This window comes from Heteronotia binoei, chromosome 4, assembly GCF_032191835.1.
Source record: "Heteronotia binoei isolate CCM8104 ecotype False Entrance Well chromosome 4, APGP_CSIRO_Hbin_v1, whole genome shotgun sequence".
NCBI classification, from domain to species: domain Eukaryota; kingdom Metazoa; phylum Chordata; class Lepidosauria; order Squamata; family Gekkonidae; genus Heteronotia; species Heteronotia binoei.
Window position 1 is genome coordinate 140,187,206 of NC_083226.1, and position 1,153,433 is coordinate 141,340,638.

Below are 1,153,433 nucleotides of genomic sequence, written 5' to 3' on the forward strand. Positions count from 1 at the left end.
CACTTACAGACAAGCCAAAGTCCTCCCTCTTTCCCAAAACACAAACGTCTATGAAACTATAAATCAGCGGGTATTGTTTCTTAACTCTACCACTGCTTAACAGTCTATATTAAGACAGCAGTTGTGCACAAGGCTGATTGAAATGGCAAGCCAGAAGTGTAAGCTATGCAAAAAGTGGGATATTGGAGTGAATAGAGTCTCTCCTTCTCCTTACCCCCAGTGTCAATCAAGGGATGCAGAAACAGTGATCTAAGGCATATGCCTGCCCTATATGAGGGGCCATGGCTCAGTGGGAGAGTATCTGTTTTGCATACAGGAGATCCCAGGTTCAAGTCTAGGCAAGTCCAGGTAACAGACAGCCTGAGACCCTGAAGAGTCACTGAAAGAGTGGACAATAATGGTAGACCAACAATCTGACTCAGTATTTATTGATTTACATTATTTGTCGTCTCCCTTTCTCACTGGGACTCAAGGCAGATTACACAGAGGGAGTAAATGCAATCAATGAGATGGAGCATTCAATAAACAATGAAAACAGAACTAAAGCCCAGCATAAGTGTCAATATGATAAACTGAATGATACAGAATTACACAACAGGAGCCAACCCACAGCAAACTATACACAGTAGTACAAACCATTGTCCCCAGTAATTTTTCCAAGTAACCCAAGAGAGTGGGAGTCTTTCTGGCCTCCTCAGGCAGGCCATTCCACATGGGGGGGGGGGGGGGACAACAAAGAAGGCACATGTATGGGCAGTTGTTGACTGCTCATTTATACATTGGCATTTGCAGAAGACTTTGCTCAGATGAGCAAAGGTCTCATGGAGGAACATGAGGGAGAGACAGTGTTGCAGATATGAGCGTCCAAGGCCATGAAGGGCTTTGCATTTGATAGCAAATACTTGACATTGAGCCTGGTAACTGATTGGCAGCCAGTGGAGTGATTATAGAATATGGATAACATGTATTCTCCATCTAGCTCTCAGTAATAGCTGAGATGCAGCACTCTGCACCGACCAGAGTTGTTGAATTGATTTTGAAGAGAGACCAATGAACAGCACATTACAGCAGTCTAGTCCCAATGTCACCACCGCATGGATCCAGGTGGCCATATCAAGGTAAGGAGACATTTTTTGAGTCAGGCTGAGTTGGAAGAAAGCCTTTTTTACAACGTTATTGACTTGCTTCTCCAGTGATAATGTTGGACTTGGGTCAAGGGGATATAGTAGAGGGGTGTCATGTATAGAGGCACAAAAATATGGGTCTGAAGTGAAATATATGTTGTGCATCTGCACATGTAATCAGTCTCCTACATCCCTCCCAAGTGATCATGAACACATTTCAGACGTGATGTTCTTCATGCAAAGGCAGTGTGTGTGTGTGTGCAAACTGGAGGATGATATGACCCAAGTCCCACTTCCTTTACACTGTAGAATAGAAGTATGGTTGATAGGAAAAAGGGATGCACAGCAGCAGATGCTATTTACTTTGCCTTAATTTCCTGTGCAGAAGACTTGCACGAGCGGTAATCTTACCTAAACTCTGGAGAACAATGAGTTCGTGCCCTTGCAAAGACTGCTTCGAAAGGAGTGACTGGTGTGTCTTTCAGATGTACACAGAGCTTGAAATATTGCTGTAAATGAATTATTGTACTCTGGATAAAATCCACAAGAATTAATTTACAATTAGCATTTTTTTGAAAGGGCCACAGCACCTGTCAGTTTGGTACGCAATCTCCCCTGCAGGCAGCTGAGTGGCCCTGTGGATTGCTTGCTTTCAACAAAAAAAAGATATGAACACAGGCACTCCCATGGAAGTCTGGCCAAGGAGAACATGCAGAACTGTCAGAACATGATCTGTCTGTGCAGTTATTCTCATTCACCACAAAGCCAACGTACGTGAAAATAATTAGCTGCCCCTACATTATAAGTGGAATGGGTAGATGGAGAACCTGACACAATGGACATTATTTGTTACAGGTTGTAAGCTGAGGCGTTCTGAATGATGGAGGAAGACGGCAGTGGGCAGCCCTCTTCTTTCATAGCTGAGAGAAGCATAAAGAATCTCCTATTGAACTACATACATTTATCTGAACACAGGTGAAATTCAAAGTTGATTGGAATTGGAACAGACACACATCCCCATGCCCACTACACTACTAGACTGGTGCTGTCACGCCCCACAATTACCTTTTCAGTGGTGTGAGTTGAAGGGGATGGATGTGTGGGCCATGTAGCCTGGATGGAAAACAGTGCCATGAGATCAGAGAGGAGGAAGGAGGTGGCTATTGAGCCCTGGGACATGAGCAAGGAGGAAGACCTCACCTGCATCAACACCAAAACGAAGCCCAGGGAAAAACATTAGCCAATCTGCAATCACCTGTAAGTGGGGTGAATGAAAGGTACTGAAACTGTCTGAAAGGGAGACCCAGAGAGTCCTGGATGTAAAATGTCATGTCTCCCCCACCGCATCTTCTTTCATTTGCCAGCCAACAAAAGAAGGACACAGTTTATCAGATGTGGAACCAACACTGAACATTTAACCCCTTGGAACTGGATTCACCCTGCACTGCAGTCACCTTGCCAGCGGTGAGAGTGAAAGATGATGGCTCAGAGCAGAGCCATCTAACAAATTAGATGCCACCCCAGCAAAGCTGTTTATCTCTTCGCAAGTACACCCCTCTCTGTCCAAAACCACCACCAAAAAAGGGAACATGCTCTTGTCCTACACTTACAAAGGTATGAGTCCCATTGCAATGAATGGGAACTCTGTATTGGCCAGCAGCAGTTGCCTGTCAAGATTTGGAGGGCCCCTATTTGTGTTTCCAAGACTGGAAGACACCACCCCCACCACTGTCTTGCATTCCTACACCGGAGTTTCTGGGTGGGTTTCGTTTTTCAAGCTTCCCTAAGCCATTCCCAGAAGCACAGAGATTTCTTCAGAGATCATGTGTTTGCCAAATGTTGACTTCCAAACCCCAGTCTAGCCAGAATTTGGCACAAATTTTGACTCTTCACAGTTTGTGCTCATCCCTAGAGTTAATCCATCTCATACAATCAATCCATCTCACACTGAGTTTTCTCTTTTCCTTTTCTCATGTTTTCTCTTTTCCTTTTCTCTTTTCCCTACCATTATTGTCTTTCCCAGTAAGTCTCATTTTCTTACCGTGTGACCTAAGTACAGTAGCCTCAGTTTGGTCATTTTAGTCTCTAAGGAGAGTTGAAGCTTGAATTGATCTAGAACCCACTTACTTGTCTCTTTGGCAGTCAACGGTATCCATAAAGCTCTCCTTCAACACCATATTTCAAATGAACCAACTTTCTTCCTCTCTGCTTTCTTCATTGTCTGACTTTCACATCCCTACATAGTAACGGGGAATACCATGGCACGAATTAATTTGATCTTGGCCACCAGTCCCACATCCCTACACTTAAGAATCGCTTCTAATGCCTTCATGGCTGCCCTTCCCAGTCTGTCTTCTTCTGATTTCTTGATTTCAGTCCCCCTTTGGTTTGATGATGCAGCCAAGAAACAGAAAATTTTGAACAATTTCCATTTCTTCATCATCAGATTCAGCCTTTAAGTTGAATAATTCACAATTAGTCATTACTTTTGCCTTCTTTATGTTCAGCTGTAATGCTGCTTTGGCACTTTATGAGTTATCTCAAATTGTTAAAGCCACCAGTTTTCACTCCACTTTTATCTCAACTCAATCCAATCCAGCTCTCCTTATGATATGTTCTGCTAGATTGAAGAGATAGGGAGGGGGAAATACATCCTTGTCTGACACCTTTGCCAATTGGAAACCATTCTATTTCTCCATACTCTGTTCTAACTAGCCTCTTGTCTGGAGTACAGGTTGCACATCAAAAACAATCAGATGCTGTGACACACCCATTTCTATTAAAACTAACCATAGATTTTCATGATCCAAACAGTCAAAAAGCTTTGCTGACTCTAGAAATACTGTGGTATTTGGGCAGGCTTGAGGAAGGAGCCTTCTGGTTCTCTGGAAACTAAATCACATCTGGAAATGGAACTAGGAGGCTAGAACCAAGACATCCAGTAGCAGACATCAGTATACAGCTTTTAAAAACAGCTGTCAGAGTTACACTCCTGGCAATAAGCCCACTATTACTGGTTGGTTGGCAAGAAAGCTCTGTTAAGTAATGACACACACTGGAAGAGTACACTCACACCCAGGAATTTTATATCATTTTTATACACAAAACAGTACAAAACAAATATTTTTGCAATTGGTTATACAATTTAAAGGAACTAATATCTATCACAGAACATGTAGGAGGCCAAAACACAATGAAGTCCATGCTAAGGTCACCTTGGCTGGTTCTCCAGGTCAGAAAGAGGCCATTGTCCTCCAAGTAAAGAGCAGATTAAAAAACAAACAACAAATCCAAGACTGAGATTTGCATAACCCTGATTCAATTGTCTGTCAACATTAACAGCAGTATAAAACTGGTGATACTTTTTAATACACTTGAACTAGAAGTTTGCATTTGTACTTATTCAAGAGAACTTTTCTACGCAGGCAATAGACTTACACTACACTAAATGATTCACAGTTACTTAGGAAAATTATTAAGGAACTGTAATCTATACTACTGTGTGTAGCTTGTTGAAATTAATTTTATATAATGGAATTTTGCATAATTTAATGTATAATGCTACTAACGCTTTGCTTCACTTCTGTTTTTAGACTTCTGGTTGATTCTACACAACCCTAATCCTATTGCATTGTTTACAGAATGTCCCATCTGTCGATTGTATTGACTCACTCTGTGTAATCTGCCTTGAATCCAAGTGAGAAAGGTGGACTATAAACAGTGTAAATAAATAAATGTTCTGGACTATAGTACTAATAAACTGTATAAGGGATTGTGTTTTTGATTCAGCACAACAATAGATAATCTGTGCTTAAATTATAAACTATTTCTTGCAAAAAACAAATCTTATGTAATATTGTCAAAAACTTTGGGAAGTGTAAAAGAAAACAGACACTTATCTCTACCATTCCACTTGGGAGAGTTTCTCTGCAAAGTAGTTTTCAGTATTGTGGCAAACTGGCTGCAAAAAGGCCAGCCAGCTCCTGCAACAGCTCGAAAGCTACCATTCTGGCCCTGCTCAGTCATTCTGAACTCATAGACTGGCATCTCACGCTCTGGCTTCATCCTGGATGTCTGCATCAGATAACTGCCCTGGTGCTTTTCAGACACTGCAGCCATGTGCACCAGAAATCCTTATTTGCATTGGAAATCTCTGCATTGCCCTATGTACCAAAAATGGTGATTATCTATACTGAGACTACTGTGGATGGTGTACTCTCCCTTTGGTAGACTCCCAGGGCATGGGACTATGTCTCAAAAGGAATAAAACGCTTTGTGCCAGTGATTAGGATCCTGCTTTTTGCAGTGTGCCCAATTGAGGCTGGGTGAGTGGGCGTCAATGTGGCAGATGCGGTTCAATGTGGCCAAGTGCAAAGTAATGCACATTGGGGCCAAGAATCCCAGCTACAAATACAAGTTGATGGGGTGTGAACTGGCAGAGACTGACCAAGAGAGAGATCTTGGGGTCGTGGTAGATAACTCACTGAAAATGTCAAGACAGTGTGCATTTGCAATAAAAAAGGCCAACGCCATGCTGGGAATTATTAGGAAGGGAATTGAAAACAAATCAGCCAGTATCATAATGCCCCTGTAAAAATCGATGGTGTGGTCTCATTTGGAGTCCTGTGTGCAGTTCCGGTCGCCGCACCTCAAAAAGGATATTATAGCATTGGAGAAAGTCCAGAGACGGGCAACTAGAATGATTAAAGGGCTGGAGCACTTTCCCTATGAAGAAAGGCTGAAACGCTTGGGACTCTTTAGCTTGGAGAAACGTCGACTGCGGGGTGACATGATAGAAGTTTACAAGATAATGCATGGGATGGAGAAAGTAGAGAAAGAAGTACTTTTCTCCCTTTCTCACAATACAAGAACTCGTGGGCATTCGATGAAATTGCTGAGCAGACAGGTTAAAACGGATAAAAGGAAGAACTTCTTCACCCAAAGGGTGATTAACATGTGGAATTCACTGCCACAGGAGGTAGTGGTGGCCACAAGTATAGCCACCTTCAAGAGGGGTTTAGATAAAAATATGGAGCACAGGTCCATCAGTGGCTATTAGCCACAGTGTGTGTATATATAAAATTTTTTGCCACTGTGTGACACAGAGTGTTGGACTGGATGGGCCGTTGGCCTGATCCAACATGGCTTCTCTTATGTTCTTATTGTGTTATGGCTCCCTGCACATGTTTGCACAGACAAATATCTGGGGTCAGGGCACAAGACCATTCTTTCTATGTACATAGAATTGTATGTGTTTTGGACAACCAAACAGGGCTAATGCTACTGCTGAAATGGCAGCAAGACATCACAAAAGTAGCTGGGCACCATTTAAGAGAACAGAAAAATAAAACCTTTATTGGACATTTGCAGTGGGGGGGGGGAGTGGCCACAGTTCTAATCATAAGGCACGATCCCCTTTCATTTTCCCTCTTGACACAATGGATTGAATGACTCTCCAGTGTAACCCAAGTGGGTTGGATTGAATTTCATCAAGAATAAATTGTCCCCCTAAGTGTTTGCTACTCAAGGACACAGTACGTATGCTTTCCAAAGATGCATAGCACTGTTGAACGTTTTCAAAAACATATCAGTGACATATACTTGCCAGAGCAAAAAAAGATTCCAAAGCCAAAAAATTGTTTTAAAACAACACAGTTTTGCCTCAGGGGGCTCACACTCACATGCAGCCACAGTTCTAAAACACTTTCTGCTTGCTGTCTTTACAGGCCTGAGTGATGAAGGAGGAATCAATCTGAATCGCTTGCTCTGAAGGAGGAGCTTGGTACATCGTTCCATCACCCACTCTACACATGGCAACATTCTGAGATAATGACTGGGAATGGGGTAAACAAGTGGATGTGCACTTCACTAGACTTATTGTTAACATCCTGCCTTTTCTTCTGGCTGGCATGTATTCCATGGTCCCCTTCCAGGCACTAACCAGGCCCACCTGGAAAGTTCAAGTATGCCAGCCTAAGCTGTCTGGAGGAAAAATGCCTGGCCTGGCTTAGCTTCAGGCAGGACTCCAAATACAGAAGTCAATATAAGCAAACTTTATATAGCCCTCCCCCACACATTTTTTGAAACGAATGTCAACAGTAGAGTGCTTGACAGGCTGAGGGATAGGGGGCTTTCCTCTCCAGGGCACCCTTTATATGATGGCGTCTGTTTCCAATCTTTTTCTTTCTTTTTAAAAATAAAAGATGGGGAGAGCCAGGAGCAAAAAAAAAAGTATCAGCAGATTGTTTATCTGGACAGTTGCAGTCCGTAAAGCTGGAATTAATTCAAGCTCTCCTGCAGAAGGAGAACACCCTTTGAACAGATGTGGGTATTCTGGGTGGTTAGAATCTGGGGAGGGGGATAATATGTTTTCTTGTTTCCTGAGATCCAAATTTCACTTGTGGATCTGGGAGGAAAAAACTGCTGTGTCGTTGACAAGCCATTTTTGATTCCTGGAATTGTCCTCATTAAAGCTGAAGGGAAATATCAAATATCTGATACCTTTTCAGACCCAGCTATAAGCCAAAAAGCTAGCATTGACTGCATATGTCACTCCTTGGATCAACAAAGGAATCCTGCCAAATGTAAGATTATATATATGCATGTGTATGCGTGTACGTGTACGTATGTATGTATGTATCCACTGCCAAAGTGTTTGGATAACTTTTCAGTGGCTACCATTTTAAAAAGAAAACCAACTATGGGTCTTGCTCAAGAAAAGGAAAAAAAGAGAGAGAAACTGATTCCCCCAACTTGACACGTTCATCATGTACTGCCAGCAATCATTTTGTACTTGGACAGCAAAGTTACTGCTATCTTCTCTTGCCTGAAGTACACAAAAGCAAGTTGAGACGAGCACTAGTGTGCTGCATAGAACAGGCCTTTCATCACATCCCTTTGAGTTAGTCTGAAATCAAGCTTCTTCATCGTTTAACCCTATGAACGCAAAGCAACCGCTTCAGAATGTGCAAGGGGAGATAGACTCTATTGTTCTCGCAGTCAAATTTGACACAGATAAATAAACAGAAGTGCCACCAAGAAGTCTGACTGGCTTGCAGACAATTACATACACAGCTGAATGGGTTTTCTTTTCAAGACCAATAATTAATTTACCATATTAGCTATAATGGGGTTTAAATCATGGTACCTTGTTTAAAAGACAAGAAATTCTAATGGGTCATGTATAATGCCCGCTTTTCTCTATTTGCAGAACATAATTCAATAAGCATTAAACATTTTTTCCCTTAAAAGTGCATGGAATGAGGAAAAAACAAAGGCTTTTTTTAACCTATTACATTTCTGTCCCTCCCTTTCCCTCTTGCTGACCACAGGTGTGCTAAGAAAGGATACTGGCTGTCCAAAACTGACCATGTCTCCTTTGTCCTGCTGAATGGTATTTGTTGTTTATTATCTGGCTGTCTCTTTTCTAACCAGAGAAAGATTTCGGTTGGAGTTCTGCTTGCCATCACCTAAGTAAACCCCAAACAAGTGCCTCTGGGAAGCAGAGCCAGACCCAACACACAAAAAGTCCTGTGGAGAAGATCTCCATGCAGATGCTATCAGATTGTTTTAGGAATAAGAAAACCCTCTCCTCAGTTATGTTCTCCACTTCTGACTCCTTGTCCTTGTTCTAGAGGACAGAGTTTCTGATGAATAGGAATCATTTTTATCTTCTTCACAGAGATCTACAGTGCTCAGTCCATGCTGACTATACCACACCCTACTGAGCATGAAAGTGTAACTGTAGACACACCCACAGTAGAGTTTACTTATCTCTGCTAGAGGAACTTAAGAAACCCATTTTCAAATTTGTTTCTCCCTTGTGCAAACCAGATCTATGGATTCTTAATTTTCACACTATTTTCCTCCCTCCTTATGAATTCTTCTCCTAAAATATATTTATGGCATAAAAAATATTAATGGATCAACAATAGTGGTCACAATGGCAGCATATCAAAACAAACACACACAAAAAGTATATTCCACTATCCCTGTTGCAAACACTGGAGACAGCTTCCATGCTCCTGTTTGTTAGCTTAGTCACTACTCTCAGTTTAACAGATATAAAAGACTGTTGACAGCTTATCATATGTCATCAAAAGTTTTAAACGTTGGGCCATCTTTCCCCATTTGCTTCTGATTGTTTCTACTCCCCAGAGAGCTTAGGAGGAAAGATAGATTGCTGGGAAAATTGTCAATCTTTGAGAATGCCAAAACATTTAAAATGCTCATCTGTGAAAAGTGGGATTGTGCTACTATAATCTTTACAGGGTTGTCCCATCCCATCTTTCAGACAGAGATGATGAACCTGATTATGATTTCTCGTCTGACGAGGAATCTGGAGAGGACGAAGATGTTGAGTTTCACAACATAGAAGAGGCAGCCCCAATCCGTCCAGTGGTTACTCGGAAAACTACCATTAGGAAAGAGGATGGATCTGAGTCTGTAAAAGTGGTGATGTCTACAGGAGCACCCTGGGTTTGCTGGCGGACTGCGCTTAAGTCTGGGTACAGATTTGGCTGTGGTCCAGGTTGATTGCTTCCTTCCTGGAGGGTTTTTGGGGTCCCTTGGCTTGGTATTGCTATGCCTTGGGGTGCATCGCCATTGTTCACAAAGGGATTATTGCGCAGAACGTTGGCATGCTGCTTGCATTTCCCGGATTTCCCTCCTTGTTTTGCTTGCCCCCCTCCACTCTTATGCGGTGGAGCCTCTCCAGTGTTTGGCACGGGGTTTTGAATGTTGGCTTGCCTCTTTTGATACTGGGAATGAGGTCCATTATTGGCATACATCACAGTATGGACGGCCTCTTTTCCTTTCTCTTTCTTCCCAGCTTTACTGTATCTTCTCAATTTGTTCATGAACTTGCTAACATGTACCCGGGCATTTCAATATCTAACATTTCCTAGACCTAGTAGCTGCTGCGTGGGCATGTTAAGACCCATAATGACATCACTGACAAAACCTTTGTTATGGTAGTCAGGGTCTGCACTTTCAGAAGGGAATATAACATCCGCTGCCGCTGCTAAGAACTTTTTCTTTGTTAGATAGTCAACTGGATCCTCATCATGACTCTGTACAGTGTGATGGTAGAGGTATTTTATAGTATCTCCATCCCACGTGGCAGATATTATTTCAGCCATCCACTCCAGAGTGGTGAAGACGTTAGCATCTCTGCAATCTATGGTTTGTTCTATGGCAGGCAATTCCTGACCTGTTGCAGCTATTTTTAGGACCTGGTTCAATTCATTAAATGAAATGCCCGGATATTGCTTCCGAGCCCGAGCCTTCCACATGATTGATGTGTCTCGGTTGTATGGACCTAGAAACTGGTGTGCCATTTTGATATCTTCCAGTCGCCATGCTCTAGTTTCCTTCACCACTTTTACAGACTCAGATTCATCCTCCTTCCTAGTGGTAGTTTTCCGAGTAACCACTGGACAGACTGGGGCTGCCTCTTCTATGTTGTGAAACTCAACATCTTCGTCCTCTCCAGATTCCACGTCAGACGAGAAATCATTAAGTGCAGAGGGTTAAATTGCTGAGATCAGAGCTCCCTTTACTTCCATTTTCTTTTTGAGTTCTGCTATCTCCTTTGACAGGCCTCGTGACTGAATGCATCTCGTGTCTTCTTGTTTTTCTCTGCCAAATACTCAGCAGCATGCTGTAGCTTGCTGACTTGAGCTTGGCTATCTTCAAATTTGTGCTCAAATTTAGCTACTTGTTGCTGTGCCTGTTTTAATGCCAGCAACGTGTCTTGTTGAGCAATGGTTAAGATGCGGTTTTCCAATTTAAGCTGGGACACCTCTTCCTTTAAGTCCTGATTCTCTATCTCCAAGCTATTATTCTCCTGCATAATTTCTTGGATGTACATATCATGGGCCCTTTCCAGGTCGGGGATCTTATTCTGGGCTTGGGCCACTTCTCTCATACGTTTTACGCATGTCCTCTTTCTCAGCTTCATGGCTTTTACACATCTGTTCTGCCTCTTGGTCCTTTTGCTCCAGCTGTTTCTGCAGCTGTTTAATAACAGTGGAGCTATCCTTTAAGGCTGTGAACAGTCCCCATGATGCAAAAAGGTCTCGCTTGTTGGGACTAAGCTTTGTCTTGAAACGTATCTCGGAAGAGTTGGTAGGGATCAGTACTTGTAAACGATCCCTTTAACCATGGGTTACTCCCCTTCTTCACGAGCCATTTTTCTAGCTTTAAAAGTTCTTTTTCTTCTTTTGCAAAGAATGCCATGGTAAACATGTGGGTTGGTTTCTTGGGGGAAATCAATGCCCTGCACTAAGATCGCTTGCAGTAGCAAGAGCGGACCCCAGGACTTTTGAGGGAATCAACGCTCTACACTAAGGTCACTTGCGGTAGCCAAGCGGACCCCGGGACTTTTGGGGGAATCAATGCCTTACACTAAGGTTGCTTGCGGTAGCAAAGGGGACCCTGGGACTTTTGGGGGAAGATGCCTAGAAAAAGCTGATCCATTTCACTTGCCCAGCCCTAGGACTTTTTTCAGTGTGTGGATGCATGTGTAATGTGCATGTGAGTGTGTATAAGATACACAGTGCTCAAAGTAAAAGAGGAAATTGGGGGAAGGGGGCCCTATCCATTCTTAAATAATCCTGACCTATCTTCACGTTCCCTCCCCAGACAGACGCGTTCAGAAAGGCCTCGGGAAGCGGCCAGACTTTACGTGATTCTCCCCTTGCGTTCCAGGCAGACTCAGCCCCTGTACAGGCGGTATCTGGCCCTCTGGGTGTGGCTAGAGAATCAGCGCTGAATGATAGAGCGGGAGCAGCCCAACCCACAATATAGAAATGCTCTCTAGAGCCGTTCACACAAGTCAAAACTCACTCATTCATTCACACAACAGCCTAGCTAGCAAGATTTTCTGGATGGTGTATTACCATGTCTGGCTGTCTGAAGACACGTGTGTTGACTCACATGTGTTCATACAGTCAGGATTCTGCCCAATGCTTTCTCCACCAATATCTGTAAGCCAAAATGCCCTCAAAACAAGGATGGGGAATTGACAGGTGGGTACCTGGCTTAAAAAGGACCTTGAATCTATGTATACAGGATACACATCCAGAAATTTTTGCTTAAATTTGCCAAGGACACTAATTAAGTAAAACAATTAAAATTTATTCCAGAAAAATATAGAACACACATACAAGGTAATGAATACATACAACACACATACAGTCCTAATGAAAATGGAAAGCAATGCAGAGATAACACAAGGATGGACAAACAGGGTGATAATTACCGATCATAGTCTTCAAGGAAAAGCCCAATGGCGACAAATGAGGACTAGGGGGAAGGGACCCTCAACTGGCTAAGAATCGGGGATGTATCTAAACAGCAGGGTAGAGATACTGCTAGATGCACACCTGTGGGGAGCTGGACCATAGATTATAAGGACTACCTTGAGCCCTTAGGAGATGGGAGGTACAGGGGCAGATGATAGTGGTCAGCTGGTACATGACCTCAGAAAAAGGGGAGGCTCCACAATGACCATAAGGGCTGGACTTATGAGGTAGCCAATAGCCAGTTTATTGGTGGCACCTGATTGGATGCCCATACCTGGCCAATGGGCTGCCTTGGCCCTGGTTACCTGATTGGACTTCCATGTAACAATGAGCCAAGGGGGAAGCTCCAGGATGACCATTAAGGGAAAGAATGGGAGAAATGATTGGGATGGGGGGATTAAAACTATCAAACTTATCTAAAAAGGTGACAATAGATGGCCAAATTGCTACCTAAGGTAACACCCGGTCTAGACAAAGACACTTGGCTCTAGGTGAAGATGTTCTTCCTCCTCTTCATCCTTCTACTGGCACCAGTCTTTGTCTTGGGTTCCGTTGGACAAAGGCTTAGGCGGTCTGACAGGATCCATGCCTGAGATAAGCTTGATGGCTTTATGCATAGGTGACATCTGTTGAGTGAGCCTCCCTCTTTGCTGTTATGGAGTCTGGCACTGCAGGAAGATAGCTGCTGGTGGTGTTAGCCTTCCAAGATGGAGTCTCTGGTCAAGGCTAGAAACCTGGACAGTTCCTGGCGGCACAACGTCTTCTGCTACAACGGCCGAAATGGGGATCGCATGGAGTGACTAGAAACCATCTGTTCTCCTGGTTAGCACTCCTCGGGAGACACGGAGTGCTGCTGCAACGTTGTGGCTGTTAGTACTCATAAGTCCTTTCCAGTCTGGTAGACAAAACCCACGTTCTCCTGGCAGATGTGTGTGAGTTGAGTCTCCAGGCACCCTGGCAACCAAACGGGTGACTACAATGTTCTGGAATTAGGGGTATTTTTCTCACAACCCACCTTCCCACAGAGAACCTTTTCTTACTGCTCTGAGCTTAATTGAGATTGCAGGGAACTGGTTTCTGGATTTATTAAGAGACTTCTTTCCCCATTGCAAAGTGCTCATGATGTGAGGTCTTTGGATCAGATGTTTAGTGGGATTTTGTGCCTCAAACTCTCAAAACCCTTTTCTCAGCACAAGTGTGTGGGCAGAAGAGTCAGCTGCCTTTGCCTCCATGCAGCTCTCTTTTTCTTAAACCTTCCTGAGGGGCAGTTGTTGGCTGTGTTTGTGAAAGGACCTCTAGTATGAGCTCCCATGTCCTGTGGGAAGCATGGCCAATGAAGCAGCAGAGTGCTGCTCTTTCTTGTTCTGTTTCATCTGCTGGTGGTGCTGATGGAGCTTTAAGAAGTAGGAAGGGGCCCCACTCCGTTCCCTTCTCCAGGATGGAGTGCGTATGCACAAGAGGGTGCAGTGGAGATTCAACTTGCACAAAGTTCCCCCTCCCCCCAAAAAAATCTGGATGGCTTGAACAATTCCTTGCATCATTTATGCTGCACAACTACAGAGTCTCATAAAAGAGAGTCATGAGAACACTCAAAATTGGAGCAACTTCTGCAGGAATGAAAATAAATACTTTTATGTGGCTGCAGGCACCAATTAAATCTGCCTATGTAAAATCCTGCTGAGTGATGCAATTTATTTTGACCCCATATATCAACCAGTTTTATTTTCATTATCACAGTGGGATCCTATACAAACTGCAAGAAGGCTCCTCACCTAAATTTGTACATTAGGACATGAAAGACCCACATTCAAAATGGAGTTCTTCTATCCATCTATCAGGCATCATTATGCCAAGCCTTTGGAAGCCTCTTGTCATTCCAACAATTGATTGGCCTACCTTTTTTTTCTTTTGTTATTATGCACTGCCATATTGTGTGTTAATGTGAAAAATCCCCTTTCCTAAACTATATGTTTCATTGAGTTTCCTTTATATGTCATAACTATGTCTCTCCTACGGTTTACATTTATGGGCTCTAAATGGAACCATCTCTACAGCTGCTCCTCAGGGAAGCTGAAGAAGAAAGCGGCATGGAGGGGATTTTTGTGAGACTCAAATGGAAAGACAGGAAAATAATGCAAGCGACTTTGAGTTCCCCTTGTTGAGAATGGTGGGATAATAATGATGTAACTAACACGAAAAACAAAAGCTTATGTTCTGAATACAATTTGGTTGGTCTTAAAGGTGTACTTGACTCCTGCTTTGTTGAACTACTTCAGACCAACACGGCTGCCCTACTTGGATCTAACTAAATAATAAATACAGATGAAAATGGTGGAGTAAATAAAAGGTTGGCGGGTGGGAGTTTGCTAATGAAACATGGGAAAGTGGGGATATGGGAATTGCCAGAAGGAGTAAAAGAGGAAATAGTAGACAGGGGAAAGTCCCTGCAGGTTCTTCCATGGCAGACGGTAGCATGCAACTGGGCCTGTGGCTGGGCCTGTGAAGTGGCTGGAGCTGCACAGAGTTTTCATGGGGAGAGGCTGCTAGTGTGAGGGAGGGAGGGAGGACAAGCTGATGATGCAGGGGTAGATAAGGGTAGGTTGGCTGGTTGGTGGGAAGGAAAGAAGGAAGCAGGAAGAGAGATAGGCTATGGAGGCTTTCAGAGAAAGGAAAGTGGATATAGTGGAAGCGGAGAAAATGAGATGTCCCCTGCAAGATCTTGTGGGTCCCCATTTGTTATTAATACAACATTCTTTTCATATAGATATCTTTGAAATGTTGCAAGACCATTGGTGGGACACAGGAACCAAACAGCCTTCCAGGTTTAAATATGTGGAAGTGAGGAAAGTGAAAATAAATTGCTATGAAAGAAAATGCAGTGGATTCTTAAATGCTCATGAAAGGTACCTTACTGCACTTTCAGAGGCTCACAAAAGTAGAAGGTAGAGCTTCTGTTCCCATCAAAGGACCCTGAAATGTTTCATTTTAAAAGCAGGACTCTGATTATATCATTGACATTTGCATTACAAACTGAACACACTGAACTCTTGTGCCAAACATGTAAGGCATTCTAGCTTTATTCAGAAGGGTTCAATGCTATATAATTTAAGTAAAACCATAATCACTGAAAGAATGTAGAGCAGATTAAGGTTGACTAGTACTCAGCATGGTAAGTAGTCCTTCAAAGTCAGGGCACAAATAATTGGGGGAGGAGTAGGTAACTGCCTACAAAGCTACCATTAAATTTTACTGCTCTTTCTCTAGAAGAGCAGTACAATAAGAGATTCTCAGATTGTATGTCCTGGCTTTGAAGGGACAGAAGGCTGTGATGCCACGATTGTAATGGGATGGGGACTGAGGAGGTATGTATCAGGATAAAGCAGACGAGAAGCCAAGAGGAGGCAGGAGGGACTCTCTCCAGCACCCACCTGTACTAACTAGGGTTGTCAGAGACACAGAAGGAAACAGGGAGAACTGCAGAGAAGATGGAATTTTGGCAGGTACATTTATCACAATTTTATCTCACTTTTTGGCTTGCAAGCAGAATTCAAATCAACCATTAATTACAGAGAAGTTGCTTTGCCTCCAGTCAAAAATCCAAATATCATTGCTGTTCACACACTTACTGAATAGGGAATACAGCATTCTGAATGCCATATTGAAAGTTGGCCTCCCATCAAACATGTACCGTGCAACGCAGTCAGAATGTACACATGGCACAAAGAGCCATATGACTATATCCTATGGGGGGGGAGGAGAATCAAGAATTAGAATGTTCCAGTTTCTTTATTGGTCACCAATGGCAAGTTATAAGGTAAGAATTATGAGGGGTTCAGTTTCGGTGGCTTTTTTGGTTGAGGGTTTGGATTGGGACTGCCCAGTTCGGGGCCATTCAGTTTACAAGCCCCTAACTGGGCTTTCCCACTCTGTGCCCATGCTTACTATATAGCACAATAGTATGTTTCAGGTACAACAGAAGGTTAATAGTTTTAGGCATAATACTCCCAGCCTCCCTGATGCATCCAGGCTGGAACAACAACAACAACAACAACAAATTTTATTTGTATCCCGCCCTCCCCGCTGGAGCAGGCTCAGGGCGGCTAACAACATGGTTCAGAGTTAAATTATACAAGTAAATAAAACTACATTAAACATTATCAGCATTTAATTAAAATCTGGTTAAGCTTTAAAATTAAATTAATTAATTTTTAAAAGTGCTAGTGCTATGTTTACTTTTTCTGATGGCGGTTTCCTTCGCAGTTTCCATTTTCATCAGGGAAAGCCAGTCTGAAGAGGAAGGTCTTGCAGGCCCTGCGGAACTGTTCTAGGTCCCGCAGGGCCCGCATTTCCTCTGGAAGTTGGTTCCATAGGCTCGGGGCTATAGAGGAGAAGGCCCAGTTACGGGTGCTTTGCAGCTTCACCTCTCTCGGTCCGGGGATAGTCAGCAGGTTTTTCCCGGCTGACCTCAGTGCTCTCTGGGGTTCATATGAGGAGAGACGGTCCCTAAGGTAGACAGGTCCTCGACCATATAGGGCTTTAAAGGTAATGACCAGCACTTTGTAACGAACCCGGTATGTAACTGGCAGCCAGTGCAGTTCGCGCAGCCCAGGCTGTATGTGCTCCCATTTAGGGAGTCCCAGCAACAGTCTAGCCGCTGCGTTCTGCACCAGCTGCAGCTTCCGGGTTCGGTACAGAGGCAGCCCCATGTAGAGGGCATTACAGTAATCCAGTCTCAAGGTGACCGTTGCATGAAGCACCATTGCCAGATCTTGGCGCTCTAGGAAGGGAGCCAACTGCTTTGCCCGCCTTAGATGGAAAAAGGCTGACTTGGCAGTGGCTGCAATCTGGGCCTCCATTGATAATGCAGGCTCCAGTAAAACTCCCAGGCTCTTAACTCGGTGCGCTGCTTTCAACGGCGCCCCGTCGAAGACCGGGAGAGGTATTTCCCCTCCCCGAGCACCCCGACCCAGACAAAGGACTTCTGTCTTCGCTGGATTCAGTTTCAGCCCGCTCTTCCTCAACCAGGTTGCCAAATCCTGCAGGGCCCGGTCTAAATTCTCTGGGACGCAGTCAGGCCGGCCGTCCATTAGCAGATAGAGTTGGGTGTCATCTGCATATTGATGGCACCCAAGTCCATGTCTCCTGGCAATCTGGGCAAGGGGGCACATGTAGATATTAAATAGCATTGGTGAGAGAACTGCCCCCTGAGGCACTCCACAATCCAGTGTGCGCCTCTGGGACAGCTCGCCCCCAATTGCCACCCTTTGTCCCCGATCCTCGAGGAAGGAGGCAAGCCATTGTAAGGCAGACCCCCTCACCCCTACATTGGCGAGGCGGCGGGTCAGTAGCCGATGGTCAACCGTGTCGAACGCAGCCGACAGGTCCAACAACATCAGCACCGCCACACCGCCCCGATCCAGGTGCCGTTGGAGATCATCTACCAGGGCGACCAGTACTGTCTCCGTCCCGTAACCCGGGCAAAAGCCGGACTGGCAAGGGTCTAGGATGGAAGCGTCATCCAGAAAGCTCTGCAACTGTGACGCCACTGCCCTCTCTATAATTTTACCTAAAAATGGTAAATTAGAGACCGGTCGGTAGTTTGCCAATTCGGCCGGATCCGCTGTACTTTTTTTCAAGAGGGGACGGACCAAAGCCTCTTTTAGAGATGATGGAAAGCGCCCCTCTGAGAGGGATCTATTTATGATGTCCCGTAAAGGACATTCAAGCTCCCTCAGGCAGGATTTAATTAGCCAGGAGGGGCATGGGTCCAAATCGCAAGTTGTAGGGCGTGCAAAGGAGAGAATTCCGTCAACTTCCTCCAGGCTGAGCGGGCTGAAGTGATCCAGGATTAAATCCGAAGACAGACACGGGGCCTCGGGCTCACATACTGTATCCAAGGTGATGGGCAGGTCCTGGCGGAGCGACGTGATTTTGTCTGCAAAAAATTTCGCAAAAGCCTCACAGCCTATTTCCAATTCTCTAACATTTGGTCTGCCTTGGGGCAGTGTGGTTAACTGTCCAATTATTTTAAACAATTGTGCTGGGCGCGAATTTGCAGACGCAATCTTGGCCGCGAAGTACTTCTTCTTCGCGGCCTTGACTGCCACCTCATAAGACCTCATAAACGTTCTATAGGATGTTCTCGCCGCTTCGTCACGAGTGCGCCGCCACTGCCTCTCTAGTCGTCGGAGTCCTTGTTTCAACCGGCGTAGCTCCAAGGTATACCAAGGAGCCAGCCTTGAGCGAGGGCGCAGAGGACGTCGGGGTGCGATCTCGTTGATTGCCCCGGATAGCCGATCTTGCCAGGCATCAACCAGGGCATCAAGGGAATCGCCAGGGGGCCAAGGATCCCGAAGAGCCATTTGGAACCATTCCGGGTCCATCAGGCTCCGCGGGCGAGCCAAAATAGGCTCTCCGCCCTTACAGGGTTGTGGTAGCGTCTCCATACGAGCCTTGAGGGCTAAGTGATCCGACCATGGTATCGTCTCCGTTGCGATTTCGTTCACTTGAATCCCGGTCGCAAAGATCAGATCTAATGTGTGCCCAGCCTGATGCGTGGGAGTCGTAACAAATTGGGAGAGTCCCAGTGTCGCCATGGAAGACACTAGGTCCATCGCCTGAGTGGAGGCCGCGTCATCGACATGGACATTGAAGTCGCCCAGGACCAGAAGCCCTGGGTACTCCAGCGCCCAGCCGGACACCGCCTCCATCAGGGATGGTAAGGCGCTGGCCGGTGCGTTAGGCGGACGGTACACCAGCCAGATCGCCAACCTCTCCCCGACATCCCACGCAAGGCCAACACACTCAATACCGTCGATCTTTGGGGCCGGGAGAGCCCGGAAGGAGTAACCCTCCCGTATGAGTACCGCCACCCCGCCCCCCTGCCCGCTAATCCGGGACTGGTGAAAGACCGAGTAACCTGGGGGGGTCATCTGGGAGAGTGCCGTCGTCTCCCCCTCTTGTACCCAGGTCTCGGTCACGCAAGCCAGGTCTGCGTCCTGTCGAAGCAGGAAGTCCCTAATGGTTTCGGTCTTATTATTTATAGACCTGGCGTTGCATAACACCAGTGTCGGACGCGGGCAATTTCTCTTGGTCCCACTACTTGTCACCGTCGGGATGGGAAGTAGACTAGAAGGGGGCCGAGCACTGTTTTGTCTCAGCCTCCTTCTCTCACATCTCCGTCTATTCCCACCGTCATATCTTCCCCTCCCCAGGAGCACTGGGATCCCCTGACCGGACATCCCGACCTATTCTCCCAATGATTGTATTCCACTGACTAGTTAGTATTGATACACAGCATAGATCTCCTGCCCACCTTCGTCCTCTGTTCCCAGTTACACATGAATACCTGAAGGCATCACTGGGTGTGCCGCAGGATTTCTGAAACACACACATCCATGCAATCTGCAGATATGTCGTAAGTCCCAACCAAATTGGTTCTGCTGCATGGAAGCCAATGGTGGTGGCAGACAGTGACAAAGAATACATGGCACCCTTGGGAAACAAGAGCACCTCAGTCTGTCATGCTGTGGGCCTGAGCAGGATCAAGCTTTTGCAGCATTTTTAAATCACTTTAAAGCAAGAGGGAAGGCAGTATAGCACAGTATCATCAGATGCTGGAAGCTAAGCAAGGTAGGGCTGCCAAGCCCCCAATCCGGGCAGGGGTTCTCAACCCGCCAGCCCACATTGCACCAGTAGTGACATCATCATGCCAGCGACTTCATGCAACGTCTACTCTAGGCGTTTCCAAGAAAACTCAATGGTTTTCCCAGAAGCTCTATCCATTTGGGAGGAAAAACTCTATGGTACAATATGTACCATAGAGTTCCCCCCTCCCAGATGGCTAGAGCATCAAGGAAAATCATAGAGTTTTCGCAGAAACGCCTACAGTGGATGCTGTGCAATATCGCTGGTGTGATGTCGTCACTTTCAGGTGACATCATCGTGCCATGCATGCAATACGCATGTGAAGATAGTTGCCCGCTGAAGGCACAAAGGTACTTGGCAACCCTAAAGCAAGGTCAGTATTTGAAAAGGAGACCACCAAGAAAGACACTAAAGAGGAAAGCACTGCAAAACCACCTCTGCTTCTTAATTGCCTTGAAAGGCCCTTACTGGGGTCGTATGTGACTTGACACTGCTTTACATACACACACACACACACACACACACACACACAAAATGGTGGTCACAGGTCAAATCCATGGATGTAGGTTTTCCAGACTCCAGATCTCCATGAATTACTGCTGATATCCAGACAATGGAGATAAATTCCCCTGGAAAAAATGGCTGCTTTGGAGGGTGGACTCCATGGCATTATGCCCCGCTGAGGGTGGACTCCATGGCATTATGCCCCGCTGAGATCTCTCCTCATGCTACACCCATAACATCTCCAGGAATTTCCTAATTGGCAGCTGGCAACCCTACATGGTTGCCATCATGTGTACATTGGCCTACGTGCTCTCTCTCTCTCTCTCTCTCTCTGTCTTCAGCCCACTTGGACAAGATTTCTTTATATGGCTAGTACAACTTCCAACCTCTGTCAAAGCTTTTCTCAGCAAGATCTCATAGGCACCAGCTCTGCATCCAAGCAGTGTCATATTTTAACCCTTCTCAGCTCAGATCTGAACACATCCCACTTTATGCTCCCACCACCCAACTTTGGCTGGTTCTGTTCTGTTTTCTGCTCATTAGCTTCTGCTAGGCCACATTCATGATAAATGGCCCCAGATGGCTTTACAATCTTGTATTCCTCAAACCAACACAAAAGACATTTCATTATATGGGAAGTATAACTTCCAACCTCGTTAGAGTATGCAGTTAGCTTCAATGGAGATAGTGTTCTCCTAGAATCAAGTTATTATCTAAATAGATACTACATTCTCTGAAAAGTGATATTGTTTCCATTCATCTACTTTATCATCTCTCTCCTCAAGACAGCAATCCTAGTGTTTAGTGTGTTAATCTCCCCAAAGCCTGAGTGCAGGTAGGGTTGCCAACCTCCAGGTGGTAGTAAGCAACCCGGTAAGTAGCCCAGTGTAGTGGAGAAAGAGCAAGCCTGCAGGCTCCATGCAAATAGGTTCTCAAGACACAAAATATGAAATTTCTCTAATTCTATAAATAATTTTAAAAGTTCATAAATAATCTGAGTAGTCATGTTTGATGGACTTTTCAAATAACATTAAAGAAATTTCGTATTTTGTGTGTTTTGAAACACTATTTGCACAGAGCCTGCTGGCTTGCTCTTTCTCCAACCTCCAGAGAGTGGCTGGTGATCTCCTGGAATTATAACTGGTCTCCAAACAACAGAGATCAGTTCCCCTGGAGAAAACAGCTGCTTTGGAAGATGGATTGTATGGCATTCTACCCTGCTGAAGTCACTCCTCTGTTCACCCTCTCCTGACTCCACCCCCTAAATCTTCAGGTCTGGTTCTCCATTAGAGTGGCCAGCCTTCGGGTGGGTTCTGGAGATCTCCTGCAATTACAATTGATCTCCAGAACACAGAAATCAGTTCCCCAGGGGAAAATGGAGGATACGGGGAAGACTCTGTGGCATTTAGCCTCACTGAGGTCTCACCCTTCCCCCTCTCCCCCCTCCCAGTTTCCCCCCTCCCAGGCTTCACCCTCAAAACTCCAGGAATTTCCCAACCCAGAGTTGGAAACCCTGTTCTCCATGCAACTTCTGGGTGTCCTGAAGCACTGCTGTGAGAGGTCAAATAATAAACAAGAGCATTTTGAGAGGCAACCTACCTGCAAGAGCCTGGGGATAAACAACAGGTGATAGCTATTGCTTTCATGTCCTCCTTGTGCTGTGCCCACAATCCGGTTCCTGTTGAAACTGAATGCCAAATAACAATCTGAGGTTTGGTGTAATGCACAAAGACAATTCTTACATCAGTTTTTCCTAACCCATTATGATTCAGGAATGCATAATCTGGTTGTCCTGTATTAGTCATAGAATCATAGTGTTGGAAGGGACCTCTAGGGTCATCTAGTCCAGCCCGCTACACAATACCTCTGGTGACATCTGTCTCAGGCCCAGAAGATGGCAAAAAAAAAACCTCCAGGATTCCTGGAGAAAAATTGTTTCCTGCCCCAAAAATTGTTTCCTGCCCCAAAGCATTTCTCTGGCCGTGTAAGAAAGGGCCATGAGAACTAAGCACTGATGCAACCCTTCCTGTACTCCTTCAATGATCAATGAAAAAGAAAATAAATAGACCATGAAGTGTAAAGTAAAGCTGCTCAGGAAGGGGCTACACTCACCCTGGAAAAGCAACCTGGCTGCTGCATTTTGTTGTAACTGAAGTTTAGTTAGACCAAAATTCAGCAGCCAGTTTGTATGACTAAAATTCAGCAGCCAGCAGTCAGACTATATCATTGCTCTGCTGAAAGATAGCTATGTGCACTGGCTGCCTATCAATTTCTGGGCACAATTCAGATTAAAGATTCTCATTTGTAAGGCCATAAACAATTTAGAATCAGTGTTCCTGGAGAATCATTTCCTCATGTACTGTCCAGATCAACAGTTCAGATTCTCATCTCAAGCACTTCACCTACAGAAGTTAGGGACTAGAAAAGCAATTCCTTGCAATTCCTTTCCCTTTGAAGTTTGCCTGACACTGACATTTCTAGCTTTAAGATACCAAGGCAACCATGTTTTGTGCATCAGGCTCTGGGCTGAAATGGATCACCTAGCCCTGTTCTTTCCCTAGTTTTATGCAGATGCTTTTACTGGCTGCTGTTTTAAATTAGGCATCTATAAAGTGATAGAATAAGTTATCCATTTCAGACATCAAAATGGAAGGCAGGGGAAGTAACTATATAGACATGTCCTATGCTCAAATTTCAGATTGTTCATCCAGTATCCTGAAAGTTCCTATTGCATGGTCTGAATCAAACAGCAACAACAAAGTGCTAAATCTTTTGTACTTTCTTACTACAGAATATTCCCCAGTTCTATTTACCTCTGGCTGCAACAGTATTGATTTATCTGGGAGCCAGTATCCATTGGGGTCTGCCCAGAAGTCATTTTGTAGAAAAAGAGATGGTGGAGCTCATCCAGGGATTGTTAAGCAGCTGCACCTACTATTTAATGGACAAGGAGGTGGAACTCTCAGGAAGAGGTGGAACTTTCTGAAAGATTCAGGAGCTGTGCTCCTGTGAGCTCCCACTGAATCCGAGACCTGGGTCTGCCTGAGCCCTGAGGAAGCTGAGTAAGGGCATGTTTGCTGGGCTGTTCATGCTGCAGCTGGCTCTTTCCCACTTCTAATGGTTTAACTTTCCCAACTTGGATAGCCCATCTAGCACAATCTCATCAGATCTCCAAAAGTAAGCAGCCCTGGCTAGTATTTGGCTGGGAGACCACCAGGGTCATGCTTTAGAGGCAGGCAATGGCAAGCAACCTCTGGTCATCCCTTGCCTTGAAAATCCTACAGGGTCACCATAAATCAGCTGTGACTTGATGGCACTTCCCACCACCAGTGCTTTTGCTTACCTAGCCCAAACCAAGGCGTTATAAACATACAGCTCTGTTGTCCTAGTGCCTGTAAGAGAGAAATGAGTAACCTACCCCCATTTTATCCAGAACTCTACTTTCCCCACTTCCTTATCAGGAGAGCCCCCTAGATAATGCAAGGTGAGGGATGGTCTCTGATAATAGTTACTACAGGCAAAGCATCAATAACCAACACTCTCTGTGGTCTTTGTGATACATGTTGTCCAGTGGTGCTCTCACTGACACTGGATCTCCACTCATTGTACTGTAAGAATCCAAACTTTACACGTAAAAGACCGTTCGCATCAATTGGCTGTCTCCTGTAAAGTGCAGGCAGAAGTAGTTTCATGTCAGGGAGCATGGAGTTCATAGCTCCTACATCCAGCTCAGCTTGCTGGATTGGACTGAGCGTTCTTCCGTGAGTTAATTATACTGTAGTCTTTTGATCTTTTTGTTGAAACTTCCAGCTAATATTAAAGATCACTGTGAATAAAGATTTTGATGATATAAATCTCTACCTCCCTCCTTGTTAATATGAAATTACTTTCAAAGTCACAATATAATTGCAGGGACTTAAGTTACTGAGGAATGGGGGGAAATTGCTGGCACTCCTTGGGGTGTCAGTTCTTTGCACCCTCTGAATTTAGACATATGTTTCTCCCTCTGCTTCTTTGTGAAGTTCGCCCTGACTGTTTGTGTGGGAACAGGTCAAAAGTGTCGGATGACACGCTTCCCTTTTGTAGAAGCTGGACTCCTGAGCATAATGAGAAGAACACATGAGGCCAGCCAATCATGTGTTGTGTTGACACCCCTTTCATGGCTGATTAATGTGGCTCACCATGCTCTCTGACACCAGTGGGTTTCTGGGCAACAGGTAACTTGTATTACATTCTTTTTAATTTTTAACATGATGTGTCTCAATGGCAGTTTAGCTGTGGCATAGTAATCCTTTCTTTAGATACCACAAATGCATTTTGCTCACAGAGCCCTGATAGGATTAGAGAAGGCATTAGAGTAATTAAGGTCAGAGGGACTGCCATTTACTAAATCCCTAAGCCCAACTCTAAACTTCAATATTATTCAGGAATATTACAGGTCACGGGGTCAATGGCTATGGTATATTGCTCTCTGACTGTAGCATATGGGTACATCTTTATGCAGACAACTCTGAATTTACAATAGGCAGGGTGCTTTATGTGCCAAGAACTGAAATGGAAACTAATAAGTGTGGGTAGAGCTCATCAGCAACAGCACCTGCATATTATGCTCCTCCTGGCAAAACATCTGAGGAAAATTGCCTGTGTGGGATCAAGGTATGGATCTCTGCACATCTCATTTCAAAATGAGCTTGAGGTCAGATTATTTTGTGCACCTCATCCAAAAAACAAAACAGCCAAAAAACCCACAACAACCAAGGGTTTGGTTTTGGCAAAAAATTAAAATCTGATCTCCAGATATGAAGGTCTTTAATCCTCCCCCCCCCCCCACCGGTGAAAGTTCCCTGAAGCATTTATGAAACTAAGCTTAATATCGATGTCTTTAACAACTGGATGTTTCTGAATTCATTCTGATAGGAATTCTCCTTGGTTGATGCTGTTCCAATATGAGTTTTCCAGATCATGGAATGGAGCTGTGTACATGCTGACCCATTTTCAGTTGGTGCCCAAATTTGCAGGAGGGTGGTAGGGTATCCATTTGAATACATTATGGAAGTGTGGATTGCTGAAAAGGCTGCTGCCAGATTCCTGAGCAGCCACACAGTACTTTTAATTCAAAGGAGTGCTAAATCTTACCAGGCTGTCTGGGGGGGGGGGGGGGGGGGGAGGTAAACCAAAGGTGATGGGTCATATGAAAGGAGAGCAGCAGACTCGAAACAATAGTTAATGTCTGGATAGCAGATGGGGTTGTCATGATGGTGCATTGTAATCATGTGCAAATTTGCATCTATGAACATACGAATGAGCATATGTAAATGTTGTGCAAAATTATTTGCCTTTTTTTTTTTTTTGGCAGAGCCCTTGTTCTCATTTATGGTATTCCATAGATGGCCAGGCCACCATACTGATGACTGAGACATCATATATGTAAAATCTGATGCATATGTACATGGCACAATTGTATGTTTTAAGTTCAAACACCAGCGTGAGTTTGTCCCCTTCTCCTTTCACATGTCTTTGCAGAGAAAAATCCAAAATATGTTACAAATGCAAAACATGCTGTCGTGAAAACGTATCTGACACATAAAAACAAAAAGAAACTCAAAAGGGAGAAAGAGCATCCCCTGGGGAAGCATTCTTGTCACAGTAATTGGAGACAATCCTGCCCCTTGTCTTAAGTCTGAAATGCCAGCAAATGCTCATGCCTACAGAATCAGGCTTGCTCAAATATTTATTTAGATCTCCAAGACACCCTATCCTTTTGGTTCAATTGAGTTGCCATTTAAAAATATAAAAACATGCTAAAAATACACAAAACATATCATTAAATATATATGAAGCATACAATTAAAATCACCTCATACTAAAATAACCCCCCATTCCACCCCCACCCCCACCCCCTGGCTGCTGAATGCCTGCATTCAGAGCCAGGGTCGGTATGAAGGTGAACAATTTGCTGTGGAATATCAGGGCTGGGGAAAAGTTGCATCTTATCTGTAAATCTGCTGCCTTAGAAATCTGCTGCTGCAACTGAAGGTGCCTCCAAGCACATGGGTGACATTTGGACCTTGCTGGACTGGGTTATTTCCAGTGAGATGACTCTCCATTATTAGTATCTTCTACCCAGAATACAAGTGTCGTAATCTAACACCTGTAGCAAGAAAAATGTGAGACTGTCAGCATCCAGCATCAAAGGATGACATGACAGGGTCTTAAAAATCTGGACCTGAGAAATTTTGCTTCTTTTTCTCCATTGCTCTTTAATCTTTGTAACCCCAGAAGGGTTCTATATAACTTGAGATTTTACACAATGTTTTGTGTTAATTTAGAGTGGTCACGTCTGACACAAGAAATATCTGGGGACTTTGGGGGTGGAGCCAGAAGCAAGGGTGTGACAAGCACAACTGAACACCAAAGGGAGTTCTGGCCTTCACATTTAAAGGGACCGCACACCTTTAAAATGCCTTCCCTCCATTTGGAAAGAATTAAAGACAAGGACACCTTTTGAGGGGACTCATAGAATTGGACTCCCTGGTCCAATCTTTTTGAAACTTGGGATAAGTTTTGAAAAGAAGCACCAGATGCTATGCTGAAAGTTTTGTGCCTCTATCTCAAAAAACAGCCCTCCTGGAGCCCCATATACCCATGAATCAATTCTCCATTATATCCTATGGGAATTGGTCTCCATAGGGTATAATGGAATGCCCAGCAGACATTTCCCTCCTCTCCTACCCCCAGCTTTCTAATAACCGTGAAGCAGGGAGAGGGTCTCCAAACTGGGAGATCCCCTGCCCCCACCTGGGGATTGGCAACCCTATTGGGCGGCCTTGATAAAAGGCATTACATGATTTTGTTAATTTCTCTGGGTTTTGTGTGGGCCAATTTGGCTGTTTACAACTTTTGTCTCCAAGACCAATCTGAAGATTTTGTTATCCAGAGTCTTTGGATACTTTTGAGGCGGGACAGGGTGCTTTCAGAAGACACATTAGTGACTTGTTTCTCAAGTTTGTTTCAAACCAGTATTTATTAGTCTAAATTTTTGATGTGGGTCTTTGGGATTGCTATGATATGTCTGTGTGATAGGAGCATACATAAGAATTGCCTCTCTGGATAGTGAGGATATACTGGGCTTTGTGCCTTTAAGACAACATGGCCAAGAAGGCGTGGGGAAGGAGGAAGAGCTCAGGCACTATTGTTGAAAAGCAGCCAAGACAGCTGAGATCCACCTCTGCCTCTGTTCCTTGATTGTCCAGCCTGCCTGCCTTCAGATAGTACAAGTCAAACTCCCCTTTGTTAAGTAACGAAGTGGCAGAGCAGAGAACAGGATCACAAGCAAACTGGACCCAGCTCTGCTTATAAAGAATCAAGATTTCCCTAGACCACAAAGACAGTATAATACTTGGTGGAAAGTGGACATTCTGTGCAGAGAAAACCTTCCAGAGCAATCCACTTTGGTGGAAATATGTCAACTCTTTTGTTTGGAGGACATATCTGTCATTTAGAATGTCTGCCAAGTCATTCTGTTTCTTCTACTGCATGTATGAAAAAGAGACAGAAAGGAACGAGAATAAGGGATATTCCCAGAGATTTCTAGAGAGTACTGACATCATTATGAGTGTTTGGATACAAACCCTGAAGAATTAAGGGAATTAACTCAGTTTAGATTTTGATTCGCTAATTTCCAAAGGCACACCTCTGCTTCTTCTCACCTAGGAATGCCAGCCTCTAGGTGGGACCTGGGGATCCCCCGAAATTACAGCTAATCTCCAGATGACAGAGATCTGTTCAACTGGAGAAAATAGGTGCTTTGGAGGGTGGAGCTTATGGCATAATACCCCACTGAAGTCCTTGTCCTTTTCAGACTCCAGTCCGAATTCTCCAGGAGTTTCCCAACACAGAGCTGCAAACCTTCCCTTCAACCCCCGCCAGGAGGAACTGGCAACCCTGTCCTCACTTTTCTGTCCATGGCAGTAGGCAACTTTTTCAGGACAGTCTAGACCAGGGGTGTCAAACTCATTTGTTATGAGGGCTGGATCTGACATAACTGAAACCTTGTTAGGCTAGGTCATGTTGGGTTGGGCTGAGCCATGTCGAGCCAGGCCATGTGTGTACCCATTTAAGATTAGGTAGCAGAAATATAAACTTTATAAAGGACACAGACAAACACAAATATATATATTTTAAACTTAAAACATGCTTAAAACATTAGCACTCATTGGTCTTAAAATTGCTTTCTTTGTATTTCTCCCATGAGATCCAGGGAACTGGGCAAAGGATGTTGTGGCTCTTTCCTTCCTTCCCCAGGGGACCAGGAGGGGGAGGAGCCTCAGCCAATAGAAGGAAGAGAGGCTTGGCTCAGTAGCTCTGCTGTGCGATTGAGAGAGCCTGGAAAAACAAGCTGTGCCTCTCCCTCTTCCTCCCCAAGGGAGGAGCCTCAGCCAATGGAGAAAATAGAGGTTTTGCTCTGTAGCTCCTATGCAATTGAACAAGCCTTGCAAAGCAAACTGTTGTGCAAGATATAAAGAGGAGAAAGCAGATGACTGCCACTTGCTCAGGGGCCTGATAGGAGCCCACTGGGGGCCTGATTTGGCCCCCGGACCGCATGTTTAAAACCCCTGGTCTAGACAGCTCAGAGAGGAAGGCAATAATCTGCTAGAAGTATTGGGAAAGTATTATTGCAGGTTGGCCCCCTCATGAGCAAAGAAAGGTGGCTCCTTGACCTAGCACATATGAGTTGCTGATGCCCAATCAGAAACAGAAGTTGAAGACAGTGGTATAGGGAGGGGGGGAGGGGGGCGGGTCGCCCCAGGTCTGGGGGGTCCCCGCATTGCCAAGGGGGGTCCCGAACAATGGCCGTGTTGCTGCGCTGCGTCATTTTCGAACAGGGAGCAAAAGAGCGGGGCTGCCTTACCGCGCCGCAAGCCCGACGAATACGGAGAAGGCTCAGGCAGGCCTACCTTCGCTAAGGCTCAAAGGCCTGGCAAAAAGAAAGGAAACCCCTCTGCAACGTCCCGTATTTATCTAGTCCACCCATTGCTTCACCTCTTCCGTGTTTTCTGCGCGTGTCCGTCGTAATGACATAGTACAGGTCCCCAGACAAGGCAAAGCGATGATCGCGGAAGCCTCTTTCTTGGTCGCGGGAAATAAAAAGATATCCCGCTGCTGGCTAGTTGGTGCATTTCTGTTCCCTCGACGCTCTAACGGGAACAGGGGTCTTCAGCTGTAATCGCAATAGCTTATTCGTATACTTCAACCTGTGACCACCATTCAGACGTCTGCATTATTCGAATTGCTTAGAACTGCGATGTTCTGCTTCTATTTGTTTCTGTATTTGCTGCAAATTTATTGTTTGTTTTCTTATTTGTAGCCTTCCTTTCTCCCTGAGACCCAAGGTAGATTACATGGTATAGTAAAGGCATTTCATATCTAGCATGAGCTTCATATACTCAGTGTTACTTAATATGAGCTTGTAACAAATAACTATGCTTTTATAAAGGCAACAGGACTGCAGCCTATGCCACTTTGGAATGATGGTATGTATTAAAAGTTCATTGTATTATCCTATTTTTACTGCATCATTTTATACTTTTGTAATATTTATTTATTTATTTTGTACATTTATAGTCCACCCTTTCCCATAGAGGGCTCAGGGTGGATTCCAACATGCTGAAACATTAAAACCAGGGGTCACTTTGTAGAAAAATAGGTGGTGGAGCTCATCCAGGGATGTTATGCAGCTGCACCTACTATTCAGTGGACAAGGTGGGAAGGAGGAGGTGGAACTATCAGAAAGGTTCAGGAGCTGTGCTCCTGTGAGCTCCCGCTGAATCCGAGGCCTGATTAAAACCAACAGTAAAACATCAGAATAGTTAAAACAATTAAGGCAATAAATTAAAATTAATTATGTAAGACAGCATGAATGGTATGAACACATGTAATAGTCTTTACTGCAGCATTTGATGTCTCTTCATTTCATTATGGTCATATATTAAGAGTAATATAACTGGCATTGTTTAATATTCTTTGCTTTTGGTGCTAGTTTGGTGTAGTGGTTAAGTGTGCAGACTCTTATCTGGGAGAACAGCTGGGCCAGCAGGCTGCTTGTGGCATTTCTCCCTGTCACATGGTGTGGCAGGGTAATCAGGTTATCAATCACATGACCTAGATCGCACCAGCAGTGCCATCTTGGGGGGGGTGCCGCCCCCAAAGTGACACCACTTCCTGTTCCCCCCCACACAAGTGGTGGCCATTTTGGGGAAGTTACATCACTTCCTGTTTCCAGCAGGGCTCCCTCGCAAGTGGTGGCCATCTTGCGGAAGTGACATCACCGGAAGTGACATCATATCCTGTTTCTGGCAGCGTGCACACACATAGGCGGGCCCACATAAATCTTGGGCCCCAGGCCCCCAAAGCCCTAGCTACGCCCCTGGTTGAAGACACATAATTCCAATTCTGTCCTCCCAATGAACATTATTCAAAGGCAGGATGTGCTTTATATACACAGGAAAAGGAAAGGTCCCCTGTGCAAGCACCAATCGTTTCCGACTCTGGGGTGACGTTGCTTTCACAACGTTTTCACAGCAGACTTTTTACGGGGTGGTTTGCCATTGCCTTCCCCAGCCATCTACATTTTCCCCCCAGCAAGCTGGGTCCTCATTTTACCAACCTCAGAAGGATGGAAGGCTGAGTCAACCTTGAGCCAGCTACCTGAAAACCAGCTACCGCTGGGGATCGAACTCAGGTCGTGAGCAGAGCTTAGGACTGCAGTACTGCAGCTTTAACACTCTGCAACACGGGGCTCTTTTTATACACACAGACCCAACTGCAAAAATATATACCCTGGAGTCTCTCACAGCCATGGTAATAGCAGAAAGCAGAGTTCATAGGAATCCAGTGTAATTACACCCCAACCAACCTGGGTCCCTGCCCAGCACACCACTGCCCAGGCAGCAACTTCACAACTGTTTGCTTTAAATCGAGGCCCTCCTGTGTGTCACCAAGAAAATCCAAGGCCCACTTCCCCCCCTCCCACTTTGTTCCTCCCGCCATTGAGATTGGTATGGTTGTGGGGACTTGGAACAAAAGCCAATGGCAATTTCAGCGAGGTGCAGAATTGCAATATTTCTGGCAGGGCAGCAAAACACTGGTTACTAAAAGGCAACGCAGTGAGGCACATTGTGCAGGGAACTGGATCGCAACCCAAGGGCTGTGCATGGCCAAAGAATGAACTTGTGGGCTTTAAACAGCCAGAATTTAATAACACTTTCTCCACTAAGTAAACAAACAAAAAAAAGCTCTCTCAATAAATAATTGTGGAAGAATTTTAAGTTAAGTACCAAGAAACCTGTGTGACAACAATAAGTGCTGATGGATAAAACACAGAGCAGGAAAGTTTGGATATTTTTGTATTGTTTGGGAAGAGAGACAGAGAGAGAAAGAAGTCCCTGTTGTCTTCACTGACTGCTCTCCGGCTAGGCTAAAGATTAGTTACGAATTCCATTTTAAGTAACCAGCATCCATCTGTCACCTTTTTGGCCTGGCAGAAAGTGCTGAACAGCCAGTAAAAAGATTACCCTAGTCTGACTCCCACACTAATAATCTTTACTCAGACTTGTCTGTGGATTGCAATTGTCAGTAAATAGTTTTTGGCATTCCTGTATATCATTGCTCCAGAACAAGTTGTTTTATTAGTGCTGTACATTTATTTTAAACATGCAGATTCTGCAAAATTTAATTGCATTACTTCTGTAAAACAATATCCAAAGAGAGGGAAAGAACAAATTACATTACATCGTATTACAAATTGATCCAGGTAGGTAGCCATGTTGGTCTGAAGCAACAGAATAAAGTTTGAGTCCACTGGCACCTTTAAGCCCAACAAAGTTTTATTCAAGGTATGAGCTTTTGTGTTTATACACACACACTTCTTCAGAAGTTCAGGTATCTGAAGAAGTGTGTGTGTGCTCACGAAAGTTTATATCTTGAATATTAAAAACTGATGCCAAGATAGGCTTGCAAACCTCCAGGATACTGCCTGAGACTGAATTATGTGAAGCTGTGTTGCTGTGAAAAATTTTCAATCGGAATCTCGAAAAGAAATAGATTGTATGAGTGTAGGGTTGCCAAGTCCAATTAAAGAAAAATCTGGGGACTTTGGGGGCGGAGCCAGGAGACATTGGGGGTGGAGCCAGGAACAAGGGTGTGACAAGCATAATTGAACTCCAAGGGAGTTCTGGCCATCACATTTAAAGGGACAGCACACCTTTTTAAATGCCTTTCTTCCATAGGAAATAATTAAGGATAGGGGCACCATCTTTTGGGGCTCATAGAATTGGATCCTCTGGACCAATCGTTTTGAAACTTGGGGGGGTATTTTGGGGAGAGGCACTAGATGCTACACTAAAAATTTGGTACCTCTACCTCAAAAAATAGCCCCCTGCAGAGCCCCCAATACCCACGGATCAATTCCCTATTATTCCCTATGGGAATCGTTCTCCATAGAGAATAATAGAGTGCCCAGTAGACATTTCCCTCCCCCCCACGCTTTCTAAAGAGGGGGGAGGGCCTCCAAACCAGGGAATTCCCTGCCTCCTCCCTCTCTCACACACACACAAATACTTACTAGATCTTCTTCCTGCAGAACTCTACTTGCTGTGAAAACAAAAGCAAAAGAAAGGGAGGGGCCGTTCTCCATGGAAACTATTACTGACCCTTTCCAATGAAGACCTTCCTGTTTCCTGCGCAGCCTTAAAGGCACACATTTTATAAATGGATCAGGAGCTCTACAACTACATGATGCCTAAATGCATGTCCCCCCCCCCCGCTTCCGGATTTTTGGAGAGCGGGGGAGGACGCCGCAAATTCGAGGGAGGTTGGGAAGCCCATATGAGTGTGATAAATTTGGATTTGGAGAGTTGCCCCTGACTGGAACAGAGTTACCTGATGAAGCATGTCAGACATCTGGAAATTGCATTGTATATACTAAGGCTTTGATATATTTGCATGGAATTCTGAAACTTTGACTTTTATAGAAGGCTGCCTTACCATCTCTTCAAGGACACTGCTTGGGCTATATAGTTTCTTTTGCAAACGTAATACCTACAGAAAAGGACATCTAGCCTTTGGGACTCTTGCAATTTGTAATATTTATATTATTTGAGTTTGAAATATATTTCCATGCATTAGTTTGAATGTAGTGCGCTTTATGACACAGTTTCTCCTGTATTTGTGACTTGCAAAACCTCCAGGTGGCTGCTGGAGATCACCCACCGTTACAACTGATTTCCAGGCGACAGAGATCGGTTCACTTAGATAAAAAGGCTGCCCAATTGAAGTCCCTCCTCTTCCCAACTCCAGCCCTTCTCAGGCTCTACTCCCTCAAATCTCTAGGTATTTCCTAACTCAGAGCTGGCAACCCTGTGCCACACAAGTCCTCCACAGTTTCTTTGTAAGTCTGGCAAGAAGTTCCCAATGTTTCTTCTTCTTAATTGTGATTTCATAATCAGAAATGATGATCCTTGCAAACTGAATATGAGGCTGAGACCTAATAAGAATTATATAATTGTAGACTTTAATTCTTGTACTTGTCCTGAAGAAAAATCTGAGTTCTTTTTAAAAAACAAGTCATTTAGAAAAGGACTCATACATTTGCTAAATTACTTTCCTTGTTTCATTAGCCTTTCACCCCATGTTCTGGAGGCCATTTTTATAAAAGGAACAGAAATGTGATGAAACAGAATTATGCAGGAGAACAGGCTTTGTAAAGAGAATAGGGTTGTAGTATGAATTGTCTTAAAACTTTTAGGTAGTTCTTCTCTCCCACTCCCCATACTGCATTGGTCATTGACTGTATTATATCATCTTGATTTCATTGTTCTCAAACAGTGTGATCCAGTTTTAATGCATTGTATATTGTATGTATTGTAGTGGTATGTATTGCATTATTTTATAAAGTTGTAATTTGCCTTGAGTCTCGTTAGGAAAGGTGGGTAATAAATGAAGTTAAATATAGGAATATTCATATGTGTATATGAAATGGATATAATAACTTCTGACGAGAGCCATGTTGTTGTTTCACTCCCAGTACTAGTAATATATATGTATATATATTTTTAAAAAGAAGTCACCTTCACAAGTTAAACTACCTCCTCAACATGGAGACTGTCATATTTTGCCAGCCATGAGATTTGCTCATTTTGTTTTCTGGGTCTTAAATATAGCCCTTTAATGGCTTTCCACCCCACCTGTTTAACATTTACGGGCAGGGGAACAGTGGCCTCCTTGCCTGCATTTTCATCATTGTATACTACTCATAACGTTCAACTGATGTAAACTGTAAATGGTTCAGTGGGCCCTAGGGTTACCAGCCTCCATGTGGGGTTTGGGGATCTCCCACTTTTACAACTGATCTCCAGCTGGCAGAGATTTCCATCCTGGAGAAAATGGCTGCTTTGAAGGGTGGACTCTGAGGCACTGTACCATGCTACGGCCCCTCCCTTCCTCAAGCCCTGCCCTCTCCCAGATCCACCTCCAAAGTCTCCAGGTATTTTCCAGTATAGACCTGGCAACCCTATATCTACTCTGGCCCTTTGCTCCCCTTAAGGCATCCGTTCAAGTGCTGATCTTTTGTTTTAAAAGACAGTATGTCTCAGGTTCAATTCATGCTGTGTTTTGTCAGCCCAAGGAAGGGACATCCAGTTGTTGCCTCCCTCATGCACAGCAACAACATAAGGGCTGACTTAACTGGCAGCAGGGCATATCTACCAGGTTATGCCTTCTAGTGACCAGGAAACAAGTTAAGCCTCTGCACAGCCTCATTGTGCTCCTCAAGATATTACCTGACTCAGAAGAGGCTGCTAGGTTGCCCACGAAGTGCCCACTCACAAGGTTAATTAATTAATATCCCACCCTCCCCACAAATGGGCTCAGAGTGGGTTACAACATGAAATTATAACAATAATAGTATTAAAACTTTTAAAACATCAATTTCAGCCACAAAACAATAAAGATAGCAAACTGTGGAGTGGCAGGAGCAAAATGGGGATGAGGGATCAGCAAAATCAAAAAAACTATTGAGGTTTAGGAAATTTCTAGAATGCTGGCAACACTGTGATATCACTTTTGGGTCCAAAATTGGAAGTGACAAAATGGCATCATCTGGAAAAAAAAATTAAAGTCTCCACCTCCTAATTGCTCCCTACTTGAGTGGCTCAACTGGAGAACCAGTTCTAGCTTAACATATCCATAAGAACATGAGAGAAGCCATGTTGGATCAGGCGAATGGCTCATCCAATCCAACACTGTGTCACACAGTGACAAAAAAAAAAAAAAACAGGTGCCATCAGGAGATCCACCAGTGGGGCCAGGACACTAGAAGCTCTCCCACTGCCCACCCCCCCAAGCACCAGATATCCAGACAGCTCCCTTCTCTTCTGTCCCATTGTATTCTCGTAAACTTAGAAATAGTATCCTTGAAAGCAATATCTTCCACACACTGAGTCAGCATATGAATTGCATGTCTTCCCAGAATGGTGTAGTGGTTGGAGTGTCAGGGAGATCAAAATCTGAATCCTTGCTATGCCATGGAAGTTCTCTGGGTGACCTTGGGCCCATCACTGTCTCTCAGCTTAACCTACTACTTCACAGATCCAGCTTGAAGTAGCAGTTAAGAGAGGTGGACTCTAGTCTGGAGAACTGGGTTTGATTCACCACTCCTCCACTTGAAGCCAGCTGGGTGACCTTATTTATTTATTTATTTATTTATTTATTTATTTAATTACTTACTTATATCCCGCCCTTCCCAACAAGTGGCTCAGGGCGGCTCACAACACAAGAATCTGACATAAAATACATTTTAAGCATAAAAACATTTAAATTTTAAACATTAAACCATTTAGAACATTAAAACATTTAGAACATTGGGGATAGCAGACATCTAATGTAACTACGCTCAGTATCTTGTATCAGCTAGTCATAGGCCAGCCGGAAGAGGGTTGTCTTACAGGACCTGCGGAACTGGGCAAGGTCCCGCAGGGCCCTCACTTCTTCCGGCAGCTGGTTCCACCAGGAGGCCTGGTCCCTTGTAGATTTTAAGCGGGCTTCCTTTGGCCCGGGGATAACCAGGAGATTTTGAGTTCCTGATCTCAGTACTCTCTGGGGAACATGTGGGGAGAGACGGTCCTTCAGGTAGGCAGGTCCTAGGCCATATAGGGCTTTAAAGGTAATAACCAGCACCTTGTATCGGACTCGGTAAGCTATCGGCAGCCAGTGCAGATCCCGGAGTCCCGGGCGGATGTGCTCCCTTCTTGGGAGCCCTAGCAACAGCCGGGCCGCAGCATTCTGCACCAGCTGCAGCTTTCGGGTTTGGCACAAAGGCAGCCCCATGTAGAGAGCATTACAGTAGTCCAACCTCGAGGTGACCGTGGCATGGATCACTGTTGCTGGATCGTCGCGCTCCAGGAAGGGGGCCAACTGCCTTGCCCGCCTAAGATGAAAGAATGCGGACTTGGCAGTGGCTGCTATCTGAGCCTCCATCGTTAAGGAGGACTCCAATAGTACCCCCAGGCTCTTGACCTTGTCTGCCGCTATTAGCGGCGCACCCTCAAAAGCTGGTAGGGGGATTTCCCTCCCTGGGCCCCGACGACCCAAGCAAAGGACCTCTGTCTTCGCCTCTGACCTTGGGTCAGTCACAGTTCTCTCAGCCCCCAAATAAACCTACCTTGCCACAAAAAAGAGCTAGAGTTTTAGGCTGCCAGACAATCTTCAGATCTCCTGGCTATACTACACTCACTGCCATACAATGATTATTAATTATTATTACCCCACAGGGCTGTAGTGAATATAACAATGGAAGGTAGATGTAGGGTTGCCAGATCCAATTCAAGAAATATATGTGGACTTTGGGGGTCGAGCCAGGATCAAGGTTGTGACAAGCACAACTGAATTCCAAAGGGAGTTCTGGCCATCACATTTAATGGGACCACACACCCTTTAAAATTTGGAAATAGTGAAGGATAGGGGCACCATCTTTTGGGGCTCATAGAATTGGACCCCATGGTCCAATCTTTTTGAAACTTGGGAGTGTGTTTTGAGGAGAGGCATCAGATGCTATGCTGAAAATTTGATGCCTCTACCTCAAAAAACAGCCCTCCAGGGCCCCAGATACCCACAGATCAATTCTCCATTATACCCTAAGGGAGTTGGTCTCCATAGAGTATAAATGGAGTGCCCAGCATACATTTCCCTCCCTCCCCCCACTTTCTGATAACCCTGAAGTAGGGGGGAGGGCCACCGAACCAGGGGATCCCCTGCCCCCAGCTGGGGATGGCAACCCTAGGTAGATGTCATATAAATAAATAAATTATCCAGGCCCGTCATAAAAATTGCCAGTGCAGAACTGTTCTGAGATTTAACTCTCCTGATTCACTGTCCCGATCAGCAGTTCTTGGTTCATACACAGTCCAGTGTCATATTTAAGGCTCCATTTCTGAACCTAGCAGCAGTTCCCACCCCACTGTTCACCTCCCTCTGACTTGGAGAATAAACCATTTCAGCTTGCCATCTGTTTTCTGTCTTTTACCAGTTTACCAGTTACTGATCTACAAATGAATATTTCCAAAGAAATGGTTAATGTAGGATTTTAGCAGTTTTCCAAGATCTATGAAGACAGCTTCACAGTAATAGCACTCCTCTCAGCCAAGAGAGATAAGAAACATCTGTTTCTAGTGGCCTCTGCAACGACTTGGCCAGGGACGGATTCAAATTATTTACCATGTTGGCTCCAGGGTCTGCAGAAGAGTCTAGATGGCTTTAGTCAAACAAATCTGCATGGCTGGGAGCCAGAGAGCTACTTTAGGTTAGCCCCAGAGTTGCATTTAGCTATTTGGATCTAGGGCCGCCTTCCTTTGAATACCCCTCCTCCATCTCAGAAACTGTTCTTATCTTTGAGTGTCTTTTGCCATGCAGTTGTGACCAAGAGCCACAACTTTACAGAAGGAAACCAGAACTTTCCCTGATTGGCTCTTTGGTTCTTGCGTATGGGCTTTCTTATGGCAGCACTTTGCAGTGATATCATTTTCTCATCAGTTTTCTGGAAAATTCCATTTAATGCCAAAGGCTCCATACACTTTTGTTTAGCTGAGGTCACGGAAGACAAAGGGGAGAAATATTATTCGGGTTTGATCTTTCAGATACTTAGTAGTGATCCAAATTTAATTTGCATGTCTTTAATTAGGCCTGAGATGAGTCATTTAATTATTCTGACAAGTTGTCAAGGCTGTTTTGAAATCCAAAAATAAAAGCCAGGACAGAACATTTCTGTTTTCCTCTATCTTCATCCATTGCTATTGTGCTTTTTTCCCCTTTAATATAAAGTTTTGAGGGTAGCAAGAGTGGCTTTGATTGTTCCCCAAAGCTGCATTCTCTTCAAGCCATAGTATTTTTTCACAAATGATTCTTCCACCTATAGAAACACATGGGTGAAATTTGTCCCAGGTTAATCACTAAATTAAGCCTTCCAACCTAATACCAGGACCCCCAATTATGAGCACAGATTTTATTTATTTAATTCATTTAGACCCTGCTTTTCTTCCAATAGGGACCCAAAGTGGATGAAAGGGAATTAATGAAGTGGACCACCGCCACTTTAAACAACAAAGGCAGCAGGCCTGACCACACCAAAAATGGACAGTGTGATTGGCCATATCCTTCCCCCACAGCCAAACCGTGACTAAAATAGGAAAGAACTCGAGAAACATAAGATCCCGGTTCACACCAACCTTTACCCAGGAGTCAGGCCAATTATCCGCGCACCAATGTCCATGGAAATAGACTCCAAAACCCAAGGAACCAGCAGCATCAGACATGACCTGAAGCTCAGCTTCGAGCCTCATGTCGTCCTTCCAAAAAGAGACTCCAAAAATTCCTGCCAAACCCTCAAATCATCCCTCACGCTGCAGGTGACCCTAGTTCTATGCTGAGGCAAGCGTAACCCTGCCATAGCATCGCACAGCCTTCTAAGAAAAGCCCTCCCAGGAGCAACCCTTTGCAAGCAAAGTTGAGGTGCCCAGCTAGCTGCTGCAACTCCAACAAAGTAACCTTCCTTTTAAGAAGAAAGGTAGAAATCCTAGCCCTCAGCTCCACTATTTTCTGAAGAGGCACCCTAGACAACTGCACAATAGTGTCAATCTCAATCCCCAAAAAGGTCAACCTCTGGGTCAGACCTTCATTTTTCTCAGGCGCTAAAGAAACCCCAAGCTCCACCACCAGCTCAACAAAGCCAGACAGCAACTGCCCACAACGCCCAGCCCCCTCGGGACCCACAAAAAGGTAGTCATCCAAATAATGAACGACATCCTGCAAACCCACTTTCTCACGCACAGCCCATTCCAAAAATGTGCTGAAACGCTCAAAAGCCGAACATGACACAGAGCAGCCCATTGGCAATGCTCTATCCATGTAAAATTGACCCTCAAAAGAAAAACCTAGAAGTTCAAAATCATCGGGATGGACAGGTAAAAGGTGAAACGCAGACTTAATGTCGCATTTTGCTAATTCTGCCCCCACCCCGCAACGCCTCACCACGACAATAGCCTGGTCAAAGCTGGTGTACCTAACAGAGCATAAGTGCTCTGGGATCCCATCATTCATGGACTTCCCCTTAGGGCCAAGACAAATTAAACTACAGAATACTCGCTCTCGGGCCTTTTCGGCCGCAGCCCCATACCTCTGAAACCAACTCCCAGAGGAGGTGCGGGCCCTGCGGAACCTTGATCAGTTCCACAGGGCCTGCAAGACCACCCTTTTTAAATTAGCTTTTATGAATAACTGAATTATACCGACAACGAAGAAAATCCGCCATCAGTACTAACTAGAAGAGCGTCAAGGATAGTGTTATAATATGTTTTAGTTAATTGTTTTAACAGGTTTTTAAGGTTAACTAATGTTTAATTTAATGTTTCTAATGTAACTGTTTTATTGTTTGGTGCACCATTGGTCATCGTATTGTTAGCCGCCCTGAGCCTGCTTCGGCAGGGGAGGGCGGGGTACAAATAAAATTTATTATTATTATATTATTATTATATGGTGAATCAAACGAAATCCACCAGGCGCCTTTTTAGGCACCACACCCAAAGATGAGACTCTGTGGGCGTTTTCCCACTGACCTTACTCCGGAGCGACGTCCCTCTTCACTGCGCAGCGTCTGCGCGGATTTCGCACCAACTGCTCTGCAGAACCCGGAAGAGCCGCAAAGTCCCGCAACTTTTGCGTCGCAAATGTAAACTGGTTTTTGGCGGTTTACATTTGCGACGCAAAAGGTCGGGAACTTCCTGGTTCCTCGGAGCAGTTGGTGGGAAATCTGCGCAGACACTGCGGAGTGAAGAGGGCCGTCGCTCCAAGGTAAGCTCAATGGGAAAACGGCCTAAGAGTACTCACTGGAGGATGTGAAAAAGGACCCAGTATCCTTCCCTCAGCCAGCTCTTTTGCAATCTTGTCCCTAACGACCTGCTCCAAGCCCTGAACTAACTTAAGGTTTCCTGACATAAACGGGACTCAAGGACCCTGAAAAGGGATCCTAAACCCAACTTTAAAACCTTCTAACAAATACAAGCTATCAACGCTTCGAGGATACCTCGACAGCCACTGCTCAAGAGGTCCCACCCTTATCGGGCTGGAAAGGCACCTCCGCTCCCACCAGGCTTCTTCGTATTTTTACACCCACGGCTCTAGGGCAGTTGTCAAATGAGTGGGAACCACCACACATGGGGCACTCGTGCTTGAACTGGCACGCCTTCCTATTACATACCCCAAGGGATCCAAATTCTCAGCAGAGCATGCGGGGTTGAACCGCTTGCCCCACTGCACCGCGGGGAGAGCCTGATGAACCAGCAGCGGATGTGGATGATGTAGTCACCAAGTGACCACTATCAGAGTGATCACCCAGATTAGGCCTAGCCGGGGACATAACCTGCAGCCAAAGCTGCTGATGGATCTGATCCCACTGAAGGGACGGATACAGGGCAGCCCTCATCCTAAATTCCTGCTCATATTGTAACCAGGCTGGTCCACTAAAGGCCATATAGCCTTTATAAATTATGTCCGAATACTGGAACAGGGATGCTGCCCACCACGGCTGTGCTCTCGCAATCACCCCGGCATAAATACAGAACCCAGGAAGCCAATTAGGCCAGGTCCTGTCCACCTTCCGTTTTTTCAATTTTTCCTTCTCTTTCTCATCCAATTCTTCCTTGTCTTTTTTCTCAACCTCCCGAAAGAGAAGAGAAAAAATATCCATGTACTCCCTTTTTAATATTTTTTCCCTAATAGCGGGAAGCAAGTGGTCCCCCAGCAGCAAGGCAACCTCCCCAAATGACAAAGCAGCAAAAGGCACCATCCTATATGTTGAGGGTGCCCCCATAAAGGAGCCAGCCATGCCAGGATGCCCTGCATTCAGGTACACACTAGGAACGCCTTGCCCACATGGCCAAGCCCAATTCTGAAACGCACCCAATGCAGAGGAGGCAGGTGCCCCCGCGCTTGACATGGAAGCGCCCTGCCCGGCCACCGAAGCAGGCTCCCTTGCTCCCCATGGCCAAACCTGCCCAGGCCCCGCCTGTAAATTATCACCCGACCTACCTCCAAATCCAGCAGGAACCAATGGCAAACTGACCCCCAATGCTCCAGCCGCCATCAAACCCACATCCGGACCGCAAAGGCCAGCGTCCCTGCCAGGCACAACTCCACCAGACCTGCCCTCAAGTATAGACAGCCTGGTGAGAATACTCGCCTGTTTACCCTTCTTAGATTGCCTCACACCATCCTCCCCACCTGGAGAAAGGATGCCCGCTGCCTGTTCCAATGCTCTCAATCTACAAGCAATATTGGAATCAACCACCATATCACCCTCCTCATCAGAAGAGGATAACAGTGGTGGTGGCCTTTTCGCAGGAGCCTTGGGCGCCTTAGGTGCTGGCTTTTTTCCTTTGGGTTTGCCTGACCCTTTTCCACCAGCCATCTAAATAGCAAGCACAAGACCACAAAATGGCCTCCTGCAGCTCGACTCTAAAATGGCTTTCCCCTGGAAGAAAAAAGGGAACTCAAATGCCCACAAAAGCCTCTGCTGCACACCAATGTCCCCAGTAGGAGAAAAATGGGGGGGGGGAGGGGAGGCTCTCCAAAATGGTCACCTGCCAACCTCAGGGGCAATAATAAAAAACCCAGGTTGCCCCACAGGCCCACACCTTCAAAAATTAAAAGGGGAAAGACCAACCTGGGCTCCACAACCCCTGCCCCAGCAGACCCCAAACCCAAGGCAGACTCAGCCAACAAGAAGGACAATGCCACTTCCTCCACCACCTCCGATGCCACCGCCAGCCTGCAGCACTGCAGCTGATGCTCCAGCCGACACTTCACCCGCTGCTGCCCAGTCGACTGCCCCAACAAACCACGACGTCCAACCAAAAACAAAAGAAAAGCCTCAGCCGATCGTCTGCCAAGACGAAGGAGCCGACAAGGAGCCTTTTTCTCTGCGTGCCAAAATGGGCGCCCCCTGACTCTCTCCATCCAGGGAAGCAAACTCTGCTCATGCAGCCTAGCAGCTACGCTGCAATCTGCAAGCATAAGATTGTCTTGTAGAAAGGGGGTCCTTTGGATTTCATTTTCCACTCCATAGAGTTGCATTTTGTGCTGTTTTAGGAGCAGAATGCATCTGATGGAAAGATACACATTTTCCCAGATATTTAAGAAGGAAATCTTCCACACAAGTTTGATTCTAATTGCATTGGCAAAAATACTTTTCATAACTAATTAAGACAAGATCCATGATTAGATCTTCCAGCATTATTAAAATTGCTTGAGAATCATGCAGAACCCTGATACAGATCAGGGATGCTACTATGCAAACAGAAGGGGTTCTACCCTTCTGTCCTCGCACGGTTTTGCTAATATTATAATCATGAAAGTAAAAGGTAAAGGTAATCCCATGTGCAAGCACCAGTTGTTTCCGACTCTGGGGTGACATTGCTTTCAATGGAACACTTTCCCTGCGAAGAAAGGTTAAAACGCTTGGTGCTCTTTAGCTTGGAGAAACGTCGATTGCGAGGTGACATGACAGAGGTTTACAAGATTTTGCATGGGATGGAGAAAGTAGAGGAAAAAGTACTTTTCTCCCTTTCTCACAATACAAGAACTCGTGGGCATTCAATGAAATTGCTGAGCAGTCAGGTTAGAAAGGATAAAAGGAAGTACTTCTTCACCCAAGGGGTGATTAACATGTGGAAATCATTGCCACAGGCGGTGATGGCGGCTACAAGCATAGACAGCTTCAAGAGGGGATTGGATAAATATATGGAGCAGAGGTCCTTCAGTGGCTATTAGCCACAGTGTATTGTTGGAACTCTCTGTCTGGGGCAGTGGTGCTCTGTATTCTTGGTGCTTGGGGGGGCGGGGGCAAAGTGGAAGGGCTTCTAGCCCCACTTGTGAACCTCCTGATGGCACTTGGGTTTTTTTTTTGTTTGTTTGGTTTTGGCCACTGTGTGACACAGAGTGTTGGACTGCATGGGCCATTGGACTGATCCAACATTGCTTCTCTTATGTTTATGTTCTTATGTTTCACAATGTTTTATGGAATGGTTTGCCATTGCCTTCCCCAGTCAATTATAACCTTAGAAAGGAACAAAAGAAGAAAAGAGAGGAGAATTCCTGGAGATTTGGAGGGGGGGGCAGTGCCTAGGAAGGACAAAATATGAAGAAGGGAGGGAGCTCAGTGGAGATGTGATTCCATCATGTTCACTCTCCAAATTTGCCACTGTCTCCAGGGAAACTGATCTCTGTGATCTGGAGATCAACTGTAAGTTGGATTGACAGTCCCTAGGTCCAAGTGGGGGATCCCCTGGTTTCAGATGCTTCTTCCTGCTGTGGACCAGCTGGCTGGTGGGGAAACCCTGCCCCTAAACAGAGATATCACTGTGCAACATCCCCAATGTAATAACATCATCCATAAGTGATGACATCATGTTGGGTACATCATACAGGGATGCTCTGTTTTTTTAGCAAAACTCTATAGTTTGAGAGCAAATTTACCATAGAGTTGTGCACAAAACCCAGAGCATTGTCCATGATGATGTAACTTTTGGGTGATGTCAGTGCATCCCCGCCCCTACCCTGGAAAACCCCCAAGTCTCTCTGCCGGAGTGCCAAAGGGACCTGGCAACTCTAGTTGTAAGTCTGGGAAAACTCCAGGCCCTGACATGAAGCTGGAAATCCTAGTGGTAGCCAAATAAAGGGTATCATTTATATGGCTTCCGAGTGGCAGAACATTTACTCCATCTTGAAGCCCACCCAAAGTAACAGACTAAGGAAATAGTGAGATTAGGAGAGTTTTCAACTAAAGCTAAACTATTATTTAGCCTCAGCATCTCTAAGTGGCAGGAACTTAAATAACCGGAGACAAGCTACTATAAATAAAGTCATTCCAATGAGGCCAAAGCAAAATTGTCATAAAGCGATTGAAACGAGTGTCTATGGAAAGAAGACACAAGTGTCCTCAGGCTGAGGGTGGGGGAAAGGTCTGTCTTACTTGATCTGTTTATAAATGAATGTCTACTTCCAATGAAGCCACTTCCTGTTGGTTCCTGAAAACGCCTCAGAGGTCCACTGTCTTGTAATGTTTGGAGGGCTGGTGTTCTGTTTGTCATTTATCCAAATCTAAACAGTTTAACCTCAGCAATGTTCAGTTTAAGGCTACGCACAAGATGTGTATAAACAGTGGTTATAGTAACAAGCTGCAAAACTTTGTCCAAGCGAGGGTGCATTTAAAAACACAGAATGCTCTGGTTAAACAGAATTTAAGACAACTAGAAGGCTTCTAAGTATTCAACAGAAGACAGAAGGGGAATATTGAGACTAAATACAAAATAGACGGTGGTAGTATCTTTTAGTTCATACCCTAGTAAAATAAAATGGATTCTCCTCCTCTATTGCCCTCCCTAAAATGGCAGGATTAAAATATTTTACATAAATATAATGGTGCATTTGTCTTTATTTTTAATTAGAAATAAATCAATGGTTTTGCACAGAACAAAGAATGTTTAAAAATATGTTTCTCTGTGCCAGCAGTCTGCCACATGTCAAGGCCAAACACAATCCACATGTCTACCCTGAATCTGCCTGCTGCATCAACTGTCAAAACAACAGGAATCGAGGCCAGCATGGGCTTACTATGCTGTAGCTACACATGCGCACGGATCCTTTTTAAAGAACTGGGTGTGAGACTACCCACGCATCTATGTGTTGCCCAGATATGCTACTGGGGTAGGGAGGGATAAATCACAGGTTAGCATTGGTGATCAAGTCCACATGAGCGAAAGGAAAAAAAATTGTTCTGGAATTCCCTTTCTATGGAAGTTTTTGTTTGTTTGTTTTCTGTTGTGTGCTTCTCGTTTAATGGTAAAGCAGAAACTATCTATATGATAAATTGATCTGCCTTGGCCAAATATATGAATGTATGTATGTATGAATGAATGTATTTATACTCTGGTTTTCCCCAATGGGGATCAAAGCCACTTACTACACTGTTTTCCCCTCCTCTTCAATTTTATCCACACAACAACCACCTTGTAGGTAGGTTAGGCTTAAAGAGAGTAACTGGACAAAGGAGCCCTCGCCCCATCCAGATCCAAAGTCTGATACTCTATCCATTATATCAGGCTGTCTCTTTTTAAAGGGAAGAATGCACAAGCCAAATTCTTAGTGTCTACCTAAATGGCTCACTTTTTTATATTCTTCCCAGTTGCTATAATGCATGAAATGAACAGACAAGGCATCAAAAATTTTGGGGGGGACCCAACATATATACTCCCTCAACGCAGAACACAGGCCTTATTCTCATAGATGAACCTGTCCCTGGAATGACTGGGAAGACTCACAACAATTCCCCCAAATAGAAAAGTAACATTAGAGATGGTCCTTTCATGATGAAATTGTATATTTCAGGTCTGGATATCAGAAAAATATTGGTATTCTTGGTTATTCAGATCCCAAATACCAGTTTGGTGGTTGGATCCAGGGTTTTTTGTTTGTTTGTTTCAGGGAGAGGGGAAATTCTAATATTATTAAGCTCTGTTATTCTCTATGGGGGAGTAATGGAGGGGGTGGAGAGCTGTTCTTTAAGCAAGTGGCATTCAAAGTTGCAGTGGAGCTAATAGTGCCTCTCAGGGCTTTGTTTGTATAACAAGCCCAGCAGGAGCAATTTTGCATATTAGGCCACATACCCCTGATATCACCATTGTTTTACACAGGGCTTTTTTGTAGAAAAGCCCAGCTGTGGGCCAATTTGCATATTAGGCCACACCCCCTTACACCAGGCCAGCCGGAACTACGTTCCTGTGCATTCCTGCTCAAAAAAAGCCCTGGTGGCTCTCCAATTAATAAGTGACTGGGACCATAAGGTCTAGTTATATGGACCCCTAAATAAGGTGTCCCCAGCCCGCCTCCATTGGGGGAATTTCTCCAGGGCAAAGAATAACCAATGGCACAAGAGCAAATAAAGTAAACACTGGCCAAAAGCTTAGCAATGCAAACAGAACCAGCCAGTCCAACAGAACTAATGCAGAATCTCAGCAGAACCCTGAGGCAGGCCTAACCAACCAATGTCAACATAGCGAATCCAAGCCAAACTCATTTAACAATGATGGATGTACTAAAATAAATTACAGGATTGCCCATTGGGAATAATGGGAGATGCTAGAATGCTGATCGGCTATAATGGGAGCCTGGAATGCCAGTTGACTTGCATGAACTCTATTGAAATACATTACAGCAGAAAAGTTGTAAAGAAAAAACAGAATGGCTTTTGAATTAGGGTCTCTAGGCACAGATAGGCTGCTCTGGGAGTGGAATGACAGCCCCTGGGGGGCAACATGTGTGCTCTAGGACTAGAATGGCAGGTCCCAGGGTGGAATCACTGTCCCTGGAACTAGACAAACTGCTCTGAGACAGGAGTAATGCCTTTCTTATGTGGAATGATGGTCCCTGGAAGTAACATAAATGTTCTGAGCCTAGAAAGTCAAAGAGTAATTAACACATGGAAATCACTGCCTCAGGAAGTAATGGTGGCTACAAGCCTAAGCTTCAAGAGGGTATTGGATGAACATATGGAGCACAGGTCCATCAGTGGCTGTTAGCTGCAATGAATAGATGGAATACTATGTCTGAGGCAGTGATGCTCTGTATTTTTGGTGCTTGGGGGAGGGGGCAACAGTGGGAGTGCTTCTGGAGTTTTGGCCCTGTTGCTGGACCTCCCAATGGCATGGTTTTTGGCAGTTGTTTGACACAAAGTGTTGGACTGGATGGGCCATTAGTCTGATTCAACATGGCTTCTCTTATTGTTGTGTCCTAGGCTTAAATGGGAGAACTGTTACTTTTGGAGGGAAGCTGAACAAGCCAAAGCTTGTACTCCACACCAGGGTTCCAGAGAAGGCCTAAGCGTGCCCAATCAGGGGAAGGATTGAAACATAAGTAGCCAATCAACATCTAGGCTCATACTGTACCCTGATAGGCCCTTAGGGCCCTGTAAATAGTCAATCCATGTAGATAGTTAAGGACCAATCAGAAGGGGGCAAGAATTGTATAAAAGAGCGGGAAGTTTGAATAGAGGTCAGTGTGTGTGTGTTTGTGTTCCTGAAGTAAAGCTTGCTGAAATCATTCTCCGACTCTGGTCTCTTACTGCGCCAACCCCAGTACTTTACACTTATGTTCTTAATTACAGACCCCAGAGTAGAAGGACAGAACCAGAAGACTTCTGCTGCTTCCAGGAGCCACCATTCCACTCCAGGGGCTGCCATTCCATGCCCAGAGCAGTTTATCTGGTTCCACCATTCCACTCTGAAGGCTGTCGTTCCAGTCCCAGTGCACTGATTCCAGTCCTCAAGGCCTATTTCACTCTGAGGGCTGTCATTTCAAAGCAGTCTATCTGGGCCCAAAGACCGTCATTCTAAATCTGTTCTACATTTTCATTGCAACTTTTGTGTGGGGTAATGCCCCAATTGCAAACCAATGCAAAGCAGCTTGAGCAAAGAACATAATGTTGAAAGAGCAACAGAACCAACTTCAAAGCACAGAATCCAAGCCAAACCAACCTGGCAAGCCAATGCCAATCCCTAGCAAGAAAAGACCAACACAGTGAAATTAAAGAAAAACAGTCCTGGGGCCTTAAAATGAAGGTTGCTAGCCTCGGGTGGGGCCTGGCGATCTCCTGCTTTTACAACTGATCTCCAGCTGGCAGAGAACAGCTCACCTGAAGAAAATAATGGAAACAAACTTCACCGAAAGACAATGCAAAATGTACAGTTTATATATACTATGTGAGACAATGTAATATCAATAATATAAATTCATCTTATCATTTTTAGCTCAATAGTACACAAATCACAATGGTCAAATTTCCAGGATTCTGTGTAGACAATGTCTCTTTAAATTCACATGCTGCAAAAATCTTTTCTATAAACACATCCAACTTCAATACAAATGGCCCAAAGTCCACAAAAATGACTGACAAGTGTTCTGGAGCTGTGCACTTTAAAGGAATTCCACAGAAGCCCAAAAATAAGAGAGAAAGAGAACTCGTCCTTTCTGGAACTTCAAGATGGTTTCGATGACCTTTCACAATCATAAATTCACAATCATACCAAACAGAGCAGTTGTAACATAAAAATAAAAACATAAAAATACCTTTATTTTTATTTGTTATGTTACAATAGCTCTGTTTGGAATGATTGTGAAGTTGAAGTTGGATGCGTTTATAGAAAAGAGCTTCACAGCATGTGAATTTAAAGAGACATTGTCTATACAGAGTCCTGGAAATCTGGTGATTGTGATTTGTATACTATTATGCTAAAAATTATAAGATGAAATTATATTATTGATATTACATTGTCTCACATACTATATATAAATTGTATATTTTGCATTGTCTTTTGATGAAGTTTGTTTCCATTACTATCTACACCAAAACTTGTCAGAGTTCATCCCTGAAGAAATGGCTGCTTTGGAGGGTGGACTCTATGACATTGTACCATTCTGAGGCTTCTCCCCTCCCCAAACCCTGCCCTCCCCTGGATCCACCTCCAAAATCTTCAGGAACTTTCCAACACAGACCCGGCAACCCTAATTAAAATGCTGTCCCCTATGTTCCCAAATATTTCCCAAATTTTTTGGGACCCATTTACTGGTATCCCAGAAAATCCTAGATACTATTTGGACACCCAAGTATACCTGGAAAACACCAATAAGGTATTTTTGGATATCTATTCAGAAAAGGAATTTCTGAACACACATCCCTGAGTAGCACTTCAGACAGACAACCAGGATAGAAGACTGACACTTAGTTTTCTATGGGTAGCTCTTTTGGGGTTTACAGCTACGTGTTGAGAAATTCCTGGAGATTTCAGAATGGAACTTGAGGAGAATCTACTTTGGGGAGGAGAAGGACCTTAGCAAGGTGCACTGCTGTGCAGTCCACCCTTCAAAGCAACCATTTTCTCAAAGGGAAGTGATCTATGTAATCTGGAGATTTGTTGTAGTTCTTGGAGAACTCCAGGCTCTACTTGGAGGCTGGCAACCCCAGAGCATTCTATCATGTGAACCTCTCTGCTTTAGAATCTAAAGTAGTACAGTCCAAACAAACAGAGCAATCCTATATACATTAATTCACTTATATTATCCTTTAGCTGGAAACTGTCAGAATTCTTACCATTGTGTGTGTGGAGGAACGCCATCTTAGTTAATGTTGGTGCTTCGTTGGAAGGAAACATTAAACTACTAAAGCAGGCTTTGGCCTAGCCTCCCTTCATCCCCTCCTCCCTTCCAGAGGTAAACCAGCGCCTCTAGGGGGAAAGCCTCCTAGAGGGGCAGGAAGTTTTTTAGCCTTCCCCTCATTGCCTCCCCCCTTCTGGAGTTAAACCAGCAACTCTAGGGGGAAAGCCTCCTAGAGGGGCAGGAAGTTCTTTTGTTTTATTTATTTGAGTTAGGCAGGAAAAGGCCAGTTCTCAGCTGGCGCTCAGGGAGAGAGGTTGCCAGCCTGTGGGCTCCTGCCCGTGGGAGAGGCGGAGTGGCCCCCAGGCAGTAATTCACAAGGTAGGGCTAGTTTACACCAGGGACGAGAGAATGCGTTTAAATCCACCTTTTATTTGTCCTTCTTGTTGCTGTTCAGGTGCTGTGCTAAACTTTTACATGTAACTGTTTTTGTTTTTATTTTTTTCTTTCTCTTCTTATTAAACATTTTTACTGTTTTGAATGCTGGCAGTCAAACTCTGCACCACATAGATCCCCAACCGCTTAGACCATGCTGCTTTATGAAGGGGGCCCTGAGGAAGGGGGGAGGCATGCAGTTGGATAAGGTGCCAATCCTCCAGGAGTTCCCCGAAGAAGTGCTGTGGTCTCTGTGATACCCAAGTACAGGGTGGCAGAGGACCTTGAGGCCTGGCCTCATAGCTGGAGAGGGGGATTGGGAGTCCTGTTCCTCTCAATCTGAACCCTTAAACTGAGCAGGCGGTGGCAGCGAGCCCAGGTGGCCGGAGGAGAAATAGCTCCCTCCAGGAGTTGGCGACTCAATAGGGAGTTGACAAGACCGGGTCTGAAGGCAGAATCAGGCCGGTTCCGTCACAGTGTGCAAGAACTGAATATACAGAATTCTCTTTCTTTATAATCAGATCCATAAATCATCTAGTCAGATTCTGAAAATAGCACTGTGTTACCAGTGTACCTAAATGAACACTTCACATGGATATATTCTTTGAAGACAAAAAAATTATTCACAGCAAATTTGCTAGTATTAGTAGTTGAACAACTTCAAATTATCACTGCAAGTTGCAGGGGAGGGGCGGGGGAGAACAATTGATCAATTGCAAATAATTCATTCAACACTCATGTCTGCCCTCTTATCTATTGTGTTTCCCCTCATGGCTTTCTTTAGCAGATTAAGCTTCAGAAACTGCATTTGCCTTCCATTCTCATGCAACTAATTAGGTTTTCTCATACTGTGAGCAAATAAATTCTAAGAACATTTTTTTCCCAATGCGCTTCCAACTCTTGCCAAAAAAGAAAAAAAAATGCTTTTCATCTGTTTTTTGCCCTCTGAGTCAATTGTGTTTGCTCAAGATGCTCTTTTACGAGAACCTTATTGCAAAGAGAGACTTACACTGTATACAGGAAGCAGTCTGTGATCACTACAGGCATACATTTTATCCCTGCTTACAAGATTTGTGTGGGACTTGCTGAATGACAAATATTCTCCACTCTTCTGTGGCAAGTTGCAACTGAGCACACTTCTTATTGGTGTAGTTCAAAACAAACAATGCATAATGGTATGCTTTTATCAAAGGGCAAACCTATCAATTACAAATCTGGAGGTCCTGTTTAATCAGTTATTCATTTAGAAACCAGGTATGCCTAACTGCACTACAGCTGTACTACTACAGTTATAATAGCTCAGCATTAGGTTGCCAGCTCTGAGTTGGCAAATACCTAGAGATCTAGGAGGTGAAGCCTAGGATAGAGTGATTTGGGGACAGGTGGGATCTCAGTGGGCTATAATGCCATAGAGTCCACCTTCTAAGCCAGCCATTTTCTCCAGGGGTGATAACCACAACTGGAACCGATGTACTCAATGGATAATAAAAGGGACTCACCGGAAACAATGTAACTTTCACAAAACAGTGTACAAATATATTTAGTGAAAACTGAATTGAACAAAAAGAACAGAACACTGAGTTTACAGTATGAATAATGTTCCCACAGAGTCTTTCCATAGCCTGAAAGTTGGCTTCTTCTAATAGACACAGGGGTAAGCAAAATCCTTTGAACTCAGCGTTCAACTCCAAATGGCACGGAGGAGGTAAGGAGGAACCACTTATTGCAGGACTCCTCGCGATTTCGACAGAATATACTTCATCAGCCTCCTTCTCTCGACATTATGCAGAGCCGGTAGCACCTGTAGAAGAGCATGTGTTAATCCATGTGTAAAGAACATTTAGTTAAGGCTCCGCATAACATTGAGAGAAGGAGGCTGATGAATGTGTGGACATATTGAGCTGTAGCCAATGTGAAATTGCTGCTGGAGACACTCTGCGTCCCTCTTTTTTGAAAATTGTGTAAAGAATCTATATAATTGAATCAATATTGGTCGCAGGCCTGATGAAGACTGGAAAGAAACAAGTACTTAATCGATTGGCTTGTCACCACAGTACTTTGGGACTTGAATATACATGTTTTGGACATTTGGACTGGTTTCTATATACTTCTTAGTAAATTGGTCACTAGCTTGCATTTTTTGTTGTTATCCATTATAGTGACCTCTCTCGGATTGTATTTTTTTCACACTTTGAGGCTGGCAACCCTAGCTGCAGCAGAAGACATCTAGGCCACCATCCAATTTTTTAAATATTTCACTGAAATGCAAATTCCTACCTAAAAAAAAAGTAGTCCCTTGTGTAAGCACCAGTCATTTCCAACTCTGGGGTGATGTCGCATCTGAATGTTTTCATGGCAGTTTTTTTTTTTTTTTAACAGCATGGTTTGCCATTGCCTTCCCCAGTCATCTACACTTTATCCCCAGCAAGCTGGGTACTCATTTTACCGACCTTGGAAGGATGGAAGGCTGAGTCAACCTTGAGCTGGCTACCTGAACCCATCTTCTGCCAGGAGTGAACTCAAGTCGTGAGCAGAGTTTGGACTGTAGTACCTAAGGAACTACTAATCAACAGTCATAGATGTTTATATAACAGGATGACCTTCTTCCACTCTCTAGCCCCACTGTTGCCCTGCTCTGTAAAATGCATAATCCCCTGATAAAATGCACAATCCCCTAGCACAATAGATCATATAGCCAGATTATTCCACCTGCAACATCTCTGAGGTATGAGCATGAAACTGGCCACAGGGACATGTAGTGGCAAAAGTGGCATTTTCCCAGGGTTTTTGGCAGCACATTGAGCAAGGAGATGAGAATAAGGAACTCTGCCCTACTGAGCACAAGCAGCAGCACAGTGGCAGCTGTAGCTGAAGATCTGAGAGGGACAGAGTTGGCAGAACTGATGACAGCAGAAGCAGTGATGGATCCAGGAGATCTTGTCCTATTCTAATTAGAGTTGCCAACCTCTAGTGAAGCCTGGACTCTCTGGAGATCTTTTGGTATTTCAGTTGATCTCCAGATGACAGAGATCAGTTCACATGGAGAAAATGGCTGCTTTGGAGGGTGGACTCTATGGCATTGTACTGTGCTGAGGTCCCTCCCCTTCCCAAACCCCATCATTTCTGGGTTCCATCCCCAAAAATTCCAGATACTTCCTACCCTAAAGTTGGCAGCCCTTCCACATTCGATTTCCAAGGTGCAGAAAGACAATTCAGCCAACCAAACTCCCTTAAATCCTCTTCCCCAAGAGATAGCAAATGGGGTAGGAAACCAAGGGACCAGAGCAGCCCTTGAAAAAAGTTGGCTGAACTACTCAGAGGGGAGACATTATAACTGGAACAGCACCATGGGATAAATTTCCCTTCCCTCTGTCCACTGTTGTCCTGGCCCTAGCTCCGTGTATTATACCACCTTCTGCCTTGGTATGACCCCTTTGTCCGCTTCTCTCCTCAGAGGTAAGTTTTCCCCTCTGTTTTTCTTTCCCTTTCTCATTGAGTCACCCTAGGTATCTGTTTTCTCCTTTCCTGTCACAGTGTGATATTATGGTGGTTGGCTCAACTCAGAAACCTGAGGGAAGGGTCAAGAGCTATCTTTAACTTATGCAACTGCAGTGGCACCCAAGGCATTTTGAAATTCCAAATTAACAAAATATTCTATTCAACATAGACAGGAAAGGTCATGTGAAATAAGGGGTAAAGTTTCTGAGGTAAATCAATATAGAACTTTGATGTAAATCAGTATATGCACAGACTTTAGTTCATAAGTTTCAGGCTATTATGAGTTTTATAAGCTTTTCACAGTGAAGATCTCTTTTTTTCTCTAAACACACCAATACTTTCCTTGAGTTTTATCTAATTCTTAATACCTCACAAGGTAGTTTCTAATTTCATCAGACCAGGGATCTCTCCACTCTTCAGCGCTATCTTCCTGCTTTGACTGGATTGGGAAAGAAGATCTATCCCCTTTTCTGGCCTGAATGAGGGTCTTCTCTGCTGTACCCACTTTTCCTACCAACCACCCGCAGCTCAATTCTGACTAAATTTTCCTCAGCATCCAGTTTAAAAGTATTTCTCTGCTCAGCTGATGGTAACCAATTAACTCTCTTGGAACAGGCTTGATGGCCTGTGAAGAGTTAACCCTTCACAGTCCTTCATCTGTTTATAGCACTTCTAAGCTTTTAAAAAGTGCAGTCCATCACATTTGACCTTTGGCATTCTAGGGGACCATACTCTGCAACAAAGAGGGAATTAAAAAAACTAGTATCTTTGGGCAATGGAGTTTCACAGTGGTTCTTGCTGCACAGAAAGAAAAGTATATGCCTTAATGTTTTCTTATAGGATACATCTAGGCCATTCTGTAAGATAGTTAGCTGAGGATGGAAATCCTGGATTTTGGATATATCTGCCAGTGGAGTACCAAGGGCAGATCAGTAGGTATGGTTCATCCCAGATGCAGGAGATAAGGATGTGCCTACCCTAGATTAACGCAGCGGGGGGATAGTGACCTAAAAAAATTACTCCTTTCCCCAGTGAGAAGCTGGCAAGGCACTCTGGTACCAGGGACTTGCCCATTTAGAAAACACAAACAGTTGCTCCTCTTTTGGTCCAGTTTCCTATTCCCTTGATTTTTTACAATGCCCCCCCTCCCCACCTTTCTTTGGGGAAGCTCCCAAGGCTGTATAGGGCCAACTCTCTAGCCTGTTCCTGTTAGCTTTCCACTTCCAGGTTTTTTTAGAGGGAAAGTTAACGCCACATTAAAGAGGAAAGATCTTCCACAGAAAAGCACATCACAAGCTCCTTTAGCCTATCCTTCCCTCTGTTTACTGTTGTCCTGGCCCTATCTCTGTGTATTATGCTGTGCTGCTTCTCCATTTTAAAATTTTCTTCCAAGAGTGTTGAGTTTACATTTTTCTAACTGTTCATGGTGGATGACACTTTAGTATCACAGTGGCCTGTAGTTACTAGAGGGCTCACACCAGGCAAAGCCCCCTCCTCAATTTGTCCAGCTTGGCCAGAAGATTGATTGTGTCTTGTCTGAAAAACCCTTTTGTGGATAAAAGCTGTTTTCATTTCCCCACTAACTGTGTGGAGGTGTGAACTGACCAGGATTGTCTAGCCAAGGAGGTCATTAGCATTTTTAAAATGTTGGGCTGAAAAGAATTCACTATCTCGAGACGTGAATTAACCATTAGTGTTTCTAAAGGGTTGTTAGGTGAAGCTGGAGACTATGAGAAAACCTTTTTTAAAAAATGAAGGTGACAGTTTTGAACAATCCAAACCTCCAAAGTATTCCACAAGTAAATATGAAGTTTCCTATAAATGTTTGTTTGCAAGCCCTGACCTGAAATAGACACACCAGCTGTTCTGTCAAGACAAAACAAGAGCAGCTTCTCCATTACTCTGCACAGTCTGATCTACTTAGCAGGTTTCCTCAGAAGTAAGCTCCACTGTGCTAAATTGCCCCCTGCCTGCCCCCCGCCCGAGAAAAAAATCCTGGCTACGGTCTTGGTAGCACGGTTTATGTGGGATTTGTTTTTATTTATATAGTCCAGCCTGCTGCTGAAGCCCACAAAAACAGAAATTCTGCTCTGATCTCTTCTTGCACCCTGACAAAAAAACTGCTTATGTGCATATTATGTGTATAAAGATTCATAGCTATCTATGCACATCTCATGCAGGATTTTTTTTAAAAATCCTTCCAAGCAATCTGGGTTTATTTGAAATTGCTGAGCAGACAGGTTAAAACGGATAAAAGGAAGTACTTCTTCACCCAAAGGGTGATTAACATGTGGAATTCACTGCCACAGGAGGTAGTGGCAGCCACAAGTATAGCCACCTTCAAGAAGGGTTTAGATAAAAATGAGCACAGGTCCATCAGTGGCTATTAGCCACAGTGTATGTGTGTATATAAAATTTTTTGCCACTGTGTGACACAGAGTGTTGGACTTGATGGGCCTTTGGCCTGATCCAACATGGCTTCTCTTATGTTCTTATGATCCAGGAAGTCATGGGGAAAAGATTAGTTTACCCATTTAAAGCTTTCTATAGGCACCTCAATGAACTGCAGTGCTCTGAAGTCCCTCTCTCCCCTCTCCACTGCCTTTTTTTAAATTTTGAGTTTTCTCAAAATGGTAAATGGGGTCCATCTGGCCCCCAATAGACTTGGCTAGATATGAAAGCACTATGCATAATCGTTACTGGGGTTTCTATTTACCCCCCAAAATACTGAAAACATATCCCCATGTTTAAAAAGATGGACCAACACCTATTATCTCCATTTTATTGAAAGGTGGAGCAAACAGTGAAAACAATTCTCCCCCTCCCCCCAAATATATATTTGTAGGCATTTTTTGGCTTTGAGGTTTTACATCACTTTTGGAATTGGGGGTTGCAATGACCCCCAGGGAAACCTGTCTTTACAACCTGAGTTGTTGAAAGCCCTGTGTTTGTGCTCTGACAAAGCTTCCCTCACACCCATAGCCATATGGAAAAGCTCAGATTGAACTGTACTTCAGACTTCCGGGGTTGGATCATGGAGAGTTAAGACACTTCTCCAAAGAGGAGTGGACCGGAGCCTTTGTTTTTGGGCAGAGAAGGTGATTTCAATGCCAACTGCCTACTTTTCTCAGACAGGGAAAAGACCAAGACATGCCTTGGAAATTCTGAGGGGATTTACTTTGGCTGACGAGGAGCTCCAGTGAGGCTTCTCCGAGGCTTTGAAGGATCCCCAGCGAAGGATTGCATTCCAGCATCTACAGAGGTTTCCGTGGTCATTAAATTGACTTAAACCCATCATGATTCAAGCCTTCTTTGGACTATTTTAGTATCCATTCATTTATCTTCAGCAAGGATGGTGTTAAAGAGGATGTATTTGATCCCAAGGTAAGAAGGTCATTATCTATCACTCTGGGACTAATACAAGCTATTTGGGAAATAAGGACTAAAATTTGGAACTAACTACAACTTTCTAAAGTTAAGAAGAAGGGAAGGGGGTAATTTTGGGACTATTAGGATCTAAGTAGCCAAGTTAAAAGTAAAAAAAACCCCTTATGTTTGGAATACTTGCAGTTTCTGTAAAAACCCCATCGTCACAGAGTTGCTGCACTGGAAGACTTCACAGGAAGTGGCGTAAACATCGCGAGAATACCTGATCATAGAGAACAGGACTTCATGGCAAGAAAAGCAGGAAGTAAAACAGGAAGAAAAGCAGGAGGGAGCCATTGAAAGAAGGTCAAGTTTTCAATTTCCTGGATCCTCTAGGACTAATCAATAGAAAAACTTTGGTGGCCATTAAAGAAAGGTCAAAAATTGAAAAAAAATTGAAAAAAGAATGGGACTTTAAAACTTAGTAGAGCCGGCAGATATTGTTATAATGTGAGACACATTGGACTATATAATTAGAATTAATTTTGGTGGCCCAAAGAGAAAAGGAAAAAAAGTTTTAAAAAGGAGCCTGAAAAAAATCGCGGACGCCATTTTGAATAAATTAAAACTTTAAACATTAATATCTGGGGTTAGGAAGCTCCTAGAATGGCGATTTTGGGCTCATTGGAAAGGGCGTGTTTCAAGCTATCAGAATTGAATTGAAGAGACCAGCTTTGGAGCCTATATTTATAATGGGAGGACAGTAATGTCTGAACATAAGGGGGGACCAAAGCTTCGTCCGATGGCCAGGTCTTTGGAGGAGATAAAGATGGCCAAAGTTAATGAACAACTTGAAGCCATGGAGGCCAGATTGGTCAAAGTGATGAAAGAATTAATAACTGAAAATATTAAAGAATTAAGAAAAGACATTAAATCAAGTGCAGAAGCGGTGTAGACAGAAATTAAAAAAGAAATTGAGGATCTCTGTAAAGACTCACAAGCAACGTTAAATAAAGTGCATATAGTTGAAAATAAAGTAAAAGATCAAGATTCCATGATTTCTAAGTTGCAGGAGATAGTAGTTCTACAAGACTGTAAGATAATGGAGAACCAGGTAAGTCTGAGAGGAGTTCTTGAAAATGAAGAATTTGAGTTGAAGACATATATAATAGGTATAATTGCTGAATTTTTGGAGATGGACCCTGATCAATCTAGCTATGCCTATGACTATATATATAGGGTCAATTCAATGTATGCAAAAAAAAAAAAAAGCTACCAAGAGATGTGGTAGTAAGATTTGTATCAAGAGACATGGTTGGAAAACTTTTAAGTAAACAATTTGAAAAAGCAATGGAGGTAGAAGGAAGCAGAGTAAGAATTATGAAAGAGCTGCCAAGAAAGGTCATAAATGACAGAAGACTGTACAATAAATTAACTGATAAACTACGTGACAAAGGTTTGAGATACAGATGGATATTACCAGAAGGTCTAAGCTTTGAATTGGAAGGAAAGAGGATTACAATTAACAATATACAAGACCAGAGGAGATTTTTTGAGGAACATAGGGATTTTGGAGGTACAGAATAAGTGAGAAATCATTATGGATTACAAATTATTATCTTGGAATGTAAATGGACTAATTTCACTGCAAAAAAGAAAGGCTACATTTCATTGGATTAAAAAGCAAAAATGTAATATGATTTGTTTACAAGAAGTGCATATTAAACAAATGGATTACAATTTTTTATGGAACAAGCAATTGGGTACAGAATTTTTTTCATTGGCTAAAGAAAAAAAGGGGGAGTGATTTTTTACATAAAACAGGAACTTAGCCCAAAACTGGTTTTTGAAGATGATGATGGAAGAGATGTAGCAGTGGAAGTGTCATTAAATGACAAAAAGACATTGTAAGTTGCATTGTATGCCCCAGATGGGGCAAAGGACTCTTTTTTTAAAGAAATTGTACAGCAATTGGACCAAGTGGTATATGAACAAATAATGGTCTTTAAAACAATTTTATTGGTAACATATGGTAATAAAACTATATCTTACATCTTTAAAAAAACCCTTCTTTTATCTACCCCATATATTACTTTCTACCCACCCCTCCCCCCGTTACTTGACCCCCGCCGGTGTTATTTACTTAAAATACAAATATTTAAAGGTACCCTTAACTATTAAAACAAAAATTTATATTCTTCTTCTTTTTAAAACTTAATCATTATCAAAGATTGTCCAATGTCCTTTTATTTTCCACTCTTTTTCTACATATCTTCTAAACTTTTTCCATTCCATCTTAAAAACTTCTAAATTATAGTCTCTTAATATTCTTGTTAATTTTTCCATTTCACTCCATGTCATAACTAATCCAATCCCATTTCTCTGGTATTTTTTCTTGTTTCCACAACTGCGCATACAATGTCCTAGCAGCTGAGAACAAGTACCAGATTAAAGTTCTATCTTCTTTTGGAAATTTTTCCATTTGTAGTCCCAACAGAAAAGTCTCTGCAACTTTGTTAAACTCATATCCCAAGATCTTAGAAATCTCTTGCTGAATCATCTGCCAAAACATTTTAGCTCTTTCACAAGTCCACAACATATGGTAGAAAGAACCTTCATGCTTTTTACATTTCCAACATCTGTCTGGCATCTTATTATTCATCTTTGCCAATTTTTTAGGAGTTATATACTATCTATATATCATCTTAAAACAGTTTTCTTTAATACTTTGACATGTTGAAAGTTTCATAGAGTTCTTCCACAAATATTCCCAAGTTTCCATCTGTATTTCTCTATTTACATTAATTGCCCATTTAATCATTTGCGATTTCACTACTTCATCTTCTGTAGACCATTGTAGAAGTAATTTATATACTTTTGAAATTAATTTATCATTGCCTCCAAGCAGAATTTTTCCAATTCTGTTTGCTCTTTCCTTATTCCTTCAGTTTTAATATCGTTCTCCACCAAGCTCTTTATTTGTTGCATTTGAAACCAATCATATTTATGATTCAACTCTTCAGCAGTTTGTAGTTCTATTTTGTCACTTTGTATTTTTAATAATTGATTATATAACCATTTTTCTTCGCCTATCTCAGCTGTTATTTTTATTACTTCAGCTGGCACTATCCATAACGGTCTTCTCTCATCTCCATATTTCTTGTATTTAATCCATGTATTTAGCAAATTATTTCTTATATAATGGTAAGAGAAAAAAGTCCATCTTCTTTTTTCCATAATACAAATACGTGTGCCAGCCAAATTTATTTCCGTGACCTTCCAACACTAAAAGTTTTTTGTTTAACAACGTTATCCATTCTTTCATCCACACTAAACAAACTGCTTCCTGATATAATTTTAAATTCGGCAGTTGAAACCCACCTCTTTCTTTTGCATCTGTCAAAATTTTCATTTTAATCCTTGGTTTCTTCCCAGCCCACACAAATTCTGAGATTTTCCTTTGCCATTTATCAAATTGTTTGCCATCCTTCACAATAGGAATAGTTTGAAACAAATACATTATTCTTGGTAAGATATACATTTTGATTGCAGCTATTCTACCCAACAATGACAAATTAAGCTTATTCCATTTTAACATGTCTTCATCCATTTTATGCCATAACTTCTCATAATTATTTTTAAAATTGAAAATTTTGTGTAAAAATATAACAAAGAATCAACAGGAAGAATTACAACGTGTAGCTGAGTGTGAAGTTGTTTCAAAAGTAAAGTATCTGGGTGTGGAAATTACTATGAAAAATATAGATTTGTATAAAAACAACTATGAGAAACTTTGGTGCAAGATTGATGGAGATTTGTTAAAATGGAACCAATTGAGCATGTCTTTACTGGGTAGAATTTCTGCAATCAAAATTAATGTTCTACCAAAAATTATGTTTTTATTTCAGACAATCCCAATTGTGAAGGATTACAAACAATTTAGTAAATGGCAAAGAAAGATTTCAGAATTTGTGTGGGCTGGAAAAAAACCAAGAATTAAAATGAAAATTTTGACTGATGCAAAGGAAAGGGGAGGTTTCCAATTACCTGATTTAAAGTTATATCACGATGCAGTATGCTTGGTGTGGATTAAAGAATGGATGACGTTATTAAATAGAAAACTACTGACATTAGAATGTCATGGAAATATTTTTGGTTGGCATGCCTATATGTATTATGGGAAAAATAAGAGGGACGGGGGTTTTTCACATCACTACATAAGAAGAAACTTGTTGAATACATGGTTAATACAAAAGATATAGGGATGAGAGAAAACCGCTCTGGATTGTGCCAACGGAAGTTATTAATTTATATTCAGATACCTCCGAAGTAAAGTGGTTGTCATATAAACAATTGTTAAAGATGCATGGTGAAAAAGTTGAACTAAAATCAATAGAAGAATTGGACTACAAATATAATTGGTTTCAAATGCAACAAATTAAGAGCTTGGTGGAACAGGACATTAAAAATGAAGGTATAAGACAAGAACAAACAGAATTGGAAAGAATGATGTTTGGTGATAATGACAAATTGATATCAAGAATTTATAAACTGTTATTGAAATGGTCTACGAAAGATGAAGTAGTTAAATCTCAAATGATAAAATGGGCAATTAATATAAACAAAGAAATACGAATGGAGTCATGGGAACACTTGTGGAAAAACTCTATGAAGATATCTACATGTTATAACATTAAAGAGAACTGTTTTAAAATGTTATATAGATGATATATGACACCTAAGAAATTGGCAAAAAATGAGCAATCAGATGTCAGAAAGATGTTGGAAATGTAAAAAGCATGAAGGTTCTTTTTACCACATGTGATGGACATGTGAAAAGGCAAGACAATATTGGCAAATGATTCAGAAAGAAATATCAAAAATTTTAGGTTATGATGTTAAGAGATCTCCAGACGTATTTTTGTTGGGATTACAAATGGAAAGTTTTCCGAAATCAGATAGAACTATTGTGTGGTATCTACTTTCAGCTGCAAGGATATTATATGCGCAGCTAAGGAAGCAAAATAAAATACCAGAAAAATGGGACTGGATTTTAAAAGTTATGTCTTGGAGTGAAATGGACAAACTTACAAGAATCTTAAAGGACTATGGTTTGGAGAAGTTTAAAATGGATTGGGAGAAATTTCAAATATATGTTGAAAAATATTGGAAAGCAAAGGGACATTTAGTGATGTTTGAAAACAGCTGAATGGTTATAAAGAAAAGAAGAAATGTTTTTTGTTTTTTTACTGGATTAATAGTATCTTTTTTATAAAGGTTAAGAGATTAAAGTATAATGTTTTTTTAAAAGTTATTACCTTGTATTTTTAGCAATTTAAGTAAACACCAGCGGGAGTCAGAAAAAGGGAGATGGAAGGGGTGAAAAGTAATGTATTGGTATCATTCTTGTATTAGTGCTTTCTTTGATGGGTTTTTTATATATATAAATATTATTACAATACATTGCAATAATAAAAGTGATTTTGACAAAAAAAAATTGAACTGTACTGCAGTTCTGGAAATGGGGTTGTTCTGTCCCCCAGAAGGATAAGCCTGAACTTGTTTGTAGACATTCTCTGAACCTCACATTTTCCAGACTTGAGGGAGCAATGAAGCCTGGAACTCTAAATCAGGGGTCCCCAATCCCCAGCCCATGAACCAGTACCAGTCCATGACCTGTTAGCGGCTGGGCTGTGGAGTGAGGCAGAGACCTTCACCTACTCCACATTTAAAGACCCCCATGGGGAGCAGGGACAAGGTGTGGGCATGTGGGCAGACTGGGGCAGCAAAAAAACCAGCACCCCCATCCCCACCGGTCCATGGAAAAACTGTTGTCCACAAAACCAGTCCCTGGTGCCAAAAAGGTTGGGGGTACCTGCTCTAAATGACTCCTAGCCACCTGTTTTCTGAAATAATTGCTTCCTCTTGTCCTTCAAATTTTGCAAGCCTAAGTGATCTTCTTAACTTTACATATCTGGGATGGGGGAGTACTTCAGATGATCCCAGCTAACTGAGCTGACCTTTGCACTGAACTGTTCACCTTCAGATTTTCCAAACCTCTGATTTTATCATATTTACAGTGGGAAGCTACTCTAGATGACCCTTACCCACCTGTGTACTGAACTGTTCACCTGTGACTCCCTAGCCACCTGTTTTCTGAGCTAATTGCTTCCCTTTGTCCTTATTTGTTGTTCCACTATTATCACATTAAGCTTCAATGCTGTAACAGTTAAAAATGACTTTTTTCTTAAAAATAAACAGTTTTATAGATTCCCAACTATGTCTTCTGCTTTAAAAATGGCAGATTCAATTTGACCCCATTTATGTTTTTGTGTGGTTTTGCCCTTTTCATTGAGGGGATGTTTTTGACCCCAATTCCAAATTTTATTCAACAATCTCCTTCATTTCTGAAGGAAGTTATTCTTGAGGCCTGATTGTTTTTCTTAGTAGCTAATGCCATGACTGAGAGAGCTATCGGTTTTCTGTTGCTTTTTGCTGTAATGCAGGGTCATTTTGACCCCTATGCCAAAGTAGTATAGTTGTCAAGGCTTTTTTTGAGCAGAAACACAGTTCCAGCTGGCTTCGCATCAGGGAATGTGGCCTAATAGGAAAATGAGTTCCTTCTGGGGGGTTTTCTACAAAAAAAGGCTCTGCGTGGAACAATGGTGATGTCAGGGGTGTGGCTTAATATGCAAATGAGTTCCTGCTGGGTTTTTTCTACAAAAAATGGCCCTGATTGTTGGGGGGGTGTCTGTGGGAGGGTTAAAGGCAAGAACAGCCACAGTCCAAAGCTGAATGGCCTGGAAACCCACGAAGAGCAGTAGATATACACTGAGTGACAAGCACACATACACAGCACACAAACTAAGACAAGCACACATACATAGTACACAAATTCAGAAATGTGGTGGTGAGTTGACACAGCCATACCATGCCTAATGATCCGTATGACATTCTGCACTGGGCATTACTCGGGTGTGTAAGACATCTCGAAGGTCTCTCTGGCGCACCAGAATGTAGTCGATAAGGTTCCAGTGCTTGGACCGTGGGTGCATCCAGGTTGTCTTCAGACTGTTCTTCTGCTGGAAGATAGTGTTAGTGATGGTGAGCTGGTGCTCCATGCAGAATTCTAGCAGGAGGCGCCCGTTGTCCTTGCATCGTCTTGTATGCTGCAATCTCCATCTTCACTTTAAACCCACACCCAGGAGAGGAGGTATCCCTCGGAGGAAGTTTCAGGTTGGCAGTCTCCAGTCAGCCGAAGTTAAAGCTGCCTTCCAGGCAAAACTCCAGTCAAGAATTGAGGACCCCAGGTGCCCCACAGACCCTTCTCCAGAAGCACTCTGGGAACACCTAAAAACTACCGTCCTGCAGATCTCTGAAGAAGTCCTCGGGTTCTCCACAAGGAAGAACAAGGACTGGTTTGATTAGAACAATCAACAGATCCAAGATTTACTGGCGAAGAAGAGATCTGCCTACCAAGCACATCTTGCTCAGCCCTCCTGTCCTGGGAAAAAAGCAACCTTTTGCGCTGTATGTAGCAACCTCCAGTGCAAACTTCGAGACATTCAGAACGAGTGGTGGACCAAGCTTGCTGAGAGAACCCAGCTGTGTGCAGACACTGGTGATTTAAGAGGGTTCTACGAAGCCCTGAAGGCAGTATATGGTCCATCATATCAGACTCAGAGTCCCTTGCGTAGTGCAGACGGCCAAGTGCTCCTCACAGACAAGGCATCCATATTGAACCGGTGGTCGGAGTATTTTCAGGTTCTCTTCAGTGCCAACCGCGTAGTTCAAGATTCAGCAATTCACCTCACCCCACTTCAACCAGTGAAAACAGAGTTAGATGAGATCCCCACTCTAGAAGAGACTGTTAAAGCCATCAAGCAACTGAAAAGTGGCAAGGCAGCAGGAGTTGATGGAATTCCACCAGAGATCTGGAAGCATGGGGGCACAGTACTACATAGCTCACTTCACGAAGTACTTGTCACCTGCTGGGAACAAGGCAAATTACCACAGGACTTTCGCGATGCAATCATCATCACCCTATACAAGAACAAAGGGGAAAAGTCAGACTGCTCCAACTACCGGGGGATAACCCTGCTCTCCATCGCAGGCAAAATCCTTGCCAGAATACTCCTGAACAGAGTGGCGCCCGCCATTGCAGAAGAACTCCTCCCAGAGAGCCAGTGCGGCTTCAGAGCTAACAGGAGCACCACCGACATGGTATTTGTTCTCAGGCAGCTCCAAGAGAAATGCAGGGAACAGAACAAGGCTCTGTATGTGACTTTTGTCGACCTTACCAAAGTTTTCGATACCGTTAGCAGGAAAGGCCTGTGGCAAATCTTGGAACGTGTAGGATGTCCCCCAAGGTTCCTCAGCATGATCATCCAGCTACACGAAGACCAACGAGGCCAAGTCAGACACTCTCGGAGACCTTCCCAATAGGCACAGGTGTAAAGCAAGGCTGCGTTCTCGCGCCAACTCTCTTTACGATCTTCTTTAGCATGATGCTTCAAAGAGCCGCAGTAGATCTAGATGATGACGATGGTGTCTACATCCGCTATCGCACCGATGGCAGCCTGTTCAACCTGAGGCGACTAAAGGCCCACTCCAAGACAATGGAAAAACTCATCCGAGAGCTACTGTTTGCTGATGATGCTGCACTCATCTCCCACTCGGTATCAGCTCTGCAGCATATGACGTCCTGCTTTGCAGAGGCTGCCAAGCTATTCGGCCTAGAAGTTAGTCTGAAGAAGACAGAAGTTCTCCACCAGCCTGCACCCCAGGAAGATTATCACCCTCCCTGCATCACTGTGGGTGAATCAGTTCTGAAGACAGTCCAGCAGTTCAGCTACCTGGGGTGCATCATCTCCTCAGATGCTAAGATCGACAAGGAGATTGACAACAGGCTGGCAAAGGCAAACCGTGCCTTTGGCCGACTGCACAAAAGAGTGTGGAGCAACAAGCATCTGAAAAAAGGCACAAAGATCAATGTTTACAAAGCGGTTGTGATGACAACCCTCATCTACGGCTCCGAATCGTGGGTTTTATACCGTCATCACCTGCGACTCCTTGAGCGCTTTCATCAGCGCTGCCTTCGCACCATCCTCAACATCCACTGGAGTGACTTTGTGACCAACACTGAAGTTCTCAAGCGGGCGGAGGTTACCAGCATCGAGGCACTGCTGTTGAAGACGCAGCTGCGCTGGGCAGGGCATATTTCTAGGATGGAAAACCACCTCCTTCCCAAGATTGCCCTGTATGGCGAACTCTCCACCGGCCATCGAAATAGAGGGGCACCAAAGAAGAGGTACAAGGACTCCTTGAAGAAATCCCTTGGCACCTGTCGCATCAACCATCACCACTGGTCTGACCTAGCCTCAGATCGCAAAGCATGGAGGCACACCATCCACCAGGCTGTCTCTTCTTTTGAGAACGCACGCATAGCTGGTCTTGAGGACAAAAGGAGATTGAGGAAGAATCGCACTGCTACAGCACCAACCCTAAATCAGACTTTTCCCTGCAGCCACTGTGGCCGGACCTGCCTGTCCCGCATTGGTCTTGTCAGCCACCAGCGAGCCTGCAGCAGACGTGGACTATTGCACCCTTCTTAAATCTTCGTTCGCGAAGCCAAGCCGAGAGAGAGAGACCATGCCTAATAATTTTTTTCTAAAGGAAAGGCAAGTCTTCTGATATACACAGTTATAATGAGATCATTTCTGATAAACATCTGGGAAGAAGCTGGAAATCCCTTCAGCAGAACACAACATTGATTAGACACAACTGTGAATTCTGCCCCAGCCTTTTCTGGGGATATAGACCTCATGAGGCCTGCAGCTGTCCCAGAGATCACAGGCAAGAAAAGAAGGGGGCCCTGCTGTCTTTTGGGAAAGGCAGTGAGGAGTCCAGAAGGCCCCCAAGGCCGCAGTCCAATTTAATCAATTGAAAAAAGAGGCTGTCAATAGTGTCTCAGATATGATGGAAACAGTATGTTCTTTGAAGCTCATCCTGCCTCCTGCCAGCATCACCACCAGTTTCTTTTAGTTCATTTCAATCAGCAGCTTTTCATCCAGGTGCTAATTGTATCCAGGCTGGAGAGTGAGAAAACCGGGGACGTGCCAGACATCTACAAACCAGACCTAGGTCACCGTCAGAGAGAGAAACTAGAGTGGAGCTGGACTGTTGTGAGCCTCAGTTTTTATGTCAAAATTTGCCTGGTCAGTGAGGCAGAACCTTTCTTCGGAAAGCCTAGGACGGTGTAGGACAATCAAAGCAGGGGCCCTTTAGCATGGACTTCAAGCTCAAATAACCCTCAGATTTAATAATTGTTTGGCATTTTGATAACTTTAACAACTCGTCTCATGCTTTTCGATGTCTTATTTTGTTTTCATATGTCATCATTTTAAAAAATGGTATGGTTAGGGCCCTCGAATGCTGGGAGTTGTCTAATCTTCTCTGTACCATCGAGAGAGCCTGTAGATAGCTGAACAAATACAGTGTGTATACTCATTAGGATGAAAACATATTATCTATGCAGGGCCCTTTCCCCAAGATTCTGAACTGAAGTCTACCTTGCATGTATCTGTTTGCCTGGGATATATATTAAAGATACATTTGACATAATTTTTCAAGAACAAACTGTTTACTGGTATACTCTGGCTTCTCTTCAGATCACATCAATCTTTTGCCTTCTGCTAGAGATTTCGAGAACATCTGGGCCCTGTGGAATATGTTACCTTTCTATAGGGCTTGCAAGGCAGAGCTGTTCCACCAGGCATTTTATAGATTATAAAAAAAATCCAGCAACTGTCTGGCAGTCTCACATCCCCACCCCACCCCCCTTTCCCTCCATATTCCCTCCACTCAGGAGGCTGGCAGATATTGAGATTATTGAGATTTAGTACTGTCTGATAGAGGAACTGTTTTAATGTATTTATATTATTTTAATCCAATGTTGTATGTATTTGATGTCATTGTAAGCTGCCCTAAACCCTGCTTGAAGGGAAGGGTGGCATTGCAAATTGAATGAATGAATGAATGAATGAAATGACAATAATTTTTTTTTGGGGGGGGGGGCGGAATCATCAAGTGGGGGTCCCTTTCCCAATTCTGAGTGGCAGTGCAATCTAGTGTAATTTTCCATTGAGAGTCTGACATGGGGCACATGAACAAAACAGACTTTATGGTCTATTTTTTAAAAGAAAAGTTTATTTTTTTATTTATAATTTCAATTTATAAACTGCCCTTCTCTGAGATCACAGAACTCAGGGTGGTTAACAACAGAAAATCTATACAATTTAAAATCCAAATAATTACAATAGCTAAAAAAACATTTTCAGATGGTGCTAAAATCAATTTACAAGTTGCATTACCATCTCACAAATAAATGGAGGGAAAAAAGCAGGATGGGGGAGGGGAAGGGAGTGCCGGATAGGATGGTACCTATTGCTGCCCTCAACCAACAGCCTGACAAGCATCACTGCCTTGCAAGTTCTGCAAAACTGCACCAGGTCCCACAAGGCATGGATGTTATGGATGTCAGTTTGGTGTAGTGGTTAAGTGCAAGGACTCTTATTTGGGAGAACCGGGTTTGATTCCCCACTCCTCCACTTGCAAATGCTGGAATGGCCTTGGGTCAGCCATAGCTCTGGCAGAGGTTGTCCTTGAAAGGGCAGCTGCTGTGAGAGCCCTCTCAGCCCCACCCACCTCACAGGGTATCTGTTGTGGGGAAGGAAGGTAAAGGAGATTGTGAGCTGCTCTGAGACTCTTTGGAGTGGATGGCGGGATATAAATCCAATCATCTTCTTTTACACACTGCTTTTTCACCTGTTCAGGTCAAGCCTGGCTGATGTTATGGACAAACGCTGGCTCAAATTAACATCAATTCAGATTCAGATTCAGAATCTGAATATGACATCATCAACTAATCTGGGTTGGTATGGTACTTTTTTTTTAGGCTTTAAATTTTCTAGATTTTTCTTTGAACTGGAGAATGGGTGTGGAGATGGAAATCGAAAACCCAATTGTATAAAACACTGTTGAGTTAGATAAGGGAAGCTATCCAACTTTTACAAGCACCAGCTGGATCCAGCCACAATGCAACAAGGAGAAACATGTCAGAAATGTTAACTGATTAGCAGATTCCCATGTTAATTAATTAGGCTGCCGAATTAGCCCAACTGTGGGATTCCATTAGCACTGGTATTTATCAGCAAATCAATAGATTCAATTGAAATAATGCCACTGAAAACCTGTTAGTGAAATTTTCCAACCCTTACCCAGACAGCAATACTTTTTGCCTGGGAGAGCATTATGTCTTGCTACATCTGATTGCAAATAGAAGGGGGGAATGTTAGCCAAAGCAGGAAGGACTCTCTTCCCAAGCAAATCAACATGCTGGTATTATTATTAGTTTATCTTTATCTCTCTATTTTGCCTTTCTTTCCAGTATCAGTCATACATTGAAATACATGGATATTTATAGAATTGCCACCAGCATATTTATATATAGTAATTATCTCTAGTTCTTTGATCAGAGATAATTTCCCACTTTTGGCTGCTTCTTTAGAATCAGAGCAGAGGAAATGACTTTGGACCCCAGCTAAGAGCATCTTGTGCTTCTATGTGAGTTCTGCTGCATCACTTGAGAATAACATGGACCTTGAATGAATCCAGATGATGGAGCAAATATGGATTTGGAGGGTAGGGGCTGAGGCCTAGAAATAAGGGGTTTGTTTAATGCCACCTCAGGATTTCACAGTTTATTGGAAACTGGACTAGAGGCTTCTCAGTGGAAAGTAATTAGACATTATCTACATACCATCAAACAACCTCAGAATTGCATCACCAAACATCTTAATCAAAAGTCTGTAAGGTCAGATTCTTATGTTTGCCCAGCTTATGTTCTTTAACCATTCAGTCATGAAAAGTGGCTTATGGTAACAACATAACTGCTTAAACAGTGTTCCCCCAAATTGAGTGCTAAATTTTTGCAAATTCCACAGATATTATTTTAGCTATACTTCTTTAACTTCCTGTTGTATCTACATACTTCAACTCATTAGGTCTTACATTTTGCCTATCTAAGAACAGCAGGAAAGTCTTACGCCCACTGAGAGTGAACTGATTATTCTTCAGATTGGTTCTTTTTTTGAACTGGTCTCTTTTTGTAATATCCTGCCCCTTTTGCTCTGTGTGTGTGTGTGTGTGTGTGTGTGTGTGTGTGTGTGTGTGTGTAGGGCTAAAGAACTCTCCAAGAACTGCTGTTGAGTAGAACAGCTCTGAGAGAGTTATGACTGACCCAAGGTCTCCCAGCAGGTGCATGTGGAGGAGTGGAGAATCAAATCCAGTTCTCACAGGTAAGAGTCCACACACTTGATCACTAGACCAAACTGGCTCTCCAGAAGAATGTTTTCATGAAGGAAAAGAAACTGCAGAGAATCCTACTATATACCTCAGGGATCTCCAGCCAGCCAGTTTGGTGTAGTGGTTAAGTGCGCAGACTCTTATCTGGGAGAACTGGGTTTAATTCCCCACTTCTTCACTTGCAACTGCTGGAATGGCCTTGGGCCAGCTGTAGCTCTCATAGGAGTTGTCCTTGAAAGTGCAGCTTCTGGGAGAATTCTCTCAGCCCCACCCACCACACAGGATGTCTCTGAGGGCGGGGGGGAAGGTAAAGGAGATTGTGACCGCTCTGAGACTCTGAGATTCAGAGTATAGGACGGGATATTAATCCAGTATCTTCTTTTTGAGCCAGTGAACACCTTTGGAATGCTGACACTGTGTGATGGGCAGCCACAAAATGGCTTCTGCTATGTAAGGTGAAGCCATCACAAAAATGGCTGCTGCAGCTTGCCTTCAGTCACATACTGAAGATCCTTGTGCTGTATGGAGAAATGCCATTTTGTTTGTGTTTAACTGTGGGGTGGATGGGGAGAGACGATCAAACTTGAGGCAGATGTTGTCCTAGTCTCCTCCTCATTCCTCCCTCCCCTCCTATATGTAACCCCTAATCTGAAAGCAGCTCCCTAGAAAGGACAGGAAGTCCATCATAGGTCTGTCCAGTTGGAGGTGGGCCAGGAGGGTGGGCCAGTTCTGTGGTATAAACTGCAATTTATATTAGTGTTTTTTGGGTGAGAAAAGTGGAGTTCAAGGCAGTCATCAGTTGGAGCTTGCCACTGAAGAAGGCAGACAGAACTCTGGACCAGAGACCCAGAGTATGTTCAACCATCTATTCCTGAGTAACTAAGTAAGGTGCCTGCCCTGCATACCATCTAGTTAGGGCATTAGTTTAAACAGGGAGAGAGAGGAAGTGTTTTTGCCAACTTTGATTTAATTCTTCTGTTCAGTTATGTATATGCCTGTATAATCTTTAAATAAATCTTTTGAATGTTAAGAGATTGAGTCCTTCTATACCACATAGTTCCCCCAACTGTGTGGAAACACTAGGAGAGGGTCAGAGACTCCCTAGGGTGGGGGAAAATGGCAAAATAGCCAGTTGCCATCTCTCCAGGGGAGCACCAAAGATCCCTGGGAAGTTCCAAGGTGGGTTCTTAGTGACACTGGAGGGAGGTTAGGATGCTGTGCCACCTAACCAGATCCCAAGACAGGTACAGTGATGGCAGCAATACCTGAAGGTAGTGGAGTGGAACCAGGTTAGGAAACCAGAAAGGGATAGGCAGAGTTGGGGTCCACCCACTGACGCAGGCCTGGTCTACCACATGCTGTGGTGGCAAGTGCTGTCCAAGCAACAGGCATCATGTTGGGTATCCCTGGTTCTGGGTACATACTATCTGTTGCTGTATGTATTCTTCTTCTTTGTAATCTCCATGCCACGTTAATACTTATGCTTTGTTTCAGCATTTTTTCAGATGTCTGCTACATTTCAAATTTCTGCAGTCCTAATTTTATTACATTGTTTATTGCATGTCCCATTGTGGTAAATTGATTTATTTGTTATTTATTTATTAGTTGGATTTGTATCTCACCATTCTCGCAAGAGGGCTCAGGGTAGGTAATATTAAAAAAGTAAATAAACATTAAAAACCGGTTAATACCATAAATTCTTTAAAAAACAATCCAGATAATCATAACCATATGCCCCCATAGACCCGACAGATGATAGCTAGAGTCAGACCAAGCTGATATAATTCGGCTTGCCAATCCCCAGGTCCCAGCGGGGGTTCTTCCGCTTTCCCATGCTGCTTCCCGCCCCCAGTCAGCTGGCTGCCGTGGGGGAAGCCCCAGCCCCAGAGGACCATGTGCCTTTCCACCTCCGGAGGCTTCAGTCTCCGATTGAAAGGCTTCCTCTTGGGATGGTGTGTCTGTTTTACCTTGAAGAAGTTGGCAGCAACTCATGAGTAGAGAGGCCAATCCCTCGCTTCAGAGTCACCAGAAAGGAGGAGGGGAGGGAAACGTCTGCTGAGCACTGCATTATTCCCTATGTGGAGATCGATTCTCATAGAGTATAATGGGGAATTGATCTGGAGGTTTTGGGGGCTCTGGGGAAGCTGTTTATTGAGGTAGAGGCACCAAATTTTCAGTATAGTATCTAGTGCCTCTCCCCAAAGTACCCCCCAAGTTTCAAAACAATTGGATCAGGGGGTCCAATTCTATGAGCCCCAAAAGAAGGTGCCCCTATCCATTATTTCTTATGGAAGGAAGACATTTAAAAAGGTGTGCTGCTCCTTTAAATGTGATGGCCAGAACTCCCTTGGAGTTCAATTATGCTTGTCACACCCTTGTTCCTGGCTGCACCCCCAATGTCTCCTGGCTCCACCCCCAAAGTCCCCAGATATTTCTTGAATTGGACTTGGCAACCCTAGATATAATACCAGTACTCCATATGGCAGATGGACAGAATAACTTTCACAATTAAAGCCTTTTTGCAGCATTTTTGTGGGGAGGCCTAGTTGGGTGTCCTCTGCCTCAAAGTCTGACAGAACAGCTCCATTTTGGAGGCCCTGTGGAACTGCAATATATTCTGCAAGGCCCTGATCTCAAGAGGCAGCTTGTTCCACCCAGTAGGGAGGCCAGAACAGCCCTGGTTGAAGCTAAGTGGATGTCCTTTAGGCCAGGGATAACCAGTAGGTGCTGATCAGTGGAACACAAGGCTCTCCAGAGGATATTTGGGGAGAGACAATCCCTTAGTTCCACTGTGTAATCTGCCTTGAGTCTCAGTGAGAGTCAGACCATAAATAAGACAAATAAATAAATATACTATAAACAGTATTCAAAAAGGATCAGGGGTCATTTTGTAAAAAAAATAGGTGGTGGAGCTCATGCAGGGATTGTTATGTAGCTGCACATACTATTCAATGGACAAGGAGGTGAAACTCTCAGGAAGAGGTGGAACTCTCAGAAAGGTTCAGAAGCTGTGCTCCTGTGGGCTCCCACTGAATCCGAGGCCTGAAAAAGATTAAGGTATATGAAAATGCAGTAAAAGGAAGCCGATACCTACAATAATGGTTGCAGTAATGATAATAGAAAGTGTCATCAAGTTGCAGCCAATTTATGGTGGCTCCTGAGGGTTTTCAAGGCGAGCAATGTATAGAGGCTGTTCATCATTGCCTGTCTCTGTGTAGCAACCTCAGATTTCCTTGGTGGTCTCCCATCCAAGCATTAACTAGGGCTGACCCTGCTTAGCAGCTGAGCTCTGACAAGATCAGGCTAGCCTGGGCCATCCAGGTCAGGGCTTGCAATAGACAACAATCTCTTCTCAGAGCTTTCCTGAACAATGCTGTCTCAGAGCTTACACTACACTTTGCTGGACCTGATCCGCTATATAAATTCACTGCCACAGGAGGTGGTGGCGGCTACAAGCATAGCCAGCTTCAAGAGGGGGTTAGATAAAAATATGGAGCAGAGGTCCATCAGTGGCTATTAGCCACAGTGTGTGTATATATATATGTATATGTATGTATATAAAAAAAATTTGGCCACTGTGTGACACAGAGTGTTGGACTGGATGGGCCATTGGCCTGATCCAACATGGCTTCTCTTATGTTCTTATTAGCCAAAGCCCAACAAATTCCAGAAGAGTAAAGATGGCATACAAACACTACCTTTGTAAAGCCTCACATGCATCATGTTTAGCAAAACAACTTTAGGGGACCTGACTGATGTCTCTTCCTCAAAGAGCAAAAAGGATGCACACCCATTAAAGCAACTGGAGAAAACAAATTAAATCCAACTGGAAAAACTCTCTGGTGTTCTGCTAGGATATTGTATAAAAACACTGGAATAAACACAGCGGAATCTGGCTTTACTGCCAGTGCTGGCATATTTTGCCAGTCTCCGCTGGCTGAACTTTATCCCTAGTTACACTGGCATGTAACTATGGAAATCAAAATCAGTATTTTACATTCCAGTAACAGCAGGTCACAGAATAAAAGGCAGAGTTTCCTACTTCCACCCTCCTGTAAAATTGCCTTGATTTGTAGGGTTGCAAGAAATATGTTAAAATGGAATGAATGGTACATCCTATTAGCCATCTCAGTCCCCAAATTGCCCTCCCAATTGCCGATTTCTGTAACTGAAATATTTTGTGTGTGACCTTCTGGCCTATGAAAACATTACATGGGATATTCTGACCAGCACACCCAACAGTAAATGAAGTGGAACATTTACAGTCCTGGCATAACACTGGCTGATTGGGTTCAAGGATGCTCATATCTCTATGGAGATGCATGAACCAAACTGGCTGCTCTTTGTGCCAGGGACTATTCCCAATTGTACTCTAAACACACTCCCTGACTGTGTGAACACGAGCTGCTGCCAAAGGTGAGTGGAAGAAATACATTCTGTTTGCATATTGGTGGTTTTTAAGCAAAACAGTATTTTGTAAAAGATATACCTTTTTGGAACATATTAATGAAGCTGCCTCACTGAAACAGACTGTTGGTTTGTCAATATCATTGTTGACTATGCTGACCAGCAGTGGCTATGCAGGGTCTCAGGTTGAGGACTTTTGTATTACCTGATGATTTTTTTACTGGAGATGCTGAGGGTTGATTCTAGGCTCTTCTGCATGCAAAGTCCCTCATGGTATTTGGCATATCCAGTTAAAGAAGCCTCAAATAGCAGGGCTGAGAAAGACCTCTGCATGAGGCCTTAAAGTTGGAGTAAGCCCTACTGAGCCAGCAGTGACTTCGTGGTAATTCATAGTATCATTATTTGTTATTATTACAGGTTGCAGGTTCAGCTTGCATGACAAGGATACTCTTTTACTCAAGTCCACTGCAGACAAGGAAACTCTTTTACCACTGCAGAGTGTAAGAAATTATTATATTTACTGTAAACAATTACATATTCCATATATTTCTTCTGACCCCTGAAAAACAGTCTGATACATATATGTACCAACATTATGTGTTCAAATAACATTCAGTCATTTAAATTTTAAAAAGAATATTTAAAATAAATTAGCACAATCAGTTTGTGCTGTTGTTAGCAGTGGTTCAGGTCCTCATTGATTAGGCTATGAAGCCATTTTTCTCTTCACAATGAAGATAAACAAAGTTCAGCTGAAAAGGAATGAATCAGAAACAAATGAATATGCAATGACAAATGCAATTCACCAGAAGATTGGAAATAGACAATGCATTTGTGCCATCCTGTAGCGTTTACACTGCAAGTCTTCCAAGCTGTCTTAAGTTTCATCTGTTCCCATCTCAAACAGTTATGTAAAACTGAATTCTCATCAGCAACATCAGAGAGAGCAGATGGAAAGGCCCCGAGGGGAGCTGGCATTCAGAAAATCTCTTGTGTGCTGATCATTTTAGGAGATATGGCTATGTTCAGTTCCCATGGTCTTACCCTGCTGGAATGATTGCCTCGGTATATATAGAGAAGTGCACTGCTCAGGGCTGGGTGAAGTTCTCAAATGCTTCATCGAGAGATGTGAGGAAGCCCTTAAGAAATGTCACTCATCTTACAGAAACCGTTGACATTCCTGGGATGGCTCACTCGAGGAGGAATCTTCCAACTTTTGCTATGGGGAAACTCTGGATTCATCCAAGTAGCTTTTCAGGAACACTGCCACGGTACAGTAATCCCTAAACGATGTCTTGGCTTCAGAAAAGATTAGAGCCATTATTCATTGCTTTGGTTAGGACAACTTTCCGCCTCCCTTTCAAAAAATGCTTGGATCTAGAAAACTATGGGTGGAGCTTCATCTACAGAACAGAGTTCCACTGCTTGTGGTGAAAAGGGGGAATTGGCAGTGTGGAAGAAATTGTGAAAATAATACCTCCCCTTATAAAAGCAGAAATGACCTACTGGTTAAACAAAGTAGGGCTCAAAGCAAATAAAAATACTTCTATTTATTTAATTTATTAATTCAATTTATGACTTGCCCTCCCCTGCTACCGCAGGGCTTAGGGCAAGTTACAACATATTATAATAACAACCATAATTTAATTAAAACCATACTTTAAAACTAATCATAGTCATGAATAAAACTAATCATAACAATTGTAATTAAATAGATGGCACATAGCAATACAAATTGATTGTATCCAAACTGGGGAGAAGCCAGAGAGAGAGGGAGCAGAGGGTCATTCAGATGAAGCTATCATTCCTATCTGTCAGAAGCTTCGACCAAAGGCCTGATGGAACAGCTCCATTTTGCAGGTCCTGCAAAACTATAACAGTTAATTTGAATGCTTCTTGGTCCAGGTCTTTGTCCAGGAAACATAATGCTCTTGGGGGATATACCAGTGAGATAATAATAATAATATAATAATAATAAATTTTATTTATATCCCGCCCTCCCCGCCTAGGCAGGCTCAGGGCGGCTGACAACAGTTTGATAAAATTATACAATATAAAATATACAATATAAGGTAATTTAAAACAACATTTAAGTTATACATTGATTTAAAACAACATGGTCACAAAGGTATGGTGATCCCAGACCATGCAGGGCTTTAAAAACCAACATCTTGAACCTGATTTAGTATTCATTCAGGAGCCAGTGCAGCTGATGAAGCACCAGTTAGATATGGGTTCTAGCTGTAATTCCAGTAAAAACTCACACTACTGCGTTCAGGTCCAGCTGAAGCTTCTGGTTCAGTCTCAAGGGTAGCCCTGCATAGAGCAACTTACAGCAGTCTATCTGGCAGTGACTTTTGCATGGAACACTGTAGCTAAGTCGGAGCAAGACAGGAAGGTAGCTAGTTGCCTAGCCTGGCCAGTCTGGTAACATTTGTGATCTGGGCCTCCATTTTAAGGGAGGAATCCAAAATCACACCCAGACACGTGACTGTTGGTGTCATCATCATGAGTTGGGAGTTGGCACCTTAACACCATGTCTCCCCAGCTCAGCCGCAGGACCTTCGTCTTCAATGGATTTAATTTCAGCCAGCTCTGCTTCAACCACAACCCCCAACTCTGCCAGATTTTCAGGGGCAGTGCCCTGCCAGCCGGCCATCAACAGATATAGCTGGGTATCATTTGCATACTGATGGCAACCCAAATCTCTGCACCAACTGGGCGATGGGGTGCATGTAGATGTTGAATAACACTGGGGAGAGAATAGCCCCTTGGGGGACACCACATACCAGAGGGTGTTGTGATGAAACTCTCTCCCCTAGCACCACCCTCTGTCCTCAACCTCGGAGAAATGGGAGAAACCATTTCAAGGTTGTCCCTTGAATCCCCATACAGTGAGTCAATAGATCTTTATTGACTCTGTCAAATGCTGCTGTCAGATCAAGCAGTAACAGCAGCACTGACTTGCCTCAAACCAGATGTAAGCAGAGATTATCTGTGAGGGCAACCAGTGCTGTCTCCATCCCATGATCAGGGCAGAAACTAGACTGAAATGGGTCTAGGGACTCACATCCAGGAAATTCTGGAGCAGTTCTGCTGCTGCTCTCTCAACCACCTTACCCAGGAACAAAAGATTTGATACTGTGGGACAGTTAGCCAGATCAGAAGGATCTAGAGATTTTTTAAGCGCAGCCATAACACTGCCTCCTTTAAACCCTCTGGAAAGACCTCTGTACCCAGGGACAGATTTATAATGTCTGCCAGGGGGACTCATATTCCATCTCTGCTGGCTTTTACCGGCCATGATGGACATGGGTCTAGGAGGCAAATGATGGGCTTCACCACTCCAGGATCCTGTCAACATCATCCTGGTAGAGCTGGCTGAATCGATCCAAGGTTGAACCTAAAGACAGTCTTCACATACTGTATCTAAGTTGGTTGGCAGGTCCTGGCAGAGCAATTAGATTTACCTGCAGAAAAGCTTGCAGAAGCCTCACAGCTAATTGTCAATTTACTTATATTTTGGGTTATCTTGGAGAGAGGTTAGAGATCTAATCACCCTAAATTATTGTGCTAGGCATGAACTTGCAAATGCAATGGAAGCTCAACAGTACTCTTTCTTTGTTGCCTTCATTGGTGTTTTGTGGGATTTCATAAATGTCCTGTAATATATTCTTGTAGCTTCTTCACAGGTCCATCACCATGCTCACTCTAGCTGTCTAAGCTCCTGCTTCAGATTCCGAAACTCTGGAGTATACCACAGTGGGGACGAAGAGGGCATCAGGGAACAATCTCATTGATGGCTTCAGACAGATGTCTATGCCAGTCTACTGTCAGCGCATCCAATACTGGAGGAATCAGGTCCCATAGAGCATCCTAGAAACCAATTGGATCCATTAGTCTCTGCAGGTTCTTCTTGCCACTTAAGCAGGATGGGGCTGGGGTACTCAAAGGCCGTTTTCCCACTTACCTTACCCCGGAGCGACGTCCCTCTTCACCGCGCTGCGTCTGCGCGGATTTCGCACAAACTGCTGCGCAGCACCAGGAAGAGCCGCGTAGTCCCGGGGCTTTTGCATCGCAAATGTAAACCGCCAAAAAGCAGGTTTACATTTGCGACGCAAAAGCCCCGGGACTACGCGGCTCTTCCTGGTGCTGCGCAGCAGTTTGTGCGAAATCCGCGCAGATGCAGCGTGGTGAAGAGGGACGTCGCTCTGGGGTAAGGTAAGTGGGAAAACGGCCAAACAGACCTTGAAAACAAAGTGGTCTGAGCATGGCACTGCATTAGTAACAATTAGATCCACGTTTATCCCCACTGCAAATATCAAATCTAGTGTGTGGCCTGCTTGGTGCATGGAACCTGATACAAACTGACAGAGTCCCAGTGCTGCCATGGAAGATCACTGCCTGTAAGGAGGTGGCCTCATCAGCATGGATGTTGAAGTCCCCCAGAATTATTAGGCCCAACCTGACACTGCCTCCAACAGACTTGGCAGGGTATTTGCTGGTATAGCAGGCGGCCTGTACTGTTACCGGCAATGCTTTGAGTCTCTTATTTTTAATGGGGAAATTAGCTAAGAGACTTGGTAGAGCGAATTAGGAGTGAAGGATCTTTGCTTTCAATGATATGGAGTTTGGGTTTTCAGTCAAGAATAGCAAGCAATTGTACTTTATAACGTTTTACTCAGATATGTAATAAAAGGATTTACACTCACAGGTACACAAAACAAGCACTCAAGAAACTAGGAAAAATAGAGGTTATCAATAGTGGAATTAAAGGGTCGTTAAAGTGGGTAATATTTACCTGATCCAGAAGAGGAGACATCCGTTCAGTGAAAAATACAGAGAGAGGGACGAGTACAGCCAGCGTGACACACCCTATAGACCCAATTACAGGAGTAACAGGGGGTACAGACTGCAAATGGCGCCCTACAGAATGCACACCAAAATGGGTTTTTGACCCATATTATATAGGGATCCTGTTGAGGTTTAGATATACTATTAGCAGAGCAGCGTGGAGAGAACCACAAATAACAGCCAGGCCCACGGTTTAGCTAAAGAAACAAAGTAGTTTACTAATGAGGAAAAGGTATGACTGGGATTTCTAGAAAACAAAGAAGGATTTAATATCCTGTCTAGCTTCTAGGCTACATCTTGACTCTCTCAAGTCCTAACTTCAACTGCATGGAGATCTAAGGGCTTAACACAAAGGGCAATAAAACTGACCAAATGGTTTCCCCTAGACCACCACCCAAATATATGGATTAGCCTATTAGGGCTCTCCCTCAGTCGTCACTATGCATATTGACACCTAGCCTTGGCAGGAAGTACGTGCACACATTCTCATTGGCTCTGCCTACTCACTGGCTAAACATCAGCATGCATATACAAACACTTAATTAACTCATGACAACAGGAAGTGAAATTGCATCAGAAACCCAACAGATTCAAAGGATGGGGATCGTTGGTTACTAAGGAGTCCTTGATGGCCAGGTGATGGCTTTCTTGAATAGATACTTAATTAAAACAATAGATCGGGAATTCCATGCATTTACTGGAACAATGGACTAAGATGTGACTGAATGATTTGTTACTGGTTTTGGCCGACACTCAAGAAGGGACTTTTTAGGAAAGACAAAGACCTTGAGTGATAGGATGAGTCTAATCATGCTTTTGAATAAAGTGGCAGAGTGAGATGATGGTCGAAGGAAGAGGCTATCGACAGGTAGCAAAAGATCACAGTGAGAATAACACTTACCAGCAGTTCCCATGTTATTATGCATCCTGTCTGGGTGGAGGTGTTGTGGGGGGATAGGTGAGACTACACTGAGAGGCGGATTTCAGGTGCCAATCAGAAATAGCTCTCTACGGGGTCCACTCCACCTTTTGATGGAGTGTTTTCTTGGCCTGTTTCTGGCCAGACTCGATTTTGTTTCTGCTCTCTCCATACATGCACTGGGGTACTCCATTTTATCAGGCAGCGCCTCTCAGTAACAGTACACCAGCTAGGTAGCCAAACTCTCTTCAGCCTCCCATGCTAAACCAACATAGTCAATATCTGGTTGCTGGATAAATAAGTAAATAAATATCTGAGATCTTTGGGGCAAGGAGTGGCCTGAAGGGAAAAGATTCTCGAATGTATATTGCCACAGACACACCATTCTTTTGTCTGGAACTGATGAAAGACCAAGAAACGGAGGCAGGGGAGCTCTTATAAGGTGACCATCTTGCCCTCCCTCACCTAGGTCTTGGTCACGCATGCCAGATCCACTTTTTGTATTGCAAAATAATGTTGCAGTATTGCTGTTTTATTATTAATTGACCTGGCACTGCACAACATCCATGCCAGAGAAAGGTCACCATTCCTAGCTCCCCAACCAGCATATCTTGGAATGGGACAAAGGTTGGAAGAAGACTAAGCATATCCATATCTCAGACTCTTTGTTTTCCAATACCTATGACACTTTAGACTTATAAATTTATGTATTTATTTATATATAACAACAGACCTGAGGTGGGTTTGGCTGAGACAAAATGACTCACTGCCCCAAAGTCAATTAGCAGGCATCCATGGCAGGGTGGGGGTTCCATCCTGAGTCTCCCATATCTTAGTTTAACACACTAACCAATTTTCATTTGGGCATAGGTTTTTATGGGCTACAGCTGACTACATCAGATGGTTAGTTTTCTGCCCAAATCCTTTCACTTTGTGAGGTTACCACTTCAATTGTGTCACTGTGGAGAGCTGCTTAATATGCTTGTACAGTGCAACCAATCCAGATCCAAGAAGATAAGAAGATAAGAATAGCCCTACTGGATCAGACAAATGGTCCATCTGGTCTAGCATCCTGTCTCACACAGCGGCCAAACCAGTTCTTCTGGAAGCCCAACTACAGGGCATAGAGAACCGGCTACATGTCCAGAGGACCTTCCCCAGAAGGTTGTTTCAAGGGCTTGCCAGGACTTTGCAAGAGCTTGGAGTGTGAAACCCCATTACCTTTTGCATTACCGGATGAAGCATGCATAGTGCAACCCCTCTGAGCCTCCTCCTGAGTTATTTTTAGAGAGCAGTGTCTTACAGGAACAGCTTTTGATGTAATACAGCTGTGCTCTTGCTAAAAAAAAAAAATGCAAGAAACAGCCTCGTCTTTCACACAACCTGGTGTATGTCAAGGCTTATGGCAGGTAGCTGGACGCTGAACTGAAAGAGGTTTTACTGGTGAAGAAATGTTTTCACAGCAGAATGCCAAGGGTCTTTGGAGAGTTTGGCTCATCAGCATTTGCTAACTGAAGAAGAGAGATGCTATGGACTATTTTTAAGTAGAGATGAAATTGTTCTCAAATTTTGCGGGGGTGGGGGAGTATGCTTAGTAATTAGCGTACATGTGTTGAGGAGAGCTGTTCTGCAACAAGTGTAGTATGCATGCAGTCAGAGATGGTACCTATTTGTCCCCATGTGAAAGAATAAACTTCTGATGATAAACCAATATAGAACATAAACATATTAGCTCATCCAGAAAGATGCAAATTTTTAAGCACTGCAGTGGCCGTCTCAAGTGGCGAAAAGATCCAGGTTCATGGAGCCAGGGTCCCAAGGGTGCACTTGTCTGTGCTATCCTCCAAGCTTTTGCAGTATGAAAGTGTGCTCTATCCCCAAAACAGTGTCCTACTCAAGCTAATCTGAATGTTTATATCATTCTCATAGCAGCAGTCAGGGGGAGGGGGGGAGACAGAGAAATAAGTGAGCTGAATACACAGACCGGCAAAACTCCTGCCTCTGTTTACACCATAATCTCACTTGGAATGTATTTCATACAGTTTAGTCACTAAGATTTAAAGTTATTTTTCACAATTCAGGATGTGACCAAAGCAGCCACCTGTTTCCACTCCAAACGCAGATCTTTCCAGTCTCCCCTCTAATGATTTATTGGGCAAATGCATAATTATAGAGGGAACAAGCTTGTAGTCTTTGCCACTGTGTTTGGTGCATGTTATCTATTTGTTTTATGCATTATCATGCTCTTACCACATTGTGTTTTACTTTTGTAGTTTCATCTTCTGCATTGCTTGACATATCACCTGATTTTGTTTGCACAGTTTTTGATTTTTGTAATTCTTGTCCTACTACATTGCTTACTAGGTGTCTCATGCTATTTTATTGCATTGTTTGTATAATTCACCAGGAGTATCAATGAGAAGGGGGGATTATAAACAAATACATACATTCTTAATTTCAAACTATGTGCACTAATATAATTAATTTCTTTGTATATCAGATCCCTCATTTTTTAAATATTTCACAAAATACTGCTGCAGATCCTCAAGAGTCTCTGAGAGTTACTTTGAATCTGCAGCATGTCGTAGCTAAGTGATAGAGCACATGTGTTGCATATATAAGATCCTCAAGTTTAATTCCTGGAGTCTCTTGTAAAAGATCTCAAGTGTTAGGAAACCAAGGCTGCCTGCTTGTCTGAGATAGTCAACATTTACACGTGAATGTCAGTATCCACCACATGTAGATTGTGCATTGTAATTTATACTTTTACATGGTAAAATGATAGATTAAAAAAAATTAAACTCTGGGAATGAAGGAAAGAAATGACAGGCTGCATCCTGGGAGAAGTTATCCCCCTTGAGCACCCTTTAAAAGGCTATACTAGGAACGATGGCCACTGCATGAACAAAAGCTATGTGGGACAGAGAGAAATGGGTGACACTGAGCCATAAAGTTGAATGGATTCAACCCAACTTCACCATGCGTGCTTAAATTCACTGTTCATGTAGCTGAGCCACATTGTAAGAATGCAAGCACAGTTCTGTGTCTTGGCTCACATTTCTCCATAAGAGCCTCTCCACAGGACTGCTGAGTGTGACACAGTGGCTAAGGAAAAATGCTCTAAAATCATGCCAATCTCCAGCCCATGGCCTATCAATGCTCTTGTTGATGGAGCACAAAATGTACTTTGGACCAAGACAAGAAACTGCTTCATAGGATCAACAGTGCACAGCAAAACTGCTCCATTGTTTCAACCCAAAAGTGGGGAGAGGTGTCCGCCCTTCCCTTGTGTGCCATTTCATATGGAGGATATGGGATGAAGCCTTTATATAAGAGGATGTTTAAATCTTGCTTCTCATCAACACACACCAACAAAATATATTCTTAAGTAACCACTAAATGTGAGCCAAGTGTATTGCTTTGCAGTTTTGCACAAATAATGACTTGCTTCCAAACTGAGATTTTCTATGCCAAATTCAAGCCTGGAGCAAGCCAAGTTAGAACTTCCTGCAAATGAAAAGTTATTATGAAATGCATCAACATAAATTATCTAGAGCATGGTGCATGGTACAGAGAAATGAAATGGGGCTTCCTGAGCTATAGCAATTCAGATCCAGACCAGAATTATTATGGAATTGCTTTTTATCCTTTTTGTAGCTGAGTATTGTTCTAATGTTGGTGAAGATCCATTTATATATATATATATATATATATATATATATATATATATATATATATATATATATATATATATATATATATATATATATATATATATATATCCATTCACCAGTTCATCAAATGTATTTTCCATCTATCTACAAAAAAGCAGGCCCTCGTGATTATCCTTATACTAAAATCTAACGCAATCCACTGCAAATAAAGTAAAAACTTATGAATATTAAATAGTAAAAACTGCCTGAACATTTGCAAGCAGAAGCCACCAAAAGAGCATAAAAAACAAATTCCCAATTTGCCCCAGACATGCTTTTCTTTAATGTGCATTCTCCAAGCCACAAACAAGCACACCTGCCAAGCCTTGAGGTTTTTCTTTTTTTAAAAAAACACACATATGGAAATGTTGAGCAGCCAATCGCTTTCTTGCTCTAGGTTTTGAAGTACATGCCCACTTCCCAGCACCCCAGCTTTCTTGATGTGCTTAAAGTCATAAATCAAACCAGCTCAGTCATTTAGCAACTTTCCCAAGGTTTCAAGTAAGCAATCAGAGTGAAATCATTTATAGGTTTTAGCGTAAGAATTAGCTTAAGAAACTAATTGTTGGAACAAAAAAAATCATGTGAATCAAATCTAACATTATTCAAAGAAGGGGGGAGATGTAAGAAAATTAAATGACAAAACATACAATGAAAACTCAGTTAAAATATGGCTGCCTGAGCCCAAATAAACAGTTCTGTGGTTAGAGTTGCCAGATGTCCCGTTTTGACCCAAAAAGCCCAGTATTTCTGCCAGCCGTCCAGGTAATACACTGAGAAAACACCAAACATATAAATGTCCAGTATTTCTAATTAAATTTTCTAAGTAAGTAAGGGCTGACAGGGCAGCATGGGTAATGAAAGCCAGGTTGTGTAGATGAGGAATAAATGGGGGCATGCCATCATACTTAGCCACTGGGGCCAGAATGTAGGTGGCAGAATTCAGGCAGCAGTTGTCGGCCGCCATTGCACCTGAAATGTCAGATGAAAAGACATGGGCCATGGCATTCTGAGGGAACAGAGATGACCCACATGGCTGCAGCATTGCCCTCTGCTGCAAATTTGGGTGGTGAGGCCCAGGCAGAGGAAACCCACTTCCTACTGATGTAGGGTTGCTAGCGTTGGTTTGGGAAATACCTGGAGATCTGAAGGGTGGAGCCTGAGGAGGCAGGGACTTTAGTGGCATATACTGTCTTAGAGTCCACCTTCCAAAGTGGCCATTTTCCCCAGGAGAAATGGTATAAATGTTTTAAATAAATAAGAGATTTGTGGAGTTGAGATTGGTTGTAATTCCAGATCTCCAGCTTCCACCTGGAGGTTAGCAACTACCTGAGGGGCTCCCTTTCGCTGCTTTTCCTCCTTTGGCCGTAGGAATGGGTTTCCCATGACTGAATTTTGTGTAAATTTGAATTAAGCATAGGTGTGGGGGGGAGAAAGAGATGGGAAAAAACCAAATGGCACAAGTTCTTTCTGCCTCTTCTCAAAATCAGACAGCTGGGATAGGGATTGGAGCACTTTTCTTAGGAAGAAAGGCTTTTTTTTTTCAAATTGACTTTTATTTAAAGATTTATTTTATTTATTTAAACTCAGGGTACTTTGGCTGGTGGAGGGTTATACAATTACGCTTTGTATAGGGAGACGGAACTTCTTTTCACGAAATACTAGTGCTTGCTCGTAGCCTAAACTTCCTAACAGGAGTGTTGTTGTGAGATTAAAATGCCAAAGGAGGGGAATGATATTTTAAGGCGCTTTGAGAATATGCATTTTCTCAGAAAAGGATTAGGGCCTCTACATATCTCTAAGGAGAGTTATTAAATCCTCCTTTTTTACTGATTTTTTTAATTGATAAAAGCCACACATTCTAATGTAAAGTATAAAATGTAATGTGCAGTATTTTTGTTGAAACCATCTTGCAACCCTATCTGTGATTAAAATATTCCTACTAGTGTGATACTAGCAATTAAAACAGATTACTGCAACAAAGTTTCAGAAATTCATATCACAGCTAAAGGAACTAAATAGTTAACAGCTGTTTGGTTTTGTCCAAGTTCAAAAGAAACCACAGCCATTGCTTACCCACTCTTCATCAGTCAAAAGCCTCAGACTGATTACTTAGACTTTAATATGCAAAACTACTACAGCCTGCTCAAAATATGTCAAAATTGGTTTGATTCTTGGATCTACCATAGAACTAGAACTGTAATTGTCAGCAATATACCATAACCATAGGTGAGTTATATCACTCTGAGAAATAATTATCCAAAGTACTGCTGAAGCAGGCGTGTTTGTGACTTGAAGGGATATTACAGATACCATTTGAGTAAACAGAAATAACATTTCTAATGACCAAGGTATGAACAAATGTTAATTTATATGAATGAATTATTTTATCTTTGATCATCATCTTACTTTGGAGGTGAAGCCAACATTAAAATCACAAAAATTTAGTTATTTTGAGTACTGTTAAATGTCTGAAATATCTGCCAAACACACCAGCTTGGATTCCCTTCAGTCCATATGGAGATACCTATTAGGTAATGGAATTAGTGAAGAATTGGAATGCCACTTTAGCGCTAATCAATTTTTGAGCATACAAACAGATAACAATATGGCATCTTGGAAACTAGTCATCCATTATCAGATAGGACATGGCTGTGTACTTTTGCATACAAACACACAAAGCATAACAACTAAGTTTTTGTTATAAATTTACATAAGAATTTAAGAAAACTGTATGTTATTAGTGTGACAGATAGTTATAAATGTCACAACAATTAAGCAACAAATGTGCAAAAAATATATTTTACTTTTCTCACCAGCAAAAATCCAAAGTGGCTTACAAAACATAAAAATGCTGTTAACTGTATCACAATATACCACATCCTGGGCTGGTTCTGAATCTACTAGAGGGGGTCAGTCAGCACTGTAATCCAAGACATGATCTAGAAGCCAAGAGAGAAGACTCCACAAGCTGCAGTTTTGAATAATTGGCTGTACAGATAAACAGGACATTTACTATGATTTTGAGTAGGGTTCCAATTCCAATTCAAGAAATATCTGGGGACTTTGGGGGTGGAGCCAGGAGCAAGGTTGTGACAAGCATAACTGAACTCTAAAGGGAGTTCTGGCTATCACATTTAAAGGAACTGCAAACCTTTTAAATGCCTTCCCTCCATTGGAAATAATGGATAGGGGCACATTCTTTTGGGGCTCATAAAATTGTACCCCCTGGCCCAATCCTTTTGAAACTTGGAGGGTATGTTGGGGAGAGGCATTGGTGCCTCTTCCTCAAAAAAAAAACACTCCCCCCAGAGCCCCAGCTATTCGCAGATCAATTCTCAATTATACCCTATGGCAGGGGTGTCAAACATACAGCCTGGGGCCGAATCAGGCCCCTGTAGGCTTCCCAACCCTCCTGCCCTGGCAGGGGACCCCAGAATTTCCACCCTCTTCCCCCGCTCCCCAAAAAAACGGAAGCGGGGGGAGGGGGAAACAGCACCGGGGAGCATGGAGAGCCGCCCCATCCCGGAGCGGGTGAGGCCGCCGTGCCGCTGCCACCCCCTTCCCGCCCACCGCAGCTGCTCCTCCGAGATGGGCTCAGGCTGAGCCCATCTCGGAGGAGCAGCCACGAGGCGGCAGCCGCTCAGCGGCCTCACCCGCTCCGAGACGGGGCGGCTCGCCATGCTCCCCGGCGCCGTTTCCCCCCTCCCCCTAGCTCCACCCAGTGTCTCCTGGCTCCACCCCCAAAGTCTCCTGGCTCCACCCCCCAAAGTCCTCAGATATTTCTGGGGTTGGACTTGGCAACCCTAGGCCCTCGGAGGGCTCCTATCAGGCCCCCGAGCAACTGGCTGTCTTCTGCTTTCTTCTTCCTCACTCTTGCTTCCTTCTGCATCTCAGTTTGCTTTGCAAGGCTTGCTCAATCACACAGGAGCAACAGAGCAAAACCTCTATTTTCTCCATTGGTTGAGGCTCCTCTGCCTCCTGGTCTCCTGGGGAGGGAGGGAAAGAGCCAGAGTTTACTTTGCCCAGTTCCCTAAATCCCATGGGAGAAATACAAAGAAAGCACCTTTAAGACCAACAAGTGCTAATGTTTAAGCATGTTTTTAAGCCTTTTTTAAAAAACCTTTTGTCGTGTTTGTGTCCTTTAAAAAGTTTATATCTCTGCTACCTAATCTTAAATAGGTACACACATGGCCCGGCCCAACATAGCCCAGCCTGGCCCGACAAGGTCTCATTTATGTCAGATTCAGCCCTCATAACAAATGAATTCAACACCCCTGCCCCTATGGGAATTGGTCTCCATAGGGAATAATGGAGTGCCCAGCAGACATTGCCCTCCCCCCACCCCCGCTTTCTGATAACCCTGAAGTGGGGGGAAGGCCTCCAAACCAGGAGATGCCCTGCCTCCACCTGGGGATTGGCAACCCTAGTTTTGAGCAGTTTTTCTAACACTTCAAATGTAGACCAGCCGGAAATCACCTAATGAGCAGAATTCAAATTTGGCTCCTTTATTTAAACCATATTTAAATTTGGCTCCTTTATTTAAACCATAGGTTATAACTACATTAAAACAAAACATATTTACAGTGAAACCAAAGGGAAAAGGCAAAAGTCAATTGTCATACAAATGGTCAACAGCATGCACAACCACATCCCTTCCCCCTCCCAACACACACAAATACAAAACAGACAGGTTTTAGCTACATATAGCAATAAATAATTATTTCAAACGAACTATCCCAATTTTCAGTTCTTTATTCAATGGACTTTGAAAAAGGTAATGTGACAGGTCTCAACAATCTGATGGAATACAACAGGTTGGATCCTATGATCCCCTCCACTCGGCTGAATCCTATTACTTCCTTCCACCATGTTTAATCCAACAGAGAAAGATTTCCTTCAACAGACTTTTCTCTATAAGAATAACGCTTTCTCCATCAGAAGAAGTCATTTTCCACTGGAAGCTCTCCTAGAAGAAGAAAGTCATAGGCTTTGGCTTAGTGGAAGGGAGTCTTCAGGTCCAACTCAATATCTAAAAGTATAAAACTTTGTCCTGTATCTACCATCTTGGATGCATCAACTTAAATTGTAATAGGGTCAGGATTATCCTGACTGGAAAAGAAAAAGCCCAGCAGGAACTCATTTAGATATTAGGCCACACACCTCGACATCACCATTGTTTCACACAAGGCTCATTTGCATATTAGGCCACAGCCCCTGTTGCCAAGCCAGCCGGAACTGCATTCCTGGGCATTCCTGCTCAAAAAAAGCCCTGCTGGATAGTAAGTAAAATCAACAAGTAAATTTCATACTCAAAAACATGGACTATGAATACCACCTTAACCATACTTAATGTTGACGTCTTGTAGTTGTAAACACATGTTTTGCATGTAGTTTAAACTGAGCTTTGCTGCTTAAAATTCTGGTTCTTCTTATGCTTTCAATCTATGCCAATAAAGGGTGTTTTTACATTCAGTTTGATCCAGAGTTTTAGAGTTTTCAAATCGCCTGCCACCGTACCGAACTGAACAGAGAAAGCGATCTCAGAAACATAATGACAGAAGAAACCTTAAACTGAATGGAGGAGGGTTCATAGCTCAGTGGTAGATCATCTGCTTGGCATCCAGAAGGTCCCACGTACAAACCCCACCATCTCCAGTTAAAAGATCTCTGCCTGAGATCCTGAAGAGCTGTTGCCAGTCAGAGAAGATGGACTATTGGTCTGATCCAGTATAAAGCAGCCTTATGTGTCCATAAGGTCTTTTGTAAGAAAGATGCCCTTTCAGATAATTTTGAAAACTTTGCTTTTAAACACGAAGTTAGACCAGCTTAATGTCTGACGCTGAATATCTGTGAGTCTGCCTCTGATACAAAAGTGAATACCAACTTTGCAAAGAACTATTTGAGGTGTGGTTGCATGCTTCTTGGTCTGGTCTCCAGCACTGCTGCTACTCTTCCCACTCCCTGCTGCCAGACGTCACCATTGTTCTTTCTGCACTGAATGTGATTCCATTTCTTTCTTTGAACCTTGAGGCTAAAAGTGGAGGGAAAGTGAACATTCCTGAGATACAGAAGGTGAAGTTTGTCTCTGAAGAGTTCTCCTGAAGGCAATTGCTACACTCTACAGGTAAAGGAACAAGCTGCAATTTAAAAGCTGTTCCATCCCACCCCATTTAACAACTTATTCAGTAACTGTGGGGGGTGTCCCCCCACCACATTTTTAAAATTTTGGGTATGTTATAGACCCATGAGCCATCTTGGTATGTTAAATTATTGAACTACAGCATTTTTAAAAATTGTTTTATTTATCATTTTAATCTGTTGAGAGCTATCCTGAACCTTGCATGCAGGGAAGGGCGGGATAAAAATCTAAACAATGAATGAATGAAAGTTTGGATGATACATAACCCTACACAGTGGCTTAAGGTGGAGAGTACATATTATCTGTCAGCCTGCTTATAGTGCCAGTCCCTCTCTGCCCCCCCCCCCCCCCCCCAGGATTCATAACATGGCACAATGTGCAGATTTGATCCTACAGGATTGGATCCAGACTAAATTTTCCACTAATAGAAGTGGTAGAAATTCCCATCAATATATCTCTTCCACTGCAAAGCCCAAGTTTGCCCTCATGATGTTTCTGAGGATTGTCTCTCCCACAGGACTAGCATTCTAAAGAGATCAGTGGGCTGCCTCAGAAGGGGGGGATAGCAGATTTCCATTTTGCTGACATAAGGGCCAAGGAGAGAAGGAGATAGGGCACTTTCTTTCCATTTCCCATCCCGCTTTGAACCATTCATGAGCCCAACTGACCCTGCTGTACACGTGTTTATATATATACACACATACATATATACATACATATAGAAACAATAATTTAAGAAGTCTGATATCATTCTGCAGTTTTCAGTCTTCATATATAATCATTATATAGTTCAATAAAGCTCTCAATAACATTGGCATTTTGTTTCAACACTTCTTCCATTGTTCCTATTGATTTTCATGCTAACAAATGATTATTTTCACATTTGTATTGTGTTATCTGAGAGGAAACCTGGCAGTTCCCTTTGCAAAGAATCTCGCTTGCCTTCCTAAGCTTTCTTTTATTTTCTTGCTGTTTAAATGAGGTGCTTCAGGCACACAAGTAAAGATGAAATAATGGAACAGCAGAAGACATTTGACAGCTTTCCTCTGCACTGGGCACGCCTAGTGCGAAAGATTTGCTTCAACAAAACGATGCTTCCAAACCATTCGTTCACAACCTCGAGGAAAGATTTGCACAGTACAGACTTTTAAAAAGGCAGTCTGCAGCCAAGGTCAAACTGACCTGGGGTGCAATTCCCAAACCCCTCAGGGGGGTCATTGATGCTGAACTCATTTCTCTGCTGTTTCCAAAGGCTACAGCTGATCTAAATTAACAAGTAGAAGGGGATGCTATTCTGTCCAGATCATTCTGGCTGGCCTGGAAAAGATTCTAGTTAGTCAGTGGCATGGCAGGCGGTACATTAGTATGCGCGGTGGAGAGAGGGAACTCTGCAAGCAGCCGTGGTAGATGTTGTTTCCCTCTAGGACTTTTCCTTGTGCATCGTTACTGGATGTTGAATCAGGCAGGTGTTCCAAAAAGAAAAAACAGAAGGGGGGGGGGGGAGAAACATTCTGTGCTCCTATAATCAAAACCTATTATATTCATCTGCCATGTTCAGAGCTTTACAAATAAGAGACCAGAGTTGCCTGGAGATTATAAAAGCGAGGGAAGCAGTCGGAACATCAGATTCCCATTCATGCCATCCAAATCAGTTGCCTGGCTTTAAAAGGAAAGTGGTGTTGGGGGACGGGGAGTGTAAAGCACTTAAAATGTTTGGGAAATGAGTCTTTGGCTGTGGGTTTTGTAAACTAGCTTTTGATAAGAGGAAAAACATTCTGCTTGCCTATGACTACTCCTCATGGGTTGTTTTATTTTGTGTTAAATTGTTAACTGAACTGCGGTCTGTGTTGCTTTAAAACCACCAGAACTCACAGGAGCCAAGCCCTCTGTGCAATTTATGGTGGGCTGTTTTGTTGTTGTTCCTGGGGAGTGATAAATAAAGATCTCCCAAGATCAACTGTTTATGTTCTGAGATGGATATTTTTGGCTCATTATTATTTAAATGCAATCGCTGTGAATAATCTCAGTTATGCAAGCACAGTGGGGCACACAAAGCTGTTTCAGACAGAACTAGTGGCACTTTGTTCAAATGGATGGTCATCCATGAATAGTTCTATGAATGACAGTTATTAGTGGCCAGGTCAGATTTGCTGAGGCACAAGTTGAGGCTCTGCAAGGAGTTGTTAAATAATTGGGCAATTCATCATAGCATGAGACTGCTAAAGTCCAAAATCAGAGAGTAGCTGTGGGCCCACCTAGCCCTTAACTTTAGCAGTCTAGCCCTGAAGCACTAGGGTCAGGAAAGCAGCAATATGCTGGCCTACCCCTGAAACTGCAGCACAAGGCAAGAGGGAGGCATTTTTAACTCTTTCTCCCGTGATTGGGAAATGCACGCATCATGGCAGACATTGCCTGACCTTAATGTACCTGTTCCGGGGGTGATTCCACACACACGGACACATCCATAAGTGGCACACAGGTGCTCTTACAGTACAGTTGGTAGTGAAAAGTGACATCAAGTCATGACCAATTTTTGGCAATCCCACAGGGTTTTCAAGGCAAGAGTGGCTTGCCATGGTCTGTCTCTTTTTTAACAATTCTGGTCTTCCTTGGTGGTCTCCCAACCAAGTATTAACTGTTAGATTCACTGGTATGGTACAGCCAAGAATCTGTCTTATGCAGCAGAGTGCACATGGCTTACATGCAGAAGCAGCTTGTTGGTACTGTGTGCTAGCAAAAGAAAGAAGGTTGCACTGTCAGTTTCAAACTAATAAGAGTTCTTTATTAGGGAACTCCATTCTAGATAGTATAGGTTAAGTGATAGGGATAGGATTTATATAACTAGTTGGATGGATGGATGGATGGATGGATGGATGGATGGATGGATGGATGGATGGATGGATGGATGGATGCAGATGCAAAATGTGTGTCCTGCTTCCATGGTGCCAAAGATGGAGACTGTGCTCCTTCTTGAGGGGTGGGGTGGGGGAGGAAGTCTTGTCCCTAACAATAGCATTCTACTTCAAAAGGATAGTATCAGATAACAGGAAGGAGGATGCCCTGTGTCCTGAATTTCTCTGTTTATCTAAATCTATAGAGCTGCACTGCATCAGGACATAATCTTTGAAAAACAACTAACAGTTGAAACTACAACCATAAAGCAATCGATTAAACTTCGCTGAAATAATTGCATTTTGATTTTTAAAAAAAATCTGATTGGAATAATTTGGATACCTTGAACATCAAACTGCAAAATAACTGAAAATTTTTGTGTCTACATCCCTATTTCAAACCAATATAGCATCTTGAGTATCTCTTGGTTATAACAAAACCTGTCCTTTGTCCTCTTTCACTCCCTTTCTGCCAGCCACAGAACTGTTCAATTTCTCTATTAGAGGTACTTATCCAGAGGAGCTCTTAATAGCTGCAGTTCAAGGATGCCCGTATCTGCTGTGCTTGAGTACATCACATTTATAAGAGTTTAGTGCACAGGTCACAGCCATGTTTAAAACATACGACTGACCTATGACGTTAATAGCAAGTGCCTTAGTGGGAGACTACATTTATGAAGCCAGGATTTAATGGATTTTAACTACCCCCAGAGTAGCCTAGAGCAAAACAATCAAAGCTGTTGAAGGCCACTTTGCAATGGCAGAGTCACCATGTTAAGGGCTCTTAAACTGTAAGCCAAATTTGTGGAATGGTTTGTTATGTTACTGCAAAAGCTTATTCCGCACCACAGCAAATATCCGCAAAGAAACACTACATATGCTTTAATACATAGCAAGCAAATAAAAAAGCAAGGAGCAAAGCAAGTGATTGACACAAACAGCAGCAAAAACCAATCAAGTAAGAAGCTCCAGTGTTCTCATAAAGACAGTGGTCTTTACTTAAGATGCTTTTTACCTAATAATGAAATATATGGAGCAGAGGTCCATCAGTGGCTATTAGCCACAGTGTGTGTTTATATATAACATTTTTTGCCACTGTGTGACACAGAGTGTTGGACTGGATAGTTGGCCTGATCCAACATGGCTTCTCTTATGTTCTTAAATGCCACCAAGAAAAACACAGTTGGGGCAGATTTCCTTGGTCAGGGAGTCCTGCGATTTTGGTGGTGCTGTTGAGAAGACTTTACCCAAATGTACTCAATTGATTTTTACTGAAAGGAGTATTCAGGGAAGAGCCTCAGGTAGATTTTAGCATGCTCGGTAGGTTCATATGGCAATCGGTCCTGAAAGTATCTTGTCCACAGACTATTTAAGGAATTAAAGGCAAAAAGAGAAAAAAAGGTAATCATAGGGTAAGTCACTCCATTTGAATGGCTTAATAACAGTTCCTACATAGAGGAACTGCAAGTGATACCTGTGTGATCTTTGGGACATATGGTTGACTGTCAATTCCTTCTCAATACTTCCAATGTATGCTTTGTTGGTGCAAAAACAGTGTGCCAACCGGCTGTGCCCTAGCCCTTACAATCACCATTGTGCTGGAAGATTTGGATACCTTTGGGCAGATTTTCAGCAGCAACCAAGAAAACATTGTGCAGCATCTGCTTTTTAAATTTTTGGTAGGCATTTTGCTCCCACATATTCCTTCAAAGCCATTTTGTTTTCAAACACCCACTGAAGTAATGCTGCCATCTTCCTAGAGAGGAGACTCTACCAGCACACACAGGGCAGCAGTTTTATCAAAACTTACCTTGGAGAAAGGGGATTGCTGTACTATTCGTGCCTTTATATATAGTAATGGATGGAGGACCACATTAGTTGTACTACTTTTCTTGATTGGTAAAACTTACTTTAATTGCTTTTTGAACTGTTCATAGCATGACTAAAGATATATCAGTGTTGCAGAGACTGTAGCATAGATTCCAGAGAAAGGAAAGGGGCTTTTCATTGACGAGACTTTAAAAAACAACAACACATATTTGACAAAGCAGAATCAATATGTGTCTTGTTATATAGCAGAAGTGATTTTCCAGCTTCACCCAGAATAAATACAAAGAAAAGCTTCAACTAAAAAACCCACTACAGTTTTAAATTACAGTCAATTTGATTGATTAAGATGTGTTACAACTTGCAAAGAGTAGGGAAAGCAAAAATTCTGCATTTCCAGGTTGACATTGTTAGCATGCAGTCAATACGTAGAGTTGATATTAAGGTTATCTCTGTTCCATCAACATACTATCAAATGAAGAAAGTCTCTTAACTGGGGTCTGGAGAAAGCCTTACTCTCTCTTTCTCTCTCTGTTTGAGTGTGTGTGTGTGTGTGTGTGTGTGTGTGTGTGTGAGAGAGAGAGAGAGAGAGAGAGAGAGAGAGTAAGGCTTTCTCCAGACCCCAGTTAAGAGACTTTCTTCAGACCCCAGTTAAGAGACTCTGTTTGAGTGTGTGTGTTTGTGTGTGTGTGTGTGTGAGAGAGAGAGAGAGAGAGAGATCAAGTTGTAGCCAACTTTGGTAATCTCAGAGACTAGGGGCGTCAAACTCATATGTTATGAGGGCTGGATCAGACATAAATGAGACCTTGCCGGGCCATGTGTGTACATGTTTAAGATTAGGCAGGAGAGATATAAACTTTATAAAGGACACAGACAAACAAAATTAAAGATTTTTTGAAAAAAGCTTAAAATAAAACATGCTTAGAATGTTGGAACTCATTGGTCTTAAAGGTGCTTTCTTTATATTTCGCCATGGGATCCAGGGAACTGGACAAAGGAAGCTCTGGCTCTTTCCTTCCTTACCCAGGGGGCTAGGAGGGAAAGGAGCCTCAACCAATAGAAGGAAGAGAGGCTTGGCATAGTAGCTCTGGTGTATGATTGAGAGAACCTGGTAAAGCTAGCTATCCCTCCCACCCTTCCTCCCCAAGGGAGGAGCTTCAGCAAATGGAGAAAATAGAGGTTTTGCTCTGTAGCTCCTGTGGAGCAATCCTGGCAAAGCAAGTTGTTATACAGAAGGAAGCAAGAGAGAGGGAGAAAGAAGTAGACGACACCCAGTTGCTCAGGGGCCTGCTAGAAGCCCTCTGGGGGCTTGTCTCGGCCCCTGGGCCACATGTTTGACACCCCTGCCATAGACTGTTCAAGGCAAGAGATTTCAGTGGTGTTTTGCCAATGCCTGCCTCTGTGTAGCAATCCTGAAGTTCTTCAGTGCTTTCCCATCTGAATACTAATTAGGTCTGACCCTGCTTAACTTCCAAGATCTGATGATATCAGGCTAGCCTTACTTATCTCCATAAAACAAATTTCTTTTCAGAAAGCCATGGACAATCCCATGTGGTTTAGTTGAAGAAGAAATTGTACAGGGGAACGCTTCCTTTCCTTTTTGAGGGTCATACCAGAAACCACCACCCTACCAGTTCCCTGGAGCTCTTAAAGCAACATGAGCTAGCATTTAGTATCTCCTCACTTTACAGTTCGAGCCCCGTGACGCAGAGTGGTAAAGCTGAAGTACTGCAGTCCAAACTCTGTTAACGACCTGAGTTTGATCCCAGCAGAAGCTGGGTTCAGGTAGCCAACTCAAGGTTGACCCAGCCTTCCATCCTTCCAAGGTTGGTAAAATGAGTACTCAGCTTGCGGGGGAGTAAAGTGTAGATGACTGGGAAAGGCAATGGCAAACCACCCCGTAAAAAGTAAAATTTGTTTTCAATACCCTTCCTAATAATTCCCAGAAGTGGCACCAAGAAAAAAAGGGTGGTATCTTGAATTTGCACAAGTTACAGTTATTTATGGTAATACAAATAAAAGTTTTTGTGTATAACTTTTTTGGGGGGTCAGTTTCCTTTAAAGTAAATATTTATTTTAAACATGTATATGCCTGCTTTTCTCTGAGGCATCCCAGGACCCTGGGTTGCCTTATGTTTTCCACAAGGAAATAAATCAAGGTGGAGGGGGGGGGGAGGCACTGGAGGTCAGGGAAATAGTGAAGGTCCTAGCTCTCTTCCCACCAAACCAAAGCCCTGATTCAAATTGAGGCTCCTGTTGCTGCTACTTACTAATAATCAGTTTTTAAAAATCAGGAGATCCATTTAAGTATCTTCCAGAGTGTCTCCTCTAGTTTGGCCCCTGATCAAACCAAAATACGAGAAGTAGTTTAAGAATGGAGGTTTGATAGGTAATTACACCAATCTCATTTTTTTTTAAATTTTCAAACATTTTAATATCTTTTTAAGAACTTCCCAGTAGCTGGTGTTTGCAGCTTTTTAAACCTACGCTATTAAGATCAGTATAATACCTACCCATAAAGACTGTCTTTTACCATTTGGGGAGATAGTCTGACATTAGCACCTTGAACATATGAAGTGCCTTTATTCCCAGTCTAACCAATGGTCCCTGTGGATCAGTTCTTTCTGTTGTGACTGGAATGACACCTACCCATAAGCTGGATACAGATGGGCGGTTTAAGCTGTCCCAGGAACGGCAGGTGAGTAGATCTAAAAAGCGTGTCCAAACATGCACATCTGCCTGATGTCCCCATCCTGTACTCACCCCATCTTGGTCTGGCTGGGAGCCGACTCAGAAAAGTACCACGTCCAAAGTGGTACCTACTATGTGAGGCAGCTCCAAGGTGCCTCCCTGGCCATCTGGATGGCCAGGAAGCGCCTAGGGAGGGTCTGGGAAGCAGTAGACTGGTGCATGAGTGCTCTGGATGCTCCATTTTCCTGTCGGCTCACTTCCAGGTCAGCTTGATGCTGCCCTGAGCTAGCGGTCTGTAAGCAGCCATAAAGACTGTTTGAGTGCACTTGGTGAGGCAGTCTGAAATGGGTGGGAATACATTACCTTGAGCAGATGGAGCTGCTTTGTGTCAAGTCCATCCAAAAGTCTGTGTAGATCATCTCTTTCTGTTGTGACTGGCAGCCTCTCGCTGAGATCTCAGGCGGAGGCCCAGCCATGTGCTCTCTGCCCTGGTATTGGAAGGTACCAGGCATGGGGCCCATTTAATAATATGTCTCTGTGTTGCTTTAAAATACAAAACTATCATTGTGTAGTTTCAATAAAGAAGGGGGAAAGCTTAGCCCTCCTTCCCTCAAGCTGTTATAAACATTCCAAATGCATAGTTTGTCATTGAACTTGACTTTTTGGCTGCCCACATGATGACTTGCAAACCACACTTCGGTTTAATTTTTAAAGTCAGCTTTGCCTAGATCCTATTTAGCTAGTACAAACAGTTTGTGGTTAGGGGGTGCGGCCTTATTTTAGTACTTAATAATTCCTCATCAAGATTTACACATCTTTGGGGGCTGTTGGGCTCCTCCCTTTTCATTTCCTCTGTGAAACGCTGCAGAAAGCACCCATCTTTCTCTTTTTTTCCTGTTTAGCAACATCCTAATACTACTAGTCAGTGCAGCACTACTACATATTTATTTGGCACTCACAGCTTTTTGGGTGCTGTACACAACTCAGAGCCAAGTTTAATGGGGCACTGGCAGGACAAAAGGTCTCCCCTCGTAACTTTGCATAGGCTCAGCCCTCTGTATCGTGCTGCAAACCATTCTTTAACACCTCATCACAATACCTGCAAGGGCTACAGATCTCTGGCATACAACTGGATTTTGTGTGGCTTCAGGGACAGACCAAGGTTTTTTGGTGCCCTAGACAAACTGGCACCCTAGGCAAACTACAGGCTTGGTGCCCATCTAATTCTGCATTCTATGACTTAACCAGCGCGTGCAGCCCCTCTCTTCCTTCTCCCTCTTCTCCTCCCCCCACCCCTCAGCAAGACCTTGGCCTCACACAGGCAGGCAGGCAGTAACAGGGGACCCAATCTGGTGTGTGTTGCACCAACAGAGGCCAGGGAGGGAGACGGTTCTTTCCAGCATCAACTGTGGGGGCTCTGTCCAGACCCAGTGCTGCTTGGGCCACTGTGTGCATGTGCATCACAGCCACACATAGATTTGGGGTGGCGGGAGTTTCCCAAAGGCAGGAAGTATGGTGACTCTAGAGCACAGCACTGCCCCCCCTGGTTGCCTGCCCAGCTGTCCTCCAGCTCCCTCATGGGAATGCGCCAGAGCACTCCCCACCCCAGAGCATAAAGGCATCACAGCTTCCCGGGGTAGGTTGGGGGGCAGCTGGGTGGGTGGGTGGGAGTCTGGTGCTGGAATGGAGTCCAATGGAGCAGTGTTCTGCGTGGGTGCAGGGGCTGCCTTACCTGTGAGATGGTGAGCAGCTATTCAAAGTCCTTGCCACTCATCAGGTGGAAGCCCCACCAGATCCTCCGCCCAGCTGCTGCAAGTCATGCTGCTGCCACCTGCTAGCCCCTTTCTCAGCCTTCCTCCCTTCCACTGCCACATATAGCCTGGAAAAAAGGCTTTCTGGTGTGGGGGTGGGGGGGAAGCCTCTCAGATTAAGATTGGGGCAGAGGGAGGCAGGTGGTGCTGAAAAACAAAAAGCCAAAGTGAGGAAAGCAGCTACAGTGGGAAGGGAACATGTGCTTTCTGACCTCATATAGTCATGTGGGGGCATCCAGTTCAACTCCCCCCCCAAAAGGCTGGTGCCCTATGCAGTTGCTTGATTTGCCTAATGGGTGGGCCAGCCCTGTGCGTCCATTATTTGAAGCTGCCTTGTACTGACTCAGTTACTTGAGGTGCAGTCACATATGCTAAATAACGCAGTTTCAATGTACTCCAGAAACTCTTCAAAAGTGGATTTTGTCATTTCATACAGCAAAACCCAATTGGAAACTTTTTTGACAGTGGATTGAAACTGCTTAGTGTGTGTGAGCACACCCTTGGTCTGTCAAGATCAATATTATCTTACTCTGACTGGCAGTGAACATAAGAAGAGACCTGCCGGATCAGACCAGTGGTCCATCTAAAGAAGCACCGTGTCTCACACAGTTCCTCTGGAGGCCCAACAGCAGGGCATAGAGGCTGAGGCCTTCCCCTGAGGTTGCCTCCTAACATTAGTAATCAGTGCCTCTGAATGTGGAGGATCCTTTCAGTCACGGTGACTAGCCACTGGTAGACCCATCCTACATTAATCTGTTCCTTTTAAAACTGTCTGTGCCTCGATTCTCTGGCAGTGAATTCCACACTTTAATCACTCATTGTGATTAAAAAATTGATTAAATGAGGGGCTGCCCAGTGTCTCAGTGGAGGTCTTCACCAGTGGACATCACCAGCTACCTGGTCAGTTGAAATGGAGATGTCAGGCATTTAAATTGGGCTCTTCTGCATGGAAACCTGGTGTTCTATCACTGTCACAGCCCCTCCCAGTATCCCAGTTGAATGAGATCCTCCTGAGCCCAAGCAAAGGCACAAGACAAGTTTTTTGATTTGCCAGTGTCCCATTTAAATTGGGTCATAAAAGACCATGCTAGAGGACAAAAAGCAGTATTAAATGGACAGGCTTGGATAAAGGCAGATCAGTTTTGTCTTGGCTCATGCTTGGATTATGAGGAACAATTGCCCTCGATATGGTCTTTTTCTCCAGCATTTTTGCAAAAGGAGTGCCAACAGCATTTTGGAGGTTCATTTTCAGCTCTTCCATCTAGGATTGCCAGGTCTGACTCAAGAAACATCTGGGGATGAGTTCTGACCATCACATTTAAAGGGACCACACTCCTTTTAAACGCCTTCACTTCATTTGGAATAATGAAGGATAGCGGCAAAGAATTGGACCTCTTAGTCCAATTTTTTGGGGGATCATAGAATTTGTGGGATCGTAGAATTGGACCTTCTGGTCCAATCTTTTTGAAACCTGGGGAGTGTTTTGAAGAGAAGCACAAGATACTATGCTTAAATTTTGGTGCCTCTACCTCAAAAAACAGCCCCACTGGAGTTCCAGATACTGATGGATTAATTGTCCATTATATCCAATAAGAATCGATCTCTATAGGTTATAATGGAGTGCCCAGCAGATATTTCCCCCTCCCCCTCCTTCAGTTTCTGATAATGCTGAAGTGGGGGGGAGGGCCTCCCAACCAGGGAATCCCCTGCCCCCAGCTGGGGATTGGCAACCCTACCCCTGTACCCCACTAACGCTACATAAGTACTCCATGGATTTTAAAAAGGTAGGTTTAAATTCATTTTTGTAATGATATTTAAAGATCACAGCATTCTTTTAAAAGTTTTCACAGGTTGGTCAGAAGCTAACTAACTGCCAGTGGCTCAATGAAAGAGGGCTTTTGTGTCTTTTTGGAAAGAATACTTATAAAACTCAAGAGAGCTTTCAAAGCAAAAAAGTTAGAGTATTAGTCATCTAACATGCCCTCTGTGGCTGACCTTTTTATGACTTCAAACCTTTAACCACAATAAAGTTTGTTTTTTTTCTTTTTCATAATGTTTCTACTAAAGTCTAAAGGACGTGTCATTAATATTTTTTAAATTACAAGTATAGTGTGGTACAGCAACAGTATCTTTTATTATTAATTATGTTTGTATACTACTCTCAGAATTTATTGCAGCAGTTTTTTAAAAAATATGTGTCTGTCCTCAAGGACCTCATGATTTGCTGGACATGTGTGTGTAAAGTGCTATCAAGTTGCAACAGACTTATGACCTCCTGCACAAAGTTTTCAAGGCAAGCTAGAATCAGTGGTGGTTTGCCATTGCCTTCCTCTGCAAAGTCTTCCTTGGTGGTCTTCCATCCAAGTACTGGTCTTCTGTAGCTTCCAAGATTTGGCAAGATTGGGCATTCCACATCTCAATTTGTTGGATACAAAAGGCAAAATAAAGTAAAAATTACTTTAAAATAAAGTAAATAAATAAAAAATAAAGTAAAAATTTATTAAGCTGCACCTTGCCAGAGGCTGAGAACATTTCAGAGAGCTCTGAGAGAGAGCAGAGAAGAAGTGCTACAAGGGTGAGGTTTGGCTTTCTAAGCAGCTGGGGAAGTTGCTGAGAATTTCTGAGTTTGTGTGACTGTGTGATTGCTGAAAATTCTGAGTTTGTGATTGCTGGGGAACTGCTGTTTGTTTGGTTTGAGTGGGCTGAAGGTGATGGTTGCTGATTGATTAGGAGTGGCTGTGTTCCCCAACCTCTTTGCATTTTTAAGCTGCGTCTTGCCAGAGGCACGAGCCTTTGGCGCGAGTCGAAGGGCAAGAGCTAAAGGGCGAGAGCTAAAGGACTCTTGGCCTGTGGCTCTTAGCCTGGGGGCTCTGTAATAAGGTAAGTAGACTCTCCAGAAGGAGAGCCACATAAACAAACAGGATTTAAAAGGAGACTGCATATTTTTGAAAAAAGATATCATGAAGGTAGAATGCCAGCAGGGGGGTGGGGGCTTTCCAGTGTTTTGCACTGAGTGTCACATGTATGACTATCTGCCCACAGGACAGAAGTCTTGGGTGTGTGCTCGATGCAAGGAGCTCCTGGTCCTCAGGGAACAAGTTTGTACCCTTGAGGCCAGGGTGACTGACCTGGAGAAGCAGAGACAATCAGTTAGGCACTCGGAGAAGACTCTCGGGGATGTATTAAATGAGTCCCACTCTAAATGTGGCAGCCCCGTTGCTGCCAGGGAGCATGAGTGTTGAGAGGGAACAGGGCACCAGGCTGAGGATAAGGGGAATGCGCCCTCAGTAGGGACCTCTTCTTCACTTGGTGAGCAGGTATCCTTTCGTGCCAAGGAACCATCCCTGGGCAGGGAGAGGGGGGAGGTCTTGATAGTTGGTGATTTGATCCTTAAGCAAGTAGACAGCTGGGTGGCAAAACCACGTACTGACCGTATGGTGACTTGCCTGCTTGGTGCAAAGGTAGTGAACATTACGTGTGTTGTAGATAGGCTGATAGACAGTGCTGGGGAGGAGCCAGTGGTCGTGGTGCATGTTGGCACCAACAATGTGAGGAAATGCAGTCGTGAGGTCCTGGAGGAAACATTTAGGCTGCTAGGCAGGAGACTTAAGGCCAGGACCTCCAAGGTAGCCTTCTCAGAAGTGCTACCTCTTCCACGTGCAGGGCTGGAGAGACAGGCACAAATTAGAAGTCTCAATGTGTGGATGAGACGATGGTGGAGGGAGGGAGGGTTTAAGTTTGTTAAGCACTGGGATGCTTTCTGGAACAAGTGGGAGCTGTACAAAAGAGATGGTCTCCACTTGTCCCCAGATGGAACCAAGCTGCTGGCGCTTAAAATCAAAAAGGTGGCAGAGCAGTTTTTAAACTAAATCTTGGGGGAAAGCCGACAGGAGATGAAATGTCTCTGGTTTGGGAGGACTCATCTCAAAGAGATGAAGGGTTAGCTGTTACTTTTCTACCAGGTAATGGATCAGAGTTGTCCACTGAGGTGGTGACAAATAGTATGGGCTGCCTGCCAAAGTCTCGAGGCAGCAGGAGGAAGCTTGCGGGCCTGACTTGCCTGGGAAATTATAGATGTTTGTATACAAATGCTAGAAGTGTTCGAAGTAAAATTGGTGAGTTGGAATGTTTAGTTTTGGGGGGAAACATAGACACTGTGGGAATTTCAGAAACTTGGTGGAATGAGGAGAATCAGTGGGACGCGGTGATTCCTGGATTTAAGTTATATCGGGAGGGAAGGGTTGGAGGTGGGGCAGCTCTGTATGTCAGAGAGGGTATACAGTCCAATAAGACTGGGGTCAAAGAATTAGATTCCCTTCTAGAAATGCTTTGGGTCGAAATAGAGGGCCCAAAAGAAAATTTAACTATGGGAGTTTGTTATCGCCCACCAAATCAAAGATAGAGGACGATTATAATATGATGGAAGGATTAAAGATAGCGGCTAAACATAAAAACTGTGTCATAATAGGTGATTTTAACTACCCGCAGATTGATTGGGTCAATATGTGTTCAGGTCGAGAGAAAGAGATTGAGTTTCTAGATGCTCTCAATGACTGTGCTATGGAGCAGATGGTCACAGAACCTACCAGGGGTGGAGCGATCCTGGATTTGGTCCTAAGTGATGCCCAAGACTTGGTGAGAGATGTAAAAGTGATCGCACCACTTGGGAGCAGTGACCATAACGTTATTGATCTCACCATTTGTATAAATAGTGAGTTGCCCCAAAAGACCAGCACAACCACGTTTAACTTTAAAAGGGGTAAATTCTCTGAGATGAGGAGGCATGTGAAGAGGAAACTGAAAGGAAAGGTAAATATGGTCAAAACCCTTGGGGAAGCTTGGAGGCTATTAAAAACTACAATCCTAGACGCTCAGATAAAATATATACCACAAGTTAGGAAAGGCATGGACAGGTATAAGAAAAGGCCTGCATGGTTAACAAACAAAGTAATGGAAGCTGTAAAAGTTAAGAAGGACTCCTTTAAGTGGTGGAAAGCTAGTCCAAGTGAGATTAATAAAAGGGAACACAGGCTGTGACAAATCAAATGCAAGACTGTGATCAGGCAGGCAAAATGGGACTATGAGGAGCATATTGCAAAAAACATAAAGACCAACAATAAAAATTTCTTCAAATATATTAGAAGCAGGAAACCAGCCAGGGAGGCAGTGGGGCCCTTGGATGACCAACGGGTCAAAGATTTACTGAAGGAGGAAAGGGAAATGGCTGAGAAGCTGAATACATTTTTTGCTTCCGTCTTCACTGTGGAAGACGAGAAGTGTTTGCCCGCTCCAGAACAACTAATTTTGGAAGGGGTGTTGAAAGAGCTGAGTCAGATTGAGGTGACAAGAGAGGAGGTCCTACAACTGATTGACGAATTAAAAACAAAGTCACCAGGTCCGGATGGCATACATCCAAGAACTCAAAGTTGAACTTGTGGATCTCCTGACAAAAATACATAATCTTTCATTGAAATCTGCCTCCGTTCCTGAGGACTGGAAGGTAGCAAATATCACCCCCGTCTTTTAAAATGGTTCCAGAGGAGATCCGGGAAATTACAGGCCAGTCATCTGACTTCAATACCGGGAAAGTTGGTAGAAACCATTATCAAGGACAGAATGAGTAGGCACATTGATGAACACAAGTTATTGAGGAAGACTCAGCATGGGTTCTGTACGGGAAGATCTTGCCTCACTAATGTGTTAAAGTTCTTTGAGGGGGTGAACAAGAATGTGGACAAATGGGACCCAATAGATGTTGTTTCCCTTGACTTCCAGAAAGCTTTTGATAAAGTTCCTCATCAAAGGCTCCTTAGTAAGCTCAAGAGTCATGGAGTAAAAGGACATGTCCTCTTGTGAATCAAAAACTGGCTAATTAATAGTGAGTATAAATGGGCAATCTTTGCAGTGGAAGACGGTAAGCAGTGGGGTGCTGCAGGACTCAGTACTGGATCCCATGCTCTTTAACTTGTTCATTAATGATTTGCAGATGACACTAAATTGTTCAGGGTGGTGAGAACCAGAGAGGATTATGAGGTACTCCAAAGGGATCTGTTGAGGCTGGGTGAGTGGGCGCCAACATGGCAGATGAGGTTCAATGTGGCCAAGTGCAAAGTAATGCACATTGGGGCCAAGAATCCCAGCTACAAATACAAGTTGATAGGTTGTGAACTGGCAGAGACTGACCAAGAGAGAGATCTTGGGGGCATGGCAGATAACTCACTGAAAATGTCAAGACAGTGTGCGATTGCAATAAAAAAGGCCAACGCCATGCTGGGAATTATTAGGAAGGGAATTGAAAACAAATCAGCCAGTATCATAATGTCCCTGTATAAATCGATGGTGCAGTCTCATTTGGAGTACAGTGTGCAATTCTGGTCACCGCACCTCAAAAAGGATATTATAGCATTGGGAAAAGTGTAGAAAAGGGCAACTAGAATGATAACAGGTTTGGAACTCTTTCCCTATGAAGAAAGGTTAAAACGCTTGGGGCTCTTTAGCTTGGAGAAACGTCGACTGCGGGGTGATATGATAGAGGTTTACAAGATTATGCATGGGATGGAGAAGGTAGAGAAAGAAGTACTTTTCTCCCTTTCTCACAATACAAGAACTCATGGGCATTCAATGAAATTGCTGAGCAGTCAGGTTAGAACGGATAAAAGGAAGTACTTCTTCATCCAAAGGGTGATTAACATGTGGAATTCACTGCCACAGGAGGTGGTGGCGGCTACAAGCATAGCCAGCTTCAAGAGGGGATTGGATAAAAATATGGAGCAGAGGTCCATCAGTGGCTGTTAGGCACTGTGTGTGTGTTTGTGTATTGGCCACTGTGTGATACAGAGTATTGGACTGGATGGGCCATTGGAGAACTTGGCTTCTCTTATGTTCTTACACTGGCTTGGACCAGGGCTTTTCTTGACCAGGAGTGGCACAGGAATGCAGTTCTGGCTGGCTTGGTGTCAGCGGGTGTAACCTAATATGAAAATGAGTTCCTGCTGCGCTTTTTCTACAAAAAAAGGCCTGTGCTTAGACCCTATCCTTCATTTGGTGTGCACCTCTCTCTGGCCATTATGGAGACTGCCCACTGCTATGTAATGCACCTCCTGTGGCACTAGGTACTCCCTCTTGTGCACAACCAATTGTTTTTAGCATGAGAGGAACATGCTCTGCAGTAGAGGGTCATCTCTGCAACATCCAGAATGATGCACACCTGGAACAAAGACATATGACCCAACAAAGGCAATGTCATTCAGAACCAGTCCCAAGATTCTTAAAAGAAGCAGTGTTTTCTTGATCCAGACACCTGACCAACCATTATTTGTAGAGAAGATGCTGCAGGATAGACTGGTCAGGGAACAGAACTCAGCCCTAGTATGCTGAATGTAAGAACATAAGAAGTCCCCTGGTGGATCAGATTACGCTTCCAACATATTGTTGGTGAGAGTATTCCCTTTGTGCTGAGCAGCATTGTTTGAAAGATAATGGTAACTACCACTGGGTTCCATTGATGCGGCTTCCTTCCATATTTGTTGTGGAGGCAAGGAAAAGGGAAGATATGATGCTGAAGCTTGAGCCTGGCTGAGTTTTACCACAGTTTTCCCCACATTAGGGTTGCCAAGTCCAGTTCAAGAAATATCTGGGGACTTTGGGGGTGGAGCCAGAAGACTTTGGAGGTAGACCCAGGAAACATTGGGGGTGGAGCCATAAGCAAAGTTGTGACAAGCACAACTGAACTCCAAACAGAGTTCTGGCCATCACATTTAAAGGAACCACACACCTTTTAAATGCCTTCCCTACATTAGAAATAATGAAGGATAGGGGCACCTCCTTTTGGGGTTCATAGAACTGGACCCCCTGGTCCAATCTATTTGAAACTTGGAGCGCATTTTAAGGAGAGTCATTAGATGTTATGCTGAAACTTTGGTGCCTCTAATTCAAAAAACAGCCCCTTCAGAGCTCCAGATACCCCCAGATGAACTCTCCATTATTCCCTATGGGAATCAATCTCCATAGGGAATAATGAATTGCCCAGCAGACATTTCCTCCCCCCCCCCTTTTTCTGATGACTCTGAAGCAGGGCAGGGCCTGCTCCCACCTGGTATTGGTATCTCTACTCACAAGTTGCTGAACTTCCAGCTTCTTCAAAGTAACACAGAGCAACCAACCTCTGAAAAGATTATGCAACCAATGAAGCGTCTGGGCTGCAAATGACCTCTGCAAAGATTGTGCAACCAGCAGAGGGTCTGGGCTGCTTTCACAGCCATGTTATTCTGCCTGCTCCCCCGCTCCCTTTCAGCCTTAAAGACGCAGACGCACCACCTCAAGAGGAAGCCTTTCCAGTGGAGTCTGAAGCCTCCAGAGGTGGAAAGGCACATGGGGGCTGTGAGGATGGGGCTTCCCCTGCTGGCCAGCTGACTGGGAGTGGGAAGGAGTCTGGGGAAGTGGGAGAATCCCTGCTGGGACCTGGGGATTGGCAAGCCTACCCCACATGCTTGCAGCCTGCATAGACTGTCCTTTAGATGAGGCAACCCACACTAAAAGGGAAGGGAAGGGAAGTGCCCATCAGCTGTTAAGTGAAGCTCCAGTTTATTACAGAACAGAATCTTGGTGTTTTCATTCTGGGGCATGGTAGTAATCCAAACAACATAAACCAGAACATAACCTAAAATCGCAAGATGAGTTCCACAAATTAATTAGGCACTTTGTGAAGAAATGCTTCCAGAGGCCAGTTCTGAGTCTACTGGTCCATTAACTAGGATGCCCTCTTAGTAGTCTGGAAGTTGAGGGGAAGACCAACTTTCAGCTTTCTCCAAGCCATGCCTTATTGAATAATCATGTAAATTCGCATCAACAATTCCAAGTGCAGTTCTACTAGAACTGAGAGTTAATGCGTTAAGGTAATACATCCAATGTGAATTAGATCTTAAATGAATCTAAGTGCATTGCTCCACTGATCTTTTCAAATTTCTTTTACAATGATCTAGTGTGAATATGGAACCCACTAAAATGTGAATGAGGGATAACTGAGTGTCCCATATAAGATCAGAATATATTTTAAATATATACATTTAAGACTGACCATGTGTAATTTTAGCCATGAATTACACCAGGTTAATTTGTATTATGCATTTGTTTCTTGCTCTACAGACTATCAGCCCAGAATAAAATTCTTTGAATAATTGAGCATTCCAATCTTGCAGATTTCATTTCTGGACCATTTGCTTCCTATTTCTGGTATGTCAACAATCACTCAGGATTGGCACCTTAACAATTGCTGTAATTTCAAAACATTTGTTTGAAGTATTACAAAAGCAGTGAGATTTTTGGTTAGATAATTAAGCCATCAAGACCTGAAATGTTTCATACAATCTGTGTTTTTCTTGGGTTATGAACAAAGCCCTAAACTAAGTTATGATCACTATAAAATGGAAAAAATGAACCTTAAAAAACAAGTTGCAGAGCACAGAGTGTTCCAAAAATCAAGCCAAGGCCCCAATTATAACCTGAATAGAACACATAATTTGCACATGTGGGAAGGAACTCCTGCCCCAAAATCTTATGCACTGCCAGTGAGTGTCACATGACACACAAAAAGGAAGCACTTTTTAAGGAGCATATCAGTGAAAAACCAAATGACAAGAGTCAGGGATTGCCCATGAAAACAAAGGCCATAAAACATTTTAATTCTTTTTATAAAATCAAAGGTCAATGCTTTTCATGTGCAGCAGCAGTAACTATATGCAAAGTGTGAGGCTGGCGCCCTGTTAGCATACCATACAAGCTGATATAACACAGTAGCTAAAACGCCCAGTTCAAATCTCAGAAATCACTAGACACCTTTAGACAAACCTCTGGATTCACAGCTCAGTCTCTCAACTGTCATGTGCAAATAATTATAATACTGGCCTCCCTTATAGGGCTGTACTGAGAAATGGTTTGAGCATGTAAATTATGAACAGTTAATCTGTAATAATAGATTCTTCATGAAGCCATTTGGGAGAGTGCACAGTGTTGGGGCATTAGTATAATTAGAAGAATTCTGCTATAAATATTAATCAGAACAAGAAAACAACATTTTTTATTATAATGTTTTATGAAACTATAGTCTGCATTCAGCTTAAACTGTGCATAGTGCAGCAAATTCTGGTTAGTCTGTAGGCATGGCTTTTTTTCTCCCTCCCCCCTCTTTTTTTTGCAGAAAAAGCCCAGCAGGAACTTGTTTTCATATTAGGCCACACTCCCTGATGCCAAGCCAGATGGAACTGCATTCCTGTGCATGCCTGCTTAAAAAAAAAAAAAAGTCCTATCTGTAGATAACAAATCTCAGGCCTCAACTAGACATGTCAGCAGCATCCCAGTATCCACCACATGGACACTGCCCCCATTTTAAACCTTGCATATTCTTATTTCAAAACACTGCAGAACCCAATCTGGACAATCCTACCTGAAGGTGCCCCAACTTGGTGAAGACTCAGGCTGTCTTACCCTGACTGAGGAGGCTTGATAATGTCATGGGGAAAGAGGAGTTCTGACAACAGTAGCAGTGAAAGAAGGAGGAACTACAAGCTTGCTGAGCTAAGAGGAAGGAACCAGGGATGGAGATGGAGGCATAGAATGCCTCATCTCCCTTTCTCTTGAACTGCTGTTCAGTGTGTGGATTGCCCACCCACCTCAAGCAAGTGTTCAGTTTGCCATGGGGGGAGCTCTACCATTGTCATGACCAAGCCCATCTTGCTGGTGGCTGCAAGAATGAGGCCCTGACTTGCGAGCATCCAGAATTAGAGACAAGGACACCATCCCTCATGTCCACTGCTTCCAGATCTCCTGCCTGCCCCCGCCCCCCACCATCCCATCATGCTGAAGAAAGCGTAGTTCAGACACCACAACAAAACAGTCAGTACAAACTGGCTAATAAACCATCTACAAAACTTAATCTGAAAACACAGTTCTCAAACCAGCAAACCTTTGTTTGTTAGAGACATCTTCATTGGTTCAGTTGGTTCATTTGATGAAACCACTGTCTGCCATGATGTATGAATGAATGCAGTCTACATACTTTTATCAAATGGCAAGCATTCTTTACCACCTTTAGGGCAATAAGGCACATTATTGGTATAATTTTTTTAAAAAAAATCTGTTGTGCCACAATCAAGAGAGGCTAAATTTACAGTTATTTATCTGAATTAAAAATAGGAAACCAGAACTGGTCAACCAGTGAAACCACTCTTTTTTTCTGCTGTGGATTATAGCTCTTTGTTAAACACCGTTCTCTACATTTAGAAATCTGAAATGGTCTACAACAGCTTCTCCACAGATGGTATGTGTCAAATCTCATTAAAACGTTACTTGAGAAAACGTTTTTCTCTGCTGTCCTTTGGATAACTTGTAAACAAGGTAATAGCCATAATGAAGAAAGACAAAACCCCAGGCTCCCTATTTTTCTTTTTTTTAAAAAAAATACCCCAATAATAATTAAGAAAGTGTTTCTGCTTAATGGACATACATTCCTGTCTCCTTGACAGTTGCCCAGGTGTCATATGAGACGCACTCTCACCTTTCCCTTGTAGTGGTATATCAGCTGAAATAGGACACTGTGTCCTTCCTGGTTCACTTAGGTGAAAGGATGCTGGGAAGGCAGTCACTGGTAGCAGTAAAAGCCAGCTGAAGCAGTAAATCAATTTAATCTGGTAAGCATATCATCATAAAGGAAGATGCTCTTAACATTTTTACTATGACAATCATGCCTGCCGGGTAAGAAGAAGCCTTGAACTATTTTTGTTCTGTCAGCCCTCTTTACACTCAAGTACCTTAATAATGTTTCTGCTTGTTTAATTGCCAAGTACAGTTTTGACTCCCTTTACCACATAGTAGGAGGTTTACAATACAAACCTACACAGAAATATTCTGGGCTAAGCCCATTGAGCCTCTGCACGTGATCGCACTGTTAGAACAACCATAGTAGGGTGGGTTTCTTCAGGGAAGGAGGAGTGCTGGAGTCTAGCTGGATTGTGAAGAGATTTCCACCAAAAGGCAAACACTTTCCCAGTCTCTTTGATCTGAACTGAGGGCAAAGGATTGACGTCAGTAGGACCAAGAAGTCCTACTTCCAAATGGGATTTGTGCCCTTATAAACTGAAGAGAAATGGCAGAGATGCAGCAACAAGCAGAGACGTGGCTATATTTATGTTGGAAATACAGACAGGCTTTAAATGGATGTAACTGTTCTGGCCTTTTCATTGGACACAGACTTCAGAAGACAATTAGATACGTGCATGGAGGGAAATGAAATTATTTAACCATGATGGTTAAATCAATTGTAGATTATTTATTTACTTATTTAATATTTATTTATTTATTTATTCAATAATACAAAGTTAAAATCAGATTCATATAATAAAATAATATAACAGTCTAAAAACAATCTCTAATTCTGCAGTTGGTGGTACCAGTTGCCTCCACTCCTCCCATACATCTCCCAGCTGGTATAAGATGAATGACTCGATAGAGTTATTTCATTGGGGCCCCTGCAGCAGGGAGGCCACAGAATAACAAAATGTCCACCGACTCAGTTGAATGCCTGGTGGAACAGTTCTGTTTTACAGGCCCCGAGGAACTTCTACAGTCCCTGCAGGGCCCTAATCTCCAATGGGAGTTTGTTCCACCAGATAGGGGCCAGGACAGAAAATGTCCTGGTCCAGGTTGAGGCTAAGTGGACTTCTTTGGTGCCAGGGATTACCAGCAGATGTTGATCCATGGAACGTAAAGCTCTCCGGGGGGGAGCGTACACGGGAAAAGGTGGTCTCACAGATATGCTGGTCCCAGACTGTTTAGGGTCAGAACCAAAACCTTGAACTGGATCCAGTACTCAATTGGTAACCAATGCAGCTGCCAGAGCACTGGTTGCATATGCGCCCGTATAGACTCTGCAGCAAGCAGGCATGCTGCCGTATTCTGAACCAGTTGGAGCTTCTGGATCAGATTCAAGGGCAAGCCTGAGTAGAGCAAATTGCAGTAATCTAGCCTGGAAGTGACCATTGCATGGATCACTGTGGCCAGATCCTGGACGAAAAGGTAGGGAGTCAGTTGTTTTGCCTGCCGTAGATAATAAAAGGCAGACCTGACTACTGTGGTGACCTAGGCCTCCATAGATTGTGAGACATCCAGGATCACCCAAGGCTCCAGACCCTTGGCGCCAGCAACAGAGGTGCCTTGCCAATGGTTGGGAGCCTTATTCCCATACCTCTTCCACCCTGGGACACAGGACCTCCGTCTTAGATGGATTTAGTTTCAGTTGGCTCTGTTGCAACCACCCCGTCATGGCCTCAAGAGCATGGCCAAGATTTTTGAGGGCAGAATCTGGGTGGCCATCCATCAACAGATAGAGCTGGGTGTCATCGACATACTGACGGCAACCCACCCTATACCTCCATACTAACTGGGCAAGGGGGCGCATATAGATGTTAAACAACATTGGTGACAGGATCACTCCCTGCAGCACTCCACATTCTAATGGGTACCACTGGGAGACCATGTTGCCAATTGCCACTCTCTGTCCAGAACCCAAGAAGAAGTAGGAAAACCATTTTAAGGCATTCCCTTTCACTCCTATGTTGAGGTGGTAGGTCAAAAGATCATAATCTACCATGTCAAACACTGCTGTCAGATCTAACAATAACAACAACAACACCGATTCACCTTGATCCAGATGCCTCTGGAGGTCATCTGTGAGAGTGACAACACTGTCTCCACCCCATGGCCAGGTCAAAAACCAGACTGGAATGGATCCAGGACAAATGCTTCATTCAGGAAGACCTGGAGTTGTTTGGCAACCGCTCTCTCAACTACCTTACTCAGGAACAATAAATTTGATACTGGGCAATAGTTGGATAGAACCAACAGGTCCAATGATGGTTTCTTCAAGAGCAGCCATACCACTGCCTCTTTCTATCCCCCTGGAAAAAAACTTGATAAAAGGGACAAATTGACAATCTCTTCTGGGGACATGCTCAAGTCCCAATTCTAGCCCTATAATCTCCAATTATAAGGAATTAGGCGGCAGGAAAGAAAGGCCTCTCTCTGCCTGAGACCTCGGAGGGCTGCTGCCCATCAGAATATATCATGCTATGCTAGATGACCCATGGCTCTGCTTTAATATTTCATTCATTTATTTATTTTAGTATATTTCTATTCCGCCTAGCTGTCTCACATCATGATATCTCATAGAGATGGCAGTTTTTATTCCATTTCCTAGCACAGATGACAGTGCTGGCCGGGAAGGCCAACCTGATCAAGAATAGACGCCCGCAGCCTCAGCTAAAAACCTGGTGGAACAGCTCTGTTTTACAGGACCTATGGAAGGCTAATAAGCCATGTAAGGCCCGGATCGCAATAGGGAGCTGATTCCACCAGGTCGGGGCCAGGACTGAAAAAGCCCTGGCCCTAGTTGAGGCGAGGTGGGCATCTCTTGGGCTGGGGATCACTACCTCTATTACTCTGGTCAAGAGTCACATAGAAGAAATAGTGTGGCCTTTATAGTTAACAAGAGAGTGAGGAAGGCAGTAATGGGATACAATCTCAAAAATGACAGAATGATCTCGGTCCATATCCAAGGCAAACCATTCAACATCAAAGTAATCAAAGTCTATGTCCCAACCATTGATGCAGAAGAGGCTGAAGTGGACCAGTTCTATGAAGATCTACAACACTTTCTAGAATTAACACCAAAAAAAGATGTCCTCCTCATCATAGGGGATTGGAATGCCAAAGTAGGAAGTCAAAAGGTAACCAGAACAACTGACAAGTTTGGCCTTGGAGAACATATGAAGCTGCCTTATACTGAATCAGACCCTCGGTCCATCAAAGTCAGTATTGTCTACTCAGACTGGCAGCGGTTCTCCACGGTCTCAAGCTGAGGTTTTTCATGCCTATTTGCCTGGACCCTTTTTAGTTGGAGATGCCAGGGATTGAACCTGGGACCTTCTGATTACCAAGCAGATGCTCTACCACTGAGCCACCGTCCCTCCCCAAATCCCACATCTTACAAATGACAGTGAATATGAATCTCTAAGGCAGCATAAAGTTTACAACCTATATTAGAAAATTGTATGCTAAAATGAACAATACAGCTTTCTTTTGCAGAAACTCCAGGAATTAAACAGGACCTCTCTAGAGGCTGAATCAGCAGCAGGTTTGTTTGAATGAAAAAGGCAAAAAGGGAAGTACTGCAAATTTTGAAACATTAAACATATTTTTTGCCCCAAAGATCCACTGCAGAACCCAATGGCACATTCTCCTTACGAAGATTAAAATGAAGCCGGGCAAAGGCTAATAGAGTTTTGCCAAGAGAATAAGCTGGACATAGCGAACACCCTCTTCCAACAACCTAAAAGGCGACTCTACATGTGGACATCACCTGATGGGCAACACAGAAATCAGATTGATTATATACTCTGCAGTCAAAGACGGAGAAGCTCCTTACAGTCAGCAAAAAGAAGACCTGGAGCTGACTGTGGCTCAGATCATGAGCTACTCACTGCAAAATTCAGGCTTAAACTGAAGAAAACTGGGGAAGCCATTAGGCCATTCAGGTTTGACCTTGATCACATCCCTTATGAATATACAGTGGAGGCGAAGAATAGGTTTAAGGAACTAGAGTTGATAGACAGAGTGCCTGAAGAACTATGGACGGAGGTTCATGACAATGTACAGAAGGCAGCAATCAGCACCATCCCAAAGAAAAAGAAATTCAAGAAAGCAAAGTGCCTGTCTGATGAGGCTTTACAAATAGCTGAGGAAAGAAGGAAAGTGAAAGGCAAAGGTGAAAAAGAAAGATTCACCCAACTGAATGCAGATTTCCAGAGAACAGCAAGGAGAGATAAGGAGGCCTTCCTGAAGGAACAATGCAAAGCAATAGAGGAAAATAATAGCAGGGGAAGGACAAGAGATCTCTTCAAGAAAATTGGAGAAATCAAGGGAACGTTTCGTGCGAAGATGGCCATGATAAAGGACAAAAACGGTAGGGACCTAACAAAAGCAGAAGAGATCAGGAAGAGGTGGCAAGAATACACAGAAGAATTACACAAGAAGGATCTCAATGTCCCGGACAACAATGAAAGTGAAATTGATAACCCTGAGCCAGACATCCTGGAGTGTGAAGTCAAATGGGCTTTAGAAAGCATTACTAACAACAAAGCTGCCTGATCTGCTGAAGATAACAAAAGGCAGACCTGGCAACCATCATGATCTGGGCCTCCATGGAAAGGGAGGCATCCAAGGTCACTCCTAAGTTCTTCACCTGTTGGGCTGGCACCAATGTGGCACCACCCAAAGCTGGGAGCTTGATGCCCATACCCACCCTACTGCGACAGGTACAGGACCTCCGTCTTAACTGGATTCAATTTCAGCCGGCTCTGTTGTAACCACCCAGCCATAGGACAGCTTCATACAATAATATCCACAGTCATAGGAACAGGGTTAGACATGTTTAAAGAAGGTAGATCCATCATAGCTACTGTCCATGAAGACTAAAAGGAACCTCCACATCCAGATGAAGTAAACTTCTACATGTCATTGCTGGGAGGCAACATCAGGAGGAAGAGCAGGCCTCTATGCCTGTACTGTCTTGCAGGCTTCAAGTATCAGGTGTCAGGAGTCAGGCAAGGCAGGGTCATTCAGTCCAAGGTCAGGATTCCAGAAGTCAGGCAAGACACAGTTGGTCAGTCCAATATCTGGTTCCAAGAATCAGACAAGCCAGAGTTGGTGGCTTAGCATCTAACATACATGTTTTGTCCATGTCTAACAGCCTTTCTTGGCTGGTTTTATAGCCACCCACATAAGTAGGGTTGCCAGGTCCAACTCAGGAAATATCTGGGGACTTTGGGGGAAGAATCAGGAGCCTTTGGTGGGAAAGCCAAGAGCAAGAGTGTGACAAGCACAATTGACCTCTGAAGGGTGTTCTGGCCATCACATTTAAATGGACCACACTCCTTTAAAATGCCTTCCCTTCATTGGAAATAATGGAGGATGGGGCACTTTGTTTTGAGGCTCATAGATTTGGACGCCCTCATTCATTTTTTTTGAAACTTTGGGGGATTTTGTAGGAGGGGCGCCAGATGCTATCTGAAAACCAGTCTCCATAGGGTATATTGGAATGCCCAGCAGACATTCAACCCCCACCCCCCCACACACACACACACACACATACACCCTGAAACATGGGGAGGGTCTCCAAACCTGTTCTCAGACTCCATCTGAAGTGTGTAGGTAACAATGGTGGACTGGAACATCCAACTGAGGTTCACCGGCTGAACGAAGGCTGAAGGGTGTTGGTGGCTCTGCACCAGCTGTTGGCTGTGAATCTTGACACCATGAATCCTGACAAGTCTGAAGCTCAGTTTCTTTCTGGTCAGCTTCTGTTGACTCAAGCTTGGTTGTACATGGGTCATCTTCTCACAAGGGCAGCTGCTGTGAGATCCCTCTCAGCCCCACCCACCTCACAGGGTGTCTGTTGTGGGGGGAGAAGCTATAGGAGATTGTAAACCGCTCTGAGTCTCTGATTCAGAGAGAAGGGTGGGGTATAAATCTGCAGTCTTCTTCTTCTTCTCCTGAGGAGTCCTCACTATTGCTGAGCCCTGGCTGACTCATGACAATGTCATTTGTTGGCCTTCCGGGGCAACTGGTGGGCTGTTATGTGATATAGTATGCTGGACGAAATCAGGAGTTCTAAATATGGTGCTTGTGGGTGCCGTGGTGCCTACTGACACCTTTTCTAGAGCGTGCCAAGTGTTGTTTAGGAAGTGAGTGGGACCAGGTAGGACTTTTGACCAGCAAGGCTTCTAGTTGACGGCTGGAGATTTGATTGGTTGTGCAGATTTTTTAAATGTTGCTTTGGCAGCAGATTTTGCTTTGCCACCACAACACAAGGATCTGCACTATGTTACTGAAGTTATGCTGTGGCAGTCATTTTGTGGCTGGCTCTGCTTCCTGCATTTTATGGCAGCCATTGTGTTGTTGCATCCACTATGTTGTGTCAGAATTCCAAATATGTCCATAGGCACAAAAAAGTTGAGACCCTTGGCCTAGAAGGACCAGTGGTCTGCTTCATCAGGGCTCTTATATTCTGTACATCAGCATACCAGTTCTGGAGGGCAACATCAGGGAAGGCCTCTATTGTCTCTCTTTGCAGGACATCTAGTTGATCACTGTGGTCAACAGAATGCTGGACTAGATGGACATTTGTACTGGTAGTCCAGGATGGCCCTTGTTTTTGTTTGTTTGTTTTAAACCGGCAATTTCTCTTGTTCCTTGGGTAAAACCACTTTCAAACCAGCGTAACATTTGAAAATGTGCCCTGTCAACACAGAATGCTTGTGGTCTCCAGAAATATTTTCACTTAACTTATCTATTTTGAAACATCGCTGTGCTACTATAGCAACAGCTAGGAGGAAAAGAAGAATAATGTACTGGTGTGATTCAGAGAAATGTAAGTGCTTCTAATGGTTCAATTAGATGAGAAAATGGGAATCCGTTACTGAATCTTCAGTTGTTTAACTTTCCTTTAATAGCATTATAAAAGGAGTTTAGATTGGGACTGAAGAGCTGCAGAAGGATTTTTAACCCTGCACTTTTTCACTTTTAAAATTCCTTACACCCTCCTTGGATAGATACAAGACTTGATATTTTGCATTATCTTCCCCTTCTTCCAGAGAGCTCAGGGGCTGCTATCCCTCCCATTTACCCTAACAAAATCACTAGGAAGCAGGTTCAAGAGAGAAGGACAAGTCTACAGTCACTCCATGAGTTGGATCATTGAAGGGCTGAACTCCAGTCTTGTAGGTCTAATCTAACGATCTAATCATAAAATCATACTAGCTCTCATGTTTATTTTCCTTGTGAACTACTATTTTCAAAATACTTTGCAGTGAGGAGAACTCAGTAACTCAGAAGAGAAAGGAGTGGACTGTTATTAATGGACAAAGCTTCTCCGCAGATAACCATGGGTAGTGGCAGAGGTAGGGTAAACAGGTCCCCTTGATCACCAGTGGGGGTTGGGGGGTACGGTTTCCAGATCCAGATTGAGGAACTCTTAGGTATTTGGGGATAGGGTCTCAGTTGGATACGCCATAGTATACACCCTCCAAAGTATCCATTTTCTCCAGAGGAACTGTAGTTTGGAGATGTTACCTGGAGGTTGGCAACCCTAGCAGAGGGACTCAAACCAAGGGCTACCAGCTCTAGAGCCTTGTTCTGTGTACTACCTGAATTACCAATTCAGAGACAGCTACTGGCCCAGTCGCCTCTGTACCACATTACCCTCCTTCTTGGGAAAGCCAGCAGAAGATGCACAACGTGCCTTGAATGATCCAGCGAGAGCCGCTAGTGCCAGCTATCTATGAAGTTTAAGTTCTGCTGATCCTGGTTTCTGACTTCTGCCTGTTTTGACTTCATGTCTCTTGAATTCCTAACCCAACTATTGCCAATCTCTGACACTCTTGGCTACCAGACCTTTTGCTTGATTGTTGTCTTTTCCATGGTGCCTGACCACCACCTGCCTCTGCACCAAAAAGTAACAAAGCAAAAATAATAATGTCAAGTTATTCCCACTTGCAAGATGTACCTCCATCAACAACCTGTTCAAGATTTCAGGGAGCATCAAGATTCAAAGCACAAATAAAAGGCTGATCTAGGATGTATTCAGGATAAAATAACAGAAACTCAGTAAGTTGAATCCAACCTTTTATGTGAACAGAGTGAGACCATTGTAGGGATCTTTGCTGACATCCCTTTACCAGTGTAGCCCCCTGAATCCCTCAAAAAGCAGTTCCCTGGAGACCCTTGTGATTGGTATGGAATGTGGAGCAGACAGCTATAGTCAGATGGGACACCAGAACAAATCCTCTCCTCTTGGACAAATTGAGAAGCTGTTCTGTTCAAATTGGGGGATACTTGTACCAATCCCCCTTTCTGGTTATTGCATAGAAAGATAGGTTTAAAAATCTCTCCTACAGCTCTTTGGTCCCAATACAAATTCCCAAAGTGGTGAACTGTAACTCTCGCATGTTCCAGAGGAAGCTCCACCAAATAGTAAAAATTCATGTCAGATGGGTGTATATGAGGATTTCTGCTGATTCAACCTTCAGATTCCACTTTCCTGAGCTACAACCCACACTGTTGTTAGTTGTCTCTTGGCCGAGTGCAGGGGGCTGCACTGGGAAGAAAATATTTGATTTAATTGATATGTTTGCATAAAAGCCGGTTCTGATTCAATGAATTTTAGGACTATTTCCATAACTGGGAATATGTAACTCTGAAGTGTAATTGCATGTAATCTGAGGCATATGAAAAGTGAAGCAAATCTACTCAGAAGGAAACCCTCTGTTATTCACTGGGTCCTTCTCCCAGGAAAATGTCCTCAGGACTGCAGCCATAATGTGTGGAGTCTAATTCTCCCTCCACCCAGGCAAATGGAATCCATGACTTCTATAGGAATGGTGGTAGCCCTTAGAATAATGGGTTGTTAGCACAAAGATGAAGCTGATTCCTCAGGGCAAAGTAATCTACAAGAATATAAACTCTCTCTCTCTCTCTCTCTCTCTCTCTCTCTCTCTCTCTCTCTCTCTCTCTCTCTCTGTTTCTTGACATTATCCTGGAAAGTTCAGACAATATAAATTTGGTTTGGATGCTTTATAAATTCTCTGTGTTGGATACTTAAGAAAAATATCTGTACACATCAGCCTGGAAAGTTCAAGGCAAAGCAAATTGGATGCTTTTTGACATTCTGCTTATTGGATTCTGAGTTTCTTTTAAATATCCCTGGCACTCCATTTTATGGTCTTACACAGGCATGTAAGTGGAAAAGTATAGGAAATGGGAATAGATACCATCTTTTGGTTTTGTTTTGTACTGAGGTTTAAGAAAAAGGTCAGTTTAATTTATAGTGAAACAGATGTCCAACCCCTAATTTACAAGCAAGAGCCTTGTTTTAATGATGGAATGATGAGGGGGAAGGAAGCTATTGTCACATAACAACTTTCTTTCAGACCTTTTCCTTAGTCTGAAATGTAATTGCAAAAAGAAAAAAAATCATTTTAAATGCCAGCACCAGTATGGAGAATGAAATATTTTGCATTTGAATTTTCACTGCTAAATGCAAGGTCAGGAAAGTGCAATCTCAAGCTTCAGGTATGATTTACCAAGTGACAAACCATGGGTATAAGGAAATGTTGAGCAAGAGGCCATGGGCAGTTCTGAAGTGCAGTCAAACAGGAGCAGCAGAACCCTGAAGTAAAGACAGGAAGCACTAATGTAGTAGCCAAGGATGTTCAGAAATGATGAGCAGACGTTGAGTTGAGTGGAAGATACAGAGACTTTCAACATGCTGCTTTTTAACAGCTATATACATTATGGCTAGGAAAGCCTGGACAATTGTCTTCGGTGGTGGGATAAGGATGGATCTAGGACTGGTTCAAGCAAAAGAGCATTCTTCATGAATGCATCCTACAGCATCAAAAAGCAACCTTTCCTCTTGAGGACTACAGCACCATCACACAAACTATCCATGTTCTGTCCACTTCACTGTAAGGAGAGTGGCATTTAATTCTTCTAAGAGGCTGTCCCATGATTTCCAGCAGCTTTTTCCATTCAAACTGCAGACCAGCAGAATTCTGGAGGGGAAATCTTTTACATGAACAAGTTAACACACTGAAATGATGCAACTGAGTTTACAACATACATTCGTGAAACAAGTTTTGCTGCTGTCACTTAATTAAAATTAATTAAGGGTCTTAATTAAAATTAAATATATCTTTAGCCTGGACATGAACAACATGCAGAGTTTTGTTTTTTTAAGATGTGCAACTTCCTGTTGAGCACTGGTCACCAGAAGTATCTGGTTTATTAACATGTCTCCAGTTCCATTGAGAAAACACAAAAAGTCTATTTAAAAAAAAACCAAAAACCGTCAAGCACAGATAAGATAACCTCAGAAAGAGACTGAAAAATAAATTCATTGCTAGAGTAGAGCAAGGAAATGAAGGTGCACAAATGGCCAAGAACTCAGAGCAGATAAATATCCCTCTGGGTCTCGACTTATTTATGCAACGGACATCTGGGTTGGGTCAGGTTACAGACAGTGATTCTAATCAAGTTGTAATTTATTTGCCATATGTAGGGGAAATAGCTATTATAGTCCTACATGTGAATGAATTGTAAACTCATCCCAGACAATCCATGACAAGAGAATGAACACATTAAAGCAACAGAAGTAGTAAAATAATATACCGTATCAGGTCCTTTCTGAGAAACAGAGCACTTGCTGCAATGATTAATGTTCAGAAACTTTGCTCCTTGCAATCAACAGGCACTCCAGGTGTCTTCCAGGCACCTGGACATATAAAATGAATGCACTGCATTTCAAGTCTGAAAGATCAATATAGCAAATTGCTATAATTGGAGGCTGAGAAGGTACTGTAGCCAGCCACCAGTCAGTCTGCAAGTTGATGGAGAAATTTTACTGATCATCTCATTCTTGATGAAGCCACAAGTACAATTTACTGCCTGGGACTTGTTTATACTAAACACTGCCCCACAAGCAGTATCAGTATTTTGTATCAGTATTTCCTGGACCCCAATTTCCTTTCATTCAGGTATACCAGCTTGCCTAGATCCCTAGTCCTTTCCCCCCATTCTATATATTAAACTGTTGGAAATTTGCTTGAGATTGATTCTGCCTCAACACGAAAGAACTGGCAACATGACCTTCTGGGCCCTCCCCTGCAAAAGGTCACCTCTGCCACTGCAGAAGCTTGCAAACCCCTTAGGGAGCACCGTGATTGCCTTGCCAATCCCCTCATTTCTCAAGCTGACGAGCCCTGTCCCCAGCACCCAATCGCAGTCTCCCCTCTCCTAGAAATACTTCCGCTTTGGCCTCGCACAACTCAGTTGTTAGGGAGAGGCGCGCATGGCAGGAAGTTCTGCCAGCGAGCTCCCAGTCATACAGACTTAGAGTGAGGGACAGGCAGGCACGTTGGTGATGGGTTTTGCACTGCATGGTCGATTTGACAGTATCTTTGACTTGCAAAGGGGAGAGAGAGGTCTCTCCCCTGGGGCTAACTGCTCTTGTTTCCAGGTCTCCACAGGTTCTGGGCTCCCAGAGGCTCTGCATGCGAGGACTGTTGCCCTCCCAGCCTCCCCCTCCCCTCGTTCATAAGAACATAAGAGAAGCCATGTTGGATCAGGCCAATGGCCCATCCAGTCCAAACTCTGTGTCACACAGTGGCAAAAAAAAATTATATATATATACACACATACACACACACACACACACACACACACTGTGGCTAATAGCCACTGATGGACCTCTGCTCCATATTTTTATCTAAACCCCTCTTGAAGGTGGCCATGCTTGTGGCTGCCACCACCTCCTGTGGCAGTGAATTCCACATGTTAATCACCCTTTGGGTGAAGAAGTACTTCCTTTTATCCATTTTAACCTGTCTGCTCAGCAATTTCATTGAATGCCCACGAGTTCTTGTATTGTGAGAAAGGGAGAAAAGTACCTCTTTCTCTACTTTCTCCATCCCATGCATTATCTTGTAAACCTTTATCATGTCACCCCGCAGTCAACGTTTCTCCAAGCTAAAGAGTCCCAAGCGTTTCAACCTTTCTTCATAGGGATAGTGTTCCAGCCCTTTAATCATTCTAGTTGCCCTTTTCTGGACATTCTCCAATGCTATAATATCCTTTTTGAGGTGTGGCGACCAGAACTGCACACAGTACTCCAAATGAGACCGCACCATCGATTTATACAGAGGTATTATGATACTGGCTGATTTGTTTTCAATTCCCTTCCTAATAATTCCCAGCATGGCGTTGGCCTTTTTTATTGCAAACGCACACTGTCTTGTCATTTTCGGTGAGTTATCTACCACGACCCCAAGATCTTTCTCTTGGTCAGTCTCTGCCAGTTCACACCCCATCAACTTGTATTTGTAGCTGGGATTCTTGGCCCAAATGTGCATTACTTTGCACTTGGCCACATTGAACCGCATCTGCCACGTTGACGCCCACTCACCCAGCCTCAACAGGTCCCTTTGGAGTTCCTCACAATCCTCTCTGCTTCTCACCACCCTGAACAATTTAGTGTCATCCACAAACTTGGCCACTTCACTGCTCACTCCCAACTCTAAATCATTTATGAACAAGTTAAAGAGCATGGGACCCAGTACCGAGCCCTGCGGCAACCCACTGCTTACTGTCCTCCACTGCGAAGACTGCCCATTTATACTCACTCTCTGCTTCCTATTACTCAGCCAGTTTTTGATCCACAAGAGGACCTGTCCTTTTACTCCTTTACTCTCAAGCTTTCTAAGGAGCCTTTGATAAGGAACTTTATCAAAAGCTTTCTGAAAGTCAAGTTAAACAACATCTATCAGGTCTCCTTTGTCCACATGCTTGTTCACCCCCTCAAAGAAATGTAACAGGTTAGTGAGGCAAGATCTTCCCTTGCAGAACCCATGCTGAGTCTTCCTCAATAACCCGTGTTCATCAATGTGCCTACTCATTCTGTCCTTGATAATGCTTTCTACCAACTTTCCCGGTATTGAAGTCAGACTGACTGGCCTGTAATTTTCCGGATCTCCTCTGGAACCCTTTTTAAAGATGGGGGTGACATTTGCTACCTTCCAGTCCTCAGGCTCAGGAATGGAGGCAGATTTCAATGAAAGATTACAGATTTTTGTTAGAAGATCCACAAGTTCAACTTTGAGTTCTTTCAAAACTCTTGGATTTATGCCATCCGGACCCAGTGACTTATTAGTTTTTAATTTGTCTATCAGTTGTAGGACCTCCTCTCTTGTCACCTCAATCTGACTCAGGTCTTTCAACACCCCTTCCAAAATTAGTGGTGCTGGGGCGGGCAAAAAGTTCTCATCTTCCACAGTGAAGACGGAGGCAAAAAATGCATTCAGCTTCTCAGCCATTTCCCTATCCTCCTTCAGTAATCCTTTTACCCGATGGTCATCCAAGGGCCCCACTGCCTCCCTGGCTGGTTTCCTACTTCTAATATATTTGAAGAAATTTTTATTGTTGGTCTTTATGTTTTTTGCAATATGCTCCTCATAGTCCCTTTTTGCCTGCTTGATCACAGTCTTGCATTTGATTTGCCACAGCCTGTGTTCCCTTTTACTAATCTCACTTGGACTGGTTTTCCACCGCTTACCTTTTACAGCTTCCATTACTTTGTTAACCATGCAGGCCTTTTCTTATGCCTGTTTGTGTCTTCCCTAACTTGTGGTATGTATTTTATCTGAGCTTCTAGGATTATAGTTTTAAATAGTCTCCAAGCTTCCCCAAGGGTTTTGACTGTATTTACCTTTCATTTCAGTTTCCTCCTCACATGCCTCCTCATCTCAGAGAATTTACCCCTTTTAAAGTTAAACATGGTTGTGGCGGTCTTTTTGGGCAACTCTCTATTTATACAAACAGTGAAATCAATAACATTAGGGTCACTGCTCCCAAGCGGCGCAATCATTTTTACATCTCTCACCAAGTCTTGGACATTACTTAGGACCAAATCCAGGATCGCCCCACCCCTGGTAGGTTCTGTTACCATCTACTCCATAGCACAGTCATTGAGAGCATCAAGAAACTCAATCTCTTTCTCTCAACCAGAACACATATTGACCCAATCAATCAAGCGCTCTTGACCGCTTGGTGTGCGAGCATCTCTGGCAGTGGGCTCCAGCAGGGGCCATTTGCTGACCCCGCTCCCCTGTGCTGCCGCCTGCTCCCTCCCCTTGGTCTGCCCTCTGCCATGTTCCCAACCCCTGGGAGAGCACGGGGTGTGTGTGTGTGGCAGCTGCCCCATTGTGCAGAGGTGGGTCAGAGACTGTCCCTTTAAGAGAGCTCCCGGCTGATATGCAGCCTGCTCTTCCAGCCACCTCCCCTGCACGTGCTCTTGATCTTTATCTTCGTTTTGCAGGTGGGACTCCAACACAGAGGCTTCCGCGTGTGTCGCTCCACCTCCCCCCCACTCTCTCAGTGTCAGAACTTGTAACTTTATTATTGCTAGCTTAATGTAGAACCAGTATAATTGATGGTTGGCAAGTATGCATAGAGTGGACCTGAGCGTTGAACCAGACCGACCCCATATTGTAACCTTTCTTAACCTGAAGTGCCTGAGTAGTAGTTAACCCTGCCCCGATGGTATCCAAAGTATTTGGGGGCTGTAGACTGAATAATGTTGTATCTCTGTACTTTCTCACACTGACACCCTTTGAAGCCGAATCGTGTGGCCTTCAGAGTAAGGAGGCAACGTCTTTGCTGATAGCACTGGTGGGAAGACAGATGTGCCTGTAACGGTGTGAATTAAAGCTTTGTGGGTTGTTTGTTTTACTATATAAAACTGGGCCAGTGCTGGCTCTCGCCATCACTGTTATCTTGTACCTTGTATCTAACAGTTCTTAGTTCTCTCTAATAAAATCCTAGCTTGGAAACTAAGTATGGGATCTGCCTGGAGTTCTTAAGTTCTGACATTATAACAGTGATCCCATTGTTTCGGAGCTTATCTGAACTGGAAACCCGGCCCGATGGCTGCAAAGGTTCCAGACAACGGAGAGCCCACCACTCCAACGGAGGACCCGCCGCTCGACCCGAAGGTGACGGGGGTGAGGCGCAAGATTAAGGTGCCCGCACCTTTCTCGGTGGACGCGTTCGCCGCACCCCGATCCTGGAGCCCGCGGAAGTCCACGGCGGCGATCGACGCGGCGGAGCAGCGGTACAGAAGTATGCTGGGCGACGGGGCAAGCGGAGACGGAGACGACGACCAGGGCGAAGGTCCAGAACCGCGAGGCGGGGACGACCCGGTCCGGAGCCTCCGCAACGACCTGTTCGACTATGTACGGGAAATTCACAACGACGTACACGCCTCCCGAGTTATGATGGCCGAGGAGATGCAACAGAACTTAGGCGCGATCTACGACCAGCTCCGCACCTTGCAGACGGCGGTCCTGGGGATCCCCGTGGGAGGGCTGCCGCTGGGGCAACCGCCCGTGGCTCCACCGGCCCCGCTGGCTCCCGCGCCGCCGGTGGTGCCCGCTCCAGCCCCACCGGCCCCACAACCAGTGGCGCCTCCGGCCCCGGGGGCCCCCGCGCCGCCGGTCCCAGCGCCTCCGGCGCCGCCAGTTCCGGCGCCCCCGGCGGTCCCCGTGCCCGCACCGCCAGCGCCGCCGGCCCCAGCTGCACCAGCCCTACCGGCCCTGCCGGCCCCGGTGCCCCAACCCGCGGCACCCCCGGTCGCAGGGGGGGGGAGAGAGCTGAAAATTACATTCGACGGGAGCCCAGAGGACGTGGAGTACTTCACCATACAGTGCGACACGTTCTTTACCCACTGGGGTGCGGACTACCCGACCGAAGCCAGCCGAGTGTACCACATTACGTCCCGACTGAGAGGTCCAGCCCGCAAATGGTACGTCGGGCTGTTCACCGCGAGGAAGCCCGAGCTAGCAACCGTAGCGGGGTTCCTGCACGCCATGCTCCGCCAGTACGGCGACCCGCTCCGCGAGGAGAAAGCCATCGCAGCCCTCCAGCGCATCGAACAAGGCAACCGATCCATTCGCGAGTATGCCACGGAGTTCCTGGGCTACTGCGCGGCAGTGAGAGGGTGGAACGAGATTATGAAATATACTGCTTTTTGTAACGGGCTGAACCCGAACGTCCTCGACCGCTGCTACAGCCACGGGCGACCCGACACCTTGGTCGGGTGGATCCAGCTAGCCGGAGAGGTCGAGACCAATATCCAGCACGTGGGGCTTCGCCGACAGCAACTGGCGAAGAAGGGGTTGAAATCCACACCCACCATCATGTTACCCCTTACGGAGCTCCTTAAAACAAAGGGGAAGGGGGCAGAGGCAAAAAAGCCGGGCGCGCGCCTAACGTGGACGCCCGAGTGTCAAAAAGCCTTTACAGAATTGAAACGCCTCTTCACCTCGGAGCCCGTGTTGGCCCACCCTGACGAGTTAAAACCTTTCGTGGTTCAATGTGATGCTTCCGACGCCGCCGTCGGAGCCATATTAATGCAAAGGGGGGACAACGGGGTTCTGCGCCCCTGCGCCTACATTTCACGAAAGTTCTCGACCGAGCAGAAAAACTGGTCAGTGTGGGACAAGGAGGCTTTTGCAGTCATGTTTGCCTTGAAAACCTGGCGCTCCTGGCTTGAAGGGGCCAGAGTCCCATTTGAAATCTGGACTGACCACAAAAATCTCGAGGCATTGACCGGGCGCCGCAAAATGACTGCAAAACAAATCCGGTGGGCTGGGTTTTTCGCCAAATTCGACTTTGTACTGAAACACATCCCAGGTACCAAGAATTTCTTGGCGGACGCCCTCTCCCGCCTGCCACAGCACGAGAGCCTCCGCGAGGAGGTGGTGGACTCCCTTATCCCCCCTTCGGCCATCGCGGGGGGGGTCACCACCCGCTCCGGGAAGAGGATCGGCCCCCCGGAGCCAGACCTCTTGTCTCAGTTAGTTGCGGAGACTGCTCGGGAAGCAGACCAACCACCGAACCTCCGTAAAAGCGAGGACGGCCTCCTGCTGCACAACGAAAAGATCTATGTGCCCTCCTCCCTCCGCAAGCAGATTTTAGAGCATTGTCATTCCAGCCGCCTGGCGGGCCATTTCGGCTATGTCAAAACCCTCAACCTCCTTACCCGACAGTTTTGGTGGCCTAGGCTCAAAAGAGACGTCTCCGAATTCGTCCTCTCATGTCCCACCTGTCTGATGGCTAAACGAAGAGGGGGTAAACCTCCCGGCCACCTAGTGCCCCTCCCAACAGCCACCCGGCCTTGGTCGGTAGTGTCTATGGATTTCATTGTGGAGCTCCCGCCGTCGCAGGGCAAAACTGTTGTTTTGGTAGTGGTCGATACATTCTCCAAACAAGCCCACTTCATCCCCTGCAAGCAGCTCCCCACGGCTAAAAAACTTGCCCAACTTTTCTTTACACACATTGTACGCCTACACTCGTTCCCAGACAAGGTCATTAGCGACCGCGGGACGCAGTTCGTTGCCAACTTCTGGCGGGAGTTTTGCAAACTTGCGGGTATTGAGCAGGGCCTCAGCTCAGCCTACCACCCCCAGTCGGACGGACAGACGGAGAGGGTTAATAGCCTTCTAGAACAGTACCTCCGCTGTTTCATTAATTTCCAACAGTCCAACTGGGTGGACCTACTCCCATTCGCTGAATACGGCTACAACAACAGCCTTCACAGCTCTACTAAAACCTCTCCTTTCCAAATCATAAATGGCTATGAGGGCAAGCCTTTCCCAACGCTTCCCCTCCCTGCCACCCCCTCAGAACCCACATCGTGCCAACAATGGTGGGAAGGCCTTCGGGAGAGCTGGAAGGGAATTCAGGAGAACCTGGAGGAAGCGAAAAAGGCTTACAAAAAACAGTTTGATAAAAAACACTCTCCTGAATGGGAATTGAGAGTGGGAGACACTGTCTTTTTGTCCACAAAAAACCTCCCCCTTCCTCAGCCCTGCCGCAAACTTGCGTTGAAGTTTCTTGGGCCTTTTAGGATCAAACGAGTAATCAATAAGGTGACTGCAGAACTCGAACTGCCCAAGTCTCTAAGCAAAATCCATCCTGTTTTTCATTGCAGCTTACTCCGGAAAGACCCTGGTGCCACGTCCTTCCATCCCAGGGCTCCGCCGCCCCCTCCGACGACAGTGAGGGGTCAGAGTCACCATGAAGTCCACGAAATCCTGGACTCCAAAGTCAAACGGGGGAAACTGTATTACTTAATCAGGTGGAAGCACTTCCCCCCGAGCTGTGATGAATGGGTCGAGTCTCAGAACGTAGCTGCGCCGCAATTGTTAAAAAAGTTTCACCTACTGTACCCGCACAAGCCCAAGCCGCCACCCCCCGGGGGAGGGCGCTTAGGGGGGGCAGTATGTCAGAACTTGTAACTTTATTATTGCTAGCTTAATGTAGAACCAGTATAATTGATGGTTGGCAAGTATGCATAGAGTGGACCTGAGCGTTGAACCAGACCGACCCCATATTGTAACCTTTCTTAACCTGAAGTGCCTGAGTAGTAGTTAACCCTGCCCCGATGGTATCCAAAGTATTTGGGGGCTGTAGACTGAATAATGTTGTATCTCTGTACTTTCTCACACTGACACCCTTTGAAGCCGAATCGTGTGGCCTTCAGAGTAAGGAGGCAACGTCTTTGCTGATAGCACTGGTGGGAAGACAGATGTGCCTGTAACGGTGTGAATTAAAGCTTTGTGGGTTGTTTGTTTTACTATATAAAACTGGGCCAGTGCTGGCTCTCGCCATCACTGTTATCTTGTACCTTGTATCTAACAGTTCTTAGTTCTCTCTAATAAAATCCTAGCTTGGAAACTAAGTATGGGATCTGCCTGGAGTTCTTAAGTTCTGACACTCAGCTGTTTCTGCTCGCCGCTCTGAAAGGAGCCCCACCCATGGCGAAACTGCTCAGCATGTGCCAGAGAGACTGTTGCACTCTGTTCTGGAAAAATAAATTCTGAGCTGTGCCCCCTGTTGTCTCTCCTGCTTGGCATCTGCTGCACGTTCTCTGAGCAAACCCCCCCCCCCCATCAATGGCCTCTCCGAGGGAATGCCTGGGAGGGTGGGCAGACTTGGTTTCTGCCCCCCGTGTGGCTGGACGGGGGGGAGTATCTCCCTTCAGCCTGACCAGGCTGACAGCCTATCCAACCTCACAGGGCTGTTGTGCACAGGGCACTAAGAGGGGGCTGATGAAGTGGACTCAGAGTTCTGTGGCTGATGCACTCGCACTCTGAGTTCTGTGGCCCCCAGGGGAGGTGTTCTGTGCACATGGCAGGAGGCATCAGGGCAACACAGGGGGTCTCTGTGTGGGGAGATGTCTGCTGCTGGACTGCTCACTCCCAGACACACATTCCAACCGCTGTCTATGGCAGCGAACTCCTGCACTTGGTACTCCCTGCTTGTCTGCCTGCCATTGGCAGAGTCTCTGACAACGGGAGGGTGTGAGGGGATTGACGGCTTCTCCATGGTCCCGTGCAGGCCTGTCTCTCCCCCACCCCCGCCTCAACCACCAAGCCAGGCTTCACGTTCGTGCATGCTCAGCCTCAATCCCATTCCCTCCCCATGTTGGTGGGACGTTTCTCCTTTGCCTTTGATGGTCTGCCCATCATTGGCTCTGTTCTGTGTTTGGGAGCAGGTTGGGGATGGCTATCAGTCTCTCTGGGGCCACCTCGCCCCATCCCTGACTGTCATGAGCTGTGGCGCATGCGCCAGGACTGGCCAATGGGGGGGGTGCGCTGGCCCTCCCCTCTGGCTGCCTCTGCCTCCCTTGCGTGCCTATGCCAGCAGCATTGCTATCGTGACCGTCTCCCTCACAGCAAGCTACGCCTCTCCCCTCCCCATGCTCCAGCGTGCCGAAGTCCTCAGGAAGTCCATTAGCAGTGCGGCAGCTACGCCATGGCCAGCCGCCACTTATGTCTGGATTGGGCTGCCCATTTTACAAACTATTTCTTATGTAATAAATGTGCCTTCATTCCTCATATCTCATATGCAATATAGACATCTACCCTCAAAAGTAGTGCTTCCATTGGATCCTGTTATACCTCAGCAGAATATGCTGCTGGCCATGGGACTTCCTGGCTTTCTCCTTCCCACCCCCCACTTCCATTGCCAGCCATTTCCAGACCTGTGAAAGTATTCACAATTCCACACTTCTACCCAACTGTATACCATGAAAATAATGGATGATTTAACTTCTCTTCTCTGGCTTACAATAGCAGTGTAGCTATTGGTGTAGTGGTGAAGTGGTAGCTATTGGTGTAGTGGTGAAGTGTGCGGACTCTTATATGGGAGAACCATGTTTGATTCCCCACTCCTCCACTTGCACCTGCTAGCATGGCCTTTGGTCAGCCATAACTCTGGCAGAGGTTGTCCTTGAAAGGGCAGCTGCTGTGAGAGCCCTCTCAGCCCCACCCACCTCACAGGGTGTCTGTTGTGGGGGAATAAGGTAAAGGAGATTGTGAGCCACTCTGAGACTCTTCGGAGTGGAGGGTGGGATATAAATCCAATATCTTCTTCTTCATCATCATCATCTAGTCCTATGTGGGAAATCACTTCTTGGCATTTCTACATCTCCATTTTTTAACTGGGACATGTGAATATGTCATGAAAAGGTTAGTCTGAAAAACCTTTAAAGGACTGTAGGGAATGGAAAGAGACATTAAACAATGTGAGCAGGTTTTTTTAATGTAGGAAATAGAAGATGTCCTCATTACCAAAATGGTAGGGACCAATAATACAAACCAGCTGCTTCACGTTAAAATTAAATTATTTTAAAATATACATTAGTCACGATCATCTACGAATCATGGACCCCCCTCACATTAATTAATTTGAACACCAAAATGAATGTTTTGCAATGTTAATGCAGCCAAGCATCTCAAATTCTAATGCTCACCAAAATATTTCATTCGTGATGCCTTTTCTAACATGATGCTCCAAATTAGTTTTGTTGTTTTTTTAAAAACATGCTTATACTGAAGTGAGCAAAAGAAAACCTTACTTGTCAAGTGTCAGTCTCCTCCCCTACACTTTAAACCCTTGAATCAGAAAGAAATCTTCAACTTTTTTTAGAAAAGTAAGTATCCATATTTTTGAAATGTTCACAGTAACTGCAGATTCTTTTTTTGTTTGTGTGTGTGTGTGTGTGCTGGAAGGAGTCCCCACAGGGCACATTGGAGTCTTCTGGGAATCCCCTCCTGAGTGCAACAGAAGGGATGAATCATGCCGCGTGTTTTTCATTTAAAAACCATTCATCCAGCAGAGTCTGCTGCCATTAAATTCATTAATAATGACTGGGAAATAAACCTACTGAAAACATTACAGACATTTTTGTAAACAGGAAAGAAACCTATCATTTGCTGTACATTGAAGCTGAATTTAACCTTGGCAAGGGCTATGAACACAATTCATTATTTAATTGGCATTCCCTGGCCTAATACTCATTATATAAGAAACTGAAATATTTTTAAATTGTCTAATCTAGACTTGAATCCTATTGGGAGGGGGCAGTATTGTTCTGCATTTGCATTTTATAATTTGCCAAGAATGGAAAAGGGATTTTTTAGATACCTTTTCTGCCTTTCCTTGTTTGTAAGATTCGGGTTCATTTTTATGTACCATATAAAAAAAAGAAACGTGTTTATAACTCATGTCATGTCTGGACAAGTCAGTTCTTTATAACGTAATAAAGTAAATAATAATTTACTTTGGCTGTGAACAAGGGAGGTAACAGTAAAACAAGAGGACACGGTTCTTCCTGTAATGGCAATGGTATTCCATAAGTGCACCCTTAGTGCCAGTTAACAGAATCAGCAGAAGCAACACTGCAGATTTTCTCAGACTGCACCATTTCAGGCTTCTGGATGAAGAAATGTCTATATTTTAATACTGCCCCTATATGAAATCTTCCAGCACACAGAAGTAAGAGCTGCTAGTTTTCTTCTCCAGATGATAGATAGATAGATAGATAGATAGATAGATAGATAGATAGATAGATAGATAGATAGATAGATAGATAGATAGATAGATAGATAGATAGATAGATAGATAGATAGATAGATAGATAGATAGATATGTAGGAAATGGTTTTAATTGGAGAGAATTCACATAAGCAATACTCCTACTGTATCTCATACTGGTACAAAAGTCTAAAGATATCTTTGTTGTTTGATTATGGCAATAGTATAAACTGACCTTTAGTTTTCTGAGGATAGCAAAAATATAGATTGTGGTATTTTTGGTCCACTCTCAGTAGATCCACCATCAATGGATACTAACAGTAACTAAAGGGAACCTCTCCATCCAGAGGTAGTAAATCTCTGAATACCAGTCCTAAGACACAACATCAGTGGAAGGCCATGGCCTCTGTCCCCATCTCTTGGCCCTCTGGGGCACCTAGTTAGACACTCTGCGATACAGGATGCTAGACAAGTGGAATGCTGGTATGATTCAGCAGGGTCTTTCTTATGTTCTTATATCCTGTTCCAGAACTCTGTGTATAGGTTGTCCTGTTGTTTTCCATGGATGGGGTAACTCAAGAGCACAAAGTTTTATGTATGTATAGAGATGCCCTGTTCATTGAAATAAAGCAGCTCTTTGGAGTGTGAGAGCTGCCTATATGCCCAAGCAAATTCTGGGTTGGACAGCCTATACTGAATCAGGTCTTCACCCCATTTTCAAATTACCTTAAAGTAATAGTGGCATATTTTGATGGCCATGAGGACACTATCACATCTAGTTTGGTCCTTATCCTGCACAGATTAGATGCAGCTCTGAGCCAAACATTTGCTGACCCACATTGTTGAAAGGAAAGGGTACTTTGTGACAGTCTTAATCAGACATTTGCAAGTCAGTGACAGGTCCATCTGGCTATGGCCCCAAGTGTGGAGGTAGCATAGAAGGAAATAACTTTTAATATTGCAGGTGGTGAGCGAAAGGAGGCATGTTTTTGCCCTTGGGAAAGAAGGAACTCAGGAAACTTTGAAAAAGGCCATGATGAGGCAAGGCCAGAAGGAGCTAGAGGGGCAGAGAAGAAAAAAAAGGAGGGGACTGTTTCTTACAGTAAATATTTTATTTATGTCCTGTGAAGCTGGCTCTTCAGAAAATCTGCTTGGCATATATTCTCACCTGGAAGTGGATTCTTCAACCCAGGGCTTTTTTTGTAGGAAAAGCCCAGCAGGAACTCATTTGCATATTAGGACACACCCACTGACATCACCATTGTTTCACATAGGACTTTTTAAAGAAAAAGCCCAGCAGGAATTTATTTGCATATTAGACCACACCCCCTGATGCCAAGCCAGCCGGAACTGCGTTCCTGTGCATTCCTGCTCAAAAAAAATCCCTGCTTCAACCATTGCTAATTCATCTATTTGCTCCTCTCTTCACCATTTTAACATCCTCGAATTCTCTCCTTCATTCTCCTGCTGCTTTTTCTAAGCAACAGACACACAAGGATGGTATAGCTTTACTCTGCTCTTGTTAGACCTCACATATAGTATTGTATTCAGGTTTGGGCACCACAATTTAAGATGGCTATAATAGGATGGAGCATGTCCAGAGGAAGGCAATGAAGATGGTGAGGGGTCTGGAGACCAAGTCCTACAAGGAAAGGCTGAAGGAGCTGGATGCGTTTAGCCTGGAGACTGCCCCAGAAATTCAGGCTGGAACTTAAAAGAGTTTTTTACTAAGCATTAGGAAGAACTTCCTCACAGTTAGAGTGGTTCCTTGGTGGAACAGGTTTCCTCGGGTGGTGGGGGTTCCCCTTTTGGAGGTTTAGAGGATAGATGGCCATCTGACAGCCATGTTGATTCTGTGAACTTAGGCAGATCATGAGAAGGAGGGTAGGAAGCGCTGCATCAGTGCTTCGCTCTCATGGCCCCTTTTTATATGCCCAGAGAAATGCTGTTCACCACTTTGGGGTCAGGCAGCAATTTTTTCTCCAGGCCAGTTTGGCAGGGATCCTGGAGATTTTATTTTATTTTATTTTGCCATCTTCTGGGCTTGGAGCAGGGGTCACTGGGTGTGTCTGAGGGGGTACTTGTGGGTTTCCTGCATTGTGCAGAGGGTTGGACTAGATGACCTTGGAGGTCCTTTCCAACTCTATGATTCTAGGAAATGTTTTGTATCTGCAGCTTCAGCTACTGCACTGTCCCCTACAAAATGTTGTCCCAGACAGCCACCATGGATCTCTTCATGGCAAGACTGGTCCCAGAATGAAAAAAATTGAAGAGGGCAGTGCAGAGAATTTAAGTAGGAGAAATAGCTATGCAACAGACAGGTGTGAAGTCTCTGTGCCATTGTTTACATTCTATCAACTATTACAGGAAATATATTCAGAAATTCACCCTCCTGTAGCAAATTTATGCTGACTGAACACACCACACTGGCAATCTGGGCCCTTTAAAGCTTTCAAATGTGATTTAAACTTCCACGCAATCTATATAGGTCAGGGAAGAAAGACTGTTTTTCACGTTTTCCTTGGGATGAAGCTGCCTTTTTTGGCATTTAATTAATGGCCCCTATGGCAGGACTGTAAAGCCCTGATGTTTCTAAGCCCTAATGCACTGCCAAACTTAATATTTCCACTTTTCTGTCTGCTTTGGAAAGGGGAAACTTCTATGTATGTTTTACTAATAAAAAGGAAAAATATTTTACTGACTTCAGAAAAAATATATATTTATAGCGCTACGCTTACCTTGGTCTCATATGTCTCTATGAAACAGTAAATAATAAATATAAAAAGCTAAGTATGCTTTTTAAGAACATGTTACAGGAGTTTACTTATGGAGTTTTTTTAAAAAAAATACACAGACTCCAAGGCTTGTCTTTGTTTGAAGACTAGGTTGATGGAATTAGTTTAAGCTTTTGAACTTCTGTGGACAAACCAGTTGGGGCTTAGTTTAGTTCAATAGGCTTCACTGTTGCCCATTTTTACTAGGGATGTCTATGTCCTTGCAAAATTACCCATGAAGTTGTCAGTATGTCACCAACATCTCTGCTGATTCTAAAAAAGAAAAGAAAAAACAACTAAAAACCCTGACATAGGCCCTTTGCAAGATCCTACAAATCAGGACAAGAAAATTGATCTATCCACATTTCATGGTTAGTGTATTATTATTTTTTGTAAAAACAATTTTATTATTCTACAACATATTATATCACTATTTCATTTACTTCTCTCAAATAAAAGTCAATATGTTGCATCACATTTCCACCTCCCCTCCTTCCTTTCAAGACTTCCCCAGTGTTACTTACAATATAAAAGCAATAAAGGTAATTTAACATTTTAAAAAGAAAACCATTTAAAAAGAAAAAAGGAACTTATACTTCTTTATGGTTATTACCTCATTCGATTAATGATCCAATATATTACTAAATTAAGTCATATTATCTATCTTATTATAATCTTTTAAGAAAGAACAAAATATTTTCTCATACTCTCATTTTAACTTTCATTCTTGTCTCAGTAAATTAAAAACAGCTGATAAACAAGTTATCCATTATTAAATATCACCAAGGGTGCGGTCACACATACCATTAGTGGCGACACAGCTCCTTCTCGCTGACGGATTAAATATGTTCGTCCAGACATCCACATCTGGCAATCGAGCGTCATCCAGGGTCATTCCGACTTGCTGCGGATCAGTGCCACATTAATTTGACAGCGCGGAAAGTTTGGCCCTTTTTCAAAAAAGCAGCACAAGATTGGCTTTTTCCTGTTTGGACAGCTTACACGCGATACTGTCCCTTGGAATGTTTACCGCTCCTCCCAACTTTTTTTTTAAAAAAAGGCCCCAGCAGACATGCGCATTGCCAGATCATTCGGGAATCTGAGGTGATGCTTCTGCTTCTCCAATCAACACAGGATCGGATGGGGGGGTGGGGGTGGGGGGACGTTATCCCACTATTCAGAACAGGAAAAATATCTTTTTTTCAATGTGGAGGATTTCCAGATATCATTGTCACTGCCAATTTCTAGGAAAGTAATTCCTGGCAGTTCCTTGGTTTGAATCGGCAACGTTAATTCCGGAAACTTTCCCCCTTCCCCCCTGCCTCTGAAGCAACGTTTGATTTCCCACCTCCAAACAGTTGGATGCATGTTCAATGGACCCCTCCCCTCCCAGAAATCACCATCTGATCACGCATGCTCCAAGAAAAGAGCGTGATAGTATTGGATGTCTGATTGCTCAACAACAGAATGAGTCGCGTTCTTGGATGCTTGTCTGAACAACCCTGCATCGAATCAATATTCAGCGGTTCAAATTTGAGTGCTACACACCCACTTTTAATGTGACGTGTGACAGCACCCCAAGTGTCCTTTCACTCTCCAATGTTCTTCCACATAGTTCTGAAACTTTCGCCATTCATTATTAAATTTTTCCATATCAAGTTCCTTTAGAGTTCTTGTTAATTTGTCCATTTCACTCCAGTGCATAGTTTTCATAACCCAGTCCCATTTTTCTGGAATTTTATTTTGCTTCCACAACTGCGCATACAATGTCCGTGCAGCTGAAAGCATGTACCAAAGTAATGTTCTGTCTTGCTTCGGAAAATTTTCTATTTGTAATCCCAACAAAAAGATTTCTGGTGCCTTCTTCACTTTGTATCCCAAAATCTTTGACATTTCTTGCTGGATCATTTGCCAATATTGTACAGCCCTTTCACAAGTCCAGCACATATGGTAGAAGGACCCTTCATGTTTTTTTACATTTCCAACATCGATCAAACATCTGATTAGTTGTTTTCAACAGTTTTTTTGGTGTCATATACCATCTATACAACATTTTGTAACAATTTTCTTTTATGTTATTACATATCGATATTTTCATAGAGTTCTTCCACAAATATTCCCATTGTTCCATCTGAATTTCCTTGTTTATATTAATTGCCCACTTTATCATTTGAGATTTTACCACTTCTTCCTCTGTAGACCATTTCAGTAACAGTTTATATACTCTTGAGATCAATTTTACGTCCTCACCAAACAGCATTTTCTCCATTTCTGTTTGTTCTTGTCTTATTCCTTCATTCCTAATATCCTGCTTCAGCAGACTTTTAATTTGTAACTATTAAATTTATAATCCAGTTCTTCCACTAATTTTAATTCTGCTTTGCCTCCTTGTATTTTTAACAATTGCTTATATGGTAACCATTTCTCTTCCTCAATATCCGAATATAACTTTATTACTTCCGTTGGCACAATCCACAACGGTTTCCTCTCATCTCCATATTTTTGGTATTTCAACCAAGTTTTAAGCAAACTACTTCTTACATAATGATGTGAGAAAAAACCATCCATTTAACCTTTCCCATAGCACAAATATGCATGCCAACCAAAAACCTTTCCATGGCCTTCTAATGTTAATAATTTTCTGTTTAATAACACTATCCAATCCTTAATCCATACCAAATAAACTGCATCATGATATAGTCTTAAATCCAGTACTTGGAAGCCTCCCCTTTCTTTAGCGTCTGTGAGGATCTTCATCTTAATTCTTGGTTTCTTGCCAGCTCATATAAATTCCGAAAGTTTCCTCTGCCATTTATGAAATTGTTTATCTTCTTTCACTATTGGTATAGTTTGAAACAAGAACTTTATTCTTGGTAATACATTCATTTTTATTGCCGATATTCTACCCAGGATAGACAAATTCAACTTATTCCATTTTTGTAAGTCCACCTCAATTTTCCGCCAAAGCTTTTCATAGTTGTTTTTAAATGTCGATATTCTTTGCTGTAATTTCTACTCCTAAATACTTTACTTTAGAGGCCACTTCACAGTTTGTTAAATTTTGTAATTCCATCTGCTTAGATTTTGACATATTTTTACACATTTTTTTTGTTTTCTCTTTATTTACATAAAAGCCTGCCAGATCACCATATTAATAATAAACTTTTATTTATATCCTGCCCTCCCCGCCAAGGCAGGCTCATAATATTCTTTTATTTTTTGGAGCATCAACGGTGTAACTTGAGTTGGGTTTTCATTTATAAACATTACATCATCTGCAAATGCTCTGTATTTGTAAGAAAAGCCTTTTAATTTCAAACCCTCTATCTCCTTATCTTCTTGAACTTGCATAAGCAGTATTTCCAGCGTCATTATAAATATCAAAGGGGATAGAGGGCACCCTTGTCTTGTTCCTTTACAAATTGCTATTTTCTCTGTCAAATCTGCATTTATACAAAGTCTTGCTTGTTGGTCAGTATATATTGCCTTTACCATTCTAACAAAGTCTCCACCCAATCCCAATTTCTCCATTACTGCAAACATAAAGTCCCAATGTCAAAAGCTTTCTCTGCATCAGCGAAAAGCAAAGCTACTTCTTTTTCAGGATGTTTTTCATAATATTCTATTATATCTGATATACAGTTCTGATATTTTCTCTTAATTGCCTTATGGGGAGAAACCGTGTTTGTTCCTTTTTAACAAAACTATTCAAATGCTGCTTCAGGCGTTCCGCTAAAATTCTAGCATATATTTTGTAGTCATTATTTAGCAATGAAATTGGTCTATAGTTTTTTGCATTAGTCACATCTCTGTCTTCTTTTGGTATCAACAAAATTACTGCTTCCTTCCAAGTATTACGTATCTTCCCATCTATTCTTATAATGTTCATCAATTTCTGGAGTTTTGGAAGTAGAGTTTCTTTAAGAACTTTATAATATCTTGCTGTAAAACCGTCAGGACCCGGAGCCTTCCCTGGCTTCATTGAATTAATTGCCGCTTCAATTTCTTCCTTACCAATTGGGTCGTTTAAGATCTTTTTCATATTGTCCGTTAGGGGTTTAACATTAATTTCCTGTAAATAGGCATCTATTTTCTCCTTTTCCCCCACATGACTTTTATACAAATTTGCATAATACTTATAAAACTCTCTTTTGATTCCTTCCTGGTCAACAATTTCTTTGTTGCCCAAAATAATTTTATTAACAATTTTATTTTCCCTTTTTCTTTTCATTTGCCAGGCCAAGTATTTTCCAGCTTTATTTGCACTCTCAAAAGATTTTTGTTGATGCCTTTTTAAGTTCCATTCTACTTCTTTATTTAACAAGTGTCTTAGTTGGTCCTATAGAATTCCAATTTCTTTTAAAATCTTCTTTTTCCCCGGTCTCTTTATAAGCTCTCTCTCCTTCTTCTTAATCTCCTTCTGTATGTCTGTCATTTGTTTCTCTTTAGCTTTTCTGTCTTTATTATTCAATGTGATTAAAATACCTCTCATCACCGCTTTATAAGCATTCCACACCGTTTGATATTGAATGTCCTCATTTTCATTTACTTGAAAAAAGGCTTTAGTCTCTTTGCAGAGATTCTGCTACCCCATCTTTCTGCAGTAAATCTTCATTTATTCGCCATCTCAAAGTCTTTTTGGTAGGTTTCGCAGACCACATTATTGGATTATGATCTGTTCTTATTTTTGGAAGAATCTCTATTTTTTTTGTTGTAAGTCCCAAATTTTTTGTACTCCATAACATATCAATTCTTGAGAAAGAGTTATGTCGAGCTGAGAAGAAGGTATAGTCTCTAACTGTAGGATTTTTCTCCCTCCAAATGTCTACAAGATTTTCTTGCTTGGCTAATTCAAAAAAAGACTTTGGTAGTTTACCTTCATTATTCTTCTTCTCAGATCTGTCCAAAATATTTTTAACTGTACCATTAAAGTCTCCCATTAACATGATTTCCTCATATGTCTCCTGATCAAGTTGCTGCATAATGTCCTTTAAAAAAGAATCTTTTGCTCTATTAGGTGCATACAGTCCCAATAGCAAAGTCTTCTTGTGGTTCATCATCACTTACACTGCAATATATCTACCATCATCGTCCTTAAAAATCAATTTTGGTTCCAATTCCTGTTTTACATAAAAAACCACGCCTCTTTTTTTCTCTTTAGCCAATAAAAGAATTCTTACCAAATTGCTTATTCCACAGATATTTGTAATCCAATTGTTTAATATGTACTTTTTGTACAAAAGACTTTCTACCACCCCCCTCTCTAGATTGTGCTGTTAAAGTATTAAATGGATCAACTAATATATATTAATTTATGTAATTGATTGTATTTAAAATTGTTGTCTACATTGTTTTATTTAAATCATGGTATTCCATGTCTGTGAGCCGCCCTGAGCCCGCCTTTGGCGGGGGAGGGCGGGATACAAAAATAAATTTATTATTATTATTATTATTATTATTATTATTATTATTATTATTATTATTATTATTATTATTATTATTATTAATTGTCCTTTAAAGCATGGCTTTCATTTTTGTGTTTAGATCAGTGGAGGCAGAAATGGGCACCTCCCCACACAAACGCTTGCACCTACCAATATATCTACTCCAAGAGTCATTTGAAGTCCCCCCCCCCTCTAAGCTATGTGCAGACATCAAAAAATGTGAGATGAATCTAATCATATTTGCATAGATGACTGAAGCGGATGAGATGTATCGCCACCTGTCTTTTTTTCTCTCTATAAATCTATCTGTGGATTCTAGCTTGTCTAAGCAATGTTTGAACTTCATCTGCCTTGCCTTTTACTTGCCTTTAAAAAGGCTATTAAACTTTGGTGATTTTTTCATCAATGGCTTGACAAGCTGAGCTGTCAGCTGGTAAAAACACTATATGAATATTCTTTAGAACACTGTTACCTGTGTGAGAAGATGTTGTTAGGAGAAATCAGAGCCAGTTCTTCACCTCTGATTGCTGCAAACAATGTGGGATAAACTCTGAGGTTAACAGAAGATTGTGAGACAAGATCAAGGAAATGGCTGAAAGAAATCCTATTACGGGATTAATTACAAAATGTAAAATGCCTTATGAACTCTGTGAACAGTGGAATTCAACAGCATTTTTAATATCTTCTCATAGTACAGTGTAAAGGACACAAGGATTTTTTAAATGTGTACTGTCGGATTATGTTTGTGTGTTCAGTTTGTAAGTGGAGGTAAAGGAATGCTCATTCTCAGTAAATAAGGGGTTTTCCAGCAGACAAATGGAACCTTATAAAACTGCAGCACTGCCAGCCATTATCAAATGTAGATGCTGAAATTAGTTGTATACTTTTGCAGAAAAAGGCGAGAAATAGCCACTTTATTTAAAAGTTTATGATGGTAAAATATACACAACTGCCTTAAAGAAGGTAACACAGAGAGAAAGGACAACTGCTAACTGTTACAAGAAGAGCAGGGCACCAAGCCACTGGTAAGTATTTTCAGAAAGAAACAGAGAATTTCTATGAACCTACAATGTCCTTCCAGTGCCCGCCAAAACTTAATTTATTTCTACTGCTTTACTCCTGTTTGCTACCCCTTAGAAACTTTATTAGTGTTAAGATGGGTAGCTGTGTAGTCTGTAGCAATACAAAAGAGTAAGAGTCCAGTAGCACCTTAAAGAACTTTGTTAGTCTTTAAGGTGCTACTGGCCTCTTTTCTACTGTTTTAGAGTTGTGTTGTTGTTGTTGTTGTTGTTGTTGTTGTTGTTGTTTTAAAGTAGTATGTATTGCTAGCTAGGCCTTCCAGCCATTTAGGGAGCATATAGGCATTGTGATGACACCATGGCAACCTATAGCTCACCATATTTGGCTATGTGAAAACATCATGAAACTAAGTGAGAGTGAGCAACAATGTTCCCTGTCCTCATTTGGAATGGAAGAACTGGCCCTCTGGATTATTGTCAGAAGGAGAAGATTGTGTGTCACAGAAAGCAAAATGTGTCATACTCTACAAAAGGAGGAGAGAATCAAATAATAAGTGCAAAATTGAATGTATTAGACAACCAGAAATGTTTTTTTAAGTCAGGTAAGTAGATTTATAACTGTCAGGCGATGGAATCTCAAGGCAATGTTCATTTGAAACAAAATGACATTTTATTGGAAACTCATAGCTGGATACAAAGATTGAGACTAATACCGATGCCTAGGCATGGGTCACTCTTAAGAGATTCTACATCAAAGCAATTGTAAACAAAGCTCTCTTTCCCAAGACATCAAGGAGTTGGAGGTGCAAACTTTCACACAGGCTTCAGCTTATCTCTTTCCCCTGAGAAGTTGCCTTGCGGCCAAGCTATCTTTTAACAGCCACATTCTTTTGTGTCCTGGGAGCATCAACAATGTTTACACATTAATGGCTGTCTCTTTGATATGCATAGAGACTACATAGTAGTAAAGATATATGGGTTAGAATCAGAAGTCCATATGGTTAGTATGTTGCAGTTAATATTCTTTAAACCTTACAGAGCCTGACAATAACCTTCATTTTCTGTGTAAAACTGCATGACTTATTGGGGAGGTGTTGTTTTTTTTAGGAATTTCAGATCACATTGGGTTTCCTGTTTTTTGTTTTGTTGTTTGAGTGAAGCTTCTCTGATGTGCACAGAAGGAAGAGAAGAAAACACCTAGTGCATAGAGGCTAAAGAATATGAGGGCGCTGCCATGGGGCGTTATGGGTATTTGCTGCAGTAGGTAGAGATGGCCTTCCTTACAGAAGGTCATCTCTTTCTCTTATAAAGGGCAGCATGTATACTCCTACCCATGTGTCACAATGAGAAAAACCTCATCCTCTACGTATTTGAATGATTAAACGTAAAACAAACATATGCTTTTGTTCCCTTCCTAGTTATCCAGGTTGCATCACCACTGGTAGTTAAGAGTCAAGGTACTGAAAAAAGGTGCAGCTGTCCAGCAGGGCCAGCACAACTGGTAAGGGCCAGCTGCCCAAAGGATTCAAAACTGCTGAATTGCCATTCAAGCAGTGTCAAGGTCAGCTAGGACTGAGCCCAACTAAACCAAACTCACTGGGCAGGGGGGAGAGCTGGAGGTGGTAGATAGCCCAAAGATCAAGTCCAGTACAACAACCAGTAATTCCCAAGAGTCAGAGGAAGAGATTGTAGATGTAGGCAGGCAGGAGGGTCGGAATTGCGGAATTGTTCTAGATACCGCAGGGCCCGCATTTCCTCTGGAAGTTGGTTCCATAGGCTCGGGGCTATAGAGGAGAAGGCCCGGTTACACACCCTAAGGACTGCTCTCGGATGGGTGACTTCACTCTTCCTGGCAAGCACTGTAGCTTTCATTCTGTGTTCATCTTGGGCCAGTTGTCATTTCTGTGCTTGAAGTTCCAGGACTGGTCTCAAAGTGGGCAGGTCCATTTGGGGTACAGTTTGGACCCTGGGTTTCCTGGATGGGACTGTTTATTTTGCAACCAGTTCTTTGCTTCCCTGTAAAGGTGCTCCAACTCCCCAAGATCCTGGAGGGTGGTGAAGTATATGTAGGCCTTCTGATCAGAGGAATGGATCACCCTGCAACTCCATCACACAAGGAGTTCTGAGAAAGGTGCTTCTCGTTCTGTTTCAGGACATTGATGGTCCTCCTGAGCCTTTCATAGTCCCCCAAACAGCACTGAGAAGTGTGCAGGGAGCTGGGTCACCATAGACACTACCCAATGTGTAATTATGTATTGATCCACATAATAATGACATTCTGCACTGCAATCACTTACAACAGAGCACTATCAAGAGAGAAAAGAACATTTCCCCAGCAACTCTGAGCCTTGGTAAATGGATTGCTTGCAGCCTGCAGCAAAGTTGCTAGGCTGCCTCAGCAAGTTTTGCTCCCCTGGAGAGGGAAGCGCAGATTTATGCCCTGTTTGGGCGCAAATCTGAGGGGGCGGGACTTGACTGGGTTAACAGCCAAGCCTTCGCTTCTCCTGGCAGTCGCTTGATGGATTGGCCCTCCCGCCCACCCTGTTTTTTATGTAAGCAATTGCTGGTCGTCTCTGTTGAGGGGCCGGATAGGATTTTTTTGCTCCCCAGCTGATTGGCTGTTGCTGGGGTATGTTTTTCACCTACCCTACATAGCAAAGCAGTGAATTGTGGAATTGGCTATCAGGAGGTGCGGTTTAGGAATTGTTCACTTTGGCTTGGCAGGTTTTACTGGGTAGGGTATGTTGCGGCTAGGGGAGGACCACGAAGCATCCCCCTTTTGGGGAATTTGGGGTCTGGCATTATTGACCTTGGGGTTTGATGACCCGGGGTGAGGAAAATGCAGACTGTCCTGGAGGCTCGACTAGAGACGTGCGTCTGGTGGTTGGGTCCTCTGGGGCGGGCCTGCCTGCTGGGCTGGCCTGGCGGGAGCTGTGTCTCACAGCTCCAGCTGGGGGCTAGGTCTCTTACCCGTTAATGGCAGGGGAGCGGTCTGTTGAGACCACTAGCCCTGACCAGGCCGCACTTTTGGGTGCCCTTGCCGTTCTGATTATTATAATTAATAAAGTGGCTTTCAGTTATACCAAAACCTTGTGTCTGACTCTTCATTCCGATCTTGGGGGGCAACTACAATTTCCATGCAACAGAAAGGGAAGATATCTGAATTTCTCCTGTCCCCCACCCGCCCCGATAAACTCCACACTTAAAACAATCATTTGGGGAAATGCTAAATTGCTGAAAAAGAACAGAATAAAGCAAGCTGCTTAACTGACAATGCAGAGTACAGATGACTGATAACATCTGAGCACAAGGTATTATCTTTGGCAGGCGCTCAGCTAAGGCTAGCAATAAATGTCAGGCTGTACTTTTGCAAGCTCTGCTGTCTCTTTACAAACGTTCTGGCACTGTTTTGACTGAAACTTGCTCCCAGTCAAATCACGGAATGCCAGACCTGATTCATGGAAAATAGGAACCATTGGGGGGGGGGCGTTATTTATTTTGTATTCAAGGCAAATGGGGTCTCTGATCCACTGGTTGGTTGCAAGGCAGTATGTAAACAGATGCAAAGAAGCTACATTGTAGTGCGCCTCATGAAAAGGGGCCCGTTGCCTCCTGATTTCATTCTGAGGTGAAGATCCGGGCTGCGTACCCAGTCAGGGCAGAAAAGAGAGCAGGAACAGCTAAGGTGTGTATACAAGGGGCACAAAGCTGAAGCTTCTTCTATCCCAGCACAGGCACATCAGTTGCAGGAAACCCTGGCTGGCCTTAGTCAAAGGCTGCTGTTTAGTGCTGTTGATTTTGCACAGAAAACCACTTGAAAGACTCAAAAGGAGAATCCTGCAGACAAGTTTTTGAAAATCTCAAAGGACAAAGTTTCCAGGACATCAGTCTGACAGCTACCTAACCGTTTGTATAAGTAAGACGTGTTTCCAAAGTGTCCAGCATAAATGTATGTTGTTTAACTTAAAACGTGTTACTTTTGCCAGTGTTCTTCCAAACCCTTGAACTCCTCACCACTATTCCTTGTTCATTTCTTCATGTAAGCATCTGTGTTTTGAAGAATAATACAGACACATCCTTGTACGAAGTACCTAGTTTCCACCTCACTGGAAGTCGGGGGGGGGGCGGGGAGGAACAGCAAAATTGTGGTAAGAATGGCGTGTGCATGTCAGCATCCGGGTCCAAATTCAGGGTTCATCACAATACTTTGTATTAGGTTCCTGTTGAGTTGCACCACTCTCTTAACTGATGCAGGGAGACAGATGCTCAAAGCAGCTTGCAAAGGAGGATTAATAAGGTGCTATGAGAGAACTCTGAGTGCAAAGTGTACTAGCCATTCATGAAGATGTGCCATCAGAACTATAAATCAGAGACAGGCAGGAAAAAGAGCTGGGAGGGATTGCAATGAGCTAGTCTTGGAAAAACTAGTTCTCTCTTTGAAGTCCAAAATTTCCATCATTCTTCCCAGAGACTGTTTGCAAAATGGCTTGTCATTAGACTACTTACAGTTTTTTTAAATTGAAAACCAATCCAGAAAAAACATGCAATGCTTTTTTCCAGATTTTTGTCACTATTTATTTATTTTACTAAATGTTTTTGGCCTGTCAAATATAACTTTGCATTTACATAGCTCTTTGGGGTCTCTGTGTGTGTGTATAAAGTGCCACATCACAGCAGCCTTACAGCTACCCCAGCAGTGTGCTTTCAAGACAGGTGAGAAGCAAAGGTGTTTTGCCATTGCCATCCTCTGCAGATTCTTCCTTAGTAGTCTCCCTTCCAGAAACTGATCCTGCTTAGCTTCCAAGATCTCATGAGATGGGGCTATACCAGACCACGTTCCCTCCCTTGGAATATTTATAGCACTTTGCATAAAAGGTCTGCTTGGACACTTTTATGTGTTCAGCAGAAAGTCTCAATTATAGCCCTATGTGCATTCCAAGGAATACATGCAGTTGCCTCCATATAAGTGTGAACACTTCAAAAAAGCAACATCCTTGATCATATATTCAGAATCTAACTCCATAGAACCTTATGCAGACAATCTATCGAACCTATGGAGATTGAGGGTGAGGCTAATGGATTCCCACTCCTCTATACATGTGGCCGAACATTTGAATCATGCTAAATTCTCAGTAATCCTTATCCACCTTTGTAGGGAAGGTCCATATTACTCCCATATTACAGACCGGAGGAAGGAGAAGTTTAATATCTACTTTGTTTAAGGCTATCTAGTGAATGCATAGCAGAGGTGACATTTGACACAGGGACTTTCTGACAGATTTGCCCTTAGGCATGGATACATTTGTACGTAAATGACCACCATCTATTGACAGTGCAAACATATTGATTCTCTAAAAAGGAACTGGTACATCTATTTAATGGTTTTGGAGTAGATGAGAAAAGCAGATGAAGTACAGATGTTCACAGAGGAGCAGATCTCTGCAAATATTTGCGTTTCTGAAATAATACACATTTTCCCTACTGTTATTGGGTCGTGATTACTTGCCAAATAATTAGCCAAAACACATGTTCAGGTATAACTTGATAACCTGAACAGCTGCAATCATCTCATGATGGCTTTAGAAACTGTTGTCTCTTATATTTCATGACAGATTCCAAAACACAAACCAACCTAAGAAGAGAGAAGAAGTAATGCTTGAAACTGAAAGGCGTGCACAGATTCAGATATGCTCCCCCAGACAGTTCTAGGAATTCATTTTTTAAAGTGTCCATATTTCTACAGTAACAATTTGCAGTTGTTACTGTGGACCATTCACACACATTTTCTCAACACATCTCAGCCTCAGATTTAATAGCAGAAACAAATCTAGAATCTCAAACCTCCTCCATGTCCAGGCTTGGCATACAAGTTATAACTGAAAACAAAGTACTCATAAAAGAAAACCTCCTGGGAATTTACCCTGCAGTCTTCTGGGGTTACAGCAGGACAATCTGCTATGGGGATTAAAAGATTTAATGCATATATGTATTTTGTGTGTGTATGTACACAAAGGCTAGAGTTGAAGTCAGTAACTGTCTGAAGCAGACCACAAAATAATTGGCTGCTGGCAACAGTAAAGACTGGATAGAAAAAAAAAAGCAGAAAGATCCAGTTATCAAAAGCTGCCAAGGGACAGAAAAAAAGGCTTAGAATATTTTAGACTGCAGTGGGAAAGTGCTGTCTGCATACTGCCTGAATAAGTACATCACGTATAACCTAGTTTCCTTCCTTCTTCATTTTGCACAGTGGCAAATGCTAGATGTAAAGTTTACAGAACAGAGCTGCATTTGCAGTCTAAACAGGGAAATTATAGTAATAATTGGACACTATTACCTTTTTTGCACAGCAAAAAAAGTTTTTGAATGTAGGATAAATATATACAAAAATTGTAGTAAAACATATACCGATTCCCATTAGTATATTTTGACATGGGAAATGGCTGAATTTTAATAGTTAGGAAAATATATTGGTATTTGCTTGTTAAATGCTAGATCAGTGATCAAGGATATTCATGGTTTGGTGGTAAAGCACGTACATTGCCTGAACTAATTCTGGTTTCATTTTCCGGTGTCTCCAATGTTATGTTCTCAAATAGCCAAGACAGATCTCTGCCTGAGGGCCTAACTAAACATTATACAGAACCAAGATGGCCACTTTAGTGCTTAGTCATTTCAAGAGGTATCAATTAGTAACAGACAAACAGTAGGGGTAACGGGCTGATCAGCCACACTGCTAGACTCCAAATGAATGCTTATTCTTGTAAATACATACTTGGAAACCATGCAGAAGAAAGCAGTTTGGTAGGAAACCTGAAGCAGAAAAAAGAAAAGCAAAGGAAGGGCTAAGCATCCTCTTTTCTGTTTCTCTGACTGAAACCATCCTCCTTTTTCTCTTAAAGGAGACGCCTAAATTTTGGTGCATTTATTTTTATGTAATATTTAATTAAGCCTCAAGACACTGGAAAATGAGAATCAGAATAAACAGTACTTGCGCTAGATGGATCAACAGTAAGACATAACATAACATTTTGTATATTCAGCATATTTGAAAGCTCACAGAAGAGCTTGAATACTGAAGCAATAATGTATTGAAATGAGCATGGGTGGATGTAAGAAGGTCCATGAAATCCAAGATGCTTGCCTCCATGACCATAACCCCACAAGCAGAGCATGAAAGCAATACTCCTCCATCATTATTCCATAGCAAATGGTTTTTGTGACATGGCTGCTGGTCCTCCCATGACCTTCCTACTTTCAGCCCAAATAGGGGTGTATGAATATAACCTTTTCATTTCGCTTTGGTTTTGTATGTCATTGTGACCCTTTTTGTTTGGCCCATCCTTTTCACTGGGACCACACCAGTAGTCTGATACAGCAGGGCTCTTCTTATGTTCTTATGAACACACATGCATGCACATGAAATGGTGCTTTCTATTTCATGTCAAGGAACTGCTCTTCCAACATTGTAAGATGATTTATACTTTCCTGGGATATCTTAATTTTAAAAAAACACTTTCTTAAAAATACTACAGTAGATCTATTGCATAGAAAAATTAATGCAGCAGGTTGAGTCGAACTTTTGGCAATGTATAAAGGAGGGAAGTAGGCTCAAACAATGATCCTGGGTGTAAGGGAAAAATGAATTTACCAACTCATTTAAAATTTTGCAAAGGTGTATTCATAAGAACATAAGAAGAGCCCTGCTGCATCAGTCAAGTGATTTAACTGCCCCAGAAAACTGCCACAAAGCAGCCAAACAGTTGCCCTGGAAGACTAACAAACAGGACATGAAGTCCAAGGCTTTTCCCTGCATCCCACCACTGGTATTCAGAAATTATTTGCCTTTGTGGAGGTTCCCTTTAGTCACCATAGTTACTAGCCTTTGATGGACCTGACCATTAATCTGCCTAACCCTCTTTTAAAGCCATCAGTGCTTGCAGCAATCATCATCTCCTCTGAAGGTAAGGAGTTCTGGTCTTCCCCTACAACAGGAGACTTGCCCTGTTTGCCCTGTTTCCTGCAGCCACCTGAAAAGTTGGCGGCAGTGGGTGGGATGCAATGAAATTCACAAAATGGTACAAAACTAGAAGTGATGTTGTCACATCAGGTCTTTAACATAGACATTAGTGTTACTCACAAACCATATCCCATCCTCCCCACCAGGGCTTTTTTTGTAGAAAAAGCCCAGCAGGAACTAATTTGCATATTAGGCTATACCCTATGGCATCACCATGAGTTCACACAGGATTTTTGTGTAGAAAAAGCACAGCAGGAACTCATTTGCATATTAAACCATGCCTCCTCACACCAAGCCAGCTGGAACTGCATTCCTGTGTGTTCCTGCTCAAAAAAAAGCCCTGCTCTTCACACAGCATCCTCCCTAGGCATAACCCTCAAAAACTCCTAGCATTTGCTGAGGCAGTGCTATATATAACTTATATAACCACATCATAATATATAACCCTATATAACCACATCTTAATTCTGTACCAGGGCATTACAGTTTTGGTCATTTTATGGTTTGTGTGAGATATGCAATTATATAATATAAACCACCCGCTTCCCTCAGGGCATAGCATCACAGTACCCTGTCATCACATCAGGTCCAGGCCCACCATGAGCAATGTCAGTATGACATGTAGGGCCTGATTTAGACTGACACTGTGATACTCAAGGAAAAAAGGATCCGCCTCCTTCTCCCTATGTCGTTGTCCTGACCTGAAACAACTGTGCAGAGCACTGGTTGATATGTTTTTGAAAGTTTTGTGCATCCCATAGCAGTACATGTAGAAGCCCCCAACAAAGTGGTATCCCCCAGGGCCATTTCAAGTTGAGAAAATGGCTCAGAGTGAAAGGCTGAAGCCCCTTTTTCCTCTGTGCTACAATCCCAATCTGAATCAGTCTTCTCTTCACACGTCTAGGAATCGAGTTCCCAGTGGGAAACTTGCACTTGGATGTATCATAGCATGGACCCAGGGGAAATTTTAACGTGTTGTTAGGGCCTCAAAATTTAACCTTTCAGAAATTGTGATGAGGAATTTGCAGAATATCATGTCTAGTGATCCACACCAGCAACATGTTAATAAAGCATCCCAAAAGGTACAATCATGGACAAAGCAGGGACACAGATGAATTCAAGATAACTACTAACAAGCTGGTATTATCCCTGGTAAACAGGCACAGCTGAAGTGTATAGTTATCAAATGGATAGGAAAAAAATCAGCCCATACAGAATCCCAGTGTTTCTAATTTTCTATGTGAGAGAGTCCCCCCCCCCCTTTTGGTATGGAAGATTATTCAATAACGTGAAGTAGTACTGCTCAGACACAGGTTTACCCCTACAGTGAGAACTGGGCTACAGCTGCTCTTGAGGACTAATCTCATGTGATCTGCAACACAAGTGGATGGTAATTCCTCCATATTCCAAATGGCTCCCCTGTAAAGAGATGCTTCAGCATGCCAATATAATATGGTGTGTAGGAGCAAAAATACACTTGTGCAGCAAAGATAAAAGAAGGAACAAATTCTACTAAGAGAAACATTGGGTGCAAATGCACACTGTACAGAAATGGCTATCTCCACAGAGAACAAATACGGAAATCAATTCACGTTCCAAGGTAACACATCTGTGCAAACACTGCTGGCAAGTCAAATCTCCATTTCTAATAATACACTAAGAAGAGGTCATGTTCCAGATCGTATCACAGCAGTTGGGAGCTACAACTGAGACCTGGAGAGCAACAAGTCATAAAGCTATTCAGAATTTGGAGAGTAGACATAGCATGTCAGAGAGACTTTTTTGTTTCTTATGAGAAAGTCTTTAACAACCTTGAAAAGCTAAGAGGGGAAGGTACATCTTGTAGCTTTTTGCAAACAAAAAATAAGAAACTTTGAGAACACAGGCTCTTTTCTATGGTTGCTGCTGTCATCGTGCCATTCTTTTTTAATACCCGTCATAAATAATGCTATGCATATATATTTCACTTTTGGAAATTCGTTCATGAGTGTAAAATTTATTATTATTATTTATTGAATTTATTAATTGCCTCATCCCAGCCAACGCCAGACTCTAGGCAATGTACAACAGTAAAATACAAATAATCAACAATAAAATCAGTTAAGAATGATTTCAGCCCAATGACCTATGTTATAACTTGCTACCAATGTGTTTTCTAGATTCTGTATCAGGAGCAGGGTGACCCTCCCCCTCAGGGGGAAAGAGTGCCAGCCCGGCAACCATAGCTGTCCTCAAGCAAAAGCCTGGTGGAACAGCTCTGCTTTACAGACTGAGGGCTCTGGTGTCTTCTGGGACAGAGTTCCACCAGGTTGGGGTCAGAACTGAAAAAGTCCTGACCCTTGTTGAGGATAGCTGGACCTACAATTTAGTGAAGTGACACTCATCTACACTCACTGCATATACTGTGCTACTGCACATTAGCATACCGTTATTCCCAGTAACTTTGTTTATATTAGTAGAAATATTTTACATGCTTGCCCCCTCTTCCATAAGTGAAAACAATGAGTAGAATCAAGCCAGCCAAAGTAAAGCACTGACAAGTCTCTCTGATTCCAAGGGCATGAATTCAGTATGTGTTTAGACATTTCCCATGAAAATCAATGCTCCTCAAATGAATGGTTATGAATGGTGACTTGGGAAATTCCTGGATTTGGCAGGAAGGGTGGTGGCTCATGTCTTCTTTGAATGCATGCTGGTGGCCCCTTTGAGAGATTTTTGGTTTCATCCAATGATTGCTTCTGGCGTTTCTTCCACTTTCCCCAGCCTATTTGCTAGTTGGTATTGATTCTGGAATAATGCATGTTGTGGTAAAATTTTGGTTGCAGTGGCTTCAATACAAGGGTGGAATTTAATAGTGTGATTTATGATCTCCAAGACTGTTGGGTCATTGGATTGTTTGAAATAAATTACTGGAAGTAGTCTGTAGATCGGTTGTGATCCTAGGACAACTCCAGACCCCACCTGGAGGTTGTTAACCATACTCAAATGAGACTGGATCATACCCAATATTTATTTATGAAACCACTGAGACCCTGCCTTTCCCATGGCTCAAGATGCAACTAAACAGCAGGAACACCCCAAAGGTGGTAATCCAAAAACCATAGCTGGTATACAAGGGTACGTAGGAAGATATAGTCCAGGTAAAAATATTAATTTGGTTGTCTGCCCATGTTTTTGTCAAATTGTTCAAAAAGTAAGCAACTGCTTACAAAATATAGGAGACTGCAGTCTTTTCCAAAGCTTTAATCGCTTCCTTTTTTAACAGCAAAGGAACAAAGCCGGATTCCATTGTCCTGTGGATGGGTACCATTCCATTAGCCATAATGGTGATGCACAAAATCAGATCTCAAAAGTAATGAATGGAACAAAAACAGCAGGTTTCCAGCTGTCTCTGGTTAAGAACATAATTCTGTGGGATTCCTAATAAATAAGTCTTTCACTTGCCGAGCAGTAGGCTTTTTGGATAAAATCTAATGCCAGGAAGGTCTTAAACAAAAATCTACATGTGCTTGTGTGTGCAGCTTGCAATTCTATCACTAAAAGCATCCTGAACTGCTTTACTATAGTCCTGACATCTGTTATGTGCATGTTCTCCTGCTGGAAGTGGTCCCTTTAGTGATGAGCATTTAAAAATCGCAGGCTAGATGAAAATATTGAAAGAGGCTTTAAAGCATATGCTGGAATTACAGCACAAATGCAGGCCAAGCCTAAGTAACAGGTAATGTTTCTTAATTAGACATGCTAATCCTTCTTTTCAGAGAGAAAGATCCAGACAAGTATGTAGTGCATTCATAGCTTGTCCTTCAGCTTAGTCAGTAGCAATCTTCTTACGGAGTGCAGCTGAGACAACCCAGCTGGGCATGGCCTAAAGAGATTCCAGGTACAAAATGAAAAGCAAGTCATACAGAGAGATTATTCATAGGCAAGCCAAGTTATTTATAAAGAGAGGAAAATATTAGAACCCAGTCCAAAATAGGATTTGCTGGTATTTGGGATTTAAAATGAAGGCAATCCCCCCTTCCCCATTTACTATTGTCCTTTGGAAAGATACTAATGAACAAACTGGGAATTAAGTGAAAAGCCAGCAACTGGTTTTAATATCAAATCTAGAACATTAAAAGCAACTTTAAAACATGTTCTGAAAGGCATACCCCCACAGGTTCTTATGGAACTCAAGGGTGAAATAACATGCAATTTGTCACTAAAACTGGCCTCCATACTAAAGAGACTATACCTGCTCAGTGTATGCTGGAAATTGACTTCTCAGGGGGGGTGGGGGAAGAGAAATGAGAGGAGACAGGATAGGGGTTTACAAATTTATTCATGTGGTAGAGAAAATGGATAGACGCCTTTTTTTCTCCCTATCCCATATTACTAAAACTCACAAGCATCCAGTGATGTTGATGGGCTGCCTGCTCAGGAAAGACAAATAGAGATAGGCACGAACTGGTGCATGAACTAAAGTTCATGACAAATTTTGGCTGGTTCATGGTTTGTGAACTGAAGTTTGTGGAAGATCAACCAGCACAACCTTTGCACGAACTTTCAACCAGTTTGTGGAGGTTCATGTCAGATTGTGAATGGATACATTTCTAGACAGACTGCCTCCACTCATACAAAATATTTACCACACTTCAAAGCAATGGGAAGTGGAGAACACTCTCGTCAGTTTCAAACAAAGCTTCAAACTGTCAAAGCGCCTCTCCTCAATCTACCCAGACACTGTGCTCAGCCTCTGGGGCCTTCCTCTAGGTGCCAACTCCTCAAGTGACTCAGAGGGTGGCAACTAGGAGAAAGGCCTTTTCAGTGGTGCCCCCTCATCATTAGAACAACCTCTCTGCTATGGCCCGCCTGACAACTAATCTGCCATCTTTGCAGTGCCAAAGATCTCCTTTGTCATTCAGGGGCCTGTTATGATTAGCCTGGTGTCTCTGTTAATTGTTCTTTACCTTTTCTACTGTTTTAATGTTCTCATGTTATATTAATTTTTAATTTTAATGTTTCCTTTTATATTTATTTATGTTACTGTTTTATACTTTTTGTAAACCATCCAGAGAGCTTTGGCTATGGGTGGTATAGCAATTAAAGTAGTAAGTAAGTAACTAATAAACTGTCAGTTGCAAGAGGGGGTTCTCCCCCAGTGCCAGGTTTCCTTTGTGTTACCATTTTCTTGTACAGAGCTTACAAAATCCCACCCCTCTTGCTTGGATTTGTGACTCTGCGTTTTGAGATCAGTCCTTTTAACCATACAATGCCAGTGACACTGGGTTCTGCAGGGACCTCTTTGATTGCACTGGTACTGCTGGGCACTCTCTAAATTGAACTTGTTCTGCTGGGCTTGCAAAACTGCCCCCCCATTCAGTTTCTACTGCAGAAATTCTCTGGGAGTTTTACTCTCTTCTGTTGGACTTCTATTGTCCTTGTGTTCTGTTCTGTTTTTCTGTCCCCCCCCCCCATCAGAAATAATGGATGATGGGGCACCTTCTTTGGGGAGGCCATAACTCAGAGCCTGTAAATCCAGTCCTCACCAAACTTGGCAGGCAGATAGAGGAGAGTCAGCCAGAGATCCCCTGTGAGTTTGGTGTCTCTAGCATGTCAGGGGGGGGGGGGTGTTCTACTGCATCATGCACCTCATGAATTGAACTGATTTGCTTAGCCCCTACAAGTTTGTGACAGTTTGTGGTTTGTGAACTGGGCAAGCCATGAACTACAGACCATTATGAATTGCATTTTCCCACATATGAAAGAACATACTTTTTCACATAACTTGTGGAACTCACAGCTATGGGATATGGAGATGACTGATATCTCAGACAGTTTTTGAACATGGATTAGAAAAATCCCTGGATTAGGAAAAAAAAATCTATCAATGGCTATGAGACATGATGACTTAATAGGGCCTCTGTGTTTGGATGAAGTGTTTGCAATCAGCCATTGTGGGAAACAGGAAGCTGGCCCAAAATAATTTTGGTGTACTGTAGCAAGGGGATGTGAAATTGTATGGTATAGCCTGAGCTCTTCGTAAATTGAAAGCTAAACAGGGTCAATACTTGGATTTGATGGTTATCAAAGAAGACTCTGCAGTAGAAGGCAATGGCACACTACCTCTGTTTCTCACATACCTTGAAAACTCCTTGGTGAGGTCACCCTAAGTCAGTTTTGACTTGATGACACATACGTGCATAGCCTAACAGGGCTCTTCTTGCATATATGTGGCAAACCCCGCCCCTCCCCCCACACACACACACACTGTTTCTGCTCAAGACAATGCTGTGGTTGGGTTCTGCAGCATTTGGGGAAGTAAAGTTAGAAAAAGAGTTGGGTTTTATACCCCACTTTTCTCTACCCTGAGGAGTCTCAAAGCAGCTTACAATCTTCTTCCCTTTCTCTTCCGCAACATGCACCTTGTGAGCTAGGTGGGGCTGAGAGAGTTCTGATAGAATGGTAACTGACCCAAGGTCACCCAGCAGGGTTCATGTGGAAAAGTGGGGAAGAATCAAACCTGGTTCTCCAGATTAGAGGCTGCCACTCACAACCATTATACCAGACTGGTTAAAAAGTTCAATTAGAAATATGTGTTCAAATTAATTTGAGTATCCAATGAAAATGCATATAATCATGTTAGAGCTTCAGTCCAGTATAGAAGCAAACCAATACAAACCAGGGTAGAATTGAGCTTGGAAGCAAGAATGCAGGCAAGTGGGTAAATCAGGTCCAAACAGACAGGGAGGGAATATCACCGTCAGCTGGCTTCGGTGCCACCTTTGGTCTTCTGCAGCTGTAGTCCTGAAAAGCAGAAGAGTACAAGTCAGTCATTCACTACTGTGGCAAATTACTGTAGTGGTGCAAAAAATAATGTGCCTGAGACCCTCTGGCAGAGTTTGCATTTTAAAACCCATGGTAACGCACTATCTCTTGCAACTTCCTTGTAATATACAAAGCTGCTCCAATGAAATTATCACATGCATGAGTTTTTCATTGTTCTTTTAGGTCCATTAACATTTTTTAACTCCCAATAACTATTCCAGGAGGGGACAGCTGTTTTTCTCTCTTTTGATGCTTAAAATGGGTCATTTATTGTATCACTTTCTGAACATCTTTTTAAAAACATTCCCTGCATTCTTTTGAAACATCTGTTTTGAAACACAGGGTATCCTGTTTTGTTTATTGTCCCTACAATGCACAGTCTTTGATGGAAAGAGAGTGTACTCACTTGCCAATCACCCCCAAACACAGTCTCCAATGAAATCAAAAATAGTCTGCAACAGCTACAACTGCTAATTTGGGTTTAGATTTTATGTCATTTTAAAGCCTTGACTGGCAGTGCAATCCTATGAAGAGTTAGTCCTGTCTAATTCCATGGGATTAGACTGGAGTAATTCTGAACAGGATTACACCATTATATTCTTAACATCACAATTAAAGATAATAGTATTAGTACAGCCATCTTATTTCAATGGGAAACAGGTTTCTGGCTGTAATTTCACCACCACCACTTAAATGGCAAAAAAAGTTTCAAAGACTGAATGCCTCATTCATGGGCTTCTTCCTACCAAATTTCAGATGGATTGGAGAAAGCATCTTTGTCCTATATAAAATGTTCGCTTGCAAAGTAGACAGGGGAAAGGGCAAAGTGGCATTTTCTTTCATGTGAAGCAGCCTCAAGAGAGGAATGAAGGTTTAAGATTTTTTTAATTACAAAAATAACAAAACCCTGCTCTTGTTTGTGTCTCATCCTACTCTTCTGAATTTCTCTCTGCATTTTATCCCCCACTCCCACCCCCCATCTGGCTGACTTCCGATATCATAGACTGGTCAGGTGAAAATGTGCTTCAAACACCAAGACATAGCCAGGTTAAGGTGAAATGAATTTAGCTTTCCTAGACAACATGCTCCAGAAAATGGATGTTATATGTGGGAACTGACGGTTTTAAACACATTCATTCTTCCCAGTGGTTTTCACTATACTAAAGTGATCTCAGACCCTGAATCAGCATAAAGGGATTCATGGGGCGTTTTCGCACTGACCTTCAAGTGGTGCGACCACCCTCCTCACACCGGCGGATCTGCAGGGATTTCGCACCAGAAGCGCCGGCGCACCCAAAAGAGCCGGCGACTTCCGTCGCGAAACCAGCTCAAACGGAAACCGCCAAGAAGCAGGAAAACGTTTGAGCTGGTTTCGCGACGGAAGTCGCCGGCTCTTTTGGGTGCGCCGGCGCTTCTGGTGCGAAATCCCTGCAGATCCGCCAGCGTGAGGAGGGTGGTCGCACCACTTGAAGGTGAGTGCGAAAACACCCATGGATATCTGTCATGTCCCAGAAGTCTATGTGTGCAGGTTTGCCCTGTATTCTTTTTTTGGGGGGGTGGTGGTGGTGGTGGTAGAATCTTATTCCCCGATGAGCTACCCATTACCAGGATGTGTGACTTGTCAAGTTATGTTCTTATATGTTATGTTCTCCTGTGCTAGGTTAAGAACACTCTCTGTTATTCCCTTTGTTTGTGAAATTGGCTTCCTGAGGAGGTCCATAGATCTCCCTCCCCCATCTTTACAAAACTTATGTAGGTCTTCTTTCAGATGGCATTTGCCTGTTAAGCTATGGCATTTCTGATGGTATTTGCACATAAAGCTCATTTAATGCTGTATATACTGTAAGAAACAATAGATGTATCATTTAATACTTTTAAATTTTTTATATCTCTAGGATAGTTTATTATCCACTTCAAGTGCACAGAAAGGTAAAAGGTGTATTTCTATAGAATTGCATTGATTTATTATTTATTAAAATATTTTATCCTGTTTTATTCTGAAAAGTCAAGGTAAATAATGAAAGGCAAATTGAAAGAATACAATAAAATCACAAAATATAAAACAATATATTTTGTTTTAATTGATTAAATAATTGAATTACTTTTTCAGTCTTATGGACACACCGAAGCAGAAATTGCAGAATCATCTCAGTTAAAATCCCTGTGAAATAGAATCACTTTGGATTATTTCCCCCAAAATACTAATTATGATATCCTCCAGCCCCCCACTATCAAACTATTCCACAGGACTGGTCCAATGACCAAGAATGCTTCAGAGCAGGGCTGTGGTTCAGTGGCAGAGCATCTGCTTTGCATGGAGAATGTCCCAAGTTTGATCCCCAGCTCCTTCAGCAAAGCGGTCAAGTAGTAGGTGATGAGAACCACTGCCAGTCAGAGAAGACTACAGTGATTTGGGTTGACCAGTGGTCTGATTCAGTAGCCCTGTGCAGATAATCCATCCATATGTTGACTCACCACACAAAAAGGGAGATCAGGCACAAACATACTGCCACTTCCTCTGTGGAGTCACTGAGTCCTCTGTATGATGTGAATGAACAGAGGAAGTTCTTGCATGTCTTCCCCTGCTCCTTGATCAGCAAGGGCTATTAGTGATCATGGAAAGAGGGCATGTTCTCTGCAATTGTGCATAGGGGGAGCCAGTGTGCTCATGTCCACTTTCCCTCCCCATGCAGTGAGTCAACACAACAGATGGGTCATCTGTGCAGGGTAAGTATTCATGTGTTCAAAGCTGTGGACCAAAGAGAAGAGGTATGGAGATGGGCACAGTAAGTGGTAGATGGATGGGATTGATCAATGGGAGGGCACAGCAAGTGACACCTGATCAGAAGAGCACAAGTGGTGCATGAATTCCTACAAGGAGATGTAATTGTAGGGCCAAACCATGTTAATTTTTTTTAATAGATGGGTCCAGGTTCCCTTACACATAGCGAAATAGCATACGAAGTTGATTCATGCATGATGGTGAGCTCTCTTACACTGTGATACATATAACAACTACCAGTAATGAGAATAAAGTTTTCTGATCTTTTGCTAGTTTTCTAATCTTTTGCTATTATCATTCTTATCCTTATAGTAGCCATTAGTCTGTCTTCAAAGGGTCAGCCTGCTCCTCTAGGATGGATCATTTAGCCTGCCGGTTACCTGGATCTGCCTGTTGCTCAGTCCCTCTCTCATGCATTTTGCTCTTTAAAAGGGCAATTGAATCTAAAATTAGTGCTTTGCCTGCATGTACCTTGTTGACATTTCCTCCCATTATATCATTATAGTCTCTTATTCTATTTCCAGTCCCCAAAGCTTGAGGGAGAAAAGCAGAGGAAAAGGTTTAGGTCCCATTCATGCTAACCCGTCCACTTAGCATCTGCCTTCATTAAGCTCTATTGTCTGAGCTGGTAATGCACCAATATAAAATTTATACTTATTTGAAGCTGATTTTTAACCTGCATGGATTTCACAGAATTAGTCATTAGCATAAAGGGGGAAAGTCTTAAAAGTCAAGGCACAGTGAACATGTAAATTAACTACATGCCTCCAAAAAGTATGCTTTTCACTATTTAAAATGTGAAATAGTCTAAGTTTCTTTTTTAAAGCAGTTTGGAGACAAAATTAAGTTCATGGAATCATTATTTTACTATACTAAGGTCATTTGCTTGGAATCACTTTAAAAAACCTTTCAGTAACATTTAGTTACTCTCCCACCCATTTTCCATTGGCTTCTTTCAGAGCCATTTAGTCTATGATGATAGAAAATTGTCCTACTAACTAGAGAAGTCATTTTATTATGGAAAAATGCAGCGCTACAAACAGGGCTGTAACTCTTTATTTCCTTACTGTATCAAATGAGCAGCTGCAATTATACAAATGTGGCAAGGATTATATAAATGATTGCCTAAGGTACCAAAAGGTTGTACTCCTTTCGTGCAACAGAATGAACAATTTCCTTCATCTAGACACCAATCTACCCTTCCTCTATGGAAGTAGGAGCAGACTATTTGGAGGTCCCTACAGGAACTGGGTAGGACCAAGCAAGCTCATCATCATTAAGGACCTTAAGACCATTCTCTCAGTACCATATGGAATGACAGGGAGGATCTTGGAAAGGCAGGGGCTTGTACATATTGCACACAATCAGTCAATGGCACTACATATGCAGCTTTGCTTAACATTGCACAGGCAGTTGCAATGGATTCCAGTTTGCTTCTGAGTCCAACTCAAGCCCCATGCTTCTGCAAGATCATCTTCTTCATCAACCCAACTGCTTCTGTTTCCAGCGCTTAGGCATCCAACTGCTTTCTCATCCTTTCGGCATTGCAGGTGAATATTTCCTGAGTCTCTTTCCCCACCTGCCAACTCACCCGCCTCCCTTCACAGCTGTTTTTTTTTTAAAGGGAAATGTTTTCAGCTGTTTACCTCTTGCTAAGACTGCCAAGGCTTTGAAACATGATACAAATAAAATAATGAGGACACGCTGCTTAACAAGAACAATGACCGCACCTTTGGGGAGGGGGAGTGTGTTGTGTTTTCTTTTTGAAGCGAATCCACAAGGAAAACATAAAATCCACACAGACAAGGAGATTTTGGGATAGCAAAACACCAATAAACCTCAAACATTTCATCTGGCGATATACATAGTACTACAAAGGTCTCTCTCCCTCCCACCACTACATTCTTACCGTATTAGTCAGGTAGCCTCATCTTTGAGCTGTACACACACAGCAAGAATTCTCCATTACTGCATCCTCACTGACACAAATGCAGAGGCACCGGCAACAGAGTATTTATTTATTTATTTATATTTAGACTTATATCCCGCCCTTCCCACCGAAGTGGCTCAGGGCGGTATTTATTTATATTTAGACTTTAGAGTAGCCATTCAGGAGTCTTGGTTGCCCTTTCCTCCACCAATCACCATTTCCCTTATATCTCCTCTGTTAGCAACCCCAAGTCTTAAAAAAACCCAACAACTGGTAATTGCTGTAGTGCAATAAAAGCACTAATATATCTAATTCGCAATATGCCCCATCTGTGGATACTTAAACCCAAAGACTGTAATCATGAAAATACAAAGATAGGTCTTTCTACAAATCTGAGAAAAGATCCAGGTTTTCATAACAATCTGAAATCTAAAAACAAACAAAAACAAATATTTGGGGGTTAACCCCCTGAATAGAAATAGCAATGCCTGTACCTTTAGGAAATTAATGTCCTCTGAGATCTTGACAGCCATAGTGGGGCTGCTAGGGCACCACAATAATATTGCTAGCCTTCAAAACTTGATTTCTGTCAGTAAAAGGCAAAGGAACATGACCTTTCCAGGCTTTTTTTGGCCTCCCAGTCCACCCCTGCTCCCCTTCCTCTAGTCTTGGTGGGAGACACATTGGTGCCAGGCCAAGCAGCAACCACTGGGACCTTGCTGCCATCCCATTTGTGCAACTCACCCAGGTGTACTGGTGGCTATAACTTCATGCTACACTGCTTGCTTGGGCCCAGCATATGGTTGCCAATCCCCAGGTGGGGGCAGGGGATCCCCCGGATTGGAGGCTCTCCCCCCGCTTCAGGTCATCAGAAAGCGGGGGGAGGGGAGGGGGAGGTCTGCTGGGTACTCTGTTGTTCCCTATGGAGATGTATTCCCATAGGAAATAATGGAGAATGGGTCTGCGGGTATCTGGGGCTCTGGGGGGGGGCTGTCTTTTGAGGTAGAGGCCCCAAATTCGCAGTGTAGCATCTGGTGCCTCTCCCCAAAATACCCTCCAAGTTTCAAAAAGATTGGACCAGGGGGTTCAATTCTATGTGCCCCAAAAGAAGGTGCCCCTATCCTTCATTATTTCCTATGGAAGGAAGGCACTTAAAAGGTGTGCGGTCCCTTTAAATGTGATGGCCAGAACTCTCTTCAGAGTTCAGTTATGCTTGTCGCACCCTTGCTCCTGGCTCCACCCCCAACTTCTCCTGGCTCCACCCCCAAAGTCCCCTGCTATTTCTTGAATTGGACTTCGCAACCCTAGCCCAGCAGCAGGTTCCACACAATATGTACAACTTGACTGGGCTTTGCAGTGGCTATCACACAAGTCACCTGAGCAACTTGCTGACACGTAAATTTTTGCAACTTGGCCAGACTTTTCCCAAGGAGAAGGTGCCAGGGGGAGGGAAAGACGGAAAACTGAAAGCCAGTGTGGTGTAGTGATTAAAGTGGCAGACTAGGATCTGGGATACTCAGGTTCAAATCTCCACTCCAACATGGAATGTTGCAGGGCCAGATATCCCTTTTCAGCCTGATTTACCTCACAGGGTTGTTGTGAGAATAAAATAAAAGAGAGGAGAATAATGTCAGCTGCTTTGGGCCCCGACTGGGAAGAAATGAAGGGTATAAATGAATAATAAAGCTGAAGACTAGTAGGCGGATAAAGGAAAGGTTGGATTGTGAGTAGGAAGGAGACAAGGAAACAGGGAAAGCGGAGAGGATATGGAAACTCCTGGGAAGAGAGAAAGAGCAAATAATAGCATGGAAGGAAATCCTCTCCTGATGCCAAATCCTCCTCCCAAATCTTCTCCTGATGCCTTAAGGGCAACAAGAACTTTCCCCTGGTCTCTAGCGTCTTGTCTGATTTGGCTCTAACTCTGGTGGTTTGTCTCATGCCATATTGTTACTGATTGTAGTGCCAATCCACTGTTGTCAGAAGATGGCATGGCAGACATTCTCTGGTGTATCTGGAAGCTCTAGCATATGATTCTGCTCATGGCTGGCAGCACTGGCAGCACCACAGAGAACAGAGTAACAAGCACACAACAAAAATTGTTTTTGTAGGCTCAGATCAAAACCCTTCCAAATCCAGTAATATTCCAAATCCAGTAATCCACCAACAATATTCCACCACTTTGGAAAGAGAGACTTACCAGCACAATACCCTTTCAGGGCAAGGTCTGTGTGTAATTCTGATGGAAAGTTAAGTAGTTACATATTTGCTGACTCTTTTTGTCCTCTTCCTCTCCACCCTGAAATTCTAGGACTTTAAACCTAACAGCAAGGCACTTGAATAATGGTCAGATCCAAACATACCTGAATATTATCAACTGAAATAAACATTTAATTATGATAACTGTGAGACAGTTTTGGTCATGTTTTGATTAGTTAATTTCCAAATGCACATTCCTACTGTGATGGAAGTCTCCTACTATGACTTTCCCATGTCAAAACGCAGGATCTGTCAGGTGTTAACAGCCCTAATTAATCCCACTTATACTTTGTCCTCCGCAGGGGTCATTTTGTAGAAAAATAGGTGGTGGAGTTCATCCAGGGATTGTTATGCAGCTGCACCTACTATTCAATGGACAAGGTGGGAAGGAGGAGGTGGAACTCTCAGAAAGGTTCAGGAGCTGTGCTCCTGTGCAGTCCCGCTGAATCTGAGGCCTGGTCCTCCCAAAGAGCCAGCGCTTCCTTTGCCCAGTTCCCTGGATTCCATGGGAGAAATACAAAGAAAGCACCTTTAAAACCGAGTGCTAATGTTTCAAGTATGTTTTTAGTTTTTTAAAAAATATATTTAATTGTATCCTTTATGAAATTTATATCTCTGCTACCTAATCTTAAATAGGTACACATGTGGCCCAGCCCAACATGGCCCAGCCCAACATGGTCTCATTTATGTCAGATTTGTCCCTCATAACAAATGAGTTCAACACCCCTGCTTCAGGCATTGTGTTTTTATGGTCTATTAGTACCATATGAAGGAAGTTGAGTGGTGTGCAGCAAGGGAGGGCAGGCCAAGTCACCAGAATGGTGGGAGCAAATGGCAGTTATGTTGCAATCTTAAGCAGGTCTACTTGGAAGTGTCCCATTTTATTCAGTGGGGCTTACTCCCAGGTAAATATTCTTAGTATTGCAGCCTTAATCTTGTGAACAAATAAATGTAGAACCCCAAAGGGATCTATGGAATCATCAGTTCTTACCTTGTTTTTTGCCCAGTTGTTAAATGTTATAGTATAGCATGCACACACAATAGTTGTGACTTTCTGGGTGGAGCAAATATTACCATTTTGGAAGGATGTGCAGCAGTAAACGTGTTCATGTGTGAAGGAAAAGGAACAGTCCCTCTCAGATTATGGATAGGGGTTGGTGACTGAAGGACTGGAAGACACAATGATACTTTGGTTATTGGCAGGGGGAAGTCAGCTATCTATGAGAAACAATTGAGAGATTCTCTAAAAATAGGGTGCCAAAAACTTCTGTCTGGGAACCATCTATTGCTTGCTCAAATCAAATATTATTGCTTTTCTTACACTAGGATTGTTTGAAAAATGTGTGCTTTCCCAGGACTGCAAGTCCAATCATTAAAAAAAAAATCATGAGTCCCAAGAGCAGCAATATTCACTTTAAAATATTGCTGCAGACTAGTATAATTTAAAATATGAGAAAGTAGAGTCTTTTTATTTGCTATTGTTACCTGAAGCTGCTAGCTTTTCTTCAAAACCATGAGATCTAGAAACCTGGGTATGTTTTACTGTTTTAAGTGAAATTGGAGATTCTTCTGTTATTTCCATAGTTCCAGGAATGAAACTTTTGAGAAATACATTTGGCAGTAATGCTTTCCAAATATTAGTTTTCCCTTGTAAGCAAATGATGTAGTTACTATGGGAATTTTAATTTATTGAGTTTCAAACTCTGTGGAACTCTGACAAAGAGGAGATGATTCATAGAACAATGTATTAATATGGGCTGCAATCTACGCATGTGGACAATTTCTGCTCCATGATCCAATAGGAGGAACCCAAGTTTTCCCAAGAGGGTGGTACTAAAGTATCCAGTTTATTTCATCTATTTCTAATTATTACTAATAAGTATTGATCAGCCTTGAGAAATGTGGATTAAAATATTCCTACACATGTAAAAGCAATCAGATGAATCCATCACAAAATTAAGTGTTCAGATCAGGGGAAATCAGGAGGAATGGTCTTATGTCTATCAGCATTTACCTGCATGCTTTTTGCAGGCAAATGCATACCAGGCACCAAAAAGCAAACTCAAATACCCTGACCATCATCTTATCCTAGAAGCAGCTTCTTGATTTCCATTTACAATCATGTCTGCAGCTTGCTTTATTGACATCCAAGTGGTAGTGTCCTGCTAACCATCCCACACTCAATGGGACTGAACTGAAAGACTCAACATTAGGTATTAATATCTTTTAGATATTGTCAGTGTATTGATCTTTTTCTTTTTAAGAAATACAAGTAATCTGCTGATTCTGTCCTACAAGAAATTCCAGATCTTTGAATTAGTGTTAAAGGATGAGTGTGTGGCTATGCCTTTAAATTCACATTTAATGTATATGCATGGATTTTATGGCCCCATGCCATGCACCACCTGGCCAGTTACATGCTGAGGAACTTCATCCTGAATAGCTGGCAACTATTGCCAATCAGCTGCATGGACTAATGGTCTGACACCATGGAAGGCAGATTCAAGGTATTTCAGGAGTAAATGGCATGTTACACACAAATGTGTGCAACAGAACCTGACAATTTTAAAAAAATAAAACCCAGAGGTTTTTCATGTTAAAACAACAACCACAGCCAGCAGAAATTTGGGAGTGAAATGCATTTAAACCCCTGCTTTCTGCTTCCCACTGCTTTTCTCAGGGAGCAGAAAAAATGGTTCAATTCATGAACCAACCTCCTGGTTCATATGGGTCCATGGTTCAGTTCATGGATCACACCCATCCCTAATAGCAAACCATTGCAAATTTTTTCTGAGCAGGATTGTGTGTTGGGACAGTTGAAGAAAAAATTTCATTAAAATTTGAGAAAATAATTTCTGTGTTTTGGGACCAGTTAATGAAGTAGAAAATCACAAAACCGATATGCAGCTATTTCAAGAGCCTTCTGTAGCCTAGACCCTGGGATGGAACATGCTGGATGTTTGCAAATTTAGAACAAATTGTTCCACAGTCAGGATATAAGTAATTTTTGCCTGAGACAGCCTGGCCTTTAAACATTATTATTATACTCCAGAAGAATGGTTTTATTCTAAACCATATCATGAAAGGCCACTGATTGTCAGCTTTTATGACTTTAGAAGCATATAAAAAGGGATAAAAACAACTAAAATAGATTAATTCATGCAAGATTTCATAGAAGATCTCATCTGATAAGTGGTGGGAGGAGTTGTTCATTTAGCCTAATGTCTACTCTGGGCCTAATCCAATCCCCTCGTAAAATCAGATCCCTGAGATAAGAGCTTAATTAGAAAGACGAGCTCCCTCCTATCAGACATTTAGTATTTTCCAGCAATTCTTATTTCCCACAATTCCCTGTGTGCTATCAAAGAGACCCTCCACAGACTGAATAGCCAGGATAAAGAATTCCCTGTCAGTGTGTTATTCTTACATTAAAATGCTTGCTAGTCTGTGTTCCAGAAAGTCCAGCTCAGAGAAAATAATCCTTTCCCACCCATTAAAATAAACCACATCAAATGCCACATGCAGTGGGTGGGGGTGGGGCATGGAGAGAAGAGGTACAAGAAGATCAAAAGATAGTCTTTATTGCAAGGCCAGATTCTGCCATCAGGATCCAGTACATCTTTCCCACCAAAGCTTAACCGCATCATGGATCAACTTCAAAAGGGGTCTGGATTTAGTAAAAAGGTACCAACTGCAGTAGAAAATAAAGAGATCAATGTATTTAAATGTTTAGGAATATTATTTTACTTGCCCGACTCTCCTTATTTAAGAAATATAGTGGAGGAGGTGAGAGAATGCTGGATCAGTGCTGTGCTAGTCTGTGCCCAATGTTATAAAGAGTATGATTAAAAGTTGGACTAATGTTCTGGAATTTTATCATGATGTTCCATTCCCACAAAAAGAGTACAAAAAATTGCACGTTAAATTGTGCCTGAAGGATAAGGGTTTGTAATGAGTCACTATAAATAGTGTGTCTGTTTTTTTTAAAAAAAAATGTGGTAGAAAAGGTTAAACTACTGCGAGATTAAAGTTCTGTCTCCTGCAAAGCCAACTACAGCATCATTATTTTTAAAACAAGTCCAGACTCTTGGTGAAAAAGATGACTTCAATCTTCAATACAATTTTAAAGCTACATTATCATAAAGATCTATGAAGCTATATAATAAATTTATACATCCCGAAAACCAGGCCTATAGCCAGGAAATGTTTGGTGAAGGAAGCATGAATACACTGGGGAGAGTAACGTTTTTTACTTCCCACCATCCTAAACTCAGGTGTTCATTAGGCAGAGCTGATGCTATCATGGGTGGGGAGCCATTGGTCTGATGGTCCTTGATGATCCACACATGGTTAGATATGTACCAAGTGGCTTCTATGTGTAGTCACAATCCCACAGCTTTGAAAAAAATGGGCTATTTAGCAGACCAACACTAAATGTTAACTTCAATTGACCTCTTAGTGCCAATTATTCCCTCCCTTCTCAATTTTACATGTGCAGTAGTTGCCATAAGCATATTTGCATAGAAATCTTAGAGGAAGTCATATAGCCATAATGTGGTACACTATCAGCTATCCAGGGGAAAGTGATGTGTTTGTAATCATACCAGGAGTCCTTTGTGAATTTTGTTAGTGTACCTTTTTTCTCTCAAGAGGCATTATAAGAGACAATACTATAGAGCAGGGATGGGGAACCTTTTTTCTGCCAAGGGCAATATGGATATTTATAACATCATTTGCGGGCCATAAAAAATTATCAACTTAAAAACCAGTGCTCCGCCACAGGAGAATGATTCAGGACAACAAAATTAATGCAAATAATTGCTTGGTATTCAGGTTTGGGAATATTCCTGGCTCAGATTTACTTAGATTGTTTGAAAAACTTTATTTTTTCTGCAATGAGGGATGGTGAGACTTCAAACCTCCTAAATATTATGTCTCCTCAGATTCTCATCTTCAGCAGTCAACTACTTCTTTTTTGAAAGTGAGAGGTTTAAACTTGCCTGAGCATTAATGTTCAGCAGTGTTTCAGATGACTCTAGTAAAGCCAAATTCAAAAACAGGAGTGCACGTAAGAAGCCCAAAGCATTTAGCTTCCCTGTACCAGACCTTTAATCTCCCAGAAGAGATACACCTCAACAACATTTTTTTTTGTTCATATTGGGTATAGCATACAAGTAAAAATGTTACTAAGACAATTCCTGAAGATTTGGAGCAAGCGTGGCCAAACTATGGCTCAGAAGCCACCTGCGGCTCTTTCACACATATTGTGCCATTCCCAGAGGTCAAAGAGGAACTTAATGCAGGCATACTCTCAAGCAGGGCTTTTTTTTTTTTTTTTTTGAGCAGGAATGCACAGGAATGCAGTTCCAGCTGGCTTGGCATCAAGGGGTGTGGCTTAATATGCAAATGAGCTTCTGCTGGGTATTTTCTACAGAAAAGCCCTATACTAAACAATGGTGATGTCAGGGGGTGTGGCCTAATGTGAAAATGCAGTAGAAGCAGGCAGAATGGCATTTCCTTTCATTCAAACACAAAGCAAACCTTTGCTTCCAGTTACAAGAAAAAAATCATCCCAACACAACAGTGCCATGCTAGATTTTTTTTTTCCAGATTAGGAAAAAGCAGTGTTTTTGCTGGAATACCTGGAGTGTTCAGCATTTGTGCAGGACTGGAGGACAATGACACAGGAAAACAAAGTCATGATTAGAGTTGCTGAAATGGAGAAAAAAACTCTGTATGGAATCAGTCCTCCTAATCTCCATGTTGCAAAATTCTAAAATGTGCTGTAATTTCAATATAAATGTACATGCTTTCCAAGTGATAAATTAGCATAGATTTTGTGGCCAAACCTTTTCCAAAATACTTTCACGAAAGCAAATCAACCAGATTCCCTGGAAGCAGCAGCGGCAGCTTGCCAAGTGTCCCACTATGATAATGCTAAATTCTCACTGAATGTAAATCAAGTTTATCTGTTCCATCTGACCAGCACTGGACCCTATGCTTCTGAGGATCCTTCTAACTTTGCAGGAAAACACTAACTAATTATCTCAGTGCCTTTCACATCTACACTTTTTCATGGACCCTGGCCAACTGGCAGCAACCAGATATACACTTAATATTTTATAGCAATTGCCTGGAGCTTGAGACAAGAGTATTCAGAACCTTCATTAACTGGTAGTTATAAAACTTTTTGACTTCTCATAACAAAGGGACTTCCAGGAGATTTCAGTGCCACCTCAGGCAGTCAGTAGTCCTATGTAGCTGTACTGAGTAAAGCAGAGGTAAAGTACTGTACTGAGTAAAGCAAAGTCAAACCCCACTCCTTTTATCATCTTTTTTTAAAATTCCGTGAAATTTAAAACTCAGTTTAAAATGGTCAGTGTTTTTTGTTTTAAATGCCTAAGCTCCCTAGAGAGGTGGCATAAATATTATCTAGATAAATGAATAAACCAACAAACTGATCACACAAAATCTTTAACAACACGCCTAGCTGGAAATTTAAAGTCTTGACTTTATTAGAGGTGTAGTCTGGTTTCCTTTGGAATAACTGTAATGACAGACAGGTTCTGCTCTTTTCTCTCCCCACCCACCCAATTCTAAGGTGCAAAGAACTGACAACCCTTTCTTATATCTGTCCATAATTTTCAATCATTGCAGATTCTTTTAAAAAAAAAACATAGCATCTGTAGAACATGTTAAATTGTTTATTCCATATTAAAAGGAATTTCTCCAGTAGGAATAAGTTGATATCTCATAGCTTCTCCTCTAGGAGTTGCAATTGCTCAAAGAAAATTGAGTTGAAAAAAAACAAATAATCCCAGGGGGGTCTTGGAAAATTAGTTAAATTTAAAACTGGCTTCAGTTTGGAATACACTGGCAAAGAAACTGAAGCCAGGGCTGGGGTCCTATCAGCACAGACACCCTATCAAAAGTGGAATCAATGGGAACTGTGCAAGAGCTGTTATGGTGTCCAGCTGTCATTATTTTGCACAAAAGAACATTCCACTGGATTATGCCTGTCACTCTTTCTCTGGTTCTGTCCAAGGTGTATTTATTCAGAGTGGGCTACTTCACAGAGTTCTTAAGAGTACACAATGTATTTTCCCAGAAAGCCTCCGTATACCTCTCTCATCAATTATGGCTATGGATTCTACGACAGTTTTATGAATAGTTGTCCTTATCCTCTACTATCAGTCTTCCTCTACTATCAGTCTTCCTCGTATTCCAATACCATCTTCAACTGAATGCCTACATTTTTTGCACCTATTAGGCAATTGGAATTGCAGAAGTGTATTCAGCCCTAACCAGACTGTATTCCAGTCATTTTGACTAATATATTAAGAGGCCTTTTTATAAGAGTCCTTCTGACTTGAAAACTGCTTTGAATTTGATTATGGAACTGGAAGCCCCAAGATTTGTAGGTGCATTTTTTTATCAATGGTTTGGAGCTGATCCAGATTGTTGTCTGCATGTAGGAGCCTTTCATACATATAATTTATTACTGGAGAAGCAAGTTATTGCACTTACAAAAAAAACTTTCTTCCAGTTCAGCCTAGCCTGAAAGATGGCACCTTACCTGGATATGGGTGATCTGGCCAGTGGCCACCTCATTCCACATCACAGTAACATTGACACTAAACTACTGCAATGTAGTGTACATTGGTCTCCCCTCAAAATCAATTTGGAAATTCCAGTTGATGCAGAAAACTGTGACTTGGGAGCTAGATGGAGCACACTTATTATTACTCCCATCATGTAGGCACTCCATTGGCTGCCCATCAGTTACCGGGCTCAATTTAAGATATTAGCTATTACATACAAAGCCCTTCATGGCCCTGGACCTTCATATCTGCAAGACCACTTCTTCCCCTGTGCAGCTCTGCTTATCAGAGCAGGGTCTTCTACAGGTGCCATCCTGGAAATGGGCAAAATCAACAACCACTTGTACAGGTGTCTTCTCTGTTGTGGCCCCCACTTTGCAGTACAGCCTGCTTGAGGAGGTCAAGAAGATTCCCACTCTCCTGGCTTTCTGCAAACTATGTGAAACTGAATAATTCAAGAGGGCTTTTGTATACAGGCAATAGAGTTTCAGTGTACTAAATGATTTCTGAAGTTACTCAGAAAAATAATTAGTGACTGTCTGTACTACTGAGGCTCAGTGGCAGAGCATCTGCTTAGCATTCAGAAGGCCCCAGGTTCAATCCCCGGCATCTCTACTTAAAATAATGAGGTAAGAGGTGATATGAAAGACCTCAGCCTGAGACCCTAGAGAGCTGCTGCAAGGCTGAGTAGACAATACTGAGCCAGTTTGGTGTAGTGCTTAAGTGTGTGGACTCTTATCTGGGAGAACCAGGTTTGATTCCCCACTTCTCCACTTGCTGGAATGGCCTTGGGTCAGCCATAGCTCCTGTAGGAGTTGTCCTTGAAAGGGCAGCTTCTGGGAGAGCTCTCTCAGTCCCACCTACCTCGCAAGGTGTCTGTTGTGGGTGAGGGGAAAGGTAAAGGAGATTGTAAGCAGCTCTGAGACTGATTCAGAGAGAAGGGCAGGGTATAAATCTATGGTCTCTTCTTCTTCTTCTTCCTCTTCTTCTTCTTCTTCTTCTATGAACTGATGGTCTGATTCAGTATAAGGCAGCTTCATGTGTTCATGTTGTGGAACACAGCTTTAGTTGGGAAGGTCACAAGCATGCTTAAGTTTAACCCAACTTCTTGGGTTAATACACAGCTAGACCTGACTAAAAAGAAGAAAAGACAGAAGAATTACCAACATTCCAGTCTTCTCTGTAACAGAAACACAACTTACAGTATGCCTTATGCATTTCTACTGTGTTTCTAACTAACAATAGAGGTAGCAGATTCTTAGAGCTCAAACTGGGTTTATGTGATCAAGGCACATGCAAAGTACAATTTCTTTCTGCAACATAAATCCTGACCAATTAACTGATGCCAACCTGGCAAAATGTATCAGTAGTGTGTAGTTGGCTCTCCCGATGAAATTATGCTGGATGTTGCTATTTAGTTAGCCAATTAGTATGTGTATATGCCAATGTCATCAAGGCTATATAAAGTACTGTCCACCCTAAAAGAGGGTAGAGCAGCATAGTATGCAGGCTTTGGCTTAGCTCTGCTCTCTGTTTGTTGCAATAAACCTTTTCCCCCTTCTTCCTCCATCAGACTTTGCTGAGTGTTTCTGTTGATCAGGAACACTTAGAGCACAGATTTGTTTAACAACGTGTTTAGCAACATTTAATATGTCATGTTAATACTTGTGCTTTTCTTCAGTTCTGTTTTCAGACTTTTGGTTGGTTCTACAACTCTAATCCTATTGCATTGTTCACTAAATGTCCTCTTCTGTTGATTATATTGACTCAATCCACCTTGAGTCCAAGTAAGAAAGGCAGACTATAAATAAGGTGAATAATCATGCATACATCCAGACACAGGAGAAATGATCCAGCCAAAAAATCCTTCCTCATTCCTATGCAGAATTTTCTTCCACCAACCTGCTAGCCTTCCTATGATATATGGAGAGTTTATACACACAGAACTTAGTGGTAGAATGTCTGTTTTGCACATAAAAGATCCTAGGTTCAGTCCCCAGCATCTCCAGGTCAAAAATAAGATATTAGATTATGTGAAAGTTCTCTGCTGAAGACCCCTGAAAAACCACTGCCAGTCAGAATAGACAACACTATCTTGTCAAACCAATGTTTTGATAATATAAGGCTTCTTCCTGTATTCAGATGTAGTATAAAGCCTATTTTGTAACTTGCATGTACAATAAAGCCACATTTCTAGTCTTCCAATATTACTATTCTGATGTAAATATGTACATCCAATAAACATGGCCAAAGAAATAATTGCATCCATTTTGTTTTCAGCTCCAAATTGGCAGTCACTTGTTTACATCATTGCATTCCTCCTCAATCTATAAACAGCAAGTTTAGTTACAAATCTAAATTTGCTTCATCGAACCCACTCTGTGTAAGAAGATGATAGTTAACAACACAGGGAGTTGAGGCTAGCTGAAAGCATAGCACAAATGCCCCAAAAAGCCATAGAAACAAATGAATGCTAAGGAGTCGCATCAATTACCCCCTCTCTGTTAAATGGAAATGAATTTTTCCATTCTTAACACATTGCTGAAATGAAGCTGCAAATCTGTCATTGCAATGCTGATCAGCATTACTCCATTAATTAAAACTGACTCACCGTTTCCACAATACACCCAGTTTCCTAATACATTGCTATGATTAAACTGTAGCAAGTGAAGTCTCCAAGATTACCATGCAGTAGACATTTCAGTTCCAGATCACATATCTTGAGCAAAGATAAAATGCGGATTTGTGTGAAGGGTGTTGTTTGTTTAGGAGGAAAAAAATCAGCTATGGGGAACATGGTTTGTCACAATGTTTGTCACAATGTGAGCATCATGAAGAAAATGGTCAGAGGGAACTTTTCCTTCCCCTTTCAGTAAATATTGGGCAGTCTTCGCAGTGGAGGACGGTAAGCAGTGGAGTGCCGCAGGGCTCAGTACTGGGTCCCATGCTCATTAACTTGTTCATAAATGATTTGGAGTTGAGAGTAAGCAGTGAAGTGGCCAAGTTTGCGGATGACACTACATTGTTCAGGGTGGTAAGAACCAGAGAGGATTGTGAGGAACTCCAAAGGGATCTGTTGAGGCTGGGTGAGTAGGCGTCAACGTGGCAGATGAGGTTCAGTGTGGCCAAGTACAAAGTAATGCACATTGGGGCCAAGAATCCCAGCCACAAATACAAGTTGATGGGGTGTGAACTGGCAGAGACTAACCAAGAGAGAGATCTTGGGGTCATGGTAGATAACTCACTGAAAATGTCAAGACAGTGTGCAATTGCAATAAAAAAGGCCAACGCCATGCTGGGAATTATTAGGAAGGGAATTGAAAACAAATCAGCCAGTATCATAATGCCCCTGTATAAATCGATGGTGCGGTCTCATTTGGAATACTGTGTGCAATTCTGGTCACTGCACCTCAAAAAGGATATCATAGCATTGGAAAAGGTGCAGAAAAGGGCAACTAGAATGATTAAAGGTTTGGAACACTTTCCCTATGAAGAAAGGTTAAAACACTTGGGGCTCTTTAGCTTGGAGAAACATCGACTGCAGGGTGACATGATAGAGGTTTACAAGATTATGCATGGGATGGAGAAGGTAGAGAAAGAAGTCCTTTTCTCCCTTATTCACAATACAAAACTCATGGGCATTCAATGAAATTGCTGAGCAGTCGGGTTAGAACGGATAAAAGTAGGTACTTCTTCACCCAAAGGGTGATTAACATGTGGAATTCACTGCCACAGGAGGTGGTGGTGGCTACAAGCATAGCCAGCTTCAAGAGGGGGTTAGATAAAAATATGGAGCAGAGGTCCATCAGTGGCTATTAGCCACAGTGTGTGTGTGTGTGTGTGTGTGTGTGTGTATACACATATATATATATAATTTTTTTGGCCACTGTGTGACACAGAGTGTTGGACTGGATGGGCCATTGGCCTGATCCAACATGGCTTCTGTTATGTTCTTATTGAAGTCACCCTGCACCCTGTTATGTTCTTATTGAAGTCACCCTGCAGATCTAGGGCAGAAAGAAGTCAGTTCATATAGCATAGGTCTATCAGTAGTTACACTAACCATGGTTACTAAAGGGAACTTCTATGTTCAGAGGCAATAAAGAGGAAACAATAGCAGAAGGCCTTGGCCTCTATGCCTTTTTGTTGGACCCCAGAGGAACTGGTTGATCATTGTGCAAGGCACGGTGCTGGACTAAATAAGAACATAAGAGAAGCCATATTGGATTAGGCCAATTTGCCCTTCTGGTCCAACACTCTGTGGCACACAGTGGCAAAAAAACCAGGCACCATCAGGAGGTCAATCAGTGGGGCCAGGAAAATAGAAGCCCTCCCACTGTGGCCCCCTCCAAGCACCAAGAATACAGAGCATCACTGCCCCAGACAGAGAGTTCCAACAATACACTGTGTCTAATAGCCACTGATTGACCTCTGCTCCATATATTTATCCAATCCCCTCTTGAAGCTGTCTAGAAATAGACCACTAGTCTGATCCCACAGTGCTCTTCTTACGTTCTTCTTAAAGAAGAAAATACCAAATGCCTTTTCACACATTGCATAAAACTAACTCGAAGGATTTGCTGCCACAGAATGTAGTGGACGCTAGCTTAAATGACTTTTAAAAGAAATTACCTTGGAATTAAAAAAAAGAAAAGAAATTAAGGTAAATAAATTACTTTAAAATAATGACTTTGGAAAGAAATTAGTCATAGTTGGCTGGTCTATCAACTTCAAAACCTGAATAGAATTTCCCATGTCCAGACATTTATACCTCTTAATACTCTTCAAATGAGGAACAAATAATGGACAGGTCCTGATTGTCTGAGAACATCTTATTGGCTACTATTAGAAATGTCAAGTCTACTAGGGCTGTTCTTATTTAGTTCTGTAGCATTCTTTATAGTCCATATCTCACCCATCTTTGCTACTATTCTGTTAAAGACAACATTCTTATTTCCAGCATTTGGAGCTGAGAGTGAAGGTGAAAGCTGAGTTGATTTTGGAGCAGAGTCTCAGATATCTTTCAGTTCAACCACATGTCATGCTGTCTGTATGACAAAGACCAGAAATCATGATCTAATTCTCACATAAGGAAATAGTGTAGACTACTTACTTGTCTTCTTGAAGCTGTGCCACTTCAAATAGGTAAGACTTGCTGCTTCTGTATATTTCAGTTGGTCTTAAGAACACTTGAGTCAGACCTGGACCATAGTAAACACTTTCTGGGTCACCATAGCCAATGGCCTACAATTGTTGCTGATAGGAAACTGAAGCTAAAATCCCCCGTGTAGCTCAAAACATTCCAAGTAAAAGGTCCGGAACTGGAAAATGGATGTTGTACGTAGTCATCCCTAGGTAATCTTGCCTATCACTTTATATGGATGGACTTTATAATGGGACATGTTCTCCCTATTGTAGTCCCCTCACTCAAACAATATCCCTTTGCAGATGTCATTTGCAGCTGTCATTAAGCCTAACAGATGCACAGAACATACCCTTGTATACACAATATGTCTTGCTACCCTGCCTTTCCTCTGGCTCAAGGAGGCTTTGTACACACCTCTGAAGATTCTACAATCTCTCAGTCATATGGACAGAGGGAGTCTGTGATAGTCTGCCTGCAGCCAGAGATTATGCTGAATGCATATGCCAGGGAGGGGGGCAGAGCAGGCATGCACTCCAATCATAACATAGGGCTGCCAAGCCCCCAGGCCGGGCAGGAATTCTCCTGCCCTGGCAGGCCAGCGAGAGGAACCTCCCCTGACTTAGCTGGAACAATGTCACTTGTAGGTGACATAATCGCTCCAGCAACGTCACGCACCAGCCATTCTAGGCATTTCCAGGAAAACTCTATGGTTTTCCTGGATGCTTTAGCAATTTGGGAGGGAAAACTCTATGGTACAATAGGTACCATAGAGTTTTTTCCTCCCAAATTGCTAGAGCATCCAGGAAAACTATAGAGTATTCCCAGAAACACCTACAGCAGCCAGCGCATAATGTTGCTGGCACAATGATGTCACTTGTGGGTGATATCATCGTGTTGCGCCCAAAGTTCAAAGTTTATTAAAAACAGTCATAAGACCAGCATACAAGATAATATAAGATAATACAGTATAAGAACGTGGCATAGACAGTTACAGCCATAATTCCTAAAATTCCAGACCGAACTAATCCTTCACTAATAACTCAACTTACAGTATGATCTACGCTTTTTAATTACCAGATAACAATACCTAGCAACCTTGTGTGAGACGGATTCATAATTGTCAGCCAATAAAAACTTCATCACTTGTTCCTCAGCATATTTACAATAATTTGCCAATGGTTTGAAATGTGGGAGAAGGGATATCAGCAGCTGCTGTCTCTCTTCATCATACATAGTGTTGCGTGCACTTCAATCCCCCATCAGAGGACTCGGGGCACTTGGCAACTCTATCATAACATGTTTTGTTGTTTTTTAAGTAGATTTTGTAAGCTTCCTCAAAATGCAGTTTATAGATATTTTAAATGAATAATTCATGTTAGTCCACCCAGAAGTAAAATTTGCACAATTTAACCAGGCTATCAATGTGGATTGTGGTCATCATATGGATGACATTCACACAAAGAAAAACAAAGGAACTGTAGTCAAGTCATGGTGCAAGAAACAAGCACCAGGGCCCATCACTAGTTTCTGAAACAAATTTTGAGAGGCCACATCAGTAAAAATAATCACACACCGATCACTGAAACTGCCTCATCTACTGACTAGGATGCTCAAACACCCATCAGTTTGACTGGCATTCTGCTTGTCATGAACAGATTTCTGATTTGTGTGGCACAGTTTGACTAAGTAGTTTGAGTCTGTCCAGCAGGTTACTTTTCACATACAATAGAATGCAAACAACAGCATTTCACACACTTGTGTTCTCCCATATGAGAGTCTTCCCTCTACCACAAGGCTGTCCTCTCTGTGTTTCCACCAACCCATGACAAGATAAAGAGGATTTGAAACTATTATGTAGGAAAACCAACATTGAAAGAGAGAGGCTATGCTCCCTCCCCCCACACCTGTAGCTGTATTCTCTTGAATTGCTCAGTGAAGAAGAGATGTATTATCTTTTGTTTGAACTGATAATAATCAGGAAAATAACAAATTAACCTTACATCAAGATGTACTGCATGCTGTAATGTGTGTGGGATATTAGTAGCAATGTCAGTTGCAAGAAGAGTTGATTGACAAGTAAGTTACATATTTTAATTACAGTTGCAACATTAAGTTGATTACTCAAATTAATTGATGATAAACACCTTGATAGATTAAAAAAGATGTTCCCAATTAATAGACGAGGGATTTTTTTTTAAAGATTACTGTTTTTAGTACAGCATTCTTACTTTCGCAGCACGAGCCTGTTCAGCGACTCCACTTACCAACCAGCCATAATTACACACTCCTCATAAATCCTTGCCTCAAGCAAGGATTGTATTTAATATCAGGGTAGAAAGAGGACAACTGGAGATGGGATATCCAGTGAATCATACTTGCACTAAACTGCTAAGAAAATAATCTCATTGACTATTTCCATTTCAATGTCAGGGCTGTCTTTTCATTATTATTTGGAGACAAGGAAGAATTTTTCCTGTAGGTCAAATAGGCAGGGGCCTCAATTTTTTCAGTATCTTCTGTCACATTTGTCACCGCTGTCCATTTATACTTTTTCACCAAATGTGGCATTTCTTGTCCTTTAGTCATGAAGCCAATTTCTTACTCCTCATCTTTCTCTGAGACATACTTATCACTGAGGTGTGGTCTAATTGGTCAAGATTGTTCTCAGTCTGGAATCGCCTTGGTGTGTGAGGCCAGTATGGCTTTAAGTATTGTTGTTGTTCACTGAGAGTTCCAGATGTCTGTGAGCTTGTCGGTCAGGAACCAGAATGATATATGTGATGTTCATTATCTTTAATGAGGTCTTTACTTATTAATGAGCTATTTTGATGTTATTCAAAGCCAGTAGTGTAATATTTCCAATGGTAGGCAGCAACTGCTACACCACAAGAATTACTCCAAAGGGGTTACTGATTGGGTTGATACTTAGGTTTAGTTAGGGCTTTCTTTCTGGAAAAAGTGGCGCAGGAACTGTCAAGAGGGAAATAAAGGAGAAGCACATGGGTGCCCCTCATGAACTTTTAAACATATTTTGAGAATTTTGTTTCCACAAAGAAGCTCTGGAACTCTGTTCCACCATGTTACCCTGGGAAAAAAGCTCTGTGCTTAGTCATGCCAGCATTCTCTGTTCACATGATATAATAGTTCATCTAAGAGACTTACCACATGTATTTGCCACCTCAGGAATCAACCTTAAAAATTCCATGATGGTTTCCCCACAATCTTTTTTTAAACAGTGGCAATTGAAACATTTGTATTATCTTCCCAGTAAAGGAAATTTTCAGGATCAGCTGTCCAGCTGTGTGAAAGAATGGGAACTATTCAACCATGATTCTGTTAATGACTTCTGCAATCTCCTTTAGATAGATTACAATGATTTATTGCATAAATCTTCCAGAGCTGCTGGGAATTGTGGTGTTGTTTTTAATCTTGTACACCATTCTATGGAAATTAACATTTGCAGGGATCAACACTCATGGAAAAACTCTTGCCAGACATCACCTCCCCAGTCAGGAATATGGTGAGTGTGTTGTCTAGCCTTAGCATTAATTTCATTGATTTGGTACATAAAACTGTGCCACTTGATCTTGTTAATATGTGTGAATTGGCATTAGAATTGGCACTAGGATCTGATTCCAAGCACCAGTCAACTGAAAAGATTGTATATGAACTGGAATTACTTCTTGTCTGAGATTTCTTCTATGATTCTGTAATAACATTGAGTAAACCTTTATTCTTAACCTGTATATTGATTGGTAGTTAAAATAAGCCTACCAAGTCAATAAGTAAAGGTATTGATTAAAGAATTAAGGGATACAAAGACGTTTAAATTGCTAAACCAGCTACCAGTCATCTTATCTTCCACATTTACAGTATTAAAATTAAAATAAAGTGGTGGTATTGAATTTTAGAATGTCTCGAAAGTCCAGAAGGCTGTCAGTTCCTTCCTGATGAAAAGTTTATAATGCTATTAGGATCTAATTCTATTATTTTAAATTTAATTAGAGATACTGATGAGAGAAATATCTGTCTAAACAGAAATATGGAATGTTGTAACATGGAATATATAAAATTGAGAAGAGAGGAGATTCAAAGAGAGGGCTAGTAAGAAATCAATAAATAAAGGGTAGCTAAAACAAGTCTGCAGCTTGGACTTCCATCCTTAATTACCATTCAAAAAATGGTGCTATTTTGTAAATATTGTAAACTCCAAATTCAAGTGAAATTATTCCAGTCAGAAACATTCTAATATATCCTTTTGTCTCGTGTTTGACTGCATTTTTCTAGATAGTGAGAAGCAGGAGAGCTGTGAGTAAAGCAGATATATAACTGATAGAAATGTTGTCCAGCCAACATTTTTGGCCATTCTTTCCACACAATAGGTGTGTGGAAAGCATTACCACCTTCTGTCAATTATTAATTTAGAACACTGGCTAAATTAGCTGTTAGAGGATGTATTGATGGCCACAGGAATAAACAGCTTTAAAGGGGAATTAGATAGATTTATAGAAGAGGGGGTCTATTAGTGGCTTCTAGCCATGGTGATGGAGGGGAGCCTCCACATTCAGAGGCATTAAACCTCTGAATCCCAGAACCAGGAGGCAAATCAGGGTCTCTATGCCCTTTTGTTGGGCCTCCAGAGGAACCGGTTGGCCACTGTGTGAGACAAAATGATTGACTAGATGGACTGATCCAGCAGGGTTCTTCTTATGTTCTTACTGGCACTCAGCAGCCAGTGGGAGAAAAAAAAATTGCTGTCAGTGACAATGTGATATCTGTTCCAGGAAAAACTTCCAGGTTTTTCCCAGAAGACATATCAGTCCTTTACAGGAATCACCAGAAAGTGACATCACACCATCACTGACATCCAGTGATTCCTACAGGGTACTGACATAACTTCTAAAATTTTCCTGGGAGTGATGTCACATCACCATGTCCCCATCCCCATGGCAAGTGGAACAAGTGGGGAGCTGGAAAGTAGTTCCACTGTCCATAATCTTCTATAAACGAAACAAAGGATAGGACTCTGTGCTCCTGCTATGAGTACTAATTTCTGGCTTAAGGAATCAAGTGGCTTTCCTTATAAAGTCCAGTTCTTAACTGAAATGAATCCGAGGGAACTCAATGACACATATTTCGAAGTTTACTCCATCACTAATTCACATATTCCTGTTCCTCAAGAAGTTTACTGCAGAAGGTTATAGGACCTGACATCATTGGATGCTCTAAATTGCAACAGCCAGACTTCAAGGAATAGCTTCACCAAACAGCGCTGAGAGCAAAGATTGTGTACAATTTGGCAAGCATAAGGCACATGCGACCCTGGAGGTCCCTTCCAACTCTATGATTCTAAGCATTGTCAAGTCAGCTGAGGCTTACAGAAACATGGAGCAACTGTGAGCTAAAGGTATGGGGAGCTGAAGGGGTTTCCATTGAAAGAGTGAAAGGAAACTTGTAATAATAATAATAATACATTTTATTATATCCCGCCCTCCCCGCCGAGGCAGGCTCAGGGTGGCTAACAGCATCGGTCAATATAACAAATTATACAATGATTAAACAGTAGGTAACAGTTAATTAAAATTCTAAAAACAGTAAAACAATAAAATTAACATCTTGGTGCTATTCCGGCAGATGACAAAATCATTTAAGCAGTCTCTCAGTTTTTAGTCGGTGAAGGCTTCACCAAAGAGGATGGTCTTGCAGGCCCTCCAGAATCGGTCAAAGTCCCGCAGGGCCCGCACTTCCTCCGGGAGCTGGTTCCATAGGTGTGGAGCCACGACGGAGAAAGCTCGAGTACGGGTACTCTGCAGCTTTGCTTCCTTCAGCTCGGGAATAGTCAGCAGGTCCTTCCCTGCTGACCTCAGTGCTCTCTGGGGTTCATATGGGGAAAGACAGCCCCTCAGGTAGGCAGGTCCTCGACCATATAGGGCTTTAAAGGTAATGACCAGCACTTTGTAACAAATCCGGTATGTATCTGGTAGCCAGCGCAGTCCGCGCAGCCCTGTTTGTATGTGCTCCCATTTTGGGAGCCCCAATAGCAGCCTAGCCGCCGCGTTCTGCACCAGGACATTTCAGGTTCTGTGGAAAGAGAAGAAATGGAAAATGTTGTTATCACAGTATCTCAGTTTAGAATACCAGATACTTACTGTAATAGCCCTTAGGTGTGTCTGTATGCATTTCCATTTATCAAAAAGATTACAAACATTGCATAACCCAGCATCATTATAATTGACAGCACCCAATTTCAGTCTCTGACTGAGAGGTAACTAATATAAATTAAACTGGTGCCATTACGGTAGCCATGAGTTTACTGCTCCATATTTTAAAATGTTTTGGCAAGTAACCAGATCTGGAATTTAAAGATCCAGTAAACTTTAGCGCTGGCCAATAAGATGCCTGTCTGTCCCAGGCTACATTTCCAACTTGCCAGGTGCCCACCACAGTTCTGTCCCACTGAGTCCACCCAAGGATCCGAATGGTTTTTTTCCCCTCTCTCAAAATCACTGGGAGACTGAACATTTTAAAATAAAGGGATAAAAACTTAATGAAGTGGAAGAAAAATAAAGATGAAGATATACTTCCCTGGACTCCACATGATGATCAAAAACTGTTTGTGTGTGAACAATCAGAGTGTGCAATCAGCACCTACATCCATGGGACCTTTGTTTGTATGTCCCAGTGCTCTGGAGAGGCCGTAGCTTAGTCCACAAGGACTGGTGCTGATGCTAGTGCTAGTGCTGTCTATATGATCATAAATGATCTGGAATTAGGAGTGAGCAGTGTAGTGGGCAAATTCGCTGATGAGAAAAATGAAAATCAATGTCGAATGTTAAGAGCTCAAAGAGGATCTCTCTAAATTGAGTGAGTATTTGGATGGGAGACTGCTAAGGAATACCAGGGTTATGGTGCAAAGGCAGGCAATGGCAAACCACCTCTGAATGTCTCTTGCCTTGAAAACCCTCAGGGTCAGCATGTCAGCTGTGACTCGACAGCAAAAAAAAAAAAAGAAGTCCACTAGTGGATACTAGCCCTGGTGGTTGCAACCTCCACATTCAGATGCTGTAACCTTCTTAATATAAGTGCTAGTAGGTGGTATGCTTTCCAGGGCAACTGGATGGCCCCTCTCTGAGACAGGATGCTGGACTAGATGGACCAGTGGCCTGATCAAGCAAGGCTCTTCTTGTGTTCTTATTCTTAGTGATAGAATACCAAATTCCATAATATAAACCTTCCCTAAAACAGACAAACTGTGGTATATTCCAGCAGTGGAAAGAGCATTTTTGTTTACCTTTTAAATGTTCATTTTCATCTCTCATGCAGAAATGTAGCCTCTCTCACACACATGGTTTCATAAAACCAATTTCATGCCAACATTGATTATAATGGACCAGAATACAAATGTCCTGTAAGGCAACTGAAGTCAGTTTTTTTCTATCTGCCATGAAAAGTTAAACCCCAGGTATCAACATGGTAAGTGGATGGGTTTAATGATAGCCTTCATATCCTCATAAAAGGTATGACAGAATAGTAGCATTGCATTTGATATAGCAAGACAAAAAGATATTGCAAAAAGACTGGGAATCAAGACAATGACAACAGGGCAACATCTGCTTTTGCTAATCTAGTTAACAGTCAGGTTATAACTTGGAAGATTTCCTGGTCTGGTACAGAGGCAGGGAAAGTGACAGAATTAGACACCATTTGCTCAGCCAGTTCATTGCAAATTTTGAAGACAGTAGCCTTATTTGGGTGGTCCAATTCCACACAGAATGAATATGAAAGAACATATGGCCCAGGGTTCCTTCCTCCAGCTTCTACCTATTCATTGGCTTTGGGTACAGGTACCAGCTGTATGCTTTCTGCAGGGTCCAGTTTTGTGTATACAGAGCTTTTGCATATGTACTAGGGGTGGCCAAACTTGCTTAATGTAAAAGTCATATAGAATAAATGTCAAATATTTGAGATCTGCTAGACGTGAACAAATATTACATATTTGTCTTTATTAAAACTTGTAATACTTTCTTTGCACAGAAAGATTAAATACATATGCATGCATTTTTGTTGTTGCTGTTCAGTCGCACAGTCAAGTCTGACTCTTTGTGACCCCATTGGCAAAGTCACGCCAGGCCCTCCTGTTTTCTCCTGTCCCTGTCTCCTGTCCCTCCTGGAGAGCCAGTTTGGTGTAGTGGTTAAGTGTGCGGACTCTTATCTGGGAGAACCGGGTTTAATTCCCCACTCCTCCACTTGCACCTGCTATCATGGCCTTGGGTCAGCCAGCTCTGGCAGAGGTTGTCCTTGAAAGGGCAGCTTCTGTGAGAGCCCTCTCCAGCCCCACCCACCTCACAGGGTGTCTGTTGTGGGGGAGGAAGGTAAAGGAAATTGTGAGCCGCTCTGAGACTCTTCGGAGTGGAGGGCGGGATATAAATCCAATATCTTCTTCTTCTTCTTCTTCTTCTTCTTCTTCTTCTTCTTCTTCCATCCTCCAAAGTCTGCTCAAATTTGTGTTTGTTACATCAGTAACACTGTCCAGCCATCTCATCTTTTGCTGTCCACTTCTTCTTTTACCTTCTGCTTTTTCCAGCATCAGGATTTTCTCCAGTGAGTGCTCCCTTCTCATTTGGTGACCAAAGTATTTGAGCTTCAGCTTCAGCATCTGACCTTCCAGGGAACAGTCTGGGTTGATTTCCCTTAGGACTGACTGATTTGATCTTCTTGCAGTCCAAAGGACTCTCAAGATTCTTCTCCAGCACCACAGCTCAAAAGCATCTATTCTTCTGTGCTCGGCCTTCCTTATGGTCCAGCTCTCACAGCCAGACATTACTACTGGAAATACCATCGCTTTGACTATACGGATGTTTGTTGGCAGGGTGATGTCTGTACTTTTTATTATTCTGCCCAGGTTCGCCATAGCTGTCCTCCCAAAGAGCAAACATCTTTTAATTTCATGACTACAGTCACCATTTGCAGTGAACTTGGATCCCAGAAATGTGAAGTCTGTCACTACTTTCATGTCTTCCCCTTCTGTTTGTCTTGGTGTGATGGGGCTGGATGCCATGATCGTAGGGTTTTTTTATGTTGAGTTTCAAGCCTACTTTTGTGCTCTCCTCTTTCACCTTCAACAAGAGGTTCTTTAGGTCCTCCTCACTTTCTGCCATTAAAGTGGTATCATCTGCATATCTGAGGTTGTTGATGTTTTTCCCGGCAATTCGGCTGCCATCCAGAGGCAGGCTTGCGTCTGGGGGCCGTTTTTCCTTCTTGCAAGGAGGAGGAGAGGGCAGGGCATCATCAGAGGTGGGGGCGGAGCAGGCACGCCCTAGAGGCAGGCTCCGCTCCATCCTCTCATTCTTCGCCTCATGCTCAGGGAAGGCAGAGTGCAGCTTGTGTGCTCTTTCCCTGCATGAGGCCTGTTGCCAGTCACCGCGACTTTTGGGGCCGCGGTGGTTGGCACGTCGGACTTTGCCGCGGCTGCTTGTGGTGAGCCGTGGTGGTCTTCAGGAGGAGTCTCATTGTATCAGGAGCATCTTCAGGAGCGTCTTTGACGCGGCATTTTGTCACTGGCCGTGGTGTTTATACATGGCCGGTGTTTTTGTGCTTCCCCTTTTTGTTTTAGGGTATCTTGTGGTGCCTCTCCCCTTCTGAGGGTGCTGTTCACCCCCCCTTTCCCCCCCCTTGCTCGTCTCTGTTAAGCTGGCTGGGAACCAACTCCCCCCACCCACCCACCCTCCGTTTATATAATCTTCTGGGGGAGTGCATGGTTACTTCACAGTGTGTGGGGCTGTTCTTCCAGACATTGCAGTTTGGAAAGAGGCCTTAGCTAATCGTGGGTTTAATTGGGTAGCCATTTTATTGGAGCTGTTCGATTCTTCCTCCCTGTTGCTGGGCAGAAGAGTGGCCATTTTGTGGATAGCTCGGGGCGGCCATTTCAAGGACAGCCTTTTTATTGGGATTCTTCCTCCCTGTTGCAGGGGAAAAGAGAGGCCATTTTGTGGATAGCTTGGGGCAGCCATTTTGAGGATAGCTTTAACGTTCATCACCTGCCTCCAGTAGGGCGGGGGCCACATCAGTGAGGGCAGTAGACAGGCTTGTCATTGTTATTGGGTACATTATCATGCCTAAGGGACAGGGCAAATCCAAGGGCAAATGCCCTGCACCGAGACCGCAGCGACCTGTTCCTAAGCAGTCAGCACCTTTGCCTTAATCGTCTGATGAGGATGGCGCTTTCGAGCAGTCTGTGTTAGCCAGAATAGCCGCTTTGGAGGGGTCGAGTAGTAGGCAGCCAGTCGTATTGGGTGTAACGGGCCTGGCTTCCAAGGCAGACAAGCGGGTTGCTAAGAAGTGCTTCCAGGAAGAAATCCTTAATTGTTTGTCTTCCCCTGAAAGCAGGTCTTCTATGGACGAAATGGAGGGTGTGTCTCCTCTTCCAGCGGAGGTGCCCGATGCGGATGCTTCACAGAGTTTGCAGTTGGGTAGGGGTGAGTTTGCACAACACACTACCACAGCTTGGCCCTGGGGGGCGTGGGGGCAGTCTGCCACCTTCGGGCCGGTTGCCAATAGCCAGCCTGCAGCTTTTAATAATTCCCAGCCTTGGGCTTGGGGCTTTAACCTGGCTAACCCTTGGGGTCCTTGGGGAGGCCTGCCCAGCCAGTTCCCGGGAGCGTCCGTGGCACCCTATGGTGGCTGGGGTGTTTCTTATCCTTGGGGTCCATCATACTCTGCTGTGCCAGCTAAGGCTTTACCTTTTGGTGATCTGGCCTTACCTCTTGGGGATCACTTGTTGCCGGCCACCAAGGATAAGATACTGAAAGGGGAATTCATGGACCTATTCTCTCTGCTCTGTAGGGAGCTGGAGAAAAAGGATAAAGAGGATTTGGATGATAACGGAAAGGAGAAAATCAAGAAGTGGAAAGTTGACAGGACATGGGTGAACTGGGTGCCTGGGTTCATTATTTATGCCGGAATTATTGCCAGGTCACAATCATGGAGGGCCACGTCCCTTTTTCAGTATTTCGACATCATTTATAAAAGCTATACTAGCTTTACCAACCCGGCCTGGCTTCAATATGATGAGGAGTTCAGAATGAGGGTGACTTTGAACCTCGCCCTTCAATGGGATCTGATTCAGCCACAGCTGTGGCTGCAGGTTATGTCTCCAGCACGACCTAACCTGGGTGATAGGTCAGACAGTGGACATGTTGTTCAGCGCACAGCCACTGCTTCTGGTGCCCACAGTAGTGCAGGGCAGGTGGTTCAACCCCGCCTGCTTTGTTGGGAGTTTGGGTCCCAGGGGATGCGTGGTAAAAAGAACTGCCCATACAAACATGAGTGCCCTCTTTGGGGGGGGGGTCTCATTTCTTCACGAATTGTTCCAGGGGTAGATTCAGGCGGGGACAGAGCAAGCAGAGCCCGGAGGCACAGATAAGCCATTTGGTAAAGGGTCCCAGCCCAATAAGGGCGACAGTGCTTGAGGCGTGGCTCCGTGATTATCCAAGGGATGAAGATCAGCTTTATTTGTTAAATGGTTTTAAGTTTGGGTTTAGAATTCCTTTTCAGGGCCCCAGAAAGCCGTTTATGGTCAATAATTTAAAGTCGGTTGTAGGAATGGAGCACATAGTTCATTGGGAGAGCCAGTTTGGTGTAGTGGTTAAGTGTGTGGACTCTTATCTGGGAGAACCGGGTTTGATTCCCCACTCCTCCACTTGCACCTGCTGGAATGGCCTTGGGTTAGCCATAGCCCTGGCAGAGGTTGTCCTTGAAAGGGCAGCTGCTGTAAGAGCTCTCTTAGCCCCACCCACCTCACAGGGTGTCTGTTGTGGGGGAGGAAGGTAAAGGAGATTGTGAGCCGCTCTGAGACTCATCGGAGTGGAGGGCGGGATATAAATCCAATATCTTCATCTTCTTCATCTTCATTATCCATGGGTAGGGTGATTGGCCCATTTTCCGCACCCCCTGTGAGTACCTTGAGGTTCTCCCCGTTGGGTCTGGTGCCTAAAAAGGCCCCAGGTGAGTTCAGATTGATTCATCATTTATCTTACCCCCATGGGGAATCGGTGAATGACGCCATACCAGAAAATTTGTGTACTATGCAGTACATATCTTTTGACCAAGCGGTGCAGATGGTAAGGCATTGTGGGGTAGGGATTGAGTTGGCAAAGTGCGACATAAAGTCTGCCTTTTGCCTCCTACCAGTTCACCCTTTGGATTTTGAATTGCTGGCTTTTCATTTTGAAGGGCAGTTTTATATGGACAGGGCCCTGCCCATGGGGTTCTCAGTTTCTTGTGCGGTTTTTGAGCGCTTTAGCTCCTTTTTAGAATGGGCAGTGCGCTGCCGGGCTCGTTTGAGCAATGTGATGCATTATCTAGATGACCCCTGTTTGCAGGCCCCTTAGGCTCCGGCCAGTGCACCCATTTGATGGCAGCCTTTGCAGCGCAGTCGGCGGAGCTGGGCATTCCTCTAGCCCATGAGAAGACGGAGGGCCCTACCCAGCGATTGACATTCCTGGGGGTTGAACTTGATTCATTCCAACAAACTTCACGCCTCCCAAGGGACAAAATTCTAGGTCTGAAGGAAATGGTTGCTCAGTTTTTGCCGCTCAAAAGGCGACCTTGAGGGAGCTGCAGCAGTTGGTGGGTCACTTAAATTTTGCATGTAAGGTGGTAGCTCCTGGTCGCCCCTTTTTGAGGATGGCTGGATTACGCCAGTCACATCACCAAATCAGGATTTCACGCAGCATGTGGGAGGACCTTTTACTATGGAAGGAGTTTTTAACCTCCTTTAATGGTGTCTCCTTTTGCAGGGCTGAGTTACAGCTGGAAGCTGAGCTGCAAATTACATCAGACGCAGCGGGGTCCCTTGGGTTTGGCATCTACTTTCGCAGACACTGGTGCACAGAGGAATGGCCCCAGGAATGGGTAGATGCGGAGTGGAACAGAGATTTGACTTTCTTGGAGTTCTTCCCGATCTTGGTAGCCGTTTGGTTGTGGGGGAATGAGTTGGCAGACCACACAGTCCACTTTTGGTACGACAACTTAGCCATGGTGTATGTTATCAATTCCCTCACTTCCAAATCCCCGAGGCTGATGAGGCTGGTGCGGGCCTTCACTCTCCGTTGCCTGAGGCTTACTATTTTATATTTCGCCAGGCATGTGCCTGGGGTGGCTAATGGGGTGGCTGATGCTGTCTCCCACAAACAGATGCAGAGGTTTCGCCAGCTGGCCCCGGTCGCAGATCTTCTGACAATGATGCCCCCCGGGATATGGATGATTGGAGGGTCAAGGCCGGCAGAGCAATACGTCTCACCATTGCTCCTAGTACCAGAAAATCGTACAACAGGGCAGTATGCCAGTTCAAAAGTTTTAGGAGCAACGTTGGTTAGCAAAGGGGATGGCCACTTCCGGTGGAGCAATTACTCCACTATAGTGTATCTTTAAGGTGCAGGGGATTAGCGGTTCAATCTATTTGGGGCCGGTTGTCTGCGTTGGCCTTTGCTAGTAAGGCTTTGGGTTTCCAGGAGAATACTGGTGACTTCCGCATTAAGAAAATGTTGGAAGGCTGGTCTAGAGAAGTTGGGCCCAGGCGGGATCCTAGGCAACCAATTTCCCCTGCAGTTCTTAGGGGTTTATGATTGGTCTGGGGCGAGGTGTGCATGTCGAAGAACGAAACGCTGCTCTTTCACACCGCCTCTCTCATGGCATTCTTCACGGCTCTCCGGGTGAGTAAGCTGGTGGCTCAGTCCAAACGGGACGTTTCATGGAGGGCCTTGATGGGCCAAGACATTCGTCTGGCTGGCAGATCCAAGACCGATCAACTGCAACTATTAGTTTGGGTTCCTGTTCTGATGTCAAGATCTGTCCTGTAGTGGCTTTAACGTGATACATGGTTACTCGTGGTTTGGGTGTTGGCCTGTTGTTCCGTCACGGGGACTGCAGTCCCCTGATGAAGCATCAGTTTTGGGCAGTGACGTGCAAGGCCCTTGCTATGCTGGGCCTGTTGGGAGTTAAATTTGGCACCCATTCCTTCTGTATTAGAGCAGCATTTATGGCTGCTGCCCTGGGGTACTCCCCGCCTTCCATTCGGAAGCTTGGTAGGTAGCGTTCCTCGGCCTATAATGGCTATGTTCACCCTCTTGCACTCTAGTAATTGGCATCACGTTATTAGGGGGCTGTGTTATTCATTGTTTCTTCTTTTCTCAGGTGCTGTGGTCCGTGGAGAGAGACGACGCCTCCTCATATGCGGACACAGCTTCATGTTTTGGGACGCCCATCGGGCCAGGAGGACTTCAGCCAGGTCACAGCTGGGGCTCAGCAAGTGGGCCACCATTGAATAGCGTGAATGGCGGGGTCTCCATTGGTTGAGCCTGTTGCCCCTCTTGTTCAAAGATATTCACGTGTTGCCGCCACATGTTGTGGTGGTACATCTGGGTGGTAATGATTTTGGCCTGCTCAAGGGAAAAGCCCTTGCGTTGCAGGACAAAGATGACTTTAGAGTCATCAAGAGGCGTTGGCCGCAGGCTTTGATCATATGGGCGGCCATGATTCGATGCCGGGTATGGCGTGCGGCTTGGGACTCACGGGCGATTGAGAAAGCTTGCCACAAAGCCAATTTAGAACTTAAAAGAGCCCTCGAGGGGGGTTTGGGCCACTTTCTTCCTCACCCTGGGATCCGGGCTGATTGCGCGGATTCATACATCTTTCAGACAAGGGTAATGACGCCTTTTTAGAGGACTTGAAACTTGGGCTTAAGGAAGTGTTGGGTGTATAGTGGGCACAGCTGCCTAAGCAGAGGCTTGGCCTCGCGGTGACTGGGTTTTGGCCTAAACTTTCGTTAAGTAGCTCAGTGAGCACCTGTAGCACCCCAGTTTTGGGGCACAGGGTCTCGCTAAATCTTTCCTGGACCATGCAGGATGGTTGAGTGATGAAGCGGACTGCCTTGGGTTTGCATGGATTGATTCGCCCATTAGCCGTGCGGCTGGGGGTTGGAACTCCAGGGCATAACCTTTGCTAGGCCGCCCTGGTACGAATCATGTATTTTGGCTATACCTAGGGGCAGTGTGGCTCGCCCATCATGTGGCAGGGGAGGGGTATTTTGTCCCCTGGCCCTGCCATGCTACCTGCTATGTTATAGCCCTTGTGTTAATGTAATAAATAAAGAAAGTGGCCCTTTAGTTACTCAAACCCTTGTGTCCGTCTCTTCCTTTCGTTTGGGGGGAGGGGCAATCTTAATTCCGTCTTCTGCTTCATCCTGGCCAGCATTCTCTGCATATAAATATGCAGATGTACTCTGCATATAAATTAAATAAGCAGGGTGACAATATAGATCCTTGTCAAACTCCTTTTCTATTCTAAACCAATTAGTTGTTCCGTATCCCATTCTGACCACTGCTTCTTGAGCCTTATACAGGTTTTTCAGGAGACATATGAGGTGGTCTGGTACTCTTTAAGGACACATCACAGTTTATTGTGATCCACACTATCAAAGGCTTTAGCATAGTCAATGAAACAGAAATAGACTTTTTCTGATACTCCCGTGCTTTCTCCATAATGCAGCAAATGTTGGCAAATTGATATCTAGTTCCTCTACCTCTCCAAAACCCAGCTTGAACTTCTGGTAGTTCCCAATCTACATACTGCTGAAGCCTAGCTTGTAGGATCTTTAACATGACCTTGCTGGCATGTGAAATGAGTGCAATGGTGCAATAGTTTGAACATTCCTTGGCATTACCCTTCTTTGGGATTGACAAAAGTTGGGAATAACAGCCTTCATAAAACCAGCATAGGTCTTGCACCATTATGCATCTCTCTCTGCCTTGACACCAAGGTTAGTAAATACAGCTCCTACAAGAGGAACCCTGTGCTGCCTCTTTAATTCCATCCCATCTTCCAGTGGCTCCCTTGGGTCTTGAACTCTCTTCCCTCATTCTAGGGTTCCATGCAACCTCTGCGGTGGAGGAGAAGAACTTGCAAGCTTGCCTATTTCCCCCTCCTTCCCTGCTTCACACTTGGCAGAAATAGTCACCTAACCTTGGGGAAGGCTTTTTAATTAAGGAGCCAATGGACGTATTAATTTAATCATTGTTAGCTAAGGAATTAGAGGTTGATTGGGGGAGGGATTTAAATTAAATAACTATTAGCTATGGTAGTTGGCAGTTTATTAGTTGGAGACGGGAGGGGTGAAGAGGGAATAGGTACAGTTGAAGAGCCGGTGGCCACCAGTAGGAAATGACTGGCCTGGGATTCCTGTACTCCTGGGGAGGGGAAGGTATGATGGTGGGAACAGGCAGAATTATAAGGGAAGGAGGCTGAGACATGACAGTGCTTGACCACCTTCCAGCCTGCGTCCCATCCTGACGGTGACAGGTAGTGGGGCCAGGCAAAATTACTCGCCTCCGCCACTGGTGTTATGTAATGCCAGGTCCATCAATAATAAGACCGCTATCCTTCGGGAATTCCTGCTGGAGCAGGATGTGGACCTGGCATGCGTGACCGAGACCTGGGTGCACGATGAGGAGACCGTAGCTCTCTCCCAAATGGCCCCCTCAGGATACTCGGTCTTTCACCAATCGCAGACTAGCAGGCGGGGGGAAGGAGTGGCACTATTCATATGAGAGGCTTACTCCTTTCGGGCAGTCCCGGCCCCGAAGATCAAGGGCACTGAATGTGCCAGTCTGATGTGGGATGTTGGGGAAGGGTTGGTGATCTGGCAGGTGTACTGTCCGCCTAACGCACCGGCTGGTGCCTTATTATCCCTGGTGGAGACCGCGGCAGGCTGGGCATTGGAGTACCCAAGGCTATTGATCTTGGGCGACTTCAATGTTCATGCCGATGATGCGGCCTCCAACCGGGCGATGGACCTGGTGTCATCCATGGCAGCACTGGGACTCTCCCAAATTGTTACAACGCCCACCCATCAGGCGGGGCACATGTTAGACTTGGTCTTCGTGGCGGGAGTTTTAGTGAACAATATTACTGCTAAAGCAGTGACATGGTCGGATCACTATGCCCTCAAGGCTCGAGTGGATGTGCCACCCCAAGCCTGTTTAGGTGGAGAGCATATTTTAGCTTGCCCGCAGAGCCTGATGGACCCGGAACAGTTCCTGACGGCCCTGCAGGATCCCTGGCCCCTGGCGATTCCTTAGATGATCTGGTGGAGTCTTGGAATGATAGGCTCTCCAGAGCCATCAATGAGATCACACCTAGGTGTCCTCTGCGCCCTCGTTTAAAGTCGACACCTTGGTATAACCAAGAGTTGCGGCAATTAAAACGGGGACTCAGACGACTAGAGAGGCAATGGTGGCGTACTCAAGATGAAGCGACTCTAACATCTTATAGAAAGATTATGAAGTCCTATGAGATGGCAGTCAAAACAGCAAAGAAAACATACTTTCCGGCTAAGATTGCATTCGCAATCTTGCACCCGGCACAACTGTTTAATATAATTCGGAGTCTTACAATGCTGCCACAAGGCAGACCAAATTCTAATAAATTGGAGATTGGCTGTGAGGCCTTTGCAAATTTTTTTGCGGATAAGATCGCGTTGCTCCACCGCGACCTCCTTGCCATATTAGAGACAGTTAGCGAACCCGAGGCACTGTGCCTGTCTTCGGATCGTGTTCTGGATGGTTTCAGTGCTCTCAGCCTGGAGGAAGTTGACAGGATCCTCTTATCTGCACGCCCAACAACTTGCAAATTGGACCCATGCCCCTCCTGGCTTATTAAATCCTGCCAGAGGGAGCTTAGATATCCTGTGCGGGATATCATAAATAGATCCCTGATGGAAGGGCATTTCCCAACACCACTTAAAGAGGCGGTGGTCTATCCCCTCTTGAAAAAGACAACGTTAGACCCGGCCGAATTGGCACACTACCGGCCGGTCTCGAATTTGCCCTTTTGGGGCAAACTCATTGAGAGGGCAGTGGTGATGCAGCTACAAAGCTTCCTGGAGGATGCTTCCGTCCTTGATCCCCTTCAGTCCGGCTTTCGCCCGGGCCACGGGACGGAGACGGTGTTAGTTGCCCTGGTAGATGACCTTCAACGGCATCTGGATCGGGGCAGCTCAGCAGTGCTGATGTCATTGGACCTATCGGCAGCGTTCGATATGGTCGACCATCGGTTACTGACCTTCCGCCTCGCCGACGTGGGGATCCAGGGGTTGGCCTTACAATGGCTTTCCTCTTTCCTTGAGGGTTGGGGACAAAGGGTCGCGATTGAGGATGAACTGTCCCGGAGACACATGCTTGATTGCGGAGTGCCTCAAGGGTCCTCTCCCCGATGTTATTTAACATCTATATGCGCCCCCTTGCCCAGATTGCCCAAAGGTATGGGCTGGGTTGTCACCAGTATGCTGATGACTCCCAGCTCTATCTGCTTATGGACAGCCAGCCGGCCTGCACCCCAGAAAATTTGGACCAGGTGTTACAGGCCGTGGCTGGGTGGCTCAGGCTGAGCGGGCTGAGGCTAAATCCAGCGAAGACAGAGGTCCTTTGCTTGGGTCGTCGAGGTCCAGGAAGGGAAATCCCCCTGCCAGTTTTTGATGGTGCATTGGAAACTGAGTGTAGTTTTAAATAGACCGCTGTTATATGTTTTATTTTACTGTTTTAACTGTGTAAGATGTTTTAAATTCAATAATTTTATGTTAGATTTTATGTGCTGTGAGCCACCCTGAGCCACTTTGGTGGGAAGGGCGGGATATAAATCGAAATAAACTCAAAACTATCGGTCAGCACTCAGAGGCTGACTGAGGTCCCCATACTAAACATGCTTACTTGAGAGTAAGTCTGCATTAAGTTCCTCCTTGACCTCTGGGAGTTACACAATATGTGTTAAAAAGCCACATGTGGCTCCACCTTTTGGCTACCCCTGAGTATTTGAATATAGGGTGAGCATGTGATATGGCGTTGTGGGTGAATATGGGGATAAGGACAGTGGAATGATGTCACTCTCCTCTCCATATTCATTCTACATGGGGTTCAGCCATCTGAAAAGGACAAGTAACAGACCTGCTTATGGTGGGTACTATCCCTGCATAGAGGTTTACCTGCATTCCTCTCCACTGCTAAAGTCCCCTCCAATTCCAGTGGGGGGTACATTGCTGGGGTCATGGAATCCATGCAGAGGAACAATCATGCAGGATGATAGGTTAGAGTGAAGGGGGAGAAGGGGATTAAATTGACCCTTGTGCTTACTGAAGTGGACTCTGTAAAAGAGAGAGGAGAAGAAACTTCACCCTCTTGTCCTTCTGTACTCCAAATTCATGCAACTATTCTTCTACCTGAGTCCAGCAGCCCCTGGAAAATATTTTTTCTAGGGTCAGAAGGGGCTGCAGGAATAGAGAGGAACATGGAGAATCTTTGTGTTCTATGCATGGTGTGGTAGGATACTCCCAGTTACTTGCCCTTTTTATCAAATGACTTATTTCAAACCATTCACTGAGTGTAGAACAGTCCTGAACACACCATGCAGTCCCAATAGGGTTTGGATTATAGGTTCAGGGAAAGCCCATAAGAAAGTAGGCATAGTATCTCCCAGTTCAAGCATTACGTGGGAGGCAAGTATTGTCTAATACCTGCCTCCATATCACAAAAAGCAGTTCACACAAGGGTAAGTATGCTCTGAACAGGACCTCAGTATACAAGTTGCTAGTGTATACCAGCCACATAGCTAATATTAGGTTTTATCTGCCAGGATGCTTTTTGGTATTCTGAGCATGGCATAATTTTAGTTTATTTATTTTAAAAATATCCCTCCTTACTTTTCTACTAGTAGTGTTATGTTTGCACTGCTTAACAAAAATAGTAATACAAAAGGTGAATAAAGCAGAACATAAGAGAATGATCAGTGCTCAAAGATAATATGTCTTTGCTTTACCTTCTGTGCATTCCAGGAGGCTCATGACAGCTTGTGCACAGTTTCCTTCCAAAAAAATCACTGGAGATAAAGATGAGTTTAAGAAATCGATAAGGTATGAATTATGCCACTGCATAGGAAATGCCACCCTGAGTGGGTTATCAATACAATCTCAAGATGCAGAGAGTCTCCCAGCCAGCCCCTACTTCCAGAGAAAAACAATTACTGCTTAGTAGATGCAGACCTAAATCCATACAAAATAGACAGTTATAGAGTCGTTTGACATATTTTGCTGGAAAAGCCATCAACATGTTAATTACATGGTTTGGATCTGACCTGTTCATGACCCAAAGGCAAGATTATTTGCTGCCTGTTTCAAAACCAGATGCTAAATCCTGTTGCCCACACTTTATTTATTTGTTCTGCAGATTACATTCTGAATAACATGGCTCTATTGCCTGCACTGCACACGTGACAATCATCAGTAAATCCTTTTGTGGGGAGCACTGAACATAATAAGGGTGAAAGGGTTTGGAAATGAAATTTCATTAAGGTTTTCCCCCCTGTTCCAAACTGCTGCTTTCAATTTAAAAGGATCATGAATAAGTAAAAGTATACTATCCAAACCTAAGAAAGAATATCAAGTGCTTCTAAGGAAAAGACTTGATATGTGTTTTAGAGTAATGACTGTAAATGCAGAAATTGAATCTTTGTTTCTGCAAATCAGATTGACACCACCTTAAAATATCAGAGCACAGTTTGGTTTCAGGCCTAACTGCTGTCATTTGGGATTTTAAAAAGTAATCTCTTCTAATCTGAAAGTATTACTATGCAATAATGCTGGGAATATTTTAGCAAATGATTTAATACCTCAGACCATAATTACATGCACAGAAAGGTCAGTGGCAGGGATTTACTCAACATATGCCGATAGATGTAAACTAGTCATGCAGAAATTTATCCCCAAACAATGCACCAAACTCAGTTTCTTCTTGTGTAGATGACACCGCATTAGCCTCCTCTTTCACTGATGAATGCTCCATGGATTTAAAAAAATTATTAAAAAATTACCAAAGACAAGCGAGAGAAAAAAAACACAAATCAACATATGGAAAAGGGAATATGAAAAATACAATATAAAAAAAACTACACTGACAAAAGGGGAAAAGTGGGCTAAATTCTAAAAAAAGAGACAATTTCACAGAAGGGTGGGGGGTTTTTTTACTTCTTGACAGCTGTTAGACTAAAATGATGGTCCGTGGACTTTGAATAATTGCTCTTCCAGGGCCATTTTGGCTTTCCAGTCCATGCTTAAGTAAGCCTACTCTGTTGCAAGTTCCCTTTTATTTAGTCAGTTTCCTGAATCTGCATCCTCAATCTTGTTGCAGAGACTACTTTAGCTCATTCCCCTGTTATTTCTTGGTCTCAAGTAAACATGCATGGATTGTTATTATAAATGTGAAGCACTTGTTTAAAAAGGTTGTTAATATTATGTATAGAACAGAAAATTACAAAATTAAGAGAGAAGGCTAACTGGATGGCGTTAGCTAATGGTTGGAAGGTTGGTACCTTTTCCATTTCTTCCCAAACCAAGGCAGGTGGATTGTGGTTTTGGGATTTTTCGGGAGGTATTTTGGTTTCCCAGTCCATCTTTAAACATGTTTACTCCAATGAAGGACCGAACCTCATTCTTCTTGTAGAGACCATATTAAACCCATTCCATTGTTCTTCCAAACCTATTTCTTATTTTATGGGTAACTATAACCTCTATGCCAAACTTATTTGCAAAACAGCTTAGCTGTAAGCACTAATTCCATGCTAGCCAATGAGAACAACAAAAGAAATAATCTGCTTTAGAACAAACTTGTTTTGGCAGACAGGTTTAAACATGAAGCTCTTCTGCATTCTCATTTTCCTCATTTATGTGTTCTCCATGTGTTTTTCTCCCTCTGGTTATTGATTCAATATTACATTGTTTTATGTCTGGCATTAAAACCTGCAGTTTAAATCTGCAGGAAGGTATGCCAAACATAAAGCAATGTAATATCAAATCAACAACTAGAGGGAGAAAAACACATGAGGAGCAGGAGGGAAAAAACCCCAAAGCAACAGGAACACACAAACAAGGAAAATGAGAATGAGGACAAATCCATGGTTGCAGTAAAAACAATTATCCTTAGCACCTGGGAAATAAACAACATGCATGCTTTAAAGTTGAGTGTGTGATAGTGTTGCAGTTATGCTGGGATCCCAAGGAGAGGTTCAAAACTTTTCAAAGCCAGATTCCCTGCCATTGTTTTATGGCGTTGTGCTAGCCATAGGCTGGAATTATCAGTACATGATGTTGTAAAAGAAGAAGATATTGGATTTATATCCCGCCCTCCACTCCGAAGAGCCGAAGAGCGGCTCACAATCTCCTTTACCTACCTCCCCCACAACAGACACCCTGTGAGGTACGTGCGTGCCAGAGCTATGGCTGACCCAAGGCCATGCTAGCAGGTGCAAGTGGAGGAGTGGAGAATCAAACCTGGTTCTCCCAGATAAGAGTCCACACACTTAACCACTACACAAAACCAGCTCTTGAAGTTTCTAGCATCAACAGATTTAAGAGTTTGGGGGGGCAAGTTGCATGTTATGTATCATTCATCTCCAAAAAATACAAGGCAGCTCAAATCATGTGCAGTTATGTTAGAAATGGAGATTTTAATAACTCAAAGGATCCTATCTACAAGATGGGTTGCATCTAGCTACAGAACTGTTTTGGTTGTTTGACAGGATTATGAAGCCGTAGTGCTTCATTTTGAAAAAGGTAAATCAGAAAATGTTCCAGTCAGAAATGAGAAGTGCATCTTCGTAGAAAGATCAGTTGAATTTATTTTGGATCTTGGATTAATTTGTGATGCTTTGCAAGAATTGTTAGATATTTAGAGTTTTGTGGAAAGAAAAGTGCTGTTCAAGGTCCTTACTATAAGAAAGCACTCGAGGCAACAGAAAACCTGCAATTTAAGGGTGTTCCATTGCATAGAAAAACAGAATTGATGACCCACCAATCTCCCCAGTTGCATTCTACGATCAACTTAAAACTGATCTTCAGAAAAGACTGCTTTCAAAAGAAGATACAGAACTGTCAAAGTGTAGAATAGTTCTGGATTCTAAGAATTGGCCAGCAAACTCAAGGGACAACATTCTCTATTGGGAAGGAGAAATATGCACATCAGCAAGAAGATTTCCGCTCAGTGAAAAAGAAGCCATTCAAGCCTTGAGAGAACATCTAACATTCGGAGAAGAAATGCCCAAGGAACTGTCTTGGATTTGGTGCACTCTCAATACAATAGCTATTTCCTCCCGACAGTGTGAAAGGGTTCCAGATAAAGGATCCCAGATGAACCTGATTGTCACCCCAGATAGGTCCTCCTTGTCAGTCAAAACCATAATATATTTACTGTTTATTTTTAAAATATTACACTTTCCTTAACAGGGTTGTAACTGTCTACCTTGGGGAGTAAGGGAAAGGGGTATGTCACCAAATGGAGACTCAGGACAGCTGCAGAGTTCTTTCAATCTCCTGGGGTCCAAATCAGAAAGACTGCAAGCCCATTCCTTCACAGATGTGCTGGAATCAGAGGCAGGGCTTGGGCTGTAGAGAGTTGACTAAGCCCCACTCTACTAGGGTTGCCAAGTCCAATTCAAGAAATATCTGGGGACTTTGGGGGTGGAGCCAGGAGACATTAGGGGTGCAGCCAAGATCAAGGCTGTGACAAGCATAATTGAACTCCAAAGGGAGTTCTGGCCATCACATTTAAAGGGACGGCACACCTTTTCAATTCCTTCCTTCCATAGGAAATCTTGAAGGATAGGGGCACCTTCTTTTGGGGCTCATAGAATTGGACCTCCTGGTCCAATCTTTTTGAAACTTTAGAGGTATTTTGGGGAGAGGCATTAGATGCTATACTGAAAATTTGGTGCCTCTACCTCAAAAAACAGCCCCCTCAGAGCCCCAGAAACCCATGGATCAATTCTCCATGATTTTCTAAGGGAATAAATCTCCATAGGGAATAATAGAGTTTTCAGCAGACATTTTCCTCCCCACCCCCCCGCTTTCTGATGACCCTGAAGTGGGGGGAGGGCCCCCAAACCAGGGGATCCCCTGCCCCCACCTGGGGATTGGCAACCCTACACTCTACTGATGACACAATCATGATGCTGCCTGGTTTTGTAGAGACAGCAGTATTATTACACTAGTGCAGCTCCAGCAGGGCTTTTCAACAGCATATCTCCTGATAAACCCTAGGAGTTAGCTGCCATTTTAGGCCCTTTGGGAGAAGGGGTTGTGAACTTTTATTCTCCATTAACTAGCAGTATTTGGTATGAAGCAGTAGTATATGGGTAAATTTCTGGTATGCATACTTCATGAGGAGTTGCTTGTACTAGCTTGTGCTATAATGAACATGTAAGAGCCGATGCTTCCAAACACACAACATAATAAGCCCTTTTCCTCTGACAGCCTTCTTGTGTGGCTGCTCTTTCCGGCCGGTGAGGGAACCTGCGGACCTGCCTACTAGATGGTTCTGTTCTGCTATCTGCACTAAATCTAGTGTCATAGTGACACCTATTGAGAGATTACAAGCATTGCTAGCATTAAAAAGCAAATTGTTTGAAACATGTTCCAAAGGAAAATGAGGGTTGGAGATACATCCAGATATTCCAAGTAAGAAAGGTTGTACATATAAACACATGTCAAATCTATAGTCCTAACTCATTATAACTTTGAAAGGATAATGTACTCATTGCATGTGGCTATTGCACATCTATGTATCATGCAGTTTTGCACAGTATAAACTTCCTATAGAAATCAATACACTGAACTGGGCAGATTAAAAACTCTGATCTAGTTAGATAATTCATGGATCATTCCTGTAATACTCACTGTATTTAATTGCCCCACTTTGAAAATCTGTTTTCATTTATTAATGCCATAAAGTAAACAGTGAACATCAAATGAATTCACTTTGAGGGAGGTCATGTGGTTGCCTTAATTAATATTTGCTTTCAAAGTAATTTATTTTAACTCTTCCAGATAATCAAATCAGAACCCAAAGAAAGGAGAGTTTTCTCCAGCCAAAACTCTGTCCCACATGAAGAAATGTTTCTTGGAAACTGAAAGTGCTGCATGCTTTTTCAAAGAAATAAAATTTCAAACTGAATGCCACTATTTATGCACATTATCTGGCATGAGTTGATCAATTGCATTGTTGCAAACAGACTCCCAGTGAGGCTACCTATTAGCATTTCTTAGAAATAGACAGAAAATTCAAAGTGAAAGATGGAATGTGCAATTCTTGGAATTTAAAATAATGGCTCTACTGGGAAAAGGTCAAAGGCTTAATAGATTTAAAAATGCAACTGAAGTGTTTTTTCCAACTGCAAACATTTCCTTTGGAATAAATCTGTCTTTTGATCCATATGTATACATGTGTGCATGTATAGATACATACTTAAGAGCATTTATATACAATTTGTTTTAATGGAGTTTTCAAAAGTTATATTCCTGGGGATTATATCCTGTGCCCCCCCCCCCACACACACACACACTGTGGGTATGTGCCAAGATTTTCCCAAAAATTTTACAATTGTTTCAGTTGTGCTAGATTACAGCTGTGGTCTCTCTAGCCGTGCATACCCAGTCAAATGTATGGAGGCCAAAACCTCTCCCCCAAAAATGGTATTCAGAGGGTGCCACTGAGGTTCCATTCATTATGGTGGCTAAAAGCCGGAGATGGACCTGTCTTCCATGAAAGCTGTCTAATCCCTTTTGATACCAACTAAAACAACTATCACTACAAGCCTAGGACTACAAATCCCAAATTCTGCTCTTTGACAGGAAAAGTTTTTTTCTTTTTCTGTTGTCCTGAATCTACTGGTCAGCAGCTTCGCTGGGTGCCTGAGAAAGTTTCTACACCCCACACATCATTTAATATACCTCAAGAGACAAAGTTACCACTGAATTTTTACAAAAGACTGCTGGCTGTTCTCTGTAGCCAAACTCTACTGCTTTCACAATTTTGCTATGGACTCTGAGCTCTCAGACATGACAGCAGTTTCCCAATGAACAGAAACATTCTTAAAAGACTAACATGACTTCCATTTGTCTACAGAGAATTAGCCACGAATAAACATTGCAGGAAACTAGCAGTGCTATCCTAAGCAGAAGTATACCCTTCTAAGCCCCTTGACTCCAGTGAGCAAGAGTGTAACTCTGTTTAGTTTGGGACTCTGAGAAGCCTTGATGTTTGTTGCAAGAAGATCCAACAAAAGTTGTCACACCTTCCCACACACTTCTCTTGCAACCTCAATTTAATACCTTGCTCCCCTTATCTCCTGAGCGGTACACCACGTGTAGCATGCATGTACAAACTTGAATGTGCATGTTTGCTATATAGTAATTTAGTTAATCGTGTCTTCAGAATAGACAGATCATTCCTTTACACAGTCCGTTAAATAGGCTCATTGTGATTGTGAAGAAATTAGAGTAACTGTACAACAAATAGTAATACAACAGAAGCCTTGGCAGGTAATCTGCACAATAAACTCTTCATACAGACTATGAACTGCTCTCCCTTTGGGTGCAGGGTGCACGCTAATATTTTTCCCATCAAGTCGCAGCTGACTTATGGTGACCTGATAGGGTTTTCAAGGCAAGAGATGAACAGAGGTGGTTTGCCATTCCCTGCATGCAACCATAGAATTCCTTGGTGGTTTCCCATCCAACTACTAATCAGGGCTGACCCTGCTTAGCTTCTGAGATCTGATGAGATTGTGCTAGCCTGGCCTATCCAGATAAGGGCTGTACACTGAATATAAAAGCTTATCAAGTGAGTGCAATTGCTGTCTGAATGCCTTGCAAAGGGCCAAGGGTAGGTTGACCTGAAACTTAATTGCTGTACCACAGCTGGACAGATGTATTCTGGTCATAGCATCAGAATATAATACAAGACAAGTGCAATATTGGTTCAAAACCTCTGCCATTATCAGTTACCAAAATAGAAGATCCATGCATGCACAAGGTGCATCAGTCCTTAGCATTTCTAGTGGAAAAATCCTAGAGAGCAGGTGTTGCAAGAACCAGGGCTTTTTTTTTTAGCAGGAATGCACAGAAACACAGTTCCAGATGTCTTGGTGTCAGGGATGTGGCCTAATATGCAAATGAGTTCCTGCTGGGCTTTTTCTACAAAAAGCCCTGTGTGAAACAATGGCGTTGTCAGGGTGTGTGGCATAATATGCAAATGAGTGATGGTGGCTCGGTGGTAGGGCATCTGCTCGGTAAGCAGAAGGTCCCAGGTTCAATCCCCAGCATCTCCAACTAAAAAGGGTCCAAGCAAATAGGTGTGAAAAACAACAGTTCGAGACCCTGGAGAGCTGCTGCCAGTCTGAGTAGACTGTACTGACTTTGATGAACCAAGGGTCTGATTCAGTAGAAGGCAGCTTCATGTGTTCACATGTTCCTGTTGGGCTTTCTCTGCCTAACACTCTGAGGAACTGTTGCCAATTAGAATGAACAATCAGAAACGGTAAGTACTGCTAGCATTTTTTTCTTTACACTGTAGATGTGCATGGTCTCAATTTGTATTAGACCACAGTGCAAGGAGAGGGAGCAGGAAATAAACCTACATGTATTCCATTTCCCTTGTCCAATGGACCTACTATTTGCCCCATTTGGAAAACAGGCAGGTAGTGATACTTGTTCCTATATGTTTGCCAGAATGAGGCAAACAGCAGTTTTGCAGGGCTCTTCCAGATTGGAAAAATAATATGGGAGAGATTTAAGCCCATCCTTCCTTCTCTTGCCCTTTTGACCTAACTCAAACTGGGGAAACACCCACTTGCTATTTAAAGAAGAAATACCAGCAGCTCCATCTACAGAGCTCCACTCCCAGCCTCACATCAGGTTGGGCCCTCAGTTTAAGTCAGCTTCACATGCTCCTAATTTATTGTGAAGCAAAACTTTTTTATGCCAAACACTTTCTGAATTATTCAAGGCAAAATCCTTTGCAGAATAAGCTTACTCATACCGTTCCTCATCCTCAAGATGCTTCAGGGAATTCCATCAGATCCAGAGCTGAGTTTTGCATTTCTAGTCTGTTTGTTCAAAGGGGTTTAACTGTTTCTTCATGAAAAGGAGCAGAAAGTAAAAATAATGCATATTCTTAAAATTAGAAGAGTATCTTATTTGATAAATCAGTAAAATAAGTCTCAGTAAAAGTAAAAATAATGCATATTCTTAAAATTAGGAGAGTGTCTTATTTGATAAAGCAAAATTAGGATACACTGATGTCTCAATAGAATTTTTACATGTCACAGCTACAACTTGTATGCTCAAACGCTGCACTTTCTGGTTATATTCTTTTGAATAAAAATATTATAATTTCCTAAACTAACATTAATTGCCACCTTTGTTGCTCTGGGAAATCAAGTCAAGAAGAGCAGGTTGATTAACTGAACAAAAATACAGAATTTTGGCTTCAAAATCTACATAAATAAATCAGACAAGGTATACATTTTGATAGTCTGTTTGCACCATTAAAGTGAATCAAATTTAGGTGCAGTGTTAAGGAGTAACAAATATTTATTTCTTGAAAAGAAGCCTTGCACATAGCAGTTACACAGGTAATGACCAACTCCATTTCATTAAAAGCTTTACCTGCAGAATTTTTGCCTATTTGTTAGAGGTGCAAGATCAAAGCCTGCTGAAAACAAAGAGAGCAGCTCTAATTCCATCCTACTATTTTGGCTTGCAAAGCATTTTCTTCTAAATTCTTTCTTTTCTTCCTCTCCACTCTTGATACCACCAGCACTGGCATACTTGTTTTCTCAGCCTTTTTTTTTTTTTAAACACTTTGCCTATAACTGAAATCTCTGCTGAATTTTTCACCACTTTCACAGATTAATCTCCTAATGATATGGTCTGGAATAAAACCAATAGACTCAGCAGCTTTCAAAGAGTAGCCAAGAGGAAGAAAAAGAACAACTTTCAATGAACTCATTGAAGTCCAACTGACCACACTAAGCTTTGCTTTAAAAAAATAATAATAACTTTGGTGCAAATACCTATTAACTTGTTGACTGGTGATGGACCCACCTTTTTGGCTCTCTTACCATCAAGAAGCCAGTCTAGACAGGGGGTACATTTACCTCTGACTTCCCACGAGATGAGGCAATCAAATTATGATGCACTAATCATGTGTCAAGTCTTGTCAGGGGTGGGCAGGAAACATAACTAAAATAATTTCACTTTGCACTTGTTTTTCACTTTCCAACTACATATCTCATAGCATAAGCAGCAATAATACCATTCTTGTTCAAATAGTACTTGTTTAAGAACCTGGAAACTGTTTTGTCCTATGAGCAGATTGCAAATATTTACTGAGACTGAATTTATTCTGGCTGAATGAATACTGCCTCTCATTCAGGTATGCTGAGAACTTTACAAAAACCACAACTGGTACTTGAACTGACTTTGTTCCAATTGCTCAGTTTTTAGCAAGTGGATTGTGACAGACTGTCAGGGGTTAAGCTTAAAAGAGTCATAGAACCTTTGAGTGAGTGACAGGCTGCTCAAATGAAATTCGGAGGAGAGTGTCAGTTAAGAAATGACAGTTGGGAGCTGACAGTTGAAGAAGGGTCAGCTCAGCACTGACTGAGAACTGGGAAGAAGGCAAAAGAAGACTGGGAGGATGACAGAAGACCTACATTCAAGCCAAAAAAGGAACACAGCTTCTAGTCTAGAGAAGTAATCCCTGCCCAGTGAAAGGGGAGATATTGCTTAAAAGAGAAGAGATCACTTGTCTGTGTATAGAGAAGAGGTTTGGGAACTTGGTTATGTGTCCTTGCCTTCTAAAACTTGAAGAGTCAGTGAAACTCAGGAACCTATATTTGAGTATTTATGCAGACACTCAAAAGAAAGCCTCTCTCCTCATAATTTCAATGACCTTGCTAAAAAGTTGACTGGTAGGCCATCTAGCCTACTTGTTGGTAACAATTAATCTTGAATTTGTGTAATTATAAAGTTACATCAGTTTTTATCATCTGTTCGCCTCAAGTATTCAACTCCTGATTCTACCTGATCTGTTTCCCCTCCAAGTTAAATAAAATGTTTTGCTTATTTTGAACTTTCAAAAGCCTCTTATGTGTCATTTCAAAAGTATAAGATAAAAAGTGATTATGTCTCTTCCCTCAGTTCTCTGTGCTGTAACAGCATCTAAATATATAATAACATGACTAAGTGAACAGCAATTGATAAAAAAGAAGGGAATAGATATAGGGGCAGCTCAGCAAGAAAGAACGAAGAAACAAAGAGAAAATCCTAGTGTGAGAAAGGGAAGAGGGAGAGATTACTTTATGGATCCACTCCTTTAATTGCATGCCACTCTATCATGGTCTATAGTTCTGTCTCCAATAAACTAGTAACGTTGTTTCAACCAAAGACTCGTTATTGAATTCAGCCGACTTGACACAGTGGACAGAGAGAAGCTGTGAATACAGTGTGAGAATGTACATGCACAGTCAGCATTTCTGCAAGCTCAAGCACGCGCAGGCTGTTCAAATACAAAGAAATAACAGCCCCATGTTAAACTATGCTGATTGTAACTTGAGGAGAATTTGCAGAATGAATAATCTGGGTGACCAATCATATCTGCTCTCATCTCATCTTTCTATTATACTAAAGCTCAACTCTGGATGGCAATCACAAAGGAAACCAAGACAGGTCTCTCACAAAAAATACATAGGCATTTCTTCATACGCAGAGGACTTATTAAATATGCAAAAGAATGTGAATCTATACATTAGCAAATAGCCTAATGAGGATTAGGCATGTTCTTTGGAAGTGCTGAATGTTGGAATAGTTGAAAGTCTGTTAAATGGGAAGGGGGAAAGGAGGAGATGGAGAATTACGTGTTTTATCCCACCCATTCTCCAAAGAGCTTAGGTCTTTCTCTGGTTTATTCTCACAGTAAATTTGTAAGGTAGGACAGAAAAAGGGAGAGAGACACTAACCGGTCAAAGATGACTCGATGTGTTTCACAATAATAAATTAGAACCTGGTTCGTTCCATGTCTAATGCAATATTCTGACCACTACACCATTGTGACTCTGCTCAAGCTCCCAATAGAATCCTGGAGGGGAAATTTCCAGACTGCTCATCTTTCACCTATAAGAGCCCCGTGGCGCAGAGTGTTAAAGCTGCAGTGCTGCAGTCCTAAGCTCTGCTCACGACCTGAGTTTGATCCCCGGTAGAAGCTGGGTTTTCAGGTAGCCGGCTCCAGGTTGACTCAGCCTTCCATCCTTCCGAGGTCGGTAAAATGAGTACCCAGCTTGCTGGGGGGAAAGAGTAGATGACTGGGGAAGGCAATGGCAAACCACCCCGTAAAAAGTCTGTCGTGAAACGTTGTGAAAGCAATATCACCCCAGAGTCGGAAACGACTGGTGCTTGCACAGGGGACCTTTCCTTTCCATCTTTCACCTATGATATGTCATGATTCCTCACAAGCCTGGAATTCATTTCAGCTAACAACTACATGGCTGAGTGCCTATCACAGCAAAAGAGACCCAGCCACAGGGAAGATCTCTTGTGGAACATAGGACAATAATAATTTGTAAATCAAAATAAGAATCCCAGTAGGAATACCTGAAAAGGACTCAGCATGTTTACGGTCTTTGGAATGTTGAGAACAGTAGAGTCTATTAAACAGAGAGAGGAAGGAGAATCGACCTGATAAAACTGTATATAACTTTCACTCCAAAAAGTCTGTCGTGAAACGTTGTGATCCGACGTCACCCCAGAGTCAGAAACGACTGGTGCTTGCACGGGGGACTACCTTTACCTTTTTAAACTTTCACTCCAGAGGTACTGAAGCAAGATTTTTTGGTTCACAGACAGAAATTACAAATTATCTATGTTCCCCATTTCTTTTTAGAAACAAATGTTATGACTGAAATAGTGGAGTATTTTCTACTACGTTTTGAGAAAACATTTGGAGGCGGTTTCAGCAACTCAAAAAACTTGCTGGGGAGTTGGAGGCAGGCATGTCTGGTTTGTGAGCCTCCAAATTGCTCATTCCTGGCTTAGATGACCACCAAACGTCCCTTCTGCTCTAAGGTTTTTATGAATGCTATAATTGTAAGTTTCAAATAAAATATATGTGTATGCCAATTCCCATTGTTGCACTGAAGAATTAACTACAGCATGGCTATGGAGACTGTTCAGGTAAATGGCACCTAACTTTCAGTAGCAAACTTAAATTTGTTTTAATGGCCTTTTTCTAAGAAAAAGGCCTTGATTGCAGATGGCAGAGCTAATCCTCTTGATTATTAGATTCCAACCACTACATAAATTGCCAAGAGTTTTGATGCAGCTATTAAATAAAATGATCTATACTTTGCAATTTTTGCTGTTTAGAAACTAGGGCTACCCTATTATCTTATAGTAAACAGTAGACTGTTAAACTGCAGACATATAATTAAGGCATCTAGACATTTTGAATGGGGGAGAAAAGCCCAAAGATTCCTTTGTCTATTCACCACTCCCGCAAGAGAATTATCTCTCAGACAATCTGACAGGCCATTCGCTCCCCTCTCAAACCTCTAGTTAACCCAGCTGAAAGCAAAGTCTGGTCTTGCAAATAGGGCACCAAGATTAAAGGCTGTGGTGTTGTATGCATATTGTGGTTATATTAAAGTAATTTATAGAAAATTAAGATTTCAAATCAAGCATTCTCATAAAAACTACACAGCATACTCATCACTAAACTGCTGCAAAAACACACTATTTATTCATGGGGTATAATTTTAAACAATAAGAAGTATCCATTTCTGATAAGTTAAACTATTACCAGTATTTAGTTTTCTAAAAATAAAGGTTCAATATTGCTGTAGTCACAAGAAGCAAAAGCACCTGGTTATCATCATTTGTACTCCAGTATTATTCTCTAAAATGGAAAAAAAAATCAGATGTATTAAAAGTGGATGTTGGGTTTGGCATCAAAGTACAAACTATCCTTGATTATATACTTGATCTTTCTACATGCAGTAAACAAGATGTAGATCAATTTCTTCACAGCACAAAATAACTTTTGTTGCACAAATACAGGAATATTAGAATTGCAGATACACATAGTTATTTCTTGTCTTTTAGTATCAATTGTAGTGCCATGTATACACATGTACACTTGTATGGAAGCTCCATTTCACTAAACAAATGTGCATCAGATCAACTTGCAGGATAAATTGCATTCTTCCCACAGTAGAAAACTGAAAATGGGATAGAAATATGGAAGTTATGTCCGATATAGAAACGCTATAGACACAATCCAGTATAGTGTTACGCATGTTTAAGCCCACTGGAATTAATTCATAGAATCATAAAATTGGAAGGGAACCCCAGGGTCATCTAGTCCAACCCCCTGCATAATGCAGGAAATTTACAAATTTGTTGTTGTTCAGTCGCACAGTCGAGTCTGACTCTTTGTGACCCCATTGACAAAGTCACACCAGGCCCTCCTGTCTTCCACCATCCTCCGAAGTCTGCTCAAATTTGTGTTAATTACATCAGTAATAGTCCAGCCATCACATCTTTTGCTGTCCCCTTCTTCTCTTGCCTTCTGTCTTTCCCAGCATCAGGATCTTCTCCAGTGAGTGTTCCCTTCTCATTTGGTGGCCAAAGTTCAGCTTCAGCATCTGACCTTCCAGGGAACAGTCTGGGTTGATTTCCCTTAGGGTTAACTGATTTTATCTTCTTGCAGTCCAAGGGACTCTCAAGATTCTTCTTCAGCACCACAGCTCAAAAGCATCTATTCTTCTGCGCTTGGCCTTTCTTATGGTCCAGCTCTCACAGCCATGCATTACTACTGGGAATACCATAGCTTTGACTATATGGACTTTTGTTGGCAGGGTGATGTCTCTACTTTTTATTATATTGACCAAGTTTGCCATAGCTGTCCTCCCAAGGAGCAAACGTCTTTTAATTTCATGGCTACAGTCACCATCTGCAGTGATCTTGGATCCCAGAAATGTGAAGTCTTTTACTACTTCCACATCTTCCCCTTCTATTTGCCATGCTGTGATGGGCCCAGATGCCATGATCTTATTTTTTTTTATGTTGAGTTTCAAGCCTACTTTTGTGCTCTCCTCTTTCACCCTCAATAAGAGGTTCTTTAGGTCCTCTTCACTTTCTGCCATTAGAGTGGTATCATCTGCAAATCTGAGGCTGTTGATGTTCTTCCCGGCAATCTTAATTCCAGTTTGTGCTTCATCCAAACCAGCATTCCGTATGATGTACTCTGCATATAAATTAAATAAGCAGGGTGACAATATAAATCCTTGTCAAATTCCTTTTCCTAATCTAAACCAATCAGTTCTTGCATATCCTGTTCTGACATTTGCTTCTTGACCCTTATACAAGTTTCTCAGGAGACAGGTGAGGTGGGCTGGTACTCCCATCTCTTTAAGGACTTGCCACAGTTTGTTGATATCCACACAATCAAAGGCTTTATCATAGTCAATGAAGCAGAAATAGACAAATACCTCCCCTTAAGTTCACAGGATCAGCATAGATGTCAGATGGCCATCTAGCCTTTGTTTAAAAACCTCCAAGGAAGGAGAGCCCACCACCTCCTGAGGAAGCCTATTCCACTGAGGAACAACTCTACTGTCAGGAAGTTCTTTCTAATGTTGAACTGGAAACTCTTCTGATTTAATTTCAACCCATTGGTTCTGGTCTTACCTTCTGGGGCAACAGAAAACAATTCTGCACCATCCTCTATATGACAGCCCTTCAAGTACTTGAAAATGGTAATCATATCACCTCTCAGACACCTCCTCCCCAAGTTAAACATACCCAGCTCCTTCAACCTTTCTTCACAGGACTTGGTCTCCAGATCCCTCACCATCTTTGTCAACCTTCTCTGGACCTATTCCAGCTTGTCTATATCCTTAAAATGTGGTGCCCAAAATGAACACAATACTCCAGGTGAGATTCAAAGCCATTTTATTCTGGGATGGACTGTAGCCTATAAGACTATAAACAGAATGACAGTCTAAATCCCAAGGAATGTTTCTGGCATACTTTGAGCCTACTATATAAGGTATTTGGGGATCTGTCCTGCAGTCTGCAGCTAGGCCCCCTGAAGCGGTACCAGACTCTTGGCTCTGGGGGTGACCAGGGTAGGGCTGTAGGTGCTGGAAACACAAGGCTTAGACTGATGGATCCAGCAAGTCTGTGTTCCCAAGCTCAGTTTAAGTAGGCTAGGAAGTAATTGGACCCAGCTGCACTTCTGGAGGGTACTGGAATTCCTGAGGCTGGCCTGTGTTGGTCAGCATCCTGTGAGGAAGTACTATCCTTGGCACTCTGTTCCACATAGATTTGCCAGCCTACCACCAGAAGAAAGCACCCCTGGCCTAGATCCTTCTCCTTGCCACTGATCAGCTGGCTGAAGAAGAGACTTGCCAAGAGCAATGGATGCCTAGGTCAATGTCACCAGTAATGAAACTTCTGGCACACACCAGAAGTGTGTCATTAAATTGTCAGTGACATGGGGATGCTCTGTTATTTGGGGGAAAACTCTATGGTAAAAATGACTTCTACCAGAGAGGTTTTGCCCAAATACCAAAGGATTTCCCATGTCATGAGCAATATGATGACATCACTTCTGGCACACACCAGGGGTGCGGTCACACTCACCATTAAATCCATCTGCAACGCGCCTCTATTATAATCCGCACAACCAATTTCCCGATCAGACAACAGCCAGGCTACTGTTCTATCCCATGCGGGTCCTATCACTAGTTGATCAGAGTGCTCAACCAGACCTCATTTTTTGAGATGGCATTCCACGCTTGCGCAAGCACAGTACCATGGGATATCGTGCTTGGCTTTTTTTAAAAAAAGGTGCCAGAAAAGGTGGGCGATCTCCCCCCCCCCCATTTAAACACCCGGAAAGGGAAGCCCAGGAGTTCTCTTTGCTGTCTCTCCGCCTGGCGGGGAGATAACAAAGGTGTGGGATCTTCCTCCCCCCCCCCCATTTAAACACCCTGCTGTGGTGTTTAAATGGGGGGGGCACGGCAACTCTCTTTGCTGTCTCTCTGCCTGGCGGGGAGATAGCAAAGGTGCAGGATCTCCCCCCCCCATTTAAACATTCCGCCATGGTGTTTAAATGGGGGGGGGGGCACGGCAACTCTCTTTTCTATCTCTCCGCCTGGTGGGAAGACGGCAAAGGTGGGTCATCCTCCTCCCCTGGCAGGGAGACAGCAAATGTGGGTGATCTTCCCCTTCCCCATTTAGGAAAGGTCCCCTGTGCAAGCACCAGTCGTTTTCAACTCTGGGGTGATGCTGCTTTCACAAAGTTTTCACGGCAGATCTTTTACAGGGTGGTTTGCCATTGCCTTCCCTGGTCATTACACTTCCCCCCCCCCCCCCCAGCAAGCTGGGTACTCATTTTATCGACCTCGGAAGGATGGAAGGCTGAGTCAACAATTGCTGGCGCAATGATATCATTTGGAGTGGGCTCTCGCAGGGAAGCGGATGTGCACTTGCGATGAGTCGGCTACAATGGAGCGTTCAAACATAGAAAGTACGTGCAGGAGTCATCAGAAGCATTCTTATTCCGAATTTAATGTACAATCAAAAAAGTCCGCGTCTCAGTCGTGGCAGTTCGGGACACAAACGAGCCAACGACCATTGCCAGATGCTGATGTTTGGACAACCGCATAAAATCCGACATTCATCTGGCTTTCATCCATGCCCATATCGTCAGTTTATGTGAGTCTGACCCCCGCCCAGATGTAACAAATTGCTGGCAATGCTGGCCTTAGACTTCCTTTCAATCCCAGTAAGTACCCTCATCCCATCACCCCTGCCAATTGCCAGGAGCAGGGGTCATTTTGTAGAGAAATAGGTGGTGGGGCTCATCCAGGGATTGTTATTCAACTGCAATACTATTCAATGGACAAGGAGGTAGAACTCTCAGAAAGAGGAGGTGGAACTCTCAGAAAGGTTCAGGAATTGTGCTACTGTGAGCTCCCACTGAATCTGAGGCCTGGCCAGGAGTACCTGGTAACTCTAGTTCTAGATCTACAGGGAAGCTCTGTGTAGTCTGGAATTTTATCTCCTTTGTGCCTGTCAGAGTCTAGGTATAATTCATGTCAGAATACAAAATCAGAGTCAAGATTCAGTCCAGCAAGTCAGTTACTAGAGAACAGAATCCAGTTCAGAGCATGATCCAGAAAGCAAGGTCTAGCAGTCCAAGGTCATATACAAGAGCACATAGGTCCATTATCCAAGTCCAAAGGTCACTGGAGTGACGCACAGAGTCTACCAGATGGTAACTTGTTGATTCCACACCAAGCAGTCTCCCTTGACAGGCTTTTATAAGCATCTGCTGCAAGATCTTATTTGCAGCCAACTGCTTGGCAGTAACCCTGCAGCTACTCTTCATCAGCAAGTAGGGCTGCCAAGCTCCTGGGCAGGGCAGGGGTTCTCCCACCTTGGAGTTCCCCAACCTGCCAGCCCACAGTGGGCAGGTGGGGGGATCCCCTTCGGACATCACGAACATGATGACATCACTCGCAAGTGATATCATCGCACTGGTGATTTCACATGCCAGCTGCTCTAGGAGCTTCTGGGAAAACTCTATGGTTTTCCCGGAAGCTCTAGCAATTTGGGAGGGAAACTCTATAGTTCTTTCAAACCTATTCTTTTGGCATTTATTTTGCTCATAACGGTTAGATCATGACAATGATCAATATTGTAAAAATAAGTTATCTTTAAACAGGGAGATGATGCTGATGTTGCGTTGTCATTAGACATCACTTAGACCTGGAAGTATAATTGGGAACCAGTTACTTCTGCTGGATCTCTCAGCAACTTCTGCTACCATTGACCACAGTGCTATTCTATTGACTACATCTGGAAGGGATGTGACCAGGAGACAGTGTCAGATTCTAGAATGTGGGGTTGATCAGCTTAAGGGCCTTTAATCTATGGGATCTTAATGGATGGGCCATTGGCCTGATCCAACATGGCTTCTCTTATGTTCTTATCTTGCAACATTCCATGTATTCCATAAATCCTATTCTATTTAATACCTACATGGAAGAAGGTGTCCAGAAACACAGACTGTAGCAGCATTAGTATACAGGTGACACACAGCTTTTCCATGTGTTGTGATCCTAGACAGTGTTTGAAGCTAGATTAGACTCAGAAAGAATTACTAGGCCCAAAGCCCCACATTGAGCTGCATGGCCAAAGAAGGACTTGAAACTTGGTTTTCCCAATCTTAGTCTGGAACCTTAATAATTAAGCCACACTGGATGTCTAAGAGTTATGAAGACCTTTCCGAAAGGGCTTGTGACTTCTATGCTGAATCTAAGAAGCCCCTGTTGAAAATTTGGCGCAAAATGGATGCTTGGGTCTTCTTCTTGTCCTCTCCTCTCCTCTCCTCTCCTCTCCTCTCCTCTCCTCTCCTCTATGGCAGAAGTTACAGGCTATTCTCTGCATTGCATTGTTTAATGCACTTCTGGGTTATATTTTTCTTTTAAAAATAGCATTTTGTGGTTCTATAGGCTGTGCACTAGATGTGGTGCCTCTGCAATATTCCTCTAAAGCTCAATATGTTTAGCAAAACTAACTTTGCCTTAGTTTAAAAGTGACAATTGTTTTCATCATTAAAAACCGCTACAGATTCTTTCATCATGTTGACAACGGGGATATGTCATGACTGAACTACGATCCCCATACAAATTAAAATTAGAAGCTAGATCACCATAGAACACACACTGATATGTAAATTAACACAACAACCTCACATTTAAATGCAAACTATGGAGGTTTGGGGAGAAGTCTGAAAACCCAAAGGAAAAGTTCTACAATTAAGACTTAGATCTGGATCTGGAGAAAGCTTCAGGTCAAAACAGGTTTTGAGAGCTGTGAGGCAACAGCAGAGTGGAAGTGCTGTTGATACACATTCACACAAAACAAATGTAGAAGCTGGAAAAAATGTGAGGCAAGACAGAACTGAAGGTGATATGTAATGTAGAAGATAGCTTTGAAATGCACACAATGAAAGGAGTAAAATGGCTAATGTAGAAAGGGCTTTGGCTAATTACTTCCAATAACCACAGCAAGCAGTACTATAGACTGAGTTGAATTCTTGTTCAACTTCACCAAGACTTAGAGCCCACTAGCTGCTTGAAGTCCAGCTTTTTGTGAGCGAGACTGAAGATACGCCATAGACAGATGCATTCTTGATATGTGTTCATTGGACTTTGGACAATTATAGATAAGAGCAATGAATCTGGTGAATCAATCTGAAAATGGATAAAGACTGAAGGTAGCATCATTACACTGCCAAAAAATTCAGAATGCAAGAGTAATATAATGTGATTTATTAGGGTATTCATGACTTATTAAGGTAGCAAAACAGTGTGAAAGTTTGGGTGTTCTCCAGAATTCTTCTTCAGGCTAAATGTTCAATATAAAAGAAGGGAGGAGAAAAACATGTATTGCCTTGAGGCACAGTGAAAGATTGAAGATTGTAGTCTGAAAATGCAGTACAAGATGTGTCACAGACTTCATTGCATTAGATGGGTACAAAGGAGGCTTTCAAGTTGTGCAATAACTGCTGGAAGTCAGAAAAATAGAAACTAATTGTGTTCTTCCTTTGTGAATGAATATTAAAAAGTTAATAAAGAGTCTCCTTAGCATTAAATGAAGCACACAGGTCCCTTGTAAGTAGACACAAACAATGGATAGTTATTTAGAATGGAGAACAATTTAAAAAATTATATTAGGTGGAGAGCCAATGAAAGCCAAATTGGATAATACTGTGGTTGGAGGGCAAACAAGCCCCATAAGCAAAGTTCCATTAGAAGATCTATCTTCTTCCCAAGAAAGCACTCCTCCATCGTTGACTAAAGTCCACTCATAAAACTCAGAATAGGAGACCACATATGATGGAAAACAAACCCTTTCTCCTTATACACTGGCCTTTAGAAGTTACAGCAGCATTATGACATTAAAGTAGGCCTAGGCTTCCCAACCCCCACCCCACCCTGCCGGGGGACCCCTGGATTAGCAGCCTAATCCCCCGCTCCCTAAAAATCTGCCTGGCTTCTCCCTTTCTCCGAGTCACAAAGACCCGCCCACCGCTGGCCTGCTATTCGCTCCATTCTGGCCTCCCTTCGCAAGGTGCATGCTGGGACTTGTAGTCCTTGCATCCTCTCACGTCTGCTGAGCATTATTTTCTATGTGGAGATTGATTCTCATAGGGTATAATGGGGAATTGATCTGGAGGATTCGGGGGCTCTGGGGGAACTGTTTTTTGAGGTAGAGGCACCAAATTTTCAGTATAGTATCTAGTGACTCTCCCCAAAGTATCTCCCAAGTTTCAAAATGACTGGACCAGGGGGTCCCATTCTATGAGCCCCAAAAGAAGGCGCCCCTATCCTTCATTATTTCCTATGGAAGGAAGACATTTAAAAAGGTGTGCGGTTCTTTTAAATGGAAGTAAGTGGGAGTAGACAGAAATATAAAGGAAGGAGACAGAGACAAAATGGGGCTCGGCCACCTTCCAGTCTACTTCCCATCCCAACGGTGGCAGGTAGTGGGACCAAGAGGAATTGCTCGCCTCTGTCATTGGTGTTATGCAACGCCAGGTCCATAAACAACAAGACCGCGACCCTGAGGGAGTTTTTGTTTCAGCAGGATGTGGACCTGGCTTGTGTGACTGAGACCTGGGTGAGGGACGGGGAGACAGTAGCTCTCTCCCAAATGGCCCCCCGGGATACTCGGTCTTTCACCAATCACGGATTAGCGGGCGGGGGGGAGGGGTGGCGCTACTCATACGGGAGGGTTACTCCTTTCGGGCCCTCCCAGACCCAAAGATTGATGGTATTGAATGTACCGGCCTAGTGTGGGATGTTGGAGAGGGGTTGGCAGTTTGGCTGGTGTACCGTCCGCCTAACGCACCAGCCAACGCCTTACCATCACTATTGGAGGCAGTGGCGGGTTGGGCGTTGAGGTTCCCGGGGCTTATGGTCCTGGGTGACTTCAACGTCCATGCTGACGACACGGCCTCCACTTAGGCGATGGACCTAGTGTCTTCCATGGCGACACTGGGGCTCTCTCAATTTGTCACGACTCCGACGCATCAGGCCGGGCACACACTAGACCTGATCTTTGTGTCCGGGATTTTGGTGAATGATATCGCTGTAGAAGCGGTACCATGGTCGGATCACCTAGCCCTTAAGGCCTGTGTGAGGATGCCACCCCAACCCTGTATGGGCGGAGAGCCTATTTTGGCTCGCCCCCGGGGCCTGATGGACCCGGAACGGTTCCAAATGGCCCTGAGGGATCCTTAGCCCACTAGCAATTCCCTCGATGGCCTTGTGGAGACCTGGCAAGACCAGCTAACCAGGGCCATCGACGAAATAGCACCCCGGCGCCCTCTGCGCCCTCATGTGAGGCTGGCCCCATGGTACACCTTGGAATTGCGCCAGCTGAAACAAGGGCTCAGACGGCTAGAGAGGCAGCGGAGACATACTCGGGACGAAGCAATGAGAACATCCTACAGAACGTTTATGAAGTCTTATGAGATGGCAGTCAAGGCTGCAAAGAAGAACTACTTTGCAACCAAGATTGCATCTGCAAATTCGCGCCCAGCACAATTGTTTAGAATAATTGGGGACCTTATAACATTGCCACAAGGCAAACCAAATATTAGAGAATTGGAGATCGGCTGTGAGGCATTTGCGAAATATTTTGCAGATAAAATCTCATTGCTCCGCCAAGACCTGCCTACCACCTTGGAAACAATGAGCAAAATTGAGGCTTCGTGCCTGTCTTCGGGTTTTGTACTGGATCACTTCGACCCACTCAACCTGGAGGAAGTCGATGGGATCCTCTCCGCTGCTCGCCCAACAACATGCGATTTGGATCCTTGCCCCTCTTGGCTGATTAAATCTTGCCAGAGGGAGCTTAGATGTCCTTTACGGGACATCATAAATAGATCCCTCACAGAGGGGCATTTCCCAACGCCTCTGAAAGAAGCGTTGGTCCGCCCTCTCTTTAAAAAATGTACAGCAGACCCGGCCGAATTGGCGAATTACCGTCCGGTGTCTAATTTACCATTTTTAGGTAAAATCATTGAGAGGGCAGTGGCGTCGCAGCTACAGAGGTTTCTAGATGATGCTTCCGTTCTAGACCTGTGCCAGTCTGGTTTCCGACCGGGCCATGGGACGGAGACGGTGCTGGTCGCCTTGGTAGATGACCTTCAGCGGCAACTGGATCGGGGCGGCGCTGCGGTACTGATGCTATTAGACCTGTCGGTGGCATTTGATACAGTCGACCATCAGCTGCTAAAGCGCCGCCTCACCGACATTGGGGTTGGGGGGTTGGCCTTGCAATGGCTTTCCTCCTTCCTTTCAGGTCGGGGACAAAGGGTGGCTATTGGGGGTGAGCGATCCCAGAGACACACACTAAATTGTGGGGTGCCTCAGGGAGCAGTTCTCTCCCCAATGCTGTTTAACATTTATATGCGCCCCCTTGCCCAGATTGTCCGGAGGTTTGGGCTGGGTTGCCATCAATATGCAGATGACACCCTGCTCTATCTGCTAATGGCCAGCCAGCCCGGCTCCGCCCCGTGGAATCTGGATCGGGTTTTACAGGCTGTTGAGATGTGGCTCAGATTGAGTGGGCTGAAGCTGAACCCAGCGAAGACAGAGGTCCTTTGTGCGGGTCGCGGCACCCCGGGAGGGGAAATAGCTCTCCCAACCTTCGACGGCGCGCCATTGAAACCAGCGCGCCAGGTAAAGAGTTTGGGTGTTTTACTGGAGCCTTCATTATCAATGGAGGCCCAGATAGCAGCCACTGCCAAGTCAGCATTCTTCCATCTGAAGCGGGCAAGGCAGTTGGCCCCCTTCCTGGAGCGTCGTGACCTCGCAACAGTGATGCATGCAACGGTCACCTCAAGATTGGACTACTGTAATGCCCTCTACTTGGGGCTACCTTTGTGCCGGACCCGGAAGTTGCAGCTGGTGCAGAACGCGTCGGCCAGGCTACTGTTGGGGCTCCCAAAATGGGAGCACATACGGCCGGGGCTGCGCGGACTGCACTGGCTGCCAATTACATACCGAGTCCAGTACAAAGTGTTGGTCATTACCTTTAAAGCCCTATATGGCCGAGGACCAGTCTACCTGAGGGACCATCTCTCCCCATATGAACCCCAGAGGGCACTGAGATCAGTTGGAAAAAATAAAATGACCATCCCTGGGCCGAGAGAGATCAGGCTCCAGAACACCAGAGCACGGGCCTTTTCAGCTGCGGCCCCTGCACTGTGGAATCAGCTTCCGGAGGAAGTGTGGGCCCTGCGGAACCTTGACCAGTTCCGCAGGGCCTGCAAGACCGTCCTTTTTAAACAAGCATACACCGACATCGACTGCTGAATTGCTGTGAATGAGGGATCCGCCATCTACATCATTATGGAACTATTTAAACTGGCAGAACCAGCGTCAGAATATCACTATCGCTGCCAGATAAAGTTAAATTTAAATTAATTTAAATTATGTATTTTAAATATACTAACTGGTTTTTATATGTTTAATCTTTTAATTGTTAAATTTAAAGTTTTTATCCATTAATGTAAATGTATAGAATGCTGTTAGCCGCCCTGAGCCGCTTATGCAGGGAGGGCGGGATACAAATAAAATCTATTATTATTATTATTATTATTATTATTATTAAAAAATGTGATGGCCAGAACTCCCTTGGAGTTCAATTATGCTTGTCACACCTTGTCACACCCTTGTTCCTGGCTCTGCCCTGATGTCTCCTGGCTCCACCCCCAAAGTCCCCAGATATTTCTTGAATTGGACTTGGCAACCCTAAGTAGGCCCCATGTCTCTCCCAGACGTGTTCTTGGAATTATGCAGGGAGGGGGCTCAGGTCTCATTCTCATTCTGAACATATCTTCCCCCTTTTCTTCCAAGTTGGCAACAATTAAAACTACATTTGAAAAGAAGAGGTATGATCCAATAATGCACCTATAGCCCATGCAGTTCTTTCAGAACAGTATTGTTAAAGTGATTAGGATGTCTTGGTTCCAGTTCTAAGGAAGTTTTTTTCGGAGCCAAATCTACTGAAGTCCCTGGAATTTAACAAATGTGTTTAGGATCAACAGCTTCACTTTTAACATGAAGTTCCTGTTTATCATGTTTGCATCAGTTCTCATTCTGAGCATAATGGCCAGTCTGTCAATTCCTATCAATTCTCCACCCATTCAAAGGCACTGTTGCACCACACAGCTCATAAAGAATGTGGAGCTTTGCTTGCTTATGCCATTGAAGAATTATTTCCAAAAACTAAAAATTACCTTAGGATATGAACAGATAGTTCTTACCATCAGCCTTCAGTCATCTTAGCAGGACTCCCTGCATAAACAACAGCCAGTATGTTTCAAGTCCTTTCCAGGCAACCAGCAGCTGGTGCTAAATGCAGCTTCTCTTTCCTGGTGTACCTCTTGCAATTTACTTTTAACTCAAAGGGTACTGAGTTCACATTGCGCTCCCATCACTATTTCAGTCCACAGTTACTTCAGGAGCAATAAAGTAGTGGGGATTTGGGGGAAGGATACAGCAGCAAACTGCAAATTGGTCTGCACTGCATATCACAATTGCAGCTAAGTACTGTTCCAGCCTGGAAGTTAACACCAGCCTATCAAAACAAAATATTTGTTAATGTTTGTTACATAAAATATTTACTTGTGACATGATTCGTGAGTTCCTGCAGACATGAATGAGCATTAGAGCAGAATGTTACTGTTTTATCAGTCTGTCTCAATAATCAGTAAGCCTGGTGCCAAATAATTTAAGATCTATTTGAAACTTGGGGAAAATCTTCATGAATTAAACTTCCCTATCAGTTCCAAATGGGCTGGAGACTTCAAGCAACACCTAACTAGTTAAGCTCATTTTAAGCAATTGGTTGAGGACTTGGCCACAATTTTTGCTGGATTATACTCTACACCTTTAAGAATTAGAAGAGCGTAATATAAACACTGTTAGATCAGACCAGTGGTCTATCTAGTCCAGGCCAACATTCTTCTTTCCATTGTAGCCAACTAGAAGGCCTGCAACCAAGGCACAGAGGCCAAAGTGTCATTCTGCTGTTGACTCCACCAACTAGAATCCACAGAATGTGGAAACTTTATCATAGGTATCATCATGAGACTGTTCGGCTTTGCCAGTGTCTTTTCCCTCAATCATAAAACAGGTACTTTGTCAGTAAGAGATCCATATTTCCTTTTTTTTTTTTACAGAATGCATCCACTTCAGCTTGTTCACGCTCCACAGTCCAAAATAGTTCTTTTTGTTCCATTCATTATTCTCTTATGTAACACTCTCTACTCCTTTTACTTTTGAAAAGAACATTGTGGTTTGAAGTGAATATTTGTGAGGATGGCTTATTTCCTTACTCCTGTTCAGGTGCAGCCTTTGCATTCATTTTGGTAAAAAGATCTCATTTATGCTCAGACTCTAACCTGTATTATAAATGTTTCAATTTTATCTTTTTCGAGGGGGGGAATACTCCAACAAATTATTTGCCATTTTTATAATTCATTCCTAGATATCCTCAGAGCCTTGTATTCAGCTTCCCTCCTCATCCACAATCCATGGATGCCTGATGTTACTTGAAGGATTTTAAGTCTACAGCAGCTGATGCAGTTCATCTGAACATCTTTTTTGATTACCAGCAATCATATTCCATCTTTTTTATTTAAGCAGTTATGTTGCCTTTGATAGCATCATTTTTTTTTCCTTTGGCTGATAGAAAATGAAAAAAAAAACCCTGTTCACATTCATCTCAAGTCACTTTAAAATATACATTGCAAGTAAAGGAAAACTTCAGAACATCTTCACCTCAAGGTACTATATTTGCTAATTTAGGATGACATTTTGGTGGAATTTCTAAATGCCTTGTAGCACCCAAGTCCACTTCCTTCCTGTATGTGCCGACTCCAAATCAGAGGTCTGCTGGATTCTTTGCATGCCACCTTCTGCTGCCATGGTGATCTAGCTCATTCTTCATTGCCACAGGATCTGTTCCTGTGCGGCACATACCAGGCAAGAACAAAGTGTCTCTCCTCTGCTGTGACAACAAAAAAGTGCTATTCTTCCAAGACACACTGATCTAGACAGCCACCTACAATGAAAGAGGTATGGGCAACTGTGTGCTGGAAAAGCTGACAGTGTACCTGCAAAATATCAGGAAGTTATTACAGCTAGGACTGGATTATCCATTTATGCCAAGCACATAATAGAACAGGCCTAAGCAAAACTGGTATGCTTGCTGCTATATAACTACTGAAGAGTACCTATCATTGGAGAAGGTGAATGGGCTGTCACCCATCTGGTTGCTGCATTGTGTGTATTTAAACTCATAAGCGGTTTGGCAATTGGCTTACCGTGTACTTAAATCAAATATGAATGGCAGGAAATGTACTGCTGCTGTATGCTCCTAGATGAAGCATTGTTTCCTCTTACCAGTACTCAGCTGGTAAACTGTGAGAGGGCAATTATCAGTAGAAAAGAGCAAGAGTCCAGGAGCACCTTAAAGACTAACAAAATTTGTGGCAAAGTATAAGCTTTCAGGTTTCACCCCTCACTTCTTCAGATACCAATTATCACTCACCTTAAGGACTTCATGTCTTCTATCAGAAGGCAGCTGGTCAATTTTCTACACAACTTGCACAAATGTGAACTTCAGTACAGAGTAATTTATTAGGTTTCCATACACTGTTATACAGGTTTAAAGCACATTTGGCACCATACAACACAGGCCCAACTAAAGTCTCAGTGCTGTGACATCCACACAGACATCCAATATGCCTTATGAACCCCAGACATGTTCCCTGCCCCTTAGTTAGGTGCCATCTGAGTGACTCCATGCTCTAGAGAGTGTATAGGAGGGGACTGCTGCAATGCAAACTCACAGAGTTGTTTAAAAGCAACACTGACATCCAGTTAAAGCAAATTGCATTCAATGATCTGTGTCTGGAAATACGGAAACAAGAGCTGGGGTTGGAGATACCCCACTGGGGATGTGCATACTATAATTTTAAATGTGGAAAACCGCTTGCTGCTGAGATCTAGGTCAAACATAAAAACAAAACCAAAAAAAAAATGAAACTATGCCTTAAATGGAAACAAGCTGCAAGACCCTGAAAAAGAAAATGATCTGGCAATCAGGGTAGATATATGTTTTAAACCATCAGCCAATGTCTGGCAGCAATCAGGAAGAGCTAATGGATTACTGGCTTCCGTCACTGGAAGAACCAGATCGTAAATCAAAGGACATCATTAAGATGGGTGGGTGATACGTTGGATGATGTATGACTCTATAAACTGAAATGCATACACATACAGGAGCTACACTGTGCCCTTTTAAAGCAATTAGGGATGGACAAGATTCCCCTTCTCTCTGTTCACAGCAAGTTCTCTTTAAATGCACTACTTTGGACTCAGTACTGCTCAGCCAGTCCCAGTATGAAACAGGAATATGTGTTGGCCTGAAGGGCTTCAAAGCTGTTGCAAGCCACCTCCTATCTTCCATCTTCCTTTCCAGCAGCAGTGATGGTAGGGCATCCAGTACCATGGCAGTTCCTTCCCAGCATCTTTGTGAGGTTCAAGGTTTGTAATTCCCAGGATCTTTGTAAGGTGTAGTGGGGCAGCAGGCCCCACAAAGTCCTATTAGTAGATGAGGACAGCCAACAATCCAGGTGGAAGCAGAAGCACACAGGCTGAAGGCAACGATCGCTACCAGAGGAAGGGCAGGACTGACCTTGCCCATGGGAATGGATAATAGGAGAACAGACAGCCAGATGAAAGGGGGAGGAGGAATAGGAAGTGTCAGAGCTGGTAAGGGGAGGTGAAGGACTTACCATGCCAGGGCTGGATTAAAGCCAGTGGAGGCCCCTGGGCAGTCAACATCTCAGGGGCCCCTTCACAAATTATCTCAGAGTTTGAGCATCCACCCCACTGCCTGCAGCCCCTGCTGCAGCCTGCAGGAACCTCCGCAAAAGCCCCTTTGACAAAGCTGCAGGGGAGAGGCAGAGAGAGGCAAACTTGACAATGACGCCAGCATCAGCCGCACCAGGCAAGTCAGGCAAAGAGTGGTTCAGTTGCTGGCTGCACATGCAGTTGGGAGCGGGGAGAAGCCAGTCCGGGGCCTCTAAAGGCATGAGGGCCCATAGGGCAGTCCCTACTTGGCCTAATCGTTAATCTGGCCCTGAACCATGCCACTGATACTGGAGGTCTGGCTGGAGGATGCAGGGAATTTTGAGGCTGTCAAAGACACTGAGAAGCAAGGATGCTTTGGGAGGAGCCAGCCAAGAGTCTGAGCATTACAATCAGGAGCAATATGGGAACCCTTGTGGTCCAGCCCTTGTGGTGGAGAAAGACATCAGGATGAGCCCAACTCTCACAATGAAGGAGGACATTGGGGAGGCCCCGCCTCACACTCAGGCCTGAGAGGAGCCACTGGGCAGGTTGAGAGCAGAAGGAAGGTGAGTGAGGGAAGCTGCTGGAAGGACAACAATGACTAAGGGACTCTACCCTTAAGAGAGTGGGACTTTGAACTAGGCAGCCCAACCCGCAGCTGGCTATAGGGCTGCCAAAAACTGCAAGGACCTTCCTGGGGTGACCTGGCTGGGTGAGGGGAAATAGATGAGCTGGGAAACAGGACAATAGATATTGTAATGACTGTAAGTTCTGTGTTGATGCATGGTCTCAGGCCAATGAGGATCCAGAGAGGGTGACTCCAAGCAAGTAATTTGGGGGAACCCTGGTCCGAGGCTCTTTGATCTGTAACATAAGGTTTTAAAAAGGTAAAGGTAGTCCCCTGTGCAAGCACCTGTCATTTCCGACTCTGGGGTGACATTGCACCATGACATTTTCACAGCAGATTTTTTTACGGGGTGGTTTGCCATTGCCCTCCCCAGTCATCTACATAAGGCTTTAGGTCCTAATGAAGACCAAGCAGCAGTTCTCTCTTATTCCACACTGCATTGCTGCTACTAGAAAGAAAGTTTAAGGAAAAAAAGAAGAGAAAGTGGATGGTGGAAATTTAGAATTGAGGAGGGGGCTCAATAACAGTGAGGCAAGGTTCCCAGCCCTGTGCCAGCAAATGGGAGCAGTGGTTAAGAGAGGAGGAGATTCAGAAGAATATGACCTCACTTCCAGGTGATGCTCTAGGACAGAAGTGGCCAAACTGCGGCTTGAGAGCCACATGTGGCTCTTTCATACATACTGTGTGGCTCTCAAAGCCCCCACCACCCCATCAGCTGGCTTGGAGAAGGCATTTGTCTCTTTAAATCACTTCTCCAAGCCAAGCAGCTTGGAGAATGCATTTTAAATTGAAGTTGCTTTCTTTCCCTTCCCCATCCACCCCATCTATTTGTCTTCCTTCCTTCCTTGCGGTTCTCAAACATCTGATGTTTATTTTATGTGACTCTTACATTAAGCAAGTTTGGCCATCCTTGCTCTAGGGATTTCCTCAACTGTCTATGGCAAAGACCATAAAGACCAGGGTAAGTTCCTAAAGTGTTACTATTGACATCATTTTCTCATTTTTTATCCCATTCCTCAAATTATCAGAGGTTGGGGATTGTTTACTACTAGCAGGCAAATAGCAAACCATCAATGAAGACAAGTAAAGGCAATGTAAACAAAGAAGCAATTTGGACAAGCAGTAGTGGAATAAAAATATAATTTTTGACACTACAAAAAGTTTACAAAACGCTATGAGTAGTTTTGATTTTTCTCTGCAACAGATCAACTTAAGCATGCTTTTGCTATACCATTAGATCAAACCTTGTGATGAATATTTTAGAACTAAACAAGAGACAGAATTCAGTTAAATCTTGTTATGGCCTAATCTACAAAAGAACAAAGCCACAGATATGCCATGCTCTAACTCAGGGGTGGCCAAACTTGCTTAATGTAAGAGCCATATAGAATAAATATCAGATGTTTGAGAACCGCAAAGAAGGAAGGTAGATAAATTAAGAGGGAGAGAGAAGTGGGGGGGAAAGCAACTTTAACTTCAAATGCATTCTCCAAGCCACTGGCTGGCTTGGCAAAGCAATTTAAAGAGAGAAATGCCTTCTCCAAGCCAGCCAACAGGGCAATGGTGGGCTTTGAGAGCCACACAAAATGTGTGAAAGAGCCACATGTGTCTCCCAAGCAGTGTTCCCTCTAGTGTGAGCTAGCTCACAGATTTTACTCTCCAGCTCACACATTTTTGTCTTAGCTCAGGAAGGATGACCCCAGAGCACACTAATTTATGTAGTAACTCACAACTTTAATACCAGTAGCTCACAACTTCAATGCCAGTAGCTCACAAAGTAGAATTTTTGCTCACAAGATTCTGCAGCTCAGAGGGAACATTGTTCCCAAGCCACAGTTTGGCCACCGCAGCATCTAACTCAAATCAACCAAAACAGAGCATTTGTCCTTCTTTCACTATATATTACTCTTCATCTACTGAAACAATGGATACTGTGGCTTGTTAGGATCTCTACCTGGTCTCTGAGAGCATTATTAGTTTTCATGCCCATCATTTTTGTTACGCAAGTCACAATATTTTGAAACTCAGTTTGTTGACACTCAATGCACAGCAGCCAAGAAGGTCAGAGCGCCTGCTCTGGCTGCAACGCCACTGAGGATGTTCTCCGCAGCTGAGAATGAAACGTCTGGAAGGAAAACTTTCTCCAATAGATCACGGCACTTGAGCCCGAAAGATTCTACAAACCCTAATGTTGACACATGGTTGCAGGAGCCAATGGAAAGTCATGATTTGCCATAATTTATCAGCAGAGTTGCCACATGTTCCCACAGCTGTTGTAAACACTTTAGTTCAGGGATCCCTAACCTTTTTGAGCCTGTGTGCACTTTTGGAATGCTGACAAAGGGTGAGAGCGCAACTACAAAATGGCTGCCACAGGAGGCAGAGTCAACCCCAAAATATCAGGGAGTGAGATTAGGCATAAGTCTATTATAAGTCTTCAACACGGCTTCAACTTGTCAGATAGAAGTTCTGTTTAAAGGGGCACTTTTAAAATGAACATATTATTTTAAAACATTTTCTTCCATGAACACAGTTTACCTTTAGTAACACAGTGAAGTGCCTTGTGCTATGGTGACAGCCACAGCCAAATCAATTTAAAAAAAAATCTGCACAACCAACAACTCAACTATACAAAAGCCCCCTTGGCCCCACCCATGTTTTAAAGAGACTTGGTAGGCACCAGGAAAGGTGTTGGTGGGGAAAACGGCACTCACAGGAACCACATTGGGGACCCCTGCATTAGTGCTTGCTGAAAAGCAGCCTGTCTATTGATCAGTTGGTACAACCAGCAACCAAATGATATAAATCTAAACAAAAATCCCCACAAAAGCCAGTCATTCCTATGTTAGTACCAGAAAACCTGCAAGAAGACTTTTCTAGGGTAAAATCTGGCAACACACCAAGAAATGAAGTTGCTTAATACTATAACCCCAGGCCAGTAGTAGCTGCTCCATAGAGAAAGGGCATTCCCAGTCCTGTTAATCGAAACCCTTCTAACTGGAGATGTTGGGCACTGGACACAGGAAAACCAAACACATAGAAAGCAACAGGCAACACTTAAAAGAAAGGGTGTCAAAACAGGGTCTTAATTCTAGACCCTTATGCTTCTTTAACTGAGCTATCCAAACTGAATTCTCCTTTGCCCATCTTGCTGGGTTTGTTTTTTTTCTCTCTCCATCCTGCTCTTGTATGCCATTCTTTTCTGTAAGCCACCAACCTTATAAGTCTTGAAGCTTGTTTTAAAAAAAAAGCTCTGCAAAAATTGGGACGTTCTGCTTCGAAAGCCAATTGGCCTCCTACTAATACTTTATATATCACGGGAGGCCCATATTTTGAATTCCAGGCCAAGTGCAGGAGGCTGGTTGCATAGCAGCCCTTGCCAGAGACCGATCTCCTTCTCCTTCTGCAAAACTCTTTTTAATAAATGTGACATCTAATGAAGAATTCTCCCAGGTCATTAGAAGTGCCCTCCGCATTCTCATTTTAATACAAAGAGCAAGCTGTGGTAGGTTTCAGTAAGAAGCGAAAAGGGGTTCCAGCGGTGACCCTCCATGTAACCCTGAAGCAAAGACCTCATTTTTCTTTCTTTCTGTGCTCTGAATGGTTTGCTTTGCACTCAAGTTAACTCATGTACTGGACTTTGTCCAAGTACATTTTGTCTTTTGATAGAAGGCCAGCCTTCACTCAGCTGTGGTGCCGTTTTCTTCTCCTTCTTCTCCCTCCTCCCTCCTGGACTCTGCATTATTATTCCCATTTCTTAGAACAGCTGAGGGGAGAGAGAAGAAAGTGGGACAACGAAAAGGCATACCTCTGATAAGCACTTAAATGATCTGCTCAGAAACTACTTGGGACCCCCTCTGCCCCTCCCCCTGTGTTAATGAAGTCTATGCATTGAACTGTCCCAAGCTGAGCTCCAGCAATGAGAAGGTATGCCTGAAACCAGCTGAGGCAGAAAGCATTTGAACTCTACACCCTGCCAAATAGCTTCCAGATGTGTAAGATATAGCCTCACTCTGTGCTCCGACTGAGGCTCTGCCAGCATACGTCTGCACATTTCTGGTACACGGGAACATGAAAGATCTTTTACAACATCTGCTGTCTTTTCCCAATGCTCTCTTTGTGTCACTCTATTTCTCCCCCTGTTCCCAAGAAAAATTCATCCATTCTCTTTCCCTTTTTTCCCCATGTCTTCCCGCTGATTCATTAAACCTTCTTAATTTGTGTTGCACTTCCTTAGACTGGACAGAGCGTAAACCAGGGATGTCTCACGAGAGTGACGAAGGACCAGTCCTTCCACAAACTCCCATGCAAGGCACTGAGTTATGCCCTTTATGAGCCATGTCAAAATATAACCTATTAAGATAAGTCAAAAGTACAAAAACATGTTGTTTTACAATCCCTAGGCAATGAGAGCCAAAGCATGGTTTGACCACTGAGTAAGTGTCCTGTTGCACTTGATTACCTTATAATGGACTCCATTGGCTGGCTTGGAAAAGGCATTTCTCTCTTTGAATCACTTCTCCGAGCCAAGCCAGCCAGTGACTTGGAGAATGTATTTAAAGTTAAAGTTGCTTTATTTCCATCTCTCCCTCCCCCATCTATCTATCTATCTATCTATCTATCTATCTATCTATCTATCTATCTATCTATCTATCTATCTATCTATCTATCTATCTATCTATCTATCTTCCTTCCTTCCTTCCTTCCTTCCTTCCTTCCTTCCTTCCTTCCTTCCTTCCTTCCCTCAAACATCTGACGTTCAAGTCTTGCAGCTCTTGAACATCTGACATTTCTTCTATGTAGCTCTTACATTAAACAAGTTTGACCACACCTGATCTAGAATGACCAATGGATGGTGTGCAAGTATTTATAAATATATAAAACAATGGGAACCTGCAAGGGCTTGTGGGAGATCTCATTTCCCTCTCCCCCACTATTTCCTCTTCCCCTTTCCTGAAAGGTCTCATAGCCTTTCCCCTTTTCCTGCTTCCTTCTCTCATACTAGGGTTGCCAAACTCCAGGTAGGGCCTGGAGACATCCTGGAATCACAACAGATCCCCCAGCTACAGAGATCTCCCCATTAAGTTTGCCAGCTGCAGCTTGGGAAATTCCTAGAGATTGGGAGGGTGAGGTTTGAGGATGTTAGAGACATCAATAGGATATAATGACATAGAGTTCACCCTCCAAAGCAGCCATTTTCTCTGGGGGAACTGATCTCTATTTTCTGGAAAGCAGTTGTAATTCCAGCAAGATGGGGGTTTGAACCTGGTTCTCCCAGACTCTACTTTGAAACCCTAATGGTCACATCACACTTGTTTTCATAGGATGGCTACTGGTGAATAGTAGCAAGTAGCCAGGCCTAGTTGAGTCATGCAAGTTGGGTGCTTTCAAGTCACCCAGAAGTTGTTTCCAGGCCTAGGGTTTCCAACCGCCAGATGGGACTTGGAGATCACCCAGAATTACAACAGAATTCCAGATGACAGAGATCTGCCCCCCTAGAGGAAATCTGCTTTTGAGGGTTGACTCTGTAGCATTATATTTGGCTGAGGCCTCTCCCCTCCTCAGACCCTGCCCTCCCTCAGACTACCACAAAATCTCCAGGAATTTCCCAACTGGCAATTCTAGTTGGACCTGGAGCTAATGTGTCTTCCTTCAAAGGCCAAAATAGGCCTGGAAACGACCCTGCCCTCTTTCCCTGCCTTTTTACTCAGAGAAACTCAGCCTGGAATACTGTTGTTGCCTAGCAACAGCTCCAAGGGATTTTGTTAAAGCTACAGGCACTCCTTTTGACATTTTGGGTTTTAAAAAAAAAAAAACCAGTTTTGCGTTATTTTCTGCAAACCTTTGTTTTGTCTTGCCCATTCACAGCTCCAGCCACTGGATTCAAGTATCCAAAGACTTAGCCAACTTCAGTGTTCATATATAGACTGCCTTATACTGAAATATGTAACCGTCACTCCTCCCCACCCCATCTATCCCAGTACTGACTACCATAATTAGCAGAAATTCTATTGAGGACAAGGTTGGCTTTTGGAAATTGTTTTACCAAAGAACTTGTGTACTCAATCGGATACATTGTGCATTCAACGTAAAAACTATATCACTCTTCCATAGCCCTCTGTAACTTCTGATTTGTGGAAATGCTCCCTATGTTCACTATACATTGCAACAGTAACATATTGTAATGGACCTAGGCCTGTGGCCAGAAATTCTTTGCATGTGGGGCAGTCTAAGAGAGAGGCCTAAGAGAGAGACTTTGGCAGACATTTTCAGAAGTACCTTAGTGTCAACTGAAATACTTTTCTCATTCATTTCTGACTGTTTTTAAAATTAGTAGACCAAACTCCTGTCACCTTTCTCTGACTTTTCCTCTCACTGCCACATGGCTGATCTATCCCCCCACAAAAAAAATCTTTGGCATTCTACTAACTGAAATATGTAACCATCGCTTCTCCCTGTCCCATCTTATCCTCACTACTCTGCCTTCTCAATGCTCTGCTCACCCCCATCCCAGTTGCTCTGCTCACCCACCCTACCCTCTTCTGCTCTGCTCACCCTCTACCCTCTCCTGCTCTGCCCCCCTTACCTGCTCCAAGATGGTTCCACCACTTTCCCAGCACTGCCCTCCTCTCCTCCCGTGGCTTAGGCATCCTGACTAGTCCCTGTTGCCTGATGCAAGATGGGGCTGAGCAGGTCAGGTTTCTGCTGGCTCCAAGGCAGTGCTGCAGGCCCTTATGGCATCATCACCCCACTCCCATTCTTTTTTTAAACGCTCACATGGCAAGCTGACTGGAGGCGCAGGACTGGATGAAGCAGCAGCAGGAAGTTCTGGCTGTTGATTCTGATGGTCTTTCTGTCTTCCTGCTCCCCAAACTAGAGAGGCGAGCAGAGGTGGCTGGAAGGAGCAGGCAGCAGTGGCGTTGAAGGCATTTCAGCTGGCTGCTCTTGTTTGCAAACCAAATCACTGGCTGGAGAGGCACAGGACTGGGCAAAAAAGCCAACAAAGCCACAATGGACAGGGGAAGGAACACTGTGTACTGGGGTAGGTGGGGCTGGCTTCCTCCCAGCATCACCCTCGAAAGCCCCACTGTGGCTATGGGCCTGAATGGACCACTCAGTCTATGCAAAATGTTGGTAGTAACTGGAGTCATAATTATTCACATACAGAGCATTTAAAGCAAAGGTCCAGGGAAAACAAACCATGACAGGAAAGTGACAGGTTTTGATTTTTTTTGTGTGTGTGTGACAAATTTACTACCCAGTATTGCAAATGTATGGACATAGACCAAAAATGTATGGAGTCATTCCATTTTTCCAAAGCATTTTCCCAGTGATGTTAGGATGCAACTGAAGACGTTGGACAGAGTTTATTCAACTGAGCCCAGTTAAATTTAAAAGACCAGCCCCCTAATTGCATTCTGTATCATATGGAAGAACAGAGAAGCAATATTTAAATCCGGGGTGTCAAACATATGCTCCGGGGGCTGGAACCAGCCTGTCCAGGGCTTTTATCTGGCCTGCAAGGAATGGGAGGCAGGAGGCTGGGGGGGGGGGCAGGGGGAGATTGGGAAGCAGGTGTACACAGTGAGGTGTATCTGGTCAAAGCTGTCAAGAAATAGAAAGGAAACTGCTAGGGGGAATGGCAGCAAAGATGGAGAAAGAGGAAGTGTGATGTTTTTTCCCCTCCTGCCTCTTCCAACCACAGCTCAGCGAGGATTGGCAAAGCCACTACATGAAGGGACAGAGCCAAGCAGCCAGTGCTGCCACCACCACACCAAAGGGTGAGTGTGGGGAGGGGTGAGAGTGGGTTTATGGAGTGGTGGTTAGCCAATGGTGTTGGTAATGGAGAGAGGAGGAGAGCTGGCATGTGGGCTGGGAGGCAACTGGGCTATCTCGTGCATGCCACTCTGAGGGGAAAGATGTCTCAGCCTCAAAAGCAAGTGAAGGAGTGAAGGGTAAAATGTCACAGCACATATGAACAGCCACAGAACCAGCAGGCAGAGTGAATGTCAGGGAAGGTGGGGGATGGTGGCCTCCTTTCTCCTCCATACCTGTTCTCATACCATGAAGGAAAAAGTGTAATGAGAAGACAAAAAAATAGCCCTTAGAGGTTTAGAGACTCTCCTAGGTGTCTTCCTCTCAGCACTGCTGTGCCTTTGGGAAATGCAAGAGGGATGAGAACAGGGGGAGGGGATTGTGGGGAGCCAGGTTCAGAACACACACCCCCATCCTGAGCCAGGAACCTGTCATCTGGGTCACCCAGTGCCTGTTGTTCAGCCTGGACCTCTTCACAGGGTTGGTAGTGGTGGTGGGGATAGGGCGGTGGAGGGAGACGTCTGGTGTGCCTCCTCAAGGTCCTCTGGGGTAGGAGAGGGGAAAAGAGGAAACAAGGAATGGGTCACCAGTCATAGCTGATCTTGATTGCTGAGGCTGGGCGTATGGGGGGGAGGGTGCTGAAAAACTACCATATTTACTTGCAAGGAAGATGACTTGCCTCTTAAAAGTGCTATATACACAATAAGTAACTAATTGGTATGGAAATGCAAGATATTCCCCTTTTATGATATTCCCTTGGAGAAAGCCTAGTCTTGCTTATGATTAATTGATTAGGGGAGGGACAGTGGCTCAGTGGTAGAGCATCTGCTTGGTAAGCAGAAGGTCCCAGGTTCAATCCCCGGCATCTCCAACTAGAAAGGGTCCAGGCAAATAGGTGTGAAAAACCTCAGCTTGAGACCCTGGAGAGCCGCTGCCAGTCTGAGTGGACAATACTGACTTTGATGGACCGGGGGTCTGATTCAGTATAAGGCAGCTTCATATGTTCATGTTCAAATACATGTATAGGGGCTTTTATGGATTCCTCAGTAAATTTATTGCTTTCACTCCTAGGAATCAATTGCTTTTGTTTATATTTTGAGTTTTAAATAACATTATTTGTGTTTGTCTGCTGTGTCATTTATAAAAGTTTATATCTTTGGTACCTGGCATTACATTTTATGGCACACATGGCTCAGACTAACAAAGTAACATTTATGTCAGATCTGGCCCTCGTAACAAATGAGTTTGACACCTCTGATGGATCTATTCCCAAACATCTGGGGAATGGTGAAATATTCACAAGGGCGTGTATTCTCCCAATGCTCCTCATCCTTGCCTTGTACAAAATCAAAAGTGTGCATACATGGTGAAAAGAAGCAAACACAACAGAAAAATAAAGATTCTGGGGATATGCCAGGTTTGGGGAGCTGACTCCCCATGGATTCTTTTTTGGACCAGACTTGCTTGTGGACTGCATGTCACTGAACTGACATGCAAAGAGAACACCCATACCAAGAATCTTGCACAACTCATAAATACAAATAAATATGAAGTTAATTAGGATTTATATATCTAACAGCTAATGGCCTACAGTTCTCTTGTCAAATTCTGAGACAACAGCAGATATAAAGATAGCACCTTCCTGTTCCATGTTCCTTGTTAAAAAAAAAAAAAAAGATTTTGTCCCAGGATGATACAATAGCAACCTCAGAGCAGTTTGGGATACTCTCTAACATGGAGCACAGACCCAGAAACCCACGTGACTCACATTTTTCTCTTCTGCATTCATTATCTTAATGCATGAAGTAAAATTTGTTTCTGCTACTATGGTTAGATATACAAGCTCCAACAGCATGGAACAACCTGAACATCTGACATGGGAGGAAGGGATTGTGATTCCCAAAATGAATGTTACAAAGACTTGCAGAGAAGAAGAAGCATGAGCCAGAGATACTTCCTATTCTTTTTCCACTACATCAACAGTCTTGTTCAACATGGAAACTATGAATTGGAATCTTTTATTCCAATGGCCTTAGACTTGAGTAATTCTGCATAGGATTGAACTGTATCATTTCCCAATAAAAATGAAAACACATGTTTGTTTTCCGAAGACATCTCACCCTGAAGGATCAGCAATTACATATTTAATATAGGGCACTGAGAAGGCTGTAATTAGTACTGCCTAGCCTAACTCATGTGCATTGCACCACACTTCAAAATCTAGCAGTGTTAAATAGTGAGTTCGATGCAGCGGAGTTCAACACAAGTCATGCAAGACAGTTCATCCAGGTGACCCACAGTTTCCCGCGGTTCAGTGTAAGCGTGCAAACTCGCGTGAAGCAAGAATTCAGTACATAACAAGCAGCGTCTCCAAATATTCTGCTCTTCATCCTTTGACTAAAGGTCTGCTCGCCATTAAGGGGGAAAAAAACATTATGCCCTTTTTTCCAAAAGGAAGTCCACTGGAAAGAAGTCCACAAAAGAAGACTTTCCAAAAGGAAGCCCACTGGAAGGAAGTCCACAAAGGAAGACTTTCCATGATGGTATGAAAGGCAGATCTAGAACCTTCACCTTGCATTTCCCAAGGACAAGCAAAAATACCTCTATACCCCTGTACCATAAGACTCCTTTTGTTTCCAGGGAAGGCCCCCAAAGCACTGAAAAGCAGAAAGTCCTGGGTGCACTCTGGAAACGCTTTGCCTCTGTTTTTAGGCCAGCTTGGGTTCTGATAGGTCAGATTCTACTCCATCTGGGGATGCATCTCCCCCTCTTCCCTGCCAGGGCTTCAAAGGCTAATGGAGAAAAAATGGTGGGAGTGATATCATGATGCCAGGGGAACCACCCTTGACATCATGATGTCACTTGTGGATTTTTACTAGAAATGACATCATATGCTGGCTCAATGCCAGCATACCTGCCATGCCCCCAAATCCTCCCACCCCAAAACTCCATCCCCAGCCAGAACAAAGGGTCACAAAATACTCTGGCTTGTGAAAAGTAAAATAGCAACAAGAGAAGTCTAGAGCATGGTTGTCAAACATGTGGCCTGAATCAGGCCCCTAAGCAACTGGCTGCCATCTGCTTCCTTTTCCCTCTGCATTTGCTTCCCTTGCTTTGCAAGGCTTGCTCAGTCACATAGGAGCTACAGAGCAAAACCTCTATTTTCTCTAGTGGCTGAGGCTCCTCCCTTGGAGAGGAAGAGGGGACAACAGAGCTTGTTTTTCCAGTCTCTCTCCGAATCACACAACAGAGCTACTGAGCCAAGCCTCTCTTCCTTCCCCTTTCTGATCCCCTGGGTAAAGAAGGAACGAAGGAAAGAGCCAGAGTTTCCTTTGCCCAGTTCCCTGGGTCCCATGGGAGAGATACAAAGACCTTTAAGACCAACAAGTGCTAACGTTTAAACATGTTTTAAGGATTTTTTTAAAAAAATATATTCAATTGTGTTTGTCTGTGTCCTTTATAAAGTTCTCTGCTACCTAATCTTAAATAGGTACACACACGGCCTGGCCCAACATGGCCCAGCCCAACCTGATATGGCCCAGCCCAACAAGGTCTCGTTTATATCAGATCTGGCCCTCATAACAAATGAGTTTGACACCCCCTAGTCTAGAGAGTGAGTGTGATGTAGTTATTAGCGTTCCAAACCAAGACTGATGGTACCTTGGTTTAACCCCTCACCTATCTATGAATCAGATTGGGTGACCTTTGGCCAGTCTCTCACATCCTAATCTAATTTACTCATTTGGGAGGATGGCAGATGGGATAGTAGTATAACATACATTGAACTTCCTGCTCGGTTCTTTTCCCTGTACTGATCCATTCCATGAGAGCTGCTGTTTGTTCTTCAAGATTTAGATTTGTGAGTTTGTTTGCTTTGTAGGACAGATACTTGCTTAAACTAGAAAAGAACACTAAGAAACTGCTGTGTACTTTTTACTGGAGGTGTTTGTTGCAGACTGATTTGCATGCCGAATGGTTTGTATGATTTTTTCTACAAGGGAGCTGGTAAGTTCTGAATCAAAATGAGACCTGCAATGCCTATATATATATTTTGGAACATAATCCTTACTATCCTAATTAGTATATTGATCAGAGGATTTTAGGAACAGCAGGATTTTTTCTCTTGCTTTGGATATTTCTACAGCTATTGCAAACATAGTAGCTAAGGGACAGGCTGTGTTAGGCTGGCATCTGCATAGAAATCAGTATTCCTTGTTCATTGCCAGGGCTTTTTTTAGCAGGAACTCCTTTGCATATTAGACCACTCCCCATGATGTAGCCAATCCTCCTGGAGTTTACAGTAGGCCCTGTACTAAGAGCCCTGTAAGCTCTTGGAGAATTGGCTACATCAGGGGATGTGGCCTAATATGCAAAGGAGCTCCTGCTACAAAAAGAAATGTTCATTGCAATTGTAGAAATGTTTCTAGAATGTTCTCTGCTTGCAGGACAGTGGTGTACTAAAGGGATGATGGTGCAGTCTTAAAGAAGGCCCAAGGGGCACTTGAATCCAGCATCATCCTGGCTGCCTCCAGCAGAACGTCTTCCTTTTTATTTTTATGATGCAGTTCTGATTGCAATTACAAGGAGTCTGAGCATAGCAAAAAGCTCCTCAACTGGCTAAGCTTCCCTTTTCTCTAAGACTCAAGCAAAAAGATGGGGGTTGTTAAAAAAATTATCTGCCCTGCATATAGGCTAAGTACACCACTGATTCAGTTGACTTCTTCTGCAGCGATGTAAGGGAGGATGGTGGGACAAAACCAGCTAGCTCTGCCTTCTAGGGTTGCCAGTGGGGGTGGGTGGAGTTTTCCAGTTGGGAAACTTCTGCAGATTTGGGGGTGGAGTCAGGGGAGGACAGGGAACTCAGTGGGATACAATGCTATCAAGTCCACACTCCAAAGCATCTATTTTCTCCAAAGGAACTGATCTCTGTAGTCTGGAGGTGAGCTGTAATCCCAAGGGATCCCTTGGTCCCACATGGAGTCTGGCATCTGTACTGCCTTCCATCAGGCAGTCTGCCCTCTGTCCCGTCAGCCGCCACTCCATGGAACCTCAACAAAGATGATTCCCTGATTATAAACATGGCCATTCTAATGAAAAAATGCAGCTATCTCACCCATTCTTTCTAGGCCTGTTTCAGAGATGATAATCCCCTCCTGTAATGTACTGAGAACCAAGACGGTTTGAAGGCAACATAGTTTATTCAGTAGCACATTACAAGAGAGGGAACACGCGGGCCGGGCCCTGCTTATATGCAGTACCCGGAACAGCCCCCCTCCTCTGACCAGGCCAATCCTGGTCGGTCAAACTTCCCGCCACAGATCTTGATGGGCGGGGCGAATGGCGAGCTCCATCCGGGGACCCAGGGGGTCGCCTTTAGTAGCAATCGCCATGCGGCCGGGTAACTTATGTTCAATACATAACACTCCTCCCCCCTAGCTCAGGACACATAGTCCCGCAAGTATGCGGGGGCCGTGCGCTCCCGGGTAGACCGCCTTGGGAGGACTGGTGGAGTCGGGATTAATTTGTTTTCACCTCGTTCTTCCCTTTCCTAAGGGAGTTACAACAAGATGGATATATAGTTTCTAGTTGTGTTACACAGGGAGCAATGAGAGTGAGTGACTGGGTTTTATGGAGCCTTCTGGAACATCTTATCTTTGGATAACAACCTCTGCATCATAATTGTGTAAAACCAGCCTTTGCTTCCCACACATTCTCACACCAAGAACACCATTCTCCAATCCCAGGTGATTAAATCTTCAGCAGCACCTACAATCTCAAGTTATTACGAGATATAAAAGAGCCACAACAAGGACTTGTAAAAGGCATTGCTTTTTCACAATTTACATCACAGATAAGGCTTCTGGGCCTTGCAACAAATTCGGCAAGTCTGTTGTTGAAACCTCTTTGCCCTACGAAAAGCTGAAATGGTGCTCCTGGCATATGCAAAGAGAACAAGATGATACATATATACAAACATTTTGATTTGTTCGCTTTATAGCCATCGGTTTAACATGCTGGATCTCGCCAGGCTCTTGTCTACTGGGGAAAAAATCCTACCAAGCCCACATTCTTTCAGCTAACTATTTTCAGCTTTCGTTCTGGCCTGCTCCTCAGAGGATCATGTTATATTTTTATTATGGAACACGGTGACTGAACGCTTATTATTTTACCAATTAAATAAAAACACATACCAGGTTGTCACCAGAAATGATTTCTGCCAAACTATCAAATGGAATACACTACATTGGTTCTCACATACAAAGCCCTTCATGGCCATGGGCTCCTGTATGTGCAGGACCACCTCTCTACCTATGTCTCACCATGACAACCTGGGCCTTCTGGCAGGTGCCACTCTGTGGAAGAGCAGGATGCTCATGCCTTCTCTTCAGTGACCCTCCTGCTCTGTGTTCCCCCTTCCTATCTGAGGAGGTTGGGAGGACATTTTTGTAAAGGAAAAAGGTTACATCACAACAGATTGACCCAGGGAAATGCACTGTGTTTCTACTCATGGAAATGTTTTGCATTGTTTAACATGTCAATAATTACGCTTTGTTGAGAAGCTATCATTAAAATTTCTACAATTCATAGTCTTATTACATTGCTTTTTAGATGCTTTTTAGATGCTTTTTAGATTCATTGCATTGATTTACACTGTGTAATCCACGCTAAGTCTCAGTGAGAGAGACTACAAATAAAACAAATGCATGCAAACTGATTTGATACAGCAGTCTCTAACAGTCAAACCAAATATGAAGTCGTACTGAATGAAGGAGCAGTGGAGTCCCCCTGCGTGTAAGAAAAACAAGCTTCAAGCATGCAAACCACATTACCTTGTTGGATTGAGTGACTCAGCATGCCTGGAGGGGGGGACAGGTGCTACATCACACAAAGTGTGTCTAAGTCAGGGGTGGCCAAACTGCAGCTTGGGAGCCACATGCAGCTCTTTTACACATATTGTGTGGATCTTGAAGCTCTCACCACTCTGTCAAATGGCTTGAAGAAGGTATTTCTCTCTTTAAATAACTTCACTAAGCCAGCCAGCAGCTGGAGAATGCATTTAAAGTTAAAGTTGCTTTCTTTCCACCTCCACCTCCCCATCTATTTTCCTTCCTTCTTTTCTTCCTTCCTTGCGGCTCTCAAACATCTGACATTCATTTCTTGCGACTCTCAAACATCTGGCATTTATTCTGTGTGTCTCTTGCATTCAGCAAGTTTGGCCGTCCCTGATATAAGTGTTCTCTCTTGAATGGGATTCCTCTCTTTGTCTGGCCTCTGACCCCTCCTCTCTGTTTGTTGTTCTTCCCATTCTCTTTGTGGCTTTTCATGGAGTCACATATCTCTACAGGTCTCTCCCATAGAAACAATGTTATTTATACTCCCATACACATCACACCAGAACAGCTGGCCACTTGTGACAGGGAAAGTATTCTTAAGATTAGGCTTCTCTCCCTCCTTCCGACTGCAGCCTGAATGTGAACTGAATCAACTTGAATAAAATGTAAGTTTCACTTTTTGCAATTTACCTTTTGGGAAATTTATTTGCTGCACTCAGTGTCACACTCCTATGACTGGGCAAACTCTGCTATATTAACCAAATATCCCAATATACCTCCCCAGTGGATGTGGATCAGAGCTTCCCCTTCTGATTCTACGGACTCAGGGAATGGTAGTGGGCAAGCCACCTTGATTTGGTCACAGTTTGTCTGATGCTTTTGCAAGCCACTTTGCACACAGTGCTGCTGAAAATCATTACTAAGAAATAAATACAGATGCCCAGGGAATGAGCTAACCTCCATGCAGCAGAGTCTGCATGATTCTACAAGTTCAAAGTGATTTTTGCTCCCACTTGCTTGATATTATTCATGATATGGGAGGCTGGAGAAGTCTTACTCTGAAAAGAAATGCCCTGTTTATTGTGGCAGTGCAGCCCGCAGGCCCCTTCCCACTTATCTTCCTTTCTTAGCTTGAATAGAAGAGCTCGAGAGGAGGGTAATCTCTCATACAGCAACAGTGGAGCAGTATATCAAACTCTCAGGTGTTGCCTGTGCTTGGTTTAAATGGCCGCTCTGTGTTGTTGGAGGATTAAGCAATGGATATCTAGCTTCAGCATCTCCACTGAGTGCCTTAGAATCAGATCAGAATCTCCACTTCAGCCCACAGATATGAGAGGCACTCAAACAGCTCATCAGCCCTTCACGCTCAGAGGCACTTCATCTCTGGTCACCTCAATTTGGCTCACTTCTTCAGACTCCCTTCCTGAAAACTGGGGCTTTGGCATGGGTAGGTGGCCCGCACTTTCCACAGTCAACACAGAAGCAGGAAAGTCACTGAGCTGCTCTCTGCCCTCTCCCCATATTCTTTTTGCAATCCCTTTATTCCTCTGTCATTCAAAGGCCCCACTACTTCTCTGGCTGATTTCCTGCTCTGGATGTATTTTCAAAAATGCTTATTGTTTAAAAGAATTGTTTTGTTGGTGCCTAAAAGAGAGTAGGATATGTGCTGGGGAAACCTCAGGGTGAAGGGCATTCCACAGGTCCGGTGCCACCACACAGAGAGCCCTGCCTGCAGTCACCATTCATTTGAGCTCTGAAAGCTGAAGCGTAGAGAACAGGGCTTGTGAGGAAGATCTCAGCTGGCAGAATGGACTGTATGAGTGGAGGTGGTCCTTCACATATCCTGGGCCCAAGCCGTTCAGGGCCTTGAAATGGATGGCCAAAGCAGGTATTTCACTACAGGGGTGATGCTATCCTTGCATCTCACCTTTCATAGTAGCCTGAATCACCTGACATTTCTGGACAGTTTTCAAAGGCAACCTTCATGTACAGTGCATTACAGTAATATAACCTGGATGTAATCAGAGCACAGCTCACCATGGTCAGATCACCCAAGCTGGTATATCAGCCAAAGCTGATGAAAAGCTCTAGGTGCCACATTGGAGGCCTGAGCCTCCAGTTCTGGCAGCACCTCCAAGCTACTAACCTGCCCCTTTGTGGGTTCTAATCCCTTCCAGGATGGGCCCTTAATCTTTGGACAGCTTTGATGAGCAACACTTCAGTCTTGTCTGGACAGAGCTTCACATGACAAAGAGAAATAGTTCTCTCTAGATGCATAGAATGTGGCAACCCAACCCATTCTGGAGATAAGATAACAAGAATATATAAGAGCTGTATATTCAAGTCCAGTAGCACATTAAAGACTAACCATATTTCCAGAGTATAAGTTTTTGAGAGTCAAAGCTCCCTTTGTTAGATGCAGGGACAAAGGGATCCTGGAAATCAGATTGGTCTTTAAGGCGCTACTGGTTTTGAATGTTGCTCTTCTTCTGTGGACCACACAACAACCCACTAAGTGCTGTACATAAGTGCTGTATAATTTACATGTTTCTCTGCCCCCTCCCAACCCTTAGTAAAATTCTAGCTGCTGGCTTTGCCTTGAGGTCTAAATTTCTGTCCTTGTACATTACTTAAATCCATTTCCTTTTGATTTCTCCTTCTGATATTACTGAGCATGGCTTGGTACTATGAAGGCAACTGGTGCTTTATCCATCTTAGTTAGGGAAATCCAGACATGAAAAGTTGCTGAGGCCCACTGCTAAGGTTGTTCCATTTCTCATTCAGGTTGCTGGATGATGTTAACTCTACAGCAGTTTAGCTCTCACCTTGGAAGTGCCCCATTGACCATCCTGTCCTGTAACTATAATTCAAACAATTGCAAGGCCCACCTATTTAGGCCGGAGTTTGAGACTTAAGGGGCCAATAAGACAAGGGTATGAAAATGCCACAGAATTAGGGTTGCCATGTCCAACTCAGGAAATATCTGGGGACTTTGGGGGTTGGAGCCAGGAGATTTTGGAGGTGGAGCCAGGAGCAAGGGTGTGACAAGAACAAATGAATTCTGAAGGGAGTTCAGGCCATCACATTTAAAGAGTCCACACTTCTTTTAAATGCTTTCCCTCCTTTGGAAATAATGGGGGATAGGGGCACCTTCTTTTGGGGCTCATAGAATTGGATCTCCTGGTCCAATCTTTTTGAAACTTGGGGAGTGGTGATTGAGGAGAGGCACCAGATGCTGTGCTGAAAACAGCCTCCACAAAGCCCTAGATACCCACAGGTCAATTCTGCATCATACCCTATGGGGACCGGTCTCCATAGGGTATAATGCAGTGCCCAACGGACATTCTCTGCCCTTCCATTTCTGATAAGAGGCAGGGAAAGCCTCCAAATCCTACGTGACATAATTCAATTCCATTTTGCTTTTGTTGTCTACCCCAAGCCTTCAAGATGGGGCAGGATACAAATATAAATAAGCACACAGATGGTTGCTACAGGCTCAAGGCTGCTCCTCCCCTGTTTTCTGGGCTGGGCTTTTAGATTTGCCAAGAGTGCCTGTTTGACCCACAACTAAGCTAAGTCTTTTTCCTTGTGCCAACTGGTCTCTAATGTTGGTATTTGTTTTGAAAAGAACAAATTCAATGCAGCTGAAAAAAGGACTTAAAGAAGTACTTGCTGCCAAACATTTGCATTGTTTCTGTGCCTTCTCTTCTCCTGGTGGTGGCTAATTTTTGTTCCAAGTTTCTCTCTGTCTTTTGCCCACATTGCTCTTTAATCTGATTGGCTGCGGCAATCCATGTGACTTTGCTTGCAAGCATTTGGGATGTTGTTAGGTCAGACCTGGCCGAGTGAAGGCTCATCACAGCCAATGGTAGGTCACTGGTACTGCAAGCAAACATGGTGGATAACTGTAAGGGTGCGGAAGGACAAAAATGCTCAAAAGAAGAATACTGAAATGATTAAAACATGTTTGCAATGAGGTCAGAACACTGCCGAAAATGTGACACACTTTTGACATGAAAGCACACGTGAAACTAGTTAATTCAACCCAAACACAAAAGAAGTTAAGTCATTTCAGTTCCATCCAACTTTTTTATTCTGTTTTTTTCCAAATGTATTCACCAACCTTGAGTACTAGGGCTGGGGAGGAAAAGGAGGTTGACATTTAAATAACCGATCAACCAACCCATGGCTGACCTGGGAATGGAACCAAAATCTCTCACGCTTAAGCTCAATAGTCTTTTCACTCCCCCACACAGTCTGTTTTCACCTTGGAACTTAGAAGCAGGGATGGGAGGCCAAGGGAGGGCATAGGTGCAAGCCATTGTTTACTAGCATTGGTTCAATATTCAATTACACGCGAGGATAAAGTAAAGTTGTCAATGCAGAGTACAGCCAGAATCGAGTTCTAGAAATACTGTGGCTGGCATCCAGGGATTAATTAGACTTCACAAAGCAATGCTTCTTTCCATTTCCATGGATTTTTTCCCACTGCCATATTCAAAAGGGTGCTATTGCTTATTCACAATGCAAGTTAAAATCCAGCTCCCTGATACCCTAACTGCTTATGATTGTTTCTTGCTTAGCAAGGGATGTTTGATTCCCACAGACATTAAAAAATAAACTCTTTTAGGAGGAGAACAGCCAACCAACCTTTATCCAGCATCTCTGTTAGCGTTTCTACATAAATAATTCCATATGAGAGAGAGAGAGAGAGAGAGAAATATTCAAAATATTGTGCTAAACGTTATGCAGAGAGCAGAAACACCTGTTATGCTCACTAAGAAACTGAATCACTGCCTGAAGGCAGGAGGGAAACCAGTTGTATACTACACGTGCAGGGCTATGCAATGAGACCCAGAACAGTGCCTGCAAGCCTGCGGTTATTCCACATACAGGTTTGTCCACTCACTCACCACCTCCTCCACTGCCTTTAATATAGAATGGTGGGGGGGGGGGTTACCCTGCTCCCTAAGAGTCAAACAGGTGCCTTGTATGCAGACGCAGTCTTCCACTGCACTTTCAAAAGGGGAGAGAAGAGAAGGTCAGTAGGGACAGACACAAGCAATGGAAGGAGCAGCAAGAGAATTAGACTTCTGCCCAGTTCCTGTAGATTTTCTCCTCTTCTTTTACAAAGAGATGAGCAAAAGAAAAAGAGACAGAGAAAAAGCCACAGACATTCTGCAAGAGCCACCGCCTGCAGCATATTTCAAGGGGAGCCTGCTGGCTATGTGAACTCCTTCTAGGGCAGGAATGGCCCAGAAGTGTTCTGTGAATGAAAAGCCAGATGTTTGGGGAAGTAACAGAAGACTTCACAGAAGGACAAGGAGGCATCTAGGTGAGTGGGAGCAGATTTAACGACTGGGTAGGGAAGGGAGGCAGGAGCCCAGGGTTTGAGAAGTCCATCATCAGCTCACCAGCTCTTCTGAACCTTTTGTTACCATATCTTTACATGGAATTACAGGGATGGAAGCAGGACCAGGGCTTTTTTTGTAGCAGAAATCCCTTTGCATATTAGGACACACACCCCTGATGTAGCCAATCCTCCAAGAGCTTAAACAGCTCTTCTTACAGGGCCTACTGGAAGCTCCAGGAGGATTGGCTACATCAGGGGGGTGCAGCCTAATATACAAATTAGTTCCTGCTACAAAAAATAGTCCTGGTGAGGAAGGTATACTATACCTGGCCTGGAAATCCTTGGGACCTGGCTGGCCCAAACTGCAACCCTATTGCCATAAGGGGAAGGGGATGAAGCTAAACTGTAGATCATGCTTAGAGAGGTTTATGAAAACTTATTTTCTTATATTAATTGACCTGTACGTATATGAGGGTTCAAGTTCTAAAGAGATTTACTGGAGGCAATGATAACTAGCCTTAGAAGAGACCAAGCAACACTCTGAACTGCAAGTTGGTGACCCAGCTCAGGTCCTTGTCACCTGTACTTCAGACTCTCTGATAACCACCTCCCTTACTGAGCTATTAGCAAGCTACTCTGAATTTTCACCTGGTCTCACCCAATTCCCCGTCATGCTGCAGCCCCCACCCCACGTCTTTTGTATACATAGGTAGGGTTAAAAGTCTCCCAAGAAGACATCATGATGTGATGTCACCCAATGGATCGGTAATGATTCGGTGCTTTCACAGGGAACTCTTTTAATGATTCCCAGCAAAACCTTAATCCTCCCTCTTTCAGTAGATGCAGCCCAGTGTTCCTATAGCTAATTTTTCCACCATTCCAGTTTTTCATACTGTTCCAAATACTATAAAAATGAAACCACACAATAAAATCTTTGATAACTGAAATTATCTTCTGTATATATTTCCTTGTTCATGATGAATCGCTGGCCTTCATAAATAGGTTTTGGTGCATCTTTGAGCTTTTCCTTTCCTCTTTATTTCCTGTACTGGTGCCTGTCCCCATTTTGGCACAATACACAACCCAAACAAGCTTTCTGGTTCAGTCCACTGATTCTGGAACTAGTTACACCTTTGTAGGACCACTGACTTCAGTAGACTTAGAAGGATGTAAATCTTCTCAGGAGTTCAGTCTGGCAGAACATCAGTTCATTTGTACCCCCATTAAAACACACACACACACACCCTTGTAATATAACTTGAAAACAAAACAGAGACAGTTTAAAATACAAATGTAAAATCCACTGCTGGAGTAGTAATACAAAGAGTGCTAAGAGCAGAGCCACAATGCTATCTGATAGAGAAGGGCAGATGCTAAAGAAAGATAGAGGTAAAAATGTGGAATTTTGCTTTGCAGCAGACAAAAAGTAGAAGAGGGACAGCAATATCAAAACCTGAGTGTCTATAAAATAATTCTAGCAAAGATTAAAGGAACTGGAATTAGACATGAATACTTCAGTGTCAGGGGCAACAACATAATGCCCCCTTTCATTCCCTCACAGGGCCAAGTTTGACATCCACCAGGTGCAGCTTGATGAACTTCTTAAAGAGCCACACACCAGCCTGCTGATCAATGGGAGCTGGTCCTTTAAGAGTCAAGAACACACTGACAGGTGGTCCTTTGACAGCCAATCAGCTGACAGTGATAAAAGTCCTACCCTGGAGGTGTGGAAAGGGATTAACAAGGCAGAAATGGCTTAGGAGGTGCTATTGGTGCTTCTGGGTAGAGGGTAGCCACTGAGCATGTCGCCAACCTGGCTAGGGCCTTCAAACGTCTTGAGGAAGGAAGCCAAGGAGTATAGACCAGTTCTGGTTTCCCGTGTAGAAGGGAGAAGCAATAGAATAGAGGAAGTACCCAGTCTCCATACCAATCTGTGGCCAAGAGAAGGCACTGCAGCCAAATTAGACTTTGGGGCATGTTGGCTGCAGCAGGGATTCCTACTTCAAAATGTGGACATATACTACCATAGATTCAGGTGGGTGCAATGTTTCCTTCTAAGCTCCACAGTGTTGTGAGCAGAAATTCTACCTCATGAGCAAAAAAAAGCTAGTAGCATTAAAGTTGTGAGTCTACATCACATTGATTAGTTTTTTTTAGATTACTTTCGTAGCCTTGTAAAAATCTCAGAATAATCGTTTTAAAATTATATTTAAATCAGGGGTGGAATTCTAGCAGGAGCTCCTTTGCATATTAGGCCACACACCCTTAATGTAGCCAATCTTCCAAAAGCTTACAAAAAAGAGCCTTGTAAACTCTTGGAAGATAAGCTACATCAGAGGTGTGTGGCCTAATATCCAAAGGAGTTCCTGCTAGAATTCCACCCCTGCTTTAAACTATATTTTAAGAATAATTATGGAAATGGTCATGGCCCTGGTCAATGTCCAACAGGCCACCCCAAGTGGTGAGACAGCCAACAGAGTGCTACCTGATGATCATAATTGGAGCACAGAGGCATAGGGAAAGAGACGGTTCTTCAAATAGCAAGTAATCCCATGCTTTACATGTGTCAGCCAATTTAATAGTGGAATGACTACAACTTCCTCTTCTATGATACTTCCTCTTCTGTGGTAAATGTGATAAATTATTCTTGAACCAAGCAAAAGATACACATTGCACTGACCAAGAAGCTGGACTTCACAAGGGCAAAGCTGCTCGTTCCAGCACTGGGCTCAAGATGAACTCCTCCAAGAAAACTGAGGCAGATTCGATCAGGAGCTCAGAGGGAGTTCAGACAAGGTACATGCAGCCTGGTGAGTAAATATGTTCTCCGTGTCTCAGCATGCCCATTCAAAACACTGTTCCTTTTGAATTGTCAGCAGATCATCGAGGCAATCATCTGAGGTGCTTGACATAACAGAAAACAGAAAACTGGAATTACCAACAAGACCAATACAAATTTTGAACACCTTATTTGCAAACATGAGATCATCTCCAGTTCCAGCTAGAGCTCTCCTGGTTCATAACTCTCTTAGCAGCTATGCATATACCCCTTAAGAAACAGGCTCCGCAGGAACCAATTGTGAGCTGCTATTTAAGAAAGTGAATGATGCAACCTGTTTATTGACTAGACTAAATCCAATGAAAGGATTCAGGTCAGCAGAAGTCTGTAACCAGCTGTGTCTGGCTGTGAAATTGCATTACTGCACAACCACAATTCCTGTCCTGAGTGTGGCAGAGATCATGCTTAGGGCAGCTTCATTTGCAAATTCATGCAATGTTCATGAAACCCACCTGTGTACATGCGCACACACATGTAATTTCTTTCCAGGATTGTGTTTACTAGGCAGTTCTATTATCTCTACTGAGTGCATACAAATGCTCTGCAGGATAATTTACTGCCCAGGTTATTTGTTTTCAAAGGCTGTTTTCTTATACAAGGGTGGAAAATAAGAACAATCAGCATTAATAATAATTATGAGGGAATCTACCTTGATGATAATTGTGAGGGAATCTACCTTGATGATACACTGAACATAAGCAAGCAAGTGTGATGAGGTTGCTAAAAAGGCAAATGAGATTGTGGGGCGGTATCAACAGAAGTATTAAGTCCAATGACACCTTTAAAACCAACAAAATTGTTCTGTTGCTCCAGACCAACATGGCTACCCACCTAGATCTATCAACAGAAGTATAGTGCCCATATCTCATGAAGTGATGGTATCACTTTACTCTGCTCTGGTTAGACCTCACCTAGAGTACTGTGGTCAGTTTTGGGCACCATAATTTAAGAAGGCTATAGACAAGCTGGAACATGTCTAGAGGAGGGCAATGAAGATGGTGAGGGGTCTAGAGACCAAGTGCTATGAGGAAAAGTTGAAGAAGCTAGGTATGTTTAGCCTGGAGAGAAGATGACTGAGAGGTGATATGATTACCATCTTCAGGTAATTGAAGGGCTGCCATATAGAGGATAAGAGCCCTGTGGCACAGAGTCGTAAAGCTGCAGTACTGCAGTCGGAGCCCTCTGCTCATGACCTGAGTTTGATTCCAGCAGAAGCTGGTTCAGGTAGCCAGCTCAAGGTTGACTCAGCCTTCCATCCTTCTGAAAACAAAGTCTCTCGGCTTGGCTTCGCGAACGAAGATTTAAGAAGGGTGCAATAGTCCACGTCTGCTGCAGGCTCGCTGGTGGCTGACAAGACCAATGCGGGACAGACAGTGGCTGCAGGGAAAAGTCTGATTTAGGGTTGGTGCTGTAGCAGTGCGATTCTTCCTCAATCTCCTTTTGTCCTCAAGACCAGCTATGCGTGCGTTCTCAAAAGAAGAGACAGCCTGGTGGATGGTGTGCCTCCATGCTTTGCGATCTGAGGCTAGGTCAGACCACTGGTGATGGTTGATGCGACAGGTGCCAAGGGATTTCTTTAAGGAGTCCTTGTACCTCTTCTTTGGTGCCCCTCTATTTAGATGGCCGGTGGAGAGTTCGCCATACAGGGCAATCTTGGGAAGGCGGTGGTTTTCCATCCTAGAAATATGCCCTGCCCAGCGCAGCTGCGTCTTCAACAGCAGTGCCTCGATGCTGGTAACCTCCGCCCGCTTGAGAACTTCAGTGTTGGTCACAAAGTCACTCCAGTGGATGTTGAGGATGGTGCGAAGGCAGCGCTGATGAAAGCGCTCAAGGAGTCGCAGGTGATGACGGTATAAAACCCACGATTCGGAGCCGTAGATGAGGGTTGTCATCACAACCGCTTTGTAAACATTGATCTTTGTGCCTTTTTTCAGATGCTTGTTGCTCCACACTCTTTTGTGCAGTCGGCCAAAGGCACGGTTTGCCTTTGCCAGCCTGTTGTCAATCTCCTTGTCGATCTTAGCATCTGAGGAGATGATGCACCCCAGGTAGCTGAACTGCTGGACTGTCTTCAGAACTGATTCACCCACAGTGATGCAGGGAGGGTGATAATCTTCCTGGGGTGCAGGCTGGTGGAGAACTTCTGTCTTCTTCAGACTAACTTCTAGGCCGAATAGCTTGGCAGCCTCTGCAAAGCAGGACGTCATATGCTGCAGAGCTGATACCGAGTGGGAGACGAGTGCAGCATCATCAGCAAACAGTAGCTCTCGGATGAGTTTTTCCATTGTCTTGGAGTGGGCCTTTAGTCGCCTCAGGTTGAACAGGCTGCCATCGGTGCGATAGCGGATGTAGACACCATCGTCATCATCTAGATCTACTGCGGCTCTTTGAAGCATCATGCTAAAGAAGATCGTAAAGAGAGTTGGCGCGAGAACGCAGCCTTGCTTTACACCTGTGCCTATTGGGAAGGTCTCCGAGAGGTCGTTGCAGTGTCTGACTTGGCCTCGCTGGTCTTCGTGTAGCTGGATGATCATGCTGAGGAACCTTGGGGGACATCCTAAACGTTCCAAGATTTGCCACAGGCCTTTCCTGCTAACGGTATCGAAAGCTTTGGTAAGGTCGACAAAAGTCACATACAGAGCCTTGTTCTGTTCCCTGCATTTCTCTTGGAGCTGCCTGAGAACAAATACCATGTCGGTGGTGCTCCTGTTAGCTCTGAAGCCGCACTGGCTCTCTGGGAGGAGTTCTTCTGCAATGGCGGGCACCATTCTGTTCAGGAGTATTCTGGCAAGGATTTTGCCTGCGATGGAGAGCAGGGTTATCCCCCGGTAGTTGGAGCAGTCTGACTTTTCCCCTTTGTTCTTGTATAGGGTGATGATGATTGCATCGCGAAAGTCCTGTGGTAATTTGCCTTGTTCCCAGCAGATGACAAGTACTTTGTGAAGTGAGCTATGTAGTACTGTGCCCCCATGCTTCCAGATCTCTGGTGGAATTCCATCAACTCCTGCTGCCTTGCCACTTTTCAGTTGCTTGATGGCTTTAACAGTCTCTTCTAGAGTGGGGATCTCATCCAACTCTGTTTTCACTGGTTGAAGTGGGGTGAGGTGAATTGCTGAATCTTGAACTACGCGGTTGGCACTGAAGAGAACCTGAAAATACTCCGACCACCGGTTCAATATGGACGCCTTGTCTGTGAGGAGCACTTGGCCGTCTGCACTACGCAAGGGACTCTGAGTCTGATATGATGGACCATATACTGCCTTCAGGGCTTCGTAGAACCCTCTTAAATCACCAGTGTCTGCACACAGCTGGGTTCTCTCAGCAAGCTTGGTCCACCACTCGTTCTGAATGTCTCGAAGCTTGCACTGGAGGTTGCTACATACAGCGCGAAAGGTTGCTTTTTTCCCAGGACAGGAGGGCTGAGCAAGATGTGCTTGGTAGGCAGATCTCTTTTTTGCCAGTAAATCTTGGATCTCTTGATTGTTCTAATCAAACCAGTCCTTGTTCTTCCTTGTGGAGAACCCGAGGACTTCTTCAGAGATCTGCAGGATGGTAGTTTTTAGGTGTTCCCAGAGTGCTTCTGGAGAAGGGTCTGTGGGGCAACTGGGGTCCTCAATTCTTGACTGGAGTTTTGCCTGGAAGGCAGCTTTAACTTCGGCTGACTGGAGACTGCCAACCTGAAACTTCCTCCGAGGGATACCTCCTCTCCTGGGTGTGGGTTTAAAGTGAAGACGGAGATTGCAGCGTACAAGACGATGATCCGTATGACATTCTGCACTGGGCATTACTTGGGTGTGTAAGACATCTCGAAGGTCTCTGTGGCGCACCAGAATGTAGTCGATAAGGTGCCAGTGCTTGGACCGTGGGTGCATCCAGGTTGTCTTCAGACTGTTCTTCTGCTGGAAGATAGTGTTGATGATGGTGAGCTGGTGCTCCATGCAGAATTCTAGCAGGAGGCGCCCGTTGTCATTGCAGTTGCCAATGCCGTGTTTGCCAAGTACTCCTTTCCAGGCTTCCGAGTCTTTACCTACTCTGGCATTGAAGTCGCCAAGGATGATCACCTTGTCCTCTGTAGGGGTCTTCCATACGAGGTTGTGTAGATCAGCATAGAACTTGTTCTTTTCTGCAGGATCTGCTTGAAGGGTTGGGGCATACACACTGAAGAGTGTTGCATGCTGCTTGTTTTGAAGTGGGAGGCGCATGGACATGATGCGATCTGAGTGACCTGTTGGCAGGTTTTCGAGTTTGGAGGCAATGGAGTTCCTGACCATGAAGCCAACGCCAGAAAGGCGGCTCTCAGCCTTTGACTTACCTGACCAGTAGAGGGTATAGCCAGCACCGTGTTCTTGAAGACTACCTTCCTCAGGGAAACGGACCTCACTGAGAGCTGCTATGTCGATATTCAACCTGAGAAGTTCGTGGGCAACTAGAGCAGAGCGTCGTTCAGGGCGACCACTGTCTACTGTGTCAAGCATGGTTCTGATGTTCCAACATGCAAGCTTTAGTCTTTGCACACTTTGTGAGGCAGGTGCATGCCTTTTCTTTGTTGTTATTTTTTGACCGCAAGTAAGGATGCCCGTTGACCGCGGCTAGCCAACTGGGGTGGAGGAGACGAGCTTTGTTTAGGCCACCTTTTCTAGGCCCCTCTCCGTGTGGAGCAAGCAGTGCTGTCCCTAGATAAGGCTGCTTGGTCGTTCAGGGTGCTGCCGAAAAATGCTTTCGTCTCCGGGTTAGCATCAGGCGACCAATATCCTGAACCGCCTACATGCAGGATCGGGACTGCGGCTTCCAGTGGCACGTTCCACCTGCCGTTTCGCCCCTTGCCCATCGCTGCAGGACTTGATGCGTTGTGGGCTGTGTATGTGGATATGCCCTTCAGGCCTGCGCAGAAGAATTTTTTAGGTGAAGCCCAGTGTGCGCGGTACTGGCTCCACCCTTTCACCTGGGGGTCATCTGCCATGGCCCAGTAAGCCGGGACGCCAGCAGCGAGTCCTCCAGGTGGTAGGTGTTACATTAACGAGCTCTATCTGCCCGGGTTTGATGTTAGAGTTTTCCTTCTCTTAGGCTGGCAAGGTTGGTGGGCCCAGCCTACCCATCCGGTTATACCACCGGACAATTCGGTCGCACCATGACGTAGCAAACTCTGTGAAAAACGGGGGGGACCAGCGAGAAGGTGTTGCTACGGATGCATTAATGCAGGAGAGGCCATTGCAGTGACCATCTGCCAGGCATAGCCAGACAGTGACCACGCGGCATTCACTACACCGGGAGAGGAGAGGCTATGTATTGCGCATACACTTTCCCTGGGGGGGTAGGATACCCAGAGGGAGCCCACCCCCCCACCCCCACCATGAAAACAAAGTAACCTGGGTAAAATGAGTACCCAGCTTGCTGGGGGGGAAATGTGATGACCAGGGAAGGCAATGGCAAACCACCCCATAAAAAGGTCTGCTGTGAATATGTTGTGAAAGCAGCATCACCCCAGAGTCGGAAATGACTGGTGCTTGCACGGGGGACCTTTCCTTTCCTTTTTCCATATAGAGGATGGTTTGGAATTATTTTCTGTTGCCCCAGAAGGTCAGACCAAAACCAGCGGGTTAAAATTAAATGAAAGGAGTTTTCAACTAAACATTAGGAAGGACCTCCTGACAGCTAGAGTGGTTTCTCTGTGGAACAGGCTTCCTCGGGGGGAGGAGGGGAGGAGGGCTCTCCTTCTTTGGAGGTTTTTAAGCAGAGGCTAGACCAGGAATATTGAACTGATTTGTTATGAGGGTCGGATCTGTCATAAATTAGACTTGTTGGGCTGAGCCATGTGTGTCATAAAATGTAATGTCAGGTAGCAGAGATAATAAACTTTATAAAGGACACAGACAAACACAAGGATTTTTTTAAAAAAAACCTTACAATAAAATATGCTTAAAAGATTAGCACCCTTGCAATACTTTGTTTATTTAATAGTTTCTGATAACTGACACCACTTGCTCTGAATTATTGCATCAAAATCTAGAGACAATATCTGTGCTATAGCAATCTTGAGTATGCTGTTCAGGTGTTGTTCAGGTGTGTGTCTGTAAGTTGCAAACCTACTTTTGATTTATTGACATTAATTACAGAAATCTCATGGTCAATGCTTTGAGCCTAAGACCCAGAATAAAACATGAAATGGGTGGGCACTGCAAGCTTTTGTACATGTTGCTTCATGTGCCAGTCAGCCAATAGAGAAAATAGAGACTTTGCTCTGTAGCTCCTGTGTGATTGAGCAAGCCTGTCAAAGTAAGCTGTGATGCAGAAGGAAGCAAGCAAGAGAGAAGGAAGCAGATGACACCCCTGGGCCGCATGTTTGACAGCCCTGGTCATCTGACAGCAATGCTGATTTTGTGAACTTAGGCAAATCATGGGAAGGAGGGCAGGAAGGGCTGCATCAGTGCTTAGTTCTTGTGATCCTTTCTTACATGTCCAGGGAAATGCTGATCACCACTTGGGGTCAGGAAGCAATTTTTCTCCAGGACAGCTTGGCCAGGGATCCTGGAGGGTTTTGCCATCTTCTGGGCATGGAGCGGGGGTCACTGGGAGTGTGGGTGGAGGTATCTGTGAATTTCCTGCATTGTGCAGGGGGTTGGACTAGATGACCTGGAGATTCCTTCCAACTCTATGATTCTCTATGACATTATAAGGTTTTTAAAAATCTTTTTTTTAATTTTATAACATTGTTAGTAAAGATGTTAATATTACCAGAATTTATCTTAACTAATTGTGTCATTATAATTACACTTTACGAAGGACATAATAGATGGGGGGGGGGGGGACAAACCATAAACTTTATACAATGAAGAAAATGTATGTACGTACATGTTCCTGAGTTTACTTTAAACAACTGATCTGTGGGCTGCGTCATGTTGCCAGTGGAGAACCCTAGCTCCTTTGGGCTGTAATCCAGACTGAAGCAAATTTACACAACACTCAGGCCGATTTCGCACTAGAGCTTTAATCCTGGTTTAACTCTATCCCCAAACTGACTTTCTACACTAGAATCATAGAGTCAGAGAAACCAACTTTATGACTCTATGATTCTATGGTTTTAGTGTAGAAAGTCAGTTTGGGGACAAAGTTAAATCAGGATTAAAGCTCTAGTGCGAAATCGGCCTCAGACTATAAGAAATCTTTTCTTCCTTCATTTTCTTTCCTTTCTGCATGTGGGAGGGTGTGCCTTCAGTGGGAACAGCAACTGCTCCTTCCAGCAATAGAAGCTGGAGGGAGAGGAAGAGGGGAAGTTTCATGAACTGCCTGAGATTCAGCATTTGAAGGCTCTTGTGCTAAAAAAAAAATATTAAAAAAGAGCAGAATGTCTGCTGCACACATGGCAATGAACTTTCTGAACCACTGCCTTTGGCAAATCCAATCATTACTTTTCAGAAAAATCAGCACAGAACTTCATGTTGCCCTGTATTTGTTCTTCTCAGCAGTGGCAATTTGGCGGTAGAACTTGGGGGACACAGCGCAAGAAGAAGAGTCAGGGCTGCAAGGAGGTTGGCTGCAATCTCCTGCCCTGAAGGTCCATGTATCTGATGTTGCTTTGGGAAGCAGTAGGAGCAAAACGGGAGGGGATCACATTGTGCAACATTGTTATGTCACTTCTGATTTGGGGCCTAGAAGTGACATTATGGAGTTGCAAAACACTCTAGGAGTTTCCCAAATCTCTATGGTAAAACTGCTAGGTCCAAAACTGGAAGTGATGTCATCACATCACACAACACTGATTTTTAAAACCTCTGCCCCCTTATTGTTTGGAGCCTGGCAGCCCTAGAAGAGTAAAAATCTATGCACCCCTGTAAAAATTGCCTTAAATACTATGTGCAACAAAGTGTAGACTTCGTGACTTGACAGCACTTTCCACCACCAATTATTGCACTATTATTAGTAGTACTTGGCTAGGAGACTATCAAGGAAGACCAGGGTTGCTATGCAGAGAAAGGAAATGGCAAACCACCTCTGCTTATCTCTTGCTTTGAAAACCCCGCAATAGGCTGCCATAGGTTGACAGTGCTTAGTTGTTATTTAAATTTTGCACTCCAATGGTTCTCAGGGTTTTTGAGGTGGGATTCATTTCAAAATTTACTGTAATTTTAAGACCTTCTTGCATGGTGAAGTTACACTGACTTTCCCCTCTCTAGTTTAAAATATGGGAATCTGTATTCAATTGACACAGGACACATTCTGTACTTTATGTTTGATGTTTAGTATTTATGAATACATTGCATTACAGAGGAACAGGCTATATTTAGAATGTAGAAGCAAACCCAAATGTGCCCTCAGGTCTCCCATAGCCTCCTCTTCCAGATCACCCCCACTCCTCTTAGCCTCCTGCCCCACATGAAAGAGAGGTACTGTACTCAGAGGTACACACCAGCTCCATTTTTAGCTAATAACTGCCAGTAGACTCTCCTTCGTTAATTTAATTCTCATCTGATCACTACAGTATCCTGTAGCAATGAATTTCATAAAATTTTACTTGTCCAGTGAACAAAGGCATGTCCTTTTAAATGTGCATATAAACCTTCAAGCAATTAAATTCTCATTCAATAGCACATGAGAGAGAAACATTCTACACTGTTCTTCCATATACTGGTCTAGTGTTCTTCTAGCAGGAAATAAAGTTGGGAAACACTGAACAATATAGAATGCTCCTTACAATAAGAAGTGCTACAGTTCATTCCACCTCCTTTGCATTCTGTCCGTTACCACTGCCGCATCTGTAGAGCAGGCTTATGGCACTAAATTCTGTTCTGAATAAAATAAAACCACCATGCCTCTCTACACTTTCCAGCCTTAGAAACAGTCGGGGGGGAGGTTCATTATACATGCAGCAGAATGAAGTGGCAGAGTTATAAGGCAGTACAATAGACTGTACCACTTCAGACTGTGGGTGAAGGTTGATGTTTTTGAAGTTCTATCGCATTCATAATTCCCTATAAGTGGGAAACTAGTGCAGCCTATAAAGAACTAAGTTAGAATCTATGCATCTGTTTCTTAAGCATGGCCCCATCTGCAGATATCTAAATCTGAGGACTGGGACTGCACAGATACTAAACAGATTTTCCTGCAAACTTGGCAACAATCTGAAATCTTAAGAAAAACAAAACACAGGGGGGTTAAATTCTTCCCCAAATTAAAAAAAAATCATTGTCTGCACATGGGCAAGCAATGTACCTTTCTTTTTCGGAGCTGGCCAAAGTTTTGCAGGCGACACAAAAATGTTCAGGATGGTGAAAACCATGGTTGACTGTGAAGAACTCCAAGAGGAGTTCCAAAAACTGGGTGAGTGGGTGGACAATCTGGCAAATAAAGTTCAATGTTGGTAATTTTAAAGTGATGCACATTGAGATCAGTGTTGCCTCTAAGCTGAGGTAGTGTGAGTCTAACTCACAGTTTTTTAGCCTCCAACTCACACATTTTTGTCTTGGCTCAGGAAAAATGGCCCCAGAGCAAACTAATATATGCAGTAGCTCACAACTTTAATGTCAGTAGCTCAAAGTAGAATTTTTGCTCACAAGACTCCACAGCTTAGAGGGAGTATTGATTGGTACAAAACATCCCAACTACAAGTAAAGACTATGCAGTCTGAACTTGCTGAGACTGGGAGGGGGAAAGATCTTGGGGTTGTAATGGAAGTGTCAATCCAGTGTGCTGCAGCAATGAAAAAGGCAAACTCTGAGTTAGGGTTTATTAGGAAAGGGATTGAGAATAAAATGGCCAAATAGTAATGCCCCTGCACAGATCTATGGTGCAGCCTCATTTGGAATACTGAGTACAGTTCTGGTCACCATATATCCAAAAGGACATTGTGGAGCTGGAGGAAGGCAACCAAGATGATTCAGTGGTTGGAGCACCTTCCCTTATGAGTTTACACAGAGGGCGTTTTCGCACTGACCTTAATCGGCAGCGACGCCCCTCTTCAGCGCGCAGGATCTGCCCGGATTTCGCACCAATTGCCGCGGAGCACCCGGAAGAGCTGGAAAGTCCCGCGGCTTTTGCGGCGCAAATGGAAACCGCCAAAATCCAGTTTCCATTTGTGCCGCAAAAGCCACGGGACTTTCCGGCTCTTCCGGGTGCTCCGCGGCAATTGGTGCGAAATCCGGGCTGATCCTGCGTGCTGAAGAGGGGCGTCGCTGCCGATTAAGGTCAGTGCGAAAATGCCCAGAGAGTGATTAAAATGTGGCACTTGCTGCCAGAGGATATAGTGATGGGCAGAGGAATAAACAGCTTTAAAAGGAGGTGAGATAGATTCATGGATAGGTCTATCAATGGCTACTAGTCATGGTAATTGAGAGAACCTTCACATTCAGAAGCACTAAACCTCTGAATCCCAAAGCCAGAAGGCAACATCAGGGGAATGCCTCAACCTCTGTGTCCTGTTGTTGGCCACCTAGAAAACTGGTTGGCTACTGTGTGAGCCTGGATGATGGACTAGATGGGCCATTGGTCTGATCCAGAAGGGCTCTTCTTATGTTGCTATGGCAGCATTGAAATCTGGGAGCCATTTCAGGCCCAGCAGCAGATCATGGTAGCATCTCTAAGTTTGACCTTTGTGGCATCAGCATCCAGGAGCTGCTCCAGGCCTGGTTCTGACAGTCATGGCATTCTGGGCTCAGAGACCTGGAGCTGTGCCTGACATGGCGAGAAGACAAGGGAGTTGTTCTTGAACTAAAGAAGCTTCTGGACAGCACAGCTGCCATTGCCAGCAAGGTAAGGTAAAGAGGGGGAGAGAGATGGGGATATAATATGGACAAGGGGAGGGGGAAGAAAGAGGGGGGATTGTCAGAGAAGGGGAGGAAGAGAAAGAGAGAGTGGTAGGCTGACAGAGAAGGGGAGGGAGAAATTGGCAGAGAGAGGATGGGGGCAAAAAAGGATTGTAAATTGACAGAGCAGAGGTGGAGAAAGAGGAAGGAGAAATAGGGAGTGGACAGAGAAGGGGAGGGGGAGGTTGATGGAGAAGGAGGGCAAAAGAGAGAGAGAGATTGACAAGTGGAGAGGAGAAAGAGATGGGGAAGATTGACAGAAGGGGAGGCAGTGAGAAAGAGGGGGGGGGAGAGATTGGTAGAGAAGGGGGAGAGGGAAGGAAGCAAAGGAAGGATGCAATGCAACCTCCCTGCAAGTTTCTTGCAGGTCTTCACATTTCTTTTTCCTAATACGCTGTTTTTTAATTTGCAGAGATGTTTTAGATGAGGGAGCTCTGACTATATGACCCTACAGCTCCAGCTGTTAAGTGGTACAGCCCACTCTTCCATTTCAGATTAATTCCCACCACAGCGTCCTGCTGGTTTGTGTAGAGCAGGTTTGAGTTTCAGAAGATTTCTTTCCAGGTAAATATGCTTAGGTTGCAACCTACATCCCTCTCCCCAAGTAAAAAGGCCTACCTTTTAAAGCCTTTAGCAGATTCCTTCTCTTGGTGGTCCTGTTTGCTGTTGTACAAGGGTAAGGCACAACAATTATGGGAGCTTCTTTACAAGTCAGTGTGAAGCGTTTGTGGATAAATAAGAAATCCATGCAAATCAGGATTTAAAATGGAAAGTCTGATAAACCTCCTCACTTGGTAGAGGGAGAAATGGACATGAACTGCCTGCATAGATTTTAGCCTCAGCATCTTGCTAGATGAGAACTTGTAATTATGAATAAAAGAATGGTTCTCCGCAGGACAAGCGTTTACTGGGAGGCAGGGGGCTGGCGTAAAATAATAAGTCAGCTATTTTCCAGTCTCCCAAAGGCATTTGTCCCCACACCCTTATCCCACTGAAGCATCACCCCAAGAGCACAGGAGCAGAACCACCCACAGCTTTAGAGAGCCTTGGCAGTGTCTGCTCCTATCCCTGATAATGGTTATCTTGCCCATAAAGCAAACAAGCACACCATGTCCTTATGATACCAACAGTTACTGTGGCCCCAAAAGAGAGCTGGAAACAGAGGATTTTTTTAAAGTGCAAAACACTATATATATATAAAACAGCTTCTAGTATGCATCTGTTCCATTTAGATCTAGTCCTGGATTTGCAGAAATTTTAAAACTACTTTCTGTAGTTACCTCTCATTGTAACATGCAAGCCATTCCTGTATATGCGATGGTCCTACGGTTGCCAGCTCCATGTTAGGAAAATTCCTGGAGGTTTTGGGGGTGGAGAATGTGGAAGGTAGGCTTTGGGGATGGGAAACATCGCAGTCAGGTATAATGCCATTCAAACTGCCCTCCAAAGCAGCAATGTTTCTTCAGGGGACCTGATTTCTGTAGTTTGGAAATGAGCTGTAATTCTGGGAGACAGCCAGGCCTCACCTAGATGGCAAACTAGGGTTGCCAATCCCCAGGTGGGGGCAGGGGATCCCCCGGTTTGGAGACTCTCCCCCCCCCCGCTTCAGGGTCATCAGAAAGCGGGGGGAGGGGAGAGAAATGTCTGCTGGGAACTCATGATTCCCTAAGAAGGCTTAGTCCCATAGAAAATAATGGAGAATTGATCTGCGGGTATCTGGGGCTCTGGGAGCCCTGTTTTTTGAGATAAAGGCACTAGATTTTCAGTATAGCATCCAGTGGCTCTCCCCAATATACTCCCTAAGTTTCAAAAAGATTGGACCAGGGGGACCAATTCTATGAGCCCCCAAAGAAGGTGCCCCTATCCTTCATCATTTCCTAGGGAAGGAAGGATTTAAAAGATGTGCGGTCCCTTGAAATGTGATGGCCAGAACTCCCTTGGAGTTCAATTACGCTTTTCACACCCTTGTTCCTGGCTCCACCCCCCAACGTCTCCTGGCTCCACCCCCAAAGTCTCCTGGCTCCACCCCCAAAGTCCCCAGATATTTCTTGGATTGGACTTGGCAACCCTATGGCAAACCTAAGTGGTCCCCCAGTGGCCCTCCATATTATCAGTTTTGGGGGCTAGGGTTGCCAACCTCCAGGTGGCACCTGGCAATCTCCTAGGATTACAATTCATCTCCAGATGTTCCCCTGGAAAATAGCTGCTTTGGAGGGTGAACTCTATGGTGTTATACCCTGCTGAGGTCCCTCTCCTCCACAAACCCTGCCCACCTTAGGCTCCACTTCCAAAGTCACCAGGTATTTCCCAGCCCAAAGCTGGCAACTTTAGGGAACACAATCCTTTAAAAACCTCTCTTTTCTTCTTTAAAATGCTAACAACATTGTGGAAACCCGCTGGTCCAGCTAGCAGAACAAAGTAGGGTAATATTCCTGCTCACTTCTCTGTATAGCCCTGATCTGAACTGGAACTGCACATGCATGCAGTTTTACTTTATACAGACTATTACAGCCATTGGTTTAAACTGGTCCAAAAGTGTGTTGTCAGGTTGAAGATAGATAGCATTATGTTCTCCACCTTGTGCTCCATAGAGAAGAGTGGGATACAACTAACAAACAAAAAAACCCAACAGTGAATACATTTGTTGTGGGGAAGGGCATCACCTTTCCCCCCAACTTCAAAATAAAGCAATGTAAGTGCTGGTGATATAGTGTTACCAACCTACAGGTGGTGGCTGGAGATCTTCTAGTTTTACAGTTAAATGTCCAGGCAACAGAGATCAGTTTACCTGAAGAAAATGACTGCTTTGGAAGGTGGACTCTCTGGGATTATACCCCATTGAAGTTCCTCTGCTCCCCAAACCTGCCCTCCTCAGGCTGCACCCCTCAAACTACCAAGTATTTCTCAGCCTGGAACTGGCAACCATAGTGTCATATGCCACACCCTGCTGAAGAAGCATTCTTTCTGTCTATACAGTTTTAAGCCATCCTTCCTCCAAAGCAGTAAAAACAGCATCCATGCTCATTCATGCCTCCACTTTAGGTAAGTTACCCTGTGAGGTAAGTAAGGTTGATGCAAAGTGATTGGCACAACATTGTACGGTAAACCTCATGCCTCAGAGGGGATCCTAGTCTGAGGCTGTAGCCACTAACCCAAAACTGGGATGTCCCATCAGCCAGTGCATGTTTACTCAAAAGCAGTGCTTTAAAAAAAAAAGCAGGAATGCACAGAAACACAGTTCCGGCTGGCTTGGCCAGCAGAGGGTGTGGCCTAACAGGCAAATGAGTTCCTGCTGGGCTTTTTCTACAAAAAAGCCCTGTGTAAAACAATGGTGACATCAGGGGTGTGGCCTAATATGCAAATGAGTCCCTGCTGGGCTTTTTCTACAAAACAAGCCCTGCTCAAAAGTAAGTATAATTGAATTCTTTAAGGGGGGTTTCCTCACACAGAGCCACAGTTTAACAGCCACATCTTAGCCAAGATTACCCAGAAATGAGTCCCACTTATTTACTTTCACATATGAGAATTTAGCATCACAGCCTGGTCAGTATGGCTTTTCCACAGAACATTTTTCTCTAATGGTTTTCATGTAAGAACATATCATTCCCTCTTAACTCACCATGGTATGTGGCAAAGTCCTCTTGTCAGAGGAATGCAGACTCACTGATCAGAACTGCAGATATGTCCGTGGGATTCAGATAGTGAGAGTTTTAGAAGCAGATGGCATTTTACTTTTTTTTCCTCCCTAAGGAGTCACTTTACAGCACAGCCACTTCCAAAATGCCTGCCTGCTTGCCAAGACATCTATGTTTTTAAGGCACATACCAAGTTTAAAAGGCCATCCATATTGTAGCATTATCTAACTTCTAGCTGTCACTATTAATGGACACAGAAGTCTGCTATGTTCAGCCAGTGCCATCTTGTGGATACTGCTCTCAAACACTCTGGAAAAGAAAGAAGCTGTTACCATTAGAGTCATAGAAAAACCATCAGAGTAATCTTTCTGATCTGTCCATAGATGGTCAAAACAGTCTATTCCCTTTCAAATAATTCATTTTGTGTCAGGTCACACAGTAAGTATGCTTTGCCCATGTGAGCAGATTTCACTGTCTTTAGGAGGGGTGCACACTTCTGTGAAATGGAATTATCTGTTTCTAAAATTTGTATATCATAATGTAATCCAGTTGAGCACTTGGAAGCTTACAAAGCTAAACATGGAATACTACTTAAACACAAAAAACATTTTTAAAGATGAGAGGTTAAAACCAGTACAAAATCAACCATCTTAAATAAGAAAACCCAGGTAAATATAGGGGTGGTTTTCAAACAAGGAGGAGCTTGTGTGGTTTCCCTGTTGCTGGTTGTGGCTACAGGTAAAGCGCAGCATAAGCAGGACTTCCACATGGCAGGTTTCCAAGCAGTGGTCACCACTCCTTTCCTGGCACGACAGGATCTTTATATTTAAAGGCAGTAGAATAATTTTTATCAGTATACCATTGTAACCATCGGTGTGAGAAGTTACGTGAATTATCAGCTTTCATTTAAAAAGAAAAAACAAGTCTGTAGCCTCTTCTTTTGAGAAGATGTGTCTTTCCCCTTTTATATCTGCAAGGGAAAGTGCTAGAGTTATACTTTTTAAAAAATAAAAGAATGCGAAGAACCTTTTACAGCTATTGTTACAACAGTAATCCAGATTTTTCCACTCACAGGAAGCCCTCCAAGCTTTACTGTGATCTTCCACAAATTTGGAACAATGTGGGTTTGAGAAAGATCGGAGGAAAGCTAAGGGAACCTTGGCACAAATGTACCACAGTGCTATGGGGAAGTGGGGAAAATACTTCCCAACAATACTGAACCCTAGCAGGTAACCCATGTAGAAACTTCCCTGTCATAAACTCAGGATGTACTCCCAAATGCTTGCCATAATATGGAAGGTATTACAATTCTCCAAAACTGCATGAGATAGTGAGCTAGCAACTTTATTTGGAAGGGAAGTTCTAAACTACAGGGGCAACTACATAACAAGGCCATGTGGCAGACTACCTCTGATTGCTGTGTTCACAAGTTATGTTGCTCCACAAGAGAGCTTACCTATAAACTACCGTATTAGAATTAACATTTCTCATGGCCGATAGAGCTGCAACAAAGATAGTATTTAGTCAGTAAGGAACTGGAAATGCAGCTCTGATCAGAGAATTCAGGAAAGAGTTATGCTTGACGCTGGTTTCTTTCACAGATGCTTGTAATAAAGCCTGAACAATTGAAGCCTGGCCTCTGTTGTCTTTTAATGATCCATTAAAACATAAATTCAGGTGGGTAGCCATGTTGGTTTGAAGTAGCAGAACAAACTTTGAGTCCGGTGGCACCTTTAAGACCAGTAAAGTCTTATTCAAAGTATAAGCTTGAATAAAACTTTGTTGGCCTTTGCCACTGGACTCAAAGTTTGTTCCTTTAAAATATAAACATTAATAGTTGCTCATGTGAAAATATTGTGAGTTAAGTTAGGGTGAACCAGCAGCAGGTTGTATAGAAGTTTAGATGAGAGAAAGCTTTGCGCAAATTGATTTATGGGAAAGGAAGACTTCCAGTGCTGATGTATATATGTATGTGTGCAGAAAACAAAGATGGCAGCAGCAAAGACACTAAAAAGTGGCAGTTAAGGGTAGTAGAGGTAGGGAATATACTTGAAGCAGAAAGCTTTATATGCATGGATTTGAGCCTTTAGCATGGATTAATTTGAATCTCTAGCAGGCTGCCAGGGTTAAAGGCTAGTGAATGGCAGCTATGCCATTGCTTCTGGGGCAATCCACCTGAGGTTAGCCCTTGATCCTGTTGGCCCATGGACTGCAGCTCTTGTTGGTTCTTTTTCATATTATATGTAAGTAGTAGCTAGGGGGCCCCTATCATCATCAAAGTGACAGCTGCCCCGCCCACACAAAAATGAACGCCATATGTTTCCTTATGGGGGAGTGACGCAACAGTCCCCGAGGGAGCAGCTAGGGATCCACCCCCCCAAGGAATGCCGGCTGTTTCCTAAGGGGGGGGGAAGGAGGGTCAGCCACTGGTGTAGAAGGCTTCATATTGTTTGGGGGGAAGCGTGTTTTGCAACACAGACGTTATTTAGAGAATTGTGGAGATACAACGGTTCTAAGCGGCCATAGTTTGGAAAGGAGACATACCCAACAGATAAAATGATGGCTTTAAAACTGAGCACGGTTAACCTTATACGTGTAACACGTCCCTTTAACATCAGGTTGCATCAGGTTGCATGCCGATACAACTCATGCTCTTTAACTTGTTCATTAATGATCCAGAGTCAAGAGTAAGCAGCAAAGTGTCCAAGTTTGCATATGACACTAAATTGTTCAGGGTGGTGAGAACCAGAGAGGATTGCAAGGCACTCCAAAGGGGTCTGTTGAGGCTGGGTGAGTGGGGTGACAACGTGGCAGATGAGGTTCAACGTGGCCAAGTGCAAAATAATGCACATCAGGCCCAAGAATCCCTGCTACAAATACAAGTTGATGGGGGTGTGAACCGGTAGAGACTGACCAAGAGAGAGGGAGAGAGAGATCTTGGGGTCATGGTAGATAATTCACTGGGGGGGGAAATGTCAAGACAGTGTGCGATTGCAATAAAAAAGGCCAACGCCATGCTGGAAATTATTAGGAAGGGGATTGAAAACAAATCAGCCGGTATCATAATGCCCCCCTGTATAAATCGATGGTGCTGACTCATTTGGAATACTGTGTACAGTTCTGGTCACCGCACCTCAAAAAGGGTATTATAGCATTGGAAAAAAGTGTAGAAAAGGGCAACTAGAACGATTAAAGGTTTGGAATACTTTCCCTATGATGAAAGGTTAAAACGCTTGGGGCTCTTTAACTCGGAGAAACGTCGACTGTGGGGTGACATGATAGAAGTTTACAAGATTATGCATGGGATGGAGAAAGCAGAGAAAGAGGTACTTTTCTCCCTTTCTCACAATACAAGAACTCATGGGCATTCAATGAAATTGCTGATCAGGCAGGTTAAAACAAATAAAAGGAAGTACTTCTTCACCCAAAGGGTGATTAACATGTGGAATTCACCGCCACAGGAGGTGGTGGCAGCTACAAGCATAGCCTGCTTTAAGAGAGGATTGGATAAAAATATGGAGCAAAGGTCCATCAGTGGCTATTAGCCACAGTTTATATATATATATGTGTGTGTGTGTGTATGTACACACACACATATATTGGGCGCTGTGTGACACAGAGTGTTGGTCTGATCCAACACGGCTTCTCTTACGTTCTTATCATGATCTGCAACTTGTGTTTCACAACTTGGTACATGCTTAAAGTCACTGTTAATTACTTGATCCCTTTTTAAGATTGGCAATGTGTGGTGATTAACGTGTGGAATTCACTGCTGCAGGAAGTGGTGGAGGCTACAAGCATAGCCAGCTTCAAGAAGGGATTGGATAAAAATATGGAGCAGAGGTCCATCAGCGGCTATTAGCCACAGCATTTTATTGGAACAGTCGGGGGCAGTGATGCTCTGTATTCTTGGTGCTTGGGGGGGGGGGCAAAGTGGAAGGGCTTCTAGCACCACTTGTGAACCTTCTGATGGAACATGGGTTTTGTTTTGGGGGGTTTTGCCACTGTGTGATAGAGTGTTGGCCTGATCCAACATGGCTTCTCTCATGTTCTTATTATGATCTGGGACTTGTGTTTCACAACTTGGTGCACGCTTAAAGTCACTGTTACTTACTTGATCCCTTTTTAAGATTGGCAATGTGTGGTGATTAACATGTGGAATTCACCGCCGCAGGAGGTGGTGGCAGCTACAATCATAGCCTGCTTTAAGAGGGGATTGGATAAAAATATGGAGCAGAGGCTATTAGCCACAATGTGTGTGTGTGTGTGTGTGTGTGTGTGTGTATTGGCCACTGTTGGATTAGATGGGCCATAGGCCTGATCCAACATGGCTTCTCTTATGCTCTTATGTTCTCAATGTGTTTTATGGGGGGAAACTGTTGCAAAGACATTCATGACTAGTTCTGCAACCCATTCTAATAACTCTGCCCCGTTAATTATTAATTGCAAACACCTACAGTTTCTTATTAACATTAAAACCTATCTTTCTAGCAGCTTCAGCAACCTGCTCTCAGACGATCATGAAAACTGTCTCTCGTCCTCTGCAAGCACAGGGTGGTTACCAGTCTCTAGACAGGAGAATCTAGCTCTGGCTGTCAAAACAAAACGCACAACCTTGCAAATGAGTTCTCACAGAACCGTGTCTGGGGAAAGTGAATTCCAAGGTATCGTTTCCCACCTTCTAAGTCGATTGATCTTATATATTGCTAATTGTGAGACAAAAGTATTTAATCCCACAAACTGTCGTAAAAGGTCAACTGTCCTAAAGGGCAGTGATTTTATGGTGAGAACTGTAGAAATATATATATCTCAGCCTTCTAATCTGATCAATCTTATATATTGCTAATTGTGAGACAAAACTATTTGACCCCTCAAACTATCCTAAAAGATCAAGTGCTTAGACCAGTCAAGATAAACAGAGAGAGAACTGAGGAAATTAGGTTCTCACGCGATATATTTTCAGAGTCAAGTTGCCATATATTTTCTGAGTCCCCCACCCAAACAGATATAAACAGAAACCAAAGCTAACAATACAACCAAAAGAATCTTGGCAAATTACAAAAAGATTTTTGTACTTTGCCCTAAACAGGAAAGCCTTATAATTCTTATTAACAATCTCCAAATATATCCAGCTCAGAGAAATCCAATGGCAGAATTTCTAGAGTCAGCGTGTCATAGCAGGTAAAGTGTTAGACTGGAATCTGGGAGACCCAAATTTGAAACCCTCACTCTGCTAAGAACCCTGCTAGGTGGTAATTTTGTTTTCTATTTATTAACTTACTCTGGCTTTATATCCCACCCTCTTCGCAAACGGACTCAGGGCGTAACCTGGGTCTAACCACTCTCTCTTTCAGCCTAACCTTACAGGGTTGTTATGAGGAGAAAATAGAGGAGGGAAAGTTTTTATAAGCACTGTTGGCAGCCCCGGTTTGTATTGGCTGTGTCTGTTTTTATATGTTTTAAAGTAATTAGTTTCCCTCACACTTCAAAGCAATGGACATTTTTTAAAAAAAATTAGTTCTGTGGTCTGAGAGTGCTTGCCACAATATGAATCACCCAATAAAGAAATTTTATTTTTTACACAATGTATAGTACTTATTAAGCAGTTAGGCATTCACAACACTACCTTAGTAATATTTGCTTATAACATTGCAAATTATTGTGACTATCTGCACATTATAAATGGCATTATTGCATCAATTTTTTAATTTTGTATTAATGTTGATATCTCACCCCTTGAAATGAAAAATAATCATTGTGTCTGGTCATAGCTATATAGCTTAAAACCCATACCTGTCTTCATTGCTGGGGATAAAGACTGCATCTTCTCCATGTAGGGGGAATGAAAACTGCCTCTGTTCTCTGCAACCACACAGGGAGCTTGCCATTCTCCAGGCTGGAGAATCTAGCTCTGGCTGTCAAAACAAAACGCACAACCTTGCAAATGAGCTCTCACAGAACCGTGTCTGGGGAAAGTGAATTCCAGGATATCATTTTTCACCTTCTAAGTTGATCGATCTTATATATTGCTAACTGTGAGACAAAAGTATTTAACCCCACAAACTGTCGTAAAAGGTCAAGTGCTTAGACCGGTCAAGATAAACAGAGAGAAGCGAGGAAATTAGGTTCTCATGCAATATATTTTCAGAGTCAAGTTGCCACATATTTTCTGACTCCCCCTTCCACCCCCAAATAACTATATTAACAATGTGTGAAGGACCATCTTTAATGCAGCAAAACTTTTAAGATCCAGTGTTAGCATACAACTTTCAACATCATGGCATCCCAGCTCAATGATTATCAAGGTAAGAAATTTTTATGTGTGTGGGGGGGGGGGGTTGTGTGGATGTAGAACTACCAGCAGATAGACATTTAACAAGTACCTTATTCTGGTTTCAGATTACCTCAATGATGATTTGTGAATGGAATCGCAGGAGTTAGAATCAGTAGCTATTAGCAGCATGATTGAATTGAATCAATACACTATTAATGACATAGGTAAATAAAAATTCTACAGGTTCTTTTTTTTATGACACAAACAAGCTGTAGAGATGTAAATGTAAAGTTTTCTGAATTAATTTGATCTGGTTTCTTGACAGAGGTTATTTCGGATGAGGAAGATCAAGCAGCACAACCACACCCCCAGGCAGCCACTGTGTTTAAGGAGCCTGGTAAGAATATTAATTAATCAGCTCTATGTTATTTTAATGGTTGGTTTTTTAGAAATGCCTTGTTTGCCAAGCAGATCTCATTCTCTGTGTGTGTGTGTGTGTGAGAGAGAGAGAGAGTCACTTTTAACAGTGTAAGGGTTTCAAAATCAATACTGCACAACTCTGTAATGCAGCAGCTTTTGCATTTTATATGAAACTAATGAGGGCTGTAATAGGTTTTTAGGGGGTTACTAGAATTTGGATGTTACAGTAAAGGTTTGTGTATAAAAGATTTTAACACTTAAAGCTGCTTCATTTTTACAACACTGTAATGCTGGCACGAGACTTGTAGAAGGTTTTATCAACAGATTTTAGGGGGTTTTTGAATAACATTTTGACACACCTTAATACTCGGTGAAAAAGGCCCATTCACAGAAAGGAGCCCAACTCTCCAACACTTCCTGCATAGGTTCAACATTTAGAACCACTGTCATGATGTCTATTTCAGCCGTTTCAGGTATTTTCTATAGTCGAGGCTTCCAACTTTTTCCACTACTTGGCAAAATTATCCCAGCATTAGTTACCATAAACCAACATACATATATGAACATATGAAGCTGCCTTATACTGAATCAGACCCCTGGTCCATCAAAGTCAGTATTGTCTACTCAGACTGGCAGTGGCTCTCCAGGGTCTGAAGCTGAGGTTTTTCACACCTACCTGCCTGGACCCTTTTTAGTTGGAGATGCTGGGGATTGAACCTGGGGCCTTCTGCTTACCAAGCAGATGCTCTACAACTGAGCTACCATCCCTCCCCTTATGTATATCCCGTATGCATTATCAATTGGTTACAATTCTTGTAGAGGTTTTTTGTGGAGTCATATTTAACAAAAATAATTGAGTTTTAAACATCATAATCATCTTTTAAAACTTTCTGTACAAGTTTAATGTACTTTTGTCCAATACAATTGTGCAGTTTTACATGATCACAGCGTGTTTTTTTGGTCTACATCTATGTATGTTTATTTTCTAGAAGCTGTAGCTGGAACGTCACAAGCTGCAATGCCGTTGCAGGATGATGGTGCACCTCAAAAGAAACATTCTCTGTCTACCAACAGCCAGAAGGGGCCTAAGCCTAAAAAGAGAAAAACTGACAGTGCAAGAACCAACGAAGCGGGGGGGGGGGCTAATAAGCGACGGCGATCAACCTAAAAAGCGGATGGAATTCACTGAATCTCTCTTCAAACTCGTCTAACAATTGAAGGAGAAAGATAATCTTATTAAGAAAGCCAAGGAGGCTCGTGATGTCTGCAACAAGATCTCCAAGCTGTTTGACAACTATGAGAACGAACTGATTAAAAATTATGCAAAGTACCCAGTGTGTAGTGTTAGCGCTATACAGTATGGGGGGTTCTGCCCAACAATGTCTCTGAAGGGGTAAGGGACTCCCCGGACCTGATGTCTGTTCAAGCTGATGAGGTAAGGGGAGAGGAGGATGGGAAAGCACGTTCTGCTAGCACCAATGGGATTAGGGAGGGCGCAGCAGAGAGATATGCAACCTCTACATCTCCTCCCGAAGTCTCCGACAGCCCCGACGGTGTGGAGGAGGTAAAGGCGGTTCTGGGGGGTCCAAATGCCTCTCCACAACCTCCCGAAGTCTATGTGGAACGTGTGAGGGGGTGGCAGATGCTCTATGAAAGATTTAGGCCTTTGGTAACCAGCGAGGAATTTCACTTCGTAAATTTAGAACACGTGCGCTCCTTTGCACATGCCTTGGAAGTGCTAACGAGGGGGATCCAGGATGTTCTGGATGAGATTAATGGTGGCATAGATGAGGGATGCGCCTACAGGGGGAAGGTCTACAAAATCCATTATTTTCATTCAAATGTGCCTACAGGGGGAAGGTCTACAAAATCCATTATTTTCATTTAAGAAAAAGAAAGACCATCTCAATGCAGATGAGTTTCTGGAGTTTGTGGTAAATATGTTGCAAAGCAATAGAGAAATACTCAGCACCGACACACTGCGCTTAATTGTGACTGTTTCAAAGCCCCTGAGGGGTGGTGCTTGCCGTAGAATCAAGTCTATCCCTTACAGTTCAATAATTGAAAAAAAAAGGCGGTTTTTTGGTAGATTTTTCAGATTAGAACAACAACCTATGCTTCGCGGCGGGGCTCATGGGTGTAATGAAAAGAGCGGGGGATCCTTCTGACGCAATCCTGTTAGAGGCAGCTAGAAAATTACACAGTGAATTAGGATAGTCTGATCACAAAAAGGTGGGTCTCTGTGACATATTAGCAGTTGAGGAACATTTAAAAGTGAACATTCATGTTGTGTTGTGTTCTGATAAGGGATGGAGTATATTTAAAACGCAGCCCCCAAAATATCCTGAGACCCATTTTATGCTTTTACATAGTGATCATTTTATGACATTCTTCACATTAAGAGATTTTTTGGGTCTAGGAATTATTGCAGGTATTGTTACACCCTATACAACCATTACCATAATTGTTCTCAATTTTGTAGAATGTGTTCCACTGCAGAATGTAAAATGATCCTAGGGACACCTAAGAAATGTCCCAACTGCTGCTTGTATTGTAGCATCGACTTTTGTTTTAAGAGGCATGGTGAGCTGGTGGCCTAAGATGAAACAGCATGTCCCTCCAGGGCATGGTGTACAAATGCAGTTCTTACAAGGACATTACACACCTGTTTGAAGAGTGTCATGGGAGGGCATGTAGACAATGCAGTGGGAAACTGGAGGATGGTGAAGATTTCCACAGTCTGTGTTATTTAGAACCTCTGAAACAGCCCAACGTTTCGTCAAAATACATATTTTATGATTTTGAATTCACACAAGACAACGTAGGTGGGGTGCACCGGCCCAATTATGTTTTTGCTAAAGCCTTGGGGGAAGATAAAAAATGGCGAGCCAGTGGTAAATCTTGGGAATTCAGGGGTGAAACGTGTGTGTATCAGTTTGTTAACACAATTGCCGCACAAAAGCAGTTTAAGCATACAACCTTCATTGCCCATAACTCCAAAGCTTACGGTTCTTACTTTATTGTTAAGCAGCTGATTGAGGAGAGGTTGGATCCCAAACTGGTAGCCTTAGGAGGAAAGCTAATGTGCGTGAACATAAAAAGTCTCGACATAAAATTCATTGATTCGTTGAACCATCTTCCCATGGCCCTCTCTAAGCTGCCAAAAGCTCTAGGATTTTCCCAGAGTAAGGGCTATTTTCCTCATTTTTTAAACACTGAGGAAAATCAGTCTTATGTGGGACTTTTACCAGAGCCCAAATACTATGGGGTAGACCTGATGATGCCCGAAGAAAGGGAGGCTTTCTTAAAATGGCACGAGGAGAACAAGTCTAGAACTTTTGATCTCCAAAAAGAACTAGCTTTTTATTGCCAGCAAGATGTGAACATTCTAGAACAGGCTTGTACATTGTACCGAACTGAAATTATGAGCATGATAGCCCAGGACGGTCCCAGTATAGATCCCCTACAATATCTCACGTTGGCCAGGGTCTGTTTAGCCATGTACAGGTTTAATTTTCTGACACCTCTCTCGGTGGCCATTCCTCCTCCAGACCACTATCACGGGGAAACAAAGAGGTTTTCAACTTCTTCTATTCAATGGCTCTGCTACTTGGAGTACTCTGAAAAGATCCAAACCCAACCCGTGTTAAAGGGACAGGAACGTAAGGTTGGGAAGTATTTCCTAGATGGGTTTGCGGTGCTGAATGGGAAGAAAACAGCTTTTGAGTTTAACGGCTGCTATTGGCACGGCTGTTCACAATGTTATGAATCTAACAAAATCAATAGATTAGCAGGGAAAACATTTGACCAGCTTTACTGTGCTACAAGGTGGAAGTATGATGACCTTAAAAGGATGGGGTTTCAAATTGACAGCATATGGGAGCATGAGTGGAACTGTCTTAAGAACACTGACGAGGCTGTGAAAGCTTTTCTTAAAGCAGCAGACTTTCCTGATCCTCTGATTCCTAGATGCGCTTTTTGGGGGCGGACTAATGCCATTACCCTGTACTACATACCTGGAGAAGGAGAGCAAATACACTACTACGATTTCACCAGTCTGTACCCATTTGTGAATGCGACAAAGGTGTACCCTCTAGGCCACCCCAAGATCATTCAAAATAATTTTGCGCCTCTCACAGAATATTTTGGGTTGGCTAAGGTTAAAGTCTATCCCCTGAGAGGACTTTTTTTCCCTGTGTTGCCATCCCAGGTGGGTGGGAAGCTGTTTTTTCACTATGCAGGACCTGCGCTGAAACAAAACAACAGGAAACATGTCGGCATTCTGATGAGGAGAGGACTCTGACGGGCACGTGGGTCACTGTAGAGCTGCACGCGGCTCTGGCCAAAGGCTACAGGGTTGTGAAAATCTTTGAAGTTTGGCATTTTGAGGGGAAAAGCAGGCAGCTCTTTGCAAAATACACTAAAAGACATCTCAGGCAGAAGCAGGAATCTTCCGGCTACCCAGATTGGTGTGTGACACAGGCTGATAAAAAGAAATATGTCACTGATTTTTACAAAAAGGAAGGTGTCCTTCTCCGCCCCGAGCATATCTGCCCCAACCTCGTAAAGCACCAGATTGCTAAGCTTTTCCTCAATTCTCTGTGGGGTAAATTTGCACAGAAGATGAACTTGCCAAACACCAAAATTGTGAGAGATCCAAACTGCTTTTTTGAGCTGGTATTTTCAGAGAATTACGAGCCCACAGCCTGCAGTTTCATCAGCGAGGATGTAGCCTGGGTGTCTTGGAATCATGCTAGGGAGTGTGTGACAGCTCCCAGATACACAAATGTGTTCATAGCTGCTTTCACCATAGCTTATGTGCGATTGGAACTCCATGCTCTCATCGAAAGTTTAGGAGAGAGGTGCTTGTACTCAGATACTGATTCCATGATCTTTGTGAGCCGTCCCTGTGACTCTAATCCCGCCCCCCCTAGGATGCTATCTAGATCAGCTGACAAGTGAAGTTCCCACAGGGCAGTATATAAAGGAGTTTGTTTCTGTGGGTCCTAAGACTTACGGATACAAGGAGGGGAAGTGTGTCTGAAAGTTAAGGGTGTTACTCTGAATGCCTCTAATAGTGAAAAGATCCATTTTGACAGTTTGAACGATTTGGTTTTCACGCACGTTTCTGGCTCTGAGCCTGGTGAGATCGTGGCGAGTCACCCAGGCATAGTCAGAGACAAAAAGAACTTTGTTATTAAAACAAAACTTCTTTAAAAAACTCAGAAGGTGGTTTTTGACAAATGAGTGCTCAGGGAGGGGTTTAAGAGTATGCCCTATGGTTATTAAAATGGATACAAGGTGGCGTCACTCTTTCTCGGCCATCCTGGCAGGACCCAGCAATTGCAGGAAAAGTTATTTTATAAAAAATTTACTTGTGAACGCAAAGTCTACGCTTTCTGTCATGCCTGAAAATATTGTGTGGTTTTACGCATGCTGGCAACCATTGTATGAAGAATTGCTCAGACACTATTCTTTTATAAAGTTTGTAGAGGCTTTGCCCTCCAATATGAATGATGGTGAATTGCTACCTCTTAATAAAATAAACCTTGTCGTTGTGGATGATCTGATGGCGTGTGCCTCCGATATCGGCGAAATCGAAAACGCTTTCACCAAATACGTTCATCACAGAAATCTGAGTATTATTTACATCATGCAGAATCTATTCTGCCAGAGGAAGAGCAGCAGAACCATCAATCTGAACACCAAGTACATGGTGTTATTTAAAAACCCCTGAGATAAATTACAAATAGCGACTCTAGCCAGACAGATGTACCCCGGGAAAGCGGCCTTTTTTATGGAGTCTTATGAAGATGCCATGGGAAAGCCCTTCAACTACCTGATGGTGGATTTAAATGCGACCACGCCGGAATCTTACAGACCGTACAGGGATGTTCCCCCCAGACCTCCCAGTCTGCTATGTTATTAAAAAAAACAGTCAGGGGGATTAAAAGGCGCAGACGCTCAACTCTGTGGGGCTTTTAAGGAGAGTCAGCCTGGCATGGAGGAAGCACGTCTGCATGCTTAAAAAGAAACGGAAGTCTCCTGAGACTCATCTCCAAATCACCCCCTCATCTAAGGAATGCTATTCTGTGCACTGCTCCAAACGATTTAATAAAGGCTATTGGGGAGATAGCTTTAAACAAGCTAAAAGGCATCATCCCCCTGTCACAGCGGCAGAAGACTGTCCTGCAAAAAAAAAGGGTCCCTGATTAAAACCCTGAGCAGCTCTAAGACTCCCCTTACAAAGAAGAAGAAACTGGTGAGACAACAGGGGGGCTTTATAGGGTCCTTGCTGGGTTTTGTTCTGCCCTTGCTCACCAGCTTTTTAACACCCCCCTGATGGATCATGCAAAGAAGATGTACCTGGTCCCTAGCCAGCAGTTAGATCGTCTAAGTATTCAGCGGCCCTCTGAGAGTGAACCCATTAGGAATGACATTGTGTACTCTCTACACAAGGAGATGAAAATGGATCAAAACAAAGAAATTGCCTCTTGGGGGATGAAGTGGGAACTTTTCTTTACAGAGGGGCCCCTGTTGCTGGAAGCCATCTGTTTGACTTGGTCAAGGCTATTACTCAGACTCACCCTCCCTCTTCTGCCCCCTCACCTAAAGGCATGGGCGTGTTTATGAGGGCTCTGGCCGAACTCAACGTCCCCTCTTCAGTGGTGGGCACTCCGGCTGCTAGAAAAATGCTGAAAGACCTGAAAAGTCCACAGCCTCCGGCTTTAAAGCGCACACCCGTAATTTCTTCTAAAAAACAAAAAAAATTCACCCCTCCTTATTTCTTCTAAAAGAAAAAAAAGACAGCCTACATGGTTGACTATGGAAGAATAATTTTTTTTTGTAAACGCAAATCTTTCGGCTCTGAGTAGTTTATGGACAAAAGACACACACTTACTCCATTTTAATATTCCAACAGATTTTTATTAGGGGGACCACAAGAAACATAGGTTTGGGTGCGGGTGTACATGTTTTGTAAAGTCCTTGAATTCTTCTTGAATTTCTTTGTGCAAAACTCACGACCATCCTGTCATTCAGTTTGGGGGTGGGAGAATACATCTTCACAATCTCGTGAAAGGGGGCACCTTTGCAGCGGTGGTGGAGAAAAAACAGGCAGTGCTGTCCGCATGTGTTAGATGTTGATCCTTGGAGACGGTTCCTCTGGAAATGCACCTCGTTAGAATTCTTGTTTAAAAAGTCCATAATGGTGGGCGGAAAGAGGGGGCTAGATTGTGGGTTGCCGAATGAGTAAAAAAACTCAGAGGTCCCGGGGTCGCTGAGATAAATCGCCAGCCAGTGTTCTCCCGGGAGGTAGTGGGGATGAGTGTTCACCACTAAAGAGATGGGCCTCTGGGACAGCCTTTCAACAGGTAGCTGATCGCTGGGGAAGACATTTTTCGGGTTGTGAGGATTGTCTAGTAAGACACGTGTTAGCTGGACAGTATCCATGTTACATATAGTCAAAGAGCACGCTGCGGTTTTGGTTGATCTCGATGACGTTGTCAAACACCCCGTACACAATCAAATTCACCATTTGGGGGAGTGCATCTGCAAAGCGTATTTCAGCTCTCAGGTTCCCCATTTTGATCAGGGAGTAATGGTCTGCGCATTCCTGATCGGGAGAGAGGTCAAAGGCAAACAGAGTGTACCCGTTCCGATACTCATCACGATCTATTAGGAGTGGTCTATCCTGAAGATGCTTCCCCGCCATTTGCACCAAACTCGTGTATTCTCTCACATTGTTCCCTGCGGCAAAGTCGGGCTGGAAGGGTTTGGGGGGGAGCCTCTCCCCGTCCACATATAGGGCTGCAAAGTTAATGTTGCAATCTTTAAAGTGGAAAGGGTTTTTGGTGAAACCGCCGCTGAAAGCGTCATTGTCCACCAGAGCCATGACCACCATTTTGGGAAGCTGTCCCAAAAACAAGTTGTCTTGGTTGCTTACACGGGCTCCTGCTGAGATACTGAACACTTCCATGCTGACACAGTCCACAGGGTATTTTGCTGTGGAGATCATCAGTGCTTCAGCATGGGCCAGTCGGACACCCGGGGTCACCCTCACTTTTTTTCACAAAGAGAGAGGCCAAATCCATCTGGAGCTTAAAACGTGTCCCGTCTCCCATACCACTCATCAAGCAGAAGGTGTCCCTGCTGCGGGTTAGTTTGATTTTCACATCCACTCCGTTTAGTAGCAGTTTTTCTTGAAAAAATAGGTCCGTGTGGAGATGCCCTAAAAGGTCTATCACCCTGCTCTCAGCCGTTAGTTCTGTTCTCTTGGCAAATCCCTTGTTGACGGGGTTTGTCAGGATGGTGGATTCGTGCTGGCCAGCCGTATCCTTATAAAAACCACCCGCTGAAAATTGTGTGGCTAGGGTTTCCCCGCTGTAATTGAGCAGAGTTTCAATCATTGCCCTATAGGGGTAGCAATTATTGCTCTGGCTGATCAGCCAATCTCAGACGGTCACATCCAGCTGACTGAATATGGATGCTATCGGGTAGTTCACCAGCGCCACTCTAGCATCAGCAGGGAGGTCTGTGCCATCTTCTCGAGTAATTTTTCATTTTACGTAGAGGAGTGTAATGTTTAAATCAATGTAATCTTCCCCATTACCCGCTATGTAGAACTCTAGAGGCGCAGATCCTGTAAGGGCTGATAGGGGTGGGACTTTGATATACAGGCTTTTCTCGATGCAAGTTTGTGTCGGGGCTATCTGGAACAGATTGAGCTCCGACTTCACACACTCTTCCGAGCCGCAGTGGATGAATGCCATGACCCGCTTATAAAATGTCTTTGAGTCCCCCGTGAGGAGTCCTCTTCTTTTTCCTTTTTCTTCCCCTCTTCCTCAGGGCCTTCTGCTTGTTGGGGCCCCTGCGGCTTCTTTTAACGGGTCCGGGGGGGGGGGCTGCGTGTAGTAGACCGTTTTCTTTTAAGTCCGCCCCTTCTTTTAAGATACAGAAAGCCCGATCCCTCCTGGGGGTCAAGTTTATTCATAACTCAACGTGTCACATGGCCCACGACATCTTGAGCAATATTGTGAGCTGCAGTTTTCAAGTGCGGCTTGACAATGTCCGCCCCTTTTTTAAAAAGCAGTACGGCCATTCAAAAAAGCCTCCGAAAAATCCCTCCAACTCCTGACCCATATATAATGGGTGCACCATGAAATCCAGGGAGAGCGTAACTGGCCTGTGAACGGTAATAGCCCCTAAACAGTGCTAGGTCCCCATAATCTTTCACAATCACCATTTTTTCCGCGGTCGTAAGTGCAACCTTACGATGACCTAGCCGTAACGGAATGACACGGGTTGATTCTGATCCGTCTTTATTTCTATGCGGATCGTTTCGATATGCTATTTGTTGACGGGGACGTAGTGGGGCTCATCATAGAGACTGTGACAAAATCGTGAGTTTTCCCTCTTATCGGAACACAGAGCAGAAGGGGCACGGCTGTGTCCCCTAACAGTTGGTGTTCTATGATATCGGTATATAGGTACAGAGAATTAAACCCTTTGGTAATATCCGTTGCGTGTTGAATGTTTTTGAACAGCGTGTTAGGGGGACTCCCCAGCAGCAGCACTAATTTGTCACCCACAATGAAGTGTGTAACGCTCGAAACGACAAATCTAGTTTTCCCTGTTGTTTGGTCATAAAGGAAACACACATCGGGCAGTGTGTTGGCATGTTTCCGCACAGCCATCTGCATGGCATCTAATATATGGCAAACGTCTTTGTAATAGCCCTACTTCACCTGGAATTCGTTTCTAGTAGTCTCGGTACAGATTTGGAACATCTGTGGCTTACTGATCGTGTACCAGGTGCGGGTGTACTGAATTTCCACCAATCCCACTTCCCACTCCCCCCTCAAATCCAGAGGCTTAAACAAGTGCACTGTGAAAGCCGAACTGGTGTTTTCAGGAAATAGGTTCTTAGAAGCATTGCTGGGGAGCTTGATGTAAAAAACGTCATCTTCCATCCTGTTCAACAATGTCTTCAGCCAGGACCCAGCTGTTAAATTTGGGTGGCCACCCCCTCCACTTCACTAAGATCTGCTTCTGTTTCTTGTTTGTCCGGGTTTTTACAATTTTCTCTATCTTGTATGTTCTGTCTTTCCAACGAGTCACTTTCTGCAATTCCTCCATGTAAAACCCTCCTAGGATCGGTTCACTGTCAAAATCTACCAGGTGGTACACGGGCCTCTCGCCCCTTCCCCCCATTTCTTCTATAATAAAAATTTCTTCTGTGAAATTCTGTTCATAACCCTTCTCAAATGTCCCCTTTGTTCTAGAGACCCTCACACGGTCCCCTTTTCTAAACAGAACTTGTGTTTCTTTTTTGGGAGACCCCAGGACCGCACCTCCACACTGTAAGCACGTTAGAGGGTTTGACATCTACAGGCCACGTCTGAATAGTTCTGTGGTGACTATGCTTATAACTTTTGACTAAGTCTTGTAACACATCCATATACTTAAAAGTGTTATTGTGTGTAAAATATTTCCACATTCTGGTCTTTAAAGTTCTATTAAACCTCTCCACTACGGCCGCCTTCACCTCATTGTTGGTGACAAAATGGCAAACTCCATGTTGCTTTAACAGAGCACCCACTTTTTTATTGAGAAGCTCCTTGCTCCTGTCTGTTTGCAGCTTCTGAGGGACCCTCCCTGATCCTCTGAAAATGCTTTTAAAAGCAGTTGCAACCTCGGCCCCACCCTTGTTTTTCAGAGGCACCACCCATGCGTATTTAGACAGGATGTCTATCACTGTCAGAATATATTTATAGCCCCTGTTGTAATTGAAATATTGTTGCATATCTACCAAATCCGCCTGCCACTGCTCATCAACATTCCCCACGATTACCTTGTTCCTTTTGAAATGCACCATGACCGGTTTATGTACGCTGTATGTGTCCTGATCATCCAGCCACTCTTTCACCTCATTTCTGCTCAGCTTATACCCCCTCCTAGATGCTGCCTAAAATAGCTGTTCAATACCCCCAAAACTACCAACCTCCCGCAGATTATAATAAATCCCTTTTAACACATCCCCGTGGCGCGTCATGACACTTTGCTCTCTTTTGCCACAATGAAAGTATTTTTTTATTAGGCTGCATATATACAGAAAAACTGGATCTTCACTCTGACTCATTCTGATTCTCATCTTTTTCTCCGAGTTGTTTCTGCTTCTCAGCACGCTCCATTGCTTTCCTTTGCAGAAATTTACACAGGTCTGCCCCCTTTACTTCAAACACCGTAAACTTTGGAACATCTACAGATGCACTTTGGGCACCGTATCCCTCCTTTTGAAACAGGGCGACCAGTCCGCAGTGGTAGCAACAGCCTGGGTTTATCTCCTCGCTAACGCATCTGGTCAGTAATGCAAAACCAACAGGTCTGTCCCACACCTGTGTTCAAAGAAGAAAAGATGTTCTGTTATGGCCCCCTCCTGGTGGAACCAGCTGCCGGAAGAGGTGAGGGCCCTGCGGGACCTTGCCCAGTTCCGCAGGGCCTGTAAGACAACCCTCTTCCGGCTGGCCTATGACTAGCTGGTACAAGAAACAAGAAATCAGGTGTAGTTATAATAGAGGTTGCTGTCCCTAATGTCTTAAATATTTAAATGGTTTAAATGGTTTAAATGTTTTAAAATTTTAAATGTATTAATTATTTTAACTGTTTTATGCTTAAACTGTATTTATGTGGAACTTTTGCTGTGAGCCGCCCTGAGCCACTTGTTGGGAAGGGCGGGATAGAAATTATAAAATAAATAAATAAATAAAACACATTTTTAGTTCAAATATTGCTTTGTTACATTCACACAGTTGGTGCAGCTTTATTACACTTACATCGGGGAATAAAGCCTCAATGCATGGGCGATTGTCTTCTTCTTCCCCCTCCTTGGCTGGATCAGCATCCGTTGGAGGCACATGTGTTTGCACTTCATAAGCTAGGGGTTCCCTCGCCTTTTCCATGGCTTCAGGCACCATGTCTGCTCCAGAATCTCCAGAGGTATCCTCCATGTCCACTCCAGAATCACCAACGGTACTGTGCTCAACATCTGCTAAGGAATCTTCCTCATCATCCCTTTCATCGCCTGAATCTTGAAAGTAGGCTAGACCCCCACAGTATGGGTAGTGACAGGAATCAGGCCTCCCTGAGTTGACCACTGCCACATTCTCTATATAGAAGTTTGAAGAATAAAAAAAAAACATTAGTATCCTGCCTCATAAGCGTGCCCCCCAATTCCACACACCTCATTTTTAAGTCTTACATCCAGATAGAGCGTTTCCTCCACAATCTCCATATTTTCTTGTGCCTTCCCTCCATGTTCTGACTCCTTGCCATCGCTTTTGGGTGAAAGATGCATCAACGCCTCGTAAACAGGTTCCTCACCAGCATCGGCTTTCCCCCCATCGGTCTCATCATGAACAGCCTGTTCCAAAGCCGGAACCCCGTCAGCCTCCACAGCATTCATTTCTTCATAAAATGATGGTTCAACAGAGCTGGGAAACCAAAAGCAACAAATGCATGCCATGGAGTGGGGAGTCTCCCCTATTTTAAAGAGTTCCGTGGGAAAGCACCACCGACACTCATTGGTGTGTTTAAATGCCACAGGGGACATGCCCTGTGACAACCAAGGGTGGCCAGCAACATTTCAGATATATTGTACAACGACAAACCAAGGATCTAGGATTCGTGCAAAACTATATGGCGTTACTGAGTCCCCAGAGAGTTGTATCGACACGCAACCTGATGCAACCTGTTGTTAAAGGGACGTGTTACACGTATAAGGTTAGCTGTGTTCACTTTTAAAGCCATCTCTTTATCCATTGGGTATGTCTCCTCTCCAAACTATGGCCGCTTAGAACCGTTGCATCTCCACAATTCTCTAAATAACGTCAGTGTTGCAAAACACGCTTCCCCCCACAAACAATATGAAGCCTGCTACACCAGTGGCTGACCCTCCTTTCCCCTTAGGAAACAGCCGGCATTCTTTGGGGGGGTGGATCCCTAGCAGCCCCCTCGGGGACTGTTGTGTCATTCCCCCATAAGGAAACATACGGCGTTCATTTTTTGTGTGGACGGGGCATGCATGTGTAGGTGGGGCAGCTGTCACTTTGATGATGATAGGGGCTCCCCAGCTGCTACTTATGTAGTGAGGATCAGAGTGTAACTGTTGGGTGGAGGGAGGCTGTAGGGGCTGCCTGGAATTTTACAAGCAACTGGACAAGGTAAACATTTAACATTTAACATATATGACCTCAAAAAGATATAATGCCATAGATATAATGCCAAAGCAGGGGTGTCAAACTCATTTGTTATGAGGGCCGGATCTGACATAAATGAGACCTTGTTGGGCTGGGCCATGTGTGTACCTATTTAAGATTAGGTAGCAGAGATAAGAGCCCTGTGGCGCAGAGTGGTAAAGCTGCAGTACTTTAGTCAGAGCCCTCTGCTCACAACCTGAGTTCGATCCCAGCGGAAACTGGTTCAGGTAACCAGCTCCAGGTTGACTCAGCCTTCCATCTTTCCGAGGTCGGTAAAATGAGCTTGCTGGGGGGAAAGTGTAGATGACTGGGGAAGGCAATTGCAAACCACCCCGTAAAAAGTCTGCTGCGAAAACGTTGTGAAAGCAGTCACCCCAAAGTCGAAAATGATTGGTGCTTGCAAAGGGGAGTACCTTTACCTTTTTAGCAAAGATATAAACTTTATAAAGGACACAGACAAACACAATTAAAGATTTTTTTTAAAAAAAAAAACATAAAACATGCTTAAAACATTAGCACTCATTGTTTTTAAAAGTGCTTTCTTTGCATTTCTCCCATTGGGATCCAGGGAACTGGGCAAAGGAAGCTCTGGCTCTTTCCTTCCTTCTCCAGGGGATCAGGAGGGGGAGGAGCCTCAGCCAATAGAAGGATGAGAGGCTTGGCTCAGTAGCTGTGTGATTGAGAGAGCCTGGCAAAGCAATCTATTCCTCCCCCTTCCTCCCCAAGGGAGGAGTGCCTCAGCCAATGGAGAAAATAGAGGCTTTGCTCTGTAGCTCCTGTGTGATTGAGCAAGCCTTGCGAAGCAAGCTGTCATGAGAAGAAAGCAAGAGAGAGGGAGAAGGAAGCATATGACAGCCAGTTGCTCGGGAGTCTGATAGCAGCCCTCCAGGGGCCTGATTCAGCCCCTGGGTCGCATATTTGACACCCCTGCTCTAAATCATTTATTTTCTCCAGAGGGACAGATCTCTGTTGTCTGGAGTTCAGTTGTAATTTTGGAGGGGCTCCAGTTCCCACCTGGAGGTTGGAAACCCTAGGCTTGGCAGCAGCCTCTCAATAACTTGATACCACCTAAGATGCGTGACTCAAGGAGACCTGACTGCTTGCTACTTTTGAACAACAGCCACCCTATGAAAGCCGGTGTGGTGTAGCAGTTAGAGCTTCAGATTAGGGTCTGCAAACCCCAGATTTGAATCCCCATCTTGTTGTGGAAGCTAACTGGGTGATTTTGGACCACCCAGCCTAACCTAGCTCACAAGGCTGTTGTGTGGATAAAAAGGAGGATAAGAAGAAGAAAAGAGAGACGAGATTGGATTTATACCCTGCCCTTCGCTAGTCAAAGGAGTCTCAGAGCAGCTTACAAATCTCCTTTCCCTTCCCCTCCCCACAACAGACACCCTATGAGGTAGGTGGGGCTGAGAGAGCTTTCCCAGAACTGCTCTAAAGCAGAACAGCCTTGAAAGAACTTGTGGCTGACCCAAGGTCACATCAGCAGGTGTATGTGGAGGAGTGGGGAATCAAACTCGGTTCTCCCAGATAAGAGGCTGTGTACTTAACCACTACACCAAACTGGCTCTGTAAACTACTTTTGTCCCTATTGTGGAGAAAGGTAGGATATAAATACACTAAAATAATAAATATAGCTGAATATGGGAGGCAGATAAGAGGTAGACTGGTGAATGGCTAAGGAGAGAATGAAGCAGGGAGAGGATATGGAAATTGTTAAGAGGAGGGAAAGAGATTAGGAAATTCCTTCCCTTTCCTTTCTTGTTAAGTTTGTATGATCAAAGGTCTTGAGCATAAAACCAATACACTACAAGTGGGCAAAGAAACAAAACCAGTGTAACAAAACATGACAGAACAGGCAAAAGGCAAAATACAGATCAATAAAATACATCTGGGCTGCAGTCAGATGACAGGCTTAGCACATTTTGGCTGCGCCTCTAATTTGATCCTTATTTTTTGGTGCTGGAGAATTTTGTCTAAACATCCACCCGTAACCTACTGCTCTGCACACTCATCCCATGGTTGATTGCTCAGATTATTGTTGCATAGTAACCATGGAACAGGTGGTCCTTTTTTTGGGGGGGGGGGAGTGTTTTATCATGCATGTGCATAAGCACATAGCCAAAGCACTGGCTCCTTTTTGGCAGGGGAATGGGATACAGACGATGCTGTTCAAACATGCAATTTAAATCAAAGAGGTAACAGCAACAATATCAGATCAAACAGCTCATCTGATCACAGCCTCAGGTGGGATGTTATGTTGGTCTGAAGCAACAGAAGTTTGAGTCCAGTGGCAAAGTTTAATTCTGGGTATATGCTTTCATGTGCATGTATCCGTAGAAGTGTGCATGCGCACAAAAGCTTATATCCAGAATTAATAAAATACATGTACCTCATAAAAGCCTAAAACATAAAATATATCAGTGGACCTATACAATTTCTCATAAGGTCAGCAAAATAATATTTGTTTTAACAGCATTTTAAAGAGATCACTATTGCCAAATATTTTGCAACAGATCAAGTTATTTCTGAATCAAAATCTGCTAACAATAGAGATACCACTTAGGACTCAGCAGGAAGCTGATATCTGGACAGAATAGGAGTAATCCAAAGAGCCCTGGGGACAGTCCATTGATGACAAAATAACAAAAGGTAGTCTACAGTTTGTCTCTATTGCACCAGATACACAGCCACAGAAGAGGTCTAATCATCCTCTCAGTTCTGCCGTCGGAAGAATATTCAATCTGGCAAGCGTAAAAGCGCGCCTATGGCTGGGGATTGTCAGAAGTTTCAAATATGAGAGAAGGGCCATAAAAGGGAGGGATTCCTAGTGCAGAAGTGGCTCATACGTGTCCTGGGACCTTTTGCTTAATACACAGTAACAGCTAACAATAGAATTTACATTGGTTGAATTGGCAGTTACCTGCCATTACTAATACATTGTTACCTGCCATTACTAATACATTGTTACCTGCCATTACTAATACTATTACATACATACCATTGTTGTATGATATTGTTTTATATGTTTTTATCTATTATCTATTTTATATTTTTATGTACGGCTTACTAATACTGGCTTTTATGACCTTTCAATGTGAGCCGCCTTGAGTCTGCTTCAGCAGGGAGGGCGGGATATAAGTCGAATTAATAAATAATAAATAATAATATGTGCCTTGCCCAGATTAGTGTACTGGCAGGGCCAAGGTCAATCACCCATGTCCTGATCAACTTCAATGCTTCCTGCTAATCCATATTCCTGAGCATTTTCAGAGAAAGGCCAAGAGACTCAAGCTAATTCTCTACACACCTCTCCAAGCATTTCTGAAATTTTCTTCCTTCAAAAGTTGCCAAAAGCCCCCCTCCTCGGGACACTGGGTACTGCAAAAAGACCTTAAATCTCAGATTAACAGCAGCAATCCAAGGCCTGGACTCAAATGAGTGCTGTGCAAATTCTACTCTAAGTGCAGTTCCTGTGACACAGCCAGGCACTCCTGTCCCAACACAGGAAGTCAAGAAGTAGATAATCCAGAGATTTAGAAACTCCACTTCTCTAAATGCCAAATGCTGCCCCAAACAAGACCTGAGAAATTATATTAGCTTCAAAAGCCTTAATGGCTGCAGGTACATACGACCCTTTTAAATTAGAAAAAAAATCCTTAAAAGAATGGTTGTATTGGTCCTAGCAATTTCAATAGCGGAGCTCTGAAGACTTTTACATAATTAAAAGTAAGAGGACCACAGTCATGACATGTGCACAGCCAGAGAGCAAGCAAAGTAACCTTCTTGTCAAACAAGAATGATGAACAATGCCCTTGACAAATGCTGCTGCCATTTCTGTCCAACTGTCAGCTTCCAACAGAAGCCTTGTTGTCATGTGGGCATAAAGCTACACGAAGAAGCAACTTCTGCAAAGGAAGCCTACCACCCAAATAAATAGAAACAAGATAAAGGTGAACAAAGCAGTCTATCAAACAATATCAACACTCTGTCATATCAGGAGACCCAGAAAATAGGAAAACAAAACCACAAGTGCAGTTGCGGCTTATAACAAATACACAAGGTGTGAACATTAACACATAAATGGCTCTAATGATGTAATTATCCCAGAAGTCCTTAGTTATTCTGTTGCTAGATAAAGCAAGTCATGAATGGCCATTCAAGAGCTAATATACACAAAGGGCATTTTCACATTAGCGTTTACCCCAGGTTGGCATCCCATTTACCTCCAGATCTTTTGCTTGATTTCGCACATGTTGCTCCGCGGTCACGGTTTGATCCGCAGCTTCGGCACTTTTACCGCACAGTATCTGGATGCGCATGTTACCAGAGTTTCCTAAAACCTGCGGATCCACTCCACGGAGTTTGTTGTGGGAAACTCATCCTGTTCCGCATCGACTGCTCTGGGGGCGGCACCCTCCTCTGCCTTTCAGTCCTCCCACTCCATCCCCCTGGGACGTGCAATGCAATGCAAATCATGAACGCTGCTGGCCTGGCCAATCATCAGCCGTATAACATAGTAGTGTGTGTTCGTGGTGCTTCCGAAACGTGCCTGCCCGGCCATTTTTTCCCCTTCATTTTAGTTCCTTGCGTAATAGCGATATTTCACAGCTACGAAATTCCGAAATTTCAATGAATCAAGGAATCAATGAGGTGCCATGCAGCATACACAACACATGCGTGATGCATTCCGTTAGATCGAAGTCTGAGGGCAGCATCCACAGCTTGTTTTGGGGAATCCTGCTTACTACTACTTCAATTGATACGCATCCTTCAGATCACACATAAGTTGATGGCAGTGGTCAGAAGCAAGCGTGCATCATTGCCGGTTAGGTGGTGCCTGCTGTTTTTTTCGGCTACTTCTGTTTGATTGCGTTACTGCGATATTTTGCAACTACGGAATTTGGTCATATCCTTAATGCAGCGTTATCATACATCAGGGTCGATCCCTGCGGACATAAGTGTTGGGGGGGGGAATCTCGTGAGAATTGCGACTGCTGTACAAGGATCTCCTTGCATGTGCATTAATGAGTTGGCATCCGGCGTACAGGCACAAAAGCAAAACCTCCACTATGGAATAAAGACACGCCACAGTCTCGTTAACCAGATTCTCCATTGCGAATGCTTCTGTCAATACATAAAGAGCTGTGGAGGATGCTACAGCTGCAGCTAATACTTGAGCATAAGCGGCACACGTGGTGCGGTTTGCCCGCGAAAAAAAGGGGGAGGAACAGCGGTGACGTGTTACGTTGTTATGCAGTAACGCAACCAGCCATGTCCTTAAAAAAAATGATTGACAGGGCCTCGAAGTCAAGTCGATGCTAGTACAAAAACGATTTGACACGGGGCTGCATGGAAACCAACTGCACAAAAGAGACCATAGTGCGAAAATGGGGGAAATGGTCTGGACAGAATTCCTCCGCGGAATAACGGTAGCAAACGCTAAGTGCGAAAATGCCCATTGTGAAGTTTCCATACTTAAGGTCAGTCAGTTCTATCTGTGAAGTACCATTGAAATCCAGTTCTTCAAAGCCTGAACATAGAAAAATCTTTATTAACAAATGTTAGAGGCATAAATGAATGCAACCAAAGTTTAAAATTGCAAAACTTGTTAGTTCTAGATGTTTAAATGCCAAGAGAGTTGCTTTGGCTCAGTAGCACAGTTCTGCTCTCTCCCAAGCTATGGAAGAGGCTGACTGTAACACAACAGTGCTAGTCTCAACTCTATGACAGCAACCATTAGAAGTAATGACCAACATTTGGTCAGAATACAGCCATTGTGAAAAGGACCATAGGTTAATCATGGATGATTGATTGGTACCAGCCAATGCTCCCTCTAAGTTGTGGAGTCTTGTGAGTGAAAATTCTACTTTGTGAGCTACTGGCATTAACATTGTGAGTGAGTGATTTGGCTTCTACATAAATTAGTTTCCTCTGGGGCTATCCTTCCTGAGAAGACAAAAATGTGTGAGCCAGAGGCTAAAAAACTGTGAGCTGGCTCTCACTAACTCAGCTTAGAGGGATCACTGGTTCCAGTATGGTACCTAAATGGAACCTCCACATTCAGAGGCAGTAAAGGGAAATTTAAAACATGGTTAGGAAATGCATTAAACATGGAAATACATTAACTAAACAAAGAAAAGATAGGAACAATACACTGGGAACTATACAGAAGAGATGAAAGGATGACAGATTCATTCCAAAAAGCACCTTTTGAAGAAGAACCTCCAGTTTTAGAAAGTGACATGAAAGCTGCACTGAAAGTAGTCGGGAGAAAAATTAACTGGAGTAAATGGGGGTATCAACAGAGCTATTGCAAGCCACAGAAATGGAGTTCAAAGTCTTAAACATGGAAAACAAAACAGTGGTTCACAGACTGGAAACTCAGTTTACATTCCAGTTTGAAAAAAGATGTCCAAGAATGCAGCAACTGTCGGAGCATCGTATTAATTTCTCATGTGAGTAAAGTGGTGCTCAAAATCTTACAACAAAACTTTAGCATATATGGAACAAGAAATGCCAGATGTTTCAGCTGGATTCAGAGATGAGACAAGCACTAGAGATCATATTGCAAATTTATGTTGAAATTTTAGAGCCCCGTGGCGCAGAGTGGTAAAGCTGCAGTACTTTAGTCAGTGTCACGGGCTGGGGCCAGGCCAGGCAAAGTCCAGGGGCAGTCCAAGGTCTGTAGCTGAGTAGCAAGGAGGGTCCAAAGCGCCAAAACCGAATCACAGTCCAGGTATCGTAGGTCAGAGGTTCAGAAGCCGAAGTCAGGGGGTCCAGAAGTCAATGCCAGAGTCAGGAGGTCCAGAAGCCGAAGTCAGATGCCGAAGTGGATGCTAGAACGTCAGGTAAGTGACTAGTTGCTTCCACAAAGCCTTCCCTCAAAGCCCACAGCTACATAGCCCTCTGCTGTCTGTTGCCCATTTGGGCTAATTGCTGACTCAGAGGGCAGCCAGGATCCTGCTGAGACTCAAGCAGCCTCACTCCTAGAAGGGCCAGAATCCTTTCAAAACTCAGGGCTCAGGGAGCGTCTTGCTTGTGAGCGTGCCGCCCTCCTCCGATCCCTGAGGTCCTGACGAAGGCGGTCACGCACACGAGCCACCCGAGAGGGCGAGGCAGGGGGGCTTGGATCTTCTCCAGCAGGAGGCAGGGGCACCGGTGCAGGTGGCAGGGGCACAGTTTCTTCTGCAGGCTCGGCTTCTTCTGCAGGGCCCCCAGCACTCATGACAGTCAGAGCCCTCTGCTCACAACCTGAGTTTGATCCCAGCAAAAGCTGGTTCAGATAGCCAGCTCAAGGTTGACTCAGCTTTCAACCCTTCCGAGGTTGGTAAAATGAGTACCCGCCTTGCTGGGGAGAAAGTGTAGATGACTGGGGAAGGCAATGGCAAACTACACCGTAAAAAGTCTGCCGTGAAAACGTTGTGAAAGCAATGTCACCCCAGAGTCGAAAATGACTGGTGCTTGCACAGGGGACTACCTTTACCTTTTTAATGAATTATACAAGTGAATTTCAGAAGAAAATCTGCTTGTGTTTCATAGATTACAGCAAAGGTTTTGACTGTGTGGATCAGCAAGGGTGTCAAGCAAGGATGTATTTTATCTCCCTGTCTCTTCAATCTACATGCAGAATAGATCTTAAGGAAAACTGGATTAGATTTAGATTCAGGTGAGGTTCCTGACAGTAACCGCCCACCTAACTCCCTATATGGAAGGCTTGAAGAAACTTTTAATGTATCTGACAAAGTGTTCTTGCACACAAAAGCTTGTACCATTTATTTATTTATTTTATTTTATGACTTCTATCCCGCCCTTCCCAACAAGTGGCTCAGGGCGGCTTACAACACAAGAATATAACATAAATAGAAGTTAAAGATAAAACATTTAGATTTAAGTATTAAACCATTAAACCATTAAAACATTTAAAACATTTGGCATTTAAAACATTTAAAACATCGGGGCAGCGGACATCCAGTATAGCTACACTCACTTTCTTGTACCAGCTAGTCATAGGCCAGCCGGAAGAGGGTTGTCTTACAGGCCCTGCGGAACTGGGCTAAGTCCCGCAGGGACTTTGTTGATCTTAAAGGTGTCTCTGGACTAGAGTTAGATGAAGCTGCAATTATAGAGTTAGATGAAGCTGCAATTATAACTGGTGAAAGAAACATGAACTGAAACATACAGATGACACCACATGACTGGCAGAAAATAGTGGTGAAAATGCCAAAGAAGGATTACAGCTGAACATCAAGAAAACAAAAGTAATTAGTGGAGAATTACATTACGTTAAGGTTGTTGATGAAGACATTGTAATTGCTCAAGATTTCCTATTCTTTGACTCCATCATCACCCCAAAGGGGGGGCTGTACCCAAGAAATCAGAAGGAGACTGAGACTGGGAAGGGCACCCATGAAGGAGCTAGAAGGATGTGGCTTTGGCAACCAAGATCAAGATAATTCAGGCCAATGAAGAAAGCTGACATGAAGAAAGTTGTAGAACAAAGTAGGAGTCAAGTTGCACTTTTAAGACCAACAAAGTTTTTTATTCAGAATGATTCATTTAAAATGTGGGGTTGGAAGAGAGTTTTATGGATAGTGAGGACTACCAAAAAAGACAAAAAAGTGGATTCTAGATTAACTCAAGCCTGAACTCTCCCTAGTGTAAGCCGAAATGCCCTCTAACGAGGTTGGGGATCATTTTTCCAATGTATACAAAATTAACCCACAAGAGAGTAATGCTTAAAAAATGGGGACTCTAATTTAGTAAAAACCAATTATAATTTATTGAGAAAAATATAGTCTTCCATACAAGATAAAAATACACATACAATCACACATACAGTCCTAGGAAATATAGGTAGATGGATAGGGGAACATAGAGGGTAGACACACAGGGTAATTATTTACCTATCGTAGTCTTCGAGGAAGGCTCCGATGGGCGATGAGTGAGGAAGCGGTTAAGGGACCCGAAACTGATCAGGAATCAAGGATGGATCTATGCAGTGGAAGGTGGGATATTGATAGAAGCACACCTGTGGGTAGCTAGTCCACAGGTTATAAGGACTCTCTTGAGCCCTCAGGGGATGGGAGGTAAGAGGGAGGAGAGAGGGGAGGCTCTGCAGTGACCATCAGGGCTGGACTACTGCAGTAGCCAATAGAAAGTTCCTTGGTGGCACCTAATTGGGTACCTGCTCTTGACCAATGAACTTGCCTGGATCCTGTATACCTGAGTGAACTTTCAGGTTGAAACAGGCCCTGGGGCGGCCCAACAATGACAGTTGGGGAGAAGAATAGTGACTACTGGGTGGTGGACATTTAAAATTAGATGGGCTTATCTAAAAAGGTGACAATAGAGAATCAAATATTGGCCTAGACATCACCCAGATTAGACAAAAGACTTGGCTCTGGCAGGAGATGGTCTTCCTCTTTTTCTATCTTCTTCTGGGTATGAGTCTTTGTCCAGGGTTCCGTTGGACAAAGGAAACGACAGTTGGGTTGATGGTCCATTCATTGGGCAGATGAGTTGCTTGCAGGCCAAAGGTGACATCTGGAGTGTACGTGAGCCTTCTATTACGATGAAATGGAGTCAAGCCTGGTGGGAAGATGGCTACGTGTGGTGTTAGCCTTCCACGATGGATTCCATGGTCAGCGCTTCATAACCGTTCGCCTGGATGGCTCCTTGGCGGCGCAGTCTCTTCCGCTCCATGGCTGGCATACGCAACGATGGGAAGACATCCGTTGTGCTAGTAGGCACTCTGTACCGGTTTAGAGTGCCTGTATAACTTGTGGCTGCTTGTACACGTAAGTCCCTTATGTTCCTGGATAGGTTTGCCCACACTCTCTGGCCAGACGTATGCGAGCTCACTTCTCCAGGTGCCCTGGCAACCATACTGGTGACTATGATGTTCGGAAAGGGGGCTTTTTCTCACACTAGAAGCTGAAATGACTAAACTGATGCTATCATATTTGGTCACTTTGTGAGAAAAGAATCACTGGAAAAGACCATACTGCTGGGAAAATTGGAAGGCAGTGGAAAAAGAGGATGACTTAACATGAGATGGACTGAGTCAATCAAGGAGGCCATAGGCTCTCAATTTAATAATAATAATAATAATAACTTTATTTTTATATCCCGCCCTCTGAGCAAGGCTGTTAATGGTAAAACATCTGGAGGTCATTAATTCATAGGGTCACCATTAGTCAGAAGTGGCTTGATAGTACTTAGCACACACAAATGTCTGAGTACCAGTCCTAGGAAGAAACATCAGGAGAAGGCCCTGAACCCTGAAAGCCTTATTTGTTGGCTCTCTAAAGCACATGACTGGCCATTCTATAATACAGAATGCTGGACTAGTCTGGTCCCACAAAGCTCTTATGTACCACAGGAGTTGTACTATTTTTTTCTATCAAGTCACACTCACCTTATATCAACCCTGTAGAGTTTTCAGAGCCAGAGACTAACAGAGGTGGTCTTCCATTGCCTGCCTCTGTATAGTGCCCCTGGTATTTCTTCTTGATCTCCCATCCCAGTACTAGCCAGAGCTGATCCGGCTTAGCTTCCACGATTTTATGAGAGCAGATTAGCCTGGTCTATGGCAGGACAAAGTTGTACTATTGGGGTTCCCTAAATAGCCAGTTTAGAATAGGAAAGGGGGTTCGCCAAGGATACATATTGACACCCTGCTTATTTAATATATGCAGAGTACATCATGCAGAATGCTGGCCTGGAGGAAGCACAAGCCAGAATTAAGATTGCTAGGAAAAACATCAACAACCTCAGATATGCAGATGACATCACTCTAATAGCAGAAAGTGAGGAGGACCTAAAGAACCTCTTGTTGAGGGTAAAATAGGAGAGCACAAAAGTAGGCTTGAAACTCAACATCAAAAAAACTAAGATCATGGCATCTGGCCCCATCACACTTTGGCAAATAGAAGGGGAAGATATGGAAATAATGACAGACTTCACATTTCTGGGATCCAAGATCCCTGCAGATGGTGACTGTAACCATGTTTCCTCCTTGGAAGGACAGCTATGGTGAACCTAGGCAGTATAATAAAAAGCAGAGTCAAAGTGATGGTATTCCCAGTAGTAATGTATGGCTATGAGAGTTGGACCATAAGGAAGGCCGAGTGCAGAAGAATAGATGCTTTTGAGCTGTGGTGCTGGAGAAGAATTCTGAGAGTCCCTTGGACTGCAACAAGATCAAATCAGTCAGTCCTATGGGAAATCAACCCTGACTGTTCCCTGGAAGGTCAGATGCTGAAGCTGAAGCTCAAATACTATGGCCACCAAATGAGAAGGCAGCACTCACTGGAGAAGACTCTGATGCTGGGAAAGACAGAAGGCAAAAGAAGAAGGGGACGGCAAAAGATGAGATGGCTGGACAGCATTACTTATGTAACTAACACAAATTTGAGCAGACTTTGGAGGATTGTAGTGTATCGGACTCAGCGCAAGCGCCGCGCGACCCGAGCCACCCTCGGGTCGCCGTGCGCAGCGCGGGAAAAGCCACTGCCAATCCTGACCAAGGGCGGGAAGTTTAACTGGCCAGGATTGGGCTGGCCAGCGAAGGGGATGTTCCGGGAGGCATGTATATATTAGCGGACCCGGCCGCGTGTTCGGAGTTGCATGTGATGTACTAGCCAATAAAGACCTATGCCTTCACCACGTCTCGTCTCCCAGTACATTACACTGGCGACGAAGGTGGGATCTAGATAGGTCCGGCCGCCCCGAGGGGAACCTGACCGGGCCGGAGACGAGGAAGGCGTGAGACCGCAGGATCGCACAGCCCGCCGCCACCATGGCGAACTCTACAGTAACGACGGGCCATCTTGCGGAATTCAACCCGGAGCACCCCGAGAGATGGGAGACCTACACAGAAAGGGTCGAGTGCTACCTGCGGGCGAACCTGATCGAAGATGACGACAGGAAGAGAGACGTCCTGCTGAGCGTCTGTGAAGAAGAAACTTTCGAGATCGCAAGAGGCCTCTCCGCTCCAGCTAAGCTGACCGAGAGGACCTACCGGGAAGTCGTGAGACTCCTCACGGGCCACTTTTCGCCCCAACCGTCCATCGTCGCCCGCCGATTCCTCTTCCACAAGAGGGACCAAAAGTCGGGGGAGACAGCGGCGGTCTACCTGGCAGCCCTTCGACAGATCGCCGGGAACTGCAATTTTGACAAAAGGGACGAAGCCCTGAGGGACCGTTTCGTCTGGGGGCCTCCGAGACGAACGACTGCAGCAGAAGCTCTTCGCTAAGGAGGAGCTCACGCTACAACAGGCCTTCAACGAGGCGACGGCGTTCGAGAGGGCCACCAAGGCGTTCGGCCAGCCACGCGGCGAAGCAGTCCACCAAGGGGAAACAGAGCTGGAAGACCGAGCAGAGGAAGAAGCGTTTCAGCTCCGGAGGCCTCAGAGAACGGACACACGGGCCCCCGCGAGACAACGAGCGACGGAGAGGGCCACCGCCACCACCGGTTCCAGGTGCGCCAGCTGCGGCGACCCCCACGAGCGACGGGACTGCCCGTACCGCAACCTGGACTGCCGCAGCTGCGGAAAGACAGGCCACATCGCCCGGGCTTGCCGGGCCAAGAACAGCCGCCGCCAACCGTCAGCGCATCACGACTCCCTGGACACACACACGACGGCATCCACCAGTCTGCAGGTATTGAACTTGCCCCTCTCGGCCCCAGACAAGGTCAAAATGTCGGTCCTAATCGAGGGCGCCCCCTGCATCATGGAAGTAGACTCGGGTTCCTCCATCTCTATCATTTCGGAGGAAACCCTCAAGAAACTATGTCCCCGCCGCCGCATCCAAACGAGGCCAGCGGACTTCGTACTGAGGGACTTTCAGAAGAACCCAGTACACATCGTGGGGTGGGCCCGGGTGCATGTAGAAAGAGGGGGTTTTAGGGGGCCCCTAGACATCCTAGTGGTCAAGCGCCAACTGACCACACTTCTCGGGTTGGCGTGGTTCAATCCACTGGGGATCCAGCTGGTGGGGGTGGACCAATTGCAGGCCAGCAATTTCGACGGGGTCTGCCGGGAGTTCCCCGAGGTCTTCGACGGGTCCTTGGGGAGCTACAAGGGTCCGCCCATCACCTTACCGATAGACCCAATGGTCAGGCCCATAAGGCTTAAAGCGAGGCGCGTCCCGTTCGCCCTTAAGCCTAAAATAGAGGCAGAACTGGACCGCCTAACAGCCCAGGGCGTCCTAGAACCTGTAACGTATGCGGAATGGGAGACCCCCATAGTAACGCCAGTCAAACCCAACGGGGAGGTTAGGATCTGCGCTGACTACAAGTGCACGATCAATAAGGCGCTGCAAGACAACCCCTACCCAGTCCCGGTGGTTAGCCACGTCCTAGCAGCACTAGCCGGGGCGAGGGTTTTTGGAAAGCTGGACTTAGCACAAGCATACCAGCAACTGCCGGTCGACGCTAAGACAGCGGAGGCGCAGACGATCGTGACCCACAGGGGCGCGTTCAGGGTTAAACGGCTGCAGTTCGGGGTCAGTGTAGCTCCGGGGATATTCCAGAGCATCATGGACTCTCTCTTGAAAGGGATCCCCGGAGTTCAACCCTTCTTTGACGACGTTTTAATCGCCGCCCCCACCGAAGGAGAGTTCAGCTGCCGCCTGCGAGAGGTCCTCAGACGGTTCCAAGCGGCGGGGCTGCGAGTCAAAAAGGAGAAATGTTTGTTGGGTGTTCCGCGAGTGGAGTTCCTGGGGTTCGCCGTGGACGCGGCTGGAATTCACCCGACGGCGGACAAGACCAGGGCCATAGTCCAGGCCCCTGCCCCCAAATGCAAGGCAGAACTACAGAGTTTTTTAGGATTATTGAACTTTTATCATGCATTCCTGCCACACAAAGCCGCCGTGGCGGAACCGTTGCACCGTTTGTTAGATAAACAGGCCCCGTGGGTCTGGGGTAAACGCCAAGCCGCGGCGTTCCAGGCAGTGAAAGACCTCTTGGTCTCTAACGCGGTACTTCATCACTACGATGAAAACCTACCCCTGATCCTGGCTTGCGACGCCTCCCCCTACGGAGTGGGAGCGGTCTTAGGGCACCAACTCCCGGACGGGAGAGAGGCGCCGATCGCTTACTACTCCCGGACTCTGTCCCCTGCCGAGCGGAACTACGCCCAGATCGATAAGGAGGCCCTGGCGATCGTGGCGGGGGTGCAAAAGTTCAACGACTACCTCTACGGTAGGCGTTTCACCATCGCCACTGACCACAAGCCGCTCCTCGGCCTCCTAGCCCCCGATCGTCAGACCCCCCAGATTCTGTCTCAGAGGGTTTTAAGGTGGAACCAGTTCCTGAATTCATACACTTACGCTCTGATACACCGCCCCGGTAAAGCAATGGGTCACGCAGATGCCCTCAGCCGCCTGCCGCTACCCACAACGGACCCAGATCCCGCCCCGGCACATGGGGTGATGCTCATTGAGTCGCTCCCCGAGCGCCCACTGCACGCGGACGAGGTGGCTCGGGCGACTGGGAGAGACCGCATCCTCGCACGGGTCAGGGACTGGGTGGGAAGGGGGTGGCCCTCGGGCAAGGTGGAAGAAGCATTTCGGCCGTTCGCGTCCAGGAAGGACGAGCTATCGACACACAAGGGGTGCATACTCTGGGGGAGCCGGGTGGTGGTGCCCCCCCCCTGCGCAGACAGGTATTGGAGGATCTCCACGAGACCCACCCGGGCATCGTGAGAATGAAAGCCCTGGCCCGGAGCTACGTGTGGTGGCCGGGCATGGATGAGGAAATAGAGGGGTGGGTAAGAAGGTGCCAACCATGCCAGGAGTCCAGACCCAATCCGCCGTCCGCCCCGGTCCACAGGTGGGAGTCGAACGGGCGGCCGTGGTCCCGCCTCCATGTGGATTTCGCGGGGCCGTATCAGGGCCAGATCTTCATTATACTTGTGGACGCATATACAAAATGGCTAGAGGTAATCCCGGTGGCCTCGACCTCCACCGCAGCAGCAGTCAGGGCGCTCAGAAGGGTCCTCTGCACACACGGGATCCCTGACACCCTGGTGACGGACAACGGCACGGCATTCACCTCCCGGGAATTCCGGGAGTTCACCGACCGGTACCTCATAAGGCACATAAGGTCCGCCCCATTCCATCCAGCCACCAACGGCCAGGCGGAGCGCATGGTGCGGACCACCAAAGAGGCCCTTGGCCGTATAGTACATGGGGATTGGGACCACCGCCTCTCAGCATTCCTGTTCCACAACAGGATCACCCCAAACCCTGTAACCGGTTTCAGCCCCGCAGAACTGCTCATGGGGAGGAAACTGACCACTCGTCTAGATAGGCTACACCCGGACCGGGCGCCGGATGTCCGCGGGTCCCCCGAGGTCCGGGAAGCAGTGAGAGGATTCTTTCCGGGCGACCCAGTGTATGCGAAAAACTTCGCAAGCGGCCCCGAGTGGTTGGCAGGAAGGGTTCTAAGGGTAACAGGCTCCCGGTCATACGAGGTAACCACCGCCGGAGGCCAGGTGCTGAGGCGGCACATCGACCAGCTGCGCCGCCGCACCCTACCCGAGGAGACAGAAGAGGCAGAGAGTAGGGAACCGCCAGCAACGGAACCGCCAGAAGGGGCCCCGCCAATACAGGAGCTACCCACGTACGAGGCCCCCGCAGCCGCGGGACCAGAACCGGAGCCAGCACCCGACCCGGGCCGGCAACAGCCAGAAACGGCGCCACCCACGTTGGGATCGGGCCCCACACCAACGGCAACCCCGAGGAGATCAACACGGGAACGCAGGACGCCAGCGTACCTACAGGACTATGTAGTTTAAACTAGGAGGGGAGGAGTGTAGTGTATCGGACTCAGCGCAAGCGCCGCGCGACCCGAGCCACCCTCGGGTCGCCGTGCGCAGCGCGGGAAAAGCCACTGCCAATCCTGACCAAGGGCGGGAAGTTTAACTGGCCAGGATTGGGCTGGCCAGCGAAGGGGATGTTCCGGGAGGCATGTATATATTAGCGGACCCGGCCGCGTGTTCGGAGTTGCATGTGATGTACTAGCCAATAAAGACCTATGCCTTCACCACGTCTCGTCTCCCAGTACATTACAAGGATGGTAGAAGACAGGAGGGCTTGATGTGACTTTGTCGATGAGGTTGCAAAGAATCGGACTCAACTGTGCGACTGAACAAAAAGATCCCAAAAAATAGCCAGTTCTTGTGTTGCAGTGGCACAGAAAGAACAGCACTAACTCACTGGTAAAGCATGTATTTTGAATGACCAAAATACCAAGTTCAATCCCTGAGATCTCCAGGGATCTCAGCTGGTGGAGCTGAGAGAAATAAGTGCAGAGGATCACCAGCTGGAGCAAATAGCACCAGGCCAGATAGTCAAATACTCTGATGACTCAGCAGTTTCTTATGATATGCATACAGAAGAGCTCATATCTCAGATACAGTAGGAAGGAGGTGAAAGGGAAAGAATCCCATTTATATTGCTAATGCAGCTCAGGAAGAATAAAAAAAACCCACCCAGAATTAATAGAAGCAACTGATAAAGCTGGAGGAATAATTTATGAGGCAAGCTGCGAGGATGTTATCGTCAATGGAGGCAATTATTTCTGTCCTTTATTTCTCTCACCCTATCATTTATCACTATAAACGTCTACCTGCGAGAGAAAAAGGACCATCCCCAAAGTGCTATTGTGTCTCTTTTCATTTACTCATGGTAAGCAAATCCAGAGTCGCAAAACGCTAAACAGCCTGAGCAATGGCTTATTAAGAGACGTTGATATTCTTTTCACGTTGGCATGCAGAGCACACGGGTACCTTGGAGCAACTAGTTTGTTTATTAAATGCAATGCTGGTCTCTGGACACCTCTTGTTTTTCCTTAAGAAACACTTTCCAAGTGAGCAAATCCCCGTGCCAGAAAGCTATTCAAAAAGGGGGCTTTTTACAGATTGACAGGCACTGGTGCCTTTTACATGCTCCTCTCCATTGGCTCACCTCCAGGTTTTCTGGGAACAAGGATAAGGAACAGCTTATATTTTCTGGTGGGAACAACTTGTGCCTTATAGTGTGTGTTCCCAGCTATTAGCCCGGCAGTGCAACTTCACAGAAGGCAAGTAAAGCACCTGTTCGGGGGACAATTACTTTTTTTTTTTTGCACACTGCCAATAAAGAGCATTTTATTTTTAAAAAACACAGTGGAGACATTAATGCTTAGAAGTAATGGCAGTAGCAGAGAGGGGGGGGAGGAGGAATCAGAATTCTTTTTACCCAGATGTTGTTTTTTTTTTAAAGGATTGACTCTGTTATTCTAACCAGTAAAAACAGTAACCAGAGAATGTTCTGGAAGGCGATGACGCAACTCTATTTGCAGCAGCCAAGCCAGTAGATTTGGACATACAGGATAAAGATAACTGGAGGTAAGGCTACCTGAGGAAACACTGGTAGAGGCTCTTGGAGTTTCCCAGAACACCAAAACAGAGATGAGATAGATGAATATATAAATACCAAGCTAGACGTGAAGCATGAGAAAGAACTAAAATGATACCCTGCCATCACTCCCACAAAGGCAAGCTGTGGGGCAGACTTACCTGCAGGCTGTCTTTGTAGCTCAGGGCTTGGGGGAGAAGAAGAGAAGGGACTGGCCAACTGCAGCCAGCCACCTGGCTCCAGATGGGGAGCAGCTTGCCCAGCGGCAGCCAGGTGTCGGGGCAATCACTCCCACGCTGGGTGGGCCATAGGGAGGGGAGGGCTGAGCCAGGAAATTGTGTCATGGGATGTGCTCCTCCCTCCCCTTGCCCTTTAAAAGCAGCCACTGCATGTGCTGAGCTCTCAATTGCCCACAGCCTTTTCCCATCCACACATTGTGGTTGTCATGGGTTGTGTTTTGGTTAATTGACACATCATTTGGGTGGTTTGGGCATTGGGATGGATCACTGGAGAGGGGGAGGCAGTGCCTGAGTGCCTGATGCCTCCTGGGTAGGAATTCCCTCAAGGGGTCTTGGGGTGGAGCATTGAGCAGCATGCCTAGGCAGGGCCTGTCAGCTGCCTCTCACCACCAGGTGAGGAAGGAAAAATGCAGTGGCCAGCACCCATGTGGATCCATGGGAATTCACCACTCTGTCCTCAGCAGGAGGACCAGGGGCTGATTGGTATATCAGGTGACAGATGGGTCACCTGATGCTAGCTCCCTGTGCCTCTGTTCCTGCTCTGCATTCAATAAAGCTGGGGCCTACTTTTTCCCAAGCACTGGTACCCTGGTATTCCTTCTCACCTTACCCCTCCCCTTTTACTAGCCCTTAGATCTGCAATATAGCATCTTGCCAGCGAAACACTGCCTTCCCCCATATAACCTATACAGCCCTGCCTTCTTGATAGTTCAAGAAGACCATGTCCAAAGCACACCTAGACACACACACAGGCACACAGGACTCATTATACAGTTGATATGTTCCCCTCCCAACTCTGTTATATTATCAAAGCAATCCCAGTGTTAGGATAGAGGCTGAAATTTAAAGAAAAAGAAATCACTGTTGCCTAATTTCCATATACAATTACTCAAAATATCCGTGACAGGCGGCAACCTGGAAAAAAAAGAAAAGAAAAATGTTTCAGATGATGAAGTAGTTGATGTTCTCATTAGCATCAGACAATTGTCAACCCATCTATGCTTGAAATAAAATGCCGGGTTCTAAGGGAAGATGACTTGTTCTTTCATCATTGTGACTGATCAAACCATGTGTAAAGGAGAATTCCATTCTTGATTCAAAGGAGAAATTACTGTGAAACATGTAATAGCGGCGCCATCTCTGTGAAATGTGGGGGAAGGAGGGGTGGAAAGGGAAGAGGGGCTCCACAAAGGCCTACATATGTGAGGAGAGCAACGCTTGTTGAATTGAGGAATATTAATTAGTGTCTCCTAGAGATTTCAAAGAGAAGAGGGCAGCCAACTGGGAAACAAGAAAGACACTGAAAAAGGTAAGTTGTTCCCCAAGTGCCAGATGATCTCACAGAGGCTGAGCTGTACTGGGATTTTGAGAAAGGATGTAGAAATACATAAATTAAATGCAGAGATGCATTTAGGAGCTTTGGAAAAGGCTAAATACAGGTCAGTTTTCAAACAGATTTACTTTCTTTGGGTGCCTTCACTTTCCAAGGCTAGAGAAGTGGCAACCCAAGTGGGACTTTCTTGGTCATGGCTCACAAATTACAGAACTCCTCTGTCCCCCTCAATTACTGGCTTCCACCTGTGAGTGAATACTTTTTTCTTTTGTCTGTCATTCTTGCAGTAATCCCTCCTTCCTGCCTAACGTTTTAATTTGCCATTTTGGGTTTCATATACATATTTTAGCTCCAGTTTTTAATTGGTTTATGATGTCTTTCATGATGTTTGTTTTAATAGCTAACTGGGAGGGAAGGTGGCATAGTCTAGTCCAGTCTTTTCAGATCTTGGAAGCTAAGCAGGGTTGGTATTTGAACGGGAGACCAGCAGGGGAGGCTGTGCAGAGGAAGGGAATGGCAAACTCCCTCTGCTTCTCACTTGCCTTGAGGTCACTGAAACTTGACAGCACTTATGTAGGTAATAGTTATTCATGTTGGTATCTCTGATTGAGCAGATAGAGAGCAATCACTACTGTAAAGATATTCCCTAGTCTGCCACTGTATCATTAGCATCACAGGTGTGAAACATACTGCATAACCCAGATTAAACTGGAGGAGGGTATGGATGGAAGATGATATTTTTTTTATTTGGTTACCACTTGATTGCATAAAACTTCACAAACTTCCTAATCCCTTGCCAGGACTACAGTGTAGGTGTATAAATTCGGGTGGAAGTTTCTGGTTCCTGATACTTTCCTATGATGCCTCTCTGGAATTACTGCCTCTTCACAGACCTTAGGCTATATCTCTTTCTTACTGTTGCTTAAAAAAGGCCCAGATAATTCCAGAGCAATGTTCCTTCTAAGCTGTGAAGTCATGTGAACAAAAATTCTATTTTGTGAGCTACTGGCATTAAAGTGGTGGGCTACTGCATAAATTAGCTTCCTCTGGGGCCATTTTTCCTGAGCTAAGGCAAAAATGTGTGAGCTGGGGGGCTAAAAAACTGTGAGCTAGCTCACACTAACATAGCTTAGAGGGAACACAACTCGGGACCCAAAACTGTGTTGCAGACAGTACTCCTTCTAAGCTGTGGCGTCTTGTGAGCAAAAATTCTACTTTGTGAGCTACTGGCATTAAAGTTATGAGCTACTGCAGAAATTAGTTTCCTCTGGGGCCATCCTTCCTGATCTGAGACAAAAATGTGTGAGGCAGAGACTAAAAAAATAGCTCACACTAATTCAGCTTAGAGGGAACACTGCTCCAAAGATCTGTTTCATTTTAAAAACTTCCCTTATTCAGTGGCTTGCTTGGTGACTTTGGCATTCACTACCCCTTTGAGCCTAACATACCTCATAGTGTTGTTGGGAGGACAAAATGGCAGAAGGAAGACTCCTTGGAGGAATAGCAGGATAAAATTGTACTAAAAAATAAGCAGTGACAATGGATGTCTCTCCTCCCCTTTCAGAAAACTTCTCTCTGCAGATTTGTGGATTCGTGAAGTATCTCTTCCAAACAGTTTTAACTAAGACAGTGGTGCTATTGATGAGATTGTCACAGGGTGGCCTTTTTGAGGCTATACAAAGGTGGTGATCCTCTGTTGATTGGAGGGGCCGGCTGAGATTCTCTTGGGGGACCCCAATGATCAGAATCCCTCTCTTCCATTCTGAATGTCAGTCTCCCCCACCCACCCACGGTCACATTCCATACTCCACAGTTGGGCATAAGCAGATAAAAACAGTAGCAAAACCATTGTAGACTGTTTACTGCACCTCTGGCCAAGCAATAATGTCACTTGATTGACCGCTAGGTGGCACTATTGAACGCATGTTGAAATTAACTGACTTGTTTGCAAGAGGTGTGAGAGTAAGATGCTTGGCATTTCAATTACGAAGAATCATAAGCAGCAACCTTTCCATTTTAATACCCAATTTCAGTTGTATGCATGGGTCACTTGACTATATGACATAGTAAGATTTAAGTTTCTAAATAATTTCTAAGACTAGAGTTTTGGAACTGTTGGCTTTAATGGAAAGCGTTATAAAATATATGATCTAGGTAGGCCTCAATATGCACCATTATTTGGTCCCTGGGCAAGAAAAAGAAATAGTACATTTTCTTCATCTGTTCATGCAGAATTAATTGCTGCCATGCCCTTTTAGTGCAGTCCAGTTTTAGAGTGACCTTGACTTCAGAAGTGAGTAATTATGTATTCACATACTGTTTTGTGACTGAGCTTGTTTCTGCCCTCCAGGATCCTAATGCCTAAGCCACGATTGACCGTTCATGTTGAACCAGCCAGTCAGGGCCCCTGGCATGTAACACATGCAAAACATAGGATCCTGGAGAGACCAATAAAGTGGTTTCCCACCAACCAAATGGGTGTGTTTGGGGCGGGGTTTATTGTATATATTTGTGTGTGTTCCCTCTGCTCCCCAGTCCTGATTCAAAATAAAATAGAGTTGCATCTACCCATGGCTGAACTCACAATTCTTTGCGACACAACAGGATGAATGCCTGGAACCCCTAAATGTGCTGCGTGGAAATTCTCAGAGGAGAAAGAGCCATGACATAGTGCCATAATGCTTAAGAAATGTTAGTGGTATACAGGGAGGCACTTGAAATGTAATTCCTCACTTCACTTTTAGCTCTTCTTTTAATGGGGTTTAATAAAAGCAATTCTTCTCACTAAGGCACATCCTTTTGGGAAAACAAGTCATTCTTCCAGTTGCCACAATTGGTGTGCGTGTTCGGTTTCTTCATGTTTTGCCAGCTAGAAGAGCAAGAAAGAGAAATGCTGGATCAGTGTGGAGAACCGCAAAGCCTGCCTGAGCCAGCTATTGGAGGAAGTGAGCAGCTGTCAGACTTGTTGTTGTGGCTCAGAGCTGCAATCCGGAGGCCACAGCCACTGGCCTTTCATCCCCCACACTCCTGCAGGAGCCCCTTTGCCCGCTGTGGAAGAAGCTGGAACCTGGACTGTAGATAACCGTGGATTTTTACAAGCAGATTTCTGTGCCCATGGGATTTTTGCTGGAACTTCTGCTTTAATAATTTAAAATTTCCTGAATCATAATAGTTTTGGAGATTCTGAACTGATGATGGCAAAACTTCCCAGCATTTACATCTGGCCCCATATAAATGAGGATACTGATGTAGTTATGAATCTGCTGCTTTTGGCTACTGGCTGTATAATGTGTTGCTGCTAATCTTCTTGGATCTCTTAGACAACAACGCTGCTGACTGCATAAGCCAATCATTAAGCAGAACTGATGATACCAAATACAGCAGATGCATATTTCAGTGGCACACACTCCCTGGGTGCTATGAATAGGCCTGGCAATGGAGGATGGGAAAGTGCTGATCAAAGCAAAGCAGGGTCAGCTGGGAGCAAGGCAGAAAAGTTCAGCCATTCATTAATTTAAGAACGTGTGCTATCACTGCAGCAGACTTTACACATGCAGCACCTGTGATTTCTTAGCACAAAATGTTGCATGGAAACAAAGGAAAAACACAGGTCTACTTACAGGGGTAATATTGGTGGGTCAGAAAACGACAAATCACTAGGGCAGCTGGATGAGCCATGTTTTGTATCTAGAGGAGCAGAATCATTCAACCCCCAGTTCTTTTATGCAGGTTGCAGCTACAGTGCTGAGCCCAATGTATTTCATTTATATGCTGCAGCAAAGTTTTCAAAGTGGAACCAAGTTCATACGTTTATAAATGGTTTTGTAGGAAGGTTATGACCTGTAACAGATTACTTAGCCTGTCCAATGGCTCATCTGCTCCTTTCCTAGACACCACCTCAACCCCTATTTTGTCCTTCCCTTCCACTTCTCTTTCTTTGTCCTTCATTGTCCCAAAATTTCTTTCAGCCATTGGTGAGCTGCTTACAGTGGAGAGACAAACTGACACACCTATCTAAAGACACACACAACACTCAGTGTTCTCAGTTTTGTCCAGTTTTGCAAAACATGAACAGCAGAAGAGTCTCATCACTACTTGTCAATTTGGTTTGTAGAAACATCTGGACAAGCATGCGTTACTGGCATCAGAGCATTGAAACAGAATACAATACCAGAATGCATTTCCTTTTAACAAAGCCAAACATTTATAAATCTTAGCATAATCCTATCATTGTTTATATCATTTTGCCATGCCACTCATCCTCCACTCCTTCTCCCTCCATGTGATTCTGACTTCCTTTAGTCAGAGTGGGTGGTGACTTTTCCTTCAGCCCTGGCACATGAAATGTGATCCTTCTAACCTTCTGGAGCAGGGTGAGTGTTTGGTACTTGCTAGGCGAGATTATTTCAGCATAATTAAGAAAACTTGTCAGCGAAAGACTGGTTCCTGGCTGCAGCTCTGCTGTCTGTGGAACAGAACACACATGTCCTTGGCATTCAGGAAGTCCAGCTGTCTTTATCTTCTTGGGCAATGAGTTAGATTCTGTCCAGATGGTGTCTTGATTGCTTGAAGCTCAATTGATTGAATTAGTGGAGCTGTTATCTGCTCAGCAGTTTCGACACCCAGGATTCCCATCCATAGTCATCGCATTAGGCTTTGGTTGCCAAATTCCTGGTGGGAGGGCCAATCAATAACTAACAACTCAGTAGCATCTCTAAGTGTGTGTACTTAACAACCTGGCTCTGGCCTGGAGAACGTGTTCATATGGTTCCTGCTGACCTTGATGTGGATGGGCAGAGATGCATCTGGTGTTCTTTCAACAGAAGGCACTCACTGTCTGATTTACATTTCAGCCTCATTTAACCACATCCTCTGTGCAAAACCCACAAGGCTTTGCTAGCACCTGCCGTCAGGCCACTGCATCAGAGATCAAACTGATAACCTCCAATTTCTACAGCGATTGTGCAAAGAGGCTATGTTAATAAGAGCATAAAGCAGAACCTGAATCCAGGCCAAGACTCAGTCATTGTGAATCTCGAGAGGCCCAAAGCACTTCCTTCAACATACTAGCAATCAGGTTATATTTCTTATCAGAACAAAAGTTCTGAACAAGTGATGGACACACATGTCTGAAATGGTCTGATTTTCCTTTTCTTCCACTAAGAGGGTGGGATATTTCGTTTGAGCACAGTTTATCCGGCAGTCTTCAAAAACAGTTCGAAGAGATATTGCTGTTCTGTTGAACAGAACAAGAAGGGAACCTGGCTGGGGCTGAAGTGAGGAAAGGAAAGGTTTGTACTGGTCTAAATAACACTATGAATAGACACATAATAGACACATATCAGAGCAGGTCTTTGGTTACTGCTTTACTGAATCTGATCTTATTAAAGCATATTGGTTTTTAGTGAATGCATTTGATACCACCTCCAGAGAACCAGCTGCAGCAATGGAAGAACAGACAAAATAATCATTCTATGCAGTAAGAAATTTTTATGGCACAAGAAGACTGGATACAAGCTTTGGCTAACAGCCTGATTTAGTGACCTGCTGCAAGGCAAGGTAGTGTGTTATTAGAGATGTGATTCCACTGAGTAATTGAACAGGATATTAAAGTGGGCTGGACAGAGCAGTCAGAGGGGAGGAAGGACAAAATGGGATAGTGGAGAAGAACTAAAAGACCTTGAACATCCGGATTTTTAAAAAACCAGGTTGTATTTTAAGTATCTCATGGAATGAACTAAGCCTGTGTCCTTGTTTACAAACAGACGGCAAAAAACCACAAGATCAAGTATCAATACATTTAAAACCAAATCAGACTAACTTGTTGGAAAAGGTGGTCATTTTTTGTGGCAGAGAGAAAGAAAGAGACACCAACACCACCACTCCACAGAACTATTTTTGGCCACAGAACTCTAGCAGTTGTGCTCTTACAAGAATAATTATATCTCCAAAGCCACCCTTTCAAATGTTCCATACACTGGAGCAGAATTGGCTCAGGACTGAATCCCAATGGTGGCCCAGTGAGACAAGTTGTACCTTTGCCTTGGTGTGAAGGTCACTATGCCCAAACCAAGATCAGCAACACAAGATGAAGGTGAGAAACAATTCAGATATTCTGCAAAATATCTAGTGTTGAATTAGCTATTTTTCCTCCTGACATGCTAGCTTTCCAAGTGCATGGAAAGATAGCTCCTTGAGAGCACAGAGGAGAAGACAAGATGGCAGCTACTATGCACCAACTGTTACGACACCTACTTGGTCATTTTCTTGCTGCAGTATCTAGCCTGCTAGTTAAGTTCTGTCTCCCAAGCAAAACTTTGTGCCCCTGTGGACATTGTGAGGAGGCATTACTTTTAAACAGTCATATAGAGGTTAAAGCCTCTTTGGCTGAATTAAAGCAGCACATTAATTGCTAAATCACATTGCTGCTGCTTGGTGACTAAATGCTCCCTTAAAACATTGCAGTCCTTAAAGGAAAAATTGAAGTTTATTTGTTCCAGGTTCAAAGTGAACAAACATTCTGTTTTTTAAAAATAACAAGTCTAGATCTGATTAAATAAAAATAATTGAATGTTTGAACACAGAATATTGGCATAGCCTATAGAAATTAATTTTGTATAAGCATACATGGCATTCCTATTTTACATAAACTGATTTTTAAAAGAAAGGTTAAATTTCCAAGCCTCTTTTCCAAGCAGAAATTTCCAAGCAGAAATTTGCCAAAAAAAAGGAGAAAGCAGATTTCACTGAATTCCAGATCTGAAATATTCGGGGGTTATAGGGGGCAACTAGGTTATATAGATACTATTTCATATGACTTTACTGAACCTTCGGACTCATGCTATCTAAAAAAATGATGCTCCAATAGACACTATTTTTACAATGGGATTTTTATGGGCATCAGAACGTCTGTATGGGATTGTTCTCTGTGGAGAGAGCTAGTAAGGCAGAAGATCTGTCTTTCATAACTCATTCTGACAATGAGCAATCCATCTCATCATTTTGGCCTGCTTGTTCACTGCTGAAGACAGAAACGGTTTGATTGTGACTTTTACAGGAAACCTGAAAAGAAATCTATAAGCTAGATGCAGTCAAGCTTTGCATGTTGAACATATCTATAATTTCTCCATACATAGTATACAAGATTAGTATTACATTTGACCACACACCTTGTCTTCAGAGGTGACGCTGGTGACAATGGTGGGCAGGACATTTCTGGTGATGAGGCTTCTTCATCACTGGCAGCTCAGCTGATGTTAGGCCAAAACATTTTTCTTTTTACTCAGGCTTTTAAACTAAGTATTTTAAAAATCTTTTTAGAGGTTGCTTGGTATGAAATCTGTGTTGTGGAAACTGGGGGATGAGGAATTGTTTTTACGCAGCTTTTATGGCCCTGACTTTTTAAAAATGACTTGTTTTATTTTTCAGTTATAATTTGTGATGTCTTCATGATTTTATAGTATTGCATTTATTTGTAAACCACCTCACACAGGCCTCTGAAGAAGCTGCATATCCATTCCCTAAATAAATACCTTGCACATGGACCCAAATTCACCACATTGTATGAGTAGAATTTTCCCCTTCTTGCTTTAGAAAGTACCAAAACCAGGAGGAAGACCACTAACTTGAGTAGAGGCCTTAGTTTAATTACTCCCAAGTTCACAGTCTAAAGGTTTTACTAATACAGAAGAAAGATATTTGTATTTTTGCCACATCTCCATGGCATACATTTAAAATTCTAGTATAAGAATATAAGAGAAGCCATGTTGGATCAGGCTAATGGCCCATCCAGTCCAACACTCTGTGTCACACAGTGGCCAAAAATTTATACACACACACACACACTGTGGCTAATAGCCACTGATGGACCTCTGCTCTATATTTTTATCTAACCCCCTCTTGATAAGAACATAGTATGATAGGTCTGTGCCATTTTAAAGGCAGTCAAAGCTCTACATTTTCAGTCTTATTTGCTTAGAAACACCTAAACACAGATACAAATCAGAACTATTTTTTATTTCATTTTTATTTTTCAGATGTATTTTCCACCTTCCCCACAAGCAGGCTCAGGGCAGATCTCGTCAAACATTCTGGATTCCCACATACTTCAGAAAGTGGGAAGGAAGTTGGCTGTATTTGAGGACAGTCATAATTCCAGGGCTTTTTGTATATAAAAAGCCCAGCAGGAACTCATTTGCATATTAGGCCACACCCTCTGATGCCAAGGCAGCCGGAACTGCATTCCTGCTCAAAAAAAAGCACTGCATAATTCATTATGTCATCTTCACAGTTTGGCTAGGCTTGCCAGTCCCAAGGTCTGGGTGGGGGCGCCCCTATTTTTTCAGACTCCTCCCCACCACCAGCCAGGTGGCCAGCTTGGATAAGCCCCACCCCAACAGCCTCCATGTGCTTTCAAACCTTAGCAAACTTTAAAAGAAGCTTGCAACTGTTTATGTTTCTGAATGTGCATGTGGCTTTAAATCTCAGCAGGAAAGCTGCAGGGGGGCAGGGTGAGCAGACAGATCCACCTTGCTCTGCTTGTTTGGAGGAAAACTCCACCTCCTAGGCTGCTCTGCTTTCCTTTCCCTGTTAACCTGAAGAAGTAGGTCAAAATATAACAGATGGTTATATTCAGCAACATGAGTAAATTGCCCCAGAAAGATTACAAAAGTGTGTGCTTGCTGTTTATTTTGGCTGCTTTGTAAAGTTTGTGTGTTCACTTTCATTTAGTGGAAGTCTAGCTGCTGAGGGTGAGGAAATGAAGACTGTATTCAGGGGAACTACACTGCTGTATTTTTATTTATTTTAGGGCAGGGGTGGAATTCTAGCAGGAACTCCTTTGCATATTAGGTTACACAGTACACACCCCTCATGTAGCCAATCCTCCAAGAGCTTACGAGGCTCTTTTTTGTAAGCTCTTGGAGGATTGGCTACATCAGTGGGGTGCAGCCTAATATGCAAAGGAGCTCCTGCTAGAATTCTACCCCTGTTTTAGGGAATGGGAGTCTCCTGGTTCCACCCCCAAAGTCCCCAGATATTTTCTGAGTTGGACCTGGCAACCCTAGTTTGAATAGATGCTTTAAACAATTCTGCCCTGCTCCACCTTAGGGGTGGGTAGGCCATTATGGCCACTGAGAAAAGTCCCAGTGAGCTGATGGCTTGGGGGGCTGCTGTGTCCACCACCCCCCGGGGCCAAGCAAGAAGCAGATGCTATCTATTGCCTCTGCAAGCTGCTGATACACCCGGAAATGGGTGCAGAGGAGAGCAACGAGGATGATCAAGGGCCTGGAGGAAGAACCCTATGAGGAAAGGCTGGAGAAGAGGAAGCCTTACAGACAGACATGACCACCTTAAGGCTATCATCATCAGTATAGACTGCACATTCCTTTTGCTCCTAGATGCTTAATTTATTTATTATGTGGTAGTAGTACTGCTCATGGTTTATACTGATAAGAGAATCATTTCACCTTGGGGAAGGAAAAGCCTGGATTTATACAAGATGTCCCATGCCTGGATTTATACAAGACGTTCCAACTACGTGGCATGTACACAGCTACATAGAGATTGTTCTCCTTAGAATGCTGTCCTAAGGAAACTACAGCATGGCACTTTGTGAAGATAGCAGGGAACCACAAAGTTAGCTGGCTCCCTGTCTTTCTACTTCTAACCCAGAGGAAGTGGCAAGTGTGATGCAAGGATATGAGGGAGGGAGGAACTGAAAGAGAGATTTTCTTGCATGCATATTGCTATTCAGTTTCAAGAGGAACCTTCTTTTTACCAACCAAGGCTGTTTGTCTTACTTTCAGATTTAGCACTTTCAGGTTTAGCAAAACTTTCTGAACCCTCTTCTAGAAAATTATTTTTTATCTGACTTCCATTACCGAAGCTCCTTTGTGTGGAGAATCTAATAAAACTCCCTAATGGCCTGCGGCACATACTGCTGGCTTCTGATGGGGGTTTTAGGTGTTAGCTGTGAAGTAACCAAGGCAGTAGATAAGATGTGCATTGAGGTGAGTGATAACTTATTTGTCTCTTTATCGGGGCAAACGTGTCTTCAGGAGAAGATCAATAATTAATCTGTAGTAGCGTTTTCTTGCATACTAACATCTGGCCGCTTTAAAGGACAGAGAATTGCTGTAGGTGTAACAGAAAAATATCAGCGGTAACGAAGTATTTGCTGACATTCACTGATGCTGGACAGAGCCAGGGAAATATCCCCCCCCCACCTTTGTTGAAAATCAAGCAGACTCTGGTCCCAATCCGAATGAAGTGAGCTGCAGTTATGTTTCCTCAACAAAAATGAAATTGAAATTGGTAGCAGCTGATTTGTGCTGTTCATTTCAGTGAGAACTAAATGACTAACATTCCACCTGTTAAGATTTGGGCTTCTTAGAATCTCAACCCATCCAGGTAAACAGCAGTTTATCAAGAACTAACGAGTGGGAATGTTAATTTTGTATCAATCTGTGCTCAACTAAGTTGGATAGGCACCGATCTTTTCCTTATGCTGGAAGTGACATGTGACTTCACACCAGAAAGAGCATGGAGATGGCAGAAAGCTCATTCTTTTAGCTCACAGAGCATTTTACAACACGAGGGAAAGCAAGATTTTTTGTGAGCAGTTTGCTGGATCCAGAGGAATTGTAATGAAACAGTCCACTGATGCCTTTCATCTGTGCAGTGTCATAACAGGTGCTTTGCCTTATAAGCAGTTTAGATGCACCTGATTTCTCTAGAACTAGGCCTTGGGGTGATGTTTTCCCTTTTGCACACTCCATGCCACAAGGAGGACAATCTTTTATAGTTTTATGGGATAAGACTTCCCACATTTATGCTAGTAGTTGAGCCACCCTTTTGCTTCATTGAACTATTGCTGCCTCCCTGATGGGAAGAGAGCTTTGAAAGATCTGTTCAGTGTATTTGCATGTGCTGTTGGAAATCACTTTTAAAGATGTGGCAGCTTTTAAAATAGCAACCGCAAAAATAGATAATTCCGATATTAAAATTGATCTTTCCTATGAAAATAAGTATGCCAGAAGATATTGTGTGTGTGTGTGAGTGTGTGTGTGTTCCATTTTCTTCTTGTGGTATTACTTTTTATTCTGTCTCTTCGATTGGTTTTCGGTGATGGCACAGCTACATTCTGAAAACTGTCAATTTCACCTCTTGCATTATGTTTCTAATAGTTCTTTAACCAATTCTTCACTTGGCTTGTATGAACATTCTAACTGTGATATCTATATAGATCTTTCCAGTTTAAAAGAATCTGAGGCAGCAAGTTAAGGAGAGACCTTAGTGTGATAACTAGGAGAATTGTTACCAGATAAAAGACAGTCACAAACTAGTTGAAATAATAGTCTGAATCAGTGTAAAGCATACTTTTTAAAATTTGTGGGGAGTTAGTACATTTATCCTTGCCAATTCAGAAAATGTTTTGTGTAGATTTTGCCCTGAAGGTGATATCATGGCTGTTACTAATGCCTTAAAAAAAACACACACACACACACATTATTTTCTCCTACATACCACATAAGCAGTGGCAGGAAATAGGAGATGGAGAGTCCCCTTGCCCCTGGTGGGAACCTGGAAACCCTAATTGGGGGACTTGGGCCAAAAAACCTGCCTCCAACAGGGGTGTCAAACATTCGGCCCGAGGTCCAGATCAGGCTCACAAGCAACTCACTGTCATCTGCTCCCTTCTCCCTCTCTTGCTTCTTTCTGCAGCACAGCTTGCTTTGCCAGGCTTGCTCAATTGCACAGGAGCTACAGAGCAAAGCCTCTATTTTCTCAATTGGCTGAGCAGCCCATGAAGCAACTTAAGTTACAAAAGCTTGCAATGCCCAGCAATTTCATGTTTTCCCCTAGGCTTTAGGCTTAAAGCATTGACCATGAGATTTCTGTAATGAATGTCAATAAATCAAAAGTAGGTTTGCAACTTACAGACACACACCTGAACGCCACCTAAAGAAGCATATTATGGAAACTTGAAAGATAAACAACAGCAGGATCTCTTAGTCTACTATTCCAACCAAGAGTGTTCCATGAGAGGATTTTTATACCCCAGACAGGAGCTAGTCAGTTAGATGGAACAGTTGGATCTATAACAGCGAGATGTAGCAGGTAGATATTAGAAGCAGCTTATTCCTTGCTGTTAACCATCAGCAATTCCAGGGGAGGGGGGAGTTTTAAGTTTAGAGGTGATAAATTAGTTGGTGAAGAAATTGTCCTGTTTATTCTATTTGCTCACAAGAAAGCTGGTGTCAGGCGATGGAGACTCAAGGCTATATTCATTTGAGACAATGTAATACTTTTATTGGAAACTCATAGCTTGAAACAGAAGTTGAGACTAATACCTTGCAGGGGTGTTTCTGGGTCTTATTGAATCTACATCAAAGCAACATCTGAACAAAGGCATTATACTCAAAACAACAGGGAGTGAAGGTGCAAACTTTCACACGAGAGCCTCTGCTTATCTTCTAGCCTCTGGGAAGATGCTGGCCAGTGGCGGTATCTATTACTGCAACATTGTTTTCCACCCTGAGATCAAATGGTTGTTTAGGTAGATTCATTTTGTTCTCTCCATTGTGTCATGTTGGCATTTCAGGGGTACAGTCATCAATGCTGGGAACACAATCAGGTTATCCTCTTTTAGAGGTGACAGAACCATCAAAGGATGAATAATCAGAGTACAAAGTTCTAAGTCTTTGAATAACCTAACAGGTAGAATTTGATAATTAGAGAGGAAGGCTGTTTTACAGAGTGTGGATGGAATTGTAGCATGGTTAAATACTAGCAAAACTCTCTTATAGGCTGGAGAACTTGGAAGTCAGTAAACAGCAGATACCAGCAGTACCTGGTCAGATTCAAGGTTTTGGTTATTGCCTTTAAGGCCTTGAGCGGTCTGGGGACTGATGTATTTACGGGACCGCTTCCTCCACTATGTCCCTGAAAGGGCGTTACACTCCACTGGTCGAAATCTGCTGGTGATCCCTGGCCTGAAAAAGGTTCAGCTGTCCTCAACAAGGGCTAGGACTTTTTTCAGTCCTAGCCCCAACTTGGTGGAACACTCTGCCAGAAAACATCAGGCCCCTGCGGGATCTTCTACAGTTCTGCAGAGCCTGTAAGGCAGAGATGTTCCACAAAGCCTTTGCATAAAGACAACAATGGTTGCCATGCTGGCACCTTTTTCTCCCCACCCCCTCTATGGGGGATCCCCTCACCCCAGATGTGATGTAATGCCTGAATAATAGCACTTTAAAGTCACCATCGGGGTTTGTAATCTTTTTTAAATGTAACTGATTTTATTTATATTAATATATGTATTTATTTTAATGTTGTACATCGCCCAGAGCCTGAGACTAGCCAGGATGGGGTGATTCATCAAGTTTAATAAATAAATAATAATAATAAATAGCATTAGAGTGAACTCGTAGATGATTACTCAGAAAGGAGACAACCTCTCTTTGAGATTCCCACTTTGTTTTAACAAGGGAAATTTGTAGCAGAACTTCATTCATTTGCAAAGTCCACTGGTAACCAATGTTATCTGTATTAGCGGATGTAATCTGGCTCTCCTTAAATCTTTTATTATTTTTAGAGTCCCACACCATTCTCCTCCCCAACTGCTCATATCCTTTAGGTTTAGGGTTAGTGAGGCCTCCAAGCTTACTTGGAAATGTCTATACAAAAGCCTCAAAGCAATTAATGAGGGAACCCAACTGATTAGTAATTTTTGCTAGCTGTTCAACAATTGAGATAGCAAAATGAGCCAGTGTTAGCAAACATTAGAATGCTGCAAAATGTAGAGGATTGATTTGCAGTTGTTGCAAATCCTTTTGCTTATACAGTGGGAGATTTCCCAGCAAGTTAGCCTCATTATGAGCCAAATCTTTACAGCTGATATGCAAAAGAGACTCATGAGCTAATGAGAACTTTGATGTTAAGGTCATCTAAAACTGCATATCAGTTGGAGAAAGAAAAAGCCATGGGAGCTCCAAAGTTGCTTGAATTCTTCTTAGATTTATCAATCTTTAGCTGTTTTGGAGTCTGAATTTGGTCCTGGAAGTCAGAATCTAGCAGCAATTTTTTTTAGCTCATTTGAAGCAAAGGTAAAAATAAAACACCAAGTAGTGTGCTAAAAATGAGCTGTTAAGCATCCAGGCATGCAGAATAAATACTCATCACCAGTCTTTCCAGATATCTCTCAGCTCTTGAGATAAGTAGCCAGTTTCTGTTAAAATCAGTGTCTCCTGAAGGCACTCTAATTTAGCCAGTTTAGTACTGCTGAAGATAAAATAGACCTCAATAAGACCTAAATAACCTAAATAATGAAAATAAAACAGAGGGCTCAAGATCAAGCCTGATGCCATTTTGTCTGTTTGTCAGTAAACTATAATTTAACCTCTTACCACCTCTGTTGATCCTTCAGATACCTCCATCATATAGGAGATCTCATTGGGTAGCATACACCCTTCCACATCATAAAAAGATGGTTATTTTAACAGGAATTCTGTTTATTTAGGCAACCTCCAAACAGTGCCGCTCAGTGACTGCTGGAAAATGCGAGCACAGAAAAAAGAATTCCTATGGAAGCTAGAATGTGACTTCATCATTGCCTAGTTAGTTAACTTTACTACTTTACTTTCTGAACATTTTACTACAGGTAGCCAGATAAAAATCAGTGTTTCTGCTATCTTTTTGTCTTTCTACAGCAGACCTCTCTCTCCCTTGTTATCTTATGGCCAGGCACATCAGCCCAACTTCCATTATTGTGGGATTTAAACACCTTCCAGGCATCCTGATGAGATCTGACCCTGTGACCTTTCTCCATCCAATTTATTTTGACAAATCCTGATTTTTAGAAGCTTCCTCTTTTGAAATCAAATGTAACCACATTGATCTTTTGTGAGCTTAACAGTGCTGCAGTCACAGCACTTAACAGTACTATGTTTCAACAATTGCATTTCACACTAGTTCTTGAGGATCACTCAAGCTCAAGGTGAATCGTCTTGCTGGTTATGTAACTAAATGTTCCAAGGGACTATCATTAATGGCATATATTTTTTCCCTGACAGTCAGAACATGCATTTACACAACATAAGGGTAACTGAAATTTCCTATTACAACTTCTTGCTTTAGTCTCTTCCATTTCTTTTAACTCAAGACTTTTGCTAACTTGAAACTGATGTGGACAATACTTTTCAATACTTCTCCACCATGTAACAATTCTCTGGGGAAGTGTATTCCTCTTATATTTTCCAACTTGACACAATGTTATCTTTCACCCAGTTTCAGAAATGCCCACTATACCTAAGTTTAGTTGTATATTGGTTCCCAGCATCCCTGTGGAAAACTTTTCGCACAATTCAGTGCCTTCTGGCTTTGGGAAACTAAGTACCCATTGAGGCCTTAGGGTCTCTCAAAGTAAGGCAAATGAATTGTGTCCTTTCAATATTGCATGTAATAAATAACATTAAACCTAAGCTAGTACTAGTAAATCAAAAGTTCAGTCCTAATTTTTATAATTTAATTCTTATTTTAAAAATGTGCCACATTCAAGCATGTCTCTAGCACCAGAGAATTTTACTGTTGATTTTGAGTTTATATATAAAACAAATTTCTCCAGGATTTTGAATGTGCCTCAAGTGCATTCAGTATTGTTATTCCATCTTCTCTAGACTTTAATATGCTACATTTTTTACAGTATCTTGCCATTATTCTAATAAACTGGGAGGGGTGTACAATGGAAGGTGGCCAACATTGCTGCTGACCTGGGCCTAAACATTCTTTGCTTTAAAGATGGATTCTAGACTATTCTGCAGGTTTACATACTGGATTAGTAACTTGCTTTTAATACAATGCACTCATTTAAACATGGAACAATATGAGGCATTTGTCACAGATATATTTGTGGTAGCATTGTACACATTGATATTTGTATGTAATCTCATGTATAATTTTCTTTTTACAGATAATTGCTAACAGAAGCTACAGTTGTGAAGATTTAGGACTGAGGCAGATTCCAGAATACTTGCCTTCTACTACAGAAGTTCTTGATTTCAGCTTTAACTTTCTTTACACCCTTCAACTATCAACTTTCAGCAAGTTGGAGGATCTGGTAACTTTAGACCTGACAAGGTATGATAGATTTTACCACTGCATAGATCCCTTTTTTATCTTCAAATTTCAGAAGCCAGTAGTATCCCCAGTTGCTGTTCTTACAGCTTTAAGTGTGAAAAGGTGTGTGGTAGAGATGTCTTTTGCTGAAAGTCCTTGGAAGTAGTTGTACCCAGAACTTTTTTTGAGCAGGAACATACAGGAACGCAGTTCCAGCTGGCTCGTGTCAGGGGCGTGGCCTAACATGCAAATGAGTTCCTGCTGGGCTTTTTCTACCAAAAAAGCCCTGGTTGTACCTGTAAACTGATAACCATCAGGACATTTTATAATTGTGGTATTTGGCAATGGTCTGTAGAACTTCTTCACGATTGCTTCATTCTCTGTGATCTTATATTACTGAAGGCTCTCTGTGAGCTCTTAAAAATTTAATTTGAAAATGGCACCTCTGAAAGACTCTTGCCTTGAAAACCCTGCAGGGTCTAGAATGTGACTTGGCAGCTCTTTGCACCACCATCAAGAGAAGAACAGAATGGTATGAAGACCCATTCTAGGCTGACATGATAAAACACCAATGCCGAGACTTCTATCTGTCCAGCTGTGATTAAAGCAACTTCGAAAGGGTTTGCTGGGCCCACCCTTAAGCAACTTAACCTGAATGTTTCCCAAACTTAGAAACTAAAGGGGGGGGGGGTTGGAGTAGAAATCAAGAATCCCTGCACATTTTGCATGCAGCTTGGTCAGGGGATCTCTAAGGCAACTGTCTTTTGAAGTGTGCTTGAAGCACACGAAAACTTACGTTCTTAATAAAACTTTGTTGGTCTTAAAGGTGAACTTGACTCTTTGTTCTACTGCATTTTACACCATAATATGGCTGAATCTGCTATCAATAATTAGCCGTGCTGATTAAAAACAGTAGTATCTATCATTACTTAAATTATAACAGAAATGAAAAAGACAGGTTGCTTACCTGTAACTGTAGATTTTCGAGTGGTCATCTGTGCATTCACACTCATGGGATAGAGCGCCTGCGCCGATCCCCGAATCAGTACCTAAAAAGCCTGGGATTTTTTCGCGCTCGGCACCAACGGGCATGTGCAGGCATCCCAGTGCGCATGCTTGCCAGCGCGAGGATCCCATCAGTTCCTTCCTGACTGCTGGAAGCCCCTACTGGAGGGAGACCGTCAGCAGTGGGGAAGGAGGGCGGGTAGTGTAAATGCACAGATGACCACTCGAAGATCTACAGTTACAGGTAAGCAACCTGTCTATCTTCTTCGTGGTCTCTGTGCTTCACACTCATGGGAGATTAGCAAGCAAGACATACCTGGAGGCGGGAAGACGGTCAACCAGAAGAAACAGCTTGCAGCACCGCAGCTCCCAGACAAGTCCTATGCTGAGCATGCACATCCAGCGCATAGTGCTTCATAAAGGCATGCGGAGAGGACCAGGTGGCAGCCTTGCAAACGTCCGTCAGAGAAACGCCTTTCAGGAACGCCACTGACATCGCCATCGATCTTGTAGAGTGTCCGCAAATAGGCCCAGGCAACGGCTTCTTTGCCAACAAATAACACAGTTTAATAGTGAGCCATTTTGACAGCCGCTGAGACGAGAGTCTGGAACCTAACTTAGGAGCAGCATAAGAAACAAAAAGATGCTGGTCCTTATGAAAACTCTTGGAGTGACTCAAATAAAACAATAAAGCACGCTTAACATCTAGAGCATGCAACCTACGTTCCTCCGAAGAAGAAGGTGTAGGATAAAATGCGGGCAACCAAACTTCTAGGTTAAGGTGAAACTGAGAAACCACCTTGGGGAGAAAATAAATATCAGAAGCTAACGACACTCCAGAAAAACTAGATATGGGTAGTCACAACGCATAGCCATGAGCTCCCCTGCACGGCGTGCTGATATGATGGCTACCAAGAAAGCAGTCTTCCAAGACAGAAGCTGTAACGAACATGTGGCCATTGGCTCAAAAGGACGCCGAGTCAGCCTGTCCAACACTAGAGTCAAATCCCACAACTGTGGGGGTGATCTCGATGGAGGATGAAGCCTAAGCAAATCTCTTAGAATGAGGGTGTGCAAAAATGGAATGTCCCTTGACTGGTTATCTCCACCAGAGATAACAAAAACTCAAAAATCACCGGCAGTCCCACCCTCTGGGGTGAAACTGTAGGGTCAACTAAAAACTGAAGAAACCTCCGCCACTTTCTATTATAGGAAGCTGGGTAGACAGCTTCCTGCTATTCAGGAAAACATGTTGGACTCTGCTGGAGAACTCACAGGGTTGATGAACCACGCTGTCAGCTTCATGTGGGGCACGTTGTGATGGAATACTTGACCGTCCTGAGCTGACAGAAGGTCCGGTTCCACCGGAAACTGGTAGAAGACCCCTCCTCGCCAGTTGGAGCAAGATCGGGAACAAGTTCTGCTGAGGTTACCACGGAGTCACCAGGATGCAGCATGGTCTCTCTCTTGCAATCTTGTTGACCACCCTTGTCAATAATGGCAGAGGTGGGAACAGACATAGGAACCGACCTTTCCACGGGAACAGCAGACAGTCTCCCAATGACTCTGGATCTGAGCCCCCTCTGGAGCAAAACAGAGAACACTTCCGGTTCTCGGCTGTGGCAAACACATCCAGCTGAGGATACCCCCAGAGCTGAAACACTGGTTGAAGGAAGCACCACTGTATCTCCCACTCGTGTGGGGAGGCCGCACCCCTGCTGAGGAAGTCTGCTTGCAGGTTGAGCAACCCTGGGAGGTGCACAGCCTTCACAAAGATGTCATGATCCAGGCACTCTGACCACAGTTCCAGTGCCAGCGCACAGAGCCGTCAAGAAACTGTCCCACCCTGTCTGTTGATGTAACACAGGGCAGTAGTATTGTCCATTAGCAGAGCAACAACCTTCCCTGCCACCATGGGGCGGAAGGATCGAAAAGCAAAGTGAACTGCCAGCAGTTCCAGGTAATTTATATGACAGTGAGTCAATTTCAAAAGCCAAGGGCCCCCCACACACAGAGCGTCCATGTGGGCCCCCCAACCCCACAAAGACGCATCTGTTGTGATCGTCACTGTTGGCACAGGTAGGTGGAAGGGAGTTCCCTGACAAATGTGGGCCTTTGATTTCCACCACTGCAGTGTTTGAAGTGTCACAGGTGGAATTACAAACCTCTTTTGAGGTGAGTCCCTTAACGGTCAAAACTGATGAAGAAACCAAAGTTGTAGGCCTCTCATCCTCAGCTTCGCAAAGAGACGCACGCTTGTAGTCGCCATCAGCCCCAACATCCACTGCAGCTGTTGCGCCGTGCCCTACTTTCGACTCTGCAGAATTTCGACAAGGTTGATAATGTCCATCGCTCTCTGCTAAGACAGAAAGGCGCGATGAAGGTTCGTATCCAGCAAAGCCCCTATGAACTGAACTGTCCGTGATGGAGTAAGGTGTGATTTCTTTAAATTGACCTGCAGACCCAAGAAGACGAAGAGTGGTGGCAATATGGTCTGACAAACTCTCCTTCGACTCCGCCACAAGGAGCCAATCGTCGATGTATGGAAAGACGACTATCCCTTGAAGCCAAAGGTGAGCAGCCACAACGCTCATCATCTTTGTGAACACCCGAGGTGCAGTGGACAGGCTGAACGGAAGGGCCTTGAACTGGAAGTGTTGAGAACCTACTGCAAACCGAAGGAAACATCTGAACACAGGATGGATGCTGACGTGAAAGTAGGCATCCTTGATGTCCAGCGTTGCCATCCAGTCTCCTTGGTTGATGAGGAGCAGAACTGTTTGCAGAGTGGACATTCCGAACTTCTGGTACAGAATAAACTTGTTCAGATTCCAAAAGTCCATGATTGGTCTCAGGCCCCTGTCCCGCTTGGGAACCAGGCAGTAACGAGAGTAGAAGCCTCCCGTCCTGGCCTCCACCGGGACGCGTTCTATGGCTTGTTTCTGTAGGAGGTTGCTCACCTCTGCAAGCAGAGGTGGGGAAGGGGGTGTGGTGATTACCACAGATTGGTTCGGAATCTGAGCAAAGTCTATTTTGTAACCTTCCGTGACGATGAAAAGCGCCCACCTGTCCATAGAGATGGACTCCCAGGCCAACAGGAATGGGCGGAGGCAGATAGACAACGAAGAAGTGTCACCGTCCCCACGTGCTACCGGAAAGTCAAAGGCCCTGCTTTTGAGGGCGAGTGCCCTTGGACCTGCCAGTGGTCTGTGCTGAAGTGTAGCGGTTTCTGCTATTCCCCCTGTATGGGGACCTACTCTCAGGTTGGGCAGAGCAAGGTCTCCACTGCTGTTCTGGGGAGAACTTTTGATATGGTTTCTTGGACCAAGGTTTGTGCCACTGTTTTGGTTTTGCAGCTCTGGAAGATGCCGGGACACCCAGGTTCCTGGAAGTTTTTATGCTTTTATCCATTTCCTGGACAGCATTGTCAGTGGTCGAGCTGAAGAGGCCTTTGCCCTCAAAGGACATATCTTCAATGAAGACCCTAGTGTCTTGTTGGAGGGCCATTGACCTGAGCCAGGAGTGACAGCGAAGGTAGACAGCAGACGTGATGGTTTTTGCTGAGACGTCCACCATATGCTTTGCTGCAGCCAGTTGTTGCTTGGCTACAGCAAAGCCTTCCCTCTGCAACTTCTTTGCAGCAGATCTCTTCTCCTCACTAAGGGAAGACAGGAGGGGGGTGAGTTGTTCCCACACTGAGTATTGGTATCTAGCCATGCACGCAGCATAGTTAGATATTTTTACTCCCAGCGCTCCAGCAGAGTAAAACTTCCTCCCAACGTTGTCCAGCTTATTTCCCTCCTTATCTGGTGGAGAGGAGTGCGTCTTGTGGGCCTTTGACGAGAAGGAAACGATCACTGAATTGGGCTTTGGATGCGTGAAGAGAAATTCAGCACCGGCCTCTTGGACACGGTATATATGGTCCAATGTTCTTGATGACATAGGTGTAGAAGCAGGCTTTGCCCAGGGCTCCTTCACCGCCTGTAACAGGCATAGCAACTGCTGCAGACGTATCCCGCTGCATGATGTCGAATACAGTGTCATCTACAACGGGTTGTGGTTGTGTCACCGGAAGAGAGAGGGAGAGTGCCATCCTCTTCACCAGGTCCCCATACGACTTCAGATCCTCCGATGGTGAAATAGGAAGATCCTCAGCAGTATGAGACACTGGTGATGATTCCAAAGCCCTGTCCGGATTATCGGTACCGATTTCGGAGTCCGACGATGAAGACTCTCTCCTCACGGAATGTTCCAAGAGCACCGGCGTTGACTCTCTGACGGGTGACCGGATCGACACCGACGACCTAGGTTGGACTTCCTCCACCACCACGCCGCGTCTTTTGGGCGGAACGGACATCAATGTCGAGGGACGCCGTCTAGAATGCTGAGAAAGTCTCGACATATGGGATGCCTCGGATTGCTGGTCCCAATCTGCAAATTCACAAGGGGGGGTACCATTGGTAGGGCAGGTATGGATAGGGGTAGGGAGGCCACTGGCGCTGCTCCCACGGTGGAAGCAATGGGAAGCGACGAGCTACGGTAGTTGGTTCCAGCTCTCTCCAACCCCTCGCCTGATCCAGCAATGCTGACAGCTCCACTGGTGCCGACACCTCCACTTCCGAGACAGAGTTTCTCTCAGTCCGACGCCTTGACCCTGAAGGGTGGGAGCACTGAGTAAGGTCGATCTCTTGCTCCGATGCCGATAGACGCAACTGCTGTGAAGCACCGCCTCTCAACACCGAAGGGCTATGATGTGGGGACGCCAAGATCTTCCTCGGTGGAGCGGTCGACATCGATGTCAAAGCGTCGTGAGAAGGGGAAGGAGTGCGGGACGATCTCTTCTTCTGCTTCTCCTTGGATTTCACCTTCTTTGGTGCAGATGATTGGGTCTCCGAGTCATCCTGACGCTTCTTAGCTGGGGTATCCACTGACCCTTCAGAAGGTCGCTTTGTGGAATGCCTGCGCTCAACCAGCATCTCAGTCCTGATCGGCGATGTATCGGCCGATGTGACCGTTGAGGCTGCGGCCTCTCCCATCGGTACCGACTGGCCCGATGCCATCTTTTGAGGACAAAGTGCCGACTCAACCAACGCGGTCGACAGCCTTGCTGCTCGATTCTTGCGAGTTTGTTTAGAAAAACTCAGGCACTGCGAGCAAGAATCAACGTGATGTCTCTCGCCCAAACAGAGAAGACAGAGGGAATGGCTGTCGGGGGGGGGGGGGGCAATCTTCTTCCCACAGGAGTGTCACCTCTTAAAAAAAACCCATCGTCTTTCCATAGACGCCAAGGAAAGAACCCACCCAGGAAAGTCTCTGAGGGGAAAAACGGGAGAAAACTGGGCCCTGAAGGGCAAGTCCAACAATTTTTTTTTAAAACAACACTATCTAACAACTAACTAACTACACTAAGAAAATAACAAATGGGCTATATACAACAAGAGAGGAAATCCTAAGATTACTTTACCGACCGGGGACACAAAAGGAGATCCTCTCAGCGCAGTGGTCAGAAAGGAACTGGTGGGATCCTTGTGCTGGCGCCGGCGAGCATGCACACTGGGACGGCTGCGCATGCCCGTTGGTGCCAAGCGTGAAAAAATCCCGGGCTTTTTAGGTGGATCGGCACAGGCGCTCTATCCCCATGAGTGTGAAGCACAGAGACCACAAAAAAAGATCATTTTATTAACTTCGGTTATACCTCACCTTTCTCCCCAGTCAGAACCCAAAGTGGCTCATATCATTCTTTCTTCCTCCATTTGATCCTCCTAACAACTCTGTGAGGTAAAAGCTAGACTGTATGTGACTTGCCCAAGTCACCCAGGAAGCTTCCATGTCAGAGTGGGCAGCTGAACCTGGGTCTTTCAGGTTGCAGTCTGACATTCTGATGCTACACCATGCTGGCTCTCTTTTAGCTTTAGTTAACTCTTTAGATGGATAGCAACCTTAGCAAGAGGCTAACCCAATAGCAGACTGGGTCTAAAAATATTGCTTGCCATGAGACAAATGGGGGGGGGGCACAACTAGAAGGCTATCATTTCATTTTTATAAGAAATAAATAACATTTCCCCCCCCCCAAAAAAAAAATACAGAAGTGGAAAAAGGTACAATCAAAACTTTTGCGAAATAAATGAATATATATTTTTAGTAATTACAGCGCACATATTAGAAGTCAAGTTGCACCTTTAAGACCAACAAAGTTTTATTCAGAATGTAAGCTTTATCAGGCAATAGGATGGAATGGCAAACAGTCCTAAATATAGAGAGTGGGCAGTGAATCAGTATACAAAATAATGGAAATGTTAGAAGATTAAAAGAAGAAATGTACATATATTGTACATTTTACTGGCAGTATGTAGTAGATATTAAATGTTAATACAGATGGCATTTTCTCCAGGGGAGCTGATCTCTGCCAGCTGGAGATCAGTTGGAAAAGTGGGAGATCCCCAGGCCCCACCTGGAGGCTGGCAACCCTAAATACAATGTAAATTTTAGCAGCATTACGGTCATAATATCTGAACCTCTATTATATTTTCAAGTTACTAAAAGTACATTAACATTTTTAATATATTGTCTAATGTTTAAGGAGGCCCACTTCATCAGGGTCCCACTTGCCATCGGGCAAGCTGACACTCTGGCCAATCCGCCACTGGGCTAACAGTTGTATTTTCTTCACTCCCAAAGTTGCAGTGTACACAAATAGAAGATAACTTCTCTTGTAGCAGCTTAACTTGTTTTCTTGCTTTGTTCCTAGCTAACAAAAAAAAAAACCATGAACAAAAATAGAAGTTCATAGTTTTATTCAGTTTTTTTAATAGAATTGCTGCATTACTGATGCCAGAATTATTGTTTTTTCTTTTAAAGGTGTCAGATTAATTGGATCTATGGAGGTGCCTTTCAAAGCAACTCTAACTTGGAGACTATTGTGTTGACTGGAAATCTTCTTTTGTTTCTGGCAGATGAAGCATTCACTGGACCCAATTGTTTGAAACATCTTGATCTAACTCAAACGGGGCTCACTAGTTTAGCATTTATCCCAATGCAAGATCTTGGCAACTTAGAAACCCTGATATTGGGAAGCAACCACATCCAATCATTAGAACTCCCACCAGACTTTCCCACTAGGAATCTCAAGTACCTGGATTTTCAGCTGAACACCATACAAAAAATATCAGCTAAAGATATATCAGTACTAAAGAAAACTAACAATCTGACTCTCATTCTCAAAGGAAATAATATTACACACATTGAAGACAGAGCTTTCAGTTCTATGTTTTTCTACAGTTTGAACTTTGGTGGCTGCGTTAATGTTTCAGTGATCTTGGAAGGACTGGAAGGAGCCAAAACAGTTTTTCTTTGGCTTGGGACTTTTGATGATTGGGACAATGGAATAGATTTAAATGCCTCTATGCTGCAAAGGATCTGCAATATCTCTGCAGATGACCTTAATCTGCAGTATCGCTATTTTAGTCAGATCTCAGCTGACACATTTCAGTGTTTGACCAAACTCCAAAAGATAGATCTGACCCACACCTTCCTTCAAATGTTGCCTCATGATATTGTTGGGATGAATATGCTGAAGGAATTAAATCTCAATATGAATGCTTTTGTGGACCTCTGTGACATTCATTCTTCTGCTTTCCTCAACTTGACCCACCTCTCCATTAGAGGTAATTCTGAGAAACTGAATTTGGGCTCTGGATGCTTAGAAACATTGTCAAAGCTTCAACATCTGGACCTGAGCAATAGTAATGTAGAAAGTCCAGACTGCTGTACCCAGGAACTCCGTGGTTTGAACAGCCTGAAACACCTCAATCTGAGCTATAACAAACACCTTTTGTTGCATGACATAGCCTTTGAACAATGTGCTGAGCTGGTGATCCTAGATTTCACTTTCACACGGATCATCACAAATACATCCCAAGGACCCTTCCACAATCTGCATTTTCTGCAGTCCCTGAACCTTTCACACTGTCAGATTGGCCCAAGTATTCAGCACATCTTGCAAGGTCTAGAGAGCCTTATTGTTCTGAACCTGCATGGGAATAACTTTGGATCTGGTACAATGCTGAATGAAAATGTCTTTTGGCAGACACCCAATTTAGAGGTATTAATTTTATCTTCCTGTAAATTGCCAGCTATACAAACAAAAGCATTTTATGCCCTCAAGAAGCTAAAGCATGTGGACTTGAGCTACAATAACCTTATTGCATTCAGTTCAGATGCATTTTCCAATTTCAAGAGCATTTATCTCAATTTTGCCAATAATAAGATCCGCATTATCCCACGTGATATGTTGACTAGCCTATCTGGCAAGAGTGTAATCAATTTAAGTTACAACCCACTGGAATGCACCTGTTCCAATATTGGATTATTAACTTGGTACAAGCAAAACACAGATAAAATTGAAGACTCTGAAAAGACAGTGTGCTCTGAGCCCAAATCAGTAGAGGGTGTTAAGCTCTCCTCTATAAATCTGTCCTGTGGACATCATACTGCGCAAATAGTATTGATTACCTTAGTTGTGATAGCTTTAATTGCAGCATCCTTAATTCTGATCACACGTTTTTTAAAAAGAAAGTACCAACAAATTTGAGATCTTTAAAACAAAGGCACACAGCTAATTTCAGAGAAAAGAATACTACTAATTCACTACAAAATTACTAAAAGCAGTTTATAAGGAATGCTTTGTTTTTTTCACTTTTGACATTAATACAGCAACCATTTAACTCAGTTTTTATGTTAGATAAAGTGGTGGCAAAGATTGCAATATACAGAAGATAGAAAAGCGAGGTAGAGTTAACCTTGCACATACTAAATGGAATTACACAAAAATCTATTCTCTCAGTGGTATATTAGGAGATTCTGGTGACCACAGCAGATGCAGAACAATCCCTCTGCTAGCCGGCCACTTGTGTGGCAGACGACTAAAGAGGCAAATAGTAACTTATTTTTGGAAGTGAGACAGAAAGTGAAGATGATTGGTTTTTTTCAGTGGTCATTCCACCTCTCATTATGAATATTCCTTGGCCAGTGTGCAGTGTTTAATGAAATATACAAGTCTGCCATTAATGGAGAACTCAGTGGTTATAGCGATGGCCTAGGACTAGAGAGACCGGGATTTCAATCCCTACTCTCCAATCAAGTTTAGTGTGTAAATGTGGACCAGTCACTCTCCCTCTCTGGGCTTAACTTACATCACAGGGCTATTGTGAGGATAATATTTATATGCATATCAAGCCATAATCAAGCAGAAGTTTATAAGCACAAGACTTCCAATCACCTGCTTGTTCTCTATCAGGTGACCAACAAGTCTGGACTGTTGCTTCCAGGGACCTTACACTGAAAATTTCCCATTTATTATTTTAAATACAGGTTACCAAACACTTGTGCGCATACAAATTTTAGGGTAACCCCCATATCCATACATTCTTTTTCTTCAGTTCATGTCCTATTAATTTTATATAGGCAAAAGATTGTTTATGAGAGCCCTGTGGCAGAGTGTTAAGTTGCAGTACTAAAGTCCAAGCTCTGCTCAGGACCTGAGTTTGATCCCAGCTGAAAGTGGGTTCAGGTAGCCGGCTCAAGGTTGACTCAGGTTGTTAAAATGAGTACCCAGCTTGCTTGGGGTAAAGTGTAGATGACTAGGGAAGGCAATGGCAAACCAACCAATAAAAAGTCTGCCAATAAAACGACAGGATGTAACATCACCCCATGGGTTGGTAATGACTCAGTGCTTGCACAGGGGACCACCTTTGCTTTTTAAGATTGTTTTCCAGTTACCCTGCTGTAGTATTTTGATTCTCAACTAAAGAAGTTAATTATAAGCAGCTACAATTTATGTATTGTTCAGATTTATTTTTATATCAACTGTGCACTCATTTGTACAAAGTACATCAATTTCAAGTCCCTTCATTAAAAAAATTCCAATGTATGATTCCAGAATAAATGTGTAGATAAACCATACTTTAGATGCTTCATACATGTGTGCACCTTGAAAATAGGTTTTGTACTCATACTCAAAGACCACAGCCATACTTGTTTTTCACAAGAGGTAGAAGCAGAAAGGAAAACATATTGAGTAGAATGTGTTTAACAGTTCTGAAATCAGCAGTTTAAATGGTTTTATATATCAATGGGATACATGATTTTGTTTTAACTGTAAATTACTTTTAGAGCATGTTAGAAAGATGGCTCAGACATTATAAATGAGTACAAATGTACAGTAATGTGGGCTGAAGTTCAAGTTACATATATGATGCATAAAAACAATGTATTCATCAGTGAAATAAATACCTAACAGCATGGTTTTTCATTTCATTTCAGCCTGTGTGTATTTTATGATAATTCAAGCAAGTAATTTCAAGAAACACACTCAGTTTCCCTTTCATGCTCAGTTTTATTTCAATATTTTGCAACTGCATCAGTATAAATATTTTTATTCCATTATCCAATGGTTATGACATCCTTGGAGACTTCTAAAAGAAAATAAGAACGCAAACACTTTATTGCACAGATCCTATTTTTTTTTAATAATCCAATAATCTACAGTAGTAAATTCTACAAAGGGAACATCTTAATATACAATCACACAAGACAGACAAAATAGTTGAATACACACGTAGAAGGATCGCTAATAGTTCACTGAAAGGTAAACATCAACAAACAGGGATTACATGAATACAAGCTCAGGTGCTACTTAATATACTTCCAAAATAGGAAAAAATATTTGGCAGAAGTGATAAAGCATTATACAAAATATACATACAAAAGATACATTTGTAAACAAGATAGCTAGATGTGCTCTGAAGGAAACAAATGGAAGGATTTTTAGAAGCAAAGAGCTGTAAACTATGAAATACCTTCCAGATAGAAATGTCATGATTTTGGAGTGCATTAGTGATTGGTTATTTCATCCCCCCACCCCTACCTGAAGATTTAGGCTTAATTTAAAAGGGATGGTGAGGCAAAAGAATTTGCCTGTGGGACTTTGTACTCACAAAGTGTTGGATTCAAATTGGGCTTCAACTCCTGCAAAGGAGTTATGCGGCATGCAAAAGTGCTTTGTGCAGGGAGCAGCCCAAGATTCCGGGTGAGTGTAAAGCCCGAGGGGGAAGAGCTTTTACCTCTACTCTCTCACAGACAGGCCGCCCTCTTCAAGACAGGTTTTCCTTCAGTTGTTTTTAATCATCCAAAAGTGAAATGAAAGAAAATGAAAGCGCTACACACTGCATGGAAAATTACAGGCTCACTAGTCATTTTACTTTCTTAGCAAAGATTCTTAAAAATGATCAAAATCTCAACCAGATTAATCCTTTTCCTCAGGGAAGTGCATTTAGTACACTTCTAAGCATCCTACATGCCACGAGTTCATAACTGTGCTATGCTTGGATGATGAGCATTAAGAGAAACAGGGGAAATGCTCTACAGGTGGGTCTGTCTTAAACAAGCTTTTGTGAGGAAATACAGCAATGGGGGGCGGGGGGAGATAAATTATTTTCTAGGTCCCAATCACTTAGCCATACTTCTCATTCTGGAATGCTATGTTCCAAAAGCCCCACACTAAATACCTTTGCTCTAAACAAAATCAGACAAATTCAACGTATTCTGTAATACACAAAATTCAAATAAGGCTTAGCAAAAAAAAAAAAAGTTTAAAGATAACTCACATTCTAGCACCAAATAGCTCCAACAGGTCCCCTCTGTTACAAAAACCACTTTTTTCATTAAAAAAATTACAACATTTATTTCTTTTTCATACAAATAAAGTTCACAATATGAAATGTATAGAGCTACTGAATGTACTTCAAAAAGAATGTGAAACCTCAGATGACTTGCTAAAAACAGCAAGCTTATCTAAAACATAAGGCCCCCAGATAGGTATTAAAATGTTGTCATACGTGAATATTTTATCTAGATATGAGGCTGAAAAACACCCTCCCCCCACTTCACCACTTTTGTCATAAAATAGAAAAGAAAGCTGAATCACTAAATGTATAAATTTTCCTATCATGATAATGAAGCAAATCTAGAGTATTTAATGTTCATGTAAACTGGTTTAGCAGTTTTTGTCATGTGCTTCTGCATGCGCTGTACACCACACAATGGCCTGAATGTAAATCTGTATGGCATAGCAGAAACTAAATTCACAAGGAGTTTGCAATCTCAGCCTATAATAAGGAGTTGGATACAGCTGTACAGAAAGAATCCATATGAGCAGAAAACTATGGTGTGAACTGAATGGGCAAGAAAGATAATGAAGACACTTCCCTTCATTAGGCAGATCTTAACCAAGAGGAAGATGCTGTGCACTGAAGAGCTGCACTGTGATCTCCTATTCAAATTTAGAATGTAAGTGGCTCCTAGCAACACTGTCAACCCTCTAGCTCTTAAAATACACATAATCCACAACCACTATTATTTCTTAATTGTAATCTTACCTATAGAACTTTAAATAACAACAAATGGTGCACTCCCACCCAGGGCCACTCTACCCTGCCCGCTCATTAAACTAGTATATATGTGGGCACAGCCTAGGTCCAAAGCTTTAGTAAGTCTGCTTCTTCCCAGATTATGGCAAATCAGTGGCAAAGCAACTATCATTAAAAAGATATAGTAAACAATGCAATCAGCAGCAAAATGGATACGCTACATTCAAAATGATACACGCTACCTAAGTATTTACAGGGAACCCCACCCCCACCTCCAAACACATCTCACAAATTGTAAAAGTATTTTTGTACAAATACAATATGGTAACAGTTTAACCGGTTGTATTTTGGGAAGGCATTTTTGGGGGGGGCGGAGGGGGGAGTCTTCTCTTTACACACCCTGCTTAAGTGGCGCTGAAAGTTTTTTCTGCAAGAAAATACTACACAGTGCTGATTTCTGAAAGTAAGACAAGACATTAAGAAGTCCTATTTGCAACTTTTAGGAGGTTTTTTTGTGAGGACTGCTTCGTGAGGCATCTTTTCCTCGCCGCTGCCGAGCAGAGTCTTTGTCAGATGAAAGTGCATTGAGAGAGTCAGCTGGAGTCCCTGACTTTGGCAAATCTTTACCTACATTCTGTTTTCTTGCAGCAGAAGACTGAGGCAGAATGGGATCTCTTCCCTTTATGTCCACAGTAGTGTTAGTAGACTGGGGCCTCTCTTGGCTTCTGGGTTTCCCCCTCACGGTTGAAGTGGGAACATGCTCTTCTGCAGGCGCAGCAACAGAGTATAAGCCCAGCACTGAAATACTCTTAGTCATTTCTGCTCTGCCCTCTGCTGAGGAAGAGGTGACTTGCTTTTTTACTTCCCTACAGCTCACTGCAACTGCTTCTGATGACCCTAGCTTAGCCTTTGCTAAAGGCAAAAGGAGGGCTTCCTGTCTGCATTCCGGGAAGCTGGATGGGGAGTCGAGCTGTTTGTTAACCGTTGTAGCTGGGCGACACGTACTGTGCAAAGCAGCCAAGGAGGAATGTTTTGCAGCATGTGCATGCTGCTTGCTTCCTTCGGCTGAGTGTTTCTGATTTGAGTGCCCTTTCCCTTTAATGTCTTGAGAGTTCTTGCTACCCGTGACTGCCTTTTCTACAGCCTTACCTCTGGTATCATAGCCAGTAGAGGAAAGACTAGGATCTGAGTTGCCAGAATCATTCTGGAAATAAAGTGCATCCGTGCATTTTTTCCCCTCAGCCTGTTTTTCTGTAAAGGAAGCCTGATGGCCTGGGCCTTTGTCCATGTGTTTGCTTGGCAAAGGACAATCTTTCACAGCAGCCACCTTTGGAGGCATGGTCTGTTTGCTGCGCACATGGAGTGGCTTTTGATCAAGAGGGTCACTTAAGCTTGCCATTTCTTGCCTTTGAAAATGCTTACTGTTCTCTGGGGCTGCTGCTGCATGGCTATTACTGAAGGATTTGAGCTGTTTTTCAGGCATGGAGTTATTGATTAGGATTGAGGGCTCTGACCTACATTCTATGACTAAATGCTTTTCTACCTGGATATGCTCATTATTTAGCTTTCTTTGAGAGCTTGAAGGGTTTGAAAAAGAATCCAGTGCAGTTTTACTGGTGCTTTTCCCCTCCTTCCGAGAACCTGCCAAGACCTGAATGCCAGTTTCTTTTTCTTTCAGGTTTGTAGTTGTTTGCTTTTGTGTTGGTGCCAATTTGTCGGAATGTTTTGATTTGGAGGAACAGGAGTCAGGAACATGTCTGGATTTAACAGAGCTGTTTTCCATACATGAAGCAGATCTGAGATTATCTTGGTTGCTGTAACATGCAGGGACCACAGATGGCCTGTTGATGGATTCCTTTACAGCAGCAACATCAGAATTGCTACCTTGTTGCCTAGAAGCAATGCTGGGTTCTTTGTCACCAGCTGGTGACATAGCTGGAGGCAGTGTATTTTTGGACTGCTTCTGCTCTTTTGTCCCTAGTTCTCGTGGGGGGGTGTCCTTTTGCACATCAATACCAGCCAGCAGTTTTTCTATTTTAGCAGAATTTGTATCTGATGTTTGTAAAGATTTTAGGGGAAGTGACGCTTCTGACCTGAAATGTGCACTTGCTTTCTGCATGCCCAACTCATTGCCTGAAGATTGTTTAGTGGTCTTATCATCTTCTTTTGCATGCTGCTTGAGCACATCTTTGGACTTTGTCTTTGAGCTTACAACCTGCACTTTTGTTGCTCCATGTGTTTGCAAAGGAGCAGTTGACTCGAAGGAACATCTTTGAACATTTTTAGGGTCTTGATTTGGCAGTGCTTCTGTTCCAGGTCTTTTTGTTGATGAATTCTCAGCAACCTCTGGCTTCTCTGAATGCAGATCTTCACTCCTTTGGGCCTGTATTTGGTTGTCAACCACTTCTTTTGAGGTTTTCTTCTCTTTTCGTTTGGCTTTCTCAGAAATCCCCTGTGCTGTGGAAGATTTGCAGGTTGTCAAAGCAGCATCCTGGCTTTGGAGGCTGCTAGATTTAGCCTCATTTGCTGTAAACTGGGTTGCCTCTTTCTTTTGGTTAGTCACTGTTAGAGGTGGATCACATTTCATGCTCAGATTGCAGGCTATTTTTTCAGGAGGCTGTTCTACAGCCACAGTCATTGCTGATGAGTTCTGAATATTTTTACTTGGCTTTGAACTTTGGGGCTCCAGCAGATGAGATTTATAAGACCTGGATTGTTGGTATGTTGGTGGTTGCTCTTTCTGATAGTTGGGCTCAACCTTCACACTGCTGCCACTTTGGCACATAGACACGAGACATCCGGCTTCATTTTTGGCACTTTGGCCTCCTGGGAATGCACCTGAAGATACCTCTGAAGATACCTTGGAAGCCTGTGGCCCTGAAAGTAAAGCAATATCTAAGGTGCCTTCAATTGGCTTCAAGCAAGACACAGACCTCCCTTCTAACTTATATTCTGAAGGGCTCTTTCGGACTGGGGACTCTGTAGAAATGAGGGCTGATTTTTCTATGCCACTATCTGCTCGGCTATTCAAGGCTTTGAGGGGAACAAAGGAAACAGAGCTAATCTGAGCAGAATGAGCACTGGTGATATATGACCAGCTGTCAGATGATGAACTTGAATCCTGCTGTATGTTCATGGGTCTGACTGCACTGAGCTGATGGCATTCATGTATATTTGCTGTCAATTTGGACTTCAGAACTGGACAAGGGCTGTCATCTTTTTCTTCAAAGGACATTTTCTTCCGAAGATAATCAATATTTGCAAGCTTACTATCTAATCTTTCACATTTGACAAATTCTTTTGTTGGTGCAGTTTTATCTGCATTTTCTCCCTTTCCATTCAGCATCTTGTCAGATGATTGAGGCAGTACATCTTGTAACGTACATGGAGGGGAAATTCTTTTGAAGTCATATGACAAATGACTGAATTCATTAAGTGGGGGGCCATGACATGGTGCGTGTACATCTGAAGCAGTGCAATCATTTGATCTCATGTTTGCGTTCTTTTGAAGCGTATCTTTTAGCATGCCACCTACCGACTGTGTCTCCAGAGCTGTGATTTTAGTTTCAGAGTAGTTTGATCTTTCCAGGGCTTTCTGAAATGTTTTCTTGCCTTCTTTCTCCTCCAGGCATGAGGTAACAGGGTTTTCTGATTCACCGAAAGGTTCATGCACAGTGCTTGCTTTCTGTAAATATTCTTGTTTCTCTGCCAGATCTTGCTTTTTTACAACTATTTTGACCTTTAATTTTTCTCTGTCTAGCTCATCAATAGATTCTTGCCTTCCCAGTTTCCTAGAAACAGGTCGTTTCAGGCAGCCTTGTTCTGCAGGCCTCACTCGTGTGAAGGATGGGGCATCCAGTACATTTTCCTCCAGACTTTGAAGGGTTACATCTCGTGGAGACACCTCTCTATTAACCTCTTCCTGAGTTACCTCCAGGCTGTGTTTGCGTGAGCATAAGTGTTTCTTGTCAGTCCCATAAGAAGGGGCAAGTTTCTCTTCAGACTGAACTCTCTTGAGCAATGGAGACCTCGGTGGCTCTGCACTCTTTGGCCGAACTATATGTCTGACAATAGTAGGAGGGGAGTGCATTTTACTAGGGAAGGCCTGAGTTATTTTTGCACTTCCAATGGAGTGTCCCAGTAAAGGTGATGGAGACCGCTGAGGAGATGTTGGCTGAGGTGTTGGAGAAGGTGTCCGTGCCAAAGGTGAGAGAGGAATGCTACCAGCTGATTTACGTCTTCCTGATCTGTATCTCTGCCCACCAAGCTTGGGGCCCAAACCATGAAGTGTGCTGGGTCTAATATGTCCTGAACCAGCAGGAGAATTGGGTGCACTTGAACTTGGAGAGCTGCTCTGAGAGGAATTTGTCCCTGCAAAAGGGGGAAAAAAAGGATTTTTAAAAATAGATATTTTGTGTGTTTGTGTGTACATGGCTGGAAGTTATGGCTGACTTCCGGTGACCCCCAGTGGGGCTTGGACGTTCAGAGAAGTAGTTTGCTATTGCCTGCCTCTGTGTCCCAGCCCTGTTATTCCTTGGAGGTCTCCCACCCAAGTACCTACTAGGGATAGCCCTGCTTAGCTTCTGATATCTGACCAGATTGGGCTTGCCTGGGCTATCCAGGTCAGGGCCAAAGAAACAAATATGATTTTATTATATTCCATATACATAAATGAGTGAATTATGAAAGGCTTTGCTTTGATGCAACATACTGACCAGGAAAGCATTTGGCATTAACAAATCACATAATGCAGCTTTTGGATCTTTCATTTCTGCCTCTTCCTTCAGATTTAAACAGTATGGAACTGACTGACTGCTACACCCCCCCCCCCACCCCCCAGCAAACTCTACTAGCTAACCCACCATCCCAGGCCTCCTTTAGCTGACACTTTTCAGAACTAACATATGACATTTGATCTGACTGGATAAGCTTTCACAGGTTGACTGGGCAGCTCAAGGTTTTGGTCTACTGTCAAACTTTTTGTCAACAAGCCTCTGTAAACTCTGATGGAGTTCTCTGTGCAATGAAGCAAAAACAAAACAGCTAACACACTTATCTTGCACTGAACCAATTTCTGTTAATGTAAGAATATATAATTACACTAGGCTTCAAACTTGGCAATGTTTGCCTTTGAAAGTTCAACTCTGAAGGCAGAATAAATCTGCTTGCCTCTACTGAAGTTAAGAGAAGAAACCTTCTTGCGCATCTGTATGAGTATAAGCATGCAAACAGGACTTCAATCAACTGGTTTTGTGTTTTCATACAGTAGTCCCCTATTTTTCTGCCAGGCATACAGGTATCTCCATTCTCAAACACTCACCTGAGGGGAAATCAGGGGTGGAACGGAGACTTGGTGTGGGTGAGCGGGGAGACAAACTGTGAGTTGGAGAACCAGGCAAGCTCTCTCCTGATGACAGAGATCGGTTCAGGCAGGAGAAACTCCGACTTGTATGAAGAAGCGGTGAGGGCTGCTTGGCCAGCTTTTTAAACAGAGATCTCCTCCTAATGTGAGGATAAAAGGTCTTTGTCAAACACAGATTCCTGACAATTCATCACTGGCTAAAGCGGGATTTTTGATATCACAACAGAAATGAAACAATTTACAGATTCTGTGAGAACAACTTTTTATACTTAGGGGTTTTGAGATCTCAAACAACAATGCTCTGATTTGTGCCATGTTGATTTTTTTGCATTTTGTGTTTGTTTTTAATTGGGAAAATGGTTTTGATAGATAAAAGTTAGATAAAAGATTTAGATAAAAGATAGAGTTCCCTGCCCCCCAAATCCACAAAAAACTAAATTCCTTACAGTAACTATTGAATTCATGCCATTATACTGTACTCAAAACTGAAGGAAGTATTTGTTCACTGTAACATGTTAGAAGGCTCTGGTATGTCTTCTAGGACTCACAATGTACATATCCAGGGCTTTTTTTTCCCCGAGCAGGAATGCACAGGAACGAAGTTCTGGCTGGCTTGGCATCAGAGGCATACAAAATAGTATTTTAAAAAACTGGAGTAACTTGAAAGGGCAAGGGAGACAACCAGGGACTTTCTTATTGGGAGTTCCTGTTCAGAAGAAGCAGGGTGACATTCTGGAACCATCAAGAATGCTCCTTTGGCCAAGTGGAAGGCAATCCTAAAGGTTCCAGAATGTATCTGGAGGAACCCTGAGTAACTTTTTAAAGATACAGAAGAATGTTTTCACAAATATTAAAAACTTAGAATTAGGCAACTACTACTCACCTTTCCAAACTCTCCTTCTTTTTGGTTTTCTTGCTACGCCTAACCATTCGTCCCCTATAACTGTTTCTTCTGGCCGGTCCAGTTTTTATTGAGGTATTCTCAAAGGGAGTTGTTGTAATTGACACTTTATTACCACTCTGCCAAAGTAAGAATGTTGCAAGTATAAGTCATTACTGTTCCTACAACAGATTCCAATGCTGGCTTCTGCTTCTAGTTTGAATGGTCACAAAAAACATTTCTCTTGTGTCAGTTTCACTAGCAGTTCTTAAGTTCAACCTCACTTAGGCCATCTGTTTTATTCCAATTCCTTGCTTATGGCTGCAGTCACAAAAACACTTTCCAGGGAGTAAACTCCATTGAATTAATTCAGTTTGCAGTGAAGCGCTGTACAAATGGGAGTTTTGCATGTTAATGCAAGCTGCCCATTACATCCGTGAGCTAACTGAACCGCACAACTTCACAAACATAATATAGCAGACACAAAAGTTATATAATAGTAACATGAATTAAGCATCTGAATTCACTGTAAAAAAAAGTAGGCTTTTTTCTAAAAAAAAGGAAACCTGTCTCTGATGTTGTAGCAGCAGCACCATTAATACAATAATATTAATATGCTTTCTGATTAAAAGTACAGAATGTCAGAGTAGGAGCACATATATTTAAAAATATCCTCTTTAAAAATTAAAGTGATTATCCTATAAGCTGCATGCTCAAGTATATATGCAGGCACATTCTTTTTCACCATCTGGTGGACAGATACAGTATCTACACTTAAGCCTGTCCTGCAAAAACCTGAAGGAAATTGTAAGCAAAGTTGTACACAGTGCCAAAAGCAATGCTTGACAGCTGTACAATAACCAGCTCAGAAACTTTTAAAGAACATCTTGACTGTTTTGTTATAACTTGTCTTCTAGTCTTCCTAATGGAGAAAAACAAAGTTACATCTAGCATGCAATGATGTCTGTTATGTGGAAAAGATGAGTGCAACTGAAAAAGACCAGCTGCTGAACATCCCCTTTAATACAGCAGTGACATTTGTCAGGTGTTATCAGAAACACTGAATGAGGATGAAATATGGTTACACAGTTCAGAGGAGGGATAATTGCAAGGAGTGCTTCGTTTTATATCATTACACTTGTGCTATTTTTCTCTTCATTGACTTGGGAAGGCCTCTCTATTGCCGCTGCATGCCTGCCTGCCCCATCTCTGCAAGGGGAGCTTTCAGGCCTCAGTTTTATTATGTTTAAGTGGTTTTATTAATCCTTAGGCTTTTAGCTATTTTCCACTTGACTAGCCAAATGTACATGGCTCAGAACAACCAACAGATGCCCACAGCAACCAAAGGAGAATTGCAATAACAGAATTATTTATAGGTTATGAGAGCCCTTCTGGTTTCAAAAGAGAGAAAAATGTGAAAGACATATTTACGCAGTTAAAACAAATTCACACACGTTTTTGTTTTATCAAAAACTGGGGTCACCTGAAACTGATATTTATATGAAGCTTCTACACTAGGCAAGTTTAACTTTATTTTTATAATTGTATCAGCCAACCAAACATCTTAAGATGTAAAGCAGGAGTCAAAGTTAAGCACTACAACCCCAGGATAGGTCAAATGAACTTGATGGTATGTGACTTTTGTTTATACACAAACACTGCAATCAAACTGGTTATCTACCCTGAGTGACAGAGATGCAAGTTCAGACAGGCCTAAGGTAACACCTCTATTAATTATGGCTCTCAAAAGAAAAAAGAAATTGGTGCTGGAAGCCGAAGGGTTTTTAAAAATAACAAAACAAAACATACCTTTAACAACAGTTCTATGACTTCTGTGTGAACAAGGCCATGTATAGGCTCTCCATTGATATGAGTGATCAGATCATCAGCCTTCAGTCCAGCATGGTAAGCTGGACTTCCTTCTTCAACATTCTAGAGACCAAAGGGGAGGAAAATATATTTGTATCATTTGTATCTTTTAAAATGTTCCAGCAGAAAATACTATAATATCATTACGTATTTCACAAGAATGGCAAAGAACAAAAGGCTGGATTTCACATTTCTCCCCTCGCTTTCAAACCGTTTATGTCCTGATGTATGTACAAAAGCTGTAAGTAGCTTCAGTTACTTTCATATGCTTCTTAATAACATCGAATGAGGAGCACTTGAAAAGTGACTTTCTTGATCCAATGAAGGTTACCATTTCAAATGGTGAGCTAAGCATTTCAAGATACAAGACACTGTAATTTTGAAACAATTGCTGTTTTTTTAAAACAGCTTATTTGCTGCCTTTATATTAATACCTTTTTGTCAAGACACTCAAACCAGTTTTTAATTTAAAATCATGAAAGAGAAAAACAAGAGAAATTGAGGAAGAATAGTTCTGTCTTTAATCTCTACATTTCAAATCACTTTAAGTGGGAGGAGTGATGTTTTTGTTTTTGTTTTTTTGTTTGTTGCTTTGCATCTGTCTGGCAGCCTGCCATACTATATCATGGGGCACTACTGCAACAGTCTGAAGTTAACTGAGTACCAAAGGGCGGCCAATGTTAGAAATTATTTAATGCGACTACAGTTAAAGTCCTTGATACTAGTAAATTTCCAAAGTACAAAAATGAAGTTCAAGTGTGAAAAAGAAACAGAAAATGAAACTGTGTGAGGTTTTTTCTTTCTACATTTTCATAAAAATGAGTATGTTCAAATTGATGTAAACAAATTTAATAATCCAGTTTGGGCAACAGAACCCTAGATAACATTTAGTCAACAAAGCTTCTTTTATTCATTAAGGATCTAGCTCCCTCCCTTTTCCTGCAATGAATAATTCATTTTAGGAACAGAATCTTGACTCTATTCAGTTTCTTGACAAATTGTGAGCAAAGCATTATGACTAAGTTAAGCCAACAGTGTTTCTGAAATTCCTGCTTCTGAATTTCATTTTTGTTGCATAGCTGAATAGGGATGTAATTTACTGAATCCAAAGTGCAGGAATTTTCTCCTGTCAATGACCTTTGGAATGAGAAAAAGACCTGGGCAATTGACACAATTGCTCCTAGGATTCCCTCTCTCAGGTCTAAAGAGCCCAGGCAGCCCCTTGGTTTACTGAGGGGCTGTGGCAATGAAAAGACGAGACAGATAGTTAGAGCACCAATGGAGAATGACTCATGATGAATCTGACAGGGAATGGGCGAGAGCTGTTTTTTAAGGCCTATTCTGTGGCTGTGATGGTGGTGAAGAAGCAGTATTTCTCTGCCAACATTGCATCTGCACAATAAATTTTATGACAATTTTTGTTTTCAGTCCAAGGTAATTTACCAAACACCAGAGACCAGAAGATACAAAAACAAACAATAACAAAAAGAACAACAAAAATTGGTGATGTAGTAGAATCAAATACTGGGAAATGATTTCAAGAAAGAAATGATTTCTATTTCTCAAGGAATAAGAGTTACCTTTCTTCCCTAAATGTTTCCTGTTGAATTATGTAGACTTTGTTCCTAAAGATACTCAATAATTTGTTTTAAATGCCAGAACCTCTGCAAGATTAGTCTTTGAATGTAACTCCAAATAAAGAGCAGCGGCTGGAGAAACTAAAGGAATGCATACAGTTAACTAACCTTTTGTTGAATTGTAAAAAAAATTAGTTAAGTTTGATTAAGATGGTGAGTTGAACCTAATAACATCTGTATGATTTGTTTATAGAACTGAATATAAACTTTTAAAAGCTTTGTATCCAACTTCCTTTTTACTGAATATTAAAAAAATTAATATGAATATTAAAATCTCAGAGAGACCAAACATTGCTTTATCAGAAAGAGTAAAATAATATCCTTGCGGAACCTGAATATTTCAGGAGAAACTGCAAGAGCATGGGCTCTCAAACCCTATGAAAAACCAGTATTGGTGCCTTAAAGACTAGGTCTGTAAGAATGTTTTAGAACACAGGAATAGTGATTTTAAAAGCCATTTAATTAACTGAGATACAATAGGCCACATACAGGGTGGAGATTTAGTGAGAACTGTAAGTGCTGTGGAGACTGCAAAAAGTTTTAAACAAAATTGGAAGAAGTGACTGATTCAATGAGAGGTTCTATGTAGTCAAGATTACTCTGAGGTCAAGGCAAAAAGGTTGGCTGTGTCTGGGTAACCTTTAAAGATAGTTTGGAAGTTTCAATTGCTTCAAAATATGGCAGCCAGGGTACTTACAATGACACTAGCTTCCACTTCCAGGCCCAAATCAAATGGCTGGTGTTAACTTTTATGGTTCTAACTTGCTTGGGTATCAGGTACTTGCTGGATCACCTCTGCATGTACATACTACTTGTGCTCTGAAGCTGGCTGAGTAAGTCTTATACCAACAGTCTTGCATGCTACTCCTGCTCTTTGGAACTTATTCCACCTGCACTGTGGGATGTTGCCTTCTTCAGAGGCCTTCCAGCATCAGCTGAAAATGTTTTTTATTCCTGAAGGTTTTCTTCTGTTAAATTAGTCCCCTGCTGCTTGTAAATTTTTAATGACTATTGTCTATTTTACCTAAATTGCATTGGTCTTAATACTTGCAGACACTTTAAGTGTTTTTTTTTAAATAACAAAGTTGGATACAAATATAATAATAAATAAATGTAATTAAATCAGTATTCTGTTATGAATGCTTTACATTTCAATTAATTTATGCAAGGAGAGATTCCAAGAATTATGCCTCTATCATCATTTGGGGAAGTTGTATATACCTCCCCCTTTTTAAATCATCACTCTCAAGTTTTATTTTAAATCTACATGTATTTAGAAAGCTGATCCAAAATAAATTTAGCTGTAACATCTAATTTAGCTTACCAGAGTTATGTTGGTTGGTTATTTGCCTTACTGAAACATATAATAAAATAGTATGATATTGCAAATAACTGAACACTGTAATCCTCTGACCCATGTTCCTACCCAGCGCCAAGAACATATGTGTATGAATGAAATACAGCCATATCTCATTGGCAAAATGATTGACTGGTAGATTCATATCTAAGGGACCTAGATTTAAGAGGCCTACAATAATGCTCTGTTTAACAATTAAGCACCAACAGCACGCTCAAGTCTGCAGAAAACACAGAAACCCTGACATAGTCTGTCGTGTCCTAAAGTGTCTGTTTTAGATGGTATAAACTAAACATTCTGTCCACCTGCACTGAGTCACAGGTAGCTAGCCAGAATACCATAATGTTAGATTCAGATGAGCATTTTGTCTGTCCAGAATCATCTGACACAGAAAATTGAAAACATAACAGTTTCAAACATTATTAACAAGAAAAGCTGGGGGGGATACCCCTTTTCTTCATACCCAAACAATATGGTGAACCGTGTAGATGTCACTGTCACCTACATACACCCTGATTGCTCGGATAGTGAACCCATACTTCTTGCCAGACGTGTGAATTATGACTGGTTGGTGAGGACTTGCAGAAGCAGTTGAGGAATCACGGCTGGGAGAGGAATCTCTGGAGGATGATGGATCTGAAGACATGGAATGAGGGGACATGGGACTTCCCAAAGGAGACACACCAAATATATCTGGAACAAATAGTCCAATATTTAAAAGCACATTCTGATTTTGTGTACAAACGTTAACACTGGCACCTACATGCTGCTATATCAGAACATAACTAAGCATCAAGAAATGCTCCCTTCCCACCTTGAATATTTTCCAAAATATTACAACTGTGTCTTAGTGTTACAAAAATTCCCAGTTTATAAACACTGTACATACAATTACATATTTTAAATATAACATTCTGCTTTTCTAACTTTATGATATCTACAAATTGATACTTGGGGACTACGTTTTGGACTTTTAAACAAAGGTTTTAACTGAAGAGGAGTATTCATGTAACAAAGATATTACACAGCTATTTTTGTCTTTTTAATACCTTATGTAGTACTGTGATTGTATTAACATAAGAATAAGCTACACAAGGACCTTTTTCAATCATTGCACAAAGAAAAAGATTTAAAAGGCAAAAGATTTAAGAGGAAAAAGGGGGTAACAACAGAACACTTATGTGGCTACACTCAAAATGGAAAACGATGGATCTGTGAGTAAAATTCTGCCATCAGGAATAGCTCCAATCTAGGACATTTTCAGAGCAGATACATATGATATCAGCACACTGAATGTTCCTGTGCTGTAAGCATTTGAAAAAGCTCAAGTTCTTTGATTTCTAGGCTGAAGGAATAACCCAAAGGTCTGACATGTGAGAGCTTCCTATTATTCTCTATAAATACTGCGCATGAAACAAAGGAAGTACTCTCCTGCTGTATGTACAGATCATTTTCTTGCTTCCAGCAAAACAGTTTTTAAAAGGCAAAACACAAAGCCCCTCCTCTGTGTGCCAAGCTCTATGCATGTACTGGAGCCACCAGGTCACGTTCAAAGTCTGAATGACTTACAAAAGCTAAGCATGTTTATTTCTGTTCTGCAGCAGTGTGACAAGAACGTTAGGCTCCACAGATTATGGTCTGTTTTATTACTAAAGACTTAGGGTAAATTACAAGGAAAACAACGAAATATGCATCTGAGACAATTATTGGTGCAAGAAAACTTGCACTGAGGACACACTGCATAAAGGAAAGGATAACACAAGTTATCAGTTTCATAGTTATAATCATAATCTCTACCTCCTGGGATCATGAGGGATAGAGCACTGGCAGAGAGGGACTTTGTGACTTTTCCGGAGATTTTCTTTTTCTCTGTAGTTTCTAATCGCTGACGAGCCATACGAGATGCTGATTCACTGGATGGCTTTGAGGAATTATCTGTGCTGTCCACACTCTCACTTCTTCCATTTATCTGATCCAAGTGCTCTGAAAAGCTGCCAACTACACAAAACAAAAGAGATGAACAAAATTAAGAAACAAGAAAACCAAGAGTTGAGGAGACATTTTCTGATAACAAAGTCATACACAAATTAAATAAAATGTTAGGGTTGGTGCTGATAAAATCATTAACCATGTTTAGGGATCATGAGTTAGCTGCAAGATTGCGCTCCCTCTGCTATTGTACACTGCTAGTCCTAGATAATTCTTGATTCAATATTCTAGTTCCATCTTGGTTGGTAACTGACTGTTACCAACAATGGCTAAGATTGCACATTCTTAATCAAGATTAGCAGCTTAAACAAGATGCAACATTGACCCAGAATTTTATTTATTAACTAGCAGTAAAGCCCGTTGTAGGAAGAAATATAACAGGCCTAGAAAAAATATTCAGGAGGGGGGTGATGAATGTGTAGGTGGCAGAAAGGAAGGAAGATAGATAAACAGAATGAAAGAAGAGAGAGAGAGAGAATAGTAGGGAAAAGATGGAGAGAAAAGAGTGAAAGGCCCTTTCTCCATTCAGTTTTGTTCCAGATCTACTGAGCCACTTGGAGGCTGTCTTCCTTTGCCATCACCTCTTTCACCTGCCTGGGACCCTGGCAGGCCCAGTGCTAGGGCCTTGGGCACCCCAGGCCAGCACCTGTGCCCCCCAACTGCACCTGCCCTGCCGCCATACCCCTGCCAATGGGGAGAGCAGGTGCAGCGGTATGGAAGGAGGGGTGGGCAGGCTGCACAGTGCCCTCTCGGAGGCACAGAGCATCTTCAATAGTGCACTGTGGAAGCGTTCTCCTCCAAGTCATCCTCAGAGAAGCCGTGCTGATACCCCACCTAGCTGCTTTCACCTTGAAGGTGACAGCAGCCAGGAAGGTACATTCTCCTCTGAGCTGGGCTTTCCTTGTGAAGGAAGCCCTGCTTGAAGGAGAGCACATGTCAATGCACTTCTGAGCAGTGCACCTAGTGACGTCCTGAATCAGTGCTCTTGCAAGTGAACAATGGATGGGGCTTTGCGGAGGAGTTTTAAAACTTGGAGGGAAAGTCCTACAATTACAAAGTTAGATTCACATGTTCAGGAAAACTCCTGTTCAAAGGTACTCTTGAAAACTGCAGGGCAACTCCAGGCTGAAAACGTTTTTGTTGCCCATTCAAAAAAAATAAATGTAGAAGACTTAAGAAATTGCAAAGCAAGACAGAAGTGACATCAATACGCAATGTAAACAATTACTTTTAAATACGCAAAGATAGGATTTTCTGCCAAGTGTAGAAACAGCCAAAGAGAAATGGAAGAAAGGAAGGTAGACAGACAGAGGCTGCAATCACACACGTTAAATAATGCAGTTTTAATCCAGTTTCAAAGCACTTTCCATCTGGATTTGCCAGTTCACACAGTCAAATCCAGTTAGAAAGTTTACTGGATTGAAAGTAGGGTTGCCAATCCCCAGGTGGGGGCAGGGGATCCCTCTGTTTGGAGGCCCTCCCCCCCCCCCATTTCAGGGTCATCAGAAAGTGACCCGGGGGGGGGGATGTCTGCTGGGTACTCCATTATTTCCTATATGGAGACCAATTTCCATACGGTATAATGGAAAATTGATCCACGGATATCTGGGGCTCTAGGGGAGTTGTTTTTTGAGGTAGAGGCACCAAATCTGCAGCATAGCATCTGGTGCCTCTTCTCAAAAAAGTGTCCAAGTTTCAAAAAGATTAGACCAGGGGGTCCAATTCTCTGAGCATCCCAAAAGGTGCCCCTATCTTTCATTATTTCCAATGAAGGAAGGCATTTAAAAGGTGTGTGGTCCCTTTAAATGTGATGGCCAGAACTCCTTTGCAGTTCAATTATGCTTGCTGCCACACCTTTGCTCCTGGCCCCACCCCTGATGCCTCCTAGCTCCACCTCCAAAGTCTCCTGACCTCATGCCCAAAGTCCCCAGATCACAGCCAGAATTAAATAAAAAGGCAGAAATACTAAGATACAGAATAAGAATGAGAGAAAGAACAAGAAGGGAGGTAGAAAAATGGGGGGGGAGTGAAAACAGGGGTCATTTTGTAGAAGATGAGGTGCCAGAACTCATTAGCACAACTCATTAGAACTCATCTGCATAACTCTTTGCATATGCCATACACCCCTGACATCTCCAGAAGGGGTACTAAATTATATCAGCTCAGCATCTACTTTAACATGTTTCTTGAATTATAATTGTCATCTTACTCCCATCATACTTTTAAAATTATCTTCTCCTATGTGGCCACAGTGGCATGATAAAGATTTCCATCTGCTTTATATGTTTTAGTTATTTCCCCATTTTTGTGGGGGAAAATATTAGAAAGTTTGTCAAATCTTAGAGTTCAGCAAAATTCTCACAGGGGGTTTGAACAATGGAGCCCAGAAGCAAGTATTTTTGTTGGGGGGGGGGTTGTTACGAAAAAGAGCACAATAAAATTTAAAGGTTCTGGAACTCCACTCCTGTGAGCTCCTGCCCAAAATGAGGCCTGTGAGAGAAGTAAAAAGGAGAAGGCAGATAGACAGAATGAAAGAAAAAGACAAAGGTAGAGAAAGAATGAGAGAAGTGAATGAAGTGAGAGTTTGTGAGAAAGGAATAAAATAAAGGGAAAGGAAGGAAGGAAGACAGGGAGACAGAGTAGTGACAGGAAGACAGGCAGCCATTAGAAGCCTGCCTTTCATCCCTTCCCACTTGCAGGTGGGGAGTGAAAGGGAGCCTTCAAATGGCTTCCTGCCTCTTAAAGCAGGCAGCCTACTGTAGCCTAATTTGAATAGGAAGAGCGAAGACTATTTGCAGGTGGAAAGGGGGCTTGAGTATAGAGAATATAGAGTATAGAGAGCCTGTTTATGTACTTTGCTGAACTGCCCCTCCTCATGTTGTATGTAACATTCCTTTTCTGTTGAAGAGATTTAACTGTTTGCTGTCAGAGTTTGCTTCCATGTATATAGTTATTAAATGACGTTCAATGTTCCTTAAGCAAGTATGTGTGCCACATGATATTAGTACACACTGGATTCAACTACGGACTGTGCTGTAAATGGAGAGGTGGAATACTGCCCCATAAGAATGATTTTCTGGCATATTTATAAATATAAATACATCATCTCCCAAACAGTAGGGGTGGGGGGAGTGTACTGGGCGAGTGCAGCTTTGGCGGGCAGTGTTCGTTGGAGGTGGCAAAACGGTGGCAGTATTGTTTTGGGCAGGGAGATGGAATGAGGAAAGGCAATAGTAATCAGTAAGGCTCCAGGAGAACCTCTCAGCAGACATCTGTCTTTGTCAGAGGTCAGAGGTTGACTGATGGGGTTCTGGCCTGGCAGGGCTGGCAGTAGGTGGGTCACAGCGAGGCTACCCAGTGACAGGGGGAAGTGCTGACAGACTGCAAGGCCATTCCTGTAGTAGTCACAACTTCCAATACAAATTGAGGATCAAGCCACCCATAAGGCTTTTATTATATCTATGATACTCTGCATTTATCATTGGAACTCAAGGTGGATTAAAAGAACACTACACTATTCAGTCAGTAAGTCAGACTGTTACAAAACATGGTAGCATTTAAAGGTAGCAATATTTGAATCTAACAACAAACATTCCTTGTAAAACAAGCTATTTAGTCAATTGGCAAGGGTTTTACATAATATAAATTTGAATGAAATGGTTAAGCTTTGTAGTAAAAAGGCAAATTAGAGAGTATATCATGGCCACAACTCGGCCACATCATTCTTCTCTAGCAAGGGTTTTTAAAGTAAAGGATGGATGACCACATGTTTTAGGGTACAAAGAAAGATGTCCTGATTCAATAATTGATTTAGAAAAGACATCAAGGACTCATTGCTGTGATCTGTACATGGTTGAAGTATCCAGAATGGGCAAGAATAAACATATGGAGCAGAGGTCCATTAGTGGCTATTAGGCACAGCGTATTGTTGGAACTCTGACTGGGGCAGTGATGCTCTGTATTCTTGGTGCTTGGTGGGCAACAATGGGAAGGCTTCTAGTGTCCTGACCCCACTGATGGCCCTCCTGATGGCACCTGGTTTTTTTACCCACTGTGTGACACAGAGTGTTGGACTGGATGGGCCATTGGCCTGATCCAACATGGCTTCTCTTATGTTCTTAAGAATGGGCAATTGTGTATAGATTCCTCAATGTTACAAACTTTTTAGATTTTATAAAGGCATTAAATAAGCTCAACTGTTTATGTAAGACTTAAAACTGCTCAATAAATTCAGCAGTGATACATCAGTATTTCACATGAAGTCTATGTTATTTCCCAAGCTTGCTAATGGAAACAGTTATTTACACTCTGCTTTAAAGGGGTGGTAGGTGGTCAACAGTATTTGTAGCTTCAAAAGAGAGATTTTTTTCAGCACAAATTTGGTCAACTGTCTTAAATGATACTTTGTAGTGCTTGTTTTACAAAAAATATCTGACAAAAGTTTATATTGCTCATTTTATATCTATGATTATTTAGATAACATCAATTGTTTATCTGCCTAAACCATATTTATTTGAGTTTTGTTTATTGTAAACTTGACTCGGGGCTACAATAGATCAATGAAAATGTAACAGTAATATCTGTAGAAAGTGTCTCATACAGTATGACTCTGGTTTAGGGAAAAAATGAAATGAGAAAAAGAAGAACAAGCTGTGCATTCTCTACAATGGAAATCAGCTCTAGGAAGCGCTGGCAAATTTAGAGGGGAACTGAACCTGAAGCTTGCTTTACTGAAATGCAAAAATTTTGATCTCAAAATCTGGGGAGGAAAAAAAAAATATTTCCCCTAGAGCTGATGTATTCTAAGAAATCTAGATGAATCTGTCATTTTGAGTGTAGAATGTATTTAATTGTTTGTATCCTACCTGACAATGTGGAGCTACTAATAGTGCTTGCTGGAGTTGTTACTTCCACTTCGTCTTGAACGGATTCCTCATTAACAAATGGAGGCTTCTCTTGTTCTTTACGGGATCTGACAGAACGTGGGGATTCATCTTGGTCTCCTTCAGCAGATATGGCCAGTTTTGGAAGCAATCCAGAGTTGTGGCATTGCCTGGAACTTTCAGTATCAGAGGAGACAGATGTAGATAGTTGTTGTCTGCATTTCAAATGACATTTGCATAACATAATTAATCAGGTGCACACAAACTGAAACCAGAAGAGCAAATAAAGGTTCACAGATACAACAGCAAACAGATTAATCTGTCAAATACTCCAGGACAGCCAGTGCTTTTTACAATAATTTCTATTCTGTGAGAGAACCAGAATGGGATGGGTACAAATTTCAGTTCATGAAGCCTTTGACTTGCCATTTCCCTCTTAGCCTCGTCCGTTGCACAGGCTTGTTGAGAAGACCCCACATATGACTTGGGTAGAGCATGGCTATGAAATTAATACTTACATTTCAGAATATTCTGAACTCCAACTTAAAGATTCTGCAGATGTTAGTGTCACATTTTTTGCTCTGTCTGTTGTTTCTTCCTTGTCTTCAGTTTGATTTCGCGTTATTCTATCTATATTGCTAAAGACCTGTGCAAGGAGGCAAAAGCATGGAGGCAAAATTGAAGCTAATGTTTGCATCTAAAGGCCAGAAAAATACCTATCACACAGAGCTCTGCATGCTCTAAATACTTATAGGCAAGTATCCTGGAGTTTTAAAGGCCTTCAGCAGATGGTGAATGAATTTCCAGCTCTCTTCTAAAATGATTTTCAATTCTGCTCTCCTTAGTCTCTCAGCTAAGCAACAGGACAGCAAATAGCATTTTTTCTGTCATAAATTCATCTCATTTTGTCCTACCATTTTGACTGTACAATCTATGGGTCCAGCAAACTCCATCTACTGATGCTTCAGAGTATATCACAAAATCCCTGCACATTCCACATTGCTTCTTAACCATAAAGTCATTGAAAAATGAGAAACAAACCCCAGCGAGTCATTTAATAGCTATCAGTCAGGGGTGCAAAGAAAGTCAGGGGGGGAAAGTGAACTGAAATTGACCGTGAAGATGAGAATGAATTACTTAGCTAAAAAGATTTAGGAGGGAGGAAAAAACAAACAAACTGCTCATAAAATCCAATTGTTTATCTAACAACCTGCATATTGAGCTTGTCAGCAATGAAGAAAAAAGTCAAACTATGAGATAGCAGGCTATTTTTTCAGTATTAATATCTCACAAACACACAGAAGTCGTCTGCAAAGAGAAGATTTTAATGTTCCTTGCTGCTGGGGAATCGAATTCCTGCTGCCAAGTCATGATAAAGGTTTCAGCTTACTACATGGAGAGCAAGACCTTGCACTGCCTTCCCCACCTCTCCATTCTTATAATGTCTTTACAGAAGAATGATTACTATAAGAATTACTATAGGCAGGAAAATGTTTTAACATAGAAAAGAGGAATATAAATGTCTGCTTTTAAAAATACTGTCACCCAGGGCTTTTTGTGTAGAAAAGGGCCAGCAGGAACTCATTTGCATATTAGGCCACACCCCCTGACATCACCATTGTTTCACACAGGGTTTTTTGTAGGCAAAGCCCAGTGGAATCTCATTTGCATATTATGCCACACACCCTGGCACCAAGCCAGCTGGAACTGTGTTCCTGTGCGTTCCTGCTCAAAAAAAAGACCTGCTTTCACCTGAATAATATTCGACCAAGAGTGTTTACATAATACAGAGTGATGCTATATAGTCACTCTCCTTGAGTTCATTTACACTTAGAGCCATTAGTTCACAAATGTTCAGACAGAGTAATATGAAAAAGTATATTTTGCTAGAATTTTTTTTTTTAAAAAACTTCTCCATAGCACATTTAACAACTTTTAAAGTTAACTTCAGTGGTACTTTGGGGGGGGGGGGGGATTACCTTAATCAATAAGCTGCCTATATATTTGAACCTTATGCAGTAAATAATGTAGTAAACTTACTTGTTAAGATTCCAGAGCTTAGCTCTATTGCATGCTATGCTAACTAACTTATTTTCCTCACTATATCTAGCCTCTTTACTTCATGACTTTTTCACTTACAAAATAAAATTAAGGTTTGAATCCTCCCAAGTTTGCACTGCAGCTGAAACAAATGGGAGAGAAGGAGCCCTTGACCAGACAAACTTTTTAGTATTTGTTTTGGGAAATCAAACTGCATAAATGCTGCTAAGGAGTGGGCTTTTTTCCTTAAAAGGAAGTATGCTCTGGATATTTTTCCCAAGCAGCCTTCAGGAAGGTAAGCCTGCTTGCAGGAAGGGCAGGATATAAATAAAATAAAATAAAATAAATAAATATTGCAATATGTTGACAGGAAATGACCCTTAAAAAAATATGCAAATACAAAAGAATCTTACATTTCTGTTGGCATTCATGTTCTACATGTGTATGTAAAAAACTCCCAATAATTAACCCCTTTCTTTTTATTCTTGCTCCATCTTACTCACTGCAAAGTATAGTATAGCTGAATCATATGCTGTATGGAAAACTAAATATTCCTTACTTTTGAAAATCTATGTGAACATGAGGAAAACTGCCTAATCTCCAAATTAAAATCTTCATCATTTGTGTCGTCTTCTTCTTCTGTTTCCATATGGTGGTACTTCTCAGAGCGGGCTACAAAACACATAAAATATTTGTCTATATTTAGCATAGCTTGAAAACCTGATCAAGTATAATCTCTCCCTTCCCCGCAATACTGACAAAGGAATGAAACAACCTTGCCTTGGACCAAAGACCTAAAAACCAAACAAACCTTCCTAGGGCAGTAAAACAATAAAGGTATCTGAACACATACTGTCAAAATAACTTGTGTCATCCTCAGACTCCAGCTGTGGAATGAACTCTGCTTTCTGTCTCAGCAAACTATTCCAGTCTAAGTTTTGGAAGAACTGATGTTGTTTCACTTCATATGCACCACCTGGAGGAGCAAGAGGAAAGCATCTGGATTATTTCAACAAGTAAGTCTTCAATTGCATTTATTTTAAAATTTTGACATGAAATTTGTTCTATTGATTCAGACCAACATGGCTGCTCACCTGGTTTTATTTTAAAAAATTGTCTTTCCAAAATAAATTGCCCAGATTTGTATAATAGTTATAATATGTGAATGCAACACTAAATTGTGCTTAGAGATTTCATGTTTACATTATGCCATCATTTCAATGATCAAGAGATCCACTATTTTTGGTATACTTCACCAGAAAGTGTGTAATGTTGCTATACTTGTGCTTTGTCTTTCTTTTTTTTAAATTATCAATGACTGTCACTGAGCTCACTCTAGATTACAACACATGGCCTGGAGGAGAGCAGAAAACTCTGAAAGACCCCTGGCTCATCTGCTCTAGAACTGGCCCCTGAGGAACCTGCAGTAGTTGTCCCTGAGGAGTCTGCAGAAGAAGCTCCTCCATCAGAACCCTCCTCTGTACCCCAGGTCCTGGCACAACTAAGCATCACTCCAGGACTTGGTCCCCAAGCCCACCAGAATCTGCTTCCACCAGCAGGGGTGAGAGAAGCAGAGGATAGCCCAGCAAAGACACAAGTGCCAAGCAGGCACCTTGTGACCCACATCCTGGATCAGATCATAGTAGATGTAACTCTTTGCATTATTTTGGCCCTAATTAAGCTTGGCTAAATGAGGCCCAGGTGCTGCTTCCAGAACAGATGGACCTGCTGTCCTTTCAGCCTATTTAAGAGAAAAGGTGCTCAACATGTCAAAAACATGATGAGAGAAGGGAGCTGCAGCCTAGGATTGGCATGGGATAGTACATAAACACCTCATTTTTTAAAAAAGAAGCAAAGTCCTCGGGGCCAGATGAATGGCATTCAAGGGTACTAAAAGAACTCGCAGATGTAATTTCCAAACCTCTGGCCATTATTTTTGAGAATTCTTGGAGAACAGATGAGGTGCTGGAAGACTGGAGGAGGGCATATGTTGTCCCCATCTTCAAGAAGGGGGAAAAGGAAGATCCGGGTAACTACCGACCTGTCAGCATGATGTCTATACCTGGAAAAGTTTTAGAACAAATCATCAAACAGTCAGTCCTTGAGCATTTAGAAAGGATGGCCGTGATTGCTAAGAGCCAGCATGGGTTTCTCAAGAACAAAGTCATGTCAGACTAACCTTATCACTTTTTTTTGAGAAAGTTACTACCTTGATTTCAGTAAGTCTTTTGATAAGGTTCCACATAATATTCTTGTTGACAAGTTGGTAAAATGTGGTTTGGATCCTATTACTGTTAGGTGGATCTATGACTGATTGACCGATGGCATCCAAAGAGTGCTTGTAAATAGTTCCTCCTCATCCTCGGGGAGGAGTGACAACTGGAGTGCCTCAAGGATCTGTCCTGGGACCTGTTTTGTGTAATATCTTTATAAATGATTTGGATGAAGGAATAGAGGGAATGTTCAGGCCTCATTTTGGGCAGGAGCTCAGAGGAGAGGAGCTCTGGAACCTCTAAATTTTATTGTGCTCTTTCTCTCTCCACCCCCCACTTCTGGGCTCCATTGTTCAAACCCCCTGTGAGAATTTTGCTGAACTCTTAAGATTTGACAGACTTTCTAATATTCCCCCGTCCCACACACACACAAAAGGAAAATAATGAAAACATATAAAGCAGACATATTGATATTTTCATCATGCCACTATTGACACATAGGAGAAAGTAATCTAAAAAGTATGATCAGACTAAGGTTTTATTATGACAATTATAAGTCAAGAAGCAATTTAAGGTATATGCTGAGCTAATATAATTTAGTACTCCTTTCAGTGATGTCAAGGGTGTGTGGCATATGCAAATTAGTTATGCAAACGAGTTGTGTTAATGAGCTTCGGCACTTCTTTTTCTGCAAAATGACCCCTGGGAATGCTTATTAAATTTGTAGAGGATACTAAATTGGAAGGGGTAGCAAATACAGTAGAAGACAGAGACAGGATACAGGATGATCTTGACAGGCTGGAAAACTGGGCTAAAACAAAATGGATTCATCAGGGATTAATGTAAAGTTCTGTATTTAGGTAGGAAAAATCAAATGTAGAATTATGGATGGGGATGATTTGTCTTCGCAGTAGTATGTGCAAAAAGGATCTAGGGGTCTTAATGGACCATAAATTGAACATGAGTCAGCAATGTGATGCGACAACTAAAAAGGGAAATGTGATTTTGGGCTGTATCAACAGAAGTACAGTGTCCAGATCACACAAAGTGATGCTATTGCTTTACTCTGCTCTGGTTAGACCCCATCTAGAGTACTGTGTTCAATTTTGAGCACTGTAATTTAATAAGGATATAGACAAGCTGGAAAGTGTCCAGAGAAAAGCAACGAAGATGGTGAGAGGTCTTGATACCAAGTCCTGTTAGGAAAGGCTGAAGGAGCTGGGTATGTTTAGTCTGGAGAGGAGACAACTGAGAGGTGATATGATCACCATCTTCAAGTACCTGAAGGGCTGTCATACAGAGGCTGGTGTGGAGTTGTTTTCTATGGCTCCAGAAGGTTGGATCAGAACCATTGGGTTGAAATTACCGGTAAAACAGAAGTGTTTTCGATTAAACATTAGGAAGAATTTCCTGACAGTCAGAGCGGTTCCTCAGCAGAACAAGTTTCCTCATGAGGTGGTGGGCTCTCCTTCTTTGGAAGTTTTTATACAGAGACTAGGTGGCCATCCTGTAGCAGTACTGATTCTGTGAACTTAGGCAGTTCATGAAAGGGAAGGCAGGAGGGGTTGCATCAGTGCCTAGTGAATTTTCTCATGGCCCTTTCTTACAAGCCCAAGGAATGCTGTTCACCACTCTGAGGTCAGTTAGTAATTATCTCCAGGCCAGTTTGGTTAGGGATCCTAAAGGGTTTTTGTTTTTTTGCCATCTTCTGAGCATGGAAAAGGTGTCACTGGGTGTGTGTAGGGCGAGGTGGTTGTAAGCTTCCTGAATTGTGCAGGGGGTTGGACTAGATGACCCTGGAGGTTCTTTCAACTCTATGATTTTAGGATTCTAAGCTTAGGTCTTGGAGGGGAACCTTCCTGGATCAAGCAGCCTGTTGTGTCTAAGCCTGTGACCCTGTTACAGATCCTTAGTTCCAGGTATTGGTGATTTTCAAGTCTTGCTTTCCAAGTCTCAAGGAGACCTGACTGGCCCTGCTTTCAGAATGCATGCCAGCATGACTCCCACAACCACTGTCAAATCTACCCTACCCCCCTTTTCCTTATTGACAACTTCCTTCCACTACAAAACCCTACCTTTCCAGGGCGCTGGGGTCCAAACTCTGTATCCAAAAGATGATCATGGGCACCCTTTACAATATCCATGGACCCACTTCCCATCCCTGCCATCTGCCATGAGCAAGCCCATTTCACTTTCTCTCGCCATGTAAAAGCACCTTCTCAGGGTGCTGGAGACCCTCTTCTTTTACTGCTCACATTTTCTGGCCTTCCTCCACCACCTCCAAGGGTTAGTCTGCTGGCACAACCTCCACAACCACCATCAAATCTACCATGCCCCCTTTTCCTTGTTGACAGCTTCCTTCCCCTGTGTCAAACCCTGTCTCTCTGCACAGAAGTCACTGCAGCTCTCGTAAGTGTACTCAGAAGGTGCAACCCACCATTGCCTTGGGTGACAACATGTCTGGCCCATGAACCAAACCAAATCAAAACCCAGGCTGGTTCATGGGCAGTTCACAAACAATGCAATTGCCCAAATCACAGTTCACAATACAATGAACCGGCCTGGTTTACTATAAAATTCAGTTTGTGCCCATCTCTAGTTCTTACCTACAGCTTTGGATATGTCCAAAAGCGGAGTGACATCTTGCTGGGGCAATTTGTTGAGAAATGACAAATAAATCATTGCTAACAGATAAATTTGCTGAATGGGGCTAGACACGCAGAAATACATATGAATTAGGTATAATTTGTAATGATGTATTTTCAAATGATATCATGAAGATAATTAAATATCTGTAACATTATATCTAAACTGTGTGAACAAACTTCCTTTGTCCAAACAACCAATTATGCTTCTTGGAAAGTGGCAAAATTATATTCTACTTCTGAACCATCTTTTAAAAATACAGCAATAGATCACATTTCTTTGACCTAATAAGTCCCAAATTTATTTTGAAGCACAACAGACTCTCAAGCAATACAGTTAATTCCTTCAGTAATCTCAGTGGATATAATTTGGAATGTACACTGACAGTTAAACTGTCAACAATGGTTATCTATTCAGGGCAATCATTCACAGAGAATAAAACATACAACGATATCCTGAATAGGACTCTGGAAGGAAATCTCCCTTCCATAATTTATATTGAATTCCATTCATGGCAGTGAAACCTCTGACACTGATTTGCTAAACTGGTATGATAACAGAAAATATTAAGAGGATCCCAGTGGCTCTGAAAACAAAGATGTCAGTGTTTACAACTCAATTTAAACAAGGAAAGGAAAACTCGTCTGTTTGGTTGGGATCAGAACCTCACTTGAACTATAAGAATAGAACACCCTTTGTGAAGAGTCTGAGGACTGGGAAAAAGATCTGTGAGGTAGAAAAATTAACAAGCAAGTAGTTCAGAGACAAGGGATCTGAAGAATATATATATATAGGCAATAGATTGGGGGTAATACTGCTGAGTAGGGTGGCAGAAAGGTAATTGACAGAGGAGCTAATAAAACACAGGGCTTTTGAGGAAATTTGAAAAAGCTTAAGATGGCAGATGAACACCTATAGTAGTAGGGGTGGGAAGAAGACTATTTGGAACAGTGGTGAAGAGACAAATTGGCTAAATGAAATAGAAGTCAAGGAAGCTTGGAATAGCAGGTACATGAGGATTGTGAAAAATTTTGTGGTTTCATTTTTGTTTTCAAGTATCTAACCAATTTTCCACTCTCACGTCCTCTTCTCATCCTCTTCTCTGCAGGGCTTCCTTCCGATTTCACACTATTTGCCCCGGGGCTGGAACTAATATCGGCGTTTTCGCGCAGCAAACAGAAACCTCTAAAAACCAGTTTCTCTTTGCCATGCGAAAACGCCGATGTTACTTGCAGCCCCAGGGTAGATAGTGTGAAATCACAAGGAAGCCCCACTGAGAAGAGGAATGTGAGATAGGCGTATGGTGAGTGGGAAATCGGTCTCTGTGTTTTCTCCCCATACTCATTATCGCATTCATTCATTTTTTCCTTTTCCTTGTATGAGAAACATTCAGTTTATCCAATCCCCTCCTGAAATTATCTAAACTTGTAGCTGCCACCACTTCCTGTGGCATTGAATTCCATGTGTTAATCATCTTCTGGGTGAAGAAGTACTTCCTTTTATCCATGCTAACCTGATTGCTCAGCAATTTCACTGAGTGTCCACAAATGAGAGAGAAAAGTACTTCTTTCTCTACCTTTTCTATCTCATGTATAATCTTGTAAACCCTATCATGTCAACCCTCAGTTGACATTTCTCTAAGCTAAAGAGCCCCAAGCGTTTTAACCTTTCTTCATAGGAAAAGTGTTCCAACCCTTTAATCATTCTAGTTGCCGTTTTCTGGAATTTTTCCAATGCTATAGTATCTTTTTTTGAGGTGTAATCAGAATTGTACACAGTAATCCAAATGAGGCTGCACCATAGATTTATACAGGGACATTATGATGCTGGCTGATTTGTTTTCAGTTGTGCCCATTCACTCCAGGGAACCTCTGCCAGAATGCAGACATGCAGAAAGAGATGATGATGATGATGATGATGATGATGATGATGATGATGATGATGATGATGGAGGAGGAGACTGGATTTATACCCTGCCCTTTACTAACCAAAGAAGTCTTAGAGCAGCTTATAATCTCCTTTCCCATCCCCTACAATGGAAAATTGATCCAACGGTATAATGGAGAATTGATCCAACAGTATCTGGGGCTCGGGGGAGGGGGGATGTGTTTTTTGAGGTAGAGATTGAACTCTCTTCAGAGTTCAATCATGCTTGTCACACCCTTGCTCCCAGCTCCACCCCCAAAGTCCCCAGATATTTCTTGAGTTGGACCTGGCAATCCTACAGACAATTAAAGACAAGGTATGTTTACCTCTGTTCCAAACAATCTGACCATCTTCTCAGAGATACTACTTTTACCCATGGGATTAGTGATGCCGGATCCTCAAGCAGGTGGGGGTCTCCAGCCTCTGATCAGCTAGCTGGCGAGGGAACTGGCCAGGAGTAAGGAGAGGGCCTAGGCCTCATCACCCACATCACACAGGAATTGATGTTATCATGCCAGCGACAGCCAGGCAAATGCTATATAGTAGAAATTGGTTTTACCATAGAGTTTTTGCCCAAATATCAGATCATTGCCCAGAGTGTCTCCTCCACTATATCCCTGGTTGAGTGTTACTCTCTTCTAGTAGTAATCTGCAGGTGATCCCCAGCCCTAAGGAAGTCCAGCTGTCCTTGACTAGGGCCAGGACTTTTTTGTTCTGGTCCCAACCTGGTGGAACTCTCTGCCAGATTATATCCGGGACCTGTGGGACCTTATGCAATTCTGCAGGGCCTGTAAGGCAGAGATGCCTGCCAGGCTTTTATTAAGAAAACAGTGGATGGCATCGTGACTTTTCCTCCCTTTTTTGTACAGCCCCTTCAGAAATTTTACTCCCTCCCCAAATGCTCTGATAGTTCAGAAGGAGAACTTAACTAGGGGAATGCCATCATGGCTTTTTGGAGTTTTATTGGCTCAATTTTTTGACAAGTTTTAATTGGAATTTTATTGATTTGTATTGTTTTATCAGTTCTACATTGCCCAGAGCCTGGCCTTGGCCGGGATGGGTGATTAAACAAGTTCAATTCTTCATCATCATCATCACCACCACCACCATCACTGGTATGTTGATGACACTTCCAGTGCAATACTGAGGCCCAGGCCTTTCTCTTTCTCCTCTTAAGTACCCCCATTCCCTGCCAATTGCCAGGAGGGATCTGGCAACCTTACATGGTATCACTGCTGCGAAATACAAAAGAGCTGGGGGAAAGGATTTCCATTTTACAGACAATTAAAATTCTTATTTTCAGAGCAGATATAAGAAGACATTTGGCAACTGAAGAAAAGCAGGTAGCATTACAGAGAGGGAACAGAAGTTTACATTTCTTTAATTTAGAAAAGTGGGTAGCAAGGGCTCTTGAATGTGTAGACCGTGAAGAGATGGCAGAAAAGACTTGAGTGCTCTGTGGACCGCCAAGAGCTCCAGATGATATGGAGGAATTTTTCGTAGGCTGTCCACTGCCCTTGCACCGTTAGTGTGTCAAAATGGGCTCCCCAACCCCATCTCAAAGCATCTGTCGTGACAATGGCTGATGGAGGTGATCTCATCAATGGCATTCCTGCCAGAAGGTGATGTTCTATTGTCCACTATTCCAGTGGTGGAAGAATGTGATGTGGGACTGTTAGTAGAGTTCACTGGTATTGACGGTGTGGATGGAACGACCTTACGAACCACAATTGTAGGGGTCTCATGCGAAGTCTTGCATGACAGAGGACAGAAGTCGTAGCCGCCATAAGGCCCAGCATGCGTTGAAAGATGAGAGCTGTCTGGGTGGGATGAGATATGATGGCATTGGCTAGAGTCTGAATATTGTGAACTCTGTCTGCTGGCAGGTAGGCTTTGTGAGCTATCGTTGATAGGCGTGCGGCTATAAATTGGATGTCTTGTGTTGGGACAAGGTTGGATTTTTGGAACTTGACTTGTAGGCCTAGTGAAGACAGAAGTGTTAGAGTAGTCGAAATGTCCTGTTGAAGTTGCTCTTGGGATTGAGCCACAATGAGCCAGTCGTCTATGTACGGATATATGGAAATTTTCCATTGATGGAGCGCCGCCGCCGCCACCGCCATGCACTTCGTGAAGACTCTTGGTGCTGTCGATAGGCCGAAGGGAAGAGTGTGGAACTGATAGTGGTTGTTCCTGACAGCGAACCTCAGGAATCTTCTGTGGCAATGGTTGATGGTAAGATGGAAATAGGCATCTTGAAGGTCTATAAGTGCCATCCAAGCATTCTTGGGAATTAGAGGAAGAATAGACTGCAGGGTGATCATGCAGAATTTTTTGTATCGGATATGACGGTTGAGTTTGCATAGGTCCAATACTGGACGTTGTCCTCCATCTTTCTTTGGGACCAGGAAGTATAGGGAATAGAATCCCATGCGATGGAATTGAGGTGGTACTGGTTCTATGGCTGCCTTGGCCAGCAAGGTGGCGATCTCTTCCTGGAGGGTAGAGAAGGAGGAGTAGGTATAAAGCGATGGTGCTTTGGGGGCAAATCGAACTCTATAGTGTAACCCCTGTGGATGATCGCCAGGACCCATGAATCCGATGTTATGGATTCCCACATGGGGTAAAAGGGAAGCAGTCTTATTGTATGGGGATGGAGATGATGTATTGGTGATGGTGGCATCAGCAAGTCAAAGAGACTGTTTCGGGGCTGTAGTCACCTTCTTAGTCGATTGTGGTCGTGGTCGCTGATGGAATGGTTGCTTGGCTGGTGGAGCGTTGCACTTCCAATAATCAGCTTGCCTGGGTGAACAGGGGCGCTTGTAAAAGGATAGTTTCCATCCTCTTTGCCTGTTAGTTTGAGGTTGTTGCTGGCTAACCCCTAATCTCTTGGCTCTCTTTCTGCTGTCATCTACTGTGGTTAAGATGTCATCAGTGGTTGCGTTAAAAAGACCTTGGCCGTCAAAGGGCAAATCTTTGATTTTAAATTTTATGTCAAGTTGAAGTGATGAGGAACGGAGCCAGGCATGCCTACGTAAAGCAATGGAGGTGGCCATGGTTCTCGAAGAGCAAGCAACAGCGTGCCTGACTGAGTTGATTTGTTGCTTACTTACATGGTTAAGCTCTTATAGTATCTTTGAAGCTTGTTTCTGTGAAGTTTCAGGTAAGGATGGGACTAGTGTATTCAGTTGGGATGATAAAATGAAAGTATAGGCAGCGAAATAGGCCAAATAATTATGAATTTTGGATGTAGTGGTGGAGAAGGAGTAGAGCTTTCTGCCCAATGTGTCCAACTTCTTTCCTTCTTTCTCCGGCGGGACAGGGTGACGTGTCTGCTTTGATTTTGATTATGAATGTACAATCATTGAATTTGGAGCAGGATGATTAAATAAGAATTTTGAATCTGGTGCATGTATTTTGTATAGGGATTCAATTCGTTTAGACATTGGTGGTACTGATGCCAGTTTATCCCAAGCTTCCTTCAATGCTTCTAAATGGACAGGTAGCATGGGTAAGAAGGATCCTGCAGGTAAATCAGCATGGACCAGGTCATGGACCACGTCTGATACTCTCGGCAGATCTGTGGTTAGTTTTATGTTGAGTGTATTTGCCATGTTCGTGAGTAAATCCAGATAAGCTTTAGATCCCTCAGATGGAGAGAGGTCAGCTGGCTTTGTAATGTCAGACACAGGTGATGTTGGTGACGAGATTGAATGAGTTTTCAGCTTCGGAATCCTCCGGAACATCTACGGGAGTTGTGGGTCTGTCAAGTGCTGGTGTCGTCAAAGTTAAAGGTTTTGTAGCCAGGGTAGGCTGGTCTGGTTGTACTGTTTGTTTAGATAGAGCGGATGTCGAAGGAGCCGGTGATGTCTGCTTTGGTTCCTGTCAGAGTCGATAGTAGGCTTTGTCATGGTACCGATGATGTGGATCTTCAATATGCCTGTAATGATGAGCTTCCTCTCGGTACCAAGGTTGATAGGATTCCTCACGGTACCGAGGTTGGTCACGGTACCTATGTCGGTATTCTACAGATGGTGATCTAGAAGGCCTGTAATAGTGATGGTGTTGGTATGGAGATGGAGACCGAGATCTAGACTGGCTATAATAGTAATATCGATCTCTATGTCGACTTGGGAGATCTTTCTCGGTACCGACAAGCCGGGGATTCCCGATGGAGTGGGGAGGCAGCAGAATCTTTAAATGTTTTTGGTGCCGATACTTCACGGAATGAATGCACCACAAGAAGGTTGGCTTGTTGTGTTTGGATGTGCATGGGACATTGCAGGCCGCAATGAAGACTCTAAAAGGTGACTCTTCAGCCTAGCGGTGCAGTTTTTTCTTGCCTGTTTCCCGAATTGGCTGCAGTGGGTATAAGTGTCGGTCCTGTGGGCCTCCCCCAAACAAAAGCACTGAGAGTGTCTGTCTGTTGAGGGGATCTTTGTCCCGCAGTGAGTACACTTTTTAAAAGTGGTTTTCTGATCCTTTCTTTCCATACGCCTGGGAGGGGGGGAGGGAAAGGAAGATGAGGCGATAGTAAAGCGGGTAATTTTTTTTTTTTTACGATACCAGTAGAAGATTGAAGAAGGTGGAGACAATGAAGGAATACGAAGGTTGAAGAAGGTAATAAGGCTAGTAAAGTTGAGGAGATGCAATGAGGAAGGAGTATCCTGAGCGGCAGTTAGAAAGAAACTGGGCAGGCATGCGCAGTGGATGCCTGCTCCCCAGAACGGGAGGGAATGCGCGCCAAAATAAATGCCTAGGCTAGCTTTAAATTCTCCAAGGTCAGGTTCATTCCAGCTGGAAAACTCATGTGTGGGACTGCACAGAGACCACGATGAAGATCAGAAGTTTACATTTCTTTAATCTAGAAAAGTGGGTAGCAAGGGCTCTTGGCAATACAAGAAAGATAGGCAGCAAAACAAAGCAGGTACAGAGAGCAGCTGGCACCCCAGAAAAATAGGCAGGCATGTGGAAGCCCCCAGGAAGGCAGAAAGTGACACCCACAAAGGTAAAAATCTTTCACTGATTGGCATTTTATTTTTTAGCAATGGCTGATTTTTAAGGCCCAGTGGGTGTTTCTTCAAATGCAGAAACTTCAGAGCAATCCATTCAGAAAGGATGTCTTCATCCCAACATTTCTGAGATCAACACATTTCACAATGTGAGTTTTTATTGACAAAATCTAAACACACATATGCCATATACCAAAAATGCAGGGAAGAAAAATGCTAGCATGTTTCCTAAACCATAAAATTGCTGAGAATTCCATTAACAGAAGTTTCCAGTCTTCACTTCAGCAGAAAAATTCTGCACTCATGTGTATACATGTGCATACTTGTAAATAAGAATATAAGAGACGCCATGCTGGATCAGGCCAATGGCCCATCCAGTCCAACACTGTCACACAATGGCCAAAAAACCAGGTTCCAAAGGAAGCACTGTTGTCTAAACTGGCGAACATGGGGAAATTTGCAAGCCTCATAATCTGAACAGCTTAGTACACGTGTGGTTTTAGCATCTTTCCATACATGCAACATATATTCCTGAAGAATAACTCTGCTGTTTACTAAAAGTTGATAAAAGTGTATGAAAGCATGTTAACAGGAGTTTGGTTAAATGACAGCTTTGTGACAGTGCTTCCTGTTGTGAGCAGAACACAACAGACTAGACAATGTTCCTGTTGTAATGAATCTTCAAATTCTGTTGAAGGCATTTCACATATAGAAACAAAAATGGGCAAACAAAAGGCCCAGAACAAGCCAAATAAATGTTTCCAGCTATTCTAACAAAAAATAATGTAAAAGGTATGCACTCTAACCTGTTCCCAGCCTCTCCAAGGGGTTTTGTCTTAGAAGCAATGCAATCAGATCCTGGGCATCTGGAGGTGGAGCTTCATCCTTTTCTGGCCAGTTAATCTCATCTAATAAAAAGGCACCCAATTTTTGACCATGTTAAATATACTTTACTAATATTAATTAATTACATTTTTATTACACCTGTTTTCCATCATGGAATTAATGGAGAGTTATACAGGATTCTCAGATTTTCCATCCAGGCATTGAACAGTCATATTTCACTTCAGCCAAGTTACCATGTGCCTTCGAACAAACTGCTGCTGCAGCATATTTACTGTTCCAAGCACTTCTCACACACATTAAGAAACTATCATTATGAAAAAAGGCTATTATTATCATCCCCTTATTGTGAGAGACTGTCTCACATTAGGCCACCTAGCAAATTTGTGGCAGAGCTGAGATATGAACTGGGACCTCCCAAATCACAGTTCATTTTCATAGCTACTATAAAACACCAGCTTTTGAACAAGCAACATCAACTTTTCCAGTGCATTTTGGTTTCCTTGTCCACCATTTCTTTCACAATTTATTTATTTACTTTTACTTTTATCCTGCCCTTCCTGCGAAGAGACTCTACATGCCCTACAATAATGAAACACTTTAAGTGGATTGTTACAAAATGGACACTTATTTTCTGAGTGAACACGGAGGTATATAACCTGGCTTAATCATGAAGCATGGTGTTGGATAGGTTTATTTTTCCACTTAATCTATCACCCAGGGTCATTGAGAGTATAATTGATATGAATCAATAATCGTATCCTCAACCTTGCTATGTAGCAAGAAATTAACAATACAGATACCATGACAAATTAAAGGGGTATTTTTACTATGAAAGCTTGCCATAAATAAAGGTGCTACCATAATATGAAGGTGTTTGTATTCTTTCATTCCTAACTTCCCATGTGATACTCCCTGTACACTCAAATAATCTCTGTATGTGACTGTCTTTAGACTAGACTGGGCAACAATACAAGGTATGTCCTGATCAGTGGGGTTGCAACAGATCTGTGAAACCCATTCTGTGGAAGATTCTCATGATAACCTCACTGATAGTATCTAGGAAAAGGAGTAAAATTTGGGATTCTGTTCAGGCAGGCATTTGAGTTAAAAGATCAGGGGTATTAAACATGCGGCCTGTAGGCCAGATCTGTCCTGTGCAGGGCTCAAATTATGCCCCCAAGCAAGTTCCTTCTCCTGCTTGCTTTTCCAAGGCTGCTGCTGCAGCCGCATGGTAACTTACTTTCTGCCCAACTCCTTAGTGGCTCTTTGCTTCCTGCCTCTTGTCTCTCTCCCTCCCTCTCTCTGGGCCAACAATAGAGTCTATTGAACAAGTTCTGCTGCACTACTTCCATAATGACATCTGATCTTGCTCCAATACTGTCAACTTTACCATGAAGATCTGAACTTTTGTCTTTCTCCTTCTTGCAAATTCTTCCCAGTAGCTAATAAAGTTGCCAAATTTTCCCTTTGGGCGTATGGGATACCCAAGCAGCTGACTAAGTCTCAATAATTTTACCTCTGTATCAAGAGGAGGGCATAATTTTCTCTGTCTCCTCACAATTCGCACTCACTGTTTTGTGCTTGTCACACTGCATGTATCTTCCTTATTTTTAATCTCTTTATTCTCTACTATTACTGCTGACTCTCCAAAGCTGATCTTGTATCAAAATAAAATTTTGAAGTTGAATTTTAAACTGTCTGCCTAAAATGGTGAGAGCAGCATCTAGCTTGACCCTCAGTGATGCTTCCTTCCTGCCCAATGGTTTAGTTTTAGGGTTTTTTTTGTTTTTGTATGTTAGCTTTTGTTTTAATTGTTTTTAATCATATATTTTTGCAGGTTTTAGTCGTTTTTAAGATGTGATTTTATTATGTATGTTTTGTTAGCTGCCTCCATAGCCCTTATGAGGGCAAAAAGGTGGGGTATAAATTTTGTAAAATAGATTAATAAAAATTGCACACCACATTTAGGAAGTAAGACTAACTGAAGTACTTTTTACTGGAGACAAACAAATCACCAAAACCATGTTGAAGTTCAGAAATAAAAACTAACAGATTTTTCTATATAAATTCTCTCTCACTGCAAAAGTAAAGATGACTTTTTCAATCAACACAGAAGGCTCTATACACATATCCTAGTTATGTGGGGCAACCTATATTCTGAAGATTCAGTATATATTAAAAGCATGAATTATTTCTATGATTGTTCACCTACAGTTTCTGTGACACTTTGTTGAAAAATAAAATATGAATATGCATTGCTGCTGTAAGGGATGAAAAACAAAGGCAGCATTTGCTATTTGTGTTAATTAAACATTCAATTTCCCCTTGCCAATCAGGCATTGGTGCAGCACATCAGAAAACAGCATATTATAAATCTATAAACAGCTAATATATTATATAAAAGGTCATTTACATTCCAGGCAATCCACAAAGCTATTATATTACCATATGCAAACATAATCTAACACCACACATGCTCACACACAGAATTGCAACCTTTTCTCCCTTCACCAGTGGACCTTTCTACCATATTTTGTAAAATGAATTGTGAAACAACCAGCAGCAGAGATGACATTCTGGCACAGTGGCCAACGACATCTATATATCTAGACATTTATGGAACCAGGAGGTAGGATAGTGATAGATGCTGTTTAATTATCATTTAGTTTTGCCACAAGCTGCATAACAATACTTAGGGTCGGCCTGCAGGTTAAGATCTAAAAGGTTATTGAATTTTAAATGAAAGAAGAACAGCTGTTACAGAAATAACATTATACTGTAACAACCACCAGTGAAATCATTAACAATCTGTGAACTGCATTTGAATCCTTCTTTTTCTCATTATTTATTATTCGGGACACATTTGTTTCAGGGTTTTATTACATTTCTGTTAATTTACTGCATTGTGCCGTTAGGCATTTATTCATTTATGCAAATTTAGTACAAGTGAATTTTTCTGATTTTTTTTAAAAATAAGGGTTAAAATGAGAATACCACCACCCCTAAATCCCAATTTCTAAAAATTAAACCACCTTTTGTCTACTTTGTATACCATTCTTCTTTATAAAGGTTTTTTTAATCTTTTCTTTTCTCAGTATGTTTTTCCCTGTACAGTTATTGAGAGTTTCTTTTCATTTTGTCCTTTTCCAGCACTGACATAATCTCTTTCTGATGTCTTATATTATATATTATCTGATGTCTTATATTATAACTTCCAGGAAGGAAATTGTTAACATCTGATTTTTACAAAGCACTTAGCACATGCAAAGCTGATTCCTAAACTCAGTCCTATTCTAGTTCACAAGTTCAGATTCCAGCTTTATAAATTTTTCTGGCTGTCATGATCACTTACATTTTTAGCAAAAATTGTGCAAAATGACCTGCAAAGAAATATGGAGCTTATGAAAGAGCAAGAATTCCCATCCTCCCCTCACCCCCCCCCCCCACCAAGAGTTTTATTGTTAGCAACAAAGGCCTGACTGAGCCACCTTAAAGCTAACCAGATGACTGTTCTTGGAGCAGACTGTTTTAAGGATTTGAGGATAACTAAAGCCTATTGATATTTACCACTGATTACTTGTCCAAATAGTTCCTCTGGTGTATCCCCAAAAAATGGCACACATCCAACAAGAAACTCATACAGGATAATTCCCATGGACCACCAGTCCACTGGTTTGCCATAACCTTGTCTTAGAATCACTTCAGGAGCTATATATTCGGGTGTGCCACAGACCTAAAAATGAGGAAAAAAAGAAATAATAATTTAATGGATAACACTGCCAGTTGATTCCTATCTGTTTTGAAAGATTCATAATAAAAATATATAATTTTCTTTGCTTTTATATGTTGTGTAAAGTGTATATATTTCTAAGGGAACTCTCTTTTGAATTTATGCAAAATTTTAAAATTGCCATGGGTTTCATATAGGTTGCTTACTAATATGAAATTACTGTAAATTATATACTAAACACAGTTTGAGTTATTCCTATTTTTAAAAGACAATGTAATGGTTTTTACCTTAAGTAACTTTTACAGTGAACAGATTGTGGGCAAATGGTAATGAGGCATGCTTGAAGGGAAATGGGCCATAGCTAGGAGTTTTAGCACCCTTGATTGTACAATGCATCATGAGTTCCACAAGTACTCTGCTGAGACTCCTGAATTCTTTATAAAACAACTTTCCATTTGTCTCTCTCACAATCTTACTTGCACACAATTAGGTCGTTCATCTTACTAATAGACCATAATGGGGGGAGGGAGTCCAGAACTATCTACAGTGAACTAGTAAAGTTAATTCTTTCATATATAAATTTGTGAGAAAGTATAGAAATAAAAAAGCAACTGATCTGTTTTTACACAGTGTAACTTGCACCTAAACTGTCACTGGTTACTAAATTGTTAATAAGAAATAATGCAAATACACATGGGGTAGAAAAATGGGAAATAATATCTTACCTGCTTATCTAAAAATTCTCTAGCATCCTTCTCAATGTGACCTTCGTAAAGATTGGTGGTCATACTCATGAGGCCAACTTTAGACAGGCCAAAATCTGTTAACTTTATATGACCCATGGATGTAACCAATAAACTGTAAATGAGAATGACAGCAGAATATTATGACTGAGCTCACAATAGTCACATGATGTTTTCAATGCTGTGAAATATCTTAAGCCTACATTTCAAACATAACTTGCTTGCATCACAGACAAAATTCAACAAGTGGGTTATAATAATATCATCTTGTGTGCAGTTTCTGGTACCTTTTCTACAATACTAGGACTATTGCTAAGGAGTGCTACAATACCATACTACTGTAGGTACTGCATACAAAGTGATTCCAAAGATCCATACTGCAGAAAGTGAACTGTAATTGTACCTATAAGAAAGGTCTATTTTGGAAGCCATTAGTTAGGATTTGAGCAACATCTATTGTTGTCCAACAAGATAAATATTTTAAAATATATATATAGGCTTTATTGCTAACATAAAAGTAACAACAACCAAGTTTTATTTAGAACGTAAGCTTTCGTGTGCTCTCTAAGCACACTTCATCAGACAAGGGGATCCCCTCGTCTGATGAAATATGCTTAGAGAGCACACGAAAGCTTACGTTCTAAATAAAACTTGGTTGGTCTTAAAGGTGCCACTTGACTCCTGCTTTGTTCAACTGCTTCAGACCTACACGGCTGCCCACTTGGATCTATCTACAAAAGTAATAAAAATGTTTCACTCAACAAGTGAAATACTTAAGATGCATAAAAATAGACTGGTGACATTATTTCAAGATCTACAAAAATATAAGAAGAAAAAGTAGGATGTGTAGAATTCATCCATGTAGGAACATATAGAAAAAAAATATATCAACTGCAACTTAGGACAGAATGAGGACATATTCATGCAGGTGACAACAGTTATACAAAGATAATTCAAGAAAAATTTGGGCTCTTAAGCATCCTTGAAAATAAGAACTGTAATTGACAGAACAAATGCACTACCCTCTCTCTTAGCTACCTAACTGCACCTTTTGCATTTTGTTTGCCTTTCAAGGGCAAGTCACATACTTTCAGCCTAACCCACCTCAAAGAGTTGTTGAGAGCATAAAAAAGAGTGTAGGAGAATGATGTAAGCTGCTTTGGTTCCCAGTGTGGAGAAAGGCAGGGTACAAATGAATTAAATGAATAATAAATGCAGCTGAAGATGGGAGGCAGATAGAGGGTAAGTAGGTGAATGGCTGAGAAAGACAGAATGAGGCAGGAAAAGGGAAGAACATAGACGTTGCTAGGAGGAGAGAAAGGGGAATTAATGTGGGAAGGAGGATACAAGAGAAAGTGATGGGCCCCTCCACAATCCTTTGAGAGTTCCCTATCATGCAAGTGGGCCTGGCCTAGCAAACAGCACCTCACAACTGGGCCATGGTTTTCCTAGGTAGAGGCTTCTGAGGTGCTCAATAATGTGCCTAGTTTTCTTGCAGTCACATGCTATATACGTACTTGTCTGGTTTCAAATCCCTGTGTACTATTCCATAATTGTGAAGGTACTCCAAAGCGAGAACAGTCTCAGCAAAATACATCCTGGCCATGTCTACAGGCAGAGGACCCATATTTTTCATTAAAGTAGCACAGTCTCCACCTACAAAATAAAGAGTATTTGATGCAGGTTATTTCTCACTGAGATAGCAGAAATACTTGGTATATTTCAATTTTACATCTATAACCATGGCCAGCATCCCTACAGGCATATGAATAACCAAATGTGAATTGGGAAGTAACTAAAAACACCTTTTCACATAAACAGAATAAAAGCATCATTTTAAAAACTGTTAACACATACTATTAATTCTCTAATCAGGGCTGGCCCTAGGGTGCATGGCACCCTAGGCAGACTTGCCACGCCATGCCACCCTGCCTTCTGCCTGCACATGCTGCACCCCCTCCTGCCCCATCCCTTCTCTTATGTGCAGTGCCACAGTGCAGTGCTGCGCTCCAGCCCCTGCCCCCCGGTGTGCTCGGAGGAGCAATGCCAATCTCCCTCTTACCCGTTTCGATGCAGGCATTTCAGTAAAGCGTTCTCTTAAGACAGCACACAATGAGGCTTCGCTCCCCCCTCCCTTGGTTCCAGTTCCACAAGGGAGGGAGGAGTGAAGCCTCGTCATGTACTCTCTTAAGAGAATGCTTTACTGAGATGCCTGCCTCAAAATGGGCAAGGAGGATGCTGGCATTGCTCCTCTGAGTGCACCCTTGGGCCGGGGTGGGGATTAGGCATTTGTCTGGGGTACCTGGAGGGGAGAGCCCATATTAAACAAATTACTGCCACACAATTTAGGTGCATGCACCATTTTTTAAAAAATCCATACAGCATTCACTATACACAGATCATTTTATATAAATGTAGCCAAAAAGTGAAGTTACTTTATTCCACCATAAATGTCTAGCAATAAAGAATGGCTTTACTGTAAGAATGAAGCTATCTGGAGAAGAAAGGAACCCTTAGTGTACAGTCCCAGCATACACAGGGGGTACAATCTCTAATGTAGGGTTTATTAATAATTATTATGTGACAAATTCCAGAGTGGAGTCATGTTATTTTATTGCACCAAAAACAAAAAAAGCACTTTAGAGTCAAATTTATTGTATCATCAGATTTAGCAGACAAGAGTTCACTTCACCAGATACTTGAAGTGTGTCTTCAGCTATCAGATATGTATGCATTTATTACAGGAAAAAAATGTAAATACTGGAGACAGAGTCAAAGGGCAATGAAATGCAAGAGGTACAGCTGGTGACATTTTTATGCAAGGCTCAGATGTATACAAGAAGCACAGTGACAGTTTGCACCAGCACTAATAGATTGTCATGATGGACATCTTGCAAAGTACTGAGCTTTGCACAGAACTCAAACTGTACATCTTGTATTTCATTGTCTTTTGACCTCCACTGTTTATAATTGTTTCTATGCCAATCCACCTACATTGCTGCTATTTAAAGAAGTGGGTTCTAGCCCACAGAAACTTATACCACAATAAATCTGTTAGTCCAAGGTGCCACAAGACTCCTTTTTGTTTTTAGATTGTCAAGTGTTTGCCCTCACATGCAAACCAAATACTGTACCTTCCACATACTCCATGACCATGCATAAATGGCGTCTAGTTTCAAAGGAACAATACATGCTGACTACAAATGGATTTTCTGCAAATGTTAGGATATCACGCTCAACAAAAGCCTGCTGAATCTGGTTTCGAAGAATGAGATTCTGTTTGTTAATCTTTTTCATGGCAAATCTCTGTCTTGTTTCTTTATGTCGTACCAAATAAACAGCACTGAAAAAGTCCAAGAAAAAAGTGAAAAGGCATCAACATGGAATTGTGTTACTTCTTGTAATTTTTTTTAAAGGTTCCATAGGAGACATAACATTTGAATAGCAATTTTCAGAATTTGTTTTCAGACCACCGCAGTTAATCAACAACTGATAAATCCTATTACAATGCACATAATATTTGTCAGTATCTGCGGAAGGTTGTTAATGACATGGCACAATGCTGTAGTTAATCATGATATCATCTGTTCTGCAAATGTGTATCTTATTTATGACTAAGTATCAATTCACTATTTCTCAGAATGATATCATACATGAAATACAAGGGAGAAAGCATGGGAGTTTCATATGCAGACAGCTCCTTTTTACCAACTGTGAAAACATTACACTCACTGTCACTGACATGACCCATGAAAGGTATTTATTGGCTCTGGGGGAGATGAACAGTGGCTGAGTCAATCTTGAGCTAATAGCTACCTATATTATTAGCTTCTGATTAATTTATGCAGGGAAGCAATTAATAGTTTTATTATAATCTAGCCTGAGAAACAGAACAGATAATAAAAATTGTAATTGGTTAGAGCTGCTATTATTTTCATTGAGGATTTAGTAAAAAGGAGCACTGAAGATAAGATTTCTCTGAAACAACATACTTTAAAAACATACTGGAGAATTGGTGTACTGTTGGAAACCTTGCAACTGTTTAGAGTCCAACAAGAAAAGGTGTATGGGAACCAATAAACATGTTGTTCATTTGATTTGTGCCCCCTTTTCCTGCAAAAAGGACAAGTTTTTAAAAATGTTGAAAGGTTGCCTTGCTCATTAATATGGTTTATCATCTTGGTCTCTAGCCTCTTCTCATATACTCATATGTTAAAGTGTTATTACTGTAGGATAATTTCTTGAAATATTGTCCTTTCATCTCTGTCAACAGAGTCTCCATTTCAATGTATGGCAGCCAAAACTGATTGTACAATTTTGAAACTGGAATAGCACTGCCACTGTAAGCCCAAAGCCCCCTTTCTCCATCTTTAATGAATTGTGTTCACTCTGGCCTAGTGTCAGAAATCCAGGTCTCTTATTGTTATGAACTTACATTGTGTGAACACAGGCAAACTGCTTCTATGAACATTCAGTGAAAACACTGGGCATAAGAACTAATCCAATATGGCCATTAGTAACACACTTGCCTACTGTCTATAGGCACTGGATCCTGTTTGATCTTAAGCATTTGGCATTTGTCCAGCTTCCATATGGACATGTTACCCTGCATGGGGCCAAGCAACAAGCACTCCAGCCAAGCCAAGGAGGTCTCCCTGCTTGTTCCTGGCATTGCTGTGAATGTGCTTCCCCCTGCATAGATGGATTCCAGATCAGGCTTCCCCAAGAAGGTGCCAAGCCATGCAGAACACCACCGCACTCCTGTCTGCTGAAGACAGCCTCTAAACGCGGCTTTAACCAGAAGCTATGATGGAGGGATCTGCATCCATCTTATTCATGAACCATGAAGGTAAAACAACAACAGCACATATTCCAGGTGGGTCAATGCAGTTGCAAATGGAGTTGCCTGCAGTTGGACAAAGGAGCTTGCTACTACGCCTGCACATAACAAAGGATTGTTCCTGCTAGCCTTTGAGTTTGCTGCACAAAGAAGAAGCCCAAGGAAGCAACTGTTGCTGAGGTCTTGATCCCATCATGCAGGACAGCCCCATTATGTTAGCTATGGTGTTACAGTAGATTACAATGTGGCTCTAAATTGACCAGTTCTTTCCTTTGCTTAAGGTAGTTTACCTTAGGTAAACTCATTATGACCCACTGATCTGGTCAACCCTCTGGGAGCCTCCCCCTTTCCACCCCTTTTGGTGACATCAGGAGTCACATATACTGGTGTCATGCAGTGTCAGAAGTCACATGACCTCCAGGTCATGAGTCACGTGATACCATAGCCTGGAGACACAAATTTGGTAATATAAGACCAGCACATGGCCAGTCCAATGTGTCTTCTCTTACCCTCCCACAGACTTGCACCCCCAAACTCTGTTTGGGCCACTTTTCACATTCATGTCTTCTGCTTCAAGGATCCATGGACCAGGTAGTATCATACCCCTGCAATTAATTCCTAAAAACCTCTATTCCTCACCCCTTATTTCCTAGCCTCTTGTTTATGAGAGTTTGATTGCTTGCATATGTATGATTGTACTTTTATATATTAGAGCAAACAATGCTTCTTTGGGGAAATAACCCTACAAGAAGTAAACATTTAAAGTAAACATTTTAAAATACTATTTTACTGTTGGGAGTTTTATTCTGAAACTGGACCTTCGTAAATTGGTAAAAGATCTCTCCTAAGCTCTACCTCTGGTCTACTTTTTGCTAATTCTCCCATCAAAAGAGTAGGGTGAGGGGAACACTGTGAGCTGTCTTTGAATTCTTCCAGTTTGCCCTGTTCTCCCTCAGACTATCTTCCCTTTGCTTTAGGTCCTTTTGTTCTTTGTCCTCAGTGGAATATGGTACTAAACCTAGGGTTAATAGGTTCAACTCAAGAAATCTGGGGACTTTGGAGGTGGAGCCAGGATGTAACAAGCATGATCAAACTCCAAATGGAGTTCTGGCCATCACATTTAAAGGGACTGAACTACTTTTAAATGCCTTCCCTACATTTGATAATAATGGAGGATATGAGCACCTTCTTTTGCGGCTCATATAATTGGACCCCTGGTCCAATATTTTTGAAACTTGGGGAGTGTTTTGAGGAGAGGTGCCAGATCGTATGCTGGAAATTTTGTGCCTCCACCTCAAAAAAATACCCCCATTAGAGCCCCAGATATCCATTGATTGATTCTCCATTATACCCTATGAGAATCAGCCTCCATAGGGAATACTGGAGCGCCCAGTAGATTTCTCTCCCCCCCACCCACTTTCTGATAACCCTGAAGCAGGAGGAGGACCTCCAAACCATGAGATTCCTTGCCCCCAACTGCGGATTGGTAACCCACTTTTATGAGTGTGACATATTCATAAAAAGAATAAGATGACAGAGAGAGAGAGGAACCAATAATCAAGTTTCAATTAGTTTATTTTTGTGTCTAGGATATGAAATAGCAAACAGGTTATATTCTGGGCAGAGAAGGACTGCTCAAACAACCTAATGGAAATTCAACATAAAATGCCACATACATTTGCCACATGCCCCACACTTCATCAAGATTCTCAGTGATTACCTATTTCTCCCCCATTAACAAAGTGAAAGAGAAACAACACAGCAGATGGCACTGTAGAACAAATACTATGGTTCTCTATAAGGCAGAAAGCCTACTGAAACAAACAAAACAATCTCTATCAAGATCCTACTGGGTCTTCCAGTCCCCTAGCAACCAATACCAACAATAGAAAGCCAGAGCAAACAATGCTTCTTTGGGGAAATAACCCTACAAGAAGAAACGAGAGACTCCCCCTATCTTGCATTCATACAATAAATAGTTCTGTCCCAACTGGCATGTAGTGGAGAGGAAGAAAAGTCAGGGTTCTGTACAACAAAGTCCTATTTGAAATCCTTTTATTAGCCTACAGTCTGTACGAAAACTTAGTATCAGTGTGATTGCCTATTAGCAACTCTGTGCTTTTATTGTCACGTATCAGATACATTAAAATTAATGTGATTCTTATTGATAGTTTCTCATATTCTCCACTAGTGGTGTTTCTTTCCTAGTCTGATCTGCTTTGTTTCTCCTTCATGCTCCCACTTTCTTTGTTATATTTCCCACATTTGTTTTTTTCCTGTTTCAGATATGGTATTATTTTCTGAAGAATATGTTGCGAAACACCTGTTAAAAGATCAGGATTCAAAGACATATACATGCAGGAAAGAACCACATGCTCTGCAAGAGATTTAATTTTGCTTTAAGTCGTTGGTGCAGCTTCATTTGGAATACTATGCACAGTTCTGGTTAGCACACCTCAAAGATATATTATAGCATTTGAAAATGTGCAGAAAAGAGCAACTGAAACAATTAAGGGGATGAAATATTTTCTCTGTTTAAAAAGGTTATAGCATTAGGGCTCTTTAGCTTGGAAAAATGACAATGGAGGGGTGACATGACAGAGGTTTACAAAACTATGTACAGGATAGAGAAGGTACAGAAATAAGTATTTTTCTCCCTTTCTCACAATACAAAAACTTGTGGGCACTCAATGAAATTAATGAGCAGTACATTTAGAATTTTATTTTATTTATTTATTGTATTTAATTCTATTTATACCATGCCCTCACCTCTTCACCCAAAGAGTAATTAACATATGGAACATACTGCCACAGAAAGTGGTGGTGGCTACAAGCATAGACAGCTTCAAGAGGGGATTGGATAAACATGGAGCAGAGGTCCATCAGTGGCTATTAACCACAAGGTATAGATGGAACAGTATGTCTGGGGCGGTAATGCTCTGTATTCTTAGTGCTTGGGGGGGGGGGCACAGTAAGAGGGTTTCTAGAATTCTGGCCCCACTGGTGGATCTCCTGTTGGCTCCTGGGTTTTGGCCACTGTGATGACACAGAATGCTGGACTAGACGGGCCACTGGCCTGATCCAACATGGTTTCTCTTGCATTATTAATGACCTAGTTCAATGCATAATTAATGACCTACAACCCATGCCAGTTCAATGCATTATCAATGACCTACAACCTTTGTCCCTTACACAGGCACTGGGGGCCCCAGTCCCCAACCTTTTCTTGCTTACAGACAGCCTGCTAACCTTAAACAATTTCTCATCCACAATGACAAACTACTTAACGATAACATGGAGTCGTACCATCTGAACCATCTGAAATCAATCCACTATATAGGACAGAAAGACACCCATTCTAGTTGTATCTGAAGAAGTGAGCAGTGACTCATGAAATCTCATACCCCGACACAAATTTTGTAAGTCTTTAAGGTGCTACTGGACTCTTGCTTTCCCCCACACTTCCACCCAGGTTTTTTCCACTGGAGAGCCAGTTTGGTGTAGTGGTTAAGTGTGCAGACTCTTATCTGGGAGAAATGGGTTTGATTCCCAACTCCTCCACTTGCACTTGCTGGGATGGCCTTGGGTCAGCCATAGCTCTGGCAGAGGTTGTCCTTGAAAGGGCAGCTGCTGTGAGAGCCTCTCCAGCCCCACCCACCTCACAGTGTGTCTGTTGTGGGGGAGGAAGGTAAAGGAGATTGTGAGCCGCTCTGAGACTCTTCGGAGTGGAGGGCAGGATATAAATCCAATATCTTCTTCTGTCTTTCATGCAAATACTAAAATGTGGCTGTAACGATTTAAAGTTTTGACTATGTGCTTCTTTAAATGTTTGGTAAATTGCAGAAGAACAAGGGGGTGAAAAAAACGGATAAGTGAGTAACGTGACTGGTTTTTGACTGAGTGCCTATGAGCATAATTTAGAAGCGTGTGTGGAGAGTGAAGGCAAAAGTTATCAGGCTGTCAGCAGTTAACAGTAAGTTGTGGTCAGTCAGCAGTCTTCAGAGTCTAAGAAGCATTCTTCTGAATAGAATCCTATAGTACTGAGAAAAGCATTTAAGATTCTTTAAAAAAAAAAAAGTGGAATACTTTAGAGAACATATTACTGACTAGAGAGAGCCAAAACCTAATACTGTCAAAATCTTATAAGGATATGAGAGAAGCTGACAGAAATCTGAGTTAAGAAGGGAAAGATTAAACTGAGTTAAATAAAATAAAAATTAGACAAAGTACATTCTGAAGAGAAAAGGAGGATCTGAGAGTGAGGAGTGTTTGTGAAATGAAAGAATGTGATACCTCAGCCAGAAGGTATTAATATACACTTAAGAGATAAGTCACAAATCTCGTTCTTGTAAATTGTTTGTTATATGCATCCAATAATCTAAATTTGATTCTTGTATGTTAGATTTATATTTTTATTATTTATTTTCCCTATGCTGCCTTTGTATTGGATTTGATTCAATAAAATAAAAATCTATTTTAAAAAAAACAACTCTTCTTGAAATCAAATAAAGTTTTTAATGTTTGTTAATTGTTAACCCAGACTCATATGCTATTTAAAACATAAGGGTCTCCTCAGGACCATATACAAAGGAGCCTTAGAACTTGGGCACAATACTGTGGGAAAAGTTAATTAATAAGATTGGAATTAAATTCCTGATGGCAGTGTTAAATACCCAGAGAGATAAATAACAAGAAAGTTAAAGACACACTATATCTAACCACAGAACTAGAAGAGAGTGGTTGTGACAATGGCTGTTGTAGGCTTTGAGGCAGAAAAGGCCAGTGGTAGAGAGGATTCCTCCATGGCTCTGCCTTTGGGCTTGTTCATTACTGCAGTACCATCCCAGTTTATGTTTCTTGCCTCCCACTCTTTTGGTGTGCTGCCTACAATCCTAACCTAGATAGCAATAACTCTAGCTCTCTTCTTGTCACATAACTCTTAATGACACATGACTTCCTGTCAGGAGTTTGTAGCTCCCATGTTCATTAGGTCCTAGATCTGAAAAGGGTGTGAACGATAGTATTTATCTCTACAAAACATATGATACTTTTTTGTACATGCCTCTTAAAATATATCTTCTACTAGATTAGGATGAGACATACTGAGGAAAAGTTCTCATAATTTAAGGAACATATTCAGGAATATAAAACTCCTCAATATCAAAGTCCTTCCAAGCCTCAACAAGATTTCAGCAAGCAATATAAATCATTATTTTGTGCAAGTATCAACACTAAACACTAAACTATTATTTCACAACTAGGCACAAACATTTGCAGAATTGTGAGAAGTGATTCCAAACTCCAGTATACAATTGTTGCAATTACATAATGTAGCAGAGGAATAAACGAGGCGCACACTTAATGACTGAAAATGAGGTATTTTACTATTTGGCACCAATAGCAAGGTTCATTTGAGCATCAAGGCTCCCAAAAATAATGAACCCCGGACACTTCTCAAACCATCAGCTTTAAGCAAAAGCGAGCCTGCAGCCTGCCGCCTCACACGTTATCTGATTCACTTCCCCCCTCCCCTTTTCTCCCTGGTATTCCAGTGCGTCTGCTTTTCTTTTCAGCAAGGAGGTTTCCTTCTAGGAGTGTCTGTCACCAATACACATCTGTGACTCACACCCATGCCTGGTTTCAATAGTTTATCAGAAGCTCCTCTGAGGGGCCTTCCAGCAGACACTGTAAATGTTGCATCAGACATTCTCTTTTGAAGGCACAAACCCATATTTTCATTTATTATTATTATAGGGGTGTTCATAATTATTCAGGGGTCTCCACTTCAATAACCTCCCCTCCCCCACAAAAAAGAAAGGAGTGGTTATTGAGCTAGTTCACATGCTACCACAACAATTGTGAATGGAACTTCTGTTCCAATTTTGGAACAATTTTGAGAGAGACCACATGTTATATTTGTGATGACAAACAATTATATAGGCAAAAATGTAAGATCTGGATTGAAGAAAAAGTCTAAGACAACTTGTGAAGCCATTCATGACTTGGCCTGCATCTGACATTTTTACTGATTCACAGCTTGTTTAACTTCTTGTATATCCCCAACCATCAATTCCTTGGTGTACCTCACCTTCTTCAGAGCCATTTAATTGCATCACAAATGAATTTACTTTTCCAATTATAAAGCAGAATTCTTTAAAAAGTTAGGTATTGAAACTTTTTAAAGGTTCAAACACATCAAGATTAAATACATCTGACAAATTATTGCCAAAGTATGCCAAGACAATTATTTTTTGAAAGAAAGCATTTTAGCTCAGTAATGAAGACACCAAAATCCAAAGCAGAATCAAACATGCAAATTGACTAGTTTACAAAAAACATCAAAAATACACTTGCTCAATAACAATAATTTTTTCATTATACCTTCTGAAGGAACAGAATGTTACACAACCATAATACAAACATTAATGAACTACATCATAAAAATATACCCAGTGACATTCTGGAATATAAATCAATGAACCATAAGCATGAGCTCACTCATTTAATGTTACTTCAGAAAATTAATGACCTGGAAAACACTCAAAGAAAAAATATTGTTGCACAAAAACATTAACTTTATTTTCAGTTTATACTAGTAATAAAAAAATCAAGTGCCTATGGAGCATTTTACTGCTTTGCATTCATAAAAGAAACACACATTATTGTTTAATTATACTAAAATTCTTAGACACTCAGGTATTAATGTGCTACTTTTAAAATTCAGATCAAATGAGGTAATTTCTTTGACAGAATAATGCTGCTGACCAAAATGCTGACCTTTTAAACTCACTGCTAACTTACTGGAGTAAATGGTAAAAATGATGGGTCTAAACTGGGATTTGAGTTTCTTTCCTGACTGATGTGGATGCCATCCAACCACCCATCTCCACAAATGCAACAGACACAGGAGAAAATGACACAAGCCAAATGTCTAGCATTTTTTTCTTAGCCACACTGCCACAGCTCAAAGTCACTTTCTTAAATAGGAAGCCTCATTAGAGGATACTTTTAGAATCCCTGTTTTTAACAAAGTGACAGTCTTAAAGACTGCCATATCTGCCATATACTAACTTCAAACCTTGCCCTTTTATGTCCTCAGCGTATTAACACATTTTATTAAAACCAAGGGTCGTTTTGTAGAAAAATAGGTGGCGGATCTCATTAGTATAACTCATTAGCATATGTCCCTCCCAGCCAAAAGCAACCCGATGCAAGAAAGGAAAGCCCTGTGCAAGCGAGGCCTGCTTGGGCTGGCTAGAGATCCAGCCAGCCCAAGCAGACCTCACTCGCCTGGGGCTCTCCTGGGTTGTCCCTCCACCATCAAAAGGCCAGCAAGCCACCTTTATTATTATTATTATTAAATTTTATTTGTATCCCGCCCTCCCTGCCTAGGCAGGCTCACCTGCTGCCCAAAATCACATAAGTGGAGAAAGGGTGGTTTGGGCATCTCCAGGGGTTAGTGAGGGCTGCTGAGGGTATGGCGAAGCCCCTGGTGGCTGGCTGGCTGCCTGCTCTCCTAATCCAGGGATTGTTATACAGCTGCATCTACTATTCAATGGAAAAGGTAGGAGGGGAGGAAGAGAGGGAACCATCAGAAAGCTTCAGGAGCTGTGCTCCTGTGAGTTCCTGCTGAATCTGAGGCCTGATTAAAACTAAGGAAACTGAGAAGTCTTTTAAAGAAAATCAGTAATATATTCCACCTCAAATTTCAGAATGGACATATAATGCCAGCTTTTAAGATAGTAGTGATTTTACTATTGCAGCTTTCATAACCCTTGTTTCAAAAGCAGCAGGCTATGCTGAATTTTTACATTTGTTGTTTACATCTAATTATATATGTTCCTTCCTTACATTGCTGTCCAAATATTGACAGCTTTAAACAGCATTTTAAAGATTCTGACAGATTTCAAGCAGCAATATTGTTGAGAATCTAGTATTCTGAACTATTCATTTATTTATTTCTATTTTCCATAGGAATATCTTTAGCTCTGTTTCAAAGAGAAATGATTTTTGGCATACTGAAAAAGTAAAATTAGATTTAGAATATAAATTTAGAATATAGACAGCTATATACTGTCTTAGGGTTGCCAATCCCCAGTTGGGGGCAGAGGATCCCCTGGTTTGGAAGGCACTCCATTATATCCCATGGAGAGTGGTTCCCACAGGTTGTAATGGAGAATCAATCTGTGGGTATCTGGCCCTTGGGGGGGAGAGTTATTTTCTGAGGTTGAGGCACCAAATTTTCAGCATAGCATCTGGTGCCTATCCTCAACCTCCTCCTCCAAGATTCAAAAATATTCGACCATGGGATTCAATTCTATAAGCTCCCAAAGAAGGTGCCCATGTCATTTCCAGTGAAGGGAAGACATTTAAAGGAGTGCAGTCCCTTTAAATGAGATGGCCAGAACTCCCTTCAGAGTTCAATCGTTGTCACAACCTTGCTCCTGGCTCCACCATGCAAGTTTCCTGGCACCACCCGCAAAGTCCCCAGATATTTCCTGCATCAGACTTAGTATCCCTACATATAGTAAAATACATAATATAATCTAAAAACCATGAGAGCCTTGTATACTCACCCATATGCTCCATTACTGATCAGTTTAATGCTTTCAAAATCACTTTCACGAGGCTTCCGCTGAAGTTTAAGAGATGTATTGGAACTCTTCAAAATTAATAAGGCAAAAAGATCTAGTTATATGAGTTCCAGAATATTATAATATGCAAAATACATATTGAGATGGCAGTGGTGTAGCTTTAGCCAGTCAGTTACAGGTTCTAAACCCAATGCATTGAATAGATTTTCTCACTTGGCTGTCATTCAACTAGATATCATGCATCACAGGGATAAATGGAATTCTTTTGAATTCTTTGCTTATGATATTCATAACATCTGCTAATTTTCCTAACATCTATATCTGCTAATTTGTCCAAAAATATTTACTTTGTTTACAGACATCAGAGTGGTTTGCAATGTCTGTTAGCCTAGAACTAATATTTGGAGTAGCTTAATATATATTGGCATGTTTGCTATCATATAATTACGTGCTATTTCACAAATTCATTTTTTAAAAGAGATAATGGAGGAAAACTGCAAAAAAACATGGTTTCATTTACAGAAATTATTGTACAAGTACCACTCCCCTCTTATATTTCACCCATTCTCTTTCAATACTCCGTGTGTGTATACACTTCATTTTACATTATTGTTAGTCTTTGATTGTAACTAAATTCATTCATTCATCATCCATTAAGAAAAAATGTAACTGTCCCACAATCCTAATATAGATCTGAAATAGATAGGAAAAACTTCACGTAAAAATCACATAAGCTCCTGTTTTCTGAACAATCTGACAAAATATCTTTTTGAAACACCATAGTCATTTATTTAAAACTCAGTGCAATAAAACATAAGCCAATGTAATGTTAAGACTTACACTAATTGATTCATCAGTTTCTGGAGTTGCTGCTGTCCCACTGTCATAGTTAGCTAGCTGAGCTATTTCTATAAATAAAAAAAAATACAAAAACTTATTTTCAACATACAATTGGCACACATTAAAATGCTGAAGTACAAGAGAGAGATAGCTAGGATCATAAAGTTCGGAAAGGACTTCCAGGGTCATCTAGGCAAAGCCTGGCACAATGCAGGAAATTTACAAATATCACCCCCCACACCTGCTCCATGCATGAAGAAGGCAAAAACCTTCAGGATCCTTGCCCAACTGGCCTGGAAAAAATTGCTGCCTGACCCAAAGTGGAAATCAGCATTTCCCTGATTGACTAAGAAAGGGCCACAAGAACTAAGCACTGATGCAGCCCTTCCTGCCCTCCCTCTCATGTTCTGCTTAAGTTCATAGAATCAGCATTGACATCTAGCCTCTGTTCAAAAATTTTCAAAGAAGGAGAGTCCACCACCTCCTGAGGAAGCCTGTTCTACTGAGGAACCACTATTACCCTAAGTGGTTGTGAAGGTCTCCTGAATTTGTTGTGGAAATTAGCCAGGAGTCCCAGACAAGCAAGAAGGGGCAACAAGCAGGATCTCCACCTGTGTTTATGGGGATTTTTCCCTCTTAGAACCCTCAAATAAACCAAGCCTTAATTAATAAAATGTTTTTATTAAGAAAATTAAAGAAATAAAATCAAACTTTTAAATTGAAGAGCACTCTATGAACACACATACACGTTCAGAAAGTAAAGGTGGTAGCTTCAGGGAGACAAAGAAGGGAACTTATTCTATGGGATTATATTTACCTATCTAAAGAAGAAAGATGAACAAAATGAACCAGTGTTCCACTCCGATATACCCAACACTTGTGGCTGGGGTATAAGTCAGTGGACATCCAAACACACACACAAATTCTATTGAACAGAGGGAGGCTGATATCACTTTGAACAATGATGTGATTACTTCTAGAACAATATTTCTGAGCCAGGGAAGCTTCATCACGTTCCCATCATTTGAAAATGTAATGTAACTTTCTCGCCACATGTCTATTGTGTTTGGTGACCTCTAACAGACATGACAAGACAACCGTCACACAAAGGATTATGGGATTAAAATGGGTTTTACTAAGTACTTAGGGTAACCACGTGTCGAAAGGTTAAGTGGGGTAGGGAGTTGATTAGTCTTCTGTCCTTTTCTGGGAATTAATCTTTGGCACTGATGTATTTAAAGAGGGAAAGGAACTGCCGAAAACCAGACCTTTGTACCTTCAGGATCAGTTTCCCAGACAAGGCTCTGGCTAATATTTGATGACATACATTCCATGTGACTGTAGGACCTATTTTGATGCTATTTGCAGACAGGGCTGGCCCAAGGGCACGAGGCACCCCAGGCAGCCTTGCCGCCTCTCCCACCCTTGCCGCCATGATGACTCCAATCATCAGAGAGAGAGTGGGGAGGACGCCTGACTGGCATGCAGTCCCTGCAGCATTCTCTGAGTGTGAACACTCAGAAAATGCTACAAAGACTGCACACCACTCTCCCCCGCCCACTCTCTGGTAACTCCAATCAGAATGAATGGGGAGGACACCTGGCTGGCGCACAGTCCCTACAGTGTTGTCTGGACATTGGACACTCAGTGAATGCTACAGAGACTGTACACCGGTCAGGCTTCCTCCCTGCCCACTCTCTGATGACTCCAATCATCAGAGTGTGAACAGGGAGAACGCCTGGCTGGCGCACAGTCCCTGTAGCATTCTCTGAGCATTGGACACTCAGAGAATGTTACAGATTGTACACTGGCTGGGAATAATCAGAGAGTGGGCGGGGAGGATACCAGGTGGCGAAATTTGGGCATTTGCCTAAGGCGCCAGGCTGGGAAGGCCCAATTTGGTGCCCTCTTCAGCCCAGCGCCCTAGGCAAATGCCTAATTTGCCTGATGGGAAGGCCAGCCCTGTTTGCAGATTAGGAAAAGTGAGTGACCCTGTGAGATGTTAAGAAAGAAAGTTGCTTGTCATCATCTTTTCCAAGATACCAGACTAGTCCTTCAGGGGAGGAGGGGTCTAGGTCTAACACTGCTCTGTTAAGAAGTTCTTCCTAATGTTTAGCTGAAAACTCTTTTGATTACATTTCAACCTGTTGGTTCTGGTCCAACCTTCTGGGGCAACAGAAAGCAACTCCACATTACCCCCCGTATGACTGCCCTATACGACCATAAAATCATTATCATATCACCTCTTAGTTGTCTCCTGTCCAGGCTAAATATACCCAGCTCCTTCTACCTTACCTCATAGGATTTGCTTTAAATCCATTAGAAGTTCTGTAAGAAATTATTTTCAAGGCTCTGTATAGAGATAACGAGATAATATATAGTGGGACAGATTTTCTGGAACTTGGACTCCACAAACGAAATGGTAAAGGAACTGTGGTATTTTGGAGTAATGTCCAATGAATAGAACTGTTGGCATGGTTTGAAATTGAATTGAGGTAAAGGCTATTCAGAGGTTGTGAAAAGGAATATTAACCAAATAGGAGGCTCTAACATGGTCCCTTGCGAACAATTTGAACCACTGGGAGAATTTGGAATGGGAGACCGATTATCTAGTATGGGAAACAAACAGGAGGAACTGGAAGTCCTGATAAAGGAAGGAGACTATGACATAATAAGCCTTACTGAAACTTGGTGGGATGACACTCACAACTGGAATATTAGGATTCAGGGGTACAACTTATTTAAAAGGGACAGGCAAATGAGAAAGGGCGGAGGTGTAGAAGTATATATGAAGGAGGTATATACTTGTGAGAAAATATGTGAATCAGAGCATGGCAGCTCAGTTGAGAGTCTCTGGGGGAAAATAAAAGGAGTAAGAAATAACAGTGATATTATTGTGGGGGTCTGCTATAGACCACCAAGTCAGGCAGAGGACTTGGATGAGATACTTCTACAGCAGACTGCAAAGTTCTCCAAGAGAAGGGATACAGTGATCACAGGAGATTTCAATTACCCGGACATCTGTTTGAAGTCCAACTCTGCTAAAAATGAAAAATCAAACAGATTCCTGACTTGTCTTGTTGACAGCTTCCACGTCCAGAAAGTGAAGAAGGAAACAAGGGGATCTGCTATCCTGGATTTGATTCTCACCAACAAGGAAGTATTGATTGAAGAAGTTGAAATAGTGGGCACCTGGGCAGTAGTGACCATGTGATTTTGGAATTTACAGTCTTAGGGAAAGGAAGAGCTATACATAGTCAGACTTATAGGTTGGACTTCAGAAAGGCAAACTTTGATAAACTTAGAACTATGCTGCGTAAAATCCCATGGTCAGAAATACTTAGGAGGAAGGGGGTTCAGGAAGGGTGGGAGTTTCTTAAAAGTGAAATACTGGAAGCGCAATCACAGATGATTCCTATGAGAAGAAAAAATGGAAAAAGCCTAAAAAAGCTGAAGTGGCTCCATAAACAGCTCTCTAAAGACTTGAGAAATAAAAAAAACCTCCTTTAGGAATTGGAAGGAGGGCCTTATAACCAAGGATGAATCACCAGTGCTTGTAGAGAAAAAGTTAGGAAAGCTAAAGCTCAGTATGAGCTTAGGCTGGCCAAAGATGCTAAAAACAACAAAAAAGGGTTCTTTTCTTATGTTCTGAGTAAGAAAAAGAGCAAGGACATGGTAGGCCCATTGTGAAGGCAAGAAAGTGAAATTGTAACAGGTAATGAAGAGAGGGCGGAACTGCTCAATTCCTACTTTTCCTCAGTCTTCTCTTCTGAGGGAAACAATGCTCAACATGGCAAAAACAGAACATATAAGGAGGGTATGAAGTTCCAACCTAGGATCAGCATAGGGGTAGTACATAACACCTAGTTTCTTTAAATGAAACTATGTCCTCAGGGCCAGATGAATTGCATCCAAGGGTTCTAAAAGAGCTTGCGGATGGAACTTCTGAGCCTATGGCTATTATTTTTGAGAATTCTTGGAGAACAGGAGAGGTGCCAAAAGATTGGAGGTGGGCGAATGTTGTCCCCATCTTCAAGAAGGGGGAAAAAGACGATCCAGGTAACTACCAACCTGTCAGCTTGATGTCTATACCTGGAAAAGTTTTAGAACAAATCATCAAACAGTCAGTCCTGGAACATTTAGAAAGAACGGATGTGATTACTAAGAGCCAGCATGGGTTTCTCAGGAACAAGTCATGTCAGACTAACCTGATCTATTTTTTTAAGAAAGTGACTACCTTGCTGGATTAGGGGAATGCTGTAGACATTGTTTATCTTTATTTCAGTAAGGCTTCTGATAAGGTTCCACATACTGTCCTTGTTGACAAGTTGGTAAAATGTGGTTTGGATTCTGTTACCATTAGGTGGATCTGTAACTGGTTGACAGATCGCACCCGAAGAGTGCTTGTGAATGGTTCCTCATCCTCTTGGAGAGGAGTGACAAGTGGAGTGCCTCAAGGATCTGTCCTCGGACCTGTTTTGTTCAACATCTTTATCAATAATTTGGATGAAGGAATAGAGGGAATGCTTATTAAATTTGCAGATGACACTAAATTGGGATCTAGGGGTCTTAGTGGATCATACACTGAACATGAGTCAACAGTGTGATGTGGTGGTTAAAAAGGCAAATGCAATTTGGGCTGTATCAACAGAAGTATAGTGTCCAGATCATGTGATGTGATGGTATCGCTTTACTCTGCTCTGGTAAGACCTCACCTGGAGTATTGTGTTCGGTTTTGGGCACTGCATTTTAAGAAGGATATAGACAAGCTGGAACGGGTCCAGAGGAGGGCAACGACGATGGTGAGGGGTCTGGAGACCGAGTCCTATGAGGAAAGGTTGAAGGAGCTGGGGATGTTTAGCCTGGAGAGGCGGCAGCTGAGAGGTGATATGATCGCCATCTTCAATACTTGAAGGGCTGTCATATAGAGGATGGTGTGGAATTGTTTTCTGTGGCCCTGAAAGGTAGGACCAGAACCAATGGGTTGAAATTAAATCAAAAGAGTTTCTGGCTCAACATTAGGAAGAACTTCCTGACCATTGGAGCAATTCCTCAGTGAAACAGGCTTCCTCGGAAGGTGGTGGGCTTTCCTTCCTTGGAGGTTTTTAAACAGAGGCTAGATGGCCATCTGACAACAAAGAAGATCCTGTGAATTTAGGGGGAGGTGTTTGTGAGTTTCCTGCATTGTGCAGGGGTTGGACTAGATGACCCTAGAGGTACCTTCCAACTCTATAATTCTATGATTCTACCTATCTGTTGTAGCATCACAATCCCAGATGTTGAATCCAGCTATAGCAGGGGTGTCAAACTCATTTGTTACGAGTGATGGATTTGACATAAATGAGACCTTGTTAAGCCAGGCCACGTGTGTACCTATTTATGATTAGGAAGCAGAGATATAAACTTTATGAAGGACACAGACAAGCATAATTAAAGTATTATTTTTTTAAAAAAAACCCTTAAAACATGCTTAAAACATTAGCACTTGGTCTTAAAGGTGCTTTCTTTGCATTTCTACTGTGTGATCCAGTGAATCAGGTAAAGAAAGCTCTGGCTCTTTCCCTCCCCCCCAGGGGACCAAGAGAGAGGGAGCCTCAGCCAATAGAAGGAAGAGAGGCTTGGCTAGTAGCTGCTGTGTGATGCATAGAGCCTGGCAAAGCAAGCTCTACCTCTCCCACTTCCTCCCCAAGAGAGGAGCCTCAGCCAATGGAGAACACAGTGAGGTTTTGCTCTTTAGCTCCTGTGCGATTGAGGAAGCCTGGCAAAGCAAGCTGTGATGCGGAAGATAGTGAGAGGAAGAAAGAAGCAGATGATAGCCAGCACCTCGGGGGCGTGATAGGAGCCCTCTGGGGGCCTGATTAGCCCCCTGGGCTGCATGTTTTACACCCCTGAGCTATAGGGACACCTTAGGGGTCATCAGATACAGAATAACAGTGGAGGATATTATTATAATTGGATAATTGGGCAGCATCATTTTGCAGCATTGTTGGGTAGCACTGCCTTCCTAATAAATTGGTGGTGTCATTGTTTTGCTTCCTCTGCAATCTTGTCCGGGCTACATGTACATGAGCTCTAAGTGAAGGTTCTGCTCACATGAAAGCTGTAAGCGTGACTTTAGCTAGAGCTAAGGTTTTCCATAAGAAATGCATTAAAAACTATTCAGGTTTGTAACTTATCAGTATATATCTGATGTTACACTGCCCCTGATAAGGGAATTTAACTCTTAGGACCTAAACTGGAAGGTGCACATTTGCAATATTATTTGCTGTATACGTAACTGCTGCTGACATAAGGCTAGATACATTTCTGGCCTTCCAAAAATTGTGTCATTCATTGCCATATTGGAACATTCCATTTTGGGTCCTATATTAATTTTTTATTGATTTATAAGTGAAACTGGGACTTCATAGAATCACAATAATTGATTTATAAGTGAAACTGGGACTTCGTAGAATTTTGACCTCTGAAAAGGCCTCTGCAGGCCAAAATATGTCAGGTCATATATGTATATTTCATGTGCATTTGTCACTGATGATTTTATAAGGCTTCATTTGGGCCCTACAAACTATTTAACCCTGCCTGGCAAACCCTGGGGCCAGGAGAAAAGGGGAAATGAATTTGCTGGACCAGTTCAGGTGGGCCCATTTGGGTTGGTTCGGTAAGGGGTTTGGTTGCCCCAAACCCTGAACCAAACTGCGCTTTTCAGATTTGTTCCTAACCCTAAAATACAAAGTACTTCAGAGAAAATAAATGGGTTAAAAGTAATTTTGAATGTGCACACAGATCACTGTTTTACTTTAAAAATCAAACAAAAAGTAAAGTATTCCATACAAGCAAATACGTAAAAGAAATTAACATAAAGTTAGGGTTTGTGCTTGTATGTATAAGTTTCAAAACCAATGCACTTTGCTTCTTAAAACCACCTCTATCAGCAAGATAAAACTCTGGATAAGCTTTACTAGCAAATTATAAATATGGGCTTGTGTAATCAAAATGCTAAAAGAGATTTTTGTCTTTGCAGGAACTGAGCCATTATAATGTACTTTGACAGCCTTCTCAGTCCACAAATTATATTCATAAATAGAAAATTAAAATGGTTCAGTTTTAAACATTATTTTTGCAAAATAACCATTATCTGAGAAATACACATTATTTGTAAACAGTAGGTAGTAATGGAATGAAACCAAGAGTCAGCTTTTGAAGCAAGGAGTTAGGGAACCATTTTGCAATGCCTGAAGGCATTTTTAAAAACTCATCTAAATACCATTAAACATCTGCTTTTTATTTCATTGATTTAAACCATTTCTAAAGACTCATGATTCAAAAAGGTAAAGACGGTAATTTAAAAGCCACGGGAAAACATTTCTCCCCAGGGAATGTTTCTGAAATTTACTGGAAACCAGTCTCCAGTAAATGATGAATCCACTGTGCTATTTCTTCAAGTACAGTATAGGTTTATCTGGCATTATCTCTAAGAATTGCATGCAACATTTCACTTGCAGAAAAGATACTATAAAAAAAAGGAATAAAAAGTAAAGGGTTTCAATCCTAAACACAATTGCTGGAAAACAAGTTTCACTGAGATGTAAAGCAGCAAACTTGCTTTCAACTGAAAATGACTGGTTTGCATTTAAGCTTCCTATCAATTGTTTCATTCACAGTCTGGTTTTAGAAAACTGACCAAAGTGAGCTGTGCATGTATCCTACAATGTACCCATAATTAAATATTATGCTTCCTAATTAGGGTTGCCAGGTTCCCCCAGCCACCAACGGGAGTTTAGGAGTAAGATGGCCAAGCTTCAGGATGGAAAACTCCAGGAGATTTGGGGATGGAACCTGGGGAGGACAGGGACCTCAGTGGAGGTTCAGTGCAATGGAGTCCATCCTCCAAAGTATCCATAAGAACATAAGAGAAGCCATGTTGGATCAGGCCAACGGCCCATCCAGTCCAACACTCTGTGTCACACAGTGGCAAAAAAATTTATATATACACACACAATGGCTATTAGCCACTGATGGACCTGTGCTCCATATTTTTATCTAAACCCCTCTTGAAGGTGGCTATACTTGTGGCCACCACCACCTCCTGTGGCAGTGAATTCCACATGTTAATAACCCCTTGGGTGAAGAAGTACTTCCTTTTATCTGTTTTAACCTGTCTGCTCAGCAATTTCATCGAATGCCCATGAGTTCTTGCATTGTGAGAAAGGGAGAAAAGTACCTCTTTCTCTACTTTCTCCATCCCATGCATTATCTTGTAAACCTCTATCATGTCACCCCACAGTTGACGTTTCTCCAAGCTAAAGAGTCCCAAGCGTTTCAACCTTTCTTCATAGGGAAAGTGCTCCAACCCTTTAATCATTCTAGTTGCCCTTCTCTGGAATTTCTCCAATGCTATAATATCCTTTTTGAAGTGCGGCGACCAGAACTGCACACAGTACTCCAAATGAGACCGCACCATCGATTTATACATGGGCATTATGATACTGGCTGATTTGTTTTCAATTCCCTTCCTAATAATTCCCAGCATGGCGTTGGCCTTTTTTATTGCAATAGCACACTGTCTTGACATTTTCAGTGAGTTATCTACCACGACCCCAAGATCTCTCTCTTGGTCAGTCTCTGCCAGTTCACACCCCATCAACTTGTATTTGTAGCTGGGATTCTTGGCCCCAATGTGCATTACTTTGCACTTGGCCACACTGAACCGCATCTGCCATGTTGACGCCCACTCACCCAGCCTCAACAGGTCCCTTTGGAGTTCCTCACAATCCTCTCTGGTTCTCACCACCCTGAACAATTTAGTGTCGTCCGCAAACTTGGCCACTTCACTGCTCACTCCCAACTCTAAATCATTTATGAACAAGTTAAAGAACATGGGACCCAGTACCGAGCCCTGCGGCACCCCACTGCTTACCGTCCTCCACTGCGAAGACTGCCCATTTATACTCACTCTCTGCTTCCTATTACTCAGCCAGTTTTTGATCCACAAGAGGACCTGTCCTTTTACTCCATGACTCTCAAGCTTTCTAAGGAGCCTTTGATGAGGAACTTTATCAAAAGCTTTCTGGAAGTCAAGGTAAACAACATCTATCGGGTCTCCTTTGTCCACATGTTTGTTCACCCCCTCAAAGAAATGTAACAGGTTAGTGAGGCAAGATCTTCCCTTGCAGAACCCATGCTGAGTCTTCCTCAATAACCCGTGTTCATCAATGTGCCTACTCATTCTGTCCTTGATAATGGTTTCTACCAACTTTCCCGGTATTGAAGTCAGACTGACTGGCCTGTTATTTCCCAGATCTCCTCTGGAACCCTTTTTAAAGATGGGGGTGACATTTGCTACCTTTCAGTCCTCAGGAACGGAGGCAGATTTCAATGAAAGATTACAGGTTTTTGTTAGAAGATCCACAAGTTCAACTTTGAGTTCTTTCAGAACTCTTGGATGTATGCCATCTGGACCCGGTGACTTATTAGTTTTTAATTTGTCTATCAGTTGTAGGACCTCCTCTTTTGTCACCTCAATTTGACTCAGGTCTTTCAACACCCCTTCCAAAATTAGTGGTTCTGGGGCGGGCAAAAAGTTCTCATATTCCACATTGAAGACGGAGGCAAAAAATTCATTCAGCTTGTCAGCCATTTCCCTATCCTCCTTCAGTAATCCTTTTACCCCATGGTCATCCAAGGGCCCCACTGCCTCCCTGGCTGGTTTCCTACTTCTAATATATTTGAAGAAATTTTTATTGTTGGTCTTTATGTTTTTTGCAATATGCTCCTCATAGTCCCTATTTGCCTGCCTGATCACAGTCTTGCATTTGATTTGCCACAGCCTGTGTTCCCTTTTACTAATTTCACTTGGACTGGTTTTCCACCGCTTAAAGGAGTTCTTCTTACCTTTTACAGCTTCCATTACTTTGTTTGTTAACCATGCAGGCCTTTTCTTATGCCTGTTTGTGCCTTTCCTAACTTGTGGTATGTATTTTATCTGAGCTTCAAGGGGAACTGATCTCTGTATTCTGGAGATGAGGTGTAATTCTGGGGGATCCCCATGTTCCCCCTGGAGGCTGGCATCCCTATCTAAGCAGCATGAATTCCAAAAGTTACCATGCTTCATATAATCAATCAATCAAAACATAATATCTTGACTTATTAAATAAAATGCACTGTCTTAATAGAAAGAACTAGTCATGGCATGGGAAATTATTTCTCCCCTGTAAGGAAGAAATGATAATCTGAATATCTGTATAGACTGTCTTTGGAAATGTTCTCAAACAGTTTTTATTTATTAAATATATCAGCATATAACTACTACTACTAGAGATATTAACTTGCATGATACATAATTTGCATCTTGAGATTTTCATGCTGCAATACTTTCCAGAACCCTTAGAACTGAATGAATTTATACACTCTGAAAGAAATATTTGCACTGAATGATTATATCTGCTTTGGGAAATGTGACAGATTTTAGTTTGGATATTCATGCACTGATATTAAGCGATGACCACATTCTATGTATGCTTATTTGAAAAATAAGCCCCACTGAGGAACCAATGGACTGTTAGGTCCACTGAATAATATGAGCATAGAACTGGACTATAAGGGTTTAGAACATTTAAAAAACAAAATTATTTGGCAAATAAGGATTTAAATAAGTTTAAACAATTAAAATTTCATACTTAAAAAGCTAGAGCAGGGGTCTGAAACATGAGGCTCAGGGGACGAATCAGGCTCACGGAGGACTCCTATCAGGCCCCTGAGCAACTGGCTGTCGTCTTCTTCCTTCTCCCTCTCTCTCGCTTCCTTCTGCATCGCAGCTAGTTTGTCAAGCTTTCTCAACTGCACAGGAGTTACAGAGTAAAGTATCTATTTTCTCCATTGGCTGAGACTCCTCCCTTGGGAAGGAAGGGGAAGAGGGAGAGCTTGCTTTGCCAGGCTCTCTTAATCACACAACAGAGCTACTGAGTCAAGCCTCTCTTCCTTCTATTGGCTGAGGCTCCTCCCCCTCCTGGTCTCCTGGGGAAGGAAGGAAAGAGCAGAGCTTCCTTTGCCCAGTTCCCTGGATCCCATAGGAGAGATACAAAGAAAGCACCTTTCAGACCAATGAATGCTAATGTTTTATCATGTTTTAAGTTTTTTAAAAAAATCTTTAATTGTGTTTGTGTCATTTATAAAGTTTATATCTCTGCCATCTGGCATTACATTTTATGATACACATAGCCCAGTCCGACAAGGTCACATTTATGTCCGATTCGGCCCTCATAACAAATGAGTTTGATACCCCTGCGCTAGAGTAAAAGTTGGGTAAACTATATAAAATATGAGTAATAACTATAATTTGAAACTTACTATAGAAACTTTAAGGTAATCTACCCTGTCATTCCTTTAATTAATACTAAGCTATGGTCAGCCTTTTCAGGATCTTTAAATTAATGACCTCAAAATTATCCAGATCATTTAAGTATGTTCTGACATGCTCCAGCATTATGTTGAGCCAACATGGTCCTATTATCTGGGCCTAAGACTTGACCATACCTGCAGTTTCCCTTGCTTTAGCCAGCTCTGTTAAGTATCTTAGTGCAGCTTTCTTCTGTAAAGATGTAATGAGAGTAGGTTTTAATTAGCTTGGATTTCTCATGTTTTATCAGAGTATTCTCTTCTGAAATGAACAATGAACTGGCCGCATGCTTTACCTTCCTTTTTTCTTGCATATTTCTAAAATCCTTTTGTGGATTCTAATAGTGCTTGCTATTTGCTAAATAACATAAAAATTTAATAGATTTTTTTTCTGCCTGTTTGTTATTTATTACTTTCTGACTGAATTTTAGCGCAGTACTATGATGGGTAGCTACTTTGAGGATCCCTTGTGCGTGGAAGAAAAGGATAAAAACATTTTTAAAATGGTATGGATGACACAAAACAAATCAATGTTGAAATGAACAAGACAATGGATTATTAAACCATGAGTGTCTCATACCTTCCAAAGGATCTTTATTCAACCCCAGCTGGCTAATAATGTATCTAGGGATGTCAGTTTTAATGCCTTGGCCCTCTTTAGCATGCCCTTCTGCAGCTTCCAAAAGATAGTAAAATTCTTCAGGATCAAACTCCTGAAAGGAGAAAAAAAAATTATTACAAAGACTGTTAACTTTACTGCTGTAGAAAGAAGCAATTTGCTTAATTTGGTTGAGTCCTATGAATTTGGTTGTGAGTCCTATGAATTTTGAAACTGATTGTCAACAAAAGCAGAAAATAAGCTACAATTTTCTGGAATAAAGTCTTCCAAACATTTCGCAATAACAGTAACAAGAATGGAACTATAACATGCCTGCACCACGTGTTAGAGATGTGGCCTTCAACCTTACCAGGACGCACTGAACATGGTGCCAGGTGATTTCACTGGTGTAAAGACAATGGCCAGAGGCTACAGAGCAAGAAAGTCAGGGACAAGAAACATAACCAGAAGGTGTGCCGAAAGATAGGAATGAGACAAGGATCAAAGTCACTGAGGAATTATTTGCATCATGTCATTTTGTTTCTCTAAGCAGCAGAAGGAAAAAAAAAGGGAGGGGGGGTTGCAGAGCAGCTCACAATTGTGTAAACTGGGCATTGCTGTCCCCCTGAGGTTCACAAGTAACAGGTTGAAGGCCACTATATTAAAGGATACAAGTTAGTCTCCCAGTGATGTGGCTGGTGTCTCCCAGTGATGTGGCTGGTAATGCATCCCAGTTGCTGGATCATTTTAGGTGTCCCATATCTCTAAGGGCAGCTTGACTCAAATTCATTCCAGTCCACCTAGCAGCTAGTCAAAATCTATTTGGACATACAAGTCAAAAGCCAACAGCTAGAGTGTAGAAACTAATGGAGTACTTGTGAAACTTTCCTTCTGAAATAGCCCAGTGTGAACCAAAGAGAGCAGTTGCTTCTCCACCCCTCTCAGTCACACCCTGCCCCCAGAATAACCATAACTCACGCTCACTTTCAGGGGGCAGGACATTTTGGTAAGGCATTGCAGTTGGCCACTGTGCTTGCTTATATGAGACCAGGGAGACAGGAACCACATTCTTCCAGTCTGTGCCCATCCCTATATGAGACCACAGTCAGCTGTACCAGCCTTCGCTTTTCAGACTCCCACTCATCCTTAGGACTAGGAACTACAAGATTTCTAAAGATGAAACTTAGACCCTGCATTATCATAAGCATGCAATAAAGCATTTATTTATCCAAATATATAATCATTTATGTTCTACCCAATCAAGTGCAACTTTAAGAGTTTTGACTTTTAAAGATAATTAAGCGCTTCATGTGATTCACGGATTGTATCAATCAAATTAATGTTCTTATTGTAGTAAATTTAATAATGGATACCAGTGTTTATACCTAGAAAATAAGGAAACACAAGACATTAAATGCTTCAGAGTATTTAGGTAGCTCTCCTGAGGAGCTGTGGCTCAATGCTAGAGCACCAGCTTTGCATGCAGAAGACTTCAGGTTCAATCCCAAGCATCTCTAGTTAACAGGACCAGGATGCAAGTGATATGAACACACTACCTGCAAGCTGTTGCCAATCAGATTAGACAATGCTGACTGCAAGATAAGGCAGCTTCATGTACTAATGATCCTCAAAGTCTGTTGACTACAGCAAGTTGTAGTAGTGATCTAATTTCATTGCCTAAAGTGAAAGTGCACAGTACATTCAAGCAGGTGAGAAGAGAGCTGAAATCAAAGACAGGACATAAAAAAGATAAAAGTTTTAGAGGGGAAGAGCAGAAAAGGTGAAAAAGAAAAATTGAAAGGGGGGGAGATGGAAAACAAAACAAAAAAAGCTGAGTGAAAGGGGACAGATGCTGCCTAGGGGAAACAGAAAAAAGCAGGCACGAAGGGGTGCAGAAGAGTGGGAAAGAAGGAAATGAAATAGGCTGAAAACAATGATGAGGAAAAGGAAAAAAGAAGTGGGATAATCAGACTCTTCCTGTACCCTCCCATAAGTCATCATAGGTCCTCCACTTGTACTTCATTCTAAAAACAGCAGTTCATAGCTTAACATGCCCCTCCTCAGAACCTTCAATTGATCACAGCAATCCAAATTTCAAAAATGATATAAGTAAGGATAATCTTACCAAACATTCAAGTAAGCGAGCAGGACGAGCAATGACAATAAGAATCTTTCGGACAAGTTGCTTAATAAATGCCAGCTCTCCACTTTCTGATCTTTCTTGCGCCTGCCAAAGAAGAGGCATAGAACGAGCCTTAGTACTAAAAGCAGACACCAGAAAAAGCACTAGTATGGCAAACCAAACATAATAAGTAAAGTTAACCATATATTCTTCCAGCATAACCACCTTTGCTTAGTTCAACTGACTTAACCAGGTCAGCACAAAACAGCACATGTAACAGTAACATGTAATAGAGACAAACTTACAGAGATAATCAATACAAGCAGTACATCAATTAACAACCATAACAGTTAGGTAAACCTCTAAATAGCTTGTTATAATATACTTCAACTAAGTGATCACCTCTGTAGGAAACAGCAGTAGATTGTACACATTAGGTTCAATTTTCGCATTCAGCATTTATTCAAACTGACATATGATTTTGGTTGAAAATAGATAAAATAATGGATGAATCAGAGGATTAATTTACTTTTGTTTCATAAAGAGTGATAAATTGCCATCATCTTATTCTTTGCTACCACAGGTGGAAATAATTATTTGTTTACCACTTTTCTGAAAAAGTTGAAAGTGGTTTCCAGATATAAACATAATATATGAATAATTTAATCATCATCAGATACTAACAGAACAGTACAAAGCTACAGGCAGTCCAATTTTCTGCCTTGCACTTTTTGTTGAATTGCAGAAGAGAGGTAGTAAGGCAGTATCAAACGTGTTCCCATAGGCCCCTCAGGTGCCAGGCTCTGACAACAACAATGAACCAATAGATTAATTATTTGGATATTATTAATGAAGGGTGAATATATGCACTCTGAGTGGTCAAGTAAAAATAAACCTTTTTTAAAAACTAAATGACCTGGAAAGGAAAAAAAAAACAAGGAAGAGGAAAAAATGACTCATCAAACAACATCAATAGCAGTGTTAAAAGATCTAAATTGGGAGCTCTGAGAACAGATTAACCTAGAAACTGACAAGAAAAGCTGTGGGAAATTGAACGCCTGTGATAAAATATAAGCAGCTTTTGGGGAACTACAGATTTAAATACATATATTTATTAAATGTTACAGTATATTGGAGGGGGACTCAGTAATTGGAAAACAATAGGGATTATGAGCAACAAATCTTGAAGTCAGGGCTCCACAATCTTTTTCAGCCTGTATGCACCTTTGAAAGTCTGACACAAGGTGGAATGCAAACCACAAAGGAGGCTGACTCATACACAAATTTATAAAGAAAACCCAAGTACAGAGGGACATTAATTGATTATGTTTTAATAATCTATTAATAGATTATTTTTAAAAATACTTTAATGATCTTGGGTAATAATTTTATCCTACTTCAGTCCGGGAAGTGCAGTCCTGTGGGTTGCAGAGGAGCCATCTGCCTACAATTTGTAGAGGAGCTGGTCAGTACTAACTGTCATTTTTACAAGTAATGGTGCAGGTTAAAAATTGCTGGGCCATTAAAGAAGGGCTCGTGTAAATGGATAGCTAGGAGAAGCAGCAGCTTTTTTTCTTTTTCTTTTGCATAAGTGCATTAGATGCCTGCAAAATGAAGACAGACGTTGCCAAATGGAGTTTTTAAAGCAAGCTCAAAATATATAATTATTCTGTGTACAGTAGAAAATATTTTAAAACAATTCGTTAATTTTAAAAGACATTCCATCTAACAAAGTTTCTGCCTAAAACTCTGAAGACCTAGACCTACTAACAGAGTTAAGCATAATTTCACAACTGTGGCAGTCATTTTATGGTTGGCTTCTGCCTCTCATGGCAGCCATTTTTGTAGAAAAAGTAGAGCTGGAGATCAGAGTATGTTTAAGACATATCATATGGTATCAGGATATGAGCTAGAAGAACTTAAAAAACTTAAAAGAACTTTTTAAAAGTCTGTCAACAATATATGCTACTTTTGCAGTTTGGGAGAAATTTAACAATATAGTGAACCCACTTTAGCACCTACTGTTTAAAACCAGGAATTCTATACTCCAAGTTTTGTTGGAGACACAGCTTATTGTTTGCAATGCAACACAACATTAAGAATTTGTTATCGGGCTAGAAAAAAGGGTTCTTGTTCTATGAAGCAAAAGTGGATAGACTCAATGGTTATAACCCAACATTTTCAACTGAATACTATTGCTCATGCAATAAAATCAAAATAAAAGAGAATCTGAAGTACTTAGTAGGAAGGTCAAGGAGTAAACATTGCTGCAACATATCAGATTTTAATTAATGTACAAGATACAGGAGAGAATTATAAGAATAAATGCAGTAAGATGCAGGCACTGAAATTGCACAGCAAGAATGGACTATAATATGGAGTGACATCTTGAAATGTGATAAATGTCCATATAACGGAAGACTGGAAGCTCTTACCGTGAAGCTTCCTTCTCAGTGGTCCTGGAGTGGGACAGTCCGAAACCGTTGGGAGTAGGCTCCTCCTCCGGAAACAGGGTCGTTGATCGTTTGATCCAGCCTGGGGGAGTGGCCGCTCCATTGGAAACTCTCCAGTCCATAGAAAAGCCATGCTCCCCCATCAGTAGAAATCTATAAAACAAACTCTGCATCATGGTAACAAACCACTCAGAGACCATAATGATGCAACGCCATTTTAATAACTGCAACAGCAGAAGTAACTGTAACAAAAAAAAACCTTCCGCTACCAGTGCCCCAGTACCTCCCACAACCAAGCACCCACAGCTACCAGCCTGAAGCAAGGTACAACACCAGGTGGGATGGACCATCCCACTCCAGGACCACCGAGAAGGAAGCTTCATGGTAAGAGCTTCCAATCTTCCGTTCTCTGGTGGTCCCTGGTAGTGGGATGGTCCAAAACTGTTGGGGCATACAAAAGCAATATGTACCCCGGGCGGGAACCACTACATTCAATGTATAACCTGTTGTAGCACCCTGCGGCCAAAAGCCACTTCAGCAGATGCCCACCTATCCACCTTATAATGCCTGGTGAAGGAATGAGCAGAACTCCAGGTGGCTGCCCTACAAATGCCTTCCAGGGACGAGAAGGACTTGTACACTGCAGATGTGGCCGCTCCTCATAAGGAATGAGCCGTAATTCCTCCTGGAGGCTCCAACCGTGACGCCGTGTATGTTGCAGAAATACATTGCCCCAACCACCTGCTCAGGGTCAAAGAAGTAACTGGTTTTCCCAAAGAGGGCGAATTAAAGGAAACAAACAAGGACTCTGACCTCCTAAAATCCTTGGTTCTATTTATATAAAAACTCAAGGCAAGCTTAACATCTAACCGATGCCACTCCTTTTCCTTCTCATGCTTGGGATTGGGACAGAATGAGGGTAATACCACGTCCTGAGACCAGTGAAAAACTGAATTCACTTTAGGGATAATGTCGGATCAAATCTCAACACTACCCTGTCCTCATGAAAGGTACAAAGATCTTTATCCACGGACAGAGCCTGCAACTCAGATACCCTGCGGGCAGAGGTAATCCCAAATAAAAACAGCATTTTAAGGGTAAGATCCTTCAGGCTACAAGTAGCCATGGGCTCAAAAGGTGCATGACACAATGCCTTCAGCACCACATTTAACTTTCATGCAGGAAACCTATGTGCAGTAGGGGGATTCAACAGGGACACCCCCCTCTAAAAACACTTAACATGCGGCTGCAATGTCAAGGAACCCCATTTTTTAGCTCCACGAACAGCAGAAATAGCTGCCACCTGCCTACGAAGGGTATTAGTAGCCAACCCCTTATCCAGGCCCTCTTGCAAGAACAGCAGCAGCTTCCAAACTGGTAACTTTAAGGGATCCCAACCCCTTTCCACGCATCAGCTGAAAAAGACATGCCAAGTGTTATTATACATCCGAGTGGCAGAACATTTTCTGGATGCCAACATAGTGTCAATCACAGATTTGTCAAACCCCAGCTTAACTAACTGCGACCGCTCCACCTCCACGCAGTTAACTGTAACATGTCCGGCTGAGGATGGCAAACTGTCCCTCGTCTCAGCAATGTCTCGGATGCTGGGAGTTGCCAAGGCTTCTCCGTTGACAGCCGCATGAGGTCTTGAACCCACCCCTGTCTCGGCTGGAAGGGAGCAACCAGGACCAGCTCCGCTGTTTGCTGAACAATCTTGTCAACCAACCGGGGAATCAGCAGCAGTGGTGGGAAGGCGTACAGAAGACCGTCCGGCCAGTCGCAGTTGAGAGCGTCTATGCCCTCCGCCTGATCGTCCTTCTGTTTGGCAAAAAAAGTTGCACTTGACGATTGTCTGCGGTTGCAAACAAATCCACAGTCACTCTGCTATATCTGTGCTGAAGAGACTGGAACACCGCCTTGTCCAGCGACCATTCCGTTTGATCCAGCTGCTGTCTGCTGAGCCAGTCTGCCAGCCCATTGTCCTTCCCGGCTACATGGATCGCCTTTATGGATAGCAGATACTTCTCTGCCCAATCCAGTAAGCTGTTGGCCTCGCCGCACAGTTTCCTGATTCTGGTCCCGCCTTGCCAGTTGACATAAGCTTTGGCTGTCACATTGTCTGTCTTCACTAACACGTGACCCCCTGCAACGCTGTCTGAAAACGTAACAACCCCAGACGAATCGCCCTCAGTTCCAGCAGGTTGATGCTCTGTCGGGACTCCATCAGGGACCACTGACCTTGAATCATCATCCCTTGAGAATGTGCTCCCCAGCCAGAAAGGCTGGAGTCTGTAGTTACCACTATCCTCTGTGGCTCCTTCATTAACACTCCTTGCTGAAAACGGGATGGTTCCAGCCACCACTGAAGTTGCGTCCGCAGCTCTGGTGGAAGAAACACTAGCTTGTGCAGCTTGCGAGCTATCACATGCTGATAAGGGATCAGGAAGCATTGTAAGGGCCGTAGGTGGAAACGCGCCCAAGACAGTACATCCTGGCATGACACCAGAACCCCTAAAAGCTTTGCTAGAGTCATCACAGGCACCCGATTCAGGGACAATACCTCCTCCAACAAGGATCTGAGGTTCACCTGTTGTACTTCCGACAAAAACACTTTGTGCCTCTGAGTATTGATCAGGACACCCAGATGCACTATCTCTTGCGTTGGAGTAAGGTTGCTCTTTGTCCTGTTGACCACAAAACCATGGTCCTGCAGTATCTGAATAGTCCGACTGGTGTCCTCCAGGCTCTGCTGGAAGGAAGGGGCCCTGACCAAGGGATCGTCCAGATACGGATGAAGAGCCACGCCCCCCCATCCGTAAATGAGCAACCAACGCCACCAGGATCTTTGTAAACACACAGGGAAGGCTTGAGCCCAAATGGCAAAGCCCAGTACCGGAAGTGCTTCCCGTCGTAAGCAAACCTGAGAAACCATCTGTGACTTGGTCAAATGGGAACATGCAAATACGCCTCGGAAAGATAGATGGACGTCAGGTATTCTCGTTCTTGAACTGCCAATAGAATGGAACGCAACGTCTCCATCCGAAACTTTTTGGTTTTCACAAATCGATTTACCCATTTTAAGTCTAGAATAGCCCGGACATCGCCATTCTTCTTTGGCACCAGGAATAAAATGGAATACACCCCTTGACCCCTCTGAGTCACAGGTACGGGTTCTATAGCCCTGATGTCCAGTAGATGTTGGATGGTGCACAACATCCCCTGGTGCGTGGTTGGGTCTCGTTTTCTCGGGACTGAATGAAACCTCCGACGTGAGAAAGATTCCAGTTCTAATGCATAGCCCTTGGATACCATGTCGATCATCCATTGGTCTGCAACCGACACCCTCCATCGGTCTGCAAAAAACTGCAGCTGCCCCCCGATAGGAAGCAGCTCTGGACTGATGGCATAGTCATTGTGACCCTCCCTTTTTGGAGTCACTTTTGCTTCCCTTGTCGCTTCGGCTAGAAAAGGATTTAGCATCCCGACTGCGAGACTGCCACTTCCCTCGGAAAGGCTTAAAAGCCAAAGGCCGGGAGAATTTTTTGGAGTCCCGAAAGGGCTGGAAGGGTTTTTTAGACTTAAAATCCTTCCTCTTAGAAGGCAAGACTTTCTTCTTGTCCTTCCCCTCAATCAGGAAGAGTTCCAGTTCGTCCCCAAAGAGACTAAAACCTTTGAATGGTACAGCTGCCAGTCTAGCCTGTGCAGCTGCATCCGCATCCCATGTCCGGAGCCAAACATTCCTGCACGCTGCCACACTGCAAGCCACTGCCCTTGCGGACAACTCCATTGCGTCTAGGGTCGCATCTGCAATAAATGCTGTGCCCAAGGCTATTTTCTTAAGCTCATCCTTGAATTCCTTTGGCACATCACTATCTGCTGAGGCCAAATTGACCCCGCCGAAGACGCCCGGATGGACCAAGCCGAGGCTTCAAAGTTCTTTCATAATGCCTGTTCCATCCGTCTATCGCAGGCATCCTTGGGTAGCCCATCCGCATCCATGGGAAGCACAGATGTGGATAATAAACTATTTACAGGATCGTCCACTACGGGCAATTTCAGCCGTTTAGTAGCCTCTGGACTCAACCCATACAGTTTGGAAAACAGATGTGGGTTAGATTTTGGCTTAGCCGGGTGTTCCCACTCCACCTTAATAAGACTAAAAAAGGGGGCAGGCAAGGGCACCCCGGTCTGAGAAACCCCCACTTTGGGCATCATCTTCCCTGAGCCTGCAGGCAGGTCAGGGTCCAATTCTGCCTTCTCTCTGGGTGTGGCAGTAAAGTCCAGTTCCCTGAGGACCTTAGGGAGGAGTTTAGAATAATATTCCACTGGAAAAACCCTAGATTGCACTGAAGGAGTAGCATCATCCTCCTCAGAGAGTTCCCCTTCCTCCTTTGCAGAGGAGTCTACTGAAGAGTCAGCCTCCTCTTCCTCCTGAGAACTATCACAGGGAGAGTCCAAGCTCATACCCAATTTTGCTTTCTTTGGGTCTGTAGGAGCTGTGGCAATATCTAGAACTGCTTGTCTCTTCCTTTTCTGGGGGTGAGAAGGCACAGTAGAGCCTCGGACAGGGGCAAACTCCTTGCTCAATTCTCTTTTTAACCAAGTGAGTAAATTAAGCTTGGCATCCTCTCCAGTTAAATCCGGTTCAGAATCTTCTCGATCTTTTTCATAAGTGGATCCTGAGTACTTTGGGATGGAGAAATCACTGGTTGAACCTGCCTCACTAGTCTGTCCCCGTCCGTCAGCCATCTCAGCTACAGCAGAAGGCTGAAACAAAAGTGAAAGGGGAGAGGGAGAAGCCTCCGTTACCAGGCTAACTGCCTGAAATGGCGACCCCTTCTACGAAGTAAAGAACCGCCCCCCCCCAGGCCACGCTAACTGCACCTGAGTTGGAGAGGCCTGCTACAGCATAAGCCTTTCCCCACTCCATTCAGGAGGGGTCCTGGGAAACTGCAGTAAGCTACCGGGTGGGCTTCCCTCATCCCAGCGGAGCCCGTCCCAAGTAAAAACAGTCCGCGCATCACAAAGAGTTTCCCACTCTACCTCAGGCAGCTTACCACCTCTTCTCAAGTAGACACACTGTCTGAGTGAACCACCAAGAGTTTTCTTCTCTCAGCCACGCTGGACCTTGGTCGTCTGCACTACGCCTGCCGGCGCTGCGTGGGACTGCAAAGGTGGACTAGTCGCTCTCCCCCACACCCGTCTCAACAGGCTTAGGAGGGGTGACCTCGCTCTCCGTGGCAGTCCCCGGTTGTGCCACCTTTGCTGGGTAAAACCCAATGCTGGCGGTAAAATGCTCTGCCCGCTGCTGTTGCGGCTGAAGAACCAGGTGGCAGAGACTTTCTCACAAGGAGACCTCGTTCTGCGGATCACTGTGCTCCGACCACGACGAACACGTCCTGTCTTGTAACAGGGCTGTTTGGACTGCAGAGTTTCCAACAGAGCAGCCCCTCCCCCAGGCCGGATCAAACGATCAACGACCCTGTTTTCGGAGGAAGAGCCTACTCCCAACAGTTTCGGACCGTCCCACTACCAGGAGAAAGGAGAGTTTCTGTAAACTATTTTGAGTTGGTATTTTATATCACTGAGTCTGAAGCTATATTATTGTATTATCTATAAGCTAGATAATACAATAAGCTATCAGCTGGATATAGGAAGAGCCCTGTGGCACAGAGTGGTAAGCTGCTGTACTGCAGTCTAAGCTCTGCTCACATCCTGAGTTTGATCCCGATGGAAGCTGGGCTCCGGTAGCGAGCTCAAGGTTGACTCAGCCTTCCATCTTTCCAATCGGTAAAATGAGTGCCCAGCTTGCTGAGGGTAAAGTGTAGATGATTGCGGAAAACAATGGTAAACCACCCTGTAAAAAGTCTGCCGTGAAAACACTGTGATGCGACGTCACCCCAGAGTCGTAAACAACTGGTGCTTGCACAGGGGACTACCTTTACCTTTAATGGTGTAAAGTTTTGAATACAGGCATACGGCACATTATATGGAGTTATCCATTAATTATACATCTTGGATGCAAAACCAATTTTTATCAATATATTACTTGATATGATGTATCATTTGATCCTAATGTATTGCTGTTAACATTATTGGCCTGGATGATATAGAGCTAGTCACAGCTCTGATAACTATGGTAAAGATGAGCACTGCAACTGCATGGAAGACAACAGATAAGATGTCAATAAGAGTCTGGTACAAGAGAATTCAGTTTGTAGTTTTCATGACTAAATGACTCATTAGAAATTAGAGAGAGCCCCAATTAAGTAGAGTTCTGAAGATGTTGTTTATATAGCACTAGAATACAGTGCTATATACAACTCTTATGTGTTGTTCAGTTAACATAAAAAGAATAATAAACATATATAATGAAACATAACAATGATCCAAAACCTAAAATAATATTCAAGGAACAGACCTCAGGCTAGAAGCAGACCATAAAAACAACCAAAAAAGTTAAACTACAGTCCTTTGCTACCTTAACAAATAATAACATTTAAGGTGCAACTGGAATCCTACTTAATTTTATTGTAGCAAACTAACCCACTATTGCTCTGAAGCTAAAAAAGGGGCCTAGTACAGTCTCCTACCAACAGTGTGATTAGCACTGTGGGTGCTGTTGGCACAAATCAGTTACTTGTTATATTTTCTTTCCTTCCTTCCTTCCTTCCTTCCTTCCTTCCTTCCTTCCTTCCTTCCTTCCTTCCTTCCTTCCTTCCTTCCTTTGTAGGATGAACCATCTATCCCTGCAAGTAAACTCACAGGCTTGACCCACAAATGTCATATAAACAGCAAGGTATTTAAAATTCCACTCAGCACTCAGATCCAGCATCTGGCAATGCAATCCATATATGGAATCTTGCTTTGACATACTGCTTGCCATTGCTGGAACACAGCAAATCTCTTCTATATTTTCAACGACTATATTCTTAACAAGTAAACATTCACCTCCTTATCTGTGGAATAAAAAACAACTATATGTATTTTGGGAGGGGGCAGTTGGCAACCAAGTTACAAGTAGTAAATGCAATAGTACGTTCTGAAGATAATCAGAAAAGAAAAGGAAATAATGTGAAAGAACAGGAACAAAGATCGTTTTTATTCAAAAAAGTTGGAAAAGAATTTGCAAGAGTTTCTGAATTGCATTCTGAATTCTTTCAAACTTTTTTTATCTGGTAACAAAGAATAGACTCTCAGAGACCCTAATGAATGCAAAGAAGCCATATGTTGCTTCTTTTGGCAGAAAGATACTGACGTTCTTTTGTTCCTATCTCAAAAAGGCACTTCTTTGTTAGAATAACAGAAGCTTCAGGATAAAGTTCAAATTGCATCCACTGCTTATTCTCAACTGTACTGGGTGGATATTCAGAAGTGCAAAAGCTGAATCAAACAAACAGGTTACAATTGCTACAAATTCTTTGCATGGCTAGAAATTTACTTTCTATAAGATTTCTTTTAACTCATGAGTTGCAGCTAACCCAATAAACTCTTAATACACAATTAAATACTAAGGTTGAGAGATATATCTAGTTGTTTAAAGGCAATACTGATCTATTATTGCAGTATGGGATTGCATGGTTTATGGAAGAAGGATTAGCTGCATTGTGTGTGTTGTAGCTATGTCTGACAAACATTGGTATGCGGAATGTATCTCAATTTCTATCTAAGGTTTATACTTGCACCTAATGAACATGAACAAAAGATCCCATGAAAGTAAAATAAGGTGCTGCAAGAAAACATTAAACTCAAATTGACCTTGACCTTAGAACTACAAAAATGTCAGCTAAATCAAGCTGCTCAGTCACCTCATAACTTTTCCTAGCCATGCAGAGCAACCACAATGTGCCAAGCAGCAGGAGATGGCTATCTACTGAATGTCACAGCTGGGAACTGACAACGAATGTATCATCAGAAACTCAAAATGAGTTCCCACAATTTAGTTCCAATGAACAGCAGGCACTCTTGCAAGGGTTTAAGCTTAAGATACACATTGTGAGAGGTGGCACAAAAGATAGTGTTCATACTTGAGAATAAAGGTACATAAATGAAAACCATAAAAACTCTGTGTGAGCCCAAGGATATTGTATACAGGTGTGCTTTGGAGCCAATTGCCATCTATAATTTATCACAATCACAATTATTCCTGAAAATGCTCTTTAAAACTGCAGCACTATTTTAATTTTTTTATTCTGTTTGCTATCAACCCAACACAGATATATTTTTCTTCCTATTATTCTGGAATGAAACAGGTATATTTAAATCATATGTAGAGTTTTCCTTGTGCTTTAGCTTCACTAGAACCTTCCAGGCAGTAAAAAAAAAAAAAATTACATGTGAATTCTGTTTTGGAATTTGCCCTAAAGGAAGACAAGGATTTTTTCCTATGTGTGAAGTCAAAAAAAAGAGGGAGTTTATCTTACATTTGTGAACAAGCTATAAGTATGTACGGTGATTATTTCTTTTTTTAAATTCTGTGGGAATAACATTTTAGGGGGTGTCTTTTTATATTCAATATAGTTATCCTTTCAGGTAAATAAGGCACATCTTCATTTATTATCATTTTAAAACAATTTTTTAAAAACCTGAGAAGTGCTTAGTATCTACAGTGTAATGGACAGTAGTTTAACTATAATGAAAATTGCAGAAAACATCGTGATGGAATCAAACATTAAGAGATTTAAGGAGCTGCCTTACTGAACCTGTTGAATAACAGACTATTTAATGCAAAATTCTAATAACAGCTGGAAGAGGTCCTCTCCATGTTCCCGAACAGATGGCTGCTCCAACACTATTACCACAAACTTATCAAGATGTCAAATGTAGGGATAGGCATGAACCAGCTCACAAACTAAAAGGTAAAGGTAGTCCCTTGTGCGAGCACCAGTTGTTTCCGACTCTGGGGTGACATCATATGGTGTTTTCATGGCAGATTTTTTTACGGGGTGGTTTGTCATTGCCTTAAAGCTTATAACAAATTTTGGCTAGTTCATGATTAGTGAAGAGATGTTCACAAGCTAAAGAATTCCATGTTCACAAGCTAAAGAATTCCATGAATTTTAAGGCAATCTGTGGCAGTTTAGGAAGAATAGAAAAGCTTGGAGCCATTTAAACCCCTGCTTTCTGCTCCTTGCCAAAAGCGGCAGTGAGCAGAAAGCAGGGGTCATGAACTGATGCAAACCAAATAGACATCCGTATTGGTCTGAAGTGGTAGAACAAAATAGGAGTCAGTTGCACCTTTAAGACCAACTTAGTTTTATTCAGAGCGCAAGCTTTCGTGTGCATGCACACTTCTTCAGACTAGAAATGAAGTACAGTAAGCAGAACCACGTATAGCTGGTGGGGTTTGGAATGCCAAGTGGTACAAAGTTAAAAACCAATAGCAGAATAGTAAAATTAACAAATTCAGAAAACCTTTGATCTCGGTTGAATTAGCATGGGAAACCATAAAACAGTAACATGTCAGAATGTGAGGATGTCTATTAATTATTCTATTGCTAATAAACCTGGGTCAAGAAGAAGGCATTTCTTTCCCAGAAGCTTTTCCTGTCCAACTAATTTTCCTTTTAACATGTAACATAAATATATACATCAAACTAGAATGATGTATATCAAACTGGCAAACTAAAATGATGTATATATTTATGTTACATGTTAAAAGGTAAATTAGTTGGACAGGAAAAACTTCTGGGAAAAAAATGCCTTCTTTTTGACCCAGGTTTATTAGCAATAGAATAATTAACAGGCATTCTCACATTCTGACATGTTAATGTTTTATGGTTTCCCATGCTAATTCAACCCAGATCAAAGGTTTTCTGAATTTGTTAATTTTACTATTTTGCTATTGGTTTTTAACATTGTACCACTTGGCATTCCAAACCCCACCAGCTATATGTGGTTCTCCTTACTGTACCTCATTCCTCGTCTGATGAAGTGTGCATGCACACGAAAGCTTATGTTCTGAATAAAACTAAGTTGGTCTTAAAGGTGCAATTGGCTCCTATTTTGTGATACAAACCAGTTTAGTTTGCGAACCAATGTATTGCTTTGTAGTTTGGTTAAGCCACAAACTGAACCAAACCACAAACATGCAGTTTGTGCCCATCCCTAGTCAAGTGTACCTTGTACACGTAGGCTGTATGTTCAGTGGATTAAAATATATACTGAATAAAGGTATTAGATCTCCAAATAAATCCTTATGTTGTACATTTAGCAACATACACACTTCTGAATTTGAATACTATTGGTAGAACTACTCTTAAGTAACTTATTAGTAGCTGTACAGTCATTGATTTGGAACAATAGGCGTATTTCACTATCTAAGGCTCATTACTCAGGTTCCAACTCTGCAACCACAGCAGGTTAAGTGCACAGGCTTTGTGAGGATGAGGTAGAAAAAATCCCCAGAGGTTGCAACAAATGAGAAGGTGGCGCTACCAAGGACAAATGCATCAAGTGCATCAATTGTAAGTGAACAAATTTTCAAAAGCAAAAACAATACGGAGGCCCAGTCACTGCAGTTGCCAGATCCGCCTTTTATCATATTAGGCAGATCAGACAGCTAGTGCCCTATCTTTTCCCTCAGAATTTGGCTACAGTAACCAATTCAATGGTCACTTCCAGGTTTGATTACTGTAACTCGCTCTACACGGGCTTGCTCTTGGGGCTAATTCGGAATCTCCAGCTGATGCAAAATGAAGCTGCACGCTTACTGACTGCATTGCCTTTATGGGCAAGTGTACAGTTGGTGTTATGCCAATTGAACTGGCTACTTATTTAGTACTGGGTTCGCTTCAAGGTTCTGGTATTGACATTTAAAGCCCTGCACAGCTTGGGACCAACATATCTGAGGAACCACCTCTCTCCATATGTGCCCCGAAGGACTCTATGTTCAGTTAATCGCCATCTGTTGGCTGTCCCTAGCCCAAAGGATGTCTATCTTGCCTCGACTAGAGCCAGGGCTTTTTCTGTCCTGGCCCCGGCCTGGTGGAACATGCTCCCATTAGAGATCAGGGCCCTACCTGACCTACTACCTTTTCATAGGGCCTGTAAAATGAAACTGTTCTGCCAGGCCTTTGGGTGAAGCAGCGGGCACCCATAGTATATCTAGTCCAGCCTCCCTTGCTGCAGTATTCCATCTTTTATTGGGCCTTCTGATGGCATTGGTTCAGCTTCTGCTTATATTATGACTTGTCTTCCACCTGAAATCAAGCAATTGTATTGTTTTATTATTTTAATTGCTTGAATTAGTTGTTTAATTATTTTGGTTTTATTGTGATGGTTAACTTATTCGCAGGAATAAATTAACAACTGCAGGATAGGATGGAATAGAAATCAGCAAAAACAAACGAACAAACAAACTTTTCCCCAATGGCTGTCTTGCTGATGGGTACTTTCCCCTTTCTAAATACATACCTAAGCCATCATGCAACACAGCAGGAAGCACTTTGGAAAGGACTAAAAATGACTATAACTAAACAATGTAGGCCTTATATCAACTTACTATTTGGGAAAGGTGAATGTGTCCTGTATCTCCTCTGATGTCACAGGAACTATCAAATAGGTGCCCATGTGCCACTAATCACTGTAGTTTTGACATAATGAAATGGTATGGTGGTATGTCTGTTCTTCAAAATTTAATTCTGTATTATAAAGAGATCCCATAGATTTTTGAAGGGAGAAACATTGTATTTTTGGAAAACTGCACAAGTTTTATAATACAAGATACCCATGTCCTTTCTCACGTTTGCTTTATTCTTTTAGCTGTTTTTTAAGCTGGGCTGTTGGCAACAGTCGCACATGTCTTTTTTGGTATAGCTTCTTTTTTCTGGTCCATCCAAATTTTTAGTAGACTTGACAAAATTAAATTAGAACATAATATTCCATTTGTTCATAACTGATTTGTTCTTAACTGTAGGAAGTAGAAGACTGTTCCATCTGGCACACAATGGGAATATACAAATTACATTGTATATGTTTAACTACTTCACAAAGTAATTATTTAAGAATTACCACTATAAGTTTTCTTCTGCAGCCACTGAGCTGAACACATTTTATTTACTTTTTCCAATATCATCTCTAGAACCATACTTACTTAAATTAACACACCTAAGTGATTTTTAGTTAACTTTTGTGTGATTCATACCTCTTGTAGGAGTTTATCTAATTTGTGCTGTAATTCAAAGAAATATCGTGAGGTGATGAGACCCTGATGAGATTTGTCCAAGCAGTCACGAGCCAGCTCAATGATCTGGTAATGGGTGAAACTAAGCACTCCATCTGCCAAGGGGAGGACATTGTCAGGAGAATGGTTGGTGATAATCTCCTGAAGTCGTTCTTCCATCTGAGCTGTAGCCTAGACAAAGTGTTTTAAAGGTTACTATGTATATATTATGTATTTACTTTATAGTCTACCTTTTTTGTTGAGATTCAAAGCAAAAGACAAAATTCTAACAGCGTAATACATAATACATCAAACAGACCAAGTAAAAGGACTATAACAAAACAATGCAATATGTAATAGGACTATGATTAGCCTATATGTCTAATTCTGTGATTACACTATGTGTCTAATTCAGGCTGATTCTATTCCTACACAGACTTTGATTAGGAAATAATGCAAACAAAAAACTTTACAAGGAATATCATAACAATGCAGAAAGAAGATAACAATGGTAGAATGTAATGTAGTAAAAAAGATACAATACAATAAATATTGCAACAGAACCAGTGATACTCAATGGTTTGGAGCCATGTGTGGCTCTTAGCATGCAACATGTCACTCTTCTGAGCACCATTCCTCAATGTGGCATCTGCCCCAGGTTTCAGGAAAGTGAAGCTTGCCCTCTGGGGCTTGTGGTCAGCAGGTGGTTTCCAATGTGAAACAGATGCTGCCAGAGAACAGGGAAGCTGCAAAGCTCCCTGAGGTGCAAGTCTCATGCCAGGGATGAAAGTAAATGTGGCTCTCTTTTCCACAAAATATTGTACCGCTACAATAGACTACAATCCTGAGTTCTGATAGTAGTCTTTGCAAGACCAAATGTGAAGGGTAAATTCATCAACTACCATGTATGCTAAAAATTAATTAGAAGTAAAACTATAACAAATCCTTAAAAAGAGATAAAACGTTATCATTTGCTTAAGCTAAGAGCTACACCCAAAATCAATTCAAATGATAAATAGTTATTATTTGTAAAATAGTTTTTTAAGCACTAGTGTGTGAAAACAGCAAAAATATCCCTTTTATAAAAGACCCAATAATGCAACATAGCAGGTATATTCCAAGAATTGTGCATGAGCCCGCCATGTCTTCACCAGGCTTCCATGTAGGATTCTTCTTAGGGTCTTCTTTCCTGATCATGCCCCCTGAAAGTACCTTGTAGAATTGCCTCATTGCAGCACAAAAAATTGCAGCAGAGAAAGGTAGAAATCATGAAATCTGGTACATGTGCACAGAGCATTTTGGATTCTGGCAATGGAATAGAAGCAAATTCTCAGACTAATTCTATTCCAACATAGATGAGCTGCACTATTGGATAAATGTCTACCTGGCAAAATATTTAAAATGAATATTTCAGTAACAATATTGATGCCTTAATGACACTCCTTTGCCTTCAATAAATTAATCAGATTTAACACCCACCACCCAAATGAAAATTCTGTGCCTTAGAACCTGGACTTATTAAGTTAAATACTGGATACAATTAATATTATTCATTACCTTTGGGAATCTCTCTTTGTATACATGGTTCATCATAATTATTTCATGGTCACAGCATGCAGGAGAACGTCCAGGGCTGCAAGGAAAGCAAATTATCCTGTGAAACTTGTCTTGAATAAAATAAAAATGGGTTCTTAAATTTATGTTTTTTGCAATGTCAGCATCATTACTATAGTACATTCTCTAACTGCAAAATAAAACACTGACATACTGACAAAATTGAAGATGTGTGAAACAATTGTTCACCTTTGCTTTTAAGTAATTTCAGTAACTTTTGTTCACTATTTACAGGTTGTTTTATATAATTTATCAATTTAGGGATGCCAGATTATTTTCTGGCACCCCAGAACAATTACATGAGCAGGCACCAGAGTCACACTTGCAGGCAATGTTGCTCCAGGCAAAAGAGTGTTAGGGATGTCATTACATCAGGGGTGGTGCCCTAAGATTTATCTAAACTCTATGGTGAATTAAGGTAAAACTCCTAAAAATCCTAGAACAGTCCACATCTGACATTTTCAGCCAGAAGGGACATTTCATGCTGGCACGGCACAGATGCACCCATCCTATTTCCCCTCATTTCTTCCCACTGCCCTTTGAGCCACCAGCAGGCAATGCTGAACATTGCTGAGAGGTCTCCTGCCATAATGGGAGATGTGAATAACTCAGGAGCTAGCTACATATTCAAACATACAAATGATGCAGGAGAGACTGAAAGTGCTTCTACATAAGAGTTCCATACTTGTGATAATTTATATTCCTCTCAAACTTCAATAATTAAGATAGCAGAAGCACTAAACTAATCAAAGCTCACTTTAAAGGCCACTTTGTACATTCCTCCTTTCTTACAAATAAGAAAAATAGTTTAAATACTAACATGTGGCACAAATATTTTTTCCTGCCAAAAGCCAAAAGGTCACCAAATTAAAAACATAGTGATGTATTAAAATGCTTTATTTGGAATCTAAAATATGTATAAGTAGACCTGCATGAACCCAAAACAAGTTCTGCTGCATCACTAAATCCTCATCTACCATAAATCCTTTCTAATGTCTGTTTTACTTTATTTACTATCAATCTTTTTCTAATGTCTGCTACAGCCAGTGGCTGTAGAAATCTATGTAAGAACACAGCATTTTACTGAGAAAAGTTGTGCAAGTTAACTCAGAATTTAATCACAAAAATAAATGTTTAGTTAATTAAATACTAAAAAGATTAGTAGTTTATTTGTTGAAAACTCAATGCATCAATCAAACCACTGAAGTGGTTAATGCAAGATCTCCAGTATTCTAAGAAACTAAAGGAATGGTTCCATCGTACTTTTTGCCAAAAGCCCCTACTCAAAATAAAGGGGGGGGGGGAGTAAGCTATTGCACATGCAACTAAACTTTACAGTGCCACAATTCCATTTTGTTTTCTCATAGGTTTCAACATGGCTAAGGGAGATTAAGGGGAAAGAGAAGATTCTATCAGGAGCCAGGTGACATGCTCATTGTATATGAATGACTTGGCCTAGGGGTGGAATTCTAGCAGGAGTTCCTTTGCATATTAGGCTACACACCCCTGATGTAGCCAATCCTCCAGGAGCTTACAAAAAACAGCCTTGTAACTGGAACATATTCAGAATGTATTTTAATTTTTTCCCTGTAATCGGGAAAGGAAAGAATGCCACGTTGCTTTACTTTAGGTGATTGCTGTCCCTATTTTATGCTCCATATGGAACAGTTAAAAAATAATTTGTAAAGGATTTAAAAAAAATCATGTTCTCTATCAGCAAGTATCCTATAAAACATCTCAGAACTATAGAGATAAGTAACATTTTCACTGATCATTATGATGTACTCCAAACTTTACAGGAAAAAAATTAAAAGAACTTCTAGTTACTGTAAAGTTAAAAATTCGGAATAATTTATAATGGTTTAAGTAAAATTAAGCACAAACTTGACTCCTGCTTTGTTCAACCACTTGGATCTAAGCACAAATCCAGTTTGCAGTCAGGTCACACACACTCCTCACACCCCATTCCTCCCACATCTTTTGGTATTGAGATTTGTGATTAAAGTCTCAGTCAGGTTACTTATGAAGTACAAATGCAGAGCGTAAACCAGGTTTAGACTCCTAACTGGGGGAGTGGGGGGGGGAGAGACAGCTCAATTCCAGTTAACAGAGGCATCCATATGTCCTGGATAACTGATTGTTAACCAAGATTATCCACACAAGAAGGTACAAGGAAGGAAGAGATGTGTGGACCTTACAACAAACTGCACAAGCCCTGCACCAAGTCTAACGTCACTTAAGGAAGAGGGATGAATGCAGCCACTGCCACAAATGTTTTTAAAGCATTTCTACTACTACAATAAGAATATTTTAAATTGTAATATCAAAATACTAAAGAGAAAATACTAAATTAGGCATTTAATAGTAAATATTGTGAGTTTATACAATAGGGTTGGATTCAAGCAGAGTTTTTGTTATTAAAAAAGGAAGCGGGGCCCCTTTGACAACACAACGTACTGGAGATTATGAGACTCCACCTTGGACCCATGCCAGTCCGGCTTTCGCCCGGGCCATGGGACGGAAACAGTCTTGGTCGCCCTCATAGATGACCTCCGGCGGCAACTGGATCGGGGTGGCTCGGCAGTATTGCTGCTGCTCGACCTGTCGGCGGCGTTCGACATCGTCGACCACCGGCTGCTGGCCTGCCGCCTCGCCGACGCAGGAATTCGGGGGCTAGCCTTACAGTGGCTCTCCTCCTTCCTCGAAAATCGGGGACAAAGGGTGGCAGTTGGAGGGAAGCTGTCTCAGAGACACCCTCTGCACTGTGGGGTGCCTCAGGGAGCAGTTCTCTCCCCGATATTGTTTAACATCTTTATGCGCCCCCTTGCCCAGATTGCGCGGAGGTATGGGCTCGGTTGTCATCAGTACGCTGATGACACCCAGCTCTATCTATTGATGGAAGGCCGGACTGGCGATGTCCCTATAAATTTGGACCGGGCGTTACAGGCCGTGGCTGACTGGCTCAGGCTGAGTGGGCTGAAGCTGAATCCAACGAAGACTGAGGTCCTTTGCGTGGGCCGGGACGGACCGGAAGGGGAGATCATTCTGCCGGCTTTTGACGGTGCGCCACTGATACCAGTGCGCAGGGTCAAGAGCTTGGGGGTGCTACTGGAATCCTCGCTATCAATGGAGGCCCAGATAGCCGCCACCGCAAGATCCGCCTTCTTTCATCTTAAAAGGGCGAGGCAGTTGGCTCCCTTCTTGGAACGCGACGACCTAGCAACTGTGATCCACGCAACGGTCACCTCAAGATTAGACTACTGCAATGCCCTCTACATGGGGCTGCCCTTGTGTCGAACGCGGAGACTCCAGGTAGTGCAGAATGCGGCGGCCAGGCTGCTAGCGGGACTACCTAGATGGGAACACGTGCAGCCTGTGCTGCGGGATCTGCATTGGCTGCCGGTTGTCTACCGTGTTCGCTATAAGGTGCTGGTTATCACCTTTAAAGCCCTATATGGCCGAGGACCTGCCTACCTACGGGACCGCCTCTCCCCATATATTCCCCAGAGAGCACTAAGATTTTTAAACTTTATTAATTCATGTAATTGTATTATTTAAACCATTGCTGTCTATTTTAACCGAATCATGCTTGTCATGTCTGTGAGCCGCCCTGAGCCCGCCTTCTGGTGGGGGAGGGCGGGATATAAAAATAAAATTTGCTTTGCTTTGCTTTGCTTTGCTTACTCGAATGTACAACAGCCTTGTCGATGGTTCTTCTCCTTACTGTACACCTTTTAAAAGCTGACTTGAAGAGGTGTATAGTAAGAAGAACTTTGTGAGATGGAATGGAGAAGCTACTTGGATCCTACCCACTGTGAGCTACATTAGCGGAGGAATACTTTGAAAGTAAGTTATATTACAGACATAACATTTTATTGATATATTTTTAAAAGCCATATTTACATAGATTTCTACAACCAGATATAACAACCCACCTGAGACTTCTTGAACGTGGTCGCATTTGTGTGGTCCTACATCTATTGTCACTGGCAATGCTTTCAGTGGCACAGAAATGTTTAGACAAAAAATGTAGTTCATCTGGTGTTGGTTGGTATGGTAACTGGTGTAACTTCTCTTGGGAGGAACAGGATGACTGCAATAAACATGTAGAATATTAATCATGGCATAGCCCTAAAGTCATTTAAAAGAATGTATGAATTGCTTTCAGAAATTCAAAGTTTTCAGAACACAGTAAAGAAGAATTATCTTTAGAATTATGCAAAGCAATACAATTACAAACTTTTATTTTATATTCAGTATTTATTTTATATTCAACAGTACAGACACAGGCTTGCTCTTGCAAACAGTCTTCCATTTTTCCACTTGCACTAAAACAAATAAAGCTAGCAAAACTTCTTAGTTTTTATGAAGTTTACATATGAGGTTCACCTGATCCAGGCAAGGCTCTGGTAATGCACTGTACATGGGATTCTCTTTGAAATAATATGGAAACTTCAGCTGGTGCAAACTGAAGGAACTCCCTTACTTAGGTATTCATACCCTGCTTTCTTCTATGAACAGAATCATAGACGCTACAACTGAAAAAGAGATGCTACATTCACAGACCAAAAAACAAACAAAATGTAACTTAACAGCAATATACAGGTTCTATATGTTTTGAAAGTACTTCACTGGCTGCCTATTATATTTCAGGTTCAATTTAAACTACTAGTTATTACTTATAAAGCCTGCCTCTCAGGGCTTGGGAACTCTATATATTCAGGGCTGCCTCCCTCAATGTACTTTGCTGTGACAGCTTTGTTGATCTTAAAAGGTGCCAATGGGCTCAAACTTTGTTCTGTTGCTTCAGACCAACACGGCTACCCACCTGAATCTATCTGCAAATAAAAGTTTGTTACATATTCTTGTAAAACGACACCCTGTGTTTTTGTTTCTAATATTGTATAATGAGCAAAGCTTTCCCATTAATTTTAATTTTTCTATGCTTGCTCTTTATTTTCTGATTGATTGGTTATTAGGAAAATAATGGACCACATGACACATAACCTGACACATAACATCCCTTCCCCAGCAACTTATCATCATGGTGCTCAAGCTGTGGTGACAACTACCAGCCTACATGCTATTGCATGGTTTGTTGCCAAGGTCTGAACTACTGTTTACTGTCTGTTGCCTCTGATCTGAAAATACCTGTCTTATGATGTTTGAATTCTTGATATGTGGTTTTTATATAAATGTTGCATTTATTGTTGTAAGCTGTCTTGAGTCTGCTCACAGGATAGGGTGGGATATAAATTAAATATAATCATACCAATGTTAAACCAAAGTAATTTGCAGTAAACCATTTTCAGAAGGGTTAACAGTACACAATAGCAGCACATGACAGCATTTATAAAGGATTCTGTTCATTGTTGGATTCTTAATGAACTGCAGACAGTTCGGTACTGGCTCGGTACTGGGTCCCATGCTCTTTAACTTGTTCATAAATGATTTGGAGTTGGGAGTGAGCAGTGAAGTGGCCAAGTTTGCGGATGACACTAAATTGTTCAGGGTGGTGAGAACCAGAGAGGATTGTGAGGAACTCCAAAGGGATCTGTTGAGGCTGGGTGAGTGGGCGTCAACGTGGCAGATGCGGTTCAATGTGGCCAAGTGCAAAGTAATGCACATTGGGGCCAAGAATCCCAGCTACAAATACAAGTTGATGGGGTGTGAACTGGCAGAGACTGACCAAGAGAGAGATCTTGGGGTTGTGGTAGATAACTCACTGAAAATGTCAAGACAGTGTGCGTTTGCAATAAAAAAGGCCAACGCCATGCTGGGAATTATTAGGAAGGGAACTGAAAACAAATCAGCCAGTATCATAATGCCCCTGTATAAATCGATGGTGCTGTGTGTACTGTGTGCAGTTCTGGTCGCTGCACCTCAAAAAGGATATTATAGCATTAGTCGCCTGTGTGCAGTTCTGGTCGCCGCACCTCAAAAAGGATATTATAGCATTGGAGAAAGTCCAGAGAAGGGCAACTAGAATGATTAAAGGGCTGGAGCACTTTCCCTATGAAGAAAGGTTGAAACGTTTGGGACTCTTTAGCTTGGAGAAACGTCGACTGCGGGGTGACATGATAGAGGTTTACAAGATAATGCATGGGATGGAGAAAGTAGAGAAAGAAGTACTTTTCTCCATCGTGGGCATTCGATGAAATTGCTGAGCAGACAGGTTAAAACGGATAAAAGGAAGTATTTCTTCACCCAAAGGGTGATTAACATGGGGAATTCACTGTCACAGGAGGTGGTGGCAGCCACAAGTATAGCCACCTTCAAGAGGGGTTTAGATAAAAATATGGAGCAGAGGTCCATCAGTGGTTATTAGCCACAGTGTGTGTGTATATATACATTTTTTTGCCACTGTGTGACACAGAGTGTTGGACTGGATGGGCCGTTGGCCTGATCCAACATGGCTTCTCTTATGTTCTTATGTTCTTTATAAATAAAAGCCATATGGTGGTGGCCAAATCCAGGTCTCCCATTGGCTGAGGGGTGCATTCTATGCACTCCATAAATCATTGGCCCATCACAAGGGGTCATTATGTAGCAGGAGTTCCTTTGCATATTAGCCCACACCCTCCGATGTCACCAATCCTCCAAGAGCTTACAAAAAAGAGCCCTATAAGCTCTTGGAGGATTGGCGACATCAGGGGTGTGTGGCCTAATATGCAAAGGAGCTCCTGCTATGAAATGACCTCTGCCCATCGCAGTTCAGTCTCTGGCCTCCCCCACTGGCTGACTCCCCTGCCCCTGTCTACTACAGCCCTAAGAATGTTGAACAAACTGCCAAAACAGTCTTACCTCAGAGATGGACACATCTCTGACGCTTCTCTCTGTCCTCTCTTTAAACTGGCCTCAGAAAGGGCAGCTGCTCTACTGTGGTCTAATGAAAGGTGTTGCCCACACAGATGGCTTCCCAGCACATGCAGCCTTCTGAAGGCTGTCACAATAGTCAAGGAGCCACTGTTGCATTGTGACTAGGCGACAAGGCCTGGTTCTGCCAGAAGTGTTTCCTCAGAGTACCTGCCAAAAAAGTTAGCAAGTATACCTTTTAGGGTTTGCATGTGTTTTTTTTTTAATTCAGTGCCTTTTCTTCTTCTTCTCTCCCACCGCAAGACCCCAGTCAACCAAAGAAGGGCTCAGTGGTAGAACATCTGCTTGTATACAGTATCTCCAGTTAAAAGATCTGGCAGCACACGAGGCGCTAGACCTCTGCCTGGGACCCTGGAGAGCCACTGCCTATCTGAGTAGACAATACTGACAATCAGTCTGATTCAGTATAAGGCAGTTTCATATATTCATATATCAATGCTGAGCAAGATTAAATCATTATGCTAAGATTTTGCTTACTAAATCATTAGTAAGATTTTGCTAATTAACATAATCACTAAGGGAAAAAAAGAATAGTGCCCTCCTTAGCGGGAGAAAAGGAGGGAATTACACCAAACCTGCATAGTCAAGGGGACCCACCATTCACTTTAAAATTGCATAATGCAGCAACTTCCCTATCTCCACAAGTAACAAAACACTAAGATCTCATCCACAGTGATGGACTTTGTTTGACAAAAAACTTAGGCTTGTAAACACATCCACAGTGTAATCCATCATCCACAGTGATGGACCTTGTTTGACCAAAAAAGCAGGCTTTTTCATTGCTTGCAATCCTTTTACTGTGAAAGTAATACAGCCATCCCATATATTGGGCTTTATTTTCCTCTAGGATATAGTATATTCTAGAAATTTTAGCAACATGCACTGTAGCAACAAACCAGAAGTTGGAGTTCTCCATTTTTAGAAGTTATAGTATATCCAAGAGATGAAGCCATGCCACTTAATTTACATATACTTCCTTTTACATGTACAGCGCTGCTTGTACAATCATCTTCTGCACACAAGATTAATAATCTCTACAGATGTTTGCAGTCTAAATGTCATTATCATTCACACTCCCGAACTGACAGAAGTTGATATATGGCCTGCTACTGACTTCATTCAGTATATAAAATCTATAAGAAACAAACCTTCAAAAACTGCATACAAGGCTGAATGTGAGAATACATTTTAATTAGCTTACATGTACATTACAGTTAGTTATAATTCACTTACTGAAACTGTTGAGCTTGGAGTATTTGTACCATAGCCAGAGGAGGGAAGAGATGCCAAAGACCAACGTCTTCCATCAGTCCTGTTGGGAATTGAAGTTTAGACCACATAAGACAACCATGTAAAACATCACTATTTATTAGTTATTTGGAAACTTTATTGTGCAAAAATAATACATTAATCTGACAATAAAGTTTACAAAATGACACATGAGGATGAAATTAAGACAAAAGCATGTGAGATACTTTAAAATGACTTGCATAAAATAATCAGAGTGTGAATGAGGTGTTCAGTGCATTTACAAAATACTGGAAAAAGGGGTGGGGGGGGGGCAAAGGCTGATGCATTTATACTATGGCTCTAAATGTAAATTTGTCTAACCACAGAGGAAGCAGGGATTGGGGCAAAAGGAGAGCAGAACAACTTAATTCTGACAAGCCGCAGGTTTTCTGGGTTACTAGAAAGGCAGACCACGGACTCAAGATCTGTCCTGTCTTAGAGGAGGTTATACTCCCCTTGAAAAGCCAGGTTCATTGTTTATGAGCACTGCTTGATACAGCAGTGATATTAGAAAATCAGGTGGCTGAGGTGGCTTTAGGTGCTTTTGCCCAGCCTGTTCAATCAGTGATCCATGCCTTAGTTACATCTAGAGTGGACAAATATAAGAACTATAGACCAATCTCATTATTAAACAATGATTATAAGATATACACAAGAATCTTAGCAGAACGGCTTAAACAATATCTAATAAACTTTATAAAGGAAGACCAAGCGGGTTTTCTCCCTAAAAGGCAAATAAGAGACAATATTGGAACTGTTGTAAATATTGTAGAATACTATGAAAGACATCCAGAGAAGAAAGTTGCATTATTCTTTGCGGACACAGAGAAAGCTTTTGACAATTTGAATTGGGACTTTATGTTTGCAGTAATGGAGAAAATAAAGTTGGGGGAAAACTTTATAAGAATGATAAAAGCAATTTATACTGAACAACGTGCAAGGTTATGTATAAATGCAGATCTTACAGAAGAAATTATAATCAGCAAAGGTACAAGGCAAGGTTGTCCGCTTTCACCATTGTTGTTTATAATGACTCTTGAAATCTTATTGATGCAAATACAAGATGATGAAGAAATTGAAGAAACAAAAATTAAAGGATTTTCCTATAAATATAGAGCATTTGCAGATGATATAATGTTTATAAATGAAAATCCTACTCAAGTAACACCTTTGTTGTTAGCCAAAATACAAGATTTTGGAGAATTGGTGGGACTTTATGTTAATAAAGAAAAGTCAAAAACTTTGTGTAAAAATATGCAAGTAAGTAAACAAAAGGAATTGCAGAGATTAACGGGATGTGAAGTTACCCCTAAAGTAAAATATTTGGGCTTGGAAATAACAATGAAGAATATTGATCTGTTTAAAAGCAATTATGAAAAGTTATGGCGTAAAATGGACGAAGATATGATAAAATGGAACAAGCTTAATTTGTCACTGCTTGTTAGAATAGCTGCAATTAAGATGAACATTTTGCCGAGAATAATGTATTTGTTTTAATCTATTCTGATTGTGAAAGACAGTAAACAATTTAATAAATGGCAAAGAAAGATTTCAGAATTTGTATGGGCCGGGAAAAAACCAAGGATTAAAATGAAAGTTTTAACAGATGCTAAAGAAAGAGGAGGATTTCAACTACCAGATTTAAGATTATATAATGAAGCAGTTTGTCTAGTGTGGATAAAGATTGGGTGACGCTGTTGAATAAAAAACTTTTAATGTTGGAAGGTCATCGAAATAAATTCGGCTGGCACGTTTATATGTACTATGGAAAGAAAAAGTTGGATGTTTTTTTTTCTCACCATTATATAAGAAATAATCTACTAAATATTTGGATGAAGTACAAGAAATATGGCAATGAGAGAAAACCATTATGGATAGTGCCAGCAGAAGTAATAAGAATAACAGCTGAGACAGGAGAGGAAAAAGGGATGTCATATAATCAATTACTAAAAATACAAAGCAGTAAAATAAACTGAAAACCGCTGAAGAGTTGAATAATAAATATGATTGCTTTCAAATGCAACAAATAAAAAGTTTGCTGGAAAGCGATTCTAAAACTGAAGGAATAAGACGAGAACAAACAGAAATGGAAAAAGTTCTGCTTGGAGATAATGAAAAATTAATTTTGAAAATCTATAAGTTACTTTTAAAATGGTCTACGGAAGATGAAGTAGTGAAATCTCAAATGATTAAGTGGGCAATTAATGTAAATAAAGAAATACAGATGGACACATGGGAATATATGTGGAAGAACTCTATGAAATTCTCAACATGTCAGAGTATTAAAGAAAATTGTTTTAAGATGATGTACAGATGGTATATGACTCCTAAAAAGTTGGCAAAGATGAACAATAAGATGCCAGATAGATGTTGGAAATGTAAAAAACATGGTTCTTTCTACCATATGTGGTGGACTTGTGAAAGAGCAAAAAAGTATTGGCAGATGATTCAACAAGAGATTTCTAAGATCTTGGGATACGAATTTAACAAAGTTGCAGAGACTTTTCTGTTGGGATTACAAATGGAAAAATTCCAAAAGAAGATATAACTTTAATCTGGTACTTGCTCTCAGCTGCTAGGACATTGTATGCGCAGTTGCGGAAGCAAGAAAAAATACCAGAGAAATAGGATTAGATTGTAAAAGTTATGACATGGAGTGAAATGGACAAGTTAACAAGAACCTTAAGAGACTATCTCTCTTTCTCTCTCTCGGCTTAGCTTCGCGAACGAAAATTTAAGAAGGGTGCAATAGTCCACATCTGCTGCAGGCTCGCTGGTGGCTGACAAGACCAATGCGGGACAGGCAGGTCCGGCCACAGTGGCTGGACTATGATTTAGAAGTATTTAAGATGGAGTGGAAAAAATTCAGAAGATACGCAGAAAAAGAGTGGAAAATAAAAGGACATTGGACAATTTTTGATAATGACTAAATACTAAAGGGAGGAGGATATTAATTTTGGTTCTTATTAATTAAGGGTACCTTTAATATTAAGATTTTAAGTATATAACACCGGCGGGGGTCAAGTAACGGGGGGAGGGGTGGGTAGAAAGTAATATATGGGATAGATAAAAAAGTAATTATTAATGAAGTAAGAAATTGAAATTTATTACAATATGTTACTTATAAAATTGTTTGAATCATAGAGTGGACAAATATAATGCAAAAGGAAAGTTCCAAGCTGTTTGATGCATATAACAGGAACATGGAATGTGAGACGTATGAATCAGACATATGAAATCGTAAAATGAGAAATTTAATGTTTAAAAATTGCAATCCTGGGAGTGAGCAAACTAAAGTGCACTGGCATTTTCAGTCAGAAAATTACAAACGTGTTTTACTCATCGAATCATCAAGTTGGAAAGGACCTCCATGGTCATCTAGTCCAACCCCCTGCACAGTGCAGGAAACTCAAAAATATCTCCTCCTAAATTCACAGGATCTTCACTGCTGTCAGATGGCCATTTAGCGTCTGTTTAAAAACCTCCAAGGAAGGAGAGCCCACCACCTCCTGAGGGAATGACAAATCCAGAACAAATGGAGTTTTGCTAATAGTGAGGCGAGATGTAGCATAGGCAATCAGGCATTACAATGCAGAATCAAACCAAATAATATCAATCAGACTGCATGGAAAGTCTATAAATATGATCATCATTCAAGTTTATGCCTCTACTACAGATGCTGATGAGAAAGAAGTTGAAAGTTTTTGTGCAAGTGTCAAGGAAGAAACTGATCACACCTCTAAACAAGTTGTGCTGATAATCATAGGTGACTGGAACTCAGAAGTAGGAAACAAATCAGAATAAACTATTATTGAAAGGGGTTTGTAGACTCTTTCGGGATCAAGTGCCGTGTTCTACTGGAGAAAGTTTTCCTTCCAGACGTTTCGTTCTCAGCTGCAGCAGCCAAGAAGGTCTGAGCGCCTGCTCCGGCTGCAACGCCACTGAGGATGTTCTCCGCAGCTGAGAACGAAACGTCTGGAAGGAAAACTTTCTCCAGTAGAACACGGCACTTGATCCCGAAAGAGTCTACAAACCCTAATGATGTTACCAGCCGTGAAAACCTGAAATCTTTTATTATTGAAAGATTTAGACTAGGGGCACAAAATGTAGTAGGAGACTGACTCATAGAAATTTGTGAGGACAACAATTTGTTCATTGCAAACACATGTTTCAGGCAATCATGCATATATGAACATCACCAGAGAGCCAATACAGAAATCAAATCAGGCTATGGCAGGGCATCTCGGACCCATGCTCTCCTGCTTTACAGCCATGCCTCACAAGTTCAATACTCAAAAAAACATGTTTTTAAAATAATTATATCTGTGCTACTTCAGCCATGCTGCACCCTGCCCTTCCGGTCCTGTGGCTTCTCCAGTCCTCATTGCACTCTGCTTGTGATTAGTCAGCTGGTGGGCCCAAAACTAGCAGCTGGCTGCTCCATGGACTGACTCTGCTGGGCAGCAGCAGCCTCACTACACCTGCACCAACCTGGGTCATGTGACCCAGACTGGCTGGGCACGCACAGTTGCAGTGAGGCCACCACTGTCCAGTGGCTCTCAGGAATTGGCACCAAGTCAGCCACCAACCTTCTAACCCTCACCTTGCGCTTCACATCCAGCACACTCTATCTCCCACCTATATCTCTCTCCCTTGGTTAATGGGCTGGGATTAAGAACTGGAGCCCAAAAACAGCACTGCCCTATGGGAGCTACCCAGTGGCACCTAATGGGCTGGTGGGAGCCACCCAGAGTCTCTCATCTTCCTTAACATTAGTGCCACATGCCTGATACCACTGCATGGAAGTAGACAGGCAGTGCACATTTCAAGGCAGTTTTCTGCTTGATCTTGTGGCCAGAAAGGCATGCTGAACTTCATGGGATCAAGCTGCAAGAGCCACAGGATGACCTCTTCCTGCTCATGAAAGCTTTCCTGATCAACAGCAAAGTGTTAACTAAAGAGAGTGTTAACCATTATTCCCTTAGAGCTGGCATATGCCTGTATTTATTTATTTTTTATTTTCTGAAGTCTACTCTAAAGCGATGTCATGCCCGACCAGTTCCCTGGTGCCCCCCCCCCCCGCAAAAAAAATTCTGGCTACAGGCTTGAATTAAGAAAATCTGCTTATGTTTCATAGAATCAAAGAGTTGGAAGGGACCTCCAGGGTCATCTAATCCAACCCCTTGCACAATGCAGAAAACTCACAAATACCTCTCTCGGCGACAGTAGATGGAATACGGCAGAGAGGCCAGTGTAGATGGTTTACTGCTGCCTAAACCATAGCCTGCTTTTTAAATTTAATTGCATTAAATCCCACAGGCCCCAGATCTCACTTGGGGGAGTGTTCCACCAGGCCAGTGTCAGAGCTGAGAAAGCTCTGGCTCTGGTTGAGGCAGACTTCTTTTGGGCCAGGGATCACCAGCAGCTGTTGGTCTGAACAACAGACAGGACACTTTGGAGAACATTAATTCATAAGGCTGCGAAAAATCAGAATTGACTTCACAGCACCTAACACATGTGCAATGCTTGAGTCTACTACATAGCCCAGCAATTACATGAACTACCAATTTGTTCCCAAGTCCATTTCAAGGTGCCGCATTTGTCTTTTAAAGCCCTACATGTCTTGGGACCAGGGTTTCTGAAGGGTTGTCTTTTCCCATATGTTTCTGCCTGGGAGAAGATCCAAGGGAGAGGTCCTCCTAATGGTTCCACCAATCAAAGAAGCTTGTCTGGTGGGCACATGAGAAAGGACCTTTTTGGCAGCAGCCCCACAATTATGGAACAACCTCCCAAGGTAGGTGTGCCTGTACCCTTCACTTTCTATCCTTAGAAGACAACAGAAAATAGTTTTATTCAGGACTGCATTTGACTAATTTAGTTTTTATTTACTGGCAGTCCTAATTGGAGATTTTAAATTACAGTCCTTTATGTGCTTTTCATAGTCATTGTTTTATTTATATTGTAAGCTGCCTTGAGTTCCACAAGGTAGAAAGGCTGCTAATAATTTTTTTTAAAGTTCTTCAACCCTTTGAAGAACTGAGTTAATTTCAAGAATGATAGAAGGTTTGGTTTGTAGAACCACCTCATTATTCTGCAAAACTCTGGAATTAGGACCCTGGATCTACTTCCCAGCCAGGTGTTTCTGTAGGCTGCCATGGTGGAAGCCAAAGCTCTTGGTGACAATTGGATACTGCCTAAAAGAGGAATAACTGCAAAAACTAGTGCCAGGGCTATTTGTTTCAGTTCATGCTTCCAAGATGCCACTGTCTGCCAAAGAAAGATCAGTGACACAGAAGAAACTAGCTCTAGAGAGCAGTGAATTAGCCATGGAGACCCTAAGAGATGCAGAAGAGGCCTCAAAAGTCTTTCTTGGTGCAAAGCGTTATCATATGAATCCTTAGGGGGTTCTTCCGACTCTGCAACAATGAGTGAGGCGGAGTTGATTGCTGTCCCTGGAACATCTACCAAATATAACATGAAACAGTCACTAGACTCTGCAACTAGGGAGTTAAACATACAAATCACTTGGTGATTACATTTGCTCTTTTTGGAGTGTTCAATTTAGACCATCTTATCAAAAACCACTGAATAAGGCAGAGAGGTTTCCTGGATCCCTGCAAGGTGACTGGCAACATATGCCTCCTTCCCCTTTTGCTCATTTGACAATTCCAGAATCCAAGAACTTATTGCAAATTTTTGTGAAGTCCCTTTGGTTTCAGTCTTTCTTCTGCACTAGAGTACACAGAGAGTACAGGGATGAGATGGACCTGGTCTCTAGGAACTGGCATGTGAAGGAACCCAGGGCTATGTCCTCTCTACTCCCTGTTTAATACCTGTGTGTGGCCAGTTTGTAGTATTATCCAGAGTTGTGAGATTAGGCGTTATCAGTATGCAGATGACACAAAACTGTACACATGTTTCTGACTACAGCTTCAGATTAGGTTATGTGGTCAAGTAACTATGGGAGAACAAGATAAATTCAGACAGGAGCCAGATAATACTGATTAGAATGGCTGGTGTAGCTATAACTTTGATGTATTCTGTGAATGGTCTGGACGTATTCTGTACACAGCCTTGCAGATGGATAAAAAGGTTCGTGTTGTTGCTAAGTATGCCTTGGTTAACTAACATTTAGTTCTAAAACTGTGTCCACTCCTGGATGTGGCCAATGTAGTTATGCTACTGTAAACCTCAAGTCTAGATTACTGTAATGCACTCACTTTGGTCTGCTTCTGAAGACCGCTTAAACACTTCAATTCATACAGACCACAGCTGCCTACTTGCTGAGAAGATTTAATAAACTGAGCCATATTACTGATATCCTGAAACATCTATACTAGCACCTGTTTCAAAGTTCAATTCAATGTGCTAGCTTTTAAACTTTAAAGAACAATCTGGGACCTACATATTTTCTAAATTGCTTCTTCAGGCACTACACACCCTCAAAATCAGCTGTCATTTACAGTCCAAACAATCAGGGACAATGGGACATTTTCACCTTTGGCTTTTTCAGTGGCAACCCCAGTCAGAGAATCACAGAGTTGGAAGGGACCATACAGGCCAAATAGTCCAATCCCCTGCTCAATGCAGGATCAGCCTAGACTCTCAGCATTCCTGACAAGTGTTTGTCCAGCTGCTGCATAAAGACTGTCAGTGAGTGGGAGCTCACCACCTCTCTTGATAGCTGATTCCACTGCTGAATAACTCGTACTATAAAAAGGTTTTTCCTAACATCCAGTCAGTACCTTCCCACCCTTATTTTAACCCATTATTGTGAGTCCTCTCCTCTGCTGCCAACAGGAACAGCTCTCTGTCCTCTTCTAAGTGACAGCCCTTCAAATTCTTAAAGAATCTTCCTGCATTCTCCTTTCCTCCAGACTTAATATCCCCAAGTCCCTCTGCCTTTCAGGCTGGAACAGGCTGTCTAGAGATATAACAGAAAGTATTATCTCTGGCAATCTTTAGGAAAAAGTATAAAGATGAACTATTTGAAGTGTCTTTTAAAACTGTAGTGTTGTACTGATGGTTTGATTTATTGTTGTTTTTTAATATTTTATTTAATGTTAATTTATAGTATTACCTGTACATCTGGAAACGGCTTTGAGTATATGACAGAAAAATATTTATATAATTATTTTGAATAATTAAATAAATGGGAAAATAACTCCAGCATTTCCCCTTTCCCTCTGGGACAAATGGCCTGGAATGGAAAAAACTTATGGAGGGGGGGGGGGATCTAATGAGAAATGAAATTTATAATCAAATACATAAAACACAAAAGTCGAGTTATCAATTTTATGACATTTACCTTTCATTTCGGTGCCCATGACTGCAGCGTAATTGTACCAAGCAAGTTTAAAAAAAAGCGGAAGAAATATATAATTTGCATATACAATTCAAACAAAATTAAAACTTAATTCATATGACATTTTACATTATTTCTGAGTGTACTGAGCAGGTGCCAGCATTACACCCCTAAATCTTTACTCATTAAGACTTTGCTGACCATTAGGGACACAAAAAAGATGCAATTAAAAAATGGACCTCTGCCTTCACACTACCAAGTTGTGTCTTTTGCCCTGCCTACCATCCCACCAGTACAGACACGGACCAAACTTACTCCATAATTCAAACACCTGAATTGTTTGAATTACAGAGTAAGTTTGGTCAGTGTCTGTACTGGTGTTTTGATTTATCTTAAGCTCTAGTTCTTCTCAGTACATATCCATTTCCAGTAATGGTACCTTGAGACACACTGAGGAAGGCCATGTAGAGGATGTGTTTGGCACCATGTAGAGGGGTGCTTTGTCACCTTTGATACATCCATTAAGCAATAAGAACCAAGTAGTAAAGAGGACATGTTTTATAAGTCCTGTTCCAGTATTAAGAAAAAGGAAGTGTGTGTGTTTTAACTAAGATACAGGGTGGTTCCTCATGGAAATATTTTCAAAATGTAGCAATTATTAAAATTTATCAACTCTGAAGTATGATATTTAGAGCGCAATCCAGAGGAGGGGGGAGTCTTTGAGGAGTAGACGAGCCGGTATGTGGGTGCAGGAAGGGTTTGCAACAATGTACGACCGGCGCCGCCCCAGTGGAGGGGAGTTCTGTGGGTGGGGGGATGCACGAGCGTCACTCTGTCCAAGGGCAGCGGCGCCTAAGGGCTTCGCCTGAGCAGGGGTGAAAGTGAGGCAGAGCGCGGCATTCAGGCGGAGGAGAGGGTGGAGTTGGGGGCGCGGCCGGGCTTAGGCAGCTACCTGAGCAGTTTGGCCCATGACATGCCCCCCCCCCCCCCGAGAGGTGCAACTTTATGCCTGCAAAAACAGCAGCGTGCCCCATAGGCACTCGTTGAAACCAAAAACAAAGACTGCCTCCACCGCTGTGGAAGCTGGCAAACCACTTAGGGAGCGACGTGATTGCCTCGCCAATCCCCTTGAGCCTCAGGCTGACAAGCCCCCTCCCCAGCACCCAGTCGTGGTCTCCCCCCTCCTAGAAATACTTCTGCTCTGGCCGTGCACAACTCAGTTGTTAGGGAGAAGAGCGCATGGTGGGAAGCTCTGCCAGCAAGCTCCCAGCAATACAGACTTAGAGTGATGGACAGGCAGGCACGTTGGTGACGGGTTGTGCACTCCACGGTTGCTTTGACAGTATCTTTGACTTGTGAGGGAGAGAGAGAGAGAGGTCTCTCCCCTGGGGCTAACTGCTCGTTTCCAGGTCTCCACAGGTTCCAGGCTCCCAGAGGCTCTGCATGCAAGGACTGTTGCCCATGGCTGGGTAAGTTCCACTGTCCCCCCCAGCCTCCCCCTCCCCTCGTTCTTGACCGCTCGGTGTGCGAGCGTTTCTGGCACTTGAACCAGGCAGTGGGCTCCAGCAGGGGCCATTTGCTGACCCTGCTCCCCTGTGCTGCAGCCTGGTCCCTTCCCTTGGTTTGCCCTCTGCCGCATTCCCAACCCCTGGCAGGGCACAGGGTGTGTGTGTGTGTGTGTGACAGCTGCCCCGATGCGGGGAGGTGGGTCAGAGACTGTCCCTTTAAGAGAGCGCCCGGCTGAAATGCAGCCCGCTCTTTCAGCCACCGCCCCTGCAAGTGCTCTTCATCTCTATCTCCGTTTTGCAGGTGGGACTCCAACACAGAGGCTTCCGCGTGTGCCACTCCACCGCCCCCCACTCCCTCAGCTGTTTCTGCCCACCATTCAGAATGGAGCCCAACCCACAGCGAGACTGCCCAGCGCGCGCCAGGGAGACTGTTGCACTCTGTTCCAGAAAAATAAAGTCTGAGCTGTGCCATCTGTTGCCTCTCCTACTTCGCATCTGCTGCACATTCCCTGGGCAACCCCCCCCCCATTAATGGCCTCTCCGAGGGAATGCCTGGGAGAGTGGGCAGACTTGGTTTTTGGGGGGAATGGTCTATGAGCTGCCATGCTGCCCCGCATGGCTGGACAGGGGAGGGGAGGGCCACCCCTCAGCTTGCCCGGGCTGACAGCCACCCAACCCCACAAGGCTGTTGTGCACAGGACACTAAGGGGGAAGCTGATGAAGTGGACTTGTTCTGTGGCTGATGCACTCGCACTCTTGAGTTCTGCGGCCCCAGGGGGAGGTGTTCCGTGCACATGGCAGGGGGTGTCAGGGCAGCACAGGGGGTCTCTGGGTGGGGGGATGTCTGCTGCTGGGTTGCTCACTCCCAGACACGCATTCCAGCTGCTATCTATGACAGCGAACTCCTGCACTTGGTACTTCCTGCTTGTCTGCCTGCCATTGGCAGAGTCTCTGACAGCGGGAGGGTGTGAGGGGATTGACGATTTCTCCATGGTCTCGTGCGGGCCTGCCTCACCCCTATCCCCACCTCGCCACCAAGCCAGGCTTCTTGTGCGCGCATGCCCAGCCTCACTCTCATTTTCTCCCCATGTTTGTGGGCTGTCTCTCCTTTGCCTGTGATGGTCTGCCCATCATTGACTCCGTTCTCTGTTTGGGGGTGGGTTGGGGATGACTATCAGCATCTCTGGGGCTGCCTCTCCCCATCCCTGACTGTCATGAGCCGCAGTGTATGCACCAGGCCTGGCCAATGGGGGGGTGGGAGGTGGGCTGACCCTCTCCTCTGGCTGCGTCCGCCTCCCTTCCATGCCTCCGCCAGCGGTGTTGCCATGGCAACCGTCTCCCTCATGGCAAGCTATGCCTCTCCCCTCTCCACGCTCCAGCGTGCCAAAGTCCTCAGGAAGTCTACTAGCGGCATGGCAGCTACGCCGTGGCTGGCCACCCCTTAGCTCTGGATTGGGCTGCCCAGCTACAACAGTATGGAAGAAGAGGACAGTTTAAAAAAACCTGATTTTTGCACCTACAAAGTTCTAACACTTCACACAAGCCATATTGCATGGGTTGTAGTGTATCTGAGCCATACATGTATATAAGTTTTTCTGTTTTCTTCTGTGAGTGAGGGGAAATTTAGTATGCACAACTGGGTTTTCTCTATGTATATGGAACCTTTTTCTCCAGTGAAAGGCAGAAGCTGCCTTTGCTATTTTGCATTGTGCCAATGGTAGTGCTTGTAATTATGAGAAAATTAGTAATTATATGCAGGTTGACGTGTAAAACACGAAGATCAGTAATGTAAAAGATGCAATCTGTGGTCCAAAAAACTTGTTGTACTGTCAATTATTGTTCTGTGAACTATTATTTTAAAAATATATATAACTTGGAAGGAATTTTTTTTTGAAAAGCTGAAGAATGAAATAAATGCAAAATATTAGATGAACTCAAGCTTATATTTTTAACAACTAAAATGTTTATTGGGCCATTATCACATCTTTATTTAAGGATACAAGGAGCAGACCTTGGTTTTGTTTCCTTATTCCTGCCTGCCACAGAATGTTAATGTCAACACCAAAAGATCTTGCAGGTTAAAATGGGCAACATTTGGGGAACCTTGTACAGTTCCGCAGGGCCTGTAAGACGACCCTCTTCCGGCTAGCCTATACCTAGCTTGAGAATTTTAATGTAACTTGCCGGATTTCTTTCTTTTATATACAGTTGAAATATTTATTAATATTTATTAATATTTATTGATAACCATGGTTTTATCTGTTTTTATCTGTTTTAAATGCTGATCCCTTTATATGTTAAATACTGTAATTTTGTTGGATCTATCACTGGAAGCCGCCCTGAGCCACTTGTGGGAAGGGCGGGATATAAATCCCAAATAAATAAATAAATAAATAAATAAAACAGTCTTAATTCAAATGCAAGACTAGGTAGGGCTGCTTTCACATGTTGAATAATGCACTCTCAATACACTATGGGCGTTTTCGCACTGACCTTTTACTGGTGCAACCACCCTCCTCACGCCGGCGGATCTGCAGGGATTTCGCACCAGAAGCACCGGCGCAGCCAAAAGAGCCGGCTACTTCCGTCGCGAAGCCAGCTCAAACGTTTTCCTGCTTCTTGGCGGTTTCCGTTTGAGCTGGCTTCGGGACGGAAGTTGCCGGCTCTTTTGGCTGCGCCAGCGCTTCTGGTGCGAAATCCCTGCAGATCCGCCGGCGTGAGGAGGGTGGTCGCGCCAGTAAAAGGTCAGTGCGAAATCAGCCTATGTGAAACAGGAAGGAAAGGAAAGGTCCCCTGTGCAAGCACCAGTCGTTTCCAACTCTGGGGTGACGTTGCTTTCACAACGTTTTCATGGCAGACTTTTTACGGGGTGATTTGCCATTGCCTTCCTCAGTCTTTTACACTTTCTCCCCAGCAAGCTGGGTGCTCATTTTACCGACCTCAGAAGGATGGAAGGCTGAGTCAACCTTGGGCCGGCTACCTAAATCCAGCTTCCGCCGGAATCAAACTCAGGTTGTGAGCAGAGAGTTCAGACCACAGTACTGCAGTACTGCTGCTTTACCACTCTGCGCCACGGGGCCGCTGAAACAGGAAGACCCAGTTGCAAATGATTGCTGTAATGCATTATCCACTGAGTGAAGAAAGCAATCCTCAATTTTTTCCACAGGTATGTCATAAAAAAGAGAGGTCCTCTTAAATTCACACATAACAGAGTTATGTCCAATAATACTTTGTGTGTGTATATATACATAACATTTCAAAGAGTGCAATCTTACATTAAGGGTCTTTCTTCTTCCTATTAAGTAAATACAGTAGTATATTGAACACATTAGATAAAACAAGGTAAGGAAGGTCACGAATTTTAACAACTACATCATATGTTACCTTTTACTTGCATTAAAGCATATAGACTTGAAGGTATTCTCCATCACAGTGTACATAATGGGGTGAGGGGATGAATACAAATAACATAAATATGACCTAAAACATCACTCCAGAGATCTGTGCATGCTTTTAAAAATACTTTTAAATCGTCTGTGAGTTCATTTTTTTTTAGTTTAACTCCCCTTCCCTGTTTTTTCAGTATGCCATTGAACAGTTTCTAGGGGGAAAATTAAAAATTATCTCCTGAAAGATTATCACGGACCCTCAAGGCTAAGAAACAATATTGAACTCTCAAGTAAAAAACATTCAAGTGTAGTTCTTAGCCATTTTTGCTACAGTTAAGTAAGTGCCTGTTACCTCACCTACAGTGAATCTACAAGTAAACTTAGTGCCACAGTTTCTGATTATCCAAAGAGGTCAGTTATGTAAATGAGATATTACTGTGCCATTTCAAATATATCTTCCATGACTGTACCAACATTATTTCTCACATATGCTTCCGGATAAAATACTCTCATCCTTCTCTTTGGAGTTTTAAATTCTGTATGTTCTAACACAGGAAGGACCAATTCCTAGCAAGGACATCCTTTTCCTCAATTTTTTATTCTCTGTTCAGAAGAAGGCACCTTCACCAGTTGACAGCATCTGACAAATGGCAGACTCACCTTTGGATACGTCAATCTAGACTTGCAGTTTAGTTAATACAGCAAAATGACATGGCAGCTACAATCTCTCTTGATACGTCCCTACTGTCACTAAATTCTATCCCAGCTGGCTCCTTTTAATTTGTGGGGTGTCTTGTTTGAGAATCACTGAGGTAGGTAAACTCCCATAATACTATATATAATGAACCTGCTGAAAGCTATGCAATAGATTAGGCAGAGCTAGCTCGCAGTAAAATAACTCACTCTTGAAATGTATTATTATATTCCATGAGACAATTAACAAGTTTTAAAATAATATTAAATATGTCAATTATTACAAATCAAGGCGGCTAGTTTATGATCCAGTGCGAGGTTCCATATTCTGTTTCCTGTGTTGATTAAAGAAAAGCAGCCTTCTGCTCTTGTGAAAGCAAATTCTTTATAGTTTGACAGCTGTTGAATGCCTGATTTTTAAATAAAGGTGACCTTATGTATTGCAACTATTGAGCAATATAAACCAAAATATATTAAGAAGGCTAGCTGTGTTTCATCTTAATAAAAAATACAGTTCTATCACTTTCTTAATCATATTATTAATAAATATGCACACAGTATAGTTAGGACATGTTAAGAAACACACACATATTTCCTACCTTCGTGCAAATGAAAAGTGGGCTGAGGCACTAGGAGAGAAGTTTCTTGGGCTATCTTGAGGACTGCTCCCTATTAGGAAAATGAGATAACAGGAACAAAATTAGTTTATGGAGTTTTAAAAAGCTATCAAATATGCACTCAAAAAGCAAGCTCTCAAACATGTACTCTTTATCTATATATTACTTTTACTATCTAATGTACCACCCAGTTTTGTCATAGCAGCCATGACTAAAGCTGTTTTTGAGCCCATGTCTCTTGAGTATATGCAACCTGCTCATCTGCATCCTGACTTCACAACAATGCAAGAAAAATTAGTCCACTTTCTTACAGAAAGCTCTGTCTCTTTTTAAAAAAATACAGATTGGAACATTCTTTTCCTGAAGTTACATAAGGTACCTCTCTGTTTTTGCACATTAACATGTATCACCATGATAAAACATTGGAATATATATATATATTTTAAAAAAAAAATTATGTTCTATTTTCTTTGTCTATTACTCTACAGCTGTTATACTCTGCAGCTGTTGTGCTATTTTATATGCCATGAAGCACACAATGAAAATTAAATGGAAAAGTTATTCCCAAGACTGTTAAGACCAAGAGGTGATCTCCTTAAATTATATGACGATGTGACTGTTCACTGTGAAGAGGACATTTCCTTTGGGGGCTTGTTACTTTCTTACATTAGACCACTCAGACTGCTGCTGAACACTGAGAAAGCTTGGCAGACAGCTGTTGAGGGAAAGTTCACCAATACTCTAGCATGCCTGTGCCTCTCAGCATGCATAATTAGAGCATGAGGTCTGTCTACAGAGGAAATGTAAAGGCGACACCAGCAAAAAAAATGTTTTTATGAGCAGTGGAGCCTGTCAGGAAATATATAAATGGCCTTCTAGAGACCAATGATAAGAATTCACTTTAATGCAATGAAGAAATTATAGTTTTAGTGGATAAAGTTATTAGACATACAACTTGTATTTTTCTCTTTGATTGCGTTATTCAGTTTCAAAAAAGTAAGAAATTACCATCAGCCTATCTACTAAGGAATAATGAGCTATAGGAAATTATAAAAACATCAAATATTATTATGGTACATGATTAATTTATATTTGAATTAATTATATTAATCAAAATTTATATTTGAATTAATTATATTAATCAAAATTTATATTTGAATTAATTATATTAATCAAAATTTAAAACAAAATTAAATTTAAAAGCTTTTTATTTTCAGGATTTTGTCAAAAAACCATGGGGTACAGCTCAGCCATAGAGTTCAAAAGCATAAGAAAAGCTCTGCTGGATCAGACCAATAGTTCATCTACACAAGCATCTTGATTCCCACAGCAGCTAACCAATTGCCCTGAAGTGCTGATGGATCTATTTCCATGTCTAATTCCCATTTAAAGCCATCTCTGCTAGTGGCAGGGTAAATAAAAACCAATTACTTTTTTTAAAATTAAAAACTGATTTTTACATTTAAGTTGGTTTTTTTTTTTTTAATTTAAATTGTTTTCAAATAAAATGCTTCTGGAAGAAAAATCTATCTATAAGTTTTCTATTTAGGACACATTATAGTCCAAAGGTTATTCACCATGAAATAAGGATTAGTTTTTAATTATGTAGCATGAGGCTGTATATTCATGCAATGTTTATATTTTTTGGTAAATGAATTCCATTAATCCATTCACAACATGTTCTTCCAGAGGTTTCTGTAAGATTATTGGGCAATTTTTCTATCTAAAAGGTATTATCACAGATGCTCCATTTTACAGTCCTCAAAACTGAATTTGTGTCTGCAGAGATCACATGCCTCTTCTTCACAGAAAAAAAACGTTATAAAATAAACATACAGGATTAAGAAACTTCAGTTCTATTGGTCCTCTGCAAATCTATGCACACAGAATCAGCCCCTTATCTCTTAAGTGCTAAGTTTCAAGAAGTTTGATGAATATAAAATTGTCTGGGTGGAATAGGTCTGGAGAAGGAAGAGAAGGATATGTTAAGAGCTAAGCATGAGGAGGGAGGGGCAAGCAGTACAAATGGCAGTGAAACTTTTTGAGCAGAATACTCCAGAGATTGTGAGGTCTTCATAAGCATATCCTCACAGAAGTGTAAGCAAATACAAGAATACATATCCTATATAATGTTATTGTTTTAGCAGATAAAACAATGTAAATGGTTATCGTTATTATTTGTCTCCTTCCAATTAAGTAAAGCAGAAAAGTTGCCCAAATATGAATAATTAACCTATTAAACTGGAGACAGTTCACCTTGCAGTGATTTCACAATTATCCATATAACTAAAACTAACCTGAAACGTTACTATACTAAAATGAAATTTTCATCTGGGTAGTAAATATTAAGGCCAGCAAAAATTAGTTCTTTATATAGAAAACAATTATTTAAATTGAGTCTTACTGACTAGTGATTTAAATCAAATCCATTCTGTCTAGTGGCCATCACTACATCCCCAGGCAGCTAATTTCACAATTTATTCACTTAATATTTAATGGAATATTTCAGGGGTGGCCAACGGTAGCTCTCCAGATGTTTTTTGCCTACAATTCCCATCAGCCCAGCCAGCATGGCCAATGGCTGATGGGAGTTGTAGGCAAAAAACATCTGGAGGGCTACCAATGGCCACCCCTGGAATATTTTAATCTACTCCACATCAACTTCATTGGGTGGTCCTGAGTTCTCCTGAGGGAGAAGATCTCTCTACCATTCTCACTATTTATTTTCTTTTATTTGCTTTGGATTTATATTCCGCCCTCTCCACGAATGGACTCAGAACAGCTAACAGTCAATCAAAAGAACAGTATTAAATAACAGCATTAAAACAATAAACTTAACAATGTTAAAATCAATTAAAACGGCACTGTGGTGCTACTCAGAAAAAAAATAGATGGGATCACAACCTTCTTCAGCAGGCAATTTAGTTTGTATTGGTTTTACAAGCACTTTTATCTGACAGCAGTCCATACGGTGGTCCCAGTTGCTCATAGATGATGTTGCTCAGCCAATATTAAACTGGCAGTCCTCTCCCATTTAGCTATTGTAGGCCAGTTGAAATAATTCTGTTTTGCAGGCCCTACACCATCATGTCCTTCTTTAGTATCTTCTATGCTAAATTGAAAGTCCCAGAATCTTTATATTTCCTTAACTGGAAAGGCACTTCAACATCTTAATCATCTTTGGTTTCCCTGCTTTGTACTTTTTCCAGCTCTGAAATATCATTTTTGAGATTATTTTTGACAATATTCCAAATAAGGTTCCATCCTAGAGCTACATCTTACAATACCGTCTGCTTTATTTTTAATTCCATTTCTAATATCACCCAGCATGGAGTTGCCTTTTTGCTGCTGTCACACACTGAGTCAACATTTTCATCAAGAGATCCACTATGGACCCCAAGGCCTCTTTCCATCTCAGTCAGTTAATAGCCCATCAGCATACACTTGAAGTTGGGGCTTTCTGTTCCAGTATGCATCACCTCACACATACCTACATTGGACTTCATTTGCAAAAATGTTGTCTGCTCACTCAGTTTAGAGAGATCCCCTAGAGCTCTTCACAGTTACAATTCACTGACCTGAATAATTTTGTATTTTCATTTTTTAAATCATTCTAGGTCAAGGCAGCAAAATTTTTGTTCCCTACAGGAAAACATTTCTGACACACTGTGACACATCTTTTATTGGGGACTAGCATAATGGTTCTCATTCTAAATGAACTGTAAGCACTAGGCAACTTGAAAAACAGTTCAGCTCATTTAATACTAACAGGATTTTCTCCCATCCAATAATAATTTTTAAAAGTAGGTGAGGGATATGTCTACCACACATAATTTCTAAAATATAGCTACATTATACATATACTTATGGTAGATTTCAAAAGATGGAGAAAACTAGAAAAATTATTTTAACTGAAATTTTAAGGACACTATGTATAGCAATAAGCAGAGAAGAATACTCTTTCTGGACCAAGATGGTCTGCACACGAACACTCCCTTTTCCACTGAACTCCACTTTTTGGGATCGGCAATTAGATAAACCTATCTCCTTTAGCAATGCATCATCCACAATGAAGAATAGAAAACAAAAAAACCGATTAGTTAAAGATATAATTATTAACTGTATGAACCCATTAAATATGCTCAAAAGTTTCTGGATGCTGGAATTTACAGCAGTTGGCACAGAGCCTACCTCCCACCTGATTGCTACTCTGATTGGCAGCTGGCACATCATTCTAAACTGGCTGGGCAAGTGCCAATAACTTTGCTTTCAGATGATGGAAGAATAGAAACTCTTTTCTCTTCCCGTCAGAAGCATCTTCTCTCCATTATGAGGAGATGCTATTTTTTGGATTAGATGTTATCAAGTTGATAAATGCAAATGGAGAGCCAGTTTGGTGTAGTGGTTAAGTGTGCGGACTCTTATCTGGGAGAACCGGGTTTGATTCTCCACTCCTCCACTTGCAGTTGCTGGAATGGCCTTGGGTCAGCCATAGCTCTGGCAGAGGTTGTCCTTGAAAGGGCAGCTGCTATGAGAGTCCTCTCCAGCCCCACCCACCTCACAGGGTGTCTGTTGTGGGGGAGGAAGGTAAAGGAGATTGTGAGCCGCTCTGAGACTCTTTGGAGTGAAGGGCGGATATGAATCCAATATCCAATATCATAAGAACATAAGAGAAGCCATGTTGGATCAGGCCAATGGCCCATCCAGTCCAACACTCTGTGTCACACAGTGGCAGTATATGTGGCAGTGTGTGTATATACACACACACACACACACACACACACTGTGGCTAATAGCCACTGATGGACCTCTGCTCCATATTTTTATCTAACCCCCTCTTGAAGCTGGCTATGCTTGTAGCCGCCATCACCTCCTGTGGCAGTGAATTCCACATGTTAATCACCCTTTGGGTGAAGAAGTACTTCCTTACTACATCTGAGAAGTGGCAGGGAAGAAGATATACAAGATGGGGAAAATCAGCAAAAATAGAAGAAATTACTTGGAGTATAAAAGGGTCATGATTGTAGGTCTCTAAGCAGAAAGGTACCAAGAAGAAAACATCTTTTTGAAGGCAAAAATATCTACTTTGTCCAAATATTGAGTTTCTTTATTTTTTAAATTGCTTTTACCAGCAACTAGATGCAAATTAAATGTTTAGATTCACCTAACATTCTGTTCCTAATTTTTACACAAAAAGGTAAACCAAAATGTTTACAAGCTTATTATTTCTCTAAAGATGAATACCTTAAACGCCTTTGGTGTCATCCCCTCCAAAAAACAAAAGAGAATTACATGCTTCTGAGATCCTTCCCCCAAATTCTTGTCCAAATGAGTTAAGCCTTAATCTCCATTAAAATTCAGGCATATATTTAGAAATCAAATTCATGCTTAAATTCTGTGCAAACTGAATCACCTTTTCTGAACATTCAAATAATAATAATATATTGGATTTATATTTCGCTTTATACTCTGAATCTCAGAGTCTCAGAGTGGTCACAGTCTGCTTTACCTTCTTCCCCCACCTCACAACAGACACCCTGTGAGGTAGGTATGGCTGAGAGAGCTCTTACAGCTGCTGCGCTTTCAAGGACAACTCCTATGAGAGCTATGGCTGACCAAGGCTATTCCAGCAGCTGCAAGTGGAGTAGTGGGGAATCGAACCCAGCACTCTCAGATAAGAGTCCGCACACTTAACCACTACACCAACTGGCTCTGAGCCAGTTAATTCAAAACAGCCAGCTAACATGCAAGAAAATCCAGAGAAAACAAGGGAAAGCAGTCTACTGCTGTAGATTTTAGGTATGAAATGCCAGAAAAGCAAGAAAGATTACAACTGAAGTCCTATCTATGACCTTCATCACTCACAGCATTCCTCTCAGCACTCATTCACCCATCTGTAAGCAAATGCCTGAGAGGCTTCCAAAGAATAACTAGCACCAGTTAATTCTCTGCCCATATGTGCAGTGCCTGCTTATTACTCAAACCCTGCTGTTCCCTGGGATCTGCTGGCTGTTGCATGTTTTAGTTTTACGATACTTCATATGCTGTTGAGAGACTGCTATTGACATTTCTGACCTGATAAAGAAAGTCTGATTGGTGAGGTCAGGCATTAAAAACATAATTAATACTGTGATCTCCAGGGACAAGTTAACACTGAACCCCACCCCCAATAACCTGCATTTCAAGACAATAGTGTATTTAATGACAATAAATATGAAGCCTCATTATAAACACAGTTAGTGTTGAGAATAATTAGCTTTAGAAATCCTGCATCTCTGCCACAAAAACAAGAACGGTATATCTTGTGAGAAGTAGAATGTTATACTGATTAAATATATAATTATTCCATTTTTATTTTTTTTAAAGTTTCTGAAGAACTGACAATGTATTAATGTTGAAAGACTTAAGGATTAATTATAATTGCTCCTTTAAATTTCAGATAAGACAGAAACTTTCTTCAAAATGTCCCTCTGCATTTTCATATCATAGCCACAGATCATACAAGCACTATAATTATCTCTTTTACTGGTCTGTAGAACGTGTTGTGATGAAATCAGGAATGTTATAATGCAGGTGATATCCAAGAAGGTATACTTCCTAAGATCCTGAAAAAGATATGCCCCACAAAACATTTTTTCAAGAAACCACCAGGTGATTTCTGTATAACAATGTATAAATAGCTGAAGATTTACTGAACATTTATAAAACCATGATTCATTACATATCACCTAGAAGATGACTGTTACAGGTTCACCAGAAGATGCCTTTTTCAGTGCAAGTAAAGAAAATATTGACCATTCTCACAGCTCAGGGCTCCCTGCCACTGGGGGAGAAGAGGTGGAACGCGGCATGACCCTGGGGGAGGACAGCAGCCCAATGGCTTAGCAGGAACAACATAGCCAGGTAGGTGGCAACAGTAAGGGAGGAGCAGAAGCCTGACTCACCATCATTAGTTTTCTATGGATCAAAGGACTCCTCTTGTGTAAAGGCCTCATTGTGAGAAAGGACTTCCTCAGGAGTAGAAGCAGGGCAGCAGGACTCTTCTCAGGTAAAATTCTCCTTGAGAGGAAGGGCTTGCAGGAGCAGAAAAATAGGAACTAGGAGTGGCCAGGAAGATGAAAGGCCCCCACGCCCCCAGGTGAAGGTGTTGGGAACAGGCAGTCTTGGGGTCTTTGCATACAGGAAGGTACATACCATGCCTCTTGAAGCCTCAGAAGTTGGCAGTACTGGCCTCAAGGACAGCCAGGAGGAACTCTGCATGCCTGACCAAGCCAGATGGACCAACCCTGGCTTAACCCTGCAGGAAGGTGCAGTAGTCAGGGCAGGAGATTTAAGGACTTGAGGGAAGGACTCAAGCAGAGAAAGCAGGCCTAGCAGCAAGGTGTAAACAGATGCTGATGAGGAGGTGTAAGCTGGCTGAGTCACATGGTGATGGCTAATCTCTGGAGTTGGTCATGTAAAGGAACCAAAGCATTTAAATGCAAGCTTCACAGTTCTGCCTCATGTGGAAAGCAATGTGGAGAAAGATGGTGCCTCCCCAGGGGAATGTGGCCCCTGGACCTGGGAGCTTCATAAAGATTTAAGTGGGTTTATAATGATAACCACTGGCTTGCTTTAAAGAAATCTTTAATTTACTATCAGCAATTCAATATTTCTAAAGGACTATCCTGGTGGAGGAAGAGTTTTGGAAATCTGAACCTTAAAATGCAGATACCTAGCATTGCAACTGTGGCATTTATTTTATTATTATTTCAATTTTATGCAAAGTGAAAAAATAGGACAAGAAAAAAGATAGAATTATTCCAGATCACACAGACGCACAGTAGTTTCTAGTTTTCCATTCTTGGGCAAGGTACTAGAAAAACAGGTTGCTTACCTGTAACTGATGATCTTCGAGTGGTCATCTGTGCAGTCACACACATGGGTCTTGCTGCAGGCAACGGATCCATACCTCGGAGCTCCAATAGCTCGCCTATAGCGCTTTTGGCGCGCTTCCCTCCTGCCCTGGGGAGCAGGCAGCGACTGCGCATGCCTGGAGTGGGGGGGGGAGCGCCCATTCCACTCAGTTTCTTCCAGCCGCCGCTGGCATGACACTATACAAGGTTAAGCAACAATCACAAGAAGGCTGGGTGGGCGTGTGTGACTGCACAGATGACCACTCGAAGATCATCAGTTACAGGTAAGCAACCTGTTTATCTTCTTCGTGGTCTCTGTGCAGTCCCACACATGGGTGACTAGCCAGCTGAATGTCCAGGAGGAGGGTGCTGGTGAGAGAAAAGAGTTAGTAACACAGTCAAATGACATTACAGCATATAGGTTATGATGCCATACAGGTTATAGATGGAAGCGGATGCACTCACCCATAGCTTCAATGGAAGATGGATCTGAGGACCGCTTGGCCGAAGGAGGCATCTTGTCTCGCACGACGTCCAAGGCATAATGGGAGACGAACGTGGATGGTGAGGACCACGATGCAGCAGCACATATGTCCTCTAAGGAGACGCCCTGTAAGAAGGCCGAAGACGTGGAGACCGCTCTGGTCGAGTGCGCCTTGAGGCCTTCGGGTAGAGGCTGCTTAGCCAGTTCATAGCACAACCTAATGGCACTCACCACCCATTTAGATAGTCTCTGGGTAGAAATTTTGTGTCCTCTGTGAGGCTTACCGTAGGCCACAAACAGATTGGGGTCCTTACGGAAAGGTTGTGTACGAGCAAGGTAGAAAGATAAGGCCCTTCTGACATCCAGGGAATGTAGGGCCCTTTGACCTGGGTCGGTTGGGTTGGAGAAAAACGTTGGCAAGGAAGTCGAGGTTGATAAGTGGAACTGGGAGACAACTTTAGGAAGGAATGCAGGGTCCGGCCGTAGAACAACTTTGTCCCTATGGAAAATGGTGTAGGGAGAATCATGGCAGAAGGCGCATAAATCACTTGCCCGTTTGCCTGAGGTAAGGGCCACTAGCAATGCTGTCTTCCAGGAAAGAAGGCTGAGGTCTATGGTAGCCAAAGGTTCAAAGGGAACTTTCATTAAACAGGAGAGAACTAGGGATAAACTCCAAGTCGGTACGAAGGGTTTGACAGGTGGATGGAGGTGCAACATGCCCTTAAGAAAGGACTTAGACAAGGTATGAGAGAACACCGTCTTGCCGTCAACAGGCTCATGAAACGCGGAAATTGCAGAGAGGTGAACCTTTAGGGAAGAATAGCAGAGTCCTGATTTCTGTAGAGAGAGTAGATAATCAAGATTCAGGTTAAGAGGTGCTGATTCTGGCTGCAGCTGATTAGATGTCACGAATGAACAGAAGCGCTTCCATTTGCGTTGGTACGAAAGTCTGGTGGAAGGCTTCCTTGCGTTGAGAATGATGTTGGCTACCTCTGTGGAGAGGCAGGCGGATGTATTCTCCAGGCTGCCAAGGCCAGAACCTGAGGGTTGTGATGTAGTACCTGACCATTGGCCTGGGATAAGAGGTCGCCCACAGGAGGGAGGCGGCGGTAAGTGTGGCGGGACATTTGTAGAAGCCTCGTGAACCACGGTTGCCGTGGCCACCATGGAGCAATGAGGATGCAGTCCGTGCCATCTCGTGCTATCTTTATCAACACCCGTGTCAGAAGGGGGGTTGGTGGGAAGAGGTAGTGAAGAGGACCTGTCCAGCTGTGTAGGAAGGCGTCGTTGCCCCTCCTGGAATAAAATCGAGGACATTTGGCATTGTCCCTGGAAGCAAAGACGTCCACCTTGGGTGTTCCAAAGCATCGGAAGATGCGACGAAGGTAGGTCGGATTGATGGATCATTCGTGGTCGTCTATGCGAAACCTGCTGAGAGAGTCGGCCAGAACATTCTCCACACCCGGGAGGTGAATGGCAGTCATGTAGATGTTGTGCTTGACACACCATTCCCAGAGCAGTATGGCTATACGGCACAGCCGGAGGGATCTGGTGCCTCCCTGCTTGTTTATGTAGTAGACTGTTGCCATATTGTCAGTGGAGATCTGAACGTGCCGACCCTCGATCAGTGGGAGGAACGATTGGAGGGCCCTGTGAACAGTGATCAGTTCTAAGCAGTTTATGTGCATGGCCCTCTCGGAGGGAGTCCAAAGCCCTCTGACGGTCTTGTCCTCTAAGTGGGCTCCCCATCCCCACTTGGAGGCGTCTGTTGTCACAAACGCCCTCGGAGGAGTCGGTAGAAACGGCATGCCTGCGAGGAGGCTGTTGGGTACAGTCCACCATGTGAGAGAGAGAAGTGCTCTCTGTGGAACAGTAAGTAAAAGGCTCTGCGGTTGCACTTGAGGATGGTAAGCTCGTACAAACCAGAGCTGTAGTTGTCTCATCCGTAGCCTGGCAAAGTAAAGGACAGATGTTGTGGCAGCCATAAGGCCCAGCAGGCGTTGGATTGTGAATGCAGACTGACGAGGCTGTTGTTGAATCGACTTGGCTAATGCAATGATCGTTAGCGCTCGATCCTCGGGGAGGAAAGCGCGATGGAGAGAAGTGCGTAGAAGAGCCCCTATAAATTTGAGGTCCTGGGTAGGTGTGAGGTGCGATTTGGTGGCATTCACACGCAGGCCCAAGGAATTCAGAAGGGTGAGAGCTGTGTTGAGGTTGCTCTGCAGCTGATGTTGAGTTGGTGCAATAAAGAGCCAGTCGTCGATATATGGGAAGACTGGGATGTTCCGAATGCGAAGGGCAGCTGCCACCACTGCCATGCACTTGGTGAAAACCCTGGGTGCAGTGGAGAGGCCGAACGGTAGGGCAATGTATTGGAAGTGGTCCCGGCCCATGGCGAATCGCAGATACTTCCGATGTTGAGGTCGAATGGTCACATGGAAGTAAGCGTCCTGAAGATCTAGGGAAGCCATCCAGGAGTCCTTGGGAATCAATGGCAGAATGGACTGCAGGGAGATCATTCTGAACTTCCTGCACTCGATGTGTGCATTTAGCTTCCGGAGATCCAGGATAGGGCGCTTGCCTCCATCTCTCTTGGGGACTAGGAAGTATCTCGAGTAGAAACCCGTCCCTCGATGTTGAGGAGGAACAGGTTCTATGGCCTTTTTCTGGAGCAAGTCCAGAATTTCTTGTTGGAGATGGAGAGGGGGGGGGGGGGGGTAGTAGTGAAGTAGTGGTGGTGAGGCGGTGAAATGAACTCGATTGCGTAGCCCAGGCGTACGATGGTGAGTACTCAGGAATCGGTCGTAATGGAGTTCCAAGTCTGATAGAATGGGGAAAGACGTGTCAGGTAGGCCGGCTGCATGGGGAGGAAGTCAAAGAGACTGCTTGGCAGGAAGAGAGGTCTTTTTGGTTTGTTGAGGCCGTGGTCTCTGGTGGAATGGAGGTTTCTGTTGTGTAGGCCTTCGCTTCCAATATTCACCCTGTTTGGGAGAACGTTGACGTCTCTGGAAGGAGGGTTTCCAGGACCTGGTTCGATTGAATGGCTGGGAGGATGGTAGAGAGACTCCCAGTCGCTTGGCCCTCTTACGGCCGTCGTCAACCGGTCAAAACCTCATCAGTAGAGGCATGAAAGAGACCCAGGCCATCAAAAGGAAGATCCTCTATCTTTTGTTTAATGTCCGGTTGCAGATTGGTGGACCTGAGCCAGGCGTGGCGACGCAAGGCAACTGAGGAGGCGAAGACGTGGGAAGAGCAGGAGACAGCATGGCGAATAGAGTTGATCTGTTGTTTGGAAACCCTGGACAGTTCGGAGACCAGGGTGGAGGCTGTTTTCTGGGAGGTCTCAGGAAGAGAGGGTATGAGGGGCGTAAACTGGTTAGCCAAATTAAAAATGTAAGCAGCAAAGTATGCTAAATAATTATTGAGCTTGGAATTGGTAGAAGCTAAATTGAATAATTTTCTTGCAAGAGTGTCCAATTTTCTCCCTTCTCGATCCGGTGGTGTGGGATGTCTAGAGGGCTTGGCCTTCGTGGCCGAATGGACTATAATAGAGTTCGGAGCCGGGTGTGTGGCTAGGAACTTGGCATCAGGGGCATGAACCCGATAGAGCGAGTCGAACCTCTTGGAAGTGGGAGGGATTGAGGCAGGTTTGTCCCAGGCTTCTCGGAGACCTTCCAGGTGAACCGGCAGCATCGGGAGTAAAGAGCCAGGCGGAAAGTCTGACTGCACCAGATCATGCACCATGTCGTACACCTTGGGGGAATCCGCTGGGAGTGGTATTTTCAGCGTTTCTGCCATGGAGGTGATGAGGTTAAGATAAGCCTTAGACGCATCTGATGGAGAGAGCCGGATCTGTGGAGTCGAATCCGAGGCTAGAGAAGGCGGTTGGCCTTCCGAGTCCGAAGAGGCTGAGGATTCTCTGTCGGATAGGGAGGCTTCTCTAGAAGGAGAAGGTGGAGGTATGACTGGCTCGGAAGTGGAGGCTCGAGGATCTGAAGACTGGACTCGATGCCTGGCAGAAGATCTAGGTGGAGTGCCCGGGGCAACAGAGATAGTTGCAGAAGCTGTGCGCGGTTTTTCTATATCCCGGTAGCGAGAATGCTCCTGATGGCGAGGAGATTCCCGGTGCCGAGGGGGAAAAGCTTCCGGATCTAGAGATCGAGTACGGTCACGGAGTTGAGGTGAGTCCTCGTGATGAAGTTGAGGTAAGTCACGGAGGCGAGAGGAGTGTTCGTGATGGAGTCGAGGCGAGACCTCGTGATGGCTCCAAGGTAAGTCACGGAGTCGAGATGGGTGTTCGCGACGGAGTCAAGGCGAATCCTCGTAACGGATTCGTGGAGTAGAGACATCACGGTGCAGGTAAGGTTCCCGCTCTTGGTATCGAGAATGGTGAGTTCCCTCATCCGAGGGCGAGCGGGAACGAGGATGGAAACGGCTGCTCCTAGGCGATGGAGACCTCGAGAAGGGCGAATAGTCATACCAACTTCGTGAGTAGTAGTCTTGATGTTCATAATAAGCGGAGGAGCCGGAGTCGTGACGGCTGCACGATCGGACGCGGACCCGATAAGAGGAGACTTGAGTTCCTGATTCTCTGAACAATGGGGAAATAGCGACGTCTCGGAAGGATCCGGGCCGTAGAGATGACCGTAGGTAGGTCTGGGTCGGATCGGTGGTAGGGTCGGGTTCAAGGAACTCGGAGGGTACCACACTATGCACTGAAGGTGACCGAGATCCGATTGGAATCACCTCCACCGCAGTAGAGGTATGAGGTGTAAGCTGGGGCATATCGGTGATGACGTCTACCGGGGTCGATAACTCAGGCGGCAGCAGCGGTAGAGCCGAAGTGGATTGCGAAGCCAAAGCCATCGAGGGCAAAGCCGCAGGGTCCCGAGACTTCTTGGGCGCCGAGTGCGACTCGTGCTGTGTTGTCGGAGCCGAATCAGCTGATTCGGAATGCCGAGGTTTCTTAGGCGCCGAGTCCGATTCGGAATGACGCAGTTTTTTAGGCGCCGGAGCCGATTCGGAATGACCCAGTTTTTTAGAAGACTTATGGCTGGGATCAGCGTGCTTCAAAGGTCTTTTCCCGGACTTGTGCGCTGTAGCTGTCTGCTTTTGCGACTGAAGCGCGGCCAGGGAAGCCGAATCTCCCGCTCGTAGTGGGGGAGGCGGCGAGTCAGAGGTGGGCATAACCCGCAGGGACTGTTCAAGGAGGAAACTTTGGAGCCTCGCAGCGTGGTTTTTACGGGCTTGCTTGCCGAAGCTAGCACAATGAATACAGGAGTCTACTCGATGGCTTTCCCCAAGGCAGAAAAGGCAATGGCTGTGGCCGTCTGTGGTGGGGATCTTGGCTCCACAGTGCCTGCACTTTTTGAAAATAACCTTCCCTTCCATACACTCCAGACAGGGGAGGGGGGGGAAGAGTAAGAAAAAGGGAAAGGAAAGCGCAGAAACGGTTTTTATTTTATTTTCTAGGGACGAAAGATAGGTGAAGAAGGAAAGAAGAAATACGATACCAGACGAGGAGAAGACAAGGAGAAGACGAGCTAAGGAGAGAACACAGCGAGGAAGGTGTTGTCCGGGCGGCGGTAAGGAAGAAACTGAGTGGAATGGGCGCTCCCCCCCCGCTCCAGGCATGCGCAGTCGCTGCCTGCTCCCCAGGGCGGGAGGGAAGCGCGCCAAAAGCGCTATAGGCGAGCTATTGGAGCTCCGAGGTATGGATCCGTTGCCTGCGGCAAGACCCATGTGTGGGACTGCACAGAGACCACGAAGAAGATCAGGTTGTTGCTTCTCAGCTCCAGGGATTCTTTGAAGAGACTGATTTTCTAGACCCATTTCAGTCTGGCTTCAGGCCTCGATTTGGAACAGAGACCGTTTTGGTCATCTTGGTTGATTATTGAATAGATGGGAAATGTGATCCTGCTAGTTCTGATGGATCTCTCAGCAGTCATTAACCACAGTATCTTACTGTGCTGCCTCTCAGAACTGGGACTACAGCATTGTATTATAGTGGTTCACGTCCTATCTGTGGAGTTGGTCTCAGAAGAAGAAGAAGGAGAAGATATTGGATTTATATCCCGCCCTCCACTCAGAAGAGTCTCAGAGCGGCTCACAATCTCCTTTACCGTCCTCCCCCACAACAGACACCCTGTGAGGTGGGTGGGGCTGGAGAGGGCTCTCACAGCAGCTGCCCTTTCAAGGACAACCTCTGCCAGAGCTATGGCTGACCCAAGGCCATGCTAGCAGGTGCAAGTGGAGGAGTGGGGAATCAAACCAGGTTCTCCCAGATAAGAGTCCGCACACTTAACCACTACACCAAACTGGTGTTGGGGAATTCCAACTCAGCCCCTTTGGTTGTTGGTTTGTCGGGTGCCACAGGGTTCCATCATACCCCCATCCTATTTAATACCTATATGAAGCCACTGAGAGAAGTCATCAGGAGGTACATGCTGTGATGTCACCAATATTTGGATGAAACTCCTTTTTGATGTATTGTGTGATCTTGACATATAAGTTATACAGCTTGTTGACTGCACGGTGGAGGAACTTCCCTCTCCACACAGTGGAGGGCCTTCCTTCCCAAAAAACGTACTCAGATGGGGCAGTAGAAATACTATACTTTCCTCTTTAGTCATAGAATTTGGATCCAGTATCCAAAAGGAACACCCTTGCTCAAATTATCTCCTGAAACCACGTCAGTGCGATTTGCAACAGAAACTAAGGTTCATGGTCTGTAGCAGGCATAGCTCATTAGACAATAAAGCCATGTATTTGAAAACTGGCTATCTACTGTAGGATAATGATGGGAGTTGCAGTGCCAAAATTTAGGAAATTAGGACATCATGGCCCAGGTTATCCACGGAAAAACTTTCCTCCTCAGCTGTCTGCAATGGCAGTGACAGTCGTCTGTTTATGGCAGACATTTTATTGGAATCTAAAGCTAGGCATCTCAAAATTGGCCACTAGCTTCAGGATAATTATGGGCACTGCAGTGTAAAAACTAAGAATCAGAACATCTCAAGGATTAACTTTGCAGGAAGAATGCAGCAGGCAGAAGCTGTGGCTAAAAGGACCTCAGGAATAATAAGTTTACATAGAAGCAAGTCCCATGACTAGGAGCAGTTGACTAGGCAATATATAAGCACTGAACATGTCCGACTGTTTTATATGCAGCCATTTTTGTAGAATTTAATCAGCTATATTGGGAGGGGTTGTGGCTCAGTGGTAGAGCATTTGCTGGCATGCAGAAGGTCTTAGGTTCAGACCCCGGTATCTCCAATTAAAAGATCTGGCAGTAGCTGATGTGGGAGAGCTGCTGCCAGTCTGCATACTGACTTTGATGGATTCTGGGTCTGATTCAGTATAAGGTAGTGTTATGTGTCCGTGTATATTGTGGGAGCAATTCTAAAAATGCCTATTCACAGGAAAGTCCCATCTTCTTAATTGGAGTTTAGCCCCAAAACATTTAGGATTGTTCCTTCTTAGCGCCTGCACACTTAGCTATTCAAGTCTGCTGACACCATTAAATGAGACACCTTACGTCTGTGGCTTCCTAGCATCTTTCCACATGGCAGGGAATCTTATAAGAGTTCAGGAATGTGGATTCACACAAACCTTTGTTCACCTATTTGATTGCTCCTTTCTTTTCCAACTAGGGGGTTTCTTCTCCATCTACTAGGACTCCGACAGAGAATTTTCATCACCACCTCATCTGAAGTTTCTTCTTGTGCATCTCCCAGCACTGCTGGCCACTAGCTTGCTTTAGACAAGTCAACTTTTTTGGTCACGATGCTCTTACAGATAGATTCTCTTGACTGTGTGCAAATCATCTTCTCTTCCCTCATTCTCCAACTGCATCCTTCTATTTTAAAAGTTTGTTCTGTCACTCAGTCAAAAGGTAGTACAGCAGGGCTTTTTTTGCAGAAAAAGCCAGCAGGAACTCATTTGCATATTAGGCCACACCCCTGATGCCAAGCCAGCTGGAATTGATTTCCTGTCATTCCTGCTCAAAAAAAAGCCCTGCAATTATGTCAGGAAATACCTATCTGGCATTATAAGCTTCTTACTGAAGTAAAGAAATACTGAACAGAAAAGTTCAAAGAAGTATTTCCCTTTTATTAACATTATATAAATAGTGTATGATTTTAATGACATTGTTACTTGTAAGCCATCTCTAATAGGACTCTGGAGATGTAACATATACATTTACAAAATAAAGAGTAACAGGAGTTTAAGGTCTAATTAGTCTAGAAATTATTTTATTGTTACAGTAAATATGGTTAAATTATCAGACTTTGTGGCAATCTTGTAGAAAACAGAAACTGGCTACCACCTGGTCATGGGCCATACACAGCAGGATTCTTTCCAAGGTAGCCTGATTTCTGGTGAACCAGTGCTGAATTTGTAATGGAGTCTCCCAAACCCACCTATATCTAAGCCATAACAAACAACACTACCTACTTTTATCTTTAGTGTTGCCCCACAAAGGGGTGCCCCACTGGAAGGTGGACAATACCTTCTTACTTAGGTCACATTGTTATGGTCTTCAAGCTCCTATGAGTTAAATATGTTTATTCTTCATGCAACACCTCCACATTTGTCTCTTCTTGTGTTCTATACAGGGTTGCTAAACAGTTCTTTGGATAGCAAAAATGTAGGGTGAACTATGATGGGCTGTTACTTCCTGCCCTATTTTACAAAACTGGAGAGGCCTCTGGCAGTGGCAGCATAAAAACTTAAAAGTTTCTCAAGCCTAATGCTCCACTTGTCCTTTTTCTAGGTACACAGTGCTGATTCCTAAATATGTTATCTGAAGATTGTGCCAAGCCATTTGGGACAATAAAGGCAATTCTGGATAAATGAGCAAGCCTTCTGTGGCTATACTATATTGCCAGTCTACTATTTATTATTTATTTATTTATTTTATTTTATTCCATTTGCATCCTGCCCTCTTCGCCTAGGCGGGCTCAGGGTGGCTCACATAGACATGCATATGCATGAGTAAACACAGTAATACATTAAAACCATAGACCACAGAATAATATAAAAACATAAAATATTTCAGTGCTATAATCTTAGTTTTCAATTCTCTGTAAGCCGATCTTAAATTGTACCCCGGATTACAAAGGATGATTCATAAGTTACCTAAGACTATAGTGGCCAGCAGTCTAGTGTACAAATACCTGGTGGAAGAGTGCCATCTAACAGGCCCTGCAGAACTGTATGAGCTCTTCCGGCAACTCATTCCACCAGCATGGAGCCACTACAGAGAAGGCTCTGGCTCTAGTTGTCATGAGCCTGGCCTCCTTAGGGCCGGGGATTGTAAGTAGATTTTGTGATTCAGACCGAAGTGCTCTCCGGGGAACATAAGGGGAAAGGCGGTCCCTAAGGTATGCAGGCCCCTGGCCATATAGGGCCTTAAAGGTGAGAACCAACACCTTGAAACGAACCCGGTATGCAATAGGCAACCAGTGCAGCGCTTTCAGCACAGGTTGAATGTGGAAAGGAAAGCCCATTAACAACCTGGCTGATGCGTTCTACACTAGTTGAAGCTTCCTGGTTTGAGACAAGGGCAGCCTCAAGTCGCTGTGTTCGAGGTAGGGGACCAACTGCCTTATCAGCTGCAGATGATAGAAGGCTGATCTGGCAGTGGCTGCCACCTGGGCTTCCATATTTAAAGAGGGATCCAGGAGCACCCCTAAACTTGTGACCTATGAGACACATCTGTCCTTTCCCCCCTAAAACTACTGATCAACCGACAGAAACCACATCAGAAAGCTTGTGGCTTCATGGTAGGGATGAGATTAGGAACTTTCTGGTTTACTGTTCCATCTTTTTTGCCATTACACTAGCTTTCTTTGATATTTATTTTAGTACAATTCAGCACAAATAAATAGAAGGCAGCTTTTATTTATTTAACCACTTTGTAGCTTGATTGTGCTGCTAAACTGCTGGTTAAGCCTTTGAACAGGTGGCAAGTACAGAGATTGTAACACCAGTGAGCTAAAACATAGCAGACACTACACAGATCTTTGATCTATTGTAATTGATCTCAGATGCTCATTGCATAGCCTTGCTACTTTGAAATAAGAACAATCTGCAGGGTAGTTTATAGTGTTTTATAATTCCTTCAATCAGAATATCCAATCAAAATTCTAGCCAGCATTAGCTGACCTGGTGCCAGGTAATAATCCTTCCAAAGGAATTCCAGTTTAGTCAAGTTTAGTACATTATGCCAAATCTTTATATCATATATATTGCTAAAATGAAATATTACAATTTCAGAAATATTACCAATCAGTTTTTTTTAATTAAAGTTTAACAGAGAGTAATTTACCTGCATGAGCTGAAAGTGGTGAATGGGGTCGAGGCATAGCCGGAGACTGTCCATTGCATATCAAACTTTTCCGATTACTTGTACGGCAACTATAGGAAGGGAAATAAAAAATATTTTTAACTAGAGAATTCTAGCATACTATACAACTGCATCACTTGTTGTTAGTTATTTAGATTTATATCCTGCCCTTCCTGTGAATGGGCACGGGGCAGGTCACATCAATATGTTAAAACAGTAAAAACAATTACAATAAATATATAATAAAACAGTTTAAGCAATTTAAATTAACAATATATCAATCATGGGTTGGCACTGTGCTGGGTTTTTTAAAAAAATACAAATCTTTATTTAGAATATAAAGTATCACAAAAGAAAATTGAGTGTCAATTTACGTATACATAAATGAAACTTTTCTGAAGTTGGGATGAGTCTTGACAATATTAAGGTTTAGGTAAGAATATACAAATATCATCAGTAAAACAATATATAAGAAATAAAAAACAGCTATAAACCTTACTTGGTTTAAACCTTACATTTCCAACATAAAATAAATTTAAAAACATACATTTAATAAATATTGTTAATCACTTCCAGTTAAGAGGCGTAAAGTGTGTCTGACGCAAGATAATCTAAGTATGGAGACCAAGTTGTAAAAAAGGTGGACTCGTATAACTCTGAGTCCTGTTGCTTTAATGAGTCAGTAATTTTATCAAGCACACACATTTCCTGAACTTTTATTTGCCAATTGTCTGTTGATAGTTGTTTGAAGATTTCCATTTCAATGCTATTTCCAAACGTGCCACTGCACATAATTTTTCTGGCAGTTCATAATTGTGAAAGTTTTCTAAATGGCATGTCCAAATGTTTAAAATAAAATATTCACATTTTAGAGGTATAGGAACATGTAGAATTGTATGCAGTTTGCTTTGAATAGATTTCCAAAACTTTTGAACTTGATGGCACTGCGCTTGTTTTAATATTAATGCCTGATCTGGGAATCATTAGACCATAACTGAGCAACATAATCTTTGGTGGTATTCTAGCATCTGAGCTGCAACAGGGAGGCCAACTAGTAGATACCTGCCACCTCAACCATAGGTCTGGTGGAACAACTCTGTTTTACCGACCCTGTGAAATTGTAACAAGCCCCAGAGTATCCTGATATCAGCCAGAAGCATGTTCCACTAGGCTGGGGCCAGGGCAGAGAAAGCCCTGGCCCTGGCTAATGGCCATCTGACAGCACTGCTGATTCTGTGAACTTAGGCAGATCATGAAAGGGAAGATAGGAAGGGCTGTATCAGTACTTAGTTCTTATGGCTCCCTCTTATATGCCCAAGGAAATGCTGTTCACCACTTTGTGGTCAAGCAGCAATTTTTCTCCAGGCCAGTTTTAGCAGGGATCCTGGTGTGTGTGTGTGTGTGTTTTGGGGGGTGCCATCTTCTGAGCTTGGAGAAGGGGTCACTGTGTGTGGGGGGGGGACTTGTGAATTTCCTGCTTTGTGCAGAGGATTGGACTAGATGACCCTGGAGGTCTCTTCCAACTCTTAGATTCTATGATTCTATATTTAATAGAGCTAACTAACCCACATGCTATGCTACATTATTTTATTGCACCCTGGTATTTCTTCTGATATAATACAGAAGCTTTATAACATATAACTATGTCAGAAAACAGATCACCAACTTACAATCATCATTACATATATGTATTTGTGTTTGTATGAATTCCCAACTACACAAAGTACAATAATTTATCAATCTTATGATATACTAATTAAAAATCTAATTATTGAGGCAAATTTCACATCTGTGCCTTTTGTAAACAGACCAACAAATATCCTACAAAGATAAATGTGTTCCTTCACTCATACATTTTTCATCTCAAGTACCACAAATCACTATTTTTCTCCATTACAGATAATTATGACATGAATGGTAAACTCATACATCTACTAAAAGAGAATTTTGCAATTTTCTTTACATGTATTCAGAGCCTTGTAATTATAATCAAATACATCTATGAATACACTCCCCATCTTGAAATAACATGCACAAATTAGGTCACCTAAGCTAATGGAGTTATGACCATATCTGTCATCAAATATCGAAAAAATTTGGATTTCTAATTTTACTTAAAACATTTGTAAAGTAAAATTATACTAACTAAAGATAAATACATGGGTTTAATATGAATCCACCCACAAAGTGATGGTAAGAGAAACTAAACCAACCACACAAAAACCTCCAAAAGAAGTTTATAATATTAAGGGGTCAAAGGTTAAAAACATCAATAGTTATAGACAAAAGTACATGTTTATTACAAAAACATATAAAAATCTTGTAGGGGCCCAGATGAAGCCTCATAAAATCATCAGAGTGATAAATGCACATGAAAGATACACACATGACCTGACACGTTTCAGCCTGCAAAGGCCTTCTTCAGGTCAAAATACAACAAAGTCCCAGTTAAACTTATAAATCAATAAGCAATGTTTATTTGGGCCCCTACATGGTTTACAAATCACGTATATGGACTGAAAACCAATAGCTTTAAATACTACTGAAAGGACTGAACAGAAAGAGCTGCAGAGAGAGATATTAAGAATGTAACTTAAATTGTAACTGACCTACCTCAAGTAAATTGGTGTTATATTGGTATTTTCTGCAGAAAACACATCAAGCATAGATCAGAAATTAGGTCCGTTAAGGACTGAATCAGGTCTCCTAAGCATGTGTCATACAGGTGCTTAAGAACCAAGAAATGGAGGTTCGTCCCAGATCATGGTTCATGACATTACACAAACAACAAATTTCCCCATTTACCAAACTGGCTCAATTCATGAGGTTTGGGGGAAAATTCATATTTTCTACTGGTGGCAGCTTCCCAAAGCCAGCAGAATGAAAGGGGGGGAGGAAGAGAGAGCGATCATGCAAAAGCAATTTAAAGGGAAAAACCTCTCAAACCTCTTTAAATTGCTTTTGCAAGCAGGTGTTGCTACATGCAAGTAAAATCTGGTCACATGGACTTCACTCATGCCTGGCGCCCACTTGCAAAAGTAATTTAAAGGGAACCCGGTGCCCGCTTGCAACAGCCATTTAAAGAGAAAGCTTGGAAGCAGGGAGTGAGGTGCAAAAGAAAGTGCTGAAATGGATGCAACTCCCCTCCTTTCACTTCCCAACATGAACCCCATGAACCTCCGAAACCACACGGAGACTTGTGGATAGTGATGGCCACAAATTGGCAATGTTATTCATGCAATTAGTTTTATGACGAGATTCATGCCCGTTCCTAATCTTAACACATTTCCTAAAGAACACAAGCACTGCTAATTACATTTTTATCCCAATACCCAATTTTAAGAGTTGGGAGTTGGACTATTCAGGAACACTCCTAGTTCAGTTACTCATCAAACGTTATTTAGAATATTTATTAGTATTCTCATTTATAGTCTGCCTTTTCCCTGGGACCCAAGGCTGATTACAAATAGAATTTTAAAAAGCTTTTCAGTCAATCAGTAAAGTGGATCACAAAATACAGTAAGAATCAATTAGTAGATTGCAAGATATGATAACATCTGAATATAGCAGCAAGGAGCTCTAGTAAGACAAACAAGGTAGCTGGGCTGTGACTGCAGAACAAAGGAAACAAAACAACACATGCAAACGTATTTCTGTTTAAGGTAACACAATCAGTGTAGGAAAGGCTTTCTCCCTAATAAAAGTCACTTCCTGATCTAAACCACTAGACCACTGTTCTGCTCCTTCTACAAGAATGTCCTCCTGAACAATTCTGTTTTGCACATTTTCCAAAACGATGGAAGTGTGGGGGCCTTCCTAATAGCCTCATATAGTCTTTTCAACGACATGAGAGCCACCACATGAACAGGCAATATTGTTGTCCCAGTGAGATCTACTATAAAAATAAATTATTTTCATTTGGAAATGGGTTGGCAACAGGCAACGATCTCCCAAACTTATCTTTTGATAGCAGGACAATACATTCAGCCTGATATTATTTCCATCAATATTTACAAAGAATGCCCCAAATGTTACAGAGGTAATGGGAGTCATTTGCCCTTAAATACAGTTACTAATTTGTCCTATTAGTCTGTCCTAGCTATAAATACTTGCAATCCTAGATTGCCCCAATCAGACTCTGGCCTTTCCTTTGTAGCTTCTAGTCCTGTTATTCTAAAACAGGTTGTCTTACTGCTGTAAATTCCTTGCCTGGCTTCTTTTAGACTTCCATGCTTCCCTGCCTGTCTGGCTCTTATGCCTACTTGCAGTTTCATTCTAGCCTCTCGGGGCAAAATTCTTGGAAAGTGGCTTTGAACTGACTATGATTCCAGACTGACCCTCCTGTGCATCTGTCCTACTGTTCCATATCATTTCCAGCTCCAGTCCTACTAGGCTTGTACTAGTCTACCTATACCCAGCTATCTATAATTAGGAACACAGAGTGTGAGTTTCTTGATTTACTCATTTTAGAATGAACTATGAATAACGTGAATCTGTAATTAATAATACCGACGTTCTTCCATGGGACTCTCTTAGGTATAGTAGCAGTTATTAGCGTGGAAGCTTTTAAGATATTAAGTACACTGATAACACCACAAAAATAGCTAAATTGCTATTAAATATTAATTGGAAGAAAATGTTGCTTTACATCATTTTTGTTATGGCTTCGTGGGATCCTCTGGCATCCGGCAGGAGACTTATTTTGCTGAAGGACTCACAAGCAACATAATGACATTACTGCTATTGTACTGGCATCACTCCTTGTATGCCAGGAACTGACATTAGTACATTGTAGGGGGCACGTTGGCATTTGAGGAAAACTATAACCATAGAGTTATGCCCAAATGCCAGAGCTTCCCTAGTGGTGTGTTGATGTCATTTCTGAGAATATGGGTAGCTAGTGATATCAGCACGTCATGACGATCCCATCCTCTCCAGTCTCTCACCAATCGCACCCCTCCCAGCCAGCTGAGCAGATACCAGCAGGGGCTTTGTTTCTTACCATCTGCACTTATTTTAAAATATAAAACAGGGGAGTCAAACATGAGGCCTGGGGTACGAATCAGGCCCCCAGAGGGCTCCTATCAGCCCCCCAAGCAACTGGCTGTCATCTGCTAACTTCTCTCTCTTTCTTGCTTCCTTCTGAATCACAGCTTGCTTTGCAAGGCTTGCTCAATCACACAGGAGCTACAGAGCAAAACCTCTATTGTCTCCATTGGCTGAGGCTCCTCCCTTGGGGAGGAAGGGGGGAGGAATAGCTTGCTTTGCCAGGCTATCTCAATCACACAGCAGAGCTACTGAGCCAAGCCTCTCTTCCTTCTATTGACTGAGGCTCTTCCTCATCCTCTCCTGATCCCCTGGAGAAGGAAAGAAAGAGCCAGAGCTTCCTTTGCCCAATTCCCTGGATCCCATGGGAGAAATATAAAGAAAGCACCTTTAAAACCGAATGCTAATGTTTTAAGCATGTTTTATTTTAAGTTTTTGTTTTAAAAAAATATTTAATTGTGTTTGTCTGTGTCCTTTATAAAGTTTATATGTCTGCTGCCTAATCTTAAATAGGTACACACATGGCCCAGCCGGACAAGGTCTCATTTCTGTCAGAGTCGTCCTTCATAACAAATAAGTTTGACACCCCTGAAAAATGTTTGTTCATTTTTTTAAAACAGACACCTAATTATTTTCCACACAATTACAAATGCACACTTTAGAGCAAGGGATTGAACCAGCCGAGTCAGGGCTTTAATCTGTCCTGTGTCTTTTTTCTCACCTATCCTCACACTTCGAAGCTCCAGGCTGCCTAAATTCCCAGCTTTTCAGCTTTGTCTTTGTATGCTTTGGCAGGTAGTTCTTCCAAGCTTACAAAGAAAGTGCAGAATGGACTTTCCATTAAGGTCTCTGAGCCCAAACAGACTGCTCTGAAGCATTTCCACCAACAGAAATAGTGCTCTGGGTCTGGAATGACAGCCCGCAGAGTAGAATGACGGTCCCTAGCAACAGAATCTGTGTTCTGAGACTGGAATGATAGGGTGCAGAGTAGAATGACAGCCCCTGCAAGTAGCAGCAGCATTCTGGGAATGGAATTCCACTCAGGGGGCCTTCATTCAAATCCCAGAACAGTTCTCCTACTCCCAGGGACCGTCATTTCACTCTGGGGCCCGTCATTCCAGTTCCAAAATTTATATTTTTAGTCTTTGCTGTGATCCTTTTGCTTTTCCTTGAAGTTTTATTTTTAAAATTGCTTTGCCAAATCCCGCTATTCTCCCACCATCCCATTTTAAACAAAATACTGCAAGACTTTTAAAGCATGTTTATATTTAAAATTTTAAAAAATCTTTCATTGTGTTTGCCTGTATCCTTTATAAAGTTTATATTATGGCATTACATTTTATGACACACGTGGCCCAGCCCCACAAAGTCCCATTTATGTCAGATCCAGCCCTCATATCAAATAAGTTCAACCTCCCTGCTTTAGGGATTTAACTGCCTATTATTTGTTAAAAGGAACTTACTGCTGGTGAAAAATATCAGATTTGAAACTGAAATCTATTCCTAGCACACCAAATGTCTTTTGCCTATTTCAAATGTAGTCTTTCAAGTATTGGGATAAAATCAATGTGGTTTTCAAAAAGAGATGAATCTGCTTTCTTCAGTATATCACATAAAAGGCCATCACAACTCAAACCCCCAACAGATGGGCAAGACCCATTTGGCACACCTTTCATGTTACATGGATATTCACTGGGAATAGATCAAAAATACAGCAGACATATAAATCAACATTAACATATGATCATTTTTCAACATGGTGCTACTAAGCACTGCTTTCATGACAAGGCAATGAACAGCTGAGATAACAAAATTGTTACCATTAATGTTCCTTCTTCAGAGAAAGCTTTTTACTGTGGATACAGGGGTAAATTACAGGCAATAAAGGTTAATTGCTAAAAGAAAACAGGGTGAGAAGGATGTACTGACAGCAATTACTCCTTGACGTGCTTTTCACATGAAATCTGGCATCTGTTTTAATAATTTATAATGATTTCATTTTAACATCCTTAATTATTAATATTTATACTAGTAACGAAGATGGATATGAGCTGTAAACTATTATGGCGGCACCTTTAACAGCATGTGCTGACTACTGCACTCTTCTATAGAGTAGACTTTAATCTTGGCGTCATCTTAACATGCTGCTTGAGGAAAAGCATAAGGTTAAAAAGTAGATGGCTCTTTGTATTTGAAAAACTACTACAAATAACAGTCCTATAATACTGAGCTAGAACAAATGTAGAAAATAACTTCCTATAAGCCAATTTTAAATTCTGAATACCACCTAGAAGCACACTTTTGTTTACACTTGATGAGTTTAATTTGATATATTTGTGAAAAGTGCTGGCCTGGAACTCTAGATTTATTTGCTGCCCTTGCTAGAGCACAGATGTTAGACAGTCAACTACAAATGCTGCACAGAACAGTAAACTTTACCTAGCAGTTCATATGTTCAACAAGGAAATGAAAAGGACCAAGAATGTTTTTAACAGCTTATCTAAGAACACTGAAATTTGTAACAAAGGTACTTCAACTTTATACTCTTTTGAAGATCTAGTAGTTTTCCTGCAACAATTCTAACTTTTGCAGCACTGTTCACATCAGATCAGAAGCTTTCATCTACATTCTTAAAATACTCTTTAGAGCAACCACAGCTAAAAGGTACTACCTTCCTACTTAAAGTTATTACTAACCTATATGTCCATTCCTCTTTTTCTATCCCCATCACTCCTCTAAGGCCAAAGAAAAATTAATCATGAAATAAAAAACACCTGTACAGACATATAAAAGTGTAACTAAACATGACGGTGTCGACATATGTGAACAGGAGAGGGGACTTGTCACTTCTCCAGCCACACATTCCCACACTAATCAGTTCTTGTCTTAACAGCATTTTTCCTGGTGCTATTTCTACTCAGATAGTACCACAAGAAGAAAAACCAGCTGAAGAAAAGGGCTTAAAAACACACACACAGCGAGTTGGAAGGGGTCATATTCATACAGGACATCTTGTCCAACTTCCTGTTCAATGAAGGATCAATGTAAGAAGTAGAAGCAGGAATGCACTATCCTCCTCTTCTTCCCTTCAATGGTATGCTGTGCAGCACCCCCCCCCCCCATAGGGATTTAGTGGCAACAGGTCTGATCTGATCCTTCCTCCAGGTTGCCAACAACCTGGAGAAAAAATATCCTGAATCTTTAATGTGTGAAAAAGAGCATTTGAAACTTTTCATGACATGGAGGTAAATAATATCACCTGGTAAATAACATCCCATTAAGTGTCTATTGAAAGAACAAGACATTTTTTCCCCATTGCTGTGATCTAAGATTTTTTTCTAAACCAAAGAATTAACATATTATTTTCTGAGATCGAAATAGCACCCAATACTGTTTATATTTTTATTTACTCCATATTTTTATATTTTTATGATTGAGGTTTATATTGATACTGGTTTTTATATAGCTTTTATGGAACGTAAGCTGCCCTGAGCCTGCCCTCGGCAGGGGGGGTGGGATATAAGCCAAGCAAACAAGTAAAATTAATCTCTTACAGACAGCCATACTGGTTCTTGGCTTGAAACAAAACTTAGATTCACATAACCTGAGTTTGGATAGAGTCCTACTAATAAGCCGGCGTTATCTACTATTTATTTTATTCCTTTATATTCAACCTTTCCAAAAAAGCTTAAAGCAGCTTATTTATAACTAAAACCATTAAATTACTTCAATAAATAAATAGAAGAAGACTGCAGATTTATATCCCACCCTTCTCTCTGAATCAGAGACTCAGAGCAATTTACAATCTCCTATATCTTCTCCCCCCACAACAGACACCCTGTGAGATGGGTGGGGCTGAGAGGGCTCTCACAGCAGCTGCCCTTTCAAGGACAACTCCTGTGATAGCTATGGCTAACCCAAGACCATTCCAGTAGCTGCATGTGGAGGAGTGGGGAATCAAACACAGTTCTACCAGATAAGAGTCTGCACACTTAACCACTACACCAAACTGGCATTATAGAAACCAACCCGCTGCTAAGGACTGATTTACACATGTAAGTAAGTGAAATGGGAATGAAACAGCAAAATGCTGAAGTGGTTAAATGAACTTAACATGTTAAGATTGCAAGCTGGGGAGGGGGTCATGTTGTGGAATGTTTTCCACATTCTAAACTTGTTGTGCTGGGGGTTTTTTTTACAGGAAGTGGGAGGGGAGTAGAAGTTTTTGCCATGGGTCAGCAGTTTGCAGCAGCTGATGCAGATGCCCAGCCAGCTGAGCCTGTTACCACCCTTGTCAGTGACTCTGACGTGACAGAAGCAGGCCCTCAGGCACCAGTTACAGAAGTTACTAAGGACAGTGGGGACCCTAGCTCCATGGGCACTGAGACTAGAGGAGGCAACGCCAACATGCAGTGAGCCAATGACACAGGATTCAGGAAAGGCTACCTTGCCACCCCTTTTCTCAGAGCCAGGGGATCGCAGGAGATGACAGGCACACTTGGAGCTCCTTGAGGGGAGATGGAATGTGTGCCTCATAGCCCAGCATCTACCAAGTCAGGAGAAGCATCTGGGGCTAATGAGCTAAATGGACGGCTCCCCTGCAAGTTCAACAAGATTCAACTGTGAACTACCCATAAAACACAGGACTTCAGACAGCTCAGGCATGGGAGCAATTTGTCAACATTCCAGAGATGCCGTGACCACAGCACCGGATACCTCTTGTGATTTCTGAATTGGCTTTGGCCCACAGATCTGCTCGACTGTGCCTCTTGGACCTGCATGGACCTTGTTCTCTGGACAGTTGGCTGCCCTCCCTTGTGTTTGACTTTTGGACTGACGTTTTGGATACATAAACTTAGTTAGTGTCCCTGCTTTGTCACCCTTAGTTTCTACTGCCTGAGTATGCCCTGCTCCAGGACAGTTTTCTCCCTGCCAGGCTAGCTTTTTGGGGTTGCCAATCCCCAGTTAGAAAAGCAATAATCAATAATGGGATCACAGTGGAGATACATTACAAGAAACAAACAACATAGCTGTGATGTAAATAGGTTAATACAGGGGTGGCCAACGGTAGCTCTCCAGATGTTTTTTGCTTACAACTCCCATCAGCCCCAGTCAGCATGGCCAATGGCTGGGGCTGATGGGAGTTGTAGGCAAAAAACATCTGGAGAGCTACCGTTGGCCACCCCAGGGCTAATAAATCCCCAGTTGGGGGCAGGGGATCCCCTGGTTTTCAAGGTTATCAGAAAGTGGGGGAGGCATGGCCAATGGGCAATCCATTATACCCTATGGAGAGTTTACAGAGAGTTAATTCATGAATATCTGGGGCTCTATGGGGACTTTTTTTCCTTTGAGGTAGAGGCACCAAATTTTCAGCATAGCTGCTGGTGCCTCTCCTCAAAACAACACCCAAGTTTTAAAAAGACTGGGGTCCAATTCTATGAGCCCCAAAAGAAGGTGTTCCCATCCTCCATTATTTCCAATGGAAGGAAGGCATTTTTTTATTTTTTTGAAATGCAACAGCCAGAACTTGCTCTGGAGTTCAATCACACTTCTTCCCTCCACTCTCCCAGAGCCTCCTGGTAAGCCCCCCGCCAACCAGTTTGCCTCACCTGGGAACCCTACTTTCTATATGCATGTGGTGTGGGTCATTCAACAAGCTTAACCTTCTACTATGTCAGGGGTGGCCAACGGTAGCTCTCCAGATGTTTTTCGCCTACAACTTCCATCAGTCCCAGCCAGCATGGCCAATGGCTGGGGCTGATGGGAGTTGTAGGCAAAAAACATCTGGAGAGCTACCGTTGGCCACCCCTGCACTATGTCATTCCTGTGTGTGTATAAACCAAATACATTTAAAGCAACAGGAACAGATAAGATATAAAGGAAACATTTCAGCATGGTATGACTAAGGTGCTTTTTACTCTAGACTACTATGGCTCAGAAGATTATTTTCTTGAATAATAATTTCATGAGCCAAGTTAACAGAGACCACTTCCTCTCCCATAATGTGAGAACTCTGAGCCACTTAATTAAACTTGTAGAAGGAGAACTATGAAGACAAAAAAAGGATGGCAGCATTAACACATTAACTTCTAGAATTCATTGCTGCAAGATATAGGGATAGCCACTAGCTTAGATGCCAACAGATAATAGCCATAATGTCTCAAGGAAAGGGCCTCTCAATACCAGCTGATAGGGGCACTGTCAACAGCACAATTCAGTTGTGAGTTTCCCAGAGGTTTCTGGTTGACCACTGCAGGAAACAGAATGATAACTAGATAGACCTTCAGGCTTTCCTATGTTTTTGTGTATTCAAAGACTACACATTCAGCAGGATTTCTGAGGCCACTTCTAACTGTACCCATACAGCCTGAAAAGTTGCCCCACATTGTTCTTTGAAAATGTAAGACTATACCTTACAAAAGACAGGATTCAAAAGGTTTATGTACTTCCACATGCTCAACAAAATTTTACCATTTTTTAATATGCAGCTCCTTGTACTGAATCAACTCTGCAGGAACCTTTCAGAAATTATACTTTCAGTAGCTTAACTAGTCATTTTGACATTTATTAATTGTCATTTCAATTCCACACATTACAGATTTAGATACCCAGATGCCTCCTAACTACATTACAGAACTTGGCTCTATATGTTCTATTTTATCACAATTTGTTAATTCAGAAATTGTACAGTGATAGTAAGATTTTATTGACTTGTCCAACTCTATAATAAAAATTTGTTCCTAAAATGGATGCCTATGAGATATGAATCTGCAATAAAAATATATATGTTCAAAACAGGGACACATTAAATAGTACCCAAGCTCTGCCCTAGTAAACATTGTATTTTCAGTTTATCATCCATGTAATGCGTACATTCACAAGCAATGTATCCCACATACAAATGTTAAAATTTAACTTCAATGGGGCATGCATGTTTAGTGTTTTATTCATATTATGCAAAGAATTCACAGAGCATAGCCACTTCTATAACTGCACTGTTACTTTCAGCTAACTTAATTTCACAGTACACAAACATCTTTTCTTGCCTTTAAGGGCAAATACTTACATCAATAGGTGAGAAAAATCTATAATAAGAAAAAAGCTTATAGAAAGCCTGGAATTTGGACAAGTCTTTCATTCAGAACCATTTTTAGCCATCTGCAATCCACACAAGTTCCACAAGCGTATGCTGTTTTGTGTAGTTGAGTGATGACATGGATGAAGATAAGTCTTCCTTTCAAGGTAATTTGGAGGGGGGGGGGTCCACAATGGTCAGTGAAGCTACTAGTTCTTTTCACAGAGTCAGGCAGAAAAACTAATCTAAATGCTGCAAGCATAAGTCATGTAATTGCGATATTTCTGTCAAACCTCGGTATCCCCCTTGGATTGTTTTTGAGCTTCTATCCACGTCTACTGGAAATCTCTTGCTCTGATCTATAAAACGACCCTTTGAGCCCAGATCTAGGCATATGGCTTGTCTGATCCTCCAGCCCATTTTCCTCTGTCATCTTCTACCTCTTATCTCCAAATTCTCCTTCATTTGTCTTCTTTTTCACTTCTCTCATTTTTGACCTTGTTTCTTCCTCTGTACCTTCACTCACTTCTGTCTCTAATCTATCACATAAAATGACAATAAACAGAATGCCTGAGTATATAAAACAAGTCAGAGGCAAACTGAAGATCCTCAGTTTTCATTAGCTTCTACCAATCATTTTAACACAGCTATGCTTAAACCCAGCAGTATTAAAATAATGGTTTCATGCCAAAGTTCACATCACTTTCGTTCTATGATTGTCGATCCTGCTCCTCATTCATCACAACAGGATTTTGACTCAAGGTATTTTGGTTACTGCAGAAAAACTCCAAATGGCAATGCACCTTTCACTCACGCAACTTACACACATTAAATTAATGCCCCATTAACATGCCTGGCTTTAGCAACCTAATATCATGGTTGAAATCTGTGAACTGTGCTTATGCTTTCTTCTCAATGCATACTTGATGGCATAATATTGTATTCTTCTAGTAATAATAGAAGCAGCAGCATTGCTGTCATTCAAGTGCAGATACAGCCCAGCTGAAAAAATGAATCAGCTATTTATTCATTGAAATGTGGAAGCCTCATGAACTGAGATGTTGTAGCAGAACAAGAAAAGCAGTGGATATTTTGAAGTCTTTTACCCCAAATATTCAACAAACTAAACTTATAGAATATTGGTTTTAAGGTTTTTTGCTTTGAGGGGCAGAGGAAGAAAAAGGATATAATACTTTACTAATAAATAATTGATGAAAAGTATAGACATATATGGATAATGCAACTGCATAATAAAGAAAAGTAGCACCACCACCCTTGTATAGGATTGATACATCTTGTTTTACCGATACTCTTGTTTTACTAATTTGTGGTATTTAAATCATTATGAGAAATTAAATTTTCCATTTGCACATCATATATATTCCAAATAACATTTAACAAATATGCTGCAATTGGATGATTTATAGATCTTGCTTGGTTTTCGCACAAAAGTTCACTATTTTTTCCATATTTACTGCAACTTCATCCTGTGAATGTAAAAACTAAAGAAAATCTTTCACTGAAGAGAATTATGAAGCCTTAGATTACATTGTAAAACATCCTAATAGACCCATTATTAACTACAATACTTATTAATACTATTTATTAATATTAGCACTGCAAGCTCTAGTCTTTTCTCTTTTGGATAAGATGATCCAGCAGTACTCTTCTTAGATATGCTTTATTCATACTAGCATATATAAGAAGGCTCAGTCATGGAAGTGGACTCCTAGCTGCTTCACTGGATCATTCACCCCACATCAAGCTTTACATTTCATTCTTTTTATAATAGGATATCCCTTCTATCCAACAAGAGGAGTTCTTGTATAGGAAAGTGGAAATGCAGCTTCAGATTATAGGTAAGAGTGTCAAGGAATGGGCCAGAACAGCAGCACAAGGCTTTTATGCTAACCTTTCCTTACACTAGGTACTTCTGCTTATTGAAGGTGGGTGTGTGATTTTTGCCAACTCTTCCCTCTCATTACAGCACCCAACTTTGACCATCATGGCATTCCACTCACCCATGGGAGCACCAGTTTGGAGCCATACAAGATTATGGAACGAGAAGGGAGATACTGCTGTTTATGCAGTGATGCTCCACTCACATTGTATAGAGTCCAATCCCCAGTTTCTGTAAAGGAAGCCATGGCCCTCAGTTTGAAAGACCTGAGAATGGATGTTAAGGTCAGGATGTTTTGGAGGACATTAATTCATACAACAAAGTAGGAGTCCAGTAGCACCTTTAAGACCAACAAAGTTTTATTCAGAACATAAGCTTTTGTGTGCATGCACTCTTCTTCAGACAAGGAATGAGGCACAGTGAGCAGAGCTATGTATGTTTATATGGATGGTACGTGTTAAAAGGTAAATTAGTTGGATGGGAAAAACATCAGAGAAAGAAATGCACTCATTTTGGCCCAGGCTTACTAACAACAGAATAATTAACAGACATTCTGACATGTTACTGTTTTATTGGTTTCCCACACTAATGCTACCCAGATCAAAGATTTTCTCAATTTGTTAATTTTGCTATTCTGCAATTGGATTTTAACTTTGTACCACTTGCATTCAAAACCACTGCCCACCAGCTCTGGTCATTGTTCCTCATTCCTTCTCTGAAGAAGCGCGCATGCACACAAAAGCTTACATTCTGAATAAAACTTTGTTGGTCTGAAAGGTGCCACTGGACTTCTACTTTGTTTTATTGCTTCAGACCAACATGGTTGCCCACCTGGATTAATTCATACAGTCGCCATAAATTAGAAATGACTTGACGTCACTTAACACACATGCAGGCCCCTGTACTCGTTGTGCAATCTAAACCAGGGATGTAAAACATGCGGCCCGAGGGCCAGATCAGGCCCATAGAGGGCTCCTGTCAGGCCCATGAGCAACTCACTGTCATCTGCTTCCTCTTTTCTCTCTTGCTTCCTTCTGCATCACACCTTGCTTTGCCAGGCTTGCTCAATTGCACAGGAGCTACAGAGCAAAGTCTCTATTTTCTCCATTGGTTGATCAGCACATGAAGCAACTTACATACAAAAGCTCACAATGCCTGGCCATTTCATTTTTTCCCCCTGGGTCTTAGGCTCAAAGCATTGACAATGAGACTTCTGTAATGAATGTCAATAAAGTAGGTTTGCAGCTTACAGACACCTGCTTGAACGACACATGGACAGCATACTCAAGGTTGCTACAGCACAGACATTGTCTGCAAATTTTGATACAATAATTCAGAGCAAGAGGTGTCAGTTATCAGAAACTGTTAAATAAACAAAATATTCCAAGAGTGCTAATCTTTTAAGCATATTTTATTTTACTTTTTTTAAAAAAATCTTTCATTGTATTTGACTGAGTTCTTTATAAAGTTTACATCTCCAGTACCTGGCATTATATTTTTTGACATGCATGGCCCAGCCTGACAAGGTCTCATTTATGTCAGATCTGGCCCTCAAAACAAATGAGTTTGACACCCTTGATCTAAACGCTATTAAAATATGGTGCTAGAAGCAAGAGGTTTTTTTTTTAAAGACAAAGGGCTGATGCAGCACTGCAGGAAGAACAAATATCTGTGGGGAAACAGATATTTTGGCAATACAGCGAGTCTGACTCAATGAAAAGACCCACCTCAAAAAAAAAAGACCAAAAAAAAATCCCCTAGCAAACAAAAAGTCTTGCAGTCATATCAACTGAAACTTAATCCCGATAAGACAGAAGTGATACTGGTGAGTGTTAATAGTCTGACCTAGGACTTAAGATGTCACCTGTTCTGGATGGGGTTGCATTCCCCTTGAAGAAACAGATCTGTAGTCTGTGAATGAGCCTTTGGGAGGGTGTATATTTTTGTGTGTGCATGTCTGCTTGGAAGTCATCCAGAACTAAACAAGGAACCATGGAATTACACAACAGAGTATACTGACAAAATGCCTCTTGTCTTGAATATGTTTGAATAAAGATTCAATATGAAATCATCTCAATGCTTGTCATATCTTCAATATATCACAAAAAATTACAAAATTTCAACCAGGTTTTTCAAAATACTCATTCCTTTCCACTGTTCCAATGATTGCAGGAAACTAAATGATTTCTTTCAATAGTCCTCTACTGAGATATGGATCCTGTATGTACACAGGTACTTATTCTTTGCCATTAGCCAATCCTGGAACCTTGCACATCCAATCTATATGGATCCAATACCTCTGCTGTAGTGCAGGTTCTCCACCAGCCTATCAGCTCGAGCCTATCTCAACAGGACAAGTCAATCCATCCAATGATGGAATGAGTTTGTAACTGCAGTCTTTGAAGATATTTTCTTTAAAAACTGCCTTTGAAAAAGCTTCGGTGAAACAATATAATAAGCCAGCAAATATTGTTGGATGGACTGAATGTATACATCTTCTCAGTATACTCTGTTGTGTAATTTCATGGTTTGTTGTTTGGTTTTGGAGCTTTCTTCCATGGTTCTCTCTCTCTTTTTTGGTGACTGGAAGTCATGGTGACTTTTGGCAATTCCCATGTGAGCCAGAGCTCCTTCCCTCATGCTTATATGGACATTGTGATTTCTGGCTTGGGTGCCAGGAAGCCTGGACTTCCAACTTACACACATCTACTCTTGGGCATAGGCTGAGCTTCCAGCTTGCCTATGTGAGTTGCTTGGGTTCCAGTCACCAAGGCAGTGCCTTCATGGATGGACCCAAACCCGGCAAGAGGACTCCCAGCCTGCTATCGTGCGCAAGTCCCCAGCTCTGCAGAACAAGAGATCGCGCCACAGCCATGAGCTGTCCAGCTATGTGGTTTGCAGCCCTCCTGATGGAAGCCATTAAAAGAGCCAACAGCATCAGTGATCATCTTCCAGTATCCTCGGGACGCCATAAGAACGAAGCGGGAGCTCCATGTACTTAAAGTACACCTGAACATTTCCATAATACAATCAAGCTTATCTCTGTGTGCATCCTGCCAGACATTCCAAGCTATACATCTTACAAAAGACTGTGCCAGCCAAAATGGGAAGAAGACAAAGACCAAGACTAACTCAGAGACCAACACCATTGCGTAGGTTGGGTGTCACTTTAGATAACAATTCGGCCCTATATTGTCACTGTAGATAACTTTGTTTAATACAGTTAACTCCATCATCTCCTGTTACTTTCCAAATGTCACCATAGAGCTTCCCCTTTTCTGAGGTCACATACCACATGTCCTAGCATCATAGTCCACATGACCCAGTTCAACAGGCCAACTGACCACAACCCCCTGAGGGTACAAGGTAGTCCTTAAAAGATCTAACTCATGGGTCCTCAGGTGTGCATCTGACAGTATACCTACCCTGCTGTTTAGACTCATCTCCAAAACCTGATCAGTTTTGGGCCCCCAATACTAAGGTATGAAGGCCATATCTTGCTCCTCCTTTCCTTTTTCGTCGCTACTGGAGCTTCACCTGAAGACTACGACAGGTAAAGTATCACTTTGTCTATGTTATTCCTTATATGTGATCCCTATCAATTTCATCTCTATTTTTCCTAGAACTGTATGAATGTTGACACCCACTCACCCAGCCTCAACAGATCCCTTTGGATTGCCTCACAATCCTCTTTCACCTAGCCTGGTCAGGTCAGTGGATGGGGAAAATGAGAAGATAAAACCGCTGGAAGCAAGAACAAAGGTCTCTTTGGGTGCAGATTCCACCAAAGCAGACAGAGAACTTAACTGAAGTTTAGAGGAGGCAGCCATTGCCATGTGCTGACCAGAAGGAGGCTTGAAGGTAATGATACACCTGTAAAAAATCTGAATTGTCCTAAGCTAAGGAGCATGCCTTATATTTAATAACAGATAAGGAATGTATAAAGGGAGGGACAGATAAATTGCATTTTACCCTTTTTTTTAATCCCTTGCTCGATCTGGTGCTATACTTGTAAACATTCTCTTTTTAAACAATATTTTATAACTTTTGAACTTCTAGTGGTTCTCTGTGCCACATAGACCTCCACTATTTTGGACACACTATTTTAAAAGGAGCACTAGGAGGAAAGGGACATTGATGAGTTGGCAAGTGGCTACTCCTCTAGTGGTGTAAAAGGCAGTAAGTGGTCCCCATGGTAGTGGAAGGGAAGCTGGGAGTCCTGACCATCCCAGTGAGCAATTCCTACAAAGGTAAGGTGGTGGCAATGGTTGAACTGAGAGGGGGGAAAGCCTCCAGGTGTTGGGGAAAATTCAGGAGGGCAGCGTGGAACAGGGCCTGCAGGTCAGAGCAGGGGCTTTAAGGGAAGGAAAAGAGGAAATACTGGGGGAAATAGAAGATAGAAAATGAAGTACTTTCTGCAAATTCTTGCGGGTCCCTGCTTGTATAACATACGGTAATTTAGATTTAACATTTGCTGCCCATAAACATATGTAAGGTAAGGGGAAGAGTAATGGGGGCGAGGTCCTCCCCTACATTTTAAAAAGCTTTACTATACAAATAAAATAGTTCTTTACATGCTCTCTGAGAGCCCAGTAGAAGAGTATATCATTGCTGGAAGAGCACAGACGTGTGGGAGAGTATGTTACTGCTATCTTCTGCTCTAGGGTGTTTCATTATGCATTTGCCCAGGACATAGTTTGGGAAAATGTTACGCCATTTACAGCAACTCTCAGATTGATCTGTATCAACCACAAAGTGCTTTATAGATATCAACAATCTCTGACATGTAACACAGTCTAGGTCTAACACTTGCTAAACCTAACAAAACGGGACCGTCAAGATAAGGCATTCTAGAATTTATCAAACACCAAAGAGTCAGTGCAAAAAAAGGAGTTGAAACTCAAAACTTTTCTTGAAATGAATCTAAAGTGAATACCTTTTATTCCAAAACTTCAAAGGAAAACTGAGACTTTTCTTTGTTCACCTATTTTTAAAACTACTATAAAATGGAAAAATAGGGAGGAAAAATAGATGAATCTTTGGTAAAGCTATTGCTACTCAATGGCTCAGCAAGGGGTTCCAGTCTTATTTCACACATAAATCAGATCAATTGAAACTCAAAATGCATTATACATAAGACAAACAGTTCCAAGGCATGGCTGCTCCTTATATACTATGTGAATTATCACTGATGTGCATTTGTATTCTGTATTAAAATACAAAACAGCATGACCAGGAATAAAGCACAGCCATTCCTCTCCAGATCTCGAAGAACATTATAGAAAATTCAAAAGTTAATGAATCTAAAAGAAACTCTTTGCAATGAAGTTCCTCCCACCACAAAGCATAAATATCATATTTAGTTTTATAGAAACTTGTAAAATATTCATATATTCTGCATTTGCTCCAAGTTCTCTGAACTTATGACAGATGCTGTTAACATAGTATTTAAATGACAGTTGGGCTTTAAGAAATAGGCCAAGCTTATGTTATCTTAGAAACTTCTTTATGATTATAATTTCAAAATTCTTTTAGAAAAAATTGAACATCTTTGTTGGTACAACTGCAGGAGAAAAGACACTTTGAAAGAAACTGAAGCTGTCCCCAGTTCCTTGCTGTCTTCCACCACTGCTGAGATCTTGATTGCAGTGAACATGCTCTGTTAAACACTGATTTTGGCATATACCTCCAGCAGAAGCCTAATTTATTTTAGAAATACAGTGTGGAAACAATGCAGATCCTGCTCTAGAAACAGAGAGGTAGAGGTATGTCTTCAGGATGAAACAGTTTGGGAATCTCTATTCTGAAAAACTTTGCTATTCTTCAACACCTGCTCTGGCATCAATATATTTAATTCTCAACATGGCCCCATCTGTGAATGCCTAAACCCAAGAGACTGGAGCCTTGGACATAGAAGGCAGATCTTTCTGCAAGCCTGAAAAAAGCCCAGGTTTGCAGGAAAATCTGAAATCTGAAAGAAAAAAAATGGGGGGAAAGGATTTTAACCATCCCAAATGACAGAAGCAGTGCCTGTACCTGTAGCAGTGTAGTGGTCAAGAGAGGAAGACTCTGATCTAGAGAACAGGGTTTGATTCCCACCTTCTCCACAAGCAGCTAGCCAGGTAACCTTGGGTCAGTCACAGTTCTCTCAGTGCTGTCTCAACCCCACCTTCCTCACAGGGTGTCTGTTGTGGGGAAAGGAATGGAAGGCAACTGTAAACTGCTTTGGGAGGGACAGTGGCTCAGTGGTAGAGCATCTTCTTGGTAAGCAGAAGGTCCCAGGTTCAATCCCCGAAATCTCCAATTAAAAAGGGTCCAGGCAAGTAGGCATGAAAAATCTCAGCTTGAGACCCTGGAGAGCCGCTGCCAGTCTGAGTAGACAATACTGACTTTGATGGACCAAGGGTCTGATTCAGTATAAGGCAGCTTCATATATTCATATGCTTTGGGACTCCTTCGGGTAGTAAAGAGTGGGGTATAAAAACCAACTCCTCTTCTTCTAGCTTTAAGAAATGAATGCCCCTCAGTGGCCATTGGCAGGCAACCACAACAGCATTGCCAATCTTCTGTTTTATGTTAACAAAAGCAGTGGGGGTGGCCCTTTCCAGCACTGTTTTGGCTTCTGAAGGAGGACTCATTAGGGCCATGTGTGGCAGAAACAACTAGCCATCTCACTACCACACAACTTTCATGACTCACTTCAGTCTGGCTGCTGCCTACTGTTCAACAACAGCCACGCCATGAAAGCCAGTGTGGTGTAGGGGTTAGAGGTTTCGACTGGGATCTGGAGGTCCAGGTTCCAATCAACATTCTGCCATTGACTCTTACTGGGTGAGCTTGAGTCAGTCAAACACTCTTAGCCTCACATGGTAAAATGAAGGAGAGGGGGAGGATGTAAACCTTTTTGGGTTGCCATTATGGAGAAAGGTGAGTTACAAATGAGGTAAATAAATAATAACTACAGCTGAAGATGGGGTGGCAGATGAGAAGTAGATGGGTTGATGGGAGGGAAGGACAGAAAGAAGAAGGGAGGATAATGGAGGCTGCCAGGAGGATAAGGAAAGGATATAGCGTGTGGAAGGAGATACAGGGGAAAATGCAGGACCGGATCTACATGTTTTTTGAGGAGGGGCAAAATTAAAAAATGGTGCCCCCTTATGGGCCATTCTATCTTATGGTCCCATAGAATACAATGGACTCCAAACCCAATCTGGTGCCCCCTACTCCGTTAGCGCCCAGGGCAAGCACCCCCCTATGCCCCCCCTAGATCTGGCCCTGGGAAAATGAGATGAACCCCCCACACAAGATGTTTCCCACTGTGCACCTGGAAATAGCTTCCAGGGAAGGAAAGGTGGGAAACCTGAAGACAAAGGCGCAGATATAGTCTGGCTGGTGGATCAGAAACAGAAAAGGAACAAGGAAGGAAGAGACTATGGGGGCTGCCAGAGAAAGGAAAGTAGATACAGTGGGCAAGTGGAAAATGAGATGCCCCAACAAGTCCTTGTGGGTCCGTGCTTATCTCCATCAAATTTATTATTTAGATTCTATCCTGCCCTCCCTGCAAGCTGGCCCAGGGCAGGTAAAAACTAAGTTAAAACATTAAAAACAGTTAAACATCTTGAAATAGCTATACAATTTTAAAAGACGGCAAAAGATAAATAACAACAGGTAAGCCCTTGGCTGAGTAGATAAATTGGAGTCAATCAGCATTACATAGTATCAGTACTCCATATAAGCAGACAGATGGGCAGTGTTGGCAACAATGGCAGGGAGGCCAAACGTGCTGCGGAAAAACTTATTTATTTATTTATTCTATAACTTATATCCCGCCCTTCCCACAAAGTGGCTCAGGGCGACTCACAACAAACAATAAAAAAATAAAACAGAATTCAAAATTATTATATTTAAAGGTTAAAACATTTAAAAACCTAAAAACCTTAAAATTTTAACATTAAATCTATACCATATGAGTCACAGAAGTCTAATAAGCTACATTTATTTCAGGCGTAGGCTAACCGGAAGAGGGTTGTCTTACAGGCCCTGCGGAACTGAGCAAGGTCCCGCAGGGCCCTCACCTCTTCCGGCAGCTGGTTCCACCATGTAGGGGCCATTGTGGAAAAGGCCCTGTCTCTGGTTGTCTTGAGACGGACTTCCTTAGGCCCGGGGATGGTGAGAAGGTTTTGAATCCCAGACCTCAGTACTCTCTGGGGAACATGTGGGGAGAGACGGTCCTTCAGGTAGGCAGGTCCCAGGCCATATAGGGCTTTAAAGGTAATGACCAGCACCTTGTACCGGACTCGGTATGTTATTGGGAGCCAGTGCAGAGCCCGGAGACCCAGCCGAATGTGCCCCCACCTTGAGAGGCCCAATAACAGCCGGGCTGCGGCATTCTGCACCAGCTGCAATTTCCGGGTCCGGCACAGGGGAAGCCCCATGTAGAGGGCATTGCAGTAATCCAACCTCGAGGTGACCGTAGCGTGGATCACTGTTGCTAGGTCGTCGTGGTCCAGGAAGGGGGCCAACTGCCTTGCCCGTCTAAGATGAAAAAACGCGGACTTGGCAGTGGTTGCTATCTGGGCCTCCATCTTTAGGGACGGCTCCAGTAGCACCCCCAGGCTCTTGACCCTGTCCGCCGCCATCAGCGGCGCACCATCAAAAGCTGGCAGAGGGATTTCCCCCCCCCCCCGGTTCTCGACGACCCAGACAAAGGACCTCTGTCTTCGCAGGATTCAGTCTCAGTCCACTCAGTCTGAGCCACTCAGCCACGGCCTGTAGTCCCGATCCAGATTTTCCGGGGCTTAGACCAGTTGGCCGTCCATAAGTAGATAGAGCTGGGTGTCATCAGCATACTGGTGACACCCCAGCCCATACCCTCGGGCAATCTGGGCAAGAGGTCGCATATAGATGTTAAATAACATCGGGGAGAGAACCGCTCCCTGGGGCACTCCACAATTAAGTGTGCGCCTCTGGGATAGCTCCCCCCAATCGCGACCCTTTGTCCCCGACCTTCAAGGATAGAGGAAAGCCACTGCAAGGCCAGCCCCTGAATCCCCGCGTCGGCGAGGCGGCAAGTCAGTAACCGATGGTCGACCGTATCGAACGCCGCCAATAGGTCCAACAACATCAGCACTGCCGAGCCACCCCGATCCAGATGCCGTTGAAGGTCATCTACCAGGGCAACCAACACCGTCTCCGTCCCATGGCCCGGGCGAAAGCCGGACTGAAGTGGGTCAAGGATGGAAGCGTCCTCCAGGGAAGTCTGTAGCTGCCTCACCACTGCCCTCTCAATAAGTTTGCCCAGAAAGGGCAAATTTGAGACCGGCCTATAGTGTGCCAATTGGGCCGGGTCTAAAGATGGTTTTTTTAGGAGGGGACGGACCACAGCCTCTTTAAGTGGCGCTGGAAAAAGCCCTTCCGTCAGGGATCTGTTTATGATATCCCATACAGGATATCTGAGATCCCTCTGGCAAGATTTAATAAGCCAGGAAGGGCATGGGTCCAATTTACAAGTTGTTGGGCGGGCAGATAAGAGGATCCTGTCAACTTCATCCAGGCTAAGGGGGCTGAAATCGTCCAGAATATGATCCGAAGACATGCTCAGGGCCTCGGTTGCATTAACTGTCTCAAAATTGACGGGGAGGTCAAGGCGGAGTGATGCAATTTTATCCGCAAAATAGTTCGCAAAAGCCTCACAGCCTATCTCCAATTCAATAGAATTTGGTCTGCCCTGGGGCAGCGTAGTAAGATCTCGAATTATATCAAACAATTGTGCCGGGCGCGAAGTTGTGGACACAATCTTAGCCGCAAAGTATGTCTTCTTTGCGGATTTGATTGCCATCTTATAGGTCTTCAAACTCTCTCTATAAGATGTTCGGGTCACTTCGTCTCGAGTACGCCGCCATTGCCTCTCTAGTCATCCGAGGTCCCGCTTCAAGTGCCGCAGTTCCTGGTTAAACCAGGGAGACGGCTTAAGGCGGGGGCGCAGAGGACGCCTAGGTGCGATCTCCTCGATGGCCCTGGAGAGTCCATCATTCCAGGACTCTACCAGATCATCCAGGGAGTCACCAGTGGGCCAGGTATCCCGCAGGGCCGTCAGGAACCGTTCCGGGTCCATCAAGCTCCGCGGGCGAGCCAAAATACGCTCTCTGCCTAAACAGGTTTGGGGTGAATATCCATACGAGCCTTGAGGGCAAAGTGATCCGACCATGGCACTCCTTCCATTGCAATATCGTTCACTTGTACTCCCGCCGCGAAGACCAGGTCTAACATGTGTCCCGCCTGATGAGTGGGCGTTGTAACAACCTGGGAGAGTCCTAGTGTCGCCATGGATGACGCTAGATCCATCGCCTGGCTGGAGGCCGCGTCGTCGGCATGAACATTGAAGTCACCCAAGACCAACAGCCTTGGGCACTCCAACGCCCAGCCCACCACGGCCTCCACCAGGGATGGTAAGGCGGCGGCTGGTGCGTTAGGCGGTCGGTACACCAGCCAAATCACCAACCCCTCCCCAACGTCCCACATCAGGCCGGCACATTCAATGCCCGGGATCTCCGGGGCCGGGAGAGCCCTAAAGGAGTAAGCCTCTCGTATGAGTAGTGCCACTCCTCTCCCCCGCCTGCTAGTCCGGGACTGGTGGAAGACCGAGTAACCCGGGGGGGTCATCTGGGAGAGAGCCACAGTCTCTCCATCTCGCACCCAGGTCTCGGTCACGCAAGCCAGGTCCGCATCCTGCTCCCGCAGGAAATCCCGAAGGACAACGGTCTTATTGTTGATGGACCTGGCATTGCGTAACACCAGTGTCGGAGGCGGGTAAATTTGTCTGGTCCCACTACCTGTCACCATCGGGATGGGACACAGGCTGGAAGGTGGTCGAGCGCTCTCATGTCTCAGCCTCCTTCGCTTATAAGTCTGCCTGCTCCCACCGTCATACCTTCCCCTCCCCAGGAGTACCGGAAAATTTGACTTTAGTACTGAGGATATGTCAGTCTTTTTGTTTTGTTTTGTTTGACTTTCTTAGGGAAGGAAGGGAGAATGCTACAACTACATACCTTTGCATTATGCTTTATGATAGCGCTATTTTTGAAGGCAAACCACACCCACAAATTCTAAGCAGATCAACTTACAAAATCAATCCAAACAAAGCCAGTTTTTGAAATCTTGGCTTAATAAAAATTATCTGTGTTTTACACTCAGACTTTTCACTGTTCTTTCACTGCTCCATAACTGTTTGCTATGTTATATCTGAAAATGTCTTGATCTGCTTCCCAGTTCCAGCAATTTCCATACTTTCCTTCACAAGATATTGAAAATCAAACATACTATCATGTAACTAAGCATCAAGTTTTAATTAGCTGGTAAAAGCAGGCCAGGAGAAGCTTGCCTGGGATGTAAACATAGGAGACTGACACTGAGATTACCTACAGATAAGTAATAAATGCTACTCAAGCAACCAGGGTATCAGAATAACTATCAAGTGTGACCAGATTAAGACTGCCGTAATATCCAATACAATGGAATCTTCTTTCAAAACTTCATTTTACTATTTTAAAAGCCTGTGCTCTTTTAAACCATTTCTGGCCGTACTGGAATGAAGCAGAGAGAAGATGCATAGCCACTGAACACAAAGCCGCCTATACTCCACTAGCCTGAGATGCCACCAGTCCATTCCTCATTGCTACTCCCATGATGCCAAACATGATTTGATAAGCTAGCCTTTGGAGAAGGGAAAGAGGGAGGATAAAAACCATGTGTGCACTCAACTCTATGCCCACACAAACCAGAACTGAATCAAGGGCATGGATATGTCTGCTGCTCTTTTACCCTGTCAAGACTATCAGAAACAACACACATCTGTACCAGACACAGTTTATTACTCATATGCGTGTTAGTGTTCCCAAAGCTGGCTTGGGAAATTTTGGAGATTTGAGGGTACTGCCTAGTGAAGGCAGAGTTTAGGAGGAGAGAAAGCTCAGTAGTGGTGTGATGCAATAAAGCAGGGGTGTCAAGGTTACAGCCTGCAGGACAGAACCCACCCACCCAGAGCTTTAATCTGGCCTGAGGTTCTTTTCTTCCCCACCCGCCTTTGCCTAGCCTCACCTTTCGAAGCGCCAGGTTGCCAAATTTCCCCTTGGCCTTGTCTTTTGCCTGTTGTGGCAGGAAGATCTTCTGGGCTTGCAAAGAAAATGTGGAATGGATTTTCCATTAAGGTCTCTGCGCCCAGACAGACTACTCTGGACTGTTTCTAGAAAAAGAAGCAGTGCTCTGGGACTGGAATGACAGGGTGCAGAGTGGAATGACAGCCCATTAGGGTAGCAGCAGCATTCTGGGAATGGAATTCCACTCTGGGGGATGTCTCTGCTATTGACATTATATTTTATTACACACATGGTCTGGCCCCACAAAGTTCCATTTATGTCATATCCAGCCCTCGTAACAAATCAGTTCAACACCCTACCATAGGGTCTGCCTTCCAGAGCTTGCCATTTTCTCTAGAGTCCGGAGATCAGTCATAATTCTAGGAGTCTACACCTATAGGATAGCAAACCTAACGTGCGGAAAAATGTATTTGTCTCCAATGAACAGCAAATTACAAGTTTCAGACAGGTGGCAGTCAAACAGAATAAGCATGGAGGAGTTTGAAAATCCTCACAAGTTCATCAGTATTTCCACAGACCATGCACATAAAACCATCTTGGCCTTGCATCCACCACTTTGTCTATGACAGCTACCATCTTGTTTTATGACTGCTTTTTATAAACAATGAACCAAATATCTGATATTACATAAAGGAGGGGAGGGAGTAGGACTAAATGTTTGCTTACACACAAGGAAAAACACATGAAAATGAAATACAAGCACATACATACAGTATTTCCCCCCAGCAATGTTGCCTTTGCCTCATTTGCTTCGGTTTATTTTACAGCTAAGTAGTAAGCAGAGTTCTTCAGCCAGCTAATCATTCTACCTGAATTAAAAATTATAAAGTATCTCATCCTGAAGCCAAGATATACTGGGTGGAACTACAAAGTGTATGGTTCCATGAATATTTCCCCCAGTCTTAAAAAAATGCTGCAATGGAGCTGCAATATAAAGGCTATATAACTCTCACCATGTGCAATTTCTCCACTGAAAATCTTCACCTATAATCACTTTTCTGGTATACGTTTTACCCTGCTGTGGAAAATTTAACAGTACTTGTCCCTCCCCACCCTCTTCCAGCAAGAGTTGAAGCAACCTGAGGATGTCAATGTTCAGCAAAAGAACAGCATGAGAAGAAAGAATTATACAGCTTCTATCTTCCCACACCAGTCTTCATTTTAAATTGCAGCTCCTGCAACTGCATTCTGTTAAAACAAAGTTGGGGAAAATAATTATGGAACCATACATAATTCTCTGCCATTACACGGTCACAGATTCTTTGGACAGAGAATATATTTTCCTTCAAGTAGAAAAAAAGGCTTCCTGAACGAAGGTGTTTACCCAAGTAATCTTTAGAGTAAATCATGGGATGCTCTATCCACATTTCCTTACTGAGACATTCAGAGTGATGGCATTTTCTGACAGTACTCTGATCTCCAGCTATTAGAACCTGTAGTCTTTTTGTTTACTTTTCATGAACACTCATCTTGGAGAATAATAAACCAGAGCTAAGATTACTTGCTACTGCTAGAGCTTCTTTCCAGAACATCAACTCATTTCAAGCAACAAGTCAAAGGTTTACACATTCCAGCACTGCTGTGCCGTGGTAAATAGGTAAAATAGCCCCTTAATTACTACTTTCCCAAAAAGTATTTTTTAAGCATAAGGACAAAATACTTATGTAACTTGTTGGTCTTAATGTCTTCTTTTCATTAACTTATATTCAGTCAGGAATATTCCACATACATTCTCAGCTGCATCTGAGAGTTTAGCAGAAGCACTACAAAATGAAGGAGGAACCCATATGAATAGGAAAGCAACTGTGGACCAACTCAAGGACAAATGCAATACAGCACATGGGGGAAATGTAATCTTCAGTTCCAGCACATGTCCAATATGCCATGTGACTACTCACTTCTGTATTCAAAAATGTTTTTGCTTTCCATGATTGTTACTCTTTCCCCCCATCAGTAATTCAATTAGCAATCTGGGCCTCAAGCTGCAGACCGGGCCCCAAAAATGTGTTACTTTTGCCTCTGGGTTTGCCACTGGGACTGCAGCTGCAAGTCCTGGTGGCAACTCCTGTGTAAAACAGGCAGATGGGTCCAGTTCTGATAGGGACCATGGTGCAGGGTAAGGATGGGCTCCTGATTCCCCACCCTTACCATTTTTAGCAGCCAAAAAGACCCAGGGTTGCAGAGTGGTGGCATCTGCTCTGGCCTCAAGGGGGAGATGTAGCAGGAGAGAGATGTAAGAGTCCTTCTCCATGTTTCCAATCTGAATCAGACCTGCCCGCATTTTTTACACAGGCATTGCCACTTGGACATGCAGCTGCAGTACGATGGCAAGTCCCCATGGTGAACTTGTGTAAATAATGATGTCTAATTTGGTTCTCTGCCAGCTGGCTAAGTACAGGGTCCACAAACTGTCTTAAAAAACTTTTACCCCAATCTGATTACAGAAAATATTTAATTTTTCTCAGCGCTCCTCAAAATTTCCGATCAGAAAAACTGATTTAAAAAAAATAGTTCTTAGGATTTTTCCAGGCCTTCACATCTACACCACAGTTGCGTGGGAGGTGATGTCATATTCTAGACCTAAGTCATTACTAGCTGGGTCTAAACGAAACCCATCTGCAGCACTAGACTTGATTTGTTGCCTGCCGCTATAGGCACAGGAGGCAACATGCTGTATCTGTTGCCTCCTGGTCCTGCATTATTAGCAGCTAGGTCTAAGTCAAGCCATAACCCACAGTGCTTGACTCAAAACAGCCATGAGTTCATCTCATTCCTGCAAGTGCAGCTCAGACTTGCGCTGCCTGTGGCTTCGTTTGAATAACACTTGACATTCCGCCCCGCCCCCACCCAAAAAATATTATCTCATGGGGTTAGCATATGTATGGGGGAGTCCCAATAACTCTTTTGGGAGAAGGATGGGATAAAAACGTGGTGGTAGGGTTGCCAGGACTGTGTTGGAAAACACCTGGAGTCTTCAGGAGTGAATCTGGGAAAGAACAGGGTTTGGGAGGGGCCTCTGCATGGTACAGTGCCATAGGGTCCATCCTTCAAAGCAGCTATTTTCTCCAGGGGAGCTGATCTCTGCCAGCTGGAGATCAGTTGTAAAAGTGGGAGATCTCCATTAGGAGGCTGGCAGGTGGTCAGTCCAGGCCAGGTGTTCCTTAAGCTAACAAGTTCATCTATCATTTACTGTCTCCAGCACTGCCCTTCAGATACAGGGATTATCCTGGGCTGAATCTTCATTGAAAGGGCATTTTACAAAGAATCACATCAGCAAACCGAGTATCATGGAAAATCATCCTGGTGTAGAACCATCCAGGATAGTGGGAGCCATTTCACAAACTGCAATTTTTGGTATATACCTAATTATTTTTTGTTTGAGACTGAAAGTATAAAATATAGTTCACATTCATAGTTTTCTAAAAGGGAGCACAGGACAGAACATTTACCAGGAAAATACAATTGTATGCAGCTCCTATTGAGCATATGCTTCCTGGCAAATTTGGTTTTACCTCTGCATAATGTGCAAAACAGCTATGAGATCTCTTCATAACCTGGTTAATACAACTATATGTTTATGGAATTACAAAACAAAAATTTAGTTTTTATACTTGGCGACAGCAGTATTAGCAGCAGGAGAAGAAGAGAAGGATTTATACTCCACCCTTCAGCCAGAGCGGATTACAATCTCCTTTCCTTCCTCTCCCCACAATGGACACCTTATGACAGTGATGGCTAATCTTTTCAGCTTGGTGTGTCGAAAATCGGGAAAAAGTGTAGTCTTCCTCGGGTCGCGTGTCACTTCACCGTGTCACTTCAACCGCACTCACCAAATGAGGGGGCCGCAGGAGAACCAGGCACAAAGGATCCAGTGCGCGGTCTGCGGCCTAGGTCAGACTAGGGTTGCCAAGTCCAATTCAAGAAATATCTGGGGGCTTTGGGGGCGGAGCCAGGAGACTTTGGGGGTGGAGCCAGGAGACACTGGGGTGGAGCCAGGAACAAGGGTGTGACAAGCATAATTGAACTCCAAGGGAGTTCTGGCCATCACATTTAAAGGGACAGCACACCTTTTAAAATGCCTTTCTTCCATAGGAAATAATGAAGGATAGGGGCACCATCTTTTGGGGCTCATAGAATTAGACCCCCTGGTCCAATCGTTTTGAAACTTGGGGGGGGGGGTATTTTGGGGAGAGGGGGATCCCCTGCCCCCACCTGGGGATTGGTAACCCTGCGGGAAAGGGTGTATCTTTTTTTCTTCCCGCCTTTTCTCCTCCAGCGCTTGCCAAGGGAAGCCAAGGGGGGCGACCCAATGCTCCCCTCCCCTTGCTCTTTTGCAACCCACACACAGCCCCCATCGCCCACCCCCTTCCTCCTCTTCCAAGCTAAAAAGGGCAGCTTGTCCTTTAAATCTGAAACCCCGCCTCCGGCAGGCGGCCATGAGAAAGAGCGAGAGAGCAAAGTGAGAAAGATCATGTTGGTTGCAAAAAAAAAAACCCCAGGACCGGGTGGAGGAGGAGGAGGGGGGGGGGCAGCCCCACAACAGGCCCAAGAGCGACGCCCCCTCGGGCATTGCACCCCACACACACTGCTGCAATGCCATCTCTGCCTCCCCCCCCCAGCCGCTCCGTGCAAACAAACGGAAAAAAACACGCCTGCCTTGCTCCTGCATTTGCAAAGCCCCGGCATTGCAAAGGCGCAACCCGCCGAGGAGGGCACTTCTTTCCCCCCCTGCCTCTTTTTTTGCAATGCTCTTTTTTTCTTTCTTGCTGTACCCACCTATTTCCTCAGGCCCCGGGGAGGGCGGGAAAAGGGGGTTGCAAAGCTCGGCCCTGTTGCGAGGAGGAGGAGGCGCGTTTGGCTGCCTCTGCTTTGAGTGGGGGACGGGTTGCGCCAGGAGGCTGTCTCCTCCCACCCCCAGGTCCAGGCGAGGCGCTGGCAGCGTCGGCCAACCTTCCCTCCCACCCCCAACCTTCCCTCCCACCCCCACCCCCGGCCTGGAGCCGGGGAAAGAGGCGGCGGCCCGCTGCGCTGCTGCCGCCTCTTCTCGCCTTCACCTTAGCAGCTGCTGCTCCTCGGAGACGGGCTCAGCAGCCTCCGAAGGACTCGCGGCTCGCCACGCTCCTTGGTTTCCGGTGTGTCAGCCAAATTGCCTCGCGTGTCACCAGTGACACGCGTGTCATAGGTTCGCCATCATGGCCTTATGAGGTAGGTAGGGCTGAGAGAGCTCTGAGAGAACTGTGCCTGACCCAAAGGAACGCAGCTGGCTGCATGTGGAGAAATGGGGAATCAAACCCAGTTCTCCAGATTAGAGTCCACCTCTCTTAACCACTGCACCAAACTGGCTCTCAAAACATGAGGACCCAAAATAGCTTACAACATTCTTCACAAAACCTTGTGGAATATTAGGCTAAGAATTGGCCCAAATTCAACCAGCAAATATCCATGGCAGAGTGGGGATTTGAACTTGGATCTCCCAAATCTTAGTCCAAGGTGTCAAATATGTGGCCTGGGGGACAAATCAGGCCCCCAAAGAGCTCCTATCAGATCCCTGAGCAACTGGCTGTCATCTGCTTTCTTCTTCCTTTCTCTTGCTTCCTTCTGCATCACAGCTTTCCTTGTCAGGCTCGCTCAATCACACAGGAGTCTCTATTTTCTCCATTGGCTGAGGCTCCTCCCTTGGAGAGGAAGAGGAGGAGGGATAGCTTGATTTGCCAGGCTCTCTCAATCACATAGCTGAGCTACTGAGACAAGCCACTCTTCTATTGGCTGAGGCTCCTCCCCCTCCTGGTCTCCTGGGGAAGGAAGAAAAGGGCCAGAGCTTCCTTTGCCCAGTTCCTTGGACTGCACGGGAGAGATACAAAGAAAGCACCTTTTAGACCAACAAGTGCTAATGTTTTAAGCATGTTTTATTTTAAGTTTTTAAAAAAATCTTTGTGTCTGTGTCCTTTATAAAGTATATATCTCTGCTATGCATTACAATTTATGATACACATGGCCCGGCCCAGCAAGGTCTCGTTTATGTCAGATCCATTCCACATAACAAATGAGATTTGACACCCCTGCTCTAAACATTATATCACACATATTAGATCTTATAAAATGAACCTCCAATCAAATGGGCATGTTTTGTCACAGCCATGAAGCCTAAAATAAAAAAGAACATTTGCTAGGTTTTGTTATTTTAATATTTTGACCATCTTTCTTCCCTTCTTTATATTACTTACCAGATATACATATATCATGAAGGAAGCAGACTAAGATCTCATGAATTTTATCAACTAACTTGTTAGTCACGTACTAACATCAACATTACCTTAAAAATATCTTACCTAGCCTTAAGGAAGTTACAGTGTCCTTAAGCATCTAATAAAAAAATTCTTGGGCAATAATTACTTCAGTGCAGGACAGGACAGTTCAAACCCAACCCATGTCTCCCACCAGAAGATATGATGCATACCTCCGGCTGCTCCCTTCCCCTTCCTGCCTATTAAAAAAAATGTCTATTAAGCAGTCTAGCTCTTGGAAGCATGCTGAGAGAAGGTGCCTATCTTAATTTCACATTACAAATGCAAAATTTCCTTATTTAAAAAAATTACCAGCTTAATTTTTGAACTAATATTCAAAGTCAAATGGAACAGACTCAACAGAATTCAAGAGCAACAGTAAGTAAAATATTCATCCTCTTGGAGAGAAGTGATGTGAAGCGCCTCAAGGATCTGCTGTGGGACCTATTTTGTTCAACATCTTTATAAATGATTTGGATGAAGGAATATCATGATTGGATGAAGGAATGATTTGGACATCAGGAATCATTTTGAAGAAAAATAGGTGGTGGAGCTCATCCAGGGATTGTTAAGCAGCTGCACCTACTATTCAATGGACAAGGTGGGGAGAAGGAGGGGGAAACTTCAAAAAGGTTCAGGAGCTGTGCTCCTGTGAGCTCCTGCTGAATTCAAGGCCTGAAGGGAATGCTCATTAAATTCGCAGAGGATACTAAATTGGGAGGGGTGGAAAATACAGTAGAAGACAGAGTCAGGATACAGGAGGATCCTGGAAGGCTGGAAAACTGGGCTAAAGCAAAATGAATTTCAACAGGGATAAATGTAAAGTTCTGCACTTAGGTTGGAATAATCAAATGCACAGTAGGATGGGGGAGACTTGTCTTGGCAATAGAAAATGCAAACAGGATCTAGGGGTCCTAGTAAACCATACACTGAACATGAGTCAGCAGTGTGATGCAGTGGGTAATAAGGCAAATGTGATTTTGGGCTGTATCAACAGAAGTACAGTGTCCAGATCACATGCAGTGATGGTATTGCTTTACTTTGCTCTGGTAAGACCTCACCAAGAGTATTGTGTTCAGCTTTGAGCACCACAATTTAAGAAGGATATAGACAAGCTGGAACATGTCCAGAGGAGAGCAACAATGATGGTGAGGGGTCTGGAGACCATTCTATGAGGAAAGGTTGAAGGAGCTGAGTGTGCTTAGCCTGGGGAGGAGATGACTGAGAGGTGATATGATCACCATCTTCAAGTACTTGAAGGGCTGTCATATACAGGATGATGCCCCAGAAGGTCAGACTAGAACTAACGGGTTGAAATTAAATCAAAAGAGTTTATGACTAAACATGAGGAAAAACTTCCTAACGGTTAAAGTGGTTTGTCAGTGGGGCAGGCTTCCTCGAGAGGAGGTGGGCTCTTCTTCTTTGGAGGTTTTTAAATAGAGGCTAGATGGCCATCAGACAGCAACTCTGATTTTGTGAACTTAGATCATGAGGAGGGCAGGAAAAGTTGCATCAGTGCTTAGTTCTCATGGCCCCTTCTCATATACCAAGGGAAATGTTGTTCACCACTTCAGCGTCAGACAGCAATTTTTATCCAGGCCAGTTTTACCAGGGATCCTGTAGATTTTACTTTTCTATTCTTTTGCCATTTTCTGGGCTTGGAGCAGGGGTAACTGGGTGTATGTGTAGGGGGGAGGTACTTGTGTATTTCCTGCACTGTGCAGGGGGTTAGAAGTTAGTCTGAAGAGGACAGAAGTTCTCCACCAGCCTGCACCCCAGGAAGATTATCACCCTCCCTGCATCACTGTGGGTGAATCAGTTCTGAAGACAGTCCAGCAGTTCAGCTACCTAGGGTGCATCATCTCCTCAGACGCCAAGATCGACAAGGAGATTGACAACAGGCTGGCAAAGGCAAATCGTGCATTTGGCCGACTGCACAAAAGAGTGTGGAGCAACAAGCATCTGAAAAAAGGCACAAAGATCAATGTTTACAAAGCAGTTGTGATGACAACCCTCATCTACGGCTCCGAATCGTGGGTTTTATACCGTCATCACCTGCGACTCCTTGAGCGCTTCCATCAGCGCTGCCTTCGCACCATCCTCAACATCCACTGGAGTGACTTTGTGACCAACACTGAAGTCCTCAAGAGGGCGGAGGTTACAAGCATCGAGGAACTGCTGCTGAAGACGCAGCTGCTGTGGGCAGGGCATATTTCTAGGATGGAAAACCACCGCCTTCCCAAGATTGCTCTGTATGGCGAACTTTCCACCGGCCATCGAAATAGAGGGGCACCAAAGAAGAGGTACAAGGACTCCTTGAAGAAATCCCTTGGCACCTGTCGCATCAACCATCACCAGTGGTCTGACCTAGCCTCAGATCGCAAAGCATGGAGGCACACCATCCACCAGGCTGTCTCTTCCTTTGAGAACGCACGCATAGCTGGTCTTGAGGACAAAAGGAGATTGAGGAAGAATCACACTGGCCGTTTTCGCACTCACGTTTTACTGGCGCCACGACCCTCCTCACGCCGGCGAATCTGCATGGATTTCTCACCAGAAGCGCCGGCGCACCCAGAAGCGCCGGCTACTTCCGTCGCTAAGCCAGCGCAAACGGAAATCGCAAAGATGCAGGAAAACGTTTGCGCTGGCTTAGCGACGGAAGTAGCCGGCGCTTCTGGGTGCGCCGGCGCTTCTGGTGCGAAATCCATGCAGATTCGCCGGCGTGAGGAGGGTCGTGGCACCAGTAAAACGTGAGTGCGAAAACACCCACTGCTACAGCACCAACCCCAAATCAGACTTTTCCCTGCAGCCACTGTGGCCGGATCTGCCTGTCCCGCATTGGTCTTGTCAGCCACCAGCGAGCCTGCAGCAGACGTGGACTACTGCACCCTTCTTAAATCTTCGTTCGCGAAGTCAAGCCGAGAGAGAGCAGGGGGTTGGAATAGATGACCCTGGAGATCCCTTTCAACTCCATGATTCTATGATTTACGCAGTAAAGAACAACCATATGTGCATGCATATAGATCAGCATGCATATAATGATTGCACTATGTAAAGCTTAAATAAGTAATGATAAAAAATATCAGTAGTCTAGTTCACCATAGTAATATGAATGTTCTAAATTTATGTTTATGAGGGATAAATACTATGTTATGCTTTCCTTTTAAAAATGCCATCCCATTGTGGTTTAATAAAGAGAGAACAGCAAACTTTTTAAAATACAGATCTTCCATGTTCATATTAATTTAATATATGGGGATTGCCATTACATCCCAACTGTAGTGTTTGCCATCTTCTCCTGATAGGGTTCCTTTAAAGTAAGCCTTCTATTTTCATTTCATGAATACTTTTCTTTAATTGTTACAGAAAGGCTACAGAAGTGAACAGAATAGTGAAGCTTTTCATTGCTGTGATTCTATGAAAGAAGTTTCACATCTTGAATTTCTGCATGTCATTCAATAAAAGCTAAGAAAAAAAGTAGTAACAATCCTAATAAACAATGTGGTCCCCTTCCTGTTTCTGGTTCACTATGGACACCTGACAATTATTAATGACCAATTCTCTAAAATACTCTGCTGAGTATGCAACAATAACAAAGGAGGAAATAGAGGATGGCGACATAGCTTTGTTCAGTTCTGAAACTACCTGCTTTAGTCACAGATGAGAACAACATTACATCATTCTGAATTCATTTTAGCATAAGGAAGTGGCAGGCAGACAGAGAGTAAAAACAGGGCGTCATCAAGCCTGAAGTCAAATGAAACTTTTGTGAAAGCTGTCTTCTCTTGCTACATGTCCCTTCTTGTGCTCCTGGTAAAGGAAGGATAGACTATTTATTAATTATCTTTGGGTGGCATGATATGAGTCATGTTCTTTGGCATACATTTAACTGAAATCCTGAGAGACAGTCAGTCACAAACCTTGCTTAACTACTTTTCTTTCTGTTTCAAGCAGTAGTACAGCACCTCAAATAACAAAGATACAATTTTGTATAGACTGAATTATAAATGAAATTGTGCAATTAAATAAATGGTCAAGACAATAAGCGTTAAAAGGCATCACAGTCAAATAGATGAGAAAAAAACAGTCAAATAGATGAAGAAAAAATTACAGCTTTGAATTATATTGAACAAGCATATTCTCATATGTTGCATATTAACAGCAATATATATACAATAACCTTGTATCAGTGCAGATGACTCAAACAGAACTTTGCTGTAAGCAGTAACTGGTACTGCCAAAGGAGACATGGATTATTTTCAATTACATAAAACAGAGGTCCCCAATGTGGTGCCCCTGGGCACACCATGGCACCTGCTGACATCTTTTCTGGCACCACCAAGTTTTCAGAAAGTGGGTGGGGCCAATAGGGTTTCTAATAAGCACAACTTCTGATTGAGCATTGTGGATTTGACTGGCTGTGCAGATTTTTAAGTATGGTGCTTTGGCAGCAGCTGCCACCATAACACAAGAACCTTCACTGTGTGACTGAAGGCAAACTGTGGTGGCCATTTTATGGCTAGCTTTGCCTCCTGTGGCATTTCATGGTTGCACCTACTATGCTGCATCAGAATACCATGTAGGCTCGAAATGGCTGGGAATCCCTGACATAAAGCTATTAACATATGTCAATAGTAAAAGGCACAATGTTTGTAGGGTAGATGCAGCAGTTATTACAGCAGATGAAAGAACAGGCTTCATCATTGCAAAAGATGTTTTTTTTTTTTTTAATGAAGCATTAGAAAACAAGTAAAATGATGAAGGGTCTATCACATCAAGTTATGATTCACCAAATAAGCCCCTTAAATCATTGCTATGTATGCTTTAAAAAAGACTTATAGTGAAAAAGTTAAGAACAATTATATTGTATCTTAATCACATGATACAAATTTTCAATTGAAAACCATAGGGGCACTGAGCAGAACTTCAGATTTCTGAGGCAATAGATTTATTTACATTACAGTAGGGCTTTATTTAAAATTGTAAAAAAATAGGAAGGGAAGGTTGTAGGGAGATTTATAGCTATCATACAGCAGAGCATCCGTAAAATCTTAAACATATTAATTTTAAATGATGAAACAGAATGGCTTAACAGATCCGGGAATCACCCAAACCCACCTTACTTAGTAGTCTGACTTAATAGAGTTAACACACAAGGCCTTTAGACATTTTAAAAATGGTTTGTTTTGTTATATGAACACCCCTGAAGTCTTTTGCTTATGTGCTTTCCTCTCCATTCCTTCCCCACAGCTTCTGAGGAAATGAAGGTTTCCATGGTGACCAGCTTCAATAAAACTCTTGTCATTCATGGGGGATCTATTCCTAGTCAAATCTGCAAATACTGGGAGGTAGGGATCTGCTGCCTCTCAATGGTACAACAATCAAGGTTTTTTTTAAACAATGTAATGATTTTCAATGGGAGTAAAAGCAAGCTGGAGACTGTAATGTGATCATTTGGTGAAAAAGTGAAACTGTGAGTCATAAATCCACAAAATAGAGAAGATCTACTCCTTCTCCAGTGGATCACATTTTGTCTGGGTTCTCAGCTGTGGCCTGTCCATCTTGGGTGACCATGCATGGCAAAACCCACAGCCTCACTGAACTGCACAAGCCCTCTCACCACGTCAAGGCAGCAATCTATGAGAGGGTTGTGAGAGCTGGACCATAAGGAAGGCCGAGCACAGAAGAATAGATGCTTTTGAGCTGTGGCGCTGGAGAAGAATCTTGAGAGTCCCTTGGACTGCAAGAAGATCAAATCAGTCAGTCCTAAGGGAAATCAACCCAGACTGTTTGTTCCCTGGAAGGTCAGATGCTGAAGCTGAAGCTCAAATACTTTGGCCACCAAATGAGAAGGGAGCACTCACTGGAGAAGATCCTGATGCTGGGAAAGACAGAAGGCAAAAGAAGAAGGGGACGGCAAAAGATGAGATTGCTAGACAGCGTTACTGATGTAACAAACACGAATTTGAGCAGACTTCAGAGGATGGTGGAAGACAGGAGAGCCTGGCATGACTTTATCCATTCGGTCCCAAAGAGTCGAACTTGACTGTGCAAATGAGCAACAACAAAACTGCATTACAGTTTGCCACAATATGTGAATTGTTTTCTTCAATTCATACATCATAACAAACCAATTTTGGGTACCTGGCCACCTTTGATATTTAAGTCACACAAAAGGGGAAGGGAGGAAAGGGGAGTGGGGAGCACATGAACCTGAAGATTTTGAAAACACTGTCATCATGAATAACCATGGTTGCAAGTCACTGTCATATGGAGTTCTGGCAATGTTTGAGGAAATAGACAAACTGTTCTCTAAAGAAGATAATAATTAATAGGAATAAATAATGTTTCTAAGATGATAGTTCTGTAAGTGTACCCATTAGTTAATGAAAATAGCCAAAAATACATTCCTTCTTAATGAATTCCAAAATGAATGCCCTCTCATGTCTATTTGCTGATCTTATGAACTAATTTCCGATGGAAATGCCAGAGATCCTGAAACCGACACGTTGCTCGTGCTGCATGATCTCTGGAGGGGCTGGCAGAACAAGGCCGGGGGGATGCAAGGGGGCGAGCATTACCTGCCCTCAGGGGGGCGGCACCACTGGCCCATCCAGCGATGCCCTCTTGGCCCTGTTCTTGCGTAGGGACATGCTGGGGGAGGCGGGAGTCCCTCTTCCCATTGTGTCCCAGACCTGACCACAACTGGGTCCCTTCTGCACTGCATTCCTGTGCCTGGCTTCCTGCTGCAAGGAGCTGCGGGGATCATGTTAAGCTAATTTCTTGTGCAACTTCTCAAAGACTGATTCCTGGGATAAGCGGTTGTTATATCTGTGTTCCAAGACAATCTATAAATATTGAGCTAATCTTTTCAGTGCACAATGGCAAGTTCAATTAAGTTGGCAACTTAATATCATGGCACAAATACACTTCTTGTAGGGCTAATGTGCTGTACAGCTATAACAAATGGAACAAGCAACAGAAATCAGCAGCATGCTGACTGCTGCTGGAAGATCAATGGGTCCAGGCTACAGCACATTTCTGCCAGCCTCTCCAACACTACCTTACTTCCTGACCTAGCAGATAGGAACAAAACTACTCTCCATTCGGATAAGGGGACTCCCCATGCATATAATTTAGTTCACTTTATAGAAGGACACTATCATAATTTGTACAGTTTCTTCAGCTCTATTCAGTTAACCAAACAGACTGGGCTACAACGTTTGACCCAGGAAGTCCTGGAAAACAACTGGTTTTCCCATTTAAAGCTTTCTACAGGCACCAAACTCCTGCTCTGCTTTCTCCCCAATGAACTGCAATGCCCTGAAGTCCCTCTCTTCCCTCCCCCACTGCCTTTCTTTTTTTCAAGTATGAAAATAGGGTAATTCTGATCTCCCAGCAGACTTGGCTTGAAAGTGAAGGTGAAAGTACTATGCATAATCACATTTGAGGTTCTATTGACTGCAACAAATATTGAAAGAATGATTTTAGCACAGTTCCCATATACAAACAGATGGACCAGCACCTATTATCTCAATTTACAGGAAGGTGGAGCAAACACTGAAAGCTAAAATTTCTATCATAACTTATATCTATAGACATTTGTTGGCTTTGAAGTTTTATAACACTTTTGGAATTGGGGGTTGAAATGACCTTAAGGGAAACCAGTGTTTGCAACTTGAATTGTTGAGTATATAATAGGAGCAGGTAAAAGTCCTGTGAGAGGGGCAGCGGCTGTTCCTGGGTACCCCCCCCCCCATGCAATTTAAATCATGGGAGGAAGGGGGCGGACCCAACTTCTCAGCTTTCACATCTGTGGCCCTCTAGCATTAGGAAGAGGGAAGGTCAGGCATCCTGAGTCACAGAGTGGCAGCCAGGAAAGGGGTGCTGCTAAGTGCCCCCAACTTTTTTACATGCCACCCAACCTTTAAAATCCTGGCTATGGGCCTGACTAAATCAAAACTCAAATTGAACTGTATTGAAACTTTGGAAATGAAGTCATTCTATACCCCATTGCAAGACAAGCCACTTTTTGGGTGCCTGTTTTTTTCACATTGTACTATTACTATGTTTAGTTTCTGTACTGTAACAGTTAAAATTATTGCTTTCTTTAAAATAAACACTTTCACAGATTCCCAACAGTGTCTTATACTTTAAAAAAATGATGGTGTCAATTTGACCCTATTTACATTTCTGTGGCATTTTGAGGTTTTCAATGAGGGGTATTATTTTCACCCCAATTCCAAATTTTACTCTTTTTTGTCCTCCATTTCTGAAGGAAGTTCTTCTCGAAGCTTGATTTTTTTTCTTAATAGTTAATGCCATGATTGAGAGAGCTATCAGATTTCCATTGCTTTTTGCTGTACTATCGGGTTTCTTTGACCCTGGTGCCAGTCATATAACCTCCCCACCCTCCTTGGGAGGGTTAAAAAAAGGGTTGCCAAGTCCAATTAAAGAAAAATCTGGGGACTTTGGGGGTGGAGCCAGGAGACTTTGGGGATGGAGCCAGGAGACATTGGGGGTGGAGCCAAGAACAAGGATGTGACAAGCATAATTGAACTCCAAGGGAGTTCTTGCCATCACATTTAAAGAGACAGCACACCTTTTAAAATGCCTTTCTTCCATAGGAAATAATTAAGGATAGGGGCACCATATTTTGGGACTCATAGAATTGGACCCTCTGGTCCAATCGTTTTGAAACTTGGGTATTTTGGGGAGAAGCACTAGATGCTATACTAAAAATTTGGTGCCTCTACCTCAAAAAATAGCCCCCCCAGAGCCCCCAATACCCACGGATCAATTTCCTATTATTCCCTATGGGAATCGTTCTCCATAGGGAATAATAGAGTGCCTAGTAGACATTTCCCTCTCCCCCCACTCTTTCTAAAGGGGGGGAGGGCCTCCAAACTAGGGAATCCCCTGCCCCCTCCCTCTCACACACACACACTTACCAGATCTTCCTCCGGACAACTCTACTTCCTGTGAAAACGAAAGCAAAAGAAAGGGAGGGGCCGTTCTCAGAAGCCCTTTCTGCTTCCTGCTTCCTGCCCAGCATTAAAGGGGCAGACATTTTGCAAACGGCTCAGGAGCTCTACAACATGAAGCCTAAAGGTATGTTCTCCCCCCCCCACCCCCACCCCCGCTTCCAGAGTTTTGAAGAGCGGGAGATGAGGCTGCGAACCCAGAAGTCTCCCGCCAGAGCGGGAGGTTTGGGAAGCCTAGTTAAAAAGGTTATACAAAAATGTTTTATTACAGTATACAACTATAACTTAAATCACATTTTTCTTGATGACATTTTTTTTGGGGGGGGAAACTCTGCCTTTTAGGTAAATATTATGTTTATAAAAGGCATTATCATCTCAACCATATTTTAAAATGACAATTAAATGTTAGTTTTATTCTGAATAAGCAAATAATTTCTTTGATTTAGTTTTAGCATTCACTTCCTTAATGAGGAATCTTATTTTTCCTGCATAAATTCATAAATGAGAGTAAACATGTGATCACTATTCACTGATTTCAGACCGTAGAATTTATTTACAATAAAGAGATTTTGGACTATTTCTATCTTGTATTTGCCTAAAGGTTACAATATTCATCAAGTCTGTAATTGTTAAGGATCCATGGATTGGACTCAATGACTTCCTTCTGTCAAATGAAAAGCTTCAGTCCAATAAAGGAGGGATTCCTCTGTCAGAGGACCATCCCTAACTTACTAGAAAGAAATTTGCTAGAGCATATATATACGTTATAGTAAATATATATAGTCTATATTTACTTTATAGACTATTGGCTTTTGATTGCTATAATTTCTATTGGCAAGAACAATTGGTTTTACAACACCATTTTCCACAATTTATCCTTCACTTAGCTAAAATTAATGAATAACAAGATTCGGTTGTGATCAAGAGTGTTTGTTTAAAAAAAATGCTAAATATGTAGGCACACCAACCAGTGGGGCATTTAATGATCTCTCAAATATCAAAAATATATTTTTAAACTATAATCTTAGGAATATTCCATGTAGGGTTGTCAAGTCCAATTCAAGAAATATCTGGGGACTTTGGGGGTGGAGCCAGGAGACATTGGGGGCGGAGCCAGGAGCAAGGGTGTGACAAGCATAATTGAACTCGAAAGGGAGTTCTGGCCATCACATTTAAAGGGACTGCACACCTTTTAGAATGCCTTTCTTCCATAGAAAATAATGAAGGATAGGGGCACCTTTTTGGGGGGCTCATAAAATTGGACCCCCTGGTCCAATCCTTTTGAAACTTGGGAGGTATTTTGGGGAGAGGCACTAGATGCTATATGGAAAATTTGGCACCTCTACCTCAAAAAACAGCCTTCCCAGAGCCCCTGACACCCGCGGATCAATTCCCCATCATTCCCTATGGGAATCGTTCCTGGAGGTGCATAATGGCTGTGGGGGTGGAGCTTCCCCCGCCGGCCAGCTGGCTGGGGGAGGGGGGAAGCCTGTAAAACCAGGGGATCCCCCGCTGGGACCTGGGGATTGGGAAGCCTAATTCCATGTGAGTTTTCCTCAGTTCCAAAGCAATTATTTGAGAAAGATCAATAGTAACTTAAAGGATGAGAAGAAGGCTGGGATCAGTGTGCTGGCATAACACCTAATAAATTAATGCTGGCATCAGCTAGAGGTAAGTATATTTTACTTACACCTTTCTCAACAGAACCTTCACAAATGGACAAATTTATCTGCAATCTACCAAACTTCTGAACTGTTCTATCCATGATGAATGGAGCCCAAATACATTTATCTGCTATCATGAATCATATTCTGACCCTCTACAGGACTGTTTTCATTTACTTACTTCATTTGTATTTCATTTATCTCCCACCTTTCTCCTCAATGTGAACACAAAATGGCTGACATCATATCTCTTCCATATTATCCTCACAAAGGCCCTGAGAATTATGGTAGGCTGGGAGTGTATAGCTGGTTTGAGAGCACTCAGCAAGTTTCCACGGCAGAATGGAAATTAGAACCTGGGTCTCTCAGATTCTACCCTGAAATTCTTGCCAAAACACCATACTGGGTCTCTAGCACTTTCAACCAAGCCACAAGTTTATTTTTTCAGGAAATATAGACCTTCCAGGTAGTTCTGGTCTTCAGTTTTACTCAGACTAAAAGCAAACTGTTCTACCACAAGTCGTTTAAGCAATAATAAAGCAAATGAATGCTAATTATATTTAGTTCACTGAAGAATATTATCCCTGAACATTTATTACTGGAGCAACATGTTAGAACTTAATGCCCCCAAAAGCATGTGCTTTCTGAGTCACTGATTAATATTAAGAATCAATACACTGGAATAAACCTATCATAGAGTAAATCCATTTCTGCTTCAAAACATCTAGATTAACACCATGACAATATTATTAGAACAAACAAGGCACACAAATGATCAGAATAAAAAAAAATGTCCTTCTAATGTAAATAATAGTTTGATGGGTTTAGCCAAGTAAATACAAGCTGTTACTCAGAAATAAAGAAGGCTCTTTAAAGGCAACACCTCTATGAGCACACCGGACACACATAGGTAACCAAAGATAGATGAACCAGTGCTTGATTGTACGCGGAATAGTGTGGGCTGTGATTTTCTGTGGTTTCTATGCAGTTGTTAAAGCGCTCAAACAGTTCCAAATTCCTTCGGAATGATTTATTACTACATGTATTCAATAAGCAAGAAAACAGAAGAAATTATGTAAGATGTAAAGCTACCACATATATGCAAAAATATTGGCAATGTCATTGTCATCCTCTCCCTGGCCTTCTTAAACAGAAGTGTGTTATACTAAACAAGATGTGTGTCCCAGGATTATTTGATACCACAAACAGCCTGTACACTGGGTACCAAAGTAAAGCACATATGTCCTGTTGCATCAGGGAGTTATACCTCCACATAGGGGTCTATGGACAAGGTTTGGTGAGCTGCATATATGATTATATTAAAGAAATGCTTCAACCTTGCACCACACTATCACACCCTCCCTCCAATTGTCCTGGCAGTCAAATTCTGAGCAACATATGAAATTTGTTTTCTCACTAGTTTTTAACAAGTTACTGTAAGATTCACCAATTCATTCATTTTCTTTAAAAAGAATCCTAAAGTTATTAAACAGAAGAAATTCATCCATCCACCCTTGTTTCCCTAAAGTTAAGAAGATGTTTTGTTTAAATTCTGTTTTACAATGGGAAGTTTCCTTTTGATTTATTTTTTTTAACTTCAGGTTTACAGGTTCAGGTCATGCAAACTGTAAAATGATTTAGTACTTGCACATAAAAGTTTTCAATGTGGGAATACCTGGCTAGTAATGGTTATGCTACCCTAAGTTACCCAGCTTGCTGGGGGTAAAGTGTAAATGACTGCGGAAGGAAATGGCATACCACCCCATTAAAAAAAAAACTCTGCCATGAAAACGTGAAAGCAACGTCATCCCAGAGTCGGAAACGACTAGTGCTTGCACAAGGGATTACCTTTGTCTTTTAAAGTTAATTTTGGTGAACTAAAGGAAAATTGATACAGTACTGATTAACCATTTTGTATTACATACAGATCAAATTAAAAAGAAGTACAGTAAAGATGCTGCTTTTGACCCCTGCGTATTTTTGTGACCTCTGGAACTAGGTGTGTCAGTACATGCTTCAACCAACTATTTGAACAGGCTGCAAAATTCCTATAAATACACTTCAAAGCCTGCAAAAATGTATGAAAAATGTCATAGTAATCAACAGAGTGAGATTCACTGACAAATTTTCCTGCATGACTGTTTTCTTCTTATAAAACGAACATCTGCAGAGTTTGCCTGAACACAGCATATTCTGCTCAAACCTTTCACCCCAGAATAGTCTGCATCATCACAACAGCAGAGCCATTATTGGAGGGGAGCTGTCTTTCTCTTTGTCTTCAACATTTTCCCCCTAGATTCAGCTTTTCAATAAGTTTTTCTCCATTCATCTTTCCTATGGCTCTCTGTTTTCTTTGCATGTTTTTTACACTTTCCCCACCCCCTCCTTTCCTTTATTTGCTGCTTTTTCTCGTCTGGATGTGTCCTCCCAGGCAAGCAACCTCTTCCCTCAAACTTTTTTTGCCATCAGGAGCCACCATCCTCATTGCCAGTCCACCTGCAGGGTTCTGCTAGTATACTGGCAGCCTGAAAGGAGTTCAGATATATGTTAATAGTTACCTTTCACTGTTCAACAACCCAAACACTTAGGATACATATGATACCCACTAAACAGTGAATACACTGACAATTATGTTTTTATGTTAATATCTACAACATATCAACACATCACTGCTGCCCTGCAGCTACCCTCACGTCTAGTTTGAAAGTAAAGCATTTCCAACAAGGGGAAGAGAGGAAGAAGAAGATGATGATATCGGATTTATATCCCGCCCTCCACTCCGAAGAGTCTCAGAGCGGCTCACAATCTCCTTTACCTTCCTCCCCCACAACAGACACCCTGTGAGGTGGGTGGGGCTGGAGAGGGCTCTCACAGCAGCTGCCCTTTCAAGGACAACCTCTGCCAGGGCTATGGCTGACCCAAGGCCATTCCAGCAGGTGCAAGTGGAGGAGTGGGGAATCAAACCCGGTTCTCCCAGATAAGAGTCCGCACACTTAACCACTACACCAAACTGGCTCTCCAACAGTATCAACCAAGCAAGTGTAGATGGGTGGCAAGAACAGCATATCAATTACCTGTCTTCTCACGCAGTATAGTCAGACATTACTATAAAAACAAAATGCTTATAGAACATTCATAATACAGCAAATTCTCTTTACATATTACAGTAGAAGATATTATGCAGTTAGATGGAGTTCTATGCAGTTAGATGGAGACAGGGAATTCTTCAAAGTGAAGCATCAGTTATAAGAATCTGGGAGCTTAATTGCTAGGAGTTTTCAGATTTTAGTCTTTGAGGGTATCCGTACAAGAGGAAAAACTATCCCCATGTACAGTATGTACATATGCACACACACTGTCTACCTCTGCATACTATGTAGCCTCTAATCTCAACTAATACTGAAAGCAGATCTGAGTCTCTGCACAGTAGAATTCTATAACCTGGCTGCTTGAGGAGTAAATTCCTACTTAGACTTAATCTTAGAAAGGAAACAGAAGTTTCTTATTGTAAGAGAACTGCATACCAGATAGGAAAGGCAACGTTAAGGCTTCTAGCTAGCTATCTAAGCTAAGATAGAGAAAGACTGTAGAAAGCATGTTCAGTCATAATTGTGTAGACAGAGGAAGAGACATTAGAATGGGTTGTTAACAACTTACATAGGTGACATTTAAAAGTTCCAACTGTATGTTTCCTAACAGCATAATTTTTTCACTTAGGAGAAAAGGCAATATTGCTATTTATTCCAATCAAGAAAACAGCTTGCAGCATTTATATAAAATGTATACTTCCTTACCCTCAGAGGTGTTGAATTCATTTGTCATGAGGAATAGATCTGACATGTCACTTTTGTTGGGCTAGCCATAAAATGTAACATGAGGTACCAGAGACATAAACGTTATAAAGGTGATTTCAGATGCCAAATGGCAATAGTGGATGAATGACAATATTTTATTTATTTGATTTTATCATATTTATATCCCGCCCTCCCCTAATGGGCTCAGGGCAGCTAACAACAGTTAAAAACCAAATAGAATACTAAAAAACAATATACAATAAAATCAATTCTACACATAGCAGGCTTGGTTGGATTATAGATGATATCCAGAGGGGTAGTAGGCATGGAGACACCAGCACTGGCAATGAGAAAGGAAACCTAGGTCTCAATTCTGTCCAGGAGGACTCAGTCCAGGAGGATGCAAAGAACAAATGGGCATATCTGACATTAGAAACCACAACATTCAGTTGCTGCCCTAAGAGTAGCAGTCCTCTTACAAAGGAAGCTTGCTTCAGCAGCACATATACTAAAATTGGACCAAATGGAATTTCAAAGGGAGATCAGAAAGACTGCTGAGTTTCAGTTGATAATGAAGAAGTTCAAGACAATGCATCCTCAAGGACTGAACTGAGAGCTAGTTTTCCTGTCTCACTGAGCAGTATTATCATTTGGCACCTGGAATCACTCCACTCTTCAACAAGGATCAATCCAAGCATTCTAATAAAATAAATAAAATCCATTTAGGAACAGAGAAATCTAATCTTTTTTTTTTTTAATTTTCAAAATAAGCCAAAATAATTTCCTCAATGTAAATTATTCTTGTCAGAAGAATCCATCCATCAACCCTCTCTCTCTCTCCCTCCATCCCTCTGAAGAGGTGTGCTTGCACATAAAAGCTTAAACTGGAATAAAATGTTGTCTTAAAACTGCCAATGAATTCCAACTTTGTTCTCTCTCATTCCTCCTCCTCTCTACCCTCCACAAGAGGCGCAGCCGCAGAGAAGGAAGAAGCTCTGAGAGAGAGACAAAGACAGACAGACAGACACTTGCAAGAAGCAGCCACTGAAGGAGCTGTGTGTGCTTCTATGAGTGAGGGAAGCAAGAAGCAGGAAGCAGGAAGGAAGGAGCTACTGAGGGAGCTGGGGGTGGGGGGAGAGAGAGCAAGCTACTGTGCGGCTGCAGTAGCAGACCTGGAGATGTAAGTTGCTTGTGGGCGTGATCTGAGCCCTGCAAGGGCCAGATCTGGTCAATATATGTTTGACACCCCTGCACTAACTCTTCTCTGACTCAATCACTTAAATGTAAAAACTACTTTGAGATGTAAAAGACTGGCATCATAATCATATTGACTGTTAACCAATGTTCATCTTCCAACCAATTCCATTTTGACATTTTTATATGGCCGGTTATGGTACACATCTGGATATGTTTGTGTGCAAAATTCTTTCAGGTAACAGACAACTTCTTAATTCAGCAAGTGGCTTTCAAGGCAAGTGAGAAGCAAAGGCATTTTGCCATTGCCTTTTTATGCAGAGTCTTCCTGAGTGGTCCCCCTTCCAAGTAACAACCTCACTTAGCTTCCAAAATGTATATAATTTAATAAACTGACAGAGATGATGCAGAAATATATATATGTGTGTATATATATATATATTTCTGCATCATCTCTGTCAGTTTATATATATATTGGAAGCTAAGTGGCTATCTAAGTCTATGCTCAGGGTGAGATCCAAATAAACTGACAGAGATGATACAGATATATAGAGAGAGCTGAAAATCCTCACTTTAAACATTTTTTAAAACAAATACACTGCTCATCAGAACTACTTGCTCACCAGGGATCCAAGAGTGATATTTATATAATCTCTAGTTCAATAGGGCAGATCAGTGATTTCAGAATACCCTAATAAAATAAAATCTATAAGTACTATAGATTTTTATTTTATTTGAGCCCTATCGAATAGAGGTCCGCACAACTTTACTGATATTTTTAACAGTAACTTTTTATTTCAGAATTTTTTTAAAAAAATTAACATACTATATTATTTAAATTTGTACAGATTTAAAGTGGCTGTCTAAATCCATGTATGGACACCCTTAATATCTCAGGGTGAAATCCAAATAAACTGACAGAGATGATGCAGCAATATATTAAAGTAGGCATATAGTAGGGCAACTAGATAACTTTAGACTGATCTTAATGGTCTTATGAGGTCTTCATGTACTTATAGCCCTGCTTTTGAAGAGCCATCAGGCATGTAGTCCAACCGTTATTGTACCACTGTGGCAAAGGACAGAAAGTGTTTCTACATTACAAGAAGGAAAACAAATTAAAAAACCAAAAACAAAGCTCTTAAATCTTTTCCCACTCTCACAAATGGATATGCAAGATTTCAACAAAATGCATCCCATGCTATTCAATCAACCATAGAATACCCCCCCCACACACACACACAAACTGTGTTTCATGGATAGAGTGGGAAGTGGGAGGTGAAATACTTTCATTTTGTAAGCACAAAGTGAATTAAGGTATGAGAAGGGAAGAGAAGGGAGATAACATACACACGGATTGATGTTTCCAAACTCTGAGACTGGACATACTGTGTTTGCATTGGACCAAGGAACTTTACACTTTTCTAAGCAAATAATCTGCCAAATCTTTAGCTAGTGAAAATTTGAAGTACTAACAAGCCATGATCCACAGCTCACTTCATAACTTCTGCACCTGTAGTTAGTCACTGACACAGAAACTTTTCCTTCCAGGAAAGGAAAATTCCATCTGCTGATCGGGTTGCTTTGCAATGCACAGGTATGTGAGGGTGAGCAGGCTGACATACTGACTGTTGATATAAAGCTGCTTTATTTATACACAGCAGAGCAAGATATCCTTTTTCTATCTTGACCATTACAACTTCTGGCCTTGCCATACATGTCTTAGATTATGTACATATACACTAGACAATGGGAGCTTTTGTCTCTAAAAGCTCCCTAAAGGTGACAATGGGGGACGTTTTTGAGACATTATCTCAGTGTCATGAGGAATGGAGAAAGTACAGTAATACCAACCCTGCTAAGAAACCGTGGAGCCTGACCCACTAAAAAGTCTTAAAGCTTGGCACAATGGAGGTCAATTTACTACATTCTCAGTTTAAAAGTTACAAAAGAAGTATATTTTAGAAGAAATTTATACAAATATAGACTTGAAGTACAGGGAAATAATTAAAATGCAAGGCAAAAAAAAAAGACAACCATGAATGCAAAATGCTAACACGCAGATCCAGACTCACTGCTCTCCCATTTGCCCGCAGTTAAGAAGTGCAGTCTTAACCAACATAGAAAGTATTCTTGAATGTAGTCCTCAAAAGCAGGACACAACCGGAAAAGAAAAAGTAGAAATGGCCGGACTACGCTATTCCATTCCATACTTCTATTATCAATTCACAGGTACAATATCTCTGGCAATATTAAGTTGTAAATGCAAATACTCAGACCTGTGCCCAGAGAAATGCGGCAAAAGCCATGAAGTAAAATAAACATAGCCAAAGGTAAACAAGCGCAGATTGTACCCAAAGTTTCCAAAGGGGCAAGAAGTAATTACAAATAATAATCACAGGCTTGGATTCATCAGAAAATATCCACTCATTGAAGAGATTTCTATTAGCCAAGTGGGGCTTCCTCACTGCAGGCCCAAAAAACCTCCCTGCAATGTTGATCCCAGGGGACAGGGAATACATAAGAACAGCATTAAGGGTTGTAGGTATGCAGGGGAAAGGGGATTAGCAAAAATGCCTCCCCCTCTGGTCAGTGGAAATCGTCCAACATATCCAGCCCAAAAGTTACATTGTTCATCCACAAAGTGCGCTTGCACATGAAAGTTTATACCGTGATTAAAACTTTGTTCTTAAAGGTGCCACTGAACTCAAACTTTGTTCTATTGTTCACCTATCTTAGACTAGGCATTAAAGTATATGTGAGGCATAGTGTGAGTGTTTGGTTCCTAAACTGAACTGTGCTTCTTCAAACACATTCCCCTTCTCAGTTACATCTTGACAAATGCATGCCAGTTACGCTCATCCAAATCTACAAGTTCTTGTACTGTTAGTTATCGTCCTGTGACTGTTTCTTTTTAAACTGAAATAAATGAATCTTAAGAATAAAATCTTCACATTTCATATGAAAATTATAGCACAACTTGCACAAACTAGTATACTTTTTAAATTTAGGGGGGTTAATGAAAACAACATTCAATTTGAATTCTGTCATTTAATTCTTAGCAAAAGTGCAGAGGAGGCAAACTATATTATCAGAGGCATCTCACTAAGAAAAGGGCCAGACTGACATGAGAGTTTTAAGTTATGGAGGGTTTATGTTACTTCAGTTATACACAACTTTTCTCCCCAATGAGGACCCAATGTGGCTTCCAACATTCTCCGCTTCTCCATTTTATCCTCACAACACCACTGTGAGGTAGGTTATGCTGTGAGTGTGTGAGTGGTCCAAGGTCACCCTTCAGGATTCCATGGCAGAGTGAACGTTTGAACTTGGGTCTCCCAGATCTTAAGTCTACACAATGCTGCTTCTTTAATCATGACTCTTTAGTAGTCATATTTTCTTTATCAGTTTTAACTTCCTGGAAGGATCAAGTTCTTTGCTAAGGGAAAAAGCCCAGAACATTCAGCAGCTATCCAGATTTTTGGTATCTTGATCAGGGAATTTCTTCTGAAAATATGAAGTACACAAATCTTTTCTCTTTTAAAAACACTCCTTCAGATAAATATCAGAATATTTAATTGAAATTTTATACAACCAAATCTTGCTCACAGTTCTTACCGTTTAGTCTCTCTTCCCCCTACCTGTATTTAAGGTATCTCTAAGCCCCCAAGCAAAAGAGAGCCAACAGAACAGTAAAAATAGCATGAAACTAAATGATTAATTATTTAGCATTACAAGTCATTCAGTTATTCTAGTTGGTCAACCCTTGTTTACATTTTTAGAAATTTACAACATAAAGATGACAGACAAGAAGACACAAAAGCTTCCTCCTGACTCAGTTTTTACCTTTGTGTTCGACGAAGCCTGTTTCCACTCCTTAAATGGGGCAGAGTAAAGTTTGAGAGAACACTCCAAAAGTTTGGATCAGACATATCCATTGTTTCTCTTTCTCTTAAAAAAGAATATAACTAAAAAAAAATAAAGCAATCCACAGTTCGATTGTGCTTTTCACCCTGCCAAAAATGTAAACATGAACTTTTCTTAAGAACCACTTCCAAACATAGCAAAGCAGCTTGGTCCTTTTACACTTCCTTAATAGTTAGCAACATTGTTCTCCCAAAGATTGAAAAAACTGCTCTGCTGTTCACTCTATAGTCGCCGGTACGTTTGCTGCCAAGAAGTAAATAATAATTACAATAGTTTTCGCCTCCCATTCGGCTGAAAACCCCGTCCTTGTACGTGTGATTCAGCCACTAAGGTACTTTGTCATCTGTTTGGGAGATACCATGTAGGTGAAAACAAGAGGGGGAGCCATAATTTTTGTTTCCTTTTATAGCTCTCTTAGCTATTATAACTAGATTATGCACTTCAGCTGAAGAAATACCATTAAACAAACATTCCTTTTTCATCACTATTGTATAATAAAGACTAACACCTAAAGATCACTTAAAGATTGCACCCACAAGCAATCTGAGAAATGAGCTAATCTTTGAGAGACTTTTCCAAGACTTAAACCTGTCACCTTTGATCTCATCTTCCTGATTACCCAGGTGGTGAAAACAAAGTTAAGAGTCTCTTTTATCGAAGAAGTAACCCCCCCCCCACACACACACACACAAAACCCCTTTCATCTCTCTATTACAATTAAATATTTTTCACAGTAGTCTTAGTCTGTATCAGTGATGTCTATTTCAGTAATAGATTTTGTGGAAAATCTAGACATGTCATCTTGCCCAAACTGGAAGGCACTGGCAACAATTTATTAACATTCATTTATGAATATTTCCTTCCAAAACATCTTGATGCTGCCCGTGTGGTTTTTTTCCATGGGTAAATATTAAGCCTGTGAAAACAGCATGGAGGAAATGGAGGCAATGAGGTTAAAACCCCTGCTGCCTGTCTTGCACATACTGCCATCCCAACCAGAAGCCATTTAAAAAACACAGAACACTGCAAACATTTAATTGAGATCAATTTATCCAGTGATGGTTACTCAAAATAGTAATACCTTTTATCATTACATCTTTACACCTGACACCAAAAAAAGCTATCTAGAATGAGACTCGTAATACTATGGTAAACATACAAAAGGAACTTCTAGTACATTCATGCTTAACGTAAGAATCCGGGGAATTTAAATATTCTACAGGAAAGTGACAATAGCAAAAGTTACACTCAAATCAGCTTAAATATCTGATTTTTAATAGCAGAACTGCTGAGACCTGATTTGTAATGAATAAGGCTGAGACATCAATAATGTGGATGGGGTGTTCAGATGATGCATGGGAAAGTGTGACAGCAGTCTTCTCACAACCAGAACTCTCCACCCAGCACAGCATTTTAAAACAATTCAGGGTGGGGCAGAAGAAACTACTCAATGAATACAGCTACACGCCCCACACTTTCTTCCACTTCCAAGCACCTTAATACTTCACCTACTCATTAGACTCAAGACAAACACTGTTTTATCTACTGAGTCAGTGCAATACAGTGGTTACTATGTCAGATTAGGGTCTGGCAGACTCAGTTCTAAATCTCTGCTCTGTGTAAATTTCACCAAATGAAGACTCTTTCTCTCCAGCTTAACCTACCTGACAGGGTTGTTGAAAGGATAAAATAGGAAAACATTGGAACTACTTGGAGGAGAGGAAGTATTAGGATATACTAAATATATAGCATTGGTATTTTATAGTACAACTATGAATAAGGCCCGTTGTGATGGAAAATACAATGGGTTCTAGAAAGAGGCTCTGGGAGAATGCCCCCCACCCTTGGTGTCTCCCCAATGCCTTCACTCCCCACCTCCTTAAGGGGAGCTTATATCTGCCATCTGGAGAGCAGCTGTAATTCTGAGTGATCTCCAGTCCTCATCTGGAGATGGGCAACAATGATTCCCCAGGAGGAAATGGCAGGCTTGGAGGGTGTAGTCTATAGCTGTACCTGTCTGAAGTCTCACCCCTCCTCAAACCCCACCCTCTCCAGGCTTCACCCCTCAAATCTCCAGGAATTTTCAAACCTGGATTTTGCAACTGCTAAGTCACACTGGCTGTCATGGCAGTCTGCTGCTCAACAGGAACAAGCAGCCAGGCCTACTTAAGTCATGCCAAGGGAGTCAGACAATGGGAACCCAGACGTCGTGACTGACATACAATGAGCCTATGGTTTGTTGAGTGAACCTGTCAGCCAATGGGATTACTCCATTTGGCCACCATTAGGGAATTACAGCTACATCTTTACAATTGTTCAGTGTGCTAGACTCATCTCTAATGCCTTTATTAGGTCTACCTTTTTTCATTCAGACTAGAAGCGCAAATATTACCATTACTCCTCAAATACCCTTTAATCTTCACCAGTACTCTTCCACCCATTTCAATTAGCTCTCTATCATTGTTTTCCAGGGTTCTCATTCTTACTCTCCCACCACCTTTACTGTGGGTGAGTGCATCCCCCAACTGTCTTCCCACCCACCCAGGGCGGCCATTTCCTGTAGGAGAGCTGACCTGACTTCAGCTTTCCATACTCCCTGCAACCTCTACCTAGGAAAAGTACGGTCTTTCTTCACAGTGTGGACCAAAGCCGCTCACATCATTCTCCTCTACCCCTTTTGATCTGTACAATAACCCTGTGAAGGAAGTTAGGCTAAAAGTCTATGAGTGGTCCAAAATCACAGCATGTACCAAAGCAGGGGGGAAACAACCTCAGAAGGGTAATCCTGCAAAGTACATCCTGCAAAGCAGCCATTTTCCACAGGGACCTGATCTCTGCCATCTTGAGAGAAGTTGTAATTTTGAGTGATCTCCAGCCCTCAACTGGAGATTGGCAACACTGATTTCCCAGGAGGAAATGGCTGGTTTGGAGGGAGGAGTCTATGACATTGTACCTGTCTGAGGTCTCACCCCTCCTCAAGCCCCACCCACTCCAGGCTCCACCCCTCAAATTTCCAGGAATTTCCTGACCTAGAGTTGGCAACCTATCTCCTTCCAAGCAGCCAGGCCTAGGGCAGTCAACCTCCAGGTGGAACTTGAAAATTCCCTGGTATCACAACTGAACTTCAGGCAACAGATCTCTCTCCCCCTGGAGAAAATAACTGCTTTTGGAGGGTAGACTCTATGGAATTATATTCAGCTGAGGCCTCTTCCCCTCCCCAAATCCTGCCCTCCTCAAATTCCACAAAATTTCCAGGAATTTCCTACCAACCTAGAACTGGCAGCTGTAGTCAGGACTGGCCCCAATGAGTTCTCCCTCAAAATCCAGAAGAGGTCTAGTAAGGGCCTTCCCCACCCCCACCTTTTAGTGAGAAAACTGGTTGGTTGTGTTTTACTGACAGAAGCAAACCTGGTTGCCAAGCAACAGCTACTGCCTAGCAGTTTTCCCAGTGGCCCGATCTTCATCTGTTCTAAGGCCAGCAGTGGTCATGGGAGAAGAGTGGACTTACAAGTTGTCTTGATTGGTGGTTCACAAGTCAATGGCTGATGTGGTATGCACCACAGCCAATGGGAAAGCTGGAAAATTCCAGAACTAGATAGGTAGGTAGATAGGTAGACAGACAGACATATTCTGAAAAGAATTGGATACTATATCACATGAATATTCAACACTAATGATTTCTAGTGAGCCTTCACCCACCCTCGGGTCAGGAGAGCCAGTTTGGTGTAGTGGTTAAGTGTGCGGACTCTTATCTGGGAGAACCGGGTTTGATTCCCCACTCCTCCACTTGCACCTGCTGGAATGGCCTTGGGTCAGCCATAGCTCTGGCAGAGGTTGTCCTTGAAAGGGCAGCTGCTGGGAGAGCCCTCTCCAGCCCCACCCACCTCACAGGGTGTTTGTTGTGGGGGAGGAAGGTAAAGGAGATTGTGAGCCGCTCTGAGACTCTTCGGAGTGGAGGGCGGGATATAAATCCAATATCTTCTTCTTCTTCTTCTTCTTCTTCACAATGGACCAGAAATACGCAAACATAGATTTTTGTCTTTCTTATATAGATAGGTGGTTCACCTGGTTATTTCTAAATCAATTTCTATACTACATGGGGTTTTTTTTTCTTTTTGTAGGCACAGATTAGTTCCCACAAACTGCTCTCTCAAACTGCTCAACCTGGGTTTGGACTAGGGTTGCCAGGTCCTACTATCCTGCAGGGCTGTAAGCCTTTAAGCCTGGTAAGGGCAAGGGGGGTTCTCTTTTTCTCCTCCTGGGCCTTAGTCCTAAAAAGGGAGTAGTGGCAGAACTATCAGGAAGGCTGAGATTATTCCAGCCTGGATTTCCCCAATAGCTTCCCAGCTGGGTTGGGTTCTAGTAACACAGGCTAGAGGGAGTGAGAAACAAGGTTCCCTTCATGGCTCTCAACATTGTGGTGTCAAGGTATAGTGCAACCCTGACAGTACATAACAAGGGGGGAGCAGTGCTGAGAGGGGAGTAAAAAAGAATTCATGATATGGTCCCACCTTCACACCAGCAAGGACATTTGGGAGGTGTTCCTGGAGAGAACAGGGACAGTTTGGTGTAGTGGTTAAGTGTGCGGACTCTTATCTGGAAGAACCAGGTTTGATTCCCCACTTCTCCACTTGCAGCTGCTGGAATGGCCTCGGGTCAGCCATAACTTTCGCAGAAGTTGTCCTTGAAAGGGCAACTTCTGTGAGAGCCCTCTCAGCCTCACCTACCTAACAGGGTGCCTTTTGTGGGGGAAGAAGATAAAGGAGATTGTAAGCCATTCTGAGACTCTGAAAAGAGAGAAGCATGGGGTATAAATCTACAGTCTTCTTCTTCATCAGATGATGTCAGTGACATTATCACATCGTGGATGTCACACAACATTCTGCTTCTCAGGCAAAATTTTATGGTAAAATTGCCCTCAAACCATAAAGTTTTGCCAGCATGATGCCCTCATGTTGGAAATGTTGCTACACAATGCCACTGTTTGGGAGGGGGGCTTCCCCTGCCTGCCAGCTGGTAGTTTTTGAAGTTCCAAAAAGCAGGGGATCCCTGCCCCAGACTGGAGAATGGGAACCCTAGTATGGACTGTAACAATTCAGAAGCCATTTAAATCTTCGTATTCTGGAGCTCTTTAAAACTTCTCCAGTACTTTGAAACTTGAGTGCCAGGGGAATGAGTTCTAGTGTAACTATCCCCACAAAATGCTTGCTTACTGTCTGTCAGAAGTTTTCTTTCTTTCAAAAAACATTTTATTATATTTTCTATCAAAGTACATACCATACATATCACAATCATAGTGCTTAACTAGAACAGATAACATAACCAAAAGTACAAGATGAAGAGTTTAATAAGTCATATAACAAGTAATGAAATATACCTTTTATTAAAACTGAATAAAAAGCTAGTGTAAATCCATTTGACTCCATCAGAAGACATTGCCACAAAGACATAAGAAAATAAGAGAAGTCATGTTCAAATCAAATCAAATCAAATTTTATTCTTATATCCCGCCCTCCCCCACCAGAAGGCGGGCTCAGGGCGGGATGTTGGATCAGGCCCATCCAGTCCAACACTCTGTGACATACAGCGGCCAAAAAAAATCAGGCACCATCTGGAGATCCATCAGTGGGGCCAGGACACTAGAAGTACTCCCACTGTACCCCACTCCCAAGCACCAAGAATACAGAGCATCACTGCTCCAAACAGAGAGTTCCAACTATAAGCTGTGGCTAACAGCCATTGATGGACCACTGCTCCAATCCCCTCTTGAAGCTGTCTATACTTGTGGCCACAACCACCTCCTGTGGCAGTGAATTCCATGTGTTAATCACCCTTTGGGTGAAGTACTTGCTTTTATCTGTTCTAACCCAACTGCTCAGCAATTTCATTGAATGTCCACAAGTTCTTGTATTGTGAGAAAGGGAGAAAAGTACTCCTTTCTCCACCTTCTCTATACTATGCATAATCTTGTAAACCTCTGTCATGTCTCCCCTCAGTTGACGGTTCTTCTGGCTAAAGAGCCCCAAGCATTTTAACCTTTCTTCATAGGGGAAGTGTTCCAACCTTTTAATCATTCTAGTTGCCCTTTTCTGCACTTTCCCCAATGTTCTGGTGACCAGAATTGTACACAATATTCCAAATGAGGCCGCACCATCGATTTATACAGAGGCATTATGATACTGGCTGATTTGTTTTCCATTCCCTTCCTAATTATTCTCAGCATAGTGTTGGCATTTTTTATTTGCAGTCACACACTGTTTGACATTTTCAGTGAGTTATCTACCACAACCCCAAGATCTCTCTCTTGGTCAGTCTCAGCCAGTTCACACCCCATCAACCTGTATTTACAGTTCAGATTTTTAGCCCCAATGTGCATTACTTTGCACTTGCCCACATTGAACTGTTAACACCTCAACTAACCTTTTATTGGGAAATATTAAAATTTCTTAGCTCAAAATGGTGAGTCTACGAGAGGTGAGCAAGGATCTCTGTCAATGTTTATGGAGATACATAATGTTTACAAAAATCCTTTGGTTAATAATGGATTTTATTATAGGTATTAGTTTTCAAATAGTTACATCCCAATCAAAAAATGTCACGCACACAAGAGAAATACACTGGTTAGATGAATAAGTATGGATGGGGGGAGAGGTGATACAATACCTAGATCTTGCAGAGTAGGCTCAGTCAGAGGAAAACACAAGGCCTCTGGAGAGAGATTTCTCTTGAGAAGGGAGGGGGGTGAAGGTAGGAAGGGATGGAGAGAGGAGAGGATGGGGGAATCCCCCTCCTGACAGGTAGGATTGCCTGTTTTCTAGGGTAAATTACGTCACGTGAAGCGATTCAATTACCCAATGAGGAAGCAGAGTGTCACACCAATGGAAAATCAGAGTGTCAAGTGTGGAATATCCAATCAGAGATCATTGTGTCATAGACCCGTACCACCAATAGAGGAATTTTAATTACACTGGCCAAATGACTTTTTATGGCCCTGTTTTTCCAAACTGATTCTTTTGAAGCTCCCCAAAAGTGATAGATTTCTCCCTTAATGTCAAACATGGATAGGCATCCATCAAGTGTTCAGGAGATTGGTTGACTTTGATAGCCTTAGCAATAATTAAAGAAAAATAGAAATTTTGTTAAAACTCAGATTCTCTGGAAGAAATGTGAGACCAGTTTACAGGTATACCACACATTCACAACAAGATGGCCACTTTACCTTTAGCCTTTTTGTTTCTGCTGTCTTGCCCTGAAGAATAACAGAACATACACACACACACACACACACACACACACAAGCCATTTATTTGTGCTGCAGGGGTCCTGGTAACCCTTTTTTTTATGTTTTGATAACAGGACTTAAAAGGTTGCCAAAAGAAGTGAAGCAACTTTTACAGCTCTGCGCACTACGTGTCCCTCTCTGGGCCTGGAATTCTTCATTTCCAGGAGCAGAAAGATGGATGCTCCTTAGCCTTTCAGCATAGTCACCACATCTGTCCAGCCTGTAAACCAGACTTGACATCATTCCAGCCTGCATGGGGCCTAGAGGAACTGGATTTTTCTCCCTTATGCGCAAGAAAGACCATTCCAATTCAAATGGACACTGCTGTGTCATATTAATATTCTAGGGTTATCAAAGATTTCAGGTTTTCATGGCTGGTAACATCATTAGGGTTTGTAGACTCTTTCGGGATCAAGTGCCGTGTTCTACTGGAGAAAGTTTTCCTTCCAGACGTTTCATTCTCAGCTGCGGAGAATATCCTCAGTGGCGTTGCAGCCGGAGCAGGTGCTCAGACCTTCTTGGCTGCTGTGCATTGAGTAGGGCCAGGGCTGCTGGAGAGCTGCTATTTGTAGGCTGGAGAGGGTGTGATGAAAGGGCAATAGGTTTGTGGGTGTGCCCATTGTTTGGTGGGGCTTCCTGGAAGGGTAGTGATAAGGAAACTGGCTGTTGAATGTGACCATTGTTCTGTGTTAATTGCTGGGAAGGTTGGAAGGGGTTTGAAGATAAGGAAGATGGTTGTTGACTGTGCTGATTGTTCTGTGGAATTTGCTGGTTGTTCTGAGACTTTCTGCAATTTATAGTCTGTAGGGTGTTTTGCAGAGCTGGGTACCAAGATTGGTGGATGAAAATGCCTTCTTCCTTTCTGTTAAAACCCCTGGAGTCTACAAAATACCCTGCTCCTGTGGTGCAGTCTACATTGGCACTACCCAACGCAGTATCAACACCCGTCTCACCGAACACAAGAGACACTGTCGCTTGTTTCAGCCAGAAAAATCAGCTGTAGCTGAACATGCACTTCAAGAAGGAGACCACGTCATCCACTTTGAAAGAACTGAAGTCCTTTCTACGGTCTCACATTATCATACCCGCCTGAACAGAGAAGCTATTGAGATTTACAAACACCAGCACAATTTTAACAGAAAGGAAGAAGGCATTTTCATCCACCAATCTTGGTACCCAGCTCTGCAAAACACCCTACAGACTATAAATTGCAGAAAGTCTCAGAACAACCAGCAAATTCCACAGAACAATCAGCACAGTCAACAACCATCCTCCTTATCTTCAAACCCCTTCCAACCTTCCCAGCAATTAACACAGAACAATGGTCACATTCAACAGCCAGTTTCCTTATCACTACCCTTCCATGAAGCCCCACCAAACAATGGGCACACCCAAAAACCTATTGCCCTTTCATCACACCCCCTCCAGCCTACAAACAGCAGCTCTCCAGCAGCCCTGGCCCCACTCAATGCACAGCAGCCAAGAAGGTCTGAGCGCCTGCTCCGGCTGCAACGCCACTGAGGATGTTCTCTGCAGCTGAGAACGAAACGTCTGGAAGGAAAATTTTCTCCAGTAGAACACGGCACTTGATCCCGAAAGAGTCTACAAACCCTAATTCTAGGGTTACATTGCAATATCACATTCCAGGGGTGCATGGCTTGGGAATCAGTTCAGATTTTTAGCCCCAACGTGCATTACTTTGGACTTGCCCACGTTGAACCTCATTTGCCATGTTGATGCCCACTCAATCAGCCGCGACAGATTTCTTTTGAATGTCTCACAATCCTTTCTGGTTCTCTCACCACCACTTCACTGCTTACTCCCAACTCCAAATCATTAATGAACAAGTTAAAAAGCATTGGACCCAGTACTGAGCCCTGCAGTACCCCACTGCTTACCACCCTCCACTCCGAAAATTGCCAATTTATACTCACTCTCTGTTTACTATTAATTAGCCAGTTTTTGATCCACAAGAGGACTTGTCCTTTTACTCCATGACTCTCAAGCTTACTTAGGAGCCTTTGATGAGGAACTTTATCAAAAGCTTTCTGGAAGTCAAGGTAAACAACATCTATTGGACCTCCTTAGTCCACATGTTTGTTCACCCCCTCAAAGAACTCTTAACAGGTTAATAAGAAAAGATCTTGCCTTACAGAATCCATGCTGAGACTTCCTCAATAACCTTTGTTCATCAATGTGCTTACTAATTCTCTCTTTGATAACAGTTTCCACCAACTTTCCCAATATTGAAGTCAGACTGACTGGCCTGTAATTTCCCAGATCTCCTCTGAAACCCTTTTTAAAGATGGGGGTGACATTTGCTACCTTCCAGTCCTCAGGAATTGAGGCAGATTTCAATGAAAGATTACATATTTTTATCAGGAAATCCATAAGTTCACCTTTGAGTTCTTTCATAACTCTTGGATGCATGCCATCAGGGCCTGGTGACTTATGTTTTTAAATTGTCTGTCAGTCGTAGGACCTCCTCTCTCATGACTTCAATCTGACTCAGGTCTTTCAACACCCCTCCCAAAATCAGCAGTTCTGGAGTGGGCAAACACTTCTCATCTTCCATAGTGAGGAAAAAGGAAAGGTCTCCTGTGCAGGCACCAGTTGTTTCTGACTCTGGGGTGACATTGCTTTCACAACATTTTCATGGTAGACATTTTATGAGGTGCTTTGCCATTGCCTTCCCCAGTCATCTACACTTTCCCCCCAGCAAGCAAAACATGCATTCAGCTTCTCAGTCATTCCCCTATCGTCATTCAGTAATCCTTTCTACCCCTTGGTCATCCAAGGGCCCCACTGCCTCTCTGGCTGGTTTCCTGCTTCTAATATATTTGAAGAAATTTTTATTGTTGGGCTTTATTTTTTTTACCATATGCTCCTCATAGTCTCTATTTGCCTGCCTGATCACAGACTTGCATGTTATTAGCCACAACCGATGTTCTCTTTTAATAACCTCACTTGGACTAGCTTTCCACTACTTAAAGGAATCCTTCTTACCTTTTACAGTTTCCATTACTTTGTTTGTTAACCATGCAGGCTTTTTGAATACCTATTTGTGCCTTTCCTGACTTGTGGTATATATTTTATCTCAGTTTCCAGGATTGTAATTTTAAATAGCCTCCAAGCTTCCCAAGGGTTTTGACCCAATTTACTTTTCCTTTCAGTTTCCTCTTCACATGCCTCATCATCTCAGAAAATGTACCCCTTTTAAAGTTAAAAGTGGTTGTGTTGTTCTTTGGGGGCAACTCCCTATTTATACAAATGGTGAAATCAACAACATTATGGTCACTGCTCCAAGCGGTGCAATCACTTTTACATCTCTTGCTAGGTCTTGGGCATTACTTAGGACCAAGTCCAGGATCACCCCACCCCTGGTAGGTTCTGTGACCATCTGCTCCATAACACAGACATTGAGAGTGTCTAGAAACTCAATCTTTTTCTCCCAACTGAAACACCTATTGACCCAATCAATGTGTGGGTAGTTAAATCACCTATTATGACACAGTTTTTACATTTAGCCACTATCTTTTATTCTTTCATCATTTTATAATCATTCTCTAACTTTTAATCTGGTGGGCGATAACAAACTCCCAACTTCCTTTTGGACCCACTATTTTGACGCAAAGCATTTCTCAAAGTGAATCTCTCATATCTTCTCAGTCTTACTGGACTGTATACCCGCTCTGACATACAGAGCCACCCCACCTCCAACCCTTCCCTCCCTATCCTTCTGATATAATTTATATCCAGGAATCAACGTGTCCCACTGATTCTCCTCATTCCGCTAAGTTTCTGAAATACCCACAATGTCTATATTTCCCCCCAACACTAAGCATTCCAACTCCCTGATTTTACCTCGGACAGTTCTAGCATTTGTATATAAACATCTATAATTTCCCAGGCAAGTAAGGCCCGCAACCTTCCTCCTGCTGCCTCAAGACTTTGCCAGGCAGTCCAAGACAAGTCATTAATTACATTAGGAATTGCTCCTTGTGAGGTAAGATAAACTAGAATTGGAGACCAAACAGCATAGAAATTAAAAGAGAGAGGACGTTCAAGCTGAGCAATATTGACTGTTATCTTGGCCATGATGTAGGGAGACCAGTTTTTTATGCCAGAGGTTAATATCTGCATGTTTATCTGATTTCTACTTCATGGCCACAGCCATCCTAGCAGCCGAAAGACTGTGGTGTGGTAAACATTCAGAAGAAATCCCTCCAGTTAACAATAAGTGTTTAGGTGTGTATTCTATACCTATGTTCGTAATGTTGTGGATTCTTGTTAATATTTCTCCCTAAAAACCTTGCAAACTGGGGCAAAAGGCCCAACAATGTAGACAGTCCCCTAGCAAGCCACTTTTTCCCCAGTATTTAGGTATCCCTGAAGGGATCATATGAGACAATTTTTGTGGAGTCAGGTACCGTAACGATAATACTTTGAAGGATTTCAATCTTATTTCAGTCACATTAGTTTTAAAAGGACGTGAAGACCATATTTCATCCCATTGTTCCTCAGAGATTTCTTGTCCACAAAATTTGTCCCATGTTGGTTGATAGGTATATTCAATCTGTCACCGGAGTTGAGCGCTGAATAAATGGAAGAAATGGTATGCTTTATAGATATTTGAGCTTTCTAAAGAGTAAGTTCAAATTTTGTCAGGGGTTGTTTGATGATGTTGGAGATATTAATCTGGTTACACGTATGAGTAATTTGAAGATACTGCCAACATGAAATTGAGGAATTAATCTTTTTTTTCAAGATTGGATTTGGTTAATACCGAAGTGTTAGATACAAGGTCATGTAGCGTAGTGACATCTGCTGTTTTCCATATATTCAAAGCAGTGGTATTAAATGCAGGCGAAAACCATGGCTGGTTTAGGAATACTTGGAATCTGAAGATGGATGGTAACAATTTAGACCTATAGCGGCCCCATATAAATAACAACTTTGTCAAAAAATGGACTGGTTGAAGTTGAAAGAGGATGACTATAATATGACGGAAGGCTTAAAGATGGTGGCTAGACGAAAAAACTGTGTCGTCATAATTGATTTTAACTACCCGCAGATTGATTGGGTCAATATGTGTTCTGGTCGAGAGAAAGAGATTGAGTTTCTAGATGCTCTCAATGACTGTGCTATGGAGCAGATGGCCACAGAACCTACCAGGGGTGGGGCAATCCTGGATTTGGTCCTAAGTAATGACCAAGACCTGGTGAAAGATGTAAAAGTGATCACACCGCTTGGGAGCAGTGACCATAACATTGATTTCACTATTTGTATAAATAGGGAGTTGCCCCAAAAGACCGGCATGACCACGTTTAACTTTAAAAGGGGTAAATTCTCTGAGATGCGGAGGCATGTGAAGAGGAAACTGAAAGGAAAGGTAAATACGGTCAAAACCCTTGGGGAAGCTTGGAGGCTATTTAAAACTACAATCCTAGAAGCTCAGATAAAATATATACCACAAGTTAGGAAAGGTACAAACAGGTATAAGAGAAGGCCTGCATGGTTAACAAACAAAGTAATGGAAGCTGTAAAAGGTAAAAAGGACTCCTTTAAGCGGTGGAAAGCTAGTCCAAGTGAGATTAATAAAAGGGAACACAGGCAATGGCAAATCAAATGTAAGACTGTGATCAGGCAGGCAAAAAGGGACTATGAGGAGCATATTGCGAAAAACATAAAGACCAACAATAAAAATTTCTTCAAATATATTAGAAGCAGGAAACCAGCCAGGGAGGCAGTGGGGCCCTTAGATGACCAACAGGTCAAAGGATTACTGAAGGAGGCTAGAGAAATGGCTGAGAAGCTGAATGCATTTTTTGCCTCCGTCTTCACTGTGGAAGATTAGAAGTGTTTACCTGCTCTGGAACCACTTCTATTGGAAGGGGTGTTGAAAGACCTGAGCCAGATTGAGGTGACAAGAGAGGAGGTCCTACAACTGATGGACAAATTAAAAACCAATAAGTCACCAGGTCCAGATGGCATACATCCAAGAGTTCTGAAAGAACTCAAAGTTGAACTTGTGGATCTTCTGACAAAAATATGTAATCTTTCATTGAAATCTGCCTCCGTTCCTGAGGACTGCAAGGTAGCGAATGTCACCCCCATCTTTAAAAAGGGTTCCAGAGGAGATCCGGGTCACTACAGGCCAGTCAGTCTGACTTCAATACCGGGAAAGCTGGTCGAAACCATTATCAAGAACAGAATGAGTAGGCACATTGATGAACACGAGTTATTGAGGAAGACTCAGCATGGGTTCTGTAAGGGAAGATCCTGCCTCACTAACCTGTTACATTTTTTTGAGGGGGTAAACAAACATGTGGACAAAGGAGACCCGATAGATATTGTTTACCTTGACTTCCAGAAAGCTTTTGATAAAGTTCCTCATCAAAGGCTCCTTAGTAAGCTCGAGAGTCATGGAATAAAAAGACAGGTCCTCTTGTGGATCAAAAACTGGCTAATTAATAGGAAGCAGAGAGTGAGTATAAATGGGCAGTCTTCGCAGTGGAGGACGGTAAGCAGTGGGGTTCTGCAGGGCTCAGTACTGGGTCCCATGCTCTTTAACTTGTTCATAAATGATTTGGAGTTGAGAGTAAGCAGTGAAGTGGCCAAGTTTGCGGATGACACTAAATTGTTCAGGGTGGTAAGGACCAGAGAGGATTGTGAGGAACTCCAAAGGGATCTGTTGAGGCTGGGTGAGTGGGCGTCAACGTGGCAGATGTGTGGTTCAATGTGGCCAAGTGCAAAGTAATGCACATTGGGGCCAAGAATCTCAGCTACAAATACAAGTTGATGGGATGTGAACTGGCAGAGACTGACCAAGAGAGAGATCTTGGGGTCGTGGTAGATAACTCACTGAAAATGTGAAGACAGTGTGCTATTGCAATAAAAAAGGCCAACGCAACGCTGGGTATTATTAGGAAGGGAACTGAAAACAAATCAGCCAGTATCATAATGCCCCTGTATAAATCGATGGTGCGGTCTGATTTGGAATACTGTGTGCAATTCTGATCACCGCACCTCAAATTGATATTATAACATTGGAAAAAGTACAGAAAAGGGCAACTAGAATGATTACAGGCTTGGAACCCTTTCCTATGAAGATAGGTTAAAACGCTTGGGGCTCTTTAGCTTGGAGAAACGTCGACTGCGGGGTGATATGACAGAGGTTTACAAGATTATGCATGGGATGGAGAAGGTAGAGAAAGAAGTACTTTTCTCCCTTTCTCAAAATACAAGAACTCGTGGGCATTCAATGAAATTGCTTAGCAGTCGGGTTAGAATGGATAAAAGGAGGTACTTCTTCACCCAAAGGGTGATTAACATGTGGAATTCACTGCCACAGGAGGTGGTGGCTACAGGCACAGCCAGCTTTAAGAGGGTGTTAGATAAAAATATGGAGCAGAGGTCTATCAGTGGCTATTAGCCACAGTGTGTGTATATATATGTATGTATTGGACTGGATGGGCCGTTGGCCTGATCCAACATGGTTCTCTTATGTTCTTATGATTTAGGCCATTCTGACTTTTTTTGCCACATTAATCCTAGTATAGTAAAGCTTCCTGAATACGGGGAGGGACAGTGGCTCAGTGGTAGAGCATCTGCTTGGTAAGCAGAATGTCCCAGGTTCAATCCCCAGCATCTCCAACTAAAAAAGGGTCCAGGCAAGTAGGCATGAAAAATCTCAGCTTGAGACCTTGGAGAGCCACTGCCAGTCTGAGTAGACAATACTGACTTTGATGGATCGAGGGTCTGATTCAGTATAAGGCAGCTTCAAATGTTCTTCATGATTTAAGCATCAAAGTCCAGTCTGCCTGACACTGTGGACTTAATAGTTTGACCACATTGTGATGTGATGTCACCCTAGAGTCGGAAATGACTTGTGCTTGCACAGGGGACTACTTGCCAGTTTGGTGTAGTGGTTAAGTATGCGGACTCTTATCTGGGAGAACCGGGTTTGATTCCCCACTCCTCCACTTGCAGCTGCTGGAATGGCCTTGGGTCAGCCATTGCTCTCGCAGGAGTTATCCTTGAAAGGGCAGCTGCTGTGAGAGCCCTCTCAATCCCATCCACCTCACAGGGTGTCTGTTGTGGGGGGAGAAGACATGGGAGATTGTAAGCCACTCTGAGTCTCTGACTCAGGGAGAAAGGCGGGGAATAAATCTGCAATTCTTCTTCTTCTACTACTTTTACCTTTTCTGGCCTTTCATTAAATTTATTCAGAATTAGTGAAAAAAATTATCAATTTACTTTTACATAATTTTTCAAGAATTCTGAGAAGCCAGGTATAAAGCAAGACACCACAATCTTACCTGCAAGTTGTTTTTTATTTAAAATATTTATATACCCACCCTTCTCCCAAGAAACTGTAACTGACAGTAGATAAAAATGGGGCCATTTGAAACAAGAATCACCCCCATCAAGCAATTAAAATGGCTAATAAAACCTAAAATAACATTAACATACCACTCCCCATTGAAACCAACAAACTATAAAGCCATCAAGTGGCCCCAACCCAGAAGAAAGAGGAGGAGACTCCACCCTTCACATGGAGTATCAGAGCAGCTTACAATTTCTTTCCCTGCCTATCCCCACAACAGATACTCTGTGAGCTCGGTGGGGCTAAAAGAGCTTGAGAGAGCAGCTCTGCAAGAACTGTGGCAGACCCAGTTTCACCAGCAGGTACATATGGAAGAGAAGAAGATAAGAAGAAGATATTGGATTTATATCCCGCCCTTCACTCCGAAGAGTCTCAGAGCGGCTCACAATCTCCTTTACCTTCCTCCCCCACAACAGACACCCTGTGAGGTGGGTGGGGCTGGAGAGGGCTCTCACAGCAGCTGCCCTTTCAAGGACAACCTCTGTCAGAGCTATGGCTGACCCAAGGCCATGCTAGCAGGTGCAAGTGGAGGAGTGGGGAATCAAACCCGGTTTTCCCAGATAAGAGTCTGCACACTTAACCACTACACCAAACTGGCTCTCCAGAGTGGGGAAGTTTAAAGTTAAAAATCTTTAGGGAGGGGGGAGTAAAGATGAGGTCTTTATTAGTTCTTCTGGGAGACTGTTCCAGAGAGCTGGAGATGCCAAGAAAGCTCACAGTTGATAAAGCAGTGGAATGCATCATCAGAGGGCTCAAGGCAGCTAGCAGGCTTGGAGAGAAGTGTTTGCTCTGTTCTAAAACTATGAAACTACCAAGCTGGAACATAATATAGAAACATTTAGTGCATTTCCATATTTAACATCCATAGTTAAGCCCATCATTCTCAAGGACAAAAGGGAAACATAAGAGCTGTGTACCATAGACCATCTATACAGTAAACTTAATGAACAGACTGGCCCCCTCTGTACTTAACTATATTCACCACAAGTATTATCACAAGTGTTAACAGCAATAATGAGTTACGGTGGCACAACTAACACAAGAACTGCCTGGCAACTGCACTATTTGAAGTACCAAAGTAAATGGATTCTATGGTCATTTTTCTTTTCCCAGAATGACTTCAATTTTACAGATACTGTTCTAGATATCCATGCAACTGCAAAAGTTCATAAATACAATGCGGAAAAAATGTGGGGTGTGTTACTATGGGGGCTTGGTCCACGCATAACATGCCATGCCTCATAACAGGTTCTATCAAGATGTGTACTTTGAAAAGTCAACATAAACAATTTTTTCATCAGATTAAAAGTACCAAAGGAATAAGATTTGTATATCAGCTGAATTTAGAAAGTTGTTTAAAAATTAGCAGCACCTTTGTGTTGGTGTGGTTAACTATAATTGCTTTATCTTGTCCCATTTAGCTATTTTAAAATGCAAAATTAAACTTACATTATGTGCTTTATATATGGATATGTTTCTGTATATATATTGTAAATTATATCTCAGATTTCTAGTGAAGTGAAGTGAATATACAATGGAGAATTAAATATGACCAACCAAATTCATAAGAAGAATTTATAGTGAAGATTAAAAAAAAAAAAAAAGCGATCACAATGCTGTCACTCCCTCTAGTGGTTAAAAAACAAGAACATGGCTTTATTGTTGTACACCATGTGGATCCCTAAAAAACCTTATTCAAACACCTATGAAATATTAATATTCCCCCAAAATATGTAATCTGGAATTCAAATACATCATCTAAGAAGACAATTTGCTCTCACACTCAGCTGATTTTAAAGGCTTGAAAATATATTTAAATATATTTAAATATATCTCCAAAAATCTGGAAATGTTAGAAGAGGACAAGAGAAACTTCAACAGTGCTTCCTGAGAAGAACACCTTAATTCCCACCAGGAGTTGAGAGATAGATCCGTGATGGAATAGGAGGAGGCCAGCAATAGGAGGTAAGATGGCCAAAGGAAATTCTGGGTAGGAAAAACTAGTTACCAAAACAGACTCCAAATAATTAGAAGATTTCATAAAGCAAGATAATAACTTAATTTATAATTGAATCTACGAAGCCAGAGACAGGGAAAATTAAAAGCACACTTTAAGACTCTATTTCCACTGCTAGTTTAGCAATGTACTTGGAGAGTGTGTTATAAGAAGAGTTATATGGTTTGCAATCCTCTGAACAACAGTTAAAACTCAGAATTGAAAATGTTGAAAACTGGAGATACAGCAATAGTTTACAGCAGAGGTATCAAATGTGCAGCCCAAGTAGGCTTCCCAACCCTCCCGCCCTGGCGGGGGACCCCAGGTTTTGCAGCGTCTTCCCCCGCTCCCCAAAAAAATGGAAGCGGGGGGAGGGGGGAAACGGCGCCAAGGAGCGTGGCGAACCGCCCCATCTCGGAGCGGGTGACCCCGCTGTGCTGCTGCCCCCTCTTCTCCGCTCACCGTAGCTGCTCCTCCGAGATGGGCTCAGGCTGAGCCCATCTCGGAGGAGCAGCTAAGATGAAGTGGAGAAGAGGCGGCAGCAGCGCAGCGAAATCACCTGCTCCGCTCCGCCTCTGAGGTAATTCACCTCAGAGGTGGAGTCCAAGCATGGAGCGAGTGACTCAGGTAGGGAGAGGCGGCGGCCCGCGATTGTTCCCTCTTATTTCCCTCCCTGCTCCTCCCTTCCCAGGAGACAGACGCCACCCCCTTTGCTTTCTTTTCTCTCTCGGCAGAAAATGTCCGGGCTGCAGTTCAACCTGGGACCTGCCAAGGAGCCGCTGGACTTCATCAAGGCCTTGGAATGGGGAAGCTGGGGGTGGGGGGGAGGCTTGGCCGATATGCATAGGAAGGGGGGGGTCGCTCCTTTTGGGGGGAGCGCTCCGTGCACCGCAGCCAGGTCGACCAGGAAGGCAGGATCCACCCCGCGATTACACCAGGGCACCTATGCGCCTGCTGGTCCTTCCCTCCTCTCCCTGGGTCCGATTGGAAGCCCAGGCGTGGCCTCGGGCCTGGACTTTGAGACTAGAATTGCAAGCGGTAAGAAATCTGCCCCCCCCAACTATTTACTATTCTGAACGCTTTGCATGTTTCTTACAGGGTGGGGCTGCTTAGCTGTTTGTGCTTCCAAACAAAGCATGTGCTTCGGATTGAGTGCAAGGAAGCAGGAGGAGGGGGAGGGGGAGAGTTGTTATTTTAAATCTGTTTTAGTGAATCTGCTTTATGGCTCTTCCTGACTGGGGGTAGCTCTTAAAAAGGAACGTGAAAGCACAAATCAGCCTTATATGCAGATGGTCATGTTCAAAACTATGCTGATAGTTCAAGTAGTTGTGTTACTGACCTCAAACTTCCCAGAGCGTGCCATCCCTTTAGATGTGATGGCCAGAACTCCCTTTGGAGTTCAGTTATGCTGTCACGACCTTGATCTTGGCTCCACCCCTAATATCTCCTGGCTCCACCCCAAAAGTCCCCAGATATTTCTTGAATTGGACTTGGCAACCCTAAGCCCGAGGGCTGGATCAGGCACTTGGAGGGCTCCTGTCAGGCCCACGAGCAACTCACTGTCATCTGCTTCCTTCTCTCTCTCTTGCTTCCTTTTGCATCACAGCCTGCTTTGCCAAGCTTGCTCAATTGCAAAGAAGCTACAAAGCAAAGCCTGTATTTTCTCCACTGGCTGACTACACATGAAGCAACTTATGTACGAAAGCTCACAATGCCCAGCCATTTCATGTTTTCCCTGGGTCTTAGGCTCAAAGCACTGACCATGAGATTTCTGTAATGAATGTCAATACATCTAAAGTAGGTCTGCAACTTACAAACACACACCTGAACAACACAAGAACAGCATACTCAAGGTTGCTATAACACAGAGATTGTCTCAAGATTTTGATGCAATAATTCAGAACCAGAGGTGTCAGTTATCAGAAACTGTTAAATAAACAAAATATTGCAAGAGCGAGAGGGATCGCTGAAATGACTTGCATCTATTTCAGCCTTACAGCTGACAGGTGCACCAGCACCGCTGTTAGCTGAAATCTATGCAAGCCATTTCAGGTATCCCTCTTCCCCCCCACTCCACTTCCCAACATGAGCCACATAAACTTCCCAAGGAGAGTCGTTAATAGGGATGGGCGCAAACCTAAGTTCATGAACAACAAACCAGGCAGTTTTTGTGATGTATTTAGGATTGTGGGGAAGTTCGTGTTCATCCCTAGTTGTGATCTAAAACATGCCTAACCACCATAAAACTGCAAGAGAATATCAGCAAAATATATTTCAGGAAAGTTTCCTTTTAAATAAAAATCCCAGAAAAGCTTCTGAGGCCCAAAGTTCACTTGAATGTCTTTTCTGAATGGTTTTAATTAGCATTACTTTCTTTCTGGTTAAAAACTGAAGCAGAATGCCCACTGGACTAATTAAAGAGTGCATCTGTTGCAGCTGCTTTGTTTACTGGACAGACAGACCCACTTCACATTTTACATGGCAGCCCACTGTGAAAAAGAGAAATGTGCAATTGCAATGAACACAACAAACACACATCTTCTGTTAAGTGCTTAGGTGTGGTACATTTCTCCTTCACATGCTTGCCACAGTAAACATCAGCAGGACCCTGCTGTACTCTGGCTTCTATATAAAGTACAGTTAAGCCCCAAGTTATAAACCCCTGGAGTTACTAACAACCCATATTTACAAACCTAGAAGCCCCCAGAAGTCATGTGAAGGCACTGGAAGTAAAGCTCAGTAAGGGCTGGGAAGGCAAAAATTGGAGACTATGTATGAATGAGTAACTCAAGCCTCAACAGCCAGTCAGCCAGGAACACCCTCTACCCCTGAAAAGTACCTCTAGTGTGGTTCTGCATGGGAAGCTAAAATGTAGATAGTGGTAAACCTGAAACGTCTGCAAAAGCAACCTAACAAGGCCAAAAACTTGCAAGGAACAGTGTATAGGGAAAATACCAGTCTGATATGAGGAAGACTGAAGGTGTAGGTTTGAAGAAATGGCAGGAGATACAGTTGAAGCCCCTTCACCCCCATTTCATTTTCCTAACCCTAAATGTGCCCTAACAAGCAACAAAGTGGCAAGAAATGGCATGGCATGGAGTTGAAGCCCCTCCACCACCCTAAATGAGCCTCAGCATGCATTTGAGAGCCATACAACTGGCAAAAAGAAAGTCTCCCCTACCCCCAAGCTTTCCAGCTCTCCATCCCTAGCCCAGACATTCATGAGATCAATGGGCTGATTCCCTGCAAGAGCAGCAGCAAAAGTGGCAGCACATTCACCAGTATAGGTGGGGCCTGGAGATCTTCCAGAATAACAGCTGATCTCCAGACTAGAAATTTGTAACCTTGGAGACAATAGATATTTTGGAGGGTGGACTCTATAGCATTATACACCCCAATGACATCCCTCCCCTCCCTTTCTCAAACCTCACTCTTCCCAGACTCCAATCCCAAATCTCCAATTTTATGGCCAGTAGTTGGCAACCTTATTCACCTGCCAAGTAATCCTTGCCTCCAGCCAGCTGCTTTGCTATCTCTGTTTACCTTGAGAGCTTCCTTGTAAATTTTCCACCTTGTTGGGTTTCTTTTGTAAACCTTGCAGTGCAAAGTTACCCTCCTGATCCCCAGCCTGTCTGAAAGCTCAGGAAAAACAATCTTTTCTCTCTTGTCTTTAAGCGCACTGCAGTGGTGATGGGTGGCCAGGGGCAGGTTAGTCATTAAGACCATTGACAAAAGGGCCCAGACACCTAGTCCTTTGCTGAGGCTGCTCTGTACAAGGTGTCAGCTCACTTCTTGTAATAATAATCTTATTCTGCTGTAAATACTGTTTGTCTTAATTTTACTGCACAGTATTACAACAGTATGGTTTCCCTCCATTTCTCCTTGCAAACTAACAGCATTTCAGCCATATTATAAGTTAAACAGGCTTCTGTGGGCTACCTTGGAAACCTATCCCCAGCCCTTACATGCATTGTTATGGAAAAATGCATTCTGAGCTCCAAAGACTTGACTTGCCAGCAAACTTTTGTGATACAATCCATTCAAAAGTTAGGGACTTGCTATATTAAGCAGCTCTAAATAAGCAAATCTACTGCATTAACTGGAAATTCAATCAGTGTTTGTTAGAATTGTGTTTTCTTTAATGCAGAACATAGAATTTTGAGTAACTAGACACAAAATTGAGAGGAGGGGAATTAGGGACAGACAGCAATGGGTAAAATTCATATCAATTGTAGTAAGATTTCAGGCTAGGGCCGCCAATCCCCAGGTGGGGGCAGGGGATCCCCCGGTTTGGAGGCCCTCCCCCCGCTTCAGGGTCGTCAGAAAGCGGGGGGAGGGGAGGGAAATGTCCGCTGGGAACTCTATTATTCCCTATGGAGATTTATTCCCATAGAAAATGATGGAGAATTGATCCGTGGGTATCTGGGGCTCGGGGGGGGGGGCTGTTTTTTGGGGAAGAGGCACCAAATTTTCAGTATAGCATCCAGCGCCTCTCCCCAAAATACCCCCCAAGTTTCAAAAAGATTGGACCAGGGGGTCCAATTCTATGAGCCCCAAAAGAAGGTGCCCCTATCCTTCATTATTTCCTATGGAAGGAAGGCATTGAAGAGGTGTCCCTTTAAATGTGATGGCCAGAACTCCCTTTGGAGTTCAATTATGCTTGTCACAGCCTTGATCTTGGCTCCACCCCTAATGTCTCCTGGCTCCACCCCCAAAGTCCCCAGATATTTCTTGAACTGGACTTGGCAACCCTGTTTCAGGCCTATGAAGCCAAACCATTTTCATAGTTTGTTGTATCAGTGGTGCAGTCCTATGTAGAGCTACTCCAATTTAAGTCCACTGAAATCAATAGATTTAGTTTGAAGTAACACAGAATGCCGTGTATATGTGGTAGCACACTTAACCGCTGACCTACCACTCGTAATTGTCATTCCCTATAAGCTGCAAAACAGAAAAGCTATTTCCCTGCCACCCAGAGCTCCTAAAATAAAATATACTAGAAACAAAAATATATGAAGTTTATAGTTACACAATTTCCCTTTCAGTCCTCATCTACTCCTTGAAAAGGAACAGTACACAGCTGCTGCAGAAAGATAATTTTTTAAACAAATATTCATTTACTCACAAACATACAAAAGCATGATAAAACAAGGCTTACAGAGTAAAACAGGCATAGAAAGACGTTATGTTTAATTATTTCCTAGTGACAGCTTAATTCAAGATCGCAAGGCTCAGCTTTTAAATCTTCATAGTGGCTATTATCTGAATCTTATTCATAAAATAGAAAAACACATGTTAATGATTTGTCAGATATCAAACAATAGTCTGAACACTGGAGATAGGCTTCAAAAATTCCAAGTTACAGCAAAAGACACCTTTTGAACACATTTAAGCCAAATATGCATACAATTGATATAAAGGGTCACAAATGCAATGTGAGAAGGGCTTTAAGGTAATGGGGAATATGTAACTGATAGAGCATAACACTGTGGACTTTGCTTTGTTTGGTGGTCAACAAGTTATAGTCATCTTTAGTAGAACTGTATTTCATGCTAAGGCACCAACCAACATCTGGGCTAGATCATTATATAGATTGAAAATAAAACCCAACTTTTGTCTGTTGGCAGCCAGAATGAAGTGGTTAGAGTCCTCTTCTGCCACAATGTGCATCATTCCCAACTGTGGCACCAACAATCATGAAAGTTTGTAAACAGGTTAGTAACTGGCTAGCCCCATAGCGCAGTGTTAAAGCTGCAGTACTGCAGTCCTAAGCTCTGCTCATGACCTGAGTTCAATCCCTGGCGGTAGCTGGGTTTTCAGGTAGCCAGCTCAGGTTGACTCAGCCTTCCATCCTTCCGAGGTCAGTAAAATGAGGACCCAGCTTGCTGGGGGGGAAAGTGTAGATGACTGGGGAAGGCAATGGCAAACCACCCCATAAAAAGTCTGCCGTGAAAACGTTGTAAAAGCAACATCACCCCAGAGTCGGAAATGACTGGTGCTTGCACAGGGGACCTTTCCTTTCCTAGTAACTGGCTAAACATAACATTTCTGTTCATTATCCTGATAAATCCAGTATCTTCATCCATATACATTACTGGCAGTTCTTTGTGATCCCATTGAGTCATAGATTAAAAGTTCTCATAATAATGAATCTTTAGATCAGAGGGAAAGGAAGTACCTCAAGTTACATCCTTAAAGCTTAAAAACATGAAGGCCATTAAAGAGAATCCTAGAAAAAGTTGGAGAGAAAACATACCCACAATTTAAGCCAAATTTGCACTATGTCACATTTATGTCCCATATATAATAGAATTTACTATCAGCAGTCAGCCACCTGCAGAGGGGAGAGAAGGGAGGCTTTTCATTGAGCAGCAGCCAAAGCAATGGAAGAACTTGGTTAATTTCTAATCTTGCACATGTTCTGTGTCACCTGATGGAGGTGGCTAAAAAGATACACATCTCCATGCTTACCAAACAGCTGTCATAAACCATTTCCAACTCATTTTCTACAAAAAACTTTTTACAAAGAGCAACTAACCTTCACTCTCATTGTGTTACTATTTTGCTCCCCCTCTCATGCAGCCACAGTCCTTGCTTCACCACTAAATCCTGCTAAGTGAAACTGCCACAATAATAAGGTAAACTTTCAAGCAGTATTAATGGCTGGAGGATGTAAAAAAAGGTAGTCCCCTGTGCAAGCACCAATCGTTTTTTCAACTCTGGGGTGACGTCGCATCATGACGGTTTCACAGCAGACTTTTTTACGGGGTGGTTTGCCATTGCCTTCCCCAGTCATCTACACTTTCCCCCCAGCAAGCTGGGTACTCATTTTACTGACCTCGGAAGGATGGAAGGCTGAGTCAACCTGGAGCCAGCTACCTGAACCCAGCTTCTGCCAGGATCGAACTCAGGTTGTGAGCAGAGAGTTTGGACTGCAGTACTGCAGCTTTACCACTCTGCGCCATGGGGCTCTTGACTAGGAAGCAATTAGCACAGCATGGAGTTACAGTTACTCTTTAATCTACTCTGCTCCTCTTTCCCTTCCAGTCATTTCCACACTCACAACCATCTGTTTGAATTAGAAGCACTTAAACTATTTCCTTTTTTACATCCAGTCCTTAAGCTTTTTGGAACCAGTGGAACTACTTGTGTCAGCAGAAGCAAAAGCACTGGTATGAGAGATGAGACTTCATAAGAAAAGCATATGTGTGGGTGCAACTGCAACATGGGGAACAAGGGAATAGCACCTGTTTAGGGAAGCACTGTATTAGCCACATCAGCCAGCCAGGAGAAATAAGCCTGTCATGTTTTGTTTTTCATTTTTTTTCCAATAAGAACCAATGTAGACAAACAAGCTAACAAATTAGGAAACACAGAACACAAGCGGGTACAGAGAAAGGAAGAATGGGGAGATGTTTTTAGGCCACAGTAAATCAGCCTGTCAAAGTGAATTTATAGTGACCTTTACTGGTAACAGCCACATACTTCTAATTAGAACAGTCGCTAGTCTAGATCAGGACAAAATGAAATTATATTTCTTGCATTGTTGGCAACTATTAATAAGGACTAACTTGAACACTAGTCAATTAATTTTGTTTCAAACCCTTGAATTCACAGAACAATAGAAAATTAGGTCATATTTAAGAACAAATCAGAATGGTATGCTTATTTTGTTAAATGAATGAACGGCTGAGAAAACTGTTTGCTTTGGAACAGCTAGTTACCCTCTTTCATTTACTATCAAACAGGAATAAAATGTACAGAAATTAATTAATTTTACAAACCGGAACAATATACTTCTTACACTGACTCACATTGCCAAACAGGAGTATAAAATTCGACTGAAATAAAATGCAAAAAACCCGAAGTAATCTATATAGTTTGGGTGGTTTTTCAGAGTGATTTCATGAACATCTGTTCATTGTGAAATACCTACAGCATCCTGGCTACTCACCGGGATCTAGCCTGCCAATTTTAAGTGCCAGGAGAACATGGCGGCTGTATGGTTCATACGCTCCAAAGGCAAGAAGACAGCATTAAAATGGGGGGGGGGGGGTGTTAAGCAGTCTCTGAAGAGTGCCTGGGAACAAGGGCAGAGAAGCCTCTCACTCACAGAACTCCCAAATCTAGGTTCCTTTAAGGACAGTTACCCAATTTCTAGGCTGACAGACACTTCAGAGCTACTGCACAGTGAGGGATTGAAGATATTCTATATCAAACTGAAATTCCTGCAGCTGCTATGAATCAAGTCCTAAAAGATCTTGCTCCTGAGCTAAACTGGGACCGGAATCCATTATGTCAGAAGGCTGACGAAGGAACATTTTTTAGACAGCATCTTAACATGTGCTTTGAGGGATCAGTAGGACTAACAGATTATCTTGCACTTGTTTGACAAGATTTTGCTTCAAATTAAGGGCACAGCCATTCTCTCTGCCGGAAAGATACTAATGAACCCAGATGATGGACTGTTCAAGATCCCACTTTATTCCATCCTCTGGATAATTTACTTTCCTTGCAGCTTTTCTACTACTAACTCCTGTGTTCTCTTGTTACTTTAACAACTTCTTACTATTATAACCAATGTATTATATATTATTTATCCAATAGTTATATATATATATATATATATATATATATATATATATATATATATATATATATATATATATATATATATATACACACAGTTATTAATAGCACACATGTTTGTAATATTCTGAGCACAACTATTGAAACAGACAATTCTATCTTTCTGTTTTGCATGATGAACAAATTTAAGCAGAGTTGAGCAGATCAGATTAAAGAAGATTTACCCTCCAAAGATCAAACATACCAACAGATTTCTTATCTCAAACATAATATTGTACTGGCTGAGGATTACTGTTTAATTTGCACTTCGTTAATATCCTCATAGAGAAACAAGCAGACAGCCATTGCTGAGGGCTGGCTGAAGGACACTGGGGTGCAGATGCTATCTCTATCTGCATGTGTGCTATGCGAGTAGCAGGTCTGTTGTCCTCTATGAGTGCCTTGGTGACTTCCCCTGTGTTCTAGATGTACATTTGTAAATAAAGACACCAGAAACATAAAGTACCCTTTCTCCCAAGAGAAGCTACTTGGGTAAGTGCTATTCTCTGGAATTTCTCACCACCTGGAGAAGTTAGGTAAGCATTTTTCTATAGAAACTCTTCACTCATTCAGCTACCAATCATTGACTAGTGAGTCATAAGTGATTACAATTATGGCTGAGATCCATATAATGGGGCCATGTACAGGCCAAATGTACACCAAGGTCTTTCCATCCTCCACCTTGATGCAGCTTTTTGTGCTCTCATAGAAAGTTCCAAAGCGTATTTCTGTACAGCATTTAGGGAGGGAAGACACCAAATTTTGGTGACAGTGTTGTAAGCCAAAGCTCCCTCATCCATCTTCAATGGACTACGTCCGTTCTAACCCTGGTACCAGACTCCCTCGACTCCCCTATGAATGACTGGACTCAAGCAAGGCTGAGAGTCCAGTGTAGCAGGATACATGTGCTTATGAGGATGCATAGCCCATAATAACTAGTCTTAGTTATTATGGGCTATGTATCCTCATAAGCACATGTATCCTGCTACACTGGACTCTCAGCCTTGCTTGAGTCAAGTCAATCATAGGGGTTTCAGCTCATTATGGGCATTTATTCTGTGTGAATCTGCATCCATGTTCCATGCCAATTTCCAGTCACCTTCCTGCTTGAGCCCATTCGTACAGAGAAGGACTCCAGATCATGCTTCTCTCCTGAACTGTTCAGCCTGCAGAGCCTAACTGCATTTTGATTTCTGAGGGCCATCAAGCAGTCCAGAAGCCATGTTTCTGGGTTGTCTTAAAGCAACATCTTCAAGCCTCTACAGATGCCATGAGAGCCAAGTGGGAGTCCCACATATTCAGGAAACGTCTTGGAGTGCAAATGGGGAGAAAACCCCAGTGGACTATAGAGTTGTTAATTTCATCCTCTCGCCTGGACAGGGGATGGTTTCTGCCAGACAGCAAAAGCAGTTATTCACACAGTGTAACTTCATCTAAGACAAAGATTCATTCCAGTCAAGGAGATCATCCCCATTGTTTAGCTTTGGTATCACAATAGGAAGTAACTTGGCCCCAGATTAACCCATCATACCCTTTTTGTTTAGGCATGGTCTCCAATAAGTAAAACCATCAACACCCTTAATTCCTTTTCCAAACTGTCCTGGGATCCACCCCTTTGTGATGCCAGGAGTCACATGTAATGGTATCATAGGTCATTTGACCCCATGTCATGGGTCACCCGATATCATGGCCCAGGGGATATGAATTAGGTTGTAAAAAGCCATGTGCTTGTCCATCCAGGTGTGCTTCTTACAGTGTACCTACCATGCTTTGTAGAAACACCCCCTAAACCTGATAAGTTTTGGGTCCTTATAGTAAGATACACTGGTCGTGTCTTGCTCCCCTTCTCTTGTCTATTATCACTATGGAATCATCCTCTCTGAAGATGTCGATAGGTAAAGTATCACCCTGTATGTCTTTGTCCCTTATATGTTTCTCTATGTAATTTTCATCTCTATTTTTCTTAGGAACTGTGTGATTGATGAGTTATTTTATTTTCTTGTACGTTTGAATAATTTTCTAATAAAAATCAATTATAGTTTACCAAACTTTCCTCATTATTTAAAAGGGAAATTTTTGGTTCACCTCCTGTATACACAGGTTTCTGACCCCACTTAAGTTGGCCATCTTTGCCCACCAGACTAATTCCCCAACCTCTTTTGAGGGCAATTTGTCTTACAGTGTCCTTCCATTTAGATCTTTGCCAGTGTAAAAGCATATGAAAATCCAATCTTAATCTCTGTCATAAACATAAATTATGCAGCTCAGCCACTGTTCTTGCTTCTGTCTTGAATAGGTAGCAGAACCCTCTTGCCTTGCCATTCATAATATTTTTCTCCATCAATGTCTGCTTCCTAAGCTGAAAAAAAGATCAGTGAACTTATTAGGTAAAACTACTAAACATGTTCCTTGGTTTTCGGTAGCACCAAGAGAAAAATGTGCAAATGTACAGTTCTGATAACTTCCAAGATGTTTTGTTAGAAGATGGAGGTGTAGGAAAAACATAAATTTGAATGCAATAAAAGGACACATACTGTATAATTTATAACTAGGATGCAATGTAATTGAGTGAAGTAAAGAAATATAATTAGAAAGCAATAGAATGCAAAATAGTTGTTTCCAAAAATATCACTTATACCTCTTGGTACAAGTTGGTACAAATTGTATCTGTTACTACTGACTACAACCAATCCAATATGTAAGGCTTTTTGTGTACATCCTTTGCATATTAAGCCACACCCACCTGATATAGCCAACTCTCCAAGAGCTTACAGTAGGTCCTATAATAAGAGCCCTGTAAGCTCTTGGAGGATTGGCTACATCAGGGGTGTGTAGCCTAATATGCAAAAGAGTTCCTGCTACAAAAAACCCTCTACCAACATATTTACTTCCAAATATTCTTTGTGTCAATGCAACTTGACTCACTTTGTAACTTTGTAACTAATTTAGAAATGAAAGTTTTGGTGCTATATCTTTAAATTTACTTTACTGAGGCACCCAGGTATGGCCTGCTTCCCTTGCTGCTTCTCTGCCATGGTGCTACCTATCCCGGGGTCCTCCTGGGTCTCAGATTGGTTTGGAGAGAGGGTAAACAAACCCAGATGCTCCCTCATCTTGGTTGGTTGGCTCCATTGAATTGTAGCCCTTTAGCCGCTTTGAAAATTCTCTTTATAGGGAAGGTTGCTCCACCCTCTCCATTTCTTCCCCCTTTGTCCTGGCTGCCAATTAACCCAGCAGCTTAGAGACTGGTGAGGTTTTCCTCAAGGTTCCCTCCCCCTTGGCCAATCCCACGCTACCATCTTACACAGTACTTCTGACGATTGTGCCTTTCTGAGAACGCCAGTGTTCTTTGACTCCCTCATAGCTGAACCTTCTCTGCATGGCTTCCTTCCTTCCTTCCTTCCTTCCTTCCTTCCTTCCTTCCTTCCTTCCTTCCTTCCTTCCTTCCTTCCTTCCTTCCTTCCTTCCTTCCTTCCTTCCTTCCTTCCTTCCCTCCCCTCTCTTCCCTTCTTCCTTATTTTAGATTTCTATCCCACCTTTTCCAAAAATGGGCTCAGGGCAGGTCACATCAATAAAATTTACATAAATATAAAAACTAACTAAGACAGTCAAAAGCAAAATCTAAAATTTACAGAAGCAAAATTCCAACAGCAGCCAGGTCAAACCCCTAAATCTTGGCTGGCACAAACGAACAGCAGTAGTCCAAAACAATTCCTGCTCAACTGGAATTCAAAATCAGCCTGCATGTGGCAGGGCCATGTTGATGTTTAATGATGTCTGCCACCTCAACTAAAGCTCTGTTTTACAGGCCCTGCAGAATTGCTCTGTTTTACAGGCCCTGAAGAATTGCAGCAAGATCTGCAGGGCCCGGATCTCCAATTGGAGCTGGTTTCACAAGATAGGGGCTGGGATGGAAAAGGCCCTAGGGATAACCAGAAGATGTTGCTCAGCAGAGCACAGAGCAATATGGGGAGAGGCAGTCCTTAAGATATGCTTTTCTCAGGCCATAAGGGCTTTAAAAGTCATCACCATTACCTTGAAACGGACCCAGTACTCGACTGGTAGCCAGTGCAACTGGTGAAGCACCAGCTGAGTACATGCCCATATAGGTGTCGCCATCAGTAGGCACGCTGCTGCATTTTGCACCAGCTGGAGTTTCCGGATCAGATTCAAGGCAAGTCCACGTACAGCGATTTACAGTAATCTAGCCTGGAGGTGACCATTGCATGGATCAATGTGGCAAGATCCTAGGCAGAGAGAAAGGGCCGCCCACACCAGCCAAAAGCAACCTGACACAAGAAGTTGCTTGACCTACCAAAGATTATTGGCAGATCTGGCCACCATTGTGACCTGGACCTCCAAAGAAAGTGAAGTATCCAAGATCACCCCAGGGCTTCTAACCCTCGGCACTGGCCCCAATAGTGCCCCATAGAGGGTCAGGAGCCCAATTCCAGAACCAACTCCACTCCAGCTCACACACAGGACCTCCATCTTAGATGGATTAAGTTTCAACTGACTCTGTTTGACTCAGTCACAGCCTCCAACACCTGGTCAAGATCCACTGGAGCAGAGTCCACATGGCTGTCCTAACACAGCCCTCCCTCTATGTCAGCTGAGCTCCTCCCATGGTTTTTGTGCTGCAGCAGAGCCTTGGTTCAGGGTTCCCGCCCCATCATTCCACACCAGTGAGCCCACCTGTTCAGCAGAGTTCCAGCTGTGGTGTGAGGGTATGTGCACCCACTCCTTTCTCTCTCACAACAGCACCCTCTGATGCTTCCTTGCATGGGGTGGGCTGGCCCATCTGGGAAGAATCTGGGGCTGCCAGGAGCCCTGGAGATTTACATTATAAGTGTTATAGATCGCATTTCTTACCATATAGTTTTATATGATCATCAGGGGATTTGGAGTAAGGTGTCACTAACCTTTGGATGACACCCAGCTCTATAGCTCCTTAACAGAGAAGTCAGGTGGGCCTGTGGAAATTACCTGGAGTTGCTAATGGGATGACGGGGAATGAAACGAAGCTCAAATCTACAGAAGACTGAGGTGTTCTCAATGAAATGACAAAGTCAGTCTGTCCTGAAGGGCTACTGCAATCCACCTGAAGGACAGGTTTAAAGTTTGGGAGTGCTGCTGGATCCTGGTCTACAAACAGAGTAAACAATGGCAACACAGTATAAACAGAAGTCTAAAAAACAACTGTGTCAGAAATACATAACACTTATGACAAATTTACAAAAATCTATATTATATTATATTGTGCAAAAGTGTCCAAAATTCATTCCAAAGATATAAATCACATACAGAGCATAAAGTCCCAAACAAAAACACAGTTCCCAAGGATGACTCCGGAAAATTCCAAAAAGTCTATAAGGAGTACTACTACTCAGAAGTAAATTCCAAACCGAGTCCTTCCGCTGATGTCGGCTTCCGAAGGAGAAAATCTTGTCTCCATGCAATCACCGGCTTAAAACACGTTCTGCTGCATTTGCAGCTTCTTCACAAGGCAACTGTATAATAAAACCAAATGTGACAACAATAATACAATGAATAATATAATCCAAATTAAACAATAAAATATAAAAGTACAACACATAATACAACCTGACAAGGTCCTCAGACCGGCTTCTCTCAAACGCCCATATTATATATTTCAATTGACGGCTTGACCACACTAGAGAATCAGCATCCTAAACAGACAAGTCACAGCTGGTATCGATAAAGCACTTAAAGGGGACCTCATATATATTCACAAACACATACCCCAAAGAACCTAAACAAAACATGAGAGATCATTACATTGGTTAAGACCGAAGGGTTCAATTATGTTTAAGCGATGTATCCACCTCACCTCCTTCTGCAACAGGATTTTTTGTATATCACCGCCCTTACAACTAGAAACTTCTACCTTCTGCGATACGAAGAATTTCAGGGATTCTAAGTCACGGCCAGTTTCCATATAATGTTGGGAAAGAGGAACGCCAGGAATTTGGTGACAAACCCTTGAGATGTGTTTTAGTATTCTGCAAAGACCAAAATATTTTTTGAGAAAGGGAGAGTTTAAGAAAAGCAAAAAATGTTTTGGTCTTTGCAGTATACTCCCAAGGCATTAGCTATAAAAAATATCATCCTTTGCCATTGGGGTATTGTTTCAAGCATTGCGGGATGTATATCTCCACTCACAGTGGGTTTCTGCACGTCACGTAGCTTAAGTGACATTTTGGTCCATACGGACCTGTATGAATTGACAATACCATCACGTCTACCTATTGGTCATTACCATTGTAAAGGCTGCAAAGCTTGCAAATACTCTTTACAGATAAAAATGTATGTAGATCCAAGACCAAAAGTAACTATTAAGTTAACTGGGTTTACAAACTGTGACTCCAAGGGCGTTATTTATGCCTTGGTCTATGGTGAATGTTCAAAAATCTATGTAGGATGTTCTCGGAGGGATGTCAAGACTCGCATCTTAGAACACATCTCAAGGGTTCGTCACCAAATTCATGGCGTTCCTCTTTCCCAACATTATATGGAAACTGGCCGTGACTTAGAATCCCTGAAATTCTTCGTATTGCAGAAGGTAGAAGTTTCTAGTTGTAAGGGCGGTGATATACAAAAAATCCTGTTGCAGAAGGAGGCGAGGTGGATACATCGCTTAAATACAATTGAGCCCTTCGGTCTTAACCAATGTAATGATCTCTCATGTTTTGTTTAGGTTCTTTGGGGTATGTGTTTGTGAATATATATGAGGTCCCCTTTAAGTGCTTTATCGATACCAGCTGTGACTTGTCTGTTTAGGATGCTGATTCTCTAGTGTGGTCAAGCCGTCAATTGAAATATATAATATGGGTGTTTGAGAGAAGCCGGTCTGAGGACCTTGTCAGGTTGTATTACGTGTTGTACTTTTATATTTTATTGTTTAATTTGGATTATATTGTTCATTGTATTATTGTTGTCACATTTGGTCTTATTATACAGTTGCCTTGTGAAGAAGCTGCAAATGCAGCAGAACGTGATTTAAGCCGGTGATTGCATGGAGGCAAGATTTTCTCCTTCGGAAGCCGACATCAGTGGAAGGACTCGGTTTGGAATTTACTTCTGAGTAGTAGTACTCCTTATAGACTTTTTGGAATTTTCTGGAGTCATCCTTGGGAACTGTGTTTTTGTTTGGGAATTTATGCTCTGTATGCGATTTATATCTTTGGAATGAATTTTGGACGCTTTTGCACAATATAATATAGATTTTTGTAAATTTGTCATAAGTGTTATGTATTTCTGACACAGTTGTTTTTTAGACTTCGGATCCTAGTCTACAGCTGGAGGCCCCTATCTCCTCTGTGGCATGTAGTGACTTTTATCAGCTTCAGCTAATACACTAGCCACAGCTGTTCCTCAAAAACTGTGATATGACCATGGTGAGCCATGCTCTTGATTACATCCAAGCAGGGGTTGTTTTGTAGAAGAATAGGCAGTGGAGCTCATTAGGATAACTCATTAGCATATGCCGCCCCACCACCAGCCAAAAGCAACCTGACACAAGAAAAGAGAGCCCTGGGCGAGTAAGGCCTGCTTTGGCTGGCTAGAGATTCAGCCAACTCAAGCAGGCCTCACTCACCTGGGCCACTTCCCCCCCCCCCAGTCAACAGGCCAGCAAGCCACCCGCCACCCAAAATCACATAAGAAGTGGAGAAAGGGTGGTGTAGGCTTCTCCAAGGGTTAATGAGGGCAGCTGGGGGCATGGCAAAGCTCCTGATGGCTGGCTGGCTGCCCACTCTCCTAATCCAGGGATTGTTATGCAGCTGCACCTACCATTCAATGGGAAAGGTAGGTGGGGAGGAAGAGGGGCAGCCATCAGAAAGTTGCGCTGCTGTGAGCTCCTGCTGAATCTCAGCCCTGCATTGAAGTTAGATTACTATAATGCATTTTTGTGGCACTTCCTTTGAAAACGGTCTGAAAACTTCAGTTTGTCCAAAATGCAGCAGCCAGGCAGGGGCAGGATACATGGGTCATATTGTCCAGTGCTGAAAAATCTACACTGGCTGCCTATTTGTTTCCAGGGACACAATTCAAAGTGCTGGTTCTTACTTTTAAAGCCCTGCATAGCATGGAGCCAGGGTACTTGAGTGACCGCCTCCTCCTATATTGTCCAGTTCATCAGCTAAGATTCACCTCACATGCTCTGCTCTCTGTGCCTGCACCTTCAGAGAAAAAGGTATATGGCAACTACAGGCACTTTGCTTATACAATACCTGTCTTCTTGAAGCTTGCAAGGGGCCTATGTTGATCTTTTTTAGGTTCCAGGCCAAAATACTTTTGTTCAACCAGGCTTTTAATTTTACAAAAATGGATATTTTAATATTATTTTAATCTGAAGTTTTATCTTAAACTGTCACCACTTTGTCTGTATGCCTTGTATGTTTGTTCTGGGCTGAGTTTTAATGCTGCATTTTAATATATTTTAATGTTGTGTTTTTATTATTTTGTTAGCTTCCTCAGATAGGTTCCTGGAGGGGTGGCATCAACATTTTCTACAGAAATAATACAGTCATTAAATCTTTTTCTGAAAAAACTATTTTGCTTAATATGTGTATCAATTAACTGCTGATTCATGAAGGCTTCCATTTTTACAACATACTTATTTCTACAAAAATATGGTCTAATTATTTGATATATTATTCTATAATGGTGTACTCTCCTAGGGACTGGAAGTCCAGCCATAAAACATATATACAGGTCTATATCATGATGCTATACATAGTTCTAATAACAGTGTAAAGCTACACTCTCAAGCAGTAGGGTATATGTTGCGCAAAAATAATAAAAAAAATCTGTAATCTTTCATTGAAATCTGCCTCCGTTCCTGAGGACTGGAAGGTAGCAAATGTCACCCCCATCTTTAAAAAGGGTTCCAGAGGAGATCCAGGAAATTACAGGCCAGTCAGTCTGACTTCAATACCGGGGAAGTTGGTAGAAACCATTATCAAGGACAGAATGAGTAGGCACATTGATGAACATGGGTTATTGAGGAAGACTCAGCATGGGTTCTGTAGGGGAAGATCATGCCTCACTAACCTGCTACATTTCTTTGAGGGAGTGAACAAACATGTGGACAAAGGAGACCCGATAGATGTTGTTTACCTTGACTTCCAGAAAGCTTTTGATAAAGTTCCTCATCAAAGGCTCCTTAGAAAGCTTGAGAGTCATGGAGTAAAAGGACAGGCCCTCTTGTGGATCAAAAACTGGCTGAGTAATAGGAAGCAGAGAGTGAGTATAAATGGGCAGTCTTCGCAGTGGAGGACGGTAAGCAGTGGGGTGCCGCAGGGCTCGGTACTGGGTCCCGTGCTCTTTAACTTGTTCATAAATGATTTAGAGTTGAGAGTGAGCAGTGAAGTGGCCAAGTTTGCGGATGACACAAAATTGTTCAGGGTGGTGAGAACCAGAGAGGATTGTGAGGAACTCCAAAGGGATCTGTTGAAGCTGGGTGAGTGGGCGTCAACGTGGCAGATGCGGTTCAATGTGGCCAAGTGCAAAGTAATTCACATTGGGGCCAAGAATCCCAGCTACAAATACAAGTTGATGGGGTGTGAACTGGCAGAGACTGACCATGAGAAAGATCTTGGGGTCGTGGTAGATAATTCACTGAAAATGTCAAGACAGTGTGCATTTGCAATAAAAAAGGCCAACGCCATGCTGGGAATTATTAGGAAGGGAATTGAAAACAAATCAGCCAGTATCATAATGCCCCTGTAGAAATCGATGGTGCGGTCTCATTTGGAGTACTGTGTGCAGTTCTGGTCGCCGCACCTCAAAAAGGATATAGCATTGGAGAAAGTCCAGAAAAGGGCAACTAGAATGATTAAAGGGCTGGAACACTTTCCCTATGAAGAAAGGTTGAAACGCTTAGGGCTCTTTAGCTTGGAGAAACGTCACTGAGGGGTGACATGATAGAGATTTACAAGATAATGCATGGGATGGAGAAAGTAGAGAAAGAAATACTTTTCTCCCAATACAAGAACTCGTGGGCATTCGATGATATTGCTGAGCAGAAAGGTTAAAACGGATAAAAAGAAGTATTTCTTCACCCAAAGGGTGATTAACATGTGGAATTCACTGCCACAGGAGGTGGTGGCGGCCACAAGCATAGCCACCTTCAAGAGGAGGTTAGATAAAAATATGGAGCAGAGGTCCATCAGTGGCTATTAGCCACAGTGTGTGTGTGTGTGTGTGTGTGTGTATGTGTATATATATATATATATATATATATATATATATATATATATATATATATATATATATATTTGGCCGCTGTGTGACACAGAATGTTGGACTGGATGGGCCATTGGCCTGATCTAACATGGCTTCTCTTATGTTCTTATGTTCTTATCCATGGGATATTAGATGACTTTAACATGGTAGCCCTAGCCCCAGTCACACCATGACCTCTCAGCTATACCATACTGTGGTAGTGCATAAAGTTGTACCTGGTATAACAGTATCAATGTACCTTGTTGACAGAATACCATATCATTTACCACAGTATACTGTCTGTCAGTATACTGAATCTTATGGATGGTTTCTAAAATGGCTTTCCTGGTTTTAGCTTATAAATATTATTTTGGTAGTCTGGCAATAGTTTGCGGAAATTGTCTTTATATGTATATTAGGATCAAAAGATCTGATTATGTAAGATAAGAAGAAAGCTAGCCTGCTAAACTCCCATCTCTAACTTAATTCCTAAAACTAACATCATTCAGTCCCTGGGGGGGTTCATATATGTTGCTCTTCATTGGATGGTGAACACATCAAGCAGGAACTTTCATGTACGTGATGCACTACAAAACTTTGGTTACAGAGTAATATAAAAGTTAAATAAATTCATCAGTATACAGAAAACATGCACTGCAGATCATATCCTATGAACACAACTTTCATATCATCTGTTCCAGGAGATTATTTATGATGTCATACATCAAGATAACAACAAAGCTGAGGTTAAAAAGGGATGAGAGATTGGTTAAATCAGTGCAGCCTGATAAAGTAGAATGGAGTTGTGAATTTTAAAATCTGTTAAGAGTCTGGCATATTTCATAGATGCTTCCGTGCCTCAAACATAACATATATTGCAGCAGAGACAGTTCCTCTCTTTATGCTGCAAGATGAACAATGATGCAAGTAATATGCATATATCACAATGTATCCACAAATTACCTCTTAATTTGCATACTGTAACAGTAATTCTCAAGAACTAGGCTGAAACTATTGTTAGCAGGTATGGCGGCTCATGTTGAAAACTTGTCCCTTTTCTCAGAATACCAGAAACCAACAAAGCATAAATTCAGAATGTTGAAATCCACAAAAACAAAGCCAAGAGTTATAAATAATCCCTTACTGAACTGGGTACCCTAATCATAAGCCACCAAAAACAGTGAGCTTCTGGGCAAGGGGTCAAATTGCTTCTGAGAGAACAGAATGAACTAAAGCAAAGGTGTCAAACATATGGCCTGCGGGCCAGAACTGGCCCCTGGAAGGCTCCTTTTCGGTTCGCCAGCAAGTGGCTATCTCCTGCTTTTTTCTCTGGAACTGTTACACCTTGCTTTACCAAGCTGCTTGAATCAAACATGGCAGAATAGCAAGCCAAACGCAGCTTCCCTTTGTTACCTGAAGCTCCTCCCCCCTAAGGAGGAAGGGAGGTAAGGAAAGAGCTCAAGGGCTTGCTTCACCAGGCTACCTAAATCACACCAGAGAAATAGTAAGCCCAGCCCAGATTTCCTCAGAAAGTGTTCCAGAGCTTGCTTTACTGAATTGCAGGGGAGAAGTAGGAAGCTAAGCCCAGCTTCACTGGGAAAGAGCCCCAGAGCTTGCTTTTCAAGACAGCATGAACTACATGGGAAAAATAGCAAGCGCAGCCTAGCGTCCCCCTTTTACTGAAGTTCCTCCCCCCTGAGGAGGAAGGGAGGTGGAGGGAGGGAAAGAACCCCAGGGTTTGTTTTACCAGGCTGCTGAAATTGCATGGGAGAAACAGGAAGCTAAGCCCAGCTTCCCTTGGAAAGAGCTCCAGAGCTTGCTTTGCAAGGCTTCATGAATCACACGGGAGAATTAGCAAGCCAAGCCCAACTTCCCTCTTTAGCTGAAGTTCCTCCCCTTGAGGAAGGGAATGAAAACACCCCAGAACTAGTTTTACCAGGCTGCCTCAATCACAGTGCACAGCTAGGAAGCACCTTTAAGACCAACGAAAGTTTTATTCAAGGTATGAACTTTTGTGTGCCTTGCTACAGTATGTGTGTGTGTGCGTGCTTTGTTGAGCTTGTTACGCTGCAGCTCTCCTGGTTGCAACTGGGTCCACCACCCCCACCTCCTTTTTTCATTGTATTGAATATGCAGTCTTTCTCAGCAGGAAAGCAAAATGAACTAGCTGAGGAATAGCAACAAGCAAGTGTGTGAGAGACCAAGTTCACCCAGCACATTTCCTTTGTAAACGTTTGTAGATTTTGAACCTAGACTTCCCAGATAGTAGGCTGATACTGACCATTATACATTGCTGTCGCTCTAACCTTGCACTGCCTCATAGAAGTTACAGTTATTTTTCTGGGAAGACTACAGTTTTGTTGAGAAAACATAGCCCTCAGTCTGTGTTATGGTGCCTTCATGTAGTCTTGACCAGCACACAAAGCAACTTATATACAAAAGCTTACAATGCCCAGCCATTTCATATTTTCCCCTGAGTCCTAGGGCACAGAACATTGACTGTGAGATTTCTGGAATGTCAATAAATCAAAAGTAGCTTTGCAGCTTACAGAAACACACCTGAATAGCATACTCAAAATTGCTATAGCACAGGCAATTCAGAGCAAGAGGTCAGTTATCAGAGACTGTTACAGAAACACACCTGAACAGCATACTCAAAATTGCTATAGCACAGGCAATTCAAAGCAAGAGGCCAGTTATCACAGACTGTTAAATAAGCAAAATATTACAAGAGTGCTAATGTTTTAAGCATGATTTATTTAAAGTGTGTGTGTGTGTATATATATATTTGTTTTTGTGTCCTTTATGAAGTTTTTATTTCTGCTACCTGTCATTATATTTTACAACACGCATGGCCCGGCCCAACCAGGTCTCCTGTATGTCAGATTCATCACAAATGAGTTTTGACACCCCTTTTCAAGTAGGGCATAAATCTTTGGGATATGTTCAGTGATATATTGAAAACCACTGAGAACACAGCGCTGTCAGTGACAAGAAAATGCAAAAGTGTTAAGTGCTCTTAGGAGATCAATTATAAACTGGACATTTTCCTAATCCAAACTCACAGTGCCCATCTCTGTTACCTTTTCGTTTTCCAGTAGGATTTTGCCATGCATACTAAACAGAAGCTTTAGTTTGGAAGGAATTTTTTTAGAACTACTCATACTTGCTTAGCTAGGCATGCATGCATAAAGATTTCAATTATACACTATTTTTTCTTCCAAAGGTGGAAGAAAGAACTACAACAATGGAAGTTGACTTGCTTACCTCCAAAAATGAAAAGCGAACAGAGGACTGCATGGACTGCAAGGGCTTGTTGGGGTTGGGCTCAGGCTTCTTGGGGTGAGACTGAAAGTTAAAATAATGCCATCTCTAGTAAGCAGAAGCTCAGTAGAAATATTAAAGTATGACTGAATTTGGGGACTGGGCCTTAGACACAGTCAGGATACCAATCTTCTACTTTCGTACAAAACCAGTACTATTAACATTATCTAAAATGATCATGCCTAAAAGAGGGAGAAATCTAAAACAGCCTCTATGTTTGACACTTTCAAGAGGGGAAAGCTCTTAACTGGGTCAAAAAAATTACACACAGTGACTTTACAGTTAAAAACAATGATAAGAACAATGCTATTTCATTCAAAATACAAACATTTTAAAAAAGACCTAGGTATATTTCAAGCATTGATGAAAAATTAAGGTGGCTCCATAAACTCAAACCTGAATGAATTTATGCAGACATAAATCTACATTGAGAGTAAGAGCCAACAATTTCAAGACGACGACATGTCCTAACAATTAAATTATCATATACAGAAAACAACTTTGAAGATTTTTTTTTAATAAATCAGTCCTTAAAAGCGGCACTCACACCTATTTCGAAAAAGGTGTGGATGGTCTAAAATTACAAAAAAAAATCTAAAATATTAAATGGAATAATGCAAAAGTTATTCTGAAATATTATTCTTTGCTCATAAACCAAATGCAGTTCTATTTCAGAAGTGCCATTTGTGAAAAATTCAGTAGAGCCACTGGCAAACCCCAAAGCTGCAACACTGAAATATGTACAAATGATCACATTCATGTCTGTAAATGGCACCAGTGACAATTTTGTGCCATTGTCCATGGTTCAGTCTTACAAACTTCAGATTTATAGAGGTGTAATCTCATCCAGTCTCTTCTAATCTCATGCAACTTGCTTATACTGAAGACGTTTCCCATGATTCTACATTTATAAAAATGATTTCCCCATGATTCTTCATTTATCAAAACTTCCCTAACTAAACACTAATGATATTATTTACTTAAAAATATTTTATCTTGCCTCTCCTGGTTACCCCAAGGGAGTAAGAAGAAAGGCAATAAACAAATTACCAGTCTCAAATTCCAAAATTTAAACTATTCTGAGTGAATAAGAAAGCTATGCATAGATAAGCTCACTAGGTAATATATAAGCCTACTAAATAAGCCTGTTAAATAAATAAATAATGATGTAGAGTAAGTAGAGGCAACCTGTCCTTCTGCCAGAGGAGTAGAAGAACCTGGCCTCCTTCAGGACTAGCTCTACTTCAGAAATAAAATATTGACAAAATAGGAATAAATACTTATTTGATGTAAACAAATTCTCCAAGAAAAAACAGCCAACGTTTGAAGAATCTCATCCCTCAGAAACATTCCAATATTTATATTAGGTGGACTGAGAGCAAAAAAGGACCAACAGAAGTCTGACATATAACTTCCACAAGCAAAATTTAAAACTACCAGTCATAATTAAGAGTTAGGGTTGCTAGGCTGTTGACAAAAGAGGTAAAGACTTATAATGGGCAATTCTATCTTGAAAACTTTGTCACTGAACAGCCTTGTTGAATGTAAGTTTTTATTAAAGCATAACAGCTGTCCAATGTAATGATGGAAGATAAAAAGTGTAGCAAATAATGTCAGATCCTATCACTTCACAAAACTAAGAGTTTCATAATATGACACACATAGTAAAGTTCCACTTGAAGTCTCTAAATTCCACATCTACATCAACATAATAGCCTCCCAATTTCTTAGAATTATATCCAATATAAAAGATAAATGTCAACATGTATTTTTATAATAATGTATCTACAAATTATATATCTATATTTAACTAAATTTTAAGAAATACCTGGATTTATGTAATCATTAATGTGTTTGATCATAATGAGAGATATGAAAACTATTAAAATGCCATTTTTGAGAACAGGATAAATATTTCCTAACAGCTACTGTTTACTTACTGAAAATGGCATAATGCACAAAACATACATAAACCTCTGTTACATACTATGCTGTAGGCTTAGCAAAATGATACGTAGCAAAACAGCCTAACCCTATATTTAATGTTATCTACAGCAAAAATAACAGAGTTGGTATCTGAAATCCCTATTAAAATAAAATATTTGTGAAATACTGACTGCATGCATATGTATATGCGCTCGCATGCATAAGCACACACACACACATGCAGCAAGTATGTGTGGAACTAAAAGCATATTTGGTTTTGGCTGATTAATTCAGAACCGAATAAGTCAAATATGCATGTTTTTATGTAGCTGTTTTTGAAATGCAAAACAAGACGGATTCAAATAAGTCCATCAGCTCTAAAAGAGCATTAAGTAAACAAAGCTCTAACCTAGCCAAACATATTTGGTGCAAAGACTAGAATAACAAGCAGAAATTTCAGAATGCAATACAGTTCACCACTATACTGATGTTCGGTAAAACATGGATCATATGCAATGAATTTTCACAAATAGCATTCCTCTTATGCACTAATCTCTTGCAGAGCTCTCTATTATTCAGCAGAGAAAGAGGCCTTTCAAAAAGGCAGCACTGGGATAAATAAACAGTAATAGAGAAGGGGAGGAAAAAAAGAAACACCATGGCCTACTGAAGCAATCGTTGTATGCTTTTAGGAAGCTTAGATTGATGCATTTGGATTCGGCAACTTTAAATATGAAGCATTGTTTAATCTAAAACATACTGCAACATCCTGGCTTTAGACACACACATTTGCAGAAAGCAACTGCAATACATTTTGAAAATGTTCCTGCAACCAAAAGCTGCAGTGCTCTGAGCCTGTCAGCACAAACGCATGTTAAATAACTACAGCTTGCATAAAAGCTAGTGCCATGCAGAAAGTATTAAAATATTAAAGGCAGACAATACTTACTCCAAGGTCAGCCCTGGAATTTGCAGCCTTTCCCGTTGGGCTTTCATGGCTGTTACATTATCACATTCTACTGTAACCATGACACACACTCAGTGGCAACATCCTGGTGATGACAGAGAGCCCAAATGAGCCACTATAAAGGAATGGACTAACAATCTCTTGGGGAGGGAGCACTGCAAGTTTGGGTCCTTCCACTTCTAGCTGTCTTGAAGAAATATCCCCTGCTTTTTTTCCAGATTAGCAGCAAAACATACTGCACTGATTTTGCTAGCAGAATGAAAGCTTCATGTCTGCGCATCAAGCTAATCATTTCCAATATTCTAAGAAGCAGTTGCCTTGCTGACACGCAGACTTTACACTTTGAGGAATGAAAGTCCACTCGCCACACAGGCTGTCAGATTAGAATAAAATGTTTAAAAGCAACAATGTGCATTTAAAACATTGCCCCTCAGTAAATGCCTGACATTCACCATCACCACCCTTTACAGTCCCATCAAATAGGATTTTGCTGCTTAGGTCAAACCATCCTCTTTTCCCACAACATTATTCTCCTCCTGCAGAAAAATCACAAGATCAGATCTGTTCCTTCCCCTTGAATGCAGAAAATGTTATTATAATTTAGAGAGGAACAGATGACGCTGAAGTACTGCTGTTCTTCTATTCATGATTGAAAGTTAATCACCTTACTTGGACAAGCTCGTAGCTCACTGCTAAAAATGGAAGTATTATGAATATTTTATTAAAGAAATATAGGAGCAAGCAAGAGAAACTAATAAGCTTTTCACAATATAAGTATGCAGCATGCATACAAACATTGTTTTAGTTTGTTTTTTTAATATTCATAGATATTTTAATACATAATATTATTAGGCAGCCAGAAAAATTTTGAGAATGCTGCTCTTTTGCAGCCATCATGGCTATACACACAAGAATGACTAACACCTTCATATTCAATGTCCAGTCTTATTTGCCTATTGGTTCCTGAAGTTCTATGGATTTGTGCCTGCTTTACTCCTTTGGAGTATCTTTACCTTCATCTAGGGTTGCCAGGTCCACTCTTGCCACCAGTAGGGTGGGTAGGGTTGCCATCTCTAGGTTGAGGAACTCCTGAAGATTGGGGGGAGGAGCCTGAGGAGGATAGGAATCTTAGTGCCATCAAGTCCATCCTTCAAAGCTTCCATTTTCTCCAGGGAAACTCATCTCTGCAGTCTGGAGATGAGCTGGAATTCCAGAGGATCTCCAGTGTTAGTATATATCTCAGTAATTGGCTGAGAGGACCATGACAGTAACACAAGAGAATTAGAATAGGATTAGACTCTGAATCTCAGAATCCCCACACACCAGTTTGCTGGATACTGGCATTGCTCGCTCTGTGCTTGCCTTGAGCACATTTATATTCATCCTAGGCCATGCACATTCATACAAGCTATCTTGCTCTTTATAAAGGGAAACACAGGGTTTGGCACCAAAACTCAGCTTCTAGGGATCATTCTCAAGTCTCAGGAAAGCAGGTAGAAATCTTGGGGTCCTCAGGTACCCAAGAAATATGTCTTCTTTTAAGAAGCACATATTGCTTGAGGCACATATCCTGGGGAAAGGAGGCATCAATAATCTAGCACAATATATTGTGTTTATGTACAGTACTTTCCATGTTATTAAAAGTATCTTGAATGCATTAAAGACACAATAAACAGATCTTCATTAATTACACAAAATCAGAGGACTGAGAGCCAATGTGGAAGGAAGAACCTAGGAGACAAGCGTTCACATTTTTGCCTCAAGCACAGACCCAGCGGTAACTTTAGTAAATCACCCACATTCCATTTTCTACAAAATGGGAAAAACAGTAACACAGTTAAAATGTGTTGTGAAGTAAAACAAACTAAAGATTATAAAGAAGTGGATATATTAAACTTATAAGTAAATTGTAATTTTTTACCATTGATTGTGCTTTGGTATGTTGCTGATTACTCCACAAAGTGTTTCTTGCAACTCAGGAATAAGATCATGGCTTCAATCTACCCATAATTTTGATGGACAGAAGAAATTTTTATCTACAGAGCAAGACTTCCTTGCCTCCTTCTGCAACTCAAAGTGCCCCCCAAATGCTGTTCCTGAGGGACAGGGGCATCAGAGATCTGCAGCAGGTTGGTGGAATAGTAGAAAATAACCTCCCCTTTCCATCTGCAGAAATCCTCCATGGGATTTCAGTTTGTGACTTCAATACACCTTTCTATTGATTCAAGTCAAATGCAAGGAAGTATCTGATGTCTTTCAGGCACCTGTTATGATTCAGTGAGGTTAAAGCAAAAACTGAAATATGCACAGCAGCTTCCATCTAACATCCTGCTTTCAGAAACTCTGGCAGCCAAAGCCTACCTACAATATGTTACTACTTGTAGTCACACTTCTGCCATAGTGTCAGAAGGTTTAGTGGAACTGGGCTGTATCACCAAATGTGTTAGTCACCATAGGCGTATACTAGTGAATGGCTCAAAGGCTTGAGCCCCCTCTGGATTTTTCCAGGGGAGGGGGCTAAGCCCCCTCCGGGCAACCAATAAAGGACTTGGGGGCTCAGGCCTCCCCCAGGCACACAGTGCCGGGCATAGTGATAAACGCCTTTGAGTGTATGAAAATATTTTCCAATTCATTTTACATTTTCAAGGAGAGATAATTATCTTCAAAGGCATGCATAGAGTAATGGATCCTGTGAAGAAATGCATTTTTTCTCCTTGGACATTGTGAGGCAAGAAAATCTTCCTGTGTGTGTTTTTATCAATGGGCTGAGAAAGAAGGGAGTCAGTGGTATAATGATCTTCCAAGCTCACCTTCTTACAAATGCTAATTGAGGTAACAGAGTAGACAATGGATACATAGATGGACAGATAAACACCCCCTCTTCCCTCTCCTCCCTTCTGCAAGTAGGAAACGTACATGTGAAGGTATCAAATAGGAAGACTATCTCTGAAGACAGGAGAGGATGTTTTTATCTAAGCAGACCTGGGTCAAGGGGGTAGAGAAAGAGCTTTGATAATGTTTTTGGGCGATAGGAAGAGAAGCTGGATCCATCAGGCAGAACAGATCTCTCACCTGAGATCTAGGAAAGGTAGCTAATTCTAGCCATAAGCTTTCGTGTGCATGCACACAGTTTTATTTAGATCCAGGTGGGTAGCCAGTTTGAATCCAGTGCCACCTTTAAGATCAACAAAGTTTTATTCTGGGTATAAGCTTTCGTATGCAAGCATGCTTCATCAAATACAGGTGAAACAGAATTTAGAGTCAAGATGCATAAGTACTAGGTGATTATAGCTGAGATTGGATGTCTGAGAGATCTGTGAATGGCAGTAAATTAGCAAGCAAATACAAGAGTTAACAAGCAGGTTTGGGAACAAGATTTGAGCCCAGTGGTACCTACAAGTCAAGTAAAGTTCTGTTATGGGTATAAGCAAGAACTGAGAGACTTAGTATGTTCACTCCCTAAGATTAATTGAAACAGATTTCTTCAAATACTACATTGGGGGGGTTAAATTGCCAGGAAGAGCTAATTGGAGTAAAAATGTCTAAGTAACTGAGCAATACATACAGCTAAGATCAGAATAACACATTAGGTATGACTTGAACATTGCAATAAATTGGTATATAGATAATAAAGCAATTAACAATGGATGTGAGCACTAAGTTTGAGTCCAGTGGCACCATTTAGAACAACAGTTTGATTTCTGGGTATAAGTGAGAACTGAGTCACTTAGCATGTGTTATGAGAGAAAAAGCCAATATCTCTGTTAAGTCCTGGGGGTTCCAATGTTCTGAGTGTTGTAATAGCTTGCAATTCAGCAATCTCCTATTCCCATCTGTTTCTGAAGTTACTTTGCAATAAAGCAGCTACTCTGAGGTCCCCCACAGAGTGTCCTGGAAGGTTAAAGTGTTCTTCTGTTCTTGCATATGTTGGAAGTATTCCTTTAGGCATAGGCAGAAAAAGTCTTTCAGATCCCCAGACACAACCGACACAAATATGACATTAAGAATCACAAGACTGAGAAGCCTGTAGGAGAACACTTGAACCTACCAGGATACTCAACGGAGATCTCAGAGTAGCTGTTTTACTGCACAGTTACTTTGAATGCCAGCAACTGTTTTCTATTCTGACCTAGCTCAGAGGCTACAGCCATGCATTTACCCAATGAGGGTATCTGTGATGCCATAATTTTGTAAATTTCAATACCATGTTACCCTTATGATTAAGGCAGAAACAAGACACCTGTAAATGAACATGTAGGGAAAGTTTTTAAAAAGTTCCCCTAAAGGCTTTTCTATGTTGCTTTTACTGTCAAATTTGTGACCATTCGTTTATCCTATGCACATGATATGCATTTTTGCAGATCTTAAAGTGACTATTCATTCTTAAAATGAATTTCAAAAACAGGACACAGCAGGAGACTGCTGAGATACTACTATATCCACTGGCCAACTCCCACCTTTTCCTGGGTTTGGCCCAGCCCAGGGGCATTGTTAGGTGGGGTTCCTGCTACATTTCTGGGAGGCTTCTCCCTAAATCCCCCATGGCCCCACCTCCATAGGTAGTGATAATGGAGGCCCCTCCCTGTGATGTCACTGGCTCCTCCCTATGATGTCATTGGATCCCAGTTCTTTTAGGGACCTATCATAGCAATGCCTCTGGCTAAGCCCCATCCCCCATCCCCCAGGAAATTGGAAAGTATATGCCCCTGTTAGCCACCATCTTGCTTCTCTCAGTACAACAAAGATAAAGAACATTTGGATAAAAATGTACAGCTTTCATACTGTAGTGAAAAGCTGAAAGATTTAACAAGACTGAACTCTACCAATCAGTACATTGGTTTTAAAAATGTAACTACAAATGTTCTGTGTATCTGCCAGCCAGCCTGAGCAGCAGAGACATAATTGGTAAACTGACACATAACAGAGATAATAGGTTGAGCTCAGTCCCTCTGACCTCAGAGGAATCCCCTCCTAACCCCTGTGACTTTAGGAGCTACAGCTTTCCTATAAGACTACTGCCTTGGAGGTCAGGCTTCTCTGACATCATCAGCCAATATAACAGCCACATTCCTGCTGCTATACCCTTTTTGCATATTCCAGCTCTAAACATAACAGACATCAACAAAATTAACACATAAAAAATAGTAAGAAAATGGCCTGCATCTGAGAAGGTTCTGTAGCTGTTTCAGAGATCGGTATAGTTTAAAATATTCTAGCATAAAAGCCCATTATATCAAGAAAGTCAACCTCCTGATGCCAAGTCAGTGATTCCTGGCATTTCCCCAAGGCAGTAACATGATTTGGCCTTCAGTGTGAAATCTAAAAGCCATGGAAGTGATGCTCCTGGTGCAATGCAAAATGCTGTCGGTATTATACCTACATTCGATATATCACAGGAAGACTGATTACCATAGACCTACATGTCAAGTTCCAGAAAGTCCGGCATACTAAGCACCATGCATGCCAGATGTTCCTTATAAACTTCCTCATTTTTTGCAAGATGCTAGAAAAGTAGAAAAGGGGAATCATTCTTCACAAACAATTAAAATGATAAAAGACAGTTTTAAGAATAACTTCAAAACTTTCTACATTTAGTGAACAAGTTCTGTATTATATGTAAAGCTAAGCATCTTTGTATCCATACGCAGTGATCCCATGAACAACACTTTCACTTCTTGAAGACAGACAGGACAATCTTCCTTAACACTTCATAAACGTAAGCCATTATAAACACTAAACATCCTGAAGTGTAAAGTCCTCTTAGAGCTGCTAGCCTAATTTTTTAAGTGAGTAAAATGCTTTTTAAGACCAGGTTTTATTCACTAAAAAAGTATGTAGCATGAAAAAAATTTCCACAAGACCATCTACGGCATCAGATAATGATAATTCCCATGTACACTCTAGACTAGGGCTGCCAGCTCCAGGCTGAGAAATATCTGAACATTTTGGGGGTGAAGCCTGAGGAGGGCAGGGTTTCGAAAGGAGAGGTACTTCAGTAGGTTACAATGCCACAGAGTCAATCTTTTAAAGTGGCCATTTTCTGCAGGTGAATTGATCTCTGTTGCCTGGAGATCAATTGTCATAGCAGGAGATCTCCAGATGCCACCTGGGGGCTAGCAACCCTAATTGTAGACATATACAATGTATTTTCAAGGATATACAAGTAGTTTACATGTGAATAATTTAGGCAACAATTAATATGATAAAGGTGACCTCCCACCCCAGACTCCATATCATACCTGGTACCATACAAGGTAAAACCAAAAAGTTTCAGGTGAAACCTACAATGTCATCCTGACATGGTGATGTCACTTCAAGTTTTGCACTGAAACTGACCTTACGGCATCAGTATGATGCTGTTTTCATTGTCCCTGCCCCCGCCCCAAGCACCTCACACCAGTTGCCAGAGCTTTGCCGGCAACCTTATCCCTAGATATGAGATGGAAAAACATTTAAGATACATGTGCTAAGGTAGCAAAGAATGCAGCAGTTTGTAGTTCTTTCTGGTAGCATACAGTGTAGCAGTTTAGTAGTTCTTTCTCCGTTATTGTAGATATTCAACAGAATAGAAAGCAAAGACATTTATACTTCAAAAGGCCATGAAGATGGTATTAAGTAGCATTTTAAAATGGTGTTTCCCATGGCTTCAAAAAGCCCAGAAATTTTACACCTCTAATACTAACTGCCATGAATAAATGAGTTTGCAGATGAAAAATCTGAAGCCCCACCTCAAAAAGCTAGGCCTGAGGGCTGGGGGCACTTTAAGAATGGCACTAGATGTGGCATGTACAGCTGCAGTAAGAATGAGGAATTGACAAAATCTTTTCAGCCCTCTTGATCACAAAACACTTTGCACAAGACCAGGCAGTGGCAATTTCTGCAGAGAAAGAGACTGAACCAGTCTTAGCCTGGATATAGATTCTCTTCTACATTTTTTTCAACATTTTTAAGAATAACCGGCATTGGAAACTGTAGTTTTAATAGACTGCTGTTATGTTTTTTAATGTTTTAACTGTGTAAAATGTTTAAATTTAATATTTTTATGTTAGATTTTATGTGCTGTGAGCCGCCCTGAGCCACTTCGGTGGGAAGGGTGGGATATAAATCGAAACTAAACTAAACTAAACTAAATTTGACTAATCCCATGCACATATAAACAAACCAGAATTAGCAGTGGGCCAATTATTACCCTGTGATAACGGAACAGGTATGACTTTCTTTCCACTTTAGGCCATTTAAACCATGTAAGACAAATATTTTTCACCTATACTACTGAAAGGAAATCAGACTGTCATGCCTTTTTTCTTTATGAGAATGCAAGTCACTGTTTCATCCTAAGGATTGTCACAGTCTTCTAAATCCATTACAGTGAATAAGATTGCACTAGTTAAAAATGAATAAGATCTAAACGCATACAAAGAACTTAAAAGAAAGAGAAGGGATGGCCAAGATATATATTCATGAAATCAATGGAAGATCAACTTGTGGAAAAAGTTAGTAATTATGAGAACCTACCTTGTTATGCTTGAAATTGTGCTCAGCCTTGAAGATTTGCAATTCAGTGGAACAGATCTACATGTGGTAAGAACTTCACATAACACAAAGGTGGTATAATGAGATGTTCCAGTTTAGACTGCAGGTGAGAGTGGTGAGCAAAGATTTCGAGAAACAGACTATTAAAAATATTAACCCAAACAATAAGCATTTCTTTAAATATATCTGGAACAGGAAACCAGCTACAATCAGCTTTTCTATCAAATGACTAAAAATGAGCTAATATTACACCAGTTTTAAAAAAAGAGGTCCAGAGGAAACTACAGACCAGTTACCATGACATCAATTCAGGTTAATTAGCAGAAAATGTTACTAAAGATAGAATTAAGCAAATAGAGGAGAAAAGCCTGCTGAGGGAAAATCAGCATGCCTTTCTGAAAAAAAGTCCTGTCTCACCAGTCTTTCAAAGTTCTTTCAGATAGTTAACAAGAAATAACAGTGATCTGGTATCAATATACTTTAACTTTTAACAAGGTACCTCACCAAAGACTCCTGAGTAAATTTAGCCATCATGGTATAAAAGGGCTAGTCCTATTCTGAATTAAATGCCATAAAGCAGACAGTAGTAATAAACTGACAGTTATAACAATGAAGAGAAGCAAGCAGTAGAGTCTCACAAAGATTGGTATTGGGGCTGGTGCTATTTAATTTGATGGTGAGCAGTTTAGTGACCAAGACTGTTGATCATACCAAAATAGTCAAGACAGAAACCAAAGTGGGTAGTGAAGAGCACCAGGCTAATTCCTCTAAACTGAGTGAGTGGACAACAACGTGACAAATGAAGCTCAATGTTGGCAAAGGCAAGGTGACACATATAGGAACAAAAAATCCTAGGTTTAAATAAACATTGATGAGGTCTAAACTGGCTGAGACAGAGAGGAAAAGATCTGGGGTTGCATGCTCAATGAAAATTCTGGCTCAATATGTGGACATTAGTGAAAAAGAAAACTCCATGCTGCGAAAGATACTGAAAACACAACAACTGATACTGTATAGATCAGTGTCTCCCAATTACAGGGTCGTGACCCGGTACCGGGCCATGGAAGCCTCACTACCGGGTCACAAGAAAAGCCAAAGCTAGCCCCGCTCCCAGCAAAGCTAGTCCCACCCCCAGCAAAGCATGACCTCTGCTCTGCTTTCTTCCTTCCCCCATCTCTCTGCTAGCCTTAAAGACTAACACAGGCTGCAAAGCCTGCACTCCATTTGGCTTCCTTCCTTCCCCCGTCTTTCTGCTTTGCAGAAAAAGCTAGCCTTGAAGACTGACACAGGTGGCAAAATCTGAGCTCTATTTGGCTTTCTTCCTTCCCCCATCTCTGTGTTGTGCAGAGAAGAGCTGGGCAGCCTCACCTTCCTTCTCCCCCCGTCCCAGTGTTTAAGAGAAAAGCTGGAGTTCATCAAGGTATGAGCTTTCATGTGCCTTGCAGTATGCTCTTTTGGGGAGATTTCCTCAGGAGGCCTGGGCGGCAAAGAAGAGTGTGTGTGTTCTTTTCAGCCGGGAGGGGTGGGGGTGGGCCTTCCAGAAGCTTTTTTTTTTTTTACCAAATGACCCCTGGGCAGAATTGTTGCTGGCTGGGGTCATCTGATGGTGAGAAAGGCTTTTTTTTTCCTCCCCCCCCCCGTTTCTTTCCCTGCAAGTGATATTCTGTCTGTATTCTTGGCGCTGGGAGGGGGAGAAGCAACAGTGGGAGGGCTTCTAGTGCCCTGGCCCCACTGGTGGACATTCTGGGGCTTTTTGAGAATTTTGGACTGGATAGTCCACTGGCCTGATCCAACATAGCTCCTCTTATGTTCTTTCTTTTCATGTCTTCTTTACCTCTCCTTCCATTTCATTCTTTCCCTTTCTTTCCTTCCTTCCATTTTTACTGGATGAAACTTTTCTGTTCATCATACTGTTGTTGTAGACATAGGAGCTCTGCCAATGAAAAGTTGGCACACCCAGTTGTAGCCAGCTGGCCTTTCTATGAGATTTTTGTGTGAGTGAGAGTGAGCGGTGTGGGGAAGAAAGAGATTATTGGAGATTACTGCAGTATATCTCAAAAGCACTGGAAGTGATTGTACTATGAACTTGGCACCATTTTACTGGTCCTGCTTTTAACAGCTGACACCAAAATTAAACTCCTCCTGTAGATATTAAAAAGGATGAAAGAAGTGACTAAATATCTGCAAAACAGGTTGCTTTTAAAGGCATGGGAAACACAGCCAGTAAAAAGCTGTAGGCCCCTCATAAATATCCTTTTGGGGATAACTACAGAAAAGCTTACAAACTTGATTGTAGCTTAAGGCAGGGTTCCAGTAGTAGCAGCTGAAAGAAGGGCCTACTAAATGTGTCTGCATATTTTGAGGTAGAGCAGCTGCCAGGGCCCAGTGTGGGTGGTACACAGTGCTGGCATGCCTGATGGCAATGGCAACAGCACTCCCAACTGCATACACTGGCCAGTGCTGTTGAGGAAGGGGTGTGTAGCTGGTGCAGGCAATTGAACATGGGCATTAAGAGTGCTTGCAAGCTGGAGAAGAACACACAAACAGATAGGTGGATGCAGGTGTGGGAGTGGAAAGAGAGGACTGTCCACTTCCTACCCCCATTTTGGCACAGCAGGAGTTTCAGAGAGATTTTTCTGAAAACGAAGTTACTCCAGAAGAAGAGGCAGGTTTGAGGGAGTGCCCTGGAAGTGACATCACAGGAAAAGGTGGAGTTTTGGTTCAGTGTGCCCCAGAAGTGACATCACTTGACCCTTGACAACACAGGAAATGACATAATTCCTGTCTTCTGGCTCCACCCCCAAAGTCTCTTGGCTCCACCCCCAAATTTTAAGTGGGCCACAAAGGAGAAGTGTAAAAATAACCAGGCCACGGGAAAGAAAAGTTTGGGAAACCCTGGTATAGATCTATGGGGCAGACTCAATTGAACTACTGTGTACAGTTCTGGTCACTGCATATTAAAGAGCTGGAAAAAGAGCAGAAAAGGGCAACCTAGGTGGAAAGGCTGAGGCGTTTCAGCTTACAAAAAGACTCCATACAGGGGACATGATAAAAGGTTTATAAAATTATTCACAGGGTGGAGAAAGTTGCCATAACTTTTTCTCTCTCTTCCATAATACTAAAACTTAGGGGTATCCAATGAAGTTGATATGCAGTGGATTCAGGACTGGGAAAAGGAAGAAGTTCTTTAATTTAACAAGCAATTAAAATTGAAGAATTCCCAGCCAGTCATAGACAAGAGCAAAGATGACTTTAAAGGTGGTGAGACTAATTCATGGATAATACATGCATAACTGCTACAAGCGAAAGGTATCTCCAGATTTAGAAGCAATAAATCTCTGAATACTAGTGCTAGGCAGCAATATCAAGTGGAAGCTTTTGCCTCTATGCCTGGTTTACTGGCCTTTCAAAGGCAAGTGGTTTACCACTGTGGGAAGTGCTGGACTAGGTGGGCCACCAGCCTGATCCAGCAGATTTCTTCTTATGTTCTTATTGTGCCTGCCTTGGCAAATCAGGGAGAAAGATTCTATCCTTATCTGTTGCAAGCAATGTATGTTTTCCACTGACAGAGAAATTTCAATGTAGAAGAGCTTTGAAAAACATAATCTCTTCCCCATCTGAAGTGGTTCAGTCTGTGCTGCCACCTCATAAGCAATTTGTTCTGCTACATGCATAGCCCAGGCTTAAAGAATGTGTATTGAGGATTACCTATGCCAGAAATGACTTATTTTTTTAATATACATTTCTATACTGCCCTTCCTCTAAGAAATTCAAAGCAGCATAAATTGTTCTCCACTCCGCCATTTAATCTACATGAAAACCCTGCGATCTATTAACCATGAAAGTGTAATTGGTCCAAGGTCACAAATGCCTCATGGCAAATTTGGAATTTGGCTATCATAAGAACATAAGAGAAGCCATGTTAGATCAGGCCAATGGCCCATCCAGTCCAACACTCTGTGTTACACAGAGGCCCCCAAAATATATATATATATATACACACACACACACATATACACACTGTGGCTAGACCTCTGCCCCATATTTTTATCTAACCCTCTCTTGAAGGTGGCTATGCTTGTGACCGCCACCACCTCCTGTGGAAGTGAATTCCACATGTTAATCACCCTTTGGGTGAAGAAGTACTTCCTTTTATCCGTTTTAACCTGTCTGCTCAGCAATTTCATCGAATGCCCACAAGTTCTTGTATTGTGAGAAAGGGAGAAAAGTATTTCTTTCTCTACTTTCTCCATCCCATGCATTATCTTGTAAATCTCCATCATGTCACCCCTCAGTGACGTTTCTCCAAGCTAAAGAGCCCTAAGCGTTTCAACCTTTCTTCATAGGGAAAGTGTTCCAGCCCTTTAATCATTCTAGTTGCCCTTTTCTGGACTTTCTCCAATGCTATAATATCCTTTTTGAGGTGCGGCGACCAGAACTGCACACAGTACTCCAAATGAGACCGCACCATCGATTTATACAGGGGCATTATAATACTGGCTGATTTGTTTTCAATTCCCTTCCTAATAATTTCCAGCATGGCGTTGGCCTTTTTTATTGCAATAGCACACTGTCTTGACATTTTCAGTGAGTTATCTACCACGACCCCAAGATCTCTCTCTTGGTCAGTCTCTGCAAGTTCACACCCCATCAACTTGTATTTGTAGCTGGGATTCTTTGCCCCAATATGCATTACTTTGCACTTGGCCACATTGAACCGCATCTGCCACATTGATGCCCACTCACCCAGCCTCAACAGATCCCTTTGGAGTTCCTCACAATCCTCTCTGGTTCTCACCACCCTGAACAATTTAGTGTCATCCGCAAACTTGGCCACTTCACTGCTCACTCCCAACTCTAAATCATTTATGAACAAGTTAAAGAGTATGGGACCCAGTACCAAGCCCTGCGGCACCCCACTGCTTACCGTCCTCCACTGCGAAGACTGCCCATTTATACTCACTCTCTGCTTCCTATTACTCAGCCAGTTTTTGATCCACAAGAAAACTTGTCCTTTTACTCCATGACTCTCAAGCTTTCTAAGCAGCCTTTGATGAGGAACTTTATCAAAAGCTTTCTGGAAGTCAAGGTAAACAACATCTATCGGGTCTCCTTTGTCCACATGTTTGTTCACCCCCTCAAAGAAATGTAACAGGTTAGTGAGGCAGGATCTTCCCTTACAGAACCCATGCTGAGTCTTCCTCAATAACCCGTGTTCATCAATGTGCCTACTCATTCTGTCCTTCATAATGGTTTCTACCAACTTTCCCGGTATTGAAGTCAGACTGACTGGCCTGTAATTTCCCAGATCTCCTCTGGAACCCTTTTTAAATATGGGGGTGACATTTGCTACCTTCCAGTCCTCAGGAACGGAGGCAGATTTCAATGAAAGGTTACAGATTTTTGTCAGAATATCCACAAGTTCAACTTTGAGTTCTTTCAGAACTCTTGGATGTATGCCATCCGGACCTGGTGACTTATTAGTTTTTAATTCATCTATCAGTTGTAGGACCTCCTCTCTTGTCACCTCAATCTGACTCAGGTCTTTCAACACCCCTTCCAAAATTAGTGGTTCTGGGGAGGGCAAAATGTTCTCATCTTCCACAGTGAAGACGGAGACAAAAAATTCATTCAGCTTGTCAGCCATTTCCCTATCCTCCTTCAGTAATCCTTTTACCCTATGGTCATCCAAGGGCCCCACTGCCTCCCTGGCTGGTTTCCTGCTTCTAATATATTTGAAGAATTTTTTATTGTTGGTCTTTATGTTTTTTGCAATATGCTCCTCATAGTCCCTTTTTGTCTGCCTGATCACAGTCTTGCATTTGATTTGCCACAGCCTGTGTTCCCTTTTATTAATCTCACTTGGACTGGCTTTCCACCACTTAAAGGAGTCCATCTTACCTTTTACAGCTTCCATTACTTTGTTTGTTAACCATGCAGGCCTTTTCTTATGCCTGTTTGTGCCTTTCCTAACTTGTGGTATGTATTTTATATAAGCTTCGAGGATTATAGTTTTAAATAGTCTCCAAGCTTCCCCAAGGGTTTTGACTGTATTTACCTTTCCTTTCAGTTTCCTCCTCACATCGAAGAGCAGAAGAGCCACACTCTTTGCTACCCCCTGCTCATGGCAGTAGCGGGGCCGGCACCCTGGACTTGGTGTAGCCAAGACCCTGGGGACCTCACCATAGCTACGGGCTTGCACCATACCACCTTCATATAAAGGAATGCAGAATCTATTGTGGTGGAAAGTGCTGTCAAGTCACAACTGACTTATGGCACTCCCACAGGGTTTTCAAGGCAAGAGACATTTCAGAGGTGGCTTGTCTGACCCTGCTTAGCTTCCAATATCTGACAAGCCCAGGCTCGCCTGGGCCATCCAGGGGCAGGGCAGATTCCATTATGGGGCACATCCAGATAAAGAGGCAATTTGAACAACTCTCAACACCTTTGGATACTCAACTTCTGGCCACAGCAGCCACCATCTGACTGTTTAGATTTTATGGTGCTGATGACAGTGGTATGTGAATGTGTGAATATGATACATATGTCATACAGTATTGTCCATTACTTCAGAGACATGGGAAACAGATTTTAGGCTCTTGGAAAGAATGAAAGATCCTGGAGTCCAGAATAATGTTTAAGACTACTATAATGCTGTAAATTAATAAAATCTCCATACAAAAATATGTACATCACTGTTAGGGTTGCCAGCCTCCAGGTAGGGCCAGTTGATCTCCCACTTTTACGACTGATCTCCAGCTGACAGATCAGTTTCCCTGGAGAACATAAGCAATATAAGATAACCACCAGAAGCAATAAAACTTTCACGCAAAGCGTGTAAATATGCGTTTTTAGTGAAGTAAAACAAAAACAAAACTAAAGAACACTGAACCTTCTTGAAATTTTTCCCACAAAGTCTCTCAACAGTCACAAAGAATGATAGCCTCTTCAAATAGGACTTAATGAAGACGTGGGTGAAGTCTTTAAATTCTTAGTGTTCTACTCGTGATGGTACAGAGAGAATAAGGAACCGCTTTTAAAAGGACTCCTCACGGTTTCAATAGTTCTTCCTCAGCCTTTTTCTCTCGACATTACATGGAGCCACAGCTCTACTCTCTACAATATGGATCCACGCATGCTCTAATTTGCTGCTACGGCTCTGAGGCGCCTCCCATCCACAATGCTTGCCCTCTACCCAGTCTTCAGGCATTTTCCAACAGACCTGGCAACCCTATGTATAAGTGAAGTTTTCAAATTAATCTACAAATGAGAATTTTAACTCAGTAAAAATTTTAAAAGCATACCAAAATTAGTACATAAACCCAAATCAGATATTGATAAAGCCAATAGCAAAATGCACTTCAAAAGGCCTTCACTGGCAAATTTTTTGCTTTAAAAAAGTTGTTCACCTTCTTCTGAAATGAATCAAGAGAAGTAGTCAAGCAGGATATCCAACCGACATTGAACATTTCTGAATACAGAAGCTCTCATAAAAATGAAATTTTACCTAACTATGGATCTCAGACCTTTTTCAGGAAGGGGATAGATTATATGGGAAAAAACACTTATACATCAGGGTCCTTACTATGTAGGGCTTTAATGGTTAAACCATGAACTAGACTCAGAAACACAAGTCAACAATATAAAACAATGTAATAGGGTCATACATTGTTTGCTATGACTTGGCAATTTAAGTCTCCTGTATATTTATAACACAGGCTATAAAACACAGAAGTTGATTACATAATTTTAATCAGTAGAACAAAGTAGGTACCTGATTCTTCGTCTGATGAAATGTGCCTAGAGCACACAAAAGCTTACATTCTGAATAAAACTTTGTTGCTCTTAAAGGTACAACTTGACTCCTACTTTGTTGTACTGCTTCAGACCAACACAGCTGCTCACTTGGATCTATCTATAATTTTAATCACTTTCTTCTTATAATGGACTTCAAAGATAAAATATCAACTGAAGGGTATAAATCTGAGCTCTATTGATTTAAAATATTTCCAAGCCAACTCTTCAGAGTCCTGCTCAAAGCAGCTTACAATTAAAACAATATAACAAGCAACTGAAGTATAAAAACCATCCTTTAAACAGAAGCATACCATAAAAAAAACTGGTAAGACAGACCTTCTAGTTATAAGCCTGGATAAACCATTATCAGAGAGAGAATTATTAGCCACACTGATGAACAAAAGTTATCGAGGAAGAGTCAGCATGGGTTCTATAAGGAAAGATATTCTCTCACGATCCTGTTAGTCCTTTGAGGGGTGAACAAACATGGACAAAAGGGACACAATAGATGTTGTTTGCCTTGACTTCCAGAAAGAATTTGATAGTTCCTCATCAAAGGCTCCTAAGTAAGCTTGAGAGTCACGGGGTAAAAGCATAAGTCCTCTTGTGGATCAAAAACTGGCTAATTAATAGGAAACAGAGAGTGAGTATAAATGGGCAATTTTCGGAGTGGAGGGTGGAAAGCAGTGTACCACAGGGCTCAGTACTGGGTCCAGTATTTTTTAACGTGTTCATTGATGATTTGGAGTTGGGAGTAAGCAGTGAAGGCGGCTAAGTTTGCAGATGACCCTAAATTGGTCAGGGTGGTGAGAACCAGAGAGGATTGTGAGGCACTCCAAAGGGATCTGTTGAGTCTGGGCAAGTGGGTGCCAAAGTGGCAAATGAGGTTCAACGTGGCCAAGTGCAAAAGTAATGTACATTGGGGCCCAAAATCCTAACTATAAATACAAGCTGATGGGGTAAGAACTGGCGGAGACTGACCAAGAGATAGATCTTGGGGTCATGGTAGACAACTCACTGAAAATGTTAAGACGGTGTGTGGCTGCAATGAAAAAAAGGCCAATGCCATGTTGGGAATTATTAGGAAGGGAATTGAAAACAAATCAGCCAGCATCATAATGCCCCTGTATAAATCAATGGTGCTGCCTCATTTGGAATACTGTGTACAATTCTGGTCACCTTACTTCAAAAAAGATATGATAGCATTGGAAAAAGTGTAGAAAAGGGCAACTAGAATGATTAAAGGGTTGGAACACTTTCCCTATGAAGAAAGGTTAAAACGCTTGGGGCTCTTCAGCTTGGAGACACATCGGCTGAGGGGTGACATGATAGAGGTTTACAAGATTATGCATGAGATAGAGAAGGTAGAGAAAGAAGTAGTTTTCTCACTTTCTCACAATACAAGAACTCGTGGACATTCAATGAAATTGCTACGCAGTCGGGTTAGAACGGATAAAAGAATGTACTTCTTCACCCAAAGGGTGATTAACACATGGAATTCACTGCCTCAGGAGTGGTGGCAGCTACAAGCATATACAGCTTAAAGAGGGGATTGAATAAACATATGGAGCAGAGGTCCATCAGTGGCTATTAGCCACAGCTTATTGTTGGAACTCTCGGTCTAGAGCAGTGATGCTCTGTATTCTTGGTGCTTGGGGTGGGGGGGGCACAATGGACCTCCTGATGGCACTTGGGTTTTTTGACCACTGTGTGACACAGAGTGTTGGACTGGATGGGCCATTGGTCTGATTCCACATGGCTTCTCTTATGTTCTTAAAATATGTGTTTTGATTTGGCACCTAAAAGAAAGTAAAGTAGGCACCAGGTAAGCCTCACGGGTAAGGGCATTGCAGAGGCATGATGCCACCACAGAAAATATCCTGTCTCTATTAACCACCTGTTTCACCTCTGAATGTGAGGACACAAGAGAGACACATTTTAACTGGCACGTTGGATAGTTTGAAAGGAGATGGACCTTTGGATCTTCAGGTACCCTGGCCTAAAGCCATTTTAGACCTTAATGGAAAGGATCAGCACTTTGAACTGTGCTTGGAAACAGATATGTAACCAGTGCAGGTCTTTCAGCATAACCAATACTTAAAAAATCAGGGTAACAAAGTAGATATTAAAATCTGTGCACAGCAATAATGTGCCAGAAAAGAAGATGCCCAATATATTGAGAATAAGAACAAAATTTCAGGATAATATTTGAACAGGAATTTGGAGTTTAAAATATTCTGGTAAGAATATACTATTTTTACTTTTCTACATATTGAAATTTCAGGTGGCCTCACCTAGTTAAATGCTTTAGTGTGCATCCCACTTCATTCTGTAGTGCAATGTCAGTCTCAGCCAGGCCTTTTTTTTGAGCAGGAATGTAGTTCTGGCTGGCTTGGCATCAGGGTATGTTGCCTAATATGCAAATGAGTTCCTGCTGGGGGGGTTTCTACAAAAAAAAGGCCCTGGTCTCAGCAAGTTTGCAATCAAAATTCTTAGATCCTGGCTGCCAGCTAGAATTGAATGTTGGCAGGCCTTCAATGGGTTTCTACTGAGGTTCTAGTGAAACATTAAAGAGCAGCTCTGAAATGAAACTGCTGGAATCAGATTATTTTAAAAGTTATGGTAAATGCTTTAAAAACTCATTTAGCTTCAAGTTAGACTTTTAATCCTCACTGAGACAAATAACATCAACCGTAATGATAATGAAATGGATAAGAGATAGACCTTTGACTCTTCAGGTACCCTGGTCTCAAGCCATATTAGACATTGAACTGTGCCTGGAAACAGATTATTCATTATTAGATATTATTAGACATAATATATGTAAGGTTAGTTGGCTTCATTCCCTGACTCACTAACTTACACAGAAACATGAAAATTAAGGCAGTTAAGAGAATGTAAGAACATAAAAGAAGCCATGTTGGATCAGGCCAATGGCCCATCCAGTCCAACATCCTATGTCACATAGTGGTAAAAAAAACCCCAGGTGCCATCAGGAGGTCCATCAGTGGGGCCAGGACACATGATGTAGGGGGGAAATGCAAGCAGCCAAGACATCGTGAAAATGGGTGCTATTTTCCCTGAAAAAAACTTATATCTCACATTACACCCCAAAATTATATGGGTAATTATTTACATACTCTTTACCAATATGAATTCCAGAACAGATTAGCCAAGCAAAGCTATGTATCAGATGGAGTAGTGGGCTATGATTCTCCTTCACACATATAACTTACACTGGGTATAGATAGGGTGCTAACATCCAGTGGAGCCTGGAGCTCTGGAATTACAAGTGATCTATAGACTACAGAGCTCAGTTACCCTCCAAAAAATTTACTCCTTTGGAGGATGGACTCTACAGCATTATTCTATGGTGAAGTCCCTTCTCAAACCTTGGTCTCTCCAAGTTCCACACCCAAATATCCAGGAATTTCCCAAATTGAGCTGGCAGCCTTAAGTGTAGGAGATTTTTTTTTAACAGCAGCCAGAAAAATGTATCTATGGTCCCAGAATATGAGTGTGAATACTCACTCAGCATTCTTTATTCTAGTACCAAGCAGCTGCAACAGATTATATCATTTTTATTGTGGATTACTTCTGGTAATCAATAATATCACACAAAAATTAAGTGTTTTGCACTGGATCACATTATAGGTTCTGACATTCAACCAAGCCCATGTATTCTTTATCAAGAAAGCAGAATTAAAACATATTCCATGTCTGTATATTGGTATTCAAAAGCTGCAATAGAAAGAAGCAAAAATTAGAAGTGAGAAAAGGTGGTAAGGCTAAAAGAAAATCAGAAAAAGTCAAGGAGAAAAAAACCCCTGAGGTACAGCACAATTCTAAGAGCACTTTGCTGGAAATAAGCCTCATTGAGTAGACTTGAGTAAGATTCTAAGTAGACCTGTGCAGGCAATATGATATATTTTTGAGGGGCGAAGGGTAGTAGGAATGCACAGGAACACAGTTCCGGCTGGCTTGATATCAGGGGGCATGACCTAATATAGAAATGAATTCCTGCTGGGCTTTTTCTGCAAAAAAGCCCTGTATATATGTATATGCCTTTAATTGAGCCCTCATGGACTACTTTTGTTTCCCTCCATCAAGGCCTGTATGTGCCTTGTTTCATGTTCGTACATTGTCATTCCAAGTATGGGTGAAGCAATAAAAAAGCCAGAGTCTCCTGTGTGCTAATTGGTAAGCTTAATTCTGCATACCAGTCTGTAGAAGATATAACTCCTCAACAGAATCTATGTATAGCTGCTAACTGAGCAGAGAATTCAGCAAGGAGGTAATTGCCACTTAGGGTTACCAGATCCCTTTGTCTTACCAGCAGGGGGATTTGGGGGCACATTCTGGAAGTGGTGGGGCATCCCCAAAATGCTGACATCACCCAGAAGAGTGTCATCATGTGACATCTCCATACTGTCAGGGCTTGCTACCATGATGCTGGGAAGCAGTGACAAAAGCTGCACACCAACAAGGATGCCAAACAGATCCTAAGGACAGCAGGAAGCAAATGCCAAGGCATCGAGCTGGGAGACCATACCCACCCAGAATCATCAGCAGGGGACAGCAAGGATGGATTGGGAGGGAAGCTGGCATTAGCATGGATCTGTCAATGGAAAGGGACTCAGGGGATGGATAGGAGGGGGAGCAAATGAGGAGTGGAGCTAGGAAATAAAGGGGGAGCCTCCAAGGACAGCTGTGAAGAAAATGGACAGACAGGCCCTTCACTTCTACTCCTGTAGAAGAGAGCATGAGCCAAGGAAGAGGAGTGCTGGGTGCTGTAAACCCCCTCCCTTACCTAATCTCTGAGGCCTAAGAAGTGCCTAGAAAGGTGGAAGATGAGACCAGAGAACTGGAGCAGGGCAGGAGTGGTCCTGCCAGACATGATGTCATCATTTGGGGGAAGGGGTGGGCAAAAGCTCCAAAAACTGGGAGATTCTCCACCCAGACCTGGGAAATGGCAACCCTATTGCCATTCCCTGAAGCGCATACAGAAAAGCAACACTCCCTCAGGAAAAGAGATTTGAGTGTCACTTTCTCAATGGGAACTCTAGAATTATTCAGAAATAATTGCTTCTGGGCTGACAATGGAATCATAGGTCTAACTGCACCAAGACCACAAAGGTCATAAGACAGCAAAATAAAATGCTAAACACAATAAACATACACAAGGTATAGAAACAACAGAAGTTGGTGTAACCCTCTTAAAAGACTGGTTTAGCCAAGTAGGGGCAGAATCTGTGAATGGAGGCTTAACAGTACAGGGGAAGTCTGCTGGGAAGCTGAAGAAAATTGGGGATCTTATCACCTTAAATGTTAATTGGAAAGGGAGGGAAGAATTTAGGATGACTGGTATTAAGAATCATGTTGTTATCTGGAGGTGTATTTTTCAAATTTGAATCCTGTTTTCTGTGATGTCTGGTTTGAAAAATACATCTCCAGATAACAACATGAATAATTCTAGAATTCCCATTGAGAAAGTGACACTCAAATCTCTTCCTGAGGGAGTGTTGCTGCTAATAATAAATAAAATTAATAAATTCACAATATGGAAGGAGGAAATGGTTCATATTCCATTTTAAGTGAGATAACCAGACAGTATGTACAGAGATTTTAACACAACTCAATGAGACAAGCAACTATAAATCATCATAATTTCTAGTTGCAACCAAACTGCTACCCTCACCTCTGAATATAACTAACTCAATGTAACATTCTAAATCTACTTTTATAGAAAATACCAGATCCTCATTATGTTCCTTCTGAAGAGTCTATCACATTACCCAGACCCAAACCATTAAAAAACACAGGGAGAAAAAAATCTCAGTTGTCTATGGGTTGGCAGAAAAGGTCAAAGGCAGCCATTGAAGAAGGCCACAAGGCAATGAAGGCCATTGAAAAACAATGCAGGACAGGCCTGGCAGGCCTCAGAAGATGGAAGCGGGTAGGAAAGACACCAAAGAAGGCCACAGGAGACCCAAAGAATGCCAAAAGTAAGGCAGTGAAGGCATGTGTAGGCAGGCTGTTGAAGACAAAGGGAAAGACAGAGGGCAAGTAGGCTATCCAACGCAGGAAGTAGGCAGGCAAGAAAAAAGGTGGCAAAGCAGCCTGTGGACACCATCATGACCTCTGACTTCATCACCATGTGTGACTTCTGCTAGAGTGGAATCCGCTACCTAAAGAGGTGGTCAGCTCCTCTTCACTGGCAGTCTTTAACAAGTTGCAAATGTTGGGGTTTCAATGTGAAATAGGCAACAAGATAAAGAACCACTAACCACTTGTGTCAATTTTAAACACACAAAAGCATTTTAAATCTTAAGTATGTGTAAACTATTTATTGTGACACCAATATATTTAACATTTATATCATATCACATTTCAAACATACATGCTCCTCCTGAATAATACAGAAGTGACACAATTACAGCTTCAAGGACACAATCTCTCTTGCTCCCACAGTAACTTGTTTCTTGTGTTCAGTTGGTCCCGAAGGTACCAAAAATGAAAAGGTCACTTATTTAAAGCCAAACAAAAATATGAGACACAATAAAAACAAACGTTCACACCTTCTGATACAGGCGGTTTCGTTATCACTTTTACAGCATTGGCTTAGAATTCTTATTCAGAGCCATAGGAATAGATTCAGCCTATATCAGGGCTGTCGAGCGCATTTGTTATGAGGACCAGATCTGATATAAATGAGACCTTGTTGGCCAGGCCATGTCAGGTTGGGCAGGGCCATGTCAGGCCAGGCCATGTGTGTACCTATTTAAGATTAGGTAGCAGAGAAATTTAAAAAGGACACGAAAACAATTACCGTATTTTTTGCACCATAAGACTCACTTTTTCCCCAAAAAAATGTGGAGGGAAAAGTGTGTGCGTCTTAAGGAGCGAATACTGCAAAAAATTCACACAAATGCCTCTAAATTCACACAAACAGCTCTAAAAACTAGGTGCGTCTTATGCTCAGGTGCGTCTTATGGAGCGAAAAATACGGTAATTTTTTTTAAAAAAACAACCTAAAAACATGTTTAAACGTTAGCACTTGTTGGTCTTAAAGGAGCTATCTTTGTATCTCTCCCATGGGATCCAGGGAACTGGGCAAAGGAAACAGGCTCTTTCCTTCCTTCCTTCCACAGGGAACCAGGAAGGGGAAGGAAGAGAGGCTTGGCTCAATAGCTCTGTTGTGCAATTGAGAGAGACTAGAAAAACAAGCTCTGCCATCCCCTCTTCCTCTCCAAGGGAGGAGCCTCAGCCACTGGAGAAAATAGAGGTTTTGCTCTGCAGCTCCTGTGTGACTGAGCAAGCCTTGCAAAGGAAGCAAGAGATAGGGAGAAGGAAACAGATGGCAGCCAGTTGCTCAGGGGCCTGATAGGAACCCTCCGCCACAAGTTTGGCACCCCTGGCCTAGATCAACACTCAATTCTTTTGGACTTGAGAAAGGAAACTTACAAGCAGAAAAGGGAATGTTGGCTTTAAAGAAGCCAACTCTAAAAATGCATATCTCAGAGCAGTCCAAGAACACTTTCCCAGGAGTAATCCTCACTGAGCAGACTTGAGCAGGATTCCAAGTAGACTAATGATTTTTAACAAACAAATCAGATGATTATGACAAAAATTGAACTGAAATGTAGTGATCCCTCAGAAAAATGTATTAAAAATGGGAAGGAATAGATAAGGGGAAGGTTGCATTTCAGAAAATCTGAGAATAGTCTGTTCAGAAATGGACAATAAACAAAGCTTAGTTCAAAACAAGAAGATAACAAGAGGTTTATGGTATAGTTGACAAAAATGTGCAAATGGGCATATATTAAAGTCATAAAGCAGTGTACTCAGAATACATAACATCACTGGGTTCAAAACTGAAAATATAAATAAGTGATCTTATTTGAAAATGGTGCAAATATAAGGAAAAAATAGCATCTGGCTTGAAGATATTCTTATTCTACCAAAGGGCAACGTTTTGAGCAGAGAGAAAATTAACCACCCATGAGTGAGTTTATTAATGTCATTGATTTCCATTTTAAAAAGGATGAACAATCCAATAAAAAATAGAAGAGAATTTTCAGCTCTTTCTAGCAGTAATCCCTATCTGCTTCACTTTAATAAGAGAAGAATGCCATTGGTACTGTATAATTTTAAAATGCCAGACTACTTATTTATCAAAGTCACTATGTACACCTGTGATTTTAGCTACTGCATTCCAAATTTTAATGTTTAAAATATTTTCGCAAACTCTACAAAATTCTCATTTTAATATCCACATTGCTTGAGCTGACTTACCAATGACAACAAGTAAAAAGGTGATTCAGAGATAACCTATTTTTTTTTCTGAAGCTCTAGAACTATACTAAAACATTTTTCTAATCAGATTTGGTTTGAAATAAAATTGAAATATAATTAAATTTTTCACAATCCAGGTGACAAGCAAGCTGAATATGGCTCAATGAGGACTCAATAATCTGCTTTTGCTTCCAGCAAGAACTGTAAAAATATGAGTAGTTGCCAGGCATCTATCACATGATAATATATAGCTGATGAGCTGTGCTCAGCTTGGTAAGTCACATGCAATACTGAACTGGTACTGCGTCTGATTTGTGAGTTCATATAACTTTATATTAATTAATACAACCAATAATGTAAATTTCCTGCTGAAGCTGATGTCTACTGTCTTTTCCAGTGATCAAGAATATTCTCTGGTCAGGTTTTACCCAGGCTAAGTTTTAATATATTGGTTGAATCACACAAATCTATTAATGGAAGGCACTAATGGTAAGAAGTCTTTCCTGTGTTCCCTTTCCCACAATGGAAAAGTTGATTCTTGGGCCTAAGGGCCCATATTGACTAATGGCCACATTAAAGAGCTGCTGGGTTTCATTGTTGTATGTTTTCTGTTTTGCATCCTATATTTAGCTTGCTGCCAAGTTATGTTTTTCCCTGTTACAATACTGCAAATTATGATAATTCTTGGGAAAAAAACTGGTTCATGCTATGGTCATCTCTCACTCTTCTACAACCTACTCTCTAATCTTGTTGTGCCACACAAACACACACACTCATCCAACACTCTGCCACCAAAAGTAATGGATCATCATTCTCAGGCATGGTTTTGGGACAAAACAGCCTTGTTTGCCCTTTACCAGCACAGTGGAAGGGGGAATGAGTCCCAGTTGATTCTCACGGACCTCTCAGCAGCTTTTGGTACCATTAGCCACAGTATCCTTCTGAACATGCTGCTGGACTGGTAGTAGAGGACACTGTACTTAAGTGGTTCCTCTCTTACCTGCCAACCGATTCCACAAGGTGGTACTGGGGGACTGATGCTTGCTTCTCTGGTATGTTATGGGTTTCATCTTATCCCCATCCTATTTAACATCTACATGAAATCACTGCGACAGGTCATCTTGGAACTGGAGGGAGGTGCCACCCATATGCATATGACAGCCAGCTCTATTTCTCCTTAAAAGATAAGGCAGGTGGATCTGTGGAAGTCCTGAATAGGTGCCTGGAGAATGTCATGGCATGGATGAGAGCCAACAAACTGAAGCTCAATCCAGATAAGACTGAGATGCTGTTGCTCAATGGAAAAGCTGCTCAGAGACTCAGGAGTCAGCCTGCCCTGGAGTGGATTGCACTCCTCCCTGATTCACAGCTTGGGTGAACTACTGGATCCTGGTCTACAACTGGAGGTCTCCTCCATGACATATAGCACCCTTTATCATCCCCAGCTGGTTTGCCAGCTATAGCCTTTTCTCAAAAAGCGTGATCTAGCCAAAGTGATCCATACTCTGATCACATCCAAGTTACAGTACTGTAATTTACTCCAGATTACTATCTATAGGTGTGAAAGCTGGACACTAAAGGAAGCTGACAGAAAGAAAGTTGATTCATTTGAAATGTGGTTCTATGGGAGAGTTTTACAGATACAGAAATTTTGTACTGTGGGATTTACAGAGTTTTGCAGATACAAAAAAAGACAAATAAGTGGTTTCTAGATCAAGCCTGAACTCCTTCTAGAAGTTAAAATGACTAAGCTAAAGCTATTGTGTTTTGGTCACATTATAAGACAAGAGTTGTTGGAAAAAACAATAATGCTAGGAAAAATTGAAGGCGGCAAGGAAAGAGGAAGACTCAACATGAGATAGATTTTTTTCAATAAAGGAAGCTATCACCTTCAGTCTGCAAGAACTGAACAAGGCTGTTAACAACAGGACAGTCGGGAGGTCATTAATTTATAGTTTGGCAGTGACATGATGGCACTTAATACACACACACAATGAACTCTGCATGTGGCTGACTTTGAAAAAGATTCCAAACTTCAACTGATCCTAAATGCAGAGGCTAGACTACCATTTTCAGAAGAAACTTTCATACAACCTAGTAGGCCCCTTCCCACCCTAAACTTAAGCCTAAGAATGTGCCATTAGTAACATATCCATTCCATTTACAGTGATTCCCACCTTCTCACTTCCCTTTGTGATTTTCAAGTTTTAGAATATAAGTTTGGGACAAGCTGGGATGGCAGGAGTGTGCACTAAAATATTTTTGGCAGTAAAACCCCATTTAGCTCAGTGGCACTGTTGTCCCGATGGTAGCATGTATTGATTGTGAGATTGAAGTCCACTGTACACACCACACTTGCCTAGGGTTACCAAGTCTGTGCTGGAAAGTACCTGGAGACTTTGGAGTGGATCTGGAAGAGGGCAGGGTTTGGGGAGGGGAGAGGCCTCAGCCCGTCGAAGAGTACTGTACTGATGCCCGCAGAAGCAGGTAAGCACAAACCTGGCATAGCTCCTTTAAGCATGCTGGGGGGGGTGGCCTGCCTGTCACCCCTGCCACCTAATTGCCACCGTGAGCTGGCGACCGTGGCAATTAGGCATATGTCTTGGGTGCCGGGGGGGGAAAGAAGCCCAATTCGGTACCTCCCCTCCCACCGCCCTAGGCAAATGCCTAATTTGCCTAGTGGGAGGGGTGGCCCTGGCTACATATGAGATCTATGTATCACAGTAGGCCAGTTACTTCCAACTGAAGTGACTAGAGACAGAGAAAGATCTCTACCCCCACTTAAGGACCTCTAAACCTAATCTCACATTTAGGCAGTTGTCGGGGGGGGGGGAGCCCAATTTGGCGCACCCTGGCTCCCAGTGCCCTAGGCAACCACCTAGTTTGCCTAGTGGATGAGCCAGCCCTGATTATCAGGCCAGGCCATGTGTGTCATAAAATGTAATGCCAGGTAGTGGATATGTGAACTTTATAAAGGACACAGACAAACACAATTAAAGATTTTTTAAAAACTTAAAACATAAAAGATTAGCACTCTTGCAACATTTTGTTTATGTAACAGTTTCTGATAACTGACACCTCTTGCTCTGAATTATTGCATCAAAATCTGAAGACAACATGTTGTAGCAATCTTAAATAGTCTGTTCAGCTTTTGTTCAGGTGTGTACCTGTAAGTTGCATACCTACTTTTGATTTATTGATATTCATTACAGAAATCTCATGGTCAATGCTTTGAGCCTAAGACCCAGGGGAAAACATGAAATGGCCAGGCATTGTGAGTTGTTGTATGTAAGCTTCTTCATGTGCTGGTCAGCCAATAGAGAAAACAGAGGCTTTGTTCTGTAGCTCCTGTGTGATTGAGCAAGCCTGGCAAGGCAAGCTGTGATGCAGAAAGAAGTGAGAAAGAGAGAAGAAAGCAGATGACAGTGAGTTGCTCACAGACCTGATAGAGGAGCCCTCTGGGGGCCTGATTCGGCCCTCAGGCAGCACATTTGACCAAGCCCAGCAGGAAGTCATTTGTATATTAGGCCATGCCCCCTGATATCACCATTGTTTCACACAGGGTTTTTTGATAGGATAAAGACCAGCAGGAACTAATCTGCATATTAGGCCACACCCCCTGGCAACAAGTCAGCCAGAACTGCGTTCCTGCTCAAAAAAAAGTCCTGCATTTGACACCCCTGCAGTAGTAGATACTAAGATCTGAGAGAGCCAGGTTTGAATCCACATAAGAGAACTTAAGAGAAGTCATGTTGGATCAGGCCAATGGCCCATCCAATCCAACACTCTGTCACACAGTGGCAAAAAAAATCCTCACTCTCCCCTGGAAGCTTGCTGGGTGACCTTGGGCCAGTCACACACTTTTAGACTAGTTTACCTCACAGGATTGTTGTGAGGATAAAACACTGGAGATGAGAACAATGCAAGCTGGTTTGGTCCCTGTTGGGGAGAAAGGTGGGTATAAATAAAGTAAATAAAAAGGTGTCATGCATAGTGAGGAGGAGATTGGATTTATACCCTGCCTTTTGATCGCCTTCCCTTCCTCTCCCCACAACAGATACCCTGTGAAGTAGGTGGGGCTGAGAAAGCTCTGAGAGAACTGCTCTTTAGAGAACAGCTGTGAGAGAACAGTGACTGACCCAAGGTCACCCAGCAGCTGCATGTAGAAGAGCGTGGAATCAAACCTGGTTCTCAGATTAGAGTCCACCGCTCTTAATCACTACACCAAACTGGCTCTCAACTGTGCAATCAATCCATTCATTATGGAACATATACTCAAAACAGCCAGACACATGATTCACATTTTACTTAATTTTTAAACATTGCAAATCTGTTCCCTGTGTTAAAGCAGTACTTAAATAATAACTTGCTAGGATTAAAAACCCAGAAGAGCAAGCATATTGATGAGGGGATATATAATTTTCAGGTTCAATCAGAAAAATAAACAGTTCTGATAAAATATTAGATGGAATAAAATTATTTATGTCAGAAATAGTCTATAAAATAAAACTTACGTAAGATGATAAGACCTGACAATGCTAAAAGATTATCTATATTCTATATGTGCAAACTGTAACAATGTTGGAAAAATCATGGTATATATGACATTTATATTATATTGGACTAGCAATTAGGAGCAATCTGATGTTCATTCCATAAAAAGGCAACATATAAATAAAAAACAAATAGTAAAACTATTACATCCTTACAGAAGATGTCTGAATAAACTCAAACTGTTTTATTATATCAAATATGAACACTATCAGACTAATTTATTTGACATGAAAACTATCCTACACCAAAAATCTTTTCACTTATCTTCTACGTCATGTCAGCTAATCTTTCCATCCATTAAACATGTGATCATACCCAGTTCTCCTGCTGCTCTTGGCTCTTTTGTTTGCTGCTTCTGAATGTGTTTGCCAAACAATGAAAAGTTGAAACTTTTAAAAATGCAGGATCAACAGGTCAGGGTAGAGGACAAGACAAGAAGTATATAGGTAGAAGCAGTCTACCAGACACAAAACAAGTCTGAAAAAAGCATAATTGAAGTGTCATATAAAATAAAATCAGCAGGCGGTCCACTTTAGTCTTTTTTGACTTCTTCCTGCTTGCTTTTTTCTGCTTGAATTTTGTCAAGTTCATCTATTGGATCTTGTTAGTGATTGTTGGAGACCTTTTATCCACAGGGTACTTTCTTAATAATGATTCACTTCTCTAGCAACACTGCACAAGAGGAAGAGGTGAACTGAGAAATACAGAATCTGAGCCCCCGCACCACCACCCAAAAAAAAAATCTGATGTATTCTTTCTTTAGCTTCCAGGATGCTCTTTTCAGGATGACAGGAAATTTCTGACTTGTTGATTTGAATTCTCAGGATCAGACTCTACTGCTCCAAAGAATCAGGTGTAATTTATTACTAGACAATACGTTCCAAAGTAGAAATACCTTTCATCACAGTGCACTTCTTGTTAAAATTTACTTGTAGTATTACAATAGATGTTCCCATTACTAATTCTAGAATCATTTAATTGACATAAAACATTTTTTTAAAAGTCTGCCTATCCAGAGTATTCCAAGCATTACTCAAGGAAGAAAGCTGGGAAGAATGGCATAAGATTAACGGGTGGGAGTTGGCTACATTCAGTGGCAAAAATGTTAGATTGTATGTGCTTTTCAAAGTTTAAACCTACATGATCTCTGCTGGAACCCTAATCTTTGAAAACTGAGCAGCCAGCTCCAACCAGAGAACAAGTATATTTCTCTGTGTTGTTAGGCAATGGACCTGCAAAAATAATTATCTTATGTTTAACTCACCATAGCTACATATTCATAAAAGTCATCATACCAAAAATATCTGCAAGCACTGTTATACAGATTATAGTCTCCTCAGTCAGACTCCTTGGTTTCAACCTTTGCCATACAAATTCAAGTGATGGAGCATAATGTCACTAGAACTCAGATCACAAAATTGTACAGAAGTACGCTTACAAGAAAGCTTACCAAGTGTCTCATGAGCACATACATTATTATATGTTTATGAAGAAGAATTTACAAAATACCCAGACATAAAATGTGCATGACCCCAGACCACCAATTTTTGCCAGCATTTTCAAGGTCAATTTCCATACCTCCCTTTTCAAAAATCAGTCCAGAAAACTGTTTTGGAAGCTCATTGCTATTGCTTGTCATGGGGCAGGGAGGCTATTCCACCAAGAACTCAGTGCTTCTACCTGCTCAGCCCTACCCCTCCAAGCTCTTCCTCCTCTTTCACCGTTGTATTGTGATTTTAAAAAGTTGTTGGTTAGGGTCCCCCCCACTCCCGAGATGTGCTTTAAATGAGAAAAGCAGGATATAAATGTTTTAATAAAATAATTAAATGATTTGCAGGTCAAACTGAGAAGAAGAAAAAACTGATGTCACGAAACTACTTAGCACAAAGATGGGCTGCACTACTAGTTCAAAGAGCAATATAACTCTTCTATGAGGTTCAACTTCAAAGTCTGTTTCTGTATTTTAGCTGCTAAATCTGACCTTACTAAATTGAAGATGCTCGGACTCATATTTACAAGTAAAGGAGAATACAGTTGCATTTACTCAGTAATACTAAACTCCCCCCCCCCCCCTTTTAGCACACATTTAGAAACAAAGTCTATTAAGCTCAGCACTAACTCCAGCAACCACCCAGGTATTTCTAGAAGCTCATGATCAAAGTATAAAAGTGACAAAGTTAGAGTTCAATAGCACCTTTAAGATAACCAAGTTTTATTCAGGCTGTGAGCTTTCTTGTGCATGCACACTTTGTCAAACAGTATGGAATCAGACTTGCCTGTCCATATATATATGGCAGAGGTTAAACAGCAAATTAGCATACAAGCATACAATATAATGAAATGTTTCAACAGATGCAAACAGAAATAACAAGCTAAGTTCATAAGGTCATTATAATTTAGATTCAATTCTGGGAGAAAACAGGCAAATGTTGCAGTGTCTCAGAATGTTAAGAATATTCAGAGCGATTATATGACCCTGTTGTCACATCCCCTCTCAAGTGTGGAGGTAACTGATAGTAACTTTTTCTTAGCTGTTCTCACAGATTAGAGTCCAGGCTCCTAACCACTGCACCAAACTGGCTCTGGAAAAGTTGAAGACAGCAGGAAAGAACACTCAGACATGAGATGAATTTACTTAATAAAGCAAGCTACAGCACTCAGTTTGGAAGACCTGAGCAAGGCTGTTAATGACAGGACATTTGGAAGGTCATTAATTCAGAGCACCACTATAAACTGGAAGTGACTTAATGGCACTTAAAACACACACTCAGACCTGACAGATACACATATTCAGCACTGTTTTTAATAATGCAATTTCATACACATCTGCAATGTTCTATGGACAATTTGCTTACCAGCATGCCTCCAGCTACCATGCCAAACATACCAAACGATCCATTGTATACAGCCAGGCTCTATGCTACAGCAGCATTTGTTCCAATTCTACTGACAGAGATTCTCACCTAAGGGATCTACAAGAAACCTTTTTGGAACTAAAGTTCCCACCTGATGAAGTCAGGAAACAGATTAACAAAGCCACAATGATACCCAGAGAAAACCTGTCACAAGACAGGCCCAAAAAAGACAATAACAGAACACCACTAGTGGTCACACAAAACTCTCAACTGAAAACAGTTCAACATACATCAACAACTTACAACCTCTATTGAACAGTGACAGCTCTCTTTCATAAGTACTGAGGGTAAACCTCTTCTTGCAGACAGACAGCCCCCTAATCTCAAACAACTCCTCACCCACAATAATGCAACATCTCATCTGAGCATGGACATCCGTATGAGAGCATGCAATAAACTCAAGTGCCAACTTTGCCGCCACATACACACAGACAACGCAATCACTGGACCTAACAGTATTAACTACACCATCTCAGGCTCATTCACTTGTTCATCTTCCAACATTATATATGCCATTAAATGCCAACAATGCCCTTCAGTTCTCTACACAGGGAAAAAGGACACAAATCAGATATTGGGAATCACAAAACTGAGAAACCTGTGGGAGAACACTTTAACCTTCCAGAATATTCAGTGGGTGACCTCAAAGTAGCTGTTTTACTGCAAAGGAACTTCAAGAACAGAATAGAGAAATTGCTGAATTACAAATTATTATGAAACTTGGAACAAACAGCTCCCCAGGACTGAACAGGGATATTGTTTTTTTTTATCTCATTACATATGCTAAATTCACTCTCACTGTGGATATATATCCACAGTATTACAATGTATTTCTCTTTTAGAATAGTGTATGAATAATATTTTTTGTATTGACATACTCAATTAAGGGATATTGGCTGTTTATCTCATTACATATACTTAACTCATTTTCCTTTTATGTATTCTTTTTTCTAATGGCAAACTAGAATGATGTTTATAATGTATAGAATGATGTTAAAAAGCAAATTAGGTGTACAAGAACATCACTAGGAAATACATGTCCTTTTGTTTTACCTAGACTTGTAGCAAAAGCAATTAACAGGTAACTATCCAGACTAAATGGTCTTCCAGTTTATTACACTATTGTGCCATTTGATCCTAATTGTGTATCCGTTTATACTCTTAACCCACCAGCTGCATGTATTTCAGTCCACTGTACTGTACCCCATCCCCTCATCTGAAGGAAGTATGCATGCATACAAAAATTTACATTCTGAATAAAACTTTGTTGATCTTAAAGGTGAAACTTGACTCCTACTTTGTTCTACTGCTTAAAGCATGTGTTATTTTGTTTATCTGAAGCCAACTCCTCCTTCTAAAATAGATGTTAGTCTTGTATAACTGAAGAGATCGTTAACAATAGAAAATATAGATTTTTGCATAAATGCAATACTGTCTCATAATTGTATTGCTTGGTTGTAGGAAATATTCTATTCTATTCTCTATCTTTATCTTTTCTTCCCTAAACTAATCCAATAATCCACACTCAAAATCATTGATAAAGAGACCAATTACAAACCCTTATCAACCTGTCACAGTAAGCCTTGAGTAAAAAAGAAGCTTAACAATTCCTATTAAGTCGTATGCATCTGGAATCTTCTGTTTAGCACCTCATCTGATGGTATCAGTTGCTTTCCTTCCACCACATAATGATGTTTATGATCATTATGTGGCCATTCTGCAACAACTTGATTTTCCTGGGCATGAAAAGAGGTTAAAATGGAGCAAAATAGTGACACAGGAAGTTTTTCGTTTGGCACCTTTCACTGAAATGAAGGACAGTCTAAGAATCTGCTGAACCAAAAATGCCACTACAATTAAATTCCAAAGCCCTTTACCATCTTTCTAAACCAAGAAGCTACTAACAATATTTTCATTAGGATATTCCATGTCCACAAATGCACAAATGTACTTTCTACTTCTGACATATAACAAGAATGGTTACCAAAAGTTAGCTGAATGTACAAAATCCAGTATTACGCATTTTCAAAACCAGAACTACAAAAAGGATTCCCATATCCATACATTTAATTTTAATGCCATTTGTATCAACAGCTTCTGTTTGCTGCTATTTCTGAAATGTGCAAGCAGTTCTCAATATTTTTAACCTGACCTCCTCCCCTGCCTATGTCTATGGTATTCTCCTCCCAAATACTTCATTATTTGGATTTATTTCTGACAAGAATTTGGTAGAATACAGATAGTTCAAGCAATAGGGATAATATTATAAAGAGGGCCATGGCCATATAGGAAGAAGATGCAAAATTACACCCAATACCACTTTAACTAAAATATATTAGGTGTCAGAGAGAGAGGGAGAGGGGGAGGGAGAGAGGGGGGGGGGGAGAGAGAGAGAGAGAAAACTATGCATCAGTGCTGAACTGATACTCTTTAATTTTGATAACATCACTAATGTTTTTCAGTTGCTATTACGGTAGTTTTACAGTGTTATGTTTTGTTATACTTTATTTTTTCACTCTCCTTGAGCCAGCTCTATAGAAAGGTGATATAGAAATCATCAAATAATAGTAAATATGTAAGACTAAGCAATTTTGCCTAAGCATCCTTAAGCGGGAGAAAGATACAATACTAACAAGTGACACAAGCTTCAAAACAATAGTTTAACATTTCCTTGGAAATAAAAACAAAGCATATGCATGTACACAAGATAACCACAAGATAAGAGGTAATCTAAATAGACTCAATTTTTTAAAAACATGCTTGCAAGACTCTAAACAAAATTCATAATTACACTGATCAATTATCAAATATCATCCAATAGGTTTTGTTTCCTGAAAATCTGTTGCCATCTAGATGTACGCCAAATCAGCTTCAGCTAAGTGCAAAAGTATTTAGATACTTCAGGAATTTTAGTCATGAAACTCAATCCCCAGGGCATATTTTTATTCATTTGGTAACAGCCTCCTGAAAGCACCACACATCTTTTAATAAAGAATCACTAAAAAGTACCAACAGAAACATTCAGCAAAGTACAAGAATCTAAGACTATGGGATTACAATCTTAAACTTGCTTTGTGAACACTATACAGCCAGTCCATTGCCACATTTAATCTTCATTTCATTAACCACTGAAAGACAAGAGACACACTGGAGAGCTGTCAGGCACCACATAGAGCATTGAACATTATGAAAGAAACACTAGCTACTTACAAACTTCCTCTTCTTGGAAGGCTCAGTTCCTTCTGCAAATGAAGAAAAAAGGTCATTATATAATCAATTTACAGTATCAAAATATTTTTCTTTTAATGAATAATCCATTGTTTTCATAGATTTAGTTTCATGGGAAATCTGTTTAGTTCTTTGTGCACAGATTGCCTTGGTCATTTCCTCTTACATTTGTACTGTATCTAATATATTTATTTTCATGCAGAGAATTTTGCCAACAGTTTTGATTGCAGATTACTATATATATAATAGGTATGGCAGCAGGAAGTGGGTATGTGTTACAGATCATACTATAAAATTCAACTTTAAAAAACATGTCTATGAAAGAATTGTCAAGCATCAACCATAAAGCAGATCCCAGCCAGAATAGTTTGACATCTAATTCTAACAATGGCCCAAAAACAGATTTAAAAAATTCACACAACAGGGCCATATATGGGTCCAGGGAATTTCTGTGCCAATTTTTTTTTTGGCAGAAAAATTCTAATGTAAAAATTGGGATAGTTGACCTCCCCCTGCAAAACCAAAACCAAAATCTGAGAATGCCAACTGATATCACATGAAAGCTTGAGAGATCATAGCATTTATTTACATACTAGGAATAAGGACTGTTTTGAGGAAGAATGCAATGGGCTCTAGAAAGAGGCTCTAGGCAAGTGCCCACCCGTCCTTGCTGTCTTCCCACCCACCCAAATGAAGGCATTCAGTCCCTGCACCCTTGGTGTCTTTCCCATGCACCCACCTCAAACTTCTCATCCCCCCCCCTACAACTACCACTCCAACCACCTCTTCCTCTCAACTACCCCTGCACCCTTGGAACTCCACTACTCCCTCCACCCATGACATTCACTCACCTCCCCACCCTCGCTGTCTTCCCACCCACCCTGCAGCTGAAACAGATTCCAGCTTCCCATTCCTCCCTGCATACATGTGTATGTGTGTGTGTCCCCATGTCTGTGGTGGCTCAAAGCCCTGAAAAAGGCCCAGAATGGAGAGAAGGAAGAATAATTATGTGGGGTGCAGGGGGCTATGGCGACAGTCACACAGATGCTGAAGCTGAACATTCCTTTTGTTTGCAGTGCATTGTTGCGGCCTTTTCCAGTCATCTTCATCTTTTGATGTTTAGCATCAGCTTGAGCTTGTGGCATGATCTGTATTTTTGGCCTAGCATGGTTGTGTTATAGTATACCATTGTGTCTGCACCTAGAGGAGGCCATTTTCTGTAGAGGAATTGAGCTGACTTCAGCTTTCCATCTCCTCGCCACTCCCTGCAGCCTCTACCCAGGAAAATAGTCTTTCTCCACAGTGTGGACCAAAGCAGGAGGGAAGTGTTCTCAGCAGGCTATAATGACACAGAGCTCCCCCCCCCCCCGTGCAAAGCAGCCATTTTCTCCAGGGGAGCTGATTTCTGCCATCTGGAGAGCAATGGTAATTCTGAGTGATCTCCAGTCCTCACCTGGAGATTGGCAAGAATGCTTCTCCAGGCAGAAATGGCTGGTTTGAAGGGTGGAGTCTATGACACTGTACCCATCTGAAGTCCCACCACCTCCTCAAATCCCACCCTTTCCAGGCTTCACCCCTCAAATCAACAGGAATTTCCCAACATGGAGTTGGCAACCCTATCTCCTTTCCAGCCAACTATCAACCTACTTTTATCTGAGTTCAGCTATCTATTTCCTCCCCACTCCCTGCAAGCTTTACTTAGGAGAATAGCAGTCTTTCTCCATGGGGGGGGCAACAAAACCAGTTTACATCATTCTTCTCTCTCACTTTTGATCTGCACAACAACCCTGTCAGGTAGGTTAGGTTGAAAGTCTATGACTGGTCTAAAATCCCTCACTCAGCTTCCACAGCAACAACCTGGGTCTGGCAGACCCTGGTCTGAAGTGCTATCTGGTACATTACACTGGCTGTCATGGGGCGCTGCTGCTGAGCAGTAGCAAACAGCCAAGCCTATGATAACCAACCTCCAGGTGGAGCCTGGAGGTCTCCTGTTATCATGACTGAACTCCAGACAACAGATTGGTCTCTCGCTGGAGAAAATAACTGCTTTGGAGGGTGGACTCTATGGCATTATATTCAGCTGAAGCCTTTCCCCTCCCCAAACTGTGGCTTCCTTAGACTCCACCACAAAATATCCAGGAATTTCCCACCAACCTGGAGCTGGCAACTGTAGTCAGCACTAGGCACAATGAGTTCTCCCTCATAGGCCACAATAGGCCTGGAAAGGGCCTCCTCCCCCTGCCTGTTACTAACAAAACCAAGTTTGGTTGGTTTTTACTGACAAATGTATGCTTCGTTGCAAAGCAACAGCCTCTGCCTAACAGCTTTCCCAGTGGTCCAACAAGTGGGAGAGAGGGGCACTCAACCAGTGGGAGGTAAGTACAGCTGAGTGGCAGCGGATCTGTCAGTGGCGGATGTGGTATGCTTCACATGCCAATGAAGCTGCCAGGAAATTAGGCTTTTAAATAATAAAGATTGCACAATGGTACTGCTGTTTCTCTAGTTTGGTTTCTGCTTCTGGCATATTTGAAATAAAATCCTTATTTTTAACTACCTTTAATAATTTACTCCTCATATTTCATGGAGGGAGGGAGGGAGACAGGGAGGGAGGAAAGGTCAAGCAGATACACAATTTTTCCTATGATTATTCAGTCATTAACCAATTGTTTCTGGACTCACAGGTAACATTAGTCTTCTCAAATCTAAGAACTACATTTCTTCAATCTCATGTTTTTGTCTCCCCACATGTACCTTTGAGGAACCCCAATAGTGGCTTTCCAAACACCAAACAAAAGTGGCTCTTGTGGGAACCTGAGTCATGAAGGAAAGCATGAAAGAAGCAGATGAGAGAAAGGTGGAGGAGGGGACCATAGCAGAGAGGAGGCAGAGATCCAAGGCTTGGGGGGGACAGTGGAAGGCAATTTCATTTTTACAGAATCAGCAGGAACTTCAGGAAACTGGCCTGTGGGGAAGGCAGAGGGAGGCTGCAGATGAGGCCAGGCCAAAAGAGGGATCCCAGGAGGCCCAGAAGTCAAAGATCACATGGTCCAAAAGTAAAGGGGGGTGATCTCCTTTTGATAGAAGCAATGGTTCTGGAAAACCGGCCCACGGGACAGTTAGTGGGAGGCCAGGTCAAAAAGAAGGACCTCATGAGGCTCGGAAGTCAAGGATCACAGGGCCAGAAGGAAAAGTGGGGCAATCTTTTAATAGAAGAGGAGAGTCAGTTGGAGACTCGCTGTGAGTTTGGAGCCCCTAGCCAAGGGTGGCCAAACTATGGCTTAGGATCCACATGTGGCTCTTTCACAGATATTGTGTGGCTCTCAAAGCCCCCAATAGCCCATCAGCCGACTAGGGAAAGGTATTTCTCTTTAAATCACTTCTCCAAGCAAAGCCACCGCATGGCTTAGAGAATGCATTTAAAAGTTAAAATGGCCTTTTCCCCACTTTTCCCTCCCTCCCCCTTTCCCATTTATTTTCCTTCCTTCCTTCCAGTTTGAGAACTAGTTTGGTGTAGTGGTTAAGTGTGCGGACTCTTATCTGGGAGAACCGGGTTTGATTCCCCACTCCTCCACTTAAAGTTGCTGGAATGGCCTTGGGTTAGCCATAGCTATCGCAGGAGTTGTCCTTGAAAGGGCAGCTGCTATGAGAGCCCTCTCAGCCCCACCACCTCACAGGCTGTCTGTTGTGGGGGCAGAAGATATAGGAGATTATAAGCCGCTCTGAGTCTTTGATTCAGAGAGAAGGGGGAGGTATAAATCTGCAGTCTTCTTTTTCTTCCTTCCTTCCCTCAGACATCTGACATTCATGTCTTGTGGCTCTCAAACATCTGGTATTTATTCTATGTGGCTCTTACATTAAGCAAGTTTGGCCACTCTTGCTGTAGCCCATAGGGAGGCCATTCTACCACATCACATACCTCATGAAACCAACCGGTTTGGTAAACTGGTAGGTTCATGAGGCCCCACAAATAATAAACTGGGAGGAACCTCCATTTTTCCAGTTCATGCCCATCCCTATTAAGTACCTCTATCGGTTCTAGTAAGGATTAGTCAGCTGGCAGGAATGTAGCTTACCTAACTGGTCACACTACAAGAGATAATAAGGAGTTTTTTGGCATCTTAAAAATTAACGTATTTCTTTCTCATTTGATGAACATACACTTCATGCACAGTGTGCCATCAGTGTCACTTCATGCATCTAATAAAGTGAACTCTGACTTAGATAAGTTTATGTATGCTGAAAAAAGTTTACTGGTCTTTAAGGTGACACTTTTGAACATATTTACTTCAATATAAGATAATAAATTTTAACCTGAATTTTAATTTATTCAGTAAATGCACATCCTTTGTATGCTAAAACTATTCAGTTACTGTCAAGATGTTTATCTATTTCTATGAGGTGGAAACATTAATGTTGTCTTGCCTCTTACGGCCTGCAGTATTATAGCCAAATTATTATGTTCTTAAAATAATTATTTAACATTCAATGCCCATGCATCCTTCAGTGCTGTACAGCTTCATTTTAGAATAAAAATACCTGTTATTTCTATATACACACAACAGCCATGTTTGTAAGCTGGAGACTTCCTGTATTCTTGTTCAGAGCTGGGGTGGGCTCATCTTTGTGCAGAGTCCCAGAATCACTAACACCATCCCTGATTAGAGTTGGGTGGTTCTTTGAGAATGTGACCAAAGACGACATTTATTTCTGTTTAGTTACTGTTATTCTAGTCTGTTTGCAAATTGAGCTAACATTTGTATTTTTTTAAAAAAAAAATCTTTATTTTCATCCCATATTTCCACTCAATTTAGGGTCCCCAAGATAGCAAACAAAATTAAAATAAGCTTCAAATATATAGAAGAAGAGTGGGTTCTTATACCCTGCTTCTCTCTACCTTGAGGAGTCTCAAAGTGGCTTGCAATTGCCTTCCTTTCCTCTCCCCACAATAGTCACTTTGTAAGGTGGTGGGACTAAAATAGATGTAAGAGCACTGTGACTGGCCCAAGATCACCCAGCAGGCTTCATCTGGAAGACTGAGAAAACAGACTGCATAGCTATAAAACCATGGTGTGTTCATCCATCCATGCTCTTCACTCTTAATCATAAGTAGAACTACTAATGGACATTTTGAAAATTAACACAGAAAGATGCCTTGGAGTTTGAAATGCTTGCCTTATAAACAGAGCATATATTAAGATGTACCTATATATTTAAGGGATTCTTCCTTGCTGTAGAATAAACTTCACTTCCTTTATACTCTGTACCTCGGCTGATGCAACCATCTCTAAATCAACTGCTGATTTCCTCTTTGTCTTTCCTCTTATGCATCAGGGGGCTGTTCATCATGGGGGCCCACACATATTTGGCCCTACTGCTTTTACAGTACAAACCTTGTGCAGATGTATTCCAGTTTAAGTCAATTTTAATCAATAGGAGTGCACTGGTAGAAACCTGATCAGATTTTTCAATCAGCTTTTTCAAACAAGAGTAGAATATTTCTTTTCAGCCTGGTCTGGGGGAATAAGATTGTTTACGTGCACAAAATACCAGGAATCTGTTCTACAGCAGTTCACAACTAAAATTAGGCATACCTGGATGTGCCAATATCTCTCATAACATTCTGTGAAAATATCTACAGGTGAAAAGTATAGATATGCTGCTGCATAGCCTGGCTCACTAAATGCCAAAGGAATATTTCACAAAGTATTATTTGTATATATTAAAGTATTATTTGTATATACAAACTGTGAAGTATATGTTAACATCTGAAACATTTCAAAACACCATGGACATTCTGTCTTCAAGAACCCAGAACATCAGTTTAACTATTTCGTTTGTGTTTACAGATCATAGAACAAAGACTTTCACCTACAATGGACCACAGATGAAAAGGATATAAGCCACAGCTGTAACCCATAAGACACTGTAATTCTTTCCATTCATTTACCCATTACCAGTAAATTACTGTAAATTCCAAATATTGATCGGGACACCCTATACGGGAGTGAATAAGCACATTGACTTTTATTGCTTGTTGCTAGGTCCTATTCCCGGGAATCAATAAAAGCTACAATGTTCATAAATGGCTCAAGAGAATCCCACTGTAAATGCTCTCAGTTATAGTGAACATGTTTTCAAATATTTAGTGATCTAATACAAAAGCCTTCTTACAATTATCAAAGCATAGTTGTAAGGAAAAGCCCCCTACTTTTCATACACATGGACATCGTGATCACCAGTATGGTTGCCAGGGTGCCTGGAGTTTGGACTCGCACACATCTGCTCTAAGAAGTGGACTTTGCCCACGGTTTCTACGGCTTATGTGGATACTATAAGCCTCAGCTTTGCATCAGCATTCCACATCTCTGGATGGGTGTTAGCCAGAACTACAGGCGAGCTTCCAGCTGCTCCTTGTGTGCCCAGTCTTAGCCGCTGCAGTGGAAGAAGCCACGCCACCATGAACTGTAGAGGCAAACAGTTTCCAGCCTGTTTCCATGAACCAAAGGCTAACACCACCAGAATCCATCTTGTTTTCCTGACTCCATATCCAACAGCTGCTTCAACTTCTGCATAAGGCAATCAAGCATATCTTAGGCATGGATCCTGCCAGACCACTCAAGCCTTTGTCCAACGAACTCAGGACAAAGACTGGTGCCAGAAAGAAGACTAAAGAAGAGGAAGACGATCTTCAGCCAGAGCCAAGTTCCTTTGTGTAAACTAGGTGTTACCTAGGCCATGATTTGACTCTCTATTGTCACCCTTTAGATAAGTTTAATAGTCTTAAGCATCTCCCCACACAGTAATCTCTCCCATTCTTCTCCCCAACTGTCATTTTGGAGCCTCACCCTAGTCCATTGCAACCTGAAAGTTTAACCAGGTACCCCTGGACCAAGCTTGTTCATTGGTCAGTCATGGGCACCCAATTAGGTGCCACCAATTAACTTGCTATTGGCTACTGGAGGAGTCCAGCCCTTATGGTCACTGCAGAGCCTCGCCTTTTCTGAGGTCATGTACCAGCTGACCATCTGTCATCCACCCCTGTACCTCCCATCCCCTAAGGGCTCAAGGTAGTCTTTATAACCTGTGACACAGCTCCCCACATGTGTGCTTCTATCAGTATCCCAACTTCCGCTGCATAGATCCATCCCTGATTCCTGATCAGTTTCGGGTCCTTTTCACATTTGACGCCCACACACCCAGCCTCAACAGATCCCTTTGGAGTTCCTCATAATCCTCTCTGGTTCTCACCACCCTGAACAATTTAGTGTCATCCGCAAACTTGGCCACTACACTGCTCACTCCCAACTCTAAATCATTTATGAACAAGTTAAAGAGCATGGGACCCAGTACCGAGCCCTGCGGCACCCCACTGCTTACCGTTCTCCACTGCGAAGACTGCCCATTTATCCTCACTCTCTGCTTCCTATTACTCAGCCAGTTTTTGATCTACAAGAGGACCTGTCCTTTTACTCCAGGACTCTCAAGCTTTCTAAGGAGCCTTTGATGAGGAACTTTATCAAAAGCTTTCTGGAAGTCAAGGTAAACAACATCTATCGGGTCTCCTTTGTCCACATGTTTGTTCACCCCCTCAAAGAAATGTAACAGGTTAGTGAGGCAAGATCTTCCCTTGCAGAACCCATGCTGAGTCTTCCTCAATAATCCGTGTTCATCAATGTGCCTACTCATTCTGTCCTTGATAATGGTTTCTACCAACTTTCCCGGTATTGAAGTCAGACTGACTGGCCTGTAATTTCACGGATCTCCTCTGGAACCCTTTTTAAAGATGGGGGTGACATTTGCTACCTTCCAGTCCTCAAGAACAGAGGCAAATTTCAATGAAAGATTACAGATTTTTGTTAGAAGATCCACAAGTTCAACTTTGAGTTCCTTCAGAACTCTCGGATGTATGCCATCCAGACCCGGTGACTTATTAGTTTTTAATTTGTCTATCAGTTGTAGAACCTCCTCTTTTGTCACCTCAATCTGACTCAGGTCTTTCAACACCCCTTCCAAAATTAGTGGTTCTGGGGCGGGCAAAAAGTTCTCATCTTCCACAGTGAAGGCGGAGGCAAAAAATTCATTCAGTTTGTCAGCCATTTCCCTATCCTCCTTCAGTAATCTTTTTACCCCATGGTCATCCATGGGCCCCACTGCCTCCCTGGCTGGTTTCCTACTTCTAATATATTTGAAGAAATTTTTATTGTTGGTCTTTATGTTTTTTGTAATATGCTTCTCATAGTCCCTTTTTGCCTGCCTGATCACAGTCTTGCATTTGATTTGCCACAGCCTGTGTTCCCTTTTACTAATCTCACTTGGACTGGTTTTCCACCGCTTAAAGGAGTCCTTCTTACCTTTTACAGCTTCCATTACTTAGGACTGTATGTGTGATTGTGTGAGCATTTTGTCTTGTATGGAAGCCTATATTTTTCTTAATAAATTTTGACTGTTTTTACTTAATTAGAGTCCCTAAATTTTTAAGCATTACTTTCTGGACGGTTAATCTTGTATACACAGGTAAAAGATTCTGAGTGAGCCAGGTGCCCACCTGACAATTCCCCAACCTCCTTTTGAGGGCATTTTGGCTTACATAGTCCAAAACAGAATATTGGTCATATAAATGTCACTTTTGTGGGATAATTCAACCTTTTAAAAAACCTGACTGGAAATAGTTTCAAACTATACCTTTCACATACATTTATCACATTCTTCACAGTAACACCAAGTAAGTAAAACAAAGTAGGAATCCAGTAGCACCTTTAAGACCAACAAAGTTTTATTCAGAATGTAAGCTTTCATATGCATGCATACTTCTTCAGGAATGAGGTACTGTAAGCAGAGCTACATATAGCTGGTGGACAGTGGTTTAGAATGCAAAATGGTACAAAGTTAAAATCCAATGGCAAAATTTACCATTGTACTCACTCACTGTACCTCATTCCTTGTCTGAAGAAGTATGCATGCATACAAAAGCTTACATTCTGAATAAAACTTTGTTGGTCTTAAAAGTGCTACTGGACTCCTACTTCATTCTATCGGTTCAGACCGACACAGATGCCCACCTGGATCTACCAAGTAAGTGAGATTTATACCCAGTATACTGAATGGCAGGCCAAAGGCTCTTCTAAACAAAGAGCATGCAGAGGCCAAGAACATTTTTTAAAGAAATGAGAATAACCTTTATTGGTGAGAATTTGCAAGTTCTCAAGCTTTTGATTTTTGAAACAATTTAACGTCTGTGTTCTAAAATAAAATAACCATTTCACATTTCAGTTTTCTATGGTAATTGGCTCAATTACAAGGATTGTTCTGTACCAGCTGAAATCCGCCTGTATGCCCACAGATGTCCCTGCCTTCCACGAAGAGGAAAACCTGGATGGGGCAAGAAATCAGCTATTTTGAAAACCCTATACTAAAAGAATCCACACTGTATTAAAAGTAGCAAAATGGGATTCACCAGATACACCTCCTAGATTGCAGAGGCTTTTTTTAAAAAATGCAGCTATATGATTTGCGATAGGAATATAGCCCTGGCAAGCATTCAGTAATTAGAGACACTATCTCCAGAGCTTACGATGAGACTGAAGTTGAAAGTGAATTCTTAATCTGGTATAGTACATGTTAATCTGATTAAAAGAACTATTCCAGTCTATGATCAGATGTGGTCAATAACTGCAAAAGCCACCACTGGAGATGTTAACTTGCAACAAATAACAGACACAATTAATTCTGATGGACCCTCAAAACACTTAACACATCCTTATGATCAGTTTGAAATAAACTTCTATGTGCTAGATAGAATCTTTTCAAAAGATACCAGAATGCGTGGTTCCTAACTCTCTAAAAACAGAGGTGTTGAATCAGGTATATGAAGAACATTTAGCCATTATATGTTTATACTGCATCCTAGAGCCTGAAAGTTATTCATAAAGAATGTGACAGGAACTGGTTGGGCATTGTGTGAGCCAGGATGCTGGACTAGATGGAGCACTGGTCTGATCCAGCAGGATTCTTCATATGTTCTCCTGTGAACCTCTATGTAAAGGCTTTAGGGCCAGACTAGCCCATCCACACCAGCTAAGCAGGGTCAGCCCTGTTTAGTATTTGGATTAGAGACTACCAAGGAATACCAGGGTCATGATGTGGAAGCAGGCAATGGCAAGCCACTTCTGAACATCTTTTGCTTTGAAAACCCTGCAGGGTCACTATTCTTCAGCTGTGACTTGACAGCAACAACAAAAAATGCCGTTAGGAGAATTCATTTGTACATTTGGAACTGGATGTCATCAATATTCTGATGACACCCAGATCTGTATCTCTTTCAGTGTGGAAGAGGTCTTGGGCCAGACTTCTGTGGTTAAATGGCCGAATGTAGTCAAATAGAAACTGAACCCAGACAAGATGGAAATACTGCTAGTTTGGAAGCCTGAGGTCTTAAATGCCATCATGCTTCTGATGGAGTTCAGATGGCCCCTGTTGACTCACTTAAGAGCATAGGGGTTACACTGGTCCCATCATTACTGTTAAGACAAGTAAGTCAATGCAGACACACACACACACAAATCCAACTTAGTTTAGCCCTGAAGGTTGCCCCTATCCTAATTTGGCTGATCTCACCACCTAAATTCATGTCATGGTAACATCAAGACTAGACTTTGATAATGTACTCTGCATAGGTCACTAAAGGCTGTTTAAAAGGATTGCAGTTGCTTTAAACATCTTCTGAGTGAAGCTGTGGCTTGGACAAAGAATTTAAAGGGATCACAAGCCCTTTAAATGCCTTCAGAGTTCAGCCATGGCTTGCAAAAGGCATTTAAAAGGACCATGTTCCCACTAAATGCCTTTCCACCCTCCATTGGAAACAATGGAAGATGTGGGCACCTGGGGCCATAGAATTGAACTCCCTGGTCCAATCTTTTTGAAACTTGGGGTGGACAAGCACTAGCAGCTATGCTACAAATCTGTTTGCTCTACCTCAAGCAACATCCCCTACAGAGTCCCAGATGCCCCCAGATCAACTTTTCTATTATACCCGGTCAGGACCATTGACTGTAATGGTTTGATCTTCAAACCAACAGAGAAAAAATCCATTTATTTCTCATGACCTGATCAAGAACACAGTCCAGAAGATGCCGTGAGCTCACCTCAAGGTCTCCAAATCCAGAAGGGTATAGTGATGAAAGCTTATAACCTTAAAATGTCCTTCTATGACAGAAAACAAGGTGGGCTGGAAAATACAGAACAGTAAGAAATCTTCTTAGACTAATCCCATTTACCCACTCAAGACATTCTTCATTATTTATGTTGTGACTTCGCAGAAGGATATCAAGACAACATCTTTATTTTTATTTTTATTTTATTTATATCCCTCCCTCCCCACCGAGGCGGGCTCAGGGTGGCTTACAGATGTATCAGGCTTTGTACTCTTCATTCTAGCCAAAGATTAAGCTAACTATGTGTTCGCAAAACTATTACTATTGTGAAGAAATGTACATGCACATGAAAACTTATACCCAGGATTAAACTTTGTTGGACTTAAAGATGCCACTGGACTCAAACTCTGTTCTATTTATATTATGGGGTGAAAGGCAAGTGGAATGAGGGAAAGCCTGGCAGATGCTGCCTGACTGAAGGATGCTCTCCTTCTCTCAGTTCCAAGGAAAGAAGTTTGGAGGTGACATACCCAACATGATGATGTCATATCCATGCATCAGGGACATCACTGTTTGTGGGCAGGGTTTCCCCCACCAGCCATCAGTGGGCAGAAGCCCCCAAAACCAGGGGATTCCTACCTGGGGAATGGGAACCCTAACAGAATCCTAAGTGGCTTTTCATCTCAGGTGCTGTTTCAGGTACAGGCAAGGCTTACTTTTGCCATCTCCATGGGGAATTCAGAAGTGATCAGCAAGTATGCTTTTTGGAAGCAAGCCTAAGCACCTCTCCTTTGGATTCCATGGTAACCTTAGGAAGCATCAATGATTTTTTTTTAGGGGGGTGCTCCTTAGCTGCCATTGTTTTCAGTAACAATGCTAAACCTGCACTTCCAAGCCCAATCTTTTGGTAAGCAATTTCCCCTTGTTGGGTTCATGTGTTTCCACACTCCATTCTTCCTACCAGGAACTGGCACTGACTCTCCCAAGGTGCTCAGTCCCAATGCTACTTCTGGGAGAGAGCTCTTATTTCAGCTGAGTTCAGTTTGTCTCTTGAGTCACTCTTATGTGACACGATTGGTAGCAAACGCCAGTGTGTTATAATGATTGGAGAGTTGGGCTGCCTTGAGAAGTTACAAAGCTCATGGCCACAATTACTAAACTGATGTAATAAAGATTAATAAATATTCAAACAAAATATATTTGTGCTATCTCTTCAAGGTACAGCAAGTGCTCATGTGAGGTGTGGTTCGGAATTGAAGTCGGCCAGGTCAGAATGAGTGCTCCCTGATTCGCGGTTGGAGTGGATGGAGGACTCTTCCTCATCAGAATGGTCTGGAGAGGGTCAAGGGGGAGTCTTTGACTTAGAGAGCTGCGAGTGTGATTTCCATGGAGCACTCAGCTTTGAAAGATAGTCAGCCAAATCTGGCTTGGGCTGCAGAGGTTCTGGGATTGATCTGAAATCTTGACATCAGGAGTGATAGAAGGCCACAGAGTGCATGTCCCAGCCCAGTGGAAGAAGACGACTACAGGTTTATACCCCACCCTTCTCGCTGAATCAGAGCCATGAGGCAGTGCAAGAATAGAGAGACAGCCATGTATAGTGGTCACTACCAGTATACTATCTGGGAAATGTAGGTTCAAAATCCCCACTCCACAGGAAATGTGCTGAACACATACTCTCAGCCTATTCTTCATCTAAAAAGTTCCCATTGCTTTCCTATTGAGAGAGATTGGATCACGGCATGAATACAGTGAAACACAGGAGGGGATCCAGTTGCACCCATGAGAGCCCTGACAAAAATGAGCTTAACAGCACACACAACAGAGAGAGAGAGAGAATAGCAAGGCAAAAAACTCATACCTTGAATAAAACTGTGTTAAAGGCCTTAGAGATTTTTTTTTTTTTGCATTTTTCCAATGGGATTGAGGCAGCCAAGCAAAGCTGCCTCTCCTCTTCCCCCTCCCTCTTCCCCAAGGGGGGAGGAGGGAGGAGAAGTCTCAACTAATGGAGGGACTTGGCTCTGTAGCTCTGCTGTTTGATTAAGAGAGTCAGGCTCTATCAATCACCCAGCAGAGCTACAGAGCCAAGCCCTCCATTGGCTGAAGCTTCTCCCTTCTTCCTCCCTTGGTGAAAAGAGAGGAGGGGGAGAGGAAAAGTGCAAGAAAAACGGAAAAATGCCAACCAAAGGAAGCAGGAGAGGGAGAAGGAAGCAGATGAGAACCACTTGATGGCAGTCCTGATTGGAGTCCTATGGGGTCTAGATTAGGCCGCAGCCACACATTTAACACTTCTGCCCTAAACTTTCTTTTTCCTTATTAGATTTCTAAAGATGTCACAAAACAGAGATATAAACCCTCTTTTTTTTTTGGTACTTCCCTGGTGCTTCATTTGAGCTGTGGAATGTGAGTTTTAACCTATGCTCTCTTTATTAATGAAGTTTCACAAAGGGATTGTCTCTCAGTCCTCACATCACACATAGTCAGTATTCTCACACAACCCATCACTGTGGGTCAGTCACACTGTCTTGACTGCATAGCTGTTCAATATCACTTTTTATCCTTTTCCCTTCCTGGGCTTAGGGATCTCCACTTTCGGGTGCAGTGTCTCTTATTTACCGTATTTTTTGCTCCATAAGACGCACCTGACCAAAAGACGCACTTAGTTTTTAGAGGAGGAAAACAGGAAAAAAATATTCTGAACCAAATAGTGTAATAAAATGGCCTTGGGTCAGCCATCACTATCATAGGAGTTGTCCTCGAAAGGGCGGCTTCTGGGAGAGCTCTCTCAGCCTCGCCTACCTCACAGGGTGTCTGTTGTTGGAGAGGAAGATAAAGGAGACTGTGAGCCCTTCTGAGATTCAGAGTATGGGGTGGGATATAAATCCAATATCACCATTATCTTTTGTTGCTGCTCTTAGGGAAGGGTTCATCCAGTCCATCACTGTGTCACACAGTGGCCAAAACCCAGGTGCTATCAGGATGTCCACCAGCAGGGCCAAAACTCCAGAAGCCCTCCCACTGTTGCTTCAAAAAAAAAAAAAAACATCTCGGGCAAATTTAATGTTTATTTACATACTGTAACTGAAAAAGACGCCTCGGGAGCACTGGCCACCATCACCGCATGAAGACTTCCACCCCTCCTAGGCCATGCCCCTTGAAGCCTTCCTTCCTTCGGCACAAACGGGGCTGGCAAAAAGGCACCAATACTTGTGAATACTACGTGAGGAACACATAGTCTAAGTGCTGCAGACTCAGCGGACCCGGTCGCCAGCCCCAAGCCATGGGGCTCCTCCTCCTCCTGCTGGGGGGGGGGCTCCCAGGGCGGTTCAGCTGTTCCCTCCACCTTGATTGGATGGTGAGCTTGGGGTGGCCCAAAGTGAAAATCATGAGGATTCATGAGCATCCGTGGTCCAAAACCAAGTTTTTGTTCTACGGTGCTGACACGAAGCCATGGATCCACAATTTCTGGGGTGCAAACTGCCCATGGATATGATATGTGACTGCATGGTGATCTTGGGGGGGGGATCCAAGGCAAAAATCATGTGGATCCATGAGGATCCGTGGTCCAAAACCAAGTTTTTGGTCTTTGGCGCTGCCACGAAGCCGTGGATCCATGATTTCTGTGGTGCAAACTCTGCCCATGGACATGATATGTGACTGGATGGAAGGCTTGGGGGGATCCAAAGCAAAAATCATGAGGCTCCATAAGGATCCGTGGTTCAAAACCAAGTTTTTGGTCCATGGTGCTGCCTCGAAGCCGTGGAGCCACGATTTCTGGGGTGCAAACTCTGCCCATGGACACAATATAAGAATAGATGGTGAGCTTTGGGGGATCCAAAGCAAAAATCATGAGGATCCATAAGGATCCGTGGTTCAAAACCAAGTTTTTGGTCCATGGTGCTGCCACGAAGCCGTGGATCACGATTTCTGGGGTGCAAACTCTGCCCATGGACACGATATAAAAATAGATGGTGAGCTTTGGGGGATCCGAAGCAAAAATCATGAGGATCCGTGGTTTGGAAACATGTTTTTTCAGTGCTGTGGTGCCACAAATTCGTGGAGGCATTATTTTTGTGGTCCTGCCTATAGTCTAAGAGAGGATCTACAACATGATGTTGGTTTGATTTCATTTCACCATAAAATCATATGAATTCATGAGGATCCCTGCTTTGGAACCCTGTTTTTGCATTGCTGAGGCGCCACGAATCCGTGGAAGCATGATTTTTGTAGTCCTGCCTATAGTCTAAGACAGGATCTATAGAATTACAGTGGTTTTATTTCATTTCAATGTAAAAAATCATATGAATTCATGAAGATCCATGTAGATCCAACTTTTCCCCTTTTCCTTCTTGAAGTCCCGTCCCCCACCCCCACCCCGGCCATCTCTCACCTGCCGGCTCTGGCTCTGGCTGAACGTTTGCAACTGCCGCTCATTCATCAGTTCCTTGGTGCACAGGAACTTGGAGATGAAGCCCACAGCTGTGGCGATCTCGCGTATCATGCTGGCCCGGGTGTAAAGGGAAGGATGCATGGGGGCAAGGGACAGCCAGCTCTGGTGGTTGAGTGAGAGGGCAGGGGGTGGAGGGGAGCGCGAGTGCCGGGGATCAGGGAAAAAGAGGAGAGTTAGGGAAAGCACTGAGCGTGTTCAGAGAACTGAATTGAAAAGCTCCGCCCAACTCATCTGCCTCCCGCTGATGTAGGAGGGCAGCAGCGACGTTGACAAACACTTCAACCTTCTCCCGTCTACGGCACGAAGGGGAGTGAGGGCGGAGGGAGGGGGCTCGGGCAGGAGTGATGTCATCTGATTGTAAACAAATAGAAAGAGGGAGAAGTTGGAGCTGCGTCGGCTGTCAAGGGTGGGAAACAGCTGCAGCCTCAGTTTGGGAATGGAGTGTTTGGCATTGGTAGAAAAAAGAGGCAGCAGCGCGAACTTCATCGCCAGAGTGGCAGCGGCCCTCTCGAAGAGACATTTCGACCAGTCTTCTTCACTGCCACCCCTCTGACTCCTCCAGAGCTATTCAGCTTGTTTACAATCAGATGGCATCTGGAGTTGCTTTCTTCAACAGAGTCTAGATGTTTGTTTAGCTCCATACCAAGCGATGCTGCCTCTGCTCCACTGGCTTGTCTTCCCGCCCCCTCAAAGAGGCGGAGGCCGGGCGAGGGCACTGAGGCGGCGCTAGAAGCCACGGAGCCGGGAAGTGGGGGGGGGGAATTGGGGCTGGGAGAGAAGCACATCGGAAGTGCAGGGGGTGGGGGGGCTGTCAGTATTCGCTCCATAAGGCGCACACACTCCCCCCCCCCACTTTTTGGGGAGGGAAAAGTGCGTCTTATGGAGCGAAAAATACGATAGTTGTTCTTAATTATTACTAATTCTACTTTTATTTTTATTTGATTTCTCATGTATATATATGAATGTGTATGTATATGTTTATGTGTGTGTGTGTATGTTTATATATGTGTATGTATACGTGTATATATTTATATTCTCCCTTCTTTTTCTTTTTTCTTCCATTATTATTGTTATTACTATTATTTTTAATTTCTACTTGTTTATTATAATTATTTTGCAACGGGCTTTTATATAAATCTTGTTAATGTTCTTCCTCTACTCATTTAAGATGGCTGTACTTCTATGTTTGCTCAATTATTTTTGTTGTGGTGGTTTTATATATATTTATTTATTGGTTCTTCTTTGCTTATATTTTTGCATTCTTGTTTCTGGCATTGTTGTAATGCATTAAGATTAAATAAAGCTGCAGGTTTTAAAATTAAAAAAATACCACTTTACGTATCACGGCTCTCTTTAAAAAGAGTGCTATTTTTCCTTAATACATTCTTGCATGTATTTCAGTTGAGACACTTGTGGACAGTTCCCTGCTCCATTATAAGACAGTTCTTTGTGAAGGTCAATATGTGAAACTAAACAACAGTTGAGAAAGTGTGGTGTCTTCCTTTGAGAGATTTGCACCCACCCCTTTCATTCAGTGAGCTTGCTAGTCTCCCAAGGTGGGACTGAACAGAAGCCACAATGATAAAAACAGAGTTGCACTTACTGTTGTTCATCAAGTGGTCTTCTGTGTAGGTACACATCCATCCCTCCTGCCCTGCTGTAAACTCTCAAGAACCTTTGTTTCTTGAAGACTCTGGCAGTGGCATGGAGAGAGCTGAGGGAGCAGCACCCCACCTCCTGGTCATTTTGGCAGGAAAGCACCAGAGGGAGGGGCAATCTTTGGAAATCTCTTCCACAGCTGGCAAGGACACACACAGTTCCAATGTATGTCTGCACAGAAGACCACTTGATGAACAACAGTTACAGGTAAGTTTTTCCCCCTTCCAGCTGACAAGGATTTTATTCATCATAACAGACACTCAGTTTGTTTCCTCCAGATCTCACCAAGCTATACAAGTGTACACAATGACAGTTCTTCTAGCACACAAATCAAGGCCCTTAAGTACACAACACGTTTTATGAAAGATAGAACAGACATATACAACAGAGGAAAGAGAGCAGATCAGATAAATCACATATATCAAGTCACATATGGATGATCTGATCTGTTGCTTTTCCTAGTCTTATAATTTATATTTTTAGACAAAGGAAACAAAAGGAGAGCAAGGAGGCAGGCCAGGGAAAAACAAGGAAAACTGTGTGTTAATCTCAGTTACATGTACTTCTGTTTGGTTACAAAAAGGTGCTGTGATTCAGTAAGAAGAATGTTCCCAAAAAGAGCGTTGCTTTGCTAGAACAAACTCTAATTTTACCAGACATCCATATCTGGGCATCTCAGCAAACTGGCCTTTCATCATTCAAGGTTTTGACAGCCCTCCACCCTCTCTTTCCTCCTAGAAACTCAGAGAAGAAAACACAACTACTTTGTAAATTAGATTGAGACTTCATAAAGGCCAGCCCTTTTAAATACACCACACTGGCATTGTTCACATGGAAAGTACCATGTCAAAATTACTATAGCTTGCCACAAAAAGTGTATATTCCAAAGTGAAAACAAGCTACAAACACTTAACTTTTTGTTCCATTGTTCCATTGACACAGTTTGCATTTCCAAAACATTAAAGCTACTTCACTTTCTGTTGGCATTTCAAGATTTTTCACTTAACATTCTGAACAACAGTGATATAGTAACAAGAAAAATAGGTGAAACAAAGTTTGAGCCCAGTGACACCTATAGACCAACAAAACTATGCAAGCATGCTTCTTCAGATACAAAAGCTTATACCTTGAATAAAACTTTGGCTGTGTTCACACACACCTAATAATGTGCTCTGCAAATGGATTTTTACTGTGCAAGAATAGGAAAATCCACTTGCAAACAATCACTGTGTGAAAGCACCCTCTGTTGGTCTTAAAAGGTGCCACAGGGTTCAAAATTTGTTGGGCTGCTTCAGACCAAAATGGCTACCCACCTGAAGAAAAACAAGTGTAACTATTGCTAAGGTAAAATGTGCAAACATAATGAAAGATATGATATTTCACCCATTCAGCATTTTAAATAGCCCTTAAATCCACTCACTTTTGCAGCTGCTGGTTCCACTAGCCTCTGGCGATGCCGACTTGAGCTGAAATGACTCTTCTGAGATGTCCCTTCCTGACAGTGCATATGAGATGGTAAAGGGAAGAAAAATACAAACGGGGGAAATGGAAAATGGGAGGCAAGGGGATGGAATGGGAAATGATCAGAGAAGGGAGAGGGAAAGTATTTAACTGGTGTACTTGCACTATATTTATAAGAAAGTTATGAAATGAAATGTCAATATTAATTATTAACTAAAGATATACACAGTTTATAATATTACGAAGAGAACTATGGGTACAATCCAAGTTGAAAATCTTACTGGTTTAAGTAAACATGATTTAACCACTTTAACTCTGGATGGACTGTACTGTATATATGTAATGAATAAACTGTCAAAGAAAATGTTAATGTCACTGTCCAGTCAGATACCACTAAATCTTATTTAACCAAGCAAGATTATTTGTAATGAAAAAATGTACATGTTTTAAATAAATTCTTGATATTAATTCCAAACTCTTACACTTTATTTAGCTGCAAATAATGGGAAATCTTATAAATCACAGTTTTAAATCATGCCTTGCTCAGCTATTTAAAGGGCAGCCTTACAAATAATGAATGCTCTACAGCCTCCTATAGTCCGTTGCACAGGCTTCAAAAATAAAGCTATCACTGGCACTTGAAGCTACATATAAAGTTACTGCTATTTCCAATGAAGAAAAAAAAAAGCACCAAATCCTTCATCTATAGCCCTCAGGTAAAATGTACCGTATTTTTCGCTCCATAAGACGCACCTGACCATAAGACGCACCTAGTTCTTAGAGAAGGAAAACAGGAAAAAAATATTCTGAACCAAATAGTGTAATAAAATATTTAATAAACTATAACAGAATAACATTTGAACCATGTAAAGTAAACAGAAGTCAACAGTGGCTTTAAGAACCATGATCATTGTAATTAACAAATGGAGAGACTTAAAGGTTTGAGTACTCTAGTTTTCTGGAAACCCCAAGAACTCATCATCGCTAGAGTCAGAATTTATGAAGCTCATTTGCTCACAATCACTGACATCACTTTCTTCACTGTCTTCATATAAGATACCGTCTTCACTTCCATCTAAGGCATTGCTAATGCCACATTTTTTGAATGACTGTACAATGATCTCCTCCTTTACAGAGTCCCATGATGTTTTCACCCATTCACAAACTTGAGTGATGGTGGGCCTCTTCATTCGTCCAGTAGATGTCAGATCATGATTATCAGCAGCCATCCATTTTTTCCACTCTTCTCTTATTAAGACCTTAAATGGCTTGTTGATGGAAACATCAAGAGGTTGCAACTGGCTGGTAAGACCTCCGGGAATTACAGCTAGATGAGTCTTCACTTCTTTGAAGCACTTTTTGTTGGTTCGCTAATATGTACTCTAAACTGGTCAAGCACTAATAAGGCAGGTTTTTTCAGAAGTCCTCCAGGACGTTTGGACCACACCTTTTCAACCCATATTCTCATTCCATTTTCATCCATCCATCCTTTCTCATGTACATGTACAACAACTTCTCGCGGAATCACTTCTTTTGGAAATGTTTTCCTTTTGAAAATCAACATGGGTGGCAATTTAGTGCCATCGGCACAGCAGGACAACACAGCTGTGTAATGGGTCTTCTCATGCCCTGAAGTTTTCACAGTGATGGTTTTGGCACCCTTCAGATCTACAGTCCAATTAGATGGCACATCAAAGGTTAGCGGGACTTCATCCATATTCCCAATCTGGCCAATTTCAAAGCCATTTTTCTTCCTAGCATCAATAACAAAATTATGAAAGGACAGAATTTTAGATTCATATTCTTTTGGCATTTTTTGCGCAATTCTAGTTTTGGTCTGCATAGCAAGACCACATTGCCTCATAAATCTGTAGCACCATGATGATGATCCTGTAAAATCCTGAATGCCTTTCTCTATAGAAATGCGTTTCGCTTCAAATATGATCATTTTTGTCGAGACAGAGAAGCCATTATTCCGGTGACATATGATCCATTCTTTCATGTCCACCTCCAACTGTGGCCACAGAAAGTGTGCTTACTTTTATCTGCTTTTTGCAGCTGATCCTCGTGTTTCCTCCACTCTCTAATCATTTTTTCAGTTGGAGGAGGCCCAAAATGTCTCTCCGCTGCTGTTTCTATGCTCCTTAGCATATTTTACTACCTCTAGTTTAAAAGGAATTTTATATGCTAGCCTTTTCTGCTTTATCATCCTTGCAGTGGTAGAATGAGGTACTGCAGTATTTTTCTGTAAGAAATGAAGGAACTGTCAGTATCATTTCTTCAATGTTTACCATTGAGCACTAACCATTTGCATTGTCACTAAGCGCTGAACATTTGCATTACCATTGAGCGCCGACCATTTGTGTTACCACTGAGCGCTGACATTTGCGTTGTCACTTACCGCTGGCCTGCGCATTATCACTGACCAATAACCTGCACTGAGCATTGTCTTAAATCAATGAGAACAACCATCAGCCATATTAAAATTTATAACATATTTAAGACCTAAAAACAAACACAAAAATGGACTTTGTGCATCATGTGTGCAGTATAAATGAATAACTGATTCCAGTAACCTGACTTTGTACATCATAATTTTGGTAATACTGACCACTAAAGTTTAATATTTAATGCTCAAAGTGGAACATCATATGTATGGGGTAAATCAAGATTTAATAAGTGATAAAGTTTATTTTTTTTAATGAATTGTGCCCCCTGCAGCCAGCATTCATAATACCTCAGACAAGCCCAGCCGTTGAATGGAGAGTAATGCGCATGCGCACTGCTGTCCCCGCTGTCTACTAGGAAACGCCGCCTACTACAAACTCTTTTCCAATCAGCGCGGCAATAACACAAACTCTTCTCCAATCAGCGCGGCAATAACACAGCCAGCAACAGCACTCTTCTACAATCAGCGCGGCAATAACACAGCCAGCAACAGCACTCTTCTCCAATCAGCGCGGCAATAACACAAACCCTTCTCCAATCAGCGCAGCAATTACACAGCCAGCAACAGCACTCTTCTCCAATCAGCGCGGCAATAACACAGCCAGCAACAACACTCTTCTCCAATCAGCGCGGCAATAACACAGCCAGCAACAGCACTCTTCTCCAATCAGCGTGGCAATAACATAAACTCTTCTCCAATCAGTGCGGCAATTACACAGCCAGCAACAGCACTCACTCCTCGCTTGCAGCCTTCCCTCCTCCTCTGTACGATCTCCTCCTTCTTGGCCAGGACCCGCTTCTCCATGCTGCCACCATGGAATTGTAAGTTTCCTGCCTGGACCCGCTCTCCTTCCATGTTGTCCTTGCTTTCTGATCTGGCTGCAGGCTTCCCCACGGCATCATTAAGGTCCCCAACGTACACTCTTTTTTGCAGTATTTGCTCCATAAGACGTACACACTTTCCCCCCACACTTTTTTTTTTGGGGGGGGGGAGGTGCATCTTATGGAGCGGAAAATACGGTAGTTTACCAGTGTGACTGATCTGACAGAAATCTAGAAACTGGCACTGTTTTATCACTCATCAGTTCCCCTAATGAAAACAGTTGAATCAATCAATCATTTTATTTATATCCCGCCCTTCCGGCCGAAGCAGGCTCAGGGCGGTGAATTAGGCAGTGGACTGATCGCGTCATCCTCCCAGAACATTAGTGAGGAAAGTAATTCAGTGTTGCAATGCATTTCTCTCCTACCACCACCCCAATGCAAAGGATTGTTTGTCTGGTTACTGGTAAGAGGCTTACTAAATTGGCAAAGGAACTTGGGAGGGGGGGCAGACTGAGAGGCAGAAATGGTACTGTGCAACACTGCGATGTCATTTCTGACTGAAAACTGCAAAAAAAAAAAACCTGGCATTTTTCAGGTTCCAATATATTGAGCTGCCCTTTCATTGGAAGCTCAGGTCCCTTTCATTGAAGGCTCAAGTCACAAATACAGCCACAACGACATTTTTCACCAAGCCCAGCAACTGATCCCTTACTGACCCACGCTGACCTGGCCACAGTGATCCATGCAACTTCTAGATTAGACTACTGCAACTTGCTCTATGCAGGGCTGCCCTTCAACTTGCTCCAGAAACTTCAACTGGTGTAGTATGTGGTGGTGTGGGTCATTACCAGCTCCCCTTTAAGAGCACATATACAGTCTGTGCTCTATCAGCTGCACTGGCTCCAGACACAACCCTATAAAAGCAGAAAATCCCCTATGTTGTACCAAACTTATATTGCCCAGTTTCACATTACTATCTTCCACTTTGAAAAGGACAAAACTTCATTTGGGGGGATTAGTAAAGCTGGCCAAATAGGCATTTTTAAACACAGTGTGAGGTTTACATTTTCTGTAAACATGTTCTGCCTCACGTGTGTTCTGCCATTCCCTGCTGACCAGACCATTTTCCAGGAAGTGTTTTGAGGATTGTCTACCTAACTGTAAAAAGGAACCTCCATTTGAATGCTAATAAAATTTATCTTCAGGCACAGGTGCCCAGGTCCAGTGCATGACATCATTCATGCCTTGTCCTCTGTCTTCCAGTGCTGCAAATAAGACAGTGACCGTTGATGTCCCAAAGAAAGGGGTGGACAATTTTTTGTCTAGTGCTGCGGACTCTACCCTTAAAAGGGGATAAGAGATTAATGCCTGTGAGATCTAGAATTGTTTAGCTTCCATGTAATGTCTTCTACTATAAGGTAAATGTTTCTATTTCTGTTTCTTTCTCTTCTGGATTACATATGCTTGGGGCAAGGAAAGCCAGTCACTTGTCTCCTAGTTACTGAATATGGTTTGGAAGTAGCTTAACTTCCTAGAACGCTAACTTCAGCAAGTATGATAGATCCAGTTGGGTAGCCATGTTGGTCTTAAGCAGAAGAACAAAGTTTGAGTCAAGGTATGAGCTGACTCGGGTGCACACACACTTCCTCATATATATTAAAATGGAAGTTATCAGCCTACAGATATAGGTAGAGGTTGAACAGCAGATTAGCATGCACAACATAAATAAGATATTTTAACAGATGCAAACAGGAATAACAAATAAGTTATATGGTCACCATTTGTTTGGATTTAAGTGAAGCAAATAAATATGTAAAAATTGGAGATAAATGGATAAATATATCCCTCTGAATTGAGGAGTGCTAAGAGCAATTAACTGAGATACTGTTGCTACACTCTATCCATCTGCTCTCAATCACGGAGGTAACCATCAGCATCCTTTTCTTTGAGGTGAGAGATTTGTAGTGCAGTGTTATGTCTCCTTTGTTACCAGACCAGACAAATGCATTCCAATATACCATTCTAAATGACATTACATTTTATTATTAACTGCATTACATTACAATCAGAATTCTAATCTACTATTCCAAATAAGAAATACACTAAAAAAATGTATAGTTCTTTTTGGTGAGAATACAAGTGTAAGTACTGAATGAGTTTAGCATATATAGTGAAATTAAAAACTAATATTGTTAAATCCTGGCAGGTTGTTCTGAGTGTTGTAATAACTTGTAGTTCAGCAATTTGCCTTTCCAGTCTGTTCCTGAATTTCCTTTGCAATAAAACAGCTGCTTTGAGATCACCCATTGAATGTCCTGGAAGGCTGAAGTTTTCTCATACAGATTTTTAAGTCTTGTTATTCTTTCCATTTTTTTATTTTTAAAATTGTTTTATTGATAAAAAATAGAGTTAACAATATTGTGACAGAAAATCTTCACACTAAAATTAATTAACAAAGACAGCTATAGTTATCTATAATCATATATCTTGTGAATACAAACACCAGTTCACTGTCATAGTGAAACCTTTTTATATCTAGTGTACAGACAGGAGAGATTGATGACAGGAGAGATTGATGAGAGATTAGTGTACAGACAGGAGAGATTAAAGCATAGCCTTTATCCCTAAAACCATGTGATTTATTATTCAAAAGCGGAGACCACCTCTCTAATAGACAGGATTGACTTGCATCATCTTCTGGTCTAGGTAGGTTGTCCAAGATCTTGTCTAAAACAAAACATTCTCATAACTATATAAACCACTGGTGTACTGTTTTGGGGGGGGGGGTTCTTTCCACTTGAGTGTGATTGAAATCTTAGCTGATGTCAACATAACCATTATTAATTCTATTTGCATATGCGGGAATTTACAATTTTTCTGTAGGAATGCAGGTTGAGAGCTGAGAGATGAGACCGTGAACGGAGTATTCTGCATGCAAGCTTGTTAGTGCTCTGGTAAGATAAACATGTTAGTTGATTGATGTACGCACGCGCAGGGTTGTCGCTAGGTAGAATAAGTACAACGATTAATTGGCTAATGTTGGTGGAATGTTGTGATGTCATGTTGATAATAAAAGTGTGCGGACAAAGGCAGGCGGGATCTTCTAAGAGGAGTCTTCTAAGAGGTGATCTACCTCTGATTCCTTGCTCAACCTTCGTGCGCACTTTCCTTTAACCAGACGTCTCCCTGAGGTTTTATTGCCTCATAAATCTTTCTTTATGCATCTACGGTGTCAGAGCTGGCCCTCCGACATTTGGTCCCGCGTGTGAGGCAACAGAGATAAGATAAGCTGTTTTACTGCCTGGTTGTCAATTCATCCCGCCCGGCAAGGGTTTCTACAAGGCGCCTTAAATCATCTACGGATCCCAAGGATGAGTTGACTTGTCAAAGAAAAGAACACAGACACTGTAGAAAAGATGGGCTCTGGCTTATCCGCAGCACAAGCAGACTTTTGTCAAGATCTACATTATCTTCTTTCCAAAGAAGGATTTGCTATTAAAAAGCCAGATGTTTTGGACTTGGTTAAGGCTATAGCGGACATCTGCCCATGGGTCCCTGAAAGTGGAACCTTCAAATTACAAGAATGGTGTAAAATAGGCAGTGCTTTCCAGGATCATCCTAAAATCACAGCCAAAGTTCTGTTCACCTGGTGTAAAGTGAGGGCTTGTTTAAAAGGGGCCAAACCCACCAACATTCTATTTAATCAGCAGACGGAGGCTGGAGTAATGTCTTCCGCCCCCTTACCACAAATCCTCCCACCACGGCCCCCAGGGCCACCTGTGTCACCTCCTGGGTATGATCAAACTCGTCATCCACCTCCTAAAACACCAGATGACCCAGATACAGATAATGAAGGCCAAAACAATATAGTTCTTGCCCCGTTGATGCAGAGATCAGCACAGCTAGCTACAGCCCTTCAAACTGCGGTGCTGGAGGACGGGGACGTAGGCCAAACTCAAGCTGCTTTCCCGAATATTCAAGGAGCCCCAGGTGGGGGAGGAGCCCCAGCTGCTCCTGATAGATATGATCCACTACCACTCCAGACCCTGAAGGAATTACAGCGGTCAGTCCGGGACAATGGGATTCAGGCACCTTACACTAGGGCTATATTGGAAAGCCTGTCACTCCAACGTCTCCCTCCAACTGACTGGCAAATGCTTTTGCGCTCTCTATTGCCCCCAGCGCAAGGTTTGCTCTGTCTTGAAGAATGGAGACAATTAGCCAATGAACAAGCGGCCCTAAATGCTGCTGCAAATCCTGTAGTTAACATTACCCAAGATATGTTGATTGGACAAGGAAATTATACTACAGCTGTACAACAGGTGATGTTAACAGACAAAGCACTCTCCCAAATAGCCGCGCTGGTCATTAAAGCGTAGGAAAAGATCCCAGAAGCTGGAGACAATACCTTGTCCAGTTTTGCCAATATCCACCAGGGAGCCACGGAACAATATACAGAATTTGTCAATCGGCTAATGAGAGCGGTTGAACGCCAAATTGACAGTGCCAGGGCCAGAAAACTTTTGCTTAAACAGCTGGCTTTTGAAAATGCTAATGAGGATTGCAAGGCAGCCCTGACACCTGTCTATAACAATCCAAACACTGATATTCAGTCTATGCTCAGAGTGTGCCAAAATGTGGGATCTCAATCACATGCAGCACGCCTTCCGGTGGCTGCAGTTCAAACTGCCCAAGGATCATCAAATCCAGCAAGTGGAAAGCTCTGCTATGGATGTGGCAAGGAAGGCCATTTTCGAGCTCAGTGCCGCTCCATCCCTAGGGGGCAGAATAGGCCCTCAAAAAAGTGTCCCCACTGCCACAAAGGTTTTCATTGGGCCAACCAATGCAGATCCCACCCTGTTCAGGATGGCCCTGCTATGGAACAGCAGCAGGGAAACGAGATGACGGGCCATCCCCAGGCCCGGGGCAAATAATTGGGGAAGAAAACTATGGGAGTGGCCAAAAGGGTGTCGTCCCTTGGGTCAATGAACCCTCCCCACCAATATCAGGGGAGGTCTCTGCCATACCTGTTGTTATTAATGAAGCAGTTACTCTGCAAGCAGGGGCCACCATCCCGGTCCAAGCAGTTTTACCTACTGCCATCCCATCAAGATTTTTGGGACTTGTGCTGCCAATTTTGCTTTCTCCTAATTGGAGAGTGATCCCAGGAGTGTTTGCCTCTTCCTGTTCGCCATATGTCACCTTACATGTATGGGCTTCTGCAGATGCAGTGATACCAGAGGGACTGAGGGTGGCGTCTGTCCTATTAATGCCAACTTTAGACGCGACTGAGTTAGCAGCGCTGCCATTTACTTCAGCCATGGCAACAATTCAGATGTCTGCTGACCGCCCCTGCCTCTCAGTCAACATGGCAGGGAAGACTATAAAAGGCATGTTAGATTCAGGGGCAGATGTTACTGTTATTGCAGAAAAAGATTGGCCTAAGAACCTGCCTAAGAGCCCTGCTGCAAACGTGTATGGAATAGGTGGCTTCACGGCTGCTGAAAGGAGTATCCACCCCATAATATTTCAATCTGAAGGAAAGACTGTTGTTCTGAGACCGCTAATCATGAAAACACCAGTGACATTGTGGGGGAGGGATTTAATGGCAGAACTAGGAGCAAAAATCACGACAAATTTATCCTAAGGGCCTCCCCAGCAGCGCCATTACACGCCCTGCCTATACAGTGGAAGTCAGTAGCCCCAGTATGGCTAGATCAGTGGCCGCTTCCATTAGAAAAGCTCCGTGCATCGGAGGCCCTTATACAGGAGCAGATTCAACTTGGGCACATCCGTCCTAGTACCAGCCCTTGGAACACCCCTATTTTTGTTGTCAAAAAGAAATCAGGAAAATGGAGTTTGTTACAGGACTTAAGAACTTACAGGACTTAAGAAAAATCAATGAGTGTATGCAAATTATGGGACCGTTACAATGTGGGATGCCAAACCCGAATATGATCCCAAAGGACTGTCAGTAGTTGAATCTATCTTTACACAGTTTGACAGCTCAAATGTGACAGCAGGTGATCTAGCTGGCATGCTAGGTCACAGTGACCTTATCTACAAGCCGGTTTGAGCTGGCAGAAGACAGGTGGAAAGGACCTGCTGAGTCAGCATGACTGTGGACTGCCAGGATTGGCTGATAGAACTATATATGGACTGTGCTTGCAATGCACAGGTCTCTCTTCGAGAGTTCACATGCTGGCGGAGCACTCTGGTCCTGTGTTTAATGTATTTTTCTGCACTAGTGAGCACGTGTTGTATATATTGTAAATACACTGTTTTAGCACTAGCTGCAGGTGTCTGGCTCACGTCTTTACTGGGGCTCACCGTTGAGCACATCACACCGCTCTCTCTGCAAACACCCGCACCAACAGGGTTATGGGCCCAGGGCGGTTCCACTGCGCGGAGGAGCAACGTGAGTGCTGAGCTGACCGAGAGTTGTTAAGGAGCCGGAGGCGAGGAACGCCGGTTGAAGGACAAAGGAGTACCAGCTATCTCATTCCGAGAGCCAGAGGGAGGACGGCAGCCAGCTGTGTGGAGGAGTCGGCATCATGGCTCAGCAGCATCTTGCAGTGGCCATCGAGAAGCTTAACTCAGCCAACTACGCGGTGTGGAGCCTGCGAATGAAACACTATCTTAAGCGTGAGGGTCAATGGCTGTTTGTAAGTAATCCCCCTGCCTTGTTATCTCCTGCCGAGACTGTGTTGGCCGGGAAGGCGCTGGCAAATATTGTGCTAGCAGTAGGAGATGACCAGTTGATATATGTGCGAGGGAAGGACACTGCCAAGGCTGCCTGGGATGCACTCAGTGGGGTCTACGTTAGTACCACTGCAGGCTCCCTAATGGCCTTGACCAGGAAGATGTTCCGCACTTTAATGCCGGCTGGAGGGTGTGTAAGGCAGCACATCAAGAAGCTAACAGACTGCTTCATTGAGCTTGAAGCCAGGGGCAAAACTGTAGCTCCTGATGACAGGGTGTATATTTTGCTGTCTTCGTTGCCGCCTGAGTTTACACCCCTAATTACATCCCTGGAGACGGTTGATGTGGCGACTCTGACTATGGAGTACGTGTGTGCCCACCTGCTGGATTTCCAGGAAAGGATTGCAGCTGTGAGCTATCCGGGAGTGTCGGCTGGAGAGCGTGTGGCTATCGGCTCGTCTGGGAAGGCGTCCAAGAGTGAGCCGGCTTGTGCTGTTGGCAGACAACCAAAGGCTGAAGTGGAGCCGACTGCACTGTCTGTGAGGCGTTGCTTTGGTTGTGGATCATCCTCGCACCTTTTGCGCGTTTGCCCAGAGAAAGGGAAGCGGCGTGGACGGAGGCAGCGAGGGCAGAGGACCACCAGCAGATGTGAGGAAGAAGCCCGGCTGGTCACTTCTGCAGGAGAGAGTACCGGGTCTGCCTGGATATTAGACTCTGGTGCAACGAGCCATCTCTGCTGTGACAAGGAGCTGCTGAGAGATGTTGACATTCCTGAACTCAGTCATGTTAGATTAGCCGACGGTACTCCCTTTGCTGTTACATGTACTGGCTGTGTAGCGTTTCCTGTTTTGGATTACACATTGCAGCATGTTTTGTGTGTCCCCTCATTAAGGTCAAATTTGCTAAGTGTCAGCATGCTAATTGATGATGGCTATCAGGTAAAATTTGAAAAAACCTGTTGTAAGATCTTAGGAGGTGGGGGGAAGCTGCTTGCTACTGGGAAAAGAGATGGGAATGTATATGTGGTTCAGAGTCATTGTGCCCAGGCTGCACAAGTGTCAAATGTGCCAGTGCACGACCAATGCATCCATCTGTTCCATAGAAGACTTGGGCACTGTGGGTTTAATGCATTGAAAAAGACCCTAGAGATGGTGCCAGGTCTGAAGGTAAAGCCCTGCAGGTGTTACTTAGACTGCCAAGTCTGTAAAAAGACTAAGAGCAGGGCTTGTGCAGTAGCTAGGAAAAGCACCAAAGAGAGTAAGCGTGCTTTAGAGTTGGTTCACCTCGATGTTATTGGCCCATTTCCAAGGAGTCTGTCGGGGAGGCAGTATTGCCTAGTGGCTACCGACGACTATACCAGGTATTCCTGGGTGTTTGCCATGAAGCACAAGTCCGAGGTATATAAAGTGTTTACTAAATGGGCAAAAGCGGTGGAAAGGAAGTTGGATATGCATATCAAAGCTATTCAGACTGGCCGCGGGGGTGAGTTTCTGTCAAATGAGTTGAAACGTTGGCTGGAGAGCCAGGGCATTGCCCACAGATTAGCTAACCCAGCCACGCCCCAGGAAAATGGGCATGGAGCTGTATTGCAGAATTTAATGTACAGCATGTTAGAAGATGCCAAACTGCCAATTGCTTATTGGGCCGAGGCCATGTACTCCGCAGTTTATCTTTGTAATAGGATTTGGAGTAAAGCTGTGTGTGACTTGCCTTACAGAAGGCTATATAATAAGGTCCCTGACTTAAAATTTTTAAGAGTTTTCGGGACGAAGGCTTGGGTGAACATTCCCTCGGAGAATAGGAGGGAGGGAGCTGGCCGGGCAGTAAGCCTAACTTTTCTGGGCTACAAGCCAGAAGCAAGGTCTTATCGCTTTTGCGATAAGAAAGCCAAGCTAACTTTCAGCAGGTCAGCAGCCTTTAACGAGCATTCCAGCTGGCCGAGGTTGCATGGCGAAATTGTATCGCTGCCAAGTACTGATAACAGTGCTGGAGTCCTGCCAAGGATGATTAAGCAGGAACAACAAACTCCAGCCCAGGAGCTGGCAAGCAGACGGGCAGGAGAAGGTGAGCCCAATGTTGGCGCAGAGCCACAGGTTCCAAGTCAGGAGGTGCAACCTCTGAATCGGGAGGTGGACCCAGCCCAGGAGGTGGCAAGCAGTCAGCTTGAAGGAGGCGAGCCCGGTGCAAATGCTGAGCTACGAGTATCTGCTAGAGCCACAAAGGGTATCCCTCCTGCTAGGTATAAAGTGCCTTATGTAACACTGGTAGTAAAACCAGACCCACCAGGGTTCCAAGAAACGCTCAGGAAAAAGGCTGAGGCGTGGAAGGTCTGGGTGGCAGAGTGTGAGGCACGCAACAGGGAGGCTGAAGCCGAACGCCAGAGGGAACTGGCTGACCAGGACAGTGATGATGAGTTCCTGGATTGGAAATTGTGAACCTGTGAATGTGACAAGTGTATGATACTGCTGTCTAGGAAACAATGTGTAGGCATGTGTGTGCAACATTGCATAACACTGTGTATGGTGTACAGTTGTCAAGTGTGTGTGTAAACTGTGTCCAATGTTTAGAATCACTGTGTTAGATTCACTGTGTACGATAGATTAGGAGGTGTGTCAGTAGCTGAATCTATCTTTACACAGTTTGACAGCTCAAATGTGACAGCAGGTGATCTAGCTGGCATGCTAGGTCACAGTGACCTTATCTACAAGCCGGTTTGAGCCGGCAGAAGACAGGTGGAAAGGACCTGCTGAGTCAGCATGACTGTGGACTGCCAGGATTGGCTGATAGAACTATATATGGACTGTGCTTGCAATGCACAGGTCTCTTTTCGAGAGTTCACATGCTGGCGGAGCACTCTGGTCCTGTGTTTAATGTATTTTTCTGCACTAGTGAGCACGTGTTGTATATATTGTAAATACACTGTTTTAGCACTAGCTGCAGGTGTCTGGCTCACTTCTTTACTGGGGCTCACCGTTGAGCACATCACACCGCTCTCTCTGCAAACACCCGCACCGACAAGGAGCATGACATTATGGTCATTGATTTGAAGGATTGCTTCTTTAACATTCCCCTAGCGCCTTCAGACAGTGAAAAATTTGCTTTTACTGTACCAGTCTTAAATAATGATAGACCCACTCAACGATATGAGTGGTGTGTGCTGCCTCAAGGCATGGCTAACTCACCAACACTGTGTCAAATGTTTGTGGCTGCAGCTCTTCGGCCATTTCGAGCTGCATTCCCAAACCTGATTATTTGTCATTACATGGATGACTTTCTACTGGCAGGAAGTGAAATTGCAAGTCACCATGTGAATTTTTTAGTAAAAGTGTTACAAGAATATGGCCTGATAATTGCCCCAGAAAAGATTCAACATCAAAGTCCTCATATGTATTTAAGGCACAAGCTTTCCACAACTTCATCAATTCCAGTGCTTCCACAATTACAGCTCCCAAAGACTTTGACATTGCTACAATTACAAAGTATATTGGGAAACATTAATTGGGCTAGGCCGTTCCTAGCTTTGACAACCATGGAACTGTCACCTTTGTTTTTGGCACTTGCTGGACATTCATCTCCCGCAGAAAAGATTGAGGTGACCCAAGAGATGAAGACTACCTTTGAATTGGTCTCACAACGATTTCGTTTGCTGGCAGTAGATCGACTGCCAGGCAGGGATTTACAATTATCTTGTGTTATTTTGTCTACTTTTCAATTGCCTACAGCAGTACTGTATGCCCCTGAAACAAAAGAAAAAATTGCTATCGTGGAATGGATTCATCTACCACATACTCCTTCAAAAAATTTGTACCCGTGGGTCACAGCAGTCTCTGACCTATTTTCTAAGGCTAGAAGTCGTACAATCCAGCTGACAGGAAAAGATATTAACGCTGTTTATTTTCCCTTTTCACAGGATGAGATATATCGTTTGTTGCAGACGACGCCAGAGTATCAGATAGCTTTTGCGGGTTTTTTGGGAACAATCCTTTGTAACCCCCCCAAAGATAAACGCTTGTTGTTGCTTTCCCAAATGCCTTACAAACTAACAACTTGTTTCTCTCCACACCCTTTGCAGGATGCTTTAACTCTTTTCACAGATGGATCTCCAACCCGAGGAGTGGTCACCTGGCAGAAGCCGGATGGGGTGTGGGAAGTGAGATTTACCAACTCACAGTCATCGGCCCAGCGGTCAGAATTAGGTGCTTGATTTTAGCATTTCAGTTGTTTGAAAATGATGATTTTAATCTTGTAGTGGACACTCAGTATGTGTTTAGACTGATGATGCATTTACCTTTGTCTTATGTGTCTCCATCTATTGACAAAGAATTGTATGACATGTTCTGTCAGTTGCAGTCTTTATTGCAGGAAAGAAGATCTTTCTGTTTTGTTACACACATTCGGTCGCACTCTGGCCTACCAGGAATGCTGGTGGAAGGAAATGCACATGCAGATGCAGCTCTTCGGAATAATGTTTTTTCCTTGTTTGACGATCCCATTCAGTCACATGCTGCATTCCATCAGTCTGCAAAGAACTTGCACAGTATGTTCTCTATCCCGATGTTACAAACAAGGGACATTGTGTCTGCGTGTCCTTCTTGTTGTAAGACTAACATTAACTTTCCTTATGATGCAGTGAATCCTCAAGGAACTCAGGCCAACCAGGTTTGGCAAATGGATGTGACTCATGTGCCAGCACTAGGCCCTCTCAACAAGTTACATCTTACAATAGACACATCTTCAGGTTTTATCTGGGCTACACCCATGAAAGGGAAAACATCACGTCATGTTATTCAACATTGTATTCGAGCCTTAGCAGTTATGGGAAGGCCAGAATGTCTGAAAACGAACAATGGACCAGCCTATGTTTCTGTTGCATTTGCAGAATTTTGCCAATTGTGGGGAATAAAACTAACTCATGGTATTCCTTTCAATTCAACAGGTTAAGCTATTGTGGAAAGAGCTCATTTGACCTTCAAATCGCTATTGCATCGCCAGACGGAGGGGAAAGGGGTTCCAACAGCAGATATCCCTACCATCGTGGCTAAAGTGCTTCATACCTTAAATTTTTTGTTTACTCCCCATAATAGGTCTCACACCCCTGTTGAGCTTCATTTTAGGTCAGAGGAACAACTGCCTAGACCGCTTGTCACCTATCGAAAGCTTCCTGATCCCGAATGGAAGGGACTTGTCCCCCTGATCACCTGGGGAAGAGGATACGCTGCAGTAGCAATAGAGAAAGGACCTCTGTGGATCCCTGCTTGATGTGTCAGACCATGGTGTGGAGAATCTGGATTGTCTTTGTAATCTTAGTGTTAGGAGTGACAGTTGGGGTGGGAGAAATAGCTCTGAAACAAATGACAAACGTGGAAATTGCTAAAAATTATAGTTCTGGGTTGAAAGATGGTGTGTTTTTTATCTGTGAATGTAATGCTTATAAGGTTTTGCCTTCTTATTGGAGGGGCTAATGTACCATAACCACTCTTGGTCCTTATAATATGTATATTGTTAAGTATTCTGATGTTATGGTATTATATATTCCTCACACATATATATAAGCAAGCATTGAGTAAGCTGCAGATAGTGTTATTGGATATTGCAAGTTTTTATTCCTGCTATGACATCTGTTAGTGATGATTTGAAATTGTTAACCATTTTTAAAGATATAGAATTTTTTACTAATGCTTCAAAAATAGCTATTGCTGCTTTGCTAATTGAAATGAATTTTCTAATGAATACTGTTTTTCAGAATAGTCTTGGTTTAGATTTTCTATTTTTAAAGAATGAGGTTTGTATCTTTTTTAAATCAATCCTGTTATTTTTATATAAATGAATCAGGGGTTATAGAGGAAGCCATGGAAAAATGGTCCTGGATTCCAAATTGGGGGTGATTGCTAGATTTTGTAATGGTAGTGATTATGATACTCATATTACTAATAGCATGTTATTGTTTTATTCAATGTATTCTTTTATTTATCAATGTATTTAGATTATGTAGTCAATGTTCTCCTTCAGCCCTGATGGTTACAAGATGACAATTATTCCAACAAAAATATCAAGCGCTTTCCACTGAAGAAAAAATAAATAAAAAGAGAGGAGATGTAGGAATGCAGGTTGAAAGCTGAGAGATGAGACCGTGAACGGAGTATTCTGCATGCAAGCTTGTTAGTGCTCTGATAAGATAAACATGTTAGTTGATTGATGTACGCACGCGCAGGGTTGTTGCTAGGTAGAATAAGTACGACGATTAATTGGCTAATGTTGGTGGAATGTTGTGATGTCATGTTGATAATAAAAGTGTGCGGACAAAGGCAGGCGGGGTCTTCTAAGAGGAGTCTTCTAAGAGGTGATCTACCACTGATTCCTTGCTCAACCTTCGTGCGCACTTTCCTTTAACCAGACGTCTCCCTGAGTTTTTATTGCCTCATAAATCTTTCTTTATGCATCTATGGTGTCAGAGCTGGCCCTCCGACATTTTTCCAAAAATTAAGGATTAGTTCAGGTATTGCAGGAATTGTATCATCTGTGAGAAATTTGATATGGGCTAGCACTTGCATCCAAAAAAATTTAAATTCTTTGCAGGATCTCTGAGTCACTTTTGGAGGAACAGAAATGGAGTGACTCTTGACATTCTGCCCCCCCCCCCAAGATCCCCTTTCTCCTGGCTTGTCGGGATGTTTGTTGTAAAAGTCCTTGATCAAAGCATTGCAATTCGTATATGTGGCTTTGACCCATTCTGCTTGACTCAGTGGGAAATGAGTCCATTTGATAAGGTAAAAGAGTTCACCACATTTGAACTTGGCATCAAGGATTTCCTGCAGCTCATGATGAATCTGGCCACGAACCAGGGTCAGGGGAGGCAGTTCCATCTGGGGGTGCCATGATGAGGGCCCAGGGTCTTTTTCAGATAATGGGTGTGGAAACAAGGGTGCACATGTTTAAGATTTTTTTGGCAGTTCTAGTTCCACAGTTACTTTATTTATAATCTGCTTAATCAGGAAAGGCCCCAAGTACTTCAGTCTCAATTTTTTACAATTTTGGGTGCTGGGTAAGCGCTTAGTTGATATGTATACTTTAACCCCCACCGCCAAGTCCCACAGTTCAGAGTGTTTCTTGTCATATTGGGCTTTATAGGCCTCTTGTGCCTTCTGGAGCTGTTGCCTGGTAACTATCCATCCCCTCGCTATTCCTTTCCACCATTCCGCAAAGTCTACTGGAGCTGACAGGGGGGGGGGTAAGTTCAGGGAAAGGTTTGCCTTCATATTTGCCTCCATTTGGTGGCACTATGCACACTATTATTGTAGGCATATTCCACAAAAGGCAACAGAGCCACCCAATTGTTCTGCTGAAAGGAGGCGTAAAAATTGCTCCAGCACCACATTGATGCGTTCCGTCTGTCCGAGGGTGGTAAGCGGAGCTGATCCCCTGCTCCATCCCAGCCAATTCACATAGGTGTGACCAGAATTTGGCGACAAATTGTGGTCCGCAGTTGGAAATCACCTTGCTGGGGAAGGCGTGCAGTTGAAAGACTAGCTGGATAAACATTTGGGCTAACTGTTTTCCCGTGGGTAGTTGTTTACATGGTATGAAGTGAGCTTGCTTGGAAAATGTGTCTACCACCACCCAGATTATGGTTTTCCCCATAGATGAGGGAAGGTCAGTTATAAAGTCCATTTATATACATTCCCAGGGGCGTGAGGCAGGAGGGAGGGGTTGTAGGTGCCCTATTCTTTGTCATGATGCAAGTGAGGCACCTTGTCGTGTAGGACCCCCCCTTCTTCTTTGCCATGATGCAAGTGGATCACCCTGTCTATTCCCTCGCGTCTTTTCTAAGCCCCGGCCACCAAAATTGCCTTTGAACTAAATATACTGTTTTGACAAACCTGATGTGCCCCCCCCCCCCCCAGCTTGGAGTCGTGCAACCTCTGGATCACTTGTTTGTATAAGGGAGGGAATACGTAGAGCTTCTCCCCCTTCTGCCAAAGCCCATCTTCAGATCTTTCTAATTGGAGTTTCCCCCCCCCCCTCCCCGGATGGGTTGTCCAAAGCAGCTTGTTTCAGTTCCATTAGAAATCCTTCCAGGGGCTCGGCTCCCTTCCGGCTCCACGCACGCATGGTTACTATGGCGCTTAGTTGGGAAGGCGTAAATAGTGAATCTATAACTTCCTCCTTCTTGCTGTCATGTTGAGGGAGGCGGGACAAGGCAAGGGATTATAAGAGCGGGGAACTGGCGGGAGAGCCAGTTCCGACAAAATGTCAGACCACTAAAGGAACAGACAACTAAAGTTCAAGATCTTTATTCCAGCATCATAGGCAGGTGCAGGCGTTGTCGGAACCGGCTCTCCCGCCAGTTCCCAACTCTTATAATCCCTTGCCTTAACCGTTACAATTCAAGCCAGTTTGGTGTAGTGGTTAAGTGTGCGGACTCTTATCTGGGAGAACCGAGTTTGATTCCCCACTCCTCCACTTGCACCTGCTAGCATGGCCTTGGGTCAGCCCTCTCCAGCCCCACCCACCTCACAGGGTGTTTGTTGTGGGGGAGGAAGGTAAAGGAGATTGTGAGCCGCTCTGAGACTCTTCGGAGTGGAGGGCGGGATATAAATCCAATATCTTCTTCTTCATCTTCTTCTTCAAGCCAAGTGCACCAAGTTGCATCAGGGATTTTGCCTCCTACTCTATCATCACCCCAGGTGCCTGTTATCTACCCCCTCGGCCATATCTCCACTGGCTCCCTTGACCTTGGTTGCATAGTAACGTGCAAGTTCCCAGACATGCCACCCTCCCTCTAGATAAGCAGTGAGGATGCTTCAAAGCAATCAGCCAGCATTAGCATTGTATAACAGTTAGCCACTTGGATACATATGGCAAGAGGAACAGAAATGGAGTGACAGAAATTTGATATGGGTTAGCACTTGCATACAAAAAAATTTAATTTCTTTGCAGGATCTCTGAGTCACTTTTGGAGATGTGACTCAGCTGGCTTGGAGGAAGGTGCTGGGAGCTGAGACAACTGCTGGTGAGATGAGTGTTAATTTTCCTTTTCCTAAGTGGCTGAGTAGCATTAACTGATGTTGCTGTGTGAGAAAACTGTGTGAGTGTTGATGAGTGAAGTTGCTATGTGAGAGAATTCTGCAAGTGATTGGAGCCTGATGGCTTGCTTCTGTGTGTGTTTTGTCTGGTTTTCTGCTGAGAGAGAAGGGCCTGTTTGCCTAGGGGTAGCTGCTGGCCCACTCTCTACTGTTGCTCTGATTGTTAAGTCAGAGGAGGGCTGTGAGTCTTTAAATTGCAGGGCTTCTCCTTGACAGAGAGCTAAATGGCTCTTCCCCTGTGACTCCAACCTGGGGGCCCTGTAGGAAAGTGAGTAGCTCCTCACAAATAATCTCAAGAGACAGTTTGGCAGTGGAGTTTTCAGAGAAGTCAAGATAAACAGAACAAATTTTTAAATGTATTGCAGCAGCATGTGATGTCTAAAGTCTGTGGGATGTTTGTACTTTTACCTGAGGGTAATAGCGGTTACACCTGCAGTAAGTCTAAGTTGGGAGCCCTACTAGAGGAGAAGATACGGGACTTGTGTATAAGGAAAGGTGAGGATTTCATAGACAGAACCATGCAGTGCTCTTGAGAGGACAACAGGAGGAAAAGGAAAAGGCATCTTAGTGAATGGAGGAGAATCCAACACAGGAGGAAGCCATGTGGAAAAATATAACCCACAGGAGCAGGAAAATCAGGAGACATTTGAAGCCTCTGTTGCTAAGCAGTTGGTTCCAGGATCTTCCTGTAGATACTGATTCTGAACTTCTGGAACTGATTCTGAACTTCTGGCTACTTCCCCAGCCTCCACAAAGCTTGAAGGAACTTTCTCAGGACTCAGTGGATAAGAAGACTCAAGCTTCTGCTCCCTAATATAGGAACAGGCATGTGCTGTTAACTGAGGATTCCCTACTCAAAGGACTAGGGCCCAAATTGTGCCAATGGACTTGTAGTCTCAAGAGGTATGCTGTCTACCAGATGACAGAAAGGGTAGAAAGACCTGTCAAGCTCAAGTAAGCTCAAGAATCTTGAGGTTAAAGGACCATTCCTCTTGGGGATCAAAAACTGGCTAATTAATAGGAAACAGAGAGTGAGTATAAATGGGCAATTTTCACAGTAGAGGGTAAGCAGTGGGGTACCGCAGGGCTCAGTACTGGGTCCAATGCTTTTTGTTAATTAGTGATTTGGAGTTGGGAGTTAGCAGTGAAGTGACTAAGTTTGCGGATGACACTAAATTGTTCAGGGTGATGAGAGCCAGAGAGGATTGTGAGGCACTCCAAAGAGATCTGTCGAGGCTGGGCAAGTGGGTGTCAATGTGGCAAATGAGGTTCATTGTGGCCAAGTGCAAGGTAATACACACTGGGGCCAAAAATCCTAACTATAAATACAAGTGATGAGGTGTGAACTGGCAGAGACTGACCAAGAGAGACATCTTGGGGTTGTGGTAGATAACTCACTGAAAATGTCAAGATAGTGTGCAACTGCAATAAAAAAGGCGAACACCATGCTGGGAATTATTAGGAAGGGAATTGAAAACAAATCAGCCAGTATCATAATAGACTGCCCATGATAATTATGCCTCAAGTGCTTATACCATCCATGCCGTTTTAAATGATTGACTTAATGTATTGGTTTAATTGTTTTAACTATTTTGATGTTTTATTGTTGGTTTTAATGTTTTAGCTTGTTGGAATCCACCCTAACCCTTCATGGGAAAGGGCGGGCTATAAATGTACAAAATAAAAATAAAATAAAATTAATGTATAAATTGATGATGCTGTGTCAAGTCTGTGGGATGTTTGTACTTTTACCTGAGGGTAACAACACATCATTTGGAATACTGTGTACAATTCTGGTCACCACACCTCAAAAAAAAAATGATAGCATTGGAAAAAGTGCAGAAAAGGGCAACTATAATGATTAAAGGGTTGGAACACTTTCCTTATGAAGAAAGGTTAAAACGCTTGGGGCTCTTTAGCTTGGAGAACTGTCGACTGAGGGGTAACATGAAAGAAGTTTACAAGATTATGCATGGGACAGAGAAAGTAGAAAAAGTAGTACTTTTCTCCCTTTCTCACAATACAAAAACTTATGGACATTCAATGAAACTGCTGAGCAGTCAAGTTAGAACTGATAAAAGGAAGTACTTCTTCACACAAAGGAATTCACTGCCTCAGGAGGCAGTGGCAGCTGCAAGCATAGACAGCTTCAAGAGAGGATTGTATAAACATATGGAGCAGAGGTCCATCAGTGGCTATTAGCCACAGTGTATTGTTGGAACTCTCTATCTGGGGCAGTAATGCTCTGTATTCTTGGTGCTTGGGGAGGGAGGGGTACAGTGGGAGACCTACTAGTGTCCTAGCCCCATTGATGGACTCCTGATAGTGTCTGATATTTTTTGGCCACTGTGTGACACTGAGTGTTGGACTGGATGGGCCATTGGCCTGATCCAACATGGCTTCTCTTATGTTCTTATCCACTGGGACAGAAAGTAATCGAAATAGACTGACTTTTAAGTTTATGCCATTCTATCTGAGAACATGCCAAATTCATGTTAAATGTCATGACAGCAATAGAGGTGGTCATTGTGCTTATCAAAATAATGGCAAGTTTCAGAGAACAGATTCATTTATTTAGAACCCACACTAACTAGTAAGCAGAGAGCCAAAAAGAAACAAAATATGATGTTCTTTATGGCTCTAAGAATCCAATGGATTTTGATTCAAACCATCTTCAGTATTTCTTTACAGAGACAGATTGCTTGCTAGAGGATTTGACATGAAGGAACATTAAGCTTATGCTCTCCTTCCAAACAGAACGCCAGTCAGCTTTGTAACACATTGAAAGTATTATCAAGAAATGTTGGTGCAATTATCAAAAGACATTAATAAGAAGTACGATATGGGCTACAGACATTTAGTTTGGCCAAATGCCAAATACTCTGGTTAATGAAGTAGCAGATTCTTCTTCTGCTACAGGAGGCCACCAGACTACAGAGGCAAGTGACCCCATGGGAAACTGTGTTAACTCTTTCACGAAGCTTGAACTTTATAGCTTTATAGCAGCAAGATAGACTCTCACAGAATAAAGTGCCTTTTAGATAGCTTGGCTGACATAATGATGGATAAATGCCTCGAAAACACAAATTAAGCAAATGCACTGTGCTATCTTGTGGCAACTAATCAGAAAATAAGGGTGAATCCAGATGTACATAAATTGAGCAATGAGCCCACTGTGGAAACATACTCACAGTATTTTTTCAGATATACAGTCTACAAATTCATAGGAAACCCATTCTCCCCATTTATTTTATTTGGAGATTCCAGCTGAAACTTGCTACTCACAGTACTGACAGATTGGCTCCTTCTGAAATCACAAGGCCATTGCCTCCCCAATTTTTCCAGTTTTTAAAATGGTTTTTAAAAAACATCTAAGGCAAAGAATAACTATTAATATATAATGCTGTACTTTTTTAAAAAGAACGCTGAAGGCAGAGAGCCAACAAGAAGCATGTATAGGGGAGGGACAAAACAAATTGAATGAATTACTAATTAATTCAATATGCCACCTTAAATGAAGAAAGAAAAGGAACTTACCTTACTAGAAATATATACACATAGTTTTTGTACTCTGAACGCACCAAAAGCCAGTTAAGATTTAAGGGGAGTTAGGGATGAGATCATAGATATGTATAGTAGGCTACATCCCCTGACATCAGCATTACTTCACGCAGGACTTTTTTGCAGAAAAAAGTCAAGCAGGAACTCATCTGTATTTTAGGTCACACCCCATGATGGCAAGCCAGCCAGAACTGCGTTCCTGTGCATTCCTGCTCAAAAAAGCCCTGCAGGTATGTAACCTGAAAGGAGCAATCATCTATTTAGGAATGTGTAAAGAATCTAATGTTATTTGTTATAAAACAAGGCAATGCAGAAGGTTCCTATTTTCATGACAAAATGAAAATATTTTTACTCTACTACTAGCACTGTAACCCTAAAAACATATAAAATTAATCTAGTTAGAGCTATAAAAGAATGAAAACTGAACTTATCCAACTTACTATAACAATATTAGATCTTACACTTACATACTATGGTTGCAGAATGTGCCTATGCAATTAAATTTTGCATTTTCAAGTCAGAGTATTAATGTTGTATTTAAGAAAAAAAACATACAAAACATATAGCTATTAAATAGTCCAGTCTGCCTGCAGCGGAAAACAGCACTTAGTTTTATTCTGATCCATTCCCAAAAAATTCAGTACTTTATTGCATGTAAAAAGATCTTTATCCTTTTTAAAAGGTCTAATGAGTATTTTCCTTCAGTTTTTGGTCACCTAGCTATTAACACGGTAAATACTGATTAAGTCAACAAAATCTCAATACTGAATTAAATCAACTAAAGGAACAATTACATACATAGTAGGCTCTGGGATTTTTTCTTATCTCATTTCCTCAGCTATAAAGCATTTTTTTCCCACTGATGCATATAGTAATAGATCATGAATGTATTTCCAGTAACTTACAAAAATTCATTTCACTACAAGCAACAGGATGCAGAGCTTCCTTTCCCACCAGGAAAGAGTTTCGATTTGCAATTACCCTAGATTATTGAGACCAGGCATGCTAAATCTATCTAAAAATCCATTCTACAATGCTGTTATTTTAAACAATATTTTCGTATGTTATAAAGTTGCTTCTAGAAAGCAATTTTCATTTGGGGTGCTTTCAGTGAGTACTTACTTATTCAATACTAAAAAAAACTGGGCCACAATCCAAATGAATTGTATGTAACTACACACCAGTTGGAACGTCTTTGTAATTTTATTACTCTAGTTCATAGCAAATGAAGCAAGCCATTCTTAAAGCTGAATGGCTAATGTTGTTGGAAATCCTGCTTCATACATAGTTCCCCTTCCTACAAGCGATACTTTTGAATACAGGCTTGATATGTAATTTGAGACCTCTTTCTATACAAATGTACTATAAAGTATAATTGTCACTGAAAAGTTCTTCCCTTTAGCATCTCCCATTTCCACCTACTAACGTCTGCAATTTTATATTCAATATATATTTTTCTACTCTATGCATAATCCCTTTTTCTAAAGATCTGTGGAAATGTAACACAACTTTCTCATCCTCCTCCGCAAAGAGTCCATTAGAAATGTATTAGACACTCCCTCCCCACTATGTTGAAACATTCCCCCTCATGTTTGAACTATAAGTAGTAAATTCATTGTAAGGTCTAACAACCTCAATCTATTTAGAATCCTGCTGCCAAGACAACTTCACTAATCCCATTTTCATGAAGTAATATGTATTTAAAAAAATTATTTGTATATCCATCTTTCTCATGAGCAGCTCAGGCTCAAGGCAGGTTACAATTATATAAAAAATATAAACAGTAAGATACAATAATTAAACATTAAAACAACACATATAAATATGTTACAACCAGTCTAAAAACACTTAATGCTTCTCTAGCAGACTGTCCCTCAAGCCTCTTCCATTCAGGCTGCCCAAAATCTCTCTGAGTAATTCTATTTTATAGCTTCCATGGAAAATGAGAAGGCAGAAGTCCCCCAACATCTTCAGGGTTGTTGCTCCAGGTACATGGGGCAGTCACTAGATAAACACATGGAGCAGAGGTCCATCAGTGGCTATTAGTCACAGAATATTGTTGGAACTCTCTTCCTGGGGTAGTGATGCTCTGTATTCTTGGGGGAACAATGGGAGGGCTACTAGTGTCCTGGCCCCATTGATGGACCTCCTGATGGCACCTGGTTTGTGTGTGTGTGTTTGGCCACTGTGTGATAGAGTGCTGGACTAGATGGGCCATTGGCGAGATCCAACATGGCTTCTCTTATGTTCTTAAGCCTGAGCCTGAACCACAGTAAAATGTAGGGCTGCAAACCTCCAGGTAGTGGATGGAAATCTCTTGGGGTTACAAATGATCTCCAGATGACAGAGATCAGCTCACCTGGAATGGTTCCTTTGGAAGGTGGCCTCCATGGCATTATGTCCCCCACTCCCCAAACTTCACCCCTTCATGCTCCACCCCTGAAATCTCCAGGTATATCCCAACCCAGAGCTGGCAACTCGTTATAAAAATTAGCCTTAGATAAGAGGGTGCACTGAGTAGGCTCTGCTGGGAAGAATGCAGCTGCCAGAGAATAATATGCAGAGAAAGGTTGTCCATCAAGTATGTGGGCCCCAATTCAGGAAAGGGTGCCTGAACTAGAACAATACATAAACAGGCATCTTAAGTACATGAACAGATACAGTGATCTCAGAACAGAAGGAACATGAGAACACTTGGTGCTGGTGCCAATATTTATTTATTTACATTACTTATAACACACCTTTTTCACTAGGACTCCACACAGACTTTTTTTGCTTTAATTAATATAACTTTCTAACATTCTTACTGTTGGAAATGAAGGACTTTATGCTGTCTCTTAGTCTCAGCATTCAGAGGGCTACAAGAGAGTCAGACAGATAGATAGGCAAGACACTGAACATCCTTCCCTTCTCTCTCTGACGCTATCTCTTTGATGTGTAGATCACTACTCTTAGAGAAAGCTTCCCTCCTTCCTTCCAGCTTCACCCTTGCTCTCCACACAATGCCATGATATCTCCCATCTTGGAAAGATTCCCTGATGAAGTGAATTCCAAAATGCATAGGGGCCCAAAAAACTTAATATTTTTTCACCTTGCACTTGTTCTTCTACATTCTTTCTGCCTACTGGTGCAGCAATTCTTGTTCTCTCCATTTTGGCTTTTCTCCATCTTCATCCATCTAGCTAGTTAGACTACATCAGAGAATCTATCTGTTCACTATCCTATCTAGAATGGAATCCTTAAATAAAAGAACTCATATTAGTTAGAAAAGATAAAAGAAGCTCCATGTAACTGTTCTGGAACAGCAAAAATTATAAATTGTTCTTGAAATCTGAGACAGAGAAAGAATAAATAAAAGACTGAATGGTAAAACAGGCTAAAATTTTTGGATATAACATACACTAGGGGTGGCCAATGGTAGCTCTCCAGATGTTTTTTTGCCTACAACTCCCATCAGCCCCAGCCATTGGCCATGCTGGCTGGGGCTGATGGTAGTTGTAGGCAAAAAAACATCTGGAGAGCTACCGTTGGCCACCCCTGACATACACAGTTATTATTTTGCAATAACATGTTCATCATGTTTGCATAATTATATCCATCATAGATTGTTCAAAACCACAAGATTTCTTATCTTTAAACCTTTCTAGTAGTTGTGCATACAAATCATTGACAATTATACCCTTGCATCAGCAAATTTCTTGCTTTCATTTTAATGATTTCATTTCAATCACCATGTCTAAATTCTAATATATCACAGTATGTTAACCACTTGTGTTTGGTTACCGTCTCTCATATTCCTATGTTGATAGCCATAAAAGCGTTTTCTGACAAAGCCTTGGCTTATTCTTATTCCATTTCTCAGAATGGAACATCTAACAAAATTATTTTTAAAAGCAGCGATGCATTAACCTTTATTTTATCATTCCACAAGTAGTACTAAATTTACAAATAGGCATGCCACCCAAGTCCAGCTCCAACGATCGTTTGTTTTTAGCAAGCAACAAGCAGCTAAATATATTTTTAAGTTGGGTAAACTTAGTCTTCCTCTCTCTTTTGCATATTGCGATACTTTTCTTTTTGCTGTTGTTTAAAAGAGATGCCAGTTATCAAAACTGATGCTGTTTGAAAAAGAAATAACATTCTAGGTAAACAATGATCTTAACCACTGCTATTCTTCCCATCAATGATAAATGCAATTTGTCCCACTTTAACAACCTTTTTAAAGTTCTTTCCATGTTCAAACCTAATTGTTCTGAAATACCATACTCATTCATTCATAGACCTTTATTGGGTCCATTCATAATATGTCTTTACTCTTCTGAGATCTTAAGCAGGTTTGTTTACTGAGATACTCATCTATTTTTTCCAATGCAATATTCTGGGTTTTATATAAAGTTGAATAATATTTACAAAAATGTATTTTGAATAGCCACATTATCTGTCAATACCATATCTCATTCTTGTAATTTTAATATTATTTTCTTTTCTATTTCTTTTCTCAACATAACTTTTTTCTTTCTTTTCTCAACATCTTCCTGGTTTGTTTGCAAATTCAAAATTTCTCGATTTAACATAACTAAGTTTTGTTTCCATTTCCCTTATTGTTAATAACTGCTGTTGATTTTTTATTATTTTGGGGAAACTTTTTTGTTATTATTGGAAACAGGCTTACAAAAGAACATATAATTATCTACTTAATCTTGCTATATTGACATTACATTAAACATTAATCTTTTGTTTCTTTACTTCCTTTTCTTTTTTTCATTATCACTATTATTATTATGCTTAACTATTATGAAAGAAAAAAAACCTTGCATGGCCACAAGTGTCCAGAAGGGAAACATGACCCCTCTTTCCAAGGATTTAAGAAGAAAAAAAACAACTAGGAAAAAATATATATAAAAACAATAAATAAACAATGGGGAAACATACCCAAATGCTATGCCATTCCAGCCTTCTTAATGCTACAGAAGAGAAAAATGAATAACAAATATAAATCAAGTAGATATATGAAATTATTTTTACCCAAGTCCTAACTTCAAAATGAGTCCAAATTTTCTTCAATTTCTAAAGAGTCTTCAAACACACATACTTTAGATACTTTGCCATGAGTTGCCAGGAGTTGGGAAAACTTTTAACATTTCCACGTGATTTTTTAAAACTCATCCTGCATTTTTTGATCTCTTCCAAAATCTTGTGTTTCTTCTCTTGCTTCCTCTTCATCAACTAATTATGTCATATTAAATGCCCTCTGATAAATGCTTTAGTTGCATCCCATACCATTCTCATACTTGCACCTTTATTTAAATTTAATTCAAAGTATTCCTTTAACTTTTTCTTATAATCCTCCTCAATTAATTCTTTTTCATTTAGTCTCCATCTATAGGGAGTGAATTTCTTTTTACAAATCAAACTAACAGAGTTATTATCTAAGACAGTCTTTAGTAAAATTTCCACTTTAAAAACCTTAGTAGTCAAATCAGCTGAAGTAAGAAAAAATCTATTCTTGAAAAAGATCTCTCTCTCATAAAAATAAGTATACTCTTTAGAATTACCAATTTTTTGTCTCCATATATCAACCAACTCTACATTGTTCATCAAGTCATAAAAAGGCTTTGGAAATTTGTCTTCTGTAATTTTAATATTTTTTTCTGAACACCTATCAGTTTGTGGTGAAATCACTCCATTCCAATCACCCATTAAACACTAATTCTCATAGGAGAAATCACTTTATCCATAAAGTGCTTATTAAACACCTCTTTGTCCTCACATGTTGCATAAATCCCCAAAACCATAGTCTCCACTCTCCCCCCAAAATTATCTCTACTTCTACGAACCTACCATGTTTGTCAAGTAATACCAACTATGAGTTTAATTGTTGTTTTATATAAAATACCATTCCATTGTCACATTTAGTATCAGCCAAGACAAATTCTTCACCCAATAATTTAAAGTCAAATATTTATATACTTTTTGCCAATGTGAGTCTATGGCGAAAATATGTCATATTGTCATTTTTCCAGATAATAAAATATTTTTCTTTTTTTGAGAAGTATTAGCATCACTTCAGGTTAGACACTTGTACTTCATATTTAAGGTTTAAAGGGAAAAAAAGTAAAGAAAAAAGCAAAGTCCCTATTCATTCAAGAGTATCTTCCTTTCCCTCTCCCTCTTGCTCCTTTGGGACTGGTACATATCCTTTTGGTTCTTCACTTCCAAATTCAATTTTGAATCTTTCCAGAAAACCCCTGACCTTTTAAACAGAGCTCAAACTAAATCTCTCATGTTTGAAAGTCAAGGTTAGGCCCTCTAAATGAATCCCACAAAAACAGGACTTTATTTTGTTTTGTTTGTTTTAGCTTTTCAGTTAAAAACATATAGCCTCTTTATTTTACACAGAATGCTTATAAGCAATGCTTTCATCACAATTATGCCTGCATTCTCAGGTTTGTTTTAAAATGCTGTTGTACAACCTGGTCTCTTCTCATTTTCTTTTCCAAGTATTTATTTTATTTATTGATTTGATTTATATCCCGCCCTACCCCACCGAAGCGGGCTCAGGGCGGCTTACAATACAGAGATTCTAACATAGAATTCAAATTTTAAATATAATAGCAATTTACATAGTTAAGAAATTAAAACATTAAAAACATTAAAAACAGTGCATCAGTCCAACAACGTACAATCTATACACTTCCTTCAGTATTTTGGTAGTTTGGTGGTTTGGTGCCGGTCAGTTATAGGCCAACCGGAAGAGGACTTGTCCAATATCCCGCAGGGCCCTGACCTCTTCCGGTAACTGGTTCCACCAGCAAGGGGCTGTTATTGAGAAGGCCCTGTCCCTGGTTGACTTCAACTGAGCCTCCTTTGGCCCAGGGGTTACGAGCAGATTTTGGGAGCCAGATCGCAGTACTCTCTGGGGAACATATGGGAAGAGACGGTCCCTAAGGTAGGCAGGTCCTAGACCATATAGGGCTTTAAAGGTAATAACCAGCACCTTGTACCGGACTCGGTATATTATTGGCAGCCAGTGCAGTCCCCGAAGGCCCGGCTGAATGTGCTCCCATCTAGGGAGCCCTAATAGCAGCTGGGCGGCGGCGTTCTGCACTAGCTGCAACTTCCGGTTCGGCACAGGGGCAGCCCCATGTAGAGGGCATTACAATAATCCAACCTTGAGGTGACCGTTGCATGGATCACTGTTGCTAGGTTGTCCCGCTCCAGGAAGGGAGCCAACTGCCTCGCCCGCCTAAGATGAAAAAATGCGGACTTAGCAGTGGCTGCTACCTGGGCCTCCATAGATAAGGCAGGCTCAAGTAGTACCCCCAAGCTCTTGACCCTGTGCGCCATTGTCAGTGGCACACCGTCAAGGGCTGGAAGGGGAATTTCCCCCCCCCCCAGACCACGGCGACCCAAGCAAAGGACCTCTGTCTTCGCTGGATTGAGTTTCAGCCTACTCAGCCTGAGCCATCTGGCCACGGCTTGTAATGCCCGGTCCAGGTGTTCTGGGACAGAGTCAGGCCGGCCGTCCATGAGTAGATAGAGCTGGGTGTCATCAGCGTACCGGTGACAACCCAGCCCATGCCTCCGGGCAATCTGGGCAAGGGGGCGCATGTAAATATTAAATAACATTGGGGAAAGAACTGCCCCCTGAGGCAACCCACAATCCAGAGCGCCTCTGGGACAGCTCACCCCCAACTGCCACCCTTTGTCCCCGACCATCAAGGAACGAGGAGAGCCACTGTAAGGCCAACCCCTGAATCCCCACGTCGGCGAGACGGCAAGTCAGCAGCCGGTGGCTGACCGTATCGAACGCCGCCGATAGGTCCAACAGCACCAGCCCCGCTGAGCCGCCTCGATCCAGGTGCCGCTGGAGGTCATCCATCAGAGCGACCAGCACTGTCTCCGTCCCATGACCCGGATGGAAACCGGACTGATGGGGGTTGAGAACGGAAGCACCTTTTTCTTAGTAGCATATCTTGGAACCTTTTTCTTAGGAGCAAATCTAGTGTTTATTGCTGGAGGGGGGGCAACAGTGGGAGGGCTTCTACTGTCGTGGCCCCATTGGTGGGCCTCCTGCTGGCAACTGGGATTTTTTGTCACAGTGAGACAGTGTTGGACTGGATTGGCCATTGGTCTGATCCAACATGGCTTTTCTTATGTTCTTACGTTCTTATAAACAGTTTGTAAAGTGATTTGTCTTGGATTCGTCAAAGCCTGGAAAAGCAACCAGTAAAACAGGACTTGTATTCCAATTCTTCCTGTTGCTGCAATTTGTATTTTGAATGGATTGGAGATTGATTATTCTTTGAGATGCTAATATGAGGAATGAAATTGTGTTTGAAGAATATAACTGTTCTAACCAAAGTTTTTACCAGTTGGATTGGAAGGATTACCTGTTCCACGTGCTTAATTCTAAAAACGACAGACTGTTTTGAATTCTTTCCATTTCTTTCTCGTGCACTCATGATTTACATTTCAAAATTTCCACTTTATCAGAAATCTGCTTTACATGTCCAGAAATTTGCAGTAACAAATTATCATTTTTTTTAACATCTTAAGTCCATCTTTTCAAGTTTATTTTCAATATGGTTTCCCACTGTTTTCAATTTAATAAGCATCTATTCAAAAAGCTTATGTAAGAGCTCAACAGTCAAATGTTTACTAGGTGGCAAGTCTATAGAACCCTCTCTTGTTCTGGGAGTGGCCATAGCAAAGTGAAGTTCACAACCCAATTTAATGTCCAGAAGCAAACATTCTCCAGTGTGGAAAAAAGAGAGAGTGTAACCAATCTCCAAACAGTTCTTGCCTGGCAGCCTAGGCTAAACAGGAACAGTTCAAATAATGCTTTTGTTTACAGTCCCATTGGTAACAACAGTTCTTCAATTAGGTTATTTATTTATAAATATCCACAAATTGGGGCAATCAGGTGTGCCACATATTTCCACTTTCGTCTCCTTTGATTACTTTCTTTCAGTCAAACAGATCCTCATAGTAACAATACATCAGCAATTGAGTCATAAACTTACAAATATCCATCCAATTAAAAGTTTCTTAGAAAACTGGTGATATGCCATGCAGTCCCTTCTTACACACAGTTCCATAGCTATGCAGTTTTAATCAAATGCAGATTGTCAAAGAAAACAATTATAACTGTTTCCCTGGTCTGTTTCTGCATTAGAATTAAAAAAAAAAATCAATTATTTATCAATCTACACCCCTCATCTCATCTATTCCTACTTAGAATGTCTACTATTTACTATGAATAATTCCCCACACAAGGATTTAAGATATGTTATCTCCTAATTATAACAGATATATACTTAGTCTGAGTATTTTAAATATGTAATAGTTGTAAATTCTGATATTTGCACAGAAAAAAAGTATATATTGCCAACTAGCATAGAAAAAAGTATATGAAAATACTATAATGAAAGTTTGTATAGTATTTTTAGTAAAAGGAAAGTAAAAATAATGGCAAGTATAACACCTCAAAAAGACAAAAGGAAAGTAGAAGAAACAGATGAATACCAAAGAATCAAAGAATCAGTGGAAAAGCTATTGCAAACGCTGATGCATCATTTGAGGAAAGAACTCAGAAGAACAGTCTCCAGATAAATATTCAAGAATCTGAGGATGAAGCTCAAAAGAATATCCAAGAAGCGTGTCAAGAATTACTGGCTGGACTGAGATTAATGTAAAATTACAAGAGCAAACAGAAGAAATTGTAAGAATTAAAGAGAAGCAAAAAGACAATGGAAATACTTAGAAGGACAAAGGAAAGGAAATACTTAGAAGGACAAAACAGCTGGATTCAAAAAGCAGAACAAAGAATCTGTGCAGTTAGAAGATACCAAAAATGAACCAATACATCAAGGGGTTAACTGTTCCAGCCTCAGCTCTGCTCTCTGAGGCAGCCAGTGCTGAGCCCACAGGTCCACTTTGAAGGAGAAAGATACACTGCAAAATAGGGGTGCAGTTTTACTTCTTTATCTATTTTAAAAATGTCTATACTGGTTCTTTCCAGGGAATCTACTGAAGATGACTCACAAAAATAACACATAATGACGCTATAAACATACCATAAAGGCACCCACTGCTATCAGTTGTAATTTTTTTGTTTTTTATACTCTGTATTTTACACAGTTTTATTTATTACCTCTTATTTTATACTGCTGGGAACTACTCTGAGCCCCACTTTGTGAGGGAGGAGCAGTATTAGGGTTGCCAGGTCCAACTCAAGAATAAGAAAATACTGGATTTATATCCCGCCCTATACTCTGAATTTCAGAGTCTCATTTACCTTCTCCCCCCACCACACAACAGGCACCCTGTGAGGTAGGTGGGGCTAAGAGAGCTCTTACAGCAGCTGCCCTTTCAAGGACAACTCCTACAAAAGCTATGGCTGACCCAACGCCATTGCAGCAGGTGCAGGTGGAGGAGCAGGGAATCAAACCTGGTTCTCCGAAATAAGAGTCCACACACTTATCCACTACACCAAACTGATGTACAACACACAACTGGGGGCTTTGGGGGTGGAGCCAGGAGCAAGGGTGTGACAAGGATGATTGAACTCTGAAGGGAGTACTTGCCATCACATTTAAAGGGACTGCACACCTTTTAAATGCCTTCCCTGCATTTAGAATAATAAAGGATAGGGGCACCTACTTTTGGGGCTCATAGAATTGGACCCCGTGGTCCAATCTTTTTGAAACTTGGGGGATGTTTTGAGGAGAGGACTGGATGCTATGCAGAAAAGTTGGTGCCTCTACTTAAAAAAAACAAGAATCCTACACTCTTCCATAGTGTCGCAACTAAATTTTTAAGAGGTGCTTCCACTCAATTTTCTTCCCATGGACTCAATCCTATACTTCAGTTAACAGTAGAGGATTGAGTCCATGGGAAGAAAGCTGTAGAAGCACCTTTTAAAATTACACAAGAGTGTTCTAGAAGCACAGGCAGACTTAAGAATTTAATATCAGTGACAGATAATAATTTTTGATCCTGTGTAACCATCATTAGCAGAGTAGAAACAAACAAAAACAAAGAATAGAAAAATCCAGAACCTTCATTCTGAATATTGTCAGGACGGTACTTTTGGACTTTATAGTACTATGTGTACTGGTTTAAAACATACCTGGAAGTCGTTTGTGAGCTTTTGGAGAATTTTATTGTTTGTTTGGAAGAGTGCTATTAATTCTATAAGAATAATATAATTCTAGAAATTAATACGAGAGACATAATCTGTATAAACTCTTTATTGTACATTACCATCACGGTTGTTGCATTTTTGGTGGTTAGTCTTTCCTGTTATTCCTCTGTTTTGCTGGTTATAACCGCACAACACAAACATGTGCCAAATTCCAAAGTCTACAATCACATTAAGAATTATTTCAGGCTCTCAGAACAATGCAAATCTTCCTTATTATGACACAATAATTTGAGACTGTAAAGCAAGGATCCCCAATGTGGTGCCCATGAGGGCCATGACACCCATGGACTCCTTTTCTGGTATGCACCCAAGTGGGAGAGTTGATTGGCTGTGCATATTTTCTTAAAGATTGCTTTGTTATCAACTGTCAGTACAGCACATGGAAACTGCACTATGTGGCATTAGTTACGCTATGGCAATCATTTTGTTGCTGGCTCCACCTTCTGGGGCAGCCATTTCACAGCAGCCACTTCTTGCTGTACCACCATGTCATGGTAGAATTTCAAAGGTGCCTGCAGGTTCAAAAAGGCTGCAGACCCCTGCTGTAAGAGTATCATAGTGACACCAGATAATGCTCAGTATCATAGTGACACCAGACTCTCATGATACCAGGAATTTAATGTAACCCAGGACCAACCCACAGGTTTTTAGCACTTATGGCGAACTACAACTTTGGCACCACCATTGGCAGGATGTCACAGGAAGGAGGCTAAATACTACCCTACAATGCTGAGCCAGCCTACTCCCCAGCATTGAGAATGAGGGTGTACAAGGACTGGTATACTGCTTCTGAAGGGGGGAAAGTACTAAAATCCAACAGGCTGCTCATCCACTTAAGAGAAGAAGAAAAAGTAACATGTCTAATCCAGCACCACTACCCTGAGGTCTATGATATAGGGACACTCCTACTGCACCAATATGGTAAAGATGGCCCTGATGCAACCCATATAATGGCAGTATAGCTTCCAAAACCTTATACAAAAAAAGGGCATTTTGAACATAGAAAAGCAACCAGTCACTGAGTTAGTATAACAAGATGGTTTCTTGAACAGCTTCCAGACAACTGCAATTTAAGCTTCTCATTCTATCCTGGATAGGTTTTCAACTGGATCAGCAATTTGTTAGCCACATTCCACCCCCCAACCCCAAATTGGCTGAGGCATATAAATGCTGGACTCTTCAGGTGTGTTCTGCCTCTCCCACGCCTAAAGTGCAAACAAATAGGAGTCTTACAGCACCTAAAAACTAATTAAAATTTATAGCAAAAGCTTTCATGGGCTAAAGCCCACTTCTTCAGTTGTATTCTATACCACTAACCCCTCAGGAATATGTTACCTGGACTATGAGTTGAGACAATCACAGTTTACAAGGATGCCTGTTACACAGAATAGTTTCACCAGATAAAATCAGATACAGGTGCTGCTGCAGCACCAACAGCATCTCCAAAAAGAGTTGTCACCAACAGCATCATACTACTTCACATCTATTCAGCCACTCTTCAAGTGTCTTCCTGCTGAACAACCCTTGCAAAATCCAAAACAGGCTGCAGGGGGAAGTACTTCAGTAGTCAGTCATAGAACCCTAAGTAGGATTTGAAAGGCAGAAGTCTCCTCCCACAACAGTTCTGCCCATGGTTTGGCATTTCATGTGGTGACTTCAGTTGTTTGGGTGTTTAGCCTTCCCCCTAATTTCTCTCTATATAAGGAGTGTTGCCACTGTGTCTGCTTCAGCATAAATTCATCCTGCGCTCTCATCATCTGTCCTCCTGTTTAGTATCTTCATGTAACCATTATAATACAGGCACATCTTGAACTCAAGACCCCAAGGGTACCTGTCCAATTTTTCCTATTTATTGTTTACATTTTAATCCCCCTTTCAGTCAGAATTGGCCTCCAAAACTACTCACAAGAATCAAAATCTAATACAAATGAAAAAATTCCTCAGGGAGAATGTTCTCAGCCAAGTTGAACATAGGGACAGTGAATGTGGTGCCTAATTGTTCTCTGTTCTTCCTCTGATTGATCGGTTATAATATCAGTTGAGGAGGACTCTCAGTTTAGGTATGATGGAGGTACGCCTGGCTGCTGCTGTCATCTTTCTGATAGAATTATATTCATACTTGAAGAGATATTTGATTCACAAGCTTCTCTCCCTTCCATCTTTCATTTATGTTATATTTCACATGTGTAGGGCTTTACAAATATCCCCAGGCCTTCTGACTGTTATAAACACTAACCCCAATTTATCATAAAATTAACTGCAGCCCATCAGGATCACTGGACAATCCATTCTTTTGCCTGCAGAAACCTTATACTGATTTAAATGTGTTCTTATTAAGATTGATAGTTTTAACAGCAAGAGATTAAATGGTAAAACTTCAATGTGGGGGTGTTTCTTAACAAGGTGTTAACCCAATCATTCAGGTACAGTGAAGTCAATATCACATCTTAGGCATTAATGCCTGAATAGTTTAAGGAATCACATTTTTCTTTGGGCTAAATACAAGCAGAACAGACAGAATATAATGAAATATGAAGATCACACTTGAGCAAGTGCTGAAGGCATATTAGGGGGGGTTAGTTTTTCTCCTTTCCCAAGGCACAACAGCTGACATTTGCTTGATTTTGATAAATTCTCAGCTGTAAAAAAAAAAATACAAGAAAAAGATTCAATAAAGTTTGGAAAATAAATATACAAATTGTAGAAAGTTATTATGGAAGCAAGTTAGTAGCTGAAATGTATAAGTATTTTAAGAAAAATTATTCAATGTATATCAGTGCAGAAATACACTTAACACAAAGCAGAGACTCATTTAATATAAAAATCTACCCACCTGAAATGTTCAAGTCCTCTTTTCAAGAAACTCACTGAAACCTAATGATAGTAAGTAGGTTTTAATTTTGACAGTTATCTGGAAACCAATGACTTGGTATACAAGAGTTCAGAAACAGAGTCTTTATTGCAAACTATTCCTGTGCCAAAGTTCCAATACAAAGAAAATGTTTTTTAAAGCATCACATTGTCAACAAAAAGCCTCAAATAGTTAAGCAATTAACTTTGAGATGATTCTGTCTGTAAAAACTGCCACTCTTCATTTTTTTTAAAAAACTTCCATAAAAAGGCACCAGTTTTAAGTTGCGAAGTTTAAAAACTCTAGCACACAAATGATGTGCATAGAAACAAAAATGGTAAATGCAAGACAAATTCTTTGTAATACACTGAAACAATAGCAATAGAGAGAAAACATGGGGAAGGAAGTGCAGTCAAAGACGAGTGACCAAAGTAATATTCTTCCATTAACAATAGGGCACAACAGTGACGTTCAGAAGTAGCACTTCATCTCTCTTCAGTTGGGAAAACTGCATTTCAATATTGGCTTAAAATTTTATACACCCATTAATAGTTAGTATAAATAGTGAGCTGTGTTTTTACAATTCACTAACTTGTTACAACAGTTTGAAAACATTCAGTGACATTCACAAGTCCAGACCATAAAGCTCAACATGCCTAAAGAAAATTAATCACTTAAAATATTAAATGATAAGACAAGCATACTAAAATTATTACTTTGGCAGTACATTCAAAGCTTGCAGTAGTTTTGTTCACATTCCCAGAAATTCCCAAAAGCTTAGTCTGTCCCATTGTAACACAACATACCTTCACAACTTATAAACTGGAAATAAATGACATCATAAGTGTGTGCTTTCTTCTTAAAAAATATTACTGGCAGCCTTACAACTTAAGAGGGGGCAGGGGAAAGTGGATGTTATTTAATACTGAGAATTACAAACAGCTGTTCATATTTGCTTGAATGGTGTCACACTTAGATTTTCTTTGAAAATGTCTCTAAACATCAGTCAGATCAATACAAATAAACTGTACTTGGTATCACACATGCAGACATTCAGCATCAGCTGTATTTTTAAAAAATAATTTAATCAAGGAAATATTACTAGAAAAATTTCCCTGTACCTGAGAACAGAAACAATTTTCTAACAAGGGAGCCTTTTCTGATAAGCTCTGTACTTTAGTTTCATATCACAGCACTTTAAAATTGTTCCTATTTGTTTGCTTCCAACATGCAAAGCAAACTTTTAGAACAAAATTCTTCACTGAGAAAACATAATTCATCTGTATCCTACCTGAAGCCCTCGCCTCCTCAGAATGCTGGACTCGTCCATTGCTTCCCTCATTCCTTCCACAACAATATAGCCATGCTGCACTACCTCAGACTTCAGTATACTTATTCAGATCCTAGCAGCTGCTAAACACTTACATCACAGCTTATCTGATTGGAGAGGAAGAGTCAGCTGACGTTGTCCAGTTATTCACTCAGCAACTTCTGAGCTCATGAATGCTTGCAGTACTGTGTTACAAAGCAGCAAGTGGGTCCAGACACCTACCACACTTATCCAGGCAGGAGTAGCTATTCAACAGAGGAAATCCTGCGAGAGCACTGTTACGCTCAAAAAACAATAACCCCAGCATCCTGCTGACAGCAAACAGTTTTAAGCACGGACTATAGGTCAAGCCTTTGAGAGGAAACTGGAAGGTCAAAGTGTCTGAGTAAATCAGCAATGACATCTCAGTGAAGGCAGAAGCAGATAGTAATCGTGAAAAACTGAAGCATAGCTGGTCATTCAAGCAGCACAACAAAGTCTGGCTCTCATCGTTTCGATGACATCAAAGAAAACAAAATGCAGAACACGATAGCTCCACAGGCAGCTTTCCAGTCACTACTGGCATTCCTTTTAACAACCTGAATACCAATTTGTCTAACTTCCTAGGAAACATTCTTACCCACAAGTAGTGAAGCATTTCAAATATTAATAACATTCATAGCAGTATTAACACCTGATAAAATATGATAAAATACAGTCATTAGTTAAACAGTTAAGTTAACCTATATGGAGAAAATGAAGTAATAGACAGAAATACTATTTTCCACCATCATGCATAATTTCACAGTCTGTTTCCACTTGTTTACTCTGATCATTTTCATTTTATTTCAGTTCAAGACAGCCAGGAGATGAATATTAAGTTTTTATTGCTTATATATTACCACAGCAATAGTTACCACCCTATACCACCAGCTTGTAAAAAGTACCTTCAGCAACTCCACGATTGTCTGTTTCAATAGTGAATACATATTGTGGGGGGTTTTTAAGGAAACAAGAACCAGCATGCTGTCTAGCCATGTCTTCATTTTTGTACATGATTTTTGGACAAACAAATTTTAAAAAGATGAGAAAAAGCTATTTGTTTTGCCTTATCAGTACAGCTGAGGTTAACTCAATCATTGATTTTTGTAAAGCTGTCATCAGGCTATTAGGCTTGATATTAATTGATTAGACTGTGTCATTAAAAATTGCTTAGGGATTTAAGAATCTATGAACCAAGTAAATCGATGGCATTTTGTGCTTCAAAACAGGCTCTGCGTATCTCTTTAGATTTGTACAACAAACGCTGGTGAGCTACACATTTAAATCCCCACCAAGAGGGTATCCCTTCAAGTATATTAATGAGCTTTCCTAAAGATTGCTCTTCTGATACCATTTCAAGGGTACTCAACATATATATTTCCCTATTCAAGTATTCCTACTTGTATTGGGGAAAGCATACAAGTTTTCAAGGCAGATATGGTTAATATAATATAGTTATCATCATAGTAGTAGTAATACTTATAGTTAGTATACTTTTCAGTTTGATGCACACATTAAGATGACTCCCAGTAGGCCTCTGCACTACGTGTACGAAAACCAAAAAAGTTCTAAACATGTATGAAAATGTACACACAACACATCTGTAAGAGGGAAATATGCACATTTACGGGGTGGGGGGGAGTATTACTAAGATTAAACGGCACACTGATGACAAAACAATATTTGGGTACGAAGTGCCAAATGCACACATAGAAAAAGATGCCCAGTGGAACAAGATGCTTCCAAGCACCATATTAAAGTCCAGACTTTACAATTTTAAATAGTGCATATCAAACACAGAAATATTCCAACAACTATTTTAAGACTGCAACCAAGAACCAGATAGAAACAAACTTTAGCAACCATTAAGACAGGTTGCTTACCTGTAACTGTAGATCTTCGAGTGGTCATCTGTGCATTCACACTCATGGGATAGTGCGCCTGCGCCGATCCCCGAATCGGTAACTGAAAAAGCCCGGGATTTTTTCGCGCTCGGCGCCAGTGAGCATGCGCACGCGACCCACTGCGCATGCCCACCAGCGCCCGCGCGACAATCCCGCCAGTTCCTTCCTGACCGCCGAGAGCCCCTTGTTGGAAAGAGACCGTCAGCAGCGGGGAAGGAGGGCGGGTAGTGTGAATGCACAGATGACCACTCGAAGATCTACAGTTACAGGTAAGCAACCTGTCTATCTTCTTCGTGGTCTCTGTGCTTCACACTCATGGGAGATTAGCAAGCAAGCATACCTGGAGGTGGGAAGACGGTCAGCCCGAAGAAACAGCTTGTAGCACCACAGCTCCCAACCGAGTCCTCTGCTGAGCATGCACGTCCAGCGCGTAGTGCTTCATGAAGGCATGCGGAGAAGACCAGGTAGCCGCCTTGCAGACATCAGACAGGGACACGCCCTTCAGGAATGCCACCGACGTGGCCATCGCCCTTGTGGAGTGTCCACGAACAGGTCCAGGTAAAGGCTTCTTAGCCAACAAATAACAAAGTTTGATCGTCTCAGTGAGCCACTTGGAAAGTCTTTGAGACGAAATCTTGGACCCTAACTTGGGGGCAGAGTAGGAGACAAAAAGCTGATTATCCTTACGAAACCCCCGTGAACGATTCAAATAAAACAGGAGGGCACGCTTAACATCCAACGCATGCAGCCTGCGTTCCTCATCCGAGGAAGGGTTAGGGAAAAAGGTAGGCAACCAGACTTCTAAGTCAAGGTGAAACTGGGAAACCACTTTAGGAAGGAATGTAATGTCCGGAGCCAAAGAAACCCCAGCCTCCCGAAAGGCAAGGTATGGGTAGTCACACCTCATTGCCATGAGCTCCCCCGCACGACGTGCTGAAGTGATTGCAACCAAAAATGCAGTCTTCCAAGACAAGAGTTGCAGGGAACACGTTGCCATAGGTTCAAAGGGACGGCGAGTCAACTTGTCCAGAACCAAAGTCAAGTCCCACAACTGTGGAGGGGATCTAGAAGGGGGATGGAGGCGAAACAGCCCCTTCATGAATCTTTTTGACTGCGGGTGAGCAAAAACGGTGTAACCCTCAACCGAACCATGGAAAGCAGAAATAGCTGCTAGGTAGACCTTGATGGAGGAGAAAACCAGTCCCTCGTCCATCAAGGACAAAAGAAACTCAAAGATTGCCGACAGCCCGACCGAGGCGGGCGGCAACGGGGAGTCAGCTACAAATTTGCTAAACTTCTTCCACTTCCTCTCATAAGAGGCGCGGGTGGAAGGTTTCCTGCTGCTTTGAAGCACCTGCTGGACCCTAGAGGAAAAGTCTAGGGGTCGATGAACCACGCTGTCAGTTTCAGGTGAGGCACGTTGTGATGGAGCACGTGCCCGCCCTGGGCCGACAACAGGTCCGGTTCTGCCGGGAACTGGTAAAAGGTCCCCCTCGACTGCTGGAGCAGAATCGAGAACCAGCTCTGACGGGGCCACCACGGAGTCACTAGGATGCAGCGCGGCTTCTCCTGCACTAGCTTGTGAACTACCCTCGTCAGCAAAGGTAAGGGCGGGAACATGTACAGGAACCAGCCCTCCCACCGAAGTAGGAGTCCGTCTCCCAAGGACGCCGGATCCGCACCTCCCCTTGCACAGAACAAGGGGCACTTCTTGTTCTGCGCTGTGGCAAAAACATCCAACTGAGGGTAGCCCCAAAGTTGGAACACTGGCTCTAGGAACCTCCAATGCAGTTCCCATTCGTGTGGGGAGGCTCCCCCCCTGCTGAGAGAGTCCGCCTGTATGTTGAGGACCCCCGGCAGATGTGTGGCCTTTACAAAAATGTCCCACTGGAGGCACTCCTCCCAGAGATCTATCGCCAGCGAGCATAGCCTGCGAGACACAGTCCCCCCCTGTCTGTTTATATAGCACAGGGCAGTGGTGTTGTCCGTAAGCAATGCCACAGTCTTTCCCGCTAACAGTGGACGGAAAGATCGAAGGGCGAAGTGAACCGCCAGCAGTTCTAGATAGTTTATATGGCACCGACGCAGTTCTGGTGTCCACTGGCCTCCCACACATAGATCTTCCAGATGAGCTCCCCACCCCCACATGGAAGCATCGGTAGCGATGGTCACTGTAGGAGTCGGCAGATGAAAAGGAGCCCCTTGGCAGATGTTGCTCTCTACTCCCCACCATTGCAGTGAGCGGAGAGTCCCCAGTGGAATGGTGAACCTCTTTCGAGGTGAGTCTCTGAGAGGTCGAAAATGGCGCAAGAACCATAACTGTAGGCCTCTCATGTGCAGTCTTGCGAAGCGTAGCACGCTTGTCGTCGCAGCCATCAACCCCAACATCCGCTGGAGCTGCTGGGCTGTGCCCCACCGCCGTCTTCGAAGAAGTTGTACCAGAGCGATGATGTCCTTCGCTCTCTGCGAAGGAAGAAATGCTCGATGCTGCTGTGTGTCCAATAGAGCCCCTATGAATTGGACTGTCCTTGAAGGAGTGAGATGGGACTTCTCCAGGTTGATCTGCAGCCCCAGGGTGCCGAGAAGACGCAGAGTGATAGCAATGTGAGTTGTTAGACTCTCCCTCGACCTCGCCACAAGAAGCCAGTCGTCGATGTATGGGAAGACGACGACTCCCTGCAGACGAAGATGGGCAGCCACCACACTCATCAGCTTCGTGAACACCCGAGGGGCAGTAGACAGTCCAAAGGGCAGGGCCCTGAATTGGAAATGCCGAGCACCCACTGCAAACCTTAGGAAACGCCTGAACGCAGGATGAATGCTGACATGAAAATAGGCATCCTTGAGATCCAGGGTCACCATCCAGTCCCCTTGATTGATGAGGGGCAGGATTGTTTGCAGCGTGGCCATTCTGAACTTCTGGTACCGAATAAATTTGTTCAGACTCCGAAGGTCCATGATAGGCCTCAGGCCCCCGTCCCGTTTGGGGACCAGGAAGTAGCGGGAGTAAAAACCTCCTGTCCTGGCCTCCAATGGAACTTCCTCTATGGCTTGTTTCTGTAGGAGGTTGTTCACCTCCGCCAGCAGAGGTGGGGAAGGGGGAGTGGTAACTACCACGGACTGGTCTGGGGTCTGAATAAACTCTATTGTGTAGCCCTCTTTGACGATGGACAGAGCCCACCTGTCTGTGGAGATCAACTCCCAGGCAGGCAGGAAAGGGCGTAGACGGATGGAGGAGTCGACAGTGGGAGCGATGACGCGTGCCAGCGGGAAGTCAAACCCCCTGCTTCTGTGGCCGGGCCCCTTTAGACTTATTAGAAGGCTGGCCCCCGTAACGGTTTCTGCCGTTACCGGAGTAGGATGGTCTTTCGGGCTGTTGAGAACGAGGACGCCACTGCTCCGGGGAGAACTTTTGGTACGGTTTTTTGGACCAGGGTTTGGACCATTGCTTGGATTTAGGGGACTTGGAGGACGACTGGACACCCAAGTTCCTAGACGTCTTGACACTCTTGTCAAACTCTTGCAGCGCCGTGTCAGTTGTGGCGCTGAAAAGTCCGTCACCCTCAAAGGGTAAGTCCTCAATAAAGGTCTTGGTGTCCTGATGGAGTGCCGTTGACCTGAGCCAGGAGTGCCGGCGGATGCAAACTGCCGAAGTAATAGCCTTGGCTGAAGCCTCAACCATATGTTTCGCCGCGGCCAGCTGCTGTCTGGCCACAACGAGGCCTTCCCTCTGCAATTTCATTGCCGCCGTCTTCTTATCCTCGCTTAAAGAGGAGAGGAAGGGGGAGAGCTGTTCCCACACTGCAAACTGATATCTGGCCATGCATGCAGCGTAGTTGGCCACCTTAATGCCGAGAGCCCCCGCCGAATAAACCTTGCGGCCCATGACATCAATCTTCCTGCCCTCCTTGTCCTGCGGGGAGGAATGCACCTTCCTGGCCTTCGACGAGGATGAGACCACCACTGAGTTCGGACGCGGGTGGGTAAATAAGAATTCGGCCCCTGCCTCCTGGACCCTGTACATATGGTCCAGCCGTTTGGAAGAGACCGGTGTCGAAGAAGGCTTCTTCCAAGGTTCCTTGATGGCCTGAAGGATCACCTTGGTGACCGGCAGGGCCACTGCAGTGGACGTGTTGCGTTGCATGATGTCAAACACGTTGTCATCCACTACAGGCTCCGGCTGAGTTACAGGCAGTTTGAGGGTAGCAGCAATTCGCCTCACGAGGTCTCCGTAAGACTTAAGATCCTCCGACGGCGAAATCGGGAGATCTTCCGCCGTTTGGGGACCCGGTGAGGGTTCCAACTCCTGCTCTTCAGTTTCCGACTCCGACGAAGAGGAGTCTCGCTGGGTAGAGTGCTCCGAGAACATCGGGGTCGATTCTCGAGGTGGAAGCTGAGTCAGCGGTGGTCTTAGCGGGGTCTCGATCGGAACCAGCTGACGGTCTGGGGGAACCGAAACCGATGCCGACGCCTTTCGGGATCGATGTGAAACCCTCGACATCGAAGAAAACTCCGACGCTTGCTCCCAGTCTGGATAGTCGTCGGGGTACCAACGAACGGATTCGTATCTGGAGTAGGGAGGCTGCCACCTGCGCTGTTCCCATGGTGGTATCGGGAAGCGCTGGAGAACGGGAAAACGCTCTCGCCTCTGTCGGGGCTTGAACGGCGGGTCTACGACCGGTGCCGAAGCATCCACCTCCGACGCCGAATCACTGATCGACCGCCGACGGGAGCCGGAAGATGAGGACCGTTGTGTGAGGTCGATCTCAGGCTCGTGCTCTGACGCCGACAGCCGACGGACTGATGGACTCCGAATCGGTGAGACCCGCGCCGACTTTGACGGTTTTGTCGAAGTCGGTGCATCGCCCGACGGGGAAGGAGTGCGGGGTCGCTTGCGCTTCTCCTTCGACTTCGCCTTCGCCTTCTTAGGAGCTCGGGTCCCCGAGTCCTCTCGGCGTTTCTCAGCGGGCGTACTCGAACCCTCGTGGGAACGGTTTGTAGCGCCACGCTCCTCCGGCAGATCCAAAGTCAATATCGGAGCGGCATCGGCCGATGCGAGCTCCTGTGCCGGGGTGTCGGTCGACTTCGGTGCCGATGACTCCATCGGTCGATGAGGCCGAAGCGCCGATTCAGTCAGTGCCGCCGATAATCGAGCCGCGCGGTTCTTTCTAGTCTGTTTAGAGAACCGAAGGCAATGCGGACACGACTCTACCCTGTGCGTTTCTCCAAGGCACAGCAGGCAAAGGGAATGGCCGTCCGGAGGGGCGATCTTCTTGCCGCAAGCACGACAGCGCTTGAAAAACCCCCAGCGACTTTCCATAAGCAGCCGCCCGAGAAAAAACTCTCAGTTAAAAACGACTGAGAGAAAAGTGGGGGAAAGCGAAAACGGAGCGCCCCAAGGGGCAAGGCCGCCAGACAAACGGAAAAAAACGCTTTTTTTTTTTTTTTTTTTTACTAAACACTATCTAACTATACACTATGACTAACTAAGGAACTATCTACACAGCGAAACGGGCAAAAAACGAGAGAAGAAAAATCTCACCGACCGGGGAAGCAGAAAGTGAACCTCTCTAGCGCGGCGGTCAGAAAGGAACTGGCGGGATTGTCGCGCGGGCGCTGGTGGGCATGCGCAGTGGGTCGCGTGCGCATGCTCACTGGCGCCGAGCGCGAAAAAATCCCAGGCTTTTTCAGTTACCGATTCGGGGATCGGCGCAGGCGCACTATCCCATGAGTGTGAAGCACAGAGACCACGAAGAAGATCTATGACTTCCCATTTACCTTTCAGTTTTGCTCCCCACAAAGAGACTGCCATTGCATTTTAGAAGGCATGGGCAGAAAAATTTAGGTTTGTGCTTTGGGTTCTCACAAAGCATGAACTTCCATAAACTTCACCATTGCATGAACTGGTTCATGCTTCAGGGAGTTCGTGGAGGTCCCCACTGGGAAGTGAGCTCTGAAAGCATTTAAATATTGTCAGAGCCTACCCATTACCAGATCAGGCTGCCCAACCAGAAGAGAGCCCCAAAGGCATTTAAATGGCCACTACGTTCCCTATCAGACACTGAACCTTGCGGCAAATAGATCCTTAGCTGGGAAGCCCCACTGAACAAAGATAGGAAAGATGTGATCTGGATGTATGGACCATTCAGTTGTGGGTTCTCCAATCCAGCAATGTGGACAGCCTGAAGGGATGTCTGGTTCATAACTGCCCATTCCCAAATGGCAGTGGCTTTATGACATAAAGAGAGGGAAGCTGATGAGATTTTTTTTTTAAAAAAAAAAACACCAAAGCTATGGTTTTTTTTAATTTGGACCACCTTTCCCATGAAGAAAAGCCGTGAAGGAGTTAAGGGCAAAATAAATAGTTTATAATCCTAAAAGGTTAATCAGCTTCTGACCATGTGTCTCAAATACATCTTTCTCCACAATGCACCCCCCCTACCCTGAGCCTGAAAGGGAAGCATTTGTCATAATAGAGATCTGTGGAGAAAGGAACCCAAATGAAATCCCATGTATCAGGTTAGCCTCATTGGTCCATCATTCTAAACTCCTTAAAAAAACATTATTTGGATTGAGAAACACTGGTTCTGAGAATGAACAGCATAGGTTCATACATGAATGAATCAGTTCTGTAGAGGTCTCATCCTGAGCCAAGCAAATCAGACCACAAAGGAGGTTAAAGTCATTAGCCCCAAGAGTCTCTGAATGCTAATAGCTTTCTGAAACGTATTTGAGATAAATCCAAGTGAACAGCTGTGTTGGTCTGAAACAGTTGAACAAAGCAGGAGTCAAGTTGCACCTTTAAAACCAACCAAGTTTTATTCAGAACATAAGCTATCGTGTGCTCTCTAAGCACACTTCATCAGATGAAGGCATCAGGTATTGATCCCCTCATCTGATGAAGTGTGCTTAGAGAGCATACAAAAGCTTATATTCCAGGTATAACTTGGTTGGTCTTAAAGATGCCACTTGACTCCTGCTTTGTTCAATTATTTGAGATAACAGAGTCAAAGATTTTACAGCTAGTGCCTGGTCTCTTGGTAAGAAAACTCTAGCTGCAGTGAAGTCTAGCCAAGCCCCAATAAAGGATGCTTGCTGAGTAAGAACGAGGTTGGACTTTTTCCAATTAACTGGAAGGCTTAAATTTGGCATGTCTTCAGGGCTAGTGACAGTTGTGTCTGTAATTCACATTCAGAAGGGACAGTAAACAACCAGTCATCCTAAAAAGGGATGATAGAACATCCCTGTTAGCTTAAGTGGGCTGCCACTGCTGCCATACATTTTGTAAAAATGCAAGGACAGTGGCCAAACCAAAAGAGAGGGCTCTACATTCGTACAGGACTTCCTGAAATTGAAACTATAGATATTCCCTGTGTTCAGGGAAGAAGAAGAAGATATTGGATTTATATCCCGCCCTCTACTCCAAAGAGTCTCAGAGCGGCTCACAATCTCCTTTATTTTCCTCCCCCACAACAGACACCCTGTGAGGTGGGTGGGGCTGAGAGGGCTCTCACAGCAGCTGCCCTTTCAAGGACAACCTCTGCCAGAGCTATGGCTGACCCAAGGCCATTCCAGCAGGGGCAAGTGGAGGAGTGGGGAATCAAACCCAGTTCTCCCAGATAAGAGTCCGCACACTTAACCACTACGAGAATGGCATCTTGGAAATACAGGGAGATTATCCTGAACTTACAAACCCCAAGGAAGAAACTGAGACCTTGCAGATCCAAAATAGGACATAACCCCCCATTCTTTTTATTAATCAGGGAAAAAACCCCTTAGAATAGTAACCAAACATTGAATCACTGGGAGATTATCTCTGAACTGTGCCCTTCTCTAATAAGGCATTTAATTCTGGGAACAATGCAGTAAAAACATTATCAATTGCCTGGCAAAGTGGTTAATGGTGGCAACCAGGTAAACTTAAGGCAGTAGCCCTTCTCACTAATGCTCAAAACTCAAAAGTCTGAGATAATCTTGCCTCATTCTGACAAAAAAACCCCTACAGTCCCCAAAATTGTGGTTGGCTGTGATGCCAACCGCTGATAGTCAGAAAGGTTTAGAGGCATGCATCAATTGTTTGGAATGGTGCCGTGAGGAACCAGGTTTGGGTCTCAACTTGGATCCGTGTTGAGCCTGGTAGGAAGGCTGGAAGATCTCTGATGAGGATACTGAAATGCATGCTGCTGTGGCTTAAGGCATATTGTGGCTCAAGGCATTGATCTTCCTGCCCTCCTTATCTGCTGGAATTCAGTGTATGACGTGACCACTCTCTGTTTAGCCTGCATTTACTCTGATATCAAAGAAGGAGTGTGATGTGTAAAAACAAAGGGACAGTCTTCTTGCTAAACCCTGTACATGTTTTCTACTGTGAGATGTGGCAGGAATGGATGACAGTTTCTCCCAGAAAGATCTTGCCATCTCTAGTACTCCTCTGAGGAGAGGGAAGGCTATCCCTGGTGTATTCAGGTAAAGTCACTCCAGTATTTTGTCTTCAGGCCTGGTGTCTATTGAAGTGACCTATATATCTAGGGTCTACGTATCTACAACAAAGCGAGAGGAGATGATGGTATCTCAGCTGAGCTACTCAAAGTCCTAAAAGACGATGCTGTTAAAGTGATGCACGCATTATGTCAACAAATTTGGAAAACACAACAATGGCCATGGAATCAGAAAAGATCGGTTTATATCCCAATCCCAAAGAAAGGTAATGCCAAGGAATGTTCAAACTATCACACCATTGCACTCATTTCATATGCCAGCAAGGTCATGTTAAAGATCTTACAAGCTAGGCTTCAGCAGTATGTCAATCGGGAACTACCAGAAGTTCAAGCTGGGTTTCGGAGAGGTAGAGGAACTAGAGATCAAATTGCCAACATTCAATGGATTATGGAGAAAGCACGGGAGTATCAGAAAAATGTCTATTTCGGCTTCATTGACTATGCTAAAGCCTTTGATTGTGTGGATCACAACAAACTGTGGCAAGTCCTTAGATATGGGAGTACCAGCCCACCTCTCATGTCTCCTGAGAAACCTATATAAGGGTCAAGAAGCAACTGTCAGAATGAGATATGGAACAACTGATTGGTTTAGAATAGGAAAAGGAGTTCGACAAGGATGTATATTGTCACCCTGCTTATTTAATTTATACGCAGAGTACATCATGCAGAATGCTGGCCTGGATGAAGCACACACCAGAATTAAGATTGCCGGGAAAACATCAACAAACTCAGATATGCAGATGAAACCACTCTAATGGCAGAAAGTGAGGAGGACCTAAAGAACCTCTTGTTGAGGGTGAAAGAGGAAAGCACAAAAGTAGGCTTGAAACTCAACATCAAAAAAACTAAGATCATGGCATCTGGACCCATCACACCTTGGTAAATAGAAGGGGAAGACATGGAAGTAGTGACAGACTTCGCATAACTGGCATCCAAAATCACTGCAGATGGTGACTGTAGCCATGAAATTAAAAGACGTTTGCTCCTTGGGAGGACAGCTATGGTGAACCTGGGCAGTATAATAAAAAGTAGAGACATCATCCTGCCAACAAAAGTCCATATAGTCAAAGTGATAGTATTCCCAGTAATAATGTATGGCTGTGAGAGCTGGACCATAAGGAAGGCTGAGCGCAGAAGAATAGATGCTTTGGGATGTGGTGCTGGAGAAGACTCTTGAGAATCCCTTGGACTGCAAGAAGATCAAATCAGTCAGTCCTAAGGGAAATCAACCCAGACTGTTCATTGGAAGGTCAGATGCTGAAGCTGAACCTCAAATACTTTGGCCACCAAATGAGAAGGGAGCACTCCCTGGAGAAGATCCTGATACTAGGAAAGACAGAAGGCAAAAGAAGAAAGGGATGGCAAAAGATGAGATGGCTGGACAGTGTTACTGATGTAACAAACACGAATTTGAACAGACTTCGGAGGAGGGTGGAAGACAGGAGGTCCTGGCGTGACTTTGTCCATGGGGTCGCAAAGAGTCGGACTCGACTGTACAACTGAACAACAACAACAACAAATATATCTAGGGATTGTACAATCCTAACTATCTATTCAGAATACAGACACAAGTCTTATTAGGTGATATTGGGTCTTGGTCTCCAACAGTATCATCTGGAGATTATTCTGAGGTATCCCGGAACTAGCAATGGATCCACAGTTGTCTTCTTCAGAGTCATAAATTGCCGGACCTGAGCAAGGGTTCCAGTGTGTCTCCATCAATCAGGAATTATAACTTCTCAGTTCCATAAGTGGTTCCAGCCAACCAGTCCATTCTCTATAGCCCTGAGCAGGACAGCGCAAGAGTGTTGGTGTTCCACGGAGGTATACACAGAGCTGGTGGAATTGGAGACACAGCAACCCATTCCAAGAGGGTGTCCTCTTCGGTAATCAGGCCATATACAACTGTAGATTGGGCCTGGGAGTGATTTTTGAAAGAAGGTGTCTATGGGGTTGTATGCCCACTAACCTCAGTGGTATATTTCGGAACAGGCTCTTTTGATTCCATAGAAGTTGCTCCCTTCAACTCTGAGCAAGCTGGATTTGTCAATATGAAACATTAGCCTTTGTGCTTCAATTTTGATTTATGTTTCTTTGGTGGAGGTTCCAAAGAGGATCCGGTTGGGGCCCATTCTAGAGATCCAGAACATCTATGGTTCAGATCCAGCCTTAGGAACTGATTGGACAGATGAGTCTGATGGAGGGTAGAAAATGCAGTCTGTAACAGATTTGGGGACATTAAAAACTGGTTTGTTAACCTAGGCAGATTTTTTGGTTACTGGGATGGCTGAGGCAGACAAAGCGTGTTTCCGCATGGTCCCATGTGGGCCTTCAGGAGAATTGCTGGTAAATTCTGCACGCTGCTATGTTATGATTCTCTTGAGGCAGGGCAGAAATATAGAGTGTTTGTCTGTCCAGGCCATTTTTGCTGAACACATAGAACACTTCTTGAATAAGGACATCTCAACAAAGAGACAGCCAACAAAGAATGTTCTTCTTAAGACAGCAGCAAAGAAAGAACTGAGGGAGTGTGTGGAACCCCCTTCCCCAAACATATGACCGCTGGGCAAAGAAACGGCTCCATCATCTCCAGTTGGATCTCCAGCAACTCCTCCTGCTCTGATACTAAGCTAACTAGATATCTTCCAGTGGCTGGCCTATGCACATGCACAGTACCCACATGGAACTGCACAGAACAACGATGACCATATCTATGACTGATGTCATGAGGTTTAAAACATGACAACAATATGTACATGCCTCCAAAAAGCCATTTTAACCACTCAATGAAGAACAATTTTTAAAGAATCCATAGGTGTTGCTCATAAATGGCGTCAAAATTAGAATTTGGGCTACAGAAAATCTGTCCATTATTAGTTGTTACCACTGTTCAGAGAAATCCTATGTACCTAACTGACATTGTCACCTCCCCTTACAAGTGGCCTCTGTTAGTGACAGTAAACGTGAAATAAGGTATCCAAAAGTTGGAGGGAGACATCACTATAAGAAGTCAGTGCTGCTGAAAAATGCAATCTCTGTCCCTTCTTGTTAAGCCACTATAAAAAGTATTCCTTCCAAAATATTCCCAAAATATTGAAGGCAACCTAAACACTCATCCTAGGTATGTTACCTGACCCTTGATGTATGGACTGGATTGCTAGTCAAACAGCTAATCAAGCATTATTTGTCCAACTAAAGCATTAATTACTAGGAGGAGGAGGAGATTGGATTTATACCCCGCCCTTCCCTCAAGAGTCTCAGAGTGGTTTACAATCTCCTTTCCCTTCCCCACCCCACAATAGACATCCTGTGAGGTAGGTGGGACTGAACAAGCTTTTAAAGAACTGCTCTTGAGAGAACAGCTTTGAGAGAACATGTGACTCCAGCAGCTGCATGTAGAGGAGTGGGGAATGGAGAGCCGGTTTGGTTTAGTGGTTAAGTGTGCGGACTCTTATCTGGGAGAACCGGGTTTGATTCCCCACTCCTCCACTTGCACCTGCTAGCATGGCCTTGGGTCCGCCATAGCTCTGGCAGAGGTTGTCCTTGAAAGGGCAGCTGCTGTGAGAGCCCTCTCCAGCCCCACCCACCTCACAGGGTGTCTGTTGTGGGGGAGGAAGGTAAAGGAGATTGTAAGCCGCTCTGAGACTCTTCGGAGTGGAGGGCGGGATATAAATCCAATATCTTCTTCTTCAAACCTAGTTCTCCCAGATTAGAGTCCTCACTCTTAACCACTACAGCAAACTGGGTCTCTTAACTGTGGTCTCTCTGACTGAAAAGGAAGTCCATATTTTGATTTGGTGTCAAATATAACATAAACCAACAGAGAGTCTCGGAAGTAGATAAAACCAGGCAAAAGCCGTGACACTTAACTAATGCAATAAGCAACTATATTAATAGAAATACAGTTTGTCTCAAAATTCATATACAGTAAAGTCCATACAAAAGTTTATCCCATATTATAAGTTCATCAGTCCTGCAGTACACTTCACTCTGTCAAGTCCAACAAGAAAAAGGTCCATAAACTGTGTCTCCAATTCTTACACGTTCTTTCTGTGAAGTGTTTTGCATTTCCAATATTCAGTAAACATCTGCTCCAAAAATCAGATGATGTGTAGTTCTCACTTGCTATTCATCAGCTCAGCATGGACCTGGAGAGACAAGCCTCTGATGGTACTGCTAACTAAATTACCATTTGTCTTTCTGTCTTTGTCAAAGACTAACAACAAAGTGAGCAAAGATGACGGTATCCCAGTTGAGCTATTCAAAGTCCTTAAAAGATGATGCTGTTAAAATGATGCACTCATTATGTCAGCAAATTTGGAAAACGCAACAGTGGCCACGGGATTGGAAAAGGTCAGTTTATATTCCAATCCCAAAAAAAGGTAATGCCAAGGAATGTTCAAACTATCACACCATTGCACTCATTTCACATGCCGGCAAGGTCATGTTAAAGATCCTACAAGTTAGGCTTCAGTAGTATGTGCATCAGGAACTACCAGAAGTTCAAGCTGGGTTTATGAAAGGTAGATGAACTAGAGATCAAATTGCCAACATTTGCTCGGTTATGGAGAAAGCACAGGAGTACCAGAAAAATGTATATTTCTGCTTTATTGACTACGCTAAAGCATTTGATTGTGTGGATCACAACGAACTGTGGCAAGTCCTTAAAGAGTTGGGAGTACCAGACCAATACTCATGCCTCCTGGAAAACCTGTATAAGGGTCAAGAAGCAAGTCAGAATGGAATATGGTTTAGAATAGGAAAAGGATTGGTTTAGAATAGGAAAAGGAGTTTGACAAAAATGCATATTGTCACCCTACTTATTTAATTTATATGCAGAGTACATCATGTGGATTGCCAGCCTGGATAAAGCACAAGCCGGAACTAAAATTGCCAGGAAAAACATCAACAACCTCAGATAACACCACTCTAATGACAGAAAGTGAAGAGGACCTAAAGAATCTCTTGTTGAAGAGGAGGAAGAGGAAGAAGAATCAGCATCTCAACTTCAAAAAAACTAAGATCATGGCGTCTGGCCCCATCACTCCTTGGCAAAATAGAAGGGGAAGGCATGGAAGTAGTGACAGACTTCGCATAACTGGCATCCAAGATCACTGCAGATGGCGACTAGCCATGAAATTAAAAGACGTTTGCTCCTTGGGAGGACAGCTATGGCAAACACAGGCAGTATAATAAAAAGTAGAGCCATCACCCTGCCAACAAAAGTCCGTAAAGTCAAAGTGATGGTATTTCCAGTAGTAATGTATGGCTGTGAGAGTTGGACCATAAGGAAGGCCGAGCGCAGAAGAATAGATGCTTTCAAGTTATGGTGCTGGAGAAGACTCCTAAGAGTCCCTTGGACTGCAAGAAGATCAAATCAGTCAGTCCTAAGGGAAATCAACCTTGACTGTTCCCTGGAAGGTCAGATGCTGAAGCTGAAGCTGAAATACTTTGGCCACCAAATGAGAAGGGAGCACTCACTGGAGAAGCCCCTGGTGCTTGGAAAGGCAAAAAAAGAAGGGGACGGCAAAAGTTGAGATTGCTGGGCAGCATTACTGATGTAACTAACATGAATTTGAGCAGACTTCAGAAGATGGTGGAACACAGGAGGGCCTGGAGTGACTTTGTCCATGGGGTCGCAAAGAGTCGGACTTGACTGTGCAACTGAACAACACTTTGTTGAAGATGCATCACCTGCTCCAAAAATCAGATGATGTGTAGTTCTCACTTGCTATTCATCAGCTCAGCATGGACCTGGAGAGACAAGCCTCTGATGGTACTGCTAACTAAATTACCATTTGTCTTTCTGTCTTTGTCAAAGACTAACAACAAAGTGAGCAAAGATGACGGTATCCCAGTTGAGCTATTCAAAGTCCTTAAAAGATGATGCTGTTAAAATGATGCACTCATTATGTCAGCAAATTTGGAAAACGCAACAGTGGCCACGGGATTGGAAAAGGTCAGTTTATATTCCAATCCCAAAAAAAGGTAATGCCAAGGAATGTTCAAACTATCACACCATTGCACTCATTTCACATGCCGGCAAGGTCATGTTAAAGATCCTAAAGTCCATCACTACAATATACAACCAGACAACCATGCCAATACACAATTATACATTTTTACAAAACCAAAAACCCACAACATCCATCACACAAACTTAGCATTTCAAAAGAATAATCATGTCTCAAGCACTTCACTGGAGTAAATTTTCAACTTACACAAACCACAGTATGACCTATATACTATTAATTACAAACACCTGAGCTCTTTCTTAAAGATATACAATCAAATACCACTCTCTGATACAGCAACATTTTACAACAATTAACAAAATCACAAATAACAAGAGTTGTCTAGAAAGAGAGAATAGAGAGAATAGAGCTTATAAATCCAAAGGATTCTTCCTGTAAAAGAGGCGGGGAGTGGAGCGAGGAGGAGTGGAGCGGCGAGTGACAGAGCCGACTGTGTTAGTCGTGACGGTGGAGTGCTCACGGTAGTCGGGAGGAGCTTTCAATCCCCCTTCCCCCCCCCCTCTTCAGCTGACGAGGAATCATCCTCGATCCTGCAGCTGCCCTCCCCCCGGCTTGCTCCCCCAGCTTGGCTGAGCCGGGTCTGGTGCGTCTTGCACCCTGTCTGGCACAGCAGCGATTTTTCTCCAGGTACATCTGGCACATCTGAATCTGGCCATTAGCCCACGACGAGTCTGCCGCAGCATTGGCCTATGTCAGTGTGGATTGGCGTCGCCTGGCAGCTGGTGGCTCCGGAGGTATCGCCTGGTGGTAGCCGTGACTCTTGGACGGGGACAGATTGGACGGGGCTTGATTTGGAGCTGTGGTGTGTGCTCCTGCCAAGGGGACCTAAGTGCCTGGGGAGCATGGAGGGCATCTCTCTGCACTTGGTGCTCACTGGGGTTGTTGATTAGTAGAACAGACCTGGCCCAGTTCTGAAGAAGGTTTATATATAGACTGCACGCAAGCATATACTGTAGCACTTTAATTATAAGCACTTTATTCCTATTATTATTCTATACTATTGCCTATTGCTGATAACGAGCTATTAATTATCTATTTTTATGGTTTAGCTGCTAAATTTAACGGAACCTAATTTATTAGTGGTTGATTGATGTGGGGTGAATAAAATTGGGGGATGCATTAATCTGGGGGAATCAAATTTGGGTATAATTTATTAACACTGAATTAATTAGCTATTAGGAAATTGATTTATTGGCTGATTGAGTTAGGAGTATAAATTGGAAGTAAAGAGGTTTCAGAACTTAACTAGCTTAAGGAGTAATTACTAGCTAATTGATTAATGGGCTAGAGTAAGGGTTTTAGAATTAATTGGCCATTTGGGGGAGGTTAAATCGGCAGGGTTAATAAAGTGATTGGGGGAGGGGCTCTTAGTTAGCAAGGGCAGTGGTGACAGAGACAGAACTAGCATAGGATTACGACAGTTCATCTGACATTGGTTGGAGGTGATTGTGGAGACCAGTGGGGGGATGACCGGCTTGGGGATTCCAGTACTCCTAGGGAGGGGAAGATATGACGGTGGGAACAGACAGAAATGTAATGAAAGGCAGCGGAGACGTGTGGGTGCTTGGCCCTCTTCCAGTCTGTGTCCCACCCCAAGGGTGACAGGGGGTGGAGAAAGGTTGAACTACCCACCTCCGTCACTGGTGTTATGCAATGCCAGGTCAATAAATAATAAGAGCGTGATCCTTCGGGGCTTCCTGTGTGAACAGGGTATGGACCTGGCATGCATGACTGAGACCTGGGTACGCGATGGGGAGCCCTCTCCCAGGTAGCCCCCCCCCGCCAGGATACTCATTCTTTCAGCAGTCACAGACTACTGGGCGGGGGGGAGGAGTGGCACTATTCATACGGGAGGCTTACTCCTTCCGGGTGCTACCGACGCCAGAGATCGATGGCATTGAATGTGCGGGTCTGAAGTGGGATGTGGGAGAGGGGTTGGTGATCTGGTTGGTGTACCAATCGCCTAACGCACCAGCCAGCGCCTTACCGTCCCTGATGGAGGCCACAACAGGATGGGCGTTGGAACACCCAAGGCTTTTAATCCTGGGTGATTTCAATGTCCATGCCGATGACGCGGACTCCAATCGGGCAACGGACCTAGTGGTATCCATGGCTACGCTAGGACTCTCTCAATTTGTATCCACACCCACACATCAGGCCGGGCACATGCTAGATTTGATCTTTGCGTCGGGGGTTACAGTGACCCGAATTACTGCTGATGCAGTGCCATGGTCGAACCACTATGCCCTGAAGGCCCGCATGGATGTGCCACCCCAAACCTGTTTAGGCAACAAGCGTATTTTAGCTCGCCCAAGGAACCTAATGGACCCAATACAGTTCCAGAGGGAACTGCCGGACCCCTGGCCCCCTGGTGACTCACTCGATGACATGGTTGAGCTATGGCAAAATCGGCTCACCATGGTCATTGATGAGATCGCTCCTCGGCGCCCTCTGCGCCCCCCGTGAAAAGCTGGCACCGTGGTATAACGCGGATTTGTGATCGATGAAATGGAGGCTCCGACGACTAAAGAGGCAATGGCGGCGGACTCATGACAAAGCAACCAGAGCATCTTATAGAGAGTATATGAGATCCTATGAGATGGCAGTCAAGGCCACAAAGAAAGTTTACTTTGTGGCCAAGATTGCATCTGCGAATTCATGCCCGGCACAATTATTTAGTATTATTCAATACTACAACTCTGCCACAAGGCAGACCAAACTATAGGGAATTGGAAGTAGGCTGTGAGGCTTCTGCAACATTTTTCACGGATAAAGTCTCGCTGCTCTGCCGCGACCTCCCTGCCACAATTGAAACAGTAAGTGAACTCGAGGCTCCATGCATGTTTTCAGGATCAGCTTTAGACAGCTTTACAACACTCTGCTTCGAGGAAGTTGACAGAATCCTCACAACTGTATGCCCAACAACATGCAATTTGGACCCTTGCTCATCCTGGCGGATTAAAGCTTGCCGGATGAAGGTTCAATATCCTGTATGGGATATTGTAAATAGGTCCCTCTAGGATGGACTTTTCCCAACACCTCTTAAAAGAGGCGATAGTCCATCCCCTCTTGAAAAAACCAACATTAGACCCGACCGAATTGGCGCACTATCGGCCGGTCTCAAATTTACCCTTTTTGGGTAAAATTATCGAGAGGGCAGTAGCGCTACAGTTGCAGAGCTTCCTGGAGGATGCTTCCATCCTAGACCCACACCAGTCCAGCTTTCGCCCGGGCCATGGGATGGAGACGGTTCTGGTCGCCTTAGTGGATGATCTCCAGTGACAACTGGATTGAGGCGGGTCAGCAGTACTGTTGCTGTTGGACCTGCCGGCGGCGTTCGACATGGTCGACCATCAGTTGCTGGTTCACCGCCTCACCGATGCGGGGATTCAGGGGTTAGCCTTACAATGGCTTTCCTCCTTTCTCTGTGATCGAGGACAAAGGGTGGCAATTGGGGGACGATCATCCCAGAGGCATCAATTGTGGAGTACCTCAGGGGGCGGTGCTTTCCCCGATGTTGTTTAATATCTATATGCGCCCCCTTGCCCAGATTGTCAGGAGATTTGGGCTGGGATGCCATCAGTACACAGATGACACCCAGCTTTATCTGCTGATGGGTGCCCGGCCTGCCTCCACCCCAGAAAAATTAGCCCCAGTGTTACAAGCCGTGGCAGAGTGGTTCAGACTGCGTCATCTGAAGCTGAATCCAACGAAGACAGAAGTCCTTTGTCTGAGTCGTGGTTGCCTGGGAAGGGAAATCCCTCTACCAGCCTTTGATGGGGCGCCACTGATATCGGCGCCTAAAGTCAAGAGCTTGGGGGTGCTACTGGAGCCCACATTGGCTATGGAGGCCCAGATAGCAGCCACTGCGAGATCTGCCTTTTTCCATCTTAGGCAGGCACGACAGTTAGCACCCTTCCTAGAGCATAGCGACTTAGCAACAGTGATTCATGCAACGGTCAGCTCGAGACTAGACTACTGTAATGCCCTCTACATGGGGCTGCCCATGTCTCGAATCCGGAAGCTGCAGCTGGTGCAGAATGCTGCAGCCAGGCTGTTACTGGGTCTCTATTCGGGATCATGTGCAGCCGGGGCTGCGGAGACTGCATTGGCTGCCAATAGTGTTCTGGATTCGCTACAAGGTGCTGGTTATTACCTTTAAAGCCCTATATGGCCGAGGACCTGTCTACCTTAGGGACCGTCTCTCCCCATACATTCCCCAGAGGGTACTTAGATCTGGATCACAAAACCTATCAGAAATCCCCGGGCCGAGGGAGGCGAGATTGAAGGCTACCAGAGAACGAGCCTTCTCTATTGCGGCTGCCCACTGGTGGAATCAACTCCCAGTGGATGTTAGAGCCTTGCGGGATCTTGCCCAATTCCGCAAGGCCTGCAAAACAACATTATTTCAAATGGCCTTCAACTAAAGTACAGAGTTGCTCAACATCATGGTATGGAACTTAGCACCAAAACTGCTGTTTTAAAATTGTTTAATACTTTAAATTGCAATTGTTAATTTTAACTGATATTATTGTAACTGTTTTTACTGCTTTATGGTTTTATTGTTTTATTGTTGATATTCAATGTTGTTAGCCGCCCTGAGCCTGCTTCGGCGGGGAGGGCGGGATATAAATACGAAAAATAAATAAATAATAAAAGGATCTTGCACCTGGTCTCACACCTTGTCTACTTTGATATCTGTACAATACAGAATGTCATGTCATCCACATCACCTGGTTTTAAAGACTCCTCCCTGCCACCGGCCAGCAGGAAAAAGCCCTACCCCAACAGCTATTATGTGCCTTTAAATCTCAGCAAGACTGAAAGTCCAGTGAGTCAAGAAGGAAGAGCTACATGTGTGAGAGGCGTAGGGTGGCAAGATCGTCCCGACCACCCGGGAAAGTCCCGCTAAGGCCCCCAAATTCCCGCCTCCCGGGCTGGCTATCCCGGGACCATTAAAAATCCTGGTTTAGCCAGCGAGAGGAGCCGGCAGAAGCGGGGGGAGGCTGCGCTGCTGCTGCTGCCTCTTCTCCGTAGTTGCTCCTCCGAGATGGGCTCAGCCTGAGCCCATCTCAGAGGAGCAGCTGCGGAGAAGCGTGGCAAGCCCCAAATCTGGGTCCTTCTAGGACCCTGAGCAGCAACGCTGGAGGAGCAGGAGCAGGCTGGACTTGCGCCCCGTCCCTCCACTCTCTGCAGGGGCAAAGGCGGCCTGCATGGGCCTGCTTCACTTCTCCGCCCGGCCTGCTTCGCTTCTCCGCCCGGCCCCTCTGCTGCGCGGGCGGCAAGGGGCATGCTGGGCCGGCCTCGGAGGAGAAGGAGGCGGCGGCGGTGCTGGCGCTGCTGAACTGAGCCGTGGCTTCCTGTTGGGGCTGCGCAGTCCCGGAGACACTAGAGGCTGGGCAGGGCTGCCTGGGCTGCACCGCGCAGGGCCGGAGCGCCTGGCTGGCACTGCGCGCCATGGAAGAGCGCGCCGGCGGGATGGAGCCGGAGCGGCAATAGGAGGTGAGCGGGCGGGCAGGGGGTCTCTCCACGGGGGAGGGGAGGCCAGGCTAGGCCGGGCGGGGGGAGGCGAGCCGCAACCTGTTCGCGCTGGAGTCAGTCGAGGCGCTCCCGGGGGCGGGAAGGATTTTCTCTCGGCGAGGCTGGCTCGAGTTGGCTTTCTCGCTGCCCCGCTTCCTCCATGGCGCCAAGCCCACTTTCTGGAGCAGCCGCTGCTGCAGAGTTCTGGCTGGCCGTGCAGGCCCGGCGGCCTGGCTGCAGCTGCCCCACCCTCCCTCCCTCCTTCTTTCCTCCCTTCCTTCCCTCCCTCCTTCCTCCCTTCCCTCCTTCCTTCCTCCCTTCCCTCCTTCCTTCCTCCCTCCCCTCCTTCCTTCCTCCCTCCCCTCCTTCCTTCCTCCCTCCCCTCCTTCCCTCCTTCCCTCCTTCCTTCCTTTCTTTCTTCCTTCCTCCCTCCTTCCTTCCTCCCTTCCCTTCCCTCCCTCCCTCCTTTCTTACCGTCTGTGTTTAATAGGCAAGTGTCCACCCCCGTTTGCTCTGTTGGCTCTATCTGCGCCACCTTCATCACTTTCGGGGTGTGGATCCCCCAGTGGGGTGGGCTCCCGACTCCCTACGCCGGCTGTTTTTGATAGCCCTGCGCCCCCTCTTTCATTTGATATGTGTCCCGTGTGGGTGCCACCCTCCCCCCGGGAGATGCCGCAAAATGAGCCCCCTTGAGGCTTATGGCGGCAGGGCTCGGGGGAAGCGAGCTAGACTGCTGTTCTTTTGAGGGGTTATAGAGTGTTTCGAGCCCGTCCCTGTGGCATCGGTCCCATTGTTGTGGGACCCAGGGGGCCGGCGCAGCGGCCCGCCGAAGCAGCCTGTCACTAATAACACAGGTCGAGATGCAGGACAGGAACCCGGAAGTGACCGACAGGCTGTTTCAGCGGGCCGCCGCGCCGGCCCCCTGGGTCCCACAATGATGGGACCGATGCCACAGGGACGGGCTCGAAACACTCTATAACCCCGCAAAAGAACAGCAGTCTAGCTCGCTTCCCCCGAGCCCTGCCACCATAAGCCTCAAGGGGGCTCATTTTGCGGCATCTCCCGGCGGGAGGGTGGCACCCGCACGGGACACATATCAAATGAAAGAGGGGGCGCAGGGCTATCAGAAACAGCCGGCGGAGGGAGTCGGGAGCCCACCCCACTGGGGGATCAACACCCCGAAAGTGATGAAGGTGGCGCAAAAACACAGTGGCCCAAAAACTAGGGGCTATCAGGAGGTCCAGTAGTGGGGCCAGGACACTAGAAGCCCTCCCACTGTTGCCCCCCGACCAAGCACCAAAAATACAGAGCATCACTTGCCCCAGACAGAGAGTTCATCTATACCTTGTGGCTAATAGCCACTGATGGACCTCTGCGCCATATGTTTATCCAATCCCCTCTTGAAGCTGTCTGTGCTTGTTGCTGCTACCACCTCCTGTGGCAGTGAATTCCATGTGTTAATCACCTTTTGAGTGAAGAAGAACTTCTGTTTATCCGTTGCTCAGCAATTTAATTGAGTGTCCATTGAGAAAGGAAGAAAAGTACTTCTTTCTCTACAAGATGTGTACAGTGTCTCTGCTCTAGTGTCCTCCTACAGTGTACCACTTTCCCACCATCTAAAGCAGAGATGCTTCTAATATAGGTTTAAAGATTAAGGGACATCTTATGGAATAGTCAGTAGATGGGGGAATTTTTACATCAATACCACCTTTGCAAATGGTCCCTTAGCTGCATTCATACATAACAGCAAAGCATGGCTGACTCTGTCCTTGAGGAACAGCTCTCTTTTTATTCCAAATGACAGTCAGGATTTCTGTAATTCTGCTTCACTACACTGTAGTAATAGTGTAGGCATAACTCTCTTGGAGAACTTCCCCTGGAATCTCACTGGAATCTGACTGGCTTCTCAGCGTGGAACCCGTTCTCTCTAATCTTCTCACTTTGAAAAAAGTAAAAAAAGAGTTTTATTTAACTTTATTTCCCCCTTTCCCTCTCTATAAATAATCTTGGTGTTTCCGGCGGTGATATTTGGGGGATTTTTGGGGACGTCACAGGAAGTGCTGTGAAGTCACTTCCTGTTTCCGGCAGTGGCATTTGGGGGAAATGATGTCACAGGAAGTGATGTCACTTCCTGCTTCCGGCAGGTGGCGCGGGGGAAATGATGTCGCAGGAAGTGATGTCACTTCCTGCTTCCGGCGGTGGCATGGCGTCTCCGGAAGTGCCGTCACCGGAAGTGATGTCACTTCCTGATTCCGGCGGCGCGCACACACATCATTCCCCCCCTCAAGGTGTCCCTGGCTGGCCTGCAGATATTATGGCCACCCTAGGAGGAAGCCAATGAGCCCAATCTCTCTGTTCATTTTGCATTCCTTTTAGGAGCTGTTTGTGTACTAAAAAGGAATAGAAAAGAGTTAACTAGAACCTTAATATGGGATACAGGAAAATTCCACCCCAGCAGATTATTACATTCAGCAACTCTGGTGCATAAAGCTATCTATACCATTGCCCCAGGGAGACCCCAAAAGTGCAGGCATGCAAACTGTTTATTTGGGTAGGGGTGGGTGGGTGAGGGTGTATGTGTGTGTGAGAGAGAGAGAGAGAGAGAGAATCATTTTCATTTTAGTGGAAGTGCAGCTCCTGTGGAACCACTTTAATGCAAAAAAGAGGAGGAAATAAAGATTGTATTCAAGCAAACTGCACTGTTGTATTTTTAAAAATTTATTTTTAGTGAATGGAAAAGTCTCCCAGTTCCACCCCAAAGTCCTCAGATATTTTCTGAGTTGGACCTGGCAACCCTATTACAAGCATACTTCATTTACGATCTCACCAAAGCACACATGCTGGTTTCTCAGTCTATAGTCAGATTATGGGCCCAATGAAAAGATGATGGTGGAACAAGAGCAACTCAGGGGTCACCTCTCATGAACAATACTCAAGAGTAGAAAAGAGGAATATGCAGCTTAAAGAAATTGAGAAATGCTGAAACTCCCCTTTACTTGTAATTGCCAAAATATATTAAACTATTTCCTTGCATAACAATTGGTGTTTGAAACTTGAGGTACCGAATACATTTTTTCCCCAGAGCTGGGGGGAATTTTGCAGTAAAGCTGAAAGGTACATCTCTTACCAAAGGCCACAGAAAGAGATAAAACTACAGGTTAGTATTTGGCCATTAACAAAGTCTACGATGTGGATTATGACAATCACACCATCAGATCTAGTAGGAAAAAGTATTGATTTGCTGTCAGAATGCATCACTTTGAGAAGTACTGCACATACGTTTTAAAAAAATTACCTGCTGGAGGCAAAAACACATGGGATAAAATAAGAAGCTGTTGAAATAATAGCTCTGAGCAACCATATATCTATTGTGGAAAGAATAAAATAAAATTACTGCCTTTGCTACAAACTTATGAATTCTGACCAGGTATGAAAATACAAAGCTAAGTCCAAGGCTAAAAGAGCATGCACAAAACTTAGCAAAATGAATAGAAAGAAGTGCTTTACACTTTGCACAGGATTGATCTGTTACATATTATCTGCAAGTGCCTCATTTCTGTGAAAAGGAACAGATTTCTACCACATCATAAGGGTAATAAAGGACACAATGAATAAACAACTACTTTTAAATCCTACTGAATGTTGAACACAATTTTAAGATATGTCAAATCCTCAAACAAATTGAAATGTTTATTATTGAACTTTATACTTGTCATTAGTGCCATGAGAAATTATATTAATCTACACAACTTCTGAGTACTTTTGTATAGTTTCCTGTGTTCAGGTACAATGTACATTGTTGCATACTCTTCACCCAGGCATAAGCCATGTTGTTCAGGTAGGTTCAGTGCCTTGACAACATGGCAAACAGCTATATAAAGATTGCCCCCATATAAACTTATTGGATGTCCTGGCCTACTCCTAACGTGAACAAAATACCAGTCAGCAGTACTCCTCACAATACTGCAAGAACTGTAATCACATGCTTAGCAAGTCTCTGCATGGCCTTGCCACATCATATGTCACAGGAAAGCCTTTGTCCTGCTTTGCACTTAAAAGTGGCTTCCTCCATTGTTAAAGCAGATCTAGATAAAAATGCTACAAGGAATGTTTTTGAATTAAAGAGATTAGTGTCTTTCAATAGATATATAATTAATCCAACAAAGGAGCATTCACTTCTCAATCACCACTACCATCTGCCTTGTATTTAAGTTCTTAAAGTGGCCTTTTACCACATTATATTTACAATAAATTACAGACTAGATTGATGTATGAGCAGCTTGCTCTAACTTATCATTTCAAGTTTATGGTTGAGTCTACAGGGCATTACAATATATACAGTCTGAGACTAAAACTGAAATAGCCAAAGTGTTCTTTAATCTTTTCCTTTTGACCACAGAGTTAATTTTTTTTCCTGATCTAATCATTGGTATAATGTTATCCATCAAAACTTAATAAAGAGTCACAAGAATCAGGGTACTGAAATTTTACTTTAGAGATAAGAAAACAGGAACATTTAAATTGTATGTTACATTAGCTGAAACAGTTTAACAATGATATCACCATACACGATATATAGCAAACTGTCTCCATATATATCGTCCCATCAAACACACAGAAAGATGTTCCTCTATTGTGGATGCATATGGCTCACAGTATTCAGTCAGGCTAGCTCCCACTTTGTATTTCTGGCTGCCATAACAAGCCACAGCAGTAACCCAGTCTTACAGCCCAGTTAGCCATTACATTTTCAGGGGCCAGGGGGAATATTATAATACCAACCAGTCTCAGCCACATTCAGTCTCAGTGTGAAAACACATCTTCCTTTCCCTTGGTGGTCAAAAAGCATAACATGCATCCTGGCCTGAAACATTACACAATCCTACCATTCATTCTGCCTTTCAAGACAGGGACAGATCACAAGATCAGGGAGACTGTACGTTCACATAAATCTGTAAAATACTGGAAGTGCCACATTTAAAATAGTCTTCCTTAATTGGAAGTAAGAGGTTACACTTTGTTGTTTTCCATTAAAAGTGCAGCACAGAATAATTATGATCTTGCCAAAGTAACAGTGGTTCACAGCATGAGCACACATACACACAAACACGCAGTTTAGACACTGAACATTGTTTAAAATCTGCCTAGAAGCTGCAAGGTAATGTGCTACCCGAAGTAACCCCTAACCCTGCTTTCAAACAATTCACATACCAAGTAAAAAGGTTTTTTGAAGCTTCACATCAACCCCTGTACGTTAGGCAGAACTAAAGCATGGAGGAACAAAATTGACACTTTCTTCTTTCTTTCATGATTTGTGTATTATATATACTAAGTTAATGGGACTATGTAGGAGCAGAGGAACAGTAAACAGGCACCAGATCCAAAAAAGGCTTACACCCTGAACTTAGGTCATTAGCCAAACAAAATCTTTTCAGTGCCACCAGAATCATTCCAAACCACACAGGCGAGCAATATACACACACAGGAATAACAGGATTAGCCTGATACTGGAGACCATCCTTATAAGAAGTCTACTAGTCATATCCTGCACATCTGCTTAGGCTTGAGAAGGAGGAGGAGGATTCTTATATCCCACCCTACCCCATACGTGGGCTCAGGGAAGCTCATAACATACTCACAACAATAAAACCAATAATATAAAAGCAATTCAACAGTCAAACAGGATGGCACTGAGAACTTGTAAGCCCCAAGTTCTTGTAAGGATTATTTCATTTCCCCATATCCTCTTTCTCTCCTCCTGGAAACATCCAAGACATCTTCCCTTTTCCTGTTTCCTTCTTTCCTTCCCACTCACCAAACAATCTTTCTTTTATTGCCCCCCATTGTCAGCACTATTTATTATCGATTTCTTCATTTTATTTTTATAATAGACCTCTGAAGTAGATTAGACTAAGAGAAAATGACTGGTGGTCACCCAGCAATCTTCCATGGCAGAGTTAGTAAGTAAGTAAGAGCCAGTTTGGTGTAGTGGTTAAGTGTGCGGACTCTTATCTGGGAGAACCGGGTTTGATTCCCCACTCCTCCACTTGCACCTGCTGAGATGGCCTTGGGTCAGCCATAGCTCTGGCAGAGGTTGTCCTTGAAAGGGCAGCTGCTGTGAGAGCCCTCTCCAGCCCCACCCACCTCACAGGGTGTCTGTTGTGGGGGAGGAAGGTAAAGGAGATTGTGAGCCGCTCTGAGACTCTTCGGAGTGGAGGGCGGGATAGAAATCCAATATCTTCTTCTTCTTCTTCTAAATAAATATATTTATGCTGGGACATCACAATTACAGCCAGACTCTAAAAGATGTCACATGTTTACTCAGACATAAGTCAAGCTGTTTCCATAGGCTAGCCATCTGCCTAGAGGCAAATTCCCATCCCAGACCTTACTATAGTTCTTTTCTCAAACAGAAACAAAAAGCAAAGATGAGGAACATTTGCTTATATCTATGATAAAAGCCTTAGGAATGGACTAATTTCTAGACCATCATGATGTCACTTCAGGTACAAACTAGAAGTGGCACAGTGACATTACACAATACTGTTTCTCCCCTCCCCGGCCCATATTCCCACTATTTGCCAATGCTTGCCTGGCAACCTATGTCCAAACGGCCTTACTACCAGCTAAGTAACGGGCAAGGGATCCCTGCTCTCTCATATCTGTAATGCATTTTGGAGCAGAAAGAAGCAATGTAAGGCATCCATGCTATTGCTATCAGCTCCAAACACCAGCAACATATGAGAGAAATACACACACAAGCTCAGCATGAACACTTGCAATAGAGAAGGAGGTCAGCAGTGATCATTATTTAAAGCCAAAGTGTGTGGCCACCTGTTAGAAGAGTAAACATACCTGAAGAATAAGATATTGGATTTATATCCCACCCTATACTCTGAATCTCAGACTCTCAGCATGGTCACAATCTCCTTTACCTCCCCGCCCCTCCACAACAGACACCCTGTGAGGTAGGTGGGGCTGAGAGAGCTCTCCCAGAGGCTGCCCTTTCAAGGACAACTCCTACGAGAGCTATGGCTGGCCCGAGGCCATTCCAGCAGCTACAAGTGGAGGAGTGGGGAATCAAACCCAATTCTCCCAGGGAAGAGTCTGCACACTTAACCACTGCACCAAACTAGACACAATTTCCCAAAACATGTACCAGAAAATGAAAGATAGGGAATGAAAAAAGGGAAAATTATGATGATCATAGTTATTAGTTGATAGCAACATAATGTAGTGTGACAGAAAAACCACATATAACCACTCACACACCACTCATTTTCCCTCTTGTCCTTTCAAGCTAACTACTGAGGACTGAAATAAGATGTGATGGTATCCTCATGTCCACTATGCGGCTACTGCCATATTGAAGTGATTTTAAACTTTCAGTAGAGGACCCACAGCACTGGGGGCTGAAAGGATCTTGTTTCTCCACACTCACACCTTTTCAAGTGCTGATACAGCCATTGGAAGGGGGAATTTTGGCACTAGAAAAGGCATGCAGAAGGGAAACAAGAGCATCTCAGCTTGCTGCCCTCTGGGCCTGACCAGGAGCCAGCCTTCATGGCATTTAAATTCATCTTTAAAAGGTAGAACATAAGAGAAGCCATGTTGGATTAGGTCAATGGCCCATCCAGTCCAACGCTGTGTCACAGAGTAGCCATAAAAAAAAACAACAGGTGCCATCAGGAGGTCCATCAGCATAGCCAGGACACTAGAAGACCTTCCACTGTGCCCCCCCCAGCACCAAGAATACAGAGCATCACTGCCTCAGACAGAAAGTTCCAACAATACGCTGTAGCTAATAGCCACTGATGGATCTCTGCTCTATATGTTTATCCAATCCTCTCTTGAAGCTGTATATGCTTGCAGCCGCCACCTCCTGTGGCACTGAATTCCACATGTGTTAATCACCCTTTGGTGAAGAAGTACTTCCTTTTAACAGTTCTAACCCGACTGCTCAGTAATTTCATTGAATGCCCATGAGTTCTTGTATTGTGAGAAAGGGAGAAAAGTACTTCTTTCTCTACCTTCTCTATCGCATGCATAATCTTGTAAACCTCTATCATGTCATCCCTCAGTTGACGTTTCTGCAAGCTAAAGAGTCCCTTTCTTCATAGGGAAAGTGTTCCAAGAAAGCGTTTTAATCTTTCTTCATATGGAAAGTGTTCCAACCCTTTAATCATTCTAGTTGCCCTTTTCTGCACTTTTTCCAATACTATAAATATCTTTTTTGAGGTGCAGTGACCAGAATTGTACACAGTATTCCAAATGAGTCCCTGTGGCAGACATGAGGGACATCACACCTAATTTGGCCCTTAGAACCTAGATACTAGAGAGCTGCTACATTCTGCCTGAAACTCTGCAAGCCTAACCACCACAAATGCAACCCTGTAATGCAATTCACTTTACAAAAAATACACATATGCTGACCTTTACATCATAGGTAAGAAATAAAAGACATCAACATCTTAAACAGCTAAGTAAAGACACTGGGTTAGCACTATGAAACTGCATCAGAAACATGGCCCTGTGCCCTTTCTTCCCACTAGTTCTATTTTCATTAGGCTTCCTGTTTATCAGTTCTTGAAAAGGTCTGATCACAGAAAACTCAAAGACTTGTTTATAATCTCAGCTCATTTCATCTGAGCCCAAAGATCATTCTATCTAAATCCCAGCAGGAACTTATTTGCATATTAGGTTACATACCCCTAACATCACTGGAAGGGTCATCGCTCGTTCAGTAGGTGACTTTCCACATTTTGACACAGACAGTACATCAGCTGCATTTCATGGATGTGTATTCTCACACAGTCCAATGAGAGACTTTGTTTTGCACCCCCCCCCCCAAAAAAAAAAACACAAACAGAGAAAGAGAGAGCAACATGCAGCAGACTGGGCAGCAGCAGGCTCAGCTTCTCCCAGAAGTAGGTGCTTGTGGACAGCTCCACATCTTTCACTCTCTTTGCAAGTCCATTGGAGCCTGGAGGCAGCAGAGAGGATGGAGAACACAGTCTGGGAGTGTATGGCTGCCTATTGCCTTCCCTTTGCCAGAGACCTTTTTTTTTTTTTGAGCTGGAACCCTGGCCAAGCCAGCCAGAGTTTTTGTATGTTCCTGCTCAACACCACCACCACCACCACCCCCAAAAAAAACCCTGCTGTTGTTTCTTTGCTTTTTTAATGGGTCTTTATTCTGAAATGGTAACATGATTTAAAAAAAAAAATCTGATCCAGATCAAGGAGAGAAAACACATAAATTCTTAAAATCTTGCAAATGTATCATATGCAGGGCTTTTTTGTAGCAAGAACTCCTTTGCATATTAAGCCACACACCCCTGATGTAGTCCATCCTCCAAGAGCTGACAGGGCTCTTAGTACAAGGCCTACTGTAAGCTCCAGGAGGATTGGCTACATCAGGGGGGTAAGGCCTAATATGTAAAGGAGTTCCTGCTACAAAGAAAGCCCTGATCATGTGTATGCTTCAAACTAACCAGGCTAGCATTAGACAGTTCCATTCATCTATGAAAACTGCAGCTGGATGATTCTACCTTCATGCCAGAACTATATTTGAGCTATGGTTGCCAAGTCTAATTCAAGAAATATCTGGGGACTTTGGGGGTGGAGCCAGGAGACTTTGGGGGTGGGGCCAGGAGACATGGGGGCGGAGCCAGGAGCAAGGGTGTGACAAGCATAATTGAACTCCAAGAGAGTTCTGGCCATCACATATAAAGCAACGGCACACCTTTTAAAATGCCTTCCTCCCATAGAAAATAATGAAGGATAGGGGCACCTTCTTTTGGGGCTCATAGAATTGGACCCCCTGGCCCAATCCTTTTGAAACTTGGAAGGTATTTTTGGGGAGAGGCACTAGATGCTATACTGAAAATTTGGCGCCTCTACCTCAAAAAACAGCCCCCCCAGAGCTCCCAATACCCGCAGCTCAATTCCCCATCATTCCCTATGGGACTCGTTCATGGAGGTGCATAATGGCTTTGGGGGCGGGGCTTTGGGGGAGGGGGGAAGCCTGTAAAACTGGGGGATCCCCCGCTGGGCCCTGGGGATTGGGAAGCCTAATTTGAGCAAGAAGTCAGAAGTTTATTGCCCCTTTGCTGCCAGGATTTCAAATTTCCAAGAGAACCAAGTGTTGCTGCTTTTGTTAACAGACAGTAGCTTGTTTGAATAATTTGCATGGGAAGGTGGAATAAAAATCCCAAAATAAATATTGAAAAATTAAATAACTTAGGACAAAATAAAATGAACAAAAAAATCAATTGAATAAGAAGCCTATTTCAGTGTTCATCAGCTCATATTTATATTTTATGACCTGCTCCAACTAAGTATACATTAAATTACATTTTTATTTTGATTCCATAATGCAACTATATAAATTGAATGTTGAGTTTTCTTATTGACTGTTCTAATATGTGTTTTATTACACCCTTAAACTCTATAAATAACTGTATGCAACTGTTAAAAAAACTCAGCTAGAACTGTACTTTTAGAATACTAACATGGGGAAGCTGGTTTATGCATTTTAAAGCAACTATATCCTGGTTGCAATCTGACAACAACAAAACAAAATTAATAAAACAATAAGGAGAACAGCTATCAATAGAATGACATATGGAACTGACAACACACTTGGCTCTTGTGCCACCTAGTGGACACCATTTGCACAGAACATTTGTAGAACCTTACTACATTGGTTAGAGAAAGCAATCCAGCCCTGCCCCTGAAGTACTTTGATCTCACTTCCCACCACACTGCTTTGTTTGATGATGATGATGATGATGATGATAATGACGATAGCAGCAGCCAAAACAATATAGAAACTTTTTTGCATTGCTACAAAGTTCCATCATACCAGCTTCTATTCCCCACTTTCATTTTCAAAGATAAAACAATCTTCAGAAAGTTAAAAATGTCTCTTATAATGCCAATTTGGAAAACTTGCAATTCATTTCAAAAATATGATCATAAATTGTGAGGGCAGGGTATGAGAATAAATTCCAAGAATGACAACTGTTATAAAGGATACAAGTGGCCTCTAAGAGCAGCTTTCTGCTTTACATGTCCTTTCTCTACCTTCTCTAACCTGATATACTTTCTCCTGGTATGTAGGTGAATTGCTGAGGGAACTGATTAAAAGGACAACTACAAAAAAAAAAAGCCAAGTCAATGAAAGAGCTAATTTAAAAAAAAAAACCTTCTTAAGGTAAAACAAAACCGACGTGTCCTTTTTTTTTGCAATATTACAATAACCATCTCTGGTAGCAAATACAGGTTTTTACCAATCGGTTCTACTGATGGGAGAATTACCGTATTTTTTGCACCATAAGACTCACTTTCCCCCCCCAAAAAAGTGGAGGGAAAAGTGTGTGCGTCTTAAGGAGCGAATACTGCAAAAAATTCACACAAATGCCTCTAAATTCACACAAACAGCTCTAAAAACTAGGTACGTCTTATGCTCAGGTGCGTCTTATGGAGCGAAAAATACGGTATATTTGATAAACTGCAACATTAATGCTAATATCTTTTAGATTATACATATATTGCTTCACATACATCTGTTTCATATTAACATCTTACAATCATATACTGGGTACTGAAAACATTTTATACTTTTCTTATTTTGGTGTGTCACAAAGATGTCTGCTGTGCACTTTCATTTTCCAGCTGTTTCCGGGGGCAAAGGCTGTCAGATACAATGGAGTGGTGCAAACATATTGAAGTAGACAAGGAAAACAAGCTGGGAATCTTAGAGGAATCTTGGGAGAAATCCTCCCCTCCCACCCCATCCTCTGGTGGAATAGTACAAAACTGCTGAGTTCCAGGATTTCAACAGTCCCCAGGTGAGGAAGGGGATCCCTTGACTTTTCAGGCTCCCCCCTGACACCAGCCAAGTGGCCAGCAGTAGTACAGTGCATGCAAGACAGTAGTTCTCCCTATAATCCAGAGTTTGAGAAGTAAAAATTGGAGTTGGACGAGGCATTCAACCATCCAACATACTAAGTACTAGGGGTTTGAGCAAGCAAATTTCCCTTGCACATTTTCCCACTTTTCTCAAATTGATATTCAAATTGTTCTAAACAGTCAGTGGCTCTTGGAGGATATTAAGTCCTCAGACCCTTGAGATAGGTCTTCTTTTTTATGGGTCATTTAAAAATTTACATAGTAATAATTTTCCTCATGCCTGGAGAGACTATGGGTGATTTCGCATTAGCCTTTGCTCCGGCTCCGATGCTGTGTTTCCCCCGGGGCAGATGTTGGTTTCCACAAATTTTGACCCGGGGCGGCAGTTTGACCCGCCTCCGAAGCGGTGCCGCCCCGGATTAAGGAGATCGACAAAATACCAGATTTTTTTTTTTGCTGCAGTTCCGAGGCTCGGAATTTTATGTGCGGAACTCACACCAATGCGCTGTCAAACTTCTAGCATCAGTAGAACACACCCACATAACTCCACGCCCATGATTCCGCCCAGTTATTTCGTCATACTTCTGCAATTTTACTCCCTTTTAAAATTATGCAGTATTTTCCTGAAATGGATTATTTAAAAAAAAAAAACTCGTTTCAAACAATATAACGATGTAATGCTATTTTGTTTTTCAAATGTATCACTTTGGGGGTTGGGGGGGATCTCCGCAGGGCGCAGGCTGCCGGGGAAGTTCGGAGTTGCTTGCAAAGAGGGACTGGCATGTGTGTATGTGTTTGTGTGTGGAAATCCAGGTCGCCGAGAGAACGGCGCATCAGCTTTCGAAGCATCGATTGTAGGGGGTTGTTGGGGGGGGGGAATTAAACTCCCCTTCGCTTCTTTTTCAGTGGTGTGGGGGGAGGGGGGGTTTGGTGAGCGCTTCGGCGCTGCCCGAACTGGCGGCTGGGTCCTTTTCTGCGCCCCCCCCTCCCCGCAAACGTCACATTTCCACCTCTCTTTCATGACTGGAACTTTTCTTTGTTCGCCTGCAAAGAAACCATTTGAGAAGGACGCGAGGGGTCTCTCTCCCCACTCCTTCGAAAGCATTTGGAGGCATTTGGAGGCTCTTTACTGTATTCAACGTGAATTTGATGATGTGCCATTGCATTGTGATTACTTTCTTCCCCCTCCAAAAAAATCAATCCTGTGCTTAACAGTCGCCAACTCAGATTTCATGGGGCTTAACCTGCCAATGGCAGGGCAAAAGGAAAACACGTGACATTGTCAGTATTATGCCTCTGGCATTATGTTGTAATACAAACAAAGATGTTACATTGTAACGCAAACACGCATGCGTGTAAAAAAAAAAGGGAAACGTGTGAAGGAGGGGGAAACTCCGGGAGCAGCGATAATGCAGAATCAGAAAACATGGAACAGATTGGGAATTGAATCCGGGGGAAATCCTCTATTGCGGAATCGGGAAATCTGGCCCGCATGGAACAACCCCGGAGTGAAAGGAGGGCAAATGCCAAATGTGGAATCAGCCTATGAGTAAACAGATGCCCCTGTCTTTTCTGAAATGGCCTCATGGTTTTGTTGCCTACTGACAGTTACTGGGCCATCAAGTTTGTTATTAGAAAGAGTGATGATGTTGCTGCCCCCAAAATAAGACACTGGTATAACATGGCATAAGAACTCCATCCTAAAGTATGCCAAGGAACTTTAACTGACCTTTCAAAAATACAGTAGAATAAATGCTTGCTTGCTGTAAATTAAAAGAGAAGAGGTGCAGAAAAAAATATGTAAGATATGTATCCACTATCCCAAGCCACCATGCCATTAGGAAACGGCTGCATTTCTACTATTACCAACCAAGCAAGGGTGGCTGATCCATTAAGGCAAAAGGGACAGAACCCCACCAAGCTCAGTTCCTCATTGCTGGTCTCCTTTTTCAGAAAAAGTAAAATAAAACAAAAGCCTTACTGACCTTAGATGTGCAAAAATAGAATGTAAGCAGCAAATTGCTAAAAGAAGCAAGACAATTTAGGTGTACAAAAATAGAATTTAAGCAGCAGATTGCTAAAAGCATCAAGACAAACAATAAGCATTTCTTTATATCTAGAGCAGGAAACCAGCCAAATAACACGGGCCTTTGGAAGGCCAAGAAATAAAAGGATTGCTAAAGGAAAATGGGGAGATAGCAGAGAAATGAAATGAATTCTTTGCATCTCGCTTCACTTTGGAAAAAGTTAATATGTCGTGGGATAAGAAGATGTGTCCTTTTATGGACTCTCGCTCTCTCTCTCTCGGCTTGGCTTCGCGAACGAAGATTTAAGAAGGGTGCAATAGTCCACGTCTGCTGCAGGCTCGCTGGTGGCTGACAAGACCAATGCGGGACAGGCAGGTCCGGCCACAGTGGCTGCAGGGAAAAGTCTGATTTAGGGTTGGTGCTGTAGCAGTGCGATTCTTCCTCAATCTCCTTTTGTCCTCAAGACCAGCTATGCGTGCATTCTCAAAGGAAGAGACAGCCTGGTGGATGGTGTGCCTCCATGCTTTGCGATCTGAGGCTAGGTCAGACCACTGGTGATGGTTGATGCGACAGGTGCCAAGGGATTTCTTCAAGGAGTCCTTGTACCTCTTCTTTGGTGCCCCTCTATTTCGATGGCCGGTGGAGAGTTCGCCATACAGGGCAATCTTGGGAAGGCGGTGGTTTTCCATCCTAGAAATATGCCCTGCCCAGCACAGCTGCGTCTTCAGCAGCAGTGCCTCGATGCTGGTAACCTCCGCCTGCTTGAGGACTTCAGTGTTGGTCACAAAGTCACTCCAGTGGATGTTGAGGATGGTGCGAAGGCAGCGCTGATGAAAGCGCTCGAGGAGTTGCAGGTGATGACGGTATAAAACCCACGATTCGGAGCCGTAGATGAGGGTTGTCATCACTAACCCTAACATCACTAACTTTTATGGACTAACCATTGGTTAAATGCCAAGAAACAAAGTGCAGGAATTGATGGACAATTGTCACAACGGAGGCAAGTAAGCTATGGGGACTCACAACAATTGTTATGGGGCTGGTATTATTTAATTTGTTGATCTGGAAATGAGTGAGCAGAATAGTGCCAAATGTGCAGATGAGAAAATTATTCAGGCTAGTGAAAACCAAGGGTAATCGTGAAGAGTTCCAGGAAGATCTTGGCACTTGGGTTTTTTGGCCACTGTGTGACAGTGTGTTGGACTGGATGGGCCACTGGCCTGATCCAACATGGCCTCTCTTATGTTCTTATCTCTATAAACAGTGTGAGTAACAATATGGCAAGTGAAGTTCAACATAAGCAACTGTAAGGTTACATCAGAACAAAAAAAACCCAACTTCAAGTATATGCTGATGGGGGTCTGACTTTGCTGACACTGAGAGAGTAAAACATCTTGGGGTTACAGTAGATAGCTCAATGGAAAATGTCACTGCCAATCTATTGTGCCACAGCAGTGAAAAAGGCAAACTCTTATGCTGGAGATTATTATGAAAGGGACTGAAAACAAAACAATTAATACTGTAATGTCCCTGTACAGATCTATGGTGCAGCCTCATTTGGAACAGTATGTGAAGTTCTGGTCACTGTATCTCAAAAAGGCTAGTGAAAAAATACAGAAGAGGACAACCAAGATGATTAAGTTTGAGACACCTTTCCTCTGAGAAAAGGCTGAAGACTCTGGAACTGTTCAGTTTAGAAAAGCAATGACAAAGAGGGGACCTGATAAACATTTATAAAACTATGCATGGCGTAGAAAGAGTAAGCAGAGAAAAACTTTTTCCCCTCCCAAAATACTAGACTTTGAGGGCATCCAACGAAGTTAGTGGGCAGTAGATTTAGAAGAAACAAAAGAAAATATTTCTTTACACAAGTGATTAAAAAGTGGACTTCACTGCTAAAGGATGGCCACAAGCATAGACACATTTTAAAAGCTTTTAAAAGACAGAGATTAAAGAGATTCATGGAGGACTCATAAATTGACTCAGCTGGGTTGGAGGAAAATGCTGGGAGCTGGGACAAAACTGCTAGAGAGGTGAGTCTTAATTTTGTTTTTCCTAAACTGCTACGAAGCATTGTTGTTGTATGAGAGAACTGTGTGAGGGTTCCTGTGTAAGAATCATAGAATCATAAGCGGTTGGGATCTATGTGGTACAGAGTTTGACTGCCAACATTCAAAACAGTAAAAATGTTTAATAAAAAGAGAAAGAAAAAAAATAAAAAACAAAAACAAAAACAGTTACATGTAAAAGTTTAGCACAGCACCTGAACAGCAACCAGAGGGACAAATAAAGGTAGATATAAACGCATCTTCTCGTCCCTGGTGCAAACTTGTCCTACCTTGTGAATGACTACCTGGGGTCCACCCTGCCTCTCCCCCAGGCAGGAGCCCACAGACTCGCAACCTCTCTCCTTGAGCGCCAGCCGAGGACTGGCCTTTTCCCGCCTAATTCAAATAAAAAAACCCAAAAGAACTTCCTGCCCCTCTAGGAAGCTTTCCCCCTAGAGTTGCTGGTTTAACTCCAGAAGGGAGGAGGGAATGAGGGGAAGGCTAAAGAACTTCCTGCCCCTCTAGGAGGCTTTCCCCCTAGAGTTGATGGTTTAACTCCGGAAGGGAGGGGGGGAGTGAAGGGAAGACTAGGCCACATAGCCTGCCTAGTAGTTTCATGTTCCCCTCCAACCAAGCACCAACATTAACCAAGATGGCATTTCTCCACACACAGTATACCCAGAGTCCTCACTTGACATTCCCAAAGGGTCTGTTCAATAATCCACACACGTTCTAAGGGGCTAATGCCTCTAGCTCATTCATATATGTATATGTAGATGGGAACCCTCCGGTATTAACTGTGAACAACGGTGCAGTTTCCAAGAGAGAAAACTGATCCGTACTCCTAGGCTTTTCCACGGTTTCATGCCCTCAATTCTTCTTCAGCCTTTATCTCTCACTGACGTTGCTTCATAGAGCCACAGTATACAATATTGTAACACGGATCAACTCATGCATTTGTAAACCTCTGTTTCCAGCTCTCGAGACGCCTATGCATGTGGAAGGTAAGCATGAAAATCAAGGGCTGCTATAGCCTTTGTTAAGAATGGCACCTGGATTTCTTCCTCCTCCTCTTTGATAAGGATTCTCCCTTCTCCTGATTGTCAAGTTCAGAGTCAGAGAGCCTAGATTCTGCTCCAGGGCTTCTGCGTCTCTTTGTATGGGTAATAGCTTACCTGGATGACTTAGTGGGTGGGATGGGCTGAGAAGTGTGAGGAGGTTGACTGGAGTCTGTGAAATAAGTGCCATCTGAGGGCAGAAAGAAGCTATTCCCTCTTGCATGTCTCTGCAGAAGGTTCGCCTTCCCCCAGAGGAATAAAGAAACTCCAAGAACCGAGGAGGACAGCTTTGTGATGACCCTACTCTGTCTGGTATGCTGAACAGGCACCTCTGTCACTATCAGCCATTGCCAGGGTCAGTTGGTGTGGAAGGAATGGAGTGGATGTAGACTCCGAGCCTCTAAAATGCCCTCCAACAGCTAGTAACAGTCCTGAAGGACTGGCAATGTTCTACCAGCAAGTGGCGCTTCTTGGCCTGTCATTTGGCCACTACTGTCACTGACTGCTGGGCTCCATTAAGAGGGACAGCATAAATAAGCCGCGAAGGCATGCTGACCCCACCTGAAAAGTATGTGATCACAGCCATGGACACTTCTGACTCCTTGTAAGTCAGAAAAGCATCTGAGTGTTCCACCTGTGCCATTTGGTGAGAAAAAAAATATTAAGTGGGAACACTTCAAAAGTAGTGTGAAAAAGTGTCGATCCTCCATCAGTCTCCAAAGGGTGAGGCAAAGAAGAAAAGTGAAGTGGTAAGATATAGAAAAGAAACACAGAACATGAAGGGACATTCTCCTCTGAGGGAATATGTAGCAGTTTGAATAAGGCTGAGAAAGAAATTTAGAGTTTAATAATAAAAATCTAGTTTCATAGATAGATACAGGCAAGGCCCTATGAAAGCTGTTCTCCCTGTAGAGGCAGGAAAAGAACTGAAAGGAGGGTCATTCCAAAGGCACCAACAGGAAGTAGAAAAAAGTATTTCCTGCCTCTCTGAAGGTTGGATGGGAATAACCCACAGAGATGGCCTCTACTTTAGCAGGAGAACTTGCAGATGTAATTTCTGATCCTTTGCCCATTATTATTTAGAATTCTTGGAAGACTGTTGGGGTGCTGGAAGACTAGAGGCAGGCAAATGTCCCCATCTTCAAGAAGGGGGGAAAGGAAGATCCGGGTAACTACTAACCCGTTTATGCCTGGAAAAGTTTTAGAATAAATAATCAAATAGTCAGTCCTGGAACTTTTAGAAAGGACGGCTGTGATCACCATGGGTTTCTCAAGAACAAGTCATCAGACTAACCTGATCTCTTTTTTTGAGAAAGTCACTACCTTGCTGGATTAGGGGAATGCTGTAAACATAGTTTATCTTGATTTCAGTAAGGCTTTTGATAAGGTTCTACCTATTATCCTTGTTGACAAGTTGGTTAAATATGATTTGGATCCCATTGCTGTTAGGTGGATCTGTAACTGGTTGACAGATCACACCCAAAGAATGCTTGTGAATGGTTCCTCATCCTCTTGGAGAGGATCTGGGACCTGTTTTGTTCAACATCTTTATAAATATGGATGAAGAAATAGAGGAAATGCTTATTAAATTTGCAGATGATACTAAATTGGGGGGGAATACAAGTGAAGACAGAGACAGGAGACAGGATGATCTTGATGGGCTGGAAAATTGGCTAAAACAAATAAAATGAATTTCAATACAGATAAATGTAAAGTTCTGCATTTAGGTAGGAAAAATCCAATGCATCCTTATAGGGTGGGAGAGACTTGTCTTGGCAGTAGTATGCGCAAAAAGAAAATTTATAAATAACACAACACATCAACGTAACATCAACAACAGAATAAAATTACTACAGAATTAAAATTATTATTACATGAATTAGATAAATTTAAAATAATGATTGCTAAAAGAATATGAGGAATCTACATTATTTAAATTTTTTTTCCAAAGTGGGGTATCACTTACTCAGGACGATTGACTCAGACATAGGAGGTCTTAATGGACCATACACTGAACATGAGTCAGCAGTGTGGTGTGGTAGCTAAAAAGGCCAATGCAATTTTGGACAGGATACTGTCCAGATCAAATGAAGTGGTGTCCAGATCAAACGAAGTGATGGTTTTCATTTTAATCTGCTCTGGTTAGATCTCACCTAGAGCATCATGTTCAGTCTTGGGCACCACAACTTAAGAAGGATATAGACAAGCTGGAACATGCCTAGAGGAAGGCAGCAAAGATGGTGAGGGGTCTGGCGACCAAGTCCTATGAGGAAAGGCTGAAGGAGCTGAGTATGTTTCGCCCAGAGAGGAGACAACTAAGATGTAATATGATCACCATCTTCAAGTACTTGAAAAACTGTCATATAGAGCAGGGGTGGCCAACAGTAGCTCTCCAGATGTTTTTGCCTACAACTCCCATCAGCCCCAGCCAGCATGGTCAATGGCTGGGGCTGATGGGAGTTGTAGGCAAAAAAAATCTGGAGAGCTACCATTGGCCACCCCTGATATAGAGGATGGTGCAGAATTGTTTTCTGTTGCCCCAGAAGGTTGGACCAGAACCAGTGGGTTGAAATTAAATCAGAGAGTTTCCACCTAAACATTAGGAAGGACTTCCTGAACGAGCAATTCCTCAGAGGAACAGGCTTCCTTGGGAGGTGGTGGGCTCTCTAAGACAACTAAGATGTGATATGATCATCTTCAAATACTTGAAAAACTGTCATATAGAGGATGGTGCAGAATTGTTTTCTGTTGCCCCAGAAAGTCGGACCAGAACCAATGGGTTGAAATTAAATCAAAGAGCTTCCATCTAAAAGTTAGGAAGGACTCCTGAAAGAGCAGTTCCTCAGAGGAACAAGCTTCCTCGGGAGGTGGTGGGCTCTCCTTCCTTGGAGGTTTTTAAACAGAAGCTAGATGGACATCTGACAGCAATGCTGATTCTGTGAACTTAGGGGGAGGTATTTGTTAATTTCCTGCATTATGTGGGGGGTTGGACTAGATGATCCTGGAGATCCCTTCCAATTCTATAAGTCTATGATTCTAGGACAGATCTATCAATGGCTACTAGCCACTGTGTCTAAAGTAAATCCCTGTGTTCAGAAGCAGTAAACCTCTGAATACCAGTGACAGGAGGCAACATCAGGGGAAGGCCCCAGCCTCTGTGCCCTGTTGTTGGCCCTCCACAGTAACTGGTTGACAGATGGACCAGATGGACCACTAGGTGACAGATCGACCAGATGGACCACTGATCCAGCAGGACTCTTCTTTTGTTCTTACTTTCATTCCAGGGCTTGCAGGCTGTCAGCACCCTCCTCAAGCAATATTAGTCTTCCTGTGTGCTTGTTTTCTAGACCTCAGCCAACTTCTCCCCTGCAATCATGCTAGAGGGCTTTTTCTCCATTCTTCTCAAAGGCACAGGCTATTTTCTGGGCCAAAGCCCATCCCTACCCAATGTAAACTGTAGATAAAAGGCGAGACATACTAAAATGAAAGATTGGCAGCCTTGGACTCTTATGGGATTTATTGACCAATCAGAGATTTGTAAGGGTATCAGAACCTGCTTCCCAGTTTCAAGCTGCAGAAGTGGAAAATAAGCCAAGGCTAGTTCAATGGGTTTTGCTTTGCTGTGCAGCTCAAGCAGGGTCTGGCCTGGCCTGGCTTGGCTGTCAGACCCAGAGTCAAGGAAAAGACAATTGAAGTTCAAGATCTTTATTCCAGCTTCATGGGCATACACACACATTGTCAGAACTGACCTCTCTATCAGTTCCCCCAACTTATAAACCTTTGCTCTGACCGTTGTAATTCAAGCCAAAGTGCGCCAAGCAAAAGCGAGGGTTTTGCTAAGCTCTCATCACCACAGGTGCCCACTATCAGTTCATGGTTCTCATCTCCTCCAGCTCTTTGACCTTGGTTACCTAGCAACTAGCCGATTCCCAGACATGCCATCCTCCCTCCAGATAAGCAACAAGTTACAGTTATATCAATGGCATAGCAAGCACAGCATAGCATTGAAACACAACATAGCATTGTACAATTGAATACACATGACAAGAGGAACAAGTTGGAGTGACTCTTGACATTCTGCCCCCCCCAAGACCCGTTTCCCCTGGGCTTATTAGGATCTTTGTTGTAAAAGTCTTTAATTAAAGCCTTGCTCTTGGTATTTTTGGAACTGACCCACTCAGCCTGACTTAACAGGAAATGAGTCCATTTGATGAGATAGAACAGTTCACCACGTTTGATCTTGGCATCAAGGATTTCCTGCACTTCATGATGAACTTGACCACAAACCAGAGTCAGGGGTGGTGATTTCATCTGGGGGTGCCAATGCTAGGGTCTAGGGTCCTTCTTCAAATAGCTGGCATGGAAACAAGGGTGGACATGTTTAAGGTTTTTAGGCAGTTCCAGTTCAACAGTTACCTTATTTATAATCTTTTTCATTGGGGAAGGTCCCAAATATTTCATCCCCAATTTTTTACAGATTTGCGCATTAGGCAAGTGTTTGGTCGAAATGTACACCTTGTCCCCCACTGCTAAGTTCCAAAGTTCAGAGTGTTTTTTGTCATATTGGGTTTTGTAGGCTTCTTGCGCCCTCTTGTAGTTGCTTACTAATAATTTCCCAACCTCCTGCTATCCTTTGCTACCATTCAGTGAAGTCTGCAGGGGCTGACGAGGGGGGGGGCAAGTTCGGGGAATGGTTTGCTTTTATATCCATACACCGCTTGGAAGGGGCTCGCTTTAGTAGCGCTATGCATGCTGTTGTTGTAAGCATACTCTGCAAAGGGTAGCAGAGTCACCCAATTGTCCTGTTGGAAGAACGTATAGCAATGTAAGAACTGTTCAATCACCGCGTTGGTGCATTCCGTCTGCCCGTCCATCTGTGGATAGTAGGTCGAGCTGAGCCCTTGCTCTATTTCTGCTAGTTCACAGAGGTGTGACCAGAGATGCAACGAATTGTGGGCAACGGTCAGAGATCACCTTAATGGGGAATGCATGCAGCCTAAAGATGTGCTGGATAAACAACTGAGCCAGCTGCTTGGCCGTGGGGAGTTGCTTACACGGAACGAAATGAGCTTGCTTAGAAAAAGTGTCCACTACCACTCAGATCACTGTCTTTCCCATTGAGAGAGATAAGTCAGTTATGAAGTCCATGGATATGCATTCCCAGGGGCACGAGGCGAGGGGAAGAGGTTGCAAGTGCCCCAGAGGCAACTCCCCCATCTTTTTAGCCATGATACAGGTGGGGCACCCTGTTGTATATTCTCCCACATCCTTACGTAAACCTGGCCACCAGAATTGCTGCTGAATCAAATGGACTGTCTTTACAAACCCCAAATATCCCCTCAGTTTGGAGTCGTGCGCCCTCTGGATCACTCGTTCACATAAAGAGGGGGGCACATCGAGTTTTTCCCCTCGGCGCCAAAACCCATCCTCTGCTTTTGTTAACTGTAAATCCTCTTCCAGGGGACCGTCGAGGAAAGGTTGTTTCAGTTTGGTTAGGAACCTGTCAGGGGGCTCCCTTTCCTTCTGGCTCTGCACACGATGCGCTTAGTTGGGAGGGCGTGAACAATCAGTCGATAACCTCCTCCCTCTTGCTATCGTGTTGAAATCCGCCCAAAAGTTCAGTTTTCTGGGGATGTGCCCCAGCTTGAAATTGAACTGCCGAAATTGCCCCGCCCAACTTACTTGCTTATTGTTGAGGTGGCAATGAGGGTGGCCAAGTTTTTATGATCTGTTCAGAGTTCAAATGGTTCCCCCGCCCCTTCTTGGTAGTGGCTCCACTTTTCTAGGGCCAGTTTGATGGCGGAGGCTTCCTTGTCGCACACTGACCAGTTACATTCAGCCGGGCTGAACTTTTGAGACAAGTACGCGCAGGGGTGCAATTGGCCATCTGGCCCCTCCTGGAGTAACACAACTGCGCAGGCAACGTCGCTTGCGTCACATTGGACCACAAACCTTTTGTTTTCATTGGGGTGTATTAGACAGGGCTCGGAGGTGAACTGGGCCGTAAGTTCATCAAATGCCTTTTGGCACTCCCCCATTCACAGGAGGCTAGAGCTACTTTTAATGGCTTGTGGCCCCTTCCCCTTGGTTTTCAACAGTTCTGTGAGGGGTAGGGTGATCTCAGCAAAGTTACTGATGAATCCCCTATAAAAATTTGCAAACCCGAGGAAACTCTGGAGTTGTTTACGGGTTCGAGGGGGCTTCCATTCAGCCACGGCTTGTACTTTGGTAGGATCCATTCCCAGGCCCCCCGTGGAAATGCGGTGTCCCAAAAAGTCGAGCTCTGTCTTGTGGAACTCACACTTGGATAGTTTGACAAATAACTTGTGCTTGTACAGTGTTTGTAGTACCTCCTTTACCAACTGGATGTGGGAGGGCAGGTCTTGCGAATATATCAAAATGTCATCCAGATAACAGACAACGTCCTTATATAGATATTTATGAAATACTTCATTGATTAAGTTCATGAATACTCCTGGCGCCCCCTTAAGGCCGAACGGCATGACCAAGTACTAGTATTGGCCCAGGAGTGTGTTGAAGGCTGTTTTCCACTCGTCCCCCTCCTTGATGCACACTCGGAAGTACGCATCCCTGAGGTCAAGTTTAGTGAAGATTTTCCCTTCGGACATGTTCCCTAATAGATCCCATATGAGGGGGAGGGGGTACGCATTACTCATGGAAATCGCGTTCAAGCCACGGAAGTCAGCGCAAAGCCATAAACTGCCGTGTTTTTTCTTTCTAAATAGCACCGGAGTGGTGTGTGGAGACTTGGCAGGTCTGATGAACCCCCTACGTAGGTTGAGTTTCAGGAATTTCTGTAACTTCTCCCTCTCCCCCCGACTCATTGAATATAGCTTGGCTTTGGGAAGTGGCTTCCCCTCCACCAGTTCAATAGCACAGTCAGTGGATCTGTTGGGGGGAAGCTCATCCGCCTCCTGGGCATCAAATACCTTTTGCAAGTCTCAATACTCGGGAGGCAGACTGGGCACTTCAACTCTGGTCACGCAAAGTTTCTCAAGCTGGGGAGGGGGGTGTTGGCCCCATTTTTTATTCCACTGGTGACTCTCACACACCGGATCCAAGAAGTAAATGGCGCTACCGCTCCACTGGACCAGCAGGTTGTGGTTGGCCAGCCACTCCAGGCTGAGGATGGCTTGGAACTTGGTGACCGGAGCGATAATGAACGTGCAAGGTTCCCAATGTTCCCCCACCCCTAAGGCACACACTTCAGTCCCTGTCCTACATGGCTCCCCCTTCATTGGGGTCCTGTCCATTTGCTCAAACACATAGGATTTTTGCAGGGGTACCATCTTTAATCCTAGCACTTTCACCAAGCTCATGGATGGTAAGTCTTTGGAGCATCCTGAGTCCAGTAGGGCCCTGATGCACGAAAATTGTTTCGTAATGGGGTTTACTAGTGTTATGGGTACATAATACAAAGCCCCGGATAATCTCACCCGTACTGGCACGGCGGTGGCTCTGTTGCACACTCCTCACAGCAGGTCTGGGTCATTTCCAAGCAGCTGAGCTTCCCCCGTCCTCCTCCTCGGACTCCTTGGGGACCGACTTGCGGCACTGCAGCACCGCTGACTTGGCCTTGGTTGTTGGGGCTTTGCTGCCGCCAGTTTTCTTCTTGGCCTCCGCCTTCAGAGGTGTGGAGGTCCATGGCTCCTTCGGCTTGCTGGGGCATTTACTGCCAATGTGATTCTCCGCCCGCACTTGAAGCACAACTTCGCTTTGGCTCTCCGGTCGCGCTCCTCACGTGATAGCTGTTCAGGGGCGCACTTGGGTAAATTGGGTCGGGGTGTCTGCTCCTGCACTTCTTTTGGGGGGGCCCCTTGTTGCTTCTTATGGAGGGCAATCATCTTGTTGCGATCCTCTATTTCGCAAGCTAGCTGGGTCCACCAGACCAGGTCTCGTGGCACTCCCAGTTTCAGGGCTTCTCCATATATGTGAGAGTTGAGGCTCCTCTTGAATTGCTTGATCCTGGCCCCATCGTCCCATCGCTGGACTTTGGAGTTCAGCGCCCTTAACTCTCTGAAGTACTCTCGGACCGATCCAGCGCCCTGCTTCAGGTCTTCTAGGGCAGCTATCGCATTGGTCTCCTGTAGAGGGTCTTCAAAGTGGCATCGCAGAGCCTTCAGGAGGTCTGTGGCCGAGTTTAGCGCAGGAGATCACCTCTCAAATAGGGTGACATACCACCGGACCACCGGGTCTCAGAGGCAACTGCCAATGTACACTACTCGCGACTGCTCCGTCGGAAAGTTAAGGGCCCAGACGCTGAGATACCCTCGTACAGTCACAATGAAGTAGGCTAGTTCCAATGGATCCCCATCAAATCTCGCTTCACTTACTCGGGGGCCCCCGGACACCACCACCAGCTCCTCCAGCTCAGGTTGCCATCCACGGGTTATTTGTCTCCCGCAGGGGCTCCCCCCCAGTGAGAATCAGTGGTCTTCCCCCCCCCAGGGGCTGGTTGCAGGAGAGGGTGCAGCTGTGATCTGCTCCCCCATCGCTCGCACTTGCCGGGCGAGGTCCTGCATCTCTTGGATCATGAAGGCGTGCATGGCTTGCATTTCTTCCCGGAGTTGGGTGCTTTGAGTGGCTAAAGCTTCTTGCATCCACTCCGCGGTTGTGTCCCGTGGCCTGCAAGACCGGGGGTCCTCCCCTTGACTTTCATCACCCTGGAACCCCCACGGGCAGTAGAAGCATTGCAGTCCCAAAAGTCGGTGGTGGTGGTGCTGGGGGTCCTGTCTCAGATCTCCAATAATACTCTCCCAGATATCCATGGAGCCCCAGTCTTTCCTCCGCACTGTCACGGTGTCCGGAATGACCCGCAGCCCTTCGGGTTTGGGTTCTTCCTCACCGTTTTGGATTAGTAACCTGGTCCTGTTCACCAGCCATCGTGAGTCTGGGGTTAGGCTAGGCCAGGGTGATAAGGGAGTTCCGACAAAATGTCAGACCCAGAGTCAAGGGAAAGACAACTGAAGTTCAGTTCATGGTTCTCATCTCCTCCAGCTCTTTGACCTTGGTTACCTAGCAACTAGCCAATTCCCCGACATGCTATCCTCCCTCCAGATAAGCAACAAGTTACAGTTATATCAAAGGCATAGCAAGCTCAGCATAGCATTGAAGCACAGCATAGCATTATACAACTGAATACACATGACAAGAGGAACAAGATGGAGTGACTGTTGACATTGGCTTGGCTGGAGCCTTGCTGTGCTGTACTGTGTTATCTGCTCTGGCCCTTTGTGGTGCTGGGGAAATGGGTATTTGATAATACGTGGAATTGATTGTTTCCTGGCTTATTTGACCTGATGAGGAGTAAAAGAGGATGTGATGTGATTTTTTTTTTAAATGGTGAAGTTGATATTAAAGAACATAGAGTTGATGCAGACTGCTGGGGAGTTGGATTATAACTTTTTTTTTTAAAGCAAAGGCACTTTATCTAGTAATATGGTGAGGGAAGCATTTGTTCTGTTGTTCTTCTGTAATTGAGGATGTGTGTCTCCCCCATTATGAAATTGCTTTTTCTTCAAATGTAGTACACAAGGACTCCAATTAGACTTGCTAGCCCTCTGGCCTGGGCAGGGGAATCCTTGGTTTTGCAGGCTGTACTCCACTGCCAACCAGCTGGCCAGTGGGAGAAGCCTCGTCCCAACAGCCATGATGTGCCTTTAAATCTTGGCAAATTTGGAAGAAGCTTGCAAACTGTGCTTTGGAATGTGTGTGCGCCTTCAAAATCTCAGCAGGATGCAAAAGCTGCATAAGTAGGGTGAGCAGGCAGAGCCATGTGACTCTTCCCAGTGAGTGTGTGAGAGAGGAAGAGAGCACAGTTCCTCTGTTTCTTTTGCATTTGATTCGGAAGTTGTTCATATAGTCAAATAGGTAGAAAAGAGTTAACTAGAACCTAAATATGGGATGAAGAAAAATTCCACCTCCTAGACCGCTGTCTTCCTTACTTTGTTTTCTTGTGTTAGTCTGAAGAAGTTGGTTGAAATACAGCAGATTGTCATATTCAGCAACTCCTGTGAGTAAAGCAATTTGTCAATGCACTAGTGAGAACACAAATGTGTGGGCTTGAACACTGTTTATTTTGGCTGCTTTATGAGTGTGTATTACTTTCATTTAATGGAAGTGCAATTGCTGGGGAACCCTTTGAAGATAAAAAAAAAGGAGGCAGAAATGGAAGATTGTATTCAGGGGAACTGCACTGCTGTATTTTTATTTATTTTAGGGAATGGGATAGTCTCCAAGCTCCACCCCCAAAGACCCCAGGTATTTCCTGAATTGGACCTGACAGCCCTAGGCCCAGTTCTAAAGACACTTACTAGTAAATCCCACAGAGTTCAAGTGTACTTCTGGCAAAAACATCCTTAAGACTGCACTGCTAATCTGTGTACCCTTTTCCCCATTAGACTGCCTGAGAGATTTTCTCCCTGGGTGAACTTGGTCTGAACAGACACTCTCAGCCTAATCCACCTCACTGGCTTGTTGTTATTCCTCATCTAAATAGTTCACATTGCTTTCCTACTGCGAAAGACTGGGTCATGAAGGCATGAATGCAAAGATAACAAGACAACATAACAAGCCAACAAAACACACACTCTCATGGGTTTGATAAGATCCCTCCGGGGACCTCATCCAGCCCTTGGGCCGCATGTTTGACTCCTCTGTTTTGCTCTCATCTCCCACCCACCCTGGATCCTTAAAATTCTTCTCCATAAAGCTCCCCAATTCCCTCCCACCCACCCTGGATCCTTAAAATTCTTCTCCATAAAGCTCCCCAATTCCCTTCCACCTAGTAGTTGGCCATACTGACAACTATCCATCTGACATGACATAAATTCTTCCTTTCCTTTCTCTCCTTCTTCTGCTCCTTTTTCCAAATATCTAGCCCTATTCTGGCTGCCCATATCCCAGAATCCTTCTACCAATTCCCACCCTTAGTTTTCCTGATCTGCAGTTCTTATTCCCTTCATTGTTGCACCCACAAACTTCCCAGCCAGGGCATCCAACTCCTCTGCTCTCTCATCATTCCTTGTTTTCTCTCTACTTAGGAACACTTATCATGCAACCACACATGGGTGGCATTGCATGGGATGGGCTGTAACTGGATGTAACTACTTCTCACATTACAATGTGAATTATTTTATGATGCACTGCATTTAAATTGCCTATTTTCTTGCCTCTTTCTATTTCCCTTTGTAGCCAAGAAAAGTGACCTTGTGACTTAGAATTGCCTTTTTTTCCCTAATAATGTTCCAAAACGTGTTTTTAATATACAGACCCAAAGATTCTAAAACCAGGGTTGGGAAAGCATTTGCAAAGCAGCTACATGTGTACCCTCCTTCCTTGTTTCCTGGAGGACAACGCTCTTAGAGAATATTACCTATTCAAAGGGAGCATTTTCAGTTGGTGGGCTTGATCTGCATTATATTGAGCTTCCTGCAATTTTATTAAGTTTTTACCATTTTAATGTTTAACTGTTGCTATTTTAATTCTTTGTATGCCACCATGAACTACAGAAAGTAGAGCATATAACAACAAGCAAGAAAGCCCTGGGAGCCAAATGTAAGCTTGAACCTTGCAGCACTTCCAATAAATATAAATTCCACTGGAGTAACCATGCTACTCTATTGCAGCTAAATCAACAAAGGGTGTCGTGGTACTTTAAAGGACTAATGAATTTATTGTGACATAAACTTTCACAAGTTTTTGCAGCTGATGCAGTGCATCTTTGCTCACAATAGCTTACTCAACAAACACGTGAGTCTTACGATGTTTAAAAGACTTGATTGTCAAACCAAGCTGAGGCTTTGAAGAGTCTCAAGGGAATCCCACAGTCATGTATAAGCCACTGACCTCACTTTTCTACATTCTCTGTCTCTGAGACACACAGATTAAATAATCAAAAAGACAGTCTCAGCAACCCCAAGAGATCATGATAACTTCAGCAAGTTCCAAAGGAATAAATGGACCACATGCTTCATAGAACTTGGGAAAAGTGCCAAGAAATTCAGAAGGTTTCAATAAGTATTTTAATGACCCCATGTTGAAGACTTAAATGCTGTCAGCTCTCTGTGTTTTTCAACAGTATTTAAATATTTTAAAGCAAAACAGTTTAAACAATGGTTAGTGATTTGAATAAACACTGTATCTGAAAAGCATGTTTTATATGCCAACAATATGCTCAGAATTAACAGATCTCCCCTTTTTGGGGTGGGGGGTGGGGAAGAGACTTGTTATATTTGCACTAATATGCTGAAGCTATTAGTTTGTGCCCTGACCTGGATGGCCATGCTAGCCAAACCTGGTCAGATCTTGGCTGCTAAACAGGATAGCCCTGCTTACTACTTGAATGGAAGACCAAGAAAGTCCAGGGTGGGTTGCTACACCAAGTCAGGCAATGGTAAACCACCTCTTGTTCATCTATTGCCCTAAAAACTCTATGGGGTTGCCACAAGTTGGCTGCAACTTGACAGCACTTCCCATCACCACTATTATTTTGTAACTTGTCAGTCGGGTAATGGATTCTTTACATGGAAATACAAAATAAGACAATATTGACAATATTGACATAATGCTAGAATACATGCAATTACTAGCACTTACCATCTGATTAACATCATTACATTTGAAAACGTTCTCATAATAGACAAGCTATATGACAATTTAGCAGCTATTTATAACGTACTCAACAGTGCTCATTATTAAATCTAAACCAGTAGCGAAAACTCCACAAAACAGCAGCATTAAATTCATCCAGCATTACTTTGTATAGAATAAAGTACCTAAGAGTATTTCTTTAAAAACAGAATGTCGCAATTTTAGTTTTCTATCAATAGCAAGGATACATACATAATAAGGTCATAATAATAGCAAGCATCTCAGAGAAAGCCCAGCAACAGTGAACTAACTGAACAGTGAACAGGCAGAACTAAGTGAAAAAAGCCACAAAGTATCACAACGCTTCAAAAAGAGATAATGTAGAAAAGCACAAGCGCAGAACTCTTACAATCTTATTTTTTTAAGTTAGATTTCTATCCTGCAGGGTGACTTACAACGAAGAAAGCAATTGAAACATAATTAAAATATAATTATTCAAATCTATACAAAGCTGACAGCATAGCGAACAAGATTTCTATTTGTGTGTACACCCAAGTTAAACCAAGTACTGGACAAGTGAGCAAAAACCACCGCCAATAACACCAGACGAAAGAGTGTAAGCATAGTAAAGCAGGGAAAGACAATCCAATTGGATACATACCACCTCAAAGGCCTGGCAAAACATCTTTGTAGGCCCAGTAGAATTGAAGCAAATCCCTCAGGGTCCTGATCTCACTTGGGAGAGTGTTCCACCAGGATGATGGAGGCTAAGTTGATGGATGTCTTTTGGGTCAGGGATCACCAACAGATATTGATCTGATGTGCACAAAGCTCTGGGGGCATATGGGGAGAGATGGTTCTGCAGATATGTTGGTCCCAGACTACACAGTGCTTTAAAGGTTAACACCATAGCCTTGAACTCAACTGGAAGCCAATGTGGCTGGCAGAACATTGGTTGTATGCGTGCTCTTAGAGGTGTCCCAGTAAGGACATGTGCAGCTGCATTTTGGACCGACTGGAGTTTACAAATAAAGACTTACTGATTACTTGAACACTGCTGATTTTTCTCAAGCTGTTCACAAATGAGCTTTTCTATCAGTCCATTTACACAGTGAATTAAAGAGAAGAAAAGCTCTTTTGTGGTTTTCTGAAATAAAAAATTACTCCAGAAGTTTTTCTGAAAGCTGTATGCTGATTTCTGATATGCTGTATAGGATTCTGCCTCCTTAAACTACACTAGCACCTCTTCTGCTGCTGCCACTTGCCTTATTGCAAGCATGTTTTATTTTAACACACATCAGTTCTTCTGGGCTATTCCCATCCTCGATTTTAAAACTTCAGTCAAATTCACAATTGCACATACATCACATTTGCTTCTTCTTATACACTATGTCTTATTAAGGTGACCACTGACCTAATTTGTACAAGAGGCTCTGTTTCAAATAAACAGAATATTAAAAGCTTACATTTTTCTATCCTCTGGCTGGCAGCAGAAACATATCATTAGTAGATAAGGATTTCTATCCATGGATTTTTGAAGCACGAAAGCTTGGCCTTTGTCATATTGGTATAACATTCAGAATTGTAAACTAGTTTCTTGTATGCTATGAATGCAGATGATTCAGATCTAATGCCCATGTATCCAAGAAGAGAAGGGCAGGCAAGCTATATATTGCACGTGTCTCAAACTGGCAATGGTTTATCTACAGCAAACTACGAGAGCACATATGTTAAGTTGCAGGACTCCTGAAGAGCCCATTAGCCTCACAGTTGCCATTCTGCATCAATCGCAGCTAAACAGTGGATGGTTATAAAGTATTTTATAATTAACAAGTAAATTAAAATGTGCATCTCAGAAAAAGGAGAGCCTGCATCTCTAATTATCTACAGTATTTTAAATGTGAAATACAAAACATGCAGCTGCCTATTCCCATATCTTCATAATTAAAAGCTTAACATAACAATAGTACTTGAAGGGCTGCTGACTTTCATATGACCACTCCAGTGATCTTGTTTAAAACAATTTATTATACTGTAATATATTGTAATAGCACATTATCCTTTGTTATTAAAAATTAATACACATATATTACATTTTCTCCATCCCTCCCCCCTTTTGGTGACCCCCAGCAGTGTATTTTATTTAAATTGTTAAAAAGGTAATAAACTTTATCTATTAAAGAATCTTACTTCATAAAAAAACATCAAAAAGAAAAAACCATAGGTTATAATTATAATTCATCTTCATAGTAGTCCTATAGTCATTAACAAAGAAATGAAAAATTTATAGTCCAATAATCTCACTTTTTTACTGTAATCCACATATGAACATATGAAGCTGCCTTATACTGAATCAGACCCTTGGTCCATCAAAGTCAGTATTGTCTTCTCAGACTGGCAGCGGCTCTCCAGGGTCTCAAGCTGAGGTTTTCCACACCAATTTGCCTGGACCCTTTTTTGGAGATGCCAGGGATTGAACCTGGGACCTTCTGCTTCCCAAGCAGATGATCTACCACTGAGCCACCGTCCCTCCCCAAAGTTTCTTTAGAGATTAACCATTGTCAAAAATCGCCAAATATCCTTTAACGTTCCATTGTTTTTCAACGTACTTTTGAAACTTTCCCCACTCATTTTTGAACTTCTCTAAATCTTGTTCTTTTAAGATTCTTGTAAGCTTGTCCATTTCACCCCAATGCATAACTTTCAAAATCCATTCCCACATTTATGGTATTTTGTCTTGTTTCCACATCTGCACATATAATGTTCGTGCAGCTGAAAGCATATACCAAATTATCGTTCTATCTTGCTTTTGAAATGTTTCCATTTGTTTGCAGTCTTGTAGTAATGCTTTCTCCTGCATTTTTTGAATAGTGGAATCCACTGTGTCCATTCTTATACCTTGGTCTTTCACCTTTTCTTCCACCTCTTGAACTTTAACGCTGCTTGAGAATCTTTTCTGAGATCTTCAATGTCTTTTTTAATTTCTTTTTTGATTTCTTCTGCAGTGGACTCAATGTCTTTTTTTAGTTCTTTCTTTATTTCTGTTTTTGATTCCTTTATTATCTTTGCCAATCTTGCTTCCATAGCATCCACTGCATCTTGCCATTTGGCAATTTTTCTTCTTCAAGTGACCCAGCCCTCATTCGGATCTACTTTGTTACTGATTTTTGCACAGACATCACTTCTTGCCCATTACTAAAATAGGCTCCAAAGTTGACCTCTCAGATTCAAATTTCAAGTACACAGTCTTATAGATTAGACCATGCCCTTTTATATAAGCCCAAAATCGCTGTTCTCTGATGCTCCTAAGTCCAGATATTAATTTTTTTAAAAAAAAAATTCCGTCAAAATGGTGTCCAAGGCTTTTCTGTCCTTTTAAAAAGTGTTTTCCTTTTTTCCTCAAAACTGCACCAAAATTGATTCTAAACATATAGTCCAATAGGTTTCACCTTTTTATGCCAATATCTGCCAGCTCCACTATTTTTCAATATCCCATTTTCTTTTAATTAATTTTTAAAATTTTTACTTTCTTATAATGGCCGCTGGTACTTCTCTATGATTTGAGTTCCTAGAGAGCGCTGGGAGGCTTGTTATTTTGTTAATGACCTCAGAGATTCCCTGTAGATGATTGAATGCAGTCCTTCTCGGGGGACTCTTCAAAGCCAAAAAGGAACCCCACTGGAGTCCCTCGTCAGCCAAAGTAAATCCCCTCAGAACTTGATATGCATATCTTGGCCTTCTCCCTGCCTGGAAGAAGTAGGCAGCAGGTGTTGTAATCACCTTCTCTGCCCAGAACAGAGGTTCTGGTCTGCTCCTCGTCTGAGAAGCAGCTCAATCCACCATGACCAAAACCTGGAAACTCACCACTCCAGTGATCTTCAGAGGTCCTGCTTCGAATGCCCCAGCCATTTGAGGTTAGATGGATGGCAATACAAGGAAGTACCTTCTTGCTCATGAACCCAAAACTTTGGAAGTCCCACCCCCGAGAGATTCTTGTGTCTCCCTCTATTGTTGCTTTCTGCCAATAAGTAAAGACTTTTTTGTTTTGTTTAGCATTCCCTCACTAACTCTTATTACCTCTCCTCCTCCTTTGTGAGTTTTATGCATTTATGTTTTGTTTTAAATATTTATCTATTTGGATTTTAAATGCTTTTTAGTGTCTGACATCTTTAAATGTTTGCCACCTTGAGAACCCTGAATTGGGTGGAATGATGGCATAGAAATGTTTAAAAATAAATAAAATACAAGCAGAATATTGTTATTAATACTTCACAACTGTGTCAAATCGATTCAAGCTATTTGTTCTAGTAAACTAGACTTCAAGGATTTACAGGGATACACCCTCCAGGCCTGTTCAACATAGTAAAAGAATAAGTCAGTACCAAAAAAATATTTTTTTTAACATGACAGCCAAGTTTTGAGTTTATTTCAAGCAAGCACAGCAACATGAAAGTTAAAACTAAATAAGGTATACATATCGACTCACTGTCACTAGGTAGTAGGGAAGGGGAGTAGCAAAGTGAAAACAATGTACTAGTCAAGTGAGGGGGAAAGGCAGGGGACAAGATAGTGTTGCCAGCCTCCAGGTAGCACCTAGAGATCTCCTGCTATTACAATTGCTTTCCTGCTGACCAAGATTAGTTCCCCTGGAGAAAATGGTTGCTTTGGAGGATGGACTCTATGTCATTATACCCTGCAATGGTCCTCTAAAATCCTGCCCTCCCCAGCTCTAGTCCAAAATCTCCAGGTATTTCTCCACCCAGAGCTGGCAACCCGAGGACAGGAAGAGCAGCAGCAGCAGAATGTCCCTTAACCTCAGACCAGAGAGCATGATGGATCTAGATGCTTCTGTACATATCACATGACCAACTTTGGCCTATTAGTGTTCAAGCATTCCAAATGGAGGGAGGGAATTTGCAATGCAGCTGTGTTTTGTCTATTAACTCAATGAACTCCTAATTCATGCATTGTAAAACCACTTTCTTTTAGTAAACCAGTTACATACAAAAAGCAACTCACAAGAATAACAGAGTGCCCTACAAAGCCTCACAACCTGACACCAGAGTATTTTTAAAGTATCTTTTAAAGCAAACTACTTTAATGGGGGGGGGGGGAGACTTACAGTAATGCATACTTCCAGCTGAAATTTTATAGGAAACAAGCAAGGCAATTCAAAGTTACAGCTCCCCCAGCAAACGTAATTCAGATTTACTGAACATGTTTAGTACCATTGTATACGGTAACCGACAACAATTATGTGAAAGGCCCTGAATTATTGTGGCTTTAGGAAACCATTTTGGATTATTTGATTTTTATGCATATTAACTCCTAGCTATAATGTTATATTAGCATTAGTTTCTTGAATAAACGTATATTTGAAAATATAACTCACCAGACTGGCTGTCAAAGAAGGAGCGGACTGCCCGAGAGCTTGACTGCGCATTCGGACAAGATTGGAAGTTTCTCCAGTCTGCCATGATGGTTGTGTAGCAGCATTTGGCAGCAAGTACCTACCTGTCAAAAAGTTTTTTAAAAGTGTCAATGCATAGGCTTCTGTAACAGTTAAGAGGCTGCAATATCAGTTTTTGGAACATGCTGCATACTGAATTTAGATAAAAATTCACCTTTGAACTATTAAATAGAAAATAGATCAATCTACTCCCTTATGAACCTACTCAAACACTCTGGGGCTTTTTTGTAGCAGGAACATCTTTGCATTCCCCTGATGTAGCCAATTCTCCAAGAGCTTACAGGGCTCTTTTTAGAGGGCCTACCGCAAGCTCCAGGAGTACTGGCTACATCAAGGGTATGTAGCCTAGTATGTAAAGGAGTTCCTGCTACAAAAAAAAGCCCTGTGTATTTTAATTTGTAAGCCACCTTGGTTGCCTTATGAGGGTAGAAAAGTGGGATATACATTTTGTAAAATAAGTAAACAATCTGGACTGACCTAACAGCAGGGTTTGTTTTGTAGAAAAATTGGTGGTGGAGCTCATCCAGGGATTGTTATGCAGCTGCAATACCATTCAATGGACAAGGAGGTGGAACTCTCAGAAGGAGGAGGTGGAACTCTCAGAAAGGTTCAGGAGCTATGCTCCTGTCAGCTCCCACTGAATCTGAGGCCTGCCTAACAGGATATAAACCGCTTTAACACATATTCTTTTTATACTTTTGAATCCAAGGTCATGGAGTTAGCCATTTATATACTTGCAGTAATAATTCTAAGTGGGCAATCAGTTTATTAAACCCAACACTCAAACTGGTGAGAAAGTAAAATATCTACAGATAGTAAGGGTGGCCAGTTTTCTGCACTTTTATGAAGAATAAATTGTCCCATATATACATTCCAGAAGTTGACTACACTAATTGATTTTAAGGTAGCTTTCTTTTATTTAGGACTTGATTCCAGCTTTATCATTTAATTCCAGTTATTTTCACAATGCCATAATAAAACAGAACACTGGATTTTTAGCTCTGAGGTTCATGGCACTCATGGTAGTTCTACTATTAGTGTATTCTTGTTCTCCATTTTTTCTCATAAGCTCTTGCTACTTTCTTTTTAAAACTGAAAATTCTTGAGCAAAGACTCAGTTTAGTCTCAGTATACTTCAGGCGTAGCTTGGATTCTAACGTGTGAAATTACCCTGTCTCCCCTCTCTCACTGCAGCCTTCTTTACTCCCCAAAATCATGCTCCTTCAGGTTGATGGACTCACAGGAATTGAGAGAGGGGAGATCAGGAGACTACACCAGGAGGGGGAAAGTGGGGGGGGGGGGAATTGTCTTCCCCTCTGCCACAAACAAAACAGCCATTTTGTCAGAGGAACTACTAAAACAACAGCACCACAAAATCCAAGCCAATATAAACAAATAAAAAGGAAACAGACAGAGAGACTTGCCTTATTACATTTTTTTGTTGCATCACCCTTGGTAGGGTATAAGGAGAGTGCTGGAAGAGGTCTATAAAGAAAACTGGATAAATTCTAGGAAGAACACTGTGGATGATTACAGACCAGAACTTTGGGCCGAATCAGAGACGACTCTGAAATCAACCCAAAAAATCCTTCCACACACAAACATCTGCCGCCCAGCCCCAGGGAACTATATTTTATTATTGCATATCATTCACCCCATCCTCCTGTGGCCTCAGAGTGTCTCAAAAGCTACCTCTGTCAAAGTGGTAGCAAATATTTGAGCCGCACTTCAGTCGCCTTCTTGGCATCTGGAAGCGGAAGGGCACAAGTGAAGCACCCTGGGGGTGTGAAACTGCCAAGCTGCCCCAAGCCGTTTCCGGCTTTTTCTTTTCTTTTCGTAAAACACTGCCAAAGCACTTGAGCGCATAAGCATACCAATGCTTGACTCTCCCTGTCTGAACATGCCAAGTCGCCTTGTAGACAGGATGGGGCTGCCTCACTAGGGAGTGTGTGGAAGCTTCAGGGCAGCTCTTTTTGAGCTGGCCAGATTTGGAACACCTCCCATCTGTCCCAAACTGCCTGTCTGTTATCACCCCATGTGACCATGTTTATAAACCTGCCTAACAAGACTGAATGGTTCTACTGAACTGACTTCTCTCACACACCCTGAGAGAGCCCATGAACGGCAAGTACTATCCAAGAGCAAGATGTCACAGACCTATTAATTTCAGAGAGACTACCCATCTAAATGCTGAAGGAAAAAAAATACTTTCTGATATTTCTTTTTTAAAAATATACCATTTAGACATGATCCAACGCAAACCAACCCCCTCTAAAGACTATCATCTTGAATAGAGAATATTAAAAGCAGGCTATGTTCTTCAGGCAGCCCTATCCAATCTCTTAGAATTGCCCTTATGGCAACATTTGGGTCACTTGCTTTTTCTGAGGTAGATCCTGTCCTCAAGAATGGTTTAACAAAGCAGGTGCAGAGGGCATCTTCATTCTCTGGATTTAAGGCATATAAGGCAGTTAAATTTCAGAGCATATTTGGCAGACAGTAAAATATTTGGCAGATTTGGCTGTGTTTTCAATCTGTGCGTTGTTTTTGTCTTGTTAATGGACTATTTGTCTGTGTGTGTTTGTCTCTGCAGTTTGTAAGTAGCCCTGAGTTTAAAGAGATAAGGCAGATTAGAAATCTGTTAAATAAAAGTTTATCTCCCCCATTGAAAGGAATGTGGAACTAAGAGTGCTTAGCTTTGAATAAATTGTGCCTTATATATTTAAGTATAGTAGTGCAATAAACAAATGTTATCCAAAAATGTTATATAACCTGAATCAAGCCCCCTTTCCCTTCCATGGAAAATAAATGTAATTTGGGCAGTAAGAGGATAAATAGCTTTACCGTCTGACCAGGAACAGCCCCAGGGAACTATATTTTATTATTGCATATCATTCACTATTCCAGTCCCAGATGGAAGAAACAATGTGATAGGTATAATTTTAATATTCTCACACTAATGCATAAAGAACTAATGCAATCATCCCTATTAGCCTTAATAGAAGAAGAAAAGAATAGTCTGGTTTTAAACCATTATTATGAAACACTTAATTCCTTTTTTACCTTATTTCCTTGTGGTTACATCAAGAAACTTTATTTAAATCCAATTTGGGAGGAATATCAGCAGGCACAAAAAAGTATGTTGCTGTTTAATTCATGCATCATTTGCTGCTTACAACTTAAGGAAATTAGCATCTGTCAAGTGTATTACTCAGCTGCATATGGTTAAAATCAACAGACAATGCTAGTTTCTTTGCCAGATTTAAAATAGAGATGAACACTTTCCTCCCCAGTTTGTCCATTAAAGCTGATATAATTCAATCAAAGCTAGAATTACAGCTGTCTTAATTATGCTGTCTTTGGCTGTTGCATGAGAAACATTTGTACAAAACCCTATTAACAAAATCCAGCACTTTCTGCCCTTTCCCCTTCTCATGCAGTAATAAAACCCATCTAGCACACATTATTGAGGTACTAAAATATTCACAGCTGTTTGGAATAATTGCCCAGTTAACATTTACAATTAGTGTTATTTTAATTCTTTGCTCTTCAAGAATTACTACTAGTTTTTCAATATGATCCGTAATAAAGGTAGACATTAGATTTAGCCCAACCCTTAAGTCACAATACATGTCAATAAAAGTCAATCAACAGAAAAACTTTAGAAATGGCTTATTACAAGATAAATTCTGGACAGAGATTTTGTCTTAAAGCAGGATATCACTGTTTGATACATCCACAGAAGATCACCAAACAGTACCTAAAACATTTTGACACTTATATAAAATTTTATTCAGATTACTACAATCTACTCAGAATTTTGAACTGTTTTATGAACATATCTTATTTTATAGTTTCATAGTAAGTGGACCTTTATTCTTTTGTGTCCTTCCTTTTAGAACACATTTTCTGAAAATGTACACAATAAATTCAGGTGAGTAGCCATGTTGGTCTGAAACAGCAGAACGAAGTTTGAGACTTCATGACACCATTAAGACCAATGAAGTTTTATTTGAGGCATTCACACAAAACTTATACCTTGAATAAAAAACTTTGTTGGTCTTCAAGGTGCCACTGGACTCAAACTTTGTTCTGTATACAATAGTGTATTTGTCGGCTTTCTCAAGATTCACTAAAACGGAATACAGACAGACTGCTTAGCAAATGGTACTCAGTCCCAAAGGCAAAAGAACATTAGAAGAGTCTGCTGGATCAGACCAAGGATTTATCTAGTATAGGATCCTGTTTCCAACACCAGCCAACCACATGCCTCAGGGAAGCCCCCAAGCTAAACATGAATGCAATAGTCTTCACCTGTTTACTTTCAGCATCAGATATGCTGAACAAAGATGGCAGTTTATATTCTACCATCCATTTCCTATAATGGAAGATCACTTCCATTGTCAGGTGGAGGTGATTTCCATCAATTCCCCTTTTCCAGCACAGCCTCAGGGGAACCCCTAGAGTATTCATGAGGGTTTGCTGATCCCCCAGGAACTAAACATCAGGGCCTCAGTCATCTTATGAAATTCCCCTTCCATAAATTTCTCTTCTTTTAAACTCACCAGTGCCACCATTGCATTCATATAATGTCATCCAGCAGAGCTTTTCAGGGCTGTCTAATCCCATGCCCAAGGATTTTGAAAGTGAAAACATGCAGGCCCTTGTGACTCAACTGAACTATACCTGGCACAGCTTAGATAATGACTGATTTGGTTAAATCTCAGAATGCTATCTGGAATGCAGCCCTGTTCTAGTTGCATGGATTAATTCCAGTTGGTGCAACCTGACAAAATGGATAAGTTTCTTGAGATGTGTGCAACTCACCACATTTGGGTCCGTGGAGTGCTAAAATCATGCCTGATGGTAGTGGTGAAAATAAGCTATCAAGTCACAGCCAACTTATGGTGACGCCGCAGGTTTTTCAAGGCAAGACAGAAATGGTTTGCAATTGCCTACCTCAGCATAGAGACCCTGGAAATCTTTGGTGGTCTCCTATCCAAGTACTAGCCAAGGCCAACCCTGCTCAGGCTAGCCTGGGCTACCCAAGTCAGGCATACAGCTGCCTAGACAATGTAATGGGATGGATGAGGCCTAAAACTCAGTCCAGACAAAACAGTGGAACTGCTGGTCAGCAACACAGCTATTTGAGGAGAGGGCCAGCTCTGGAGAACCTACTTCCCCTTAACCACCAGGCCAAAACATTTCTTTTTAAGCAGACTTTTAACTAATGAGCTCCATTATTTATATTTTTATTAGCGCAGTGTGTTTTTATTGTTTGTTTTATTGGTTTTCTTTAATCGTTGTGAACCACTTTGAGAAGGTCTGGAGAACAGGCATATAAATTTTCTAAATAAATATGCCAGTTTGGTGTAGTGGTTATGTGTGCGGACTCTTATCTGGAAGAACCGGGTTTGATTCCCCACTCCTCCACTTGCACTTGCTGGGATGGCCTTGGGTCAGCCATAGCTCTGGCAGAGGTTGTCCTTGAAAGGGCAGCTGCTGTGAGAGTCCTCTCCAGCCCCACCCACCTCACAGGGTGTCTGTTGTGGGGGAGGAAGGTAAAGGAGATTGTGAGCCGCTCAGAGAATCTTCGTAGTGGAGGGCAGGATATAAATCCAATATCTTCTTTATTATTAATAATGTTCCCCCTAAGCAAGTGGACTTTTGGCCAGGATACTCCACCTTAGACCACTGTTTTGTCCTATTCCATCTTATAAAGAAGTGTACATTTTGTCCTAATGGCTCAATTTATGTTGCCTTTATGGCATTTGATTCAGTTTCTAGAAGCAGATTGTGGCAGAAACTTATCAATTATGGTATAGATGCCCACTTACTTTGACCAATCTTTATATGATGAATCTGAAGCACGAGCATGAACCAATAAGCAAGGACTGCTTTCAGATTCCTTCAAATTGCATAGGGGAGTCAGACAGGGTTGTGTTTTGGCACCTTCCCTATTTAACCTTTTTATAAACGACCGTCTGACAATCTTTGGCTTCACAACTCGCATGCACCTATGCCGGCAAATCTTCCAATTGCCACACTTATGTATGGTGATGATACTCTGTTGATTACCCGCTCTCTAGTGGGCATGCGTCATTTACTGTAAGCAATCTAACCTTAATTGGAAGATTCATATGGACCCTATGAAAGAGAAAGCTCTGAGAACAATCAAGGGAATCCTGCGTCTCTTTTTTTCCAGAGGTAGGCAATATGTCCCCTCTGCAATCAAACTTTTTGATGCTAAAGTGGCCACTCAGTTTCTTTATGGAGCTCCCTTATGGGCTGACAGCAAATGAGTGTCTAGCTACTGTTTTGCATTACTTCCTTAGAAAACTCTTGGCTGCTCCCTACTGTATAGCAGGGATTGCCATTAGAGCTGAGTTGGGGATTCGATCTTTGAAGGCTAAAGCATGGGCTTCAAATCTTTGGATATCAGTTAAAATCTCTCCTGGCCCTTCCTACAGACAGTCTCTTATCTGTATTACAAAGAGACTAATTTGTTAAGCCTTGGTTCGGATTTGTAGATTATAAACTTCAGACCTTGGGATTGGATAATGCTTTTTTGTTGACTTTGACTTATTCCAAAGCTCGATCCTTGATGAAAAAAAGATTGTTTCAGTGGGACTTAAACAGCACTATTTTCCATGCTCGCTGCATGCGCTCTCCTGCCTTCTTTGGCTTCACATATTCCAAGTCCTATTGTCCCTATATAGATTTTCTGACTATCCCAGCCTACAGAAGAGCCTTTTTTTAGCCAGGTTTAATGTGCTGCCTACTGCTGTTCTTAGTGGGTGCTTAGTGGGCCATACAAGAGAAAGCCCTATTCTGAGAGATTATGCGGCTGTAGATCTGGCTCTGCTGAAACTGTTGAACATGTGTTTTTTGTTTGCCAAAGGTATAACTATTTAAGAAAACAGTTTATCAACCCATTATCGATATTGATCTGTCTGTGGCAAATAAGCTCCAGCTCTTGCTTGGTGGCTTTGATCTAACCATCACAGTCTCAGTTGTAAAATTTCTTCTGAGAGTGTTTAGATTTAAGAGACAAGAGGATTTTAAGAAAATGGGTAATGATGTTTTATATTGTGCACTTTACTGATTCTAAATGCTTATTTTGCAAAATTTGTAAAATCTGTATTATTGATGAATTTTATATTTCGTTGCCATTTGCTTATGACCAAATGGTCTGTGAACAATAAATATATATGATAAGTAATAATGTTCAGATTTTCTTAAAATAGGATGGAGAAGAAGTAAAAATGTGATATGCTAGTATACTCTTATTTGGGAATGGATAAGAGTGATATGGGTGTTCAGCTCTCAATGGGGCATTTCAAATGCAGGAAACCTGTTTGATATGCCAGCATACATTGCAAATGAAGGATGTGATTATTAATAATTTTCAGTGCAAGATGACACAGTTCACTAATTGTGAAAGTTCAAAAATCATTTATTTTTTTAAATGTCCTTACCTATGGTTTTACATTGGGTCAACAATGAGGAGTTTGAAGGTCAGGGTGATGGAGTATATGTAGAGATTAAAAGTACAGCAGGTGCTTATTGTAAATCATTGGCTTGAGTATAAACATGAGATTAAGGATATATAGTGTGCTGCTATTTATAGGATTGTCTCTGGAAATAATATCCAGGATCAGCATAAGCTATTATTACAGAAGAAGGCATTTTTTATTTACAAATGCAACAACATGCGCCCTAAAGGTTTGAATTCTTCCCTGGAACATAATTCTTTTTTATAAACAGAACTGTTGAAAATATCTATATAATATCTTGTTTTAATAATATATATGGATGCATTTTTAAATTAAAATCTTGGTCTTCCAGTTGTACCCAATATAACGCTGCCTTGGAAGTTACTTGAGTTTTCTTGTGAGCACAGGGTGACTTACTGTATAATTATTGGGTATTTTTTATTCATTTCAAGCATGAATTGTCAATTTTTGTATATTACATGGTATTATTTGAAACTTGTTAATTTCAGTTCTGCTGGAAGAAGAGATGTTCTCCATCAAAACATGCGTTAATCCAGGAAAGCATGTTGCCAGTTAAATCTAACAACTTTTGAAACAAGTTACAAGAAAATTCTCCGTGCAAATTGTCTTATGTCATCCTCAACCATTTGCAGATAGAAAATCTAATTCGCTTGGTGGAACTGATTCATTTTCATCATATGAGCCACATCTACTCCAGAGACAGCATCTTTCCTTGAGTCAACTTCACATTGGAGTGCTACATCCTGTGGTTCAGAGACTTTAATTTAGTATATTGTTTGAAACTGAAACTTATGTTATGATTTATGTTGTGTAATGAAAACAAACAATAATTAATTCAAAGCCAAAATGAGAGATCCATTTCTGATTGTTACTGCCTATCCGAGCATTAAAATCACCAAAAATCATGAGCTGAGCAGTATGGAATTTCCTAGACAAAGACATCACATAGTCAGAAAATTTCTCCCAGACAGCATCAAACTCCAGCTCACCATTAGAAGGGGCTAAATAAACATTAATCATGATTAGGGTCAGTGCTGGGGAGGACAGCAATAAAGCCTGGGCAATTGGCGGGCAAGGATCCAAGAGGATCACCTTAAATGGTAAGCTGGATTTCACCAAAGCAGCCAGGCCTGCTTTACTGCGACCATTAGAGTGAGATCTATAAGCGGGGAGATTAAAAAACTTTAAAATCCGTCAGTCTAAAACTGTCTTCTGCCCATGTTTCCTGAAGGAAGACACAATCAAAGGATTTCAAAAAGTCCAAAAAATCTGAGTCATTCACTTTACTCTTCCACCCAGCAATGTTCCAGGAGATGATGTGGATCTTCCTTGTGGCTTCCCTAGCTGGTTGTCAATCAATAATGGATATCCTTTCTAGCACCCTGGAGTCATCAGTGAAAATACAACCGTTATGTTGGGGTGCCCTTGAGCCAGTTAGAGAGAGTTCCATAGACAGATCAATTAAGTCAGCTGATGGAGGAAAAGGGGACAGGGGGTTGCCAGCAGGATCCAGGTTGATTGAAGGAACTTATTTCCCCGGCTCTAAAGACCTTTGCAGCTGCAGCTTAGTACCTTCAAGTCTTACGAGTATCGCCTGTTGATCTTTTGCTGGAAGACTCCCAAATGACTGCAAAAGGTCATCTTCTAATGAAACATTAAGGGGACTATGCGTCACATCCATAGAGGGCTGCACTGATGACTCATTATGCAACTCGGGGTTTGCTTGGGACTGACCAGATCTGGATACCTTAAGACACATCGCAGCCTTATATTTTGCCGCTGAAGATGATGCGTTCTTCAAGAGATGGTAAAAGGTATAAAATAATAAGAGTATATCACATTTTGAGTATATATTTACACAGGTCCTTTAAAGTGTATTGCCAATCTAGTCTGTGGTTTCCTTTAGTGTTTAGTAGTCCAATGATGGCAGGGCTAGCAACAATACCCCCTATAAGATTGGGAATATGGCCTATAATAGGGAATAGACTGACAAAATAAGTAAGATGGGATAACCAGTTATTAATTAGAGGATGGAGCAAAAGAAATAGGAAAACCCTCATAACTGACTGATGTTGGATTCCTCACAAGCATATCAGATTGGAGCACTGGAGAGCCACTGGAGAGAGCATCAGCAGTGGGACCACATTGCATGAAGATGAAGAGATAGAGTCCTCAGAATCAGAGTGGAAATCAGAGTGGAAAGAGAATAAGAGTTATTAGACCTATATGAATCCTTGGATTATGAATATCTATGGTTTCATTTGAAAACATAACAGGACTTCAAATCGTCGTATTTGGTTTCATCTTTCTAGCAGGAGACTCCAAACCACTACTTTGGGTCTGGAATGACTGGGAGAGCAGAAAGTATTGGTTCCAAAGGCTCATAAGGAACCAAAGACAGATCTGGTGGAATTGAAGTTGACCCTGTTCTTCTCCATGGTGAGGAGGAGCAGGTGAGTGAAGGCACTTTTTTATTTGCTGGAAACAACAGAGCCTTCTCAAAAACTGCAGTTTTCATCCTGGATATCCTGTTTTATTTAATCTTTAGTGTAAACAGCATTTAGACATCTCATGCTCTTTACACAAACAAAGGAGGCAGAGCATAGGATCATCAGTTTGAGGCATTTAGGACTCATAGTTGATATATCTCTTAAATAAGGCTTTCTGAGCCATGAAGGGATAATAACAGCAGATACAGCCTTAAGTCCTTTCAGCTAAAAGATTCCAGAGGCTCACAGAGTTTCTCTCTCTCTTACACACACACACACTTTAACATACTTCAAAATAGCCAATATAAAATTTCTTGTATTTTCTCCTTACTACTTTTCCCTTTCCATTACCTATAGATAATATGGTGGGTTGTGAGCCTAAAGAGATGATCCATGAGAAGAATAAAACCATAGGAAGTAAAGAAACTTAGAAGAAGTGTCAGCTCTTCACATGGCAGAGAAGAAACTGAGGAAAGACACTGTTACACAGGAAAAAGAGCAGGAAATCTCAGTGCAAGGGGGCAGGGGAGCATGTAAAGGGGTTTTAAGACTTCTGGAGACTTTCTGATGTGCTGAGCCTATGTGAGACTACATTCTGACCACAAAGATGAATACATAAATATATTTTGATCCTTGAACACAGACAACAGACTTTTCAACAAGAAGTCTGTACCATATTTTAAGAACAGATTACCGGTACCTGAAATCATTACAGACCATTAACATTAATTAGGGTTGCCAACTCCAAATAGGGACAAATAGGGACAGATTTCATAGTGAAGCCTGGGAAAAACAGGATTTGGGAAGGGGGGAATCTTAGCAGAGTATAACGTGACAGAGTAGTTCACCCCCCAAACCAATAATTTTTTCAGGGGGACTGATCAGGAGATCACATATAATTCCAGGAGTATGGCAACCCTATAAGGTCAACTTAAAGTCCACTCCAGCAGCCTTAAAAACCTGAGCATGGTAAACAAAAAAACTTGTGTAGCATAAAAATAGAGTTTCCAATAATTATCTATGATAATACTAGAAAAGAAGGAAATTCATAGTAAGAATTCATGTAAGAATGACAGAATCATAGAACTATGAAGAGGAGAAAGGGTAACAAAATTGGAGTCAGAACAAGCGGCTCATACATTAAGATTACAAGTTGTACCAGAACACAAACAGGAGGAATTGGTACCACTAATAAGCAATGCCATAGCAATAGTATTAGAGATCAAACCCAATGAAGTAGAATGGGAAATTGACAAGGTACAAAGAGTAAGCTCAGCATATATTAGGAAGAAGGCGCTACTAAGGGAAGACCATATTAGGTTTTGTAGAAGGCAATTTAAAGAGTTGGTTTGGAATGCAACTAAGAACCAGCAGGTGAAGATAAATGAGCAAAGAATGACTGTATTAAGAGAAACACCATGGTTAGTAGGGAAGAAAAGAAAAGAATATAAGCCACTAGTGGCCTACCTATAAGAAAGGGCAATTCAATATAGGTGCTTACTCCCAGAAGGAGTACAGTTTACACACACAAAAGAAAGATACAAAATTGACTCCACCCTTAAAGCTAAGAATTTTTTAAGGATGCAAGAGAAGTAGGAGTGAAGAGATGAGGAAGAAAATAAATCTAAGGAACAACAGAAATCTAATAAGAAAGACAAGAAGTTACTATTAAAGGAAATTAGCTCAGGCAACAAATCAGAATCAGACCAAGAGGAAGTCGACGGAGCAGTGGGGGGTATTGGCATGGAGACTCGACTGCAGAGAATGAAGAGAAAGGATGAGGAAGATAGTAAAGATATGCAAGCGTGATGTCAGGGAGCCCGTTAACACTACTTTCTCTAAACATCAATGGTCTGAATTCACCACAAAAAAGAAAGAAAACATTTCTACAACTAGGCAAGTTAAAGCTGGATGTAATCTGTCTCTAGGAAACACATATAATATTGAAAGATAAGCATTTATTGGAAAACAAGAAGTTGGGGACAGTCTATGCAGCAATGGACAGAAAGAAAAAGAAGAAAGGGGTGGCGATATATGTAGGTGCAAAATATAAAGCTAACTGTTTCTATAGGGCAGAAGATGCAAGATCCATCTTTGCAGAGGTATATATAGAGAGAGAGACAATAAAAAGATTCTGATAATCAACATCTATGCGCCAAGCACAAATCAAGAAATATTTTACAAGACATTGCACCAAAACCTACAAAACTTTGAGTACGATGAATGATGTATTGTGGGTGATTTCAATGCAGTTTTTTACAAGACGGACAGAAAAACAACGAAACAAATAAAGAAAAAGAAAGGCCAATTATTATCAAGAGAGTTTATAAGTCTAGCAGATGAATATATGCTAGCAGATATATGGAGAACTCGACTGGTAAAGACTTCACCTTTTACTTGAAGAGACATAACTCATGGTCCAGAATAGATATGGGTTGGTTTTCAGCAAGCATGATATGAGACATAAGCGAAGTGGAGATATTGCCAAGAACTTTTGCAGATCATTGCCCTTTGCTTATAAGTTAGAAGACTGTAAAAAGAAAGGGTAGGTGGAGTTTAAGTAAACCAATACTGAAAAGCGATGCCTTTGTTACAGAAACACTGGAAGAGATGAAGGGTTTTTTTTGACATGAATATGCTTCCAGAGACTACTTTCAGTGTCATATGGGATACAAGCAAGGCATACTTTAGAGGATTGGCTATAAGATACGCTGCAAAACAAAACAGAATGAAAAGACAGAGACATGAAAATATAATGACATCTCTTAAAAAGAAAGAGACCACATTCAAGAAGGAACCAACGACTAAGCAGCTGAAAACAGAGATTAAGACCCTGAAACACCAATTAAACATTCTACATCTTGCTGAGATGGCAAAAAAGTCAGATATGCAAAACAGAACTTTTTTGAGTGGGTGAACAAACCCGGAAGATAGATGGCATATAAAATCAAAAAAGAAAAAACAGATATTTTCATTAAAAGACAGTAGTGGGGAGGAAAAATTTAAAATGGAGGAGTTAAAAGGAATTATAAAATCATATTATGGAAATTTGTACCAAAAAGGAGAAAGTTAGCAAAAGGTTCAGAGAGACTATATACAATCCAAAAACTTGCCAAAACTGACAGAAGAGCAGAGAAAGGTCTTAAATGACCCAATAACGATACAAGAAATCAAAGATGTTTTAATGGGAATGAAAAAAGGAAGGTAACAGGCCCAGACGGACCTCCAACTGAATATTACACGACATTCGAAGACTGTTTAATTCTACCATTCAAGGAATTAACCAAAGAAATCCGGAAAGGGGCCCAGCTTCCAGATTCTTGGAATGATGCAAGTATCACTTTAATTTCCAAAAATGAGGTGGAGCGGAAAGAAATAAGAAATTACAGGTCGATTTCACTCCTTAACACAGATTACAAATGGTTTGTAGCAATACTAGCAAAGAGATTAAAGAAGATTTTGGCCCAGATAATTCATCAGGACCAGGCAGGATTCCTACCGAATAGACAAATTAATCTCAGAAATATTATGAATATTTTAGAATACTATGAATTTCACAATGAAAAGAAGTTAGCCTTAATATTTATAGACACAGAAAAGGCATTTGACAATTTAGACTGGAATTTTGTCTTTGAGCAATTAAAAGAGATGCAATTTGGAGAAAAATTTGGAAAGATGATTAAAGCAGTTTACACGAAACAATTTGCAAAAGTAAATGTCAATGAAGAACTAACAGAGGCCATTGAAATAAGAAAAGGAACTAGGCAAGGATGCCCTTTGTCACCTTTGTTATTTATCCTGCATTTAGAAATTTTGTATAGATCAGTAAGGGACAACAAGGAAATTAAAAAGTTGAAAATTAAAAATGAAGAATATAAACTTCACACTTTTGCTGACGATCTAATCTTTGTTTTGGAAAATCCACTGAATTCAATACTAGCATTGAGGCAAGAATTGGATGAATTTGGAAAGGTGGCGGGTTTGAAAATTAACTCGGAAAAAACAAAAATTATAACAAAAATATAAATAAAGATGAATGCAAGGAGCTGGAAGAGAAATCACGATTTCAAACAGCAAAAACAGTAAAATATCTGGGTGTGCAGCTGACAAACAGATGCAGTACGATATATGAAGATAATTACGGGAAAATAATGAAAGAAATTCAAGAAAATATGCAAAGGTAGGGGAATTTACAGCTTTCACTCTTGGAAAGGATAGCGGTTGTAAAAATGGTACTCCTGCCCAAAATAATATTTTTGTTCCAAGTGATATCAATTATTACCCAGAATTCTTTATACTCAACAAGATGACAAGAGATTTTATCTTGCGAGCAAAGAGACCACGAATCAGGATGAAATTACCATATTTTTCGCTCCATAAGACGCACTTTTTCCTCAAAAAAGGTGGGGGGGAGTGTGTGCGTCTTATGGAGTGAATCCTACAAATGCCTGTTGCTTGGAGATTGGTCTTACGGTAATTTGCCTGCCATTTTGCCATGGCTGAAAGTCAAATGCTGAAACCGATCGATGCAGAAGAGGAGAACTGCCGCCCCCCCACCCCCGCTTCCTCCTCCAGCACTGCCATTTCCACCCCCCTCCCTTCCAAAGTGCACACAACGCCACCGCTGAGCCTGGAGCATGCATGCAATGCACCCATGCCACACACCTTCCCACCTCTGCAGCCCCAGACAGAGGAGGGATCGGGTCCCTCCTTCGCAGAAGCAAGCCTCAGGCTTGGGGCCCCTGCAAGAAGCTACTTCCTCCAAACTGCAAAAGATCCCCGCGCCCTCAGGCCTTGGGAGCTCCCCCACCTCCCCGGGAGACGCTTCCCAGGCCCGATCTCGGCTGCATCGGACCCTCTCAAAAAAAATGCAAATTGCAAGGGAGGGAGGAAGAGCGAAAGAGAAAGCGGAGCTGCGGGTTCAAAAGCAGTGCCTTGGTGCACGTCCAGAAGCCCTGATCCCGGCTCGGCGGGCTCCCCCTGCTCGACTGCACCAAGGGCCGGAGAGGAGAGAGAAAGGAAAGGCGCCTCTGCCGGCGGCCTACCTCACAGGGCTCCAGAGTAGGTGGCGATGATGGTCTTCATGGCTCTTCCGGTGCCAGGCAAAGCAGAAGAACCACAGCTTCTCCTACTTTAGGGGGCCCGGCGCTCCCGATCCCTGCCAGCCTCCCAAGCGAGGAGCCTCTCCGCATTCATTTATAGCCACCCGGCATGGCCCGGGAGAGAGGGAGGTGGCGGGCCTGCGGGGGGGAAGCGGGAGGCAGAGCCGGATTGTGATGCCAGCAGGGCCGATCCATGGCCAGAGCCCGTGCGAGGAGGAGGAGGAGGGGGGATTGAGCCCCTTGCTGCACGGCCCCGCCCGCCAGGAGGCTGCTTATCCCTGCCCTTTTGGGGGGGGCTTGCAAAACTGGGTTTTTTTGTTTTGTTTTAAATGCATCATTAGCCTGATTGCTGGGATTCTTGCAACGGAGCTGTACGACCCTGCCGGACGGACAGTTGCCAAAGGGAGGCAAAACCCGCCTCTGCAGAGTTGACCTGCAGCTATTGGGCAGCGCTGGGTCCATAAATGGGGGGAAGGAGAAATGCATTTTGCAAATAGAGTTGGGGGGGGGTAAGAGAGTTAGTCAGGGATGAAAAATAAATGGGGAACATGTTGGAGGGGGGTGGAGGAGGTATGTAAAAAAGAAAAAACTGTGCCGAGGGAGCAGTTGAAGCTGAGCTGAATGGCGAGGTAGAAGGAGGGGGCGTGGGCGGAGGCCTTGGCCAATTGGAGCCCGGCAGAGCGCAAGCGGGAAACGCCGTTGGGGTCTCTGTGGGCTTTTTTTCCTCTCCTCTCCCCTCCTCGGACGAGCCCAACGTTCAGAGCAGCCCCGCCCCCTATTATTGTGACAGGGACTTTTGTGAACCACATTTCACATTTTACTGTTGTCAGATGCTCAACAATCCTGTGAGGTATGCATGAACACATGAGAGCCAGTGTGTTGAACTGGATGGGCCATTCTCTTAAGTTCTTAAAATTCAGCTTCCTGCTCTATGAAACATTTTAGAATGTCTGCTTTATGTACCGGTAACCTTCTAGTCCCAAGTGACTTTCTAGTCCTTCAGATTAAAATCAATGCTTGTTGAAACTACAGAACTTTCCAAGTAAAACTTTGAAGGGTCAAAGTGTAGAACAGTGACTAAAATAGCTCCATGATTAAAAAAAAGCAGAATATTAGACCCCTTTCTCATTAAAAATAAATCAACTTTATCACTCATTAAATCTTGATTTACCCTATACATATGATGTTCCACTTTGAGCATTAAATATATGATAAAACACCTGCCATATTGAACTTTAGTGGTCAGTATTACCGTAATTATGATGTACAAAGTCAGGTCACTGGAATCAATTATTAATTTATACTGTACACATGATGCACAAAGTCCATTTTTGTGTTTGTTTTTAGGTCTTAAATACCGTATGTGACAACGCAAATGGTAACACAAATGGTCAGTGCTCAGTGGTAATGCAAATGGTTAGTGCTCAATGGTGAACACTGAAGAAATGATACTGACAGTTCCTTCATTTCTGGCAGAAAAATAGGTACTACAGTACCTCATTCTACCAGTGCAAGGATGATAAAGCAGAAAAGGCTAGCATATAAAATTCCTTTTAAACTAGAGATAGTAAAATATGCCAAGGAGCATGGAAACAGAGCAGCGGAGAGACATTTTGGGCCTCCTCCAACTGAAAAAATGATTAGATCTTATTAAATCCTGCCAGAGGGAACTTAGATATCCTGTACGGGATATCATAAATAGATCCCTCACGGAAGGGCAATTTCCAACACAGCTTAAAGAGGCGGTGGTCCGTCCCCTCTTGAAAAAAACATCGTTAGACCCGGCCCAATTGGCCCATTATCGGCCGGTCTCGAATTTGCCCTTTTTGGGCAAACTTATCGAGAGGGCAGTGGCGATGCAGCTACAGACTTTCCTGGATGACGCTTCCGTCCTTGATCCCCTTCAGTCCGGCTTTCGCCTGGGCCATGGGACGGAGACGGTGCTGGTCGCCCTAGTAGATGACCTGCAACGGCATCTGGATCGGGGCGGCTCGGCAGTACTGATATTGTTGAACCTATCGGCAGCGTTCGATACAGTTGACCATCGGCTGCTGGCCCGCCGCCTTGCCGACGCAGGGATTCAGGGGTTGGCTTTGCAATGGCTTTCCTCTTTCCTTGAAGGTCAGGGACAGAGGGTCGCTATTGGGGATGAGCTGTCCCATAGGCACACGCTTGATTGCGGGGTGCCTCAGGGTGCGGTTCTTTCCCCGATGTTATTTAACATCTATATGCGTCCCCTCGCCCAGATTGCCCGAAGGTACGGGCTGGGCTGTCACCAGTATGCTGATGACACCCAGCTTTATCTGCTTATGGACGACCGGCTGGTCTGCGCCTCACAAAATCTGGACCGGGCATTACAGGCTGTGGCTGGATGGCTCAAGCAGAGCGGGCTGAGGCTAAATCTGGCAAAGACAGAGGTCCTTTGCTTGGGCCGTCAGGGTCCGGGAAGGGAAATACCCCTTCCGGTTTTTGACGGTGCGCCGCTGATTGCGGCGCATAGAGTCAGGAGCCTGGGGGTACTTCTGGAGCCTTCCTTAACAATGGAGGCCCAGATAGCAGCCACTGCCAAGTCCGCATTTTTCCATCTTAGGTGGGCAAGGCAGCTGGCTCCCTTCCTGGAGCGCGACGATCTAGCAACGGTGATCCATGCTACGGTCACCTTGAGGTTGGACTACTGCAATGCCATCTACATGGGGCTGCCCCTGTGCCGAACCCGGAAATTGCAGCTAGTGCAGAACGCTGCCGCCCGGTTGTTATTGGGGCTCCCAAGGTGGGAGCACATTCAGCCGGGACTTCGGGCTCTGCACTGTCTGCCAATACTCTACTGAGTTCAGTACAAGGTGCTGGTTATTACCTTTAAAGCCCTATATGGCCTAGGACCTGCCTGCCTGAGGGACCGTCTCTTCCCACACGTTCCCCAGAGAGCACTAAGATCGGGAACTCAAAACCTTCTGGTTGTCCCTGGGCCAAAGGAAGCCCGTTTGAAAGCTACAAGGGACAGGGCCTTCTCCGTAATGGCTCCATCCTGGTGGAACCAGATGCCGGAAGAGGTAAGGGCCCTGCGGGACCTTACCCAATTCCGCAGGGCCTGTAAGATAGTCCTCTTCCGGCTGGCCCACAACTAACCGGCACTGAACACTGAACACCGAATACTGAACCTGAAGTTGAATTTGAATTGAGTGTAGCTTTAAGACCACGGTATGATTTTAACGCTTATGTATATAACAAATGCTTAGATTTTTAATTATAAATTATGAAATGTTAATTTTAATGCTTAATTTTATATTTTTATGTTAGTTTTACATGTTGTAAGCCGCCCTGATCCACCTGGTGGGAAGGGCGGGATATAAATCTCAGAAAAATAGATAGATAGATGATAGACAGATAGACAGATAGACAGACAGACAGACAGATAGACAGACAGACAGACAGATAGATAGATGGTGGAGGAAACAGGAGGATCAGCTGCAAGAAGCAGATAAAAGTAAGCACACTTTCCGTGAGCATGCTGCGAAGTGGCCACAGTTGGAGGTGGACATGAAAGAATGGATCATACGTCACTGGAATAATGGCTTCTCTGTCTCGACAAAAATGATCATATTTGAAGCAAAACGCATTTCTATAGAGAAAGGCATTCAGGATTTTACAGGATCACCATCATGGTGCTACAGATTTATGAGGCAATGTAGTCTTGCTATGCAGACCAAAACTAGAATTGCGCAAAAAATGCCTAAAGAATATGAATCTAAAATTCTGTCCTTTCATAAATTTGTTATTGATGCTAGGAAGAAAAATGGCTTTGAAATTGGCCAGATTGGGAATATGGATGAAGTCCCACTAACCTTTGATGTGCCATCTAATAGGACTGTAGATCTGAAGGGTGCTAAAACCATCACTGTGAAAACTTCAGGGCATGAGAAGACCCATTACACAGCTGGGTTGTCCTGCTGTGCCGATGGCACCAAATTGCCACCCATGTTGATTTTCAAAAGGAAAACATTTCCAAAAGAAGTGATTCTGCGAGGAGTTGTTGTACATATACATGAGAAAGGATGGATGGATGAAAATGGAATGAGAATATGGGTTGAAAAGGTGTGGTCCAAACGTCCTGGAGGACTTCTGAAAAAAACTGCCTTATTAGTGCTTGACCAGTTTAGAGTACATATTAGAGCACATATTGTTGATGTTTCCATCAACAAGCCATTTAAGGTCTTAATGAGAGAAGAGTGGAACAAATGGATGGCTGCTGGTAATCATGATCTGACACCTACTGGACGAATGAAAAGGCCCACCATCACTCAAGTTTGTGAATGGGTGAAAACATCATGGGACTCAGTAAAGGAGGAGATCATTGTGCAGTCATTCAAAAAATGTGGCATTAGCAATGCCTTAGATGGAAGTGAAGACGGTATCTTATATGAAGACAGCGAAGAAAGTGATGTCAGTGATTGTGAGCAAATTAGCTTCATACATTCTGACTCTAGCGATGATGAGTTCTTAGGGTTTCCAGAAAACTAGAGTACTCAAACCTTTAAGTCTCTCCATTTGTTAATGACAGTGATAATGGTTCTTAATGCCACTGTTGATTGCTGTTCACTTTACATGGTTCAAATGTTATTCTGTTATAGTTTATTAAATATTTTATTACACTATTTGGTTCAGAATACCGTATTTTTTTTCCTGTTTTCCTCTTCTAAAAACTAGGTGCGTCTTATGGTCAGGTGCGTCTTATGGAGCGAAAAATGCAGTACTTCAGGATGCAAAAGAGAGAAGGGATAGCTCTTCCCAAATGGGAGTTGTATTATTGGGCAAGTGCTACGGTGTGGATTAAAGATTGGGCCTGGCTGGAAAATAAAAGGCTATTAATTTTAGAAGGCCATAATCTACAACAAGGATGGCATGCTTACATCTGGTACAAAAGAGAAGGGCAGAAACATTTTCATAGCCATTTGGTCAGGAAGACATTAGGAATGATCTGGGAGAAAATAAAGAAACAAACCTATAATAAGATCCCTTTATGGGTCAGGCCCGCTAATACCTTCACACAATCACACCAAATTGGCTATAAATCTCTGTATAGATATAGGGATGTTTTGGATCAGGGAGGACAACTGAAATTGGAAAAGGTTCTGAAAGAACAGAATTTAGTCACAGATCAAATCAAATCAAATCAAATTTTATTCTTATATCTCGCCCTCCCCCGCCAAAAGGCGGGCTCAGGGCGGCTCACAGACATGGCGCGCCATGATTTAGTTAAAACAGATAAACAATACTTTAAATATGGTACAGTTACATAAATTAATTAAAATAAATAAAAATAGGTGCTATAAATTCTATCAATCCCAGTTACATCGTATCATACATCAGTTTCAATTATACATAAGATGGCTAAAGTTGCAATAATTTAATCAGTTCGGTCTGGTCCTAATTCAAATGCGAGCTGAAAAAGAGGTTTTGCAAGCCCTGCGGAACTGGTTCAGGTCCCGCAGGGCTCGCACCCCCTCTGGAAGTTGGTTCCACCAACGAGGGGCCATTAATGAAAAGGCTTGCTCCTGTGTTATCTTCAGTCTGGCCTCTCTTGGCCCAGGGATTTGTAGGAGGTTTTGGGAGCTCGATCTCAGCGCTCTCCTGGGGATATATGGGGAGAGGCGGTCCCTAAGGTAGGCAGGTCCTCGACCATATAGGGCTTTAAAGGTGATAACCAGCACCTTATAGCGAACACGGTAGACGACCGGTAGCCAATGCAGATCCCGCAGCACAGGCCGCACGTGTTCCCATCTAGGTAGTCCCACCAACAGCCTGGCCGCTGCATTCTGCACTACCTGAAGTCTCCGCGTTCGACACAAGGGCAGCCCCATGTAGAGGGCATTGCAGTAGTCTAATCTTGAGGTGACCGTTGCGTGGATCACAGTTGCTAGGTCGTCGCGTTCCAAGAAGGGAGCCAACTGCCTCGCCCTCTTAAGGTAGAAGAAGGCGGATCTTGCAGTGGCAGCTATCTGGGCCTCCATTGATAGCGAGGATTCCAGTAGCACCCCCAGGCTCTTGACCCTGCGCACTGGTATCAGTGGCGCACCATCAAAAGCCGGCAGAATGATCTCCCCTCCCGGTCCGCACAAAGGACCTCAGTCTTCGTTGGATTCAACTTCAGCCCGCTCAGCCTGAGCCAGCCAGCCACGGCTTGTAACGCCCGGTCCAGATTTGTAGGGACATCGCCAGTCCGGCCTTCCATCAATAGATAGAGCTGGGTATCATCAGCGTACTGATGACAACCAAGCCCATACCTCCGTGCAAGCTGGGCAAGGGGGCGCATAAAGATATTAAACAATATCGGGGAGAGAACTGCTCCCTGAGGCACCCCACAGTGAAGAGGGTGTCTCTGAGACAGCTTCCCCCCAATTGCCACCCTTTGTCCCCGATTTTCAAGGAAGGAGGAGAGCCACTGTAAGGCTAGCCCCCGGATTCCTGCGTCGGCGAGGCGGCGGGTCAGCAGCCGATGGTCGACCATGTCGAACGCCGCCGACAGGTCGAGCAGCAGCAATACCGCCGAGCCGCCCCGATCCAGTTGCCGTCGGAGGTCATCTATGAGGGCGACCAAGACTGTTTCCGTCCCATGGCCCGGGCGAAAGCCGGACTGGCATGGGTCCAAGGTGGAAGCGTCCTCCAAAAATTCCTGTAACTGCGACGCCACAGCCCTCTCAATAATTTTGCCCAAAAAGGGCAAATTTGAGACCGGCCGATAATGTGCCAATACGGACGGGTCTGATGTAACTTTTTTCAGGAGAGGGCGGACCACTGCCTCCTTCAGGGATGTTGGAAAAACACCCTCCGAAAGAGATCGATTTATAATGTCCCGTATAGGACATTTCAATTCCTCCTGGCAGGCCTTAATTAACCAGGAGGGGCATGGGTCCAGGTCACAGGTTGTGGATCGTGCAGTGCCAAGAATTCTGTCAACTTCCTCCAAGCTGAGCGGGTCGAAGCAGTCCAAGATTACATCAGAAGACACGCATTGGGCCTCAAGTTCACTCACTGCATCTAAATTGGCGGGGCAGTCGTGGCAGAGCGATTGGACCTTATCTGCAAAAAACTTCGCAAAGGCCTCACAGCCTATCTCCAATTCCTTAGCTTTTGGGTTGCCCTGTGGCAATGAAGTGAGGTTCCGAATTATTTTAAATAATTGAGCTGGGCGCGAATTTGCAGATGCAATCTTGGTCGCAAAGTATGTTTTCTTTGCGGCCTTGATTGCCATCTCATAGGACTTCATAAACTTCCTATAAGATGTTCTAGTCGCTTCATCACGGGTACGTCGCCATTGCCTCTCTAGCCGTCTAAGGCCTTGTTTCAGCCGACGCAATTCCAGGGTATACCACGGGGCCGGCTTAATCCGAGGTCGCAGAGGGCATCGAGGTGCAATCTCCTCGATGGCCTTAGAGAGCCGGTTATTCCAGGACTCAACCAGACCATCGAGAGAGATGCCAGAGGGCCATGGATCCCGCAGGGCCATTTGGAACCGTTCCGGGTCCATCTGGCTCCGCGGGCGAGCCATAATAGGCTCCTCGCCTAAACAGGTTTGGGGAGGCATGTCTACATGGGCCTTGAGGGCAAAGTGATCCGACCATGGCACCGCCTTGGCGGTTATATCGCTCACTACAACCCCGGCCGCAAAGATCAGGTCCAACATGTGACCAGCCTGGTGAGTGGGAGTTACAACAAGTTGAGAGAGTCCCAGTGTCGCCATGGAAGACACTAGGTCCGTCGCCTGACTGGAGGACGGGTCATCGGCATGGACGTTGAAGTCACCCAGGATTATCAACCTTGGGTGCTCCAACGCCCAGCCCATCGCCGCCTCCAGTAGGGACGGTAAGGCGCTGGCCGGTGCGTTAGGCGTACGGTACACCAGCCAGACCGCCAACCCCTCTCCAGCCTCCCACGCCAGGCCGGCACACTCAATACCTTCGATCTTTGGGGCCGGGAGTGCCCTGAAGGAGTAAGCCTCCCGTACAAACAATGCCACCCCTCCCCCCCGCCCGCTAGTCCGTGATTGATGTAGGACTGAGTAACCTGGAGGAGCTGTTTGCGAGAGGGCCACTGTATCACCCTCCCGGGTCCAGGTTTCAGTCACGCAAGCCAGGTCCATATTTTGTTCGAGAAGAAATTCTCGAAGAATTGAGGTCTTATTATTGATGGACCTGGCACTGCACAACAGATTGGTGGCCTATGCTACAATTAAATTCAAGGTATTCGAAGGATAAAGAATTGGGTTTCCAGATGAAAGACTATGAACTAGACAAAATAATATGGGGATCAGAAAGGAAACTGATAAGTAAATTTTATAAATATTTCCTTAGAGAGGAAACAAGGAACGAAGAGGTCAAGGAAGTTATGGTTAAATGGGCCACAAATATAGGACAAAATTTAGAATTGGAAAAGTGGGTACAGGTGTGGACAAAATCATTTTAAATGACAAAATCATTTTAAAGAAGATGTATAGATGGCATATAATGCCTGCAAAATTGGCAAAAATGTGCCTGGGGATCTCTAACAGATGCTGGAAATGTGAGCAACAGGTCAGTACTTACTACCACATTTGGTGGACCTGTAAGTTCACCAAAAGGTACTGGATAAAGGTTCATGAACTGATCCAAAAGATTTTGGTTCAGTCAGTACCCTTTAAAACGGAACTATTTTTGTTAAATATGTTTACAGCCACGATGGATAAAACAGCAAAGCATATGATAATTCATATAACAACTGCGAGAATTATATTTGCTCAATATTGGAAGAAAAAAGAGAACCCACCTATAGATGACTTGATAGTAAAAATAATGGAAGTAGCGGAAGTAGATGAACTGACATACATGCTTAAGTCTCAAACCGATAAGAACAGGATGCAGAACTGGTCTAAGTTCTATGAATGGTTATATAAATGCAAGTAAAAAATAGAAATGTATTGAAATATCATAAAAAAAATGTTAGAAGGTCAAAAAGGGCTAGAATCAAGGGCGAGGAAATGTATTTTTTAAAAAAGAATAAAATCAATATCGATATTTTCCCAGTAAACAAACGAGATAGGAATATAAAGTTATATTGGAATGTATTTAAGGTTGCATAAATTTAGAGGGTGTAAGAAGGAACTGCTAACTTCATCTTTGTTTTCTTATGTTATATTGTTTAAGCTTGGTTTTGTGAATTTTGTGTCATGCTATGTAGAAACTTGGAATAAAATCTTTAAATGGTAAGATTTGCTTCACCTCTGGAAAGCAATATTTCTTTCCTTGTAGAAGATTGGCCATTCTTGTCCACCAGACAAGACTGGTTTTTACTGTCAGGGGAATCCTGATGGAAAGATTCATAATTTGCATAATTTGTTCATAGTTTGCAGCTGGAAAGGTCTCAGAAGTTGCTGTAGGGATTTTGTGTACAACCGATCCCACTGGATAGTGTCGATGCTCAAAATTAGTAGGCCCATCAGAATGTAATCAGTGAGGAAGACCTGTTCTTGATGATCGCTTGTGACATCTCCTTCATTTTCTTTGCCTTTGGTTCTGTTAGAAAAAAAGTGATCGCATGTTGTGTCCAATATGATACCCAGGTGTTCTAGTCTCTGAGTAGGCTCTAGAGAACATTTCGGTAGGTTAAGAAGAAATCTTTAGGCCTGTAGACAACAGATAGTTGTTTCTGTATCTGGCATACTTTGATTATAGAACTTCACCTGATCAACGTTGGCAAAATAAAGATGCATGTGAATGCCTTGTTCACTTAATTTTACAACTGGATTGATCAAGATCTTCATTAAAACCTTTGGTACCACAAAGAGGCCAAATGGCAGGTAGAAGGAGCCCTCTGGCATAGAACTGTAGGAATCTTCTATGACTGTAAAAGACTGTGGTGTAGAAGTATACTTCCATTAGATCTATTGATGTAAGGTACTCTTTTGGTTGTAAAGATCCAGTGATGTATCTCAGAGTCTCCATTCTGAAATGCCTCAGTTTGATGAACCTGTTGAGGTATTTTCAGTCTAGAACCACCTTCCAGTCTCTGTTCCATTTTGGCACCATGAAGAATATGGAGTATATTCCCTGTCTCCTTTCTGAGCAGGGACAGGTTCAATGGTCTGAAATGCTGAGAATAGCAGCATGAGTTCTGCAAAGTTCTTCTGGATCCTTGAGCATGGGGGAGGGAATAAAACACTCCAGTGAGGGTCTCATGAACTCTACAGAGTATCCTCTGGTGACTGTCTCTAGAGACCAATCGTCTGTCTGAGAGTTGAACCACATGTTTTCAAAGACACCCTCCCGCGCAAAAAAAATTATTTGCAGTCATGCTTGGGATGGCTTGTCAAGCATTGGTTTGTCAAGTCTGTTGCTGAATTGTTTGTTGAATCAATTGTCTTTGAAGTGATATATTCTTGAAGTCTGTACTCTTTAATTTATAACAAAAACTTTTAAGTGTAGTAAGTGAAGCCTAGTATCAAATCAAAATAAACCATCAGGGCTACTTATGGATCATTTTGATCCAGTTTCCATGATGGATGTAAACAAGACCCTCAGGATCTGTGAAGGTCACTATATGTACCCTGGATCCTTGCCCATCCTGACTGGTAAAATAATTCATTCTGATTTCAAGCTGGGCTATGGGACAGAGACAGATCTTCTAGCTTTAGCTCAGGGGTGTCTTCTTGTAGACACTGACTGGAGTTGAAACTACTATTGTTGTAAGTCAGTTTGTGCTCAGTGACAGCATGGATTCATCAGACAAAGAGCTATCTGCAGCTAGCTCTCAGCCAGTAATTGAACATTCAGCTGCAGCTGGCTCTGATCCAGAAGGAGAACAGCCTACAGCTGAAACTAAGTTAATGTCTTGTAGTCCTAAAGCAGTAAACAAATCTTCAGAAGCCACTCCTCAATTACCTAGCTTACCCACACTCTTGCAGCACTGATGTTTAAGAGACTCTTACAGTTGCAAGAAAAAAGAAATACGAGACTCATGGCCCTTTGCCAGCTATCAACAGATGAATAAGTAGTTTCAGGATAACTGTCAAAAAATTGGCTGGGATTTAACTTATTAAGAATTGACTATAAATACAGCTGGGAGAAGCAGCAATTTATGGACGGAACAAGTACACTTTGCCAGTGAGTCACCAACCTTGATACTACCAGTCCTCTGCAACTGTAAATCTTGGACAGGACTGGTCCATCCATTTGACTGGACTGACTTTTCTGGAACCATTGTTCTTGGACTGGACTTGCTGTCTGGAACCCCATGACCCTAAACTGGACTTTGGTACACCTGCTCTCTGGGACTCCTGACCCTTAAAGTGGATTTGGACCTTCTGCCTGGAATTCCTGGGCTTTGGTTATTCTTTGCAACCTTGCCTGTGACCTGGCCTGCTGAACCATTGCCGTTGTGTCCTGGTGAAGCTGCATGTCACGGCTGGGGCCGGGTCAGGCAAAGTCCAGAGGCAGTCCGAGGTCTGTAGTCAGCAAGCAGGAGTGTCCAAGGTGCCAAATCCAAATCGCTGTGCAAGTATCGCAGGTCCGAGGTCCAGAAGCCGAGGTCAGGGAGTCCAGAAGTCAAACGCCAAAGTCAGGGAGTCAGGAACCAAAGTCAAGCCAGAGTGGATGCTAGAACGTCAGGGAGATGACTAGTTGCTTCCACAAAGCCTCCTCCCAAAGCCCACAGCTATATAGCCCTCTGCTGGCTGTTGCCCATATGGGCTAATTGCTGGCTCTGGGAGGCAGCCAGGATCCTGTTACAACTCAAGCATCCTTGCTCTTAGGAGGGCCAGAATCCTCTCAAAACTCAGGACTCAGGGAGCGTCTTGCTTGTGAGCGTGCCGCCCTCCTCCGATCCCTGAGGTCCTGACGGAGGCGGTCACGCACACGAGCCACCCGAGAGGGCGAGGCAGGGGGGCTGGGATCTTCTTCAGCAGGAGGCAGGGGTACTGGTGCAGGTGGCAGGGGTACAGTTTCCTCGGCAGACTCGTCTTCCTCTGCAGGGTCCCCAGCACCCATGACACTGCACCAGTACAAATACCTTAAAACTGATCCATCAGCTAGTACCTGCTGTCTTTCTGGGAGGCCTTTAAAAGAGGAATCTTCTACCTATAGTCCAGATTGTATGTATGCAAAGCCATGCAAGTATGCATATTGAAGTCAGATTGATTTTCCATTTTGATTTCTTTTCTACAAATGCCAATGATATTTGATGTATTTCCCAACCCTGCATGTAATCAGTAAAACATTTTCCTGCATTTAAGGGCTCTACACATTCTAAAAAGCCCATCAATATGACAGCAATGAAGTGAACTCTGACTCAAAAAGCTTGTACTGGGATAAATTTTATTAATTTTTAAAGTGCCACCAGATGCCTGGTTTTATTTTGATGGTTAATTCTTTTGTGAGATCATTGATCATAATGGGGGTCATGGCAAAAGGAGAGCAGGATGGACCTAGTACCCAAACGGACTGGAATCCCAAATGGGATGTGGGGGGGGGGGGGGGGGACCCTGCCTTCTTCAAACACCCTTGCAAAAAATACAGCCTCTTTTACAGAAGAGAAGTCTGGTGGCACCATAAAAATCTAGAGGGGTGCAGCTCACAGAAATAAAAGCCTGTGGAAACATGCAAGACACTACACCAGTATGGCACTGTAGTTAGAATGCTAGACTAGGACCTGGAAGACCCAGGTTCAAGTCCTCACTGTTCCACTAAATTTACTTGGTGAGCTTGGGTCTGTAACCCCTTCTTAGCTTATCTAGTTCACTGTGAAGAAAAAATAGAGAAGTAGAGAGAAAGGTGCGGTAAAAAAAACCCCTATATATGACAGACCCTGCAAATAGGGGGAGGTTCCAGCCACTCAAGTGAGCAGCCTTTCCAATTCTCACCACTACTCATTTAACACAGTTGTACCATTAGCATCTCCAAAACTTTCTTTTTTGCAGTCAAGTCATAACCAACTTATAGAGACTTCATAAGATTTTAAAGACAAGAGACATTCAGAGTTGGTTTGACATTGCCTTCCTCTGCATAGCAACCCTCTACTTCCTGGTGGTCTCCTATCCAAATGTTAACCAGGGCTGACCCCATTTAGCTTCCAAGATATGATGATCATACTAGCTTGGGCTAACTGAGGGTAACAGCAAATACACTTGCAGCAAGTGTAAGCTGGTAGCCCTATTGGAGAAGGTGATATGGGGACTTGAGGCACATTTGACCCCTGCCTTATACACTGCAGTGTATAAGGCAGGGGTGTGGAAGTCATTTGTTATGAGGGCTGAATCTAACATAAATGAGACCTTTGGGCCCTGATGCTAGGTAACATTAACTCACAGGTATGTCAGGAAACGAAAACCTCAGGGTACATAAAACATGGATTCAGATATCTCTACACTAATGGGCAGAGTATGAGAAACAAGAAAGAGGAACTCAAAGTCCTAATACGCAAAGGGGACTATGACTTACGTAATAGGCATTACTGAAACTTGGGGGAATAACTCTCACAATTGGAGTATTAGGATTGAGGGGTACAACTTATATAAAAGAGACAGGCAAATAAGGAAGAGCAGAAGCATAACATTATATGTGAAGGAGGTATATACTTCTGAGCATGGCAGTTCAGTTGACAGTTTCTGGATAAAAGTAAAAGAAGTAAGAAATGACAGTGATATTATCGTGGTGATCTGCTATAGAACACCAAAAGCCAGGCAGAAGACTTGGATGAGATATTCCTACAACAGATTCCAAAGTTCTCCAAAAAAAAAGGGACACAGTGGTCATGGGAGATTTCCAGGGCTTTTTTTGTAGCAGGAACTCTTGGAGGATTGGCTACATTAGGGGTATGTGGCCTAATATGCAAAGGAGCTACAAAAAAAAAGCCCTGGAGATTTCAATTACCCAGGCATCTGCTGGAAGTCCAACTCTGCTAAAAACAAAAGGTCAGATTCCTGACTTGTCTTGGTAACAACTTCATTTTTCAGAAAGTGAAAAAGAAACAAGGGGATCTGCTATCTTAGACTTGATTCTCACCAAAAGGGAAGAACTGGTTGATGAGGTGGAAGTAGTGGGCACCCTGGGTAGTAGTGACCATGTGATTTTGGAATTTACAGTCTTGGGGAAGAGAAAAACTACATAAACATATAGGTTGGACTTCAGGAAAGCAAATGTTGACAAACTTAGAGTTATGTTGGGTAATATCCCATGGTCAGAAATAAGAAGAAGGGAGTTCAAGAGAGGTGGGGGTTTCTTAAAATCAAATATTGAAGGCACAACCACAAACGATTCCTATGAGAAGGAAAAATGTGAGAAGCATAAAGAAGCCAAGATGGCTCCATAAACAGTTCTCTAAAGGCTTGAGAAATAAAAAAAGACTCATTTAGGAAATGGAAGGAGGGTCTTATAACCAAGGATGACTATAAACAAATATCCAGAGCTTGTAGAAAAAGAGTTATGAAAGCCAAAGTCTGTATGAGCTTAGGCTAGTGAGAGATGCTAAAAACAACCAAAAAGGGTTCTTTTCTTACATACAAGGTAAGAAAAAGAACATAGTAGGCAGGGACAGGAAAGTGAAATTGTAACAGCTGATGAAGAAAAAAGCAGAACTGCTCAATTCTTACTTTTCCTCAGTCTTCTCTTGTGAGGGACACGGTGCTCAACATGGCAAAAACAAAACACATGATGAGAGACTGGAGTTGCAGCCTACAATCAGCATAGAAGGTACTGTATAAACACCAAGTTTCTTTAAATGAAATTCAGCCTCATGAACTTCAGCCTCATGAAATTCAGCCAGATGAACTTAAGTTGCCAAAAGTCTGGGGACTTTGGGGGTGAAGCAAGGACACTATGGGGATGTAGCCAGAAGCAAGGTTGTAACAAGCATAACTGAGTCCGCTTGCGGAGAGGGCGGGATAAAAATATAAAGTAAATAAATAAAGTGAACTCCAAAGGGAGTTCTGGCCATCACATTTAAATGGACAGCACACCTTTTAAATGCCTTCCCTCCATTGGAGATAATGAAGAACAGGGGCACCTTCTTTTGGGGCTCACAGAATTGGACCTCCTGGTCCAATCCTTTGGAAACTTGGAGGTGTTTTGATGAGAGGGATCAGATGCTATGCTGAAAATTTGGTGCCTCTACCTCAAAAAACAGCCTCTCCATAGCCCCAGATATCCACGGATCAATTCTCCATTATACCCTATGGGAATCAGTCTCCACAGGGAATAATGGAGGACCCAGCAGACATCACCCCCCTGCTTTTTGATGACCCTGAAGCAGAAGGAGGGTCTCTAAACTGGGGAAATCCCCTGCCTCCACCTAGGGAATGGCAACCCTAGATTAACTGCACTCAAAGGTACTAAAAGAACTTGGGGATGTAATTTCTGAGCCTCTGGCCATTATTTTTGAGCACAGATGTCAAAAGACTGTCCCCATCTTCAAGAAGGGGAAAAATGAGGATCTGGGTAACTACAGACCCATTAGCTTGACATCTCTACCTGGAAAAGTTTTAAAACAAATCTAAAGTCATTCGGTCCTGGAACATTTAGAAAGAGCCAGCATGGGTTTCTCAAGAACAAGTAATAAGAGACCAACCTGACATTCCTTTTTGAGAAAGTTATTATCTTGCTGATCAGGGGAATGTGTAGACATATTTTATCTTGATTTCAGTAAGCCTTTTGCTAAGGTTCCACATACTATCGTTGTTGGCAAGTTGGTAAAATGTGGATTGGATCCTGTTACTGTTAGATGGATCTGTAACTGGTTGCACCCAAAGAGTGCTTATGAATGGTTCCTCATCCTCTTGGAGAGGAATGACAAGTGGAGTGCCTCAAGGATCTGTCCTGCTGGGACCTGTTTTGTTCAACATCTATAAATAATTTGGATAAAGGAATAGAGGGAATGCTTATTAAATTTGCAGATGATACTAAATTGGGAGGGATTGTAAATATGTAGAAAACAGAGACAGAATACAGGATGATCTTGACAGGTTGGGAAAAAATAAATTTTAATAGGAACAATGCAAAGTTCTGCATATAAGTAGGAAAAAAACCAATGCATCATTATTGGATGGGGGAGACTTGTAGTATGTGCAAAAAGGACCTAGAGGTCTTAGTGGACCGCACACTGAACATGAGTCAGCAGTGTGATACAGTAGCTAAAAAGGCAAAAGCAATTTTGGGCTGTATCAACAGAAGTATAGAGTCCAGATCATGTAAAGTGATGGTATCACTCACCTAGAGCACTGTGTTCAGTTTTGGGCACCATCATTTAAGAAGGATATAGACAAGCTGGTACGTATCCAGAGGAAGGCAACAAAGATGATGAGAGGTCTGGAGACCAAGTTCCAGGGCTTTTTTTGAGCAGGAACGTACAGGAACTCAGTTTCAGTTGGCTAGCTGTCAGGAGGTGTGGCCTAATATGCAAATGAGTTCCTGCTGGGCTTTGTCTGCAAAAAAAGCCCTGTGTGAAGCAATAGTGATACCAGGGAGTATGGCCTAATATAAATGAGTTCCTGCTGGGGGTTTTTTAAACAAAAAAACCCCTGCCAGGTTCTATGAGAAAAGGTTGAAAGAGCTGGGTATGTTTAGCCTGGAGAAGAGATGACTGAAAAGTGATAAGATCACCATCTTCAAGTACCTGAATGGCTGTCCCATAGAGGATGGTGCATAATTGTTTTCTGTTGCCCCAGAAGATTGGACCAGAACCAATGGGTTGAAATTAAATCAAGAGTTTCCGGCTAAACATTAGGAAGAACTTCCTGAGACAGTGATTCCTCAGTGAAACAGGCTTCCTCGGCAGGTGGTGCACTCTCTTTCCTTGGAGGTTTTTAAGGAGAGGCTGAGCCACTCGATGGGAAGGGCGGGATATAAATCCCAGATAAATAAATAAATAAAATAACCATCTGAGAGCAATGCTGATTCTATGAATTAGGCAGAGCATGAGAAGGAGGGTAGGAAGGGTTGCATCAGTGCTTAGTTCTTGTGGCCCTTTCTTACATGCCCAGGAACACTAACCATGACACCACACTGTCTCTCCAGAGAGCTCAAAGCATGCCAAGTTTTTAATACACTTACACATACTTCAAGCTACAAGGAAACAGTTCAGATTACACGGAAAGACAGGTTGCTTACCTGTAACTGTAGATCTTCGAGTGGTCATCTGTGCATTCACACTCATGGGATAGTGCGCCTGCGCCGATCCCCGAATCGGTATCTGAAAAAGCCCGGGATTTTTCCGCGCTCGGCGCCAATGAGCATGCGCAAGCGACCCACTGCGCATGCCCACCAGCGCCCGCGCGGCAATCCCGCCAGTTCCTCCCTGACCGCTGAAAGCCCCTTTACTGAAGAGAGACCGTCAGCAGCGGGGAAGGAGGGCGGGTAGTGTGAATGCACAGATGACCACTCGAAGATCTACAGTTACAGGTAAGCAACCTGTCTATCTTCTTCGTGGTCTCTGTGCCTCACACTCATGGGAGATTAGCAAGCAAAGCATACCTGGAGGCGGGAAGACGGTCAGCCTGAAGAAACAGCTTGCAACACCGCAGTTCCCAACCGAGTCCTCTGCTGAGCATGCACGTCCAGCGCGTAGTGCTTCATGAAGGCATGCGGAGAAGACCAGGTAGCCGCCTTGCAGACATCGGAAAGGGACACACCCTTCAGGAATGCCACCGACGTGGCCATCGCCCTTGTGGAGTGTCCACGAACAGGTCCAGGTAGAGGCTTCTTAGCCAACAAGTAACAAAGTCTGATCGTCTCAGTGAGCCATTTGGACAGTCTCTGAGAAGAAATTTTGGACCCTAACTTTGGGGCAGAGTAGGAAACAAAAAGTTGATTGTCCGTACGAAAACCCCGTGAACGGTTTAGATAAAACAGGAGGGCACGCTTAACATCTAACGCGTGCAGTCTGCGTTCCTCATCCGAGGAAGGGCTAGGGTAAAAGGTGGGCAACCAAACCTCTAAGTTAAGGTGAAACTGGGAAACTACTTTCGGGAGAAAAGTAATCTCTGGGGCCAGAGATACCCCAGCCTCTCTAAAGGCAAGGTATGGGTAGTCACACCGCATCGCTGTGAGCTCCCCTGCACGACGTGCCGAAGTGATGGCAACTAAAAATGCAGTCTTCCAAGACAAAAGTTGCAGGGAACATGTCGCCATAGGCTCAAAGGGGCGACGAGTCAACTTGTCCAGGACCAAAGTCAAATCCCACAGCTGTGGAGGGGATCTAGACGGGGGATGAAGGCGGAACAATCCCTTCATAAATCTCTTGGACTGCGGGTGAGCAAAGACAGAGTAACCCTCAACTGAATCATGAAAAGCAGAAATAGCTGCTAAATAGACCTTAATGGATGAGAATACCAGCCCCTCATCCACCAAGGACAAAAGAAACTCAAAAACTGTGGGCAGCCCAACAGTGTCAGGTGACATTGGAGAGTCAACCACAAAGTCACTGAACTTTTTCCACTTCCTCTCGTAAGAGGCACGGGTGGAAGGTTTCCTGCTACTCTGGAGCACTTGTTGAACCCTGGTGGAGAAGTCTAGTGGTCGATGAACCACGCTGTCAGCTTCAGGTGCGGCACGTTGTGATGGAGCACGTGCCCTCCCTGGGCCGACAACAGGTCCGGTTCTGCCGGGAACTGGTAAAAGGTCCCCCTCGACTGCTGGAGCAGAATCGAGAACCAGCCCTGACGGGGCCACCACGGGGTCACCAGAATGCAACGTGGCTTCTCCTGCACTAACTTGTGGACCACCCTCGTTAGCAAAGGTAAGGGCGGGAACATGTACAGGAACCAGCCCTCCCACCGAAGTAGAAGTCCGTCTCCCAAGGAAGCCGGATCCGCACCTCCCCTGGCACAGAACAATGGGCACTTCTTGTTCTGCGCTGTGGCGAAAGCATCCAGCTGTGGGTAGCCCCAGAGTTGGAACACCGGCTCTAGGAACCTCCATTGCAGTTCCCATTCGTGTGGGGAGGCTCCACCCCTGCTGAGAGAGTCCGCCTGTATGTTGAGGACCCCCGGCAGATGTGTAGCTTTTACAAAAATGTCCCACTGGAGACACTCCTCCCAGAGATCCATCGCCAGTGAGCATAGCCTGCGAGACACTGTCCCCCCCTGTCTGTTTATATAGCACAGGGCAGTGGTATTGTCCGTAAGCAATGCCACAGTCTGTCCCACCAGCAGTGGACGGAACGATCGAAGGGCAAAGTGAACTGCTAGCAGTTCTAGGTAGTTTATATGGCACCGGCTCAGTTTCGGTGGCCACTTGCCTCCCACACACAGCTCCTCCAGGTGGGCTCCCCACCCCCACATGGAGGCATCGGTAGCGATGGTTACTGTAGGGGTCGGCAGATGAAAAGGGGCCCCTTGACGGATGTTGCTCTCTGTTCCCCACCATTGCAGGGAGCGGAGAGTCCCGGGTGGAATGGTGAACCTCTTTCGAGGTGAGTCTCTGAGAGGCCGAAAGTGGCGCAAGAACCAAATCTGTAGGCCTCTCATGTGCAGTCTTGCGAAACGTAGCACGCTTGTCGTCGCGGCCATCAACCCCAGCATCCACTGGAGCTGCTGAGCCGTGCCCCACCGCCGCCTTTGAAGTAGCTGCACCAGATTGATGATGTCCTTCGCTCTCTGCGAAGGGAGGAATGCTCGATGTTGTTGAGTGTCCAACAGAGCCCCTATGAATTGAACTGTCTTTGAGGGAGTGAGATGGGATTTCTCCAGGTTGACTTGCAGCCCCAGGGTGCCAAGAAGACGCAGAGTGGTAGCGATGTGGGTTGTTAGACTCTCCCTCGACTTCGCCACAAGAAGCCAGTCGTCGATGTATGGGAAGACAACGACTCCCTGCAGACGAAGATGGGCAGCCACCACACTCATCAGCTTCGTGAACACCCGAGGAGCAGTAGACAGTCCAAACGGCAGGGCCCTGAATTGGAAGTGACGAGCACCCACTGCAAACCGTAGGAAACGCCTGAACGCGGGATGGATGCTGACATGAAAATAAGCATCCTTGAGGTCCAGGGTCGCCATCCAGTCTCCCTGATTGATGAGGGGCAGGATTGTTTGCAGCGTAGCCATTCTGAACTTCTGGTACAGAATAAATTTGTTCAGACTCCGAAGGTCCATGATAGGCCTTAGGCCCCCGTCCCTTTTGGGAACCAGAAAGTACCGGGAGTAGAAGCCTCCCGTCCTGGCCTCCGGTGGAACTACCTCTATGGCTTGTTTCTGTAGGAGGTTGTTCACCTCCGCCAGCAGAGGTGGGGAAGGGGGAGTGGTGACTACCACGGACTGGTTTGGGGTCTGAACAAACTCTATTTTGTAGCCCTCTTCTATGATGGACAGAGCCCACCTGTCTGTGGAGATCAACTCCCAGGCAGGCAGGAAAGGGCGTAGGCGGATGGATGAATTCCCAACGGGGACGACGACGCGTGCTTGGAAGAAGTCAAACCCCCTGCTTCTGGGAGCGAACCCCCTTCGACTTGCTGGGCGGTTGTGATCCATAACGGTTCCTGCCGTTACCCGAGTAGGGTGATCGCTCGGACTGGGCAGGGCGAGGACGCCATTGCTCCGGAGAGAACTTCTCATAAGGCTTCTTGGTCCAGGGTTTGGACCACTGCTTGGATTTGGAAGCCTTAGGAGCAGATTGGACACCCAAGTTCTTAGAGGTTTTGACACTCTTGTCGAACTCTTGCAGCGCCGAGTCAGTTGTGGTGCTGAAGAGCCCGTCACCCTCAAACGGCAGATCTTCGATGAAGGTCTTAGTGTCCTGGTGGAGCGTGGTAGACCTGAGCCAGGAGTGCCGTCGGATACAGACTGCAGACGTAATCTGTTTGGCCGAGGCTTCAACCATATGTTTTGCTGCGGCCAGTTGTTGTCTGGCCACAGCGAGACCTTCTTTTTGTAGCCTGGTTGCAGCAGCCCTCTTTTCCTCAGTTAACGAGGAAAGGAAGGGGGAAAGTTGTTCCCACACAGCATACTGATATCTAGCCATGCAGGCGGCATAGTTAGACACCTTTATGCCGAGTGCCCCCGCGGAGTAGACCTTGCGGCCCATTCCATCAATCTTCCTCCCTTCTTTGTCCGGTGGGGAGGAGTGGACCTTCCTTGCCTTCGAAGAGGAGGAGACGACCACCGAGTTCGGGCACGGATGGGTGAACAAGAACTCAGCCCCAGTCTCTTGGACCCTATACATATGGTCCAGCCGTTTCGATGAGACTGGCGTCGAGGAGGGTCGCGCCCAAGGCTCTTTGACCACCTGGAGGATCACCTTGGTCACTGGCAGGGCAACCGCAGTGGATGTGTTCCTTTGCATTATATCGAACACATTGTCGTCCACTACTGGCTCCGGTTGCGTCACAGGCAGCTTGAGGGTGGCGGCAATCCGCTTCACAAGGTCCCCATAGGACTTCAGATCCTCCGACGGCGAGATCGGGAGATCCTCGGCCGTCTGGGAACCCGGTGAAGGCTCCAATCCCTGAACTTCACTCTCCGACTCCGACGACGAGGAGTCCTTGTGTGTGGAGTGCTCCGAGAGCATCGGGGTCGATTCTCGCGGTGGAAGGATCGGTGGTCTTCGATCCACATCTACCGGAACCAACTGTCGATCCGGGGGAACCGACGCCGACGCAGAGGCCTTCCGAGACCGATGGGATACCCTCGACACCGATGAAAATTGGGATGCTTGCTCCCAATCGTGGTAGTCGTCCGGGTACCAACGACAGGTCTCGTACCGGGAGTAGGGAGGCTGCCACCTGCGTTGCTCCCACGGTGGTATCGGGAAGCGTTGAGGAGGATAGAATGTGTCTCGCCTGACTCGGGGCTTGAATGGTGGGTCGATCACCGGTGCCGACGCATCAACCTCCGAGGCCGATTCGCTTTCGGAGCGACGACGGGAGCCCGAAGACGAAGACCGTTGGGTTAAGTCGATTTCCGGCTCTTGTTCCGACGCCGACAGGCGCTGCTGGTCAGCTGGGCTACGGCGCGGAGGCGTCCGAGGTTTTTTCGGAGGTTTTGTCGACGTCGATGTCGACGCACCGCCCGATGGGGAAGGAGTGCGGGGTCGCTTTCGCTTCTCCTTCGACTTCGCCTTTTTCGGAGGTCGGGTCCCCGAGTCCTCCTGGCGCTTTTTAGCGGGCGTATCCACCGAGCCCTCAAGGGAACGTTTCGTGGAGCCACGCTCTTCCGGCGAGTCCAAAGTCCGTATCGGAGCCACATCGACCGATGCGAGCTCCAGGGCCGGGGTTTCGGACGACTTCGGTGCCGATACCTCCATCGGTCGATGGGGTGTAAGCGCCGATTCGATCAGTGCCGCAGATAATCGAGCCGCCCGGTTCTTCCTCGTCTGCTTCGAAAAGCGGAGACAATGCGGGCACGAGTCTACTCGGTGGGCCTCTCCCAGGCACAGTAGACACAGGGAATGACCGTCTGGAGGGGCGATCTTCTTCCCACACGCACGACAGCGTTTGAAAAACCCCCAGCGACTTTCCATAGAAAGTAGCCGCAAAAAAACTCCCCAGAACAATCTGAGAGAGAAAAAGAGGAGTGGGGGAAAAGCGCGGGCGAAGCGCCCCGAAAGGCCGTCCGGCGGGCGAACACAAGACGCTTTTTTTTTTTTTTCTAACTAACTAACAACTATGAACTACAACTAACTACTAAACAACAACGGTAAACGGGCTAGAACGAGAAGAAAAGGCGAAGCCAAAAAACTTCTCACCGACCGGGGAAACGGAAAGGTAAACCTCTCAGCGCAGCGGTCAGAAAGGAACTGGCGGGATTGCCGCGCGGGCGCTGGTGGGCATGCGCAGTGGGTCGCTTGCGCATGCTCATTGGCGCCGAGCGCGGAAAAATCCCGGGCTTTTTCAGATACCGATTCGGGGATCGGCGCAGGCGCACTATCCCATGAGTGTGAGGCACAGAGACCACGAAGAAGATCTAGGCTTGGCTTTGCATTAATTTAAAGGCAGGGGGTTACATTTGCAAACTTAATAATAGTTTGAACTGCTAGATTTATAAGCTTCTTCCATCCTTTCAGAGAAGAGGACATACAGAAATAAAATGAAAGATTTCTGAAAACATCTGCTACTTCAATACAATTGATAAATATGTTTCATATTATTATAAACAAGTTTGTGTGTGTGTGTGTGTGTGCGCGCACACAGAACATTCACAATTTGAATACTGTATGTAATTCTGGTTGTCCCATTCCCAAGACAAAGGTAATTAAAATGATCTGTTGGAAAATCATCACTTTAATTAAGAAAACCATGTGGCTTTTTAAGCTTACAAACAACTGAATGGAGAGCACAAGGACTGGTGCTTTCAGTCATGAGTAGTTTGTGTAATTAATAATTTGAAGAATGTGAGCATGAAAACTGTTCACTCACTATATAAAAATGTAAACCATTTACTAGCAACAAGCTTCACACAAAAGTGAATAAAGGTATTTATTTATTTACAAAAGTAAAGACTATGGCATGCCTTGCCCAAAAATGCTCTTAGTCACCATAGTATTTTTAAAAGATATAATTAGATGATTTAACAGTATAATCCTAAACAAAGTTACACTGTTCTATATCACTTTTCAATGGACTTAGAGGCATATTGCAAAAGGGAAGCCATGCTAGTAAGCTGGACATGATGTGTCTAGAAGTGGCTCCTTGAACATAACAGCCCAAGGGGCAGGGAGATTCCTTTCAAAAAACAACCCCCACCCCTTCACCCCAATGTTACCATAGCCCCAACCATAACCAAGACCATCCAATACTGCTTTTTCAAGAAAATAGAAGACATATGGGGAACCAGTTATGGATCTCCAACATTGCAACTACGTATGCCCTCAAAGACAATATGCTTCTTCCACATCCTAGAGATTCATGAACAATCATGCAAATATCTTCCATGAGGCATCTCACTGGCTATATTTAAAAATATCAAGCTAGAATAGGGGCCTGAATCTGAGCATTGTTTTTAGTTGGCTTTTTAAATAGCACATGTTTGCCATTGCATGGAGGAGGAGATTGGATTTATATCCCACCCTTCACTCAAAGAGGCTTCCAATCTTCTTCCCTTCTTCTCCCCACAAAACACACCCTCCCTATGAGGTAAGGGGGCTGAAAGAGCTGTTTCCAGAACTGCTCTTGGAAGGACATCTCTGTGAAAACTGTGACTGATCCAAAGTCACCCAGCTGGCTTCAAGTGGAGGAGTGGGGAATCAAACCCAGTTCTCCCCGATTAGAGTCCGCACACTAACCACTACACCAAACTGGCTCTCAAAAATGTGTTCCTACATCAAACCCTTCACAGGTGTTTTCATTATACCAACCTGTCAGAGCTCCACCAAGGCTTCCTCTTCTAAAAGGTCTTCCATCTTCACTCAGCTGTCTTTTAAATTTCAATGATTTGCCAGGGCCAGAAGAAACTTCTGGATTGCTTGATTTTCGAAATGGCATTGGTGGAGGTGATAATATGCTGTCAAGCTGTAAAAAAATACAGATGCTAGAGTTTAGAATGCATTTTTAGTTGAAATTTGAAACATTGCATGAATAGTTTTGTATGAAACAGTTTGTCTTAGCCTTAATAAAGACACCAAAAAGAGTGTTCAGGTATTGCAGGCAGAAAAAAGGGATAATGCTGTCATAATCTTCATCTGGAAACAGTGTTTTCCTTTTCCAGAGCGTTTAAGACAATATGAAAAAGATCTTCCCATTTTTGTCTTGGATGAATGGGTTTTAGAAGTTTTTGTACTGTTATAATTTGTACTGTTTTGTTTTATAAGCGGTGAGGCAAAAAATGTGTGCGCACGCATTATGGAAAGAGCTTCTCCAACCACCTTGAACCCTCTTGTAGTGTATTTCCACCTTTTGTTTTAGACACGTTTCATTTACTTGAACGTGGGTAGTCCCATTTTTCAAACAATTTTCATTCTCCTTAAGCTAATTATAAAAGCTCTTTGCATTAGGAAGTATTGTAATTTGTATTTAAGTCTAAAACAAACAGGCCTTTGTTTTGAAGAGAGAATGATCCTCATTGTGCCATGGAATTCTGCCGAGTGACCCTGGACATGTCACATACTCTCACCCTAACCTAACTCACAGGGTTGTTGTGAAGATTAAAATAGAGAAGGGGAGAATTAGTAGGCACAATGATGAACAAAAGCTACTGAGGAAGAGTCAGCATGGGTTCTGTAAGAGAAGATCTTGTCTCACTAACCTGTTAAAGTTCTTTGAGGGGGTGAACAAACATGTGGACAAAGGGGACCCAATAGATGTTGTTTACCTTGACTTCCAGAAAGATTATGATAAAGTTCCTCATCAAAGACTCCTTAGTAAGCTCAAGAGTCATGGGATAGAAGGACAAGTCCTCTTGTGGATCAAAAACTGGCTAATTAACAGAAAACAGTGAGTATAAATGGGCAATTTTCTCAGTGGAGGGTGGTGAGCAATGGGGTGCTCAGTACTGGGTCTGATGCTTTTTAACTTGTTCATTAATAACTTGAAGTTTGGAGTAAGCACTGAAGTGGCTAAGTTTACAGGTGACACTAAATTGTTCAGGATGGTGAGAACAAGGGAGGATTGTGAGGCACTTCAAAGGGATCTGTCCAGGCTGGGCAAGTGGCCAACAATGTGGCAAATGAGGTTCAACATGGCCGAGTGCAAAGTAATGCACATTGGGGCCAAAAATCCTAACTATAAATACAAGTTGATGGAATCTGAACTGGCGGAGACTGACCAAAAGAGAGATCTTGGAGCTATGGTGGATAATTTACTGAAAATGTCGAGACACTGTGCAACTGCAATAAAAAAGGCCAACACTTTGCTGGGGATTATTAGGAAGGAAACTGAAAGCAAATCAGCAAGTATCATAATACCCCTGTATAAATTGATGGTGCAGCCTCATTTGGAACACTGTGTTCAATTCTGGGCGCCACACCTCAAAAGATATTATAGCATTGGAAAAGGTGCAGAAAAGGGCAATTGTGATGATTAGAGGGAACACTTTCCCTATGAAGAAAGGTTAAAGCGCTTGGGGCTCTTTAGCTTGGAGAAACATCGGGTGAGGGGTGACATGATAGAGGTTTACAAGATTATGCATGGGATAGAGAAGGCAGAGAAAGAAGTGCTTTTCTCCCTTTCTCACAATACAAAAAGTTGTGGGCACTAAATGAAATTGCTGAGCAGTCGGGTTAGAATGGATAAAAGAAAGGATGGCCGTGATTACTAAGAACCAGCATAGGTTTCTCAAGAACAAATCATGTCAGACTAACCTGATCTCTTTTTTTTTTTAAGTGACTACCTTGCTGGATCAGGAGAATGCTGTAGACATCGTTTATCTTGATTTCAGAAAGCTTTTGATAAGGTTCCACATACTATCTTTGTTGACAAATTGGTAAAATGTGGTTTGGATCCTGTTACCGTTAGGTGGATCTGTAACTGGTAGACAGATCACACCCAAAGAGTGCTTGTGAATGGTTCCTTGTCTTCTTGGAGAGGAGTGAAAAGTGGAGTGCCTCAAGGATCTTTCCTGCTGGGACCTGTTTTGTTCAACATCCTTATAAATGATTTGGATGAAGGAACAGAGGGAATGCTTATTAAATTTGCAGATGATACTAAATTGGGAGGGTTGCAAATACAGTAGAAAACAGAAACAGGATACAGGATGAACTTGACAAGCTGGAAAACGTGGTTAAAACCAATAATATTAATTTTAACTGGGATAAATGTAAAGTTACGTATTTAGGTAGGAAAAATCCAATGCATTGTTATAAGATGGGGAAGACTTATCTTAGCAGTAGTGTGTGCAAAAAGGATCTAGGGATCTTAGTGGACCATACACTGAACATGTGTCAACAGTGTGATGTGGTGGCTAAAAAAGGCAAATGCAATTTTGGGCTGTATCAACAGAAGTATAGTGTCCAGATCACGTGAAATGATGGTATCACTTTACTCTGCTCTGGTAAGACCTCACCTGGAGTACTGAGTTCAGTTTTGGGCACCACATTTTAAGAAGGATATAGAAAAGCTGAAATGGGTCTAGAGGAGGACAACGAAGATGGTGAGGGGTCTGGAGACCAAGTCCTATGAGGAAAGGTTGAAGGAGCTGGGCATGTTTAGCCTGGAGAGGAAACGGCTGAGAGGTGATATGATCACCATCTTCAAGTACTTGAAGGGCTGTCATATAGAGGATGGTGTGGAATTGTTTTCTGTGGCCCAAGAAGATAGGACCAGAACCAATGGGTTGAAATTAAATCAAAATAGTTTCCAGCTCAACATTAGTAAGAACTTCCTGACCTTAGAGCGGTTCCTCAGTGGAACGGGCTTCCTCAGGAGATGGTGGGTTCTCCTTCCTTGGAGGTTTTTAAACAGAGGATAGATGGTCATCTGACAACAATGAAGATCCTGTGAATTTAGGGGGAGGTATTTGTGAGTTTCCTGCACTAAGGAGGAGGTTAGACTAGATGTCCCTGGATGTACCTTCCAACTCTATGATTCTATGAAAAGGAAGTACTTCTTCACCCAAAGGGTGATTAACACATGGAATTCACTGCCACAGGATGTGGCAGCAGCTACAAGCATAGATAGCTTCAAGAGAGGATTGGATAAACATATGGAGCAAAGGTTCATCAGTGGCTTTTAGTTAGCCACAAGATATAATGGAACTCTCTGTCTGGGGCAAGTGATGCTCTGTATTCTTGGTGCTTTGGGGGGGGGGGGACAACAGTGGGAGGGCTTCTAGTGTCCTAGCCTCACTGGTGGACCTCCTGATGGCATCTGTTGCTGTTTTTTTGCCACTGTGTGACAGAGTGTTGGACTGGATGGGCCACTGGACTGATCCAACATGGCTTCTCTTATGTTCTTAATTATGTAAGCTACTTTGAGTCCCCACTGGTGAGAAAGGTGGAGTATAAATGAAGTAAATGATTTTTTGAATTGGTTTTTATTTTCTATTTTAATCATTAATTCTCAAAGGGTTATTCCCCTGATATTTTTGTTCCATATGCGTAGGAGTTGTCTATACCCATTCAATAGATAAAGTAATTTTCACATGTTCAGGGGCTGCCACTTTACAAGTTTGTAGGCTGAGCTCTAATATGAAAACTGGTACTGGTAAGCTTTGTCAAATGAAGCCAGTGATATAACAAAAGCATCACCATTTTTCTTATTCCTTTTCCTCCCAATTTAGAACAAGAGGATGCCAACAACAAAAGCGTGGCCATGGTTTTAACTGTAGATTTCCTCCTTTATGCCCACTCACTTTGTAGTTACCCAAATTTTTTTTTGTAAAGTTTTAGAACTCCACAAGAACTGGGTTTTGGGGGTTTTTTAAAGCAAGGAATCTGAGATTACAGGGCTCTCCAGATTTGGAGGTATTTTTATGAGTTGTGTGTGCAGAGAACAGGCTAGTAACTTTAACATATTGAGTTGTAAGTGTCAAGACACCATCCATTCTAAATCATAGTAATTGTTCGTTTAGATTATGAGTTGCTTTTGCCAACCTGCTTAAAAGCTGCTCCACAAGCGTGTTATATGCAAGATGGAAGATGTAGAGGAGCCACCAGATGGCACTATGCTATAATTAAAAAACAAATGTACATGCCTGCAGTTAATTTAAAATTAACAGCACGAAATAAAAACATTTTTCTCTCTCTCAAAAGAATTAAATCTGTCTTGCCTGTTTCAGAATATTTTGAGAAAACAAATTTTAACTTGGTTGTCATGCTCCATTTCTGCCCAAAATTATAAACTTTTCTACCAAACTCTATTTTTTACCAACTCATCACATCCTAGGATCTGGGAGACCCAATTTCAAATCCCCATCCTACCATGCAAACTTGCTGGGTGATATTGGACAAGTCACACTCTCAACCTAACTGATCTCAGAGGACTGTTGTGAGGATGAAATGGAGGACAGAAGAACAATGTAAGCTGTTTTGAGCCCCACTGGGAAGAAAGGCAGGGTATAAATGAAGTAAGTAAAAATGAAATAGAGCAGGGGTGGCCAACGGTAGCTCTCCAGATGTTTTTTGCCTACAACTTCCATCAGCCCCAGCCATTGGCCATACTGGCTGGGGCTGATGGGAGTTGTAGGCAAAAAACATCTGGAGAGCTACTGTTGGCCACCCCTGAAATAGAGAATTAACTACAAAATACCATCAACTATCTTAAATAACAATAATAGATATTGGATTCAATCTTTGGGCATTGTGAAACAACACACTGATCTCTGCCAGCTGACATTTTATTACTCAACAATATGCTGTAATCTGGTTTGGCATACCAAATAACTCCAAAATATAGTACTGCTACGGTTCTCCAAAGCTTTATTAAAGCCATCTAACGGAATAGTGGACAGTTTTCACAGATGAGGGAAATAAGCAGCAGGGATCTCCGAAAGATCTGCTTTAGAACTAGCGTAATTTATCTTATTCTTAAATGATAAAGTAACTTCAAGCACAATCAGCAAGATTGCAAGGGTTGATGACAACACTTAATTATTCATGATGATGAAAACATAAATAGATTATGATGAGCTCCAAACCCAGTTTCTGTTGGAAAGGGAGGGGGTAGAAAAACTTTAGAAATGATTCCTCTTGATATGTAACCCTGTAGCTGTTTAAAGGAGGATGGCATCAGATGAAAGTCACTCAAACAGATTGCTCATCCCATGTGTCACCCAGCAATGCTGTCACTATTTGCAGTTCTTTCTTCTCTATAGAAGCAAATGACAACTGTTCACATTGATTGGTGACAAAGTGTACACTCAAGGATACTAGATGGGAATTAAATCTGGGATCATCTCAGTGGCTAAAGGGCCAGATTTCAACCCCCTCCCCCAATTATATCCCTGTTTATTTTGTTCCATGAAACTTTTACATATCTATTCATAGCAGAATCAGACCCATTTCGTTAGTTCTCTTCCCAGTCCTGGTTCTATTTAAAATGTTTTTCCCCCAATTTCTTTTCAAACAGTAGTTTTCCTTGGTAGTGAAGCATTTTACCTCCATACATGCTCTTTACAGCTATTTCAATGAGACAAACTATGATTATTCTCTAATTTGATGGGAGGGGAAATAGGCATCCTGTAATTTCATGCATTAAAAGAACAAAAAATGCTGCCTTTGAGTAGGAAAATCTTCCCCAACCATTTCTGCTCATGAGAACAGAAGTCACTGTATACTGAACCAGTCTTAATAACTTGAAAAAACTTGGAAGACCAATAGTCAACAAAAGTACAGAACAAGCTTTCCAGATAAGAAAAACAGAGTGCTATACTTTGGCAGCTTTCAGAGAGAGAAGGAAGAGTAAAATTCTGGAAGAACAGGTGAAGCACAAGGTAGATATGAGGGAACAAGAGGCGAATAAAAATTCCCTAAGCAGTATGTTTGCAAAGCAGTGCTCTATACCGGGGGGAGGGGAGGGGTTGGAGTACAAGTTTTAACTGCCCTCAAAAAAATACTGAAAACCTCACCTGCCTATTATTCCTTAGACAATATCTATTTGTTTTAAAAGCTGAAGACTTTATTATAGACTAAGAAACTATGTAGAAGATGATGATGATGATATTTGGCTTTATATCCCGCCCTCCACTCTAAATCTCAGAGCATCTCACAATCTCATTTATCTTCTTCCCCCACAACACCCTGTAAGGTGGGTAGGGCTGAGAGGACTTTCAAGGACAACCTCTGTCAGAGCTATGGCTGACTCACGGCCATTCCAGCAGATGCAAGTTGTAAGAAAAAGCCCCCTACTTTTCATACACATGGACAACGTGATCACCAGTATGGTTGCCAGGGTGCCTGGAGTTTTGACTCGCACACATCTGCTCTAAGAAGTGGACTTTGCCCACAGTTTCTAAGGCTTATGTGGATACTATAAGCCTCAGCTTTTCAGCAGCATTCTACATCTCTGGATGGGTGTTAGCCAGAACTACAGACGAGCTTCCAGCTGCTCCTGTTGAGCCCAGTTGACTTCAGACGGGCCTCCTTTGGCCCGGGGATTGTAAGGAGATTCTGAGAACCCGATCTCAGCACTTTCTGGGGAACATATGGGGAGAGACGGTCCCTAAGGTAAGCAGGTCCTAGGCCATATAGGGCTTTAAAGGTAATAACCAGCACCTTGTACCGAACTCGGTATATTATCAGCAGCCAGTGCAGTCCCCGAAGCCCCAGCTGAATGTGCTTCCATCTAGGGAGCTCTAATAACAACCGGGCGGCGGTGTTCTGCACTAGCCACCATGAACTGTACAGGCAAACAGTTTCCAGCCCGTTTCCATTAACCAAAGGCTAACACCACCAGAATCCATCTTGTTTTCCTGACTCCATATCCAACAGCTGCTTCAACTTCTGCATGAAACAATCAAGCTTATATTTTATTTTATTTATTTTATTTTTATTTCATTCGACTTATATCCTGCCCTACCCCACCGAAGCGGGCTCAGGGCGGCTCACAACACAAAATTCTAACAATAAAAACAAAAATTAAAATACATTAATAATTTACACAATAAAATAAACACAATTGTCAGCGTGCTATGCTACAGTCTTCCTTAAAATTCAGATATTCAGGTATTCAGATATACAGATGCCGGTCAGTTGTATACCAATCGGAAGAGGACTGTCTTACAGGCCCTGCGGAACTGCCCAAGGTTCCGCAGGGCCCTCACCTCCTCCGGCAGTTGGTTCCACCAGCAAGGGGCTGTGATCGAAAAAGCCCTGTCCCTAGTTGACTTCAGACAGGCCTCCTTTGGCCCGGGGATTGTAAGGAGATTCTGAGAACCCGATCTCAGAACTTTCTGGGGAACATATGGGGAGAGACGATCCCTAAGGTAAGCAGGTCCTAGGCCATATAGGGCTTTAAAGGTAATAACCAGCACCTTGTTCTGAACTCGGTATATTATCGGCAGCCAGTGCAGTCCCCGATGCCCCAGCTGAATGTGCTCCCATCTAGGGAGCTCTAATAACAACCGGGCGGCGGTGTTGTGCACTAGCTGCAACTTCCGGGTTCGGCACAGGGGCAGCCCCATGGGGCATCTTAGGCATGGATCCTGCCAGACCGCCTAAGCCTTTGTCTAATGGAACTCAAGACAAAGTCTGGTGCCAAGAAGACTGAACAAGAGGAAGACCATCTTCAGTCAGAGCCAAGTTCCTTTGTGTAAACCGGGTGTTACCTTAGGTAGCAATTTGGCCATCTATTGTCACCTTTTTAGATAAGTTTGGTAAACTCAAGTGCACCTCCACCCAGTAATTTCCCCCATTCTTTTCCCCATTTTGGAGCCTCACTCTGGTCCACGGCAACCTGAAAGTCCAACCAGGTACCCCTGGACCAAGCTTGTTCATTGGTCTGTCATGGGCACCCAATTAGGTGCCACCAATTAACTTGCTATTGGCTACTGCAGAAGTCCAGCCCTTATGGTCACTGCAGAGCCTCCCCTTTTCTGAGGTCATGTACCAGCTGACCACCTGTCATCCACCCCTGTACCTCCCATCCCCTAAGGGCTCAAGGTAATCTATATAACCTGTAACACAGCTCCCCACATGTGTGCATCTAGCAGTACCCCAGTTCCGCTGTCTAGATCCATCCCCGATTCTGGCCACAGTTTTGGGTCCATTTCCCCCGTCCTCTTTCGTCACCATTGGAGCCTTCTTGAAGACTATGATCAGTAATTATCACCCTGTTTGTCTACCCATGTGTTGTCTCTATATCTCTATTTTTCCTAGGACTGTATGTATGATTTCATGAGCACATTGTCTTGTATGTATGCTTATATTTTCTAGAATAAATTGTAATTGTTTTACTTAGAGTCCCTAATATTTTAAGCATTAATTTCTGGACGTGGAATCCTGTATACACAGGTAAAAGATCCTGATTAAGCCAGATGCCCACCTGACAATTCCCCAACCTCGTTTTGAGGGCATTTTGGCTTACAAAGTGGAGGAGTGGAAAATCAAACCCAGTTCTCCCAGATAAGAGTCCATACATTTAACCACTACAACAGACTGGCTCATAACAATTAAAAGCTGAAGACTTTGCTATAGACTAAGAAACTATATAACAAATATTAATTATTCTAAATATATATTACAATTAACATCATTTACATGCATCATTCTTGATTTTAAACACTGTCTTACATGTAAAGACCAAAAACTCAAAACAGCAGTTTCACAGCCATAGGCTCAGCCACAGGGTAAAACCATAGTGAGCTTGTTTTTAAAGTCACTTTCAGTCTTACGAAAAAATTAAGTGCGCATTAGAGACATTCATATTCATAGTTTGTTGACACCATCATCATTTGGCTAGTGAAAAATGCTTCAATCTGCAGGAGAAACTATGTATGCTTAGGAAGGAGATGTCCCTGTTTACCATGAATACTAACAAAGTCAACTTGGTTTCGTTAATTTATAAAATCCATTTGTACTCTGTCATCAATGAATTTCTAAGCTACCTAGAATGGCTTAATTTGCTCAGATAGAATGTCGGCTTCAGAAACCTAATTGTTCATTCAGATCTATGCACTTCCACCCATGCTCAATTAGATCTCATGTACCCCTCCGTTATATTGAAGTATAAACTATACATGCAAGCTAACATATTTCTAATTCCAGAATTAAGAAATCAAAAATTGAACAGTAAGGGCTTTTTAGTTTCTTTCTCTTTCTCAGCTACTTTTCCATCTGCTCTGCCCCAGCTGTTTCATTTTTTTCATAAAGCTAGGATTATCAAGATTTTACAACTTCCATAGGGTCATATTCCATGTATAGCTTGCATCTATTTTCTCTGTAAAATAAGTTTTACCAGTAAATTGGCCCAATTTCATAAAGGCAGTGCTACCAATGCCTTTGTAGTCGCTTTGCTTTCACAAAAAAGATGCTGGTGGTGCAATGTGCCAACAAGTTATAACCAACTTTTGGTGACCCCACAGGGTTTTTAAGGCAAGAACAGAGGTGGCTTGCCATTGCCTGCCTCGGCGTAGTAACGCTGGACTTCCTTGGCAGTCTCCCTTGCAAGTTCTAACCAGGGCAATCCTTTTCATCTTCCAAGGTCTCGTAAAATTTGGCTAGCCTGGGCTATCCAGATCAGGGCAGAGTAGATATCAGATTATTTTGTTTTGCAATACCTTTTTTCTTTAAAGAAAAAAACTGTTAGATGTATCCTTTTTTCAGTTTTAGACGCTTCCTATCCAGTGCTGCCACTTGTGTACCATGCTACATTGTCATTCATATAATTCAGATATTTCCCAGTATCTCCAGATACGTACCTGTTTACTTACTTTTTGCATAAACTGTAGGTATGTATTGAATTAATGCATCCTAGTATTTACTTACCAAGTCTATATTAATGCCCTGTATTTCCACAACTGGCAATGTCTTACTTGTTAACATTCAAGGCACGCAAACATTCTAACACATTAGTAATGAGATACACAACTAACACTTAGACAAGTATTTGAATTTTTCACATATGTTTTTCAAAAGATACTCTTGAGAGCATACGTTCAATTTAAAAACAGTTCTCTTTCCGCTTTTAGAGGCCACTGACAAGAAGTTTTACTATGATTCAACTGTGAAAACAGTCCTCAGGCATACCAATGCTTATCAAAGCATACTAATGGTGTTTGAGAATCATTACAAAAATTGTACTTTTCAAGTTAATATTCCTAATTTTTCCTAAGTAGGACATGAAACCAGATCACTAATGTAAGTCACTCAAAGCCACATAGTGAACTCTTGTCCAGTTAATGTAACTTCAATATGCCTATTTTCTTTTATGTAGCATTGGAATAAGTGCTCTGTATGACTACTGTGTTAACAATTTCTTGACTCTTCTTACCGTGAAACTGGTACCAGAAATCAGTTTCATACAAATAGCTATTCTGTTCAAAGAGTTAAGTATTCTTGTCTCTTAACAACATTCTAACTGCCATATATTAGATAAAAAGATAGAAGCCAAAGCAACAGATAATTTCATTTCCTATACTCTGGGAATGCACCAGGCATACTGATTTTGGTGGGAGTATAGCTGCCAGGCAAGGAATTTGAGATTAAACTGACCAAAAGATTATTAGTTGTAGAGCCACACATTCCTAAAAAATATAGAACAAGAAAAAGGGGAAAGATTCCTGAATGTGGAAAGAAAGGGAAATGGAGAGCTTGAAGATCTGACTGATGAATGTTGCCAATTCTACAGAGACAGATCTCATGTTTACTGAAAGTATTAGCAAGCATGACTAGCTAGCTGCCATTCCAAATGCTAGCAATGCACAGGGAGAGGGAGGGAGTGACTGATCAGGAATTTTGAAAAGGACAGAATCAAAGACGCTAAAAAGAGGTGAGGTGGCAGAACATTCTAATGCTATGGAACAGTGAGAGAAACTGGAGAGAAATAGGATAAAACAAATGAAGTTGGAATTAGAGATTCAAGATTTTAACAAGAAAGTTGTTAGATGATCACTTAAGAAAAAGGAAGAGAGTAAGCAGTGTGGATTGAAGGCATTTAAAAAGGAAAAACTAATATTTTCTAGAAGTGGAAAAAGTCAATATAGAAATTGGAGACGAATAAACACCATCAATATGACCTGGGAAATGAATCAAGTCAGTAGAAGAATAGAGAACAAAAGAAAGATTTAATTATCATCCAAGTTATAGGACAGAACAGTATGAGCAGGATGGTATTTGGGTGGAAATGTGAATTTGAAATGATCTTAAAAGCTGATGCTTAACCCAAACTGTCCCACATTGCCAATTCAATACATGGACAATAACTACAGGTCACAGTGTGACACTTCAAAGCCTAATTAAAAAACTGATAAGGACAACTGATAATGAATTCCGACAAGCAACTTGAAAAATATTATCCCAACGGTATTGCAATTTCCTATCAAACAATTAACTCACATCCCAGAAGTCAGTCTTTGCCAAATTATATTTAGTTGGGGAAAGGGGGAGATCAGACTATAAAACTCATATGTTTTTGCAGATTACTTTTCAGGAAGCAGCTTGTTTACTTAGAAGTTTGCACAGGGAGTGAATTTCCTTACTAAAACCAGTGATGTTTTCTGTTGATTCCTGCTTTCAATTTTCTATTAAGGAAAAGCGTCACTTGATTTCCTTACATCTACTATAAGAAGGCAATAAATCACTCAATACACAAGAAAAATTCAGCAGAAAATAATCTACTATAATTTAGATAAACAAGAAAGGTCTGACACCCAAAGTGCCTCATTACTTAGTGTTAATGCCACTCATTGACAAGTATCAAGAAAGTAATAAAAAAGCTAGAGGCATCCAAATAACTTACTCTGCATTCTTAACAATGTGATACAACGTGAATATTTGGTCTAGCTAGCAGTTCCCTAAGGACTGTGTAAAAGAACCTTCACAGGCCCATCAAAACCCTGATAATCTCAGAAAAGATTAATAGTTAGCTCGCATAAATACGTTTATGTGTAATGCTAAAATATTTAAACTTTGGAAATAAAGTAAGAGCTCAATCTTGTCAGATTTCAGAAGCTAAGTAGGGGTGACCCTAGCTAGTATTTGGATGAGAGACCTCCAAGGAATATCGTTTTCATAATGTCAAGAAAAAAGATGAGAACCTTTTTACTATATTAGGTTTGTAGAATCTTTCGGGCTCAAGTGCCATGTTCTACTGGAGAAAGTTTTCCTTCCAGACGTTTCGTTCTCAGCTGCGGAGAACATCCTCAGTGGCATTGCAGTGGCGTTGCAGCTTGAGCAGACGCTCTGACCTTCTTGGCTGCTGTATCAGTGTACATTTGGAAGTACAAATGCACAGTTGCTAAGGTGGATTTGGAACTCCTATTGCTTCGTTTCAGAATATTTTTTGCCTCCTCTCCAGAGTCCTGCTCGAGGCAGCTATTAAAATAGCTACTTCTTCAGGCAGCCATTTTCAAAGGTTGCATCAGTTGAGGAAAAAATAAGATATTCTTATAGTATCTAATTGCAAAAAGGTATAAGTTTTTTCCAGCTGCTTCCAAACAGACATGGGTATGAAAATGTGTCCCTACCATGGTTGCAGCAACAAGAAGCATGAGAATGGCATCAACGCACTTTTCTTCATGTGCCAGTCACTGCTTCCACCCCATCCCCATTCCTCTCTCCACTCATTGTGAAGTGATTTCCCATTACAAATGTGATATAGTATTTCATTTCATTTCATTTTATTCGATTTATATCCCGCCCTCCCCACCGTGGCGGCTCACAACATAAAATTCTAACGATAAGATTAATGAATATTAAAATACATTAAATATTTACAGCAGTTAAAACAAGAAAACGATTTATCAATGTGCTATCCTACAACCCTCATTTGGGGTTTTTCAGGTACCAGTCAGTTATATGCCAACTGGAAGAGGACTGTCTTACAGGCCCTGCGGAACTGCCCAAGGTCCCGCAGGGCCCTCACCTCTTCCGGTAGCTGGCTGACTTCAGACGGGCCTCCTTCGGCCCGGGGATTGTTAGTAGATTTTGAGAACCAGATCTAAGCACTCTCTGGGGAACATGTGGGGAGAGACGGTCCCTAAAGTAGGCAGGTCCTAGGCCATATAGGGCTTTAAAGGTAATAACCAGCACCTTGTACCGAACCCGGTATATTATTGGCAGCCAGTGCAGTCCCCGGAGCCCCAGCTGAATGTGCTCCCACCTGAGGAGCCCTAATAACAGCCGGGCGGCGGCATTCTGCACTAGCTGCAACTTCCGGGTTCGGCATAGGGACAGCCCCATGTAGTCCAACCTTGAGGTGACCGTTGCATGGATCACTGTTGCCAGATCGTCATGTTCCAGGAAAGGGGCCAGCTGCCTGGCCCGCCTAAGATGAAAGAATGCGGACTTAGCAATGGCTGCTATTTGGGCCTCCATTGTCAATCTACTCAGCCTGAGCCATCTAGCCACAGCTTGTAACGCCAGGTCCAAATTTTCTGGGACGCAGTCAGGCCGTCCATGAGTAGATAGAGCTGGGTGTCATCAGCATATTGGTGACAACCCAACCCATACCTCCAGGCAATCTGGGCAAGGGGGTGCATGTAGATGTTGAACAGCATTGGGGAAAGCACCGCCCCCTGAGGCACCCCGCAATCAAGCATGTGCCTCCGGGACAGTTCACCCCCAATCACCACCCTTTGTCCCCGACCATCGAGAAAAGAGGAAAGCCATTGTAAGGCCAGCCCCTGAATCCCCGCTTCAGTGAGACGGCAAGTCAGCAACCGATGGTCAACCATATCGAACGCTGCCGATAGGTCTAACAACATCAGTACCGCCGAGCCGCCTCGGTCCAGATGCCGCTGAAGGTCATCCACCAGAGCAACCAGCACTGTCTCCGTCCCGTGACCCGGGCGAAAGCCGAACTGATGGGGATCGAGAACGGAAGCATCCTCCAGAAAACTCTGTAACTGCAACGCCACTGCCCTCTCAATGAGTTTACCCCAAAAGGGTAAATTCGAGACCGGCCGATATGGCTTTGAAGGAAAAGGGAGAAATGTCCTTTAAATGTCTGACAGGGGAAGGGGTGGGACGACATGCAGCAGCAAGCTGTCATGTGCCTTTTTGAAAGTGGAGCTTAGTTCCATCCCTCCCCCACTGTAGATTCCCCCTGAAGCAAGAGAAAACATTTATTTTTCCTTCAGCTTAAAGAGGAAAGCTCCACAAACGATATGAATCTTGCTCAGAATCAGCACAACGTCATATGGACTCTCTCTTTGAATGTGGGGACCTCCTACTTTCCACTGAGGAGGAAATCCTGTAAGGAAGCAGCCCTAGAGAACTAGCTGGGAACACCAAGATCATTAAAAAAAATTCAGACATTTGAAAAGCTAATAAAATGGTTACATGATTTACAAAGCTGTAAAGTTCAACTAGATGAGCATGCCCAACGCAGATTATGTGTACAACCACCCATGAAAAAGATCATGCATGGAAGGACCTTTGGTGTGGTATGATGTTTTAGTGAATAATCATGTATCCACAAGATGGGGAACGTTATTAAACAAGTATGGATAAAAGTTTCAAAACTCTAACCCTTCTTAAATCTTGGATGCCTGGCTGAGAACATTTTCAAAAAAATTATTCTTCATACAATAGTGCAGCATCTCTTGGCAATCTTCACTGAAATACAAAGCTTAATTTCATATCAGAATGTTTTGTTGTATGACATTAAAATGCACATTTATGAAATCCTTGTCATTTTTTATTTGCATGTAACTATATACCATTCAACAGTGGGAGATTAATTCATTTCTTGAGAAGCTATTTTCTATATCGATTTCAATAGTCAATTAAATAGAGGTTTTTTAAGCAATAAGGAAATTATGAGAAAAAGGTAGAATCAACGAATCATAGAGTTGGAAAGGGCATCCAGCATCATCTAGTCTAACTCCCTGCACAATGCAAGAAATAAATACCTCTCACACACAAACGCACACAGTGACCTATATCCTATGCCCAGAAATTTGGTTAGAATTAGAAGTGAGGTTATTAAAAAAAATGTAACAACCATAGTTTTAATAAAAGTATGTGAAAACAAAGATTTTAAGTTTTATGAGTTGGTATGTTCTTACTGCAAGGCCCCATGGGCTGGGTGGGGTGCAAACCGCCTTGGGCAGATTAGAGAGCCAGAGGGCCAGCACTTGGCAGATGTTCCTGTGCTGTCAGAAGGGGGAAGAAACTCTTCCCCCAGCCTACCAATGCTGTGAGCTCAGGCCCAGAGAAAAACACCAAGTGGTTGCATGTTATGAGCTCCCCCATGCTCCAGAAGAGGACTGGCAAGACAGGTTGAACTCTCTTCCTTGCCTGTAGAAGTTGGTAGCGGGGAGGAGAGTAACCCAGGTTCAAGGGCACATGCATGGCAGGACCCAGGCCAAGCCAAACCTGATACATAGGAGATGCCCATGCAGCAGCAGCTGCCTCTAATCCAGGCCACCAAGCAATCCATGGGAGGGAAATGCTGGGAGTTGAAGCCAGAGATTGTCAGCAAGCTGCACCACTCCCATTTAGCAGCCACCATCCCAGGCTGAGGGCAGACATATCATCTGATGGGAAATCAGGCATGGTGTGCACAAGGCTGTATGTTTGGCAGTGGCCCCAAGCCACTCAGTGACCAGTATAACCAGAGATCATTGGCACTGACCTCACCTTGGAACCCCAAGCCAGCATGAACATGGCTGCAGTGGCTTCCTACTTATGAGTGAGGCTGCCACTGAGGTGAAGGGGTTCTGCTTAACTGCTGCAGACAAATTTGTTCTGCCATGCTGAAGCCACAATCAGAGTGGCTCCAGCTGTTTCCCTGCCTCAGCAGCCTCCTGTTTCCTCCTTTACACCAGTTGCTCACAGGGCAGATAAGAGCCCTGGATGGGCCAGTTCCATTCCCCAGGCCTTATGTTTGACACCGCTGATCAGTAAATTAAATAAATATAAACAAATAATCATAATTCTTAAAACTCAGATTGGATACATATGCTAGGGGTGGCCAAACTTCCTTAAAGTAAGATCCATATAGAATAAATGTTTGAGAGCCACAAGACATGAACATCAGAGGAGGGAGGGAAGGGAGGAGAGGAAGGAAGGGAGGAAAGGAAGGAAGGAAAGCAACTTTACCTTTAAATGCATTCTCCAAGCCACCGGCTGGCTTCGCTTGGAGAAGTGAGTTTAAAAGCCAAATGCCTTTTCCAAGCCCGCCAACAGTGCAGTGGGGGCTCCAAGAGCCACATGTGGCTCCTGAGTCACAGTTTGGCCACCCTCGCATAAAGCATAGTAATTTGTATTTCACTCTCTCAAGTACTGAGTATTTGCATTTTTGCATGCATAAAAGCAAAGAATTTGCACCTTTAAACCAGCGGTTCTCAACCATTTTGGCACAAGGGACCAGTTTCCTGGAAGACAATTGCAAGGGGAGGCAGCTTCAGAGTGAGGCTGTTCTGCCTTATTCATCTGCCTGGGTCCCGAGCAGGTGAAAGGGGCAGCGGGGCTGCTCTGGCTGGCTCCGAGACTGGTCCCCTGCAAGGGGGTGGGCAGCTTTGGAGTAAGGACATGCTGCCTCCTTCATCTGCCCAGGTTCTGGTCATGCGAAAGGGGTGGAGCAGCCTGGTTACTAACAGGCCATGGACCAGTGCTGGTCCATGACCTGGTGGTTTGGAACATCTGCTTTAAACTACATAAAATATGTCAAAAAGTAAAAATTTATATTTTAAGTTATAAGTTATGCATTCACATTATTAAAGCAATTTGATAGGTTTGATAGGAAATTAAGCATTTCATATATTTCAGTATTTCCCCAGAATTTCGCTTTTTAAAAAACAAAAAAATCCAAAATGAATATAGTTATTATTTCCATGGCTTCAAAATATCTAGAAATTTTACATCTCTAGCAATAACTAGAAAATATGGTCACTGAAATACAATACCCAGAAAAAATAGGATAGATCAAAATGGGTAACTGTATTAGCTCATACCCTACCACAAATGCTAGTTTTTAAGGTGCTACTGGACTCTTATTATTTTCTACCATAAAAATTAGTCTGGTTACTATAGAAAAGTTGACAAGGCTTGGTTTAAGGTCTAGGATGAACTTCTGTTCCTGTTACAGATACCTAAGCTGAGTATAACCAGAGATACAAGCTAAAAGGCAAACGCCAAAGGGGTCTTGGAAATTGGCTGTTATTCTGTGCCTTGTCACCTATGGCACTGAATTAGTTGAGCCAGCAGCTTCAAGACTACCTCTAAATGTGGTATATTATACTTTTGTCCTGCTTTTTTAAATCTTATGTTTTAATTTTGTAAGGTACTCTGGGTCCCCACTGAGGAGGATTGGGATAAAAAATACTTCAATGACTATTAATTCTTATAATTAATCTGCATCTCTCCAGAAATCCACAAGATACAAGTGTTCGAGTTTAAAGACTGTCACATGTAACAGAACATGTACACTATCTCAAAGGCAAACCCATTGAGAGGGAAATTGTGCACTAACTTAACTATACTTATCTTCATGTACTTCAAATATTTTCTCTATACCTATTTCAGTAGTTTACATTATAGCTTAATATAGCAGTTGCTAAAATGGTAACATTCAAACATCCATGAAACATGGAAACATGTTCACGAGTACAAAGATGATGTTTTATTAGTTTTTCTTCTAACAGCTATTCTATATATTATGTGGCAAATTGCTTTTAAAGCTGAGGGGCTTCTCTAAAGCAATTTATGGCAGGGCAATAAGGTTCAGATATACACAGATAAAGTTCCACTGGATAAATACAAGCTTCTTGTGTGAATCTAAAGAGAAATTTGGGCTACCATATACAAGGTTATACAGTTTCTGTTTCAAGGCAATATGACTGGTACTTAGAAGGAGTCAAATTATTTTCTACAACACTGGTTACTAAAGGAAGCTTAGAAAATAAAATTTCACTAGAGAAAAACTGACCCCAACCTTTTAAAAATAAATCTGAATTGGGTTTGTAGTTTGGCAAGAAAATTACTTCAATTTTATTTCCATCTAGCATACATTTGAGTTTGGCCTAATGCTATCATTTGTACACTAATATAGTCTAATCTATACTGTTTTTTGATCCGCCCCATCTTTACTGACCTTTCGGAATAAGAGTTCCTTTCTGTAAAACATGCTGCTTTTAAAAGATGTTCTTTAAAACACAGAACTTTGTTTTCATATATTATTGGGTTTATTAATTCAAAACATAAACTGAAAATGTCAAAGCTGCAGCAGTCAGCAAAAAAGTTTGCTTATAAGAAAACTTCCAGTCTCCAATCAAGATTCATACAAAATAACTATGATACAGATTTTGCCCTGTAACTCAGACTGACCACAAAAATCCTAAAGTTAAAGTAAAGGATTGGTTGTCCCAAAATTGTTTTATCCTGAACTATTAGCTACTACAGACAACTGACGTGAAAACCATATCACTGCATTAGACATAAACATTCACTGGAAAAAAATCATAGTATTAATTCACTTTTTCTTGCCAGTGATACCTTCTGTATGTTTCCCATGGGTGCAGTCTAGGCTTACCATTTCCCTGTTTCAGGAGGACAAAGTTCACAGCAGTGGGATGTTCCACTTACCGTTTCATTTGAGCTAGCAGGAGAAATGGGGGGGGGGGGAGAGATGGAGAAATGACTTCACGCTACCCGTCAGCATCACTACCAGGGAGAACTTATGGTTTAAACTCTCAAAACTGAATTTTAGATTATTTGAAAACTTGGGGTCTCCCTCAGGTTTATAGGAAAATCTTTCCTGTCTGTCCCTAATCACATGGTCTCTAGGGGCCAACTAGGAATTAGGATTTGAAAACCAGATTGACATAAGTGACTTGCAGCACCTAATATAGAAGAAATATACATTACTGATATTTTACTTCACACATAACATTTACATATCTGCCTTCAACATTAACAAGGAGCAATATATAATGCAGACCTGTATTATGCTACTTGTTAAAACTGAGGCTAAATTAATATTGATGCTGCAAGGCAACAGAACTGATAACTGATATGGGTTTTCATTTAAAAAATTGTCTCCACTCTCAATCACTGATATTTTAGAGGTATAATAATTCTGCTAACTGATTTGGTTTCTCATGCACCTGCGTTTTAACTGATCAATTAATGTCAGGGGAGAGTGGGATATAAATTTGATAAAATAAAAAAATATTTAAATATTTTCATACTATTAAAGTCTCATAATAGATACCTTTTTGAGTTATTTCAGCTAAGTTCATTTAAGAATGCCACCTTAAGTCAAATGGAAAAGCAGGATATAAATACTTTCAAAAAACATAAATGAATAAATACTATTACTTGCTTTAGAAAGACATGACTTCAAGAAGGATGTGGACAGAATGAAACGGGTGCAGAGGAGAGCGGATGATTAGGGGCCTGGAGACCAAGCCCTATTAGGAAACTCTGAGGGACTTGGGTATGTTCACTCTGGAGAAGAGGAGCTTGGAGGGGGGGACATGATTGCTCTCTATAAGTATTTGAAGGGCTGTCACTTAGAGGGAGCTGCTCCTGTTGGCAGCAGAGGAGAGGACTAATAATAATGGGTTTAAATTGAGGGTGGAAAGGTATCAACTGGATATTAGGAAAAACATTTTTTACAGTGAGAGTTGTTCGACAGTGAAATCAGCTACTGAAGACAGTGGTGAGCTCCCCCTCACTGACAATCTTTAAGCAACAGCTGGATGAACACTGCTCAGGGATGCTCTAGGCTGATCCTGCATTGAGCAGGGTATTGGAATAGATGGCGTGTATGGCCCCTTCCAACTCTATGATTCTATTATTCTAAATTTCCCTCATCATTCCCTATTACAGCAACACAACAGAACTAAAGACTCAAAAATGTGTGCCTTTCAGTTACAGACCCACAAATTAATCAGCATTTAGCTATCAGTAAATCAGTTAATCTGATTAATCAACTATACTTTCATGATTATCATGAACATTAAAATTGATATTTTAAAAAGTCTATGTAACTAAAACTAAAAATCTTATCAATGTTACCTTTACATCAACTTTTTAGCATTTTCTGAAGGAATACTGAGCACATGTTTGCTTTTTGTGAGCGGCTACATTTATGATTTTTACCCTGACAAATGAATAGTTGTGAATCAGTTTTTGACAAAGTCTGAGTACAAAGTCTGCATGATCATGATCAGTCCAGCTCCCATAAGCATAGGCTTGCCAGTCCCCAAATCCTGGTGGGATATCCCCCATTTTTAAGACTCCTCCCTTCCACCAGCCAGCTGGCCAGTGGGGGGAAGCCCCACCCCAACAGCCACCATGTGTCTTTATTTCCCAGGCACGGCTAGAAGCCTTGAAAACTGCTTCTGCTTTTAAAGGTGTGTGTGTGCCTTTTCATTTCTAAGAGACTGAAGCTGCAGCGGGAGGGGCAAGAAGGCAGAGAAGTGTGTGAGAAAGGAAGCAGGACAGTCCAGTCTCTCTGTTCCTTTTGTATTCCTTTCAAAAGCTGTTTGGGATAGTAGATAGATGTTGTTGTTTTTTTAAAAAAAAGGATAGTAAAGAGTTGACTAGAATCTGCTTATGGGATGGAGGAAAACTCCACCCCCTAGACCTCTCTCTCCTTTAAGTTGCTTGAAATACAGCAGATTGTTACATTCAGCCACTTCAGTGAGTAATGCTATCTACACCATTGCCCCAGGGAGATCACAAGTGTGGGCATGCAAACTGTTTATTTTGGTGGCTGCTGTGTGGGGGGGGGGGTAGGGGGGAGAGAGTGCATGTGTTCACTTTCACTTTTTGTGTGGGTGTTCACTTTCGTTTAGCAGCTGCTGGGGAACAAAAAAGGCAAAAAAGAAGAGAAAAATGAAAACTGTATTCAGGGGAACTGCACTGCTGTATTTTATTTATTTATGGAATGGGAAAGTCTCCTGGCTCTACCCACAAAGTCTCCCAGCTCCACCACCAAAGTCACCAGATATTTCCTGAGTTGGATCTGGCGACTCTACATAAACAGCATGATTAAGTAACCATTACAAACATGAACTATCAGAGTCACTGTTTCACTAGATCAAAATGTCATAGAATATTAATTGAACAACCATTAAAATCTTGTTGAAATTAAATTATTCTACTGTGTGTCAAGCAGCAGTATTCAACCGTGGAAATATTTTTATTATATTGCCCTAAATGAATTAACAAGTCTAGAAGTCTAATGCATTTCAGCAATTTTTCCATAGCAAAACCTGTTAAAAACATACACAGCAAAAGCAGCAAAATATAACTGCATGTTATGTCATCTATACGGTCACTATAAGTTAGCTGCAACTTGACAGCACTTCATATATACATGCATATGAAATACTTTATGAATTGCTACATCATACTTAAATATGCTAGAACCTGCTAGAAAGTTTTTAAAAATTGCTGGAAACTGATATTTATAAAAAAATAAAGAGAACGTTAAAAAAATTTCAATAATAGCAAATGTCTTACAAACATCCCCAGATTTAAAATGAACACTTAACACTAAGTACACATAATTTCTTTAAAATGAATTGCGACTATCTCCCTCAAGAAAAATAGCTTTATGTTAAAATTAATGAAGAAGAAATATCTCTTCTAACTTAAAAAAGGGGGGGGGGGGTATATTGATCTCTGGGTATCTCCCAATGTCCCTGGAGGCAGGAAGAGGATGATAGTTTCTCTGGAATAATGAGTACTCCTTTTCAACATTTCATTTCCAGTTGCCTTCCTCTGTGAGTGCACAGATCTTAGAGAGCTCCATGAATTCTTCTTTGCAGAGCTCTTAGGTTGTTAGGGTTGCCAGCCTCCAGGTGGGACCTGGAGATCTCCCACTTTTACAACTGATTTCCAGCTGACAACAATCAGCTCCCCAGGAGAAAATAACTGCTTTGAAGGGTGGACTCTATGGCATTGTGCCATGCTGAGGCCACTCCCCTCTCCTTCCCAAACCCCTCCCTCTCCCAGATCCCCCACCCCCAAAGTCTCCAGGTACTTTCCAACCCAGACCTGGCAATCATATGGTTGCAGATGTCCCCAAATTCTCTGAACTAACATCCACTGAGGAAGCAGGGCCTAATATTGTAACATCAGACATACTTTCAGAGGATTATCATCACCCATTCATCTCTAACAAGATACACCTATCAACAATACCCTTCTGTAATCTATAGAGGACAAACAAAATCAGCCTATCTACACAAAAGAATTAAAGAACACAAACTGAACATTACAGAGGCAAAATTCAGAAGCCTATGGGTGAATATTTTAATCTACATGGGCATTCTTCTGCTAACCTGTATTTTCCTTCTTCGAAAGGAACTTCAAGGGGAGACTACAGAGAGAATTGTTGGATTAGAACTCATTAATAGGTTTGACTGTGTTAAAGTTTTAAAACAGAGCAGACACTTTCCTTAGCCCTACAAGCATGAAATTGTTTAACTTAATTGCTAGGTTAACACTATCACCAATTACAGCCATTGTAAAAGGTCACTTCAAAAGTTGGGAGGTTTACAAAATTCACACTCCATTTCATTTTTATTGTCTTCTGCCTGTATATATTTTGACAACTGAAAATCCATTTTATAATCTGATGAAGTGCTTCATCAGTTCTGTAAACTGTCACAAGTGTTGGGTTTTTTATTTTTTGCTACACTAACACAGTTATCCTACTGGAATTTCCACCTTTTGGTTATCCACTGTAAATCATCTTTTTTTCCCCTTTAGAATTCTCAAGGCTAAAACGCAGGAAATCTTCAGGTCAGCACATCTGCAGTTCATCATTAAAATTTTAAATAACTTAGAGAACAGAATAGTTATTCAAAATCCCTAACATTTACCATGTGTTTGCTCTCCCCTCCCCCAATAATAAGCACTAGATGAGGGACTTTTTTGAACTGACAGCTGAGGACAGTCTCACCTCAGTATATTTAAAGAGGTCTGGACATACTCCAGGGCTTGTAGTACATTTAACTCATGCCCAACTTTTGCCACAACTGTGCTCTTAAGTGCATTTAAACACCTAGTAAGTAAACAGCATGTGTCTAAGCAATATTTGTGCAAGAGCACTGGCCAAACCACAGTACAAAAACAAAATTTTAGACACAAGGATTTCGTTTCTTAAGGAACAGAGAAGGCCTTCCTTCTTGACTAAATCTGGAAGCCAAGGATGTTTCCCAACCCAGGAGGGGCCTGGAATTCTCCTGGAATTGCAAGTGATCTCCAGACAACAGAGATCCATTCCCCTGGGAAAAGTGGCAGCGTTGGGGGGCAGATTTTACGATATCACAACCCTGCTGAGCTCCCTCCCTTCCCCTGGTTCTACCCTAAATCTCCAGGATTTTTCCAAGCCACAGTTGGCAACACAATGATGGATCTCATTGGCTTTCATTGTACTATCAATACAATTTTACATAACTTACAACTGACTTTAGTCAGTCAACTATATTGTGATGGCATCCTTTTCAAAATTCCCAAAGTATTCCACAGACTCCCCTGGCCTAACTGCATACAATGTGAATAGCCAGCTAATCTCAGCTAATTTTACTGAAAGCCACAGTCTCATTAAAGCATCCAATCTTTTGGGCAAGGAAGCCAGAAACCAGTTGCCTCAAGCTGGCTAATTCTATGACTCACAACTGCTCCAGTAAATCCATGCTAAATCCTTATAGATGAAGACAAATCCTTATAGATGAAGACAATAAAAGACTCTTGCTCTAGTAGGGTTGCCAATCCCCAGTTAGAGGCAGGGGATCCCCTGGTTTGGAGGCCCACCCCCCACTTCGCAGTCATCAGAAAGCAGGAGGGAGACATGCTGAATGTCCAATGGCTCTCTCACAAATATTATGTGGCTTTTGAAGCCCCCACCACCCCATTTGCTAGCTTGAAGAATGTTTTTAAAATTAAAGTCGCTTTCTTTCCATCTCTCCATCCCCCCCCCCATCTATTTTGCTTCATTCGTTCCTTCCTTCCTGTCTTGCAGCTCTCAAGCATCTGACAGTTATTCTATGTGGCTTTTACGTTAAGTAAGTTTGGCCACCCCTGTTTAGGACCATAGAAACAGAACAAAATAGATATCTGTTCAAAAGCAGCCTTTTGCATACAAATAATGTTTAATTAAATACATTCTCTAGCACACAGCATTCTGAGGGGGTTTCTTTCCTATTTTTTTATATCTTACAATATACAGGTGTACTCTTTTTGTGATCCCTGAATCTCAAATTTGAACATGACATAAATTTTTTCTCCAGTGTCCATGATCTATTTTACAAGGAAACTAGAGGAAAAACTGTGGAAAATTAATACAGCCCCCAAAATTGTGAACCTTTGTTGGATTGATTATCAGACCAATTACACATTGGGCTTTAATCTAAAAAGCAGCCTGATGGGGGAAGACCAAGATCCACAGTAACAGGAATTCACAACCATCCGTATTCATGTAGATTGGAAAGAAAACCTACTCAGCCATGAAGTTTTCTGGATTACCTGTGATGCCTGAACCTGAATTGGAGCATCTTTGTTTCCTATGAACCAGGAAGCTAGCTGTGAATTAGCACTGAGTATGAAGAGAGAAAGACAGAGAACAAGCACAGGTAAATATTACAAATAATCCACAACATACAAGAGTGCAATTCCAACTCAGTGATGACTAAATGCAGCTAATATCTCTCAGACTAACCTACTTAATGTGACTGCTATGATAACAAATGGACTAGTCCAGGGCCAGTGCGTGGAAGTAGGCAAAGGAAGCAGTTGCCTAGGGTGCCACCTGGCCTAGGGGGCACCACTGGGTGCCCCCTCCCAGACACATTACTCTGGTTCCTGACCACTGTCACCTTGTCTTCTCCCATCACCAAGCTGCCCTCAACAAAGCCAAGCCACCCCCCTCTCCCCGATATGTGACTTGGTCTCCCACCTCATCCTATCCTGCCACCCTCCTTCTTGGCTTGGCCGGCAAGCACTTATTCTCACAATTTTTAAATAAGATATCACTTTTTTAAAAAAATTAAAATTAAACATCAGTAAATTAAAAATGTGAAAAGTTTCATGTTTTGTACTCTTCATTTTCCCTATATTTTTAATAATTGGGGGGGAGCACTAGTGGGTGATTTGGCCAGGGTGCCAGAAAGCCTAGCACCGGCCCTGGACTAGTCCCATGTACCCTTGAATTTCCTGGAGTAAGGTCAAAATACAAATGTGATTGTGAAGAATTCAGGGCAGAATCATAGAAAATAATTCACCTATGGCAGAGCCAAATGGAGCGCTCCCATTGGCTGATGGGTGCACTCAACAAACCATTGGCCCATCATGCGTCAGTCACCTCTAGGTTCCTATTGCCTGACTCCCCTGTCTACTGCAGGCCTGGGAACACTGAACGAACTGCCAAAACTTCAGAGACAGACATATCTCCAATGCTTCTCTGTGTCCTCTCCATCAAGCAGCCTCAGATAGAGCTGCTGCTTTACTGCAGACTCATGAAGCATTTCCTCAGAGGCTATGGTGGCCACTTCTTTCCTGTCACTCCCTCCTTCCCTCCTCCTTACTGAGGAAGCTGCTAGCCAGAAGCTGTTGCTAGACAAGACAGCAAGGGTGGGTGAGCACTCACCCAAAGCCTCTTTCTAGAGCCCTGTGTATTTTTCTTCACAATGGGCCTTATTCCTAGTACTCTATAATCATTCTTTTTTTGCACAGTGTTCTAAAGTCTAAGTAGTCAAAGAATATTAGATAATTAAAACACTAATCTGAGTTAGTTTAGCATACACCCAAGAGAAGTGTGCCCTTCCCATGCAGATCAAAAATCAACAATAGTCCAGGACCAAGGTATCACCAGGTTTGCACAGAAATATGAATAGGGTTCCAGATCTGGGTTGGAAAATACCTGGAGATTTTGGGGGTGGATTAGGGAGAGGAGGGGCCTCAGCATGGTACAATGCCTTCAAAACAGCCAGTTTCTCCAGGGGAACTGATCTCTGCCAGCTGGAGATCAGTTGTAAAAGCAGGAGATCTCTAAGCTCCACCTGGAGGCTGGCAATTCTAAATACAACAAAATTAAAAACAGGGATTAAAACCCCTCCAAAGATAATGAGTGATATCTGAGCATGAGCAGGTTACCAAATAAGAAAAACCCAGCTAACATTTTGGGTTGCCTAGTAACCAATAATACTGTAAAAAAAAATGTTTAAAAGGAGACAAGCTGGGAAGGGAAAGCCACTCAATGGAACTCAGTGATTTGGACAACAAGGGAAAGCCAGGTAATTGTTCAGGCTGGGACAAAAAGAGGCATAATATGTGGTGAAGAAATGGAGATGTTGCAGAGGAAATGGGATTGCTTCTCTCACACAAGGCTTTGCTGGTCCCTCTCTTATGGTTATCAGATTGTTTCTTTCTCACCCACTAACTCTGTTTGCATAGATGGGGAAATGGAAGATTCCACTGACACACCATGGATTGAAAAAACAAAATGTTAAGAATGCCAGTATCATGTAATAGCAGATCCTTTTCTGAGACAGGCTTGATCTCAACTTGCCCTTTAAAATACAAGACCAATGGGAGTCTGGAAACGTTGCACACTTCCAGTGAATACTAATGGTAACCTGCCATTGACTTTCAATTACAGCTGAAGTCACAAACGAAGTAATGCTTGTTTATAAGAGAAGATTAAAAGTCAGCAGCAGGGATTTTGGAAAGAAATTCTATCAGCCAGTAAGATCTCAAACATACTTCTAATGTATTCTCACTGCAGTCTGACCGGTTACAGATATTACTCACCAGTTCACGACTTCTTTAATTTCCTATAGGATGATTTCAACTTGCAGGGTGGAAATTACAGAATTTTATTCAAATAGTTCAAAATTCCAGAGCTTTGGCATTTCAAAAAACATACTAGTTTACAATCTTACACCAAAATGTAATATTAATATTTTCATACCATACCTTCAATTGACACCTCTGAGCTAAATATAGTTTCCTGTTCCGCAATTCTATATGTAGCTTCAACAACAAAAAGTTATCCCATACTTCTCACACATAAAAAGAACCCTGCTGTGTCAGACCAATCATCTAGTCCAGCATCCTGTATCACACAATGGTCAACCTGTTCCTCTGGATGGCCTACAAGAAGGCACAAAGACCAAGGCCTTCCCCAGATGTTCCCCAGCAATAACCCAATAAATCCAAACAGTAATAGCCCACAATACTGACTCCACATGTACTAATTTCCAACAAGGTCCAATAGTATCCAATAAATCCAAATGAGGTCCCAGTGCTGCTTCTTGTTTTGATACTTTGTCAATGGACAATATTTTTGTACACATAAAGTATATATCAGACCTCCAAAATCACATTCAGACTACATTTACAAACTGGACTGTAAAAGCCAGAACCAGCAAAGTCAAACCTGGACTAAGCTTTGTGTCGAGAACAAAGAACTTTCCCACTCTTTGACTGGTTACCAAGTCAAAGACTGGTTCCATCACTCCAGAACGGAAGTCACTCCATAATGAAAGTCACTCCATAATGGAAGTTTTGTTGGAAACTAGTGCATGTGGAGTCAGTATTGTGGGCTATTACTGTTTGGATTTATTGGGTTATTGATGTTTGGACTGTTCATAAGTTATTTTTTAAAAGGAAGAAATAAAAATAAACCTGTTTTGAGTCCCTGTGTATATTATCCTTCTAGCATACTTTCAAAGGTGAAATGAATGAAGCTGAGCACTCTTTCCATAAAAAGTCATCCAGTTATCAAGAGACTTCACAGCCATTTGACCCTATAGAAGCTAATGTTTTTGTCATCCTATGGCTGCAGCCACCTACACTGTCACAAGCTAAGTGGGTCACTGCTAAGTACCAAGCTCATCCATGATCAGCTTTTCAGACTTTATTAGGTGCCAAGAACTGATCTGGGCTAAGGTCAGTAAGTGGCAATCAGCTTAGCATGTGAAAGAACAAGGAAAAATTTAACTCACTGACTAAAAATGCAACTGTCACCAATTCAAATGGCGCTATGAGTACAGACAACAATACAATGAAATAAAATCAAGAAAACAAGTAAACCTTCCATCTACTTTGTCATCATTGTGTCAATTAACTGTTTATAATAGTGAGTGTTTTAGTCTAAAATGAAGGAGACAGAGAAAATAAAATTTTCTCATGGGAACATAGTGACTGATGACTTGGCAAATGGAAGAGACATTCTAACATTTGGCCCAGAACACCACTCTGCTTTGTTTGTCAATTATGGGAAATCTGTTCCATTTTTAAAAATATATCAGCTGTTTCACAAATATTATTCTTCCTTTTTTAGAGTTCGGTTGTTACCCAAACAGGTGATCTACTAATTAGTGGGGGGAATTAGCTTAATGAGAGAGGGTAACAAGATCTCCACCAATGTTTATGGAGACTGTTCCATTATGGAACTCTCAAATGAACCAGGCTGTAGTTCAACCAAAAAGGTGTTTTTATTACAAAAGCAAAAGATCAATACACACAACACAGAGAAAGCATACAAGATGGCTAAGGAAAAATAGGGAGTAACGGAGAGAAAGACTTTGGGGAAGGCAGCATTTCCCAGGCCAGAAGCACAAGGTCCACGGAAGTGAGTAAAATGGCCAGTGTTCGCACAAAGAGGGAGGATGCCCCCACATAAGTTGGGGTGTATGGGAGGCACAAGGAATACACACAAAGAGCCAGCTGCCTGAGTGCGCTTGATACAGGAAAAATGTTCCCTGGGGATATATGTTTGCCCCCTAAAACAATATCCTGATTGGATTTCCAAAACTGAACAAAGACCTTGGGAAACTCATGACAGGTTTGCCAGCCTTAGCATACAAGTGTTGCTGCTGCTTGATGATACTCAAGTACAGGATGAAAGGAAACTATCGAGTTATATGAATAGGACTAATTAGGGTAAATATATCAGGGGAAAGCATGACTGGGTATATACAAGGTTAATTCAAGGTGCAATATTGTTTTCTCAGGAACCCCAATGATTAAATAATGCATCTTTTTTAGGATGGGGAGTGTGTCAGGAGTTTGGGTTCACCTTTCAAAAATATTTTCCCAGGCTTGTTCTTGGTTTGACTCTTGCTGGCATCCATTTTGTTTGTATCAGATCCATTTTGTGTGACATTTCAAGCTAGGCTTTATCTTATAGTTGTTATTTTTGGAGGTAATATTAAAGAGGGGTGCTTGTGTCACTTTATGTACCAAACTGCACATCTGCAGGAGGGGGGAATGTAGCTAACAATCACTATAAATTCAACATCAGATTCCAGTCAATACTTAGGAAAACAAAATTATGAAACTCAGCACAGATGTCCCTTCTATATGGAGGACATGATTTTCAATGCTGGGCATTGAAATATTTATTTATTACTTTAAATTTCTATCCCGCCCTCTCCACAAGCGGACTCAGGGTGGCTGGCAACATTCATATTCACAAAACCAATAAAACATAATTACAATTTAAGATTTTAAAACCATTTCGTGGTGCTGTATCGCTACAATATAAGCGAGTTCTTCTTTTCTGACGGTGATCACCTAGTACTCTATATGATGTCGGATGGAAGTTCTCTCCCGGTTAGATATCAAAGGCCTGTCAGAACAATTTGGTCTTACAGGCCCTGCAGAAAGTGGCGAGATCCCGCAGGGCCCTTATGGCATCCAGGAGAGCATTCCACAATTCTGGTGATGCCACCGAGAAGGCCCTAGTTCACGTCAAACGCAACCTAGCCTCCTTTGGTCCAGGGATGGACAATAGATTTTTTGTCCCTGAACGCAGTGATCTCTGGGGAACATGTGGAGAAAGGCGGTCCCGCAGATAGACAAGTCCATGATCATAAAGGGCTTTAAACCAACACCTTGAAACGGACTCAGAACACAATAGTAGCCAGTGCAGCTCTTTCAGCACTGGCCGAATGTGCTCCCATCGGGGGAGCCCCATTAACAGTCGTGCCGCAGCATTCTGCACTAACTGTAGTTTCCGAGTCAGCATCAAGGGTAGCCCCATGTAGAGAGCATTACAGTGAGGTGACTGTGGCAAGGATCACTATTGCTAAGTCATCATGCTCCAGGAAAGGGGCCAACTGCCGCACCCGCCAAAGATGAAAAAAGACGGATCTAGTAGTGGCTGCTACTTGGGCCTCCTTTTCCTTTTTTTTCCAGTTTCACCATCTTCTTTATACTGTTTGTCTACTGGATGATAACCATGTAATGGAATTTCTCTTAATTAAATTCCATATAAGAAAACATTTAAAACAGTTAAGTTTTTGTACTGCTAACATTGTCTTCTACAAAATACTCTTCTTTATCTTTGCTTTATATAATCTGCTTCACTCACTGAGACCCAAGGTGGATTACGCAGAATAAATCCAAAAAAAACCAACAGGATGGACATCAAATAAAAAGTGCAATGAGATTTGGATTGCAGAAATCTGAAACAGAAATTTCCTTCATGATTGACACAGATGAGAGGTTTCCCAGCAGCAACAGCTGTGACTGTCTCCGAGATGGAAGATTCCTCTGTGCTGTTGTCTGATTTTCGCTGCACAACATTCATTAGGTTGGTGATGAACAAGTTATTCTGGAGTGCAGAAACCCTTTCTCTGGCATGATGGAGGTTTGGCAACACACTTGGCAAGAAAGGGTTAATCCGTAATTCTTTAGGCACTTCTCACAAAAAGAATGTAAACAGGGGAGTACTTTGGGGTGTTTGTAACAGTCCAGGCACATGCTGCAGCTCAGAAACTATTTGTCAGTCTGATGCATCACAGGGCTTGGAATGCTGGGGTTAGCCATCCTAAAGCACTGACATGTGGGTCCCATTCTTTTTTACCCGACACATTGAGGTCCTCTGTCATAACCTTCCAGGGACTGAAACCCAGCATCTCTAAGGAAAAGTGGCTGCTCCTTGTAGTATTCAGACAATTAGTTCCATTATGACCATCAGGAGGTTCACTGGGCACCCTCTCCTATTATGCCTCAAGGCAGGAAGTTCTATTACAACTTCTATCTCTGCTTCTTAATGCTGCCTTCCTTGTTCAGTTCAGAGAACTAGAAACTGTATCATATGCAATATAAATGGCACAGAGAATATTCTTAAAATGTGTTAAAGTCACTCTGATCACATCCAGGTTAGATTACTGTAATGTACTCTATGTAGGGCTACCTTTGAAAACTGTCCAGAAGCTTCAATTAGCACAAAACACATCAGTAAGGCTATTGTCAGAGAATAGATATAACGACAGTATCACTCCGAGTACAAAATACTGCACTGGCTGTGTCTGTGCTTGTTCTTATCTATAAGGTCCTAAACGGTCTGGGACCAGGAGACTTGAAGGACTGCTTCCCCCTTTCTGCCCAGCCTGCCAGTTAAGATCCTCCTGTCTGGGTTCCTAGCTGCACAGGTGATGAAGGTGACACCTTTCCTGCAGAATGCCCTTTCCTATGAAGCTTGCCTGGCACCTACAATATCACCTTACTCTCTTTTAAATACCAAAACAAAACACTCATTTTTTATCCATTCTTTTATTGTTTTTAAAATTGTTTCCACAGTCTGTTTCTAGTTTATGAATTGCTTTGAAACCCACTTTATCCTGAGAAATGTTTTATGCTGTTTTTAATCTGCTGTTGGGTTTTTGAATGATGAGTTTCTCTATTTTGTTCATTTTCAGTGACTTTTATGATTTTTCATGTTCTTAACATGCACACTTTGTAGCCATCTCAAGAAGGCTCTCTGGAGAGCTTCTATTAATAAAATAAGAGTGAAAAGAAAAACCTCTATGTTCAAGGAACAAAAATGAGTCATCCTCTCAGTTAATTTTTTGTAGTTAAAATGTTGCCTTTTCCAAAGTGACTACTGTAGTAAAATGAAGAGTTAACTAGAACCTGATAGTGAAGAGTTAACTAGAACTTTATGAAGGGTTGGAGCAAAACTCTACCCCCCTTCTCTTTTTCTTAGTTTCAGTTTCTGTATTAGTCTGAAGTTGGTTGTAATAAAGCAGCTGTGTTACATTGAGCAGCTCATGTGAATACAGTGATTTCTCAGAGAGTGCAACAAGGCCGAGAAAGAGAGAGAGAGAGAGCGCAGATTCTCCTAAAGACAAAGGAAAGAAGCTGCAAGCTTGCTATTTGGAAAAGGGAGAAGGGGAAGAAGACCTTGTCCGTGGTATTCTATAAAGATAAAAAGAGTAGAACCCTTTACAGTACCATGAAACTGAATAACAAACCTGTACGCATGGAGATAGATACAGGGGCTTCAGTGACCATGGTTAATTAAAAGACTTCTCAAAAAATCAAAGTAGGCCTCAGAGTCCTGGAAAATGTAAACATAAAATTGCAGACGTACACAGGAGAAAATGTTCCTGTAGTAGGGTCAGTGTGGATCCTTGTGAATTATAAAGGGCAACAGCAAGATTTACAGGCTGTAGTAATAAAGGGCGAGAGATCCAATTTATTAGGCAGGAACTGTTTGAAAGAACAGAGATTTAGGGATGAGAACCTTTTGTGCCTGGGAAAAAGTATGACAGCTTTGTACTGCGTAAGTCATTGTTATGAGCACTGGTTCCTCTATTAGTTGAGACCGGAAGAAGATTCTAGAATAGAAACATGCTTTTGTCAACCTAGGATGCATGTTATCACTTGTGAAGGTTAATTCTGAATATGCATGAATGAAATTGACAACATATCTTTGACATCATCATCTGCATTACTTGAAAATGACAGCACTTAGCTGCAATCAAAGTCATAGCAGGCTGATGACAGTTGTTCATATTTTGGATACATTATTGTGGACTGAAAATAATATATTCATTGAAACTTATTGTGGACTCATAATAACAAATATATTTTAAAACCCAAGTACAAAAGAGACAATTTTGAATGACTTTGATTTATTGAATAGCAATAGAACTTTGTAACTGTTTTCTGTAAGTTTTACCAGTTCCCAGGTGGGGGCAGGGGATCCCCTGATTTTGGGAGTTCCTGCCTACCCCCACCCAGCTGGCCAGAGCGGAAGCCCTGTCCCCAAGCCCCACCCCCAAAACAGCCACCTATGGACATCCCTTCCCTCCTCTCCTGCCAGATTTAAAGGGCCCTCCAGTTGATCGGCATAAGTATTTGGCCCTCTAATCAGCTAGAGGGACCTTTAAATATGGGGGTTCCTTTAAATGTTTTTTTGGCGAGTGTTATGTCTTGAAACACAAGCTGATGTACCGCGTGGCCATCGCTACAGAGGAGACCCACGGGCCCCTGGATGTAGCTCGCCAGACGCCCCGCCCATCAAGATCTGTGGCAGAAAGTTTGACTGACCAGGATTGGACTGGTCAGACTGGGGGGCAGTTCCGGGAAATGTATATAAGCAGGACCCGGCCCGCGTGCTCTCTCTCTTGTAATGTACCACTGAATAAAGCATGTTGCCTTCAACCTGTCCCGCAACTCAGTACATTACAGTAGCGACGAAGGTGGGATCCTAGCCAGGTAACTCCCGAAGACGACCTTCGCGGAGCTGGCCGGAGACGGAGAAGGCACGCCGTCCAGGGAAACGGAAGCATCAGCCACCGCAGCCACCATGGCTAACCCGAGCGGAGCGACGGGTCGTCTCGAAGAGTTCAACCCCGCTAAACCGGAGAGGTGGGAGACCTACACGGAGTGGGTCGATTGCTACCTTCGAGCAAATGGACGACAGCCGGAAAAGAGACGTGCTCCTGAGCATCTGTGGAGAGGCCACATTCAAGATCACTAAGGGTCTCTCGGCCCCCGCGAGACTCATGGAAAAGACGTATGAGGAGATAGTCCGACTCCTCACGGGGCACTTCCTGCCCCAGCCCACAATCATTGACTGCCAATTCCTCTTCCACAAGAGGGACCAAGAGATGGGAGAGACAGCAGCCAAATACCTGGCCGCTCTCCGCCAAATAGCAGGAAACTGTAGCTTCGACAAGCTAGAGGAGGCCCTGAGGGACCGTTTCGCCTGGGGCCTAAGGGACGAAAGACTACAGCTGAAGCTCTTTGCTCACCCTCCAGGGCGCCTTCAACGACGCCACAGCATTCGAGAGAGCCACCAAAGCTTTCCACAACCCGAGGGCAGAAGCCGTCCACCAGGAGGAGACGGCGCAGAGCCACCCAGAGGAGGAGACGTACCAGCTACGCCGCCCAACAGGGACGGGACCGAAAACGACCCAGCGGCCACGAGCGATGGAGAAACCAACCAGCACCAAGTGCACAAGCTGCGGGGACCCGCACGAGCGTCGGGACTGCCCCTATCGCAATGTGGACTATAGGAACTGCGGAAAAATGGGCCACATTGCATGAGCTTGCAGCGCCAAGGCCGGCCGCAGAGGCCTGTCCACCAACCAAGACTCGACGGAGGACTACTCGACCACCTCGACCAGCCTGCAGGTAATGAACTTGCCCAGCAATACCCCCAACAAGGTCAAGGTATCAATCAGGATCAAGGGAAACCCCTGCCTGATGGAACTGGACTCGGGCTCCTCCATCTCCATAATTTCGGAGGAGTCCCTAAGAAAACTGTGCCCACGTGGCCAGCCTAGGCTGCGACCGGCTGGTTTCATACTACGGGACTTCCAAAAGAACCCCATACAGATCCTGGGATGGGCCACGGTGAGGGTGGAGTTTAAAAGCTTTAGGGGGAAGCTGGATATACTGGTGGTCAAACGCCAGCTCACCACACTGCTGGGCCTGGCCTGGTTTCGTTCGTTGGGAATTCAGATTGTGGGGGTGCAGCAGCTGGGGACGCAAGGTTTTGAGCATGTGTGCAGGGAATTTCTGGAGGTGTTTGATGGGGCCCTAGGGTGCTACAAGGGTCCCCCCCATATCCTTACCCCTCGACCCCCACGTGCGGCCGATACAGCTAAAGGCCAGGCGGGTTCCGTTCGCTCTGAAGCCCAAAATCGAAGCAGAGCTGGACCGCCTCACAGCCCAGGGAGTGCTCAAACCGGTTTCCTACGCCACATGGGAAACCCCGATAGTAACCCCGGTGAAGCCAAATGGGGACGTGCGCATATGCGCCGACTACAAGTACACCATAAACAAGGCACTACAAGATAACCCCTACCCCGTCCAAGGAGTCAGTCACGTTTTGGCAGCACTAGTGGCGTCGAAAATTTTTAGGAACCTGGACTTGGCCCAGGCATACCAGCAGCTCCCAGTGGACGCCGAGACGGCTGAAGCCCAGACCATAGTGACCCACAGGGGGGCTTTCAGGGTGTGGCGGTTACAATTTGGGGTGAGTGTGGCTCCGGGGGTCTTTCAGAGCCTGATGGATTGGCTCCTCAAAGGAATCCCCGAGGTGCAACCATTTTTCGACGAAGTTCTGATCGCCGCACCAGACACGGAGGAGTTCAGCAACCGGCTGCGAGAGGTCCTCTGCCGGTTCCAGGCGGCCAGACTGAAAGTCAAGCGGGAAAAATGCTCCCTCGGGGTGCCAAGGGTGGAGTTCTTGGGGTTTACGGTGGACGCTGCAGGGATCCACCCGACGGCCGACAAAACCAAGGCCATTGTGGAGGCCACGGCCCCCACGTGCAGGGCGGAGCTACAAAGTTTCTTGGGGTTATTAAATTTTTACCATTCATTCTTGCCCCACAAAGTGGCCTTAGCAGAACCCCTCCATAGGCTCTTAGATAAAAATGCCCCATGGGTCTGGGGAAAGAAGCAGGCAGCCGCTTTTCAGGCGGTCAAGGAGCTCCTCGTATCCAATAACGTGCTCCACCATTTTGATGAAGCCCTGCCGGTGGTTTTAGCGTGTGATGCGTCACCATATGGTGTGGGCGCCGTCCTGGGTCACCAACTCCCGGATGGGAGGGAGGTCCCAATAGCATATTACTCTAGAACCCTGACCCCCGCAGAGCGCAACTATGCCCTGATTGATAAGGAGGCCTTGGCAATCGTGGCGGGAGTGCATAAATTTAATGACTACCTGTACGGTAGGCGCTTTACGATCGCCACGGATCACAAACCACTCCTGGGGCTCCTTGCCCCAGACCGCCAAACGCCACAGATTCTGTCGCAGACCGTCCTGTGGTGGAATCAGTTCCTGAACTCTTACTCATATGCCCTGGTCCACCACCCGGGCAAGGCGATGGGTCACGTAGACACCCTCAGTCGCCTTCCGCTGCTCTCCATGGATCCGGCCCCAGCCCACCATGTGATGCTCACTGAAACACTACCGGAGAGACCCCTACACGCCGCCGAGGTAGCGAAGGCCACGGGGTGGGACAAAATCCTCGCGCAGGTTCTCGACTGGGTGGGGAGGGGATGGCCCGAGGGAAAACAGGCCGAAGAATTCAGGGCATTCACATCTCGCAGGGAAGAACTCTCCTCGCACAAGGGGTGTCTTCTCTGGGGAAGCAGGGTGGTGGTCCCCCCCCCCATTGCAGAAACAAGTGCTGGAGGCCCTACACGAGACTCATCCTGGGATCATACGGATGAAGGCCCTAGCGCGCAGTTATGTATGGTGGCCGGGAATGGACGAAGAGATTGAGGGGTAGGTTCAAAGGTGCCAAGCCTGCCAGGAGTCCCGGCCCGAACCGCCCAGTGCCCCGGTCCACCGCTGGGAATCCAATAGGAGGCCGTGGTCTAGGTTACACATTGACTTCGTGGGGCCATTTCAGGGCCAAACCTTCATTCTGGTAAACGCTTACACCAAGTGGTTGGAAGTTATCCTGGTAGCCTCCACCTCAACGGCGGCGGCAGTCCAAGCGTTGCACAGGGTCCTTTGCACACACGGAATTCCTGACACCATCGTCTCGGATAATGGGACCACGTTCACCTCCCGGGAATTCCGGGAGTTCTTGCAGAGATACCTAATAAAACACATACGTTCCGCCCCCTTCCATCCGGCCACCAACGGCCAAGCAGAGCGGATGGTACGCACCACTAAAGAGGCCCTGGGACGCATAGTACAGGGGGACTGGGACCACCGCCTGACCGCCTTCCTATTTGACAACAGAATCACCCCCAACCCAGTCACAGGGGTGAGCCCAGCTGAGTTGTTAATGGGAAGGAAGCTGATTTCAAGGCTGGACCGGTTGCATCCTGACCGGGCCACCGATCTCCGCAGCTCTCCCAAGATCAGGGAAGCGGCTAGGGGGTTCTTTCTGGGGGATCCGGTATACACAAGGAACTATGCGAGTGGCCCCAAGTGGGTAGCTGGTCGGGTGCTGCGCGTGACGGGGTCCCGCCACTACAACATCTCAATGGAGGGGGGGCACATTTTGCAGAGGCATATAGATCAGATGCGCTGCCGCACCTTGCCGGAAGAGCCAGCTGCAGTACGGAACGAGGAGGAAACAGCAGCCGCACCGCCGCTAAGAGCTACCCCGCCCCTGCCGATCGCTCCGACCGATCGGGCAGAAGGGCCACACTGGAGCGGGGGCGAAACCCCAAGAGTAGGGACACCAGAAGAGCAGCAGGGTGCAGACAACCATAGGCCGGCGTTACTCCCGAGCGGAGAAACCGCTGCCCCGTCCGCCACAGCAGCCCCGGTGACCGCTCCTATTCCACAAGTAAACCCAAGGAGGTCAACCAGGGAACGCAAGGCCCCTGCTTACTTACAAGACTATGTGTCCTGAACTAGGGGGGGAGGAGTGTTATGTCTTGAAACACAAGCTGATGTACTGCATGGCCATCGCTACAGAGGCGACCCACGGGTCCCCGGATGTAGCTCACCAGACACCCCGCCCATCAAGATCTGTGGCGGGAAGTTTGACTGACCAGGATTGGACTGGTCAGACTGGGGGGCAGTTCCGGGAAATGTATATAAGCGGGACCCGGCCCGCGTGCTCTCTCTCTTGTAATGTACCACTGAATAAAGCATGTTGCCTTCAACCTGTCTCGCAACTCAGTACATTACAGCGAGCGAGGGCCATACGTGCCTGAATCCCAAGCAGCAATTCAGGTGCATGCAGTCCTACTCTCCAAAAGCATTTAAAGGGACTCTTGTGAGGGGTGGGCGGGGTGCACCAGGATTCAGATGCATCCCTAATGTGATGATGTCACTTCTGAGTGACATCATCACATTGGGGACATCACCCCCTCCAGGAATGCCTCCCAAAGTCCCACGCTGGGGAGGAGACAGGACCTGGCAACCCTGCTGAGATTAAACTGGGAAGAAATATATAAACTAGATCTGAAGGAAATGTCAGCAGTACAAAAAGTCCTGAGAACACATCCAGCAGTATTCCAAGAAAGGCTGAAGACCTTAAAGGGTGTTAAGGCAAGGATATATATAAAAGAGTTGACTCAGTCAAAGTATTTTTAACCTAGGCCTGTTCCATGTGCTCTCTGAGACAAGAATGAGGCTGAAGTGGACAGACTGGTAAAGGCATCATCTCTTCTGTGCAGTATTCACAATGGGCAACTTCCATAGTCCCAGCAGCCAAACCCAATAAAACCATCCGCATTTGTGGGGACCAGTGTTCCCTCTAAGCTGAGTGTGAGCTAGCTCACAGATTTTTAGCCTCCAGCTCACACATTTTTGTCTTAGTTTAGGAAGGATATCCCCAGAACATACTAATGTACGCAATAGCTCACAACTTTAAAGCCAGTAGCTCACAAAATAGAATTTTTGCTCATAAGACTGCAATTTAGAAGGAACATTAGTGGGGACTATAAAGTTATGGAAAATCAAGCCTCCAAATTAGACAATCATCTGATTCCAGCTACAGAGGACCTGCTGGCTTTGCAAGAAGGTCAACACTTTAGCAAGTTGGACATGTACCAAGCCTACCAACAGACAGAACTGGAAGTAGATTGCAAGAAATTCACCACAACAAATACTCATAATAGCCAATACAAAAATCCATACAACTGACTACCCTATGGCATTTCTTCAGCCCCAGGCACATTTTAGAAAGCTATGGAACACCTGTTGAAGGAGATTCCGGGGGTATTGGTGATATCCTGATCACTGGTAAAGATTACCACCTTCCAATGTTTGAGCAACTATTTCAAAGATTAGAGGAATCCAACCTGACCTGAATAGCCCAGGCAAGCCCGATCTCATCAGATCTCAGAAGCTAAGCAGGGTCGGCTGTGGTTAGTACCTTGAAATACCCAGTTGGGAGACAGAGGTGGGCTTTATTCAATCACCTCCTTGAACATCCTCCAGGCCCACAGTAGAGGTCAGTCATCAGAGATCGACATGACTTACAGGTACAGGCACACACACAAATGAAACATACAAAAATAAAAAATAGATGAATCTGGCCTGCGCTTTACATAGAACAAATGCTTTTTCATGAAGTACAGTATTTATTTACAAAGAAGGGGTATACCCTCTGGCTGATAAGATTAGGCTATTGAAAAGGCCCCAGCACCCCAAAATAGAACAGAATTCCAAACCTATTGGGGGATATGTTGAATTGTTATCACCAATTTCTTCTGAATCTCTCAGCCCTACTGGAACCCTCATATTTCCTCTTTCAGAAAAAGACTGTCTGGCACTGCGGACTGAGGCAAGAAAAAACCTTTCAAAAATCTAAGACACTTCTGAAATCTTAAAATCTACCAATCCATTTTGACTCTACAAAGGAACTGATCCTCTCTTGTGATGCTTCACCTTATGGTGTGTAAGCTGAATTGTGACGCTTGATCTTATGATGTTTCATCTTACGGTGTGGGGGCTATATTGTCACACAACATGGGAAGTCAAGAACAGCCTCTAGTATGTTTCAAGGTCACTCAATATAACAGAGTGAAGTTATTCACAAGTGGAAAAAGAGGGCCTAGTTATCTTTGGTGTAATAAAATCCCATCAGTTTCTGTATGGGAAACAGTTCACAGTTATCACAGACCATAAAGATTGGAATCTTTAAGGAAAGCTGTGCCCATCGTAGCAGCAGTCAGGCTACTACACTGGGCCCTAACACTGCAGCATTCCAATATAAGATAATTTACAAAGCTGATAACCAACATGGAACTGCAGATACCCTAAGCAGATTACCAATACCAGAAATATCCAGGATATAAGAGGTCCCTGAGGAAACTGTACTGTTCATGGAGCATCTCAATCAAACATTAGTAAAAGCTTCTCAGATCAGAATCTGGACCAGGCAGGATCCAATTCTGTCTCAAGAAACAGTACATTCTGCACAGCTGGCCCACACAGAATCAAGCGAAAGTAATTTGTCCCTACTGGAGCAGGAGGGCTGAATTAAGTATGGAAAATGGGTGTACATTGTGGGGTATCAGGGTTGTGATCCCTCCACAAAGAAGATAGCAGGTTCTACAGGAACCACATGCAGCTCATCCTGGAATCTCTAGCATAAAGGCTTTAGCTCACAGTTGTATCTGGTGGCCACATATGGATGAAGATTTAGAACAGGAGTGCAATCCATGTATACAATGTCAACAATAGGCACCAGCACAGGCACCGTAACATCCATGGGAGTGGCCTGGAAAACCTTGGTTTCAGATACATCTAGATTTTGTGGGACCTTTCTGGGTGGAAGATGTTCTTGATTATCACAGATGCTCACTCCAAGTGGATGAAAGTCCACTCATGAATTCCACAACCTCAGTTCTAATGTGTGACAAACTTACACAGACCTTTGCTTGTCACAGCCTTCCAATGGTATTGGTCACAGATAATGGACCAGTCAGTTTTACCAGTCAGGAATTTAAGGGGTTCCTGCAAAAGAATGGAATTTTTACTACATTAAAAAAAAACCAGCAATCAAATAGCAAAAACCAGGATTCTATCAACACTGATGTCAAAATTATTTATCAAAAATTGACCAGATAGTGCTTCAGAAAATTTCACTGCACATTCTAGCAAACTGACATTGAAACTAAATTGGATTTCAGAGATTTTAATCAACAAAGAACCCAGCAAAACTCTTAATAACTGAATTAATATCAATCTGGGCCTCACACACTGAAGTCGGTTCAGATGATGTTTTTATACAAGTATTTTGGCTCTGGTTTCATTTTAATACTGTGGTTTTGTTGGTTTATAATAAGAACATAAGAAGAACCCTGCTGCGTCAGACCAATAGTCCATCTAGTCCAGCATCCTGTATCACATAATGGTCAATCTGTTCCTCTGGATGGCCTACAAGAAGGCACAAAGACCAAGGCCTTACCCAGATGTTGCCTCCTGGCTCTGGGAAGGCCTTGGTCTTTGTGCCTTCTTGTAGGCCATCCAGAGGAACAGGATTAGTGTCTTTGAATGTGGAGGTTCCCTTAGTTATCATGGCTAGCAACCCCTGACAGACTTATCCTTAAATTTTGTATCATCTGCAAACTTGGCCACTACACTACTCATTGTTCTAAATCATTTATGAATAAACGAAATGCTACTGGCCCTAATACCACTGTTACTTCCTTCCATTGTGAGAACTGTCCGCTTTCCTACTCTTTGCTTCTTGTCATTTAATCAGCTTTTAATCCATATGAGAACCCATCCTCTTATCAAAAACTGCTAAATTTACTCTTTGCAACCCTTTGAATTTATTTATGGCAGAGCTGGAGGTCAATGCCATTTATCAAGCAGTGAAAGGTGGAATTGGCATACGAGAGACAGTTCTATGTTCCATCTCATAAGAACATAAGAGAAACCATGTTAGATCAGGCCAATGGCCCATCCAGTCCAACATTCTGTGTGTGTATATATATATACACACACACACACACACACACTGTGGCTAATAGCCACTGATGGACCTCTGCTCCATATTTTTATCTAAACCCTACTTGAAGGTGGCCATGCTTGTGGCCGCCACCACCTCCTGTGGCAGTGAATTCCACATGTTAATCACCCTTTGGGTGAAGAAGTACTTCCTTTTATCCGTTTTAACCTGTCTGCTCAGCAATTTCATCGAATGCCCACGAGTTCTTGTATTGTGAGAAAGGGAGAAAAGTATTTCTTTCTCTACTTTCTCCATCCCATGCATTATCTTGTAAACCTCTATCATGTCACCCCGCAGTCGACATTTCTCCAAGCTAAAGAGCCCTAAGCATTTCAACCTTTCTTCATAGGGAAAGTGTTCCAGCCCTTTAATCATTTTAGTTGCCCTTTTCTTGACTTTCTCCAATGCTATAATATCCTTTTTGAGGTGCGGCAACCAGAACTGCACACAGTACTCCAAATGGGACCGCACCATCGATTTATACAGGGGCATTATGATACTGGCTGATTTGTTTTCAATTCCCTTCCTAATAATTCCCAGCATGGCGTTGGCCTTTTATATTGCAAACGCACACTGTCTTGACATTTTCAGTGAGTTATCTACCACGACCCCAAGATCTCTCTCTTGGTCAGTCTCTGTCAGTTCACACCCCATCAACCTGTATTTGTAGTTGGGATTCTTGGCCCCAATGTGCATTACTTTGCACTTGGCCACAATGAACTGCATCTGCCACGTTGACACCCACTCACCCAGCTTCAACAGATCCCTTTGGAGTTCCTCACAATCCTCTCTGGTTCTCATCACCACCCTGAACAATTTAGTGTCATCCGCAAATTTGGCCACTTCACTGCTCACTCCCAACTCTAAATCATTTATGAACAAGTTAAAGAGCATGGGACCCAGTACCGAGCCCTGCGGCAACCCACTGCTTACCGTCCTCCACTGCGAAGACTGCTCATTTATACTCACTCTCTGCTTCCTATTACTCAGCCAGTTTTTGATCCACAAGAAGACCTGTCCTTTTACTCCATGACTCTCAAGCTTTCTAAGGAGCCTTTGATGAGGAACTTTATCAAAAGCTTTCTGGAAGTCAAGGTAAACAACATCTATCGGGTCTCCTTTGTCCACATGTTTGTTCACCCCCTCAAAGAAATGTAACAGGTTAGTGAGGCAAGATCTTCCCCTACAGAACCCATGCTGAGTCTTCCTCAATAACCCGTGTTCATCAATGTGCCTACTCATTCTATCTTTGATAATGGTTTCTACCAACTTTCCCGGTATTGAAGTCAGACTGACTGGCCTGTAATTTCCTGGATCTCCTCTGGAACCCTTTTTAAAGATGGGGTTGACGTTTGCTACCTTCCAGTCCTCAGGAACGGAGATTTCAATTAAAGATTACAGATTTTTGTTAGAAGATCCACAAGTTCAACTTTGAGTTCTTTCAGAACTCTCAGATGTATGCCATCCGGACCCGGTGACTTAATAGTTTTTAATTCGTCTATTAGTTGTAGGACCTCCTCTTTTGTCACCTCAATCTGACTCAGGTCTTTCAACACCCCTTCCAACATTAGTGGTTCTGGGGCGGACAAACACTTCTCATCTTCCACGGTGAAGACGGAGGAAAAAAATGCATTCAGCTTCTCAGCCATTTCCCTATCCTCCTTTTACCCCATGGTCATCCAAGGGCCCCACTGCTTCCCTGGCTGGTTTCCTACTTCTAATATAGTTGAAGAAATTTTTATTGTTGGTCTTTATGTTTTTTGCAATATGCTCCTCATAGTCCCTTTTTGCCTGCCTGATCACAGTCTTGCATTTGATTTGCCACAGCCTGTGTTCCCTTTTATTAATCTCACTTGGACTGGTTTTGCACCGCTTAAAGGAGTCCTTCTTACCTTTTACAGCTTCCATTACTTTGTTTGTTAACCATGCTGGCCTCTTCTTATACCTGTTTGTGCCTTTCCTAACTTGTGGTATGTATTTTATCTGAGCTTCTAGGATTATAGTTTTAAATAGTCTCCAAGCTTCCCCAAGGGTTTTGACCGTATTTACCTTTCCTTTCACATGCCTCCTCATCTCAGAGAATTTACCCCTTTTAAAGTTAAACGTGGTTGTGGCGGTCTTTTTGGGCAACTCCCTATTTATACAAACGGTGAAATCAACAACATTATGGTCACTGCTCCCAAGCGGTGTGATGACTTTTACATCTCTCACCAAGTCTTGGGCATTACTTAGGACCAAATCCAGGATCGCCCCACCCCCGGTAGGTTCTGAGACCATCTGCTCCATAGCACAGTCATTGAGAGCATCAAGAAACTCAATCTCTTTCTTTCGACCAGAACACATATTGACCCAATCAATCTGCGGGTAGTTAAAATCACCTATTACGACACAGTTTTTACGTTTAGCCGCTATCTTTAAGCCTTCCATATTATAATCGTCCTCTCTCTTTTGATTTGGTGGGCGATAACAAACTCCCATAGTTAAATTTCCTTCTGGGCCCTCTATTTCAACCCAAAGCATTTCTAAAAGGGAATCTAATTCTCTGACCTCAGTCTTACTGGACCGTACATCCTCTCTGACATACAGAGCCACCCCACCTCCAACCCTTCCCTTCCTATCCTTCCGATATAACTTATATCCAGGAATCACCGTGTCCCACTGATTCTCCTCATTCCACCAAGTTTCTGAAATTCCCACAATGTCTATGTTTTCTCCCAACACTAAACATTCCAACTCACCAATTTTACTTTGAACACTTCCAGCATTTGCATACAAACATCTATAATTTCCCAGGCAAGCTAGGCCCGCCACCTCCCTCCTGCCGCCTCGAGAATCTGGCAGACAGTCCATACTGTTTGTCACCACCACAGTGGACAACTCAGATCCGTTACCCGGTAGAAAAATAGCAGCCAACCCTTCATCTCTTTGAGACGACTCCTCCCGAACTAGAGACATTTCATCTCCTGTCAGCTTTCCCCCAAGATTTAGTTTAAAAACTGCTCTGCCACCTTTTTGATTTTAAGCGCCAGCAGCCTGGTTCCATCCGGAGACAAGTGGAGACCGTCTCTTTTGTACAGCTCCCGCTTGTTCCAGAAAGCATCCCAGTGCCTAACGAACTTAAACCCTTCCTCCTTACACCATCGTCTCATCCACACATTGAGACTTCTAATTTGTGCCTTTCTCTCCTGCCCTGCACGTGGAACAGGTAGCACTTCCGAGAAGGCCACCTTGGAGGTCCTGGCCTTAAGTCTCCCACCTAGCAGCCTAAAGTTTTCCTCCAGGACCTCACGACTGCATTTCCCCACATCGTTGGTGCCAACGTGCACCACGACCACCGGCTCCTCCCCAGCGCTGTCTATCAGCCTATCTACTACACGCGTAATGTCCGCTACCTTCGCACCAGGCAGGCAAGTCACCATACGGTCAGTACGCGGTTTCGCCACCCAGCTGTCTACTTGCCTAAGGATCGAATCACCAACTACCAAGACCCCCCCCCTCTCCCCCTGCCCAGGGATGGTTCCTTGGCGCGAAAGGATACCCGCTCACCAACCGAAGAAGAGGTCCCTTCTGAGGGCGCATTCCCCTTATCCTCAGCACGTTGCCCTGTTCCCTCTCGACCCTCACGCTCTCTGGCAGCAACGGGGCTGCTACGTTAAGAGCGGGGCTCATCTAATACGCCCCCGAGAGTCTTCCCCAATTGCCTAACTGACCGTCTCTGCTTCTCCAGGGCAGTCACCTTGGCCTCAAGGGTACGAACTCGCTCCCTGAGGACCAGGAGCTCCTTACATCGAGCACACACCCAAGACTTCTGTCCTGTGGGCAGATAGTCATACATGTGACACTCAGTGCAAAACACTGGAAAGCCCCCACCCTCCTGCTGGCATTCTACCTTCATTATATATATATATATATATATATATAAAAATATATACAGTCCTCTTTAAATGCTGTTGTTTAAGTGGCTCCCCTTCTGGAAGGTCAACTTACCTTATTGGGAGAACAAGGAAATCAGGGATCTGGGTTCCTGGTCCTTAGGGAGCCCCCAGGCGAAGAGCCACAGGCCAAGAGCCCTTTCGCTCTCGCCCTTCGGCTCGCGCCTTTGGCAAGGCGCAGCTTAAAATGCAAAGAGGTGGAGCAGACCACTCCTAAGCAATCATCAACAATCACTCTCAATCACTTCACCTTTAGCCCACTCACCCAAACATACAGCAGTTCCCCAGCTATCACAACTCAGCCTTTTAAGCAGTCACACCAACCTCAGAATGAAGTCTTTAAGAAGAAGCAATTTAAGAAGAAGAAATCTCTTAAAGAAGCAATTGATGAAAAACAGCTGAATTTCATGACAGTGGCTTCATAACCCAGAACATGATTGGCAAGTGGATTGTTTTGGGATGCTACTGTCCACCATTTGAGCATATCTCCACTTAAATCATGAATCATTTGAACTGTTCCACGTGCATCTGTTGGAATACACAATGGAATTTGTGAAAAGTCGACACAGCCACTGGTGCAGATTTAATAAGCAGTTCTAAGTCTTTATTACACAAGATTCATTATTTTAAAAACTAAGGGATTTGGACTGACTTTAAGTCACTGTTACTTTAATCCACTGATGTTTCTTTAATCTACATGTGATTTAATATGTAACTGACAAGATTTTTCATAGTGGATTAACAAATTTCTTCTTAGTAATTCAATCACAGATTTGCAGTATAAAGTTTACTCAGGAGTCTTTGGTGAGGTAACTTGCCAAAAGCTTTTGAAAGTCCAGCTATATAATGTCTACTGGGTCATCATAGTCTGCATGTTTGTTCACTTTCTCAAAAAACTCCAAAGGCTTTACTTCCCTTTGCAGAACCCATGCTGATACCCCCTCAGTAGGCTTTGTCCTTCTATGTGCCTAACACTTCTCTCTTTGATTATGGTTTCTACTAATTTGTATGGGACACACAGGCTGACTGGCCTATAATTTCCTAGTCCCCTCTAGGTCCCTTTTTTAAAAACTGATGTTATGTTTGCTACTCTCCAGTGGCTGAATTTAATTATAGGTTATATATACAGGTTAGTAGATCAACTATCTGAGTTCCTTAAGAACATCAAGACTTGGAGACTTATGGGTCCAGTTGGTCTAGAACTTAATCTCTGGTCTACTCAATTTGACTCAGTTCTTCAGATTCCAATCCTGATAAATAGGGGTTGACCCGTTCTTGACCCATGCCAGTCTGGTTTTCGACCAGGCCATGGGACGGAGACGGTGCTGGTCGCCTTAGTAGATGACCTTCAGCGGCAACTGGATCGGGGCGGCGCTGCGGTACTGATGCTATTAGACCTGTCGGCGGCATTTGATGCAGTCGACCATCAGCTGCTAAAGCGCTGCCTCGCCGACATTGGGGTCGGGGGGTTGGCCTTGCAATGGCTTTCCTCCTTCCTCTCAGGTCGGGGACAAAGGGTGGCTATTGGGGGTGAGCGATCCCAGAGACACACACTAAATTGTGGGGTGCCTCAGGGAGCAGTTCTCTCCCCAATGCTGTTTAACATTTATATGCGCCCCCTTGCCCAGATTGTCCGGAGGTTTGGGCTGGGTTGCCATCAATATGCAGATGACACCCAGCTCTATCTGCTAATGGACGACCAGCCCGGCTCCGCCCCGGGGAATCTGGATCGGGCTTTACAGGCTGTTGCGACGTGGCTCAGATTGAGTGGGCTGAAGCTGAACCCAGCGAAGACAGAGGTCCTTTGTGTGGGTCGCGGCACCCCGGGAGGGGAAATAGCTCTCCCAACCTTCGACAGCGCGCCATTGAAACCAGCGCGCCAGGTAAAGAGTTTGGGTGTTTTACTGGAGCCTTCATTATCAATGGAGGCCCAGATAGCAGCCACTGCCAAGTCAGCATTCTTCCATCTGAAGCGGGCAAGGCAGTTGGCCCCCTTCCTGGAGCGTCGTGACCTCGCAACAGTGATCCATGCAACGGTCACCTCAAGATTGGACTACTGTAATGCCCTCCACTTGGGGCTACCTTTGTGCCGGACCCGGAAGTTGCAGCTGGTGCAGAACACGTCGGCCAGGCTACTGTTGGGGCTCCCGAAATGGGAGCACATACGGCCAGGGCTGCGCGGACTGCACTGGCTGCCAATTACATACCGAGTCCAGTACAAAGTGTTGGTCATTACCTTTAAAGCCCTATATGGCCGAGGGACCGTCTCTCCCCATATGAACCCCAGAGGGCACTGAGATCAGTTGGAAAAAATAAAATGACCATCCCTGGGCGGAGAGAGATCAGGCTCCAGAACACCAGAGCACGGGCCCTTTCAGCTGCGGCCCCTGCACTGTGGAATCAGCTTCCGGAGAAAGTGCGGGCCCTGCGGAACCTTGACCAGTTCCGCAGGGCCTGCAAGACCGTCCTTTTTAAACAAGCATACACCGACGTCAACTGCTGAATTGCTGTGAATGAGGGATCCGCCATCTACATCATTATGGAACCACTTAAACTGGCAGAACCAGCGTCAGATTATCACTATCGCTGCCAGATAAAGTTAAATTTAAATTAATTTAAATTATGTATTTTAGATATACTAACTGGTTTTTATGTTTAATCTTTTAACTGTTAAATTTAAAGTTTTTATCCATTAATGTAAATGTATAGAATGCTGTTAGCCGCCCTGAGCCGCTTGGGCGGGGAGGGCGGGATACAAATAAAATCTATTATTATATTATTATTATTATTATTATTATTATTATTATTATTATTATTATTATTGTGACATGGGCATGTGCCCTACACTTTCCACAGTGAACACAGAAGTAAAAAGCCATTGAGCTTCTCTGCCATCTTCCTTTAGCGATTCCACTGCTTCTCTGGCTGATTTCCTGCTCTCTCTCTCTCTCTCTGTATAAATGTCTTGATGCTTTTAGCAACCCACTCCTCAAAATCTCTTTTTGCATGCCTAATTATTGACAAATTTCTTTTAACAGAGCCTGTGATCCCTCCTGTTCAATTCATAGGAGCAGACTTTCCACTTTTTAAAAGAAGCCTCTATACTTTTTTAGCTTCATTGACTTGAATTTTTAACCATGCAGGCCTTCTTTTAGACTTGGCAGTGTTTTTCCCAGGCTATGGAATACATTCTATTTGGGCTTCCATTCATGTCATTTTAAATAGCTTCCAAGCATCCCCAAGGGATGTGACTCTCTTGTATCTCCCCTTCAGCTTCCGTTTTACTGTCTTCCTCATTTTTGTAAAGTTCCCTCTTTTGAAAACAAATGTGACAGTTTCGGACTTGAGGGATAACTTTCCATTGACCTGAATGCTGAATTTAATAGCATTGTGGTCACTGTTCCCAACTGGCATAATAACCTCTAGCTCTAGCTCTCTCACTAGATCATGAGGCCCACTGAGAACTAGGGGTATGCAATATTTTTAATTGCTTTTTTTTGGGAGTCTGTTGGACCCCAAAACATTTTGGTATTTCTGAAAAATTCTAGATCCCAATACCGGTACAGTATTCAGATCTGGATTTTTCAGAAATTCAGGACCAATAAACCTAAGTAGAAAAAGGGCAATTAAAAAAGAAAGCCAGTGCAAAGCTGAGAGCAAGAAGTCAGCGCAAAGCTGAGTGGACAGGTAACAATCTGCTCCACACAGGAAAACTGGTTGGGCTCACTTCTCCTGCAATCCAGTCTAAACTGGGCTGCAAGAGAAGCAAGCCCCAGGGGCTGCTGTACCATGCAGAGCACATGGCTCCTGGCGGTACAACCAATCCTGGCTGAACTCACTTCTCCTGCAGTCTGGTTTAAACCAGATTGCAGAAGCCAGCCCTAGGAGCTGCTGTGCCACACAGAGCACACTGCACACTTCATCATGTGAATCTATCTTAATATTTTGATAACTGACTTTGCGTATACAGATAACAACATTAATGAAAAAGCCAAACTTTTTGGTTCCCTTCTCCCTCCAGTAAATTTTCTTCGCAGTGTAACCTTAAATTGTAGTTTCATATCCCTGCACTGCTATAGTTTTTTAAAAATCACTACCTGCTTAAACTTTGGGACTGTAATTCAGTTATATTTTAGACATGCGCACAAGTAATAACCATGATGGATTACTTATATTAATAAAAGTACAAAACACACTTAAAGGCATTTATTTCAGATTTGCCTTACGTATTATGAGCTTCAATCTGAAAACAGCACAATTCCTTCCACTTCAGTGGTATCAATAATTAATTTTAATACAGATATTGCTAACACATTTGGCTTGCAGTCACTTCTCTGATTACAAGATAAAAAGGTGTATCGATGGAAAAAAGTATATTCATGAAGGCATCTGACACAGCAACTTTGTCTTTCAACCATGCTTTTATCTGAGGCTGACAATGTCACTAGTATATAATCAATCATGCAAGCATGCATGATTAGTTTTTACAAGATGCACTGCAAACAAGAGACTGATGAAACCTGTTTTCAAAATCATAAACTGCTGTAATAAAGAGTGAAGCTAAGTATGGGCTCTAAACTGAATGTAGCTTTTAAAAAGTAGATATGGCATTTTAAAATGTCGTGGAATGCCATGTGGAAAAGCATCAGGAAAGTCATAAAAAAGATCACACTTTAGCGTGCAGGGGTTTACAAAATCCTTTAATAAGCTAAAACCAAAATACCAAAAGATGCTGCTTTTATACGGTTGTTACTAAGCTACTTACATCTGAACTAATGTAGGTACCTAACTGGTACAAAATTCAGTATTACACCAGAGATGCAAAATTTGAAGTCCACAAGAAAAATCAGGCCCACACTATAAAGGGGATGAAACCCCCTAACATGTAACTCATCTGCGAAGAACAGCCACAAGAGGACCTGGCATGAATGCAGTCTGCAGTTTGGAGAAGAGTGTTCCTCCCCCCCTCTTCCAAACTGCCTTAAACTCTGGTAAAGAAAAGAAACAAGAATACTAGAAATTGGCCCTGACCTGGATTGCCCAGGCAAGTCCAATATTATAAGATCTCAGACGTTAAGCAGGGTTGACTCTGGCAAGAAGTTGGATGAGAGACCTCTTGGAATACCAGAAGGCAGGGGCAGGCTTTATTCAGCTACCTCCCTGAATATCCTCCAGGCTCCCAGTAGGGGTCAGTCACCAGAGATTAACATGACTTCCAGGTGTGCACACATGCACATATAAATACAAAAATACCATGGGGGAAAAGAAGAATACTGGAAATTGCCCTTTTCCCAACAATGGATTAAGCACTGAGGGGGGATCAATTGGGAAAATAGTGTGGGGGCAGTAAATACACCACTCTTTCATCAGCCCTACTCATGGTGTCAGAGACTGGCTTTGTTAGGCTACACCACTATCTAACCCATCCCGTACAGCAACATCATAGACTGAACCCCACAAGGTTCAAGTCCTCCTCCTTCCCTGCCTCAGTGAGTACCTGCTGAGGTGGCAAGTAATTCTTCTTGCTCCCTCTCTTCCTTTACTAGACAGCAAAGGACAGGAGGCAGTGACTGTTGCTTGTTAGCTTTAATTCTGCCTGAAGTAAAGAGAAATGGTGTCCAAAAATGTGTAAGTATATAAGGAACAGCAGCTGCTAGGCACCAGTTCCCTACCACTCACCTTCTCTGTCTCTGTGTTGATATGGTCACAGTTCCAAGAATTAGGCATCCTGGCAGGATTGGGCACTATTACCTTTCTCAGGATGTGCTGCCTTCTATTACTCTCCCTCTGTCAGACACAGATTGATACTTGCTATTCAACAATATTCAACACAAGCTCTCTTGGTCTCAAGTGTTTTTGATCAAATAGCACAAAGGAAAACAAAGAAAGTGAGCAAAAGGCAGCAGCAGTCCTACCAAAAGCACAAGTGGCCAAGTAACAATGGAAAGCAACTACCACCACTGCCTACCCTCTACCAAAATAGGGAAGGAAAGATGCAGCAAGAAGTGAGGAATAGCTGTCACATGTTACAAAGCTGTACTTAGTAGGCAAGTGGACCTCTCTGAAAGAACCTCTCAACCACCCCCGGAAACCTCCCCCCAGATCTGGATTTTTATGATTTTATAATTTTAATATTTTATTCTTCCAAGGACAGTGAGATGGAATAGGACAGGTTAACCTAGTGTATCTTCTGAGCCATCCTGAGAGGTAAGTTAGGCCTAGTGAGGCATACTACATATACAGGAAAGCACTTAAATGTTCTTCAAAGGGAGTAATGATTTACACCAGTTCCCCCATTCTCCTGCAGCACACTGAGCTTCGTGGAATTCTTCCCCTGGGGTGCCAGCAGACTCTGTAACAGCACAAGAGACAAAGCAAGGTCCTGCAGCAGATGGGAGGGAACCAGGAGAAATTTCTGCCTCCCCTTAGGAAAAATTCCTACAAGTCTTTAGAATATACAGTTGGATATAAGCCACAAGTTTCCTCAGGGTTATCCAGTGTATTTCTGAAAAGTGAACCAACCCGAAACCTACAAAGCCAATTCCAACACACTGTCCACTAAATCACACTGCTTCTGATGTTTCTTAACCTCATTGTCCATCAAGTCCTAACAGCATTACACTCCATGATTATAATAATGAAATATCTGGAGATCAATATGTATAAGGTACAAGTCTGCTTCCTATCCATGTTATCATGGCAACGTGTGACCAAAAAATGATACTGAGAGTGAAACTTGCTATTATCTCATCATGGCAACATGTCATCATGGCAACGTGTTACCAAAAATTTTCACTGAGAGTGAAACTTGCTATTATCTCAGATAAAAGCATGTTTCCAAACCTTCAGTTTCTCTGAGATAACAGGAATTTTTATCTACTTACTTCATTTATACCACATTTTTCTCCCTAACAGTGATTCAAAGCAGCTTACATTATTTTATTCTACTATGTTATCTTCACAACAATCTTGTTTAGTAGGTTAAACTGAGACAGTGTGACTGGCCAAGATTATTCCAGAGGAACAGCAGTGTTAATCTGTTATAGAAAAATAAAACAGAAGTCCAGTAAACCAACACAGCTACCTCACTGGAATTACCTTAAAGACTAGGTTATGAATTTTCATGAGTCAGTGCTCACTTCCTCAGATGCTATGAGAAATCACATTCAACATTTTTACAGGGAGAATTACAGAAAGAGGGGTTGGGGCAGAGAGAGGGCTGGAATGAATTCCACCATAAATCCTCAGGTGTGAAATAGATTAGCTTGTTACACAGAACTCAAAGATCCCAGCCCCTCTCTCATGGGTGCAGACAAAAAGCAAAAGTGTATTTAAGAAACATAAACAACTAATTGAGGAAGTAGACTGAAACATTAGAAAATCAACTAACATCAGTACAGGGTTCAAGTATGATACAACAGGTGGAGAAGACCTAATGTACCAGCAATGCCTTCTACTATCTACACCAGACTAATGTGTAAGTTCCTACATGAGATCACCAGTGAACCCCTACTCTCCTGTAATTGTCCATATATAAAAATGTTGAAGACCGTTTCTTCTTCATAGCATCTGACTCACAAAACCTCATACTAGAATAAATGTTGGGCCATGTTCAACCAGCAAGCTTCCAGGGAAAAGTAGGGGTTTCAGTCTGGGTCTTGCAGATAGCTGGACATAACATCATGGAAAAAATGTACTTAAAGGGGAAGATCAGCAAAGGAAAAAGGGATACTTAGGTCATCTCATGCCCAGTTCACCACTATAAGTGTCCCCACTTATAGTCAGGCTTCTGGTTTCTGACTCCAGTGGTGGTGGCGGTGAGGAATAAATTAAATACAGCCTGGTTTTCGCATTTTAAAAAGAGACTCAACAGGAGCCTTTGCCAACAGATTTACGAAGGGAAATCAAAAGTGATTCACAGTATAAAGCTCTGCTCCAAAGGAACTCATTTGGAGAAAAGAGATAAGAAAGCTGGAAGATTCTGAAGTCTTTGCCTTCCTGCTTTTAAAAGCAAATTCCTGAGGGAGAAGGGATAACTTGCTCCAATGCTTTCCCATTGCTCATCATGAATACAACCTCTGGGTCAGAAGGGGGGACAGGTGCAGCCATTTCAAGGGAAGGAGAAGCAGCCATTCTTTATTTGTTTACATTATTTACAATCCACCTTTCTCACAGGGACTCAAGGCAGAATGCACTTACAGAATCAGTACAATCAACAAAAGGGAACATTAAATAATCAATGCATTGGGATTTTAGAAGTCTGTAACCACCAGAGAGAACTGAAGCATAGCATAAGTACTAACATGACACATTAAGCAGTAGCATTTACATAATAGGATCATACGACAAAAAGCTATACACAGCTGTATAAACCACAGTAACAAGCATTTATCCAGGTCAGCTAAACTTGTGAACAATTTTGTACAGTGCAACCCTACCAGTGCAGAAAAGCCTTCATGAATATTTGGTTTTGCATAGTTTGCAGAAGACCAAGAGAGTGGGAGCTTTCCTGACCTCCAGATCTAACTCTTGCCCACAACAATGGCCTCAATCACAGACAGTAGAAGAAAAACTTTCATCTGGTTGGTATCTAATCTCAGTGAAGTAACTGTCATTGCAGGATATAATTCAAAGGGTAGAGATGTTTCTCCAGACCCAGTCATGCCCTATGTTCAATTGCTAGGACTAACAATACTAAATTAAGTCCAGGAGGAAGAGAATGGGAATAGCATAGGGTTGCCAGCCTCCAGGTGGGGCCTGGAGATCTCCTGCTTTTATAACTGATCTCCAGCTGGCAGAGATCAGCTCCCCTGGAGAAAATGGCTGCTTTGAAGGGTGGACTCTATGGCATTGTACCATGCTGAGGCCCCTCCCTTCCCCAAACCCTGCCCTCTCCCAGCTCTACCCCCAAGTCTCCTGGTATTTGCAAACCCAGATCCAGCAGCCCTAGAAAAGCAAAAGGAGTTATGACATTAACCGTTTTCTGACTAAAGGCTTGGTCAATCTTTGTCTGACTTTCTGACCGACTATCTTTCTACAGTGGCATCCACTTTCTTTCCCCCTTACCTTTCCTTCAGCTATACTATTCTGTAATAGATAAAACTAAATGTCTTTGTGGTAGCTCATTGCCAAAATAAAAACAAAACTTTATTTTAAAATGTGTTGGTAATGTACACTCCAGCTGGCTTATAGCCTTTTGGGGATGACACTGCTTCAGGGGTTTGATGTCTTCAGTTCAAAAATTCTCCTCAGAAATTCAGGCACCACAGCTTTTGAACAGTAAACAAATCTTTATTCACACAAACATAGGTGGGGTTGGGATATTTACACAGGACAGTCTTTTTTTTTTAGTTCAAGATGCGCCACTTTAGTTTACTCTAAGCAGATGTTATACTCTAAGCAGATGTTGGTTTGTTGCTCTGAGAACACACAATGTTATTCCACTTCTGCTGTTAATATTTCCTGCTGTTCCTAAAACAGTCTGGACTTCCAGGTAATCTCTATACACCATTAGAATGACCTCAGTTTTACTTCACCGATGAGACTGTCCTTGTGTCTAGATGTTAGATGTTAGCTAATGTTAGATGTTAGCCCCTTTGGCAAGCCTTTCCAGACTCCTAGTCTTTTATCAACCGATAAAAGCTTTCTCTAAGAATTGTGTGTGACTCTTTTAACATCAAGGAGCTTTCCTGTTTGAGGCTCCTTTTACTTAACTACCCTCTCTCACTCTAGAGGTAATTAGCAGAATTCAGTCTCTAGAAACTGTTTAACCTGAAATTGGCTGCTTCTTCACTCACAGATCTGCTGTATAGGTCTGAACACTGACTGACCCTCTCGACTCACTGTCTCACTGCTTCTTTTCCCCCGCAATTCCTCAGAATTCTAAGCAGTCTGACATCTTAGCTTTTAGTCATGTGACCAAGCAGTTCTCTTGATTCCTTGCTGCTTAGCTAAAAGCCTTGCAATCCTTCACAGGAGGATGGGAAATAACAGAGCTTTCCATTTCTCCATTAACTGTTTGCCAAACTTGACAAAACATTAGCTAACATCTATAAATAGTTATATTCTATATCAGGCTGAGATGTTGGTGAGTGCTTGGAGGGTTCATTAGATGGGGTTCAGCTGAATTTGGTGGACTTGGTTAAGAGTATGGGAATTATATTTAACCCAGTATTACTGCCGGAGAAGCAAGCTGATTCAGTTGGGGGGAAAGCTTTCTTCTATCTGAATTTGTCCCAGACTCTCTTCCATGATACTGCAAGTCTGGCCCTGTGGATCTATGCCACAGTTAGACTACTGCAATGTTCACTACACAAGCCTGCTCCTTGAAGACAACTCATAAGCTTCAGCTAATACAGACAGTCACAGCTCAATTAGTTCAAGTGAGTATATTACATATATTCAGCAGTCACTCAATTTGTTACCAGTTAGCTTCCGGATTCAATTCCAAGTTTCTGGTTATTACCTGTTGAGTTGGCTGAGATTCACATATCTACTGGACGACATTACTTGCTACATTCCACTGCACTTATCTAAACAAGACCTTTTGAAGGTGACATCCCAAAAACGGGATTTAACCAAGCATTTCCTCCATCTGGTAGAAGAAACGTGCCTGACAGAAATACTCAAGGAGAAGGGAATTTAAGAGCTTCTTCACAGCAAGATATTGAAGGCACGATCACAAACAATTCCAATGAGAAAGAAAAATGGGAGGGCCCTATAGAAGCCAGAGTGACTCCATAAACAACTTTCTAAATAACTGAGCATTTAAAAAGACACATTTAGGAAATGGAGAAACAGCCATATAAGCAAGGACGCATAAAAACAAATAGCCAGTGCTTTTAGGGAGAAAAGCCAAGGCTCAGTATGAGCTTGGGCTAATGAGAGATGCGAACACAACCAAAAAAGGGTTCTTTAGTTATGTTCACAGCAAGAACAACAAGGATATGGTGGGCCCACTGCAGAGAGAGGAAAATGGAGTTTTAACAGGTGATGAAGAGAGGGCAGAACGGCTAAATTCCTTGGTCTCCTCTTGAAAGGGAAACGATGCTCAGCCTGGCAAAAAGAGAACACATGATGAAGGAAGAGAGCTGCAGCCTAGGACAGACATAGGGGTGGTGGTCACATAAACACATGGCTTTTCTAAATGAAACCAAGTCATCAGGGCCAGATGTATAGCGCTAAAGGAACTTGCTGATATAATTTTGGAGCCTCTGTCCATCATTTTTGAGAATTATTGGACAACAAGTAAGGTACCAGAAGACTGGAAGCAGGCAAATGTTAGTACCATCTTCAAGGAGGGGGGGAAGTACTGACCCCTCAGCTTGACACCTGTATCTGGTAAGCTTTTAGAACAAATCTTCAAACATTGTCCTTGAGCATTTAGAAAAAACGATTGATTACTAAGCAGCAGCATAGGTTCCTCGAGAACAAATTATGATAGGCAGACCTTATCTCCTTTTTTGAGAGAGTTACTACTTTGTTGGATCAGGGAAAGCTGAAAAGAAAGATAGTTCATCATAATTTCAGTAAGGCTTCTGACTAGGTTCCACATGATACTCTTGCTGACAAGCTAGTAAAATGTGGTTTGGATCCTACTACTGTTAAGTGGATTTGTAACTGGTTGACAGATCACATCCAAAGAGTGTGTGTTAATGGTTCACCATGCTCTTGGAGAAGAGTGACAAGTAGAGTGCATCAGGGATCTGCCATGGGCTCTGTGTTGTTCAACATCTTCATGAATGATGGAGGAACAGAGAAGAATGCTTATTAAATTTGCTGATGATACTAAATTGGGAAAGGTAGCTAACACAGTAGAAGACAGAATCAAGATTCAGGATAATCTTGACAAGTTGGAAAACTGGGCTAAAGCTAACAAAATGAATTTTAGCAGAGATAAACTTCTGTATTTACATAGGAAAAATCAAATGCATAATTATAGGATGAAGGAAATTTCTCTTGGTAGTAGCACATGCAAAAAGGATCTGGTGTCATCAGAGAGAGGGTGGGGAGGGCAACCAAATTTCGGCATTTGCCAATGGTGCCAACTCAGCCCAATTTGGCGCCCTCCCCAGCCCAGTGCCGTAGGCAAATGCATAATATGCTAATGGGAGAGCTGGTCCTGAACATGAGTCAGCAGTGTGATACAGTAGCTAAAAAGGCAAATGTAATTTTGGGCTTTATCATTAGAAGCATAGTGTTAACACAAAGTGACAGTATCACTTTACTCTGACCAGGGCCAGCTCACCCACTAGGGCACTGGGAGGCGGGAGATGGCAAATTGGGCTCTCCCTCCCTTCAGTGCCCAAGGCAAGCATTTAGTTTGCCTCCCTCCCCGCTCCCGCTCCCGCCACTGCCATGGCCACCGCTAGCCCTCTCCAGCCTGCTACCTCCCCCGCTGCCATCGTGGCAGCACTCTGCTCGCTCGCCCCCCCCACTGTGACTAAAACTAAGTCCTGCTGCCAGCTTCTTCTTGCAGCTCACACCTGCGAGTTTTGTTAAGAGAGTCTCTTAACAAAACGCACAGGTGTGGACTGCAAGAAGAAGCCAGCAGCAGAGCTTAGTTTTAGCCGCGGTAAGTGTGGGGGGGAGGGGGTGAGCAGAGCGCAGTGGCGGTGGGGGGCAGGCGAGCGAAGCGCCATGGTGGCAGCAGCGAGGGTCAGCAGCAGGTGGGGGTGAGTGGAGCACCACAGCAGGGGGGGGCGCCTACCTAGGGCGCTATTTGCCCTAGAGCCGCTCCTGACTCTGATTAGACCCCACTTGGAGTACTGCCTTCAGTTTGAGGTACTACAGTTTACAAAAGATGTAGATAAGCTGGAATGTGTCCAGAGGAAGGTGACAAAGATGAGGAGGAGTCTGGAGACCAACTTCTGGGAGAAAAGATTGAAGGAGATGGGTACGTTTAGCCTGGAGAGGAGATGACTGAGAGGCGATACGATAGACATCTTTTAGTATCTGAAGGGCTGTCATAAAGAAGAAGGGGTGGAATTGTTTCCTGTTGACCCAGAAGGTCAGACCAGAACTGACACGTTGAAAATAAATCAAAGGAGTTTTGGCCAAACAGTAAGAAGAACTTCCTGACAGAGCAGTTCCTTAGTGTAACAGGTGGGTTCTACTTCTTTGGAGGTTTTTAGGCAAAGGCTAGATGACCATCTGCAAGAATTCTTGATTCTATGACCCACTATAAATTTAGGCAGATGGTGAGAGTGAGGGTAGGAATGGATGAGCCAGTGCTAAGCTTCTGTGACCCTTGCTTATATGCTTAGGGTAATGCCAAACACCAGTTTGGAGTCAGGAAAGAATTTTCATACAGGCCAGGAGGACTCAGGGATACTGTAGATTTTTTGCCTTTTTCTTGACATAGAACAGTGGTTACTGAGGGAGTAGGGGATGAGGGGGGATGAGTAGGGGATGAAAGGGGGGGTGCGCTCCCTCTGGGTGACCTGCCCCCCCAGGGAAAGTGCATGCGCAATACATCGCCTCTCCTTTCCCGGTGTAGTGAACGTTGCGTGGTCACTGTCTGGCTATGCCTGGCAGATGGTCACTGCAATGGCCTCTCCTACATTACTGCATCCGTGGCAACACCTTCTCGCTGGTCCCCCCTGTTTTCACAGAGTTTGCCACGTCATGTTAATAATAATAATAATAATAATATTTTATTTTTATATCCCGCCCTCCCCGCCAGGCAGGCTCAGGGCGGCTAACAGACATGGGAGTCCCATGATTCACATAAAACAGCATAACAGACATGGGAGTCCCATGATTCACATAAAACAACATAACAGTTTAAATATCAGTTACAAATAAGTTATTTAAAATAAATAAAACATATAAAATAGGTGCTAAAATGTTGTAATCCTGATGTACACAAGATGGCTAAGTGTCTGCTCGTTAGTTAATCAGGTTCTGTCTCGAATGCCAACTGAAAAAGAAATGTTTTGCAAGCCCTGCGGAATTGGTTCAGGTCCCGCAGGGCTCGCACCATCTCTGGAAGGTCGTTCCACCAACGAGGGGCTATCACCAAGAAGGCCTGCTCCCTAGTAGCCTTCAACCTAACTTCTCTTGGCCCAGGGATTGTTAATAAGTTCTGGGAACCAGACCTCAGTGCTCTCCGGGGTACATATGGGGAGAGGCGGTCCTTTAGGTAGGCAGGTCCTCGGCCATATAGGGCTTTAAAGGTGATAACCAGCACCTTATAGCGAACACGGTAGACAACCGGCAGCCAATGCAGATTCCGCAGCCCAGGCCGTGCAGGCTCCCACCGTGGTAGTCCCTCCAACAGCCTGGCCGCCGCGTTCTGGACTACCTGGAGTCTCCGTGTTCGGTACAAGGGCAGCCCCATGTAGAGGGCATTGCAGTAGTCTAACCTCGAAGTGACCGTTGCGTGGATCACAGTTGCTAGGTCGGTGCGCTCCAAGAAGGGAGCCAACTGCCTCGCCCTCTTAAGATGAAAGAAGGCGGATCTAGCAGTGGCAGCTACCTGGGCCTCCATTGATAGGGAGGACTCCAGTAGCACTCCCAGGCTCTTGACTTTGCGCACCGGTACCAGTGGCGCACCGTCAAAGGCCGGTAAAGTAATCTCCCCTCCCGGTCCGCCGCGGCCCACGCAAAGGACCTCAGTCTTCGCCGGATTCAACTTCAGCCCGCTCAGCCTGAGCCAGTCAGCCACGGCTTGTAGTGCCCGGTCCAAATTTGCAGGGACATCACCAGCCCGGTCGCCCATCAGTAGATAGAGCTGGGTGTCATCTGCATATTGATGGCAGCCCAGCCCATACCTCCGTGCAATCTGGGCAAGGGGGCGCATAAAGATGCTAAACAGCATCGGGGAGAGGACTGCTCCCTGAGGCACTCCACAATGAAGTGGGTACCTCTGAGACAGTTCCCCCCCAATTGCCACCCTTTGTCCCCGACCCTCAAGAAAGGAGGAGAGCCACTGTAGGGCTAGCCCCCGAATTCCTGCGTCGGCGAGGCGGCGGGTCAGCAGCCGGTGGTCGACCATATCGAACGCAGCCGATAGGTCTAACAACAGCAATACCGCCGAGCCGCCTCGATCCAGTTGTTGTCGGAGGTCATCCATGAGGGCGACCAGGACTGTTTCTGTCCCATGGCCAGGGCGGAAGCCGGACTGGCATGGGTCTAGGACGGAAGCGTCCTCCAGAAATTCCTGTAACTGCACCGCCACGGCCCTCTCGATAATTTTGCCTAAAAAGGGCAAATGTTGCGAACGAATGTCCGGCGGTATAACTGAATGGGCAGGTTGGGCTCACCAACCTCGCCAGCCAAGAGAAGGAAAACTCTAACATCAAGCCCGGGCAGACAGAGCTCGTTAATGTAACATCTACCACCTGGAGGACTCGCTGCCGGCGTCCAGGCTTACTGGGCCATGGCAGATGACCCCATGGTGAAAGGGTGGAACCAGTACTGCGCACACTGCGCTTCACCTAAAAATTCCTCTGCGCAGGCCTGAAAGGTATCCACATCCACAACCCATAACATACCAAGTCCTGCAGTGATGGGCAAGGGGCGAAACGGCAGGTGGAAGATGCCACTGGAAGCCGCAGTCCCGATCCTACATGTAGGCGGTTCAGGGTATTGATCGCCTGATGCTGACCCGGAGATGAAAGCATTTTTCGGCAGCACCCTGAACGACCAAGCAGCCTTATTTGGGGACAGCACTGCTTGCTCCATATGGAGAGGAGCCTAGAAAAGGTGGCCTAAACAAAGCTCGTCTCCTCCCCCCGCCCCAGTTGGCTAGCCGCGGTCAACGGGCATCCTTACTTGCGGTTGAAAAATAACAACAAAGAAAAGGCATGCACCTGCCTCACAAAGTGTGCAAAGACTAAAGCTTGCGTGTTGGAACATCAGAACCATGCTTGACACAGTAGACAGTGGTCGCCCTGAACGACGCTCTGCTCTAGTTGCCCACGAACTTCTCAGGCTGAATATCGACATAGCAGCTCTCAGTGAGGTCCGTTTCCCTGAGGAAGGTAGTCTACAAGAACACGGTGCTGGCTATACCCTCTACTGGTCGGATAAGTCAAAGGCTGAGAGCCGCCTTTCTGGAGTTGGCTTCATGGTCAGGAACTCCATTGCCTCTAAACTCGAAAACCTGCCAACAGGTCACTCAGATCGCATCATATCTATGCGCCTTCACTTCAAAACAAGCAGCAATCAACACTCTTCAGTGTGTATGCTCCAACCCTTCAAGCAGATCCTGCAGAAAAGAACAAGTTCTATGCTGATCTACGTAACCTCATACGGAAGACCCCTACAGAGGACAAGGTGATCATCCTTGGTGACTTCAATGCCAGAGTAGGTAAAGACTAGGAAGCCTGGAAAGGAGTACTTGGCAAACACGGCATTGGCAACTGCAATGATAACGGGCACCTCCTGCTCGAATTCTGCACGGAGCATCAGCTCACCATTACCAACACTATCTTCCAGCAGAAGAACAGTCTGAAGACAACCTGGATGCACCCACGGTCCAAGCATTGGCACCTTATTGACTACATTCTGGTGCGCCACAGAGACCTTCGAGATGTCTTACACACCCAAGTAATGCCCAGTGCAGAATGTCATACGGATCATCGTCTTGTACGCTGCAATCTCCATCTTCACTTTAAATCTACACCCAGGAGAGGCAGTATCCCCCGGAGGAAGTTTCAGGTTGGCAGCCTTCAGTCAGCCGAAGTTAAAGCTGCCTTCCAGGCAAAACTCCAGTCAAGAATTGAGGACCCCAGTTGCCTCACAGATCCTTCTCCAGAAGCACTCTGGGAACACCTAAAAACTACCATCCTGTTGACCTCTGAAGAAGTCCTCGGGTTCTCCACAAGGAAGAACAAGGACTGGTTTGACGAGAACAATCAAGAGATCCAAGAATTACTGGCGAAAAAGAGATCTGCCTACCAAGCACATCTTGCTCAGCCCTCCTGTCCCAGGAAAAAAGCAACCTTTTGCGCTGTATGTAGCAACCTCCAGCGCAAGCTTTGAGACATTCAGAATGAGTGGTGGACCAAGCTTGCAGAGAGAACCCAGCTATGTGCAGACACTGGTGATTTAAGAGGGTTCTACGAAGCCCTGAAGGCAGTATATGGGCCATCATATCAGGCTCAGAGTCCCTTGCGTAGTGCAGACGGCCAAGTGCTCCTCACAGACAAGGCATCCATACTGAACCGGTGGTCGGAGTATTTTCAGGTTCTCTTCAGTGCCAATCGCGTAGTTCAAGATTCAGCAATCCACCTCACCCCACTTCAACCAGTGAAAACAGAGTTGGATGAGATCCCCACCCTAGAAGAGACTGTTAAAGCCATCAAGCAACTGAAAAGTGGCAAGGCAGCGGGAGTTGATGGAATTCCACCAGAGATCTGGAAGCATGGGGGCATAGTACTACATAGCACACTTCACAAAGTACTTGTCACCTGCTGGGAACAAGGCAAACTACCACAGGACTTTCGCGATGCAATCATCATCACCCTATACAAGAACAAAGGGGAAAAGTCAGACTGCTCCAACTACCGGGGGATAACCCTGCTCTCCATCGCAGGCAAAATCCTTGCTAGAATACTCCTGAACAGACTGGTGCCCACCACTGCAGAAGAACTCCTCCCAGAGAGCCAGTGCGGCTTCAGAGCTAACAGGAGCACCACCGACATGGTATTTGTTCTCAGGCAGCTCCAAGAGAAATGCAGGGAACAGAACAAGGGTCTATACGTGACTTTTGTCGACCTTACCAAAGCTTTGGATACCGTTAGCAGGAACGGCCTGTGGCAAATCTTGGAACGTTTAGGATGTCCCCCAAGGTTCCTCAGTATGGTCATCCAGCTACATGAAGACCAGAGAGGCCAAGTCAGACACTACAACAATCTCTCGGAGCCCTTCCCAATAGGCACAGGTGTAAAGCAAGGCTGTGTTCTCACGCCAACTCTCTTTACGATCTTCTTTAGCATGATGCTTCAAAGAGCCGCAGTAGATTTAGATGATGACGATGGTGTCTACATCCGCTATCGCACCGATGGCAGCCTGTTCAACCTGAGGCGACTAAAGGCCCACTCCAAGACAATGGAAAAACTTATCCGAGAGCTACTGTTTGCTGATGATGCTGCACTCGTCTCCCACTCGGTATCAGCTCTGCAGCATATGACGTCCTGCTTTGCAGAGGCTGCCAAGCTATTCGGCCTAGAAGTTAGTCTGAAGAAGACAGAAGTTCTCCACCAGCCTGCACCCCAGGAAGATTATCACCCTCCTTGCATCACTTTGGGTGAATCAGTTTTGAAGACAGTCCAGCAGTTCAGCTACCTGGGATGCATCATCTCTTCAGACGCCAAGATCGACAAGGAGATTGACAATAGACTGGCAAAGGCAAACCGTGCATTTGGCCGACTGCATAAAAGAGTGTGGAGCAACAAGCATCTGAAAAAAGGCACAAAGATCAATGTTTACAAAGCGGTTGTGATAACAACCCTCATCTATGGCTCCGAATCATGGGTTTTATACCGTCATCACCTGCGACTCCTTGAGCGCGTTCATCAGCGCTGCCTTCGCACCATCCTCAACATCCACTGGAGTGACTTTGTGACCAACACTGAAGTCCTCAAGCGGGCGGAGGTTACAAGCATCGAGCATTGTTGTTGAAGACGCAACTGCGCTGGGCAGGGCATATCTCCAGGATGGAAAACCACCACCTTCCCAAGATTGCCCTGTATGGTGAACTTTCCACCGGCCATCAAAATAGAGGGGCACCAAAGAAGAGGTACAAGGACTCCTTGAAGAAATCCCTTGGTACCTGTTGCATTAACTATCACCAGTGGTCTGACCTAGCCTCAGATCGCAAAGCATGGAGGCACACCATCCACCAGGCTGTCTCTTCCTTTGAGAACGCACGCATAGCTGGTCTTGAGGACAAAAGGAGATTGAGGAAGAATCGTACTGTGACAGCACCAACCCCAAATCAGACTTTTCCCTGCAGCCACTGTGGCCGGACCTGCCTGTCCCGCATTGGTCTTGTCAGCCACCAGCGAGCCTGCAGCAGACGTGGACTACTGCACCTTTCTTAAATCTTCGTTCGCAAAGTCAAGCCGAGAGAGAGGGGATGAGAAAGTAGTTGTGAATTTCCTGCATTGTGCAGGGGTTGGACCCTTGAAGTCCCTTCCAGCTCTGTTTCTAAGGTCAGCAAAGCTCCCAGACGAGCATGATTCCAGGGAATAAGCAAAACTGGGCTCTTCTTGACTATGTTTCAATAAAGGGGATACTGTTATAGCTTTAATTTTGAGAAAAGTTTGTGAATGGTTATTGTATTTATTGTTGGCTTGTAAAGTTTGTAATCTGTCTTGAATCTCTGTAACAAAAGCGGACTATACTATACATGAAAAAATCACATTTATTTACAGGGCTGCCCTGCATGAGCTACATGACTCCAAACGAGCATCCACGACATCAAGATCTCTCGGCTGGTCAAGGAGAAATGATACAGTATATTCACATAAAGTTACACATCTGGACCATATTTAGTAATTTCATCTGAGGACTTATCAGAACCTAGGTGTTTCTATAGCACAATTAATGTGGATGGACCTTACAAATTTCTCATGCACATAGCTTACAGACCAAAATGCAGCACAGGACAAAGCAGCTAATGGATAAGGGGGAGGGGGGGTTATATTTATATTTTTGCTGAAACATGGATTAAGAGTCCAGTGGCGCCTTTAAGACCAACCAACTTTTATTCAAGGTATGAGCTTTTGTGTGCACAGATATAAAGAAATGGAAAGAAACCACTCAAACTTATAGACAGAGGCCGAACAGCAAATTAGTATATAACATGATGATATTTTGATATGCAGAGACAAAACAGGAATAACAAATTAATATATAGGGTCAACAGATGTATGGATTTAATTAAAGGGAACAACCGCTAAAGCAATAAATATGTCAATATAGAAGATAAATGTGCAAGAGAATCCTTTCTAATTGAGGGAAGTTAACTGAGACTTCTCTTACACATTTATCGCCTTCTCTTACATCATATTATATGCTAATTTGCTGTTCAGCCTCTATTTATACATTTGAATGGTTTTCTTCCATTTCAATATATCTGAATAAATGTGTGTACACACAAAAACTCATAGCTTGAATAAAACCTCATTGGTCCTAAAGGTGCCCCTGGACTCTAACTTTATTCTGTTGCTTCAGATCAACATGAATATCCACCTGGATCTAGGAACCAGAGAATGAGTATAAATGGGCAGTTTTCACAGTAGAAGGTGGTAAGCAGTGGTGTACCACAGGTCTGGGTTCTCAGACTGGTGTTTTTTAACTTGTTCATTAATTATTTGGAATTGGGAGTAAATAGTGAAATGGATAAGTTTGCAGATGACACTAAATTGTTCAGGGCGGTGAAAACCAGGAAGAAGTGTGAGGCAGTGCACAAGAATCTGTTGAAGCTGGACAAGTGGACATCAAGGTGGCAAATTAGGTTCAATGTGGGCAAATACAAAGTAATGCACATGGGAGTCAAAATTCCCAACTATAAATATACATTAAGAACATAAGAACATAAGAGAAGCCAAGTTGGATCAGGCTAATTGCCCATCCAGTCCAACACTCTGTGTCACACAGTGGCCAAAACCCCCCGAAAACCCAGATGCTATCAGGGGGTCCATTGGTGGAACCAGGACACTAGAAGCCCTCCCACTATGCCCCCCAAAACACCAAGAATACAGAGCATCACACTGATGGGGTCCAAACTGGAGGTAACTGACCAGCCGAGAGATCTTGATGTCGTGGAAGATAACTCACTGAATATATAATGTCAGTGTGCATCTGCAATAAAAGAGGCAAATACCATGCTGGAGATTATTAGGAAGGCAATTGAAAACAAATCAGCCAGTATCATAATGTCCCTGTATAAACTGATGGTGCAGTCTCATTTGGAATACTGTGTACAGTTCTGGTTACTATACCTCAAGAAAGATATTATAGCATTGGGAAATGTGCAAAAAACGGTAACCAAAATGATTAAGGGGATGAAAAAGATTTGGGCTTCTTTAGCTAGGAAAAACAACAACTGAGGGGTAACATGATAGAGGTTTACAAAATTATGCATGGGATAGAGAAAGTAAAGAAGTACTTTCCCCCCTTTCTCACAATACAAGTACTCTTGGACACTCAATGAAACTGATGAGCAGTAGGTTTAGAACAGATTAAAGGAAGTACTTCACTCAAAGAGTAATTAACATGATGAATTCACTTCCACAGGAAGTAGTGGTAGCTACATGCATAGAAAAGTTCAACAGGGGACTGGATAAACATATGGAGCAGAGGTCCATTAGTGGCTATTAGCCACAATATACAGATGGGATAATATAACTAGGGCAGTGATGCTCTGTATCTTTGATGCATGTGGGAGGCCTTCTGGAGTTCTGTCCCCACTGATGGACCTCCTGATGACACCTAGGTGTTGACAACTGTGTGACACAGAGTGTTCAACTGGATGGGTCTTTGACCTGATCCAGCATAGCTTCTTTTATGTTATTATGCTCTTTGTTTAAATTTGAGAACTATAGCTAAAGACAGATGCCATTCTGTTCCACCTAAGCACATACCATTTTTATATGCTGCAGATTGCATTACAAATTCTTAATGCTCAAATTCAACCATGAGCAAATATGAAGGTTACATGACAGCAGAAGAACACAAGAAACCAAACTGCAAAGTGACCTGAAATAATTAGTACAGATCACAAAAAATTCGGAAATGGAAAGGTATAGATGAGGCAGTGAAGTTATAGCATCAGCAACAACTTGCTCCACAATTAAAACTAGAATCTGGATGTGTGCTTGTTATAAACATTCTAAATTAGGGTTTTTGTTTCTTAAGGCAAACCCCTGTCAAACAAAAGCAAAGCACCTAACATTTATTAGGTATCGCTAAGTTCCTTTGAAAGTTACACCACGTATGCTGAAGAAGAGTAGAACAAACTTTTTAGAACCACTGAAAACAGTGCAAACTGCCTACTCTGTTGGGACAATTGACCCACATATTCAAATATGAAGAGTCACAGAAGAAACACAGGTAATATTACTTAAGTATCAATTCTATGCTACTGTAATCTCTAGCAAGCAAAGATCACGTATTCTGTTCAGCACCAAAAATACCAAAAGCGGTGGTAATAATATTCACATTCCTTAGATTATATTTCTCTTATGAACATAGAAAAAGGTAGATCTGAACTAATAAACAGAATGTGAAGACATGCATCACCAGCATATCAGTTACTTTCAAAACCACTCATTAATCTATAAACTATGCTGTTTAGCTTTTCCAAGAAGATTAGTGCCAGTGATGTGAAGAGGACATAATATGTGTTTGACAGGAGGATTCATGTCACAACAGCTATACTACCCAGAACTGGGGAGGGGGCATGCTTAATATTTGTCTGCAAACAATATCCTTTTAACCCTAATTTTTGAAGAGTGAAAACTGTCTGTAGTCAGTCAATGATAAAGAAAACTCTCCACTCACTTAGAGCAACTCTCCATTAGCCTTACTTCATATGTTCTGGAATTGACTCCTAGCATTTAACAACACATGCCAGGGCTGAGTCTTAACACAAATTGGTTGCCTGACTATGTAAGTCCTGTTTGAGAAGAAAAAAGTTTTTAATATAGGTGTGTAACCTTGAGTACGACCTACTCCAGCAGCTCAAACACAGAGATTCTTTCTTCAGAGATGACAGAAGCCAGTTTGGTGAAAACCGAGGCAGCTTCCTTTAACAACCAAGATTACAGATACAGAGCTGCTTCCTCATAACTATAAATCACAGGTCTCCAAGAGTAACAACTATAATGTACAGTCAAGGAGTGAAGACAAAGAGGGGGCACTGGAATCATACCCACTGTCCCTGTTTCAGCCTTCACACATCAGGCCAAAAATGTGAACAGAGCTTATCCACACACCACTGTATACAGGCTTCCTCCATATGTCAGGAGCCCTGCAAAAGGCCAAGTTCACAACTGTGTGCCCCCAAGCCTTCACATCAAAACATTCAACTGAAGGTGCAGGAATCAGACCCATGAGCAGTGTTCCCTCTAAACTGAGTTAGCATGAGCTAGCTCACAGATTTTTAGCCTCCAGCTCACACATGTTTGTCTCAGCTCAGAAAGGATGACCCCAGAGCACAATAATTTACACAGTAGCTCACAACTTTAATACCAGTAACTCACAAAGTAGAATTTTTGCTCACAAGACTCTGCAGGTTAGAGGGAACACTGCCCATGAGACAGGTTCCTTATTCCTCCTGCACACATAAAGCCCCCCCTCACACAAATACATATATTTTTCATATTTCAGATCTGTAGTTTCTAAAAAAGAAATATATTCACAAAGGTATTTCCCCCTGAAGATTTGTTGTTCAGTCACACAGTCGAGTTCGACTCTTTGTGACCCCATGGACAAAGTCACGCCAGGCCCTCCTGTTTTCCACCATCCTCCGAAGTCTGATCAAATTCGTGTTTGTTACATTAGTAACACTGTCCAGCCATCTCATCTTTTGCCATCCCCTTCTTTTGCCTTCTGTCTTTCCTAGCATCAGGATCTTCTCCAGGGAGTGCTCCCTTCTCATTTGGTGGCCAAAGTATTTGAGGTTCAGCTTCAGCATCTGACATTCCAGTGAATAGTCTGGGCTGATTTCCCTTAGGACTGACTGAATTGATCTTCTTGCAGTCCAAGGGACTCTCAAGAGTCTTCTCCAGCACCACAGCTCAAAAGCATCTATTCTTCTGCGCTCGGCCTTCCTTATGGTCTAGTTCTCACAGCCATACATTACTATTGGGAATACCATTGCTTTAACTATATGGACTTTTGTTGGTAGGGTGATGCCTCTACTTTTTATTATACTGCCCAGATTCGCCATAGCCGTCCTCCCAAGGAGCAAACATATTTTAATTTCATGGCTGCAGTCACCATCTGCAGTGATCTTGGATCCCAGAAATGTGAAGTCTGTCACTACTTCCATGTCTTCCCCTTCTATTTGCCAACTTAATTCTAATTAAATTAGCCCAAATTCACAGTTGCCACTTAAAACTGTAGGTCTACAGGGATAAAAAAAAATAAAAGCAGTTTGAAATGTTTATGTACCAGCCTCCCAACATGTAGGCTTGCCAACCTCCAGGTGAAAGCTGAGGGTCTCCTGGAGTTACAGCTGAGCTTCAGACTACAAAAATCAGTTCTACTAGAGAACAGGGTTACTTCAGAAGATAGGCTCTATGGCATTACAGCCCCTGAGGCTTATCCCCTCTCCTCAAACCCTGCTGTCTCCTGGCTCTACTCCCAAATCTCCAAGGATTTCCCGACCTGGAATTGGCAAAGAGAAGGTAAAGACGAGAAGGGTTTTTTTTTTTAGTTCTTGTATTGGGTCTGGTTTTTTAAAGCCAAGCAGAGAGGTGAGTTTCCAGTCGCATCTTAACCTTCCTGTGCACAGGTCAGAGCTAAAAAGGGCTCTGAGCCCACAGCGCCCACTGGAGCGTCAGGGGGACTCCCCGCGTCCAACTCCGGGACACTAGACGCTCTTGCCGCAGGCCTCTCTGCCATTTCAGAGGCCGTCCTCATCAAAGCACGTTGCCAAGCGTGGCTGCTCACAACAGTCCACGCCCCCTCTCGGCTGAATAGTAGCCAGATCGGCCGCCCGAGGAAGAAGAAAGTCTGTCAGGAACAGCCCGAGGAGCGGCAGAAGCTGCTCGCACGCTGTCAGCCGCAGGGAAAGGGAAGGCGCCCACACATGCCCCACACAAACACCCCCCCGCCGCCAAGCAGCTCGCCAGAACCACACCCGCCAGTGCACACAACATCGGGCACGTTGCCCTGGGCGGCCACCTCCTGGCGAGCCGAAGGAAAGCCGAGCAAGGCTGGACGCCTCCCTCCAGTCCAGCCCCGACTGTGTCAGTCAGGCGAGGTCAGGGTCAGCCGCCCGCTTCCCGCCACAATTGGCTCGGGCTCGCTCCGGCGGAGGCGCCGGCAATCAGCCCCAGCCGCCCCCCCCCCCCCGGCCAAAGCCACAGCTCGGCTCGGCCACAAGCCCGGCGGGCGGGCGCCCCCTCGCTCACCTCCTCATCCTGCTCCTCCAACGAGGCATCGCTCTCGGGCCGAAAGTGGCCGCCACCGGTGGGGTCGTCCTCCCCCTCGCTGCCCCGCCGCTGCCCCTTGGCCGGGTCGCCGTCCACGTCCCCCTCCTGGAAGCCCGCAGCCGTTGCCGTCTCCACCGCCGCCCCCTGCCGCTCGGGGGTGCTGCGGCTGAGGGGGCCATCCCGGCTGAAGCTGCCGCCGAGTTGTTCGGCTCCGGCCGCGGGGGAGGCGGCGGCGGGGGCGCCAGCTGCTGCGGCGACGCCGCCTTCCTCGGAGAGAGTTTGCGAGCCCGACGACGACGGAGAGCCGGAGCTCGAGGAGGAGGAAGAAGAAGACCCCCTCCGGCCCTCGTGCTCCTCTGCCTGCTGCGCTTCCTCGGCGGACGAAACTTTCTCGCCCATCGCAGCCCCGCTGAGCGCCCAAGAGGAGCAACCGCCGCCTGGGCGGGGTGGGAGAAAGTCAGCCACCCGCCACCGGTGGCATCAGCAACGGCAGCATCTTCGGCTGGCTGCGAGACGGGAGGAAAAGAAGCCGCCGCCGCCGCCGCCCCACCAGCACACCGGGGCACCGCCGAGCGGCAGCTACATAACGCCTGTCCCGAGGCGGAAGCGCCGTTCTCTTGGGAAGCTCTGCGTAGCGGCTCCCGGGATAGCAGCGCCTTCCCCCGCCGGCCCGAGACGGCTACTGCCTTCCGCGAACCTGCCTCCGGGCCATGGGCGGGAAAAGATGAGCAGCCTGTGGAGCCAATGGCAAAGGCGGCGGTGGGTGGGCCCTGCCAAGGGATGGTTCCTGAGCACGGAGTCCGACGTCAGGCAGGCAGGTAACGGGAGGAAGGAGAGGCAAGCGAAGGGGAAAGGGAGGCTGCTGCGCGCCCCGTGACCACTTCCTTACTCCTGAGTAAGCGCGGACAGAACTGCTGCCTCCAGGGCGGCTCCCTTACCTGGGAGTCAACGCCCCTGAAAGAGGGGGTGGCTCCTGTGTATAAAATATAACTCCACTTTCTCTAAAAGAAAGTGTTCTGAGAGGCTTTATAACGATAAGAAATCTGACCCTTTCAGAGGACGCATTTATGAAGCTCAGTTTTCAGGAAAGTTATATAAGGTCAGGCTATAATCTTAAAAAGGGGGAAGAAACCCTACTAAATTCAGTAGGGCCTGTTTCCTTGATTGGGATCCGCTTGTGAAGAGCAGCTCTTGGTTGGCTTGGTGGTGGAGTGGGAGCACCTGTGTTTTCTCCAAGAAGCAGCAGAGCATAGAGTGGGAAATCCATATTCAAATCCTCATTCGGGTGTGAAGCAGTCTGGGCAGCCTTGAGCAAGTCCTCCCTTTCTCAGCCTGTCTTAACATTGTTGGCAGGGAAGATAAAATGCTGCTCGAAGCGTCTTTGCAAAAGTGGTTTTTAAAACTAATAAAAACCCCTCTTTTGTTAGCAGAGTTTTTATTTTTACTTTTTGAACAAACCCAATAGCCATATCTCCCTATTCCTTTGGCTGGATTATTAATTAACTGAACAAAAACAGATGTTGATGTGGTGAAATGTTCTTCCCAGTAATAAGCTTTGTGAGTGAATTTATTTAAAAATATACAATGGAAATAGGTCATTTTTTTTACCAGGTCTTCTAAAGACTGCATGACAGGCAGAAATTCAGCGTTTCCCCCTAGCTTAAATGCACATTTATAAGGAAAGGATCACCTCTGCCAAAGACACAGAAGGCATGCCATAAAAATAAAAATGAAAGAAAGCTTCTATGAAGATTAAGGGCATGTCAAAACTTGCAGAGGGCCCACTCCACTAGAAATGCTCTCTTCTTTCTTTAAGGATCAAGAATGTCTCAAAAGACAGAGGTCTTGACTCAGTGGCAGAGAGTGCATGCTTTTATTTGTGGAAGGTACCCAATCCAAATTCCAGTATGTCTATCATGTAACAGGTTAGGAAAGACATTTCCCTGTCTGAGACTCTGGAGAGCTCTTTCCACTTACAGTACACAGTACTGCATAATATGGACCAAAGGAGAGATTCAGCATCAGATAGTTTCATATGTTCACATGACAGTCATCCACTCCTGTGCTCCTCACATCCAAAATGGCACCCTTATGTAGCCTGAACTGAGGTTTAGCCCCAGAAGCTATATTCAAAAGAATAATAAGAAGGTTTGCACAGAGTACTTGTTCATGCTGGAAAAGAGCAAGGAGTATAAAATCTAATTATTTACCTTCCTGGCCAACTTAAGTCATATTGTCTATAATTTCACAAATTAATAATTGGTTAGATTCTTTTGATGTCAGTTGCCATATGACTCTCCGTCCACTAAAATATATCATGTAGAAGTTTTACATATAAAAGATGTAGATTGGATAGACAGTATTTACTGTTCAAATTATAACAAAAGAGTAATGAAGTAATACTTGCATAGCACTTTTTTTCCCTTGAGACCATGAGTATTTATTTGAGAAATCCTATGAATTTAAATATACATTGTAATTCATTTTTAAAAAATATTTACTTTTGTGTACCGTTGATAACAAAAGCATTTTTCTGATTACCATAGCAATCTTACCTGCTTCCTCTTTCCTTCAAACATTTACATTCTGTCTGGATCTCCAGGGCTTTGAAAAGAGGTAACATTGACTTGGAGGATCTAATAATAATGTCATAGATTGAGTTAAATCCCAGACCCTGTCACCTCTGCACAGTTCTGGAATTCAGAGTTCATTTGACATGTAGCAAGGTGCAGAGCCAGCCAGCAGAGGAAAACACCATGATTAAGCAGCATGATTGTTTCTTTAAAAAAACCTGGTAGTTTATCAACAGTCATTTTCTGCAACACAATAGAATCAGTTTGGTGAATTCTTTGTTATTTTAGCTGTTTGAGGAAACTTTTTCTTTGTATAAACACTTATTGGAAAGTAATGTACACCTTGTACACATAATGCTTGGATATATACAGGCAGAGGAAAAGCAGGATAACTAGATTTTCATGTATTCACATTAATATTTAATTAAATACCATTAGTACACATATACCTCCCTTATATGTAAAATATTATTTGTACAGTCTGGATCCTGCATATTCAGAGTGCTCAATCACATAGATAAAGCTCTGTACACATACTATTGAACATACATAACAGAAAAATCAGACTTTTACTGATTTAGAGTCTTTACAAGTGCAATAACTTACTGTTTAGCTGAAGAGGATCTAAACATCTTTGCCCAGGAAAGCATTTATGCTTTAGGGTACTTCATTTTCCCAGCAATCAAACTCTGTCACTGAACAAATTTTCACACTCACACACATGATTTATTAAAATTAACTTCAGAAGTTGGGCACTTCCTTGCTGTAGCATTCTCATGTCAAAGCACAGACTACTTCTCACCAGCTTTTGCCATTATGTGAATCTTTGCCTATTTCTCCCCTCCCCTTTAAAAATTTAATTCTTTCAAAACTGTGCACTCTCCAGCTGATTTATTTGCTTTAAAAGCAATGGACAGTCTATTTTTACTTCTGAACCAAGCTGTCCCTCACCCCCATGCATCAGTAAGTAACTGGAAAGGGGGTTGGATTTAAAGCTCTTAAGTTTACTCAGCTGTGGAGAAGCCAGAAGATGCATAAAGGAAAACAATAATGATGAATAAAAGTGTGCATCCTAAGCCTCTAAAAGGAACTGTATTTATGTATGGGAGGGGGGGGGATGTTATATATTGCATCTATACCATCCCAGTATGCCAGTACTCTCGCAAGGGAAGAATTACAGCCAGGCCTTGAATTCAGTATTTGCTCACAGGAGCATAGCTCCTGAATCTTTTTGAGGGTTCCTCCTGCTCCTCCCCACCTACCTTGTCCATTGAATAGTAGGTGCCACTGGATTAGGAGGATGGACAGCCAGCCACCAGGAGCTTTGCCACACCCCCAGCAGTCCTCATTAACCCCTGGAGAAGCCCACACCACCCTTTCTTCACTTCTTATGTGATTTTGGGCAGCAGGTGGCCTGCTGGCCTGTTGACTGTGGGGAGGGGATGGCCAAGGAGAGCCCCAGGTGAGCGAGGCCTGCTTGGGCTGGCTGGATCTCTAGCCAGCCCAAGCAGGCCTCACTCGCCCAGGGCTCTCCTTTCTTGCTTCCGGTTGCAGTTGGCTGGGGAGGGGGCAGCATATGCTAATGAGTTATGTTAATGAGCTCCACCACCTATTTATCTACAAAACGATCCCTTATTGCAGCCAGGAACTCTCTCAACATGCAGTTGGTTGGGGAGGACTCACCCATTGTCCCTTGCATCCCAGTCTGAAAGCACTGGATGCATTTATTCCAGCAGAAAGTTAAAAGGCAAGGGAGGGATCACATGGCATTTTTACATATTTAAACCCTTACACAAGGAGAACAGAACAAATGCTGTGTGCTTTTTGTTCCAGTGCTGCCAAAGCAACCACAAAATATACTCCATTACAGTGGTTTAGATTCTCAAAAGTTCTCTTAAAAGCCTATATAAATGAAGAGCCCTGACCTGGATAGCCCAGGCTAGCCTCATTTCCTTAGATCCTGGAAGGCACGCAAGGTCAGCCTGAGTTAGTACTTGGACGGGAGACTACTAAGGATGTCCAGGATTGCTATGCACAGGCAGATAATGGCAAACCGCCTCTGAATATATGTTGCCCTGAAAACCCTGTGAGGTTGCCATACGTTGGCTGTGACTTGACAGCACTTTAAAAAAAATAGTGGGGGAGGGAAGAAACTATATACGGGAGCACATACAGCCAAGGCTGCGGGAACTGCACTGGCTGCCAATAGTATTCTGGATTCGCTACAAGGTGCTGGTTATTACCTTTAAAGTCCTATGTGGCCGAGGACCCGTCTACCTTAGGGACTGTCTCTCCCCATATGTTCCACAGAGGGTACTTAGATCTGGAACGCAGAACTTATTGTCAAACCCCGGGCCGAGGAAGGCGAGACTGAAGGCAACCAGAGAAAGAGCCTTCTCAATTGCGGCCCCCCACTGGTGGAACCAACTTCCAGAAGAAGTAAGGGCCTTGCAGGACCTTACTTCCAGAAGAAGTAAGGGCCTTGCAGGACCTTGCTAAGTCCTATTTCGACTTGCCTTTAGCTGAATTATAGTATAAGGAGATGCCCAACATCGCTGAACTTAATTAAATCAACACTAGCACCAAAATTGTTTTAAATCGTTTTAAACTGTTTTAAAATTATCTAATTGGTATTAATTAATAGTTAAAACTTTAATTGTTTAATTTCTGTTTTGTTGTTTTAGTTTGACTGTTGTGAGCCGCCCTGAGCCTACTTCAGCGGGGAGGGCAGGATATAAATCTGAGAAATAAATAAAATAATATATGCATATATGCCCAGGCTAGCCCTAACTCATAAGATTTCAGAAGCGAAGCCTGGTTAGCATTTGGATGGGAAACCACCAAGCAAGTCTAGGGTCACAACATGGGAAGGTTTAGGGTCATGACACAACATTTGCCTTGAAACCCCTGTGGGGTCACCCTAAGTTGGATATAACTTGACAGCACTTTTCACCACCGCTTTCCAAGGGGATAAATTGCCATCTGTGCTGATTGTGCTGTTTAATAGTACCACCGGATTAATTTCCACTTGATGGGAATCTAGCAGCCTAAAGGATACGATGTCACAGGAGTTTTCCTGGTGGCTTGGGCTAGGCTTGGGAAAAAGAGAATTGTATTGTTAGTTACCTATGTCATAGTTCTTTCTGTCTCCCAGAATTACCTAATATACACAAATAAATAGTATTGTGATGCATTTAAAAAGAACTTGCTCCTCTTTGGAAGAACCTAGTTTGCCTTACATCTGTGACTAAGAACTGTGGCTTCAGGTAAACATTAGGAAAACCTTCCTAACAATCCAGCTGCTACGTGTGCTTTCTCAAAAGTAAATTCCACTGGATTCAGTGGTAGAAGCAGGGTTCTGTTATTTACAAGGCAATAACAACACTGAAAGCAGACTTTCAGGATTCTGACCCAGCAACCTATTTGGAAAAACTGTCTGTGAATACCTGATTTTTCTCTGGCAGAGCTCTCTAACTCTATGTGCCACTTCATAACACTGCGAGGCTGCCTTTTGTATAATGGTGAAAATTAAAACCAAGACAAGGAATAGAATGTATCTTATCATTGACCTTTGACTGACTCTCCTGTGACAAAGCCTCACATCCTGGGCAGATTAGCCATTTCAGCCACTAGGCAATGTCCTGGTGGGGCTGCCTGCTCCTTACCACCATCAGCAGGATCACCCCAGTCTCTTGAGGGGTGGCTGCAATCTGCCACAAGCCAGGTCCATGAGGCACAGGGAAGGAGGCATCCAGCAAGGAACTGGCCCTGCACAGTGACGGACCAGAGGCTGTGGGGGGCTTTTGCAGGGCCTTTTTTCTTCTGCCCACCTCTGCTTGAATCTCATAGCCCTCTAAGAAGAAGTAGCTCTAGTCATCACATTGATATTTCACTTGCTTTGTTGTATGTTTGATTGTAAGAATTATTAAGCTTTGTTTAACAAAGAGAGTGTTGCATTTTTGTTTGAATAAACAATGCAAATGCAATACTATTTCTTATCCTTTCCTGATTTTCCTTTTAAATAAAGGTAGTTTATAAAGGAAAATGGCAGTAATGGCTTTGATGGCTGTCTCAAGAGATGCAAGAATCACTGATACATAGAGGAAAGGAAAGGAAAAAGAAAAAGAAGATGAAACCCTATAGGTCCCAGAAAAAATATTTGAAATATAAACTTTTAAAGATATACATGTATATTTCTTCTAAAATCATTATTAGTATGGGTTTGATAACCGGTAGTCTCTTTATAACTCAGTTATTCATACTAACTTATAAATAGCCAACATTTTTCTGGTAGCCCTGTTAGAGGGTGCTGTGCATGACCTGGAGTTACTACTTCCAAGCCTGAATCCATCTGCATACATTCTCCATCCTTGGTTTCCCTGTAGAGAGTGTCAACGATATTTCCAATTAGTGCCAATCCTGAAGTAAATAATAATAGAAATAATAAGTCTCCTTCTTAAATTTTAATTTTGCAACACTTGCACTCTTGATATATAAATGTTTCATTAGGAAGCTCCTGAAGGAGGAGTTCATCCAGTCCCACTTTGATTTCCAGTGTAGTGCTGCAAGATAAGAAGAAAATGCCAGCAGGAAGCAATGCAGTAGAAATGTGAAATTCTCCATTTCTTTCACAGATATTACTGTAAATTGTAATATCCTTGCTAGCTTCAATTTTTGCTTTCACTTTTCAACTCAGGATCCTTTGTTCTGATTTTTTCCCCTAATGAATCTTCAGAGGGAACTATAACTGTGCAATAGAAACTGCTACATGTGCTATCTATTTTTGCATTCAGTGTCACAGCAAGCGCAATTCATCAAACCAAATGGCATGATGAAAAAATGTGGATTGAGTGGATCTGTGCAGAGTTCAGAACATGGTGAAGTTGTTGTGTGATTGCTTCCATGCTACCTGAAAGCTGCTAAAAGCTGGAATGCATTAGGGAGTATATACTAGGCAGAGTATTTTAATAATGGAAAATATACAGAAAATTGATACTAAAGAGTAAAAAAGACACCTATCAAAGCCAGCTACTGAGTTTCTTGCTTGTTTTGTTGTGTCTTTATGTTATATGTCTATAATATTTTCAGAAAGCAATGTAATTGATAAGCACATTGTCATGGATCTTCATTATTTGGTGGTTATACTAATGAAGTCTTTGGGTTCTGCAGGCCAATAAAAAGGGTACAAATATATGAAGAGGCATATTAAGCAAACACCATTGGCCAGCACTGATCACGGTGTGCACCTGGCCTGTAAGATGTGCTTTGGAACAAATCTGGTTCCAACAGCTCAGCACAGCAGTAAATAGAAGCTGGAAACGATGTAGTGTCACACTATTACTACTATGGCTTGGGATGCAAAGGAACAAAGTAATCTCTCTCCATTTCTCTGGCTCTTTTTTTCAAACAGTTCATCGAAAAAGCATTGTATTGCTTACAGATCAGGCATGATCGTGTAGATGTATGATTTCTCCTGAAATCCATGCTCTTGTAGAGATTAAAGAACATGGAGAAGGGAAAAGCAACACCTGGCTGGAATGAAATGACCTCAAGCCACATACTTTTATCAATACGACAGCAGCAAAGTCTTCAGGGAGCTACGTCTGAAACCTCGTTCCAGAACTTACTGTGCCCAGCTGCAGTCTGGATCACGCTGAGTCAGGTTGCACCAATGTTAGGGTACACATAAAAATAGGCCAAAAGAAGAGAACAATGCATACTTTATTCCCACAGTTGTTCCATTTGATACATTCTCAGAAAATTAGACTACGTTATAGCCATGGAGTTGCATATATTCAATAAATATACCAGGGGTGGCCAACAGTAGCTCTCCAGATGTTTTTTGCCTACAACTCCCATCAGCCCCAGCCATTGGCCATGCTGGCTGGGGCTGATGGGAGTTGTAGGCAAAAAAACATCTGGATAGCTACCGTTGGCCACCCCTGAAATATACTATTTCACATTGCTGAGTTTTAAAAAGTGTTATGAAAGACAAGAAAATAGTTGTTATGTTTTATTCAGACTTCTTAAATGAAGTAAAGATTTTTTTTCCAAAAAGGCAATTAATGGCATAGATGGAATAAATTTATTGATAACAGTTATATTACTTTGATTTTTACCCCAGCAGTTTCACCTATCAAAATGAATGTCTTCAGGTTTTCAGAATCAATCCACAGTCGGTCTTGTGTGTTACATTTATCATTCTGGAGGATTTACTGTGAATATTAGAATTACTAGTGACTTCAAAGAAAGATTATAAATGTGTTAAATCATTCTAAACTGCTGTAGTGATATAAAGACATAGAAAGATATTTCATACAAATTAAATAATTCAGACTATACATCTGCAACACTGAAATCCCAAGAGACTTGTTTAAGGCTGGCATCGCCTGACTTTCAGTGGGCATGTGCCTACATAGATGGCATTTGCACAAAAATTGTAAATCTACATTTACACATACAGATAATGAAGGGAAGAGAAAGGAAAGGCAGGGAAAGATGAAAGAGAATGGCCCAAAGAGCCATTGGAAGGATCCAAAGTTGCTCTAAGAGTTCGATAACATCAGTGGAGAATTGTTTAAATAATAATTTGACAGACTCTCCACTGATTTCTCTTCTTGAACCAAAACAAAACTGGTGTACATACTACAAAAAGATTGGCCTTTCTTAGACACTTTGACATTGTTACTTATTTTAGCATGGAAACTATCCCACTGGAACCCCAAACAGGGACAGTCTAGCTATTTAAGTTACCAGGAAAGTTCAGGGTAGGCCATTGCTCCGCTAGGCCATTGACAGCCAGCCTCATGCTGCTCCACCAGTGCTGCTGGAGTGGCTTTGCTCAAGCAACAATCTGTCATCTCACCAGTTGCCATCTCCTGCCCCACCGCCAGAGGCAATACCCTGCACCCCAAACATATGACTTCAATAGCAGAAGCATATTTAGATTAGAGGGTAAGGACCGGTAACTTTTTTATCCAGTTGCTACTGATACCCTTTTATCAGTGTTTCCAGACATACAAGCATCAATGTAAATCAAACTGACCAAAGAAGGTACCTAACTCTTCACTCTACCATCACATTTCTACTACAACTTCTTTAAGCCATCTTTTCTGCCAGAGCAGGAGGCCATTTTAGTAGGGTTGCTAACCTCCAGACGGTAGCTGGAGATCTCCTAGGATTATAGTGATCGCCAGGCAACAGAGATAATTTCACCTGGAGAAAATGACTGCTTTGGAAGGTGAACTCTACACCATTATACCCCATTAAAGACCACCCCCCGCAAGGCCCATCTTCCTCAGTCTCTACCCCCAAATCGCCAGGTATTTCTCAACCTGAAGATGGCAATCCAAAATTTTAGATACGTTTTCTTCTCGCAAACATCTATCTGGAAACTAACAAAGAGAAACATGACTTGGTAGAAAAATTACTACAGAAATGTTGGGGTGGGGCTAAATCAAAGTTGGCAATGGATTCTTAAGAGGTCTGCTTAGAAGCAACAGACTTTGTGGAGGGCTGTTACACACACATGTAATGAAACTGTACATCGTCCTTCATCTTAAGAGGGTGGTTAATTTATAGCATCCCGATTGTTATCCATTTCACTGTAGACCTGTATTGTACTGTACTGCAGATCTGCTAAATATTCAAGCTAAAGAATTGTCAACATGGTATGAAATTGAGTAATGTATACAACTGCTGCTCACTGAGGTTAACAGTGCTTCGAACACATACATAGACTTTTGGTGGTAGGCCATAGCATGTTATTTTCCTTGTATTTAAGAGCTTTTCCTCTCTGTATCTCTTTTTACCTAGGCTATATATCCTGAACAAATTCATCTAACAAAGGCCCTGACTCACAAATCTACCTCGTCTTATCTCACAGAAATAGTACAGAATGTTTACATGCACCATTGCATCTGTGTAGCTCTTCAGCTGCAAAGGCATCCAGCCAAAGCCAAGGCAGGCCAAAGGAGTTCAGCTAGCCATCCTGTCATCATTTTGTTTGAGATGTTTACACTAGCATATGGGAAAATTTTACCAGCACTTAAAAGCTCCGGCAGCCCTTAGAGGCTGCCAAAATCTAGAGGGGAATTTGAACCCAACAAAAATAACCGTTGCATAACTGCAAATCAAAGTTTTTAACTCCCCAAGGAATCTTCAGCTAACTACAAGACAGCCACCATAATGTAATACTTTAAAACATATTACTGCCTTTCAATGATAACATAAAAAGAAGGTGTTACAACTGTTATATTGTACTGAAAGGTGCATCAGAGAGTCTTCCTTTTAGACATACACACACACACCCTCAATAAGTATTCAGTAGGACTATGAAGCAATATTTTGCATATCATTCAACTAAAAGGCACATTTTAGAAACAAACCAAGCTCTTGAGCTGGATGCCAGAGAGTAAACATGTAATTTCCCAGAACAAAGGGACTTTTTTGTGATCAAAAGGGCTAGTCTGATGCAGAACGTGTGGTTCGGAATAAATTGAGCTGATTTGAACTGGAAGATGAGCAAACTCTCACCCCCCACACACAATGGCCTCTTCAGGGTATGTTTGCATCCTTATTCCAGCACACATGCATACTGTGAAAAGAAACAAAAGATGGAATGACTTCAAACTATTGGCAGTTGAGTTTATTCACGTAGAGGTCCAGAAATCACTCTGCCTAACAGTCCATAATAAGAATGGCCTCGAATGAATTTAGTTTGTTCAAAGTCTCAAACACACAGCCAACCTGTTCTTCCACCTGTGATTTCCCACCAGTATTATCCTCTACCAGTATTACTGCCTTTGAAGCATGTCCATAAATAGGCTCTTTTCACTTATAAGAATGCTGCTCAGCTGCTGTACCTATGAGCCATGCTTGCTATTACTGTCTGTAATACCTTCTCCATGGAAATTCACTATCCACCTGTTTCCTGGACATTTCCCCTTGACTACATCTTTGTCACCTTCATCTGTGTTCCACATTCTATTACTGAAACATGAAAACAAAGAAGTTCAGCTGTGTATACAGTCCTGGTAAAAGATTTGCAAATAAAATGGCACAGAAACCAGGACTGGGATTCCATTTTATTGGCTAATCATAAGTCAGCCTCTCTATTATTGACCATGCAGGGCTTTTTTTGTAAAAAAAAAAAAAAAAAAAAGCCCAGCAGGAACTCATTTACGTATTAGGCCACACACCCTAATGCCAAGCCAGCCGGAACTGCATTCCTGCTAAAGAAAAGCCCTGACTATAATAAAATATTCCACGTAGCCAAGAATGTTCTTCCATAAGAAGTTAACAATAGTCTCTCTAAGCTGTGGAGTCTTGTGAGCAAAAACTCTACTTCGTGAGCTACTGGCATCAAAGTTGTGAACTACTGCATAAATTAGCTTGCTCTGGGGCCATTTTTTCCTGAACTAAAATAAAAATATGTCAGCTGGAGGCTAAAAAACTGTGAGCTAGGCTCACACTAACTCAGCTTAGAGGGAACACTGAGTCCTAATGGCATCATGACAGTGATATTTCTTGCTGCTCATTATGCTATATTCACATATGTACACAAAAAAATTGTGTGTGAAGCCAGTTTATATTCCTTTAAACCTAGTTATGGGGGAAAGGGGTCCTTAGAAAACTTCAGCACAGAAATGGAGTAATTAATCAGATATTAGTTCAAAATCTTTCTCTCCTATTAAAGAACTAATACATTTTAACTCGTTTCATAAACTGATTCTACACAACAAACTACAGGCTAGGGTTGCCAAGTCCAATTCAAGAAATATCTGGGGACTTTGGGGGTGGAGCCAGGAGACATTGGGGCGGAGCCAGGAACAAGGGTGTGACAAGCATAATTGAACTCCAAGGGAGTTCTGGCCATCACATTTAAAGGGACAGCACACCTTTTTAAATGTCTTCCTTCCATAGGAAATAATGAAGGATAGGGGCACCTTCTTTTGGGGCTCACAGAATTGGACCCCCTGGTCCAATCATTTTGAAACTTGGTGGGTACTTTGAGGAGAGGCACTAGATACTATACTGAAAATTTGGTGCCTCTACCTCAAAAAACAGCTCCCCCAGAGCCCCCGAAACCTCCAGATCAATTCCTCATTATACCCTATGAGAATCGATCTCCACATAGGGAATAATGAAGTGCTCAGCAGACGTCCCCCCCCCCCCCTGTTTCTGGCAACTCTGAAGTGACGGATTTGCGTCTCTACTGACGAGTTGCTGCCAACTTCTTCAAAATAACACAGACACACCATCCCAAGAGGAAGCCTTTCAATCGGAGACTGAAGCCTCCAAAGGCACATGGTCCTCTGGGGGCAGGGCTTCCCCCCCCGCCAGCCAGCTGACTGGGGGCGGGAAGGAGTATGGGAAAGCGAAAGAACCCCCGCTGGGACCTGGGGATTGGCAAGCCTACTACAGGCCCACCTTTCTCAGTAGTTTCTAAATTCAACAGGCAGCAACTAGCCAGCGTTTCAAAGTCACTTTCCTAGGCCTACCACCTAAAACCCTTTAACTTTTGTGCTCTCTCACACTTCATGGTATAGCCTCTCCTCGCTCAAAGATCAATCTGGGAGGTGTGTGTTTCCTTAAATTCTTATAGGATCTTTAGCACTGCTCACTTCTTCAGGTATGAAGGCTCATACCCTGTCACAAATGTTGTTAGTCTTTAAAGTGCTACTGGACTCTTTCTCTTTTCTACTGCTACAGACAGACAAACTCATCTTGATCTGTGCTTAGCCAGGATATTTGGAATGTCTATGTTTCAAGACAGTGTATCACATAGCCATTTGCTTGTGATATTTCTACAGGGAACTGGGTGGTTATTGTTGGGAGACAGAATGCTGGACAAGATGGATCCCTAGTCTAATCCAGCAAAAGAAATATTCTGTTCTGAGGAAAATTATTTCAGTTTATGCTTGCTGTTTCATATGTTCATATTCCAGAGCTGAGCTCTGGCCTTCAGTCCAAGATTTAGAACTAAATCTGATAAACCCAAACTTGGCTGACTGAGGCAAGCTCAAATGGCAAAGGATGTTTCAGTGGACATATGAAAGGCATAAACTATGTAAATTCTCTCAATACAAGCTTGAATTCTGAGCATATATACTTCAGGAACTGATCTTGCTGCCATGTATTTTAATGAGAGCAAAATGACACACAAAATCATCTACTGCAAAGTCATTCACTACCACTTTAACTCCATTTGCCTGATGCGTAAAGCAGAGTCCATAACTGCAAAATAGTTTTATATCTGCAAAGAGAAAGCGCCATAAGAAAATTGGGGGAGAGCGGAATTCCTGAAACAAAGTTGACCTACTTGCTTCAATTTAGCTTTTCCAAAATAACTGAAGTACTGTAGTACCCAATGTTTTATTTTGAGGCTAAAGCTAGAGCAATATTACATTTTTAGTTCAATGTATTCTTGCAATAGCAAAGACAATGAAAGTCAGACTCAAAGGCCTGCTTTTGATATAGTGTAAAAGTACCTCAGATTAGAAACAATGGTTGCTGTAGGTTACAAGAAGATTACTTTTTTAAAAAAACAGTTCTGCAGTTATAAGGTTTGCAAGATTCTGACTGTGTATTCTGTTATTTCCACTTCAGAGTCAAAGCCCAGAAATAAAAGAAGGTGGCTGAGTTATAGTCTGAAAGTCTTTTGACATGAATTAAATTTCAGAGTCATGAGCTGTGCAAGTTCAGGCTGTATAAAAGGAAAGAGCTGTAACCCAACCAACCATTCCTCCAAATCTTCTGTTTAATTTTAGATGCAAAGGTAACTGTACTTCTTTTATCTATAAAGTCACAGATTTTCCCAGAATTACAACTGATCTCTAGACTACAGAGATAAATTCCCCTGGGGGAAAACAGCTGCTTTGGGAAGTGGACTCTATGGCATTATATTCTCCCCAAGGCACCCTTCATTCCTTCCCTTAATGCACCTCCTTCAGGCTCCACCTCCAAATATCCAGGAATTTCTCAGCCTGGAGCTGGCAACTCTAGTTTCATCTAATAGGACTATTTTTCTTACTGTTGCACTTGAGCCTTTTGTATGTCAAGATACATAGTGTGATAAAAGCTTTTATGAGAGGGAGCCATTACTAAAAACATGCAAGGTTCTTGCTGAAACCTCTAAACTCACCTTATCCCAAAATTCTACAACCTGCTCAGATAAAAGGTGTGATCGCTCACTTGACTGATTTGTTAATAGCGATAAATACCACTGGTAAATTACCACCTCTTGTTTGAATGGACCTTTGGGTTCCCTGGAGAATTTAATGTGTGCTGAATATAAACAGATGCCTTTCATCTTATTGTATCCAGCCTGAGAACTGGAAGTAGCTCTTGTGTGACATATTAGGCAGAAATTCCACAGATATAGCCTTTGAAAGTATGAAGAAGTAAACGTAATCTGGTGAATTTATGCTAATCTCACAGATGTATTTAAATGGTTTTAATGGTTTTATGAATGTTTATCTGTTTTAGATGTATTTAAATGGTTTAAATGGTTTAAATGGTTTTAGATGTATTTTAAATGGTTTATGAATATGTGTGTTTTGATGTGTTGGTATGTTTGTGGAAGAGCACCTCATTTCGTTGCTCTCTTTTTGTTGAGAACAATGACAATAAATTTATCTATCTATCTATCTATCTATCTATCTATCTATCTATCTTAAAGGTACAGAAGTCCTTTGCAAGCTTTAAGGATAACAAATTCCTTTTATTGCCTTGGAATTCCTTTTTTTTAAATTAAATTACAATGAAATAGACCAAAAGCTTAACTGTCTGAACTTACAACTGTTAAAGAAGAGAAAAACAATTATAGACATCATTTTTGAAAGTTAGGCAAATTCCAGATTGCCTTAACGTTTCATTTTCATTCCCCAATGTTACTGTGTGTGTTTTTCCTTTTGTGTTCAGACAACTTCATTAATATCCCTGTACTGTCCCAGTCTTTCATTGTTTTCCCTCCATTTTTTCCTCAACTGGCTTTTCCCATACTTTCTTTTTTCCATTGTGGAATGAATTCGCAGGAAAGCCTCTTGCTCAGAATCTGAACATTTTTTCCTCCACATAGATTGCTGGTGAAGTTTTTTTAATATATATTTGCATGCTAGCACTGAAATGTTTCAGAGCTGGAGGGCACCTGTACCGAAACAGTCAGTCCCATTGGAAGGCCCAACACCAACTCCTGCAACTCTGCTTATATAGGAAGCGGACTCAAGTTGAACTCGCTAGGGATCACTGCAGGATCTTCCTTCCCCCCTCCCCCCCCTCCAATTTAAGAAAAAGAGAAATCGCTACTTTGATCTCTGTCAAGTTTGCCCAGGCAATCTAACCAAAGGAAATTGACTATATGGCAAAAGATGCACTTGGTGATTCTGATCAAGGAGATCTTGAGGGGGGGTGGGGAATTCTGCAACTCTTTTTCCTTAAAAACAGGTCCTTGAGATGTTTCCCAGAACAATGCAGAAAGAGACTGAAGAAGATACACATATTAATCATAAGCCTCGGCAGAGAAAAGAAGGGGGGAGAGAGCAATATTCTGGCTTTGGATCACATCACCACTCCTCACTTTACACCATAGTAGATGTAATAAGCCAGTGGGACTGCTCTTGTGTTCCAGAGCAGGCTCATTCTGGAAGTAATGATGTTGTTTGATGGGCAGGGAATACCCTTTAACAGGGATTGTGCAACCCCCCTTTGAGGCTGCTGAAACACTGCACATGCTTCAGCACATGCTCAAAAAAGCCCTGGAGAATCAGGTCTTAATATAAAGGTGATGGGGAGGGAACATGTAAGTGTGATGCACCAATAGTGTGATTGTCGAAAACGCCATGACACTCACAAAAACCTGAAAGGTGCCTGCAATCTGGAAAACTCCTGACTGTACATTTCCAAAGCTGCATAAAAGGTTTCTAAATAACAGCAAATGATTTAGATTGCCTCCCATCCTTAAACATGCACATTATGTCAATGTAGCCAATTTCACAATTCGCCAGACCTTTTCAATCTGTTCCCTGACTGAAAGATTTTTGGAAACATGCCATTTTTTACCTATGATCTTTTTTGTGGCATAGGATGTCTTAGTTGACAAGTACAAATCCTAAATCCTAATAAATTGCAGAAATCCAAACTATGCTGTTTTAGCATTCCCATTTAAAACTGTTGTACAGAAGGTGGAAACAATTGGACATGGCCACCATTTCTGAATAATTTGGTATGTACTTCACATATGTAGCATAATCTCCTTTGCCTTTCACCCAACCAAGACTTCTGCGAAGGAAGAAGGTAATGATTGGAGACTCCACTGACCTAAACCAATCAGATTCTACCAGCCTAAATAGAATTGGCAGGCATAGAAGTAGTGTCCAAGATAGCATGGGAGGATATCAGTGCAACCCTAAGCAGAGTTAAGCATGTCTTAGTCCATTAAAGCCAATGGGCCTTGAAGGGTATAACCCTGCTTTGATTGGTAACGTGTATGGCTTAGCTAGTACTGCTCCTCTTGTACACCTTCCTTGCCCTAATGTGTGATGGAACACTCTACCCTCATGGCATCTCAGTTCTTTATGTTTAAGTGTAACACCGTTTTTCCTGGTAATATGAATGCTGATTGCTACTATCACATAATGATATATTTTTCCCAATGCAGGCTTTAAATATGACCTCAGTTCATGATTTATTTTAATTATGGTTAGCTTGTGAAATCAGGACTTGCCTTGTAGGTTATCAATTAAATCCTGGGATCTTGACAAATGTTTGTTTCATCACCTTCACTCCCTTTCTGGCAGAAACTCAGCCTGCATTGCAGTGAAGGTGGTGCCAGGGAACACGACAGAATTCGAGTAGGATGTCCATGTTCACATGTCATGCAAGCCATAATCTTTTTCTTACCTTGTTAATAAACCAATTTTAACCCATGTTTCACATTCTGGTTGGAAAGGTCCTAACCAACCATCATGGGGCTCATGCTCCAACAATCACACTAACTATAGCTAGCTAGTTTAATTAAATCATGGTATCATACAACTTCTAACCAAGCCCAAATAATTATTTTCTTCCATTTATATTTTATGTTTCCTGGTAAACCTGGCAACATACCTCATACCTCTTAATAGGAGTTTGCATTTGACAGAAATCAAGCCAAACAAAATGTTATATAAGCCAAATACAATTCAGAGAATCTGATCAGCTGGTGGTATAGCTGAACCTGAATAAAACCGTTGGGGGGGGCTTTTATTCAGGTACATTCAGCTATACCAAATGGCTGATGAATTCCTCTTCCAGCTTGGTTTAATCTGGGCTGCAAGAGGAACCAGGGCGGCAGGAGCTGAGAGCTCTGCACCAACTCAGCTGGGGCTTGATTTAAACAGAGCTGCAGGGGCAGCCAGCCCAGGCTGAGGTGGTGCAGCGCACTCTGGTCCTGCCTCCCCAATGCGGTTCCCAGGGCCAGCTTCTCTGAGAAGCCCTCCCAGCCAGGTTTGCATGCAGCAGGGAGAGACTTCTGTGCCACACAAATAGATCCTGGGGACAGCCTGTATTGCAGCACAATAAGAGAACACAAGATAATTAATTTTTATTGGTATTTTTCTTCTTAAGTCTATTAGACCTTAAAAAAATAGAGATTTTTTTTTTAAAAAATCCACCCGGATCTGAATACTACACCTGTATTGGATCTGAGATTTTTTTGAAAAATATGGGGGGGGGGAGCTTGTACACCACTACCTCTTAAGTTTATTGTAGTTTGCCCTAAAATCAACATTAAAAAAGTGTGCACGCCTGTAATCAGAAAATGACATGACAACAGTGTGTTTCCATTTTAACTTGAAATATGTATTTATGTTTAATATCCTTATTCATCTTAACCCCTGTGCATACAAGCTGCCACCAATAACACCACAGCATATTATTTTAAGTAAAGAAGACACAAACAATATAACTGTAAATCATGACAGATATTGTATGCACTGCCTGTTTCCTATGGAAAGAATGATTATTTGTCTTTCCTGTTTTATGCCTGGCTGGCTAATGTGGATGTGAAGTTTATAGCAGCCATAGTTCAGTTGATGAGTCATCACCTAGGCTGGCTGCAAATCATGCAAGTGCACAGCAAGGCTTGAGGGGAGTTAAATGCAGACTTCAGATGCTTCTAGGCCATTTGGAACCTGATCTCCAATTATATGAACACAAGCACTAGCCCAGATCCAGTATCTGCCATGCAATATATCTTACCCCTGTACAACAGAGGCTAGCCTTACTGCAGAGTATCTTTTAGGTAAAGCAAAGGAAATGTGAGCTGCTGTGATGAACGAGGAAGGAGGACACAGCTTTCAACAGACTGGAAAGGTGGAGGAGAGAAAAGTTCCAGCAAATGGTAAGGTGCTGCCAGCAAAGGATGGTAGGGTTGCCAGGTCTAACTCAAGAACTATGGGGGAAACTTTGGGGGAGGAGCTAACTCAATAACTATATGGTCTAACTCAATAACTATATGGAAACTTTGGGGGAGGAGCCAGGAGCAAGGGTGTGACGAGCATAAATGAACTCCAAATTGACTTCTGGCAATCACATTTAAAGGCTTTTTAAAGGCCTTTCCTCTATTTGGAAATAAAGAAGGATAAGAGCACCTTCTTTTGGGGCTCATAGAATTGGACCCCAAATTGGTCCAATCTTTTTAAAACTGGGGGGTGTTTTGAGGAGAGGCACGGGATGCTATGATGAAAATTTGGTGCCTCTAACACAAAACACACACGAGCCCCAGATATCCATGGATCAATTATCCATTATACCCTATGGTAATTGGTCTCCATAGGGTATAATTGACTGCCCAGCAGATATTTTCCTCTGACCCCAGCTTTCTGATAACACTGAAGCGAGGGAGGGCCTCCAAATGAGGGGATCCTCTGCCCCCGACAATAGAGGAGGCGTATCTTTGCCACTTTGTTTTTAAAAAGATAGATGAAGATCCCAGAACAGACTTTTATAGACAAAAAAAAGCAAAATAAAAAATAAAAACCCTTTAAAATACCAGTTAATAATTGTTTTGTTAATTATAGGCCTCTGTTGATTCAGTGAAAGGGGGCCAAGTAAGAGGAGAAACCTAGCATAAACTGTTCTCAGTTCTCAGTGCTAAATCATTGTTATTTAACTCCTTCTCACAGAACTGAATCTTAAAGAAGATTAGTTCTAAGGCTGGATCTTGAGACATCAAGAAGAAGCCACCAATCTATTTAGGAAAGGACTGAGATAATGGAGTAGCTTCACCCCATCCCACTTCCAACCTAGGGAAAATCATACCGTTTGCTTTCCATTTACTCTTTTTCCTAGTGGGGCCTGTAAAATGGAGCTGTTCTGCTGGGCTTCCAGTTGAGGCAGTGGACATCTAAATTCTCCATCTTTTGGTCTCCCCTACCGTCAGCTCAGCCTAGTGGTTAGTAGCTCAGCATCCCATGACACTTCTCAGAAGGTTTCTTTGTGTTACTATGGTGGTAACTTCATCCAAAAGTGACATCATTGCATCAGCAACATCATGTTCTGGTTTGTGAGGAAAACTCTATGGTGGGTGGGTTGCCTTCAGAACCATAGAGTTTGCCCAAAAAACAGAGTGTCGCCATGCAATATCCTTGGCACAGTGGCATCACCTGGAAATGACATCATCATAGCGGGGGCATTACACAGCAACATCGCTGTTGATGGTGGGTTTTTCCCTGCTGGACAGCTGGCCAGATGCAATGAAAGCCTCTAAAAGCAGGGGAACCCCCACTGGGGCCCCGGGGGCTGGCAACTCTACCCTGGATTAACCATTAAGCAAAATAAGCATATGCTTAGGCCACCTAGGGAAGGGGGCACCACAGAGGGTTTTTCCTCCCCTAGCTATCATGCCCACAACTCTTTCACTGCCATATTCAACTTTAGTTGGACTTTTTGTAATTGTCCTTATCTGTCATGTTCAACTTTAAAGTTGTCAGATATAATATTTGTTTCCAACTCATAGCGTGAGAATTTTGCTTCCATCTTGTCAAGCAATGGAAGGGCCAAGTAGTATCATGGTTGGGCTGTACTTAGGGCATTATTGTGGTCCTATGTTAGTGTTCTTCATGCACACCACTGTACCTTGATTATGTAGCCAATTGACTTCAATAGGATATACACCATATTACATAGAAGCTGTTGGTTGTCACTTTTTTGAAAGGGTACATAATGGCACAATAGTCAAGTAGGGGACTAGAACTATATGGGCGACTGTGAGGTGATCTGAATATACCCAGACCAATGTTCCCTCTAAGCTGCAGAGTCTTGTGAGCAAAAATTCTACTTGGTGAGCTACTGGTATCAAAGTTGTGAACAAATGGCATTAAAGTTGTGAGCTACTGCATAAATTATTGTGCTCTGGGGTCATCCTTCCTGAGCTAAGACAAAAATGGGTGAGCTAGAGGCTAAAAATCTGTGGGCCAGCTCATGCTAACTCAGTTTAGAGGGAACACTGATCCAGACTAGATAGATATGTTCGGATCCAGAGCTTTTTTTGTAGCAGGAACTCCTTGCATATTAGGCCACACACTCCTGATGTAGCCAATCCTCCAAGAGCTTATAGTAGGCCCTGTAAGAAGAGTCCTATAAGCTCTTGGAGGATTGGCTACATCTGGGGTATGTGGCCTAATATGCAAAGGAGCTCCTGTTACAAAAAAATCTGTTTGGATCTAAATTTTAAACAACTGCAAAATGACATAAACACTTACTGGCTTATATACTGGCTGATAAAGGTAAAGGTAGTCCCCTCTGCAAGCACCAGTTGTTTCCAACTCTGGGGTGATGTCGCATCTTGACGTTTTCATGGCAGGCTTTAAAAAAAAAAACAAAAAACGGGGTGGTTTGCCATTGCCTTCCCCAGTCATCTACACTTTATCCCCAGCAAGCTGGGTACTCATATTGGTGGATATACTCCTTGATTCCTAACTGTGCATACCAACTGTATCCTGCTCATGTAGGATATCCTTAAGCATTAACTAAAGACAACTGCTATCTCTAAGCTGCTTGGAAGATGAGAAGCTAAAAGATTCTTTCAAAGGTCTGCATATCTTTTGTGCATGACAAGTAGTAGACAAAACCTGAGTTTTCTAATATTATTCTCCTATTCCTAGCACACATTCATAATGGAAAAGGGAATTCTTGTCCCTTTCCTCACACACCTCACTGTTTCCAATTCAAATTTCTCCACTGATCAGCAGTAGCATGAATTTTATTGAAACTCTCCACTTCCTAGATTACTTTTTAACAGCAGAAATGTCAATTCATACTAGTGCTTTGCAAGGCAGGGACAACCCAGATGCATGTCACGTCACATCTCTGTGGGCTGAAGAAGAAAAGAATGTTCCTATTAGCATTCAGAAAATTCTCTTCACAACCAGGAACAACTTTCTCCATGAAATTCTATAGAAACTGAGAGCTTGAAAGGACACCCCCAACCTTCCAGCAAGCAAAGGTTCCTCCTCTCCACTAATGAGTTGATTCTCTTCCAATCGTGTCTTTAAGGCTCGCAGCATAAGTCACCTAATGAATCTATTGACTGCATCAGGAGTTTCCAAGCCCAGCTCAACAACTGCAGCACACTCTTTATGAATTTACCTACAGACAGTCTAACAGTAAACACATCTATATGTACATACACACAATCCAAGTAGTGTGTAAGTATTAATTTCCCCCTATATAATTGTCTAAGTGCCTTCATTAACTCCTATCTTCACACTATACATCTCCTAAGAAAAGTTATTGTATCTGTAGAGAGAAATTTTTTTCTATAGCTTTTCTCACTTGGTTTCATTTGTTTAAGCAAATTAATTTAACCTAATAAAAACCAGACTTATTCAGGAACAAGTGTGTTTACAATGAAATTAAGCCATTGCCTTCTTTTTTTTCTATACCTCTGTCCTTGCTTTCTTCCTTATTTATTTGTATTCCCTATCAGATCTTTGATTTTCTCAATATGCTTGGAGGTCAAACCCAGAGAATCCTCACATGCACACACTCATAAGGTGGGAGTTGTCTTAACATAAGAACATAAGAGAAGCCATGTTGGATCAGGCCAATGGCCCATCCAGTCCAACACTCTGTGTCACACAGTGGCCAATACACACACACACACACACACACACTGTGGCTAATAGCCACTGATGGACCTGTGCTCCATATTTTTATCCAATCTCCTCTTGAAGCTGGCTATGCTTATAGCCGCCACCACCTCCTGTGGCAGTGAATTCCACATGTTAATCACCCTTTGGGTGAAGAAGTACTTCCTTTTATCCGTTTTAACCTGACTACTCAGCAATTTCATCAAATGCCCACGAGTTCTTGTATTGTGAGAAAGGGAGAAAAGTACTTCTTTATCTACTTTCTCCATCCCATGCATTATCTTGTAAACCTCTATCATGTCACCCCGCAGGCGACATTTCTCCAAGCTAAAGAGCCCCAAGCGTTTCAACCTTTCTTCATAGGGAAAGTGTTCCAACCCTTTAATCATTCTAGTTGCCCTTTTCTGGACTTTCTCCAATGCTATAATATCCTTTTTGAGGTGCGGCGACCAGAACTGCACACAGTACTCCAAATGAGACCACACCATCGATTTATACAGGGGCATTATGATACTGGCTGATTTGTTTTCAATTCCCTTCCTAATAATTCCCAGCATGCCGTTGGCCTTTTTTATTGCAATCGCACACTGTCTTGACATTTTCAGTGAGTTATCTACCACGATCCCAAGATCTCTCTCTTGGTCAGTCTCTGCCAGTTCACACCCCATCAACTTGTATTTGTAGCTGGGATTCTTGGCCCCAATGTGCATTACTTTGCACTTGGCCACATTGAACCTCATCTGCACGTTGACACCCACTCACCCAGCCTCAACAGATCCCTTTGGAGTGCCTCACAATCCTCTCTGGTTCTCACCACCCTGAACAATTTAGTGTCATCTTCAAACTTGGCCACTTCACTGCTCACTCCCAACTCCAAATCATTTATGAACAAGTTAAAGAGCATGGGACCCAGTACTGAGCCCTGCGGCACCTCACTGCTTACCGTCCTCCACTGCGAAGATTACCTATTTATACTCATGACACCGAGCTTTCTAAGGAGCCTTTGATGAGGAACTTTATCAAAAGCTTTCTGGAAGTCAAGGTAAACAACATCTATTGGGTCTCCTTTGTCCACATGTTTGTTCACCCCCTCAAAGAAATGTAACAGGTTAGTGAGGCAAGATCTTCCCTTACAGAACCCATGCTGAGTCTTCCTCAATAACCCGTCTTTCTTGGAAGTTCACTGGTTGCCACTGAGAAAGATATCCTGATTCTTTATCCCAGTAGTTATCTACCCCTCACCAAATCTCAGTGGCAGCCAATAAACTTCCAAGAAAGATAAATCCCAGTTTATGTTATATGATGGCTCAGTAGTAGAGCATCTGCTTGGTAAGCAGAAGGTCTCAGGTTCAGTCCCCAGCATCTCCAACTAAAAAAGGGTCCAGGCATGAAAGTAGGGATGAAAAACCTCAGCTTGAGACCCTGGAGAGCTGCTGCCAGTCTGAGTAGACAATACAGACTTTGATGGACCGAGGGTCTGATTCAGTATAAGGCAATTTCATATGTTCATATGTGCCCATTGAATTCCTGATAAATTCTTTCCCTGCCACACTTTGCAGTTTCGAACATTCCTTCTGTCACACTTTGTAGTTTCTATTCCTTCTACAGTGGCTCCACAGACCATCTACTCTGCTAGTCACTCCAGAAAAGTGCCATATTTCCCCAAACTTTCTCTCTCCATCATATCTACTTAGAGCCAAATGAAATGTAATGGAGAATTTCCTGTTCCAGCTTCAACTCAGCAAGGCGGGGGGAATCGCAGCTCTTGAGAACTCCCCGAATTAGCAGATTGAGGGGGTCTGGGAAGCCCAGATACCTGAGGCGATCCCTGGAGGGGAAGCCCTGACAGCATGGGAAATGACATTCCCAGGGATTTCGGTGGCGGGCAAAGCATGGTTCTTTTTCTATCCTGAAGCCTCACTGCGCCATTCTCCATTTTGTATGGCACTAGCTGTGTTTACCGGTAACAAAATACTTTCTTCTAATCGTCTTTCTATGTCAACTAACGAACTATACCTTGCAAGGAAGTTCACTCTGGAATGTAACCTATCAATTAAAGTCCTATTATAAAACCAAATTTGATTGTTCAAAAGAGGAGGAGGAGGAGGCTAAAAGACCCCCCCCCACAAGAGAGGCTTCTAAAATTAAAAGAACAAGCTTATAACAATTGTCTTTATTTCAAGTAAAAGGAATTGGACTGAGTATATAGTTGTGAATAGATCTGGTTTAAAATTAAATAAGTGATAATTGGACTAAATAAGTGACAATGGGTACATATGAACATATGAAAGTGCCTTTAAAATTAAATAAGTGACAACATACTATACAAAGCTTGATCAAAGGTGGAATGTGACTTTATATGAGAAAAGCTGGATTTCTGGATTTTCAACCTGGCACTCTGAATTTATTCTCTGATTTCTACTGTCATACTGATTATAACAGCAGGGAAGAGATGAATAATTCAAAAGATTTTATGGCTACTATACTCTCCATAAGGCAGGGACTTGGTCTTTTAGCAGAATTGGTAAATGAACAGATGGGAAAATTCCTGGAGAATTGTAAAGAAATGGAAAATATGGAAAATATACAAGAACAGAGGTATCAAGGAGCACAAAATCTGCCTGAGAAGCAGGCAAAAGTGAAATGACAATTGCCTGAGATTGCCTTGCCTGATTTTAAAATGAATGTAGTTTATGCACTTATGCAGGAGAAATGAAACCTATAGTTCACTGAGACAAAGAAAGGGGGGAATAACATCGATTCAGCTCCAAAGCTCTTTGTAAAAATGCTCAGCAATGAAAGGGAAAAACCAGTCAACACAATTAAAATCTACAGCCTCAGAGTAAATCCAACAACAAGGATTATGACTTGGAAGGTTTTCAGGAAGAAGAGAATATAAACTCTTACCATACAGTGGCTTGACATGAGCATAATATTATGGATCTGACATAACATCTTTGAATGGATATTCTGATTTTCGAACAAGGGTATCTTCATTTTTATTCAAACTATAAGAAGAGATTATAAGATTATTCTCTAACAGGCACAATATTATTGGACTTAATTTTGAATCCCCCCCCCCTTTTTTTGAGAGATTCTTCAAACCTAAAGCAGGATTATTTGGTTTTTTTATTTTTCAAATTGAAAGGGCAGCTTGATTTGGTTTGGTGTGATTTTCTGCAAAGCTCAAAATCATAATGAAGTTTAACAATCTGTTGCTAAAAAAGAGGGGTTTCAATAACTCCAACAACTTGTAAAACTTTTGAAAATTGAAATATACGTTAATATAAGGCTAAAAAGTTAATGTTTAATTAAAATTTGGACTATTGTAGCTAAAATTACATACACACATACATATATATAAGGAAAGTGTGTACATACCTTTAATATTTTTGCTTTTTCTTGAATGGTTGGTGAGGAGGTGCCCTTTGTTCATTCCCATGCATGGAGATTCTGCCAATGAATTAATCCACAAAGAGCTTTTTTCTCTGCTTTTCAGGGAAGTAAATGAGTACAATTTGATGGGAGTGAAATGAATCTTCCCTATAGATCAAGGTTCCCCTTTCTGTTTAGTGTGAAGTTGTGGTAGCAATTGGGAATGGCTAGCATATTCCGAGACGAGGGCTGCTATAAAAACAGCATTCCATGGGTTTGTATTGTTTTTTTTTCTTCTCCTCCCTTGCTTACCTTTTCTCTTTTCTTTTTGAAAACCCATCCTTTTTGTTTATTAAAGAGAGCCAACTTTTCAAGTAGATGCCTAAAGTTATCAACATTTGCTAATAAGACGTGAGTATCATAACTGTACCCATGTAACTCAGAAGCCTTTCATGGTTAATGAGAAGCTTGTTTTATTTTTGTTTAGCTTTGAGATTCCTTTGTAAATTAGATAGAGATGCAGCTGCTATTGCTTCATATTGAAACCTCTTGGTTAATAAGCTAGTACTGAAGATCAGAATTTGAACCTTTCTTTCTCTTCTTTTTTTCCTTCCTTCTGTTGCTTTATGATTAAAGATACATAGATTTGGTTATGTATGATAACAGCTATGATAGATAAGAATCTGGAATCTGCCACTAAATAGTTGGTAAAACAGGATTTTACAGTAATATCAAAAGATCATAAAATATTTGTAGACTTTAAATGTAATATCTATGTATTAATTTTGACTACTTGCAAGTATAAATAATTATACTTTTTTTTGTTCTTCTTGATGTAGTAATAACTGTAATCTATTCTTTTATTTTCTGTATCCTATCCCTGATCCTTTTCCCAATTCCCTAATTTTTCTTGTTAAATTTAATAAAACTTGTTATACAAGAAATGTAATGGCATCCTCATGGTGGTCAATTTAAAGGCATTTTTAAGTGCCACAATGGCCTGATCCTAACTAGACCTTCGGTGCAGGGCTTATTTCTTGCCCATGCACCCTTTCAAATGCTGAAACAGCCGCATGGGGAAAGAAGACCATCATGCTATGGGCCCAAACCCTCGTGACATTTTAAAATGTCTTTAAAACTGCAGCATTTTTAATTTAGCCTGAGTAGCTACAGTGTATACACCAAATATAAGCTGCTAATGTTAGTATGAGAAAGTCTCTCTGTTACCACTCTAAAGCACTCATAACCTAAAACATTGAGATCTGCTTGTCAGTCACCTAAAAAAGATTAATTGATAATGGATTTACCAGTATAAAGATTAACTAATTAAATTCCTGAATTCAGTATTCCAAATTAAGTTGATATTTTGTGATGATTTAATGAATACAATAATACCCATAACTGATAATTTGAAATACTGCCTGAATCAGCTGTCTGAATCAAGTTAAGTACATAGACTGTTCACTGCAAAAGACTGTTCATCAGCACTGCAGTGAATGTCATTTAAAAGAAAAGAGTACCAATTAAACATAACAGAACTTTTATTTGTGCTTAATGAATTAATCCTGTTGACTGACATCTCTAATCCCACTCACATGATGGAGTGTTATTAGATCACTGTGCTATTTGTTCTTCTGCTTTCTCAAGTTGAATCTGTGAGATACATAAACTTTGCATAATGGTTTAAATGCAAAGTATTCTACTACCACGATGCTTGGAATTAATCTTTATGTGCTTTTTTTCCTAAAGGGCACATTAGAAGAGCTAACAACAGCAACTGGGAGCTTTTTTAATTAAACAAAAATTCATGAAATCTCTATAAAGATATTTCTGTGGTGTTGAAAACTGATAAATCACAGCCTTATCACCTCGAAAAATCCTCCTCTATTCCATTCACATAACCTGTGGGCACAGTATCCCATTTCTTTCTTACACTGGAGACAGTACAAATCACAATAGCTAACAATATCTGGCATGCATTCATTTATTGCCCCAACTGCAACAAATCTTTGATCCGCAGGTACAGTTGATCTTAAGTTTCTATTGGCTTTGTTTTAAGATTCTTGTCACATGGCTAAGTTTTAATTATTTGGTGTTCTACACATAGGGTTGCCAAGTCCAATTCAAGAAATATCTGGGGACTTTGGGGGTGGAGCCAGGAGACTTTGGGGGTGGAGCCAAGAACAAGGGTGTGACAAGCATAATTGAACTCCAAGGGAGTTCTGGCCATCACATTTAAAGGAACAGCACACCTTTTTAAATGCCTTTCTTCCATAGGAAATAATGAAGGATAGGGGCACCATATTTTGGGGGTCATAGAATTGGACCCCCTGGTCCAATCGTTTTGAAACTTGTGGGGTATTTTGGACAGAGACACTAGATTCTATACTAAAAATTTGGTGCCGCTATCTAAAAAAATAGCCCCCCCCCCAGAGCCCCCAATACCCACGGATCAATTCCCCATTATTCCCTATGGGAATCGTTCTCCACAGGGAATAATAGAGTGCCCAGCAGACATTTCCCTTCCTGCCCCCCTCTGCTTTCTAAAGCAGGGGGAGGGCCTCCAAACCAGGGAATCCCGTGCCCCCTCCCTCTCTCACACAGAACTTTACTTGCTCTGAAAACTGAAAGCAAAAGAAAGGGAGGGGCCCTTCTCCTACAAAACTGTTAATGACCCTTTCCTATGAAGCCCTTTTTGTTTCCTGCTTCCTGCTCAACCTTAAAGGCACACAGACCTGTTTGCAGGTTTCTAAACCTGCAGGAGCTCTAAAACTTCATGGCGACTGTGGGGGCATGGCTTCCCCCGCCAGCCAGCTGGCTGGGGGTGGGGAGAAGACTGTAAAAACAGGGGATCCCCCTCTGGGACCTGGGGATTGGGAAGCCTATCTACACATTTTCTCTTTGAACCAGTAACTCTGCTTATCTTGAATTTCACATGGCTCTTCTTGGACTCTTTTATCTGATTTCAGTTAGATTCCCCTTCTTCTGCATCTCCCCAAAAATCTCACATGAAGATTTTTTTTTTTGCAGTAAAAAATTAACAGCAATTGTGATTGATCATATTATACATAAACCGCTGCATGCTATTCTTCAGTTTATAAGGGTATGTGGGCTGCAAGAAGCTGGGTTGCCTGTTAGATATAGAACGTTTCATGGAAGTGCTGGGATGCATTTTGGGAGTGGACATGGAACAAATGAACATTGCATCTGGCAGGTTGTTGCCACACAGAAAGTATCAGCCCAATTAGGACTTTAGAAAAGTATGTTATAGCAAACCTGTTATATATGTGAAGATATACATGCCTAGACATGTTGGGTATTGTGTCCTGAGCTTGAGGAGCAACACAGTAGACTGAAAGGATCCAAAGATCTGCATCCCAATTGGCTGCATAATTCAAACTGGCCAATTGGGAGGCAGTATCCTAGGAACTGGCAATGAGTATGCATTTCTAATGAAGGATCCAAAAAGGTACAATCACAGGATGTTCTCTGCTTCATGGGGGTTGGGTTTCCCCTGCCCCAACTATATATATTACCATATGTTCTGAGTGCTTGGAAGTAGTTTGTAGTCATTTAATGCTGTATCACTAAGGTCCGGCCCCTCCCCAGCCAAGCCGGCTTGCCGGCGTTCAGGCTGGGGGCCGTCTTTGCTCCTTCCCGGAAGGAGGGAGAGGCAGCATCACCTGATATACGGGTGCTTGCTGGGGCGTGGAGTCGGGGCTATATAAGCCCCGGCTCCCGCCCTCTTGCACGCAGTTCTTTTGGCTCTCTGCCCACCCACCCTCCCTCTGGCAGTTCAGGCGTATGCCGGTTGCCTTATTAGGGGCCAGGTAGGAATTTTTTCACTTCTACACAATTGGCTCATGTGGGGGTGTTTTTCGCCTACCTTGTACTGCCTACTAGGTTAGGATTTTTTAGTGGTATTTGTTATGGTCGCAGGCTGGAGGAGGTTTGGCCACAGGGTTTTCCAGGGGAGCACCTATGGCCTAGCACCGTTGGTGCGGTGGTCTGTATGAACCGTAGATGGGCTACACGGCTCAGTGCGGGGAATGCAGATCACAGGGAGCCTCACCTGGGCGGATCTTTCCACGGGGATTGATGCCGGCCCAGATGGTGGATGGCTGGAGGCCTGGCTGCTCAGCTACAACCCGAATACGGCGGGCTTGTGCTGGGGGCAGGGTGGCTCGCCCTTTGGACAAGGCGGGGTCCGGGGTTGACCCCAGGGCTTGTCTGGTTCAGGTTTTCACCCCCCTGCCAGTTACAGTTAATTAATGGTTTAATAAAGCGGCCCGATTTAAAACCCAACACTTGTGTCTGCCTCTTCATTCCGACTGGGGGGGCAATAAAGAGCTTTAATCACTATGCAGTGGGTCACCTCATGCATCAAATCCTGTACTTAACAAGACCCATCAGATACATTCTGCTCAAAGCCAGGGAGAAGCTATGAAAACACCTTTTGACAAGTTTTCACTGCTTACTAGAGAGACCAACAGATAACCCCTCTTCCTACTCCATCATATACCAACTGAACATTGCTATTGAACATATCTATAACACAGAGATGACTAGCATCTTTTCTGTTTGTGACCCTTAAAAGACAAGGAGAAAACCAAGGAAGCATTTTTTTCTAGCATGGAGTCTCATGTATGTCCCACTTGTATTAGCAGCAGATGATTCTAAAGATAAAAACAGTAAAGACCAAACAATCAGCCTGCAAATCACACTACTTGCTCTGCAATATGATGCTGCCAAATTTGTTTATCCAAAAGGCACGAGCCCCAATTTGCCACTTTTGTTCAGAAGAACAACAAAAAGAGCAGATGCAAGCCACTCTTAAATTACTAGAACAGAATTACTGGCAGATTCTAAAACTAGTATATCAATGTTGGTAGTGACAGAGAGCCCACCAGCAAGGAAAACAAATAGACCCCATTCGACATCTCACTCAGGGCCGCAGTAAAACCAAGGATAACTTCTGAAAGCAGCAGGTAGAAAAATCAAACCAGCTATGGGGGTGAGGGGGAAACAGCCTCTCGAAAGTGCCATGAAAAATCACCTGTCTACTAAAATCACAGCAAAACAGCAGGCTCCTGAATGTGAGGCAGATTGTTTTAATGCTGATTAGGATTTACTTTTTCTACACCTGCTGTCAGCAAGCATTACAGCATAAACATCAGCAAACATTGATTAAGAGTATTGCCTGAATGAGACATTAGGGAGAGAAGGGAAGGAAGCATGGAGAGTCCAGCATATTAAGAGCAAATTCCATGAAGCAATTAAAGAGTTGCATGGTTCTGTTGTTAATGAGAAGCTAAGCTGAACAATATTTTGCAGAAAGTTTTAACACCAATGGCTCCTTTAGACAAGATTTATTTTTAGACAAGATTTTCCCCCCATCAGTATCAAGCTCAAGAACCACCAACTCCAAAATCTCTAAAGGTTTCACAGCACAAGATAGATTTCTAGATTGGGCTGTGGTGCACATTGGGTGAAATCCTAAAAACACTTTCCTGGGAACATCCTTTTGAATAAATGGGACTTCAGAGCAGACCTTTTTAGGATTATTCCCATTGTCATGTTCACTCCACTGCCCAGAGCAGTAAAAAGGTTCTAGTTTTCAAGGTTAGTTCCCTCTGGAGGATGGAGACTTATGGTGTTCTTGTAATATTTGCTTTACTTACAAATAATAGGTACAGGCACAGATGCACTCTTGCAAGACAGCAAATCCACTACCCCACATCAGATTCCCAGAGGGAGAGATCCTGCAGCTCCAAGATGCTTCAGCCAACTCTACTAGTCTCTTTCAGAATCTTAAAAAAACTCCTTTCCCTTTTGTTCCCTACATCTGGGATGTCACCTCCTCCAATCCCTTAGGGCTCTGAGAAGGAGAGGCACTGTGGCTCAGTGGAAGAGCCTCAGCTTTGCTTGGAGAAGTTTCCAGATTCAACTCCTGACATCTCCACTAAAAAGGATCAGGCAGTAGGTGATGTGGAAGACCTCCACTTGAGATTCTGGAGAGAAGTTTGCAGTCTGAGTAGCAAATACTGACCTTGATGGACCAATGGTCTGATTCAGTATAAGGGTCAAGTGAGGAGATAACCACAACCAGTATATTTTTCACATTTGTCATATAGATTAGACTGAGCCACAGCGAATAGGACCCATGCTTATTACTAGGTTGTACATGTGACAGGGAGTAATAGCTTATGTAAGTTTTATGTTTTATTGTTTGCATGCCACTGGCTCTTTAAGACTGAACCATGTGGCATTCTGAGTAATGGAGGTAGCAGTTAGAGATGGAAATTAGCACACTACAGTGCTGAAGTGATTTGAGTTCTGAAAATGTTTTAAAGTTTGGTGTGCTTTTAAGAAATAAAAATCAATGTTTTCTACAATCCTGCCTTTCCCCTGATTGGCGTGCAACATACACAGCTGTAGTAGAGGAACATGTGTAGATATATTACACCTAATTGAGGGGCAGATACATATATGGATAGGAGCCAACTAGTTATTGTGGTGTGGGTGACCTTCTGGGATTCCCAAGAGGGCAGCTCTGGAGCTGGATGTTTTGTTGGCCACCCAGGATCCCATTCAGTGGCAGCTCAATGTGGGTGGGAGAAAGTGGGGCTCAGCTTCAGTTGCCAACCTTTCTGGGTGATTCCCTGCCTTTTTGGGAGGTGAGGAATCCTGCCTTTTTGGAAGGTGACTGCCCCTTTCCCCATGAGAGGAAAGGGGCAGTCAGCGACATGCACGGCCTGGTAGACCACCTTGAAAAACATCAGAGAAGGGCTGATGAGGTTGGCACCCAACTGTCACCCCCAGGATGCAAGAGGGTGAGGTGGCAGGAGGATCAAGGTGTTGCAAACCTCCTCTGGTTCCAAGGCCAGTGAGTGACATCCTTAAACAATGTCAGGAAGTGGGCTGCTGAAGGAGTGGGTCCTCATCTCCCACCAGTGTTCAAAATATAGCATGTAAACTGTAGTATTAAAATACAAGATGCCCCCTATAAATTGAGCTACACATAACTCTAGGTCAGTTTAGAAGCATTCAGAACACTTTCTAAAACGAGGTGAATATCATTTACTCTACCCTCAGCACCTCCTGGTGCAGTGCCATGCTATTTTGCCAACTTTTCTCCCCCGCGCCCCCCCCCACTTGCTGTGTGAGCCCCTTTTTGAGTTCTGGACCATACTGGTGTATACAGATTGCAATGCAGACAGCAATAGCATGAATCGTCATCCTGCTGAGGGTTAAGCCGCATTTCCCAGGAGCTTTGGCAGATCCCACTGTGGCTGACCCACTCCCACCCATGCATCTTTCCTGAACCCATCCATGAGCCCTTAAGAACATAAGAGAAGCCATGTTGGATTACACACTGTGGCTAATAGCCACTGATGGACCTCTGCTCCATATTTTTATCTAACCCCCTCTTGGAGCTGTCTATGCTTGTAGCACCAACACCTCCTGTGTCAGTGAATTCCACATGTTAATCACCCTTTGGGTGAAGAAGAACTTCCTTTTATCCATTTTAACCTGACTGCTCAGCAATTTCATCGAATGCCCACGAGTTCTTGTATTGTGAAAAAGGGAGAAAAGTACTTCTTTCTCTACTTTCTCCACCCCATGCATTATCTTGTAAACCTCTATCATGTCACCCTGCAGGTGACGTTTCTCCAAGCTAAAGAGCCCCAAGCATTTCAACCTTTCTTCATAGGGAAGGTGTTCCAAACCTTTAATCATTCTAGTTGCCCTTTTCTGGACTTTTTCCAATGCTATAATATCCTTGTTGAGGTGCGGCGACCAGAATTCCACACAGTATTCCAAATAAGACCGCACCATCGATTTATACAGGGGCATTATGATACTGGCTGATTTGCTTTCAGTTCCCTTCCTAATAATTCCCAGCATGGCGTTGGCCTTTTTTATTGCACTTGCACACAGTCTTGACATTTTCAGTGAGTGATCTACCACGATCCCAAGATCTCTCTCTTGGTCAGTCTCTGCCAGTTCACACCCCCATCAACTTGTTTTTGTAGCTGGGATTTTGGCCCCAATGTGCATTACTTTCCACTTGGCCACATTGAACCTCATCTGCCACGTTGACACCCACTCACCCAGCCTCAACGGATCCCTTTGGAGTGCCTCACAATCCTCTCTGGTTCTCACCATCCTGAACAATTTAGTGTCATCTGCAAACTTGGCCACTTCACTGCTCACTCCCAGCTCCAAATCATTTATGAACAAGTTAAAGAGCATGGGACCCAGTACTGAGCCCTGCGGCACCCCGCTGCTTACCGTCCTCCACTGCGAAGACTACCCATTTATACTCACTCTCTGCTTCCTATTAATTAGTCAGTTTTTGATCCGCAAGAGGACCTGTCCTTTTATTCCATGACTCTCAAGCTTTCTAAGCAGCCTTTGATGAAGAACTTTAACAAAAGCTTTCTGGAAGTCAAGGTAAACATCTATTGGGTCTTCTTTGTCCACATGTTTGTTCACCCCCTCAAAGAAATGTAACAGGTTAGTGAGGCAAGATCTTCCCTTACAGAACCCATGCTGAGTCTTCCTGAATAACCCATGTTCATCAATGTGCCTACTCATTCTGTCCTTGATAACGGTTTCTACCAACTTTCCCGGTATTGAAGTCAGACTGACTGGCCTGTAATTTCCCGGATCTCCTCTGGAACCCTTTTTAAAGATGGGGGTGAAATTTGCTACCTTTCAGTCCTCAGGAACGGAGACAGATATCAATGAAAGATTACATATTTTTGTCAGAAGATCCACAAGTTCAACATTGAGTTCTTTCAGAACTCTTGGATGTATGCCATCCGGACCTGGTGACTTATTAGTTTTAATTCGTCTGGTGACTTATTAGTTTTTAATTCCACTTTCAACCCCTGGAGTCTACAAAATACCCTGATCCTGTGGTGCAGTCTACATTGGCACTACCCAACGCATTATCAACACCCGTCTCACCGAACACAAGAGACACTGTCGCTTGTTTCAGCCAGTAAAATCAGCTGTAGCTGAACATGCACTTCAAGAAGGAGACCACGTCATCCACTTTGAAAGAACTGAAGTCCTTTCTACGGCCTCACATTATCATACCCGCCTGAACAGAGAAGCTATTGAGATTTACAAACACCAGCACAATTTTAACAGAAAGGAAGAAGGCATTTTCATCCACCAATCTTGGTACCCAGCTCTGCAAAACACCCTACAGACTATAAATTGCAGAAAGTCACAGAACAACCAGCACATTACACAGAACAATCAGCACAGTCAACAACCATCTTCCTTATGTTCACACCCCTTCCAGCCCTCCCAGCAATTAGCACAGAACAATGGTCACATTCAACAGCCAATTTCCTTATCACTACCCTTCCAGGAAGCCAATTGCCCTTTCACCACACCCCCTCCAGCCTAGAAATAGCAGCTCTCCAGCAGCCCTGGCCCCACTCAATGCACAGCAGCCAAGAAGGTCAGAGCGCCTGCTCCGGCTGCAACGCCACTGAGGATGTTCTCCGCAGCTGAGAACGAAATGTCTGGAAAGAAAACTTTCTCCAGTAGAACACGGCACTTGAGCCCGAAAGATTCTACAAACCCTAATAGTTTTTAATTCATCAATTGTAGGACCTCCTCTCTTGTCACCTCAATCTGACTCAGGTCTTTCAACACCCCTTCCAAAATTAGTGGTTCTGGAGCAGGCAAACACTTCTTATCTTCCACAGTGAAGACGGAGGAAAAAACTGCATTCAGCTTCTCAGCCATTTCCCTATCTTCCTTCAGTAATCATTTTACCCCTTGGTCATCCAAGGGCCCCACTGCCTCCCTGGCTGGTTTTCTGCTTCTAATATATTTGAAGAAACTTTTTTGTTGGTCTTTATGTTTTTTTGCAATATTCTCCTCATAGTCCCTTTTTGCCTGCCAGATCACAGTCTTGCATTTGATTTGCCACAGCCTGTGTTCCCTTTTATTAATCTCACTTTGACTAGCTTTCCACCACTTAAAGGAGTCCTTCTTACCTTTTACAGCTTCCATTACTTTGTTTGTTAACCATGCAGGCCTTTTCTTATACCTGTTTGTGCCTCTCCTAACTTGTGGTATATATTTTATCTGAGCTTCTAGGATTGTAGTTTTAAATAGCCTCCAAGCTTCCCCAAGGGTTTCGACTGTATTTACCTTTTCTTTCAGTTTCCTCTTCACATGCCTCCTCATCTCAGAGAATTTACCCCTTTTAAAGTTAAACGTGGTTGTGCTGGTCTTTTGGAGCAACTCTCTATTTATACAAATGGTGAAATCAATAACGTTATGGTCACTGCTCCCAAACGGTGTGATCACTTTTACATCTCTCACCAAGTCTTGGGCATTACTTAAGACCAAATCCAGCATCACCCCACCCCTGGTAGGTTCTGAGACCATCTGCTCCATAGCACAGTCATTGAGAGCATCAAGAAACTCAATCTCTTTCTCTCGACCAGCACACATGTTGACCCAATCAGTCTGTGGGTAGGTAAAATCACCTATTATGACACAGTTTTTACATTTAGCCACTATCTTTAATACTTCCATCATATTATAATCATCCTCTCTCTTTTGATTTGGTGGGCAATAACAAACTCCCATAGTTAAATTTCCTTTTGGGCCCTCTATTTCAACCCAAGGCATTTCTAGAAGGGAATCTAATTCTCTGACAGGCTTACTGGACTGTATACCCTCTCTGACATACAGAGACACCCCACCTCCAACCCTTCCCTCCCTATCCTTCCGATATAACTTATATCCAGGAATCACCGTGTCCCACTGATTCTCCTCATTCCACCAAGTTTCTGAAATTCCCACAGTGTCTATGTTTTCTCCCAACACTAAACATTCCAACTCACCAATTTTACTTCGAACACTTCTAGCATTTGCATATAAACATCTATAATTTCCCAGGCAAGCTAGGCCCACAACCTTCCTCCTGCCGCCTCGAGACTTTGGCAGACAGTCCATACTGTTTGTCACCATCTCAGTGGACAACTCTGATCCATTACCCCGTAGAAAAGTAACAGCTTGTAGTGTATCGCTAGGATGCCATTACGATATAACGCAAGGACGATAGACCAAGCAAACGCGGCCATGTGCAGAGGCGACTGGGCTGCCCCCAGGCGACTCTGCACAGGGCGCGGAACACCCCGCCCATCACAGGCTGTGGCGGGAAGTTTAACTGGCCAGGATTGGGCTGGCCAGCCAGGGAGGTTGTTCCGGGATATTGTATATAAGCGGGGCCCGGCCCGTGTGTTCTCTCTCTTGTAACGTGCCTCCATTAAAGCATGTTGCCCTACCAACGGCTCCTGTCTCAGTACGTTACACAGCTAACCCTTCATCTCTTTGAGATGAGTCCTCCCAAACCAGAGACATTTCATCTCCTGTCGGCTTTCCCCCACGATTTAGTTTAAAAACTGCTCTGCCACCTTTTTGATTTTAAGCGCCAGCAGCCTGGTTCCATCTGGGGACAAGTGGAGACAGTCTCTTTTGTACAGCTCCCGCTTGTTCCAGAAAGCATCCCAGTGCCTAACAAACTTAAACCCTTCCTCCTTACATCATCGTCTCATCCACACATTGAGACTTCTAATTTGTGCCTGTCTCTCCTGCCTTGCATTTGGAACAGATAGCACTTCTGATAAGGTTACCTTGGAAGTCCTGGCCTTAAGTCTCCCGCCTAGCAGCCTAAATTTTTCCTCCAGGACCTCACGACTGCATTTCCCCCAAATCGTTGGTGCCAACATGCACCACAACCACTGGCTCTTCCCCAGCACTGTCTTCAATCAGCCTTTCTACTACACGCGTAATGCCCACTACCTTCGCACTAGGCAGGCAAGTCACCATACAGTCAGTACGCGGTTTTGCCACCCAGCTGTCTACTTGCGTAAGGATCAAATCACCAACTTCCAAGACCTCTCCTCTCTCCCTGCCCAGGGATGGTTCCGTGGCACGAAAGGATTCCTGCTCATCAACTGAAGAAGAGGTCCCTTCTGAGGGCTCATTCCCCTTATTCTCAGCACGGTGCCCTGTTCCCTCTCGACCCTCATGCTCCCTGGCAGCAATAGGGCTGCCACGTTCAGAGCGGGGCTCATCTAATACGCCCCCGAGAGTCTTCCCCGAGTATCTAACTGACCATCTCTGCTTCTCCAGGTCAGTCACCTCGGCCTCAAGGGTACAAACTCGTTCCCTGAGTACCAGAAGCTCCTTGCATCGAGCACACACCCAAGACTTCTGTCCTATGGGCAGATAGTCATACATGTGACACTTAGTGCAAAACACTGGAAAGCCCCCACCCCTCTTTGGCATTCTACCTTTATGATAGTTTTTTTAAAAATATACAGTCTCCTTTAAATCCTGTTTGTTTATGTGGCTCCCCTTCTGGAGGGTCAACTTACCTTATTGGGAGCACAAGGAAATTAGGTATCTGGGTTCCTGGTCCTTACACAGCCCGCAGGCCAAGAGCCCTTTAGCTCGCGCCAAAGGCTCATGCCTCTGGCGAGGCGCAGCTTAACAATGCAAAGAGGGTGGGGAACACAGCCACTCCTAATCAATCAGCAACAATCACCTTCAATCACCTTCACCTTCAGCCCACTCAACCAAACAAACAGCAGTTCCCCAGCAACCACAAACTCAGAATTTTCAGCAGTCACACAAACTCAGAAGTTCCCAGCAACTTCCCCAGCTGCTCACCCTTACATCAGTTATCCTCTGCTCTATCTCAGAGCTTCTCTGCTCTCTCTCAGAACTCTCTGAAATGTGCTCAGCCTCTGGCAAGGCGCAGCTTAACAATGCAAAGAGGGTGGGGTACACAGCCACTCCTAATCAATCAGCAACAATCACCTTCAATCACCTTCACCTTTAGCCCACTCAACCAAACAAATAGCAGTTCCCCAGCAACCACAAACTCAGAATTTTCAGCAGTCACACAAACTCAGAAATTCTCAGCAACTTCCCCAGCTGCTCACCCTTATATCAGTTATTCTCTGCTCTATCTCAGAGCTTCTCTGCTCTCTCTCAGAACTCTCCCTTCCCTGCTTATTTGCTTGCAAGTGCTCTACTAGCATTGATGGGGCAGTACACATGGGTGGTTCAGAAAGACAGCACTCCTGGTGGCCTCAGGAGTAGCATTACCAGCTGCATGCACCAGCCAGTGCTGTTGGGGAAAGGGCATGAATGTGAGGCAGTGACTGTGAGTGCAGGTGGTTGTGGAGCTCATGAGCAGGACAGTCAGTTGGGTGGGTGCAAAGGGAGGCATAATGTAGGCCTGGGGGTGGGCAGAGGGGACCCCCAGGCATCCCAAAATGAGGAACTGGCACTGATCTTGAGGACAGGGTCAAGGATGGCATGACTTCTTCAATGCCCTCATATTTCTCGTACTTTTAGGACAGAAGCTTTTTATTGCTGTTCTATAAATTATAATTTTTCTTGACATGTAAAATTACTAAAGGTGGAAAACATTTGTAAAATACGCATAGAAAATGTCATTCCTGTTTAAGTCCAGGAATTAGTTTGCAAATTTGTTGATCACTTTTGTCCCCAACAGGACCCAAAACAGCTTTACAAGCAACAGAAGTACAGCTGCTCTTGTGGATTACAAAATGGACATGGGGTTGCCTGGCCTGGCTGAGGAGACAGGGACATGAGGGGTGGCCAGCAGCAATGGGGTAAACCCAGAGGTGATGCCATGACTCTTTAGGAATCACTGGAGACTCTACAGTAAAACCATAGGGTTTATGGGAATTCATAGAGAGGACTGATGTCACTTACAGGTTTTTGTCCAGAAGTGACATCACACTATTGGCCCAACAGCCTTTCAAAAAATTTTCTCCTGGCACTGCTCCAAGCTACAGTAGGAAATGAGAATTGAGGGTGGGGAATTCCCAACCCCACTGGAGGACTGGCAACCCTAACTGGGTGTCCTCTATATTCTGCTTGCAATTTAGAAGTTTATGCTTTGAAGAAGACCAGTCCATGCAATCCAGTGAGTAGATGGATGCTATGCTACAAATATTTCACCACTATGATAAAAACAAAGTTATTGTTTGAGAAATAATGTTCCACATTCTTTGCTTTTGGTGCCACACCTCAGGTCTTTATGGCTCTTTTCTGAATAACGTTTTGTAACAATGTTCCTTTGGAGGGTGCATTATCTGCACCTCAGAAGAGGAATCTGCATGTTTCCTACATATCTAGGTGCATTTTCCTCCTTCACAGACAATCTGTATAGGGGGCATCCAAGTAATTCGAAAGGTAAAAGACAAAAAGGTCGTTTGTATACCTGTATGTTACAGAGAAACAGTTTAACTAAAAATAGAACTGCTTTTCCACCTAGGACAGAAACATTGATTGTTACAGTGAAGCATTTCTGATTACAGATAACAGATGAGACTTAATTAGTGTGGACAGCTGGATCTACCACTGAGATAACATGACTGGAGAAACCCTGCAATCTTAATTTAGAAATAGCCATTAACTCCTCCATCGTTGGGTTGGACTAGCTGAAGGAGATTCAAACGCCACTGCAGTTGCGTCTGGATGCTGTGAATGTATCACTAACAATATTATGTTAACACAGGAAGTCAGAGGCCCAAGACCTGGTGCAGTATATTTATTTTCACTGTGGCTCTTGAGTGAGGGGTTGACTCAGGCTATTAGAGCACTGATTATGTGTGCTGCAGTAGAATACAAGGAGAAAGGAAAAGGGGCAAAAGACCTGACTCAAAAGTTAATCCAGGCACATCCAAGGTTTTGAGTGCCCTCACAGTGATTGGTGAACATTGTAGTCTGAATATCTGACTCCTGGCCATCCAAGCAGTCTACCATGCAGCACCAGAGGTGGGGGCAAAACTGCTGTTAAAGGGAGCAGCTCCTCCTTGTGCACTCAGAAACTGGATCCCGCGAGCCACTTTTATTTCAGATGCAGAACCTGAAATAAATGGTGGTGTTATTTTCTCCCCTTACATACAAAGATTCATAGTGCAAGCTATACGCAGGGAATCTTTTAGTCAACAATATGATATACTTACTCCATTGTTGATATTTCTTTAAGACTTACAATGTAGAGAGTGACTCAATTATTTCAAAAGCTTAGCGGTGCTGACAAGAAAAAGAAAGAATTCTGCTCCTTTCTGAAATTCTCTGCTCCCTTCCTCCATGTACAGAGCCCTGCCTTGTCTTGTAAGTCCGTTTCTGATGGAGGAGATATTTTCCATGAGGCAGGAACCAGTTCTTGGAGTGCTGAAGCAGCTTATTCAAAGCTCACAGAAAGCTGAACCAAATCCCTCTGTTTTTAGGTGTGTAAAAAGGACCATGTCAAAGGTCTCCCTCACTTTCAAGTAGAACAGGGCAATTGAATGAAAGAGACAGATTTTCTTTCCACTGCGGTTACTGATGTGTGTAGAAAAATACCCTTTTTTGATGGCATGCTTGGAAGGACGAGCAGCTGTTTAAGGCCATCGTCTCCATTTCAAAAGATGTAATGAGAAGATGTTGTATTCTTTCTTCTTCACTTCATATTTTTTTTTTAGATATATGAATTTATTCCATCCCCCACAAAAAAAATTAAATGGCTAGACTTTCAAAATTGGGAAAGGCATCTGGAAGAAGAATGCTTTAAAAAAATAAAGATCAGGTTTTCAAAGAACCAAGCAGCTCCATTTTCCTTCTCTCCAGAAAGTTTAAACATCAGACAAAGCAGGTGCTGACATTCTTTGAAACCTGGTTGTGGGTGCAAAAGAGCCAGAGAATAAAAATGCTTTTGCTGATTTTGAGCAATGTCCTTAGTGCCAAAGCATTGATAACAGAAATACTGGTTGGCCTTTATACATGAAAAATAGTCTCTTGCCTGCAGTAATTCTCTTAAAGTATCTTTTAAAAAAACCCACTAATGTATTTTGAAAAATATATTGATCTCTTCCTGAAGAGCCAGAAGAGAGTTCTGACATATCTATTTCAGGGCAAATAATCCAGAGTAAAAAGCTGCACTACTTGAAACGCAACTCAAAGCCCCTCAACAGTCTCCAAGGCTCTACTGCCTTTGGTGCTAGCAAGAACCACATTAGAACTCCTCACTAGTCAAGCAGTAAGATCAATTTTAGCACTAAGGGAATATTTGGAAGAAGAGGAGGAGGAGAATGAACTTTGCTTACCTGCCATTGCCTTAAAATTTGCAATTGTAGGGTTGTCAGCCTCCAGGTGGGGCCTGGAGATCTCCTGCTTTTACAACTGATCTCCAGCTGGCAGAGATCAGCTCCCTTGGAGAAAATGGCTGCTTTGAAGGGCATTGCACCATTCTAAAGCCCTTCCCTTCACCAATACCCGCTCTCTCCCAGGTCCACCCCCAAAGTCTCCAGGTATTTCCCAACACAGACCTGGCAACCCTACATTATTGGGATAGTGATTGTATTTTTATGCTCTTTACAACATTGTCAGTGCATGAATAATGAAAAGAAATCATATGGGTTTCTCGCCCCCCCTCTCTGCCCCTGCTAAGCTAAAATTTTGTCCCCTGTACAGCCAGCGCCGTCATCAGGATTCCTACACAAGCCAAAGCTACCAAGAGCAGAAAAGATATTATTATCCAGAAACCTCAGGGGGAAAGTTATGGGAAGTAGAGAGGTGTATGAAATAGAAGATGAGACTGGATCCAAATAGGCAGCCATGTTGATCTGAAGTAGTAGAACAAAATAGGAGTCAGTTGCACCTTTAAGACCAACTTAGTTTTATTCAGAACGTAAGCTTTTGTGTGCATGCGCACTTCTTCAGACGAGGAATGAGGTACAGTAAGCAGAGCCACATATAGCTGGTGGGGTTTGGAATGCCAAGTGGTACAAAGTTAAAAACCAATAGCAGAATAGTAAAATTAACAAATTCAGAAAACCTTTGATCTGGGTTGAATTAGCGTGGGAAACCATAAAACAGTAACATGTCAGAATGTGAGAATGCCTGTTAATTATTCTATTGCTAATAAACCTGGGTCAAAAAGAAGGCATTTCTTTCCCGGAAGTTTTTCCTGTCCAACTAATTTACCTTTTAACATGTAACATAAATATATACATCATTCTAGTTTGCCATTAGGAAAAATGCATTAAAATATAGTAGAAGATGGGTTTAATATATGTAATGAGATAAATAGCCAATATCCTTAGTTTGAGTATGTCAATACAAAAGCATTATTCTGATACACTATCCTAAAAGAGAAATACATTGGAATACTGTGGATATATCACCCTACTTGGTGAAAGTGGGTTCAGCATATGTAATGAGATAAAAAAACAACAACAACATCTCTGTTCAGTCCTGGGGAGGTGTTTGTTCCAAGTTTCATAGTAGTTTGTAATTCAGCAATTTCCCTCTCCATTCTGTTCTTGAAGTTCTGAGAGTGGGTTTAGCATCTGTAATGAGATAAAAAACCAATATCCCTGTTCTGTCCTGGGGAGGTGTTTGTTCCAAGTTTCATAATAATTTGTAATTCAGCAATTTCTCTCTCCATTCTGTTCTTGAAGTTCCTTTGCAGTAAAACAGCTACCTTGAGGTCACCCATTGAATGCTTTGGAAGGTTAAAGTGTTCCCCCACAGGTTTCTCAGTTCTGTAATTCCTGATGTCAGATCTGTGTCCATTTATCCATTGGTGGAGGGTTTGTCCTGTTTGCCCCATGTAGACTGTAAATTGTGCTTGTTAAAGAGAAAAAAATAAATCCAGTTAAAGGGGGGTCTCACATTGTAATGTACTGGGAGACGAGACGTGGTGAAGACTTCAGGCTTTATCCGCTAGTACATTACGGAACTGGGGAACACGCGGCCGGGTCCGCTAATATATACAAACACCCCGGAACAACCCCCCTGCTGGCCAGCCCAATCCTGGCCAGTTAAACTTCCCGCGCTTGACATTGATTGGCCGTGACTTTCCCCGCGCTGTGCCTGGTCGCCCGAGGACGCGCGGCGCGTGTGTAGAGTCCGATACTCTACACTCCTCCCCCCCTAGTTCAGACCACATAGTCCCGGAGGTATGCTGGTGCTCTCCGTTCCCGTGTCGATCTCCTCGGGGTCGCTCTTGGAGCTGGGTCTGGTTCTGGTGTGGGCGATGCTGCTCTTGGCTGTGGGAAGCTGGGGTCTGCTTCTGGCTCCGGCTCTGATTCGGTGTCTCTGGGGGCATCATAAGTAGGTAGTTCCTGTATTGGCGAGGCCCCCTCCGGCGCTTCTGTTGCTAGCTGTTCCCTATTCCCTGCCTCCTCCATTTCTTCGGGTAGGGTGCGGCGGCGCAGCTGATCTATGTGCCGTCTTAGTACCTGGCCCCCCTCGGTGGTCACCTCGTATGACCTGGAACCTGTCACCCTAAGGACTCTCCCCGCGACCCAATCGGGGCCGCTTGCGAAGTTCTTCGCGTATACAGGGTCACCCGGAAAGAACCCCCGCACTGCCTCCCGGACCTCTGGGGACCCGCGGACCTCGGGGGCCCGGTCTGGGTGCAGCCTGTCTAGACGGGTTGTCAGTTTCCTCCCCATGAGCAGTTCCGCGGGGCTGGATCCCGTTATAGGGTTTGGGGTGATCCTGTTGTGGAACACGAAGGCTGAGAGGCGGTGGTCCCAATCCCCTTGTACTATTCTCCCCAGTGCTTCCTTGGTGGTCCGCACCATCCGCTCCGCCTGGCCGTTGGTTGCCGGATGGAATGGTGCGGACCTTATGTGTCGTATGAGGTACCTCTCCGTGAACTCCCGGAACTCCCGGGAGGTGAAGGCCATTCCGTTATCCGTCACCAGGGTGTCTGGGATCCCGTGCGTGCATAGGACCCTCCTGAGTGCTCGGACGGCTGCCGCCGTGGAGGTTGAGGCTACCGGAATCACCTCCAACCATTTTGTGTAGGCGTCCACAAGTATAAAAAAGATCTGGCCCTGATATGGGCCGGCAAAATCTAAGTGGAGGCGGGACCATGGCCGCCTGTTAGACTCCCATCTGTGGACCGGGGCTGACGGGGGATCGGGCCGGGATTCTTGGCAGGGTTGGCACCTCCTCACCCACCCCTCAATTTCCTCATCCATGCCCGGCCACCACACATAACTACGGGCCAGGGCTTTCATCCTCATGATGCCCGGGTGGGTCTCGTGGAGGTCTTCCAGTACCTGTTTGCGCAAGGGGGGGGGAACCACCACCCGGCTGCCCCAAAGCACGCACCCCTTGTGTGTCGATAGCTCGTCCTTCCTGGACGCGAACGGTCTGAACGCCTCTTCCACCTTGCCTGCCGGCCACCCCCTCCCCACCCAGTCCCTGACCCGTGCCAGGATGCGGTCCCTCCCTGTCGCCCGGGCTACCTCTGCCGCGTGCAGTGGGCGCTCAGGGAGAGATTCAATGAGCATTACCCCGTGTGCGGGGGCGGGATCGGGTTCTGTTATGGGGAGCGGCAGGCGGCTGAGGGCATCGGCGTGTCCCATGGCTTTGCCCGGGCGGTGTACCAGTTCATACGTGTAGGAGTTCAGGAACTGGTTCCACCTCAGGACCCTCTGGGATAGGATTTGGGGGGTCTGACGGTCTGAAGCTAGGAGGCCCAGGAGCGGCTTGTGGTCAGTGGCGATGGTGAAACGCCTACCGTAGAGGTAGTCGTTGAACTTGTGCACCCCCGCCACGATCGCCAGGGCCTCCTTATCGATTTGAGCGTAGTTCCGCTCCGCAGGGGATAGAGTCCGTGAATAGTATGCTACTGGCACTTCCCTCCCGTCCGGGAGTTGGTGCCCCAAGACCGCCCCCACCCCGTAGGGGGAGGCGTCGCAAGCCAGGATCAGTGGCAGGGTTTCATCATAGTGGTGCAAAACCGCGTTCGAGACCAATAGGTCCTTGACTGCCTGGAACGCCGCGGCTTGGCGCTTCCCCCAGACCCACGGGGCCTGTTTATCAAGCAAACGGTGTAACGGTTCCGCCACGGCGGCCTTGTGGGGCAGGAACGAGTGATAAAAGTTCAGCAAACCCAAAAAACTTTGTAGCTCCGCTTTGCTTTTGGGAGCGGGGGCCTGCACAATGGCCCTAGTCTTGTCCGTAGTCGGGTGAATTCCAGCCGCGTCCACGGCGAATCCCAGGAACTCCACCCGCGGAACCCCCAACAGACATTTTTCCTTCTTCACTTTCAACCCCGCCGCTTGGAACCTCCGGAGGACCTCTCGCAGGCGGCCTTTGAACTCTTCTTCGTTCGGGGCGGCGATTAAAACATCATCGAAGAAGGGTTGCACTCCGGGAATTCCTTTAAGGAGAGAGTCCATTATGCTTTGGAAAATTCCCGGAGCCACGCTCACCCCGAACTGCAATCGTTTAACTCTAAACGCCCCCCTGTGGGTCACGATCGTCTGCGCCTCTGCTGTCTTAGCGTCGACTGGCAGTTGCTGGTATGCCTGTGCTAAGTCCAGCTTGCCAAAAACCCGTGCCCCTGCGAGAGTCGATAGTACATGGCTGACTACGGGGACTGGATATGGGTTATCCTGGAGCGCTTTGTTGATCGTGCACTTGTAGTCAGCGCAGATCCTTACGTCCCCGTTCGGTTTCACTGGCGTTACAATGGGGGTCTCCCAAGCCGCATAAGTTACAGGCTCCAAGACGCCCTGGGCCGTGAGGCGATCCAGTTCTGCCTCAATTTTCGGCTTTAGGGCAAACGGGACGCGCCTCGCTTTGAGCCGTATGGGCCGGACCATGGGGTCAATCGGTAGGGTGATGGGCGGCCCCTTGTAGCTCCCCAGGGACCCATCGAAAACCTCGGGGAACTCCTGGCAGACCCCTTCGAAGTTGCTGGCCTGCACGTGCTCCACCCCTACCAGCTTGATCCCCAGTGGTTGGAACCAAGCTAACCCCAGAAGGGTGGTCAGTTGGCGCTTGACCACCAGTATGTCTAGGGGCCCCTTAAAGCTTCCCCTCTCCACATGCACCTGGACCCACCCCACGACGTGGACCGGGTTTTTCTGGAAGTCCCTCAGTACGAAATCCGCTGGCCTCGTTTGGAGGCGGCGGCGGGGGCATAGTCTCGTAAGGGTCTCCTCTGAAATTATGGAGATCGAGGAACCCGAGTCTACTTCCATGACGCAGGGGGCGCCCTCGATCCGGACAGACATTTTGACCTTGTCCGGGGCTGCGAGGGGCAAGTTCAGTACCTGCAAGCTGGTGGATGCCGTCGTGTGGGTGTCCATGGAATCGTGATGCGCTGACGGTGGTCGACGGCTGCTCTTGGCCCGGCAAGCCCGGGCGATGTGGCCCATCTTCCCACAGCTTCTGCAGTCCAGGTTTCGGTACGGGCAGTCCCTCCTTTCGTGGGGGTCGCCGCAGCTGGCGCACTTGGAGCTGGGGTTGGTGGGGGCCCTCTCCGTCGCTCGTTGTCTCGCGGGGACCCGAGTTTCTGTCCTCTGTGGCCGTCGGAGCTGGAACGCTTCTTCCTCTGCTCGGTCCTCCGGTCCCATTTCTTCTTGGTGTACTGCCTCTCCCCGCGGCTGGCCATACGCCTTGGTGGCCCTCTCGAACGCCGTCGCCTCGTTGAAGGCTTGTTGTAGGGTGAGCTCCTCCTTTGCGAAGAGCTTCTGCTGCAGTCGCTCGTCTCGGAGGCCCCAGACGAAACGGTCCCTCAGGGCTTCGTCCCTCTTGTCGAAACTGCAGTTCCCGGCGATCTGCCGAAGGGCCGCCAGGTAGACCGCCGCTGTCTCCCCCGACTTCTGGTCCCTCTTGTGGAAGAGGAATCGGCGGGCGACGATGGACGGTTGGGGCGAAAAGTGGCCCGTGAGGAGTCTCACGACCTCCCCGTAGCTTCTCTCAGTCAGCTTCGCCGGAGCGGAGAGGCCGCGTGCGATCTCGAAGGTTTCTTCTCCACAGACGCTCAGCAGGACGTCTCTCTTCCTGTCGTCATCTTCGATCAGGTTCGCACGCAGGTAGCATTCGACCCTTTCTGTGTAGGTCTCCCATCTCTCGGGGTGCTCCGGGTTGAATTCCGCAAGATGGCCCGTCGTTACACTTGGGTTCGCCATAGCGGCGGCGGGCTGTGCGATCCTGCGGTCTCCGCCTTCCTCGTCTCCGGCCAGGTCTGGTTCCCCTCGGGCGGCTGGACCTAGCTCGATCCCACCTTCGTCGCCAGTGTAATGTACTGGGAGACGAGACGTGGTGAAGACTTCAGGCTTTATCCGCTAGTACATTACGGAACTGGGGAACACGCGGCCGGGTCCGCTAATATATACAAACACCCCGGAACAACCCCCCTGCTGGCCAGCCCAATCCTGGCCAGTTAAACTTCCCGCGCTTGACATTGATTGGCCGTGACTTTCCCCGCGCTGTGCCTGGTCGCCCGAGGACGCGCGGCGCGTGTGTAGAGTCCGATACTCTACACACATAATACATTTTAGAAGTAGTATCCATTCTCCACACTTATCTATAAGGCCTAATTCTCACATATTTTTTAACCTTGTAGTTTCTACAAGGCAACTTTTGCCTAGTGTGTTTCCAAGGATTTGAAAGCAGGTCCATATGATGAGTTCAGAAATTTTATCTGGACAACTTCATTTTTCATTCCTCTACATGCACCTGCTGATGACCTTGGGTCAGCCACAAGTTCTCTCAAGTAATATACCATCTTACAGTTTGCAAAAATATATTATAAGGATTGTGTACAACGCTTAATACACAATACAATATTGATAGAGGCCAGCGGTGCTAAGGCCTTTTTAAGTAACAAAAACCCCAAGGGGGCCAAAAAAACCCATCCCCAAATGAATAGATATAAGTCCAAACTTGGAAATAATCCAACTGAAATTCACCAGGTGGGTGCTCCTAAGGAACGTAGCTTCAATGCAGCCGCTTTCTTCAAAAGACATCTCTCTAGATTTTGATTACGTTTCAACTCCTTCTTCAGTTTTAACGGCTCAGTTGTTTAGGAACCCTGTTCTACATTCTCTAATCACAGCATTAAGTTTCTCATTTTCATTGTGAACATTGGGCTCTTTCACAGCACCCACGGCCATCATGTTGGGGACCCCTGCTTGAGGGCAATGCATCCATGCTGTTTCTGAGGAAGGGCTGAAAGGCCCATCTTGTTGCATAGTTGGGCATCACCAGCCTGCCTCCCATGTTACTACTAATCATCTTCTGAAGTATCCAGATATTAGAAAGATCGTTTTTAGAAAGCTATATAGAAGAAGAAGAAGAAGAAGAAGAAGAAGAAGAAGAAGAAGAAGAAGAAGAAGAAGAAGATGATGATGATGATATTGGATTTATATCCCGCCCTCCACTCCAAAGAGTCTCAGAGCGGTTCACAATCTCCTTTACCTTCCTCCCCCACAACAGACACCCTGTGAGGTGGGTGGGGCTGGAGAGGGCTCTCACAGCAGCTGCCCTTTCAAGGACAACCTCTGCCAGAGCTATGGCTGACCCAAGGCCATGCTAGCAGGTGCAAGCGGAGGAGTGGGGAATCAAACCCGGTTCTCCCAGATAAGAGTCCGCACACTTAACCACTACACCAAACTGGCTCTCCACAAACAGTTGTCCACATAAACAGTTGTCTCTCTTCTTGAAATTTATTTATTTAGGAAATGGATATGCTGCCTTTCCAGATCTGCTCCAGGCAGCTAAACAATTTTTTTTAAAAGCCAATTGAGATAAGAACATTAGAGAAGCCATGTTGGATCAGGCCAATGGCTCATCCAGTCCAACACTCTGTGTCACACAGTGGCCAAAAAACCCAGGTGCCATCAGGAGGTCTATCAGTGGGATCAGGACACTAGAAGTCCTCACACTATTGTCCCTCCCAAGCACCAAGAATACAGAGCATCACTTGCCCCAGACAGAGTTCCAACAATATCTTGTGGCTAATAGCCGCTTATGGACCTCTCCTCCATATGTTTATCCAATCCCCTCTTGAAGCTATCTATGCTTGTAGCCGCCACCACCTCCTGTGGCAGTGAATTCCATGTGTTAATCACTCTTTGGGTGAAGAAGTACTTCCTTTTATCCATTCTAACAGATAAATAAAACAAGTCAGTAAAACAAATCATACAGTAAAAAAGCCAAACCAGTAGAATAAATAAAAACAAGATCAAGGCAATGAAAAGAGCAAGAGTATAAAAATCTTTATAAAATGAACTTAAGTGTTTAAGTACTTTGTGCATGGAAAGGCTGCATAACTGTTCTTTGGAGACGTTTCATTTATCTGTTTATTTACTTAGAAATGTTTTAATGCTACCTTTGTAGAAAAACTCCTTGAAGCAGATTTTAAATATTCTGAGATATGAAAAGCATAATATATAACATACAAGCGATCAGGTGTTCAGTGATTACAAAACTGATACTCTTTCAAAAACAGATTCCTGCAGAAATGCTAACTCTTTCTCCAACACAAAATGTTATCAGCTTTCCTAGAGTGTTAATTTGTCTCTATAGGTAACTATTCGATGTGAAAGTTAATCAAGCATTTTTTGCCCACAACTCTGTATGTTTACAACATTCATGCAAGGTAAAATTACAAATAACTTTTTAAAAACCACATTGGTGATACTGTATTATCAGCACATGCCAGCATCCACCCAAAGTAAGGGGCAGCGGGGAATTATTGGTTGTTGTAAAAAGGGGCAATGCCCCAAGCAAGGACGCAGATTAGCAACATAGTATGCTGACGTGTTTGTTTTGTTTAATTCTGAGCCAGATGCTTTAATCCACACCACTATGTCTGTGATCAATCACTTCAACACTTCATAATTAAAAATCAGCCCTGCAACTGAAATTATCTTTTCTGGGGCTATAGGAGGACTCTGACTTAACAACTTGTTCCTAAGTTTCATCTTCAGGGAATTCCCCAGGGTGCCAATTACTTCTGGAAACCTTACAAATGTGTCTATTGGGAAGAGAAATCTATCAGGAAATATGCCCCTTTCTTGTTCACTGAAATATTTGTACTCTATCTAATCCACTCAGATAGGAAAGAGGAAACAGAGTGCAGATTTTTGGAACCAAATCCCAGATATTTAAAAATGTGATTTCAACAGAACATATTTTTGAGGAAGTACACTTCTGAGCTGTTCCTATGAGGATGTCAGACTTCTAGATAGCAGTGTGTGTTAGCGAAATCTTGGGGTATGGGTGGACTGTAAACTAAATATTATCAGTGTGATACCATGACAAAAAAAAGGCTAATCTGGTCTTCAGCTGTATCAACAAAGACATAAAATCCAAATCATAGTCCCACTGCATGCTGCCTTAGTCAAGCCACTAAGATTGCCAGCCTCCAGGTGGGGCCTGGAGATCTCCTGCTTTTACAATTGATCTCCAGCTGGCAGAGATCAGCTCCCCTGGAGAAAATAGATGCTTTGAAGGATAGACCCTATGGCATTATATCATGCTGAGGCTCCTCCCCTCCCCCAACCCAACCTCTCATGGATCCATCCCCAAAGACTTTGGGTATTTTCCTGGCAAGCCTACCTGAAATACTGTATGTCGTTCTGGAGGCCCCACTTCAAAAAAGATGTGGACCAGAACAGGTATAGAGGAAATCAATGAAGATTATCAAGGGCTGGAGAACAAGTCCTATGAGGCAAGGCTGAGGGACTTGGAAATATTCCGTCTGGAGAAGAGAAGATTAAGGGGGGGCATGATTGCTCTCTTTAGGTATTTGAAAGGCTATTACTAAGAGGAGGGCAAGGAGCTGTTTCTGTAAGCAGAGCAGAACTCACAATAATGGGTTTAAATTACAGGCAGAAAGATACCACATGGATATTTTATTGGGGGGGGGAGGGGGGTTTACAGTGGAAACAGTTACCTAAGGAGGTAGTGAGCTCCCCCTCACTGGCAGTCTTCAAGCCACTTGTCAGGGATGTTTTAGGCTAATCCTGCATTGAGCGGGGGGTTGGATTAGATAGCGTCTAGGGTCCCTTCTAACTCTATGATTCTTGAACCAATGATGCATGAATCCTACCCTGGTCTATTTAGATTAGCAGCAGCCAGCACAAAGATCAGAATGCTGACAGTCACAAAACCTTTCTTCTGGAAGCGCCCTTAGAATTCTTAAGTACCTTTGACAATGATACTTTATGCCAAGTTATTTTTTTAAGTCAGTACATTATAATTACTGAACCATTCTATTTCACAGCTTTGTAGATACCATTAAACAATTCTTTTCCATAATTGGTGCATTATATTACAATGGTGCCTACCCTTTTCTTGATAATTAATAAAGATATTAAATAGTGACTCTGACGCCATGTGAAATTGTGTATTACAATATTGCTTGTCACTCACAACACTGTTCTGGCATGTTATACATTATTTAATCTGCTATACCTTTGACATGTCTGATTAAACATTCAGATCACAACAATTGGCTTTTTCAGCAACTGGCTCTCACATACGAATGTCAAACCTCTGTGTTACTATTGCCACAAAAGAATATCCCAGCACCAGCATGCCAAAGTCTCTTAGTTTTACTAAAAAGGAGAAAGTTGTTTTAATCACCATGGATAAACATGAATTCATTTTTCAGCTGTCTAGACAAGATCAACTTCAATTAATTTCTTAGTGCCAACGTCCAACCTTTTTGTGGCTTCCTTCTAAATGCCATTTCAGGTCTCATTGTCCTGACAGTCACAAGTGAAGGGCATTCCACTTTGTTTCCCTTGTAAATGCTGAAGAGAAATGGAGGCCTATCCTCTGTGTTTCTGGTGGCACTAATGACAGTACAGACTAGACTACTTCGTCTTCATCAAGGGCTACGTATCAATTGAAACGCACGGTTGATGATAACCTGACTCAGCTGTAAGTACAATGGAGTCTCTATTATATAGGTCACTATCAGAGTTCATGTCAGCAAGTCCCTGCAAATCACATTTTGCCAAGGAGAAAAATGCATACCATATATCTCTTAGCAGGAGGAAAATAAAAGTAAAACAAACCATACAATAAAAGAAAATCCTCTAATTGGCTGTTTTCTGAGGCACATGCAAGAAAAAGCACCAAAAGTCTCTGAATTATTTTACATATAGGGAAACTCTTATTCAAATATCCCCTTTCCACTGAATTGATGGATTGCCTTTCTCTACCTACCGGAAGGCTGAAACATGTCAGTGTTGGTCTTCCACGTTTAGTGAGAGAGGTTCCTGAAGACGCAAAGGAATCCAGTCTTGTACACAGCTGCGATTAGACTAGCTATATACATTTATTTACAACTATAATACAGACTAGCAAAATGCTCCGCACACAATTCACCATCCAACCTCCAACAAGTAGCAGAGTACCACTGTACATTTATACATGTCCTCTAGGTAAGTGACCAAGCAGGTTTAGTGCTGAGTCATGGTCGCATCACTCTGGCTGATGCAATCTGGCCATGTTCCAGATGCCCCTGTCAGCCAGATCATCTAATGTCAATTAGATCCTTTGCCGTCAGCAGTGGTCTGTCGCCTGCACATACACTGACACCCCTTCTCAGGTGCAGATCACTAGTTTCAACATATTCCTTAGTGTTACAAACTTTTCCACAGTGACATTTTTAGTGAACACATCAGCAACATTACATTCAGATTTACAATGCGTCAACGTTACCAGGTCTTTATTTACTGCCTCTCTGACATTCTGATAACATATGTTGATATGCTTACTTCTGCATTTTATTCCCTTTGCCATTGCTAAATGTTGAGCTGCTGTGCTATCGCAATGCATTTTTACAGGTGTTGGATCTGGTAACTTAAGATCTTTCATTAATTGAGTTAACCATTCTAGTTGTATAATGATGTCACTGATTGCTGAGTATTCTGCTTCACAGCTGCTCATGACAATGTTAGTTTGTTTTAGTACTCTCCAGCTTATTAGTGCACCGTGCATGAACACTGCACTACCTGAGGTGGACCTTCCGTCTGGTCTTTACCTCCAGCTGAAATCACTATATGCCACCAGGACTTGATCGCTATCAGTACTCATTACTAATTTATGATCCATTGTACCCTTCAGGTACCTGAGTACTCTTTTGGCAGCTATCCAATCCTTCTGCTTCGGTTCTGCACAGTGCTGACTTAACAGGTGGGCCGCGATACAGATGTCAGGTCTAGTCCAACAAGCTAAATATAGCAATGACCCAACTAAGGACTGGTATACTTGCTTATTTTCTAGTAAAGTGTCATCTTCCTCTTTTGCATAACCAGTAGTCATGGGGCTCTGAACTACTTTGGCTTCAGTCATTCCATATATCTCTAATAGTTTCAGTATTTTTTCTTTTTGGCTTACTTGATAGTGCCCTTCTGTATTCTTGGTAATTTCCATTCCAAGATAATGTTGTATTTCCCCCAAATACTTGATTTTAAATAGTGTTTGTGTTTCCTCCATAAACCATTCCAGCTGTTTATTGTTCTTACAAAGGAGGCACAAATCATCCACATGAAATAATATAAAGCATTCCTGCCCATGTACCTTGTGGCTAAACAGACATGGATCTGCCACACTTTTCTTAAACCCTAAGCCCTCGAATGCTGTACTCAGGCACTTGTTCCATTCATGGGCTGCCTGTCGAAGGCCATACAATGCTCTATTTATCTTAAGTACAGGCATATTATTTTTATTGGGGAACCCGGGGATTGGCTGCAGGTACAGCTCCTCTTTTATGGTGGTGTTAAGGTATGCTGTGGTCACATCAAAATGATGTACTGCCATGCCACTGATATCAGCCTTACATAGTGTTGCTTTTAGTGTTTCAAGTCTGACCATGGGGGCAAACATTCATCAAAGTCCCTTCCTTCTAATTGGGTAAATCCTCTAGCCACTAGCCTAGCTTTTTTCTGCAGCGTCCCGTCTGTAAGCCGTTTAAGCTTATACAGCCAATTACATTTTCCCCAGCCGGCAGCTCTGCAAGTGTAAATACGTTATTTGCAGTTAGTGAGTCAAACTCTTTCTGCATAGCTTGCATCCAGCCAGCACGCTCTTTATCGTTTAGAACTAACACGTCCTCGTAACATTGTGGCTCTGTTGCGTGCATATAATTTATAACTGTGTCAAACCCATACCTCTTCGGAGGCACTCCCTTATTTATTCTGGTTGACACTCTGATTTCAGGCTGAGTGCTCTGTGAATCATCAGAGCTTCCATGTTTTACATCCTCTGAACTGTCAGAGCTTTGAGTTCTCTCCCACTCCTCTGTTGAGGAAGTCTCTTGTTTAATATTCATATGCCCCTCCTCACTCTGCTGAGACACTGGTAACTCTACACCACTGGGCAATTCATTTGCATGTACCCTGCTCCAACTTTCGTCTTCACAGAATGAGGCAGACCTGCTAAATCGCAGCATATTATGCTCATCTTCAAATCTGTACGCCTTCATTCCGTTTTGGTATCCCAAGAATAGCAATTTCCTTGCTCTGGCACCCCCTTTTCGTCTTTTATCTAATGGTACATTGACCCAAGCCTTGGAGCCAAAGATTCTAAGGAAATATAAGCATGGTTTCTTCCCATACAGCACCCTGTATGGAATGTCATTTATTGCTTGAGTCCATAACCTGTTTATTATAAAGCACGCTGCCTTCAGTGCTTCTCCCCAGTAAGTTATTTTTAGCTCGCTATCCTTCAACATAGCGTGAAGCATTGTCTGAAGTATTCCCCCTTTTTTCTCTGCCACCCCATTTTCTGCTGGGGCAGAAACATTAGCAATCCTGTGTTGTATTCCTTGGTCTCTGAGCCAGGAGGCAAATTGTTTTCCTACAAACTCTCCCCCCATATCCATCTGCAAAGCACTTATCTTGCAATTTAACTGCCTTTGCACATGATTAGCCCAATATCTGAATGTTGAACACACTTCTGACATTTGTTTCATGGCATACACCCAAGTAAAACGACTGTGGTCGTCAACCATGATTAAAGCATATTTGTTTATCGATACACTGGGGGCATAAGCACCAATCACGTCGGCATGAATTAGCTGTAGGGGCCTCTCAGAGACTCTGTTGCTTACTTTAGCCACCGGGTAGGCCTTAGGTTTTGCCTGCTTACACACATTACAATCAAGAACCTATGAATACATTTGTGATGAGGCTGTTTGTTACATACAGCTTGTGCTTTCACTCCTTTCTGATCCAGCACGTACACATTGTCTCTCAATACACCTCTGGCCAATAGTTCACATGCCTTAAATATTTTACAGTTACTTACATCAAAGGATACAGTAAAGCCTGCCTTTGCCAATGCTGAGACACTTAGTAGGCTTGTCTCTAGACTAGGCACACAAAGCACATTCACAAATTTGTGCTTTAGTTCAGGAAAGTACACAGTTCCTTGGCAGAGGACCTCAGCCTTTCTGCCATCAGCTAGACTTACGAACCGAAGACTTGCAGGCTCAGTGTCTTCTAGCAGTCTCTCCTCGCAGCAGAACATCTGGGTGGCCCCAGAGTCGATAATCCACGGTGCTCTCTGCAGACCCGAGTCAGTCCTCACCAGTGTCACTTGCTGGTTCTGTGAAGACTTCTGCCTGCCTCTCCGTAGCTCAGGTCAAGTCCTTCTCAGATGTTTTCACTGTTGCAAAAGAAACATTTTTTCTTTACTTGCAACACTCTCTTCTTTGGTGACTCCTGCCAGCTGGAGGCACCTCCCACACTCTCAGGCTCTGGCTTCTGCTGGCTTTGACAAGCGTGGGCTGCCTGCTCTCTGCACTCTTGCTGCCTTTGGACTTCTGTCAGGAGCTTCCCAGTTATGTAACTTAAAGTAAGTTTATCAGTGTCCTGGCCCTCGAACACCATCAACAACATATCAAATCTCTTGTGCAGAGAGCTCAGGATTATATACACCTTATCTTCTTCCAGGATTGTTTTACCTCGCTGTTCTAGCTCTTGAAAGCATGCAGATAAGCTGTTGAGATGGTCTCTCACCATCTCCCCGGCCAGCATTCTCTTCTGATACAGCTTCCTCGTCAGTGCTATCAGCGAGCCAGTTGTTGTCTGCACGTAGACAGCCTTGAGCGCATCCCAGCCTTCTTTCGCCTGCTGTTTTCCTCCGACATGCACCAACTGATCATCCGATATACTTAGTATTATGGTTGAGAGAGCCTTCTGGTCCTGGACGGCATCTTCAGGTGTGGGGTCTGCGGGAGGAGCTGATACACAATTCCACAGCACCTCTTGCTTAAGAAAATGGACTATACACAACGCCCACACGTTGTACTTAGTAGGAGTCAGCTTATCTATCAGCGCCGTAGCCGCCGCTGTAGCCATCCTGCTCAGCACCTGATTCTCAGCTACGGCTGTTCTCCTCCACTGAGGCAGCTTTCTCCTCTCTTCTGAAGCACTTCTGCGTCTTTCTCCAACACACACCTCCTTTACTCACATCACTCAGGCGCAGTGGAAGTGTGCTGGGCCCATAACCCTGTTGGTCTTCCGCATTTAGTGAAAGAGGTTCCTGAAGACGCAAAGGAATCCAGCTGCGATTAGACTAGCTATATACATTTATTTACAACTATAATACAGACTAGCAAAATGCTCCGCACACAATTCACCATCCAACCTCCAACAAGTAGCAGAGTACCACTGTACATTTATACATGTCCTCTAGGTAAGTGACCAAGCAGGTTTAGTGCTGAGTCATGGTCGCATCACTCTGGCTGATGCAATCTGGCCATGTTCCAGATGCCCCTGTCAGCCAGATCATCTAATGTCAATTAGATCCTTTGCTGTCGGCAGTGGTCTGTCGCCTGCACATACACTGACAGTCAGAACGACAGCGCAACAGAATACGAGCTGAATAAATCCATGGATGTGTGTGCCAGGACAATCTTTCATAACCTCTTGGTCCTAAATGCAAAATTTATTACAAATAAATCCGCCAGGAGGCTTGATATACCCAGGCAGGGAACGCACACCAGATAGACAAAATAATGTAAGGGGAAGGACAAATATCTCTATTAGTCATCAACAATTATCTCTTTAATAATCAATGTTAATACAGCATGGCCTGAGCTCACTTGTGGGAAGGGTGGGATATAAATAAAAATAAATAAATGTACACCATACTATGTGGAATGAGCTGTTCAAAGACCCCAACTAGTTACTGGGGGCATCAATGGATCCATCCTAATATTTCCACATGCACAAAATTTTCTCCCAAGGGGAGTGTGATATTCTTCAAAATCATGTTAAGTGTCCCCTCTCTCCCATGGACAGGATTTGGGGTAGCACTTCAAGATGCCACAGGAGGGGAAGAGGCAGGAAAACCATTCTCCATGGGCAGAAATCCTTGCATCCATGGAAACATCTAGTCTGGATCCAAACCAATATTTTTAGAGCATCAGGGAAGAAAGATCCCAGAGTTGTGCTCCAGCATCCTTGAAAATAATGCAAACAATTTCATAGTGTGCCTTTCCACTGACAGAAAAGAGCTGTAGCAACAACAAAATGTCTGAGTTAGTCCTGCCTTTGACTAGGAAGACATGCAGTGTATGTCAGTCATTATTTCCACAGCCTGTTATCTTTCTGCCCTGACTTGGCTAGCCCAGGCTTAACCCAATCCCATCAGCTCTCAGAAGGTAACCAGGGTTGGCCCTGGTTCACACCTGGATGAGAGACCACCAAGGAAATTCAGGATTGCTATGCAGAGGCAGGCAATGGCAAATCTCCTCTGTTTGTTTCTTGCCTTGAAAACCCCATGAGGGCTCATACCAAGTGCACCATGACTTGATGGCACTTTCCACCATCATTATCTTGCCATGTTACCATAGAATCATAGAATGATACAGCTGGAAGGGACTTCCAGGGTTATCTAGTCCAACCCCCTGCACAATGCAGGAAATTCAGAAATACCGCCCCCTAAATTCACAGGATCCTCATAGCTGTCAGATGGCCATCTAGCCTCTGTTTAAAAACCTCCAAGGAAGAAGAGCCCACCACCTCCTGAATAACTCCAGGGTAACTTGCAGTCCCAGAGAGATTTGTTTATTTATTTATGAGGGCTCTATACCACATGTCCAAAGGCATGCTCAAGGCTTACTAAATAAAACTTAATAAAAGCATAAAACACCATGAGTTGTTAGTTAAAGACCCAGCTTTAAAAACCCAGCCAAAACAGAAAAACAGCATCAAACACTGAGCAGCTTAATGTGAATTTCAATAGATCTCATGCCAGAATCAGAGTACAAAAATGATGTTAATTTGATGGATTGGTGGCTATCTGATGTAGGGACAGATTGCTCAAGCGGTAGAGATAAGGCAGGGAGAACACACAATTCTTCCCTCCCTTCATTACCTGTGAGGCGTGAAAAGTGTGTTTTCCATTTTCTTCCTCAAAAACACACCCTCCATTTTTTTCAAGATTTTTTTGTAGATTCAAGAAAAGAATTGCTAACGCTATGAAACCCTTTTTACAAATGATGATGAGTGACTGAAATTTGATTTAGCGTCTTATTAGCAATGGCTGTATTATATGATTACATATTCAGATAAATTCTGCTTGAGGTCAAAGTGGCTTATCCATGATTAATCTGTGATTGATCTGGCTGCTGGCACAGCTGCACCATTTGCATAGCTCCTCAAACAGGGAGATGAGAAAATGGCCTTTTGTGAGAAAGCATTCCTGAGTGCCCTCAGAGGCCAAGGTGAGGGGCACCATAAGCTTGAGCAGTAGCCTTGTCTCTTTTAGAATGAGTTTGGCAGCTGAAGGACAGACACAATTGCTTTCTTGTACAAAAGGCAGAAGTGAAAAGGAATGAGGTGTGAGCCAGGGGAGTGAGCCGTAAGGTAAGCATCGAGAAAGGAGAAGAAAGAAACATAGTAAGGGAAGGGAGAGTGAAAAGAAGGGAAAGGGATCTCTTTTGGAAATGATTTTTCCTGTAGCTATTAGGAGAAAAGGCAGATTGGCTGAAATCTGATAGATTTAAGTGATCTAGATGGGTTTATTTCAGTAAGTCCTTGGACGGATTGTATCCCAAACACATCGCCCTCCAAAATTCCTTTGGAAGGATAAATGCTCATTGAACTTGTTAAATCTGCAAAGCTGATAAGAATTCATCCATGTCAAAGTAACAGGATACAAAGGGAACCCACTGATGACTAACTGTCCAAAGTAGAAACAAAAACACCAAATCTTTTACTGAGCTAACTCAATAACAGTTTGTGCTCTTTTCTTACCAGTTCTGATATAAATATAGGGTAACAATAATAATAATAATAATAAATTTTATTTGTACCCCGCCCTCCCCCGCCGAAGCAGGCTCAGGGGGGGGACCCCACAAGAGCTTGCAAGGAGCATCTCTTTTTCCCTACCCTTGCTATTTCTTCCTTCTCTTTCCTAAAAACCTCTATAGCAGGGGTGTCAAACATGTGGCTTGGGGGTCGAATCAGTCCCTTGGAAGGCTGCTATCAGGCCCCTGAGCAACTGGCTGTGATCTGCTTCCTTCTCCCCCTCTCTTGCTTCCTTCTGCAACACAGCTTCTTCTGCCAGGCTTGCTCAATTGCATAGGAGCTACAGAGCAAATTCTCCATTTTCTCCTTTGGTGAGGCTCCTCCCTTAGGGAGGAAGGGGAGGAGGGACAGCTTGGTTTGCCAGTGTCTTTCAATTGCACAGCAGAGCTACTGTGCCATGCCTCTCTTCCTTCTATTGGCTGAGGCTCCTCCCCCTCCTGGCCCCCTGGGGAAGGAAGGAAAGAAAAAGCCAGAGCTTCCTTTGTCCAGTTCCTTGGATCCCATGGGAGAGCTACAAAGAAAGCACCTTTAAGACCAACCAGTGCTAACGTTTTAAGTATGTTTTTATTTTAAGTTTTTTTTAAAATAAAATATTTAATTGTGTTTGTCTGTGTCCTTTATAAAGTTTATATCTCTGCTACCTAATCTTAAATAGGTACACACACAGCCCGGCTCGGCCTGACATGACTCAGTCCAACAAGGTCTGTTCTATAGCCTCCCTTTTCCTCATTCCTCCCTCCTTCCCACCTACCAGACCTTTATTTGCCCTTCAGTCCAGCTTTCTCTCCTTTCCTCCCTCTGGCAGCCTCTCCCTTGGAAATCTGTGTGGTGTCAGTGACCAGGCCAGGCCTAGTTGTGTACTGGGGAACCCACAAGGGCTCTGGAAGGGGCCCTCACTGTATCCCCCCCTCATACTATTTTCCCTCCACTTTCCTCTTTTTTTCCTTCCTGGCAGCCCGCATCTTACCCTGTTTCCTCTTCTCCTTTCCACCCAACCAGCCTTTTATCTGCTTCTTATTGTCAGCTATATTTATTATTTATTTGTTGTATTTATTAATATTTATATTTATATTCTGCCTTTCCTCTTGGTTCCTCTTAGTTATTTCATTTATACCCTGATTTTCCTCGCAATAGAGACATAAAGCAGCTTTCATCATCCTCTTCCTTTTTATCTCACAACAACCCTGCTAGGAAGGTTAAGCTGAGAGTATGTGACTGGCCCAAGGTCACCCAATAAGCTTCCACAGCAGAATAGGGATTTGAACCCAGGTCTATCAGATCCTGTTCTGAAACTCTTGACACTTCACCATACTGGCTTTTGTGAGGTGGCTGCTGTTGAACAGTTGCAAGCAGCCAGGTCTGGGGAAGTCATGTAAGGCAGGTGGTAGGAAGTCACTCAGTAGTTGCTGTTGGGCCTGGCTCCAGTGAGTCTTCTCTCAAATACCTTAACAGCTCTGGAAAGGGCACTGGCCCCTTTGTTGGCTTTTTACTGACAAAAATTAAGTCTTGAAGGCTGGTGATAATATTGCGGTTGCCTAGCAACAGCCATAATGATCACTAAGAAGGCATTCACTTCTTAAAGTTACTGATACTACTTCTAATATGTGAGGGAATTAATCCCCCAGTGCATTTTTAAAGATTTCAGATTATTCTGCAAACCTGTCTTGTCTGTTCATGGCTCCAGTTTCTTCATTTAAGTATTCACAGATCTGGCCATGATGGGAATTAGATACATTGATATACTGTTTATAGCTGCAAAAGAATGCCAAATGAGCATAAAACCATCATGAGATGATATTGTCATTCCAACAACCATGTTTGCTGCTCACTGAAGTACCAGACGGAATAATTGGGAAAGAAATGGTGAGAGTGTGCTGGCATCTTGCTGATGCACTTATGTCACTTCCAGAAAAGAGTGGAAGTGATGTCATGGATGCTGTAGAACAGGGGTGTCAAACATGCAGCCCAGGGGCCAAATCAGGCCCCTGGAGGGTTCCAATCAGGCCCCCAAGCAACTGGTTGTTATCTGCTTTCTTCTCCTACTCTCTTGCTTCCTTCTGCATCACAGCTTGCATTGCCAGGCTTGCTCAATCACACAAGAACTATAGAGCAAAAATTTTCTCCACTGGCTGAGGCTCCTCCCTTGGGGAAGGAGGGGAGGAGGAATAGCTTGATTTGCCAGGCTCTCACAATCGCACAGCAGAGTTACTGAGCCAAGCCTCTCTTCCTTCTATTGGCTGAGGCTCCTCCCACTCCTCATCCCCTGGAGAAGGAAGGAAAGAGTCAGAGCTTCCTTTGCCCAGTTCCCTGGATGCCATGAGAGAGCTAGAAAGAAAGCATCTTTAAGACCAATGAGTGTTAATGTTTTAAGTTTAAAAAAAACACCTTTAATTGTGTTTGCCTGTGTCCTTTATAAAGTTTATGTCTCTGCTACCTAATCTTAAATAGGTTCACACATGGCTCAGTTCGACATGGCCCGGCCCAATATGGCCCGGCCCAACAAGGTCTCATTTATGTCAGATTCGGCCCTCGTAACAAATGAGTGACACCCCTGCTGTAGAATTTGCAAAAACTCCATGCTTTGATCGCCACATGATGCCAACTTACCATTCGGTGTCTCCTAATTCACAGCTGCAGGAGAATGCCTTCTAAGATGTAGAATCCTACCCTGTCTTTTGGGAAGAAGGAGTCACAAAGTTAAGCATTTAAAGTTGCTGAACCTTTATGATTAGTACTACAAGATGGAGTCTCGTTCTTGTCCTTACAAGATCAAAGATACTGAATGGCCTTAGCTTGTCGGTCAACCACTCAGAGAATTCATCTTTGATGGCGCTATAATACTTATGTGTCAGCATGCTAAGAAGACAATGCAGATCTAGGCAAGAGGATGTGATTGCAGGTTATGTTTTCTTCTTTGTACACAAGATGCTGCATTTAACTGTGTTCTGGTAGAGTAGGTCTGGCTACACTGTAAGCACTAGCCTGCTTGTTAAGGCAATCGCTTGCTTCTTGGGTTAAAATTTCTTCATTGCCTGTGTAAATTACTCTGTCATACTGTCAAGTGATGGAGAGGAGTGTTTGATCTAAAGTTGTTGGCCTTTGTAATATCACTATCCTGAATAAAGGTGCATTGGTGTTGACTCTTGCCTAGTGGCTGGGAAAGAGTGGCAACTAACATACGGTAGGTATCTCCCTAGAAATGAGAATGGCCAGGAAAGGCATGCATTACAGAATTCAGAGCAAGTTTGGATGGAATCACTCCAGAAAGGGCTATCCGCACTGGACTTTGAACCTGCTTAGAGTACTGTATAAAATAGAAGTCTGGGGCATCCTGAAGACTAACAACATAACCACAGCCCAAGCACTTGTGTGCTTGAGCCCTCCCTGTGAGATGCAACAAGTTAATTCTGTCATTGCAGCCTTTTTTTATGCGCAGAGAGAAGCAAGCAAGCAATTGTGAACCATGGGTTAAAAGGCCCCGTTTGTAACACTCCTATGCAACACTCAAAAGTATACAGATAAGCACAGCAATCACGCCTGACAGCTGTAACTGGCGATAATACAGAGTCCTTTGTTTTGGTAAACAATCTGAAAAAATGGTAAGACCTATTGGCCCATATACAGTGATCCATCCACAGAATGTGGAGGTTTCCCCTATTCCTTTCCATTCCTGCAGGTGTTTCCAAACCTCAGAAAAATGATTTTTTTATCATTATTCCTGGGGCTTCTGGACCTGCACAGCTAAGGGGGCTGAAACCACAAGGAGGTGAAATCTTTCTTCCCCCTCATTGTGTAAATGCAGCTCCACTGAGGGGAAGCGGTGAATTCCTCCTCATGTCTTTCCTCTCTCCGGCCCCCAACCCACAAGCTAATTATCTGTATTATTTTTGTGGGGGTCGGAAGGGGCTCCAAGAAAGAGAGGAACGCCTTATGTGTCAGGATGGTTAGATGCAAGCCACTGAGTTGCTGACTAACACTATCAAATCTATTGATAAATTTTAATTCAGCCATTCTTCATCAAATTGTCATTCCTGAATAATTCTGACTTTCCAGTGAGTAATGCAGCATCCTGGACACTGAAACCTTCTTTCAGTTCTTGAACATCACTACTATGCCAAAGATGAGCCTATTAGCACCCACTGACCTGTTGTCCTATGCATTCCCCAAAAGACAAGTGTTGATAGGTGACTGCAGGGCCGGCCCTAGATTGTCTGGCACCCTAGGCAAGGCTAACTCCACCCCCCCCCCCATCCCTGCACTGATAATGTTACTGACTCACATGGGGGCACCCAATTTGGTGCCCACAGAAGGCAGGCGCCCTAAGCAATCACCTAGTTTGCCTAGTGGGAGGGCCAGCCCTGGCTTTACCTCCCCCCTCCCCGGTTCTGCTGTGTAAACCAGCAACAACTGAACTGAAGCTATTTTGCCTTTCTTTCAACTTCTGCTGCCAGTCTGTTTAAGCTATCCAGAGATGGGATGATTTCTTCTGCTACCATCAAACATGATATTTAATTTGTTTTATAGAAAAAGCAAGACCTAAATTATAGGGTGTCAATTTAAACGACTAGTTGTGCCACATACTCTAAAAACGTGTCATTATGTTGTCATTTCCATTTTCCCCTTTGAAAGGTATGTCAGAACCTTTCTAACATTCTATGGACATCGAACTCCGTGTTTTCCTCTAGTGAACGCACCATTGAATCTAATCTTATAATAGCTTCCCCCCATCAACTAGGACATTTCTTTCACAGCTTAGGTGTTACAGTTCTTGAAAAAGTCATTTGTTTCAGTTTCTCATATCATCCAGTGTTTCCTAACTCTATGAAGCATTCTATACCCATGTGGAAAACCAACATTGGTTCCCCAGAGCCAAAAAATGTCCAGATTCCACAGATATTTTGCCACTATTTTTAGTATATTTTAAGCTTTTGGTGGGAAATTCTTCAGAATTAGGGGTATTTCCAAAAGCAAACCTAATGAACTGAAGAAACAAAACAAGGACAGTCTGATACTCTTAGAATGTCTACTACAAGATAGACTTAGGGAAAAAAGTATCTGCTCCTAGCTAAAATAACTCCAGTGCCTCATCAATAATTCTTGACAATTATACTTTCCTCTCAAAGGCCTTTCCATGCTTTATAGACAGTCTCCTAATCCCAAACTTGACCACTAAAAATGTTCCACCTGACAGAGACATCAGCAACAGGAACCAGCAACAGCAACAAGCCCAAATGCCCACTCTGTTATGTATTTTCATCCTGCTTTTTCTCCTAAGATTTCAGGGCAGCATTCATGATACTCACAAGACCCCTGTGAGCTGTTCAATGAGAGATACTAGTTGTCCCACAGTCACCCAGGGACGTCACAGACTGGGAAGCAGAAAAAGGGTCCCACTTCCCTGATGGAGGTAGGGAGAGGAAGGTAGGTGGAAAGTGGAGGTTGCCAACTCATGGGGGCTCTGCAGGCCTCATGCAGGGCAGGGTCTCTGCTTCCTTGCAATGACAGTGGACCATTTTGAGATGGATTGATTCTACCAAGGGAGCCAGGGCCCAGGGCCAGCCTTGCCATTAAGCAAACTAGGCAATTGCCTAGGGCGCCAGCCTTCTGGGGGTAACAAATTGGGCACCCCCATGTGACTTAGTGACGTTATCAGTGCAGGCAGGGGGGCACCAGAACTTAGCCTTGGGTGCTGGACAGTCTAGGTATAGCCCTGGGTAAAGCTTTTGCTGGATTATACCACCACAGACTGCAGAGGATTGGGGGAGGGGCTGCATGTTTGAATGTTCCCCCCTGAAAAAGAAAGCCTATTACATTTCTAGATCACTCTTCCTTCAATCAGCTATGGATGGCATGCATGGGTCCTTCATTTAATCCTCCCAACAACCGTGTGAGAAAGAGACTCTCCCAAGATCACCTGACAAACTTAATAATAATGTGGAAATTTGAACCCTGGTCTCTCTAACCCTAATCTGGCACTCTGCTATACCTAATTACCTCCCTGCAGTAGCACAGTCAAGAAATATGGTAGGCTTATGCCTACTTCCAGACAAAGAGATCCACTCTCTGACATGAATTTTCTATGGAGACTAAAGGTTCTGGATTTGTTTCTTAAAAGATTGAGGCACATTTCATCGTGATCTGTAGCCTGAAATGGTACAGTCAGGGAAAAGTTCTGCAACTTGAATGTATAAACTAACTTTTCCTTCAGAATGGCTACCCAACTGAATCTTTCTTTCACGTTTAACATCCTCTACTGAGTGAACAGACATTTACAAGCTCATCACATAGTCAGGAATGTGTAATTCTGACCCTATCTAACATACACAGAATACACTAACCATTTGGACATTTTATCTCCTAATAAAATTGGCAATTAAACCATTGCTAGGTCTCAGTTGAAATGAGATACTTGCTGGTATACAGAGTGCTGCTGATTCTCTCCATAGCTATAAAGGAAAAGGAACGTAAATAACAGTCAGACACCATTATATATCTTGGCCTTACATTCTTGACCTAAAAGATTCATTATTTCCACTGCAGTAAACAGGCTCTACTGATTCTTTTTTTTATTAGAACATACTGCCTATGATTTTATTCTGTTTTCTTCAGGCTCTTCAATGTGTCTCATTTATCTCTTCTTATCCATGAGAGGCATCTATAGTAATTCCATCAGCTACACAGATATTCTGATAGTACCAAAATGGAGCAACTATAGGCTCCAACATCTTCAGAGTTAGCTAGCAAAGGGGGCCTGATTCCTCAGAGAAGTCCTCTTTTTCTTAAGTTAACAGGGAGTCTCTGGACACCACCTGTCTTCTTTTTGTTTCTGACTCCGGAATTCCCCCCTTCCCCAACACCAATCCCAACCCCCATCCCCACACAAACTAGGCTTCCCAAACCTCCCGCTCTGGTGGGAGACCCCTGGGTTCGCAGCCTCATTTCCCGCTCTTCAAAAATTGGGAAGCGAGGGGTGGGGGGGGAGGGGGGGAGAACATACCTGTAGGCTTCATGCTATTATAGAGCTCCTGAGCCATTTGTAAAATGCATGCCCCTTTAAGGCTGGGCAGGAAGCAGGAAGGGCTTGGGAGAACGGCCCCTCCCTTTCTTTTGCTTTCGTTTTCACAGCAAGAGTTCTCCGGAAGAAGATCTGGTAAGTATTTGTGTGTGAGAGAGAGGGAGGGGGCAGGGAATTCCCTGGTTTGGAGGCCCTCCCCCCTTTAGAAAGTGGGGGGGAGGGAAATGTCTACTGGGCACTCTATTATTCCCTATGGAGAACGATTCCCATAGGGAATAATAGGGAATTCATCCGTGGGTATTGGGGGCTCTGGGGGGTCTATTTTTTGAGGTAGAGGCACTAAATTTTTAGTATAGCATCTAGTGCCTCTCCCCAAAATACCCCCCAAGTTTCAAAACGATTGGACCAGAGGGTCCAATTCTATGAGCCCCAAAAGATGGTGCCCCTATCCTTCATTATTTCCTGTGGAAGAAAGGCATTTTAAAAGGTGTGCTGTCCCTTTAAATGTGATGGCCAGAACTCCCTTGGAGTTCAATTATGCTTGTCACATCCGTGTTCTTGGCTCCACCCCCAATGTCTCCTGGCTCCACCCCCAAAGTCTCCTGGCTCCGCCCCCAAAGTCCCCAGATTTTTCTCTAATTGGACTTGGCAACCCTAACACAAACACACACTAAAATGAAATTTTGAATGCCATTATGTATTTATATTAAAAATGCTCCTTTTATATCTACAGAGTGTGGTTTTTTTAAAAAAAAACCCATCAGAGCTTTACAATCCCGTGAGAATTTACATCAGAGCTTTACAATCCCATGTAAAATAGTATAAGACATTGCTATTTGGAAAATGCTTTTTAAAACTCACTCATGCATATATGTGTGTGTGCACAGTTCCCACTTATTCTTTACTGAATTGGGATTGACATAAATTATCGGATCCTTTATCTTGTTCAGGATCCTGTATTTGGCCATCACATTGCTGCTTAACCCATACAAATAAAGAAGATGGATCCAGGTGGGTAGCCATGTCAGCCTGTCTGTAGCAGTAGAAAAGAGCAAGAGACCATTAGCACCTTAAAGACTAACAAAATTTGTGGCAGGGTATGAGCTTTCCTGAATCACTGATCACTTCTTCAGATACCTACCCAGATATCTATACCAATAAAGGTAAACGAGCTTGTGGGATAAAGTTGGGTTTTTCCTCACTCTTGCTTATTCAGAGAAAGGTCATTCTTATGTTGTGACTCCATAGTTGTGGGCCACTATTCCTTTAGGGAAAATAGAAGAGCACATTCATTATCTTGCTGCAGTCTGTTCTCGTCTCATGCTTGCTGGTCTGCTTGAGAGACAGGGCTCACCATGCTCAGCAGGGTCTGAAGTGCAGGAGCAGGCAAATCTGGAGCTGGATCTAGCACACAAGGGGTGTGGCCTTGTGAACAGGTCGATCCAGCAAGGCTGTTTTCCCAGGGCTGGGAGGAATTTGGGCCCAGCTGTACTGCTGGCAATGCTGGAGTCCCTGAGGCAGTGTTGTGCACTAGCCAGGGTCCCACAAGGAAGTACCAGCCTAATTGAACTGCTCTAGTTCTATAGTCTAGTTGCATGCAGCCAGTCTGGCACCTTGCCTCCTCTGTGCCACATCCGCCTGGACTGGGGCCTTCTGCCACTGTTGTTCCTGAAGAGTTCAATTCTTGCCTGATAGAGGTTGGGCTACTACCTTGGAGGCTGGTGGCAAAGTTCCCCTTGCAGGGTTTGGCAGGTGCCCTCTGGCAATGCTAGCACATTATCCGCAGGTGCCTCTGCAGTGCCTAGCCCTCCCTGGTACCTTTGGTCCTCCTCAGCTACTGACCTTGGTTCTTCAGGCTCTTCGCCTGAGGACTCCAAGTTAGAGTCATTAAGCTGGTTGGAGGGAGTCATGACACAATCCTAAAGTAAATATATCACTACAGTGTCCTAAAGAGCCCCATGGCGCAGAGTGGTAAAGCTGCAGTACTGCAGTCGGAGCCTTCTGCTTATGACCTGAGTTCGATCCCAGCGGAAACTGGTTCAGGTAGCTGGCTCAGATTGACTTAGCCTTCCATCCTTTTGAGGTTGGTAAAATCAGTACCCAGCTTGCTGGAGGGAAAGTGTAGATGACTGGGGAAGGCAATGGCAAACCACCCCATAAAAAGGCTGCCATGGAAACGTTGTGAAAGCAACGTCACCACAGAGTCGAAAATGACTGGTGCTTGCACAGGGGACTACCTTTACCTTTTTTTTATGGTGTCCTAATGCCAGTTTAAAAATAAAACCAAAGGAGGTAAGGGGAAATGGTGGCAAGGGGAAGAGGCACAGAGAAAATCCCCATGCAGGGAGTGCCCCTCTTCACCACGTGGAAGCAACTGAACACAGCTACCTATCTGGAATGTTAACTAAATGAACTCAGATATTATTTTATTTATTTACAGAATTTGTAGCCTGCCTTTCTACTCTTATAAAGGCCACAAAGGTGGCTAAAATGTAAAACATACATGATGAAAATCACATTTTATGCTGCACCTTCAGAACTTGGAGGATGTTATCCCTCATAGATGAGCAGAAGGGCAGACAGGTTGAAAAGATGCAGCAGTCTAAGCATGTGGAATAAAGGCAGAGAAAAGGAGGCGACCCTGAGTTTGCTGAAATAGCCTGGAGTGATGGTTCCCTCATAGTTTCAGTTTCAATTTCAGTTTATTTCAATTTATATCCCGCCCTTCCCGCCAAGGAGGCTCAGGGCGGCTTACAACATATAAAATCTAGCATAAAGTGAATCCAATGTGGAATGCTGCCCTGTCGGAGGGCCCCCTTTGCCTCCATCTCTTCTCTGAAAATAAAGCAAATGTTAAAAGTATATCATTAGATGTCCAGTGTTCTTTAATCCTATTGGAGTCAACTTCTTGCCATTTGGAGAAGTGTGGAACACGTAATGTTACACTGATGTCACTTGTGCTCATTATTTTGGATAATTTCAGTAAATGGGCCAAGGTTACTCAGAGATAGCTCAGGATATCTTGGCCTCTATGATAACTCCAAACATTGCAGAACACTCTGTGGTTCTGCACTAAACTGGAAATGCATACTCTAGTGACTGGAACCAGGTGATGCTTCAGTGTCAGTGTGTAAAGGCAAAAAATGCTAAATGCTAACTTCACGTATGCCCAACCTGGATGCTCCAGGCTAGCTTGATCTCATCAGCTAAGCAGGGAAAGCTCTGGTTAGTATTTGGATGGGAGTCACCAAGGAAGTCCAGGACTGCTACACAGAGACATGTGATGGCAAACCACCTCTGAATGTGTCTTGCCTTGAAAACTCTACAGGATCTCCAGAAGTCAGCTGTGACTTGACAGCACTTCCCACCACCCAGTTCACATATATGTTGATTGTTTCTGAACTGCTGAGATTGTCCAGGAAAGAGATCTTGGTTGAAGTGAGTATCTCACTGAAAAAGTCACCTCAGAGTACAATGGCAATGAAAGAGTGAATTCAGTGTACAGAACTATTAGAGAAGGAACTGAAACTAAAATGATGAGGATGCAGCCTTTTAATATGCCAAGAGGACAAGGCAAGATCGAAGGCATGACAGAGGGCAGTGACAACACCAGTGCTAGGAAGACGATTTTGACAAGGCAGAAGCACAGAGGCATTTTAAAATCAGGATCAACAAAAAGTCAGTGGAAATAAAGATGTTTTTGCCTGACACCCAAAACTCAACAAACTCAACAGAAAAGGCTCTCTCTGGGGCTTTGCCACTTTGCTTCAGTGAAAGGGTCATATACAGTAGAAAACGAATCTTGACTGATGGGTGGACTCATATGGGAAAAAGCAGCAAATTTGGACCTGGGGCTCCCAAAGCTTTCCCCCCACAAAGCTACTTTGAGTCTAGCCGCTCTCCCTTCTCTAGCCTTCACTATGAAGTAGAGGCAGGCCAGGCATGAGGCAATATTGTGACCTTCGCCCAATCATAACAGGCACTATTTGTGCTCATCATTTTGTGCCATTTTGGCTTCACATTCTTCACACTTCTTTAAAAGTGCCATCCTACCCTTTCTTTTGAAGAAGGCATAAAGAAATTCAGTCAGAAGCACCAAGGGGTGTTATTCACAGTAGCTTGTTATAGTGTGTCCTCTCCTTACAGCGACAAGAAGAGAAATGAGGGAAAAGTGCTCACCCCTCCTCCATCAAATGACCCTTTGGGCAGAAAAGGGTATGCTGAAGACAGAGGGAAGTGGGGCCACTCTTGGGCTCTAGAAACTTCTCTGTAAAGCTTGTTAGTTCCTCTCTGTGGCCGACTGTGAAGGCATAGTCCCCATGTGGGACTGCACAGAAGTCACAAAGATGGGACTACTAATTAAATTTACAGATGACACCAGATCAGCTGTGGTAACAAACACTCCAAAAGATTGAGATAAAATACAATCAGACTTGGATACATTGGGAAAATGTGTTATTTAATAAAAAATAAATGTAAGCTTTTAAGTCTGAGTAGTAAAAATGTTGTGCACATGTACTGGATAGGGATACTCTTCTGGGGAGTAGCATGTGTGAATGGGATCTTGGGGTTTGGGTGGACTGAAAATTAAATATGAGTAGCCAGTATGATGCAGCAATGTAGAAGGCAAATTCAGTCTTAGGGTGTATCTGCAGAAGCATAGTGTCTAGGACACCAGATGTGGTAGTATCACTGTATACTGCACTGATCAGACCCCATCTGGTGCACTGTGTCCAGTCCTGGAGGCCATTTTATAGGAAGGACATAGAAACTGTAGAGCAAGTGCAAAGGAGAATGATAAGGATGGTTATGGGTTTGGAGACTGATCTTTATGAAGAAAGGCTGCAGGAATTGGAAATATTCTGCCTGGAGACGAGGAAGTGGAGGGCCAATAAGATTACTCTTTTTAAGTATATGACAGGCTGTCATTTAGATGAGGGTAGAGCACTGTTTAAATTGGTATTGGAGGATATGCATCATAATAATGGGCTTAAATTATGGGTGGGGAGATATTGGTGTGGTTAGGAAAAACTTTTTAACAATAAGAGCAATTCAGTGATAGAATCAGTAGCCCATGGATGTTGTGGGGGTCCTTCCCTCCTTGGAGGTGTTTAAGCAGAGACTGGGTGATTATTTGTCAGGGATGCTTTCAGCCATCCTATTTGGTGCAGGGGGCTAGACTGGATGATCTTTAGGCCCTTGCAGCTTTTTAATTATATGATTCTAAGTGGTGATGGAAAATAACAACCAATCACTCAACAAATGAAAGCTGAGCAGTTGCTGAATCAGCTGGAACTGGCCTCTTTTCATGGGCTCCACCGACTTCCCCAAGTCACTGTTCTTCAAGCTGGACACTTTGAGGATCACCTACTCTCCCCCTGCAACAGTTACATGCACACCTAGCCTCTCTTTCCTTCCATCAATTCAAATGCCTCAACCATCAAGGATATTGAACTTCTTACCACTCCTGCCAGACCATATAACACTATCAGTGGCATCAGATCTTTGCCTCACTCAAGAGGGAAGCAGCTGAAATCCAGATAGACTCTATACTTATGAGTAACATGTGGAAAGTGTCATATATGGGTAGGTTCTGAGCAGTGTTCCCTCTGAGTTAGCGTGAGCTAGCTCACAGATTTTTAGCCTCCAGCTCACACATTTTTGTCTTAGCTCAAAAAGGATGACCTTAGTGCACAATAATTTATGCAGTAGCTCATAACTTTAATGCCAGTAGCTCACAACTTTAATACCAGTAGCTCACATAGCAGAATCTTTGCTCACAAGACTCTGCAGCTTAGAGAGAACATTGGTCCTGAGACATCTAGCTCTGCAGCAGCTCTCCAAGGCTTCCAAGACCCTGGTACATTTGACCCCACATTGCTCAAATCTCAGGTAATCTTCCATGGAAATGTCAAATTACAGGGAACAATGTGCTCTTTCTTCCATATAGTTTGACACTGTTTCCCACAAAAGAGGAAGCGAGACAACCCTCGCATGATATCCTTGGGCCAGATGAATCATGGAACAGAAGGCATATGGCTGTGTACAGAGATCTCCATATGCACTCCTGTGGAACAGATGGAGGATGGTGCTTGGTTGGAAAGGAGGCCCAGAAGGTAGAATAAGATTAGAAAGGACAACATTCAAAAAGTTTGATTAATATTTTTTGGACCAGAAAAGCATTTGCAGGTTCAGACTCTCATAGCTGGTGTTTCTGAGCTCTGTTACTGTATTTGGAGGAAAGCCTTTAATATATGCACACAGAAAACCTCACTGTTAACCTTCAAAAGGCAGGCAAAAGCGAAAGATCACTGTGCCCCCAAGTTTTGCTTCAATTAACTAGAGGACCCCAGTCTTCTCGAAAGACATTTGATACCATGGCTTCATTATCAGTGCTTTCTTGTGACAGTCGTTATTTGAAAAGACATGGATTATGGTCTCTCAGCCCACTGAGTAAATGCAGCCCTCCTGTGCCTTCCAATAAGCCATCACACTAATTACCTATTAATAGCTTGACATTAGATAGCAATGATTCAGACAATCTGGCACAAAATTGAAAGAACATACATGGGGTCCCTGAACTGGTTCTTCTGCTCATTATTCCTGTATGAGTATTCCATATGCAGGGAAGGAAATGTTCTAATATGAGCCATCTCCTCTCTCCTGAAAACCAGTGATTTCAGAATAACCAGGATGTGCCATCTTAAAATATTTACCTACCCTACTGCACCATTGGGAGAACAAATGACTAACTATTAGGAAGGTGTTTTGCATACTAACAGCCTCAAACCTTGCACTATGCTGCACAAGGCTAGCTGTATATAGAACCATTTCATGTTATGAGGTAGACATGTGCTTCATTACACGTCTTCCGAGAAGGTTGACTCCTATGGGCTGGATCCTATGGACCACAAAAAGAGGAAGTAGGTGGAGAAAGAACTCAGTTGGTGAAAGACGTGGAGGTTATTTCACCAGTTCTGCCTCATTATAGATTCCCATGCCATGTGACATGTTATCCACGAGGGTTACCTGACCTTTGACATCTTTCAGGGAGCCATAGGGGTTGCTGGAAGAAGGAGAGGAAGATTCGCCTATCAGAGTTAATTATAGTTTGTTTAAGATCTGTAAAGTACTGGGGTCGGCGCAGTAAGAGACCAGAGTCGGAGAGTGATTTCAGCAAGCTTTACTTTAGGAACACCAACACAGACTGAGCTCTATGCAAACCTCCCGCTCTTTTATACAATTCTTGCCCCCTTCTGATTGGACCTTAACTATGTACATGGATTGGCTATTTACAGAGGCCTAAGGGCCTATCAGGGTACAGTATGAGCCTAGATGTTGATTGGCTACTTATGTTTCAATCCTTCCCCTGATTGGGCACGCTTAGGCCTTCTCTGGAACCCTGGTGTGGAGTACAAGCTTGGCTTGTTCAGCTTCCCTCCAAAAGTAACAGTTCCCTCCAAAAGTAACAGTTCTCCATTTGAACCTAGGACACAACAAGATCCAACCATAAATCTCAGGTTGTTTCATTTGACTGAACAGTTCTGTTGTACTTGTAATCTACCTTGAGTACTAGTGAGAAAGGCAGACTATAAATGAAAATAAGTAAAATATGGCATAGCAAGCACAAAACATACAGACTGTAGTTCTTTAGGGTTATTAAGCCATATTTTAAAAGTAGTTGTTCACATTCTTTCATTGTATGTTTTATACATGAGATGATGGTTCTAATCTGCATTCAGGACCGGAGTTGAGAATTGAGGATAAATCCATAATATAAAGCATTGTTAAATGCAGAATGAAATGAGGTGATCTTCAGATACACCTTCCAAGGGCCCTGTAGCCTTCAAATCCCTTTTCACTCATCCTCCTTCTCCCCAAGTTATTTTTAGGGTTGTTGCTATTTGGTCAGCTCTTTAATAGCCTGATCTGCTTTTGTACCATCTGATGGGATTTGAGCTTAGATTCTGCGCTTAGGCAACATGGAATTTGAAATTTATTTATAGTTATACAGAACATGTTTATGATTTGTCCATTCTCTGGTTATGGCCAGTACTTGACATAAGTGTAACATATGTACATTTAAAAATGTGGTTTTTAATACACATAATTCCTTGAAAATTATTCAGCTGTATCCTTTTCCAAAGCATCTCTCTGTTGTTTTGCCTTGCTAAACATTTCAGTGTTAAGGCTACTGTTCTAATTAGGTCAAGAAGTTAAGATCCACCTCCTTTTCAAACAGAGGTGCATGGGTTTGCCACCTTTTCTTATAAATGTGCTGAACAGAAACTAGTCTAGATTCACTGGGAAGTGTGGTGGACCTACTGGTTGCAGGAAAAAAGTCCCAGCTGAATATTCTAAAACTCTGAGATCCTCTGGATAAATGCTTATATCTATAAGCTCATTGCAGGATTAGGAGTGTATTAAAATCATTTTGTTTTAAAGAGAGAGGTTTCTGATTCTTTCTGCCATGACTTAGTAGCCAGGGAAATACAAGATAACTATATTCCAGGCCACACCACTCTGCAAAATTGATGTCATTTATTGAGGGCTCTCAACGAGAGATCCCTTAATTGGAAGAACATCCTTCTCAATCACAAGTGGCTGAGCAAAAGGATGTCCTCGAAATATCAATGTGGGCTCAAGCTATTTAAAATGTCACGGTTAACCTTTTTAAAAAGCTGATTTAATTAGAAAATGATAATTAAAGCGTTCTTACTGGGAAGAAATTCCTGTTCCAAAATGAACCTGTTAACTTTTTACAGCAACAAACAGCACCTTTTATTCCATTGTTGGAATAGGTTTAGCATACTGAGAACACTGAGTAGACTGATACTTTGATTAACTTTATTTTGCTAGGATTAGAGTTAACTACTGTAGCACACTAGAGAGCAGAGACAACTGAATTACCTGAACACACCTAGATGCCATCAGCAGCTTCTGCATATAGCAAAAACAAAACAAAATTCCCAAACAGCAACAACAGCAACAGGCCAATCAATATCATTTAGGCACTGTGTAGAAAGATTTTTCTCCCAACAAAATACATGGAGTTGCGCAGTATGTCAAGTGGCAAGGTACCTTATGTGAAGCTGCCAACGGTGCTGTACAAGTGCTTGCCCCTTGAACACTAGCCTTAGGGTAGATTTGATGTAATGTACCTCTGTTTAATCCTAATGCAGAACTGCTGCTTGTGTAGAGTCAACAAACAAATGGCAGCTCACCAAAATGCCTGCATTTGGATGTCATGATAAACAACTGCAACTTGATCAAGCGAGGAAGTTTTTCTCAAAGCCCCATTAAAGTGAGAATAGCAAGGGTTGCACATAAGCAGAATGGGGGATTTTCCACCTCACTTGAGAACAATAAGGTTCATGATAGCATTGAAGATTCCCAGCAATGAGAAACTTCAGCTGGGCAGGGTAGAAGCCACTATTTTTTAATCTGATATTTTCCTTTCCTGAAACAGGTTCTCGGTTTGTCAGGTTTCGTATCAGAAATACAAAATACTATTTTTCACACACACAAATTAATTCTTAGTTGAGGTCAACCAGTGACTCAAACGAAGTGATAGACCACCCTCAATGGCTTTTCAAAAGACAAGTCTCTTGTGGTTCCTCTGATTTGTAAAATGCTTATTGGCCCACATCAAAAGAGCTGGGTGATCTCCTTTTCTCCCATTCTGAAGCTTCTCCCCACAATTTCAAAATATGGGACTCCAGTTTACTAGGGGGGTTGTTTGGAGCTTGCTTCTGCAGAATCTCTTGCTATAGAACAACTTTCATTTCCTGTTCCTTTGTTCTGTTAGCCATATGCTCGGGGCTGTAGCATTCAACCTCCAAGGCCCTGGATGAATGTGCAAGAAAATGGCACATTAGTTCATTAGAAGTTCCAAGCAACAAACTCATAAGCCATGTGAGTACTCATGGCCTATCTACATATAGTGCCAATTAATGTGAAGAGAGATTGGGAACAAGCATCCTGGCCCTAAGCCTAGGGTGACCATAATGTCTGAAGGCCAGCCAGGGACACTGGGGGGGGGGGGGGGGGTTGCGCGCGCGCAAAGCGTGCGCGCCGCCGGAAACAGGAAGTGACGTCACTTCCGGTGACGTCACTTCCGGTGACGTCACGCCACCACCGGAAACAGGAAGTGGCATCACTTCCTGTGACATCATTTCCCCCGCGTCACCTGCCGGAAACAGGAAGTGACTTCACAGCACTTCCTGTGACGTCCCCAAAAATCCCCCAAATATCACCGCCGGAAACAATTTTGTTCTCAAATCCTGTATATACTTCATCAGTATATGGGATAAGGCACTTTCTCAACTGTGCTGCATAATGCAGCCTATTTATTTTGTCCTGTTGGCTCTGTTGGCTCTATCTGCGCCACCTTCATCACTTTCGGGGTGTGGATCCCCCAGTGGGGTGGTCTCCCGACTCCCTCCGCTGACTGTTTCTGATAGCCCTGCGCCCCCTCTTTCATTTGATATGTGTCCCGTGCGGGTGCCACCCTCCCGCCGGGAGATGCCGCAAAATGAGCCCCCTTGAGGCTTATGGCGGCAGGGCTCGGGGGAAGCGAGCTAGACTGCTGTTCTTTTGAGGGGTTATAGAGTGTTTCGAGCCCGTCCCTGTGGCATCGGTCCCATCGTTGTGGGACCAAGGGGGCCGGCGCAGCGGCACGCCGAAGCAGCCTGTCACTAATAACACCGGTCAAGATGCAGGACAGGAACCTGGAAGTGACCGACAGGCTGCTTCAGCGTGCCGCTGCGCCGGCCCCCTGGGCCCCACAATGATGGGACCGATGCCACAGGGACGGGCTCGAAACACTCTATAACCCCTCAAAAGAACAGCAGTCTAGCTCGCTTCCCCCGAGCCCTGCCGCCATAAGCCTCAAGGGGGCTCATTTTGCGGCATCTCCCGGCGGGAGGGTGGCACCCGCACGGGACACATATCAAATGAAAGAGGGGGCGCAGGGCTATCAGAAACAGCCGGCGGAGGGAGTCGGGAGACCACTCCACTGGGGGATCCACACCCCGAAAGTGATGAAGGTGGCGCAGATAGAGCCAACAGAGCCAACAGGACAAAATAAATAGGCTGCATTATGCAGCACAGTTGAGAAAGTGCCTTATCCCATATACTGATGAAGTAAATACAGGATCTGAGAACAAAATTGCACTAGAAGACACAAACACAAAGCTCCCTTACACTGAATCAGTGCTTGGGTGCACCAAAGTCAGTATTGTCACATAAGAGAAGCCCTGTTGGATCAGGCCAGTGGCCCATCCAGTCCAACACTCTGCATCACATAACAACATAAGAGAAGCCCTGTTGGATCAGGCCAGTGGCCCATCCAGTCCAACACTCTGCATCACATAACAACATAAGAGAAGCCCTGTTGGATCAGGCCAGTGGCCCATCCAGTCCAACACTCTGCATCACATAACAACATAAGAGAAGCCCTGTTGGATCAGGCCAGTGGCCCATCCAGTCCAACACTCTGCATCACATAACAACATAAGAGAAGCCCTGTTGGATCAGGCCAGTGGCCCATCCAGTCCAACACTCTGCATCACATAACAACATAAGAGAAGCCCTGTTGGATCAGGCCAGTGGCCCATCCAGTCCAACACTCTGCATCACATAACAACATAAGAGAAGCCCTGTTGGATCAGGCCAGTGGCCCATCCAGTCCAACACTCTGCGTCACATAAGAACATAAGAGAAGCCCTGTTGGATCAGGCCAGTGGCCCATCCAGTCCAACACTCTGCGTCACATAAGAACATAAGAGAAGCCCTGTTGGATCAGGCCAGTGGCCCATCCAGTCCAACACTCTGCATCACATAAGAACATAAGAGAAGCCCTGTTGGATCAGGCCAGTGGCCCATCCAGTCCAACACTCTGCGTCACATAAGAACATAAGAGAAGCCCTGTTGGATCAGGCCAGTGGCCCATCCAGTCCAACACTCTGCATCACATAACAACATAAGGAGGGAGGGAGGGAAGGAAGGAAGGAAGGGAGAAAGGGAGGAAGGGAAGAAGGGAAGAAAGGAAGAAGGGAGGGAGGGAAGGAAGGAAGGAAGGGAGGGAAGGGAGGGAGGAAGGAAGGAAGGAAGGGAGGGAAGGAAGGAAGGAAGGAAGGAAGGAAGGAAGGAAGGAAGGAAGGAAGGAAGGAAGGAAGGAAGGAAGGAAGGAAGGAAGGAAGGAAGGAAGGAAGGAAGGAAGGAAGGAAGGAAGGAAGGGAGGAGGGAGGGAGGGAAGGAAGGAAGGAAGGGAAGGGAGTGAGGGAAGGAAGGAAGGAAGGAAGGAAGGAAGGAAGGAAGAAAGGAAGGAAGGAAGGGAGGGAGGGAGGGAAGAAAGGAAGGCCGCCCCCCGCCCCCCCCCGCTTTCGGCCCCCTTACCTTATTCCAGGGCGGCGGATCCAGCGGCGGCGGGGAGTCCTCGGGCGGCGGCCTCGCGGCGAGGGAGGGAGGGAGCTGCCGGGGCTGGCCTCTGGAGGCCTCCAGGGACCAGCGCCGGCTGCTCCGCGGCTTCCCCGCGGCCTCCGCTGGTCCCTGGAGGCCCTCCAGAGACTCTGGAGGGCCTCCAGGGACCAGTGGAGGCCGCGGGGAAGCCTTCGCTGGCCGGCGCTGGTCCCCGAAGGCCTTCCAGAGGCTCTGGAAGGCCTTCCGGGACCAGCGCCGGGTGCCCCGCGGCTTCCCCGCGGCCTCCGCTGGTCCCTGGAGGCCCTCCAGAGACTCTGGAGGGCCTCCAGGGACCAGCGCCGGCCGCGGGGAAGCCTTCGCTGGCCGGCGCTGGTCCCCGAAGGCCTTCCAGAGGCTCTGGAAGGCCTTCCGGGACCAGCGCCGGGTGCCCCGCGGCTTCCCCGCGGCCTCCGCTGGTCCCTGGAGGCCCTCCAGAGACTCTGGAGGGCCTCCAGGGACCAGCGGAGGCCGCGGGGAAGCCTTCGCTGGCCGGCGCTGGTCCCCGAAGGCCTTCCAGAGGCTCTGGAAGGCCTTCCGGGACCAGCGCCGGGTGCCCCGCGGCTTCCCCGCGGCCTCCGCTGGTCCCTGGAGGCCCTCCAGAGACTCTGGAGGGCCTCCAGGGACCAGCGGAGGCCGCGGGGAAGCCTTCGCTGGCCGGCGCTGGTCCCGGAAGGCCTTCCAGAGCCTCTGGAAGGCCTTCCGGGACCAGCGCCGGGTGCCCCGCGGCTTCCCCGCGGCCTCCGCTGGTCCCTGGAGGCCCTCCAGAGACTCTGGAGGGCCTCCAGGGACCAGCGGAGGCCGCGGGGAAGCCTTCGCTGGCCGGCGCTGGTCCCCGAAGGCCTTCCAGAGGCTCTGGAAGGCCTTCCGGGACCAGCGCCGGGTGCCCCGCGGCTTCCCCGCGGCCTCCGCTGGTCCCTGGAGGCCCTCCAGAGACTCTGGAGGGCCTCCAGGGACCAGCGGAGGCCGCGGGGAAGCCTTCGCTGGCCGGCGCTGGTCCCGGAAGGCCTTCCAGAGCCTCTGGAAGGCCTTCCGGGACCAGCGCCGGGTGCCCCGCGGCTTCCCCGCGGCCTCCGCTGGTCCCTGGAGGCCCTCCAGAGACTCTGGAGGGCCTCCAGGGACCAGCGGAGGCCGCGGGGAAGCCTTCGCTGGCCGGCGCTGGTCCCGGAAGGCCTTCCAGAGCCTCTGGAAGGCCTTCCGGGACCAGCGCCGGGTGCCCCGCGGCTTCCCCGCGGCCTCCGCTGGTCCCTGGAGGCCCTCCAGAGACTCTGGAGGGCCTCCAGGGACCAGCGGAGGCCGCGGGGAAGCCTTCGCTGGCCGGCGCTGGTCCCCGAAGGCCTTCCAGAGGCTCTGGAAGGCCTTCCGGGACCAGCGCCGGGTGCCCCGCGGCTTCCCCGCGGCCTCCGCTGGTCCCTGGAGGCCCTCCAGAGACTCTGGAGGGCCTCCAGGGACCAGCGGAGGCCGCGGGGAAGCCTTCGCTGGCCGGCGCTGGTCCCGGAAGGCCTTCCAGAGCCTCTGGAAGGCCTTCCGGGACCAGCGCCGGGTGCCCCGCGGCTTCCCCGCGGCCTCCGCTGGTCCCTGGAGGCCCTCCAGAGACTCTGGAGGGCCTCCAGGGACCAGCGGAGGCCGCGGGGAAGCCTTCGCTGGCCGGCGCTGGTCCCTGAAGGCCTTCCAGAGGCTCTGGAAGGCCTTCCGGGACCAGCGCCGGGTGCCCCGCGGCCTCTCCGCGGCCTCCGCTGGTCGCTGGAGGCCCTCCAGAGTCTCTGGAGGGCTTCCAGCGACCAGCGGAGGCCACGGAGAGGCCTCCACCACTGCCGCCGGGCCCCGCGCGCGGGCGGGGAAGGCGGGGAGTGAGGGTGGGAGCGTCCCTGCGCAGGCGCAGGGGCCCTGCGCAGGCGCAGGGACGCTCCCTCCCTCACTCCCCGCCTTCCCCGCCCGCGCCCGCGGCCCACCGGCTCCGGGGCTGCCTAAACCGGGACCTTTAATGGTCCCGGTATAGGCAGCCCGGGATCCGGGATTGGGTGGCCAGATCCGGGAATGTCCCGGGAGACCGGGACGGTCTGGCCACCCTACCTAAGCCCCATTCAGGCCTGACCACAATAGCCTCACCTCTCCTATGGGCATTCACTGTGCATGGGTATGGCATCTTTTTCCATGATCAGGAACTATCAGACTATGTTCCAGATCACAGAAATGACATATACACAAATGCAGCTTGTGTTCATGGAGGTATTGTGTCCGTATTTGCAAGTGGAAGAGAGAATAGGGCCAACATGATTGTGCTTCCTGTCCATTTGCATGTGTAGCCCTGTATACCAATATATCATGTATACCAATATATCAACAATGTATAGCAGCAATGAAAAAGCAAAGGGATGGAAAGTAATCCTGCCACCATTATAATGCATACCATATACAAAATTATTTGGTACAACTACATAAGGATCTGGAGCATCTTTTCCATGAAGCAAGTCAGTTTGGGGGGCTTCTTAGTGATATTTTCCTAAACAATAAATTTGCACTCATTTGCTTCTGGATTTATACCCTTGGCCTAAGACACACTCCTATAGCTGCAACCCTATGCACATTTACTAGGGTGTCATTTCTGTTTGGGAAAGGGCACAGAGGGGAAGAGACGAGCCTTTCCTCTCTACCACGTTGCAACTCCCAGTCCCTTCCTCTCCACCATGTTGCAGTTTCCAGTTCAATCAAGCTCCTTTATTTTTTATTTTTTAATATTCCCTGCGATGGCTTTAAAAAAATGGCTCTCAGTGTGGCTTGCCTAAAGCTATCCAGTATCCTTATAACTCAATTGGAAGTCCATTGACCTCTCTGGATTTCATCACAGATTACGGGTCATTAAGAAAGGTAACCATAAATATCATCAACCACATACACAGATGTCTGTGGAACTATTCTATATTTTGGCAGCATTTCTTTAAAGCCTTTATTGCACATGCTGTCTCACAAATACCCGTTACACCTTCCACGCATCCTTTCATTGTATCTGAAGAAGTGTGTGTATGCACACAAAAGCCCATACCTTGAATAAAACTTTGTTGGTCTTAAAAGTGCCACTGGACTCTAATTTTATTCTATGGCTACCCACTCAGATCTATCCTTTGCCCAAGTCATAAGAACATAAGAAGAGCCTTGCTAAATCAGACCAATGGTCCATCTAGTCCAGCATCCTGTCTCACACAGTGGCTAACTAGTTCCTCTGGACTAGTTAGCCAACAGCAACAGCAGGGCATAGAGACCAAGACCTTTCTCTGATGCTGCCTCCTGGCTCTGGATTCAGAGGATTAATCACAGGCTAGTAGGCACTTTTAGACCTATCCTCCATGAATCTATCTAATCCCCCTTTAAAGCTGTTTGTTCCTGTGGCCATCACTACAGCCTCTAGTAGTGAATTCCACATTTTAAATACTCTGTGTAAACAGCCTGCTTCGGCGGGGAGGGCGGGATATAAATATGAAAAATAAATAAATAAAAGTAAAGTAGTATCTCCATTCTGGAATCCATATGCATATTTTACCCAAAAAAGCTGTTTAAGATGATATCGGGGTATCTACTCACTCACTGGTGCTTAAATAGCATTAATGTGAATGAAATTGTCACCTGCTCCATCATCAGATGATGTTAATAGTTTTATGTTATCTTTTTAGTGATTTTAATTGTTTGATTCTAGTTATCCACTCTGAGCCTGCTTGTGGGGTAGGGTGGAATATAAATTCCCTAAAATAAATAAATAAATGTCTTCCAGCTGTATAGGCTGACCTCAGTCTGAGGGGGTTTCAATATGACTGTAATGTAAGGACTGCCATCATCCACCATATTTTCGATGACCCAGCATCCAGACAGTCTACTTACAAGGGTATTTCAGCTATTAGGAATGAGACAAGAGCCTTTTAATACCTCAGATATATTACGTAAGTCACCCCCAAAATATTACATAGTTCAATAGGCAATTATGAGAACCTCAACTAAATCGACAAAATTATCAAAATCCATAATATATTTTAAGAGTAATAGAGAAGAAAGCACCTTGCAGCAGACAATTCCAAATAAGACATGGCTAATTTTTTTACATATTAACCACAAATAGTCAGGTAGGGCAGTATTAATGTTGCTTCTGGAGGAACAGATTTTCTTTCTGAATTGTGCTCTCACAATAAAGCTGGGGCTGGAGACTTCCTCCAGGCTCCTCTAGTGATTCAGATCTAGCATGACTAAACGTTTGCAAGTGGAATCCAATCGCATCCATTGCTAGAGTGAACATCAAATTCCTACTGCCAGGAATAAGATCAAGATGAGGATTATTTATTATTTATTACTTCGCATTTCTACAGTCAGGTACATTCAGGTGGGTAGCCCCACTGGTCTGAAGCAGCATAACAAACTTTGAGCCCATTGGCACTTGTAAGACCAACAAAGTTTAATTCTGGGTATAAGCTTTTGTGTGCAGTGCTCACACACTTTTTCACATGAAAGCTTATACCCAGAATAAAGTTTTGTCAGCCTTAAAGGTGCCACTGGACTCAGACTTTGTTTTTCTACTGTCAGGATAAGACAAGTCCCCATTCCTACATGCTCACTGGCAAAACTCAAGAAACTGGAGAATAATCAATGCTGGAAGATGCTCAAGCAGCTGACTGGTTGACTCTTTCTACAATCTGACAAAAGCAGCAATTCTTTATAAACACCCCTCTTGCTGATTTTTAAAAAATCAAAATGCAAAGTTCTAAAAAAAAGCAAAGTATCTTTAATCATATACTTGAATCAAAATGAATAACAGAGAAGACAGACAGCAAATTACCTCTTTTTAATTCTAATTTAATCCAACCTGAAAAGACACTTTGCTCACCTGAGCAAACAAAGAAATTGTGGCTGCATTAAAGATGGACGATTTAACAGTTGGAATGCTGTAGGGAGCATCTATTCATGAACCTGGGACACGACCCTACCCTGCATGGCCATATATGGGGAAATTAAAAATAAAGTATCATTCTGCCACGCAACCAACATCAAGAATACCATACAGTCTTGGAGCTCCTTTGTCAAAGATGAGAGCAATGAAAGAATGCCCGGGGGCGAAAATCATTCCTGAGATTGTGGTATTTTGCCTGAAGCCAAAGGCTGACAGCAATATGCACAATCAAAGGAACCATTTTTAACCTGAGGATAATTTTTTTTTTTACTACTATTGCCATGGAGAATATCACAAGGTTTTTTACTGTCTTTCTCAGCTTTCCAGCAGTGCCCAAGAAACTGAAATTTCCTTGCACAGTTAAGACAGTGAGGCTTTTATGCACACACATGTAGTACAACACCACATTCCAAGTTCTGTGGAGAACAAGCAGATTTGGGACCTGGGAATATTATCACATGACTAAGGGTGGGTAGAGAAGAGAGCTCATCAGAAATATGGCAAAAATGTTCACAAAAGAAACTAGAGAATAAGTCAAGATCTTAAAAACAGTACCAGGGAAATGACAGGAATCTGACGGATAACAAAGACTGAACCACTTCAGAGTTGGAACTCACTCCGTGCTGAATCGTATGGGAGATTTTCATTAAATGTGATGACAAAGTGGAACAGAAAGCAATTCTTGCATTGATTGATAGACAAGATAAATGCATCTAACACTACCTGGGGATATGATAAGGGTATGCAGATTTGAAGGACAGAAGTGTTAACCTTTAGATTATATGGTCTAGCATACCTAGCTATTTTGGAATTCTTTAACTGAATGTGTGCTGTCTTGGGTATATTTGCATTGGCAGAGAATCACCTCTCCCTGATCAATACTCTGAGTAATTGTATGTAATGAAGGACTTGTATTCTGATTCAGGGAGCAGAGGTGAAGAAATAGTTCCTAATTACTCAGGAAATCTTTTCTTCATTTTGAACTCACACTTTCAGGTGTAAATACTGCAACTCTGGGTGAATTAACTATTTCCTGTATGCCTTCTGAATACAAATTGTTTGGACAATTCCAAAGCCTTTTCAGATAAACAGACATGTGTGTAACATCCACAGTACTGCATACTGTAAGGAATAGGCAACTCCCATCATGCATGTTCAACAACAGTACATCAGCAAGACCTGAGTCCAGTAGCATTTCAATATGGCTTATGAGTTTTCAAGAGCCAATGCTCACTTTGTCAAATATATAAGAGCATTTTTCTTGGCACACAAGGCTGGCTATGCAATCAAGGCAAGCCCCTGAGGGACAAGCTGTCCTGCTGTGGGGTAGAGGGTGTGGGAAAAGGCAACAGGTCTTGCTGAGGCACATTGTCACTTTCTGGACCTGCGTAGGCAGCAGCAAGGCCTGGGGCAGATCTCTAAGGCGCTGGCAGTACAACCTGGGCTCAACATGTCCCGTGCAAGGCTCAGCTGGGTGATGCCTTCCTTGCCTCATGTTGGGCTCAGCCAGGTGCCTCCTTCCCTGCCCCTCTCTTGTTTGGAGCCTGTGTCCCCTTGGTAAGGGGATGGGCACATAATGGTCAATCAGATACATCTTCTTTCCCTTTCCCCTTTTGTTTGCTGGCACACAAACATTTTCATGAGTAGACACAGGGATTTTCCAGCTCTCAGGACAAAAAGGTTCCATAACATTGGGCTAGATTCTGCAGCTAATAACAAAACATACTGAATGGAAGTACAGGATACAGCAAGCTTGCTGAAGCTAAACCAACAATGTCTGGGCAGTGCCTGGGTAGGAGATCTCCTGGGAAGCACACATATACCATCTTGAGTTTCATGATTAGAAAAGGTAGAATAAAATGTAATGCATGAATTATAGCCTATCAATATTGGGTTGATGATGCCTGTCAGGAGTAATTTCATAGAAAAAGAGGAGCCAGAGCTCATTACCACAACTCATTTGCATATGCCACACACCAGGTGTACTAAATTATATCAGCTCAGCATCTACCTTAAAATGCTTCTTGAATTATAATTGTCATAATAAAACCTTACTCCCATACATAAAACCATACTTTTTAAACTACTTTCTCTTACATGATCATAGTGGCATGATGAAGATTTTCATCTGTCTGCTTTATATGTTTTGGTTATTTTTCTATTTTTTTGTGGGGGAAAATATTAGAAAAATTGTCAAACCTTAGAGTTCAACAAACTGTGTATTACAGTGTAGAATAATCAAACACATTGACGTTACAGTCCATGAATGGTGAAAACCTTTTCAATCCAAAAACAGATGTTCTACAAATATAGTCCCATGAAGAGTGCTTTCCTCCTTCCACTCCTGTACAAAATGAGGCCTGATACCTGTTCTAACTTTATTTACTTTATTCAGAGCCTGCCTTTCTCCCTGAGACTCAAGTTATACAAAATATTTAAAAAGATGTACTCATACAGCATAAGACAATGAACTTCAATAGGACTAAGATCACATCATTAGAAAGCAATGCAAACAGAAAACTGTCTAAGTCAAGATATACTATTAACCAGGGTTCCTCACCTGCAAGTTCCATAGTCCCCACCACTACTTTCCCTGGCACCCACTAAGCTTTTCAGAAAGTAGATGAGACTGAGACCAATAGGTAGGACTTCAAACTAAAGGGTTTTCCACAGCTGCAATAGCAGCCGCAGCCACTGGGGAACCAGGAGGCCTAGTAGGCACCCAGGCTTTCTGTAGTCAGTGTGTAATTCAATTTCCCCTCCAGTGTTATGTCCTGTGGTAGCCATTTTAGGTTTGGATCTGCCTCCTGTAGCAGCCATTTTGGGGTACCAACACGCCTTCTCATAATTTGGAAGGTGCTCAAATGCTCAAAAAGGTTGGAGAGTCCTGCCATAAACAATACAAAAAGTGGCTTACACAGGTAGAACACAATGCAGTAAAAGCAAGACAATGTCTACCTTAAACACAGAACATCTAAACTGAGAAAATACGAGAAAAATTCTGTAAAACAATATAGAAAACATGTCATAAACATTGTGTAGTTGTTGGTCTAACTTTTACTAAAATTGGAGATTAAATAATGCATATCTTGGGATATTTGAGGAAAGTGAATGGAAAGGAAGGACTTAATAGGAAACTATTACTAGGAAACTAGGATGGAAAAAATTAGCATAGCAAATGTAATTAAACCCAGTAAAATCCCAAATGTCATTAAATCCCAGTTACTTGCATGTATAAGGATGTGGTTAAGGTGATGGAAAGCAGACCTGCCAAGCATATCTTGAAAGAACATTCTTCCTGACATTGTCAGACAGAGAAGGATGAATAACAGACAGATGGCAAAATGTAGGATCTCTTAAAATGAATTCAGCTGTAATATAGACAGATAACTGTAAGCTGGCATTTGGTAGTGGAGGGAAGCTTTGTCCTGCTAAATTGAAGGATTTCAACCCATTAAGAGAGCAGTCAATAGACAACTGCAATACTTTGGGTGGTATATTTGGAAAGACAGATCTCCAGGCCCCACCTGAAAGTTGGCAAGCCTGTATGGAAAATGTTTCTCTGTGTAACTCTTATTGCTACAACAGAGGCATATGCAGTGGCAACCAAGCATCAATGCTGTAGTTGCCTTTGCACTTTCTTTATGTCACCCTCCTTTTTTTTGCTCTCCTGATAAGGATTAGGCTCTCTCCCACCTTGAGAGAGGACTCAGCATCTGTGACTCTGTATTACCTTCAGCCTTTACCTTGCCTTTCGCTGACCAGCCAACACATCATATTTAATTCCAGCAATATGCATGTATTTGGCATCCATGAGGGTAAGCTCTCTAACATGAACCATATTTAAAATGAGATGGGTCCATTTATATAAAAGGCAGACTTTATGAAGATGCATAATTTTGAATTATTGTAGTAAAATGAGATGTTCAGATTAACTTCCTGAGGGCTGGAATACAAAATACCTTCTCTATATTAAAAAAAAAAAAACCAACAAGAAAGGAGAAAACAGCCTACTGATTAAATATCTCTGGAAAAAAAATGTAGCTAAACAGTATAATTTTCTTTAGGGTTGCATTTCATACAAAAGTTATTGTCTTTCTGGGAAACTATCATTTTTCTTTCTGCTGCAACTCCCCTAAAACCTTGCAGAATCTATACTGGATCCCTCAGCACAAGCCCAGAGGAGACGCCTGTGTATGCTGCAGCATTTAAATTGTGATTCCAAATGGGAAATCCCCTGCGGACCCCTGAAATGTATCTAATAAATTCAGCACATTATTTATGTAAAAATCTACCCTGTTGAATATTCTGTTCTGAGAAGGGAGAGCACATAATGAGATTTGCCAACAAAACTGCTGCTTCTCCTGGCTAACCGCAAATTTCAACAGACTATTCTGGCTAACCCTTTCATCTTCTGCATGAAAAGAGCAGAGAAAGGAAAGCCAACTGAGATATTGTATTTTGCTGGAAAAGACAGGACCACTTTCCTTATGACAGAAAGTAGTGTATTTGCATAACCCCATGCATACACATGCAGGAAGTGGGCACCTGCCAGCCACCCCTGAGACCAGGTGGCACCCTATGTGGCTGCCTACCTGGCCTATCGGGACACGCTGGCCCTGCAGATGTGTTGATGTAGGGAGGGGGAAATGCATGATTTCAAAATAAATTTATACACAGACAGAAGTTCAGAATTGTTACCTGGGCCCACTGTGGAAAAGGTACATTTGTTCATACATTTTAGAAATAGTTTGATCTTTCTCCTTCCCATTGGCTTTTTCCTGGATCTTAGAACCTACTTTGATTATTTTATCTTAAAAGATCTAGATTCAAGTAAAAAGACTGTGGAAAGCTTATATGACAAAAACAGCACATGAAGGCATTTTAAGTAGAAACAAGCCCGCTGGTTAAATCAGGGTCAAACTCTCAGTTTACACGGCACAATTCTGCACACTAAAGATAAAATCAAACTAGTCCAGCTGCTAGAAAATCCTTCACAAACAGTAGTTCCCTCCTCGCCCCCCTCCAAACTACAGTTCCCAAAGGTCACTGGAAGAGTGAAAGTGGATAGGAACTTTGACAGTTAAATCAGTAAGTTTGCAGTGCAGACCTGCCTTAAGCAACCAATTACTTCCCTCTGTACACCCTCTTCCTCCATGGGCAATAGACTTGTTTCAACTAAAGAGTGCCACAATAACGCTAATGTTCATGAAGGATTATTGGAGATGGTGAGAACAGATGAGACAGTTCTGCCACAGCAGCCTCAAGTACTCCATCCCCAAAGATTTTCAGCTGAACAAACAAAAGACTGCTTCCATACATCTGAAATCACACTTGGCTGGATTCTTCCCATTCAAATATGGTGTTCCTTCTCTTGTCTGTCTTAAGATGCTAAGTACATCGTCTGAATGTCTGCTGTATTGGATTGGCTTCTGTGAAAAGATCTAAGCAATTATTGCCTCTGCTGTAGCCTTTTGCTCTTTTAATTTAAGTAATTAAAACAAAATCCACACTCTATTAGTCTGTTAGATATGTAGGCTGAATGTGTTTCCTCAGAAATTAACTGAGGCCCATACAGTAAACACTGTAATTCAAAGTTTAACACTTTGCTATACTTTAGACTCAGAATAGATTTAAAAGGAATTTTAAACCAGTGCCAGCATCAAAGGACAAAAATACCCTTTGTTCAAAATCATAACAATTTGAAAGAAGGGCAGTATTTTATCAACTTTATATTGATAGCTATAAGGAAATTATGCAAATACATTTCTTTTTCTTCTACAGCGACATCACTAAGAGCAAATATGCTATTTATTTAACCCAGCCTCAAGGCCTTTCAAGTATCCATTAAAGCCTAATGCATGAGTGGCATATTCCAGAAATCAAATCTGTTATATACAAACACCAATAGCATCTGCATATCCTTTCAGTAATTTACTACTTTCTCAAACAGCCCTTCAAACAAGAAAATTGAAAGCTTTGCTGTTGTGAAATAGCTAGAAGATGTGAACTGCAGTAGTGCTATAAAACATTGGTGCTCCCTTTGCTGAACACATTTGCTGAAGATACTAAAGAATCCTGGAAATTGGAATTTGGAGATGGTGTAGATAATTTTTTGTTGTTGGAAGTTCCCACTTTTGCAAAATCCATCCCAGGGTTCCTTGGGGAGAGTATATTTTTAAATGGATATTTTAGGAAATTTATATGCTGCATTTCCACCTGATGAGGTGGCTCACAAAAGACCTCCAAAAAATCAAATACAGTCAGTGTTAAAAATAAGACAATCAAAATGCAGTTTTCATAAAGAATAGCCGTGTCTTCAGATTAGGGTTGCTAAATCTAACTCAGAAAATATCCGGGGACTTTAGTGGAGCCAGGAGACTTTCACATTCCATAAAATAAATACATAAAAATACAGCAGTGCAGTTCCCCTCAATACAGTCTTCATTTCCTCATTCCCCAGCAGCTGCATGTCCTCTCTCCCACTCACTCACTCATTCACATACACACACACACACACACACACAAAGCAGTCAAAGAAAACAGTTTGCAATCCCACATTTTTGTGATCTTACTGGGACAATTTACTCACAGAGTTGTTGAATGTAACTATCTGCTGTATATTCAACCAAGTTCATCGAACTAACAGGGGAACCAAAGGTTCTAGTTTACTCTTTACTCTCTATTTTACTGTGCAAATGACTTCTGAAAGGAATGTAAAACAAACACTCCGTTTGTTGTGCTGGTTTCTTTCTTTCTCTCTTGCAGTTCACTGGGACCAGCCATGTTGTTCTGCCGGCTCACCCCACCCTGATTCAGCCTGGCTCCCACAGATTTAAAGGCACACACACACCTGCTAAAAAGCAAGCATTTCCACGCTTCTTCTAGCCTTCCAAAGTGGAAAGGCACATGGTGGCTGTTGTGGCAAGGCTTCTTCCCACCAGCTAGCTGACTGGGGGTTGGAAGGAGCCTGCAAAACTGCGGGATCCCCTGCTGAGACCCGGGGATTGGGAAGCCTACTTCAGATCTTGCTAGTGGTTATGTTATACAAGCCAGTCTACAATTGGCCATGGAGAAGGCACTCCCATGTTTCCATGCTAACTGCACCTCTAAAAGTTTAGGTTCATACAGCAAGGTGCCTCTGCTCCAGTCTGTTAAAGAATTTGGACAGGTTCTTATGAGTGGAGACAGTATTTCAGATACTTAAAGCCATACAGAGCAGTAAAGGCAGCTCAGAAACAAACCAGGAGCAAATGCAGTTCCTATAGCACTGGCGCTATATGGTCATTGAGGCAATTTCAGTTATCTTTCTGACATTTGCACACTGGCCATCACAGGGAGTCACTCATGAGCTATCTGGATGTTAGCAAGACAAGTGAGCGAGCAGCTAGGTGAGCTTTCTCTAGGAACAGACACAGTTGGGGAACTAGCCTGAACTGGTAATAAAGCATTCTGAACCGTCTCTGCCATTTGTTTACCTTGGGAGAGTGTGGAGTCCAAGAATATCCCAAAGCGCAGACTTGATTTCTCAGAGATCATTATCATACTTTTAAAGCAATTCAGCCTGCAGTAAAGATACACCCACACTTGCATATGACAGGTAGCATAAACCAGCAGTTGCTTCCAATTACCTCATTATCCAATCTCCAATTTATACCCATTTTGCCTCTTGAAAGTTTCTCACAATATCCAGCACAACAAAACATGCAATTTCCTCCTTCCTTTCTTGTTTTTGCTCTTGCTTTATTACTTTGGTAAGTGAATTTTGAAAAATATTTCCTAGTTGGTTCATTTTGTGTTCCACTATGTGAAAGTAGCAAGCACTTGGGATGTTGCAGGGTGGAGCCTGGGGGGGGGACAGAGACCTCAGTGAGGCATCAGGCTAGATAGTCCACCATCCAAAGCAGCTATTTTTTCCAGGGGAACTGATCTCTGTAGTCTTGAGATCAGTTATAATTATGGTCAAGGCCAGCATGTGGGGTAAGCCAGGTAGGCGACCACCTAGGGTGCCACCTGGCCTATAGGGATGCCGTCAGGCGCGCCCTCCCCCCAACCCACTGTGCAGATCCAGGAAGGCAAGAGCGGCATGGCAGCATGGTGGTGTGCGCTCTCCTGGGAGCCCGCCTTCCCTTGCAAGGGAAGGCAGTCTCTGAGGAGAGCATGAGCCACCCTACTGCTCTTGCCTTCCCAAGTCTGCACAGACCCAGGAAGGCAAGAGTGGTGGGGTGCTGTGGTGTGTGCACTTCTCAGAGCTCACCTTTGGTGGGCTCTGAGAAGAAGACCATAGATTTATACCCTGCCCTTCTCTATTAATCAGAGTCTCAGAGTGGCTTGCAATCTGCTTTACCTTCCTCCCCCACAACAGACACTCTGTGAGGTAGGTGGGGCTGAGAGAGTTCTCACAGAAGCTGCCCTTTCAAGGACAACTCTGTGAGAGCTATGGCTGACCCAAGGCCATTCCAGCAGCTGCAAGTGGAGGAGTGGGGAATCAAACCAGGTTCTCCCAGATAAGAGTTCGCACACATAACCACTACACCAAACTGGCTATTGACCTGCCCTCGCCATGCTGGGTCTGCCTGGGGTGTGTGCAGGGCCTAGGGCTCCTGGAACTCTGGTGCTGGCCCTGATTGTAGTGGAACTCCCTGCCTGGTAGCTGGCAACCCTAGACTTCTAAACACATGCACAGGTGAAAAAATATTTTCCACCCATTTGATGCTGGGCTGCACCATTGGTTCCACATCTGCTTCCTTGCTCCTGTGCTTTGCCCATTCACAGCTCTGCCCCATTACTTCTAGCCATCAGTATCTGCAAAATAATCTTGCCCAGGTGCAAGAATTCTGTCTTTCAAGACCTGGCAACCCTACAGCAGCACAAAATGCACACACTGTGAAAAACCAAACTAAGAGCTGCTAAAAAAATCATTTCACATTACTGTACTTACTGCTTAGCACCACCACTGTCCCATTTGTATACATATACCTTTCATTTCTATATAAAGGATATTTAAAGTATGCAGTGATTTCAAAACCAAAGTTATATAACAAGTGGAAAGAGAGTGGAAAGATAGAATACACAGAGCAAAGGGAAGAAGATTAAAATCAAATATAGGGCTAGAATTTTACACTGAAAAAGCAGGTTCATGACAGGCAGTGAACTGGGGGAAGCTAGCCCTTTACAGCTAAAAGGGCTCTGCCCCAATAGGGTCAGATGCCCCCAGTATCCTCTGGCATGTCTCCTTACTTACCATCGGTCCAGGTGGTGGCAGTAGGGTTGACAACTGCCTGTGGCGGGGGCGGGGGAGGCGGGGAGACTTTTAATAGAGATTCAGTGAGATGTTATGTATCTGGTGAAGCTATTCACCTGTGTACCACAGAAGGCTTTAGCTGCCCATTTCCACAAATAAACAGGAATTTTTTCTCCAGACTGTTGGTGACCATAGATAGCAAGCTGTCAAATTTCTCCTTAATTATTTCAGCGTTGTCTTTATGGAACTTGACAGAGACTCTCATACACTATTTTTTTCTTTCTTAAAAGGTAGGGAAGGCTCTTCATGAACAGATAATCTTTGCTCATGAAGGAGCTCTAGCTGGGGAGCAGGGGGCAAGGAAAGAAAGACAGGGTCTTGGGGCCTCAGAAGGTTAACATGGGCCAATGAGATATCATGAACTGGGTTAATTGGTGTGGTCTGGCCAAGGAGAATGCTGTGTCTTTTTCTTTTCCTGCATGAGGGGCATATAGAGATCCCCAGCCTTTCTGAGCCTGCTGATACCTTTGGAATTCTGACACGGTATGGAGCAGCATTAAAAAAAATTTTCTGAAGCAGCATTAAAAAAAATTGCACAGCCAATCAAATCTCCAGTGGCCAATCAGAAAAGCTCCCCCTGGCCCCACCCACATTCTAAGAATACTTGGCAGGTTCCTGGAAAGGTGCTAGTGGGACTATGGCAGCAACAGGCATCGCAGTAGGGACCCCTGGAGTAAGAGTTCTGCTGTAGAGGCACTCTAGTGAGGAGGAGAGAAGCGTGGGCCTGGTTTTACAGAGGAGTGTGCCTGTCCTGACTACTGGTATTATTTGGTTCACTCAGCATGCTCAACATTTTTTCTCAACTTTTTTGAGATGGGACTCACAAGCTTGCTGTACTTTCTGGGACCCACTTGTAAATTAACACTATAAAACTACCACCCTTCCTGTTATGTATTTGCTGTGTTCACTTTTAGTAGGTGTGTTATGTATTAGCTGTGTTCACTGTTAGTAGGCCTGAGCTTGAAGCATGCTTCCATTACTCTCTAGGATCGTGATGTCTCTCTAGGATCGTGATGGTTCTCTTAGAACCAGCCAATCGGGACGTGAGGCATTTCTTTTAGGAAATCACGGCCAGGCCTCTCATTAGGCAAATCAGGCTGCTGTCTAGAGCGCCGCCTCCAGTGGGCAACAAATTGGGCACCCTCCACGTGACTAAATCAGCCACAGCATGTCCAGGCACTGGGACAGGCCTAGGGACCAGTGGAGAGAACAGCCTGGCCGCCCCTGGCCCAGCCACTCCCTCACCCAAGCTTATCACCTTGCAAGGGGGCAGGGAGGTGAGGGCTCTGGTCACCAAGGAACAGCGCCAACAGATCAAGCAGAGCAGCCACTTGGCTAGAAGGAAGAGAGCAGGGGTAGCTGGTTCTGAGCAGGCCGGGCAACCCCCACTCCCTCGGGCAAAATAACCTCCCAGCGGCAAAACATTGAGCTCTCCGAGCGCACAGTGCTTTTTACCAATCCTTTCCCTCTCCTCTTTCCAAGCTCAGGCGCCAACCACGCCTTCCCCTGCACTTGAAAGGGGGGAGAAGGGGAGAGAAGAAATTCCAAGTAACCTACATGCTTCTTTATTTCCTTCCCTCTCCACACAACTCACAGGAAGAGCGCCCCGCGATCCTCCCCCTTAAACTTTACTGCCATTTAGTTGGGGTTGGAAATGCAATCAGCAGCACTGCTGACTGGCTATTCCTGACGGCTGAGCTCAGCTATTTACTGTTTTTCCCATGCAAATCCAACCCCCTCATGCAAATCCACCTCCCTCTCACCACCTTCCCTCTGCCTGAGTGCAACGATTGAGTCCTGTGCAGGTGTCATTTTGTAGAAAAATGGGTGGTGGAACTCATCCAGGGATTGTTATGCAGCTGCACCTACTATTCAATGGACAAGGTAGGTAGGAGGAGGGAGAACCCTCAGAAAGGTTTAGTAGCTGTGCTCCTGTGAGCTCCTCCTCTGGCATGTGTATGCTGCAGTTCTCCCAGGAGTTCAACCAGAACAAATGGGTCCATCTCTCCCTTCCCGTTGCCTTCCTAGCTTGCCTCTCTGTGAGTCCAGGGGCATCTAAAGACCAAAACAAGGTCTTATTCTAGGCAGTATCAGCTTTCCAGGATCGCAACGTTTGAATCCAGTCAGTGGTGTCTAAACACCAAGGAGGTTTATTCAAGGTAACAGCTTTTCTGTGTCTTGTTCCACACGCACGCATTTTGAATGGTGCAAATCTCCTGTGAGCAACTGGGTCCCTCTCCCTCTCCTAGCTGGCCTTTCTGTGCAAACTGCCAAGCAACGTTTGAGTTCAGTGGCATCTAAAAGTTATCAGCATTCCAGTGCTTTACTCCCCCACCCCAGTCTGTGTGAGTGTGTGTGTGTTCTGTACGCTGCAGATCTCCTGGGAGCAACTGGGTCCACCTCTCCCATCAGCTTTCCTGTGCCTTGCTCCACCCACTTTCTGTATTCTGTATGCAATACAACCTTCAGAAATATTTATTTAAATGTAAGTTATTTCATTCTACTTTAAGATTTATTATTTCAGTTGCAGAGCACTGATTTGAATCACAGGGACTGTTGTTCCACTCTGTGAGCTGTCATTCCAGTCCCAGAGCATTTTATCTGGGTCCAGAGACTGTCATTCTACTCTGGGGTCTGTCATTTCATCCCCAGAATACTCATGCTGTTCCATTGGTCCATTGTTCCAAATGGTCATTCCATTTTGGGAAACTCATTCCTGTTTCAGAAGGCTGATTACAGAGCCAAAGTCCTACTCAGGAGGCTGTCATTCCAGGCCCAGGGCAGGTTTCACAAAATCTGTTTCACATGTTAGTTGCTGCTAACTTGGAAAGCCAGGTTAGCCTGATCTTGTCAGATCTTGGAATCCAAGCAAGGGTAAGGGAGCCCATCAAGGAAGTCCAGGGTCGTTAAGCAGAGGGAGGCAAAGGCAAACCACCCCTGGATGTCTCTTGCCTTGAAAACCTTCTGGGATCATCATAAGTCAGCTGCAACTTGATGGCAAAAAAACCCCACCAACTAAAGAGGGCGTGTTTAACTTAGCCACAGTGTATATATTGAGTGAAGTTGCCTGTGCTGTTTGTGACTGGTTCTTCTTGAATAAACTGCTGCTGCTTACTTAAGAGATGACTGAACTCACTTTATAATACTTCCTCACATAAGACTTGCCAGCCTCCAGGTGGAGCCTGGAGATCTCCCACTTTTACAACTGATCTCCAGCTGGCAGAAATCAGCTCCCCTGGAGAAAACGGCTGCTTTGAACGGTGGACTCTATGGCACTGTACCATTCTGAGGCCCCTCCTCTCCCCAAACCCTGCACTCTACAGGATCCACCCCCAAATTCTCCAGGTATTTTCCAACACCGACCTGGCAACTCTGTGCCAGAATGTCACATCAGTTAACACAACTATTTTTTTTTAATATTTATAACATAGCAACATGGAGGAACAGGCTATATCATAGCCATTTCATACAATATGCAGAGGCAAGCACACAATTTTTCCATTAAATATATGGCTTGGATGAGCCCACCCCATCTTCCTGAAGGGTATAGGTTACCTTTGGGGGGGGGATTACCCACCCTCAGTTCCAGTTTCCCACCCCTGTGGAACTAAGGAGTGGGAGTAAAGAAAAATGGCTTCCATATATTGATGTTATACTGTCTTTACCATAGAGACCAGGGGAGACAGCCTAAAGCATCACCCAGAAGTAACATCATATTCTCCTGCAACCCCCTCCCCCCCCCCAAATTTCCCAACCTTTGCAGAGTCTGTTGGGAACCCTAGATGAGTGTGTTGTTCAAACATGTGGCTTCCAATCCACATTTTATAATTTCTAGTTGTACACCAACAATATTTCAAGTGCAAAGTGAATCTCCCTGTTTTGCTTGAAAAAAGAAGATTTAGCAGAAAAGGTAAAGGACCGGAGCAGTACATGGCTATTCAGTCAAAAGACAAAAAATTCATGTACTTAAACCTGAAGGGCAGTTCTGGAGAGAAATGAAAGATAAGCAGGCTAATTGTCTTGAACAACACTCAGAAAGGTTAACCATATTTCTCTTGCCCTTCCTCAAAAGAACTTGGGGCAACGTAAACGTTTTCCCCGTTCTTCATTTTATCCCACACCAATCCTATGAGGTAAGTTAAGTTGAGAGAGGATGAATTGCATCACCACTGAGGCTCAGTTGATACCTGGACATCAGTAGTATGCATTTCAGCTATGTCTGTTCCCCTAGCCACCTGAGCCCAAGCAGTGCTGGCAGCACCACAGGGCTGCTATAAACCAGCAGGACAGGTTCAGGAGAAGACCTGGCTGTTGCTTTTCATGCTGCTGGTGACTTGGCTTGGTCAGAGGACTTGGGTGCCATCATCAGGAACTGTCCATGAAACAGTTACATTTAATTTGGCTGCTGGTAGGTTGTCTCCATCTCTTCTCTAAGAGAATAAGCAGAGCCACAGGACCAAGGAAGTGAGGAGGCAGTTTCTCCCTCAGATGAAGAAGGAGGAGGAGATTGGATTTATATCCTGCCCTTTACTCAGAGTCTCCTTTCCATTCCCCTCCCCACAACAAACACCCTGTGAGGTAAGTGGGGCTGAGAGATCTCTCAGAGAACTGCTCTTGAGAGAAGAGCTGTGCTGAGAACTTGTGGCTGACCCAAGGTCGCACCAGCAGCTGCATGTGGAGGAGTGGGGAATCAAACCTGGTTCTTCCAGATAAGAATCCAAGCATTTAACCAAAGCACCAAACTGGCTCTCTACCAGAAAGCAGGCCCAGAATTTCTTCACCCTATTCCTCCACGTCCTGGTCTGGAATTATGGCCCACCTGCAGGAGAGTCATGTAGTATGAACTCAGCGTATAAGCACCATCTGTAGTTTGAGTTCACTTTTTATTTAAAATTCAGAGGACTACTGTAGGGCTGTTCTGCCCTACCACTGTTCAGTTCTGACCCATGGTTAGAGAAGCTCTTCTAGACAGCAATTTAATTAATTCAGTTAGAGTATGAACTTAGTGTACAAGCACCATCTGTAGTTTAATTTCATTTTGTATTTCTATTTCAGAGGAGTACTGAAAGTTTGTTCTGCCTGACCAGCCCCAACTGTCACTTCCGAGAACTAAGTGGGACTTTCTTCCTAGTAAATATGCTTTGGAAGTTCTCTATTTTTGAATTGGTATAGACAGGAATTTTACCAGAATGTTGTAATACAATTTAGATTAATCCATCCTTCCAAAGTCATATTTTATTAACATAGGAAGTCCAGTACAGATTCATTTTGATGATTTTTTTAAAAAACATGAAGTAGGGGGGAAAAGAAAAAATGTGGGACGATAGTTCAAAAGAAGTTGAATCTTGAGACATTTTAACTATTGTTCTAACCTTTTTGACTGTGGATGTTGCAGGAGAGCAGCCTGGGGACTTGCTGAATGACATTGTGGGATGTCAGCTGTTTCTGTCTTCTGCCATGGCCCCCACAGCGATGAGCTGGGGCAATCAGAGAAGTGTTTGAACAGAGGAAGAGGGAAAATATCAAAAGGAAAATTGGAGTCAGTGCTAAAATGAGCAGCTCGCAATCTCAAAGAGAGATTGCTGGTGAAACGATAACACAGGCTATTATTTTAAGAAACCGCTTTCACTAAAAGGGAGATGGAGACTGGAGCGCAGAAGGTGAAAAGATCGGCATTGTCAATGATGACTCCTGTCAGAAGAAAGGTAAATTTGTCATTATAAAGTGATTCTTTATCTATTGCCATGACATCGTCAAATATGTTTGTATTACATATTTCAGGTTCAGCCCAATTTTAATATTCTAAAATAAATAGGAAAAGAGGGAGGGGGGAAAGACTAAACAAAAGAGAATTAAATTCTAGATTAGATGCATGAGTTTGGCACTTAGCAGTAATTCTTAGATCTATACCTGCAGAATATAAACTACAAAGAATATGCAAATCAACTATGATGGAGCATCCAATTCAAAGCAAGGCAAAACAAAAAGAAATTGGCTCTTTCAGTTGATTTATGCTGCACTTTTACCTTGTGCATCAAATTTAAATATGAACGAATATTTGCTTTCAAAATACACAAACTGCACAATTAAAAGAAATGTATATATAAAGACAACCATCTTTTTTGTTCATGTTACAATTACTTGCACAAGTGTAAACTCATGAACATCCAGAAACTCTTGTATGAATGAAAAATTCCCATCCAAGCAGCTTCATTTTGTGCTCCATTCTATATTATATGCAGGAGTTGTGGATGTGGAATTCACATATTCAAATTATAGCCACAGCCAAATAGTGACCCCCAACACTACTAGAGAGGACTGGAGACCTGGACAGCCAGTGGTGTCTTTTTAAGGTGAAGGCTGGCAGGCAGGGTAAGGCAGAGCCAGAGTAAGAAGATTGAGAATGGAGCCTGAGCCTGAGACCTTTAAAGCCCATGAGGAAGAGCAAAGGACAGACAGCCCTGAGAGTGCCAACTCCCTTTATCACTTCCAGGAAGAAGTAAGGCTGAACCTTGATTGGGATGGTTCATAAAGGTAGCTTCCAAGCCAGGCCAAGCAAACCTGGGTGGAGCACACAGGACAACAGAATGAGAGAGGGCAAAGGTGTGCTCACTTGCGGGAGAGAGGCCCAGGGTGCCTGAACCTAGGATTGCCAGCCCCCAGCAATTTCATATGAGGAGAAGAGGAATAAGAAAAACAACACTCTCTCTGCCTAGGCCTTCACGTCTCTACCCTAACTTATTAGAGTTGCCAGGTCTGTGTTGGAAAATACCTGGAGACTTGGGAGTGGAGCCCGGAGAGAGTGGGGTCTGGGGCAGGGAGGGAGTCCACCCTCCAAAGCAGCCATTTTCTCCAGGGGAGCTGATCTCTGACAGCTGGAGATCAGTTGTAAAAGCAGATCTCCAGATTCCACTTGGAGTCTGGCAATCCTACAAATTATCCTGCTTAGGGCTGCCAGCTCTGGGTTTGGAAATTCCTGGATATTTGGTGGGGGAGGAGTAGAGCATAGAGAAGGTGTGGTTTAGGGAGAGGATAGAGCTCAGCATGATACGATGTTATAGAATCCACCCTCCAAAGCAGCCATTTGCTCCAGGAGAACTTTGTTATCTCATGTAGAGTTCAACTGTAATTCCAAGAGATCTCCAAGCCCCACCAAATCCCTAATCTTGTTCTCCACAAATTCCGCTTTGCTGCCCCTTGTGCCTCTTAAAACACAACACACCACCTCTTCTGTTTAATCCAGTATTGTCCATGAAAATGTGATTGTACTGCAATCCTAAACAGAGTCTTACCCTTCTAAGCCCTCCGGTTATGATGGATTTAGAAGTGGAGGACGATAAACAGTGGGGTGCCACTGGGCTCTGTACTGGGTCCCATGCTCTTGTTCATAAATGATTTGGAGTTGGGAGTGAGCAGTGAAGTGGGCAAGTTTGCAGATGACACTAAATTGTTCAGGGTGGTGAGAACCAGAGAGGATTGTGAGGCACTCCAAAGGGATCTGTTGAGGCTGGGTGAGTGGGCGTCAACGTGGCAGATGAGGTTCAATTTGGACAAGTGCAAAGTAATGCACATTGGGGCCAAGAATCCCAGCTACAAATACAAGTTGATGAGGTGTGAACTGGCAGAGACAGACCGAGAGAGAGATCTTGGGGTCATGGTAGATAACTCACTGAAAATGTCAAGACAGTGTGCGTTTGCAATAAAAAAGGCCAACACCATGCTGGGAATTATTAGGAAGGGAATTGAAAACAAATCAGCCAGTATCATAATGCCCCTGTATAAATTGATGGTGCGGTCTCATTTGGAATACTGTGTGCAATTCTGGTCACCGCACCTCAAAAAGGATATTATAGCATTGGAAAAAAGTCCAGAAAAGGGCAACTAGAATGATTAAAGGGTTGAAACACTTTCCCTATGAAGAAAGGTTAAAACGCTTGGGGCTCTTTAGCTTGGAGAAACATCGACTGTGGGGTGACATGATAGAGGTTTACAATATAATGCATGGGATGGAGAAAGTAGAGAAAGAAGTATTTTTCTCCCTTTCTCACAATACAAGAACTCGTGGGCATTTGATGAAATTGCTGAGCAGTCAGGTTAAAACAGATAAAAGGAAGTACTTCTTCACCCAAAGGGTGATTAACATGTGGAATTCACTGCCACAGGAGGTGGTGGTGGCTACAAGCATAGACAGCTTCAAGAGGGGGTTAGATAAAAATATGGAGCAGAGGTCCATCAGTTGCTATTAGCCACAGTGTGTATATATATGTGTGTGTATATGTGTGTGTTTTTGGCCACTGTGTGACACAGAGTGTTGGACTGGATGGGCCATTGGCCTGATCCAACATGGCTTCCCTATGTTCTTATGTTCTTAAGGGTGTAACTGTTAGCGCCTTAGCCCTCATCCTAACTGAAGCACAACCTAATACCTGTGACTGCATTTGTTCGTTCCCATTCATCCTTTGTTACTTTTGCCTATCCCTGCCATCGCCTTTTAGATTTGAAGCTCCTCAGGACATGGATCTGCCTTTTACTTCTCTTACTCTGCAGTGTTCCATGTGCACCATACCAAATAGTTCTAAGGGAATCTTCCCCTCCTTCTCGGTGCCAATCTGTGCTCCACTTATACAACACGAGACATGCTTGATGCTGCTTATAAATTAATGAGAAATCAATGGGTCTTCTCCTGGGATGTTCTTAAAAACAAGCACAACACGATTGGCTGTTAGATTGCAAACCTTTGCGTGCAAATTCCTATCTCCCATGGCTGTGAAAACTAAGTCTCCTTCTGGATACTCTGCGTAATTGTCACTCATTTGTGGCTTGCACAGAGCTCCCTAGTAAGTAGCAGCCGCTTGCAAATAAGCACCTGGGAAACGGAACGTGCATGCAAATGAAGTTATTATGCTCTCTGACCCACAATTTCCAGCGCTTATTTTGAAATCACTGATGGCATATAAGGAGCAACTGAAAGTTCCTAAAGCTTCCTTTGTGCCTTTGTTAGAGGCAGAGAAAGACAGGGACTGGGATCACATGTGCATTCTGCAGCACAGGACGGTTGGAATGCAGTTGTCAATCAGTCTTCTTGCATGGCCATCGATCATTTCAAAAACCTGGAACAGAAATCTGCTTTCCTGTTTTGCACATGCATGCCAGCAGCAGGGAAAGGGATCATTTGGTGTAGAGAGATGGTCAGGTACACTTTTCTAAAGTGTTAAAAGTGATTTATCATCAGAAATGTCAATTCTGAACTACAGCTTTGCTTTTTATATCTTTGGATCCTTACTTCTTTATGACATACTGTCTTCCTTTTTAAAAATTCACTTTTTATAGACCTGTGATTAGGACAGTTAGGGTGCTTTTAGCCAATGGAAATGACATCCCCTATCTTTGTTCTTTATCACACCTCCATTAGTGTATCATACCAAATAAGTACAATTGCTGGTAACATTAGTGGCAAGACTGATCATTAAAATGCATTGATGAACATGCACAGACATTAATACTTCCATAAATTCTCTAGAAAGGATTAGATTAATTCTACAATTGCACAGATTAATTCTACAATTGCACAGATTAATTCTACAATAGTTCACTCAGAAGCAAGTAACAGCCTTAGTTTTCAAACATTTGCTAACATGCAATAGCAAATGACTATGGATGCTAGTAACTGCACAAGAGTCATTAAAGAAGTTTTAATTTTGTACAATTTTTTTCCATTGGATCTTGTTTTGCACAAGTGTCTCTGTGTAACATCTCTTCCCCCCCACCACCCCGCTTCCACTGGGCACCTAGCTAAGCTTGCCATATTTCCACCACTCAGCAGATACCTTCCCCCCACTGGTCATCAGCCAGTGGGGCGGAAATAAGAATGGTGGGGATGCCTGCAGTCCCTATGCACAATGAAATGATGTCATTTTGCCCAAATGCCAGAGCATCCCCAGCATCACACTGACATCACTTCCAAGCATACAGAGAGCAATGTCAGCATGTTGCTGATGACTTTATATCACTGGCCAGGCCCCCTGCTAGTGTCTAGGCCCTGCCTGGCAACCCTATGATTTAGCCAAGCTCAATGAATGTGCTTCCATGCATGTGAGGAAGTGATCTCTGACTCATGAAAGCTCATGAGCCAGTGTGGTATAGTAGTTAAAAGTGGCAGACTCTAATCTGGAGAGCCGGGTTTGAGTCCCCATTCCTTCATATGAAGCCAGCTGGGTGACTTTGGGTCAATCACAGTTCTCTCAGAGCTTTTCAGCCCCACCTACGTCACAGGGTGTTTGTTGTGGGGAGAGGAAGGGAAGGTGATTGTAAGCTGCTTTGGGACTCCTTAGGGTAGAGAAAAGCAGGGTATAAAAACCAACTTCTTCATAATGAAGTAGGTAGTCTTTAAGGGATTAATGAACTCCTATGTAATCTTGCTATCACAGGCTAAAACAGCTGTCCCTCCAGTAATATTGTGGGATCTCTTGAGACAATGTATACACATATTTATATTGCATTGTTGGCTTCTACAAGTATTCAGATGCCTTTGTTAGCCTTTCACCTGCAATAGTAGTTTTCATATTTATGTCATAAAGCAGTTTGTACAACCACAAAGAGTAGTATCCCATGTGCTTTGTCTGAATGTTTGCATCAGCTGTTACTGACACCTGGTGGTGTGTCACACACTAAAACAAGCATTTGGACTAAGAACAATATCAGATTTTGCAAACTGGCTGATTTGATCTGCATATCCCCATTTTGATTATGTCTCTCCCTGATGCAGACTCTTTATTTTTGTACCATTGTCTATTTCTTTGTGTCAAATGTTCTCTAAAAAAATCTGCACATTTTTCAACATAAACTGTGCAATGATAGATCAGAATTACATAAATGATTTACATTGTATGTCTAAAGAAGCTACAAAATTCATAAAGCAATAAAGTGAGCCATCAGTTTCAGTATACATTACAATGACAACATACCTCAACTAAAAAGAACAAAGAAAGGGCATATTAGTTTGTCCCTAATGAAGTCTACTTATATTAAACAAGAGTTTCTTAGGCTGTAATTAAGAACAGCTTCCTGGGAATTATCTTGACTGAATAAAATGTGACTTACTTCTGAGTAGACCTTTGCTTAGGATTGCTCAATGGAAGGACTCCTCCTCCAAGGTCTGATTTCACATCTCTCTCTATATATACTGGCTCATCAATGCCCAGCCCAAACCCCTGGACTTAGAAACCCGAAATTTCGGGGAGTGCATTCCTTCCATGATGTGAACACACACTCTGGAGAGATTTTTAGAAATTCAATCCCCAAGGGGATGAAAAGGGGTAAAGTGTGTTTTCCCTAAGGGATAAAACTGTGCTGTGTGCTTGGCGGGTTTCTGCCTGCTTGCACACCACACTCTCTGATTAGTCAGCTGCAGAGCTGTGTTGTGAGGTGAATATCAGTTAGTGGGACTGCAGACAGTTGAACAGGTGTCCCGGCTGACTCATCAACACCCAGCCCAAACCTCTGGTCTTGTGTAATAACATTGCTACTGCTGCTGGGAAGGAGATAGGATTGCCAACTCCTGGTTGGGAAATTCCTGGTTATTTCAGGCGTGGAGCTTGGAGAGGGTGGGGTTTGAGAAGGGATGGGACCTCAGACAGGTACAATGCCATACACTCCACCTTCCAAACCAGCCACTTCCTCCTGGAGAACCATTGTTGCCACTATCCAGGTGAGGGCTGGAGATCACTCAAAACCACAACTGCTCTCCAGATGGCAGAGACCAGCTCCCCTGGAGAAAATGACTGCTTTGCAGGCTGGACTCTGTCATACCCTGCAGAGATCGCTTCCTTCCTGCTTTGCTCCACACTGTGATTTCAGATTTTCACAGACTTTCAGCCTAACCTACCTCACAGGGTTGATGCACAGTTCAAAAGAGGGAGAGGAGAATGATGTAAGCTGCTTTAGTGTCCTTTTCCTAGGTAGAGATTCCAGGGAGTGGAGAGGAGATAGTAAGCTGAAGTCAGAAGGCCAGATCAAGTAGGTTGATGGTTGGCTGGGAAGGAGACAGGATTGCCAACTCCAGATTGGGAAATTCCTGGAGATTTGAGGCGTGGAACCTGGAAAAGGTGGGGTGAGGGATGGGACCTCAGACAGGTACAATGTCATACGTTCCACTCTCCAAACCAGCCATTTCTTCCTGGGGAACCATTGTTGCCAATCTCCAAGTGAGGGCTGGAGATCACCCAGATTTCAGTATTATAATTGGATTAAATACTATAGTGAAACAGATGTTTCCAGATAGTTGTCAATATTAATGTTTTCTAACCAAGGATATCCCTTACTAGTACAAATCCAGCATGCAAAGCTGTGTGAGTTATTGGGTCTTTCATATAGTAGCTTTTTGGCTGGTAGGATTGCAGGAAACAGAGTTTTTTTAATTTAAATTTTTTGAACTTTTGATCCTTTAAACCAGGGGTCCTCAAACTACGGCCCGCGGGCCAGATGCGGCCCACTGAGGACGTTTATGCGGCCCGCCGGGTTATGGCAAAATCAGACCGGAAGTTACATTCGACCTAAACTCGCGTTAGCAACGCACACTTCCGGCACTGGGCTGAGGCGGCGGAGACAGAGTGTGAGGTGATACCGAGGTGAGGTGAGTTCCCAGGCCGGGGTGTGTGATGTGGGGAAGGGAGAGAGATGCAGAAGACAGAGAACTGACGGCCCGCGGCCTTGTACAGTAACGGCAGTCCGGCCCTCCAAAAGTCTGAGGGACAGTGAACTGGCCCCCTATTTAAAAAGTTTGAGGACCCCTGCTTTAAACTTTTAACAACAATTTCCAATGCAGCGGGACATAAGGTTACCCACTCTGGGTTGAGAAATACCTGGAATTTTGGAGGGTTGTAAAGCCTGTTTGGTGCAGTAGTTAAGAACATGGACTCTAATTTGGGAGAACCAGGTTTGATTCCTTACTCCTCCACATGCAGCTACTGATGTGACCTTGGGTCAGTCACAAGTTCTTGGGTCAGTCACAGCAGTTCTTGAAAGAGCTCTTTCAGCTCCATCTACCTCACAGGATGTCTGATCGGTAATGATTATTGTTAATTTTAATTGTTTTCAATTGTTTTATTGTCTGGGTTTGACTGTTGTTAGCCGCCCTGAGCCTGCTTCGGCAGGGAGGGCGGGATATAAATGCGAGAAATAAATAAATAAATAAATAAATGAGATTGTAAACCACTCTGAGTGAAGGGTAGGGTATAAATCCACTCTCTTCTTCTATATTTATTAATTTACACACTGTCCTTCTTCAGAATGGGGATCCAATGCACCTTGCATTCTCCTCCTCCATTTTATCCTCACAACAGTCTGTGGTAGGTTAGCCTGAGAATGTGTAACTGCCCCAAGGTCACCCAGAGAACTTTCACAACCAAGGGTGATTCAAACCTGGGTCTCCCAGATCCTAGTCTGAAACAAAACACTACACTACACTGGCTTTCATGGGGTGGCTGATATTGAACAGTAGCAAGGAGCCAGTTCTGGGTGAATCATGGAAATCACATGGTATCAAGTTACCTGGTAGTTGCTGGTTGGCCTGGTCCCAATGACTCCTCCCTCAAAGGCCAAAACAGCCTTGGAAATGATCCTATCCCTCTCTCCCAACTTTTACTGACAGAGACCAAGGCTTGAAGGCTGGCAATTCTATTGTGCTTGTCCAGTTACGGCCAGTTCCAAGCGCATTCACTACTTCTATCATTTGGGGGAGTTTTAAACCCTAATTTTTTCATTTTAAATTGCAGATCCCCCCTCCCCTGCAAACTTATTCATTTCCACAGGTTTGTTCAAGTTCAGAAGTAGATGTATTGATGCACTGGGAAAGTATCATATCTGTTGCATCAGTCCTGCTGCCAAAGAAGGGCCAATTTCCAACTTGGGTGCAAAGAACCCATATAGTCCTGTATGACAGCACTTAAACTCAATGATGAACATGTGGGAGAGAGATTAGAATCTGAAACACATAGAGACAACTATTCTACTTTAGTCACTCACTCTTGACAATGAGTGGCTGCTGGTGAGTGGGTGGGGCACCTCTGTTTGTAGGAAGACATTCAGTGAAGGCCTGAAGAGTTTTGTGAAATGGGTGAAGATTCACATCTGGATGTGTACTCGCTGCATGGTGTGCAGAAGGCAGCTTTTGTGTGTGATCAACCAACTTCTGGAGCAAGTTAGCTGTTGAGTGTAGGAGATAATCGTGTAGAAATTAACTTCATAGCATCAAATGGAATGGTACTAAGCATCAAATAACATCTGTGATTTCCTTGGAAACTTTCATGCCAGCTTCTCACAATTTCCATTATCCACCATTATCTTGTGTCAGCGGTTGTAAGAGAAGAGGGGACAGAGACAGCTGTTTCCAAGGTTAGAAACCTGTTAGAAACAAACTTAAGGTTTGTTTTTACCATTTTGATTATTAACAGTCTTTAACTTTATGTTGACTGAAGAGCCGTGTGGACAGAAATCACTTCTTGTGCAGGCTTAAGAGCAACTGTGCAGTGGGCTAGCTATTATATCATGTAAACCTGGTACAATAAATACATCACTCCTTTGCTCCCTGGTTGGGGCAGGTGGTTTGTCTTTTGTGACAGGTTATGCAGCTTTTGAATACTAGCAGTTCTTGCCTATGGCAGGTTATTATTAGCTTATTCTTCATTGCTGTATGTTCAGTCATGTAGCTGACTGAGTTTGAATTTCAATACAGAGAATATAATTATGCAGAAACTATCCCAGGTGGTGGAATGAGGTTTTTTTTTGCCAGCAGGTGTCAGTAAAATATAAGAAAACCACTCAACCCTTACTCCAAAACCACCACCTCCCTTTCTTTTTTTTGCAAAGAACCAGCAGAAAGTCTAGACACCATTTGTTCAGGCTCTGAAAACACACCTGGTCTTTTTTGCTGACAAACAATGAGTTTTACTCACACTGGAGTTTTTCAGAACAGCTGTATTCCTAAGGCCTTCTGGTGCCTGCATTTTAAAGAGCCTTCAGGCTGCTTTTTGTTCTTCCAAGCACAGCTTGAAAACTGCAATGGAGCAAGGCTTTGTAGAAGAGGCTTGAAGCCTTTTCAAACATCTGATGCTTCTCTTCCTCCTCTCTGGAGCCGGCTGAGCTGGGAAGAGCAGAAAACAGTGGAAGCAACAAAGACATTTTAGGCCTCCAGTTTTTGTCTCCCTTCCCAGTTTTTGAAGCTCCAGTAATATTAGTTGTTCATAACCAAGACTACCTTTTGGCAGGCCAGATGAGCGGGGAGGGGGGGCAGTTCTCTGTTTCAGGTCATAGGAGAAGTATGCTTTTTTGAAGATTCCCAGTCACAGGAATATAATTACTAGCACATAGACTCTGTGCTCACAATCCAGCAATCACACATAGATGGGTGGCAGGGCCCCATGTTTGTGCCCACTTCCCCACTATGTATTGATTTCAAGATGCATGATGGAAAGCGTGTCGGAAAAGGCAATGGCTGGTGTACAAAGAAAAAGAGAAGACCCTGAAGGGGGCAGCAAAAAGACAATTATATAGGATTGTGTCTGTGAGCCGCCCTGAGCCCGCTATCGGCGGGGGAGGGCGGGATATAAAAATAAACTTATCTTATCTTATATTAGGTCAGAACCTTCTCTCCTTTTAACTGTGATTGCCTTTCTCCAGATTGCTGCTTTTAGGGCAACTTCGTCCTCAGAAGTTCCATACTGTTCCCACCCCCGCTCAGCAAGACCAGGGCTTTTTCTGAGCAGGAACACACAGGAATGAAGTTCCGGCTGGCTTGGTGCCAGGGGGTGTGGTTTAATATGCTAATGAGTTCCTGCTGGGCTTTTTCTGCCCAAAAAGCCCTGATTCAGACCCTATCTGTCTCTTTTCTTTCCCATCAAGTATGTCAGTTCCTAAATAAACCTTTATCTACTCTGCTCAGGTTGTGCACCTTTGCTGGGTTAATGACTCTGCTAACAATGTGTAGATGTCTATTCCATTTTTATCCCACCCTTCCTCCAAGGAAATCAGAGCATGGTTTGCCCTTCTTCCATTTTATCCTTATAAGACTCCTGGGAGCTATGTTAGGCTGAGAGAAGATAACTGGCCCAAATTCACCCAGGTAGCTTCATGGCTGAATGAGGGTTTGTTCTCATGGCTTTCACCATCCCTGCTTCCACCTTATTTCTGTCCATTTCCCTTCCAAATTATGTCTGTCCGTTTCCCTGTTTGAAATGGGAAGACTTGCCAGTTTAATTTTCCTTCTTCTTCAGAAGCCTTTACAGTTAAGACAATAAAAATGCATTTGTTGCAGTTCCCTCAAGCTCACATTTCTGTTTCAACAACAGTATGGGTCACTAAAATATGTTAGTTCTCAAAACCTTCTATCTTGTCTTTGAAGAACTGGGATGCTTCCACTATTCCTACTTCCATTTCTACTTTAACAGTACAATCCTACACAGAGTTACAACCTTCTAAAACCTCAGTTGACTCAGGAGTGTTCTGTGGAATGCAGGACCGTACCCATTGTCATTGCCCTTGGTCAGTGGTGAGCTACAACCCAGCAGTTTCCATTATATTAAATATATATATATTACAAAGGGAACACAAAATGCAAAACCCTCAAACATGCAAATATATGGTCAGAAATATAATAATTGGAGAATGTTAACTGGGGGTGGGAGGAGAATCCCAGCTATTTTCCTATATATACATCCTTGGGAATAGAGTAGTTCATAATTTCCTGTTACAAAGCATGGGGCAGCCTCTGCTTTGTATTAATCTCAACTCCATCAAAACAAATCTAAAATCAGAGGAATTAGTCTGCATTTACCCCAGTATCAAAGACAGAGAATGAAGTAAATTTAGAAACTGCATAAAAGTAACAAGAATAGTCACCTCTAGGCTGGATTACTGTAACTCACCCTGCGTAGGGCAACCCTCAAGACTGACCCGGAAACTTCAACTGGTCCAGAATGCAGTGGCCAAGGTCCTAACTGGAACCCATGTTAAAGCACATATCCAGCCTGTGGTCTGCCAGCTGCACAGGCTCCAGATTGAATTCTGCATCAAGTTCAAGGTGTTTTAACCTTTAAAGCTGTTTACAGTCTTGGACCAACATATCTTTGAGACCACCTCTCCTGGCATACCCCTCAAAGAGTGTTATGCTGCTTAGGTAGCAACATGCTGATGGTACCAGGGCCAAAGATCATTCGTTAGCTTCAATTTGAGTTACAGCCTTTTTGGAGTGCACTTCTGAGTAAGATCTGGGCCCTGCAGGACCTAGTTCAATTCTGCAGGGTCGGTAAAATGGAACTGTATTACCAGGTGTATAGGAGAAACCAGAGAGTTTTATTTATATGCTGCCCTCTGCACTTTTTTCCCTCTCCTCTCTCCCCAGGAACAGTGGAACAGTTTCCATGACATCAAGTTAACTGGTTAATTGTTTGACTTTGTATGTATAGTTTTTAACTGTGCTAAATTGCTTATTTATGTTGTAATCTGCTCTGAGTCCCACAGTTGTTGGGGAGAGCAGAATAGAAATTGAACAAACAAATAAATAATTGGGACTCATGAGAATTCTCAGAGAGATAAATAACTAGGACTGCAACCTCCCCCCCGCCCCCACACACATACCAATGCACATGCTGCCTTAGCATGACACTGCTGAACTCCAGGATTAGAGGAATAAAGCTTCTTGCTCACCTGGTCCTGAACATCCGCAGTCTACCACTGCAGGGATAAAATTACCCTGACTGTTGGAATTCGGAGCTGGGTGAGCAGGAAGCTACGGATCCAGCCAAGAACCTGAGCAGTATAGCATATGAGAGGATGTTTTTACTTTCCACTGACCACAGTGTGTAGGGGAATTTGGGCCTTGTCTTTCTTGATCCAAAAGTGCTGCGAAGCTGCTTTTTACCATTTTATGATTTGGGTACCGTTACATTTACCCCAAAGGGTCAAATGATCATTCCCTAGGGCCATTTAAGTTCAAGAGGAGCGTCAGCCTGGCCATTTGCACCATGGTTCCAGTACTGATCAGGCCCTGTTGCGTGTGGCTTTTTATAAGCTAGAAGTTACATTTACAGAACTAACATCACATATAGTTGAATAGCTGAGGTTGCGATCCTCTGTTAAGTCAAGAAGAGTGCAAAGAATTGCACTTCTGAATGTATGATACTGCCTTATTTTGAATTATACTCAGCATAGTTTAATCTGATTAGCAGTATAGTAGTATGAGATATTTCACAAATACCTGCTACTGAAGGAGAGCCCTTGAATAATTAATACCCCCAATAATAATATTTGTCATATTGAGTAAAAATATGCTTTGTCTTCAAAAAGAGGGTTTCTGATGCAATGTTCGTTAGAAGTACAGACAGCCTTCAGTGGGTGGGTGTTCACAGATGTGTATTAGGATAACACAAAGGGGGCTCATTGAGAAGCTTCTTGCTGGAGCTGATAACGGAAGAAGACAGGAGGAATGGAAAAGTACTAGAAGGAATTGCAAGGGAGTGGGGAATGTTGAATCAGATAAGCTTATGGGCCTGCCTGCTTGTTTTCAGTGTGAATAAAACTGGTTGTATGTAGAATGATTTTAACTCAGTCATTTTGGGGGCCCATGCCTGACTGTGTTCTGCTTATGGTACCATAAAGGAAACCTCGCTTCAAACCAGTAAGTCTGTGCAGACCTCGTTATTTCTCTGCTTCATTTTGGTGCATTGACTGGGAAATGAAAGGAGTTGGGATATTTCATTTCTCTTGGCTGGTTGAATAGCCATCCGCCTTCCATCCTCATGGCGGAAAGGCTGGACTAGGTGCCACAGTCACATTTTTGATCGAGTCCAGCTCTCTTTGCTCCAGTGGGAGAAGGTGTCCAGTTTGCCAACCAAGATCCCACGCCTGGTTGAACCAGTGTGTCCAGGGAATCTGAAGATATTCAGGATTGTGAGTATGAACTGTCTGGGAATTCTGATTACCTCTTCTTAGGAGAGAAGAAGGGTCTGATCACCCCTTAAGCTCTGTCTACTAGGCTCCGCTTTAGGGCTGAAGCACAGAAGCTAGGATCTGGAAGGATTTCTGTGGTGTGTGTAAAGGAGAGGAGAAGAAGCCTCTAAGCGAGAGGGATTTTCTCTTGTGCAGTTCCCAGTAGGGCGACCTCACTGGGTCACAAGAGAGAGGGAGTGAAAACCCCCAGGGCTCCCTGGCTGCCAGACCCCTTATTGGCAGCTCCTGTTTTCTGTTTTCCCTAGAAGTGTCTTGTTCAAAGGTCTGGTGCCATGGGGGACTTAAAAGCCAGAATTCTGGGGAATGTCAGAGAATGGTAGTTCCACATGGGCAGGCAAGGCTTCTTTGTCCCTACCGTAAACCTCCCCTTCAAGAAAAATCTAACTTTTAAATTTGAATGTCTCTTAGAACAGAGAAACCTGGCTTTGTAAGGTAACAAAGACCTCTCTCCCCTTAACAAAATAAAGAAACAGAAAAGCAATTATTTGGACTAAAATTAGACGAGGCCAGTTCTCAAGGGTGAGGCCTGGAGATCTCCTGGAATCACAGCACAAAGATCCAAGTTGCAGTTTCTCTGCAGGGTAATGGAAGTTTGGTGTGAGTGAGAGCTCAGAGCCTGGTTCCCTTGGGATTTAATCTTTCTTTAGATTTCCATTCTAAATCTCTAGCAATCTTTCCTGTCTGGATATGGCAACCCCATTCAGGAAATAAAACTAACTGCAGAGAATGTGGCCTTGCCCAAAGATCAGGTCTCTGTTAGTGTGACGAAGTCTGCCACCTGTCTGGCCGAGGTGTGTCAGCAGACTTGCCAACTGATAGTCCAACACAGGTCCAAAGTCTGGTATTTCCCCCAGAAACACCAAGAAGGTAGGTTGCCACCAGACTGGATAAATCCTTTAGCACAGGGGCCCCAGTCAAGCCTCTGCCTATTAGAAATACTCTAGAGAAAACCAAACCACACCGCTGCATCAAGGGGTTCCTCAAGTCAGTTTTCACAAATTGGTAGTAGGCATCTCCAAAGGCTAGTGGGTAAGTTTGGCTTGGATTGTGGTAGCTTTGAAAGCAAATAACCACAAAATAAACTTATTTTATTTTACAAAATAAGCATGAAAACATTGGTTTTAGTGAGCCATACAAAATAACAACGTTGTTCAATATAACTAGCTATCTGGGTATAAATTCAGAGAGCTAGATAATATCATACAGAGTCCAAATGTCCAGATGGAATCCAAGGGTTTCCCTGAATGGAATCACGTCAGGAGGCTGTTCAGCATAATAGGCTCTAGTCTCGGTTAAACTAGGCAAAGAAATGCACTCATAATGTTATTTTTATGCCTCCCAGACCCTCGTGGTGTAGCCAATTAAGGCTATTCTGCTATCTCAGCACTAAAATTCAGTTGGTGCATGGCTACTGCATTACAGTTAGCCCAAAAGAACTTAGGTTCAGCCCTTTTAAAATGCAGCCAGGATGCAAACTAAACAAAAACAATTTATTGCCATGATTGAGAGATTCAAAGAGTTGTACCTTTATTTTCACTTTTAAAATGCCAGAACCAAATACCTCGGAGGAAAAAGAGATTAAACTAGTTTTGTTAAATATTTACTGCTTCAGTTCTACAAATTTCAGGCTCAAGGAAAGGCCTCTGAGCATGTACAGAGAATGCCTAAGATCAGCCCAAATTGGAGCCTGGCCTAGAGAAGTTAAAGACTGCATATTTGCAGTCCTCCTGCCCTTCCCCCATTAGGGAAGGAATGCTAATCCTCTTCTCTTTACTCAATCTGAAATCTTTAACAGAACCAGAAAAGGCAAAATGAATAATATTTTTTTTTTTAGAATGCAGTGCCCTGAGACATTAAGAAGGAAAGAAAATTTTCACCTCAAGTCTCTCCTCTTAAAACACAAGCAACCAGGTGTCTTTAGAGAAAGAGACGCATCTTCTTTTATAAATCATATCCATAACTAGCCAAGGAAGAAGAAATTTGGTCATTTGAAAATCTTAACCATGTGACTACGTTGATGGAAAACTCCAGGTATCATCTTTTTCACATGCAAATAAGGAAACACCCAGAGTTTGAATTTTCTCCTCATAATCAGAAAGAAAATCTTGTCTCTGATACAAAGTTAATCCAGTCTTTTTAAGAGAAGTAAATTGCCAACATCTTTGCAAAGAGTCAAAGTTTTCTCTTTTGGCTAGGAAAATGTTTGCAGACCCTCTTTAGGAAAGAAAAGACACTTAGCCAAATTTAGTCTTTTTTAAATCTGAAATAATGGGTTAAAAATTTATATTTGCAATTTTGGGTTTACATGGAACATCTATTCTGCTAAAACAATACAGTATCAAACCTTTTGGAAATTTTATTTCTATTGTGATTTTTGTTAAGTACATCTCATACCAGGAACATGTGGTCTTCGAGTGTTACATCTAACACAGTTTTCTATCTTACTTTGAACTGCTTCCCAATTTTTCATTCAGTTAAATCTGAAAATTCCTTTTGTTGTTGGTACTGAATTTTTATTTTCTGAAAGGAACAGTGTTTTAAAATTCTACCTCACAAATTTTGGTTCCTACAAGACCTCTTTTCATTTGAAGTTATAGCATGTGTTATAGAAGAACATCTGTACCCTTCCTTGGGTAAAACTACCCTCTCACTGTGCATCTTCTTTCTTAAGTCTTGAGAAACTAATACTTTGTTTTATCAGTGATCTAGTTATTCTCAGTGTCATGTTTCCCATAAAAATACCTTTTCTAGATTTGTTGGTAATTCACTAGGCAGAATTCCTGAAAACTCATGGTCTTCATTAGAAATCTGGACTTTAATAATGTTCTGCATTTCTCAAATGTATATCTTTATTTGCTCTCTTAATGTCATTTATAGTCATGTTCCATCTATGAACTGCGCATATCAATCTTCCTATTTAGCTATTTGGTGAAACTCTTAACTGTGGAAAGAGGCATCTATATGCTTATCTATCTTATTTTATGCCTCCATCTATAGTATCTTGTTAGAGCTTGACCTTTTCTAAGTGTTTTGTTTAGAAAATCCTTTCTATGTTTCATGTTCTTACCATGGTAGGACTCCAATTCTGCTTGATTTTGTGTTTCAATCCAGTCTCCGATCCTGGCCAGGCTTGCTACTGGATAACACATTCCATTTGCTTGTTTTAAGTTTCTGCCTCTCCATTATTTCAATCTTCTTTGTCAAGGTGTATTAACCAGAATTTGCTTTCCAGGATTGTTTTGTTATATATAAAGGAAACCCAGACCTGCAATTCTTTATTGCATGTTCATCATTATATAGTAGTTTTAAGAATTGCTGGTATTTCTGTTAAGAATTGTTTGTTTGAGGATTAACTATTATTTGCTTTTAGGATTTTGTTGTTAAAGTTTGTTGAAACCCACTCTCACACCTATGTGAGACCCAAAGAACAAATTTTGGATGAGCTGTCACAGAGGAAAATGGGGTTCAGTGGGACTTGAACACCCCACTGATTTCCATTGGTTTACATTCTCTGATCCAGTTCTCTAATCATTTTGGGTCTGATCCTTTGCATACATGTATGTTAAAGCTGGCATTGTTCTATTGAGGCCACAGTTTTGTTTTGTGTGTTTGTTTTTGAAGTTTTTCTTATTTTTGACAACTTCATATATTCCAAAGCTATAGCAAAAGTTTTTTCTTCCCTTTTTGTGACCATCTTCATAATCCGGGGGTTACCCCAACTCTGATAATCTCCTCTTGGAGCTCCAATTTTGTGCACTATTTCATGTTTTCTTTTTTTAAGATTCTTATCTGTTGCAACAAAGTAAAAAGCCTCTCATGAACATCTAGGTGCACGCTTTATATATGGAAGTGCACTAGCCTGAATCATGAGAAGTGATGCATAGGTTTATATTGTGGATATGTGTTCTGCATAATGTATGGTGTATGAAATCTGCCCTTTAACATTGGAAGGGTAGAGACCCTGTCAAACTGAAACTCCATGTGAGGAGGAGGAAGTCTCCAGTCCAAAGCAAGTGTGGTAATTTAGCTAATGTGTGCAACCCAATCTCCACAGGGTTGGATTCAAGTTATGGCAATATGACAATCAAAAAGGATATTATAGCATTGGAAAAAGTGCAGAAAAGGGCAACTAGAATGATTAAAGGTTTGAAACACTTTCCCTATGAAAAAAGGTTAAAACGCTTGGGGCTCTTTAGCTTGGAGAAACATCGACTGCGGGATGACATGATAGAGGTTTACAAGATAATGCATGGGATGGAGAAAGTAGAGAAAGAAGTCCTTTTCTCCCTTTCTCACAATACAAGAACTCATGGGCATTCAATGAAATTGCTGAGAGTCAGGTTAAAATGGATAAAAGGAAGTACTTCTTCACCCAAAGGGCGATTAACATGTGGAATTCACTGCCACAGAAAGTGGTGGTGGCTACAAGCATAGCCAGCTTTAAGAGGGGATTGGATAAAAATATGGAGCAGAGGTCCATCAGTGGCTATTAGCCACAGTATATGTGTGCGTGTGTATACACACACACACATATATTGGCCACTGTGTGACACAGAGTGTTGGACTGGATGGGCCATTGGCCTGATCCAACATGGCTTCTCTTATGTTCTTATGTTCAATTTGTGGACAGCCAAGGAAAGCTTTAATGGGGAAAAGCACCTACTATTGTTGTTTTGTTTATTTGTTTCTCCAAGTATGTTTTCCAGGCTCTTCCATATCTACCCAGAGGTCCTGAAATTTGCCTAGCCATGCCTCATTGATGTTGGAAGGAAGGCCTCTCCCAGAACCCCATCCAAACTGAGTTGTGGAGAAAACTCATTTCCAGGGAAATTCCTCTGCCTAGCGAAAGGCTAGTTGCCCCAGCTGATCACAACAGCAGCCCCACTGCCACTTCCAAGTTGTGTTTCCAGAAAAAGAATTCCTTTTGGCTGCAACAAAAACAGATTTCCCTGTGAAAAGATTGTCATGCATAGAGCACGCAAACACTCCATGAACTCAAGAAAGAAAACCTTTTGTTAGACTAAGGGAGGAGGGGAACAAGGAATTAGTCAGGAAATGGTTTTTCTGTTGTAAATAATGTGGCCAAATGTGGACTGCCCACAACTGGCAATGTTTCCAAGTAGGTCTGAATGTATCTTAATCACCTAGGTTACAACAAGGTGTTTGCCATAAAGGCACATGAGTTGATCCAGTTTATAGCATGTCACTTGCATATGTCCCTTATTATTGCTTATGTGTCTTAGAAACTGAGATGAGTTCTTGTATTCTTGCATCATAGCTAGTAATGTTTTATTGATAAATAAGTTCCCTAGGAGCCTTCCAAGATCTATGTTCACAAATTTAGACTGGACATATGTAATTATTCAATGCATATACTATGAATGGATTTCCCTATTCAAGTGACTGATTGTCTCAAAAATGAAATGTATCTCTAACCTCCTCTTTCCTCTGCCTCCTCCTCAAGATCATCCCAAATTTCAGTGATAGTTAGTCTTCAGTACCAAAACACATAGTCCCCCTTTTCCTGATTGGATTGTTTTTTTTATTTTTTAACACATGTATAGCCTATTTTTTGGTAGTTGACATTTCTAAGCCCTTCCCCTGTGTCCCAACTGTGTCTCAGCCCTGGTTGTTTGAAGACTAAACAGCAGCGTGTCATGAAATGTGTCACACACCCTCCAAGGATTGGGTGGTGCCAAAGGGGGGGAATTGATACCAGAGTGCTGCCGAATAAAGAGGGTAGCCTTAAAAGACATGGGGGGCCCTCTCAAGCTAGCCTCTGTGCCCAGAAAGGGCCCATAATGGAAACCAGGAAAACTCCATATTGGAAGGCTGGGCTGCATAGCCAAGGCATGCCTCTGAGTGACCTTCCCCCACACATACATCTTCTCTAGATGGAAAAATACTGGGATGTGCCAGTGTGAATGGATAATCCCATCACTGTCTCTCCTCCTCCCATGACCCATCTTTACCCCATCTCTGTCAATATACTATTTTGTTACCCCATTGTAGTGTCATTTCAGTCTTTCCTGGGAATGTCGAAACCAAATTGTCACCTAGCTGCCCTTCCTTAGTGGTCATACAGAATTAATTTGTTTAATGATGATGATGGTCAGACTCTTTCAGACTTAAATAAGCTTTCAGAGACTGAAAGGGGGGAATGAAGGAGAGCCCCTGAATAATTAATTAATACCCCCAATAATAATTATAATTGTCATATTGAGTAAAAATATGCTTTGTCTTCAAAAAAAATGGTGTCTAATGCAATGTTCGTTAGAAGCACAGGCAGTCTTCAGTGAGTGTGTGTTCACAGATGTGTATTAGGATAACACAAAGGGGCCTCATTGAGAAGCTTCTTGCTGGAGCTGATAACAGAAGAAGACAGGAAAAATGGAAAAGTACTAGAAGGAATTTCAAGGGGGTGGGGAATGTTGAATCAGATAAGCTTTTGGGCTTATGTTTGTTTTCAGTATGAATAAAACTGGTTGTATATAGAATGATTTTAACTCAGTCATTTTGGGGGCCCATGCCCAACTGTGTTCTGTTTATGGTACCATAAAGTAAACCTTGCTTCAAACCGGTAAGTCTGTGTGGACCTCTCTGCTTCACTACCTGAACTCCTTTTCGTTGATGTCGCCAGAAGCGGAATCTGGGACCTTTGGCATGTGTGTTCTCTACCACTGAGCCACAGTGTTTGGTAGTTTTGAAGGAAAAAAATGAAGAAAAGTCAAACAGGGTTGATGGTTTTTCTTCTTGCTTACCTATAGGCCTAAAAAAAATACACTTCTAGCAACAGAGGAATAGAAGCAGGAAAATATGGGAGGAGCAGCACAGAGGGGAAAACCACTTTTTGGTGCACTTGAATTTAAATATTTAAAACCTACAGATGGCAGGCTATGAAGTTTGATTTCAAAATGATGACTCGGGTTTCATTACAGTTTTTAAAAGATTGCCATAGAAACTGGTAGCCCAACTATAATTAAAGTTCTTTTCTATATTATAGGCAGGACCAGCCCTCTCGTTAGGCAAATCAGGCTGCTGCCTAGAACACCGGCCTCCAGGGGGTGCCAAATTGGGCGCCTTCCACGTGACTAAATCAGCGACAGCATGTCTGGGCACTGGGACAGGCCTAGAGACCAGTGGAGAGAACAGCCTGGCCGCCCCGGCCAAGCCACTCCCTCACCCAGGCTTATCACCTTGCAGGGGGCAGGGAGGTGAGGGCTCTGGTCACCAAGGAACAGCGCCAACAGATCAGGCAGAGCAGCCACTTGGCTAGAAGGAAGAGAGCGGGGGTAGCGGGTTCTGAGTAGGCCAGGCAACCCCCACTCCCTCGAGCAAAATAACCTCCCAGCCGCAGAACATTGAGCTCTCTGAGCGCACAGTGCTTTTTACCAATCCTTTCCCTCTCCCCTTTCCAAGCTCAGGCGCCAACCACGCCTTCCCCCTGTGCTTGAAAGGGGGGGAGAGAAGAAATTCCAAGTAACCTACGTGCCGCTTCTTTATTTCCTTCCCTCTCCACACAACCCACAGGAAGAGCGCCCCGCGATCCTCCCCCCCCCCTTTACTACCATTTAGTTGGAGTTGGAAGTGCAATCAGCAGCTCCACTGACTGGCTATTCCTGATGGCTGAGCTCAGCTATTTTGGGAAACTCATTCCTGTTTCAGAAGGTTGATTACAGAGCAAATCCCACCCCCTCATTGCTTGGGTCCACCTCCTTCTCACCTCCTTCCCTCTGCCTGAGTGCAACGACTGAGTCCTGCGCATGGGGTCATTTTGTAGAAAAATGGGTGGTGGAACTCATCCAGGGATTGTTATGCAGCTGCACCTACTATTCAATGGACAAGGTAGGTAGGAGGAGGGAGAACCCTCAGAAAGGTTTAGTAGCTGTGCTCCTGTGAGCTCCTCCTCTGGCATGTGTATGCTGCAGTTCTCCCAGGAGTTCAACCAGAACAAATGGGTCCATCTCTCCCTTCCCGTTGCCTTCCTAGCTTGCCTCTCTGTGAGTCCAGGGGCATCTAAAGACCAAAACAAGGTCTTATCCTAAACAGTATCAGCTTTCCAGGATCGCAACGTTTGAATCCAGTCAGTGGTGTCTAAACACCAAGGAGGTTTATTCAAGGTAACAGCTTTTCTGTGTCTTGTTCCACACGCACGCATTTTGAATGGTGCAAATCTCCTGTGAGCAACTGGGTCCCTCTCCCTCTCCTAGCTGGCCTTTCTGTGCAAACTGCCAAGCAACGTTTGAGTTCAGTGGCATCTAAAAGTTATCAGCATTCCAGTGCTTTACTCCCCCACCCCAGTCTGTGTGAGTGTGTGTGTGTTCTGTACGCTGCAGATCTCCTGGGAGCAACTGGGTTCCCATCAGCTTTCCTGTGCCTTGCTCCACCCACTTTCTGTATTCTGTATGCAATACAACCTTCAGAAATATTTATTTAAATGTAAGTTATTTCATTCTACTTTAAGATTTATTATTTCAGTTGCAGAGGACTGATTTTAATCACAGGGACTGTTGTTCCACTCTGTGAGCTGTCATTCCAGTCCCAGAGCATTTTATCTGGGTCCAGAGACTGTCATTCTACTCTGGGGTCTGTCATTTCATCCCCAGAATACTCATGCTGTTCCATTGGTCCATTGGTCCAAATGGTCATTCCATTTTGGGAAACTCATTCCTGTTTCAGAAGGCTGATTACAGAGCCAAAGTCCTACTCAGGAGGCTGTCATTCCAGGCCCAGGGCAGGTTTCACAAAATCTGTTTCACATGTTAGTTGCTGCTAACTTGGAAAGCCAGGTTAGCCTGATCTTGTCAGATCTTGGAATCCAAGCAAGGGTAAGGGAGCGCACCAAGGAAGTCCAGGGTCACTAAGCAGAGGGAGGCAAAGGCAAACCACGCCTGGATGTCTCTTGCCTTGAAAACCTTCTGGGATCATCATAAGTCAGCTGCAACTTGATGGCAAAAAATAAATATTTTAGTGGCGCCCATTCAAGTCACTTGGCATTGTGGGCTCCCATTATATCCAGGGATCTTTCAACCCCATCCCATTGTTTTCAGTGAATATTTCTGTCATTTCTTTTATTTAGTGCATTCCCAATGTGTGACCCTAGCAATGTAGTCTTTTGTGGAGTGGCACACTTGTATATTTGGTGTGTGATGGGGGGGGGCACCAGAAGTTAGTTTTGCCTAGGGCGCCAGATAGTCTAGAGCCGGCCCTGATTATAGGAACCAACAGTTCTTCCATGTCTTTGCAGCAATTCTGGCGTTTCCTTGACTGAACTTGTGATCAGATTTCAGTTTAATAAATTGCTTTATTTCTGGGTTTGAGATCTTGAGCACTGGTAGGAAAAAGCATACATACACAGTTTATAGACTTGTCTCTCACATGCAAAATCTCTCAGTACTTTAGTTTACTACTTCTGATTGTAATTATCACTTGAAAAAAGTTTATATTAAATTGGATTCTCCAGAACAAGCTAATGTATTAGCTAGTTCACAAATAGTTCCTCATGATGATTTATGTAACCTGGTATCTTTTATGAAGTCCAAACCACTGACTTCTGTTACATGAGTGGAGTGCCCTTCCAATTGCACACAGATGGGGCATTAGAGTCAACACTAACTCCTTTTTCAAATATATCCATTTTCCATCAAGGACTGGTTCTCTCTTATTTATGTATAAAAATAATTGGCTTTCATCCTAAAAGCTCACCTAAGGCACATATGAAACAACAAAAACACCTAATAAAAAGACAGAAGGCATCAGTAGACGCCATTTTGTATATGCCTGAAATCACAACGTAAGTTTCACTTTACTCTTAATATCAAGATCACACAAACCACTGGACCCCAGAGTTGTGGTGAACAGAAGAATCCTACTCAAAGCACTTGCAATATCATATGCCATGCAAAGATAAAACTCACAAACAAGTTTCCCCAACACAGACCAATGAGTTTCAACCAGAATTGTGGAAAAAGTATAGAACCAAACAGTTTTTCAGAAGTCTCTTATAATCCAGTCAATATCCACAAGCCAGTCCTCAGTATGTGAAAGAAATGAATGCATGAAGGGAGATGTCTGATTTTTCTTGCTTTTTGAATATATACACACATACACCATGCAATATCACAACAACTTTTAAAAGATCATTGTTTCAAATACTATTCACTGTACATTTGAGAAATCCAGATCCTAAACCTTCCTCTGGGTATGCAGGGTTTGTTGAGTGGTGCAATGGACAGCAGCCACAACCTGCACTACCCAATATATTGATGCACTTTCTCAGCCAGCTTTCCATTTAGATGCTCTCTCACTTCTTGCCTAATGATTAGATTGGCACCTTATTCTGTATTCTCTTCTCTTGTATAACGTTTAATGTATGATAAGCTATTTGCAATAATTTGGGAACCACTGGCCTGGAAAAATGCAGGACTATCTAGTCATGGAGGGGGGGATTTAAATAACACAAACATAATATGAGGATCCAAGTTCAAGATTTCCTCTCCATTTCTTTTTGTTAAAGGGAAAAAAACTGGGAAAATCAGATTAGGGCTATGGTACAAGAGGTTAACTCCCCCCACCTCCAATACAATTTTCCCAATGGAAACCTCTTTAACATACAGGGGGAAAGTATGGGTAGCTGTGTGTTTTCCTTTGCAGAGCAAATGTCACATTGGGAGAGGTTGGGGGATTATTTGCATCAGGAAAGTGAAATGGGGAAAGAAATGAACCACCTCAGTCTGAATTACCCCCATCCATGTCATATGTGGCCAGACCCTAAGAACAGTTTGCAAAACAGGTTAGACTATATGTTGCTAGAAAGTAGATGTTAGCAAAAGAAGAGCCTGTTCGGAGACTAGAAAACAAAATGTGGATTGTCATTGAACAACTTATCCCCTCACCTTTGGGAAGGAGAACAACGAACAATCACTTTTGATTAATAGTACTTTTAAGAAAAGTTGTTTGTAAGGTACTGCAAAGAATGGGAACTCAGTTTCTAATTTAAATAAATATTCATCAAGCTGTACTAAAGAGCAATGGTTGGACCTGTTTGGTGTACAGAAATTTGGATTACACATTTATTTCAAGTGCTGATTTACAAATGAACTGCTGAAAATGGTATTATTATTACATCAATATCCTGCCTTTCTCCCATCAAAGGCAGCATTATTGGATTCTTAGGGGATTTTCCATCCAGGCATTAAACTGACCCTGATCTGCTTAGCTTCAGGAAGCCTGAAAGACTTGTATGTCTTTGTTAATTAGATGGTAATTTTAATGCTACAGCTATAACAATGTACTTATTACATTTGTACCCCTTGGAACTTCCCAGTTAGATATGGCAAGGTGAGAGAGGGAAACTGGTTCAGGACATCTGTGCCTCAGCAAGAATTTGAACCAAGGTTTGCTCAATCCAAGCCTAAGGCCTTCAATTGTTTTTCAGGCAACTCTGCCCACTGAACAGATGCTGCATTTGAGAATGCATATGAATCCACCAAGCTAACATGGGAACTAGATGTTAGCAAAAACAGAGCCTGTTGGATACATTTTCATTGGCATGTGTATGCATTTGAGGAGAGGTGGTCCCTCAGATGTGTATGTTTGAAGTTATGAAGGGCTTTAAATCTAAGAACTAACATCTTAAATGGAGCTTGAAAGCAAACTGAAAGTCAATTAAGCCATTTTATAATGAGCTTTTCGTGCATCTGCCTTCCAGGGCCAGCCAAAAAGGTGGTACCAAATAGAGATTTGGGGTTATCAAGGACAGCCCCAGGTAGAACACACTGCAGTAGTGCAGTCTAGAAGCTTCAAGTGCATCAATCAGCATGACCAGATCAGCTAGGTCTAGAAGAAAACTGCATGTGAATAGTTTAGTTTATAAATGAAAGAAGGCACTGGTGACAACAATACCAATCTGGTCTGCTTCTCTGATGCAAGACCAAGAGCACTCCAGGGTCTTCACATGGTCAAAAAACGGTTTCAGCTAGACCCCACTGACACCTTGCTGGCATAATTTCTGTTGTATATGGAGTCAGTTTTGTTTACTAAGTGAACTCTTTGGAGATGGCACCCAAGCATTGTCTGTGCCAAAGACTCAAACTCAAGGAGTCAGAGGGAATCCAGTGAGACATCAGAAGTCTTCCTCTACATGCCCTCCGCATCTCTTCTTCCCTGCTATTGCAGTGCTGTAGTCATCCTTTCAACATGTAATCCCATTCCCAGCTACTACCAACACAGTCTTGTTTCCTCAAAAATACTACCAGTAACATCACAATAGAAACATTTGCTGAAGAACAGCAGCTACATTGAGGTTGCACTAAGTCTGCTTAATTTGTGCACTGTCCCTTCCCCAAAGTGAGGAGAAAGGGTTTCACCTTCACACTGAGCCGCATCCAAACAATAAGCGTGAGAATCATTTCCCACCTCCACCCTCATCCAGCGCCATAAACTTTACTCACAGCTCTCTCACGGGTGAAATGGTTTTTCCTCATCTTCATGAAAAGTTGTCCTTGCAAAAGCCCAAATAAAATTATCTTAGCTTGTTGTGAAGTCCATTCAATTTATGAAAAGGGAGCCTCTTTCAGGAGCCATTCATGGGACTCTCATTTCTGCATATTGATTGGGGTTGCACAGGTGATTCTGGCAAACAGATCAATCAGGATTAGCTGTAATGTACATTGGAGGGCATCTGATCTGAGGGCTGCTATCAATAATTCATCACCTATTTTCCCTGACCTTCTTTTATTACACATTCATCCCCTTCAGGTTGCTTTTTTTTGTTTAGCGCTTCCGGAACAGAAAATCCATACTTGAACCATCAGGGCTAAAGTCATATCATCTCAACCTTGTATCTGTAGCAAATTTAGCATATTTTGAAAGGCAAGGCTGGGTGTTATATAATACCAATTTTATTTTTATGATTCAGCAAATCCATTACCTAAGGGTGTGCATACAGCAGAAGAATATGAACAATAGTGTTAGATTATAGACTTTCAGGGGCTCAGATAGCAGGGTTATAAAAGAAATGTGATGCTTTCTTAATTATATTATGTCTTAAATATTAATTTTTAAATGTTTACCTCTACTATCTAAGTTGCCTTCAACCATATCCATTATATAGAACACTAATGTGGTGTGAGCAATTCATGACATTGGCCAAGATCTACCTCTCCGCTGTAGAAACTATTTCTGTGTGTGAGTTTATGTGTAGGGCTTTTTTCCAGCAGGAATGCACAGGAACACAGTTCTGGCTGGCATGCCTAATAGGAAAATGAGTTCCTGCCGGGCTTTTTCTACAAAGAAGTTCTGTGTGAAACAATGGTTACACCAGGGGGTGTGGCCTAATACGCAAATGAGTTCCTGCTGGGCTTTTTCTATGAAAAGCCCTGTATGTGATGTTATATATATATTTGCACTTTTAATTCACTAGTATGATTCAAACCATGGTGGTAGGCCAGGAAAGATATATTTATTTATTTATTATAACATTTATACCCTGGCTTTTCAATTGTGGATAAAGACAACTTAAAAGCATCCATAATAGAACAAATCCTCATCAGCTCCCTATTCCCAATTCCTGCAGCTCAAATTTAGCCCTAGAAAACAAAATGGCCTCCTAGCACCTCCTAGAAACCTCAAAGAAGAGTACTCTCCTCAGGGAGTCTGCTCTGCAAGGCAGGAGAACAAGAAAAGGTCTGCTGGACCAGGCAGGCAGTCTTCAGCAGAGGACAAGGAGCAGGCAACAGCGAGAGAACTGGAACTGACTCTTGTCAACATTTGTGAGAAACAGTGCTTTGGATATGTAGGTCCTAGGCCATGAATGGCTTTAAAGGTCATTACCAGGACCTTGAATTGAAGTTGGAAGCAATTCACTGGCAGCTAGTGTAACTGTATTAAAACAGATAAGATGTATTCCCATTTCACTATGTCTTGACAATTAAACAGGTTGTAGTTTCCAGGTTGCCTTCCAGGGAAACCCATGAAGGGTGTGTTACAGTAGTCCAACTGGAAGGTTACTAAACTACAGATTAACGTAGCCAGACTGGCTCATTCTATGAGAGAGCTGGCAAAGCAAGGTTATTTCTGCACAGAGGTTCTGCTCCATTTTCCCCACCCCCTGCTTCCACATAACATGCTCACGGTTGTCTACCTTCTGAGTTTCCTTCAGCTTCACTGCACTCCCCCCCCCCACAAAAAAAAACTTGCTTTGATACCATTTTTCCTAAAAGTGCACTCAAAGCAGGTTTGAGATCTGTGTGGATAGCTGTTGATTCCTGCACTTCCCTGCCTACATCTGACATAATTTCTATTGTGCACCTCATACTCTCCCCACCATGGACTTTTTGCTAGCTTTAAAAAAAAAAATCAGTGATAGATCCATTGTTATAGTATAATTTCACTATAGTATAATTTTACAGCAGGAATTCATTTGCATATTAGGCCACACCCAACATCACCATTGTTTCACATAGGGCTTTTGTGTAAAAAAAGCCCAGCAGGACCTCATTTGCATGTTAGACCACACCCCTGACACCAAGCCAGCCAGAACTACATTCCTGCTTTAAAAAAAAAAGCCCTGATTTTACTACCAACTATAAAAAAGCAACTAAAATCACCCTGGAGACAAGAGGAGATGGAAGGGTGAGGGGATGGAGCATGGAGAATCTACCACATGTGGCACCTTCATTTCTATCCTGAATGTTTTTGCACTTGAGATGTACTTGTAATGAGAACACAATGACACATTGTTCCTGTATGGAAACAACCCAGTTGGCAGGAAGCACATTTAGTCACAATGCAAGCCTGCTTTTTCAAACAGAAAGGCTGGGCCCATGAGCAGCCCCCAAGCTCTTAACCTGCTCATGAAATGCCAACTCTATTTCATCTACCACGAGTGGATCCAAGCATCAGCCTTCCAGACTAGCAATGCCTCTGTCTTGTCTGGCTTTGGAGACACATTGTTCACATCCCTCTGCATAGTTTTAACATTCTAATTTGACTCATAGTATGCACAAGTGTAATCTAACATTTGCTCTCTGGCGTCTTGTGTTGCACCTGATACTGGCAGTTCTTCAGCTGACCACAACTGAAGAGGGTCTAGACATCAGTCACAACAAAGGAGTCCACAGCCAGACACAACTGAAATATGACATTGTGGTGCTTTCCTTGTAGAACTGGCAGGTTAAAGTACTACATTTAGTGAGTCTAGAGGCCCTAAAAGCTACAAACCCCTGGACATGTAAAGCACCAGGGGAAATCTACCAACCATGCCCCCAGTTTACCAGCAGGTGGTAGCAGCTCTCAATCTGCTTGACTCACCACTGCAGCATGCTGTCTCCTTCCTAACTTCCCAAGGCAGATAGCTCCATCTCTGTGCATTTCTAATGAGGTTTCTTAGCAATTCTGTTCTCCAAACATGGGAAAGGAATGGTGTCTGCACCCACAATAAAAGCCTGGCTTGGTTCAAGCTTATGAATATGCAAAGAGAAAGTAGGGAAACGGCTGCCAGGATCTGAAATAATTTTAAACAGGTGAGATTCCATAGGCTTCCCTTATGCGTTCTGTAATTTGATATAGGGAGCCAGGAAAAGCCAGGGGATCTTACTCTGCTAAAATCTAATCTTAAAAGACAAAACCTGCCTAGTTTCTATAGGCAGGCAGGCAGCAGCAAAAGAATCTCCTTAGAACTTGAGGTTGCTGGGTAGTCCAGGATGCCTGTGGTGCTTGTAGCATGGCAGCTGCTTGGGAAGCCCATCTCCAAGGAGATTCAGGTGGGCAGCCATGTTGGTCTGAAGTAACAGAATGACGTTTAAGTCCAGTGGCACCTTTAAGACCTACGTTTTATTCAAGGTATGAGCTTTCATGTGCAGGCACACACTTCTTCAGATATCAAGAAGATCTCCTAGAAGAGTTATCTTAAAATTCAAAGAAAGAGCAACCAGAAGACAACACTGGATTTTCCTTAAGATTATGGCAACTGTACCTCAATAAGCAACTTCACCACCCAGAAAAAAGTCAAAGCTTTATCAGAATATCAGTTCAGGCAACTGAAACTGATGTTCCTGTTGAGAGTGTTGGCACATTGTGGGTATTTAGGTTTTTCAGTTTGATTTCTTTTAGAATAGCCTGACATTATGATTAATCTTTGGCTTTAGTTTATGGGCACAAATCGAGCCGAACCTCTGCAATTCACGTAAGACAAAGATGCTAATAATGTTCTTTTCTTCAAAAAGAAATTATCAAATGGAATCCTATTTATTTATTTACAAAATTTGTATCCTGCCTTTCTGTCCTTCCAAGGGCCACCAAGGTGGTTAACAATTGAAAATACACATGATAAAACGGTATTTTAAAACCATTAAAATCAATCCCCAACTCACATCATTAAAACAACGTACAAAACAGAATTAAAATACGGACAAAACATAAAAACAGCAATTAAAACATTGGTTGCAAGGAGGATCATAAAAGGAATGACAAACGGAAAAAAAAAGTCTTTACCCACTAGCAACATACAACAGGAGACAGACAAATCTCCCCAGGTGAAAGAGTTCCAGAGCTTTGGTGCCATGACTGAGAAGGCCATCTCCAGGGTTGCCACCCACCTAATCTCAGAAGAAGCAGGCTTCTGAAGATGATAATGGTCTGACTGGTTCTTAAGGGAGAAGGCAGTATGCTATTCCCAGTTTCCTAGGGCTTTGAAGGGCAGCACCAGGACCTTGCATTGTCCCCAGAAACATATTTAGGTGGGCCAATACTAGAGTGATACAGCCCCTACGACTCATTCCAGTCCACCTCCCAGCTGCAGTATTCTAATCTAAATGCAACTAGGGCATGATCACAGTGGACAGACCATTTCTCCCTTGGAAATGCCATAGCTAGGCCATAGCTGGCCAACTAGTTAAGGACTTACAGGAAGCAGAGTTTGGAAATTCCATGTCATCCCCCAATCCCTGGTCAAAGTCTTAACGACACAAGCAGGCTAATTCTTTCCCCTTTCCTCACCTTCTAACTTTTATGTTCAGCTGCTCTTAGCATCTACCTCAGGGGTCCTCAACCTTTTTAAATAGGGGGCCAGTTCACTGTCCCTCAGACTGTTGGAGGGCCGGACTGCCGTTACTGTACAAGGCCGCGGGCCGTCAGTTCTCCGTCTTCTGCATCTCTCTCCCTTCCCCACACCACACACCCTGGCCTGGGAACTCACCTCACCTCGGTATCACCTCACACTCTGTCTCCGCCGCCTCAGCCCAGTGCTGGAAGTGTGCGTTGCTAACGCAAGTTTAGGTCGAACGTCACTTCCGGTCTGATTTTGCCATAACCTGGCGGGCCGCATAAACGTCCTCAGCGGGCCGCATCTGGCCCACGGGCCGTAGGTTGAGGACCCCTGATCTACCTTAGCATCTGGAGTACTGAAAGTCATCAGGTCACTTTTGATGCCTTCCCCACTCCTTCATTTATAATGTCATATTTTTCTGCAAACTTGGGAAATTTCCAAAGGAAGAGACCCTTACCTTGTCTGAGTTGGCCGATTATTCTACCTTAATTTTGGCATACTGGTATAACGAATGCAGGGCAACCTGGAGCCAACATATATGTAGTGTGACCAGAACAAAGGGTTTTATTTCACTGAAAAAATCAGTTGATCCAGAAATCAGATAAAAGTACATTTTAAAACTGCCTTTGCTTTTGCACATAGCACAAGTATACTTAAAGTTGCACCCAAATGGTATGAAGAGGGCTGCAGAGTACTTGTGAATGTGGTCTTTGAAGATATTGCTAAATGTTTCTTGTATCAAATGTTTTGTCTCACTCAATACCAATCTTTAATGTTTCTTCTAATATACTTTAAATTGTTTCTGAATTTTTGTTTGTTATGTTTCTAAAAAGCCAACCACCAGTTATTCCCTTTAAATAATCAAACCCTGGATGTACTTATTTCCTTTCACTCCATCTTTACTGCAGCCAGTGCCAAAGTTCATATTTATCTTGAGACAAGGACTGTTAAAAATTGTTTACATGCCTTCCTTTCCCTAATAAAGTATAATGTCACTATCTGTCAACTGTCTCCATCTTATGCTTAGATGGAGGTTACAATTACTCTGTAGTGTGAATTCTGTTTATCTCTAAAAGGTCCTGCTGTAAAGATAGATCTGATTCAATGTGTTTCTTGAGGAAGGGGTTGAAAAGTCATAGGTTAGAAGAGAATACATAATATCCACCAAAACACAAATAGCAATTTGTTTTTTTCTAATTTGAAGAGTACATTGTATGCAGAGTTCAAAAGAGAACTCTGGGCTCAAAACTTTACATGAATTCCACAGAATGTGAAGTAAGATTACATGGAAATTCTTCTGCCATTCAGTAATTTAGACTGGGGAGGGGGGAAATCTTTGTAAACTACATTCATTGGCTTGGAACACTTACCACTCACCTTGCTGCTGATGTAGCCTAGAACTAAGTTACTGGGCTGAAAGTCTGTGAAGTTCCAGTTCAAAACTCAATCAAGCCACAAATCCAAATTTACCATGAGGCAGTAATACCAGCCTACCTTACTGGGCAGTTGCAGAGAGACCCTACTTGGATGACGTGTGTGAGACACTCTGAAACTTTGAGTCACAGGAAGCATTACTTTATGCTGATGTTCTACAGCTTTTTTAATGTTGTCTCAGAGAGCCTTCTAACACCATTAGTATTCAAAATCTACCTTGCTATGCTTCAGTGTGTTACCAGCAGTGTTCCTTCTAAGCTGCAGAGTCTTGTGAGCAAAAATTCTACTTTGTGAGCTACTGGCATTAAAGTTGTGAGCTACTGCATAAATTATTGTGCTCTGGGGTAATCCTTTCTGAGCTAAGACAAAAATGTGTGAGCTGGAGGCTAAAAATCTGTGAGCTAACTCATGCTAACTGAGCTTAAAGGGAACACTAGTTACCATCTGCCCTAATCGAAACCTTCACTCATGAACCTTCAAGCATTCCTATAAAAAGTGACCAAAAATATCTTCCCTCTAAAATACTTAAATTTTATTAGTGAAATGGTACCAAAGATAATAAGTATACAATTTTTGCTCTATTCTACTTACACATCATAAATATGACAGCTGCTGTTCCAAGACCCAAATCTTTCAGTCTTTCAAAAGCATATGAGATTTGTCTTCCTTTATTATCAGAATAAGCTGTTTGCCAGCCAAGTGCTCATGGCTTAAACATCACAAAAATGACTGTCCATACTTTACATGGTAAAGCATTCACTATAGTTTTCATGTACATAAAGGCCAAAGGAGGAGGACGCACCTTTAGACTACAAAAAAGGGGGCAATAAAAGCCATGTCACACTCAACCTGGGCTTATTTGCCTGACAACTCAACTTTGTAATTAATCAAAAAACGTTTACATTTCTATAACTATTAACTGCAGTTTTGAAAACACAAACTGAAAGTAAGTCATTAATACACTACCTGCTTTTCTATTAAACTGAAATAACTCTTTCCTGCAAGGTGAGGCAATTTGATTGTATTGTTTTCAAAATAGGTCTTGATTTTAGTGCAAGGCCTGTGTCCTTCTGTCACCACTTTCCCAAAGATGAAGGGAGGTCAGCAAGGGGTTGCACCTACCCATGTCCTTTTTTCTGATGGGCTATTTCCCAGCAAGCAAAGTGGACACTTCCATTTCCATCATGTTATACAACTGGTATCAGAGACTAGGAAAAATGTTAGGGATGTTAAAAAGGATTATAAACACAAAGGGCACCTTTGACTGCAGTGTTAGATGCTCTGTGCAATCCACAGCCCAGGTAAGATGAAATACTTTTATTCAGAACTCTTCAGCTCACTGACTTGGCATACTGAAGTGGCATACAGTACAGCAATTTATAGAACAACTGAATCGTGCCTGTCTTATGAGTACCCTTGAACATTGATATCCATTGTGCCGTTTTTCCACGGAACAAATCAATGTCTTAACGAACAACCCAAAGACTGGGAAGGCTGACAGATCTCTCAAATTCTTATCTAGACAATCAAGAAGGATTCAACAAATACGGGATTATAAAGCACACATTTCCAGAAATCATGTATTTCAAAAAAGGCACTAAAACATCAGCTTGTGCTCTGATATCCCAGTCTGAAAGCAAACATTTATTATCTTCACAGGTATCTGCCCTATTTGCATGTGCCTAGCACACTGCAATACAGCTCAAAACAAAGCCAGTTGTTCAGAGATTACTACACAGATGTGCTTATAGTTGGAAGAATGGAAATCCAGCATTAACATGGCCATTCTTTCTAGAATAAGAACATTAGCATGCATTGACTGATTACTAATAAGAGAAAATTTTAGATCTATTTGTAAGGAAATTTCTTAAAATATAAAAAAGAAAAAAGTCACAAGCAACAGAGAAAAGAATCTTCACTAGCGTTTGTGGGCATAAACACAATAACTGTAAAACTGTGTTGTTAGATTAAAACTTTTCATCACTGTCATTTACAACATTAAAGGAAGCAAGTGTATTTCTGCACCATTTTCAAGCACATTATCAAAACAGATCACATGGAGTTTAGTTTAAAAATTCACAAAGTAAAACATAAAATGTGTTGGACTACGATAGTTTATCAATTTCTAATCCAAACCAGCAGCTTTTCTGGTTGCTACAGATTACATACTTTCACTTATCTGTAACAGATGATGGCCAAACGTATCATTTTAAAAACACAAGAATTCCTACAAATGATCACGTGTGATGCCACTGTCTTTTGTCGCAACATATGCTATTGGTCAGTGCTGCTTCTTTTTTGTCTTCAAGATCGCCAACCCAACACAATAACTGGAAGTACTGGCAGCACAACAGAATGTGACCAGCTGACTGCTTGGTACAGCTCATCCTTGCTTGAGACATGAGAAGGGAGGAGAAGGGGAGACAGAAAGATCTTTGCATTTCCTTCCACAGATAGGTCAGAGGTCCAATCAATACTTTATACTTCCTCTGTTTTAACTGAAAGGTTTTCTTCATTTGGTTGACAGTTCCCATTCTGCTGTAGCTTGACCTCTTCCGCCACTCCTGTATCCCCCTCCTCCATTTTGTCAGTTTCAGAATGCTGATTCTCTTTACTCAGATCTTTATCCTATACCAAAATACAAAGAACAGTTGTATAAAGAGAGAGTACAGGCAACCTCTCTCTCAAGTTATATACAGGAAAATTCCAGAATGAAATACTCAGACATTAATTCCAGAATGATTTTTGCTGTAGGAATGTAAAAAAGAAAAAAAAAGGGTCGAAGATGGATAAACTCACAAAAAATTACCTGAGCCTGAAATACAGAATTCTTCCATAAAAATTATGGACCCCAAGTTGCATGGAAAGGCTGTATTAAAACGTTTCAAATACTCTCCATGCTGCATTCAATGGCAAAAATTCTCAAAGAGCCACTAAGCACCATAAAGGCATTCTGTGACATAATAACAACAGCAAGTAACCATCTTTGGTGAGCAGCACTGGAGAAAGCACTAAGAGAGCTGAAAATAGGGAACAAACAACAACTATATGTGTCTTAAGGTCTTGCTCACTCAACTACAGTGGCTTACCTTCAACGTTGTGGTTTTCTCAGACTTTTCTTTAACATCTTTGTCTTTGCTGCTCTTTTTCTTGGATGCTGAGCGCTCCCTCTCTCTCCTGTCATTACTTGAGTCTCGCTCTCTCTTTTTGTCTTTCTTGTTTCTGGATTGAAATCAGAATAATTATGATACTTATGACAATTATATATGCCACTTAAGACACTCAGATGAGGACCAAAGTGCCAAAATTCCCATGTACAGGTAATGTTGTTGGTCATCTTTGATTATGCCTAGATTATGGGCCCAGTCATGCTGTGGGGAACCTACAAGGACTTGTAGAGAGCACCTCAATTTTCCCTGTATCCACTTCCTCGCATTACCCCCTATTTATTTAGTAGGCTTATATTCTGCCCTTTCCTATAATGGGCTCAGGGCAGATCACAACATAAATTGGGCAATAAAAACCTACAATTCAAATTTAAAACAATAAAAAAACCAAACAGTAGAACAACAACACGAAATATGGTACATCACCGGATAAGGGGCACATTTCACAAAATACAACAGTTTTTTGGCCCAAGAAGTGATGGTGTTAATAATCAGATTCAGCACAACAAGGCTGTAAAGCAGGGGTGGGGAACCCTTTTCCTGTCAAGGGCCATATGGATATTTATAACATCATTCGCGGGCCATAAAAAATTATCAACTTAAAAAATAGTGCTCCACCAAGGGAGAATAATTCAGGCCAGCAAAATTAATGCAAATAATTGTTTTTCTATTTGAAGTCATGTGGGGAGAGCCTAATCTGGCACGCGCACACACCCACCCAACCCACCGCCCTAGAAAAAGCCCAGCAGGAACTCATTAGCATATTAGACCACACCGTCTGGGATAATCAAGTGCAAACCGAACTGTGACAGTAACTTTTCTAGGTCCTGCAGCGATTCTGGCTGGATAACCAGGTCCCAGGGAGGCTGCCGCACAGTACATCTGGACCATGTTATCCCTGCCTGGCCCTGGGGAGGCTGCTGCACAGCGTGGCTGGGCCCCATGATCCTCACTGGCCAGCCAGGCCACAGAGAGGCTGCCACATGGATCAGTTCAGCCCAGCAATCCCGGAGGGCCACACCAAGTGACCTCGAGGGTCACATACGGCCCTCGGGACAGAGGTTCCCCACTCCTGCTGTAAAGCATGATGTCACAACAAGGAAGGCCGACTGATGGAATAGTTGGTGGAATAGGACGCCTGTTGCCTCAACCAAAAGCCCAGCAGAACAGCTCCATCTTACAGGCCCTATGAAATGGCAGTAGCTCAGGTAGTTTTTGCTCTTCCTGTGAAATCTCAAATCCTCACCTTTCTCTGCTCCATTCCTCTCCTTCCCTACTACATATTAACCTACTTTTTATCTGCCTCCAATATTCAGCTAAATTTGTTTTCTTAATTTAACTTTTCTCCACAATGGAGACTCAAAGCAGTTTACCTCCTCCATTTTACCATAGGAAATAAAGTAGGCCAAGTGTGTAACTGACCCATGGTCAGCCAGTGAGGTTTCACAGTGGAGTGGTGTTTCAAACCTGGGTCTCCCAGATCCTAGTCTGAACCTTTAACCACTACACCACATTGGCTTTTGTGGGGTGGCTGGAGGTGGACAGTAGATCGTAGCCAGTCCTGGATGAGTCATGCAAGTTTGTATGATATTTTTATTTAATTCATTCATTTATACCCCACCTTTCTGCCCAATGGGAACTAAAAAGGCTTACATCATTCTCTGCTCCTCCACTTTGCAAGTTGTCCAGTGGCTGCTTCTGAGTCTGAAGTGTCCTCTTAAAGGCCAAAACAGTCCTGGAAAGGACCCAGCCACCTTCCCCTGCCTTTTACTGACAGAAACCAAAGCTTAAAGGCTGTCAATACTATTGTGTTTGTCTTGCAATGGACAATGAAGGCATTCATTTCTTAAAGGTTATTTTGGGTCTTTTAAATGCCCCCCCTTTAAAGATTTCAGATTTTTCTGCAAACCTGAGGCATTTTTCAGATTTGTAGAAAGACCTGTGTTGTCTGTTCATGACTCCAGGCTCTGGATTTAAGTATCTACAGGTTTGGCCATGCTGAGAATTAAATAGATGGATATGATGCTCAACTTCACACACAAAGCCTCCCCCCCCCAACCCTCGAGAAACATTCAAGATGAAAACAAAGTTTTGACTTGAAGACAAGCAGGACCCCCCCCCCCAATTTTTCTAGCTGTCCAAATAATATATGTTCTTCTGTTCATTATAAAATTTGCTTTACAATGAATGAACTGAGAAATCTGAGGAAGCACTGAATAAATTCCTATGAACTTTTTTGCTCTTTTGGAATGAAATGCTTTTCAGGCAAGGTTGTACTCATTTAAAATGTGTAGTGTGAGATTTTCTATAAGGCAACCTAAAATAAGTCCTCATAGTAAGTCTTGTGTATATTGTAGACATATACACATATTTTTCAAAGAGTCACTGATGAAATGAGATTTTGGCAAAAATTAATAATAATAATAATAATAATAATAATAATAATAATAATAATAATAATAATAATAATAATAATAATAATAATAATAATAATAATAATAATAATAAATTATTCTTATATCCCGCCCTCCCCCGCCAAGGCGGGCTCAGGGCGGCTCACAGGACATGGTATATACCATGATTACAATAAAATACAATCATTACTATAAAAGACAATTAAAATATAGTTAAATTACATTCAAATTAAGTTAAATAAACAATTAAAATATTATAGGCTACAGATTAAAGTGCTACAGTTCGATATATGTATAGGATGGCTAGGTGTCATTACCCGGGTTCCATCTTAAACGCAAGTTGGCAGAGGATGGTTTTGCAAGCCCTGCGAAACTGATTTAAGTCTCACAGGGCTCGCACCTCCTCTGGTAGTTGATTCCACCATTGGGGAGCCATTGTAGAGAAGGCCTGCTCCCTCGTTGTTTTCAGTCTGGCCACCCTTGGTCCAGGGATTCGTAGAAGATTTTGGGAACTAGATCTCAGTGCTCTCTGGGGAACATATGGAGAGAGGCGGTCCCTAAGGTAGGCAGGTCCTCGGCCATTTGGGCTGTAAAGGTAATATGTTCTGTCTTATGATAATACATAATTAACATAGGCGTAAACTACGCCGGCTCTCCGGGGCTTGAGCCCCTCCCGGATTTTCCCAGCGGGGGCTAAGCCCCCTCTGGGCAACCAACACAGGACTTTGGGCTTCCAATTTCAATTTTCAAGAGAGATCATTATCTTCAAAGGCATGAATGGGGTGGTAGAGTCCATGTGTGATTTTCCCTCTGGGCTGCAAAGCAGTTAGTGGTGTTAATGACTTTACAACCCCAGCTTCTTAGAAATGCTAATTGAGCTAAAACTTTGTCTGTCTTAAAGGTGTTACTGGACTCAAACTTTGTTCAACTAGTTAATGACTGGGGGAATAATAACACTGTATTACAATGTAGCATACATATTGCTATAGTATTTGGGGGTTCTTTTGGCAGATAGATATTTTGTGTCTTCTTCAAGCCTGTGATGGTTGACATTCATTTAAGTGGATGCTGAACCAGATCCTTTTGAAAATTAATGACCCTAGCAAGCCTTTTTTTCTCTTCTCAAAATGACTTCACTTTTAAAGACTTGGTCAAGTAGGTGTGTATTGACAATCGTTCACCACCTAGGCACAGGGTTGCCAATCCCCAGTTGAGGGCAGGGGATCCCTCACTTTGGAGGCCCTCCCCCTGCTTCAGGGTCATCAAAAAACAGGGGGGGGGGGAGGAAAATGTCTGCTAGATATTCTATTATTCCCTATGGAGATCGATTCCCATAGGATATAATGGTGAATTGATCTGTGGGTATCTGGAGCTATGGAGGGGCTGGTTTTTGAGGTAGAGACACCAAATTTTCAGCATAGCATCCAGTGCTTCTCTTCAAAATATCATCCAAGTTTCAAAGACACTGGACCAGGGGATCCAATTCTATGAGCACATGATATGTATATTTGCAGATCTTAAAGTGACTATTCTAAAAGTGAATTTCAAAAACGACACAGCAAGAGACCTCTGAGATACCACTATAACCACTGGCCAACTCCCACTTTTTCCTGGGTTTGGCCCGGTCCATGGGCATTGTTGGGGGGAGGGGTGCTCCCTAAATTTATGGGGAGGGAGCTTCTCCATAAATTCATAGGTAGTGATAATGGAGGCCCCTCCCTATGATGTCACTGGCTTCACCCTATGATGTCACTGGATCAAATGCCTCTGGCTGGGCCCGAGCCCCTCCCCCGGGAAATTGTTCAGTGTTTTCAGTGTTATAAACTTTCACTTTATACCCAAATATACTGGTTTTTCTTTGTTTGCCAAAAAAATTGTTGTTTTCTAATATACAATTTGTTTTTCCCTACCTCTCAGATAATAAACAATTAAGATACATTTTATAAAGTAGATTAAGATATTATATTTTTTGTTTATGCTATGCCTTCGTTCCCTATGGTTTTTAGGGGGGAGGTAAGGGTATAGGGGTTTGTGGGACCCTTGGTTTTCTTGTCTCCTGATGGGGTGGGGGTTGCGGCTAAAAGGCTTTCACAGCTTTTCCATTTGAGGGGTGGTGTTTGGTTTTTTATTTTTTTTGAGGGGGGTGGGAAAGCCATGACTTGGTTAAAGGTTTTTAATCATTAAGCAACTGTTTCATGTGTGCTATATTTATGGTTGTATTCCTGAGTGTTGGTCATTTTTAAAGTGTGGGGGGGAGGGGGTAATAGGGGGTTTCAATGTTTTATTTTATATATTGTTTTTTATTTCATGGCTGTCGTTAAGTTATATTTGATAGTTTTAATATTTAAATTCATGAAGGCGATCCTTTTGGATCTTGTGTGTTCTTGTAGCTCACTGCCTTTTGGTGCACAGGTAAATAGTAAAGGTTTTAAGGGCATGTTCTTCATTTCAGAGTTACTAATGGATGTTATTTATTTATCCTGCTGCAGTTTGCACTTAAGTGTTATTGTTCTGATATCAACTGTTAAGATATATGCACTGTTTTTAATTGTGAGTCATAGCTTTTACTGTTTACTAATGGTCTTTTTAAATGCTAATGGTTTTATGATTTTTTTCTGGTGCTACTGTTTTTGCTGTCTGTATAATGAATTGTATTCACTTTTGATGCTGAACTTTACCTTTCCTATGGGGTCTTTGAAATATGTGGTGTTGATTTTTACTTTGGTTGGAGATGCTTCTCTTTGTTAGCGTATGAACCTTTCTGTTTGTTTACTTTTTGTTTATCCTCTTACCTTACCTCATGGCTTCTGTCTTACAATGGCTAATTTAAAGGTGATTACTTTAAATTGTAGGGGCTTACAAAACATAATTAAATCCAAACTTATTCATAATTCTCTGAAGCATCTTAAAGCTGATATTATATTCCTCCAGGAGATGCACTTAAAGAATAATGTCAATTTTCTCTTTAAATCTAAATTCTTTCCTCACTGTTTTACTGCCCCGGGCTCTTTCAAGGCTAGGGGGTGGTGATCCTTCTTTCTGCTTTGGTTCAGTTTTCACGCACAAATGTAGAGCAAGATTCTCGGGGTCTCTATATTTTCATCAGTGGCACTTTAAATGGCACTGCAGTCACTTTAGTTTCAGCATATGCGCCTAATGTGGTCAAATTAGTTTTGTCAATGATATGTTAATTAAATTACAGGATTTTCATACTGGATCAGTTATCTTGGGTGTGGACCCGAATTATTTAATGGATCTAAATGGTGATAGGAAAACTGCCTGGCCTAGGCAGCGTAAATCCAATCTATCTTGCCTTAATTATACTAGCCTTAAAAATTTAGTGCAAAAATTTGACCTAATTGATGTGTGGCGTTATCTTCATCCTGAGAGGCGGGATTTTACTTATTTTTCAAATCAATTTTAGACGCATACAAGAATTGATTATCTTTTTATTTCACAGTCCCTTTGTAACAATTTACTAGATGCTAATATTGATCTGAGATGTTGGTCGAACCATGCTGCTGTTCTCTGTACTCTGAAAGAAAATGTTCCCAAGGATAAAAGTTTCACCTGGAGGTTTGATAACTTCTCGTTGCAAGATGAAAACATTGTTAAGCAGCTAGAAAATCTTACACGTGAATTTTTTATAAGTAACATCTCCAGTGAGGTCAGCATTTGGGATACGTACAAAGCAGTACTCTGGGGGCATTGTATATCAATTGCTTCTGCTTATTGCAAGAAGCAGGACAAAGTATGTTCTGAACTGATTGGTAATATAAGAACATTAGAAGCACAGCATAAAGCGACGTTTTTAAACAAGGTATATAAATTACTTTTAATTGAAAGAAGGAAATTGGAGGCTCTTGAAATTCACAAAATAAAAAGGAATCTTCTTTACCTAAAACAAGCATGGTGGTATGCTGGTCCAAAATCTTCCTGTCTTCTGGCTTGGAAAGTCAAAAAGCGTGAAATGAATTTTGGGGTGAAAGGGCTTAAGGATTCTTCTGGAATTTTATGCACATCCTCTAAGCAAATCATAAATATTTTTAAAAATTATTCTAATCTTTATAAATCAACTTTTCCTCCCATTGATTCTATTGATGGGTTTTCTTCAATCAATTCCTTCCCTTAAATGTATTTCTGATTCTCATCGTTCTTTTTTAGAACAACCTATTGAGGAGCAAGAACTTTTATTGGCAATTTAAAGAATGAAATCAAATAAATCCCCTGGGGTGGATGGTTTTTCCTCTGATTTTTACAAATGTTTTCAATCTTCTCTATCTCCTTATTTGCTTGACACTTTTAATTATGCTTTGGAGACAAGTCATCTTCCAAAATCATGGTCCTTGGCTAAAGTCATCGTTATACCCAAGCCAGATAGGGATCCGACTGACCCGAAAGCATATTGTCCAATTTCATTAATGAATCATGATTACAAGGTATTTACTAATATTTTCACCCAGAGGCTTAACAGGATTATAGGAGAGTATATTTCTATTGAGCAGACAGGTTTCATATCGTCTTGTGACATGACTGACAATATCCGAAAACTTGTCAGCACTATTTCGTACAGTCATGAGCATAAGTTACCTAATGTGTGTGGCGTTGGCTTTGGATATAGAGAAAGCATTTGATACTGTAGAGCAGGGGTGGCCAACAGTAGCTCTCCAGATGTTTTTTGCCTACAACTCCCATCAGCCCCAGCTATTGGCCATGCTGGCTGGGGCTGATGGGAGTTGTAGGCAAAAAAAACCATCTGGAGAGCTACCGTTGGCCACCCCTGCTTTAGAGCCTTCTTATCTGCAAGCTTTATTACAAGCCATGAGATTTTGTCCTAAATTTTGCTGTCTTACAAGCATTATATTTATCTCCCTGTGCTTTTCTCCGTGTTAATGCTCTCAATTCACCTGTTATATCCCTTTGCAGGGGTACGCGCCAAGGTTGCCCCTTGTCACCTCTGCTTTTGCACTCACAATAGAGCCGCTATCAATTCTAATTAGAAATGATAATCTTATTAAGGGTATTCCCGTAGGGCGTTCTAGTATAAAAATTAGTTTATTTGCGGATGACATGGTTCTTTTTATTTCAGATCCAATAGTTTCTCTCCCCAAAATTCATTCGCACCTTGAGTCCTTTGGTAGTGTAACAGGCCTTCGAATCAATCAAAATAAATCTACTCTTTATCCTATAAACCTGGATCCTGATGTTTCTTCATTCATTAAAGGGAATATCATTATAGTTGGGTGAATACGAAGTGAAAGTATTTAGGTGTTTTTATTCCACTTTCAATGTCTGACTTATTAAAATTCAATCATAAGCAGCTTTCAAAAACTATTTCTGACCTTGTTGCGCACTGGTTGACTAAACACTTGTCACTTTTGCAAAGAGTTTTAATGGTTAAAAAGATTCTCTTGCCCAAAATGATGTTTTATTTTTGTGCTCTTCCTATTGATCTCCCCCTTTCTCTTTTGTGAAAATGGCAGAAAGATATTAAAGATTTTATTTGGCAAAATAAAAAACCCCATATATGTTTTTCTACTTTACGTTTATCCAATCAGGCAGGTGGTCTGGGAGTTCCTGAGGTTCGGAGGTATTATGAAGCCATTGTGTTAACCAATGTAATTAAGTTCTACCGATTCGCCTATGTTGCTGAATGGAAGACGATAGAAAACTTATGTCTGTTGCACTATAGTTTTAGGGAAGTTCTTTGGAACAGTCATCGTAGATGTTTTACCTCTTCCTGTAACCCTTTTTTAAAAGCTTTGTTTAGGGTATGGAATAGATGCTCAGCTAGGATTGCCCCTCCTACTTCATTACTAGTGGAGTTTACAAATTACTCGCCTTTTATACCAGATACTATCGTCAATTCATTTCGTATCTGGTGTAAATCTAATCTCACCAGATTTTTTGACATTCTGTCACATGGATGTCTAAAGCTAAGATCTCACTTGATCGTATTTCCACTGCTGCTTTGCCGTGGATGGAATACTTACAAGTGCAAAGCTTCTTAGCCCGTTATTCTTTTAAACCAGCGTTGAGAGCAAAGTTTTTGGACTTTTAACATATTTTGTATATTGAAGACAATCAGTTCAAAAGTTTATAATTTGCTTCTTAATATATTATATTATACTAATTCATCTTGTAGGAATGCATGGCAATCAGAATTATCTTGTAGTTTTGATGACACAGATCGGCTCAGCATTTGGCAATCCCCTTCTCTTAAATTGAGATTTAACTCAGAACACACGCCCAAACAACATAAGAGAAGCCATGCTGGATCAGGTCAATGGCCCATCCAGTCCAACACTGTCACACAGTGGCCAAAAAACCCAAGTGCCATCAGGAGGTCCACCAGTGGGGTGTATTTCAAAACAACTATAGAAAGAACAAGGGAAAACTATTTAAGCAAGTACAAATGAAAGAAGTTCCTATAAGTCTCACTGTTGTCAAAAAGAGATGCAACAGTTATTTTGGATTACAGAAAATTGCTTTGTATTCTCAGAAATTAGAAATTTAGTATAGTGCAGTTTTTCTGCATTATACTGAGCTCTAGTCAAAACAAATTTCTTTCTGGAACTTGACAAATGTAGCTTAAGGCACTATTTTATGAATCGTTTTGTTTTTACCGCAGTTTTCTAACCTGTAATCCAGTTTTTCATACACCATTTACTGCAATTTTTCTGATTTTGTAATCCAACCTTATTGCACTGTTCCTATTGCATTGTTTTAAATCTGAGTACCATCGAGAAATGCAGACTACAAATAAAGTGTGCCTGTTATCTGATGGCAAATAAATAATACAGTGGTATATATTAGCATGGCTAGATTGACTGAATGCAAGAGGCAGCGTTATTTGGGGCTTGCTATTTTATCTGGGGATATTTTAACTGTTATTGTAAACTGCCTTGAACCAGGATGAAAGGTGGGATTCAAATATTTAAATAAATATATATTTAAATCAACTGCAACTGAGAGAAAGTACTCCTGGCAAAAGCACTGTATTTGTTTCTCCATTCACAGTGTCAGGCCCCAAAATACTCCCAGGCTCCTGAGAAAAACCGCTTATGGATCATTTCACTGAGCCATTGTAGTGGTTAAGTGTACAGACTCTTATCTGGGAGAACCGGGTTTGATTTCATACTCCTCCACATGCAGCTGCTGGGTGACCTGGGTCAGTCATGGTTCTCTTAGAGCTGTTCTCTCAAGAGCAGTTCTCTGAGAGATCTCTCAGCCCTACCTACTTCACAGGGTGTCTGTTGTGGAGAGGGGAAGGGAAAGGAGATTGTAAGCCACTCCGAGAGTCCAAGTGAAGCATGGGGTATAAATCCAATCCCTTCATCTTCTTACCCAAAAGAAAGAACATAAGAGAAGCCATGTTGAATCAGGCCAATGGCCCATCCAGTCCAACACTCCATCCAGTCACACAGGGGCAAAAAAGCCCAGGTGCCATCAGGAGGTCCATCAGTAGGGCCAGGACCCTTATCCAGAGCTGGCAAGGCCACTTCCAGAACCAGTGTCATTTCCATCTTGCCTGGTGTGACAAAAGTGCTGTGGCCTCAGGCCAGGAGTTGGCCTTTTAAATATGAGCTCCACTCCCCAGAATGTCCTCCTGAGCCTTCCCACTGTGATCCCTTCCCAGGCTTTCTCACTCATGTCATCTCTTATACCTCATCCCCCAGAGCTACCTGTGCCTGCCCCTCTCTCTCTCTCTCACACACACACACACACTGTGGCTAATAGCCACTGGTGATCCCTTCCCAGGCTTTCTCACTCATGTCATCTCTTATACCTCATCCCCCAGAGCTACCTGTGCCTGCCTCACACACACACACACACACACACTGTGGCTAATAGCCACTGATGGACCTGTGCTCCATATTTTTATCTAAACCCCTCTTGAAGGTAGCTATGCTTGTGGCCGCCACCACCTCCTGTGGCAGTGAATTCCACATGTTAATAACCCTTTGGGTGAAGAAGTACTTCCTTTTATCCATTTTAACCTGTCTGCTCAGCAATTTCATTGAATGCTCACGAGTTCTTGTATTGTGAGAAAGGGAGAAAAGTACTTCTTTCTCTACTTTCTCCATCCCATGCATTATCTTGTAAACCTCTATCATGTCACCCCGCAGTCGACGTTTCTCCAAGCTAAAGAGCCTCAAGCGTTTCAACCTTTCTTCATAGGGAAAGTGCTCCAGCCCTTTAATCATTCTAGTTGCCCTTCTCTGGACTTTCTCCAATGCTATAATATCCTTTTTGAGATGCGGCGACCAGAACTGCACACAGTACTCCAAATGAGACCGCACCATCGATTTATACAGGGGCATTATGATACTGGCTGATTTGTTTTCAATTCCCTTCCTAATAATTCCCAGCATGGCGTTGGCCTTTCTTATTGCAAACGCACACTGTCTTGACATTTTCAGTGAGTTATCTACCACAACCCCAAGATCTCTCTCTTGATCAGTCTCTGCCAGTTCACACCCCATCAACTTGTATTTGTAGCTGGGATTCTTGGCCCCAATGTGCATTACTTTGCACTTGGCCACATTGAACCGCATCTGCCACGTTGACGCCCACTCACCCAGCCTCAACAGATCCCTTTGGAGTTCCTCACAATCCTCTCTGGTTCTCACCACCCTGAACAATTTAGTGTCATCCGCAAACTTGGCCGCTTCACTGCTCACTCCCAACTCTAAATCATTTATGAACAAGTTAAAGAGCATGGGACCCAGTACCGAGCCCTGCGGCACCCCACTGCTTACCGTCCTCCACTGCGAAGACTGCCCATTTATACTCACTCTCTGCTTCCTATTACTCAGCCAGTTTTTGATCCACAAGAGGACCTGTCCTTTTACTCCATGACTCTCAAGCTTTCTAAGGAGCCTTTGATGAGGAACTTTATCAAAAGCTTTCTGGAAGTCAAGGTAAACAACATCTATCGGGTCTCTTTTGTCTACATGCTTGTTCACCCCATCAAAGAAATGTAGCAGATTAGTGAGGCAAGATCTTCTCTTACAGAACCCATGCTGAGTCTTCCTCAATAACACGTGTCCATCAATGTGCCTACTCATTCTGTCCTTGATAATGGTTTCTACCAACTTTCCCGGTATTGAAGTCAGACTGACTGGCCTGTAATTTCCCGGGTCTCCTCTGGAACCCTTTTTAAAGATGGGGGTGACATTTGCTACCTTCCAGTCCTCAGGAACGGAGGCAGATTTCCATGAAAGATTACAGATTTTTGTTAGAAGATCCACAAGTTCAACTTTGAGTTCTTTCAGAACTCTCGGATGTATGCCATCCGGACCCGGTGACTTATTAGTTTTTAATTTGTCTATCAGTTGTAGGACCTCCTCTTTTGTCACCTCAATCTGACTCAGGTCTTTTAACACCCCTTCCAAAATTAGTGGTTCTGGGGCGGGCAAAAAGTTCTCATCTCCTACAGTGAAGACGGAGGCAAAAAATTCATTCAGCTTCTCAGCCATTTCCCTATCCTCCTTCAGTAATCCTTTTACCCCATGGTCATCCAAGGGCCCCACTGCCTTCCTGGCTGGTTTCCCACTTCTAATATATTTGAAGAAATTTTTATTGTTGGTCTTTATGTTTTTTGCCTTCTCTGGATGAACCCCGTAGCCTTCAGTGACTACTGCAGGCTTCTCTTGCCTTCCTAAGGCTTTTAATGCTGTAGCTGCCTACTTTCCAAAAACTGAGATCTCCTTCACTGATGCCAGCTGTTTCTTTTCTCTCCCAGACACATGCAGGCTCCTGAGCGTCTGGCTGCTACTGTCTCCCCCCCTCCCTACTTTACTGCTCATTCCCTCCTTTCAAATGTGCAGCTCGCCATGCAGGTTCCACCTCCTTGTCAGTGTCTTCGCCCTTTTACAGTCCAGCCAGCTTGTCTTCTGTTCAGGCTCTTTCAGGCCTTGAGGACCTGCTCTGACAACCAGATCTGGATTCATAGTTTTTAATTTATATCCCGCCCTCCCTGCTGAAGCAGGCTCAGCTTTAGTTTCTTCTCTTCCTTATTCTCCTGGCCATGACATCCAGGCACTGGTCCAGAACTAAGACACTTGTTTCCAGCTGGATGTGATGACACCCAACGCCAAAGCAATGGACAATTTCACTGAACACTCTCACAGAACAGTCCCACAGAACAGCGGAAAGGACAGAGCCCTGGGACACCTCAAGCATTAGTTCTCATGTTTTCTATTTCTCTTTATATATTCACCATATTTACACTACTCAGAAGGGTATCATGTATTGTGTATTGCAGTAACCTTGTGTGTCTGTGCAGTTGGGGAATGAGATGTATATGAACAATAGTTACCTCCTTGGAGATGGTGACCGTGATGATTTCCTTTTTGTGGTTTTGGAAGGCCTTGGAGACTTTGAGGGACTTCGGCTCTTCCTTTTTCGCCTGTCCCTGAGGAAATTACATTAAAGATTAGCTAAACGCAATCAGATTTCATAAGGACAACAACACTTGTAACTATTTGTCTGATTCAAGCAGAGAACAAGGACCTATCAATCATTAAGTCTGAATAATTCACTGTGCTACACCAGAGGTGAACAACAGCAGAGTAGCCAGGGATTCATTTTGGAAAAGGGCCAAGCCCAAAGAGAAGAAAAAGCTATTTATAGAGATTCTTGCCATGTTTCTTCATGTGAAGAACACAACTGTGATGATTTTTAAGAACTTTATATTCCCGTTGCCCTAAACACCAGGAGGAAGTGAATGCTCTTATGTTAGGTGATGGGAACAATATACTACCATCCCTGTCCAACATTCAATAAATTAGGTTACAATTAATCAGACTGTGACCCCTGTGTATTGTGGAAACATAGCCTTCAGCTGCTGCGGTAAGATCTATTTGCCAGCAGAGTTAAATATTTCCAGTCCTTTTAAAAAAGGAAGTATTATGACAGAGGCGAGTAAATTCACTTTAAGGATTCAGCGGATGAAAACAAATGATAGAAACTAACTAGACTGTTGTCAGTACAGAAAGGTGCACTACAGGGCCATTTATTGAAAGTTAATGCAAAAGACCACTGGCAATGAGATTCCAATAAACATTATGACTTCCAGCACAATAACTTTCAACAGACACAGATGGTGGGAACCAAAGTACTGGAAGGTCACTCCAAAATTTTAATCAGTTCTAATATAAGATCAAATTCAAATTCAACAGGTCACTTAGACTGGGCTTCTCACACGAGGGCAAAGTCTGAGAGTTATTTTCCCTTCAGTGATAATAGTGAATTCACTACTGGAAGTGCAGGACTTCGTGAGGTGACTGCCAGGGGCCGGTGCATCACTTACACTCTTTTCCAGACACATACATGAGTCTCTGCACCCTCAGATAAGCTTTTGTCCTTGTGGATATACATCTGAATCTTTTGTTGTAGCAAGCTGTAGCAGATTTTCTCCATAAGAAGCTAAACCTACCACTGATTTCGATTCATTTCCTTTTCTCATTTGCCTTAAAAACGTCTTTTAAGTCACATGGGGGTGCATATGAACATGTATATATATTTTAGGTGTAAGGGGTTTTATAACTTTTACCTAACAAACGTTAAAGCTTAAAATTGTTTTTCAGGCCAACAAGTCACAGAACATGCAAAGCAGAACTCTATCTGCTGATGGACGGCCGGCCTGGCTGCGTCCCTGAAAATTTAGACCGGGCCTTGCAGGATATGGCAATGTGGTTGAGGGGGAGCGGGCTGAAATTGAATCCAGCGAAGACAGAAGTCCTTTGTCTGGGTCGGGGCGCCCGGGAAGGGGAAATACCTCTCCCGGTCTTCGACGGGGCGCCGCTGAAAGCGACGCACCGGGTTAGGAGTCTGGGAGTTTTACTGGAGCCTTCTTTATCAATGGAGGCCCAGATTGCAGCCACTTCCAAGTCAGCCTTTTTTCACCTGAGGCGGGCAAGGCAGTTGGCTCCCTTCCTAGAGCGCCAAGACCTGGCAACGGTACTTCACGCAACGGTCACCTCGAGACTGGATTACTGTAATGCCCTCTACATGGGGCTGCCTCTGTACCGAACCCGGAAGCTGCAGCAGGTGCAGAACGCAGCGGCCAGACTGTTGTTGGGGCTCCCTAAATGGGAGCACATACAGCCTGGGCTGCGCGAGCTGCACTGGCTGCCAGTTACATACCGGATTCGTTACAAAGTGCTGGTCATTACCTTTAAAGCCCTATATGGCCGAGGACCTGTCTACCTTAGGGACCGTCTCTCCCCATACGAACCCCAGAGAGCACTGAGGTCAGCTGGAAAAAACTTGTTGACCACCCCCGGACCGAAAGAGGTGAAGCGGCAATGCACCCGTAACCGGGCCTTCTCCTCTGCAGCCCCGAACCTATGGAACCAACTTCCAGAGGAAATGCGGGCCCTGCGGGACCCTGAACAATTCCGCAGAGCCGGCAAGACCTTCCTCTTCCGACTGGCTTTCGCTGACGAAGAAAGAAATTGCTAATGATTACCGCCATTATAAAAGCACAATTAGCATTAGCACTTTTATCAACTTAATTAAGTGATTTTAAACTTATCAGAATTTTCAATGTTTAATGTTAAGGTAACCTTGTCTTTTGTATAAGGGAAATTGAATGATGTTGTTAGCCGCCCTGAGCCTGCTCCGGCGGGGAGGGCGGGATATAAATAAAATTATCTATCTATCTAGAAGTTGGGAACGTAATTTTACATCATGCAACAGGCAGCAAATTTGGCATTTGTGTCCTATGCTTGACAAGACAGAAATTTTCACAATAAATAAAACAAAAGCTGGGAGCTTGAAATGAACTTATGTGGTGTGGGGGGAGGGGGTGGAACTCCTAGCCCATACGTAAACCTATAAACCAAGCACCTGCGCAGGAGGAAATGAGAAAATGAGTGAACTGAAAACCAAGGCTAGAAGATACCGTTGAGGACACCACCAGCTGGAAAGTCCCTGGGTGACCTCTATCCCAGTGACAAAAAGGCAAAGTAACTAAGCCATGAGAAAAGACACGTGTCAGTAAAAAGCTCCAGAAGGTCAATGAGAGTCAAGACCATGGGACCTGGAACCATGGGTGCTAAGATAACCATACATGACAAGATTCCCCTAATGGGAAAGGGAAGGTAGAGAGAAGGAAGACTGGACTATAAAATCTCGAGATGGGGCACAGAACATTCTCAAGAGATCTTCTCTCCTGACTGGTTAGTGCTGATACCTCAGGCTTAGCCAGCTGTTTTAATTGAGTGGGCATATGCTTTATAAAATCAGAGGCTGCTGATTGAGTAAGGAAGAAATCTCCCCTCAAGAGATTTCCTCTGGCTGGTCACAATCAAGACCAGGCTTGACCATCCACTGAGTGAGTGAGCGAGCAAGTGTGTGAGCAAGCATGTGAGTGAGCGAGCAAGCAAACGGGTGTGCACCAGCATGCTAGGGTTATTTTTGTAATCAATAAAACCTGCAGCTTTGTTCTCCAGAAACACCAAGTCTCTGGCTTCTTTCTCTATTGGTAAGCCTGAAACAGGGGCCAGTGCCTATATGTTTCCTGTGACTTCTGAGATGGTGATATGTTCCACAACAATTTTATAGGAGCTCCTGGCTTGAAACCATTAAGGCTGGCTCACACAAAAACAGCCTGTACAAGAGCCTGTGTCTACTGAAGGAGCTGGATGGAGGCTGCCGTCATGCATAAACTGGCCTGGTAATCTGCCTGTGCCTGTCCTGAAAAAATTAGACTGGTGAGCATGGCAAAATTTTACACAACTTTCTCCAATCATTTCTACATTATTTCATTACGTGACCATTATCAGAAGGCAAAAGGCTACCTATTGAATTTAAGAACAAAACAGACAAAAACAGAAAAGCAATACATAACTGTAATGGATCTTTGGGTTCAAACAGACTTTGGTTCTGTAGCCTGACTTTAACCTTTGTCAAGAAGCTTCCTTTACGGTTCTTAGCTTCTTGACTGCAAAAACAACTAACCGTGTTCACAAAGTTAACTGGAGTGCAATGTGGCCTTTTGATAATGGTTGTACCTATAAGAGATGGTACCAGCAACCATCTAGCCTTCCTAATTAAGAGATTATTTTCAGCTGAACTAAGTTCTCTGAAGATGTGGGAACCAAGGCTATTTCCAGTCACGTGACCCTTGCATCCCCCTAGCAACTAAGGAAGGGATTACATCATCTGCTTGGCTCTGATTGATTTCTAAGAGCTAATCAGACCCTTGCATAAGTTCAGGTTTGCTGTGATTATTGTGGTCAAGGCTACTCTTGTTTAGAGTCTAGTCTTGTCCAGAGACCATTGCTCTATGACACTCCATCCATGTCAGAGACGCCTCAGTCTCCATTCCATGGCCAGATGGCTTGAACCTCTTGACACTCCATCATGTCAGTGATAGCTAGCCATCAAGAACTTGTGCCTGGCTGAATATTTTGGACTCCTTTATGAACCGTCCTTCTCCCTGCCTGCTTGAACTCTTGGTAACCATGCACTACTGTGTTATCTAGTCTGGTGAAGAATAGGTGTTTTTGTTTTATGTCTCCCCACAAGTCTTGTCTTTTATCCTATTCACCAAACAAATAAATTGTTTATTTTATTAATTTACATTATGAAGTCTTTGCTTTTTAAGTCTCAAAGCAAAGTCCAGTAACCTTGACTGCTTGAATACGGTTAAGAACATAAGAGAAGCCATGTTGGATCAGGCCAACGGCCCATCCAGTCCAACACTCTGTGTCACACAGTGGCAAAAAATTTTATATATACACACACACTGTGGCTAATAGCCACTGATGGACCTGTGCTCCATATTTTTATCTCAACTCCTCTTGAAGGTGGCTATACTTGTGGCTGCCACCACCTCCTGTGGCAGTGAATTCCACATGTTAATCACCCTTTGGGTGAAGAAGTACTTCCTTTTATCCATTTTAACCTGTCTGCTCAGCAATTTCATCGAATGCCCACGAGTTCTTGTATAGTGAGAAAGGGAGAAAAGTACTTTTCTCTACTTTCTCCATCCCATGTATTATCTTGTAAACCTCTATCATGTCACCCCGCAGTCGACGTTTCTCCAAGCTAAAGAGTCCCAAGCGTTTCAACCTTTCTTCATAGGGAAAGTGCTCCAGCCCTTTAATCATTCTAGTTGCCCTTCTCTGGACTTTCTCCAATGCTATAATATCCTTTTTGAGGTGCGGCGACCAGAACTGCACACAGTACTCCAAATGAGACCGCACCATCGATTTATACAGCACCATTATGATACTGGCTGATTTGTTTTCAATTCCCTTCCTAATAATTCCCAGCATGGCGTTGGCCTTTTTTATTGCAAACGTACACTGTCTTGACATTTTCAGTGAGTTATCTACCACGACCCCAAGATCTCTCTCTTGGTCAGTCTCTGCCAGTTCACACCCCATCAACTTGTATTTGTAGCTGGGATTCTTGGCCCCAATGTGCATTACTTTGCACTTGGCCACATTGAATCGCCTCAACAGATTCCTTTGGAGTTCCTCACAATCCTCTCTGGTTCTCACCACCCTGAACAATTTAGTGTCATCCGCAAATTTGGCCACTTCACTGCTCACTCCCAACTCTAAATCATTTATGAACAAGTTAAAGAGCATGGGACCCAGTACCGAGCCCTGTGGCACCCCACTGCTTACCGTCCTCCACTGCGAAGACTGCCCATTTATACTCACTCTCTGCTTCCTATTACTCAGCCAGTTTTTGATCCACAAGTTGTTATTCTGAATTTCAGTGTTGCAAGTCCACCCTGAAGAGCTAGTTTTACTGTTAATCTCCCAGAAAGGCTTGAAGGTTGGCTCCGCTTTCTCTGCCATATAGTCTTAGGGCCTGGTGGCAGCCAAACCTCTTACCTACAAGGAGGGCTTAGCTTCCCTGCAGGATTTTGATAACGTTAGTTAAGCTCCATAAACTGGATGTCAGCACTTGGCATCCAGGACTGGGTATAAATGGCTGACAGCCCAGGACAATAATTTTCAGAAATAAAATCAACCAATCTAGGGAATGAGAGGGACAAAAGTCAAACCTGCTGGAACTGCGTGACCGTCTTGATGAACTGTAGCTTCTGGGAGGGGTCCTTGATCTCTTCTCCTTCTTTCTTCTTTCCTCTCTCTCTCTTTCCCTCTCCTTTTCTTTTGGCTTCTCTTTCTCCTTCTCTCCTTCTTTTTCCTTCTCTTTTTCATTGATTTTCCCCCCATCTTTGTCTTTCTCCTGATCCTTGCCCTTTTCCTCCTCTTTTTCCTTTATTTGTTCAATGACATCTTTCTCCTTGTCTCCCTCTTTCTCTGTCTCCCTCTCTTTGTCTTTTCCACCGTCTTTTTCTAGGTCCTCCACCTTGTCTTTTTCTGTGGCTAAAATTTTCTCCTTGTCTTTTTCCCTTTCCTTCTCTCTATCCCTGTCCTTTTCCTTCTCTCTGTCCTTGTCTTTGTCTTTTACACGATCCTTGTCTCTGTCCTTGGTCTTTTCCTTGTCTCGTTCTCGATCCCTGCCCCTGTCTTTGTCTCTGCTTCTCTCTTTGTCCCTCTCCCGATCTTTCTCTTTTTCCTTATCTCGGTCTCTTTCTCTGATTTTTTCTTTTTCTCTGATTCTCTCTTTGCTTTCTTTCTTCTTTTCTCTGTGAACAGAAAACATTTGTAAATCTGTTAACTCATCCAGCATCTACTACAATCAAATCAAGCACCAAAGAAAGGGAACCTTTAAAATTACTGCCCTGACTTAAAGCAAGATCTGTTTTTTTTCCCCAAGAAAAGGTGAGAAAAAAAAGTCTGCCTGAATTACGAAGCCAACCAGAGTTCTAGTCAGTAGGATTTTACCCTTCTCAGGATTTGAGTTACATCACTCAGTGCCTAACAGAGACTATAACAACAGCATAACTATAGGAACCTCACCGAGAACGGGAACGGCTTCTGGACTTCCGTCGATCTTTGGATTTTGAACGCTTTTTGGTCGGAGTTCTGGAGCGGTGCCTTTCCTTCTGACTAGAGCGTGATCTGTTGGATCTGTTGGATCTACTCCTATTGCATGTAAGAGCAGATAATATAAATTATAAGGATTCAAGGTTTATTATAATATTTAATAAGAAAAACAAAGTAAGTCTAACACTGAAGGGATAAATACTTTCCTAAACAAAATGACTGGGGTAAAAAAGGGGACTGGGCTGGTAAAAGTCCATTACCATGAAGGGAACTGAAAATAAATTGTAGATCATGCTGAAAGTCATGTTTAAATGAAGACTTCCCTGCATCTATGGGATAACCAAACCTTGAGAGATTTATTGGAGTCAAACAGAAGCAGTGTTAAGAGAACACTGAACAAGCAGCGTTCTGCATACAGCTGCTGCTGGCCCAGGCATTCCTCCAGAGCAGAAAGTCTAGGCTTTGGAGCTGGACTACTGGCTTCCATTCTTGTTAGGAATGGGCTCAGAAATGTTTTTCAAGGGTCCCTGAAGACTACTGGGGGTTACATTTACATTCATTTAGAATTTCGGGGGGGGGGGGGTCCTTGGGCCTATAGCGAATACAGGATCACATTTCCTAGCATGCTTCAGAGATCCTTTATGGCAGGGCTTGGCAAATCCCAGGTCAGAAATTTAACTGTGGCAACTAGTATGCTCAGCATTATTTTTTTTTCTGCTGGTGAAAAAGGGAGGAAAGGGTCCCCTTTGACTACCAAAGGATCCCTTTTACCCCACCTTTGCCTGGTGTGGTGGCCAGGTACCTCAACACTGGAAAGAGTGGTGGTGAAGCAGCTCCTGAGCTGAAGAGATAATATAGCACAACAAAGCCACAGACCAGACCATAGGGTGCTTTCCATCCATGTCCAGCCAATCCAAGTAGTCAGACTGCCATAACATCTTTGGCTGGAGGCAGGCAAAAGAGAAACACTGCTGCCTGCAGCAAATATGAGGCTCCTGAAATCAACTCTGCTTATACATCACTCAAAAACCAGCCAGAGAAATGGGGATTGTCCAGTTCTTTCCCTCCATTTAAGTCTCTGTGGCAAAGGAGGAGGGGGTGCGAATAAGAAGCTGGAAGCAAGTGGGCAAATTCCTACCAGCTTCTAATGCTTAAACTGCCATTTTCCCCTGCTTGGTTTTCCAGTATTAAAGGCAAAGTGGGGGTTCAGATGTGCAGATTTTGAAGATAGGGAGGGCAAGAAAACAGTGCAGCTCAGTGAAAGACAGCGTGGTATAGCAGTTAATATGCTGTACTAGGAACTGTTAATACCTGGGTAAGATCCCCACATTGCTACAAAGCTCAATGGATGACCTTGGGACAGCCACTTTCAGTCTCAGTTATCTCAAAGGATTGCTCTGTGGACTAAAAGAGGAAGGGATATCTGTACATGCTGCCTTGACTTCTTTGAAGCAAGGAGCAACCCTTGGTGGCAGTAAAGGGCCCTCTGAGCTGCAAGGACAGCAGGAAGTCACTTTCTGAGGAATAGAGTAGGAGCAGGCAGAGTCCCCTAACCTTCCTGTGTTAAAAAGGAATCCTCTCCATCTCCAAATGACCTTGCCTTGCTGTCCTGCTGCCCGTCTTAGCATGCACATAAAGGGAAAGTGCTGCTGCTCTTTGCACATGTGCACCAGCAGCAGGTCCTTTAACAAAGCAGCAACAAATGGCAGTTCAATAGGGGTTCAAGATCAGCAAAGTCAGCTATGTATGAGGTCATGAGACCCATATGGGCAAAAGCCATGCGGCACAGAGATGCTGTATTAAGGAAGAAAATTGGCAGAGGTTGAATGAAAAAGCTATCTGGATTTAACTCCAAGCATTTTCATCATTTCATATCAGAATGTTTTCTTTTATGACTTTAAATAAGTGTATGTAATTCTTGTTGTTGCTTGTTTATACATAAACTTAACTACGCCATTCAATTAGGTTGGATTAGTCGCAGTTTTTTGCTATGGTGGATGACAACCAGAAGTACCTGTATATTTATATACTACAACAAATCTATCATAATCACAGTATGCAATCCACTAGCACATAGTAACTGAAGATGTTGTTCATGAACCACCACATACCAGCAATATGCAAATTCAATGCATCATTTAGCCAAAGGCATTATCCTATAATCCCAATGCTAAGCACATACATAAGCAATGCTGCAGACTGTCCGAAGTCCTGCACAGGAAACTACTTACAAACTGAATTTTTGCAAAAGAATCTCAGTATACTTACTTGCTTCAATACCTCAACACTCTTCTTTACCACAATACTAATTTGACATATGTGCTTGCCAGAATTATTCCAATTTCCCAAATCCATGTATATTATGAATTGGAAACAATATTGCCATGACTATGTAACAAAAAATTACATTGCTTTCTTTTGATTTTCCAAACTGTCACTTAGCTAGTCAAATACACTATTTGTCATGCTGGGCAATAACTTATTCTTGTTTTCTTGCAATGTGTAATTTGAAAAACAACAAAAAAACTTACCAACAAATATAAAAACACATTCTAGTCCTTGCACTATGAATGTTTACATACAAGAGTGATTGTAATTGCATTGCCTTCATCCCCAGTTCATTTTAAGCTATGAGTCCCCTCCTTCTTACTGACTGAATATTCTTCTGTGTCCTTATACCTAAAAAGCTATTTGACAAAACATTATTATCCACACCATCCAATGACCTCAGTGGATCTGAAATGTGAAATTGGAGGTTCCTTCCAATTCTATGAAATACATGCAAGAAGAACCTATTATTATTTTTATTTATTGCATTTGTATACTGCCCACAGCTGAACCTATGACACTGTGCAGAATATAAATCTACCAAGCAACAATAATAAAGTCTATAGTACAAAGATTCTGCATAATCATAAATTGGATGTGGTAAAACAGATGGACACTAAATGCTGAAATGATTCCACAATACCAGAAACTTAAAATTTATCATTCATTGGAATCTGGGGATGCTGCACGGCTCAAGTAAAAAGGGAACAGACTTCAGCTTGAGACTTAAACTTATTTGGGTTATCACCTCAGGTTATTAATCAGTGCTATTAGCTTCAACAGACCAAGAAGGATGTAACACTGCTGACAATGGTGACATCAGTCCCCTGCAAAAGCTCAGGAGAGCAAGGCTCCCTTTCCCCATTTAAAACAGCATACAGGTAAACAGATTGCAAAGCATAAACACAGCCCAAAATGTCCTCTGTTTTTGAGTGTACTCAAAATAGTTTGATACCGTTGTAGTTATTTGTCATTATGGTCCAAAGTTATCTGTCTATGTGGTCTTGAGCAATAAGGCGCCCAAAACATAAGGCTAAAAGGTTCCTCATTCCACTGGCCCATTTACAGTATCTAAATTATAATAAAGAAAGGAAAGATCAATTATCACTTTCCCAGAGAAGTTTCACACATGGCAACTTTAAAATATTTGTTACCTGCAGGAACGTGATCTTTGCCTTCGAGATTTTGAACTAGACCTGGATTCTGAACGTGAATGGGAGCGCGATCGACCAGCTTTTCTTTCACTGCTCTTTCCAGACTCTGAGAGAAAAAACGACTTGGCACTGTAAGCTCAGAATATTTAAAGATCCCAGCTAACAATATGGCACAAGTGGAATGTACCACATATATTGCAATGGGCCTACTCTCTGCACATCTTCCTTCTTTGCAAAAATCCTTCAGAAACATCCAAGAAAGTCATTGCATATATTCGCTGAGTGCAGCCATCCTGCAGCAGTACACATAAACCAGATAATTATAAACAGCTAGCTAAGTAAGGTATGGATTTATGTTGCCGCCACAATGCACAAGATTAAAACATGTTCTTTTGGCAAAATTTAATTTAGAGAGAAACACAAAAATTCTGAGACAGTTTGAAAAGCTACACAGAAATGCCAATACTTAGCACTGCATTTTATTGTCAAAGCACTATTTCAGTCCAATAGCTTATGTTTGCCTCTCTGAAAAGTTAGGCCTGGGCTACAGTCCTGCCCCCCAAGTGATTTCAAAACTATAGTCAAGAGCATGCTATAGAGGAGAAAAAGAAATATTTTAAAAAATGCTCTCCTTATATGTAGTTAGTACATAAAATAATAGATTGGTTAATTTTTTGGGTGTCACCGTCACTCAGAAGTTAGTCAGAAGGCAGTTATCCTTATGTTCAATAATTTTCTCATGGACTGTTTATTTGTATAGTTCAAATTCAGCTGAAGAACTCCAGGTAACGAAATCAAAAAAGAGTACCAACTGGATAATGGGCAGCAGAGGACGTTTCTGAAACAGGAACTTCCATTTTTTATAGATACGTGTTTTAACTGAATGACCGTGAAATCAGAATCTCAGGTTAGATAGTTTCCAGTTTTGTGCAAGGTGGCTAAGGTGACAAATCGTTAGGGCTCCTTATTTATTTTTTATTTACTCAAACTCATACTGCAGTGAAATACCTTGTATGCTATTTCATCAGAATAACATGTACAAACTTAATGGCTTGTTTTTGTATGCAATTGTATAAGTGACAACGCAGAATGTTTTGTGAAGGGAAGTAAATGGAAGCCGATGGGCTGAAGCTTTGGAAGCTGAGTGAGACAAAGCCTTGAGATAAGACAATAAAGGAGCAGTGAACTCCTTTAGTAAAGGAGTAAGCAGGGGTGGCAGGGAGAGACCTGAGAGAAAATGGGGAACAGAGTGAAAGGAAGGGCAGGCATTAAGGAAGGACGGACTATGGCACTACCCCTTATGGGCCTTAAAAGAACTTTGTACCTCAATGTCACCACAGGGGCACCACAGGACCTACCAATGTATTTCCTGGTGTCCACATGGCTTCCCCCAAAGCATCTGCTCTTCAAAGCAAAGACCCAATCCTGGCTTTCCTCCACACCTCACTGTAGCAGGCAGTGCTCCAGAACATTCAAGCAGAAACACCTGCCATCTTCAGAAGAATACACTCTACAAACCTACTAGAATTTTGTGCCTCCACAGCAGAATATTTTCAAATGGAGCCTGCAACAAAGTTAGGGACCCCTATATTACTACACAAAAGTAATATAGCTTTTAAATTTAAAAGAAAAGAACTTTGACAATAGAAAACAGTGCTATCAGGTGCTAAAACAACACTGACAATTCTAAAAGTACTGTCACAAAATTGATGAGTCAGGCTTGTTAACATCATTTTAGGACAGCCTTTCCTTATTTATCTATTTATTTTTAGTATTCTTTGACGTACACAACAGGATTCACACTAGAGGAGATACTTTGCTTGTAATGCAAGTAAAATCCTACCTGGTTCAATTGCTGCAGATATAAAAGACTGAGCTTCCCGTACTCTTTTCATTACTTCTTCCAGCTCCTTAGCAGCAGCTTGTGGTGTCATTTCAGGAGGCTTCACTATTGCATTATTGGAGTGATTAATTCTAAATCAAATGTACAGATTTCATTTAGCTCACACACTGTTCAATTTCACATGCAAGACTCAGTTATACATATAGAAAAGATACAGACTTCATGCTCTTATCATATTTTTTATTTTTACAGCCTGATGATCATTTTTATAGTGCCACAGAGTGCAGACTCAGGGTGTATCTGTACTCTAGGGTCTTTCAGCAATACTATAACTCTTTATCGCTTTCACAAGGAGCTTGTGTTTTTAAAATGCAAGCCTGACACTAGGATACAGTGCAATGCCCGAAGCATTTCTGTTAGGAATAGGTCTCTTACATGGTTATGAACTCCAGACTAAGGCAGGAACTGATCACTATGGCAAGGGTGCTAAGGACTATTGCAAGGCAAATGGGGGGACTGCATGCAGAGGATGCTGCTGAAGATGCTGTGATACAGATCTCTGCTTGAGTAACAACTACCACTAATGGGGGAATCTGTACACCTTACACATATTGCCTCATCTATCTTCACAACTCAGAAAGGAACTATATTTTGTTCCATTGCACAGAAGATACTGATGACCAATGACTGTCTCAATGCGACCTGAGTGAATCAGGCTCCATGGCAGAGCACAGTTTAGCATGCAAAAGGTTCACTGTGCAATCCTAAGCAGAGGTACACCCCTTCAGAGCCCAAAGACAACTATGGGCTTACAACCCTTAAGACTGTACAGCCAGCCTCCATCATCAGTTAAAGGATCTCAGCATGCCTTAGGAAAGACCAAGATCCTGGAGGAGCTAATGCCAGTAACAAGTAGACCATCCTCAACTACATAGCTCAAAAGCCAGACTCAGTATAAAGCAACTTCATATGGTCAGCCTATACTGACTGGAATTTAATATGCACCTTTAACAAGTATTTATCAAATACTTTACTCTTTGTAAATGGATTAAGGCACTATTAAGAATGCATAATGGGGAAGCTCTGTCAGCAGAACCACATGCCATTATAAACACATTTAGAGTTTACCTAAAGACAAAAGCCTTACAAGTTTATCCTCAACAGGAAAAAAATCCAAATTAAAATACTGCTTCAAAAGCTACATTCTTTGCTAAAAACAGAGATTCATGTATTTACCATGCAGCAATTCTCTAAAATTGAACACTCTCTCTCTCTCGCTATCTTAGACTATCACAGCACAGCATTGTCTGCACACAAAATCTGTCTTAATTAATTATGGCAATATTTGTTCAATTTCTTACTTCAGTGGCCTGTCTCCAAACACAACACCATTAAAAGCAAGGGCTCGAGGTACAGAATTTTGGTCAGCAAATTCCACAAATGCAAAGCGTGTTGGCTGAGTCTCGTCTCCCGCCATCCGTACAAACTTGACTTCTCCAACTTGCTTGAAAAACTCAAGCAGTTGATCAGCTGTAGTAGTCTAAAGGAAAGGATGGAAGAGATGTCAGTGGAAGTTGATTCACATATGGACATATATAAGCCTACATCTCGGTTCAATTTGTTGGTCACACTGGGACTTCTGACCCAAAAGCCATCACCATTTGCCATAGCTTTTTTGAACCATCCTCTTCATTATGCTTAGCTGACCAACACCTTCTGGCAGTCCTCCGTCCGAAAGACATCTGTTTAGTCTCAACATGGGCCAGGGCTTTTTCTGCCCTGGCCCCAGCCTGGTGGAACATACCACCACTGGAGATCAGGGCCCCACAGGACCTATTAGAGTTCCATAGGGCCCGGAAAATGGAGTTGTTCTGCCAGGCCTGAGGTGGCAGACGTCTTATTCACCTTGGCCTCCCCTGCTTGCACTGCACACATGATCTATGTTACAGTATTATAGTGCCTACATCTGACCTGCCCTGCTTATGAGAACAGCTAGCAATAACAGGTGACAGGTTGCTACTTATGATCACCTTAACTAGCTTCCTTCAGGAAGCACCTGAACTCCAGGAACTATGTCGCCATCTTTAGGTAGGATTTTACTGTTGTGATTATTTTGTTGTATTTTAATGTTTTAATTATTTGTATATGTATATGATCTGCCCTGAGCCAGCTTGTGGGAGAAAGCAGGATATAAATCTAATTAATTAATTGTTCTCCCTTTGCTAGCTGACTTCTCTCTGGCCTATCCCACAGACTCATCAGCCAGGACTACAAAAAACTGCAAAACTACCATAAGAACTCAATTTGGAAGTCCTGCAGGTGCCCATATCAGTTTGCAACCACAACGGGGGGGGGGGGGGGGGCTCCTAATTATTTATTGCACTAAATGCTTCTGTGTACATGTTTCAGGTCAGGGACATGGCTGGGAGGGGTTAGGAACCCCTCCCCCAAGGCTACAGTTCTGATCTGAATCAGGACCCAGTGATACTTCTGAACTGAGCTCCCAAATTACCATCTTGCTCACAGTCAACATGGCCATCATGTGGTATTATATAATGTGTAGTCTGGTCCTATAAGAAGTCTGTCTCATATAGCACAATACATGCAGTCACCCTATATTGTACAAGTTGGGAATAAAGCTAAATTTTTTTCAACTCCTACAGTACAGTCCAATGAACAAGGTATCAGAAAAGGTCAACATACTAATGTCATTTGGTTTTTTGAAGAGCCCAACTGTCGAGCCTTAGAGTAATGAAAAATAAATTGCACTTTTCATTAATTTATCTTTCATCTGTCAATAACATTTACCTGAGAGTTTAAATTTCCAACATATACAGTTCTCCTAATTTCATCAATCTTGGAAGGATCCACATTGCCCATAATTGGTGGCTGGGGTATGTCTCCAATGGCTGTAATATTATGGTCCAATGCTGCTGCAGGTATCGCTCCCAATGGGCTAAGGGAAACACTGAGCTGAAAAACAGAGAATGCTTTTACAGAATATCTTTTACCAATATGAACCAATACACAATCCAAAGAAGTTCAAATCATATGGATCAGTTGCACTGGCAAGACTCAAAAGTTCCCTAGCCTGAATCTTAGCCCTTGATTCAAAATGTTAAGTTTCTACAAGCCATCTTAATGACAAGGTAGGAAAATTAAAGTAATATTATTAGAATAAATCAGTGGTTAAACTTTTTAAAAGCTTGACATAAACACCTTATACAAGCAGGAGATAAAAATTAATGGAAGAATCACTGGCTACTTGTAGTCCAAATATGAAATGTCTAATGCTTTTAAGAACAGCACATGCCACTGTTATGGGGCATATACTGAAAATGGCAGCTTTCATTATGCAACACTGTACATTAAATTATATTCACCTGACTCAAATGACTTTGTGTTGGTATTGGAAGCAATCCTCCACCAGACATCAGGGTTGTCATTGTAGGGGCAGGAGCCAAGAGAGAGAGGGCTTTGGCTTCATCTGGAATTTTACCTGAAAAAGCAAACATTTGCATTACCAAAAGCATGATACCTCAATGGTTACTTTCTCTATTTTTATCATTACCCTTCAAGTTAAATATAGTAAAGAAAATAAAATCAATCTACCAGAGCCTTACAAAGAAATAAAATAATTCAAGTTTTTTTCTCTTTTCCCCTGCTCGACTAGGAACAAGTGAGCAAAACTAGCAATCTCATTACCGGTTTATTACTTTAAAAACTGAATAATGCAGACAATTATTTAACACTTTGAGCTATGGGTCACCTGTACTGGAAACTTAATGTTCATGAACCAAACGATATCAAGCATGGACGCTTTCGCAGGACGTTGTTTTCACGGTGATCGAAAGTTGTGTTACACATGACAACCGTTCGTGTTGGCTGCATCACTAATAGCACACAGAACATCAGATACAGAAAAGAAGAACATTTTTTAAAGTTTAATCCCCAGAAATGGCAAATAACCAAATCAGTCAAAAAGGAAAAAAAAGGAAGAAATAGGAGTGTGTGAACCAAAATCTGCCCTTTTCTTCTGCTAAACATGGCTGAATGAAAAAAGTTACCAAATGACTGCAACAGTCAAACTGGCACAAGAAGGGCAACAAAATTCAGATCTACACTACCTTTTTGGTTAACAGTGTGATCTTAAGCAGACTTACACTTTCTATATTCACTGAAGTAAGCGGATGTAGAGAGATTCTGCTTATGATACCACTGCAGAGAACTTCGACTATGTGAGGACTACAGCTTCCTCAATCTCAGGACAACGGAGGATAAGAAGGATTTTCTGAAGCAAGTGCTAAATGACATTGGACATAATCATGGTTGAGCGTTATATCTCCACCAAGACAGCCACCACTTCACTTGCAAGGTGACAAGCAGGTCTCAGTGGTGTCTCTATACATGCTACTGACGGTCAATCTTCACTGAATGTTTGGGATAATAACTAGGCAAGAAACCATGTGTAGCATTAGCCATGGTTAAATGTTATTTCTTGGTGATCACAAAGTGCACCATTGTTTTAGAAAACCATGTTTAAAGGATAACCAGTGTAGGTTTTCCCTGATCAGTCCTAAGATGAGCTCAAAATTGCAGTTTCCAAGTTGTTTGTACAAGAGATACCTAAGCAGCTTTATGAAGAAATTCCAAGAGTAAGGCAACTTCAAGCATGAAGAATCTGTAAGGATTAGCTGGAAAACTGAATTCAAATTTCTACCTTCATAAAGCAAAATCTTTGCCTAAGAGCACCTTTGCTTGAAGTGAGTGTTATTTGTCTCACTGTTACAATCCTAGTCAATTCAGAGCTTGTGGAATATCTTAACGCCTGGTGTTTTAAAGATTTCTCCAAACTACAAATATGTAATATAACTGATTTCCAAAGACAGAAACCTTACCTTCCCCCCACCCTCTAATTACTGTGAAATAAATGTTTAAAGTATTATATCAGAAGATCATTTCTCCTGATATAAACTCATGTGGCACCTTCACTTAGCATAGTAGCACCTGTTGGTTATCTCAAACCCTGTGATGGGGTATTCATGTATTCAGCATCTGTCCACTTGTGGGTTCTCTCTGTAGCCACTCCAGCCCCATGGAACAGCCTTCCAGAAGAAATAATCAAGGCTCTAGCAGTTGTACAAGGCAGAGAACCTTCGGAGTCTCTTGTCGACTTCTGTAATCTGTTGACTTTTAGGGTCATGGCCTCTTATAGATTTTTTAAAATATGGCATCTGCTGGCAGTTTAATCCTTGGAGGTTTTATATATTTTGTGGTTATGGTTTTTAGTCCCCATCCCTCCCCTGAGTCCCCATTGCCTGAGAGAAATCCAGGCTTATAAATATCTTAAATTAAAAAATAAAGATGGTTTCACATAAAAAAAAAGAAAAGAATTTTATTATAAGTGTGCTTTGGAACCCTCTGCCAGTAAAGTAAGCTCAAAACCCAGTAAACTAAGCTCAAAACCATATTAATGGAAATTTTGTTTGAAGATGTTATTCAGCTACTGATGTGGGCTGAAAAAAACAACAGGCCCAGGTAGGCAGGCTCCAGATAATGCCCCAGGTATGAACTAATTGCAGCTATTTCTGGTATTAAAAATCCTTAAAAGTCAGTTGAGGGCGATGAAAAATGGGTAGAGTCATGGGAACTAAAATGAGGCTACTTCTTTGCTCGTTTCCTCTAAATAAACCATTAATCTGGGAAAAAAATCCATTGTAACTAAGGCAACTATATAGCTATAGCAACTGACTACAATCTTTCCTGAGTAGGAAATAGAAGTGGTGAACACTTTACTGGGGGGGGGGGGGGGGAATCTAACAATTTAAAATACTCCATATTTTGAACATGACCTTTCTTTAAAACCAAAAATTTTAATGTAATTTCTATTTGTGATAATCAAGAATGTTTAGCAATAATAATCTAAAATCTTTTCACAAGCCTAGATTTCCTAAGCTTCTGCTCCTCTGAGATAAAAACATAATAGTTAAAAGAAGCAATTTAAGAGAACATGATTTGTTCTGCTTAAATATATCTATTGTTTTTCCTAATCTGGTGCTCAAAATGGAGTATGTCCACTAAAATAAAAAACATATTTGAGAAGCAAAAACCCACACCCTAAAAAAAGAAGTCATTAATGGAGGTTGGAGTCCTTCCTGTATACAAAACACAGAGTACTGGGGGTAGCTGAACAAGTTTTTCAAAAACAATGATTCAGAGAACACACATATACATACATGCACACACAGCATTCATTCTGATTGTCATTTTAAACTGAGTAACTGCAACTGGTCAGTCATTATTAATATCATTAATAATGAGTTTTCAGTGTTACCATTTACTTCTGCAATTTAAAATCTGAGGAAGGTATCTTACCCCTCCTTTTGAGGTCAGCTTTGTATTTCCAAAAAGTTTAAAAGTAGTTTTAGCTTTAATGAATTTTCACTAGAAAAATCAGTTTCTTCTGGAAGATTTACTGCTAACACTATAGCTCAATGTGTGTTCACATTAAGATTACCAGATGTTTCAGAGGAGGTGAAATTTTTTATTAAGCAAAAGAAGAATGTGATGAAAAAAGTGACAGTATAAATTTGCATTCTCTTATATCTGCTGCTGAAAAATGCAACAAAAAACTGTTGATATTTTCTTGTGTAGTTTGTGCAGAAAACTTGACAACGAAAACACTTCTATGATGTGTCTCTGCTGTACCTAAGAAAGTATGCCGTAATCATATGTCAAGGTTCACGAGACAAATAAATGGCAGGTTCCATCTTCCCACAGAATGCTACAGTAAAGAGAAGACAGTATACAAAACAAACACTGGTCAATACTTCATAATCTGATTACAGAGATTTGCGTGCTCTCCAGTTTTTTTCAAATTCCAGAAACTTGAATGTTTAAAATAAATATAACTATCTTCTACTCTGGTCAAAGACACAGCTTGAAACAATGGCTGACTGCTCGTTCTCATCCAGGGATGAGGAGCCTCTTCCTTGTGGTGCTCTCCCACATCATTGTAATACTCATATACATATTGCAGCTGCATGAGAGGATATCCCACAAAAGTTGTTCCTATTCCACTCTATCAGTATGCAAAAGGCCCCACTGTCTCTCTAGAGAATGGTGCTGATTAGCTGCGGTCTAAGATTTTCCTTGTAAGAGTCAGAAGTTCCAGGGGAAGTATCAAGAAAGGAAGTGTCAAAGGACATTTCAGGAGAAGTATATTCCAGGGGAAAAGTCCATATATTGAACAGCTTCGATACACTGAGCCAAAAGAACCAAATGTACTACTTCAATTTTCAAACAGCCCAATCCCAGCATGGTTTGTTTGGAAGTGATAACCATTTATTTCAGAGGAATTTACTTCCAAAAATGCATGCTGAGGACTGTGCATTCGAACTGATTAAGTCAGATTCAAGGCAGTACATAGCCCTGACTGACAGAATGCTTCCAAGGAAAGAATTCTCATCAATGAGCAGTCAAGTTTTAAATGAATCATGAACCCTTGTAACAGAACACCAATTTTACAGAACTGAAGAACCAGTTCACAAGTAGAAATGAAAGAAGTAAAGCAAAAAAGGGACAAAATTAGAAAAAAGAAACAGAAACAAAATAAAAATAATAAAAACAGAGACAGGGCGTCCATCTTCCGCAGGCCAGACTTCGCTCTCATTTCCCCCATGAAGTTGTCACTTGGCGGCAGGTTTAGTGGCATGGCAAACAATGCCTAACTCAGGCAAGTGTAACAGGTCTGCCTTGGCCAGTCTAGTCATCTAATAATGCACAAATATCACACAGAAAAAACATACAAAACCAAATTAATAGTCAAAATCCATCTACCAGAAAATGTGGACATAAAAGTTGAGAATGATGGTTAAGGTGGCATCTTTGATACATTTCAACTTTTTCCCTTTCTCAAACTGGAACAAGCTCAGAGAAATCTCAAGTGCACATACAATGGAAAAAGGGTCACATCTTGACAATGTAATGAAGTTTTGCTATATCTAATGTCACAATGTTGGTTAGTAAAGTGACTAGTGAGGAAGAGTGTATGTAAATGTTACACAATGAACACCAATTTTACTGACCAATGCAACCATACCCACACAATGTTAATTATAATTCTTAACAGATGGATCAGGATTTTTTTTTTTAAATCTCTGGAATCCTCCTGTTTCCCCCATCTCTCTCCATGCCTGGTGTATAGACACTAAACAATTCTGCAACGAAGTTATTATATATCACAATATCTGACTTGCATAGGAGAATTCAGCTATTATCAATTAAGAGGAAATATAACTGGGCACATTACTCTTGTCTTTTGCAGTCTGGACCAGCTTTCAATATGTTCCAAATTAAATTCAAGGAACATGCTGGATTTGATACATCAAGTCCTCAAGTCTGATTACCATTCAGCCCAAGCGCTTTCATTACAACTGCAGACATTCACAACTTTCTTATAAGCAATCCTTAAAATCATGTAATTGGGAAGCTAAAATGAGGATGCTCCTCCATGGAAAACTTCAATGTTGGAATGTTTACGAGTTCTGTCTTTCAAGACACTGTACAAGAGAACTTACACTGATAGTAGGTCATTTTTGTGATTTCTGTATTTTCCTCTAATCTGTGTTTGCATATGCTTGTGTTGCCTATTAATGCTTTTTAGTTATTCAGATAAGGTCAAAGGCCACTGTAAACATTTTTTTTAAAAATTAAGCAGTACCAAAACAGTATTCAGCACCCTGTAAGTCAGAAGAGAAAAGATAACTGGCAAGTAGGGTACCAGAATGCATGGGAGGGAGAGAGGGGACAGATTTCACAGAGCGGTTACAAGCGGCTGACGCTTAGCATAAGCATTCTGCATTCGACTAAGAAGTCCACTGTCAACTGCAATCATATGCGCTGTCTATATAGATCCTCTCAGCACAAACACAGCTTTGCTGTCTTCTTGCTATGAGCTAAGTATTCTTCCAATTTATCTACATATCACTCTATGAGTAAAATATAACTACCTTCAAAAGTTTTTCTAGGCTTTATAAAACTCGTTCCTGATTTGGTAAAAAAATTCCAGCTACCCTAACACATTGCTGTAGAGCCAGCAATTGCAAACTAGAATGGTAGGTATCTTTGTGTAAAGTAAAACAAAGCATACTGGGATCACTGCTAACAAATTCAGATTCATCAATGAGAATTTTGTGAGAAATAGAAAGAGTAGAAGATTATTAGTTAGTAGTGGTTTGAAGTCACTATTCTGTCCCTCAAGCAGTGCTAGAATTTTGCTTTTTGTACAGGGTGACATGGAACTATGAGCAGTTTTAAACCACCTTATCCTAGAAACACATGTTTCTATATCTAAAACACATTTTTATTGTTCAAAACATATTCCCTGAGAACAGAAATGCTACATTGTGTGCACAGACAAAGCCAACTATTCTGTATTCAGGGCAGTATATTCAATGTTGTTTACATTATCTAAATTTGGATATTACCAGTTCTACATAAGACATTTACATTTCACAGAAATGATTCTGTTTTAGCAAGAGGCATAGCAAGTTGTAAGAGCTCATATATAACAAGATAAACAATGGGGCCAGAATTTGAATTTTTAAACAATAGAGGCCTTCCACATAGTGCTCTTGCTCATGTTTTAGCAAGCATTAATCTCCACAATCAGAACTGTGATGAATCTGACTTCTGAAAGGAAGAACTGAGGACCACAGGAAGACATACTCTTCAAGCTACATACAGCCACGTCAATGGAGCCCCACAAATGCAAGTCCTCTTGTTCATTAGCCTATTAAAAGATACGACTTACTGTTTGACAAAGTGCAAGTAAATAATGAGGTATCAAAACATCTTTTAAGTGCATTTAAAATTATGTTCCAAAGCAACAATAGCTTGCCATAATAATACACTTCAATTACTAGTGTTATGATTACATGTTTATAAATGTTAAGAGCATAAACTACACGTATACTTAAATCTGTATAAAATTAAGAACTCTCAGTAAAACCCCAGTACCAAATTCAATACTTAAGCTTAAAGTGTTTTCTCCCTCTCTCTAATGGGAAAAGATCCAGCAAGGATGCAATCTCAGTTAACAGATCTTGATACTAGACACTGTAACTTTAGCACCAGGAACTTGGAGGTGCTCATCTATCATTCAGAACACATATGCTGATTGCCTTCAACAATCCTAGAGTTAATAACCATCCCCACTGCTGCTGCAGCACATTCTCAGCTCAGAAGTCAATCTAATGATCATCCTTGCTCTCTTTACTACTTTCTGTTCCAGTTTAAACTACTCTTGGACAACAAATACTTCCAAAGTTTTCTTCCAACACTTGTCTGAACAAGGTAACTCTGCAGCTTACAGATCATGGCAAGTGCCCCTGAGATCTCCCACCTGCTAGCTTCAGGAGGCCAGATTTCTTCCCTCCGAGCACTCTCCACAACTTTCCCTCACCTGAAAGGGATTCTGCTGGGTTTTTTTTACTTCCTAAAATAGCAAACTGGCATCCTGTACAGGTAATACAACTGTTACATGCATCATGTATTAGCTGAACATTTGATGTAGCCTATATGAGATATAGCAGTAATGTGTGTTACAATACTACCGTGAAAGCTGCATTAACTGGCACGATCTAGTGTGTTGTGTGCTCCATGAGGTGCACTGGCTTCTGGTGAAGTTCCAGATCAGGTTCAAGGTTATGGTATTGACCTTTAAGACCCTTAATGGAGAAGGACCAACATAACTTCAAGACTACCTCTTCTGGTATACCCCACAGAGACTGCTGCGCCCAGTTGATAAGAACTTTCTGGTGGTCCCTTGCCTGAGTGATATCTGGCTGTCCTCAACCAGGGCCAGGGTGTTTTGGGTCCTGGTCCCAACCTGGTGGACAACATCCATGCTCTGAAGGCCTTAATACTGTTCTCCAGGGCATGTAAGGCGGAGATGTTCTGCTGGGCATTTGGCTGAGGACAGCTACAGTGTCCCATCTGGCTGGAACTCCTGCTCTGCCTGTTTTTTCCCTGCCTCCCCCTTCCCACAAGGCAGTGGCATACTCTGGCAGTTCATCACCATCTCATTGTTTACAGGTGCATTATTGTTTTATTAGATTGGGAATGCTGTTATTTAAACTTAATGTCAATACTTTTATTATGTACACTGCCTTGAGTCCTATTTTTAGTGGGAGCGTGGTTTATTATTTATTATTTTCAATTTATAATCTGTCCTTCCTTCAACAGGCTCAGGCCAGGTAACAACAATCAATAAATAAATAGAGTTAAAATTAATTCATATAAAACAATATAGCATTCTAAAAGCGAATTCAAATTCTGCAAATGGCAATATCAAATTACACTCACTCCTTCCATACATCCTCCAGCTGGTATAAAATAGATGACATAACTCCAAGGTAGTGGGTTGACTTGACAGAATGATTTCAGTGGGACTGCTGCAGCAGCGAGGCCATAGATTAACAAAATGTCCATTGCCTCAGTTGAAGGCCTGATGGAACAGTTCTGTCTTACAGGCCCAGTGAACTGCAACAGTCCTTGCAGGGCCCTAATCGCCAATGGGAGCTTGTTCCACCAGGTAGGGGTCAGAACAGAAAACACCATGGCCCAAGTTGAGGTTATGTGGACTTCTTTTGTGCCAGGAATTACCAGCAAATGTTGATCCATGGAATGTAACGCTCTCGGGGGGGGGGGGTACATGGGAAAAGGGAGTCCCACACGTATGCTGGTCTCAGGCCATTCAGGGCTTTGAAGGTCAAAACCAAATCTGGTACTCAACTAGTAGCCAGTGCAGCTGGCAGAGTACCTGCTGCATGTGTGCCCGTATAGGCACTGCAGCAAGCAGGCACACCACCATGTTCTACACCAGCTGGAGCTTGCGGGTGAGATTCAAGGACAAGTCTGCATAGAGAGAATTGCAGTAATCCAGTCTGGAAGTGACCGTTGCATGGATCACTGTGGTCAGATCCTATACCGAAAGGTATATACAGATCCTATACAGCTGTCTTGCCTGCTGTAGATCGTAAAAGGCAGACCTGGCTACTGCAGTGACCTGATCCTCCATGGAAAGTGAGGCATCCAGGATCATCCCAAGCCTCCGGGCTTTCCATGACAATAGTGCCTTGCCAATGGTTGGGAGCCTTATTCCCATACCTATCCTGCCTCGGGGCAGACACAGGACCTCTGTCTTTGATGGATTAGTTTCAGCCAGTTCTGTTGCAACCACCCTGCCATAGCCTCCAGCGCATGGCCCAGATTTTCTAGGGCAGAGTCTGGGTGACCGTCCATCAACAGATAGAGCTGGGTGTCATCAGCATATTGATGGCAACTCAACCCATACTTCTGCACTAAGTTAAATTAAACAACATTGGCAACAAGATCACTCCCTGCAGCACTTTACATTCTAGCAGGTACTGCTGGGAGACCGTGTCACCAATTGCCACCCTCTGTCCCTGACCCTGGAGGAAGCAGGAAAACCATTGTAAGGCAATCCCCTTTACTCCTATGTCAGCAAGGCGGGAGGTCTAAAGATCACAGTCAACCATGTCAAACGCTACTGTCAGATCTAACAATAACAGTAATGCCAACTTGCCTCAAACCAGATGTCCCCAGAGGTCATCTGTGAGGGTGACCAACGCCGACTCCAACCCATGGCCAGGTCAGAAACAGGACTGGAATGGGTCCAGGACAGATGCTTCATCCAGAAAAACCTGGAGTTGTTCGGCAACTGCTCTCTCAACCACCTTATCCAGGAACAGTAAGTTCGATACTGGGAGGCAGTTAGATAGAACCATAGAGTCCAATGATGGGTTTCTTCAGGAGGGGCCGTTCCACTGCCTCTTTCAATCCTGCTGGAAAAACCCCTGACAAGAAGGACTATTTGACAATCTCTTCCAGGGTGACCTGGACCCCATCTCTGCAGGCCTTGACCAGCCAGGAGGGGCATGGGTCTAAGAGGCAGGTGATGGACCTCACAGCTGCCAGGGTCCTGTTGACATCCTCCCAGGAGAGCCAGCTGAATTGGTCCAAACAAGGACTAGAAGATGGACAAGGGGCTTCCAGTTCTATTACTGCATCAAATATGGTCAGGAAGTCCTGGCAGAGTGACACAATTTTATCTGCAAAATATCTCTTAAAAGCCTTGCAGCCAATATCCAATTCCTTACTGTTTTGCTTGTTCTGTGACAACGTAGTTAATGACCAAATAATCCTAAATAATTGGGCCAGGCACGAGTTTGCAGATAAATAAATAAAACTGCAGAACATCCTAGTGTCCCCTCCTCAAAAAAGATTTTCATCAACAATATATCATACAGCACTGCTTACATTAATATATTTACAAAATAACTATCTCTCAACCCAAAGCCACTTATTTACAGCTCTTCAGTTCTTTTTAGGACTGGATAATCCCAACTTTTAATAGAAGTAAGAACACAGTGTTATAATTCTCCTGGTTTCAGAGATAAGTATAAATACACAAGTCAATTTTTTAAACATAGTTTCCATTTCAGTTTGTATCTGTCAAAGTGAGCTCAGGCTCACAAAAGCTTATGCCACAATAAATTTGCTAGTCTTTGTCACAAGACTCTTAATACCATCTATGTTTCTCAACTTTATAGTAGGCCAGTGTTTTGGGATGACAGGAAAACACAAATGTTTAGGATATCAATATGCACATTTTAAAAACAAAAACATTCATTCTTGCAATAGATAAACATAATCATATTTTATGAAAATACCCACATGTTTTAGACCTAAAAGAAAGAGAATTTAAAGTCCAGCAAATATGTTTTCTTTTTTTCTTAAAGGGTCTTTCAGCCTATCTCCCTTAAATGAGAACTGAATCATTTAAAAATCAAAATAGACACAACAGCAACTCCTTGCCAGTTGCTGGAAAACACGAGGAACAAACTGACAGAACAGAGAACAAGAAATCAGAAAAATGTCTGAAATACCAACCTTCTGCACAGGGCACAACTATCAGAGCTCTGTCAATAAAAACCGTGTTTGTTAGATGCTGGGCCACACCAACACTTGAAGATTCCCGAAACTTAATATAACATACTTTGGAGGAAAAAGCAAGTGGTGCGTTGCTGTAAAATAAGAGAAAACCAATTAGATGTCAATGAATCAAGTATTATTTGAACCCAGTTCAAATGTAACTATGAACAAAACAATCCTAGAGCACACCATATGAAAACGTTTTCCAAGGCAGCCCTAGTTTATTTTGGATTGGTACAGTCATAACATTAGCTCACCCCCAATAACAGTTATTGGCCCTCCTCCCTGTATTGTATGTCTGTGTTTTTATTGAATTATATAAATATTGCATAATTTAAAATGTTGTTTTTAATGGTTGAGATGTTTTTAATGTTTTTCTGTTCAATGCTTTGGGGACCCTGCTTGGGTGGAAAGGCAAGAAGAAAACGTTTTAAATAAATAGTGACTGATCCCAAATCCAGGTTTTGGAATTTGCATTGCCACTGATCAGTCCCGGTCCCTTATTCCTAATAACAGCTTAGCTAGCATTACATCTTCATCAGCTTCTACTGTCCATTTCATACTGAAATTAAATCCTGCCATCTCCCAACTTATGAAAGTCAGTGTGGTGTAGTGGTTAACAGGACTGAAGTAGTATCTGGGAGTTCTGGGTTTAGATCCCCACTTAAGTCATGGACGTCTGCTGGGTGACCTTGAGCTGGTCACACTCCCTCAGCCTAACCTATTTCACAGGGTTGTTGTGAGAATAAAATGGAGGAGAGAAGAACAATATAAGCTGCTTTGGTTCCCCACTGGGAAAGAGGCGGGGTACAAATGAATTAAATAAATAATCCAAGAAGCTTTAAAAAATGACCTTTCAACCTTTCAAGTTGATCCAACCTGTTTTACAGACTAATATATATACAATTCTTTGTTTAAGACTCATTGTACAACCCTACCTCATTGTAATGAGGTTATGGTTATAAAGTTATTGTATTAAATCTATATGTTTAATTAAAATTCAAAAAGTTTTTAAAAAGTTAAATTTAAAAAATTATTCTTACAGTAGCCAAACAAAAAAGTTTCTAATTTTAGAGGAATAGATTTTTCAATAACAGGCTTTATATATTTAAATGTAGTTACTATAGTTACAGAAATCAAAAGCCTCATTCTACCACAAAAAACCCCAGGGATATATGCTTGCTTACAGTAACACGAAGCTTGTGCAACTTAAGTCAAATTTTTAAAAGTGACTCAGTAGTCCAGGTCCTGGCTCTGCACTTCAGGCCTGAAGACCCAGAGTCCAATCCTATATTCTGCTGCACCCCTGTGCTTGAACTTTCCTCAACCCTGTGCTTGAACAGCAACAGCCAACATCCCTGCTAAAGTGGCACTGAGAAAAGTGCAGGAGTGTATACAATGGAATTTTAGTTGTACCAAGGGAATCAGGCAGGACCAAGAGCACAGGCTGTTCCAGTCTACCATGCTTCCATCACACAAGACTACCATAGGCATTGAGGGAGCACAACAGATCATAATAGGCTGTCCAGCAACAATACACCACCCAGTTATCCATGCCTATGCTCCCACTCAGCCTGAACCTGTTAGACAAGCAAGCAAAATATTCAGACTACTAACTACACCAGATGTGAACAAGAAAGACTTCTCATACTCTGGAAGTATGGCAAAGGTTTTACATTAGACACTTATTAAATCTTTCATCTTGCACAGAAATCAGAACGATTTAACAGTTATTAGTTCCCACTTGACTGCTTAAGACTGCATTCCAGCCACACTCATCTAACTTGTATATTAATTGGATGCTTGCAGATAGCAAACATTCAATAATTACACAATTACAATTTACAAATGTGTAATCACACACCACAGATTATTAAGGGTATACGGGAGGGGATGTAGGGAATTCTACTGTAATTTTTTTCCCCTAGCAACACTTTAAAACTCTATTGGGGTGTCTTTGTTTTCTCCTGCTTAAGAAGCCTAGTAACAGAAACAACATCATTGCTGTAATATTAATTTAATATTATTACTCCTAAACATTCAATCTGCCTTCAGCCCCAGTTATTGGTCAATTACAGCCTTAGTTGCTCTGCTAGATAATCTTTGTTTCCACACTGATAAGAGTAAATTTTCTCTGCTGCTTGAGGCACTTGAAGAAAAGAGTAGAGAATAAAAGGACCAGCAACGAGGTGGTTTAAATCTTTTCTATCAAACCAAGTTCAAATAGTGGTGGTTCTAAAGACTGTTATTTGGGATTTAACCTGCTGGATGCCACAGGGATTTGCTCTATTTCCTATGCTTTTCCTATAAATTTATTTAAAACCACTGCATGTGATTATGGGGTAGGATATCATCAATATGGTGATGACAACTAGCTTTGTATCTCTTTAAAAAAGCCTCCAGCCACCTTTGTCTTGGGTCTGGATGCTGAAAACAAGAAAGAACCACAGAAGCAGATAGGGAAAGGGAATGGAAGGGAGGGGGGGGGGGAATATATGGAAAAAATCATTTCCATTGCTATGCCTCCCTAACAGAAAAATTTTCCATTTTTAAAGATTCTTTGTACACAAAATTATTGTCAATACTATTATTGCCAACACCAAAATACAACAAGGATGACAGCTTCCAAGTTGTAATAAATCTTTTTCAGATGATTATCGCCCCACCATCGTGTGAGAGAACATTTGTATATTTCATTGATTTCTAAACTGGTGGTGGGGAATAAAAGTACTAATCTGTATAATAGTCAAAATAAAAAATCAAGTTATGAATTCACCTAATTGGCTGAATATATCTTTTGTCACTTGGTAGAAGTGGTATTGTAGTCTGATATGGAACAACCAAGTAATGCAACTAAGGCTATAGAGCAGAAGCATTGAACTCATTGTTATAAGGGTCACATCTGACATTTTATTTATTTAGCAGATTTATATTCCACCCTCCCCCATATGGGCTCAGGGCAGATTACAAGCATTAAAACAATTAAAATATAACAATAACATTAATACTCTACAACTAAACACCATGTAATTCAATAAAAAATATAATACAGGTGGGACAGGCACATTTTGCAGATAAAACACAGTTATCAGCACGAGTATAATAATTCAGATGGTAAATCATTGCAGGGGAAGGCAGCAGATGGCTGAACAATAAGAGAAGAGGACGCCCACTTGCCTCAACCGAAGGCCCGGTGGAACAGCTCTGTCTTACAGGCCCTACAGAATGGCAACAGGTCCGGTAGGACCCGGATCTCCATGGGGAGCTGATTCCACCAGGCTGGGGCCAGGGCCAAAAAAGCCTTGGACCTGGTTGAGGCAAGACGGAAATTCTTTGTCCCAGGGATGGCCAGAAGATGTTGACTGGCAGATCGCAACAGTCTTTGGGGCTCATATAGGGAGAGGCGGTCCCGCAGGTATGTCAGTCCCAGGCCGCGTAAGGCTTTAAGACATTACTGTTGCTTTGTTGAGCAAGGGCCATAAAATGTAGTATGAGGTACCAGTTATAAACTTTATAAAGATGATTTCAGATGTTGAATAGCAATAGCAGATAAATGACAGCAGCAGGCTCAGAACAAAGTTGGAGTCCAGTAGCACCTTTAAGACCAACAAAGTTTTACTGAGAACGTAAGTTTTCTTGTGCTAAAAGCACACTTCATCAGCAGACTTGATTGGATTAGGTTTGATACTCAGCGTAGTAGGAATGGAGATACCAGCATTGGTAATCAGAAAGGAAATCTAGTCTCAAATCCATCCAAGAGGATTCAAAGAATAAATGGACATAAGTCTGACATTAGAAACCACAACATTCAGTTGCTGACCTTAGAGGAGCAGTGCTCTTACAAAGGAATTTCAAAGGGACATTAGAAAGAGATTGCTGAACTGCAACTGATAATGAAGCTCAAGTATATGCATCCTCCAGGACTGAATTGAGATCTAGTTTTCCAGTCTCATTACCAATGTGTGCTATTATCATTTGGCATCTAAAATCACTCCACTCTTCAAGATACAAGGACCAATCCAAGTGTTCAAATTCCTAATAAGGGTCTTTTTAGGGAAAAAAATTAAAATCCAGATAGGAACAGAGATATATTTTTTTAAAAAAAAGACTTTTCAGAATAAACCAAAATAATTTCCTCAGTGTAAATTGTGCTTGTCAGAAGAATCCATCCATCCTCCCTAACTCTGAAGAAGTATGCTTGCACCCAAATACTTATACCTGGAATAAAATGCTTAAAACTGCCATGGGACTCCAACTTGTTTTCCCCTCCCTCCCTCCCTCTTCCCTCCCTTCCTCCCCAAAAGAGGAGGAGCAGCCCTGAAGAAGGAAGCAGAAGTGCTCTTGCTCTCTCTCTCTCTGTGAGACAGGGGAGGTGAGAGAGAGACACTTGTCTTTGTATGTCTCCCACATGAAGCAGGAAGCAGCCAAAGAGCGCTTTCTCACTCTCAGTCTGGGGGAGCGGGGGAAGAAAGAGGCAGGAAGTGAAGAACCACTGAGAGAACTGGGGGGAAAGCAGCAGCATCCCTCGAAAAGGAAACAGAAGCTGCTCGTGGACCAGATCTGAGCCTTGCAAAGGCTGGATCCAGTCTGCAGGGTGTATGTTTGACATCCCTGCTATAATGAGTGACAACAAAACTGTGCCTCAAAGGTCTTTCCTAGAGAGCTAAATTAGTGTTGACATAGATGAACTGTACCCACAGCTGTTGTTGTTATGTTTGGTATTCCCTCACTAACTCTCATTGGCTCTCCTTCCTGTTTGTGCCTGTGCGTTTTGTTTTAAATATTTTACATGTATTTATCAGTATTTTAAGTGCAATTCTAATAGCTCATGGCAGCAAACAAATGATTTCAATAAACATAAATAATATCATACACAGTTCTTTCAGCATAATAAAGTTGGCATGTAAATAGTTTTCAGTGACTTCAGTTTTTCTTTAAATGTTAACAAAATGCAAGAGAAGTACTACACGGTTTTTACATTTTTACAAGTATTGTTCCAATAAAGAATGTTACAATTCTATTCTTACAAGTCATGTTGTCTCAGAAAATCAACATCACTGGGGAGAACATGCAAAGGTAAATCCTGAAAAAACAGAGTTGATGCTAGTAGATAAGTCTGTTTTAGAAGAAATTGCTCTACCTTTGAATGAAGCTAACCTTTCTTTTACAGATTCAGTTAAGAGACTGAGAGTCTTGTTGGGCTCAGCCCTTTTGTTGGAACAATATGTTAGTGTGACAGTCAAAAGTGCTTTTTTCAACTATATCTAGCATGGGAATTATCTTCACTTTAGCCACACTGAACCATGTTACAGTAAATGTTTCCAAATGAAATTCAACGTGCTATTTCTTGTCTTTAAAGTTTTTTCACAAACCTCATACTTGAAGGACTGTATTTCCCCATATGTTTCCTTGACAAAACAATAGTCATCTCAGAAGGGTCTTTAATCAGCCCCCGACCGCAGACTTGTAAGAATAGCCAAGGCTCAATTTCTGGCCTTTCTGAAGGCAGTTCTAATGCTTTGAGATAGGCTTCTGAAGAGTTTTAGGAGGCTACTCTAATTAGGAAATAATACAAAGCATTGTTTTGTTTTTAAATGGCTTTCAATGTTTTAAATAACTGTATTTTGTTCAATATTAGCTGTTTATGGTTTTAACATTTAGCTGGTCAGAACTGTGATTTTAAATTCGATTGTAAGATGTTCTGGATCTTTTCTGAACGATAAAAACAAGATTTCAGTTTTTTTTAAAAATTAAATAGCAGTAGCTAGTTTTCCAATTAAGTGTCTTTCCAGATTTTAAGCATTCTAAACCAATATGTAGCTATACATATTTACTTAGATATGTCTATGTGAAAGTAAACATATTGTATTCCAGATTAAGAAACCGATGGGATATTCTTACAGCTAACAAGATCGAACTAAATGTCCTACTCCAGTTTAAGGCAACTGTGGGCTGGAGGCAGTGACCCATCAATGGAACTTACTCTTGATTTTTCTATCAAATAATTTTTTTAAATTCTAAATCAGTAGATTCAGCTGATTTTGAACATTCAGCTATGCATACATCATAGGGCATGCAATCTGAATCTTCTGTGGTATTTTATCACAGATGTAGAATATTAAAAAAGAAATATCACTGTAAAATATTAAAATGTTTGGTATTCACATGTATTAAAGCTTATACGTTTAGGCGAGGCTTTACTGCATCTTACATCAATCAATCTATAGGAATTTAAATATGGTAATTAAAACATATTATAAAACTACTTGGGACATGTTAGAAAGGGGTGTCAAACTTATTTGTTATGAGGGCTGGATATGACATAAATGAGACCTTGTCGGGCCGAGCCATGTCAGGCTGCACCATGTGTGTACCTATTTAAGATTAGGTAGCAGAGCTATCTCCTTTATACAGTCTGTCCTTTATACAGACAAACACATTAAATATATATATTTTTAAAAAAACTTAAAACATGCTTAAAACATTAGCACTCAGTCTTAAAAATGCTTTCTTTGTATTTCTCCCATGGGATCCAGGGAACTGGGCAAAGGAAGCTCTGGCTCTTTCCTTCCTTCCCCAAGGGACTGGGGGGGGGGGAGCTTCAGCCAATAGAAGGAAGAGAGGCTTGGCTCAGTAGCTCTACTGTGCAATTGAGAGAGACTGGAAAAACAAGCTCTGCCTCTTCCTCCCCAAGGGAGGAGCCTCAGCCAAAAGAGAAAATTGAGGTTTTGCTCTTTAGTTCCTGTGCAATTGAGCAAGCCTCGCAAACTGTCATGCAGAAGGAAGCAAGATATAGGGAGAAGGAAGCAGATGACAGCCAGTTGCTCCGGGGCCTGATAGGAACCCTCCAGGAGCCTGATTCAGCCCCCAGACTACATGTTTGATACCCGTGTTAGGATTTGAAGCTGTTGGTGTTCCATTCAGATTAGGAATGTTAAACAACAAATGTTTAAACAATTAAACTATAAGAATTTGTTTACTGTATAAATGTTTCCCAAGTCTTGGAAAACTGGTTTCGGATCACTTATACATTCCTGGATCATCTACACTTGTGGAATATGCGTTTTCCAAATGCCTGCCTTACTCTTACTGGACTGACACTGGAGCACATTCACACACTGATTTTTCTTAACAAAAATAATTAACAATGGTTTTAGTAGTAGATTAAATGAAATAAATCACATTCCTAGTTGATTTAGGCAACACATTACTTTAAAAAAACATTTGAAGAAACAACTTCAAAACAGAAAAGAGCTTTCCCACGCCCACGGACAGTTTGTTGATGAATATTAAAAGCCCCATATATGAAAAGAGGCCTCTCATCATTAACTACGCTCATGAGAGATCTAGGGACAGAATGCTAATAACAGAATGGCTCCAAACGTATGTGGCCTTTTTTTCATTTTCACCACTGAAGTTTTCTTTAAGTGCTTACGAGGAAAAACTCCGTCTTGTTTTCTGTCTTAATTTTATTTCTCAAATTCCATTACACTTTTCTGGAAATAAGCCCCATTAATTTAAATGGGACTTATTCCCGCGTACGTGTGCGAGGGCTTGCAGCCTGGCGTTTCTAATTTTCTTTATTTAAGTCTTAAACCTTTCAGGGAGCTTAAGTAGAGCTGGGGCTGAGGGCGTAAAAAGAAGAGAGATTCAAAGAGCGCCTTGAGGGAATAAGATGGACGCGAGCACAAACCCCAACTAAAAGGCTCTCACACCTATCAAAGGACCAATATTAAGGTGACCTCGCCCTGAGTTTTTTCACAAACGGAGCACTAGGCTGCATTTCCCAGCAACAATTCCCATAGACGGGGAGGGGCCTGAAAGACCTACTACTGAATGGAAATTTTGGCCCAAGGTGGAGGGAGGGCTAACGCTGAGGGGGTGAGAAACCCGCCACCGGCCACCATCTTAACTTCGGGCAATCCCTTTCTTTCATAAAGATCATTCAGCGCAATGCATGTTACCAACTCCCGCAAGCAAGATGGCAGACAAGGCTTCCGGTCAGTTCCCCCCCTCCCCTTCTCAGCCTTTCGTTCCTGCTATTCTCTATGGCCCCGAAGGCCCGGTCAGGCCTCACTTACTCCGGAGGGTAGAGTCGCAACTCCTCGATGTCGCCTAAGAAACCGAAGAGCGTCCGCATCTGCTCACTAGTGACCGCTGAAGATAAATTAGTGACCTGGATAACCGAGGTAGGAGTCAAGGGGAAACCCAGGGGCACCCCGATGCCTCCGCTGTTCAGCATGATGGCGGCAGCTGCACTTTGCGAGCTCAAGCAACATGCACCCGAGAAGACGGAAGTTACCACAGAGCAAAAGCCACGTCTCTTCCTAGAGTACGCGGACGCTCGCGCTCTTCGAAGCACGCGATTGCCCTCTACTATCAAAGCGCCGGTATGGCGGATCCCAATTGAACTCGGTGCAACTCCTCCTCCCGTTCCAGGTGAAGGTTAAGTGGGGATTGATGGACAGGCGGCGCGCTACATCAGTATTCTCCCGACTGCTAGTGGGAGTGAAGAGAACGTCTATTGTGGTTAAAAACAAATCTGAAATAACAATTTTGTTGTTATTTAGTTATCATTTATTGCTATTGTAAGCTAATGAAGAGATCTTATTGCAAGAGGAATGAAAAAATGTTTAATATCAATACTTTTATCTGTAAATTGTTTTTATTTTTATTGCAATAAAGTTTTTAAATAAAAACAAATCTGAACGCCTTTCAGTCCGGGTATTCTTTGTGGAAAATACAGGCACCAGTATGTGGCATGGGGTTCAAAACCCCACTTTGGCCGGTATCTCACTGTGTGGCCACTGTCTGCATAACTTGTCTTACTATGTTGGTAAAATGATGAAATGGAGAAAGGGGAAAATACTCTGCGCTATTTGGAGGAAAGGCAAGATTTTAAAATGTGACAGGAAATAGAAACACATGGGACTGATATTTTCTCCAAATAGACAGATGGCTTCTGCTGGTTTATTTTTATACTGTTTTAAAATTATAAGCTGTCTCAAGTGGGCTTCTGGAGAAGCAGAGCAGTAGTGTTATAGTTCTGTTTTCTAATGGTGGTAGTAACAGGGTCATCAGTGTGCATGGCATCTTGTAAAAGTTGCATGAGAAAAAATACCTAGGTTCCTGCACCCAAAAATCTATTAATCTAAAACTCAACTGGTAGAAAGGAAAAACAACAACAAAAATAAGGAAGAAAAGAATACTAATGAGTACAACTTTGTTACATACTAATTTCACTTAATTGTATAAAGGGTCAGAAGAAGTTTCGTTTTCACATATCACAACCAAGTTGATTTGCAGTAAATACTCCTTCAGATGTCAGTGGACAAGCATTTCAACCTCTCAGTACATTCAGTGATAAATTTAAAGGCTGCATATATCAACAGGAATTCATCAAAGGGAGAGAGTCCAGTGTGAAGTTGCTGAGCTGGAATGAATATGCAGATGCAGCATGATCAGGCTTGGGCTTAACAGAAATCAGGAGTAGCTAACACTAGAGTAAGTAAGAAATAAAATAAACCTCTTGGCTTATCTTGATTCTTGTATTGTTTGCTCTTTCTCTCGCTCATGTGCGTGTGTGCGCGTGCACCTGGGAATCAGGGCACCTTCAGATGACTGACCCCTACTGGGGACCTTGAGGATATTCAGAGAGGTGGCTGAATAAAGCCTGCCCCAGTCTTCCTGACTCCTGGTATTTCAAGGAGGTCTCCACATCCAAAAACTTGCTTGAGCTGGCCATGCTTAACTTCCAAGATCTTACAAAGATCGGGCTTGCCTGGGCTTTCCAAGTCAGGGCTGGATCATTTGCTGTTTTGACTACGACTTGTTTTAATCTGTGTTCTGCATAAGCAAAGTAATACATCTATTTATGGAACTGCTGGTCCTTCTGGCTTCCTTTGTATAAACTCATTCATCCCCACCACTTTCCTTTGTTTGTAACCAACTGGCATCTAGTTAGGAAGAAACAGTCCAGAACACCTCAGATAAAGGACAAACACATACTTGGACTGTATCATCTTCCTGCCTTGCTCTTAATTTATGCAGTTATTGTTCCTATGGAATGAGCATAGCCTTAAGAAGCTGCCATTGCTGCCTTAAGTGGTGTACAACTGCGTCCAGAGAGGGAAGCTTTTGCCTGAATTCCCACTGCTTCCTCTATTTTTCTGCCTGACTGCGACAACCATCAGAATGGAAATAATCTCTTGAACATATGAAGCTGCCTTATACTGAATCAGACCTTTGGTCCATCAAAGTCAGTATTGTCTTCTCAGACTGGCAGCGGCTCTCCAGGGTCTCAAGCTGAGGCTTTTCACACCTATTTGCCTGGACCCTTTTTTGGAGATGCCAGGGATTGAACCTGGGACCTTCTGCTTCCCATGCTCTACCACTGAGCCAGTTTACAGAATGCTGAGTTCTGAGCTGGCATAGCATTTCATACAAGGGACAATATGATCTTCCATGACCACTGCTGGATGCTAACTCTGTCCAATAACAGAGTTTTTAATTAAGATAGGTTAAACTACCGCAAAAACAAAGAGACAGAAAACAGACAAATACCACACAAGTAAAAGTCAAAGGATTTACCTAGTACATGATGACCAATTGAACATAAAACCAGAATATCAACATTGTATTCCCGGTTTTGCAGGGCCTGTAAGACAGAGCTGTTCTACCAGGCATTCAACTGAGATGGTGGACGTTTTGCTACTCTGTGGCCTCCCTGCTGCAGGGGCCCTGATGAAATAACTGTCAAGTCATTTATCATATACCAGCTGGAGGATGTATGGGAGGAGTGGAGGCAACTGGTACCACCAACTACAGAATTTGTTTGTTTTTAGACGCATTGTTTTATTACATGAATCTGATTTTAACTTTGTATTATTGCTACCTGCTCAGAGCCCATTTGGGAAAGGGTGGGTTATAAATCTAATATAATAAATAAGTTGGGACTGAGACTATTCAGGACCCATAGCTCAGATTAGACAGAGAATTGAATATCAACACTGAGTGATTCTAATTCTTCTATCTGTTGTATTGTCAGTTCCAACTGCTGAACATAGTGAGTCCAGTCTAGATACAATACTGTATTAACATAATTTTTAAGGACTTCTGAGTTGAGAGCCCGATTCCTATAGTCAGTGGGTCTAGTCAGCCCCGCAGCACTGGAAAGACAGTGCAGATATCATTCTTTTAATGCAGATGTACTAAGCACACTCAGAGGTTCCAAAATGAGTAAGATCTAATATAGAGTTGAAAAGAACCACTGACCACTGCCTCCTTCAGAATATAAGACTGTTAAGAGCCTGAGAACCAACCCAGCTCTACACTGACTAAAGCATAGCCATTTTGTCTTGCTAAGTCTTTTTTGTTTCTAAAATGCTGCTTCTGTAGGAAAGTGACTATCAGCAGTAGCTCAAGCATGAAGGCACAGAGGCAGGTTCTCTGAAGTCTGAGGACAACTATTTATGAGAAAGCCATGTTATAGAATCCTTAAGTACAGGGAGTTTGTATTGCTACAGACATACCCAAGTTGAGACCAGAACATAAAGTTTGATAAACAGCCTCTTGTACATCACCCACTAACAGATTACAGATTTCATGTAATCAAGAGAAAATGGGGTGGATGTTGACATATGCCAGGGAGAAGACCTTCAGGAATGCCCTAGGAATCAAAGTTACCCCTCCTGATGGGCAACTCCAACCAATAATCTGTTGGGATAGCGAGTGCGTGGGGATATAAAACTTATTGTGCAAAGACAAGCAGAGGGTGTTCAGGCAGAGGTGCAGCTGCCAATAGGGACCTGTGTGAGCTTAAGCCATCAGCAAGATGAGGCATTGTGTCTGTTAGATATCAGTATGACTGAGCTCCACAGTAAAATAGAAGCTGGATGGGACTCTTTTGGCAGAGTTGAATGATCTGTGCACATCTATGTTTAAACTATTATTATGGATTCAGATCCTACCCATTTTGGAACCTCTGAGTGTGCTCAGTACATCTGCATTAAAAGAATGAGATCTGCACTACCTCTCCAATGCTGCACGGCTGACTAAGGTGTCAAATAATTCCTCAAAGCCAAGTGTCTTTTAACAGACCAAACCCTGACAAAAGAATCCACTGACAAAGATGAATTGGTCACTCAGTTGACCAGTACAGCAACAATTTCACTGCTGGCAAAAATAAGCCAGGAAAGGCAAGGATATAAAGATCATATTGTATTTCTCTATGTACTTGTGAAGGAAAGTTTTAAGTACTGTCCTCCAGTGATGGAAAGTGCTCCTTCAAGTGAGGTCAGCAGAATGTGAGCTGCCTTGAAGACGACAATATTGGATTTATATCCCCTCCAGATCTCCTTTATCTTCCTCCCTCACAACAGACACCCTGTAAGGTGAGAGGGGCTGAGAGAGCTCTCACAGAAGCTACCCTTTCAAGAACAACTCTGAGAGCTATGCCTGACCCAAGGCCATTCCAGTAGTTTCAAGTGGAGGAGTGGGGAATCAAATCCGCTTCTCCCAGATAAGAGTCGGTGCACTTAACCACTACACCAAACTGGCTCTCTTGGATCCCCATTGGGGTGAAAGACCAGATATGAATGAGTGTGTGGGAGGGGCTGAGGGTCAGTGGTAGAGCATCTGCTTGGCATGCAGGAGGTCCCAGGTTCAATTTGCAGTATTTCCAGTTAAAAGATCTGGACGTAAATGATGTGAAAGACCTTTGCTTGAGAACAGAGAGAGCAGTTACCAGTCTGAGTAGACAATACTGACTTTGATAGACCAAGAGTCTGATTCAATGTAAGGCAGTTTCATGTGTTCAGTTACCTAACACCAGGATGTTAAAACATCATCTAAGTTCTCCAAGTTGAGGACCAACATACTGCAATATAATGCTATTTCCCAAATGGCCACAAGATGGTAGAAAGCATATCAACTAATGACATGCTGTGGGCCTATGCAGAAGGCTGTGAGTAACCCTGAAGAGAGTTAGTTAACCTTGCAGCTAGGATTCTGTATCAAAATAGCACCACCTCATCTCTGAAATGGGACAAAATCAGTGCATCTTTCATTTAGAAGAAGTTAGGGCAATGCCTCTGGTGTGTTCTTTAGAATGTTTTTCTTGTAATTGTACAAGATTCGTCCATAAAACAGAAGGTGTGTCAATCTGTCCACACTGGTTTTTCAAAGACTACTATAGACTCAGAAGAGTGTAACTCTATTTAAGATTGTACTATTAATCCTGAGACAAATAAAGCAAGGGCTTTTAAAAGGAATATTTTCAATCTTTATCAAATGCCTGAACAGAAAAAAAACCCGAGTGGTATTATTGTTATTCAACAGTCTCTAAATCCCTTTTGAGTATTCAAGTATTTACATCAGTTTGAAATTCTTCTAAAGTGAAATCAGTAAATTACACAAACTTTAAAGAGCATTAGTTTATTATCTATTCTCCATGTGTTACTTCAGAAACAATTTAATTATATACAAAAATTTGGAATGCTGAGTAAACGCTGATTGGATTGATAAAAACATTACATAGCTGCTGACAAGGGAATAATTACTTTCTGAAAAAGTAGTACAGCAAATTAATCATGAATGCTTGGTTTTCTGTGTTGCTTATTGCTATGATTGTGTTCATATAATGTGTTCAAGTATATATACATTTGAAACTCCAGTCCAAAAAAGTAAAAAATATATATATTTACACAATAAATATTTGGGATTTTTCTTCCAGAATTTTTTTTTCATTTGAACTGATTCTTTAATGAACTGTCATGAAAAAGAGCACTGAACTGACAAGCAAAAGAATTTGCCAAGACAGAATTTGCAGATGTATTTCATTGGACAGGATGAGAAACTTTACGAATCCATGACTTCAGAGTATTTCTTTCTCCATTTCAAATGAGCCGCATCCTCCATAACTTCTTTCAGCAAAAAAACCCAGTCCCTCTCAATATAGAAATGAAATAGTATTTTAGTGTGTGATTTTTTTTTCAGGATAAAACACTAATCAATATTTCATAGATTATTTTAGTTCATTGCAAACAGCTAGAAAGCATCACATTTTTGCTATGTTAAATTTACAATTTATTGTTTCTGGTAACAGTATCCTTGTTATACAAAACTATTCCAATTAAAGCATAACAGCATAGTTTACAATACATCGTATAAAATGTAGTGCATTTCAACCTGATTAAATTAAGTCTACAATCAGTAAAGAATCAGTTCAGGATTAGGCTTTTTGCTCTTCCCAAAATTACAGTTTGTGTCTCAGGTCAAATTAGGACTTATCTGTATGCATTCCCTTTAAAAGGCTGAATTTACTAGTATGATTAAAAGCAGTGAATGTGAAATTTTAAACCATCAAAGAGAAATTAAAGACACTTTTAGAAGCAAGGTAACACTGAAGCCCACCATTATATAGTTACGTTTCTCATTTTCTTTAAAGATTAACAGCACACAGAAAATAAGTGGATTTATCCAAAATACAGCACATTTCTACTGATATAAAAAAAAACAATTCCTATGTAAATATTAATGAAAATCAACTAAAATTAATGTACAAAGAGTTGTTAAAGGGTTTCAATTAAAATTATTAAATCTATACACGTACAATATGCAGTTGATAACATCTTTGAAGTGCAATAACCATTGGAGCTTGTGTATTTAAAAAGTACTGCCTCTGGTGTGTAGATACCTTTCTCCTTCCACCATGTCCTTAAAAATAAACTATAGTAGGCTGGTGCTTTTGATAGATTTCTCTTTAAAACTATCAATTTTTTCATTAAAAATCGCAGTAACTGACTATTGCTCCAATGATAAATCATTAGCTTCCTTTTAAAAAAAAACTAAAATGAGAAAACAGTTATTGGTCTTCTATGGCACTTTTCTCTGGTCCATAATAACCATGTATTATTTATTACCCCTTAAAGTTAGGCAATCTCAGTTACATAAGGAGGAAAAAAACCATGAAGTTTGTCATAAACAAAATTAATTATGTATAATCCAATAGTTTATACAAGTAATAAGGAACAAAGGCAGCCTGTGGTAAATTACTATTAATATAGTTAGAAACCCTTTAATGACTCTGAAGTGTCTAGTTCACATTTAATGTCACCTGTAGGAACAGCCCTTTGAGAATGATCATTACAAACTGGTGGGTGCCAAGTACCCATCCCCTTGCCCTACAACGTCCCAACAGCAAGCCTCCCATCGCTGTGCAACAGTCTCACAGAAACTGGCTTTGGTTACCTAGCTCCATACATATTGTTTCCTTTTAGTCTAAACAAGGCAATTCAAGGCCAAACAAGTTCAAAATTTCTTCCTTAAACCTTCCTGCACCATTTGACTCCTGGGCAGCCCATTCTTCATAGGGCTCATTGCCACAAACTCCATTAAAAAAAATGAGGCTCTTGCTGGCAGAATGATTCAAGGTTTGGAACATGCACACCTGTGATATATGTGATGAGTTTCAGGCAACACTGTCTTAAAAACTGGCCATTTCAGTTTCTATTTTTAATAAAAAACTATAAATAAATTGAAAATGTAGTATTTCATACAAGGCAGAAGAAAACCACCATTTTGCACAAAGCTGGGGATTTTCATTTTAAAAAGGAGTCTCTGGGTACAACTCCACAATATAGATGAAAAAACAACTGCATGATTAAAAAAAAAACATCCAAAATTGAATTACATGTAGCAAATAAGACAGCCAATGAATGTGATATGAGCCAATCCTGTAGAACTCCCAGAAGTATATTTATAGTCTTCCTGAAAAGACTTCACATTTTATTGCATTTTTCTACTGGTAGATATACATTCTCGCATTAACTTATCTTCCCCTCCTTTCTCAATTCCATTCTTTCATTGCCATTTTACCTGGCTTTTTAAATTAAAGCCAGTTCCACGTTCCATCTACCCATTCATCTATACAATATGCACATAGCAAAGCCAACATTTCATATCTCTTAGCTGCATCTACAGAAGTGGTTTCAAAGATATTAAAAACCAGGTGAACAAAAAAGAAAGGCAAAACACAGCTACAGGACAGAAAGCCCTGCCATCTGTCCACTGGCTACAACTGAGGCTCTTCATAACTTTACACAAAGTTTAGTAATGGGTATGAATTATCCAAAAATAAACCCACCATCTGTACAAAAAAACCCCACCACAGGTTTGTTCTTGGAGGAGTGATTGTTGATTGCTCCAATGTTTAAAATTCAAGGGTCTGTTACCACACGCATTCCCAAAACTTTAATTTATGTTCTTTACAGTGGTTCTTCCCCCTATAACCACAAGTTCATTATTGTATTACTGTACATAATTTTAAAAGTTCTTTTCACATATAAAAATAATCAAAATATTCTGCTTGTCCTTCAAAGTAGCATGCTGGCATTTCCCTTTTCTCCACAGTATTTAAGAACCCTCTCTCACAATGATGAGTTCCACCGTGTTCTGAAAAGTCTTTAGCAAAGATACCGCTTGTCCATGATCAATACTGATGAAGCTATATCCGTTAGCCTATAAGAGAAATTAAATCCTGATAAATATAACAAAACAACTTTTCAGAAACATCTGACTTCATACTTCAATTTAAATTTCATGACCTTCTACTCCAGCTGTATCTCAGAGCAACAGGCAGATGAAACAATGGAAGCATTTCCATTATATGTAACATGCACACATGTGCACACTCTGGGTACTCTAAAAAGTCAATTCACACAGTTCTTTTTAACACTACATGTACTGTGAAAAATGGCACCTCCTGAAAGCATCTGGGTTTGTTTCTTATTTTTCTATTTACACAGGGACTCAAGGCAGATTACACATAGTGACCCAGTACAGTCACCAAAATGGACATTCAGTAACCAGTGCTTTAGGATTTCAGAAGTCTGGAACAACCAGAAAGAACTGAAACATAGCATAAATCTCCTGCAGCTGCTGCATCAGGCCAGTGGGCTATGCTACTGGGCTGGCTTAGGTGGTGCCCACAGGGAGGGGGTGCCCGCTGCCTACCCCTGTGGCAACAGGACATCCTAGGTGGCTGCCTACTTGGCCAACTGGGACGTGCCAGCCCTGTTTGGGGCATCAAAACAGTACCAAAGATTAGTAAAGTGGATGTGGATTGGAGCAGTATACTGATACTAGGAATAAGGCTCGTTGTGGAGAAAAATACAACAGGCTCTAGAAGAGGCTCTGGGTGAATGCCCCTCTCCATCCTTGCTGTCTTCCCACTCATTAACTCAAGGCAGCTGTTTTCTGTAGGGGAACTTACCTGACTTCAGCTTGCCCTCTCCTCCCCCCTCCCTGCAACCTCTACCAAAGAAAAGTAGCCTTTCACCACAGTTCCGATCTTAGTATATGGGCTGCCAAAGTGAGCACTTTCTCCACAGTGTGGACCAAAGCAGCTTACAACTCTCCCTTTTGATCTGCAAAACAACTCTGTGAGATAGGTTAGGCTGAAAACCTGTGGTTGGTCCAAAACCACAGTGTGGATCAAACAGGGAGGGAAGCTATAATTCTGTAATTTCAAATATATAAAAAAATCTCAACTTCAATTTTGGTCTGTATTAACAGAAGCAGCTGTAATTCTGAGTGATCTCCAGCCCTCACCTGGAGATCAGCAACAATGGCTCTCCAGAATGAAATGGCTGGTTTGGAGGGTGGAGTGTATGCCATTGTACCATTCTGAGGTCCCACTCATTCTCAAACCCCACCCTCTCCAGGCTCCACTCCTCAAATCTCCAGGAATTTTCCAACTGTGGTGTTGAATAAAAATTAAAAAAAAAATCTCCAGGAATTTTCCAACTTGGAGCTGGCAACCCTGTCTCCTTCTCTTTATCTGCCCCTCTAACTTACGCTTTCCATTTCCTCCTCCCCTCCCTGCAGCCTCTACCTAGCACAGTCTTTATCCATAGTGTGTGGGGGGGGGGGAGGGCCAAAGCAGTTTACATAATTCTCTCCCCCTCCCCTTTTGATTTGCACAATAACCCTGTGAGGTAGGTTAGGTAGAAAGTCTGTGACTGGTCCAAAATCACCCAGTCAGCTTCCACAGCAAGAACCTGGGCCTGGCAAACCCCACTCTGAACCCCAACTCCTATGCCACACTGGCTGTTATAGGGGGGCTGCTACTGAACAGGTGCAAGCAGCCAGGCCTAGGGTAGCCAGCCTCCAGGTGGAGCCTGAAGATCTCCTGGTATCACAACTGAACTCCAGATAATAGATCTCTTTCTGCCCCTGGAGAAATAACTGCTTTGGAGGGTTCAGGACTGACTCCCAACCCCAATGAATTCTCCCTAAGTGCCTTTAGTGATACCTTTCAGACCAACACTGTCTCTCTGATAACATTGTTGGTCTTCAGCACAGGACTTCATTCTCTTTCTCTCTTGCTTTCCCTCTCCTTTTCCTCCTCCCTTTCCCCCCTCTCTATATGTGGTCTGCTGCCACAGGATGTCATTTCCCCCTAATCTCTGGCTGTTTCCCTTCCAGAGGAGGAGAAGGAGGAGCCCTCAGCCAATCAAGGAAAGGCTTTCTATTGCTCTTTCTCTCTTCCCTCAGCCAATCGAGTGAAGGGTTTCTTTTTCTCCTCTGCAAAGCAGTGGCTCAATCCTTATCTGTTCTGGGGCTGGAGAGTGGGAAGTTGCTCTCCATTGAGTAACAGGCAGCTCAGCTGATGAGAGAATAGGTGAACTGTGATCAGTCTGTCTAGAGAATTATATTATAGGGGAGATTGGAAGAATTCAAAATGAACTAAATCAGCCAAATCTTTTGGTATCTGTCAGAGGTGGCCAGATTTAAATTTAATTCTCATAAACAGCACATAAGGAAGTAAACTTGTACCTGGACTATTCTAAACTACTGCCTGGAATACGCTACTGGAGATACATATGAATGAATGGCCCTTTATACAAAATACATCCTTGTGTATAGAAAAGTTCTAAACTATCCTGGGAACAGAAAGGAGCTGGGGGAAAATTAAGTGAATAGGTCAGTGGACAGACCAAATAACTCAAGAGAAAAAAGCAGCTTAAGAGAGAAATTGGAGAATTGAAGGGCTGGGCAGCAAATGAAACAAGGCTTCAAATTAAGTTTTTACATTAACAACAAAGTTAAAATATTTATATAAAGTACCTGAATAATTTTGTCTCCTGGTTGCAACAGTTTAGATGCTGGTCCTTCAGGCTGCACTCTGGTTACAAATATACCCTTCAAGCAAAGAGAAAAAAGGTTTGGTTAAGTTTATATTTTATTTATATTTTAAAATATAAATATTAAAATATAAAATATTTTATATTTTAAAATATATTCATGTTCTGGGTTAATATCAAGAGCATAATTATAATTAAGGAGAGTTTTGAAAATCAGTTTTCAAAATGAATTTAAAATTGTTTAAAGTAATTAAAATTGTCCAAAAAGAATACAACCAGAGCTCCATTTAACCAAGATTAGATATAGTAATGTATGTTGCAGACCCTTAATAATCAGTGGACTCTGTGTATAAAAAGTAAAAATACTGAGTGCAAGCGGAAAAGGATGAATCCCACATCCCTATCTTTGAAAACTTTGTTAAATTGTACATTTGCTCTGACCATCATCATCATCATCATCATCATCAGTAATAAATAAAAGCCCAACCGTGGTGGCAAATCTGAGAATTTTCATTGGTTGGATGTGGGCTACACAGGATTGGCCCACACTCTGTTTCTTGAGTGCCATCAGCTGATTCTGCTCTTCCCCACCCACCATCGGTCCTGTCAAGCAAGAACCCCACCAGACAGCCACTGACCTCTGAGAGAGACAGTTCTCTGCTGACAGGTTCTCCTGGGAGCTTACTAATCACTATTGCCACTCCTCAGGGCCTATTGTAGGAATTCCAGGACAGTCTCCCCCCACAAAAACCCCCCAACACTACCGCAAAGCAAACAATAAACTGTAAGAGACATGTTCATGAGACAAACAGTAGCAGTTACTCTCTTCAACTGACACAAAAGGAGTGTTCATTCACAGCAGGGAGGGCCTGGTTAAACAGCAGCAGATAAACAAACTGACAGTATACAATGTATCAAGTCTCCTTTCCACCTGCAAATACTCTTCACTCTTTCTATTCAAATTAGGCTACAGTGGGCTCATATGATCGAATGGATTCTATTCTGTTCTATGGGTCCATAGGACACAATGGACTTCATTCTATCCTATCAGCCCATAAGACAGAATGGACTCAATTCCATCCTATGGGCCAACTGGACAGATTGGAGTCCATTCTATACTATGAGCCCATTGGACAGAATGGACTCTATTGTATCCTATGGATCCATAGGATGGAACGGACTACATTGTATTCTATGGGCCCACAGGATGGAATGGACTGCATTCTGTCCTATGGGCTCATAGGATACAATGCAGTGCATTCTGTCCTATGGGCCCATATGATACAATGGAGTCTGTCCTATGGCCCTATGACATGGAATGGACTCTCTTTTGCTTTCACCCCACCTGCAAGTGGGAGGGAACGAAAGGGAGGCTTGCAATGGCTCCTTGCCGCTTATGCTCACCAGCGGAGCGGGTCCGCCTGTTAGCTGCTTGGTATAGGAGGCGGGAAGTCATTGGAAGGCTCCCTTTCACTCCACCCTGCCTGCAAGTGGGAAGGGTGAAAGGGAGGCTTCTAATGGCTGCCTACCTTCCTCCCTGCTTGTCTGTGTCTTCCTGTCATTTTTCTGTCTCCTTGTCTTCCTTCCATTTTCCTTTCTTTCACTCATTTCTTCTCAACTTTTCTATAACTCTTTCTTTCTTCCTCTCATTCTTTCTTTGTCTCTTTCTTTTTCTTTCATTCTCATTTTTCTTCTCATTTTCATTTTCATTCTTTCTTCTCATTTTTATTTCTTTTACTCCTTTCTCCCCCTTTTTAAATCTCTCCCTTCTGTTCTTTCTCTCATTCTTTCTCCATATTTGTCATTGTCTTCTTATTTCATTCTGTCTACTTTCCTTCCTTTCATTTTTCTTTCTCCACATCTTTTTCCCACTGTTCTTTCTCTAATTCTTTGTCTCTCTTTTTCTTTCATTTTGTCTATCTTCCTTCTTTCCTGCCACCTACACATTCATCACCCCCCCCCAAAATATTTTTATAGGGCCCACTGTATTTCTTCCTACAATGGGCTTTACTGCTATTAAGATATAATTTCATTTCATTTCATTTTTCATTTTATTCGATTTATATCCCGCCCTCCCCACCGAGGCGGCTCAGGGCAGCTCACAACATAAAATTCTAACAATAAGATTAATGAATATTAAAATACATTAAATAGTTTACAGCAGTTAAAACAAGAAAACAAGAAAACGATCTATCAATGTGCTATCCTACAACCTTCCTCTGGGGTTTTTCAGGTACTGGTCAGTTATATGCCAACTGGAAGAGGACTGTCTTACAAGCCCTGCGGAACTGCCCAAGGTCCCGCAGGGCCCTCACCTCTTCTGGTAGCTGGTTCCACCAGCAAGGGGCTGTAATCGAAAAAGCTCTGTCCCTGGTTGACTTCAGATGGGCCTCCTTTGGTCCGGGGATTGTTAGTAGATTTTGAGAACCAGATCTAATCACTCTCTGGGGAACATGTGGGGAGAGACGGTCCCTAAGGTAGGCAGGTCCTAGGCCATATAGGGCTTTAAAGGTAATAACCAGCCCCTTGTACCGAACCCGGTATATTATTGGCAGCCAGTGCAGTCCCTGGAGCCCCAGCTGAATGTGCTCCTACCTGGGGAGCCCTAATAACAGCCGGGTGGCGGCATTCTGCACTAGCTGCAACTTCCGGGTTCGGCACAGGGGTAGCCCCATGTAGAGGGCATTACAGTAGTCCAACCTTGAGGTGACCGTTGCATGGATCACTGTTGCCAGATCGTCGTGTTCCAGGAAAGGGGCCAGCTGCCTTGCCCGCCTAAGATGAAAGAATGCGGACTTAGCAGTGGCTGCTATTTGGGCCTCCATTGTCAGGGCAGGCTCCAATAGTACCCCCCAAGCTCTTGACCCTGTGTGCTATTGTCAGTGGCACACCGTCAAAGGCTGGTAGGGGAATTTCCCTTCCCGGACCATGTTGACCCAAGCAAAGGACCTCTGTCTTTGCTGGGTTTAGTTTCAATCTACTTAGCCTGAGCCATCTAACCACGGCTTGTAATGCCAGGTCCAAATTTTCTGGGACGCAATCAGGCCAGCTGTCCATGAGTAGATAGAGCTGGGTGTCATCAGCATATTGGTGACAACCCAACCCATACCTCCGGGCAATCTGGGCAAGGGGGCGCATGTAGATGTTGAACAACATCAGGGAAAGCACCGCCCCCTGAGGCACCCCGCAATCAAGCGTGTGCCTCTGGAACAGTTCACCCCCAATCGCCACCCTTTGTCCCCGACCATCGAGGAAAGAGGAAAGCCACTGTGAGGCCAGCCCCTGAATCCCCATGTGGCCGAGACGGCAAGTCAGCAACCAGTGGTCAACCGTATCAAACACTGCTGATAGGTCTAACAACATCAGCACCGCCGAGCCGCCTCGGTCCAGATGCCGCTGCAGGTCATCCACCAGAGCAACCAGCACTGTCTCCATCCCGTGACCCGGGCGAAAGCCGGACTGATGGGGATCGAGATTTGCATGTTGTATTTATCAATTAAAACAGTTTTTGAACTTAATTCCCCACCCACATATAGAAAAGGAACTTACAACTGGAATATGCAGATACTTTCAATGTTGGTAAGTGTACACACTAGGACCAAAAAACCCCTCAATTTCAAGTATATAAAAAAATCTCAACTTCAGTTTTGGCCTGTATCAACAGAAGCTGTAAATATGTGAAATGATGGTATTAATTTACTCTGCTCTGGTTAGACCTCACTTAGAGTATTGTGCTCAGTTTTGGGCACCACAATTTAAGAAGGATATAGACAAACTGGAGCATGTCCAGAGGAGGGTAACAAAGATGGTGAGGGGTCTGGAGACCAAGTCCTATGAGGAAAGGTTGAAGGAGCTTGGATATATTTAGCCTGGAGACGAGACAGCTGAGAGGTGATATGATCACCATCTTCAAATACTTAAAGGGCTGTCATATAGAGGAGGGTGTGAAATTGTTTTCTGTGGCCCCAGAAGATAATAATAATATAATAATAAATTTATTCTTATATCCCGCCCTCCCCCGCCGAAGCGGGCTCAGATAAGACCAGAACCAACAGGTTGAAATGAAATCAAAAGAGTTTCTGGCTCAACATTAGGAAGAACTTCGTGAGCGTTAGAGCGGTTCCTCAGTGGAACAATTGTTTTCTGTTGCCCCAGAAGGGCAGACCAGAACCATTGGGTTGAAATCAAATCAAAAGAGTTCCCAGCTAAACATTAAGAAGAGCAGTTCCCTAGTAGAACAGGCTTCCATGGAGGTGGTGGGCTCTCCTTTCTTGGAGGTTTTTAAACTGAGGTTAGATGGCCATCTGACAGCAATGCTGAGTCTGTTAATTAGGCAGATCATGAGAATGAGGGCAGGAAGGGTTGCATCAGTGATTAGTTCTCGTGGCCCTTTCTTACACACCCATGAAAATGCTGATTGACACTTTGAGGTTAGTCAGCAATTTGTCTCTAGGTCAGTTTGGCAAGGGATTCTGGAGACTTTTACCATATTGTGGGAATGGAGCTGAGGGTAAAGGTGATGGACTGGCCAAGCATGTCTCCAGACCTAAACCCTATTGACCATCTGTGGGGCATCCTGAAACGGAAGGTGGAGATGCGCAAGGTCTCTAACATCCACCAGCTACGTGATGGAGGAGTGGAAGAGGACTCCAGGGGCAACCTGTGAAGCTCTGATGAACTCTATGCCAAGAGGGTTAAGGCAGTGCTAGAAAATAATGCTGGCCACACAAAATATTGACACTTTGGGCCCCATTTGGACATTATCACTTAGGGGTGTATTCACTTTTGTTGCTAGCAGTTTAGACATTAATGGCTGTGTGTTGCGTAATTTTGAGGGGACAGCGCATTTACCCTGTTATACAAGCTGAGACTCACTACTTTACACTGTAGCCAAGTGTCATTTCTTCAGTGTTGTCACATGAAAAGATATATTTAAATATTTACAAAATGTGAGGGGGTGTACTCACTTCTGTGACATACTGCATGTGTATGGAGGGGAGGTATTTGTGAAGTTCCTGCATTCTGCGAGGAGTTGGACTAGATGACCCTGGAGGTCTCTTTCAAATCTATGATTTTATGATTCTGTAGGTTAATGCTGAGACAGAGGGAAAATGATCTTGGGGTTGTAGTGGAAATATAGTGTGTAGTGTAGTATAGTTTGTAGTGTCAACCCAGTGTGCTGCAGCACAGAAAAAGGCAAATTCTAAGTTAGGGATTTCTAGGAAAGGGACTGAACTTGAAACAGTCGATATAATAATGCCCTTGTGGTGCAGCCTCATTAGGAATCTCTGACCTATAGCCTGGCCTGAAATCAGACTGAAAAAGGTCTACAGCAGATGAGTTATCCAAAAAGACATGGAATTGGTCTGCTACTGCTCCCTCAATCACTTTGTCCAGGAAGGGCAGTATTTGGTTGCATCATTTTTCTGCAGGGATTTTTTCAGTGGATGGATAACCACCTCTTTGAGTAAAGGTGCCATGAATTAGTGACTTGTTTATTATGAATATTAAGAGCTAATTAATGTGGTTCTTACATGATTTTAGCAAAATGGGCAAGGAAGAGACTGATTTTCTGGACCCATTTCTGTTCAGCTTTAGGTCAGGATTTGGAACAGACTGCTTTGATCACCTTGGTTGATGGTCGCTATCATAAACTAGACAGGGGGAGTGTGACCAAGCTAGTTCTGTTGGATCTCTCAGCAGCCTTCAGTTTCATAGACAATGACATGCTGCTGGGCCACCTCTCAGCATTGTGACTAAGTGGCACCATGTTACAGTTGTTAGAGTCCCATCTGGGCGGCTGGCCCCAGAAACTTTGCCAGGGAATTCCTGCTCTCTGTCCAATGTCTGTTGACCTGTGGGGTTCCATGGGATCCAGTCTTAGCTCCCTCACCCATCAATTACTATCTACATGAAGTGACTGGGAGAGGTCATCAGAAGATTTGAGCTAAAGTGCCATCAATATACTGATCATATCCAGCTCTTCTTTCTTTTCCACCTAATTCTGAGGAAGTTGTCAATATTTTGAACTGCTGCTTCAAGTAAGTAATAGGCTGGACGAGGGTGAAGAAACTGAAATCCTGACAATACAGAAATCACAGTCCTGTGAACTGTGTGCCAAGCAGGGTATTTCTTTAAGACTTAGTCCCAGAACTATATGTCAAGCTATGTTTTGAAAATCTGGGAATTTTCTAAAGTTATTTACATGGTTAAGGGGTAAAGGAGGGATGTTGATCAAAGGAATAGATGAAAAATCATATTGTTCTCTAGAGGAAGTCTTTGTTATGGCCTGCTTCTACAATTTCTTGTGTTGGATATAAAATATTAGTCCATTAAATCTGTTTCAAGCATACAAGCAGGGCTTTATTTTTTTTTTTAGCAGGAACGCACAGGAATGCAGTTCCAGCTGATTTGGTGTCAGGGGATGTGGCCTAATATGTAAATGCATTCCTGCTGAGCTTTTTCTACAAAAAAGCCCTATACAAAACAATGGTGACATCCGGGGGTGTGGCCTAATATACAAATGAGTTCCTGCTGGGCTTTTTCTACCAAAAAAGTCCTGCATATAAGAAGTGCACAATGGAGCATCTTATTTTGTCCTGTACAGAATCTGTACACATATCAAGTTTTCAATATGGGTCAGAGAAAGTGTTGTTGAATTAAAGCAAACTGAAACTGAACCCAGGCAAGATGGAAATAATGCTGGTTGGAAAGCCTGACTGTGTTTTGCACTTTTGATGGGGTTCAGCTGACCCTTGCTGACAGCTAAGAGGCCTAGGGATTACTGCTTAAGAACCAAATTAATGCAGCCGACAGCTCCATTTCAAAATTCTGCCATTCCTTATTCCTATTACATTGCTTATTAAAAGTATCATCCAGTTGACTGCACTGATTTACATTGTGTAATACTCTTTAAGTCTGTGAGAAAAGCAGACTATAAATAACAAATAAAATATAAATACTTAAAATTAAATAAGTTACATTTAGGATGTATTCTATAACAAATCTGTAACCTATGCTTACTGTTTCCTGTCAATCCTTTGGGAGATCCTGGGAAACAGTTACTTCCTCCCCATTCTGACAGCTCTTTTAGATATTAAGGATCAACACTCATTTCTTGCCTGGAACACCCTGTGGATGAGGTCTCAATAAGTCAGTTGTAACTCAATGGCATTTTCTTCTTCAACAAGTCAATGGGATGAAAATGTTGAAACAGCAAGGTTACAGTTCGTCATTTTGTACTTAAGATAATGGGGGAAAACTCTGATAAATGCTTGGCATTTTTAAATTATTCTTTTAATACTCACATCGTCATCAGGCCTGAATGGATTTCCTCTACCACCAACTCCTCCTGATATACTAAATCCAAGCTCTGGATCCTTCTCAATTCTCACTCGAATCTAAAATATCAATGTTTAAAAATGAACTTTGCAATATGTTGAAGTTACAGCACAGTTCACAGGTAACACAGAATTCCTCTTCCTCGGTTTACTAACCATAAGGTGTGGGGCCTGAATTTCTCCTGGAATTATAACTGATCTCCAGACTACAGACATCAGTTGACCTGAAGGAAACTGAAGCTTCAGAAGGCAGTCTCTATTGCATTACATCCCTGCTGAGCTCCTTCTCCTCCCCAAACTCTGCTTCTACAATAGAGCTCCCCAATCATCCATAATTTCCCAAACTAAGTTCACAACCCTACCTTCTCCCCCTCCTCAGTAAAGTGTCAGTTCACCATTACAGCCAAACCAGGCTAACAGTATTACAAAGTGCACATGTCCAATGCACAGCCAATATATACAGGAATTTTTTTGTGTATGTTTGAACAAATCTAATGTTATATTGAACATTTGCATGGATGAACATACAAGATACATATTTATTCAGTGAACATATATTGGCTGTTCCTTACAAACAGATGTACACACAGGCATTCACTGTAAGTATGTACAGGGATTTTATCTTGCCAAGAAAGAGAGCATATTAGAGGGTGCATATATGTAAGCTTCACAACACCTTCCGAATCCCAATACGGGTCTTTACATACAAACCGGATCAATGAAAGATATCAGCTTATTTCATCATACATATTGATATTGCATGATTCAACAGTATTCTGTATGTGGTCAGTACATAATTTGTAACTCCCTCTAAACTGTGGGGTCTTGTCGGCAAAAATTCTACTTTGTGCTCTACTGGCATTAAAGTTGTAAGTGAGCTATTTGGCTACTGCATTTGCTCTGGCACCATTTTTCCTGATAAAATGTGTGAGCCAGAGACTAAAAAACTGGGAGCTAGCTCACACTAACTCATCTTTTAGAGGGAACACTGCTACTGGCCCTCAATGTGGTAGTATATGCCAGTGGCTATGTAGTTTAAAAAGGTAAAGCATCTACAGTATTATGCTCAGAAATTAAATATTCAATCCTAAAAATAAATCGGGAGTAAGAATCAAAATTTTAGTATAAGAACTCATATAACTGAGAATGAAAGCAAACCAAGGTAGTATGACAATATGACAGTACTTCAGTTATGCTCTAAAAATTGTGATGGTGCCCATGAGAAAGTAATTTATAGCTCCTGTGGATTAATTACACAGAATTCAGCATTATATTGGTGGCCATTAATTGCCTACCATATCCTAGTGGGTTCACTGATGAAGGTAACTGGAACAAGACCTGTACCTGGGATTTCTTGTATGAACTTCTGAATGATTTTTGCGTTGAGCTTTTCAATGAATTTTATGAACTTTGGGATGAACTCTGGACTTTGTTCGAACCTGGCAAGAACTCAGAGATTTGCTGTTTGGTGTAATGATTAATTAGCAGAACTCTGAATAATGGTATTCTATGCATTACACCTGGATGTATGTAATTTGTGCCAGATAATGTTCTTGTGTACTTTGTATGTCACTAAATTACAGTTACCATATGTGAATTGTACTTCTTGAATTTATGAATTATTTTGGTGCTATTACAGTAATTGGATTTGGGTTTAATACTGATTATATACTGTAATCCTTATAGTATTTTCTTTCAACCTTCAGGTGGTGGCTGGAGATCTCCTGGGATTACAACTGATTCCCAGAAAACAGAAATCTGTTCACCTAGAGAAAATAGTCACTTTGGAAGGTGGGCTATATAGCATTAGACCCCACTGAAGTCGTTCCCCTCCCCAAATCCCAGCCTCTTCAGGCTCTAACCCCAACGTCTCCAGGTATTTCCTAACCTGGAGCTGGAACTTCTACTTCTGTATGAGCAGTAAAATGTCTAAAGACAAAAATGGCTGAATAGTTTTAATTAATGCTTTCTTTTTCTTTGTGCCTTATGAGTCTCAAGTTGGCTTTAATAGATTATTGTACATATTATGAACAGGCATTTTAAGGTTTTAAAAGTATTTTTAAGTATGGTACAACTTATTAATGGTAATACCATTAAGTATGGTACAACTTTATGGTACAACTTATTAATTCAAACTCTTTGACTAAGAGTTTTGAAAGCAAGATTATTGGTTTTTATTTTTAAAAACCTTCAAGACTTGTAACACAATACACTCACTACATCAATCTAGTATAAGATCATATTAGATCTAGTGTGAGATCAAACAAGCAATAGTGTCATGTCCCTTTTTTTGCTTGTAATATAATAGTACAGTATTATCTGAACATAACAATAAAAAGCTTTTATACAAATTGATATATAAAAATTAGATGAATTAAACACTTTTCTGATGTCTAGAAGTAGATATAATGGTTGGATCCAAAGGTGCTCATGTGACTGGAAGGCACTTCCACATATAAAGGGTTATGAGTATCTGAAATTTCCATGGCTTTCCCTCTAGAACTGTTGCCTCCTCTACTGTTCCTGGGAGTCTTAAAACCCTCTGGAACTGATTTCCGGAGGAATACAGGAAGATACACAGTGAGGAGGTGGTTAACAGACCCTCCACAGAACCCTATATAATACTTCGAGCTTTGGCACCATTACTCTTGAAAAATTTCCTGTAAGAACATAAACAGAAGTAGCAAAACTGTGGCGCTTAGTAAACTACACCACACTAAATGGCTTAGATTCCACAGATCATGAACACTACCTGTGGAAAGGTTCTATTGCAGCCCTCTGAGCCCATTCTGCCTAAAGCTGCTCCTTAGGGTTAGAAGTCCCCTTAGGATTAGAGTAAGATGCAGCACGGGGAGAATCAGCAGAAATTTTTGTTTGAACTGTCTTCAGTAATACCAAGGGTCAAAGAGGAATTTCTATCAATTTTTCAGTCCACCAATGCTCAATGGATTTTCAGATGGCCTGGGGAAATGCAGCAAGAAGACAATGACAGACAAGACTCCTTGTGGGAAACTCTGTTTGCGGCTTGATGACTCCAAGCCGATACCAGAACCTAGTGCTCATAATAAATCATAACACCAGCGTAAAAACTTATCTTTACAGCACAACAGAATTTATTCCTCTACCTCTTGCTTTGACAGCTCGTGGCTTTGCCTGGATAAACCTTGGGACTGATTGTAGGGGGGCTGATGGGCAACTTTCAGCATCAGATAATCAATCAGTTGCTCTCTAGAAGGATGTCTTGCTACAGATGTTTGGGGAGCAGGATGATGAACTTGGGTATAGTTTGCCTGAGGTCTTGAAGGCTGGCACAATTGCCCATTTGTCAAAGGTATCTGAGTAAAATAAATAACAACTAACCAACGTTTTACATCAGCAAGTTTGCTTTATACAACTATTCATGCTTAGCAAGTATCGGTTACAAAAATATAATTTTAAAACATGTACATTATATATTCTCTTAAAACTAGTAATATTCTAGAAAAACTAAACTGAATAAAAAACATTTCTCTCAACTTTTGTATGGAGTAGACTAGACAGCCTCCTGATGGGCTAAAGTTAAACTAACCAATTTCAATCAGGATTTCTGGTCTGGAACGAGTATTCTTACAGCTCTTTTTCAAAACATATTTTATTTTGTAAGCCAGGCTCTTAAATAACCTGCAGAATGACATGACAGAGAACTTTCTAATGTAAGAAGTGACAGGAAACAAATTACTCCACTGATCACAATTTTTTTTTTAAAAATCTAAAATCAAGATAAGCCTTAAACACATCAGGAACAAATAGAGTTAGTTGAAATACTCTTTGCTGAAAACATTCAATCAGTGAGACTGCAAAAAATGCACCATATCCATGTGTCAGAAGAAGTACTGCAGGAGCAGAATCCACTACAAAGTTCTGAATAGGTGTGGATTATTAGATAAACAGTTCACAACTGTCCCATATTTCCAGGAATTGGGCAGTATCCTACCCTAGACTGCAGAAGGTTCCACAGACTTGTGGCTCTTTTTCCAATGTAAGAGCCACAAATTGGAGGAAGCCTTCTTAGGATAGAAGATGGCTTCAAATTTTGCTTAGTTGAGTGGTAAGATACAGGCCACTGTAAAAAAAAATTTAGGGTGAATACAAATAAATGTGATGGTGAAGATAGAAACGAGGTATTCAAAACATCACTGAGTATCCACTTATAATAAGCAGCAGAGAGGCAGTTGTTCACAGGCCTGAGTGGGACCCTGCAAGGGCTGAATCTAACTCATGGGCCGTATGTTTGACACCCCTGTTTTAAAGAGTAAAATTGATAGCTATATCACGACACATTGAACCTTTCTTGTAATAGTAGTCACCACATATGAGGTTTTGTCCCTCTGTTACATTACATTTGACCTTTAAGGGTGTGCATACAGAACTGAATTATGTAGTTTTGTACCTGTACAGGAAGTTTCTTCATGCTGTCTGGAGCAACATCTTTGAGGCTAAGTGTGGCAGATGAGTAATGTTGCTGTCCAGAAATAAATACATCCTCTTGACATTGTTCTACTGGTGTGGATGTTTGGGGATGCTTTAAATGACAAACAAAAATATATAAATACTACATTGTGGTATATAATTTAACTATTTAAGCACTCCTTCAAAGGATTATAACCATACAATTGCTGATTATATTAACAGGAATGCCAGGCATATTATTTAAGTATATTACAGAATTTTTAATCCTATTACATGACCACAATCTTCAACATTGGCTTTTGAAAAACACTGGACCTTCTAAAAGACTCAGAACTACATAACAAACCATAATGAAGCTATTCATAAAAACAGTTGCTTTTAAAGGATTTGCAAACTTCATGTTGTTGATTTGTTTTTCTAGATTTATTGTTTTTCTGGCTCATGTTGGTCACGAACAACTCTACTTTCTACACTTTCTTGTTGAACTGTGTAAGAAGTTTTGTTTTTTTCAATACTGCCTCTAAATGAAAACTGTATTACTTAGCTTCCTTAGGAACCAAAAGATGGTGAAGGGTAGTACAACACTGCAACTATATGGTATCCTATTTCCAAAATAGTCAATGGTGTATCTCTTGCAAACTATGTACCAAATAATCTTGTGTCATCAATGTGCATGGCACTTCAAACAAACAAAAAGAAATATAGATGCAGTTTTATGCAGAGTTGCACCCTTATACTCCCATTGAAGTCAGGGTGCTTAAAAGGGTGTAACCCTATTTAGGATTGCACACTAAGGAACCTGCAGCCTAAACATTCAAAGAGAAGGAGGTGAACAAGGTAGGAGGCCAAAAGCAAAGAAAAAATGCACATTCCTTTCAGTTACAGGTGATTTGTCTTCATTTTAATGAGGCTGGTTTTTATAATGGATTTGGATGGAGGCAGCACATATAACTAATGTTCAGGAAAGGGGGGAAAGTTAGAATATAGTCATTTGAGGGAGAAGACCTTCAGATAGTTGAGGATGGTGGTGTTTAGATTACAGTAAGGGATAAATTGGGAAACAATGGTGAAGTAATTGTAGGTAAAGGTTACAGAGACAAAGACAAGGAAGTTTGGGCTGTATGCCAGCACCTACAGGAATCTACATAAGTAAGGGACATAAACAGGGGCATCTCATGGTCTGAGCAAAACAGATGTGAATTATTTTGGCAACAGAATATTAGACAGATTTGTGAAGGCTGATGCGTAACAATGGAAGTCTGCAGAAGAGACAGTAGTAGTATTCAATACAAAGAGCATACACGAGGACTGTCACCCGAAGGATGTTTTCCCCCAGTGTAGTACAAGAAGCAGCAACATGATTTGGTAATTGACTGATCATGGATCATAAAGAAGAGGAGGAACACACACAACAAACAGAACAGGTTAATAGTAACAGATGAGGATAATAGTAGGAGTTTGTAAGGAAAGGTGAGGAACTGAATTTTGGACATACTAAAATTTAGTGAATTAAAAAAAAAACTAGGAAGGCAGGTCACCATGTTTTGAAAGTAGGTAACTGATTTATATTTGTATTTACAAATGATATTTATTTTCTATGGGTACACCACGTGAACCTTGGTAGTACAATGGTCTATGTCTCCATGGTACAGAACAGTAACACTGTTTATACAGTTTCAATGACTAAAAAACTAAATAAAGGGAATCTCTGCCCAGAACATATACTCTAAAGAAAAAAAGGGGGGGAAACATTATATGGAAAGGCAACAGTGACTAAGAAAGCTAAAACATCAATGTAAGTCACTGGAAATATATATAGATCACATCACAATATATAATTCAACAACCTGAAAGCAGTAAACATTAGGTCATGCCACACATGCTTGAAGGATAACAATTTAGAGTAACGATTATCCAAGCAACTCAATACAGCACATTTTATGTACTAAAGAAACAGAATTCCTAAGAAACCAGCCAATTTAACCTGAGGATGGATTTCTTGTAGATTTTTATATGGTTATCGATATTTACTCAGTATGCAGCTGCTTTCAGAATTGACCACTTGGTGATGTTTTAGCAGAAGGTAACAAATCCAGAAGTATTAGAGGGGGGAGGGGTGGAATTCTTCAATAATTGCCATTATTGAATCACTATTTTACAACAGATAGAAGCCAGCCATAGAATAGAACTACACAAAGCTACAGAAGTGGACAACTTCAAAGATGTTTCACATGCTCGTTTCCCTTACTAATAGTAGCCTTTTTATGCATGTACTCACACGACCAATGTGAACACCAGAACTTCTTCCGTCTGCAACACTCAAGGTAACATTGCCCTGGCTGCCATGCAGATCCCTAGAGCTGCCATAGTGAAAGTTGCTAACTGGAGCATAATTGGAATTAAAGGACCTAGACAGCATGCTCTGAATAAAGAAGGGACAGATAACAGAGATTAGTGCAGCATGCATAAATCACGGGACATGTTATACAGACTTGATACAGACATACAAACTGTGTATCATGCAGAAATAACACCATGCACACCAACAGTAATGCCCATCACAAAATCAAAATCTTAATGACACCCATGTGATCTTGTTTACTGTAAACTGAACATGCCGCCTGATACAATATACAAGTATATAATATGAAAACACACCTATTCAAATACATGTTTCTCAGGAAAAAATGTGTTTTGTTATCAGATTTTAAATGCTAACAATATATCTCTCTAGGTCGCTAGGTTGACAAAAAGGGGAAGTGAAAGACTGAAATACACCCTTCCCAGAACAATATTTCTTCTCAACCTATTTCCGCATTATGCTTTCTGTAATAATGTCTATACTTTATTATATTTTAAACACCAGCACAATTTTATGATAACATGAAAAAGTTTGAGTCCAGTGGTATCTTTAAGACCAACAAAGATTTATTCAAGCTATAAGCTTCTATCTGAAGAAGTGTGCTGCTTGCACACGAAATCTTACACCTTGAATAAAACTTGTTCTGCTGCTTCAGACCAACATGGCTTACCCACCTGAATCTATGATAACACAAAATTTAGTACACTGTTTATTGATTTATTTAGTGAATGCATAAATCACAGGGCATGTTATACAGTGATGTATTACAATTTTAAATGGAATTATTTAATTTTTTAATAAGCCATACCACATTCCAACAGTTATTTTTGGAACTGTGATGCTGGCCTAAGAATGGAGATTTCTGCAACTAATATACAGAAAGACACACAAATAGAAGGAATTTTTGCAAAATGAGTTGATGACAACTATATGTTTCTAAAAATATTCAAATACAGATTTGTAGATGTTCTACTGTATTACTAAAGGTTACACAAATACTGTGGATTGACTACTTGTGAGAATGTACTGTAGTTGAATTGTTAAATTTATATCCACTTTCTTTGTAGTGTCTGAACCTAAAAACCTTGTTTTAGCTTTGCTCACACTGTAATTTTGTTGAAAATGAAAACTTTGTAAATTAAAAAAAAAAAGCTTTAACCCCTCCAGAAGCATATATATTTAGACTCTGTGTACTCTTTGGGCCCCTTCTAGCATTACCTCAACCATGTAGGGATGATATGGCCACTTTCCAATCCAATCCACTCCTTCTAAGATCTAGGGGTGAAACACTGACATAAAAAGAGCTAAAATCTTGAACTTGCTCCATTTAACATAAGAGTGTGATGTCTTGTCCACTGCAAAAGTCTTGTCAGAATGGACACTGAATATATTAAGTTCCATTGGAAACAATAGGAAATAATTTGAAAATAAATTCCAAGTGCCACTGCTTAAATTGTCATATATTCAGTAAAGATCAGGTGTTCCTTCTCTACTAATGCTTAGGCTCTAGATAATGGCAATGTTTTTTGGAGAGCTTTCAGCAATTAGACTCATTTGTTGCTGCTTCCATTCTTCATCTGTTCTCTGTTAACACCTTATTGGTTTACTGGTTTATGTGCTGCTGTTTTGATATGTTTACATTTAATTTCTATTTATGTTTTAATTGATCACTAATATTAGTTCCCTTGTAGATGAGATATATTATTATTAACTTCCTAGGAATTAAGTTACTCAGTTTTATGGGGTTATAACTAATCCAAAATCAATTCCAGCAAAAAAATCCCATGTGATCATAAACATGGACAAATTTGTTACTGCCCAGTTTGTGAAGGAGAATGAGCCAAGTTCAGTCTTGTAAGCATTTCCTTCTAGTCAACTGTCTGATATTTTGTTGTATCTCAGTTTTCAGGCTATGCTCCTTTATGTTTTAATCTCATCTTTTGTAGTAAATTCTCCTCCAGCAGTGCTATATATAATACTAATACTATAATACTCCACGGTCCACACCAGGGTTCCCTCTAAGCTGAGTTAGTGACTGCCAGCTCACAGTTTTTTAGTGTTTGACTCACACAGTTTTGCTCTCAGCTTAAAGGGAGTCCACATCACAGCAGAGAGGTAAAATCACACCATCCTGACTTCAATTTCTGCATTTTCAGCTGCTGGATCACAGATAATAGATGTCTTTGCCTGAAACCCGCAACAGCCACTTAAGTCGAAGGAGAGCATAGATGGTCAAAGTCTGAATGCATAAGGCATCTTAACAGCTACAATGTTTGCTTGCAATATCTCATGCCAAAGTGAATTTGTTAAATCTTTAAAGTAGCACATGATTTGCTCTCTCCCCCTAACCCTCACCATTTAGTATGCTCTATAGTTTTAGAAAGCTTTGGCTTTTTTTTTTAAAGCCATGAGAGGCTGGGATGGAACTGTAGAAATGAAAAAGATACGCTACACACGTAGGCAGGCACTTGACAGTGAGATCACTGTCTCTGTAGTTGTGCAGGTTCACTTTTTAATGTGAAACAGGGTACTATGCTATCTGAATGCCATTTCTAAGAACAGTATTATAGACTTTGGGGTATTTTTAAACATGAAAGCTGAAATTTGGTGGAAGGGCATTAAACATTCTTGAGGGGACTAGGATCTCACAACAGTCAACACAGGACCTACAACTGTCTGGTCTGCTTAGACCTCTAACATAAAAAAGGTTCAGGCTCCTATGTAGGACATTAATCCTGTGAAGTGAAGTTTGAGTACTTTGGCCTTAATTCCTTTAATAACTTTTCTACTAGTTAATGTGTGGAATTTATTATCCCTGATGTGACCTTTACCAAATATTTTCTCAACAGGGATTTGTTTAAAATAACCACTGAGAAAGATGATGAACATGTTGAAAAGGTGAGGGAGTATTTATTTATAGTTTGTTTTTCTCACTGGAAACCAAGGCAGATCACACAGATTAAGCCAATACAATCAATAGGAGGGGGCACTGAAAAACAATGCAACAGGATTAGGATCTTAGAACCAATCAGGAATCTAGAAACAGAACTTAAGCAAAGCATAAATATTAACATGATACATTAAATGATGCAAAATTATATAGTAGTATCCTACTTATAACAAGTTCCAGGTGACTTTCTGAATAATTTTGTACAGTTAAACCTAATGCCTGCATAGAAAAGCCCTCTCAAATAATTCAGTTTTTCATAGTTTGTGGGAAACCAGGAGAGGGGAAGCCTTCCTCACCTCCTCAGGTAGGCCATTCCATTAGACAGAGACTATAACAGAGAAGGCATACATACAGGCACCTGTTGATTTTGCCCATTTGCAAGTTGGCATCTGCAGAAGGCCATGCTCAGATGAACAGAGCTGTCATGGCAGAGCATAGGGGTATCACAGATATGAGGGTCCAAGGCCATGAAGGGTTTGTATGCAATAGTCAATTGAGTCAAGTAACTGATAGCCAGCCAGTGCAGTGACTGAAGAATGGGAGTCATATGCACGCCCCACCTAGCTCCTGGTAATAGCCAAGTCACAGAATTGTGCACCAAACGGAAGTTTCTGAGTTGATTTAGAGCGAAGACCAATGTACAGTGCATTATGGTAGTCTAGTCTCAATGTCACCATGGCATGGATCTAGGTGGCCAGATTAGCTGTAACAAGGTAAGGGGCCATTTTACAAGTTACGTTGAGTTAGAAGAAAGCCTGCATGAACTTGCTTCTCCAGCAATAACACTGGGTCCAATATAACCCCAAGGCTCTTAACTGAGTCAGCAAGGGGCAGTTTATTTTTATTTATTTGGTTAATTTATATTCCGCCCTTTCCCAGGCAGGCTCAGTTGAACTCCATCAAAAGTGGCAAGCACAATGTCTTTCAAGATCTCTGACTTCCCAACCGACATTATTTCTGTCTTTTATAATGATGTTATTGGCTGTCTCTTCTTTTGAGAACGCACGCATAGCTGGTCTTGAGGACAAAAGGAGATTGAGGAAGAATCGCACTGCTACAGCACCAACCCTAAATCAGACTTTTCCCTGCAGCCAATGTGGCCGGACCTGCCTGTCCCGCATTGGTCTTGTCAGCCACCAGCGAGCCTGCAGCAGACGTGGACTATTGCACCCTTCTTAAATCTTCGTTCGTTCGCGAAGCCAAGCCGAGAGAGAGAGAGATTGGTATTGAAACAAATTGTCTCCCCACAGTTATTTCATATGTAAAACAGTAATTAAACAATAATTTCTTCAGGGAACCATTCCAATGCAGAGGAGTGCTTTCCCAGTCAACATTAATCTAAGCATTGCATTGTGCTTCTGAAATCTAGGCAGCTATAAAACTATTTACTTGTTGATGGATATTGTAATTTAAAGCAGAACACTCATCTGGGAAAGTACACACAGCCCATTATACTGGCAGTATTGCTAGCATCAGAAATATATCTGGATGTATTTATTTTTCTTGTTAATGTTAACCATTGGAACTGGTTGGTCACTGTGTGAGACAGGATGCTGGACTAGATGGACCATCAGTCTGATTCAGCAGAGCTCTTCTTATGTCCTTATCATATGAATACTACTTTGAATGACTGGTTAACTGCTTGGAGTGGCAACACAAAGTTAGGCCCCCTGGCATGCACATCACTAGAGTAACACCAGAATCAAGCAACAGAGAAGTATAAGAAGATCCAGGCTTCCAAACTCCATACCACACAATGCAATTATTTACTAGAGGTTACATATGCTCTCTCCAAGGCACAGAAAACTATAGTTTTGATCACCAAAAATACCACACAAATACTTTTTAACTTCAATAGAACTTTAAATGTACGCAAATAGTTTAAAACTAAGCAAGGTAAGAGTTTTAAAGTTTTGCTTCTGTACCAAACACATTCTATCCTGAACACATCTAGCTTCTGATAATAGTCAAGCTGCAGCATTCTGCACCAACTGAGATCCCAATTCCAATCCAGTTATGTACAGAAAGGTTTGTACCTGATGCTTGACAAAGTAAGGTTTGTACAGTAAGGTTTGTACCTGATGTCTGTAAAGATGGTCCCACTAACTGCACATTAAGTACTATATATATATATATATATATATATATATATATATATATATATATATATATATATATATGTTGTCAGGTCCACTGATGAACTTATCACCAGTAAGCATCATACTGGAGAGTGAATTTATGGCACCTACCCCATTCTTAAGTGAGACACTGGTGAGGGCTGAACTTTAAATTCACATTATGATTGACTGAAAGGCACCTGGAAGCTGTGAATTGTCAATGATTTTCAAAGAGCCTGGAGTTGGGCATTCAACTGGAAAAATACCAGTCAAACGATGGGCAAGAATTTTTAAAGCATTAACTTTATTTAGAACAAAAATATATATACTTTAATCAACAGGTTTGATAATTATGCTAATTAATAACAGTTAACTGTTTTTGTGAAACAATTACTTTTTAAAAAAGCAATGAGCTTTTAACAAAGTTATGTAAGGTTTCTATGAGTGTGAAAAAAGGGTCCAGGCAAATAGGTGTGAAAAACCTCAGCTTGAGGCCCTGGAGAGCCGCTGCCAGTCTGAGAAGACAATACTGACTTTGATGGACCAAGGGTCTGATTCAGTATAAGGCAGCTTCATATGTTCATAACACTTCCCCAAGCATTTTGCTCTCTGATTTCTATCACGAAACACCAAGGTTAGTCTACAGTGACAAATTTATGAAACAAACAGAAAGACTGCAAAGTGACAGCAACTGTTGCGGGGAAGTACATTTGGAGATGCAGATGGCCAATAAAAAACACTATGCTATACTACAAGGTTTGCCCTCAGTGCTGCTGGGTGAGGAGGCAATCAGCCTTCACTTATGCTTTTAAGAGACAACGTAATGATGAAACAAAGAAGCTGCAAGCTATGAATTGGCATTCTTGGCTTCATGGAATAATTAGCACCATCTGACTGCACTCTTCTGCATGAGGAAAAGGGAGCGTTCTTTGCACAATAGTGAGTGCTTTGAATCTCAGTATGACTTCAGTGGCAAGCCTTTCTCTTTTCTGTGTAAAAGGAGGACAAGACAGTCACTCCCACAGTTGTTTCATTTTTAGAGACATGCCAGTGTGAGCAGAGAAGACAGCTTGTGTTTCCACACTTTCCACCATTTCCAAATGTCCCTCAAGTTTCAATGAAGAGAAGGGAAGATTAGAGACAGTGGCAAACTACACATTTTGGCTGGTTATCAGATATATGTGGATGCATCTGGTTCTTTTTTATGGTTGCGTATTTCATAATCTGCAGGAAAACTGCAGGTTGCCAAACTTTATCATCTCTCCTTCTATTAGTAAAATTATAGCTCAGCAGTTTCACAAAGTTTACAAAAGCACTGTTAAAGATTATTACTAGGAAACACTAACATGAAGCCTTACATATAATCGAGTAAATTAATAATGACCAAATAAAATCTTGCTTCAATAGCCTAGTATTCCAACAACACCTTGTCAGTCACAAGTGTTGTGTAATTGAGTTATTAATTCCTTACTCCACTCCAGTATCTGATAATGAGAAGTGTACTGTCCCGATAAAGTACAATGGACAAAGTAATTTTATTTTAAAAATTTGCATATCATCTTTTTTATCAGATTTACTAATTCAATAGGGTCTAGGTGATCAAAGAATCATTAGTCTACTTACCTTGCTGGGTTACAACAGACCCAGTTTCAATTTCAACAGGTCGTCTAATGTATATAAACTTAAGAAATCCTAGGTTTTCCCAGAAGTGGGAAGGAAAGGTCACAAATACTTGATAAAGATTCCACTTTCAACATAAAAGACAAGTGGGAATTGCTGTAGGACAACGTGCTTCAATGGTGACCTTCACAGTAGGAAGCACTGCTGCATTTTCAGCAACAGCTGCTATAGGCCAGTAACTGTCACTGTGCATAACCAAAGCCAAATACAGCCAATACACTGCAAACTGCCTAACTGCCCAGGTTTTAATATACAAGCTAAGCATTCCCCATTAAAGTCAGGTAGAGAATTTTAGACCCCTTAAATAGTCTTAAAGTAACAGTAAACAGGCAAAATAATGTATCCCTTAATACAAACTGGTGAAAGCCATTTCAAAGAGAATATGTGTACCTAAAACTTTGATATTTGTGCAAAGATCTACTTCTGAAAGCAGACGGCACTTAATGCAGCAGACTGGAAAGGACAAATAGGAATGAACAGGAACTGACTGCATTTTCAAGGAAATTCAACCCCTCATCTATGCAGGCTATTTCACTTCTGTACAGATTAGTTCACTGTCAAGCATGCATATTTCTGTAACATAATGGTTCCTTCGACAAGGAACAGGTCACCCATCCTTTACTGCTCCCCTTTCCTTTACAACCTTTGGGCAAGTAATAAATCCAACTGGCCCAAGGATGTTTATGCTACAACCTGGCTGTTACCACTTTCATGCCACCTCTCCCCCACGTTCACACAGAGTCTTATCTGAACTAAGAGAAGTGTGAGAAAGGGAGATGTTTTTAATAGCCTAAATTCCGTAGCAATAAATGAGATAGTGTGTAATAACCTTTGAACCCGTAACTCAAGCTGCATCTGTATGATACCCTTTGAAGTTATCCTATATAGCAACTGTGTAACACTGTGTATGTCCAAGGCATGTGTCCTTGGTAAAGCTTCTGAGTTTCTTAAATAAAGCAACTTTTGATTCAACAACAAATATCGATGCTTGACATTTCGGAAGTAATCTCATTCAGGGACGTAACCGAACTGGAAACTTTCTACTTTCATGGCGGAGAGAGCACCAGAAAATGGAGAAGCCCTTGAAAATCCAGAATGACCAATTGGTGAGGATCAAGAACCCAACGCCACCCGAATACAACCTCCGTGGCACGTATTCGACGCACGGAGAGCGGCAGGGCGAGGGTCTCCGCTGCACATACAGCGACTCTTTATAACCCCAAAAGTTTGGGATCCCAGAAAGTCCACCAGCCTAATGGATGAAGCACCAGCTCGGAGAGAGGCGAGCCTGGCGCTACCCTCGCGCACGCAGATGGGAGATGACAGTGACCAGGGTACCTTGGAGGCAAGTGGCAGGGATGGTCGGGAAGAGCGAGAGGAATGATGCCCCGACCCAGGCCCGGACAAGGAGGAGGAAGAACAAAATCCCGACCCCTGGGACTTTCTCGATGAGATTAGGGATGGCAGAGATGGCCAAGGGCTTAAGAGAAGAAATGCAAGCCAATAATGCATTCATGGCCCAAGAAGTGAGAAAGCAACTGGATCGGGCACTGCAACTGCTGGTGCCCAGAGGGGGGCAACCACCACAACCCCCTCTCCCACTGCAGTTACCGTGTCAACCTCAGCTGCTGCTACAGCCACGAGACTATGGGTGAGGTCGGGAACTGATGCTACCTTTGACAGGGATCCCGAAGAGGTGGAGTATTTTTCAATACAAGCCAATAGCTTTATGTTCTACTGGGGGCACACTTTCCTCGATGAATTTAGCAGAGTGGATTACTTAGGATCGAAGTTGAAGGGGGTGGCCAAGTAAGTAAGTAAGTAAGTAAAATTTTATTTATATCCCGCCCTCCCCCGCCAAGCAGGCTCAGGGCGGATAACAACAGCAAAATAACAATACATGTAACAAAACATTAAATTACCCCAAACCGATTAATACATTAGTTAAAACAGTTACTAAGTCTAAAAACAAGAGATGGTACGTGAGCCTGTACAAAACCTGGAGCCCCAAACTAGACACTGTGGCAGCGTTCTTACGTGCCCTACTCAGTATGAGGATCCGTTACAAGAAACCAGAGCCTTATCCACCCTCAAAGACATGCAACAAGGATCCAAAGTGGTGAGAGAGTATGCAGCCAAATTCCAGGCCAACGCGGCCAAAGTGCGAGGGTGGAACGAGCAGATGAAGATCGAACAGTTCCAGAGAGGCCTGAACGCGAGCGTACTGGATTGAGTCCTCCAACAGGCTTGCCCTACTACGCTGGTAGGGTGGGTGCAACTAGCCAGTAAGGTAAAGACTAATATGAAAAGAGTGGCTCTCCAGCGTCAACAGCAGCAAGAGGGTAAGGGGGACGCGAGTCTCGGCCGGGGGCAAAACCTGATGGGCGGAAAGCCAACCAAGCCGGGGGGACCGCCAAACCAACTACCTCTCAACGTTGCTTTCGGTGCGGTGACTCCAACCACATGCCGGCCAACTGCCCAGAGCAGCCTCGAGGCCCCCACTCTTCCCCTGAAGACCAGTGCACCCAAGGTGAAAAAGGCGGAGGGATGAGCGAAGGAATCAGCGAAGAGCAGCGCAGCGTCAGCAGCTCCTCGGGAAGAGAAGATTATCGTGATGGACAGTTGGTTGAGGACGCCTGGGAAGATGAATCGGTGGGAAACGAGAGCGACCTGCACTAAGAGGTGCCGAGCAGCAGGTTGTGGAACTAACAGCGCCGCTGAGGGTGAGAATTACTGGGACTTTGTTTTTCATCCCACTGACCTTACTGAACCCCAATCTAAAGCAATTCATACATGCCCAAGCCCTACTAGATTCTGGGTGCATCAGAGACATAATCACACCTAAATTAGTAGAAGCTCTTGGACTCCCTACGAGTCCGCTACTGCACCCCATACAATTTGAGCAGATGGATGGGACTGTAATGAGAGGGGAGCCATGTATGGAGCAGAACCAAGGGGTGCCAATGGGAATAGAAGACCACTTGGATACAGAAATTTTTGTGGTGGCCCTGTCTTTGTCATTTGACATTGTCTTGGGAGTGGGATGGTTGGCCAAACATGAACCCAATATCAAATGGGGAGATCAAATTATAGACTTTAGAGATGGAAGGTGCAAGTCCCACCACTGGAATGTGGAGTGGGGACCGGAACCACCACCCTTAAATGAAAAGCTATGCCTCACCACAGAAGAGGTGAAGTCAATTCCCCATGAATATAGAGACTTAAAACAAGTGTTCAGTGAAGAGGAAGCTAACAAACTCCCCCCGCATCGAGATACTGACTGTGCAATAGAACTGATTCCGGGGCAGAGCCTTCTGCAGGCGAAACTATACTGAATTGCGCAAAGCTCCTAGAAAAGAACTTAAAGCGGGGGTTCATAAGACCAGCTAGGGCCCCCCCACGCTGCCCCCGTACTTTTTAGAAAGAAGAAAAACAGGGGGCTCAGACTTTGTACAGATTTTAGGGGGATCAATGCAATTTCAACCTCAAATGTGTACCCCATTCCCTTAATAAAGGATCTACTGAGCACCATGTCGGAGTGAAAGATTTTCACCAAACTGGATCTGAGAGATGCTTACTTCCAAGTGCGCATAAAGGAGGGGGATGAATGGAAATGGCGTTTAACATGCTGATGGGACAATTTGAATATTTAGCCATGCCATTCGGGCTACAGGGGGCCCCAGGAGTTTTCATGAACTTTATCGAGGTGTTACGAAAGAAGGGTAGTGGTGTACCTGGACAATATAATTATTTATTCAAATGACCTCTCCTCCCACGTGAAGTTAGTGAGGGAAGTGTTAATGACCCTCTAGGAAAATCAACTGTATGCGAAAATATCCAAGTGTGAGTTCCACCAAACGGAATTGGACTATCTAGGTTACCGAGTATCTGGGAGGGGCTTGGCAATGGACCCCACAAAGATACAAGCCGTTCTAGACTGGAAACCCCCGAGGACACGTAGACAACTCCAATCCATCAGGTTCGCAAAATTTTATCATAATTTTAAACAGGGGTTCGCCCACACTATGCTCCCCCTTGACGGACCTTCTCAAGACGAAAGGAAAAGGTACCGAGGCCAAGCGGCCAGGAGCCAAGTTAAATTGGACAATGGACTGTCAAAACACATTCAACAAGCTAAAGAGATTGTTAACTAGCAATCCCATATTAATTCACCCCAATGAATTAAAACCCTTGTGGTTCAATGTGACGCCAGCGACCTTGCTGTGGGGGCAATTTTCATGCAACCAGATGAGGGGAGGGCCCTAAAACCATGTGCCTACATCTCGATGAAATTCTCCCAAGAGCAGAGGAATCGGTCGGTGTGGGACAAAGAGGCGTTTGCAGTAACTTTCGCCCTAAAGACTTGGAGGTCTTGGTTGAAAGGGGCGAGGGTTCCCTTTGAAATATGGACTGAACACAAGAACCTAGAAGCCCTAACTGGGCGTAGGAAACTGACCCCGAGAAACAGATTCGGTGGGCAGGATTCTTTGCTAAATTCGATTTTAAGTTAAAGCACATCCCGGGATCTAAGAACTTTCTAGCTGATGCACTGTCTCGACTCCCTCAGCACAATAGTCAAAAAGAGGAGGTGATCGATTCGCTCATCCCCCCCAGTCAACTGGGGGGGGAGTAACCACGCGTTCACAAGCTAAACGAGAAAATTAGAGGAAAAATGGGGAGGGAGAGAAGTTGATTTCTGAGGTGGAAAAAGAAGGAGATGCCATACCTGAGGGGGTAAAGAAAGGTGAAGGGGGCTTCTGGTACAAAGACAGTAAACTTTATGTTCCAGAGAGCCTCCAAAAAGAAGTGCTCCAATTTTGTCACGACAGCAAACTATCTGGGCACTTTGGTTATGTTAAAACCCTGCATTTAGTAAATAGGCAATTTTGGTGGCCGTTTATGAAAAAGGACATTTCTAACTATGTTGCCTCGTGCCCAATATGTCTAATGGCTAAAAGAAGAGGGGGGAAACCCCCAGGGTTATTACAGCCTTTGGAAACAGCAACCAGGCCATGGGCAGTAGTCTCATTGGATTTTATTGTCGAGCTTCCCCCTTCGCAAGGAAAGACTAATTCTTGTAGTAGTGGACACGTTCTCTAAGCAAGCCCACTTCATTCCTTGCTTGCAAATACCCATGGCTAAAAAACTGGCTCAGTTGTTCTTTCAACATGTGGTGAAACTACACTTGTTCCTGGATATGTTAATTAGTGACAGAGGAGTACAGTTCATTGACAACTTCTGGCAGGCGTTTTGCAAATTGACTGGAATTGAGCAGGGACCAAGTTCTGCGTATCACCCCCAGACCAACGGACAGATGGAAAGGGTAAACGCCCTATTGCAGCAGTATCTGAGGTGTTTGTAAACTATCAGCAGTCAAATTGAGTAGACCTACTCCCATTTGCTGAGTATGGATACAATAACAGCATACATAGCTCCACCAAATCATCCCCCTTCTTGGTAGTGAATGGGTACGAAGGAAAACCATTCCCACAACTACCAGGGGGAGTGGTACCAGAAGTACCCTCAACTTTTGAATAATGGTGGGGAAAGCTGGGAAAGGTTTGGACTAATATCCAGGAAAATTTGGAATTAGTCAAAGAGACTTACAAAAAACATTGCGATAAGCATCATTCACCCACTTTGGATTTTAAAGTGGGAGATACAGTGTTCCTGTCTACCAAGAACTTGCCTCTACCGCAACCTTCTAAAAAACTGGCATACAAGTTCTTGGGACCATTTCGTATTAAACGTGTGATCAATAAAGTGACTGTAGAATTCGAATTACCTAAACTGTTTAGCAAGATACATCCCATCTTTCATTGCAGTTTACTTCGGAAGGATCCTGGAGCCAAGTTTTGGCACCCCCGACCCCAAGTTCCAGAGCCTATTCCGGTGGGGGATCACCATGAAGTAAAAGAGATTTTTAGATACTAAGCTGAAGCGGGGTGTATTGTATTTTCTGATTAGATGGAAATATTTTTCTGTAGCCCATGACGAATGGGTAATTAGTTCAAATGTAAGAGAGCCAGATCTGATTAAACAATTTTATGCTAAACATCCTACAAAACCCCGGAGAGGAGCTTAGGGGGGCAGTATGTCAAGCATGCATATTTCTGTAACATAATGGTTCCTTCGACAAGGAACAGGTCGCCCATCCTTTACTGCTCCCCCTTCCTTTACAACATTTGAGCAAGTAATAAATCCATCTGGCTCAAGGATGTTTATGCTACAGCCTGGCTGTTACTACTTTGATGCCACCTTTCCCCCACGTTCACACAGACAGTCTTATCTGAGCTAAGAGAAGTGTGAGAAAGGGAGATGTTTTTAATAGCCTAAATTCCTTAGCAATAAAAGAGATAGTATGCAGCAACCTTTGAACCCGTGACTCAAGCTGCATCTGAGCCCGCTAAGGTGGGGAGGGCGGGATAGAAATAAAATTTATTATTATTATTATTATTATTATCTGTATGATACCCTTTGAAGTCATCCTATATAGCAACTGTGTAACACTGTGTATGTCATTACTTCCAAGGCATGTGTCCTTGGTAAAGCTTCTGAGTTTCTTAAATAAAGCAACTTTTGATTCAACAACAAAAGTTCGATTATTGGGAAATATTGATGCTTGACACTCACTATGGTAATTCATGTCAAAGCCTGCTGACTTCTTCAAGAGAACAAAACAGGTACATTCTCTCTAATATACACATCAGCACCCCCAATAGTCCGTTTCATCAGCATGTCATGTAAGGAACTGTTTATATGTTGGGAACCTCCAAAGGAGGGAAAATCCCATCCATATAACCTCCATAGCCTCTACTTCCTCCCCATGGTTGGCTCCCAAAACACCCTCCACCAATCCCTCACCCCCATTAATCACTTCTGCCAACTGCCATTGGATCCACTTTCCCTACCTCTATGCTTCCTCCACTTCCACTCCCTTCCTTTCATTACAATCCTGCTCTGCTTCCCCTCCAGCTTGTTTGCTCCGCTTTTGCTAACTACTGTTGTTTTCTTCTTCTCACCCCCACAGCCACTCCCTTCCCTGATTCCTGCCTCTCAGCCCATCTCACTGCAGTGCAGTTACCATCTCATCAGATGCTTGGGAAAGGTCTCCACACCATCCTCCAGATTCACTACATGAGACATTTATCTTATATTGTTGTTTGGGGTTTCCTCAAAAATACCACCCAGTGAAGTCATCTCATGGCACATCATAGCTGTCAAAATTCCCAGGTTTTTTAATACCATTACATTTTTTAAAACTTTAGATTTTTCTGTACATCTGGAAGCGGTTTTGTTGTTAGGATTTAACCCCAGACGTCTTTGTTGTGAGAATTTTTTTTATCCCCATGGTAGTGCCACAGTTAGCAATTAGTTGTACAGATATTCACAGCCAAGCTTAGATGGTTTTTCTGATGGATGTCACCTGCATATTTACAGTAATATTTGGACAACATTCAAATGACACTACTAAATTTTACATGGCAAGTTTGCACAGCTTTCTGAGAGGGTTGGCACTTAAATAAGAATACTCTACTATCCCTCACAGAAATTATCATTAGACACAATACCACACAAGCATGTTACGATGCTGCTGGAGTGATATGGGATCCAGCTCTGAATTGGAATTCTGATGGGTTATTAATGAAATCTTAATATAAGAAATCACTGCAACTCAGATTTCACATTTACTAAACTTTACAGCAGACTACTTTTACAGAGCCTTTAGAAACTAACTATTGTAAACATTGGAATTTTTATATTGTCAGTTACTGTGTAGCTGAATACATCCAAATGCATCACATTATAAAAACTTCCACGCATACAGTATTGAAACTGCAGAACATGCATCATTTAAAATGGTGGGATGGCTCACTTTTATAGAATGAACAGAAAATATCCATTTTCCTTACCTTTTCTAACTTTTTGGCCTCAATGTGTCGCAGCACCTGTTCTCTCCAGTCATGAGGGACTTTATTTTTTCCTGGAGCATCTAACAGAGAGTGTTCAGAATTAACTCTTGGGTTTGTTCTTTTAGAGGGGCTAGTCCTTGAATAATTGAAGTCACTAACTGACATAGTTCTCTCTGGTACTTCATTTGCTGAGGGGCGAGCACTCTGAGGTCGGGGTACATTTGGACCATCAACACTATAGGTTCTTGCAGAAAGTGGTCTTTGTGGTCCTCCTGACATTATGGGTGGGACTCTTCCCATCGAATGCAAATCCCTGTATGTTAAATAATCCCCTTCAGAAATCTGAGGACGCCTAGGAGGTCCAGTATCACCAATGTTCATGGAAGCAGTCGAAGATACGCTGCTCTGCCGCTGAAGGGTATTTCTGGTTGCCCCTGAAAGAAGTCTGTCATTTGGTGAAACAGCCCACATTTCCACATGTCTCCCACCCATTCTTGGATGCATATTATATGCAGCACTTGCTCTAACATTATTATGGTTAGAAAAATTCATGTTGGCAGAGTATTTCACAGAACTGCAACCTTCTACAGTATCTGACCTTGGTAAGCGTTGAGGGTGCAAGCTACTTTGTTCAATGAGAGAATTCTGCTTTTGGGGCCACAAACTGTCTTTGGCTGCCATACTGCTGCTGTACTGAATGTTATACTGAGGATTACTGGGTGGTTGTGAAGTATTTGTCCCTTGCCCTCTTATTACATTAGTACCTTCAGGATTATGATTTGAATCAAACTTGAAAACTGTTTTTGTACATATTAGATCAGATGATGATGATGAAGATCCAGGAAATACTTGCAATGGCTGGTCACAGAGAAGGGTAGCTGACTTGCTACGGACAATGTTTTTTCCATCTGGAACTGCAGGTGCTGATTTCACCATCGGACTCAGCTGCTGTGATCCATTGTCGTTGATAATATCATAGATTTTCAAAGCACCCATTTCCATGTTAGTTATGCTATGAGATTTCACAACTGGTCCACTCCGCTGCGGGGACAAATCTTCAGTGCTCTTTGAGAGACACATTTCCGAAGATGAATCTGTGTCAAGTGTAGCACTTCTCTTCAGTTCTGATTTCCCTGCAGAGTGAGGTACTTCTTCAGAATGCCCATTGACATTATTTAGAGGGTACAGATAAGATTTTTTTTCATTTTCCATGTGCTCTCTCTCTTCTTTAAAGTTGTTGTTTAAAAAGCCCTTAATAGATGCTATTTCCTCTGTTTTTATTCGATCCACATTTGATTGCATGCCTTCCTCACTAGCCAGCTTGCAGATATTCATGCTCATTCGCTGAAATTTGTGACTTTCATCAGCGCTGCTCAGTTCAACACCTTTCTCTAATAAAGCTAATCTCTCTTCAATGCTTAATGTAAATTCACTAAAATTGGTAACTTTGTCTTGGACAACCAGTTTTGTTTCTGCTGTGACATTTATTTCACCTCCATTTTGTAACAGGCTATTGGAATTTTCATCTTCTTGCCTGAAATCAAAAATATTGCTTAATTCAAGAGCGCAAGACTAACTTTCTTATACAACTTTTGGCAGGCTTATGCTTATTTAAATTATTCTGCACCATCTGACCATTAATTTAAAGTTTCAGAATCCAAGAAAAACTCCGTGAAAATGGAAACAGCGAAGCAAATGAGAACATAGCAGTGGAAGGCTGCAATCTGCAAGCTACCTGTCAGCTGTATAACATGATGCATGGGGTGGAGAGAGTTGACAAACAGAAATTTTTCTTCTCCCAAAATGCTAGAACACAAAAGTATGCAATGAAACTGATGGGCAACAGATTCAGGACAAGCAAAAGGAAATACTTCTTTATACAAAGAGGGATTAAAATGTGGGATTTGCTGCCAGAGGATGTAGTGATGGCCACAGGAATAAACAACTTTAAAAGGAGGTTAGATTCATGGATGATAGGTCTATGAGCAGCTACTAACCATAGTGATTAAGGGACAGTAAGCCTCTGAATTCCAGTGCCATGGGACAACATCAACGGAAAGTCTCAGCCTTTTATGCCCTGCTGTTGGCTCTCCAAAGGAACTGGTTGACCACTAAGTGAGATAGGTGCTGGACTAGATGGACCAGCAGGGCTCTTATGTTCTTATAACAATGTTAGCATTGCGAGAGAGAAAATTTAGCCTCTTAAATTCAGCTGCTTCTTCAGCCATATGTCAAGCAAAGAAGAAAGCAAAAGCCTTCCTTCCTGTATAATTGAAGTAAACCCATTGCCATCTTAGCCAAGAACAATATCTTCCAAATTCTATTTACTTCCATGCTCACTGCAATTCTGCTACCCTCACTATGGAGTAAGAGACTATCCCTCCAATTCCCCCTCCCTCATTCAAAGCTGCTGGGGGGCAATCAGGGGAATAAAATTCTAAAAAAATTTAAATTTAAGGGGAGGGACGGTGGCTCAGTGGTAGAGCATCTGCTTGGGAAGCAGAAGGTCCCAGGTTCAATCCCTGGCATCTCCAAAAAAAGGTCCCGGCAAATAGGTGTGAAAAACCTCAGCTTGAGACCCTGGAGAGCCGCTGCCAGTCTGAGAAGACAATACTGACTTTGATGGACCAAAGGTCTGATTCAGTATAAGGCAGCTTCATATGTTCATAAAGATCCTGGTTACCTTACAGGCCCATAAAGTTGGATAAGTAATAGGATTGGCTTTCATATGATGTTTGGGTTTGGTATGGCTGGTATGAATGAGAACCAATGGGAACATTTATCTGAAGGCTACTGGTGCTTTCTTGATGTAATTTTGGACACAATGGGTTCTTCTCATTCAAGAAAGCCCTTCTTGGGACAATAGGGCAAACCACATCAGAAGCCACTTCGAGTAAACTGTAACTGGCTTCAGAAATGCAATATGGGAACTCCTCTTTGTTTTAGAAATTTGACTGTGAAATTGTAATATCCACTTTGAAACAAATTTCAACTTAGCAATAACACTCAATATTCCAAATATAGTTTTTAGTAAGAAAATTTCCCAAACCTTATTTTGGAAGTGATGGGCATGTTTCTTTCTTTTTCTGGAGAGCACAGTGATGCTTCATGGCTGCTGTCAGTATGTAGAGAAACTGAATCAGACACCCGAGAAGGAGAGGAGCAATTGCTGTTGTTCTGGTTGCTGTTGTGGGTAGGTTCATCTGACAATGAATCTACATCTTTACCGTCATCTGAAAAAATGCAACTCAATTTAGCACATGCACACAGTTAGCCCACAGAAATACATCATACTAATTTAAGAAAGCATAATTTTCATATTTTGTTGAATATACATAAGCAAATTGTTTGTGAAACTCAATTTCAGACTTAAGAAGCTTTATTTTAAGTTTGCCCTGGATAAAAGAAAACTTTCCTACTACTAAGGTAAATGGACTTCTTAGGTATGCATCAGTGCTATTCATTTTCCTAAAAGCCAGCTACAAATTATATTGTTTGTTTCACAGTCTGCAAGATTTTGCTTGTTTTTAATACACATATATGAAGGAAACAAGATGTTTCAGTTTTCAGTTTCAGTTTATTTCAATTTATATCCCGCCCTTCCCGCCAAGGAGGCTCAGGGCGGCTTACAACATATAAAATCTAGCATAAAGTTTGGCTTTAAAAATACATTAATTTACAACAATTTAAAAAACTAAAATAATAAAACATATAGAACAGAGATCTGCCGAGATGCTACACTACAACCTTCCATGAAGTTTCAATGTCAGTTAGTTATAAGCCAGCCGGAAGAGGGCTGTCTTACAGGCCCTGCGGAACTGCCCAAGGTCCCACAGGGCCCGCACCTCTTCAGGCAGCTGGTTCCACCAGCAAGACGCTGTTACTGAAAAGGCCCTGTCCCTGGTGGATTTCAGACGGGCCTCCTTTGGCCCGGGGATTACAAGCAGGTTTTGAGAACCCGATCTCAGTACTCTCTGGGGAACATGTGGGGAGAGACGGTCCCTAAGGTAGGCAGGTTCTAGGCCATATAGGGCTTTAAAGGTAATAACCAGCACCTTGTACCGGACTCGGTATATTATTGGCAGCCAGTGCAGGTCCCGAAGCCCCAGCTGAATGTGCTCCCGTCTTGGGAGCCCTAATAACAGCCGGGCAGCGGCATTCTGCACTAACTGTAACTTCCGGGTTTGGCACAGGGGCAGCCCCATGTAGAGGGCATTACAGTAGTCCAACCTCGAGGTGACTATGGCATGAATCACCGTTGCTAGATCGTCGTGCTCCAGGAAAGGGGCCAACTGCCTCGCCCGCCTAAGATGAAAAAATGCGGACTTGGCAGTGGCTGCTATTTGAACCTCCATTGTTAGGGAAGGCTCCAATAGAACCCCCAAACTTTTGACCTTGTGCACCGCTGTCAATGGCACCCCATCAAAAAACTGGCAGAGGGATTTCCCCTCCCAGGCCACGACGACCCAAGCAAAGGACCTCTGTCTTCGCCAGATTCAGCTTCAATCCACTCAGCTTGAGCCACCTAGCCACTGCCTGTAACGCCCGGTCCAAGTTTTCTGGGGCACAGGCAGGCCAGCCGTCCATAAGTAGATAGAGGTGGGTGTCATCAGCGTACTGATGACAACCCAACCCATACCTTCGGGCAATCTGGGCAAGGGGACGCATATAGATGTTAAACAACATCGGGGAAAGGACCGCCCCTTGAGGCACTCCGCAATCAAGTGTGTGTCTCCGGGACAGTTCACCCCCAATCGCCACCCTTTGTCCCCGACCATCCAGGAAAGAGGAAAGCCATTGTAAGGCCAGCCCCTGAATCCCCGCATCAGCGAGGCGGCAAGCCAGCAACCGATGGTCAACTGTATCGAATGCTGCCAAAAGGTCTAACAACATCAGTACCGCCGAGCCGCCTCAATCCAGATGCCGTTGAAGGTCATTCACCAGGGCAACCAGCACTGTCTCTGTCCCATGGCCCAGGCGAAAACCAGACTGATGGGGATCAAGAACGGAAGCATCCTCCAGGAAACTCTATAGCTGCAATGCCACTGCCCTCTCGATAAGTTTGCCCAAAAAGGGCAAATTCGAGACCGGCCGGTAATGCGCCAATTCGGCTGGGTCTAACATTGTTTTTTTCAAGAGGGGACGGACCACCGCCTCTTTAAGCGATAATGGAAAATGCCCTTCTGTTAGGGATCTATTTATGATATCCCGCATAGGATATCTAAGCTCCCTCTGGCAGGTTTTAATAAGCCAGGAGGGGTACGGGTCCAGATTGCAAGTTGTTGGGCGTGCAGATAAGAGGATCCTGTCAACTTCCTCCAGGCTAAGAGCACCGAAGCCATCCAGAACATCCAGAATCTGAAGACAGGCACGGAGCCTCGGGTTTGCTAACTGTCTCTAATATGGCAGGGAAGTCGCAGCGGAGCGACACAATTTTATCCGCAAAAAAGTTCGCAAAAGCCTCACAGCCAATTTCCAATTCATTAGAATTTGGTCTGCCTTGTGGCAGTGTTGTAAGGGTCCAAATTGTGTTGAACAACTGTGCCGGGCGCGAAATTGCAGATGCAATCTTAGCCGCAAAGTATATTTTCTTTGCGGCTTTGACTGCCATCTCATAGGACTTCATAAACTCTCTATAAGATGTTCTAGTTGCTTCGTCTCAAGTACACCGCCATTGCCTCTCTAGTCGTCTGAATCCCTGTTTTAATTGCCGCAACTCCTGGTTATACCAAGGTGTCAGCTTTAAACGAGGGAGCAGAGGACGCCTAGGTGCGATCTCATCGATGGCTCTGCAGAGCCTATCATTCCAGGACTCCACCAGGTCATCTAAGGAATCGCCAGGAGGCCAGGGATCCTGCAGTGCCGTCAGGAACCGTTCTGGGTCCATCAGGCTCCGCGGGCGAGCTAAAATATGCTCGCCGCCTAAACAGGCTTGAGGTGGGACATCCACACGAGCCTTGAGGGCATAGTGATCCAACCATGGCATTGCTATAGCAGTAAAATCGTTCACTGAAACTCCCGCCGCGAAGACCAAGTCTAACATGTGCCCCACCTGGTGAGTGGGCGTTGTAACAATTTGGGAGAGTCTTAGTGTCGCCATGGAAGACACCAGGTCCATCACCTGATTGGAAGTCGCGTCATCAGCATGAACACTGAAGTCACCCAGGATCAAAAGCCTTGGGTGCTCCAATGCCCAGCCTGTTGCGGCCTCCATCAGGGATGGTAAGGCGCTAGCCAGTGCATTAGGCGGTCGGTACACCAGCCAGATCGCCAACCTCTCCCCAACGTCCCACGCCAAACCGGCACATTCAATGCCCTTGATCTCCGGGGCTGGGAGAGCCCGGAAGGAGTAAGCCTCTCGTATGAATAGTGCCACCCCTCCCCCCCCCCCCCGGCCGCTAGTCCGTGACTGGTGAAAGACCGAGTATCCTGGGGGGGCCATCTGGGAGAGAGCTACGGTCTCCCCATCGCGCACCCAGGTCTCGGTCACGCATGCCAGGTCCATGTCCTGCTCAAGCAGGAATTCCCAAAGGGTGGAGGTCTTATTATTAATGGACCTGGCATTACGTAACACCAGTGACGGAGGCGCGTATGTAAAATGTGTCTGCAAAGTTATAATTCTGCTATTTTATGAAAAAGAAATTTGACAAATTACTGTGTTCTAAGTCAAATGGAAAAACCTTTATGAATGCAGTGAACCAGAATAAAAATGAACAAATTATGTATTGCCTTAGTAGCACAGTAATGTTACAACATTTAAGCAGAGAAAATAAAATAACTTTTAAAAATATAAAGCTGCATTTTTATTAGTGAATTTCAGTCTACTGATTATTTGTGTGCCCCACCCCCACCCCAGAGCTCTGGCAGAATACCTACTCAGCTGTCTCCATTTTATCCTCACAAGAACCCTGTGGAATAGAGTGAGCAAGAGTGATTGACTCAAGGTCACCCAGTAAACATAGTATCAAGAGGCATTTGAACCCAGGTCTCCCTGTCCTTGTCCACAATTGAGCACCCATTTTGTTGATCCTGGGGACACTTTTGAACAGAGAATGTGTACTATTTCAAAATAGCTGCCTTGGGGGGGCAGAATCACAAAATGTTGGTAAGTTGCAAGTCAAATAGCCTTCCACAATGAAAGCAGCTGCTTATGAATGGGTGCTCTCTGCAGACACAAAAGTGCTGTCTTACTGGGTTTCAGTAAGGTGCACGAAAGCCAGAATTAACTTGTTGGTTTGGGAAAGACATGCTTTGTCAAGAAGCAAGTGGTTGCCAGGAAAATGATAGTCATGAGCCATGGTGCCCATAGACACCACACTGGAGATTACTGCTCTAACCGCTACAACCAGCTTTCTGTGGTGCCTGGGTCTGAATAAACATACAAAGGATTGCAAAGCATCCTAATATTACAATGACTTCTTTGACTATGTTTCCACCAATAAATCATATGAAATATGCTCAATCAACCAAGAAGTCCATGCCCCAGCTCAAAAACACCAGTCCTGAAAACTTCTATATGTGTGCTATAAAATGCTCAGAAAACTTGTCAAATAGTTTAAGCCAAACTTTTTAGCTGCTACCAAGGGTTACAACTTTTGGTTGATTAATGAAAGTTTCTATCAATGGTAGCCTTGTTTCTGCCAACCTTTTTTGCTGCTACCAAGGGCTACCACTTTTGGTTGATTAATGGAAGTTTCTATCAATGGCGGCCTCATTTCTGCTATCTTCATTTCTTCATCAGAGGAGAGGTCTTCTGACTCCTGTCAAAGGACAGAGAGAAAAAATGGTATACGTTTATAGATGCTAGCCAAAATGAAAACTATTATCCTAAGTGACCTTTAAGAATGTCTAAGCATTTCTGGGCACACAGTACAGTTTCTCCATTTTGTTTTGTGAGTTCAGCATTGAGGTTGCTTCAGAAAAGAAAAGTACAGCTTTAATGGAAAGGTTCAGTCAGAAGGCTGGGTGTCAGAAAACTGCTATATACCAAGGACTCACCCCCTTTCTCCCTCTCCTCTTTTGGATCAACAGAAAAAAAGCACCAACAGAAAAAAGAAAAAGCAGTACCAATATCCATCCTATATACATGGTTCCTTTTGATGTAGCAACTTGTAGTTCCATTTCTAACATTTGGCATATTATTGTAATACCTCTAAGAAATTTATATTTTCGGATTCTATAACAATACAAAATAGTATGATTGATGTGCTAAATTACACACAAAGGATTCCCCATCCTTAAGATAGTGAAGTATCAGAAGAGAATACATTTTAATTTCCCTCAATTTACCACCAGCTTCTTGCCCTGAACACTTCTTTTCCAGAAATTTGCTGTCAAATAGTGACTGAAGCAGTGCAATAACCAACTTTATCTAAAATAATTCTACTTTTATGATCTAAGAATTTTTTAAAGATCCAAATCATTTGAAATATGCTAACCCTTTTGTAGAAGAGATGTCTGAAGAATTGGCTAAATTAAGTTCTAAGTTTTTTATCTCTACTATCATCCTTCATTGACAGCGCCAATTTTAAATTAATGAATCCTTTACATAGGTAGGTAAAATCAGGCATGAATTAGCTTCTTGAAGTTCTGCAAAATGGTTACTCTTTGAAGTTCTCTGAATTATAATGTGAATGCAAGCTAGTTTGAGAGCCAGTTTGGTGTAGTGGTTAAGTGTGAGGACTCTTATCTAGGAAAACCGGGTTTAATTCCCCACTCCTCCACTTACAGCTGCTGGAATGACCTTGGGTTAGCCATAGCTATCGCAGGAGTTGTCCTTGAAAGGGCAGCTGCTGTGAAAGCCCTCTCAGCCCCACCCACCTCACAGGGTGTCAGTTGTGGGGGGAGAAGATATAGGAGATTGTAAACTGCTCTGGGTCTCTGTTTCAGAGAGAAGGGCAGGGTATAAATCTGCAGTCTTCTTCTAGTTCCAATATTATGAATTACTGCATTTACTCAAAAGGAAGACTTTCCTACCTGTTGGGGCTTTCTAAAAAGGAGAGAGGTCATCTTCAGCTCAGCTACACAGATCTTCTAAGTGTGGAGTAATGATCCAATCCATGCACACTAAAGCACACCAGTTCATTCATCAGCAGAGAGGAAAGGATTTTGCTACTGTGCCTGCAAATACTGCCTTTCAAACTGATTTGCATTTCAAATGGAGAGAGGAGTCAGATGGACTCACTGGCTAGCTTTAGAAACTGCAGTTCCTTGCCTGACAAATAGTAAGAAACTATAGTAACAGTGGGGGTGGATTTACTCCTCCCTCTATTGACCTATGTTTCTGCCTCAGCAGATTACTCCATACCAGTTTTTGCTTCTGCCCCATGCTTCTGGTCAGTGTAGTCTAGTACTTGGTACTCCCCACCCCCCAGCATAAAGAAAAAGCCCATAGGTTCACAGCAGTTTAGTTTTAACTGTTATGAGACTATAGGCATTTCAGACAGAGAAAAATAAGGCAAGTAGCTATTTTTAAACATCTGGATTGGCTGCACTGGAAACACCTTCTGTCGGAAAAACATGACTTCCCAGCCTATGGAAAGTGTTGTGAAAGGAGATGGGGTGTGGCAGTGGGAATTAACAGTGCATTCCTAAGGAGCATTACACCTAAAGCAATATTGCTTTAATATTGCTTATTGTGTATTTTATGTTGTTAGTCGCCTTGAGTCTGCATAGAATAAAAAGGTAAAGGTAGGCCCCTGTGCAAGCACCAGTTGTTTTTCGACTCTGGGGTGACGTTGCTTTCACAACGTTTTCATGGGAGACTTTTTACGGGGTGGTTTGCCATTGCCTTCCCCAGACATCTATACTTTCCCCCCCAGCAAGCTGGGTACTCATTTTACCAACCTCGGAAGGATGGAAGGCTGAGTTAACCTGGAGCCGGCTACCAGAACCAGCTTCCACTGGGATCGAACTCAGGTCATGAGCAGAGGGCTCTGGCTGCAGTACTGCAGCTTTACCACTATGCAGGAAGAGCGCCACGGGGCTCTTCCTGCATAGAATGGGTGGGATATAAATATACGAGGTGGGATATATAATATAAAGCCATTGCTGTGGATTTAAGCGGGTCACCCTCTGGGGGTATAATTCTTTTTAGAAGAAAAGTTGACTTTATACCCAACTCTTCACTACCCTTCCTCTTCACAACAGACACCCTATGAGGTAGGTGGGGCTGAGAGAGCTCTGAGAGATCTGTGATTAGCCCAAGGTCACCCAGGCTGCATGTGGGGAATCAAACTTGGTTCTCCAGATTAGAGTCTGCCACTTTTAACCACTACCCTACAGCTGGTTCTTTAGGACTGTACTGCCAGCTGGTCAGTTTATCTAAGCCTTTGCCTATGTGGAACATACCTGGCTATGAATAATCTTTTTTCTGATTTAAAACAGCAAAAGACACTATACCTAGTCACTATCCCCCCTGGCCTTCTGTAATCTCTGCAAGCACACACACATTTCCTTCCTGTTCCATTTCTACTCAAATAGCCTTGATAGGAAATAGGCTTGACTGATGCCATTGGCATGACAATAGACTGCTTAATGTTCGATGCAACACCTACTGATTATATGGTATTTCCTTGGACAAGGAAAAAACTAATTAAGTTTTATTTTAATGCATTTTTATGTAGTGTAGCCTATAAGAATGTCTTGATTAACTAATCAAGAAAGTCTTGATTAACTAAGGTATGAAGAATTGTAGATGAAGCTCTTAACATGATAGCTATTTCTCATCTGAAGAAGTGTGCATGTACACGAAAGCTTACGTTCTGAATAAAACTAAGTTGGTCTTAAAGGTGGGGAAAAAGCTCATCAGATTGCTTATTAGAATAAGTAGAGCTTTGATTAACCATGATGAAGGTTCTTCACTAGAGAAATTTCCTTCTCGCTTGGACTCCACTTTTGTGTTCCTTAGTTGGGCCAGGGGCACAAAGCCCAGGGGTTTATGTGGAACACCTACTTGTTCGACTCTTGAAAAGGAGGACTAAACAAGCCAGTCTCCTAACTTTGAAACAGTGTGATCCAATACTGCTTGTCAACAGTTATTGTACAATGCAAAAAAGGACAAAAAGTGAAGGTATTTTCCCCCCTCTGCAATCTATACTATTTGTTGTATACTGATTACTGTATAGTAAATTGTTATACTGCTACTCTTTTTAGGAGAGATTGTTTTAAGTTTAGGACATCTGCTTTTATATAACCTTTTTATGGGGATCATCTTACATTCAGCATCATCTTCTTTCGAGTAAATACAGTATACAATTACATTCTGGAGAAGGAATGGAACCAACAGCTCTGTATTATTCTGATTTCTCTGAAGGGCATATAACAAATAGAACAAAGGCTCATTAAAATTTTAATATTTTTGCCTGATTGAATCACATGTTGAACACAAGAAGTCACATTCGTTGCAGTGGAAAGATGCTTAATTGTTCAACATCAGTAAATGACTGAAAACTAATATTTTCTATGGGGCCTGTTGAGGAAAACAAACATTTATAAAAATCCAGAATTAGGACAAATATCTACAAATCAGTCTTATTTTAGTAAATGTCACATGAAAAATGGAAAGTTTAGCCAGTATGATCTGGGAAGTTAGATTATGCAGTGTCTCCTATTCATAAAGATCTCAGTGACTATGATGAGGCAGAGGCTCATCTGAGAGTCAGGTGGCATTATTAAATATAACTGGCATGCAGACTGTCAACTGCTAATTAAAACTTGACTTTTTAGTAAGGCACTCGGAGCTACTATTACTCAGATTGTTTAAGTTCCCAGTTATTACTTTCTAGATGCTGTTTGTCAAGTCTACCTGAATTTTTAATGACTTTTTAAAAGAAATTATTCTTTTAAATAGTATTCTACTATGCTATTTATATTGTTTCTAAATCACACTGGACACCCATGGCTACCACTTACAGCAGCCCCTGTGCAAGCACCAGTCATTTCCGACTCTGGGGTGACGTTGCTTTCACAATGTTTTCATGGCAGACTTTTTTATGGGGCGGTTTGCCACTGTAGTACAGAGCTACTTACCTCAGGCATTTCTTCGTGATTAGCAATCGGTACTGCATTTTCTGAGGTTTTAACTTGGGCATTTATCTGTGGGTTTCCAGAGCTATTCTCAGTCTCTAGTTCATTAGGCTTCTGCAAGCAATTTCCCATCATGATAGTCTGCTCATTTTCTGTTTTGTTCTTTGCAGTAGTGATTTCGGAAGTCTATGGTAGATTTAAAGAAAGCATACTGAAGGTGGGAAAAAAGCTCATCAGATTGCTTATTAGAATAGGTAGAGCTTTGATTAACCATGATGAAGGTTCTTCACTAGGGGCATGCACTTGGTATATACTGAGTTGAATGAATACCTGAAAAATACCTTATCAGTATTTGGGGGGTATTTATTCAGCCAAATTCAGATTAGACAATCTGATTCAGCTACCAAAATAGTCAGATCCAAATGAAAGCTGGTATTATTTGGCTTTTATTTGGCACAGCTAGAAGGCCTTAAATCCACTTCAAGTCCACTTGCCCAGTTATGACATGGCAGCAAAGCCATTTAGCGAGTGAACTGAAGGCATTTAAGGTTTAAATGCCTTCAGTCCGCTTGCTGCAGTGGTAGTGTGACTTGACAAGTGAACTGGAGAAGTTTAAACTTTCAATGTTTTCAGTTCCCTCGGCACTAAACTTTAAATGCCTTCAGTTTACTTACCAAATCGCGCCATGCCACAAGTCAGTGAGTGAATTGAAGGCATTTGAAGTTTAACAGCAAGATGGTCCCACAGGGTATAATAGAGCTGAATAAATTCAGATTTCCTGAATATTTACCCAAACCTCAATAAAATACCAATATTGGGATTCAGGAATATTTCGGAATGCTGATATTTTTCAAGTCCAATGGACCCAAATAATAAAAAAAAATTCTTTGCATACCCCTATCCTCCACATAAGTAAGTATACAGACAACAGGAAGCTACTTCCCTCCTAAAGCATTGGCAGTGACCCCAGAAAGACAACAGTATTTTGCCATTAGATTTTAATAAATAGTATTCCATCTACTTCAGCTTTCCTCTGTCTTGTATGGCTAACTTTTCCAATCACATCTACTCCTAAGAGCATGTGACACTTAAGACTCTGCTAATCTATACCCTGACTGAAAATAGGTTAAAATGTGAGAGATCTTTTAAAAAGTAGAACACACATCTATTGTAAACTGTATTTAACAATCTGGTTCCATTTATTTGTGTATTCTTCCTCACATCCAATATGCCCAGAGCAGAATCTTATGCCACCACTGAATGAAGGGTTCAGTTGAGAGGCCTAACCAATTCACATAACAGCTAAGCAGGGATATGAACCTTGTTCACCATTTCCACATCCACTGCAACCATTAGATCACTGTGACACAAGATACTTCAAGAAGAGTATTTATTTTATTTACTTAAAACATTTTATCCTATCTTTCTACCAATGAGGGTCCCCAAGGCAGCACACATAAAAATATGAAAACATATGAACAATTAAAAACATTTAAAGTATAAAATAACTCAATAAAACAAACAATACCAAACCCAGGGAGAAGGGTCAATAATTGTTATGCCAAATGAAACAAAAAATCTTCACCGGCTGGCAGAAGATGCTGATAGGAGACAGGCAAACCTCCCTATGGAGGGAGTTCTGAAGTTTTGGTGCCATGTCTGATAAATCCCTTTGTTGGGTCCCCACCCATCTAGTCTCAGATGATGGTGGCAACTAAACCAGGGCCTCTGAGGATGGAATGAATGGCTAAGTTCATTTGCAAGAAAGTAGTTCTTATCAGCTTATAAAAAACCCACAAAATTGGAAAAGTATTGGTCAAAGCTCAGGAATAGAGATATTGTTGAGAATAAAAATATATTACTGAACCAACTTCTGAAAGTGCTAAAATCACAATCATGGGCCTGTGGCTAGATAAATGCTTTGTAAAATATATAATTCAGCCTTCATTTAAGATCAGTCTGCAATTATTTATGGAAACGCCCATGAAGATCAATGGTTCATATTTTAATATTTGACAAAAATGACTACATCATGTCAATAATTTTTTTCAAAATTCATGAAAAGATATTGATTCTAACCTTTACACCCACATCCTTCACTAAAACTTGCTGATTTTCTTGCTTTGTATCTTTATGAACATTTTCTGGGTTTTCTTCATCTTTCAATCTGTGTACTATCGTCTGAACTGTTTTGACCATATTCTTCAGCTCATCAGGATAAGGTGTTGGATACCTCTTCAAATTGCCCTCCTAAGTAAAAGAAACTTCATAAAGTTAAATGCTGCTACTAATTCTGACATCACTGTGACAGACACACTTAGGGGAGCAAAGAAACATTCAATTACATTCCTGATTGGGCTCCTGACATTAAAACCACTATACTGGAACAAAAGTGTTTTTTATTACATTTCTACCTCATCCTTTTTCTAAAGAACCAGATGAGCTTACACTGGGTTCCAAGGTTATATTTTCATCCAAACACTAGCCAGGTGTAAAGACCTGCTATGCATTAGTTATTTCACACCAGGAACTTGTACCATTCTCAAATAGCTTTGGGTCAAATGTTGTGCGTGCAAGTTTTCTAAGTTAAAGCTGTGATTCTCAAGGATTCTGTGGAAGGGGATGCAAAAAAGGCACTTAGGTCAAAGATTACTGACAGTAAACAACCCTAACCAAAGCAGATGTTTCATTTGAAACTTATCAAGTAAACCTTAATAGAATAAAGCAATTACATACCCTGGGTGGTGCCTCCCTTTCATCTTTGTCTTCATCACATTCAAAAGCCACCTGAGCTCGCTGTTTCCTTTGTTCTTCCCAAAGTGAAGGATTGAAACTTTCATTATCTGATATAAACATAACTAAACAAAAGAAAAATTGATTACCATGCAAACAAAAGTACTTTACACAACAATTAATGTTTCTTATTAACTACTTTTCTTTTGACTACAGATTGTAGACATGAACAGAAACAGGAGAGTTGCCAATTTAAACTGGAGGCTCAGGTTTTCACAGGTAAAATCTGTAAATTGGCATGTAGGCAATCATTTGCCAACTGGATCTATGCCCACTCTTCTTTAATAAGGTCAAGTTCCCTATTCTAATAGCAGGAAACAAAAACAGGAAAGCTATATCTCACAATTAGCTCCTGTTTAAATCATCAAGTCTAAGGATACAGATTTTCTTAGTCTATTTCTTTTCAATTTCTCCAGTTAGAAAAAGAACCAAGTAGTTACTATATATCTTTTTAGATCCATGGGTTTTCACCTGTCCACTGTGCTGAGACCGTATTTGTGTTCTTGGGCCTAGAAGCTGATTGGTGAAATTGCCAGTATTACAAGTTACAAAATCATGGGTATTTAAAGGTGCCCTCAGTTCCTGCCACAGCACAACAGATCTTTCAGAAATATTTTGAACCACCCTGCATGCATAAGTATGCTGCTGCCACTGAAGTACAAAAACAGTCAAATAGGGTCCCTCACCCCCACATAATCTTAGTAAGGGTGAGAGCGGAAAAAACAAGTTTTTTGCTATGGAACCATTAACTGGTGAACAAAGAATATAAATCAAAATCATATTTGCAAGATGGTATCCAAAATTCTAAAAAGAGAACTAAAAAAAGATACTGAGTCCAGTGCAGAAGAAGTTAAAAAAGACATTGAAGATCTCAGAAAAGACACACAAGCAGCTCTACAGAAAGTGCAGAAGGTGGAGGAAAAGGTGAAAGACTTAGATACAAGAATGGATAAAGTAGATTCCACTATGCAAAAAATGCAGGAGAAAGCATTATTAGCTAACTGTAAATTACAAATGGAAAAATTTCAAAATTAAGATAGAACAATAATTTGGTATATGCTTTCAGCTGCACAGACATTATATGCGCAAATGTGAAAGCAAGATAAAATACCAGAAAAGTGGGAATGGACTTTGAAGGACATGCATTGGAGTGAAATGGACAAACTTACGAGAATCTTAAAAGAACAAGATCTAGAGAAGTTTAAAAGCAAGTGGGGAAAGTTTCAAAAATATATTGAAAAACAATGGAACATTAAAGGACATTTGGTGATCTTTGACAATGGTTAATCCTTTGACAATGGTTAATCCTAAACTATGTATAGATTACAGTTTTTTAAAAAATAGAATTATTGGATAACTTTTTCATTTACTTGCTAATGACTAAGAAGAAATATTATGAAGATGGACTATAATTATAACCTTTGGGCTTTTTAGAGAAAGACTCTTTAATAGAGTATATTACCTTATAACAAACTAAATTAAATAGTAATATGGAGATGTTTGTTAAGGGAGAAGGCACTGCTGGGGGTCACCAAAAAAGGGTGGTGGTGGAGAAAATGTGATATATGTGTATGTGTATATATGTGTATTAACATTTAATGACAAATAATAACATACCATTACAATATATTACATTATAATAAATTGTTTTAACCACCAAAATTCTTCACCTATGGGGAAATGAATCCAATGTACATCTAGCTAAAATAAATGTATACATAAAAAATTATGATGGAGCCCCACTTTCAACAGTGGACTCTGTTAAGAGTTTGTACATGTATGAACAGGTTTCAGCAGTGGTGAGGACAATGTTTTTCTATTTGCACCAAGACCACCAATTTTCTTCATATCTGTTCTATTCCAACCTAACCACAGTGATTCATGCCACAGTCACCTCCCACTGAGACTACTGTAATGTACTCTACATAGGGCTGCACTTGAAGGCACTCTGGAAACCATAGGCAGTCCAGAATGCAGCAGCAAAATTGCTGACAGGTTCTCCTTGGAGAGATTACATCTGTCCTTTCTTGAAATAGCTGCTGACTGAATTTCAGATTAAATTCAAGGTGCTGGAGATTATCTTTAAAACTCTGAACAGTTCGGGGATTTTATACCTGGCAGACCACCTCTTCCCGTATGACCCCCCCTGCCCAAATTTGCATTCTTCAACTCACAACCTGGTCCCCGGGACATTCAGCTGGCATCTCCCAGGGCAAGGGCCTTCTTTGTGGTGGCCCCATCCAGGTGGAACCAGCAGTCAAACAATCCTGCAGGATTTATCTAAATTCTGCAGTGTCTACAAAACAGAGCTCTTCCACTTGGCTTTTAGTTAGCTGGGTTTGTTTATGTGGGCTACTTTTTAATTTTATGTATTATGTTTTAAACTGAGATTTGTTGATGTTTTAACAGTTGTTAGCCACCTTGAGACTGCCTGGCCATAAGAGGTAGGATATAAAATAAATAAATAAGACAAAACTCAACATTATATTTTGGGACACTATGACTCTATAATACTAGGTATCTAAAGTTTTCATTTCCCTACTCACTCCAGGAGTGGTCAAACATACCCAACAGTGTTTAATTTTAAAAAAGGAGGAAGGAGAAACTTGATGTGATACAACTGACCCCACTGTCCTTGAGGAATATATAAAATATTAACTATCACAAAATTTCTAAAAGTTAATTTTCTTAATGGTTACTTTTTTGGGGTACCACGCCCCACTTGTAGAAAAGGGCAGCAGGACAGAGATCTCTACATAGATTGTCCCTTCTATCTGGTAGAATTTTTGATGACAAAGTTCTTACCATCTTCAGATCTTGGTTGCTGGGGGAACATGTAATTAGTAAGTACTGTTTTCTGTGTTTCTGGGTCAGCTTCTTTTTGAAGGGGAATAAGTGGTTTAGACTGAGAAAGCAAATAGGTATGTTGTGTTAAGAATGCACATATTTGTCAAACTCACATATAACAAAGAAATAAGAACAAACCACTGATGCTCAAGCACTTTCTCTCCCCTCCTTCTTCCCATTGTGCCAAGATCACAATTCCAAATGCACCAGAAAGTTTGCAGTCTCAGTAACATACCAAAGAAGGGGAGAGAGAGTATATGAGCACAAGGACTAACCCTCTTGTTCTTTTCATAAATAATCTGAATGTATCTAACACACTGTCACTCAATCTGATACTCTTTCTGGACATAAAACTAAAGACAGAAAAAAAGTGTATTCTATAAATCTTCCTGTGCAACACCAAACAATGTATTCCTAGGACAAATAAAACACAGTGAATATTTTTTAAATAAGTGAAGGGACCTTTCAATAGCTACCAAAGAAACAGACCATTATTCATTATTCTTACTGAAATTCTTACTAGACTTTGCTAAAGCGTGTAAAAAAAATTTTAAAGGCCGGTATAGCCAAAAATATGCAAATACAATTGCAATGGCAGAACTGAAAAGAACAGCATGCATAGCCAGTACTTCAAGCACTTTTTCCCATTAGCACTTTCTACTACTACACACATGTGCCATGATTCAGATTCAGAAATAGCTTATCTTCTTAGAACGGGAACTGCTAGTACAGAAAAAAAAAAACCTGCCAACGCATGTGATCCTCTACCACACATTCATATTATTTCCCCTGGTCTTGAATTTGGCAATTGATATTGTTGCCCAATGTAAAAACAAAAGTCACTATTTAATCTATACCTACATTCCCTTCCTACAATATAAACTCACGGCCTTTTTCACTAATGCTACTGATTACAGAAAGAAAGCACAGGATTGGGGTTTTTTTAACTACAAGATAAACAAACAGACCACATGTGCCATTAAGGTATCACAGATTCTAGACAGACATAAACATGTTTAGCTGCATAACAGTATCATACAAATTTGAGGCAGTGGAAAAAGCTGCTCTGCTCTACAAGAATTTCGTGGATATCTAAACTGTAACCTCTTTAGGATACATACTTCTTTGCAGTACATGAACAACTGTCCTTTCATCACATTTAAGAGTTTCTATGTACAACAGAAAGGAAATAGTTGGATCCAAACATTTTCTGCAGGCTAAAAGGTACTTCCACCAGTAGAGAGGGTGGAAATTTTAACTGACTTCCCCTTCCCACTACACATCCTCCCACAGCAACCAGTGCTGTACCTGATCATTCTTTGACCCAAGGTAGTAGCTGGGGGGGGGGGCGGGGATACTGGGCTGCAACAGGAGACTGGGAAAATTCAATTCATTTTGCTAACTTCTGCTCACACTAAAAAGTGTATGGCTCATAAGAAAGACAACAGTATATCTGTTTCAATTACTTTGTGAGAAATGACCCATGTAGAAACAATAGTTATATTCAAGCTTAATTTTTAATTAGGTGATTCGTTCTAGTCTTATTGCTAATTTTTACAACAAGCTTGGTTTGGAGAAAGTGCAATTCAGAATACCCAACTGTATTTAAATAATGCCCACCTGATTGTCTGATAACCACATAGCAGTCAACTGTTGCAGCTTTGTAAAGCTATAAGGCAAATATTTCAATCTGTGAATAAAAAAATAAATACAAGAATGAGTGCCAAGACTAATACCGCACTTAAGAACATTACCTACTGGAAACATGAATGAAAGTTGATAACATCCTTATATTAAAGAGTCATTTTACTAAGAGTCTGTGATGTACTAATTACGTTTTTATTCCCCTCCTTCTCCATGGAGTACAGAGTGATACACATACCGTAATTCCTGCCCTACCTAATCATTTTCCCTAACACCACCCCTATGCAATAAGAAGTTGAGAGTTGACTGTTATCAGAGGATGGTTTGCAGCTGTTTTTTGTTGCCCCAGAATGTTGGACCAGAACCAACAGGTTGAAATTAAATCAAAAGAGTTTCTAGCTAAACATCAGAAGGAAGAACTTCCTGACAGAGCAGTTCCTCAGTGGAACAGGCTTCCTCAGAAAGTGGTGGGCTTTCCTTCTTTGGAGATTTTTAAACAAAGGCAAGATGGCCATCTGACAGCAATGCTGATTCTGTGAATCAGGCAGATCATAGGAAGGAGGGCAGGAAGGCTTGCATCAGTGCTTAGTTCTCATGTACCTTTCTTAAATGCCCAGAAAAATGCTGTTTGCCACTTTGGGGTCAGGCAGCAATTTTTCTCCGGGCCAGTTTTGCCAGGGGTCCTGGAGTTTTGTTTTGTTTAATAATAATAACAACAATTTTTATTTATATCTCGCCCTCCCCGCCTTGTTTGTCTGCCATCTTCAAGGCATGGAGCAGGTGTCACTGGGTGTGGGGGGGGGAGGTATCTGTGAATTTCCTGCATTGTGCAGGGGGTTGGACTAGATGACCTGGAGGTCCCTTTCAACTCTATGATTCTATGACTGCCCCAAGATATCCACTAAACATTCATTATTCACTACACCATACATCCCACCAAAAAATGTAAGTCACACCCTGCAGAAGAATGCAAGTCACAAACCTATTATCACTTAGATTGATAACTTTTAATTTCTGCATATCACCCATTTCCTCTGGGAGAAACTCTAGTTTATTTGAATGCAGAAACAGAACGGTCACATGTTTCCAGTTGCCAATCTGAAAATTAAAAAAGTGATTACTCAGCAATTGAAAGTATTAACTGCAAAACATTTTAATGCTCTCTTTTAATGCTCTGGTTGGGTTTTTAATGCTTTGTTAATTTGAATTATTTTTATGCTGTTTTTCTAATGATCCACCTGGAGCACATCTCTGGAGAGGCAGCATATACATTTTCTAAATAAATATTCAATGCTACCTTTTGTTCACCAAAATTCACATTTGCTTGGATGTAAAAGGAAAGGAGCATGAAAGGAGTGTGGAAAGGAGAGGGAATACAGAGTACCTTTACAGCTGACCTTGCTGTATAGCTGGGAAAAAATGTCCTGCTCCACAAGAAAAGATTTGTGTCACAATGAGATTATGTTCTTTGCTCACCTAAAAGCTGCAGGCAAGATTTGCCGTTGGCAGCACCCCTCCCAGGATGTAATTGGCTTGCCTCTCTTAGGTAACTGGGGGTTCAGGGATCTGATACGGCAGAAAGGGAGAGGAGGGATCAAAGTGCACATGGGCAGTGCTATCCTAAGCAGAGTTACAACCCTTCTAAATCCATTGAAATCAATGGGCTTTGTAAAATGAAACTTGGCTTAGAATAGCACAATAAATTTCTGCTGCTGCACAAATGACTCAGCACCAACACCTCTCAAAGGAATGCAGTGATCACACCCATCCATGGTGTTGCTCTGTTGCAGAGTACACATCAGATGCAGACCAGAGCCCCAAGGTTGCACTAGTGCAGATGCAACTAGTTCATCAAAGGGCAGACTGGTTTAGAAAAGGCTAATTTAAAGAATTTTAATCAAAGTTTTTTGTTATTTTGATCTTACCAAAATAAAAGTGTATACTAATTAGTTGCTATAACCATATTTAAATTGAAATACAGCCTTTGTACAACCTCAGATGGTACATTACTGTTCCTCAAATATCTAACATAATATTTTGTTATTTTTAGAAAATGATATACAACTCATTAATACTGACTTTTACATGTTCATATTTTTATGCTGTGATCTGCCCTGAGCCCGCTTGCAGGGAGGGTGGAATATAAATTTAAATAAATAATTAAAAATAAATGTGTAAACAGACTGGAAGTACATTAATGTGCAAGCGCAGCACACTCACTGCATGCAGTAAAGATATCCCCTAATTCAATAATTCCTCAAGAAGCAAAGGAGATAAAAACTTTTAGTGAATAAGGAAATGAACAGATCACTATTCTCAAAATGTCTGTTGAGACCTTTTTTAAAAAAAAACAGCACACATGAAGCAGGGGGAGAAGAGCATGACGAGTAGCTTAAGCTGGTGATTTATATGCCCATATGTATAGCTGTCATTTCAGTTATGAGGCAAGGTTTAACCTATAGCTGGGGAAAACATGCTAAGAGCTCTCCTTTTCTATTATATCTCTCTTCACAATAAAGTACATGATCTGCTCCCAAATTTATTCATATTTCTTAGCTATGATGCAATAGCAAAGCTGCCAGGCAAGTGCTGTCATGTTTTCATGTTCTGTATCTTATTAGCTTCTTTATCTTTGTGATTATATACCTGGGAATTTATTCCTAGAGCTAGGAATATTTCAGATTTCAGCTACTGATTCCAACATATATTTTATATATGCTTAATACCAAGGATTATAGCTTAATACTAAAGATGATTAATAAATCAGGTTAACAAGTCACTGAACACGAACATACCTCTGGTGGCAACTGTGTTAAAAAGTTATGATCTGCAGCAAAGGTCCTTATATTACAGAGCTGTCCAATAGATGAAGGCAAAGCTTCAATCTCATTGAAGCTACAATCTAGTTCTTCAACAGATGTTAACCTGAATAAAAAAGAATGCATTAAAAACAAGTCCAGCTTAGCATGATTTTAAAACGAAATACAGAATATGGATCACAATTCACAATACAAAGTAGAAAATAAATGCTAAACGGAAAGCCCAGAACAACTTGCTACAGAGCTACTTTAGAACCCTTCTAACATGGACCAAGGAACATGATCCAAGCTACCTGCAGCACTCCTCCAAAGCCCTTTAAGCTCAATGGATATGCTAGAGCAGTGATACCCAGAATGGCATCTATGTGCACCATGCTGTTTTCTAATAACTTTTGTGCCACCCATTTGCTTTTCTCCCAAAACAGATAGCCAGTCCTGGCTTTCTTCTATCTCGCTGAAACAGAAGGCATCACCTTTATATCAGAGCGCATTTAAACATAGCTGCCCCCACGCTTGGATTGCAACCTCCCAATGTCTTATGATTAGCCCCAGTATCATGGTATCATGGCAGCCATTTTGTGGTAGAAGCCATTCCATTCTCAAAATTGTCAAAAACATTCAAAAGCATTAACAGGCTTATTGAGGTCAGGGACCCGTGCTAATTTGCTGGAGGAGGAAATAATCGCATAAATTGACATCATTAGCAAACAAAAGCAACTACTATACTTAGAACCTAGACATTCCATCATGAAAATCATGCAGAAATACCTACCCTCCTATGGAGTCTGGCAAATACATAAGCTGATTCTCATCAATTTTAAGAATTGCTAATTTCTTCAGAGAACCTTTGATAAAACAAAGAAAAACCTTATTAAAATAATCATATGAGAACAGAAGATCCTTTTTATAAGAGGGGATGATTTGAAGAACACAGGAGCATAGGTAAATAAAAGACCAATTTGGTTGTGAGACCCTTCCCCATCAATCCATGTTACAGAAGAAAGAAGGTAACAGAAGGATGTTGTTTATTGTAGGCTGGTGATATTGGGAAAAGTACAGCAACTTCATTATTCTGGGGAGGGGGTTGGAATGTGCATTTAAGCTTTGGTTTTATTGGTCCTTAAGATGTACTTTTATTATGTATGTTTTTAGATGGTTAGCTGCCTTGGTGGTATTGATAACAGCAGAAAGGCTAGATGTAAATTTGATAAATAAATATGCCTGTTATATTACAAATTCAATTCTTCTCATTAACATCTCTCCATTGTAGAAAGTATACACCTCAATATTCCTTGGAAAGATATTTTAGACCTATTTTAATCTAATTAGTTAGCAAATATCCTAAATGGTTATTATCAACTATGATGCTTTCATTTATAAAAGCATTTCACATACCACCAGCTCACCATTCTCATATCTCCTTTCATATCTTCAAAACAGTATTCTTTTCCATCCATATTAGGGCTTTAGCATTTGTTCCTGTGTCTAATATGTTCATTTGTAAAATAAAAATATATTTTGCGTTCTGGCTAATAGTTTTTGGCTCAAAAGAATTGGTATAGTTTTGTAAAGTTTTCATTTTGTAAAAAAATATTTATAATTTAACAGACAATACAAACCAATAGACTCTGGCAACTGCTGCAGTGAATTACTAGACAACAGTAGGTCTTGTAAACTTTCACATCCTGAAACGCCTTCTTCAAGTGTTTCAATGTTGTTTTTGGAAACATCCAAGTAAGTCAATTGCTTCAAACTGCCCATAAACTAAAAATGAAAAGAATCAGTTCAATAAACATCATGGAAAAATGAACTCTAAGTTCTGACTTTGAGAATATTCAAAATATACTAACAGCTCTACATTTGTAATTACATATCAAAATGGTAACATTTGCCTTCTACAAACACAGCCGTGTGCAAAACCCAAATATGAGAAAATGTGTTATTGATATTTCATTCCAAGATTCTACTTTAAAGCACTTTTGGTATAGATGAACTTCCTCTCAACTTCCAGATAAGCAGAGATTACACCTCAGAGAATGAAAACTTCCTCTATTGTGCTGAAAGAGGCATACAGGATTCTCCCTTTTCATTTTATTTTCACAACAACATTGTGAAGTAAGTTAGGCTGAGATAAAGTGACTCAGGTCTGAAGTAACTCAGAAAGGTTTCATGGCAGAGTGTGACCAATGAACCCACCTCTTACAGGTCATAGTCTGATGCTTTCACCACTTTACTACATTCACTCTCATGAGTTAACTGTCATTTAAACATACTATTGTACAGATAAAGTAAAATGTTTTTTTTTTAAAAAAATGCATACCCCTGGAATAATAGTTAGTCTGTTACCATCCATCCAGAATTCTTTTAACCCACTTAATTGTTCAAGTACTTCAGGCTGTTAAAATGAAACAAAAAATAGAAGATGTGCCTTTAGTGCAAGTTAATTCATTACAAAATAAACAATGCAAATTTCTGTATATAGTACACACGTGTATTTTCATAGCGATCAGCAATACTCAAATTTTGTCAACTACAGTTGTCAACAAGCCACTGAATACCAGTGATCTACAACACTGAAAGCTGCTGAATCTTTCAGAATAATTTCATTGAATATGTGAACACATCACTTGATTTTGTTTTTCATTATACTTGCATAAATCAAGTATTTATTGTTCATGAATACATAGTCAAATAAAAATATAGCTTGTTTGCAGTTTCAGTGTGTATGCAAATATTTTCTGTGTATCACTCAAAATGCAATACTGAAAGTTGAAAGCTACACAATGCAGTTTTAAAAACAGACTCCTTTAAGCATTAAGATACAGGCAGCAGTTGCTCAGTAAAATAGTAGTTAAGCTGATTTTTATATGTGACATTGATTAAAAATAGATTTACAGATAAGAGGTATTAAGAAAGCTGTGTTACTTAGCTAGAACTCACCACTTCTGTGAATTCATTACTTCCCAGGTCCAGTCTCTCCAACTGAGTCAGTCTGCTCATGGTTCTGTAAAGGAAAAAGAATTAATGAAGGATTAGGATTAAGAAAACACCAGTTATATCCAATCTTCTTGAGTTTACACTGGTGCATCTTTTTAATCAGCATTAGATACTCAAACAGTTCCATAACACAGAAAAAAGAGTCAGATTTTCATAGACCATTAAATAACCATGCATCGTTTATTCTGCTGATAATTGCAGAGCAAAAAAAAAAAAGTCCAGTGGTTTTTTTTTTTAATGAAATTTATGTTCTGTTCTCAGTCCTGGTTCAGAAAATTATCCCTTCTTAAACTTAATGCTATCTCTGTCTTGAAAGACCACCACTGTGTGGCAATGAATGCAACAGATCACTTATACATTTTTGAAGCAGTATTGCCTTGGTCTTAAAACAGCTACATATCACAGATTATGCAGGTCCAAGACCTAACCATTATCTAAAACCTGTATCTATTCATAACCTTTCATTTCTATTATTTAAACCAGCTTCCAGTCCATCAAAAAACTCACTTTATTAGGTCTGACCTGGATAGTCCAGGCAAGCCCGATCTCATCAGAAGCTAAGTAGAGTCAACTCTGGAAAGTATTTGGATGGGAGACCTCCTTGGAATACCAGAGCCCAGAGGGCAGAGGCAGGATTTATTCAGCCGCCTCTCTGAATATCCCCCATGCCCCCAGTAATGGTCAGTCACCAGAAGTGACTTCCAGGTGCACCCACAAATATGCACATTTAACACCCCCCCAAAAAACACAACTTTATTCTACAGTTAATATACCAAATAAGAGAACAGAAAAATGTCCTGAAAATTTATTTTAAATAAAAAGGTGAGAATTTAAATATAAGTAAATTCAAATAAACTATGCCTATCTTTGATAGTAGCCTTGTAATCTATGGAAATAAACTACTGGTTTTAGTAATAACAACCAGCTATGTCAGCTAATCTGCCATCACCCATATACACCACAAAACTGTCAGAGGCTCCAGCAGTCTTGAGATATCCCTATAACATCCATGAAAAAAAATGTCCATTGGTAGAGGACTCGTTCTTTTTCCTGGGAAAGGTACCATCCAAATAGGAAGACCAAGTCCTGCATACCACTTGAAAATTGTTGCAAGAAGGAGGAATGATGGAAGGCTGAAGAGAGCAGATGCAGAGAGCAGATGTAACCTATGAGTTGCCAACTGGCTACCCCTGGCTTATTATTAGGGATGGGCATGGACCTTTCTGTTAAATGGGGAAGTCCATGGAGGTTCATGGTCCATAAACCTCATCAACCATTAACCTCCATTTTGTCAGTCTATGCCCACCCCCTACTTATTATCTATTCGTATTGGGCAAAGGAAGCAGCTGAAAGTATCCCTAAATTAAGCTCATACTGTACTCAGTAATCATAGTAAGTTCTTTGTAAAAATCATCTTGAATTTACAAAGACTGATTCACAGTGACTAAATTCTATCTAACGTACAAAAAGAATTTTTTATCAAAGAGCTACCATTCACATCTAGATGTGCAGTATGTTTTAAATCCTGCCAACTCATCATATAATGCTTCATGGATTTATATATAATCATCTAATTCAGTTGCAAACAAAATAAATTTTAAGCAACCAACGTATTCCATAAAGGTTAAAAATAAACTCAAAATGCAGTGTTTAGTTCAGCATATGGATGTTTTAAGGTTCTTTGCAATAATTGTCCATAACAGAACAAACAACAATTTGCATTACAGTATTAAGTAAGTGCAGGTCTAATTAAGCGAGAGTGCTAAATCCCTGTTTTTCAAATATACTTATATCAACATATACTAAAAATAAGGGAATTAAATGTTTGATTTTTAAAAAACCCTAACATGACACTTTCCCACAAAACATTTTTCTTCTTTTTTATGTTGTATCTCACTTTTTCTTTAGTGGATTTTATTTACCAAGAAGCTACATACACTTCTTGATTTATTCCAACATGACCATTCTGCATTCAACATGTCCTTTTATTTGAAAAAAACATGTTTAAGTTATATTTTTTCACTTGCACATTATAACCAGCCAAGTGAGACTATTAAACAAGAGGGTCTCAAGGGATAAAAATTAAGCATAGAAATGCTTTGTAGCCAGCTCTTCACCAGAATGTGAGCTGAACGGCTCATATTTCATCCACTAGCTCATTTTTCTGGCACCAGACTCTCTTTTCAATTTTTCCTGTAGCTCATCCCAAAGCAACTTTCACAAGTGTATTGTATATTCTTTGCCAGAGCTCATCATGCATCAGCCAAAGATGGACATTTAATTCTCTGTCAGAGACCCTGATTAGTGTTCCTCTTTACAAACTCATTAGACTTGCTTCTGTGTTGTTATTCCCCACACCTATCACCTCCAGTACTGTTCTATCACCTTGAAGGCACAGTGGAAGGGGACAGAAATGTGATGCAGTGCTATAAATCTAGGACAGCTGGCAATTTTCAGCCCACAAAGACAGCTTTTTATTTACTTTTTTTATTTGCATTGGACGGGATTCTAATCTGTAAATGGCACTAGAAAATCTACACTTGAGAAAGCAAGGCTGAAATACCTTAAATAAATAAGCCCAAACTTCTGTACAAGCAATGGAGTTTCATTTAGGGATCTCTGCCAATCATCCTTTCCATATGTTGGGAACCCTTTGGATCAGAGTAGGATGCTGCAATGGAGAAAGAGAATCCACAAAAATTCTCCCTCCTGGGTGCAAAGGTACCAAGAGCTTGCTTAACAGGAGTTTTTTTGCGAATTCCCATGTCGTACTACAGACCTCCTGTGCCACAACCACATCTAACAAAATTTACATTACTGAGGAAACAAACTGCATAAAGGTTATTAAAAATGTAGTGGTTTCCTTTCAGGGTTTGCTCAGAACAATGTAACACTTAACATTTTGGCATTAGATTATACGTAACTATCACACATACCATGAATGTACATCCAAATGCTGACTGAGGGCTACAACACACTGCCATTACATATGCAGATATTTTTATCCAACTTGTACAACATCTGCCTCATTTGCAGCACTACAAAGCCATTCATCTTGATTCTCTCTAAAACATTATATCCAAAGCTAAAGCCAATAAAATATTTCTACCAACTCTCAATTAAAACAGATCAACAAAATCAGGTACCATACAATTATCTAAAATTATCTAATTATATGAAGCATTTAAATACAATTATTTGCCTAAAAGATCACAGCAATAAGAAATACTACTATTAAAAACATATTTTTCATCAACAATAGGGATCATGAACTAATCTGAAAACCATAAAATCTGAAAAACCTAGAAGGTAAAAGTTTGTATTAGAGTAGTGAAGTTTTGTCACAAAATTCCTATACAGTAAAATAAACTCAAATATCACTACATACTTACTTTGGCAACATTTTTAACTGGTTTTCTCTAAGTTCTAAAATCTGGAGTTTAGTTAACCTATAAAATAAAAACAAAGATTACCAGTCAGTGTCAAAAGAATCATATTGTTAGCAAAATCTGAGAGCAGTGACCAGACAAAAGAGATCGTTCTAAAAACCTAAAAAAACCCCAGGTTTGCAGGAAAATCTGAAATCTTAAAAAAAAAAAAAAAAAGGTTTTTAAAGCCAAAACTATAAAAGGAAAGTGTGTAGCTTTAAAAAAAAAAATCAGAAGGTTTCAGTGGCTGTTGCTAGGCAGCCACAGCATTCTAGATTTGGTTTCTCTCAGAAATAAAGCAAGGTGAGGGGCAGGGTCCTTTCCAGAACTGGTTTGGCCTTTGAGGGAAGCCACATCAGGGCCAAACCCAGAGGCAATCTTATCATGCCAATACAGTGGTCTAAATACCATAAGAATTAAATTTGCCAATTTATGCAGTAAATCAGAACCAATTATAACCAATAAATCAATTTATACAAGTAAAATCCTCCAAAATTGCTCACAACTTTTCCTTCAGGGTTGGAACAGAAGAGGATTTGCGGAAAGAATCTTTGTGCCTTCTGATCATAGCTCTTCTGCAAATAAATCAGGAGTTTGCTGAACAGCAGACTTTGGTGATTTCTGCCAGACAGCTTCCAATTTAAAAACTCAGAAATAATACAGAGCCATTATCAGTATCGTGCAGATACATACTGTGGAAAAGTTTTCTTGACTTATCTCAAACAATGCATCTCCCAATTTGCCTGATCAACCATCTACACTGGCTAATCAAACAAATTCAGTTGTTTCTGCAGGTGCCATCCTGCATATGGGAAAGATCAGCAACTGTGCAAATGCGTTCTCTATTTTGGCCTCCTCCTTATGGAACAGCCCACCTGAGATCAGGAAGGCTCCCATGCTTCTGTTATTCTGCAAACTATGTAAAACAGAATTTTTAGGGCAACATTTTTGTAAAAGTAAGCTATATTATAATAGAATGGTACAGAATAGTGCTTTAATATAGAGAACAGGATTGTGGACTATATTACTGAATACAGTATATACTATCTGTTTGCTGTATGTATGTAGGTGAGAGAAGCATCTGTTTGGATAGTTAAGTCAAGAAAGTTTCTCCACAATATGTATTAATAAGGCTATATTACTATGTAATGGCTCAGGGGGTACTTTAACAAAGGGAAAAGGACTGCATGGAGTATATATTGTCTTGTTCTCATTGCACTGTTATTTACTTATGTAATAACATTTTCTGCATTGTTTAACACATACTTATACTTTCAGATTTTTGTAATCCCAGTTCTATTACATAACTTATTAGACTGATTACCATGACTTAACACAGTGTAATCCACCTGGAGTTTCAGTAAGGCAGACGATGGATAATGTAAATTTTAAAAATAAAAAAGATAATGAAATAAAAATAAATTTTAAAAACTTCAGCTGTATAGTTCCATAGCTGCTGATAAAACATAGGCATTCCTCTTCTTTGACAGCTATTCACACATTTTTTTTATCTCTACTAATTCTTCTTCAAGGTGACTGTGCCTCTGATCCTTTAGTATCTTTGCTTTTCTAATGTCAGTTCTCTCTAAAACTTATTTCTTCTCCTCTGTAAATGTGATGACCTAAACTCAACCCGTATTACAGCTGAGACATAACCAGTGCCAAATAGGGTGTGGTCTTGGCAGTGTTGCTCAAAAAACAACCCAAATGCAAGAGTATTCAAAGTGTAATTTTATTCTAACCTACATTTTATCTGGTTTGGTTATTTGTTCCCTTTCAATACACAACTTGTGTCCGGTGGGTTTTATTTATCTTGTTTCTATCTCTCCCTTCCTCCAAGGAGCTCAGGGTGAGATGCATTTATTTTATTTATTTATTTATTTTATATCCCGCCCTCCCCAACAGAGGCAGGCTCAGGGCAGCTGATTTTGACCTCTCTCATTTATGATTTTGCATGATTTTGACCTCTCTTTTTATCGTCAGAACAGTTCTGCAGGATAAAGAGAGAGAAAATCATTAGCACATGGTCACCATGTGAGTGTTAAGGCTGAAAATGGATTTGGATCCAGGCCTCCTAGAGTCTAATTCAGCAGTTTACCCAGTTTACCCAAAGCATTGGCTCTTTTGTACTATATCTATTAGAAAAATGGGACAGACATTTCTTCTGGTCCTACAGACAATAAAAAGCAAGGAAGAATGGACATTGTGTTGTAACTGGACTAGATAGGAGACCTGAAGGCTGAAAAGCTGAAGAGGCATTTCTCATGCTTTGATGCAAGAATAAGCCTTGTGATCTAAATTAACTGTTTTCTCCCACCTTGTTCAAAAAGAAGAAGAGTTGGATTTATACCCTGCTCTTCACTCAGCATTTGAGAGCAGCTTAGTCTCCTTTCCCTTCCTCTTCCCACAGGGGACACTCTGTGAGGTAGGTGAGGCCGAGAAAGCTTTTAGAGAACTGCTCTTGGGAGAAAAGCTCTGAGACAACTGTGACCGAGCTAGAGATGTGAAGGCCGGGGAAAAAAACCAGAAAAAAATCAGGAAAAAAACTTTTTTTCCCCTTTTTCCTGAAGCCTTTTTTGTTTTTTACCAAAAAAATTGGAAAAATTGAAAAAAAGAAAAGAAAAAAATTGATCATTGAATGTTTTATTTTAACATGATGAATAAAATATTTTAATACAAGGTGTTCAAACATTTTCCAGATCTTTTTTTAAAAATATGTATGGTATCAGATTATTCTAATTTCTGTAAACTGAGGACAAGCAAGTCCTAGGTCATGCCCATTCATTGAAACTTAGTTCTACACTCCCCCCCTCTTCAGTTCTTTTTATGAGAATGAGTTTTTTATTTTTATCTAATACTGTGGAGAGAAAATATGAATAATTGTTACTTCTAGATTTTTAAAAATTGTTTTGTGGAGAGTTTTTGTCTGTTCCACTTGAACTAGTAAACAGTTCAGGAGATTATTGCTCCATTTGTTACAATTATAAATAAATATTATTTTAAAAGTACATTCTGTTTGTAATAATTGTTTGGATACACTATATTTTTAAAATGCTAGTTGTGATAATTCCATTCCAAGTAAAATTGCCCATAGTCATATTTTATGTTCCTAAGTAACAGAATGACTGTCAATCTGGAAAAGAAAAAAGAAGTGCTAATGCAGCATTTTTTTTTCAATTTTTCTGAAAATTTCCGTTTTTTCCCCAAACTTCAAAATTTCCAGAAATTTTACATCTCTAGACCGACCCAACATCCCCCAGTTGGCTGCATGTGGAGTAAAGGAGAATCAATCCCTGTTCTCCAGATTAGTCTGCTGCTCTTAACCGCTACACCAAACTGGCTCTCAAAAAGTACATACTAGTTTGCCATGCAGGACAAAGACAACAACAGTCACACAAAAAGTCCTATTTCAAAATCCTGTAAATATCTCCTTTACAGGATGCAAGGTATTGCACACTCGCATTTCTTCCTCCAAGAGATTACTTCTATTTTCCCTTGGGAATTAAAACTGCTTTCCTAATTCATTGCACCCATTTTGAAACACACTGTGACAGAACTTTGTTTACAATTTAGGCATTATGCAGAGGGGACCTCTTGTTTTCCTTTCTCTATCATGCTGCATGCCACCACTTAACAGCTTGATGCAGAATTATGCGTTCTCCACAAAACAAAACAGAACATGTTATTCAAACTCATTTATAAACTTACCTGCCAAAATTGGCTGGTAAGAACTCAAGAAAAGCATCATTCAGGTATAGCTGCGTTAGGTTTAACAACTGTGAAAATCCATCTGGAAGCCTAGAAGAATTTAATACAAGGGATATTAATCATATAATTCATTCTAACATAGCCTTGATGTTCACCAAGCATACTGCCCAATGCATGCTACAAGAAGATAGATTTGTGACACCAGAAGAACTTACTTTGAAATAGGGTTTACACTGGCCTCAACAATTGCCAAAACTTTACAGTTTTTGATGTTTTCTGGAAACTCCTGTATGCCTGTAACAGCCAAAAGCATATCAATTTTAAAAAGTAAGCTGTGCAAGCAGGTACTGCAACATTATACTCTAGATATAGGGATGTCGAACTCATTTGTTATAAGGGCCAGATCTGACAAAAATGAGACCTTGCCAGACCAGGCCATGTGTGTCACCAAATGCAATGCCAGGTAACGGAGATATAAACTTTATAAAGGAGACAGAAAACACAAAGATTTTTTAAAATTTAAAATATTAGCACTCTTGCAATATTGGGTTTATTTAATGGTCTCTGATGAAACCTCTTGCTCTGAGTTACTGCATCAAAATCTGAGGACAATGTCTGTGCTGTAGCAATATTGAGTATTGCTAATATTGTAGCAATATTGAGTTCAGTTGTTGTTCAGGTGTATATCTGTAAATTGAAAACCTACTTTTGATTTATTGACATTCATTACAGAAATCTCATGGTCAATGCTTTGAGCCTAAAATCCAAAGGAAAACATGAAATAAGTCGTTTCATGTGCTGGTCAAGAACATGTGAAAGCAACATGACACAGTTTGAGGGCTATCTGCTTCTCTACAAAACTATAAACTTTCCCCAAAGAAACAACTACAACTCTTATGAGGCAGTGCAAGAATACAGAGATAGCAATATATCTGCCTACTTATATGGGAAGCCCAAGTTAAAATCCTCAGTGTACAAAGGAAATGTACAGAGTAAATTTGGTCTGGACACACACTCTCAGCCTAATTCACTTTAATGATTTGTTAAATAGTTCACATTGCTTTCCGACTGAGAAAGATTGGATCATGAAGGCATGAATACAGAGAAAAGGGGGAGGCAAAGTCAGTTGCACCAAAGGCAGCCCTGACATAACAAGCCTCTTTCTCCGCCTCTCCCCTCCTCCCTCTTCAATGGTCTTAAAGGTGCTTTCTTTGTGTATATCTCCCACTGGATCAAGGGAACTAGGCAAAGGAATCTCTGGCTCCTTCCCTCCATCCCCAGGAGACAAGGAAGAGGAGGGGCCTCAGCCAATAGAAAGGAGACTTGGCTCAGTAGCTCTGTTGTGCAATTGAGAGAGCCTGGCAAAGCAAGCTCTCTCTCCCTTTCCTCCTCAAGGGAGGAGCCTCAGCCCATGGAGAAAACAGAGGCTTTGCTCTGTAGCTCCTGTGCAATTGAGCAAACCTGGCAGAGCAAGCTGTGACACGGAAGAAAGCAAGAGAGGGAGAAGGAAACAGATGACAGTGAGTTGCTTACAAGCCTGATAGAAGCCCTCCAGGCCATATGTTTGACATCCCGACTCTAGAGATTTTCTACTTGTTTTCTACAGACTTCATGCATTCTGTTTCACAAACCCAGTTTTGAGGGCTTCTAGTAGAGACAGAACTTCCAAACTACTACTTTGAAAGCTGCATCAAGAGGTGTGTGCAGGGATACTGCATGACTTAGGGAAAATTTTACTGATTCAAGACTTTGAGCAGCTGTAGATTAGACTAGGTATGGTATAATTCCTCAATTATACCATTGTACAAAACCTACAGGTTGTGGTACTAACAGTAGAATACAGCCAAGAATTCAGCTGACAAAAATAACGCTCAATACTCTTGCAATTATGGTTGCAAATTATACTTGAAAGAGTGTACCAATGCCTGATGAATTCTCAGAAGCCAGAGGAGCTGATCAATGAAGTTTCCAGTGGTCTGAAGATACAGTTTTAAAATCTTTTAGTGCTCCCTGATCTTCCCCATCAATAACACAAGTAGAAAAATAGTAAAAGAGAGGCAGACTTAACTGACTAAACTGAAAAATATGCTAATTGTATTGATTTGTATAATTTATATACATTACAGAATTGATCTGTTCTTGTTGCAAAATTCTGGTTACCGTGGCAAAGAATTCTGATTTTTTTAAATCAAACTGCAAATAACTCAATTAAGGCAGTATAATATCAATCAGTATTATGCTGAGTTCAGATTGACTTCAATGAGAGAGTTCATGCCTCAGTGCAGTAGTTTCATTAATACAGATAGAATATAACTGTATGGAAAAACAGCATGCAATGGAGTCTAAGGAATGTGGGAAAATTGGATCAAACATCATAATGCACTTGTTGTATTGCTGACCTAATGATAACTAAGGCCATTCAGAAGCTAATTCTTCTCAAGATGTTTACCGACAAAACCTGGGCTATGTTCATCAATTGTAATTATGTAATTGAAAGGAAAAATTATTCAAGAGGTAGTAAACTTCTTTGCCATTAGTAATCAACCACTAAAGCAATACCCCAAACCTGAACACAATCTTTCTGTCTTACAGCTTTATAGAAACATCTTCTTTCGCTATAACACAAATCAAGAACATTTTTGAGAAATACTGTTTGATACTTTATAACAAAGGCAACAAAGATTCATGCAAAATTAGCACTTGACATACTATTAAACAAAACAAGTGGGAAACCAACAAGGACTTGTGGGGACATTTCACTTCCCCTTCCTCCACTATTTCCTCTTTCCTATTCCTGAAAGACCCCATAGGTCTACCCCTTTTCCATCTTACTTCTCTCCTTCTAGGGTTGTCAGACTTCAGGTGGGGGGACTGGAGATCTCCTAGATCTCCTAGAATAGATTTTCCAACTAGAGATAAGTTCCCCTTATGTTGCCAACTTTGGGTAGGAAAATACCTGGAGATTTTGAAGGCGGAACCCGGGGAGGGCAGAGACCTTAGCACTGTACAATGCTACAGAGTCCACCCTACAAACAGCCATTTTCTCTTGAGGAACTGATTTCTTGTCAGTTGGAGAGAAGTTGTAATTCAGGTGATCTCCAGTCCCCACTTGGAGTTTGACAACCCTAACTCCCCTGGAGGAAATGGATGCTTTGGGGAATGCATGCAGTCTATGACATTATACCCCTCTGAGGTTTCTCCCCTCTTCAAACCCCATCTTCCACAGATTGTGCCCTCCATTTCCAGGAATTTCCTAACCTTTTCCTTTCCTCTTGGTAATTCCTATATCCTCTCCTTGACTCATTTTCTCCTTCTTAGCCGTTCACCAGACTACTTTTATCTGCCTCCCATATTTATTCTTCATTTACACCCTCCACCTTTCTTCATAGTGGGAACCAAAACAAAGTATTTTCTTATCCTTTCTATCCACACAACAATCCTGTGGGGTAGGCTAGGCTGAAAGTTTGGGACTTCCACAGCAAGAGGGGGATTCAAACCAACTCTGAAGCTCTAACCACTACACCATACTGGCTTTCATAGGGTAGCTGCTATTGAACAGCAACAAGCAGCCAGGCCCAGTTCAATCATGCAAGTTGGGTGGTATCAAGTCGCCCAGAGGTTGCTTTCAGTCCCAGGGTTGCCAGCCTACAGATGAGACCTGGAAATATCCCAGAATCACAACTGTACTCCAGACAGCAGAGATCTGTCCCCCAGGGGAAAATGATTGCTTTGGAGATTGACTCTATGGGATTATCTTTGGCTGAGGCCTTTTCAAACCTTGTCCTTGAAGGACTCTACCCCAAAGTATCCAGGATTTTTTTTAACCTGTAGTTGGCAACCCTAGCCAGCTCCCTCAAAGGCCAAAATACGGCTGGAAAATGCCTTGGGCCCTCCCTCTACCTTTTTACTCATAGAAACTGAAGCCTGGAATACTGTGGTTGCCTAGCAATAGCCACTGAAGGAAGCTACAGGCACTTTTTTATCATTTTTTTTATTTTTTAAGTTCCTAGTATGTTTTTAAAGATTTGAGTTATTCTGCAAACTTTGGGCCCTTTTCAGGTTTGCAGAAAGATCTGGTTTTAAATACAGTTACTGGATTTAAGTATCCAAAGATATCCCAACTTCACTATTTGAATATAGCTATCATGAAGACCTAGCAATTCAAGAAGGAAATACATTGCATAAAATTACACACATTTCATGCCAGATATCAAATTAACATTTTTAAAGTCTCAACGTAATAAGAAAAAGCATTAAATACACATGAAATGAGGTCAAATCTCAGCTGGCAAGTCTCTGTTGCAAGCAAGAAAAATACTAATTCTTGGCTGTAATTATTTCAGTAACAGACCTATGCTGGAAGGATGTTTGCCAGAGAGCTGAAGTCTTCAGGCATTTCACCTGCCTGAACAAGGACAGGAGAAGTTTGGACAGCTATCCTGCTTTCCATTTGGTGAAGAATTATTTCTGCTAAGGGCAAGCAAGCAACAGTGAAGTCAGCTTTCTCCTTAGCCAGAAGAAGAAGAATCTTCACCCAATGTATAATTAACATGCGAAATTCACTGCTGTAAGAATGCCTACTAAATTAGATGGCTTCAATGGGAAGTTAGACAAATTCACAATGGACAGGCTCATCAACTGCCATTTGCCATGCTTAAACAGCACATCAATGTTCTAAGGCAGTAAGCCCCTACATATCAATACTGGCAGAACAGAATGCCTTGGCCTCTGTGCCCTATTTTCCCAGGAGCTTAAAGGTGGACAGTAAATGAATCAGGATGCTGGACTAGATGGAGCGCTGATTTGATCCAAGAGGGTTGCCCTTATGTTCATATCAGAAAAGAATACCTTGAAACGATAATGACATAAACTGCGTATTGGGAAATGACAGCTAGTTGTTCACATGTGGCTTCTTGCAGGAGGAAAAACCTACTTCCACAAGTGCCGAACGAAAAGGGATGCAAACAAAGCTGCAGCTACTCTAGCAGTCCTGCTTGTTTCCTTGCATAAGAAGAGGAAGAAGAGACAGAAGTAGTTGTATACAGGGTTTTTTTTGTAGAAAAAGCCCAGTAGGAACTCATTTGCATGTTAGGCCACACGCCCCTGACATCACTATTGCTTCATACGGGGCTTTTTTACGGAAAACAACCAGCAGGAACTCATTTGACATATTAGGTCACACCCCCTGATGCCAAGCCAGCTAGAACTGCATTCCTGCTCAAAAAAAGCCTTGGTTGAAAAGCCCAGGTTGTATAGATCTACTGGCATGACTGAAAGCAAAATAGCCTACCCCACAAACCTTGTGTTACAGCCTTAGCACACACAACTACACCAGTCCATTTTGTATGCTCACTGAAGGACAAAACTGTTCCTGGTCCTTCCAAGTGCTGCTCCAACTCAGTAAACATTTCTGCAACAGCAGTAACTCAAAATGCCTACTACCACTGAAGGCCCCCTCAAAACAATATTGTGTATTTGGATAAGCACTTTCCAGCACAGCATTATGAGATCCAGAGTTATGGTTTCTTCCATTTGTTTTCTGTGCCAGTGAAGACTCTTAAGGAGCATCTGAGTTCACTGCCAGCTTTACTGAGCAGTGCAGCAGATTGAAGTGGGTTCTGTTCCAGAATGCTCTCACTCCGCTGGGAAGCTAACAGAAAGCAAGATTGTCAAAGCTGTACCTTGCACTTGTGCATTTTCCTTCTATGCCTGCAACAGCACCACTAAGCTGTACAAGATATTTTCTAATAGATCTGGCAGACATCAGGTCTCCTACAAAGATTTAAAATTAGGCATTATCTTTAAGATTAATATATTAATACAAGCCTTGACAACATTTGTCTGGTTCTGGAGGGGCCAACCCAAAACTCAACTCAAGCATTCAGAGTTTTGTATTTTAAAGGCCATATTTCCTACTTAATTCTATCAAAAAATCTAAACATCATCTCTTCATTTCATTGTAATTTTATTAAAATTATGACAAATTGTAAATAAATAAATAGGCAGTAATCCTGGTTACCATTACTACATAAAGCCAGCTTCTAAGCCCAGTCCAATTTTCTTCCTATTTCTCATAATTTTGTTATTGCTGTAAACACACCTTTTAAGTGAACACTGGAAGCAGTATAGGAAGCAACTGGTTAAGAAATGAATTCATCTGCCATCCACTTAATAGTGAAAAGTTAACAAATGAACAATGTCAACATACAGCATCTGCAATTTTATGTCACACAAAATACATTCCAGTGTGAAATGATAAATAAGCTTCATATATCTGAGAACTGACAGGGTGCTCTATGCTAGTACAACTGCTGAAAAAAACCTATGCAAAGGAATGGAAATTCTAGACGCCATGGTGACCTGGCATTTGCCGAGCCTTGATAGCTGCCCCTCACATGTATTCTTTGTTGTAGCCCCCACCTTGTTCATTGGCCTACTTGAGAGTGCTGGGAGAGTTCCCACACTTGTCATTCTACAAACTGTAAAAGAATTGCTTGGGAGGGGATTTTTACAAATACGGCTATAGCACAACACCATAGCTCAGGAAGGTGCTTTTATAGAAGGAACAGGACTATAGTCTATGCCACTGCTTTTGGTAAACATTATTTGTTTATTGCATGCATTATGTTGCTCTTACTGCATTGTATTCTATTTTGTAATTTAATTCTTTGCATTTCTAATTTCTGTAATCCTGTCCTATAGCATTTTTATTAGATATCTCATGCCTGCTTGTAAGGCAGGCTGTAAAATTAAGTTTTGTGTATAAAAGTTTCAAAAAAGGATAATAAAGGAGATGTTAGAAATACAAACAAAAATTCTGTATATCCACAATCAAATTCTACAACTGGAATGAGTTAAACTATCGGAAAAAACTGCATGATTACACCTGTGCCAATGTTATCATAACTGACTAGGGATCTTAAGATAGGCTGACTGTTATAAACCATCTGAGGCAATAGGGTTGGAAAAACAGTCCCTGGGGAAACACAAGACATTTTACTTTACGAATTTCCACTTCTGCTGATCTCGATCTCTCTCCTGGCAACTGTCTGCCTAGATAGGTCCTTTTTTTAAAGACACAATCTGAGCATTTAAGGACACACTCTTAAACATTTAAGCAGAATGCCCATGCATTTCCAATTTTAAAATGTAATTCAAAGACTAAAAACTTGATTGCTAAAGAAGTCTAAATACATATTTTATTCAAGTTCAACACACCTTAGAGGTCAGCTCTATGCCTGCATTCTGCTGACCTGCCCAAAACGGCTCTTTTGATTAGCCTATTCATGCTTCCCCTCTCATGGATTGCTGCCTTGACGTGGCAAGAGGGCTTGCGTGGTTCAGTGAGGTTGTGGGCTATGCCATGCAGGGCCACTCAAGATGGACAGGCCACAGCTGAGAACCCAGACAAAATGTGATCCACTGGAGAAGGAGTTGGCAAACCACTCCTGTATCCTTGCCAAGAAAACCCCATGAACAGTAACAAAAGGCTAAAAGATATGGCACTGGAAGATGAGCCCCTCAGGTTAGAAGGTGCCCAATATGCTACTGGTGAAGAGTGGTGGGCAAATCCAAGTAACCACAGAATGAGTGAAGCAGTTGGGCCAAAGCCGAAAGGACACTCAGCTGTGGATTTGTCTGATGGTGAAAGAATAGTCCAACAATGCAAAGAACAATACTGCATTGGAACATGGAATGTAAGATCTATGAATCAAGGTAAGCTAGATGTAGTCCAACAAGAGATGGCAAGACTGAACATCAACATCTTGGGAATCAGTGAACTAAAATGGATGGGAATGGGTGAATTTAACTCAGAGGATCACTACATCTATTATTGTGGCCAAGAGTCCTGTAGAAGAAATAGTGTGGCCTTTATAGTTAACAAGAGAGTGAGGAAGGCAGTAATGGGATACAATCTCAAAAATGACAGAATGATCTCGGTCCATATCCAAGGCAAACCATTCAATATCACAGTAATCCAAGTCTATGCCCCAACACTGATGCAGAAGAGGCTGATGTGGACCAGTTCTATGAAGATCTACAACACTTTCTAGAATTAACATCAAAAAAAGATGTCCTCCTCATCATAGGGGACTGGAATGCCAAAGTAGGAAGTCAAAAGGTAACCGGAACAACTGACAAGTTTGGCCTTGGAGAACAAAATGAAGCCGGGCAAAGGCTGATAGAGTTCTGTCAAGAGAACAAGTTGGTCATAGCGAACACCCTCTTTCCAACAACCTAAAAGGTGACTCTACACATGGACATCGCCTGATGGGCAACACAGAAATCAGACTGATTATATACTTTGCAGTCAAAGATGGAGAAGCTCCTTACAGTCAGCAAAAAGAAGACCTGGAGCAGACTGCGGCTCAGATCATGAGCTACTCATTGCAAAATTCAGACTTAAACTGAAGAAAACTGGGGAAGCCATTAGGCCATTCAGGTTTGACCTTGATCACACCCCCTTATGAATATATAGTGGAGGTGAAGAATAGGTTTAAGGAACAAGAGTTGATAGACAGAGTGCCTGAAGAACTATGGACGGAGTTTCGTGACATTGTACAGAAGGCAGCAATCAGCACCATCCCGAAGAAAAAGAAATGCAAGAAAGCAAAGTGGCTGTCTGATGAGGCTTTACAAATAGCTGAGAAAGAAGGAAAGCGAAAGGCAAAGGTGAAAAGGAAAAATTCACCCAACTGAATGCAGATTTCCAGAGAACAGCAAGGAGAGATAAGGAGGCCTTCCTGAAGGAACAATGCAAAGCAATAGAGGAAAATAATAGAATGGGAAGGACAAGAGATCTCTTTAAGAAAATTGGAGAAATCAAGGGAATGTTTCGTGCAAAGATGGTCATGATAAAGGACAAAAACGGTAGGGACCTAACAGAAGCAGACGAGATCAGGAAGAGGTGGCAAGAATACACAGAAGAATTATACAAGAAGGATCACAATGTCCTGGACAACCATGACAGTGAAATCGCTGACCCTGAACTAGACATCCTGGAGTGTGAAGTCAAATGGGCCTTAGAAAGCATTACTAACAACAAAGCGAGCAGAGACGACGGTATCCCAGTTGAGCTATTCAAAGTCCTAAAAGATATGCTGTTAAAGTGATGCACACATTATGTCAACAAATTTGGAAAACGCAACAATGGCCACAGGATTGGTAAAGATCAGTTTATATTCCAATCCCAAAGAAGGGTAATGCTAAGGAATGTTCAAACTATCGCACCATTGCACTCATTTCACATGCCAGCAAAGTCAAGCTAGGCTTCAGCAGTATGTCAATCGGGAACTACCAGAAGTTCAAGCTGGGTTTCAAAGAGGTAGAGAAACTAGAGATCAAATTGCCAACATTCGATGGATTATGGAGAAAGCATGGGAGTATCAGAAAAACGTCTATTTCTGTTTCATTGACTACGCTAAAACCTTTGATTGTGTGAATCACAACAATCTGTGGCAAGTTCTTAAAGAGATGGGAGTACCAGACCACCTCACATGTCTCCTGAGAAACCTGTATAAGGGTCAAGAAGCAATGGTCAGAATGGGATATGGAACAACTGATTGGTTTAGAATAGGAAAAGGAGTTCGGCAAGGATGTATACTGTCACCCTGCTTATTTAATTTATATGCAGAGTACATAACGCGGAATGCTGGCCTGGATGAAGCACAAACTGGAATTAAGATTGTCGGGGAAAACATCAACAACCTCAGATATGCAGATGGCACCACTCTAATGGCAGAAAGCGAAGAGGACCTAAAGAACATCTTGTTGAGGGTGAAAGAGGAGAGAACAAAATTAGGCTTGAAACTCAGCATCAAAAAAACGAAGATCTTGGCATCCAGTCCCATCACACCATGGCAAATAGAAGAGGAAGACATGGAAGTAGTGACAGATTTCACATTTCTGGGATCCAAGATCTCCGCAGATGGTGACTGTAGCCATGAAATTAAAAGACGTCTGCTCCTTGGGAGGACAGCTATGGTGAACCTGGACAGTATAATAAAAAGCAGAGACATCACTCTGCCAACAAAAGTCCATATAGTCAAAGCTATGGTATTTCCAGTAGTAATGTATGGCTGTGAGAGCTGGACCACAAGGAAGGCCGAGTGCAGAAGAATAGATGCTTTTGAGATGTGATGCTGTAGAGGGAGGGACAGCGGCTCAGTGGTAGAGCGTCTGCTTGGTAAGCAGAAGGTCCCAGGTTCAATCTCTGGCATCTCCAAAAAAGGGTCCAGGCAAATAGGTGTGAAAAACCTAAGCTTGAGACCCTGGAGAGCCGCTGCCAGTCTGAGAAGACAATACTGACTTTGATGGACCGATTCAGTATAAGGCAGCTTCATATGTTCATATGTTCAAGAACCTTGAAGTCCTTTGGACTGCAAGATCAAATCAGTCAGTCCTAAGGGAAATCAACCCAAAGACTGTTCCCTGGAAGGTCAGATGCTGAAGCTGAAGCTCAAATACTTTGGCCACCAAATGAGAAGGAAGCACTCACTGGAGAAGACCCTGATACTAGGAAAGACAGAAGGCAAAAGAAGAAGGGAACGGCAAAAGATGAGATGGCTGGACAGCGTTACTGATGTAACAAACACGAATTTGAGCAGACTTCGGAGGATGGCAGAAGGCAGGAGGGCCTGGTATGACTTTGTCCATTGGGTCACAAAGAGTCGGACTCGACTGTGCAACTGAACAACAACAAAAATTCATACTTCAAATTGGGAGGACAGTAATAAATAAAACATTCCCATAGCTGAGTGGGGTCTTAGTCAATAGGCATTGAGGGTGCAGCTACCTGAGCCCTGTGCTTGGGAAGCTCCTGACTGCCCACAGCCCCACCCCTTCAAAGGAAGAAGAAGAGCAGGCTCCTGCCACAGTTGGGATTTGAAATCAAAGCTCAAATTTTGATTTCCCAAAGGCTTTTGACAACATCTCTCAACAAAGATTCCTCAGCAAACTTCAGATAAGAGGACAAGTGTTCTTATGGATTAGAAACTGGCTTAAACAAAACAAAAATACAGGAAACAGAGAGCAGGAACAAACGATCGGTTTGCACAATGGAGGGATGCGAGCATCAGTAGTGCATTGGGATTGGTGCTTTTCAACTTGTTCATAAATGACTTAGAGATTAAGAAAAGTAGTGAAGTGGCCAAATTTGCAGATGACACCAAGTTATATAGAGCAGTTAAGACAAAAAAGGATTATGAAGACCTCCAAAAGGAACTCTTCAAACTGAGGAATGAGCATTAAAATGGCAAATGAGATTCAATGTGAGCAAATGTAAAGTGATGTATGCTGGGGCAAATAATCCAAAATTCCTACATACACTGATATTGAAGAAGAAGAAAATATTGGATTTATATCCCGCCCTCCACTCCAAAGAGTCTCAGAGCGGCTCACACTCTCCTTTACCTTCCTCCCCCACAAGAGACACCCTGTGAGGTGGCTGGGGCTGGAGAGGGCTCTCACAGCAACTGCCCTTTCAAGGACAACCTCTGCCAGGGCTATGGCTGACCCAAGGCCATGCTAGCAGGTGCAAGTGGAGGAGTGGGGAATCAAACTCGGTTCTCCCAGATAAGAGTCCGCACAGTTAACCACTACACCAAACTGGCTCTCAGATGATGACATCTGAACTGGCAGCAACAGACCAAGAAAGCGACCTTGGGGTGATAGTGAAAATGAAAATGTTAACCCAGTGTGCAGCTGCTGTGAAAAGGGCAAATTCTATGCTGGCCGTAATTAGAACATGAATCAGAAATAAAACTACCACTATCATAGTGCCCTTATAGAAATCTATGGTGAGACAACACTGGGGATATTGTGTACAGTTCAGATCACCACACTTAAAGGGATATTAAAGAGCTTGAAAAGCACAGAAAAGTGCAATGAAAATGAACAGGAGGCTAGAGCAGCTGAATCCTATGAGGATATGTTAAAATGGTTAGGGGCTGTTTAGAATAAAGGTGAGTAAGGCGAGGCATGATAGAAACTTATAAAATTATGCATGGCATAGCAAGAGCAGACAGAGAGAAACCTCCCATTGTACTAGAACCTAGGTCATCCACTGAAGTTGAAGAGTAAGAGATTCTGGACAGACAAAAGGAAGTATTTCTTCACACACTATAAGGTTAATTTGTGGGACTTGCTGTCTGGTCACAGGATGTATTCATGGATAGCCCACAAGATGGCCCCCTGCTTGACTTGATTGATCTAGCCACCTGGATCCACACCCTGGTAACATTGAGACTAGACTGTTGTAATGCATTCTGAATAGGTCTTCCCTTCAAAGTCAGTTGGAAGCTTCAATTAGTTCAGAATACTGCAGCTAGGTTATTACCAGGAGCTACGCAGAGCATGTGTGTCACTCCCATTCTGCCCGGCAGTTACCAGGCAGCCCACCAGTTACCAGGCTTAAATTCATACATGCAGGACCGCATCTTTTCCTAAGCCCTGCCAGAACACCTTTGCTTATCTCAGCAGGATTCATCTGGTGCTACTCTGCAAATGAGCAAAATCAGTAATTTGTAATTGTGCATTATCTTTTTTGACCCCCACCTTGTGGAATGGCCTAATGAAGCCTAATGAATTTAGGAAGGCTCCCACTCTCCCAGCTTTCCTCAAACTATGCAAAACAGTATTATTCAAAAGGGCTTTTTTGCACAGGTAAATAGGACTATGCTGTAATGAAATGGTTTAGAAAGTTGCACTGGTAAATGGAAGGGGACTGTGGTGTATACAACTGCATTTCTGCCTATCACTGTTAAGTATGCTCCAACTACATAGTTTCCACACCATTCAAGATATCATGTTTAAATGCTTATGCTCTGTTTTAGACTTCTGCTTGTTTCTGTAGCCAGAAAAAAAATACTGGACATCCCATTCTGCTGAGTTTATTTAACATGGTATGTAATCTGCTTTGACTAGTCTCAGCAAGAAAGGCAGATTATTTAAATGTTTGCCTGCAATTTCTTATGCAACGTGATGTAGTATAGCTATAGTCTATTTTAAACTGTCTCTAAGAAAACATAAAAAAACAATAAACATGACATGCCAGATTACAAGTCCATTATAGGTAGCTAAAGTAAAACATATGCCTGTACTACCTTACATGCAACTTAAAGTAGTACTTAAAATAAAAGACTTCTCAGCACTTTTTTTACCACAGTGCACACACAGTTAACAAAAAATGGGACAGACATGCTAGCTGAGTATAGTAAATGCATCCAACATGACATGGCTTTGGCATTTCTAGACTATTTCTTGGAAGGTTCCTGTGAAGCAAGTAGAGTCCCTTGTATAGTGTGTGAAGTCATCAATGTTGGTTCTGTTTCCAGTAGACTCTTGTTTTTGAATACCACAGACTATATTGATACTCTGTGTTCTAATTTGTATGAATTAATTCTTGTATGGATTGCACTTTGTGATTTATACTATTTTTCACTATTCTTCTCTTGTTCATTATGCTACTGTTTGCATATACAAGAGAGTGGTTTTTGTGTTCCTTTACTTAATTTTTCAAGGCATACTTGAAACAAACCAGTATGCCCAAGCACACCTTTCAGGAATCACAGATTTAATCTTAAGGATCAAGTAATTAAACCAAATCAATAAATCTATTTTGTACCACAAGGTATAGGGAACTAAACTACAATTAAACAACTCTTATTACTGGAGAAAGGCCTATTATGCTAAAAAGCTTATTATACATGGCACTTCCAGATTATTTATCCGGGAATGTCTCACTGTACACAACAAAAGCCAACCAAATACAAGTAATATTTTAAAACTATTTTAATAGGCAAAATGATGCAGCTGTGTTCCAAAGAGCTATTTTAGTGCCAATGAACCTTGGACTAATTTTTCCTCTTTGAATAGCAGTCTCCCCCCCCCCCCCCCGCTCCACTTTCAAGCTGCTTCTGAAATGTGATTTACCAGACAGAGAAGTACTTTAAAAAAAAAAAAAACAAGTTCAAAACTCTTCAGCCTGCAGAACTAGTTACTCCAAGTTCCAAAGTACTCTGCAAGTGTATAGGGATATGTGTGTTAAAACTACATTTTCAGAGGAACCTGTGCTAATTAAGCAACGGGTTTCTCATCCTACCAAAGCAATAATGACTCAGCTATTAAAATGGAATATAGCCATGCTTGCATGGTGAGCCAACAAACCATGTGTCATTTTCCCTTATTTACTGCCCTGTACTCTGCTTCATTTTCTAGCTGAATATTTCATAAGCCTAGCTGGCATATCTTAGCACATCCACCACAACTCCTGAATCTTAAAATAGCAGCATTACTATTACCACTGTCAGCACCAGAACCATCACCTTCCTGTCCCTTTCTCAAGCAAAGAGTCACCCACATTCACACTATTCATTTCTAAAGTTAACCAACAAACCAAGAAGAAATATAAAACATTTAACTGTACTGTAAAAAAAAGTTTTTAAGGTTTGGGCTGTGATGGATACAAACAAACTGAAACAAACTAGAAGAGCTGCTAACAGTGTAATACGATGCAGTTACCCCAGTAACTGTAATAACTGCAAAGGCTTGCATTGTTGGACATGCAAGCATCCAAGGAGATCCTCCCTCATTTAAATAGAATAAGACTCATTTTAAATCATATGGTTCTTTTACAGAATAGTTCAGTAAGATAAAGTAAATCAATAGCAGAAAAATCTACCACATACATACTTTAAAAAAAATGTAACTTCCTGAAGATGACTAGAAACCTGTAGCTTTATGCATCAGTATATCCTTGTACTTTGGTACTTGTTGCTGTATCAAACAAATTACTCACCATTCTTGCTGACATCCAGTTCCCTGAGGTTTATGAGATTTGCTATGGATGCAGGCAATGTTGTTAGATCATTGTCCGGCAAGCTCAACTTGTGCAGAGACTGACAGTTAAAAAGTTGCTATTGAAACAAAGACAAAAATTGTTGCTGTTATGAACTGTCAGTCAGATATTTGATGGTATACTGCAATTTGAGATTACTGTTATCACCATCACCATTCCATGTTTAAATTTGATAGTTCCCTATTAGAAAAGAACAATGAAAATGTTCTTGTGGACTACTTTAAATTCTTGTAGAATATTTTAGACATTAAGCTAGTACATCAGAGGTTCTCATAAGTGTACAGCCAGAGCCAAACTTTGCAAAAAAAGGTTCTAATTTTTATTTAAATGAAGATAACATAAATATCACAAGATCTGCAAACAAAACTGAGATATAAAAGCTTCAGAAAAGCCAGGTTATTTGAAGTGAGAAACCTATGGTTTTACCAGTAATTACATTAAAAATATACAGCATTGCTATCACAAACGAAACCATAGCTCAGTTGCTTTTTAATTTTCCACTAAAACAAAGAATATTCTATGGCCAGGAAACCAAATTATAAATCAAGTTTAGGAAAAAACCCTCAAATACTAGTCTCAGAGTGCAAAAGGAATATTTTTAAAATGCTGATTTTGCATAAATGTTCCGCATCTGCATACCTGGATTCTATTGGCTCTTCTGCACAAGAAGCAATTCAGTGGCAAGAGGAGATACACAGAGATACAAAGAGTTAAGGATAGGCCATCAATCAAACCACTGGATACTTACCGTGAAGGGTCCTTCTCCTCTAGAAGGCTCTTATAATTTGGGTGGGTCATTGTCTTTGTTAGTATGTGCTGCAATATTCTTCTGCTGAAGGCAGAGTCAGCTGATTCATATAAGTGCATTTTATAGTGCCTCACAAATGTGGACAGCCTTGTTACTGCCTTGCACACTTCTACTGATGCATGTGTGGCAAAGGCTGCATTCACAGAAGCGCTCCTCACTGAGTGAGCCATAATCCAAAATGGGACTTCTTGCCTGAGTGACTTATAAACCCTGGTGAAGTAGGCTTTGAGGGTAACACTGATGGCTGATTTAGACATCTTTCTACCTAAGTCAGGAGGGGATATGTTTATGAATAAGGATTTTGTTTTTCTGATCTGTTCAGTACTGCACAGAAAGGTTTTGAGTGCTCTTTTCATGTCTAGCTTTTGTTTTATTTTGGGAAGTTTGGGCTCTGGACAAAAAGATGGAAAGCAGTTTTCCTGGCACCTATGGAAAGATGAATGGACCTTAGGTTGGAAGGTCAGGTTCATTCTTAGGGTTACTTTGTCTTTATAAAAATGCAAAACTCAGGTTTAACAGACAAGGTGTCCAGCTTTGAAACTCTTCTGGCTGAAGTTACAGCTATGAGGAAGAGCATCCTCAACCATTTGATAGGTATCTCCCTGATAGGTTAGAAGGGAGGCCTGGTGAACGCAGATAGAACTGTGTGTAGTTTCCACATCGGAAACCTATGTATTTGGGGAGGATTTTTGAGGGACATGACCCTGAGGAAGCAGCATATATGGGGACGGTTGGAAACATTACCTTCAAACTGAGCCAACACTGGAGATAGTATCAATACCTCCTGTCTTCTGAGCGTGGATGATCTGAGTCTGCTAGTCAGACTGTCCTAAAGAAAAGCTACTAACGGCTTCTATTGGAGATTTAAGTGGACTGATCTCTTTTCTCCTGCTCCATCTAGTGAAAGCTTTCAAAGGAGTATTATATATTGACTGTTTCCTAGAAGCTAAGAGTGTCTCTGTCACACTCAGAGAGTACCCTAAACGAGGCAAGTAGCTCCAAATGGCCAAGTGTAACCACTCTAGATAAGGGTGCCAATACTGAAGATACTGGTAGGGTTAAGGGAGGAGTGATTGCCATCTCTTGAAGGGTTGAGAATCATGGACAATGAGGCCACAGTGGTGCCACCATGATGGCATTCACCTTCTGTTCCCTTATTTTTCTTATCAGCTTGGGGATGATTGGTATGGGTGGGAAGGTGAAGAGGAGGCCTGTCAGTCATTAAGTTAGAGTATCTGTTGTTTTGGCTCATGGATAGTAGAACTTAGTGAAGTATTGAGGGAGTTGATGGTTGGAGGATGATGCTAATAGATCCGCCAGTGGAAGGCCAAAGTAGGATGTGATTAGATGGAACAGGTCTTTCTTGAGAGACCATTCTCCCTCCTGAATGGTTGCCCTGCTGAGCCAATCCACTTGGACATTTACTGTTCCCTTGATGTGTTGTGCTTTTACTGATGCTAGGTTTTTCTCTGACCATGTTAGAATCTTGATCGCTTCCTTATGAAGCCCTGATACTTTGGACATCCCTTTGCTTGTATACATAAGATTTGGCCAAAAAGTTGACTATTCATATCAAGACATGATTGTCTATGATCTGCATGCTGAAATAAGGCGAGGCATATTACTCGTTACTCTAGCAGGTTGGTGGGAAGACATTACTCTTTCCTGGACTAGCAACCCTGAACCAACAAACTGACACCCATGAAGATTCGTTTCACTGTTGGAGTGTAATACTTTTTCCCCTGAAGAAGGTTGGGCATGTTTGTCCACCAAACCAGATTGGATTTGATCGATAATGGTACACGGATGGGAACATCTTCCTTTTTCATAATCTGTAGTTTGAAGTGAGAAGTAACTGTAAGGGCCTCATATGTAGTCATCCCCAGTGGACTGCATCGATGCAGGCCCAACAGTTGGCCAGTGTCATCAGTGAGGATAATTTGCTTCTGGTGATTGTCTGACATCTCTTTGGTCTTTTTCGCTTTCTCTTTCGTGAGAAAAAGACAGCTGACGCTGGTTACTCCCAGACAGGCCTCAGATTCAGTGGAAGCTCACAGGAGCACAGCTCCTGAACCTTTCTGAGAGTTCTACCTCCTCCTTCTGAGAGTTCCACTTCCTTGTCCATTGAATAGTATTGCAGTTGCATAACAATCCCTGGATCAGCTCCACCACATATTTTTCTACAAAATGTCTGCTGCTCCCAGATGTTTTAATCTCTAAATTGGTTGCAAGGAGCTTTTCTGTAAACTGATGAGAAAGCATGAACTTGCAAATAGTGAATGGTTGTCTGTGTATCCAGATGGAATTTGGCCTTGGAACTCAATCTAATCAACAAGTTGTCCAAATAAAGGTGGATATGGATGCCTTGTTCCCTTAAATGAACAACTGGATTGACTGGGATCTTTGAGAAGACTCTTGGGGCAATGGAGAGTCCAAAAGGAAGAACTCTGAATTGTAGATGGAGCTTTTCTAAGCAGAACTGTAGAAACCTTCTTTGTGGAGGGAAGATTGGAATATGGAGATAATCTCTGTAAGAGCTATTCCTCCAGCTACATTAATCTCTTCCTCCTCTGCTGATAAAAATCCTCCGTATCCCATTTCACTACCTGAAGAGGGGTTACCCTCCTAGTGAGTCTCTCTACTTCTTAACAATAAATCATTTCTGGGCTGCCTCGGTTGGCCATTGAGCGCCCCCAATCATAAGTGCTGATGTTTTTGTCTAGGAGTGGGGGGGGGGGTGGAAAGAAGTATCAGAGGGAGCCCTGTAAGATCTTATGCCTTGCTATAACAGAAAATAAATATCTCCTCCCTCATGGTTTGTCTTAATGTATTCATAAAGTCAGAAGAAAGGGTCTCCCAGGTTTGAGCACATTACCCATCTGGAGCAAGGAACTGCTGAGAGTTGCCCTGAAGGAGGTAATTCTGTCACCATCTCCCCTGCAGAGTAATTGGCTTCAGTTTCACTGGTCTTGGAATGATTACTGGAAATATGCACAGTATCTCCACACTCTGAGGTAGGTATGACAAGACCACCGCCACTTGGAGCTGCAGAGCTGGAGCAGGCCATTGGGTCTGTGGCTGGGTTGAGAATGCTGTGCTGTTTCTGAGCTGCCAATGTCATCAGTTCAATAAAAGCAGCCCGAACAAGCAGATTTCCAGGTATGCTGGCTTCTGATGAATCTTCTTGACAGTGACAGCTGTGAGAGGAGCGTCTGTCCCTCCTTTGGAGAAAAATCCATCTGAGGGCTCTTAAGAAACCATTTGGAAGTTCAGAGATGTGGTCATTTTGTAGCCTGCCAAAATAGCCACTGCAATTGTGAGAGTCTCCAACGATGGATTTAGGCTTCTCAGAATGAAGAATAGAAGTGAAATTATTTGGAAGTGAAGTCTGGGACAGAGAGTGAGAGGATTAAAGAGCAGGTAATAAACAGAGAAAGAATGAGGTAACTAAAGGCTCAGTAAAAGCAAAGAGAAGGCCAAGCCTGTGATAGAACTGTTTTCTCTGTTAGGCAGCAGAACAGAACTGAAAAGGTGGGTGACTCCCATGACTCAGACAGGAAGAGGAAAAATCTAGTTCCTGCCTCCCTGAAAGGATGGTGGGAAACATCTACCAAGATGTCCTCCACCTCAGAGGAAGAACTGTTATGTTACAAAAAACTCTGAATTTTTAGCACAAAGAAAATAGTATTTTAACAGGTGAAAGGCAAAGCTGCAACCAAAATTCAGAATGTATTAAGTATCAGATCATATATTTTTACTACCATGCACACTTTAAAAGTGAGTCTATATGCGGTTTCTGTAATGTCACTGGAAATCTGACACCTAAGTGATAATTTTGGTCTTTTCAAACCAAGTTATTGTAGAATTACAAATTTTCTGACAAAACTGAAATTAAACCAAAAAAGGCTGAGCACTAAGAAATGGGAAAAATAATATGCTACAATATATAAATGACCAAATTTATTTATGCGCACAAAACATAATACCAGTAATTTAATATATTTGTTGTTAACCATTCATTCATGTCCGACTCTTGGTGATATATAAACAAATCCAAAATAGGAAAACAATGGTGCACATACAAAAAAACAACATATATGGCGAAATACTATAAAATACAATGCCAAATGTGTTTCAGCACAAACCCTTCAACATTGGCTTATGACCATAATTAGCACAATCCTATCTAACTCACATCATAAAAGACAACAAAAATCACAAGAACTAGCAAGACAACCAAATTAATTTCTGGGAGTAAATTAAATACCCCCTATATAAGTACAGTTTTCAAATTATTTCCACATCTGGGAATCTCTAGTCCAATCAACAACATCAGTAAACTTGTATTTTGCCATGCTAATACCAGCTGCTGAAAATCTTATTAGTAATATCTCAGTGCTTCATTTAAAACCAAAAGTACCAAACCTAAAAATATGTGTCAGTGTGCATTTCAAGCAAAGGCATTTACTATAATATGATAGTATAGCTGCTGAGGCACCTATCCTTAGCATTTCTCTGGTAGCCAATAGGGAATAGCCACAGGCTAAAGAAGTCTCTTCCCTTCTAACAGTTCTTCACCACGATCTTCTGTCATTTTTAACTGTTCAAGCATTGTACCCGCATCAACACTTGCAATGCTTTATTCTTAACAGGTTACCACTTTAAAATCATGGTTGTAAATTCTGGTTAAGACAAGAAACCTAGCTTGCATTAGGCATGGTTTACATGGATGCTGATGGAATGTTTGAACAAAAGTTAAAGCAGAAAAGGGGAAGACAATGCAATCCTGCAGCCTGTTCCTTTAACCATGCATCTACATAGTATCTAAAGAGTTTGACTGTGTATCATCAGCTTTCTTGCCCTGAGATATAACAGTACATGAGAAAGCATCTAGAAAACACCTATATCTATAATCTTGCCAATTTGCACAATTGTGCTGTCTGTCCGTCTCTCTTTCTCTCTCACACACACACACACAAATTAAATATCAGAACACAACATACCTTTGGAAGCTCTTCAATTTGATTTGCATCTAAATAGAGTTCTTCCAATGTCTTTTCGAAAGTAAAAATCTCCTTAGGCACCTGCTCCAGGCTGCAGTGAGAATAATCAAGTGCAGTGACAGTTTCTTCTTCTCCACGCAAACAGCGGCAGGGCACCAACCGCACAAACAAGTTCCGCTTTGTTGTCATTTTCAGGCACTATATAAAACAACCATGTTTAGGAAGCTGATACAATATGGCTATGTTTTGTGCAAGTATGAAAAGCTTATTTAAAGTTACCAGAGAAAGCTAGTTTTCACAAAACTGTCCAGATCTTTTTAGGTCATATTCATACATTTTCCTATATTCAACAACATCGCTGAGCAGAAAGAGCACCCACTTAAAGCTGTTCGACAGCTTTAATGGAGACAAATGTGAGGCAGCCAGATAATTTGCTCAACTTTTGAACTGCCAGGGTGTTGAGAGAATTGATACATCTAACAATAAACTGGCTGGCACTGTGTGGGAGAATAAGGGAGATTTAGCTACTTGTAGAACTTCCCTGATATGCAGAAAAATATGGTTAAGTGAACTAAAAGGGGAGACCCTTAAAAATTGTCCTCTTTGGTCTAAATATGCTTCAAAAGAATTGTGAGAGCAGCTAAGGCTCAGAAAAGCAAGAAAAGAAAAGAAAAAATCAGTCTGCTCAAGCTGCTGAGAGCACAGAGAATCCAGGAGAGGGAGTTTCTGCAGGGGGGAATTCCTGCATTGTTTCTTCCCCTACAATTTCCTTGCAGGCCTCAAGTTTGTAAATATGTAACAAGTAACATTTACCTGATGAAAAGGCAAATATGGATAAGAAACTAAAATTTGAGTTTGACATCTTTTGCTCTTAATACTTGGATATACAGGGCTGGTGGATCCAGCAAGCTTTCCCATTCAATCTCACCCAATTCACCTCCTTGTTACCACTCCCAATTCACATAGCTGTCTATGCAGGTCTCATGATCCCCAGCATGACCCTTTTAGTGGCCACACTATCTCCCTTCTTCATCAGTCCTAAAAGCTGACTAGATCCTACCCTTCTGTAAACATGGGAAAACACTGTCTAGGCCAGGGATGTTGAACTCATTTGTTAAGAGGGATGGATCTGACATAAATGAAGCCTTGTTGGGCTGGGCTATGTGTGTGGTTTTTTAAGATTAGGTAGCAGAGGTATAGATTTTATAAAGGACACAGACAGACATAACCAATTTTTTTAAAAAAAAAAAAACCTTAAAATAAAACACGCTTAAAACCACCCTGAGCCCATTAGGAGAGGGTAGGATATAAATTTGATTAAATAAATAAATAAATAAATAAACAAATAAATAAATAAATAAAATATTAGCACTCATTGTATCTCTCTCATGGGACCCAGGGAATTGGGCAAAGGAAGCTCTAGCTTTTCCTTCCTTCCCCAGGGGACCAGCAAGGGGAGGAGCCTCAGCCAACAGAAGGAAGAGGGGCTTGGCTCAGTAGCTCTGCTGTGTGATTGAGAGAGCCTAGCAGAGCAAGCTCTCCCTCCCACCTTACTCTTCAAGGGAGGAGCCTCAACCAATGGAGAAAATAGAAGCTTTGCTCTGTAGCTCCTGTGCAACTGAGCAATCCTGGCAAAGCAAGCTGTTATGCAGAAAGAAGCAAGAGAGAGAGAGAAGGAAGCAGATGACAGCCAGTTAATCAGGGACCTGATAGGAGCCCTCTGGGGGCCTGATTCGGCCCCCAGGCCACATGTTTGACACCACAGGGCTGTTGGGTTTTAAAGGCCATGATGATAGCCAAAGAGCTGCAATACTGAAAAGCTCAGTGAAACCCACACAGGGGGCTTTTCAAATCAGGCAGTCACAAAGCATGTGGCAGTAAACAGACAAGATTCTAAATTTAACAACATCTGGTAAGAGTTCCTGGAACCATTTGAAACTTGAATGCCTGTATTCATGCATTAACTTGATCTTCCTCCTTGCCTCTTCCCTATCCACTTATTATACGCGATGTGTTTTGAAGGTTTATGGGTTACTTTTTTGTTTTATAAAAGCTTATTTAAAATAAATGACAAAATGAACATTGTTCCCTTGTTTTCTAATTACTTTCTATAGACACACATATGTACTTCAGGCTTCTCCATTATCTCGAACAGCATCCAAAGATACTGCTAACTGTTCTCAATTAGAGCCAGGTTTAAAAACCCAGCATGTCAGAAACAATGCAACCTTACAGCAAATAAACTACCTCCACAAATTAAGAAATATACTTACCACTGGGTTACGTTTTTCTCCCTGCTACTTCTTCCCTGAGCTTTCGAAGCCAACATTCTGTGTAAAGCAAAGCAATACAAGCTTAGTCAGAACTTAGGGCATCTAAAACAACTTGTTCCTCCTCCATTCTTTTCTATAAAGTTATCCTGAATGTTTAAAATGCAATGAAACCTTTTAAACCTCAGATATGCCTAATATAATCATCAAAACTCTTGGGAAATATCAGCTAATCCTAGGAATATAGTAATTTTAAATATGAAGGCAGACATTCCTCCAGTTGTCAAAGTACAGTTAACCATCTGGCATACAACAGCGGTGTTCACTCTGTATGATACTGGAGGCATCCATTTGAAAAGCAAAAAATATGAAATTAATGGAGCATGGCACAATTACATTTCAACCGTGCATGTGCCATTCTAGTTAAATTTGTACTGTGGTCCTCCTCACCAAGTTTGGAAAAGCAAATCACCACAGCTTCAAGAAACAATTTATAATATACATAATGATAAAATATTCCTTCCAGTACCTTCAGATAAAACTGCCTTTTTTAAACTAAAGATCACAAAAATATGTTTTAGTGCATTTAAAATATTTAATACAGCTACAGCTGAGAGAACTAGAAATAATCAGAGGGCCAATCTAAACAGCTTTATTTTATTTTATTTACTATCAGGTTAGATAAAATTATCTACAGTTCTAGAACACAGCTTTTCTGTATAAGACAGATGGTGCCTGTCATCTGTTTTTAATCAAATGAAAAGACAGGCCTAAGGGTGGGAAAGTTTTACAAGCCAGCCAAAGTAACCTTCAATCTATATTTAATGCTTTTAAGAAACAACAAAACACATATGACATTCTTTAAGAACTGCTATACAACAGACCTCCACAATATGCATTTAAAAGTCACACAAACACACTCTCCTTCAAAGGATTATAATATGGACCACAGCACTGGCTTCCTCATGAGCTAACAATTACAGCTGGGTTATTAATCTAGTTCATCAAATCCAACCTTGTTCAATTATAGCTGCAAGAATATATACAACATTCAGCTAAATCTTGTCTAGGTATTCATTCCTTTTATAGATGTCTCATTAATAAAAGCATTACAATAATTTAGGAAGCTTTACATTTAATCTCTCATTAAAAAGCCATACTCATCTAATTTTATCACTTGGAGAAAACTGACAATGCTCCCCAGACCAAAGTCGATATTAACAATCATGTCTCCCTTCTTGTCCAAACTATCAAAAAAGCAAAGCTGGTTCTCAGAAGAAAAAAAAGCACAAGAAATGTGTTCTCTATTATTTAATACTCACATATTATAAATACGGTTCTTGTCCATGTGAGGAACAACCACACAGCATGATAGAGCCCTATTTCTCCCTCCCCCTTTGAGCCTGTGCACAGGAAACACACTGTGATATGGAAAACATGTCCATGGTAGGGAGGCAGAGAATAAAGATATGAAAGCCACACAAACATTCATGTCTTGTAAAGGTCTGAGTGCAACAGATTATTTAAATAACATAATTATAATATAATAACAAAAGGCATGCAATACATGTTATTACTACTAATCAAGATAGCATGAAGTGCAAGCTTTCCAGTTTTCCATTGTTTTTCTTAATGCTGGATGTTAAAATGCAAAATAAAGGCAGCTTCCAAACAAGCCAAGGACTAGTTCATCTTGGGACTGTGGCATGAGGGAACTTTAACTTCCATCCCCAGACCATTTTCCTGGGTCTGTTTGCCACACACAGGATTCAGAAACTCTGACCTGACTTATGACAGATGTAAAGCCTAGTTCATAACACATTCTAATGAAGGATTCTGGAGAACTCAGAAGTTTCTATAATGCTTTGTGATGTTTTAGTAGGAACTAACAATATAGCTATTATGAAAATATTCCACAGAGAATATTATTGATAAAGCTGCAAAATGGAGCTAGCGATAGACCAAGAGATTTTCTCTTAAAAAAAAACAACAAAGTGACCGAGTTGCAGAAAATTAAAGATCTAGACAAAAATACATAGGGGTTTTAAACTCCCTCAAATAACAGAAAATACATGTAGATATATGTTTATCCAATCCCCTCTTAAAGCTGACTATGCTTGTAGCCACCACCACCTCCTGTGGCACTGAATTCCATATGTTAATCACCCTTTGGGTGAAGAAGTACTTCCTTTTATCCATTCTAACCTGACTGCTCAGCAATTGCATTGAGGGTCCACGAGTTCTTGTATTGTGAGAAAGGGAGAAAAATACTTCTTTCTGTGAGCTTTTGATAAAATTCCTCATCAAAGGCTCCTTATTAAGCTTGAGAGTAATGGAGTAAAAGGACAAGACTTCTTGTGGATCAAAAACTGGCAAATTAATAGGAAACAGAGTATAAATGGGCAATCTTTGCAGTGGAAGATGGTAAGCAGTGGGGTGCCGCAGGGCTCAGTACTGGGTTCCATGCTCTTTAACTTGTTCATATATGATTTGGAGTTGAAAGTAAGCAGTGAAGTGGTTAAGTCTGCAGATGGCACTAAATTGTTCAGGGTGGTAAGAACCAGAGAGGATTGTGAGGCACTCCAAAGGGATCTGCTGAGGCTGGGTGAGTAGGCGTCAACGTGGCAGATGAGGTTCAATTTGGACAAGTGCAAAGTAATGCATATTGGGGCCAAGAATCCCAGCTACAAATACAAGTTGATGGGGTGTGAACTGGCAGAGACTGACCAAGAGAGAGATCTTGGAGTCATTGTAGATAACTCACTGAAAATATCGAGAAAGTGTGCGATTGCAATAAAAAAGGCCAACAGCATGCTGGGAATTATTAGAAAGGAAATTGAAAACAAATCAGACAGTATCATAATGCCCCTGTATAAATCGATGGTGCGGTCTCATTTGAAATACTGTGTACAATTCTGGTCACCTGCACCTCAAAAAGGATATTATAGCATTGGAAAAAGTGCAGAAAAGTGCAACTAGAATGATTAAAGGTTTGGAACTAGAATGATTAAAGATTTGGAACATTTTCCCTATGAAGAAAGGTTAAAATGCTTGGGGCTCTTTAGCTTGGAGAAACGTCAACTGCGGGGTGACATGCTAGAGGTTTACAAGATTATACATGGGATGGAGAAAGAGAAAGAAGTATTTTTCTCCCTTTCTCACTATACAAGAACTTGTGGGCATTCAATGAAATTGCTGACCAATAGGGTTAGAATGGATAAAAGGAAGTACTTCTTCACCCAAAGGGTGATTAACATGTGGACGTGGTGGTGGCTACAAGCATAGCCAGCTTCAAGACCGGTTTGGATAAAAATATGGAGCAGAGGTCCATCAGTGGCTATTAGCCACAGCATATTATTGGAACTGTCTGGGGCAGTGATGCTCTGTATTCTTGGTGCTTGGGGGGGGGGGCAAAGTGGAAGGGCTTCTAGCTCCACTTGTGAACCTCCTTTTTTTTTGCCACTGTGTGACACAGAGTGTTGGACTGGATGGGCCATTGGCCTGATCCAACATGGCTTCACTTATGTTCTTATGTACTGTACTGAAAAGTACTTTTTTCTTTCTTCCTTTTTCCTGGGGAAGAAAATGTCAGGGGTAGGGAAAGCTGAAGACAAGGGGGGCAAATAAAATAGGTTGGCTGAGGGGTAGAAAGGAGAAAATAAAGCAGGCTGAGCAGTGTCAGTCAATGTGCCACTGAGCCTTTATCAATCCAGTGGCAGCAGCCACCGTGACCAGACCACCTCTAGCTACACACACCACACAACTGAGACCAGCCCTGCACTGGAGGCTATCATACAAGTGGGCCTGGTCCAAAAATAACAATTACTATACAACTCAGTCAAACTTTTCACAGGGACAGGCTACCAGGGTAGGGAATAATGTAAAGCTGGAGACTGGGGCAGGGGGGAGATAAAAGTAAGATGGCTGGTGGATGTGAAAGAGAAGGAAGCAGGAAAGGGGGGACGCTATGGGGAAAGCTATAGCAGGGGGAGCAGAAACAATGGAAAAGGAGAGGGGAGGAGTGCAGTGGAGAATGAGATGCCCCCACAAGTTTTTGAGAGTTCCCCCTTATTGCTACATAAACTTTAAAACTGTGAAACAGCATAGCTATGCATGATCCCTTACATTTAATTTAACAGGTTTTCAAATACTCTGATTTCGGATGCCTATTGTAACTCTTTATAATTTTGGATACAATCAAAAGGGGATCTTTGACCCTTGATCTCACACCAAAATGTCCTTGCCCACTCTCTGAAATAGCACCTCTGAAAGAAGTAAGGAGAGCAACATAATTAGAGATGGGCATGAACCAGGAAAATGCAATTCAGTTTGTGGTGTACACAGTTTGCAAACCATCATGAATTTTCAGCATCCAAACCAACCAATTCAGTTCATGGTGTGCTAGAGACATCAATCTCACACAGGTTTTCCAGTTGATTCTCCTCAACATGTCCTCCAAGTTTGGTGAAGGTTTAATTTATGGATTCTGAGTTATGCCCCCCCAAAAAAGAATTCTGATAGATGCAGGTTTAGGAGTGTATAGAATGGATCCTGGGCAAGCTAGAGACATCAAAGTCACAGGGGACCTCACCCAGATGCTCCTCTATATGCCTCCCAAGTTCCACTCCCCCCATTTGCTTTGAAGTTGGTAAGCATTTAGATTGGGCAGAGATAGACTGGAACAATACTCCCTCTAAGCTATGGAGTCTTGTGAGACAAAATTCTACTTTGTGAGCTACTGGCATCAAAGCTGTGAGCGAGCAATTTGGCTGCTGCATGAATTAGTTTGCTCTGGAGCCATCCCTCCTGAGCTAAAACAAAAATGTGTGAGCTGGAGGCTAAAAACTTGTGAGCAGGCTCACAATAACTCAGCTTAGAGCAAACACTTGTCTGGAAATTAATCCATTCACAAACAGCCACAAACAGCTTGAAAGTTTGTGGAAAGTTTGAGCCAGCTGACCTGCCATGAACCAGCCAAAACTCATCGCAAACTTTAGTTCATAAGCCATCACTAAAAATAAATGAATTAAATTCAAGTTTAGTTTGGCACCTTTAAGACCAACAAAATTTTATTCAAAATATAAGCTTTTGCGTGCACACATACTTCTTCAGATACAACGAAATGAAAGCTACCAGTTCATACATACAGGTAAGCAGCAAATTAACATATGACATAGTGAAGATATTTAACAGATGCAAGGACCAAACAGAAACAGTTTATATGGTCACCATTTGTTTAAATTTAATTCTGGCAGAAAACATAGTGAAGCACATAAATGGATCAAAATTGGGAGACTGGTGTGTAAATGTACCTTTAATTGTGGAATTCTGACAATAATTAACTGAGACCCTGTTATGTTTCATCTATCTCCTCTCAAACATGGAGGTAACTATCAGCATCCTTTTCTTAACTGAATTGTTCAACAGGTGTCATTTCCACTGTGTGTGCGCGCACACACGCGCATGCACACACACGTACATGCATGCACGTGTGTAGGAAGCAAGTTCCTGTTTAATTGTTAGTTATATTTTAACTGCTCAGAATACATTGGCATCTAATTGGCAGTAGGAAAAAATGCATTTAAGCTCAGTAGCAAGATTAATAGATTAATTCCATTACAGAGGATTTGTTGTAATACCATTAAGAGATCAAAAGTGAGTCTGCATGATAATGTCAGAGATAAAATAATCCAGTCTAGTTTTGCACTACAAACAGGGACAGTGTGGTACTTTAGCTTAAATTCTGAGAGGATAATTCAGAAAAGGCTAGAAAGCATTTTACACAAGTGACTCTGGCTCAGTTCTCACTGAAGTGAAAAAGTTGTGCCTCCACTTCACAATTTCAAATATGCTGTGCTCCTGATCTTCTATCTTTAAAGATTCCTACTTAGACAAAAGTGGCATATCAGAAAATGCCAAGGCTAAAACCTCTTTTGGACTCTATACATTTTCGTATTTTCTATACATTTTCATATGAGTCCAAGTTGATATGCCTAGAATAAGATTATAGAATAAGCACAGTCAGTGCTGTCACCAGTATCACTATGAACAAACTTGAATATGCCATTCAGTTAGAAGGGAGACCTAAAGTGTGTTAATTAAGCATGGCAGGTCGACTCTCCAAATCTGGGTAAAACTGCAATCAAGTTCAATATCAGTCCTTAAATATTACTCAGACACCCAGAAGCCTAAACAGGTAGATCAAGTTAGAAATAAATGTTCCATTAAATCCCATCATTTAAAAAATCTTCTTCCATCAAAACAGCTTTCTACATATCACCTGGTCAAAGAAATAACACTTCCAGAATGAGCACAACACATAGCTATTTCAGGAGTGGAGGGGTGTCTCAGATAAAGTAGATGAAACCTGGAAAATAGGTACCTCTGCATCTCTATACTGTTCACTGCTGGAGATGAACTAGGAATCAGAGAGTGGGGCATACCTGCCTGACACTGCATACACTCTGAGCGGGACATTAAAGGCCCTCTGAGTGGGACATCTAAAGGCCCTTAGACATTATAGGCCTCTCTGAGTGGGACATCTAAAGGTCCTTTTGAGACACAAAAGGAAACAGACAGAGTAAACAAAAATGTTTATTATTTGCAGATTTATTGAAACATCTGGATTGGATAGGACTGTCAAAAATAGCAGAAGATCAGTTAATGGAGTACACTTCTTCCAGCTCCTGAAACTGATTATGGAAACCCTGAATAGGATATCACTTATTCCAGTTCTGGACCAAGGCCCTGGTGTGCTCATGACAATTACTACATCAAGAATTAGTATTTCTTTTTTTTAATTTAAAGTTTCACAGATAGCTGTGTTTTTATTTATGCAGCATGCCTCATAACATTCTAAAAAGGTAGAATCCATGTTGTGTTAGATAAAACTAAGTACTTCGCTACAAGCTACAATGTTCATATGTTGCAACTGGCAGGTATAAAATGTGAATCATTGGATATTTAAGAAAAATGTAAAGAGTATCATAAGGATTTATTTAAATTGAAATACAAGTATGTGTATTCATACTTCTACTTTAATATGTACGGAATCACAAGAGACAACAAAGGAACACTTGTTCCTAACATTTAATTTTTTATGTACTTATTAACTCAGGAGGATAACAAATTAACTGAGAGGTGGGCTGTTTGAGTTTGAAATTAAGTGTATTGACACTGTTCACCCTAAAGATTATTGTAGGTAAGTAAATCATGCAAACAGTAACCAAAGTATCATATTTTCCTTGGTCCAAAGCACAAAGTTATGAAAGCGCTCACATCCAAAGCATAGTATTTTAACCTGTTGTTGGGCTGCATTTTGATTGCTGTCCCCTTCATTCACATATATAGAGAATAATGTTCCATGTATAGCAATTGTGTGATTAAAAAAAGGAGAGATGTTCTGTCTTCATCACTGCTGTGCACAATAAGATCAGGAATAGGTGAAAATTCAAACACTTCTTCCATAGTTCCCTCACCAACAGATGTGAATGCCTAAAGCAGAGCATCCTGCTGTTATATGTGCAGATGCTTCTAGTGAAGCTGTATTTCTGTAGCAAATAAAATAAGGGACAAAACATTTCATAACTACAAATTAGTTTATTTCTGTTAGAGGAAATTCCAACATTTCCCATTTATCATTCATATGATCATCTTAATATAAACTCACAAGGTGCCTCAATAAACTTTTATGTCCATCTCTCATATTTCTACCTAACCCTTCCTCCAAGAAGCAGAGAGTAGCATGTATGCCTATTCTTCCCTGCCTTTTTAGCTTGAAAACCCCCCCTGTGGAGTGGGAGAGAAACTGACCCATGTCACTTAGTGAATTTCAAGAGAGAGAATGTGAGCCAAAGTCTTCACAATCGTCAACTCCAAGCACTCTAATCATTATACAACATTAGCTCTTGTTAGATCTGACCATAGGAGTTGGCTAAAGTATCAGAATATTTCCATCACTGATCCTATGGTTTGGAGGATCAGAACACATGCCTGCAGGGCTTTTTCTGAGCAGGATCGCAGAGGAACGCAGTTCCGGTTGGCTAGGTATCAGGGGATGCAGCCTAATATGCAAATAAGCTCTTGCTAGACTTTTTAGTAGAAAAAAGCCTATGTGAAACAATGGTGATGTCAGGGGGTGTGACTTAATATGTAAATGAGTTCCTGCTGGACTTCTGTTACAAAAAAAAGCCTGAATAGTTTGTATTTTTTTGCATCTACCTTCTTTCCCTATTTTCACAATTTCCTCTACTCAGTTGTTTGGTCTGGCATGAGAACTGAGCAAACAGCCATGGTTTTCTCAAAGTGGATGTCATAGAAAGGTATGGGTAGGCAGAGACCCTTTGCTTTGGTCACCACTGTTTTTAATTTAAAATATTACTAATAGATTTGTGCCTCTTTTTTGGGGTAATAAGCATAGTGGTATATATTCTATAACACCGCTAAGCGAAATTGGAATCCTTCTTTTAGTCTAAAAGTCTCTGCAGTTTAATGGCTCTTCCAGTGACAGAAAAGACATTAAGTTGAAAGAAGGATCTTCAAGTCCAAGAAAGATACACTAGTATCTCTACAAAGCTCTATTAAAATATTCTAATTCCCAGAAAGTCAATGAGCAACTTAAACTAGAAATTGAGGTTTAAAAAAAAAAAAAAACCTGGCAGCTTTGTTTTATGTGCTTAACTTATTTTTCCACTAACAGCCCAGTTGCATGTAAGTGATAAGTAATCAGTTTAAACTGAAAATATGCTATAGCATTTCATTTAATAATACTTCTCATCACAATGACAACAGAGTGAAAATGACTGCTAAAACCTGACACAAACATCATACTGTTCTTGGATCCTGCTACCCACTTAAGTTAAAAGACTATTCCCAAAGACAAAAAAATTTAGTTTACACTGTATTAATCTACAATCCTAAAATCACTTTTGGGCTCTTAAAATTCAAGCAGCAGCAGAATGGCCACTCCACCAGCTAATGTCTGCACTACACAATTATGTGGAAGCTATACTCTTACTATGGTTATTTGTTTTCCTTTTGGACTACCACCATTGTTTGCAATTTGCTTCTATAATCGACTGATGGTATTCCTGAAAGACTTATATTACCAGGAAGATAATAAATCCAATGGACTGAGGACCTTACAATTTTATCAGCATTTGAACATAAGACACACAGATGACAACTGCACAGTTTTTTGGAGTTTGGAAACCTTTTATAGATTATTATATATAGACTTGCCACTACTGTTATACTTTTATTTCTTTCTAATCACAGTATTTAAAAATAGTTTTTAAACTTGCTTCTATACTCATTGCCACACCAGTTCAGTGCAAAAAATAATTTCCTGCTGCATATTCAATATGATACCTGTTTGATTTAAAATGTTTCCACTAGCCCACTTTATAATCAGGATTCTATTCTATTTTTAAAGTTACCTTTTACTTTATTATCACAGACACTGATCACAATTGCTGAAACACCACTGGACTGAATTGAGCCACTTGCAATTAGCAGAGTAGTGTTTTGATTGGCTTAACTAATAGAAAATAGATGGCCAGTAACTGAATAAGATTTTAATCTGTACTGCAGAAAAGGCATCAGCAAAAATACTTGATTCAGCAGCAGACAGTTAACAATGTATCAACAAACCTATCCACTTGAACAAGCGACTGATGATTCACTAATAATAATCTACAGGTTGTGAAGTGTATACTTAAATGCTGTAAATAGCCAAATAAGCATTACACCATCATCATTCTAGTGCTATGCCACTACCACCAGCACAAATGAAATTAGACTGCCAGCTAAGTTGCCACACAGACTTGGAAGGAAAAGACATGGAAGCAGTAGGAAAGGCAGTAAACAGGAGTTCTTCCAAAACAGGAAACATGGGAAATAATGAGCATAAAATGCTCAGGGTCTGTAAACATACACATTTGCAGCACCTATTAATTATAACACTTTGCCCTGTTCTGAATCAGTTTCTCAAGCTTACTGTTACATCAACAGGATTCAAAACAGAAGTCATATTAAAAATCTTTGAATTGCAGCTTACACTGAGAGACTTATTGCCATGGAAGTTTCTATGACTAATGACTAGAAGAGTCATATTGAATGGTAAAAATCACTATTGGCAATATCCTCTTTGTAGCTTGGATCCCCACTGATACTTTTTTGTAGAAAAGTTGAGCAGGAGCTCATTTGCATATCAGGCCACACTGCCTGACTTGGGAGCATGTGGCTGGGATCAGGCCAGCTGGAGTCCTGGCCAGCCCGTGCAGAGCAGCAGTACTGTGGGCTCCGGCAGCAAAAAAAAAAAGTCCTGGTTCGCACTAACAAATGATGTATTTGCCATCATGTGCACCGTTGAGAAGGGGCCATCATCACTCACACATTAATGTCTTTAATGAACAATAATTAAAGGATTTTTGAAGTATTTATTTACTTATAGCCCACCTATAGATGCCTTTCCTGCTGAAAATCAAAGGCTTAATAGTAGCATTGATAGACCATAAGATCAACAATGATTTCAATGAAGATCTCAGCATGTTTACCCAGCATATTAGTCAAGAAGAACTACAGTAGAACTATAAAATAAGAGTACCATGTCATAAACTGGTCTGGATTTTAAGACAATTAAATCATCAAGTGATATGGGATCACTTTTTTTAATCTGGGTCAAATGCTCTCAAGGACTATATGTGTATGGGGAAGGGGGGAGAGTGAGAGAGAGAGAATTGTTACTCTTTTCCTAAACTGTTTAGGCCAGGGGTGTCAAACACATGGCCCGCTTCATTTTCTCTTGCCTACTTTTTTTGGTCGCCATTCTGTGTTTATCCCCGGATAAGCCAGGCAGCAAAGCAGCCTTTTCCTCTCCTCCCTCCCTTTTCCCAAAGGGAGGAGGAGGGAGGAGCAGCCTCAGCCAATGAGGGAGCTTGGCTCTATAGCTCTGCTGGGTGATTAAGTTTGCCAGGCTCAATTAATCATCCTGCAGAGCTACTGATACAAGCCTCTCTTCCTTCTAATTAATGGCTGAGGCTCCTCTCCCTCCTCATGCCTCGGGGAAGGAAAGAAAGAGCCAGAGCTTCCTTTGCATAGCCCCCACCCATCAGGAGAGCTACAAAGAGTGCTTTTAAGACTAGCAATATTTTAGTGAAGATATGAGCTTTTTGCCTTACTACAGAGAGAGAGAGAGATAGTTTTGTTGGGCTTGTTATGAGTTCCCCTCATTTTTTTCCACTGTACTCATGCCCTCCCGTTTTTTTCAATAGGAAAGCAGTTTTGTTGACAAGGACATAGTCCTCAGTCTGTGCCATGGTGCCTTCACATGTTCTTGCCTAGTACGTGAAGCAACTTCTGTACAAAAGCTCACAATGCCCAGCTGCTTCATGTTCCTCTGAGTCTTAGGCACAAAGCATTGACCATGAGATGTCTGTAATGAATGTCAATAAATCAAAAGTAGGTTTGTAACTTACAGATGCGCACACCTGAACAGCACATATTCAAGACTGGAACAGTACAGACATTGTCTGCAGTTTTTGATGCAATAATTCATAGCAAGAGGTGACATTTATCAGAGACTGTAAAACAAAATATTGTAAGCATGCTAATATTTTAAGCATGTTTTATTTTAAGTTTTAAAAAAATCTTTAATTGTGTTTCTGTGCCCTTTATATAAAGTTTATATGTCTGCTACCTGGCATTACATTTTATGATACACATGGCCGGGCCCAACAAGGTCTCATTTATGTCAAATCCAGCTGTCATGGCAAATGAGTTTGCCACCCCTGGTTTAGACAGGTAGCCCATGTTACTATGAAAAAAAACGAAAAAGAAATCTAACAAAGCTTATTTCACCATATGCTTTCATAAATTGTGGAAGTGTATGCTGGAATTCATTTTGTTGGCCTTTATTGTGCCACTGGACTCCTGTTTTAATTGATAAACTAACTGGTTTATGGCACCTATAAGATTTGAAGGTAAGACCCACTTTGCTAAACATGAAGTGGACATGAGTTTGAGAGCCAGAATGAAACCTGACTCCACAGCACACCCCCATATATGCTCATCTGTAGACATACATCTCTTTCAAATATTACAGCATTCTTCAGGAAATAAAATAAACAAGCAAATTCACCTGCCATTTATAGCGTGAATTATTTTTTAAATGGAATATCAAGCATTAAGATGTATATTTCACAATCTTGCTGTTGCTGTCTTGCTTCCATTATGTATCAAAAAACATTCCAGAAAACACAAACAACAATTACATACATAGAACAATTAAAATGAACAATTCTAGATGAACTTGTTAAACAAGCACCATTTAGATCTGACGCACAACAGCCGGAACTTAGCTATGAAAACATGTTTTGCTTGCAGAAAAGACTTTTCTGACCAAGGGTTTGGAGAGCTACTACATCATGAGCCAATGGATTAGATGGACTTATGGTTCATTTTAATATCTATTCATAGATATTCACTATGCTGCACTCTGGAGTTGTAAATGTGCAGCACTAAATGTTTGAAGCTGCTTCCAGACAAAAGCATTCCCCCCACCCCAATTTTTATTGACATACCCAACAGCTACATGTCACTAAAGGGCTGCAATAATTTTTCTGCAAATCACTGGAAGTTTGAACACCAGCCAGAATCTAGGAGGCTCAGTACAAATGGCAAAGTTTGAAAGCTAACAGTTCCTTAAAACATTTTATGATTAGGATTTTTGTTGCAGTTTCTCCTAGTTCTAACAGCAACTAGTACTACAGCAAAAAAAAAAAATAGCCACAGGAAATGATGAATTATAAGAATGACAGGAATAAGAAATGTAAAAAATCCTCAATTTATCACAGTTTACATGACTTCTCTTCTAGACTTTTCGTCATATTATACTCTGATCAGTAAAATCAATCACACACTCTGTTTTATTATTATTTATTGCATCAAAACTTGCACAAAGATATCAGTTACCACATCAGATGCAGGCTTCTACCTCTCACAGGAGAATATACCTACGGATTAATAGGATTGTACTGGCTGTTTATGTAGAGATTAAGCTATCTAGGTTTTTTAAAATCACAAATACACCATAAGCTGCTTAAATAGGATTCATACATTCAGACTGCATGAGCAACATTTAAACAGCCATACAACAACTGCCATCCTTTTTAAAAAGAAATATTTCCTTAAAAACCAGAAAGAATAAAATCAAAATGGGTGGAGTATTTATAAAACAGAAACAAAAATATAGCAATGTTGCCAGATCTACACAAGTTTCCACAAAATGTTTCCACATACCTAAGGATATGTCCATATTTCATGCATTCAAATATTGATCCTCAATCCACATTTGCATTTTTCTCTCCAATGTTGTATTATAAGTCTTTTAGCTGAAGTAAGGGCACAGAGGGTCCATTTACATTGACCACTGGTTACCCTCCAAGAGATGGGTAGATAGTTTAAAAGTACATATGCACTCTCTGATTAATACAAAACTGATATGAGTAATAACTTCTCAGAAAAACCAAATGAGTGGACACACCCAAAGTATATGTTAAAGGGACACATCCTGAGAGTTACAACTCCAACAATTAGACCGGGGTGCCAAACAAGTGGCCGTGGGCTGCATCCTCGCAGGGCTCAAATCCATCCCCCGTGCAACTTTGTCCTCCCATTTCCTTTCTGAGACTGCTATTTTACTAGTCTGCCAGAACTATGAAATGATCTGTCAAACCTGCAATTAAGAATCTAAGCATGCAAACAAAGGTGCATTCTAAGGACTCCAAGGTATCAACTGCAGTGGGGAATTGTCTCAGCATCATAGAAGGAAAAAAACAGCACCGTATGAAAACATGTTCATGCCATGCTATACCTTGCTTCCCATGCTTCAGTCTTGCTTTATCAGAAGAATCCAGGTAGGCAAGGACTGAACATACTCCAGGAATATGCTCGGAGTAAGCCAGACAGGCCTAGTATCATTTCTACTGCAGGTTACAATCTCAATAGCTGAAAGACTTACAAAATCAACTGTGAAATGCACATTGTTTTTACTACAATAAAGTAAAAGCAACCTGAATTGCAAATACCATGTATATAACAATGAAAATATGATGTATATAACAATGAAACATGGATCCAAGGTGACTTGATAATGCTTCTATGCAGGGCTTTTTTTGTAGAAAGAGCCTGGCAGGAACTCATTTGCCTATTAAGCAACACCCCGTGATGTTGCCAGAAGTGATGTCACCTGTTCAGTAGGTTAGTTCCTGCATACTGACACAGAACAGTACAATGCCATCAGCTGCATTTCATGGATGTGTGTTCTCAAAGTCCAATGACAAACCTTGTTTTGCCCCCCACTCCAAAAAAAAAAACACCCAGAGAGAGAGCGCTACATGCAGCAGAGTGGGCAGCGGCAGGCCCAGCTTCTCCCAGGAGGGGGCGCTCATAGGCAGCTCTGCGGCTTTCACTCTTCACAATCCTGTTTGAGGCTGGAAACAGAAGAGGATGGAGTGCACAGGCTGGGAGCACATGGCTGCCTAGTGCCTTCTCTCATCCAGAAACCTTTTTTGAGGCAGAGCCCTGGCCAAGCCAGTCAGAACTGTGTTCTTGCTCAAAAAAAGCCCTGCTTCTATGTAAACAGGCTACCATGCAACAACCACTTTAAAGGTTCCCACACTAAAATTGTAGTCAGCAAGTCCAACAGGTATTGCTGAAAAACAAATCCAAGCAGTCTTGATAATGCTTCTGGTAGAAGATGTGATGTTGCTCAACAGATCTATTCAGCATTTTGATTCCAGAGTCACAAATGAAGAATCTTCTTCATATGGAATATTTATAAACAACTCATCTGCAAAAATTAATTTCTCGAAGCACCAGTCAAAACTGAAGTCAATCAAAGTTCATACAAGTTCTATAAAAAGGTAAAGGTAGTCTCCTATGCAAGCACCAGTAGTTTCCAACTCTTAGGTGACGCTGTATCACAGTATTTTCATGGCAGAGTTTTTTATAGGGTCATCTACACTTTACCTCCAGCAAGCTGGGTATTCATTTTACCAACCTTGGAAGGATGGGAGGCTGAGTCAACCTTGAGCCAGCAACATGAACCCAGCTTCCATCGGGATCGAACTCAGATCATGAGTAGAGTGTGGACTACAGTACTGCAGCTTACCACTCTGAGCCAAGTTCTATATCTTGTTGTTGTTATATGGTATTTGCAACTATACCTGTTGTATTTGCTGGCTCCAATTTAAATGTAGGCACCTTTAAAGCTACTGCTGCAGGTTGTTATAAATAAACAACCTTGCCAACAATATCTATGTAAACAGATCTATGTTCTAAAATATCTGTGCGTGTGTGCGTGTGTGTATACATATATATATTTGGGTATCTGTAAAATCTTATTCTGTACACAGAACTGCCTTTATAAATAATGACACTGATGTTAACAATTCAAGTTGCAATTACTTTATTGTAATAAGAAAAACAGTGTGCATTAGGTCTTTACATTAGATCACAATCTCAAAGCTTGCTCTAGAAAAGCGTTCAATTCCAATCAGAAAATAAGGATCCAGTCTAGAATCTGATTGGGATAGGATTCAGGTCCATAACTAGTGTCAAATATACCCAGAATACACTGAAGTATCAGAGATCACTTCATAGTTACAATAACAGTGACAGCGTTTCTTTGCCTCCACACCAACATATGTAGAAGCAGTCTCTTAAACTGTGCAAGATCAAAAAATCAATTTAGCTGAATCCTTATAAATAAGTATCATACACCATGAACTGTAGCTATTAGGTTATAAGTCAGTGAACGATATGAATGTTGGTAGAAGTATACAATGACCCAATTGTAGCCTCTGAATAGTCAGTCATCGAGGACAACCATAGGTATAGATATTTATTGCATTGAAGTATCAAGATTACACTACAAAAGGATAGTTCACAGCCACCTGATATATGGAAGGTTATGAGAAACACAGTTTAATGAAATCTGTCTGTACATTGTCTATTATGCAGGAGCTGCTTAAAATGACCTCTGCACAGTGTGAAGATCTTCTGTACCAAGCCGTACATTCCAGGAGGTGGCTGATGATGCATGCAGAGCAGTACTACATGTTTAAGATTCTCTAGAGAATCCAATATGGATGCCATTTCAAGAATATACTGCATGTGTAGACAATGGATTAAAAATGATGGAGTCCTCTACACACTTCGAAAAGAAACTAGAGTGATTCTTTCCCCTCACAAACTGCCAGCACTTCATCAACTAAGCTTTGATTTGTAACATTTTTAGTCTGCTTTTCCTCTGAGTTCAAAGTGCACATGGCACTCCAAAAATCCCTCATGATGTCTCAATGTAAGCAATATTCTGAAAAGCCATTCTGTAGTTTTATCCAAGCAGGGTTGACAACATGATCCAATGGCTGGCTGTTTTCTGAGGCTTTTTAGTGACTTTTAGAGGCTTATGTTTCTAATGAGGTTCCAACAGCCTTTTAACAAAAAACAGTAACTACACTGCAATGAATACAGGTTATATTAATGTTCTCTAAGAGATAGATTCATAGTTAATACATACAATTCCACTGAACAATCACTTGAAAAGAAAGAATGTGGGCAATGGACCAACCACCACCTCTAAACAATGGGGTGGATTTTCCCCCATGTTACCAATCCACCAAGGAAAGTTTGTGTGTTGATTAAAATATTTATATCCCACGGTGATACAGGGTTAATGTCGAACAGACTGAGAACCTCTGAGTTACAGGCTGCTTGAAGGGAATTCTGTAGAGAGAGTCATTTAAGAACTGACAGTTGGGAACTGACTGTGTACTGACTGTAGACTGGGAAGGAGGCAAAAAATGTGAGAAGATCAGCCAGGATCCCCATTCAAAACCAAAAGGAAAACTGCTTCTAGTTAAAAGTAGTAATCCTTGCCCAGTGAAAAAGATAGCTCTTATAAGAGAAGCGACCCCTAATCTGCGTATACAGAAGGAATTTGGGAACTTGGTTGTTCGTTCCTGCCTTCTAGACTTTAAGAGTCAGTGAAACTCAACAGCGTTTAAGCAGAAACTCAAAAGAAAGCCTCAAAGTTTTAGAAGACCTTTTTGAATAGCAGAAATACTTGCTGGCCAAAAATTATCTAGAGTTAGTATGATTACAAAGTTACTTCGGTTTTATTATCAGTCCACCTCATACATCCTACCCCTGAGTACCCCTACCTGTAAGTTAAATAAAACATTTTCTGTTTTTGAACTTTCAAAAGCCTTGCACGTGCCATTTCAGGAGCTGAATATAACAAGGTGATTGTGACCAGAATAAGATAAAAGTTTCAAGAACTGGAACCATCCTGCTAGCTACCAGTTGGCCATCCCTGTTATAGGTCATTGAACCTTTTACCATAGTGACAGTGACTGGAAGGGACTCATTTGCAGGGTTCTGTTTAACCCTGAACTTAAAAGGCCCTGGCCTCTCTCCCACTGGAAACTTTATGAAAACTGTACCCTTTAAAAAATAATGACATGGTATACCCACTTGCTGAGGGTAAAGTGTAGATGACTGGGGAAAGCAATGGCAAACTGCCCGGTAAAAAGGCTGCAGTGAAAACGTCATGATGCGACATCACCCCAGAGTCAGAAATGATTGGTGCTTGCACAGGGGACTACCTTTACCTTTTTCATATATTTGATTCACATGTGAACATCAGCTGGCAATAATAAAATGGTACTACTTCTTAGCCACCTGGTTTTCCTGTTTCACTGATTTCTTTTAGCACTACCTAATTTCTCATAGTATCTAATTTTAACCTGGTATTATTGATTGTTGTTACCTGCTCAGAGCCCATTCGGGAAAGGGTGAGCTATAAAAAAAAATAGTATCTAATCTCTCATCATCAAGCTTTGTTCTTAAAGTACAGGAACCTCCTAGCCTTGTACCACAGCTAATCAATATTTATTCTGTTTCCAGCAGGGTCCAAAACAATTACTGAAAAAGTGCTGGTTTCAATCCCTGTGCATGTGCCCCAAGCATGAACCCAAACCTTCTTTGCTGCAGCCACCCAGAGGTATCTCTACCAATCAAAAGAACAGGTCCTTCTGTAGACTGTCTACTACCACAAAAAATTACAGTAGCTGTGAAATGTTGACTGCTTTGTTGCTGATTCTATTTAATTGTTTCAAACCACTAAAAAGGTTGTTCAACAGGATGTGGCTTCCTTGACTGAAAAGACCTATTTTTTTTTTCTCCCGTGCACTTAGAGAATACCACCAGCACAATAAAGAGATGTGATAGTTCCAGAAACTTGACGGGGGGGGGGGGGGAAGTATTCTTAAAAAATTTATGTATCACATTTTAGTCCACCCTTCCTCCAAGCAGCTCAGAGTGGTATTTTATTTATACCTTGCTTTTTTTTTTTTTTTGCAGGTGGGAAGTCAAAACAGCTTACATATATTAATATATACATAGCTACCTATCTACCTACCCACACACACAAATACAACTCAGATAAACAAAAATATATACAGTATGATGTTGCATCATTCAATGACAGTGCTGGTTTCAACAGTTCTGCTCACTCCAGGCCACAGGCCAAAAAACTCTTTGGACTCTCAGGTTACAGTGATAGAACAATCTGGATCTTCATCTACTTGCTAAAAGATGTTCCCAACTTTCCTGTCCTACAAGCCACTGAAATAGATTAGGATAAAACATACAACCTGCCCAACATGAGAACCTGACCCTATCCAAACCTACAGCACTGCTACTTTAGAAACACCATGAAATACTGAGATACAACTTATTACTATTTTTATAGAAATATTTAGATATTTCTGAAATAGACTGGTGGAATCTAAATTCAAATATACAAAGCCATGAGAAACAAATTTGTTACATCACAAAGCTTCTCCCATAAATCAAACTTCTCAATTGCCCTGAATAAGTTGGCATACTCCCATAAAATCTTTTTAAGCAACCATATCAAGATGGATACAAAAAACCTCACAACTCGACAAATTTTCAGGTGAATTCAGGAGCCACCCAAAAGTTCAGGAGCCAGTTTTTCAATCTTCATGGTTTTAAATTTTAATGTCCATACTTTTAACTACTGCTACTACAAAACTGAACCCTAAACTCTTCACAGTTGTCATTTTTTAAAGCTATAATAAAACTTTCGTTGCATATTATTATTATTTTATTTATAACCCACCCTCCCTTCCCACAACAGGCTCATATAAATAAAGGGGGTGACCCCTAGTTGCCAATACGGCAAAAAGCTAACTATCCCTCACCTAAATACAAGTCCTAAGAATTGCCAGTGGACACTTACAATAAATGCTGGCAAAAATACCAAGTATCACAATGAAATTTCTAGGCACCGTGCTGTCTAGGATTTGTCAAATCCAACAATATATTTCTTCAAAACAAAATCTGCTCTAATCTTAAAATAGGTAAAGGTAGTCCCCTGTGCAAGCACCAGTCGTTTTTGACTCTGGGCTGACATCTCATCACAACGTTTTCACGGCAGACTTTTTTTTTTATGGGGTGGTCTGCCATTGCCTTCCCCAGGCTCTAATCTTAAGTAGGAATATTTTACTTATTTATCATATTTATAAGATTCATATCTTGTCCTTATATCCAACCAGGATCCAAAGCTTGGCTAACAATTAAAACACACGTACTAAAATACAGCCAATTAAAAACCAGAATACATATATAAAACGTGACATTAGATTATATTATACAGCAGGATTGAGGAAATTCCAGACAAAAAAAAAATCTTTTACCCCGGTAGAAGACGGTGATAGAGGGGGACAGACAAATATCCCTGGGGAAGGAGTTTCATAATTTCAGTACCACAACTGAGAAGTTCCTCTCTTGAGTTGCTATGCATCTAGCCTCCAAAAGCACCCAATGCACAGCCACAGAAGATGACCACTGTAGTTTGGTAGTTCATACAGGAGTAGGTGGTTCTTAAGGCACACTTGTTCCAAATAATATATGATTTAGAACAGCTGGGTTAGAACTGATAAAAGGAAGTACTTTTACACCCAAAGGGGTGATTAACACATGGAATTCACTCTCACAGGAGGTGGCGGCTGCAAGCATAGACAGCTTCAGGAGGGGATTGGATAAGCATATGGAGCAGAGGTCCATCAGTGGCTATAGCCACAGCGTACTGTTGGAACTCTCTGGCTGGGGCAGTAATGCTCTGTATTCTTGGTGCTTGTGGGGTGGGGGGCCACAGTGGGAGGGCTTCTAGTGTCTTGGCCCCACTGATGGACCTCCTCATGGGGCCTGGTTTTTTTGGCCACTATGTGACACAGAGTGTTGGACTGGATAGGCCATTGGCCTGATCCAACATGTCTTCTCTAATGTTCTTATGATTTTAAAGTCAAGAGCATCACCTTGATTAGGCCTGTGATCATATTAGGAGGCAGTATAGATGGACAAACTGGACTGATATTACTACAACTTCAGAAATACCTTATCTTTCAATACAGTCATCTATATATCTAATAGTTTTATCGTATGCATTAATTTTTAACTCTGTATATTTATTAATTGTTGTTCCTCACCCAGAGCCCATTGAGGGAAGGATGAGTTATAAATAGAAAATAATAAATAAATAGTGAAGTGTGGCCTCCTATCTGCAGCCAGACTGTGAGCCAGACTGACACTAAACAGATTTTCCTGAAAACTTTAGAGCTCCCCCCCCCCACCGGGGTTTACAGAAAAATCTGATTTAAAAAAAGTTTTAAATTCCCTCCCAAATAAAAGATAATTCTTTGCACAAGCTTAAAGAACACAAGCTTAGAGAACACACACACTCCTGCACAGTTGTCGATGGCTGAGGCAGAGCCTGGGAGCCACACCAGGCTCAGTGAAAAATTAGGAGAAAGATGGGATCCCCCCAAGAGTCTTGCAGACTGAAACTTTTTATATATAATTCAGAGATAAGTTGGTTATCTTCTTTACTCTTAACTTCTTACTGACTTCAAAGAATAATAGGGAGCAGAGAAACAAATCAGCAGATATTGTAAGTGAAAGTGCTATCCAATCAGCAAAGTTACACTGATCTCGCCAATACCATTTCTATCAATTATCTGCACTGTCTCAGTGGCCTTGCCCTGACCTTTATTGCCCTGGCTAACCCAATCTTGTCAGATCTGAGAAAATGTGTCAGCCCTGGTTAGCACTTGGATGGAAGACCACCAAGGAAGTCCAGTGCTGGCTTTGCAGAAACAGGCAATGGCAAGCCACCTCTGTTCGTCCCTTGCCTTGAAAACTCTATAGGACAGGGGTGGCTGAACTTGTTTAACGTAAGAGCCATGTAGAATAAACGTCAGATTTCTAAGAGCCACAAGACATAAATGTCAGATGTTTGAGAGCCACAAGACAAAAGAAAGGCAAATGGGGAGGGGGGGAGGTAGAGGCAGAAAGAAAGCAACTTCGGCTTTAAATGCATTCTCCAAGTCAGCAGCTGATGGGGAGATGGGAGCTTTGAGAGCCACACAATATGTGTGAAAGAGCCACATGTGGCTCCTGAGCTGCAGTTTGGCCACCTCTGCTATAGGATCACCACAGAGTTTTCCAGGGGTAGAATTTTAACAGGCGCTCCTTTGCATATTAGGCCACACACCCCTAATGTAGCCAATCCTCCCAAGAGCTTACAAGGCTCTTTTTTGTAAGCTCTTGGAGGATTAGCTATATCAGGGGTGTGTGGCCTAACACCGAAAGGAGCTCCTGCTAGAATTCTACCCCTGGAGTTTTCAAGGCAAGTTTTCAGCTGCAATTTGATGGCACTTTACACAGACACTCAGTGACCTGAGGTGGTCTTTTCAAATTTAACATGAGGAACGTCAGTGCCACTTTTCTTTGCACTTTTACAGATCCTTCTGTAGCTTGCTTTGCTATTGCAACTACTAATGTGGTATCGAGCAGAGTACAAGCCTACCTTAGCAGTTCAAGAGTAAGTCTATTCTGTGACGCTGCCTGCTGACTTGTATTTTTGTGCCCACTCCATGTGCCTTTCCTGGAGTACCAAACTATTTTAGATTATTACTGTAGATTTTAAAAAAAATCACTAATATCTCGTTCTCCTCAGTTTTAAATCAAAATAGAAAATATGCAGACAAAAATTGTCATAGTAATAAGAAGAACCTTTTTTTTTTCTTTTACAGATTTCATGTTATAGAAACAGATTTCTTTTCATAACAGTTAAAGCTATGTCATAAGTAGCAACACTATTAAAGGAAGAAGTGTCTTAGAATAGCTAAATATTGACATGTTCATTATTAAAAGAAAATATTGGGGGGAACTGGTGGAAACAAAGCTCAGTAATTCCATTTTCAGTTGAAAAACTGAAGGGAGAATCTACTACAAAGTAAACCTTGGTGTCACATAGTATAAAACAAGATGTGAAACACTGTTTCCCACATTATGCTTCTAAGACACACACTTCCTTTTTGGCATACAAATAAAAATATAGTGTGAACAAACTAGTGTTGTGGAATGCATTGTAATGGATTAATCTGAGAGTCCTTGCCAAGTGTACTTCCCATGGCAAACCAGCCTTGCTGCAATGTAATGTGTTAAATTTCACCATGTTTCTTTGTGTTCATCATACAGAACAGTACAAAAAGCACAGAAGGAAAGAGAAGAAAGAGTGAATACACTCTCCGCATTATGAAACAAAGGGAAAACATACAAGCTGTAAGATATACATAAGCTTTCATGTAATTAGAGCTAATGAATTCTAGGTAACCTCTTCCATTTATCCTTACAACTTGGAATTTTAGGATTTCCCCCTAGCAAATTATATTCCTTTTTAAAGCTAGACATTAAACATTGGAAACAGAACACAAAGTACCTGCAGGAGAATCCATATACTCTGAGAACATCCAAGGAGGTTCTATTGCAGGGACTTGCACTGTCAAGGTACACTTGGGAGGAACGTAGGCAAATGCCTTTTCATAAAAATTCTCTACCTCATAGGAGTTTGTGTACTTCCTCCTTTGAGAACTTCTGTGTCCATCCAAAGCCCTACTTTTCTGTTCTGAAAGGCCTTTAAATACAAAAGTTATCTACAATTTTAGTTTGCCTGAATTTGACTGCATCTTATAGTTTTATTTTGGGTGAGCCATCTTGAGCACACTTTATGGGAAGGTGACACAATGTTCCAAATAAAATACACCAAAAATGTGTTCTCTGGTTTGTGGTACAGACATAATGACAAAAGCACAAAAAGGAAACATGAATTTAACCATCTCGCTGGCTCATTCATGTAATGACAAGTCATTACATATCCACTCAGCTCTCCCAGGAGAAAAATGTTCTAGATGTGTATTTCTCTGGTATTAACAACAAGGGAAATGAACAAAAATCATGTAAAAAGCCTTCTCAGAAAGTGTATGCCATGGACAATTTAACATTTGCACCCAAAATGGAAAATGTGTGGCTGGGGATTATTTGGTAAATTGAGAAAATTTCTACAGACTGAAGATCCACACAGGCTTAGCCAAAGCTTCCCCCCTTGCATTTTTTACTGTGTCATTTTGCAAAACAGGTCAAACTCTGTAACATGTTGAGGGGGAAGAATCAGCAACCCTAAATTTGTATATTCAGTATCTTTATATCCATAAAAAGGAGATAAAACACAGACATGCCATTTTATCTGCTGTATGTTCAAAAAAGTCTTGCAGCATTTTAAGGACCAGCAGATTGATTACAGCTCAAGCTTTATGTCAGGTTCCTGGAGAAACACCTTTTCACATGGTAAATTACACACACAAATACACAAAATAAAGGAAACTGTGGGGCACAAAAATCATGAAATGCAAAACATACAATGTATCTTATGTTTGCATGTATGTATCTGTGCCAACTGGGGATAATTCTTCATGTATCTAACAAAGTAGGATCTACTGAACAAAAAACTCATGACAAAATAAATCTGCTAGTAGTCTTTAAAATGCCACAAGCCTGTTATTTTGATTTCAGCAGTTAAACACAGCAACCCTTCTGGAATTTACTTTAAGCCCGTAATCCCAAACACAGAAAACTCAGAAGGTCTCTTCTAGGCTGAGAAAATATTGCCAACAAAAATTAAAAACGTTTTATCCGCTTTTTGCATTAAGTGAGGTGCAAACAGTACCTTTCTTCATTATGGTTACTTTCAACACTCATACATCAGTTAGCTTTGGAGGATTACATTTGGCTGTAGCATCAAGAGAGCAAAGTGCAATTACTGCTAATCAGGTATACCATCTGTCACAAAAAGCCCTATACGGTCAGGGACCTGCATACCTTCGGGACCGCCTTTCCCCGCACATTTTCCAGAGATTACTACCATCAGGGTTCCAAAACCTTATTTTGGTCTCTGGCCCTAAGGCCAGGCTAAAGACTACCAGGGCCTTCTCTGTTGCAGCTCTGTGCTGGTAGAATGAGCTCCCTGAGGATGTAAGGGCCCCGCAGGGTCTCTCCCAATTCCACAGGGCATGTAAGACCACTTTTCAGTCAAGTCTTTGATTGCTAAGACTGGAGACTGCTACATTAAAGGAAGTGAACTGACCACCTTATTGTTCTGACCACCTGTTATTGTTCACTGACCACTGGAGAGCCAGTTTGGTGTAGTGGTTAAGTGTGCAGACTCTTATCTGGGAGAACCGGGTTTGATTCCCCACTATTCCACTTGCACCTGCTAGCATGGCCTTGGGTCAGCCATAGCCCTGGCAGAGGTTGTCCTTAAAATGGCAGCTGCTGTGAGAGCCCTCTCCAGCCCCACCCACCTCACAGGGTGTCTGTTGTGGGGGAGGAAGTTAAAGGAGATTGTGAGCCACTCTGAGACTCTTTGGAGTGGAGGGCAGGATATAAATCTAATATCTTCTATCTTCTTCACCTTGATCACAGACTTGATCCTATGTTTCTACAAAACATCTTAATGAAACAATTGAAAATATGAAATAGACATGATGTTTCTGCCATCATGAAATATATCACCATTTCTAGACCACTGGTATAGCACCTGACACTGTTTTAACATTTTATTGTCTTACTGTTTATATCTGTTTTAATTGGTTTTATGTAATTGCCTTATTGATATGTAAGCCGCCGTGAGCCTGCCTCGGCAGGAAGGGCAGGATATAAATCTAATAAATAAATAAAAGTCTCCCCTAGTGTGCAGGTAAAAAAGGATCAATATTTCAAAGAAACAGAAAAGTCACAATTCATTTCAGCAAAGAATCTGCCCTGCATGTCGCTGAGACAGAACATTTTGTTTTGAAAAGGTTTTATTCCAGTTTCATATTTTAGTTGGATACCATGGATCTGATCTACTGACACATTCTTCCAATTGAAGAAACATTCCCTTGACATAAGAGGTTCTAATGTGTGTGCAGAGAGGGGTAATTTAAAACAAATTTATGTACAGCCTCCCTGCACCTTTGGATAGTTTTCTCATTGGGAAGAACTACCACCTGGTGAACTTCGTTCTGACCCTTATTGACTACCCCACAAAACCCCATGAATCCCAACAGCCATAAAGTACAGAGCATGATATACGTAGTCCCTTCTAAGGGGACTAATGAGGGGAACTGGGGATTTTATTGACAGAGAGCCTCTTATACAGGGAAGCTTCCTTTAAGCAGAGGACAATGTCTCTGCCAGTGCAGAGAACAAATCTATGGAATCCACTCATGGCATATTTATGAAAGGAAAAATGATCAATATGCATTTTCACCACTACGCATGAACACACAAAGCTTTTGGTCCTGAACCAGGTTTTTCATCCAAAGGATAGTGTATTCACTTTGCAAAGTCTAGGAATATATGATTCCAGGTGCCACAACGCATGTTTTGGGATGCAATATGCCCAAGTTTGCCAAGCTTCTTTCCTCCTAGGGTCATGCTTTGGACCACTTAGGATAAAACCAGACTTCAGACCAGAGAAAAACTTAGGCTCCCTTTCAGGCAGAGTCCCCGAGTATGGGGGATATGACTTTGGGTGGTCCAAAAGTTATTTGTGGGTCCAGGGCTCTTAAAGTAGGATAAATATTTGTAGTTGAATTTGCATACAAGGAACCAGGAACTGTGGACCACCTTCACTCTTGCATGCTTGGGTTGGATCTAGGTGGTACAAGAGGCACCCAGAAGAAATCCTTGTCCATCTGACTGTGATGGTACTTGGCAGCCCAGTAAACAGAAATGCCTCTGAACAGGAACATCTAATGGAAAAATTCTGTCATGGGCTTGTTCTATTGCACTGAAATTGTTCTATGTGGTCAATAACCTACCTAGGGCAAACTGCCTCAGTCTCAATAATCCTTATGGCAGCAAGAAAAAGTACTTGCTGAGTACAAGACCACTATAACAATTCTTTCTATAGCTCCCACCATAATGCCTGCAGGATAAACAATTCCCTTCACTAGTAAGACTCATTCATGTCTCATTCAACTGTAATCCTCAAAAAAGTTAACTCTAAAAATGTCTACACAATACTCTGATAAGTTTCTTAACAATATGTTCATCTTCCCAGGGCCATCAGGGTACTAACTCTGTCCTCTCAAGATTCTTGATGTTTTATTTTTAAATGTACATTTTGCCTTTCTTCTTTAAAATGAGTTAGTATGACACATGTAAAAAATAAAATCAATGCATAACAAGCAAACCTAAAACAAATTCTTCAAATACCACCTCAATCTATTTGCTATTTTCCTACAGCAGCTAACTAAATGAAGGTAAGCTCAACCAGCAACAAGTACTATTATGATGAAGGACCTTCTTTGACATCCACAAACCTGTTTCACATAGAAGAAATCAGGGTCCATTGTAGAAAGGGACAGGAGTCAGGAACAACCATGTTTTCCCTATTCATAGGAAGCAGTGACTGATGCCATCTGTGAATTGTTTTTATTTACATTATCTAATTGTTGGAATTGTTTTTATTTAAACTGTTGAATTGTTTTATCTTGATGTATTTATGACTGCTGTATATCACTCAGAGCCCTGAATATTCAGGGATGGAATGATCCTCAAATCTAAAACAAACAAATAAATAAGAACTATCTACCAAGCAGGGGATTTGGGGGGGAGGTCATCTCATTTCCCCTTCTCACTATTCACTCTTTTCCTTCCCTGAAAGACCCTGTAGCCTCTTCCCTTTTCCTGCCTTAACAACCCTGGAAAGGGCCCTAACTCCTCTCTCTGCCTTTTACAGAGAGAAACCAAGGCCGGGAGGCTGGTAGTCTTGTAGTGGTTGCCTAGCAAAGACCACAGAGGGCATTTGTTTCTTAAAGCTACAGATACTGGCTCTATTTGGGGGAGTCAACCCTCGCAATGTATTTGATTTTTTTTTTTAAGATTTCAGATTTTACTGCAAAACTGGGGCTTTTCAGGCTTATAGAAAAACAAATATCCATAGTCATGTTGAGACTTAAATGGTGTAGACTGCCTTATGTGAAATTTTTCACATTTTACACAAGGGAGTAAACCCTAACTTAACAAATATTTGTTTTTGTTGTTTTGTTTTTGTTTTTTTAAATCAGCTTTCTTCAGTGCTCCCCAAATTCCCTAATTTTCCATCATAAAAAGTTGGGGAAAGATCCTAAAGGGGGGGTGGGAGAGAATGTAATAAGGTTTCCTTCAGAATTCTTCAAGTTTTTCCCCAGGCCTTAACATTTCTACAATGTCTAAAAGGAGCTACAAAGTAATTTGACCTTACATAATTTTCCTTCCATGAAGAAGACTGCAGATTTATACTCCGCCCTTCTTTGAATCAGAAACTAAGAGCTGTTTACAATCTCCTATATCTTCTTCCCCCAGAACAGACACCCTGTGAGGTGAGTGGGGCTGAGAGGGCTCTCACAGCAGCTGCCGTTTCAAGGACAACTCCTGTGATAGCTATGGCTGACCCAAGGTCATTCCAGCAGGTACAAATGGAGGAGAGCAGAATCAAACCCGGTTCTCCCAGATAAGTCTGTACACTTAACCACTACACCAAACAGTAATACCAATCCATAAAATGGCAACTAGAACATGCTGTTAACGCTGAAAACTACACGACCACACAACATTTTTATTGTATCAAACATAACCATATTCATGTTTTATTTCCTTAGAAATAGAAAACTAATTATATTGGAGAGCCAGTTTGGTGTAGTGGTTAAGTGTGTGGACTCTTATCTGGGAGAACTGGGTTTGATTCCCTACTCCTCCACTTGCACCTGCTAGCATGGCCTTGGGTCAGCCATAGCCCTGGCAGAGGTTGTCCTTGAAAGGGCAGCTGCTGTGAGAGCCCTCTCCAGCCCCACCCACCTCACAGGGTGTCTGTTGTGGGGGAGGAAGGTAAAGGAGATTGTGAGCCGCTCTGAGACTCTTCGGAGTGGAGGGCGGGATATCAATCCAATATCTTCTTCTTCTTCTTATATATTTTGAAATTAAGTGCCACTGAGTAGTAGTGATCAGACTAGGATCCTGGAAACCCAGGTTCAAATATCCACTCTGCCATGCAAGCCTGCTAGATGACCATGGACCAGTGACATACCCTCAGCCTAAGCCACCTCACATGGTTGCTATGACAATAAAATGGAGGAGGGGAGAATGATACAAGCCACTTCAGTAGCAAGCTTCTTCCAAGTAATGGGTCCTGCCTAAAATTAACACTTATTCAGTCATCTTTCTCACTTCCCTCTCTCCAGGCCCAAACTCCCCTTGAAATGTTACTTCGGGAAAACAAACAAGGAAGCGATCTACAGAAAGGGAAAATCAATAAAACTCGCATACACTCTCACTCTCTCCCATCAGCAGAAAGGTTATGTAGACTCCAACCCCATGACTAACTTTGCTCTTATGTAAAGTTTTGTGCTGTTCAGTACATGAATTTTTCAGAACACACGAAAAATTGCCATGCCAATGACAAGACTCAAACTCTGTCCTGCTGCTTCAGACCAACGTGGCTACTCACCTGAAAGAGTCTTCAGAATTATGGAACATGTGCAAGGAAAAGGTGTACAGAATGCAGAAGCCCCTCTAGTAATTTCAGTGGGACAAGGAAAGAGGCTGTGGGCAGAGAGCATGCAATCCCATAACCTACTCCTGATATTTGAATCATGGCTGGCAGAAAGACAGCAGTACATCAATTCCAAGGCTATGCTAAGGTGAATCACAGCATGAGCAATCAAATCTGCAGAGGAATCAGGAAGAAAGATGCTCAAGGACCAATAACTCCACATGGCATAAACTGATGACTGTCAAAATAAAGTATACTCCAAAAGGCACACCAGCAAATAGAGCACTTGTGTGGTATTTTCAGTTGCCAAATCCAAAACAAAACCCTGAGTATTTACTTCATAGCAATTCAGGAGAAGTACCATTTACTATGTTGATATCAATGCAGAATAAAAATGGCTTAAAGAACCAACTTCCCCACAACCAAATATGAAATTTATTACACTTCTGGTGATATTGCTCTTAGGCACATTGGAGGGCTTTCTCAGATCAGTGAAGCAGGTCTTTGCCTACCAGTCCCCAAAATCCCGCTTCGGTGGGGTAGGGCGGGATATAAATCGAATTAAATAAAATAAATAAATCTAAAGGCTGCATGCAATAGAAAATTAACAGAAACCAACAAGCTAAGTTTAAACAGCTGTGTAAGTAAACAGAATATTCTCATTAGGACTTCCACCAAATTAGAGTTCATGGTGTACTGAAGGCCAAAAGTCAAGATCAAATTCTAAAATGAATGAAAAATACAAATGCATCAAAACAGCTATAATATCCACTGAATTCCTAGAACAGATATGTCAAATATACAGCCTGGGGCCTGGAACCAGACAGTTCAGGGCTTTTATATGACCCAGAAGCAACTGGGGGAAACCAGTCCAAATGCGGACTGGAAGGACCCTTTAGTAGGGTATTATTCCCCCTGGCCTTTCACCTAATGTGGGCCCTCCCCAGGGTCTTACCCCAGATCTCCCAAGATTGCCCAGCCTGGAGTTGGCAACCATAAAGAGTGAGGAGGTCTGGCTTGGCCTCAAGCTCTGCTGAGGAGGGGTATGGGTCACAGCCAGCAGTAAAATATTTCCAATACCTGGCATTACATTTTATGGTATGTGTTGCCTGGTCCGCCAAAGAGACTTTATGTCATATCCAGTCATAGTAACAATGAGTTCAACTCCTCTGTACTAGAAGGTTGAGAAATAAGGAATGTAAACTGATAAATGGATCACGAATTATACAAGGTTAGAAAAAAAGGAATTAATGCATACCATCCTCTGAAATGTTAACAAGTAAAACAAAACAGTTAACTTCAGCACTGAGGATAAAGAAATGATCAAGGTTTAAGCAATTATGCAACATGAATTAGATAGGTAGAAGTAACTAATGAAAGGCTGGAAATGAGGGGGCAGCAATTCAAAAAATCTCCAATATTCTCTTTTGGAATGAGTGGAACACTATTTAAAAGAAGGCTTCACTCTCAAAATATTAGTAATATGAATATTTCCCTGTAAAACAGTCTACATTATCAGTTAGTCAGGTACATGTTGTAGGCAACCAAAGCATTCACATTCAAGATATACTTCTGCACCTAGAGAGCGCTACCACCTTCATTAGAGGAACATGCAAGACTTTTGCTTCTTTTACTTATGGGTTATGGCTTGCCTTCCCCTGGTGACTTTTAAAATTATTTGCTTAAGTAGCACAGAATGTAGTAGGGTACAGTAGTCTCTAATACTGGATACATTACAAATTTGCTAGTAGAAAACTAAGGCATTCACAATTTTAAATTTAAAACATATGCCAAATTATATCATTATATGCATTTTACTATGTTAAAGCAGTATGTTTGGATTTGATGTAAATATTCCACATATTTCAATTCCCTCCCCCCAAGCATTTCCACTTCTTTCTTGGCTTCAACTTCTGGAAATGTTACATCTCCATCCTCACATCTATTCTGGCCCTCATCAGCTCACACAGAAGGGAGTAGGCCGTACAGCCAATATCGCTAGGCCTTCAATTTTATTCCCCACCCATCACATTCAGAACTGGCATCCTGCTAAGAGATGCATTGCCAATAACCACAGGAAGGCAATTAGCTATGCAAAACAATTTGCATATGCTGAACAAATCGCCTGGATGGTGTTTACTGTTCTGACCTGGATGGCATAAACCAGCCCAATTTCATAAGATCCTGGAAGCTATGCAGGGTTGGCCCTGGTTATTATTTAGCTGGAAGACACCAAGGAAATCCAGAGATAGGTGATGGCAAACCACCTCTGAATGCCATTTGCCTTGAAAACCTTACAGGGTTTCCATAAATCAGCTGTGACTTGACTGCACTTTCCACCATCACCACAGTTTTATTGTGCTCTCAAGCTACTTATATGACAAAAAGGAGTTCCGCAGAAGAATGTTTGGTTCTGCATGGAAAACAGGTTCTCTAAAGCATAACTATAATATTATCACAGTTGTTCTGATGAATGGGATGATTTAAGGACTGGTTCCTCTGGTTCAGATTTCGCAGTATTTATTTGCATGTATTCTCCTATGAGAAATCATTTATCATCCACTAGTTTGAAAAATATATCATATGAATTAATGGTAGAGCGATTACAATTTGAAATGGAGTAGCCATGATACTCTGCTGCGGCAAAAACAAGTAACAAATCTTTTAGCACTTTCTGTTGCTGTTGTTCAGTCGCACAGTCAAGTTCGACTCTTTGCGACCCCATGGACAAAGTCATGCCAGGCCCTCCTGTCTTCCACCATCCTCCGAAGTCTGCTCAAATACGTGTTAGTATTTTAAAAAGGTAAAGGTAGTCCCCTGTGCAAGCACCAGTTGTTTCCAACTCTGGGGTGACGTTGCTTTCATGTTTTCACAGCAGACTTTTTATGGGGTGGTTTGCCATTGCCTTCCCCAGTCATCTACACTTTCCCCCCCAGCAAGTTGGGTACTCATTTTACCGACCTTGGAAGGATGGAAGGCTGAGTCAACCTGAGCTGGCTATCTGAAACCAGCTTCCACGGGGATCGAACTCAGGTCCATGACTTTATCAGGTATCATTTTTAATGTACCACCAACAGACTGACCAAGAGTTGTTCTTTAAAAATTCCAATAACAATTTTTTAGGCAACTGAACAAATGGATACCTGGCATTTTTCAATCTGAGATCAAATAAAAGGGTTTTTAAAAATCTTCTAAATGGTCAAGATCCAAAACAGCATGACACAATATCAGATACAGGTCCAACTGCTTAAAGAAAAGCAATATAAAGAATGAGTGATGGAGGAGGTATCAGCTTCAAGGTCTGGGCCAGAGGGTGATCAGGTTATTAAAATCTTGCTTCCTCCTTTAACCCTAGTAATTTTTATCTCTGGCATTAATTTCTCCTATCAATTTCTCCTACCCATCAGCTCCCCTTTCCTTTCAGGGTATCTTATTTACCACCTTATTCTTTTTCCCTTCTGTATTGCTTGGCTAATACACCTTGCTATTCAGCAAGCAAACAACAAGCACTTGCAAGTACAATTTGTACACTGACAGTTGGGACAAGACTTCTAAAGAAAAACTTCCAGTTCCACTCTACAGAACAGCTTTAAGCACTCTAATAAACCGCTTCCAAACACATGATAACATCTGGATAGAATTCAATGAATACACCAGTGCTAGCACAAAAACACAAGGCTGGAAAAGTCCTAATAACCTTCCACAGACAGAGCTGGTACGGCATTATTTCTCAGATTATTTAATACAGAAGCTAATGAAATATTTAAGATTTCTAATCAGTTTTTAATTGTCTAGAAAACAAAATTACAGCAATAAGGTGCAACCCACCTTTAAACCCAAGGAATCTGAACATTAACGTACAAGGACATAGATGAAGGGAAAAAATGACACTAGTCAGATATAATACATCTACATTGTTAAAAGTATAGATTTTATTAATTTCTTAAACAGTGAAGAATGTCTAGGACCTAAAAACAGCAGTTTTATTACAAAAGGAACTTCAAAGGGAGATTAAAAAGAGAAACTGCTGAACTGCAACTGATAACAAAGCTCAAGACAATGCAGCCATAGAGACCTAGGTTTCCTGTCTCATTACCAATGCATATTTCTCCATGCCTACTACCTCTCTGCATATCACACCTAATCCAATCACACACATTATTTGGCATCTGAAATCACTCCACTTTCCAATACATAGGACAGGTGGACACATTCTAGCTATATCTGAAGAAGTGAGCAGTGACTCATGAAAACTCATACAAGGGTCCTCCACAGGGGTGTAGCCAGAAAATTTTGGGTGGTGGAGCGCTAGGAAATCCTGTGGGGCAGGAAGGGGGGCAGGAGAGAGAGAAATAAGAATAGCAAGTGCTCTGCCCACACCCTAATCCTTGACAGTCTACTAACCCTCACCCTCGCTACTCTGCCTACCCCCACCTCATTCTCACCTACTGTGCCCAGACCCAATCTTTGGCACTCTACTAACCTCCACCCTCACCATTCTGCCTACCCATTGTTCTGCTCACCCACCCAACCTTGATCTGCTCTGCTCACACCCCATCTGACAAAATTCCAGGCCTTATCTGGGCAGCAGAAGATCAGAACCCAACAAGGAGAAATGTGTCTTGTTTCTGGGGATCCCTTCTCTCTATTAAGAGAAGTCAAAATGCAGCTTGGGAGATTGGAGACTTCTAAGAGGATGGGGAGGGCATCTGGACCTCACATACTGCTGGAAAGTTATTTCCAACAAAGAAGGCAAACAGAGGAATGGATCAGACATCTTTCTATCTGGCCCTCCTGGGGAATGAAAAGTCCTGGAGCGTTACAGGAGAATCGGGGACATGGCCAAGAGATGCCCCACTGTGACTATGGGCCAGCCCTTACCACAAATTTTGTTCCTCTTCAAGGTGCTAATAGACTCTTTCTCTTCTAGAAAAGAACAATACTCCTGTTAACATGAATATTTGTGTTTTAAAAGATGTTGGACTACAGAATTGTGGTGCTATGCAGATAAAATAAAAATCTTTCCATTCTCTGTGTTTAAAGTAGTAATGATCTCTTGTAAATTGATAAAAGCCCACTTTTTGAAGGGTCACCAAGGAAAAAGTTATAATATTAGGGGACACTAAAGAATTCAAAAGGTAGCAAATCCAATGGAATGGCATCTCTGTTGGTAGAATGTTACTGTTATGTTATTGGCATAGATTTCTCCCTTCTCCTTACTGCACTCTCACTTTGCCCTCACACTGTCTGACTCACACCAGAGTAAAATTTGAGTGGTCAGTTGGCTGCAGCAGGAACAGAAAGCCTGCAAGTCCTCTTCCACCAGCTTTACTCTGTAGATGGTGCTTTGGATCCAACCCTGTATGTTATACTACTAATACTCAGAGCAGCCTCACCCTTAACATGGCAACTGCATTCACTACACCATTGTCATAACAGTGATTCCCAGAGCAAAGAATACGTAACAATTAGGCATCTGAGAGTGGATATACAACAGCATGTACCCGTCATTCATATTTTAAATACCTAATGTGGGAAATGCCAATTTAACAACATGCATGAATACAGCAAACAATTACCACAGTTACTCAGTTGTAGATTTTAATATTGTATTCCTGAGATAAGCTATTTCATTCCTCACTAGAAAATGTTGAAAGGTAACAGAGTGTGATGGTACATGGAAGAATCTATATGTGGCCCTAGTGAAATGTTACATGTTTTATCCCATTGAGTGATAGATTTGAAGTAAAGTGCATTTAGGATATAAAGGTTTACCATTTTTTTATTGTAATTTGGCCTTCCATGGTCACTCAAGTCCCTGCCTCTAAAGGCAAGATTCTGATGTAATATCAAACCATTGCTTGGCATTATATGAATTAGCTCCATATTTGCATGCTTTCTTCACCAGACATCCCTAGCTCAGAGTCAATTAGTGTCTTCCACTTCAGAACAAACCACAGCCTGAACAAGCAAGCTCCACTTTGTACTTCCGTTCAAAACTAGGACTGTAAACATGAACACTGTACAGTGCAATCCATTCCAGTTTACAGTGAAAATGCAAACCATCCCCCTTTCAAAGGATACAGCTGGTACAGAACAGAAAGGCCTGTTAGTACCTGAGATGCCAGAAACAAATGCTAACACTCAAAGGTGAGCATGGGCATTATATTCTCAAAGTACACTTTCTTGCCAGCTCACCCACACTGAAGGCTTAAGTCAGCCATGTTGTGACACACTGTTCATTCTCACATACAGGGCCTTGGGATAAGCAGTTTTATAATTTTCATGAGCTGTTTACTGATATAACTTTTTGCTTTATTCACTGAAATTGTTGAGAATCAAATTTAAAGACATATTTAACTGAACAAAGGCAACTTGAAAATATATTTTTATTTTAAAATACTTTTATTCAACTTCCTACACTCAAGACAGCTCACAACATTTAAAACAGACAAAAATTAATAAAGCAGAAAAACACAAACAAACATTTAAAATTTCGACACCATTACTATTACATCCTGAAAATATGGATTCTTTTAAAATAAGCCTTCCAATATACTCAGGTGGTCTTGTTTTGGAAGACTGCTGCCCATTTCAGGGGCAATTACTAAGAATGCCCTGATTCTTTTGAAGATCATCCTTACCCACCTTAACAGAGGCAGTCAAAGCAGAACACTCAGTGAAGAAAAGCAAGACAAGCTGTCTTAAAGATTACCATGAAATATTCTTTAAAATGATGAGAAGTTTAACTGTTATTCCAACTCAACTACAAGTACCAAAGTGACATCTATTTAGTTCCTCAGAGAATAAAACACAAAAGTTATTACATCAAGCCTCAGCAGGAATTATCCCATCCTGGTTAGATCTACACATTCTACAAAGCACTTCTGGCATCAACTCTGATCTAAGTATTAAGTATGCCCATGCTCACCCACCAATCAAGAGAGCTGACATTAACTCTAAGAAGGGAACACCAAATTGATACTCAATATCTGATTACGACAGAGCTTGAATGCATGCAGCTCCAGAACACTGCACATAATATTAATTTGCCCATTTTTTTGGTATAATATGGGATCCATGCACAGAAGTCAGACTACATATGTAGTTCAGTCTAGCTAGAGAGGGACAATGATGAATACTCCTAATGAGGATGACTCTTCATACAACTGTAAGTATCTGCCTGCCTCATGAAAGGCTATTATGCAACTATCAAAATCATACAGGGCAATTTTGGCTTTTGAGAATGACGTCCATAAAGCAGTTTTAATAAATGAAACATTCACTAGCCAAATTACTAGATTTCTTATTGAAGCTCTGAGAGAGATCTACCACCATAAAAACAGCCACAAGATTACTGCTTTGGCTAAAATGCTTTAACTGCCTATTCAATTACACTTTATTGGCACTAAAGCACCAACTGTACAGATTTACTGTTTTTGCTCAATCTCAAAAGTTCATTGAAGACTATAAATTATTATCATTTATCTGATTGCTTCACAATCTTTAAGAAAATAGTGTATGTTGATATAGTATACTGAAGAGCTGAATTTTCATTTTGAGTCCCCCATATTCATTATTGTTTATTACTATTTCATAATTTCAAATTTTTTAAAATTAAGCAATAATCCTACAAAACTATGCACACAAACACTACTGAAAATGTTTCCATTAGGGAAACAGAACGTTTCAATGGTAGTGCCTTTATAAATACCACAGTAAGGATTAAAATTTTAAAGGAAGTTACCAAGCTTTTACAAAAATTAGACACCATTTTAGATTAGAAAAATTAAAGTACACTGAGTACCACCAAAAACCTTCAGTGTGCACAAAGTCACTTTCTCTACTACCTCCCACAACTTTAGCAAGTTAATACTTTCAGAACTCAGTCAGAACCATATGCATTTTCTAGATGAGAACATGAGAAAACATATAAATGGAAATCTGAATACAGATATACAAAAGAATGCTTGCAAATCAAACTTGTAAAATCCTCCACACACAACTGACGAAACAGAGTACATACATATACCCAACAGGGAGGTTTTGAATCAGTTAAACAAAAAAAGAGCCAACGTATTCTCATATCAAATTAATTTGGCTTGACAAGAACAATAATCCTAACAAGACATTTCTAAACTGTCGTAAAAGTTCACTCATATCACTATTACACACACATCATGTTACTCTTGCATCTTCTGAAATGTCTTTATGTATCTTAAGAAATTTTAAGTTTAGAATGATATCAGGAAACACCAAAAAGTTCAAAAGAAACAGGAACATAATAGTGCATGGTTCCATATATCAGACTATGATGCATGTTATCTCCTTGGGAATCACTGTTGGGAATGAAAAGTTGTGTTGGAAGTGATCATTCTTTGTGAAAGGCTTACTCTATTTAGACTTCACTGCTTTTCTGCCAAGCATAAGCCTTATAAGGAAGCTGAAGTCGACCACCATCTATTCTATCCAGTCCTCTGAGATGGCCAAGAGTAACCTTTTCTGGTGCCTCCGAGGACAGTGTACACAGTTTAAGAGAGTTTACACATTTCTTGATTGATGAATCCAGTTTTAATCAACTGCAACTGACCTCTGTTCACACCATTTCAAGCCGTAAAAATCAAAATATGAAAGTTTGCTTCTCCAGTGAAGACAGTTTAGTTATTAAGGCTACAAAAGTTACCATTTTGATAAATGTGTTCTGTACAGAAACATACCTGAAAGTGTAGTCTTTCTTCAGAAATAAGCCAATATTACATAAGGCAAGTAGTATTATGCTGCATTTATCAAAAAAAACCCTATCCAATCTTTGGGAAACAGATGTGGGATGAGGCTACAAAATGTTTCCTTCCTTTAAAATGTCTTTTAAAACACGGAAAAATACTGTCAAAAGATACTAAGCATAAATCAGCAAGCCAGCTCTGGATACTACTGGGAAAGAACTGGTTCACAACACAATGTAGGGATACAAGCTTGCAAATAAAGTTGAGCTTCTTTTGCCAGATAGCTTCAGCACTACTATTTAATGCATGATGTGCACAAAATGCCTTCAGTGCTCAAACACCTTCGAACTACACAAGCGGGGGAGGGTTCTTCTGGCGTTCAAGTACTTTATTCCCACTTTCTAAAATATGTATTAACCTAAGTACTCACAGAAAACCGACTAAAAGAAATACACCAGTCTCCACAGAAGAACTCTTTTCATCCATAGAAGAAAAGAGAATAGCAACTATTTAATCAAACCAAACCTTCTCAGAGGAAGGAAGAAAGTTACCGGTTCAGCAACTGTTTCTACAGACGACATGTTTTAAGATCGCGAATGCATAATTAGGCAGTTTCACTTCAATACCTTCTGCTGTGGAACAAAGAAATTTCTGTCTAAGAAGCTTTCTTTAAAAAATCGACTCTCCTAGATTCCTCCTCTCCTAGATTCTAAAAAGGCTCAACTCATAAGCAAAAGAATTATGAAACGGGAAACCAAATTCACGATCCGCAAAGGCATTGAAAAACGAAAAAAGAGAGCCAAACTACGGTCTCAAAACGAAGTACAAACTCACTCTTTCACTGCAATGTAAGTCCACCAAAGAGGTTTTAGTGAGTAATGTTACACACACACATACACGTTCTCCTCCCTCCCTCCTTACCTATCTCACACTTGGGGCGCCAGGATTTCCTCCATTTAACCCGGGTTCTCTCACCCCCGCCAACATCCAAGGAGGCTTTAAATCCAAACCAAGTTTTCTCCCGAGTCAAGAAAATCAAAAGCATGCAACAGCTTTGGGCGGGGAGAAGAGAATGCAGCAGCAGCAGCAGCAGCGCCAAGCTTCTCACGGCCCAGAAGAAGATGCGGGTGGCTGGGGGTGTGTGGGGTGCTCCTCCGCCCCCCTTTTCCTCCTCTTCCCCGTCACTTTCCTCTCCTCCGACCGGGCTAGTGAAGGCGGGTCTCGAGCGCCTCAGCTTCTCTTTCCACCGTCACGCGATGCGGCTTCAGGTGCCTCCAACGCCGCCCCGGTCCCGGCTGAAGAAGAGCCACTTCCTTCCCCTCGCCTAGGAGCAACAAGCAGCAGCGGGGCCGCAATGCTTCGCGCCTCAGCCCGGCCTCCTCCTTCGCCGCCTCCCAGAAACAGGCGCTCTGAAGTCACCTCCGCCAGGCCCCCTCGCTAGGCTGGGCCTTGGATGCTGTCGCAGCCCTGCGCCGCCCCCGTTACCACCACCAGGGGCATGAGGCGAGGCGAGGAGAGAGCCAACAGGCAGCCCCCCTACTCCGCTCCGTTGCCTTCCGCCGTTTATTCCGCCCCCCTCCTTTCCTTCCTTCGCCTCCTTCCCCCCCCCCTCCTTCTCTCCCTCTCTCACACACAGAGCGCCTCCTTTCCCCCACTTCCCCCTTCCTTCCTTCCTTCCTCTTCTCTCCCGCCTCTCTCGTTCTGGGCGCCGGCCAGTGGCTCGCTGAGGTGTCTCCACGGCGCTCCCCTGAGACAAGGGCGGCGGCAGGCAGCGGGCGAGGGAAAGAGGGCGGGCAGCCACGGTACACAAGGGCGGCAGGAGCAGTTCTTCTCCTTCCACTACTACTAGTGCTGCCGCCGCCGCCCAGGCCAAGGGGAGACACTGCAGCGCCGCCCAGACAGCCAGGCGTGACTGACTGACACTCTCTCCCTTTCTCAGTCGGCCCCAGCGCGCAGCTGCACTCGTTTCCCTTCAGACTTCAGCCTAGAGCCAGACAACAAGTCTGGAATTGGCGAAGCGAGCGGCAGCACGACTTAGCCAATCCGGAGAGAGGAACTTCTTCTAACAGCCAATGACCCTGCTCCGAAGGGCAGTCGTGAAGAGCAGGTTTGGCTGTAGGTTGAGAAGCGAGAGGAGAGAGAGAGGGTTCAAGCCATCTGGGGGAATTCTTTTTTTTTTTTTAAACTAGTTCTTTTATTTAAGTAGAGAAGGGGGTTGAAGAGAGGGCAGTTGGGAAAGGGTGTAAGGGAACTTCGAAAGAGGAAAGAAAGTAAAGAGGGGTATTGTTAATTTAAAGGGGTATCTGGGAGAGGGGGGGAGGAGCTGGAGGAAGAAAAATTAGAAGTAGGAACGACTTGGAAAAGATAAAACAACTTTGGGATAGGGTGAAGGAGAAAGAAAAGGAATGAGGAAAGAGAAAACTCCACAGCAGAAGCGACAGAAACTTACCTACATTGGCCTGATGTTCACTTGACTTCCCCACCCCTGCTCCCAAAACGTTACAGCCCCTGCTGGTGTGTGCAAACAAAACCCTAGTTTAAAACAGAATTTATTCCAGCATAAGTTTCTGTGTCAGAGTTTACTCATCATCATCAGTTGATTCACAAAATCTTACTGAATACATTTTGTTAGCCTCTAGACAGCAATTTGATTCGTGTTTTATTTTGCCGCTGCAGAATAATATGGTTACCCATGTGGAATTATAAATATACCGTAAAGGCTGCCAGAAGGTCTTCTGTTCTCACTTCCAGGGCCTTTTCTTGTTCCAAGGCAAAAACTTTATATATTTTTATCAGCCTCCAGGCCTAAGCAGTGATAAACTGGTGATTTGATAATTTAGGTGCAGAGCATCCAGCAGCAATTCCTCATAGATCCAGGAAGCATGTGTCATGGTCCTCACATTATCCTCTCAAAACTCCTTGTATGACTAGTTTATAGGTACAGTGTTGTTCCCTCTTTGTTGACAGCCGGCTTTTGAGTGCACTGAAACTGCTCATTTGATTCTAGCAGAATCAACCAGTTTTTCCTTAGGCCATTCTTTACTTGCCAGCTTCCTTCAGTGCTGAATATGTTGTGCTCATGGAGTTTTTGGTAGTGGTGCAAGTATAATATAGGGAACAATCCTAAGTAGGTCTATTCAGAAGTAAATTCCATTTATTTAATGTTGCTTAAAAAGGCAAAGGCACCAGTCATTTCCAACTCTGGGGTGACATCGTATCACAACGTTTTCACCGGAGACTTTTTACGGAATTGTTTGCCATTGCCTTTCCCAGTCATCTACACTTTGCCCCCAGCAAGCTTGGTACTCATTTTACCGACTTCAGAAGGATGGACGGCTGAGTCAACTTGAGCCAGCTACCTGAACCCAGCTTCTGCCGGGATTGAACTCAGGTCATGAGTAGAGAGCTTGGACTGCATACTGCAGCTTTACCACTTTGTGCCACGGGGCTCCTTAATGGTTGCTTACTCCCAGGAAATTAGGATTACAGTGAAAGAACGGATTCAGGTGGGTAACCATGTTGATCTGAAGCAATAGCACAAAGTTTGATTCCAGTGACACCTTTAAATCCAACTAAGTTTAATTCTGAGACAGAGAGAGAGGCATCTGTACACTGACTGTACACTGTTTCCCCTGTTGTTGTGACTGTTTTGTGAGAGTGGGGGAGTGCCAGGAGTCATAGTAGTCTAAATTCCAAAACAAACTGCCTTGTACCATGGCAAGAAACCTTACATATGGTCCTATCCTGGCTAGAACAGGACTATGACCTTAAAATGTGATTGTATCTCTTAGAACATGACCTCTGGGTGGGAATAAGATCACTTCCAAATCCTTCTGTTGTAGAAGCTGTAACAGTGTCATGCAATATTTGTGCACTCACGGAAACTGTCACAGTGGAATGGTACCAGCTCTAGGACAAAAAATGGGTAAAATTAAACTGTGGCGGGGTAGAGCAGAGGTTAACACAAATCCAATGCTTCCCTAAATTGTTGTCTTGTAGCATCGGCAGTAGGCAGTTGTGACATATTGCCCTGAACAACAGGTTTCCTAGTGCATCAATTTCAGACAGCTGGGAGGTGAAGAGTTTGTTTGTTTTCCCTCTTTCTCCTTCACCTTCCTTTTCTGGGAAGTTAGTTCACCCTGTGCATTCCATGCATTCTATAAGCTGAGTTCTTTTGAACTCATCAGTATGTATGTAGGGAATTTATTTTGCAGCTTTTTATTTTGATCATATTGTCTTCTTGTATCTATCTCTTGAACTTCATCTGTCTGAATCTGATCCTAGGATAATGGTATAGACGTGTTATTGTAGGTTTTTGTCTGGGGGAGGGGGGATTTAAAGGGTTAAGATTTTGTGAATATTTGACTGCACTTGTATATCATTTTTAAAAGTTTAATTTAAAAAAGAGAATTTAAAAAAGTTAATTCTTCCCTGGAACAGAGACCTGGAGTGATAGGCTGCTCCCTTTATTCTGATTGGCCAGCGCCAACTGAGGAGAACTATATGATTAGCTAAAGTCTATTGGCACCTTTTAGAACAACTAAGTTTTATCCAAGATATGAATTTTCATGTACATGCACACTTCCTCAAATACATTGAAATGGAAGTTAACACTTCATACACACACAGGGCTTTTTTTTTTTTAGCAGGAATGCACAGGAATTCAGTTCCGTCTGGCTTGGCATCAGGAGGTGTGGTCTAATATGCAAATAAGTTTCCACTGGGCTTTTTCTACAAAATAAGACCTGTTTATTGACAGATGCCCCCCACTTATATATATTCTCTCTGAAGTGTTAACTTCTATTTCAATGTATCTGAGGAAGTGTGTGTGCAAAAGAAAGTTCATACCTTAAATAAAACTTTGTTGGTCTTAAAGGTGCCACTGGACTCCAACTTATTCTACTGCTTCAGACCAACATGGCTGCCCACCTGGATATATATGATTAGCTGAGCACTGGGTCTTTGGGGGTATTTTTGTTTTTTTAGTCTTTCAGCCAGTTGATCTTTGGAAAGTCAGAAAGTCAGTTGCTTCTGACAGAGTCAATCAGACAGGTCACCTTTGGAGTGAAAGGAAACAACTCCTTGCCCTAACTGAGGAAGAATTCAGTATCAGAACTGAACAATAAACAATAAGTAATGTATCCACATAAATTTTTACAATCAATTTCTACCAATCTTACAATCATATTGAACATAGCCCCAACCCCTTTACAAAATGAACAGTAAATACTGACATCTGAAATAAAAACAAAACAATCTACACAGTAGATCTATATAGGTTTATTGTGTGTGATTTATTGTACAAATTACGTAACAAATATAACACAACACATTTTTATAATTTAGTATTTTATTTAAACAAGGATTTCTGGTTTTCTTCTGTTTGACTGCACACTGCTTTCCCTGTTGTTGTGACTGTTCTGAGTGGGGGAGTGCCAAGAGTCCATCATAGTAGCCTTAACATAATTTGAATCCTTATCCTTAGAATACAGAGTAAATTTCTTGGCAACTTTCACTGTCACATGGAATTTCTACAGGAACTATATACAAAATAAATGGCTAACTGTCCAGATTAACATGTTCGGTCATTAGATGCTGAGGAAGGGAATTTGGGAGGTCGCTAACCTTTCTGTTCCAATCAAATTCTACATTTCCATTAAAATGTGTTTAATACAATCCTAAGCAGAGCTCTACCCTTCTAAGCTCATTGACCTCCACTGAATTTGAAGGATAGAACTGTGCTTGGGACTGTTCTGTAGATTTATTTATTTTAAATATTTTTATCCTGTCTTGTGTCCTCAGACTCAAGGGCAAGCAAGGGCCTTTTTTATGTGGTACTCTCATGAAATTATACCACCACCAAAGAACCTAGGGGTGATGTAATTATTTTGGTGGTGGTGGTGGATGGAAGTGCCATCAAGTGGCAGCCGACTTATGAACGACCCTGTAGGGTTTTCAAAGCAAGAGACAAATAGAGGTGGTTCGCCATTGTCTGCATCTGTGTAGTAGTCCAGGAATTCCTTGGTGGTCTTCCATCTAACTACTAATCAGGGCCGACCCTGCTTAGCTTCCAATATCTGATGAGAACTGACTAGCCTGGGTCATCCAAGTCAGGGGACTTTAATGGTAAGGTTTGGTTTTATAGAAAGATATATACAATTGTAGTATCCACTGCAAAGTAAGAAACATACTTTAGTCTTTTGGAAACAGTGTTCGGTACTAATAGCTGATCTTTTAAGAAGATAAATATGTCAAGTCTACTGCTTCTGATGGAATAGAGGGAGTTAACAATTATAAAATCTATAAAGCCTTAACCCAGCAAATTGCCATATAAATGGATAGATATAAATAAACATATGGAGCAGAGGTTCATCAGTGGCTATTTGCCACAGAACTCTCTATCTGGGGCAAGTGATGCTCTGTATTCTTGGTGCTTGGAAGGAACAACAGTGTGAGGACTTCTAGTGTCCTGGCCCCACTGATGGACCTCCTGATGGCACCTGCTTTTTTTGGCCACTGTGTGACACAGAGTATTGGACTGGATGGGCCATTAGCCTGATCCAACATGGCTTCTCTTATGTTCGAATGGGAGTTGAAGGATCTCCTAAAGCTGAAATAAAGGACTTCAGATCTGTGCAAAAGCTTTGGAATTTTATTCCACATATTTTCAGCACTAAATCAAGTTCCTACTAACGACATAATTATACTGATTACAATGGGAGTTTATGATAATTAGATGGAAGTCTAGATATAAATATGTTAAATTAATATCAGTCAGCAAATTTTTCTTACTGGTTTAAGAATGCAGATCCTGCCCCCCAGGACATCTGTCAACCCTACCCAGGACATCTGTCAACCCTTCTAGCATCTTTCTCTTTTTCAGCTTCTTTCTCCTCTGGCATTCAGTGTAATGGAAAATATTTCCTCAGTCAGTCACTTAGCCTACTTCTCTTCCACTGCGTTATGGAACTGAACCACAAGGAAAGGCAGGATATAAATGTTTTAATTAATAAATATAAGTCCATGGAAAGAAGAAAAATATGTATAATTTGCACTAGTGACATAGCAGCTACAAATGGGAAGTTACAGAATATGGTTAGTATCATAAATTTAGTTTCCAATAAAAGGCATTATGAAAATGTATGGAACAGTCTGTTGTAACAGATATTTTTAAAAAAGGAAATTAAGCCTCCATAATCTAAATAAAAAGCAGAATAGTAGTGACTACCCAGTTATCTTATAGGACATAGAATGTCTTGACAGGAGAAATAAGATTAGTATTAAAATATTATAAAAATGTAAAATACTATAAATATACTATAAATATAAAATACTGTAAAATGTATAAATTAGTATTTTTTTAAAAATGTAGCTCTATAGTGGTCAAAGACCAAGCAATAGGGAAGAAAGGAAATGCAATGTGTTTGAAGTACATTGAGGAATGCAAATTGTATTGAAAGGAAAGACAACAAAGAAATAGGGAGAAGGACTGGAAAAGACTGGGGACATGTTTTAATATCCCCAATAGAGCAGTAGCGAACTTCAAAGAGAGTCCTGTGACGCAGAGTGGTAAGCTGCAGTATTTAAGTCCAAACTCTGCTCACTTGATACCGGTGGAAGCTGGATTCAGGTAGCTGGCTCAAGATTGACTCAGCCTTCCATCCTTCAAAGGTTGCTAAAATGAGTACCCAGCTTTCTGGGGATGAAGTGTAGATGACTGAGGAAGGCAATGGCAAACCACTGCATAACAAAAAGTCTGCCAGAAAACATTGTGATGTGACATCACCCCATGGGTCAGTAACAACTTGGTGCTTGCACAGGAGATTACCTTTACCATTTTTTAGTGAACTTAAAATGTGACTGAAGTGCAGGTGCTCTTGTCTTGCTCATAGGATTGCTAGCCTCCAGGTGGGGCCTGGAACTCTGTTACAACTGATCTCTAAACAATAGAGATCAGTTCCCTGGGAGAAAATGGCTGCTTTGGAGGGTGGATTCTATGGCATTGTACAGTGCTGAGGTCCCTCCCCTCACCAGATTTTGCCCCCAAATCTCCAGGTATTTCTCAACCCAGAGCTATCCCCTGCAAGCCTTGTCAACTGCAGAAATGGCTGCACTCACACACACCATAGCTGTTTTGGCACTTGAAAGGTGTGGGGGATGGAAAGAAGAACTCTGAGCATTTTTAAATTACTTCAAATGGCAGGTGCATCCTCAAGAGGGCCACAAGGATGCCATCATGTCTAGTTTCACTCTGATCCTACAATTTTTAGAGAGCCATTGCAAAGAAGCCAATGTCTGCTGTTGTATACTAGCACTGGAAAAACGAACTTCCTTGTGTCCATGCTGAGATGTAATGATCTGTGCAGAAAAATATAGCCAGGATTGTGGCAGCATATTACAGACATACTAAAGCAAATAGTTCTTGCTTTGTATGTGTAAAATACTTAATTAAATACATTCTGGGCTTTGCACCACAACTATATTGAAATGTTTAATTCCACCCATAACTTGATTAAAGAATTCAAGGGACACTTAAGGGAATTCTGCAAAAGATTTCATTTTTACTAAGCTGCTGATATAATAATATGAATAGTGAATTTGTTACATCCTGTGTTCATATTTATGAAGGTGCCCTTCCATATTCCAATTAATTTTGCCAATACACAGAAGAAAAATGTACACCAGGGAAATCTTCAAAGGATCAAGGATTCAGGAATTTATGCCCCAAACTAGTGTTCTATTTTAGTAACTCATTCATGTTTTTGTGAAACGCATTTTGTGAAACTGTTGAGGGATCTGTGATTTGTAACTTCACAAGCTCTTTTAATTTTCAATCACAGCTTATTAATTGACAGTTTATTAATTGTACTAGCACTTTTTTCTTTGAATGATTGTAACAAAAATATATTTATTCCATGCAAGTGTCCAGGGTAATCAACATAGTCTGACATTTTTCAGAGCTACTAAACCAACTGCACTGGCAGTGAAGGTGCCGATTTCCACATGCTGTTTGCCTTATGTTCCTTAATCTGGTTCTGGAGGGACCACTTCAAAGGATTAAGGTAGTTTAATTTTCATGCCTCTTTAATCTTTGACTTCTCTGCCAGAACTGTTGTGCTAACAGTAGGGATGGTGAACTAAACTGAGCATATTCCCATATATATTGGCCAGTGATCAGCTATCAGTTTGGATACAGTCCACCCAAAGTTAAGCACTTGTTAAATGCCACTGATATCACAAAACATGCTTCCCTCCCTCTCTCCCAAAAAAATACTTTGGTAGGATAATTTCCATAGTTGAAATAGCTGATCTGAATTGTAGGGCATTTTAGCAAAAATAGCAATCTTTTCAACAGAATCTGTGCATAACTGATTTTTAAAAGGATTTACAAAGTTTGATTTTGTAATTAGTAACTTTATATTCTCTCCCCTCATTGGTGGATCTGTATAATAGGGGATGTAAAAGGAAGATACAAATGATCTTAAGGGACCCTTCACATCCGGGCCACTTGCTATTTGAGATCTTACCGTCAGGTAGGCGATATAGAGTGTTGAAGGCTAAGACAAATAGATTCAAGGGCAGCTTCTATCCAAGTTCCATGGTTAGGCTAAATGCAGGGTTATGAATGGTTATTTGTTTTTAGATGCATTTAAATGGTCTATGTATATGTCCTTTTGGGGGGGGGTGTTGATGTGTTGGTATGTTTGTGGAAGAGCACCTCATTTTGTTGCTCTCATTTTCTTTTTTGAGAACAATGACAATAAATTTATCTATCTATCTATCTATCTATCTATCTATCTATCTATCTATCTATCTATCTATCTATCTATCTATCTTTATTTATTTCACTTATACTCTGCCTTTCTCTTAACATTATTTGTATTACTTTGCCTTGAATCCAAATTCCACTCCCCTTACATGAATACTAAGCACTTCAACAGGTACCTGTGGAGGGGTGCTTTTCTGTCCAGTGTGGAAGCATGCTGGACCCATAACCTGTTAGATTCACTGGTACAGCAAAACCAGCAACCTGTATCAGTTTAGCAGAGTGCACAATTGGCTACATGAAGCAAAGCTTCTTTGTTCTGCATGTGCTAGCAAAGTTACAGAGTTACACAGAACCACTTGTCAGTTTCAAACTAATAAAGAGTTCTTTATTTAGTTAGCTCCATTCTAGATAGGATAGATGAGATAGGAATTAGAAAATATGCTGATTACCTGAATGGATGCAGATGGAGATTGCTTCCATGGTACCAAAGATGGAGAATAAACACGTTCCTTCTTTGTGTGTGTGGGAGAGAGAAGTGTGAATGGAATGAAGGAAGCAATTCCCTGAGAGTATCAGTCTATGCATCAAAGAGTAAAAAGGAAGGAAACCCACAGTTTATCTCTCTCTCTCTCTCTGGAGGCTGAGGCTAAAAGACAGCATCTGGTCCTTCTCTTCCAACAAGTGGCATCTTATGAAATGCTATGCATAAGGACCCCGAGTCTTTGGGAGGCAGTTGTGAAGGCTGGGGAACCGCTGCCCAAGGAGGGACCTGAAAAGTTGTTTTTCATACATAGAAGTAACCGTACATAAATCTAGATCCATGTCTTCAAATTTTCAAGCCACTAAAGTTTTGCAAGTGTGCTTGAAGTCATGCTGACTTCAATCGGTGGAAGCTGAGACTGGAAGGTTCCCTTCTATTGCAGAAGTAATTTTGGCAATAGGTCACTGATATCATAAGCGGTCATAAGGAAAGTATTACAGATTGTCGAACATCAAATGGAAGAGTTTGTTTAGTAACCCCACATTATCTCACACTTCCCCTAAGTATTGTTTGTCAAGACTCCTCTTCTCAGGTTCTACTTATATGTTAATTTCTTTAAACATAATAAATAGGTAAAAAAGCATATGATTAGTCTTTTTTAATTGAATAGACCTAGGAGTAGTCCACATGAGGCTCCAGCAGAGCTGAGGTACAGTGGGAGAAGACAGGCTCCCAGATATGAACGGGGGAGGGGTGCATTTGTGCCTGGGTGGAAGGCGGGGAAGCAAGGATGATATTGGGTAATTCTGGACAGCCACCACTAGCTGTCATTCAGCCAGCTCTCTCAAGCAGCTTCCTGGAGCCTGCTGCAGAGGTCAGCCCATCATGGAACAGGTGGGGCATGCTGCAGGCTTGTCTCTGGCACACAGCTTAGAAAGGAGCAGACTGAAGATGTGCTTGGCATTCAGCAACTCTCTCCTGGGTTTTTACCTTCCCCATAGCAAAGGCTATATCTTCTGTGTATGCTGATTTGCACTGTCACAACTGGCTGCTGGTGTTTAGGCATTAGCTGGGGAACATAGTGTAGGTTTTGCAGGCCAGGGTCCCTGGATGACCAAAGGAGGGTCCCCTTCAAGGGCTCTGGGGGGCAGGGCACAGGACAGGATGGTGATGGCTAGGAAGAATGGTTTCCACCAGTTCCTGCCCTAACACCAGCACTCTGCCCCTGGTTACCCCATAAGCCCCAGCCTATGCTGCCTCAAGACCAGAGGAACCTGTAATCAGTAAAGTTGTGGCCTGATTCCTCCCAGCACGGTGTGTCTGTGTCATTCTTTTGTCCCCCACTCCAGCCATGGGCTGATCCCCACTCCAGGCACAATGAGACTGCAGTCATACACTTTACCCACTGGCCATACCTGCTTCGCTTCTGTATCCACTAGACACCCATATTTTGGACTTTACAGTACACATCCATCCAGTACGAATTCTCATCTTAAAAATTAGTTCTAAGCTACATTATGCTCTACTAAGAACTTTTATTTATATATAGTTTTGTTTCTGCCTTCCAGAAATTATGTTTCCAATGTGTTTTCCTTACAACAAATATAAAACTGATAAAGTTCTGTGCGTTAATAATGATTACCAATGGCAATAAATTCAGAATATACCAGAAAGAAGCAAAAAGCTGCTTCTGTATCCTCCCATTGAAGCGTTTGGCCATCTTTGAGAACCAACATAATGTAGTGGTTAAGAGCAACAGGACTCTAATCTGGAGAGCCAGTTTTGATTCCCCACTCCTCATTAAGCCAGCTGGGTTACCTTGGCCCAGTTACAGTTCTCTCAGAACTCTGTAGCCTTACCTACCTCACAAGATGATTGTTATGGGGAGAGGAAAGGGAGGGTATTGTAAGCTGCTTTGGGACTACTTAGGGGAGAGAAAAGTGGGGCATAAAAACTACGGTAGCTCTTTTACTTACACTAATACAAGCCAGTCAGTACCTTCATCAGCAATGCAACATTATCTTCCCTTTTTTCAGATAAATACACTTAGGCTGCAAAGGACCTTAGAGAAACAATCAAATTACGAAACTAGTTGTATATGTGATACTAGCTCATAGTTATGCATAGATAAGCAAATTCAATTTCAAAAGTGACTACTCTGCATAATAAAACTTGCTTCCTGGCTGATCTAAATTGTAACGACCTATCTAGATAGTAGCCTGGACTTGAAAGAGAATAGTCAATGTTGCTCGACAAACCACAAGGGAGGATTTAAAATGAGAGATATTTGGGCTACAGTAAAGCACAAACCAGATTGTGAAAAAGAATGCAACAGGAGCCAAAAATAGTATTCAGCAAGGAGAAAGTGTCCTCTTAGCCAAAGGAAAAAATCTGTCTGTATGCAAGGAGAAAAAAATAGAGGGCTTCTATAAAACAGGTTGTTCTTTTTATCAAGCGGCCATGATATGCAATACACACTATTAACATTTCACCCCAATGGGGACTCAAATCAGTTTATATAATTCTCTTCTTCATTTTAGCCTCACAACAACCTTATGAAATTAGGCTGAGACTAGTCCAAGATCACCCAACAAATCCTAATCCAGGGGTGGCCAAACTGTGGCTCGGGAGCCACATATGCCTCTATATCGTGTGGCTCTCAAAAGCCCCCCCCCCCACATCTGCTGGCGTGGAGTAGGCATCTGTCTCTTTAAATAACTTCTTCAAGCCAGCTGGCAGCTTAGAGAATGCATTTAAAGTTGTTTTCTTTCCCCCTCCTCCTCCTTCCTCTCTCCCCTCTATTTCCTTCCTTCCTTGTATTGCAGCTCTCAAACATCTGGCGTTCTTGTCTTGAGACTCTCAAATATTTGATGTTTATTCTATATGGCTCTTATATTAAGCAAGTTTGGCCACCCCTATCCTAGTCTGACAATTTAACCACAACACCGTGCTGGCTCTCAATGAGAGTTCAGTATTGCTTTCTATAGGACTTTATCCAGAGTCTTAGCAATTGTATTGTACTGAATACTTTGCCACAGGTGAAGAACAAAAATGTTCTTTAATGTTATTAAAGTTAGAATAATAAAGTAATAATTTTTTAATTATGAGTTTAATTAATCTTTGAAGTCAGTTCACAACATCTTAACCTCTTCTCAGTACCTAGAAGAAGTATTTATTACATTTTATTCTACTTGACCTCCAAGGAACTTAGGGTAGCATATGCTGCACTTCTCCATATTATCCTCACAATTACCTTTTAGTATTATTCATTTATTATTTATTTAATTCATTTATACCCCACCTTTGTCCTCAATAGAGACCCAAAGTGACTTGCATCAATTTACTTCCCTCTATTTTATCCTCGTGTCAACCCTATGAGGTAGGTGAGGCTGAGAGAGTATGACTGGCCCAAGATCACCCAGTAAGCTTCCAAGGCAGGAGTGGGGCTTCAGATTAGGGGCTTTCATATACTAATCCAAACACTTTTAATTACTATAGCACACTGGCTCTGGTAGGTTAGGATGAGAGAATCCCCTGTCTAAGGTCACCAGAGATCTACAAGACAGCACAGTGATTTGGGCCTGGGTTTCCCAGATCCTAGTGTGACCCCTTGAACACAATACTACACAATGCTATACAGAACATAACAGTGCAATGAACATAATATTACACTGGTTGTGTTTAAGATCATTTAAAGTAATTAATTAATTAATTGTTTAAATTTATAGTCAGTATTCTGTCTTCTTACACCTCTAGATAAAACACATCATGTACCATCTGTACTCTGTCAGAAAGAAGAAAGTCTGTACTAATATAAAAGAACAAAAGTAAAGAATGTGAGTATTTCAATAATATCCAAAGATAATTGCTGATAATAAAACTGGGTTGGGTTGCACATGGTCTGGGGGTGGGTTTGCATGTTACCCTGTCTCCTGGACTGCCTCCCAGCAAAGGACATCATATTGATGTGCTGTCTTCAGATACTGTTGTCCAATGCCTGTTGGTACACAGTCAATAAACTATCCAAATTTTATTCCTAAACGAATGAGCCAACCTCTTTTGCATCACCAAGACATGGAAGGTCAAGGCAGTGAATATGAGCCTGTCCTAGCTGTGAAAGCCTTATCCTGGGCTGTCAGTGCAGTATCAACATAGACTTGATCAACAAAAGAAAGCTGTGGGAAGTTTTGGTCCAAAATGGGAATTCTGATTGGGGGTTGCACTGTTTCTGGCAAGGTTAACTTGATAGGCAAGATTGTGGAAGGAAGGGAGAGCCTTTTGGGTTCAATAATTAGAAATATCTTTAGAAGTTAAATTATTGATTCTCTTCCTCCTCCCATATCAAAACTACTGTTTATTAGTGGAAAGGTATGGATATAATGGGTAGAGAATCTGGCTCATTGATCCCCCAGCCTTGATAGGATGTGTGGGAAAATGTAGTTCAGGTCTAGTTTTAAATAATGAAACAAAGCAATTAACTCAGATACAGCACCCATTACATGAGTTAAATTATTTAATCCTCTGAAATGCTATGTACGTCCAGTGAAGAAATAATATAATTTATGATAGTTTCCTTTTTACTTAGCCAAAACCAAATATGAGATCAACTGTACAATACAACTGGTGTGTCTATTTCTGACAGTTATCCAAAGCACTACTCCAGAGGCTTCATTCCTAAGCATACTTATTAATGAGAAAGGATTTACTTGTGATAGGATTATACTGGACAAGGTTGTCTCAGAGGTATTCTTATTTGGTTTGTAAGCCTTGATTCTTCCATGAAGAGAGAGAGGCCAACATTTTGCACAGTTCTTGCAGACGAAGGGACAGAATTCTCCAACACTTCTGTATTGCAGATGCTAGGGAGGAATTCCACTGTCACAAAGATTTGCTGTTGAGTAACTTCTTGTTTCGCATAACTTTAGCTAAATGGGTTAACATTCTATCCCACTGGGAACAATTAGAGAAAAGAACAAACTGACCATGAAATAAGGGAAGATAAATGTTTGCTTTCTAAAAGAAGAAGGAATGAGGCTGCCAATTGTGACCTAGAAGCTCTTCCTTCAAAATCAGATACATAGGGGAGGTGGGGGAGAATCAATGTTCACTCAGGGATTAAAGACATCCTCAGTTGTACATTCTAGTTCCACATTCCAGGAAAAAGCTTTGACACTCAAAGTAGTTTCCTCCTGTGACAGTCATGCATTCATCCCTCTGCGTCTAATCGAGCAAATAAATGTTGTTCAGACCCCAATTCCAACCTCACAAGCAATCAACAATTATTTGTTATGGAATCTGTTTTTAGTAGATTTTTATGCATGCTGAATATTAACACATGTTATCACCATAAGATTCCTATGAATTTAAATTATTAATGCTCTTGAGAAGGTAGTTCTTCCACATGTTTCTATGTTTACAGGTTCTAGAGTTTTAACATGTAAAAGTAAATTCAGTCATATTCTGGCTCAAAGTAACAAGCCTCTACATTTTAACTGATACATTTTCAGTGCTATCCTTGGCAGTCCTACTCAGAATCCTGCTCAGGCCTACTCAGTGGGAAATGTTCTAAGGACAGCACTGTTAAACTTGGTTTTCTTTTATCAGTGTAAACACCATAAAACTGGATTTCAACACAATTTTGTTATTTTTTGTGTGTGCGAAGTATTGAAAAAATATAAATAAAGCCTGCACTTGTTTAACATTCTCTGCTTTTCTTATTAATTACAACATAAATATTAATTCATGCTCTGTGCCATGTGTTGTGGACATTGGAGGAATCAGGAACTCCCTCCTGATTTAGATTTCAAACAGCGTTCTGATCCTAATAATAAAAAGCTTCCTAAGCAATATGAGTCAGCAGCTGTTATTAAGTGGATCAAACAGCAAATCTGATCTTATACTGACAGCTGGGACATAACTATGTTTTGTAATATGATTGAGTGATAAATATAACCAAATTAGCACATGTTTACTATGGAGGCACCATTATAATGCATAATGAATAGGTGATTATTTAGTATTGGATAACCCAGGCTAGCCCGTTCTCATCAGATCTTGGAAGCTAAGCAGGGCTGTCCCTGGCCGGTATTTGGATGGGAAACCTCCAGGAATGCCAGGGTTGTGATGCAGAAGATGGCAATGACAAACCACCTCTGAATGTTTCCTTAGAAACCCAATAGATTTGCTATAAGTCATCTGTGACTTGATGGGACTTCCCACCACCTCCCAGGCAAAAGTAGAAGATTTTTTAAAAGAATCAGAAGTCTAAATGCAGCATTCCTGTGACTGGCACACATAGACCAACAGAGCTATTATCATAACAGTGTAAATAAATAGAACAAGAAAAATTAAGAACAAGAGATCTGTTCCACAAGAGCGAAGAAAACAAGGGGAGATTTTAAGCATGATTAGGTATGCTGAAAGATCAACAAATAAATACATTAATTGAACAGGACTAAATAAACAGTGGAAAGAATACACTGAAGAACTATGAAGAAAATATGAAAGGACAACAGATTCCTTCTAAGAAACTTTTGACAAGCGGCCCGCTGCAATTTTAGAAAGTGAAGTGAAGGTGCACTCAAAGCAATTGGAAGATAGAAATCACCACGAATAGATAGGATATCAATAGAGCTATTACAAGCCACAGAAACTGAGTCTGTCAAAATCTTAACAAGAATATGCCAACAAATACAGAAAACAAAATGATGGCCTACAGGCTGATAATGCTCAGTCTACATTCCAATTTTTTTTTTTTTAAAAAGGAAATATCAAAGACTGCAATGATCAGACCATTGTTCACTAAGGCTTCCACCTTAGATCCATACCAGTCCGGCTTCTGCCCAGGCCACGGGATGGAAACAGTGTTGGTCGCCCTCATGGATGACCTCCGGCGACATCTGGATCGAGGCGGCTCGGCAATATTGCTGTTGTTAGACCTATCGGCTGCGTTCAATATGGTCGACCATCAGCTGCTGACCCGCCGCCTCGCCGAAGCAGGAATTCGGGGGCTAGCCTTACAGTGGCTTTCTTCCTTCCTTGAGGGTTGGGGACAAAGGGTGGCGATTGGAGGAGAACTGTCCCAGAGACACCTACTTAATTGTGGGGTGCCTCAGGGGGCAGTTCTCTCCCCAATGATGTTTAACATCTACATGCGCCCCCTTGCCCACATTGCCCGGAGGCATGGGCTGGGTTGCCATCAGTACGCTGATGACACCCAGCTCTATCTATTGATGGGCGGCCGGACTGATGATGTCCCTATAAACCTGGACTGGGCGCTGCAAGCCGTGGCAGGTTGGCTTAAGCTTACAAAAATGGCACCACTCAATTACTAAATTTATCTGGACAAACAAACCTTCAAGGTGAACTTTGAAACAATACATTGACAGACTAAAAAGGTGAACTTAATATTCCAGACCTAACCATTTATTATGAATCCTCCAAACTAGCAAACTTAGTGAGGGCATGAGATAAAACTGGATCCAAATCAAAAGCTTCTACACTTTTTCACTCTCTTTAGAGGAGGCTTATTGGATGTAACCTAAATATAGACCTCCTGAAATTAAAAATAATTATATGATAGACTCTATATAAGATATAGGATACATGGGGAAAGGTTTTAATGCCTAACATTTCACAACTGGCTCCCTTTCTAAATAAGGAATGGTCTGCCCCCCCCCCCCCCGCCCACCCCCAGAAGGAATATTCCGCTTTATAAAACTGGAGGCTGGAGTAAATAGAATAATAGATCTCTATGTCAAAGGAAAAGTACTTGAAAAAGCCCAATTGGACCAAAAAAGGGCAGACAATCCTGTGGTATAGATATTTACAATCCTTCATATTTCGAGAACATATTACAAATTAGTACTAATCACTCACAGATTTTGAGATGCCTCTGAAAAAACAGTGATAATTTGACCTCAGGGTTTGTTTCCAATATTTATAGAATACTTATATCCTTTGGAGAAGGCAATGGCAAACCACCCTGTAAAAAAGATTGCCGTGAAAACATCGTGATGCGATGTCACCGCAGAGTCGAAAATGATTGGTGCTTGCACAGGGGACCTTTCCTTTTCCTATATCCTTTGAAAATACTTCTGAATAGTCAATGACAATAGAATTCAGACTGTCAGGATAGGTTTAACAACAAGGATTGAATTAGAATATGGAATTTTCGAAGCTTTGCTTTCCAAGCAAATATTCTCAATATAAAGTTCCAGTTCTTTAAGATGGCATCTCAGTGGTACATAACTCCTGCAAAGTTAAATAGAATAAAAACAGTAAAGAATGCTGGACAAAATGTGGACAAACAGGAGACGTCTTGCACTGTTGGTGGAGGTGTGAGCTCATAAATACTTTCTGGAACCAGGTGCTAAAAGACATATATGTGAGCACAGGACAAAATTTGTCATTATTATCTGAAACGGTCTTACTAGGATTTTGGGATTCTCAAGGGTTTAACAAGCAGGTGATTGAAATGATATTGAATCTTCTGGTAGTGGCAAAAATCTTAATTGGAGACATACTCAAGTTCCTTCTATAAAATCTTTGAAATAAAAGTTATGGGAACGTTTTGTATTGGGTAAAACAATCTGCTTCTACTACCCCCCTTCCCGGGTCCACAAGATGTGACAATTTCACATTCTGAAGAAATCTGGTATCCTGTAGTGCAATATTTAATTGGAAATGATATTCTACATAGTAGCATATTATAGAGATGTGATTATTTTTAATGTATAATTTAATATGACTTGTATTCTTGGTCTTATATTAAAATAAATGTTCTCTGGTCTATAATTGGCTGTATGACATGGTACTCTGACTGAACTATTTACACTGGTATTTTACATATGCCTTTGATTATTTTTATTGTACATTGCTACTGATAATGGCTGTATTGTTAACTGAACAAATTATTTGTTAAAATTATTTTTTTAAGACAAAATAAATTACAACTGAAGAATATCACAACTTCAAGGATGACAATGTAGAATTTGTAATTGTTAAAATATTTTCTACTCCTTGTCTGAATCATAAATAAAAGGGAGCTTTCCACCAAGAAATTGGAAGGAGATTTATACTGGGAAGGTCAGCCATTAAGAAACCAGAAAAGATCCTCTAATTCATAGGCTCACCATAAGTCGGAAGTGGCTTGACAGCAGTTAACACACACGCCCAGGCTAGCCCGGCGTCATCAAGTATCAGAAGCTGAGCTGTAAGCCAAAATGCCCTCAAAACGAGGTTGGGGAATTGACAGGTGGGCAACTTTGGTTCAAAAGGTTCTTGAGTCTATGTATACAGGATACACGTCCAGAAATTATTGCTTGAATTTGCCAAGAACACTAATTAAGTAAAACAATTAAAAATATATTGTATAAAAATATAGAACACACATACAAGGTAATGAACTCATAAAACACACATACAGTCCTAAGAAAAATAGAGAGAAATACAGAGACAACACAAGGATGGACAAACAGGGTGATAATTACCGATCGTAGTCTTCAAGGAAGGCTCCAATGGTGACGAACGAGGACTAGGGGGAGGGGACCCTCAACTGATCAGGAATCGGGGATGTATCTAGACAGTGGAACTGGGGTACTGCTAGATGCACACCTGTGTGGAGCTGGGTCACAGGTTATAAGGACTACCTTGAGCCCTTAGGGGATGGGAGGTACAGGGGTGGATGACAGTGGGCAGCTGGTACATGACCTCAGAAAAAGGGGAGGCTCTGCAATGACCATAAGAGCTGGACTTACGCAGTAGCCAATAGCCAGTTAATTGGCGGTCCCTGATTGGACGCTCATAGCTAGCCAATGAGCAGACTTGGCCTTAGTTACCTGATTGGACTTCCAGGTAAAAATGGGCCAAGGGGGAGGCTCCAGGATGACCATTAAGGGAAAGAATGGGAAAATTATTAAGGTGGGGGGCACATAAGTCTATCAAACTTATCTAAAAAGGTGACAATAGATGGCCAAATTGCTACCTAGGTAACACCCGGTCTATTCAAAGAAACTTGACTCTGGGTGAAGATGTTCTTCCTCCTCTTCAATCTTCTATTGGCACCAGTCTTTGTCTTGAGTTCCGTTGGACAAAGGCTTAGGCAGTCTGACAGGATCCACGTCTACGATAAGCTTGATGGCTTTATGCATAGGTGACATCTGTTGAGTACGTGAGCCTCCCGCTTTGCTGTTATGGAGTCTGGCACTGCAGGAAGATAGCTGCTGGTGGTGTTAGCCTCCCAAGATGGATTCTATGGTCGAGGCTGGAAACCGCTTGCCTGGACAGTTCCTGGCGGTGCACCTTCTTCCGCTACAACGGTCGAGATGGGGATCGCATGGAGCGATTGAAAACCATCTGTTCTCCTGGTTAGCACTCCTCAGAGTGCTGCTGCAACATTGTGGCTGTTAGTACTCATAAGTCCCTTCCAGTTTGGTAGACAAAATCCATGTCCTCCTGGCAGATGTGTGTGAGTTGAGTCTCCAGGGACCCTGGCAACCAAGCGGGTGACTACGATGTTCTGGAATTAGGGGTATTTTTCTCACAGAGCAGGGTCGGCCCTGGTTAGTACTTGGGTGAGAGACCAACAAATAAATTGTTGCTACAAAGGAGAGGTTGCTACACAGAGGCAGGCAGTGGCAAACCCCCTCTATTTGTCTTTTGCCTTGAAACCCTATGGGGCCATCGTAAGTCAATTGCTACTTGATGGCACTTTCTACCTCCAGTGAGTAGAAAAGATCCTGGGGAAGAGGACTTTGCATCGTCCTCCTGCCACTATAGTTCAATTAGGCCTCCTGAAATGCTGCTTCTTGGGGGTCAGAGGAACCCCCTGAACAGCAATGGGGTAGAGTGCAGTGAGTCTGGGAATCAATAAAACTCATCCTCTCTATCACAAACAGAAATGCTGTTCCATCTTAAGCTGCATTTATATCCCACTTTGCCACAGAACAGCTTACATGAACTGCTAGATACTAACCAAGTCTGAAGTTGCTTTACCGCTACAGCATCAACAGCTCCCTGCCCATTTGCGTCACAAGCAGAGTTTCTATTATTGCTGAGTCACAAATATTTGGGCATGCTACAGCCACTGTTGCAATATAATAAACACCATTATTTATTCTCTTATGCTTTTACAAGCCAAGGTGTAACTATTTTTCTTTAAAACATTGTGGACCAATCTCTTGGAATGATGTTTGCCTGTACAACATCCAGAGCAAGGTTATATTCTAGCTATCATATTAAGTGAAAGCCCCCCCCCCCCAAAAAAAAAAAAAACAGTAGTTAAAGCAGCAATCTGAAGAACATTTTTCTGGGAGTGACTTTTCCAAGGAGTTTTTTTAAAAAGTGACTCCTACATACAGTAAGAGAGAACCATTATTATTTTACATCTGTTGGTGATTCAAACACTGGTTAAACATCTTACATAATGGCAGAAAGTGTACAGACAAGCACACCCACCATCAGTAGTAGCTCTAATAATTACTGACAATATATGATGAATGGAAACCTGCTTTCCACAGACTGAGGGAAAATGTAATTTTTTTACTCATGTGAAACTGCATTTGCAGTTATGATCAATGCTAAAAATTCATGATATAATTCCAAGTACCCTTTCTGCCATAACATATGCAGCCTCATCTCTTGGGAAGTGCAGGGGAATTATTTGGGTTATCTCCCATTTCTAAATACATTTACCAGGCATCTTTTTTGGTTCAATGGAATGTACAAGGAAATGCACATAGGGTGGGTCAAGTTACTGTGATGGGATATAGCTAACTACTTTGTCCAGGAATTCTTACTCAAGTTGTTAAATGTGCTGTCAAGTTGTAATGGATTTATGGCGGCCCCAGTAAAGGGCTATCAAGGCAAGTGAGAAGCAGAGGTGGTTTGCCATTGCTTTCCTCCACAGTCTTCCTTGATGGTCTCCCGTCTAAACACACCAACCCTGTTTTCCAAGAACTGAAAAGATAGTGCTATACCATGCTGCCTTCTTTCCCATAATTTGAGGCTATTTATCAATCCCTTAATGTACTTTGATCAGGATAGTTAGTAGTAAAAGGTGAATTTCTTTCTTTTCAATATGTGTTCATGGATAACAGGGGAAATCTAACCTGCGTTAGTAGCCATGAGTACTAAACCAGGAAATGCCAGTTTTTCAGGATTACATAACAATCCAGTGAACATTCACATCACATTACATTTGTTTGTCCCAAAGAGAAAGCACTGGGTAAAAACTCAGCAGCTGAATCTCCCCCTGCCCCCCCCCCCTGCCCACCCCCCGCATACAGGTGCAGTGATAGAAAGCATTTCACCTGCTTCATTTCTTATTGCTATGCAGCTGTGACAAACGGAGGAGCTCTGGGGAAAAAATTATAAGCTTAGTCCTTGTGTATGTGCCATATCACACTCTTCTGGCTTCCAGGCACATATTTAGCCTTTGGCACCTAAACCAGTTCTCTGGAATGTACTAAGGAATGCATATACTTGATATACATACCTCTGAGCTAAAGTGAATTGAAAAGGCGGAGCTGAAATGGAATTCATGGTTATCTTAATCTAAAGATAACTCAATTTTCACCAGGGCTAAAATATCTTCAAATTATTTATTTTGAAGAAAATTATTTATTCATTTTGTCACATTCATCCTTGAGAAAGATCTCTTTGAAGTTTCGGTCTTATGAGAACACTAGTCCTGAGGGATGTTACGCACATCTGAGTCTTGAACTTTGTAGGCGTGTTAGTGGCGAGTGTGAAACAGAATACTCCTCTCCTTATTCAGTGAATGATTAATTATGTAAGGATGTTCAAAAGCTAAGGATGTGTCTTTCACTGAGAAACTTCAACAACAACTGAACCAATTAAGGACCTGTTAGAAGTCAGGGAGATCCAGGTTAACATCATGGTTATACAGCTAAAATGGGGGTGAAATTTATACAGAGCACAGTGGCTGATTCTACAGAGTTTGCTGTCCGACAAACTAGAACCATATTTTATTATAACTGTGTGCTTTTATGCTTTTGTTATGTGAATTTATAGTACATTTTTAAAAAAATTTATAACTTTTTATTAAAACCAAAAATAACATTCACATTACAAACTCTTACATAAATAAAATACATTACAAATTTGTCATTTTCAGAGGTATTCCAACAATTACTTACATCCAATTAGATTATTAAAGTAACAATAAAATTCAACATTTCAGGAGGTAATTTTTCACTTTCAGAGGCACTAGAGTTAATATATTCTAAATATGGAAACCATTTTTCTACTAAATTATTTTTTAACATTTGTGATTCCAAAAGTAATAAATATCTTGTATTATTATATCTCTAATTTTCATATTCCATTCCTCCAGTAAAGGGACCTTACTGCTCTTCCACTTTTGAGCTATCAGGTTTTTACCTGCAAGCAGCAGCAAAGAGAATAAGTTCTAAACGTAGAGGAGAAGACCAATTATCCAGCCATAAATGTAATAGTACTACCTCAGGTTTCAATGGTACCATTGTAACCTATAATTTCTGAGATTTTAGCATTATTTCTTAGTTTGTTTTTAAATAACTTTAACGGAGTCAAATACCAACGGGATAATAATTTGAATTGTTGAGTTTTTACATTTATAGCCCTACTTTTTAAGACAGGAGTACTCCAGATTTGATTCCATTGCTCTTCCGAAAATTGGATACTGCAGTCTTTCCGCCTTGCATGATATTGGGAAGTAGGATTTTTCCACATTTTTTCCATCAATATTTTATAAATGATAGAGATTAGACCTTTAGCATTAGAGTGACCGTGTTTTAACACATTTTCAAAAGCATTCAGTTTTTTTGTTTTACTTATAAGAGGAATTATCTGATTGAATGCCTTATGTATTTGGAAATACTGAAACCATGGGATATGAAAGTGATTTTTACTTTCCAGTTGTTCTTTCATGCCAAGTTTACCTTTGATTATTAAGTCATTTATTCTAACAAGATTTTTATTCCTCCGATTTTTAAAAGCTGATTGATCTGTCCCTGGTGCAAACCAGGATTGCCCTAAAAAAGCCATCATAAGTGATGTTGGAGGGGCTAGTTGACCTCTAGCTTTATCCCACTCCAGATGATTATGAAATTCCTGCCATCTTCTATCCTTACTTTCATTCCATAAGGCTTCATTTAAATGTGATTGTTTCAAAGAAGCTTGTTCAATATACTCCCATGAAGTTTTCTGAGAAGTACTTGCATAAGTAACTATATGCCTTAAATTAGATGTGAAATAATAAGTATAAATATCAGGAAGACCGAAGCCTCCATTTTTGGAAGACTTTGCTAGAAGCTGTCTTGAAATTCTAGCTTTTTCCCCTTCCCATAGGAACAAACTAATCATTCCCTGCCATTTTTTACAAACACTATTAGGTATAGCTATTGGTACATTTCGAAAAACAAATAATAATTTTGGAACACATGAATTAATCAGGTCCACTTTTTCAATTAACGAGTATGTGTTTTTTTTCCCAAGCAAGGGTATTTATACTTACTTCTTCTAGGATGGGGTTGAAGTTATGACAAAACAGATCTTTTAAATTTGTAGGAATAAAGATTCCCAGATGTCTCAATTTTTCTTTTACCCATTTAAAGGGAAAGGACTTAGCTGTGTTGTCTCTAGAATTATTTCCTTTATTTTCTAAATATACGGAGTATAACTCAGATTTATTAAAGTTAATTACAAAACCAGAACATTTACTGAATTCATCAATTTGTTCTATTACTTTTTGAAGTGAGGAGACTGGATGCGTTAGGTAAAACACTGTGTCATCAGCAAAATAACTGGCTTTGAAAAATTTTTTGTGAATATCTATTCCCTGAATTTCCTTGTCTAATCTGATTGATGAAAGCGGTTCTAAGGACAGTGCAAATATGGGACAACCCTGTCTGGTGCTTCTGTATTAATAACTATAATAATTTGAATTATAACCATTAATGCTGATTCTTGCCGTCAGTTTTAGATATATTGCTGCTAATGACTGTAGAAATTTAGGGTCAAAATTCATATTCTCCAAAAGGGTTTGCAAATATACTGGTTCCACCCTATCAAATGCCTTGTCCGCATCTAAAGATAGTATGACTGATGTTATTTTATTGTTTCTACAATGAGTGATGAGGTTTAAAGTTTTCCTTACATTGTCTACAAGAGAACATCCCAGGATAAACCCAGTTTGATCTGTATACACATATTGATCTATAACAGTGTTCAATCTGTTAGCTAGTAGCGTTGCAAATATTTTAAAATCATGATTGAGTACCGATATTGGTCTGTATGATGCCAGGTGCTCCTTATCTTTTCTTAGTTTGGGCAGAACTATCATCCTAGCCTCTAACCAAGAAGGGGGAATTTTACCTGTATCCATTACATGGTTACATATATCCACTAATGGTTTAGTAATTATCGATTTGAATTTTTTATAGAACTCAATAGGATATCCATCCCTTCCTGATGCTTTATTATTTTATATAGTTGACAAGGTTTTCTCTATGTCAGCTAATGTAATAGGTCTATCTAAGAAATCATAATGGTCATTCGTTAGTTTTGTATTAAAATTTATTGTATCCAAGTATTCCTTTATGTCCTTAGGTTTAGGATTGGTGGAAGAATAGAGGACTATAATAGTCCACAAATGTCTCCACTATTCCTTTCGGGGAGGCTTCTAAAACAGGGGTGGCCAACGATAGCTCTACAGAGGTTTTTTGCCTAGGAGATAGGCAGAGATAACATCCCTATACATTTCAATACTTAAATATTAAATTATAGAAAAGTGCTACAAAATCTTCTAACCTCTTGCTAAAAAGCCTCAAACCCCCTCTAGTGGCCATTTAATGTAATAAGTTTATGACTATCCTGTAATGCTGAAACGTCTTTATAACAAAATAATTGTCAACCACCAAGTCATACCTCCCCTTGCGGTATAATACTACCTAACATTCTATAAATTAATACAAATAACTCATGACAATTAATTATTTTATATACATATCTAAAAATGAATTAATAATAATAATAATAATAATAATAATAATAATAATAAATTTACCTTTAAAAACCCCCATCGTAATCCCACTGCCAATTGATTTCCTATTTACTAACATTTCCCTTACCCTATTAATTACTTAACCTATCTGTATTACCCACTTCCTATCTCTCACACTCACACTTACACACTCACATACATTTCCACTTAATACTAAATACTCCCAATTCATTTTCTCCCCCAACCCCTGCCCAGTTTTAAGTTGCCTTTCATTCTTCTACATATATCTTAAACCCTTTCCCCCAACCTTAACAGTACAGTTTCTCAATACACTTTAACTTTAAGACATAAAAAACCTTGTAATAAGGAGTTAACTACTAAAAAATGTTCTAATAAACTCTGTGCGCCATCTTGTAAGTTTAAGCTTGAAAAATGTTTCGTCTCTTCACCAATGCATAATCTCCTTTAATTACAGTTATTGGCCACACTCAGTTCATTTTCTTCCTCCTCAATCAGTTGTATGTTAAATTGCGAAAGTACTGCTCTTCCTGATTCCGTCGATTCTATTTTGAATGTCGATCTGTTTCTATGAATAAACATCTCTGAAATGTCATTCCACCTGGATTTAATGTTGGAATTGAATAACTTCATTGCAAAAAATGTCCAGAGCTTCTTGAGAAAGGTCCAGGACAACGATGACTCTCTGATTGTTGTGGAGTATTGATCCTCTGGACCTAACCTCCTTCATGATTGATCCCTTGTTTTGGTAGAAATAAAGTGGACCAGGATATCCTGAGGACCATTTCTCCATGCAATTGCTAACGGCCCCAGTCCGGTAGCTTTTGCAATTGCTGGAGCTATGTCTTCTTCCATGTTCAAGGCGCGAGCTAGCCAGTTTGCCATGTAGCTAGATAAATCCATCCGTCCCTCTGCACCCTCCTCCACTCCCCTAAATTTCAGGTTAAGATTTCTCCATCTCTGTTCCAGAATCATAATCCTTTCCTCCAGCCTTCTTTCATTAGAGTTATTAGCTTTAATCTCAGTCTTTAGTACTAAGGAAGCTTCCGCTGCTTGCTCTGCCACTTTGGCCGTTATATTTAACTCAGTAGACAGATCAGTAATTTTTTTATTTATAGGGTCAATGCATTTAGCTATTGCTTTTAAAAAAATCGTTTAAAGCTTGCCTTAGAATCAGGAGATCTTTTCTGGTTATTCAGAATGGCATATACTGCCCAATGCAATTAAATTTTTCTCCGATAACTGAATGTCATTGCTTCATCTTACATCATCCATAACAACAAACTCTGTCCTCCAGTGGTGCCGGGCTGTTGGGTGTTGTTCCGGGTGCCATTTTCTCTCCCATTTCTCACTTCGCCCTTGTCCCTGCAGAGGAAGGATCTTTACAAAAATAATCCTTTACTGAGGCTGCCTTTATTTGTTTTGAGCTTCTTTTATTTCTAGATGGGTTTCCCATTAATAACTGTGTATTTTTACCCGATGATCTTCATGTAGAGTTAGTTTCAGGAAGGCACAGGGAGAGAGCTCAGCAATTAAGTGTCCGCCATTTGCCCGTGACCTATAGTACAATTTTAATCTCCTTTTGAACTGGTCTCTGAAGAGACAGTTTTATACATTTTATAATAAATAAATAAATATGCCCTTCAATGCTGACAGGAAAAAACCCCAAACATATACCTGCCTAGTGCATGAGAGCAATTTCAACCAATTGTGAAAATAAACCCAAAGCTCAGTTTTTAGTCTAGCCACAACAATAGCTTGAAAAGCAGGAAAGGAAATTTCATGCCAGCAGTTCAGCCAAGAATGCAGAATAAAAGTAGCATATGAGGGAGATGTATTTTGCTGATTCTTGTTGTCTGCCATTACAAGCATTGTTTACATTGTTTACAAGCATCCTCTTTATAAAAACTAAATATTGTATAGGTAAGATTTTCTTGCATTTCAGAACTCTTGCATCTCTGTACTAGTAAATCTATATCACAATCTTTCATACATTGTTACCCTTGTGGGGGGGGGGGGTGGCCTTGAAGTCAAAGCTTGGAGGAAAGCAACAAATCAAGAGCAGATTGCCCTGACACCGTGAAGTATGGTCCTGCCTGTACTATGAAATGACATCAGAAGAGGGCTCACCCCATTGCCACATGCCTAAGACATATTCTTTGGTCTTCCAGGAATAGGATGTCAGATTGGAGCTGGGTTGCCAACCTCCAGTTGAAGCTTAGAGATCTCCCAGAATGACAACTGACCTTCAGACTACAGAAACTGGTTCCTCTGGAAAAAATGGCTCCTTTAGAGGGTGGACCCTATGCTTTATACCTTCCTCTGGCTTCGCTTCTAAATTTCCAGGAATTTCTCAACTTGAATTTTGCAATCCTAGCTGGGAAACAGCATTGATGGACTGAGGATTTTCCCTGGAGCTTGGCTGAGAACTTTGGGAAACAGGAGAAGCTTGTTACTGTCTCACCCCTTTTCTTTGGCCGGAACTGAGGCTATGGATGAAAGCCTCCAGGTGGGAACTGAGGATCCTCTGGAATTACAGCTCATCTCCAGTCTACAGAGATGAATTCCCCTGGAAAAAATGGCTGCTTCAGAGGGAGGACTCTGTGGCATTGTACCCATACTGAGGTTCCTGTCCTCCCCAGTCCTCCCCAGGCTCCATCCCTAAATCTCCAGAAGTTTCCCAACATAGATTTATTTATTACAATCTATTTCTATCCCGCCCTCTGGCAGCTAACAATCAATCCCAACAATCAATCTGGCAATCCTATCCCTATCCCCTGCTGGTGGGGAACCTGGGAATGGGAACCCTAGCTGAAGCTCCTGCACTGCCTGTTGAGTCCCTCTGTAAACCTCCTCATGTTGTCTCTAGGGTTACCAGCCTCCAGGTGGTGGCTGGAGATATTCTGGGATTCAAAACTGCTCTCCAGGCAAGAGATCAGTTCACATGAAGAAAATATAGAGGATTGATTTGATGGCATCATAATCCATTGAAGTCCCTCCCCTCCCCAAACCCTGCCCTCCTCAGGCCCCACCCCCTCAAATCTCCAGGTATTTCCCAAACTGAAGCTGGCAACCCCACCCTTCCATCCATCCGCTTTCTTTGTTACTTTGGCCACCCTTTCCTTGCTTTCTTTGTTGTTTCTTTTCTGGGCTGTGCAGCTAGCTGTCTATTGTGACTGAAATGGCAGTCTTCCTTCTCTCTTTATTTAGCCTGTCATTTTCACTTGCAAAAGGGTGCTATTCAAAATAGCAGCTGCTATTTTGGGCCACTGCTTCAGCCCTTGTCTGGGGTTTTTGTGGCTGTAGACACCTGTTGCCATGAAGCTGTCTTGCTGATGTGATTGCAATGGAAGACTTCCCTTCCCTGTCTAGCCCTGCCTATTTCTTTGGCCAAAGGGTTCTTCTACTGCTGCTTGATCCTTTGGTTGCCAGGGAATATAAACCACTCCCTGAATGGAACCCTGGAGCTTCTAATTCCTTCTAAGCAGTAACTATGGATGGATGGGGACTGCAAAGCATTTTTCTGTTTGGCAATGGAAATGCGCAAGAAATGGGTTAAATGACATCATAATAATGTTCCCATTGGTGTCACATGTTAACTGGTGTTTTTTAATGCTTGGTTAATGTCAAGGTGTCATTGGGAGCAACATCCTGATCAATGCATAGAATCATATTTGCTAGTGATCCTTGGAGGGAATCAATGTTATTATGTTTGTTCATTTTTTCTGCTGCTGTTATTGTGTTTTTGATGATGATGACATGATACCTGAACATTAAGATCAGCACAGCACCAGAGGTTCTGTTTGGTGTCCTACCATTTACTGAAGTGAGGTGGGTAGCCACAAAGGATAGAGTCTTCTCTGTAATGGCTTCCATTACACCCCTGGCAACATTTTTACTAAGAGTTAGGCACTAAGAAAAATCATTTTTTATTTTCCCAGGCTTTTTGGGAAGCGGCTTCTCTCTCAACCATTAGAATATGTTTGTTTTTGCTTTCATATTTTTGCTGTTTGGGTCTTATTGTTACTAAACTAAATCATATGGATGTTTTAAAATCTGGATTCCCCCCCCTCTTAAATTTAATTCTTTTATTGGTGATATTTTTATTGCTTTTATGTTTTTTATGGGTGGTGGTTTTCTAGTGTGTGTGTGTTCACTATATTTTTTGTTTTTAATCTTTGTACACTACTTCCTGACCTTTATGGCTCTGAGACGGTACACAAATAAATGCTCACAAGTAGGTACTAAAATGTTTCAAACAGCACATGAATCCTTTTGTGTATCTCTTCTTCTTTGTTAATCCAGCCATGATCTTTGCCCATGAGTACATTGTAACTATCTAAAAAGGACCACAGACAAAGAGGAAGCAAACACACCCAGGAGCTTTGGTGCTGAAATAAATTCAGCCAGGATTTTGATGGCTCCCTAACCTGTTTGTCAATTAATCACATCACTTCAGTTCTTCTGAGTCTCAACCATAAGAGTATCAAAGTCAAAGGGCATTCACCGCTGGCTCTGATCAAGACTTGCAACAAGCAAGTAAAGGCTCACTTCTAATTCTTAGTCATTAGATAATATCTGCCCTCACTCATAGCTGACAGCTTTGTCACTTTATAATTGCACCTTAGGCTTTGGTCTTGCATCAGCTTGTGATTAGCAGTACCGCTCATGAAAGTGAACTGTTGGTAGGAATGACAGGGCCGTCTCCTTAGAATATTTCTCCTCTTAACTGCTGTGTCTGCTTTAAGCAATCTACTGAGCATCAGATACTCAGCTCTT

General features: G+C 42.6%; 4 protein-coding genes across 16 annotated transcripts; 1 reads left to right on the forward strand and 3 right to left on the reverse strand.

The window, feature by feature from the left end:
- Positions 1 to 312,066: 312,066 nt before the first annotated feature.
- On the forward strand, positions 312,067 to 329,713 carry CD180 (CD180 molecule). Its single transcript, XM_060235895.1, has 3 exons — positions 312,067 to 312,288; positions 318,249 to 318,415; positions 326,258 to 329,713. Exons 1-3 carry the CDS (start codon positions 312,199 to 312,201, stop codon positions 327,987 to 327,989), a joined length of 1,989 nt encoding a protein of 662 aa, XP_060091878.1. The 5' UTR covers positions 312,067 to 312,198; the 3' UTR covers positions 327,990 to 329,713.
- Positions 329,714 to 329,772: 59 nt separating this feature from the next.
- MAST4 (microtubule associated serine/threonine kinase family member 4) lies at positions 329,773 to 808,272 on the reverse strand. Of its 11 annotated transcripts, none has more exons than XM_060235883.1 (31): positions 808,185 to 808,272; positions 737,334 to 737,487; positions 697,846 to 697,967; positions 602,768 to 602,842; positions 584,071 to 584,102; positions 454,966 to 455,054; positions 436,236 to 436,305; positions 430,050 to 430,070; positions 421,685 to 421,763; positions 417,511 to 417,668; positions 413,519 to 413,594; positions 411,944 to 412,153; positions 397,346 to 397,447; positions 395,203 to 395,335; positions 383,229 to 383,296; positions 382,371 to 382,456; positions 372,089 to 372,297; positions 370,472 to 370,610; positions 368,937 to 369,069; positions 368,049 to 368,214; positions 364,442 to 364,543; positions 352,695 to 352,817; positions 352,401 to 352,513; positions 350,320 to 350,447; positions 349,784 to 350,016; positions 344,727 to 344,927; positions 343,393 to 343,622; positions 339,876 to 339,998; positions 338,070 to 338,206; positions 337,145 to 337,326; positions 329,773 to 336,195 (listed from the first exon to the last, which is right to left on the reverse strand). In XM_060235883.1, exons 2-31 carry the CDS (start codon positions 737,458 to 737,460, stop codon positions 332,324 to 332,326), a joined length of 7,539 nt encoding a protein of 2,512 aa, XP_060091866.1. In that variant the 5' UTR covers positions 737,461 to 737,487; positions 808,185 to 808,272; the 3' UTR covers positions 329,773 to 332,323. The 11 variants fall into 11 exon arrangements, with proteins under 11 accessions (XP_060091866.1, XP_060091871.1, XP_060091869.1 ...); XM_060235888.1 differs by lacking the exons at positions 697,846 to 697,967; positions 737,334 to 737,487; positions 808,185 to 808,272 and adding exons at positions 546,817 to 546,897; positions 549,749 to 549,851; positions 640,779 to 640,889; XM_060235886.1 differs by lacking the exon at positions 602,768 to 602,842.
- Positions 808,273 to 940,152: 131,880 nt separating this feature from the next.
- On the reverse strand, positions 940,153 to 989,905 carry SREK1 (splicing regulatory glutamic acid and lysine rich protein 1). Of its 2 annotated transcripts, none has more exons than XM_060235897.1 (12): positions 989,574 to 989,905; positions 981,451 to 981,584; positions 970,857 to 970,972; positions 970,282 to 970,446; positions 968,835 to 969,013; positions 967,474 to 967,604; positions 965,631 to 965,736; positions 962,122 to 962,247; positions 961,260 to 961,847; positions 955,548 to 955,643; positions 942,732 to 942,864; positions 940,153 to 942,270 (listed from the first exon to the last, which is right to left on the reverse strand). In XM_060235897.1, the coding sequence occupies exons 1-12, from the start codon at positions 989,732 to 989,734 to the stop codon at positions 942,121 to 942,123; spliced, it is 2,085 nt and encodes a 694-aa protein (XP_060091880.1). In that variant the 5' UTR covers positions 989,735 to 989,905; the 3' UTR covers positions 940,153 to 942,120. The 2 variants fall into 2 exon arrangements, with proteins under 2 accessions (XP_060091880.1, XP_060091881.1); XM_060235898.1 differs by having other exon boundaries at positions 962,122 to 962,241; positions 989,574 to 989,792.
- Positions 989,906 to 994,910: 5,005 nt separating this feature from the next.
- Positions 994,911 to 1,123,478, reverse strand: ERBIN (erbb2 interacting protein). Of its 2 annotated transcripts, XM_060235899.1 has the most exons (27): positions 1,123,302 to 1,123,478; positions 1,084,653 to 1,084,709; positions 1,082,380 to 1,082,577; positions 1,076,509 to 1,076,626; positions 1,061,927 to 1,062,005; positions 1,061,712 to 1,061,801; positions 1,057,968 to 1,058,024; positions 1,054,519 to 1,054,582; positions 1,053,899 to 1,053,973; positions 1,053,198 to 1,053,342; positions 1,052,351 to 1,052,423; positions 1,051,555 to 1,051,684; positions 1,049,742 to 1,049,857; positions 1,048,736 to 1,048,805; positions 1,047,074 to 1,047,173; positions 1,044,212 to 1,044,333; positions 1,043,555 to 1,043,725; positions 1,041,479 to 1,041,661; positions 1,037,094 to 1,037,208; positions 1,032,498 to 1,032,681; positions 1,029,449 to 1,030,982; positions 1,014,705 to 1,014,848; positions 1,012,407 to 1,012,538; positions 1,011,103 to 1,011,312; positions 1,007,945 to 1,008,037; positions 1,000,621 to 1,000,695; positions 994,911 to 998,010 (listed from the first exon to the last, which is right to left on the reverse strand). In XM_060235899.1, exons 3-27 carry the CDS (start codon positions 1,082,566 to 1,082,568, stop codon positions 997,906 to 997,908), a joined length of 4,374 nt encoding a protein of 1,457 aa, XP_060091882.1. In that variant the 5' UTR covers positions 1,082,569 to 1,082,577; positions 1,084,653 to 1,084,709; positions 1,123,302 to 1,123,478; the 3' UTR covers positions 994,911 to 997,905. The 2 variants fall into 2 exon arrangements, with proteins under 2 accessions (XP_060091882.1, XP_060091883.1); XM_060235900.1 differs by lacking the exon at positions 1,014,705 to 1,014,848.
- Between the last annotated feature and the right edge of the window lie 29,955 nt (positions 1,123,479 to 1,153,433).

Coding starts and splice junctions, on each gene's coding strand:
- ERBIN (XM_060235899.1), bottom strand. CDS start 1,082,568: ATGACAACAAAGCGGAACTTGTTTGTGCGGTTGGTGCCCTGCCGCTGT. Junction 1,051,685..1,052,350: donor TTGCCAGACTCCATAGGAGG/GTAGGTATTTCT, acceptor TTTTTTATTCAG/GTTAACATCTGTTGAAGAAC. Junction 1,011,313..1,012,406: donor TGAAGAAACTTCCTGTACAG/GTACAAAACTAC, acceptor TATTTTACTCAG/ATACCTTTGACAAATGGGCA.
- SREK1 (XM_060235897.1), bottom strand. CDS start 989,734: ATGCTGAACAGCGGAGGCATCGGGGTGCCCCTGGGTTTCCCCTTGACT. Junction 965,737..967,473: donor ATCTGCAGCAATTGAACCAG/GTAGGATTTTAC, acceptor TTTTTCTCTCAG/AGTCTGGAAAGAGCAGTGAA. Junction 962,248..965,630: donor CAAAGATCACGTTCCTGCAG/GTAACAAATATT, acceptor TACATGCAATAG/GAGTAGATCCAACAGATCCA.
- MAST4 (XM_060235883.1), bottom strand. CDS start 737,460: ATGCCATTTCGAAAATCAAGCAATCCAGAAGTTTCTTCTGGCCCTGGC. Junction 417,669..421,684: donor CTCCAAGCTCAACAGTTTCA/GTAAGTGAATTA, acceptor TGTTTATTGCAG/TCATCCTGTTCCTCCCAAGA. Junction 395,336..397,345: donor CTCGCTTACTTGAATGTTTG/GTAAGATTATCC, acceptor TTCTCCTTTCAG/GAGTTTGATCCTGAAGAATT.
- CD180 (XM_060235895.1), top strand. CDS start 312,199: ATGGCCTGCGGCACATACTGCTGGCTTCTGATGGGGGTTTTAGGTGTT. Junction 312,289..318,248: donor TAGATAAGATGTGCATTGAG/GTGAGTGATAAC, acceptor TTCTTTTTACAG/ATAATTGCTAACAGAAGCTA. Junction 318,416..326,257: donor GTAACTTTAGACCTGACAAG/GTATGATAGATT, acceptor TTTCTTTTAAAG/GTGTCAGATTAATTGGATCT.